The 1,152,145-nt window shown below is 38.7% G+C and overlaps 11 protein-coding genes and 6 long non-coding RNA genes across 32 annotated transcripts in view; 13 read left to right on the top strand and 4 right to left on the bottom strand.

The window, feature by feature from the left end:
- Positions 1–3,531: 3,531 nt before the first annotated feature.
- Positions 3,532–18,271, top strand: morc3b (MORC family CW-type zinc finger 3b). Its single transcript, XM_007251348.4, has 17 exons — positions 3,532–3,681; positions 5,924–5,996; positions 6,217–6,349; positions 8,581–8,805; positions 9,119–9,256; positions 9,389–9,515; positions 10,373–10,501; positions 11,129–11,248; positions 11,354–11,451; positions 11,651–11,758; positions 12,826–12,954; positions 13,797–13,871; positions 13,958–14,000; positions 14,134–14,215; positions 15,899–15,974; positions 16,093–16,570; positions 17,627–18,271. The coding sequence occupies exons 1-17, from the start codon at positions 3,643–3,645 to the stop codon at positions 17,900–17,902; spliced, it is 2,349 nt and encodes a 782-aa protein (XP_007251410.3). The 5' UTR covers positions 3,532–3,642; the 3' UTR covers positions 17,903–18,271.
- Positions 18,272–26,646: 8,375 nt separating this feature from the next.
- bcl9 (BCL9 transcription coactivator) lies at positions 26,647–188,796 on the top strand. Of its 6 annotated transcripts, XM_049470166.1 has the most exons (13): positions 26,647–27,189; positions 69,050–69,156; positions 91,727–91,916; positions 128,630–128,876; positions 149,782–149,854; positions 172,377–172,822; positions 175,967–176,301; positions 181,208–181,318; positions 181,457–181,616; positions 182,284–182,383; positions 182,476–184,765; positions 185,055–185,339; positions 186,010–188,796. In XM_049470166.1, the coding sequence occupies exons 6-13, from the start codon at positions 172,434–172,436 to the stop codon at positions 187,122–187,124; spliced, it is 4,785 nt and encodes a 1,594-aa protein (XP_049326123.1). In that variant the 5' UTR covers positions 26,647–27,189; positions 69,050–69,156; positions 91,727–91,916; positions 128,630–128,876; positions 149,782–149,854; positions 172,377–172,433; the 3' UTR covers positions 187,125–188,796. The 6 variants fall into 6 exon arrangements, with proteins under 6 accessions (XP_049326123.1, XP_049326125.1, XP_007251412.3 ...); XM_049470168.1 differs by lacking the exon at positions 91,727–91,916 and having other exon boundaries at positions 175,970–176,301; XM_007251350.4 differs by lacking the exon at positions 91,727–91,916.
- A 2,644-nt stretch (positions 188,797–191,440) lies between these two features.
- gja5b (gap junction protein, alpha 5b) lies at positions 191,441–208,108 on the bottom strand. Of its 2 annotated transcripts, none has more exons than XM_007251354.4 (2): positions 206,901–208,108; positions 191,441–194,891 (listed from the first exon to the last, which is right to left on the bottom strand). In XM_007251354.4, exon 2 carries the CDS (start codon positions 194,869–194,871, stop codon positions 193,690–193,692), a length of 1,182 nt encoding a protein of 393 aa, XP_007251416.3. In that variant the 5' UTR covers positions 194,872–194,891; positions 206,901–208,108; the 3' UTR covers positions 191,441–193,689. The 2 variants fall into 2 exon arrangements, with proteins under 2 accessions (XP_007251416.3, XP_007251417.3); XM_007251355.4 differs by having other exon boundaries at positions 191,441–194,888.
- A 108-nt stretch (positions 208,109–208,216) lies between these two features.
- On the bottom strand, positions 208,217–213,419 carry LOC111193534 (uncharacterized). The gene is made up of 3 exons (XR_002650584.2): positions 213,363–213,419; positions 212,934–213,048; positions 208,217–210,278 (listed from the first exon to the last, which is right to left on the bottom strand). It is a non-coding gene; the product is annotated as an uncharacterized LOC111193534 (long non-coding RNA).
- On the bottom strand, positions 213,419–229,233 carry LOC125785926 (uncharacterized). The gene is made up of 2 exons (XR_007428210.1): positions 228,916–229,233; positions 213,419–213,539 (listed from the first exon to the last, which is right to left on the bottom strand). It is a non-coding gene; the product is annotated as an uncharacterized LOC125785926 (long non-coding RNA).
- On the top strand, positions 219,097–223,991 carry gja8b (gap junction protein alpha 8 paralog b). Its single transcript, XM_022674728.2, has one exon. It carries the CDS (start codon positions 219,972–219,974, stop codon positions 221,139–221,141), a length of 1,170 nt encoding a protein of 389 aa, XP_022530449.1. The 5' UTR covers positions 219,097–219,971; the 3' UTR covers positions 221,142–223,991.
- Positions 229,234–230,872: 1,639 nt separating the features above from the next.
- fstl1a (follistatin-like 1a) lies at positions 230,873–262,387 on the top strand. The gene is made up of 11 exons (XM_007251357.4): positions 230,873–231,003; positions 231,117–231,173; positions 252,091–252,192; positions 253,268–253,397; positions 255,227–255,259; positions 256,123–256,253; positions 257,786–257,904; positions 259,186–259,298; positions 259,988–260,098; positions 260,242–260,342; positions 261,347–262,387. The coding sequence occupies exons 2-11, from the start codon at positions 231,117–231,119 to the stop codon at positions 261,386–261,388; spliced, it is 939 nt and encodes a 312-aa protein (XP_007251419.1). The 5' UTR covers positions 230,873–231,003; the 3' UTR covers positions 261,389–262,387.
- Positions 262,388–264,705: 2,318 nt separating this feature from the next.
- Positions 264,706–275,634, top strand: lrrc58a (leucine rich repeat containing 58a). Its single transcript, XM_007251358.4, has 4 exons — positions 264,706–265,338; positions 272,814–272,942; positions 273,811–274,088; positions 274,365–275,634. Exons 1-4 carry the CDS (start codon positions 264,884–264,886, stop codon positions 274,556–274,558), a joined length of 1,056 nt encoding a protein of 351 aa, XP_007251420.2. The 5' UTR covers positions 264,706–264,883; the 3' UTR covers positions 274,559–275,634.
- Positions 275,635–279,653: 4,019 nt separating this feature from the next.
- stn1 (STN1 subunit of CST complex) lies at positions 279,654–291,794 on the top strand. The gene is made up of 10 exons (XM_007251363.4): positions 279,654–279,811; positions 281,493–281,693; positions 281,792–281,887; positions 282,237–282,314; positions 282,988–283,146; positions 283,701–283,827; positions 287,415–287,577; positions 288,166–288,291; positions 289,218–289,290; positions 290,991–291,794. The coding sequence occupies exons 2-10, from the start codon at positions 281,561–281,563 to the stop codon at positions 291,146–291,148; spliced, it is 1,113 nt and encodes a 370-aa protein (XP_007251425.3). The 5' UTR covers positions 279,654–279,811; positions 281,493–281,560; the 3' UTR covers positions 291,149–291,794.
- Positions 291,795–297,339: 5,545 nt separating this feature from the next.
- sh3pxd2aa (SH3 and PX domains 2Aa) lies at positions 297,340–501,496 on the top strand. 6 transcript variants are annotated; one of them, XM_022674730.2, is made up of 16 exons: positions 297,340–297,782; positions 330,988–331,068; positions 370,856–370,931; positions 376,911–376,987; positions 380,939–381,030; positions 429,704–429,729; positions 450,735–450,782; positions 455,394–455,522; positions 475,918–476,031; positions 480,537–480,620; positions 489,803–489,920; positions 493,034–493,419; positions 493,693–493,707; positions 494,008–494,057; positions 494,162–494,281; positions 494,561–501,496. In XM_022674730.2, exons 1-16 carry the CDS (start codon positions 297,711–297,713, stop codon positions 496,604–496,606), a joined length of 3,534 nt encoding a protein of 1,177 aa, XP_022530451.2. In that variant the 5' UTR covers positions 297,340–297,710; the 3' UTR covers positions 496,607–501,496. The 6 variants fall into 6 exon arrangements, with proteins under 6 accessions (XP_022530451.2, XP_022530452.2, XP_022530453.2 ...); XM_022674731.2 differs by lacking the exon at positions 450,735–450,782; XM_022674732.2 differs by lacking the exon at positions 480,537–480,620.
- Positions 501,497–505,951: 4,455 nt separating this feature from the next.
- Positions 505,952–608,622, top strand: LOC125785832 (uncharacterized). Its single transcript, XR_007428179.1, has 3 exons — positions 505,952–506,468; positions 506,539–506,609; positions 607,722–608,622. It is a non-coding gene; the product is annotated as an uncharacterized LOC125785832 (long non-coding RNA).
- On the bottom strand, positions 511,692–657,149 carry neurl1aa (neuralized E3 ubiquitin protein ligase 1Aa). Of its 2 annotated transcripts, none has more exons than XM_049470011.1 (6): positions 656,631–657,149; positions 562,878–563,119; positions 558,798–559,119; positions 534,174–534,875; positions 519,191–519,340; positions 511,692–517,561 (listed from the first exon to the last, which is right to left on the bottom strand). In XM_049470011.1, the coding sequence occupies exons 1-6, from the start codon at positions 656,713–656,715 to the stop codon at positions 517,320–517,322; spliced, it is 1,743 nt and encodes a 580-aa protein (XP_049325968.1). In that variant the 5' UTR covers positions 656,716–657,149; the 3' UTR covers positions 511,692–517,319. The 2 variants fall into 2 exon arrangements, with proteins under 2 accessions (XP_049325968.1, XP_049325969.1); XM_049470012.1 differs by lacking the exon at positions 656,631–657,149 and adding an exon at positions 587,455–587,731.
- Positions 624,413–632,996, top strand: LOC125785831 (uncharacterized). 2 transcript variants are annotated; one of them, XR_007428178.1, is made up of 3 exons: positions 624,413–624,514; positions 628,507–628,581; positions 632,579–632,996. It is a non-coding gene; the product is annotated as an uncharacterized LOC125785831 (long non-coding RNA). The 2 variants fall into 2 exon arrangements; XR_007428177.1 differs by having other exon boundaries at positions 624,414–624,514; positions 628,507–628,592; positions 632,568–632,996.
- A 6,480-nt stretch (positions 657,150–663,629) lies between the features above and the next one.
- cfap58 (cilia and flagella associated protein 58) lies at positions 663,630–856,939 on the top strand. Of its 3 annotated transcripts, none has more exons than XM_049469848.1 (18): positions 663,630–663,769; positions 666,918–667,196; positions 668,440–668,588; positions 669,367–669,523; positions 671,167–671,361; positions 672,952–673,089; positions 685,692–685,851; positions 702,926–703,008; positions 705,394–705,585; positions 718,937–719,098; positions 722,305–722,451; positions 743,720–743,860; positions 749,834–750,057; positions 783,082–783,193; positions 785,392–785,496; positions 801,164–801,283; positions 809,739–809,872; positions 856,661–856,939. In XM_049469848.1, the coding sequence occupies exons 1-18, from the start codon at positions 663,764–663,766 to the stop codon at positions 856,779–856,781; spliced, it is 2,625 nt and encodes an 874-aa protein (XP_049325805.1). In that variant the 5' UTR covers positions 663,630–663,763; the 3' UTR covers positions 856,782–856,939. The 3 variants fall into 3 exon arrangements, 2 of the variants coding, with proteins under 2 accessions (XP_049325805.1, XP_049325806.1); XM_049469849.1 differs by lacking the exon at positions 856,661–856,939 and adding an exon at positions 811,244–811,695; XR_007428101.1 differs by lacking the exons at positions 809,739–809,872; positions 856,661–856,939 and adding an exon at positions 759,629–759,702.
- LOC125785755 (uncharacterized) lies at positions 849,525–853,413 on the top strand. Its single transcript, XR_007428102.1, has 2 exons — positions 849,525–851,241; positions 851,494–853,413. It is a non-coding gene; the product is annotated as an uncharacterized LOC125785755 (long non-coding RNA).
- Positions 856,940–962,726: 105,787 nt separating the features above from the next.
- Positions 962,727–1,152,145, top strand: part of sorcs3 (sortilin related VPS10 domain containing receptor 3) — a 469,314-nt gene continuing 279,895 nt past the window's right edge. Inside the window, exon 1 of the mRNA XM_049469785.1 lies at positions 962,727–963,429. Within this exon, the coding sequence (XP_049325742.1) occupies positions 962,833–963,429 (597 nt within the window). The 5' untranslated portion in view covers positions 962,727–962,832. The remainder of the gene's footprint in view (positions 963,430–1,152,145) is intronic.
- On the top strand, positions 1,080,893–1,081,862 carry LOC125785726 (uncharacterized). The gene is made up of 2 exons (XR_007428057.1): positions 1,080,893–1,081,174; positions 1,081,760–1,081,862. It is a non-coding gene; the product is annotated as an uncharacterized LOC125785726 (long non-coding RNA).

Below are 1,152,145 nucleotides of genomic sequence, written 5' to 3'. Positions count from 1 at the left end.
AAAAACATTGAGTATCTTTACCTACAGTGTCATCTGTCAAAGACTGGGATCTACAAATCAGACAGCAAGTAAACGATCAGTTCTTTTGGTTGGCGTGACTTTTGTGACTTTTGTCAAAGAGATATTTTATTGGAGATCAGATTATACGTCCGGGAGCATATCCTTAAGTAGCTCCACGAATGAAGGTAAACTACAGTTTATATAGCCTAAAGACGCAATGCTGACATTGTACAAAGAAGAACAAAGAGTCATTGATTGAGTGGTCTTAGCTCTTAAGGTAGGGTAATACACAGAGGTTTTAGGTCCTGTCAAGAGATAGAGAAGAGCATCCATCATGTAACAATGACCCCTTCATACAGGATTATGCAGTGTTCCTCCATACAAGGTTAGTAGGAGTTTACTTGCTCCATAAAAAGTTATTACAAGGTCACGTGTATGGTCATCTATTATTCAATATAGAGGGGATTCTTTGTTAGAAAGAGGTCCCCTGTGAGACCCACAACACCCAGAGGAGTCATAAGAAGGGCTAATTGTTAATAATAAGGAGGAAAAAGAAGACATATACATATGGATATAACAGTATAGCCGGTATACCATGAGAACAACATATGAATCCATTATAGATGAGAGCACTTCTAGTAGTAGTAATATAAAATGTATGGGTTACATTAGAACTTCTTACAGTTCTTGTACATCTAACAGTCAATCATACTGTGATTACACTGAATAGAGTGTATATTTGTGGACTTCAGCCACCACCACAAATATACTTTTGTGGCCTTTAGCCACCACAATGTGTTTTGAGAAAGGACAACCAGAGAACCTTGAGGGTCATGGGAACCTAAGGCTTCAGTGGTAGGGGTGAGGGTAAGTTGTGACATTGAGTTACTCCAGCAGCCAAACCAGCTAACAAGTTTTGGTTAATAGAAAGTTTTCTGAATGTTACAGTTAACATTTTTAGAATGTTTAGTCTGTCAATTTTTCTGGATGTCCTTAGAACATCTTTATTTAAGGTTTTTGAACTAAATGTTCTGGTAATGTCGCTGCAATATCATTTGAATATTACTTTTAATGTTTCCATAATGTCATTGTTTGTATTCATCTAACTAGGTACTGTGAGGAACATTCTAATAAAGTTGTGCCAGAACTTTCGTGGAACTTTGTTCGCCAATCATCTCTTCTCAAACTGCTGCAAATGCAGCATTATTTGACAGTGCAACACACTTGCAGGAGAACATTAATCTTGGCAATTTTTTTTAGCTTTTTTTGGATGACACACATTCCTGTCCAGCAGTACATGCAGAAATACAGCAGAAGTCTATATGGTACTTTTACAAGTGTTACTCCTAAAGCTGTGGATGCTGTTCTAAATACAATACAGTGATTTATTAGTAACACCTATACTTAACACTTCTTGTTATGCTTCTATAAACATAGCTACAGTGACAGTGTCTCTCTGCCTGTGGATGTCAATGATTCCCGCTTCCAGGCCGGCAGCCTACTGATGTTCTGAAGGTGAAGCAAACCCAGTGGGATATACAATCATCTTCACTTCAGTCACACAGGCTGACTCTATCTAAGTATATCAGAGGCCACAGCTACCCTCGGGATCTTTGGGGATTAGGGTTGACTGAAGGCATCTATTTTCACACTTTGGCAGCTGTATAGTGTGTGTGTGTGTGTGTGTGTTTGCTGGATGTGTGGGCTTTTGTGTCTAATCACAAGAGGAAGAATCTGAGAACGTTTACGCGTGTTGTGTATGTGTTACATCTTTTCACCTCAAATGAACTTGAAGGTTCAGGCACGCTACAATGCCAAATGAGTTTTTCTTGAAGTTACTGTGGCTTATATATTTAAATGAAGACATTATTTTATTTAATGTACTATCTGGTTGTCTTCATTTTGTTTTGTTAATAATAATTTGTTTTGTTAATAATAATAATAATTTTGTTAATATACAACCATTCCTTAATTTTATTGCAATATTTTCCAAAAAAAGTTGGCATGGTAAAGACGGTACAGCATTTTGTCTTTGCTGGTCCTTCTCACAGTACTGAAAATATGTTTTAGCACAGAGAATATCAAGCAATGAAGTGTTTCAGATGTTATGTTGTTCCCTTTCGTCCTGCAAACGTAAGGCATGCAAAAGTTGTTGCACGTTCCACATTCGCCGCTGGGGCTTTAGTCGTCAAGACTCCCCAGGTAGAAAAAGGAACCTTACCTTAAAAAGTCTAATATTTTTAATGAGGATTTTACTGTCCATCCCTAATGAGTTTTTGGCTTGGTTGTTCCGGAAATATGTCAGCTTGTTTAGATAGATTGGTGGGACAGGAGACTCCCTTCCAATAGTATGTTGGCCTACAGCCATTTTCCTAATTGATCTTTTTCTAGTCAGTTAGGGTTGCACCCTGTCTTTTGCATGATTCTTTTCAGGCCCAGCGCCTTTCTCACAGTAACAGGGTTCAGAGAAAGGAGAGGCATGCAGGCTTCTCTATAGAGTAGTGTTGTAATCCCATACATTAATAAGTCTATAAACCAATAATTAAGGCTTTTAATTATAGCCACATTCCCCCCTTTTATGGTCCTATAGACCACAAATCGTAAAGAGGTTAGTTTGATAAATGTTGTAGATCTTTAATAGGAATTTTTAAGGAAGTGTTTCAAGAAAGATCAATACATTTTTATCTATTTTTAATATCGTGCTGATTATATATAAGGTGTTTTATTTCATGCCAAATATATAGAGTTCCAAATCTGCCATACCAGAATTGATTAACATAAGATTAACATATCAAAGCAGATACAAATGATATCAAACCGAGGTGATCATCAAAATATGGGAGAACAATCACTAAGTAACATACATGGTATAAAAAAAATCAAACAGTTTATATTGCACACTGGGGGTTTGGTTGGCACATCGGTATACACATTGGTTAGGCAGCTTTGGTTTATTTATTAAAACTTTTATTTTAACATTTGAAAAACCCACAATTATCTGCTGTGTATGTGTGCATTTATTTGCACATCTGTGTCAGCAACTTAAAGTAGATGAATTAAGCATTATTTAGAAAGCGCTGTCCGCAAACTTTAGGTGTATTTATTGGTGGTTTTAGGGGGGCACAGGGGCATTGGCCCCGGTTGAAATCTGTTTGCCTCCCTAAAGTGCCCCTGTCTAAATTCCACAAAAATACACAGAAAATCCAGAAAAACACAAACTAAAGAAAAGACCTGCAAAATACAAATGCAAATAATTTTCAAATAACTGCAAATAATAGTATATTTAAATTTATTTATATGTTTTCTCTTGTAAAACATTTGGCACAAAATTAACTTCATAGATTTTACAATTTCAGAACAATCTTAGATCCCCACTGCCTGTATTTACATTTCATAGAAGGTAAAGGCGCCCTCAGTATTCTTATTGGCATTTTTTAACTGACCGCCCACAAATGTGTGTGTGTGTGTGTGTGTGTGTGAATCCTCTGTCTACTGTACTGATAACAGCAGCTTTATATGAAGAGAACTCAGTCAGCGAGTGCGCGTGCACGCAGAGGAGCGCGCGCTCTGAGAGTGTTCGGACAGTGACCGTTACAGCAGCTCCGCGAAAATACGCGTTATTTTACACAAAAAAACTAAATAATGGAGACTTATAAACGGAATGGGATACCCCTGAGCACAGTAAGTATCCTGCCATTTTTAAACATAATTTTTAAATCATATTTTCCTCAGTTTTAATCCATTTTATGCATTTTTGTGTACATTTACCTCAGAAATTCAAAAACAAGCGTTAGCGTATTAGTTAGCTAACGTTACTGTAGTTTTACACAGTTTAACGATGGAAAAAAGCTAGTTAGGTTACCTAAAGCTAATTAAAGCTAATTAATCTGATGTAAAGTGGACATTTCTTACTTTGCCATTTCAGTTATTACCAAATATTGGTCAACATTGTTAGGAGCACCTGTATCCCGCACTACAGTAGGTTAGTTAGGTTTATAAATTTTATTAACTTAAAGATACTGCTTTGGAAAAAATGAAGAGACCACTTCAGTTTCTGAATCAGTTTTTTTGGAGTTTGCTATTTATAGGTAACAGTTATATGTTTAAGTAAAATGAACATAGTTGTTTTATTTTTTAAACAACGGACAACATTTTGTAATTTAGAGCATTATTTGCAGAAAATTAGAAATGCCTGAAATAACAAAAAAGATGCAGAGCTTTCAGACCTCAAATAATGCAAAAAAAAAAAAAAAAACAAGTTCCTATTCATAAAGATTTAAAAGTTCATAAATCAATATTTAGTGGAATACCCCTGGTTTTTGGTCACAGTCTTCATGCATCGTGGCATGTTCTCCTCCACCAGTCTTACACACTGCTTTTGGATAAGCCCCTCCTGGTGCAAAAAATCAAGCAGTTCAGCTTGGTTTGATGGCTTGTGATCATCCATCTTCCTCTTGATTATATTCCAGAGGTTTTCAATTTGGTAAAATTAAAGAACCACCTTTTTTATGTGGTCTATTATTTTTTCCCAGAGCTGTATACATTTTTAAGGCATTAAATGGATTGCCACCATTATATACATCACAGATCTCTAGGTTATATGTTTCCAGTCGTTCCTGGGTCTTAAAGTACTGCAGGTCTTAAAGCTAAAGTTAAAAAAAAGAAGTGGGGAAGCAGCATTTTGATTATCAGCCAAGAGTAGACAGGCAGCATCAGTAAACAGTTTCGGAAAACAGCTGAAGAATTATTTAGCTTTTTGTTTTAATAATAATAATAATATGTTTTATTTATTTTATTTTTGCAATCTTACCATATTATTGTTATTTGCACTGCTTGCAGTTTTACACTGCATTTGTATGTGACTTTTTATTTTTTTATTATTTCATGTTATATTATTTTTATGATGTCTTATCTTAATTGTTAATTACTTATTTTTTAAATCAATATTCTTCATTGTTTTTAATTTACTTATATAAAATATTATTATTATTATTATTATTATTAACCACAAAGCCTGTCTATTTATTAAGCTTTATACTTTCTTTGTCAGCTCCATTAAAGCTACATTGAATGCTAAGGAACCCAGAGCTAAAGGAACTAGTTATAATGGTAGAATAGTACACATTTCCTCAGTTTAATAAATTGATCATTGAATTGAATTAACTGTACCTTTAGTTTAAATAAAGCATTCTATGTAGTTAAACTGAGAAAACGATTTAACGAAGCTATTTTTAAATCAAAGGAAAATGTGTTAAACTAAAATAATTAACTGTTAACCCAGAAAGAAAAACTGATGAATTGAAAGAGTGGATGGTTAACCTTGAAAGAAAAATGACTAAATAAAAATAATGAATCCAACTGAAAGAATGGACTATAGAACGGACACTGTAGAAGATTTACAACTTACTAAAGATATATGCATATAGAGGAAATTGCATCCTGAGTTACCATGAAAATTACACAAGTCGAGCCAACCAGTCATTGTAATAAAAAATAAATTTCCATGCTAGAACAATCCATACACGATGTAATCATCTCACTATTTCTGCTTACAAAACGTGACCAAAAGGTTGAAGTAATATTCTACACTTTAGGGTGTTCTATTCTTAGACAAGGGGAAGTGAAACAAACATAAGCAATATGTCAGAGAAGTACATACATTTGGTTTAAGCACGGCTACATATATTAACCTTACAAAACAGTGTTCAATGGAATACATTGTTGTAATAGTTTTAATTTCTCTCACAGTGCACATTTTGTATAATACATTTTTCCAAACCAAAATGATTTTATTTGCACTATATGTTATTGCTGACTACTTGAATTGATTCTTTGTATACAATATAATTCCCTCTGAACATATAAAGCACTGATAACAGGGTTGATAACAGTTGTCATTTGTCTGTAAACTCTCCAATTACAGCTCAATCCTAAATTCCTGCACACTAATTCCACCAGCCATACCTGGCCCTTCAGCGCCATTGCTGAGCTAATAGGTGAGTTGATAATCCCTCTTTCATCAGCTCTTATATATTAGGCTATTATTACTGTCATAGGTATGAAGTGTCGACTAAATAAAGATGCGGAATGAATATTATAAATCTTATTTTGCTTTCATATTAAATAACCTCAGCTGCTCCAGAAGACGCGTTTCCTTTTCCAACATGTGTTTCCTCTAAATTCCTGTGTCTTTGATGATTTACACATCCATTGCAGACAATGCTTACGACCCAGATGTCTGTGCCAAGCAGTTCTGGATAGACTGGACGCGCATCAAAGGGCTGGACTGCCTCTCATTCATGGATAATGGGGCAGGCATGAACAGAGCCAGACTACATAAGATGCTTAGGTAGTGCCAAGTGTGACATGCACTCATTTGTCAATTTATGATCACAATACAGTCATGTCAGCAGTGGTAGACTGCTGGGAATGTGCTGTACAATGCCTACCATACCACTGTTAAAAATAAAGTTGCCCTACAGTACATTTTTACTTTAGTCTAGAATTAACTGAGCAGACAATATATGCAGTGTGAGCAGTCATCTTAAGTTGATTAATTTCTTCCCTTGGTGTTTGAATACATGCTTTATTGCATGTAATGTGCAGCCAATTTGAATAAAAAAGAGATCAGAAATTAGCACATTTATGTTGGAGAGAAGACTTCCAGATCAACATACATAAGTACATAAAATGAAAATGACACACCAATTACAAGTTTTTTGCCCTAAAAAAAACAAGTACCCACGTAACAATGTGTCTTTTTAAGAGTAAACAACAGTGAAAATTGACATCAGAACAGAACACAATACAGTGGTCAAAAAATTATTCAGTGTAAATAGTGATCTAAATAGTGAGAAAAAATGATTAAAATATGATTTGATTTCCAAAATGCCTAAGGATAAAGATAAGGACATGGTGCAAAATAATTGTTGAGTTCAATCTTGTATCATTATAAAATAGGGAAAATGGTTTGAAACGAAAAAAAAAAAAAAATAGATTTTCTACATAAGTAACATCCGCTCAGCAAATTTGTTACACAGCCAGATACGTGGCATTTTAGGATTTACCATTTAACTATTGCTATAAAGTTTTTACTATTTTTTTTTTTTACTTTTGTTTAATAACATACTATGTTTCTAAAATGGGGTAAAATTAATTCAGTCAAACAAAGAATGTTTAAATCGAATCTAATTCAAAGAGGAGTCGCAGGAATCAGATCAGCTTGCCGTTTATTTGAGCGTATATGCATATATGGAGGTTGAGTCACCTATAAGTGGTCGATCTGATTACAGAAATCTTCAGACAGTTCTTTATACGTCAAAAAGGAGAAGTTACAGGTACAAAAAGAAGAAGTTCATTCTGTCCATAGCCTTGCCGGCCCCGCACCGACCTATAGACAGTTCTCTTTCCCAAAAGCTGATTTTGCAATTTAAGCATGGATTTACAGATTTTCATGTCTCAATAGCTAAAGTCTGCTCCTCCGCAGTCAGGTTTTTTTCCTAACTTCCCTTTCGGTAAAAGCCAGTCTTCCTTACATTAGCACAGAGTTCAAGACACAGACCAAAAGTTCAATCACAGTATATGATCATGCATAGAATTCAATCACATATTTAATTATACATAGAGTTCAATCATATATTTAACCTATTAACAATTAGCTAGTTAATTTTTCAAAAAGACATTAAAAATGTCAACCTGTCGGGGGCCTTCATCCTCTCAAATTCTTTGTGCCTCGATTGTGTGTGGCAGCCTGTCAGGACCTAGTTAATGCGTGGTACAACCTTGAAGCACTAGGCTTACATTCCTTTATAGGTTAACAAAAGGGTGACTGAACTCATATGAACTAAAGGCTTTTCCATATAAGTCTAACACAAACCAATGGCACAAACTTCTTTTATAAAATTTCAATTTTATATTTTACTTTTATTCCAATAAAAACATATCTTTCAGTTTTTGTTGGGGTATTTTTCCACATTTTTTAGGTCTGTGAGGTTCTTGGGCCTTTTTCATGCCCTGCTCTGTTGTGGTCTATTCACATATTGTCACTGTCCTGCAATTTATCCACCCTTTGACATACTGAGAAATGTTGCTCTTAATATTGTATCAGGATTTTATGATAAATGAACCAATAAAAATAATTATGTAGTTTTTTAAATCTCACAGCAATGATACATTCACTGATGTTTGGGTCTGGGGACTGTGAGGATCATTGGAAAACCTTAAGCTGGTGTCTCTTGATGTTGTCCTTTGTGGATTTGAATTTGTCTGTAGCATTATTATCGTGCAGTAGGTTCTGAAAGTTTGAAAAGCTTAAAAAAAAATCTCAAAATTTGCCCCAAGTAAACTGAAGACACAAGAATGTGAACTTAAAAATGGGCTGTCCCAATTTTGGTATGTTACATCTTTGACCTTATCCGTTTTGGAGATTAGGTCTTCTACTCACTTCATTATTCTCACTATAATAAGTGGAACTGGGTTGGCAAAATGTTTGCATGTCACTGTATCTGAGAAATATAAAAAATAAACCTATGTTTGAAATGTCTTTGCAAGAATTAAACAATGCTGTTTTTGTTCTTTCAGCTTTGGTTACAGTAACAAGGAAGCTGTGAAAGACCATATTCCAGTGGGCATCTATGGCAATGGCTTTAAATCAGGCTCCATGCGTCTGGGGATGGATGCTATTGTTTTTACGAAGACCAAAAAAAGTATGAGTATAGGTCTGCTGTCTCAGTCTTACCTGCAGGCCATTAAAGCCCAAAAGATCATGATCCCTATTCTCACCTTCAGACGGGATGAGCAAAACTTGTATCCTTTCCGATAACGTAAGCAGAAAATGTATTAATTGGGGAATAAAGTCTTCAGTTACTTTTATTAGAAATTAAGTAGGATTCTCAGTGATGCCATATGTTGACAGGTACCTAAAGCACAATTGGTCCTGTTCTCATTGACTTGTATACATTAATTAGTCCTAAAAATATTTATTTTACAAGCATTAGCCTTGTAACTCCACTAATTTAAGACACCAAAGTTTTGATTGATGGTATTTTTTAAGTATAGTAAATAGCAAATACTTTGTGCATTTTTAATGGACATTGCCCTTGATTTTTGAACTCCCCAGACCAGAAGACGGAGCCAGTTTGGATGCTATCCTTAAGTATTCCCTATTTAACACAGAGAAGGAGCTGTTCTCTGAGTTGCGTGCCATCATTTCTGCCGGACCCACTGGCACACGCATCATTATCTGGAACCTGCGCACGTGAGATGCATTTGACACCTAACGTACATTACAGAAAATTAGTGTCTGAATGAGTTAAGGAACAAATGAATCAATTTGCAGAAAAATATATATTTTGTTAATAAGGCATGTGTTATACTTTCTCTCTCTTAGGACCACAAGCGGCGAGACAGAATTTGACTTTGAAACAGATAAATATGATATTCAGATTCGAGCGAATGCCAGCGAAAACACCAGTGACAGTCTGGCAATGATGCCAGAAAGTAGATATTCTCTAAGAGTAAGTGAATGTGCTGTTAATGGCTCTTGTGCAATATGAAAGAACAACTATGATCATATGATGTCAGGTTTTAAGCTTAGTTCCCATGACCATGTTGAAGAAGCATAAATAAGAAAAGTCTCAGATTTTGTGGCCATTGGGAATTTCGGAATTTCGACAAACAATCCTAGACTCAGGATGCTGAAGACAAGTATATTATTACAGAAAGTAATGTTATCATCTACCCATGTGTGAATTACGTGACCGAAAGACAGGATAATGTAATGCTTTAACCTAAAGTTGATTTGAGTTCATGGACCCTTTTTGGACCCTTGCATGTTCACCTCCTAAGAAAACAGGAATTTAGCCATTCGTCCAAAGAAAGAAAGAAAGAAAGAAAGAGAATTAACGAGACTGCACAGAAAGAGACGAGAGAGATATAACGTGGGACCGGGAAGTGAATCTTATAATGGGGAAAAAGGATGCTGCAGTAGGAGAAAGCACATAAGTGTTTCACCTGTTGTCAGGCAGGCAATACTTTAATTCTTTTCTTGCAGTTAGTGACAGATTTTGTAAGTAATTTTTATTGAAGTATCTTAAATGTGTTCAAATGTCAAAACTGTAATTTTCTATAGTAATATATTATTGATATAAAATTATTGTCCAGTGATTTTAGCTCAAACAAGTAACTGAGGATGAGCTAATTATTTAGCACACCCTAATTTATATGATGCATTTTTTGAAGTTTGCTGTAGAATGTGTAAACCTGGTCTTGTGGTGGAAGCAAAGACTTTTTGCAAAATGCAGCACCTTTTTAAGGAATGCTTATGAATGTAATTGAGTAATTATGGCTGTGATTTTTGTCATTTCCTCTGCAGGCATACTGTAGCATTCTGTACCTGAAACCACGTATGCAGATTAACATTAGAGGACAGAAAGTGAAAACCCAGCTTATCTACAAGAGTCTGGCTCATATCGCCAATGACCACTACAGACCTCCATACCTAGTATCCTTTAGAATATAGAACTTCCTTAATTACTTAAATACTTTTTTTTTTCGAGACTTAAAGCTCCACTAGGTAGGATTGAGATTTTGTGCTTGTGGGCTCCCCCTACAGTTGTAGAGTGTAATAAATGTTTCAGGACAATTAGTTTCTCTTTCTCATGATCTGGCTTTCACAGACATATTCGGTCTCTTTCCAGCTTCTGCCAGAGTGTCTGTCTGTTAGTTTGTAAAGAATGAACCAGTAGTCATTGTAGAACTGTTAGAACTAAAGGTCGGAAAGCAGGTCGCAGTTCTCGTGAGCATTGGTCGCGGCCGCCTCAGAAAACATACAGAGTCTCGTTTGAGCTCAGAGGAGCTCGGCACAGACAAGAGAGCACCACTATTCCTCCTATTACACCTCAATGGAGCGCTGCAGTGAGTTTCAAGCTGTACTTTACTTCTTTAAAAAGATCAAAAATCAAGAAAATCCTACCTAGTGGGGCTTTAAGTAATCACCCTATGATATGCTATTGACAATTTGATAATTTATTCAGCAAAAAATGTATATGGAGATATACACTTCTATAATTTAAATTTGTCTGGATTGCTTTCTCTCTTACGTGGTAGAGATTCTTGACAAGGTTCACAGACCAAGCGCATTCGGATCACGTTTGGGTTCAACACTAAAAGAAGGGAGCATTATGGCATCATGATGTACCATAAAAATAGACTTATCAAAGCTTATGAAAAAGTGAGCTGCCAGCGCAGGGTAAGCAGTTTTCTTATAATATTTTGTTTTATTTTGATCCAACTATTACTTATGTTTACTGATGTTCTATTGCACTGAATTGATTGTATCCTCTTACTGGAACAGGCAGAGAGAAATGGTGTTGGAGTCATTGGTGTGATTGAATGTAATTTTCTCCAACCAACGCACAACAAGCAGGACTTTGATGACACAGATCAATACAGGTTAAACCTTAAGCTATTTAGTGCTGGTTTCCCACTCAAAGATTAAGTCTAGAACTGGGCTGAGTTAAATACACATTCTGTCTGCAGTAAAAATCCTGTTTAGTCTAGAGCTTTGACTCAAACTAGGAAATGAGCTCTCAAATACAGGGCTACAAATGATAATGTCTGATGTTTATTACAAAGGTCTGTTTGTGTGTAGGAAAACCATGCATAACCTAAGCGTGAAACTGGAAGAGTACTGTAATGAGATCCGATACAAACGCAAGAAAGAGGACCCAAAATGCACCATTCCAATAGAAGATACAGTGTAAGTGCTGCATCCCAACTATCTGGCTGTATTTAATTTATGTTTCTTTATTCATGCCTCTTTTGCTGTAATGCAATTTGGGTGGAATCTGCATCCTTCATTAAAACATGCTAAATATAGTAGTAGTAAAAGAAAATGCATTAAATTAATTTATTTTTTTGTAAGACCATTAAGTGCCATTTATATAATGATATTTTTAAAATATTAAAACTACTATTTAAAAACTACGTTTTATCCGATTAAGTAAACTTAATGATTATTATCATAATGAATGATGTAATTTCCATTTATTGTACAGTAAGTAAATAATGTAATCATCAGGGCATGCCTAATTCTTTTTGCATTGCATGTTATGTATATACACAGCCTGGTAAAAAATAAGTTTTCACCTGGATTTAACTAATCAAATGATCTAGGATTGCTGCAGTTGGTCAGGTCTAGATTTATCTGCTGAAAGAATGAGGTCAGCTGAATACCTGAATATACTGAACATAGACCAGGTTATTCCATCAGTAGTTTTTTTCTTCCCTGATGGCACGGCCATATTTCAAGATGACAATGCCAGGATTCATGGGGCTGGAATTGTGAAAGAGTGATTCAGGGAGCATGAGATCATCATTTTCACACATAGACTGATCGCCACAGAGTCCTTAACTCAATTGAGAATCTTTGGGATGTGCTGGAGAAGACTTTGTGCAGTGGTCAGACTCTACCATCATCAATGCTGCAAGATCTTGGTGAAAAATGAATGCAACACTGGATTGAAATAAATCTTGTGACATTGAAGAAGCTTATCGAAACAATGCCACAGTGAATGTGAGCTGCAATCAAAGCTAAAAACGGTCCAATTAAATATTAGCGTGTGTGACCTTTTTTTTGGTGTAACATTCTGCATTAGATAACAGTAACTATACAAAATTACAATAACTAACTGTACAGAATGAAGGTAAGCACTGTTGTTGAGAACCAAGAATTGGTGTTATTAGATCTGTGTCAAGATAACAGTTTTTTTTGTCTGCTGATTGTGTTTTGGCTTATCCTAGTATGTCTCTTTCTCCTGTGTAAAGGAAAGTTCCGGATCAGGTCTGGGTCCAGTGTGACAGCTGCCTGAAGTGGAGACGACTTCCAGATGGCTTTGACTGCAGCCGCCTTCCAGAGAAATGGTTCTGCAACATGAACCATGACACACAATTTAGGTGACACCCGTAAAACACTTTTACTCTTTGGCATCATGTCAGGGAGGGGAGAGGGAGTGCACAGGAGTGTGTTGCTGTCTTTGGTTGAGTAACTGTGTATCAGACCCTTCATCTCTGTGGTTGACCCAATTAAGCACATTGAACCAAATACATTTCACTGTATTTTATTTGTACTAATCTGGGAGCTGAAAAGAGGAAGGCACTTGACTTTTATTGCTGGCTAGTATTGCATTCTTTTGAACTATTGCATCTCTGCCTGGCTGTCATAAAGACTTTGAACTGCTGCTTTAAATGTATGCTCCTGGCTGAAGGAGATCGTAGCCTACACTGGAGATGAAAATGCCTTGGCCATGGTTCAGTTAGATAATTGCAGTACTTGCTCCAGTCCCTGTTGACCTTTAGAAGATACTATCCCAGCTGGTTCCATAAATGCTTGATTGGCGATATATCTGGTTTTATCGGGTCTGTTAGTCCTGTGATATGCCCCCCTCACCGTCTGTTAGCTGGGCAAAAAGACTTTAAGGCATGCACCAAGAGGTACACTACCCAAAAGAAGCCTCTGAGAGCCTTTTTATAGAGAAGAGAGGGGATCAGTTTAAACCCTCTCATGCAAAACTTAGTGTCTAATCAGACCACACATGTAATCATTTGCATAAGAGCCAGAAAAATATTTGCATGCCAAATTTTGCAGGAATCTGGTGTGTGATATTTCAATCCAGTGGACAGGCATGGATTATTACACTACACATGTCCAGTCACACACATTGGTGACATGACTGACTTTTTAATAGCTGTTTTGACTGAGTAAGTACATTGTCTCAGTGGTGTGATCTTTGAACCAGGAGTTGCATGGTGGAAGAGGAGCTCAATGATGAAGAAGAGAAGCTAAAGTCATACCCTAAACCCTTCAAACGCCAGTAAGAGGCTTTTAAACTTGCAGTGATTTTTATTAAAGTGTTCCATTTTTGATTTTTTCTATTTACTATGTTCTGACTCTTCACAGGAAAAGGAATAGCAAAAGTCTACAAGAGGAGAATGTGCCAGAGGTAAGTGATACTAATTTAGACGTCAAAAAAAAAAAAAAAGAATGATCTGAAAATCACTGGACATGAATATATAGTATAGAGACAGTGTTAAATGAAAATAAATACTCATCCTATTTTAACCTGTTTTCCTCAGGGACTAGAGACTTCAAGCCCAGTATCTCCTCTGCCAGCCAGGCAGCCCAAGAACACTGTGTCCGGGGAAATGTATCAGTCTGGTCAGTTAGATAATAGTGCAAACTGCATTTTTTATGTGAGCCTTTTAAGCAATTCTGCATTTGCACTATGATGAGATGTATAGAGTATTAGTTGAAATCTGTTAAACAGAAAACTAACCGAACATTCAGCAAAAATATGTAAATCATCTATGTAAAGCTGGCAGACTGAATGATGGCAACATGTTTATCTATTTTATGTTATGCATTTATATCTAGTGTTTGTATTAGTACTGTTGGTCTCTGTCTGAAGGCCACAAATGAGTCCTGATCTTGTCTCTCAATCTCATTATTTTGGCTTGGGCTCAATATTTACTTGAGACCAGACAAGTGCAAGGCTATTGTAGTTTTCCTTTTTTGATGGAGAGCACAAATGTGTAAATTGAAGCAATAGAAGCAGCTACTGCACCTGAAGTTCTTACGCTTCTAATGTTTTACTCATAAGCTGTTTTAAAGCCATTTAACTTACCACAACTTACCACCATTCACACAGGATTGTAATTTAGCACATATTAAACTTATGTAAATGCTCAAAGTTTGGGCAGTTTACAGGTTGGTGCTGACTCTCCAGGTGAACCCTGGACCAGGCTCAAGTTGAAATCCTGATTCACACTTTGGGTAGGAATTCTGAAGGGGGCTTTAAATGAGAATTCTGAGGCAGACTCTGAATTTGAATTCCACGCAAGTCACCGTGGCAGACACCAAGCCAGAATTCTGAGGTAGACACAGAGTCAGACTCTTTGGTCAGACTCCAAGCCCTAATTCTGAGGAGATGAGACTCGTGGGGAACCCGTATCAAAATTCTGAGGCAGACTCTTAGAGGGACTTCCATAGCAGACTCTGGTGTAGACTCTAGATCTGAATTTTGAGGTGAACTCCAAGTGGGAAATGTGAGATGGTCTTTAGTGCAAAATTCCAAGTTGGACTTTGGGGTGGACTATTAGATTAAATTTTTGTTTTTTTTTCCCCATCAACAGACTATTTTCATGCTGTTTAAATATCGGCAGAGTTTAGGAATAAATCTACACTGATGCAGGTGTGCCACTGACTGAAATAAAATGAACCTATACAGCAGTCAATCATCAGAATCCATTCCTAAAGGTGCACCATGTGCACTGCTCATTAAACACACACATAGCACAAAATAAATTGACTACATAGATCATGAAAGGTCTTGAGTAGGGGTGTACCATATCATATCGTACGTGATAATATCGCCAACATTTTTGAATATCGCGAACGATATTAAACCCTGAAATATCGTACTGTATCACTCATGCCTAATTATCACATCAGGGTGAGACTTTTTTGCTGTTTTTAGCAAAAGAAAAATTCACACTGTTCTCATTTCATATTATATATCTACTAGAAATTATATATCTGTCCAGTATCATTAATTTTACTGCAGCACTGGATATATGGAGATATATGGAGTGCTTTATTAGTATTGTGCAGTAGTGTAATCTTGAAAAAAAAAGAATTAAGTGTTTTCTTATATCGTCAAGAGTATCGTTATCGCAAAAATACCATGAAATATCGGGATATTATTTTAGGGCCATATCGCCCACCCCTAGTCTTGAGTCATCATACTTTTTATACAGCTCAGATTTTTTTTTTACTTTATTAACTTGGATGGAATCAACCATTTTATGAAGCTTACATTATTTTTGCTTTCTTCTTCTTTAGAACACAGTCCATCTCTGGATCACAGACCACAGCTCCCTCTAGTCAATCTCAGTGCCCTCTCTAATCCACGAAAAAGGTTATCTTGTCATAACTAAGATTCATACATATTGCTGAGGTTTTGCACATCATATGTCTTGAGTACTTGTGAACCATCTACTTGAATTATTTTCTTGTTCCTAATTTATGTGTTAAAGGATAAAATGGAAACGCACTTTAACTGAAGAGGAGTCCACAGCAGGAAGCATTGTATCATGGGATCCTTTTTCTCCTGAAGCAGCTGGCACTTCCACTCACCCACATTTCAGTCCTGAGGTGAAGGAAAAGAACAAAAAATCTGAGGTAGTGGGAAATTTGAATTCAGATAAACAGATGAACAATGAAGAAAACCAAATCACAGAAAGGTTTGAGCCGTACCAGGAGCCTGTTGAGGAGGATGAAGAGGGGCAAGAGAGAGAGGAGTTAACCTCCACAGATCTACCACAGTCTGACTCTAAACAAGAGTCAGAAAATGCATGTGACACTGAGGAGGAGCTTTGGAGGCAGGAGAAGGACAGACTGATGGATATGTTGAGGGAGGCTGTGGAGGAGAGGGATATGTGCAAGGAGGAGCTGGAGGTGATTCGTGGGCAATGTGCTGCCCTAGAAGATGGGAGGAGTCAACTTCTGAGCAGGGTATGAATGAAAAGCTCTATATAACTTCCACTAAACCTTAAACAGATTGTTTGTTCATAAAGGTACCAAGTTTACCACAAAGACATTGCACCCAAAGGCTGACAAAGAGGTAAAAAGCCTGTTATCTATATTTGCATTGGCAAAATCTTTCTTTACAGTAAGCCCTGTTAATGATCTGTCTGATAAATCTACTACAGAAATACAAAACACTGGTAAAAAAGTTTACAACATGAAAAATGAATGTATAGATAGATTTTATCAAAATGAACACATTCCATATTTTTCACATTATAAGGGGCGCCGAATTATAAGGCGCACTATCAATAACCGACAATAGTAAGGAACTGGGGGGCTGGGGGGCAAAACCTGAAAAAAGCTAAGCCAAGATAAGTAAACAAAACTGCAATTCTTAAAAAAGTCAAACCAGCACTGGATATTAATCTACACAGATATCTCTCCTGAAAACTGTTCATTTGAGTGAGTAAAGTGTTTCTGTTTATTTACCGTACGCTTAGAGTTCCAGATTTCCACTAAGGCTAGAGCATTAGCATTAGCAGCTAACCGCTTATGACGCCTAACTGCCGCCCAACAGCGGTAGACTGAGGAACCCTGAGTGCTCTGGTAAACCAGGGCGATATTAGCTAGTGGTTCATCCCACAAAGCTTGTTTTAACACAGTAAACACGCAGGCTACAGTCTGATGATACTCACCTTTGAGCAGTACTGACGATTTTGGGAAAAATTTAAGTATTTTAAGTGCGCCCTATAGTGTGAAAAATATGGTATTTAGTTGAATAAACCACCGTGTTGAATGTATGCTGATTAATTAAATATGTTAGGCCGTTCAGCTGCTAATAGTCACACAATTAGTGACGTGGAGTTCACCTGAAAGAGTCAGTGAATGCACCTCAAGTGATTGTTGTATAAAGAAACCTGTCTAAAAGGTCCAGTCACTCATTAATCAGTATTTCTACATACAAATACACCATGAAGACAAAATAAAACCTCATGTTTTTAAAACAATGTCTCATGTTGTAACAATGTGTGCCATCATTAGCTAGACAAGGTTGAAGAAGAGAAAACCAGGCTCTCGACCCTGTGTGATCAGCTTAAGTCCAAACTGAAGATGCTGAAAACAGAGATGGATGATAAAGAAGACAGTGCCCTCAGACAAGAGAGGATGAAGCTGAGGAATTTGCGAGTCAGCCTGGGTCATCTGCTAGTGTCCTTCATGCCTGCTCTCAGCCTGGAGCAGGTGGACTTCAGTAGTGACATCATTGATGAGCTCCTTAAACAGGTCCTACAGGAAGTCACTCAGAGCAGCGTAACGTAAATCTTAATTTTTAACCTTGACACAGCCTGCAACAGTTGTATTTAACAGTCTCATTTAATTGTTTAACTTGTAATTTACATGTTTATTATTTTACTATCCTACATTTATTACTAAAAGCATTTTTGCTTTTCATTTTTGATTATTTGTAATGAGTTTCTTTTGCTTGTATGATTGTTTAATTATTTTATGTACTCTTAATATTTTTTAATATTATTGTGTTCTCTGCTGAACTGTTCTTATTTCAAAGAGCTTGCTATACGTTTGAGTTCTAATTTTATTCTGGTAATTCCTTGTGTGTAATGCTTGGCTACATTATAAATTTACAGTTTAAGTTTATATAAAGGTGGATTGATGTCTTTATACCCGAAATACATTTGACTTGTGTTTTTTACAGCATGTTGTTGGAATGAAATAAAACGTCACATGTGTAAATATAACAATAATATTCATTATAGTTATTACAATATTAGTGTGGAAGGATAAGTAAGTTTATTGTGCAAAACTGTAAAATTTAAATAATGATCTAGAGTCTTGTTGGGACGGCTCTAGTCTGGACACAGGGTGAGATTAATCCAGTATAGCATCCTGCCACACATTTGCCCAAAGATGTTGCAGCACACTCATAGGTTGTCCTAGATGATCCTATAAATGATCAGTTGGTGATAAATCTGGTGGTCAGGTAGAACAAGAAAGTGTGTGTGGGCGAGAATTATCCTGCTGAAAAAAGCCAGTTGGACGTCTTGCAAGGAAAGGCAACACACGCTGCTGGATGTCCTGCACATATTACTTCTCTGCTGCTAGGAAAACAATTAAATCCAATGGGGGTCAGCACACAGCGGCGCGGCTATCACAAACAGTGTGAAAGCATCTTTATAAACAAGTATGCATGCACAACTGTGCTGCAGCAAAAACAGACCTTTATGCATCAAAAATTGCTCTATAAAATATAATTAACTAGAAGGAAATTGCTAAAATGAAAACTACTTAATATATTTACAAATGTGAGGTATAACAAAAGACTTATTCGGACCATACAGACTGGAACTGAACTGTCATTAGTAACAAATTCAGGTTCTGTTTGTGATCTGAAAATTAATATGTTCGATTAAGAGGCCTCTTGCTGTGGAGTGACACACTGCCACAACTTCTGGTGTGATGATCTAAAGAACAATTGCATAATTACAGTTTGTCACCCCTAGTAGTAATACAAGGGACCCTGACACCTCAGTAATATACATGTTGCCTCTCCTGGCAAGACGTCCAATTGGCATTTTTAGCAGGATAATTCTTGCCCACACACACTGTCTTGTTCTGCCTGGCTGCCAGATTTATCACCAGCTGAGCATTTATAGGATCATCTAGGACACCAGCTTTGGCAACCTATGAGTGTTCTGCAACATTTGTGGGCAAATGCTTACCGCTGTCAAAGTTCAACAGTTCACCTCGAGACAAGTGTTACCGAAACAGGACAAATTGTGGCCCAGCAGAGCAGAAAGCATGGCGGCAGCCGCGGTCAAAGTGAAAACGCCTTCACACATGGATCTGTTTGTGCTGCGCACGCCACTACATCTATTTCGCTTGCCAATAAAACAACCAAAACAACCCCCCTCATCTAGGTTTACAACCCGCTAATTAAACCTATGACCTTAATATCTGTTTCCAATTCTGTAAATATGCCATTTCAGTTAAGGATGACTCATAGGCCACAACAACCAGCCTTTCTCAACTGACCTTGGTGAAACTCTAACAGAGATATTAATAGGTGGCAATGAGGAGACTGTGGTGGTGTACGTGACACCCCGCTGACCCTCCCTATAGCAGTGAAGGATGATTGGCAGGGCCAGTACATTACAAAGGTCCAACGTAAGTTCTTGGATAACTGCAGGGATGTCGGTTGTTTAGGTCGACCTGACTGTGTCTTGCAGGTTTGGTAGAAAAGTGATTGCCTGTATGGATTTGGGGACATCTAGCTTTTGAAAAATGTAACTCCAAACACGTTTTTTATTATGACTGACTTGTTTTAAATTGGCATGAAATATTTTAGTTTTTATGTAAAAGTTTGTATTGCTGTCTTGTCATTGGACTTTTGTACTAATATTCAAAATTACAATATTCAAAGAAACAACTGATTTTTTAACAACCCCTTTTTTATACAATATAAAAATGTTTCTTATATGTACTTGGTGATATATAGTGATATAGGAAATGTAACCAATTCACCTATCACCATTATAATCATCAACAGTGTGTACATGCTGACTAGCAGGGAAATGTTTTTTTTCTGATAACACTTTTGTGTAAACAACAGGACATAGATGTGAAGGGAAAGAGGTTATTCTGACATTTGGACTAGAAAGCAACTCTGTCTGGGAGTAGAAGGGAGTTTCAGAAGGACGCAGTTGTATGAGGGAGTCCTATGTCCATGTGTGGTCAATGTTTTTTGATTAAGACTGAGTGAAGGATAAATAACTCTCTGGGAAGCTGTTAGAGTCCCAGAGCACCTTCAGAGCGTGATGACTTCATGAACTGATTGTGCTCTCACTACTTTCTTCAACAAAAACTTGTTACTCATTTGACACCACTCAGAACTTAATATTTGTTTTATTAATTGTCACAGGTATTTCCACCACAATATTCTTATTGCATCTCAGGCCTGCAAAACACCAGCAGATGACATGTCTCTCCAAACCATCACTGATTGTAGAAACTTCACACTAGACATCAAGCAGTTTGGTCTGTGTGTCTCTCCACTCTTCCTCCAGACTCTGGTTCCTTGATTTCCAAATGAAATGCAAAATTTTCCTGATGGTTTGGAGAGACATGTCATCTGCTGGTGTTGATCCACTGTGTTTTATTATCAAGTATAAAGTCAGTGCAGAGTTTTCCTGGAGAATCTTACAGCACTTCATGCTTCCCTCTGCTGACTTTTATAAAGATGCAGATTTCATTTTCCAGCAGGACTTGGCACATTGCCCACCCTGCCATAAGTAACAATTGGTCTTATATAATATTAAAATTTCCTAGGACACTGATTTTTGCGTTTTCATTGGCTGTAAGCAATAATCATCAACAATAAAATAAATAAACAATTAAAAAAGATCACTCTGTGTGTAATACATACATACATCTATACAAGTTTCACGTTTTGAACTGAATTACTGAAATACTGTTTTCATCATTTTCCATTCGGTCTCAACTGTAACATCAGCACTTCATTTACAATGCGAGTGTACAATAAAACAATTTTGTTTATTACTACAGGTGGAGAACCTGTCTTTATTGATAGATTAGAAATTGAATCCCCAATTCCCCATACAGCCCATACATTGTGGGGAGTCCAAAATAGCATAAACTCACACCATTTAGTCTCCCGATTTTAATGAGAGACAGAAGATTAAGGAACATGATAAATTATGCTAAATATGACTTAAGCTTGGCTTAACAATGTTGAAAACTTTTTTTATATATTATACTTTGACTTGAAAGAAACAATACTCTAGCATACACACTAAGAAAAGTAAGTACAGATTTGTACTTAAAAGAGTACAAAGCTTGTCGCTGGGGCTGTATCTTATATTGAGGTACCAAAAAGTACCTTTCAGAGAAAGTCCTTTTTTGTACCCATGGTGTTTGTGCCAGTAAAGATTATAAAGATTAAAAACATTATCATCAACTAAATATGGCTCAAAAACTTGATGATACAAAATTGTCTGGCTTTCAAATAAAAATGTGCAATTAAAATATATATTGTTTATTAGTACAGTGATACAGAATACTGAATATACCTTTTGGCTGGTTAAATGGTACAAATTTGTACTTATTGCTGTTAGAAACTACTTTGTACTTCAGAGGGAACACATTTGTTCCTGTAAAGACCAGTATTGTACCTTTGAGGGTACAATTATGAAGAGTGTACCTTTGAGTACTCATATCGTACCTCTGAGTGTAGAGTCAATCTTTTAGCCTTTTCTGGGTAAAACGTCAAATTCCCATCCACTTCCTATTATGTGTAGTCCAGCTTTATTATTTAGGTCATTATTGTGATTAAAATGGAACCTAGCAGAGAAAGCAACAAAAAAAGAACTGTAAAATAAAAAGTGGCCACATGGTGGCGATCAGGACTCACACTTACTCACAGTGCCTGAACGTGCGTCTGAACCTCCTGTGGAGATGGCGGTGTCTGCACACATTAAATCAAAGCACAGTAGTGAGATATTTTTCCTAGAAGAATTTACAGTTACAGATTTCTTAGAAGTCGCAAAGAGGCAACCGAGCTGTAACCTTGGTGGAGCAGACTGAAAAACGTCATGGTCATGATATTCAACAGTTATACTAATAAAATCTGAAAAAACATTATATTTGATGCATGGAAAAAAGACTCATTAGCTCAGAACTAGGCGATATGACTAAGTCTAACTCTTCTTGATAACTTAACGAACTAAATTAAAGTATCAGCGTTATTTATCGCAGAAAACACAGAGCACGCTGTATACCTAAACGGTCAATATCTGCACAATAGAGACAGTTACTACAGTGTTTTCCCGTGAAATCTTACAGCACTTTATGCTTCCCTCTGTTGCGGATTTCATTTTCCAGCAGGACTTGGCACACTCCCAAAAGTACCAATTGGTCTTATATAATATTCTAATTTTCTGAGATACTGATTTTTGGGGTTTCATTGGCTGAAAGCCATAATTATCAACAGTAAAACAAATAAACGCTTAAAATAGATCACTCTGTGTGTAATATTCACCTTTTCATATTGATTGCTACCTGCTCAGACGGCTGGACTGCAGGCATGTCAGATCGAGCATGGCCTTTTTATGATTGCCATCACCGGAATCACCAGACCCCTCCCCTCGCCCTGCACGCCCCGCCCCTGATAATTCATCACCGTACTAGATTCACTAGACTCCTCCCCTCTCCCAGCGTGCCCCGCCCCAGCCAGTGCGCCAGTTCACTACTGGCCCCGCCCTCACCAATTCATCACCCCGCCGGCGTCCACAGCACCAGCAATGTAAAATACAACCGGCTAATAATGACCTCAGCACGTTCTCCTTAACCACCTCAACACACACACACACACACACTCCCTCACACCACCAGAAAATGCCTCTAAACACCGGGTGAGTTTATTCTGGACGCTGGGGCCAGTGTGAAACTGCGAATCACACACACACACATTTTCTACTCAGACCACTTAAACACACACACACAGCCCCAGTAGTTTAGCTCAATCTCAGGCCTCGCACTGCCACCAATTCTCAATTCTCAGTGTGTGTGTGTTTTCTCCGCCCCCGCCCTCCTCTATCCCTGCACAGATGTTAACTCTTTCCTGTCAGGACATTCCCTCTCTATTCAGCAGCTAAATACTAGCAGGGAAGTGGACCGTACCACATTTTAAAGAAGCATTACAGGCTCAGATTAGCTTGTAAAGCTATTTGTTGTCATGCTGTGTGTTGTAGTATTCTCCACTCAATTCCTCAGCTAAACTTAAATTAATTCAGTTACCAAAGCTAAACTAAATCTTTAAGAAATCTGCGGAAATTCCGGTGCTGCTCAACCAGTTATTACAGCTAGCCTACTACCATAACTATCTACTACCAGTGTCCCAAATCACTTACCAGCGATGTCAGTAACACATTACTTAGCAATCAGATTAAAGTTATTTATTCAAAACACTGTGCATTATGTTTTTGTAATTTTCCCTAGTAAAAAGATATTGAGTGCTGCTCATACACTCACACAGAGAGCCCCCCTCTCTCTCCACCACACACACACACAGACCCTATGCTCTCTTGAGTTACTTTTTAAAAGGGTAATCAGTAATCAGATTACTTTTCAAAGTAACTATGCCATCACTAGCACTAATACTAACTATACTATGTAGTATAGATAACAGTCAACTCAAAAAGGTTGAGTATACACAAATAACCACAAAACATTGTGTATTTAATGTATTTCATTTATGTTTATGCAACAAATGTTTTAGTTCCAGTTAATAAAGCATCTTTAAAATAAGTGTAACTTTTTCAAAAATAAATGTAGCTTTTTTGGTTACTGGTTAAGTGGTTCTAAATGTACTTTAATTTAATAATGCATTAAAACATTTTTAATGTTTTAAAAATAAAAGCATTTTTAAATATATTTGGTTTCCATATATTTAATGCACTTTTTAAAAATGTGCTTGGTGTTAATTTATGTAGCGTTTCAGAACCGACCTCTGTATCTTTTAGTTTTACTGACAGTGTCTCTGTATCTCTCAGCTTGTCCAGAAATGCATGTGAAAAGAATGTCTGCAAGGTGCAGATTACCCACTCTGACTGAAGGGGGAGCCCAGAGGCAAGAAATACCAAATCTGACATATTGGTGCTTCAACACCTTTGTGTGGTTTGCACAAAACAGTTTTTAGTATATTAGTATCCGTTACTTGATAACTACATTAGCCTTCTTATGGTGAATTGTCTGTTTTATTTCTTTATACAACAGGAACCCAAGCCAGAACCCTCCTTTTCTGCTGGTTTATCAATTCAGCTATCATATGTCTATCTGTCTAACTCCCAGCTGTCATCCCTTGTACATCTTCTTTTATCTTTTATCTATCATTTTCCCTTCTTTACTTTTTTGTGACTGCCCCAACTTCATCAGATGCTCCGGACATCCAAAGATAAGAAACATGGTTTATCTTGGATAAACCTCCCCAAGCCTGTGTGTTGGTGAAAAACACACTTCGCAGCCAGACGGGCTTTGAAATGGGTCAGAACTTGAAAAGTTAAGGCCAGACGGTCCACTTTCATCTCCCAGATTGGGGTCTGTGCTCTATTGTTCCTAAACCCACACCTCCCCCTTTTCACTCTCTCTCTCTTTCTGTTTCTCTGTCTCTCTCCCTCTGTTTCTTTCTCTCCTTTTGCGGCCTCCTACCCACCCCCTCTGTTCTCCCTCTTTCTTTCTTTTTCTCCTGGCCTCTCCAGGCCTTAGCTGCAGGACCCAGATGAGGGGACGGATACCAACACCACCGTCTCTCCCAACCCCCAAACCCCTAAACCCCCAACCCCTTTCTCCTCACTTTCCCCTTTTTCCCTGTCTCTCTCTCTCTCTCTCTCTCTCTCTCTCTCTCTCTCTCTCTCTCTCTCACTTTCTTAGTTCATTCTCCAAGAGAGCTGTGGGAAGAGCAGGGAGAAAGAGAAAGCAGTGGTGACCCTCGAGCCTCAGTGGATGTGTGTGTATGTGTGTATATGTGTGTGTGTTAACACATCGGACCTCAAGGAGCTCATAGAAAGAGGGGCCAAAGAGAGAGGGGGGAGCATGAATGGTGCTGGAAGGGTCGAGAGAGCGAGAGAGCGGGTGGCAAATGAGGGCTGGAAGCCCAGTGAGGAGTGTGTGTGTGTTTATACGCCCAATTCTAGTATTCTAGTGTACATTTCAAGTATTGAAGAATTTGACTAATCAGCTAACTCTGTTACTATTAAAACAGGCAGAAATTAAAATAAAATAATTTCCTTCAGAAAGTAGATATTCTATGCTCTTTATAATAGAATAGCTCAAAAACTTTAAAGTGTACATCTGGGTGGAAGGAACAAGGGATAAAAAATACTTATATAATAACAGATGAGTGTTGGCCTCCAAACCATCACTGATTGTAGAAACTTCACACTAGACCTCAAGCAGTTTGGACTGAGTGTCTCTCCACTCTTCCTCCAGACTCTGCTCCCTTGATTTCCAAATAAAATGTCCTGATGGTCAGTGATGGTTTGAAAGAGACATGTCATCTGCTGGTGTTTTACTCGATTATATCAAGTCCAAAGTCATGTCAGTGTTTTCCTAGAAAATCTGAAAGCACTTCATGCTTCTCTCTGCTGTCAACTGTTATGGAGATGCGGATTTCATTTTCCAGCAGGTCTTGGCACACTGCCCACACTGCCAAAAGTATCAATTGGTCTTATATAATATTAAAATTTTCTGAGACAGTGATTTTTGGGTTTTCATTGGCTGTAAGTTATAATTTTCAACAATAAAAGGAATAAACTCTTAACATAGATCACTCTGTGTAATACACATATATGAGTTTCACATTTTCAACTGAATTACTGAAATAAAGTAATTTTTCAATGATATTCTACAGTACCAGTTAAAAGTTTTACCTTTTTTTAAATAAAATTTTATATTGTAAATATAAAATTGAAGATATCAAAGCTATACAAGAACACACTTCAAATCAACCGAATTTTTATATATTATATATATAAATGAGAAATGGCTGAAATAACAAAAAAAGATGCAGAGCTTTAAGAAATCAAATAATGCAAAGAAAACAAGTTCATATTCATATAGTGGAATAACCCTGGTTATAACTGTTTCCATGCATGTTCTCCTTCACCAGTCTTACACACTGCTTTTGGATAACTTTATGCCTGCGCTCCTGGTGCTAAAAATCAAGCAGTTCAGCTTGATTGGTTTGATGGCTTGTGATCATCCATCTTATTCTTAATTATATTCCAGAGGTTTTCAGTTTGGTAAAGGAGAAAGGAAAAGATAAAGAAAGAGAGAAGGGATGGAGAGATGGATGAAGGGAGGAGGGATGGAGAGGGGGGGTGGCCGCCTTGTTTGTAGCTTGTCAGCAATTGCCTGAGACAAGCCTCCCCCTGCATGTGTGAAAGCTACTTGGCGTGAATTGGCCGGAGCGTACCAAGTGCCGGAGAGCGGGAGGGGGGGACGGCCGGTAGAAAAACACACCGCGGCGGAGACAATAGGCCCCTCAAGTGTTCCCCCCGAAGTCGCTTTGATGTTGTCCTAGAGTCTCGAGGCTGAAGGGGACCGAGGATTGCAGGGGAAAGAGAAGCCTTTTGTGTGGATGTGTTGTGTGAGTGTGTGTGTACTCTTTCTCTCCTCCTCCTCTTTCTCCTGCTCCTTCCTCTTCGTCTCCTCCGGGCCGGCGCGCTGGACAAAGGGGAGGGGGACAAAAGCTCGCGGAGGAACGGCCGAGGAAACAAAACGATGAACGGAGCCCGAACCGTGCCGTGCGCGCGCGCGTTGGCTCGGGGGCGCGCGTGAACGAGGGAAGCGTGTGAGATAGAGAAAGAGAAATAGAGTGAGAGTGTAGAGAGCAGAGAAAGAAAGAAAGAAAGGGGCTGAAAGAAGAAGAATAACAGAGAGAGAGAGCGAGAGGAGAAAAGAAGAAAAGGAAGAAAGAGGCAGTATCAACACCAGGAGCAAGAGAAGGGGTGAGAGACATAGACATAAAGCAAGCCAGAGAAGAAGAGAAAGAGAGAGAAAGAGATAGAGAAGGGGTGAGTAGACTGTTTTCTTTTTTTTCTTCGGTTCTTTTTGTCATTCATCTACTCCTCTGTTCAATAGAATAGGTTATGATAAGACAAGACAAGATAGGATGGGATGGTGGGTTAGGGGTGATGATGGGATGGGGAGGTGTGGAGGGGAGGAGATGTGGGGGTCTAGAAAATGGCATTTCTAATATACATCTACAGCTCTAGGGAAAAAAAAGCTGAACTGCTTGAATTTGTGCACCAGGAGTAAAGGCATAAAGTTATCCAAGAGCAGTGTGTAAGACTGGTGGAGGAGAACATGCCAAGATGCATGAAAACTGTGATTAAAAACCAGGGTTATTCCACCAAATATTGATTTCTGAACTGAAAACTTTATGAATATGAACTTGTTTTCTTTGCATTATTTGAGGTCTGAAAGCACTGCATCTTTGTTTGTTATTTCAGCCATTTCTTATTTTCTAAATATTTTTGGAAGAAATGTTGTCTGTAGTTTATAGACAACAAAAACACCAATGTTCATTTTATTCAAACATATACCTATGAACAGCAAAATCCAAGAAACTGATTTAGAAAAAGTCGTATTTTAATTTGTTCCAGAGCTTTATACACACACACACACACACACACACACACACACACACACACACACACATGTATTTATACACATACTCATACATATATGCACACTGTATGTACACACACCAGCACCAGCTATAGGGACGTTATTCTTAGTCTATGAGAATGTGTGTGTGACGGAAAGAGCTCTCTCTCAGGGTGAGAGAGTTTGGAAACTGTCATTGGATAGTCTGAAAATGGGCTGCTGCTCACCATGCCAATACCCCCGCCCCCCCATTCATGGTATATGTGTGTGTGTGTGTGTGTGTGTGTGTGTGTATATGTGTGTGGAGGGGAGGGGGGTGGTCTCAGAGATTTGAGCGTGTGTGTGGCTGTATTGTACCCCCCATGTGTCAGCTTTGTCACTCTAGGCTGCAGCAGGTGAATTGTGCAGTGATTGGAGGTGTGTGTGTGTGTGTGTGTGTGATTTGGGGTGGGGGTGGGTGGGTGGTTCTATTCTGCCTGGGGGGCTCAGTGTCTGTACCCAGCGTGGCGGTTGCAGTCTGCTTTCACTCCACCAGCTGTTCCCCGAGAAGCTGCAGTGGTTCTCTCTCTCTCTCTCTCTTTCTCTCTCTCTCTGTCTATCTCTTTCTCACTATATCTAATACTCTTTCTCTTTTTATCTTTCCCTCCCTTTCTGACTTTCATTTTCTCTCTCTCAATTTTTCTTTCTCCATCTCTGTCATTCTCTTGCCATCTTTTTCTTTTTCTACTTTTCTCCTTAATCTTAAAATCGCTTTCTTTCTGACTCTATAGCTCATTTTTTTCTGACTGTTCTCACCTCTTTCTCTTTTCATAATTTCTTTCCATCTTTACTTCTTTCTCTCTTCACACCTCTTACTCTTCTCTCATTTCTTTTTCTCCACCTTGTTTGGCTCATTTTCTCTCTTTTTATCTTTATTTTCCTTCATGACTTTCCTTTTCTATCAACCTCTGTTTATTGCCCATATCTCCATCCTTCTCTTCTCGCTATTTCGTTTATATATATCCATTCTGTGTCTCAATTGCATTAATTCCTTCTCTCTTTACTTTTCCCAGTCGCCTGTCTCACTGTCTCACATCTTTTTCACATCTTTTTTCTCACTCACCTCTCCATCTTTCTCCCTCTCCATCTCAATGGTCTCCATTACTTCTTTACCTTCACCTTTTCTCTTTTAAAACTTTCATTGTAAAACATGCACAAACACACCTTAATCTAGTTTGTGCTTAAGTGGAAGCTAATGAGGTTCATTTTAAATACAGTGTTCGAATATAGTACTTATTTTTTATCTATAGACTTATGAGAAAGCAGACATAAGAGCCAAACAAGTGTGTCATAAAAGCCTGGACACTTGATACGTCCCCTTAATGTCTGTACTGTACTGTAGTGTACTGTATGGTCTATACTGTACATGTACAGTAACCTGTTATCCACTGACACTGATTTAAAGCTACAGTGAGCCGAATGATTCATTTACAGCTTAATTAAATATTAATGAAGGTTACATAACACGGGTGGTCAGACTGTTGAGCAGTAAAGGTGAAGTTGTGTCTGTTGTAGTACAGCTGTGCTGAAACCTACCTGCTGCAGTGGTTATAGTGTAGTGTGCCATGTGGTGGTCTCCCCCTGTGCAATGTACACAAGAAACTTTCTTTGTCAAAAGTTTGCTTCCTTGTTTTTGCAGTGCAAATAATTGATGCTAATATACCATATACCTTATATAGATTTTGGATGTCATCAAACAGTTACAAGCCTTGCACTGTGTGATATACTGTTATTTATAGAAATGGACAGAAGTGTGTTATTTAGATACAAACAATACAAATTAGGTGTGAATTTTGTTTGCAAATATCTGTTGCAAAGTGTTTTTAGATGTTAGGGGGTATATATATTTTTGTATACTTTACCAGTAACATGATGTACAATATGTTTTAAACAGACATTGCACAGATACTGTAGATCGGAGGCCAAATACATTTAAGTATGTACTATGTTTTTATTGTATTTTATTACTCTTTAGTGATATTCATTGTTCCACTGTTTTTTTTTTCAGTTTTATGTACTTACAAGAGTCTTATTGGCTTTTTAGAATGAGTTTTGTCACTGTCCAGTGAAAAACAAAACAGCAACTTTACAGGAGAGAGATAAAACATTCATTACTTTCAATGGAAGTCAGTGTAAAAAGAGTTGATTTCAGTTTTTTTTTGATAATTTGTATTGGTTCATTTTTCAAAGAGATTTTGGCACAGTTCATTTTGGGACCATTCAAATTTGTGTGTTCAAATTTTGTCAAAAATTAGACATTGTGACATGACACTGATACCGATAATTATAACATTTCCAACTCCGGAATGCTAGTGCTTTCAGTTTAAAAGATAAAATCATAGGGACCGCTGCTTTAAGAAAGCTAGAAACAGGCCCTGTTAAAAGCTGACTAGATGACACAGATCTGAGGTTGTCCTGAGGTGTTAACCTGTTGACCTTTTGTTAAAACCCAGAAATGCTGAACATCAAATGCAGGCACGCTTCTCGCAGCGGCGGTGAACTCGGAAGATCTGCACCCACACAAACCTGAAGCTCAATCAAAGGCTTAAAAAGCCTCAGATATGCTGACGCATTAGCCCCAGCCGTCGCTTCGTAATGGCGGCTTTGATCCCAGCCTGTTTTGTTTATTTCAGCCTGATTTGGTGTTTGTTTATCTGTTAGCCGAGGGGACGGGTTGTGGCCTGCACAGTATTTGTTGGTGAGGAATTTGTTGTGAAAGAGTGTGCAGAGAGACTGAATGGGGAAAAGAGCTTCCAGTCCCAAGTGGCACTTTCCGAAACGTGAGACGAAACGAAGGTGTACTCTATCCGTGTGTGTGTGTGCTTGTGAGAGTGTGTGTGAAGAGTCTTTAAAAGCTATTCAGTTGTGAAATTAATATGCTGAACTTGTAAGTGTGTGTCAGTGTACATATAGCATTATCAAAGAGCGGCTCAGTAAAAAGAGTTGCGGCAAATCAGACACAAAAAACAATAAAATACAAACAAAACATTTGTTTGTATGTAAAGATTCTATTGAATGAGAATTCAGTTACTTTAAGTGATCATATACAGCTTGTCTAGTCCCTGTAAAAAGTATTGGCAATATAAAGAATAGGACTCCTGTTCCTATTAGGAAACCTGGGCCTATTAACACAGGCTTGATGCTAGAAGTGGGCTATACATGGCTATAAAGCCCCCCAGCATTGATGTGTGGAAGCAGTGGTGGAACTCTGTTCTCTAGAATGATGATGCTCCTTCCAGTACATTTGGGATGAGTTGGAAGTTTGGGATGAGGTGAAGTAGAGTGTTGAGCATCCGACATCTTGACCTCACTGATGCTGTTGTCATTGAATGCAATCAAATCCTCACAGCAATGTTCCTACATCTAAAATCTAGGAGAAAGCCTTCACTGGACAGTAGAGACAGTTGCTCCAACAAAAACAGGAAATGTATTTTTAATAACCTTGATTTTAGAATGAAAATAATTAAGCTGGTATCCCAATACTTTTGCTCATTAGGTTTGGATTCTAGATCAACCAGAAATCTGAGTGATTGTAAACATGCAGGTTGATGGCACATCAATCTCAATGATTGATGCATACCAAACAAAATGAACCCTAAATATGAGTGTTTTTTGGGGTATGTGCTGATAAATAAACCATGGTACACTTTTAAATGTAAAAGTGCTACAAATATCGTCTAATTAAGAAGCCCTTTCCAAGCTAGAAGTAATGTGTTGGAGCAGGAACAACCACAACAGTGTTCAATGCAATGGGTTCTGCCAAACCAGGGTTGGGACCCACTGCCACGGAAGACCCATTTTCGTAGAAGAGATGTGTGTGAGTAAGGTTTAAAGAAGTGGATGCAAAGGTTTTCGTACAAATTGGCCCATTTTTGGAACCAAAAGTAGTTGTTCTTTGGTATCACTCAAGGAACCTTGTGTTAAACCTTTATTTTTAGAGGTGAACAGCATGGATTAGATTTATTGGTTTCTCAAAAGCAGGCACCACCTTTGGGATACGTGTGTACATGTCAGGCAGTTTTTTTAATGTATTCAGCTGCCATAAAGTCTCCCTTGAACAAAGTGTTGCTCGTTCGTTTGTTCGTTCATTTGTTTGCCAGTCAAATCTCTGGCTGTGACACAGCTATCTGTGTTGGCGAATGTCAGAGAAAGTTCTGCTGGGCTTGCTTTCTCAGGGTGGGGAGGATGGCCCTCCATCTCCCTTGTCCATTTCTAACATTGTAAGCATCACTGCCCACATACTCTTATGCGTTCTTGATGTTGGCAGGCAGTTTAGAGTCATAACCTTATGACAACAACAAACATGGCAACAGTGGAGGTTGGGATAAAGTACTTACTACAAAAAAGACAAGGTGGCAGCAGTGCAAACGGATATAAACTCATTAAAGTAGTGTAAACTCATTAAAAAGTTCCACCGTAAGTTTATTTTGTCCAGATGTCAGTGGTCATGTTTTGTTTGACCTGTTGCCCACACTGCATCCACTGTTTCCAGTGGCTCTGCTTCGTTCTGTCCATATTCTGTACGGTTTAAAAAGTAGTGGTTTGTTGGCTTTACATCTACAATGGTTGGGAATCCAGCAAGTGGATAGCAATTGGTCATGATTGCATTTTAAGAAATCCACATTTTTACCTCAAACCTCAAAAAATCCCAACATGCACGAACAGTCACAATCTCTTTCTCACTGTGAAGCCATTTAGACTCCATAATTGCTCTGAATTCCAGTGGTGCGACCCAAGACACACTCCTCACGAGGCTTGGAGGAGCGTGCGAGCAGCCCTCAAAACAAGCTCCCTCCTTCTAATCATGGTTTAAGACAAACAGAAGCAAATTAGAGACAGAGGGAGAGATGGAAGTAAATAATGGAGGCAAACGGAACCCCAGAGATGTGCCGTTAAAAGGGGATGAGGAGGAGAGCGAGGGCGCGAGGGATTCCATCATCAGGAAGGAGGAATGTTCCTCCGGAGAGGGCTCGGAAAGGAAATAAATGGGTTTATTCTTCACAGTTGTCAAATATCCAATGCATAAATTATAGCTGTGTTACAGCGACGGTTAATAACCCACAGCAAACATAAAACGCATTTAGTTAGATGACAGTTTAGTTAATGCCAGGATACGCCGACGCGCGGTCATAATTGTTTCATTATCTCGTCGAGGCCTAGGCAAATCTTGGTCGGTTCGCCAGAGAGATATTCAATCCACAAAATAAAGGAGGGGAGAAGAGGAAAGAGAGAGAGAGAGACAAAGTGAGGGAGGGGGAGAAAGAGTGAGAGAGAGAGAGAGAGAGAGAGAACGAAAGAGAGAAACTGAGAGTCTATTTCTCTCCATTCTAAAGCCTCCTCCTGCCTTTGAACGCAGGCTCCTGCATTAATCCGGCATATTCTCCGGACTAATAACTTTTTGAATAGGCGGGAATGTGTGCGCTGGGTTCGGCTGCATGCGCCTCTGAGGCGAGATGATTGTAAATTCATTTAGAGGTGCCTATCACGGCGAGATGGAGGGAGGGAAGGAGGGATGGAGAGGGAGAAGAAGGGAGGAGAGGGGAAGGATGATGTCTTGGGTTTTAAAGCACATTTGTATTCATGGCATGACGAAGAAGGAGGCACGGGTTGAGGGGAGGGAGAGAGACTGCGAAAGAGAGATGGAAGGAGGGAGAGGGAGGGAGTGAGTGAGTGAGAGATAGATAGACAAAAAGAAAAAAGAGAGAAGAGAGAGAGCAGGCTAGGGCAGCTAAGCTTGATGAGGCAAGCTGAATATTTTTTCCTGTGTCTCAAATCGGACACGATCCCTATTATCTCTATTATTATCATCATTATCATTATCATCATCTAGTCATATAATGGAGGGGTTTGAGTATGCGGCTAGATGACTAGCACCATCTTTCATGATGGATTAGAAAATATTAAAATGTACACTATATGTTTGAAAGTATTGGGACACTTGCGCAATCGCTTATTTGTTTCGACTGTCCCTATAGACTAGGCTTTTTACAAGATTTCGGAGAAGCAGTGCTTTGAGAATTTGATAAGATTACGTAACAAGAGTATTAGTAAGGTCAGGTTGTTGAAATATCATCAATCCACCTCATCTCCAACTATACAACTCTTCTCAAAAGTACTGGATGGAATATCAATATTACACAGTGTCAAATGGTTTATGTTTTCTGCTCTAGAGAGTCCTAATCTATTGGCAAACTCCTCTACAAAGAATAGACAAGCTGAGTGAGTGCATTTGCACATATGTGTCAGCAATAGGTGCAACTTAATACAGCTGAATATATTCAGTAGAAAGGTTGTCCATAAACAAACAAACATTTGAACATATAACAGAAATTGGACAATTTAAAACTCCCAAAACTGTTGCATAAAAGTCTAGACTCATTTTATTCACAACCCCCCCAAATTTACATACAATAGAACCACTACAACCCCCTTGAAATCAAAACCCTTAAAAGGGTAATCTTAATTGCTCAGTTGAACAGGGGATGAGATGAAGAAGAAGGCTAAAAGCTAATGCTATCCTGACCAAAAGAAGCCCCACTATTTTTATCAGTGCAGAAGAAGCCAGAAGACCATGTTTTGGGGAACTCTAGACTAAATGCTAATGGTAGCCTGACTAAAGAAGGAAGAAGGGCTGTCTGGAGAAGTCAGGAAACTGCTACAATCTGCAGGGAAGTCAGGGAAGCCTATGAAATAAATGGGTTCTAGACTAAAAGCTACCCCAAACTGCACACCTTACAGAGATGGCATGCTATACTAGGCTATCCTATGCTTTGTAGCTACTGTGTGCTGTCACAGTGATGCAAACCATCTAGTAATAGCAGACCTGATCAGGGTTCCCCTCAAGGACATTTAGCATGTTTCATTCTGAGGCAAAATAACAGGGTTGCAAATAAGCTTGTAAGACCTAGTAAACACATTGCCCTACATTCGTTTAAACAGGACCACTTATGATCTTAGTGGTGGTGCCCTGCTCTCCTGCACCATTTGAGACATGCATGGAAGGGAGGGATGGCCCAGTGTGGGCGTAATGCAAAGGGAATGCCGCCACAAATGCATCACAGTGCAGTAATGTAAATAACTCCAGAACATTTTTAATCCTCCTATATCCCAATGCCGTATTCAACATGAAACATTTTCCTACATTTGCTGAATTATTTCTCACTTGAATTTCATTGAAACAAATGTAGGAATTCAAGGCCAACTGTAGATTGTAAACTACATTTAGGCCTGAGAAGGTGAAGATTTTATGAACAATCTGCTGTTTCTGAATAGAAATGACCCTTCATATTTTTACCATTGTGTCAGTTTTCGACATCAGTAAAAGTACCACCGAGTGATTTGAGGTGGATAATCATAAGAAGGTGGATAAAGTCAGTCTTTGTTAACAACTGTATACAATATTGTTAGTAGAGACTTGCTTATCTGGTGTTACTTCTGAAATTAAGTGTATTCTAAAGAGTTTGTCCCTCTTTTCCCCTCTTAAAGCTTCTACTCTGAGAATGCTTTAAAGTAACTGTTGGAAAATTGCTATGTTGCATTTGATTGCATTCAGCCACAGGAGCATTAAGGACTCAGTGGAACAAAGCTTGAAACCCAAATTTACTTTTGCGAGTGGTTTAGTTTGGATTGTTCTAGATAAGCAAGCTAGTGTTTCAGGTGGTGCCAAAATAATTGTAGACTGTTAAGCATATCACCTCTTTACAACTGACAAATTGCATGCTTTTTTGTGTGATGTGTTCCTGCAAATGAATCTGCAGTTGTTTGGCTGGATGACTAGCCCTGGATTGCAGATGCACACTAGCCCATTCCAGAGATACTGCTCAGAGTTCCATTTCTCCAGATATCACAGTATCGCTGCTCTACAGCTCATGTTTGGTTACGTTGTACACTTCTAGACAACAGGAATTTAACAGTGCATTAAAATCAGGGTAATTAATGCAGAAAGATGACGATGAGTATTGTGTCTCACTGATATTCTATTAATTATCTGATGCAATTGCATTGTTTGTACATGAAAGTCTGGAAACCAACAGCAACAATACACAACCCACTCCAGCATGTTCATTATGTAGCCACATCTTTTAATCCCCCAAATTTAACATTGCTAGCTAATTTTATTTCAAATGTTGCTTAAAATACTGTATCATAAGTATGTTGAATCACAAACTCAGGACCTTGAATCAAATTATAGCACAGGCAGTGTACATTCTTTGTAGTTTTGGCACTGGACACTGGACATGGTGACCTAAAGGCACGGAGAGTGTTTTGCACGAAACCAGAAAATACCTTTGTGAGCTTACAAGGTCATATACTTTTTGTGGTTTCATTTCATTCATTGCAGGTAATGCTGTGACCTTTTATAACGATAACTTCCATGACTACTGAAAAAAGAATATCACTGTTCTGTCTATGGTGACAGTAATTGGAAGCCTTTAAACTCTAGAAGCAGAAGATGGAGAAAAACTTTGTTCATTTTCAAGGCATGCCTTTTTTTTTTACAGATTAATCATAAGCTTGGTCTTCATCCTCAGATTTAGCTGGCCATGTGACTAACACGTTAAGCAAACCTTTTCCAGTACCTCTATGGTTGTTTGTTTACTCCATGATCACACATTTCTCCAAATTCTTGTCTCATTGCTTGCGAAATTCACGCAAACAACGTTTCTAGAAGTCTCTAGAACTATTGCACCTCAAACTATTGTCTGTGCTTTTCTTACAGTGGCAACCGTCAAGAGGCGGGATATACTTGCAAGCCAGTAAGTGAACTGCTTTCAGTTCCTGAAGTTCTTGAATGGGCAAGTGTAAGAGTCTATCCCACTAGTACAAAACTGTGATCTAGTTACTGGCTTAGAACATCTTCAAAACATCAGGCAAGCCTTGTGGATCGTTCCTGTGACACAAAAGTCCATCTTACCAAAGTGCTCCATAGAAGAACCAGTGAACGGGCAACAATGTTCTAGGCATCAAAGGTTTGTTGATGCAAGATGGGGAGCAGAGGATAGCCTGTCTTTACAGGACTTGCTGCTAATGGCTAGCTTTAGATACTACAGAACACCTTCAGAGGACCAATGTTGAACTGGCAACAGGGTCAATGGCACCCATGACTCGTTGGTGCAAGTGGAGATAGAAGGCTAGCCTGCCTGCACAGGAATGGACAGGATTGGCTGCTAAGGTGCCAGATACTACAGGACACCTTCAGAGGTCTTGTGGAGGCCATGGACCATTTTGACAGGGGACCTTTACAATATTTTGTAAGTGCTCTTCCTCTGGTACCAAAGTAGTCCCAATTTTGGAAATACAGTAGAGTGTAGCGGACCATCTTTGCCGATATATCAGTTAGTGTATAGACAGGTTTGTGAATAGACACAAGAAAACCATATATATGTACACTTCCTTTGGTTCCTCAGAGGCCTCTGCCCTTTTGGTGGTGCTGTGAGTTCAGACGATATGTCTGCTGGGATGTTCCTGTGCTGCTGTGCTGCTGCCGCCACTGCTTCAACATCTTGGGCTAACGTTGTGTGTGATCCGAGTGAAAACGGGGGTGTAATTTACTTTGCCTTTGAAGCCTCAACCACAGCGTGTCACTCACACTCCGGCAGTAGGAGATGGAGGAACCGCCGCTCCCTCTCTCTCTTGTCTTCCTCAGCTTACTTCTCTCTTTATCTCCTTTCTTTTCTTCTCCACTCATTCCCTCTATCTCTCTCTATCCACAGCAGATGTTTGCCTGGTCTGGGCGGAATTGTTCTTATCCCAGATGCTTTCCTACTGCTGCCACCACCTTCTCTATCTGTCTCTATGCCTCTTTCTCTGCTTCTCCCTGGTTTAACTCCCTGTCCCCTCGTTGGCTCCTGCAAATCACAGCTTTCCCCACGCTTCACCAGCGATTCAGGACATACCTCACACATCTTTCTAACAAACGATTACACAAGACCCCCCTCACATACAGGTACACACACGTTTGAGTTTCATTCTGGCTCACCACAGCGCCTAACTACAGATCCAGTCAAGAGTAAAAATCAAGCTGCCCCTTATTTGTTTCACCACACCTTCTCTTTCCATCCTTTCTTGCTCTCTCTCTCTCTATCCCTCTTTCATTCCCTCGTTCTGGTCCAGTCCCCTCCTCCCACACTGGGCTGATCATTGATGGGTTTAGCAACGCCGCTGAGCCGGAGACTCAGGGCATCGATTGGCCGCGTAATCGACATGGATTTCTGCCCAAAGTGGTGAAAAATTTGCCACGGCTTATAGCTAAGCAATTTCTAGATGCCTGGCAGAAGGGGAGGAGGGGTAAAAAGGAAAAAAAGATGAGCAGCAGCACAGACCGATAATTGATATCGAGATCGATGTGCGATCCTCAGAACAGCGCAGCTTCGGCCAGACACCAATCAGACATCTGGCCTTGGCCTCTGCTCTCTGCTGTGATGGAGGCTTGAGTGAACAGGGGGAACTGGGAGGAGAGAAAGCAAAAGAGGGATAATGATGGGAGGGAAAAAAACAGGACTGTTGGTGTAAACAAAACAGACATGGCTGTGGAAGACTTAAGACCTTCTCAGCCTCAGTCAATCTCAGCCCTCAGCGCCATACTTGTGTGTTTCTCATGGTTTTAATGCATCAGACTTAGCTCTTGAAGGGTTTGATAATTACCTAGTGAGTTGCATCAGATGTGTTGGAGAAGGGAAAACACACACACGAAAATGTTATGTCTGGGGGAAGCATTGAGGACCATTCCTTTAGGGCTTGTTAGCTTTGGAACAGAAGCTGTCCATGTGTTGCAATTTGTAGAGCAGTTACCATATTATTACTAATCCAGAAGAAGGCTCTCTGGTCCAAACCCAGATTGAAGCCAATTTGCTTTAGCATAGCAAGCTGAAGTCAGTTAGAATTAGGCAAATATCACTTGTTAACTAGTGCACTTACTTGTTTTAATAGCAATTCCAATTCTAACTCTAACACCTGCTAACTAGACCAAATACATTATACAGTTGGATTGCTAATAGCTATTTGGTATCAAATAGTGTTAAGCAAATAACTAACTAACTTTGCTGACTAGTGCCCTACTACTCTTGATAGCATTGCTAATAACCATTTGGTATCTAGTGATGTTAAGCAAATACCACCTGCGAACTAGTGCACACGTAGGTTATTCATTAACTTTGCTAATATATATAATTAGCATTAAGAAAAATAACACCTGTTAGCTAGTGCCCTTTTTTAATAGCATTGCTAATTTATATTTTGGGGTCAGTAAGCATTTAGAAAATAGCCCTGCTAACTTGCTTATGCCAGGATTTCCTAGGATTGCCACAGTTGAACAATTACTAGTACTGTAGCTACAAGCAATGGTGTTACTAACCTGCTAACTTAGTTGCTACTTACCTGCTAAATAGGGCTCCTAGTTGCCATTCGTCATTAGCCGTGTAAGCCTTTTAGGAAAAAAAAAGTGCTATTCAACTAAAAGACCAAACTGGCCTCATCAGGAGTTGAAGACAGCCCCTCAGTCATGTTTTGGTAAACTAATAGAAGGTGTAGCCATGTGATAAGCATTTGCTGCAGTAACTTTAGCTCTGTCCCTGGTTGTAGTTGTTTTTTTCTTCTTTTTTCCACTCTTGTGTTCTCTAATAACTTCTCCATCTGTCCCTGAGACTGTAGTACTTGCTCATGTCCGGTATCATCTCAAACAGGCCTCATCCGGATGTCTGAGGAGTCCTTATTAAGACTAGAGACCCACTGCTACAAGCCAGACATGCTAAGCTTGGTGCCATTTTGGCCCAAGTTCTTGTTACCCCACCTGGAGCCATTTTGGCTCCAGTCGCTGCAGTTAGTGCAACGGAGCCCAGTTCAGACGCTCAGGAGTCCTGCCGGTTTTGGTTTTCACCGCCTACCACATGTCACAGGTTGGCTGCGGAGAGCACACACCTGTTTCCCAGGTAGAAATTGGTTCATTAAGCACCAGCAACAGTGGAGACTTGGAGACCGCATGCATTCTAAGAGACTCTTGCTGCCATCTTGGCATCAGTCTATATGGCTAGTATGACTGCCATCTTGGATCCTGTTTCCGAGCACCTGCGACTGTGTACACACCACTCGATTTGCTAAAGGCCTAATGGTCTCAGCAAGGACTTCTGCACTGATGTTGGCAGTGATTTGTCCGTGGTTCTGTTTGATTCCCTGAATAGGTCGCATTTAGAAGGAAACGCTAGGGCATTCAACTGGTTATAAAGGTCACAGTACCCAAAATCGGGTACTGTGTGTATCATTATCTTGCCGTTGCACTGTTGGCTGTCGCAGATGAAGATTGCGCTAAATCGAGATACTGTGGGTAGGGAAGTCGACAGAAAGACAAACACAGAGAAAAAGAGAGGTAATTTGGAGGTGAAGAAAGTGCCGAGGCAACATAGCAACAGACACGGGGAGAATGCGGATAAGCGATCCAAGGCGCGAGAGTGACAGCAAGCAATAGCACAAGCGAAAGCGAGAGATCACTTATCTTTTAAGTGGATCACCTGCCTGGATTGGAGAGAGAGAAGAGCGTTGTTGCCATGGCATTGCTTGCTGCATGCTTTTGCGCCTGGTGTGTAATCATTGCTGATGTGATGCTCACATTCTCCCCCTCCCCTCCGTTCGCCTGATCTCTCCTCCTCCTCTTCGTCTTCTTCTCCCAGCCTCTTTAGTCACTAAGAGAGACGAGAGAACGAGAGAGAGAGAAACTAGTCTCTTCAGCTGATACTTGATTACAATCAACAGATTCTTCTGCTCAATTCAACATCTTCAGACACTACAATATATAAGATGCGCTCGAGTCGTGAGCGAGAGAATGTCTCATCTCGAAGAGAGCCCGCGTTGACCTTCAAAACCCCCGTATTAGCGTCGCCTAATTAATTTTACTTCACACCAATCCGACCTTGCCACAGCGTTGCCTTTCCGTATTCCGTATATTTTAGTTCACCTTGACCAGCGGCCACCGTTAACTGTCCTTCAGAACAGTGTTTACATAATGAACATTGTTCTCATTTAGTTAGCATTGGCGACGCGTAGCTTTGTTTTTCACCCAACACCTATTGTTGGATAACGTGAAGAGTTGGGAAAAAAAATGACCACGGTAACATTGTGTTTGATTCGTGACCACCATTTCAATATGCAGTACCTTTCATAAATGGTGGGCAATGGCAGGCAAGCTGCATAGGTTAAAACTGAGCGTAGCAGCCATCTTGAATGCTTTTGGAATTTGTCAGTATATGTTAACAGCAGTATGTCGTACAGATTCAAAGATTCAAAGATTCAAAGAGTTTATTGTCATATGTACAGTACAGAAACGGGTTTAAGTGTACAATGAAATTCTTTCTTTGCTCTTCGCCAAGAATGCCAAATAGAAGATAGAAAAAGTGCAAAAAAAATACAATAAGGTTATAAATATTAAACTAATTGTCAAAGACATAAAAAAAATAAAAGTTACTTAAGCAAAGAAATGTATAAAAAAGTGCAAGTGCGAAATAATGCAGTTATGGACATTAACTATATATATTAAAAAAAGATTAACAGTAAAGTGACGGCTGCAATGTAAACATGTTGAAGTAAAGTGCAGGGTTATTCCTGAGTTGTGTTCAAGAGTCTGATCCCAGGGTTATACCTGAGGTGTGTTTAGAGTCTGAAGGCAGGGTCATTCCTTAGGTGTGTTCAAGAGTCTGATGGCCGTGGGGAAGAAAATGTTCTTTAACCTGGTGGTCTTGCATTTTACACTTCTGTACCTCCGGCCTGAGGGCAGAAGTGTGAACAGTCCATGCTGGGGATGGGTGGAGTCTTTGAGGATGGATGCAGCTCTCCTGTGGACTCTGTGGTGGTAGATGCTCTGCAGGGAGGGCAGTGGAGTCCTGATGAACTTCTCGGCAGTCTTCACCACTCTCTGCAGACGTTTGCGCTCTGCCACAGTCGTGCTGCCGTACCACACGGTGATGCAGCTGGTCAGGAGGCTCTCGATCACACAGCTGTAGAAGTTGTTGAGGATCTTGGGAGACATCCCAAACTTCCTCAGTCTCCTCAGAAAGTACAGCCGCTGTTGAGCCATTTTGACCAGCTGCGTTGTGTTTATTGTCCATGTGAGGTCCTGACTGATGTGGACGCCCAGGTATTTGAAGCTGCTCACTCTCTCCACTTCAAGTTCCCGGATGAACAGTGGCTGATGAGGTCTCCTCCCCTTTCTCATGTCCACTATCAGCTCCTTTGTCTTGACCGTGTTGAGAGCGAGATTGTTGTCTTCGCACCATAACACCAGCCTGGTCACCTCACTCCTGTAGGCCGCTTCATCTCCGCCAGTGATGCGTCCTATCACCGCGGTATCATCAGCGAACTTCAGGATGATATTCTCCTTGTGTGAGGCGACACAGTCGTGGGTAAACAGTGTGTAAAGGATGGGGCTGAGGACACATCCCTGTGGGGTGCCGGTGTAGGTGGTGATGCTGGCTGAAGTCCTGTTGCCAATCCTTACAGACTGGGGCCTGCCAGTGAGGAAATCCAGGAGCCAGTTGCAGAGGGAGGGGTGCAAGCTGAGTGTGGACAGCTTGTGGGTGAGTTTGTGGGGGATGACCGTGTTGAAGGCAGAGCTGTAGTCCACAAAGAGCATCCTAATGTAGGAGTCTTTGTTTTCCAGGTGTGAGAGGGAGTAGTGGAGGGCAGCAGAGATGGCGTCTGAGGTGGATCTGTTATGACGGTAGGCATACTGCAGTGAGTCCAGGGTGTCCGGTATGCTGTGCTGGATGTGGGCCAGCACCACTCTCTCGAAGCACTTCATAATGATCGGAGTGAGTTCTACTGGCCTGTAGTCATTCAAGCAGGTGGGGGGGCTCTTCTTGGGGAGGGGGACGATGGTTTTGGTCTTGTAGCAGGTGGGAACAATGCTCTGGCTGAGGGAATGATTGAAAATGGAGGCCAGAACACCAGCCAGTTCGTTCGCACATGCTTTGAGGGCCCGCCCAGGAATGTTGTCTGGTCCTGCTGCCTTGCGGGGGTTGATTTTACTCAAAGCTCTGCAAACTTGGCCTGGTGATATTGAGAGTGTGGAGGAGGGGGGCTGGGAGAGCTGGGTGTGTGTACCCCTCTCAGTGTTGTTGCTGGAGGTCTCGAAGCGGGTGTAGAATGTGTTGAGATCATCCGGTAGGCTGTCTGTGGAGCTGATGGTGCTGGTGGTGCTCCTGTAGTCTGTGATGTGCTGCAGGCCTTGCCACATCCTCCTTGAGTCAGCAGTGGAGTAGAAGCCATCCAGTTTCTCCCTGTACTGCCTCTTGGCCACTGTGATGGTCTTCCTCAGTTTGTACTTTCGCAGCTTTGTACTCAGTCTCATTGCCTGATCTGAATGCAAGAGAATGAGCACGCAGCATGTGTCGTACCTGGTTGTTGACCCAAGGTTTCTGGTTGGGGAACCTCTTCACCTGTACGGTGGGCACGATGTTGTCCACACACGTGCTGATGTAACCGGACACGTGCTCAGCATACTCCTGTATGTTGATTGAAGAGTCCCCCATAGTGGCTGCAGCCTCAAACATATCCCAGTCTGTTGTAGCAAAACAGTCCTGCAGGATGCCCTCAGTCTCCGGAGTCCATATTTTCACTGTTCTGGTTGTGGGGGTTGTCTGTTTCAGTCTCTGCCTGTATGCTGGGTACAGGAATAGGGAGATGTGGTCTGATTGTCCAAAGTGGGGGCGTGGTACAGCACGATAAGCACCACGCAAATTACTGTACACGTGATCCAGCGTGTTTTTATCTCGTGTAGGAATATCCACATGTTGGTAGTAATTGTGGAATACAGTCCGTAGGTTGCACTGATTAAAATCACCAGCTGTGATGATGACGGCATCAGGGTGAGCCGTCTCCAGCGCGCTGATGACATCATGGAGTGCACCGAGCGCTGCTGTGGAGTTCGCTCGTGGATGAATGTAAACAGAGCATAAAAACACAGCTGAAAATTCCCGTGGAAGGTAGTGGGGACGACATTTAAGCAGGAGAAACTCCACGTCTGGTGAACAGTGCTGATGAACTGTCTGAACGTCTCTACACCACGCGTTGTTTACAAACACACACACACCTCCTCCTGTAGCTTTACCAGAGGCAGCCTCCCGGTCTCCCCGGTGTACGGAGTGAGTCTCGAGCTGAATAGCGCTGTCCGGAACTTTATCCGAGAGCCAGGTTTCAGTGAAAATCAGAGCGCAACACTCTCTCATTTCCCGCTGCGATGTAATCCTTGCTCTCAGCTCGTCCAGTTTGTTTTCCAGAGAGCGCACATTAGCTAGCAAGAGGCTAGGCACCGGTGGTCTGCTAGCGCGAGCCTTTAGCCTAGCATGTAGCCCTCCCCTCTTGCCCCGCTTGCATCGCCGCCTCCGAAGCGCTCTTCTGGGGTCAGCACACGCGCTCTCGGTCGGTATGTCTGGGTCTGCCTCGCGGTGGTGGCGGTGGTTTTGGGAGCGAACAATGGGCTGCAGCTCCGGCGGTATAAATCCGTTAAAACGCGGGTTATCTTGCAATCCAATGTCCAGTAACGTTTGTCTGTCATAGGTTAATAGTGCATGGCATTTGTGCACCGCAGAGAGAAAGTAAAAAGTGCAAAAAAGAAGTAAAAACCGGCATTCTAGAGCGAAGCGAGCAAACACGTCTGCCTCGGGGGGCGCCATGTCTCGACACTCGACACAGTGTCAAATGCCAAATATGCAAATCTCAGTATGGTGCTCTCACTATGATCTGGAGATCGCTGGTTCAATTCCTGCATCATGCTGCTTGCCATCAGCAGCCAGAGTCAGAGAGAGCAGAATTGCCCATGCTCTCTTATTGTTTGGTTTGATGGTTGATTTTCTTCCCACATCATTCCTAGTGTAATGTTGGTCAGCACCGGCATCTGTATCAAAGCTTTGTTGGATGCCTAGCGATTCTGTGTATGCTTCTCATGTATCGGAGGAGGCATATGCTGGTCTTCAACTTTTTTTAGTGTTGGAGGATTAGGTAATTGGCCTTCCGATGACAAATTTGTACAAAGTAGGAAGTTAGCATAGATAGTGTATGTGCATTTGTAGGTGCAGAACTAGCCTTGTCGTGTGTCATGTGAAGTTAGTATAGATGCTGGCTTGCTTGGTTTTGTAGATATCAGCATGTCATATGGCGTTGAATACCACATAATCTGTTTAAGATTATCTAACAGCTAAACTCAATTTAAGGCAAGTATGTGATGCTGTGTAAGTGCTGGGGTATAAACGTCCATGACTTGTCAGCTAATAAATGTAATCTGTCATTTTAGGATACAAATGCTTTAAAATCTTGCTATGTTTTGGTCTTTTTCAAAGGTAGAATTCAAGTACAGTCGAGTACAGAGCTAATTTTTGTAAATCTTGTGTACTATTGTTTGAAGTTAGCATAGATGCTAACAGGTTTTGTAGTTCACAGTTTGTTTGATGCCAAATAGAGCAAATTAGATCGTTGAGAACATATTAAACAAAACTTTCTGTAGATTAGACCTGCAAACGTATTCAGTACAGGAATTTTTTCGTGTGGTTTTAAGTTTGCATGTATGCTAATAGATTGTGTAGCTAGCAGGTTGTTATTCAGTGTTGAATATCACACACGAAAGTCTGTTAGTATGTAGTTTGCTTGATGCTAATTGCTAAAATATAAACTTAATAAATTTAAGATTAATTAAATGACTTGAGAAAAAATCTCTAACTTCTGGGGTGAATGTAAAATTGTGCATTTTAGATTCGTTTTATCAATCAACGTTGGTTAGATCAGTGTTCATCAGATAGTTTTCATTTTGTTTGTCTTGTAGTGTTGTGTGAAGTTAGCATAGATGCTAGCAGGTTTTGTAAATAGCAGGATGTTGTAACAGTGTCACATTCTGCATACACGAGTCTGTTTGAAATTTAGTAATTTAACCCAGTTTGAGGCAGTTTTAGATCATTTAGGAATGCAATTAGCCTTTTTTGCTAATTGCTGTGGTATAAACTTCCGTTTGTTGTTATTTGTTGTTGACGTTTGGGCCAAAGTTTCAATTGCACAAATGTGTTTTATATGCATTTATCAATGCACCCAGTTTATTTAGTTTATCCTGAAGTGTTGTGTAAAGTTAGCATAGATGCTAGCAGGTTCTATAGATAGCGACATGTAATTGTGTTAAAAATCACATTTAGCCCAGTTTGTTTAAATTGTGTGATGATTTAGTTACACAGTGGGTTTGATTACAATTGCTGGCGTATAAACGGCAAAAAATAAAATCTAAAGCTTTTTCATTTTGTAAAATTGTACTTGTTGGTCTTGTGTAGTGTTGTGTGACGTTAGCGTAGATGCTAGCAGGTTGAAGAACTTTTAATCCTTCCCCAACCCCCCCCTTGAGCTCGTGCCGTGTGGTCATCACTCTGCTCCTCCATTTTTACTTGCCGCACTTTGCCGCTAGTGCTTCAAGCCCCGGGTGACAGAAATCCAATTTCAGCTCGTCTCCGGGAAAGAATCTCTCCAACTGACGAGAGCGATTGGGTACACGCGAGACGAGGCTGCCATTTCCTCATTCTTCCTTTGCGGCTGCATCCAGAGAGGTACGGCCAGGGGTCTGCGGGGCTGCGTCCAAAATCCACTGTTGTGCACTACACACCTAATAACAGAACTGCACTCGTGTCCTGCCTGATTTAAAAGAAGATCCCTTGTTTGATTTGCCACTTATCACTGTCACTAAATGAAGTGGCTTTAATTCAGAAATAGGGATTTTTTTATTTGATGTAATAAACAAAACTTAAGCCACTTTATCAGATTTTTTTTTTGTTGTTGTTTGTAGCCACCAAAAAAGTGAGCAAGCTTCTGACAGGGTTTCAGTTGCGTATTTGCTGACTCTTCTTGAAACAATGGGTAGTTCAGTTGGGTTTAGGTCCACAATTTAGGACGTCCCTACCGAAAACTCAGTGATGGCCTGCTCTATCCAATCCGCAACCACCTTTGACTTATTTTCAGAGGCATTGTCTTGTTGAAACACCCAAATTGTTGGTGTTTTTTCAACTCTCTAAAGGTCAATTTATACTTCGGGATCAAACCTGTGCAGTAGCCTTTGCACAACCTGCACAAGGCTGTGGACCCCCTCCGCCCTAGCACTGTGCACTTCTCCCAAGAAATGTAACTACTCATCACACAAAGCAGACAACAGAACCTGTGATTGGTCAACTGAGCCTCCCACACATTTCCGCCTTTGTGTTTTAAACTGTAGAGTGGCGCAAAGAAGCAGACACACTAATGCAGAAGTGTAAACCTGGGCAGCTACATAGGGCACTTGCACAGGTTACGCCGTAGACAACATGTTGACTTGACGCAGAAATAAAAGTTGGCCCTAATTCTCAAGCTTGCTTTCCATGCTCAAAGAGACCTGATTTAACTCACCACTAATTCCCAGGTTTAGTAGGTCTGTTGGAGTAAAAGTTCAGTAAACTGTGCAGGATTAAGACCCCTATTGGCAGACCCCTGTTGGTCTTTTTAATGGTTTTGAGGTTATGCAAAAAGATTCTGAGGTAATCCTTCTCAATTATTATGATCAGTGCTTGGAATGCAACATTTCGATTGGCAGCAAAGTGACTACAGATGCTACCACTACCATGCTTCGCAGTTTACTGTTTTGCACCTTATAGCACAATTGAATGAATAATCTATTTTTATATCTCTGTACGTATTAATGACCCTGTGTTGATTTTAGAAAGCCCCCCCAAAAATGAATTTTGATTCACTTGTGTATACCGTGTAAGCATGCTATCATCAGTAGAAGTCCACAGTGACATAACATAAGTAGTCCATGACTCGTAATGTTGGAATATTGGATGTGTGGCGGTCGGTTGGAGGCCGTCGAAGGCGGAGGAGGACGTTGGATGGCTCTGGGCCAACACGGGGCTGTGTCTGCATGGCTTCCTGTCATTGTCTCTTCTCCAGAGAAGGGGATGCTTGTCTGGACATTAAGAGCCGTATCCTCGATGACTCTTCCAGACACAATGCAGAGCGCTTTGATGCAAACGCCTCGTTCTGGAAAACGGCATGATCTCACGTGCGAGTTTAAGGAAACGGGGGCTTAATGTTGTACCGCTGTTACATTACTTGTATAATTGAACTCATTAACATCTGCTGGCGGACTAGTAGAGATTGATGTTTGTACACTTGGGTATAGTAAATAGGTCAGCATGTGGTCTTGGAGTTTTGCGAGTGTTATTGTGCTTTCTATTACTGTATAAAAGAAGAACCATGCTTCCTTCAGTGGTGGATTACACTGTTCTAGGTTGTCCCCATTCATACAGTTTTGGATTATTCTATTTTCGGTTTCACAATGTTTCCCTTCATTTACACTGTTCTAGAATGTTTCTGTTCTGTCACACTGTTCTAGAATGTTTCTCATCATTGTAGAATGTCCTTCTCCATCCCTCTTTTCTAGAAAGTTTCTATTCTATCACACTGTTCTAGAATATATAAACAGCTCTGGAAAAATTAAGAGACCACTTCAGTTTCTGAATCAGTTTTTCTGATTTTGCTATTTATAGGTAAATGTTTAAGTAAAATCAATAATGCGTTTTATTCTACATTTCTCCCAAACTCCAAAGATGCAGAGCTTTCAGACCTTAAATAATGCAAAGAAAACAAGTTCATATTCATAAAGTTTTAAGTTTTAAAGTTTTCAATGACAGTTTTCATGCATCTTGGCATGTTCTTCTCCACCAGTTTTACACACTGCTTTTGGATAACTTTATGCCACTCCTGGTGAAAAACTTCATTCACATTGTTTCAGAATTTCTTTATCCAATCACACTGTTCTGGAATTCTTTTTTACATTCACAAAATTTTATACTGTCTTCTTTGATTCACATTGTACTAGAATACACTCCTTCATTCACACTGTTCTAGAATCTTTCTATTCTGTCACACTCTTCTACAAGGTTTCTGTTGTCTTACACTGTTCCAGAATCTTTCTATTCTGTCTCACTGCTTTAAAAGGTTTCTGTTTTCTCACACTGTTCTAGAAAATGTATATTCTGTTACATTGTTTTAAAAGGTTTCTGTTGTCTCAGGCTGTTCTAGAATGTTTATATTTTGTTACTGTATTCTAAAAGGTTTCTTTTGTCTCATGCTGCTATAGAAGGTCTCTATTCTATCACACTCTGCACAGTGTTTCTATTGTGTCACAGTTCTAGAATGTCCTGCACCATTCACACTGTTCTGGAATATTCCTATTCATTCACATTGTTTCAGAATTTCCTAATTTTTGCTTTTCTTGCATTTATATTGTTCTAAAATACCATCCTGCATTCACCCTGTTCTAGAATTTTTTTATTCTGTAACACTGTCCTATTGTTACACTGTTTTAGAATGTCCTCCTTTATTCATGCTGTTCTAGAATATTCCTATTCATTCACATTTTCTGCATTCACATTGTTCTAGAATGTTCTTTTCTATTCACTGTCTTAAAATGTCTTCTATTCACATTGCACTGGAATGTCTCACGGGATTAGAAAATCTTCCTTCATTCACACTGTCCTAGAAAATCTTCAATCATTCACTCTATTCTGGATTTTCTTACATAGAAATGCATACTAGAATATATTTCTCCATTAGTATTGTTGTAGAATCTTTTCCTCGCTCATATATTCTAGATGTTCTTTCATTCACGTTCTTCTATAATGTCTTTTTCCATTCACACATGTTTGAAGACGTCTCTCTGCACTTACAGTACTCTAGGTTTTCCTACATTCACACTGTTCTAGAATGTCTTCCTTAATTTATACTGCTTTTTCATGTTAGTTGTGGAATGTCCGGTCCGTGTTGCGACCTCGTCGATACGCTGCGTACGGATCTCCGGTGATTTCATTAGGGGTATAATGGAATCTCAGGCTGAAGTGTTTCTTCACCTTCTTTCGGAGACGTTCCAATTTTCATATGAAACAATGTTGCCACTGCAGCATGTGTGCTCCTCCTCACCAGCTCCTGTTACAAGAACCAGCTCAACACACGTACACACACACACACACACACACTGAGACACACACACACACACACTGATTAGTCACAGCAGCATGGAAATGATACCGGCTGCTTTATGATTATTTATTTATCTATTTCCATAATTTAGCCGCTCTGCTGGAGGAGGCTGCTTTCCATTTGGCTGGTATTTTAGACGACTCCACTGCTTCCCTTCCGCTCCTTTATGCACAAAGCAACGCGCCGAATTCGATACGCTCTGGATCTTAGAAATTTGATTCTGAAAGGGCACGAGAGGGAGAGAGAGAGAGAGAGATGGAGAGAGAGAGGGAGCGAGAGAGGAAAAGAGACAGAAGGAGAAAGATGGGAATGGGCAGAGTGGAAAAATGTAAATGCTCATCTATTCTGATGATGTTTTTGTAGTCTGTGTGTGTGTGTTTCAGAGAGAGAGAAAGTGTGAGAGAGAGAAAGCATGAAAGAGAGAGAGAGCGAGAGGGAAAGAGACGCAAAAAGAGAGAAAGAGAGAGAGGGGAAAAGACACAGAAAGAGAGAAAGAGAGAGAGGTTTGTGCGGACACTGTAGAGGTGACAGAGCAAAAGATGCTGTCTATCTTCTCTTTCTTCTTCTCCTTCTCTCTCCCTTTTGCTCTCTTTCTCTCTCTCTCTCTCTCTCTCTCTTTTTCTCTCTCTCTGCAGTGGCCAGTGTTCTGATGACAGAGGGGTAGGTGACTCATCAGGGAGCCGCTCACAACTACAGACAGAGAGAAACGAGGCGTGGGGGAGGGGATGGAGCGAGACAGATAGATAGAGAGAGTCAGAGAGAGAGAGAGAGAGAAAGGGTGATGAATTCAGATCAGTCTTGCTTGACTGCTGGTGTTTATTGGTCCACAGAAGCTTCTGGAAAAAAAGCGCTAATGACTCCACACCGCTGTGACTGAGAGACAGGCGGTGTGTGTGTGTGTGCGCGTGTGTGCAGGTTTGGGGGGTTGTGTGTGTGTGTGTGTGTGTGTGTGTGTTTGTATTGTTGTACTGTCCACAGCACTTCTTGACCTCCCTTTCCTTCCTTTCCATATAATAAAGCTACCAAACATCACCTTGCTTTACTGTCATCTGGAGTTCGCAAGAATGATCTCCTGCAATGCCGCAGCCATCTGTGTCTGGGAGTTCGGGACGGTGTAATTGGTCTCGCTCGCTCTGTGGATGCGCAGGATGAAACTCCCTCTCCTCCCGTCGCTGAGCATTGTGGTGGAGAGTGTTTGTTAGTTGAGGTAACAGAATTAACCAGGCAGTTAACATGTGGTCCCCTATTTTCGTCCGCCCCCTATTTTCGGCCAGTTTCGCCTATTGCGCAGTTTCCTTTCCCTCCCTTTCAATCGCATTAAAGAAATTCAAAACACGTCGAAACAACGTATGCCTTAGACAAACACTTAAACTTTATTCTTACAAAAAATCCCGCCATAAAACTTTTTACATTTTAGTATCGCTAACAGTGTTGTAATTCTGTGCGTAAAAAACAGTGTGGAGCGTGTACCGCATTTCCGTAGCGATACGGTTATTTTTTCTCAATTTTTTATCTTGCACACTACTTAGGGAGCCTAATTCTAAGTGAACAAAGGTGTTGTCAAGTTTTCCTGACATAATCAGAGTTTGGATGCAGAGTAGACACAGTGCAGAATTGCCACGTCTCCAAAAGGTGGCGCAGGCAAAGACGCGATCCACACAAATAAGCCCAGTGCATTATTATACACATTATCAGCCACCAATATCATGTTAAGAGCTGTTATTTTTAAAATGAAAGCTTAGGTATATATATTTTACAGTTAATATAGGGTATTTTAAGCTAATATATGATGGCCGAAAATGGGGGACTCTTGTTATTTCCCTGGTCTTGCCGCTGGGGGGCACTGGATAGACATAACTTCAAAGTCAAACGAGTGCTGGACTTCAATCTACACATATTTCTCTCCTGAAAACTGTTTATTTGGGGGATTAATTTGCTTCCCTTTATTTACAGTAAGCTTAGATTTCCAATATTGTGACCGAAATAAACGAAAATAGAGGCCACCACACTTTTTGCTTTGATTTCTTAAGGAAGTAAATCATGCTTCGCTTCAAAATTTCACAGTACATGTTGGAATTCATGTTTCCCCTAATTCAGCCCCAGACCATGCTACTTACACCAGCATGCTTGACTGTAGGTAAGACACAGTTATCGTAATACTTCTTACCAGGGTGCAGCATCACACCTGAGCCAAACATGTTTATCTGGGTTGTTTCAGACCACAAGACATGGTTCCATTAATCCAGACTCTTGGACTATTGTGTATCAGCTTCAGAAGAGGCTTTCTTCTGGCAAGACAACAATGCAGACTGACCTCCCACTTCTTCAAGCTCTGCAACAATACTAGCAGAACTTATGCACCTGCTTCTGAAGCCAACCTCTGGATATTATGCTAAACACGTGGACTCATCATCTTTGGTTGACCCTGGCGAGGCCTATTCTGAGTTTAATCCTTTCTGGAAAACCAATGTATGACCTTGGCCACTGTGCTGTATATATATTCTAGCTAAAGTGTGTTTCAGTGTGTTAGTAATCTTCTTTTAGCTTAGGACATCTTAGTGGATATCATTCTCTGAGAGTTCTTTGCCATGAGGTGCCATGTTGAGTATCCTGTGGCCGAAAATTAAATAATTCTACCCAAAGCAACACAATTTAACAGCTTCGCTCCCTATTTACACTTGAAAGCTTGCAATTCTTATTGAGTCACATGAAACCAGGGAGGGACGGTGACACAATTGGTCACAATTCAGACATGTTCACAGTAATGTGTACAAATAAAAAATAATAACAATAAAAGCAGTAAAACTGGAGAAAATAACCTAACTGAGGTACTTAGTGTTGCTTATGCATCAGCCATATACTGTATTATGTTTATTCATTAGCTTGATGCGTTCTCAGCTAACCTGTCTTGACGGTGAACGGTGCAGTCTTGCTTTTATTATGTATGTTCCAGCAATGGCAGTGACCCAGGTAAAGTGGGAGGTGCTTCGCTGTTGGGGTTGTCATTCACACTACAATAATAAGGCAGTAATGTGCATCTCTGTCCACCTCCAAATGTGGATTAAGTGAGCAGATGGATAGGATGAACCCTTGATTTGCATTGTATCCCGTTCACATCTGAAATTCTGGTCTAGATTCAGATTCTGGATTCAGTATGTATGGATTTTTTTAACGGACACAACAAAACAAACAGTCAGTTAGATAGACAGACAGTTTTCGCCAGTGAAAAAAGACATACCTTTTTAAGACTAGTCTCCCATAGCAACAGCAGTATTCTCTGGAGTAAGTGAGTGCGTATGTGTGGTGGCTGGGCTATTATACTCAGGCATTTGTGAAGGCCACCCGCTCTTAGAGCTGCCATTCACTCTGGGGTCCTTTCAGTAGACCAGCCGTGATCTACCTGCAAATCCTGTAGCATGTAATGTGAAATAGTGCATGTGTGTGTGTGTGGCAGTGAATGCTGGTTGGAAATAAATCAATCTACTTTGTATGTGTAGACCTGAATAAGGTTTAGCCTACAGTAAAGGCAATGGTTCAGTATTGAACCACGACTATTCAAAAGAACCATTTAGATGCTTAAATGCTTCTTTGCCTGGTTAAAGCGTTCTTTGGGTTGGTGGGAATGCATCATTTTTCTTAGAAAATTTGACCCAGTCTGTTGGTTTCTCTGTGTGGACTAGACTTTTAATTACAGTCCACATATCTGAGGTCAGGACTTTGGGAAGACCACTCGGATTGCTTAATGTTATCCTGCTTTACCTGTTTCACAACCTGTGATTTGTCTTTGTGGGGTCATTGTCTTGTTGGAACACCCAAGTTTGTCCAAGGTTCTGCCCTAAACCATAAAAGCATAGTTGGAGGCTGGAGTTGTTGCCCTTTTAACATTTTTCTTTCCACTTTGTGTAATGTACTAGTTCAACTGGCAGCAAAACAGCCTACTTTGCTACTCCCACCACCATACTTAACAGTTGATACGGTGTTCTTAGGGTTGCATGTACCTCACTTGCACTCCAACAAATTATTGTAGCATTGCACATTATGGCCAAACAACTAGATTTTTGTCTCATCTGATCATTTCTCAAGAAAGCCTTTGCTTGTTTGTGTTTTTCAGCTGCATACTGTAGTTAAGCTTGAAATTATGAAGCAGGTGGCCATATTGTGCCCAAAGTGTCAATATTTTGGGCATTGAGTTCCCAAGAGCTTCACATTTTGCCACTGGAATTCCACTTCTTCAAGACGACATCACTGAGCTGCTGGATGTTAGAGACCTTGAGCTCTTTCACCTTCTGTTTGAGGATGCCCCACAGATGCTCAATAGGGTTTAGGACTGGGAGTCATATTTGGCCAGTCTCTTTAGCAAGTGGTGGTTGGCTTGGAGGTGTGTTTGACGTCGTTATCGTGTTAAAATATTGCCCTGGGGCCCAGTTTTCAAGTTTTCTTTGATGGAAGCTCCAAGGTCCACGGTCATTCTTAGATCTGTACAGAGCTACTTGTACTTTCCCATTGTACATTGTAAGTTAATCCAATAAGTTCTGTCAAACAAACCCTTTTAATGAGGACCCAAAGAAGCTACCATCTGTAGTAAGTCATGATCACAAGCAGAAAGTTCAGAGGCCTCATCAATGACTTAATAATTTTGGAACATTCAGTGTATATATTTTTATATCATAAAATTTGATATTTCCCGGAAAATCTTACAGCACTCCATGCTTCCTTCTGCTGACAACTTTTATGTAGATGCGGATTTCTTTTTCCAGCAGGACTTGGCACACTGCCCACACTGCAAAATGTACCAATTGGTTTTATATAATATTCTAATTATATATATATATATATATATATATATATATATATATATATATATATATATATATATATATAATAATATTTGGGTTTTTACTGGCTGTAAGCCATAATCATCAACACTAAAAGAAACGATCACGTTGTGTGTAATACATCTATATAATTTGAGTTTCACATTTTGAACTGAATTACTGAAATTAAGTAACTTTTTTTTTGTGATATTCTAATTTTTTGAGATGCACTAGTACATAGTCATGGAGTGAAAATCTAGCCAAAAAACATCTCATTTTCACTTTTTCACCGTATACCTTGTGAAGAAAGTTCAAATGAATTTGTTTCCATAGTTTTTAAAAGTGTTCCTACGCTTTTAAATCCTGTGGTGGCTTGAAAAATTAGCTTAGCTTTGTATGTATTACTTTGTCCCCATAGAAGCTCCTGGCCCAGTGATATCTCATGTTGTCATCGCAGACAGACGAGCAAGTAAATCTCTCACTGTTGAGGCTGATTGGCAGGGTGAAGCTCTGAGCCAAGAAACTTTGCTAACTTTATGTCTTGTCTGTCAACACTGTGATTATTGCGGTCTTGATAACTACAATAAAGGCGTTGAAAGAGGCGAATAGTCCTCAACAACTGAGTGCAATTTGGTTCTGGCTCCATGTTTGTTTCCAAATGCCCATGTTTCCTGGGATTGGATAAATTCCAGAACCACAAATTATGCAAAAATAAATTCTTAGTATCTGTTTACACCTGGCCACTTAATATGATTTAGTATATGGATTGTATTTGACTTTATGCATTTACAGTACGTTTGGTAGGCAAATGCATCTCCAGTCAGTCAGACTAAAACCCTATTGCTGTGTTGTGAATAGAATATGCTAATTATCTAAGTACACAGCTATTATTATTGGTGTATTGGAGTAGACAGTGACAATGTTGTTATATGTGACTTAAACATTGTCTCAGACTACCTCCTGAGGTGGTTTGAATAATCAGAATTATATCCCTTTTAAATGTGTCTCAGGTGTGTTCACACTTACGTGTATATATATATATATATATATATATATATATATATATATATATATATATATATATATATATATATATATATAGTTTGGTCTTATCCAGATAATATAAAATCCTGATACCTAAAGGCATCACCAAGTCACCAGGTGTAAACATGGTCTTAGACCATCTCCTGAAATAGTTATAATTATAAGATTTGTTTTTTGTTTTAAATGTGACTTGGGTGTGTTCACACTTGCATTTTATGTGGATTGGCTTTATCCAGATATAATCCTGATACTCAGGATGCAATACCAAGTCACCAGATATAAACATGGTCTTAGACCATCTCTTGAAACTGTTATAATTATAAGATTTATATTTGTTTTAAATGAAACTTTATCGTGTTCACACTTGCATTTTATATGGATTGACTGTATCCAGATAAAATCCTGATACTCAGGATGCATCAAGTCATCAGGTGTAAACATGCTCTTAGACCATCTCTTGAAGTGGTTTGAGCGATCAGATTTGCATCTGTTTTAGGTGCGTGTTTGGTGTGTTTACACTTGCATTTTATGTGGATTGACTGTATATGAAGTGAACAGGTTATCAGGCATTAATGGGGACTTAGTTTCATGTTTGGTGGAAAGGACAGTAAATGAGAGTCCCTGAAATGCTGTGTAAATAACAGGGGCGGGGGTGGGTTCGATACAATATTGAAATCGTTACACCCTGGGGTGTGGGTGTGCTTGTGTGTGTGTGCGTGTGGGTGTGTGTGTGTGTGTGTGTGTTTTCTGATGTGTGACTGATTAGTTTCATACATCTGAGTATGTCCCAGTGGTCATTGGCACGATTCTGTGCGTGTGTGTGTGTGTATTTGTGTGTGTTGTATTTGTGTGTGTTGTATTTGTGTGTGTGTGTATTTGTGTGTGTGTGTGTGTGTGCTCTGCCATGCATGGCAGTAAATGCTTATGCTCAGCCTAGCACATCACACCAGCATCTGCGCAGCTGTGCTGGTGACTGCTCCATTGAGAGGCAACACACATTCTCAAACACACACACACAAACAAACTTAAACACACACACAGAAAATCTATCTATTTGTCTGTCTGTCTGTTTGCCAATCTAAGTACTGTCGAAATGAATGCGAACACTATGTTTGTCCCTTAGTGGCATCCATAGCAGACCCTGCACAGAGTACATTTTAATTAATGTAGTGTGAACACCAAAGTGTCTCGATGTATACTTGACAGCGAACCACTGACCGCATTAACTGCATCATGTCACAGCCCCTGCTGAAACATATGTAATAACTGCAAGACCACACCGTCCACCGTCCGAAGGAGTTAGCTGAGTGGTGGATAGTGCAGATACTTCAAAACTAGCAAAACTAGGTACCTCATTTCGTTTTAGACTGAGGACTAGGGGTGGGCGATATGGCCCTAAAATAATATCACGATAACGATACTCTTTGCGATATGACAAAACACTGAATTAAAATATATATATATTTATTAAATGTTATTTTTGCATACAATATGATATGGCACACCCCTAACCGAGATATTAAAAAAAAATCAAGAATTTGATCAGATTTGTAACAGAAGTCAATGATCCAGAATATCATGATACTAATAATAATGCACTCCAAATATCTCCATATATCCAGGATTAAAGTAAAATAAATGATACTGGACAGATATAATCTGTCTCTAGTAGATATATAATGGAAAATGAGAACAGTATGCATTTTACTTTTGATAAAAACAGCAAAAAGTAGTACCCTGATGTGCTAATTAGGGGTGTGTGAAATGGCACACAATATTTCAGGGTATAATTATATCATTCACGATATTTTAATATTTAAAAATGCTGGTGATATTATCATGTGCGATACGACATGGCACACCTGTACTGAGGACTCTTTTATTCGAGCGGAGATAATGTGAGAAATCTGATCACAAACACAGGCTCACAGGAGATTCATTTTAAATGCATTTTGGGAATCAATTGGTATCAGATCATATAGAATAAACATTAATGCCAGGTATGAACTGTTTACTCAATGGCCATCTTTGCATCTCCACTGGGCAGTTATATCCGAATGTAGAAGGTCAGCCTCCCACCACTTTGAATGAGAAAAGATGAAAGTACTGAAGAAGCTGAATGTCTAGTTAAAAATCTGAAAAGAAATCTGATAAAAACCTTGTTAAACATTTTGTAGCATCTAATTCAATAATGCACAAAAATGTGATTTTCGTTGGCTTGTTTTGGCTGCTGCGCTTGCACAGATCTCCACATCAAGAGGGTGGGGTTCCCCAATCGCACTTTTACACTCGCAAGCTGAGTGGCTGTTTTTGTTAAAGAGCTGGACTTTATCTCTATAGGACTTTATTTAAAAAGTCCTATTTATATTTCAGCCAGTGACTGGTGTCTTTATTAATAATATTATTTCTAAAGATGGGGCCTATAATAGTATCTCATTAAAAAAAAAAAGACACCCCACCCACTCCCAGTTTTCTCCACAATTTAGTCATATAATTGCCAATGCTTATATTATATCAGTGGATAGATGTCCTTTTAATGTAACATCTATTAAGAATTTGAGCTATTTTAGAGATTATGTAGTTTTGTTATGACAACTACGTGTTAATATCTAAGCAATTCCTGCCTTGGTTTATTTGAAATGAGAGTAAGTTCTGAAAGGTCATAAAATGCCACCTCGTTCTTGATCTTAATATGTGGTGTGAGAAAGTGTGTGTGTGTGTGTGTGTGTGTGTGTGTGTTTGGTACAAATCTGTGAGTGGGCTGTGGAGGTGGAGACTGATACATGTAGACTGTTGCATGTATACAGTGCTGAGTTTGACTTTAGTGAGTAGTATATGTACGTGTATGTGTGTTTCTTAGAGACACGGTTGTGTATGTGTGTGTGTGTGTGTGTGTGCGTGTTCTTGTTCTCTGGGTGAGTAGCACAGCAGTGCATTAGTGAAACATCAAAACTTCTCGCACCATGAAGAGAGAGAGCGAGAGAGAGAGAGAGAAACAGAGCAAAGAGCAGCTCTTTTAAGTCTGGACTCTTATTGAATTAGAATTCATTTTTGGGGGAAGTTAAACTTTTGGTTGTTGGATGTGTCTTGGAGAGACTGAGGTGTTTACACTGCTTTAACATGTGTCTCAAAAACATTTAAGACCTTTTCCTGAATTAGTTTCTTTGAATGATTGGATTTGGATCTGTTTTAAATGTGATTTGAGTGTGTTTACACTTAAATTTGTATGTAGTTTGGCCTGATCCAGATAAAATCCTGGTTTGTAGTGAACAGGTGTAAACAGTGTGTTCACACTACAATGTAGGGGTGAGAATCATAGGGCATCTCTACGATACTATGGATTTATTGGTGTCAGTTTCACAGAAGTTGACCACCAATATTCTTCACTGCAGGTTTACCCTATTCATCTGATTAGCGCCACCACGTATGAAGAGTTATGAAGCAATAATTATAACTATAAGGAGCACTGCATTATAAGTAGCACTATCAATAAACATCTATTTTTTAAAAATATTTTCATACATAAGGCGCACCTGATTATAAGACGCATTATTGACACTAGTAAGGAACAGAGGTGTTGCCATGTTTTCCTTCTAATTCAGCAGGTCAGCAAGACCTGCAAAGCTAAGCTAAGTTAAGTATTCAAAAGTCAACTGAGCACTGGATGCACTTAAACGTTTAACTTGGGTGAGCAAAGCACCTCTGTTTATGTAAAATAAGCTTAGATTTACAGATTTCCACTGAGGAACCCTGAGTGTTCTGGTATATCAGGGCAGTGTTAGCTAGCAGTACGCCCCACGTAGCTTGTTTTAACACGGTAAACATGCAGACTACAGTCTGATATACTCCCCTCTGAACAGCCAAAGAGCTAGCACTTAACGCAGTTTGTGGGTAATGCTAATGCTGCTCTAGCAGTGCTAGCCAGGGTTAGCAGCAGGCTACAGGCTGATACTACTCACCTCTGAATGGAGCTAAAGAGCTAGCGGTTAGGGAGGCGAGTATTAAGAGAGTATAGAGCGACTGTGTTTTAATACAAATATTGTTATTTGATGCCACATATCGATATGATATGATGGCAAAGATATGATGTATCACAATATCGATATATGGTTCCACCCCTAGTCCAGACTATCAAAAATCAATCTAAATCTAAAGAATTTAGGCTCTCAGTCTGAACATAACCAAAGTGTGTTTAGATTCCATTCTTGTTTTAACATACAGACTTGGTTGAGAACATTGCAATAGGAATATATTTCACAAATGTAAGCGGAACACTTGTGTATTAGTGAGATTCTCTACGACCGTGTCCTACTAGCCGTTGGTTGGCACAGTTTGCAGCCTGACTGAATTGCGATGAGGGTTTTTCATTACATTTTAATTTGTTTAATTAATTCCAGCATTGAGAATTCCTCAATGTTCTTCATTAATATATATGATATGGGTGATTAAAGTTCATTTTATAATATGATAACGTAATGCCCCAAGACTCCACTTAGTGAAATACCCCTCCCCTTCTCCTTCTCACTTACTCCCACACATACACACAGCTTTCCTTTTGCCCTCGTCTCTCCTGTCTGCTGTTCTCTCTGTATATCCTCCCTTTCTAACAGACACACACACACACACACAGGCCAAGCCACCCACACATAACTCCCTCGCGCCATCTTAAATACACACATTTTCTCCCTTTCTCACTCCCACACACACACACACACTGGCCTGGCTAAATAAAGGAAGACAAAGCGTTTTTTGAGAGCGCCTCAGCACAGGACAGCGCTGCGATCAATAGCGTTTCCACTGTAGCTGAAAAGCTCTCAGCAGCTCGTCCAGTATTGGAGTGTCAGCACCGACCGTCAAGTACAGCTCCCTCCTTTCTTTCTTACTCTCTCTCTCTCTTTCCTCTTTTCTCTTTCTTTCGCTTGTCCCATTTTATCGTACAGCCAAAAATGTCCGTATTGACACTCTGAAGTTGCCTGGGCTTTGACCTTGACCGCTAGGGTGACACTGTTGTCTATAGCTTTCTGGATCCTTTCCTCTTTAAAGTCCAAACTCTTACTGAGGGTGCTTTCACACCTGCACTTTATAATCTGGTTCAATTGGATTTGTTATGGCAGGTGTGAATACAGTAAACGCACTTCGGTGTGGACCAAAACAACCACACGGAGACTCTTGAGAGAAGGTGGTCTCGGCTCGGTCCCAAACTAACCTAAAGTGGTTAATTTGTGGTGAGAACATGATCTGATCTCAATCCAGACCAACTTTGAGGTGTACTTTGCAAGATTGAGCTAATCAACTGTTCTGGTGTCGCTTAACCTGCTATACTGAAAATTAGCTAGATAAGATCTGCTGTTGCTTCACGTTAAATTGCACAGAAATATACTCTAGTCCAGAACATAGGATCTTCTTCCTGTATTTACTTTTTTGACTGACTGGAACCAGTGGCAAAAAAATAAAGGTGTGAAAACCTTAATTCCATTGAGTTAGCATGTTAGCATGATAGCTTGAGAAAAGAAGCATACATAACTCACTAAATGAAAAACTTTTTTAACTTTCAGTGGAAGTCAGTGTAAAAAGATTGTATTCCAGATAAATGAATATTTCTATTGGTCCATTCATAATAATGATAAGAATGACTAGAATATCTCAATGTATACCAAAAAAAAGAAGAACAATGTACATAATTGTCCAAATAGGACAATTTAATTGGAACATTTGTTCTTATCCAAAAATGATCAATAAATAAAAACTAGGAGTGCAGCCTTTCAGAATTGTTTATAAAGCATGATACTATGAAATCAAAAAAACATATCAGTAAAGTTACAGATACGTAATGAAGGCCTCCTTGTTAATAAAAATGGACAACTACAAATCAAGACACATCATGATGCTAGGAATAGTGTCAACCTAAACCTTATCTGAACGTTTGTCCATTTTTATAGATACTAGTACATCATATGTTAGAAACTGAATCTTTGAGGACTCCAAAGATCTCTTTGGCTGAATATTAAACAGCATTTTTTGGTTTTCGATTTGATTTCGACACTCTTTTCACCAGTTCTCATAAATCAGATTCCATAAAACATTTTTTGTCTTGCTTTTTCAAAAAAAGAATATGTTTGGTTGCCAAATATTCAGTGTATCCTTAAAGAATTCGATCAAGTGTAAGCCTATTGTTTAGAAAGCTTTGAAACCCAGACCTCAAAATTTGAAACCCAGACCTCAGCAGCCCATCCCGTTAACAGGCCTCCTCCTCTCCTGGGCTAAGCGGGGCTTTGAGTTTTTCTCTATGTGCAATAATCAGAGCCGTTAGGCTCAGCAGTTCATCATGTTAACACCGAACATCATTAATAGAAAGCGCTCTTATTTGGGATCGATCCGTGCCAGGCGTGTGCTGATCATGCTAATCTGGGCAGGGGCCGCCTCTTACACAGTAATCCCTCTAGATTAAAGGGATGGTGCCGTCAAATCTACTAACATGGCTAGCAGTGGAGAGAAACTAGCCGTTCACAGAGGCCAAATGCTGGTATTAAAAGAAAGCGTTAGTAGTTGTTCACAAAATTAGACGCTATGAAAAATGGTTGTATAGAAGAATAAAAAAAGGGATTATTGGATCATTTTTTGATTGTGCTATAGAAAACCAGTTCTAAACAATTCCAGAAAGGAGGTTCCATTAACAGGAGGTTATTCGTGTATTTGAGGAACATTTTTGGGTCAACCAGGTTTAAATAGTTTTTGAGTTCTACCCTGCCAGACCAAAAAAAAAGTCGCCACCAAAAAAAAAGGTCACACACACTAATATTTCGTTGGACCTCCTTTAGCTTTGATTGCGGTACGCAATCGCTGTAGTATTGTTTCATTGTAGTATAAGCTTCTGCAATGATGAAAAATGTTTATTTGAATCCAGTGTTGTATTAACTTTTCACCAAGATCTTGATGAAGATCATCAGATTGATGATGTTAGAGTCTGACCGCTGCACAAAGTCTTCTCCATCCAGCTCATCCCAAAGATTCTCAATGAGGTTAAGATCCGGACTCTGTGGTGAACTCTCTCTCTCAATCCATGTGTGAAAATGATGATCTCATGCTCCCTGAATCACTCTTTCACAATTTCAGCCCCATGAATCCTGACATTGTCATCTTGGAATATACCCAGGGAAGAACAAATCCATTGCTGGAATAACCTGGTCTATATTCAGTATATTCAGGTAGTCAGCTGACCTCATTCTTTCAGCACATACTGTTGCTGAACCTAAACCTGCAGACCAACTGCAGCATCAACCAAACATCATTTACTTCCAGATGCCTACTTTTTTTTGGCCAGGCAGTGTATATAGAAAACTATTTAATGTACCAGTACTAAAATAATTAGTAAAGAACCCACTATGTTATGCCTTTAATATGATAAACTGTAATGAAAACTAATGAACAAAATAATGTTTTTAACAATTTTAAAAGTTCAACATTGTCTTAGTGGAGACGAACAATGAATCATGGTGTAGAGGCACTGAGATCAGTGGCAAGATAAAAGGTTTGTTTTCACACATCACATGTCCAGAAGTCCATGGACAATGCCAGATCATCTTTGGTCTTCATTACAGGCACTTTGACAGCCTACTGTTTATTCATAAGGTTCAGCAGTGTCATTAACTTTTCTGAACATGCACTCTGGTGTAATATTCCAACATGTATTTGTACACGTACTGTTGCTCTCTCAAGGCCAATTTATACTTCTGCATCAATCTCCCTATCTCCTTATAAGAGCGTTTTTTTCCCAGCCGTGTCCCAATTCACTAGCTGGGGCAGCAGTGGTAGTGTATTGGACCGCAACCCTGATGACATGGGTATGATCCCACATGAGGAGAGGTGTGTTTATTTATTTATATATTTTTTTCTTTCTTCTTGGGCTTACCTACTTTGAGATCAACTGTTCTGCAATTGGGTTGAATAACCCTCTGGGCTGGAGAGCTACTGGTCTGTAACACTTCATACCATTACACTTAATTTTCCAAAACAGATTTTTTTTTGTGGCCCACCACATAATGGCTTGGAAAATATCTGGCCCGCGGCCAAACTTAATTGACGATCCCTGCAATATGCAGGCCAGCCACATCGCCAGACCTATCCTTGACTGCAAATGTGTGGGATGCTATTGGACGTGCCGCTAGCACTCATACACCCCTTCTGCAAAGTCTACAGAAGCTTTGTTAGAATCTACATGGAATGGATTATTGCAGGACACCATAAGGAACCTCTACAACACCACACCAAGACATTACATTGGGTGTGTGTTGTTACACATGCGTTACCCACTACTTATGTATGTATATGTGTATTGCTCAATAGATTTGTTCATACTAGTCTAAACTTTTAATAACATTGTACTAATAGTTGCACTATTTTTGCAACTGTTTTTTTTGATGATGACTTGAGTTTTTAATGATTATCCCTTTTTCTAGTCTGTAGAAAACAAACTGAAAACAAATCCTAAAAACGAAAAAACTTTTGCTTCTACTTAAAGTTTTATCCCACTATTAAAACGGTCTGTAAGCGATTGAGCTGCTTAGCTGTCCTTCTCCAGCTGCCGTTGCTCATTATGAGCCCAGCCACTACGTCAGCCCCCCGCCCCCCCTGAAGAAGCTATGTTTGGTTGGCGTCCGTGGTTCAAAGGTGCCATATTTGCATTGCATGAAGCTCCGGCGCCCCCCTTCTTTTTCTTGTCCCAAAGGACACAAACCGGCCACGTCCGACACCAGACACACACACACACACACACACCGCTCCGTGTCCCCCGGCCAATGGGACGACCCGGTGGGGAGTGTCGCCATGACAACCAAGGCGGCCCATCCCAGATGGGCTCAATGTTGCAGACACAAAAAGAGGGGATGGAGGAAGAAAGGAAAGCCAAAAAAAAAGGGGGAAGAAGAAAGAAAGTAGGCCTCTTACTGGTGCGATTTAGGACAGAATGTGTTTTAGAGGAACTGTGGAGAGAAAAGTGTGCTGGACTAAACTGTATTAGCTACTCCAGCGAGGCCCAGTGGAGTTCAGATGGTTAAAAAAAGAAAGAAAGTAGTTTTGTTTACATTACATGGACAAACGTATTGGGACATCTGCTCATTTAGTTTAGGATATTTACAAAAATAGATTTTTAATGCGTTTGTTGAAGTAACTGTCTCTACTGTCCATGCAAGGCTTTCTACTAGGTTTTTAAAGTATATAGCATTAGTGTGAGGATTTTATTTGTTTGTATTCCATGATAAGAGCTAACCTAAAGGATGATCAGGATGCTGGGTGATTATCACCTCAACTCATCATCATCACCACCACCAACAACTCCCCAACATTCTAGAAAATGCAGTTTTTCCACTGCTCCACAGCTCAATGCTGGTGGGGCTTTCTACTCCTCTATTCCACACCTGGCATTAGACTCCAATGGTGACAGTAGGTTAATGTTTACTTGCTCCAGAGAGTCCTATTCTATTGGCAACACTTCACTACTTTTTTTAATTAGCACATCTTTGCCAGTAATGGCTGCAAACTAAAGTAGCTGAATACATTCATTAGATAGAAGCTCTAATAATCTGTAGAATACTACTGTTTTAACTACAGGGGTTGGACAATGAAACTGAAACACCTGGTTTTAGACCACAATCATTTATTTTCCCGACGGACAGTTCTGGTGGAAACAGGAGAGTTGAGGTGCACATTGAATTCTGCCGTGATTTGAGCAGCCGTGGTTTTATGTTTTTTCGATACAATCCGGGTTAAAACCCGAACATCCCTTTCAGACAGCTTCCTCTTACAGCGTCCACAGTTAATCCTGTTGGATGTGGTTGGTCCTTCTTGGTGGTATGCTGACATTACCCTGGATACCGTGGCTCTTGATTCATTACAAAGACTTGCTCTCTTGGTCACAGATGTGCCAGCAAGACGTGCACCAACAATTTGTCTTCTTTTGAACTCTGGTATGTCACCCATAATGTTGTGTGCATTGCAGTATTTTGAGCAAAACTGTGCTCTTACCCTGCTAATTGAACCTTCACACTCTGCTCTTACTAGTACAATAATGTGCAATTAATGAAGATTGACCACCAGGCTGCTACAATTTAGCCATGAAACCTCCCACACTAAAATGACAGGTGTTTCAGTTTCATTGTCCAACCCCTGTACTGTTCATGTGCAGTGCAGCCATCTTGGATTCAGAATGTTGGGTTGGTAATGCTCTGAATCTAATCTGAATTGTGGTGGTGTTTCAGTTGAAACGTACTCATGAACCATGTCCTGTTTACAGACAGATCACAAGCACTGTGTGTTTTAACAAATACAGTAACGTACAAGTGCACGTTGAGTTTGTAGAGCAGGGCAGTGTGTTGGCAGAGTGTTAGTCATGTGTTGACAAATGTATTTGCATACTTGTGTTGAGTAGTTTCTTTGGCCTAACTGTTCACATACTTGTCACAGCGACAAGGTCTTATTATACTTATTATACATCTGCACTATCTATACCATTAGTTCCTGTATTTTTCACACTATAAAGCGCACTTAAAATCCTTTAATTTTCCTAAAAGTCTACGCCTTGTAATCCAGTGCGCCTTATGTATGAGTTCTACCGGTCAGGTTGTAAGGAGCAGCAAAGCAACTCTGCTGAAGTGCATCTTAACACAGGAGTTTCGGTAAAGTTTCTCCAGCACAGAGGCTGAAGCAGTATTAGCATCAGCTGCTAACCACAGCACTAGATCTTTCGCCATTCAGACGGGAGTATATCAGAGTATCGGAGTATACCAGCTAGCTGATAGCACCCTGGGAACACCTGAACACTTAGGGTTCCTCAGTGTAATGCTTTTGGGCGCCGCTATTGCTTTTCTTACCTAAATAAATGGTTTTAAGCAGAGGAATCTGTGTAGATTAACATCCAGTGCTCGTTTGGCTTTGAATTTTTTTTTTCTTTCAAACCCTTGTTCCTTACTAGTGTCTTTTAAAATGTGCCTTATAATCTGGTGTGCCTTATGTATAAGAATAGACCAGAAGCTGATCAGCTAATAAACAGTCATTTACTGAGTTTACCTGTTAAAATCCTTTAGCCCCCTATGGAGCCTAAATTAAACATGTAACGTTATATCCAGCAGTGTATTAAACACATCATACCACCACTTACTTTATTAAATGCCTTTAAACAGAGGAAGCTGTAGAATATGCAGAACAGTGTTAATATGCAGTAGAATATGTAACACTGCTGTAAAGTGACTTCTGTTCATTTGTAGTTCACAGTAAGACCACATGTCCTGACGTTTATAAAAATCTCTATGAAACGTAAAGTTACATTCTTTTACATAAAAGGACACCATCTTAAGAAGAGCTCTCAGTAGAAAAAAAAATAAAAGCGCAGGAGAAAATGTAAATATACAACAGAATTAACATGCCAATACATAATAGTAATAATAATAATAATAATAACCAAATCTGTTATATTATTTTAAATATTAGGTGATAACTGATCATTTTTGTCATCTGTATATAATTCAGACATTGCATGCATATTTTTTTCTAACAACAGTAGCTGTAATGTGGAGTAACATATTTCGGTTGTAAAATCACCTTATAATAATAGTTTACTTTTAATTAAAAGTAATTTCCACAAATATTGTTTCTTGAAAATATAGAGTGGACTTGGGTTCATATTGGCAAATGTGTCCCCCCAATATCAAGCCCTCTCCTACGCCCTTGACGTTCATTGATAGTGCACCTTATAATGTTGGTGCCAGATAAGTGGGCGCCTTGCTAATGTGAGTGAGTGTTTTATAGGTGTTTTTTAGAAACTGCAGAGTTAAGTGAGTTTGACTTAAATGTACCTGTATTAGACTGTTTTCAGACTTCAGATTTTGGTAAATCTGAATTATCTGTTTTCCAGATTTATTTTTGGTAAACAGCCAAAACAAACATGAAATCGGATTTTTGTAAGTTGGATCTAAATCACATTTGGAGGTGGTTTGAAATACGATTGCAATTGGTAGTTGGACGCTTGGAATCTTTAAATGGGATTTTAATGTGTCTTTTGCATCAATTTCAACACAACAAACAATAACCTCATTAAATCCATGTGATGAATCCAGCTTAAATATACAAGAGGAGTGCCTGGTTAGTTACTGACCATGTTTGTTGTGTTTGCGATGTTCAGACAGGCAAATCCAATCTGATTACATCTGATTGTAAACAGTCGTATCAACAGTCGTATCTGATCTAATCCGGATCCGGAACTGATCCAAATTGCATGCAGTCTAAACACAATCTAAGCTTCTTTAGAGAAACCCGTTTTAAGAGAAAAAACAGCTAGGAAACAGGGTCCAACTTTGTGAACAATGCAAAACAACAGCAAAACAAGTCTATTTTCTGTGCTCTGCGCATGCGTCCCATCTGTACAAACGAGTCTTATACTTATACTTGTGTGTGTGTGTGTGTGTGTGTGTGTGTATATGTGTGTGTGTGTGTGTGTGTATGAGTACTCTCATAGATTGAAAGCACATGAGCTTGTACGGCTCCTTTTTGTGAGCTGGTATGGGTCTACAAAGGTCTACCGTAGACTTTTTCTGTCTTACTGTTCTGTTCTGGTGAGGCAGGCTCTGTGTGGATTAACGTATAGGAACCTGGCTGATGCAATGCACTGACATACACACACGTACACACACACACACACACACACACACACAGACTGTATAATAAAATAAGATCCAAGCCTTCAGCCCCAAAAAACAGCTTTGCTTACTCTGAAATCTCCTCTCTCTTTCTTATTCTGTCTCTCTCTTGCTTTCGTATTCTCTCTCTCTCTCTCTCTCTCTCTCTCTGTCCATCTTAATTTCCGAGCCGGCGATGTGCTGCTTATTGTATGTGCTGAGAGGCTGGTTAGTATTCTGAGTCCGGCATCAACGAGGGAGAGAGAGAAAGAGAGTGAGAGAGAGAGAGAAAGAAAGAGAGAAAGCAATATTATTCACCATATCCATTCTCCTCTTTACATTCAAACGGAGGGAGAAAAAAAATTGAAAAAGAAAGGGGCTAGCGCTCCGTCTCTTCGCCGCTGATTCTTATCCGGCTAAATGAGTTTGAGAAGAAAAAAAATAAACCATTAGCTCTCTCTGTCTCTCGTTCTCTTTTTTCTCTCTGTTTCTTTCTCAGCTTCTAACTTTTCCGTAGCACCTTGATAAAGGTGCATAAATCCACCCGTATGCGAGATAATGCCATCCCTATTGATTTCCTTTAATGAGTCACTGAGACTACAAAGTTTGATGGTTTCATATTAATTATGACAATTATGACAAACATAATTTGACACCGCCTTCGTCATTGCCTTTTCCAGATTTCGCACATTGATGAGAATAATTACACCAGATTATTGGACGATGTTTGGATGATGACCACCAGACCAGACCCAACCAAACCTGCCGAATACGCCAACAATGCAAGGTAACCATCAGTGTATTACAAGAAACAAAAAAAATCAGTGTGATTGAGTGGATATATGTATCTGTCTATATTTTTATGTGTTTTTATTTATGCTAATGAGGCTACATGGTGACATCATTATTGCGGCACAAAACTTAATTTACTTCAATTCCAATTCAGGGAAACGAATTGGAATTAGAATTAGAAAAACTACTGATCACACAACCTGCCGACTACGCCAACGAGGCAAGGTTACAGTTAATGTAATATGAAGCAATTCTGTGTATTTGTGTGGATATATCCATAAGAGAAAACAGAACGAAATACAGTAGATAGCAGCAGATGTAATTTATTGTGTGGCATTGTGATTTCACATCATTTTTGCCAGACAATCCGAATCACAAAAGTTGTTTTACTTTTGACAATTTTTTTGGTGCTTTTTGTAATGCTGACGAGTCTATGTGGTGACGTGACGAGAAAGCTGATTCTTGCTATTGTGGTGCGAAACTTGGGTGCACTTTGTGGAATTTGCAAATATGTCTCAAAGGAGCAAAAGGCTTTATTTTTGACACTTTTGCAGATTTTTTTCCTAGTTTTAGTGTTGCTGTTTTTATGCTTCATATTGGTAATAGATTGGTTGAGTTTATTGGATGGTGATTGAATGATGACCAGAAGACCAGATCAGACCCCCCAACAATGTATGTTGTCAATCAATGTAATACACAACAAAAATCAATGTAATTGTGATGATATATCTATGAGAGAATTCTTATTGATCAGTCTTATGGTGCTATTTTTATGCTTTACATGTATTATTTATTATTGATTTTTTTATGATTATTGGATGATGTCTGGATGATGATCAGACCAAACCAAACCGGCCATGCACACCAACGATGTGAGGAGACCATCCGTGTTATAAAAGAAAATTAAATGTCTTCTATCTGTAAGAGAGAATAGAAATAGATAGATAGCAGCAGCCTAGGATGCAAATACAGCTCTGGAAAAAAGACCACTTCAGTTTCTAAATCCTTTTCTCTGATTTTGCTATTTATAGGTATACGATTGATTAAAATTAACATTTTGTTGTTTTATTCTATAAACTACAGACAAAGTTTCTCCAAAATTCAAAAGAAAAATATAGTCATTTAGAGCATTTATTTGTAGAAAATGAGAAAAGGCTGAAATAACAAAACAAATGCAGAGCTTTCAGACCTCAAATAATGCAAAGAAAACAAGTTCATATTCACATTCAAGTTTCAAAAGTTCAGAAATCAATATTTGGTGGAATAACCCTGTTTTTTAATCACAGTTTTCATGCATCTTGGCATCATGTTCTCCTCCACCAGTCTTACACACTGCTTTTGGATAACATTATGCCTTTACTCCTGGTGCAAAAATTCAAGCAGTTCAGCTTGATTGGTTTGATGGCTTGTGATCATCCATCTTCCTCTTGATTATAATCCAGATGTTTTCAATTTGGTAAAATCAAAGAAACTCATCATTTTTAAGTGGTATCCTATTTTTTTCCAGAGCTATATGTCATGATTGTTATAATGCATATTATTAATATTATGTTATGACTATTGGATGATGTTGATGTTTGGACGATGACAACCAGACTAGAGCAAACCAAGCCAGCTGACTACACCAACGATGCAAAGTGACCATCAAATGTTATACAAATAAATTCATATAGACAATAGAAAGAGAAATATTGCAGCAGTCGGAATGCAAATATGTCATAGAGGGGCATTGTGATGTCACTCCATTGTTGCCAGCAAATCATTATCAAAATAGTCTTTCTGCTATTTGAAGCTTTTTGGCGCTTTTTTTTTTTTTTACACTTTTTTACGCTTGTTCTGCCGACGTGCGACGCTCAGCGAAAATCAATATGTTTATATGTGTGCTTGGCAGTTCTGTGCATGTTTGTGGACACATTTGTGTGTGTGTGTGTGTGTGTGTGTGTGGTTTAGACTGTGCTGGTGTGTGTGTGTGTGTGTGTATGAATATAAATGCTCTACGAGCCAGGAGGAATCTGAAGGAAGGGACGTGAGAACCTGTCTGCTGCTGTTTCCATAGCAACCCAGCCAGAGCAGGGCCAGAAGTGTGTGTGTGTGTGTGTGTTGGTTGGGGGGGTTGCTCACAGCTCCTGGAAAATAGATGACTCCAACAGAGAGAGAAAGACGGAGGGAGAGGCAGTGTGCGAGATTTTTCCTCACCCCCTATAAGTGCTTAACTAAAAGTGTTATAGGATTGTATTAACTGTCAGAAATGTTTCATCTCAATCTGCGCTCCGCAGCGACCGCCTTCACTCAGCTGCTAATGAGATATTGTTACAGTCACACCAGGGCCGTTCCTATGGAGCGGGCTGGTGCTACAGTGAGCTGAAGGCATACATATTGAATGGCTCGGAGAATTACACACTAGAGCTGCTCCTGCATAGCAATGCGTTATTTGAAGAGGAGGAAATAACAGGTTCGAGACAAATATTTATTCTGTACGAATGTGCCAATAATTATCTTATCTTATTTGTGTTTGGGTTGCTTCGTTTGTTGTTGTCATTTCCAAAGCACAGAGTGTACCAGCTTTTACGTGACCCTATAGACTTGGTTTACTACTTGGTAAATCGTATATCGTTTCAATAAACATGTTAGCGTGGTACGTTTAGTCATATTCAAGCTAAATTAATTTTACTCCAGAAGACACTTTAATTTACATGGGGCATTAAGCAACACTAATAAGGATGCCTAAATCGAAGTGAGCAAAGGTGTCGCTATAATCCCTTCTAAATAAGAAGTTAAAGAAACTGTAATTTTGTTAAACGAGCACTGGATGTTAATCTTCACAGGTTTCTCTCCTGAAAACAAAAAAAGGTGAGTAAAGTGCTTCCGTTTAATTACAGTAAACTTAGATTTCCAATATTCTGTCTAAAGGGTGAGTTTTCGGTCAAGTTTCTCCAGCACTAAGGCTGGGTGCAGCAGCATTGGCATTAACCGCTAACCGCAACGCTAGCGGGATGTAAATGCTGCCCGATTGCGTTAGACTGAGTGAACCTGAGTGTTTCAGTAAGCCAGGGTGACATCAACTAGCATTTTTTCCACGTAGCTTGTTTTAACATGGCAAACATGCAGACTACACTTCAATATACTCCCCTCTGAACGGCGAAAGAGCTAGCGCTAAGGTTAGCAGCTAATTCTAATGATGGAGAAACTTCACTGAAAACTCACCTTGCTCTTTCATACCCGACTGGTAAAATACATACAGTACATAAGGCGCACTGGATTATAAGGCGCTCTGCCGATTTTTGGGAAAATTAAAAAAATTTAAGTGCACTTTATAGTGCAAAAAACATGGTGAGTGATTACTGATGAGATCTGTAACTTTTAATCCTGCAAATACTGGGCCACTGGGTTCTATTATAGGGCTTATGATTGAACTGTAAATTTTGACATTGGCACTGTAATTGGGAGGATCTTGCTGGTTCGAATCCCGTTCATGTAGCTTGCCTTCAGCTGTTAGCTGGGTGGATGGAGCTCTTTCCCCTCAGAACTCTTAGGGTGATGCCGATCAGTACAAGGCGTCTGTTAGATGATGTATCGAAACCTCCAAACGCAGTTCGAAAAGATATTCGAAAAGAGGCAGTGGCTGACTTGACATGTATCTGAGGAGGCCGGTCTCCTGGTGTTGGGGCATCACTAGTGATAGAAGGAGTTCTAATGAGTGGGTTGGGTAACTGGCCGTGCAAATTGGGTAGAAAATAGGATAAAAATTAGAAATAAATAAAAAAAAGTACTGTACATTTTAGCATTAATGTGTATTAAGCGTATAAAGTATGTGAAGTGTGGAGCTACATAAGGATTGAAAGGGTTTCAGAGGTGAAATTATAAAGGCTGTAAAACAGGACATACAGAATTTGTGAAGGTGCACTACAGCGAGTCTCAGATGTTGGTGATTGAAGCATGTTGCGGATATGCGGATACGGAGGAGGGAGGTGGCACGGATTATACACAAACACACAAATGCACACCACACACACACACACACACAGTACGCATGGTACAAGAGTGTGGGCGAATCAAGAGCGTGTGTGCGCATGTGTGCTTGGGCATGATCAAGGATTATAGCCTCACACACTGTCCCTCCAGCTGTGAGGCATTTGCCGCGCAGCTGTGAACACACACGCGCACGCACACACATACACACACGTTCTACGAAAGCGCCAAAACAGAGACGTCACGGTGTGTCAAGCTGTCGAGGGGGAAAGCTGCTTATCCTATAAATAGAGGTGGATTTCTCTGGAAAAAAGGGAAAGACCAAGCTTCTACCACTTTGTTGGTGCGCGGTTGCGTGCACGTCACTAATTGGCGTCTCGCTCTTTTTTAGACTGTTACTGGCCTAAAATTATCTGTGGATGTATAGAACGGGGATTTGGAACTTCATGTGAAATGTGATAAAAAAATATATACTGTATATCAAAAATATTAGATTGTTGTTTAGTTTGTAGTCTTGGCTTGAAACCCTGATGTGTTATTAATCAATTTTGAAGTGGCATTACCTCAGTGGATGGCTTGAGAATGCCCAATGTTGTATAAATTGTGAGGTGTTATCTTGTGTGAGTGAAGATCAACACTGGCCAATGTGCTCATGGCAAGGCGAACAGGCCTGAAAGTTGGTGCCAGATCTACAGTAAGTTGTGGGAAGTTGTAAAGACATTTAACATTCCTCGATCAACAGTGTCTCATATGTTCTATTGGATACATCATAGAAGACATTACCACCCACGGTAGACAGTGCAATGGCCATCCATGGTTGCTTAATGATTGTGACCGGCAGCTTCTGGCTAGAATTGTCCGTGCAACCAAACAAGCGAGTCTCGCAGAAATCACAGTTACGGAAGCAGAAGATCCATGCAACGGACATTCAGTAGTGACATATTCTCAGTTGGCCTTATATGGGGTTGCTAACTGGACCCTAGAGAACTGGCAACTGTCAAACTGCATCCCGTTTCTATCGCATTTTCTCCCCAATTTACATGGCTAGTTACCCAACCCACTCATTAGGACTCCCCCTAACACTAGTGATACCCCAACACCAGGAGGGTGAAGACTAGCACATGTCTCCTCCGATACATGTAGCATTGCCGAGTAGCATCACAGTGTGTTCGGAGGAAAGCGCAGCGACTCAGTTCTGATACATCAGCTCACAGACGCCTTGTGCTGATCGACATCACCCTATGGAGTGATAAGGGGAAAGAGAGCGCCATCTACCCTTCCAGAGAGAGAGAACAAGGACAATTGTGCTCTCTTGGGGCTCTGATAGCCGATGGCATCACATCATATAAACTTGAACCAGAATTTCCATGGAACGTGTCCAACCATGTGTTGGGCCCTCCCCGATGAGCTAAGGTGGTTTTAAGAGCAAATGAAGTCTCTACCTAGAATTAATATATCATTCCTGTACAGCCAGTGAGTGCGTTTACAGGCAATTCATAATCCAATCACTGCAGAACCTCAGTAATCCGATTAAAGTGTTTACATGCACTCCACTTAATCTGATTTATGCAGAACATCAGAGTTTGTCAGTAACACAATCAAAGTGTTTACATGAACTTAGTGAATCAGATAATAGGAAAACTCACACATGCATCTAAAAGAGCCAGGATTTGAATTGCATTTTTGATTTGCCATCAGCCAATAAATGTACAGAATAATACGTAATGGTAAACATAACATAAACCCCAAATTTTTCTTATCACATTGAGCTACGAAACACTGCTTGCTATTATTGCTATTACTATTTGCAGTACCAGGGTCTGTTTTTGTGCATGCACATTTTTGTCAAATTCTTAATCTGATTTAAAAAATGTAGTTTGATTTAAGAAACTGGAGTATGCTGTTTACATGTATACCTAAATAACCAGATAACTGCATTAATCTGATATGAATATATATCTATCTGATATAATATGAATGATTAGGATTTTTTGAGTGCATGTAAACATACTCAGTATAAGGCACTGTAAGTCTTATTTCCTTCTTATTTCCTGCTTTTTAACTAAGACCCCAACTAACACACACACACACACACACACACACACACACACTTCTACACTCAAGCGACCAGTCAGGGCATTTCATTGGGAGTGTGTCCAGCACAGTAAAGCTAAATAATTCACCCTCATTCACTGCTGAACTGGCAAGAGCCTGCTTCTGCCTCTCTTCTGCCTTGGGCAATCAGAAACACACACACACACACACACACACACTTACAGACACACACACTCACAGACACCAGCGCATGCACACACGCTTGCACGCACGCACAAAACAAACACCCACACACTGCAAAATGCACACAATTTATCAAACTCCCACATCAACCCTCCTCCAGCTCTCTCCATTCATTCTGCCAACTTGGCCTATCTCTCTCTCTCTCTGTCTCTCTGTCTCTTTCTCTCACTATTGCTTTCAAGTCTATACCATGCCTTGTAGTTCTGGATCTTGTTCCCCAACATGGTCTGGTCTTACTGGTTTCTGGATGAGATACATAAATGTATATGTATGTCCAAATACAGTTGGACATCCTTTAATAAATAAATGAAATCAGCTACTTTTTTTAGTTATGTCTCAAGCGAAGTATTGGCAACAACCAATAGACAAGAAATCTTGTGAGCTGATAAGCATGAGTCTAATGGCACCAAGTATAGACTAAGGGGTAAATAGCCAGCCCCCAGCATTGAGTTGTGGAACAGTGGAAAAATAACAGTGTTCTCTGGAATGATGGTGCTCCATTCATCCAATACTTTTGGTATTATTTGGCTGGGAAGTTGACTTGACTAATGCACTTGTCACTGAGTGCAATCAAATCAAATCCTCACAGCAAAGCTCCTTCAACGTCTTATAGATATCCTTGCCTGGAGCAAGTGTTCCAATACATTTGCCCATAGACAGTAGTGTATGTATGTACTGTATATATACAGCTCTGAAAAAAGAGACCACTTTCACAAGCCATTAAACCAAACTGAACTGCTTGAATTTTTGCACCAGGAGTGGCAAAAAGTTGCCCAAAAGCAGTGTGTAAGACTGGTGGAGGAGAACATGCCATGCATGAAAACTGTGATTAAAAAACAGGGTTATTCCACCAAATATAGATTTCTGAACTCTTAAAACTTTATGAATATGAACTAGTTTTCTTTGCATTATTTGAGGTCGGAAAGCTCTGCATCCTTTTTGTTATTTCAGCGATTTCTAATTTTCTGCAAATAAATGACAATATTTCTATTTAGAATTTGGGAGAAATGTTGTCCGTAGTTTATAGAATAAAACATTCTTAATTTTTTTCCAGAGCTATATATAGAGAGACCCTGCATATGGGTGCCGTCCAGTACCAACTAACTTTTAAACTAAAAGGCAATTTTTTATTTTTCTTTCACTTAGGTCTATTTAACCTTTCTCTTTATCTGTCTTTCTTTTTTATCTTTTTTGCCTCATGCTCCTCCACATCATCCCTTCCTTCTCTCCTCTCTGCTCACTGCTATTAGTAATAGATTGACTGATCAGAAGCATGATATACGTGGTCAGACTCCTCTCTGATTGTCCACATTAACCACTTTTGGCAGAAATCATCCGTCTGTGCTGATTCAGGACCAGCCTCCTCCATCCCGGTGTGCCATTAACCACGCTAACCAAACTGCAAAGCTGGTCTGAGGTCAGGGTGAAAGGCCAGTGTCCGCTAGCACCTCATTAACCTTGAGGCAGACAAGTGAGCCGCCTGATTAGAAACAGCTTCCAGACTCAACGTTCTGAGGTAGTCAAATCAAGAGTTGATGAAAAGTCTTCAGAATTTCAAAGGGATTCCGATTTCTTCACACAGCTCAGGGAACAGTGAACGTGTTCAAGCGTGAGGCAACGTATAAGCAAACACGGCTGGGAGTGGTCGACAAATACTGAAGTGTTTAGGTAGGCTTACATCGCATACAGTAGTCATTCTTACTTACAGTGCTAATATGCTCACAGGGAGGCTATACATTGTGGTTGCTATTGGTTACAGCTAATTTGGTAAACATGCAGGCCTGTGAAACCAGAAACCAGAAAATGAAACCGCTATCAGTTCCTACTGTGCTAATATGATTTAAAACGGTATAAAAACAACATGCTGTTAGCATGGCTAATCTAAAGACTAGCCTATTTGCTTCTACAACAGAAGCTTAGCATTCTAGTGTAGGGGTTGGACAGTAAGTTTTTGTATTTTTCCTATAAATGAATGATTTTACAGTATTTTTCACACTATAATGTGCACCAGATTATAATGCTCATTATGCGACACTAGTAAGGCACAAGGGTGTCGCCGTGTTTTCCTTCAAATTCAGAAGGTCTCACCGCTGGGTGGCGTAACCTTTAAAGCTACGTTAAGTAAACAAAACTGTAATACTTAAAAAAAAAATATATATATATATTTTAAAGTCAATTCCCTCCTGAAAACTGTTTATTTGGGTAAGTAAAGTGATTGTTTACTTACAGTAAGCTAGATTTCCAGATTTTCACTAAGGCTGGGTGCAGCAGCATTAGCAGTTAACTGCTAGTGCTAGCCATGGTTGGCAGCTAATGCCGCCCGACAGCGCTACACTGAGGAACCCAAATGTTCCGGTAAGCCAGTGCCATATTAGCTAGTGGTTCGTCCCACATAGCTTGTTTTAACATAGTAAACGATAATAACTCTGAACAGTGAAAGAACTAGCGCTTACCCCGGTTAGTGGGTAATGCTAATACTGCTCCAGGAGTGCTATCTGGGCTTAATAGAGTCTTTAGGTTGATAATACTCACCTAATACTCAACGGCAAAAGAGCAAGTGCTTGGCGCACTGTTGATTTTTGGGAAAATTAAAGGATTTTAGGTGCACCTTATAGTGCGAACAAATACAGTAATAGAATTTTTTTTGTCTCTACTGTCCAAGGAAGTTTTAACTAGTTTTGGAGCATTGTTGTGAGGATTTGATTGCATTCCAGCAAAATAAATTATGTCTACTACCCCACAGCTCAAAGTTGGAGAGCTTTATACTCATCTAGAACACACCTGGCATAATGCCAATACATCTACCTTTAGATTTATAGCAAAATATTGTGCAAAAGTGCTTAGTCATTCGTTCAGATCATCCAAAGCTCAATTCTTAGAAACCAAACATAGAGACTACTACGCTATACACAGTATTGTGTAGAAGAACAGGTCAGGCTAAGTGCAGAAGAAGCCGTGATAGATGCTATTTATAGTGCTTTAGTACAGAGCGTTTGTAATAGATGCTATAATAGTGCTTTATTAAGTGCTCACGAAGCCAATAGCTTTACATTAGCTCACACAATGTACATCCAGCCCATTAGCAAAGACTCTTTCAAAGAACCTTTCATGGCTAAATGCAATGCCTATTTTAGGGGAACATGGAAGTGAGGCTAGGAAAGACTAAAAGCTAACACTAGACCAACTGGAGAAGCCCAAAGGTCATGGGGAAGTAGGTGCTAGGCTAAAAGCAGCTAACTCTGATAACCAGCTACAGTCTGCAACAAGATTATCTAGTAAGACAAATTATTTTCAATGTACTTGACGCCGTAATGTGTTATATACTTTGCCAAACCAAACAAATTAGCTCCTACCAGCTAATCAGCCAAACAAAACAGTGGTAATATATTTTTTTCTATGGATGCACTTGAAAAAGTACAAATTTTGGTACAGACCCAAACCAAACCATATGAAACGTTTGTCCAAATGCCAAATACTGATTTTTTTTTTGTATATTTGTAATAATTTTGATGCTACTTTTTGCCATTGCATATAATAAATGTTATAACAGCGTTGTTTAGTTAAAAATATTCTCTTTTCATTATTTTTTGAACAAATAATTTTCATTGCCAAATATTCAGTGCATCCCTATTTTTTTGCACTAAAAAGAAAAACAGAGTATTTCATTTTGTGACAAAATAATGGGTTTGTAAACAGGCTTGTAAAGTCACATCTGAGCATTTTTCACATTTTCGGCTTAAATTTGACAAAAGCACTCAATGAATGCATTTTATTGCACATTTAACTGAACAAATATCACTTCAGTTTAGACCAGCTTACTCAGACAACACTTTTTCTCAATAAATACACTATATTGCCAAAAGTATTCGCTCACCCATCTAAATCATTGAGCTCAGGTTTCAATCCCTTCCACAGCCACAGATGTTTAAAACCAAGCAAGGGTCTGCAAATTCTGAGGCATATAGTTTGCAGAGTTCCCCAACTTTCTGCAGATTTAGTCTCTACAGACCTACAGACGCTTCGGGCTAGCTCAAGTTTATTTAAATCTTATTTTTTTAGGAAATATTTACTGTAAACTCAATGTTTAGCTATAAAACCTGAATTGTACGTTATTTTATGTTGTTTTTTTAGATATATCTAAAATAGATTTAAATACTGAGAATTTGAGGGAGAAATATATAGATTGAGCCAACAATCAAAAGTTCGGAAAATGGTGCTTGCTCTTACAGCCTACAACATTGAAGCCAGGCAGCTAATCATAGTATATGATCTTTACAGACCTACAAACTTTGTGTGGCCTTCAGATTAGCTTAAGAACAATAGAGCATAGAGAGCTTCATGGAATGGGTTTCCATGGCTAAGCAGCTTCATCCAAGCCTTAGATCCCTAAACGCTATGCAGGAGAGTGGATACTTTTAAAAATAAAGTGTACTAATAACTTTCCAATCATGCTACATCGCCCCTGGCATTAAAAAAAAAAATCTACTTATAATCTAAACTCCTTATTTAGTTGAATTGATTTTTTTTTTGTTCTGTTAATGACAGCATCTGGACTGCTGTACTGTGTGCTATCCTTTTATTTTAGACTAACATTATGTCAAAAGAAGAGATAAGTAGCACTCTTAGTAGATAACAAGCTGTATTTGCTGCTGATAGTTCCACTGCAGTTTACTCATTTCATTCCCCTAACAACCTTTTAAACCTCACGTTGGTTTTAAGCCACTCTGGCCGGCTCTGCAGAACAGATTGGGCGAGGACTCATTAGAGGAGTGTCTCTAATTTTTGTCGATTTTCTCTGAGAGCCTCTTCATTGACGAGAGCGGAGCTTATGCTGCCGCTGGAACAGAGGCCTCATTGTGGACACAGGCGATTCTTTAAGGGAAAGGGAGAGAAGTGGGATAGAGAGAGAGAGAGAGACACTGAAACACTGTCCTATCTTCCTTTTCCCTTTCTGTGTTTTTTTTCCTCCTCTTAAGCGAGATATACCGTGACCAGACAGACGATATGGAATCCGAGGAATCTAATCTGGTGCCAGAACTACTTAGAGCTACGTTTTAATGTAAAAATGTTCTCCTCCTACCCCGTAGTTTTTCAGGGTTATTTCACCTTCACAAAGTTTCCGACATAAAGGTTTTTTTCCCATTTTACTGGTAGGTGGAAGCTAAAGCATGTACTGAGTTAATGCAGACTTGTGCACAGCTCTAATCTTCTAAAACATCTTGGTAAAAGATGCCCCTTACTTAAGAAAACACTTAAGAAAAAAATAAATAAAGGAACACTTAGACTTGAGTTGAGTTGGACAGAAATAATTTAGGGTTTATATTAATTGTTTTCTTAAATTACTTCCTTAACCCTTTGTTTGGTGTTCATACTCGTTTACTTTGTTACTTGTATTTAATTCAGCAAAATTAAGCAATTTTACATTAAAACGCTTAACATGCTTGCTTCACCTAAATTGCAAGCAATATAAACAGCTTACATGGTTAATATTTGCCCTTTACCTTTCTTATGTTACATTTCTTTTAAAACGTGCTACTCTTTTTTTATTAGTTTTTTTAATAAAATGTAAAAGAAAATGAATTAAACTCAAGGTATGAGTAGAAAATTTGTTTAGTTTCAAATTTACAAATGAAGCAATGTTTATTAGCCCTTGGCCAAACATACTATGTAATGTATGTAATATAAATGGTTGGGGGGGAGGGGGGGGGTGTACAGTGTGTGTTTATCGAAAATTTGTTTTGATATATGTTTTTCACAAAAAATGAGCCAATGCCAATGAGTTTTAGTATCATTTGATGAAAAATGAAAACGGGTCCCACAGACCCGAACACCACACAAGGGTTAAGCTTGTCACATACCTTAAGAGAACACCTAGGCCTCACTAAACCTTTATTAACGTTTAATAACTCAGATTTTCCTATATTCAAGCTCCAACACCCACACTGTTAAATATACTTAAATCATAGTTTTTAAGTCATATTTTACTTAGATTTTAATAGTTAATATGCCTACATTGTAAGTTAATTTATACAGATGTTTTTTGTAGATATATCTAAAAATAGATTTAAATACAGATAATTTAATTGAGATGATGACATGATGTAGATTGAACAGTATAAAACACAGCCAACAGGCAACATACAGCTCTGGAAAAAATTAAGAGACCACTTCAGTTTCTGAATCAGTTTTTCTGATTTTGCTATTTAAAGGTATGTATTTCAGCAAAATGAACATGGTGGTTTTATTCTATAGACTATGGACAACATTTCTCCCAAATTCCAAATAAAAATATTAATTTAGTGCATTTATAAATATGCAGAGCTTTCAGATCTTAAATAATGCAAAGAAAACAAGTTTCTATTCATAAAGTTATAGAGTTCAGAATTTAATGCATCTTGGCATGTTCTCCTCCACCAGTCTTACACACTGCTTTTGGATAACTTTATGCCACTCCTGGTGCAAAAAATCAAGCAGTTCAGCTTAGTTTGATGGCTTGTGTTGATCCATCTTCCTCTTGATTATATTCCAGAGGTTTTCAATTTGGTCAAATCAAAGAAACTCATCGTTTTTTTAAAGTGGTCTCTTATTTTTTTCCAGATCTGTAGAATACAGTTAATCAGAGAATATGATCTACACGTTTACCTAAGGTAGCCTGTGGGAAATCAATTCACACTGATGCTGTGCGTAAAAAAACTGGGGGACACACCCAGTATGCAAATATATTGTGCCAAATCCAATAAAAAGGAATGCCGAACTTTCCAGCCTGGATATAATAAGTAGAAAAGCATCAATATTCAGTAACATGTCCGAACCACGGGAACTGAGGATCTGCAGAAATTGCATCATACCTCATGCAATAAAAATAACTGACTGCACCAAACCTAGAACATCAGAAACACCTGTCAGTTCACTAACACAAACTTTTTCTCCAGCCAAAATTCACCACAAAAGCGACACCATAGCAGCCACCTCTCAAAATCTATGACCGCTTATGAGGATTTTTTTTTTTCTTTTTCTTTCTGCTCTATATTTAAATTAGTCACATCTGTTAATTGTTATATTAATGCCAGGGATCAACCACTTTTCAGCAAGTATGCTGGCTGCTCTTTTTGAACGAGTGACATCTGTTAGATGTTGTGTCTGAGCTGGGGATCCAGCACTTTCCAACAAGAACACTGGTTACCCCTTTCGAATTAGTGACCTCTGTTTGATGTTGTATCAGTTTAATATTTCTTGTAGCGATGACCCTTTTTGAACTTGTAACATCTGATAGACGTTGTATCAGAGCTGGAGATCCTGCAAATTTCACAAAGCACACTGGTATTTCTTAGATATTTTGTTCGAACTGGAGATCCAGTGTGTTCCATAAAGTATGCTAGCTGCTTTTTTCAAACTAGTGACATCTGTTAGATGTTGAATCAGTCTGGGGATCTGGCACTTTCCACCAAGTACGCTGGTTGCTCTTTTTTGAACTAGTGACATTTCGTATATGTTGTATTGGAGTTGGGAATCTGGCATATTTCATCAGGTACTTTCCACCTAGTACATTGACTGCTCTTTTTGAACTAGTAACATATGTTAGATGTTGTATCATACCTTGGGTTCCAGCAAGTATGATGGCTTCTCCTGTCAAACTAGTGACATTTGTTAGATGTTGAATCAGTCTGAGGATCTGGTACTTTCCACCAAGTACGCTGGTTGCTGTTTTCGTACTAGTGACATCTGTTAGATGTTGTTTCAGCCTGGGGATCTGGCACTTTCCACCAAGTACACTGGCTGCTCTTTTTGAACTAGTGACATCAGTTAGATGTTGTTTCAGTCTGGGGATCTGGCACGTTCCACCAAGTACACTGGCTGCTGTTTTTGAACTAGTGACATTTCATAGATGTTGTATTGGAGTTTGAAATCCAGCACTTTCCACCAAGTACACTGGCTGCTATTTCTGTACCATCTGTTAGATGTTGTATTGGAGCTGGGGATCCAGCACTTTACATCAAGTATGTTGGCTGTTCTTTTTGAGTAACATCTGTTAGATGTTGTATTGGAATTGGAGGTCCAGCACTTTCCACCAAGTACACTGGCTGCTGTTTTCATACATAATGACATCTGTTAAATGTTGTATCAGTCTGGGGATCCAGCACTTTCCATCAAGTGCGTTGGCTGCTCTTTTTGAACTAGTGACATTTCGAAGATGTTGTATTGGAATTGGGAATCCCTCACTTTACATTAAGTATGCTGGCTGCTCTTTTTTAGTATCATCTGTTAAATGTTGTATTGGAATTGGGGGTCTGGCACTTTCCACCAAGTACAGTGGCTGCTGTTTTCATACTTGTGACATCTGTTCGATGTTGTTTAGAGCTGGGGATCCCAAAATTTGACCAAGTGCACTGGCTGCTCTCTTTAGTAACATCTTTTTTAGTTAGATGTTGTATTGGAGTTTGAAATCCAGCACTTTCCATTAAGTATGCTGGCTGCTCTTTTTTTAGTATCATCTGTTAGATGTTGTATTGGAATTGGAGGTCCAGCACTTTTCATTAAGTATGCTGGCTGCTTATTTTTAGTAACATCTGTTAGATGTTCTATGAAGTTGGGGATCCCAAAATTTGACCAAATGCACTGGCTGCTCTTTTTTAGTAACTATCTTTTAATATCTTTTTTTCAGTTAGATGTTGTATTGGAGTTTAGGGTCTAGCACTTTTCACCAAGTACACTGGCTGCTCTTTTTGAACTAGTGACATTTCTTGGATGTTGTATTGGAGTTGGTGATCCAACACTTTTTTCACCAAGTATGCTGGCTGTTCATTTCAAACTAGTGACATCTGCTAGATGTTGTTTTGGATCAGGCATGTGCTAGCCTTTTCCCTCTATCATTAGTAATGTAACCCTAACATTAGGAGGGTGTTTATATGAACAAGGATTGGGTAATATCTTAACAAATTGTGTGGAAAATGTGTCAATATTTGAATAATGAATGATGGTTAAGCAAGTTTTTTTTTTCATTCTCTGGAGACTTCACTGCTTCACGGCATAGTTTGAAGCTGCTTTTTTTTTCACCGCTGCTGCGGTGTTACAGTGTTCTATTTGCAGCCGGCCGTTGTTGTTGTTGACAGCGTTGCGTTTGCCGTTTTAACGTGTCTCGTAGCAATGACAGCTAATTGATTCTCTAACTGCAGCATGATGGATTGCAGTTGCGTCGAGGTCAACAGGTTCCCGCGCTGCCGCTTATGAGCTGATGGTGTTGCCATTGACAGTAATTGCAATCACACTTTCTTAGTCAATTGTGATGAATGCGAATTTGACCAGCGACAACAACTTGTCCTTTAGGTTTTGAAAAATGACTATACGGATTTGGTACGGCAGGCTTTTATAAGAGAGAGACGGTCTGCGTGACGGGAGGCATTGTTCTTAAGTTTTCAGCGTCCTCAGGCTTGTGTTTTTCGGGCAGTTCGGCACAATGATACTCAATGTGGATGACAGTTTCTTGATGTTTATTATGTGAGAGCACGTCCGAGACTGGTTAGCAGTGACTCGTTTGCAACTCATTAGATTCCGGAACAGTGAATTCCTGGGAGGTCAAAGGAGGTTGAGGATGGATAAAATGAGTGTAGAAAAAGCTCAGCATTGAAAAGGTGCATTCAGTCCAGCACTTTTTAGAGAAAATGTGTGGTAAAATGTGCATCTATAGCAAATATCAGGGAACATGATGTGAAGAGAGAATATGATGAGTCTGTCAGTGTAAGCTGGTAAAGACTTGTAAAGGCTCTATATTGATTGGAGTCAATTCCAAAACATGCATCAGTTAATATTTTTTATATTTATGGCGTAATGGCGTAAGAGCAAGCTGTTGATTGTTGCACTGTGGTGCTTAGAATATGGAAAATAGATGTGCATAGAAGACGTTCGTTCAGAATCAGGAACCTACAATACTTAAGGGGTCCTGGTACCTGGTTAATTTTCCACTATCACAGCTCCCCCATTTCCCTTAAAATGTAGCCAATGACGTCCCAAAATGCTGTTGGTACCATCTTTAGAGTGATAGCAAAGTAACCATGGAAACTTCTGAAGGAGTCAATGACTTTTTGTGTCCTGTAGAGTGGCTCTGCAAGGATTAAACGTCATGTTTACTTATGTGGTACACTGTGGTGCTAATAAACCTTGAGTGAACTAGGAGATGTAGAAGTCATCAAAGGGTGGTGCACAACAGATTAATATCAGATCTTGAGAATCAGGGTCATGATTGGTTTGGAGCACACTCGAAACCATTGGACACAAGAATATCTTGAAGTGGGCCAGTATTCACCAGTATTCAGTACCAGCATTTCTATTTTCCTGCTGGTATGTAGGGCTGCGAATCTTTGAGAATCCCACAGTTTGATTCAGAATCGATTCTTGGGGTCAGGATTCGATTTTTTTCTGATTCTTTCAAATTGGTTGGATTTATTTTTCTTCATCCTCCATACTTTAGCGGCGCAACAACGAACACCGTAACACGACACTACACACCCCTCTGTAGCCTCATAGGGAGAGGCAGTAAGAGCAAAAATTTTCCCTGTGCTGTTGGTGCTGTCCAGGGACACTCACCTACTGTCCTGTGGAGCTCAGCTACTGTCGTGCAGAGCTTTTTAACTGTACCACGGAGCTTAGCTACTGTCGCACGGAGCTTTTTAACTGTCTCGCGGAGCTCAGCTACTGTCGCGCAGAGCTTTTTAACTGTACCGCGGACTTTAGCTACTGTCGCACTGAGCTTTTTAACTGTCTCGCGGAGCTCAGCTACTGTCGCGCAGAGCTTTTTAACTGTACCGCGGACTTTAGCTACTGTCGCACTGAGCTTTTTAACTGTCTCGCGGAGCTCAGTTACTGTCGCGCAGAGCTTTTTAACTGTACCGCGGAGCTCAGCTACTGTCGCGCGGAGCTTTTTGACTGTCTTACGGAGCTTAGCTACTGTCGCGCAGAGCTTTTTAACTGTACCACGGAGCTTAGCTACTGTCGCACGGAGCTTTTTAACTGTCTCGCGGAGCTCAGCTACTGTCGCGCAGAGCTTTTTAACTGTACCGCGGAGCTTAGCTACTGTCGCGCGGAGCTTTTTGACTGTCTTGCGGAGCTTAGCTACTGTCGCACGGAGCTTTTTAACTGTCTCGCAGAGCTCAGCTACTGTCGCGCAGAGCTTTTTGACTGTCTTGCGGAGTTCATCTACTGTCCTGCGGAGCTCTTTTAACAGCTCTGCGAGACTGTATGAGCTCCGCGCGACATTAGCTGAGCTCCCCAGTACAGTTAAAAAGCTCCGCGAACAGCTAAAAAGCTCTGCGCGACAGTAGCTGCACCCGCAAAATTATTATTATTTTTTTTAAATGAGAATCGATTCTGAATCGTTCAATGTTAGAAACGTGATTCGAGCTGGAATCGATTTTTTCCTGCACCCCTACTGGTATGACATAAAATATGTTAAATATTTGCTAAAGGTATCATATTGTTGAGATGTGTTGCCTAACACATGTATTCTCACAGGCCAACTAGGACTCTACAAGGTTTAGACATTATATTTAGTCCCTACCCGACTCTTTTGTAACCATGAGCGAGCGAGCGAGGGAGAGCCATTAATGCTACCTCTAAGCCATTAATGGTTCTAACAAAGCTTAGAGCTTAGACAGTTGCGCCACTCGGAAACCCAGCATTCTACTTAAAGTTTACAGATGCTAAAAAGTACTTTGTGTATAGTTTGTGTATAGAATGTAGAGTTGAGTTAAATAGTACTTTGTAGCACAAAAGTGCCATTAGTGTAGCCAATTCACCTACTTTGTGTGGTTTCTGGAAGTGAGATTTTTAGGAAACCTATCACAAGCAATATCATATTTGATACAGTTCATTCAACATGCTTGGAGGAGAACACTAACTGACTGAAATTCTATTATATTAGCCACCAGACAGCTCCCACATTGGCTGGCATCATGCTTGAATGATGAGAGGAGTGAAAAAAGGAGAAGAAGGGTCAACTATTTCCTAGCCATTGATGGCTTAGATATGCACTTAGACTGTTGTGCCTCAGCTTTCTACTCAAAGTTAAGGCATGTAATGTTTATTTTCTTACAAATATGATTATTTTTGTTGCGTCAATTTGTTTTACAGGTGAATCGAACTTGAGAGCCGCAAAATTACGCATCGCATCCAATGTTGGAAGTTTGGAAGTGAAGTGAAAGATCAGGATCAGGCTTGTTCCAGTACAAATGAAACCCAGCTGGTTAGCACGGATACTGGTCTCATAAGCCTGGGTATTATCCTCCTCGTATGATAGCAGAAGGGGAGCGTTGGGGAGGGGAGCATTGGGGAGGATAAAGGGGGCGGGGGGGTTCAGTCGGAGTTTCAAAATGGCCGCCCTCAAGGCATTATGGCTCTGAGTGACAGCACTGTGTGGGTGGCTGCAGTTGTCACTCAACCCTGTAGGCCAGAGTGCAACTGCTGGGGTTTGGAGCCATTCAGAAGGGAGCGTATCACGGTTTAGGCCTACCTAAGGCTGCCTTTTAACTGGGGTGATTATGTTAAGTCTGACTGAGTTTATTAAGTGTGAAACAGAGAGAGAGAGAGAGAGAGAGAGAGAGAGAGACATCTTTTTCCTTCGTTATATATATGTGGAACAAGCAACCAGTTAGCCGTCCGCATTAGCCTTCCGTAGCCTCGAGAGCCTCCAGCACCTGCTGCTTTTTGAGAACAGCCTTGTAAGGCTAAGCATGAAATCACGTATTACACAAGAAATCAGGTATTTAAAACCAATTAGAAACAGGCTAGGAACGGAATCTTTGGTGTTTCGCGTCTTTGTGTGTCTGTGTGTGTATGTGTGTGCAAATAGCCATTGTTAGCGAGCGGGAGAACAGCTTGCTCGCAGGTTGGAGTCGCAGCGCATTGCTCGGCTTCCGATTACCGCTGCAGCAGCGGCAGGATGACGACAGGAATAGTGCATGGAGGAGACATTTCAGAAACTCAGAATGGAATCAGCTGCCGTACACACACACCACACACACACACACACTTACTTATACTGAGTGAAACTGAAGAGGGTTAGAAGGGAACGAGGCATGGAGAAGGTGAAACAGGGAATCTGTGTGTGTATGTGTGTGTATCTCCTGGATGTGCAAAAGAGAAATGTAGACATTTAAAAAGGGCTGAAACATTGAAATCTGAACTTTCCTTGCTTTCCTTTTTGGAATTTCTTGGTTCTTGGCAAAGGATTTCATGTAGAATGTTACATACACTGAAGATTTATTTCAATCCAGTGTAGCATTCATTTTCACCAAGATCTTGCAGCAGCATTGATGATAGTAGAGTCTGACCACTGCACAAAGCAGCACTTCTCCATCCAGCACATCCCAAAGATTCTCAATGAGGTTAAGATCTGGACTCTATGGTGAACAATCCATGTGTGAAAATGATGATCTCATGCTCCCCGAATCACTCTTTCACAATTCCAGCCCCATGAATCCTGACATTTTCATTTTGGAATATGGTCGTGCCATCAGGGAAGAAAAAATCCATTGATGGAATAACCTGGTCTATATTCAGTATATTCAGGTAGTCATGGAAAACTGAAACTGAAACTAATATGTATTCCATAGTAACATTTCAAAATGTAACACTTTCTTCCCTCCCCATAATTTTCTCTATGCAGTTCATGCTGTTTATTAATCAGCAAAATTGTATCTTAACAAATTGTATCTTTTTCCTGCTTTTTTTTCATCAGAGAGTTTGATACAGGGTATAGCATTTGTTAACATTTTTTTAACATGCCATGTCTTCTTCATACGGTCCATATGTGGAAATTCAGCTGAAAATCTTGGAAAACTGAACTGTCCTTTTTGATTTTTTGGAATTGTACTTCTTTGAAATAATATGTTACTATGTTAATATTCCAATATTCATTTTAACAGTCAATAATTTGAATCATTGTAGAACAATATGAATGTGGGAGAGCACTTCAGAACAACAGGGATAATAATAGGGATAGGGCTTTTAGAACATTGTGAACTTTGGAGCACATTGAGTAAGATCACATTCCAAAACAGTATAAATGGGGGAGGGGGTGGCGGTATTTGCTTAAGATTTATTGATGGTGCAACAACATATTATATATTAAATGTCCAGTATAGTATATTTTGGTTTATGTCAAGGCCAGGGGCAGTTATTGTCAAGGTGTCCGCCTAAATATAAAGCGATGCGGGAAACCCTTATTAATAATTCTGATGTGTATTCTAAAACACTCTATTAGCATTCCTAATTCTTAATATAAGTAATGGCAGAACATTCTACAAATGTATAAATGGACGTGAAACATGTCCAAACTACTGTGAAAGGTCTAGGTTTATTTCAGTCAGTGGCGCACCTGTGTTTTTTTCACCTCCAAAATAGCAACACTCCAGAAATTTACCTGAACACACCTCACTTCCAGACCCCATGCATATCAGTGTAGATTTTTTTCTATTTCTAAACTCTGATGTTATTTTAACTGTGCAAGCACATGGCGTGAAAATAGACTTTTGATGAGGTATAAGATAGGAATGGGCATCGCAATGCGCCTTGCGCAGGGTGTACGATAAGGCCCTATATATTTAATAATTTATTGTTCCTGGTAACCTTTATCTTTCATACCATTAGCATTGCAATCTCACACTTCCTTCTGGGTGCAGCTATTTTGTTGATGATGAGTGTATGATAAGTGGAGGAATGAATGGAAATGTAGGACGTGGCCCCTTTAAGGCTGTTCGCTACTGTGGCTGAATAACTCTGAGGTGCTCACTGGTAATTAAGAGAGACCTAGAAGGCCGATCCTAGAGAACTGAGCTCAACACAGTTTATTCAAAGCTTTTCTCTCTCTCCCGTGCCCTCTCTCTTTCTTTACTTCTCTCTCTCTCTCTCTTTCTCTACCCCCTCCTATCCTCCACTCCTTTGGTATTCCTGTTACCATACCAACACGCTGCTCTGTTCGTTCCATGGTCAGACTGGGCTGTGTGGCAATAGCCTTAAACCACTGTACGCTACACCAGATAAAGCTGCGCTGAATTGACTGACCTTCACAGACTGCACATTACCTAGTGGCCTTGTAAAAGTGCCCGAAAATACGAAACTGACTCTAAGCACTTCTCACACTCATGGCCGTCCATCAGTTTTGGAATGTTCTGATGGGTTAAGATATTATTCAATAGAGTATTAACTACTTTTTGGTCAAAGAAAGTCCCTCCAAATGACTGCTGCTTTATTCTAATGTGTATATTCCAGTAATTCAATAATTTGAATCATTTTAGGACAGTGTGAATGAGGGAGAACATTCTAGAACAACAATAAAAAGGATGGGGATTCTAGAACAGTGGCTATGGTTACATGCAAAGTTTTCCTCCAATCCAAATGAATTAATTCCGATTCTAGAATGTGACAGAGGTGTTTATATGTACACTTTCCCCAATAGTCTGAGCAAAATCTTCATTTATATGCATGCTACAAGTAATCCGATCAAACATGACGCGCATGTGTTGTATTGCTTAGTGTACCTGTAACCGTGACAACGAGCATCACATGTGAGAGGAGCGACAGCAACTAGCTAACTAGCTATGTTTCTAAAGTTTGCAGTTGGAATGTTTGTTTCTTTAACAGTGTAAAAAAAATGGTGGACTCAGGCAACCTAATTCTCACAAGTGAGCTTGATGCCACTCCCACAGCCCATGACTAGAAACCAGTGAATGAAAGTTAGGCTAATCGGTTTCAGGTGATAACAAGGCTATTAATATTTTATGTAATGGATTATTTAAAAGATCATCTACCTCATTCGAGCGGATAGAAATTGTACTCGGAATGGCCTTAATCGGACTACTCTATTCCAATTGAAGTGTTTACACAGACTTGCTCTATTCCAATTGAGCTATTAATCTGATTATTAATAGATAATAGGATAATTTAGAACATTGATAATTCTAAAACATATAGGATGAAGATAACATTCCACAACACTGAACCATGAAAAGGTAGGAACTCATTCTAGAACAGTGTGAATACAGGAAAACATTTTAAAAACATATTAATAGCATTATTAATTATTAATAGTATTAATGGAAGAAATTTCTACAAATGTATAAATGGAATGAAACACTCATCCAGACCAAAGTAAAGTGCAGTGAAAGTGAAGATGGCACTGACATTGCATCAGTGAAGATGAGGACAGTCTAGAACTGTATTAATCTCCATTTACACAGTTTTACAATGTGCTCCAACTTTTACAATGGTCTACACGTGTTTTACTTTCATTAATACTTTTATTTCAGGGCTGGGGAGAAGAAAGAAGAGAAGAAGAACATTCTAGAACAGTTTGAATGTGTTAGAACATTCTACATCCATTTGAAACGTGAATGTGAACAGTTTTCTCAGCGTCTTGAAGGAGTTCCTGGAGGTGCTTCACGCTGTGAAGCTCCAGTTCATCCCAAATCAACTCAAATCACCATCTCAGTTCATCAGGTTTGGTTCAGGGGATTTTGGACACTTTTTTTGTCCCTTAATATTTTTTATATATTTATTATTAAACTACAATGTAAAAAATTAATGAAAGAAGAAAGTAAATAAAATGAATGAATGAGAAGTGTGAGAAGTGTGTCCAAACTTTTGACTGGTACAGTGTGTATACATGGTGTATCTGCACAAAAATATGTATATGTAACACTGCGAAAAAAGAGAACAGTGTGAATATTCTCATTCTTCATCGTTAGCCCATCTTTGTAGTGCTAGATGGGGGGGGGGGTTTGTGTGTGTGATGAGCCTGATGAGCCGATCAGTGCCACCGGCAGAGACAAAACCCTAACGAGAGACTGATTCATGAGGGCGCGTGCATGCACGCACTCACACACACACAAACACACGCATACACAAACACACACGCGCGTAAACACACACACACACAGGCAAGTGGGAGTAATGGGGAGTGTGTGGAGGATAAAATACAACCCCTTTACAGTCCCTTTAATAAGGACACTTTGGCCAGAAACAGGAAAATCCACACGGATGCCATTAGACAGTGACCTTTTACTGCACACTTTCCTTCCCTTTATTCCAGACTGTGTGTGTGTGTGTGTGTGTGTGTGTGTGTCAGAGGGTTTTGTGTGACGTGTTTTCCTGTTTACTGTTTCACTGGGTGGGTAATTTGTGCAGTCGTCTGGCTTCTCTCTCTCTCTCCCTCCTCATTCTGCAAGAAGGGGAAATCACATTTACACTAAATCAGTCCACTCCAGCAGCTGCCCCAAATAATCCACCAGTTGTGCTTTTTTCATCCCTCTCTCTCTCTCTCTTTCTCTCTCTCTCTCTCTCCCCTACCTTCTCTCGTTCTCTGGTGTTTGTGTTAATTTGGGCCCCTGTGTATTGAACTGAGGAGATATGGCTCTGGCTATATTCATCTCTCTCGCTTTCTACTCTCATTTTCTCTCTCTCAACTCTCTTGCTCTTTTTCTTCTTTATCTCCCACAGTCTCTTCACTTTTTCTCTGTGTCTCTCCCTGTCTGTCTCTATTTCTCTCTCATTTTCTCTCTTTCTGTCTCTCTCTTCTCTCTATATCTCCCCATCATAGTTTTTGTGTCCACTATTTCTCTGTCTCTCCCTGTCTGCCTTTATTTCTTTCTCACTTTTGCTTTTTCCATCTGTCTCTTGCTTTCTCTCCCTCGCTTTCTCTCTCTCTTACTCTCTCTCTATCTATATCTTCCCCTATCTCAGTCTTTGGCGCTCCACTATTTCTCAGTGTCTCTCCCTGTTTTTATTTCTCTTTCATTTTTTTCTCTCTCTTTTTCTCCTCTCTATGGCTCCTGCTGTCTTAGTCTTTGTCTCTTCACTATTTCTGTGTCTCTCTCTGTCAGTCTTTATTTCTCTCTCATTTTTTGTCTCTGTCTATTTCTTCTCTCTATATCTCCCCTGTCTCAGTCTTTGTCTCTTCACTATGGTGTCTCTTTCTGTTTCTATTTCTTTCTCATTTTTTCAGTCTTCATCTTATCACTATTTCTCTGTGTCTCTCCCTGCCTGTCTCTATTTTTCTCTCTTTCTCTTTCTCTTCTCTCTATATGTTCCTCTGTCTCAGTCTTTATCTCTTTACTACTTTTTGCTGTATCTACCGGTCTTGTCTCATTTTTTGCTCTTTCAGTCTCTCTCTCTACTCTCTATATCCCCCACTTCAGTCTTTGTATCTTTACTATTTCTCTCTTTCTCCCTGTCTGTTTCTATTTATCTCTCATTCACTCTCTTACCATCTCTTTCTTCTTTCTATATCTTCTCATGTTTGTCTTCTTTGTTTCTTCTTTTCTCAACCCTTTATTTCTCTCACTGTCCTCTCTAAATACTCCATTTCTCTCTGTACACTATTTCTCATTGTGTCTGTCTATTTCATGTATTTCACTTGTACTCATCTCTATCTCTCTATTTTTCTGTTTTTGTCTCTCTCCCCCTTTCTTTCTCTCCACAGTCTCTTTCTCTTTCACACTTTTTGCTTTCTGTCTTTCTTGCCTCTCTGTATCTTCCCCTGTTTCTTTCTTTGCCTCCCTCTTTATTATATCTCACTGTCTCTCCTCGTTTCTCTTTCTTTCTCACACTCTCCTCTTTCTATCTCTCTTATTCAGTTTAGTTTCTCTCTTTTGCTCTTCTTTCTCTTTTCCACAGTCTCTCTTGCTCTTTGCTTTGTCTCTCTCACTTCTCAGTTATGCTCTTCACAGTCTCTCTATATTATGATGCCAATCTCTCATTTTCTTTTTTCTTTCTGTCTCCCACATTCCCTGTCTCTTTCTGTCTCTCCCTCTCACTTTTTTGTCCCTTGCACTTTTGTCTCATTTTCTTTCTTGTATCTGTCTGTCTGTCTCTTTTTCTCTTAATGTGTTTTCTCTCCTTGCCTCATGCTCCTTTTTTGTCTCTTAATTTCTTTTTCTCTCTTCTGCTCTTTCTTTTTTCTCTTGTTCTCTCTTGTCTCTATATATCTTTGTTTATGTCTCTTCTTTTTGCCCCTTTCCTCTATTTCTTTATATCTTCTGTCTCTCTCTTTCTCTCTCTGTTTCTCTATCTGGAAAAGTAAAATAAGGTAAGAAAAGAGAGAGGGGGTACAGGCAACACAGGACAAAAGCTAAACTGGTCCAAAGGCCATCGAGAGATACAGGATCCCCCCTCCGTTCCCCCTCTGACCCCCCCGTCCCCTCCGCCCCAAAAATTTCTCTCACATTACACCCGTGTTTTGAGAGAGAGAGAGAGAGAGAGAGAGAGAGAGAGAAAGATGGAGACAGAGAGTGGGAGAGAGAGAGAGAAAAAGAGAGAGAGAGATAAGGAGATTGTATTGGGAAAGGAAATAGAGCGGGAGTATAAGGAAGATGAGGGAAGACAGGGAGAGGAGCAGAAAGGGAGAGTGTGTGAGGAGTGTGTGAGAGAGAGAGGAAAAGAAAGAGAGAGAGAGAGAGAGAGAGAGAGAGAGAGAGAGAGAGAGGAAAGTCGGTCAGGCCCCCTCCTCAGCAGGAAAAGAATGCAGGGAGGTGGAGGAATGTGGAATGGGTCTCAGGGGAGGTGGGGTATAGTTGAGATGTAAACAGTGTTTGTGTGTGTGTGTATGTGTGTGTGTGTGTGTATGTGTGTATGTGTGTGTGTGCACGCTTTAGAGTATGTGGCTTTGTGGCTTAGTGGGTTTTCACTGTGTTACTGTAGCTGTATCACTTTGCCACATTGGCTGTGTGTGTGTGTGTGTGTGTGTGTGCGCTCCGTAGGTAGGCCAGTTCTCAGGAACGGCTCCCCTTCTCTGATGACAGCTTTGGGCCTATGAGGTGACATGGAAAAGTACCAGCCTCTTATCTCCACTGATCTCAGACCAGCTTCCCCTAACCCAGTGCCAACCGCCCAGCCATTATAGAGACCCATTACAATACTGGTCTCAGACCAGTAACTCTTCTGATCCACTGCCCAGCCTTCCAAACTGGCAGCTGCTTTAAACCTTCTAGAATAAAAGCCATCAAGCCAAATGTGAAACCGTTTCACATGTGTGGAAAAAATCCAGATATCCCAGAACAGTGTGAATGTGAGAGAGCGTTCTTGATGCTAGAATTGTAATTAAGAGGGAGATTTCAAAACAGTGTAAAAACTCTTTATAACAGTGCAAGTCTATGAGAAGATTCTGGAACAAGACAGGAATGGGAAAACATTTTAGGACAGTCAGAATGTAGAAAACTTTCTAGAACATATTGAATGAGTGAAAACAGTGGAACTGGTGAGAACATTCTAGAGCAGTATGAATAGAGGGGAATATTCCAGAACAACATCAATCGTGAGAACATTCTAGAACATATTAAATGAAGGAAAACATTCCCTGTCAATAAGAATGGTAAGAACATTCTAAAAAAGTTTGAATTGTGACAATATTCTAGAACAGTGTGAACAAAGAAAAAATCTAGATCCGTTTGAAAAGAGAAAACATTCTAGAACAGTATGAATTGAGAAAGACATTCTACAACAGTGTAAATAACAATATGAATCGTGCTAACATTCTAGAACAACATGAATGGAGGAAAATATTCCAAAACAGTATGAATCGTGAGAAAATTCTCGAACAATACGAATGGAGGAAAATAATCCAGAACAATATGAATTGTGAGAACATTCTAGAACAATATACTGTAAATGGAGGACAATATTCAAGAACAGTATCAATAGTGAGAGCATTCTAGAACAATGTGAATGGAGGAAAATATTCCAGAACCATATGAATCATGAGAACATTCCCGAACAATATGAATGGAGGAAAATATTCCAGAACAATATAAATTGTGAGAACATTCTAGAACAATATGAATGGAGGAAAATATTCCACAACAAAATGAATCGAAAGAACATTGTAGAACAATTTGAATGGGAGAAAATATTCCAGAACAATATAAATTGTGAGAACATTCTAGAACAATATGAATAGAGGAAAATATTCCAGAACAATATAAATCATAACAACATTCTAGAACAGTTAGAATGAGGAAACATTCATGAACAATGTGTATCATGAGAATTTTCAAGTGATATTCAAATCACATTTTGAACACAGAAAAAAAACATGTGGAAAGAGGTGTTCTAGAGCTGTATAAATAAAGGAAGTAGGGTTGGGCGGTATTGAAGTTTTTCATACCGTCATACCGTCGTCAGATTATATGGCGGTATACGGTATTACCGGTGGGGGGGGGGGGGGTTATATTATTTTTTTTTTGTACCTGTGTGCTTACATTTTTTCGAATTCCTTAGATTATATTTCCTTTAGCATTTTAAGCTTTAGTTAGTTACCTTCCTATTTCATATCTATTTTTCTGTTTTTATTAAATGCTGCAGAGCTTTAAACGCGCAGATGATTTTTTTTGATGTATATTGTTTTATTTTTGTACCTGTGTGTACACTATTTCTTTTTTGTTATTTTAGAATTCGTTAGATTATATTTCTTTTAGCATTCTGAGCTAAGTTTAGTTAGTTATTTTCCTATTTCATAACTATATTTTTCTGTTTTTATTAAATGCTGCGGAGATTTAAACGTGCGGATGATTTATTTTTTTTATGTATATTTTTTTAGCTTTGTACCTGTGTGTACACTATTTATTTTTCGTTAATTTAGAATTCGTTAGATTATATTTCTTTTACCATTTTGAGCTAGGTTTTGTTAGTTATTTTCCTATTTTATATCTATTAATCTGTTTTTATTAAATGCTGCGGAGCTTTAAACGTGCGGATGAGCTCACGTTCAGTCTCGCCTTCATGCTCGGGTTCAGTCTAGCGTTCACGCTCGCGTTCAGTCTCGCGTTCACGCTCGTGTTCAGTCTCGCCTTCATGCTCGGGTTCAGGCAGACAATCTAAACTCTAGTATGCAGAACTATATTATTATTGTTATTAAATTTTCCATTCTTTTAAATAGCAGGGTACTTAGATTTTTATTTCTCAGCCCGGACGACACCCGGCCCGATGAAAGTAATGTAAAATCTCGGGTCAGTCCAGGCTCCAGGAAATAGTCATCTGTTTGTCATTTTTATTTTATAAAAAGCTACGGCCTGATAATCACCATATAACAACGTATTACTGTTAACGAAAACGAACGAAATAACGAAAACTGAAAGTGAAAGTTCCCCTTAACTGAAACTAATAAAAACGGTAATTAAAAGAAAAAATAAAACGAACTGAAAGTACAGATTGAATACCCTAATTTTTGTGTTTGTTAATTTATTTATAAGCGCTGTATCCACTACAGCAGCTCAACAGCGGGTGGTGTTGTGCCGTTTCTGCTCGCGAAGGGGAGCCGGGGTTCAGATGTCGGCAGCGCAGCGCCTCGCGGTCCGCGGAACTGCTTATATTTACAGCGCTGGAGCTAGCTGCGAAATAATGACAGAAAACTCTGAGGAAACTGCAGAATTCTGTACGGTATTAGAATATGAGCGTGAGTGACATAAAAAACTGTTTTGTAGAGAAATAAGAGATGAGGAATATTTAAGGAAACAGCTGTAACTTTAAATAACTCACACTGAACACCCCATGCTGCAGGATAAACTGATAAATCTGATCATTTCGGTGGTTGGTTGGTTAGTATAGGGATTTATTGTCACTTCAGCACAAATGTGGCTATTTGTGGCGATAATTTTGGTGAAAATTATTGAAACCTGTAGAGTTTATTGAGTTTTTGCTGTATGATCTCCTCACTGAGAATCCCCACCCTATAACCAATCAGGGAGCTCCAACTGCTTACCCCTCCTACTGCTCTTTCATTGTGGATGCGCAGAATGTCTTAAACGTCCGTTTTTCAAAGTTCAGGTTTGGCACGTCACGTGGTTAATATACCGTCACTATTTTACAAAACCGTCGCCATTTTTAAATACCGTGGTATACCGAAATACCGTCATACCGCCCAACCCTAAGAGGAAGCATTCTGGAACAGTATAAATGAAGACAATCTAGAATCTAGTGTAAACTGAGAAAGACATTCTAGAACTTTGTGAAAGGTAGAAACATTATGGAACCATTTAAATGGAGGAAAAACACAAACATTATAAATGGTAAGGACGTTCTAGAACAGTATGAATTTTAAAAAGCATTTTAGAACAGTTTGAGTTGTGAAAACATGCCAGAACTGTTTAAATGGGTAAAAACATTTCTGTAGTGTGAATGTACTGTATGAAAGACTCTGGAATAGTTTGAATAGAGGAAACATTCTAGAACAGTTTAAATGGTGCAAAACATTCTAGAACAGCATAAATAGAGGAAACATTTTGAAATGATAAGAATAAGGAAATATATGCCAGGACAGTGTAAATGCTGAGAGCATTCTTCTTGCATAGGAATCAGAAAAAAAAGAGTTATAGATCTGTGGGAATGTGGAAAATCATGGCAGAACAATGTATGTTCTAAAATCTAGAACCATGTGAATAGAGGGAATATTGTAGAAACTTAACAAAAATCTTTCAGGCACAAAAGCCCATGGTTGGTGTTTGTTGGACAGAGTTTGCTTCTTCAAGTCAAGAAGGCTGATCTAGAGTCAGGTCAGTTCCAGTGTATCCAGTACAGATTCTACTGAATAGTGAAAGCTGGTCCTGTATCCTCTAGTTGCTTCATATGCAGACGGTGGTCGAGGATGGCTGTTGAAGGTGGCATATATAAAGATATATAGGTCTAGGTGTTGGGCCTCAGGCAAGGTTGAGCCAAGGTAGAGTTTTCAGAGGGTGTGTGTGTTGGCGTGTGTGAGTGTGAGAGAGAGTGTGTGTAAGAGAGAGCAGGGTTTGGGGCTTTAAGGGGGGATTGAATGTGTGAGCGCTTGGTGGTGTTTGTGCAGTGGTAAAGTGGTCAATAGATATCAGGCTCGAGTAATAAACAAGGCAATTAATGGAGGAGACTCTGGGAGGTGTGTGTGTGTATGAGAGAGAGAGCATTTGTGTCTGTGAGCATGTGTGTCTGTGTGTGTGCCCTTCCCCCCCCTACTCTAGGTGTTTGTGTGTGTGTGTGTGTATAAGTGTGTATGAGAGGGATATTTTTAGCGTGTGCTCTCAGTGTGAGAGGGTGTGCTGCTGGAACAGTGTGCTGGTGTATTTCGGGAACGAGCGCCACAGCTAACGACTTAACTAACTGGGGTTCTCTCACACATATACACTCAGGACAGAGAGCAGCTCTGAAAACACTTGTAACGTTAACACTATTCTGTCTATTTACATCCGCACATTTAAGCATCTCTGAGGTAGCCATGTTTGTGTGATCAAATCTGTTAGCATTGTTAGCATCTTTGTTATGAAGCTTCACCAACCCAGCTTATTATAAAACATCAGCTATCTCAGTTCTCAGATTTATAAAGGCGCTCATGGTTCAATAAAGAGCTTTAGCTTTTACCTCAGAGCATTACATCTGCGCAGTCTTTCTGTTAGCATAATTAGCATCTTCACTATAAAGCTTCACTTTGTAAACATTAGCTATACTGTAAAACTAATAGCAGCTCCAATGCAAAAACCTCTCAAAAGCTTCAAATCTGCTTTAAAGCTTTAAGTTAAATTAAATTGGGTTTATTATTTACTTGGTGCCTGCCGAGAGCATTAGCTTTGAACACCTGAGGTACATCTGTGCAGTCATTTTGTTAGCATCAATAGAATCTTTGTTATAAAGCTGCACAAATCCAACTCTTTGTAAAGTTAATCATTTTCTTATTTGTATAAACTCTACCTCATGAAGCCACTGAGAAAATATCAAGAGTGTGCAAATCTGCCATCAGTATTTTTTACAGTGTAAGGCACACTTAAAATACTTTAATTTTACCCAAAATCACCGGTGCAGCTTATACTCTGGTGCACCTTACGTGTGAATTTTACCGGTCAGGTTGGAGCAGTATTAGCATTTAGCCACTAACGATGATGAGTGCTAGCTATTTTGCCGTTCAGAGATGAGTATATCGGACTGTAATCTGCGTGTTTACCATGTTAAAACAAGCTACGTGGGGCACCCTGGCTTGTCGGGTGGCATTTATTAGGTTAGCCGCTAATGCTAATGCTGCTGCACCTAGCTGTACAGTAAGCTTAGATGTCCAAATCTAAGCTTACTCTAAATAAATGAAAGTGCTTTTCTGACCCAAATAAACAGTTTTTATTAGTGAAATCTGTGTAGATTAACATCCAGTGCTTGTTTGAAGAAATGTTTTTTTTTTTTGAGAATTACAGTTTTGTTTACTTAGCTCAGCTTTACTTAGCTTAGATACCCCCCCACCCCCACCATAACTAAAGACCAGAGTAATTTACAGAAATTATACACATTTCATAGTAACCAGCAGAACATACTGTATCTAACCACCACAGCAACATCATTCTGATATTTTAATAAATCGGCAATTAATTAATCCTTTGATAGAGTTAGCATCTGGGCTAACATGTTCTAAGTCTTCTGTTGAGTTCGGCCATAAACTAGCATTATGCTGCTAGCTGCATTATGGTGTTCTAATGTCACTTAAGATTGGAGGGAATTAAAGCCACAGAACCAGTGTCTTTGATCTATTATCAAACATCAGTGCTTAATTCCACCTGGAAAAGTGGCTCATCTACCATTTTGGGCTTCATAATAAAAGTCCCCAAGACTGATTGTATTTATTTAATAAAAATGATAAATGGTAAGTGATGAAGATGTGTTTGATGATATGTGATGTTGGGAAGTTCTCAGTATCACTGGTCAGTATCTGAACAGATTCAGTGACCGGTCTTGTTCGTCTAGGTCTAGGATCAGCCACCCCTGTCTATATCCCAACCCTAACAACTGCGGTAGAGTCTGGAAAACTGGACTGAGGTCAGTGTGAAAGGATGAACGCCTTCCAATGACACAGTGTGCACACTCTACCAGCTCAAGGCCACAGGAAGCTTGTAAGCATTAACCTTTGACCTCATTTTCCTGGCTATGCTCAGAATGGTTAATTATGCTGGTCTGGTCAAGCTCTGTTTGTGTGTGTGTGTGTGTGTGTGTGTGTGTGTGTGTGTGTGTGTGTGTTTGAGAGAGAGAGTGAGCGAGGCCACAGACAGACAATCAGGCTTTTTTGCAAGCTCTAAATAAGCAGTAAATCACAATGATGTCAGTGCAGTCCATAAACAGGGTCACTGCAGGTCACTCGCACTCTAATATACATTTACTGAGGTCCTCTGGCCCTTCACCTCCACCCACACCGTCAAGTGGCTCCCCCATTGGCTGTCTTGTTTCTGTGGCGACGCTGGCCCCGCCTTCAACTGCACTGGTGGCTCCCCACCGCTCTGTTTACATCTCATTTGCATATGGAAATGCTGTTGCCTCTTGTCACTGTCACAACAGACGAGTGGAGCTGCGACTGTAGTGCCAGCACTTACTCTCTTTCTCACACACACACACACACACACACATGCGCGCACACAGTCTCTTCTCGTAATATGACATTTGCCATTACTCTTGATAAGGTGTCATTAAATCTCTCTTTGTTATGATCTGATAAAACCGATTTTAGTAAAGATATGGGCATAATTTATAAAGAGTCAACAAATTGAATTAACCCTTAGAGCCGGGAGAGCTGGGTTATTAATATTTTTCCACTTTATTTAAACTTAATTGCATAATTAACTGTATATCATGACACAGTATCAAGACTTCGGTCTACCCTTTTTTTTTATTATTTAATCACAGAAAAAAAATAAGGCTTTAAAAAAGTATCGCTTTTTTTGCCTTTTTTGGAGGCCTTTGACCCAGTGCTACAGTTCTACCAGGAGACTTCAAAGGTGATGATACAAAAGAAGAACTTTTAATGTAAATAAATTATTTACAGTTTATTCGGAAATAATATTTCTAGTAAAAGTCTTTGATTTAAAGCAAACGTCATCGACTCAGGTCTCATCGCAGCTGGACTCTGATATGGCGTTTGAGTTTTACGGCAGAACTTATGCTGAGCTTCTTTTCTGGTAACTGTACATTTTTGGAGGTGAATCAAACAGCATATAAATGAAAACCAGATTAGCATACTAACATTATACACATTTCATAGCAAACACCAAAACTTACTTAGAACTGAATCTAACCAGCACATTAACATTATTCTGACATCAAAAACAGCTCGGCTGTTAGCTAGCATTGAGCTGCTAGCTGCATTCCAGTGTTCTTAGCTCAACATCTAAATATTGAAGTGAATTATAGCCATAATTGACATATCACTGTAATTAATTCCACCTGGAAAACAGTTAGAATCTGCAGTTAGTGCTTACCCATTATGGCTAATCCACCAGTTTGGGCTTCATAATAAAAGTCCAAGACAGATCTTAATCATTAAACATTATTAGGTTAAATCAACCTGGAAGTTCCCTAAAGTTCTGTACTGTTTCACACCATATCATTAGTTAGTTGATTAATTTATAATTTGGTCTTTTAGGGTTTGATTAATATTGGGTGCCAACAATATGTATATTTTTCAATCAGAAATGATATTGTTAAATTCGTATTATTCACTAACTGATAGATATAATTGGTTAAATAATACAAAACTAACATGCAGGCCATGTTGCTATAAGAGTGGGCTGAAGCGTGGCTGCACATACCTAGACTTCCAGTCTAAAGGGCTCATATCCAACATTTTTCTTGCATTTTATTTTCCTCTGAGGTCCTCTTATGACCTTTGTGTGGGTTTTTGTGCCAAAAACAGCCATCAATCATTTTCACACACTCTTAACAATAAAGGTGCTTCCAGCAATTCAGAAAAGGAACCATTTTTGGTTCCATGAATAGCCACGTTTTCAATGAACGTGTGGGTGTAAAAAAAAATAAATACCAATTTAATTTGGTATTAAAAACTGTTGATTAAGTGTTAAAAACACTGTTTTTTTAGAGTGCAAGTTTCAAACCCCTTTTTAAAGCTACAGTAAAAAAGGCCAGTGTTGCCTAATTGTGCCTTTTAAGACTGGATTTCTGTATGTAAAAGATGTATCATACCTCGTTATGAAAGCAACCCAGACTAAAACACTACTTATAACTTCATCATGATTGGGTGGGGCTAAACTGCTGTAGCCTGAATACATAGGCAGTGTTGGTAGGTGGTTTCTATTGTATCACAGGTGGTTACTATAGTATTTTTAATACTTGTTAGATTGGTGCTACATTGTTTAAAGGTGATTGCAACTGTAATTTAGTGGTTGCTAAGGTGTTGCTTGGCCATTGCAAGGCAGTTGCTATGGTATCCTGTGGTTGTAAACCACATGCGGCTGGTGGGGTGTTTTCTTTATTTGTATCATCTTAATACAAGAAGGATGACAAACGTTTTCAACCTATTCATTTATATGAGGAAAAAATCTAAATAGGCAAAAACTGCAGGAAGAGTTAGTTATGCTGTGAAAATCTGGCAGAAATCAAGAATAAAAATAATAATAAAAGCAAGAATAACACTTAAAAAGAATGGTTGTGCAGTTAATGTTTGAGGAATGAGGGATAACAAATATACAGTATTATAACATATAAACATAGTATAGTTTTGGCTTAGTGTTTGAGGACCATTTTTCTGGCTTTAGGGACACAGAAACTGTTGGCCTTGGACATTGCTAAAATTGAATGGAAGTAAATGGTAGGAATAAAGGATGGAAAAAACAATAAAAAGAGACCTGTGGGTCAGTAAAGCTGTGAACTACAGCTCAGTTACCTGCTTTGATGGAGTACAAGAAGTTTAGAGGCTATCGGGATACAGAAACTCTATGGCTTGGGCATGTGTGAAAATAAATGTGAGTAAAGAGAGATGAAAACAAAACTACAAATAAACGAGTGCAGATCGTAATGATGTGCCAATCGACAGTGAATTTGTTATCAGGGGCATGCCCTGAGACAGTATATTTAAATTGGTGTTAATCGGTGAAGCACAATAGGCATGATATACAGAAGATAGGTATGCAATTGAGCTGCTTATTTAGTCTGAATGGAATACAATTATGTTTTTTTTAAAGAATTATCTGCTTTATGCAGCTTAGATTCTGTATGTATGGATTTTGTGGAACTTTACATATTTTAAAACTTGTAACAGTGTTTGCATACTTCCAGGAAATGTTGGTTTTCTAGGATATTTGTTCTTTAAGGGGATAGATAATAAGGAAAAGGTTATGAATTGAAAAGCTATTTTTCTCCCTTCAGTACTTCAGTGAGGATTGTATGTGTTTGGTGTGTGGGAGTGTGCGTAACTGTGTGTCTTTCCCTTTCTCTCTCTCTCCCTCTCTCTCTCTCTCTCTCTCTCTCTCTCGCTTGTCCTCGCTCTTGCATGTGCACACACACACACACACACACACACACACAGCCATCAGTATTCTCTCATTGAGACACTAAAGAGTCAGTTCCACAGTCTGCAACTGAAGCCACTAATGACATTTCAGCCCCTCCGTCACAGTTCCTGCCTAGTGTGTGTGCGTATATATGTGTGTGTATATACTCATAGCCTCCCTGTGTTTGTTTAATCATGTAGGTGTGTGTGTGTGTCTGTGTGCAAGCATGTGTGTGTGTCTGTGTGCGGGTGTATGAGGGGGAGGGAAGACATACACCAAGTCAATACTGGTGTGCATAGCTGAAGAGGGTTTGGAGAAAGGTATTGATTTCCTAATTACACCCCCCCACCACCACCCCACCACCTCTTAAAAGCCAAGCGTGGCAGCCGCTCTATAAAAGCTGCTCGAGAGGAGAGAGAAAATAAACCTCATTGATATTCAAAAGCTTCTTTATCAGGGGGACGGAGCGCTGGCACATAGTCAGAGCATAGAGCGTGTGTATGTGTGTGTGTCCATTTGTGCGGCTGTGCGTATTTGTTTTCGTACATTTTCAGGGTTGAATGTACTTACGCTTTCAAAGAAAAAAACTCATATATAAAGCCAAGACCAAAAACATTCTTATTACATGTATATGTGTGTAGAACAGAAGAGACATACTGTTAGATATTCATAATTCCACATACAGTTTCTTGCCAAAACTCTCTGTAAATAAGCCGTAAAGAATTGTAGTGAAAGTTTAATTAAACTGCAGGATATATGTAAATTTTACTGGTCAAATTTTGCAGGACATGACCATACACCCACTGCACTGTCCACTGTAAGTAGTAATGCCTTCTACAGTACACATGACACTGTGGATTTTGTAATGTTAAATCCCTGCACAGCTTCCCCCCCAAAAAAAAAAAATTAAATCTTGAACCAGTTGCATTGAGGCTTATAAGAACGTTGGTGCTAGCAAATTGGTAGCAAATTAGCACGTTTTTACAATCAGATACGCCCACATGTGTCATCACGGTTCATGCTGAAGAACCCTGTGTTCGCTAAGAATGAACGTTCCAGGTTCCGAAACCTACTTTTGTTGGTGGAAACGTGACGAACCAGTTCAAAATTAGGTGCGCAAACCAAAATGGTGCCGTTTCCACGTCGGTGGAAAAGCTCTAAACTTGGAAAGAAATAGAATGTTCCATTAATCTGGCATGTCTCACTCAGTAGATATCACCTCAAGTCTTATACAGATGTGTTAATTAATCTGAGTTAATTCTATTCCTGTGAGACAACGGCAGACCTGCGCCTGAGGGAACCAACGCTTCTCGTCAAAAAAGAAAAGAATATGTTGCGGTGCATTGAGGCAAGTGCACCATTCCACTGTGCAGCATTGTTTGCACAAACATATGATAAGAAGGAAACCTGTGACTGCATGTCACTCAACATCTACACAAGTCAGATGTGTTTTGAATAAATTGTGTTAAATGACCTGATTAAGTAAAATTAGAACTTTTTGGCCATATTACACTAATACAAAAAGAACACTCTCCTAACTGTGAAGTATGGGGTTGGATGTATCATGCTTTGGGGATGTTCTTTTGCTGCCAGTGGAATTTGCACTATTACACATGAGGAAGGAAGAATGTACTGTATTTTACAAACTACGAATAAACCATAGAAATTAAAGAATGCCTTATTACAACAAGACATTAATGCTTCAAAACATATCTCTAAATCCAACATGTACTACCTGAAAAGACACAGTGAAACTATACAGGAATATGCCCCTCCTCCCTGTGTCTCGCCATTAAAACAAATAAGTGTGCACAAGTTTATAAATGTGCGGTTTTAAGTAGGAGCTTGTGTCGGTGGGGGTGGGGGAATAAGTGTTGGGCCATGTGTCTGTTTGCTGTGTTAGTAGGATCCTGTGTGTGTGTGTGTTAGCAAGTTTCTGACTGTGCTGTGGGTTCTGGCGAGGCTCCAAGCGGGTTGAGGGGCCCAGCAGAGTGCAGACTGGTTCAGAGCAGTTGGGGAGGAGCTCTATAGCCCCCCCCTTTCCCTTCCTTCCTTCTCTCTCTCTCTCTCTCTCTCTCTCCAGCTCTCTCTCTTTCTTTCTGCCTCTTTCTCTCTCTTTCCTACCTGAAAAAAAAGGAAACTCTACAGCCAAGCACTTCCCACACTGACTCTGCACTTACGCTTCCTCCTGCCTTCCTTCACAGTCCGCCTCAATTTGCTTCCCGCTCTCTGATTGGCAGGCGCTGGCTCGGGAATTGCTCATTGTGAGGTAATGGCTTCTAGATTGCCGTGGAAGGGAGCCAATGTTTAAGCTAAATAATCCAGGCTAATGATCACGCTTTCCCCCATTATTTATGACGCTCCAATGTGCTACATTCGGCTCTGGTTGGCTAGGCTGGCCTGATGACCCACTGACTGAGTGGCAGCTCTGCTGACGGGGCGATTCCGCTGGTTCTGCTGAGTCATTCTGCTTGTAGCCCAGTTTAGAAGCGTTCTTTGCTGATTTAAGATTGTTGGTTTTCGATACTGATAGAATTTAGAATTTCAGCTGATGTCAGGAGTGATGGGCAAGGTAGCCAAAAAAAACCTAGAATAGCACATTATGCTTTTCGGTGTTTTGCTGATACCCAGGGTCGTTTTATAGCATAAAATAAATTAATTATAAAAAATGAAACAAGTGAACTGCTTATCTGCACAACATAGTGTTTGATATAGGTTTACAGAGATATGAGTTTTCACGACAAACACATAGAAAGGGCTACTCAAAGTGCATTACCTGCATGCAGCAACAGTGGGAGCTCTACACACTGCAGACTGTGCTCCTATGGCATAATTAGGCTGGAGGCAGAGCGAGGCAGAGTGAGGTAGAGCAAAGTAATGTGTGGTACTGTGAGGTAGAGTCTGAAAAGATGTAGCCTGGGAAGATGAGTGCAGAAAATCTTGGAGGAGCTTAAATAAATGAATGTTAATTTATTGAGTTTCACACCAAGCCCATATACTGACATGCCACAGGGGATACTGACATGCCACAGGCCATGGGATCAACCTAGCATAGCACCCCATGACTTTTGCCATGTCCAATGAAAGATAAAAGAAGAACACTGCACTGACTTGAGGAAATCACCTGTCGGACCAATTGCCAATTGACAATCCTATCAGAGATGCATGTCTATTCGCATGGACAATTCTAGCCAGATGCTGCAGGTCACGATCATTACCACGCACTAAGCTGTCCTTGCTCTGAGCAGGCTATGAGGCCAGAGCTCAACCTCACTTACAAGATAACACCTCATAACTAGCAACTTGTACAGGTGTTGGCCTTCCCAAGCCATCCCATGAGTTTAGATGAATGAGTGCATTCACAAGTTCTAACAAACACAAATCATTTTGGTAAAGTATAATAAAGTATGATGGAGGCCAATCTTTGATGTCAAAATACGGGGACTCTCATAGATAAAGCAAAGTGGATGTCAATGACTACAGAGAAGGCTTGCTTCATTACCACCCTTGTTATCTAATGCCAAAGTGCACCAATAAAGGTCAGCAGAAGAGTTTTGGTGGCACTCAGTGGACCTACAGTTTACTAGGCTGGCAGCCATACTGTTTTAGTTCCTCAGTGCATATGTCCAGCCTGACCTACCAAAGTTCTATCCACTTTATGTTTATTAGTATGTGGAATACTGTAAGTGTATACCTGTGTATGCCTGCTGGCACTCTCGGCATTTGCAATGCAGCAAAGCATCATAGCAGCAACTAGACTGTGGCACACGGAGACAGTGCTGACATTGTGAGTAGTAAATTTGGTCCAGTACCAATTAGGAGTATATTGGAGCCTCAAGGTCTCAGTTGCTGAGCCATATGATCAATTCAGCCAGCCCTTCCCGCCATTACATGCAACGCTTCTAAATGTAATTGAGACTCGTGTGATATCTGCTCGGTTACGAGGCTCCAAATTAGATTCTGCCTCTAAAGTCATCCAGTCTTGTGACGATAAAACAGAAATTCACTCTAGTAGCTTATTGGCTCAAGGCGGGCTGATTTGTTATTTATACACTAATATACCCTACAATGTTCCCTCTCTCTCTGTCTTTTTCTCTCTCTCTCTCTTACTTAACCTATGTCGGTAATAACAGTAGTAAGCTATGCAACACATGTGAATTAGTTATAGAAATAGAATTAGCCCAAGCGCTGTGAGAGAATTTGGTTGTATGTTAAAGTGATACAGGGAGCATGATGAGGAAGCATGAGGACTAGGAAGTCCAGGCACTGCAGCTTTCCAAGTGGAGTTACTTTTAAAAATGCAACTGTGGCTTTTTGGCCACAGTTCCTCACAAACTGCTCTCAGACATTTTGACAAAGATGATGGAATGTCTATTTTTCTTTATTTGCACATTTTGTCTACTGCCGGTTTAATATTTCACAAAATCTAACTACTATAAATGGTTTTGATCACCACAAATTCATAAATAAAGGAACTGTAATCTCCCTCAATACCAAAAAGTCATGGAATTGTAGTACATAACTTAAATCATGAGCTGTAACCTTGAGGGATGGCTTGGGAACGTCCATATCTGTAAATGTTGTGAAGTGTTATCTTGTGAGTGAGGCTAAAAAAATTGCCCAGCATGCTCATGGCAAGCCAATGTGAATTATGGCAGTTTAAGTGAGGCCTGATAGTTGGTACAAAATTAATGGATCAATGAATGGAATGTCCCACAATTTCATGTGTACCTGAAATACACCATAGAAAGCATTACTTTTCACAGTAAACAGCTCAATGCAGTGAGTGGTAATGATTCTGATTGGCATCATCTGGCCAGAATTGTCCATGTACCCACTCATGCAACTTTGCCATCAAGCTGCCGGCGCTCAGAGGGAGCGTAATTGGCCCTGCTCCCTCCGGGTGGGTAGATGGCGCTCTCTCCCCACATCACTCCTAGGGTGATGTCCACAACACAGGGCGTCTGTGAGCTAATGTATCGGCACCGAGTCGCTGTGCTTCTCTCAGAGCGCGCTGGCTGCTCGGCAGTGCTACATCAGCAGCAGCTTGAAAAGAAGCGGTGGCTGACTTCACATGTATCGGAGGAAGCATGTGCTAGTTTTCACCCTCCTGGTGATAGGGGGAGTCCTAATGAGTGGGTTGGGTAATTGGCCAAGTAAATTTGGGAGAAAATGGGAAAAATTATAAATAAAATTATAAAAAAAAGAATTGTCCATGTAAACGAATATGTAATCCTATTAATGTATCTAGATAATGTATCACATCAACATTCAATGCATGCATCTCAAAAGCACAGCAAAAGCAAGTCTTTTTCTCACATTGACAGATAGCTAAGCTAAAGTGTATCCTCCCAACAGCTGGGTTAAAAAATAAAAACTTTTAATTGCATATTTTGAGGCTCTTTAAACTGTAAAAGAGGCTCTTCACACTTACATATTCCATAAAAAAAGCAAAGATTCTTTGAGTAAAACATTCAGAAAAAGATAGTTTAGGGCAGTATTCCTTAGCCCGGGACTGAAGACCCCTCAGATGGTCCATGTTTTTGCTTAGTTCCTATGTGTTCTGCTTGAGGACCATTGGTTTAGCAAACCCAAAAAGTTCTTCTACAACACTGCTTTAAAGAACCCTTTTCACAATCTGTGTTTACACTTAAGCTCACACATGGCAGCGTGCCAGATGAAGTTACAGCTACAGTAGTTAGTGGTTGTTCAGTGTCCTATATTAAGTCAAAGATACAGCAGTCAACCGTCTGCTTGTCAAAATCAGTATAACTTCTGGTTTTGTTAGCATGGTGTCCTCTCTATTTTCTGTTTCGGTTGCCTGAGTGAGATAAATGGTTGGGGAAAAAAAGATGTTTGTGCATACAGAACGTCTCCCCTTCCTCTTTGACTGTTCACCACACACACCACAGTGGCCTCCTTAGCTACTCTATAAACCACAAGAAGCTGGCAACAGACTGTTCAGGTAAAGGGCGAGTAAACTTTAGAAAATGATTCCAAAGAGTGCAGAGTGCTGGGTAAGATTGTGGAATACCTCAGTCTGAAAATGCTAATACAGGCATGCTAACATGAAGATTTGATTGCAACAGTCTGATACTTGTGGTTAGCCTTGTTAGCACTTTGAGGTAAAGTATTGCACCATAAAACCTGCTTTGTTAGCTAAACACATCTTCAGAGCTCTTTGTAGTTTATGGTGTAGAAGCATCAATTCAGTACAGCAGTGATAATCGTGCCAGTATTTTCAAGTCAAGTCAGGTAGTTTTTATTGTCAATACTGCATATGTACAGGACATATTTAAATTACGTTACTCTCCTTCCCAAAAATTACAGTACAGAAAATAAGATTATAAATATAAAAGAATGGGAGACACTATATGTACCATACAACAAGGACACAAATAGATATATGTGAGACAAAAGACAATAGTGCAACGGTGATGGGGGGTGATTAAGATGGAATGACAAACAGAACCCGTATAAACAGTAGTGCAAATATGGTATATAGCTTAAGGCTGGTAAAGTGAATGAGTGCATAACGTTTTAAAGTTCACAGTTTTATTGGTAATTAAAGTGAGTATGACATGAGTATTTTAAAATTAGGATGTGTTATTTAGGCAAAATTAGGATTTGATTTGTCAAATTTCTGTTCTGTGTCTATCAAGTACACAGCCAAAGTAGTTTGCCTATTTATTAAATGTGCACTGTGAGTTAGCAATGCACGAAAATTGAAATAAATGGAAAGCAAGCAAACATGAATGAACTTGTGTGCTCAAAATAGTTGAAAACATTTCTAAGACAATTTATTTCACTTTGTGCTTTCAGATATAAAGCTTTATCTTTTAAACATGAGGGATTTCAGCCTCAGTTAGCTAAAACACAAACTGTGCTTTGGTGTCTAGCCTGCTAGCTAACTTAGCTAATTTATATAAGCTTACTTGGCTGACTTGTGGAGTCCAAACACAACATAAGCTATCACATTTAGCTTTTCTGTCACTTTAACACCAGCTGCTTGAGCTTGCTTCAGTGTCTCAGACAGTTTTTTATCAACAGTACTCATGTATTCGCGTTTGTCAACAGCAGCTGCACTAAGTTGACTTATACTCTGTAAATCTGTACCTGAGCTTGCTAGTCAAAGGTTTGTTTAGCATGTGGGCTCAGAACAATGTTTTTAAAGTGGAATTTTAGTCAGAAATACTTCAAAAACAGTTGTGTTCTGTGTTGAACAGAATGTTCTTAAGCTAACTAAGCTAACACTGACCAGCTTCTCTCTACAGTTTCACAGCAGTTTGTAATTTGTAATGGCCAAACTGACTGTTCAAATGATTCAAAGGTGTGTACATTTTTCACTTAATGAGATCATACGGGAGTTATGTTAGCATAGATTAATTTACGCTACTTGTGCAGCATTTGCCACTCTCTAATATCTAAATATCATTAAAAAGTTACTTTATTTCAGTGTGAAACTCATATATTATACAGTTGTTTTACACACAGAGTGATCTGTTTTAAGCGTTTATTTTTTATTGTTGATTATGATTATGGCTTACAGCCAATGAAAAGTCAAAAATCAGTGTCTCAAAACAATTTTAAATTATATAAGACCAATTGGTACTTTGGCAGTGTGGGCAGTGTGCCAAGTCCTGCTGGAAAATGAAATCCACATTTCCAGAAAAGTTGTCAGCAGAGGGAAGCATGAAGTGCTGTAAGATTTTCCGGGAAAACACTGCACTGACTTTAGACTTGATAATAAAACACAGTGGATCAACACCAGCAGATGACATGTCTCTTCAAACCATCACTGATTGTGGAAACTTCACGCAGTTTGGACTGTGTGTCTCTCCACTCTTCCTCCAGACTCTGGTCCCTTAAATTTTCAATTGAAATGAAAAATTTATTGATGATCAGTGATGGTTTGGAGAGACATGTCATCGGCTGGTGTTGGTAATTTTGAACTAAATTACTGAAATAAAGTAACTTTGAGATGCACTAGTATACCCTAGTCATAATTAAATCATTTCTAAAACTACACTGATGGCTGTGAAGATTTCACAATAACTTAACTGAAGTATTTAGCCCAGTCTTGTTCGCTGCAGCTAACAAGCAATAGAAGGTAATACCTCACCAATTTAGTATTGTGCAAACTGCATGCCTGAATCATCACACAACTTACAGTCTCAAACTGCATTTAATATGAGAAGCCACGAGCTTCCAATAGTCTTGGCCTTCAGCTGTAATTACACTGCTGAGCAAAGCGAGTCCCTCGGTTGTGTTTCTTTGTGGGAGAAAGTAGAACTAGATTCCTTAGTGGTTACTTACAGAACCCCCACAAGAGAGGCCATATTTGACCCCTAAAATGTTTTTAAGCAGGGACACACCTTTTCTATTCAAAAAATCTTGCTTAATCCACTAGTTAATGTGTTGCACCTGAGGTTGCTACAGATCCTGGAACGTTGCCTGGATTGTGCATGTTGTGCATCAGATGAATAGGACCAGTTGGGGATGAGGGTCAAGTTCATATATAGAGTGGATAGATGGCCACACAACCCTAAGTCAACTTCCTAAGAGAGTCAGTATTGGCATGAGCTGTGCTTTTGTCTTGGCTACAGTTCCAAAATTGCTCCAAGGGTACCTTCCTTGAGAATGTAAGTGATAGTTCATGATAGCGAAAATGTTTATTTTACTCCAGCCAAGACATTCTTCATTCTTTTTTTTTCATTTGTAAAAAAGTGACCTGGAGATATTTTAGCTAGCTTATATAGACAAAATTTAGCCCTACTTTTTCGTAACTCTGTCATACCATGCTAAAGACCAAAAAAACATGTCTGTTTGAGATTACTTGAAATCATCATAGTTTGATGGATGTCCCGAACACTCTTGAGGGCAAGGTGTATCATCAAAATCTACAACCAAAAAATGCATTTAATGTCAGTTTACTTTACAGTTGCTGGAATGGTACCCTCATTGGTTGACAGTTAACTATGGAATATTTTTGGACTTAGCATCCTATCCCGGTGCCACACTGGAATTCACTGAGCTCCTGAGAGCGACCCATTCTTTCACTAATGTTTGTAGAAGCAGTCTGGATGCTTACATGCTTGGTTTTAAAAACAAATGTGTACATGCAAATTGTTAGAACCTGAGTTCAATTATTTTGATGGGTGAGCAGATACTTTTGGCAGTATAGTGTATTTGTACTATATTCCCTACGTTATAGGAGGCACAGTTGGGCTACTTCATGTACGTGCCAATGTAAAGGATGCATAGAAGTATGTGGAGTGTGCAGTAATGGTCACTACGTTTGGAACAGACATATTTATTTTCATATTTAAAGTTAGAACAAATGTGCTTGCACAAGTCACGATTTAAAGCATAACACATCGTGTGTCAAACTTGGTCAAGAAAGTGTTATGACATTGGTTTCACTGGTCTTTTCTGGTGAAATAATGAATGAGCAGGTGTCCCAACACTTTTATCTACGTTCTATATATACCCTAAATATATATAAAGATGTTCAGTAGATAATCTTCAGTATTTCAGGTCATTGACTGAGCTTGTGTGTCTGGAAAACTGGCCCTTTTGTGTCATTGTCTGTAAAAGACAGATGACAGAAGGTACACCTGCATCTTTAATGTGGTATAAGGGTAGTATGCAGGTGGACTTTGTGCCAAGGATTCACCAGCATAGCCAGGCAATCCCCCAGCTCAATGCATGACATCTGCAAACCCCCCTATCAACAACATCAGGGTGGTCTGGTCCTAACCCACTGCTGAAGAACTGGGATGTCCATTCCTGCCTCAGAGGGAGGGAGGGTGTTGGTAAGATAACATCTCATGGCGTAGGAACAGGGATCAGTGGTTGGTGAAAGACCGCTGAGGAGGCGTTGGAATGCTACAATATGTCTGGGATATCTGCTGCAAGTCCATTCACACATTGACTATTGAATTACTGCACTAGTGGGAACACAGGCAGCTTTTTCATGGATGTTCCATTTCAATGATGATATATATACTAGAGACAAGAGACACTCTTTGATTGATAGTACTGAGTATGTCTTATGTGTGTAATATATACAATATTATATGGACAAATATTGCATACACTCATTGACAAAGAAATACTTGCAAAATAATTGCATCTAGATGGAAGTGGCTGGTTGCAATGCCAATCAAAAGGAAGATAAAGGTTACCTGGAACAATAGATGAAGTTGTAAAGGTTCCTAATGGTGTCCTGAAATAATCCATCCTATGCAGCGTTAATATTATGAAGCATTTCCTGCAGATTTTGTGGTAGAGGTGGAGAGTTGATAGGGCATCCAGTAGCATCCTACATGTTCTCAATCAGGGATAGGTTTGGAGATGCAGCTGGCCGTGGGATAGTATCTGTGTCTTCAAAGAAAGCTTGTCTTCAAGGAAAAGAACGTTTTTGTTCACAGTTGAATAGAAACCTGACTAATTTACATTTTGCAGATTGTAGTCTGTATTAGATCTGAAACTGTACGACATATTGTTACCTATTAACATAAGAACAGGATGCCACATATATGACCCCAGTGCTTGCAGCCATCTAGAAATTACTTTTGCTTATTTGGCATTGGAAGAAAATTAACTCAACTATTTCGCCAAACGATGACTTCCACTATGCAGCGCCTCGGTAATGTACGATTCCTGCTTTTGCAAAGTTTGCTGAATATTCATTAAACTGGTGTATGTGTGTACTGAAGGACTAGAGAAATGTTTTCTATTACACTGACAGAGTATCCAGCAGAGCGGAGAAGGAGAGCAAGCGAGCGAGAGAGTGGGAGAATCAGAAAGAGACAGTGGGAGAGAATAGACTGAGGGAACAACTGAGCTATGCGTGCTGCCAAAATTGTAGAAAATTAATTAAAAGGAAGCGTGCAGTCCCAGCAGAGGGAGTTTGTTTTGCTGCGACGTTTGTGCCGAGTCCGAAAGATCTCGTGTCCTGTCGAGGCGGATACAACTGCGGCCAAAAAAAACCCGGCCAGTCCCCTCTCTGCCGAAACTTTAGCCAAGAGCCCAAACGCTGTTTAGAAAGCCTTTCCGAACTGGGAGAGTTACTGAAATAAAGCAGTGAGCTAAAAGCTAAAACCCCCCTCAACAGATGCACGCTTCAAATTAATATTTAATATGTTCAATTGCCAGCCAACCGCTATTCACACACTCAGGTTAAGTGAATGTATGATTTAAATTTGTAAACAGCAATTAAACCGTAATTCATATTGATTCCAGTTATTTGTTGTTGCTGTTGTTGTTTTTGTTTTGTTCTTTTATTCATAGCCTCGGTGTGCTGAATAAATAAATGATGGAGGTCTGTTTAAATTGATTGTTATTAGGAGGCTTGCTGATGACAAGCTAATTGATGTCTTTTCAATTCATCAGCGCATTTCATTCAGACGACAAGCTGGTAATTGATATCTGACCCCGGTACGGAGACATGGAGAGCAGCTCAGCACTTAAAAGAGGAGTGGAGAGGGGGAGGTACGAGAAGAGGGAGGTAACACAACATTATTGGGAGTTAAATCAATTGAGGGTGGCTAAACCTTATATACATGATTTATGTTCATACATTTTAATAGATGGATAGAGACAACTAATGCACTGTTATTGTCATAATTCATTCCTGTGCCATCAACACAGAAGGTTTGAGCTACTTTAATAACTATTCTATTACAATCATGATAGTTTCACAGGTAGATTGCACTAAATAATGATTTGACAGCTTTAAACAACAATTTGGACAAGAAAAAACTATTTAAACTGCCTCAGTCAGACTTTGATAATTCACAGCGCCTTGCCATTAACAGGGTTGACCTCACAACTTACACATACATGTACAAACAGCTATCACATGTGGTACCACAAATGTGGTAATGTTTTGCTTAAAAATCTAATTAGCATTGACTGTAAAATGCAAACTGGCTTGTGTATTTAAAAAACATTGTAAAAATAATTATCTCCAAACTTCTATAAGGCAGTATCTATAGCACAGTTTCTACTGGTAATACTCTATGCACTGTCTGTATATTTGCTCCAGATAGGCCCAGAGGTAGTCTGAGATCAGTTCAATAGTTTCTCATATAATGTGTCCAATTATATTACTGTTGGAAGCAGAACCTACAAAATGAGACAAAATTACTTCCTTTAGACATACTTATCCATTATTGCACCTGCAGGCTTCTGACCCCAGGCCTAATGCCTCATTTGCTGCTGCAAGCTTTAGGACCCAAGCGCTGGCCAGCCAGGAGCAGTGAGAATAAAAGCGGTCTCTCTGGTAGTGAATCCAGTCTTGCCTTTTCTCACTTGTGCTTTTGTGTGTCACCACTCACAGTTTTAGGGTTGTGAAACATGGAAAACATGGAATTTAAGAATATTTGTCCTGAAGTGCCCTGATGCCCTGTAGTCCCAGTGATCCCACATTTTCCCTTAGTTAATTTTCATTGACCACTGTTGTTAAGAACAAGAAAAGCCCAAGGCTGTGTCCCAATTGCATACTATACATGAATACTATATAGTACATTCTAAATATGCTAATGTGGCATTCTATTTATCTTTGAAGTCGACAGTGAAGATGATAGTACTGTAGCAGATAAGGTCGAGTGTAAATTTGGTCTTCAGAGCCCAGTAACAGGTCCACTAAGCACAAAGAAAGACCAACCAAGAGGTAAACCCTTGCTTTTTTGTGTGCAAGCATGTCTAATACACAATATCCTGATTTTGTGGATATTGTATATGATATCTGGCACCAGACAAAAGCTACCAATATGCAAGAGAATCCTGCAAGCTGTGGGAGAGGTGGGATGTTTGAAATATGTAGCCAATTGTTTTTGGTTGTACCAGATTATTATTGTGAGCAGTGTCGCAGATTAGCATTGTTAGTGTTCTTAGTTAATAATAAGACATTATGCAGAATTTTGTACATCCAACTTAATAAAAACATGTTTACAGATAGGAGTTGGACAGTACTGTGTGTACAACTGCTTTAATGAAATAAAAGTGCTAGAAAAATGTATAATGCTGCTGCATTTACTGTTGAGGTATTTGGATTCTGAACTTGAAGTTGGTTAAGCTCTAATGACTCTATGTGTAGGAACTCCAACTTGTCTTCCAGTTGAAATTACTCACATCCGATATACAAGCTCCAAAGGAACACAGCATAATCTTAAAATTATGGGTTTGGCGGGTTAGTACAAAAAGTATTAACACACTAACCCGTTCTGCATCATTATCTGAACAAACTTAGCTTCATACTCCAAAATTAGGTAGTATTAGCAACTTATGAAATTTGAACAAAGCCCAACTACAGGGTTAGTTGAAATTGACTCTAAACAGACTTTAAATAAGAGTGAGACCGAGTCAAGATTGAGACCCAGACATGACCTATTCATGACAAACCTTAAGTAGTGCTTAACTGCTTCCATTTCAGACTTGATGGTCCTTTCCAATGTCTTTTGTTAGCTGTATCACTACAGATTCACCAGGCCGAAGACCAGACTATCTGATCATGTGTGGGCCTAAACAACCCATACACTTAGCTATCTTAGATAGATAGTAATTTATTGAGCAAGGGTCAAACAAAAGTGAAGTTCTTTAATATTGAGTATCTGCCAATACTGAGTCCTATGGTCAATTCTGTGTATGAGTTTATGGACTCAGACATGAATGGTACATTTTAAATAAAAGGTAAAATGTTGGTTTTCAAGAAGCAGCATTCTCCAATATTCTCGAATATACACACTTCCATATATGTATTTCGGTCTTCGTGGAAACAATCCCTTTACTGTTCTAGTGTGAAGGATTCTCCTGGACTGGCAACAGCAGACGTTTTCATTCCTGTCGACAGGGGAGCATTGTTTGTGAGTATTAGTCCTGGAGGAAGAAGGGAGGAGGGGGGATAGATGGTCTATTTCCTTTTCCGACGTTTTCTGGGGGACCTGGCGCAAGAACCAGCAAATCGGGTAAAAGTGGCTAGAGCAATTGCTGGGAAACGTCTCTGGGAATAGAGTATACCCTCGGATGGAAGGAGAGAGAGGGAAGCTGAGGTTGTAGTTGTTTTTAGCTCTTTTTCACTGTCGCTCACTCTCTAGGGTGGATGTAGTGGTAGTAAGGGTTCATGTTCTGGATTAGATTGCAAACAAATGCAGTTAATCCCCCGAGTACAACCCCCCCACCACATTCTGCACATTTAATATGCTGCACAACAACACATTTTCACTTCTCTGCACATACACACTCATTTACGATTACACATAATCAGAAACACACACACACACTCAGACCCCTCAGTTCGTCTTGCTGTCAGCAAAATTAAAAGGAATGTATTCCCTTTTCCATCTTTTTTTTGTGTGCGCTATTCCTGGCTTGGAATAAACAGCAATATCTTGTTGTTTAAATAAGTAAACACCTTGCCCCTGTTGTGCATTTCTTTGCTCGCTTGGCTTGTATTTATGAAATCCTATTGCTTTTTTTTAAACAGCCATTTGTTTTGCCTTTTGAAGTGGTTTATTTTTATATATATATAAAATCATCTCTGAGGAGCAGGACGATGTTAGGATTATGTGACTCAAATAGAGGCTCAAACGGAGGGGTGGAAAATGATTTTCTTTACACTTACACTACCACTTGCTGTGGATCCATCCTCTTACTCTCTTTTCTCTCTCTCTCTCTCCTTCTCTTTCTGTGTGTGTGTGTACATGTAGCCCTACTCATTAGATTTGTTTGTGTGCATATTTATTAGATCATTATGGTAAATCAATTACCTAATTACCTGATTACCTACCTAAAGCCTATTTCAGGGTATGAATGAAGGAACGAATGTCACTGTTTGTGTATAACATGACCTAATACAGTATTTCTTAATGCTTACTCTAGTGGAATATTACCAAATGCAGGAATTTCTTCATCTTGCTTGTATTTTAAAGATATTACACAGACAAATAGCTTAACATTGAGTATCATCAAATCCTAATTTGGCCTTTTTTGTACAGACATAGACAGTTTAAATAGGATATGCGGCTAATTGTTACTGAAGTAAATTCGCTCGTTTGGTACACTGTTTAAATAACATGACAATAATAGACTGATTTAGTTTAGTCTTGATCCATAAAATGACTGTTTTTGAAGTGTGTTGTTTGCATGTCACTGCTGCAGGCTGTACAGCAGCAAATACAAAGGATTAGAATTGGCTCAGGTTTAAAATAGCCAATTCCTGATCTATTAAAATAGGCTTACATTGATTTGGAAATTCCTACTGTGTCGGATTGGCTAATGCTTCCATTAGCACTGATAATGGCTTCTGCCAAAACCTGTTAAAAAGTGGAAAAAGCTGCTTTTTGTTATTTTTTACAAAAAAAAGAAAAAGAAAAATCTTTGATCATTTTTTTTGTTATAAAATCTTTGCTATATAGTATATGTGTGTAAAACACTTTAATATATGATAGCTTAGATACTTTATATCCCTAATATGATGTGTTTTCTGAATTTAACAGATGTGGAAAAACATATAAATAACATTTAATGTGCTATTACTTCTCCGCTTTGAAATTCAACAACAGATTTAATTTTACTAGGGGTGCCCAAACTTTTGCAGAAGACTGGGTATATCCACATAACAGCAATTCCAGGTCAATACAGAATATTCTAGCTAGTTAACCTAGCTCGATATCTGTCTAAATCTGTTCAAGAGGTACTATTGGTTTTAACTGTAGGTAAAAATAAATCACTTAAAACATTATAGTGATTTATTCTTATTAACAGTTGATAAAATAATAGTATATAAATTACTTTCATAAATATTAATCATAAATATCAATTACATAATGTATAAAGCAGTAATTTACTAATTTATTATTATGTATAAAGTTAAATAACCAACAGTACAGTAAACCATCTGGAACAGATTTAGCCAGTTAACATATTTTCAGCACTGACCTAGAATCGCCAGCTACTTAGTTACAACTTGGACTAAACCATTAATTTCAGACGATGGGGGGAAAGCATGAACAGTGCTATCACTGTTAATATATAAAAACACTAAGCTTATTCATGTATTATTAGTAATATTATTATTATTATTATGTTCTGTTTGCTTGCGTGAACTGTAAGTGCTCTCTTTATTTGTTTGTTTGTTTGTATGTATTTATTTAACAATTAATTATTTAACTTGGCACGTTTCCATCGGCGTGAATATCATAATCTGTTCTCCTCAGTGTTGTTTTGAGTGTTTAGACGCACTATAGACACACAGGCAGAGAGACGCACACACACACCATTAGCTAAACACTGAGCTTACTGAGCCCACCAGCATGAACACACACACACACACACTCCCCCACACAAAACAAAGCCAGAAACGTGCAGGACGGAGGAAATACTTCAGGGTTTTTTTTTCTTCTTGGACGTTTGCCTTTTTTTCGTTGCAAATTGCGTAAAAATATAATATAGCTATTCTTCTCCTCCTCTTCTCCCAAAAACACAAAGATATGCTGGCTCCTCCTGCGTTCATGTTGACTAACAATGAATGGTACAGCCCACAAGTGTCTCTCTCTCTCTCTTTCTCTCTATCTGCTCTGAAATGAAGCTCTGGCTATCTGTGCCGCTGCTGCTAAATCACGCTTTGTTGGTGCCGAGTTGCTGCAAGCCTGCTGCAATATTACTCGATCTGCTGCTATTTATAACACAACATGATCTTTCCCGGGCTGATATCACCTATCTGTGGCTCTGGAATGCATGGCAGAAGCGAAAATATATAAAATGCTTTAGCCAGCTAGAATTATTTTTGTAGTGTTGTTATTTTTAAGGGACGGATCCCAGCCATTCACAAACAAACAAACCGCCTGTCTGCTTGTCTGCTCTTTCTCTCTGTAAAGAAGAGTGTGTTAGTGTGTGTGTGTCTCTACGATTTTCGTGCGCTCTCTGTCTGTATAGCTGTAAAGCACCCCTCCCCCAACCTTTGGCGAAACAGGAACAACTTCTTTGAGAGAAAGAGAACGAGAGAGAGGAGAGGGGGAGAGAGAAAGAGAAGGGGGGAGGAAAAAAGGGCTGCACAAGTTGGGACGTCTTGGAGCAGCCATGGAGGAGCCCGTTGCTTCGTTTTCGAGCTAGTCAGGAGCTGAGATTGAGCCGCACTGCTTATAAACGGACTTAAACGGTGCCTTTCTTTGTTGGGGAGAAGCTATGAACTGGTCCCGCTTTTGTGTGTGTTTTTCTTCGTCTTTGTTTGGAGGAAATAAATAAGATAAGTTTCTCACCTCGAGGATTATTGTGCGAAATATAATCAAGCTGTGAATCACTTAACCAACTACTTGGACGGGCTTTTTCTTTGGCTGGCTACGGAGAATGGAATTCATGGAGCACTTACTTTAATTAAGTTATCTTGGGCTACCAACTTTTTTTTCGGAATGGGAATACTTTTATATGAAACGTGTTCACTATTTAAACGGTAAGACTCGTTTTGTTTTCATCCTTACGCATTTCCTTCCATTATTTTAACTAGTTCGTTAGCTAGGTAAGCTAGCTAGCTACCTTTCCTCAATGCTCACTCACTCACTCACTCAGTCGTTTGCTCGCCTGCCTGCTTTCTTGCTTGCCTGCCCGGCAGTAGACACGTTTGGCTTTGCTCCAGCCGAACTCTGCTTGTTAACTAACCATTCCTGAAACTTTTAGCTAAGCGAGCTAGCTTTCTATATAGCTAATCATAGTTGGAACTTTTAGCTATCCATTTTAGCTAACGCTAGCTGTATTTACAAGTCTCCAGCACTGAGATTTATTAGCTAACTTAGCTACGTTAGCTAGCTAGCAAGTTAACGCTAACTGCAGTTTTAGCGTCAACTAGCTAGGTTAGCCAAATAGCTAACAAACTAGCTAACTGTACAATGTTAACTAGATGGTTAGCGTTAGCTAGTTAGCCTGGGTTAAGCCACCTTTGTTTTCCTCTTCTAATTTAGAGAGATTTGGCTAACTCCAGAACTTAAACACAGAATATAAATTAAACACAGACAAATCTGTTTAAAGCTTAAGTATAGCTAGCTAGTTAACGTTAACGTTACCTAGCAACGGCGTTTTAGCGTTAACTAGCTAACCTAACTAGCTGTGCAATGTTAACTGTTAGCTAGCTAGTTAGCGTTAGCTGGTTAATCCATGTTAAGCTACCTTTGTTTTCCTCTTCTATTTTACAGATTAAGCTAGCTAGTTAACGCTAACTCCAATGGCTTATAGACAGAAAGTAATGGATAAAACTTACAATTTTAAACTTAAAATATATAGCTAGTTACGCTGGCTAGTTACCTAGCAACAGCGTTTAGCGTTAACTAGCTAGCTAGCTAACTGTTCAGTGTTGTTAACTACCTAACCTATGTTAAGCCACCTTTGTTTTGTTTTCCTCTCTTTTACTTCAGATATATTTAAATACAACAATAGCTAGATATTAAGATTAGTTTATATGTTTTTAGCTATGTTAACTTTTAGTTAAACTATTCTCCACCGTTTCCACCTCGCCATCTTTTTTTCTTTTTCCACGTTTTCCCCTCAGCACCCCTCAGGTCTCCACAGCCACGGTGTGAATAGAAGACCCCCAAGAAAGATGAGCAGCAAGCCCCTAAACGAAACAATACCCAGCTAGCTTAGTAGATAGCCCTGTTAGTTACGTTTTTTTGTTTGTTTTTTTTAAACAGTTTTTCTGTTTAATTAACTTATTATTAAGAATTGCTTCATTATTGTTCCTATAGTTTTTGTTTATTCTACATGAAGCTAGCTAGGGTAGCTTTACATGGAAGTTTGTGTGAGGCCACTCTAGATTTATCTTAATTGTTGTTTTTCAAAGACATTTTTGAATTTTTTTGTGTTTTGAGATAACTAACTTAACTAGCTAACTATGTTAGTTAGCTAACTACAGACCTATTTGTTAATGCTGCTGCAGAACACACTAGCTAGGTAAATTTTGTTACACATGTAGAGGTGGATGCTATGGTACAAATGTTATATCACTGTATTTAAAGACATTTTCAGGATACACATTTATAAAGATCTTGCATTGGTAGCAGCAGATGTAAAAAAAAAAAAAAAGTGTGATAGATACTTTAGATACATCTACCTCATCCAGTTAATCATAAATAATTTTGCTTTTTATAATGAATCTTGCAGTTGGTCAGTTTTCTGTTTCTCTTAAACCTGTCAGCAAGATTTAAAAAGTCCTGTTCCTTACTTTGAGCTTCACTATAAGCACCTGAAAGTAGGTTTTCAGGCTGAAACACTCATACGTAGAATGATTTGTGTGCTATTTAAAGCTAGATTTGTAACAACATTGGGTCAAATTTAAATGTTTTCCTCTCTGTCATTCTGAAATTGGACACATAGGTTAGATAGCTACTGAAACAACTGGTGTAATACTGGTGTATTACTGCACTGATGTTTTTGCTAACTGCTAGTGTAAAATGCTCCTCGGTTTATAATGTCCAATTCATAACAAAAAATACTAGATATGCACCAATATGGAAATTTTAGGCCGATGCCAATACTGATATATACATTTATAACTTACAGAGAGACTAGACATTCCAGCATAACTTTAAAACTAAAGAAACTACATTAAGTTATCTAAAATCTGTTCATATTAAAGTAGTACAGCCAGTGGTGGCCCATTGTAGTAGAGAGGCCAGTGAGGCCTGTGTCCCTTGGTTCTTTTTTGGGCTGAAACTAATATAATTCCAATATTATTGTGTATCTCAAAAAAAAAAATACAGTGCATTATGTGCAGTGCAGGGATCGCCAGTCCAGTTAACTGTGTTGAAACAAGTTAAAATATGCAAAATAACAGGTATGTTTAGTATAAATTGCAGCAATAATTTTATTATATGCGTCAGTAAGCAATATGTAGATACAAAAAATGGTACTGAATACTTTTTTGTAGCCTTTACTTCCAACCAATCTGCTTCTATTTATGTAATCAATCCCTTCTGAAGTGATGGAATGCCCCATCGAGTTGAACTTTCTACTGAGAAATATTTAAATTGTTTTGAGGAGTTCCCAAGTGACCTTTTAACATGTCAAAATCAGTCATGCTGCTGTTAACGATCATTTGTGCGCGATATTTAGCTTGTTTTCCCTTACAACATCACATCCAAGAGGTTTGTAGTCGGAGCATAGTAAAAAAAAAATAAAAAAAATAAATGGAGAAAAGGTTCTGCTTTTTAAAAAAAAAAAAAACAATACTTCCACACCAGCCACTTGAATGTAATATTCTTGTAGTTCTGAGTTCACAAGTAATATTAGTAGTATCTTTCGATCAGCATGTGCAGTATTAGAGAGCTGAACTCTCAGAAGCTATTGGCTGGTACAACTTGATTCCTGGAGATACCACAGCCTTGTGTAGTTGGGGGACTTTTACATCATGACAGTTATCATTCAGTAGTCCAGAGGTGTTGCACGGAAGTTGTGGCAGTAGGCTTCATATGACTTGGGAATGGGAAGGGATCTTCACTCTCCTAGTCTTTTGCTTAGGAGATGCACTTCCTGATGGTTTGGAAAGGTCCTTCTTAGGCTCTAAATTTTGTAGTTGTGAAGGTAGAACTCCTTTAGCAGTGACAGTAGGCCATTTTTTAGGATGTTTTTAGATTATTGGTGTTCCTTTGGTCTTGTATCTTGCACCTGGGGTTGAAGATGTCTTTGAACATGTGTTTGACAGTGCATTTGGGTTGTTTTTTAGCTTCAGACAATAAAATTTATACTAATAGGTGTTTCCCTGTCTTCTCATGTTTTTCACTTCTAGCAGAAGATTGGCACAGCTTTCTCTGTTCTGTGCAGATTACATGCATGTGTACTGCAGCCTTCAGAATTATTTCTGGTTTAATTTCTAAACTTATATCTTAAGGATAATAGTGTCTAAGCTTATAGCACAAAAGGAGACCTAGACATCTGTGCCTTACTGAGCTTGGGCCTCTGCTTTAACGTTTTCTTTGGCCTATCATCACCTATTTAGTAAGATGAACAAAAAGCCTGACCTTTAGTCCTAATTTAGTTATGCCTACCTCAGTTAACCTGAGTAGTGAAGGCATGCATGAAAAGGCTACTTTTGTTCACTATGAATGAAATATTAGTAATTTTATAAGGCGTGAATGGGGAATTCCCCAAAAGCATGATTACTGCCTAGAAGCTTTCTTCATGAAAGTACACACTGTGATGGCACAACAAAGCTTTGTCCTGGTCAGTAAACCTCGGATCATTTTGAACTTCTAGAATGTTTTTTTATGTGTTTACAAAAAAGGCAAAAGGACAAAGCAAATGTTTATTTACTTTTACTCTTTGGAGAGTGTCACAGCTTTTAAATTCTGTTTTTGTATCTAATTTAGGGGAAATTTGGCCATTTCTCTTTGCAAAAGGCTTTTAGTTCTGTGGTATTTTTTGGGTTGTCATACATGCATTGCTCATTTGAGGTCTATCCAGAGAGAGATCCTTGATGATTGTAAGCTTGGTAGACTGTGAAGGCGATGGAAAAAACATGAGGTAGCTACTCCATTTTGGATTGTAAGGTGTGTTTGGGAAAATGATACTGCTAAATCCTTCTTGAAACCTTTTCATCTTTTTTTTTTTTTTATAGATGTGATGTTTGGTTATAGAATTTAATATTTAATTATTTTTTTTTTCCTACTATTGAAATTGTTTCTTTGCCACTGGCTGCAGGCTTGTTTAGATGTTCCTTTTGAGAACTTATGAAACTGGATTTTAGGGTGAGAGTGCAGGAATTTTTTTTTTTCTGATGAGACTTCCATGAAGGTCGTATGTTTGCAGGTGATGCTGCACAGTAGAACAGTTCTCCACCAAGTGTTCTGCAGTCCAACAGTCTTTTTTGATTTGCCTAAGTACCATTCTTACAAGCGGTTCTTATTTTTAAACCAAACCTCACTTACTTATTTACTTAGTTCTAGGCAGCTTAAGACCTAATAAGCCATATATACTGAATACTGTTGTCATGCAAAGACTTTCAAAACAGCCCTCTCTTTCAGTGGAAGATAATAGAAGTCTTTCATTTACAGTCCATAAAATATTTTATGGCAAGATATTTGAAAACATTCTATATTCTGTTTAGTAAATCAAACAACTAAAATTTTAATGCCAAATTCACAAAAGTGTATTTTAGTTACACGATCCTACTGTAAAAATGTAAGAATATTTAATGTTCTTTAAAAGTGTTTAATTTATTAGATCTCTTCACACTTGACATAGACTGTACAGGTTTAGAAGTTCTGCCTTAGAAATAATGAGGTTAAATAGGTGAATAACATAATTAATACCTGATTTAAATAATTGTTGAGACTGGAGATGGCACAGATTGTTTGTGAAGCACTTTTATAGGAAAAGTAAAATGTTTTATATTGCATGTGTCTTAACAAAATCTTAAAAAATATTTAACAGTATATTTAAGAACCACTGTTTTTTTTTGGAGGATTGCATTAGTTCAGCACTTCATAGAGTTTGTTAAAGATCATCTGGAAAGCTTTTGTAAATCTGGCCTCAGGTTGGTATTGGTGATGCATTGGCATGTGTTTTTCCTGTTAGTGCTAACAGATTTACACTAGGAAGTAAGTCGATTTTGCCTCAGGATCTTCCTGCCAGTTGCTCCTTGGTACACAACATAAGATGTTCATGCTCAAAGCCAAAGAAGTGTCTTTTTTTTCTGCTGGGGTGTTTGTGTTACTGCATGGAATACCCACTGCACCTATCCACAAAGTGAGTCATGTAATTGCTACCATAGCTTTTGGTTTTGAAAATTAGCATGCGGTGGAATACATTAACCATGTTCGACAAAGAGAGTTCCCGAGGGTTTTCTCCACTTCATACTGGCATACGTTCTGCCTCGTGGAGCTCGCTTGGCCGCAGCACATAGTACACCAGTCCGGTGGGTCGGTGGGCTGTACATGTTTGGATACAGTGGTCTTTGTGGTGCTTGGTGCCTTTTGATAAGGTTGGATAGACTACTACTCTGTTGACGTCTCATTTGAGTTTGTGTCATGACCCTTTGACATTGATGAGGAATAGAGAATGCCCACACTATTGGGCATAGTGTTTTTACTGTGGCTAAACTTGTAAATTGTTTGTTTGCAGTTTCCATGCTTGCATAAATATATTGCACTAGGATTGCAGTGGATTTTTCTTATGTAGTATTATTATTCAGTAAAAAAAATAGAATCTTGGTAAATTACTGTTGAAACATCAACATTTACAACAAAGTAAAATAATGTAATTCACTTTATCCAAGTATTGTTTAGTATTTTGTTGTATTGCTAAGATTTTAGTTAGTGCAAAAGTACCCTGACATCTTGTGACGTTATTTTACTACCATATTGCCCACCCTTATCAATAGTCTGCATCATCTATTGAAACCTTTAAACAAGTCCTGTAGTGCAGTAGTTCTTGGAGGTTAATTGAAATATTTTGGTTAATCCAGTTTTTTTTACACCCTTACATATAGAACCTGCTAGAGGGAATCTGCAAGAAATCTGCAAGAAACCTGTAAAAAAATGAACAAAAAAAAACGTTTATGTGATGGTGATTTGCATATTTAGAACTTTTCCCCATTAAATATATGGAACTTTTTTCTGTTTTTGCATAAGATTATTTAGTTTTTATTTTTTTCTCTTCAGTCCCTGTTTTTGTCAAAATAAAGGTCGATTGATTTGTTTTGTTTTCTGTTAAAAATAAATGTAAAAGGAACAATAATTTACATATTCTAAAATCTTCTTAGTTCCTGTTTTGGCTTATGTAAGAATAATACTGGTTAGCTATGTAAGAACTAAAAAAAAATAGTATTACACAACCATAATGTATACCACAAAATCTTTTTATTTTTTTGTCATTTATTTTGTTACAGTTGTGCCCACCACCAAATCTGGTGCAAAGATTGACCTTGTGTTGTTATTTCTGTCTCCTCAGGTTTGCGCATGGATTTTCTGATCGTCTCCTGAGAGAAAAACTGTAGTCTCCACTGCTCTGAAACAACCCCAGGACTCTTATTCCACAAAACACACACACTGAACACTGGTATAATCGTCAGGACAAGAAAAGGTGCCCACCTAAACAAGCACACGTGGACACAAACACACACGGACTGGATCTACGGGATCTATCTCTTCAGATGAGGAGGAGCCGGAGATTCTGAGAGACCTCAGGGTCATTCAAGGTAGGGTTACCATGACAACACACATCTTAAATGCAGTCGTCATACCTGGCAAGGGTGTAAATATGATGTATTTACATGAAAGGATGGAGCAGCAGTGGTAGGAGGAAGAAGCATGGTTTTTAACTCTGCGGTATGAGGATGTGGATTTGTGATGGCGCTTTTGTGTCATTTGAGCAAATTGCGTAAACGTTTTTTCAACAATTGAGTTGATATTTTTTCAGAGGGCTTGTTTAAGGGGATTTAATTGGTGCGCAAAATGGACTGTGTTCAGACTCCAGGTAAATTGGATCTGTTTCTCAATCAGACTGTTCACACTTATTTGCAAGTGATCAGATAGGATTTGCATGTCTGGACAGTAAAACTTATCTGCACTGTTATTGGTTACTGTGGTAATGAGGTTTGTGTCAGTAACTAATCTTCAAAGCTCTTCATCGTCTCCTGCACATCAGTCATTTGGATTTGATTAGGTGGTGGTTTGTTGGGTTATGAGTGAAGCAAAAGACACAAAGTCTGATTTGGACATCCAGACTGAGAAGCATCTGTACAAATCTGATTGTAATCACAGTTTGGACCGCCCCAAAATCTTTTGTGAATCTGATTGGCAAAGTTCAGAGGTTTCATGTTGTTTTTGTTCACAAATCAATCTGGATACAATCTAGATATGCCAGAATTTGAGTTTTGGCTGGTTGTGGGTGTTGTTTAATGTTGTGCATATTCTTGTGTACATTTTCAAAAATCTCATGGATATGGATGGAATGAGTTAATGTAACCAATAATTCAAGCAAAACATAGAAGAAGCTTTGCTTAAAAAAGAAAGTATATTGCGTACAACATTTCTTACCCTTTTCAGAGCTGTTTATTAGGGGTGTGACGAGATATCGTGCCACGAGATCTCGCGAGATTAACGATATTTCTCGTCAAGCTTAAACCTGTCTCGCGAGAGAGAAAAAAAAACAGTTTAATGTGGACTTTTTAAGAGGGATCTGGCAACCCAGTAGCAGCGAGTGTGAGAGCAGCTCTCAGCACATGAGGAAAATGGGCGGACCGCGGTCCGGACCTAAACGTTGTCCAATGCGGACCCAAACCGATAAACTACTGAGAAGGATTTAATTGTGCGGCGCAGTAAACTCACAGACCAATCACGTGTGGGGTAAGATCACCAAACGCTCAGTCAATCAGATATGTGCAGATGCAGTAAGGAAAAAAATAAGTGCAAACACACCGCTCCTCACGCGGGATCCAACCTGTGTTGTCAGGGTCGCGGTAATGCGGCCGTGAAAAACCGCCTTTTATAAGGAGAACGGGCGGAAACTAGTCACGCCGAGCGCGACTGAGAGACGGGATAAATGTAAACAAAATCTGTCCAGAGAGGCATTTCTTCTTCTTCTTCTTCTTCTTCTATATTTTTACATCATTCAGTTCAAACAACCTTACAGGATATAGCACTTAATTATTTCATATAATTAAACACCCCTGATATAGAAGATGCTTCTGCTAGTTTTAAGTTGTATGTCTGGCTGCATTTTGGCTCCAGTGGAAACAATAAACGGTAACAGAGTGACCAACAAGACACAAACCATATGTAAATACTGTAAGTAAATCCTACACGTGACTGTTTCATAGGCAACTGTACTAATCCCTTAGCTCTGTACTGTATTTAAAAACATGTTCTGTCTCTGTTTGCACTTCAAGCATAGTCTTAATATGACTGGTTATGGTTATGAATAGTTAAATTACAAGAGATTTAACAGAAAAAACACAAACCATAGTCTTAATATGACTGGTTGTGGATTGCACTTATTGTTTGTTCTATATAAGACCTAGAAAAGTTGTATTTATATTTTTTATTCTTATTTCTATTCCTTATAGAATTAATATATGAGAGAAACCAGTCTGTTAAGTTTGCGGTTTATGATTTTGTAAAAAAAAACAAAAAAAAAAAACAATTCTTTAAAATTTTATTTTTAAATCTCATCTCGTCTCGTCTCGTTATCGTGAACCCAATATCGTGTCTCGTCTCGTCTCGTGGTATTAGTGTCTCGTCACACCCCTACTGTTTATACCACCTTATTCTCTCTGCGTTTTGGTGCACATGCATTTTTGGACAAGCTGAGAGATACAGAACAGTCACTGGGTTGACCAGTTATAGAAATATTACTGTTTTTTTTGTTGTTTTTTTTCACCAGTATGATTGGTTACACAGTGCTAAAAAGTAAACTGTGCCCACCCATTTGTTCAACACATTTAAAGATGAGCTGAGGACATTTCCACTCTGGGGTTTAATTTGCAGTGTGGGCCATTTAAGCTGCGTGACTGATGGCAAGACCGCGCTCAGATTTCCCTGCTTGTGTCCAAAAATGACAAAGTGAAGCTGAGTTTCTAAAGAAGAGACGGAAGAATGTGTATGAAAAACAGGGATTTGCTTGTTTTTCTAAAAGACAATTTCCCTTTTAGCCTCTCTTCCCCTCCCTCTGCCTCTCATATTTGGCTAATGTTGGGAGTATTCAGTATCATTTTGGCTGCAGCTGCTTTTGGCTGGTGTGCTGAGGTGAGCGATGGTAGCTGATTTGTGTCTTTGGGATGCAGATAAATGCACAACACCTAGGAGAGTGTTGGAGCCGATGTATTTGAATTGCTTTTTACTGTACTTGTTTTGTGTAACACTTCTAATGGGCTGTTTGGGTTAATCGGTTGAACTCAGTCTAAATTCTTGGTGATTGTGTTTTTTTTTTGTGTGTGGACAAATGTTATCTTTTGAGAGTTGCATTTATGTGTTTGCCTGCAGTTAAGGGTGTAAGAACATATTGGTATGTAAAAATATTGCAATGCTGCATTGATTCTTCAGAACAGAGTATTTTTATTTTAGCAGTTGGTGGTTCATTTTGTTTTGTGTTTTTATGAAGATTTATATGCATATGGTTTTGGGCGACATGGTAATTGTGAAACTACTGCATTTACCCTAAAATGTCTTATGTTCTCTGTACAACTGCATGCATCAAACGTGGGTGTAACGATACAGCCATACGTGTGTTCAGACCAAACAGCCATATGTACGTATGTCTGTCTGTGTTTGTTTTATTGCCTGTGCATCTTGTCTCTTGACCTGTTCCAAAAATAAGATAGAGAAATCTGTTAAATTGCAAGCTCAGCTCTGCATCATTTTGATGAGGGAAGCCATCTGCTGAGATCTGATCATATATAACTTAAAAGCACATGTTTAAAATATCTTATTCAGTTTAAATTCACTCAATATTTGGTGGCATCAGTTATAGGGGTGTAGCAGTGCAATCTGCTCACAATTCGATTCACGATTCTGGATTTACAACTTTTTTTTTCCTGAAATTTGCGACAAGCTTTTAGGAGGCTGCAACTAAAAATTATGGACAGCTAACTCTGGTTGCTGATGGGCTTAAAAAAAATCTAAAAGCAGTTGTGTGATTGGCTTCAGTCTGAAATAATTGACATTTCCATGTTCCTTTGCTTACGCCCACTGGTTCTCTGGTCTGCACTATTAGAATTCTGTTCTCTGGTGTTCTAACACGGAACTGTATGAGATTTCATAGTAACAGAACATGGAATTGTCTGTTCCTGCGATGCATATTGTAAATTCTTTGTCACTGGTTGTAGATGAAAATGCACATTTCAGTTATAATAATGTGTGTTTCTGGAAGATCGCCACTGTGTCTGATGGTCTGTATTGTGAACATATAAGTGTGTGTGTGGGAATGCTCAGCAATGGGGTTGAGCACCCTGCGGACAGTACAGACGGTCCCTGACTGCAGGTCAGTCCCAAGGCCTCAGCTTCTCCCTTGCCTCCATTCATTACTGTCTCTCTCTCTTATACACACACACACACACACACACGTTCTCGATCTCTTGCACGGCAGAGCTGTAATCACTACTACCCTTCTGCCTGCTCCATCCCCCACTAATAGTTCATTTTATGTGCGTCTGTCTCTCCTGCATGGTGTGATACTCATTGTGTGTGTGTGTGTGTGTGTGTGTGTGTGTGTGTGTGTGCTTGGTGGGAGGTTACGTGGTGTGTGCTAATTGCATGGCGTTTCCGTGTGACGGCTAGCCTCATTTGCCTCCATGCTCTTTGATTAGCTACATCTCTTCCATTAAGGTGTTTGTGTTTAGGTTGTGGTCAGCAGTCGGCTTCGGAGCAGCCGATAATTAAAGGTGATTATAATTAATGTGTGGCAAGGAGAGCTTTATTAACCCACTGGCTAGAGTAGGACTTAAGATCCTGCCCTTTAACAGCTCAAGCCAGTGCTTTAATCATTGGATTTCCTTTGTTTGTACCATTTCTGCCTTGCTGATTTCACCCACCCCTGTCCCCACACACACACACACACATGCACACATGATGATTCCCGCTATTCTCTATTTTTAAAGAAACGACGCAAGAAATGTTTTCTTGGCTTTGGTTATAAGCCAGCATGGCGAAAACTAATTAAAGAAACTTACTTATCAGGCCCTGCTCATAATGTGCAGACTTAAAGGTCGGTGTGTAAGCCTAAATAGCTAGTCACACTAAAATTAACCAGATTCTGCTGGAAGAATGGAAATTCCGCTAATAAAAAGGCTGACTCAGGCTTGAAGCAGCTTTCCTGGCTGCGATAAATTCGGTGCGATAGAGCTACAGGACAGTCTGACAGAACAGCCAGGGAGCTTAGCTCTGTAACCCTGGAGGGAATTTCAGTATCGTTAAAGAAACACATAAAGGTAATCTGAAATTCAGGGTAGGAGATTGTGGGTCTGAAGATGGTTAAGAGGTGGTAGATGAAGGTATAAAAATACTCTTTTGGTCCAAAGCTTAAATAGTACACCTCTGTTGTTTAGTAGTCCAGTAGGAGTGCTGGATGATGTAGACAAGCTGTTTTTTCTTTTTATTTCTGCAATTTTTCACATGTCAGACCTTGAATTCTTCTCTTCACTGCTGAAACTGAGGCTTTGTCCAGTTTCAAGCTGAGCTAAAGGCGCTGTTGCCATGTGGGTCAGCCAGCCATGACTCTTTCTGTACCAGTTTTCTTCATTTTCCAAGAACCATTTAAAGATGTAGAAAACATTACTCGGTGCTCTCTGGCTTGATTTGTAATTTCACTAAAGAAAAAAAAAAGTCTACTTTTAATGGGTATAGAGTTGTGTGTTTGTCTTTTTCTAGTTATCATGAATTGCTGAAGTCTGAAAGTGCTGTGTACATGTGTAAATGCTACAGTAGAGAGTGCAGTAAAAAGATCTGTTTCAATACAGCTTTACTACATCTCAATTTATGTCCATCACCAATGACTTGTTTCTTAGAAAGCCCCCCCACCCCCTTTTTTAACCTGCAAGTTGGAAGCTACAATAACCAGTTACAAGCTACCCATGTTTAATGCTTTATTGATTAAGCCAGTAATGAGGAAGCAATTGTAACTAGAGATAGAAAAGTCATTTGGTTGTGCTGGTATGAGTGGATCTGATACAGCAGTGCTGCTGGAGTTTTTAAACACTGTTCTATCACTATCCACTCTGTTAAACACTCCTGCCTAGCAGGTCTACATTGTAGATGTAAATCCAGAGAAGGAAGCTCTGAACAGATACAGTACTTCAGTCTGTAATTATAGAACTACACATTTCCAATATGCTCAGTGAAGCTGGAAAGATGGATAATGTGTGTGGAAACAATGAGGCAATCATAATGTTTGATCTGTGCATTTCCCCGTACAATACATTCCTAGATGTAAAGGAAAAGGAGTTACAGATACTAAATATTTAACAACAGAATGCCAGCCATGGCTGCTGTTGCTTTTGCCAACATAGTTTGTTCCCCCTGGTCTTTCGCTGGTGACCGACTGACCCTTCACTGACCTACCCTGGCCTAGCCTAGACTGGCATCTCCCCTGGAGCACCATCTGTCCCCAGTACAGTTGCCAGCCAGAAGTACTTTAGAGAAAAGGATGTTTTTTCAGTCTCAATACACTTAATCATACTCTGCTGCTAATCTGTAGTACACTTATCATTCTGTCAAGTGTATTAGAAGTCTGAGTGGCTCCATTTCTTCTCAAAAATAGTTGCATGTTCTAAAGGTAGCTTGCTAGTAGTCATATTATGAATTGTATGAATTTTATGACTGTTATTATGATCAGCTAGCATGTGGGTTTCCAGACATGACTACTTCTGTTGCTGTTAGCTACATAACTTTTTATCCTCTTTTTAAGTCATACCTGCTGTTTGAGTTGAGCTTTCTTCATTAACAGGGTTCCCACGGTTCCTTAAAAAAATCCTTAAAAAGTCCTTAAAAAAATGTCTTAAATTAAAATTTTCAGTTGGTGCAATTAATGCCAGTGGGAAAGCACATGCTAAATTTAGCGGTGAGTCAGCTAGCTACGTTACGGGGGAGAGAACTAAGGTTAGTGGAGAGCTAGCTAACATTAGCGGCGTGCTATCTAAATTTACCGGGGAGAGGTCTAAGGTTAGCGGAGAGCTAGCTAACGTTAGCGAGGAGAGAATTAAGATTACCGGAAAGCTAACTAACTTTGCATCACAATGGAACAAAATTGAAAAAAATGAATGCAAATGGGAAATGTTAAGTTTTGATTTTGAACACAGTAAGTTATTTTCTACCAAAGAAATTATGACTACATTTTTGGGTCTTACATTATATTTAGAGGTCTTAAAAGTATTAAATTTGACTATTGGAGTGGTGCAATAACCCTAATTAAATTGCATTTAAGCTTTTAATTATTTTATTTACCTTTTTTGTTTGGTTTGGACCCAACCTGAAATGTACAAAGGCCTGGACCAAAGTAACAGAGGTTAAAGGCGCCGCAAACCACAGTCCAGCCCAAACAACCAAAGGTTGGTCCAACTACAGAGTTGTTCTTGGTCCAGATCTACTGACCCATGATCGCTTTGTGTGCAGTGTGAAAGCACTTTTCTAGATGATTCAGAATTTCAGACCAATTAGAGGAAGAACCAGAAGAACTGCAAGAAAAAAAGAACCAGTGCCGAAATCCAACTCCCCTTCGTGCAGCAGTACAAATGCTTAGACTGGGAATTAATTTCTTTACAGTAACAGTAGATTAACTCTTATATTTATAAACAAATTAAAGGAATATGAGGATAAACTTTGACACTCATTCTGCTGAAGGGGACTCTTTGATAGATTCTTTGAGAGCTATAATTCATCACAACACCTGGCAAAGCAAGTCGCAAAACTTATTACCTAATAATATGAACTCATTCACTCATTAACTCACTAAATATTAATTAACTCATAATTCTACACAGCCATTAATATGAAGTATAGAGAGACTCCGCCCACATAGCTGATAATGATGATGGGAGGTAATGAAGTTCTTCAGTGGCTCAGTTAATAAACTGCAGTATGAAATAGGGGTGGGCGATATGGCTCTAAAGTAATATCACGACATTTCAGGGTATTTCTGCGATAATGATATACTTGGCGATATAGGAAAACTAAAATAATTCATTCATTTCAGGAATATAGTATAATAGTATAACAGAATAATCATAATGTGGCAAAATAAATAATATAGCATAAAATAATATAACACAGCAAAAAATATTGCAGAATATTTAGTGCATGCATATAAACTGCAAACTAAAACAATTATACAATAAATACACTTAAAACTTCACAGTAAATAATAGACTACTTTTAAGACAGAACAGACATATTATCACATATAGATTTTTAATATCATGATATTTCTGTGTCACGATATATTGTATACGATATAATATTGCCCACCCCTAGTATGAAACTGAAACTAATGGGACCAGTTCTTCAGTATACAGTGTAACAAATGCACAAACCTTTATATACTAAAATAAGTTTTGTGTTCACAGAAAGCTATGATTTTAGACAGTTTAAACTTGTAAAAAAGTAACCTACACAGTTAATTTTCATTACAGTAGCAGGTTGGCCAATAGAAAGATGGCGGGGAACAACACCATGACAACAACCACAACTTTCTTGTAGAAATGACATTGCGAGACTTGGACTGATTTTTGAACTTGTCACTTTTTTCAGTTAAATTCAAATGTATGTATATAGCACTTGTTACAACTACTATTTTCACAAAGCATCTTTACAGAGATATTTGTATCTAGCTCCCAAGCCTCTTATTAGTAAGCACCTCAGTGATGGTGCCAACATTGGCAACATGAAAAAAAATACGAGGAAAAATAAGAGGAAGAAGAAACCTCAGGAGAAACCATGACTCCCCTGGTCGACCCGGACAGTGCAAACAAATAACATCATTACAAAACAACTGTGCAGAGAGATAATGGGGAGCTGTAGCTAATGCAGAAAAATGTTGAGTGTGAGTAGGTGATGGGCAAATGCTCAGTGTTAAAACTATATAATATAGGTCTAGGCAGTTTAAGCATCTGTATGTACAGCTGTGGAGTGTGTAAGGATTGGATCAGTGCAGAGTTCCAGAGCAAGACTGCATCACAGGGCTGCGAAGAGCCAGGGCAGCAGAAAGCCAGGTGGGGAAACATCAGGACATTTGCTTAAAAAACGGGGCTATATGTGAGCGTGAGAGAGAAAGAGAAAATAGAAAGAAAGGGAGGGAAGAGAAGTTTATAGTCACCTTATAGCCCTATCTGGTTGAGATTAGTTTCTCAGGGGGTTCTGGGGTAATTTTTTCTTTTTTATGCAGGGTCCTCTGAGATATATTATTTTCATCCTGAATGACCATGTACGTGTTTTTCTCAGATGTCCTGTAATAAAATTACAGGCTGAATTTATTACTGTTTATCGCTTAACTCTGTGGTCCTCCGGTAATTTTAGTCCCGTCCGGACACACATCTCTGAGTTTCGTCACCTCGTGTTTAATAAAATAGCTATTTGTCCGCTGCCACACACCAGAATTTTACACTTTGGGCGTGTGTTTCCACGGAGGTCCACTTAAACACAACAGCGAGTGTGAAGAGAAATGGAAGTGGTTGTGAATTATACTATACTAAAACAAAATAATAGTCAGTGACTTTTAGATCACTTAGACGCCGCTGTTGTGTTCCGTGTGCAAAACCTGATATCATGTGACAATACATTTTTTTTCAATTATTAATTAATTTATAATTTATTTAATTATAATTTATTTCTTGATAAGTGGGCATTATAGAAATGCTCCACTTAAATGACTTTTAAATGAAACATTTTTGTTTAAATCAAGTTTTTTTTTTACTAACACTTTTTTTAAATCATTCTTTCTATAAGGGAATAATGGCTATTTATCTAACTTCTGATATTCCTTGTTGTAAGCACACTCATCCTTTCTTCCTTTCTCAAATAATCCAATTTGCTAACTAGGCACATTTCTCCCTTTCCTCATTCCTCTTGGCTCCATTAAAAAAAGCCCTGATGTAGGGTTGGCAGGAGTGTGTGTGTGTGAGAGCGAGTGTGTGTGCGTGTGTCGGCCAGCCTCTCTGGGTTGTGGAGAGGTCCAGCTGCGCCAGCGTGTTTCCTCCATGCCAGGAGCAGGTTGTGTCACTTCACCAGTGTGCCAGAAAGATGGTGTGTATGTGTGTGTGGGGCATCTTTGCCAGGTTGCTAAATGGGCCAGAGCTTAACCGATTCTGCTGGACTCGAGTGTGTGTGTGTGTGTGTGTGTGTGTGGGTCTGTGAGTATGTGTGTGTTTAATTGCGAACACTGCTGTCTCTTTATAGAGGCCGTTGCTGGAGTGAGGAGGCCGTTGGCTCGGGGTCTCCTGCTCGCCGTCAGACTGAACTCCTTCTGTCTCCGTGTCGTTGCGCTGGTTCATTCGGTTTATGGTTTCGAGGAAGGATCTGTGGAAAACCTTAACCGGCCTGGCCATGTCTGAACACATCCTCTCTGTTCCCCTGATAACCTTTGCTGATACTGGCCTTGTGAAAGCGCTCATGTCTCTCTCACTTTCAAGGGAAGGTCTATTAAGGGCATCTCATAAAAGAACCGTGTAACTTTGTAGCGTTTTTCAGTCATAAACCTAAGATTTTTATATGTATATATATATATATATATATATATATATATATATATATATATATATATATATATATATATATATATATATATATATATATATATATATATGTGTATCTGCCATGTTGATCTGTAAAAATGCAGTAAAACATAAAACACCAAACTAAATGAGGGTGGGCAATATGTTTAAAAGGAAAAATAAACTTCATGTATACACTGTATGTCTTAATGTTTGTGGGCAGTTCTAATATACTCTCATACACATTGCTTGTCTAGACCTAGCAGAGATGTTTTGCCATTAGAATAGTACTCTCTGGGTCACACACACCCCTGAAACTATTGGAACCATATATAATATAGGGGTTCTGTAATTTTCAGGCTGTTTAGCGCGAAATAATTTATACATACATAAGCCACACCTGACTGTAAATCTGTAAATATTGTCTGTGTTATGTATCATGACATTTATACAACGTTGTTACAGAAACTTTTAATTAAATATAGGATATGGGATCCACTGGCAGATTTGAGCAAACGTTTTTGAATTTTTTTTGGCTGCTTTTCTTTTAAGCCTTAAAGCACCATGTTAAAATGCACGATTTATGCACGAGTGACTGCAAATACTTACTTGTACTTGAATCCTGGATTAATCAACACGCTTTCATTTTTCTATTTCATTGAAAACAGTTTGGGGGAAAAAAGCACTTTTGATTACAGTAAGCTTGGCTATATAGTGTTTAGTGTATAGTGATAAACTTGCTCTTGAAATGCCGTCAAATCCTCCCAGCAGTGTTCCTTCAAAATCTAGTAGAAATCCTTTCGTAGATAGTAGAGACAGTTACTCCAGCAAAAACAATAGAAAGTCTTTATAAAGTATTGATTTTGAAGTTAACGATGATTGAACAGTTGTCACAATACTTTTAATTGTATAGTATATCTTATGTATATACTGTAGTAGCTGTTACTTTTTCAAATGTTTTTCAAAACACCTTTTTTGTCCATCCTGTCTGTCGCAAAACATTTCTATCATAACAAAATTGATCATGATGAATCAAAGTATTGTGATATTGCCCACCTCTTGAAATAACTAGTCCTATATTATTGGTACAGGTAACTGTAATGTATTGGCATTGGTCTGAAGTATGGGTGAAATCTTATCTGAATTGTTTAAAGCTAATATTTGGTCGTTGCCCTCCCCATCCAAAAGAGTGATTCTTATAGTGTAGTCTCGGACCCATAGATGATCTCCACACACACACACACACACACACACACATTAACAAGCAGTCTATAATGTTTAATAGATAAATTATGCACGTGGTATAAGAGGTAGCCCATCAAAGAACCATAACAATGGCTAATAGTGTTTGTCCACTGCATGATACACAAATCTACTTAACCTTAAAGGAGAAATCTGGTGTGAAATGGAATTGGGTTGTAGTGAAACATGATAACGAGTACAAACTTTGGTCGAGTAGCCCACCTCCGTTCTCCCCCAGCATTCTGAAATACATCAATTTTAGCTGATGCTCCCAACAGGCTTACAATGCTGGAGATGGGGGCATAGCATTGCCCACGCAAAGAAATGACTATTTTTACACCATTGACAAAAGGTGCAGGTAGTTTAATAAAAACACTGTTTATACACACAGTACCTTCAGGTAGGAAGTCAAATTGGGGGGCGAGTCTTAGGGGACATTTTACGTGTAAATAATATACAGTCGGAATGATATATCGATTATATTGTCCAACACTTAGTAACCACTCTCTTGGTTTTCTTTAGTATGTTTTATCAATTTTTTTATATTGGGTATCATTATATCATAGGTTTTGGCTTTATTGTAATGTAAAGAATGTTTCTTTGCTTTTGTTCTTCCAATGCAATGTTCACTTGAATTGATCATCTCTAGGCTAATATATGCATTGAAAAGTCAGTTCCTCTTCGGGGGAGGGGAGGTGGGAGACAGAGCACGAGAGAGCTAAGTGTGTGCGTATTCTCGCACGTGTGCACCCTTACGTGCCACTGCACATCACCCCTCTCACCAGCTGGTCGTCTGACATCATGTCCGCACGGCGCCAAGCCTTTGGCAGGCCGTCCCAGGCAGAGCGTCCGTGCCAACTCTGGTAGCAGAGCAAGAGCGAGCGCTACATGAGCCCCACTGACAATCCAGCAAACAAAAGAAAATATCCAGCCAGGAGTATAGCCTTGCGGTCAGAGAGACCGAGAAAGGGAGAGCGAAACAGTGAAAGAAAGAGAGAGAGAGGGGAGAAGGAGCGAACACTCGTCTGCTGTTCGGGTCGCTGGGTTCAGCCCAGGCCTGTGCAGTTTTTGAGCAAATGCATTTGGAAAATCTCTTGGCGCGCAGGCTTTATGAAGCAAGCAGACGCGAGGACGACGGTGTTGGGAATTCTGACATCTTCGGCATGTTGCGTGCTGGAGGAAGTGCAGAGAGGGAGAGAGAAAAAGAACGAGCGAGAGAAAAATGGGGGCAGCTGTGCTGTGCTTAAGCTAGAATTGGCTTTCCTATTACCTAAGAACACATTACCTAATTTACTGAAAAGCCTCAAACTTACGTGTGAAGTTTAGGCTTAAAGGGGAAATCTGGTTTGTAATGGACTTGGGTTGTAGCAAATCATCATAACAAGTACAAACTTTTTGTTAGCATTCCGAAATACTGCACTTTTAAACAGTGCTCCCAACTATCATGTAATTTATCTATAACTACTATCAAACCCCATCCCCTTACACTGAAAATAAAATGCACGTTTCTGTATTCTCAGCCTATACTGTGGGATCTGTATATCAGCGACAGGTTTAATATAAAGGAGTAAACACGAGGTAACTGGTTGGGCAAGTTCTTGTGAACGCACGTGTCGAAAGCTGTGCTCATCAGTCCAACACATTTGTTTTTTTTGTTTTGCGCAGATATTATTTCTATATTATTATTATTATATGTATATATTTGCAGTTACAGTTGAATTCATGCTTTTAATCCCCAAAAAATGCTCCTAATTCTCTTAAAAAAAACATTTAAATGCCTAATTAAAGGGCCGATTACTGTTGTTTTGCTGTTTTCATCAGGTTTTGAGTGGTCATCGCTGACTCAGCTCTTGATTGGCCCGGACGCAAGAGAGCACACGAGTGGGGGTGAGGCTGACGTCATGGGCCCTGCATTGTTTAATAATGCGGTATATATCGTCAAAAAAAAAATAAATAAATAACATTTGCAATTTTTTTCCAATATCGTGCAGCCCCAATGTTTATTATTAAAGTAGTGATGAATAACCTTACATAGCATTAGAGATTGTCTTTTTGCATAGTGTGGCACACTAACTGGACTCAGACCTTTTGTTTATCGACCACATGGGCAAAAAAAAAAAAGTGGCCACCTGGATTTAAGTAAGTAAATAATGTGGGGTTGATGCTGCAGTTGGTCTGCAGGTCTAGGTTCATCAAAAAATGAGGTCAGCTGAATACCTGAATATACTGAATATAGACCAGGTTATTTTATCAATTTTTATTATTTTTTTTCTTCCCTGATGGCACGGGCATATTCCAGGATTCATGGGGCTGGAATTGTGAAGGAGTGGTTCAGGGAGCATGAGATCATCATATTCACACATCAATTGTTCATCACAGAGTCCAGATCTTAACCTCATTGAGAATCTTTGGGATGTGCTGGAGAAGGCTTTGTGCAGTGGTCAGACTCTTCCATTATCAATGCTGCAAGATCTTGGTGAAAAAATAACTAATTAAAATAAATCTATTGACATTGCAGAAGTTTATTGAAACAATGTCACAGTGAATGTGTGCCACAATTAAAGCTAGAGGCCAACCAAATATTAATGTGTAAGCATATTTTTTGAACAGCCCTAACCTTGCTAAGTCTGGCAGCTTTGTATATTAGCAGATTTATTAAAATAGATGTGAACTGATCCTAGTCGACTGTCGAATATCTCTATATTGGAGTCTGTTTCATTTCTCAAAATTTCATTTCTCCCACATTAGATCTTGCTTCATGAATGGATCAATAGAAATGCTCCAACATGAATTGGAATACAATTTCTTGGGGGGAGGTACAAGGTTTTTTGTGTGGCAGGGACAATATCGAGGTTTAAACAGCTGCTGGTACGTTGATTATGGAACAAGTTATGCAAGTGTCTTTCTCCGTGTTTTGTCCGTGCTCTCTAACTGCTTCTCTCGTTGGTTTATCTTGCATGGATAGGTCTTGCTGGACATCAGGCTGTTAGGATGTGTGTGTTGATGTAGAGATGGCTGGTCTGGGAGGAGGAGGAGGAGGTCTAAGATGAAGATGAATGCTGGTTGTCCAGTGGGCTGACAGCGTCCAAAACACGTCTCTAAACTGCTGTCAGGCCACAGCCTGCTCAGTCAGTTTCCCCTTCTTTACTAACGGCACATATAGCCCCTCACCTCCTCTCCTGCCTCCATTCATCTGTCCGGTCTTCGCTCTTCCCTGTGTGGTGATTTGGGCTTGCGATTTTTTTGTAGTGCTACATTTTTGTTTGAAGCATCTATTGCCTTTTAGATGTGATGCACCAAAATTACTATTTCGGAGCAGTTACAAAACAACAATTCCCCAGCAGTGCAAGTTTAGTAATGAATTTACCTCGGCAGTGCTGTCCTAATAATGGATTTACCTTGGCAGTGGAATTTTAGTCATAAACGTGCCTCAGTAGTGCTCCTTGAGTTACATTTTTAGTTCCAGTTTGCACAGAGAAAGACAGCCTGTCCTATGGCAAACAAGCAAATGCTTAGGCTAAATAAGCTCAGCTAATTTTATTATCGTATCCCTCTACAGCACATATGTTTTAGCTCAAAAGCAGTTTATGAAGAAATGTATTATTTATTTTGTTTACGCAAATTTAGTGTAAAAAAATGTTCACCGCATTCCTACTAGGGGATTGTTGTATGAGTTTTATTTTGTCAAACTTGAGACTGGTTTATGCCTGTCCATGTATTGTCTGTCTGTCAGTCAGTCTGTCTCTGTCTAATCATGCTCTTTATCCCTCCATCTGTCCTCCTGTTCCATGTTTGGGAGGGTGGGATGAAGAAGCATGGTCTTCTGTTAAGACAGACAGACAATCGTTCTAATCTTGTGCTGCTTAGCTTTTCTCTAGCTCCTCTTTTCTCTCTCTCTCTCTCTCTCTCTCTCTAGCATGGGTAAACTGGTTTGTTTGAACGTGTGTGGAATGCTGTTGTGAAAGCTCAGCACACCAGGTTCATTTCCAACACGTCTCAAGTCAGCCAGCCGCTCACCAGGCAGTGATCTTTTTCTGCTTCCGTGTTCAGAAGCTTCTGTATGTGCATATATATCAACACATGGGCATGTGCGTTGCATAAATTCCTGGAATTCTTCTTATGGAGCTTCTGACAGACATGCACTGATGCGTCCAGCCATGGGCCAGTCTGTAAGGCTGTCATGTACGTAGCTGTGGTTTGTGTTGTGTATGTGGTTGTGGGTGAGCGTTACGTATAAGCTATTACCTGTCTATTATTCTTTAATGCTTTTAATTGGAGCTGTAAAACATTTCAAAATTGGTTGAGGTAATTTGTAGATCATAGGCAGTTGACAGAAGTGAGGAGACTGCTCGATTGGGATATCCCAATACAGTATAGTATACAGTACAGTTGGCTGATATCTAATCAGCAGATTTTTTCCCTCATTTAGTCAATCCTGAGTGCTGATCAGATCATATTGCCAAGTTAAGAATTATAGAATTGTATTGACACATACAAATGTATAATTTTGAATTAGGCTAAGGCAATTTGTAGATCATAGGACCTGAACAGAAGTGAGAAGAGACTGCTTGTTTGGGATATCCAGAGAATGCGTGCTCGTATGCCAAGTTTCAAGCACCTAATCAAAGTATTTAAACACATTTATCTCTGCAACAAAAACAAATGGTGGTAAATTTAAATACAGTAAAAAGTGGTGCTTTAAAGAAATGTCAATGTCTAATCAGCAGATATTTATCTCACGTAGCCAATCCTGAGACTCAATCAGGTCACATTCACAAGTTACAAATTATAGCAGCTCCTTGCAGGGCTCATTATTGAGGATTTTCTGTCATGGGAAGCTGCAGTTTCTTGTTCATCCTTTTAGATAGAATTCCAAAGCTTGCATTAGTGTTGTACAGGACTGCAGACTTGGCTCGGCTCGCCCCAGCACAGCTATTTTTTTTTCTTCCCTTATTTTCCCATGTGTAGAATGTGTAAAACTTAACATGCTTTGTAGAGTAAGCAAAGTACAGATTGTTTTAAGCATTAATAACTGGAGACCCCTCTTGAGAGTGCATCCTTTAGCCCATACAGTGATTTTAGCACTTGATACGTTCTACATTTCCACATAATTTTAAATATTACTACACCTGTTTAAGTTAAGATGTTGTCGTGAGTGAGGTTGAACAATGGTCAGTTTGCTTATGGCTGTTGGGGGTGTGCCATATTGTATCGTACACAATAATATTGCCAACCCTTTGAATATTATGAACAATATTATACCTTGAAATATAATGCCTCATCACCCACCCCTAATTGTCACATCAGGGTACTTCTTTTTTGTACAGTGTTAGTGTTTGTCTATCTTTCTACAGTGTCTGCCTGTTTGTCTATCTTTACATTGTCCGTTTATCTATCTTTCTACAGTGTTATTCTCTTCTCTTTTTTTTTACAGTCTTTTTGCTTTTAAGCTAAATAAAAATTCACTGTTCTCATTCCCATTTCCCAGAGACAGATTATATATGTCCAGTGTCATTCATTTTACTTTATTCCTGGGTATATGTAGTATATATATTTGCAGTGCATTAACAGTATCATGACATTCTGGATCATTGAATTCTGTTTCAAATCTGATAATGTTTTTTTAATAACAGTTAGGGGTGTAACATATCATACCATATATGCAATGCTAGAATGAAATTTTCATTTTATGCAGTAGTGTATTCTTGAAATATATTTAAATTAATATATAATTCAGTCTTTTGTCATATTGCCAAGAGTATTGCTATTGCAGAAATATCGTGATATAATTTTAGGACCATATCACCCACCCTTAATTGCTGTACCATAAATTTCCTTTCGCTGTAAACAGTGAATTTGGTGGAAATGATCATGACCGGCGATATTTGGCTGGAATTGTCCACGCAAACAAGTGACTATCAGAAATTACATCCACATTTAATACAGGAGGCCTCACACCACACATCCCACAGGTCCGTGCATAGTGCTTTAGATTTAGTGGGATATGGCAAAAATCATGGAACAGTAGTTGCCGTACCAAGACGTTTTGCATGTCTGTGCAGTATTATATTACCAGCTTATTTTTTGTGCTCTGTGTGTAGCCTAGCAACATTCCTGCAGATTTTAGGTAGCAGCTCCACATGGCTTTTCTTTAGAGTTCATCTAGAAACCAATTTATCAGCCAGTGCTGTGGGTTGTGTGTGCTGTTTTTCTACACATTTTATTTTGAACTGTATGCCATTCAGCAGCTCTGGGTTTTATTCCACGCAAACTGACAAATACCACCATGTGAGCCTTGACTTTTGACACTGTGCCAAATGTTAATTCAGATTTACACTGAAAAGCTATTTATTTTCCTCTTTTTGTCTATTAATGAACACTACTGCACACTGCTGTTTGAGTTTCTCTTACTCTGCCTCTCCTGAGACACTTTCTTTCTGGGTTTCTACCTATTTTCTGGTGTGTCTGTGTCTGTGTGTCTGTGTGTGTGTGTGTTTAGCCCTCAGGTGCCGACTGTTGAGTAATCCACATGAGACGTTTAGCTGAAAGTGGGAGAGAGAAAAGCGTATCTGATTTCAGAGTTCTCGTGTGTCTGTGTTGAAACGCGTGTTCCGCTGTAGTTAATGTTTGCCCATAAGTAGTGCCTGTTCCAGGTACTGATGAGAACTTCATGAAATAGCAAGTTTTATAATCGATTGTAAGGAAAAGGAAAAATAAAGTATTTATTACATAAGTTTGGAATGATCCCAGTGGTTACATTTCTCTGGATTTTTTTTTTTTTTTTTTTTTTTTCTTTGCATTACTCCAAACCGAAAGTGTCAAAAGTATTGACATTCATTACTCAGGTAGAGTATAGATACTAGTGATTAAAATACTTCCGTAGAACTTGAAGTATCAACTTAAGCTTTTTACTCAAGTGAAAGTGTAAAAACACATTTTTTCTGAAAGCCATAATGCATTAAGCTCCCTGTTTCAAAAGCATATATATGTCCATTAAAAATCAATGCATTTTCGTACAATGTAAATATATTAAAAAGCTTAGTTTAAGTATAAGTTTGAGCTCGGGTTCTCTTGAGTCTCTGCACAGATCATCTTCATACTAGGATATATGTGTCTGCTGTGTTCTTGCTGGAGTGTGGCGCAATGTGCAGGTGTGACGGATCACGTATAAACGAAGCAGAAATGAAAACAAGCTTGGATGAAATAGGAATATTGAGGCTATTTTTAAAATGTGAGGAGTAGAAAATACAGATAATTGAGGTAAAAAACTAAAAAGGTCTGAAAAATGAGTGCACTAAAGTATAGATAACCTAAATTTCTACTTAGATAAAGAAGTGTTTGTATCTCGTTACTTGACACCTCTTCTCCAAACTAGTGTGGACTGGTTCCATTTGGGTAAATCCCACTGAAGACCCATTACTCTAATATCTATACTTTCACAGTGTCCACTAGCTCATCGTCCTAGTAGCATAGAGACCTCTCCCACCTATCTTAAATTTATGTACTACCCATCATTTTAAAATAGACTAGGAATTTTCCCCGTTTAACATAGTGTTGGTTCAATCAAGTTTTTTATAAGCTGTTACCTTCCTAAGTTCCAGCAGCCAGTCTTGCACTGATGGCCCGACTGCACATTTCCAGACTCTCATTCTAATTTGGATCCAGTGAGAATCTGATCTGCTAAAGGGAGGGAAAGAATCCCACAAAACATAAAAACTCTGGACACAGGTCAAACTGCTCTCCCACTAATTCCAAGATATTATGCGCCCCTTTCTAGAAGAGTTGGACAAGAGCATTAAAGAGCCCTTATCTGTCTTTCTTCGCCAACTTCCTGTAGTATCCTTTAGCTCCATCCTATGCAGCTGACTGGGATTCCAGTAAAATCTGTGTAAAATCTTGAATTGAATGAGATGCTTTTTAATGTATCTAGACATCTGTTGAGAATTGCCAACAATCTTTGCCTGCAAGTCCTCTGCAAATAGGAACCCCAGATCTTTCTTTTACTCTGCCATCAGAGAAGAGAGAGCCTTATCGCCTGACTAGTTTATTAACAGGGAGTAATATATACCCAAAAATATATTTAATGTTGTTTTAAGTGAAAAGCATTTGATTCTTGTTTCTTTGACACATGTCCGGTGTTGGGTTATTTACTCCTACATTTACAGCATTAAACTGAAGCTCTAATCCAGGCCGACGTGTGAAAGTGCTTCACTGCTTAGCCAGAAAATATCCTTAGTTAGTTTGTATAGGCTTCAATCCAAAAGATACCACAGGCTTAGATACTGCCAAAAACAAGTCAGTATAGTTACCTAGATACACAGTGCTCAACACACACTGTGTACTACACTTTGTGTAAAAGCAAGTACCAGCTGTGAGATAAGTACAGATTTAAGTACTTGAAGTGGATAGGTCTTGAGTTGCTGATTTAAGATATCAAACGACTCTGCCGTTCTGACACAAGGGTATGGAGGTGCTTATCCGATTTTGGCTTTGTAGATCATAGTGCACTGTCAGGATTTCGCTACAATTGGCAGAAATTAAACAATTGGGTCTAAAAGTTGAAAAATAGGCAAGCATAAGAATCTGCGTCACTTTAAATTGTGATTAACCTTTAGTATTCTTTATCTCAGAATTTGTGACATGTGCTGGACAAACTGTCCATTCGTCAATGTCAAAAGTCAAAGACCTCACCTTGTAGAGTGAGTTCAGAGATGTATTCTCAATGGCAGAAAGTTTGACATTGTATTGCACCAGTGTATTTAATCCTAAAGCATTATCAGTACAGATTTTGAGATTTAGACAGAAGTTCTGCCATAAAAAAATTCTAGTCATTTTTAACAGGTGGTTACAGAATTATTTATCATGCTATTGTTCGCTTTGTAGCTTGTCTTTGCTGACTGCTTGGCTTTTACTTTTAGTAATCCTGACTCTTTAAGCGGGAAAATTTTGGATAAACTCTGTGAGGGGCAAGCAACAGCAGGTTCATGACTGGTGTGGGCAAGATATACCTCTCTTTCTTTTTCTCAGGGTGTAACAAGAATATAGCAAAGTGGGCTTTGTTTAACAGTCATTCCTATTAAGAAACTTCTTCTTAAAACACACGAAGATTCTTAAAATGTATTTTATTGAATTGATCCATCATTTTAAAAACAGAGCTGTAGAAATGTCAATGAATGAGGCCATTTGTACCGAAATCTGAAACGGACCGCTCACATTTATTTTTGTCTTTTGTTGTATGAACATTCCTACAAACCTACCATAAAATCTGCAGGAGCTGAGAGAATATTCAAGCTACATGTGAATGATTATCATAGGACACCGTTAGGAACCTCTACAACTCTACTATGCTTTTACATGTGTTTCCACTACTTCTGCAGGGGTAGCTTAATAAAAATTACCAAGAATTACCCAATATACCCATCATCGAATTCTGACACTTCTAGGTGCAACTACAGTGTTTTCCAACTATTTCTTTGGCATTTATTGTATGTTTAGTATGACAAGACATCACAAATCCACAACTGCACAAATTGCTGCTGTATTTTTTTAAAACCATTAACATTTTCTTTTCCTTTCTTAGTTACCACATCAGTAAAACACTGAGTTTATTTTCGTATAAATAAACTCTTACTAAAAATTCTCTTCTGCTTTCTCTCTCTTTCAGATCTTAGCGTAGTGTCCCGTTGCAGTGCAGAGACAGCCATGGCCACGGCTATATCGTGACACGCAGGGACATGGTGAGTACTAGCGCCGCCGCCGCTGACAACATGGCCGACATCTCCAGGGCCGTGTCAAACACGGGTCCCTCTGCAGGGGTCTCCAGTCTGAGAAAGTGAGAGCCATGTGTCAGAAAAGAAGGGAGGGGTGAGAAAAGGAAGGCAAAGGGAGGAAGTGAAGACTCTCGGCTATGGAGATTCCATAGGTCTGAGCCTTCTGAGTCAGCATGGAAGCCCTAGTGAATGTGAGCCAGGTGATCAGTGTTGTAGAGCACCAGCATCCTGTCTGGAAGATGCCAGGAGCTGTCATTTATTTACAATACTGACTGAGGGGAGTTACAGTTACAGGTTACAGAAGGATTAGACATTTTACATTTACATTTATGGAGTTGGATGATGCTCTTATATCTAGAGTGACTTGGGTTTGATTTCTGTTGCACAAGTATGTAGTGAATATAGGAGTCTTTCCCAAAGCCTAGTGTGCTTGTAAGGGCTCTAGGTTGGTTGTTATTCACTACACAACCCCATCCCTTACTATACAATGCCTTTAGGCTAGGTTTACATTATCATGCTAAAGTGATTTAAGTCAGATTGGCGTAATGTTCGTAAGTGGTCCTAGATCAGACAATTCTTTTCTTGCTTTTTGCTTGGATGAGTTATTGAGAGCTGTTGGTGATTGAAGTCAAAGTCTCTATAGGAGAATATGTTCACTCCTTGGCGGCCTTTTCAACTAACTGCACTGGATAGTTGTTTCCATTTACTAAAGACCAGGCTCCCATCTCTATGGATGAAGATAAGTTTTTTTATATACAGTTTTCAGCGTTTGCTTTAATAATGCCAAAAAAATCTTTTTAAAATTCCTTTTTTCATTGTTTTCTTGCTTGTTCTGGGGATTTTGTGTCAAGGTAGGGCTATCTATCTATCTGTCTGTCTATCTATCGGCCTTTCTATCGGCCTATCCATCAATCCTTTGGCCTGTCTATCTATTTATCTCTTGGTCTTTCTATCTATTTATCTCTCTGTCTATCTATCTATCTCTCCATTTATCCATTTACCTCTTGGTTTATCCATATTTAAAAATCTAATCAATCTGTCCATCTCCTGTCTGTCTATCCATTTATCTCTCTGGCTATCCAACTGTATCTACCTACCTACCTATGATAAAATTTCTGGGACAATTCACATTTTTTTTGGATATTCTTCTCCTTTGCCTTAAAGCTACAAGGCTAATGTAGATAATGACTGTTTTGAAGCTAGATTCCACTTACTTCTATCCATTTAAAGTTGGTAGACAAGAATAAGGACCAGATCAAGCCTTTCAGTTCAGTGGACTTTGCTAACTTTAACTATGCCTTACTAAACAATTATCTATTATATTAACTTAAAACTAACAAAATAAGTTAATATTTGCGTCTTTGCTGATTGACTACTTCTGTGGTAAAAAGAAAAGGCTGTGATATATATATATATATATTTTCACCAAACTGTTCCATTAAGGGCTGAATTGGAATTCTCTCAGTGGTGGAAATCCCAGCTGTGAAGGGGAGGAAATGAAATGGAATAGAGAAGATGGAGTGACAAAGGCAGTGTGACTAGAATTAGAATAGACCCCCGTTTTAGGCACATACTCAGCAATCCAGCGACTTGTGTGCGCAGGGAAGGGAAAAGTGCTTTGTGGATGACAGAAAATAGATGACTTATGGAAAATCGCTAAACGCTTGGCCGCCATGTCTGCGCTAGGCTACATGCCTCCTCCTCCTCCCTCCTCTGCCGTCGCGAGAATACTTTTCTCCTCTTCCCTGGTTGCACTCGAGGACACGCTTCAGACCAGGCTGGGCCAGAGCAGATCGCTTGTTGTGTGATTGATTTGTCACTCTTAGAGATAGCAACAACTAATAGCTGCTTATTTTAGTTGTTGGATTAATTCTGTTTGTTTTGTCTAATGTTTGTGCTGTTTGCTATTATTCTTTCCTTTAAAACTGTTGTATGTGCTACTATTTAAGTGATGTTTTTTGGTTGCCCTGAAACTGTATATAACACTTTATAGCAAGGGAAATTAAGACATTCCCTAAATTCTTTGTTTTGCAACTTGCCTGCTTTGCATTGAACATGCACCTAGAACTGTTGGTACCCTAGACCTGATGCATAGTTCAGTGTCCTCAAGATATCTCCAACCATAAGCTGCATTTCTAGGCTGTATATGAAGGGTCCTTTATAGTAAGAGACTGTAATGCTAGTCAGTACATTGTAATTTGTATGCATCAGGGTAGGTAAATAGCAACAATATATAGTTCAGGCAAGTGGATCTACAAATGGGTAAGAATAGTTATAAATTTAAAAGCGAGTTTTTAGTACAAAGTTCAGAGTTTAGGGAAAAGCTCATTTTAAGTGTTTGTTCAGCAGGGGTGGGACAAAATATCACTATGTTGCTTTATTTTTGTTTTAAATACTTTTTTTATCGATATGTGGCATCAAATATTGACATTTTTATTGAAACACAGGCACTCTAAAATCCCTAAGACTCACCCCCCAATTTAACTTACAAAGTACCGTATTTCACGGGCTTTAAGGTGCGTGGTATTATAATGCCATGTTGCACTAGATTATAAAACTAATTCTTTAAAAAAAAAAAAATCAAATATTTTTGTAAATCGGATGAGCGTTGGATGTTAATCTACAAATATCTCTCTTTAAATCTGTTTGTTTGTGTGAGTAAAGTGCTTCAGTTTATTAACAGTAAGCTTAGATTTCCAATATTTTAGCGAGGTTAGGAGGAGCAGAATTAGCCACGGTTAACAACTCTTAGCACTACTAAATGCTACCCGACAGCGCTACAGTTTCGAACCCTGAGTGTTCTGGTAACACATGGTGCTATCAGCTAGTGGTTTATACCACGTAGCTTGTTTTAACATGGAAAACACGCAGACTACAGTCCGGCATACTCACCTCTGAAAGGAGAAAGAGCTCACACTGCGGTTAGCGACTAATGCTTATACTGCTTCAGCCTTGGTGCAGGAGAAACTTCACTGAAACTCCTGTATAATGCTGCACTTCAGAGGAGTTGATTTACTGCTTCTTACAACCTGGCTGGTAAAAGTCATACATAAGGCGCACCGGATTATAAGGCACACTGCCGATTTTTGGGAACATTAAAGGATTTTAAGTGTGCTTCATAGTGCCAAAAATATGGTATTAGGCATTACAATTTTTTTGAGAATCTAATAAAATTAAGATCTTTACAGCTGCTTGAGAACAGTTTTGTTCCTTTAGCTGTGCCTTTCTGAGGAGAATATACAATTCCAGGCTGGTCCATACAGAGATTTTTACAGAGGTTAGAGATTGGAACAGTTGTTTACATCCTGGTTCTCATATTGTACAAGCGAAATCTTACATTTGACACTAAACACACAATTTGAACTGCAGTTCAGTCCAGTAGACCACCGTGTTGGTTAATGGTGAGGCCAGCTGGAGCAGTATATGCCGGCTTGTATCGCTTTAGTTGCATTACAGTAGCCAGTGGCCATTTTGTGGATCGCTTTCAAGGAATCTTCCCTCCAGAATTGTCCTCTCTGGTCGACCGGCAAAGCCGAGCTGATCAGAATGCATCATCAGAATCTGAATCCTGCTCTGAGCTCCCTGAAGCCATAATTATAGTCTCGAACGTGAACTCGGGCTTTCAGGCCCGCCAGGACGCTTGAACCTGTGGGAGTCTTCAGCATGGTGGAGCAAGCTTCGCTTTCTTTTGCTCTCACAGCCTCTCGCTCGCTCACTTTCTCTCCTTTAGAAATTGCAGTTGAATCTGCTGTTGAATCTGCTGAAAGCCTAAGTCCTTTCTGTCCGTTAGCAGAGAGGGAGCGAGGTGGAGGCAGAATTAGATTTTGATTTTATTGAAAGTGCCGTTTAGTGTATAGTAAAGCCCTTTATCTATAAGACTGAGACTGCCTGCACACCATTTTCTACAATGTCTACGCTGTAGCCTTCGCCGACCTTCGAAGACATGTAGCTATGCATTGCATGATTTAGACAGCAGCAGCTGTAATTGGTCCGCTAAGCCTTGTGTTCCCGCCTTTGTGGTTTGAACTGTAAAGCGATGCAGTTGCGGACACAAATGCATTAGTGTAAAAGCGCACAACAGCATAGGGCACTCTTGCAGGCTACGCTATAGAGAACGCATTTAATTCTTTTCAGAAGTAAAAACCAACCTTAGAGCTAATACAGATAAGAATAAGAAAGCTTTAAGGCATTCTCAAGCCTCAATATGGTTTCCAGTCCACAGAGGTAAAGATTTTGCTATTTTGTTTGGCAAAAAATGATTAAACTACTAATAATAAAATCTACATTTCTTTTGTTCTAGTACTTATTTATTAGCCCAGTGTTTTATTCAGTTCTCTATGTGAACAGTTTAGTAACCAGGCATTGTTTGACTAAAATCACACTGATGACCAAGGTTTGCAGATTTCACCTATATATTTTAGCTGTTAAAGCTAAACAATCCTTGACCTAATTTACACCATTTGGCCGGTCTCAAAATTGTTGTGGTTCGAGATCTATCGTTTCCCTATAGTTTTAAGGAGTTTAAAGGAACAACAAATATTGCAATAAGGATTCAAAGAAAACATGGTGGTGTGATCTTATCCTCAAGCTTTAATATTTTCCAAGCTATTTTGGTGCGTTAGGATTTTTGAGATTCAGTACTGCACTTTTTAGTCCAGTCAAACAGGATTCTGGTCTGGATTGTTTTCACACTTGATGTGATTTGTTTGGGCACTTCTGCATACAGTAATTGCACAGTGAAGCATTCTAAAACAGCTGCACTAAGACCTGCAATGGAAGATGCTCTCAGTCTGGACCCAAACAAACCCTGGAACAGTTGTGTTTGGTCAGAATGTGATCTGATCCCAATACAACCACAAATTTGAGGTAAATCTTCTGTTGCAGTTTAACCTGGTGGAGTACCTTGATTATTACTACAAATGTAAACAGATGCCATCTTTGCCATTGTTCCATGTTAATCTGCTTAAATATACATTAGCCCAGAACACAGGGGCTTCTTTCTGTATTTACTTTCTTGTTCTGCCTTGAACTGCTCTCACAATAAGCAGAGAGAGCATTCCTTTATAGTTTGTTGTGATGCATTTTGATGCTGTGTGAAAACGTAAAAATTAGTGAAAATGGCAGCAGTGCATCTCAGCTTGGTTGGAGTTGGACTTTACTAAGAAGAATTAAAAGATGGACTTGAGGAGACGGAAAATTAGCAGTTAATGAGGCTTTTCAGTAGTGGAATAGCAAAGTTACCCCTAAAATGTTAAATCACAATATTTGATCATCAGTATCACCCATAATTCTTATAGCTGGTTATTTTGGTTGGATGCTTCACACGCTTTATAAAGTGATGTTTGAAAATCATTATGGACAGAATAAATGAGATTTTAAATTCAGTTCTGTACTGACCATCATCCAAAATGTAACCCTATAGCAGCCAAGTAGAACAGAGATGGTTCAAACTTCAGCGCTGAAGCTCACCACGTAATATTAACTCTATCTCACAGGCCTGGAAGTACGGGCATGAATCCACACTAATTAAACATACATGTTTATATACGCAGATCCACGTATTTGCGTTTGTGAGCACGCCCCTCATGAGTGTTCCATATCCCTGCAGCCAGTCAATAATCCAGGGATTGTGGGTGGGCTTGTGGGCTTGTGTGTGTCCCCTTTTCCCTGCAGGCAGCCAAACACAGCAGACAGAACGAGGGGGGTGGGGGTCTAGGAGAAAGGGGGACAGGAAGGTAGGAGGGGGAGAAATTGAGAGAGAGAGAGAGAGGGAGAGAGTAGGAGTTCTCACTGATCAGTTGTGGCTTAGCTTCAAAGTGGGATTTACATAATATGCCTGGCCTTTTTAAAGCGAGCACAAACAAAGAGGATATGGTGTGTGTGTGTGGGGAGGGCTGGGGGGAGGGGGTTTTCTTATATGTATGCTGGTCTGCTTTGGCTAATACCAATAGTGCCCATCTCATTTCACTTTCTCTCTTTCTTTCTGACCACTTTTTCTAAATCTCACTCTCTCTTAACTTACTTAATTCACTAGGACTATAGTACTTAATATTTCTGACCTCCACTCTGTGCCCACACTTTGACTCTCTTCTGCCTGACTCTAGTACTTGCTCTGACTCATTATCTTATTTCTGCGCTTATTAACACTTGTACTCTCTCTCTCTCACACTTTCTATTTTTCTGACTCTAATGGTCTGTGACTCTTGCTCTGAGTCTTGCACTTACGCTGTACTTTTTCTCACTATTTCCTTCTGACTCTAATGGTACCTGTTCACTGTGCTTTGAGTCTTGCAATAAAACTCTGTACTGTTTTGCACTTTCTTTTTCTGACTTTAATGGTCCCTGTTCACTCTGACTCTGTGACTCTTGCTTTGAGTCTTGCACTTTCACTTTCGTTCTTTTCCCTTCTGGCTCGCATGGTCTTTGTTTGCTCTGACTGTGACTCTTGCTCTGAGTCTTGCACTTGCACAGTACTCTCTCTCTCTCTTGTGCTTTCTCCTTTTGACTCGCATGGTCCCTGCTTGCTCTGACTGTGACTTTTGCTAGGAGTCTTGCACTCGCGCTGTACTCTCTCTTGCACTTTTTCTTTCTGACTCACATGGTCCCTGCTCGCTCTGACTCTAGGACTCTTGCATTGAGTGTTGCACTCGCACAGTACTCTCTCTCTCTCTCTGTCTCGCACTTTATCCTTCTGATTCGCATAGTCCCTGTTTGCTCTGACTCTTGCTCTGAGTCTTGCACTCGTGCTGTACTGTCTCTCGTGCTTTCTCCTTCTGACTCACATGGTCTCTGTTCGCTCTGACTTTTGCTATTGAGTCTTGCACTTGCACAGTACTCTCTCTTGCGCTTTCTCTTTCTGACTCAGATGGTCCCTGCTCGCTCTGCTTACTCTTGTAGTCTGTCCCTTAGTCTAATATTCTCATGTGTGTGACAGTAAGGCCCAGTCCCATTTCTTTTGTATCCCAAACACCTTGTTTTCAAGTGTAACCCATCTCCTTGGAACATATGTAAAAGGGTAAGGGGTGTACTCCTCCCTGTAAGATTTAGGACAACCCTTCAAGACCTTTAGAGCATCTATGTCTTCTTTAGACTTTCATGATCACTTTTTCTTTCTGACTTTAGTTGGTTGTTTTATTTGATGTTCAGTTGAGAAAATAGGTTGACCAGTACGTTTTTTGGCTCTCAGTCACACGACATCGCGTTCATTAGCTCTTCTATTTGTGTTTGCGTTAATCTCTTCAGAAACTATTGCCCGAAGTGTTATTACGGTAAACAAATAGCTATTTTTTAAAAGCATGGAGACTTACCTCAGAGATGTTAGAGAACTCAGAGTCTGGACGGGAATAAAATTATCAGATGAGTTCAGAGAAAAACAGTAGGTAATTCAGCCTGTAATTTTCTCAGAGGACAAACAGAAAAGAGAAAAAACACATACATGGTTGTTCCAGACTGGAATAAAATCACAGAGGACCCCATAACCCTCAGAACCCCCTGAAAAACACATTCTATCCAGGCTATTGGGCTGTTAACGCACTCTTGGAGTCTCTCTCTGCCTCTGAATCTTGTGATCACTTTTTCTGATTCGCTGTCTTATTTCAGGAATCTTTCTGAATTTATCAGTCTTTCTTGCTGACTCACTTTCTTTCTGACTCATTCTCTCTGCCTAATTTTTTCTTTTATTTGTTGTTTAGTTATATTTTGGCTTGCTTTAATGGTTTCAGTTCATGGGTTTCTGTTTACAAAGAGTAGTCGAACATTTCAATTAAGTGTTTTCATTTATTTTGCTTTGCTATTATTGCAGTGCACTGTGAAATCTATCACTAGTGTACGTTTCAATCGTTCAGTCACATGAATGGTTTGACCCATCCGGTAAAACCCTGTGCAGTACACACCTATCAATATAGCCTTTCACTCAAGGCAGCCGTGGACCACTGAAAGCGGTTTGAATGAAAGGCGGCAGGCTTTCAGAAAAGAGTAAGGGATGTATTATTGATGGTTTTAAATTTCTGTTCACTGTTTTGAGCATTCAAATTTTTTTTTTTTTTTCGACAATAATGTATTGAAATTGCTACCCCCTCACAGATCAGTGGTAAATCTCTGGAGAAATTGCGTTCCTCCAACTCCTGGATGATTGTGTTTTTTAAGGTGGAATAAGGAAAACAATTTGAAAAGGCTCAGGCTTAGATAAGTCCCTGAAATAAGAAGCGTATGAATATGAATGTCCCTTTCTTCTCGCTTTGGTTCTGAGGGTGAAAGGCTTTCAAAGTCAAAGCGACTCGGCGTTTTAGGCGGCAAGAAAGATTTCTTTTTAATGTGGATGCGACACTAGCTGGAAGTGTGTGTTTACCCGCACACAGGCGCATGCACACGCTCTTCGGGTGGGGGGTGTGCAGCCCTTGAGCAATGCAAAATGGAAGCGGGAGTCAGTGGTGTGTTTGCTTTGCTTTAACTGAGTCACACAGGCAGGACCTTTCCCTGTAAACAGTCCATTACACAGTTCATATAGCGATATTGGCCCACTGGCCCCGTGGCACCCGGCACGGTGAAAGCTTTGTGTGGATTAAAGCCTGACCGATTTCAGTTCTTAGTCACTGATAGTAGGTTTAAAGAGCTAAATGTTCTGATTACAGATAATGTCTACAGATTTAATGTTTATGGTGTCAAATTAAACAGTAAACTGCTAAAAATTATAGTATTTTTTGTGCATAAGAGTAGCTTTGTTGAACAGTGGATTGTCTAATACAATTTGGTACTAGTAGTGGGCAACATGGCAGAAATATATAACAGAAATATAGGACACAATCAGGCAAACACTTTGATGCAGTCATGGAAACCAGTAATCTGGATATTTTTCACATGCAACATGTAATCACTAAGTTTCAGTAAGGTTTCCTAACCATAGCTAGGTTGTTTGGGCATTTTAAGTCATTTCAACATTCGATTGCAGCATTGTTCATGTACAGCTTGGTTTTTAAGGCAGCTTGTATTTAAGATGGCTATAAAAGAAGTGTCACGCTACAACCTGCTAACGTGAACTAACATCAGTCACAATGGTTGTGTAGACCGGCCACAGCCGTTTTAATACCTCGGCAGCAATGAGCATGATAGAAAAATAAGATAGAAAACAAAAGTGGCACACACTATTGAGAATAACCAAATTATTGATTGCCACTTTGTCTCAATCTGGCAACCTGTGTGAGCTGCAAATCTTGAGAGGGGCAGACAGGGCAGATAGCTCTCTCTTGTCTTTGGAAATTTGACTTCTGTACCCACTTCACACGCTTGTTCTCATTAAGTGCTGATGTTAAGTAAACATACAGTTGACACAATGCAAATTGTGCATTAAACTTAAAAAAAGGCATTTTCCACTTGGTTTGGTTTCTTTACACACAGTAAAAAATTTAACTTTTAAAAAAAACGAGTCACTGCTAAACACATGAAGTTTCTCTGTGCCTATTGATAAGATCTGTCTAAGGGTGGTGCAAGAAATGAAATAAAGGAAGAAGGTCCTGTGTTCTGGACTAGCGCATGTTTCTGTGCTGTTTACATGGAGCAATAGCAGAGATTAATAGTTGGCATTTATTAATAGGTGGAATAATTATCTGGACAAAATGCACCCAGTTATATTACACCTGTTGTTTAGCTCAAAATTGCAGAGTACACATGATACACAAGTCTCTCAAGAATCTCTGTGCAGTTGTTTTGGTTCATGTTTGAGTGCGATTACTGCGTTTACACCTGCCAAAACAAATCGCATCATGTGAAATAATGAACCAGAAAAAAAGTGCATCCGGCGGTAAACTGAAGTAAACTTTAGACATTAAACAGATCTTGACTGATCTAGGTTTGGAGAAAGTGTTGAATTTTATGAGCTGCTTCAGCTCTGAGACAGGGTAAAAAGTAAGTAAGTAAGTAAGTAAAAAGAGGGAGAGAAAAGCAGTAAAACAGACACTGATGAGCACACAAACGGATATAGGTGTTTGCGGATATATCTGCAGGTCTGCTTGATGTAGGAGTGTGTTGCATTCTGCTTGTGGATATGGTAAGCAGGGATTCCCCTCTCATTGATCTAGACTAAAAGCACTTATCTGCAGCTTGCTCCGGCACACCGCACTCATTCTTCAAATTAAACATTACAGAATAGGCAAATGAATCCTGTGGTTTTAGTCTCAGCACATTTTTTGCCTCTAGGGTTTTTCCCTGTTCTGTGCCATCGCTTTTGGCATAACGTTTTGAATGTTGGGCACATATCATTATCCTGTTAATCAATGAATGTTAATTTTTTTTGGCATATGTATATATATTTTTGGACAATAAATCACATTAAATAGAATGTAGAAGTGTTCAGTTTTTGTTTTATCCTGTAAAGCTGCTGATTTGTTTAGTAGACAGTGTTTAGCGTGACTTTGTGTATGACACGACACACTATGTTAACGAAAGTATTGGGACTTCTAATAGATTTGGACAATAAATTTGGAAACTAGAGTAGACTGTATTGTGGGCTGTGGAGGGCTAGCTCTGTTTGCCACCTTCATTTGGGATTCATATTGGAGTGCTGTCGATGCTAATGCCACTGAAGTGATGTTGGATGAGGCTTGTGTGCTGACACTGAGGTAGGGATGTAGGATGAGGCCTGTAGCTTGTGTGCTAACACTGAGGTAGCAATGTAGGATGAGGCCTGTAACTTGTGCGCTAACACTGAGGTAGCGATGTAGGATGAGGCCTGTAACTTGTGCGCTAAAACTGAGGTAGTGATATGGGAAGAGGCCTGTATCTGGCAGGCTAACACTGAGGTGGCGATGTAGAGTGAGGCCTGTAGCTTGTGTGCTAGCACTGAGGTAGGGATGTAGGATGAGGCCTGTAGCTTGTTTGCTAACACTGAGGTAGCGATGTAGGATGAGGCCTGTAGCTTGTTTGCTAACACTGAGGTAGCGATGTAGGATGAGGCCTGTAGCTTGTGTGCTTACACTGAGGTAGTGAATTGGAACGAGGCCTGTAACTGGCACGCTTACACTGAGGTGGCGACGTAGCATGAGGCCTGTAGCTTGTATGCCAACACTGAGTTAGTGATGTAGGATGAGGCCTGTAGCTTGTATGCCAACACTGAGGTAGTGAATTGGAACAAGGCCTGTAGTTTGTGTGCTAACACTGAGGTAGTGATGTAGGATGAGGCCTGTAGAGATTGTGCTAACACCAAGCTAGTGATGTGGACTGAGACCCATAGCCATTGTGCTAGTGCCATGGTATCCTTATGAAATGAGAGGTGTAGCCAGCATGCTAATGCCACTGGAGCGATGTTGGTAGCCAACAGGAAAATGCCAAGTTATTAATGTAGGACGATGTCTGTAGCTAACACTGTGATAGTCATGTTGGTTGAGGCCTGTTGCCACTGTTCTTAAATATGATATGATATATGATGGTGTTGATGGACAAGGAAAGTAGTTGACCATGCTAGCTAGTGGCTAGCGTGCTAATCCAAAGGATTATGCCGGTAGCCCGTGTATTTCTTCATTTTGCAATGGATCATTAGGCCATGCAGTACAAAGCAGGCCTTAATAAAACAGTTCCTTTATTTATTTTTTCTTTATTTATGTATCAGCTCTCTTTAAGTAAATCAGTAGAACACTCAGGCTTGTGCTCTCAGGGCTTCGAGGATCTATTGCCAAATCACAGCACTGATGTTCTTCACAATAACACACTCCCCCTCATGTTCTGCTACTTAAAAATCCCTCCTGAGTGCAGGGATGTCGAAGAATTTGACTCTTTCTTGTTTGTAAAACTGACTAATCGTATGTAGGTGTGGGTTTCTGTCTCTGTGTGTCTCATTGGCTTTGGGATTTTTGTGAGTGTGTTCTTGTGCTTTGTGTTTGTTTCCAGCCCACGCTCTGAAGTATGTGACCCAGCACTTCCCTTTAGCCATGAAACCTTACCTGCTTACCTGTCCTTTTCAGGCCCTCCTACCTTTTAGGCTTTGCATTTGGTTGCCATGTCCAGCTCTTTAACCTCTTTATGCACTATGTGTGTTCATCATGGGCTGGGCAGGAAGTTTTTTGGAAGCATTTTGGAATGAATGTTTGTGTAGTTCAGGCTTCATGCCATGACACACATCGTAAGTCTGTTGAAAGTTTTCCTGAACAAGATTTCTTGTGGAATAAATCAGTGCTGTCTGTGTGAAATTTCTGATAATAAGCTAATAAGCTATATAGTCACTATTCTCTCTGTTCAGTACATTACCCAAAAAATCCAAATGTTGGAACACACTTATTAATATTTAAATTTAAGGGTTTCATTTAGTCCCATTGTCACAAATACATACACTTAAGCACTTAGCCATGCAGTCTGCCCTCACCATTAAGCGTGGGTAATATTTTTAAAAATGAAAGTATTTAGAAACTACACAAACTCTGACCACGTAAAGCTGAGACAGACCATGTTCAGTAACTAACATTTGGTGCTATTGTTGAACCGCCACATCTCTATTAGTCTTCGGATTTGATGAGGTCTTTGTCTCATTGACTGACTCAAATATGTATTCAAACAAGCTAAATGTATTTTGAGTCTTCTATTACCATATTTTTGCACTATAAAGCAGACCTAAAATCCTTTATTTTTTCCCCCCAAAATCGTCAATTCGTCTTATCAGGTGTGCCTTATGTATGAATATTGCCAGTCAGGTTGTAAGAAGCAGTAAAGCAGAGTTTCAGTGAAGTTTCTCCAGCACTGCGGGTGGAGCAGTTTTAGCAATAGCCACTAACTGCAGCGCTAGCTCTTTTGTCGTTCAGAGGTGAGTATATTGGACTGTAGTCTGTGTTTACCATGTTAAAACAAGCTAAGTGGGACAAACCACTAGCTGATAGTGCTCTGGCTTACCGGAACACTCAGGGTTCCTCAGTATAGCACTGTTGGGCAGCATTTACTAGCACTAAGCACTAGTGATGGGACGATACACTTTTTTCAGCTCCGATCCGATACCGATATAAAACTGATATAAGATTGCCGATACCGATACAAATACCGATACTTTTAGTTTATTAATAGTACTATGATTAAGGTTAAATAATGAGGCTGAAACAGACCACACAGCCCTTTTAAGAGTATCCACAGGTGCATTTAATGTAAATGCATTCAAAAGTCATTTATTTGACACACTTCATATGCAATTACACAATAGTTTCCTTTCAAATAAAATGTTTGAATTTTTATTCAATATAAAAAAAAGTAAAATATTAAATACGTTAAACATTAAATTCAGGGCATTTTTTGCAACGGTTGTGCAGGAGACTTTTATTTTGACAGGTAGCATAGAGGATTAGCTGCAATAGCTAACGGCTAACTGGCGATGCTAACTGTATTTCCGAGCTAAATTAATCACTGTTTTTTAATAACAGATTGATTTCTTAGTGCTGGTTAGGGTTGGTAGGATCTGTGGTTTGATATCAGATGTGGATTATGGCTGTAGTTCACTTAAGATAGTTATTTATTACATTCACAATGCTGGAATGATTTTGCTAGCTAGGCTAACAGACTGCAGATCTTAATGGAGATGGCTAACGGCTAACTGGCAATGCTAACTGTATTTCCGAACTAAATTAATGACTGTTTTTTAATAACAGATGGGTGTGTTTGTGCTGGTTAGTGTTTGTAGATGCTGTGGTTTTATAGGATATGTGGATTATGAATATAGTTTACTCCAGTCTGTAGTTATAATACCTTCACAACACCGGAATGCAGCTGCTGTCAGTTCAGTGCTAATGCTAGCTAGGCTAACAGACTGCTGGTGTTAATCTGTTTACCTCTCAGACGCTGACTTTACGTGTACCGTTCTGCTGTACAGCGTTTCCAAAGTGAAAACTCTCCAGATAATGGACTTTTTTTGTAGATAAACAGCTAAAGTTACTCAGTCAGCCGCAGACTGAAGCTGCTGGGGGTTCAGGGTAAACTGTTAAACTGGAATCCTGATCAGGGATGCGTTTTGTGTTAACGTTATGGCGGGTTTATTGTTCAGCTCAAGCTTTGGACTGGAATATGGATCGGTAAGTGGATCGGCAGCGCCTGCCCGATATCCGATTCGTCGGATTACGTCAATATCGGCCCCGATACCGATATTGTATCGGATCGGTCCCATCTCTACTAAGCACTGTTGTTAACTGTTGCTAACACAGTGAAATCTAAGCTTACTGTAAATGAACAAAGTGCTTTGTTCACCCAAATTAACAGTTTTCAGGAAGTCTGTGTAGATTAACATCCAGCACTTGTTTATCTTTAAAAGAAAATGTTTAAGAATTACAGTTTTGTTTACTTAGGTGCCCCTCACCCACTGCAGTGAGACCCGCTGAGTTTGCCAAGGCAAACATGGCTGCACCATTGTTTCTTACTATTGCCAATTAAAATGTGTCTTATTATCCGGTGAGTCTTATGTATGAAAATAGACATTCATTGATGTGCACCTTTTAATCTGGTGTACCTTCTAGTCCATAAAAAATATATATATATATTAAGTTCACCATCTGCTACTACATGTAGGGTTGCCAACTCAGTGATTGTCACTAGGTTTAGACCCCCCTGAGAAGTATTTCCCAAAAAGTGACAAATCTAGTGGCTTTTTGTAGAACTCTACAGCTACTTCCCTAGAGAGAGAATCACCCAAACTGCCATCAGAATCTCTCTTGCGCTCTCTTTCTCTCTCTCAGCCAAGAAAATATTTATACATGAAATACCTATAAACATATGTTATCTGTAGCTAATGTATGCTGTTATGTTTATACATTTTACATTATTATTAATATCTGAATGGAGAAGGATGGAGGTGTAATCTGCAGGACAGTGGCTATCCAGGAACACAGGGTTGGTGACCTTTGGTGTAGGCCATTACTCAGAATGAAGGAGCTCTGATTGCATCTGCAAGCTTAAAAAGCTGGATTGGTACCTCCCTATTCATTATTAAAGTTGGAAAAATGTTTCCACTTGATAATCCATTAAGAACAACATTAATCCTGTATCATCTTCATTAGGAAAAACTAGAGGCGCTTTCTTACGTGCAGGCCTTCCAGCAGTTCTGTCTGGCTCTCTAGTAAAAAAAAAAAAACGGAAAGCTCAAATGTGAAAAACACCTTCTCAGTGTGTGTATTTGAGTGTCTGTGTGTGTGTGTGTTTCCAAGCTAATGTGCATTCTAGGCTGCTTCACCTCAGACAGGCGCGCGTGTGAGCGAGCGAGCGTGAGCGTATCTTGAGGCTGTGCGGCTTCAGGGCCCTGTCCGTACGTGTTGCTGTGGCAACGCTTTTGGTGGGCGTATTTGAGAGCAGAGCGGTGTCTCTGGCTGGGCAGAGGAAGAGCTTTGACGGCCAGCCTGTCTGCTGCTGCTGGAGGAGCTCTTTAAAAAAAAGCCTTTCTGACTGCGTCTCAGTGTGGTCTGTCAGTATCCAAACACTGCTGTTGGTCTATTTGTTTGTGGGGGGGGTGTCTGGTACCTTTGTGAGGACCAAATATTTTCACAAGCATAGTTGTATTAATGGTATTAGATTAGGGTTAGATGTAGTATACATTAGCTACAGTTATGTGAATAGAATGTCCTCGTAAGAATAGCAAAACCAAAGTGTGTGTATGTGTGTGTGTGGGGAGAAGGGGGGTGGTGGCTAGGCAATGAAACCGCTCACTGAATCAGAGCAATGGCTCTCAGCCTCTTCCCTGAGGCCTTTTAGCTGTTGGTCTAATGATGCTGCCAGTATATATATATATGTGTGTGTTTCTGCTTGTGTGTTTGAGTTTTAAACCAGCGGGGGTTTAAGTGGTGGGCTTGCGCTTTTGTGAAATGTCCTAATTTGGTGATGACTACAATTTATTAAAATGCTGTGCTGAATTGATTTTGCACTGAAACAAAACAAAAACAAATACTATACTTACAATCATTATAAGCAGGAGCACTCAAACCTTACTAATTCTAGTAAACACTTAAAGCACAAGTCCAAAGCGCTGCCACTATGATCGGTAGATCACTGGTTCAAATCCCGATCATGCAGCTTGCCATCAGCTGCCAGAGCCCTGAGAGAGCACAATTGGCCTTGCTCTCTCTGGGTGGGTAGATGCTGCTCTTTCCCCTCATCTTGCCTAGGATGATGTCAATTAGCACAAGGCGTCTGTGAGCTGATGTATCAGAACCGAGTCGCTGCGCTTTCCTCCGAGCGCGCTGTGATGCTACTCAGCAATGCTGCATCAGCAGCAGTTCAAAAAGAAGCGGATATACAGCTGAGTAGCAGCTGAATAGTTGGGACAATTGAGAGAAAATGGGGGAAAATAAAAAATTGATTTAAACAAATAAAAGCGGTAGTATTTTTAAATTGAAAGTGGAAAAAATATTCTTAAGTGAATGGTGTAAGTGTTCTGGCATGACCATCCACTTTGTCCTGATATATTAATTGTAGAAACATTGAGAGTGGTCTGGTAGGTTTGTTGGATGTAATTGCTTTCTAAATTTTAATAGTGTATAAATTTATTCACAATAACTTGCATTAAAATACACTAAGACAAGCTTGGTGTAATTACACATTCTCACCAGAGAGGTCTCTGCATTTCCCAGACTGTTGCTTTAACCTCAGACCTCGTTTACACCTGGTGGCTTCATGTGAATAGTACCTGGGTTGTACACTGATTACACTTTATAGTCAAATGCGTCTCCACACTAAAGTCTGATTGGTGTTTGGGACGAGATATTAAAATTTGTTTGTTACACAAGAACAAGTTGTTTCTGTGCAAACCCCCCTGTGCTGTGCTAAAAATGCTTGCTGGTTGTCAAGATTAGTTAGGCCAAAAAATAACAGTTTTGATGAATTATCTCAGCAATAGAGGAGAGTTTTGGTTGTTTGGTTTTGTGTGTTGAATGTGTCCTTGTGATTGAAACATTTACACTGCTGTAAAGTGACGCTAATGTGTCTCAGACCATGTTTTGAAGTGGTTTGTTTGAGTGATCAGTTATATCTGTTTTAAATTATTTTTTGATTGGTGTTTATACTTGCCGTTTTAGCTCGATTTGGTCTTATCCAGATATAGTTCCACAGCAGTGTTTTAAAATTCAGCAGTGTGCCAAAATAATGCATGGTGTTGAGTTTTTTTAAACTGCATCTCTTTATACTTCATATAAATTGATTTGTAGAATGCTAATTATGAGTTTGGCGAGTTGCTTTGTTCAGGTGTTGTGAATAATTCTAGCTCTCTGTTGGAATCTGACTCTCCTTCATGTACATGCTCGACCCAAAGCAAAATGAGTGTAAAAGATTATCCTCAAATTTCTGTTTATAAATAAGAGTTAATCTATTGTTACAGTAAATAAATAAATTCCCAGTCTAAGCAGTTGTCTTCGTACTGCTGGGTGATGTGCCTTCACACCAAGGGGGGTCAGATTTCGGCACAACACTGGTTCTTTTTTTTCCTCTTTGGTTTGTTTATAGACTGTCTCAACTTCTTGTAATTGGTCTGAAAATCTGAATCATCTAGAAAAGTGTTTTCACTCTGCAGGTGAAACCAGTCCATGGTTCAGTAGGTATAGATTGACCAAACTCCAGATCTTTGGTCCAGGCTGGGTTTGTTACTCCTTTTTACCGGACCAAACAAGGCAGGTGTGAAAGTTCCCTTAGATTCTCATGAATTGCTGTTCCATTATTTTAGTGATTATTCTAAAATGGTGAAATTTTATTCAGTTTAACATGTATTTGGTCAGTGTTACTGACATCCACAATTGTAAAATTGTTGACCATCTTTACATTGTTAGGGATTTCTAGGATATTAAAAGTGTGATTAGATTATACCAAACAGATTTCTTAGAGAAAGATACTTGGATTTTGATTGAGATTCTCCTTACAGACATTGATAATAGCTTAGGGGTTGGCTTATCCTTTATGTGAGTATCAGGAGAGAAGAGAGAACATTTTCAAAACCATTCCAGTTTACAGTTTGTGTTTAATCAGATCTTTTAAACAAACATTTCTATCTTCTCAGCTCCCATACTGTGAGATCTTACAGCAGCTGTGAACGTGCGTTCTGTGTGGGCTAATCTATTGTTGTTGTTGTAGGTCTTTCCTCTCTCGCTCAGGCTCTCATGTGATATTTTGGTGGCTAGTCTCGTTCTTTACTTTAACTTGGCCTCTGAAGAATTTCTGCCGGCAGGCTAAAAATACCACACTTGTTCAAGAATGAAAGAGAAAGGAAAAGGAGGAAGCAGAGAGCCTTGCTTATCTAACCAGACGTGCTAGTGACAGGCTTCACTAGTAAGATACGTTTTCAGCCAGCCGGCCTGCTTGGGTAATTGTTCTTATTGTTGGGCCACATCCAGTTTTATTATGTCCATGAAAGGCAGCTGTGCAGAGAGAGCAATTTCCATTCACGTCAGCGGCTATTGAAACTTCTGCACTTCAGAAATGGTGAAGCTCAGGTCAGCAGCTCATCTACTCGACTGCGCTTTAGGTTCAAGTAGAGTTGCAATGGTATGATGACTCTCAGAAAATATGTCTATCACAGTATGACATATAGCACTGTTATCCTAAAGCATTAACAGCATTGGATGGCTGCTATGATCTTTAATTTTTGGAAATGTGTGGATTGTAGCTGTTTTTGAGCTGGATTACTCACCGATAGTTGTTGACTGGCTGGTGGCAGCATGCTGTTTGCTGTGTTTCTAAGCACTTGGGCTTAGCCTGGTTAAGACTGTGATGCACTGGTTAAGTGAAGTGGTTTACCCACAATGCCAACAGCCAGTCTTCGACAGGGCTTGGAGCTGTTGTTCGCAATGCTAACTGTTTTGTTTTTCTGAACTGGATTGCTTGCAGATGGTTGTTTATGGGCCAAGGTCTCTATGCTGAATGGATAGTTAGTTTGTCTGCAATACTAACAGGTAACTTTTGGCAGATTTTGGAGCGTATTAGTCATTCACTGTTGTTCTGAGCTGGATTACTCTCTGATAGTTGTTGACAGGCTATATGCGCCACACAGGTTGGATGTTTATCATTCCTATAGGTTATACTTGACCTGGTTTATGGAGCCTTGGATAGCAGGTTAGCCGTGTTGCTAAAAGCTGGACTTGCTGGTTGCTGGTAATGCTTACAGAGACACAGCAGCTAATATACTCCAAGTTTTGATGTTAAGTGTTTTGTGAACAATCTCAGCAAGGTCGATCCTCCTGTTCTCTACACTGACTGGATTCCAGAGTGGAATCTGATGATGTCGGAGTTGGAGAAAGCAGTTTCTAAAGTTCTAAAGTGTGTTCCGAAAGAGAGTTTCATTCCTGCCCTTTCCCCTGAGGGGAGGCTGGGAGCCGCTTACATCATTTGTGTATCTTGGACGCTGTCCTGAATATTTTTGGGATGACTGTGGAATCTGACGGTGCAGCTTTTGTGAGATGTTTCTCATGTTCTGATCCGAGGGGGTGTATAGAGTTACAGCGTGTACATTACATAGTGTACACTATGTCCAAACCTTTGTGGGCACCCCTTCTAATGAATGGATTCGGATACCTTAAGCACAGCTTAACAGTCATTGTACACAATCTAGTCCCTGTAGAGAAGTACTGCCAATAGAATAGGACTCGCTGGAGTAGGTGAACATAACAATAACAATAAAGTTGTCCAGCATTGACCTGTGGAGCAGTGGAAGACTGCAGTGGTTACCTGGAAAGATATTTTTGGGATGAGGGGAGTTAAGGATAGTGTGGTGGTGATCATCTTACATACTGACCAGTTTTTATTAATGCTCTTGTTGCTAATCTATTGCAATCAACTTCTCAGTAACTCTAACAAACAGGATAAACTCTTATTTAAACTCTGTTTAAATGAGGTATTATTGATTTTTTTAAACTGAATAGAAGTTAAATATAGTGTTTTCCGATATTGGCTTTAGTGTTAGGATAAATAAGAAAACATTAACCATCAATTATTTTCTAAACGTATTTTATGTAATGTAAGTTGCACCGTATTATAAGGCACACTATCAATGAATGTCTGTTTTCTGTGTCATTTTCATACATTTTAAGGTGCATTTTAAGGGATAATAGTAAGGAACAAGGGTGTTGCCATTCTAATTTAGCCCTTGAGCAGGTAAGCAAAAAAAAATATTTTATTTAAACAAGCACTGGATGTTGATCTAGATTTCTCTCCTGGGTGAGAATAGTGCTTCTGCTTATTTACAGTAATTTTAGATATCCAATATTTTCAACAGTGCGGTTAGCAGCAGCGCTAGCTGGTTAGCAGAGCTTTGCGCTAGTAAATGCTGCCCAACAGTGCTATACTGAGGAACCCTTAGTGTTCTGGTCAGCTAGCGGTGCATCCCACGTAGCTTGTTTTAACACAGTAAACAGGCAGGCTACAGTCCGATATACTCTAGCTACAATTAGCGGCTGATGCTAATACTGCTCCAGCCTCAGTTCTGGAGAAACTAAACTGAAACTCTTGTATAACGCTGTGCTTCTGCGGAGTGGCTTTCTGCTTTTTAATACCTGACTGGTAGAATTCATACATAGGGCGTACTGGATTATAAGACACACTGGATTTTTGGGGAAAATTAAAGAATTTTAATTGCGCCTTATAGTGTGGAAAAAAAAGGCTTGTTATTTTACATCATTAGTCATACGTAAATTCGTGTTATACTTACCTGAACAGTCCCATTGGTGGAACTATGCGTTTGCTTTCCAAAGCTAAAATTAGTACACTTAAACCAAGGCCTAACATCATTAATCAAAAGAGATCATATCCTATTTTACCTTTCCTTTTTCCTTACAAAAGCTCTAGTTTATGTGTATTTAAAGGGTTTTTCGTCTAAAGTGGTCAGGAATATATTTCTGCAACATTTTTTACATTTTGTTATCTTTTATAGAGACATACACTCCTTGTATTCAGTACCTGTTGCATGGACTAGTATACAAGCTACTGCTAGTCTGGTATCCTCACCGCCGTGCTGACACATGACTAGCTCCAGGTGTCTGTAAGCAAGAGCAGGGGTCACAGCAGGTTGCGCGAGTGTGGATTTAACGTCTTGCAGTGATCGTTATCTCAAGTTATAGAGATACACTGCCCTAGTAAAAAGATCTGTGTCAGGCAGAAGTGTTCCAGAGAGGAATGGCTAGGCTATAGAGCTGTTAGCTTGGTGTTAATGTGCATTCATTATGTGGATCGATGCAGAATTTAGTACAGGCATCAGCTTGTGTGTCACATATTCTAATATTGTATTGTAGTTGTAGTTTACAAAACTATAGGAACGCCTCATGAACTGATTTTGGCAGTATAGTACACAATGTCATTAGTTTTTTTGTTCATATGTTTGTATTTGTTTCATTTGAATAGTTGGTTTCTCCTGTACACATCTTTGTAGGTTCAGTCCATACTGTTCCCATTTATGTTCTATTGCTAGATGTATTGCTTTGGAGAAGTTGGACAGTTTTCAATATACAAATATCAATCATAACATTATAATCACCTCTTTGTTTCTATGCCTGCTGAGAATGATCCATTGCAGAGTTCTGAGACTATGGATGAAGGACTCTACCAGTACCAACACAAATGTTGAAAGAGCAGCTACATGAGCTCTAAGTCTCTGACTTTACTCCTACATGGTAGACCAGCTAGGTATACGTTTCTTATAAGTGCACAGTGAGTGTTTAAAAACTCCAGCAGCAGTGCTGCATCTGATCTGCTCATACCATACCACGTCAGTCACTGCAGTGCTGAGAATAAATAACCCACCACCCAAATAATACCTGTTCTGTGGTGGTCCTGTGCGGTCCTCACCATTGAAGTCTAGGGTTGCAACAATTAGTCGATATCATCGACAATGTTCATTGTCAACTAATCGTTATTTTGTAGCACTACACAAAATACTAGGGATATAGAGAAACAATTAGAGAAGGGTAATGGTCAACTATGCCTGCATCTCTTAAAGTGCCCAAACAACAAATTACACTTTCTTCACTAAATAGCAGCACTTAAATCCAACATTTAGCTGTTTCTATTGTTTTGAAGCAACAGAGAAAGCTAGAAACAGGAGCAGTGCCTACAGCAAGCAGAAATGAAGAGCATAAGTAATGGCAGAATTAATAGTAGAGTGATAGGCTAATTAGAAAAATAATGGTCAGATTAGTGAACTACCAAAATAATCATTAGCTGTAGCCCTATTGAAGAACAGGGTGAAATGTGGATAATAATAAAGTAGGCGGAGACACAGAGACAGGACAACACTCTGTAATTATATTGGTGTCCTGATTAGTGTTTGTTTAAACAGTGGAGCTGAAATAATGTGCCAAAGTGTGTGTAGAAACAAGCTGGAGATTGGGATAAAGTTATGCTTGTTGTATATCCATTTTATGAAGCATCCGTCTGAAGATATGCTGAGATATTTGAAAATAATTGGCAGTTTAGTTAGGAAATTTCCTGTAATGTTATTTCCTTCCTGGAAACTTGCCCCTTACCTACTCTAAACCTGCCCTCTTCTTCTTCTTCTTCTTTGTGTTTGCAGTGTGGCCAGGGGCTGTGAGGGCTCCGCGGGGAGACTCCAGGCACGCCCGCACGGAGAATGCTGGAGGTGCAGGAGGAGCGACCACCAGCAGCAGGAGCAACTACGGGGACAGGGACAGGGACGGGAACGGGAACAGGAACGGCCAGCGGAACGGCATCCAGTGCCACGGCTAGGAAGGAGCGAGCTAAAGAACGGCAGCAGGAGGAGGGCCAGGACTGCAGCGGCCCTGCAGCAGCCACCACCGCCGGGCCCCGCAGCGCCCGGGCCAAGGCCACGCCCACGGCGGCGCCTCCACCCACACACGCCCACTCGCACTCTCACACACACTCGCACACGCCCAGCCCTCACCAGCACACTACTGCTTCAGCCTCGGTAGCTCTGGGACTGTCGTCAATGCATTCCAGCAACCCCAAAGTGAGAAACTCTCCATCAGCTAACACTCAGAGGTGAGGTTCCTGTGTTAAAAGAAAAAAAAAATCTTATTGGTTGGTGTATACTTTAAAAATATATACTTACAGTGCGCCCTGTGGCTGCATATAAATGTCATGAAATATAGTTATCCTTTAAATTAATAAACAGTTCTTTCTTGTTGACAAAAAAAAAAGTTTATTTGGGAACACTGGTGAGGCTCTGTTACACTTGTGGGCTGTCTCTAGCCTGGATACAAGATGAGATATGGCATCCTGCAGCACATTGGCCAAAGCAAAGATATTGCAGCTGGGCCTGTAGATCCTGTTAATGGCCAAAAATGCTCTATCTGTGATAAAGATAGTGAGCGGTTAGGCCAAGGACGTGTTGCAGTCTGGTGGGGACATTCCTGGACAACCCTTGCTGTGACTAGACAAGCATTGTCCTGCTGAGAAACACCACTTTTTGTCCCTACTAGGGTTTATCAAATGTTGTATGCATTGGTTCTATAGAGACCATAGAAAAGACCACACCTGTAATCATTTATGTATCTGCCTGAGACATAACTGCATGCCAAGTTTTGCAGCAATCCAGGTGCTTTCATATTTTTGGTCACTGAGTATAAATGTATTCAATATGTTGATAGTTTCTAATTTGTAGAAGTGCTAGTGAATCCACCATCGAACGTTCCCAAAAAAGCAAAGGAGAGCTCCTTTCTTACCCACAATTCCCTCTGCTCCTTAAGAAACATCTCAGTGAAAACACCGCCATGTATGCAGGCTCTTGTGGACAGGAAAGCAGGGCAGGCGGAGGTAACAGAGGCCGCAGTGTGTTTAGCTTGGGGGAACAGTACCCCGGAGGATCTTCTGGAGAAGCTCCAAGAGTCTGATTCAACTCCCGTGGAACTGACCCGCTCCAGCCCATCCAGAACCCTGCCTCAAGCCTGCCAGGCTCCTCCAGCGCCAAAATGGCCGCCCCTTACTGACTCATGTTTCTGGATCTGGTTAAGGATCAGGCTAGCGGCTTGCCAGGTTCCTGCTGGGCCTGTCTTGCACCGCTACTTGTGGCCATGCTGGACCAGGTCTTGCTTTTATGGTCGTTTTTGGCTCAGTTTCTTGCACGCCGTCCATTTTGGACCACGTTTTAATGTAGCTGCCAATCGTTCTGCCCAGTACTTCAAGCAACCCATGTCAGTTTGTTGAAGCATGTTGAGGGTCTCCTGCCTTTGCTGGGCGTCACTGATGACTGAAAATCAGAAAGTGTGTGTGTACGAGGGAGAGTGTTTGGTGAGCTGTACTCTATCCGATATGCCATCTGAACTTGCAGTGGTCTATGAAATGGAGTGTCTTCACTTTTAGGCTGCTGTTAGCACTGTCCTCCCACCACCACACTTGGATTTGTACAGTTTTGACTGGTTGCGAGCTACAGGAACGTTCAGGCTGAAAACGTAGGTTTTCCTCACATTACCTCAAATGTAGTCAGGCAGCCAATGTTGATGACATGTTTGGTGTTTTCCAGTACATTTTTAAGGGTGTTGTAGCTCTTTAAGTAATGGAAGCTTATACCTCACAAGTTAGGTGAGCCATCAGCCATTAGAAATGGTGAAGCCCTGGTCCTTTTACCACAGTTAAATTTACTGTATGCATTACTTTATTAGATTGTTGTGCTCAGATAAAAGAAAGACATCCACACCAAGAAAAAAAAACTGAACTTTGGAGCTTTTGAACTTGGTCTGACCCAACTTTCAGGTGAACTCCACTGGTTTGAACGGCTACAACTAAGTCTATAACCAACTTTTGAAACCTGTTAGATTATTTGTACCAAAACAGACAAAATGTAAATTTTGATATGCCCTACATAACTGACTGAAGGGTGAAGCCAGCTTAGTGGTTAAAAATTGCATTTCAGTCTCCCCAGTAACATTTAGAACCTAGTTTTGCAGAATGAGCTGCAGAAACGTATGTTAGCTTATAGCATTTTTATTCTTTACTTCATCACAATCACCATCAACTACATTTGGGCTGAACAGTTCTTGTCCGTCCAAGTCTCAATGTTTTTAGGACATGGAGGGCAATTCCGATTTAGTGGGAGATGTTGGTTGGTGGGTTTGGTTGGTTTGGTCCCTTGAAGCGAGCCAACTGCATATTTTCAAACTATGTTCAGACTGTAGGCAAGGTGAATTTGTTTTCCAAATTAGATACGTTGAGGTGACTGTCCGCACTTTTATTTTTGCGAGTGAACAGATCGGAATTGTTGCTCTTCTTGTTTGGTTTGAGTTTTGAGTGATATGTTGAAATCCAAAGTAAGATTCATGTGGTTTTAAGCTGTTTATACTATGAATAATCAATTTGGATACAATTTTGCTACTCTAAATCTTACCCCAGTTACTGATGGCTGTGGTATGACCAGGGATCAATCAAATGATCTTCCTATGAGGAGACCAATGCTCTGACCCAAAATATTATTTATATATTTGTATGTGAGATATAAGTATCTCTGAAAGCTCATGCACAGCTTTGTTAGATTAAGTCCCTTTCCACAGTTACATACGCCTTTTGACTGTGGTGATTCAGGGCCTAGTCTCCAGGCTAGGCAGTAGTATAGGATATTCAGTTGAATATTAACTTGGCGCTCTGTCAACAGAGAATGAGAGTGTGAGAGAGTAGGTGAGCTGGTGCGTCACCTGAATGCGTCAGGGTTTCCCTGAGATATTTCTGCGGGGTGGGGGAGAATGCCAGTCATGTGCAGGCGATGATAAGCCGCAGTTCAGGTGGAGATGGAATGCTGAGCTGGTATGAATATTCCTCATTCCGTCTTTAAAATAGTACTCGGAGAGGAAGCTGTGGAATTCCTTCGAATAATAAAAATCATTTCTCTTGAAATTTGATCTCTGATTTTCGCTTCCTTGTCTGTTGTAGCATATCTTCTGACACTTTTATAGTATTACTCTGTGACGCTGTCTGGTCCAGCTTTGGTAACAAGAGACAGTAGCACAGTAGACTTACTGTAAGTGTTAGTTTATCAATAGAAAGTAATGTAATAATCGCGTCTAGTGTGTGTCCTGGCTTTAGTCCTGGCTTAAATGTGTGCTTAAGGCTATTCAATTGCGGTGTGTGTTATCGTATATTTTATTGTATTGTATTAGTATCTCTCTCTCACTGTTTTCCTCTCCTCTCTTCCAGCAGTCCAAAATCCAAGCAGGAGGCCATGGTGCGTTCACCACCCGTGATGTCTCCCTCCAGCGCTGCCCAGATGGACTCCAAACTGCCCAATCAGGGAAAACAAGGAGGTGCTGGCAGCCAATCGCAGCCATCTCCATGCGATCCCAAGGCACTGAGTGGAAGCCACACGCCCAAAGGCCCTCAGGGCTCTGTGGGGGGCATGGGACTCAAAAATGGACAGGGCTTGAACTCTGGCAATGGGGCAAAAAGCAAGATTAAAAGAGAGAGAAGCACTTCAGTCGAGTCCTTCGAACAGAGGGATACAGGGACGCCCAATAACGACGGGGACCAGAAAGGTATGAAAGGTTTTTAGTTGTTTAGCTGTTGAACTGTCAATTTTGTCAAATGATCTAATAGATTTGACTGTTCTGCTTTAAATATCACACTGTACTTTGGGGCACATTGTCTCGTTGTTGAAAAGGCCTTTGAGCAGATTAACTAAGAAGGTTGTTAGACTTGTTAAATTTTGCTTTGTTGAATTTGTGACTTAGAATCCAATAGAACATTGACTTGTCCATCTTGTTACCTTGTTAAGTAGTTTGCTTTCTGAGAGTACTTTCTCAACAAGAGTTGTCCAACCCTGTTTCAAGCAATGTGTACCTGAAACAGTGTATTTTTGGGATACTTTTTAGCCTTGTTTGCTTTGTTTCTCTGGTACCAAAGGATCTACTAAATTTGTTTTCACTTTTCTATATGGATCAAACTTTTAGACAGATTACAGAAAGTTGAGGCTAAAATGTTGTGCTAAAATCAGACTCTTCTTGGTGTGCAGGCTTGTCACACAACCGTATAGATACAAACATTTTCACTGGTGATTGCTGTATCTACTGTAGCTGTAAATTATCCAAGGGGAATCAGTTATGCTTATTGTACTGTATGCTGTGAGTGCCTGAGACTGGGAGACCGATTCTTGCTATTAATGGGAAGTATAGAGAGTCACAAGATACTTGGGGCAGAAACATGCCCTGTAAAACTTGCGGATTGCTGATTGGCTAGAGAGAATCAATCAGATAGAATTGAGAGTTGTAGAAAGCTGTGATTTTGAAAAAGTAAACCAGGTACTAGTTTACCAGAAGTTGAGTACAGTTCAGCAGTTTGGGGAACCTTTTAGTGGAAAGACACCTATAGAGAACTGCTGGTTAGACTTTTGAGTTAATTATTCCATAGCTTTCACCAACTATAAAAACTTAAATTAGTTAAATGTTGTAGATGTTGCTTTATGTTTGCATTATGTTCTCAACGGTTGGAAAGGATTTAGGGGTTTTGTATATTGCTTGTCTCAATTTAACTTTACAAGTCAGCTTGCATGCTTTCCCTTTTATGTTGAGTGAGGAATACACAGCTATTTGAATGGAGATTTTCTATTAAAATAAATATTTTTTATAATTCTTGGGTGTAGGAAACTGACTCTATGTCCAAATGTTTGTGGATGCTTCTTTTATGATTTAGACTTTTCTGCCATTTATATGCATTAAATGGGTCCTTCACCAGTATTGATTGAACTTGTTGGTTCGAAAAATAACTGAGTAGAAATAACGAAGTAAAAAAAAACTTTTTACCAGAGTGTAGTTTATGCTGTTTCTGATGTTTCATGTGTTTGTTATACTGGTATTTTGTTTTTGTATTATGTTTTGACCAATTTATTTTTAGTTACATGCTGCACTTTATTGAGCAGACTGAAAAACTTAGCTTTGAGTGGTGCTGAGGATTATGGTGCTGATTCATATCCTGTATGAAATCTAAGAGCAGAATTTGCTGTGCTGTCTCTATGATTGATTGGATATATGATGCTCTCGCTCCCCTGAGCACAGGCATCTGTTAGCTGATGTATCAGAGCTGCGTTGCTGCACTTTCCTCTGAGTGAGCTGGCTTTCCTGTGAGAGTTCAAAAAGAAGCAGTTTCGTGTCTTGGTCTTTGGGGGCATTGCTAGTGATGGATGGAGTTCTAATAAACAGGATAGGGTTATTTGACAATGGGGAAATGGGGTAAATATTAATAAATAATATGTTAACATTTTGTTTAACATATATATGCAAGAATCCTAGAGCATATCTTCATATGTGTAACAAAACAAACAATGTTCATTCTGTCTGACATAAATATATATATTTTTTCTAGAGTCTGTTTTCTCCTTTATCTCATTTTTATTTTAGGATGTGTCCACAGGTGTGTTCTGGCATTCTAAAGCCCCCCATAACATAAATGTCTGGAATGTCATTGGAGTCACATTTTCACCGTAGCTGGTTTTGTAGCGTTCGTACGTGCACATGTGCCTCTCCTGTCCTCAGGCGCTGCACTCAGGGCTGTAGTGCTGCATAAAGACATCCACACCCCCGTATGTCTCCTAGTGGAAACATCACAGTGTAGGTTTTGGGGGTAGGAAGAGCCAAGGAATATACCATCTCTCCTTCTGCGAGAGGGGGAGTCAGCTTTTTTTTTCCCCCCTCTTTCTTTTCCCTCAGTCTCGTGTTTGCCGTCTGAAGGACCCCTGCTGGTGGGTAATGCTTGTGCATAGAGATTATTTGCCATGAGACTGTGGCCATTTTAATTGAATGTGTTGAAAGTCTTTGAGCAAAATCGCTCAGGTATTAAAGACTGGAGACAAATACAGACTGTTTAGAATTTATATGGATTTATATGAAGAGTTAGGATTATGGAGAGTCCTGATTTGGCATGCGAAGCAAGACACAAGGCAACAGGGTCAGTTAGATTTAGATTAAAAAAGGTTTAAATGCAAAAAAATGACATACACAATCAAGCAAAGCATTATGATCTTGTTTCTGCTCTACTGAGAATATAGGAGACTTTGTAGTTATTTAATTATAGACGCTTGTATCTCTGAATACTTTGTATCTTTGTTACTATCCTCCACATGGTGGTCGAGTGTGTTGTGCTGGTATGAGTGGATCAGACACAGCAGTGCTGCTGAAGTTTTTAAACATCTTGTAGATAAAGTAAAGTCAGAGGCAGAATTTCTGAATCTGTTGCTGCACAGTTTGTGTTGGTCATTCTCTAGTTCTTCATCATTGGTCACAACACTGCCCACAGGCTGCTGTCAGTGGACTATTCTCAGTCTACAAAATGCTACTACAACCTAAAAAGTACTAATATATTCTCAGTGGAGATTATGATAAATTGAATAATGGGTGTTGAAACAAAGAGGTGGTCATAATTCCATGTTTGAGTGCTGTATGTGTGTAATACCTCTCCTATATACAGCTCCAGAAAAAAATACGAGACCACTTCAGTTTCTGAATCAGTTTCTCTGATTTTGCTATTTATAGGTATATGTTTGAGTAAAATGAACATTGTTGTTTTATTCTATTTATTACAGACATTTCTGCCAAATTCCAAATAAAAATATTGTCATTTGGAGCATATAATTAGCAGAAAATGAGAAATGGCTCAAATAACAAACAAAGATGCAGAGCTTTCAGACCTCAAATAATGCAAAGAAAACAACTTTATCATCGCTGTCCAATGAAAAACACTCTCCAAAACAGCAACTTTGCAGGAGAGAGAAAAAACCTTGTAAACTTTCAATGGAAGTCAATGTAAAGATTTTTATTTTATTTGGTAATGTGGTCTCTTATTTTTTTTCCAGAGCTGTGTATGTACCCAGTTACATTTCACTAAACATTTAATAACAGAAAAATGACAATTAACTGTAGTGTCAAAATATCAGATGGTGTGACCCATAACGCAAATATTTCATTTATTCATTTTTGATGGGTAAAATGTTAACTGCTGATTAAGTGAGCTTAAACTTTGTAAAGTTTCTGAATAGATCACTTACAAAATTATTTATTAAACCTGTTTACAAACACATATAAACAGAACTGACAATTTTACAGAAATCACATTAAAATAAATAGTGGATGCACCACAAAAAAAGTTGGCACAGCCAATTCATGTGGATGAAAAAATAAGTAAATTAGCAAAATATTTTTTAAAATTGCTCTGTTGAAAATGCTTATGTAATCAGCCTAGCAAAAACCTATATGAAATGATAGAAGGTCTTGCTTGAACGTATATTTATTGATTATATAGCAAATGTAGGCATCCACTTCCAGTTTGCCTTTTTGTGTTTGAGATCATGGTGTACCTGGGATGTCCTCCTTTGATATCTGTATTATCAGAGCCTGTATGATCATAGTCTGCTGTATCCAGGTTACAGTGAAGCTCAGTGTGTGCACAGTTTTTAGACAGATGGTACTGGCGAGGTAGTAGAAGAGCAAGGTCGCGTGCAGAGACAATAGGAGTTAAACTTCCTAGAGGTGGTACAATGCTCAGAAGAGCCACTTCACTGTGCTGCACAGTAAAAGACATCAAGACTGCATTCACACAGAAGGGAAAAGTCCAGTTTACTGGAAACAAGTGCAATTTTTTGGTCGTAGATATGTTAGCATTTGCTGTTCCAGGTTGGGGTGCTTTCATAGGTGGTGTTGATATTCAACTAGGGCTGTTACAGTACTAACAATACTATTGGCATTTTAAGACTTGTCATTTTTCATGAGGCTGTTGGTGGACTGCTCTCAGTCTACAATGTGCTACTACCAGATTGGAATTCATGTGAAGTTTACCTTGACATTTGCTGAGGGAAATGGACCGTGTTATATTAGCGAAAATGAAACTAAAACTTCATATTAAGGATTGCTCTTTTGCATGAATGTCAGTTAAAGACTGTAAACTTTTAAGACAAATGTCGAGTCTTGAAAATAGCATGTTTGGGCCACTTTTCCTGCATTGTGAGCTTAGCACCAGATCTTGACGTTGAGAATTTAAGCAGGGTAGAACTTTAACTTAAGCTTTACTGCAGTGTACAATATATAAACACTAAAGTTTATAAGTTTATAAACCTTTTAACTTAGTTTGCTTGACCCAAATTAATAACAGGCCTAAGCTTAAACCTTTTCATAGGTGTCTCACCATTGTTTCAGTTCCAAGTTCAGCCCAGGACTAGGCTTAATGCATGTCTAGGGAAGTGTCTAGCCAAATGTTTAATTGGTCCCTTAGGAAATACAAATAGTTTGAGTATGCAAGTACATCATTTCAGATAGCTGTCTGAAAAACTGAACGACTGAACCCTTGACCAGGGGTTGTTTATGACCTTTCCATGACCACAACTGCATGTTGTGTATGCTAAGGACAATGCTAATATTTCTCTCTCTCACGGTGTCTGTCTGTCTCTTTGCCCTGCAGAGCTGGGCAGTAGGGCAAAAAGGTTATGTGTTGCTGAACGGCGGCAGCCCTACAGTGGAGCCGATTGGTGTTCAGGGGGAGAGAGTGACGAGGACGACCCAGGATTCTTTAGTAAGTGACTGCCTCAGTATTAGAGCTTTGGAACTGTTTCGATTGTAAATATTTGAGAGGTTTTTCCATTCCACATTGTGCGTAACCTCTTTAGTTGGTTGTGCTTTACTCATTGTCCTCTTTCTTCTTTTCTCTCAGACTGTAACTCCAGTGACATCAAACCAGATCCAAGCTCCCTGGCAGGATCCACACCTACACACAACGCTGTTGGAGGGCAGAACACAGCATCAGAATTAGGCAGCAATCAGAAACCTGGGTCTAAGGTCGTTTACGTCTTCACGACGGAGATGGCAAACAAGTAAGACTTTATCCAGCTTCATCCAGTTGTTAGTGTGCCTATGATAAAACAAAAATGTCCAAAGGAGTCCATTTGTAAAGTACTGCAAGAAATTGTAATTCCTCATCTATTTCCTGCACTTTGCTCAAAATGAGGCTCTTCCCTTCCCCGGGTATAGCACTACTGCCTAGATCTGTGTTGAAAAGGGTGAGAAGTGTGAGCAGTTGACGTGGAAGCTGAGACTAGAGAAACCTTCAGATAACAATCAGCAGGATGCCAAATGTCAGTGACAAGACGTGTCAGTGACTCTGTCACGCATGCTGTGGCCATAAGGAGGGTCTCCCACTGAGCAGTGCGTCATTACGGGCTTGACATTACACAGGAAAGGCGATGAGTCTGGTGTCACAATATTGACTGGCTGTTTTTTTTTCTCCCTCTTCTCCATCTTTTCCTGCATGTTTTCAGTTATGAATAGAGCTGCACATTTAAGCGCACTGATATTTATACAGATTCAAGTGTAGTTTGCCAATTACCTCTGAAAATTGTTGGGTTGGGGAAAAAACGCCAAACCATTTATTAGAAATAGAAATTAAATGTGCTCAGTTTAGTGGAAATTTTGTCCTCAGGCGTTGTTTTAGTGCATCCGCAGCATCTACCAATATTCATGCATTCTCTTCTCTCTTTTCAGGGCAGCAGAAGCGGTGATAACAGGCCATGCAGAGAATATTATATCTTATCACATGAACAATATCTCCAACGGCAAGGGTGGCAAGCCACAACTTCCCCTGGTAAGTTGAAGAAAACTACTTCTAAGCAAAAACTATTAACAATTATTGCACATAAATCAGTCAAACTAATCTTTTCACTACATCTATTTCAGAACAATCAACTTGGACCCCATCAGAATGACCCTAAACAGCAGGGGGCATCATCCCAACAGCAGCCTTCATCTCATCCTTCTGACCAGAACCACCAAGCAGCCTCCAAAGCAACACAACCTGGCCAGCCGCAGCAGCAGCCTCCAGCTCAACCAGTACAACCTCAGCAGCCAGCCCAAGGGTCTAAACCAGCCAGCCTCCCTCAGGATGGCCCTCCATCAGGGGGCATGGACTCAAAGAGCCTCCCCAGTAATAGCCCCCAGGATGGTGCCGGATCACATGATGGTAGTAATCCTGCAGGGACGCCAGGCGGCCAGCTTCCCAACCAGCCTCCAAGTGCTGGCCCTCCGCAGGGCTTCCCTTCCCTTGACCTGCCCAAAGGAGCAGATGTTAAACTGACAGCCCAGCACCAGCAACAGTTAGCTCATGAGATCATGAGCATGGGGGACAACCCAGAGGGTCTTTCACAGGAGCAGTTAGAACACAGAGAGCGCTCTCTACAGACTTTGCGTGATATCCAACGAATGCTGTTCCCAGATGACAAAGAAATGGCAGCAATGGGCCAAGGGAACATGGTTGGACCTCCTCCCAATGCTGCCATGATGGAAGGTGGGCCCAAGAAACCTGAACAAGGGCCACTTCAGGCTATGATGGCTCAGTCCCAAAGTCTGGGAAAAACTGGTGGTCCAGGGGGTCCACGTCCAGATGGCCCTCCCTTTGGGCCACCTGGACCGAGGGACATGCCTTTCTCCCCTGATGACCTTGGGCCCCCTCCTCAAGGTCCAGGACCCATGAATTCGCATCCAGGACCTGGCGGAGAGCATGGTGACCACATGACACCAGAGCAGATCGCTTGGCTAAAGCTACAGCAGGAGTTCTATGAGGAGAAGAAGCGTAAGCAAGAACAAATGCAGCACAGACCAATGGGAGATATGATGATGCACCAGGCTGGCCCAAGGGGCATGATGCGGGGGCCACCACCTCCCTACCAAATGAATCCTGGTGAAATGTGGGGTCCTGGAGGTCCGGAGCCTTTTCCTGAGCAAATAAACATGGGTCCCAGAGGAATGCACCCACACATGCAAAGAATGCCTGGCTTCCCTGGAATGATGAACCCAGAAATGGAGGGAGGACCTAACGCCATGCCCAGGCCTGGCATGAACTGGCCTGATGATATGCCCAAGATGGGGGATGCAAGGGGTTTTCCACCAGGTCAAGGGATGTTTGGAGGGCGAGTGGAGAGGTTTCCCAATCCTCAGTCTGTACAAGAAGCCATGTTCCATCAAGGCATAGGTGATAAGCAAGGTATGGGTCTACCAACCATGATGATGGAAATGAACAGGATGATGGGCAACCAAAGACCAATGGAGCCTGGGAATGGGGGTGGCATGATGTTTCCCAGAATACCAGGTGAAGGTCCCATGAGCCCTTCCTCAAGAATGGAATTTGTAAAAGGGCTAGGGCGTGACATGGGTGAGTTTGGGATGGGACCTGGTAACCTCAATGTCAATATGGGCCCCAGTCCTCAAATGATGCCCTCCAAGATGAGAGAGCCAACAATGAACCTGAGTCCAGAAGAGATGATGAAGATGAGGCAAGGTGGAGGTCCCATGCCTGAGAGCATGGGCCCACAACCCAAGATGATGCAGGGGCCTCCCTTCTCTGACCAGCCCCACCCAGGTGACTTCAATATGGGTCCCAACCGACAGTTTCCAGGCATGGGTCCTCAAGGGCCTGGAAATCAGAGGGTTCCCAGAGGCGAACCACCCTTTCCCCCTGACCAGCGAGGAGGCAACATGGGTGGCAATGGTCGCCTGAGCCACATGCCACCTTTACCTCCCAATCAACCTACGAATAACTCAGGTCCTCCGCCAAACCAGAGGAATATGGGTCGCAAACCTTCAGACCTGAGCGTCCAGTCCGGCCCGGCAAATTCACCCAACGTCAACCCACTCAAGTCTCCCACGCTGCGGCAGGTTCAGTCGCCCATGTTAGGCTCGCCCTCTGGTAACCTCAAGTCTCCACAGACGCCCTCCCAGCTGGCTGGCATGCTCAGTGGGCCCTCAGCAGTGGCAGCAGCTGCAGCGGCCGCAGCTGCATCAATCAAGTCTCCGCCAATGATGGGTTCAGCAGGGGCATCACCCGTCCATATGAAGTCACCCTCACTTCCTGCCCCTTCCCCTAGTTGGACATCATCGCCCAAGCCGCCCATGCAGAGTCCAGGGATTCCTCAAAACAACAAACCTCCACTCAGCATGACCTCGCCAAATATGATGGGCAACGTGGAGCAAGGTACGTCAATCTGCTATACTCAACTTTTATAATTCTATCTTTAGTCTTTATGCGAGTATCTTCAACTACAGTTAGTTTCCCACCTTGGACACATCTGATTGTCTGAACTTCTGTCTTGTTTGTTAGCTTTATTGGATGTGCTTTAACATAAGTAGTAAACTGTGCTATAGTGGCCTTCCAGTATAGAACTGGAACCCCCAATATTTTTCGTTTGTTGCATATATCGATAAACTAACGGTGAAAGCTTTATAATTAACAAAATACTCTCCTCTTCCATTCCCTCCTTCAGGTGGAAATGGTCCTCCTTCCGCACCTCCTTCCAGTAGTTCTACAAACCAGCCCAGCTCCATCAACGTTCCGGGAAGTCTTCCGTCCAGCAGCCCCTACACTATGCCCCCGGAACCAACGCTATCCCAGAACCCTCTCTCTATCATGATGTCACGCATGTCCAAGTTTGCCATGCCTAGCTCCACGCCTCTCTATCATGATGCCATCAAAACCGTGGCCAGCTCAGATGATGATTCGCCACCTGCACGGTCGCCAAACCTGCCATCCATGAACAATAGCATGCCTGGTAAGAACATACAGACTTTTAATAGACTGCTTCAGCAAAGAAAGTCTTGAACGAGGCTCATACAGTTTAGGCAATTTTGCTAAAACTACATTTTCAGTGAATCCTAATAAACCATGCAGCTTTTGGTTTTTTACTTTTAATTCTAGCATCAAGTTTAACTAAGTGTCTCTTTCAGTTAATTTATTCCCTAAACAAAACAGTGACTGGGTACGTTTTATGCATCGCATCAGAGTGCAGATTCCTTGATTCAGCAGTGAGCATTACAAACTAAATAATTTATTTTCATTTGTTCTGCATGTGAAATGCTTCTTTTGTTCCTGCTTCACCCTCTTTAGATGATAAAAAGTAAATAAAATAACTGTTTTGTTAGATGCAAATAGCAGTTAACTATATAGATAACGAACTAAAAAACTGCTAACCTTGGGATATTCCTGCAATATTAAAATATAGCACTTTTACTTCATGATGTCCTTATGAATATGACTGAACAGAGCAGCCCTTCTTGGTTCATGGGTTCTGAAAAAACAGGGACTTGGTCACATTCTATAGATTTGGATTAGTGCCCATACTGCACTGCCCTGTTTAAAAACATCAGAAACCTTGTCATACTCCCACAAACACCTATTGTACAAATCATCCCTTACCTTTGTCTTTACTGTCCCTCTTACAGGAATGGGGGTGAACCATCATCCAGGCCATCCGCGTATGATGACTCCCAACTCTGCAGGCCCCATGCCTTCGCTCAGCCCCATGGGTATGAACGCTATGGGCTCCCAGCCTCTTTCCCATGGCATGCCTAACCAGATGCCCTCACCCAATCCTATGGGCCCTAACATGCCTCCACACTCTGGCCCCATGGGTCCTGGCATGATGTCCCACGGCATGATGATGCCTCCCGTCTCCCAAGACCCAGGCATGGCCGGCAACCAGATGATGCCCCAAGGTCGCATGGGTCTCCCTCATCGAGGACAGGGCTTCCCTCCAGGGCAATCTCCTCCACAGCAGGTGCCCTTTCCGCACAATGGTCCCGGACCCCAAGGTGGCTTCCCACACGGGATGGGCTTCCAAGGAGAGGGTGGTCCGATGGGAAGGATGGGGAACATGCCGCACGGACCCGGCGGTGAGCCAGGAATGTGCAAGCCTAACACACCCGGTGGCCAGGAGTTCAACAACATGCCAGGTGTCTTCAATGACTCGGATCTGCACGAGGTGATGCGGCCGGGCGCCTCGGGTATCCCCGAGTTTGACCTCTCGCGCATCATACCTTCAGAGAAGCCTAGCCAGACTCTGTCGTACTTCCCCCGCGGTGGAGAGGCGCCTGGTGGCAAGCCTCCTCACCCTTCAGGCCCACCCGGATTCCCCCCCATGCAGGGGATGATGGGTGAGGGCAACCCCAGGATGGGTCTCCCCATGCAGGGCATGGGAGGCCCCCCTGGTCCTGGCCACATGGGGCCCCAGGACATGCCCATGGGTAATGCGGGACACAACCCCATGAGGCCCCCAGGCTTCATGGGACAGGGCATGATGGGTCCTCAGCACAGGATGTTGTCACCTGGCCAACAGCCAGGCATGATGGGAGGCCCCGGGATGATGCAGGGCAAAGAGAGGCCCATGTACAACCATCCCGGCCCGGTGGGCTCCCCCAACATGATGTCACTACAAGGGATGGGTGGTCCTCAGCAGACTATGATGATGCCTCCTCAGATGAGGCCTCGGGGCATGTCAGCAGACATGGGGATGGGCTTTAACCCTGGCCCAGGGAATCCTGGGAATATAATGTTCTGAGCTGCTACAAGGAACCGTCGAGCCTCCACCGCAATTTACCGAACAATCCGGATACTGCATAACCTGTGAAAATAAATAAGGACTTTTTTTATAAAAGGAAACAAAACAAAAGAGCTACATGTGGTTGTGTGTTCATGTTTCAAGACAGTGTGTGGGAGAACTGGGGCACTTGTTGCTCGAGCACACCTAGGTAGGACAAGGCTTCAGTGGCCTTGAGTGAGTTCTGGATTTACACAGAGACACAAACAAACAAACCCACACCCAAAAAAACGGACACCTGGATGTATACCGAGGGATTCCTCATCTTTAGAAAAGTCTTTTTGCAGGTGAAGAGCTACAAGGGACGAGGGGATTTACAATAATGTGCCCCCCTCTTCCTCCTCGCCGTTTGGTCCAGTTTCAGCTCCGTTTGGAACATCAGGAATGTATTCGGATTCAGAGAGACAGACTCGGACTCAGAGTAAGGTCTTTTTAGCCTGATCTTGTGTGACCGTAAGTCCATGTGTGGTCACAAAGCCAACAACAGCAAACCAAGCAAATGGACAACTTGACTTTACCTGACCCGACCTTACCTGAAAGTAGCGGTTTATTGTTGTACTTTTATATAAAAACAAACAAAAAAAAAAAAACAGAAAAAATCAAACGGAGGGAGATAACCGAGTAAAAATGGTTGGAGACAAAACACAAACTGAACGACGAAAAAAAGAAAAAGTCAAGAAACATTTTGTCACAAGTTGCACCGTCTTGGCTGTATGTTTACATCTCATCGCATCACTTCCCTCCGAGTCATGAAATGCTCTTTGTATGTGTGTACTGTACTTGTGTTGTTAAAGGGATTTTACCAGTGACTTCTATAGGTTTTTTTTTCCATCTTCATTTGTAAAGGGGGAGGGTTGGGGGTGGCTGTTGGTGGTCGTCGATACGGTGCGACAAAAAAAAACGCCACCACAAAAATACTGTGTACCGCGGGGGCGTACAGAATATTTTAAATTTAATTTCCTTTGCTACTCCCATGTATGATAAAACCAAACTAAGACCTCATACAGATCATAGTATTATTAAAAATCAAGCACAAACAAGAATTAACTGTAAAGAATAAGAAGTGTTGTTTGTTTTTTTTGGTTCTTTCTTTAATCTTTCTTTTTTTTTTAATTGTAGAGAAAAACACTTCGACAACAGTCAGTAGGAGCGGAAATCTGATGCGTGCCGTCGGCTGGTGTTACAGTTTTTATTTTATATTTTTTCGTCCGTAAGCTGGAACACGGGGTACAGGAGTTTGCAGTGGGGGTAACTCCAGATCGCACCATGATGCACCGTGATGATGTACCGTGATGTAAACTGCCAGAGTCGCGGTGCCTCTCAAAGACCGCAAGCATATAACATTCTTGGGGAGGGGAACACAGAGGGGGAATCAAACATTACAATAACTCTAGCCGACGGCTATGCAGAGCAGCGCTGGATTACTGATGGGTGGCAATTTTTTTTTCTTTTCTTTTGTAGAAAACAAATGATGAAAAACGACAGAAAAAGCTAATAGGTTGTCCTCATGTCCCCAGCCCTCCTGTGTTGATGCTTGTCATGTGTAACTCCATTGAATTTGGTACTGAACCACTTCCTAAGGCTGGGCTGTGGTGTTGGAAGACAAATAAAATATATTGTTTGGTATAAAGTGTCAGGCAGCCCTGTGTCTTTCTCTTCAGTGAGTATAAATGGTGGTTGGCTGCCCCCTGGTGGAAATCTAGAGTGTGTGCATCATTCTCAAATTGAGAGCTGTGTTTGAAATACTTGGTCAGATACATCTTGTTCTTTTTACTGACACTTAATTTAAACTCTGAGTGAAGTCTAAACTGACAGCTTGGGCAGTTTAATGAAAGAATTTTAAGACATTAAAGCTCACCTTCCGCGAAAATCCGATTTTTCTTGTTTTTTGTGGAATACAGTAGGTCTCTCCGAGTTGAATGTGTACACCTGCACATTAAACTGTTTTGCAGCCCCCATTGTCTGCAGGAGCTAAGCAAAGAAATCCCCCCTCCCCCCCTCCGAAAAACGGGTGAATTTTGAATTATCTTTCTGCCTACGTAGGCAGAAACTCACAGACCAGCCCACCTTGGCTCGAGAAACTCCCAGAGGCGGAGCTGAAGCGACGCAACATCACCGCTCATCAGTTAGGAGGTGGGAGGCAGTGCTCCTAGCCAATCAGAGGAGAGATATTTGCATGCTGTTTGCATGTATGAATATTCATGAGCAAAGCTGGAATCCGGTCATTTTGGACACACCCCTAAAACAGTCCATTAAAAAAGAGCTATACAGAGACACCTGAGCACTTTTTTTTTTTACAAAAACGGCTCATATGTCATTCATTCATACTAGAGACCACAACTAGACATTTTAAAATGAAAGAAAAAACGACGGAAGGTGAGCTTTAAGTGTCAAGATTGTGTAGGAGAACATTATAGGAACACGGTGATCATCACTTGATTATTAAAATAACACCATAGAGTTCCACTTCATAATGTGTGCAAGACTAATTTAATCAACAACATTTTGCCACCTTAACAATGTAACGAGACATTCGAGCCTCATTTCTCCTAATTCACCACACTAGTAAGTGGCTGCTATCTGAGAACATTCTCTTGCATCATCTCTGAAGAATTGCATGCTTTGCCCAGTCCAATCCCTGTCTGGAATAAGCCTGGGAAGCTGCTTGTACACCTACCCCATCCCACTTCACCCCCACCCCCTCGCCCAAGCTCCTCCAAAACAGCCCAGGCACCATGCTTCTATAATTACCCAGCGTTCCAGAGGGACACATGGTGGAGAGCGGACTCTGCGCTGCAGGCCTAATTTTAGGCTGGGGCAAGATTGTTTAGCAGCTGCAGAAAGACGAGCGCATCCGTTACTATCCGTTCTCTGGCCGAGTGCTCGTGAAACATGAACATGAGAGCTGTGTCGATGCTGAGATGTGTGTGTGTGTGTGTGTGTGTGTGTGTGTGACCTTCAAATGTTAAAAGGAAAGTTAGACAAATAGATAATGATTTTTCAGGGTCCATTTTTTAAAATTTGAACACTGGGGGTCGAGATATGAGTGTATGCATATATTTATGTGTCTATATGTTGAAGTATGTCACCATCTAGTGGTAGACTTAAATGCATGATCCTGGAGTACCCCTTTTTCCTGTTCAAATACTCCTTTTTCAACTAAATATAAAGGCCTCCCTTAATTAGACATTTAAACATAGAGTTCTGATTTGGGATAGAAGACTCTATCCACTCACAAAGATAAAAGCACTTGTTTGAGCTTTTGTGCGAGGCTTCACCTATATGAAAAAGAGGATACAAAGTACCTTAGAAAGTGAGAGTCCTCAAAATGCCATGAAGCAGCATTAAACCACTGAGGTAAAAGAAATAAGATAAATAGAGCATAATTTGCTATATTTGTAATGGAAAACTGTATTTTCATTCTTATCCATGTCAAAATTTTGCATCTAGTGCTGAAAATATGTGTAGTTGATGTAGTTTTACAACTTGCGTTGCTGACTACATAGGGAGCAAAGAGGTATTTGAGATTCAGCCTGAAACATGCATGCACATGTTCAAATACTTTTGCACCCTGTAAATAAATTTAGAATAGTTACATTTTTAGGTTTCTAGATATAGTATGTTTGTCCCAATACACTCCCTACCATAAATAATGAATTCCTTTATTATATGATCATAATGTCGCTCTACAATAAAAAAACAAGTATCTTCATTTTTTTTATTTTTAGTTGATTACATAATTTGAACACACAAATTAGTCCAAAAGAAATTCTTCAAATTTACCTAAAATAAGAAAATTACAGGCTGAATTACCTACTGTTTTTCGCTGAACTCTGTTGTCTTCCGGTAATTTTATTTCCATCCAGACACACATCTAAATAGCTATTTGTCCACTGCCACACACCGCAATTATACTTTGGGCGTTCGTTTCCACGGAGATCCACGTAAACACAACTGCATGTGGAAATGAAGGAGCTACTGAACACGTGTCGTGTGACCGAGAGAACCAAAAAACTGACTGGTCCTCCTGTTCAATTGCAGTCCGGATGCAAGAGTTTTATCACAGAGTAGAAGTGTGAAATATTTTTTACAGACATCCCCCTGAGAAACTAATCCCATCCAGGCATTAGAGATACATATTTGTCATTGAACAGCAATTTGTGTTTTTTGCACTCGCAGCCATAAGATTAATCGCTAAGATTATACCTGCAAAAATCATTCAAATTCATCGTCAAAACTGTGCACTGCGTCTTGCGTTATAATATTATGAAAACAGTCAATTCTTTATTTGGTGGTGGTGGTGTACAGAATGTGGCTCATTTAGCTGATCATAATACAGTATGATGAAGCAGCGATGAGTTACACTAGAATATTAAATGATCACATGAAGCTACATGGTGAACAGTGTTAAACCTGGTTGGACAAGACAAAAAAAAATTGTAAAAAAATAGTGCAAAAAAAAAAATCCACAGTACTGATTACAAAACGAAAGCAAAAATACATGGACTTACATAATGAAAATATTAATTCAGTACAAATAAAAGGCATTAATAGAGAAATTATATGGAAGCCCATAGAACAGTCTGAACAGTCAGCATCAGGATTTAGGCTCAAGTACTGATCGACCAACGAGTGTCCCCCATGCCACTGGGTCAGTAGTGCACTGTCCAATCCCAGTTAAGGTCCATGGTGTCACCACTACCACTCATGGCTTTTGATTGGCTCTCCACATAAGTAGGTATGCCTTGAAGAATTTCAAAAATTATTACAACTGCTTTTAAAATCTCTCAGAAAGTGCACGCATTGTATAAACAGTGATCAGACATCACTTAACAATCTTATTTTGAGTCCTATACTCATACACAGTCACATAATTCTTGATATAATAACAATCTGAACATGAACTGTACAACAAACAAGCATTTTCTTCATACAGCAGACAACTTCACATCTTCACATCTCTTGTGCTTTTCATGACTAATTAACCAGTGTTAGCTAGTTTATAACTCATTAGTCATTTTTACAGTAATTGTCTCATGGCTTCTCATCCTAAAAACATAAACTATTAAAAAAAAAAAACTATTTTATCCTCCCACCAAATGGCATTCAGATTCAAAATATCATTGGTGTCCAATATTTGCTTCTTTATTAAGGCGATTTATCTATATGTCCATAGGCTCTTAAAGTCTGTGTATACTTCTGCGTCGAACCTACGTCACATACTACACTTAACCAGCATGTAGCTGCGAACCCTACAAAATAGCCCAAAATGTAATTATGCAAAACATAAGAGACCACTTAATGAAAAATGACTTGAATTGAAAACCTCTAGAATATAATCAAGAGGAAGATAGATGATCACAATCAATCAAACCAATCTGAACTGCTTGACTTTTGCACCAGGAGTGCCATAAAGTTATCCGAGAGCAGTGTGTAAGACTGGTGGAGGAGAATATGCCAAGATGCATGAAAACTGTGATTAAAAACCAGGGCTATTCCACCAAATATTGATTTCTGAACTTAAAAAACTTCATGAATATGAACTTGTTTTCTTTGCATTATTTGAGGTCTGAAAGCTCTGCATGTTTTTTGTTATTTGTCCATAATAAAACAACAATGTTCAGTTTACTGAAACACCTATAAATAGTAAAATCAGAGAAACTGATTAAAAAAATGTAAGCAGTTTTTTACAGAGTGGTACACTGGCCTTTAGGCTATGTTCACATCACGAGGCTAAAGTGTAAATGTAAGACAAATCTGATTTTTTTCAGTTTCAGTGTGGACATCTTTTTAAATTGGATTTGATTTACCTCCATGTGTGGTCTACGATATGTATTCAATTTGTATGCATGTAGCATGAATCTGAACAGTTGCATTGAATTTCACGCATCCGTTTTGCCTCTATAAGCATTTGCTTAGGACCACATTTGAGAGTGGCTCTACTCTGACTTTAACAGATCTGGTTTGGCATGTCCACACAGTCCTGAAAAAAATTAGATTTGTGTCACATTAATTAAATGTGGGCATGCATGCCATTACAGATACAGAGTTTTTCACATTAAAGACAGATACAGGTCATTTGCTACCAATATTTCCAAATTTAATCTGAGTAGAAAAATCAGAATTTATTAATTAAACTTGTAATGTGAACAGAGCAGAACAGAACATACTTGTGTAGGGTAATGTCCCTGCATGACCAGGTAATCAGACTGTAGTCTGCCACAGGGAAGGTGGTGGTGTTATCCACTATACCAGCCAACTTACGTCATCATGTTTTCTTCAAACTGAGTTCTGTTGTTTGAAATCAAAGTATCAACTAGACTTGCTTTCTGACAGTTTGACGTACTGTTATCTATAAAAATCAGCAAAACAAGGCAAGTTACAGCATAATGCTGGCTCCGGTATGGCTGCATCGTTATGTTACTGTTTATTTTACTTGTTAGCTGTGTTAGCCTTGTTGTAGCTGAAGTGCAAAACTGAAGCAAACTTTGGATGACAACCGTTTCTTGGCAGAATGGCTTCAAGACTAGACTGCCAGGTCATCTGGCCTCACTCTACTGCTTGACCCACTGCTCTTGCTGAAGCGCCTCTTGTCGCTTAAAAATCCGTTGTTCAGCAACGGAGGTGGCGCACATGAATTGGGCACGTCCGTAGGTTCCTGTGAGAAGCTCATCTTGAGGAAGTCCTCCGTCCCCAGGCTGTCATCATGACCACGATGACGCTCTGTCGCAAAGTTGACAGAATTCTGTTGGTGCGCCAAGCGATTGTTGAACGGTGGGCAGCTGGGGTGGTGGGGGTGTGGATGTAATGGATGGCGAGGTGGTGAGGATGTGGCCAGGGACTCGCTGAAGCTGGGAGGTGGAGTACATGCTCGGTCTGGTGTAGACGGTTCTGGACAAGTGGCAGCCACGGTTGAGGGTGTTCCAGATCTTTCCTGCTTAATGGCCTGGTAGTCCTTGACGCACCTCCTGCACTGCTTCCAAGCCAGGTGGTAGAGCTCTAAGACGCTCAAAAGGAGCGACACAGCCGCCACCACCAGCATGAAGACGATGAAGACGTTCTTCTCCGTTGGTCGCGAGATGTAGCAATTGACTGGATGTGGGCATGGAGGACCCTTGCACAGGTAGAGGGCATTGAGGAAGATGCCGTAGATCATGTACTGCACCACAATGAAGGTCACCTCCATCAGGCTTCGGATGATGATGCTCAGGACGTAGGTCTGCAGAAGTGCCCCCCTCAAACGCACCTTCCCTCCTCTGCCCTCATCCTTGTCACAGTCCCTCTCTTCCTCAGGGTACTTCTCCCCAACTCCACCTCTGCCTCCTCCTCCTCCACCACCTCCTCCTCCTTCCCCCCCACCTCCTTGGTCCTCCTGCTCGTTCCGCCTCCTCTTCTCCTCCTCCCTGCGGACGGTGTGCATGGCGTGGCCCATGTAGATGAGTGAAGGCGTGGAGACGAAGACGATCTGCAGCACCCAGTAGCGTATGTGGGCGATGGGGAAGGCGCGGTCGTAGCAAACGTTCTCGCAACCGGGCTGCTCAGTGTCGCAGGTGAAATCTTCCTGCTCGTCACCCCAAGAAGACTCGGCCGCTGTGCCCAGAACCAGGATGCGGAAGATGAAGAGGATGGTGAGCCACACTTTGCCAACTGAAGTGGAATGCTCCTGCACCTCCTCTAGAAAGTTCCCCAGCAAGCTCCAGTCAGCCATACGTCTTCAGGTGGGATCTGCTGGAGTAAGATACAGAAACAAATCAAGAGTATGAAAGCCAGGATCTAAGGCCAGAAATTCATAGACCAAAAAAACTAGGTGACAAAATGTTATTTGGGGCACTGGCATGGAAAATAGTTGCCAAGTTTAGCCATCATGCAGAGTTTACCCTCTCTGCTAATCTCATGCAATTGATCCTTGTGATTAAGGACGACTTAATTTTTTAGACGACTTGCTGGGAAATGAAATCCGTATCTCCATTAAAGTTGTCAGCAGAGGAAAGCATGAAGTGCTGTAGGATTTTGGGGGAAAACAGTGCACTGACTTTACACTTGATAGAACACAGTGTATCAACACCAGCAGATGACCTGCCTCTCCAAACCATCACTGATTGGTGGAAACTTCACACTAGACTCTGCTTGCTTGATTTACTAATGAAGTGCAAAATTTACTGATGATCAGTGATGGTTTGGAGAGACATGTCATCTGCTGGTGTTGATGCACTGTGTTATATCTAGTCTAAAATCAATGCAGTGTTTTCCCAGAAAATCTTACAGCACTTCATGCTTCCATCTGCTAAAAACAAGGATGAAGATGCGGATTTCATTTTCCAGCAGGACTTGGCACACTGCCCACACTGCCAAAAGTACCAAGTGTTCTTATATAATATTCTAATTTTCTGAGACTCTGATTTTTGGGTTTTCAATGGCTGTAAGCCATAATCATCAACAAAAACAAAAATAAACACTTAAAATAGATCACTCTCTGTGTGATACATTATTTTTAAAACACTAGTAGACTGTATCCAGATTGATCTGGCAACTTAAATCAGATTTTAACACATAATTTTCTTCTCTTATATGCGTACAGTAAAATAACTATTAATTTAAGCAAAGTAAACGTTTCTATACCACACTGCTTCATTCATACCCAAGATCAGATTTCCAGCATCTTGTACATGATGCTGTTATGAACTGCTAACAGCTTGCACGTGTGCTTAAATTAAATCTATTCAAATTTAATCGTACAGATAAATATCACTACCATAATGGCAAAGTTGTCGTTGTGGGCTTAATAAAACCCACAAGGGAGGGAAAAAAGAGTTATGGCGAGGTCATAAATGTTAGATCAACATCTAAGAGGCCTACTATCATTAAAGCAGTGGAATACTTTTATCTATGGAATGTCCTTAAACTTCCCATGCCCTTTTTCCTGAATATATAAAAGTGGCTATATTTAGCGTATGTGTACAGTACTTAAACTGTATATTTTTGCTGTCCAGTACTGTGTGTGTGTGTGTGTGTGTGTGTGTGGGAAGAAATGACAAGCATGCAGAAGAGTGTGCATTAATAGCTGGGTGTGTCCTAGTCTGTATGTATGGTATCTTCTCTGCTTTTCGTATAAACTTTTCCCATACTCTCAAGTGTTTGAGACTTTGGGAAATGGACTGACAGTGTCTGAGGAAGTCTTGGTTAAAAATAAACACGGAGGCAAATCCATCTTATTGCTTATCTTTCCCTGACTCTGCTTTAGGGGTAGATGCCTTCACAGCCTTCATGGCAGCACTAGTGGGTAAGCACTAAATTAAGCTTTCAGACTGATGTGGGTTACTGAAGACGTTGCATTGTTTTAGCATTAAACAGCTTGGAAGTCGTGTTGATGTTTCACTGACTAACAACATTACGAAGAGCATCTCTATTTTTGCTACTCTGGGTTTGGTACGTAACTAAGTGCACTTTGTATCTTTAGTGAAGCAGCAAGAACAATGCTCATAAGAACTATATAACGATGCAAATCTGTATCTGTAACTGTAACTAACTATCTCTCAGCTTGTCCAGAAAAGCATGTGTACAGTGTGTTCTTTAGAAAGTCAGTAAAAGCACAATTTACACTTAAGCCATATCCAGACGAGATTGGTTTCTCAGGGGGTCCTTGGGTAATATTTTCTTTTATTGGGAGTCTTCTGTGATTTTATTCTCGTCCAGAACGACCATGTGTGTGTTTTTTTCAGATGTCCTCTAATAAAAATTACAGGCTGAATAATCTACTGTTTTTTCGCTGAACTCCGTGATCCTCCAGTAATTTTAAGTCCCGTCCGGATACACATCTCTGAGTTTCGTCACTTTGCGTTTAATAAAATGCCTATTTGTTTATGGCATGGACCGTAATTACACTTTGGGCGTGCATTTCCATAGAGATCCACGTAAATACAACAGCAAGTGGAAATGGAGGAGCTACTGAACATGTCACATGACTGGTCCTCCTGTTTTTTCAATTACAGTCCAGATGCAAGAGGTTTATCACTGAGTAGAAGTGCGAAATATTTTTGGTACCTACACTACTCTACTAGTTCGCTATTTTTTATGCTTTTCCTTTAGGCAAATTTGTTATCCAGTTCCTGAATCTGGATACGTTTTGGTACCTGCTCACTCATGGTTCCAGGCAAGCAACCTGAGTAGAGATTAATTTGATGCGTAACCTTGCAGAGTGTTGACAGGCTAGACAGAGATTGTCAATTTACGAGACACAAAGTATCAAAAATTGAGAACATGGAACACTATCCCTTCAACAGCATCTGTCGTTATGGTGTCTTCATTTTAAAGAAGATATAGTGATTGTTTTGTGACATCACCAGCTTCTTTTTGGCAGGCTAGATGTGGTACTATATAACTATATGAACCAGATACCACCCAGACAGCAAAAATAATCCATTTTACATGCAGAGTCTGAGTTGTATCAGCCTGATTTCAGACACCCGATTCTGGTTCACATGCTCAGCTAACATCTTGGCTGAGTGCTGTATGTACCAACTCCCTGGTTGCCGAATATAATACGACAATTGACCCAAGCTGCATGAACCAATACCACGGTTGATGAGTACAAAATGAAAATGCCAATACCACGGTTGCCAAGTATAATACAGCAATCGGCCTGTACTTTGGCCTTTCACCAATACCCTGATTGCCCTATACCTGCTTGGGCAGATTTTCATTCTAGCAGGGCAGATATCAAAACATTAAGTAGAGTTGAGTGGTGTAGGTACCAGTGGAGTGGAAAAGCACCATTATACAAGGGTTAAACTATCCTGAAGAACTGAATTTTCTATTTCTGACCCCTGTCCCGTGTGTATCATTCTTCTTTTCTCTCAGGACGTGAATACTTGTGCTCTCTCAGGGCTACAGGCCGCTGCACTGTAGGATGTTTTGGTGTCAGTGCTGAGGGGGGAAGCAGAAGCGGTCTGTTGCCTTTGACCTCCTTCTAACTACGTCCGGCTTCATCTACGTTTGAACACTTCAGAGAGACGAGTGTGTCACCTGTGTGCACAGTAGTACACCAATTACAGACTTTAAAATGATAAAAAAAAAACATATTCTGAAAATAGCAGCATTCTGTATTTGTTTTACTGTGGAGCTTTAATGGTATTTTTTTGTATAACTTTTTGTTCACAGAGCATGCGCTAAATGTACTGCACATTAGTACGGTGGTAGGTTTTTTATAGATTACATTACTTGCTTTGTTACATTATTATTATTATTATTATTATTATTATTATTATTAGTAGTATTATTTTAAATCAAATCAGAGTTAGTAAGTCACTGTTTACAAAAAAGACAAAAATGTACTGATTTACTGAATGGTAAATTTTAATTTACATAGTTAAATATGTTTTAAATTTTCTCACATCATGATTAGCCACTTTTAAAAGTAAATGATTAAATATGATTAATAACATTTTTCCCCTTTTCTTTAGACTGAGCTTTTAACTATAGCTATTTACATGTAAATAAAAGTGATAGAATTCTGTTTATATTAGTGATGCCAATATATATATTTTTTAAATATATCCCATTTTCTCCCCAATTTACACGGCCAATTAACCAACCCACTCATTAGGACTCCCCCTATCACTAGTGATGCCCCAACACACCAGAAGGGTGAAGCACATGCCTCCTCCGATAAATGTGAAGTCAGACACCACCTCTTTTTGAACTGCTGCTGATGTAGCATCACAGCGCACTCGGAGGAAAGCGCAGCGACTTGGTTCTGATACATCAGCTCACAGACGACTTGTGCTGATCGACATCACCCTTTGGAGTGATGAGGGGAAAGAGTGCCATCTACCCACCCAGAGATAGCAAGGCCAATTGTGCTCTCTCAGGGCTCTGGCAGCTGATGGCAAGCTACATGACTGGGATTCAAATCAGATATCTGATAATAGTGGCAGCACCTTAGTTCGCTGGACCCACTTGGCGCCCCAATTAATCCTAATTTAAATACATTAATCAGATTAATCGCAAAAGAATTCACTGGTTAATCATGATTAATCACATTTTTTATTTTTTCCTAAGACTAAGCTTAAAAAAAATGTATTTAAATATTTAATTGTGATTAAAATCGTGATTAAAAATGTAAACACTGGTACGTTCCTGCATTTTGGGAATGAGGCAAAAACAACTGTGTACACTAAAATGTTTTTTCCTTTATTATAATATGTCAGGGTACTGTTGAATAAATTAGAATATTTTAATGTGATAGAGCTTTAGTATCAAACATAAGGAAGCTTTAATAGAGAAAAAGAGCGCAAGTAAAGCCTTTTATTTCACCTTCAACAACGAGAAAAGAGGAAACGTTGATGACACTAACTGTGAAATTATTTTAGGGTCATATGCCCCACCCTTAAAATTTACATAGAATAATCTTATCAGTGGGACTTCTTAGTACTCAGTAATGTCTATAAAGAAAGTCTTAGGCATCTCTCTCTCTCAGTCTCAGTATGAATCTCACGGGAGCCGTCTCAGGGGAGCTGGTGGGAAGAATTTAGATGGAAAGCTCCCAGACTCTTTCTGGCACACCAGTAAGGATGCATACGGTTATGTGTGTCCATTTGAGGGTCTGTCTCTCTGTGGGAGGTAACGAAAGAGATGTAGAAATAATAACGAGCAGGGGACTGTTTACAAATCCCCACTTGATGCTCTTGTAGCAGTGTTTCCGTTTACTTCAGCAGTTAATCCACCAGGAAAGAACGGCACACTTTTCAGCTTAAGAAAGCGTCCATTTCAAAAGACAGAGGCTACTGACTGATCTTCAGCAGATTAAAATGAGGAAAACATTAATGTGTTCGTATTTTACCAATAAAACTGCTAATGATTGGTTTCATCTCTTGGGCACCATAACTAAAAGAAGCTCTGTAAATCTGAGATGAAGTAGTGCAGTCTCAAATCATTCATTGTTAAGCATGTAATTGTTAAACCTCTGTCTACATCGCTTAAAAAATGATTCACCCCTTCGAAGTGCTTGACCTAATTCACAAGAGGTCCAGGAAATTCAGGCTAGTAGTCTCATAATTAGTGAACGCATCTCAAGTGATTGTAGTATAAAGACATCTGTCTGGAGATTCGTGATACTGGTTAATCAAGCTACAAATTTCCAGCTACAAATACACCAGCAAGACAAAAACACTCCACGTGCTCAGAGAAAATGATTTTGAAGAGTATACGTAGAAAGGAGATGGATACAAAAAAAATAACAATACAAGTCATTGAACATCCCCTGTAGAAACAGGTACATGTGAATATGAATGTATAAAAAGAAGACTACTGATAAAGGCTACAAAGAATCCTCTGACTACTCTGAAGGAATTATAGTGATGCCGCCACCACCATGTTTTACAATTTGGATGGTGTGTTTGTGGTAACATGCAATATTTTTTTTTACACAATAGCTTTATTTACACAAGTTTCTCCATCAATAAACTTACAATAAATGTGAAGTTGAGAGTCTGAACGCTTTCATGTTTTGGTGCTGAAGCTCTTTGTTAAAGCTTTATTAATATACTAAAATTTATAATTTAAAATGCATCAAAATGACTCTGAGATTTTTTTTTTTCAATCTAATATACTTTATTTACATTTAAATATCCACTATTAAAGGTAATGTTTTTTTTTTTCTTCTCTTCCCCCCTTTTTCTCCCCAACTGTACTCAACTCACTTATTAGGACTCCCCTTATCACTAGTAATGCCCCAACACACCTGATATATCAGCTCACAGATGCCTTGTGCTGTAGACATCACCCATTGAAGTGATATGGGGAGAGAGCGCCATCTACCCACCCAGAGAGAGCAGGGCCAATTGTGCTCTCTCAGGGCTCCGGCAGCTGATGGCAGAGCTGCATGAGCAGGGTTCGGACCTGCGACCTCCCGCTCATAGTAGGTTAGATTTTAAGAAAAAAAAGTGTGATTAATCACGATTGATCACAGAATATTGTTGTGATTACTCTGATCATTTTTTTTATCGACTGACACCACTACTTATACTCATGCTTTGTAGAAATCTGTATGTACTTTGACATGTACTGTAAAATATTTTGACTCCATTATTCCATTCATAAAAGCAATAAAAGGGAAAAAATCTCCAATTGGCTGGATACTTTTTATAGGCACTGTGTAAAAAGGTACTGATGTAACTTTATTAGGTAAACTAATGAACTACGGCGTTTGGCAACAAATGTGGGAACCGTCCAGCAGACAGGCTGAACCCGGCGGCACGGAAGCCCACTTGGAGACTTTGTCTGTGGGGTAAGAGCCACTGTTCTGCTCCCCTCCCATGGAGGAAGCAATCTCGAACAATATAATTTCCCTCTTACACAGCACTTAAAAGGAAACTGGCAGGGTTTGGGACGCCAAGGCCAAAAAGGGCAAAGCTTAGCACTTACAAACAAGAGCCCACGCAAATGTCAGCCCTCAAAAACAGCTGTTAACAACACAGTGGAGTCATTGAATTTGTGAACAATAGCTTTAGTCTCGAGCTGTACCAGTCAGTTAGCGCTACTTTTCTTACCAACATTATTCTAACTAATGATGGACTTCCTGCTAAACCGCCACCTACTGTATACTAAAGCTGGGAATGGAAAATCCAAGTCTGATTCTCTAAATATATCAGCGTATTTTTATTATTATAATTACTTGCTACTTACTGTATTACGACAGCAGTCCTCAATCAAACTCCTACTCTCTCTCTCAACTTTGGCGGTACAGTAATCTCTCCCTCTACCCAAGTCCGAAATTTGGGCGTTCTTCTAGATTCCACTCTCTCTTTTACAGCTCACATCAACTCTGTGGTGAAAACTGCATTCTTTCATCTGCGCAGAATAGCTAAAATTCGACGATCCCTTACTCAGTCCACTGCTGAAATACTCCTTCATGCTTTCATTTCCAGCAGACTAGATTACTGTAACTCCTTGCTCGCTGGCATTAGTTCTTCCTCTATCCATAAACTCCAGATGGTACAAAACGCAGCTGCCCGTTTACTCACTCACACTCGCACCCATGAACACATTACACCTGTTCTCCAAAATCTTCACTGGCTCCCTGTTAAATACAGGATTCAATTCAAGATTCTCTTACTTACCTATAAGGCATTAAATAATCTTGCACCTCCTTATCTGTCAAACCTCCTTCTTCCTTACAGACCATCTCGATCCCTTAGGTCTGCTACTGCTGGACTTCTTAAAGTCCCAGCCTCTAAACTCCGTGGCTTTGGTGATCGGGCTTTTTCCAGACTTGCTCCTCAACTATGGAATTCTCTCCCATCTGCGGTCAAACAATCCTCCTCTCTTTCCTTGTTCAAATCTACACTCAAGACTCACCTCTTTTCTCTTGCCTACGGCCTTCCCTCTGTTTAATGTACTATACCACTTATCCCTGCTGTCTGTTCTCGTACTATGTTGATTGTCTGTCACCACTTGTTGTGTAATGTTTCTATTTGTTTTCACAAATGATGACTGTAAGCGTCTTTGGGTTTTAGAAAAGCGCTATATAAAAATAAAGTATTATTATTATTATTATTATTTAATACAATCAAAATTTTCCACAGATGCCTCTGCCGTTAAAACACAACATCGAAGACAGTCTTCCCAAATGAACCGGCACCAAAAAGAATGTGCCCTTAGTCAGCTCCCTCTTCATAATGTCTCTGTATCCAGAACAGTTTACCTATGAGATTTATCCTTCTGGGAGGCTTCTGAGGAGGAAAGGAACAAACCTCACGCCCTTCTCCTTCACTTGTTTACCTTTCGGTAAGAGAACAATGCTCTTTTTTGCATTGGGAGAGTCTGGAGATAGAGAGTCTGGGGGGCTGCAAAGCTCTACATTGCAGAAAGCTGAAAAAAGGGGCTCAAAAAACAGCAGTGGAGAACCCAGGCATTTCCGTTCTGTGTTTGCACCGTCTGGGTTTCACTTGCTGCAGTGACAATGGACACAGTAGGGGAACACTTGTAAGGAAAATTACAGTTGAGCAATACTAATACTGGGTAAAACTATGCAAATCTCTGGTTCTACCACATCCCAATAGTGTTTTGGTTTTCTCTGTCACATCACATCGTGTTCAGTAGCTCCTCCATTTCCATTTGCTGTTGTGTTTACATGGATCTCCATGGAAACACGCACTCAAAGTGTTGTTGCGGTGCGTGGCAGTGGACAAATAGCTATTTTATTAAACGCGAGGAGACGAAACTCGGAGATGTGCATCCGAACGGGACTAAAATTAACGGAGGACCACAGAGTTCAGCAAAAAACAGTAATTAATTCAGCCTGTAATTTTCTCAGAGGACGTCTGAAAAAAAAACTCATACATGGTCGTTCCGGACGAGAATAAAATCACAGAGGACCCCACATAAAAGAGAAAATATTAATAATATCATATCAACAATATGCTGTTTAAGCACGTCAAGAACACTGACCCAACTGTACATTTCATTAGAGAGTGTAAAAAAAACATTGTAACTGGATGATTTGCAGCAAACATTGAATAACAATCACTAAACTATGCAAGGGATTTTTTGTACATTTAAAATTTTTGATATTTGAATAGCAATTTGTTTTTTGTATTTTTATAATTTTATTTCTAAATTTTATTTCACGGCCAAATACCCAACCCACTCATTAGGACTCCCCCTATCACTAGTAATGCCCCAACACACCAGGAGGGTGAGGACTAGCACATGCCTCCTCCGATACATGTGAAGCCAGCCACCGCTTCTTTTCGAGCTTCTGCTGATGCAGTATTGCCGAGTAGCATCACAGATTGCTTGGAGGAAAGTGCAGCGGCTCGGTTCAGGTACATCAGCTCAGAGACGCCCTATGCTGTGGACATCACCCTAGGAGTGATGTGGGGAGAGAGCGCCATCTATCCCCCTGGAGGGAGCAAGGCCATTTGTGCTGGCAGCTTGATGGCAAAGCTGCATGAGCAGGGGTTTGAACCTGCGACCTCCCGCTCATAATGGACCACTCGGCGCCCTTGAATAGCAATTTTTAAGAATCTGCTACTGTTTTTTATCATTAAATTTCTTTTAAATATCGTAATGTAATATTTTGACCATATCGTCCATCTTCAGCTGCAGTAATGCAGTAAATGCACTATTACTGATCTCACAACAGCTTCATTTCCTAATGCAGTTATTTAAAGTTAAACTATATGAAACATAGAGAAGAACATGTTGTCCCCAGACTATTGTACGGGGCAAATGTCTGTGTGAAAGGCCCCATCTTTCTGCACACCAACCAACCTCCATGTTCCCTGGATGCTTTTACAGGCTTCACCACCTTCATAAATATTTACATCACCCTGTCCTACTGTCCCAGCCTGGAGCCCCTTTTACAGTAAAATATCTGTACAAGGAGAAGAGCTAGGGCTTGACAAGACTCATCAGAAGAAGCGCATTTGGGTGGGGGGTGGGTGGGGGTGGGCATGCATTTGTTGCTGAGCTGATACCCTGATTGAAATAGCAGGATGGCATATGGTTCCCAATTACAGCCCAAGGTTAAGCTACAGAGCTTTAAAAGTGTTACAGGATATGCTTCTCAAAAGACTACGACAGGCACATATGTGTGTATGTGTCGCTTGTACTGAAACTCTCTCTCGGGAATCATTAGAACATAATGACCCAGCTCCTATTTTCAGACGCTCGCCTGTTCTTACAATGCCGATTCAATACAGGAACAATCCTGACCTCAGGCCAACATCTGAGTAGGTGCTTTACAGAGTGTAGCAAACCCACCTTGACATTCAAGCTCATGATTAGATCCATGATTAGATTCTAATTTAACATTAATAGTCTTGATCTTTGTTCCTTTTTATCTGGTTTACTGCTTAAGTGCTGTATTTAACCTCTTAAAATTCCAATATTTTTTTTACGTAGCCTAAGGATAACTGCTTTACTGCCACTACAAGGGATGCACTAAATGTTTAGGAACAAGAATGGCAAAAGTACAGGTCAATTTAAAGAATTATTAGAAAATTCTGTGTAAAGCAATACATTTAGGCATTTTATTGTATGCGAAACAAAATGGTAAAATTAATGAAAACCTACCAAAAAAAAGGTTTATCATTCAGCCAGTGTTTCATTTTCTTTGGTTTTGGACAAGTTTCTATGCATTAATGGTGATTTTTGCTAATCTTATTTAGGTTTGTCAAACTATTTAATAATAAATTAAAATAAAACACTTTTAGCAGATCTAACTACTTAAAACTAGTAAAATAAACATTATTATTACAATATAAGTATGAGAAATGTCAGATATTTAGATATTTAGATGATTTCAGTGCAGTGCACTGATGTTTTTTTTTTATTATTTTTTAACTTTTTAGAAATTGAAATAGCTTTATTAATCAATGTGTATATTGAACTAAAGGTATTATGCAGGGTTATTTGTTTCAGATGATTTTTTTTACTTAATTTAAAGGTGTTTGTTCATTGCCTCAGGTCAATATTACATAATTAGACTGTCACTTTTTTCGGGCATCATGCTAAAGCAAGGGATTTAATTTCTGCTCCTCGGGACACCCTGCCCTAAACCTGCATGCTTATTCGCTTTTCTAAAACATGCCATAGAGGGTTAAATTAAAGGAGTGAGGAACTGAAGTTCTGAACTGACATCAAATCCTTAGAGTTTAAGAGGTTAAAGTCCTTGTCTGCTGTTTACATTTTCCTCCATATCTGGTTTAATTTATATTCCAGCTTGTTTGCACTTTATCTTAATGCGTTCGCTGCTGTTTATGCTTTTAGCTCTAATGCTGAGCTCATTGTCACCAACACAATAGCAGTAACTAACACAAACTCTGAACTGTGAGTTATAACTGTACCTGCACCTGTTCCACACACAACTCCAGGCTTTATTAGCAGATCTTCTGTGTTTTATATTCTATTATATGATCAGAATAATATAACTGGGTTCATCTGTCTCATCTATATAAACGATAGAAATTATTTTACGACAGTTTATTTAAAAGCAGTACTGTAACATGATGTTTTGGAAAATTTTAAATGCTCATTACTTTTGTAATCAAAAATGTTATCCAAAAAGTTTAAAAATGTACATAGCAGTCAAGCATCTCTTAAAGTGTAAGGGTTAATATTAGGCTGAAACTGAAACATTTGTCCAAAGTGAGCAAACCTGTAAAAAAGTTCATTGAGAAATTTTTTAGGGGTTCTTCAATTTAAAACAATGGAACAACTTAAGGTGCATTCAGGAACCTTTGAAAAAAGATTTTAGAGAAGAAAAAAGTTTGACAAAGCACCACGGAGGGGTTCCTCCGTAGTTTCCAATTGAAGAAACCCTCAAGGAACTTATTATTATGCCGCCTTTTTAATTATTCAACCATTTTTTTGCTTTCAAAATATTTATACATATCTAGTTGATATGGATAAATATGAATATAATTACTGCCCATAAACAGTTTGGGATTGGTGTACTTATTGAGCCCTTCCAACCAAAAAACATATATCTACCATTTCTCACATTGTTTTTTTTGTTTTTTTACTGTTGTAATTTCAAAATACGTACTAGAATACTAAATGTATATATTTTTAAAAGTACATTTTAGTTTTCAATGTAGAAAAATTAAAAAGTAAGAAATACTTGGAAATAAACTGGTCAATATATGGTTATTTGTTAGAAGGTCTCGACCGTGAGGCTGACAAAGAATATCAACCTCCAAGCGATAACCAACGATTAAAATGATTCCACCTTACCTGGGCGAATTGCTTCTCTCCGGATCTTTCTCAGACAGCTGGTCAGATGTCTCTTCTTGCTCTTTCAGGCGACTTCTGTAGCTCTCGTCTGCGCAAAACGTGTAGTTTCTACTATCTGTCTCACTGAAGAAATCGCTCCAGGCTGTCACACACTCACGACTCTACGTCTCTGACAGCAGCCCGGTAATGAACTTCAAAGACCCCCCAGCTTGTGCTGAAACCTCTTAGACGACTCTATTAGCTTTAGTGTAAAGACAGGGAGTCACCTGAGATTAGCACCTGGGGGCTCGATGTTTCTGGAAGCACAAAGCGCCTGACAAAAGGCAGACAGAATAAGGTAGATGGTTGTCTTCTTGTTCCCCTGCTATCGAGTCTGATCTTCAGACGTCTCTCAGTAGTCGGGCCGAGGGAATTAGCGCAACTTTCTCTCAGATTTGAGGGCAGGGAGATTGACACTTTCGCTGGGAGTGGGTGAAGGCAGGATGGTCCCTCTTCACCTGCCGTCTCTGACGATACAAGGTTAGAAGCTGGATGTTGGGCAGCGTTAAACTAATGTAGATGGATAGGCTTTCTTCTCGCTCTCGTCTTTTGGTCTCTTTATGTCAGCGGAAAAAGACAAGACGTCCTTTGATCTTTAGATTGATGGACAAGACAGGTTTTCGGTTCCTCTTTACTAAGGCAGAGGCTAAGGATGGATGGCTCGTGTCAAGATGCCTGAAAGGGATTAAGCTTTTTCTTCCGAAAGTTGGCTTCCTTCCATCTGGAAGGACTAGGAAGTTAAGACAAATGTTCGTGATGTAGTCGATGGCAAGTCTGTCTTATCTAAGCCAGGAAAAAAGTATCTTTTTTCTTATTTTTCTCTGGGGTAGGCTGTCCCCGTCGGATGTCCTGCTCTGGCAGTCCTAACCCTTGTCCTGATGAGTTGAGTCAACGGATGAATCAACTTTCCCTTCACTTTCTCTCGAAGTTTTCCTAGTTCTTGCTCCAAATGACCAAAGAAACGTGTCCTCAGCTGATGACTGGAGACAAAAGCTCATCTGGATGAGGACTCCCCTCAGCACAGCGTGACTCTTGAGTCTTTCTCGGGTCTATCTCCAAACGATGATAAACAGAAACAGCTGCTCGCAGGCCGAAGTCTGGACCACCACACTGGAAAGTGCACCCATAGGCATTAGGGCATTGTAAGAAATACCAGCAGCCTTTTCCTCCTCCTTTGCCCCCCCCTCCCTAACTACTTCCCTCCTCTATCCCTCCTCCTCTCATCCTCCTCCTTCCTCTCCCCAATCCAAGTGCCCCCCTCCTGTCTGCCTGCCTGATGCTCTATTTTAGTTTAGGCGAGTATCTCGGCATCAGGAAAGGAAGCGAGATTTGTATTGGGAAAACAATGGGAATTCTACCTAGGGCTCCTAGCCCCAGGATAATTACTTCTAGCCTGGATTGTTTAGCTTTCTGAAGCGCCGTCCTGAGATGCTTTTCATACATCTGGTCCAGAATGTCTTAAGACTTTATTGCTGTCATTTTATGTTGTATTTTGTCCAGAATACTAATCCAGAAGTGTGGAAGAAAGCCTCCTGTTTTCCCATGAGGGAACAAGTCTCTTGTCCTTCTTTTCTAATGATGATGTTTTTCAGCTTATAAAAGTAACCAACAGAAACAAAAAAAATACAGATAACAAATGTGTCTTTCATAAGCCTCTATGGATTATTTCAGGGTTTGATTTTATTTCAAGCACATGGTGAGTCTACAAACCTGGCCTGGGGTACTGTAGAGAGGACGGACATGCCATGTGATCCAGCTGGCTTGGGGATGACAATCATACACATGAAACACAGTTTTGTCTGGCAATTCTCCGCTTGCCTCAATGTTTCTTGCTTATCAGCAGTTGAAGTGTGAAGTCCCAAAATCTCTATGCATCAATGTGGCCTACTGGCCTTTCTGGGAAATGCATAATATTGGCATTCATGAAAGAAAGATGTTTGTGTGACGTTTCTTTTTTATTCATAACACATATAATTACTCAGTAATCACAGTCGTGATTAGAGACCTCAAGATCGTCTTTGTGTTGCTGCTTGACCAAAAATTGCCCATGTGACAACCATTAGTGAAGATTTTGATCGCTAAATAAAACCAGATATGCATTCGGACATAACTGGAAACACAAGACTAATGGAAGAAGAGGAAAAACTGTAACTGGAGTGGCTCACAGTCATCACAGGCATAGCAGAATGAAAATTGATCATGTTGTCAAGTGTTACCTGAGGGGATGTCTGAGGTGCCACCACACCTGTATAGGTTTGATGTGTCATAGTGTGACTAGTGACTGGGTGGGCCAAGGAAATGGGAAACCCTTGATGTGTGTGAGCGAACATTGTCCTGCTGAAAAATGGCAGTTGAAATCCAGGTAACACATGGCCGCAGGATGTCCTTCACATACGGCTGAGTTGTTAATGTTCCTCATATCACTACTAGGGGTGACTGATTGTTGTATGTGATGGTTCCCCTGAAGCTGAAGCAGTGTGTCACTCCACAGCAAAGGAAGAACTTGAACACAAAAACTGTCAAATCTCAAAGATAACCTTATGGTTTAATTGATAAAGACATTATGGTTCCAGTCTGCAGCAGTCTTATTTGTAGCAGATTCTTATTTGTGACACCACTGCAAAGAAGACAGTGGCTGGTTGACAGATGGCCTGTCATGGCTTCTCTCAGTCTAATGATGTGCATCATCCCAAGGACTGTCAACTTGGCAAAGTGTCTTTGAGTGCATCGTAGAGGTATTTGTAGCAGTCAATGCTCTCTCACCAAGAGGTACAGTTCCCAAAGGTACATTCTTTTAAAGGGGCAGTGGGGACATAACTGCATGCCTAGTTTTGCAGCAGTCCTAGGTATGTTTCCTTTTTATTTGTCAATTAGGGTATGTGACATGTATAAAGACATTATTATCCACAGTAGACAGTGTAGTGGACAGTTATGATTGTGACCAGCAGATTCTAGCTAAAATTGTCCATGCAAACAGAAAAGAGACTCTAGCAGAAATCACACCCACATTCAATGCAGAAGAATCCAGACACACACATTCCACAGGCCAATGCCGTGTTTTTAGCTTCTATGGCACATAAAACTAGAGACATTCTAATACTAGATAACTTTTGGCATTTCAGTGTGGAGGAGCTGATTGGGTACACCAAGGGTTTGGACTGAAGTGTGACCACAGCACTCATACTTGTCATTAGCCCCTCTGATGACTCCCAACACCTTCTTTATCCCACCTCTTCTGTCCTGGTCATACAGATAGCGATAAAATGCCTTCTCCTTCATTTAGTCCCTTCGTCAGTACTGCCGTGAACAATGTTGGGCAGGCCATGTGCCCAAAACAGGCTTGTATGTGTGTGTGAGAGAGAGAGAGAGAGAGAGAGAGAGAGAGAGAGAGAGAGAGAGAGAGAGTTTTGTTTAGCATAATGAATTCATTCAGATTTTTTAAGATGCTGATACATTGCTGATACAAACGTGTACATACACACACACACAGCTTGCCTAGTCCCTTTAGAGAAGTACTGCCAATAGAATAGAACTCTCTGGAGCAGCTAAACATGAACCTATTGACACAATTCCCAATGTTGCATGACCTAGAGAGGTATAAAGCCGTTCAGCATTGAGCTGTGGAGCAGTGGACAAACTGTGTCCACTGAAATGATGGTACTCTGTCCAATACTTTTGGGCTGACTCTATTTATTGAGTTCATTACAAAAAATCCAGGAAAATCTGTACTTGAAATCACTGCATGGGCTCAGGAACTATTCTAAAAAACATTGCCTGAGAATACACCTCACCTTGGAAACTACCAATGCAAGTTAAAGCTGTATCCTTCAAAAAAGAAACCATATTTCAATCCAAAGCTATGGTAAATGGACTGATGCAAAAGGGAAAGTGCCTCTTTTAGGGAAGGTCTTGCATATTTCAGCATAACAGTGCTAAACCACATACTGCATCCACTACAATACAATGACTTCACAAAAAAAGAGTTGAGTTGCCGAACTGGCCTGCCTACAGTCCAAAACTTTCGTCAATAGAACAGATTTCAAAATCATTTAATTATTTTATTAATTTTTTTTACATCAATTTACATGTTTTTGTACTTGGGGTTGTAGTAAAAAGCCATGCATGACAAGTAGAGACAGTTACTCCAACAAAAGCAGGATAAACTCTGTTTAAATACCCTTGACTTAGGAAGAAACAACAACAGAGACAAAATACAAAAACAGAAATAGAGGCTGCCCTTTCCTGAACCCACATGACCTTACCCTCGTCCCGCAGCACAGATGACTCTGCATCTGTTTGTTGTGCTCAAAAAGCAGACTTTTTCTTTTCTTTATTTCCTTATCCCTCTGTTTGCCTTGGAGCTGGACCTCTGTTGTGGTTTTAGCAGGTGAGCGGATTACTCTGCTCAAAAGCTAAACCAAACATCTTTAACTCGTCTGGTGTTTTAACGGAACGGACAAAGAAAAGAGGGCGACCCCTTGGTGTGTTTGCCTGCCTCGCTTAGTGTGTCACTACCACTGTCCACTGTTCTTTTCTTTTCCTTCTGGCACAATGGAGAGAAAGTTGCCTGCCTTTTGTACTCAGCAGAATTCTTTATTCCAATCATCTCCACACTGACAATGATTGTGCTGATCATTCAGATGAACAAACATCTGCCCAAATTGACATCTGAACCCTGTTACAAGACAAGAAAGAAAAAAGAAACCTAGACAAAGACTGGTTTTAGTCAAACATGGACCAATAGAGTGGCTACATATGCCGTATAGCAGTTTAGCTTCAACACATCAATGTATCATTTTCCATAAGCAAATATCTTTAGTTAAAGTGACTTTACACTCCTCAACAGAGCTGGACCACCCTATATGCTCATTTTGCACATTGTGTGGGGCCCCAAAACTTAATCAATCAGAAGATGAGGATGTGAAACTATCCTTCAGGACATGACATGAAAAGTGGAAAAATGAGTCTACAAGAGTGAACTGAAGGAACATCAGTCATGTCATCATTCTTCTCAAGTTTGGATTAGCAATACATTTATATAACAGTCTATACGATCCATAGACATATATTTAGAGGTGCACGGCAATGCCACAGTAAACACATATGAACCATACTTGAACAAAACTTTAGAATTAGTGTTTGCCAGCTGCTTATTTGATTTAGGAGTTAAATTGAAGTGCTTTTTTCAATATATTTAAAAAAATATTTATAAATTGTTTGTCAAATGAATACTGTTTATGTACTCCTCATTTCGTTCTCTAAATAGGTGTAGCAATCAAAATATGGTCACATTTTGGCTAACAGCTCTGCTCCTCTATGGTGTCAATGGGTTCATTTGTCTCTGCTCCAAAGTGTCCTTTTTTATTGGCAATATTTCTCTCCAGGGAATAAAGAAGCTGTGTTCAAACTGTGCCTGTTCACATCTGTATCAGCAATAGGTGCAAGCTAAAGTAGCTGAAGGCATTCATTAGATGGGGTGTCCAAGACCATTGCAAGGACACCCTTGCTAAGCAGGGACATATGGCGGCGAGATATTTTTAATTGTTGGCTTCAGGAGCAGATTTTTGTTGCTGTGTGATAAATGAAGGAGGGTGTGAAGTTAGCTGTGGAGAGCAGATCACCACGCCCTATTTTTGAAGAGAATCCTGGCAATGCTAAATGCTAGCGTGTGATAGCAACACCCAAGAGAGCAGGGTTATCACCAGACAAAGTGTGTCCCAATCACCGGTCTAGTGTCATAGACAACGCTGTATCTCATCCCTGACAGAATCCTGGCCTGGAGAGAGGACAGGAAAGACCAGAACTATGAAGGTGGCTACCATCTAAAACAGCGTAGCTCTCTGATAATACTTCATCCATGACCATGGGGTCTGTCTCACTTGACATACATTAGCTCCATTAATTAACTGCATTGAAGGGCTTGATTGATCTCACCTTATATACCCCGTTCTTGTAAGTTTACTCTGTGTGTGTTGTTGTGGAGGCCTTTTGTACCTTTGTGACTTTTTCCACTCTTTTCCTTTCTTCCATTGTATTGTCATGGGCCTCTCTTCCCTCCTGCTACATACTGACCCCCACAAACACACAGAGGAAGGCCCAGATCCATTTCCTGTGAGATTGGAGGGAACAATTGATTACTGTTACCCCACCCCCTATATCCCAACATCCAATTGGGCTTATAATACACAACAAGCTTAGTCAGCCTGGGTATGCAAGCCAGGGTGTGAACAGGAATGTATTCATGTTACCCAACTCGATCTGTAAATAAGCATTAAACTGCATACAAGTTTCAGAGAATGTAGGCTAATGTAAATAATAGAATTAAATGCATTTAGTACTTATGTGGATATTAAATTGCTGGCCTCTCATTGAGACCTCTTTTCACAGTGGTGATGTAAGTATCATTTACAGAATATACTGTACCTGCAGCAGACATTTTAAACCCCCTTCTGTCCAATAAAATACTTTTTTTTATAGGCGCTTAGTGGTTATAGCACGTTCATCTCCCAGCACTGGGGTCTTGGGTTCAAGTCTCTTTCTGGGTGGAGTTTCCATGTTCTCCCTGTGTCTGCGTAGGTTTCCTCCGGGGGCACTGGTTTGCTACCACAATCCAAAAACATGGAGATCAGGTTAGAGGATCTCTAAATTTCCCAGAAAACTTGAATACTCTAAACTGATCTGGTGTGTATGTATATGTGTATTTGTGTGGTATGTATGTGTGTAAATGTATGTATGACTATGAGCTCAGATATGGATTGGCACTCTGTCCTGGGTAAATGCTGTAGTGCCTGATGCAGTCCTCCTGGTGGACTGTTGTTTCCGGTTGAGAGTATGCTGTGCCCTATTGGCTGCTGCTTCTCACCAGTGTAAATGGTTGTGTGTAAAAAAAACAGGATTTTAAAGTGTCCTTGGGTTTCTAGAAAGGAGCTATATAAATGTAACTTCAATACATTTTATGCATATATAAACTGTAAACAATTAGTGGTTTCTACTGACATTTATCATGATTCCAGCATAAATCTGTGCATGTAACATAAATGTGTAAAACAATAAAAAATTTCAATAATACGTAGTTTAGGGTTGAAATTGTTAAGAGCCTGTAATACCCTACAATCAATACAATCGTGAAGGTAACACTTACAGAGGCTTACATAGAGGCTTCATGATATTTTCATGAGCATTACATAATGTATTTAAAAAGCATTATTTGAATATTTATGAACAACTTTTGAACAAAGGCTTATGTATGAAATAAATGAGATGGTATTGATAAAACATATGTATTATATTTAAAACTCTCATAAATATCCAAAAACTTTTTTTTGTTTTATAAATACAAGATCCAAGGCTTATGAATGTGTTATGAAGCCTCTATGTAGATAGCCTATAAAATAAAAATATAAAATATAACCACATTATAACCAATAATTAAGTCATGAGTGTAACACGACCAACATGGGAGACAGGAAAGGGTTGGAATGGTATAATCCCGTTTGTGGTCACCGGCTTCATGGGCGTAAGGCTACAGAGAGGGAGCGTCCACGCTTCCCTGTCCTCAGTCCGCCACATGGAATGGAAGTGGACTGAATCGGGTAAATCCTCCTTATTGTAGCTGGTATCTCTGGTATGCACAAAGAGACAGACCCACACTGGAGGCATCAAAAGACTAGCACTGGAATAGAGATTAATGGGGTTTACCGCAGGAGAGCGAGATGAGGGAAATTCGGTGTCACATCCTATGTGGAGTTCTGTGTTAGCCTTGAGCAAGACTTAATCAGTTATACTGCTGTTTAAATATAACAGTCAGAGGTGCTGGTAGCACCTAAATGTAGAACCCATGTAGAATTGGTAGTAGTTTTTGTGTTTTTGTGTATTTGGGAAAAAGTGAGTGAAATTAACATACTAAACATGGCTCAATCTCTAAATCACAAACGTTCAAGAAAGAGCCAACTAAAACAGATATATACTATCACAATCTGCCTCTCGAAAGAGCAACAGTACACTCTAGCTCTTGCTAGCCTTCCTAGTCACCAATGCTAACAGTCTGGTGCATCCTAACCCTATGTATTTTTTAGGGTAGTCAGCTAATTTGTCCCTCAAGAGCAGGAAACGTGGCGCGACGGCGTGTAGGCAGATCGCCGTAAGATAACTTTTGTTCGAGGGATGGTCCTCTGCTTAGCCGTGGCCTGGGGCCTGCTTCATTGGCACAATCTGAGATCACGCCTCAGTGCGCCCGCTCAATGGACCCAACGCGTTTCATCATGACATCATGCCTTTGTGCGAAATCCCTGCGCCTATTCATCGCTCTGCTGCTGGCTTAGGCCACTAGCGCCGGCAACATCAACAAGTAGTGCCTTTAAAGAGAGCTTCTAGCATCAGGCTGGCATGAGAACAGATGTGCTAACTGTTAGCAGGCTGGACGAATCAGTAGTAACTGTGGAGTTACCTTATGTTGGAATGTAGTTTAGGCCAAGTTTAGTTGGAAATTCGTGAGCTTATGCTAAACTAGTGTACATTTTAGTGCTTTTCCTGCTTTAACACACCTACTTTAACCCAATAACAGGGTTTTAAGGTGATGATGAGCTGATTAGTTGGATCTGGTGTTTTAGAAGCAGGAAAATCACTAAAATCTCTAACTAAGTGCTTGGCAATGGGCCTCCAGGACCAGTGTTGAGAATTATTGAGCTAAACTTAGAAATTCAGAATTCATAATTAGTCAAAATTAGTAAAATGGAGCTTGAAATGTCTACAGCTTATTATTCTTCTAACTTCACCAAGAGCTTAGTTCCTATTTTTTCTGACTTTCTGTGCTTAGTCATAAAGTCTAAAGTGTCATGATGGAAGTTCCAGATGTTTTGATCACTGTCGCTTTGTTTATTCACTTCATTGGCTTTAAAATAGTATACAGCTGAAGACATTGTTGACTACTTGAGAATCTTCACACTTTGAGATCATGACATGGAACAAAAAAGGAAACAGTTTAGTTGTTAACCACAATAACTCACAGTTTCTGGTCTGTGGGCGCACATGCTATATTCATGCATATAGTATTGTCAACATGCTTTTTTGAGTTAAGTGTGTCTAATCTTGACTTCTGTAAGTGGTTAAATTCATCTTAAATACTAAGCTACATATCTTCTGGTACCCCAGAGTTTTCCAGTTGGTAGAGAGGATGTTCAGTCAAACTGAAGCAATATGGCCGGAGTTGGCTCATATGGAACAAGGGCCACTTGGCAGCTTGTTTTTTGTTGTTCTTCATTTATACCCAAAATATATAAAAGTCAGTAACATATACATACTTTTTTTTCTTTTTTTTTCTTTTTTTACAGCTAATACAGGTTTATAATTTAACAACATTTAAATTTGATTTTTTGTATATATTTTATATTTGTTTACTTTAAATAAAAAATCAGCAACTAAAAAATAGTGATAATCAGCTTGATTACTTGTTTGATTCCCAACCCTGATCCCAAAACTCTGCTTTAAGGGACACTTGATGTACAATTCGGCTGTGTAAACTGTAAATAAATAAGTAATGTAATTATTTCAAAATCTACTAGTCCTATAGTTTATTCACAGTAGGACACAGAATACATATCAGATGTTAAAAATAGACATTTTACTATTTCAATAAAAAAAAACATACACATCTCACGAAAGTTGGTACAGGTGCAACGAAAGGCTAGAAAAATAAGTGTTACTATTAAACTTACATGGCTGAGTAAAAAAAGAGCATTTTAGAGAGGCAGAATCTCTAAGAAACAAAGATGGTCAGAGGGTGAACCACGCTGACAAAAACAATGTCTACAATTGTGGACAGTTTGAAGAAAAATGTTCCTTAATAGACAATTTCATTGTCCTTGGATATACAATACATAATATCATCAATATTTAGAGATTTGGAAGCAATACAATAATGGATGCTGGTGATCTTTGGGCCCTCAAGCTGCTCTGCTTAAAAAACTGGCATGATTTTGTATTGAACTCACTGCATTATATTTTGTTTATTTACATTTTACACAGCTTCACAACTCTTTTTTTATGGAACTGGGAATGTAATTACTCTGCTGATTAACATGCCCACATTAAGATTAATGCTAAACATGCACTAGAAGACTTTGAAAAGACAATTTCTTATATCAAAATACAATTTTCTCACTGCAGATTTTACAATCTTTAAAAAATCTTGGTCACTATTTGCAGGACTGCAACTAGACTGAATTCCTTGTGAGATTATTTGCACAGATTCTTCTGGTGGCAGTTTACAAAAAAGGGAAACTGTTTTAAATTAATGCAGAAACTTTAGCCACAGCTGCCCACGTGTGTACTGCACACCACATGTTGACAAGTCAGGTTAGTTGCTTCCTGTTTGGTGATGGAGAGAGCTCATCTATTATTATGTACAATGTTTACTTTACAATTTGTTAAAAAAAATTGATACTATTAAACAAGTTAAGGTGAGAAAAAGAATTAAGAGAGTTAAGAAAAATATTTTAACCACTTTACACCAAACGATTAAGAGAATGGGAGCCACTAAAAACTATATCAAGACTCGAGCTTTAATTCCAGCACTGCTAATTTGTATGCAACAGTAAAAATCACTTGAAGTCAGTTGGTCTAAGGTTGGGTGTAATGGGAGCAGTCTTTAGACGTGCTTGTTAATCCTAGTCCCGGAGTAGCCCTGCTTTTTTTTTTAGAATGTACCTAAAGAAAAACCTTCATCTAATCTGGTCTAACAGGCTCTTTATCTAGTGAACATTAATAGTCAAAAAGGGCAAGTAAACAGGAAACAGGAAATATAACTAAACTAGATGATCCAGTAATACTCAGTGTGGTACACAGGGATACAAACATCATGTACAAGTACACTGTAAACCCATACATTGTTTGAACTCAAATGATTTCTGAATAAAGTCTGTTTGAAGTCTGTTTTACATAAAATTGGATATTTCTAAACAATATTCAACTATTTTGAGTTGGTTGAACATTTGTGCGCACATATAAACATTAATCTGAGATCTTTGAGTTGAATCAACTTATAATAACTGAGTTTAGTCTGTTATCATTAACAGCTTCTTTTCCATTGGCTTCTGTCACATTCTATTTGCATACTGGGTGTGTCCAACAGTTTCTGACCAACACTCACCATCAGTGTGTAGTGATTCCCCCTCGGCTACCTTAGAAATTAATCAACTTCCCAATTAGTTGTATTGACTCAAGATTTCATTCCCCATTGCTTAAAAAATTAAGTAAACTCAACTTATCCGGTCTTTCAGGATAACAAAAATAAAAAGTTAAATCAACTTCCCCTTTAGTTATAATAATGTGATGTTCTAAGTTATGCTAACTTAAGTTTTTTTAAGGCAACCGGTTTCCTCAAAGAAAAAAGAAAGGTTTCCTTTCTTTTAAGTTAATTCAACTTATTCGGGCTTACAGTGTACAAGAAGAACACTAAGTTCAATCATGGATTTAAACTGTGCCTGAAAGGAAGACATTTTTAGACTTTTAGGCTTCAAATGAAAATGTACCCCTCCTCCAGTTCTGATCCGAGCAGATCATTTACTGTAGACGGGTTGTTTCCTTTAACATCATGGTCCAATGGGTCAAATGAGATATGCCAAATGTAAAAATATTCTTGTTTAGACTGGGAAACATTCTTTGTTGAGATTTTGTCTACCATCTATCAGACAAAAACATAAACCTAACAAGTGCAAAAACAAAGGGAAAAGCATTAAGTCAACAATTTATATCACAGAACTTCCTCAGAGAAAACCTTTTCTGTGCAAAGCAGTCGCAGGTCGGTTTGTTCACTGGATCTGATTTAATTTACTTCAGAGTAACTTATAATAATGGTTAAACCACTGTACAGACTGTAAATAACCATAATACTGTAAAATATACAGGATTTCTTATCTACTGTATATTTCAGATACACTAGTGTGAGACACTAATGTGACAGATCAAAATCAGTGCTTGCCCTGATTATTACTGACTACTGTCGTACTAAGTAAACAGCATTTTTTTTTTAGAATACAGACAATGTTCATCTATGCATCACATGAAACACCTGCTCTGTGATTTCTACAAATTATCTATACATTCTATAATAATTTCAAAATTTTTAGTAGTAAAACGGCTCTCGTTCCTGTCAGTGGTGTCACATACATTCCCATTTGTGTTTGTGGATCCTATTGTCCTATGCGTCACCATTCGTCGCCCTCTGAATAAAGGCTGTCTGGCTCCCAGCTTAAATATTGCAGCAAACTAAAAACCAACCATCAGACCGGATTCATTCACTTCTGCTCAGTGGTGCGACAAGTAGTGGGGGCCTTAGGTGGGAACCAGAGAGCAAAAAAGTTCACTTCATACCGCAGGGTGCCAAGAGAAGGGGGAACACGACTACTCTGGAGCTCTAACTGTGGCAAGTTGCCCATTTGATACCATTAACCTATTGCTGCTTGTTCCAGAAGGATCGTTTTTGACCTGGTGCTGTCAGGTTGTTGCAACTGTGGGGTATTTTTTTTTCTTTTTGCTTTTTATCTTTTTGCAACTTTTTTGAGTTTTAAATTTAGATTTTTTTAGGGTTAAGTGATAAAGTTTGTGACTTTGGACTTGTTGTTTTTGCAAGCGAGCGACTCTACATGCCTCGGCTTGTTCATGATGGCTTTTTTTGCGGCTACATTTAACTATGGAGAACATAAACCCATGTTGCAATTTTAAAATCAATTTTTTTTACGGATTTTGAGATTTTGTAACAGGTTGCTCTGACTTCAATTAAATTGAACATGTTTTAATTTAAATTTAAAAGCTCTTTAGTGTATACAAAGACCAAAGCGGAGTCTGTTACCTGCTTTAAACAAATTCTTGCACGTTTTGGCTGGTGTAGTTAATCGTTTTATGTAGTTTGCGTTTGTCAGTTTGCAGAGTTCCCTTTATTCTTTGTAATTTTGGCATTAAACAGGCCTAATTTTTTACATTCTTCTTTCCATCCTATCCCATCCCACCCCCTATTTACAGTGTTGATCGTCGACCATGGGTGACTGGAGTTTCTTGGGAAACATCCTTGAGGAAGTCAACGAGCACTCGACGGTGATCGGCAGGGTGTGGCTAACTGTCCTCTTCATCTTCCGCATCCTCATCTTGGGCACGGCGGCCGAGTTTGTCTGGGGCGACGAGCAGTCGGACTATGTGTGCAACACGCAGCAGCCGGGTTGCGAGAACGTCTGCTATGACGAGGCCTTCCCCATCTCTCACATTCGCCTTTGGGTTCTCCAGATCATCTTCGTCTCCACACCCTCACTGGTGTACGTGGGTCACGCTGTGCACCATGTGCACATGGAGGAAAAACGCAAAGAGCGCGAGGAGGCCGAGCTGAGCCGGCAGCAAGAGGCCGGAGAGGAGCGCCCGCCGCTCGCCCCCGACCAGGGCAGCGTCCGTACAGCCAAGGAGACCAGCACCAAGGGAAGCAAGAAGTTCCGTCTGGAGGGGACGCTCCTCCGAACCTACATTTGCCACATCATCTTCAAGACACTCTTCGAGGTGGGGTTTGTGGTAGGTCAATACTTCCTCTACGGCTTCCGCATCCTACCGCTCTACAAGTGCAGCCGCTGGCCGTGTCCCAACACAGTCGACTGCTTTGTTTCCAGGCCCACAGAGAAGACAGTCTTTATCATCTTCATGCTCGCTGTGGCCTGCGTCTCGCTCTTCCTCAACTTTGTGGAGATCAGTCACTTGGGCCTCAAAAAGATCCACTTTGTCTTCCGCAAGCCAGCCAGGCCGCAGATCGAGGGGTCCGGGTCGTCTGAAAAGCCTTCCATGGCCGTTTCCTCCATCCAGAAAGCCAAGGGCTACAAGCTACTGGAGGAGGACAAAACCCCCTCGCACTTCTTCCCAATGACAGAGGTGGTGGGCATGGAGGCAGGGCGGCTGCCGGCGCCATACGAGCCATTTGTGGAAAAGACAAATGGGAGGGATTCAAGACCGCAGGAAGACATGTCGAAGGTGTACGACGAGACTTTGCCCTCCTACGTCCAGACGACCATGGTGGGGCCGAGCGGGGCTTGCGGGGTTATCCGGCTAGATGACGACGAGATGCCTGTGGAAGCGGACGTGGACGCCAGCGAGACGATAGAAGACACAAGACCGCTCAGCAGCCTGAGCAAGGCCAGCAGCCGAGCGAGGTCAGACGACTTGACAGTATAAACATATAGAACTGGATTAGAAATGCAGCAATATAAAAGTGTAGTCCTACTGACGAGAAGGTGAGAGAAAAAGAGAGAGAGGGCTTGCTTTAAGGCAACTGTGATGACACTTCTAATACCAGCTTGTTATTTTAAAAGCGTTTAAGAGAAAAAAAGGATAAAAAAAATTCATGCTGTGCAATTTTTTTTGCGAGAAAAACTTGAGTTAAAATCTTTTTTATACAGCAGTATTTTTTTTACTGTTTTTATCAAGCGAATTGAAAAAGTGAACAAACCAAAAGTTAAGAGATGCTCTCATCAGTAGGATCCATATGGTGAGGAGAGAATAAGATCTGTTATATAATATCAAAAGGAGAAATGTGCTGTTTTTTTAAATCACATTTTCTATCCAGAATTTTAACAATCTAAGAAGTCAACTTCAAAATGTTTACATTTTTTGGATTAGCCATTTAGCTAAATGTTGTATGTGTCGTTTTATTACGATTATTATTTTGATAAGCAGATGATTTCTGCAATGCTGTCAGGGTAACATCATTTTCACCTCAATAACTCATCCAAATACAACAATGGATCAGTTAATCTTTTTGGTTTTGTGCGTGTCCTGTGCATTCCTGTTATGTCCAGCTTGGCCTACATGTATGTGAGAGGTGAAACAAATGTTAATTGATTCATTGCACAGTTGCATATGGTATGGTATACTCTACTATATACATATATACATATATATCTATATAAAAGGAATGACCACTGGCTTATTACGTTAAATGTGTAGCATAATTCTGTACTCTCATGAGATGCTCTTCATTTGAACACGCTCTAGATAAGTGTATATTTGGTGGAAACTGCGTTCGCCATGGGAACGAACATGGGCCAGATTCTTTCTAGCCACTCTGTGCATGCAGCCACGATGCTGATAAAGATCACGCCAAATCAGCACAACGTATTGTTGAACTAGAGACAATAAAAAAACAGGCATTACAGACAACTGGGCGTCCTTGACATTGTTCTAAAGAAAACAACTTTTTTTAACCTCGGTTGATCTGTGATTTTTATTTATCCTGCTTTATATCTAAGTTATAACAATTGTACCAAAGTTTGTACACGCTTATGCTGCATAGCATTTACCTCATCAGATGTCAGAGCTGGGAATGATCTCACGCCTGAGTTGACTGTGTTCCATTTTAAACAGTTTTACACTATTTCAAAACTTAAAAAAAAAACTGGTTAGCCAAAGACTTTGGAGTTTACTGAACTACAAAACTAGTTTTCCAATCATTTCCAAGTGTTTTAATGCAAATACAACCAATCTATATTTCAAAATATTGTTAGCATTGTTAGCATTATTAGCATTATTATTATACAAGTTGATAAACTTGATGATACATTATCCAGTTTTGTGCACATCCAAACACAAAGGAAACTTTTACACAGAGACACAAATAAATAGAAGTTCTGTATAAGTTAACTGTATACGACTGCTACTTCTACTACCATTGATGTGCAGAGCCGCCATCTTGAATTTGGAACTCTAACTAGCGTGGCGAGGTTTTCCCAACTCTGAGTGGAAAATCCTACTAATTTTTGGGATGTTACAGCTGAAATTTTCTACTTTAAACTCGGAAATTTTGACATCTGAGTTTGAAATGAAATGCAGCATGTGTGTTTAAACTTGGTGTGTTTTGGATGAAAAATAGGAGGAGGAGTTTATACGTCTTAGTCCACTGACTGGAAAAACTTAATTATGCTTAATTCAAAGTAAGTCTTAATCTCCTTAATTTATCTGGTGGTGTTGTGTTGCTGCTTAACTTTGGCACAGATTGTTCAAAAATGGAAACTTTAAACTTCCTTCTCAAGCTGAAATTTAGCTTAAGATAGAAACCCAAAATGATTTTCTTAGAAAGGGGTTCCTTTCTAAGTTTACAATGTCTCTAAGTCGGAACTGTCTTTCCCAGAAGCTGAATAAACTAAGTAAAGCCTGAAAATACAACTGAATGATTGAGTACATCATTCAAACAAACTCCACTTAAAATGTGAATCCAAGGCCAATCCAAAAGGCTTGACTAGACTTTTTTTTTACGTAGCTGAATCATTTACCACTCTGCTGCCTCTACATGCCCAATTTCAAAGACAGAAGCTAAGATGTATGGTACATATGTTCACACATTTGCAGTTTCAGTTTTACACAGCGTCCCACGCAGTGCCTGTAGATCAGAGTAGAGGTTAACCTGACCACAATGAACACGACTCAAAATAACAGCAGATATCAAACTATTATAATTATAATTGGCGCTGCTAATCGGCAGAGAACTGTACTGAGACGTGGAAGTTTATTTATGTACTGAAATATTCTTCTGTAGATATCATGTTCAGCAGACATCGTCAGAGCCGCATGCGCTCATTACGATGTAATGATTTCTACACTAGCCACCTGAAAATGGGTTTATACAAATGCTCTCGAGTCTTTTCTCGAGGATGGAGGATTGTGGGGTGGTATGTGATGTACTGCTGTCGAGACTATTATTGATAAAGCAAGACTGTAGAAAAAGATCTGTTTGGTGTTTTTGCTTAAAAGAAAGAAAAATAGAACTACTATAGAAACACTACTGAGGCAGTTGAAATTTCTTGTCACAAAATATAATATCCAGAAAGCTCTTTTTGGGGGTTCTGTGTGTTTGTTATTTAGTTCTCCTTTTTTAAAGTGCCAAGCCTTCTTTTATTCCTTTTCTTAACTCAAAAAAGAGACCTTTGACTAACTTGTAATACATTATTGCTCATATAACTGCATGCAAATGTGTCATCATTTGACATCCTGTGGACACAAACAATAAAAAAGTCATGTGTGGTCAGAGAATGTGTCCTGCCTTTTTTTCCCCCACACAGTGCACACACACACACACACACACACACACACACACACACACACACACACACATGCACACACACACACATTCATTAAATTGATAAAATCTGAGTAAAAGATAAGTTTACTTGCTATGCAACCAGAACAGTGGGCGGGGTTTAAACACAACACTATATGAACACCAATCTTTAATCTTTTATAAACTAATTATTAAATATCAATATTGTGTTTTTCAAAATCAATACAGTATTGTAAAAAAAATCATAGCACAATACTGTATGATCTTGATCTTACACTTATAATTAGTTATTTGCACTGCTTGTCGGTCATGTTATACTGATCAACTGATGACACAGCATTCTTAGTTCACAGTTTGATGGTATAAATATATGTCCAACTAATTTGCAGGCCATAAGTTCTGTTCTTAAATTGATGTTTTCCTGTTCACATCTACTATTGCTAAGATGTTCTAGCTGTGAAAATCAGCTGCACCACTTCCTCTGCAGTGCTGCTGAAGTAAAGCCAGACTTCCTACTAAACGCAGTTAAGAATTGGAAAGCTCTTCACACTTTGAGCTGCAGCCGTGAAGTGTTATGATGGCAAATGGTAAGAAAAAAACAAATTCATGCTTAATGGAGCTTTATTTTATGACTTCAAGCAACTTTTAATTTATTTTTGTATTTTCCTACTTAATGTTTTATTGGTTTTTAAAGTAATTGCAGTGTACAGGAAAATAGAACATTAAAATAGCTCAAAACTATGTTAAAAAATGTTGGTAGCAGACCAAACATTTTCCATTATTTCCTATATTCAAATATTTCCAATATTTTTTTCCATACAGTTAAAGAAGGTGAATGTGGCTCTTTCCGTGGAAGTAAATGTATTTTTGGGCTATAAATAACCACTTTTTAATATTTTACAGTTTTTATAATTATGATAACAACCTTAGTTATCGTACTGAAACACACCCAAAAGCTTTGTCTTAAATGCTTGACAATGCTTAAAAAAATACTACTAAACGTCCATTCTTTCTAACTACATCTCTAAATTTATGCATTTTTTAACACCTTTAAAGACAAAAAATGTATGTAATACAACAGTAATTGTCTTGCAACATGGATTTTTTAAAATATATATATAATTGATTGTGATACTATTGTTGCATGTGTTTTTTTTTACCACACACCTGCGGGCCAAGATGCTAATTCAAGCTTTGTATCTTCAACCACGTTTCAAAGTAAGTGTTCAGATCATTTTATTGGATTACGCAGTAAAGTATTCAAGTATAACATGAAGAATTTAAGCCCATAATATTTTAATTTATGCTCTATATCTATTTTATAAGCTCCTGTAAGCAACTCTACAGCTTCCAACCCTGGTCTAACAAGGCTGGCAGTTATTTTAGTATTAATTATTATTATTATTATTATTTTTTTTTTCATACAGTTAAAGAAGGTGAATGTGGCTCTTTCCGTGGAAGTAAATGTATTTTTGGGCTATAAATATCAGAAAATAAAATCAGTTTAGCGACTACTTTGCTAAGTTTACATACAGAGGTGTCACCTAAAATCATTAGTCTTGCAGAAAGTGGTCTATTATCATTTGATTTGACATGATTTGAGATAAATGTTCAGTAACACTTTTCAAAAAAGGTACTACACATTTCTGATAAAACATATGTGTTACAACAACAATTTTATAATCAGTACCTCATCACTTTGCTCTATAAATGGGGTCAGAACTGGTTATATGTAATACACTACATGACATTTAATTTATAGAGTGTCTGAATGGTTACATCGGTTTAAACAGACCTTTAAAAGCAAAAAACACACTTTTAAAATGATCTTGTTTTGTCTGAAGCTCTGAACAAACATACTGTGATTTTGAGATATAATGAGATCAAATGTACAAAAATTCACTATTTATAATAAACTGTCCTGTGATGCATCCAGGACGTTTAGTGTGTTTATAATGTAATTTATAGACGAGTTAAAGGTTTATAAGTTTAAAAGGTTCTGTCACACATATTCCACTGTGTTTGTTTTTAGTTAAAATGTTATTCTTATAATAATCTCAACATATGAACCAATGCTAAGCACACTTAAACAAAAATCTGTTAAAAAAAAAAAAAATAAATAAACATTTTATTGCCAAACAGGTACCAGAAATAAACTGTTAAAAAGCGAAAAAAGGTCCCAAAAATACAAAATGCAAAATTATTGTTTTTTTGTTTTTGTTTTACATTTTTTTCTGCCTGCCCTGCTGCCAGAAAATAACCACTTTTTAATATTTTACAGTTTTTATAATTATGATAACAACAAGTTATCGTTCTGAAACACACCCAAAAGCTTTGTCTTAAATGCTTGACAATGCTTAAAAAAAATACTACTAAACGTCCATTCTTTCTAACTACATCTCTAAATTTATGCATTTTTTAACACCTCTCTAACTTTTTAAAGACAAAAAATGTATGTAATACAACAGTAATTGTCTTGCAACATGGGTTGAATTATTTTTCATTATAAACTGTATTAGGATTTTTTTTAATATATATACAATTGATTGTGATACTATTGTTGCATGTGTTTTTTTTTACCACACACCTGCAGGCCAAGGTGCTAATTCAAGCTTTGTATCTTCAACCACGTTTCTAAGTAAGTGTTCAGATCATTTTATTGGATTACGCAGTAAAGTATTCAAGTATAACATGAAGAATTTAAGCCCATAATATTTTAATTTATGCTCTATATCTATTTTATAAGCTCCTGTAAGCAACTCTACCCTGGCAGCTTCCAACCCTGGTCTAACAAGGCTGGCAGTTATTTTAGAATTAATTATTCTGTTCCTGACCATGTCCTTATTTCTGGTCCTGTTTACGTCTATGGTTCTCCTAATTAAACGGATATATGAGCGGTGAGTTTACGGGTTAATTTAAAACAAAAATCAATAACTGATAGCTTTTGATTTTGCTTCGTTTTTTTATTTCATTGTCTTGATTTTTTTTCTTGCCAGGAAAATGTCACCACTAAGTTGTGAACACCATGATGAAGAGGTAAAATAAGGGATTATGCCAAACAAATAAAAAAAAGTACTGCTTAATTTTAGCTTTAGGAAAAAGATAGAAAAATATTTTGAAAAAACTGAGGGTGGAAGTTTTTTTTTTTCACGAGTGGACTAAAAACCGTGATGTGTGGTGTAGTCATGGAACATCAACTAGTGTTGTGTCACATGAATTTTTCCATGTCCATCTGCATTAAATGTGGACGTAATTTCTGTCAGAGAAACACAGAAACACAGTTCTACCGCTGATCCACAAACTCAATGCTGGAGGCATTAAACTCCTTTAGCCCACACCAGGCATTAGGTGTGTGTGTGTGTGTGTCTATTTGCAAATATGTGCCTGCAATGGCTGCTGCTTAAAATAGCAGAATGCATTGATCAGCTACAAATAGCCAGTATATTGTGTGGAATCATGCATTGTGATTGCTAATCTAATTACTATGAACATTGTTGTTTTATTGTTGTACAGACAAAATATTGTAATTTAGAGCATTTATTTAAGAGAATGAGAAATGGATGAAATAACAAAAAAGATGCAGAGCTATCGGACCTCAAATAAAGCAAAGAAAACAAGCTCATATTTTACAAAGTTTTAGGAGTTCAGAAATTAACATTTGTTGGAATAACCCTGATTTTTAAGCACAGTTTAATGCATTTTGGCATGTTCTCCTCCACCAGTCTTACACACTGCTTTTGGATAACTTTGTCACTCCTGGTGAAACTTTTTTTTAAATATCTTTTCTTATACCTTAGTTGACATACTAACATATTCATGTTAATGTGCTCTCCTCATTAAACAAATTCTAAGGAAAATATATTGAGGTCAGCAAAAATGATTATAAAATAATAAACAAATCTAAAAAATATTTAATGTACTTTAATGTAGTTTAATATCATTATTGTCATTATTGTGACATTTCTACTGTCTATAATTAACTGTGGCCAACAAAAATAACAAAATACTGGTTAATGTATAGGCTGTTCTACCACATTATAACTGTTTTTTTCTATACCTCATTGTTGTTTTCAAGGTCCCTGCAGTGATCACCAGCAGAAGGCGCCGTAACAAAAGTTATAAAGAGAAAATAAATTCAGTCTACTATGCATATGCACAGCACCAGACATCAAACTAACCAACGAGAAATCAGGTTAAGTTCAACAGCTTCAATAAAGTGCAATGACTCAAAAACTGCTCTTCCAAAAAGCTGTACTGGAAGTTAAAGGGTTAAAGCATGGTAAATACATATGCTGTAACTTATCTTTACTGTTAAAATATTTTATGTCTCTCTTTAAGAGATATTTCTGCACTTTGTATTTACATTATACTGTGAACTGTTAATGTTATAACAAAAAATAAACACTTAAACTTTGTTAAACCAATTGTTGTGTCCATTAAGATCTCCTGCAAAATGTGTGTTTGAATATTTACACTTACTTATATTTAAGTTACTATAAGATAATCTTGGAGGTAGGCCTGCCATAATAACTATTTTAGTTTGGATAAACGATAAACAACGTTATTATTATTTATTTATTTTTTAAGACAATTTTATGCCAGTGATAAAAATGATAGAATAATAGGATACTAATGCAATTCCTCCTTTTAAAAAGCAATTTAAAACTTTTTATCTTTTAATTTAAATAATATTCAATATTCTTCTTCTATAATGTTCTTATTATTATTATTATTATGACAGGTCTATTGTAGCCTTTGTACTTTGTAATTTGGTACACACCATACTTATATGGAAATAATCCAGATTTTGTTGATAGATGGTTTTAGACTTAGATTTTTTTGAGTGTCAAGCTGATTGACAAGCTAGGCATCCAGTTGATCTAGACAAATACATACCCAGTCCTGGTCAACAGTCTGGTTAGAGCAGGGCTCATGGTTGCTTCATGGTGGCGAACCAGACTGGTCTTTTTATTAAGAAAGTTTGGTCATGCTGTTTTAGCTAAGTCCTGTAACAAACACAATAGCAATTTATCAGTTAAATATGTCTACAAAATGCAACTGGCAAAGCATATTTTAATAAGGGTCAAATATTTTACCACATTTCCAATAATTTAGTTGCTTAGTCTTGATTATTGTTTTTTAATTCAGCTAATATGCCAGCAGAGGACGCCAATACACCGTCTAGTATAAAAAGGTGTACAAGCTTTAGGATGAGCTGCCTACTGACTCACTGCTTTATCTGGTGCACTATGTGCAATGTAATTTAAAAAGGCTCTGCACAGACATGGCTGAACCCCAAATGGATCATTATCAGTTGTTTGGGAAAATATATAATTATTTCCAGAATTATAATTAAGTGTAGTAAGAACATATTTGATATTTTGATTCTTGCAAACAAGTCTTTTTAGTGTCAATATATTTCTATTTAGACATTTAAGGCTATTTATTGATTACATAAGCAATCTTTTTGGACACACTTGGGCAATAAAACCCTATGCAATTATGCCTTATGCTGTCTTCTGAACTGTGTATCAGATCCATATCTAAATAACTGGAAATAAAAGATGAAATCTTTGTCTAATATTCATCTTTTACTGTCACATCAAACCCAAATGTTTTCAGTCTACAGCAGAAATAAAGATATTACCCTCACTGTTGCAATACTTTTGGAATAATTATACTGTTCATATATATATATCTGAATCGTTTCAGAACAACTAAAATAAAGAAATACAGGTGCATCTCAAAATAATTAAATATCATTGAAAATGGACTTTATTTACCATACTTTATTTTAGTGGATCAACACAAACAGATGACATGTCTCTACAAACCATCACTGATTGTAGAAACTAAACTTCACACTTGACCTCAAGCAGTTTGGACTGTGTGTCTCTCCACTCTTCCTGCAGACTCTGATCCCTTGATTTCCAAATGAAATAAAAATTGTACCAATGGTCAGAGATGGTTTGGAGAGACATTTGCTGGTGTTGGTCCACTAAAATAAAGTATGGTAAATAAAGTACATTCTTTTTAGATGCACCTGTATTTCTTTATTGTAGTTGTTCTGATACAATTCTGATATTTATGTAAACAGTATAATTATTCCAAAAGTACTGGAACAGTGAGGGCCATCTCTTTATTTCTGCTGTAGACTAAAAACATTTGGGTTTGATTTGACAGTAAAAGATGAATATGAGACAAAGATTTTCAGCTTTTATTTCCAGTTATTCAGACAAGGATCTGATACACAGTTCAGAAGGCACTGTTATATCAAGTCCAAAATCAGTGCAGTGTTTTCCCTGAAAAATCTTATATATCTTACAGCACTTGCTCTGCTTACTTACCTCTGCTGACAACTTTTATAAAAATACAGATTTTATTTTCCAGCAGGACTTGGCACACTGCCAATTGATCTTATATAATATTCTAATTTTCTAAGACACTGATTAATACGTTTTCATTGCCTTTAAAGTTTAGAGTTTCATATGTTTAAAATTTGACCATATCGCCCAGCCTTAATTCAAACCCAAAAATTGGGTTAAATGTCAAGAAACAACTAAATCTAGCTACAGCTGCTAAGTTGTACAAATTCCTATTGTTGTTCTTATAGGATTGTAGGCTACGGGTTGTAGCTAGGTTTGAGAGAAAAAAATAGAAAATTATGTTTTATTATTGTTGTATTATTTTCAGAAGTCCAAGAACCTAATTCTCCTCAGTCCTTCAGCCCCACACCCTACCAAAAAAGGGCTCATGAGAAACAGAGAAGTGAACATTTTATAGCCCCCGGTGGGTGGACTGTGTGTGTGTGTGTGTGTTAATCATACCCTCCTTAGGTCCTCACGTCAGCAGGGGGATGGAGGTTGAAAACCGGCTCAAAATCTCCACATACACTCCTTCTCTCACACACACTCTCACATAAAGGCACGCGCATACCTCCACTCTCCCTCAGCGGTGGAAAACCCTTAGTTTAACCGGCTAAAGGTAAGAGTGTATGAGTTTATTTCCACAGACAGGCTGATAATAAGGCTGTTGTTGAGTGTATTAACTAATTCAGAGTATAAAGTAAGAAGGAGGTGTTCTTATTGTTTTGGCAGATGTTGCTGAGCCTCTCTCTGCTCGCCTTGCTCGCTCTCTCCAGCTGTCAGGCGGAGGTAAGTTCAGCTGTAGTTTTTAACTCGTTTTATACCAGATAAAAAACAAATAAACAACAAAGGGAAAGCTGCGGAAACTGCTTACAAGTAAGTTACTTAGTATATGAGAAGTAGTTTTTTTTTTTTTTTTAGCAGCGATGCTAACCGTTCCGCTACGGGTCCCCTGAAGAACCGCTCAGTGGGTGGGAAATAAAAAAAGGACTTTTATTTTTATTTTCCCAGTTTTATCCTTTTTAACACATTTAACACGATGTGAAAAATGTCTAATAAGGACATTTTGCATAGTAGAACATTTTAGTAGCTAGCACTTTTGCTGTTAAAAAACAACTTTTTGCTACTTTTATTCTATTTTTTTCTTAATTCTAATTTTTTGTAGCTTTACGAAAACGTTTCCCAGGTGTATCCTTATAAATACTTTTAATATGATGTACAAAAAAAGGGCTAAGAAAAAAAAAACTACTTTTATTCTCATTTTTTTCTCAATTCCAATTTTTTTAGGGCTTAAGGAGAATGTTTCCCAGTTTATACTGTGGAAAAATTGCATTTTGTACAGCAGAAGATTTAATTTATTGTAAAATAAAAAACTACTTTTATTATAATTTTTATATAAAGTTTATTTTGTAGCTTTATTAATATAAATACTTTGAATACTATGTGGAAAATTGTTTGTAACTTTAAGAGAAAGTTTCTATTTTTTGTATTCTTAGTTTTATGTTAATCTCACTTTCTTTAAATGCTCAATAAGCTTAGTTTTACAAATTGAAGTTTTTTGTTTCTTTCTATCCAAGTCATCCTTACACATTCAATGATGTTGAGATCTGGACTCTGGGGGTTTATTTGGAACTATTGTCTTTGCTAAAAAAAAAAAACTTGAGTGTCCTATTTATCTGATAGGACAGATTTGGTGGTCTGCCAGATTTTACACTATAGGAAACACATTCTCTCTCTATCTTTAAATCTTTTTTAAAAGTCCATGTTTGGAAACTCCTTATTTTTCAATTATTTTCTTTTTTTTCAATGCAAAATTCCATAAAAACTGCACTGAAATATCTTTTTGAGCTGTTTCAGATGTGCAAGAGAGTTCTGAGAAGCAGCTAATGTGTGTTTGGATAGTGAATGTAGAGTGAATAGATGTGAATATCAGTGCCTCTTTGAGGCACACCAATGTCAGTGACACCTTTTGGGACCACCTTTTGTTGGGAGGACAGCTGTAATTTGTTAGTGTTTACATTGGAAGCATGGAGGAAATGGAGTGGATGTAGGGTGCCAAAAGTAAACAAAGATTGGACAAGTTAAAAACTGCAACACTTGGTGTTTAGAGGCTTCTGGTTATTACGCCTCATTCACCAACTGTTCTGAAAGGGTTTAAAAGAAACCCACACACTAAGAAAAGTAAGTACAGATTTGTACTTAAAAGAGTACAAAGCTTGTCGCTGGGGCTGTACCTTACATTGAGGTACAAAAAAGTACCTTTCAGTGAAAGTCCTTTTTTGTACCCATGGTTTTTGTGCCAGTAAAGATTATAAAGATTGTAAACATTATCATCAACTAAATTTGGCTCAAAAACTTGATGATCCAAAATTGTCTGGCTTTCAAATTAAAAAATGTGCAATTTAAATATATATTGTTTATTAGTGCAGTGATGCAGAATACTGAATGTACCCTTTGTTTGGTTAAATGGTACAAATTTGTACTTATTGCTGTTAGAAACTACTTTGTACTTCAGAGGGAACAAATCTGACCCTGTAAAGACCAGTATTGTACCTTTGAAGGTACAATTATAAAGAGTGTACCTTTGAGTACAAAAAAGTACTCATATCGTACCTCTGTTTTTTAGAGTGCACTTACACAAATTTTACAAAGATTCTGATGGTTATTACTGTTAACAAGAACATTGGGATCTACCAATTTAAGAGCAAAGCTTGTGGACCATTCTGCAGAAGGTATTGGTAAATAGGCCCACTGTTTTGTCTGTGAAGTCTGTGCATGACTAGCACCAATGACCAACAACCCAAAACCTCCTAGCTCTAGTCTCTTTAGAAAGTAATTTTTTGAGACTATGAGAGCATAAGATTAGGAACTTTGTACCACAAATTGAACTGAACTGTGGTCTTCAACAATAGTGCAACATTAGTATGAAGGTGTGTAGATCTCATTTGGTTTCCACCAAACTGAGGAACTCCTTGACAAGGCAAAAAACCTAAGACAAATTTAAGCATCTCAACAGTTCTTTTGAGGTGTCATGCTTCTTTTTAGAACCATTGCCATTAGAACTCTTGAAGAAACCACTTCAAGGGTTTTAAAAATCACATTTTAGCAGATATAATTTTAAATAACTTTGTATGCTTCTACAGAAAGACGTCAGACCACACTAATGTATATAAATTGTATGCTTTGCTTTGCTTAGCTTTGGCCTGTTGGTGGTCATTCACCCCCACTGTGACACTGACACTCTGCAGGTTGGTGGTCAAGTTTATGGTGTTTATCTGCTTAATTAACTTGCTGTGTGGCCACAGGCTCGGTCAACTTGATGTCGCTGACCTGAGAGCAAATGAACCCTGTAAACATAGAGCCGCTAAAGCCAACATGAGCGGAAAACTGTAAAAAAAAAAAAAAAGAAACTTGTGTACAGCTGCTGTTTGTGTTAGCAGGCAATAATGGAGTTACTGCTTCATGACGTGATGCTAAAACACACATTTCTCTGTGTAGCTCTCTCTTTGTTCTTTGCCTTTAACTGTCCTCTGTCTTTGACCACTCTCTAATGATAAGTTCCAGGTGTTTTTCTGTGTGTGTGTGTGTGTGTGTGTGTGTGTGTGTGTGTGTGTGTTGAACAGCTGGTGGTGAGTCAGTCAGCTGGTCTTTCACAGAGTTCAGGTGTTGACAAACAGCAGAGTTTGGCAGATGAGCAGGGCTTTTCATGTGGGTGCCGCCAGGTCCTCTAAAACACACATTCCTTACCATCTGAAATGGCCTTCAGCTCGTCACTTCACCAGAGGGCTTCAGCTCATTGCTTTAACACCTCATTAAGTCTAGGGTATGTAGTAACATAGCCTTTTTAGGATTTATCTCACAAAGTTTTAGCATTTCAGTGACTGAAGCATGCTGTTTTCTGAGGAGACCAGGTGAGACAGCTTGGAGCAGATCTTTTGTGTGGTGGATGTTGGGCAGGACTGAATAGTGTTGGACTGAGTAGAGCAGGTATGCATAGACTATACTGAGGAGAAGTTACAAGCATGTCACTCAGATATTTTTAGTTCATACTCTTTCAGTCAAGCTCACTTTTGGGGCTCTGAGTGCTGCCACTATAATCTGAGAATCGATGGTTGAATTCAGGATCATGTTGCTTGCCTCAGCAGCTGGAGTCCGAGTGAGCGCCATTGGTCATACTCTTTCTGGAGTGGGTAGATATTGGTTAGCTGATGTATCGGAGCTTCGGAGTTGCTTTGGCTACCTGGTGATGCTACACCCACAACCTTTGCGTGTTGGAGGAGGCATTTGCCAGCCTTCACCCTCATAGTGTTGGGGGCATTACAAGAAATAGGGGGAGTGCTATTTAGTGGGTGGGGTGGCCCTCCAAACAGGGGAGAAAATGGGAATGAAAATAATTTAAAATACTATAATAATAATAATAATATAATTATATTCAGTGCTGACAAACACAAAAAGAGCCTCTCAGCAATCTCCAAAGCTTGAAACAGTCGTAGACTATGTTCACATTCAAATCAGATTTTGTCACTAATCTGATCAGCACATTTACACCTGGGTGAACAGATAACAGGAAAACTCAGGTTTACAAGAGTCAGGCAATAACCAGATTTCTACATTGCAATTGGCCAAAAATAAGTTCCTGCTGCAGGTTTTTGGAAACCTGGACCCACCTTACCTGAAAATATGGATTTTTGTGCATCTTTGCATCTCTTCATACAGTTTTCTATATATTGTTGCAAAGAGGTTGATAAGCTTTGTTTGAGCGAGCATCGGTCCATTCCAGTTTGTGTTTTTGAGCATACGCAGACTAAGAAAAATGAAAGAAATAACATTAAGTGTATACATGCCATGAGAAATCCATTTACTGAGATAATATCTAGCTCTATTTGTTGCACTTTCTGGACCTTAATCAAGTTGAAGAAACTAAAACTGTTTACATGAACGCTTAATTTTATCTGAAACCTGCAGAAATTAATTTAATATCAGATTATTGAGTGCATTTATACTCACTCATAGTGACATCATGGCTAAAAAAACATATGTCAAGCCAGCAATGACTGGTTCTTACTGGTTTTCCCTCATTATCAGTATTGTAGGTCTTCAAAATCCTTCTTTTCTTTTATTTCTCGTATTCTTCAGCTTCAGCAGGTTGTGAACTAGCTAGTCATTTTCAGTCCTCATGGTGCTCTGCCTTTCGGCACTACAGTGTGACCTCTATCAGATAGACGGCCCGGAGTTATGGGCTGTCAGACGATGGACTGGTGCTGGAATGTCACCCACCTTTTCCTTGACTGACAGCATCTGTCCCACCCCCAGGGCCCATCCGTCTCAGGGGACATCAACAAGTTCCTGAATTATTAAAAGGTGGACACGGGCTAGCTGGCACACTCTTATTAAAAACAAGGGCCGATGTAAAATTCATGAATGAGGAGACGTTGCGCTCGCAGGAGGGATTGACAGCGGGTGGAGATGAGTGATAGAAGGCTGACGGCTGTTTTGCAGCGACGCTGAAGAAAGAGCAGCTATATTCTAGCAGAGTGAGATGGAGATTAGTGTCTGCTCAATGTGAAGGGATGTGGGTGGAAAGAAAGGTACACAAACACACACACACACACACACACTCTTACATGCATACATGTTGAGATGTGACCAGACACCCATTCTAATTAGTGCATCCAGCAATGACTACTGACACTGGTATTCAGCTGCACACAACATGTATAACCTCAGTCACATCAGTGTTGCTTTTACTTATTTACTGTGCAGACTTTACAGAAGAGTTGAGGTCATAACTGCAGTAAAGAGAAACAAAACGTGTCTACTGCACAGATAGTATATATTTTTAAGTATTTTACAGCCATATGTTTCCCCTCTGTAATGATATATACCTTTCCGACAAATAGCTGCCATCCTAATCTTGCATTTAGTCTACTTTTTTTTGTCCATGTTTATAGATAACAGTATGTTATACAGTGTAATAAACAGCATTTATAAGTCCTCTTATTACTTAAAGGGTGAAAAATGCCCAAATGTGGTTTTACAACCCTATTTTTGACCTTATTGTTATTTTACCTCAGATTAAAACATGCAGATTTTACTTTAACAAAGAATTCTTAAGGAAAAGATAGGCTTTACATTTATTGTCTGGTTTACTGCACCGCAACTACTCACAGGGTCTGTGTAGCACATTGTAGCATAGCCCAGCAAAGCATAGACTAACGTGGCTAGTCAACATGGTGTGCTGTAAGCTGGGTTTAGAAAGTTAGTTCAGCTTTTAGTCTAGAACTTGCTTGCCATACCGCCTTCCTATAACACACAGTGCTGCATCTTCTCAGCTTCCTTACATGGATACCCTGAGTGGTGCCATCTTGTTTGCCTTTTTTGTTCAGCCCTTCTCCTTTGAACAACCACCCTATTGTTAGTTTTTAGACTTTTTTTCTTAGAAGTAGCTGTGCTATAATCTCAGAAAAAGCTATGGCCCAACAACGTTGCTTGTTCCTGTGTTATAATCACTTTTTATGTGATATTTGTAACAAAAATCTGCATTTATAGCCTTTCATAGCACTGAGACTGCTCTAGTTAAGATAACAAAGCTTTTAGTAAAGCTTTTACTCTCCTAGAAAGATTAGAGAACATGGTTGAAGTCACAGAACCAGTCCTATCCAGACCTAAATCATACCCAAATGATTATCAGTTCATAAAAGTAACAATGTATCATCCAACTGTACTAAAGTAATGGGTAGATATGGAATGCTGCAGGGCTCTATTTTAGGACCATTATTTACCTTATACATGTTGCCACTGAGCAAAGTCATTAGAAAACATAGCATTGACTTCTATTGCAGGGTTTCCGCCACGTTCATTTCAGTGCGGCGGTCCGCCACGCCTTCGTTCTTCCCCGCCACCCTTCGTGAAAATTCGGAGCCCGGCGTTTTTCCCGCGTTTGATCAGCGTTGCCCCTTCGGGGGTGGAAATCGGTAGTTAGTCATGCAGTGCCAACATAACGCGCGCGCGCGAGAGAGAGTGTGAGTATAGGACACAGCGAGAGAGAGAGACTGAAACATAACGCGAGAGAGAGAGAGAGAGCGAGAGCGCGCCTGTAAATAGCGAGAGAGAGAGACTGAAACATAACGCGAGAGAGAGAGAGAGAGAGCGAGAGCGCGCCTGTAAATAGCGAGAGAGAGAGACTGAAACATAATGCGAGAGAGAGAGAGAGAGAGAGAGAGAGCGAGAGCGCGCCTGTAAATAGCGAGAGAGAGAGACTGAAACATAATGCGAGAGAGAGAGAGAGAGAGAGAGAGAGAGCGACTGAAACATAATGCGCGCGCGCGAGAGAGAGATGAATTAAACAGTGATTAAACAGCTTCAACTTACGCAGGTGTCCACTCAGGCTCACTCACCTGGTGGAGTGAAAATCACGCTATGTTTCTGTTTCTGGAGCTGTCATAAAGCAAGGATGTAGGGCCCTAGAATAGAGGCACCCTAGAACAGCTCTGTGATGCATTTGTTTTCACGGTCCAGTAAACATTTTATTGTAATTAAATTAAAGATTAAAGATATTATTTGTCTGTTTTAATAAGCACAATTTTTAATTAAATTCAATAATATTTTTTATTTTATTTACTCATTCTCACATTTAAAATACCTAATACAGATAAGAGCGAATAAATAATACATATATATTCTGTTGTGCCCTTTCTCCTCGGTTATGTATAATTTAACATTTTGTGTTGCACACTTTTACGTTTACCGTATCTGAAAAAAGAACAATAAGGATTTATTTTAAAGAAACCTACTTTTTGCAACTTTTTGTTTTAAGTGGGCATTTTTCAGTGACAGTTGGAAATAAAGAAAATAACTGGAAACATGTGTAATTGTGTTATATCGTGATATCATTAACGTGATATAAATTATCGGTTCCCAACCGGGGGGTCCTGCCACCGCACCTTCAAGGAAATCCTGGGGGAAACCCTGTATTGTTACGCATTTTTCTTTCAATGGAAAAACTCCATTCAATATGCTATGCAGTTCAAAACTAGGCTTAAGCCCAAAGGCAAACTTGATGCTGCTTGAATATATTTTGAGGCGAATGTCTGAGTTTGACAGAACTTTCCATGTATGATTTGGTGTTTATGAACTGAGAATTGAAGATATAATATATTTGGCCTTCACTGTAGACTAAACTGTGTTTTGGGGTTTGGTGGGGTTTGAGTAAGTGTATATTTGCTTATGTGTAGATGACAGAGGAAAAAAAAGCACTTAACTACAGTATATAAAAACCTGTTTCTCATTTTTAGACCTTCCCGTCAAGTAGATTACATTTGCACACAGATGTTTTGGGTTTCGACCTCTGCCTCAGCCTCATGCTTCTTCTTACTGCTCCATTTCTTTGTCTCAGTTTGTATCTACCTCCCGAGACTGGCATCACTCCCAGACTGTGAATTAAGTGTCCTCCATGCCTCATGCACTTGCGTAGCCAAGATGTGAGGTAAATTATGTGTGTGTGAGCGAGAGAAAGAGAAAGAAAAAGAGAGAGAGAAAGAAAGAGAGAGAGAGAGAGAAAGCAGGAGAGGGAAAGAACTGACTTCCAAAAAACAAAACAGTTTTAGAAAGTGGGTTAATTGCTAGCAGGAGCGAAGGACACAGTGTGATTCAGAGAATACTGGTGTAACTCTGTCACGCCTCACACTTCATTCCATGTAGCACTGTGTAGTGAAGCTTAGCACATATTCATCATCTGCCAGACCTACAGGTTTGTGGTGGATGTATTTAAAGGCAACAGGTTGGTTGTGGATGTCTTTGAAGACATTACACTATGCCATATTAAGTCAACATTTGGATGGTTAAGGCCCAATCTCAATTTTCTAGCGTAACCTTTCCCCTTGTAACAGAAATTCAGTATTATTGTCCATTGCTTAATTCCTCAGTAATGGGGAGCTAAATTTAGCTTTGGTTAGCTTTTATTTAATTTTATTTTTCTGTCTTAAATGCTGCTGCCCCTGGTGTCTGTTGCACCATTTAAGGTGTAACTGGAAAGTTAGCTAGCTAGCTACTGAGACAAACTACTAGCAACCTTTATTATGCTTGTTTTGAAGAATTTGGTTATAAAGCAATGAAACTACACGTTATACTATTGTAATATAGTGTTAATCATCACTTTTAACAAGGAAATTACTTACATTTGTGGGTTACTTTGGTCGCTTGTTCCGCTATCTTACCAGTGATTCTAATACACCTTTATTTGAAGTGTGCCTCTGAAAAATCTCTGTTTGAAGGGCTAACAAGCCCTGTCTCTTCCCCTTATCCCTCCAGTCTAACCAGAAAAAAAGAGGGGTGAAATGGAATTGGGCCTAAGTAGTGGGTATGGATGCAGACTCAAATTTCTGGCCTCCTAATTTCTAATTTCATCCCCATTTTCTCTCCAAATTAAAAGGCCAATTAGCACATGCCTCGTCTGGTACACGTGTAGTCATTTTGAACTGCCACTCATTAGGCATTACTGGGCAGCCAGCTTGCTCAAAGGAAAGTGCGGTGCCCCAGCTCTGATACATCAGCTAACAGTTGCCTGTGCTGACCAGCATCACAATAGGTGAAGAGGGGAGAGATTGCCATATAAAGAGAGCCTGGCCAATTATTCTCTCTCGGACTCTGGGTGCTGATGCATGCTCTGGGATTTGAACTAGCTGTCCTAGATCGTTAGTCTGCTGGACATCTCTGTTCCAAGAAGAACATAGGTTGATTTGTTTCTTAACTTGTTTCTTTTGTTTTTGTCTGTTTTTGACAATAGCAGCGAGCTTTCATGATTCCATGTTCACTCAGCGTCTCTTCGGTAAAGCAAGACACATGTTTTGGGGCCATTATTGATTTGGTTCAGGAGCGGGTTGGAGTCATGTAGTGTATTATTCTTACATGTTTAGAGTTTGATGGACATTTTTTCATTCTTCATAAAAATCTAGAAATCTCAGTAGGTATGTTTATAATAAGCTACGACTTTAAAAGTCGTGTAATGTACCCAAGGATTCTGTGGAATATAACATACCGTATGTTATAATATCTGTGGATGCCGCTAAAAGGGCGAAGTGGTCTTGGTGTGACTGGTGTAGAAAACACTGTCGAGGAAAGCACAGCTAATGGAACTAATGTTGTCTCCATCTCCTAACATCTGTCAGCTATTACTCCTACCACTCCAGCCTCCCCTGAGACTAGAGCAAACATGCAGAGGGAGAGTGAGCGAGAGAGAGAGCACAAAGTGAGAAGGAAAGTAGGCACAAAGAAAGAAAACGGTAAGGCAGAATGTGGGACTGCTGAGGCTATTAAACGAATTGGCTGGGATAAAAGAGAGATATCAGGAGAATTCCTGATAAGAGCTTCACTCACTCCGTTCCCCGTCCTTCTGTCTTTTTTCCCCCCAAAGTGCCGGTTTTACACTTTGAGACAAGACTGGGGTCTTTCACTCTCATATTCTCTCTCGAGATAACACCACTGATTATTTTCCTACTTTCCAAGCCCTTCTATTATTTTGTTTCGAGACACTGGCGTCTTTCGTTCTATTCTTCTTTCACTTCTCCATTGTCTTGTTCTGCTGGAAAGCTCATTGGAGATTCAGTTCAGTGCGACAGGCTTATAGAGCTCCATAGGAAAAGCATTAATAATAATAATAATAATAATAACCATAAAAAGATCTTACTGTAAAGAAATTCCGTTCACACCACAAAAAAACGCTTGGGTAAGGCATAGACTCTTTGTGCTATTGTGTTTCCAACAATGGATGAATATGCATGTTCCTATTGTGGTGGGAACAAGTGTTTCTGTGCTGATTTGAGAGACCAGTTACAGGTTTTGTAAGGTTATTATAGATTAAGCTTTATATTTTATATTTTATATTTATATGAATGAATTGGGGAACTATACACAAATTATTTAAGTTTTAGAACTGTTTAGAATGTTGTTTTTGAATACTGAAAAGCAAATCACTGCTGTCCAAAAGAAAAAGAAAAATGTATCATGTACCATTTTTGTCCCTTTTTAGATTTTTTTCACACTTTGAGCTCTATAACTGCTCTGTGCATTGTGTAAATTATTCTGAACGAATAGAACAATAAAAAGCTCTTACTTACATCGACTTTCAGTCAAAGTTAGGATTTTTTTTTACCTTGTAAGGAAAATTAAAAAAATTTACTGCACATATTTATTGGTATAATCACAGCCTTTCAACAAATCCCTACATCCAGAAGAAGTTACTAAAAAAAATAATAAAAAATAAAGGCAATCAATTAGCCAAGATAAGTTTGGTATCAGTTTTATACCAAAGCATTTACTAGGCTAGCATTGCTAACAAACTGCTAACAGCACTTAATCTGTCACAGTCTCATTTTAGTCAATACATGCTCTAAAACATCCCATAGCTAGTATGTAGGGCAGCCATTTTGAAGTATATTTGAAAAGAATATAAGTATATTTTGTTATGTTACATACTACAAAGAATAGTACATGTCAGAGCCCTTGATAAGTGAATAACTTTAAAAAGAACTTTAAAATGAACTTTTTAGAACCTTTAAAGGATACAGGTAGATAACTATGTGCCTGTCTAAACTAGCTATAGAAATGTGTTGAGCAGGAAGCTAAAATTAGCCTTTCTGGGTAACTTGCTAAGGCAGTGCTAATGGGTTAACGAAAGCCAAAGTTAACAGAGCTAATACAGTGATACATTTAGCCTATAGAGACTAATTACTTTGGATAACAGCCTTACCTCAGGCTAAGACATGCTAACTCTACTGCTAATGTGTGATTTAAGCTAGCCTCAGCTAACAGTTTTATAGTTTTTGTACAGTGTTGCAGTGTATGCATTAACTGCCTGAGGCTACCTAGGAGGGAAATCAGGACAGGAAAGTGAGATTATGCTTCACGCTGAACCACTTTTACCTCAGTTTTACCTCAGATTTACATCAGCATGGTATGTAGTATAATTATGTGTGTTTAGGGACAAAAATTGCCTAAACCTAATCGTGTTTTAACAGTCTGTTCTGTGTGTTTTAGTCCTGACTAAACTTCAAAAGATATATAATACAGAGAGACCACCTAGTCAAAACAGATATTGTTTTTACATGACAGCTGCTTTGGGTACACAAAAAACAATTTACACCAATGTTTTAAATGCACTTCTGAGAAAAATAAGTTACAAATATTCAATATAGAGTCTCTTAAATTCATGTATCGAATGGTGGTTTAATTTTGTAAGGTTTTGGAAGGCTGTAAAAGCTTGTATTGTGTCAGTATGTGTGTGTGTGCTGCAAAATGTGGAGTTCCCACCCTTCTCTGTGTAAGGCTAATTGGAAACACATGTGCTCAGCCAAGCTTATCTCCATGAGCTGGAGCTGCAGACTGCGGACTTTATGACTGAGGCCCTTATAAGCTGATTGGAAACCACTGTCCTGAACCTAAACCTCAACCTTTACTCCAATAAGAAGAACAGCCCAGCTGGAAACACATCTGAAAGAGAAACCAAAAGCAAAGCACTGAAATTTCTGGTAAAATACTGTTTTGGGACATCACTCAGTTGTCTGAGTCACCTAAATTGGGTAATTTAAACCCAAATAGAAGTTCTGGGAAGGCCTGACGTAGTTCTGCTGTATTGGAATGCTGTTTGAGACTCATGAGGCAATCTAAATAATATGGACTTCAGAACTGACACTCAAAACCACCAACTACAAAACAAGTACACAAGTTTATTACATCCTAAATAACTATTTTGGATATATTAATTTAATTTAATCAATTAATTTTACCTGAGGTGGGGTAATTGAAAAATTTCCTATATCAGTATATGTTTACAGACTGTACGGCCTCCTGTCTGTAAATCTTAATCCATACTGAAAAAGTTCTCATATTAATCCACCTACCATGTTTCCAATGCTTGTCTGGCTTTTTATTTAAAAAACAGAATAATAATTTCGGTATGACCACATTTCAATTACATTTACTTGCATTTAAACAGAGTTTCTGTTACTGCAGGATGAAATATTTATACTTTTTTTTTCTTTTTGGCTTTTTTCAGATTGGCTGCACTGTTTATTTGTCTTGTACAAAAAAAGCACTCACTGCTTTAAAACTCATGAAAACTGCAGTATGGGTATAGTCGTGGCATAACTGTAGTATGCTTAGTGGGAGAAGATAAGTGCACTAACATGCCAAAATTTATTAAATAGCAGTATGTAAAATGTATACACTGTGAGGTCTGATAGTTGGGTGCATGATTAACAGGACATTTAATTTAAAAAGTTTGCTGACATTTATCTTAAACGTATCTTGTGCACCAGGAATGCATCATAGAAGCCAATACCACCCACAGTGGACAGCACAGTGAGTAGTAATGACCGTGACTGATGGATTCTGGCTAGAACTGTCCATCCAAACAAACAAGCTACTCTGTTAGAAACACATCCACATTCAATGCACACCCTTATCTCCTGCATGGTAGTGCATAGTTTTGTAGCGTCTATGGGATGTGCCAAAAGTCATGAGACACAATACTACTTTTTATTGTGGTATTTCAGAATTCTTAGTCACAGTTCTAATGAAGTAATGATATGTTCACATTCCTCAGACGTTGCTGGTCTGTGTTCTTCTCTTCTATTGTCCCTCCTCTCCCCATGGACCAGTGACAGCTGTCCTAATACAGACCTCTCACACCCTGGGTCAGTGGGTCTGTGGATATCACACACTGACCCTGTGTGTTGGTGGAGGGGGTGGGTAGCAGTTTGCTCCCTGTTTTACCATCTGCAGCTGCCGATTGCTGAGTCAATCAGACACACACACAGACACACACACACACACAGACGTGGTTAATCAAAAGTCAAACTGTAATCTATGAATGTATTGTGTTCAATGGTGTCCTGTGCATTTTGACTTTTATCTTCTCTCAGTGCTCCCACAGCCCCTGCACTCCACTGACCTGGCTAGGAATGTGAGGAATGTACTGTCTGCTCTCTCATACTGGGACAGGGTCCACTGTGTGTGTGTGTGTGTCAGTGCAGGAGAAAATACAATATTTTAATTCTTTTCTCATACACTATGAATTTATTTGCTAGTAGAATTCTTTTTGCTAGATACACCAGTAAAAATCCATATTTAATCCACAGTGTTTATACCAGGAATGCAATAAAATATTTTTTGTCTGTAACAAAACCAAACAAACAAAATTAAAGATTTGGTAGAATAAAAAATACTGCCTCTCAAACTTTGTTTCATGCAGGTTTAGTCACTATTAGTCACATTAATTTTGTCACTATTGCACATATAAAATAGCCTAGATGTCCTTGTATTGTTCTTTTAAAAGAAATAAAAAAAAATATTGCAAATCTACAATTTCATATTTTTTAACATTTGTAACATCCCAACAGACAAAGCACAACACATATACTTTAACAGTTTAGCATAGAATTTACTTCAGCTTCTGTGTTACTTTATTTACACATTTAGCTACCTCAGCAGTGCTATTTTAGTCATACATATATTTTAGCAGTGCAATTCTAGACATACATGTTCCACAGAAGTGCAGTTGTACTCGTAAATGTACCTCAACACTGCTGATTTAGTCATACATTTACCTCAACAGTGCTATTCTATTTATATATGTATCTTAGCAATGCTACTTAAGTCACATGTGAGTAAAATTTACACAGAGAAAGGAAGCTAGCTGGTCTTTTGGTAAAACAAACAAACTCTAAGGCTAAATCAGCTAGCTACTGGATGTTACTATACTTGTTCTTTACAGCTTGTTTAATTTATCAGCTGGGAAACTGCTAGTTTGTAAAGAGGTGTAAAGAGGCTATTCCATACTATAGTGTGGACAAATAATCTCTGGACAACTGAACGTTATTCATTGCATAATAAATCAACTATAGCAAGATTAATTTTATAAATACAGAGGAACTCTTCCTATTAAACAAATCAGTGACTGAACTTGAAGTCCTTGTCTTACTTTTAAAGCTGCAATTACTACTAATGTCTTCCATTCATCACTAACTACCAGTATTAGCATTACTTTGACCGGTTCGTTTTCGCCCTTCTTTGAAGCCGTACAGCTCTCAGTTACAGCTGACCCTGATGACCTCTGATGGTGTGGTTGAAGTCTAGACTTGCTTTGTGTGGGTCTGCATTCTTTCACCTTCTTTTTTCCTTCTCTTCTCTTCCTCTGATGGGGTCAGCATTTATGGTGCATTTAATGTTTTATGTCAGGACTATAAGAGTAGGAGTGATGGATCTGAGGTCAGTATGCCCCTCGGACATGCTGAGTGTATTTTATTAGCATATAAAAAGTAGTCCTGCATCAGCCCATTTACGCTGAGAAGGTCAGAGTGCTTCACGTCATTCCCAGTGTGGGCAGTGACCCAAGGAACACAACGAAACATAGATTGCTACCGAGCCTCTTTAATAAGAATGAATGAATTAATCAACTGTCATCATATATGATCATTTATGATTACCCAATACTAAAACTACTAACTACTAACATTAGCTAGAGCATCTTTAAGCTTCAAAGGAATAGATATATTTGCTTTTCTGTGAAATTATTGAATTATTGTAATAAAAACAAATCTTGAAAATAAAGCCAACACTGGTCTAGCTCCTCTGCTGACTGGTTGCAGTACTACATGTAGCTCCAACCATTCCCTCGGATGTTTCCATGACCAAATCCACAATTTTCACCTTTTTTTCTTATTCTCTTTTGTCTTTCTATCTACTGCGTCTAATTCAATAGTTAGTCTTTTCCTGGGCTAATATTGACACATTTTTTGGTAACACTTTACATGGATGGTCCATTTGTTGGCCTCGTTGTTGCTCAACTGACATTCAACTAACATTCAACTGAATGTCCATAAACTGCAACTTAACCATATGTTGAATGCAAATTATTCAAAATAAAACATAACCCTACACCTAACCTTAACACCTTTATCAACCCTAAAATCTAACCCTAACCTAAAGTTTAATTCTAACCCTAAACCCAATCCTAAAATGTTAAGATTAGAGTTTGGGTTGAGTTGATGTAGGATGTAGATTTACATTCAATAGAGAATCTTTACTTTCACCTTTCCGTTCAATTGCATTTAATAGACATGCAGTTGAATGTCAGTTGAGCATCATAAAATGGACCATCCAAGTAAAGTGTTACCCATTTTACCAAACTCTCCCCCAGAAATCAAATTTTAAAATGTTATTCTAAGGCTGAGTTACACTTAGGAATAAAGGGATTCACAGACTTGGCTGACAGATACAAGTATTCTGAAGGATCTGTATCTTGGCTTTCTGTTCATTGTAGAGTAAAAACTTACTGGGCAAACTGGGAATCCAGTGGACAAATCTGCTTTGCAACTGCACTGTAAGCTCAATGAAGGCAGTCTGAGACATGCTGGCTTCCACTGTGCTGTGCTTGCAAATTTCACAAAATTACAGACAATTTAATTTCTTTAATCAAACAAAACCACTTTGTCTGTGTTTTCTGCAGTCATTGTGTGAAAATGCAGGTTCTTTTATGAGAAAGTCTGTCTTCAGAATTCTACTTTTTTGTAGCGCTGAGTCACTGAGGTAAGGCAGACAGAATTAAAGAGGACTGACAGCACGTCTGTTTGGAAGGAGCATCAGTGTAATTAGGACAGTTGGTAGAGCCACAAGTACTGGCTTGTTAAAATTGGTGATGTCATCGGCAGTCTGTTTTAGTCTCTTACACACTTGTTTGTTTAACAAGGTTTGTGTTGGTGGCTGAAACACTTGACTAGGGTTAGTTTGCGTAATGAAATCAACACTGCTGTGGTTTACCACATGACCACTCAGGTCAATACAGAGAAACATACACGGACACACATCACAATTACAAGTCTCTGTGTCACCTTTTTGGCCTTTTAGGCACACATTATCTATTACTCTACAAACATAAAGGCAACAGTATATGTAGTATTTTTACACTGCTCCAAAGAACTCCAACACTGCATAACCAGAGTCCTATTAGGGTAAAATCTACCTGCCTCTTTCATTTTCAGTAAAGGTTCTATATCTCTCAGCTTGCCCAGAAATGCATGTGAATATAGTGTCCCACTAGGGTGGCTTAAAGCATGTATTACAGCTAGGGGAAACTGCAATCATGTTCTAACTTATCTGTTCTGCCAGCTTGTCCAAAAATGCATGTGTAAAGTATGTCCTTTATTAGTGTCACAAATTACACTTTTCAACTGTAGGTTAAGCAGAAGAAATGCCAATTCTCTCATAATGCAACTTTAATACAGTTAATAAAAGGTGTTCCTCAGGAGACAGCTTGAGAATAGCCACACTCATAAGTTTTGAGGTGCTTTCTTGTGAGAAAGGTTCAACATTTGCTGTTTGCAAAGTTGTGCAGCTATTTAACTGGTGATACACTCATAGTAGGCATGATTACCACACACTACACTGATCACTATGGGTGGTAATGATCGTGACCGGCTTCATACAACTTGCAAGCCACTCTGGCAGATTTTTCATCCTAATTGAATGCAGGAGACCCTCACATATATTACACACAGCCCTAGTCTTTACCTTCCATTGGACTTGGTTAAAATAAAGGGACACGATACCAATTCCTGTGCCATGGCAAGTTGCATGTCCATGTGTTGTAACTGATTTCAGGTCAGAGATTTCGGTGGACGAGTGTGATAGTCACGAGTTTGGAGCGGCTCCTGCATTCCTCTCTCTTTCTGCTGCGGGAGAAATGTTTGCTCTCTCATTTCCTCTCCTTCATTTCCTTCGCTCTCACACTCATGCCATCAGCCTGCAGGTCCAGAGAAAACGTCTGGCAGGCCTCAATCTGTGTGTGCTTATAATGTCTGAGAGAGAAAAACAGCAAGAGAGTGAGGGAGAGAGAGGGAAATAGAAAAAGAGAGAGAGCACCTGCCAATTCATATCAAGCTGCTACAGCTTTCTTCTAGCATAATCCCTTTTTCCGCAGCGTCTGGAAACTCTGAGTCTTTATTTCCCGTCAGTTGGTTCTTTCTCAGTGCAAAAGGTCAGAGTTGAAAAGTCTCAGGGCACAGACAGATGGTTCTATCGCTTTCTGTTTGTCCTCAGGCTTCAAACCAGATTTCACTTTCACGCTCACCCTCTCCTTTAGGTGAATCGTTTTAATGCTAGTGTGTGTGGTGGAGTCTAGAGGAGTGTAGAGGTCTAAAAATACATTGCAGGGCATCAGTCTGAAGGTAGGAGATTTAACTACAAGTCTGTGCTCGATTCTGAAGAAGTGCTTAAAAACCAGAAAAGGCAAGTGGTTCTCCTGCCAGTAAAACTTTTAACTTTTAAGACTTTTTACTGATATCTGTATCTCTAAAATCTTTGATTTATCTTCTGAGAACTCTCCTCAGTGGTGCCAACTGTGCAGTAATGTCCAACAGTGGTGCCTCAGGAACATCACATGGTTCCTTTAAACAAAGACCTGGAAGAGGATTGAGAATAACATAGCAGATACCCAATGCATTAAAATGCACTTGGATGTGCCCCAATCTCGAGTCACTGGATTGAAACACTGGACATTGCTTGTTACAACAACAAATGTGCACATATATTTAGATTTAACAACATCTTAAGGCTGTTTTTAAGCATACAAATCTCAAAAGCACTGTCAAAAGCACAACTGTCTAAGTGCTGACTCTGTTACCTTTAAGAGAGGAGAGCATACTTTTCTGAGAGGTTTAGGCTAAATTGTGAGATCTGAAATTTAAATTACAGGTACTCTGAAAAATGTACGGTGTTTAGATGGTTTTTGAATCAATGCCATAGAAAAAAAACTTGGTTCCCTTAATAACCATTTTTGTAATATTCCTGTAATATTGAAGACAGCTATACATCAAGGAAAGTTTTTTTAAGCCTTCTAAAAGCATTTAATGGCATTGTGCCTTTTAAACAATCTTTATTTTAACTGTTTAGTTAAAATTTGGAAACTGCCACATCTGTATGTTTTGTGTGTTTAAACTACGTCCACATCTATATCCTGTAAGTGCATGTGAACAAACTTTGGGCAGCAGACAGTTGTTTATGACTGTATGTGTTTGCTCAATTGTCTGGCTGGCTGGTCGTTGTCACAGACGCTCTTTGAACGGGAAGGTCTTTGACTAAGTGTATGTGGTGAGTGTGGCTTCAAAAAGGTGCTTGAGGAACAAACACCTTTTGGTGTTTACAAGGGATTTGTGGGCAACCAAGTGATTTGAGCTTAGAAAGCCAGTTACCAGACCTAGATTAAGCATGATTTTAAATGTAATGGAAGTTTGCACCACTGGTTATTATATATACATACAGTTTCAGTCAAAACAATGCCTAATCATTGAGCATTACATTGCATTGCCTGCCTGTTTTAGTTGTTACATCAGGAAATCACTATTTATATATATATATTTTTGTAATTGTAAGGTCTACGGAACTAGCATTAATACGGAGCTATAACTGTTAAAATGATGTTTTGTCCATATCATAGCCTTATTTTCATTTAATGGTTTGCTATAGTCCAGAGACCAAAAGATCAGTGAGCATGTGATTTATTAAGGTTGGTTCCATATTAAAATCTTACAGCACTAAATTACCATGCAACATTTTTTTTAACCTCTAACATATTCCATTACCAAATAAAAAAATATGTATATTTTGGTTTTGTTATTGAAAAGAAGTTTTAAATATTGCTTTTATTCACCATTTTCAATGTTAAATTACATAGTGACTCGAGCTCATGGCACCATGTATCAAAACTTGAACTTGAACACTCAAGTGAATAATTTTCAGTTGTTCAATAAACAAGTGTGGTATATATTTAAAAAAAAAAAAAAAATATATATATATATATATATATATATATATATATATATATATATATATATATATATATAAAATTTGGGAAAACCACAAATTTTAGATCACAATTTTAATAAATGTGCTATTTATTTTCTTTCTAAATATATAACATAAGCGAATCATTTATGTCTAAATAAATAATGTATTTTTGGTCACGAAAATACATCCTAAATATTGCACATTTTCTATTTTTAAATTAAGCAAATATAGCAGTTTTATTGTCCAAACCTTTGCAAACGGTCACTAGAGATTTGTTGTTTTTCTAATTAAAAATATTTTTTTAAATATTGCACAACTAATTTGCTATTTATTTTATTTTGAATATTAGATTAAAGCAGTCATTGTTTTTTTGCTAGCCGGGGTGTCCAAATGACGTTTGCAAATGACTACATTAATAGCCTATAATAGTCAGATATGTAAATGTAAATGTACATTTATGTTTGTGGGTATGTGTGCTTAAAAATGACACTAATGGGAGACTACAGACACAAAAACAAGTGTATTTTGTGTTTGTGTGTGTGTGTGTGCACATGTGTCTAAGTGCCATCTGCTGTGCAGACATGTGGTCCTCTTTGTGTGTGCGGGTATGTGCTGGGGTATTATTATGGTAAGCTCCAGGCTCCAGACGGACACTCTCTTTTCTTAAAGGTCAGAGGTCAACAGTTTTGGACCCCATCTGGAGCTGAGTTAAAGAGATACTATGCTTGAGCCTGAATGACTCAGAGAGCACTATAATACAGCAGCACGCTTCTCTCTCTCTCCCTCTGTGTGTGTGTGTGTGTGTGTGTGTGTGTGGAAGAAGACAGTCATTGCAAGAGAAGAGGCTAATAATAGCCACACAGAGCAAAGGAAACTTAGAAACCTTGTGTGTGCAGCTCTATTCCATAACACTTAAGAGTAATGTATTGTTTACAAGTAAGTGTTTAGCCCCAATAAATTATATTAACAAGCTAGTAATCAACTAATTGTTTTTATCATTATTTTAAGTTCTTCAAAAAGTCCAAACAATAAAACAATAAAAATGGACTTTAGTGAACAATAACAAACAAATACACAATGCAACCTTTAAAACAGCTCACAGAGAGTAGCGTTTTTGTTGTGCATAATGTACAAATTAGGGGTGTAAGAAAGTATTGATATAACATTGATAAAGAATATTATTCAAATAGGGCTATTCACTGTATACCAACTCTACTTCTTCACAACTTTACGAATGATGCTCTTAAACACATAGAGGACAAAAAATTCAAATAAATTAACTCAGCACGGGTGACTTTACCTCATAAAGCAAACTGAGCAGCAAGAGGTATATAACTAATTCTGTTTTTTTTACTAAATAATTAAATATGTTTTCTTTGTAGTTCAAACAAAAAATTAATCTACAATATTGAACATGTTAAAATAATGAAAAAACACTAAATTTAAGGTGTGTCCAAACTTTTAAAGGATTTAGTTTTTTCAGTAATCCAATAATCCTGTTTAATTGAGCAGTCAGAACTGCCTTAAGCCACTTATTACTTAAGGCCAATAGGTAGTCACTGTGGTAACTAAAGCTTATACTGCCACCCAGAGGCTGGTCCCCAATCTAGAATATAATTACAGAGAAAGAAAGGCTGGATTGGATAAATCCTGGATTGGCCTTTTCTATTCTTAATACTTTCTGAAATGCACTGATTTATCAGATATTGATCAAACGTGCTTGTCTTTAAAAACAAAAAAACACTTAAATGCAGCAGCAGTGTTGTGACTATCCTTGATAATGTGATTTTAAATCACTAGATGGCAGCAAATGCAGGTTTAATGTTTATCTCCTGTGTGAACTGTGCATGCATTTGTTTCCTTGCAGGAGGTGAAGAGTAAGAGTAAGGTCTGTGCAAATGTGTTCTGTGGAGCAGGACGTGAGTGTGCAGTGACAGAGAAAGGAGAACCCACCTGCATGTGTATTGAGGTGAGAATGAATCACATGCACCCACTATATACACAGAAACTACACTAAGCTACAGACCACCTGCGAGCCCAGTCTTCAATGCAGAACTGATTCAAGCCTTAAAGCATGACCTGCCACAACTTTTTAATAACAATTTTAATAAGGCCTAGAAACAAAATCTGACAAGGCTGTTTCAAAAGTTTATATACTGTTAATAAATCTGATTCCCTTTGTCCTGTAATGATAGCAAGGCTTGTCCTGTGGCAGCAAAGCACCATGAAACCATTACACTACCACCACCATGCTTTACATACTACATTGTTCAAGAAGTCATTATGATTGTGGTATGATTGATGGTGTTTTCTTTCTTTTTATTCTTTCTTTTTAACTTAGGACAAGACAGTTTAATTTGTCTTGGTCAGCAATAGTTTCTACCATGGAATTTATGGTGGAGAACATTGTAAGAACGTTTAGCAACGTTTTAAAAAGGTTCCAGGAATGTTCAGAAAATGTGTAACATAGTAAGGGTGTGCATCACAAATTTATTAGACAGACAGCCAGACAAACAAAGCCAGCCAGACAATTATTAACATTGTGGAAACATTAAAAGTAACATTTTTAAAACTAACAGTTAAAATAAGGACACACGTGATGTTGCAGCAAAGTTACGAGAAACATCCACTAGAACATCCAGAAAACTTGATAGATTGAATGTTCTAAGAAACTAACCAAAAATTGTTAGTTGGGAAGTTCTTAGATATCATTCTCGATCCTAATTAACACTTCAGTGTATATGAGTGTATATAAACTGATTTAATTTAGTTGTTGACAGCAGATTTGATCATTTATAAATATAATAATAAATATATATATTAATACATTTCTAATACATATTTAGCTTCTTATGTTCAGTACATGCAATGACATTTACGTGGTAAATTATATTTAAAAGGTTTTAGTTTCTGTGCTTCTTTAGATACAGACTGTGTGTATTTGTGTGTGTGTGTGTGTGTGTGTGTGTGTGTGTGTGTGTGTGTGTGTGTGTGTGTGTGTGTGTGTGTGTGTGTTTGTGCGTGCACGTGTTGATCCTTTGCAGCAATGTAAGCCCCATAAGCGTTCAGTGTGTGGCAGTAATGGGAAGACTTACCGCAACCACTGTGAACTTCACCGAGATGCCTGTCTCACCGGACTCAAAATCCAGGTGGCTCATGATGGGCTCTGTGAAGGTAATACGTGTGTGTAAGGGTTGAACACAAAATCATTGAATATTAAATATTAATAATAATTACAATGTAAATGGCCAATTTACACACAACATACTAATAAAGCTAGCTAAAGCTACTAAGGCTAAAGCTACTAAATCTAAAGCTACTAAATCTAAAGCTACTAAAGCTATAGCTACTAAAGCTATATATACCAAATGTAAAGCTGCTAAAGCTAAAACCACTAATAAATCTAAATCTAGTAAAGCTACTAAAGCTAAAGCTACTAAAGTTAAATTTAATATAGCTAAATCTAATAAAGCTACTAACGGTAAAGCAGCTAAAGCTGCTAAAACTACTAAAGCGAAAACTACTAAAGAAAAATCTATTAAAGCTAAAGTTACTAAAGCCAATTCTAGGAAAGCTAACGTTACTAAACCTAAAGCTACTAACTCTAGTAAATTTAGCTTTAGTAGCTTTAGGTTTAGTAAAGATAAATCTAGTAAAACTACTAAAGCTACATTTAATAGAACTACTAAACCTAAAGCTAAAGCTAATGCTAAGAAAGCTACTAAATTTAAATCTAGTAAAGCTGCTAAAGCTAGGAAAGCTAGTAAAGCTAAAGCTAGTAAAGCTACTAAAGCTAGTAAAGCTACTAAAGCTAGTAAAGCTACTAAAGCTAAAGCTACTAAAGCTAAAGCTAGTAAAGCTACTAAAGCTAAAGCTAGTAAAGCTACTAAAGCTAAAGCTAGTAAAGCTACTAAATCTAAAGCTGCAGCTAGGAAAGCTACTAAAGCTAATGCTAGGAAAGCTACTGATGTTAAATTTAGTAAAGCTACTAAAGCTTAAGCTAGTAAAGCTACTAAATATAAAGCTACTAAAGCTAAAGCTAGTAAAGCTACTAAAGCTAGTAAAGTTACTAAAGCTAGTAAAGCTACTAAAGCTAAAGCTAGGAAAGCGACTAAAGCTAGGAAAGCTACTAAAGCTAAAGCTACTAAAGCTAGGAAGGCTACTAAAGCTAGGAAAGCTACCAAAGCTAAATCTGGTCAAACTAACGTTAGTAAAGCTAAATTTAATAAAGCTACCAAAGCCAAAGCTACTAAAGCTAAAGCTAGGAAAGCTACTAAAGCTAGGAAAGCTACTAAAGCTAAAGCTAGGAAAGCTACTAAAGCTAAAGCTACTAAAGCTAGGAAAGCTACTAAAGCTAGGAAAGCTACTAAAGCTAAAGCTAGGAAAGCTACTAAAGCTAGGAAAGCTACCAAAGCTAAATCTGGTAAAACTAACGTTACTAAAGCTAAATTAAATAAAGCTACCGAAGCTAAGACTACTAAAGCTAAAGCTACTACACCAATTAAAGCTAGAGCTAATGAATGTTCTCCTCTTAGCATTGTGAAAATGTAATGCCTAAATTATCTTAAATCTGACTAAAACATATTTCTAAAATTTCCTTTATAAATGTAACAGTTACTGTTATCTATAAACATGGATTGAAAGTTGACTTAATAATAGCAGCTGCTACAGGTGTGCTTACATGTCTGTTTACATGGTGTATTTTTATCAGTGTTTTAGATTCCAGTACATTACGCACTGCCAGGAACCACATACGCACATCTGTTTGAGTTCAAACATGTTGATGTATTTGGGGTAAAGGGAAATGTTCATGTATTGATAGCTAGCCTGCTATCTGTAATCCCAGTAAACACAGTTAGCTACAGTTTGAGTCACAGATGAAGGGACTAGCAGTTAAATGCTGAAATGCTAAGGATGTTTGTGGACAGGATATTGTTTTTTGTTTACATCAATCTCTGAACCCACTGCCCCCTTTTTGTTTTCTTTCCCTTTTCTCATTTCAGAAAGAAAGACAGACAAGGTCGCCGCCAGCCCAAGTGAGTACACACAGCTGTTTTACTGCACGCTTCTCTTCTCAGTAATGGAAAACCAGAAAGTTAATATCCGCCATGTTTCTCATGCCCCTGACCATGGTTCTGAGTATTAACAGCTTTGAACCACTTTGTGAGGTCTTCATACTTCACATTTTTATAAAAGCACTATTTATTGAAAGTACCTTCTAGTGAGATGAGGTATGTCTATATTAAATGTTTAATAAAGTGCATTAATGAAACTCAGTGGGGAAGGAAAGTTGGCACGTTGCGGACATTTTTGATATTTTTGAGATTTGTGATTGCTGTTTCTGAAGAATGTATCACAGTCATAACCAATGCAAAGCTCACACAGGTTGCCAGGTTAAGGACACTGAACATACACAAACAAAACAATGCAATTACAGCATATATTTACATTTGTTGCTAAACTGAGTTAATACTGGGTTAAAATTTCAGTGTCTGCCGTATATTTCTGTCATGATTCTTAATTCCGAGGTAGTAAACAGCGGCCCGTCTTCTCCTCTGTTTTGATATATATCAGCATGCTGTAACATGATGAAGTTAGCCAGCACTAGTCTGGATCACTTTATCTATCTCAAATGCTCACTTACTATCTAAAGCTTATTGCTACCTGTTCGGGAAAAAAAATAAGGCAGCTAAGTAGCCATCTTGTAGTCCCTCTGGGCTCTAAGCTGTCTCTGGTCATGGCGCTTTTTAGAAGGATGCTGAGGCTGAAGGATGCTGTGTTTGCCTGGTATTTTGCTTCACATTGGAATAGGACTGGGAAATGGGCGGTGGGTGGAATCAGAGGATAAAACAGAAAGATAAGGAGATCAAAATTGTATGTTTTTTGCCTGTTTGTTTAGTTGTGTGTTATCTGGCGGATCGTAATGAGTTGAGGAGTCGTGTGATCGAGTGGCTGCAGACCGAGGTGGTTCCTGATGGCTGGTTCGCCAAAGGCTCCAACTATTCTGACATCCTTCTCAAATACTTCCAGGTGTGTATCTCCTGCTTATGTAGAACTTCTGTTTTATTGACCTTTTAGAAAAACCCAAACATGTTGCTTGCTGTTTAGTTAAACAACTATACACTATAAATGCAACAGTCAAAAATAAGTGATAAAACTGTACTGTTTTATCACTTATTTTAGACTGTTGCATTTATAGTGTATAGTTGTTTAACTAAACAGCAAGCAACATGTTTGGGTTTTTAAAAAGTATATTACTTTTTATTTGGTTGAGTATAATGCTATTTAGTATGTTCTCACTTAGGCAAACTAAAATTCCTCAACATAAGTGTGTGATATTTCAGACTAGATTTCTGTCAGTTTGTGTCAATACCAATATGTCATCTTTATTTGCATCTCTGCATGAGCTAAAATGCTGTTGCGAAATAACCTTTTTTTTTTTTTTTTTTTTTTTTTACCAATTTTTAAAGACATGCAAGTTTGTTTAGGGTTAGGAGCTGGAGCAACAATGCAACAATGGAAAGTCCAAATAATCATAGTAGTAGTACTACTGAGTAATTGTATGTGGATGTCGGGGGGATTTGTGGATGATTAATTGCAGTGGCCTCCAGACTATTTGCTTTGTGTGGAATCTTGCATATTTTTTGGTGCTCAGCAAATATTGCAAAGTCACATTGTGCCACAGACAAGCTTCTGGATAGTTTCATAATTGGGTCAGTGTTCTAGGCCATTCACCTTGTATTTTAATTGCTAACATTAAGTTTTTTTTATTGTGCTTAAAATAAGTAATCAGGAGCCTTCTGATTTCAACTGTTTTCTATCACTTCATTACGTATTGTTGGATGCACTATGTTTTTACGCAAGCATAATAAAGGCAACAAAACTATTCAGAAGTGATTTCATTAAGAAAGAAAAGTAGATAAGGCATAAACAGTTGTTTGTGGCTCATTAGTAAAATATTCATTCAAGATCAGGTAATGCTGAGCTGTAGACAGAAACGTCTACTTCAATTGTCTTTACAAGTGTTTTTTTCACTCTCACTCTGTCTCTTTTTATCTTTCTTCATCTCTTTTTATCGCTCCCTCTCTCTTTAAGGGGGCCTTTCTGTTGCCCTCTTGGATACACAGCACTGCTTATGCAACTGTTTTAAAAGCTGCCCACATATCTGCACACTACAGACACACACACATTTGCAGCGGGTGACATCATTGTGCTTGGTCATTGTAGTCTTTGTAACTTGCCAGTCCATAAAGTCTTCATCTTTGTAATTTGCACTTGACAGTCCATAACAACATGCAATAAAGTTAAAGGCAGTAGCTTTATAGCCTTGGGACCAGGTGTAGCTGTAGCAAAATGCTATATAACAGCCAAGTATTGCTTTAGCTCTTTAGAACGAGACATACATCCATTTTAAGCATTTTTGCACTGATTTGGACCAGTAAAGTGAACTGCATAAGCCCCAACAATCAGGTATATTAAAGTTGGAATTTTGTTTTTACAGGTGTGAACATTGGCCACGTGTTTTTTTGTTTAAAGCAGTTGTTTTTTCCCTCTCCTCACAGAACTATGATAATGGAGATGCAAAGCTCGACTCCACAGAGCTCCTAAAGTTCATCCAGCACAACGAAACAGCCGTCAACATGACCTCATACGTGGACGAGGAGAACAACCGCCTGCTGAGGTAACACACCACATTAAACATGTCCCTCTTTATTAATACAGTACTTACTACAGTTAAGGTTTCTTTCTTATTTTTATTTGTGTTACCATTGTCTGTTGCAAAGTGGTAAATTAGTTAGAGGGGTATGAAGCCTCTCAGCATTATGCTGTTGGGCAGTGGAACTGCATTGTCTGGCGTGATAGAGCTCCATCTGAAGAAGTCAAGCTGAGATAGTATGGATTTTGTGATCTACAACAAATCCAACATCAATGCCAGACTAATACTTTTATGGCTAAATGCAATAAATACATTAAAAGCAGTAAAAGGGGAGCAAACTCCCTTTTGATACACTTAAAATAACAACAGTAACACACTTTTTTATTATTATTATTATTATTATTATTATTATTATTGCTGTTGTTCAGGTCAAAATATCACATTCCTTTTTATCTAAAAACTGTCTCAGTGATGCAAGGTTTTGTTAGCATAGCCGTTCCCAAATAATGATATAACTCACAGCCTTGATACATGAGCTCTGTGACGCAATGACCCAAAGTTTCTGCATAGCCTTGCTCGTCTGTTTGTGTCTGACAGCCTTTCCAGGTTTAAGTGTGTTTAAGTGGTTTTTTTTTTTGTTTTGTTTTTTTTGTTTTTTTATGTACATCCATACTAGTGCGTCTGGTCTGAAAAGCCATGTCCTATTTAAGTAATCAGAAGATATATTTTTTACTCAGGGTGGTGTTCAAAGGCCTTATTCGTAGTTATTAGCAAACATTAGCAACATTATCCTGTTGCTGCTGGCTGTTGTATCTTATCACTGAGTTTATAAACCTCAATGATATGAACTAACTGAACTAACCCACCCTTGACTTTCCTTTCAGAATCCTTTGGATTTTATGCTTTACGCTTTACATAAACAGGGATAAACTACAAAGACATGAAAAAGATAATAAAAACACAGTAAAATAAACAATAGCATTAAAAATAATTTAAACAAGCAACATGTTTAAAAGAATGGTTCAATACTGACAGAATGTGAGACAATACAGACTGATTGACTACCAGAACTGGTAGATTTCCAGGAGTACCTGTTAAAAATTCTAATAAATGAAGAGAATAAATACATATAATTTCCTTTTTGAAATGTTTGAAAACAGGACTATGAGTAACATATTGAACAATATGTAATTTGTTTATTCTAAAATGAGGTCATTGTACCAATGATTCTGAACATTCTCTAAATGTGCACTAGTGTGGAAGCTCTGATTAAGGAAGATGTATTTGCGTGTGTATGTGTTGCAGGAGTCTGTGTGTGGATGCCCTGATCGAGCTCTCAGATGAAAATGCTGATTGGAAACTGAGCTTTGATGAGTTTCTGAACTGCCTCAAGCCTGGCTTCAACCCTCCAGAGAAGAGTAAGATGCCTTCTGTGTTCATCTCTTGCAGATTTATTGTAAATGAAGTTAAGCTCTCAGGATGATTAGATAGTATTAAGTATATCATGCAGGTCAAAATTAGACAGCTCAGGAATACACTGATCATAGATGAGTTCTTCTATACAAATGTGGAGAGACTTTTTCCTATCTGAGTGAGGTCGATAGATATGGTTGCATTACTGATTCAATACAAATTTGTACAAGGTATACCTATCGGCCATAGCATTTAAGGAGGATCTGCTGATAAAATATCACAGAACACCTTCACAGGACTTATGGACAACATGGGCCCTGTTTTAGCAATCTATTGGCGATTCGTCCACCACACAGATTTATTTAGGGCATCATTACATTACATTACACTTCTCTTCATTAATCATTGGTGTGTTTTGGGGGTAATGTGAAATAAACCAATCAGCTTGTTACTTGCCAGGTGCACTTTGACATTGGCGGATTGCTATTTTAATTGCGCAGCAGTTCTGTCCTTCTCAGCAGAGGAAACTGACATTTACGGGAACAGCAATGTTATTTTATTTTGTATTCTGTTTATTGTTGATGTTGGGTGTTCTCGTGTGTGTGTGTGTAACGAGCAGGTAAAGGGTACTCAAAGTTTATAGCCGAGTAAGAACATTGATAATGATTGTCCCTTATAATTTCTCCCCTTTCAGAATGTGCTCTGGAGGACGAGACATACGAGGACGGTGCTGAGACGCAGGTGGAGTGTAACCGCTGTGTCTGTGCCTGTGGGAACTGGGTGTGCACCGCAGTGACCTGTGATGGTTAGTGCAAGCACTGGTCTAACACCAGTTTGTCTTCTGTTTTCTCTTTAACTTTCTGTGTCTGTAAAGCTGGTCCTTAATTATCACTATCATTAATGTTCTGTACTGCGGGATCTTCTCTCAATTTCTTTCTGTCTGTGTAGGTTCAGAGAATTCGCCTGCTGAGGAGGAAACAGAGGGAGTAGATCAGGAGATGACGGAGGAAGAGTGGAGCCGCAGAGTGGCTGAGCTTAACAAACATCAGGTCAGAACTTTAGTAAATTACATTGACCTCTGACATGCAGATATGTATAAAGTACTAGAGTCGGACTTGAGTAAAAGTACAAGTGGTGTTTAAAAAACAATTTATTGTAAGTACTCAACATTTTTGTACTTAAGTATTGCAAGTAGTTTATTCTACTGAAAGTACTACTGAAAGTAAAAGTACAGTATTCTGTTATGTAGTTACTACACAAAGCAGTGGAAAGTTAGCAGAACAAAAGGCAGAATGCGAGCACAAGGCACATAAGGCGCATTTTAAGAGACACTATAAGGTTTTTTTTTAATTAAGCAGGTCTCTAACTAAGTTAAGTAAAGCTAAGCTAAGTAAACAAAACTGTAATAAAAAGGACTTTCTTTTAAAGTCAAACAAGCGCTGGATGTAAATCTAGACAGATTTCTTTATTGAAAACTGTTTATTTGGGTGAGTAAAGCCCATCCGTTTATTTACAGTAAGCTTAGATTCACGAATTTCGTCAGCACTAAGGCTGAAGCATTAGCATTAGCGGCTAACTGCTGGTGGTTAGCCGCTAATGCCGCCCGACAGTGCTGCGCTGAGGAACCTTGAGTGTTCTGGTAAGCCAGGGCAATATTAGTTTCACTTACCTTGTTTTAATACTGTAAATGTGCAGGCTATAGTCCGATATACTTCCCTTTGAATGACAAAAGAGCTAGCATGGTTAGCGGCTAATGCTAATGCTGCTCCAGCCTCAGTGCCTGCCGCTGTTAGCAGCAGGCTACAGTCCAATATACTCTCCTCTGAAGGGCTAAAGAGCTAGCGCTTAGCAGGTTAGGTGGTAAAGCATCTAAATGGGAAAATTGCGGTTAGCGGCTAATGCTACTTCAGCCCCAGTGCTGGAGAACTAAACTAAACCTAAAATTTCTACTTCATAACTATATATCTCTGATACTAATACAAATGATCAAATACTTTTTTTTATATACAGTGCAATTTAACAATTACATTTTTCTTTTCTTTTCTTCCTTTAGGAAACTGTGGAGAAGATGAAAGTGAGCACTAAGGAGGTTTAAGAAGTGAGAGATGATCCAAAACACACAAAAGAGGACAAGATTGAATGTATCTAGTCCTTCAGTTTGTTACAGTCCACTGTAGTGACTGGATTTGTACTGTCCACCAGCAACGGAGTGGTCTTTCTATATATTATTTTCTATCATTGTTTTAATTATTCTGAATTTCAGTTAGAACTGTTTTAATATTTCAGTGTTTTGATATTTGATATTTTTAATGTGGAGACTGTGTGAATGGCCTACTGTCTGTTTACGTTTTGCCTTTTATACTATGTTGGATGTTTTCCTCGTGAGGCTCAACATTAGTGGGATGTTTGGGTGAACTTTTGGTTGTACTTGAACTGATGGCTTTCAGCCAACAATGCACAGTGCTGATGTAGGATCTGTGTAAGCACTGACCGAGCACAGACCAAACTTTAACACCTTATCAGAGGACAGGTAATATTGTGTGTGTTTTTTAAACCCCTGCCATCAATGTAACACTAATAAATCACAGAACAAACATTTAGGCCAGGCTTAACTTCATAGGAAATTTAAATATTTGCCTTAAGACCCCATTATTTAATCTACAAATGAACTAAGCCATATATCTTATCAGAAGATAGTAGACCACATCACATTTGATCTAAAGGATCTGTAGAATATTTTGAAAAAAAATGTAAGGCAGTATTCTTAAATACAAACTTGAAATTTGTTATAATTCATAATTAGTTCATTAATTTTTCCAGAGTTCCAGACTAGCCCTTCAACTACATGCATCAATCTTCAGTTCTGGTTTCTGATCAAGCCTTACCCACATCTTTTACAAACTCTGTTAAGTGCCAGTAATTCTCTAGGTACACATACACTACACTGTTCATATGTACTGTTATTTTACTGCATTTCTCTGATATTTAAGTGAACTGTGTAGTCTGCATTTCGCTAACACCCTACAGTTGTCTTACAGCACATCTGGCATACTCGTGCCAATAAAATGAGTACTGTATTAAAAACACAGAGCGACTTCGTGTACGATTGTCTTTTTTTTCTGTTTCACAAAACATTCTCACAATGCCAAAAAGTAGCAATCGACAGTGTCCAAGCTCAATATGAACACATACATACTGGACATTCTTTTCTTCTCTGTTGCCTCAAGGAATCATGCAATACAGAAAAATATGTTAAGTATGCTATGCCAACTGGTATGCTAAGTCCAACTCATATTGTTGTGTAGTCATTGGTAGTTCTGGCTTGCTTTGTTTTTCAGTAGAGGTGACATTGAGTGCTATTGTGTCTGTTTAACATGACACACATAATACATTTAATTGAATGCAGTGCAGCAGGTTATAAATATAATATAATACTATAGCAAGCATGGGATAGTCTTTGCATAGCATTGTTATAACATTCTGATAGTGATGCATTTTGATAAATATCACAAGAAAAATGTTGGATTGGTGGTGGCCAATCCATGTGTGAAAATGAAGATGCTCATGCTTACTGATCCCTGGACTTGTTTACGATATAAACTTCATTAATCCTGGCAGTGTCATCTTATAATATGCCATGCAGTCAGGGAAGAAAAAATCCATTGATTGAATAACATGGTCTATATTGAGTATATTTTTGTAAAGTGCCTCAATATTTCATATGTAGTAAGGGTAGGTAGGTGGTGAGATTAAAAACAGCAGAAAGCGAGTTGTGAGTACCGGTAAAACCCAACAAGGCTACCTTCAAGTCGCGTGGAAATATGGTATTTACGAGATGAGAGCACATGAACGCCACGACAAACTCGTATTTACCAGTGGGAAACCCTGATTTATTTAGATAAGCCCGGAGTTTCCACAGTTTTGGTGGCGTATCTGTAACAAGAGGTCATGGCGACTGCCAGTATGGATCCTGCTCCTACAGTAAACAGCAGAAACTTTGGGCTTATTAGCAATAGTTTTAAGCTGTACAGGTTGTTCTTAAGTTTAGTTTTAAAGGCCGCTTTCGCTAATGTTATAAATGAATAGGAACAAAGCTAATTTGAAGGACCCAAAAAGAGTTGTCTCGTGCACATATAATGATTTTGTGCACGGATATTTCTAAACAGTTTTTTATTCTCTTGAAGTAGAGCAAAATGTGATTGACAACGAAAGTGTAGTATCTGATTGGCTGCAGTCGAAAATGATTGACACATGCTCCGCCAAACGAACGTGCTTGTCCTGAAGCAGCTGTATCCACGGCTCATTTTTCCTGCTTTTCCGGTTACTTTGAGAGGGTACTGACTGAATCCTGCAGGAGAGCGAAGTTGGACGTCCAGTGCGTCCAGCTCCGCCCACTTTGTTAGCGTCATGCCGTCCAGTCCCGCCCATTTGTCAGCATCATGTCTTAGCTCCGCCTCTGAACGGAAGTAAACAATGTACAGGGCAGTTAGCGGACTTTAAATATAATGTGCCGTGTCGTGTGGCTTAAATACTGTGTTTACAAGCTTGCGAGACTGACAAGGCGTGGCGTGGACAAAGTGGGTGGGACTGGACGCGCTGGACGTCCAACTCCCATTTCCCGCAGGCTGCATTCAGTAGTAGTTGGTTATTTTTCTTCTTCTGCTGCCGTTGCTGAGGGAAGCCTGCAAAGTATGAACCATCCAGAAATACGCTTTCGAACCGGACCATGGTTCAGAAGATCCGGACCGACCTCTCTTGGTCGGACCAAAATCTGGTCCTTTGGCCCCTTTCACACCTGCTACTTTGGTTCGGACCAAACTAAAAAGTCCGAAAGTCCGGACCAAACGAGGCAGGCGTGAAAGCACCCTAGGCGGACCGCGGTCCGGGTCCGGACCCAAACGTTGTCCAATGCGGACCCGAACTGACGCGGTGAGGAAATAAATAAAAACACCGCTTCGAGCGCGTGTTGTCAGGGTCGCGGTCCCGCTGCTCAGGCTATTGAATTGGGACGCGGCCGTGAAAAACTGCCTTTATATGATTATATAATTTATATAATTAAATACCCCTGTACTAGAGAGTTTTTGCTTAATTATGGGTGTATCATCTAAATGTTTAAATGTTTGAGAACCACTAGCCTTAAGAATTAAAAGGGCTTTTATCCAATTTTCCAATAAAAGTTTTTGTTTGTTTATATTATACGTTTCTTAGAGGATCCCTGAATAAAACCTAATAATAACAATACTTGTTAAAAGTCCCACACTGCCAGTATCTCCCTGTTGTTCAGCTCCAGCAGATGGTAGTTGCATAAGGTTCTCATGAGCCTTTGACCCTTGCATTTGCTGTGGCTCCACCCAGATGTGTGCTGGCCTGAGCTCTGGCCCATATAAAAAGCCTGCACTCCTCCTGCGCTCTTTCTTCTTCTCCTTTTTAACTCATAACAAGCACAAACACTGGAGCAGGTGGATCTTGCCAGCTTTAAAATGTGACTACTAAACCTTCCACCTTCCATTCTTGATACTCCACCTTCACTGTACCTACTGTACCTCCATTGCCCTCAAAACCAGCTGTCACCATTCTACATATCTGAAACATGGAGGTTTTCTCCAGAATAAGCGAAGGCAACCCTGTTTTGAACCTCTCACGTCTACAGCTGCACGGCCTGGACCTGGACCACGTTGGAGAGGCCCAGAAGAAGCAAATACAGCAGGTTTACCTCACTTACAACAGCCTGACACTGTTCCCCACCTCTGTCTGCCTCCTCTCCAACCTGGAGCACCTGGATCTGAGCAACAACTCCCTCAAACTTGTGCCCGACGAAATCACAAGGTTAACCAGCCTAAAAACTCTGGTGGCCAAAAACAATCATCTGGATGAAACTTCCTTCCCCAAACACTTTGGGTCAATGCAGATTGAAAGCCTGAACATGGGCGGGAACCGATTCAGGGAGATACCCGTGCAGTTCCTGAAGCTCAGCAAGCTGCAGTCTCTGTCACTTGGTGGGAATAGATTAAAGAGCATCCCTGCGGAGATAGGAAAGCTGAGCAGGTATATTTACCTACCTTTACTATAACACTTTTTCCAAGTTTAATGTACATTATAAGTAAGCAAGACATCTATTAGGTGGAGACCCTGAGTAAATGTGGGAAATGATTTTCAACATAGGAGCTGAAGTGTTTTTCTCTGCTTGATGTAACTTTTGTATATAATAAATGATAAACCTTAAAGCTGAGAGATATATTAAATAACAGTAATAAACAGTACAAATGCTTTAAGCTAGAACATAACTTGAGCAGAAATTGAACAGTAAAAATCTACCAAAAAACTAAAAATGTCAACTACAATGCACTCTTCAATTATATGAACAAGGTATGAAAAAAAAAACAGATTAGTGCAGTTAAATATGTCTGTGGATTGGATCACATTTACCTGCCCTGAAACCCTACATGAAATTTGGTGGTTGTTGGGGCACAAACTCTATGGCTTGGGATTGTGCAATAATGAATGAGTGTTTGGTAGGAATAAACCATTAAAAAACTACAAATCGATTAGTGCAGGTTATCGTGGCTATGGTCAAGAGCTTGTGGATCTGCCCTAAATGAGAATTACATAAAATCAGGTGGTTGTTTGGGCAGAGAAACTATGGATTTTGTGTGAAAAAGACAAATGAAAGAGTGCAGGTCAGTAGGACTGTGGATTTGAGCTCAATTACCTGTGCTGAGACACTACATGAAGCATGGTGGCGGTTAAGGTTGTGCAACAATGAATGGCAGTGTTCGGGAGCAATAAGCATTAGAATTTGTGCCCCTGCCCTGAATGAATACATGCAGCTTGTTGTCTGTAGGACAAGTTTGAGATTGGGTATGGGCGGAAATGAATTGGAGACAAGGGGAATAAGAGTTGATGAAATTAAAGAGACAAATAAACAAGTGTGGGTCAAAAGAGAATGAGAATTTATTCTCAGGGGCCTGTGGTGAAGTAGCGTGAATAGGCGTGCACGTTACTGTATACAGTCTCAAAAACTGCAAACTAATGGTTTTGCAATGTGTAACCATAATTAGTAACCTAATAAAGTTAATATCTAATTTGTTATGCTGTAAAATGGATTACTTCCTTTGCCAATACTCTGGATAAATAAACACTTCTTTGAACAAAAATCCATTTTTAATTCAGCTGCAAGGTCTTCATGGGTTTGGTGGTCCAGGTTGATATGATCTCTTCACACTACTGGTGTTTTTTTAATATATAAATTTGTTTTTTTCAATCATTTTCAAGTCAGATTTAAGATGCTTAAAAAAATATGCAAAAACTGCACTCAATACACTTTGGAAGCCATTTAGCACCACTCAATTTTTAACATCTGAAAACCCCCAAAAACAAACTTGACCCAAAGAGGAACAATACAAAGACTTAAAAGCCTAAATATTTTTAAAGGTTTAAACAATAAATTAAGCACATACCAAAAACAGACAAAAAGACATAAAATCATACATTAAAAGTCAGTTTTTATTTGAGTCTTCAAAAAAATTCTGAACAAACACTTCCAAATTTTTTAATCTTCCTGAAAACTAATTTAAAACACTTTTAAAAGAGATTCGGTGACTGACTAATCATACGTGTGAATCAATGAATCACAGGTATGTTTAATTTAAACTGATTTACATGTAGGATAAGACCAGGACCAGAACACGACAAAGGAGCCAAATGAGCTTTTTGAACCGTAATTCAAAACCATTAAAACAAATTTGAATCTTCAGAAAATTTAGCCAGTGACCTTGCCATCCCTCTAAAAGGCCTGGGTTATTTAAACGGAGTAACAAGTGTAAAAGTTTAACTTAGAGATGATAAGTGTACTGGTGAATGAATAAAGAAGAGAGCAAAAAACAGCAAAATTTATTAAAGATGAAGAAAGAAAGAAAGAAGACACAACAGACATGTATTACAGCTGCTCTTGTCTAGTCTTACCTGAAGGAGAGTGAGGTTTTAAAGACAAAAAACGTATAAAACAAGAAATAAGGCTGTATTTTAGAGTTTGACGCCAGCGAAACTACACGGAGCCGCAGGGATGGTAACTGAACATGTGTTCATACTTAATATCCGTGGTAGAGGAAAAACAGCAAGTAAATCTGAGACAATAATCAATCTGCAAGAATCAGCGCAAAAGAGCCAATCACGTTCAGCGCACCTTTAAACGAGAGACTCCGCCCCTTTTGTCGACGTTCCTGCGCTTGATTGGTGCCCGCCAATGACGTGCTTGATGATTATTGACAAAATTAATGAGTTCATATGGAGCAAATCAGAGTTAATAAAAGTTGAATATTTTCATACTCATAAATGTACTCATGTCCTCAACACAGAACAATAGCAGATGTTTTGGTAACGAAGAAAGATTTTTTTAAGATTTTAAGCTTCATAATTCTTTTAAAATCTTCCCTGGCTATAACTCAATTATCAGCTCACCAACCCGTCAGCTCACAGTAGCAGTAATACTAGCGCCTCTATAGGACTTCACTTTATATAAAAAAAATAATAATAATTGGGTGTTGTACTTTTTTATTTGAAGTGGTGGGAATGGGCTTTCATACTGATAGCACTTTTTTGAGATATTTTTGACAATTACTAACTCTTTTCCTATGGGTGAAGCGACCTGTCAATTGTTGTCAAGCACGTCATTGGCTGGCCAACAATCAAGCGCAGGGATGGAGAGAAAAGGGGCGGAGTGTCTCGTTTAAAGCCGGGTGGAAAGGGTTTGGCTCTTTTGCGCTGATTCGTGCAAATTGATTACGGACTCGGATTTAATAATAATTTGTTTGTTTGGTTGTTGGCTTTCTTTGTTTTCTTCCATTGTGGATCTTAATCTACAGTCTAAATGTAAGTTTAGGTACCAGTCCTGCGTTAAAGTTTAGTTTAGCTGACTGAAGTTAGTTAAAGTCAAATTCTAAAATAAAGCCTTATGTCTTTTATTCGATTTTCTTTGTCGTTCGTACCATCCGTGTTCTCTCTTTTTATCGTTTCTAGCTCCTCTCCTACAGGTGAAACGTGCGGTCTAATCATTAAACACCTAATTTGCGGGCTACTAATCAAGCACAGAGTCGCTTAAAAAAAAAGACTTTTGCGTATTTTCTGTTGCTCTCCTGTCTAAAATGTTTAATTAGACATAATTAGACATCAAGTACCTGGCCTTATGCACTACATAATGGGACACAAACTCAGTGTCTTGGCTTTGTTCAATATTGAATGGGAATGATGACAAACTATAAATTAGTGTGGATTAGAACGGGTGGGCCCTGAATGAGTACATGCAGCTTGGTGGTGGCTGTTGACCACCAAAGGTGAGTTTGGAATTGGGGAGAAATGGTTGTGCAATGTGTAACCTTAACTAGTAAAATGTTCATATTTAATATGTAACTAAAACATTACTTTCCTTTTGGAAATGCTATTTTAAAATGAATGAATTGAGAGCCGGGCTGTGGTCAAAGCAAAGTCCCTATATAATGGGTGTTTTTTGTAAAGTACCAGTATACACTCCACCAGCTTTTCTGAATCGTTTAGACAACGCCACAGAAACTCAGGACCTCGAGCATTATTAAAGTTGCCATTAGACCAGAAACTACAAATTAAAAAATATATAATTTTTCATTAGTCAGTTAATCACTCCAGTTTGTTGGCGCCTATCCCTCTGTTTTGAATAATCCTTAGTTCTTGCCTTGTTTGTCGGTCAACGCTCATTCACCCCAGAAAATAACCATTCAAAGCACAGAAAGCCTAAATGTTTCCATGAAATTCACATTCGCAGATGGGTGCACGTTTGTAATCACAACTGAATGAGTGACGTACATAAAAATAAAACATGTCCATAGTGTCAACGTTAAGATATTTCACATTACCACCTATATTCAGCTGCCAGGAATTCAAATGATTTTTTAAATTACTTTCCATACTTAAATTATTCAACTCCTCTTTAGAACATTCAAGTCACTTGAATCAGGTTTTTAAAAGATTCTAATCTTGGCAAAACCTGATTAAAAAACGACGATATTCAGAGAGCTTTCTTTTTAAAACTGATTTGAACCAACACTTCCGAAGATTTGAATCTTCCTGAAAAACACTCTTCAGCAGTTTCAGTAAAATTCTAATCTTACTTGCAAAAGCCCAGAAAGATCAGAGCCACATACAAAACACGAGTGAACATTTTGAACAGTGATTCAAAAGCATTAACAAATTTGAATCTTTACCAGTGATTTAAGCTTGTGGCGTTGTCACTGCCCCTCTAAAGAACTACGGTCTGTGTAGATTAAGGATTAAAAAGAGTAACAATTGTAACATTTTCATTTAGAGATGAAGTGGGAGAACTGGTGAATGAAGAACAGGACAAGACAGCAGCAAACAGCAAAATCAATTTATTAAAAGATGATCAAAGAAAGAAGACACACAGCAGACATGTCTTACAGCTAATATGTCCTATTATTTCCTTACCTGGTAGAGAGAACACGAGGGGGTCTACTTAACATAAAAAAAAGAAACAAGATGAGTAAGTTTGACTCACGCAACCATAGGAAACATAATTAGCTTATAGTAGGCTAAACAACACAGAATCGCAGGGCTGGTACCTGGGAACTTCAGACAGGAGATTAAGCGCAAAAGCGCTAAACACTTTTCACCTGGCTTTAAACGAGAGACTCCAACCCATTTCTCTACGTCCCTGCGCTTGATTGGTCTTGGCCAATTAGGTGCTTAATAATGATTGACAATTCGTTTCACCTATAGGAACGAAGGAAGAAACTGTCAAACCGGAGCCATATACTGTTCATATGCGCTGGGTACCTGAGAACTTCCGACAGAAGATTAACAGGAGATAAACTACACGAGTCAAACAGCCAAAAACTTTCCACCCGGTTTTAAACAAGAGACTCCGCCCCTTTTCTCTACGCCCCTAGCTTGATTGGTAGCCGCCACTTAGGCGCTTAATGGTGATTGACAGCTCGTTTCACCTGTAGAAAAGAAGATAGGAACGGTCAAACCAGGGACATTTATGGTTCATATGGAGCAATTGAGCAAAATCAGTTTATACTTATAGTTTATGGATAACTTATTCATTTTTTCAACCCAAAGCAATTCCACATGTTTCAGCACCGAACACATGATTTAAAAAGCTTTTAAACTTTTTCTTTAGTAAAACACATACTTTTACTTTCCGAAATTAAAGGAATAGCGTGGCCAAGTAGTTAATTACAATTAAATTAAATTTAATTTGTATTTTAGCCGTTTAAGTCCACCCCCATTTATTTTGAACTTGCTTGCGCCTGCCTCTAAGGGTCTACATTAATTTTCTGATATAACGATGGAGATTGCTAGTGGGTAAGGCTTTCCATAAACCAAGAAGGAAGCAGAGGGAAGTGTTGTAAAGGGTTGGAAAAAAAAACATTATTAAAAATAATGTTTTTTTTTCTTATTTTCTTGTGGATTCTGAGAAGCTTTTCTAGTTCTGTTTCGCCACTTAAAGGAGCTCAAGAACTAATATTATGTTCTCGAAAATATTGAGCAAATATCTCATATTAATGACTTTTTAATCTCAGAATATCTAGAGTGTATCTGAAAATAAAACAGCAAATCAATTAATTATAAAATAAAAATAGGTGCATTTGTTTTTTATTTTACATGGTGGGAATGACTTTTCATACAGATAGCACATTAAGACCTACCAATAAACTTTAAAATTAAGGAAAAACATTAAATTATTAGTGTTGACCTGGCAAGTATTTGATGGCATTTTTATTGTAGTCTGAAAAGGAATAACACTGGTTAACCTGGCCAAAATATGCAAGCAAAAATAAAATAAGAAGAAATACTATTTTTACTGGTTGCACTTGTAAACTTCTTCCAAAGTAGTACAAGTTTTAGAAATGTTCCTCCCAACTTTAAGATATGTCATTAGATGTAAGTTTTCATAATCTTTAAACCTTAAAAGCTCACTCTAGAGCAGTGGTCTTCAAACCTGATGCAACCATGTGGCTTTTTTCTCTTCTCCCAACACACCTGATTCCACTAATCAGCTCATTAACAAGTCCTTTCAGAGCTGCAGTGGTCTGTTAAAGCAACCCATTCTCTAAAATGTGCTGCACAGGGCAAATACCACTCCCTGCAGAATCACTTGGTTTAAAAGTTGGATCAAATCCAGCCCCACCCCCTGGACTTGTGGTTCTGCAGCAACAACCATCTCACACAAGGCGCTTTTCCACCGGAATGGAGCCGGTGCTGGTGCCAGGTTCCTGAACGGTTCTTTGCGTTTCCACCGCAAAATCGCAGGTTCTTGGCCAGCAAAGCCGGTTCCATTCTGGCCCCACAATCTTGCTGGTCTGGAACCAGCGAACCTGTGCAGCTTAATGAATAAAAATGAATCAACAGTGCTCCACCGAGGATAGCAGCACACGTTTCAAGAGTAGCTCGGGTTTAGCCGTGTTGTTTTCAAATTGCCCCCGACTTCTGTTGATGCCCACATTCACATACGTAGTGAGTGACTCCTTAAAGCAGTGGAAACACGGGCCGGTTCTTAAAAGGTTCGCAGGTTCCCAGGAACCGGCTCCGGCACTTTGTTGGTGGAAAAGAGGTAACAGGGGCCACCAGGACCAGGATTGGACAACACTGCACTATACAATTGGTTCTTAACTCAGAACTGGTTTGAACAATTTTGGTTTGACCAATATTCATTCTCTGGCATGTAGGAATGGTTAATTTTTACACTTTTGAACTGAGTGTTCCCTTAAATTCACAAATAAGTGATATTAACAGAATGTAACTGAGGAGCAGAAGTTGAACAGTGACCTTTTCAAGTTCATGGCAAAATAAACAGACACATAGGCATGACAAAGCACATTTATTGCTGCCTTGGTTTATACTGGAGTGCATGGTCATTATGCTGAACATGGGCCAAAGAAAACCTGGGTCAGATCCATGACTGAAGTCCCATTCCTAGAAAAAGGGTTTACCTCTGTACTGATCACCAGTTATCACCATTTTCCTTTAACATTGTCAAGTAAGGGCTTCATTTTGGTTACCAGGCTATATTGTAAATACATGTTTGTGTGTGTATTCACTGTACTTTTGGTTAAGGTTGCTTGATCTGGCATTTGTTAGTCATTACTAAAAAAAATGGATCCTCCCATATGCACCCATGCGTTGGAATGTGTTGCAGGCCTGAAATGCAGGAAGAGATAGATGTTCATTAACAAATAAAGTTGACCAGATTTAACATAAAATATTTTGTGGTTATGCTGACTTCAATGCAATAAAAGTCAAGTTGGGGTTTAAGTTGGGGTTGATGCAGTACATTTGGTGTAAACCCACGTAGTCAAAAAACAACTGTAACTGTGGTGTCATTGAAGGAAAAATCTATATCATTGATGCTTCTGAAGTATCAATTTATTTAGTACACAAGCTACATTTTCTCTTTTGCACGGTGCCAAATGTCTGAGCCCTTTTATTAAATACATCTGTTCATTAAACTGTTACTTAATTGGCTGCAGGTTGGAGATGCTGTATCTGGGTGGGAATATGATCTCTTGTATCCCTCCTGAACTGGCCAATCTGAGCTGCCTCAGATACCTGGTACTGTGTGACAACTGCATCCAGAGCATCCCCCCTCAGCTCAACAGGTGACTATTCAAACCAACAATGTGCACCTCATTGCACTGGTAATATGCAACACGTGATCAAGTGCAGCTTCGTAAATATTGCCATTAAGATACTGTCCAGTTTAGCAGTCACTGGTATTGGGCTCCAAGAAGAAACTAAGGACATTTTTCTATCTACTTTGTTTGGCCCTAACCAAATAGCTGGTGTAAAATGTACCGTTCGAATAAAAAAATGTGGGCATGGTCCAGATCTACTGAATTATGGTTTGGGTTGTCTGCAGTGTGAGGTTGGATTTTCCAACCAATTACAGGAAGTTGAAGCATGTTGTCCTCCTGAAATCCAATCCCCTTTGGAGTGCAGGTGCATCACACAGCCATACAGACCCTTATTTAAAAATAGAAAGAGAGATTGAATTAATCGTTTTAATTATCAACAAACTGACAACATTCAACATCCCAATCAAGGCAAAATAATGTGAGATGCAGCCCATGTAGGTGACAAAAACAGGAAGTAGGAAAGATCTTTTGTCTGCTCAGTAAACTGTACCAAATGTATACAATATAACCAAAAAAACAAACATAGCTACAGACTCTGATTTTCAGATGTGAGAACACAATAAGACACTGATAGGATGGCACAGAAGATTGCGAGATAAAATTCCATGTCATGTTGTATCAGCATCAGCAGCCGGAGCCCCAGAGAGCACAATAGGTGATACAGATGGCGCTCGCTCACTATCACCCCTGGTCGGCACAGGTGTCTGCAGGCTGATGTATCAAAAGTCTTATCTGATGCCTTGTGATGGTAACAAAGTATTCCATCCCAATCATGTGATGAAAACTAATATTTATTTTATTTTTTTTATTTTATTTTCTCCACCTCCACCAGACTCCACGCCTTGCTATCTCTTAGTCTTCATAACAACCTCCTGACATTCCTTCCCCGGGAGATCCTCAGCCTGGTCCACCTGCAGGAGCTCAGTCTTCGAGGCAACCCACTAGTGGTACGTTTTATTAAGGACATGACTTACGACCCTCCGTCTCTGCTGGAACTAGCTGGTCGGACCATCAAATCCCATAACCTCCCGTACCTTCCAAGAGACCTGCCGGCCAACCTGTGCTCCTATCTTGATATGGCCAGCAAGTGCCCCAACCCCAAATGTGCAGGTAAGAGGGTGCAAAACAGGCAAAAAAAGTTACTAGATTCTCCCATGGCAAACAGGCACGTAAAGAAATGCTGCTATGCTAAGACATGTTAGCTGTAGAGATAATACTAGCTGGTCTTCATTAAATTTCATTTACACTCAATGTAAAAAAAAGTCAAACACAACTTTTATGTGACATGGCAAAAGTCATGGCATGTCTTTGCATTATGCAGTAGTTAGTATTAATTAGCTTTAGCCTCAATGTTGATGCGATTTTTCATTTGTCATCCCTCTGCAGGAGTGTATTTCGACTCGTGTGTCCGGCACATCAAGTTTGTGGACTTCTGCGGCAAGTTCCGCCTGCCCCTCATGCACTACCTCTGTTCTCCAGAATGCAGCTCTCCCTGCAGCTCCAACCCACAAAGTGACGCAGAGTCAGAAGACGAGATCAGCGTACCTGTGGACAGACTGCAGAGAGTGCTTCTGGGATAGCAAGATCCTCCAGAGATGGAGGAGAACTGTTTTATACATGTACATTTTATTTGTGTATCAGAAAGATACATACACTGACGATTTTTGGCAAAATTAAAGGATTTTAAGTGCACCTTATAGTGCGAAAAATATCATAAAAGGATCATTTGCATAAGTAATTATGCATTAGGCAGTTAGCTAGCTAACCTAGTTAGTTAACTAAAAGTCAAAAGTTGAACCTATCTAGGAAGTTGGTAAAATGGTTACATTTAAACCTACAACGGAAAAACAAACTTCATTAGCTACAACTACAAAAAAACAGTAGGGTAAATACTGTAAACGCTTCATCAATGCTAACTATAATCACCAACTTAGCTAAATAATAAGCTTTGCCTGCTAAGCACTAAAATAGAACTAAACAGCTATATGATAATTTAGTCCTGTGCAGCTAAGAACTGGACATATGTACAGTATATTCAGACCACATTTTTGGCAACCCGTGAAACTCTGTAAAAGGGTCACAGACGCTGTTGAATCACTATAGAACTGTCTACCAGGGATATAGGAATGTTCATGGGGGAGAAAAAGCACAAACATTGACGCTTCTACTATGAACTGCTGAAACGACAGCACAAACTTCCCAGTACTACCTCTGAGTTACGCACAGTGTGTTTTGGCAGGGGACGTTATTCTTGGAAAGTGCCATGCAGGTTTTGGTTGGTACTTTTGGAGACTCTTCTTTTCTGTATTGAGTCTTTTTATGTTTTAAAGTACAATAGACAGACAAAAGTATTAAGACACCCACACATTATACTGTACCTACAGGACCAATGTGGAATCGGCCCCCCCTTTGCAGCTTTAACAGAAGGTTTGTAACATTTTGAGTTATTGAGTCAGAATAGTGTTGGAGACTTTTATGCACTATGTATTTTAGGACATGCACTGCTATGTAACTTTCATACATGATCTGCATGCTCCATTTCATTATAGTATAACATTCGAATAAAGCTTTTTAGATCCACCCATCCACCCACTGCATAGCTATGTGCAGTTTATACACCTGTGGCCTGTATTAAACACCTGAATTAAATCATTAAGAGGTGTGTTGTAATATTTTTGTCCATCCAGTGTATATATAACAATTGCTTCCAGCATTAAAATCAATCCTATCTCAACCCAAGAAACAACCATTGTGTCTCTGGATCAAAGTGCATTGCCTTTTTAACCATCCGCAAGTAAAACATTTTTCTAACTCAGTTAATATTAACCTAATATACAGCTCTGGAAAAAATTAAGAGGCCACTGCAGTTTCTCTGATTTTGCTATTTATAGGTATATGTTTGAGTAAAACATTATTCTATAAACTACGGACAACAATGATCCCAAATTCTAAATACAAATATTGTCATTTAGAGCATTTATTTGCAGAAATGGCTGAAATAGCAAAAATAATGCAGAACTTTCAGGCCTCAAATAATGCAAAGAAAAAAAGTTCATATTCCTTAAGTTTTAAGAGTTCAGAAATCAATATTTAGTGGAATAAACCTGGTTTTTAATCACAGTTTTCATGCATCTTGGCATATTCTCCTCCACCAGTCTTACACACTGCTTTTTGCACTCCTGGTGCAAAAATTCAAGCAGTTCAGCTTGGTTTGATAGCTTGTAATCATCCATCTTCCTTTTAATTATATTCCGAAGGTTTTCAATTTGGTGAAATCAAGGGAAAAACATTATCATTAAGTTATCCCTTTATTTTTTTCCAGAGCTGTGTAATCAAACATTTACCTCTCTTTAATAATGGTTTACTATTACAATTCACTCTTGGTTAAACTGACATGACCAGTACGTTTATAATTGTCAAAATTATCCATTCAAAACTTTCCAGGAAAAATATAATTTGAATAAGTTCACATGCTTGCATTAATATTAATACAAATACATACAGTAATTTACTTTGAAACAGATCAATTTGACCTGCAATATAACGAGAGGATTAACAGATATCATACCTGTCAGAAGTATAAAGTTATTGCTGTTTTTATTGTACCGTTAATTTATTGTATGTCATTAAATTGCGTAATTGTTTACATACAATTACTTTGCAATTATTTACGATTATTTGCAAAATAAAATATATTTTCTTTCACATTTTAGCACAAATGAGGAATTGATTTTATTGCAATCTTGGATTCCACATTGTCAGCTGAATATTCTCAACAGGATAAAAAATAATTAAACAAAATGTAAAATCTTAACTCTTAAGCTGTCTACCCCATGCTAAACTATGAAGATCGACAATGACACTGTAGATGGCCTGGTCCAGTAACCTCACACTGGTAATAAAGCAGAGATTTAGCACCTGATAGTGTTATCAGTGATTTGTGGTGTGTGTGTGAGTGTGCTCTGTATTCTGTAATATTGAGAGATTGCCAGGTCGCAGTGTGTCTTGCCAGAATCTGAAGGCTAAGAGTTTGTGTTGGGTGTAATATAAACTAGTCACACCACCAGGGCACCTCCTTTGCTGGCAGGCTTTATCACTATGCTTTAAATGTTAATTATCTTTTATGGTTTTAGGGCTAGATATGGCAGTGTTAGTTGTAAAGCTTTGGGTCATTGAGTTTAAGACTAATATATCGCAGCCTACGTGCTCGATGGTGTTATTGTGTGACACAGTATTTCAGCATTACCTAACAAAACCCAGTGAAGATGCGTTAGGCCTACGTTATCTTTCCTAGATAGTGTTTCAAATAGAAATTCTATTATAAAAGTAGCACTCTGGGAAAAGTAGCATTTTGGCGTAAGACAATACCTTGCAAATACATATAATACTCTATATAAACATAAGCATTTGCACACCTGTTTTACCTGCTTTTGTTGGAGTAACTACCTCGACTGTACGGGGAAGACTTTCTTTACTTTCTACTAGATTTTGAAGGAGCATAGCTGTGACGCTACGTTCACATTATAAGCCACATTACCTATCTGATTTTTTGCTCAGATCAGATTTGGCTATCCTGACGGTTCACATTCACAAATGTAAGTGATCTGTATCTGTGTGTAATGTAAACGAATCTGTCTCTGAAACGTCTCACATGCTCACACTGTTACGTGTATAAACATCTCCTTCTTCACCAAGAAATAAAACATTATATTTGAGAGACGACTCGTAGCTTTATAAAGGTGAAATGGATGAGTTTGTTAGCAGCTCATATGTGGAGCATCTTTTGCTGGAGTGGAGAAACAGCAAACAGCTTGTCTGAAGTACATGATCAGGTCGAGGAGGTAAAAAAAAAAGAAAAAGGCCAGGCGGTTTGCTTTTGCTGTTTTTGCAGCTATAGCTGCACAGCTGCACCAAGAGATGTGTGGGTACGAGAGAGAAGCACATAGCGCATGCGTAAAAAAAGCAAAAAGATGCATGAATTCAGACTTTACCGTTCACATTTATATCACACCACCATGGATCGGATACATATCCGATATAGGACTACATATGAAAGTGATTCAAATCTGATTTTGAAATATCTGATTTGGCACTTTCACACAGCCATGAAAAAATCAGGTCTGAGGCACATTGAGCAAAAAATCTGATTTGAGTCACCTTGGCCTGCTAATGTGAATGTACGCTTAGTGTGGTCAGGATGCTGAATTATCACCACCCTACCCCACAGGGTACTCATACCCAGAAGTATTACTGGATGGAGCACCATCATTCCAGAGAGCAAAGTTTCTTCCACTGCTCCACAACTGCAGACCAATTCTATGATTCATAGTCTAATTTAAAGAATTTCACAGAAATGCATTTAACTTTGAGGTCTTAATAAAATATGTATCTAGGTGAATAAAATACATAGTTGGGTTCTTTAGGTATCTGAAAGTGTTATTTAAGAAAGTTATGTAATGCTGCGGTTAACTGAATCAGAATATGACTAGAAAGCTTTGGTACAGATATTGAAGGGTCCGTTTTAAATAATAAAGCCCACACCAACTCAATATAAAGGTCCATCAAGATGAAAAGGCTACTGCTTCAGAACGTCATAGTGTATCGTCCATACCTTTCGTAAATAAAGATTGTACAAGCTATGTGCAAAGTTGTACACATGAGTTAAAAACAGATGTACATTAAAGAAGAGTTAAAGACACGTTATATGGATATTTATCTACTGTTTCCCCTGCTCCACACACACCTGATTCAACTAACAAGCTCATTAACAAGCCCTTCCAGAACTGCAAGGGTGTATTAAATCAGGTAAGCCTCTAAAATAAGGCAAAATAATTGAGAGCAGAAAAATAAAGAGGAATGTTTATCTATTTGGCTGCAGGGTTCTGGTTCATGGTTCAGGCCTTTTCTTGCTGTAATGGTGTACTACCATCTAGTGGTATAAAGCGTTTTCACAATGGGATAATTAAATATGTACTAGCGCATCTTTAAAAAATTAGAATATCATTGAAAAGTTTTTTTTTTCCAGTAATTCAGTTGAAAATGTAAAACTCATATTATATAGCTGTATTACACACAGAGAGATCTATTTTAAGCGTTTATTTATTTTATTGTTCATGGTTATGATGATTATGGTTTACAGCCAATGTAAACCCAAAAATCAGTGTCTCAGAAAATGTTAATATTATATAAGACAATAATAGAAAAATAATGGTTTTGAGGTTCACTAGTTTAAATTGTTTGTATTATATTCTTATAAACCTGTACTCTGTTACTGCAGTGTATAAAGTGTATAATTATTAATATTAATATTATTTGTGGGGAGCACATTACATTTAAATTTCCCCCAAAACATTGTGAGTGTAGATTCAGACCCCCAACCAATCAAAGCCTTTAAATGAACATTGATTCAATGTCAGACTTTCAACATTTACCTATTCCTTTTATGAGGCAATGTTAAATAAAGGTTGTTTTAAAGTTGTTTTTCCATTATCAACCGTAAAAGATAGTAAAATGCAACAAAAATAACATTAATTAGTTAGTTATATAGTTTTTTTTATCTCTATTTGTTTTATCGTATCATTACTTTCTTTATAAAAAAATAAGGAAACTTAATCTATTTTTATTATATTGTGTATTTAAAAACGGGCACATCCATGCCGATAGGTGTCAGTAGTGTTACTCGCAGTGTGAGTGAGCGCTGATGAAGAACAGGCGCGGGGTGTTTGGCTGAAACTCTGCAGGGCTAAAAGCTGTTAGTTTAGTTTATTAAGTAATTCTAAACAGAAGGAGAAAATACTAACTGTATTCACCAGTGTGATTTTTACATAATACAGGTAACTTAATCAGCTCTTACTAACGCAGGTTAACTACGAGCAGCACTCCAGCCTGCTGGCTAAAGCTAACATAGCACAGTTTATAGTTCTCTAATGATAAAGTGTGTGTTTGGTAGTTAGCTCAGCTGGGTTAGATAGATAGCTAGATAGTTGTCTAACTAGTTTAATAAAATTATTATTATTTTATAATGTATGGTTCACACACTACACGACTTTTTGAGTGGTCAGTCTTTTTCAGTGGTTGTGCTGTAACGTTAATCACAACTGTAATGTCCTCAGTTGTCAAGACTTTAACACGACTACTTCTACAATATCGACATTAGATTAACAAACATACACACTATCATTTAACGTTAATTCAACTCCTGTTGTTCAGTTTACTCTGCTAATTACTTGTGTTTAGTACTAGCATTTGGCGTAGAGAAAATAGATATAACATCTAACTTAGCATAAACATATGAACCCAGCAACCAAAATATGACTCATTAGAGAGTTATAGTTACAAAAAAAAACTTACCTGGGTCAAATTGACGCACAGAAACTGAATTTAAGTGCATTTGCTTCCAGCTCTGTTGACTGCACGAGGGAACTACGAGGGACTGTCAGGGACTAAACACTTAACTATGGGGGTTTATCGACATCTAGTGGGTGTTTTACTACACCTTACTGAATGAACTGAAACAGTGCCAAAATAAATACATTTCCTACAGATCTGGTAACGCAGGGGGTGCTTTTTGGACCCGTGTTTCTCTTTCTCCATAATTCTATTGGCTGTAGGTTGCCGCTGCTCCTGACTCCCAGTCAGGGACTGGGTCAGATATTTGGCATGTCAATTTTTTTTGTAGTCAATCAACGAAAATCTGTCTGTGACTAAAAAAATGGGCTAAAATTGTGTAGTGTGAACCTGGCATTAGAGACTGCCTTTTATACTATGGTAAAATAATGGTATATATCTTGAGTATTTGATTAATGTTAGCATTTTTTGAGATGCAGCATTATGGAAATTCTGGATATTACAGTTGTAAACTTTTCCAAAGCCAATATACACATTTATAACTTTCTACAGTGTTGCTTGGTCCTTTTTAGGTGTTACACCGAATTTTGTGATACTTGTACATAAATGTATCATTTCAAATTTTCTACGTATGGAAACAACATGAGGAACGTAATATAGGAAAGCAAAACCCCAGACTGATTCGCAGATGTGTGAAAATGCATAAAGTATGCATAAAAAATGCAGAGCAGTCACATATTTTGACAGCAGCTATCAGAATTGGTGACCCCTATGCCCAGGCCACTTTGTCCAGCAACTGATAAATAGCGCCCTTCGCGGTCACACAACTCACAGAATTCAGGTTCACAGAACTCAGTGTAACATCAGCAAATGTCTAGACATCAGAAATCCCTTTTAATGACTGCATTCAGCTTCTTAAAGTGTAACTAAACTCCCTGATTTTAGCTGACTTCACCCTCAGCTCAAATTTGAAAAATCATTAAAAAGAGAGGGGTAGTTTGGGAGGGGCACTGGGTGATGTATGGGTTTAGGGGTGCAGCAGAAGGAACAGCTGATTGACGGCTGAGTTATAGCAGCAGCATCATGCCTCAGATAGCAGTGAGACAAAGATGTCTGGATGTCACGAGAGGGGCGGTATTATTGATTACTATCTGTTTGTGTTGGTAGATGCAGATCTTTTGCTGCCTCTTGTTTTAGTGAAGGTTACAGGCTTGACCTGTTGGAATGAATGCACCATGGCCAGTGATCAAGGTGGCAGTGAAGATGAACCTCCATCACTGTTATGGGGACAGGACCCTGTGTTTTCAGCCTATGCCAGGCTCTATGTTAAAGACATTCTACAAATGAAAGAGTCTCTACAAGTTCCAGGTACTTTATAATTATAGTTACTATTGATTTATAATTGTTTTGCACAAGTATTACATTTCATGTCTCTCTAATGACACTATGTTTGTCTCTGATCCCAGGAATCTACTTTTATAAAAATCACCCTCTGTTCCAAGTGGAAGTGCTGGGCACTGTGGTATACAGGCGGGAGAGAGAGGACTTTTACTGCTATGGAGGTAAACCTGGATCATGGGTATAAAATATGTCAAGGTCACTTTTCAAAAAAAATATGTTAGTCTACTGTTTACATTACTGTAAAAACAGAAATCAAACACAGTATTTTTGATCAACAGTTTACCATAAATATGATGTGATGTTTTTCTAAAGCATATAGTTTTGCATACAGCATTGCAGCATATTGAATACGGTAATAATTCAATATGGTAATGTGTACCATATCATCAGGTTCTTGCCTATACAATGTCATAATTAGCATAATTTTGAAAAGAATGCAATAACAAAATGATATTAATGAAAAAGTTAAAAATTATGTTAATTATTATGATTTCCTATCTAAATATTTAGTGGATGACAGTACTGGAGTCATCAACTGCCTGTGCTGGAAAGATGAGAAATGGAGGGACGATGGAGACTCGGTAAAGCGTGAGTTTTAAAGCTGATTACAATATTGTTAACACTTAAGAACCTCAGAACAAAAAGTGCTTTGCCACACAAGAGAGCCAAACCGAGGGAAGCAAAGCCAAGTTTAGGGTAGGCTAAAAGCTACCGTATTTTTTCGCACAATAAAGCGCACTTAATTTTTTTTCTCCAAAAATCATCAGTGCCTCTTATAATCCGGTGTGCCTTATGTATGAATTTTACTAGTCAAGTCTTAAGTAGCAGTAAAGCCATACAGGAGTATAAAGGAGTTTCAATAAACAAGCTACGTTGGACGCAATGCTGTCCTGTTAAGACTTAGAAATATATACAGTATATGCTATAAAAGAAGTAGAATCATCCTGTTAAATTGTTAAAACAATGCTAGGCTATGTTGCTTTGTTGAGCTTTGTTTATTGTAAAATTGCTAATACAAGCACACTAAAAGGAAAATTAGCGTTTTTTTCTCGAGCAAAATAAAAGGGTTGTAAATGTCTGTATTATCTCTCTTATTTTATATTATATTAATTTGTTTCTCCTTTGTTTCTGTCAGGAGCTAACTAATGTGTTAGACAGTTGTTAAACACTAATAGCAGATTTACTTGTTTCTATCCTAGACTGTACATAAGTAGTTATACACAGTCTATGGTTTCTATAATTACCACAGTTGTATTTGCAGGAGGAGGCTCTGGTGGAGTGTTTAATGTGGAGGAGCAGTTGAGGAAACTCAGAGAGACTCAGAGGAGCAGCTGTATGCTGGAAATAGGAGACTTGCTCAGAGTGCGTGGCTCCCTCAAAACCTCCCGGGAGCAGAGGGAGATCATGGCCTCCTCCTTTTGTAAGTGGTAAAAAGAAAAATACTGGAGAAATTAAATATAATATCTAATGTGAAATGTAACAGATTGTATGTTATGCCCAATTTAAATGATTGAATATTTACTAGAATGTAGTTTAGGCAACAATAATCACAAAAATAATGTTACCTTTCTGCCATACAATACATAGACACAACCATAATCATTTATATTATCAGTTATGTTTAGGAGGACTCATTAACATAAATGATTGCTCATATGGACCCACTGTACCCACCAATATGGAGCTTTGTTTTAAAGCTTTCTCTATATTGCTGCTAAGTTAAATATGCTTTAGCATTTGTTTCAAAAAAATATTTTTCTGAGAAAACTGAAAGAAATCAGAATAATAGTATACATTAACTGAGATATTCCATTACTAAACAAAAATCTAGCTATATTATCAGATTTTAAGTATTTAATCTGATCTATATGTATTTTACTTACTTTTTCATATGCAATTTATTGGGCTTTAAATCATTTGTAGGAAAGAGGGCTTGTAGTTCAATATAGGTGAGTAGTTTCTCTCTGTGTGCAGATAAAGTGAGTGATCCGGTGATGGATGTGCAGATTGCCCGGATGCTGGAGATACCTCAGCTCTACAGGGACTGCTACGACAAGCCCTTCCAGGCACTGGGCAGTGAGGTTGAAGCAAGCACCACTGAGTGAGTTACAAAGAGAGATTATTTATGCAAATAATAATAATAATAACAATAATAATAATATTAACAATGTCAAGGACACAAATCTATTGTGTCAATTGATGAGATGAGCCTTGATAAACAGAAAACTGCATGATTTGCTAAGACATTAGAATCAAATCAAATCAAATCAAATTTATTTGTATAGCGCTTTTTACAACAGGTGTTGGCACAAAGCAGCTTTACAGAAACATGATTACAGGACAAAGAATCAGGCAAAACATTACACATAGAAAATACAGAATACAGAACCCCCAGTGAGCGCGGAGGCAAGGAAAAACTCCCTCAGAGCTGCAGGAGGAGGAAGAAACCTTGGGAGGACCAAGACTCACATTAAAGGGGGGACCATCCTACCACTGGTCAAACGGCTTTTAAATAGAAATTTAAAAAGTCTTTTATACATCCATATAGGTTTTATGTATTCAGGAGTGTAATAGCGCCACTAATGGCTTGGATGTAATCTGTAGTGGAGAGTAAGATGGTCGATGAGCAGCTGATCTGTGGTGGTGGTGGAGAAGAGCTGACTTCAGAAACTTCCATCAGTCTGGCCGGACAGGAGACGCGAGAGCCTGAGGGTCCAACATCGGTATCGGGTCAGACAGGTGGGCAGTCAGTAACTCGGAGGAAGGCAGAGAGATGGAATTAGTTTTGACTGGATTTATGCAAAACTGAGAATATTAAAACATTATCAGAGTGTGGCAAATGACTCCGGCAGAACTGAATAAAACAGCCTAACTAAAGGCAGAGAGCCAGAAGGTAACATAGACATGGAGGCTCCCTGAAACACCAGCATCCACCCACTCCACCGTCCACAAACCTGAGTGACCGTGTGCAGTGGGAGAACAACAGCACCAGCATCTCAGTTTACCACAATTTCCTCTGTCCATGAACCCCTGAATCTGCAGCCTTATCTAAAGGGAAAAACATTAATTACCAAAAGCTAAACTAAACAAGTAAGTTTTCAGTCTAGACTTAAAGATTGAGACTGTGTCTGAGTCCCGAACATATTCGGGGAGATTATTCCAGAGTTGAGGCGCTTTATAAGAGAAAGCTCTTCCTCCTGCAGAGCTCCTCTGAATTTTAGGCACTACTAATAAACCAGCACCCTGAGATCTGAGTAATCGCGGTGGTTCATAACAGGAGATGAGGTCTTGTAAATACTCAGGAGCGAGTCCGTGTAGGGCTTTATACGTTAACAGGAGAATTTTATAGTCTATGCGGAATTTGACTGGAAGCCAGTGCAGTGCTGATAGTACTGGACTAATATGGTCAAATTTTCTAGTTTTAGTAAGGACCCTGGCTGCAGCATTTTGAACTAGCTGAAGTTTATTTAAGTTACTGCCGGAACATCCAGACAGTAGCGCATTACAATAATCTAGCCTTGAGGTAATAAAGGCATGTACTAATTTTTCTGCGTCATGCAGTGATAGGGCATTTCTTAGCTTGGCAATATTACGGAGGTGTAGAAAAGCTGTTCTAGTAACATTAGATATGTGTTTATCGAATGCTAGATCTGAATCTATGATAACTCCAAGGTTTTTAGCTGCTGAACCAGGGGTGGCTGAGAAGTCAGCCAGATTTAGCAATAAGTCTGATAATTTATTTCTAGCAGCTTTGGGGCCTAATAGGAGAACTTCTGTTTTATCACTATTTAATAGTAGGAAGTTGTGCGACATCCATGATTTTACATCTTCTACACAATCCTCGATTTTCTTTAATCTCACTCTGTCATCAGGTTTGGCTGATATGAAGAGCTGCGTGTCATCCGCATAACAATGAAAATTCACATTGTGTTTTCTAATAACTTTGCCCAGTGGGAGCATATATAATGTAAATAATAACGGTCCTAATATAGAGCCTTGTGGAATTCCATATCTTACCTTGGTATAACTGGAAGACATATCATTTATCCTCACAAACTGATAGCGATCGGTTAAGTACGATTTAAACCATGCTAAAGCGATGAGTTTACTATCATTAACAGAGGTTTAATTATATCTGGCAGTACCTGTTTTAATAATTTTGTGGGAACAGCATCAAGTGTGCAGGTTGTGCTGTTTGAAGAGGAGATAATTTTCTCTAGTTCTAGCTGTGGAAGTGGGTTAAAGACTTCCAACCTAACTTCTGTAACAGAGTTTTGTTCTAGATCAGCCAGACCAGATGACAGAGAGGATGTAATATTTATCTGTTTAATTTTATCCCGAATGTTTTCAATTTTACTATTGAAGAAGTCCATAAAATCGTTGCTGGTGTAAATGGCTGGAATCTGAGGTTCAGTACCTGCCTGGTTTTTAGTTAATTTGGAAATAACACTAAAGAGAACTCTAGGATTATTTTTATTTATCTCGATCTGTGAGGCCAGATATGCTGAGCGGGCTTTATTAAGTTCTTTTCTATATTTAACAAGACTGTCTTTCCACGCAGAGTGAAACACTTCCAGTTTAGTTGATCGATATTTACGCTCTAAATTTCGTACTAACTGCTTTAAGGTACGAGTTTGATCATTGTACCACGGTGCGAGCTTTTTCTGTCTCTCTATTTTGTGTTTAAGGGGAGCTACAACATCTAAGGTAGAGCGAAAGGTATTTTCTAAACCTTCGGTTAGTTTGTCTAGTTCTACTGGGTCTATAGGAGAATATATTAGAGTTGATAAGTCTGGAAGCTTATCTGTAAATTGTTGGGCTGTAAAAGGCGTAATTGAACGTTTTACAGAGTAGCTAGGGGATGTACGTATATTATGACTAAGATGTAATTTAAATGAAATAAGGTAATGAACTGATTCCGATTCCGAACTGATCAGTTGGTTTGACGTCATGAAGAAACATGTTCCTTATAATCTTCTAGCTCTGTTTGTGTTACATTATCAGACATTAATAGTTATAATAGTTATAATAGTTAATAATTATTTGGGCTCTGAGTGGTCCAGCAGACTAAAGTGCAGTCACTATGATTGGGAGATCGCTGGTTTGAATCCTGTTCATGCAGCTTGCCATCAGCTGCCGGAGCACTGAAAGAGCACAATTAGTCTTGCTCTCTCTGGGTGGGTAGATGTGCTCTCTCCCCAAATCACTCCAAAGGGTGATGTCAGTAGCACAAGGTGTCTGTGAGCTGATGTATCGGAACCGAGTCACTGTGCTTTCCTCCGAGCTATTGGCTACTTGGCAATGCTGACATCAAGTGTATCAGAGGAGGCATGTGCTGGTCTTAACCCTCCTGGGGTTGGGACATAAGAGTGATAAGAGGAGTCCTAATGTTGGGTTGGGTAATTAGCCTTGTGATTTGAAGAGAAAATGGGGAAAAAATGGGGAAAACAGAAATGGTTTGTATTTAACTCAATAATGCTCAATACTGGACTTTACAAACACTCCAGTGAACACTTCTCTCATTTATTTAAGGTCTCTGCAGGGGTGATGTGCATAAAAATATCAAAATGCTGTTTCAGGAACAAATCCAATCTGAGGCAAAAATCTGAATTTTTTTAATGATGTATGTAACATGAACATAAGCTTTAGATGCCATTGAGATTAATTATATGTTCTTACTTGTTTCAGTGCTGGTGGGCACCCAAATTTCCAGTCCTTGCTCGGTCAGTCAGTTCGCATCCTGAAGAAATTCCTGAAAGAGAAGGAAGTGGCCAAGTTTCGACCGTACGACGTTGAATATCTCTTACACCCACTGATCCAGTGGCCACCCCGGAACACAGCATCAGGGCAGGTGGAGCACTTTATCTCATAACCTTCAGTACATACAAATTGAGTATCAGAATTATTATTAAAACATGCTGTACCAGAAACTGCTAATCGTTTTTGTTTTTAAATAAAATAATGTACATTGGGTTACAATTAATTTAGATCATGCATCATGATTATTATCTTATTTGTGAAGTTAAGTGACACAGACTTCTCATGTGTCTGTTAAATAGAAGAGATGTGAAATGCTCTAAATTAGGTCATAATAAATTAGAATGAATAAATTGTCATTTATAGTGTTCATTACAGCTCTTATGGGTTTCTTTGTGTCACACCTAATCTGTTTCTCTCAGCTTCTGGTTATACTGAAATAAAATGCAGGTGTGAAAATGCCCTTAGTTTTAAGATTATCTTAAAAGAACCAGTCTGAGACCATTCAGTATGATGAGCAACCATTTAATAATTTTGTTTGTGCTAAGAAGATTTTGGGAAACCCAACCCTGTTTATGATTCATTAAGTCAAACTGTATCATGAATCATCAGGTTGAATTGGGAACTCTGAAAACCCACCCAATGAATCACTTCATTCTACACTTTTTTTTTTTGGTTTTAGGAGGTGACTTCTGCTGGACCATCGTTTTCCACACAGGTCAAGAACCTTCTCAAAGAAACACTGAAGATTCTGCAGAGTGAGGGGGAGATATTTCGCAAAGTCCTCTCCCCAGACGAGCTTTACAATGTAAGCAAAGCAATAACTTTTTTCCCTATTTTGAAGAACATAATCAGTTAAAAAAAAAATAATAATAATAATAATAAAAAGTGATCAGCCACAACATTAAAAACACCGACAGGTGAGTGGAATAGAATTTAATTACTTGTTGCTTAAATGACAGCTGCCACTGTAACAAGATCAACAGTCACGTGGATGTGTTTGAAGCAGGAAATGTAATGTATAGTACATACACCACACAACATAGAGTAGTATATGTAAAGGCTTTGATTACACTTAGTGACAAGAGTGTTAATGAGGTCAGGGATGATCACTTTTTTTTTTTTTCACCTCATCTCCGTCTTTAGATTTTTTTTTATTCACATAATGTCACATGCTTATATCATATAATGTTACATGTCCACTAGCACTAGGATTTCTTGGTTTACTGTGTCGGCGTATCTGTGACGTTTTCAACTTAAAATTAAGCAACAGAAATATGCAATCATAAGTTTAAGATTTAAAATGTTCTCACTGTAATCTACATTTCAATAAATACGTATTCTGTTGGTTTTATGATGAGCGCCAGTTTCATCATAACATTTTTAATGGTCTTTGTGACTGCAATTGAGGAAACTTTTTTAAGTTCTTGATTCAAGTAATTGATTCAAGTAATAAACTCTTGGCAAGTTCAGGATAGCTGTTAACTGAAAGCCATTCTAGGTGACCTCATAAAGCTAACTGAGAAAATCCAGATATGTAAAGCTGTCTCTATCTAAGCATTCAGTGTCTACTGTAAAGAATCTAAAATATAAAACATATTCTGGTTTGTCTTACATTTTTTGGTGTACTAAATAATTAATATAATAACTTTAATAATAACTAAATAATAATGTTTTTCTTCATAGTTTTCACACAAGAATATAATTAATTATTTTTGTGTTTGTCTGATACAGGTGACTGAACAAGACAAAGACCTGTTGGCGGCAATACGAGATATGATAAGAGAAGATTCCAAAAGAGAGAAATGTAAGAACATCATCCCTGCTTTTTATACTGAATAAACTGAAAAGGAAAATATGCTTAATGTTATAACACACATGCAGTGAAGTCACATATTTGGATCTGTAGGCTTTATACAGCCACCCATTAAAATGTCATTTGCTTTGGCAATCACTTTTATTCCAGTCTAGTTCACACCCAGTCCCAGCGCTCTCTGACGCTGCAGAGTTTGATGTTTTCCAAGCCAGCATGATTGATCGATAGTTAATTTGCATTTGCTTCTAGGACTTTAATCAGGTCGTTTATGAGTTGGGTAGTGGGTAGTACTCTATTTTTTCTGCCTATATTCTCTGGAGGATCATAGCACCAGATAGTTTGAATTCCTTGCTGAATAAAGGCTTGACTCATAAAGTAGGTAGTTATAAGATTGTAAAGATATGCAAATTAGCTGTTGATTGGTTTTGCTGGCAGAAAAAAATGTCTAGCTCTGCAGCCTTGAATAGTTCAGGGACAGGGAGTTATGAACCCTGAAATAAAATTGTCGTAAAATTATATTTATGGTTACACAACTATCTATATTAATATTCAATTTATATTCATCTTTTTACTATTTTTCTGCAGGATTTTTTGCCAGGTAGCCCCCAAATTCAGATTGTTCAGTGTGTGCAATGCAGGCTTGTATAACGGCTTCTTGATCAGACGCACATATAAACAATAAAATATTTTTTTTTCCATTAAGAATAAGTGGGGGAAGAAAAGTGTCCACCCATCTGTTATACTTCTGCTCAACTGATAAACATAATTTCGAATATACTATTCAATGGCAGGCCTCTGAGAACAGATTCACTGTAATTTTACCCACACTCATTTACTTGTTTTTATTTTTTTTTACTCCTCTTTATTCCCATTTTCTCCCATTCATTTTCTAGCATGTTCAAGCCATAGAGTTTCTGAGTTTCAGCAAACACCAAACTTTACTTACTTCATCAGAAAAGGTTATTTAACTGTAGACCACAGATATATTGACCAAGACTCTTTTATATGTTGTTGTTTTTAATCCCTCATTCATAACATTTACTTGCAAATATTTGTTTTTATACACAAAGCCTAGAGTTTTAATTAATTTAACCAATAGCTACCAAACGGCTTGTACTTTCTTTTGTCTTTTTTTCAACCCTAGTTTGTTACACTTTAGCTGTTCAAATAATTTCAGTTTCCTTTGGGAAATAGGCTTTTCTAGTTTGATGTGTTTGGTTTATTTTATTTGAAAAGAGCAGTAGAATTAGAGCAGTTGGATGCAAACATAAGGAGGTCTTAGGAACAATGTGAAGCGGACAATAGACTTCATACCAAGAACAGCAGGATGTGTTTACTATTCATCTAATCCTAATCCAATTGATTTAAAAGGGCTTTGAAGTGTTGAAACACTACATTCTTAAGGGTTCTTCAAGGGTTCTTTAGTAATATGTGATATGTAGAACAAAGACAGCTCAAAGACCCATTTGCTGGATGCGTAAATTGATCTTTGTCTTCTTTAATAAGAACCAAAACTAAAAACCAGTGTAACATACACACAAAACGCACAAACAGCAAGCCTAACCCTATCTAATCAGTGCAGTGCAATCAACCTGTCAACAACTTTCATTGAGTAATACAGCTCAGAAAACAGCTCCTAGGCTGTTGTTAGCATAGTGGCTCACTCTGTTTTTTTCCATGTCCATTTTCAGATGCTGAGAAGGGTTGCCATGTCCTGCACATATTGTCCAGCGTCAGGCAGAAATACAGTCGCAATCTCAGCAGAGAAGCCTTGGAGGTCGCCCTCAAGTTTTTAGAATGTAACAGTGATATTATCAGTACCATGGACTCCCATTATACAGTTCTGTAGCGATGGAGCTGGAAACGCATGTGCCTGTGGACACTCAAGACAACTTTTGGCTGCTTTTTGGAGCCAGTTTTCAGGTTTCTCAGAGCAGATGGGTAGAAGTTTAAGCATTTTCATTGTTGACAGACAATGGACAGATTTCTGCTTTGCGGTTTTTACCTAGACACTGACTGTGCTATCTTCTTTCTTTCTGTTTTCAAATGGCATCTGTTGGTTTACTGTGATCTTACTTCCATAGTTGTCCCAAATGGGGCTTGATGAAAATTTTACAGTTACGTCTCATTTGTGCTTTTTAAAAACGTGCCTTCTGTTTTGCCTTTTGTTTATTGATTCAGTCTGTTTTTCTGAAGTTAATCAAGGCCTAGACTATGTTGTACATAGTCATTGCATTGTTTATAATTTTGTAACAAAAAGAGTCGAACATTTTTTCAATGTTGAGAAATTAAGAGACCATTGAATGTAATTTCATTAAGACTTCATTTGTGACCCTACAAACCCCAACACACACTTAACCTCTCTGGCTTTTTTTTTATTTTACATGTTTTCTTAACCCTTATAGACCCTGTCTCCATTACAAAGGACATAATGTACTTCTTTTTTTATGTTTTTCATGAATTATCCAAATAAAAAAGTTTTCAAGCCATTAAAACAGTAGCTTATCCCCACCTACTGCACTGGAAAAAAACAGCAACTCAGACATTAGGGCATGGCAGCACTAAAAGCCAACGCGGCAAAGTAAGGGCTTTATTGTACTAATTTTATGTGATTTAGAACAAAAATTAAATATTTTAGTTAATTGGGTCAATGACCAATAGACTGTGTATAGCTCTGTGGAGGCAGCCCTCAGGGGCGGGGTTATTTAAATGAGTAGGCTGTCTCTCCACAGTCTTTCTCCCTCCTCTGGTCTTTGTAGACTTCAGGATCGCCAACATGGAGGAAGATTTTGGCTTCATTTTCTTTGAATGAATGGGAACGGCAACATGGCGTCCATCTTTTTTACAGTCTCTGGTTGAAACATATACAGCTCTGGAAAAAAATATGTTTTTCCTTGATTTTACCAAATTTAAAAAAACTCAGGAATATAATCAAGAGGAAGCTGGATGATCATAAGCCACCAAACCAAGCTGAACTGCTTGAATGTCTGCACCAGGAGCGGCATAAAGTTATCCAAAAGCAGTGTGTAAGACTGGTGGAGGAGAACATGCCAAGATGCATGAAAACTGTGATTAAAAACCAGGGTGATTCCACCACATTGATTTCTGAACTTTATGAATAGGAACTTGTTTTCCTTGCATTTTTTGAGGTTTGAAAGCTTTGCATCTTTTTTTACTATTTTAGCCATTTCTCATATTCTGTTCAACTACTGTTATGTGCCCAAAGGATTCCTTTTGGGTACTACATAGAACCCTTTTTACTATGTATAGATAAGTGTGAGGTTCCCAAAACTGCAATTAAGATCCCCTTCGTTCACTCAAATGCGTGTTAAAACAAGTGAGAGCAGACTTGAACCACAAGGTGGCAATATAAACAAGCCAAAGCTCTTCCTTCCATGAGCACATCTGTTTCCATGCAGTTTTCCTGTGCTGTCACCCTATTGGCAGCAGATAACCTGTCTAATAAATACTGAGAAATCAATTCCGTGGACAGCTCACAAACTTTGTTTGGCATCAGGGCAAGGATGCAGTTAGAATCGGTAGAATCGTGCCTGTAATGAGAACACTTATCATTTAATACATGATTAGCGCTGCACCACAGTCCAGCTGGCTTATCTTAGAACTGGCTGAAGTCTGTTTTACCTCAAAATCTCTATGATTGTGCTGTGCATTAACTGTAACAGGTATTTACAGGTATTAACTGTACTTGTGAAACAAGATTCAAATGCATGATAATCTGAATAAGAGCTGTAAATTGAAGTTTGTTTGGAAACAAGACACGGAAAAAGCTGTTTGTGGGGTAAAAATGTAGGCTACCTCTATTTTATTTACCTGAATGTATGTGCTGCTTCGTTATCTTTTGCTAGAATATAATAAGTATAGACAACTGGGCAAAAAAAGGTGTCAGAAACGTCCCATCAAGCTGAATATTTTTAGATACTGCCTAAATAAAACTGTAGGTCAGATATTTTGAGTGTTCACTCCACTCATATCTGACCCAGCAGGAGTTTATAGGAAGGATATTTTGATTGCTGAAAATAATGTAATAGCCAAGAAATCTGTATGAATTAGCATGAAAAACACAGTAAATAATTACTGACACTATTTATTATTATGTACAAGCCAGTATTAAATTAATCAGTATTTAAAACAACTGTATCACTAGGTAATACCCAGTATTTCAAATGGATTCTCATATTTTAATATTCATATTTATACATTGATGGCCTAAATCATTAAAAATTAACAGAATTGTGTGTGTGTGTACGAGTTAGCATGAAAAACAGGATAATATAATTTATTACTTGCCTATCACTTAGTATTTACATTTTAATTTTGATGGCCTTAATCACTGTATCAGAGGATAAAGATAAGTTAACTGAGGTAATAAATCGGTTTTCGTACAGTCAGCCACAGAGCTAGCAAGCTAGAGCCAGCAGAGTTATTTTTTTGTAAGAACACAAGATAATATTTCTTATTTCTTATTAACTTAGTACATTGTCAATTATATTTTGATGCCCTAAATCATTTAAATCAACCAGTAAAGTTAAGGTACAGTGGTATGAAAAAGTTTGGGCATCCATGATATTTTTTATGCTTTCCTTTCTAAATCATTGGTTGTGTGGATCAGTGATTTCAGTTAAATATAGTACATAGCTGATGAACACAGTGATATTTGAGAAGTGAAATTAAGTTTACAGGATTTGCAGAAAGTGTTTTATTGATTGAAATACCTTTAGCACTAATTATTGGAACACAACATTTGTTTGGTAACCTCACTGACCCTTGACCTACATAAAGAGTTAAGGTGGCCAATTGCAAGTTTTTCTCCTCCTTGCATCTTCTCTGAAGAATGGCAACAAGAAAAATCTCAGATAAGCAGAGGAGAAAATTGTAAGAATTGTAAATTGTATAGTCAACCCACAGACCAGCTCCAAAGCTCCTACATCATCATCTTGCTGCAGATGTTAACACTGCACAAGGGGAGGCTGTATGGGAGAATAATGCAGAAGAAGCCTTTTCTGAGCACACGCGGCAGAGTTGCTTGAGGTATGCTAAAGCACATTTGGACAAGCCAGCTTCATTTTGGAATAAGGTTCTATGGACTGATGAAACTTATATTGATTTATTTGGAAGGTGGTATGCATGGCAGAAAAAGAACACAGCATTCCAGTACAAACACTACCCACAGTAAAACTTGGTGGTGGTTCCATCATGCTGTGGGGCTGTGTGTTCAGTGCAGGTACTGGGAATCTTGTTAAAGTTCATGTTCGCATGGATTTCAGTCAATATCAGCAGATTCTTGAGGACAATGTTTAAAAATCATTTAAAAAAAGTTATAGTTGCTTTTTTACAGAAGAACAAGTACAACGTTCTGGAATGGCCATCTCAGTCCTCAGACCTAAAAATATAAATCTGTGTTTGTTTAGTTTATTAAAAAATGGTTTGTCCTCTCTCTCTGTGAGTTTTAAATGTGATCTGCATCGGCACATATGCATATGTGCAATATCTGATATTGGCATTGGCCCTGAATTAAAACTATTGCAATACTGCGATATACCGATTTTTTTTCACACCAAACCACCTTATACTGAACGATTGACATGACTCTAGCAAGACTCTCATGATTTAATTCCGACACTGTGCTACAAGCCACATTGCTCGAATCCATTTTTTGCTTAGATCGAAATTTGAATATCTTGACGGTTCACATTCAAAAATGCAAGTGACCTGAATCTGTGTGTAATGTGAATGAATCTGTCTCTGAAACATCTCACATGTGCACATTGATACATGTATAAACGTTGCCTTCTTCACCAACAACAAGAAACGCCATATTTATGCGGTGACTTGTAGCTTTACAAAGTAAAATGGATGCGTTAGCAGCTCATATGTGGAGCATCTTTTGCTGGAGTGGAGAGAAAACAGCTGGTCTGAAGTTCGAGGAGGTGAAAAAAGGCCAGGTGGTTTGCTTTTGCTGTTTTTGCAGCTATAGCTGCACAGCTGCACCAAGAGATGTGTGGGTATGAGAGAGCATGCATAAAAGCAAAAAGACGCATGAATTTCGATTTGACCATTCACATTAATGTCACATGACCATGGATCGGATATGTATCAAATTTTAGGACCACATATGAAAGTGATTCAAATCTAATTTGACAAAAAAGGGATTTGCATGTTCACACATGACGAAATCAGATCCACACAGAGCCACACTGAGAAAAAAAATGGTTCACACTGGCGTAGCCTTTGTTTTCGACAGTGAAATTGCTTGAAAATTGTTTCGGTGTTAGCAAACTGAATTTGTGTAACAGTTAGCTATCTATGTTAGCCAACACTAAAACACGGAAAACAGTATTATATATTAGTTATTTACTTTTCCTTAATTAAAACCATATTTTGGTGGCCAAATTAAATCACTGTATCAGAGATTAAAGGTACGTTAATGGAAACTGAGGTGATAAATCAGTTAAATTAATAGTTAGGAAAATTTTTGTTAGCTAGCTAAAAGAGTTAGCATTAAATACGCCGTTTTTTAATTATATAGGAGTGTGCCTGTGCGCGTGCGCAGCAACCGTCGGTCGTTAGGACGGATCGGAGCCGGTCGGAGGGGGACGATGTTGGTAGAAGCGGTACTGCAGCCAGAATCACCAAAACACCTCCAAACATCTCACTCTCAGGTTCCTCCTCAGCCGGAAAAGCCCGGCCCATTAGCGAGCTGGAGCCGCACAGAAACAGCCTTCTTCTTCAGATAGAGAAAGAGAGGGAGAGGGGGGGAAGAGAGAGAGAGTGAGTGTGTGTTTGTAAGTGAGAGAGAGAGAAAGAGAGAGAGAGAGAGAGTAAGTAAGAGCGTAAGAGCGTGTGTGTTTTCGTTCACTCCAAGCCTGCCTTCTTCTCTCGTCAAGCCCCCCACAACCGACCACCTCCAGGTCCAGCTTTGCCAACTGAGGCTTACCGTGCGTCCACACCGAAAGCGACGCGAGCGACAAAGCAGCCGGAAGTCATTCATTTTCAATGAGAGCGAGCGACACTGGGCGACAGGCAGCGACGCGGCGCGACGCGATGCGAAGCGGGCGGTTTGAGCGACGCGAGAGAGTTGACCAGAACTTAACTTTATGCAAATGAGCAGCGACGCGCGGCGGCGACTACCAATCAGAAACAGATTCTCATATGTCCGGCCTGAAATCGCTGCTCTGATTTTCAGTTCCTACTGAAGATTTATTCCGCCAGCAAAACGGAAAGAACAGAACTGAACTGAGCTGATCTGAGGTAAAATACTCCACTTCACCAGCGGCTACCCCAGTATAGTACTATCCTTACAGAATTACCTTATTTAATAGAAAACTATATATTAAACTGAGGAAATTATTTATAAATTAACAGAACGATTTATGACAACTAAGGGAATATTTTTTAAATTAACAGAACCTTTTATTGAAACAAAGGGAATTATTTATTAAAGTTAACATAATGATTTATTACAACTGAAGAAAGTAATTAATACATTTAACGTAACAATTTGTTCAAACTGAGGTATGGAATTTGAAACGATTTAGGTAAAATTGAGGGAATTATTCATTACATTTTACAGAAAGATTTATTCAAACTGAGGGAATTATTTATTAAATTAAGAGAAAGACTGTTTATTAAATCAAGAGGATGATTTAATATATTTAAGTAAACATATTAATTACAAGAATTTATTTTAGACATTAAGTTAACAATATTTGAAATTATGGACAAATTAAGAGAATGATTTACTACATTAAGGAAAATAATGTATTATATTTAAGTAAACCCATTTATTGTAATATGAAATAATTATGTTAAATAATTGTACTTAAAAATAGTTATAAAAGTTTTTAATGTTTAGGAACTGTGTAGAGAGGCTGAACCCTTGTTTCTGTATGTGCCGTATTTGGAAAACGCCCACCAGCGACAGCTCGTTCTGAGTGAGACACGCCCACAAGCGACTCATCGCCTGTTGGACAGGCGACACAGAGCGATTTTATCGCGTTCGGTGTGAACGTACAGTTAGGAGCTCAACTTGGATCTAACCTATTGTTTTCATCCAGCGGCGGCAGCAGCAGCACGAGCAGCGGCGGCGGCAGTGCTGCGGTTCAGCCCGGAGACAGCTGAGCAGCAGAACCGCGCTTTATCCAACTACATGGATTTCGTTACTACTATTATCCCCCCGTCGTTTTTGGCTTCGTACGAGCAGCGCAGCCGTTAAGCTGCTGGGTATCAGAGCACCCGGGGTGTCTTCATTTAGCTACACGACCTGGAGCGGAGAGACTCGCCCCCTTTCAAACAAACGGAGCGAAAACAAACCTCCAGACCCTTCTTCATTTATCCAGCGCTTACTGCCCCCGTCTCTCCGCTGCCCTGTCTCCGCCGCCTCCGCTTCAGCGATGCAGCTCCGCACCGTTTTGGACGTGAAAGTCGTGGACGTGGAGAAACGGAGGCACCCCTCCAAACACTACGTGAGTGGGCCTGTGATTAGAGCTGGATAGTTCTTAGTTAGCTAGTTAGCTTAGCTAGGTTAGGTAACTATAACGTTAGCTAGGTAACTAGGTAACTAGTTAGCTAACCTACCTGGACCCGTGGTTAAACCCTGCCTCTATCTCCGTTGTTGTTTTTTTTAATCATTATTTTATCTAGCTATAATATTTAATAGCTACAGGACACGGTTTCTGGTCTGAACACACACATACATACACATTGGGTCATACATAATAGTAATATTGGAGACTTTGCTAAGCTAACTAGCTAGTTAGTAGTTAACCTAAGCTAGCAAGCTATGGGTCTTCTGAGGGCTCTTCTGCATGTGACAGAAAAGCTGAGGGAGGGAGAAGAAAAAAAAGGCGATGACGTCATGCACGTTTTTAAAACCGGTTTTAAAACGCAAGTGTGAACGCGACCTAAAAAACACAAAACGTTCATGGCTCAATCTATGCAGCCTAATGAGGTTGAGAGGGGTGGACATTAGAGTAAAAACCACAGTGTTTCTAAACTTGACTTTTAAGATGCAGGATGTTTAGAAACGAATGCAATAAATATCCCTTAATATTCTTAATAAAAAACAAAACAAACAAAAAAAAAAATTATTTATACCAAACAGTGGCTTGACAGAAATATGTTTAAGCTCTTTAGCATATGCAAAGAAAAAAAATGATTTAGAAATGTTTAATTTGGTTTTGGCCAAAAAAATAATTTCATTTCTGTTTCAGTTATTTTTTTGGTGGCTACAGCGTTGTTCCAATGTTCTAAAATGTATAAGTTCTATTGTCTAATAATGAAACATAAACGGAATTTTGGAAAGTCGTCAGAGGTAATGTTATGTTTTTAATATATGGTTGTGAAAGCAACCTTTGGACAATGTTGTAGCAACCTTCTTAGAAAGTAGACAACATTGTGACACAATACTTTAAGACATCATGCAACATAAAGTGTCCAAGTTATGCATTTACTTTTTAATAATTTAGCTCTCATCTTGTAGTAAAACATGTAGGCAATCAATTATTGGAAGGAGGACTGTATTTATATTAACGATATACTCAAAAAACAATGTTGTGATATAATGTCATGCAACATAATTGTAAAATTGCACACAGCTAGGTTAGCCGTACATCTATCTCATCAAACATTCTAGTTGGTTTACTTTTAGTTCAATCCCAGTGTCAGCAAGTGCATATTTGACAGGCAGTTTTGTAGTAAGTGGACATATAGTACCTGGTCAGTAGGCTGTGTAACTGAGTGAAAGACACTGAAAAACACTTGTCTTTTAACAAGGTCTTCCTTGATGCCTGTCCGTCTGGCAGTTAACTGATGAGCTGAATCAGGCAGCGTTGGAGTGAAAGCTAGGAGATGATGTTGTAATAGAACTGTGAGGACCAGAAGTGATGACCCCTGCTGTAGTTGTTGACAACTCTGTCAAAATGTTCATTTCGACCCGTAGTGAGGTGTCCGGACACTTTGATTTTAGCTGATCTGACAAGATCCACGCTGGCTGTTGCCTTACATCCTTTTTTTTAGAATGTGAAACACTAACCTTAAATATTCATTGGTTTACAGCTGAAGTGATGAGACTCCAGTGAGAAGGAATGATCACCACCTGCTATGAAAAGTACGGTTCGGTGAATTTGCTTGAGTTAAATGTTTACACTACATCATTTCCACATATCAGACGAAAACAGAGCTGATGAGTTTGATCTTGCTTTGTTTTAAGTTTGGCAGTAATTGTGTTATCTTATATACACCTCTCCCACATAACATTCATTAAAAAAAAACACCTACCTAAACAAACAGCCCAGACTTTTTAATCATTGACTCCACAAGTCCTTTAAAGTAGATCCTTCGTCAAGTTCTGTAAGCTGAAAGGTGGACATCAATAAACCTTAAGCACCCATGATGACCATGTCATTGGTTTGCTAGTTGTTCTTTGTTTGATTGCTTTAATTAGGTTCAAATCACTGCAACACCTGCCATTTTGGAGATGATATAATCCAGTTGAAAGCTTGTACATTTTTTCAGATTCTTAAGCAGCTTACTGTTCACTTGCTGCCTAATGTTTTATATACTACCCCCTGACAGGTGACACTGTAGCGATAGATTAGTTGTTCACTTTTCCTATCAGTGGCTTTAATGTTATAGTTGAAACTGTATGAAATCTGTTAACTCTAGGAGCACACAAATGCTGGTGTAATTAGGGTTCAAGCACCGAAGGTGCGTAGAACCCTATTGTTTTTGTTAAGATTTTTCTTCTTATTATTATTATTATTCTTTTTCCTCTGAAAAAGCAGTTGTGCAGCCTAAACCGTAAGTCTTAGAGAAATTAAACTTGGTAGGTAGATGTAGGATCAGTGCATCTCAGTGGACAACAAAAATGGCACCAATTGGTCAAGTGGTGGCGCTATAAACAAGGAAATTCATTTTTCACAATTTTCTCAATAACTCAAAAACCATAAGACATACATTTAAAATTCTTTTTTTGCTGGATTCCTTGGGTTAATACCTACAACGTTCCAATTTGGACCATGCACTTCCGTCTATATAGATTTTTTGCTAATTTGCATAATATGCAAAACATACTTTTGCGAACTAGTCCTAGGAATTTTCATAAATCCTGGCATGTTTGGTATCAAAATACTCGTGAGAGCATGGCCTTCAATATTCGTCAAAAAATGTTGAAATTTGTAAACAATATGGCCGCCATATGCAAATTAGTCCTTCCGGATATATGCCCCATTCACTTCAATTGTTAAATTTGGAACACTGTTTCTCAGCAACCGTGCAACCTAGCAAGCTGAAACTTTGCATGCAGAATCATACAGCCTCTAAAGGATGTTCAAAGGGCAACTTAATCAATCAACATGGCTGAACACCATCAGCCTTCAGCAGACATTTTGGAAGGCTGAATGTTGCCCAATCTGGATGACACAGTTATGTTCAGGTGGAGACACTGTAGTGACCTGCAAAGTGCTGAAACATTCCAAAAAATCAAATATATGTCAATCATACTGTACTATTTTGACATCTAAATGTTTGTGCCATATTCAGTACAGTGGCTCTGACAAATTTGTCAATACAACAAAGTGCTTTGTTTATTCATAATTGCTAATTGTTTGAAAATAGCAATATTGATACTAGTCTCTGGATATTTGGCCTATCACCTCCATTTCAGACTTGTTGCACACTGCAGAGTCTCTAGGTTAAGATTCAATAAAAACATTTGTGAAAATTTCACATACAATACTCTCCAGGCATCAAGCAATCTGAGCGTCCTTGAAATTTCCAACCTAAATTGCTGTAACTCTGCAGTATTTGCTGTAATCTCACAATGTTAAAGACCTCTGTACAATATCACTCTGATGAAGCGCCATTTAATACAGAACTAGATTTAGAATAACTTTGTAATTACATGTCATGTCAGAACATGCACTCATTTGTGCCTCTGCTCAACATTAAGAACAGGTGAAAGACTTTTGATAATTTCTAAATGTGACAGAGTGTCTCCAATTTTGTTAGACCTTCTTACACATCACCATCCTATGCTCTAGTAGGCACCATTGTGCCAGTTGGTGCTTGATGAAGCGCCATTTAATTCAGAACTAGATTTAAAATAACTTTGTAATTACATGTCATGTCAGATGATGCACTCCTTCGTGTTAATTTAAACTTGTTTGGTCAAACATTTCAGCTTGTTTTGCAAAGGTTAAAAGGTCAATCTGAACACCACTTTGTGAAAATTCTGGTTGAAGCCACCTCATCAATACCATCAATAGACACCTTTTGACTAGTTCTAACTCACTTGATGAATATCCTACAAACTTTAATAGATGTGTATGTGAATTTAAGCACTGATCACGTTGAAAGGCCTCTGCTCAACATTAATAACAGGTGAAAAACTTGATAATCTCTAAATGTGACAGGGTATCTCCAATCATATTAGCCCTTTTTACACATCACCATTCTATGCTCTAGTAGGCACCATTGTGCCAGTTGGTGCTTGAACCCGATGATTGCCGCTTGCGGCTATATTTTGTTGTTGTATTTGATTGGAACTGGACACCATGTGCACTATTTAAAAAGTTCTTTAAAGGTTCTTCACTAAAGTAGATTTTTTTAAAGTAGGAATTTCTTCCAAATTTGTTTAATTTGAATGGTTTTACCACTGTTCATCTTTTTTCCCCCATTTAGATATTTATGGGCATATTTTTTTTTAGGAAAATTGCAATATCCATTGAAATAAATCTTGATAAAAGAAATATAACCAAAGCTGTTTTGTAGTAATTTTCTAGTAGTGCACCTTCATATTAATGATGTTTTTAGTGATATTGATCACAAATCGTATTTTGACATTTTTTTTTACATTTTGACTGTTTTATTATTTGTATTTGCGACCTTTGTTTTTCCACAGTCATATTGTTCAGTGTGTTGCACTCCGTTCACATGACGCAGATATGTGGGCTTTATGTCTGAAATCTGTTTTTATGCCTTAGTTCTGCAATTATATCAGTGTTTTCTAATTATCGGGCTTCTAAATAGAGCCATGACATCTCACAACTCTAAAACTGCCATTTGGATGCTTAAATAGTTTTCTTTGCTTGGTTAAAGAAGCCTTTGCATCAGTGGACGACATTTTGTAGACATATAGAACATTTTACATGGTTCCACCATATATCAAGTCAAAGAAACCGGCGTCATCACTGTTTTTCCTACATAATTTAGAGAAACTGCAATCAAACTACTCCAGGATCAGTTTAGAAACCAGCAGATTGCACTAGCACTGCTGTTGCTGGGCACTGTTTTTGCTCTATATATTCTCCTTCCTTTCTCTCTCTGGGGAGAGTAAGAGACTGTGAGAAGAATCTAGATGGGCTTATCCCTCAGCCTCACATGGACCTCTGCTGCTATCTGTAGGGAAGAAAGAGAGAGCGAGAGAGTGAGGCAGGCTCAGTCACTGTGATTGCGAAACAGCTGGAGATGCTTAAACTGTGAGAAGAAGAAGAAGAAGAAGAAGTGGAAGAGTAGGGGTTGTGAGAAAAAGAGGAAGGGCCTAGTTCATACTCACATCCTTTGTTTTATTCCCAAAGAAGCAATCTGCCTGGAGGAAAACCTACTTCCTGCCTTCTGCCCTTCCTTTTTTGGTATGTAGAGAAAAAAAATAACACTTTCAATGACTACTAAGAATTATTCAGTACCTTCATAACAAGGTTCAGTTGTTAGTAGAGCACCCGTTTGCTGTTTTGACCTGCTGCCAACGTGATGCATAGCCTGACACCAGCTTCTGGCAGGGTTCCTAAGGAATCTTAGCCAATTCCTCATGAACAGTGTGTTCACATTGACTAATACTCTTTGGTTTGCTTGCTCCAGATTCCTTCTTCAAATCACACAAAAAGAGGGGGGTTCAAATCAGGTAACTGTGATAGCCGCTCATGAATCATCCAGGACTTCTTCTAAAACCAAGTCTTGGAGGACTTTGAGGTATGATTAAAATAACTGTCCTGTCTGACAGTTTACTGATGCTCATCTTACCCTCCACATGATGCTGATCTCTAGTGCCAGAGAAGCAAAATCTAAACAGCAAAATTAAATAAATCTAAATCTTAACAGCAAACTGTCTCGAGGCATAAAAATGAATCATATTCAAAAAGAACACCCTTCCTAAGGTGAAATATGGCAGTGGCCAGCCTGCAACATCTGGGGGGTGAAATGGATTCAACCTAGCATCAGGAAATCTAATCTAATGCCTTCGTTGACCTTCCAACATGGCATTGAACCCAACTATACCTCAGTATGACTCCACCAAAACTTGATTTCTGGAAAAGTTCTATAAGATTCTGGAGTAGCTGTAAGATTCTGGAGTAGCTGTTAGCCACCTGATTTGAACTCCATTAAAAACTTTGGTGGCATTTGAAGAAGAAGGCTGCAGAATATAAACTCAAGAATTTTAGTGACCTGTAATGTTAGTGACTCTAAAAAGAACACCCTGCCTACAGAAGTATGTTGGTTGCTCAGTGATGCTCTGGGGCTGATTTGCTTCCTTTGGCACAGGAAACCTATAGTGGCTGGGGGTCAAGATGGATTCAAATGAACGCCAGGAAATCCTAGGAGGAAATGTCATGCCTTCTGTGAGGAAGCTGAAGCCTTGGCATTATTTGACCTTCCAACAGGACAAATATCCCAACCATGGCTTAGTATGACTCCACCAAGGCTTGATTTCAGAAGAAGTCCTGGAAGATTCTGGAGTAGCTGTTACATTTGTCTCAAACCCCATAGAAAATGTTTGATGGAATTTGAAGAAGGTGGTTGCAGAGCACAAACCCATGAATATTAGTGAATTTGAGGCCAATGTCTATGTGGAATGGCCTTGAATTCCTCAGGAATGTTCCCAGCAGCTGATGCCTGTCTTTTGCTTTTCACATTTGAAAAAGGTCATGACAGCAAAGGGGAGCTTTTTTTCAATAGATTGAGTAATTCAGAAGCTGCAGTAGAAATTAAAGGTGAAGGGTTTTTTTAAGCACTTGAATGAAGATGATAACTAAGGATGTGTTGGGTGGCATAGGATTAAGATATTTTTTCAGGGCAGTTTTATATGCAGTATGACAAAGGACATACTCATTCTGACTACGACTGTGGTCCCTGTTCATCACTGTTAGTAATGCATTCAAACTGTGATAGTTATAAAGAGAGGGAGTAGAGGAACGGAAAGGTTGACTGCGTCAGCTCTGCTGCCAGACAGGAAGCTCGCTCCTGCCGCACAGGATTTGCTTGGGAGTCCCATTAAATCAGTGCATTTTCGGCAGGGTTGCGCCGTGCATTACCAAGCACAAACACATACTCACAACAGGAGCTCTATGAATCAGACATCTAAATGGGTTTTCGCTGCTTATTAAAGCCTCCACTCGCCTCTGGAGGAGCTTTTTGAGGCTGCTCAGAGTCCTCAGCTGGACGTTGTGCGTTCTTGTTAAAAGAGCTCATAAAACGTCAGTCACAATAGCTAACGTCTTGACTTCGCCCTCTCAGGCGGTGCTCTATGTGTGTGGTGGAAAGCAGAGACTTTCCAAGCCTCGAGCTCCAACAGTGAGCAGCACGACTTTTGAGGGGTTTAAGTCACTGACTGTCCATTGTTTGGAAATTTTGCCTGGAGGGACGGGAAGCAAGACCTGTGTGTGTGAGAGAAAGAGAGAGAGAGAGAGAGAGAGAGAGAGAGAGAGAGAAGCTTGGTAATTACTCACCACTCTGACGTGAGTGTGTTACTCAGATCATTGTGCTCTGTTCTCAGAGCTCTCTCATTGTCTCTGCCCAGGCTCATCAGAGACCCTCATGTCTGAGAAGAGACAGAAAAAGAGACAAAGCTTACAGTTCTTTCCAGTTGTTCTGCTCTAGTTCTACACAAAGTCTCTATGGTTGTTTTCTGTTACTTTTCTTCTCTTTTTTATGGCCTATTAAAACTTTAGCACATCAACAACCAGCTTGAGCTCCAACAAACAACTGTGTAAAAAGATTATTAAGGTTGGCATCCATCCAACAGTAGGGCTGTGTATTGGCAAGAACCTATACAGAACCAATAAAGTGGTTACAATTCAATATATGAAGATGATGTGTTGCTAAATTTGAAATGAAATTATTAGGAAAGCTGTCATAGTATAAAACACCACCATCATATGCATAGAATTAGAGTCAAATGAAAGTTTACTTTTAATGCAATCAAAACAGTGAGATTCATCATTTGAAGAAGTACTTTGTGTTGATTAGCATGAGAAGGAAAAGCTACTCAAGTAAATACTTTTATTCTAAAATTTAATCTCTCATATAGTTCAGGAGGGCCAGTTAAATTAACGCTTCAAAATGACAGAAACAGCTAAAAAGGACTGATATTTATTGGGTAGAAGTGTAGTTTGTGGCATCTTTCCAACTTTTTTTTTAAATAAACATGCAGTCTGTGCTCATCTGTGGTTTTGAGCTGTATTACTTGCTGACTTGCTGATTTCTGACAGATTATTGGCAATTTATATAAGTGATCCCCAATCCTGGCCCAGTTTCCTGCACATTTTGGTGTTTTCCCTGGTTCTAGCTCACCTGCCTCAATTTGTTTAATGATTTTAACACATTAACAATCAGTAACTAAGTTAAGATAAACTCAGGCATGTTTCTACAAGTGTCATAGCAAAAGGATGATTCTTATTTAATATATTATTAGTCAAATGCAGTTTACAAATGGCTACACTACTGGAGCATGTGACTCCAGTACGTCCTGTAAGTGACTTGTTTAAGTGATTTGGATTTGTATCTGTTTTAAATGTGTATTGGTTGTGTTTAAACTTGCAGTTTTAATCTGGCTTGTCCTGGTTGAGATAAATGACATTTCTATTAGGTATTTCCACATATACAACAGCTTGACACTCCTCTCAAAGTCACCATTAATCAGAAATCTTAACGTTTCTTCATTTTGTACTGTACCTTGGAATATATTTACTGAAACACTACCAGGCCTGAGTGTTTACTCTTGATGGTAGGCGGAGGTGGTGGGAGGCGTTTCTGTGACATGGTTATTGGTCAATAATGTTTTTCCCCGCTAGCTGAAGCATGATGACATAATCATCAATCAGATGCTTTAAAATCATTACATTTTGATGGAACATTACAGGAAAACATTACTTTCAAGTAGTATAGCCAAATTGGATGATTGGTTTTCTGCGATGATTAAAATATAAATACCACTGCTCAGCAGCCAATACACATTAAAATCACAGAGGAACGTACAATAAAGCTGTTAATGTTGATTTCCTTTGTGGTGTTCGTCACATTAAACAGGAAGAAGGAATAGACACAACACCATACATCAGGCAGACCACAGGGTGGGTTTTCGACTGAGTTTGACATTATGATCATAGTTTCCCCAAAAACCTCTTTATACAATACGTACTGGGACACCCACACATTACACCTACAGGAGCTTTAATGACAACCCATTTTGAACCTATAGGCATTAATGTGGAGTCGGTCCTCCTTTTTGCTGCTTGTCTGGCATTAGTAAGTTTGTATTTTGTTGTTATTTGTTAACAACATTATTTAAATCCTCTGATTAAAACACTGCTACTAAGATTCACAGCAGACCATAAATTAGCCCTCCTGCCATTTGTAGAGGTTTTATGACCTTGTAATTCATGCTCCGACAAGTATTGTTCCTGCTACATGCTTTTCTTCATCGTCTGCTTTTCATTTCCCATCTCTTATGGCTCCTTTTCGTCCTCCCTCCTTCTGGCTCGTTGTCCACAAGACATGTTGTGCTGGTAAATTGCAGTTGCCTGTGGGCTTGAGTTTTTTTTTTGAGCTTGTCGGCTGGCAGTAGGGTGGCGGATGGAATTGCTTTGGGGGCAGGACGATTACATCATGTGGAAGCTATGATGCATGAGAATAGTGACATTTGGGGGGCAACGTGGGAAGTCCGTGCCACACAGCAGATGCCAGAAATATGGGCTTTGTTTGAATTAATCTGTACAGTTTAAAAGGCAGGATCCTATTTCATATTTCTGAATAAAAAAGTTTCAGTTAGTTTCATTTTCAAAACATGGAAATAGCTCACCAAAACCTATTTATATTTGACAATATTTGATTAAATTTTCCTCACTCATCTTATTTTATTTAACTGATTTGAGTTGTATATTATTTGTAGCGTTCTTTGAATTCAGCTTTGCTCTACGAAAGAGAGAGAGAGGGAGAGAGGCAGCACATTTTGTCTGATTTCTCTCTTGGTTAAATGACTGTAAATATGGCTTTATATTGAGTTTTATATCATGGTTTTGCTGTTTAAACTACACTTGATCCGACATTATTTATTACACCGATTTTTCTTTAACAAAACAGAGGCTATTCCGTGCACAATGCCGTGTGCGATGCCAAGCTCCACTATGCGTGCCTGCAGCTTAATAAAGGAATTAATATATTTTATTTTTTAATACATTTGCCCTGGTGATAAGAAATAAATGCTAATATATAGCTTTATATTTCTGTGTGTTTCAAGTTTAAGTTTTATATAATTGATGGGCAGAACCAGGCGCCAGGGTGACAACGTGCTTTTTTTTCCAGATATAAATAAAAATAAATAAAAGTGAATATCAGTTAAACAATAGCGAAGTGAAATAAAATAAATTTAATAAAAATAAATTTCTCTTTTAATTTTTTATTTTAAAAACTCCTGCATTTGAGTGAGAATAAGCATCTGTTAAAATTCTCAAACAGCAGAATGCCTATATCTGCTATATTAAGCTACAGCTATTAAGTCTGTGTACTGAACACAAATTTGAATCCTTATAAATGTCAGAAATAAATATAGTTAATACTGACTTATAGTTACTGTGCACATTTTTAAGTATATTATATTTTATAGTTGATAGTTTTTTATATATTACTTCTCTCGTCGTGTCTCTCCACAACCATGCATCAACCAATCAGACTTTTTTCTGAATTTCCCAGGAGCAAATCAGCTCTCTGAAGGCAGACACTAAAACATTTTAGGGCTAATTTAACAACACTTTCTCAGCTGTGTGATCATGGCGAGTGAACGCGAAACGGAGAAAAGGACATTTGAAGAGCCGCTGTCAGCTTATAAATCCGCTATTTGGGAACATTTTGAGTTTTCTGAACAAGGTAAAAACACAGTTTTTGACTAATGGTAAGAATAAGTGTTCCTTTTTTTTACAATAGATATTGTGATTTTAATTTATCTGTGCTTTTTTTCTATTTAGGGCCCGAGCACCGAAGGCGCAGGCGAAGCCTGCACCGGAGGTGCAAAGCCCTATTGTTTTTGGTCCGTTTATTATTATTATTATTATTATTATTATTCTGCCTCTTTGCGTCCATTTTTGAGGCATTTCCGATACTCGAAAACTCACGCATTTTGGCACAGACCTCAAGCTCGGCGAAAATTTTAAAGTTCCATAGAGGCTGGACTTTGGCGTTGTTCAGGAGCTCTATAGCGCCCCCAAACGTCGGCAGTGGCCGGGATGAAGTTTGTCCAACGTGCACCAACTTTGGTACGCTCATTGACCTCCTCATAAACAACAAGAATCACTAGGTTTTATTTGACTCCGCCCAACAGGAAGTCGGCCATTTTGACAGGAAGTTGCAAAATAAAAAGTTTCCCGCTGGGTTTCGGAGGGGTTAGGATGTTTGAAAACTCCTAAAATTTTACAGAGCTATTTGGCTTAGGCCATACTTTGACCGTAAGTTGGAATTTCGTAAATTCGTCTTTCATCAGCTCTCTAGCGCCACCTATTTTATATCATATTTATGAAAAGCTCTCAGCCTCTTGATAATTGGCAGATTCAATAAGTCTTTGAAATGATTTAGGAATATTTTGTCGTTTTTCTCATGTGTAGCTAGAGGACTCTACAGCGCCACCTATTTTGTTTAGGCCATTAAATTAGCTGTAGCTGTCTCAAAATTTCTCCAATATTCTCGATTTTTGGCAACAACATAGAAACTATCATCCCGCACATATTACCTATTGGCTTGTACTAGCTCTGCCCAACAGGAAGTCGGCCATTTTGAAATTTGTGGAATTTTTACACATTTTTCACAAACTCATTCAAACTCCTCCTAGAGTCTTTGTCATATTACCTCTAAATTTGGTGTGGATAGGCTCCAGACATACATGGTGATAAATTGCGAAGGAATAGTCGATAGCTGAAATGATGACGTAATGGCGGACAATTAATTTAATGGAGACGCAACACTAGACCAAAGTGAAACCATGACACGGTCATAAAACAGATGATTGAAAAATCATGAAACTTGGTAAAAACACAAGAGACATCATAAGACACGTTTTTAGTATTGGAATGATTGACTCCGCCCAACAGGAAGTTGGCCATTTTGAAATATGTGCATTTTACACACATTTTTTGCATACTTTGTCGAACTCCTCCTAGGGAATTTGTTGAATACACTTGATATTTGTCAGCAAAAAACTACTACCATCCGTGATGATAAATTGCGAAGGAATAGTCGATATCTTAAACGAGGACGAAATGGCGGACAGTTGAACTGCTTGAGATGCCCCATTAAAACAGGAAGTGAATACATTCTGGTGTTAGTAGGTGTTTGAGGAGGTTAAAAAGGTTGAAAACTCTCAAAAATTTACAGGTCTGCTTGAATTAAGCAGTACTTTCATCTGAAATTAAAATTTCTTGTATAAGTATTTCATTGGCTCTATAGCGCCACCTAGGTTTCAATGCATATTTGACATTATGGGAATGCTCAAAACCTCTTGAAAATTGACAGATTGCATAAGACCTAAAAACAATTTACAAATATTTTGACAATTTTTTCATGTATACCTAACAGACTCTACAGCGCCCCCTAATTCGTTTGTTTAATAAATTAGCTGTGGATGTGTCAAAATTTGTCTAATCTTCTCAAATTTTGGTAGGATCGTAGATAGTATGACCCCGCACATATTTGCAATTAGCTTGTATTAGCTCCGCCCAACAGGAAGTCGGCCATATTGGAATTTGTAATATTTTTACAAATTTTTCACAAACTAATTTAAACTGCTCCTAAAGTCTTTGTCAGATTACCTCTTATTTCGCTGTAAATGAACAACAGACATATTTGATGATAACTGCCAAAGGATTAGTTGATCGGTAAAACGGTGACCCAATGGCGAGCAATTGAGTCACTAGAGACGCAACACTAAACCAAAGTGAAACCATGACATGGTCAGAAAACAGATTATTGAAAATTCATGAAACTTGGCAAAAACACAAAAGACATCATTACACACATTTTCAGCATTGGTAGGACTGACTCCGCCCAACAGGAAGTCGGCCATTTTGAAATATCTGCATTTTACACACATTTTTTGTGTACATTGTCAAACTACTCCTAGCAAATTTGATGAATTCTCTTGGTATTTGGTAAAAATAAACATTGAACATATCTGATGATAAATTGTGAAGGAATAGTCGATATCTCAAACGAGGACGAAATGGCAGATGGTTGAATTTTTGAGATCCCACATCAAAACAGGAGGTGAAAACCTAGGTAATGCCAGGTGTTTTGAGGAGGTTATAACGGAGAAAAACTCACAAAATTTGACCGGCCTGCTTATCTAAGGCTGTTGTTTGATGTAGAATTAGAATTTCAAATACATGTATTTTAACAGCGCCATAGCGCCACCTGTATTTTAAATGGATATTTCACATGTTTAACAGGATAGAAAACTCTTGAAAATTGGCACACTCAATAAGATCTCAAAATTACTTTCACCGGTTTCTCGGTTTGGCCCGGTACGATTTGCGCTGTTGTGCGAGGGCCCTACGTCCCCCTGTGACAGGGGGACAACTCGTTAATATTGGCTCTGCAAAGAGCACCTTGTTGATATGAAATAGAAAGGTCTAAAAATGTACTGCATGTTGGAGCTAGATAATATTAATATGTCAAAACAAAACGGATACCATGGCCCAAGAACCGCGATACGAACCGAACCATGGCCACACTGTACCGTTGCATCCCTACCCGCCACAGTGTGAATCAGTTTTCCTATGAAGTGAATCTAAGAAATGGCCCTAGTGGTTGTTGCTACCTTGGTAGGTTCTGTATGTAGACCTTTTTATGGCCTCTATCAAATAACCATTTGCAAACTATTATCTTTATTAGTGTAGTGTAAAAGTTTCTGTGTAGGCCCGTGTGTACCTGATGCATAAGGAGTTAAACATATTGGCTGTAGGAAGTTAGAAGTTTTGGAAGGAGGAAGCCTGCGCTGAATCGACACATATTCGCCTCCGCTTCTCCAGGAAATGCTGTTTGCTCTGGCTTCACTTCCTGTGCCAGGAGTGCGTGTGCATGCATTTGTGTCCAGGAGGGAGGTGAAGGGGGCACCCAGAGGTCGTCCGTAAAGTGGAAATGACCACAAGAAAGGGAGGAGAGAGAATGTGTGTGTGTGTGTGTGTGTGTGTATGTGACAGAATTAGTGCAAAGCGTAAGACAAAGGGCCTCTTGGCTGCAGTATTCCCACACAAGTTTAAAGGGCTGTTCCATTTAAAATGACATCATCCTCTGACTTTTTCCCACCGTGTTCTTCACGCAGACTAATGTGATTCCCTTTCATCCTTTTCATCTCCTTCATCTAGATATCGTCAAATTAATGATTAGCAAGATAATGACTTCCTGCAGGAAGTCCCCTTCCCAGGATGCCATTAGCAATAGGCCTGTCTGCCGTAGAGGAGCTGAAAGCTAATACAGAAGATGGAGATTCTGCTACATTCTGCTGCCTCAGCATTGTCAGTTCTAGTACAGGAGAATTCACAGCTGTTTGAAATCTATTTCAGGATTAATCAGGCACTGTGCTGCTGAGGTGGACAATATTCCTTTTTTGAAATTGCAGATTAGGATGCACAATAATATCAGAGTGAGATTATTGTGAAAAAGAATTACAGCAGTTTGAATTCTATATCAGGACAAATAAGGCACAGTGCTGCAGATGTAGACAATTTTCTTTTTTCAAAACTGCGGATTGGTGACACAATATATTCTCTAAGAATAATTGTAGGCAGATAATTGCTTTAAAACTGTGCACACAATGGGCAGATGTTTAGGTTTACTTGATATTTAGAATGATATTCAGTACTGGTTATTTGCATCATTGCAAATTAAATCAGTTGTTCATACAGAGCTTCTGCACATGTGTAATTTACGGCGTTTTCACACCAGCACTGTTTGGTCCGGTTAAAACAAACTCTGGTCCATTTGTAACTTTAGTGTTATTGGCTCTCCAAACCATCACTGATCATCAGTAAATTTTGCATTTCATTCGGAAATCAAAGGACCAGTGTCTGAAGGAAGAGTGGAGAGAAACATAGTTCAAGCTGCTTGAGGTCTAGTGTGAAGTTTCCACAATCAGTGATGGTTTGGAGAAACATGTCATCTGCTGGTGTTGGTCCACTGTGTTATATCAAGTCTAAAGTCAGTGCAGTGTTTTCCTGGAAAATCTTACAACACTTTATGCTTTCCTCTGCTGACAACTTTTATGGAAATGCATATTTCATTTTCCAGCAGGACTTTGGGCACACTGCCCAAACAGTGGGCCAAAAGTTCCAAAATGTGGCACATTGTAGGCAGCTATTCTGCATGTCCAAATAGCTGTCTATATAAAATGTACATTTTAGGACATACTCACACTTCATCCATCAGGTTTCAGACAAACAGCAGTTTCACAGTAGCGTGAAAAAGTATTTGCCCACTTACAGATTTTTTTATTTTGCATTTTTGTCATAATTACATTTTTCAGTTTAATATAGAAAAATATAATTATCACAAAAAAGCAAAAACAAAAGAAATATGTAGGGGGGGCAAATACTTATTCACACCACTGTAGATCCTGGAAGAAAAAAATGAAAGACTAAATAGCCTAAGTCTCAACTCTTGTACATTTTGTACATGTGCCGTTGTGATTGGACACAAAAAAATACTTTAAAGTCAAAGCTAAGCTATGTATGTTCATGTGGTAAAGTTTGTTACGCATACTTTAAAAAATATATGTTTTTGGCCATGTTATAGATCTTTAATAGTGCATGTTTTTTGTGTTATTTGAGCTTCAGCATGCTATTACTGCACTAGTTTCAGTCTGATTCAGGGTCAGGGACCATGTTACAATAAAAAAAGGCAAAACGCAGTGTTATTATATAGTTATAGTGATGCTTATGCTTCTGGACACAACATGAGTGGTGATTCTAGAAGCCCCAGCAGATAATCTTACTATATTTGCAGAAATAATAAACATTTTTTTCCTTATAGTAATATTTAGATGAACTCTATCTCAGATGTGAATTCAAACTCAGTTTATCTGGTCACCACAAAAAGTTTCCACATGGCTATCCAAATAAAAAGATTATCTTACCCTGTAACAATGTGATTACATTATAAAACAAACGAAGAAAGAAAATAAATAAACTGTTTTAACAAAAATATGTGTATTCTTGAATCTGTTTATCTATAATAACTCTTGGAAAAGTCAGCAGTTGATTTTATCCACCCTTGGGGAGGGATCGTCTGCTCTTCACATGGCAGATCTCCACTCATCCTATAATAGTTTGATGGATGAGGTTTTGTGGGCATGGAAACATTATGGTGGAAAGTATAGAAGCAGGGTAGTCTTTTATATAAGAGTCTTTAAATAGACCTCTTTAGGCGGGGTTCAGAGCTTTTAGTGGTAAGGCCTGCTGGTTTCATGCCCCACCAGAATCTGCTAAAGTGCTTCTCAACTCATTTCTTAAGACAAGTCTGAAGGTAGAAGGACTGCTCTCGAGTGTAAGTTTCACTTTGCTCTCCTGTTTTTCAGAACGAGATTTACTTTTTACTTTAGAATCAGAAATGTTGTATGCTAGAGGTTGAGGAAAGGTCAGAAGGTTTCTTTAGTATAGGCAAGTTTTGTATTGAACCATGACAACTTCACAATAGTTATTTGACTGCTTAAATGGTTCATTGGTTGGTTAAATGGTTCTTTTTCTGGTAAAATTGTTCTTTGACTAGTTAATTGATTCCTTGACAGCATTTAACATTTTTTTGGCTGGTAAAATATTATTTTACTGGTTAAGTTGTTATTTGCCTGCTTAAATGATTTTTCGAGACTGGTTTAACCTTTTCTTTGCTTGTAAATGATTCTTTGACTGGTTTGTCATTTTTTGGCTGGTAAAGGATTCTTTGATTGGTTACATGATTCTCTGGCTGGTAAAATTGTTTTTTGACTGGTTAAAAGATTCTTTGACTTGTTTAACATTTATTTGGTTGGTAAATGATTCTTCGACTGGGTAATTTGTTTTTTGGCTAGTTAAATTATTTTTTTACTGGTTTAACATTTTTTTTGGCTGATAAATGATTCTTTGACTGGTTTGACATTTTTTGGCTAGTAAATGATCCTTTGACTGGCTTAATGTTTAGTTAGTTTAACAGTTCTGGCTGGATCAATTGTTCTGTTCCTGGATAAATTATTCTTTGTATGATTAAATTATTCTTTCACTGGTTTTGTGGTTGTATGATTGACTGGTTTAATGGTAATTTGGCTAGTTAAATAGTACTTTAACTTGCCAAAGGTTTCTTTGATTAGGTACATAATTCTTTGACTAATTGTTACAGTTTTTGGCTGGTTAAATAATTATTTGACTGGTGTACAGGTTTTTTGACCAGATAAATGATTATTTTTCCAGTTTAATGTTTCTTGTCTTGTATAACATTTTTTTTTTGCTTGGATAAATTGATTTTTTGTTTGGGTAAATGGTTTGATGGCTGTTTAAATGATGCTTCCATTGGTTAAATGGTTCTTTGGCTGATTTAAATGTTTTTTATATTGGTTAAAGGATTATTTGGTTGGTTAGTTTGTTCTTTGGCTTGATAAATTATTCTTGACTGGTTAAATTGTCTGTTGGCTGATTAAATAATTATTTCACTGGCTTAATAGCCCATTGGCAATTAAGTAGTTCTTTAGCTGCTAAAATGATTCATAGGCTGTTTGAATGATTCTTTGACTGGTTCCATAGCTTTTTGACTGGTTAAATGGTTCTTTGACTGATTTAAGATAGGAGAGAGATTAGGTAATCCTTTATTAGTCCCATAGTGGGGGAAAGTGGTTCTTCAACAGCTTAAATGGTTCTTTGATTAGTTAAAAAGATAAACTCTGATCGATTAATCTTTCAGAAGCGCTTTTGTATAGAACCAAGATGCTGTAAATGAGTTCTTACTTTTTACCACAGTAAGTAAACATGGACAGTTCCTGTGTTCTGGGATCACACAGTAGCCTGGCTTATCAGTGCTTGATCCATTGATTCAAACACCACTAGTAAAATACTCCTTGTGCCCCATATTCCTGGCTTTAGTGTCCCAGAAATGCTTTGCGTGTATAAGACTTGTCTCCTGTGTCTGCTCCTAACTGAAAACAGGACACTTCTCAACAAGGATTTTTTCCTTTGATCCGGGGCTTTGGAGAGATTTGCTCGTGGGAAGCGAATGCGTAAAATGCAGAATATCAGCCGTTCCCAAGTGTTTTGTTGCGTTAAGTATCTTCTCTGATAATCCGAGAAAGCACACACTTGTGCTATTGTTATGCTTTTTTTCAGAAATTGCTTAAACTAGGAAGACTTTTTTTTATTCACACACTTTGTTTCTTTTTATCCTTTGTGGGAAAAAAAAATCACCACCACTTAATTTGATTGTTTCTTTTTCTATTGATGATTGGTAAAAGCAGGTTTGAACTAAATTATAGTTTAGAAACAGATGGTGACTGCATATGGTCTGTCCTCCAGTTGACACTGTTTGTAAGATAATGAAAACTAAAGAAAATTTCTTGTGGTGGGGAAAATTAAGCAGTTTTTGGGGTAAATAATGGAAAATTCTGTAAATGGAAATTATATTGACTTTATAAAACTTCCTAGTCCTAAACTCAAAGGTTAGTGCTTCTTGGGAGTGATGGGAAAGTCCTGGAAAAGTCCCTATTTAAGCTAATCCAATATGGTTTTGGCAGACTTTAATGATAATCTTAGAGTACACACAGTTTATTTTCTATCATACTGTTTATTATGGCAGATTAGGCATTAATTGTGCAATAATTTCATGCCATGTCTAATTTTTTTTGTGAATCAAGAATCCTGTATCATGATACACATCATAAAATATATCATTTGGTAAAAATTTATTCATTACAACAGTGAAATTTTCATCAATTTCTATGTAATTTTCTCTCAGTTTTGTCTGTTCTGTATCAGTAGAATTACAAATAACTTTTTTTTTTTTTTTTAATATTTGGACATGATTTAGACATGAACTATATTGTCAAATCATTGTATTCCGGTTCCAATCACTTCCATGGCCACAGGTGAGAAAACCAAGCACCTAGGCATGCAGACAGCATCTACAAACAAAAGTTGGGTTGCTGTCGGGAGCTCAGTAAACTCCAGCATGGTATCGTGATATCGTGTAAGTCCAGTTGTTAAATTTCCTCACTACTAAATATTCCACAGTCAACTGTCAGTGATATTATAACAAAGTGGATTCGACTTTGTCAACATTAAAAGACTACAGTCACTACAGACCTCCAAACTTAGAGAGCTCCATGGAATGAAACACCATAAAACGCAAGGCAGGAGAGCCGATACGTTTGGCAATATAGTGTATTTTGTGAAAATAATGCGCTCCCATACTAGAAGCGAATCGCTCTGTCCACTTTTATTCAAATTCAGTTGCCTATGGTTCTAGCAGGGGTCTATTACCATGTTCTAGCCAAGTCTCCAGCACTGAGAAAATGAGAACCTTGTTATTTGTTACCCTCCAGAAGTAAGAAGCCAGTTAGTCAGCTGCTCCGGATGCTTCCTTGCTGGAAACTCTTCCTGCTGCGTTGTGTGGCCGCGGGTTGTTTTGCCCAGGATGGTGATGAGGAGGGGAAGATGGCATTTCTGGAGGGAGTGTCATTTCTCATGCAGTCAAAACTCTACAGATTTTTCTTTCGCATGGGGAATAATTCAATATGCTGCCAAACAGATTCAGTGTAGACACTAGAGGGTAGACGCTTACCTGTTTAGGTCAAGTTATTGTCGATTTATTAAATACTTCAATCAAATTGTGTAATTTGAAGCATGATTAAATTGTTAGATATGTTATTAATATTTTCTAACATTGAAAAATGAATATTGAACAGCTTTCTTTGAGATTAACTAATGAACAGATTAAAATGAGAAGGTTGTGTTTTATAGATTACTTCTACCCTGTTTCACATTGGCAGACGACAATTCTCTCACATTGACCCAAGAATGTCTCTTGTGGATGTGTTAAGAGGCTGCTTATATTGACATGGCCAGTTTGCATGCTGACTAATCTAGCTACAGTAGCTACTTATCGAGCACCTAATCTACCACATACATCAACAGCATCCTTTGATTTTATCCATGCTTTGTTTTTTCATTGAATTGTCCCTGTAAATGTGCAGAGATTAATCATATACAACATAAAAAAAGAAACTTTATAAGCCTACCTTCAGTGTTCAGATACAGAAGATTTTTTTTTTGCCCAAATGTTGATCTTTGATGTCTCAGGAGACATTTTAGAGATCTTTATCACTTTGTCACAGATGTTTATACAACAATTGCTTAGGAGAAATAGCATTAGACAAACATAAAACATAAGATACTTCTGAGGTTAAACGGTTAAAAATTGACAATGGGAAGATCTGATGGTGGCATGCCAAACCTGGGTATTAAGCCACAACCTTGTAGTAACTAACCACTGAGCCACCACTAACCCAACTGCTGATCCACCATTGCCATTGAGATCTATACTAAACCTCAAGAGGAGACATGTGGAGTTACTGAGCTCTGTATCTCAGGAGACACATCTCAGGAGAGTTTCCTTTTTTTCTTTCCATCTGATCTTAATGTTGTCTAGGAGTCTAGGACTTGTCTAGTTATTAAGGAGATCTCGTTTTTTTTTTGTTTTTTTTTCTGTGAGGAACCAACACTGTTGAGAAAATAAATTAAATGCTGGTGTCTACCATTGATCAGAAATAGTTCTTGGACTAGTAGACGTAACCCCTGTCCAGACAGAATTAAGACAAGACAAGAAAATAAGCGTTTAAATTTAGAACACTGTTGTGCAGTTTTGTTTACAGGCAGGTCCAGACTCTGCAGTTTGTGTCTCGCAGAGTTAGTCTGTCACATGTTGGAAGTGTTGGGACTAACCACTCCATCTGTGGAGTGTGTGAGTGTTCAAGTCCGTGTGTGATCCGTGACTCTGACCTGGCCTGGGGTTATTTTCGACTGTCCTGTTGGAAGGTTTGACACCCTGCTTACTGTGGCTTTGTGATCATAACGCAGGTTTCCGTAGCCTGTTTCTACTTTTGTTTTGTTGGTAAGGTGCAGCAGATGGTTGTAAGGTTGAGAGCTGTTTATGAAGTGCTTGAAGTCATTAGTTTTAAGAGCTTAAAGCTCAAATATTTAATTGAACTGAAGTGTAGCTAAATGGTCTTGGTAAACTGCAGTAAACCTTACTGAATGTCTCTACTCTTGGAGTAATTTGTTTATTTTCATGTTCCCTCTATAAGTTACACTGCTTTTTTTTTAAAGCTGCTTTTGTCTTGTACAGATTTTTACCTTATTGTCAAGCCTATAAAAAAAAAAAAAAATCAAAATTAATGTACAAACAGTTCAAACACATACCTAGCACCACACCTAAAGAAAGTAATTGGATTAAAATAACTGAATTGAATTCAGTTTAAGGTTCTAAGGTAAAAAAACAAACACAAAAAACAACATTGTCAAGTCTACCATATTTTTTGCACTAAAATCTTTTAATTTTCCCCAAATTCACCAGTGTGCCTTATGTATGAATTCTACCAGTCAGGTTGTAAGGAGCAGTAAAGCCACTTTGCTAAAGTACAGAGTTACTAAGGAGTTTTAATGAGGTTTCTCCAGCTGTGAGGCTGGAGCAGTGTTGAAATTTGCCGCTAACTGCAGTGCTAGCTCTTTCGCCATTCATAGGTGAGTATATCGGACTGTAGCCCGCGTGTTTACCATGTTAAAACAAACTACACAGGACCAAACACTAGCTGATATCGCCCTGGCTTACCAGAACACTCAGAGTTCCTCAGTGTAGCGCTGTTGGTTGGCATTAACTAGTGCTAAGCACTGCTAACCTCAGCTAATTGTGGCTAGCGCTGCTGCTAACCGCACTGCTGCTAATATTGGAAATCTGAGCTTACTGTAAATAAACGGAAGCCCTTTACTCACCTAAACAAACAGTTTTTAGGAGTTTGAAATTTTATTAAGGTTCTGTGGTAAAATATTCAATTTTAATTACATTTGATTAAATGGTTCTATATATTTATTTTAATTTGATACAATTTTACCTCAGTGAGAAATACACAGCAGTCATTTATTTATTTTTATTAGTGTTTTTCTTTCTGAGGTAAAATAACAGCAATTTCTTAACTTAATAAATGCAATTTAAGAGTCAATATTTGAGGTAAATATTTTCTCAGGATCTTAATCTAAAATCAATACAGTTTTATTTAAATCCAATTACAGTGTTTGTGGGGTGCTAAGTATGTGTTGAAGCAGTTCACATTAGACAAGTAGAATAGATTTGCTTTGTTCTTAGCACTGATGTTAGCTAGCTGAAGAGATTATTGTATGGGTCTGCTAGGGTTCGGATTTAACCTAGCATTCTCTTGCTTCGTTAGTTTTCCTGCTACTATTTTTATTTTATTTCTTTTTATTTTTTATTTTTTATTTAACCAGACAAGTCATTAAGAACACTTGGCAGCCTGGCAGACTAGTATACTTCAGTAATTTGTGCTACTTTCAAACATACAGTGCTTATCTCTTTATTTTCCTGTCCTATTCCCCATACAGATAACAATTAAAACCACGCACACACACACCTTTTTTTAGGATGACGGTGGGGGTTGTTCCTTGATTTGCGCTCTGTGCTGAGTTAGTGTGATAAGCAAGTGTCTGTGTAAATAGCCATACACACACACACACACACACACACACACACACACACCTTCGCTGGCTAGTTTACATTGCTGCAACAGTAGACATTAGCCATGTAGCATAGCGTTGCATGTTTTTAACATTGCAAAAATTGTATTATACAACTTTTTAGCTAGTGCTGCGCTTCTCTTGGTTTCTATCTGCCATCTAGGTAAAGAGATTCTTGCATTTTATCACTTGTTTCAAATGATAGAGTTTTCTATGTTTAATTTCATGACATTATATAAAATTCTTTTGCAATATATGTAGCAGAAACACTCCTTGAGTGTGTGTACTTTGTGTGAGATAAAAGGCTAGAAAGAATGGAGGGCTGTGTATTTGAAGTCTGAAGGTAGCACACACTGCTGCACTAAAACAAAACATGATTGCATACTTTATATAAAGCTCCTCCTCAACCTGACTGCCCCCATCCCTACTTCAACACTTAATTTCAGTGTAAAATAAACCTCCTTCTCCCCTCAGTGGCTGACAGGGCCATCCTCATGGAAACCAGAGGGGAAAACAGCATCACTTAAACGCTGAAAATATCCGCTGCAACCCAGCGGCCTCGCCGAGCAGAAATAGAACAGCGAGGCTGGACACTGTTCAGAGAGTGGAGCTAAAATTTGATCCAGGGCGGCTGCCTAAGATATACTGTACAGTGGATTACACCCAGCGCTTGAAGCTGCAGTCTGGAAAACTTCTTAAGAACTTAGCAAAGTCTTTGTAGACAAATTAGTTTGCTGGCGTCTGTGTTCAAAACAAGACTGGGCGCTTATTTCCAGTCATGCAAGAACATTCTTCCATTTGTTTGTATGGGGAGAGACCAAAATACTGGAATTACCATATGAGAAACATATTTTAAATCACTGATAAACCATTATGAGGAGTTTATAGCATTCGACTCAACAATGCATATGCGCACATCCCCACAGTGAGGGTGAACATAACCAGCAAGCTGATTGCTTGTTTTTGCTGAGGCGCAGGACTTTATCTTTAAACGGGTGCCATAAATAGTGTTACAAGGAGTCCCATTCATACAGTTAATGAGATTAATAAGATTTCTTGATTTAAGCTTGGTAGAGGAGAGAAGAGAGAGTGAATTATTAGCTTATGTTAAGTTAGGCTTCGTTCACATTACCAGCCTGAAGTGACTCAAATCAGATTTTTGCTCAATCTGATTCAATCTGGCTCAGATCTGAATTTTTATGGCTGTGTGAACGTGCCAAATCCGATTTTTTTTTTATCAGATTTGAGTCACTTTCATATGTGGTTCTAAATTAGATACGTATATAATCCATGGACATGCTACATAAATGTGAACAGTCAAATCAGAATTGAATGCTACTTTCTGCATTTACGCATGCGCTGCCTGCTTCTCTCTCGTACCCACACATCTCTTGGTGCAGCTGTAACTGCGAAAACAGCAAAAGCAAACCGCCTGACCTTTTTTTACCTCCTCAACCTGAACATGAACTTCGAACCAGCTGTTTGCTGTTTCTTCACTCCAGGAAAAGATGCTCCACATATGAGCTGCTAACAAACGCATCCATTTCACCTTTATAAAGCTACGATTCATCTCTCAAATATGACGTTTTGTGCTGTTGGTGAAGAAGGCGACGTTTATACACGTATCAATGTGAGCATGTGAGGCGTTTCAGGGACAGCTTCGTTCACATTACACAAAGATACAGGTCACTTACATTTGTGAATGTGAACCGTCAAGATAGCCAAATCTGAGCAAAAAATCTGATTTGACAATGTGGCTTTTAATGTTAACAAAACCTTAGATAAGTTTTACAACTCGAAGGGTTATTTTTTTTTCTCGCAGTCACATATTGGTGTAGAACGTTTACAAACCTGCTTGGGTCTGTTTTTTTGGGCTACAGAACTATTCAGTGGGACGAGTCTGGTTGCCAGTGTGCTAATGCTGTAGTAGTGATGATGTTCTCCAGTTTGCATTTCGTTAGTATGTTATTTTGCAAGTTGCGGAAATGAGACTGGAGCTAATGACGAGACACCATGCACTGCTGGGCTAATGCAGGCTAACGCCAAACACAACAGTGCTGCCTTAGTATGCATTTGGCTCTGCAGTGGAAACGCAGCCAGTGACTGTTTTAGTTTGTCGTGGGGGGGTTGTTCCTAGTTTTGCATTCCTGGGCTTGGTGAGTGTGATAAGCTGGTATCTGTTTGAATACCCCCCCTCAGATACACACACACACACAGTGAAGAGGTATGAACAGTATGTGGGATTAACACACTAACACACTGTGAAGGTCTTTCCCCAGTATCAGGTTTACAGAGTGGGGGCACTAACCTTGTGCATACACACTGTAACCCCCCCCCCCAACAAACACACACACACAAATACAACACACACTTTCACATCCACACACACAATCTAAAGCATCTAGCAGCCAGCCCCTTTCACACTGAAGCCCCAGGACATTATCCAGATACTTCTCAGGCGCTTCTCTTCCGGTAATAACACTGCGATTCATGTCAGTTCAAGCTTGCCATGAAAGTCGTGTTAAACAGAACGTGACATCACCTCACAGGCAGTGCCATTACTGTGGGTTGTGGATTGGAGCATGAAATCTTTGTGTCAGCCTGACGGAATATAAATATTCACTGTATGTTTGGTCGGTCCTGATATTTCTCAGGCTTCTTTTCTCATATTTCTCACATTCTGAGTTCATGTCCAGGTTTCTTATAGACCATCTGTCAGCTTGGATTTTGGCCCGGGCTTCTTTTTCTCCCTGCTGTATTGTTTCCTTTCGCTTTTATTACTGCAGACTGATTTGGTGGACTGATGAAGAATGCATTTATACAGTATTTGTATTGATCACGTTGTTTTTTCTTTAGTTAAAAAAATGCTCAGATATGGTTTTATAAATCTTGTTTTATCACCCTGTTATTTGGCTTCAGGATGAAATATGCATGTTTCCATTGTGTTGTGGGCTTGTGGGGAAAATTGCTTTCATTGCTTTCATTGGCTGGTTTTGCACTGTGATAGCTTTTACTGATTTCCTTTAGCATATCCTAGCCTAGCTTTGCGTAGCACTGTAACTAGAACCTTGATTTTCACAGAGTATCTTATTCTCCAGTTTTTAAGATATCTACTTCATTCCAGATCTCCAGATTGTTCAGCCTGATTGTATGCAACAGTTGTGTCGTATAGCAACATTTTTTTTGTGGATTTTTTTCCCATTGTGATTAATGGAGTGCTAAAATTTTGGCACCTTTGCCAAAAATGTACAAAACACTCGTAACATCAAACCAGCTAAAAGAGAATGTTATAAGAACGTTTACCAATGTTTTTAAAAAGTTTTAGGAAAAAAAAAACATCAGAAATAGCAGTAGTTTTCGTCACAATATCATTAGAATGTTTCTGGGATAACCTTCCCATCTAGACGAATACTATCAATATGAAAACATTAAAAAGTAACATTCCCAAAAGTGACGTTGCAACAATGTTATTAGAATGTTTGAAAATCCTAAAAAAAAATCCAGAAAACCTGACAGATTGAACGTTCCAAAGACGTTACCTGTAATTTTCAAAAAACGTTCTACTAATCAAAAATTGTTAGCTGGAAAGCAATCAAACACTTGACATTACCTGAGGAACCACCTTGAATGCCACAGCAACAGCCACATCACAATATGCTCATCAGGTAATCAATAATATCGCCCCCCTGCTGATGCCCAACCATCTGAGTTTTAATGCTGTCAGAGGAACACTGCTGCTGTTGCAGCTCAGCCAATCAGCTCTCCCTCCTGCCCTACCTCCAAACCCATACATCACCCAGTGCCCCTCCCAAACTACCCCTCCCATTTTTTAGCCTTTTTCAAATTTGAGCCAAGGGTGGAGTCAGCTAAAAAAGGAATGCTGTTTACATGTTGACTTGAATTATAAGAAAACTGCAGAAATCTGTTCATAAATGGATTATTAAGGGAGTCTAAAAGGATTGCTGTTGCTGTATAACATATTTATTTAAACCTTGGGCTTAACATTTCAGGCCTACCTAAAGCCATAGAATAGACCTTCCTCTTTAATTGTTATAAAGCAAGCCGAGCACTTTTTGATGTTCATCTGAAGATCAGAGCAGCTTAAATATGTTGCTATTGGTCTCAAGCATGTAGAGCTTTGAAGACAACACAATAGCTGCAGCCTCTTTGTGTGGTAAAGCTATAGAGAATAATAGCTGCTGTGGGGCTCTTAGCAGGCTGCCAATTCTACAGAAAACTGCTGGTGTCCTGCCAGAAGAAACAAGTACACTTACACTTGCACATCATGTCACCATCGCTCTCTCACACTCTCCTCTGTCTTCACACACAAACACATGCACGTACACACTCTCTCACGTACACACACACAAATACACTCTTTTGTCTTTGTACTTGCTCTCTCTCTCTCTTTTGTTTTGCAATGCTTATACGTCATGCTGGCTAATTCACTGGAGACCACCGGTACATGGCCTGACAATCTGTCACAAGGACGCCTACTTTACATGCTGGTGAACATTCAGGACAGCCTTTACCTGCTGATCCAGGGTCAGTCTGGACACGGCTCACTGTATGTCATGTGGTGATGCAACACAATATACAATAGGGGGCTGGAGAATAGCTGGATTTCCATGCTGGACGTTCATGTGTTTATATGAACAGTAAAAGATACAGCATTATAGATAAATGACAAACATGGAGTATACAGACATTTGGTGTATAGCTTTTTTACATTAAGAGACTATATAAAAATAAGATTAATCAACCATGCTGGGCAATTGTCTTTTGTTATGTTATAGGCTTTAGAGGGAGAAATTCACAACCCCCCTTCCAATCATTTATTGTTTTTTGGACCATTGTTTTTAAACCTTTCAATTAGCCTACCGTATTTTTCGCACTGTAAAGCTCACCATATTATATAAGGTGCATTATCAATAAACATTTATTTTCTGGTCTATTTTTATACATAAGGCATATTTAATGCAATGCAGGTAAGGAACAGGGGTGTCTCCATGTTTTCCTTGTAATTCAGCAGGTCTCACTGCTCTTCTGGTCTCACTGGTCTTCATGCATAAGGCGCAATGGATTATAAGGCGCACTGTCAATTTTTGAGAAAATGTAAGGATTTTAAGTGAAAAACAAAACAAAACTGTATTTTCTCATGCATTTGCAAACAAACTGAAGATCCTTTATCTATTTTTTCTCATCATAGGCTACATTTGCCTAGTAGGTAAAGTAGCCCAAATGTGATTTTCTGCAACATTACATACCTGCTGATTTTGGGACAGTGCTGATTTTACAGTATCTGGAAATCCGAATACTTCTGAGAAATCTGATCTAAGGACTGCTATTAAGGTTTTATTACCTTCAGCTAAATAAATCTTGTGTAATGAGTTGTTTGTTTGGCTTGCTTCACTGCTTGGCACAGGCAGTGAATGTATATCAGTCAGTTGCCCCCAGAATGCAGTGAGTTTCATTAGGTTGGTGCCAGTGCGCTGCTCGGCTTATAGTTACAGGCTTTTGAATGTGCCTAATGTTTTGGAGATGTTCTGACCCAGTTGTCCAACCGTTACAATTTGGCCTTTGTCACAATCTTAGTCTCAGATCCTTACTGTTGCCCATTTTTCCTGCTTCCGAAAACATCAACATCAAAGACTGATCTGTGTAGGTGGACATCCTTTAAACATAAAAAAGCTTCTTTAAAAGCAAAAGTACGTCTCATTTTCTAAAGCTGGTTTCATCTGAAGTTTTTTTTATGGATTCAGAAGTAGACCTGGATCCCTATAAATGTAAGAGTAAACACAGCCACAGCACTTTTAAAACTGATAAAGATTTGATTGCTAATTGCTTCCTGAAGTTGTCTAAGGCGATGTTTTTACCTGATCACTTTTTAAGCATTTAAAATATTTAGAAAAGTATCTGGATAAGGCCAAGCCACAAGCAAATAAAAGTGTAAACAACATAAAGATGCATTTAAAATACATAAAAAAAAATCTGATCACTCGGACCACACAACGTAGCCTCAGACCACAGAAGGTGGTCTGAGGCTACGTTTACATCTGGTCACTTTATGGGTTTTAAGTATCAGATTAATCTGTGTAAGCACAGGCCACATAAAAATGTATTTGTAAATCCCAGTTAAAAAAGAAACGAAAAAGATTATTAATTGAAGTGACCATGTGTAAACATGGTCTCAGGCCACCTTCTAAATTTGTCTGAGGTTGTGTTTACACCAGTTCAGTTCATGCAGCTTGAGTATTACTATTATATCTGGATAAGACCAAGTCACATAAAAAATCTAAATGTAAACACATCCAAGACGCATTTAAAACAGATACAAATTTGATCACTAAAACCACTAAGTTGTGGTCTGAGTCCAAGTTTACACACAGTCACTTTATGTGTACTGAGTATCAGGATTATATCTAGAAAAAGGCAAAATGTAAACACATCCAAAACACATTTAAAACAGATTTTAACTCATTTGTTTTAGTGTCTAAGTATAAATGTGGTCTCAGACCACCTTCTGAAGTTGCCATGTTGACTCCTTGTTACTTCATTCATCCCGAGTTTCAGGATAATATCTCGATAAGACCAAGCCACATAAAAATTCTGATTGAAGTGACCAGGTAAAAACGTTGTCTCAGACCACCTTCTGAAGTGGTTTGAAACCACTTTTTGAGAATCAGGACTATATTGGGATAAGGCCAAGCCACAAAACCTGCATATTTGAACACAATCAATATGCATTTAAAACACTACAAATTTGATCACTCCATGAGGTGGTCTGAGACTATGTTTACATTTAGTCACTTCATGCTACTTAAGTATCAGGATTATATCTAGATGAGGCCAAGCCACATAAAAATGCACTTGTAAATGCATTAAATACTAATTTAAAACCGATACAAATCTGATTGCTGATTGAAGTGGCCAGATATAAACGTTGTTTTAGACCACCTTCTGAAGTTGTCTGAGGCCACATTTACTCCTGGTCAGCTCATGCATCTTCAGTTTGAATGAACCCAAGCCACATTAAATGCCCTTGTAAAAACACCCTAAACTGCACATTTAAAACAAGTATGAATTTGATTGCTGTTTAAAGTGTTCATGTATAGATTTTGTCTGAGACCAACTCTTAAAGTGGGTGTTTGCCTTTACAAGTGTGTCACATTCATGATGTTTAAAAAATAATTTAACTGTAATGAATGTCAAAATATGACTCAGCTGCAGCCTTTCCCTCTTGCTTTTCTTAGTTGGAACTAATGCTAATCTATGTTGTTACTACACAGTCTTAAATAAGAGAGAGAGGTGCTGAATTGCCCTGGTAATTATAAGATCAAAAGAAAGCCCCCCTCCCCTCGTCTCAATTACCCAGCGAGTAAAGTGGGGTGAATAGGCAGCACGTAATTAAACCCTCCAGAGAGGAACTTCCAGGAGTTTGAACGCCTCTACTGTTTTCCTCTGCAGCTCCAGGCCTGTTCCACACTCAGCGCTGGATGATGTCATGGCGGTGTTGTTGATTGTACAGTGAGCGCACAGTGGCTTTAAGACTCATTCAGCTCAGCAGAACAATGTGCTGTTGGCGCTGGTCCTTGTAGTTGGAGTGGAGTGTTTGGGGAAAGTCCTGCCCTGAATTGACCACCAGAGAGTTCTTTGCTACAGCATCAAAACAAGCTTGTGTGTGCATGGTGGTTTGTTTTTATTACACTTACTGGACAAATAATTAGTGAGATTTCAGTAGACAGTCACAGTATTGTTCTTCTTAAGTCTTCTTCTATTTTATTATTCTTCATGTTTTTTGTCCTGAAACCTCAGGCTGCAGATATCGACTCTGTTCTAATGTTAAAACATGTGTCCTTATTGGAAATGGTGGGCTTGTATACAACTTTTTTTTTTTTTTTTTACACGGCCAATTACCCAACCCACTCATTAGGACTCCCCCTATCACTAGTAATGCCCCAACACACCACGAGGGTGAAGACTAGCACATGCTTCCTCCGATACATGTGAAGTAAGCCATCGCTTCTTTTCGAGCTGCTGCTGATGTAGCATTGCCGAGCAGCCAGCGTGCTTGAAGAAAAGCGCAGCGGCTCGGTTCCGGTACATCAGCTCACAGACGCCCTGTGCTGTGGACATCACCCTAGGAGTGATGTGGGGAGAGTGCGCCAATTTTGCTCCCTCTGAGCGCCGGCAGCTTTATGGCAAAGCTGCATGAGCAGGGATTCGAACCTGCGACCTCCCGCTCATAGTGGCAGCGCTTTAGCTTTTTAATTGGATGTACGGTTTTCATAAAAACTTGGTTAATAAAGCACAATTGTTTTGTCCATTAAGATTGAATGGGGAAACATTTGAACGTCCTTGTACGTCACAGTTTTTGAGATATGAAGACCAAATTCAGAAGGCCTATAGAACTTATTGTGATTTTTGTTGAAAATATTTACAAAATGCTGTACAAAATGATACGATGCACAGTATTTTACAATTGTCGTACGAATGAATTTGCCCCATAGGAATAGGGCCCAACATTCCATCTCACCCACCAGCTGAGGTGGACACGGAACATCTTGTATGCCCAGCCTTCCCAGTACTGTATGTGCATGGAGGAGCTGCTGGATAAACCAGCTACTGCTCAAAAAGTTTGGACACCCTCCACGTCCAGAGCAACCTAGCATCCATAGCCACGCAATGTATTTGCATGTTGCATGTGAATACGTTACTTAGCTGCCATCTAGCAACACCTTAGTAACCACCAAGCAACCACTTAACACCATAGCAACTACCATGGATACCATAGCATCACCTTAACAACCACTTAGCATCACCTTATCAGACATCTAGCAACAGTTTAGCAACTACATATAAACAATATAGCAAACCCTTAGCAACCGCTTAGCAGCAGCCACAAATCAGCTCTGAAATGTCCTCGCAACTAAATATTCCACAGTCAACTTTCATTGATATTATAACAATACAAGTAAAAGTGACTAGAAACAAAAACAACTCGCTCTGACAGTGTAAAAAAACAGAGCGGATGCTGAAGTGCATAGTGCACTAGGGCTGCAACGATTAGTCGATATAATCGACAATGTCGATTATTTAAAATTGTCGACTACAAATTTTATTGTAACAGTGTTAATTTGTTAATTTGTAACAGTACTGCATTACACGAAGTGCTGGAGACAGAAGCGCAACGGGAGATGGGTAAGTGGCTCACTCACACAGATTACACTCAACTAAGTTTGTCTCCAAAAGTGCACAACTCAACAGATTGCATATTTAATCACTAAATATCAGTACTCTGATAAAACAGTACTCAGTATAACGTTTAAACAACATCCAGACATGCTTTTTAAATCTCATGTTCAGCTGTTTCTGTTGTTTTTAGAGATGGAGGACATGGCAGAAATAATCATTGACTAATCGAAAAAATAATCATCAGATTAGTCGACTACCAAAATAACCGTTGGTTGCAGCCCTGTAGTGCACAAAGGTTTTCAACTTTTTGCAGGGTCAATCACTAGAGACCTCCAAACTTCATGTAACTTCAGATTATGGGTTTCCATGGCCGAGCAGCTCAGTCCAAGTCTTACATCACCAAACACAATGTAGGCAAGCAGATACTTTTGGCGTATACTGTATATTAGTGAGTTATTCTAGTGAGGTCTGTGCTGTGGGAAGGCCTGTCCCCAACGAATGGTTTACCCTCACTTTGTAATGAGTTTGAGTGTATGCTTTGTTTTATGGACGTTTTTTTTGTTGTTACTCCCGCTTAGATTGCAGAAGGCACAGTTCATGGGTTATAGTACAGTCCGAATACCCCATAGAGATAATGTGTGTGTGTGTGAGAATCAGAGTCCTTGGGGAGACAAAAACAGACATGGAGAAGGTTGTAGAACGTTCTTCCTGTTTTCGAAACTCTATGGGAAACGCATGCTGCTGTTTTGCTTCTTGGTTACACTTTGGCAGCCAAACAGTGGGGCTTAATGATTCTGCAGCAGTTATTAATGTGTGGAAGATGATGTGATGTATTTTATATATTTTATATGCAGCTCTGGACAAAAACATTTATTTGCAGAAAATGAGAAATGGCTGAAATAAAAAAAGATGCAGAGTTTCAAAGCTCAAATAATGCAAACAAAACATGTTGATATTCATAAAGTTTTAAGAGTTCAGAAATCAATATTTGGTGGAATAACCCTGTTATTAATCACAGTTTTCATGCATTTTGGCATGTTCTCCTCCACCAGTCTTACACACTGCTTTTGAATTACTTTATGCCTTTACTCCTGGCGCAAAAATTCAAGCAGTTCAGTTTGGTTTGATGGCTTGTAATCATCCATCTTCCTCTTGATTATATTCCAGAGGTTTTCAATTTGGCAAAATCAAAGAAACTTTTTAAGTGGTCTTTAATTTTTTTCCAGAGCTGTATATGACATCATTTAAATATAATAAGAAATTATAGACGTGTGTACATTCTTGTTTACATTTCTTTTTAACATTTTTAAACTTCAAAACAAATGGGATAAAATGCATGACAAGCTTTTTATGCAAAGTGGTAAACAAATACAAATGTAATTTATCATATAATGATGGAATTCATTGCAATGCTGATGATGATAAAGAGTAAACTAACCTGTTGTGTGTCTTCTTTCTGCAGGTGTATCTCATCAATGTTACATACTCTGACTCCACGTCCCACATCATCTACAGGAGATACAGCAAGTTCTTTGATCTTCAGGTAAAATCTCACACACATACTAAACATGGAATCTGTTTTCCTTACTCTCGATCTCATATTCTTTTTCCATCTCTCTCTGTTTTTCTATCTATCTCTCTTTCCTCTTGCATACACTCCTTTTCTCACTGTATTACTCTTTTTCCTCTCAAGTTTGTTTCCTTTTTTTTCTCCTGTGCTTTCTGCCCTGTGTGTTTTACATCGTCTTTCTCTGTCTCTTCTGTTTTATTTTTTTTCATGCCTTTTTGTTTCTCTTTGTTTCTCATGCTCTGTTTGTGACATGTTGTCTCATTATCTCTCTCTCTCTTTATTAGCATGACTAAGTTACAGTGTTGCCAAAGCATATTCTCTGTCTTTCTCTGTCTCTCTCTTCTCTTTTCTCTTCTCTCTCTGTCACTCTCTGTCTCTCTCTCTCTCTCTCTCCGTCTCTCTCTCTCTCTGTATCTGTCTCTCTCTGTCTCTCTCTCTCCGTCTCTCTCTCTCTCTGTCACTTTGTCTCTCTTCTCTTTTCTCTTCTCTCTCTCTCTCTCTCTCTCTCTCTCTCTCTCTGTTGCTTTCTCTCTTCTCTTTTCTCTTCTCTCTCTCTTTCTCTCATTGTCTCTCTCAGTCTCTCTCTCTTCTCTTTTCTCTTCTCTCTCTGTCTCTCTCTCTCTCTCTTCTCTCTCTGTTTCACTCTATATTTTTCTCTCGCATTCTGGTTCGATGTTTTCTTTTTGCATGTCTGTTGCACTTTCTCCCTCATGCTTTATCTTATCTATCCCTCTCACTCAGATTCACTCGCTCTTTTTTTACTCTTTTTTGTGTGTGGTGTGTCACTTTCTCGCTTTTTTGATTTGTTCCTCACACTCTGTCTCTCTCATGCTCTCTATCACACACTTTCATCTCATATTATAATAACTCTCTCTCTCTCTCGCTTTTCTCATTCCTTGTCTTCCTTACGCTCTGTTATTCACTCTTTGTCTCACACTTTCTACTGCTCTCTCTTTCTCTCATGCTGTATTTATCTGCCTGATTCTTTCTCCTTCACACTCTCTACTGCTCTCTCTTTCTCTCATGCTGTATTTATCTCCCTCATGTTTTCTCCTTCACTCTCTCTCCTGCTCTCTTTTTTCCCTTCAGTGTTACTGTCTCACTTTATTCTCTCACTCTCTTTCATGCTATTTTGCTCTGTCTCACGCTCTGTTTCTCTCTCTTACACTTTCTGTCCCTCTCTTTTTCTCTTGTGTTACTGTTTTTTTTTACGGATTATAAGAGACACTATAAGGAACTTCTAATTCAGCAGATCTCGCCGCTGGGTGGGCGGTGTAGCAAGTGGGCGGTGTAGCTAACTAAGTTAAGTAAAGCTGAGCTAAGTAAACAAAACTGTAATAAAAAAAAATTCTTTTAAAGTCAAATGAGCGCTGGATGTAAATCTACAGAGATTTTTCTTCTGAAAACTGTTTATTTGGGTGAGTAAAGAGCTTCTGTTTATGTACAGTAAGCTTAGATTATTGAATTGGAGGCAACAGGCTGATAATACTCACCTAGGTACGGGGAAATAGTGGTTAGCGACTAATGCTAATGCTACTCCAGCCCCTTTGCTGGAGAATTAAACTGAAACTCCTGTATAGTGCTGTACTTCAGCAGAGTGGCTTTACTGCTCCTTACAACCTTACTGATACAATTTATACATAAAGCACACCGGATTATAAGACACACTGTTGGTTTTTGGGAAAACTAAAGGATTTTAGGTGTGCCTTATAGTGCAAAAAAACTGTACTCTGTTTTTCTCACCCTCCCTGTCTCTCTTTGTCTCATTCCCTCAGCACACCTATACTCTCTCTACCTCTCTTTCTCTCTCTCTCTCTTTCTCTCTCACACACACACACACACACACACACACACACACACACACACACACACACACACGCAGTGCTCTACCTTTGCTCTTACCCACACACATTTGTAAAATAGTCTGCGGGGATCAGGCCTTTGCAGAGCCAAGCCAAACATCAGCTAATGCGCGTGTTTATACATTATGCCAGATGTGTATTTATGGTAATTTGGGAAATCTTCTGTGTTCTGTACACACCCACTCAATAACTGCAATTCCTAATGCAAATATTCAGCCCTAATTTACAACAATTATTCTGTCTGTCAGACTCCGCTGTACGACTTGCAAGTTGGAGATGCTGAATCTTGTAATAGTTTGCATTTTTAATATGCAGCATAGCTTTCTCTCTCTCTCTGTCTCTCTCTAGCTTGCCGCCACAATGATTGACAGGTTATTTAATATAACGACTCTAAAAGGATGTGAATTTAATACCATTTAATGTGGCATGTGTTATGGACAGGAGCTGAGGGATTATGCTGGGACTTTTATGAGTGGCTATTACATGCTACACGCTCTCAGACGTTAGCGAAGCAGCCGTCTTATGTTTTAGAAGTTAAGGCACTCCTTGTAGACTCGCGTTTGCTTTGGAAACCATCTGAAAGGGAGTGAACATGTCCGGCCCAGTCCCTGATGTTTAATAACAGTGTGTGGGTTGGGGTGTATACGTCTGGAGACCTTCAAAAAACAGCCCTCAGTCTGTTTGCATTTTTTTTAATGTGTGTTTTCTGCTGTTAGAGATGAAAAAAAAAACGGCATTAACTTCTATTTTTTGCTATATACAAAATTTGAAGCAAACAGTAGCTGCAAACAACACATTTATGTGTAAAGATGTAGAGGAGTAAAGACTATCTGTTCAAATGATGAAGTCATACCCTCCTTTATGTGCTGTTCATGTGTACATCTTGCATGTTAAGTCTACTTTTAACAGTATCCCCTTACATATACTGTGCATTTTGCTTGTGTTTGCTTGTGTTCTGCACTACTAAACCTCCCTGGAGTCTTCCGGTCATTCTGGTCCGTGTTAACCCCGCTCATGGACTCATGGGCCTCTATCAAAAGACTCCACTGTGTTCTAGAGGAAGCCATGGCAGCCATGTTCCAGCCAGGCCAGTGGGGCTAAACTCAAAGCCCCCATTGATAAGCTAAAGAGCTCTGTCTGAGGAAGCCGAGAGCCTTCCCTGCAGCTCCAGCTCTACGCTTCTTGCACCGACTGCAGAAACATTATAGGAAAAGTTACGGAATAATAAACACACCAATGGGGGGCAGCGGACGAAGCTAGTTTAAACTGTTCACAATTGTCAATCAGCGACCTGAAGGACTTCCAGAGTGTTTTCACATGTGGTGCTAAAGACAGTCAATCGGGGTCCTTGTTTAGAAGAAGCATTTAGCTACATTTGTGTTTGGACTACTTTTGCAAAGTAGGCCTTTTAGAAAATGAACCTAGTTCAGTTTACATTGTGGTTTTCAGGTAGAAAAGCTGACTTATAGGAAATAGCCCAAATTGAATTTGAACTAGTACAGTGTTTGAAATGAGAAGTATTTCTATTTTTACTGTAGTCTATTTTAACTAAACTGACTTTTTGATGTTGTGATCTGCCTGTCTGAATAAACAGCAGGTCCTTTTTTTATAGGATTACACGTGAGAAATTTAGTATTTAGGTGGTGACTTGGATGTTGCTTTGTGGTGGATTTGGAATGACGGGTGATTGCTATGGTTTTGTTAGGTAATTTCTTATGGTAGTCCTGGTGATTGGGTATTGGGTGCTGCTTTAAAGGTTGATTTAATATTTAGGGTGGATGATAAGAGTGTTGCTTTGGTGTTGCTTTGTGGTTAGTCTGGTTTCCTAGGGTTTTGTTTGGTGGTTACAGTGGTATCCCATGGTGTTGAGCTGGAACCTCAGTGTTGAATTGGTATCCTGGGGCTTTGTCACGTCAGTGTAGTGTTATTCTGTTATGGTGGCTTAGTTGTTGATTCGATATCCTAGGTGGTTTAATAATGTTTTGTTAGGTGGTTTTAATGTTGGTTTGTGGTTGATTTAGGATCTCAGGTGGTTGAAAGGGTTTTGTTAGGTGGTTTGGATGTTGGTTTGTGGTTGATTTGGGATTTCAGGTGGTTGACAGGGTTTTGTTAGGTGGTTTTAATGTTGATTTGTGGTTGATGTGGGATCTTAGATGGTTGAAAGTGTTTTGTAAGGTAGTTTTAATGTTAATTATGAGTCATAGGTGGTTGATACGGTTTTGTTAGTTGGTTTTGATGTTGATTTGTGGTTGGTTTTGTATCCCAGATGGTTAATAGGGTTTGTTAGGTAGTTTTGATGTTTATTTGGGGTCCTAGGTGGTTGATACGGTTTTGTTAGTTGGTGTTGATGTTTATTTGTGGTTGATTCGGTATCCAAGGTGGTGGCTAGGGTGTTGTTAGATAGCTGTGGTTTTTGCTTTTCTGGTTTATTTGGTATCCTGGGTGATTGCTAGAATGTTAGTAGATGTTTAGGGCCATATTCTTGCTAGTCACATGTGTGTTGATTTGGTAACCCAGTTGGTTGCTAGGGTTTTTTTTAGGTGGCTGCAATGGTATCCCAGGTTTTTTTTTCCAGACTGCAACTTATTGACTATCACTTTCCTAGGTATTGATTATTATCATTGTCATAATGTACAGAATCAACCAGGGATTTGCGTGTATTACTCAAAAAAAATTGTCCTGGACAAATTAAGTTACTTCTCTTAAAATAATTTTCACAGCACTATTCAATGGTTGACATTACAGTAGATGAAAAGTCCTGAAGTCTGTCTTGTTTAAGTCAGACAGATTGCAATCATTTGGCTATGTATTATGTTAGCACTTTATAATACTGTAGTATTGATATTATATTGTAAAGAAAAGCAGATTCCAGTAAGAGAAACAACCCATTTTCCCACTGGGAACCTGTCTGTACATGATTTGTATTTCGTTTTTAAATAACCTCACTGCTCTTTAGCCATACTTTCTAGGCCTCCTGTGCTGAAAGATTTGCCAGACAGCTGCTTCAACACTTTTGGACCACTCCCTATTAGTCTGTGGTCCATTTAAAACAAAAAGCACCCCTGCTGGCCAGGGAATAAAGCCTGGGGTTTTTGATTATATTATCTTTGAATCACAGAGCAGAGGTCTTTGCTCTGTTTACTCGGAACATTGTGCTAGCTCAGATGTACCACGTCCGCTCACATGTTGGCTGCACGTACAGCCAAGCCGAGAACCGTTTAGGGCCCTTTGTTTTTTAAGAGAATGCCTAGATAAAGACCCCTTCATGTCCTGCGTGGTGGTTTGAAAAGATGTCGTCGTTGGAGGCATCTGTGAATTTTCTGGGCGTATATTGTGGAGTGCTTGCCAGGCAACAGTGTTGCTTTTTCCCTTGGAGGGTCTGTTTGATGATTCAGGTTTGTTTGGCCAGCTCATCGCTCAGGCTGGACTGCAGCCTCTTTCTTGTAAAACATTTATGTGTCTGAAGCTGTCTTGTTTTTTTCGCAGCATGTACACAGCTGGAGAAAGCCTAAAGCCAAGGCAGTGGATTTTGGTGTGTTTGGGTGTGGACAACAGGTCCTGACCTGTGAGTTGATCAAATGGCAAGACACTGCAGTCTAGCTTGATTAATCAAGTACTATTTTGATCCAAATTACATGCAGCACGTGTTATTTTTAGTTGGTTGACTTGATATTCCAGGCAGCTGTTAGGGCTGGCTTGGGTGTTGATTTGTGGTTGATATGGTGTATAAGATTACTGCCGTGGGATACCTGGTGATACTTTAGGTGTTGCTTTGTGCTGAAATTGGTATCCCAGACAGTTGGTAGGGGTTCTGTCAGGTGGCTACAGTGGTATTCCTGGTAGTGTCTTGGGTATTGCTTTGTGGTTGATTGGATATTGCAGGTGGTTATTAGGGTTTTGTTTGGTGGCTGTGGTGGTTATCCCTCTGGTGCCATGGTTGTCCATTTGTGGTTGATTCGGGTTTTGTTTGGTGGCTGCAGCGATTATCCTTCTGGTGCCATGGTTGTCCATTTGTGGTTGATTTTGGGTTTTATTTGGTGGCTGTGGTGTTTATCCCTCTGGTGCCATGGTTGTCCATTTGTGGTTGATTTTGGGTTTTATTTGGTGGCTGTGGTGTTTATCCCTCTGGTGCCATGGTTGTCCATTTGTGGTTGATTTGGTGGCTGCAGTGGTATCCATGGCGGTGCCATTGGTGGTGTTTTGTGGTTGACTTGGTATTCTAGAAATTTGGTGCAGTGGTATCCATTTGTGGTTGATCTGGTATGTAAGAAGACTGCAGCGGGATCCCTGGTAAAGCTTTGTTGTTGCTTTGGGTACTCCAGGCAGGTGCTAGGGTTCTGTTTGGTGGCTGCAGTGGTATTCCAGGTACTGTCTTGGGTGTTGCTTTGTGGTTGACTTGATGTTACAGGTGGTTTTTATAGTTTTGTTTGGTGGCTGTGGTGGTTTTCCCTCAGGTGCCATGGTTGCTCATTTGTGGTTGATTTGGGTCGTTTCTAGGGTTTTGTTAAGTGTCTGCAATCGTATTTATAGTTGTTTGGATGGTATTTTGTGGCTGATTTGGTATCTTAGTTGATTGCTTTGGTTTCAGATGTTTGCTATGATGGCGTTTTTGGTGGTGGTGGTTTGGGTGTTCATTTCTGTTTGATTTGGGATCCTAGGTGGTTGCTATGCTGTTGTTTTGCCAGGTGACCATAGATGTTTGAGGATTGCTGTTAGTATACGATTGCATTCAGCTCTGTGTTCCTGTATAGCATTATTGTCTTAGTATATATGGTAAATGTAAACTTCAACTTCAACAAAATCGTAAAAAGACAAAAAATACATTGAATGAGAGGCGGTGTGTCCAAACTTTTGACTAGTATTTCATATATCTAAATATAGGCTAATTATCACCACTGATATAAGGTGTTTGGTGGGAATGCATATACATACTTTTTGCAGGTTCTGACTCTATCTCAGCAGGTGTTGGTGGTGATAATGAAGTTCAGCAAAAAAAAAAAAAGGTGAAAAAAATCTGCTTTTTTTTTGTCATTTTCCCAGGGTCTCGTTTAGAGACCTGTGGAGTGTAAATTAATAGAACTGGGCTTCTTCAGTCTTTAACCTAAATGCGTGCTTTAATGTATGCAATTTGTTTTACCACTGTGGCTCATCATTGTTTATTACAGGCATACTTAAGGTCACCCCCTATAGCTTAACACTACTATGGTGATATCTAGTAGTATAATATTGTTTCTTATTGGAGTTTAGGGAGAAGGAGGTGAAAAAATAAAACCATGTCCCATGCAAGTTACCAAAGGATGCAGTGAGTTGTGGGATATTTCTGTGGGATATTTCTAAGGGATATTTCCCTCAATGCTGGGGACTTTTAACCCCTCCTTAAGCCCCAGCCTTGCATTAGGTAGACATAGTGCCAATAGGTTGATATTTTTCTGCTCAAAAGAAAGAGTCCTAGAGTCCTATTCTAATGACAGAATGTCTCTACTAGGGCTGCATGATATTGGAAAAAATATATATATTTTTTCAACAATACATTTCCTCAAATCCGAAGAAAACAGCAAAACAATAATACTCAAACTTTTAAGTGGCCTTTAAAAGGTAATTAGAATAGTAACAAAGAATAAATGGGTTTTCTGTCAGTTTGAGAATAAATTCAAAACCAGAAAATTCGGTGTAAACCCTGATTATTTATTGTAAAGATGATATTGTAAAGATGAAACAAGGTCCCATCAATTTTTCTAAAAATTCCTTTTCCTAATCTGACTTAGTGGAAAATTTTATCTTTAATTGATTTTCTGTATTATTATTATTATTTTTTTGCATCTTAAAAAAGTAGGTTGGAATAAAGCACCAGGATCTTTGTTCATAGAAGATGCAAAAACAAAAAAATCTCAAAGTTAAAATTTTTGAATGTTTCCTAATATTCAAATTGTGAGGTGCAGAAATGGAAAAAAAATAGAAAATGAAAAAAATGGATAACCTTATTTTCTTTACTATAATTAATGGAAAAACTAAAATTTAGAATTTATCTTCGAACACTCAAATTAAACTTATAAAAAGTTAGACTTGACCATTTTCATAAATTTTTCTTTTTTTTTTTTTTTCTGCCCCTCTGAGACCTGAATTTCAGAAAAATATATATTCTTAACTAAGCTGGACTAAACCATTATATTTTTGTTACACAAGAAGCTACATTTTTTTATTTTTATTGAAATACTGTTTGCCAATTAAAAACAAATAATACAATTGGAAAATGAATGAAAATCAGTTTCTTCTTTATTATACTAAATGAAAAAAATCGATAATTATATTTTACGCCAAATTTTTTCTTTAAATTTTGCCTCAAGAAAAATATATATTGAACTGATAAATGTAACATTGACCATAAAACTTAAAGTAACTGAATGGCTGCATTTATTAAAAGTGGTGTCTACAAACATTTGGACATATTGTGTATGTACATTGCTGTTGTATAAGAAATAGTCATTCTAAATGTAAAACAATCCAGGTTCATTATATAATAATACCTTCAGGCCTTCTGTGAAAAAAAAACAACATCTGGTTGGTTCCGCTTGCTGTGTGTCTGATTGGCTGATTGGGTTCTTGTTTTGTTTGGGTTTTCATATTGCTGATTTGGGAACAGTTGGCCTGGTGTTGATGTGTTCAGACGCTTGGCAGTCCTCCATGAGGTTTTGGGTTCATGTTGAGCGCACGTTTTGCTGATACCAGATCTTTGGTCGCTGGATTTAAGTGCTGAACATTTCTGTGGCTTTCTGACTGACCTCTAGCTTTCTCTCTGTTGTGTTTCAGGTTTTAGTCTTGCTGATATAAGCTCTCTGGTTACTGGGTTTGTATTTGACATTTTTGCGGCCGGCTGAGAAAGCTTCTGGATTTTTAAATCAGTTTTTTCTTTAGAAATCGTCAGTTCAGCGTTATGACATTCACACTGCTGGGTTGACTGCTTGACAAAAGAGAGGTGACAGTGAGTGGGTGTGGATCTTTAGTAGCCTGAGGGCATTCGTGTGTTGATATCTCCACATTATTATTTAATGGCACACAATGTACATGTAGCTTGTAAGCCTGCATGATATGAATGTAGCATATAAATTCTGATGTATGTACTATATATACCATTATCCTTGCTTCTACACCCATTATTCATTTTTTTCAGCTCAACTGATCGCATAGGAGCACTTTAGTTCTATAATTGCAGACTGTAGTCATGTATGTTTTTTCTATGTACACTGGCTGGCCAAAATAAAGGTCTCCACCTAGATTTAACTAAGCAAATGGTCTGGGGATGCTGCAGTTGGTAAGGTCTAGGTTCCTCAAAGAATGAGGTCAGCTGACTACCTGAATATACTGAATATAGACCAGGTTATTCCATCAAAGGATTTTTTCTTCCCTGATGGCATGGGCATATTCCAAGATGACAATTCCAGGATTCTTGGGATTGGAATTGTGAAAGAGTGATTCAGGGAGCATGAGATCATCATTTTTTACACATGGATTGTTCACCACAGAGTCCAGACCTTAACCTCATTGAGAATCTTTAGGATGTGCAGGATGGAAAAGGCTTTGTGCAGTGGTCAGACTCTACCATCATCAATGCTGGAAGATCTTGGTGAAAAATTAACACAACACTGGATTGAAATAAGTCTTTTGACAGTGCAGAAGCTTAACAAAACAATGCATGAATGCATGCCACAATCCAAAAAGATGGAGCAGCTAGAGATAGGAGTGTCTAATAGAGTGGGCAATGAGAAAACAGTGTTTAAAAACTCCAGCAGCACTGCTGCTTTGTCTGGCCCACTTGTACCAGCACAAAACCACCACCATTCTATACTCTTGTCTGTTCACATGGACAATTGTAGCCAGACACCGCCAGTCACAATCGTTTCCACCCACTGCACTGTCCAATGTGGGTGGTAATGCATTCTATAACCTATTCCACTACACATTCCCAGTTCAAGGAATATTAAATGTCCCCACAACTTGAACAGCTGTTTTGGAGCTTGCGGTTTTGTGTGCAGCCTGTGGAATGCCTGATCATGACTGACTGTGAGGTGGCGTGTGGATAAAGTGTGATATTTTTACACACTTGGTCATAAAGTGGTATGTTGTTCAAAGCAAGGGAGGTGACTCACTGTATGACATGGTTTTCATGTCTGTGTCCAGTTGCTTAAAGGGATATTCATTCCACTCTGCCCTGGGTCACTTAGCAAGTTGCCAAGATATATTTGGCAGCCATTCAGCCTCTGGCAGAAATTTGGTTAGATATTTGACCCACTCTTCTTGGCAGAATTGGTGGAGTTCAGTTGAATTTGTTGGTTTACTGGAACTGACCAAACTTCAAGGAGAGTTTGGTCTGGACCTTTGACTTTTCAGGTTTGAGCCAAAATAGCAGATGTGGAAGATGTTACAAACTTCAGTTGGGACCAATGGAACAAACTTTAGTCCAACCAAAAGATTTGGCCTCTGTATGGATCGACAATAAACCATGGTTCGATTCATTTGCAATGTGAAAACACTTTTCTAGGTAGTTTAGATTTTCTGACCAATTACAAGAAGCCAACTATCGCTTACTCTCGAGTCTTAGAGGAAAAAAAAAAAGTACTGGTGTTGTGCCGAAAGCTGACTCCCTTTCATGCGCACAAACATCCTGCAGCAATATGAAGGCAACAGATTATGTGCTTGTGATGACTGCATCTACTGTAATTTTAGATAAACTCTTAGTTTTAAAAAGTAATCAAAGGAATTTTAAGGTAATCAGTAATCAAGTAAATCGTGTAAATCAAGTAAATTTTGCACAAAGCCAAATGCACCTCCCCGATTTAACAAGTCTGCAGCTTTGTTTGCCGGTCACCTACTTTCTCGACCAATCACAGGCATTGTTGTATAGTGTCTTCGGTCGTGGAGTTTGGCCAGCTTCTAGAAGCATGACGCAGCAAACGAAGCACCTGCGCAAGGTCCACGGTTGTTAGTTTTCTCTGCAGTTGCTTCACATTGTTCTCCAAAGCCAAGCAAAATCATCTTCGTAAGAATTACATGGTCTTTGTTCTGCTGTGTGATGCATGTGCACTTGAATTCTGGCAAAAGGTTAGAATTTAGAACACCTGGAAAGACAAATTGACAAATTGACAACATTCATCCAATCAATAGGTGTCAAATAGGTAGTTATGACATGACATATTCAACCCCATAGTTCTATAAAGTTGCCCTTTCTAAGCAACAGGTTTTATTAAAACACTAATTCCACTACAGGAGGTCTTCAAACAAATCTCCCAACAGCAGAGCAGATTTTTCAACCACCTGCTGCCCCTCTAAGACTACTAGAACATTCCTAAATCCTGTAACCAGATAACAGTTGGACGAAGTGCTCTGAGGAACTGGAAGGTCACTCAGTCTCGATTTGGGAATGCGTAGGCTGCTCGGCCCTGCCCGGTTCCATCATGCGCCCAAAATGAGCGTGCTGACCACAAAGCATGGCAGGCATGCCACATCCCCACCGATGGGCACAGAAAGCAGTGTTCTCAGCACTTCTCAAGGGTCAGCAACTTCCCGATTAGCATACTGTTTCCAGTCCAGCAGAAGGAAGAAGGCAGGCCATTGTCCACTGGCTGAGCCTGGAGGATAAAGGCCTGTTTCATGAGCACTCCAGGCTGAGGGGTGTTCTGGAGAACACCTACACTGTGGAGAAAGACTCTGCTGTTTCTCTGGTGAAGACAATGGCGGAATTTAAGCTTTGGGGCATTGGGAGCAGCTGCTTTTTGTGGCTGATCTGAAACTGTGTTGCTTTTTGTGGTAACTGAAAAGTGGAATTTTCTATATATGGAAACTAATATACATAAAAACAACACTTGCAGAATTAATGTGTGTTGTGTTTTGAGTGTTACCTCAGGGGGTGGCTTGGGAATGCCCACACCTTTTTCATTTATGAGGTGTTAACTTTTGAGTGAGGTTGATCGCTGGCCTGTGTGCTCATGGCAAAGTGGCATGAATTATCAAGCAAGTTTGAGCAAGGCCAGATGAATGGTTGCAACAGGTCCACCTTCAATACATCTATCTGCTTGAGAGAGTCTTATTATACTGACAGTACGTTCCTTACAGAAGGAAGGCAAGCTCTATGTTTTTGTGTGTACATTTGCACATCTGTGTCAGCTTTGGGAGCAGGTTAAAGTAGCCGAACGCATTCATTAAAAAGGGTGTCAACAAACAGTGTGTCTATGAGTACACGCAGAGGAAAAGAATCCCAACAACATGATGCTCCCACCCTCATGTTTCACTGTTAGGATTGGGTTTTCTGTTAATTTTAGAGAAAGGCAAACCTTATTTACCTTGGAGCCTGTAGCAGGACTACCATTGTGGCTTTTTTAAGATGGTAATAATTGTAAAATTTATAAAATGTACAAGAAATAGTTGCAAATAGTTGCATGTAGTGAAGCATTGGATTGCAAAGCTATTAGGAAGAAAGATAAGACAAAAGTAATGTGTAACACTTGTGACACAACATGCCAGATGTTTAGACATGGAGGTGTAGAGGTTCCTAATGGTGTTCTGCAATAATCCCAATTATTCGATAAGTCCTTTTGGCATCCCAACTTTAGCTCTTCAGAATTAGCTCTACCTTTAGCTTTAGTTCACTAGGTTTACTTTAGCTCTCCAGGTTTAATGGTACCCATCTTTAGATTTGTAGCTTTAACCTAAGCTCTCTAGGTCTAGCAGTATTCAGACGAGCATTGTCCTGCTGAAAGTTCAGAACAACTGTTTTGGAAAGGTATGACCACTGGTTGCAGGACATTATTAACATAACACTAAGGTGATCTGGCATCGTACAAAACTGCACCCCACACCACCAGGCTGACTCCAGGCTCCACACACGGATTTGTTGATTGTCTCCACCAAAACAAAGGCAGGGCTCCTCACTGAATGGCACCTACTGACTTTCTTAGTCAATCCAAGACAATCTGACACAAATACCCACCATGTTTCATTCCTGTCGGAGGGGAAAGGGGTGAAGCTAGCCTCCCATGGACTTGGCTCAAACTCAGAAAAAGACAAAGAGACTAAATTTAGTGTTTCAGTGTGGGCCGTAGAGTGGCAAGTTTTCCATTCTATTTCTATTTTGTAATTTTTTTTTTTACTCGTCTGCCTCAGAAAATTGGCTTTAGGAAGACATAATTAGTGGAGGTCTGCACAGCCAGAGCACAGCAGCCACGGCTAGGCCGAGTTCAGCGGGTTCACGCAGCGTTCTTTTAACAGGATAAGTGAAATGCAGCGGTAGCCCCCGTGACGCATGCGACTGTGTGGGTGGAGATGGGTTGGTTCCATCTGCAGAAATTTTAGGATAGCAACAAGAGGTCAAGGGAAGTAAAGTAGGGCAATAAGCTTTTGATGTGTGTCTGTGTGTGTGTGTGTGCAGTTGTGACTGTGATCAGGTGTGGGTGTCTGTGTTTGCCAGACTGTTGCCTCTTGACCGCCCCCTCAGTCTGAGCACAAATGCGCTTTGATCCGGTTATATGTTTGCAGACACTGATGTTCCTCAAACAAGCCGCACTTTAGCTACCGCACCACCAGACCAGACCAGCCCATCTGTTTGCTTTGGGAATAGTTTGGTGCTAAACCATTTCCTTTTGACTGAGCTGATCTTTTCTCTGGATGAGCGTCAGCATCTCTTTCTTTCCTGTAGTCTTCCTTTACTCACTGAACTGTGTGTTATTAGTCACACGTTTCCGTTTAATCAAGAGGAACATGTGCATTTTTGTTAGCTTTGCTCACTTTTGGGAATGTGTTTTGACCCTTCATCCTGGCAGATTTGCACTTGGGAACTTGGGTTGGTTGGAAGTCACTTGTGGACCATAATTTTCAAATAGATTTATGACTTGGATTGAAATTGATACTTTTCAATCTTCTTTCTAATAACTTTCTTATTAGGAAAAGTCCACAAAAATGTCTATTGGTTTAAGATACTAGTACATCTCAAACTGTTAGAATAGCATTGAAAAGTTACTTTATTTCAGTAATTCAGTTCAAAATGTGAAACTATATTATATAGATGTATTACACACAGAGTGATTTATTTTAAGTGTTTATTTCTTTTATTGTTGATGATTATGGCTTATAGCCAATGAAAACCCAAAAATCAGTGTCTCAGAAAATTAGAAAACTAAATAAGACCAATTTGTACTTTTGGCAGTGTGGCAGTGTGCCAAGTCCTGCTGGAAAATGAAATCTGCATCTGTTGGTCCACTGTGTTATATCAAAAGTCAGTGCAGTGATTTCCTGGAAAATCTTACAACACTTTATGCTCTGCTGACAACTTTTATGGCGATGCGGATTTCTTTTTCCAGCAGGAGTTTCACATTTTGAACTGAATTACTGAAATAAAGTAACTTTTTAATGATTTAATTTCAATTTGGAGATGCACTAGTATACACTAGTATATACTTTTACTAATCTTAATGTTATATATCTTATATACTTTTACTAATTTTGTTAGTAAACAAAATATTCACATGTTCAGTACACAATGTAACACAGGAACCTTGTTTTGGTCTTTGGTCCGGAATTTTCTCTGTGAACTCCCTGCTGAAGAAAAAGCATCCTCACAACATGACGCTGCCACCCCCTTCACTTTTGGGATGTTGTTTGTTGAGGAATGAGCGGTGTTCTATTTTTTTTGCCAGACATAGTATTTAGAGTTTTGTCCAAAAGCTCCATTTTAGTCTCATCACACCACAAAAAAATCTGGCACTCTAAACATGCTTTATGACTTCTTTTTAGCAAGCACCCAGTACAGGCCAGCTGTGTTTAGAGCTTTTGGATATATAAAAAAATACCTGCTTAAAACAAAAGCATTAAGTTATTGTATTTTAAGTATTTTCACAACTAAATAGGGTGCTACAGTTCTTAAATCAGTAGATTAAATGGAATTGCGAACAAAAGAGTGCATTTTTATGCAGAACCTGGAATTAACATTTACTGATCAATTAATGTTGACGTATTCTTTCTGGATTAAAGTCATCGGTTTTTTTTTTTATCTTCTCTCTCTTCTGTCATCCCTGCTCTTCAGAAGTCACTGAGCAGGGCTGCAGTGCTCTACAGAATGCAGCCTGAAGCAACATTACCCATGTAGAGCTACTGAACCCATTTTTGGAACCCCTACTGTGCCTTATTATCAAGTGGAACTCGTCAAGGTCTTAATTACCAGACTGTGAAGCACTGTGGCGCTGGGGTGAGCATTAGAAACGCCTCAGCCAAGGTGAACCGGCTGAAAGGAAAGACACTTTTCAAAGTGCTGTCGCTCAAGAGCTTTGGATAGCTGTCAGAATGCCAAATACGCTGCAGCCATACCAACGATGGGGAGCAAGACACTAGGCACATTTTGAACAGAGCTTGCTGGGGTGAGGAGGAGGGATTAAAGTGCTCAAAAAGAGGGAGGAAGGGCAACGAGATATTTTCGGGTGATAGCGGTCACAGAGTCTAAAAAGTCTTCCTGCTTTAATGTCAAATGGGGGTTATGATAGAAACCTGTAGCAATCCTAGTAGTAGTTCTCTCTGCAAGGTTTCTGGAAGTTTTATTCTCTCAGAAGTCAATCAGTTAGTCCAGAAACAAATCTGAAAAAAGTTGCGTTATCTGATGTATAAATTCTTTCAATCAGGTTGTAAGGAGCAGTAATCCCACTCTGCTTAAATACAGCATTATACAGAAGCTTCAGTGCAGTATCTCACCTAGGCCTGTCGCAATAATTATTATTGACTTTAATGCCTAACCTTTAACGTTATAGATTTATCGGTTGATAATTTTTTTTGATCGCAATCTTTTTTGTCGACGTCGATAATAATCCGTGTATCATTCGTTCATTTGATATTCAATTGAGAATCAAAATCGGAAAATTAAAAAACCAATTCGTTTTTTCGTTTTTTCGTTTTTGAATATAATACCAAAAAACGAATAACGGCTTGTATTTTGTATTTTTATTTGGTTATCCAAACAAAAATTGGAAATTTAAAAAACGGACCAGGAGCCGAATTTGATTTTGATTTTGAACTTGACCCATTTGTGTGCCCCGGAAGTTACTGATTTGTTTATTCTTGGTGGGTTTCTGTTGCGCGGGAGTTCACTGCAGTGTTATCTACACAGTCTGTATTGCTGTAGGCAGCATGGCCGGACTGGAACCACATTCTGGCCTAATTAAAGATCTTTTTGAAGGTATTAACTAAATATGACATTTAGCTACGGAACGTTAGACAAACACCTGAAAGATCCTGCCGATTTTTTCTGTTGTCATATCGTCTTCTTTGACTGCAACGCGTTTAGTTCCTCTGAACAAGATAAAACTCTCCATCCTCAACTCCATCCAAAGCCTACAGCAATACAGACTGTGTAGATAACACTGCAGTGAACTCCCGCGCAACAGAAACCCACCAAGAATAAACAAATCAGTAACTTCCAGGGCACACAAATGGGTCAAGTTCAAAATCAAAATCAAATTCGGCTCCTGGTCCGTTTTTTAAATTTCCAATTTTTGTTTGGATAACCAAATAAAAATACAAAATACAAGCCGTTATTCGTTTTTTGGTATTATATTCAAAAACGAAAAAACGAAAAAACGAATTGGTTTTTTAATTTTCCGATTTTGATTCTCAATTGAATATCAAATGAACGAATGATACACGGATTGATAATAGCAGGTCTCCGAGCGAGTTTGTTTACATTAGAACGCTAGATTTCTAGTGCTGCTCTCTCGCGGGCTCTCTGTCCGAGGCACAGTCGAATCTGTCTGACAGCGACATCTATCGGACAGTAAGTGTAGTGCACACAGAGCTACATCAGTGACTGGTCTGTTTAAAGTAGACATGAAACATTTCAGTTTGTACAAGTTTTCTAAGGGATTAAAAATGATTGAATTATTTTTTGGGGAGCGATTTTTTTATATAAAATGTTTACACACTAAATTATAATATATTTATGTTTGTTACTACTCTAAACGTGTGCGCTAGTGCGCCGCCATTTTTTTCGAGCAGCATTAGTGACGTCACGAGGTTGGTTGATTGAAGAGCCCAGGTAACTTGCATAGCTAGCGGTCACGGTTAAGGAAGCTTGTTGTTTGTCAAAATTATGGATGAAGACGAAGCTGAAATGGGTTTTGATCTGATTCCTAGAAATCCAATGGCTTATGTGTTCGAGCCGGTGAGGAGACTAGACAGATTAAAGCTACAAACTTCGATTTATACAGAGAAGCAGCAAGCGGTTCCCGTACAGGTGAAAAGGGGCGATAACACTAACTTAACCTGGTGCAGATGCGGTCACTGCCCTGCCGTGCCTGCCGTGCCGACTGCAACCGAGTGGATTAGCTGTCAGGAGGCTAACGTGGACCATTTGCTCAGAGATCTTCCCCGCAGAACCGTGAGCAGAACTTTTCAGATGCTTTTCTGAGAGCGAGACGTTTTGGAGGTCTCTCTGCTCTCTCTACGTGAGGTCCATGCAGAAACCCTGGAGCAGCCCGTCAACAGCAGGTACTGCCATCCAGTGAACTAGCTTGTTTACATACATTTAGCTATTTAGCATGTAAAGTCCAGAGTGCATTAAGACTGAATGAAACGTACATGATTTAAGTAGATATTGAAACACCCAAGCTCTGTTTTGTTGATAAACCGTTCAGTTTGGAAGTTAGAATTATTGTTGGGTAACTAGCTTCATCTAGTTAGCGTTAGCTAGTTAGCTAGCGTTGGCCAGCTATCTTAACATGTCTAGCGTTAGCTATTCAGCCAACTAACTTAGCTAGCTAAGTAGCTAACGCTAGCTATGTTATCTTTTAACTGTCAGCTTATCTAGACTTTCGGTAAGTTACCTCTCGCTGCTCTGCTGGGTGGGCGCGTCGTTTGGCTCGTTCCTTGCCGTTCCTTAAAACGGATGAAAAAAGCCTCGCTTCAGCTTATTTGTCCGGTGAATGACTAATGCTCCTGACTCAAAAACCCTATCCTCCACATAGTCTTTGCCTACAAAGTGCTCGCTACTAACCGGCGGATTTTTGCGCTTCAGCGCCGCTAGCCACCACTTAAGAGGAAAGAAATGAAAGTGAATCTTTTTCGTATTTTTCACCCTATAAAACTTTACTACACCCAGTATTACTACACCCATGGGCAATACAAGTGCCCCCCGTTTGCAACGATTTTTGTTTTGGCTTTTATTATCCATTAAGGAACTACTGTAGGCTCTACTGTTTGTTAGTTAGGCGTTCGAGAACCAACCTCGTGACTTCACTTTCAGCGCTGGGACAAGAAGGCGCTACACTTCACTTACTTAAAGGGATAGTTCGGTATTTTTGACATGAGTCTGTATGGCATCATCATAACCAGTGTCGTGCATCCACACTGACTTACCCCCCACAGCGTCCTGTGAGCCGAGATCTTGTCCAGTTTAGGTCAAAGCGAAAGTAGTCCGGCATGTTTGCTGGGGTCAGGAAAATAACTCCTTTTTCTTCCCAAAGCAGTACGTGTTCAAAAGAGTGATTTATTTACATCACAAAAAACTAACCCTGCAAAAGTCACACCTCGTAACCTCGTAAATCACTTGGGTCCTACTTTCTCTCATTTCGTATCAGTGCGCGTCATTCTGACAGCGAGCTGCGCACGCGTCAACTTGTTCTGTGTTTTGGCCGTGCTTAGCAGCTGTGTTCAGACTAGCAACGCAAACGAGCTAACTTTAGGGAGAAGTCTATTGGCTTTTATAAGCTTTGTAAACACACACATATATATATATATATATATATATATATATATATATATATATATAGCTAGGTGTGTGTGTGTGTGTGTTAAAATGGTGCGGACTTGTGACTATCCAGGCTGTAGCAACAAAGATGTGGCTGATTCTCCGCAGAGTTTTCATCGTTTTCCTGTGACTGATGTTGCTCTGAGGAAACTTTGGGTACTAGCGCTGGGCATCCATGTGGACACAAAAGTGGAAAAAATAAAAAAGCTTCGTGTTTGCAGTGCGCACTTCAGCGATGATGACTTTTTATCCACATGTCCTGGACAACGACAGATGAAGAAACGGATTCTGAAGAAATCTGCTGTCCCTGCACCCCAGGTAAATAAAACTGTAGCCTACCAATGTTCTCTACAGCATTCGCTCATAGCGTAAAAAAAGTTCTCAACACACCAGCATTCAGGAGTGCAGGGAAGTCACTGTTGTTTGTGATGCAAGCAGCTGCCCCGCTGACATCCTCATCAATGGATAGGTCTTGCATCTCGGGCATAACTAAGTCCCACTCGTGGCAACAGTAGCATTCCACCTCGGTCTGCATTATTTCGCACTTGAAACAAGTGCACCAGGATTTGTCGGCCACCCTGGGTATCGCAGCTCCAGCAGTGGCTCCAGTTTCATCCACCACTTCTCTGTCCACCCTCTCTCTTTCTGCCCGATCTAATTCCATTTGGCGAAGTTCAACATCTGTATACTCGGGTTCATAAAGATATCCCCGTGGCTCTGAGCGGTGATCAATGTTTTCCTCGTCACTCTCGTAGTCAGACATGTTCTCGAGGCGAGAAGTAAACAAAGCGACCCAAACACGTAGGCTAGCTGTCAGGTTGCAGCGCTGCGCGCATTGATATGGAACGAGAGAAAGTAGGACCCAAGTGATTTACGAGGCGTGACTTTTGCAGGGTTAGTTTTTTGTGATGTAAATAAATCACTCTTTTGAACACGTAGTGCTTTGGGAAGAAAAAGGAGTTATTTTCCTGACCCCAGCAAACATGCCGGACTACTTTCGCTTTGACCTAAACTGGACAAGAACTCGGCTCACAGGACGCTGTGGGGGGTAAGTCAGTGTGGATGCACGACACTGGTTATGATGATGCCATACAGACTCATGTCAAAAATACCGAACTATCCCTTTAAAAATGAGATTTAGATTATTACTGTGGCACATTGTCTTAAAGTTCCTTTGGGAACCCAGAAGCAGGAACAAAACATTTTCTATAGTGGTGCTTTAAAATGACAATATTGTTTATCGCAATAATTTCTGGGACAATATATGTTCTGAAATTTTTGTAATCGTGACGGGCCTACCAGCACAGAGACTGGAGCAAGATTAGCATTACCGTTAACCGCAGTGCTAGCACTTTTACCAGGTGAGTATATCAGACTGTAGCCTGCCTGTTTACTGTATCAAAACAAGCTACATGGCACAAACCGCTACGTAATTCCGCCCTGACCTACCGGAACACTCAGGGTTCCTCAGGGTAGCACTATCAGGTCCAATTTACTAGCAATAGGGCTGCTGCTAACCGTGGCTAGCCCTGCTGCTAACTGCTTGAAAATATTGAAAATCTAAGCTTACTGTTAATTAACAGAAGTGCTTTATTCACCCAAAGAAACAGTTTTCAGGAGAGAAATCTGTGTAGATTAACACGCAGTGCTCGATAATTTATTAAATTAGAGGAGCCCATGATTTCTGGTTGTTATGACGGTGTTTAAAGGGAGCAAAATCTGACACTCATTTTAAATGATAACGTAGCAGCAAAAATCTAACCTATGTAGGGATTTGGGGGAGTAAATCCTCCTGTTTAGAGAATGAGGTCACACGTCTTCTGTGTGTATTGTTCTTTGCTCTTTATGTTCATATCCTTATACTGTGTAAATGTAGGCCCACAACCTGGATGGCCCATTTCATCTTTGGTTTGGATCATATGGTATCCAATATCCAATAATTTTCCAAAAACAAAAAGAGATTTGGAATAATAGTTTGATTGCAATGTTACACGTTTCCACTGTGTAATGGTTCATGATTACCTAGGTGCCTCCAAGCCCAGAGAAGTCAATGCCACTTCTAGACATCATTAATATGATCTTACACTTTGTTCAGAAAAGTTTTAAGTGGCATGTACTGTAACTCTGTGTTACTGTAGTACTTGACAAGCAAAAGCTTTGCCCATGTGGTTCTATCAACAGTAGCAGAAATTCAGAACTGAGTTCCCTCAAGATTGCATGCCACTGGTTTGTATATATCTCTGTGAAATGAGGGCGAGGGCCTTTGTTGAGAAGTTTGCTTCCGACTGTGGCTGACTGATACGTAATTTCCAGCCACAGAGTGAAGTCACTGCTTACACCAGGAGCTTAAAAGATGACAGTAGTCAAGATTTAGTCATATAAACTATAAACACAAGCTATAACAGGATGGTAGCATAGCTGTAAGTTTGAGCTGGTGGTGGTGGTGGTGGTTGCAATGACTTTCTCACTCTCTCTCTCTCTTAAAATTTCCATTCCAGACCCAGTCTGGCACACTGGGCACAGGGCACAGGGTATCTCTGTGCCTTTATACGGCTGCAGCTGTATCCTTTTGGACTGCAGTTTGCATTTGCTCTAGTTGGCACCTCATACTTGAATCTGCTGTTTCTGTTCGTTACAAGCTTTTCCTTTTTTGTACTTCTATTTTGCAAGGGAAGTGTCTGTGCCAGGATACACACATACTTTAGATAACATTGCAAAGTGTTATCAAAATATTATTGACATTAGTGAAGTTAATTAACCCTAATGTAGTTCTTTTATACATTTATTTCAATTTTATTTCCATTTTCTCCCAATTTAGCTAGGGCAATTGTCCCTTTTAGCTGGTACCCCCATCACAGGTAATGCCTTATGTCACGACTGGCTCTAGGCCGTGACAAATGAATGGAAGACACACAGTGTTTAAATGGCAAAAAATATAAATTTAATGAAGAAATTAGAAAAAGGTTCATGTCCAGACATTTATAAACAAAAAGGCGGCCCAAAGAAAACCTATGTATCAACAAAAAACAACTAAAGCATAATGTCAAACAGAACCAAACCAAGCAGGCCCAGAAAACTGAGCTGCCTGCAGCAAACAGAACAAAAGAAAGGCCTCCCGCAGCACACCTACACAGGTGCATATATTGATTAGGTCTGTAGCCCCACCCCCTAACACCCAATCAGGGGACAGGCACGTCACACACCCCCCCTTAAAAAAAAAAACCCAAAAACAAACAAAAAAACAAAAACAAAAGAAAAACAGAACTCCAACAGCTTTGATCCAGTCCTGCCATCTCCATGTTTCAAGTCCACTCCACACAACCTCCTCATTCACCAGTCTCCACCAGCAACCCTGGCGCCTAGGAAGCAATTTAAGGTAGAGCCAAGAGGGAGAGAAAGCAAAAGAGCAAAATTAAAACACTGGAGAAAAACAAGACAGCAGCCTGAATTTATTTACCCAGTGGACCACGGGACAGGGCATCAGCAATTACATTATCCTGGCCCTTGATATGCCGTATGTCTAGGTGGTACCCCTGTAAAAACAGACACCATCTCATCAATCGCTGGTTCGGATTCTGTAAAGAATGCAAAAAAGTCAAGGGGTTATGATCAGTATACACTACCAGAGAACAAGCCGTACCCACATAGACCTCAAAGTGTTTCAGGGCCCAAATTAGGGCCAAAGCCTCCTTTTCTATTACAGAATAATTCAACTGGTAAGAATTAAATTTTCTTGAGAAAAAACCAACAGGGTGATCAACCCCATACTCAGAAGCCTGCATCAGAACTGCCCCAGCACCAACATTGCTGGCATCAACCTGCAATTTAAAACACTGATCCAAACGAGGTGCGGCTAAAACTGGAGCGACTGTTAGAAGTAGCTTTAATTCCTCAAAAGCTTGCTGACAATTTGGAGTCCAGTCAAACTTAACTTGATTTCGTAGCAAATTAGTAAGGGGTGCTGCCACTACTGAGAAATTTCTGCAGAAGGCACGGTAGTACCCAACCATCCCAAGAAAACGCATCAATTCTTTTTTTGTGACTGGAGGAGGAAACTGGTCAATAGCTTGCACTTTCGACTTCAACGGGCACACTTTTCCCTGCCCCACAACCATTCCCAGATAGTTAACAGTAGCCTTAGCAAACTCACATTTTAACAGGTTGATTGTAAGATTAGCTTCAACAAATCTATCAAACAGCTCCCGCATACGAAGAAGGTGAGTGTCCCAAGTATTACTGGTCACCACAAGATCATCTAGATAAACTGCACACCCTTCTAATCCAGAGACAACACGATTCATTAATCGCTGAAATGTAGCGGGAGCATTTCGAAGTCCAAAACTCATGACTTTGTAAGAGTACAAACCAGATGGTGTAATGAAAGCAGAAATTTCTTGGGCTCTTGGTGTTAACGGAACCTGCCAATAACCTTTCAATAGATCGAATTTGCTTACAAACTGGGCAGCCCCCCCCCCAAAGAAAAATGGTGTGCCCAAACACGGACACCCCACTAAACCTACCAAAAGGGAACTGCAACACAAACCCACCCCACCCTGCAGAGCTGTACTCACCCAGAGAAGACCAAACAAATCCAAAGCAAAGCAGGCCCAGCCAAACAATCCTACATGAACTCAAACCAAATCAAACAAAATCCTATACAACCAAAACAAAGACACTGTATGTCCCCATTTAAGCAAAACAAAAAGAGAAAAAATAGGTAGGACGAGCCCCCACATTTGTCACGACTGGCTCTAGGCCGTGACAAATGAATGGAAGACACACAGTGTTTAAATGGCAAAAAATATAAATTTAATGAAGAAATTAGAAAAAGGTTCATGTCCAGACATTTATAAACAAAAAGGCGGCCCAAAGAAAACCTACGTATCAACAAAAAACAACTAAAGCATAATGTCAAACAGAACCAAACCAAGCAGGCCCAGAAAACTGAGCTGCCTGCAGCAAACAGAACAAAAGAAAGGCCTCCCGCAGCACACCTACACAGGTGCATATATTGATTAGGTCTGTAGCCCCACCCCCTAACACCCAATCAGGGGACAGGCACGTCACACTTAACACAAGGAGGGTAAAGACTAGCACATGCTTCCTCTGACACGTGTGAAGCCAATCACTGCCTCTTTTCGAGCTGCTGCTGATGCAACATTGCCGAGTAGCATCACAGCTCACTCGGAGGAAAGCGCAACGACTCAGTTTTGATACATCAGCTCACAGATGCCTCATGCTGATTGACATCACTCTTTTTGTGGAGTGAATTTGGGAGAGAGCGCCATCTTCCCAGCCATAAAGAGCAAGCCCAATTGTGCCCTTTTTGGGCTCTGGCAGCTGATGGCAAGCTGCATGAATGGGATTCTCCCGATCATAGTGGCAGCTCTTTAGACTGCTGGACCACTCTGCGTTTTTTTTCTAATTTTCTCATTTTAACACATAAGAAAATGCAAATACTTAGAATTTAGATTAAAATTTAGTTATTTTATGCATTAAATGTGTGAAGTTACACAAAATGCTGGTACTTTTATTCAAATAGGAATACTTTTTTTATTTTGCAATTACTTTAGATCTCAATCACTTCTCATTTCAGTAAATTTTGCATTCCTATAATTTGTACAATTTTCCAGAAATACAATTACAGGAAAAAAAATAATGTAAATTTTGCTGGGAAAAGATTCAGTTCTCTTGATTTTACAGTATAATACAAAATATATTTTTTAACTGTATTACTAACAGTGTTCATGACCTAGATTCACTCATAGTGTGTCCTGGCTGAACACACTGCACCTGATTCCAGTAACACCTACTCGCTTACACACACACACACCCACACACACAATCTGGGCAGTGCCACTGTCACTGGGGAAGTCCTGTTGGCACACACACAGGCGTTTTATACACTCTGTCTCTCTGTATCTGTCTTCCTCTCTCCTCTGTTCCTCCCTATTTCTGTTTATCTGTCTAAATAGCAGCTCTATTCTGATATCTGATGATGTGTTTATTAACCCTGTAAAAGTTGTATCTTCATTTCTGAAAATAGGAGAACATTAGGACGATGTTTACTAATCACGCTTTTTGATATAGCCTGCTGGCACATAGACATCAATGTCTGCTCACTAAAACTACAACAAACTGCATTCATACTGACCCTAGAACAGAACTACAACTAAAACTACACATTACTGTACTCCTTCTGAAAGTGTGACTGTCCTGGGGTCAGTAGGAGTGCAGCAGGATGTAGTTTTAGTGTTGAGCGTCTGACTGTTCTGGGGTCAGTAGGAGTGCAGCAGGGTGTAGTTTTAGTTTTAGTGTTGAGCGTCTGACTGTTCTGGGGTCAGTAGGAGTGCAGCAGGATGTAGTTTTAGTGTTGAGCGTCTGACTGTTCTGGGGTCAGTAGAAGTGCAGCAGGATGTAGTTTTAGTGTTGAGCGTCTGACTGTTCTGGGGTCAGTAGGAGTGCAGCAGGGTGTAGTTTTAGTTTTAGTGTTGAGCGTCTGACTGTTCTGGGGTCAGTAGGAGTGCAGCAGGATGTAGTTTTAGTGTTGAGCGTCTGACTGTTCTGGGGTCAGTAGAAGTGCAGCAGGATGTAGTTTTAGTGTTGAGCGTCTGACTGTTCTGGGGTCAGTAGGAGAGCAGCAGGGTGTAGTTTTAATTTTAGTGTTGAGCGTCTGACTGTTCTGGGGTCAGTAGGAGTGCAGCAGGGTGTAGTTTTAGTTTTAGTGTTGAGCGTCTGACTGTTCTGGGGTCAGTAGGAGTGCTGTAAGGTGTAGTTTTAGTTGTAGTGTTTGGTTTGGGACTGTTCTGGGGTCAGTAGGAGTACAGTAACGTGTAGTTTTAGTATTGAGTGTAGGACTGTTCTGTGGTCAGTAGGAGAGCAGCAGTGTGTAGTTTTAGTTTTAGTGTTGAGCGTCTGACTGTTCTGGGGTCAGTAGGAGTGCAGCAGGGTGTAGTTTTAGTATTGAGTGTGGGACTGTTCTGGGGTCAGTAGGAGTACAGTAACGTGTAGTTTTAGTATTGAGTGTGGGACTGTTCTGGGGTTAGTAGGAGTGCAGCAGCGTGTAGTTTTAGTTTTAGTATTGAGATTGGGACTGTTCTGAGGTCAGTAGGAGTGCAGCAGGATGTAGTTTTAGTTTTAGTGTTGAGCGTCTGACTGTTCTGGGGTCAGTAGGAGTGCAGCAGGGTGTAGTTTTAGTATTGAGTGTGTGACTGTTCTGGGGGTCAGTAGGAGTGCAGCGGGTATAGTTTTAGTTTTAGTGTTGAGGGTGGGACTGTGCTGAGGTCAGTAGGAGTGCAGCAAGGTGTAGTTTTAGTTGTAGTATTGAGTGTGGGGCTGTTCTGGGGTCAGTAGGAGTGCAGTAGGGAGTAGTTTTAGTTTTAGTATTGAGTGTGGGGCTGTTCTGGGGTCAGTAGGAGTGCAGCAGGGTGTAGTCAGCAGCTGCAGGGATGTGGTTGGGCTTTAAGGCTTAAGAGTTGGACTCCTCTTATGGAAAGTGGGAGAGAGCTAAATCTAGTATTGGCCTACACACACACACACACACAACTCTTTCTAAGGCAGGGAGTTGGCTGCCCTACATATGCCACACACACACACACACACATACAGGACATAGAAATGTCTCTGTCTGTCGGGACCTCTCTCTCTCTGTACTGCCCTTTCTCTCTTTCTGTGTACTGATCTCTTCCTCTCTGTGTGCTGATAGCATACTCTGTGCTGATCCTTTTCTTTCTGTGTTGATCTCATATTGTCACTTGATGTCTCCCTCTTTTTTGACAATTTTTCTCTCTGTATGCTGATCTCTCTTTCTATGTGTGTGCTGATCTCCCTCATTGTCTCTGTGTTCTTGTGCCGATTCTCTCATTGCTTATCGTTCCTTTTCTGTCTCTGTGCTGATCGCTCACTTTGTGTGCTGGTCTCTCTCTCTCTCTCCCTCTCTCTCTCTCTCTCTCTCTCTCTCTCTTTCTCTCACTCTCGCTCTCTTACCTTCTTTCTGTGTCTCTGTTGATCTTTCTTTCTGTGTCTGTGCTGATCTCTCCCTCTCTCAAAATTTGCCAGCTGATCTGTCTCTGTGCTGATCTTTCTCTGCTCTGATCTCTCGCTCTGCATTTCATTGCTGATCTCTTTCCATCTGTGTGCTGATCTCTCCCTCTTTCTCTGTCTTTGTGCTGATCTTTCTGTCTCTCAGTGCTGATCTCTAGTCTGCACTGATCTTGCTCTCAATCTCTCTCTCTCTCTCTCTGCTGATCTTTTCTTTGTCTCTGTGCTGATCTTTCTCTGCTCTGATCTCTCGCTCTGCATTTCATTGCTGATCTCTTTCCATCTGTGTGCTGATCTCTCCCACTTTCTCTGTCTTTGTGCTGATCTTTCTGTCTCTCAGTGCTGATCTCTAGTCTGCACTGATATTGCTCTCAAACTCTCTCTCTTTCTCTCTCTCTCTCTCTCTTTCTCTCTCTCTGCTGAACTTTTTTTGTCTCTGTGCTGATCTGTCTGTCTGCCTCTTTGTGCTCATCTCTCACTTCCCTGGTGTCTCTATGCAGGTCTTCCTCTCTCTGTGCTGATCTCTCCCTCTACATTTTCCAGCTGATCTTTCCCTGCCATCTCTTTTTTCTGTCTCTGTGCTGATCTTTCTCTGCTCTGATCTCTCGCTCTGCATTTCATTGCTGATCTCTGCCACCTTCTGTCTTTTTTCTGATCTTTCTGTCTCTCAGTGCTGATCTCTCTAGTCTTTACTGATCTCCCTCTCAAATATTCATTGTGTCTCTCTCTGTGCTGATCTTTTCTTTGTCTCTGTGCTGATCTTTGCTCATCTCATATCTCATCTCCCCTGTGTCTCTATGTTGAGATTCCTCTCTGTGCTGATCGTACTACATTGTCCTGCTGATCTCGCTTTCTCTCTGGCATCTTTTTTTTCTTCTTTTCTTATCTTTCACTGCTCTGATCTTTTGCTCTGCATTTCAGTGCTGTTCTATTTCCAACTGTGTGCTGATCTTTCCCACTTCTACTGTCTTTGAGCTGATCTTTCTAGTCTGTACTGATTTTGCTCTCAAATGTTGTGTCTTTCTCTGTGCTGATCTGTACCTGTTTCTCTATGCCAGGGGTCACCAACGTGGTGCCCGTGGGCACCAGGTAGCCCGCAAGGACCTTATGAGTAGCCCGCAGGCCTGTTCTAAACATATAATTAATTATTAATAGTAATAACATTTAATTAAGGGTAAATTAAGCAGTTTTGTGATTTCACAAGTGTGTATCAAACTGGTAGACCTTCGCATTAATTGGTACCCAAGAAGTAGCTCTCAGTTTCAAAAAGGTTGGTTACCCCTGCTCTATGCTGATCTTCCTCTCTGTGCTGATTTTACTCTGTGTTGATCCTCGAATCTCTTTCTGTGTTTTTGTTTTTTAGTGCCTCTGTGCTGAACCCTCTCTTTTTCTGTTCTGATCTCCCTTTCTGTTTGTGTTAATCTTTCTCTTTTTCTGACTCCGTGCTGATCTCTCTTTTTTTCAGAGTGTCTGTGCTCACCTCATCTCCTTCTCTGTGTTCCATAACTTTTTATCTCTGCAAATATCTCTGTGCGGATCTATGTCTGTATCTGTGCTGATCACTCTCTTTCTCCATTCCTTTCAATTTCTTTCCCTTTTCTTTCTTTCTCTCCCCTTTCTTTGGGCCTTCTATTCTCCTCTGTTATTCTGTCTCTCAATTTCAGTTCAATCTCTCTTGTTTTCTCTGTCTGTAGCTCACTCTCTGTGCTAATCTCGCTCTCTCATTGGGGAGTAGAACAGTGTAAGATTACTCTGTAGATACAGTTTCATGTGGAGATGGATGATGGTGGATTCATGTCTTACTTGAGAAGCTTCTCAAAACAGAAGACAGCTGCTCTAGATATGAGTGTGTGTGTCTGTGTGTGTAATTGACCCATTGCTTTTTGGCAGTATTTCTTCTGCAGGCTTGATTGCATTACAGGCCAGATTTTAGAGCCAACTTTTCATTTCTTTCATCAATAAGACATTCTGAAAGCACGCCACTAACTTAATAACGACCATTCACATGCTCACAGTATAAACTTCCCACAATCTCACTTCCTCCTTTTATTGAAATACTTCTAGGCCTAAGTCTGGGCTTCCCCTGTAAAACTCAAAAACTCAGGAAAACAGAGAAACTTGTTTGTTTTCAGACTTTCTTTAGAAGCTGGCAAATTATCTGACAGAATGAATCAACTGACAGGAATAAAACTGAGTGGGTAGCTGCTCAAGGCTGTCATTGAGTCATTTTGTTTGTGGTGAAGTCTACCGATGAATTTAGTAGGTTTGTACATTGCCAGACAACCCATGGTCTTCATTACAACTCTAGGTTATGTTAATAAAGTCCTGCAACCTGTGGTCTTACATTTTTTTTGATTGCACATGTTTTTTGCTCTGTTCCAACAGGACAATGCTCATCCACATGCAGAAGCTTTCTTTAAACTCTACTCTAAACTACTGATTGAAAGTGGTATGCTGTTGGAAGTGCTATCAAAACTATCCTCTAATCTGATGTGAAAATTTGCAGAAACTGTGTGAATATTCAAGCTGCATGGCATGGATTATCGCAGGGCACCACAAGATGTTTGCCATTTTGCATTACACATTTGTTACACATGCTTTACACACTGCTTCTGTATGTGTAGCTCAATAAATCTGACAAAGAGGTGCACGTATCTGTCCAAATTAATTATCATTTGCTATCCTTCAGAATAGCATTGCTATCCAATTGTTGAGTGCAAAGTAAACCAGCATTACAGTTGTCAAGTTATCATTTTCTTGCATGGTCCGAAACAAGTGTAAGTGTAAACACACACTTCACTGGGTATGTTAAATTTGGTATATTGCTGGGTACAGTAGATTGGGTATTTTGCTGGGTACTTTAGATTTGATATATTGCGGTGAACAGTAGATTGGGTATTTTGCTGGGTACTTTAAATTTGGTATGTTGCTGGGTACAGTAGATTGGGTATTTTGCTGGGTACTTTAAATCTGGTATGTTGCTGGGTACAGTAGATTGGGTACATTGCTGGGTACTTTAAATTTGGTATGTTGCTGAGTACAGTAGATTGGGTATTTTTCTGGGTACTTTAAATCTGGTATGTTGCTGGGTACAGTAGATTGGGTACATTGCTGGGTACTTTAAATTTGGTATGTTGCTGAGTACAGTAGATTGGGTATTTTTCTGGGTACTTTAAATTTGGTATGTTGCTGGGTACAGTAGATTGGGTACATTGCTGGGTACTTTAAATTTGGTATATTGCTGTGTACAGTAGATTGGGTACATTGCTGGGTACTTTAAATTTGGTATATTGCTGGGTACAGTAGATTGGGTACATTGCTGGCTCTCTTTACCTACTACATTAGTATCTGCTGGTGTTTTATACTGATGGGACTTCAGCTTGTGCTTCTCAGATGTTTAAGAGAAAGATTTATGAAGTGCTAAGCTGGCCTTTGATCAGCCTAAATGGATAAGCATGGCACGGTGCACACCCTATAAAGCGCATCCGCCACACGGCCCTGTTGGGTGTGAGTGGACAGGATTAAATATATATATATATATATATATATATATATATATATATATATATATATATATATATATATATATATATATATATATATATAGAGAGAGAGAGAGAGAGATGTGAGTGTGTGTGAGTGTAGTTGTGTGTGTGTGTGTGTGTGTGTGTGTGAGAGAGAGAGATAGAGAATAATTGTTTTTGTTAAGGCTCCAAGTGCAGTCATATATCTCCTGGAACTCAATACTACCAGTGCTAATGCATGTGCGGACTGGACTCGCATGCTGCTGACCCATTAGTAACCTGTGTGTATGCAAGTATTTGCAAGACTGAAATTGAGACCTTGGGCCTTCGGGAACAACGTGATTCATGTCCTCCATCGGAGAAGAAGTGTTTGTGTGTGTTTTTATTAAAGTAAACAATTAAGCGAGAATGTATCTGGAGTTTCACTCCTGGCATCTCATCACAAAGGTGTGTTCAGACTGCCAGCCCAAAATTAATTTTTTGGCATATGTAGTTTGTATCCAGATTGATTTCTGATAGCCTGATCAGCTAGAGGCCAGACAAAATCTGATTTTTTTTTGTCATACCTATATTGTATCCAGAATTATTTTCAGTAGTCTGAACAGACAGAAACCACATGAAACCTGATTTTTTGGCATATTTAGTTTGTATCCAGATTGATTTCTGATAGTCTGAACAGACAGAAACCACATGAAATCCTATTTTTTGGCATATCTGGTTTGTATCTAGAATGAATTCTGATAGTCTGAACAGCGATAAACCACATGAAATCAGTTTTTTGGTATGATGCCTTCTGGATAGACCATTAACAGGAATGGTAAAGAAACAATTAAAGTCTAATAGACCAAGAAAATGAGATAACTGTTGATATGATTGGTAGAAAGACCTTCAAGGGGGTTCAGCAGATTCTGAAGTGGAGGTGCACTGTGCATTAGAGTCTTAAGCCTAAGAATCTCTCAGAAATAGAAGCATTTTGCAAGAATAATAAGTTAATCATCAAAGACTCTTAGGTTTATTTTCCGAACTGTAAGAGATGCAAATAGAACTGTGATCTTGCTTAAAATATAAAAGAAGTGTGTCATTTTTAACTTAATGCCTTTCTAAAATCAGTTCACCGTCTACCTACTTAGAGGTTCACAATTAGAATTGACATCTCTCTGCATGTTTTAGGCTGTTTTAAGAGCATTTTACTGTGACTATTCTAAAGCTAAGGGTTTCCAGTCTGGAAAGCCAAACTGAATGGTCAGTGTTTTGAGGACCACGTCCAGCTGTAGTGTCTTAAAATTCTCTGTCCATCTGGCTAGCTCTGTGATGCTAAGTGGCATGCCGCGGGCAGGAGAAGCCTTTGATATTTTTGTGGGGTTTTGTTTTTGGTCATTAAGTTTCCCTCTGATGAAGAGCGGATTAAAGATTTATCCAGCAGACATGTATTCTCTGTGGCTTTAAGTGGCTGCAGCTTCTCTTTGACAACTTAAGAACATTTCCCTCGACTGAGTCCTTCTCCTTTTAGCTGCACTTCAGGAAGACACTTTATAAACAGTTCAAGCTGATACAGGGTCCCTAAAGAAAGACGTTTCGTCTGGCAAAGCCAATTAAACTGCAGGATTTTTCTATCCCCTACAAAAAAAATAAGGTTTCATCTTCTTGGGTGGCTTGTGCAGAAACAGCTGCTGTAATTGGTTGTTTATGACATCATGCAACACAAGACCAATAAGTAAACATTAGCTGGGGTCACATGACTTGCTTTATCCTCTGGGATCATGGGGCAAATACAGATGTGAGGGGAAACACAGTGAATATAAACAGTAGGCCCCCTGAAGGAGCTCTTTGGTAGGACCTTCACTGTCAGTGCTGCACTATTTGCTGCTGTAGTTGGTCATTTATGACATCATGCCCACTGTATTCCTTTAGGATTTAGGCCAGATACACACGGGAAGGAAACAGTAAATATGAATAGTAGGCCCCCTGATGGAGCTCTTTGATAGGAGCAAAGGTGGATGGCCTATGTCACATGATGGTTGCTACAAAATGCTGTAATTGCAACATGTGACCAATCAGTAAACTTTAGCTGGTGTCACATGACTTGCTGTATTCTTTTGGGACACAAGACAAATAAAAATGTGAGAGAAACACTGTATGACCAGTGGGCCTCCTGATGGAGCTCTTTGCAAGGACCCATAGTATCAGTGCTGCACTTTTTTGCAGCATCAACTGGCTTGACAGATTTTTGCTGCAATTCGCTAGTCAGATCATCATGCCCATTCTGTCACCTTGGTATGTGGGACAAATACACATGTGAAAGAAATGCACAGTGAGCCCCCTGACAGAGCTCTTTGGTAGGGCCTTTTGTTCCTAACGCAGTTAGTGCTGCACTGTTTGCAATGTTTCTTTGCAGATCAACAGACTCTGAGTCATCCCTGCTGACTATGAAATCTAGGCCCCCTGGCGCAGCTCTTCCTGCATAAGGCTAAAAATTACTGTCAGTGTTGGACTAGGCCACATGATGGCTGCTGTGCGCAGTTGCTGTAATTGACCATTCATTACATCATGCAACACGACATCAATCAGTAAACATTATCTGGTGTCACATGACCCACTATGTTCCCTTGGGACACAGAACAAATACAGATGTGAAGAAAACACCAACAAACTCAAACAGCCGGGCCCCCTGGTGGAGCTCTTTGATATGGCCCTCTGCGTCAGTGCTTCACTGTTTGCAGTGTTGGCTGGCTGTTCGACAGGCTTTGAGTCACCGCTGCTGATTGTACAGAGTAGGCCCCCTGACGCAGCGCCGCCTGCCATCAAGCTTAAAAAGTTTTAATCACTGTTAGTTATTACACTGTCTGCCTAGCGTTGGCCTAGGCTTCCTGACGGAGCTGCGTCAGAGCAATCAGAGCAAAAAACGGTATTTAGCGCTTACATCTCAATTTGACTCGCCTTATCCGTGTTGACTGCAGAATGAGGCCCCTGAAGGAGCACCGTGGATAAGCTCGCTCAGAGTGCTCACTCACTTGCTACAATATACATTCCGTGTGAGAACCTTCTGGCTTTGTCTTCCCACTTCCCCAAAGGGGGCTTCCTCCTGACACAGCTCCTTGACAGGCTTCATGCGGAGCTTTAAGCCTCTTGCTTGCTTTGAGCCAGGCACCTCACAGCTTGGATAGGCTCCCTCGCGGAGCTGCAGTTTTTGACATATTTCACAGTAGCCTTTTTTTTTCCCCGGGTCTTCCTTTGAGAACTCTGTACTGAAACTCTTCACTGCGTGCAGGTCCAGCAGTGCAGCTCCGCACTGAGACACACTGCTGTCTCCAAAAAAGATCTGCTCTCATTTATTCTCTTTCACTCTTTTCTCCTTCATCCTCCTGGGGTCTTCAGGTTTTGACCGGCCCATCTCATTCACATTGCAGAAGTGAACTATCGGCTCTATTTTTAGACGTGTAAGTGGATGGGCAGGAGACATGGTGTGTGTGTGTGTGTGTGTGTGTGTGTGTGTGTGTGTGTGTGTGTGTGTGTGTGTAAATGCAGTATGAAGGACGAAAATCAAACTCACCTGATCATCTGAAGCGAGTAAGACAGATTAGCGAGTGTGTAGCTGAGACGTTTAGCATTCTGGCCCACACTTCTAGCTTGGCTAGTCATATTGATATTCATGGTGTGTGTGTGTGTGTTTGTGTGTGTGTGTTTATCTGTTTGTGTGTGTGTGTGTTTGTGTGTGTGTGTGTGTGTGTGTGTGTGTGTGTGTGTGTGTGTGTGTGTGAGTGAGAGAGAGAGAGAGAAACGATCAGGAGATGCAGAACCTTTCCATATCCTTCTCAGTCACACTTTTAGCACACGCTCCCTCTCAGCCAATCACTGCACTCCTCTCCTTTCTCTGCCCGCCCCCTGTTGCTATGGAGACTTGGGAAGTCTCTCAGGTAGCTTTACTGCTGCAAAGCGAGTCCCCCCTGTCTTTTTCTCTGTCTTTCTCTTTTATTCTGTTTTTCTACCCATTTTCACTGTCTGTTTCTCTGTCTGTGTATGTCTATCTCTCTGTCCTCTTTCTTACAGTCTCTCTCTTCTTTTATCTATCTTTCTCTCTATATATATGTTTGTTTTTATGTGTCTTTTGCTCTCTCTTACTCTCTCTGTTTTTTCTGTCTTTCTCTGTCTGTCTCTCTGTCTGTGTGTCTCTCTCTTTATCTCTCTCACTTTCTCTCTCTCTCTGTTTAAATATATCTTTGTTTTTCTCTTTGTCTCTCGCTCTCTTTGCTCTGTTTTTTTGTTTGTCTCTCTCTGTCTATGTATATGTCTCACTCTGTCTGTCTTTCCTGCACTCTCTCCCTCTCCCTTTATCTCTCTCACTTTCTCTCTCTCTGTTTATATATATCTGTGTGTTTGTTTTTCTCTCGGTCTGACAGTCTTTCTCTCTGTCAGTCTGTCTCTCTTTGTGTCTTTCTTTCTCTCTCTATCTGTGTTTGTCTCTTTTTGTCTGTTTTTTTCTTTCTTAGTTTCTGTTTTTGTCTCTCATCTCTCTCTGTCTTTGTCTCTGGGTATCTGTGTTTTTTCTCTCTCTCTTTCTGTATGTCTCTTTTCTTTATCTCTGTCTGTCTGTCTCTCTCTCTGTCTTTTTCTGTTTATCTGTGCCTGTTTGGATTCTCTCTGTCTCTCTCTCTCTTTCTGTCTATCCTTCCCTTTCTCTCTGTCTCTCTCTGTCTCTTTCTCTCTCTGTCTGTCTATCTCTCTGTCATTTGGTCTTTTTCTCTTGTCTGTCTCTCGGTCTGTCTGTTTCCTTCTTTTTGTTTTTCTTTCCTTTTTTATTGTCCTTTCTTTCTTTCTTTCTTTCTTTCTTTTTAATTAATTAATTAAACATTCACTTTTTCTTTCATTTTATTTCTTCCTTTTTTTCAGTGTTTTACAGATAAAAAAATAAGTTACTCTTGAGATACATAAACTTTTCATGGCTGTCTTTAACTTATACATAATATATAGGACACATGTATGACCCCATATCCTGACATTTTATAGAAATAAATGTGTGTGTGTGTGTGTGTCTCGGGTCCAGAGTCACTCAGATTTCAATTACTCTACTCTCTCTACGCCAGGAGCGCATACCACCATTTAGTCTGTATTTTATTTATTTTTCTGGAGGGGCAGTTTAGCCAGGCAAGCAGAATGAAAAAAGAGTGCATGTGTGTGTTTGTGTGTGTGAGAACAGACCACACATCTGGCCTCTCTTGTTTGACCCAGTGGAACCAGGTAAACAAACAGTCTGACATGGGAAGCGAGACGAGGAGCTTCATCATTAGTCTGCCTCAGCATTTTCTCCTCTTGTTCTTTTTCTTTTCCTTTATTGAACATTACAGTTATTCAACTTGATAAACAAAAATAATCCCAGAGCCCATGTACTTTGCTCTGAGAATGCACCAGAACGTTAATGTTGAAAGTTATCTGCCAGGCTAGATCTGTCTAATATGAAAATCATCCCTCCAAAGGAATCTTTTCTTTACAGATAACAGAAAAATGCTGTCGTTCAGTTGGCCAGTCAGAGTTAGTTAAGCAGTGTCAAAAAAGCCCCGCCCTTCACTTGACTTCAGAGCTCCTGGTTGCTCTGTAGTTTGTTCTGTTTGCTCTTTTTAGTGTTCAGAGCTTGAGCTGAATCAGCACCTCAAACGCAGAGCACTGCTGTGGAGGCTTGATCAGCTCTGTAGAGCTCCTTTGTGAGTCAGTGTTGAACTATTTTTTGCCAGAACGGATTCAGACCCAGGGGCTGTGTCTTTTTCAGTCACATTGACTAAAAAGTTTGTTGTCCTTATGACTTGGTTGCCCCAGTTCTGTCCTGTACAGAGTGTTTGTTAAGTAACAGAAGTGGTTTTAGTAATAATACGACAAATTAAAATCGAATTTGAGTAGAGATATACTTGCTGTTAGCTATGCATTCAAGTAAGCATAATGTCTGCCTGCGTCTGTTTTGAAATATTGGTTTTGTACGTTCCTCAGAAATGAATGTGATGTTTGTGGGAGGTGCAGTACACACAAAACCGCTAGCTAATGTTCCCGTTCCACCTTAAATGCAGAGGCTGCAGCATTTATGGTAAAACGAAAAAATAAAAGCCAATAAAAGCTAATTTCAGCTCCCCAACACGGAGAAATTAAGGAATAGGCAATAATAAGTTATTGCTCCACCACCAGCCCCCTTTATGAAGACATATGATAAAGCCCTAATGTTCACTAGTTAACCAAGTAAGCTTTAGTGCCCTACTGCTATAACGCTATATCTGTATCTTGTGTTTAAAGAGTTTTCCTAATTCTAAAAGTAAGAATTTCACCCCTTCTCATTGTAACTCTGTTCCAAGTAGAAGGGTTACACTTAAAAACAAGGATTAGGGGTACAAATGAGAAATGGGATTGGGCCTTTATGTCGCCACAGTATTTGTGGCTTTGAGGCCAATAAAGTTTCATTATTAGCCCAAAAAAATTCTAATGCTAGCATACATGTTTTGATACAAGTGTGCAAGACTGGCACAGTTGTCTATTTATTTGACGAGAAGGAAGCCCCCAATCACACCTGGCATTGACATGCATCCTGGTTGGTCCAATCACAAGAGATTGCCAATATGCATAACTGTTTTCTGAGACCTCTTGTAATTGTATTTCTCACATTTATTTATGGTTTTGCACCTAGTTTTGCTTGGGCACTACCTTTTTAAGAGTGTCTTTTATGCACTAGCTTGTTTTTGTAGCATGCTCCTAACTCCCACAGAGTGTTGAATGGTATAGACTTTTGTGGTTATTTTGTCTTACATTACAGGCAGGGGAATTGCTGTAATTTTCATACTATAAGGCTCTTATAATAGAACACACGATCAATGAGCGTCCAGATTATGAGGCACATTATGTGACAATAGTAAGGAACAGGGATGTCGCCTTGTTTTCCTTCTAGTTCAGCAGCATTAGCTTCTAGTAAATGCCACCTGACAGCGCTACACTGAGGAACCCTGAGTGTTCCGGGAAGCCAGGGTGATTTTAGCTAGCGGTTCGACCCACATAGCTTGTTTTAACACTGTGAATGTGCAGGATACAGTCTGATATACTCACCTCTGAACGGCGAAAGAGCTAGCACCTAGCCTAGTTAGTGGCTAATGCTGATCCAGCAGAGGTAGCTGGGGTTAGTAGCAGGCTACAGGCCGATAATACTCACGTTTGAAAGTTGAAAGAGCTAGCGCTTAGCACAGTTAGAGGCTAATGCTCATACTGCTCCAGCATTGGTGCTGGAGAAACTACCCTAAAACTCCTGTATAACTCTGTACTTCAGCAAAGTGGATTTTCTGCTCCTTGCAACCTGACTGGTAAAATTCATACATAAGGCTCCCCGGATTATAAGGCACACAGGCAATTTTTGGGAAATTTAAATGATTTTAGGTGCACCTTATAGTGCAAAAAATACTTTAATTGCTGTGGGCAGTTAGTGTTCTCCTGCAAGTGTGTTGAACTCTCCAGTGCAGTCCACTGACTCAGAGAAAGCATATGCTGGCTTCCACACACACTACTCCCCCTGCCACGCCCACTCTCGGTTTCTCTAACCCAACCTGCGCTGCCGTCTCGTCTGACACTCAACTACAGTGTCTCAAAGCACCAGCGACTCCAGAGCTCGAGAGAACAATAGAGCTAATAGGGCTCAACTGGGACCTTTTGTGTCGGAGGATTTTTGCTCAATAGCACATTATTTCATTAAACAATGATCCCAGATTACTTAACAAAGGAGCTGTACAAACACACTCACACGCTCACATACAGTACACACACTCCCACCCACCACCCCAACTCACACACTCATTAGCACTGGGAATAGGTGGTGTGTTGGGAGGGCTGTGATTAATGGGTTGGCGTCTGGGGGAACCCAAACAAGGACTAATTAGGTGACGCAACAGAGAGGTCATGAACTGCATGTCACTGTTAATTCAACTAGACTGGATTGGATTTAGTCATGTGCGCTGCTTTGAAGGCAAGAGTGGACGAGACTCTTATCTTATTTTTATCTATATATATTTTTTTACTTCATGCCATTCACGACTTGGAGAAATAAAAAAAAGCTATGGAAATAAATGTACTGTCAGTATCTTCAGATTTTAGCACTATTAGATGTAGTTTTGAAGCATGGGCAAATAGTTCAATTTTATTTTTAATTATTCAAATATATTGTTATCTTATATGTAGTAGATTGTAGATATTTTAAAAATAATTGTATTTTTGTTTAAAAATATGTAACTTTGTAATTGAAAATATTTTACACAGAAAAGCAACTCTTTACATTTTTTTTAGGTCTTATAATCAATGAATTGATGAATAATGAATAAATAAAAGTAATCATAAATTCTCTCTCGCTTTGTTTCTCTCTCTCTGTCTCTCTCTTCGTCTCTGTTTGTCTCTCTCTGTCTCTCTCTTCGTCTCTCTCTCTCTTCGTCTCTCTGTTTGTCTGTCTCTGTCTCTCTCTCTGTCTCTCTCTTCATCTCTCTGTTTGTCTCTCTCTGTCTCTCTTTCTCTCTCCGTTTGTCTCTTTCTCTTTCTGTCCTACCTCTCCTTCTCCGTCTCTCTCTGTCCGTCTCACTCTGTCTCTCTGTCTCTCTCTCTCTCTCTCTGTCCATCTCTCTCTGTTTGTTTCTCTGTCTCCATCTCTCTTTTTTCGTCTCTCTCTCTCTCTCTGTCCGTCTCTCTGTTTGTTTCTCTGTCTCATTCTCTCTTTCTCTGTCTCTCTCTCTGTCTCTCTCGCTTTCTCTGTCCGTCTCTTCTCTGTCTCCGTCCCTTTCTCTGTGTCTCTCTCTTTGTTTGTTTATCTCGCTCTGTCTCCGTCTCTCTGTTTTTTTCTCTCTCTGTCTCTCTCTCTCTCTCTTCGTCTTTCTCTGTTTCCATAAATCACTTTTCAAAGTTCAGTTTTATTCCATTGCTACTTACCAGCTGTAGGCTGTTAACCGATGAATGGTTTGCTAAAAATCAGTATTTGAACAATATATGATTTTTAAATATACTTTTACAATATAATTTTTTTTTTACAATACTAAAATATTTTTTTCATTTTTTTAGTTCATTTGTTCTCCTTAAAGGCCCTGGCAGTTACTGCTAAATAGTATACACTCACTGCATTATGTTCCCTTTCTGGTTCTGGTTTCTGGACCTGAAGAGCTTTAATGTAAAAAATAAAGGAATATATATGTTCAGCTCGTATCAGCACATCACACACTAACACACCACCACCATGATAGTGTTACTGTAGTGTTGAGAAACAGTCATCCACCAACCAGAGAGCAGCTGATCTGTTGTGGTCCTGTGGGGTCCTGATCATTGAAGAACAGAAAGGAGAAAGGAGGAAAGAAAAGTTTGCAGAGAAACAGATACTACAGGACTATAGTCTGTAATTATAGATCTACAACGAGGTCTAGTATCTACAAAGTTTGTTGGATAGTGGCTGTAGAAACAGGGAGGTGCTCATAATGTTATGCTTGATCATTTTATATATTGCTTATACACTCTCTGTATATATTGGTCAAAGTTGCAAAGTGTTTAAAAGTCCTTTTCTCTCTTTTCAGATGCAGATTTTGGACAAGTTCCCAATTGAGGGAGGGCAGAAAGACCCCAAAAAGCGCATCATCCCTTTCCTTCCAGGTAAGAATTTGTACATCCCTCGCTTTTATCGCTCTTCTCCACCCGACTCTCCTATACACACACACACACACACACACACACACACGCACACAGACAAATGCATGCTGTCAGCACTACTGTCCACAGTAAGTCATCTGAATTGCTGGCCAAGACCATCCCTTTTCTAATCTGAACGCAAACACACACACACACGCGCATCCATGCTGTCTGCGGGTCGAACAGTCATCGGGAGGAGCGGAGAACAGTGATGAATAATGCAGTAAGGAAGAGAGAAAGAGAGAGAGAGAGAGAGAGAGAGAGAGCCCAAGAGAGAATATGATGCTCATTTTCAAGCCTTGCTGACTCTGCTCCTCTTGCTTCTTCTTGTCTCCAGTCTTTGCTCTGTCTGCTGCTGGTGGTCACTCTATCCCCCTAAACACTATAATCTATACCTCCATCCTCAGGACAGATCCATTTTACATACAGCGCGCCGAACAGTTACTTCTACAGTAGCTTTTTTTTTAATCTCTGTAATAATTCTAGTGTCAGTTTCCAGGCCTGTGAATACTAAGACTGTAAGATAAATAGTGTTTTTTTGTTTTTTTTTATCAGTATCGCGATATTAGATTTTTAAAAGATAAATAAAACAAACAAAGAAACAAAACAAAAATAAATGCATGTAAAAATCATTATGAATCGCATGCAGTAATATTCAATAGTCATCAATCTTCAATCAGCAAAATAGCTTAATCTTCAATTAATATTATGTATTATCAGATATATAGTAGGTGTTTTGTATTTGTTTTTGTTAACTTTTTTTTTATCTTGTTCCATATTAAAAGATTAGATTTATTCACTAATTGTATGGTATTTTAATTCTTAATAAAACTCTAGTTGCAATAGTATATTCTTGAAATTAATTTTAATACATTATTAATGTTTAAATGTTTTGTCATCGTCAAGTATATAGTTATCGCCAAAATAATCCCCTGAAATATTGTGATATTGTTATTGTGCCATGTTGCCTACCACTAGAAAAGAGTTATAAAGACATAGATTATAAATGAATAAAGGAGTAGTAAAAGTAAAAGAGAATACATTTGTGCAATGACAAAAAAATAAAAGTTCAAATAATGAAAAGTGTAGGGAGCTGAGTGGACCAGTGGTCTAAAGTGCTGCCGCTATGATAGGGAGATCGCTGGTTCGAATCCCGGTCATTCAGCTTGGCGTCAGCTGTCGGAGCCCTGAGAGAGCACAATTGGCCTTGCTCTTTCTGGGTGGATAGATGGCGCTCTTTCCCCTCATCACTCCAAAGGGTGATGTCGATCAGCACAAGGTATCTGTGAGCTGATTTATCAGAAATGAGAAGCAATTTGAAAAGAGGCGGAGTCTGACTTAACATGTATCGGAGGAGGCATGTGCTAGTCTTCACCCTCCTTGTGTTGTGGCATCACCACAACAATTGGCCTAGCTAAATTGGGGAGAAAAATGGGAGAAAATTACAAATAAATATTAAAAATAATAATAATAATAATAGTAAAATAGTTAGTAAACAAATTTATAAACATATCAGAGCCTAAGTAGAATTAAATAAAACAACATAAATATGAAATTTCACCTTGTGATTTTAGTGGTATGTGCTATTTTTATTGAACATTGCTGTGATGTACACTTTATTACTGTATACAATAAAAGAAGCCAAGAAATATATTTTAATTTGTTTAATCAGAAAATCTCATAATTCTCATAGTCTCATAGCAACACACAACCAGGTTATATTATGTTTGGGTCTGTAATTGATGTAGAACACATTTATTTTTATTGGACTGTTGTAACTCCTAATAAGCTTGAGCTTCTGCCTTTAGATAACACAAGTGGCAAATAAATGGGCCCAAGCATTAACACCATTAGGGATCAAGTAAAAATGAATCATGGGCAATGTGTTTATCTTGACCTTATTTGTAATAGATGTGGGATCTGGCATAGTTTTGCTACCCAAAATATTCCACTGCAATTAATCATGTATCTCTGACTCAAAATGCACTACAATAGTCATGTTAAATCCTATATGTTTTTTTTTTCCATATGAATATTAATTACAGTGGACAGATACCATATGTTACTGCACTGGTTTCTGAACTAAACACCTGCTTAAGTTAAAGCTAGAGTTTTTCAACCTGGAATTATTTTTATAACAAGGATATTTGAGGTGAAGTAGCAAACTTGAACAGGATAAAGTGAGGCTGTGAAATAATCATTTAAATATTAATTATGGTTGGTTTTGGTCCAAACACAAATGCTGTAAGTTGAGCTCAGAGAACCATTACAGGGAAAAAAAAAGGACATTGCCTGTTTAATTGTGGAGTAATTACATTTCACATCATTAGTGAAATGTGTGCCCTCATTAATGTTAGATAGTTTGATTTTACTGACTCAATTTAAGTACCCTTAAACTCATTCTGAGATGCTTTTGAGATGATTTTAGTGGACTGAATGGGGAAAAACACTAAAGAAGCTATGATATAATGTATGTACTGCATTTTACAGAACATAAGGTGCACTGTTTTATAAGGTGCTATATCAATGAACGCTTAATTTCTGATCTATTTCTATATGTATGGCGCACCGTATGGCGCATTTTATGCGACAATAGTAAGGAACAAGGGTGTCCCCATGTTTCCCCTTCTAATTCTTAAAAAAAAAAAAAATCTTTCAAAGCCAAACAAGTCCTGGATGTTCATCTACACAGATTTTCCTCCTGAAAACTGTTTATTTGAGTGAATAAAGCGCTTCTGTTTATTTACAGTAAGCTAAGATTTCCAATATTATCAACAGCGCGGTTAACAGCAGCGCTAGTCGCACTTAACGCTAGTAAATGCCACCCAACAGCGCCACACTAAGGAACCCTGAGTGTTCCAGTAAGCCAGGGTGCTATCAGCTAGCAGGTCCCATGTAGCTTTGTTTAACACAAACACGCAGACTACAGTCCGATATACTCACTTCTCAACGGAGAAAGAGCTAGCGCTGTGGTTAGCGGCTAATGCTAATACTGCTCCAGCCCGACAAAATACAGCCACTGTAGACACTCCAGCTTCATTAGCACCAGTACAAACTAAAGCAATAGGGTTAATGTAGCTTACAAAGTTGTTAGCAAAAAGCTAATTAGCCTCAAAGCTTCTGTACAAAACTCAACACACTCTAGCTGATGGGCTACATTTGAGGCGAGAAGAAAACTGTGTACATGTTGTTTTTCACAAACATTGCTTTAAAAGCTCCAGCCGGAGAGTTGTTGTAGCAGCCCAGAAAGTGCTGATAGTTGCGACCCAGACGGGAGCCCCAAGCAGGGGGTTGGAAACACTCAGCATGTCCCGTCTCAGTGTGTGTTTCTACGGCGACAGTAACACGACGCCCCCTCTGTGTCTGCTTTCCAGGCGCGGAGCTTAGCCTGGCTCGTCTGTGTCGAGAGTTTCAAGAGTGCTTATTAAGTAAACAGTTTCTACTTCTTATGAAGTGTCTGTGGAACTCTTTTGTTCCTTTGCTTCAGTACAGTTCAGTTCAGCAGGTTTTGCGAGCTTAACTGTGATTCTTTACACTCTTTTTATATCAGTTTCAAACTCTCAGTGTGTGTGTGAGTTACATATTTTACCAGTCTACATCAGTAGATGTATGATGTCATACATCAAACTACAGTTTGTCACAGTAGTTAGGAGGTTTATACACTCCGTTTTTACAGGACAGTGCTCAGAGCTTGCCTTGAAGACGCAAATGCTGTTCAGTGGCCAAATTTGTGAAACCTTCATACTGTGCCTCTTGAAGTTGTCCAGTGTGGATTCTTAAGTATGTTTTTATTTACTTGAAATGGTAAAATGGTCCCTGTTAGGGGTTGGCAATAATGACCCTAAAATAATATCACAATATTTTATGGTATTTTTACGATAACTCTTGGCAATATGACAAAACACTTTTTTCCAACAATACACTACTGCAACAACATGAAAATAAAATTATATTATTGCATACGACATGATATGGCTGTATTTGTTTAGATTTTTAATTCGATTTTTGTATGGGTCATTTGAACATTTTGTGGTGGGTTAAATGTGCTGCAAGTTAAAAAAAGGTTGGGGACCCCTGCTTTATCATTGTAGCAAAGATGTAGAAGATGCAGGAACAGTTTCCTGCTAATATTTGTGTAAGTATGGCTGCACAGTAGAACAGTGCACCACCACTCCAGTCTTCTGAATTCAGAAATAAAGCTTCCGTTATTGGTTTTGGGGCTCCAGTTTCAATTTAAAGAAGCGAACTGTAGACACCAATAATTTGACTGATCGATTACATTTAGGATGAGGGGAAGTAGCTTTGAGTAATCAGATATGTCTTTTGGGAATTGTGTTCGTTCTCTCTATGCATTTGGTTCGTAACCACTGTGCAGTACCTAGAGGGCTGAGGATTTTTGAGGAAGGTAATTCAGGGCAGGAAGGAGATTTGTTTTTGGGCTTGAAAGTTGGGCTTGGATGTTGTGGTGTTGTGAAGTGTTTTCTGTAGCCCTATCCAGACGGGATTAGTTTCTCAGGGGGACGTCTGTGAAAAATATTTCACACATTTCACACGTTCAGTAGCTCCTCCATTTCCACTCGCTCTTGTATTTATGTAGATCTCCATGGAAACGCGTGCCCAAAGTGTAAGTACAGTGCGTGACAGTGGACAAATAGCTATTTAATTAAACGTGAGGTGATGTAACTCAGAGACGTGGATCCGGGCGGGACTAAATTTAACGGACGGCCGAAGAGTTCAATGAAAAACAGAGGACGTCTGAGAAAAACACACACATGGTCGTTCTGGACAGGAATAAAATCACAGAGGACCCCCATAAAAGAGAAAATTACCCTAGGACCCCCTGAGAAACTAATCCCTTCCAGATAGGGCTTATGAAATCACAGGTTGACAAAAAAAATCCTGTTTCGCAGCATTGGAAATGTAAGTGTATAAATATATTTAGCATCGGTTAGTAACTTAAAGTGTCACAACCACCTCTTTCACCCCTCTCTCTCTCTCTCTCTCTCTCTCTCTCTCTCTCTCTCGTGCTTGCTCTCTCGCGCTCTATCTCTCTCTCTTGCACTCGCGCTCTCTCTCTCTCTCTCTCTCTCTCTCTCTCTCTCTCTCCCTCTCTCCCTCCCCTTACTCTGACGGATGAGTAAGACACATGGACCTGTTTAGAGTAATATACGACCTGGAAGGTTTATGGATCCATCAGCGCAGGGGAAACACACATACACTGCACACACACTTACACACTCATTCACTGTCACTGTTGCTCTATCTCTCACTCTCTCTCTCTCTCTCTCTCTCTCTCTCTCTCTCTCTCTTTCTCTCTCTCTCTTTCTATCTTTCTCTCTCATCCCTCTCCCAGTAGTCGAGCCAGTTTAATAAACTGTGACCTCCACATTGATAAACAATATCATAAAACGGCCCATGCTATTTTCTAGCATTAAAATCAATGAGTCATTGGCACAGTAAACCACGTCATATAGCACAACACAATACACTGTGATTGAACTTCAGGCAATACATGCACTGCTGTCGAAGCAAAGCGTGTATTTACTGTGTTATCCTTGTAGATGCTCTGCAAGACAAAGACTGTAGAGCTATATTTTTCATACTCCTGTGATTGTCCTTTTTGTTACTACAGAGCTCTTATGTTGTTTCTCAAATAGTCAACATAAATTAAAGAAGCATCCATAATAATTTTTGTTCAAATTAATGTGATTTTAATACTTACTCTTCTTTCTTATTATGTTGACAAATTTTATTAACATCAGTTATTCACATAGATGAGAAGGGTTTAGATGTATTTATGTGTTTATAGATCAGAGCTCTTTAATTTTTAATACATACTGTATATATTGACTGTATTAGAAGTTGTATTTGATGCATCTTGCCCTGTTTTGCTGCTTAATGTTTTAATGTTTGTTCTGGTTTTTCTTCTCTTTTTTTTTTAAGGTAAAATCCTGTTTCGACGAAGTCATGTACGAGACGTGGCCATGAAGAGACTGAGATTTATAGATGATTATTGCAGGGTGAGCTTTTCCATTCCGTTTTCTCTAAAATATATTTAGTACCGTATGTTTGATCAGCTTGTACATGTAAACACTTTGAGAGAGAGAGAGAGAGAGAGAGAGAAGCTCCTGTATTTGTTGTATTCAGTGTCAAATCGCTCATGGTCATGTGTATGCAGTACTTGCATCTATGGAAATGATGCTTTTCATATGTAAGGTTCCACAAGGTCCAGTAGTAGGGCCTTTAATGTTGTTAGTCTGTGCGTCATTAGTCTTTCTAGTGCTTTAAATTGCATGGCAGGACAAGAGCTATTGTTTACTTTAAACAAAAGTAGCCTAACAAAAATAGTACAGATGAAGCACTAAAAAAATTGTTTTATTTTTTAGGCTTTAAATTTGTTTTTTAAACTACAGTGATCTTTGTAGTTTAAATGTATAGACAATGTTAGTATATAACATCATAGGCATTCTCCACATATTAAATATGAACATAAATAAAGAAAATGTTCATTTCCAGCATTTTTGCTGAATATAAAATATATCCATATTTATATATATTGCACTATAAAGCACACTTAAAATACTAATTTTTCCAAAACTGAACAGTGTGCCTTATCCATTGTGCCTTATGCATGATTTCAACCAGTCAGGTTGTAAGGAGCAGTAAAGCCACTCCGCTGAAGTCCACCCTATAAAGGAGTTTCAGTGAAGTTTCTCCAGCACCGAGTCTGGAGCAGTATTAGCATTAGTCACTAACCTCAGTTCCTCAGTGTAGCGCTGTCTGACAGCATTTTACTAGCACCAAGCGCTGCTAACCGTGGCTAGCTCTGCTGCTAACTGCGCTGTTGAAAATATTAGAAATGTAAGCTCACTGTAAATAAGCGGAAGTGCTTTACTCACCCAAATAAACAGTTTTCAGAAGAGAAGTCTGTGTAGATTAATGTGCGACATCCTTTTTTCTTACATATGAAAATAGACCAGAAAAGAGACATCTGTTGATGGTGCACCTTATAATGCGATGTGCCTTATAGTCTGTAAAAAATGTCAAACTTTTTGTATATGCCACATTTTCTCATTTATTTATAGGCTAAATTCAGCAATTAAAAAGTAATTTTGTTATTTAAAAAAATATATAAAAAGAAATAAATAGAAAACAACTACATAAATATAGCTTTCAATGTAAAAAAAATAACTGCAGAATGTTATGTTTAAATATGTATTATTATTTCATTAGTTCTTTATTGTATGTTTTTATTTTATTTCAATTTATAGAATTTTAACTACTAATTCTGACTATTGAGAATGAGGGGTGCCCAAACTCATGTGATAGAAATGATTAAGTTTATGCTGCGATATTTGCTATTGGTTCCTCCAATGTAGCTTGTTTTAACATGGTAAACGTGCAGAATACGGTCTGATATACTCATCTCTGAATGGTGAAAGAGCTAGTGCTTAGTGTGGTTAGTGACCAATGTTAAACTGCTCCAGTCTCAGTGCTGGAGATCTTCACTGAAACTCCTGTATAACACTGGTAAGTTTGGAGAACACAGTGGAGCAGTGTAAGAGACAGTTTGTGTGTTTTATATTATGTAATAAACGTAAAATTAACAAAAACGGAGCTATTTGTTTTTCACTGGACAGCGATGATATGTCTAATCAGTTCTAATGAATTCTAATAAATGCATTCAGCTACTATAAGTTGCACCCATTTCTGACACAGATGTCCCGCTGATTTTCCTGTATTCACATTATTTTAGCCATTTATCTGCAGCCAGATTACATTTATATTGTTAAAACCTTCCCTGTTCTGTTAATTGAGAACAACTTTGACCACTACTGTCTTATCAGTGTTGTCGTCCCAGCACTCGTGCCAGGCTGTATGAGGAAGCAGCATATTAGTGTCCAGTTGTAGTGAGTAATTTGCTTTGAAGTGGTGGAGAGGGTGATGTTCACCAGCCATTTCCTGTAAGCTTTAATTAGACAAACAGCCTCTGTGTAATTGCTCCACGTTCTCAAAGAATGCTCTTACTCCGGGGAATCTCCTCACTAGTTACTCTCCATGTCTCTCACTCTTTCTCTCTCTCTCTTTCTCTCTCTCTTCCTCCCTTTCTCTTTAGTTGTTGGGCTCAGCTAATGAATTATCAGCTGAAGCAAATCCTACCAGTCCACTGGGTGCGGCGTACAAATGAGATGTTGTGTTTCATACATGCTGCTTTACGAAATTAATGAACACATATAGCTGCGGTTATTAGATGTAGCCTACAAATACAGACAAATGTTTAGCCAATATGTATTTGAATGATTATCACTATAAAATAAGTATTTTATTATATTTTCTTTTTTCTTGAGTGGTTCATACAACTAAAGGCCTACAATCAGGTGCTTTACACACACATCAGCTGAGTTTTACTGCATACCAGTGTTACCCAGATCTAATGCCCTGCAGAGACTTGTATCTTTAAATTCGTCTTTCTCACCTGCCTGAAAATGCAACATCAGTTTAGCTCCACCTGTTGCTGTAATGTGGCACTGCAGTGATGATCAATATTAATGATGGTGGGAGAAATGAGAGATCAGTAGTTGCTGGACATTAGCTGATGGATCTCACTAGCTGAGTAAAGTCTTTAATTTAATATTCTACTATAGAACTGACCAAATAGGACCATACTACTAACTAACTAACTAACTAACTAACTAACTAACTAAATAACTGATGTACTGTCATGCTATTATTAGCTCTTGTGGAATTTTATATATTAATATTCTACAAATCTGAGAATATCTACTAATATACTCGGATAATACTAACCATAAAGGATCATACTACTAATAAGCTACTAATAAGCTTTTATTTATTCTTAAAAAATGTTCTATATTACTACCCATATCACACCATATTGCTGACATACGATCATACTATTATTAATTCCTACTACTACTACTACTACTGCCACAAGTTATATACTACTGCTAATATACTACCATATAGCTAACCAAAGACAGCAGTACTGCTATTATACTACATATAGCTAATCAAAAAGGACAATTCTGCTAATATACTACCATATAGCTAACCAAAACAGTCACTATTGCTAATATACTACCATATTGCTAACAAAAAAGTAAATACTTATTAAATACTACAACATAGCAAACCAAAAAGGGCAATGCTGCTAATATACTACCATATAGCTAACCAAGAATAACAGTACCACTATTATACTGCATAAAGCTAACCAAAAAGGACAATACTGCAAATATGCTACTAAATAGCTAAGAAGGACAATACTGCTAATATGCTACTAAATAGCTTACCAAGAAGGACAATACTACTAATATGCTACTAAATAGCTAAGAAGGACAATACTGCCAATATGCTACTACATAGTTAAATAAGAAGAACAATACTGCTAATATGCTACTTAATAGCTTATCAAGAAAGACAGTACTGCTAAAATGCTTCTAAATAGCTAACCAAGAGTTACAATACTGCTAATATACTTTTATACTGCTAATAAATAAAGGCCAGCACTGCTAATATAACACATTCTTGCTAACCAAAAATGACAATATTACTAATATACTACCATACTGCTAACCCAAAAGGCCAGCACTGCTAATATACTACCATATAGCTAACCAAAAAGAACAATACTGCTAATATACTACTATTTAGCTAACTAAGCTAAACTAAATACAATACAATGACATCTTATTTATTGTTATTTATTGTTAGATATTTGTAGTACTCAAGGTTTCTTTTCTCCATTACCCACTCCTAATGCTGGGTCTAATTTTACTAATAAGCAGCAGGGCTGCAGTCAGCACACAGGACAGTGACATTAGCAGAACTTTGTCACTCAGCAGGATGTGTATGGGAGCATCAGCAGTAAAAGTGTGGGACGGTTTTGTTTGGAATGTCGTGCTGGGCCTCTGCTGATTGTCCCGTGTCATTTCCTTTCTGGCTATCAGGCGCTGGTGCGACTTCCTCCCCAGATCTCCCAGAGCGAGGAGGTCCTGCGCTTCTTCGAGACCAAACCGGACGACATCAACCCTCCAGTGGAGTGAGTGTCACTCAAATACTGTACATACGAATTTACAGTGAGCTGCTGCTGAACCTAAACTCATTTCTTAATGTGATGTTTTCACATATACCTTGTACTACTACTTGTCTGTGTGTGTGTGTGTGTGTGTGTGAGCAGCACATATCCACTCAGGCTCTGCTGTAATTAGCTGTATCTTTGTACCCCCAAAACGTTCAGGCTTCAGTTCATACACTGTACTGAGACAGAGACACAATCCACCTGAGGCAAGCGAAAGAGAGAGGAGAATGAAGGAAGATAAGATACCTCACATTCTCTCTCTCTCTCTCTCTCTCTCTCTCTCTCTCTCTCTCTCTTTCTCATTTCATTTTTAATCTCTCCTGCAGTTCACTTCTCCAGCTCAGAGCCAGCCAGTGTGTCCTGAACTCTGCTGATTGCTTCTCTGTAGAAATGGAAACAGCGAGAGGGTCACGATCCTTCTTTTTGTTCCCGTTTCTCTCTCTCTCTCTCTCCTCTCAGTTCCATATCCCTCCTTTTCCCTCTCTCTCTCTTTTTCTCTCATTGCTCTTGCTCTCTCATGTGGGCTCTCAGTCAGGCTCCGTCTCTTGCTTTCCCTCTCTTGCTCCTTATCTTGTTCTTTTTCTATTATTCAGCAACCGTCCTCCCACTCTGTTCACCTCTCTCGCTCTTTCTCTCTCTCTCTCTCTTTTTCTCTCTCGCTTGCATACTCTCTCTTTCTCTTTCTGTCTGTACATTAAAAACATAATTTATGATGCATTAATAAATGGTAGCAAGGTTACTATACACACACACACGCGCATACACACACATCTATGTTCAATACCACACATGCTTTACATGCATAATATTGTCCTAGCTTATCTCTGTCTCAGACACCGCCTCCTTCCATGTTATATTAGTGTGAGCTTCAACTAATAAGCAGCAGCAAAGTCAATGACAATATTACTATAAAGGAATGTTGACTAAAGCAATAAGCCAGCCAAGGTCTTGAGTTACAGTGATTTGTGATACTGTGATTAAAGGTTATTCTTTACATCACACAAAAGGGTTTTATTAGGAATGTCCCAGTCCAATCCAATGATAAAAGATTTGGACCAATCCAGGATTGGGTATCAGCATTTTTTATCCCAATGAAATCTGATTTGTTGTATTAACCTCAGTGTTCAGAGCGCCATCTAGTGTCCTCAAGGTTCAATTAATGGACATTGTTGCACTGCCAGAAGCACTGAGGAGAGTTCTCAGAAGGTAAATGAAAGTGTTTAGTTAGAGTCTGCAGTGTGGAGCTGTTTTACATAATATTTCTTGGGTCTTCTTTTAGTTTTTAAATCAGCAATGAATAAAGCTCTCAGAACTGGCAAATGCAAGTAAAAATGCATATCCCACAGGCCATTGCAGTATTCTTTAGCCCACAGTTCAGTTATGGTCCTATGATTTTTGACATTTCAGTGTTTTCAATGATGATATGAGGCAGGTAGTCATTCTGATTAGATAGTGATACACATCATAAAGACGTGTGTTGGTTTATAGAATATATATATATGTGTGTGTGTGTGTGTGTGTGTGTATGTGTGTGTGTGTGTGATATATATGATATGGCCATGGTTGATTCCTGCACCTACTAAATCAACACACTCCAGGGACACTGGCTGGACATGTATACACATGAGTGCTCTCTCTCTCTCTCTCTCTCTCTCTCTCTCTCTCTCTCTCTTTCTTTGTGTGTGTGTGTGTGTGTGTGTGTGTGTGTGTATGTGTGTGTGTGTGTGTGTGTGGCTGTGTATGGCCATATCACGCACTGATTCAGTCCAGATGGACAGTATGAGTCTGATTTTATTACCTCCACAGTCCAGGCTTGTGGTGTGGGTGCGTGTGCGTGTGCCAGTTAAGCTTTGTTGAACAGCTGGATAAGACTCAGTGAACTCTATACACATCTAATTGATTTTTCCCACAGTACTCAAAATATATTTTAACCGTTTAGAGCTCAAGTATGGATGTTTTTTCTCCTAATTTATATGATATATAATTACAGAATTAATTATACAGTAAATTATATACTGAATTACAATTGTATTTAACAAACATCCTGTATCACTGGTAAAGCCTTACTAAATTTGCAGGATAATAAGCTAAAATTACTCATAAAACTCATTGTCAACTTTTTTTTTTTTAATACAGATTTTACAACAATCGTTAAATATCTCTCACAGCCTACATTAATGACTGAATAAAAGCCTAGAACTTTATCTAGCTTTGTCTAGACCTCCAAATGACAAACAACTTAATAATATAACTCTCGCAATGTTTTGTCAGTCTCTTGTTTAGCAAGTTTATGGATTGGTCCAGCCTACATTTTTTGTCAAATCCAGGAATGGCATTGCTCAAATGCTGAAATTCATGCTACATGGTTAGTTAAGGCTTATTTCACGGCTTTTTGGCGTGATTTTCACGGCTGTGAATTAGTTGGGACTCTAATCATTGGTATTGATATAGTGTAGTGATGTAGCTTAGACCTCTGACCTGTACATGGCAGCCTGAGGTTTAGTTCGATCCCCTGCCTGGATAAGCTCCAGTTGTAAGATTCCTAATGCTTGTTTTGCTTGTTTTTTCTCCCAGAAGACGGTGTCTACCCTCTCATTTCTGCAAATATTTTATTACATATTTTTTTGGGACAACTCATCATAAAAATTAAACTTGCGTATAGCTTAAACTAGTCTGTGTATAGCTGTGTAGATTTATTTTACTTTCTTTAGAAAATAGCTCAACACACTAGTATTAGCCATTAATGTTTAAATATCTGGCAACACAAGTGAGTACACCTCACAGAGAGCATGCCCAAATGCCTTAACCCTCTTGGGCATGGAATACTCAGAGATTCACAGCTTACTACTGGAATCCTCTTCCACTTATCCATTACATCACAGAGCTGGTGGATGTTGGACACCTTGCACTCTTCTAGCTTCTGCTTGAGGAATTGGTTAAGTTCTGGAGACATACTTGGCCAGTCCATTCATTTTTATCTTTATCTTTCTCAGCAAAGCACCTATCATCTTTGAGATGTGTTTGCCCTCGTTATTATGTAAGAAAACTGCCATATAGCCCAGTTTCCAAAGAATGGGGATAATTTTCTTGACAGTTGTCTGACTTCTCAGTTTCTCCTCACCAGGGTGCCGACACACATGTTGAACACCATCTGAGTCAAACTATTTTTTCTTGATCTTGTGAAACTACAGGCCATGGACTTCTAGTCTTTAGCAAACTATTTGCAGACTTTATTGTGCATCAGCTTCAGAAGAGGCTGTCTTGAACAGTGACTCTATTATAAACAATGGTTTTTAATTTTTGGGTTCAGTTGATGCAGTGTTGTGTGTCCTGCATGCATCAGGCTTATTTAAATATTTTCTCTTCTTTCCTTTTACCGTCTTGTTTATTTCTCCCATCCTCGTCTTTTACTAGCACTAAGCACTGCTAATTGTGGCTAGCACTGCTGCTAATTGCGCTTAAGTATTGGAAATCTACTTACTGTAGACAAACGAAAGCACTTTACTCACCCATATAAACGTTTTAGGAGAGAAAGCTGTGTAGATTAACATCCAACGCTTTTGACCGTGGAACATCAATTACATATGATAGTTCAGTGCTTAAACCACGAGACATAAATCAGTAGCCTCACTGACCTCTCAGTTTGTGTAAGTGTGCGTGTAATTGTACATATTTGCGCATGCTTTTCTTAAGTGTGTGTGTGTGTGTGTGTGTTTGAGCGTACATGTGTTTTATTGATTGTGTTTTTGGTCCAGAATGATTACACACTGAGGTCATATGCCCGTGTGTGTTTGGTGAATCTGTTTCAGTGAAGCGTTTTTGTTTACGGGTCGATGCTCATAGACCTTGAGCAATTTGCCCTTCCACTAAGAGCCAGTCAGGATGGCCCGCTGTGTTATTTTGATGCCGCCTTACACGCCGTGTTATTCCCAAGGTCGGATGTTCCGCATGTCGCTGGTGCGGATAGTGATTACAGTTCAGCGGGGGTACAGTGAGGAGGTAAATCACTGAGACGTGCAGCATAGCATCAGGGACGCTTAGCATCGTCTCGACGACTTAAGGCAAAATTTCCCTAATAAATAAATTATAATTCCCTCTTTAGAAGTGGGCGATACATCGATTCTATCAATTAACTTTAATTTACAGTTAAGGATGATCTTTTTTATGAAAATCAGTTTTCTATCAGTGTCAACTTCTGCTACCTACACTCCCTTTTGAGCTCCCATAGTTCAGAGTGACCCTGCTCCCACACTCTTTCACCACCACCAACAGACAACAACAACACAGCGATTAGGGGAAAGTTGGAGCTTGTTGAATTAGGCCCCTCCCACACAAATCCGGATTAAAAAAAAAAAAAAAAACTGATGTTTTTGTCTCCGTTTTTACAACTAAATTCGTCCACATGAGCAGCATTTTCAAATATCACTCAAAAATGCTAAAATGAACAGGGATCAGTTTCTCTAATTTTGATATTTATAGGTTAATGTTAGAGTAAAATGAACATTCTTGTTTTATTCTATAATCTACGGACAACATTTCTCCCAAATTCCAAATAAAAATATTGTCATTTAGATCATTTGCATAGATCATCTGCAGAAAATGAGAAATGGCTGAAATAACAATACATAAAGTTTTTAAAAGATTTTAGAAATCAATATTTGGTGGAATAACCCTGTTTTTAATCACAGTTTTCAGTCATCTTGACATTTTTCCTCCACCAGTCTTACAAACTGCTTTTGAATAACTTTATATGGATAACTCCTGGTGCAAAAATTCAAGCAGTTCAGCTTAGTTTGATGGTTTTTGGTCCTCCATCTTCCTCTTGATTATATTCCAGAGGTTTTAAATGTGGGAAAATCAAAGAATTTAATAGTTTTTAAGTTGTCTCTTATTTTTTTTCAGAGCTGTATGCTTGTTCATTTCAGCTGTATTTCTCTCAAAACAATTTTGTGGCGTCCACCAGAGATGTGAAGGGTATTTCTGTCGTAATACACTGCAATTTTGCTACTGTTTGAATTATTGTTGTTGTTGAATAACCACTTTAGACAATTTGCATTGTATTTAGGTCTATGTTGGTCATTATACTGCTTCTAGAAGACTTTTGTATAGAGCTGTGTATGTACAGACATGCTCAGACTATTATGTTAGGACTGTTATCTCTGAAAATGTGTGGAGACTGCTGTCTAGGACAAATTCTCCTCAAAGTTCTGAACAAGATCTACAATCAGAATGTCCTCTACTGAACTGTCTGCAGTATTCATGGAATTTTGAGATAGCTGGAAGGGAGTGAGAGTGTGTGTGTGTGTGTGTGTGTGAGTGTGTGTGGACGATATTTTAGACAAATATGGCCTTTGAATACTCAGAATAACCTAAGACTTGTTCATTCCACTCAATACGTCTCTTTCCTTCGAGCATGTTTCAAGTCACAAGATCAAAGGCCTGCAGAACATGGCCTCCGAAATCTAACCACCTAAACCATCATTAACATCAAGCAAGAAAACGAGCTAACAAACAAACAAACAGCTAAGAGCGAGAGAACAGCAAAAACGAGGACATAAGGAGATCCTACAAAGCCTCTGTGTGTAAAATACAGCCATCTGCTGGCTGATTCATGAACTACAACACGAACAAAAGGCTTATTTTCATCCATCTCAGTTTGCTGGTGGATCACATGTTCATGTTCTATCAGCTGAAAATAAACCGTATTCAGTCAGCATGCTTTTAAAACTGACAGCGCTGTGAAGGACACTGCGAGGAAGGTCAGCAGTGTGTCAGTACTGTGTGAAGTCTGTTCAGCTGCATCATTTTTGCATCATTTAGAATAAATAGATATATTTTGAGTTGTCCTAAACACTTGCAGATGACAATTTGATTAACAATGATGTCATTTTTGAGTTATACACAATTTATGACTTGATAAACAATTGCAATCACATCCTGGATATATACCAAACCATTCCTGGAAGAATGCTGAGTAATATCATGTTTATTGAAGAGATCTACAAGAAGCTCCCAGTGATGTAGCTCTTGGCTGGTTTTGCTGTACAAACAGACCACAAGTTCTAATCCTGACAGGCTTAGGACCTTATTGTTGAGTTAAAACCTGACATTTAAGTCAATAATAAACAGAATAAAGAATAAAATAACATTGCTGTTCCCTTGAATGAGCTGCTGGCGTATCTTCACAGTGTGAATGCACAGGTCAATATCCTCTACTGAGACACTTAAAGCGCCGCGCTGTTGAGATACGAACGTGCCAAAGTCAGAGCTCATCTGGCTCTTAAAGGGAATGACAACTGGCACACTGATTGGATTTTTTTTATTTATTTATTTTTTACGGCGCAAGGAGTATTTTTTTTTGCGCCCTCACGATACCAAAGACACACCGACACGCCCTAAATCCAGCTGTACGATACATAATTGACAGGTGGGCTTTTAAGAGAATGAGTTCATGCCTTTTGCGCCTTTCAGACGTATTTTTTGCTCCCCCATATACCAAAGACATGCGATATGCAACTGACAGGTGCGCTATAGATCGCTAAAACAGGGCCTTTATACATATATATATATATATATATATATATACGTATATATATATATATATATATACGTATATATATATATATATATATATACGTATATATATATATATATATATATATATATATATATATATAATATATATATATAATATGCTTTCCTTAAAGTGGACAAATTATGCAAAACTCACTTTTTGTGCATGCTTTTGTATTTCTACTTGAGTCTTGATTGCACCTATAAACACCTATAAGCAGCGTGAAGAAAATCCATCCATTTTTGAATTTGTTTTTGCCCTGTAATGTTTTTTTAACAGTTTAATTTAAGCCACACATATTGATTGTCCTCCTGTGCTGGACTGATTTAAATGCTGATTTAAATCAGGCTAAATGAGAAACATCCTGATTAATCTTTTCTATTCCTGCATCTTGTCTACAGTGCTGAGTTTGACCAGTAGAGGTCAGCTTTAGCTCTTTAAACAGACACAACCCCCAGTGGCAAAAGTCAAGCCTTTTAATGCTTCACATATACATTTTTCCATCGCTTTTGTTTCTTGAATTCATAAAAATACACATTTCTGAGCATCTTTGAAGTGCTTAGAAACAAGCAGCTGATCAGACTACTAATCCTTTATGATGTCAGCCAATATGACCTAATGGTTCATTTATACAGTGTTGGCTTGTAAAACACACACACAATTGGTTTTCATCTAGTTAGAGAAATCTAGATGCTACAATATGTTTTTGAGAAATGTCACAAGATGCATGCTTTTGGCAACAAAAATCATAGCTTTTGGGAGTCTATTATTATGATTTATAATTATAAACGTATCAAAACCTGGTTTGGTAAATCAGTGCATAATGATGTTTAATTATTCCATTAGTTGTAACTGCAAAAATCCACCCTGTTGCAGAATATCCCCAGGAAAACTCTGGAACCAATCTTTGTTCTTCAAACTCAATTTCACAGTATATCAACTAGCTTTTACTTGTATTTTATCTGTACTAATGTAATATAATGGTTTTATAAGCACACACAATTTAATGATCGATTAAAGGCCGAATACTCAATACTTAATACCACTACCAAACATGTTTTTAATCAGGTTTTCATTAAATTTGCCACTTTTCATAATTGAAACATTTTTGTAGGCTAAGTTTTTGGAAACAATTACAAAACTATTATTTAGAAGCATAAATATTACAGTTATTTCAGCTGGTGCAATTCTAGTCACACATAGCTATTTCATCAGTATGAGTTAATCATTAATTTACCACAGAAGTTCTTATTTAATTACGGATTTACCTCAGTAGTGCTATTTTATTCATAATCTTACCTTAGCAATACTTTTGAATCACATTGTGATGAGTGATATTCACACTGAAAAAAATAGAGCCTTTTGTTAAAGAAACAGGTGCTTGAGCTAATTTAGCTCAGTTGGCTATTACTATTACTATTCTTGTCCTGTACAGCTCATATTTTTCAGTGTGAAAACCAGCCAGTGTGTGAACTTTACGTGTATTGAGTAGTGGTAAATACTTTATTTAATTTATTTTATGTAAGTAGAGCACAAAAATGAACTTAAACTTGCCGAGGTGTTTCTTCCAAATATTTCCAGTTACCAGATTATTTGGACACAAAAACAAGACTCTACATTCAACAATAACTTTTAATGAAATATCTTCCTCTACTTCTATCATATTATAACATAATTCTCAGTTACTGAAGTCCAGCTGGACTCAGAAGCAACATTTAAGTCCTGGCCTGGCAGAATTTCATCAGGCTAGCAGAGCGAGCTAGCAGGATGACCTTTCTTTGAGTGCATGATAAAGTGCTGCAGAGTCTGACTCAGGGGAAGATTCCCAAGACTGGGAAACACACTAAGCCTGTCTGTAAATTCTGCATATGTGGAGCACAGCGGAATAGCAAGGCCAGACAGAGTATTTAGAGTAACAAGAGAGTGAGAAAGAGAGAGAGAGACATAGAGACACAACTAAAAAGAGAGAGAGAGAGAGAGAGAGAGATTTGAGATCCAGACAGTAGATACATTAAACTCTGGGAAAAAACCCTCAGGACAGTTAAAGAACTAGACCCCAATACACAGAAGGCTGCTGTCCACTGTAATTCCGGTCAGTCCCAGAAACTGCCAGCTCCTGCTGATTTCAAACAAGCAAATCAGTGTCCTGTGTTAATAGCAAACTTTATTAGATCTTATTTCTGACAGATCCCAGAACAGCTGGTGGGAAAATGGCAACATTACATTCTCAATGAACTTATTAACATTTTTTAAATATTTAAAATATAAAGAAATATATATTTTGCTGAGTAGGAACCTTTAAAATGCACCAATACATGGTTCGTATGGTCATGAAAAACCTGGAAACAAGTCATGGAATTTGAAAATAGTAATTTCAAAGCCTGGATAAGTTTTGGAAAAATAAAAATACCTGAAAAAAAGTTAATTCAGTGATTTAGCCCTTCACGATACAGCTCTCAGGATCTGACAAACATTTTGCTATTAAAAATTGTGTGTCCGATTCATTTTAGGCCTACTTTAATCAATTTTGATTATAGTGCACCGTTTTAAAAATCTTATGGTCATGAAAATGTCCCTTGAAGGCATGGAAAAGTCATGAAAAAATCATGGAAATGAATAGGTTAAAAATTGTATGAACCCTGCCAATATCTCAGTAGTCCTACCTTTAAAAGTCTATCCTCACTTAAGCAATAATACACGAGAGTGCTGTTACACGTTATAGCACGATTTATTATTAATTCTCATGAACAAACTATTGTGATTTGGTTTTGTAACAGTTTGATTTGGCACATTCTGTAGTATCCCACAGGGGTGTATTTTAGGGCCTTTTGATGTTAAATATGACTGTAGTGTAGCTATGAAAATGTGACCTACATGGCCCAAACGGTTAATTGGCAACAATGGTGGCCATTCTTGGGTCTGCATAAAGAAGTTAAAGATTAAACATTTCTACAGTCTTTATACAAAAATGTTAGAGAGATCAGCTGTATACGAAATGAATAGTATAAAAAAATGATAGTAGGTTTTTGGTTTCAGATTCAAGCGCTTCTTTACCCATAACCAATGATTAAGAAGAAATGTCACACAGCTCGTCTGTCTCTCTCTCTCTCTCCATGTCTCTGTCTCTCTTATATATCATCATGGTGAGGATATATCCATGACTCTTCTTCTAACACGGGTGTTAAGGAACCCTGCCGTCCAGCTTCCAGTGATTAATTGGAATTGCAGTGGGGGAATACATTCCCATAAGGAGGTCAATTCAGTTTGACCCTGTTAGCTTAAAAGCTTTTAGCTAATTAAAAAACAGCAAGCAGGGGGTGTTGGGGTTGGGAATTGGAAGTGATCTGCTTTAGCCTGTTAGAGGGGCTTCCTAACTCTTTAATGATGGTTATTTTAATGTTGTTTATTTGATACTTCTTTAATAATGTCTTTATTTATTTATGCAGATTTTACAATTTGACAATGTGTGGAGTGTGTTCTTTTGTTAAAAATAAACATTTATGTTGCATATTACCAAACTACTTTATATATCAAGCAAAACTGAAGCTGCAAAACTTAACTGTTCAGTCTCCTTTAATTGTTATTTAACAAAAGAACTACTGTAAAATGGTTGTGGACGATATGGCCCTAAAATAGCATCACAAAATGTCAGGGTATTTTTGCAATATTCTTGGGGGTATGACAGAACTGTTGAGTTTTAAACAATTTCCTGAGCTTTTAGGAAAACATGGCAACTCCCAAGAAATGGAAAATAGACAGCGAATGCAGAATATTTCAGGCATGTTGAGAAATTTTTTTTTTTAACTGAGTTCAGAGGGAAGTGTACATAATATGTCAGGAATCAGTTGCCGTAATGAAGGAATATAATAATATTAAGAGAAATTATGAAACAAAACATCAATTTGAAAAATCTTAGTTTACACAACACTGTTAAAGATAGATAAAGATAGTAACTCAGGTAAAATGATGTGTAAATGATTGTAATCAAGAAAATGTATTAGAAGTAGTTAATTTCATTATTTGTTTTTACACAGTCTGTGGCCCGTGACTGCAAATATATTTCTCCTTCTGGCCCCCAACAAACAAAGTTTGGACATCCCTGCACTAAACGTTGAGTTTCTGAAAAGATCCCATTTAACTGTTTGCAGAATATTCAACTGATTTTTTTCTGTATATTTTAATTGCCATTTTTTGACAGGACTTATCTTTCATCATTCTCTGTCTGTCGGTCACATTCTCTAAAAAAGTGGTTATACAGTATCTCTATAAAGACTAGATTTAGCATTAGCTTATAGATGATACACACACATGCATTCGTGTATGATTGAGGCAGCACACAGCTCCTGAGTGAGTAATATGGAAAGACAGAGCTTGAGCCATATGGAAGTGATTGTGAATGCACGGCACCATGCTGTGTCAGTGTTTGGGCTGTGCATTAGATGAGTCAAAGGTCTGGAGCAGCCAATGGATTAAAGTAGGCCTCAGTAAGGTGGAGCAGAGCTGTGCTGAATAAAAACCTTACTGTATGTTAGATATAGTCTGTCACACAGGAGTCGTGTGGGTCTTAAATGATCTGTACTTCATCACTGAACACACTCACGCGAAAAAGTCTGGATTTTGTCTGAGAAAACCTGAGAGAGAAAGAGAGAGAGAGAGAGAGAGATAATCAACAGTTTGTTGTCACGCACCACACATCCAGAAGGCCTGCCTGGTGTCATGGTATAAGGGTATGGGGGTGCAATTTTGTACAATGCCAGATCAATTTTAGCTAGACCAATTGTCCCACTCATTCAGCTGCTACTCAGCAGTAAATCCCCAATCACTGGTGATGCCACAACACAAGGAGGGGTAAGAGTAGCACATGCCTTTTCCAACCTATGTGAAGTCAGCCACCAGCTTTTTTCAAAAGGCTACTGATGTAGCATTGCAGAGAAGTTAGCACGTTTGGAGGGAAGCGCAGCGACTCACCTCATAGATGCCTTGTGCTAATCGACATCACCCTAGTAGTGAGGAGGGGAAAAAGCGCCATTTACCCACCCAGAGGAAGCAAGACCAATTTTGCTCTCTCTCTAAAAAAGATGCAGAGCTTTCAGACCTCAAATGATGCAAAGAAAACAAGTTCATATTCATAAAGTCTTAAGAGTTTAAAAATCAGTATTTGGTGGAATAACCAAAATAATTGTTTTTTTAATCACAGTTTTCATGCATCTTGGCATGTTCTCCTCCACCAGTCTTACACACTGCTTTTGGATAACTTTATGCCACTCCTGGTGCAAAAATTCAAGCAGTTCAGCTTGGTTTGATGGCTTGTGATCATCCATCTTCCATCTTTGATTATATTCCAGAGGTTTTCAATTTGGTAAAATCAAAGAAACTTCTCATTTCTAACTGCTTTCTTATGCTTTTCCAGAGCTGTATTTTAGATTCTTTAAAGGAGCACCTCTTGCTTAGATAGGGACAGCTTTGCACATCTTGGCTGGATTTTCTCAGTCAGCTTTATGGGGTGGAGTCACCTGGAATGTTCAGTCTTCACTTAACAGCTGTGAGTTAATTACTTACATTTTTTGCCTCTTAATGTGTTTGAGAGCGTTAGTTGTAAAGTTGTGAAGAGGTAGAGTTGGTAAACAGTGAATAGCCCTATTTGAACAATGTTTGAATCTATTTTATGGCAAGTATTACTCAACCAGGTAAAGTAAATATTTTAAATTAGAAGAAATAAAGGTCAGTCAATCAGAAAAATTTCAAGAAATGTAAAAGTTTTCTCAAGTGCGATTGCAAAGACCATCAAAAATGTTATGATGAAACTGGCACTCATCAGGACCACCTCAGGACTTGAAGACCAAGAGTTCCCTCTGTTGCATAGGATAGGTTTGTTAGAGTTACCAGCCTCAGAAACTGCAAGTTAACAGCACCCCAGATAAGAGAACCTAAATGCTAACTTAACTTTACAGTATTTTGGTTTGTTTAACACTTTTAAGTTACTACATGATTCCTGAACTGGTACTGAATATTAAATAAATAGTAAAAAACACACATTTTATGAGTTGTTTGGCTGTCTGCCCTTTGTTTCTCTGTTATTGTAGTGTGTGTTTCTGGCCCACCTTCTTTACTAATAAGAGACACACACTCCTGCGGTGTTGCGACAGAGCTGTAGCTCCACATCAATAACAGGAAAGCTGTGATCAGAGCCAGGGCTTCGCTGTTTTCCCCCGGTTCTGAAATCTTACGTGGTGATTCTTGGTATCTACGCCATTGTTTTTCCATTTGTGTCCGTGTGTTTACAGGCATGGTCCAGTCGATTCCTCCGAAACACGTCCCCTCAGCTCCGTAACCACATCTGGAGATGACTCTCTCTCTCTCTCTCTCTCTCTCTGTTCAGTGCCATCCTTTTATATCTTCCTCCTCCTCTCTGTCCTCTCTTTATATCTTCCTCTCTACAGCATTTGCCTTTGCCCCCTCACACTTCTTCTGCTTCTGTCATTTTTTACATCTCCACGATTTTGGCCTCAGCGCTCTCCTCTCACCTTTCCCCTCATTCCTTCTTCTGTTCTTTCTTTCGTTCCAGCTGGCTTCCCTCCTGCTTATGCTCTCTCAGTTCCTCTCTCCTCATCTCTTTCTCTCTTTCTCTTTCTTTCTTTATCACACTCTCAATCTCTCCTAATATCTCTTTTTATTTCTCACTTATTATACCCTCTCTGTTTCTCTTTCTCTCTCTCAACTCAGTCTCTCTCTCCCAATGTGTCTCTTTCTATTTCTCACTTATTATATCCTCTCTCTTTCTCTCTCTCTCTCAACGCAGTCTCTCTCCCAATCTGTCTTTTTATTTCTCACGTATTATTCTTTCTCTCTGTCTCTCTTTTAATCTCTTTCTCTCCCAATATATCTCTTTCTATTTCTCACTTATTATATTCTCTTTCTCTCTCTCTCTCTCTCTCCCAATCTCTCTCTCTCCCAATCTCTCTCTCTCCCAATCTCTCTCACTCCCCAATCTCTCTCACTCCCCAATCTCTCTCACTCCCCATCTCTCTCACTCCCCAATCTCGCTCTCTTTCTCTCTCAAAATCTCAATCTCTCTCTCCCAATATATCACTTTTTATTTATGTATTATATCTTTTTTTTCTCTCTCTCCCTTTCTCTATCCCAATAGCTCTCTTTCTGTTCTTTACTCATTATATTTTCTCTCTCTCTTTCTCCCAATTAATTTCTGTTCTCTCTTTCTCTTTCTTCAATATATTTCCCAATGTCTCTTACTATTTCTTACTTTTTATGTTCTCTCTCTTTTTTAATTTAACTCTCTCTTTCTTTCTCTTTCAAATGTTTTCTCCCAATTTGTGTTTTTTCCTATTTTTCACTTGTTATATTCTCTCTCTCTCTCTTTCTCTCTACCAATATATGTCTTTCTGTTCCTCACTTATTACATTCTCTCCCTCTCTTAATCTCTCTCTCCTAATTATGTTCCTCACTCCCTCTCTACTCCCTTTCATTCTCTCTCTCTCTCTTTCTCTCTCTATTTATCTTACCTGTTCCTTTGCTCTATTAATTTCTCTTCCTTCTTCTTTTTTCTTTTACCCCTTTTTAAGGTTTCCTTCTTTTTTTTGTTTCTCCCTCCATCTCCCTTTGTCAGTTGGACTGTCTGTTTCTTTGTTTATATTTGTCCCTTTCTCAGTCTCTGTCTTCTCTGTCATTGATGGAGCTCCATCCAAAACTCCATTTGTTGGGGAGTTGGGATGAAGATCATTTAGCTTCATGACCTCCCTGGCATTCTTGTTGCTGAATGCAATCATCTTACAGATATTCTTCTAGTAGAAGGTAGAAATCTAGTAGAAATGGTTTTGGTATTAGTATTAACAGAAACAATGAAAGTCCTAGTACTTTTGTCAAAAACTCTGTCTGTCTCGCACTCTGTCTCTCTCTCTGCCTCTGCCTCTCATTTTCCATCTCTCCATCCTGCTCCCTCTTTTCCTTTCTGATGTCTTACAGATGCGCCCAGTCCCTCTCTCTGTGGTACCCTTAGTTTTAAAGCGATAGTTTGGTAAAAGCGAAAATGTATAGAACAGGACCTATAAATGTCATGTTAGCTGGTAAGCATAGCTTTGTTACTTGGTTAACATTGGACACCAAACATTGTCTTGATATGTAAACCTCTCAGTGTCTTGAGGGTAAAATTTTTATATTCTGATCCGTTCTTTTGTCCTTCACTGTCTACCAGTCCTGGTTCTCCGCTCCTTCTGGACAGATTCATTCTTCTCAGGGCCACCTTGCTGTGCGCTGTGTTTGTGTTGTTTTGTTTACTCCTTGTTTACCTCTGTGAAGCGGCCTCAGAGCTCTTGTAAACATGCTTTAACGACCGTCGGTGGAGTTGCTTTCCCGGCAACTGCTCCTGAAACCTTCAGCACTTTGTTTTGTGTTACGGAGTTGCTCACACACTGCGATAAAACACTGATGGAAGTAGCATTAGCAGCTCTTTTTTCTTCATTCACTGAAAAGTGTGTGTTCACGGTAATATTTTAAGGCTCTCACGAAAGGGTTCAACCCAGGGGTCTCTGTGATTGTTGTTCTAACTCAATCTAGCAGTGAATTCCCGCCATCGTAAGGCCCTGAGGACGGAGAGCATTGCAAAACATATTGGACAGCGCTTAAGAACCTTAAAGACCTGCTCAGGAAAGTAGTGTTATAGCAACAATAAATGATTCAAATTTACACTGATATGAGTGACTATTGGTCATATTTATTGAGCTACACATGGAGACCTGGTGTGTAATGGAGTTGTAGAGGTTCCTAATGTTGTCTTACAGTAATTCATCCAATGCAGCTTGAGTATCAATACAGTTCCTCCTTTATTTATTTGGATTTCCAGCATTCCTGGATCATTTTTGATGAATGTTTAGGACAGATATGAATAGTCCTGCCATGTGGAAACTTAGGCCCTTCACTCAAGAGACAACACACATTTTTGATCAGGAATACTGTAGGTCTGGTGAGAGGCCTGTCTAAGGGTGTTTTCACACCAGCACTATTTAGTCCAGTTTCTACACTTAATGCAGTTCGATTGAGCAGGTGTGAACATAATAATCGCACTTGAGTGCGGATAAGAACAATCGGACCCTCTGGATCCGACCCAAACATCATATATACTTCTTTTATTTAAGCTAAACTGCTGATAAGGTGCAGTTAGTTTAATCTGATATATTAGCCAGATAACACTAATTACCACAGCTTTGAACATACGCTGTCACTGCTCCATGCTGTTAACATATGCGGTCTGTGCTGCGCTCACTACTCGCAGCCACGCGACTCAGTATACTATGCTTAACAGTTTCAGGGTTTCAGTGCTGGAACACCAAATTTTCTCACTTTCTCACGCACCAGACGGCTCTGACCAATCAGAGGAGACCATGTGCTCATGTGGTTTATTGGTGCACATTTTGGTGTGTTTAGGTTTATTCCTGTGTGAAAATAAACCAATCAGAAGGAGAAAACGCTCCAAGTAAACTGAGTAAACTCATCAACTGATCCAGATCATAGAAACCAACTACCGGTTTGAAATAGCCCTAAGTATCATTGTCTTAAAGCCATTGTCTTTAAACTGGTAGCAGTGTGTGGACAAGCATTGTGGAATGTGCATTCAGAAAAGGTATGGCCAATGGTTGCAAGAACTATTCAATGTAATGTTGGGTTGTCAAAATGCCTGTAATGAGGGCACTGACCATGGTGCCTCCATCCACGGCTTTGTTGGTCGTTTTTTACCAAGACAAAAGCAGGACTCACTGAAGATGATGCTATTCTGAATCAGTCCATGACAGTTTGGTATGATTACCAACCAAGTTTTACTCTTGTCTAGTGGATTCCTTCAGAGTTCTTAATGATAATTGCAATTCCTGTGATAAATAGAATGAGCAGAATATGTATGTGTGTGTGTGTGTGTGTTGGGTCGGGTTCGCGTTTTAACTGCATGCCTGCTTTAGACGTCTCCGGGGGAAATTGCTCCAGTTAAGTACTTTTCATCATGCCTGCCCTCTCTATTATAGGCTCTACAATTCACCATTTATTGAGCTTTTGGATTTCCAGCATGCAAACACTCGTAACTGGCTTGGTTTACGACGCGAGCATGACTTAAATGTTTCATTAACCCTAAGAGCCCCACAAGGTCACCAGTGACCTAGTTATGCAGGTTTAGTCCAAATGATAATCCATCATTTGTCATAGAGAGATTGGGTAAAATGTATTAGACCCCTGAGGCATTACCTTAGAAGACAAGCTCTAAATGATTTATCTAAAGGAACATTTATGCTTAATGTTAAATATGGATATGGATTTAGCCATAGCATTCAACATGCTAGTCCTGCAGTTTTAGTAAAAAAGTAAAAAAGGCCCCCTCCATGAGATAAGACAGTGATCCAAAACACAAAACATGTTCCGATACATCCGCTCACAGATGCAGCCTTGTGCTGAGCGACATCACCCTTTGGAGTGATGAGGTGAAAGAGCGCCATCTACCCAGCCAGAGAGAACAAGGCCAATTGTGCTCTCTCAGGGCTCTGGCAGCTGATGGCAAGCTAAATGACCAGGATTTGAACCAGCAATCTCCCGATTGTAGTGGCCATAGCGCCATTTGTTTTTTTTGCTTTGAACCTATTAGCTAATGAAAGGAACACAGAAGTATTTCCTCGTTTTGAAACTGCCTTATTCTGTCATTTTGGAACTAGTAATTTCCAGCATTTTCTAGTTCCCTTTATTGGTGATTTTATTAATGTGGTCTATGAGGACTATTTTAATACATAAACATAAAAACATGTTGTATTGCTCTGACCGAAATGAACCCCATCTCTCTTGTTTTCTTTTATTGTGCTATTTATTGTGCACTTTCAGTAAAGGTACTTTGTTTCTCAGCTTGTCCAGAAATGTGTTCATTTGCAACTTATGCTTTCTGATTTTATGGGAGCCCTGGAAGCTAGAAATACCAATTCTCACATAACACTGCTCTAAAAAAGAAAGGAACGAATTGAAAATAGAAGCATTAATGCTCTCGGATCATTGGACCCCTTTGTGCAGTAAAGTTAACAGCAAATTTTATTTTTTATTCATAATTTCTGAAAAGGTGGTAAGTCTTCTAATGATGGTGATATGTTGTGAATTGTAGCCACCACTGCCACTGAATGACCGGGACCTGTGAATAAGTAGTAAGATAAACACAGTAAACTACATTCCCCTGCTTACCTCCCCTTAAATTTAAGTTGACTAGGGGAGCCATAACACTGGGAACTGTAGTTCTTTCTTTTCTGTGCTTTAAAGGTTCCCGAGTGTCGCCACTGTGGCTGACGCTCAAAACATGCAGAATGCCTCCAAATAGTCGCAGGCCTTTAACACTTATTTTGTTCAATAGGTCATTAGAGGCTTGAAATAGTCAATAGCAGTTAGCGACTGGGCACAATGGAGTGTATTGACATGCTGTTTATTCTGAAAAAGAGCCTTGAAAACAGGAATGGCGCACTGGGGATTTTCCTGCCAATTTAATATGTACAGGTTTAACTTGTAAATGGTTTAGACTCTGCAGAAATCTTTGGTCAGATTAATTTGATGGAAAATTAAATTTACACTGTTTTACACACTGTTTTGTTTGGATCCCAGTCATTTGAGTGTGCCCATTGTGCCCACAGGTTGCACTCAGATGTGTAGTGTTGATTGATTGTTAGTGATTTCCACAAAGAACTAAAGAATGGAAGTTGTAGACAATCTCAGCATACCCAGGGATGCATTAGAGATGTTACGTTTCTTTCTTTGGTATTTGATGAATGGTTACACTATTTGTTAGGGTTCAAGCACCGAAGGTGCGTAGAACCCTATTGTTTTTGCTAAGATTTTTCTTCTTATTATTATTATTAGGGTTCAAGCACCGAAGGTGCGTAGAACCCTATTGTTTTTGCTAAGATTTTTCTTCTTCTTCTTCTTCTTCTTATTATTATTAGGGGTTCGAGCACGTAGTGCTAGAAACCCTATTGTAATTGTTCTGATTATTATTAGGGGTTCGAGCACGTAGTGCTAGAAACCCTATTGTAATTGTTCTGATTATTAGGGGTTCGAGCACGTAGTGCTAGAAACCCTATTGTAATTGTTCTGATTATTATTATTATTAGGGGTTCGAGCACGTAGTGCTAGAAACCCTATTGTAATTGTTCTGATTATTATTATTATTATTCTTATTCTTTTTCTGCCATAGAAGTGATTGGGCAGAAGAAACCGTAAGGCCTACAGGGCTGAGACTTGGTCATATGGTAGTACTTCTCACCGCTACTCAGATTCAAAAGATGAGCCCGATCGGCCTCAAGGGGGCGCTATGGCGAAGGTCAACGCGTTTGGCCTCGTAACTCCCACGCCCTGATAGCGAAAGCAAAAATTCTTGCATTATATGATTCCTTGGTTAATAGCAAATCAAAAAGGTCAATAGAACCACTAAGCTCCGCCCACTTAGATTTTTTGCTATTTAGCATAATATGCAAAACCTACTTTTGAGAACTTGTCCTAGGGTCATTGACCAATCCTGTCATATTTGGTGTCAAACAACTCAGCAGAGTCCAAACCTCAATAATTATCGAAAAAATTGTGAAATTTGTAAACAATATGGCCACCATATGCAAATTAATCTTACCGTGGCACACCCAAATTTACTTTAACAGCTGTAACTTTTGAATGCTTAAACCGACACTAATGCCACTTTAGACCTATGATGCCAACATGATTCTGAGGTAGTCCGTCAATCTGTGTAGACATACGCCCCCAGGGGGCGGAGCCAAAGCTAAAAATCTGTTTCTCAGGAACCGTACAAGCTATGAAGCTCTCCTTTGGCATGTATCATCTATGGCCTATGTCCTAATGTTTTACAGAAGGAAAATTTGATATGCAAATTTTTGCGATCGTTATTAGCCAATCAGATTCCAGCAAGCTTTTGACAGGCTAAACAATGACCAATCAGGACGATACTTATACCCTACATGTATCTCAGGGCCTTCTATCATCCATTAAAATATGGCGTTGATTGGCCTCAAGGGGGCGCTATAGCAGAAAATCAGTTATATCTAAAGGTACAAGTGGCCTAGGCTTGTTATTCTTTTTTAGTTGTATACTTTGCTGTAGCCTTTACAACTTTGTAATTACATATGTTTACCAAAAATGCAAAGATTTTCATCAGTGGCCAAAAGAGTAAAAATTGCTCTTTTCGAACTTGTCTTTAAGTCCTTAATCAATCAAAACAAATTTGGTCTTGATGCAATCTTGAGACCCTGTAGGTAAATAATTATCAAAAAAATCTTGACATTTTAACTATTTGAGGCCCATAAACCTTGATCAAACATGTACGTGAAAGCCTTTTCAGAGTTATTTGGCCAAAACTCTGTCAAAGTTTAAAACATGCCAAAACTGTTGAAGCTACTAATTAACAATGACATTTGAAGTACATCTGCCAAGTATGAGCCAAATAAGTCTTCAGTAGGCTCTACAGTGAAAAAATAACTATTTTCAATTTATTCTATTTATCGCTATTTTCCAACCTAAATGGACAGAAGACAGGAACCTTTCACCCTATCAACACACAAATTTATACACATATATAGACTGATAATCTGATCTTGATTGCAAATTTTCAGCCAAATCAGACATGTTTTGCCTCTAAAACGGCTGGAAAACTACAGCGATTTTGTAGGCCTCAAGCCTGTATTATCGCTTTTTTCAAATCTAAATGGACAGAAGTCAGGAACCTTTGACCCTATTGACACAGAAATTGACATACATATATAGACTGATATTGTGATCCTGATTGCAAATTTTGAGCCAAATCAGATATTTTTTGCCTCTAATATGGCCAAAGAGCAACAGCCATTTTGTAGGCCTCAAGCCTGTATTATCACTTTTTTCAAACCTAAATGGTCAGAAGTCAGGAACCTTTGACCCTATCAACACACAAATTTACATACATGTATATACAGACCACTTGATCATGAGTACCAATTTGGAGCCCAATCGGACTTTTCTTCTCTTTTTAATAAATAGAAACACACTGATAGGGAATGTTCTGTCTTTCTGATAGAGTGATAGATTTCCAGCAGGTTATATGTGGTCTCTTGCTGCGCTCTGGTGGTCGTTTGGTGAAACAGCTACAGGTGAATTATTCTAAATTAAAGCTCTGCTGAACTTATTCAATCTTGCTTGTCTTGCTTAATTGAACATATTTATCCTTCTTGTTCATGATGGTCAGCCACCTGGGTCATTCTTGTTTATGCTCCACCCACTTAATTTTTTATTATTTGCATAATATGCAAAACCTACTTTTGAGATCTTGTCCTTGGATCCTTGACCAATCATGACATGTTTGGTGTCAAACAGTTCAGCAGAGCTTACTCCTCAATAACTATTAAAAAAATCTTTACATTTATAAACAATATGGCCGCCATATGCAAATGAGTTCTACCATGGTGCAGTAAAATGTCTTTAACACTTATAACTTTTGAATGCTTAACCTGACACTAATACCACTTCAGTCCTTTGATCATTACATGATTCTCAGATACCCTGTCAGTTTAAGTAGACATACACCCCCCCAGGGGGCGGGGCCAATGCTCGATAGCTGTTTCTCTAGAACCATACAAGCTATCAAGGTCATCCTAGCCAATTATCATCTATGGCCCATGCACTAATGGTACACCAAATGAAAATTTGATATGGACACTTTTGTGGTCACTATTAGCCAATCACATTCCAGCAAGCTTTTAACAGGCGGAATGTTAATCAGGTCAAAACTTATATACTATATACGGGTTATTTATATGCCCTTTTTATGCCTTGTGTTTTTTCAATTTAAGAACTGAATTTGTTTCACCAAATGCGCACTAGAGTGCAGTAAGACACCACATAAAACCTGATGAACACTACAGCTCAATTTATCAATGCTTTTCAACTAGTTTACTCACACCACTCATCTAGCATTGCCATTATGGTCTTTATGGTCACGCTGGTCACCCAGCTTGGTTATGCTGGCCATCCAGCTTGGTCATGCTGGCCATTCACATTGGTCATTTTGGTCCTGCTGGTCATTCGGCTTTGTCCTCATAGTAATGGTGGTCTTCCAGCTTGGTCATACTGGCCAACCACCTTTGCCATGCTGGTCATCCAGTTTGGTCATTATGGTCTTCCAGCTTGGTCAATATGGTCAACAAGTTTGTCATCCAGATTAGTCATGCTGGTAATCTAGCTTGGTCTTCACGGTCATGCTGGTCATCCTCATCCAGTTTGGCGATGCCGGTCAACCGGCAACATGTTTTAAGCCTAACTGGCCTCCAGGGGTCTCTTTGCCTGTAACGCTCGAACCCCGTAAATCGCCGCTTGCGGCTATATTTATTATTATTATTAGGGGTTCGAGCACGTAGTGCTAGAAACCCTATTGTAATTGTTCCGATTATTATAGTTCTTATTCTTTTTCTGCCATAGAAGTGATTGGGCAGAAGAAACCGTAAGGCCTACAGGGCTGAGACTTGGTCATATGGTAGTACTTCTCACCGCTACTCAGATTCAAAAGATGAGCCCGATCGGCCTCAAGGGGGCGCTATGGCGAAGGTCAACGCGTTTGGCCTCGTAACTCCTACGCCCTGATAGCTAGAGCAAAAATTCTTGCATTATATGATTCCTTGGTTAATGGCAAATCAAAAAGGTCAATAGAACCACTAAGCTCCGCCCACTTAGATTTTTTGCTATTTAGCATAATATGCAAAACCTACTTTTGAGAACTTGTCCTAGGGTCATTGACCAATCCTGTCATATTTGGTGTCAAACAACTCAGCAGAGTCCCAAGCTCAATAATTATCGAAAAAATTGAGAATTTTTTAAACAATATGGCCGCCATATGCAAATTAATCTTACCGTGGCACACCCAAACTTACTCTAACAGCTGTAACTTTTGAATGCTTAAACCTACACTAATGCCACTTTACAACTTTGATGCCAACATGATTCTGAGGTAGCCCGTCAATCTGTGTAGACATACGCCCCCAGGGGGCGGAGCCAAAGCTAAAAATCTGTTTCTCAGGAACCGTACAAGATATGAAGCTCTCCTTTGGCATGTATCATCTATGGCCTTTGTCCTAATGTTTTACAGAAGGAAAATTTGATATGCAAATTTTTGCAATCGTTATTAGCCAATCAGTTTCCAGCAAGCTTTTGCCAGGCTAAACAAAGACCAATCAGGACGATACTTATACCCTACATGTATCTCAGGGCCTTCTATCAGCCATTAAAATATGGCGTTGATTGGCCTCAAGGGGGCGCTATAGCAGAAAATCAGTTATATCTAAAGGTACAAGTGGCCTAGGCTTGTTATTCTTTTTTAGTTGTATACTTTGCTGTAGCCTTTACAACTTTGTATTTACATATGTTTACCAAAAATGCAAAGATTTTCATCAGTGGCCAAAAGAGTAAAAATTGCTCTTTTCGAACTTGTCTTTAAGTCCTTAATCAATCAAAACAAATTTGGTCTTGATGCAATCTTGAGACCCTGTAGGTAAATAATTATCAAAAAAATCTTGACATTTTAACTATTTGAGGCCCATAAACCTTGATCAAACATGTACGTGAAAGCCTTTTCAGAGTTATTTGGCCAAAACTCTGTCAAAGTTTAAAACATGCCAAAACTGTTGAAGCTACTAATTAACAATGACATTTGAAGTACATGTGCCAAGTATGAGCCAAATAAGTCTTCAGTAGGCTCTACAGTGAAAAAATAACTATTTTCAATTTATTCTATTTATCGCTATTTTCCAACCTAAATGGACAGAAGACAGGAACCTTTCACCCTATCAACACACAAATTTATACACATATATAGACTGATAATATGATCTTGATTGCAAATTTTCAGCCAAATCGGACATGTTTTGCCTCTACAACGGCTGGAAAACTACAGCGATTTTGTAGGCCTCAAGCCTGTATTATCGCTTTTTTCAAACCTAAATGGACAGAAGTCAGGAACCTTTGACCCTATTGACACAGAAATTGACATACATATATAGACTGATATTGTGATCTTGATTGCAAATTTTGAGCCAAATCAGATATTTTTTGCCTCTAATATGGCCAAAGAGCAACAGCCATTTTGTAGGCCATAAGCCTGTATTATCGCTTTTTTCAAGCCTAAATGGACAGAAGTCAGGAACCTTTGACCCTATCAACACACAAATTTACACACATATATATACAGACCACTTGATCATGAGAACCAATTTTGAACCCAATCGGACTTTTCTTCTCTTTTTAATAAATAGAAACACACTGATAGGGAATGTTCTGTCTTACTTATAGAGTGATAGATTTCCAGCAGGTTATATGTGGTCTCTTGCTGCGCTCTGGTGGTCATTTGGTGAAACAGTTACAGTTGAATTATTCTAAATTAAAGCTCTGCTGAACTTATTCAAATCTTGCTTGTCTTGCTTAATTGAACATATTTATCCTTCTTGTTCATGCTGGTCAGCCGCCTGGGTCATTCTTGTTTATGCTCCACACACTTATTTTTTTTTTTTTAATTGCATAATATGCAAAACCTACTTTTGAGATCTTGTCTTTGCCTCCTTGACCAATCATGACATGTTTGGTGTCAAACAGTTCAGCAGAGCTTACTCCTCAATAATTATAAAAAAAAATCTTTACATTTACAAACAATATGGCCGCCATATGCAAATTAGTTTTACCATGGTGCAGTAAAATGTCTTTAACACTTATAACTTTTGAATGCTTAACCTGACACTAATACCACTTCAGACCTTTGATCATTACATGATTCTCAGATACCCTGTGAGTTTAAGTAGACATACAACCCCCCAGGGGGCGGGGCCAATGCTCGATAGCTGTTTCTCTACAACCATACAAGCTATCAAGGTCATCCTTGCCAATTATCATCTATGGCCCATGCACTAATGGTACACCAAATGAAAATTTGATATGGACACTTTTGTGGTCACTATTAGCCAATCACATTCCACCAAGCTTTTGACAGGCAGAATGTTTATCAGGTCAAAACTTATACACTATATATGGGTTATTTATATGCCCTTTTTATGCCTTGTGTTTTTTGAATTTAAGAACTGAAGTTGTTTCACCAAATGCCCACTAGAGTGCAGCAAGACACCACATAAAACCTGATGAACACTACAGCTCAATTTATCAATGCTTTTCAACTAGTTTACTCACACCACTCATCTAGCATTGTCATTTTGGTCTTTATGGTCACGCTGGTTACCCAGCTTGGTTATCCAGTTTGGTGATGACGGTCAACCAGCAACAGGTTTTAAGCCTAACTGGCCTCCAGGGGCCTCTTTGCCTGTGACGCTCGAACCCCGTAAATCGCCGCTTGCGGCTATATTTATTATTATTATTATTATAGTTCTTATTCTTTTTCTGCCATAGAAGTGATTGGGCAGAAGAAACCGTAAGGCCTACAGGGCTGAGACTTGGTCATATGGTAGTACTTCTCACCGCTACTCAGATTCAAAAGATGAGCCCGATCGGCCTCAAGGGGGCGCTATGGCGAAGGTCAACGCGTTTGGCCTCGTAACTCCTACGCCCTGATAGCTAGAGCAAAAATTCTTGCATTATATGATTCCTTGGTTAATGGCAAATCAAAAAGGTCAATAGAACCACTAAGCTCCGCCCACTTAGATTTTTTGCTATTTAGCATAATATGCAAAACCTACTTTTGAGAACTTGTCCTAGGGTCATTGACCAATCCGGTCATATTTGGTGTCAAACAACTCAGCAGAGTCCCATCCTCAATAATTATCGAAAAAATTTAGAAATTTTTAAACAATATGGCCGCCATATGCAAATTAATCTTACCGTGGCACACCCAAATTTACTCTAACAGCTGTAACTTTTGAATGCTTAAACCTACACTAATGCCACTTTACATCTTTGATGCCAACATGATTCTGAGGTAGCCCGTCAATCTGTGTAGACATACGCCCCCAGGGGGCGGAGCCAAAGCTAAAAATCTGTTTCTCAGGAACCGTACAAGCTATGAAGCTCTCCTTTGGCATGTATCATCTATGGCCTATGTCCTAATGTTTTACAGAAGGAAAAGTTGATATGCAAATTTTTGCGATCGTTATTAGCCAATCAGATTCCAGCAAGCTTTTGACAGGCTAAACAATGACCAATCAGGACAATACATATACCCTACATGTATCTCAGGGCCTTCTATCATCCATTAAAATATGGCGTTGATTGGCCTCAAGGGGGCGCTATAGCAGAAAATCAGTTATATCTAAAGGTACAAGTGGCCTAGGCTTGTTATTCTTTTTTAGTTGTATACGTTGCTGTAGCCTTTACAACTTTGTAATTACATATGTTTACCAAAAATGCAAAGATTTTCATCAGTGGCCAAAAGAGTAAAAATTCCTCTTTTCGAACTTGTCTTTAAGTCCTTAATCAATCAAAACAAATTTGGTCTTGATGCAATCTTGAGACAATGTAGGTAAATAATTATCAAAAAAATCTTGACATTTTTACTATTCGAGGCCCATAAACCTTGATCAAACATGTACGTGAAAGCCTTTTCAGAGTTATTTGGCCAAAACTCTGTCAAAGTTTAAAACATGCCAAAACTGTTGAAGCTACTAATTAACCATGACATTTGAAGTACATGTGCCAAGTATGAGCCAAATAAGTCTTCAGTAGGCTCTACAGTGAAAAAATAACTATTTTCAATTTATTCTATTTATCGCTATTTTCCAACCTAAATGGACAGAAGACAGGAACCTTTCACTCTATCAACACACAAATTTATACACATATATAGACTGATAATCTGATCTTGATTGCAAATTTTCAGCCAAATCGGACATGTTTTGCCTCTACAACGGCTGGAAAACTACAGCGATTTTGTAGGCCTCAAGCCTGTATTATCGCTTTTTTCAAATCTAAATGGACAGAAGTCAGGAACCTTTGACCCTATTGACACAAAAATTGACATACATATATAGACTGATATTGTGATCTTGATTGCAAATTTTGAGCCAAATCAGATATTTTTTGCCTCTAATATGGCCAAAGAGCAACAGCCATTTTGTAGGCCATAAGCCTGTATTATCGCTTTTTTCAAGCCTGAATGGACAGAAGTCAGGAACCTTTGACCCTATCAACACACAAATTTACACACATAAATATACAGACCACTTGATCATGAGTACCAATTTGGAGCCCAATCGGACTTTTCTTCTCTTTTTAATAAATAGAAACACACTGATAGGGAATGTTCTGTCTTTCTGATAGAATGATAGATTTCCAGCAGGTTATATGTGGTCTCTTGCTGCGCTCTGGTGGTCATTTGGTGAAACAGCTACAGGTGAATTATTCTAAATTAAAGCTCTGCTGAACTTATTTAATCTTGCTTGTCTGGCTTAATTGAACATCTTTATCCTTCTTGGTCATGCTGCTCAGCCACCTGGGTCATTCTTGTTTATGCTCCACCCAATAATTTTTTTTTTAATTTGCATAATATGCAAAACCTACTTTTGAGATCTTGTCTTTGCCTCCTTGACCAATCATGACATGTTTGGTGTCAAACAGTTCAGCAGAGCTTACTCCTCAACAATTATAAAAAAAATCTTTACATTTATAAACAATATGGCCACCATATGCAAATTAGTTTTACCATGGTGCAGTAAAATGTCTTTAACACTTAGAACTTTTGAATGCTTAACCTGACACTAATACCACTTCAGTCCTTTGATCATTACATGATTCTCAGATACCCTGTCAGTTTAAGTAGACATACACCCCCAGGGGGCGGAGCCAATGCTCGATAGCTGTTTCTCTAGAACCATACAAGCTATCAAGGTCATCCTAGCCAATTATCATCTATGGCCCATGCACTAATGGTACACCAAATGAAAATTTGATATGGACACTTTTGTGGTCACTATTAGCCAATCACATTCCAGCAAGCTTTTAACAGGCGGAATGTTAATCAGGTCAAAACTTATATACTATATACGGGTTATTTATATGCCCTTTTTATGCCTTGTGTTTTTTCAATTTAAGAACTGAATTTGTTTCACCAAATGCGCAATAGAGTGCAGTAAGACACCACATAAAACCTGATGAACACTACAGCTCAATTTATCAATGCTTTTCAACTAGTTTACTCACACCACTCATCTAGCATTGCCATTATGGTCTTTATGGTCACGCTGGTCACCCAGCTTGGTTATGCTGGCCATCCAGCTTGGTCATGCTGGCCATTCACATTGGTCATTATGGTCCTGCTGGTCATTCAGCTTTGTCCTCATAGTAATGGTGGTCTTCCATCTTAGTCATACTGGCCAACCACCTTTGCCATGCTGGTCATCCAGTTTGGTGATGCCGGTCAACCAGCAACATGTTTTAAGCCTAACTGGCCTCCAGGGGCGTCTTTGCCTGTAACGCTCGAACCCCGTAAATCGCCGCTTGCGGCTATATTTAGGGGTTCGAGCACGTAGTGCTAGAAACCCTATTGTAATTGTTCTGATTATTATTATTAGGGGTTCGAGCACGTAGTGCTAGAAACCCTATTGTAATTGTTCCGATTATTATAGTTCTTATTCTTTTTCTGCCATAGAAGTGATCGGGCAGAAGAAACCGTAAGGCCCACAGGGCTGAGACTTTGTCATATGGTAGTACTTCTCACCGCTACTCAGTTTCAAAAGATGGGCCCTATCGGCCTCAAGGGGGCGCTATGGCAAAGCAAAACGCTTTTTGCCCTGTAACTCCCACGCCCTGATAGCTAGAACAAAAATTCTTGCATTATATGATTCCTTATTTAATGGCAAATCAAAAAGGTCAATAGAACCACTAAGCTCCGCCCACTTAGATTTTTTGCTATTTAGCATAATATGCAAAACCTACTTTTGAGAACTTGTCCTAGGGTCATTGACCAATCCTGTCATATTTGGTGTCAAACAACTCAGCAGAGTCCCATCCTCAATAATTATTAAAAAAAAATTGAAATTTGTAAACAATATGGCCGCCATATGCAAATTAATCTTACCGTGGCACACCCAAATTTACTTTAACAGCTGTAACTTTTGAATGCTTAAACCGACACTAATGCCACTTTAGACCTATGATGCCAACATGATTCTGAGGTAGCATGTCAATCTGTGTAGACATACGCCCCCAGGGGGCGGAGCCAAAGCTAAAAATCTGTTTCTCAGGAACTGTACAAGCTATGAAGCTCTCCTTTGGCATGTATCATCTATGGCTTATTTCCTAATGTTTTACAGAAGGAAAATTTGATATGCAAATTTTTGCGATCGTTATTAGCCAATCAGATTCCAGCAAGCTTTTGACAGGCTAAACAATGACCAATCAGGACGATACTTATACCCTACATGTATCTCAGGGCCTTCTATCATCCATTAAAATATGGCGTTGATTGGCCTCAAGGGAGCGCTATAGCAGAAAATCAGTTATATCTAAAGGTACAAGTGGCCTAGGCTTGTTATTCTTTTTGAGTTGTATACTTTGCTGTAGCCTTTACAACTTTGTAATTACATATGTTTACCAAAAATGCAAAGATTTTCATCAGTGGCCAAAAGAGTAAAAATTGCTCTTTTCGAACTTGTCTTTAAGTCCTTAATCAATCAAAACAAATTTGGTCTTGATGCAATCTTGAGACCCTGTAGGTAAATAATTATCAAAAAAATCTTGACATTTTAACTATTTGAGGCCCATAAACCTTGATCAAACATGTACGTGAAAGCCTTTTCAGAGTTATTTGGCCAAAACTCTGTCAAAGTTTAAAACATGCCAAAACTGTTGAAGCTACTAATTAACAATGACATTTGAAGTACATGTGCCAAGTATGAGCCAAATAAGTCTTCAGTAGGCTCTACAGTGAAAAAATAACTATTTTCAATTTATTCTATTTATCGCTATTTTCCAACCTAAATGGACAGAAGACAGGAACCTTTCACCCTATCAACACACAAATTTATACAGATATATAGACTGATAATCTGATCTTGATTGCAAATTTTCAGCCAAATCGGACATGTTTTGCCTCTACAACGGCTGGAAAACTACAGCGATTTTGTAGGCCTCAAGCCTGTATTATCGCTTTTTTCAAATCTAAATGGACAGAAGTCAGGAACCTTTGACCCTATCGACACAGAAATTGACATACATATTTAGACTGATATTGTGATCTTGATTGCAAATTTTGAGCCAAATCAGATATTTTTTGCCTCTAATATGGCCAAAGAGCAACAGCCATTTTGTAGGCCATAAGCCTGTATTATCGCTTTTTTCAAACCTAAATGGACAGAAGTCAGGAACCTTTGACCCTATCACCACACAAATTTACACACATATATATGCAGACCACTTGATCATGAGTACCAATTTGGAGCCCAATCGGACTTTTCTTCTCTTTTTAATAAATAGAAACACACTGATAGGGAATGTTCTGTCTTACTTATAGAGTGATAGATTTCCAGCAGGTTATATGTGGTCTCTTGCTGCGCTCTGGTGGTCATTTGGTGAAACAGCTACAGGTGAATTATTCTAAATTAAAGCTCTGCTGAACTTAGTCAATCTTGCTTGTCTTGCTTAATTGAACATATTTATCCTTCTTGTTCATGTTGGTCAGCCGCCTGGGTCATTCTTGTTTATGCTCCACCCACTTAATTTTTTTTTTAATTTGCATAATATGCAAAACCTACTTTTGAGATCTTGTCCTTGGCTCCTTGACCAATCATGACATGTTTGGTGTCAAACAGTTCAGCAGAGCTTACTCCTCAACAATTATAAAAAAAAATCTTTACATTTATAAACAATATGGCCGCCATATGCAAATGAGTTCTACCATGGTGCAGTAAAATGTCTTTAACACTTATAACTTTTGAATGCTTAACCTGACACTAATACCACTTCAGTCCTTTGATCATTACATGATTCTCAGATACCTTGTCAGTTTAAGTAGACATACACCCTCAGGGGGCGGGGCCAATGCTCGATAGCTGTTTCTCTAGAACCATACAAGCTATCAAGGTCATCCTAGCCAATTATCATCTATGGCCCATGCACTAATGGTACACCAAATGAAAATTTGATATGGACACTTTTGTGGTCACTATTAGCCAATCACATTCCAGGAAGCTTTTAACAGGCGGAATGTTAATCAGGTCAAAACTTATATACTATATACGGGTTATTTATATGCCCTTTTTATGCCTTGTGTTTTTTCAATTTAAGAACTGAATTTGTTTCACCAAATGCCCACTAGAGTGCAGTAAGACACCACATAAAACCTGATGAACACTACAGCTCAATTTATCAATGCTTTTCAACTAGTTTACTCACACCACTCATCTAGCATTGCCATTATGGTCTTTATGGTCATGCTGGTCACCCAGCTTGGTTATGCTGGCCATCCAGCTTGGTCATGCTGGCCATTCACATTGGTCATTATGGTCCTGCTGGTCATTCAGCTTTGTCCTCATAGTAATGGTGGTCTTCCAGCTTGGTCATACTGGCCAACCACCTTTGCCATGCTGGTCATCCAGTTTGGTCAATATGGTCTTCCAGCTTGGTCAATATGGTCAACAAGTTTGTCATCCAGATTAGTCATGCTGGTAATCTAGCTTGGTCTTCACGGTCATGCTGGTCATCCTCATCCAGTTTGGCGATGCCGGTCAACCGGCAACATGTTTTAAGCCTAACTGGCCTCCAGTGGTCTCTTTGCCTGTAACGCTCGAACCCCATAAATCGCCGCTTGCGGCTATATTTATTATTATTATAGTTCTTATTCTTTTTCTGCCATAGAAGTGATTGGGCAGAAGAAACCGTAAGGCCTACAGGGCTGAGACTTGGTCATATGGTAGTACTTCTCACCGCTACTCAGATTCAAAAGATGAGCCCGATCGGCCTCAAGGGGGCGCTATGGCGAAGGTCAACGCGTTTGGCCTTGTAACTCCTACGCCCTGATAGCTAAAGCAAAAATTCTTGCATTATATGATTCCTTGGTTAATGGCAAATCAAAAAGGTCAATAGAACCACTAAGCTCCGCCCACTTAAATTTTTTGCTATTTAGCATAATATGCAAAACCTACTTTTGAGAACTTGTCCTAGGGTCATCGACCAATCCTGTCATATTTGGTGTCAAACAACTCAGCAGAGTCCCAACCTCAATAATTATCGAAAAAAAATTGAAATTTGTAAACAATATGGCCGCCATATGCAAATTAATCTTACCGTGGCACACCCAAATTTACTCTAACAGCTGTAACTTTTGAATGCTTAAACCTACACTAATGCCACTTTAGACCTTTGATGCCAACATGATTCTGAGGTAGCCCGTCAATCTGTGTAGACATACGCCCCCAGGGGGCGGAGCCAAAGCTAAAAATCTGTTTCTCAGGAACCGTACAAGCTATGAAGCTCTCCTTTGGCATGTATCATCTATGGCCTATGTCCTAATGTTTCACAGAAGGAAAATTTGATATGCAAATTTTTGCGATCGCTATTAGCCAATCACCTTCCAGCAAGCTTTTGACATGCTAAACAATGACCAATCAGGACGATACTTATACCCTACATGTATATGAGGGCCTTCTATCATCCATTAAAATATGGCGTTGATTGGCCTCAAGGGGGCGCTATAGCAGAAAATCAGTTATATCTAAAGGTACAAGTGGCCTAGGCTTGTTATTCTTTTTTGTTTTATACTTTGCTGTAGTCTTTACAACTTTGTAATTACATGTGTTTACCAAAAATGCAAAGATTTTCATCAGTGGCCAAAAGAGTGAAAATTGCTCTTTTCGAACTTGTCTTTAAGTCCTTAATCAATCAAAACAAATTTGGTCTTGATGCAATCTTGAGACCCTGTAGGTAAATAATTATCAAAAAAATCTTGACATTTTAACTATTTGAGGCCCATAAACCTTGATCAAACATGTACGTGAAAGCCTTTTCAGAGTTATTTGGCCAAAACTCAGTGAAAGTTTAAAATATGCCAAAACTGTTGAAGCTACTAATTAACAATGACATTTGAAGCACATGTGCCAAGTATGAGCCAAATAAGTCTTCAGTAGGCTCTACAGTGACAAATTAACTATTTTCAATTTATTCTATTTATCGCTATTTTCCAACCTAAATGGACAGAAGACAGGAACCTTTCACCCTATCAACACACAAATTTATACACATATATAGACAGATAATCTGATCTTGATTGCAAATTTTCAGCCAAATCGGACATGTTTTGCCTGTACAACGGCTGGAAAACTACAGCGATTTTGTAGGCCTCAAGCCTGTATTATCGCTTTTTTCAAATCTAAATGGACAGAAGTCAGGAACCTTTGACCCTATTGACACAGAAATTGACATACATATATAGACTGATATTGTGATCTTGATTGCAAATTTGGAGCCAAATCAGATATTTTTTGCCTCTAATATGGCCAAAGAGCAACAGCCATTTTGTAGGCCATAAGCCTGTATTATTACTTTTTTCAAACCTAAATGATCAGAAGTCAGGAACCTTTGACCCTATCAACACACAAATTTACATACATGTATATAAAGACCACTTGATCATGAGTACCAATTTGGAGCTCAATCGGACTTTTCTTCTCTTTTTAATAAATAGAAACACACTGATAGGTAATGTTCTGTCTTTCTGATAGAGTGATAGATTTCCAGCAGGTTATATGTGGTCTCTTGCTGCGCTCTGGTGGTCATTTGGTGAAACAGCTACAGGTGAATTATTCTAAATTAAAGCTCTACTGAACTTATTCAATCTTGCTTGTCTTGCTTAATTGAACATATTTATCCTTCTTGTTCATGCTGGTCAGCCGCCTGGGTCATTCTTGTTTATGCTCCACCCACTTAATTTTTGTTTTTAATTTGCATAATATGCAAAACCTACTTTTGAGATCTTGTCCTTGGATCCTTGACCAATCATGACATGTTTGGTGTCAAACAGTTCAGCAGAGCTTACTACTCAATAATTATTAAAAAAATCTTTACATTTATAAACAATATGGCCGCCATATGCAAATGAGTTCTACCATGGTTCAGTAAAATGTCTTTAACACTTATAACTTTTGAATGCTTAACCTGACACTAATACCACTTCAGTCCTTTGATCATTACATGATTCTCAGATACCCTGTCAGTTTAAGTAGACATACACCCCCAGGGGGCGGGGCCAATGCTCGATAGCTGTTTCTCTAGAACCATACAAGCTATCAAGGTCATCCTAGCCAATTATCATCTATGGCCCATGCACTAATGGTACACCAAATGAAAATTTGATATGGACACTTTTGTGGTCACTATTAGCCAATCACATTCCAGCAAGCTTTTAACAGGCGGAATGTTAATCAGGTCAAAACTTATATACTATATACAGGTTATTTATATGCCCTTTTTATGCCTTGTGTTTTTTCAATTTAAGAACTGAATTTGTTTCACCAAATGCCCACTAGAGTGCAGTAAGACACCACATAAAACCTGATGAACACTACAGCTCAATTTATCAATGCTTTTCAACTAGTTTACTCACACCACTCATCTAGCATTGCCATTATGGTCTTTATGGTCACGCTGGTCACCCAGCTTGGTTATGCTGGCCATCCAGCTTGGTCATGCTGGCCATTCTCATTGGTCATTATGGTCCTCCCGGTCATTCAGCTTTGTCCTCATAGTAATGGTGGTCTTCCAGCTTGGTCATACTGGCCAACCACCTTTGCCATGCTGGTCATCCAGTTTGGTCACTATGGTCTTCCAGCTTGGTCAATATGGTCAACAAGTTTGTCATCCAGATTAGTCATGCTGGTAATCTAGCTTGGTCTTCACGGTCATGCTGGTCATCCTCATCCAGTTTGGCGATGCCGGTCAACCGGCAACATGTTTTCAGCCTAACTGGCCTCCAGGGGTCTCTTTGCCTGTAACGCTCGAACCCCGTAAATCGCCGCTTGCGGCTATATTTAGGGGTTCGAGCACGTAGTGCTAGAAACCCTATTGTAATTGTTCTGATTATTAGGGGTTCGAGCACGTAGTGCTAGAAACCCTATTGTAATTGTTCTGATTATTATTATTATTATTATTATTATTATTATTATTATTATAGTTCTTATTCTTTTTCTGCCATAGAAGTGATTGGGCAGAAGAAACCGTAAGGCCTACAGGGCTGAGACTTGGTCATGTGGTAGTACTTCTCACCGCTACTCAGATTCAAAAGATGAGCCCGATCGGCCTCAAGGGGGCGCTATGACGAAGGTCAACGCGTTTGGCCTCGTAACTCCTACGCCCTGATAGCTAGAGCAAAAATTCTTGCATTATATGATTCCTTGGTTAATGGCAAATCAAAAAGGTCAATAGAACCACTAAGCTCCGCCCACTTAGATTTTTTGCTATTTAGCATAATATGCAAAACCTACTTTTGAGAACTTGTCCTAAACTCATTGACCAATCCTGACATGTTTGGTGTCAAACAACTCAGCAGAGTCCCAACCTCAATAATTATTAAAAAAATCTTGAAATTTGCAAAAAATATGGCCACCATATGCAAATTAATCTTCCCGTGGCACACCCAAATTTACTTTAACAGCTGTAACTTTTGAATGCTTAAACCGACACTAATGCCACTTTAGACCTACGATGCCAACATGATTCTGAGGTAGTATGTCAATCTGTGTAGACATACGCCCCCAGGGGGTGGAGCCAAAGCTAAAAATCTGTTTCTCAGGAACCGTACAAGCTATGAAGCTCTCCTTTGGCAAGTATCATCTATGGCCTATGTCCTAATGTTTTACAGAAGGAAAATTTGATATGCAAATTTTTGCGATCGTTATTAGCCAATCAGATTCCAGCAAGCTTTTGACAGGCTAAACAATGACCAATCAGGACGATACTTATACCCTACATGTATCTCAGGGCCTTCTATCATCCATTAAAATATGGCGTTGATTGGCCTCAAGGGGGCGCTATAGCAGAAAATCAGTTATATCTAAAGGTACAAGTGGCCTAGGCTTGTTATTCTTTTTTATTTGTATACTTTGCTGTAGCCTTTACAACTTTGTAATTACATGTGTTTACCAAAAATGCAAAGATTTTCATCAGTTGGCAAAAGAGTAAAAATTGCTCTTTTCGAACTTGTCTTTAAGTCCTTAATCAATCAAAACAAATTTGATCTTGATGCAATCTTGAGACCCTGTAGGTAAATAATTATCAAAAAAATCTTGACATTTTAACTATTTGAGGCCCATAAACCTTGATCAAACATGTACGTGAAAGCCTTTTCAGAGTTATTTGGCCAAAACTCTGTCAAAGTTTAAAACATGCCAAAACTGTTGAAGCTACTAATTAACAATGACATTTGAAGTACATGTGCCAAGTATGAGCCAAATAAGTCTTCAGTAGGCTCTACAGTGAAAAAATAAATATTTTCAATTTATTCTATTTATCGCTATTTTCCAACCTAAATGGACAGAAGACAGGAACCTTTCACCCTATCAACACACAAATTTATACACATATATAGACTGATAATCTGATCTTGATTGCAAATTTTCAGCCAAATCGGACATGTTTTGCCTCTACAACGGCTGGAAAACTACAGCGATTTTGTAGGCCTCAAGCCTGTATTATCGCTTTTTTCAAATCTAAATGGACAGAAGTCAGGAACCTTTGACCCTATTGACACAGAAATTGACATACATATATAGACTGATATTGTGATCTTGATTGCAAATTTTGAGCCAAATCAGATATTTTTTGCCTCTAATATGGCCAAAGAGCAACAGCCATTTTGTAGGCCATAAGCCTGTATTATCACTTTTTTCAAACCTAAATGGTCAGAAGTCAGGAACCTTTGACCCTATCAACACACAAATTTACATACATGTATATACAGACCACTTGATCATGAATACCAATTTGGAGCCCAATCGGACTTTTCTTCTCTTTTTAATAAATAGAAACACACTGATAGGGAATGTTTTGTCTTTCTGATAGAGTGATAGATTTCCAGCAGGTTATATGTGGTCTCTTGCTGCGCTCTGGTGGTCATTTGGTGAAACAGCTACAGGTGAATTATTCTAAATTAAAGCTCTGCTGAACTTATTCAATCTTGCTTGTCTTGCTTAATTGAACATATTTATCCTTCTTGTTCATGCTGGTCAGCCGCCTGGGTCATTCTTGTTTATGCTCCACCCCCTTATTTTTTTTTTTTTAATTTGCATAATATGCAAAACCTACTTTTGAGATCTTGTCCTTGGATCCTTGACCAATCATGACATGTTTGGTATCAAACAGTTCAGCAGAGCTTACTCCTCAATGATTATTAAAAAAATCTTTACATTTATAAACAATATGGCCGCCATATGCAAATGAGTTCTACCATGGTGCAGTGAAATGTCTTTAACACTTATAACTTTTGAATGCTTAACCTGACACTAATACCACTTCAGTCCTTTGATCATTACATGATTCTCAGATACCCTGTCAGTTTAAGTAGACATACACCCCCAGGGGGCGAGGCCAATGCTCGATAGCCGTTTCTCTAGAACCATACAAGCTATCAAGGTCATCCTAGCCAATTATCATCTATGGCACTAATGCACTAATGGTACACAAAATGAAAATTTGATATGGACACTTTTGTGGTCACTATTAGCCAATCACATTCCAGCAAGCTTTTAACAGGCGGAATGTTAATCAGGTCAAAACTTATATACTATATACGGGTTATTTATTTGCCCTTTTTATGCCTTGTGTTTTTTCAATTTAAGAACTGAATTTGTTTCACCAAATGCGCACTAGAGTGCAGTAAGACACCACATAAAACCTGATGAACACTACAGCTCAATTTATCAATGCTTTTCAACTAGTTTACTCACACCACTCATCTAGCATTGCCATTATGGTCTTTATGGTCACGCTGGTCACCCAGCTTGGTTATGCTGGCCATCCAGCTTGGTCATGCTGGCCATTCACATTGGTCATTATGGTCCTGCTGGTCATTCAGCTTTGTCCTCATAGTAATGGTGGTCTTCCAGCTTGGTCATACTGGCCAACCACCTTTGCCATGCTGGTCATCCAGTTTGGTCATTATGGTCTTCCAGCTTGGTCAATATGGTCAACAAGTTTGTCATCCAGATTAGTCATGCTGGTAATCTAGCTTGGTCTTCACGGTCATGCTGGTCATCCTCATCCAGTTTGGCGATGCCGGTCAACCGGCAACATGTTTTAAGCCTAACTGGCCTCCAGGGGTCTCTTTGCCTGTAACGCTCGAACCCCGTAAATCGCCGCTTGCGGCTATATTTATTATTATTCTTATTCTTTTTCTGCCATAGAAGTGATTGGGCAGAAGAAACCGTAAGGCCTACAGGGCTGAGACTTGGTCATATGGTAGTACTTCTCACCGCTACTCAGATTCAAAAGATGAGCCCGATCGGCCTCAAGGGGGCGCTATGGCGAAGGTCAACGCGTTTGGCCTCGTAACTCCTATGCCCTGATAGCTAGAGCAAAAATTCTTGCATTATATGATTCCTTGGTTAATGGCAAATCAAAAAGGTCAATAGAACCACTAAGCTCCGCCCACTTAGATTTTTTGCTATTTAGCATAATATGCAAAACCTACTTTTGAGAACTTGTCCTAGGGTCATTGACCAATCCTGTCATATTTGGTGTCAAACAACTCAGCAGAGTCCCAACCTCAATAATTATCGAAAAAATTGTGAAATTTGTAAACAATATGGCCGCCATATGCAAATTAATCTTACCGTGGCACACCCAAATTTACTCTAACAGCTGTAACTTTTGAATGCTTAAACCTACACTAATGCCACTTTACAACTTTGATGCCAACATGATTCTGAGGTAGTCCGTCAATCTGTGTAGACATACGCCCCCATGGGGCGGAGCCAAAGCTAAAAATCTGTTTCTCAGGAACCGTACAAGCTATGAAGCTCTCCTTTGGCATGTATCATCTATGGCCTATGTCCTAATGTTTTACAGAAGGAAAATTTGATATGCAAATTTTTGCGATCGTTATTAGCCAATCAGATTCCAGCAAGCTTTTGACAGGCTAAACAATGACCAATCAGGACGATACTTATACTCTACATGTATCTCAGGGCCTTGTATCATCCATTAAAATATGGCGTTGATTGGCCTCAAGGGGGCGCTATAGCAGAAAATCAGTTATATCTAAAGGTACAAGTGGCCTAGGCTTGTTATTCTTTTTTAGTTGTATACATTGCTGTAGCCTTTACAACTTTGTAATTACATATGTTTACCAAAAATGCAAAGATTTTCATCAGTGGCCAAAAGAGTAAAAATTGCTCTTTTCGAACTTGTCTTTAAGTCCTTAATCAATCAAAACAAATTTGGTCTTGATGCAATCTTGAGACCCTGTAGGTAAATAATTATCAAAAAAATCTTGACATTTTAACTATTTGAGGCCCATAAACCTTGATCAAACATGTACGTGAAAGCCTTTTCAGAGTTATTTGGCCAAAACTCTGTCAAAGTTTAAAACATGCCAAAACTGTTGAAGCTACTAATTAACAATGACATTTGAAGTACATGTGCCAAGTATGAGCCAAATAAGTCTTCAGTAGGCTCTACAGTGAAAAAATAACTATTTTCAATTTATTCTATTTATCGCTATTTTCCAACCTAAATGGACAGAAGACTGGAACCTTTCACCCTATCAACACACAAATTTATACACAAATATAGACTGATAATCTGATCTTTATTGCAAATTTTCAGCCAAATCGGACATGTTTTGCCTCTACAACGGCTGGAAAACTACAGCGATTTTGTAGGCCTCAAGCCTCTATTATCGCTTTTTTCAAATCTAAATGGACAGAAGTCAGGAACCTTTGACCCTATTGACACAGAAATTGACATACATATATAGACTGATATTGTGATCCTGATTGCAAATTTTGAGCCAAATCAGATATTTTTTGCCTCTAATATGGCCAAAGAGCAACAGCCATTTTGTAGGCCATAAGCCTGTATTATCACTTTTTTCAAACCTAAATGGTCAGAAGTCAGGAACCTTTGACCCTATCAACACACAAATTTACATACATGTATATACAGACCACTTGATCATGAGTACTAATTTGGAGCCCAATCGGACTTTTCTTCTCTTTTTAATAAATAGAAACACACTGATAGGGAATGTTCTGTCTTTCTGATAGAGTGATAGATTTCCAGCAGGTTATATGTGGTCTCTTGCTGCGCTCTGGTGGTCATTTGGTGAAACAGCTACAGGTGAATTATTCTAAATTAAAGCTCTGCTGAACTTATTTAATCTTGCTTGTCTTGCTTAATTGAACATATTTATCCTTCTTGTTCATGCTGGTCAGCCGCCTGGGTCATTCTTGTTTATGCTCCACCCACTTATTTTTTTTTATAAATTTGCATAATATGCAAAAAATACTTTTGAGATCTTGTCCTTGGATCCTTGACCAATCATGACATGTTTGGTGTCAAACAGTTCAGCAGAGCTTACTCCTCAATAATTATTAAAAAAATCTTTACATTTATAAACAATATGGCCGCCATATGCAAATGAGTTCTACCATGGTGCAGTAAAATGTCTTTAACACTTATAACTTTTGAATGCTTAACCTGACACTAATACCACTTCAGTCCTTTGATCATTACATGATTCTCAGATACCCTGTCAGTATAAGTAGACATACACCCCCCCAGGGGGTGGGGCCAATGCTCGATAGCTGTTTCTCTAGAACCATACAAGCTATCAAGGTCATCCTAGCCAATTATCATCTATGGCCCATGCACTAATGGTACACCAAATGAAAATTTGATATGGACACTTTTGTGGTCACTATTAGCCAATCACATTCCAGCAAGCTTTTAACAGGCGGAATGTTAATCAGGTCAAAACTTATATACTATATACAGGTTATTTATATGCCCTTTTTATGCCTTGTGTTTTTCCAATTTAAGAACTGAATTTGTTTCACCAAATGCGCACTAGAGTGCAGTAAGACACCACATATAACCTGATGAACACTACAGCTCAATTTATCAATGCTTTTCAACTAGTTTACTCACACCACTCATCTAGCATTGTCATTTTGGTCTTTATGGTCACGCTGGTTACCCAGCTTGGTTATCCAGTTTGGTGATGACGGTCAACCAGCAACAGGTTTTAAGCCTAACTGGCCTCCAGGGGCCTCTTTGCCTGTGACGCTCGAACCCCGTAAATCGCCGCTTGCGGCTATATTTATTATTATTCTTATTCTTTTTCTGCCATAGAAGTGATTGGGCAGAAGAAACCGTAAGGCCTACAGGGCTGAGACTTGGTCATATGGTAGTACTTCTCACCGCTACTCAGATTCAAAAGATGAGCCAAATCGGCCTCAAGGGGGCGCTATGGCGAAGGTTAACGCGTTAGGCCTCGTAACTGCCACGCCCTGATAGGTAGAGCAAAAATTCTTGCATTATATGATTCCTTGGTTAATGGCAAATCAAAAAGGTCAATAGAACCACTAAGCTCCGCCCACTTAGATTTTTTGCTATTTAGCATAATATGCAAAACCTACTTTTGAGAACTTGTCCTAGGGTCATTGACCAATCCTGTCATATTTGGTGTCAAACAACTCAACAGAGTCCCAACCTCAATAATTATCGAAAAAATTGAGAAATTTTTAAACAATATGGCCGCCATATGCAAATTAATCTTACCGTGGCACACCCAAATTTACTCTAACAGCTGTAACTTTTGAATGCTTAAACCTACACTAATGCCACTTTAGACCGTTGATGCCAACATGATTCTGAGGTAGCCTGTCAATCTGTGTAGACATACGCCCCCAGGGGGCGGAGCCAAAGCTAAAAATCTGTTTCTCAGGAACCGTACAAGCTATGAAGCTCTCCTTTGGCATGTATCATCTATGGCCTATGTCCTAATGTTTTACAGAAGGAAAATTTGATATGCAAATTTTTGCGATCGTTATTAGCCAATCAGTTTCCAGCAAGCTTTTGACATGCTAAACAATGACCAATCAGGACGATACTTATACCCTACATGTATCTCAGGGCCTTCTATCATCCATTAAAATATGGCGTTGATTGGCCTCAAGGGGGCGCTATAGCAGAAAATCAGTTATATCTAAAGGTACAAGTGGCCTAGGCTTGTTATTCTTTTTTAGTTGTATACTTTGCTGTAGCCTTTACAACTTTGTAATTACATGTATTTACCAAAAATGGAAAGATTTTCATCAGTGGCCAAAAGAGTAAAAATTGCTCTTTTCGAACTTGTCTTTAAGTCCTTAATCAATCAAAATAACTTTGGTCTTGATGCAATCTTGAGACCCTGTAGGTAAATAATTATCAAAAAAATCTTGACATTTTAACTATTTGAGGCCCATAAACCTTGATCAAACATGTACGTGAAAGCCTTTTCAGAGTTATTTGGCCAAAACTCTGTCAAAGTTTAAAACATGCCAAAACTGTTGAAGCTACTAATTAACAATGACATTTGAAGCACATTTGCCAAGTATGAGCCAAATAAGTCTTCAGTAGGCTCTACAGTGAAAAAATAACTATTTTCAATTTATTCTATTTATCGCTATTTTCCAACCTAAATGGACAGAAGACAGGAACCTTTCACCCTATCAACACACAAATTTACACACATATATAGACTGATAATCTGATCTTGATTGCAAATTTTCAGCCAAATCGGACATGTTTTGCCTCTACAACGGCTGGAAAACTACAGCGATTTTGTAGGCCTCAAGCCTGTATTATCGCTTTTGTCAAATCTAAATTGACAGAAGTCAGGAACCTTTGACCCTATTGACACAGAAATTGACATACATATATAGACTGATATTGTGATCTTGATTGCAAATTTTGAGCCAAATCAGATATTTTTTGCCTCTAATATGGCCAAAGAGCAACAGCCATTTTGTAGGCCATAAGCCTGTATTATCACTTTTTTCAAACCTAAATGGTCAGAAGTCAGGAACCTTTGACCCTATCAACACACAAATATACATACATGTATATACAGACCACTTGATCATGAGTACCAATTTGGAGCCCAATCGGACTTTTCTTCTCTTTTTAATAAATAGAAACACACTGATAGGGAATATTCTGTCTTTCTGATAGAGTTATAGATTTCCAGCAGGTTATATGTGGTCTCTTGCTGCGCTCTGGTGGTCATTTGGTGAAACAGTTACAGTTGAATTATTCTAAATTAAAGCTCTGCTGAACTTATTCAATCTTGCTTGTCTTGCTTAATTGAAGATCTTTATCCTTCTTGGTCATGCTAGTCAGCCGCCTGGGTCATTCTTGTTTATGCTCCACACACTTAATTTTTTTTTAAATTTGCATAATATGCAAAACCTACTTTTGAGATCTTGTCCTTGGATCCTTGACCAATCATGACATGTTTGGTGTCAAACAGTTCAGCAGAGCTTACTCCTCAATAATTATTAAAAAAATCTTTACATTTATAAACAATATGGCCGCCATATGCAAATGAGTTCTACCATGGTGCAGTAAAATGTCTTTAACACATAACTTTTGAATGCTTAACCTGACACTAATACCACTTCAGTCCTTTGATCATTACATGATTCTCAGATACCCTGTCAGTTTAAGTAGACATACACCCCCCCCAGGGGGCGGAGCCAATGCTCGATAGCTGTTTCTCTAGAACCATACAAGCTATCAAGGTCGTCCTTGCCAATTATCATCTATGGCCCATGCACTATGGTACACCAAATGAAAATTTGATATGGACACTTTTGTGGTCACTATTAGCCAATCACATTCCAGCAAGCTTTTGACAGGCTGAATGTTAATCAGGTCAAAACTTATGTACTATTATTGATATTATTGGTTATTAATATGTGCCCTTGTCATGCCTCACTGCTAGGCTCTCCGAATGCCCACTAGAGTGCAGCAAGAGACCACATAAAACCTGCTGAACACTACAGCTCAATTTATCAATGCATTTCAACTAGTTTACTCACACCACTCATCTAGCATTGTCATTATGGTCTTTATGGTCACGCTGGTCACCTAGCTTGGTTATGCTGCCCATCCAGCTAGGTCATTGTGGTCATTCACATTGGTCATTATGGTCCTGCTGGTCATTCAGCTTTGTCATCATAGCAATGCTGGTCATCCAGCTTGGTCATACTGGCCAAACACCTTTGCCATGCTGGTCATCCAGTTTGGTGATGCCGGTCAACCGGCAACATGTTTTAAGCCTAACTGGCCTCCAGGGGCCTCTTTGTCTGTAACGCTCGAACCCCGTAAATCGCCGCTTGTTATTATTATTATTATTCTTTTTCTCCTGAAAAAACAGTTGTGCAGCCTAAACCGTAAGTCATAGAGAAATTAAACTTGGTAGGTAGATGTAGGATCAGTGCATCTCGGTGGACAACAAAAATGGCACCGATTGGTCAAGTGGTGGCGCTATAAACAAGGAAATTCATTTTTCACAATTTTCTCAATAACTCAAAAACCATAAGACCTACATTCAAAATTCTTTTTTTGATGGATTCCTTGGGTCAATACCAACAACTTTCCAATTTGGACCATGCACTTCCGTCTATATAGATTTTGTGCTAATTTGCATAATATGCAAAACCTACTTTTGCAAACTAGTCCTAGGAATTTTGACCAATCCTGGCATGTTTGGTATCAAAACACTCGTGAGAGCATGCGCTTCAATATTCATTAAGAAAAAGTTGAAATATGTAAACAATATGGCCGCCATATGCAAATTAGTCCTTCCGGATATATGCCCCATTCACTTCAAGAGGTAAATTTGGAGCACTGTTTCTCAGCAACCGTGCAACCTAGCAAGTTGAAACTTTGCATGCAGAATCTATCATACAGCCTCTAAAGGATGTTCAAAGGGCAACTTAATCAATCAACATGGCTGAACACCATCAGCCAATCAGCATTCAGCAGACATTTTGGCAGGCTGAATGTTGCCCAATCTGGATGATATTTGGCAGTTATGTTCAGGTGGAGACACTGTAGTGACCTGCAAAGTGCTGAAACAATCCGCCCACTGGGGGGGCGCTGTTCCAAAAAAACGATTATATGTCAATCATGCTGTACTATTTTGACATCTAATTGTTTTTGCCATATTCAGTACAGTGGCTCTGACAAATTTCTCAATACAACTATGTTTAAAAAGTGCTTTGTTCATTCATAATTGCTAATTGTTTGAAAATAGCTATATTGAAACTACTCTCTGGATATTTGGCCTATCACCTCCATTTCAGTCTTGCTGCACACTGTAGAGTCTCTAGGTAAATGTTCATTAAAAACATTTGTGAAAATTTCACATACAATACTCTCCAGGCATCAAGCAATCTGTGCGTCCTTGGAATTTCTAACCTAAATTGCTGTAACTCTGCAGTATTTGCTGTAATCTCACAATGTTAAAGACCTCTGTACAATATCACTCTGATGAAGCGCCATTTAATACAGAACTAGATTAAGAATAACTTGACATTACATGTCATATCAGAACATGCACTCATTTGTGCCTCTTCTCAACATTAATAACAGGTGAAAGACTTTTGATCATTTCTAAATGTGACAGAATGTCTCCAATTGTGTTAGACCTTCTTACACATCACCATCCTATGCTCTAGTAGGCACCATTGTGCTAGTTGGTGCTTGATGAAGCGCCATTTAATTCAGAACTAGATTTATAATAACTTCGTAATTACATGTCATATCAGAACATTCACTCCTTTGTGTTAATTTAAACTTGTTTGGTCAAACATTTCAGCTTGTTCTGCAAAGGTTCAAAGGTCAATCTGAATACCACTTTGTGAACATTCTGGTTGAAGCCACCTGATCAATACCAATAACATGTAGACACCTTTTGACTAGTTCTAACTCACTTAATGAATATCCTACAAAGTTCACTAGATTTACATGTGAATTTAAGCACTGATCAGGTTGAAAGGCCTCTGCTCAACATTAATAACAGGTGAAAAACTTGATAATTTCTAAATGTGACAGGGCATCTCCAATCATATTAGACCTTCTTACACATCACCATTCAATGCTCCAGTAGGCACCATTGTGCAAGTTGGTGCTTGAACCCGATGATTGCCGCTTGCGGCTATATATATATATATTTTTTTAATTATTTAAATTTTTAACTTTTCGAAAGCGCAGCGACTCAGCTCTGATACATCAGCTCACAGATGCCTTGTGCTGATTGAAAAAAAGCGCCATCTACCCACCCAGAGAGACCAATTGTGCTCTCTCGGGGCTTCGGTAGCCGAAAGCAAGCTACATGAACAGGATTCGAACTTGCGATCTCCTGATCATAGTGGCAGTGCTTAGCCCACTGGATCATTCGGAGCTCCAAAGAGCATTGTTTTTAAACATATCAATAATTTGCACATGCATTTGTTAACATTTTTGCTCTTTGATGGATCTTTAGAATATTTCGCAGTCCTGAAATGTAAAAATGGATCTATATTAAGAAATTAAATGAAGTTATAAAGACTTTTTTTGAAATATCTTTTTCCAGTTTCTGACCCCAAAAATGTCCTGGCTGAGCAGCTATGTTGTTAACAGGAAAGAATCTGTAAATCTGCTTTTTGGAAGAGTTATTTCTTTAAGCGTCTGAGGCCTGTTTCTGTTACCCCGACAAAGGAGGCCATTCTGGATCACTGTCGTTCCAGGACGTTCTGAGTGACCTCAGGGTTTATGGGTAGAAAGGGTGCTTTCATTTGCCACTGGGAGACACAAAGGGAGAGATTGATAGGGGAATGGATGTAGAGGACAGAGAGATGCTAAGAGATGAGAGGAGAGTGAGAGGGAGAGATGCGAATGGAGGGATGAGTGCAGGTATGAAAAGCTCATCATACTTGTACTTAATTGCATTTGCTAATATATACTGCATGTTTATTCCTGCATTTTATGTCTGCAATTAAAAATATTGGGACAAATTTACTTACCACATTGTGGAGCTCATATGTCTTCTCACAACACTTATTTGGTCTTATTCTTCCTGCAAACATACAGTTGCAAGAAAAAGTATGTGTACCCTTTGGGATTACTTGGATTTCTGCTTAAATTGGTCATTAAATGTGTTCTGATCTTCATCTAAGTCACAGCAATAGACAAACTGAAACTAATACAACACAAAAAGTATATGTTTCAATGTTTTTATTAGTATTAGTTTAAGCAGACTATGTTTGTCTATTGTTGTGACTTAGATGAAGATCAGAAGACATTTAATGACCATTTTTTTCAGAAATCCAAGTAATCCCACCGGGTTTGCATACTTTTCTTGCAACTGTATCAGTGCAGGGTCTTTATTCTTCCATTGGTGGAGTCTTTTGGTCCAGAGAAATCTAGAGAAGTGCCAATGCTTCTGGACATGGTTAACATAGAGCTTCTGGTTTCATACAAATGATCAGATGTGCTTGGTGTCCACTCATCCATGGAATGGTCATACACCTTCCCCCCATCATCACTCAAAATAAGGCTAGTCATCCAGTCCCCATATTGCACTTCTGATAACTGAAGGATTATCAGAAGTGCAGGAGTACCCTAATGCTGCACTAAGCTATTAACACACATATATCCGCTGTAATGTGTCTTAAAGCTCTTTTCTCCACAAGACCGGTGCCATCTGGGACAGTCCCCTCATAATCCAGGGCTTCAATTTGTCAGGGCACCCCGTTTTCAGTCAGGGAATGGATTAGGAGTGTCACGTCCGACATAAGGGAATACTATAGCAAAGTAAAGTGGTCTTCCTCGACATATTTGGATTTTACATGTTGTGAACTTTTACTCAATGTGTGGTAATGCTTAGATGATTTCAGGTGTAGTCTAATTAAACTTTTGGGTAGTGTGCCTTTGGGGAGAGATCGTTAAATGCGGAAACACCTCTTGTTAAATGCTAGGGTTGCTGTTTTGTGAAGATGTAGCTGGTCAACTTTATCTTTTCTGTAGTGTCTTGAATGAGAAACCTTTGCTGTTATAAACTAGAACCGTATCCTCTTGAATGTTTTTTGTGGTATTAGTTTAAGCAGACTGTGTTTGTCTATTGTTGTGACTTAGATGAAGATCAGAACACATTTAATGATCGATTTATGCAGAAATCCAAGTAATCCCAAAGGTTTCACATACTTTTTCTTGCAACTGTATATGTTGTATGACTTGTATTTCTATATTATGTTTAGAAATAAACATAGAGTTTATATTATTATATTACCTCCTGACACTCCTGTAACCTGTGTATGTGTGAAAATCACCCTAGTCCGCATTGGCGTAATTTTCTATAAATAGTTCATCCTCACTTCTCACCTTCCCTCTTTCTCTGTTTCTGTCTCTTCCTCCTTTTCTCTCTCTCTCTCTCTCTCTCTCTCTCTCTCTCTCTCTCTCTCTCTGCACATCTTCCGACCACATGACTCATTCAGACAGATTTGTAGAGACCCCCATCCCAACAGACACACACACACACACACACATAGAGTACATATACTAAACTGCTTATAGCTTAGCTGCTAAATAGCTAATCCAATTATAATCCATTAAGCAGGACTTGAGAGGGTCCTTCCTTCCTGTATTCTCTGGAGTAAAGCACTAAGGGGATTTGATGGGTGGGTGAGGGGGCTGAAGGGGTGGGGTGGGGGTGCTGGGGGAGTGTGGTTGCTGGGATGGACAGACACAGAGACCAGAGAGTGGCTCTGTTTGGGTCACATGATGTGCTCGCTGCCCTTTCTCGGCAGCACAGTCGCACACCCTCGTGCTCATTCACAGAAACACACACACACAGACACTTGCTCTCTACATTGACATACGTTCCGCTGGCGCTGTTGCATGCGCACGTGTGTGTGTGTGTGTGTGTGTGTGAGTGTTTGTGAGAGTGTGTGAGTGCTGGACAGTGCTGGAGCAGGTTGTGCCGGCTGCCTGCAGGACACAGCGATATTCAGACGGGTCTCTAATCATGTCTCTCTGCTGTCTCTCCTGCCTCTTTTTCAGGGACTATGGCTCCAAGCGCAAATCAGGTAAGACTATGTTAATTCATGCATAACATCTTTTCTCTCTCTCCCATCCTCACACACTAACACACTCCATCCTCCCTTCCTTCCTTAACCTGTTGATCTGAACGGGAGCTAACGAGCGTTGTTGTGTGTTGACTGACTGCTAGCATGAGTCTGCAGCCTTACTCAGCATCTCCTGTCTACCTCTGTCTGCTGATGACTTGCAGTTTTTGGGGGATTAAAATGCAGTAAGGATTTTCAGTACGCAGTTTGGAAAAGGTTCAATATTCTGATATTTTCCAAGTAGACCACAGTTTAAAAATTCTGTATTAAGGTTATTGGATCATAATGACATTCAAATGAATAAGATTGCAGTTTTCTTTTATTTTCTTCTTTTAAAAATGAAACAAGGGCATCTCACATCACATACAGCTAACATATACATTGATTAATTATATAAGGCAAATAAGGCATATGATTGCTTGTAAGAACTCCAAAACACATTAAAACAGATGCAGGTAAACATAAATACAGTAACACTAATGTCTTAGTTTGAAGAAAGTACATGACAGCTGTAGGATGAGCTAGAGTTTCAGCCAATGTCTGGATTTGTGTTGATTTGCCAAAGCAGGTGCTGATATGATAATTACTATAAATAACACTGGACTCCAATGAGGAGAGCTTAAAGTATGTAATAAATGCTAGACAGATAGACAGAGAGACAGTCAGATAGATAGATAGAGGGTAGGTAGATATCCCAAAAGACATACAGAAAGATAGATGTAGACAGGCACTTTGATAGATTGATAGGTGAACAGAAGGAAAGACAGAAAGTCAGGTGGGAATACAGACAGACAATGTACATATGTAAATAGAGAGATTGATGCGTGAACAGACAGACAGACAGATAGACAATATACATGTGAATAGACAGATTAATAGGTGAACAAATAGATACATATATAGACAGACAGACAAATGGGTAGACGGGCAGACAGATAGATATACATATTTGAATAGACAGATTGGTAAGTGAACAAATGGATACATAGATAGACAGACAGACAGACAGACAAGTGGGTAGACAGTAGGGGTGTCACGATTTCGATATTTCATCTAAATCGATCGAAATTATGTCATGGTTTCAAGCCTCGAAGTCAACAAGATGATCGACGATCCCTCCCCCTAAGCTACGCTAGCACGTGCACGCTACGCAAATGACGCAGCACACTGTAGCCGACCTTTCTCCAGAGCAGCCCTTTCTCCAGAGAATGTGGACATTCTCATCTTCTTACAGAAAAACTTGAAAATATAAAAATAACAGTTGTTTTGTCTAGCCTCAAATAAGTTAATAGTTTTGGTACCTTAAGGAGCATCTTTCTCTCAGATAAAGTTAATAATATATCTTTGTTAAAGAAAAAAACTTGTCATTCTCAGGGACCGAAAAAGTCTTAGTCTTATTTTTCATGTTTAACTGTTATAGTAGGATAGAGTTCAGTTTGTTAAGGCTCTAATTTGTATATATTTTGTACATGACTGTTCATGTGTTTCTTTATTATTTATTTTATGTTGCACATTGTTTTAATAGTGCACACGGCTGCTACCAAAAAAAGCCACTAGATGGCATTACATATATATCTTAATTCAATTATTGAAATTTGACCATTAGTGCCTGATGTGGTGTATTACAGATCACTTGTATCACTTTGCATCACCTATATCAAGCCCACCTTTTGAAATAAGATATTGTAAATTTGATTAATCAAACCAATGACTGACCATACACTAATCTAAAACTGGCAAAGGCCTCTCTGCTGTAAAAAAAAAAAAAAAAAGAAAGAAAATCGACAATTGAATCAAATCGTGACCCTAAAATCGGAAATAAAATTGAATCGAGGATTTAGAGAATCGTGACACCACTAGAAGACAGACAGACCGACATACAAACTCGATGAATACATGTGTGAATACATGTCTGCCCTGGTCAGATGAAACCAAAATCCAACTTTTTGGCCACAATGCAAATTATGTTTGGCTTAAAAGGAACACAGCTCATCACCCTGAAGACACCATCCCCACTGTCAAACATACTGGTGGCAGCATCATGATTTGGGCCTGCTTTTCTTTAGCAGGGACAGGGAAGATGGTTAAAATTGATGGGAAGATGGATGGAGCCAAATACAGGACCATTCTGGAAGAAAACCTATTGGAGTCTGTAAAAGACCTCTATTTAGATAGGTAGATACAATAAGATAAACAGACAGCTATATAAACATGGAGAGAGAGAGACAGAGAGAGAGAGAGAGAGAGAGAGAGAGAGAGAGATAGAAGTTACTTTTAAGAGCAAAGGAATGATGTGAATTACTCGTCCAGTCTTGTGTCCAGTTGAGTTCAGTTGAGCTGTGCTCTGCAGGGTGGGGTTATAAGTCAGTAAGTCAGTGTGTATCTTGGGGCTGGATGGAGGATGTGAGTCAGTCAGAACTGAGTCCTGCTGATAGTTCTGGACTCGAGCTCAGGACTGTGATAGGATGATGAGACTCGGATGGTGTCGAGAGCTCTGTATCAGGCTTGGGGCTGGTATTCTGGAATTGAGAGAGGAGAAGGGCCGTGTGAAGGTTTGTGTTGTGTTACTTGTTGTTCTTTGTGGTGTTATTTGATTGATGCTGGTGAAGCTATCTGAGATGTGAGGGAGGTCTGGAGAGAAGTCATTCTGACTTATGTTCTGTTCTGACACTAACCAGATGGATGGAGCTTTTGGGGTTTGCTCATTTTTAATTGAAGCGTGTTTGGGTGCGTGTATTTATCATCCAGAGTGTAGACGTGCATGTCTTTGGCAGAGTGCTGAATTTCGAAGCTGACCAGATGCACAGGCGTCTGTGAGGAGAACACGCATCCGCACAGGAAGCAGGGGTTGCCTGTTGTCATTATGGAATACACCAATAAAGACTTTGGGACAGCCATGCCTTTTATAATTTAAGGTTTAGCATTGTCATGTTTTATACATTTTTATTTCAAATTTTCTCCCGTTTTTTACCCCAATTTATCTGGCCAATTGTCCCACCCATTCAGCTGCTAGTGCTGCTTCAACAGAAGGAGGGTAAAGACTAGCACATGCTTCCACCAACACATGTGAAGCCAGTCACCACCTCTTTTCGAACTGCTGCTTATGGAGTATTGCAGAGTAGCATCACAGTGCACTCAGAGAAAAGCGCAGTGACTCAGTTCTGATACATCAGCTCACAGACGCCCTGTGTTGATTGACATCACCCTAGGAGGGATGTGGGAAGGGAGCACCATCTACCCACCCACACCATCTTAGGGCTCTGGCAACAGACGGCAAGCTACATGACCGGGATTCAAACCAGCGATCTCCTAATCATAGAGGCAGCGCTTTAGTCCACTGGACCATTTAAAGCCCCAGTATTGTTATGTTAAAGCTTTTTGAAGTGGACATTCCTGGAAAAGTTGTCTTGAAAGCAGCATATGTAGCTCTAAGATCTCAATGTTTTCATCATAGAAGTATATTGCCACACCCTTTTTGTCCTTAAGTCTGGAGCACGTATCGCTAAGCTCCTTAGCGCTAAACACTTGTGATCCCCACCCTTAGATGACACTGAATCAAGAACAGTCATCAACATATAACAATAGCTGAGAGAACAACTTAAGGAAAGCATTTTTGGGCTAATCTTTTTCAAACACTACAATACAAAGTCACATTCACAAATAGCACTTAAAACGTAAAACTGTGTAAAACAGAAACCTTATGTCAACCATGTCCAGAAGTGTGCATTGACTTTTCTGAGCTTGGAGGCATTTGGGATAGGCAATCACACAGGGGCAACATGTGTGACGAAGAAGATGAAGATGAAAGACTTCAAAGAAGACAAAGAAGAACCAAAGACGAAGAAGAACCATCCAGACTGTTATCAGCAAAAGTCCAGGGGCGTCACAATGCCCATTTTCACACCTTTTTCCTGTGTCATTTAAAAAGCATCGGTGCTTGTGAATACATCTACGCTGATTAAGGGTGTGGTGATCTTGAAATGAGGTGTGTTCAGGTAAATTACTTGCAAATTGATAACTTGGCATTGAAAAACACAGGTATACCCTTGATTAGTTAAGAGAATTTTGCATCCTTTCAAGTTGTTCTAAGAGTACTTTTCCCGCCGTTACGATAGCAAAGACACACTGACATGCCCTAGATTAAGGTGCACAGTGCACAGTTAATGGCTTACTTATAACTTGCTAAAATTGTGCCCTAAAAACATTGTTCTGTCATGGCAAGGAGTTCTGTCAGTACACTTCTGTGTTGATATAATTAGTGAAAAAAAATAAATGGAGATCTTTTTCAAGGACATTCATGATTTTTATTTTTTTTCCAACAAGACAGTGTGAAACCACATGCTGCACATTTTACAAAGGCATTGCTGTCCCAACTTTTTTTCTGCTGTTGTCATAGTTAAAAGAGGTTCTGGTATACACTGTTTGACATTTTATAGAGCAACACTTTAGCTTCTTTCTGTAGGTTTAGCATTAGCATTTAGCACATAATGCACTACTTCACAGTCTTGAGCAATTTGAGATCGTTCTGATTTTTTACGGTGCCAAAAGCCAGGCCGGATCAGTGCTGATATGTTTGTCCCAGGATCTACAGTAACTTGCATAGGATTCCTTTTCGCTTGTTTTCTTGGGCAGTCTGCGAGCATATGGATAAATTAATCAAGCTCTTGTCGTTTCCAGCTCTGGGCTGTTTGCCTTCCATCTTAATTGCCTCTCTCGGCAGGGCTGGCAGGTGGAACTCCAGCGAACAGCTGGAAAGTGTCATTTAGCTCGGGGTGATTTCAAAAACAAACTGGGTTTTAATCGTTAGGCGTGGACAGTTCTGACTCTTACATTTCCACCAGTTTGCCAAAAAGAAGAAAAATACAATTCCTGCTGATGTCACCGAGTATTGGGTTGCGAGGAGCATCGACAGGAAAATATGCCTTTCCTCAAAAGTTAAAGGTGCTGGAATGTGTGGAAGAAATTTGGAAGGCATGATTCGTTACATTGTCTTTGGACTGGAAGGAGGCCTTGCTTAGTAGGAGTGATAAGGGTCAGTTGGGGTTGGCAATATGATATATACCACAAAATAATATTGTGGTAGTTCCCACACATCTCCACCTTCACAGTTTAAAATGCAGAGTGTTGTGCAATCACAGAAGTAACATGTTGAGATTCAGTCATAGGTTGCCAGGCCTGTATAGAACTCTCAAGAGAGATTGCCAGTTAAATTCAGAACCCTCACTGGGGCGATTCTGACAATAGTTGTAAGACCTGAAGGGAGTCATGTGAGATCATACAGGAGAGAAGTTGTTTGGTTTATAGTAAAACCAGCTATAGTACTTACGTATATTCTGTTCTATGCCCAGTTTTCCAAAAGCAACCTTAGCATTAAGAACATCTTAACCTGGAGAGAGAGTGCTCAGTGTGAAGCTTGCTCGACCACCTAAAAATCCACCTAAAAAAGTATTTTACTGCATGTAAAAAAATCATACATAGTTCATAATCGGAGTAAAAGTTCATTGACATCCATTGCAAGATAATTACGTACAGAATTGTAAAACAAATCACCAGCAATTTTGCGTTTTGTGAGTTTCAGTCATATCAAATGTATTATATTTCAACCATTTGTAAAATGTATGTTAAATTTTAGTTTTGTCAACCCAATATTCTGTTGCGTCTCATCCTGTGAAATGAGTGTCTCGTCATACCCCCAAAAAACAAAGAAAAATAACTTTAATTTATTTACTTTTATTAGTACTTTAGTAATAGTAACATTTAGTAACATTTTCATTTTATAATTTTTTCACAATATTTTTTACTTTTTTTTTTCTTTTAATTTTAAGTCTTATTATTCAAATCCTAATTAAAACAATCATCCTTTATTTGATGTAGTTAATTTCAATTCAATATCCTCTCTTTGTGATGATTTAAATATTGCTTTCATTTTTTTCTTTCTCTCCAAGCCAAAATGAAGGTTATTTTAATGACTGATTGCTTAATTCCAAGATTAAAACAATACTCTATGTTTTTCCCCGTTATGTAATTATAAGACTTGGACAGTACAGTTGTACAAATATAACAAACAAAACTTTTGTAAATGTAACAAAATAAATAATGTAACATAAAAATAAAACAAAGCATATACCACAAAAAAAAGCTTCACAGTAAATAGCAAGAATATACAAAAATAAACAGTGAGATGATTGTATCATATGGAGAATTTTCTACTCAGGACTTGATGACCCTACTGTCAAAAAAAATCCCACTGTAAGAAATGTGTGTTTATGTGCCTTCGCCCCATTCCAAACACAAATTATCCAGTTAATCACGCTTTCAGGACCATCTGTCCAGCTAAATCGAGCTCAAAATGGGAAGCACATCTCCAGCTCCAGGACAAAAGCCCTCTGCTTCAAATACCACAGTCTTTCCAAGTCCTTCAAGCTTGAGTCTAATCGCACTTTATGGATTGTCCTCGAGATTCGAGACACTTTGCTTCAGTTTGTCGGGCTGGAGTCCCTCAGCGCTTTGCTTAAGGCCTGTGGAATGACAGTAATGCCGATTTAGGAGGAAGGTGTCCTGGTGGAATCAGACACAGTTGATCCCAGGATGGGACTAACTGGGACTAAGAGGCTCCATCTGGCAAGCAAGATGGCACCTCTCGAGCGGGGGTTCTGGATCAGATCAAATTCCGTTTTGTTTGCCTGGTGCTCTCAGCAATTGACATAATAACCGAGCAGATTTACAGCAATCCAGGTCCAGATTCATGTCCCAGAGTCACGATTCATGTCCCAGAGTCACTATTCATGACTGAGAGGACTCATAAGAGGCAAGAGTATAAAAAAAAGGAAGCTGAATGGAAGCAAGACAAGAAAAGAAGGGTGCCATCTTCTTTTCATCTAAGAAGAACTATATCTATAGACTCAGGTAAATGCATTATTGTAGAATACTTGCTCTCTTTAGGAAATACAAACAGTAATTGTCATCAAATTCAAGTCAGGTCCTAAAATGTCCTCTTCTGTTTATAAATACAAGAGTAAAATGTATAGAAAGTGTAGAATATGCACTTTTGACCCATCCTTTGATTATTCCACCAAGTTATGAATTAAATATAATCAACCAAAACTTAAAAAGACAGATTTTAGGGTGTAACCACTCTATGGAACCTAAAAGGGAGGATAATACAGAAAATATTTTGCAAGATAAGCAGTGACTAATGTTCAGATTTTGATAAAGATCTGGAGATCCTGAGATATACTGGTTGGGCTGGACAGTCTCATCTTTTTCATAGAGATATGAGCACATGGAAGGTTGGGAGCTAATGCATGGATAGGTAATTCATAAAGGCTGATTACGGATCAGGAGACGTAAAGAGGAATGTGATGTTAGACCATTCATTAAAGTCTCTGAAGCATCAAGATGAGGCTGTTCGTCACGGACAGAGGGATGAATGGTACAGGCTTATAACACTGCATAGAAAAACACTGTATAAAGCATCAGCTAGGAATTTGCACTCAGTTGACTTGTCAGTGCACTCAGTGAAGATTAGTATTGCTAAAGAGATTAGTATTGCTAAAGAGATTATTTTTATTTGAATCTGATTAACTCAACAAACAAGCTTTTTTTTTAAATCTGTTTTAAAATCATTCAATCTTTGATTTCCAAAGATCAACACTTAAAATATTTCAATAATATTCTTTTTTTTAGATTAAGCTTTCCTTAAAGAAAATAAATATGTGTGAGATACTATTGGACACACTATCAACTCTTCTACAACTTACTGCAAATTCTTGATCGAAGAATATTCAAACTGTATGGGATGGACACAATTAGGAACAGGACACCATTAGGAACCTCTACAACTCTACAATGTTGAGACATCTGGCATGTTGCAGTGTTACACACGCGTTACACACCATTTCTGTATGTGTAGTTCCATAAATATGACCAAGACTTTCTCATATCAGTCTAAAGTATTAATAATTTATGCATCCTGAAAGCATTAGCAATAGCAAATAGCATTACAATCTGACGCTTTCACCCAATTCTGGGTGCAGTTCTTTCTTTGACATTGAGAATATTTGGTGTATTTGTGCGTTATTAAATCAGTCATACACACTACTATTTGTGGTCTTCATAGCCTCCATAGTGTAAGAATGTGCTAAAAACATATAAGCATATAATGTTAACAATTCTTGACATAAAAAGACTGTCATTTGTAAATGTTGGAATGTTGGAAATTCAGAGAACAATTATCAAAATGTCTAATTATCAGCACCTGTAAAGCTAAGCTATGTTAATTAAACAAAACTGTAATTCTTATTAAATAAAAAATAATAATTTCCGAAAAATCAGTCAAATGAGGGCTAGATGTTAATGATAAATAAATCTGTTTATTTGGATGAATTAAGATTTGTTTATTTACGGTAAGCTTACAGTATAGCGGTAATGCTTATGCTGCTCCAGCAGTGCTAGCTAGAGTTAGCAGCAGGCTACATGCCGATTATACTAACCTCTGGACGGCAAAAGAGCTAGCGCTTAGTGTTGTTAGTCTAAAAATGTGCTAAAAACATACAAACATATAATGCTAACAATTCTTGACATAAAAAGACTGTCATTTGTAAATGTTGAAATGTTGGAAATACAGAGAACAATTATCAAAATGTCTAATTAACTAAGTCAGGTGACATAATTTCCAGTTCCGACATCTGACTTTTGAAGTAGATTGTATGCAGTGTTATCTACAAAAAGCTGGCCATGTTTTTTCACAAAATGTTCGTTATAAAGCACAAAGCCTTGTTACAGTTCTGAAATTTCCAATACACAGTGTTCCCTCTCAGAACAGTCTGAGACATAAGGCAGCCGTATTACAGCCGCTCTATGGGGGTCCTGCTGAGTTTAACTCAGGCTTAGTCTGCTGTCAGCTTGCGGTGGTGTGTTTAGCTCCATAGCTACCAAATAATGCCGTTCAGTGCGTCAGAATAAAGCAATGGCACACAGCTTAATGCCCCCCAGGCCCTCGTAGCCACAAGCTTTTTAGTGTCTGCTTGTGGCCTTATTCTCCAAACTGTTTACCTGCATGCAGAACCAAATCCATCGTTTGTCTATTGTTCACCATAGCAATGTCCTGCTGACTCTGACAGAATGCTATATTTAAGAAGGATGGTGGACATTTGGTATAAATAATGGAAAGTCATAACTCTCTGAGCATTTCAGGAAGATGGAGTGGTTTCAGTTGTCTCTTGTGGTCAGAACGTTCTGAAGTCATTTTCTCATCTGGTCTGGTCATCCCTGCATTGTGTTTTCTGTTGGAAAATCTGGACGTGGCAACTTTTGTTTTGTTGCTTATTTATTTTAACTCTGTTCGAGAATGACGGAAAAAAATTTACATTGTACATTGTGGTAACATGTCATAAGCAGTAAACCGGTAAAACATTGGAAAAGCAAAGCCAAATAATGGAAAAGAGCGAAAAATATATACTTTTACTTTATACTAATTTACTTGACGTAATATTGCATTGTTTCCCCCAACATCAGGACTTTTTCCACCAGCTGTAGCAGGCCCAGATTTCACCTCTTCCTTTTCTGGACCCATTCTGACAAAGCATTTTAAGTAGCTGCTCTATACAGTGCAGAGACGTAGGGAAAGAGCTGGCAGGAAGAGCCATTCTTAAACTCTACTCAAATTAATAAAGGTACAGCATTACTTCGGTTTACTACCTCTTTTACCTAGTCACAAACTGACTGTCCATCTGAAGGATACAGAATGAGCTGTACAGTGCTAGGATAGTAACATGAGTTGAGTTAACTTAGCTGTAGCATGTGAATGTTTAACAAAGACTAACTGCTTTCTCTGTGTCAATTTCACTCACATGTTTCTTGAGAAGCAAAGAAACATGCTAGTAGAGGTAAATCCAAGATTAGAATAGCACTGGTGAGGAACACTTATGACTAAACAGACTAGCACAGCCAAGCTACATTTAAAGTACATGATTGGAAAAGCACTGCTTAAGTAAATGTATTGTATTGTGCATTCTACATTGTAGACAAACAAAGAATGTGTTGCTTACATCTAAAGTGCTATAAAAGGTGATGCTAATGTTATGTCTGAGCAGTGTACGGTTGTATAACTTCCATATGAAGACTCCAGAAGACTATGCACTTGAGTTAATATTTTTCACATTATAAGGCGCACCGGATGTTAAGGCGCACCATCAGTAAACGTCAATTTTTTTGGTCTATGTTTATACATAGGGCACACCAGATTATAAGGCGTCTTTTATGTTTTCCTTCTAATTTAGCACCTGTAAAAATTCGTTAAAAAAATATTTCCAAATATTTGGATATTTCCAAATCAGACAAGTCAAACAAGGGCTAGATGTTAATCCTGTGTGGATAAATCTGTTAATTTCGATTAATTAAGTTCTGTTTATTTACAGTAAACTTACAGTATAGCGGTAATGTTAATGCTGCTCCAGCGGTGCTAGCCAGAGTTAGCAGCAGACTACATGCCGATTATACTCACCTCTGAAAGGCCAAAGAGCTAGCTTTTAGCATGGTCAACGGGTAATGGTAATGCTGCTCCAGCAGTGTTGGCCAGGGTTAGCAGCAGACTACATGCCGATTTTACTCACCTCTAGACGGCCAATGGCTAATGCTAATACTGCTAATACTGGAGAACTAAACTGAAACTGTACTAGCTAAAGCTGCACTTCAGTGAAGAGGCTTTACTGCTCCTTACAACCTGACTGGTAAAATTCAAACATAAGGTCCACCAGAGTATAAGGCACACTGATGATTTTTTGAGAAAATTAAATGATTTTTAGTGCGCCTTATAGTGCGAAAATACATACTACATTTAGGTCTTTGGTACACATCGTATGGTTTCCATTAGATTATGTACAGTTATTTTTATCTATATATGGTTATTGTAATATGAGGACTGTGTTTTAACCACACAAGCCGATTATAACAGTTATATAGTTATCATAACAAGTGGTATATCGTGCAACCTTAGTGGATAACATCATTTCTTGGCAGAAAGTGGTTTGAGTTTGTGTTTTGCTGCACAGGGTTTCCTCCCTTTTGCTGCAACAGTTTTTTTTTTTTTACCCATGTGAGAGCCAGATGTGTGTGTTTGTATGTGTGAAAGAGAGAGCGAGAGATTAAGAAAGAGAGAGAGTGGCTGTAGGGGGAATGGCGGTCGGTCAGACGGACCCCTGCCCGCTTACGTGGCAGTGGGGATAAGGTTTCATTGTGACGTCGGACTGGCTAATACTGTTTACTCTAGAGCAGTGGGTGAACGCTGGGGGGAGAAAAACGAGTGCAAAAGCAGAAACAGAGGAGTACAGGACAGATGGAGGAGCTGGGGAGGGACTACTTTTAGTTGTGGAGGACAGGATGGCAAAAGAGAGTGTGTGTGTGTTTTCATTGAAGAAAAAAAAAACAGTCTTAAATGGGTCAGTGTGGTTTTACTACGAATTTGCTTTTTTAGCTTGGACTGCACTTTTCAAAAAATTCCACTCGCTAGTATGTAGTACTCTGCTCGGCTTAGCTCAGTGGCAAACCAAAAACTCCTGAGTCTGAGAAACAGGGCCTGTTGTTGTTGGGGTCACTATATTAAAACTTTAGTCAGTAGGTCAGTCGATTTGGAGTTAGAGATGCTAATGTTGCTAACGGCTAATTAAAGTAAAATATAGTAGATTTAGTTACTTTCTTAGCATAGTTTTGCTGTACTGTTAAATGAAATTATGAATACAAATGTTTTACTAAACTAATGCTAATGTGCTAATGCTAATATTCAGTATATTTATTCTATGTCTTAAGACATTTTCACACCTGTAGTTCGTTTCTTTGGTCCGGGTCAGTTGATGAGTTTGTATACTTGTATCGTTTCCTCCCTCTGTTTGGTTTGGTGTCAGACAGGCACCAAAATACCTAAATGCACCAAAATGCGCACCAATGAACCAAGCTAGCACACTGCATCCTTTGATTGGTCAGCGATTGGTCAAAGATTCTGTGTTCCAGCAGCAGAGACAGCGTTTGTTCATAGCTGTGGTAATTAGCGTTATCTCGCTAATATATCAGATTAAACTGCGCTTTATCAGCACTTTAGCCTAAATAAAAGGAATATATTTGATATTTTTGGGTTGGATTAAGACAGGATCACGCTTTCACCGCAATCAAACTGCTCTAGGTTTCATTTGGGACCAGACCGAGACCAGCTAGAGGATTAATTTTTTAGTTGAACTTCCATACAACCAAGTTTTAAGATACGATGTGAAATTATGTAAAATTTTATATGAAATTGTAATTATAGGAAACAAAAAACACAATAAAAAAAACTAGAATAAACCCTCGATCAAAATAAAAATTACTATGAACCCTATAAAACAAAATAAACCCTCTAAAAACATCAAAAAACAAAAATACAAACAAAAAATAAAACACAATAAAGCCTCAAACAAAACAAACTCTAATAAATAATCGACCCCTATAAAAATAAGCTCTCAAACTAAATAAAACTTAAAAAAAAATACCACCAAAAATTAAACCCCAAAAAAAACTAACTTCTGTCATTAATTACCATATCAGTAATGTAATGAATTATTTTTTTATATAAAATTTCCATACAAACAAGTTTTGGGATACAGTGTGAAAGTATGTAAAAGTTTACATCAAATTTTAATTACAGAACTACCTCCTATTCTGTTGACTGTTTTCAGTATTGCTAGAATAAAACAATGTTACTTTGTGTCTTTACTCAGCATCAGTGGCTGAGTGTGCAATAAAAAAAAAACATGTAAAAGAAAGGAAAAGGTAAGGCTTCAGTGCTAGTGCTGTAACTGATACTCTATAGTGACAGTAGGTGGTCGTCCACTGCAGAGGAAGTGTATTTATGGTGTTATCCTTTCAGCTTTTTTGGTCTCCCTATGTTTTTGTAGTGTGAACGGGTTGCTTAATTTAAAACACATTGTTAGCATGGCCTGTGCAGCTTGCTTTGCATAGATAATGCAGGCTAATGGTCCGTGTACCAATTTAATAATGCAGAACTCAGTAAACACACTATGAGGTGTTTGTGTGTATTTGTGTGTGTGTGTGTGTGTGTTCCACACCCTCCTCAGGGGGAAATTTTTAGTAGGGAGTAGCAGTCAATGTGTTCATCACGTGACTCACGTTGGAGGGAAAAAAAAAAACATCTTCCTGGACCAGAGAACAGATGTAGAACAGCCGGGTTCATTTACACGCATTCTCATTCCACTGTAACTACAGCATGTTTACACTAAAGACAGTAAAACAATGACCTAGAGGTGTGAGGATGCACACAATTCAGAAAACTAATATGTTCCAGCGGTCTCAATAACGCACAGATTTTGATGCAACTAAAATAGAAAATAGGCTTAATAATAGAGGACAAAAATTTACATACTTATGCAGATTATAATTCTAATTTCACAGCACAAAGCCAGAGGTGTGGACAAACTTTTATGTATGGCTGTATTTTAACATTCACTACATAAAAATACTATTTAGTAACGCAACAAACTTAAACCTTCAAACAAACTACACATTTAAAGTATAAATAAACCACTTCAAAAATAAACCTTAGAATAAATGCTCACACATAACAAAACCTCAAAACAAACTTATATATAAAAATTATATGAAACAAAATAAAGCCTTAAAAACCCAAACAAAATAAAAAACAAATAATCCCAAATTAAAGCCTCAACAAATAAAATAAACCCCCAGAATAAAGCCTTACAAACCCTAAAACAAAATAGCTCTCCAAAAAACTAAAAATAAGATGAAGGAAAATAAAGGCTTAAACTAAATAAACATTACTGTAAACCCAATAAATACAAAACAAACCACAATACAAAAATAACCCCTCCAAATAAACTATCAAACAAACAAAAACACAATAAAAAACTAAAATAAAGCCATAACCAAAATAAGCATTACCATAAAACCTATAAGTACTAAACAAACAAAAACCTTTCAAACAAACAAAAATGCAGGCAAAAAAAATGTCTTAAACAAAACAAACCCTAAAACAAAACTGCCCCCTGTAAAAATAAGCTCTCAAACTAAATAAATACTAAATTGAACCTCAAACTAAATAAACCTTTAAACAAAATAAATAAACAAAACCACCAATATATATTATAAGCCCCCTCAAACCTTAACTTGATTGTCTGCATCCAAACATCTTGTTATTGGTTCTTTTAGCAAAAAAAAAAAAAAAAAAAAAAAGAAGCACTAGATGAGACAGAGGGTTGTGTTGACTGCAGCTAAATTCTAATACACGTACTATTTACTATTTTTATATAAAATGAAATTACCACACCCTCATAATGAAGTGACAGGTTGTACAGGTGGAAACATACAGTTTACAGAGAAAACATATATTTTATTCCTGTTTCTCTTTTTATGCAGCACCACACTTTCCTAAAGCCAAATGTGCTGTTTTTTTCTCTTCCAGAGCTGGTTTGGATTGTCCTCTGGTTGATTTACAGTTGCAATACTAACCTTTTATTAGCAGCAGGGCCTCAGCACCTCTCCCTCTTACGCAGATCAACACCAAATCTCTCACAGGGAGGGGCTGTGATGTTTTGGATAGTTGTGTTGGAATGATGAAATGCTGTGAACACCCATGCCAACAACTGGCTGAAGCCATATGGAGCTTAGTTTTGACCACTCTGCCTCCTTTCTTTTTTTCTATAGACCATAAGGGAATTTTTAACACGTAGAAATAAGTAAGTTATTTTGCTTTGCTACACAGAACAGTTTTCGTACACTATTCGGATATTTGATTAAGTTATTAATAACATGAATTATATTATTACCTGTTACATAGTATGACTTGCACAAAATAATTGAAGTTTGTTAATTTTTTGGCTGATTAGCTGACCCAGATGGTTAAATGTCACCGATTGGGCGTTATTATATACAGCTCTGGACAAAAAAAAAAGAGACAACTCCAGTTTCTGATTCAGTTTCTCTGATTTTGCTATTTATTTATTTGTATGTGTGAGTAAAATGAACATTGTTGTTTATTTTATAAACTACGGACGACATTTCTCCAAAATTCCAAGTAAAAATATTTTTTCATTTAGAGCATTTATTCGCAGAAAATAAGAAATGGCTGAAAAAACAAAAAAGATGCAGAGCTTTCAGACCTCAAATAATGCAAAGAAAACAATTCATTCACATTTATAAAGTTTTTAAGAGTTCAGAAATCAATATTTGGTGGAATAACCCTGGTTTTTAATCACAGTTTTCATTCATCTTGGCATGTTCTCCTCCACCTGTCTTACACACTGCTTTTGGATAACTTTATGCCGTCACTCCAGGTGCAAAAATTCAACCAGTTCAGCTTGGTTTGATGGCTTGTGATCATCCATCTTCCTCTTGATTGTATTCAGGTTTTCAATTTGGTAAAATCAAAGAAACTCAACATTTTTAAATGGTCTCTTATTTTTTCCCCCCAAAGCTGTATATACTATATACTATAGCAGTTGAACCTGTGAGGGCGCTGCAGAGGTGGAAATTACCACAATAAAAGCGTTTTTTTAAGGTTAGGAAATGTTAACAAAAACTTTAGGCAGGGCTGGTATGTTTTATTACTTTAAAGAATCACATTTCAACTATTAATGAAAAAAGTGATTTAGGGTTTAGGGGCTCTTTAAGAAAAATAATATTCTGGAAAAGCTGACCTTTTAAGGGCAGTAGGGAACAACATTTATGTTCTCTTGTTGGAAGACCCAGACATAACTGCCTGGCGAGTTTTGCAGCACTTAATGGTGCACTATTAGTTTTTTGTCAAAAAGTGTATTATCAAAAAACTTTAACAACTATTCCAAACTGTTGAACAGCAGAACATAATCAGACTATCACTTCATTCATATCATGCAGTCTGCTGACTATTTGGCGTAGCATAAAGGACTAGGCAAGATGTGCTCTCTATAAACTGGGTTTGAAGATAAGTGTAACTCTATTAAATGCAGCTGGTCAGAAGGATGAACTTCTTTTAAACTCAGATAAAGACAGAGAGAGAGAGCTGTTACAATGAAGTGGAGTTCATGTGGTCACCGGAGGGGTCAAAGCGAAACAAAAACACCAGCGTTCACTGGCCTCCCTCACCACCTTCCCAAATCTGAAAGAAATTTGCTTGTGCATGTGCTCTTGGAGAGAGGTAATGGGAGGTGGAGAGTTAATATCAGTCAGCTGTTGAGTGCTAAACTGTTGGGACAGGGTGGTGTTCCCATGTTTTGGGCATTTGGTACTTTTTCTTCTCAGAATTCATTCCATTCCTATTCCCTAAAGAGTAAAACCAAGTGTAACCATATGCATCCCTGTGTGTACCCATCCTACAGCAACCTTAACCCTCCTGTTATGTTATGGGTCAATTGGCCTATTTTAAAGTTTGAAGATATAGGAAAAATAGTTAAAAGTAGTTTTTCAGTATGAAACTTTTTCTGCTTGCCTTAATTAGTGTAATCAACATATAATATGAAAATGGTTCGTCTCACATATTTGCAACCACTAACTATTGTTTTATGCGTTGGTCTTTTAAAAGTAATAAAGTAGTGAAACATTAAAGAAGTTTGAACATGTATTTTTTGTGAAAAACGAATGAATTATCCTAATTGAACCATTACCTGTTAGCGGTAAGGAACACCATTGCACTAAATATTGATAGAATAAGTAGTAATGAGGTTATTAATGAAGTATTCACACTGCTTGTGAGGATTTTTTTGGGGTTTCAGACATTTTTTAGATAATTAAACATGCACCGGGTCATACTGACCCTGGAACACCATTGTTGTTCCTGACAAATGAACATAACTGTTTTATTTAAATATAATTGTAGTTCATAGATACACAGGGAATACTGTTTGGTTATTTTTTTTTTGTCAGAGTTTAGATTACAATTGTTCATCTCACAACCAGAGTAGAATTTTCGTCTCAGATAAAATTCTATAGTGTGGGCTGGTCTAAAAGAACTTGCTGAAGCTCATGCCGCACCAAATGTCTTAATGCAAACTATACACTGATATTGGTAAAGTTTTAGTCGTACCTCCAAAACAGCTCTGTTAAGGCCTGTTAAGGCATTGAGTCCTCAAGACCTCTGAAGGTGTCTTGTGGTAGCCAGAGCCAAACCTTTAGTAGCAGATTCTTTTTTTAGGTCCTGTAACCTTGCAAAATGTAGCATGTTAACTATCTGAACTTGATATGGATAACTGTCTTTCACAGCAACTACAGGCCTCATTCAGCATCACTGCTAGCTTCATGCAACATCACTTCTACAGCGCTAGCATGCTGGCTACAGCCAATGTCATTGCAACTGCCAATCAAGTACAATTAGTGAACTGTGTTAAGAAAATCCAGCACCACTGGAAAGGTTGCTCTTCCTTCTAAGAACAGTTCTGCTCTGCAGTGATAAAGAGACCAATGAATCTTGGCCACGCATGACCCCATCGTTGGCTCATGAGTTGTTCTTTCTTGCAGCGTTTTGGTAGATACTGACCACTGCATACTGAAACATAACCCCAAGACCTGCCTGATGTTCTGCTCGATGGAGATGTCAACTCATCACTTTTAAACTTCACGCCAAAGTTATAAGGAGTGTTTCATTCTGGAATGAGTTGTGAATGAGGCGCAGAATCAATTGTTTCATATCAATTTTAGTTGAACCTTTAAGAAAGAAGATGAAGAGTAAAATAAAAGTGCATATTTTGTATAGAGATTCTTGTGTACTTTCTGATAACATCATCTGCAAGAACGACTTGGCTTAGGGCTAAAAAAAAAAAAAAAAACATAGAAAAGCCTAAATGTTGCCCAGCAGAAACTTATAACTAAAAAAAACCTATAACTACTTGTTACTTGTTGTGGCTAGTTTGAATGAAGGTTACAGCAAAAAAAGGAACAAAAGAGGAGTGAAAGGACCAGGCCAAAACAAAAATTTACCAAATGTCATATTTATTAAAGTCTTTTACCAACATCCAAACCTAGCAAAAAACAGGAAGTGCCCATGTGTATGTATGGCCTACAATTAAAAATAAAGAAAGCTATGTGTAATTGCTGGGAACTCAATCCAAAACTTAACATGATTTTCACTTTTCATTGAATCCTTTAACATGTTATCCAAGTAAGTGGTACAGTGTTTGAAACGTTGCTGGTGCATTATTTAGCCCAAAAGGCATGTTGTATCTGTACCTGTGGTAGAAAAATCCGAAATCTCAGATGATGTTGGTAATCTTTTAAAAGTTGGGCTACAATCTAGAATCCAAACAAGTGTTTGGCCTAAATGGCAGTTTTTAGGCAATGTTTGTGTGTTGCTTGATGTTGGAGTATGAGTCAGTTAAAGGTATATGGGTTTGGCAGGGTGTAGTAATGGAGAGAATAGGTAAAAGAAAGAAGAAGAAATGTAGTGGAGAGGTGGAGAGACAGAGGGAGGAGACCCTCTGAGGCACATCGGATGTAAAAAGTTAGCCAATGCTTGGCACTCGTTCAGCTAACGGCTAATGACTTACAGCTTGCCTGTATGGGAACATCATTATTATGTTATTGGTGGTGGTGTTGTCGTCATACACACGAAAGGGATACGTGTGTGTTTTGATGGTCTTTCTGAAGTAATAGAAAGTGGAATGACACACACACACACACACATGCGCACGCACACTCCTCCCCATGTCCTCGTTTGGGTTCCCCCCTAGTGTCTCCTTGTATTCTCTCCACATGACATTTAATTTCCTGACAGAGTTTGATGCGGCCTATGAGTGTGTGTGTTTGGGGTCAAACTGGAGTTCCCCCTCTCCTCAGATCCCCTCCACACACACTGTCATGCTGCTCTTCACGGCCCGAGCAGATGAAATCTTATCAGCACGGCTGCGGCTGGCTATCGTTACCAGATGATGTTTTACGGAGCAGCTGCAGAGGAGTGAGACTTTACTGGGCTATTTGCTAACAGGGCTGCTGAAAGAAGCTTTACCAAGTGCCTAAAGAATGCTGTTTAAAATGTAGCCCAGATCAGTCACATACTCAGTTTTTAGTCCGTGGACCCCCAGCTAATCCCATAGTCCAACACTACATGTCCAAATGTTTGTAGACACCCATTTTAATGAATGCATTTAGCTACTTTAAGTTGCTTTAAGTTATACATCCACCCTGACACAGGTCTCAAGTCTTGCAAATAGTCTAGGACTCTCTGAAGCAGATAAACATGATCATATTGGCTCCATCCATTACTTTTGGAATGAGTCGTGGTGACCTCACTAACCTGACCTCACTAATTGTCTTGTCACTGAATCCAATCAAAACTAGAAGAAGGCTATTCCTGGAAACTAGAGATGGCTACTCCATCAAGATAAAAGCACGATAAACTTTTCTTTTAATACTCTATATTTCTAAAGAATCAATGATCAATCAAATGTGCAAGTACCCCAATACTTTTGTCCATATATTGCTCTTTTCCACCAACGCAGTACAGGTTCGCTTCCTGATTGTGCACCTAATTTTGAACCGTTATGCACATTTCCACCAACAAAGGATTTAGTGCCTGAACAGTTTGTTCCCAGCTGGAACCAAGGAATAGTAGGTTTTTTAGCACGAACTGAGAGCCATAGTTCAACACCCTTTGTTGATGACGTGTTCTGTGATGTATCTTTGGGCTGGTTGGCTGAAAAGCGCCAAGGTTCTTATAAACCTGAATGTAACCGATTCAAGAACCAGTTATTTTCGTCCATTGGGGCGAATTGTGTACATTTTTCAGTTTTAAAATTTTAAAAGCCCTATCTGCCCTCTTTTATAAGCTTTTATAATTTGGACGGGATTAGTTTCTCGGGGGAAGTCTGTGAAAAATATTTCACACTTCTACTTAGGAGGACCAGGACGTCGCGTTCAGTAGCTCCTCCATTTCCACTCGCTGTTGTTTTTTACGTGGATCTCTGTAGGAAAAACCTGCCCAAAGTATAATTACGGTGCGTGGCAGTGGACAAATAGCTATTTTATTAAACACAAGGAGACGAAACTCAGAGATGTGCGTCCGGACGGGACTAAAATGACCGGAGGGCCATGTTCAAGGAGTTAAGCGAAAAATTCAGCCTTTAATTTTTTTCTGAGAAGGTCTGAGAAAAACACAAACATGGTCGTTCTGGACGGAAATAAAATCCCAAAGGACCCCCCATAAAAGAGAAAATTACCCCAAGACACCCTGAGAAACTAATCCCATCCGGATAGGGCAATAGATAAAGAGAAAACCCTACAGAAGTATGTGGATAGGGTTAAAAGTGAGCTAGCTGTGCAGTAAAGTAGAAATCTCTGGAGCAGATAAACATAAACATTTTGGGACCATGTAATTGTTAACTAATTACTTTAGGGTTGACCACAACTGGTTTTCTTTGCCATTTATGTTAAGTGTTGTATGGCAAACAAAACATTTCCCACTTTTATATCCCAGGTTAGCATAGTCATTGATCATTGTTAGCATTGCCCCCGGGTAGCTTTAGCAGTTGATAATGTGATAATTATGTGTAATGTCATGGAGTTTGAAAAGGTGACTAATCATCAGCTCTGGTTCTTGCACTGAGACATTACAGCATAGTTGTGTACAGTTGAATTTCACACTGATATGAGTTAGGATGGTGGTTTTAATTAAAACCAGTAAATCAAAATGCTCTTGATCAGCATATCTAAACCTTTGAAGACTGTGATGAGCTAAATGAACGTGGACAGGGTAGGAATCTGTGTGTGTTAATCTAGAAATTGAATAATTGAGTAATTAGAACACTAACTCGAAGAACAATGACTCAAGCTCTTTCCACCCATTTCCTCCTAAGAACATACTGCTTGCATGCTTTTGGGAACTATGACTAAGTATGTGCTGCCCTGTGCCTTACTCCTTTAAAATGACTGTGATCTCTCTCTTTCTCTCTTCTTTTCTCCTTCTTTCTTTGCTTTCTCTTCTGCTGCACTCTCTGAAGTTTGGATGTATGGCCTACAGGACAGTCCCACCAAGTCTGAGGCCTCAGGTAACTTTTACTGCATGCCTTTCCACTTTTTCTCTGCTCCTTCATCTTTCATTTCCTTTTCCTTTTCCCAGCACCCTTATGACTTGTTAACAGAGTTATGAATGTTGATGTTACTGGGATGCTCCAGTCTGTAGAGCAGTGTTTCCCAGTCCTGGTGTTCTGGGATCCCAACTTGTCACATCAGATACAACTCATCAGCTAATGGAAAAAAATAAATAAAATTGCCTTCAGTTACTTTGCAGCTTTGGTATCATTTCACCACTTCACCACTTTACTGAATTACAGTGTTTATAAGGACACATGACACCTATATAACAGCTGCCATAGACCTACATAAACATTAATAAAGCCTTTTTCCAGCAACAGTTGTTGCCATAAAGAATGCCTTTCTCAATTCCGAGGTCATTCTACCCCAGAAAGTGTTATGACAACTGACGCTTGTTTGAATAGGGAGTTATTAATGTTTATGTAGGTTTATGTCAGTTGTGGTGAAAGGGCTTATGCAGGTGTCATGTCGCATTATGAATATTGTTATACTATATATGTCCAAATGTTTGTGGAGACCTCTGGTATAGAATGTTTTCAGACACTTTAATAAGGTGCTGACCTACTGCTGACACAGATGTGTGCAAATGCATACACTTATCTTGTTTAGTACCTTTAGAGAAGTATTTCTAATAGAAAAGGACAGTGTTGAGGAGATAAAAATGAACCCATTGGAGTTGAGCAGAGTGAGGTAGAGTGGCGATCATCATCATCCTGACCATACTAAAGCTTTTAATGCTGAATGCAATCAAGTCCTCACAGCAATGCTCTAAAAAAGCCTAGTAAAAATCCTTTGTTGCTTAAAAACCTTTTGGGGTGCAGTGATTCAAACTGTGAATAACAATATGGTACCATGTGCCATATTGTCGGATGTTCTGCATCTACATTTGATTTTATTACATTTTTTGACCCGATTTGAATCAGGCAGTTGCGCTGAGTGTCTTTAATGTAATTAAATGTTTTTCAACTGAATTTTATTGAAAGTAAAGAAAGTTTTGTCCTCTACCTGTACAAAGTTTTTACCTTGTTAAATAGATTATCATTAATGGCATTAGCATTGTTGACTTTTATACCTTTTCTGTTTTTTCCTAGATAATAGAGGGTTCTAGAGAGTCCAAAAATAATACGTTGATATGGAGCAACTGAGTAAAAGCAAAGTTTATAAACATTTGATCATTTTATACTGAAAAAATACATATTTTTTCAACACAGAACAATGTCAGGTGTTTCTGTACTGAAGAAAATTTAGACAACATCCAGTCAGACCGCACAATAGCAGTAATGCTAGCATCTCTATTGCCCAAAATCTTTGTTTACTGTAAAAAAAAAAAAAACTTTTTTTGTAGAGAAAAAAAAAACTTTATTTGTACTTTTTATCTAAATATTTTATTATACTTTCCAATATGAATGGAATATCCTGGACAGATAGTTTGATACAGTTTTAAGTTTCTAGCCTTTTAGCTTAGTTCTATTAACCCTAATTCTTTAGGGACTCATTCAAAGGCATCCTCTAGCTCTTAGCAATATTTTTTTTATATAATAAAGGCCTTTTCATAAGCCATTTCTGTTTTTCCCGTTTCTCTACTCTAAAGGAAGGCCAGTTAGTTACCTAGGTGCTTTGTGTAGAATAGCCAATGAAAGTTGAGGAACGGCACAATGTATAAATCTACCAAAAGGCATCAAAACTGTTTAAAATATGCTACTTTATATCTGTTCTAAGATAAGCCTCCAAGGTAAGCCCCAGCCTTCGCATGTCTGACCTCCCTCCCAACGCTTGCTATGTTTGAAGAACGACAGCCTGCAAATAAACAATTCAACGAATAATGCTCTCATCCTTCCGAAATAAACATTGCCTGAGTCCGGCGCCATATGGGGAGCATTCTTCGCCTTATTTCCTCACACAGCAAGTCTAATTGGTCCAACGTTGAGGAAGAAAACACTCCACGTTGAGCTGCATTGTTGTAGCCTGATCTAAGAGCATGTAAATGTGAGGGAGAGGACAAACTGACAGTTAAGAGATAAAGGAAATGGAAATGTTTCTCAAGAAACAATGTATTAGCTCAAGAGGGTCTGTAAGAACAGTAGCGGGGTGGAAGTGGTTAGAAGCTCTTGCCAGGACACACTCATTCTGTGTACATTTCATGCTTTTCCACAGCCTTCTTTGGCTTCTATTTCTCCAAGAAAGGAAGCGAAATGTTTGGACCAAGGGCACAGAATCGTAACGTGCTGTCCAAACACCACAGAAAGTTAGCCTACTTTCTTCCCCTCTCAGATACTCCTCAGACAAATGCAAGTCTTAGAGTCGAGCCTCGTATGTTAAGTTGAGCAACGCTGCGGTTGAATAAATGCAACACTGCTTAGTACGAGGCCTTTCTAATTAGGTCATGCCATTCCTGACATTTGATTAAGACAAGACACACCGAACGTGCTTTCTGTCTCCCCCCTGTGGTGATAAACGTCTTGTGTGGATGGATTTCCTGCTAATCCCTGCTGAAGTGTTTGCAGAGATGGAAGACCACAATGTGCCGGCAGGATAATTTCAAGCTTCTGATGGAAATGTTTTAGAGGCCCATTTAGCAGCTCAAGCAAAGTTCCAACACCTTACCATGGCCCAATCCTAATTCACCACTTGCCCCTACCATTAGACTCTACTCCTCTAGGTTTGGGTTTTCCAATTTTTGGGAGGATCTGGATACCCTAACCTACACCTACATTCCTTTACTTTTATTATAACCTAAGATTTGTTTTGATAGAGGGGTTAGGATGTCCCAATCCTTGTCTGGATAGAGGTGTAGGTTGTTATGATTTTCGTTGGGATAGAGGGGTAGGTTGTTCTGGTTCTTGTTGGGATAGAGGGGTAGATTATCCTGATTGATAAGAAAACAGAGGAATAGGCTGTCCCAATTCTAGGAGCCTGCTAATGAAGCAGTGTCTTTACTTTTGAATTTTCTGATGTTTTGTGCACTTATACCCTCATACCCACCCTGATGAAGTCCTTATGCTGTTTGTTTTGCAGAGAGCTAGCAAGCTAGAGTTGTATTTTTCCTTTCTAGGCCATTGGCATGGTCTTCACCCTATGGGATCCTGGAGTGGTGCCTAACACATGTCCAGCATGCTTTCCATCCAGTCTGTCCTTCTCCTTAGATACTTACTTATTTATGGCTGATCTGAGCTCAGTTTCCATCGGAACGTGCAGAATGCATGTCCAGGTTAGCATTCCATATGCTAACCCCTCGCCTAGATAAACAGAGGGAGTGCAGTACATTAACACATACCTGGAAACAGCCATGAACTGTACAGGGAAGTTGGTTGAAATGGCAAGTCCTCCTTTTAAGCTGTTATTATTGTTGTTTAAACTAGTCGTAGATGTTGGTTTCTTGTTTGCATCTAGATGTGTTTAAACTAGTCATAGATGTTAGTGTTTATTGTAAACTAGGTGTTTGTGTAAACGTAGGTTTTTTGTTTATGTCTCAGTGTGTTTAAACTAGTCGTAACTGTTTATGGTTGACATCTAGATGTGTTGTAGACAAAATTTACTTTGTTTATTTTATGTATGCACTGTTTGTTTAAACTAGGCATAGTTTTTAGTTAATTGTTGTCATCTAGACAATCCTATATTTGCACAGAAAGTCTGATGCCACCATGTTTTACGTCATCTTTTACACTAACGCTCTAATAGTAGCAACAGCAGTGACAAGTTAGGTCAGCGTTTGCAGAGTTAGCAAAAAAAGAAGAAAAGATATGAAAGACAGAAACAAACAAAGAAAGTATAGAATGAGAAGAGGAAAAGAGCAGCCTAGCCCCAGAAGAAATGCTTTCTTCTCGTGTTTCACATAAACAGTCTCTCTCTCTCTCTCTCTCTCTCTCTCTCTCTCTCTCTCTCTGTCTTTCTCTCACTCTCTTCCTCTCTTCCTCTATCTTGCTCTCTCTGAGACTGCTCATATGTTTCTATTTAAGGCCTGGAGAGTCTGATTGGCATTTTTCATGCAACCCCCCCTAACGGCTGCCTAACCCCTTGAATGGGAGGAGGGAGAGCAAGAGAGAGAGAGGCTGGCCTGCTCTGCTCTCTCTCTCTCTCTCTCTCTCTCTCTTTCTTCCTCGCTTGCTCTCCCTCTCTGGTCTGTTTATTTTCCAGCAGAAAAAGTCCTCCAGCCCACCACTCCGGAGTTACATCCCCGACTGCTAGCACCTCTCTCTCCCTCTCTCCCCGTCTCTCTTTTTCTCTCCCCCCTCCCTTTTCATTCCTCCCTCGCTCAATTCCACCATACCATGGAGCTTCAAACCCAATGCAAGCCTCCTCAACAATCTCCTCGTTGAAGGAGCTTTCCCCCCTCCTCAATTTCTCCTATTTTCATCTTTCCACCCCCTTTCCGATGAGCCTCCGGCCAAGGCTCCGGGGGAAGCTGTTGGATCTATATGGCCAGAAGCTGTGGAGCATGCTGGGGCTTCAGTTGTGCTAGGAGTGGATGGCAGCATACCGGGGCTGGAGGGGTAGGGGAGGCGGTGGTAGGGGCAGGGGGACGGCGGGCCGCTGGCTGACCGCATGTTTCTTCCCCTCGCCCGCAGGCCTGGACAGTGGGGAGCCCATGGTGCTGGAGCAGTTTGTGGCCGTGGCCACGTACGAGCGGCAGGAGAACTCCGAGATAAGCCTGAGAGCCGGTGAGACGGTGGACGTGATCGAGAAGAGCGAGAGCGGTGAGTAGAGTCCAGATTTGTATATACATACACTGAGGTCAGCTACACTGAAAGTGATGCCTTGAACTCCATGGACTCGAATGGGTGTCATTTCCTTATTGTCCCTGCAGTTTTTGCCAACAGTTGCATTGTTTATTTCAGTGTAGCTGGAGCATTTTTCATTGGCTTTTGCTTTGCTAAGGTACCTTGTGTGTCTACATGCTTTAGTTCTTTATCCACCACATACTGTCATTTAAGAAGTACAAAAGGGTTCGAGTTTTACAAACGTTGCAATATAAAATCGTTGATATAAAAAACACTTTAGGAATAGTTATGCGAAAGTAGATTATTTGTATACAAAGAAAAGTGCCTGATCTGATGCAAAATCCATTTTCCACACTGATGCAGATTTAAGTCCTTATAAACATAGTACACCAAAAACAGGCAGAAAAAAAGACAGTCTGACAGTTCCTGAATTTGTAGATGCTTGTTCATTTTAGAAAACCACCTTGACATTATTTAAGAATTCCTGGATGTTCCTACAAGGTCTTCTGTCAAAGAGCCATCCTCTGAAAGGACTTAAAAGTTCTTCTTCCATGGTATTGCTTCAAAGAGCATCAAAAAAATCAAAAGCATCTTTGCCTTCAATAGAGGTATTGTATACCATTGAAATCGCTTTTGCAGAATTTGTACCTCAAAGTCAGGCTTCTGGTATCATCTTATATCATAGTATCATCTTACTGTTCTTTTCTTCCCTGACTCTTTGTCCTCAAGAATCCCTCACTCCCACTTTCCTTCTTTCCCTCCTCCCCCGCTCCAGATCCCCCTCTTCCCCCTCAACTTGGGTCTCAAATCTCTCATCTCTCTGCTTCACCAGGAAGTGTAGGTTTAGCCAGTTAATTGGTTTGTAGGTTGGTTGGTCAATTGGACAGTCGGTTGGTAGGTTGGTAGGTCAGTCGGCCTGCCTCCGTGTAATCCACTCAAGAACTCTAGGCAGAAATCCAGAAGTCTTTCCCATTAGGAATGCCTCCCAGACAGACACGATAACAACCAGCCCCACCTCTTTTAGGACCCCAGAGAACCTAGGTTGCACTTCCCCAGCAATGCAAAACTTCAGCCTGACAAGAGGAGAGTAAGAGAATGCGAGTGAGAGAGAAGACAGGACAGGGAAAGATTCTGCCTAATCAGCTTTCCTCAGATATGCTTCAGATGCCAAAGACTCTGAGGCAGCCACTCCTCATCTGTTTTTCCCCTTTTTCATGTGACTATCTTGTTTTTTTTTTGTTGTTTTTTTCTTCTTCAAACTAGCTAATTATACAGGCTGTCGTAGCCTAATAGCCTATGAGATCTAGCCAGTTTTGCTAACTTCAGACATATACAAGCTCTCCAGGCTTGACTCCAGGTTCCAGGCATGTAGAATTGATGCTTGGAACTAGTAAAAACTGGTGTATGCGTGTATTTTCATCCAATGTTCTGAACTTTGCCCCTTTGTCAAGTCTGCCAAACACTTTAGCCAAACACTTTAGCCAGAAACCTTAGCCAAACAACACTGTTTTATCAGTCCTTTGCACAATCTTCCTTAGTTAGCCATGCTACCATTTCCCAAGAGCTAGCCTCTTACTGTAGGACGTGTTTTTACCATCAGACAAGTTTGACCACATTTTTCTGCATTTCTCATTGGGTTTGAATACAGAACTCATATTGTTTTGTGAGGGGAGACAGAGCAATGGGAAAACCTAGCTTCTGGAACCACATATTTTCAACTGTGGTCCATGTTATATAAGTTTGATCCAATCTGAGAATTTCTGTTGGTCTCAATGAAGGTCTTTATTTTCAGGTTTTAAGTTTCACAATGCTTATGTTTGTTAGTTACATTTTGTATAACAAGGTTCTGTTCTGCTGAAGTGCTTTCTAGCCCTTAGTTTCAGTAATCTGAGTTGAATATACTGCTCCAGTGTGTTCCTCTTTGTTTCCACTAAATCACCCACAAACACCATTAACTGCATTAATTGATTGTTGTAAAGAACAGGGGTCTGGACTAACATTTTTTCCAGCAGTCCTTAAAGCTTCTGTCAAAGCTTTTGTCAGCTGTCATAAACTGAAAATTGCTCCACAATTGACTGACCTGACGATCCACCAACCACTATTACTTCCTTTAGTGGGCTTTTCCACAGCTTTTCTCCTCAGCTTGTGTAACTAGCGAACTGAGTGTTACAAGAATGTCCATTCAATTACAAGTGTCTTTAAATTGATCTGTAGCTTCAGGGGACAGCTTAGGAATGCTCACTCCAGTGTTGTGAGGTTTTCTTTTGTGATCCCGGAAGTTGAACACTGGCCAGTGTGCTCATGGCAAGGCGTCATGAATTACTGGAGTTTAAGTGAGGGCTGACAGTGGGTGACGGATGGATAGGGCGTTTTATTTCCAAAGTTGAGTTGGGTAGTAATGATCAGGACTGGCAACATCTGGTTGGAATTGTCCATCAGAACAGACAAGCAACTCAAAGAAATCACATCCATATTCAATTTAGTAGACCACATATGCATATGCGCTCTTTAGCTTCCATGTGACATGGCAAAGTCATGCATAGTATACAAGTTCCTGTGCCATGACATGAGAGTAGAAATATAAAACACCTATTGCCATTCATTTAATGACATCTTTTGACCTTTTGACTTCATTTTGTGCAGAGAAACCATACTGTCCTCTCTCTACTGGATGTGATCTCAAGTCAAAACTGGAGCACTGATGCCAACGCTGCCAAGCCAAACAATTATGTGTGCTTGTATAAAATCTCAGCCATCCAGCTTCTTTATCCTTTTAGTGCCGCCTCTCGACTTTCACTTGGCCATTTCCCTCCGGCACGTTGATCTAGCGAACGTGGTGCTGTAATTGAACTTTTCAATGGCTAATTTACTACCTAACTCCAAATTGTAGTTCTGTACTCCAAGCTGAGATTTCAGTAACGCAGTTGGCATGGTCACAGTTCTGCTAGTTCGTCCACAGTTCATTCTACAGTTTGTCCTGCATGTTACAGCAACAAAAGGGTGATCATGGACAGTCCTCTTATTTGATATACACCGACCCGTAAACCTAAAATGGGGTCAGTGTGGGATAATATGAAGATAAATCTTTAGGAACTTTGGATTCTAAGTGTCCTGGTTTTTGCTTTGCTTCTCAGGATGTTCTTGTCCCTCAGTTGTTGCCCCTTGGCCTCATCGGTTAGAATCCAGCTGTTTTAATGGAAAGCTCATTCTATTCTAACAGAACCAGGCCTCGGCTAACTGTTGACGTGTTGGAGGATGAACGAGCCTGGCGAAGCTTGTGTTTTCCATCTGGAGTTAGAAGCTACAGTATTATCAGCAAACGTTTTTACGGTTCTAGAGATATCTGAGAGAGAGAAATCTACAGTCCAGTGATTGGATGTCCCAGAAGTCCCAGATGTCCCAGAAGCTGCCAGATTACTACTCAGTTCCAGCTCTCTGTTCTATTTCCTGTGACTTTCAAAATTGTTCCTAGAGTCTTTAGCGATTCCTTGAAAGAGAACAACCAGCAAACTTTGGACCATGTTGTTTTTTCACTTTTGCTAAAATTGTCCACCCTGTCATGCATCTTTCCATGGCAGGGTGAATGCATGCATAAAAATTTGTTTTCTTTGAAAAATTATAAATATTTAAAAGATAAAAAATCTTGAATCGTTTTTATGGTAAAAAGGCACAGTATTCTGATAATTACCCTTAGAGTTTTTAATTCACCAATCTGTAGTAGTTTCATGCTGATAGGCATCTGAAATTGCTATATTGCTATTGTAGGAAGTGGTTGGCGGAGGCTAGGCGGTTCTGGCTCTCCTCTTGGTCGTTAAATGGGAAAGGATGGAAAGTCCCCCCCTTCTTGGTTTCATAATACCATCTAATGAGTCCTGCAGCAGCCACAAGGTTACTGTGCCACGCACCCCAAACCAACACCAGGAGAAAGCATGTGACTAAAGCTTTCGCTGAACTGTTCCAGATCTGGGGTTTGGTACAGTACACAAGTAGATAACGTACTGCAACATATTGATGCAAAGCAATAAACAATCAAAACTGACACTAACACTGTGCTATGTTGTGAATTAGTACATTTGCAGAAATTTTATATTACTGCTCTGAAACTTTTGAAGTTTTCTCAGTTGTTTTTGGATCTAACCCAAAAGAAACTCACATTCAAACTCATGTCAGTGTGTGAACCTTGACAGAAGAGAACCAAAAACAGTGGAGGGGTTTATGTAGCTATTATTTTCCAACAGACTCTATAAATATAGCATAAAATAATATACTAAGATTTCTGAGAACAACACTCAGAGCGCAATGAAGGTACCTTCTGTTGGGTTCCCGTGGCGGGAAACTCCACGTTTCAAGTGTTCTATTTTTGGCTATGTACACCATCTTTGAACCAACTGGACCAGAATCTTGTTTGAACAGTATATTACTGTAAATGCAAACCAGCCAAGTGCAACTAATATCCTGAGGCCCACACCCTTCTCTCTCCTGGGCCCATTCATCCCAGACGGGTACCCCAACGAATCCACATGTCCTCCTGAGCTGAGCAAGTGACTCCTAATACTGAATGGTTCTGAATCGTTTGACTTGGTCCTGTTCCCACTGGAGATCTGGTTGACTGCAGACTGAAAGATCCAGTCTAAATTTTGGCCTAAGCTGCCGGAGCCGGGGTTCCCATGCCAAACACTATCTTTCGTTGAGGAAGTGCGGTGAAGAGGAAAGTCACACCTTGGAGCATGGCTGACATTTTGATTGATGGACTTTAGTGGGGAGGTTGAGTGGCGTTCCAGAGTGTCGGAAGTGTAGACTTTTGTGCCAGTGGAAAACTGGAAAGTCCGTTCTCACTAGATGAACCTTGGATTTTCATAACTGGTAATTTAATTGGAGAGACGAGGGTATTATTTAACTTTTTTTTTTTTAATAGACAGATCTCTTTGCATGCACATTTTGAATAGACTTGGGCCCAATCCTATTTCTCATTTGTACCCTTAATTCTTGTATTTCTTGTATTTTTCCCTCTTGGAACCAAGTTACAAAGGGAACTGGTTGAAACCTCTCCCTCTAAGGAATGGGACAAAACTTCAAGAACTTGTTACATCAGCAAGACATCATCAAATGATATTAATACTAGTGATGCTCTTTAGGTGGTGCTCCCAGTCTTTTGTGATGAGCAGCAGAACATTTAGCAGCCATGCTACTGGAAATTCACAAGCGTAGCATGAAACCAAACGCACCTTTGACTTTGTAGGAGCTTGCATAGTTTGTTTAATTTTTTTCTGTTGGCTATGCTCCCAACCAATCAGAGGTGGTGTTATGTAGTGTTCTGTCCATGTACTGTCATGTACATATTTGTATGTGCACGGTAAGGCAAGAGAAGCCTGTGTAAATGATGTCTGCGGCTGTTTGTTTTCTTTGCAATTAAGCCACATTGTTCGCCAAAGCAAAGCAAACCAACGTCATCTTTGCATGCAAAAGTATGAAGAGGCATAAAATGTCACCATACCTCTCTATCTCATTAAGAATCTAGACACCCTACCCCTAAATGTGAATGAACAAAACAAGGGCTAGAGGATAAGTTGTAAGGCCAAAGGTTGTCATGAGATTGGATTACTTTCAGGAAGCACAACATGCTTCAAGTACCTAGATTTAAGCAAAATCAGCTTAGACCTCCAGGTCCTTGGCCTGCTCTGATGTTGGACTACATGAACTACTGGGCTTTGGTTATGGGGAACCCTGTGGTGCATAATGTTTAGTCAACATGGACCCACTTCTTGCCTCTTTCTCTTTGATATCGCTTTACATTTGAAATGCAACTACATCTGTAACTAAATCTCTGTGAATGCTCTGTGAAGAGCTCTGTGAAGCGGTGGCATTTTTTTGGACTGATCTGGAGTCAGCTTTCTCTTTTCCTCTTCCCAACTTTTGAACATAACCAATGTGAGGGAAACCCTGAAACTGGCCTCGCATCAGCGTGAAAGAGTGACTAATACCAACAGCCTTTGAAGCTCTGACCAGAGAGGCCCAGTGTGCCTCCTTTGGTTTCTTCAAATTATACAGACCCCATAAACACTGAAGCTTAGCATAAAATGTGACATTCAGACATTTAAGGGGGGTAAAAAGGTGGACACTGATCAAATAACCCTGAATAAACTCTGCATGCTGCTCTTCTGAATTTATTAAAAGGCTTTGAAGCGTCTTGCCAGAGGCCTAAGCTATGGATGTAGTAGATCTTGAGTTATTTGTAAGATACATGAGATTTTCATGTGTCGAAGATGACAGTTATATGGACTAATCGTTTCGCAGCCCAACAACTCTGCAGTCGACTCCCTTAGGCTGTTGGAAGTGCTGAATCTCTCCAAAGAGCTGTGGACTGTTAAGACATGAATTATCAGGCATACACCGATCTAAGACAAGTTCTGGAAGACATCGGACATTGTGCGTCTTAAAGACTACAGAGTGCGTAACGTCACGAGTCGAGATCTTGGCTTGGCTCTAAGTGAATCCTGACATGAAGAATTTCCCCCGCAATCTGGGTGACAGATCGCCTATTGTATCTGCTCTGCACTGTAGCGTAACCTGCCACAATCAATCAGTCCACCTTGTTGTTAAAGCTTATTTTAGAGCCTGTGTTCACAAAGCATTTCAAGCTAGGAGTTCTGATTCGGGATCAGATAACCACCTGCATCTGGCAGTCATATTCAAAGTGCGATTAAAAAAAAGCCTAAAACAGCACTGTCGATTTATTCTTTTTGAATACCAACCAAATTCTGAATGATGTACAACAGATGTGTGCTGGTGTAGTCCAGTTATTAACGCAAGGTGTAAAAGCATCAAGTGGTTGTAGACATCACATGCTTTGGATTACCTGTGCAAAATATTTGCACTTGTCTGAACTCTGTGAACTTAAATTGCTTATTGCTGGGCTACTTTGCTCAGGGATTAGACCTGGAAATCAGTGCAAAATACATAAAACGTGGATGAGAAGACAGTGTGATGTTTACAATGCAATTCCCTTGCTGTTGTCCACCAAGTCAACATGTTAATTAAAGCAGCATTAAGTGTGAATTGGCTTCTCTTGCTATTGGGTTCCTCATTCATCAGAGATGTTGAATTTAGCTTTGAGCCACCAGTAAAGGACATACTTTTCACAAGCATTTTACTTCACCTTGCTTTAAGGATGCACTTTTGTTCTAAGATTTTGGCCTCATTTTTAGCTTCTCAACACCCAAGCAATTTCAGTCCCATTCAGTGATGTTGAGATCTGTACTCTGGGTTAGTCATTCCATAGCTTTAGCAGTTTGATTTGATCAGATGCTCTCCTGTTTCCTTTTCTTAGTAAGAGCTTCTTGGTCATATCCACATTTATTCAGACCCACAGCAGTGACACCTGTGGATGTTTGCAGATTTGAAACCAAAGTGGACCTTGATTTTTAGCTTTGTGTGTTTATGTGGTGTTCTTCCCTTCCAGGAAAACATATTTATTACTTTTGTTCACATATTGCGTATTTTCCTTCCTTCCTGTTCAGAAATATCTCCTGATATTTTCTATTCAATTTTTTTTAAATTAAGGTCTTAGGCTTTTACACATTGTTTTTTACACTTCCATACCCTTCTAGAACAGGACCAGTTGTGTCCAGCTGTGCTTGAGGCCAGTTGCCCCACTCAGAAACCCATCTGGTCTTATTTTAAGCCTTCCTGCACTATAGTGTTTCAAACTCTGGGTGTTTTTCATCGTTTTTTTTTCTCTCTCCCACATATGCTCTTGCATGGCCCTCCTTCCCACTTGTTTATGCCCTAAACCCTAAGAATGTCTGTTCAGTGTCAGTCAGAAGAGCTAAATTAAGAAAAGGAGGCTCATCCAATGTACTCCACATCATCTCTGTGGATCTGTTACTTTCTTCGCAGCCGGAGAAAACAACTCGGAAGAACCAAACAGATGTTGTGAAAGTAAAATCTGCTGATGAGTGTGCTTGGATGAGTTGTAAACTTTTCTGCAGATCGTTTCGGATATTTATTTGACGGCCGCCTGCATCTCGTGCCCTAAAATAAGAAAGTGAAAGCAAAGTCTTTTTTTAATTAGATTTTTTGTTCGTATCCACTGCCTTCTGGATGGGGGAATGTGTGGAGAAGATTGGCGCTTTGAAGTTCAGGCCAAACATCTGCCTATTCTCTCCACCACATTCGCTTTTTTCTTCTCTCTTTCTTTCTCTCTCTCTCTCTCTCGCCCCCTTGCCTTCTCCCTCTGTACCAGTCTCCTGATGGGCATGGTTGATACAATTAGCATTGTGTTTTTGGCTGGCCTCATTTGCTCTCTTCGAGGGGGTGAAATGTATCCGGCTAGTTCCTTAACCCTGTAGAAGTTATACTTCAGTCCCTAACAAGTAACAAAAGCCTGTTGTATTGTGGGCCGTAACTTTTGCCATGCTGTTTATATCTGTGTTGTGCCTCTACACTGCATGTGGATGTGATTTCTACCAGAGTTGCTTGTTTTTTACGTGGACAGTTCTAGTCAAATGCTGCCACTTATGATCATTACTCATTCACTGCTCTGTTCACTGTGGGTGGTAATGCTTTCTATTAGGTATTCCTGGTACACCTGATAACAATACCTGACAACCTCACTTAAAAGGTAACATATCAGTACATAGTGTATGCAGATTTGGGCATTTCCAAGCCCACAAGAATTTCAGTATGTTACCTATAACTATTGTAACTAGCAAACAGTAATATAACTACCATATTTGCAGCACTTAAAATTCTTTAATTTTCAGAAAAATCTACAGTACTCCTTTTAATCCAGTTCGCCTTATGCATGAATTTTACCAGTCAGGTTGTAATAAGCAGTAAAGCCACTCCGCTAAAGTACAGCATTATAAAGGAGTTCAATTAATTTTCTTTCATATCAAGGCTGAAACAATATTAGCGTTAGCCGCTAACCGCAGCGCTTGCTCTTTCGCCATTCAGAGGTGAGTACATCGGACTGTAGTCTGCGTGTTTTCTAGCTGATAGCAACCCGGGGTACCAGAACACTCAGGGTTCCTCAGTGTAGCACTGTCGGACAGCATTTACTAGCACTAAGTGCTGCTAACCACGGCTAGTGCTAAACGTTGCATAGCGAAATCTGTGTAGATTAACATCCAGCACTTGTTTGACTATGAAAGAAAATGTCTTTTTTTTTTTTTTTTTTTTTTTTTTTAAGATTTACAGGCAAGACCTGTTAAAATTAGAAGGAAAACATGGTGACACTCTTGTTCCTCCTCACTATTGTTGCTTAAAACACGCCTTAAAATGCGCTGCATCTTATATATGAAAATAGACCAGAAAAAATGTGTTCATTAATAGTGTGCCTTATAATACAGTGCGACTTCTAGTTCGTAAAATACGATAACCATAATTACATTTATTACCCCCAAAAAAATCTAAATGTCATTAAAAGTATTCATTGAGCTACACATAGTTCACATTTAAAGTATGTGGAACGCAACATGTCAGCATGGATTTGTAAAGGTTCCTAATGGTGTTGTGCATCAATGTCGTGAAGGCAAACTCATGAGTCCTGTTGGAAATGTTGGAATTCCACATTCAAATTCAAAAACAGATTATTATCAGGTTATCTTTAAAGAAAAGTCCTGGTTTGGTCTAGGTGGCAACAACCAACGATTCTGTCTGTGGAGGCACGGTGGTCAGCGACGATATGAATCGTGTGGCTGACAATTAAAAAAGGCTAGTCTAGACACCAGTTGATGACATCGCATGATGCAATTTCCAACATGGCTATTGGTTGCTAATCACTTTTGTTCATTGTTATTAATGTTTGCATCAAGTTTGACCTGGTAAACTGTGTTTCTTTGACCGTCACAAGAGAAGCCACAAGTCTAGCCTAACATTTCACTCTAGTTTGGCCTCTACAGGTGCTTTTCTTGACCAGCCGCCAGCCTGTCGCTGTTTTTTTTGCTGCAGCTTGAGGAAAGTTCACGCTATTCATGCAAACCTACAGCTGGACAAGAGCTTAAAAAAGTGCTAAAAACTGTAAAACGCAGGCATGTTTGTACAAATATGAAGCAAGTTCTCTGCACCTGTGGAGTATTTAACTTGAACAGGACATGAACAGGAAATGAGCTCTTGTAGGTAAAGGCTTTTAGCTTGGTCTGACTTGGTGAGTGTGTGTATTTTCAGATGGCCTTCAGCGTGCTTCCAATTAGCCAGCCATGATCTTGCAGCGTGCTGACGCAGAGTTTTTGAACAGCTGTCGTCTTGCTCTGCAGCAGTGACAGTGGTTTTCCAATGTTTGTGAAAAAAAATATGAAAGAAAAAGAAAAGTGTTATGTTCTATGTTTACACAGAATATTTGGTCTAAAACCCACCTTACCACCTGCAGAACAAGCTGACAGCATGTCGGCGTAACGGTGTTCCGTTTGCTTTTTTTGAAAGCTTTTTATTTTCGCTCAGATTTCGTGTACACTAGCAGTCACGCCGTTTGACAGAAATTGCACCTGATTGACTCTTGGTGCAGTTTGTAAGTTTATAGAACTTTATGACGTTGCTGTTGATTGCTTTTGAAAAGCAGGTCCCTGTATGCAGACCTTTCAGAGTGTGTATGTCTGTAAAAGCAAAAAGTTTGTTTTTTGTCTGTCTATAGGGTAAACACAGGCTAAGTGGAGGGTTTGTTCAGGCTGGTGTGTTGATGCTAACGTCTAGCAGCTCCCTATGAGTCAATGACAGGCAGAAGGTCGTGCGTCCAGTTGGACCCAGGCTGAGTCTGGACCTCACTTGATTTTCGTCCTAGTGAGGTGCTGTAATGTCGTGTAGTAAATTGATACAAAAAACAACACTGGGAATGCAATACAGCTTAATGATGTTTGAATCACACTACCTAAACTCCAACCTAAATATATAAAAATACCTGGCATGGTGTAGTTGTGGAACACTGTTAGATCTTAGCCTGCCTAGGCCTTATCAGATAGTGCCCACTTTTGTGGTGCATCCCAGTTCTTAGGGTTCTTATCTTGTAAATATCTAGACTAGCTGAATTTCAAATGCAGTGAAAGAACTGCTATAAAATATAAACAGTGTTATCATAAACCCTTAAATCCTACATTTACAGTTTAGTCAATAAGCATTGTGCAAGTTTGTATTAGCTAGCATTGCAAATCACAGCCAAATGGTTGACATGTACTGTAGCTGGCCTCTGAAGCATCTTTCAAAGGTGCACCATCATGCCAGTATTTATTAGCCTGTTTCCACCACAAGTTAAGCTGCATCTTAACAAAGTGGAGTTTAGATCTTTTCAGAATTTCCCAAGAAAAACAGCTTTGACAGCTGAACCTGTCTGTTCTTGACGGCTAGTGATTCCGTTATCTGTTTTTCTGCTTCAAGTGGATCTTGATATCTTCACTCTGACTGACCGTTCATCAAATGCAGCATCAAAGGAGTGCGAGGGGTGCCTTAGCTTTGACAGAAATACATTAAAACGTCTAGACCCACATAACAAGCTTATGGCAAATTGGTTGGTATTACTCCATTCTCACTGACAAGCTTTCAATGGTTTTCTCTAAATGCTAGCTTTGTGGCAACACATGGATTTTAGCTTTAGTGGCAGCAGCCTCCGTATCTGTCAGAAAAAGAGTCTTTTTTTTTCCTCCCCCGTCAGCAGTCAACTCTTTCCCGACATCTCAGGTCAAGCTTAGATCCCTTTGCACGTATCGATTTGGTGCGGCTCTCAAACTGAGCGCCTGGAATTGGTTAGTATAATTCAACACAATGCCTCAGCTGCTAGCGTTAGTTTGAGTTTTTTTTTTTTTTTTTTTTTTGAGAAATTTGTTTCTGCTGAGACAACAGGGAGCTGGAGACACTGTAACTCCAGCCCCTCTGGTCCACTTTAGACTACTGTAAAAGTCTACCCAGTCCCATCCATTGTAAATCCACACTTTGTTTAATCTCAAATAAATGAACAGGGTTCGTACGGTCATTAAAAAACCTGGCAAAGTCATGGAATTTGAAAATAGCAATTTCCAGGCCTGGATAAGTTTTGGAAAAATAAAAATACCCAGAAACTTTTGGAAAAGTCATGGAAATTTGGTCTACAAATCTTTGTGTTTCCATTTATCGAAGGAGAAAATCTATTTTCAGAACAAAATACATCAGCTCAGAGTTAATTCAGTAATTTACCCCTGACTCACATTTTATTATTAAAAATTGTCAGGTTCATTTTAGGCCTACTTTAATCACTTTCGATTATAGTTATAGTTGCTTTTTGTTTTTATTGTCTATGTTTTAAAAATCATATGCTCATTAAAATTTGCCTTGAAGGCATGAAACTGTCAATGAAATGTATTGATCAAAAAGTGTATGAACCCTGAATGAAGTCTGTTTTGTAATAATTTATTTCAGGCTGTTGCCGTCGGCTTAGCTTTTTCCTGTCTTCTGGTACCATGTAACTGGATATGTGGTGTGGCGCTGTGGATAACACCACTACCTTCCAGTGACCCACCACATCATGTGGGCAACTGCGATTCAACTCTCATTCTGGGTGACTATACTGTGCTACACCAATACGAGTCCTTGGGTCACCTCGGTAATAGGACTAACTTCTGGATAAGCGCATTAGCTCATCAATGTGTAGTCATTCCCAGGCTGCATTAGGTAAAATTATATATTATGATTGACTACCTGGCTTTGATTTAGTGATGTGGGGAGAGAGCGCCATCTACTCATCCAGAGAGTGCAAGGCCAATTGTGCTCTCTCAGGGCTCCAATAGCTACATGAACAGGATTCAAACCAGCGATTTCCTGATCATAGTGGTCACATTTTGATCAATTTTTTTAGCTAAGTCTATAATCTATAAGTTAAATAAAATCAAAAAGCAAAAAGAAGACAAATCTATATTTGAGTCACTTGACATTCAAATTCAGAGTAGAATTATTGCGTTATTAAAGCAGTTGATACAAATTAGACATAATAGCAAAGTTTTTAGTTTTCAGACAACCAATTTTCTTAATCTTCTTTCTTAATGCACATCAACTGGCGTTCACTGTCTATTGTGTTCAACTGCACTACCTCCATTCTCCATTACACACGCACACACTAAAGACTGTACTTTTGTACTTCATTTTATTTTTTATTTTATTGTATTTATATGTATCGTTATATTTGATCTTTTTGTAACTATATCTGTCTGTCTGTCTGTCTGTCTGTCTATCTGTCTATCTATCTATCTATCTATCTGTCTATCTATCTATCTATCTATCTATCTATCTGTCTATCTATCTGTCTATCTATCTATCTATCTATCTATCTATCTATCTATCTATCTATCTATCTATCTATCTATCTATCTATCTATCTATCTATCTATCTATCTATCTATCTATCTATCTATCTATCTATCTATCTATCTATCTATCTATCTAAATTCAACTATAAACCCATGCCTGCACTGTATTAAAACCATGGAGATTTGTGAATTCAACTTAGCTTCTGGCTAGGCTAGGTGAACAGTGCCTTTATTATGATAGCAAAAGCGTCTGAATTTCAGCTTCTTTTCATTTGAATTGACCCTCTGTGCTCTCTATAGAGAGTACCAAGTGGGGCCAGACAGGTAGACAGTATCTCATTCAAGCTTTGGCCTCCTCACACACACACTTACACACACTCTGCCCTCCAACAGGGTGGTATAGGCGTCAATTGGGCACTTGTGCTTGGGTTGCGTAGCTGGAATTAAGCGTATTTCTATACTGTACACTGTGGCGGTCTGTTGCTCTATTGGCTGCTCTTTGCCTTGGGGTCCAATTCAGAAGAAATATGGCCCCTTTTTCACTGTAGACCTTAATCGACTGACTTGCAACTTGGTGGTCTCAAAGAGTTTAAGTATAAGACCCTCATTAACACTTTCACAGTAAACACATATTGGGTATTATAGGTCTGCGGTTGGTTAATCTGCAGATGAAGAGATGGATTTACGTCTGCAGATCCGTAGGCAGGCTCCATGCTGGCTTTGCTGTCAACATTCCAGTTGAAGGAGAGGTGCTATATTACTTAAAAGTGCAGTGAACACTACCCAGAACCCCACAGAGATCTGAACGTATTCCATACATCACATCCCACGCCACTGGTCTAGATTGGAGTAGCCTTACTAAAGTAAGGCATAATTACAAACCGAGCTTCGCACAGCTATAAAAAGCAACTGTTTTTCCAATAGTGCTGCTGAATGAAGCCATACTTTCCATGTTACTGGACTTTCCAGTAGATTCCTACTGTCAGCATGCATATGTGGCTGCACTGATCCGGTTTGTTTTAATTCTGCTTCCATGTGTGATTTTAGTTCTTCTGACTGTTAACAGAAATAAAGGCTTCAGGCTGATTTCACTGTTGGAATTCCAACAGCAGTAGTCCCCGTTAATGCACTTAACCACCTGACAAGTGACACAAAGTGCACATAAACCTGTCCTTCAGATCAAACAGCACAAGTTTAGGTACCAGTTGATGACATCAGTTTGCTACAAATGTGTTTAAATAGTCTTAAACTTGCAAGGATGGTTTCTAAATTATACTGTAAAAAGGTTTCTTTAACTCACAACAACCCATAGATCATACAGCTCTGGAAAAAAGAGACCACTTAAAAATTGAGTTTTTTGATTTTACCAAATAAAAAAAACTCTGGAATACAATCAAGAGGAAGATGGATGATCACAAGCCATCAAACCAAGCTGAACTGCTTGAATTTTTGCACCAGGACTGGCGAAAAGTTACCAAAAAGCAGCGTATAAGACTGGTGGAGGACAACATGCCAAGATGCATAAAATTATTAAAATACACTGTGATTAAAAACCAGGGTTATTTCACCAAATATTGATTCCTGAACTCTTAAAACTTTATGAATATAAACTTGTTTTCTTTGCATTATTTGAGGTCTGTTATTTTAGCCATTTCTTATTTTCTCCTCCTATTTTCTTCTCCAACATCAACTTTGGTTGGAAAGACACCAAAATATATAGGGTAGGTCTTCTCCAGGACTAGGCTTGAGAATCACCTTGATTCAAAATTCTGAAGGTTTCTCTCATAGATTGGCAATACTCCAATTATTAATCCAGAAATGGATTAAGAAATGTGCGGATTTGTTTTCCAAACTTTTGGATGCCCTGACCTTCTTTCATAAGACGATGCCATGTCAGCTGTCCACAGACACCCTCCTGACATCGTAATTGAATTTTTATCAACATTGCATTTTATTCGGAGATTAGAGGCACAGCTGCACATCTCATCGAGTTAGCACAGTCTTTGGACTAAACCTCCAGCTTCCTCTTTCTCCTACGTTTCGTATCGTTTTCCATTCGTCTCCCAAGGCTATAATAACTTGTGCGCACAAGCACACACACACACACATACACCTATAGAGTTGGGTATACACTAGGGCTGTGCAGTTAAGTCGGTGCATGCAAGGTAATGGAAGTGCAATATAAGATGCCAAATTCAAATTTAATATATGACATCAGTATCATACATTACATACAGTATAATAATGTATATTACAGCAGTGCCCAGGGACCAGTGTGGGTTAAGGGCCTTGAATGAGGATCCAGCTGTGGTAGCTTGCTAAAGATGGGTATGGAGCCCACAAACCTGTCATCAATAACCTGAGTGCTTTAATTATACATATACTGTATACAGTACACTAAACGTTGAAGAAATAGTTGTACTCAGAAGGAAGTGTTGGATTGCAGTACTCATTGGAAGGAAGATAAAAGTTACCAGGAACAATAAATAATAAAGCATTAGACTAATATGGGCTGTATCATGTATACAGCTCTGAAAAAAAAAAAGAGACCACTTAAAAATGATGAGTTTCTTTGATTTTACCAAATTGAAAACCTCTGGAATATAATCAAGAGGAAGATGGATGATCACAAGTCATCAAATCAAACAGAACTGCTTGAATTTTTGCAGCAGGAGTAAAGGCATAAAGTTATCCAAAAGCAGTGTGTAAGACTGGTGGAGGAGAACATGCCAAGATGCATGAAAACTGTGATTAAAAACCGTGTTATTTCACCAAATATTGATTGATTTCTAAACTTTTAAAACTTTATGAATATGAACTTGTTTTCTATGCATTCTTTGAGGTCTGAAAGCTCTGCATCTTTTTTGTTATTTCAGCCATTTCTCAATTTCTGCTCAAAATGAAATTTTTATTTGAAATTTGGAAGAAGTTTATAGAATTAGTTGTCCATAGTTTATAGAATAATCCAGAGCTGTGTATTGAGCTACACATACAGAAGTAGTAGAGTTGTAGAGGTTCCTAATGTTGTCCATTGATGATCCATTCCATGCAGCTTGTATATTCTCACAGTTTCTTACAGCAGATTTTGCTCTAGTGTCTGGTCATGGCATAGCATTTGTGTCTTTAAGGCAAACTCCTGACATGGGAGCAGTGTATGAGACATGGATGAGCCACCACCACCCAGCGGCGAGACCTGGTGAAATAGAAGGAAAACATGGCGACACCCCTGTTCCTTACTAGTGTCGCATAATCTGGTGTGTCTTATGTATGAAAATAGACCAGAAAAAAGACATTCATTGCTAGCGCGCCTTATAATCCTTATATATTGTACTCAAGTAAGAAGAGAGAATTGTAAATCAAATTCTCCCACACACTGCACAAATGTGGATTCACTGAAGCAAAACACACAAACATAAACTGAACACACAACTGGATATTTATGACAGCGGCAGGCCTCATTGATCCCAAATGTTACACAGGAAATGCCTCAAGTGCCTCCAGTTTATAAACAAAGCTCACAAAACTGGAGTGAACCACCACAGAGAAGAGAGTGAGAATGAGAGTAAGAGTGAATCTGTGTACAACGTCAGTGCGTAGACTCAAGTGTTCCATACAGAGTTTATGTGCTGCTCTGACTTTATTTGTAAACAGCCTCTTGTTGCAAAAGAGCAATGCTTAAATGTGGACGCACAATGTCCAGCTCAAAGCATTTCTCTGTACCACAGGCAGAACACCACCAGAGTGGTACACTTTAACATTATAAACACCCAGAAAGTGCATGCCCTCTGTTTATTTTGCATTGACTTTACATTACATAACATTTACATCACATTTATCCAAAGCGACATATACAAATAATGATGTATGTTTAGCAATACAGAACATAAAAAGAATTCAAGGCAAAAACGTTTTTGACAGGGCATAAAGGTGGCTAGATTATGCAGACAGGATCAAAAATGTACATACACCTACTTGTGTTTTTAATTTAGGGGTGCTGAAAGTTTGAAATTTGTGAAATAAGGGTAAAGAACCGACTTTTCACCAAGGTTTCATGGTCAGAAAAACCTAAATTCATCTACAGTATATGAAAGACTGAATCAGCTGTTAAACATGGTGGTGGAAGCATCATGCTGTAAGATGGGTTGCTGGAAGTGGAATTGCTAATTACACAAAACAAATTCTTTTTGGTCTGTTTTAAATTCTGTACAGAAACAGTATTCCTGTTCTATCCATGTTAAAGATGTATCCCATTGCAGATGTACACTCATGCCCTGTAGATGTGTATGTGTGTGCACACATTGGATACTCAATATATTGTAAATATCAACTGTTTTATGCAAGATATTAAAAATAACAATATCATAATATTTCACCTGCTACACAAGTTACTAATTGTGTGTGATTTAATTCCAAAAAAGTATATACAATACCAAGTAATAAAATGTTGGACACACCTTAAACTCAGTGGTACTTTATTATTTTAGAATATTCTGCATTGTAGATTTATACTATGGATAAAAACATATAGAATTATTTTGTAAACATAAAAGCGTTAAACAACCCAGAATATGTTTTTTATTTTACATTCTTCAAAATAGCACATCTTGCTTAGATGACAACTTTGGCATTTTCTCAGCTTTATGAGGTAGAGTCACCTGAAATGTTCAGCTTTCAGTTAACAGCTGTGCTAAACTTATCAAGAGTTAATTACCTACATTTCTTGCCTCTTAAAGTGTTTGAGAGCATCAGTTGTGTTGTGAAGAGGTAGAGTTGGAATAGCCATCTTAATAAATAGCCTTATTTGAGTAGTGTGGTAAGAACTAATCAAATAAATAAAAAAATCTTTTAAGATGTTAAGAAGTAAAGGTCAGAAAACCTCAATTTTAAAAGCAGTCGCAAAGACCTTTAAACGTTAGGATGAAACTGGCATTCATCAGGACTGCCCCGGAAAGGAAGAACAAGAGTCACCTCTGCCCACCTTTAAGGCTTCACAGAGTATTTTTCGGGTTGTTTATCACTTTTAAGTTACTACATAATTCCTAATGTGTTCCTTCGTAGTTTGAATGAACTTCAATATTAATGTAGGAAATACAATTAAAAATGAAAACATTGTGTATATTACTTGTATACAAAGTTATTCATTAAATATGCAGCATCCTGTGTTTTTGCTGTTACAAACAAATGCTATTTAATATATAAATATATATATAAATACCGTCCAGCTCTAGTGCACGTTTTCTAGAGTACCACTCTAATACAGTTGTGGTCAAAAGTTTACATACACTTGTAAAAAAACATAATGTTATGGCTGTCTTGAGTTTTCAATAAGTTCTACAACTCTTATTTTTCTGTGATAGAGTGATCGGAACACATACATGTTTGTCACAAAAAACAGTCATAAAATTTGGTTCTTTCATAAATTTATTATGGGTCTGCTGAAAATGTCACCAAATCTGCTGGGTCAAAAATATACATACAGCAACAAAATTTGTCAATTTTGGTGATGTAGCGAGTTGTGTCAATCAAATTAGCTTCATGTCATGGCCTCTTCACTTCTTGTAAGTGATTCTGATTGACTACAGCTGTTGACTTCTCATGAGCCCATTTAAATAGGGCTCATTTGACCCAGTGATTAGACTCAGCTACAAAAGCTACAATGGGAAAGTCAAAGGAACTCAGTGTGGATCTGAAAAAGCGAATTATTGACTTGAACAAGTCAGGGAAGTCACTTGGAGCCATTTCAAAGCAGCTACAGGTCCCAAGAGCAACTGTGCAGACAATTATACGCAAGTATAAAGTGCATGGAACAGTTGTGTCACTGCCACGATCAGGAAGAAAACGCAAGCTATCACATGCTGCCGAGAGGAGATTGGTCAGGATGGTCAAGAGTCAACCAAGAATCACCAAGAAGCAGGTCTGCAAGGATTTGGAAGCTGATGGAACACAGGTGTCAGTCTCCACAGTCAAGCGTGTTTTACATCGCCATGGACTGAGAGGCTGCCGTGCAAGAAAGAAGCCCTTGCTCCAGAAAAGGCACCTTAAGACTCGGCTGAAGTTTGCTGCTGATCACATGGACAAAGATAAAACCTTCTGGAGGAAAGTTCTCTGGTCAGACGAAACAAAAATTGAGCTGTTTGGCCACAACACCCAGCAATATGTTTGGAGGAGAAAAGGTGAGGCCTTTAATCCCAGGAACACCATGCCTACTGTCAAGCATGGTGGTGGTAGTATTATGCTCTGGGGATGTTTTGCTGCCAGTGGAACTGGTTCTTTGCAGAAAGTAAATGGGATAATGAAGAAGGAGGATTACCTCCAAATTCTGCAGGAAAACTTAAAACCATCAGCCCGAAGGTTGGGTCTTGGGCGCAGTTGGGTGTTCCAACAAGACAATGACCCAAAACACACATCAAAAGTGGTAAAGGAATGGCTAAACCAGGCTAGAATTAAGGTTTTAGAATGGCCTTCCCAAAGTCCTGACTTAAACCCCATTGAGAACATGTGGACAGTGCTAAAGAAACGGGTTCATGCAAGAAAACCATCACATTTAGCTGAACTGCACCAATTCTGTCAAGAAGAGTGGTCAAACATTCGACCTGAAGCTTGCCAGGAGCTTGTGGATGGCTACCAAAAGCGCCTAGTTGCCGTGAAAATGGCCAAGGGACATGTAACCAAATACTAATGTTGCTGTATGTATATTTTTGACCCAGCAGATTTGGTGACATTTTCAGCAGACCCATAATAAATTTATGAAAGAACCAAATTTTATGACTGTTTTTTGTGACAAACATGTATGTGTTCCGATCACTCTATCACAGAAAAATAAGAGTTGTAGAACTTATTGAAAACTCAAGACAGCCATAACATTATGTTTTTTTACAAGTGTATGTAAACTTTTGACCACAACTGTATATAGCCCTGGATTTCCAGTGCCAGTTTTTATGCCAGTTTATTTGATGCCAGCTTTCCTGTTCCATGCATTAACCATGGAAAATCATAATTCTCTCATGTGAGCGCTCTTTAATTATCATTCACGGCTAGTTCAGTTTTTATGGGCCTTGGCGGTGGGAAAGATGGCTTATGTATATGTTTTCATTCTGTGTGTGCAGGCTGGTGGTTCGTCAGTACTGCAGAAGAACAGGGCTGGGTTCCTGCCACGTATCTGGACGCTCAGACCGGCACAAGAGATGATCTAGATCTGGGCACGTCCAGATCTGGAGAGGGTAAGACCAACACATTCACGAACTCCGAACATACAGATAACATTCTCTCTTTTTTATCATTCACTTAGGTTTCTTTTTCTATTCCATTACTTGCATTAAAGGAACAGTTTGTGAAAATCAGATTTGCACAATTTTACTTTTACTCCTGAATGTGGTCTTGTACACACGTTTGAGGTCAGAGGTTAGCTATGAATAGTGAGTGAGTAAACATCATGCCAAAACCAAAATCCAAAACTTGCCTCAAACCATACTGACTGGTTTGGTTAAGTAATCTCAAATGAACTTGCTTTTGTGGTTGAAATACTGTTACTCCTACTGCTACTGGAATCTGTAAACGTGGACAAAAATCCGAACGGCTTTAGTTTTTAGTAAGCCTTTTAAGTATTAAAAATACATATTTTTAAATATTTTAATGATAAAATACTGCTTGTTTGCCAAAATTTCATTATAAAGAAACATTTTTCAGATTAAAAGAGCAGTATATTGGGGTGACGAGTGGTACAGCGGTCTAAAGCACTATTCCACTATGATCGGGAGATTGCTGGTTCGAATCCCGGTCATGCTGCTTGCCATCAGCAGCCAGAACCTTGTAAGAGCACAACTGGGGGAGAGAGATGTGTGCACACAAAGAAAGATGAAAAAAGAGAGAGGAGGTAGTGTAGAATGTAAAAGCCAGAAAAGTTTGTTTCTAACTTGTTGGATAGTTAATAAAGTTACGCTGCTTTCGAACTCCCGGCAGTGTAAGCTAATGAGTTAATGCTGGGTATCTAGGTTTCAACTATCAGCTCAGTTGTTTATGAGAGCAGATTTTTGATTGTAGGTTATAAAGAGCTTCCAGTAACAGTAAGTGAGGGCTGAAGGGCAGAAAACTCCAGTTACAGTTACAGCTTGTACTACTGTACTTGTGTGTTCACTGATGTCTGTCTGTAATATTGAAAAATGGACGCAGGAGGCGCTCTTACAGACAGAATGACAGAGCTGCTCACAGCATTGCCTCTTGCGCTCATAAATCGGCCAATTCCAATTATCTAAAAAATAAAAAAAATCGGTCCAATGAATTGGGCAGCCCATATATCGGTCGATCACTAGCTACAACATAGGTTTGCCACAGTAGGATAAATTGCCCTTTAGTTTTACAAGTTAAGACTTTATTATATTTTATTAATAAAGCTTAAAATGCTGTAAATCATGTTAATTATTAATGGAAACCGTCTGATATCAAAAATGGCTTGGCTGATCCAGGTACATTTGGGGGTAAAGTAAACATAAATTGTGCTAATACTAACGTTTTTACAAATTGTCATCAAAGGCACGTTTCAATAGTGTTTTTCATATCTACAATGCCATAATAAAAGAGTAGCCTAGCATTTGTACTGTACATATACACACAGCCACACACACATACACACACACACACAGTTGTCAAAGATCACTCGCCACACCAGCATTCACTGCAGAAAGCAATACCCCCCCCCACCCTCCACTCCTCTCCATCTTCGTACTTTTCCCATGTTGCCAAAGTCAGACGAAAAGCAGCCCACTTCACACTCATCAACTCCAACCTTCACACAATGCCAGACACATAACAGAGGCGCTGCGAGACCGCCCTTGGCATTCAGAGGGCCCTGGGGGAGTCTCAGGAACACACACTCTCATCCTTTATCCTCTCGCTCCACGCCAACGACGAGGATCGAAGTGATAGAAGGGAATTCTTGGCCAAGGCAGAAATTCCACCTCTCGAACCGGAGTGGAGAAATTCTTCTCAGTTTGAGTTCCTTCAGCCAAACGTCCAGTCACTCCCTCTCTGGAGGCAGCGTTTCATCACGGCCCCTCCCCCCGTGCCCTGTTTCACTGCATTACAGCTGGTAGGCATGAAGAAAGCGTCTGGCAGTAAGTGAACTTGAAGGCAGTGGAAAAAGAGGCTAATGTGATTTGTGCTGGATGACGGAGGGCCACTAGTTTGCTGGCTAGCAAATGCTAATCTTTATTAGCGACTGGAGGAAGGACGACGGTCACATGCACATATTCGCAATCTTTTTCCTGTAATGGCTTGTGCAGCTGTGCCATGGCATGCACTCATACACACACTCATATAGCACACTCTACAGCTGCCATCCATGACTGCTGTGTCTCTTTCAGCAGCCAGTCATAGGAACGGACAGCCTGAGCTTTACTGCAGCACACAGTGTGTTATCCGGCCCGAAGGAGTCTTTTAACACACCCACACGCACACACACACAGACTCGCCATCACACAGACACACATACAGTATATACACATGCTTGTGCACACACACAGGCTTGTACATGCCATGCACTTTCCATTTTCCACTTTTTTTTTCCACATTTGCACTTACTAAATCTAAACCCTTAAAGATCTCCCGCTTAAATCCAAGTCTTCTTGTTGTTTGTGAAATATAACACAAATAGGTGTATCTGAATTGTATATGCATGCTGCACATGAAACTGTTCTTCAGCCCCCATTGTCTGCTGTAGCTAAGAAAAGAAAATACTCAGAAAAACAAATGGATCAGGAAAAGCACAGTGTCTATGTCAACTCCTCAGTTCATGGCCTCATCCACCTTGGCTCGGGACCGCCCACAGACAAAGCTAAAGCCAGGCTGCAGACACTGTCTCGTCAGCTAAAGAGCTTACAGCTCTGTTTACAGCAGCTAGTTGACGTTAGCTATTTTGTATAAGTAACTGTAGGTTTAAATCAGATCTCCGGTGGATTCTGTGTTTTACCGAGACCTTAAATAAACACTAGGGAAGCACGGTCTGAGAAGGTAGCACAACTTGACGGAACACCGGTCAAAGCAGGCGCCCCACAGCCGAGCAACTCTCAAAAAAAGTGGCATTCATTGATTCATACTAGAGACCACAACTAGACATTTTAAAATGAATGAAAGATCGATGGAACGAGACCTTTAAATCGCAGCTAAATGATGCAAAGGCAGCAAATAGAGCTAAAATAATGTAAGAACAAAGTTTGTTTCCATAAAAAAAACATTAAGAACTATATTACCGAATGTGAAAAACATGGTAAAGATTGGTGAAGAACTTTTTCAGCAAGGAAAAGTAATTTACATTCACATCTCTATTACAAATGCAGTATTTCTCAGGAGAGGAGTGGGGACAGCAAAGAAATTAACTTTCTCCTCCTCCGCCACATCATTACACCTCATTCCTAAAGCTCTTTTTCGCTAATGTTACTTTGTTTCCAATCACAGATCAGAACAAAGTCCGTAAATGAATCGCTCCATCTGTTGCATCAAAACATCTATCTAGAATCTGAATGGAAACTATGAGCCGGCCTCTACGGCGCAGACAGTAAGACAGAAGCACATTTCAATATTGATTCATGTCTACATTCTCAACTCCAGTGTTGCAACAAACTGCTGTATTTGTTGGACGGGGTTTCAATCCCAAACCTCAGCTGACAACCATCAATTGTGGGACAGAGGTTTAGAGCATGAGGTCAGAACTACAATTCCCATTAACCACTGCTGCTCTTTGCACAAGGACTACATTTTGGTGCTTTGTTTACAGATTGAGTTTGTGGTCTGTATTTTAGTGGTTTTGATCTTTGCTGCTGTTTGCGCAAAAAATGGTATCCATCTCCAAAATGGCACTTGAGAAAGACAAATAAAAACTAAATTCCAGATAATGTATGAGCTTTTCTGTTGGTCCATACATCAAGTTTTTTTGAGAGAGTAAGGATCACCTGTTCAAAAGCTTATATTTTACTTCAAAAAGTGAGGAAAATTGAAAAAAATCTGTGGATGAATGACCCTTGCAATTGACACGTTCATGCTCCGCCTACAAATGCATAGCAACTGTTGTAGTAACTACAATGCAATTTTTTGTTAACATACATCAGTATGTTTGTAATCTTTGTAAATCTACGTAAATAATTAATACTAAATAATTTATAAAAATAATTAATAATACGTGTTTTTTAAACTTAGTTCTAGATATTATATTTATTATAGATATATAATTTTTTTTTTATTTGTATTTCAGTGGAACATTTTTCACCACATAAAATGACCATAACTGAGTAAAAAACAAATCTATTCCTGATATAAGTAGCTTTGTATAAAAAGTGCATTTCTGGGTGTCAATTGTCATGGTCCCAGCTGCAAGACTCCAGCTTCAGTGTCAGCTCTTCTAAATTGAACTCTACCTCCTAATAGTAGACGTTCATCACTGTACTGTATCACGTTACAGTGAATTTCTGTAGATGTCATAACACACAACACGTAACACCTTTAACCTTCCATCTCTTCCTCGGCCATGAGAGCTTCAGCCACGAGACGCTAACCAAGCAGAACCCACATCTTTAACACAGCAGCCATTGTTCTTCTTTTCCCTGTGTTCAGTAATGTCGTCATGTTACTAATGCCCGTTTTTCTTCTTCAGTTGTTCATGTTGAGTTTGTCGTTTGTCTTCCTTTTCTGTTCTCTCTCTGCTTCCCTGCCTTTCCCCTTCATTTATCCGTGTCAGTTACTAAGCGGCGCAAGGCCCACCTGAAGAGACTGGACCGGAGGTGGACACTAGGGGGAATAGTCAACCGCCAACAGAGTCGAGGTGAACAAACCCAAACAAACACACACACTCACACATGCATGACTGCATGGGATATGTGTATATATATATATACCAACACGCATATATATATATGCGTGTTGGTATGCTCACGTGTGTGATGAAGCGCTTGCTGTGAGAGTGTGTGTGTGTGTGCGCACCTCTTATACAGACTACAGATTTTAAATAGTACTTTTACGCTCTCTGTAAAATCTTACTGTTCCACCTTAAATGATGCAGACAATGGAACTGCTGCTCTACTTGAAGGGTCACTAAACCCCCTGATTTTTTCTGACTCCAACCTCAGCTCAAACTTGAAAAATGCTGAAAAAAAAGGGAGGGGTAGTTTAAGAGGGGCACTGGATGATGTATGGGTTTAGGGGTGGGGCAGAATGCAGAGCTAATTGGCTGAGCTGCAGCAGCAGCAGTGTTCCTCTGACAGAGGTGAGATCCAGATGGTTAAATATCAACAGGCGCTGCATAGGCAGAAATGACCATAATTAAAGCATTTTTTAAAGCTTAGGAAATGTTCATAAAAAAAAACAGGACTGGTATGTTTCATAACTTTAAAGGAACACATTTCAGATATTAATGAAAAATAGGGTTTAGGGTTTAGTGGCTTTTTAAGGTAGAATGAAGAGTTATACCATTAGAAGCCAACTTCAGCCTTGTTTTAGCTGCTAATTGGAAATGTCAACATACTGTATTTATCAGGTAAAATGTTCTTGCTCTTGTTTTGTTCTTAAAAGAGTGTTAAGGATTAATACTTCATAGTATTGACCCTTGTATTATTTCATAGTATTCATTTTCATAGAATTAAATGGGCACAGGGCACAGTGCTGTCTGTATCTATCTGATATGAACCAACAGTCAAAGTACAAAAAACAACACTTAGTACACTGGGTATGCTTTGTTTAAAAAAGAAAAAAAAAGGTTCAAAACTGCAGATTCTATGTAACCATCTAAGAAAAGATCATTGCTGGAAATAACACCTGGAAGATGCCAGAGGAGGTCTCTGCTACAACAACGATCCACTGGATTGGAACATTGCTGTTATAAACTAATAATGATTCAGCATTGGACAGATGCTAGAGGGCGCTGCTGAGCAAGTCAGACAGTTCAGCATATAAACAGACAGATCAGCATTTTAAAATTGAGATTCAGGTGCAGTTTGATGTTCATCATCTGGGACAAGCCAGTATTTCTGCCTCAATACTTACTTGCTGGTAACTTTTCATTTATTTTTGCAAGTAATATAGTCTTCAACCTCCTATCATGAAATGCAATTTATTTGTGAAAGACTATAAACATGTTTTATTTATGCCTTAATTTAGTAATGACTTGCTGGGAGTGCCTTTTAGTGGGCTTTCCTTGTTTTTTTTTTATATGATCTTGTTGAAAAGCCAGTTTAGGACCCAATAGGACGTTGGACCCATAGGATGTTGTGTACCAAGTGCACAGAAATCTACTAAAAATAGTAATATATTAACTAAATGTCAAAAATTGTATGGAAATTAGTTAAATTAGCCTTAACAGTACTAAACCTTGGAACCCCATTGGGTCCTGGCTAAGGGACTACAGTATATGTGGGGTAAATATTATTTTAATTTTGTTGAATCTGTAGATCCTGTTGGAGCTCCAGGAGATCTTAACCGTTTGTGCAAACATTTTCCACCACCTTTTCATCAAGCTCTCTTCACCCCTCCCCACACACATATACATACAAACACACACACACACACTCCTGGACGTTAAGCACTCTCTAATCTAAACCATCCCTCCCTGGCCAACAGCAACTCTGACCCATACACCCAAAGCATGCTGGGTGGCCAGTTCTCATAGTAAAACCTTTATGAAAGGCTCCACACTTCAATGCGCTCTACAGAACGATTAGCAGTCACAAAAGAGAAGTAGACAAATTGGGCATTTTGTTTCTCAGAATGACAGTGTGAGAAGTATTAGAGGATACATCGTGAAATCATTTAAATGCGTTTTCTGTGGAAGAATGAGTAATGAGACTATTAATATTACATGGTTTGGAGACTAACAGTCTGAGACATAAAGCGTCTGAGGCGTGAAATGAAAGACTAAAAGAGACTTTGTTTGTTTGGAGCCACTTGCAGTGCTTGATATTGAATTAGCTTTGATACGAAAGAAGTTTGATTAAAATGAAAGTTTGATTTGCCTTTGTTTGATGCAGAATACATATTTAGATACTAAAATAGATTTAGAACTAAATAAATTTTATAGCAGAAAGAAAGCTGGAGCTTGATCTTTTCTCATTTGTTTATAAAGGAGATATAAATGGAATTGTATAAAAAGATAAGTTTCTCTTATTAATTTCTTCAGTTTGCAGGTATTTTCTACTTTATGAGTAGCCGGCAGTTTTCTGTAGTTTTTTAAATCAATGATTCAAATCCCAGGACATGCTGTTTCGCCATCAGCAGCCGGAGTCAGAGAGAGCACAATTGGCCATGCTCTCTCTTTTGGTGGGTAGATGGTACTCTGTCCACTCTCCACTCCCATTAAGATGCTGGTAGACACAGCAGTCAGTAGGGTGATGTATCAGAGGTTGGGATCTGGCAGTTTCCTTAAAATGCACTACTGTCTGTTGATGCTGCATTAAAGGCAGTTTGAAAAGAGAAAAGGGATTGCTGACTTCATAAGTATCAAAAGATGGCCTTTCCTTAACATCCATGGATGCTTCCACAGGATCGCTTTGAGATTCCGTTTCATTTACATACTTATGAAACCTGTTCGAGATGACTTTTGCTGTCTGACATGCTTTATTATAATCCTAGAAGAAGCCATTAGGGAATTTGAAAATGGATTGTGCCATGAAGGGTTGCACATGGTCAGCAACAATATTTGAATAGGCTCATAGTGTCCTTTTATCCATGATTAATTGGTATTAACTAACCAGCTACCTCCACCAGCCTAGACTGTTGACACAAGGCACGATTGGTCAATGGATGCAAACTGATGATGTCAAATTCTGACCTTACAATCTATGTTTCTGAGATTTATCAGACCAGGCTACGTTCCTCCAGTCTGTAGTTGTCTAGTGTTGATCAGGCTTTGCCCACGGCAGCCTCAGCTTTCTGTTCTTGGCTGAATTCTGTTGTTGTTTGTGTTTTTACAATAATGCAGAGTGATGATCTGAGTTACTGTATTACAGGGGTTGGATGATGAAACTGAAACACTTGTCATTTTAGTGTGGGAGGTTTTTTATGACTAAATTGGAGCCGCCTGGTGGTCAATCTTCATTAATTGCACATTATTGCACCAGTAAGAGCAGAGAGTGAAGGTTCAATTAGCAGGGTAAGAGCACAGTTTTGCTCAAACTATTGCAATGCACATTATGGGTGAGTTCAAAAGAGGACAAATTGTTGGTGCACGTCTTGCTGGAGTATCTGTGACCAATTTCAGCAAGTCTTTGTGATGTACCAAGAGCCAAGGTATCCAGGGTAATGTCAACATGCCACCAAGAAGGACGAACCACATCCAACAGGATTAACTGTGGATGCAAGAGGAAGATGTCTGAAAGGGATGTTCAGGTTTTAACCCGGATTGTATCGAAAAGACATAAAACTACAGCTGCCCAAATCACGGCAGAATTCAATGTGCACTTCAACTCTACTGTTTCCACCAGCACTGTCTGTTGGGACTAAAAATTATTGTGGTTTAAAACCAGGTGTTTTAGTTACCCTAACCTTTGATCAAGGTGTTTTCTGTGTGCAGTTGAATCAGTGCATGGCTAGCCTATTATGCTAAATCCAGCAGCATTGCATCTCTACAGGTTGCTGCCAGTTTTGCCAGCTACCTTATGTTCAGAGGTGTTATTTCTTTTCCTGGAGACTGTAAATTCAGCTGCCAACTTTGGTATGATGCCACATGGCGATGTCTGGCTCGTAACTAATGCCAGAAACAATGAATCTTCAGAGTATGTATTTTTTTTACTTCTTCAAATGGAAACAGCTTCTGCTTAATATGGGCTCCATCTAACACCATATCCAGATGTGGATGTTGAAGGCGAGCGTTGGGGTGATGTAGGGTGGAGGATGAATTGATTCATAGAGGGGTTTGAACTTTAAGAAGCCTTTGAAGACTGAATAGCCAGACGGCTTCTTGCCACAAGTTCATTTTTTTAGACTATTTTCAGTTAGGACCTACAGGAAGATCTCGTCTGGTTTGGACGTATGCTGGAACGGTTGCCATAGCAAGCTGCTCTCCTGTGCTGAGTCATATGAACTCGGTGTAGATGGTATTAGCAGCTCCAGGAGTGTGTCCTGTTTGTGCAGAGCTACGAAATGGATTTATATTCCCTTAGTGGTAAACTATGTAGTGGAAAAAACATGTGATTTCATTAATAAATGTCGTGATCAACATTTTTTTTTAAACACACCAACATTGCTTGAGTAAGGCATGACAAGTTCATCATACACATACACATATTTTTATATATTTTTGAGACACTGGTTAAAGAATCAAAGCAGCAAAGCTTTAATTAGGGGTGTAACAATGCACTCTGCTCACGATTCGATTCCGGATTCTGCATTCCCGGTTCAGTTTTCTCACAAATTTTGAATATCAAAAAAATAAGGAAACTTTTTCTTCTTTTTTATATTTCTTAATTTTATAAACAATGAAAAATGTTCCCTGTAATGTTCTAAGCCTGAACAAACAATCCTGAACTAACGGTTTTGTTTCTCAATTTATCACTTGTTTATTTAGGGAATCTACCGTGAAAATAGCATTGTCTAAGCAGACAACATAAAACAACAAAATATAATATAATTATAACAAAATATAATTAATTACTCAACTTAAATAGGTTTTTGTGTACCTTTACTAAAGTTTTGCTGTTTTTTGGTCACTTTTACTTTAATTTGGCTGCATTTAAAATTCAAACAAAATCAAACTTTTCACTTCACTACATTATTGGAAACCTGTCGTTCCTTTTGGTTTGTGAGGGCACTGTGGAGGATCTGTCATCCCTCCTGGCCTATGAGATTCAAACCCTTGAGAGCTAAAACTGTACAGTGACCCTGGTGAGCCCCCAACCCTCCACATAGTGGAAAAAACGTTAATTTTCAGTTAAAAATGACAAACATATTCTGTGCCCTTTGCTTACGCCCACTGGCTCTTTGGCCTGCACTAGTGGGATTGCGAACTCTGGTGTTGAAACAATGCAGCTAGGTAACATAACATAACATTTCATAAACAGAACATTGAATTTTATGTTTCTATGATGCACATTGTTAAATTTTTCCATCATGATGCATTGTGCAATGATGCTTTGTTAACACCCCTAATAATAATAAACTTGATTTTCATAAGAAGTGGCTCAGGTAACTGCACATCAAATTTGTAAGAACTCCGAAAAGGCATATATTGTTTTAAAAAGCCTGCATGTTAATGATATTAAACAGTCTATCAGTCTATTGGCTTGCCCACAGCCAGTAAAAAAAACAAATACTGTAGTTTTAAATTAAAGTTCCCTTTCTGCTCTATTTACTTAAATGGGAATGAGCAGAGTTGTGTTTTCCTGTAAATCAGGCTTGGCTTGTCCAGTTCGGCAGGGCATTGGGGTTGTGGCTGTGCCTCCTGAACTCCTTTAGAAGGTTACTGTTGCTTCTGGTGCATTGTTCTGGTGGATTGTGAAGTGCTGCTTGTGTGTGTTTGCTTGTTCTAATATGTGTGGAGTGTTGAGAAAATAATTCTTTGTACAGTATTGAGTGCAAGTTAAAGTTTTATGTCTGTCTGTTTCCCGGTCTCTCTCTCTCTGTCTCTCTCTCTCTCTCTCTCTCTCTCTCTCTCTCTCTCTCTCTCTCTCTCTCTCATTCTCTCTCATTTGCTCTTGCTCTTGGAAAGTCACAGTGGAAAGTGTGAAAGTAGGGCAACAGCCCACTTGGAAGAAGTGTGTGTGTGTGTGTGTACTTGGCCGCTCATGTACATTACTGCCTCAGTGTTCTTAATCATATTCCCTGGAAGTAAGTCTTCAAGCAGTCATATACAAAATCACTGCTGTTACTAATTTTACTGACAGTTTAAGTTTGCATATTTATGCTTTTCATCTATAAAAGTAGGAACAGTATGTAGAATGTAGAACACAGTCTTACATTAATTATGACTTGCATTTTCATGCAGACAGTATATAACCCCAAGATATTTCATGTTTTGTACAGTCAGCTCTGTTTTATTTTTTATTGTACATCCATCACACTGCCATGTAGTTGCCATGAAGTGTACTGACCCTATATCTTGACAGACCCTGTCTTTTGGACAGTAACAGTCTGGATGCTCCAAACCTAAAATACTATATTTTTCACACTATAAGGGACACCTAAAATCCTTTAATTTTCCCAATAATTGTTAGTGTGCCTTTTAATCCAGTGTGTCTTAAGTATAAATTATGTATTTTACCAGTCAGGTTGTAAGGAGCAGTAAAGCCACTACACCAAACTACAGTGTTGTTCAGGAGTTTAAGTTTAGCATTAGCCGCTAACCGCTATTTCCCCATTCAGAGGGGAGTTTTATTGGCCAGTAGCTTGCTCTTATACCCCGGCTAGCACTGCTGGAGTAGCATTAGCATTACCCACTAATCACGCTTGCTATTTACCGGTTCGAAGGGGAGTATTATTGGCCTGTAGCCTGCTTCTAACCCTGGCTAGCACCGCTGGAGAAGCATTAGCATTGCCCACAAATCACGCTGGTTTTTGTTGTTCGTGTGGTTCTAATAGCTATTGTTGAGTGACGGTTATTGATATAGTGCTGTCAGAGGGATCAGAGATCATGGGTGTGTAGCTTAGGTTTTAAGCACTGAAATTCCTCCTAAATCCTTGAATCGTTTAATGATATTATATTCTGTATAGGGATAAATATGTAAGACTTGTTTGGAGTAACAAAGGAATGCATTTGTTGACAAACTGGAGATCCTCTGACCATCTTTGCTCCAAAAAGGCTCAGCTGTACACTGCCTGGCCAAAAAAAAGGGTAACATTGAAATATTTTGTTTGGTTGGACCAGCTTTAGCTTAGATTGCAGCATGCATTCACTGTGGCTGACGGTTGGAAAAATGCGTTTTTGAAGCATTTGCACGCTCACTCATTTTAAAACACTTTTTTGAGCTATGTTGTGGTGAGAAAAAAGGGGGCGGAGCCTGGATTCCAGGTTTGTAGGCTTAAGTAAATTTGTATTTACTGTCAGTACGGTGCACAGAGAGAGCACAAGGACCTCCAAGAATAGGGCAGAAAGCTTTACTGGAAAATAACAAAAAAAACTTCTTAACTTTCAATGGAAGTCAGTGTAAAGTCTCTTTTTCATTGATCCATTCATCATGAAACCAGTTGTGTTATTTTATTAGCTAATCTCAAACAATATGTCTAGAAGTATTGGAACATCTAGTCATCCATTGCTGGAGTAATAACTGTCTCTACCACCCAGGGAAGACTCTAGATTTTGAAACATTGTTAAGAGCATCAAGAAGGTCTGGATGTTGGATGATCACCACATCCCCTAATCCTTAGCTTTAAACCTTTAATGTGATCTAAATATTAATCTAAAGTTCATTCTCATTAAGTTACAGTAACATTATTGTAGCAATATCTAATGCCTTACTCTATTAACGTTAATCTACACAGATTTTGCTCCTGAAAACTGTTTATTTGGGTGAGAAAAGCGCTTCTGTTTATTTACAATAAGCTTAGATTTCCAGTTTTCCATTAAGACTGGCCAGAAAGTGTTATACTGAAGAACCCTGAGTGGTCCGGTAACATAGGGCAATATTAGCTAGCGGTTCGTCCTAGTCGCTTATTTTAACACGGTAAACAGGAAGGCTACAGTCCAATATACTCACCTCTGATCAGCGAAAGAGCTAACTAGTGCTTAGCGCAGTTAGCAGCTAATGCCAATGCTGCTCCAGCAGTGCTAGCCTGGGTTAGAATCAAGCTATAGGCCGACAATACTCACCTCTGAACGGCAAAAGAGCTAGCGCTTAGCCCGGTTAGCAGGTAATGGTAATACTGCTTAAGTCTGTTGAACTAAACTATAATTCTGCACTTTAGTGAAGAGGCTTTACTGCTCCTTACAACCTGTCAGATAAAATTCATACATAAGGTGCAGCGGATTATAAAAAGCACTGACTATCTTTGGGAAAATTAAAAAAAAAAATTAAGTGTGCCTTATAGTGCTTCTTAAATGCAGTATCTTACAAAATCTTAGAAAGTATAAGAAGGCCTTCACTCTGCTTATAAGCTGACTCCAAGTCATTCATAGTTTTTCTTTTTTGTCCAGCGGTTGGATTCACAGCTGTAGTAACAGTAATAGATGCCTTCAAATCAGTCTTGAGCGTCTTCTTGTGGTTAGACTGATCGTGCAGATCCTTCAGAAGGCAAGCCATGTCCTCCCCAGAGTTCATTTTGTCAACTTAATACTGTCTGTTAGAAACAACTGATTGAGGGACAGTGTCTGTTATTGCAACCGTCGGCCGAGGGTTTGCTGCGCGAGGAATTGCATTGTGTGGTTTCTCTTGAGCTCCAAAACTTTGTTGCCATTGCCAAAGATAGTCACTGACAGTTAGCTTACAATTTGGGGCGACATGCTGTCAGAATCCACATAGGCCACATTAGACAGCCTCAATGTTCTGGGTGCCAAGAAAATGAAAATAAGAGCTTAGTTGACTGGCATGTTTAGTCTTCTGATTCAGTTCAGTTCTGTGTAATAGTAGTTGTAGTTTAACAGAGTTGAATGCAGTTCAGTTTTATTAAATTCAGTATAACTGTACAGGATAGGAGCAGTATTGCTAAAGCCTGATAAGTGTCAATAATAGATCATATTAGATATATAGTAGTAACTGTAACATCACTGTGTGTTGTGCTGGCATGAGTGGATTAGGCACAGCAGTGCTGCTGGAGTTCTTAAACACGCCCAAATATTATAGCTGCTGTGTGGTTACCTTATGGGGTCCTGACCACTGAAGAACAGGGTGAGAGAAGGATAATAGTAAAGTATGCAGAGAAACAGATACAGAACTACTGTCTGTAAATATAGGACTACAAAGTGCTCCTATAGGTTTGCCCTTCATCAAAAAGAATAAGCTTCTTTTTTTTTTTTTGTTCTTAGTGAAATGTTCTTACTCTCCATTCTTTTTTCTGTCTCTCTCTTTCATTCTCTCTCACTTTTAGAGGAGAAATATGTCACTGTGCAGCCCTACTCCAGTCAGGGAAAGGACGAGATTGGGTTTGAGAAAGGAGTAACCGTGGAGGTCATTCAAAAGAACCTGGAAGGATGGTGGTATATCAGGTAAAACTGTTAGTTGTTGTTTATTTCCTGACTGATGCTTTACAATCTGTTACCCACAATGAGGGTGGCAACAATCAAATTTCAATTTAACCTGCTGACAGGGCAACAGAAAGTCAAATCTAATAGTAGAATCAATCAGAATTTCAGCTGGGGGCAGGGAAATTGAAAGCCAAATGCTGGACTAGAACCAATAAGAATCTCTATTTTAGCTTGGGCAATCAGAATATCTGATTTAGTTCCTGCAGATTCTGCAGTAGAAGTGGAGTGTTGATAGTGTGTCCAAAATCATCAAACACATTTTGGGACAATTGTGATGTCTTCAAATCAGGCTTTCGAGATGAGCGTGAAAATAGTGTGTGTGTATCTAAAAAGGTAAGGCCAATAGTTGGAGGACCTCATTAACAAATCGTTAGGCTGTGAAACTTTGTACGGAATTACATCTCACACCATGACACCAGGCCTTCTGCATGTGTTGTGTGAAATCACAGAGGATTCATGGGTCACACATAGACCGGTCACGATAGGATCGTTTTGTGTGGGATATATCATTCCAGAAATTATTTGTGATAAACAATATTATTGTCATTTTAAGACCATTAAATGGCTCAAATATAATGATAATAGAATAACAAAGAAATTTACCTTTTTCTATAATTTTATTTCTAATTTTTCCCATTTTTCTCCCCAATTTACACGGCCAATTACCCAACCCACTCATTAGGACTCCCCCTATCACTAGTAATGCCACAACACACCAGGAGGGCGAAGACTAACCCATGCTTCCTCTGATACATGTGAAGCCAGCCACCGCTTCTTTTCGAGCTGCTGCCGATGCAGCATTGCCGAGCAGCCAGCGCGCTTGGAGGAAAGCACAGCTGCTCGGCTCCGGTACATCAGCTCACAGACGCCCTGTGCTGCAGACATTACCCTGGGAGTGATGTGGGGAGAGAGCGCCATCTACCCACCCAGAGGGAGCAGGGCCAATTGTGCTCCCTCTGAGCACCGGCAGCTTGATGGCAAAGCTGCATGAGCTGGGGTTCGAACCTGCGACCTCCTGCTCATAGAAATTTACCTTTTTAAAGATAACACATTTTATTGAATCATAGTTTGGGAAATATATGTTTTTCTCTTTACCTACAGCAGTCACTGCACACTGTGTTTAAGGAGACAGTTATTGGAGCATTGGTCTGGTATTGCATGACCAGCTAAAGTACTGTTCACTATAATAAAAATGTTACAGACAATATCACAATTTTAAAATATTATTGAGGTCATGTCAACTTATTGTACAATAAGTCAATAATGCAATTATAGTGACAGGCCTAGTTACACATGTTTTTTTTTTTGATGATGATGATTAGTGTATTTAAGTGTGTAGAAATGTGAGCACTGTACGCTTATACACTTTAGCCATAATGATTAAATAATATGCTATTTCTCTATTAACCACCTAAGAACATCCTGCCTATTTCCAAAACATGTTAATACTATTTCAAACTAAATAGCAAACAAGTGCACTTGTAGCCTTCTTAAAAAGCTGAGTAATGGGGATATTTTAATAAGATGAGTAATGGGACAAGGTCTTCATCATTGTACAGCTTAGTTGAAGTATATGGAGGTGCCTCATGCTGGCATTTATCAAGTGCTTCCTCATGCTTGAAGCAGCAGCTCTATCGCTCTCTTGTTAAAAGAAGAATTATGTGGTTTATGAGAGAAAAGCCTCCTGACATCATAGTTTTCTGTGCTCACTCTCTCTCTCGCTATATAGTCCCTCTATCCCCTCCCCCTTGTTTATCGTTTTTCTCTCCCCGGAGGGTGTGTTGGTAAACTTGCTCTCTCGGTTGAAAGAGAGAATGAGAATCACATGATGTTCTGCTTTAAGTCCCGCTGACACTCTGTCGTTCCCTTAACAACTGAACTGGGGCGGCTCTTGTTTATACAAACATAATGCCGGAGGGAGGACCTCGCTAAATACAGCAAAACGAAGCTGATTCTTTTCATTCAGAGCGGAAAAAAGCATAAAATCCATTTCTGCTGCTAAGGTGTTGCTGGATGTTGTATTTAGTTGATCTGATCGGCTCAGTTGTTGTTAGTTGTGGTTGATCTGATTGGACAGATGGAAATTATTTTGTTAAAGCTGAGCGTGCTAAAACACAAATTAGTAGAGATCAGGGCTGGATGATATGGTAAAAAAATATTGTATCATGATATTAAACACATTTGAAGATTCCTTAAAAATCCATATAACATTTATCACAATACAATAAAATAATTATTTCTTTGTCTGACATATTTTATTTATAATGCCCAACTTGGCGATCGTGTAAATAATTAAAAAATTCAAGTATTTCAAAAAGTAACGAAGCACAAGAAATTTACCTCAGCTGTTCTATTCTAATCATGAATTTTCTTCAGCAGGGCTACTCTAGTCACACATTTAGCTAAAAAGCCACCCTTTTTGAAATACATTGAATATTTTTTATTTTACTTTTATTATTACTATTTTTTAAACACCCTAAATAGTGCAGCTTGGTCACTGAGGATGTGTCCAAGCTGCAAAAATACCACCAAGGTATTTTTTTTTTAAATCCAATATTTCAAATAGGAGCAAAGCACAATAAATTTACCACAACAGTAGTGCAATTTTAGTCATTCCTTTACCTCAGCAGTGCACTTTTAGTCATGGAATTTACTCACACTGCTGTGTGACTTAAAATAAACATGTCTTGTTTTGTATAAAATATTTTAATTCTAAACTATTTTCACTTATAAATAAGTGGTTGTTTTGCATTTTTGGACAAATATTTTTGTTTGCAAATTTCGGTACATCCTGAGACCTTCTTTGTGTATCTACTTTCTTGCTCCCACCACAAACGGGTCTGAAAAACAACCAGAGAGAACTTTCCCACATGTTTTTTTGTGATACATTTTTGTGCATTGTCCCTGTGTGAAAACAAACCAAACCAAGGGGAAAATACTCATACACAATAAATAGTGTTTTCTCAATATTAAACAAGTGTAATACAATTCCTTCTGATTTAAAAGACAACCACTGATGTAAACTTAAAAAAAAAATTAAAACCACAGGTAACATTTGTCCTCTGTGGTTACAGGTACCTGGGAAAGGAGGGCTGGGCCCCAGCCTCGTACCTGAAGAAGCTAAAAGACGACCTGTCTCCGAGGAAGAAGACCCTGACTGGCCCGGTGGAGATCATTGGCAACATTATGGAGATCAGCAACCTGCTAAACAAGAAAGCCGTGAGCGAAAAGGATGTGCAGACAGATGGAGAGCCCACCACGCCGGAGCGTCACATCTCCAAGAGCGAGATCAGTCTTCCCATTCAATGTTCTGCTGAAGCAGAGCAGTCCATGACGGCCAGCGTTGCTGCAGCTGCAGGCTCAGGATGTGGATCCAGTGCTGCTCTACAGGACAGCAAGCCAAAAGCAGAGCCAGGGTCACCTGCTATAGCAAGAGTGGCTCCACATCGAGTGGAAATCGGTAAGTATTGTTAATAGTTTAAAGCAGCAGTCCATAAGATTTTTTTTTTAGTTATGCATTAAAAGTACTCTTTCACATGCTCTGTGTAATTATACAATTATACATTCTCACCAGAGAAATCACTATACTCCCAAATCTTTTAAGGACTGTCGTTTTAATGCACATGCTTAAAATTTAGGACCTTTTTACAGCCCAGTTTGTTAAAAACATTGTTTCTTTGCTTGTTTTACATTCGTTAAGTGTTAATATATTCTCCCATTATCTTTTAAATAGGCTTTGAGGCCATAGGTAAGCAAGCCTGTGAATGATGGATTGGCAACTAAAACATTTGTTTATAATACAGTGTTTTTAAGACTGTGATTTTCTCACAAAAAGTAATCACTAGGTCTGATCATGAGTGTTGTCGTACCTGTCAGCTGCATCTGCCTTTGTACTGAAAATTTGTTTTGTCTGCTTTCAAACTTCAATCTAAAGTTTGGATTGTGTGTCGATCACAAGAAGCGTGTGCAGTGTTTACTAATTGTGTCCTTGTTATGTCTGCAGCTGTCAGGCATTTGATGGCGTTTTTTTTTCTTTGCAATTTAACAGGGTCTCCAAACCTCAGACAGAAACCTCCCCCTCGAAGAGAGGCAAATCTGGTATGTTATATAAAAAAGGCTTCTACTTTTAGTGCTGTCATTCTTTCATTATTTTCAGATGTACAGCTGTGCATTGGAACTATGATGGTTTTCTGCATCTGCAGGGATTCCAGTTGCCAAAGCCTCCAGAGCCCCCTACTGTGGAAGCTGAGTACTACACCATTGCAGAGTTTCAGTCCTGCATCTCAGATGGCATCAGCTTCCGTGGAGGACAAAAGGCTGATGTAAGTAACCTGTTAGTGTAGAAAATGTTGGATATTAACATAATAGTCCTCTAGTGTGGGACAAAAAGGTGAAGAGGTGGAAAGATGAGCCTTATTAGTAGGACTAGTAGGAATATTTGTCTTATAAATTTACTTGTCTCTCTTGACTCCTCCTGATGTAATACACGGTAAAACTTGAAAAAAGAAGTCACTAAAACATCATGTTCTCAGTAAGTGCGTAGATGACCTCATGTAAAATGATGAAGTTCACCATAAATCATTTGTGATTTGACATTTCAGGTAATAGAGAAGAACTCTGGTGGCTGGTGGTACGTCCAGATCGGGGATATGGAGGGTTGGGCACCTTGTTCCTACATTGACAAGCGCAAGAAGCCCAATCTGAGCAGGAGAACTAGCACCCTCACCCGGCCAAAAATTCCACCCCCAGCACCACCTGTCAAGAAGCAAGACTCTGAGGATTCACCCTCCTCAAGTGGTTGCATCTCCAAAGCTCCAGAATCCCCCAGCAGGCCTGTTTATGAGGAGCCAGAGTATGACATTCCTGCCATTGGTTGTGACTTAGAGTTGGACACAAGTATAAAAAAGGACACAACTTTAAAAAAGGACACCAGTCTGAAAAAGGACACAAGTCTAAAAAAGGATACAAGTTTGAAAAAGGACACAAACATCAAAAAGGATTCGAGTTTGAGAAAGGAACCAAAACCTGTGCAGATCAAAAGCAGTAAAGCTGCTGCTGAGAGGATTGCTCAGGCTACAGGCAAAGCCTCCCCCCTTTTACTTGTGAAGAGCTCCCCTTTTAGGAATGAGGATTCACTCATCAGTGTCACTAAGGAGGAAGCTATTTATGAAAATGACGGATTTAGATTCTCATCCGACGACTTTTCCTCCACTAGAGAATCCACCGTTGGAGACTCAGACTCTCTAAGAAGCCGCACCTTAGGCCGCAAGCCACTAGGCTCCTCCTCGTCTCCCGGAGGAGGAAGGTCTCTCAGGGACATTCCGGATCTGTACAGAAGTCACTCGTTGAACCGTCCTGAGAAGACTAGTCCTTGGTCATCTTCAGATGAATCGAGCCGCAATCCCAAAAGAGAGCCAGTCATGCGCAAGGATGTGGAAATCAGGATTGGCCAGAGTCCTTCAACACGTCCCAAACCAGTGGTCCGACCCAAGCCTCTTCTGAGTAAATCTGAACCACAGAGCCCTGAGAGGATGGACATCAGTAGCTTGCGCCGCCAGTTGCGTCCTACAGGTGCGATTCGGCATGGCGTAGTCCGAGCTGCACGTGGTGGAGAAGACTCAGAGACAGCCTCTGTGGTGTCATCAGAGGATTCTGTCACTTCCAGAAGCAATTCAGACCTTTCTAGCATCTACTCTAAGGGGAGCCGGGGCGACTCTGATTATGAGACTTCTGTCTATCGCACAACAGACGTCTATGAGCGGGCACAAGAGTCTGAGCTCAGTGTTCCAGGTGGTGTGGAGGTGGAGGTACTTGAGAAGCAGGACAGTGGCTGGTGGTATGTCCGCTGGGGTGTAGAAGAAGGCTGGGTCCCTACGTTTTACCTGGAACCTGTGAGACAACCTTCCGACGCGGGTGTCCCTGAGTCCCTTGATGGACCTCTGGCAGAGCTTAACAATACCAGCAAGTCGAACAGCCTGGAGAAGAATGAGCAACGTGTGCAAGCCCTCAACAACCTCAACCAGCAGAATGTCCGAAGGTTAAATAATCCCAGCCCACCTATCCCTTCTAAGCCTCCAGGGGGGTTTAGTAAACTGTCTCCTCAGCTCAACGGTTCAGGCGTACGAATGCGGAACGGCATTCGCCAGGCCGCAGTGCGGCCGCAGTCGGTTTTTGTTTCTGCACCACAACCGGTGAAGGATACTAACATGTATACAGGGTCCTTGAGGCGTAATGAATCGCTAGGTGCTGGCGACCACATGAGGTCTAGTGGTGGTGTCCGCCGAAACTCCTCCTTCACTGCCGTGCGGCCACAGCCGGGAACTGATGTGCGCTATAGGTCTGGAACCACCACAGCTGTACCGGCCGGAAGCTCTAGCCCCTTGATTGCCCAGAGAAACGGAATCCCCGTATCTACAGTAAAGCCCAAACCCATCGAGAAGTCCCATCTCATTCACAACAACCTACGCGAAGTCTACGTGTCAATTGCCGATTATCGAGGAGACGAGGAAACAATGGGCTTCCCTGAAGGCACAAGTCTGGAGGTTCTTGAAAAGAACCCCAATGGATGGTGGTATTGCCAGGTTCTAGATGGCCTGCAAGGACGAAAAGGCTGGGTACCATCCAACTACCTGGAACGGAAGAAATAGCATCATCCCTCACCCCTGCAAAGAATGTCACTTAAATGTTTCCTTATATGTACATTTGATAACAATTTGAACTCTGTGAGGAGGACTGTTTTTGTACCATTATGAAAAAAAAGAGACACTTTAGTGCTGGTTTACTAAAAAGTACACAACAAGACTCTAAAGACGATCAGTGATGCGGGTGTGGAGAACGCTAATAAGAATATGTCTTGTCGGACAAAATCGGGAGGGTCGTCCCTCCCAGTGTCTTAAGTATGATTGGGGGATATCGTCTCGTCTCCAGTTTGAGACAACAAGAAGAACATACTCTACGACTACGCCTTTCAGAAAGGGTTTTACATGAATAACAGAATGATCCGGGCAAGCGTTGAGAGAAATTCCAGCCCGAAATTTTATGCCAAATGGGTGCCTTCGTCCATCGTTGACTGAATGTTAATAGGAATCATTTGAACACCAGTGAATCAGTTTCAGTACCAAAATTCAACTGAGTGCCATAGGCCTACGAACGCAGATATCACCAAAATTATTTTGCTACAGAGTTAAAGAGAGAAAGAGAGCGAGACAAGGAGAGAGAGAGATTCATTCAGCATTGGAGTAGGAGTTTGAGTAACAGAAATTGAATGAAACCTTCCAGCACTCAAAAAACAAGAGAATGTAAGACATCGGATACGCAAATAACAATGTTAACCGTTGAGTGCAGGTAAAGATTCGAAAAATTGATTTTGTATTTTTTACATTTTGTTCTGTTTTTTTTTTTGTTTGGTTTTGTATCTCGTGTTTGTTTTTGTCTTCCTTAGAGATGTATTTCTGCTTTCTTGTGACTCTTATCGGCCTGCAGAAAAAAGAAAGAAAGTCCCTCACTGAGACGCTTCTGTGATGTGAATCGTTTCTTATTGGTTTTGAAATGTCTCTAATGAGGGTCTCATAATTGGCTTTGCTTTAATGCTCTCCACTTTCTTTTGCCCCCATCAAAATCCAAACAACATGAAGAAAGGATTGTTGACTCATTAAAGGATAAGATGTGCGACATTGCCGGAGCATTGGATATTATACTTAGGGCTGGATGGTAATTAAATTCAGTTAACATATATTGTAGTATAAAATGATTCAGTGATTCAATGTAAATTGTTTCAGAAGGAACCGAAATGATATTGTATTGACGGAACATGAGAAATATATTCTGATATAAGTAATAAATATTTGGCCATATCGCCCAGCCCTATTTTTGTTTTCTTTTTTAATGCGGTATCAAGCCTAAGATAGGTTTAGTTTACAAAGTGCAAACTGTCCTGTTGCAGAGAACAGGACTGTGTGTATGCTGCTCTAGATGTGCTATATTTACTGCTCTCAGAGTGGTAAAATATATTTTGGAAATTCAGTACTGGAAAAAATGTGGCAGAATGTTCGCCAAAATCAATCCCAGGGAATTAGTTACATAGAAATGAGCCCAAAATGTGATGAAACCAAAGCAGAATGCCAATACATTTGCTAGTTTGTTGTGTTTTAGTTTAGTATTTATTTTGTGGGTACTAAGAAATACGGTGTATTCAGCAAAACCCAAACGAGGTTTTAGAACTGAACAAAAATAGATATTTAATTACTATATCTGGAAGCACTTGATTGTTTTGTTTTTGTTTCTACCCAAATAAAAGCACATTGACATGTAAGGTTCATTTTGCCTTATTACAATATTGCTGGGCAGTATTGAAATCAGTTGTTCAACTAAGTTTAACAGTAGGCAGTTGAGTTTTCTTAGGTATATTACAATGACAATTGTAGAAGATAGTTTTAAATGAATTATGATTAAATGCAACATACAATTTTAAGTTTAGCCTGTTTTTGTTGCTTTTATTAAGTGGATTATTCAGGATTTTAAAACACATCTCCCTCTTTGATAGTCCCAATTAAGAAAAAATAAATAAATAAAATTAAAGCAAGAACATGCTTTATGATCCATGTCCGAAGGCTGATGTTCAAGACTGCTGAAATATTTTTCTAATGAACGGTGCAGTGTGAACTCTTTGTCGGGTTGAGCACTAACGTGTTGTTAATTTTTGTCTGTTTTTTTTTTTTTTTTCTGCTGGACAGTATTATAGTATTAAACAAATTTAAGTACCTGCTAGATTGCAGTTCTATTCTATAAGCAGTAGTAGATTTTGTTTGTTTGTCTGTTCTTGTTGTTGTGTGATCACACATGGACAATAATGATGAATGGAAAGGTTCATTTGTTGTGAGTTGATGCATTGTCAAAAAAATGCATCGATTTAAAGATGCAGTGTATTTTATCAGCACATTATTTATTGAACAGATTTTTTTTTCTTTCATTTTGTATTTATAATTATTTAATTAAAAAAAACAACATGTTCATTACCTCTGATTTTTTTCTCAGTGCTTTGTCACTGTCAATTCTGCAGTTAGAAAATACAGTATCTGTATTGTTGAAGGCTCTCAGCAAGATGCCTTCTTAGTGGCGCTCTCTAGTGACACAGATTGGCTCTGTTTTTTTTTTGTTTTTATCGCCACTGGTCTGATGCAAAATGACTTTTTCTTACTTGCATTGGAGACTTAGTTTTAAAGAGTTAAAGGCTGTAGAAAGTGAATGTTTTTTTTTCTACAAAAATGCAGCTAAAGGCTAAGTAAAGCCTTATTTAATCCAGTTGATCATATTTTTCCTTTTTTCAAGGCTGATTGCTGCACCTTTAGCAACTATATGGACACTTCCTCTCTCGTTATTGGACATTCTATAATGCCAGATTTTGTTTAATGTTTCATTCATTTCTTGATTTCTTACTTCACCTTGGTTGCAAGACAATCAAAATTTTACAATTTGTGGGGAAAAAAGGGAGATCAGCCTAACCACAAAACCCAAATCAATTTGAAATGACCAGATTTTATCTCATTTGAATCACAATGATGATAATTTTGGCTTCAGCAGCAATAATTCTATATTTTGCACTAAAACGGTCTGTTATTCTCATCAAAAACAAGTAGACTGGAAAGCAAATAAAAAAATCACTTAAAAGAATTTTTAAAGAATTTGAATTCTCCACCTGTTCCCGACCCTTTGACGAAGGCATTATAGAAATGTGTCGACTCACTTCAACATGTTTAATGGATATTGCTTCTGTCAAGTAACTTCCATTTACATTTTAAGCTTGATTTTGTTTGCATCTGCAATTTACAAGGGAATTATTACGTCACGCTAGGCCTTTATTTTCATATTTCATATGTACTTTGTGTATCATCTAGCCTTTGTTTAGTTTTTTTTTTCTTATGTTTTTTCTTGTCTTTTTATGTTTGTTTGTTTTTTCGTCTGCAAAAAAAAAAGTATTAAGATATATTATTTCCTATATTATGTCCTGGCGTATGTTAACGTGACGTTACGAGATGTTACGAGAAAATGTGCAATAGAATAATAATAGGGATCTCACCAAATACAAGGAACTCTCAGAAGGGTTGAGGGTTTGTTGATCCCTCCCCTCCTTTTCAAAGTTGAGTTGTTTTTGTGTTTAATCAAATCAAATTGGAGTTTGGATTTGAAGTTCTTTTGAAAAGATCGTTTGGTTTATGGTTTATTTTCATGTTTCAGAAAGTCATAGTCCTCTTGATTCACGGACATTCCGGCACATGCAGACGTAATCTTCGTCCACAGGTCTGTACTCTCGTCCAGTTTGTCTCCAGGACTCTGTGACCTATATCGATGTGATGCTCCTTCTGTTGTTACGCCAAGTCAACAGTCGACCGTGACCACGTCTAATGCTCAGTGCTCTTTGGCATTCTGTTGTAAGGCCACCTTGATTTTTTTTCTTTTCTTTCTGTGCCAGAGGGGGAAACCAAGTGAAACGTTGCACATGCCCTCCTCTACACTGCCAAAGGTCTGACAGTTCTGTTTCCAGTCTCTTTTAACTGTCTTGCATCCCCTACTTGCATTTACAAAAGCTTCCTTAGCTTCCATAGTCAGCGGAAAATATTTAAAACATCTTTAACCAACCTTGCCAATGGAACATGACCTCAAAATTTCACCAGTATTTTTACCAGATGATCAGCTGTTGTTGTTCATTTCTCTGTCGGATTAGAAAAGCGTTTTGCTGCATACAAACACACAGAACACAGAACTTGCTCTGAGGCTGCATGTTCAGACTGCAGGCAAGTCATATTTGTTTCTCAAATCAGGTGTGTGTACCAAATTAAACAACAAATCCTTAATAGGCCTTTGTTCCATTTAGTTTGAAAAGCTTCATTCAAGCAATGTAGAAATGGAATACCTCATTGTTTCACATTAAGGATGTTTCTCCTTTTTATCATACTTGGTATTAAAGTGAAAATAAAATTAATTTCACACATGCATTTTTAATTCTTCAGATGTTTCCGTTCTTGCCAAGGAAGAAGTCGCTCATGACAAGTATAAGCTTTCCCTGTTAGAAAAGTTGTCCAAAGAAATCGAACTGACGTAACATCGATGCCTGTGGTCACTCACCGTCTCGTAGCTTCATGAGAACCTTCTTTTCCTCTCCTGCTTGTCTTGCTTTGCTACATAAGCTCTTGTTTCGTCTCTCGTTCTTCTTCCTTGGAAGAAATGGACTTCTGGTCTTTTGAGGCATGGCTTAACCATAAGCTTGGTAATCTCATGCGGAACCTCAGAATATTTTCCTACTGCAGGGTATACTTTTCTATTTTTCCCCTCTTCTTCTTCTTACTGCTGACCTTTCTTTCCAACTTTGACTTGGATGGTGGATGGCTTCAGATTCTGGCCTGTTCCAGCTCGCTTGCTGCTGTTCCAAGAAAATGAGTGTTGTTGTCATTTTACTTATATCAACTCTGTGCCTGAGGCAGGAGGGTGTTGAGATCGGAATCTTTGTAGTTGAAGACAGCACTAGTACGTCTGAAGTATGGGAAGATGTTGTGAGGGATAAAAAACGATGCAGGGTTGGTGAGAGTGGGTGAATGTTTGCGTGGCTGTGTGAGTGTGTGTAGAGGTGGTTAGCTTGGTTTTGGTAGGATCAAGATAAGGTGGTCAGAGGAAGTTGATCGATGGGAGTGTTTGGACCATTGGGACTCAGTCGAGTGTCGCTAAAATGGACTTGTTCATATGCAATTGGCCTGAAGCGCAGCCCCAAAGACTTGGGTAGATTGGGGTGATTGGGCAGGTGTCACAGGAACGTTACAGCAGGAAAATGAAAGGCAAGGCCTCTTGATGATTAGCTCTCTCTCAGTTCAGGCTCTCGCAGTGGATCTATTTCAGACGAATGGAACAGCACAAACTTGACAAAAGCTCGTCCGTGCCTTCAGCCCAAGTTCCTCACAAAAGCCTTGCCTCGGGCCAAGCGTTTCTGAAAACAAACCGCTGCTTTGGTAGATCATAATGTCTGCCACTGGGGGACCTTTGATATTCCGCTCCGCTCCCTTCATTAAGACAGAGATGTCTGAAGCACTGCAGGCATGGAGTGCTACTGTGAAATCACTGTAGCAAAACCAGTCAATTAATTACAGCTATTTGGGGGTTTGCATCCTGAATGTCAATGACTGCTAGCTGCAAAATTCAGTCCTTTGGAGGCCTACGGACACAAATTATGAACACAAACTGTTGACAGACTGGTGCCTCATCAGGGCTTGTTTTATAATGAGGGCTAATGTTTTAGTATTAGTTGTCACTGGTAGGATCTTGCATATGACATTTTCCATCTACAAACCAGCAACAGAGAAGTTCTAGACCTGCAGAGTCTTGGGCATGCCATTGTTGTAGGTTTGTGGCCCCAAAAAAAAGCAATTTTAGACCTGTAGAGTCTTAAGGCATGTCATTGTGGTAGGTTTGCGGCCCGAAAGACAGCAATTCGAGACCTGGAGATTCTTGGGGCATGCCATGGTTGTAGGTTTGTGGCTGAAAGCACAGCTGTTTTAGACCTACAGTTTTGAGGCATGCCATTGCTGTAGGTTTGTGACCTGAAAGAGAGCAGTTCTAGACCTGCACAGGTTTGGGGCATGCTAATGTGTTAGTTTGTGGCTCAAAAGAGAGCAATTCTAGACCTGCAGTGTCTTGGGGCATGCCATTGTTCTAGTTTGTGGCCTGAAAGAGAGCAGTTCTAGACCTGAAAAGTCTTGAGCCATGGTTATAGGTTTGTGGTCTAAAGCAGAGCAGTTTTAGACCAACAGTTTTTGGACATACTTTGGTTGTGGGTTTGTGGCCTGAAGCAGAACAGTTTTAGACCTACAGTTTTTGGACATACCTTGGTTGTGGGTTTGTGGCCTGAAGCAGAGCGTTTTTTAAACTGAAGCAGAGTAGTTCTAGACCTGCAGTTTCAAGATAAGCCATCATCGTTGGTTTGTGGCCTCAATTAGAGCAGTTCTGCATCTGCAGTCTTGGGGCATGGCATGGTTGTAGGTTTTCAGCCTAAAACATAACAGATCCATGCCTGCAGATTTGGTAGATGCCATAATTTGGCATTTTTGACCTGAAGTAAAGCAGTTCTAGACCTACAGTCTTGAGCGTGCTGTGGTTGTTGGTTTGTGTCCCAGTCTTCACGTCTAGAATGGCTGCTGGATCTCGGAACATAAACATTTAGTTGACCTGACAAGTCTTTGATGGTGAGGTAAAGTAGAGAAAGCTAGCTGTACGTGTGCTCTGGTGAGACGCATGAAGTGTTTCAGGGGAATTTTAGCAGGTTTTTAGTTCAGTTTTGGGTTTACTTAGTGCGGGGAGGGAAAAGGAAGAGGTGATCAAGCTGGATGTTAAAGCTACAGGGTGCTGGCAGGCTGCTGCTGTGTTTTTTTCTGTTCTCCTTCATGAACATGCTGGGCTTCGCTAATGTCTCGCTGTTTGCAAGCTCTATCGCTGCTTGACTCTCTGCTCTAATTACCGGTTCTCTCATGTTAATTAACAGCCACGGCTGTGTAACTGCTCCCGTAAAAGCCCCCCACCACCGGGTTTTGAACCAAGTGCCACAATGGCGCCTGAAACAAGGGCACTTAAAGTTGCATTTGTTAATCGGCCCAAAGGTCGTCGCCTTCTACACTAGCCTTCATTATTATGCCTTCTAGTTCTACAGACGTCAAAACAAGACTTTTAAACGCGCCTGGCCGAGTCACTGGCTTTCAATTGGAACCTCATTACGTTTTTGTTTTTTTTTTACCAGTCAAGACTTTAGAGAAGTTGTAGGCCTAAAGAAACGTGAGGTAACGTTACCGAAGAAATCCAGATTGTTCGGTAAAATGCAACAGTCGAAATGACAGTGGTGCTAAAGCTCTTTTTACTGTGCTACTCAAATGCAACTCATCTTTTGCTTCCTTACTTATGCGCTCATGAAAGCTGTTTGCCAACTCTTCTTTGTTCTAAAGTTCTGCATAAACAGGGTTTTGGGTTTTTAGTTACGAAATCATTTAAGGATTTAAGGAGGACATTGCTGTTTTCTGTTATGGGAACTTGTACAAATGCTTTGTATTAAAACCATCCTATGCAGAGCCATGGAGCACAAAACAAATTTCAAAACCTTTTTTTTTTTTTTAAATATGTATTTCTTTTGAAACCAGGTGGTCAACAGCTTTAATTTTTTTTCCAGTTTTCTTTTTTTTTTTTGCATTGTTTTGTGTTTTTATCTTTTTTGTATCTCGTACATGTTTACATTGTATCTTGCATTGCCCTAAATGAAAAAAATAAGAAAAAAAAAAACAAAAAACAATAAAATGTATCATTCTTGTTCTTTCATGTCTGTTATGCATTTATCTACATTTCTGGGAGCGCACTTCTACAGGAGTCAGAGCACACCCTGCGTCTTTATTTGTCAGACATGGCAGGGCTGGAATAGAGATGCATGCTTTGGGACAGTAGTGTGGAAATGCAGAGCTGATGGAGATGAATGTGTAGAAGAGGCTCAGTTTGCTGTAGAAGATTTAAAGGAAGAAGAGAAGAAAACTGTGGCATCCAAATGAAAACAAACGTCCTCTGAATGATTTATTAGCTGTGTGTTTTCTTACTGAAAACAGCAGTTTTTTTTAAATGGTAATTTAGAAACTGCTATTGAACAAAAGGCAAATTTTATGTTGTCTTATTTCTTACTATAGCCATGCAATATTTCATTCAATCATTTAAGCAGATTTTGCACAGCACTTTTAATGTAGATCTATATACGGTAGCAGTCCAAAATTTGACATCTTTAAATTCGTTTTTTTTTTTTTATTTAATGTTAAACATTGTAGATTAATAGCTGTCACCTAAAGTATGAAGAAAAACTTTTACTAATTATTAACTAATTTTAAGTGTTAAACCAAAATATTCTGTGAAGGAAGCATCTAGGTGCTCTCATCTGGGATGCTGTTAACTTGCGGTTTCTGAGGCTGGTAACTCTGATGAACTTGTGCAACAGAGGGAAGTTTTACTCTTTATCTTCTGTCCTAATGAGTGCCAGTTTCATTACATTTTTTATTTTTTTTCAAACTTTTTCATAACAGGCCTAAATTCCTTAATGTATTTTTGTTTCTTTACTTAGTTGAGTACAGCTTTTAAAAAAAGAAGAGACCACTTAAAAATTATGAGTTTCTTTGATTTTAGCAAATTGAAAACCTCTGAAGAGGAAGCTGGATGACCATAAGCCATCAAACCAAGCTGAGCTGCTTGATTTTTTTTTGCACCAGGAGCAGCATATAAAGTTATCCAAAAGCAGTGTGTAATGGTGCTTACACGCTGCACGCGGTAGGCTGTAGACGCCGAGAGTCCCCTGCTGATAATAGGTGGGGTTTTCTAACCCCCCTCTGCAACCGGTGTTTTGTAGTTTTGAGTCTCTACAGCTTCTGTAGATCTGTATCTGTTTCTCACTGCCAGAATAAAGCTCTGATTCTGATCTTCCTCCTGTTATCTCTATATAAGTGTAGGGTGGGTAGTGATGTACAGCTGATGTTAACTAATCATTAATATCAGTTTCTTGTCCGTGTTTATAATTGTTTGGACTACAGTTTCTCCCTGGTCGCTTGAGTTCACGTCATGCGTTTTTTGCCGCGGTACCGCTTGCCGCGAGGTCAAAGTTGAACCATGTTGAACTTTGACCGCGGTAGAGGCGTGGTTATGGGCTGGGAAACGCGCTGCGTTCCGCTCTGCCGCTAGAGAAACAATTAAATCCTAAGCATCCTCAAAGTGTAACCCGGCCAAAAATATGTATGTGTGTGTTAGAACGAAGAGAAAAAAAAATAGTTGGTAGGTAATAATAATAAATTATATTAGAGAAAATCTGTAAAATAATAATACAATTATTAATTGGGTTGTAAGAAACACATATCTGTGTAACTAAAATAATTATGTGTAAAATGTAAGAACTATTTTGTGTAATCTAAAATAAAATATTTTCTGTGTGTAAAACAAACCTAGCCAATGAGGATTCAGCAGGTTGTCATAGAGATGGAGAGTAGAAGGAAAAAAAGGGGGAAGGGTGAGCACGAGGCAGCAGGAGGTTGTAAGTTCGCTGCCTAGTCAGCTAAAAGTTTCTCCACAAGAGATATATGTTAGTTTTGAGTTTATTAAGTGGGTAAAAACCTCGGGCAGAATGTTTGTCTATACCTTTTTGGAGTGAGCTGGACTTTATATGCCCCACCCCGGGTCAGTGTTTCTGCTCGAAATCTGGAATTGACGAGTCTGCTAGCTGGCTAAGTTAGCTGCGTGGAGCTAAAGGGTCTGCGTAACTCTGCACAAGAGCAACGTTCCCCTTTGAACTGTAAAGTAAGGTCAGTTATAACTGTGAGATATTGTCAACAGCAAGAGTCGACAGAGTTCATCCCCGGTGGAACTAAGGACAACTCTTTTAACTACATGTATGCTGCTGAACTGAGAGAGAGATGCTGGCTAGTGAGCTGCGGAGCTCTGCTACTGCTGAACCGAGAGAAGGTGCGTGAGCTGCGCTGCTGCTGAACCGAGAGAAGGTGCGTGAGCTGCGCTGCTGCTGAACCGAGAGAAGGTGCGGAGCTGTGCTGCTGCTGGACCGAGAGAAGGTGCGGAGCTGTGCTGCTGCTCCTGAACCGAAAGAAGGTGCGGAGCTGAGGTACTCAGTAAATACACATACACATTTTTGTTTGGCTCCCTGAGGCCAGTTTCAGTTTTCTTGGGCCACTACGAACCCCAGCTATACGTCGAGGCCTGCAACTTTAGTTTTATATTTCATTTAATGCCGGCTTAGACCGTACTATTAAAGGGCCCATAGAGTTTTATTTTGGGGTTTATTTAGAGCTAAAACTGTGATTGCATCTCTGTGCCATTTATTTGTGGTTGAATTCTGAGGTTTAATCTGAAAGCTAAAAGCTCTATTGAATGTTTATTATGCTAGAGAGAACTACTACTATATCCAAACTAGAAGGTTTCTTTATATTGTTATTTGGGTGTTATTATTACAGTACATTGTTCCTAAAGGTTCTTATCATATGACCAGTCAAGAAGGTTATTAGAATTAGCTATCCTTATAGACAGGTTTAAAAGACAGCGAAAGGCTAAGCTAAAGTAATATAAAAAAATAAAAGAAGTTCATTTATTTTACTTGTAACAGATACGAACCCAAAGCCCGCCCATAGTGTATACTATAGGACAGAGAGGGGTGTTACAGAAGTTTAACATGGTTCAACTTTGACCTCGCGGCACGTCGTACCGCGGCAGAAACCGCAAGACAAAAACTGTAGTCCAACCAACAATAAACACGAGCGAGAAACTAATATGAACTATTAATGAACATCTTCAGCTGTACACCTTCACTCGTATAGAGATAACAGTTGGAAGCGCCTCAAGACTTGTGGAGAACATGCCAAGATGCATGAAAACTGTAATAAAAAAACGAGGGGGTAATTTCATCAAATATTGATTTCTAAACTCTTTAAACTTTATGAATATGAACTTGTTTTCTTTGCATTATTAGAGGTCTGAAAGCTCTGCTTCTTTTTTGTAATTTCAGCCATTTCTCATTTTCTTTAAATAAATGCTCTGAATGACAATATTTTTTATTTGGAATTTGGGAGAAATGCTGTCTAGTTTATAGAATAAAACAACAATGTTCATTTTACTCAAACATAAACCTATAAATAGCAAAACAGATTTGGCACGTTCACACAGCCATGAAAATATCAGATCTGAGCCACACTGAGCAAAAAAGATTTGAGTCACTTCATCCTGGTAATGTGAACGCAGACATATTTTTCACAGTCACAGTTTTAGACTCTGTGAGAAGAGACCATTAATATGCATTTATGTTTATTTTCCATACATCCATAATGTGTGAATAAATCTTTGGTTAGTCTTTAATAACGTTTGAAAACCAATCCTAAGAGGCTACAGGTGTAGGTGATGCAAAACCATTTTTTCTGCAGTAAAATAACTTATTTACATCCTTTTTAGGGCTTTGCATCCTTTTTAGCTCCTCCTACAGGATAATTACAGAAGCTGCCAATTCACTCTCTATTCCACTTAATAATTCCAGCTCAATAACAGGAATTAACCCAAATTCTGCATGTTTGGGAACTGAGATAAGAACTAGACAACTGTAATTAAACAAAATGTTTAAAGGACATGTACTGTTTGATTTGTATTCAGGAAAATATAGATTTTAAAATGAAGCTTAGGAAAGAGACAATTTTTTTTTTATTCTTTTAACGTTTTAACGTTTCTTATCAAACATGATACCGTTTTATGAAATACTTGAAATCCCAAAGATTTAGTTGTAAAAAAAAAATCAAGCAGAAAATGAACAGCCATGCTGGCATGTTAAAAGGTTAAACTTTTGCATTGGAATTGTATTTGTAATTGTATTTGTAATTTTTCACTATGCTCTTCTCATCTTTACACTGATTCCCATCTAGGTGCAACTTGTGTAAAAAATGTTCCACATAGAGACGCTATATTTCTGTACACTAGGGGGCAGTGTGACCTTTACAATCAGTCAGTGCAGCATGAAGCGCCTTAATCAGAATGTAACCTGTGTTTAATCCTGCCGGTCAGAGTGCTGACTGGAGACCTGTACCCTCAGACTGGAGCACAGAGACCAGTCCAGCTCTTTCCTAAACCAGAGCACATTTATTAAATCATCACACACACAGATCTGAGGTCAGATTGACAGCTGAGTGCCCTCAGTGTTAATAGGAGGCCGGCCTCTGGTCATAAATCAGTAACTCTCACAGTTACTCTTAGCCGCTAACACGCTCTCGGGTCAGCTCTCACAGGCGGAGGGTGGGTTTAGGGGGCAGAAATGATTCAGGATCAATTCAGAGAGCACTTCAGCAGGACTGTATTAAATCAGGAGGGAATTAAAGTGATCCTGGATTAAATGCCGAAAGATCAAGATAAAAAAAAATCACTGTGAATCACATTGATAATATTAGGGTCATAAGATTTGGGGCAAATCTAAAAAATGAATTGAATAATAAATGCTTTTTAATAAAAGGTGTATTTTAGTCTGTTTTTGACAATTTTTTTTTGTCTCAGTTGGTTTGATTATCCTTACAAAAATATATTTTAGTAAGTAAACTTAAGTAAAGTTGAAGTATATTTCCGAAGTATGCAGAGCTGGGGAAAACAAATGAGACCACTGATTTTGCTATTTATAGGTATGTGTTTGAGTAAAATTAAAATTTTTCTCCCAAATTTCAAATAAAAATATTGTCATTTAGAGCATTTATTTGCAGAAAATGAGAAATGGTTGAAATAAAGAAAAAAGATGCAGAGCTTTCAGACCTTAAATAATGCAAAGAAAACAAGTTCATATTCATAAAGTTTTAAGACTTTAGAAATCAATACTTGGTGAAATAACCCTGGTTTTTAATCACAGTTTTCATTTATCTTGGTATGTTCTCCTCCACCAGTCTTACACACTGCTTTTGGATAACTTTATGCCTTTACTCCTGGTGCAAAAATTCAAGCAGTTCAGCTTGGTTTGATGGCTTGTGATCATCCATCTTCCTCTTGATTATATTCCAGAGGTTTTCAATTTGGTAAAATCAAATAACCATCATTTTTAAGTGGTCTTTTATTTTTTTTTTTTAGAGCTATATATACCATGGCTAACCGCATCACCTGATTAAAATGTGTGGTATGCTATTGGTCAATACTCTACACCTCAACCACACAATCGGCTGAAGTATATTGAAGCTGCCTGGGATGAATTATTCCAGAACTACATTAGGAACCTCTACAACTCCATGCTTCTGAAGGTGCAGCTCAATAAATATGATTATGAATATGAAGAGTGGCCCATATCAGTGAGAAGTTTTGATTAGTTATTGTTTCAGGTAACTTTGATCTTTTTCTTCTTGTGTAAAGCATTGCAGTCTGGCACTTTCTTCTTGTTGCAACCTTTATTGCAACAATCTATTTAACTATGAGTGAACAGAAATGTAAAATATTTGATATAAAACATATCTGTATTCTGTCTTTATAACAGATTATAACTTTCCACACACCATTTTCAGAACAGTTCTAATGAGCAGAAAAGAAAGAGAGAAACACGACATGTCTGAAACACATTTGGAAAGTTTATTGACACAATCATTTTATGACTCACACTAAACAATGCTTACAAACCAGTCACTGACTGCGAAACTAGCTTCAAAATAAACAACACGCTGGACATTTCAACACTGGAAAAAATGCATTTTCACACTGAGCAGAACTGCTCTAATGGGGGAACTGCTGATGGATTGATTGATTGATTGATTGATTGATTGATTGATTGATTGATTGGCTGAGTTGAGTCTCTGCACTTGGTTCAGCAGGGAATCATGTCATAGCCATGTGTTTGGTCCCATTGTTCACCAATGGGCAGATAGTGAACAGAACGCAGTTACATAAACGATAAATGCAAGGACAAAAGCATTTAGTGCTTCAATGATGAACTGATGCAATAGCTCTAATTTATTTTTTTATTATTGGTATTATAATAATAATAATATCTATAGAATAGGCTTCTTTTTTTATAAACCTAGAATAAATAAGCAACTAATGCAGACTCTAAAAATTCACCATATTGCTTTGCACTGGTGAAAAACAGGCTGCTCTCTACAAAAACAGAACTTTACAATCAAAAAGGTCCAATAGAAGGAACGCTAGACGGTGATCTGTACCATATATTCTACCATATAGGTCAACACAGCACACACTACATAAATAAAGTACATTACAGGCTCCACAAAGCCAGCTGTAGTGTGTCGGGACTGCATGCCCTTATGTAGGTCCTCAGTATGACTAAATAAAGCAAACAACTCTTTATTAAACTCTTAATTCACTGTATTTTTACTGCAGTATGAAAAACTAGACTATACAGGAAACTTCTGCTTTGGACGAGTGAAAATTTCATTATTATACAGGGCAAAGGGGACGAGCTCAAACGCAAAATAAATAAATCCTTATTTAATTACATCTATCATAAATTATTCTTTTAAAATTCATTTTATTTTGGGTCAGGATTATCACACTGGATTCGTAGTTTGGTCAGAACATCATAATAAAGATGTCGTATCTCTAACCCTCCCGGATAAAGGGAGTTTAGAAATGTACAATCAAAAACTTTATAAAGTGACTTTAAAACACAATGATGGTAAACAGTGCACACGAGACTGTCTCTCAGACCAGTTTAATAAAAACTGAGCTCCACTAAAAACATCTATAAACACGAGTGATCCGTTTCCAAATCATATCCAAATACCTTCATACAGAAACCAGTTTTAGCGATTCAAACTATAACTCAAACTCAACTTCTCTGAAATGCAATTTTTACAAGTAGAAATGATAAATTCTAACTGATTTCTTTCCTCAAAATGATTACATATAAAAAAAATATTAAAAAAAACAATTATTCTTACTGGTTGAAATACCAAATTTTAAATTCTCAATCAGAAACTAGCAATTAAATATTTTCTAGAAAAAAATTATAATTTCTTAATTTTTATTTAGAAATCAACTATTTTGATTTTAAATTAGATTTAGTAAAAATTCAAATTTCAAAACATTAACATGGTAGTTTTATTAGCAAAAATGCTTATTTCTAACTTAGAAAGTTAAAAATAGTATTTCTACCAGTACTTTTTTTAACTTCTAAATCAGCAATAAAATATTTCAATTCAAAAAATTTCAAAATCTAGACATTCTAGTGTTTTAATGTTTCTATTAAAATTAAAACAATTTAGAAATAGTAGAAAAGTACTAGTAGAAATTATATTTTCTTTATTTCAATGTAGAAATCAACATTAAAATCGTTTCATTATAAGTTCTAATTATAATATTCTGAATTAAAAGTGACATAGAATTTTTACTAGAAATAAAAGTGTGAAAATTTAAAAGTCCAATATTTTTCTCTTGAACAATCGACTTTACTTCAAACCTGAATTTAAAATAGAAAGAAGTAGGCTCTGTAGTTTATTTACAATATTTTTTATGAAAAATATTGACACTGATTTTGATGAGTCAGAACCTTTTAAACTTTTATATATTTTGTAATATATTAGATATATCAGAGATAATTTAGCATCTGCATTAGTGAGAATTCATTTATGGATTTACTTGTAAAAAATGAAATTTATCCTAGTAAAAAAAAAGTATCTTTATTTTAATCTTTAACTTTTTTTATAGATAAGAGAAAATTAGATTAAAAAAAGTTGATTAGATTGTAATCAAAATGAAACTGAAACAAGGGTATGACTAGTCAGAACAGACTATTTATAGTTATATATTTATAGTATAGAATTTTAAAAATAGATTTTATAGAGCTCAGATTCAAATTTCAAAATGACTAGTAAAAGTTTCGCAGTTGATTTCTGAAATTGAAATTTGAGTTATAACTCGTATCGCTAGTTTTATTTTGGGCTAAACCAGTTTATATCTTTACTTCCACACTCTGATTCTGAAATCACATCTATTGCTTGAAGCTTTCTGCTTTTAGAAATGATGGAGCACGCTGATCTGATATCTAAACTAATCAGATTGTTTGAATAAATAAATCACCCACAGGCTCTGGGAGGAGGTATAAAACAGGGCAGGGCAGCAGAGAGGAAATTACAAAAGCAGGCTGAAACTAAAGGGACGGTACGTTAGCGCAGGACTGCGCTTATCTTGTAGCTGGAAGCGACGGGTTTTGTGATGGTTTACTATGGTTTAGATTTACTGCACAGCACAGCCTCGCAGGTACGAGATAGCATCACCCTCTTCTGTTTTCAAGAAATACAGTGCAGTGTAACCCAGAGAGGAGCACGCAACAAACAAATACAATCATCATCATCAATCCAACCGTAGCCAAGCGATTAGAGGAACACCTTGGATACTGCTATTCTAGAAGATCCGGTTATCACCAATTAACATAAATTAACATTCAAGAGTGAATCATCACTTCAAGCGACGGCGGCGCACGGCATAGAAATAGTGTTGTATCTTTATCAGCAGAGGAGAAGAACCACTGATTCCGGCTTTCCAGCGCCTCCACTTAAATCTCACGAGAACCGGAGCTGAATTTTTACTGCCTAGAACAATAAGAAGGACATCCAGCGTTCAAATATATGTACAAAAAAACCTAAACTTCCTAAACTTCCCAAACCGCTGTTTATATTTTATAGTGACCGCAGCGATAAAGTGTATGAGGGTGAGGATGTATAACGCACATGTTTTTTAAGCATTGCCTGAAAAAAAAAAAAAAAAAGAGTTGGCTAATGCTTTAGCAGCATAGATTTGAGCCCCAGTTGTCACAAATGATTCACATTAAGCTAACACGCTAACCACGACAAGCTAATCACTGACACTGTCCATGAAATGTAGCCAAAGTACTGCAGAATCTTCCTTAGTTTAATAGGATGATTTTAAACTAGGACACGCAGTGTCACTGATGCAAAGCACCACGCGAGAGGGAGTGAGTTACACGCCAGGTCCATGAGTATCATCATATCATGCTGTTACAAAGCTAGCCAGAGCTAACCTCAGCTACTTAATGATCACTTGTCCATGAAATGTAGCCAAAGAACAGAACAAAGAGTTCTGCAGAGTCTTTCCCAGTTTAACGTGATAACTAGAGCTGGGATCATGATCCTAAACTAGTGTCACTGATGCGGAGCACCATAAGCCAGGTGCTTGAGGTGCTTTACACCTGAAAAATCATCAGATTTTCCAAATACATTATCATGTCATGATGTCAGTAAGTAAGTAATAAGTATGTTTGTTGTCTTCTACTAAAATCGTAGCAGAGAAAGAACCTACATAATATCTGTGTTCCAAAGCTTAGGCTGCAACCAAGGTGCAGCACATCCGAGCTGCATTTTACGGCCGCTGTGAGTAAAGAATCTTTTGTATGCAGCCTAGAAATGCCGCCTACGTTCCGAGCAATTTTGAGGGCACAGCTGATGTATCCTTTCAGTCACTCAGTTACTAACAGTTCACTGTGCTCAAACAACGCAATGGGAAAGATCAGTAAGGGTGCAGCAAATATTCAACAACAAACTCTTCAGCTGTAAAGGGCAAAATATGATTTTCAAGATTTGGCAGAATAAATTATACTGAACAATGACTCAACTCTTTTGGTTTGTCAGCTCAAATCTTAAAAACAAAAAGCATTTTTAAGCTATAGAATTCATGCAATAGTGAAAAAAATTGCATAATTACTGAAAATGTATGTGTTGAAAATAATGTGTTCAGTATCCAGTATTCAATAATGCTTACCAAGCTAGCATACATTTTAATTGGTGGTAGGTCATTTTTTAATCAAGTTGACCAAATATCTAATGAATAGGAGTTGATTGCCGGAGGACCTGTCCTACCTCAACTGCAGCCTAGGCTTTGGAACATACAAGAATTGATTATAATGCTGGTCACCAACACCATCAAAATTACATTTCTCTCAAAATAGAACCCTGTGGGACTCCACAAAACATACTAAACCAAATGGTTATAGTTTCTGCTTTAGAATTAAAAACTGAAAAGTTTTCCAGGTGTAATAGCATGTCATAGCTAATCCTGCACTTTAACCCTGACTTTCCAAGATGGAATATTCAAGGAGAATTTGGGTGCACTGTAAAATTATATCATTACATTAAAGGTCCTTACTTTATATAAAACTGCCCAAAGCCTATTTCACAGTAGTTGATGTTAATTTTGCAACTAGTGGTGGAAGAATGAGTGTAAATTAGTGTAAATGTGACTGGTTTAATGTTGTAATGGACTTCATACACTCTTTTGACAATTTTGATTTTGACGAATGCTAAACGCACCTTGAAAATAATTGAATATAAAACGTTTTTTTTTTTTTATGTAGAAAGATTGGCGACAGAGGCGGCATTATTATGACATTATCAGTCAGATATCATCTCAGACTGTTCAGTCTATGGCTAAAACCACTCCAATTCTGTCTTAGTGTCTCTGATTTAGTGTTTTTTTTAAGGCAAATGACTTTTCATTGAAAGACAGGATAAAGTGAGTCAGTGTTATAATTCATGTACAGGGTGAGTCAAAAGTCAAAGAACACCCTTTTATTTCAGAAAGGAAATCTGATAGCTTTCGCAATGGTGGCCATGTTTCGGACATAGCCCCCTGATCTGTTATTTGCTGGAGTATTCAGATATGTCGTCTTCACTTTCATTTCTTACTTTCTTAACTAATTCAGTATTTCACTTTTTTGCATTTCTTTCAAGATCAGCAGGAAAATATGAACCAGCATTAAGTCAAACAAATGATTTTTCCCTCCTTCTTCCGATCTCTCACAGCGATCTCTTCTTTCCTCTGCTTTATTTTGTTCCCCAGTGGCCTTGAGTAGCTGTTCTGTAGCGAATAAGGAGGGTACTCAGAGAAATATGGATTAACACGGCAAATCAAATAGCCTCTCTCTCGCCACAAATGATCCTTTCATTGTTTAAGGCCTCAAGGCTATGCTCTTTCGTCTGTGATTTCGGTCGCCATGGCGACTGCATGCGCAGAGCGCTTCAGGAAGCTTGTTTTGAACACTCGGAATGGCGAAACTGACTGAGTTTGTGGTGAATTTTTTTCTTTGATTACGGCTCTGTCTCGACTTGGGCTTAAAATCTGATTACTTTTGAAAGATGTTGTTTTTCCTCTCTGTGGGAACGTGTGTTCCAGTCCCTGTTCCAGTTCATTAAATATGAATCTTCTTAATGAAACCTTTATAGCAAGTTTTAAGAGACAGAAATTAAGCCTAGTCTGAAGCCATATTCAAAAGGTATTGGATTTAAATGAGGAGGTGGACTAAGGAGTATATAAGTGTAAATTTAAGGTGTCATCACACCTACAAGTCTAAAATAAAGGTTAATGTGTTTGTATATTAAACATTGCATTAGTTTATTCTAGGTTAATTTGATTTTACACTGCAATTTGACATACTTTGCTACATCATGTTGCCATCACCTATGTGGGCTGCGTCTATCTCTGTCTACTTTGATGGCATTGGCATCGATTGATTTGTAGAATCTTGTCAGTTCAGCGAGTTGCCCTTTCAGGTGTTGTGCCAAATTCTGTCCCTCTGCAAGAACCACCCTCAGAGGGAGTCCCCCGGATTCCTTCTTATTCTACAGCTACAGAAGATACAGGAATCACCAGCATAGTATAGAGGACTGGATTCTGAAACACCATTCTGAACAGTTTAAAGGTTGATGACGGTCTTATGTACCTTTACTTTCCTGTAATTGGTCCAAATATCTGAACCTTTTAGAAAAGTGCTTTTAAACCTCCCAAAAAACAGTCCATGGTTTAGTTGATTGGTACTCCACCTCCTCAGGTACAGTAAAACTAATCCCATTTGAATAGGGATTTCCTTTTAATGGAAAATCTTCAAGTCCAGACTAGGCTTAATAATCCCTGTCTGGGAGACTGAGCCTTAATGCTTGAATGACAAGCATTAGCATTTATAGCATTACAGCAGCAGCAGCAAAAAGCAGGAGAACAACACTGACTCCACACGGGACAACTGAGAGACCTTTTTAGATTATACATTGCTTCACAGAACATCGCGCTTTAGTCCTTGAAGGTCCTCACACTCATTAAACTCAACTCAACAGGGCAATACTGGCTTTAGAGCATTGAGCAACAGCAAGATTTAGTACTCTTAAGTGTGTGTTTTTTGTTTTATCTCTTCCCCAAGTTTCATCTGTACACAGGCAAAAAATGTGACCCTGAAACCTTTTGAGAGCTTCAAGCCGAAGCTAGAAAAGATAAAATCGACTTCCCCAAACTATGTTAGACGCCTACGTTAAATACAACCCACGTCTTGCTTCCAGCTGGAGAACTCCGCACCTACGAAGTGGACGAGACTCGCAGAGAGAGTTGTCGTATGGCTCATAGAGAGGGGAAACGAAAACGGGAGACGCTGCGAGTGTGACGTCTCCTGAGCATTGTCTGCAGCTTCCTGAATTGTTGGAGGTTATTTACATGATTTTTCTTTCCTTTTCCTTGCGTGTGAGTGTGTATATGTATGTGTGTGTCTATGGAAAGCTTTAGTCAGAATCTCAGCCTCCTGTCCTGAGTTGCGACACGGCCAGTGACCGTCGCAGGCATGGCTCGCACATTAAACACAGCAAAGAACTTTTTGCGGATGGATGCCTGAGCCTTTGATGTCCAAGGTTCAAAAGTCATCAGCATGGGAGCAGAAAAGCCCATGAATGTATCAGAGAGAGAGAGAGGAAGTCCCTGAAGTGTGACGCCTCCTTCCTCAACGTACGAGAGTCTCTTTGTGTCACGGCCTCTGTGGGGCTCCGTATGTGTTAGAAAAGAAGGACACGCCTCCTATGTGCTCCGGTAGGTCTTTATAATGTCTTTAATCGCCCTCCTGCAGATCGGACAGCAGGCGTTGGCCATCTTTTTGAGGCGCAGGCCGCAGGTGTAGCAGAGACACATGTGACCGCAGGCGTAGATGACCGTGTCCACGGCGTTCTCGTAGCAGATGGAGCACTCGTCTGGCCATGAGCTGGAGGATGAGGGGAAGGTGGGGGATTTGGGGAGGTTGATGGGAGAACTCGGGTTTGTTCCTTGGGAAGAAGGAAAGTGATGGGGTAAGAAAGAGAATGAAAGGGAAAAAAAAATGAGAGGAGAGTTTAAGTCAATATAAAAAAAATATAATTCACCATATAATAAACTAACAACTATTTACAGCTCTGGAAAAATAAGAGACCACTTAAAAATGATGATTTTCTTTAATTTTAACAAATTAAAAACCTCTGATGAGCACAAGCCATCAAAGCAAGCTGAACTGCTCAACTCTTGTGCAGCAGCAGTGGCATAAAGTTATCCAAAAGCAGTCTGTAAGACTGGTGGAGGAGAACATGCCAAGATGCATGAAAACTGTGATTAAAAACCAGGGTTATTCCACCAAATACTGATTTCTGAACTCTGCATCTTTTTTGTTATTTTAGCCATTTCTCATTTTCTGCAATTAAAAGCTCTAAATGACAATATATATTTTTGGAATTTGGGAGAAATGCTGTCTGTAGATTATAGAATAAAACAACAATGTTCATTTTACTCAAACAAATACCTATAAATACCAAAATCAGAGAAACTGATTCAGAAACTGAAGTGGTCTCTTAATTTTTTCCAGAGGTGTAAAGTATAACTGTACTGCACTACTGCTAAAGCAAGTCACGATTAGCCTTTAAAAGTATGCTATGCTGTTCATGCTACCTAAATGCTTTTCAACCACACAGGAATAAACACCCAGATAACATCACCTCACATGTGTCTACAGTATTTCAAGGTAGATTTGTCACTCTTAATAATTAGGTCTATTCTGTTAGTAGTTAATAGTTAAACACTGTTCGGATATGTATAGACCTGACCGTGTGTCCAGTAAGTCAAAATTTCAGACACACCTTAAATTAAATTCATTGTTGTAGGTTAATATCAAAGTCCTTCCAACTATATAAAAATGCATATGGAATTATTTGGTAAACAAAAAAGTTGTTAAACAAACCAGAAAGTTTTTTTTTTTAATATGGTATTTTAGATTCTTTGAAGTAGGCACCTCTTGCTTAGATAGAGACAGCTTTGCACATCCTGGCATTTTCTCAGTCAGCTTGAATTTTTTGCTCTCTTAATGTGTTTGAGAGCATCAGTTGTGAAGTTGTGAAGAGGTAGAGTTACAGGTATACAGTGAATAGCTCTATTTGAGTAGGGCTATTCAACAAAGTAAAGAAAAAAACGACTTGAAGAAATGAAGGTCAGTTAATCTGAAACATTTCAAGTATTTTGAATTATCATCAAATGCAAAAATGATAAAACTGGCTCTCGTCAGAACCTCCCCAAAAAGGAAGAGCAACAGTTACCCATGTTAAACAGGACACGTTCATCAATGTTACCAGCCTCTGGAACCTCTGGTTAACAGAACCCCAGATAAGAGCACCTAAATTCTGCCTATTTTGGTTTCTTTTAATTTACTACATGATTCCTTATGTGTTCCTTCACTTCTTGCCAGTATCACACTGAGAGCACAACATCTTTTATTCAATGTTTTGACAGAATTGTCTTGAAGAATATGAAGCTTATCAAGTTTAACATTTAATACTTGGTTAAATAAAGGCCTTAAGCCTTATGTAATGCACCATGCAACATGTTTGGCCATGATTCTGACAGATTCTGATATAAAAATTCCTGATGCTCACCTACGACTGAGCTGCAGAAAGCTCCGGAGCAGCCTCCGTTTAGTGTGGGCTCCGAGCTGCCACTGCAAAGGCCTCCTCCAGGCGAGTGAGGTGAAGACGAGGGTGAGCTGGGGCTCGAGGGGCCACGGGTTTCACCGTGGTGGGTGGAGCCTACAAAACAATGCAGAAAATAATGTCAATGATGGAGATAATGAAGAGGAAAAGTATGAAAAGCGTGGGAAGAGTTTTTCTCCAACAGCCCTGGCATTTCATTGACCTGCCTGCCTGTTCAGATTATAATACTATTATAATACTAAACAGCTTTGGCATACATAACTGTGCATGTCTGAAAGAGGGCTTCAACTAACTGCAATTATATTTAACTATAATTAACTTGCTATGCACCATTTCGCTTTCTTCAGTCCTTAAAGCTCACCTTCCGCGAAAATCCGATTTTTCTTGTTTTTTGTGGAATACAGTAGGTCTCTCCGAGTGTGTACACCTGCACATTAAACAGTTTTGCAGCCCCCATTGTCTGCAGGAGCTAAGCAAAGAAATCCCCCCTCCCCCCCTCCGAAAAACGGGTGAATTTTGAATTATCTTTCTGCCTACGTAGGCAGAAACTCACAGACCAGCCCACCTTGGCTCGAGAAACTCCCAGAGGCGGAGCTGAAGCGACGCAACATCACCGCTCATCAGTTAGGAGGTGGGAGGCAGTGAGCGGCAGAGCGGTGGAGGGGCGTCGCAGTGCTCCTAGCCAATCAGAGGAGAGATATTTGCATGCTGTTTGCATGTATGAATATTCATGAGCAAAGCTGGAATCCGGTCATTTTGGACACACCCCTAAAACAGTCCATTAAAAAAGAGCTATACAGAGACACCTGAGCACTTTTTTTTTACAAAAACGGCTCACATGTCATTCATTCATACTAGAGACCACAACTAGACATTTTAAAATGAAAGAAAAAACGACGGAAGGTGAGCTTTAAACTAGACAGGTTGTGTCTGTGGGAATGATCACATGTATCTCATGAAAGTTATGAAGCATTATAGTAAAGCTTTTAAGTCCTACACAGTAAAACGCTTTTGCTTATTTACAGCAAGCTTAGATTTCCAGATTTCCACTAAGGCTGGAGAATTAGCATTAGCGGCTAACCAAGCACCAAGCATTAGGGAAATAATTTTAATATGTATATATATAAAAAAAGTTTACTTTTTTAATGCACAGTATAATTATGTTCTCAGTACTGCATTCAAATTTCGCATAATTCACGCCAGATATATATATATATATATATATTTACTGGAATCTGCTTTGCCCACACAACTCCAAAGGTAGCGTTGTGCCGCAGGAGGGCCAGCGCAGTTCAAAGTTTTCCTGGCTGTATGAAGTGAGGCTGGAATCTGAAAACGACACCTCTTCAGGGAGGAACAACATCATTAACACTGCAGTCAGATGATTGAACAGGAAGGCCAACACTTTCCGCTGTCGGGCAGCTTTTTAACCAATGAGATAGATCAGCACTTCTGCACTAAAGGACTAAAGACCAGGATAAATCCTCACACACATTACTTCTTCTAAGATTGTTAGTTAATAATTAATGTTCATATTAATACTACTGCTGCTACTCTTACAATAACAACAATGTGATTTACAGTAGCAGCCAGAAGTTTGGGCACATCTGGTCATTTAATGTTTCAATTATTTGTATTTTTTTTCTACATTGTAAATGAATACTAAAGTCATTTAGACTATGAAGGAACACATAAGGAATCATGTAGTAACTTAAAAGTGTTAAACACTAAACCAAAATACTTGAAATTCTTGGAAAATATCGGCTGGACTGACCTTCATTTCTTAAGTAATTTTTTTTCTTTAGTTAGTTGAGTAGTTGTTGCAATAATATGTATTAGAACATTACTCAAATATGGCTATTCACTGCTACTCACCAACTCTACGTCTTTACAAGTTTACAACTGATGCTCTCAAACACATTAAAAGGGCAAGAAAATCAAGTAATTAACTCTTGACAGGTTCAGCACAGCTGTTAACTGAATGCTGAAGATTTCAGGTGATTCTACCTCATAAAGCTGACTAAGAAAATCCAGCCAAGATGTGCAAGGTTGTCTTTACCTAACAAAATATAAAACATATTTGGGTTTATTTAACACTTTTTTGCTTCTTATTAAACCTTCATAAAAAAGCAGGATGATCTTTGCCACTGTACTGCAGCTAAATTTTAGGGTTTTGGCAATATTCTTGCAGCCTTGACCATCTTTATGTAGCGCAACAATTCGTCCTTTAAGATCCTAAGTGAGTTCTTTGCCATGAGGTGCCATGTTGAAACTTTCAGTGTGTGAACTGTGTGAGAACTGTACTACAAAACTGAACACAACAGCTCCCTATGCACACCTGAGATCTAGTAACACTAACGAGGCACATGACATTTTGGGGAAAAAATGACAAGCATTTAGGACATTTAGGGGTGTACTTACTTTTGTTGCCGGTAGTTTAGACATAAATAGCTGTATATTGAGTTATTTGTTAGGGAAGAAATAAAATCTATATTTATTAGTATAAACAATAAATTTACACTGTTATATAAGCTGCACACAGACTACTTTTCATTTTCAAGTGCCATTTTTGTCAGTGTTTTCCCATAAAAAGACATGCTAAAATATCTGCAGAAATGTGAGGGGTGTACTCACTTTTGTGATACACTATACACATTAAGTCAGAAAAAGAGCATTAGCTCTGATCCCTCGAGGTTTGTGCTTATTTCTGTCTCAGCCAGTATCAGATACCCAGCAGCGCGAGGTTCCACAAGGCTCTATATTAGGTCCAATAAAGGTGTGGTCGAAGTATGTGTTCTATATGCGTGTGCTCTGCATGTGGACGGCCAGGCACATGCTTGCATGGACTGCACGTCCGTGCCACGGCCTGAGCCTCTGTTAAGCTGGAGAGCGAGCTGAGGGTTATGTGGCACAGAGAGTGATCCCCTCATGCCATCGCCCCGTTCGATCATTCCACACAGACAGGTTTAAATCCCTCTCTCAGAGTGAGCAGCAGCTGACCCCGGATCACAAGGGCCTGGCCCTATCCACACCTTCTCTACCAGATTAACAACAGAGAGGAGAGCGGGAGAATCCGGAAAAAGAGATACGTGGAGAAAGCCTACCCATTCCATTGATCTTTGTTATAAGTGTATTTAAAATATGTGTCACTGTGACTGCAAGCCTGCCACTAAATAAACATATAGGGCACAATAATATTTCCTGTCCACGTTTCATGTAGCATGTCAGTGTACTTCAAATCTAAAGATATGGCTTTTACTCACAATACAGCTCTGGAAAAAAAAAAGAGATGATGCGTTTCTTTGACTTTACCTAATTGAAAATCTCTGGAATATAATCAAGAGGAAGATGGATGACAAGCCATCAAACCAAGCTAAACTGCTTGAATTTTTGCACCAGGAGTGGCATAATGTTATCCAAAAGCAGTGTGTAAGACTGGTGGAGGAGAACATGCCAAGATGCATGTTTAAAACTGTGATTAAAAACCAGGGTTATTGCACCAAATATTGATTTCTGAACTTTTAAAACTTTATGAATATGAACTTGTTTTCTTTGCATTGTTTAAGGTCTGAAAGCTCTGCATCTTTTTTGTTATTTCAGCCATTTCTCATTTTCTGCAAATCAATGCTCTAAAATGACATTATCTTTATTTGGAATTTGAGAGAAACTATGTCAGTAGTTTACAGAATAAATGAACAATTTTCATGTTACTCAATCATATACCTTCTCAAGAAGGCTTGCAAAAGTATTCATATGCCTTGAACTTTTTTTCATATTTTGTCATCCTACATCCACAAGCTATGGTTGGCAAAAAAGTAAGACTGCTTATCACCCTGAACCCACCATCCCCACTGTGAAACATGGGGGTGGCAGCATCATGCTTTGGGGATCTTTTTTTTATCATTAGGCACAAGGAAACTGGTCGGTATTGATGGGAATATGGATTGGATGGAGCTAAAAAAAATACAGGTCAATCCTGGAAGAAAACCTGTTGGAAACTGCTAAAGACTTGAGACTGTGAAGGAGAAACTAGTCTGAACAAGTTAAAAGACTCTTACCATAACCAGCCCAGGAATTGATGTGAGAAAGTGCATTTAAAATGCCAGGTGTGAACAGCTATCCATTTAACAAACATTTGTAATCGGATCACCCAGAATGCCTGTTAATGCCAGGTTGCTATAAGTTGTCTTATACCATTTCAAAAGTGTGCTTCTCAAGAAAAATACAATATCCTCATTCCTACTTTATCTTGATTACGATGGCTTTGTGGGGCTCTCTCTTGTGTCCCCTAAATGACTTATCCTTTATTGTGAGGCATGGTGCACTGTGTGTAGCCTTGGCTGGCCAGAAGATGTAATCGCTGGGTAAAGAATGTGTGCGGAGGAGGAATTTAATTTAATACCACTCAGACAGAGAGATCTATATTGCTATAGACATGCATTTTCTTCATGTTGGCTCTCGTCCTCTCTCTTCACCTCCCTCCTTCCCCCTCCTCCTTACTGCAGGTGGTGGGAATATCATATTGAGATGCAGAAGGAGGTGGAAACTTGGCCCACAGGCTTGAATAGATGATGTGGTGTTTTGGAGCATTGGTACCCTGTCATGTGCGTCATATTCGTCATATGCTGCTCTTTAGAGGTCAATCACAAAAGCAATATGCTGTCTGATATGTGGGAGTACATGACCACTTATATGTAATGTGCATATTTGTGAGTGTTTTGAACATTTTCTGGACAAAAAAGAGAATCTAGCAAGTAATAGATTTTGGCAACATCTTCAAAAAATGGTTGTAATCAAAAGGAATCACCCGACAGGTATGAAACTTGGTGGGGAGTCGTGAAAGAGGGTCACAGTAGTCAGATCAAAGATTGATCAATCATATGTTGTCATGAGTCACATGTTCAGAAGGCCTGGTGTCATGGTCATCCCTGGTCTTCATTACAGGCACTCTAAAACCCAACTCTGACTACATTAATGAGTTCTAGCAACCAGTGGCCCCAGCATTTCTGAATGCACACAACATTGCACTATTCCAAGACAATGCTCATCCACATACCGCTGCAATTCAAAAAAATCGTGGTCTGATTAGACACTGTGTCTCACTGTGTCACTGTGCCACAAGATGGTGTAAAAGTGGAAAAAAATGCCTCCTGCATTTCCTATTGAAAGGTAATCAGAGCTTATGTCTGGGTAGTGTACCTCCTGGTGACAGACTCGCCTCTACAAAGCACTTAAAAGACATTTTGCCCAGATGATAGACTTAAAAAAGGGCACACCACTGGATTTGGGAAAGCAGGATTTGCCCACAATCTACTATGAGAAAATTCAAGCTACACGGAAAGGAATGTAGCAAAACATCATTAGGAACCTCTACATCTCCATGCCAAAACAACCAGTGGCCCTAGGTTTTCTGAATGCACTCAACAGTGTACTATATCAACAGGGCAATCCACATACCGCTGCAATTCTGAAAAATTGTGGTCTGATTAGACACTGTGTCTTGCCACAAGAGGATGTAAAAGTGGTAAAAATGTTTCCCCCATAGCCCTATTAAAAGGTTATGTCTGGGTAGTGTACCTCCTGGTGAGAGACTTGCCTCTACAAGGCACTTAAAAGACATTTTGCCCAGATGATTTTTGGATTTGGGGAAGCAGGATTTGCCCACAATCTACTGTGAGAAAATTCAAGCTACCGTATTTTTCGGGCTATAAGGCGCACTTAAAATACTTATTTTTTCCCAAAAATCGTCATTGCGCCTTATAATGCAGTGCGCCTTGTGTATGGATTTTGCTTGTGTTTACTGACCTCGATTTTTATGTGGTACGCGGCGCTCTGTTGTGCAGAATTCCTCACCCACGCCAGAAAAAGATCCCCCTCTTGGGCTAGCGCGCGGTTACCTTTGACTGCCGTACTGCCTCTCGGCTGTGGTTCAGGGTAGCTAGTTTCCACTGTAGCTCCGTGGCCAGAACAAGGTGCCGGTAAACTTTCCTTTCCACCCGTTCTGGGGTAATAGCACAAACTGTTTCTTTTTAGCGCCCACTTCTAAGTAAAGTTAACCTCTTAACACGCACTGGCCCACCGGCGGGCCAGAAATATTTTATATTTCATAACTGGCTGTGTTTCTGAATAGTTATGAACAGTTACAGGTTCAATATACTGTGCTTTTACTGTAGGATGTATGTTTCATGAATTAGAGCTGCGTCAGAGCGCATGTTTCCAGTAATAAAAGGCTCTCCTTTTGTCCTGGGGTAACCTCCGGTCACTGCCGCCACCCCCCGAACACACACCCGCGCTCAGCCACAGGTCCTACCTTCAAAACGCGTCCAGACTAAAGAGAATCCATCAATCCAGTCTCCTGTAATCCACAGTTATATCCAAACAGCGCTGGAAATCACTTCATCCAGAAATGAAACTTATCCAATCTTTATCTCTGTTTTAAAACCGTTTTATTCACCGAATTCGGCACAACACGCTATTGTAGTCAGAAGCCTCGCGGAGTAATGCGGTACTTGCTGTGCTTCAACATAATATTATGGTCTGTCGGAGTGTTGCGGCTACCGTTGTCAGGAGCCTCGCGGAGTAATACGTACTTGCTGTGCTTCAACATAATATTATGGTCTGTCGGAGCGTTGCGGCTACCGTTGTCAGGAGCGTCGCGGAGTAATACGTACTTGCTGTGCTTCAACATAATATTATGGTCTGTCGGAGCGTTGCGGCTACCGTTGTCAGGAGCGTCGCGGAGTAATACGTACTTGCTGTGCTTGTTGATTTATTGCTCAGAGATGTTGTTATTTTTCACAGATATTGTGAAGGATTTATTGCTCAGAGTTATTGTTACTGATATAAATAAAGTTTCATTTAGTGCGCCTTATAATCCAGTGCGCCTTGTGTATGGACTAACACTAAAAATAGACCGTTCACTCATCGTGCGCCTTATAATACGGTGCGCCTTATAGTCCGAAAAATACGGTACATGGAAAGGAATGTAGCAGAACCTCTACATCTTCGTGCCAAAACAACCAGTGGCCCTAGGTTTCTTCCCCACAGCCCTATTAAAAGGTTATGAGAGATTATGTCTGGGTAGTGTACCTCCTGGTTAGAGACTTGCCTCTACAGAGCACACCATTGGACAAATTGAAGCAGAATGTTCATTTTAACAAATTGCCTACCATCTACTGTGAGAATATTCAAGCTACATTTGAAGAATTATAGCAGGACATCATTAAGAACCTCTACAGCTCCATGCATAGATGTATGGCAAATTGTGCATTACATAAACATGCAGTACACACTACTTCTCCTTGTGTAGCTCAATAAATATTGCACATCAGTCTAAATATTTAATCATTCACTGTTCCTGTAATCTTTATCTTCCTTCCAAATAGCATTGCAAAAGTTTTTGATATGACAGCTATAAAATACTGTATCTAACACACTATTACAATATGTATCACCTCATATTCTGACAAGGTATAAAAGTAAGCGTGTGTGTGTGTAACTGTGTGTAAGTGTGTGTGTGCATGTGTCAGCACTGTGGGGGATGGAATCAAGTGTCAGAACCCTCATCAGTTGAGAAAGGACAGGCGTGAAGGGACCATAAGAGAGAGAGAGAGCGAGAGAGCGAGAAAGAAGAGCAGACATGTTGAAGTCAGTGTGGGTGGCAGAAGTGTTGATTTGAGTGTGAAAGCTCTGTGACAGGATGCATAATACATCGCCTCTGATTAGCCTGTCCTCTTCACCATCCCCTCGCCATCACTCCTGCTGTCAGCCTATCAGTACACATATCAGCAGCATGGCTTCCCTACAGCCCCTCATTTATAATACAAGCCTGTGTGGAAATTCTGCTCTAAATATTTAACCGCGTTTTGTTGAGATAATGAAAGCCAGGCCACACACACACACACACACATACATTACTGCCTTATAGTGGAGAAACTCCACGTAACAAGTTTTACTCTACATAAGAATTAGCAGTAATATAGAGCACTTGTTCACTAGTATCAATAACAAACTTCCCATTCACAAACAATGCAATGCTCAGACTTTACCATGATACAATATTATCCAAAAATTACTATCCAACTCTACACACCACTAATTTAATAGATGCCATGATAGACTGGGTTGAATGAGCTGAAAAAAAAAATGTTCTTTAAATATCAATAGCAACATACTATGAGAAATGAAATCTATGGAAATGTACAAATGTTGGCAACAGAAATTCCCTTATAAACCAATAGAAATTGAGAGATAGTAGAAAAAAACATACAGGGCCCTATTTTAGTGATCTATACCACACAGGTCAATTGCACATCATGCAGCTGGATTTAATGACCAGTATCAGTGCGTCTTTGGTATCTGGAGTGTGAAGAAAATACACCTTGCTCAGCTCAGGTGTGTTTTGGGTGTAACATGAAATAAACCAAACAGTGTGCCAGTTGTTATTCCCTTTAAGAGCCAGAGCCATATATAAATATATATAAAAAAAAAACAAGGGACCACTTTTAGCACCAGCAGTGGCATAAAGTTATCCAAAAGCAGTGTGTAAGATTGGTGGAGGAGAACATGCCAAGATGCATGAAAACTGTGATTAAAACTGATTAAAAGTGGTCTCTTTTTTTGTACGATTCTGATAAGCAATACATTGTTAGTTTAATATTTTATCCTAATATTGTATTGTATTAGACATCTATGGAAATCATTATGATCATTTAAATCACGAGGATCATTAAACTTTTCATTAGAAATCAATGGAATCTTTGTAGAATTTGTAGATTAATCTGATAGAATTTCAGTTGGAAATCAACTAAAACTGATTGGTTAATATAAAAAAGATCTATCTAAAATAAATTAAAATTTAGCCTCAAATAAAAATATAATTTCTGTATGAAATCAATAAGAATTGTTAGATTATTATACTATTTTTGTTTTTCCCCTTTTTAGCAAAAATCTAAAGGCCAAAACCTGTGACCATCAGCAAACACTTCACACTAGTGGCACCGGCTCGGATGAGGTGCAACACTGACAGTTCCTTCATTAACACGTTAACCTGTGCTTTCACTCTGCAGATCACAGAGTTTTCAGAGGCTCAGGTTCGTGTAATTCAGTACAGCTATGACTAAAAAATCTATAACAGCAGCTTAGAGCTGATCATTCATCCATTCAGACGAGCTGATTAACACTAATGCAAAACCATAACAGCACAGCCTGCAGCAGCTCTTCTTCAGCCTCTTCTCCTGCATCTCCTTCCACTGCGGTTGCTAATATTTTTAGATGCTATTGTCTTGGGCAGGAAAGCAGAGATGACACGTCAGGGCTGGCTGATGTCGCTCCGGAGCCGCTTCCTAATTGCAGGCTGGCATAATAAGACAAGCGAGACCGCCCATGTCTCGGGCTATTACAGCTCTGATAAAGACGCTGGCGTCCCGCTATTCAGCGCCAAGCCTTCACCACTGCTGCTGCCTTCGCTCTGAAGCATTCTGGGTTGGCTGCTGTAATAATGTAATTGAAAAGCATGGGTTAATTGATCAGTTGGGGGCCCTGACGGCAGGGTGATCGCTAGCCTACGCACACCTGTGTGGGGGAGAAAGACGGACAGGGACGGACAGGGAGGTGTGTGAGGAGTGTTTAGTTTATAGAAAAGATGCCTTACAACAGGAAATAATGCAATTCGTAACGGAAAATGATGTTATTTCTTGCTAATAAATGCAAAATACACATTTCCCATTCTTTAGTTATCAACAGAAACTATTAACTTTAATATGTTTGAATGTATAATATCTAATGTCTTGCCAGCAATTCAATAGTTTATAGCTTCTTTCACACACAGTTTTGGCATGTCTTTAAGTTTCAGGCAGATAGTTTGATATGAAATGTAGGGTGAGAGATTGTGGACATTTAGCCCACTTTGTCTGGACAGCCAGGAACCATTTGAAATCTAATTTTTGGCATATCTAGACTATATCCAAATTGATTTCTGGTAGTGGACAGCCAGAAACCATTTGAAATCAGATTTGTGGCATATTTAGACTATATCCAAATAATTTTTTAGTAGTCTAGACAACCAGAAACCAAGTGAAATCTGAATTTTCGCATATCTAGACTATAACCAAATTAATTTCTGGTAGTCTGAACAGCCAGATACCATGTGAAATCTTAATTTTGGCATATGTACAGTTTATTCAAATTAATGTATGGTACTCCGGACAGCCAGAAACCATGTGAAATCTGAATTTTGGCATATCTAGACTATACCCAAATTGATTTCCTGTAGTCTGGACAGCCAGAAACAATGTGAAATCTGATTTCTGGAATCTAATTTTTGAAAATTGGATCCAAACCACATTTGGTGGTGGTCACAGTGTGGACGTCCAAAAATAATGCAAGTTACTAAGGTTAGTTACCAGTGACACTGGCATTGTAATCACAACAACCCATGCAGATAAGTTTGTGATGTCCAGATCTGTTCAAATCTGTACAACAGTGAGGAGAGTTATCTCAACAGATCAGATTTTTGACAAAAAAAAAAAAAATCTGAGCAGTCACACCTACATTTAGGCTGCCAAAAGTAGGGTATGGCAAAAGAAACGGCGCACGCACAAGAAGAAAAAGTATGAGATATTCTCACTACACCATGAACAACACAGGTGGTCACCATCGTCTACCACCCTATTGCCCTCTTTTTAGAACTCTAATGAAGCAATTGGGGTTGGCACACTCATAAATTGGTGGTAGGAGAGAGGAATATGCTCCAAGAAACCAGACTTGTGTTGGAGAGCACTCACAGATCAAACCCTGGTCACATGACACCCACTCACCCCCTGTCACACTTCCCGTTATTAGCCCGGTTCTCTTTCACTCTGCGCTCCTTTCTCTGTTTCTCTGTCTGCAATACCTCGTACCTGCTTCATTTACTTTGACTATAAATAACTCGTTCCTGTGAGTGAAGCAAGGTGTGTGGGTGGCAATCACGATAGCTTCAAGTGCATTCAGGTCCTCAAAAGTGAGTAATGAATACCCAGACTGCAGAACACGGCACTTAGGAATGATTGCAGTGGATGACGACGACTTCATGAACCTGAAGGCAATGCAGGAATATTGACGAGCGTTTTGAGACAAGTCTACCAACAGAAACCATTAACTTAAATAGATTTGAGTGCATTATGTCTCATATCTCTGGCAATTTAGAGGTTTTTAGGCTTCTACATGTGCAGTTTTACCTGGGAGTGTGACACTAATTGCACTGGGTCTTGCCACAGGTGGGTGTACTATTCTTAACCTACTGCACTATATAAAAAGACTGCCGTTTGCTCTCCAAGGCTAATTGTTAGGTAGTGTACCTCTAGGTGAGAGACTGTTGACTGCTAGACATGCCTCTATAATACATTCAAATTTATTTGGGCCATTTGAAAGACTTTGGAGGGGTGCATCATTGGATTAAGAGAAGCAGGATGGTCGATTCAACAAACTGCCCATTATCTACGCCTTTCATCTGTCAACCACCATCATCTTCATTTGCAGTGGTGTCATAATGGAAAAACCTAGACTGCTGAGGACTACTGGAACTGTATCGTTTTTAGAGATGGATCCAGGTTGGGATCCATCATTACAGTTGGGTTTAAAGGAGAACACTAGTATAAAATTGACTTTTGTTGTAGTAAAACATGATAAACTTTTGTTAAATAGCCCACCTCCACTCTTCTGCAGCTTTCTAAGATCCAGCAATTTTGTGCTTTTTGCCAAACAAGCGCTTTGGGGCATTCACTTGCCACCACAGATTAATCGTTTTTTACATCACTGTTTACAACCTGTAGCAAAACCTAATCTTCAGTCGTCGCCATCACTGCACTGATAATGCCCAGAGATTAGGTTACGCTACGGGTTGTAAACAGTGTTTTTTAATAAAAACTTCTTCTGCACTTGTCAAGTTAATAATACCTTGTTTTAAATGTCAGGGCACTCCAGATTTTACCATTGAGGTGTGGGGCTACTTTCAGCCTGGATAACAGTGTAAAAAGCCATTTATCTGCAGGGGCAAAATATGCCCCGAAGTGGCCGTTGTAAAGAATGCTGGGCAAAAAGCAAAAAATTACTGGATCTTGGAAAGCTGTGGGAAAGTGGAGGTTGGCTATTTAACAAAGGTTGGTACTCATTATCATGTTTTACTACAAATAAGTACATTTTACACCAGAGTTCTCCTTTATTGTGGCCTCATTGCTGTATAGCAACACCATGAGCTAACTGCTGGTTTGATTATCTTGGTAACCATCGCATTTAACGGTCAGTTCCCTCCAGTGATGAAATGAGTGACTCTTACAGCTCAGCAACATGTTTTGCCTCTCATGGTAGGGCTTCCAACTGGCATTTTTCAGCAGGATAGTGCTCTCCGACAAACAGCAATGGTGTCCTAGGAATATCTCCACCAGATTGCAACACTTCCTTTGTCTGCCGGTTACCTGTTTTATCACCAATCGAGCATTCAAGTTGTCAGCTTTGGCAACCTATAAGTGAGCAGGATCTACTGGCCCAGCTTCAAATGTGATTGGCTAAGAGGCGTTCGATAAGTGCCGTTATCAGCTGGTAATGCACTGTAACCGAAGCTCTCCATGTATTACTCCACCACATACAGGTAACCTAGCAACGATACAGTGCTTACAAGCCAAACAGTGCAGCTACAAACAGAGCAGCAATGGAACTATTTTAACTCGCAGAGTTTTTATAATTAAACAGATCACATTTTCTCATCCTTTTAACCATAAATCGTTTAGTAAACAGCGATAATGGAACTGTGAATGGAACTCACATTAATAATCTCGACTTAGTCACTCATAATCAAAATGCTGCTATGAAAAGATTAACTTATATCCAAAAGACATAAAATACATTAAATGTTATATATAAAATATATATTTAATTAAATGTTTTAAGCTAAATTACTGTATGATTTTTATTTTAACAAAAGGAAAGGCGCACCTTACAAATTTTATGCACCCTGAGAAATGTAAAAAGTAAGACCTCAGATCTTCTTAGGCCTATGGGTTGTCCATAATCATCATTACAATAATAAAATTATGCACATTTTTCAAAACGTGTCCCATTTATTAGTAGTGCTTCTCTAAGCCATTGCCTAGCACTTTTAAAAATGAAACAGCTACTGCCCACAAATCGGGAGACAGTTGTAAGAGCATGGTCAGTTAACAGAAATTTAGCAGTTTGGTATATCTGAATAATGCTGACAAGACCAAAAGTTGATCAGATCTGTGGTGAAGAGTGTAGAAAGTCCTTGATGCCAATGCGAGTAAGTTGTAATTTCTTGGCAGTGTTGTGTGTTGAGAGCTAATCTGCTTTTGTACAGTGAGCGAGTACACATGCCTGACTGCACATGGGGGAGGAGATTGTATTTGACTAGGCTGAGATAATCTCATAAGAGTTTTAACACAGATACATAACCAACAATAATGCAGACAATAACAGTGTCACCTACATCTTTGTGTTAAACCTGGCTCTAATCATATTCCAGCAGAAATCAGAAATTAGTACTGACCTGGCCAAACCGAAAGTAAATAATACTTAACAGCAAACAACTGAGCTGGCTTGGACATATGAACTACTGTATGTGTGAACTAATAAAAGGTACACTCAAAAGTCTTCAAAGATCCCAAAAAAGTTCACAAATATCTAGCAGGTTTCATATCTAAACCAGCCAATCTGGTAGTATGAAGAGTGACTAGCAACAGCCACAGAGAGTGAAGTTATACAACATAAACAAGCGTGGCCACAAGAAAAGGTCCCCAGCCGGCTCAGACCCCCAAAAAATGAAAGATTCTGCATGTTTTTGAGGAGCAGGCAGAGTCGTCATGTATTCCTCCTGGTGAAAGATCTTTGCAAGCAATTTGCGACCCCATTGTGTAGTGTGAAGAATAAAACAACCAGACCTCTCTAAAACTTGAGTAGTGCATATGTAGCACTAGTAAGGATGCTCTAAGCATAAAAATATTCAATAATAGTAATTAGCACTGTCAACGTTTGTGACTAATCTGGCAATTTTAAACATAGATTAATTACGTCATTCTCTTCCTGTAATTCACTCACTTTACAGAGCCTGTTATTGTATCAATTTTTTGCGTAATTTGGCAAAATGTAAATAACTTACAAATTACTGTACTCTTCAAACTGTAAGGAGCCCTTAAAATCCTTTAATTTTTTCCAAAAATCGTCAGTGCGCCTTTTAATCCAGTGCGCCTTATGCATGAATTCTTATCAGTCATGTTATAAGGAGCAGTTAAGCCACTCCACTGAAGTACAGCATTAATCATACAGGTTTGCCGCTAATGCTAATGCTCTAGCCTTAGTGCTGGAGAAATTTGGGAATCTGAGCTTACTGTAAGTAAAAAGTGCTTTACTCACCCAAATAAACAGTTTTTAAAAATAGAAATCTTAGAAAGAAAGTCTTTTTTTTTTGTTTACAGTTTTGTTTACTTAGCTTATCTTTACTTAACTTACTTAGCTACACCCCCCACCACCATTCAGCTGCGAGACCTGCTGAATAAGAAGTTCCTTATTGTGTCTCTTAAGATGTGCCTTATAAACCAGTGCACATTATGTATGAAAATATACCAGAAAATAGACGTTCATTGACAGTGCGCCTTATAATCCGGTGCGCTTTATAGTCCCAAAAATACGGTAATTTACAAATTAAAGTGTAAACAGTTTCTAGTCTATTAATTATCATTTAAAACTACCTGATATTTCCATAAAATGCAATCTACATTGTGTTCTATATATGACAACACTATGTGTTGCTCTTATTATACATAGTATAATTCTATAGTATATAGAATAATAAAGTGAATTCAAGTGAATTCAAAGCTCTGAACTATAAACACCAGACCTTACCAGTGTTAGGTAACAGCTTAATAATAGCACCTACCCAGAATTCTCAGCTGCGTGACAGCTCCGTGCAGTCCGAAGAACATCCAGAGTGGGCGCGAGTTGTCAACGCACACCTGCATCCCCGCGCTCACTCCATTATGGCTTAAGGTCACCTCTCCCTCCTGTGTGACCAGAAATCCCAGTATATCTCCAGTCTGCAGCACAGCGGGCACTCTGCACACCGCCCAGAACTCTTTACGGTCCACCAGCGCCTCCGGGTTATAGGGTAGGTCACTGGGTCGCAGTGCCGAGGGGTCGCAGGAAGTCACGCCGTAGGAGAGGGAGCCGGAACGGGCGGGGCTGGACTTGGTCACTTTGATGAAGATGGTCTCTCCGGACCGCAGCGGGCGCTCGGTGAACACCAGGGTGCGCTCTTCCCGCTGGCCGGCGTGCTCGGACCGCGCCACCGTCTGCTCGTCCAGCGTCTTGATGTGGGCGCCGCGGAGCTGGTGGAAGCGAAGGTCACTCTCCAGAGTCGGGGGGAGGAAGGAGGACTGCTGCGAGTTGAGGGAATTCTGGGGAATGGGGCAGGCGGCCGGGGCGGGGGGGAGGCGGAGCCTGGCCTCGTCCTGCTGCAGGTTCAGGTCGCACAGGCTGACGGACAGACGGGAAGCGTCTGCCTCGCGCCGCAGAGAGGAGCCTCCTCGAACCGTGGTGAAGGAGCGCGGGCGGAGACAGTCTGGAGGAACGATTTCACTGTCTGAGAAGAGAAACAGAAAAGAAAGGGTTAAAAAGGGAGAGGAAGAATTTGTTTTGATAATACATAATAAAGATGTTATGTGTAGTACAGCTCTGGAAAAAGAAGAAAAAGAATAGACCACTTCAGTTTTCTGATGTTGCTATTTATAGGTACATGTTTGAGTAAAATGAACATTGTTGTTTTATTCTATAAACTACAGATAACATTTCTACCAAATTCCAAAATAAATAGTCATTTAGAGCATTTTTTGCAGAAAATGAGAAATGGCTGAAATAACAAAAAAGATGCAGAGCTTTTAGACCTTAAATAATGCAAAGAACACAAGTTTACATTTATTTTTATAAAGTTCAGAGTTCAGAAATCAGTATTTGGTGGAATAACCCTGTTTTTTAATCACAGTTTTCATGCATTTTGGCATCTTGGTTCTCCTCCACCAGTCTTACACACTGCTTTTGGATAACTTCATGCCACTCCTGGTGCAAAAATTCAAGCAGTTCCGCTTGATTTAATGGCTTATGATCATCCTTCTTCCTTTTGATTATATTCCAGAGGTTTTCAATTTGGAAAATCATTTTTTTTTTAAGTTTTGTAGATAACAGATGCAACAAACAGACTGTAACACAAAAAACTTACAATGTTTTCTTATCTCTTTTAAGAAACTCATAATTTTTCAAATGGTCTCTTATTTTTTTCCCAGAGCTGTATTTAGTGTATCTGATTACTCTTCATCATCATAAATGACGAGCAAAAGATGAGCTACGGCTATAAATACAGAACAGTGACTCACAATATAATGATCTTAACTCATTTGTTACAACCCCTAATGCTTGTTTTTATGACATTTTATGGCAACCTTAATTGGGTTCAAGTGCATAAAACGAGGGTTAGCCGCTGTAGTCCCCAGTCACAAACATCCTGTGTGAACGCGCTAAATGCTGATGCTGTCTGCTGTCCTAAAAATAAAACTCACTTCTATTTTAAAATGGTTGTGTAAGTGATCTAATGAATAGACGTGATGTTTTTTTCCAAAATGTCTGCCAGGGAGTATCGCCTTACATTCTGTTCCTTTTATAACAGCAGCTGCTCAGAATAGTGTACTACTGTATGCTCGTAATGATGGCTAGCGTAGCACTGCACCAAACATAACACTCTTTCCTATGCTCCTGAGGTGCTAGTGTATAATATAGTAGCATAGTTATCCAACATATGCCCTCTCACAGACCTCTGGATGTAGTATATGATAGCCTGGCCTGGGAGAGTGTATTCTGTGTTTAGCCTTCATCTACACATTCAAAGACTTTCAGACACCGTCTGAAAATAAACGTAGTGTGAAATGTAGCGTGCTGCTGCGATTCATAGGGTATCTTCACTATTGTAAGGACATGCTGCTGTCCCTACAGTTCCTCCCCCTGTGCTATGTGTGATTGTTTTGAGTAAAGCAGACCAGCAAACGTAACGGAAAAGAGTTCATGCATTTACCATATTTTTCTCAATATAAGGCGCATTGGATAATAAGGTGCACGATCAATGAATGTCTATTTCGGGTCTTCATTCATACATAAGGCGCACCTGATTATAAGGCACATTTTATGCGACACTAGTAACTAGTAATAGGAAAAGAGGTGGCCATGTTTTCCTTTTAAATTGAGCATTGACGAGACCTGTATAGCTAAGCTAAGTAAACAAAACTGTAATTCTTAAAAAAAAAAAAAAAAAAAAAAAAACATTTCAGACGATTCAGAGAAGTCAAATGCTGTTCATTTGTGTGAGTAAATCACTTCTGTTTATTTAGAGTAAGCTTCGATTTACAGATTTCCACTAAAGCTGGAGCATTAGCGGCTGATCACTAACGGTTAGCAGCTAATGCCACCAGAGTATTCTGGTAAGCCAGGACGATGTTAGCTAGCCGTTCGTCTCACGTAGCTTGCTTTAACATGGTAAATGTGCAGACTACAGTCGGATACACTCACCTCTAAACAGCAAAAGTGCCATTGCTGTGGTTAGTGGCTAATGCTAATTCTGCTCCAGTAGTGCTATTCAGGGTTGGCAGCAGACTACAGGCCGATAATACTCACCTCTGTACGGCCAAAGAGTTGGCACTTAGCATGGTTAGTGGCTAATGCTTATGCTGCTCCAGAAGTGCTATTCGTGGTTAGCAGCAGACTAGAGACCAATACCACTCACCTCTGAACAGCCAAAGAGCAAGCGATTAACGCGGTTAGCAGCTAATGCTAATATACTGCTAGAGAACTAAACTAAAACTCCTGTATAGCGCTGGACTTCAGCGGAGTGGCTTTACTGCTTCTTTACAACCTGACTGGTAAAATTCGTACACAAGTAGCACTGACGATTTTTGGGAAAATGAAAGGATTTTAAGTGCAAAAAATATGATACAAAATAAAAAAAAGAACAAGAAGTAGAAGAACCCTTAGTCAGTTCTACAGGCTAATATTCTCTCAATTTTACAGAGAAAGATAAAGAAACATGTGAATGAGAGAGAACTGGGTTAAAGGAAAGAGTAGGAAAGGGAATAAAATAAAGAAAAATATGACCTAGCAGAAAATGACGTAAAATAAAAAGTCAGTGGTAGGAAAATATACGACGAAGAAGATAAGAGACATGCTTGGGGCCTTGCTGTAAGGACAGTGAATCTGTCTACTACTCACTCTCTCTCTCTCTCTCGCTCTCTCTTTCTCTATCAGCAGTGGCCCAGAAAAGCAATTGGTTTAACTCTGACCACAGATAAACTCTCTTAGCCTCAATTACTCCTTGAGAGACGGAGAGGCAGCGTTTTGGGGAGACAGTGGTGAGGAGAACGAGAGTGAGACCATGCTTCCTATAGGGTTCTATAAGGTATTAGAGATATTACATAGCTTATCACAGTTCGCTGGAGTCGGATGTAGTCCAGTTTATTGTCAAGGGAACAGACGTTTGCAAGAAAGAGCGATGGTATAGCCGGCCGGCTAGGACTAGCCTTTAGCCTCGCGCGTATCCCGGCACTCTTTCCGCGCTTACGCTTGCACCGTTTGCGATGGCACTTCCGCTGGGCTCCGGCGTCAGGAAACGCCGCGGGCTGGCGGCCTGGGTCTCTTAGCAGGCTAAGCTCAAGTAGCGTCTGCAGAACCTCGTCCGGTAGCGTGTTTTCTGGCTGGTTTCTCCGCTGTAGCAGGGTCTGGCGGTGGTAGAACATGTGCACGGGTGTTCCGATGCACATATTTGCAGGAAATAAACGTAAAAAACGACAAATAGTAACACAAAAGCACCATTTAACGGACCCTGAGCGGCCGCTGCGTGTCAACGCGCCGCCATCTTGGGTGGGTACACGGGGAAATTCAGGATGTAAATGTAAGTGTAAACGATGTAAGTGTAAACTGTTTAGTACTGATTTATATTATAGTACAGTAAGTGCTCCTGTTTAATGGTTAAAGATGTAATAAATACAAGCAAATTACGAGTGGTACAAGTGGCTAATGGCTGCCACTATGATCAGGAGATCAGCACAAGGCATCTGTAAGCTGATGTATCGGAACCGAGTCGCTGCGCTTTCCTCCGAGCATGCTGGCAACTGGGCAATGCTGCATCAGCAGCTGCTTAAAAAAAGGTGGTGGCTGATTTCACATGTATCAGAGGAAGCTTGTGCTAGTCTTCACCCGTCTGGTGTTGGGGTATAACTAGTGATAGGGGGAGTCCTAATAAGTGGGTTGGGTAATTGGCTGTGTAAATTAGAGAGAAAATAGGAAAAAAAAAATTAAGTAAATGTTTGGTACTTCAAGTACACTAGTGTACATACAATTAAGTACTCTGTAATTACTTTACAGTAAACCGCAGTAAAATGTAGTGTATATAGAGCATAATCACATGTACATAGTGCTCATGGCAAGGCGAATTATTGCATCAATCATTTGAGCGAGGTCTGATGATGCCATATTTATAGTCTATTTCTTGGTCCACAGTGTTGTGTGTACACTTAGAATACAAGACAAGACAAAACAAGACAAGACACACATTGATTCAATTCCTAATGGTTAAACTTATGATTCTCCTCCAGGAGTGCTGAGCCATTAAAGGAGGTGCTGACTTATTGTGACTTAAATTAAGATGGCGGTGGCCGGAGATTTACCTACATTATGGGTTATAAACAGTGGCTTTTAATAAACTGCTTGTGCAGTTTTAAAGTTCGAAACGCTTCATTTTAAATGTCAGGACTCTTCAGATTCTACCAATGAGGTGTGGAGCTACTCTGAGCATGGACAATAGTGGAAAAAGCGATTTATCTGCAGGCGCAAAGAAGCATGCCCCTTATTCCTTAGTCTAAAAGCATGTTTGGGCAAAGTGCACAAATTAGTGCATCTCAGAAAGCTGTAAGAGAGCAGAGGTGGGCTTTTCAACAAAGGTAAGTACTGTTTTTTTATCATGTTTTAATACACCCAAAGTCCATTTCACACCTGAGTTCTCCTTTAAACTGTGTTTTGGATTAGCTTCATGTTAGTAAGAACATAATAGTATTTACCCTCCCAACAATGATGGCACTATGTTATATGAAGGGTCCTAGGTAGCTAATGGCTAATGGTAGGAAATGCCAATAAAATTGAGGAGAAACCTGGAGAACAATAAATAGGACACGACACCCAGACGATACAATTTTCTTAATTGATTCAAATCTACTTGATTTGGCTGACTTTCAGATCAATTACACACACATAAATATACACACATGCCACTCACACTCTCTGTCTTTCTCTCTGGAAGTTACCCAGCTTGTGCCTGCCAGGATGGACAGTCTGTTTAGATAATCGCAGCATCTCCATGTTGCTTGTTAAGGAGATTATCTGGGCACAGACACAGATGATATGCCCGCTGTGCGCTGTCCTTCCTGTCAGTTAGGGTCACTCTTCTTCTTTAACTCAAACCAATCCATCAAGTTCTCATCCAGAGAAAAGGCTTTATATGCGGCTTTAAAATGCAATACTTTTGAATTTCACTGTCCAGGCAGACGGCCTAGCCGTACTATCTGCTGCCAAATGACTCTCTGCGCACATCTTCACCACACAAGTGGATCCGAGGACATATCACACGCTCGCCCACACACACACACACACACACACACGCACGCACACACACACACACACAAACACACTGATATCCCTCCTATTCCACTCTAATGCAGACGAACCAGCACAAACTCTTCCTACGAGTCAAGTGCTTTTTGGCGCTAGCTGATAGCGCTACAAGCAGAGATCGCTATGCTAACGACTGGCCAGACAGATCAGATCTAATTGCTCTAACTGATTTTTTAAACAAAGAAAAATACAGTATTTTTCACACTATAATGCGCACTTAAAATTCTTTAATTTTCCCAAAAACGTCAGTGTGCCTGAATTGTACCAGTCAGTTTGTAAGGAGCAGTAAAGCGTTACAAAGTACAACATTGTAGAGGAGTTAAGTTTCTCCAGCAGCAAGGCTGGAGCAGTATTAGCATTAGCCACTAACAGCAGCGCTAGCTCTTTTGCCGTTCAGAAGTGAGTATATTGGACTGTAGTCTATGTATTTACTGTGTTAAACAAGCTATGTGGAATGAACCATTTGCTAATAGCGCCCTGGATTAATGGAACACTCAGGGTTCCTCCGTGAAGCACTGGGAGGCATTCACTAGCGCTAAGCGCTGCTGCTAACCACAGATAGCGCTTCTGCTAACCACGCTGCTGAAAATACTGGAAATCTAAGCTTACTGGAAATAAATGGAAGCTCTTAACTCACCCAAAATAAACAAATTTCAGGATAAAAAAAATCTGTGTAGATTAACATTAGAAGGGAAACATGGTGACACCCTTGTTCCTTTACTATTGTCGCATAAAATGCGCCTTATATTCCGGTGTGCCATTTGTATGTAAATAGACCAGAAAATACATGTTTATTGATAGTGCACTTTATAGTCTGTCAAATACTGTATTTGCAAGGTTGTTAGTGTATTGAAAGGGGGCAAAAGCACGGTAGCTTGTGCCAATTAGCCAAGCGCTAAGCACTCCTAAAAAGAGCATGGGGATAGCCCTTGAGCGCAAAGTGCTAGCATGACTAGCACTGCAGCTTATTAAAGCCGAGCCTTTCAGCTTCAAACAGAAATGGGGAGAGAATGAGGCAGATATTCCCCTGATATGTGTGTGTTGCAGTCATTTTCTTGGCGAGAGTGCAGAGGAAGGCTTTTTTAGATTAAAGAAATTAGAAAGAGGCCTTATCAAAAATGAATTTCTCCGAAGACACAGCCCACACACACAGTCCCCTTTCTCAGTACTCTCTCAGGCGTGCAAGTTCCCCACACATGTCTTCACCATACACTTATACACAGTTACAGATTTAAATGCATAAATGAGGACATCTTTTGTTAATTTATTTTATTTTATAGGTATATTTATATGCCTGGTTCCATTTTAAAGCAGCATTGTGATGGTTAGCTTGTTATTTTCAGTTTAACTTTTAACTTTGCACTGTTAAGTCACTGTTGCACTGTAGGTCGAAATGTTAGTGGAACTCTTTTAATGCTTTCAGATTCTTTAAATTACACCCGTATCTGTTGGCACAGAAGTGTCAATCATGGTTCTCATTCCAATACATTTGGGATTAGTGTGTAAAGTGGTGATAATCTAATATCTTAACTTTAATCATGACTATAACTCTATCCGGACGGGATTCGTTTCTCAGGGGGTCCTGGGTTAATTTTCTCTTTTATGGGGGTCCTTTGTGATTTTATACCCATCCGGAACAACCGTGTGTGTGTTTCTCAGACATCCTCTGAGAGAATTACAGGCTGAAATAATTACTGTTTTTTGCTGAACTCTGTGGTCCTCCGGTAATTTTAGTCCCGTCCAGACTCACGTCTAAGTTTAGTCACCTCATGCTAAATAAAATAGCTATTTGTCCACTGCCACGCACCGTAATTACACTTTGGGCGCGCGTTTCCACAGAGATCCACGTAAACACAACAGCGAGTGGAAATGGAGGAGCTACTGAACATGATGTCAAGTGACCGAGAAAGCCAAAAAACTCACTGGTCCTCCTGTTTTTTTTAACTGCCGTCTGGATGGAGGAGTAAAAGTGTGAAATATTTTTCACAGACATCCCCTGAGAAACTAATTCCGTCTAGATAGGGCTTAATCTAACTTAATGACTGACCACCTCATTTTGCACTGAGAAGTATTTCCAAAAGAATAGGACTCTCTGGAGTGAATAAACATGAACTGATACTGGCACCATGCCCAATGCCAGAAGTGGGTTAGACGTAGGTCTGTCACGGTAACAATTTTTTGCAAACAATATGTTGTCCCAGAAATGTTTGCGATAAACGATACTGTTAGCATTTTAAGACCATTAAATGGCACTCATATAATGATAACATAATATCATAACAAATGAATTGCACCCTTTTAAAGACAATAAACTTTCCATTCCTGTTCACAGGCCTAATTTTGGAATCCGAAAAGTTCCCAGCTTGAACCAAAGTAGGTTATAGTCATAAATAATATATAAATACACATTGCTAAGTGCGGAGGCAGGGGTACCGAGGGCCTCCCCACACCATGTCGTGCAGCCCCTGTCTGTCCCAGCTGGCCTGCGTTGGACCTATGTTTCTACGTTGGACCTATGTTTCTACATTTCTTTAAGTCTGTTTTGGGTGTTGAATTTTTCATTTTTCCTAATAAAAGGTACGTTTTGAGTTCATTTACTCCCTGTGTCTGTATCTCTCTGTGCTTCAGCACTACCAGAACATGTCCACGGTCACAATATATGTAAGTGCATTTTGTAAGTGCAAACACAATGGACGATATCATGATTATTAAAATGTTTGAGGTCATGTTCATTTATTGAATGATAAGTCGATAATCTAATTATTGTGACCGGTGTAGTTAGACGTCTGTTATGGGTTAAGGTCAGTGGTGATCAATTAACATCCTGACCTTGCTAATGCTTCAATCACTTAATGCAAATCCTCAATCAAATCCTCACAGCAATGCTTCTCCATCTTTAAAAATCTAGAAGAAAGCTATACCTTGACGTTTTGTAATACCCTTGATTTTGGACAAAATAAGCATGTCTTTCTATATACTTTGTCCATATGCCCTCTCTTTCAACTGGTGCATATTTTTATGTGTTTCTTTTCCCCCTACTATATAGTAGTCATGTACGTAGCTTAGCGGTTCTTCTCTTTGCCATCAGACCATCACTATATAGTACATACCGCTAACTAAGGGCTTTATTTAGTGTCTTCCCACATTCTTTACGGTGAAGGGAACCCAGAGATGACATCAACAGAACAGGACGCTAGCGCGTGCATGCTACGCCAGGGCTATTACAGTAAAGCTGGGCTTTAAATTGGATTAGACCAAGCCTGGAGGCTCCACGCTGCCTTATCCTGCTGTGGACAACCACAGAGAAGGAGAACCCAGTTTGGACAGAAACGACATGTGGAGAGGGGATTCGAAAAGAGAGAGAGAAAAAGAGGGGATGGAGGGATGCATGGTAGGGGAAGAGTGAAAGGGGCTGTGGCTGAGGGATTAGAACGATGGCATGACAGGGCTGTTAAATAAAGATCAGGGGCGCTAAGATCAGGGGTGTTGACCCATTTAATATTAGTGTACACTGGACACACAGTGCAGCGTAATTGAATCAGCTTTATGTGGGTCGAGATGTAAACAACACTGATTTCACTGCCAGTCTTTTCTTTCTTTTTCTCTCTTCCTTGTTCTCTCTCTCCCTCTTTCTTGTCTTGGAGTCAATACTGTTCTGTCTCTTTCTGTTTCTCTCTGATAGAAGCACTGAGCTCGAAGAACACACACACACCCACACACACGTGTGCACATATTTTACAGTCTGTTGCTTAACCATGACCTAAGATCGGTTCCAACCAACACAGGCGCACATAAACACACAGTGATTTAAACAGTTTACAGCTGGAGGCTGCTGGCCATAGGCTACTTATACTGTATCAATCCAGGATGGCCTACAATACGGAACACAAGGTGTGGTTTTACTGCTACTGGGACATTCACAGCCTTGGTTCTAGTATTTTCTAGGCCATGGTTCAGCAGCAGGACAGTGTTTCTCTTCTCGTATATGGTTACACAGCACAACTAGCAAATATGCTCTGTTGTTACCAAATGTTCTGTTGGTCCCACCGTAGACCACCAAAATAGCTTTGAATCATAGGACATTATTCAGTTATGAATCCTAAAGTAGAAACTGTGATTTGCTGGTATATGTTTATCATAGTGGACAGTGGAGAGCACAAAAAGGGGTGCCCGTGTCTATGCTTCCTTCTGGCACCCATGCCCCTGTCGCAAGTACACTAGTTGGCCTACTTTAAACCACTTTTGGTAGGTACCAACCATATATGGCTCTGGAAATAATTAAGAGATCACTTCAGTTTTAAATCAGTTTCTCTGAATTTGCTATTTAAAGGTATATATATGTTAGGTATGAGAAAAATGTATTATTTTTGTTTTATTCTATTAACTACAGACAACATTTCTCCCAAATTCCAAATAAAAATATTGTCATTTAGAGCATTTATTTTCAGAAAATGAGAAATGGCTGAAACAAAAAAAAAAAAAAAGACGAAGAGCTTTCAGACCTCAAATAATGCAAAGAAAACAAGTTCATATTCATAAAGATTTAAGAGTTCAGAAATCAATATTTAGTTGAACAACCCTGGTTTATAATTACAGTTTTCATCCGTCTTAGCATGTTCTCCTCCTCCAGTCTTACACACTGCTTTTGGATAACTTTATGTCACTCCAGGTGCAAAAATTCAAGCAGTTCAGTTTGGTTTGATGGCTTGTGATCATCCGTCTTCCTCTTGATATTATATTCCAGAGGTTTTCAATTTGTTAAAATCAAAGAAACTCATCATTTTTAAGTGGTCTCATTTTTTTTTTACAGAGAATAACTGACTTGTCAAGCTCTAGGAGGTGCACTAAAGAGGTTTGAATCAGTAAACATATCATAAATCAGTACAAAATTGCTTTTTTTTTTTTTGGACAAATTCTGAAACTAAAATGAATCCTATTTAGCTCTGAAAATGGTGAAATTCGTAAAAATAAATCTGCCGCTATCGTAACATACATATATAAAACCAATCACGAGAAAAAGAATCACGTCTTTGTTCTGAGCTGAACTGGCTTTGTGTGATTTAGGAGTGGGAGAGCCAGAAAAAAGGGATGAAGGGAAAGGAGGAGAAGAAAGAGAGAGGGATGAGGGAAGAGGAGGGTGCCTATATCAAGACGAGTGCAACCGACGCCAGCTGCTGCCCCTCTAATTATCCCGCACCTGCTCGCCCGCCAATCACCCCTTCCCTTTGTCCCATTGGCCCCTTTCACGCAAGGCCCGGTGTAGCAGCGATCTGATTGGCCGAGGCTAGATTGTAATCTTCCTGAAAAAAGGGGTGGACTTCAAAAAGCCTGAGTGTTTTTGCTGTTTTCTGAGGCGATATGAATCCAGCCTTGTTGGATTTGTTCAAATGACCGAAACGCTGCAACTGATGGGTAGCAGCTGCGCACACAGAAAGCAGCCACCTATTTTAACGCTTCTTTTTTCTTCTGTTTCTTTCTTATAAAATAAAAAAAAACTAAACACAACAAAAAACCAAACACGTTTCAGGCATTTTTGGAGCACCAGGCCCCAGCACCTGTTGGGCCAAACACAAAAGCAGGCGGAAAATAAGCAGATGTGGGGGTTTGATAAACAAAAGAAGCGCTCGCCTAAATCACACTCAGCTTTGGCTGCCACTGAGAAAAACGGCCAAATATGGCAGTGGCGTGATAGAGTGGCTTCACTTTGCTTGGGTTTTCTGGTTTAAACTAGAAAGGCTGCCCAGTGTTGTGACATTCTCTTTTGTTATTGGCATTCTGCTGTCAAATACGGGGGGGAAAAGTAGTAGTGGCTGATTTCTGGACACACTGTACTAAATTTACTCATACTGCTCAAACATATTGCTCAAAACTGAGGAAATGTATAGTTAACTTATAAATAAAGACATGGAAAAGTATATTTTCACAAGTGGTTTTAGAGGTGCAGGGAAAAAACAGCTAACAATAGATAAATATCTGGAGGAAAAAGCACATCAACACAGTCAAAGCACAAGAACTGTTTTGTTACCTTCTGAGAACTAGAACTGAGAATAGACATACAGCTTTGGACAAAAATAAGAGATCACTTAAAATGATGAGTTTCTTTGATTTTACCAAAATGAAAACCTCTGGAATATAATCAAGAGGAAGATGGATGATCACAAGCCATCAAACCAAGCTGAACTGCTTGAATTTTTGTAATAGGAGTGGCATTAAGTTATCCAAAAGCAGTGTGTAAGACTGGTGGAGGAGAACATGCCAAGATGCATGTTTAAAACTGTGAATAAAAAACAGGGTTATTGCACCAAATATTGCTTTTTCAACTCTTAAAACATGATGAATATGAACTTTGGTAATTGCATTAGGAGATCCTTATGAAATAGAACATAATACGTTTTGTCTGTAGTGAGCAGTCAAAATAATAAAAAATGTCTAGAAAAGTGCGACCAAACAAACAACTCCAGCAGGAATCACATCCACATTCAATGCTGGAGAACCAACATGATGTCACAGGAGTTTTGTTGACATACAAAAAGTCATGGTGCATGATGTGAGGTCTTGACCTGTGACTTTTGGCATATCACTGTTAATGAAAGGGGTTCTCTTCTCTGAGAATGTATGACTTGTGTATGTGTAGAATGAAGCAGCATACAGCCTTGTGCTGAAAAAAAAAACGTTTTGCACTACAAAGCTCTGGAGTCAAAGTATACAGACACCAGGGATAATGGTGCAAGAGGTATGAACATCAATCAGTGTAGATAGTCGTGCACTAACATTAGCTAACATCAGCATTAGCACTAGATACTGTATGAACCCGTTTTAAATGTAGGCGTAACGGCATTCCCCCCAAAAAACATTTTTTCAACATTTTATATTGTCCACTATCAATAATAGATACACCCATACCGTATTTTCCCACAGCCATGCTCTTACATGTGGAGCAGGGTTGCACAATATATCGTTTAAGCATAGTCATCACGATGTGGACATCATGCGCAATTAAAACAATTAAATGTCAAACACGTCATGATGCAATGTTTTGATTCTTGACACAAGAAGTAGATACACAGCGCTGTCTCTGTGTCTGTGTAAGTGACAGGGCTGCTGCTGCCTGAGAAGCACGAGAAGCGTGAGGGGGGTGGGGTTTAGGAGTAAACACAAGGTAACCGTATGGCCTCCATCCACATGGTTGGGCATGTATCGGAAGCTGTGCACCACAGTCCAGCACAGTTTTGCGCAGATATTTTCAGTTGCAGATGAATTCATGCTTTTAATACCAGAAAACACTCTTATATATCTTTTAAAAAGCAATTTAAATGGCTGATTAAAGGGCCGATTACTGTCGGTGTTTTGTTGTTTTCCTTGGGTTTCAAGTGCTCAGCGCCGACTCAGCTCTTGATCGGTCTGGACGCAAGAAAGCGCACGGGTGGGGGACAGGCTGTTAAGATTATGGGCATTGCATTGATTAATATTACAGATTTATATAATCGAAAAAAGATAATTTGCAATGTAAAAATTTTCCAATATCATGCAGCCCTAATGTGTACTGACATAACCTCATATCATTAAACGTGTTTAATTAAACGTGCATTTTTAATATTTTACCTTGCCTACAACAAACTTTTCGAATCTTATCAACTTTTTCATTGGAAATTCGGTTATTGTCTTTGTCCATGTCGTTGCCACTGCTGTTCCAATGTTTTGGCAAAACTGTGCTCAGTACAGTCACGGCAACAAAGCTAGAGTTAAAAGAGTTAAAAGAAAGAGAGCGAGAAAGAAAGACAGCGACAAACAAAGAGAGAGAAGGCAAGCATCTGCTCCCTCTTTCTAAGGCCCTGCCCAGGAGGAAAGGCAAAAAAAAAAAAGAATGGCTCCAATGGCTGCACGATGCATGCATGCACTGGGCGCGCATGGAGAAAAGAGAGCGAGAGAACAGACAAAGGGTTACAGGAGGTTTAATGTGGAGCGCGTTGGCCGCCTGCCACCGCATCGCTTTTGAAATCTCCCTGGAAAGAGCAGCAGCCTCCCAGGCGACACATGGCCACAGCAATAAGACCCCAACAAATACTCGGTAAGGCACAAAAGCCCTCATCCCCTTAGGACATTCTGTTTCTCTCTCTATCTCCCTCTCTCTCTGTCCCTCTCTATCTCACACTCTTTCAACCCCCCTTTCCTTAGGTCATCCCCAAATTCCGGCTCGGACAAAAAAAATAGAGCATGCTGCATGAAGTCGCTAATCATATTTCTGCAGCTTTGGAATAACCATCTAACCATCTAATGATCTAACCATCTAATGCGACCTTCGACTAAGTCTCTGCCTAATACCCAGCTTCATACCCGGTCATACCCAGTCAACACATCCCCATTCCTGACCCGAGCTCAATCACTGCACTAATCATTCATCAGACCGGGGCATGAATTCAATCTTGGCCTAATATTACGTGCAGGACGGAATGTTCAATCACTCCAGGAATCGTAAAGTAAGTCCCGCTAAGCCTTTCATTATTAGACCAGGTCCAAGACGTCTAATTCTTCATTCATGTGTCGAAGCAGAAGCGAAAAAGTCATCCTGCAACATGCCTCAAGCCTCAGCAAGCGGGAAAGACTTTGCATGTCTTTGCCATGCGTCTCTCCACATCCCCAGACATGTGGACGTTTATCTGGAGTTCTATAAACTGCTGTTTGCCTTGGCTGCTCGAAAGAGGCTCTGAAGTGCCTTTGCCTATATATATATGAAATAAGCCACACCTTTCTCTCAGCTGTTTCAGCTGAGTCCATGTTTGGCCATCTCAGAAATCTTGGCATGAGGGAAAAGGGAGGAAAAGGGGAGATCTAAGTTTGGGAGAAAGGACTGGAAGGACACTTAAAGGCAGGAAAAGAACTGCACGCTGTTTTGGAACAGGTCAACGCCGCTTCTTCCCGTCACCTTGAGAGCTCTTCCTTGAACTTCCTGTAAAGAAGAAGCTGTGAAGCTCGAGGAGGGGGAGGGCTAGTGAGAGAAAAACAATCCTGCAGAACTTGCGGACACCTCGTTCCATTCTGTTTTTGCTGAACCGTTCGCTTACTCACCTCAAACAGCACGGAAGGCCCAGTCAAAACATTCAGTTGGGCAGAGTTAGCGAATTGTAGGGCATCTGCTCTTCTAATTTCCTAATTCATTCAGCCCTGGAACAGACGCTCTTCCGAACAAATACAATTAGCGATGTTTATGCTCGTGATGATAGTGCGCAGACAGTTGGGATTCCACGGTTCCTCGCTCTGATGCTAATTCTGTTTGGCCGGCAAGCAAAAGCGCCCCGCGTTTAATGTATTATTTTTGGAGATTTTCGCCTTCCAGTGAGGGACTTCCAATTAAGTTTATTAGGCTGGAATGGGACTCTTCACGCCAAGCCAAACTTCTGCGTTGATCAAATTCTTAAACGAGTCATGAAATCAATCATATTGAGAACTCGCCCGTGCCAGGACAAAGTGTACCATTCCAACGTCAGTCAGTTCTTTTTCTTCGTTCGTTGAAGACAAAAGATAACAAAAAGACTGCTGCATTTAGAAAAAAAATAGTACGGCGACTACGTCTGAATACAAAACACAAACACAAGCACTTATTTTACCTCTTGCCTTGTGTCACGATGCAATTGAGCACCCCATTATAGTGAGCTACTACAAGCTTTTAATAACATTAGCCAGCGTACCCGAAGAGATAACAGCACCCCAAGATAAATTATTAGCCTTCTCGTTTCTTCCCCTCATTTGCCAGCTTTATTTGCTTACCCCTCCATTATCTGTCTACACTGGCACATTAACAACAGCTTTGTTGAATTACTGTAACTTGGAAGGGCCGGCTCATCAGTAAATCTCCACTAGTCGCCATTAGGACCGTAATTTCTCTACTACTATTTACTTAGGCTGTTTTCTCAGGACGATGAACGTGCTGAAAGAGCAGAGGAAAGTCAATATAGGGGAAAAAAATCTGCTTGTTTTCCAAATGGTTGGGCTAATTCATTAGCCATAGTGGAGTGGTAGAGGTGCAGAAATGCAGAATCTCCAGTGTTATCTTTTTTTTTTTATTGCAGATAATACAAACCAAAGATATTTTGTGTTTTGTCTGCTCAACTTTATTTTATTTGTATGATTCATTGGTTGGAATCTGGAAGAATTTTAGAGTGTAAAGGACAAGGGTGAATCAATATACCAGATCTTTTTTTGGAAGAAATGGACACTGTGTGCTGCAGACCAAGCTAAAAAAGGGTCATCCAGACTGTTTGCAACCAAAATCTGCAACCACAATTCAAAAGCCAGCATCTGTCACGGTATAGGGTTGGACCAACCTAATGTTAGGAGTCTTGCCCAAGGACTTATTGGTATAGCCCATCATTGGCACCCAGACCGGCAATTGAACCCCAGACTCCAACATGATGTGGTGGTGTTATCCACTGCGCTCACCAACCATAAAGCCTGTTTCTGCCCAAATTAAAGTCAAAATAAATAAATAATGATGTGTAAAAATGTTCTGATTTGGACTTTCAGACTCATTTTAAACCTCTAAACTTTACACAAATTACAAAATATTAGTCCACTGCCTGTATCCAACACTTTGTAAATAGTTACTCCAGTAAATTTTGTTTAAACTGAACTACCATATAACTGTGAAAAAGTATCTCAATCAAACCCAATTCTTCTTAGACTACAGACTCACCACAGACTACCCCTAAGTGTTACTGTAAACCAAACAAGTGGTCCCTAACGGAAAGTAGTTAAAGCACCACCCAACTACTCTGCATCTTTAACCCACATTGCTTACATCCATACAGTAAAACCCCGACAGCTCTCCCCAAATACGACTCTTACGTCGTAAGTAGGGCGCATAACTCTGAAGGGAGGCTATTTGAAATCCCATATCAGGAACTGCACTTGAAGTGCTTGAAACAAGTATGTGTTTACATTATATAAGGTATTTGAACTCTGGCTTACAGTGAAGGAACTGAAGAATAAGCAGAAAGTACACTAAGAAGTGTGTTCTACAACAACAATGCTGTAAGATCTGAAACCACAGGTGTGAAACATATTTTTTTACAACATACTTTTTAAACAGGCATGTCTGCTGAAGCTCAGGGGGTTTTATCAATTATTTAAACCAGAGCTAATTTTAATTGAAAATTTCTTCACTGCAATCAAGACTATTAAAAAAAGACGTTATCCTGCATTTACTGAAGTAACAGTGTCTAATGTGGAGAAAGGGTTTTCTACTACAGTTTCTACTACAGCATTGCTGTGAGGATCTGATTGCATTTAGTGGAAAGAACATCATTTTACAGCACTGGATGAGCTCCATCATTCCAGAGAACACAGTTCTTCTACAGCCAAACAGCTCAAACAGCTCAATGCTAGTGCCCTTAATACCCTTCTATCCAGGACCTGCCATTAGGCACAGTGCCAATAGTTTTATGTATATCTGCTCCTGGCAGTTCTGTTCTATTTTGCACCTCTGTGTCAGCAATGGGTGCAACCTACAGTAGCTGAATGCATTTCTACATTTAGAAGGGGTGTCTATTTTAGTACTGCAAATTCGCCAAAAACTAAACAAAAAATCACCTGAATTTTATAATAAACATCATGAATAACTAAATTATAAAATAGCCAAGTCAAGCATTTTAATTTTTAAAATATACTAACACAAAATAAGTACTTACTTTTCTGACTATAAGGCGTAATATCAATTAACAGGGTCTTATTTTTATATATGCAACTGTTATAAGGCGCATTAAGCTCAATATCATGTTAAGAGTCATTATTATTAAATAAAAGACTGTGTATATATTTTCCAGTTAATATAAGATATTTTAAGCAGAAAGTAAAAGTTGCCTGTGTAAGGGGACCCTTGTAATTCCGCAGGTCTTGCTGTTGGGGGTGCCTAAGTAATCAAAAATATAACATAAACTTTTTTTTTTTCAAGTGCTGGATGTTAATCCAATAAATTTCAATAAATTATTGAAACCAGGGGAAAAATCTCTGTACTGGCAACACAGTGATCAGCAGTTCTGTTAAACCGCTCAAAAAAATAAAAAAACTCAAAACACTGCTTTATTTTTACCCAAACACACAATTCTGCTTTGCCTGCTCCTGCTGTTGTTTTTTTAAACACATTTCTTGTCATTAGTTAACTAGCTTTCTTGCTAGCTTCGCTAAAGACATAAACAAAGAGCTTAGCACAGGCTTGGCCACATCCATCAAGCTTTCACCATTGGAGCGCTAGCATTAAACCGTCCATTTTCTTTTCCGCTTGTTTCTTACTGTCTCTCACAAGAGTTCTGGAAAGTGAATACAGTGATCACTACTCATTTACTGAGCAAAACAAACAGAACAGTGAGGTAAGACAGAAAGACAGACTCAAATTGAAGCTGAAATTACTATTCGGTCCCTATAAGGACTGTAGAAGATCCAGAAAAACTAAAGTGTCTTCAGAGATGATTATGTTTACTAAAAAGTATTACATCTGTATTCATTACGCACAATTTGGTCTTAATGTTAAGAGGCTAGATTTCATCATTTTGATTGTGCAGAGACAAAAGTACAAAGCTTTTCACATATTTATACACTGGAAAACGCACCAATATGAAAAGTAAGCGTGCAATTGTTCACGTTTTGTCTGGAATTTATTTAAAAAAATATTATTGTCCAGTTTCTGCAATGCATACAGCTTGTTTTAATAAAAAAAAAGATCTGTCAGATCTGTCTAGAAACTTTATCAATCTTGGTGTCTAGACATTCATAAGTAATAATAACAACAACTGGACTTTGCATTGCACTGCAGCATTGCATTACGGTTTTGATTACTTAGCTTAGCTTTACAGGTCTTCAGCATGATAGCTGGGTACTATTGGATTTTTTTTTTTGCAGTTTAACTGCCATGTTTGTGAATGTTTATGATGTACAATTGACACACTGATTTGCTTAGTAGCAGCAATTTTAGCAACAGTTTTTGGTACCACTTTAAAATAGGACTACCTTTATAAAGGTTTTATAAATGGTTTACAATTAGTTTATTTATGGTTATTAATTAGGTTGTAAATGCCATAAAATAATTAATAATCAGTTATAACATACATAGAAAGGGCAACAATGACCTGTTGTTCGCCAAATAGTGAATGTACATGTGTTATAACTGACTATTAATGGCTGATTATTTTTAAGGCATTTACAACATTATTAGTACACAAAAATAAACTAATTGTAAACCATTTATAAACCCTTAGGTAGTCTTATTTTAAAGTGGTACCCAGTTTTCTAACCCACTGCACGAATGAATGACATAGCTTTTAAGGTAGCACTGAGGGATAAAAAGATTGTATAAAAAAAATTATATATAGCACCTTTAACATGTGTATGGCATGTACAGCTAAAAACACAGAACATTTTGTTGCTGCAAAACCTCATGGGAGAAAGAAAAGCACTCTTAATTTTGGTGTGCATTACTAAAGCAAGATGTTATTACAAGTATATCAAGTATTATAAGTAATTCTGGACCACTTCTTGCAATGCAATGTAAACAGCATCTGTTTCTTTCTAATTATCTCAAAAAATCCATATGATTTTTGGCATCTGCTGCTTATTTACGTACCACAGAACCTTAAATCCTTCAGCAGCAGCAGCTACAGTTACAAGCGAAAACATCTTAGTGCGCAATCTTCGCAGAAGTGAAGTCATTATGCAGAAGACATGGCTATTGTACTTCATCCCAAACACTGGGTTCCAACATGGCTCTGTCTCAACACAGAGTTAATCCAGATGCTGTAGGAGTTAATTCAACCCTGCTGATTTCATTGTGTAATACTTATCCTAGCCATGTTTCTAGGCCTGGGTCCAACTTCAATTCTACACTGAAGTTCTCACATCTGAAGCCACTCAGGGCCGCACACATATACATACAGTCCAGCGTATGTGTGTATGGGTGTGTGTGTGTGTGAGTGACAGGGCTGTGGAGTAGCCTCGGCCTCAGGTATTTATTAAACAACATTCCTCATTCTCGGCGTGTCCGTACGCCTTGTGGGACGACTTCATTTCACTCCATTACACTTACGCTCTTGAACCCAGAAGGGGCTATAATATGACAGCGCAGCTTAAGACCCACATATAGCCCAGCGCTAAATCAAACGCTAGCAAAGAACAGCTCCAGGATTGTCACAGTAACACCGCTAAGCTAAAAGGGCTTCAGGAAGCGTCTTTGATTTGTTTATGACTAGCTGATACTGCTATAAAGGGTATAGAGCTAATAAAGTGAGAAGGAGCAGGAGGTGTATATTCATGTTAAACATGTTAGCACTAGCATTGGCAGTTAAGTAGACAAGCAGATTTCAAATTGTGATAAAATCACCCTGGCTCTCCCTCTCGCTAACTTGCTCTGTCTTTTGCTAACTCACCCTGTCTCTCTCTCGATAACTCACTCTGTCTCTCGTTAACTCAATGCTGATATTAAAAAAAAAAAACGAAATGTAAAAATCAATAGGCGTAGGTAAAATATTTGCAGTTTAAGCACAAGCAATGATTTTTGTTCTTTAAAAAAGGGCCACAAACATGCTCACTGTCTGTCATGGTGACGGTATGAGAATAAGATTACCCATGACCATTTACAGCACCGACCTACTAAACTGATTGAAAAAGATTGGCATGCTTTTGGACGTGCTATCAACACTCCACCCCAACCTTCATTTTCCTTCCAAATAGCAGTCCCAACACAAGGGACAGCTTCATTGAGGTTGACTTTGAAGTGCACAGACTTTTATTTTACGCCCAATTTCCTTAATACTGATTTATTACGGTGATAAAACTGAGAAAAAAATGCTTTTCGATGGCAATAATGAAAAATGAACATACAATGATTTATGCTTTATTGAGCCAGACATGCCTTCAATGTCCAAGCAAATTTACAACCCTAGCATTTTCCCAGGATTACTGTACTTCCTTTCTGCACACAAGTCAAGTCAAACCCTGCAATAGATTAATAAAAAGGTGTTGTGACTGCCTTGAGCTACAGGTGCCTCTTAACATGACCCAATTAGCTCTTTCGGCTCTTGGGAAAAATGAAGGACTTATTTAACGTCAATCTGGCACCCGTCATAAGTGTAACCAGCCCAGACTTGCATACATGGCAAATGTGCACACAAATGTGCATGGGAAAAACATGGTGTACACACACACACACTCAGCCAGACAGTGCTACACACTGAAATATGGGTTATTCAGGTGAACAGACAGCTGAGTTAATCTGAAGTGAAGGTTGTTCCAGAGGAGTGCTCGTGTGTTTGTGGGCAGTGGTATATGTTTATACGAGTGTGGCAGTCTCAGACCTAGCCGTGCGTAGGGGAACTCGGCCGTGAGTCTGCCTACAGCATTTAAAAAAAATGTAGATTCTTTGATAAGAGTCCGTGAACCCAAAAGCAATGTGGAAAATTACAAGGAACTGCAGATATACACAACAACATGCAGGTGGAAAGCATTGAGGCTCCAAACCCATAACAAAGATCACACTTAGGGCATTTTTTCCATCACTTAAAAAAGGCTAAATTTAGTTCACATAACATACCTACACGATTCTAAACTGCCATGTTTTAAAGTAACAGGTAACATGGCCTGAATCTGAATTTCTCACAGAATCAGATGTTTTTGACAGGTTTATGTTAAGTCACATTGCAGTGTTTCCTCTAAAATGAGTATTTTTTCAGCAGTGGCATCAAATTCACACATGGCCCCCTCCTTTCTTTCACACCAACAGTCGACAAACGACAGGTTTAAGTTCATTTTCCCAATCATTTACTTGCGTAAATCAAATTTACAACCAAAAATGTGATAGTTGAGGGACAATTATGACTAAAACTGCATTACTGAGGTAAATGTATGACTAGAGAAGCACTTCTGAGGTAAATAAATGCATGACTAGAGAAGCACTTCTGAGGTAAATAAATGTATGACTAGAGTAGCACTGCTGGGGTAAATTTATTGTTGGTATATCTGTTGGGATGTTAAACATGCTCACTGATCAATAAACTTTTTTTTTTTTTTGTAGTTTTGTCATTTGTAAGACAAAAACACATTTAGGCTATTCAATTTAATTCATTGCTGGAAACTGTCAAAATTAATGGAACCAAATTAAAATGTTATGAAAATGTTAGCTGAGGTTTACCAAGAGACTGGCTACCTTTCACTCAGAGGTAAATGTATGACTAGAGTAGCACAGCTAAGGTAAATTTATGACTAGTCATGAATTTACCTCAGCAGTGCAATTTTAGTCATAAATGTACCACAGCACTGCTACTTTAGTCATGCATTTACCTCTGAGTGAAATTTTCAAAGAGAAAGGTAGCCAGTAGCACTGCTGAGGTAAATATATTGTTTGTATGTCTGCAGGGATGTTAAACATGTTCAGTGATCAATAAACATTTTTATATTGACAAAATTAATGAAAATATGTGAACCATGATGTGCAGCCCCGGTCTGTTCCAGCTGGCCTGTGTTGGACCTATGTTTCTATGTTTCTTTATGTTTGTTTTGGGTGCTGATTTTTTCATTTTTCTTAATAAAGGTATGTTTTGAGTTCATTTACTCCCTGTGTCTGTATCTCTCTGTGCTTCAGTGCTACTGGGTCATGCCCACGGTCAAAATATATGTAGTTGCATTTTGTAAGTGCAAACACAACGGACGATGTCACGATTATTAAAATGATTAAGGTCATGTGCATTTACTATACGATAAGTCGATAATGTAATTATTGTGACAGGCCTAACAGTATGCTAAATCGTTTTCAGGCTGGGGTGCTAGCCATGCCTACAGGAGCGAGGTTCTTATTGACTTGAACTGATGAGAACCTTCTTCTACTGGAGCGAGAGCACTTTCCCCGGTCTATTGATAAAACTGTAGGAGCTACTTCCTCTCTGCTCTCCAAGTTCTACAGATGGGGCCACTCAACTTTGATCTTTCCAGCCCGGGCATGGAGGGCTTTGAGGGCCATGTTTGATGGGAGCTGGAGAAGTGCTGTGCTGACCTACAGCCATGGGCCATCTGTCCATTTGCAGATTGTCAAAGAAAGAGGAAGATGCAGCGATGGGCCTGGAGTGATAGTAGTGGTGGTGGTGGGAAGTGAGTAGAGACACACACATACATGCACTACTGCGCTGTCGAGGAATATGGGGTTGGTGATTCGTGTCAGCACCACCCAAACTTCTGGGACAGACTGCTCTTAGATAAAGTCGCACACTTACACACACATACCAAACACCATCCCATACAGTCAGCAGATAGCGGGCAGGGAGGCCGCGCTCAACTGGCACAGTGCACAATTAGGATAGATGGGGCTATCTCTACAGCATGTGACCTGCTTCTATAATTATCCCCGGGGGATGACAGCATTAAGGCAGTATGCGAGTCTGTGTGTATGAGTGTAGAGCTTCACACACGCCGACACATCAAAGCCTAGCCCACGGTATGCCCTGCTAAGTTCTGCTGTGCGTGCCAGGCTGAGTGTGATTATACACCCCGGCTCGCCCGCTGTTAACACAATAACCCAGTCCTCAAGACATGCACTCATTCAGCCCGTCACACACTCCGGATATTCCCAGAACCGCTAAACATTAAGGCTCAATATAGGCCATGCAATATGGCTGCATTCTGAAAACATAATTTTTAAAAAGTACAGTTTAGGCACTAGTTAGTTTTAGCTTAGTGGACACTGGGACATTAGCTTATTATGCTCAGGAAAACCTTCTACACTCCTAAAATAATGTTCTTCAAAATGTAACTTAAGTTGTTTTTGAGGTACAAATAGTACGAATTCAACTTTGCTTAGGACAAAAAAAAATTGTTTAAATGCTGTTTAATAAGTACGGAGCCCCTAAGGTGACATCATATAAAAAAAAATGCATGGCCAGAACGAGATCCTAAGGTGTGGGGGAACAAGATCTTAAGGCATTGGAACGAGATCCTCAGGCTTAGGCATGGGAATGAGATTATTAAGGTGTGGGCACACTTATTAAGGAGTGGGAACGAGTTAACTAAATCTAGCTGGAGAATAACAATGGTTGCTTTTCTGTAACCTTTCTGTTAATGCTCATGAAGAAACTGAATATTACATCAAAGCTCCTTTAATCCCAGAATAATCTTTAGTAAGAAAATGGAGAGTAAATTGGTTTATTTTTTTTATTTTGGAATAAATTATGTCGATATTTTGGAGTGTCTTGCAGTGAGATATGGCATAATTCTAAGTAAAAAAAAAAACACTTAATTCTCATTCTAAAAGCTGACTGGCTCAGATGCAGACAGTATGTAGACCTGTTTACCTTTCTCAAGCATTCATATTCTGCACAACCCCTGAGAGCTGCCTGCTTTATTAGCTGTGACACAAAAGGTCCATTTGGCCACGCCTTAATGGCTATGATTTAAGCAACTTGTTTCCACGTCTTGAGTGGCGACACTTTTTTTTTTTTTTTTTTTTTTTACACATGATGTCACTTTAGGGGCTCCTTTACAACTATGTGTAATTTAACTTTTTTTTAGGGCCAAAAAATGTTCAGATGCTCTTTAGTAAGTCTAATAAGTACTGTTCCTTTTATGTAAAGCTTCATGAAACCAAAAAATTGTAGGCTATAGTTCACAACATTGGCAACAATTCACAGCAAGCTGCACATTATAGCATAGCTTTTAGTGAGGCTCATGGGATTGTTACTGGTAAGCTTTTAGCCTTGCTTCAACTCAATTCCTACAATTTTTCTAGCTATAAAGACGACCTCAATTCTCTAGGGGGCACAATTGTGTCACTCACCCAGTAACTGAACTCCTCGAGTCAGGCCATAGACGTCGATTAGAGCCCACAGAGGCTCGACAGTGCGGACCCCGCTGAAAAACAGCATGGGGCTGGAGTCATTGATGCGGTAGAAGACACGGCCCTTCTTGTCCACCCAGAAGGCCACCAGGTTGCCCTCGTTGGCGAACTCCTCCGGCAGGGCCTTGGCCCAGAAGCCGCTCTGGGAGACCAGGTCTGGGCAGGCGTACTTGGGCAGGCTGTCCGGGTTGATGCGAGACGGGTCTTTGGAGGTGAAGCCCAGACGCAGAGCTCCACTCCAGCAGCACTGCTTCTTGGTGATCTAAGAGGGAAAAGCCAAAGATTTTACTTATACTATTTTACTGTTTACTATATTAACATATTCTGAATTTAAGTGCTTGACAGTGCACACAGTATGAACCCAATATACTTTTTAATTTTCATGTTTATTCTGGTCACATTTCTAACAACGTTGGTGGAAGATCAGGAATACAAGCATTTGAATCCAGTACCCATTACATCATCTTCAGCAGCCATGCCTTTGTAATGTGTGCAGCATGTGGTCTTGTTAAAAAAGGTCCTTAGAAAAAATGACAACTTGAATGACATTTCTTGATACAGTGCCATATAATGGATCTGAAATCATGGGTGTTCATCTTAGGTTTGCACCCTTGGACTCTGGGACCTTTGCACCCTTTACAAACTAAAATTCCTCATGATGCCTTAAATATTAATTGTTTTATGCACTGTAAAATTACAATTATCCAAGCTTTCTTTAAATAACATTGTTTTAAAACATAAACAAAATCTCACAGCCTTTTATGGACACTGTTTTTGATTACCCTATTTTTTACTATCGTCAGAGTATGTATGAATTTAACCAATCAGTTTGTAAGGAGTAGTCAAGTTAGCACCAAGGCTGAAGGAGTATTAGCATTAGTCGCTAACCGTGCTAAGCACAGCGCTTTCGCATTCAGAGGTGAGTATTATCGGCCTGTAGCCTGCTGATAACCCTGGATAACACTGCTGGAGCATTAGCATTAGCCGCTAACCTTCTGTCATCCAGAGGCGAGTATATTGGACTGCAGCCTGTGTGTTTATCATGTTAAAACAAGCTAAGTGGGACGAACCACTAACTAATATCACCCTGGCTTACTAGAACACTCAGGGTTCCTTAGTGTAGTGCTGTCGGCTGTCATTTATGTCCTGCTAGTTAGTAATTAATGCTAATGCTGCTGCACCCAGCTATCTGGAAATCTAAGCTTACTGTAAATTAATGGAGGTGCTTAACTCACCCGAATAAACAGTGTTCAGGAGAGAAATCTGTGTAGATTAGCATCCAGCTCTTGTTTGACTTTAAAAGAAAAATGTTTTTTTTAAGAATTACAGATTTGTTTACTTAGCTTTGCTTAGCTTTACCTGCCGAATTAGAAGAAAAATATGACGACACCCCTGTTCCTTACTAGTGTCTCATAATGCGAAAATAGTATATGAAATATGAAAATAGACGTTTATTTATAGTGCACCATATAATACAGTTAAAAAAATATGGTAAGTTCACTTTTTTTTCAACATCACCTGTTTGAAAATCACATCATTATTGGTTCTAAATTGCTTCTGACCCAAATTTTTTTTGCAATGTGTTGCAGGCCTGAAATGCAGTAACATATATTAGCGAGCTAATCCAGGCTAATATGCATCTCTACATCCCCTCTCATACATCGTCTACACCACTTTCCACCCTGGTTTAAAGGATAGCTGCACCCAGAATGCTAACACTGCTAGCTCTGACTATGTGACTGACAGTACACATCATCATCCCGCTAGCATTATGACTAGAGCTATGCCAGTCCGCTCCACAGCAGTGTTAGCGGTGTGTTTTTGGGTGAAGTATTCCTTTAAAGGGCAGCGTAAGGTGGAGGCCGGGGGCCGTGTGTGAGGGGGAAGTATGCTGTGTTTGGAGTAGAAGGGGTCTGTTTTATTTGACTTACAGTAACCACTGCCCCAGCTGAGGGGATAAATACTACAAACATGTCAAGAACATGGTGACTTACACCACTGCGCCCTGGCCTTTTCTACAGTCTCTGGGTCTCTGGGTTTAAGACTGACACGGTGCAAGTGTGTGTGTGTGTGTGTGTGTGTTTAAAAATGTCTGTATGTCTATAGGCGTGTCAGGAAAATGTGAGAGTGTTTAATTGTGCAGGTGTGTGTGTGTGTGTGTTATGTGTATGCTAAACAGTAACTGGTTAAGCTAGATTTAAAATCTAAATAAAAGTTCAGAACACTAACCTCTTTCACTCACTCAACATCAACCTCACTCTTTCTCTCTAGGCCTTCTTTGTCTCTCTCTCTCTCTCTCTCTCTTTCTTTCTCACTCTCTTTCAACTTTCTTCTCTCTTTTTTATTCCCTCCCCCTCTTGGTTAATGTCTTTCTTTCCTTCTTTCACTGTTTTGTTCTCTTTCTCTTGATCATTGGTTTATTTCTCTCACTCTTTCTCTCTAGGCCTTCTTAGTCTCTCTTTCTCTTTCTCCCTCTCTCTGCTTCCTCTGTCTTCTTCTTGGTATTTCTGTCCCTCTTACCTAATCTGTCTCACTCACTCTCTTCCTATTGGTCCTTTTATCTCTCTTGTAAACTCACTTTGCTTTCTTTGTGTTGTGCACTTTCTCTCCTTTGTCAATCTCTCTCTTTTGTTTTCTCTTTTTTAGTTTACCTCTCACCCGCTCTTCCACTCCTCTTGGTCTCTCTCTTAACATCTCTCACACTCTATTATACTGTCTGTCTGTCTTTCTGTCTCTTTTATTCTTGTTTTCTTTTTTCCTTCTTTTCTCCCTCTGTTTTTTGGTTTCTTTCTGTTGATATTTGGTTTATTTCTCTCATCCCTCACCCTTTCTCTCTAGGTCTTATTGGTCTCTCCTTCCTTCTATCTGTCTTTCTGTCTGTCTCTCTCTCTTTCTCTCAGTCACTCTCACATTCTCACTCTCTTCCTCTTAGTTTAACTTTTTCATGGTTTTCCTCGCTCACTCTCTCTCCCGCTCTCTGATCCTGTCTTTTTCTCTTTTTTCTTGTTTTCTTTCTCCCTCTGTATTTTGGTCTCTTTCAATTGGTCTTTGGTTTATCTCTCACACCCCTCAGGCCTTCTTGGTCTCTCTCTCTTGCTCTTTCTGTATCTGCCTCTGTTTACTTTTCTCTCCTGTGCTCTCTCTCTTTCTTTTTTAGTCTCTCTATCTCTTTCTGTCTGTTTTTGTCTCACTCACTCTCTCATTCTCACTCTCTTACTCTTGGTCTTTTTGTTCTCTCTATCCCTGCCTTTTTCTTCTTCTTGGTATTGGTCTCTTCTTCCCCCTTTTTCTTCTTCTTCTTTGTCTGTCTCCCCCTATTTCTCTCTATCATGCTCATTCTCTTCCTCTTGGTCTATTTGTTATCTACGTCTCTCTTGCAGTCACTCTTTGCTTTCTTTGCATCATGGTCTTTTTTTTCTCTCTCTCTCTCTCTCCTTCTCGGTTTATTTCTCTCTTGTTCTCTCTTCTTCTTGATTGACCTCTCTTTCCTACTCTTCTTGGTCTCTCTCCCAGGTCCCTCTCTCTTTCTCATTCTCTGTGGAACACCAGTTCCTTTAGGAACGATATGGGACTAAAGAAGCACTGTGTGTGTGTATCAGTGTTGTGGCAGGATAAGAGTGTATCTGTGTGGTCCTGCGTGTCTGAGACTGTCAGAAACAGATGCGAGACGGAGATGGTTATTTTTGGACAGCTCAGTGTTTGGTGTGTAGGTGTGCTGCAGCACTGCAGATGAAAGATAAAGGTGCCACCAGGAAGCCTATACAGTCTTTCAGCACACAGCTGCTGCTGCTGGTGTAATTGTATACAGAAGTCACGTCTCTATTTACACTGCAGTCTGGACATTTTTTTGTTCTGTAGTGTGGAAAGAAGCAGCATAAGACTAACCTGGATTTACATTCATATTTTGAATAGACAGTAGTGGAAGTTACAGCTTTTTTTGCATTGTATTATATACAGCACCCCCCTAAGGTAAAATAGGTAGTATAGGTAGTATGGGTAGTAGTGTCTTCCTGCTCTCACCTTTAGGCGGACCTGCTCGTAGAGAGCTATAGGTCTGTTGCTGAAGGTGATGGCGTTGCAGAAGCTGGCCTGCCTCTTGACGGTTCTCTGGGCCAGATCCATGACGATCTGAGAGCCCTTGGCGCTGGGGTGGAAGAGCAGCGGGCTGACGGGGAGGCCCATGCAGGGCTGCAGGGGCAAGCAGCGCTTCGGCTTGTGGTGGCATCGGTGAGTGGAGGAGGGGAAAGGTCCGCCGAGAGAGTCTGAGTAAGAAAAAGAGAGAGATAGACAGAATAAGTTTGTGTGTCTGTATTTTACATAGACGTGTAGAGCTGTGTTAATTGATGGGACAGTGGTTGGATCACAAGGTTGTGGGTTCAGTACCTGACACTATTGCTGACAATTAGCTTTGTGAAGGGCTCTACCCCTCTGACCCCAAATATTCAATTGTGTACAAGTGTAATAACAATAAGAGCCCATTAACTTTTTTTTAAAGATTTATTTCTAATTTTCTCCCATATTTTTCTCCCCAATTTAGCTAAACCAATTGTCCCAACCATTCGGCTATATATCCCCCCTCATTGGTGATGCCACAACACAAGACATATGCCTCCACAGTCTCTTTTTGAAATTTGCAGAGTACCATCACAGCGCACTCGGAGGAAAGCGCAGTGACTCATTTCCGATACATTAGCTCACAGACACCTTGTGCTAATTGACATCACCCTAGGATTGGTGAGGGCAAAGAGCGCAATCTATTCACCCAGAGAGAGCAAGGCCAATTGTGCTCTCTCTGGGTTCTGACAGCTGATGCAAGCTGCATGACTAGGATTAGAACCAGCGTCTCCCAATCATAGTGACAGCGCTTTAGCTGCTAGACCACTCGGTGCCCAAAGAGCCCATTTACACTTGAGCTCACTTCAGGCTGAATTAAGCCACAATTCACATTTAAAACAGATACAGATCTGATCATTTAAACCAATCACCTCAAAAGGTGGCCTGAGACATATAATTATAAAGTTATCTAAATCCCCAAATCATGTTTTTAACTTCCTTTTTATTACACGTACTCACAGAATTTCCATACATAAGACCAGCTGTCATGCCTACTTAAGGGAAGTACTGTAAAACTGTGTATTGCAAACTTCCAACTTCCCTTTGGAAACCCCAGTTATTAATACAGCACACACATGACCCTTAAAACTGGAAAGAGAAAACAGTATGTAAAGTTTGTAACAACCACAGCAAGGTAAAATCTAACTCAAAGAACTAAACATCACTTTTTCTAATCAGTGCATTCAGTTTGACCCATTTTAGCCAAATTAATCGATAATTTCATGCTTATGATGAGAAAAATAATGAACATAATACATGTGCTACACAGCAAAAAGAGAAAATGAAACCAGGTTGATTCTGCAGACAAAACTGGCTTTCATAATGTGCATGCCCTGAGCTACACTGAAAGAAACTCAAGATGTTGTAAAGACACTACATTGGCCAACAATGACACCAGTGACCACACAAACTACTGGGTTTGGAACAAGTTTTTATTATGGTTATGCAAAACAAACTATTTACTGATTTACATTGTTATTTTGCAACCGGATTTTTTTCAGCAGGAAAATGCTCACTCACAAACAGCAAACCAGAACCTATGAACACCTACGAGCATGCAGGATCTACAGTCTGAGCTGCAACATACGTATCCCTCCATGTTTACTTAACCGTATTTCTTGTATCTGGGTTTCAGAATAGAAGTGGCCCAACAGGGGACTAAAGCCTCCATTCATATATACAGTTTTGTCCAATCGCTTCAATATTGTAATCACTTACATATACTATATCGTCATTACATAATATTACATCATCACATATATAAAATAACAACCTGACGTACTAGAAAATATATAAATAAATAATTTTATCCCTACCAGCTCTGGAAACGCCGCTGCTCATGTGAGCCCGAGACACATGATGAAGCCATTTTCATTTCAGCTGTCATGTTTTTTTTTTTTCATGCTATTTGTTTAGACTAATCAGCAATGTTTTGAGGGTTTATGATGGAAGTTTACAGAAGACACAGAGAAATTTCCAGTTTGCCCAACTCTGTGCTTTCAGGGTAAGCAGGGTAACCTGACGCTAATAGTGAACTGGTCCAATTTGACCAGTATTTGGGCAATACACTTCCACTGAAGTGAAATTACAAGACACATGAGTGTCCCGGTGAGCGATCGCTTCCTTTGTGTCCTGTTCCAGCATCAAATAAAAGCCCCATCTTTGTTCTACCCTTTCAATTTATCAAAGCCAGTAAAGCTGTCACACTGACATTATCAGCCTGCTCCACTGGGCTCCAGCAAGCTGCGCTATTCTGTCCTGGGAATCATAAAATGTTGGGTGGCTGTGCTTGTACTTGCCGCTCAGCACTGATAAGGTAACGGGGTGCTTGTAGACGAGGGATTGTTCGGTCAATAGAAATGAACCTTCTTTGTCTCTATCTGGCAACCACAGGCCTAGTTGTTGAGATGAAACAAGGATATTGTTCCCAAAGGATTCTCTTCTAGAAGTGTGTGTGTGTGTGTGTGTGTGCTGCATGTGTATGTACTCACACTTAATGAAAGGAAAATGCCATGTGTGTAATTATAAAATTATATAACTCACTAAAAGGGGCACTTAAAATCCTTTAATTTTCCCAAAAATCGACAGTGTGCCTTATAATCTGGTGCAACTTATGTATGAATTTTACCATTCAGGTAATAAGAAGCAGTAAAGTCACTCCGCTCAAGTGCAGTGTCATACAGGAGTTTCAGTTTATTTCTTCAGAACTGAGGCTGGAGTAGCATTAGCCGCTAACCGCTATTTCCCTGTTCAGAGGTGAGTATTATTGGCCTGTAGCCTGCTGCTTACCCCGGCTAGCACTGCTGAAGCAACATTAGCATTAGCCGCTAACCGCATTAGCTCTTTTGCCGTTCATAGGGGAGTGTTTTGGACTGTAGTCTGAATGTTTACTGTGTTAAAACAAGCTACATGAGACAAACCGCTACCTAATATTGCCCTCGCTGTCGAGCAGCATTAGCCGCTAATGCTAATGCTCCAGTCATAGTGCTGTAGAAATTCGGGAATCTAAGGTTACTGTAAATAAATGGAAGCGCTCGTTTGATCTTAAAAGAAAGTATTTTGTTTACTTAGTTTAGCCTACTTTAGCAACCCCCCCCCCCCATTTTTGTCACATTACTATTTTAAAATAAAAACTGTTATTGTTATTTACAAAATAGATACAAATACAACACTTGAACCTGTTATATTTATACTAGTTAATTCAATATTTATACTAGCTAATTAAATATTTTTCAGTGTTTTTATATATCATCAAAAATATCATTATCACAAAAATACCCTAAAATGTTGTGATAAAAGTGCCATATTGCCAACCTCTAACCTCTAAATGTTTTGATATGTCCATAACTCTAAACCGAACCTACCCAAACCTGTGCACCCAAGCCAAGAACCATTTAAGATCCTTCATTTTATAAAAAAAAACAGTAATTTTTATCATGATCTGTCATTTTTTAGGGTCCTCACATAGTCCTTATCTTTTGTACTGCTGTTAAAATGTATTTGTATATATTGTCTATATGGCGCCTGAAGTGTGTGTACATAAGAGGGCTTGTGTTTGTGAGTGTGTGTGTGTTTGTGAGTGTGTGTGTGCATGCCTTTTGGGAGATGATCATTGTACGTGGCACACATGGTCGGAGCAGGCTGAAATGAATGCATTAGCGAGCACAAGAGGCGCAGCTGTCAGGGAGAAAATGGAGGTTAAGTAGGAGCTCATGTTTCTTAGCAACACTGCAGCAACTCTAACACACCCTCATTCAGCTGATCTGAGACCAGGCACTGTGTATTTCTTACAACCATTAAAGATCAACACTTTTAGGAGAACTAAACAGAGCAGATCCTGGATCAGCAAGGACACACCTACCCGATTTAGGCTTCTAAGTACGGCTGCTTTTTGTCCGTTACGGCGAAACCTCATATCTCCGATATGAGGGGTTCAAGGGTTCTTTAGCAAAAGTAATGACTGTATATAGAAGCATCATGAATGAAAAAGAACTATTTGAATAGAATGCTTATATGATTCTCTGTGTCGCTAAATAAGTCTCTAAATTCAAGAAAAAGACAAGGATGCTCCCCCACAGTTGCACACCTAAAGATGCATTTTTCACATACCGCCATACCACTAGAGGCACTGTGGAGCACCGTATAAAACAGCACCACCACAGAAGCACATACAACTTGATGGTTAACACTAGTATCTTAGCATAACAAGCTAAAACAACGAAGTAATGTGGAGCAAAACGTTCAGTTCTTCTTGGACAGAAATAAAAACAGCACTTTATCTTATCTTAGGTGCTCCTGCTGCTGTTCCTCACTGTATGAATGTTTTTCTATCTGAGTAAAATAGAAAAACAACTGCAAAAAGCAATTACTCACTCAGAAATGAGACAAACGGACTTGCGCAATTGAGAAAAGAGGAGAAAAAGATCCTCTTGTCCCTGAGACGACCCCCAGAATCAGTCCAGGGTACAGAATCATTTATTCAGCACAAGAGAATAAATTCCCTGGATACAAGGTGTTGGCATATTTATTTTTAAAGTCTATTGTTTACATTCTTTTGCAGTTTTTCTGCTAATGAAGTCTGATTTCTTTATATATTGTGTAATTTTGTGGGACAAAGCAAACCCAATACTAATCAAAGCCTTAATTTGAAGTCTTAGTCTTTGATAATATGTGTACTCCTAACAGTAGAGTAAGTCACAAACCTATATATAAAAGAAAAAGAAAAATACTAAATATACCAGGAAACCATCAGAATCTTAAAAAATATCATGATGTACATTTTTGGGTCATACCGCCCAGCACTAGTCCACCCTAGCGTGGTCAACATAAGGCTTCTCTTTTATACAATTCAGTAAAAAGTCACTTAGTCATATAAAAGTCATATAAATAATGAGTTTTTATTTGAATCTTTTAATAGTGTCTCAATGGTTTTCTGATTTGGGTTTGTACAGTCATGGGTCGTTGTTTAGTAGAGTAGTGGGTTATTTATCACAAGACTGGGAGTTTGATACCCCTGGATCTGCAAAGCTCCCACAGTTAACCCTTAAAACAAAGCCCCCAAATCTCACGGCTCTAAGACCATATCTGGAATCAGATATAAATCTCATAGTACTATACATGTAAGTATAGAAGTATAAAGTCAAGTCAATAAAGATGCTTCACTTACAGCACTTTTATAGCACATAAAACCCATGTGGGCCTAAACATGACATTGGCTCGATTCTTACAAAGACTAAATTGGAACATATGGAAGGATAAAGTGTGTACGTGATCGTAACGTAAAGTACACGTGAAGCATTTACGAGGTACATTAAAATGGAGTCTGGAGTAAAATGATACACACTTTCCCAGCAGATTCCCGAGAGTGAAAGGACATTGCGACGCGGAGGGTAAATACTCCACGCTACTTTTATAGAAGGTGTCATATGGCTTATCATAGCTCCAGAGTCATAAAGAGTGCCATTAAGTGCTATTATGAAGTCACTGGATATAGATATACATACACACCCACATGTACAGTTTTATGGCTAGTGTTCTGTTGATTTGTGCTATATTGTCCCTAAATTTGTCCTAATATACAACAATATAAACTCTACTTTACACTACAGGTACACAGATTTTCAAATGGAGATATTGTTCAGATTTTAGGGCTACAATGATTGGTCGATATAATCGGCAATGTCGATTATTTAAATTTGCCGACTACAAATTTAATTGTTGACTAATCGTTAATTTGTAACATTCCTGCATTACACAAAGTGCTGGGGACAGAAGCGCAATGGGTGATGAGTAAATGGCTCGTGTCTCCAAAAGTGCCCAAACACAATATACAGTACATACATTACATACATTACATACAACATCTGGACATTTAAATGCCTTTTAAATCTCATGTTCAGCTGTTTCTATTGGTTTTAATGATGGAGGACATGGTAGAAATAATCGTTGACTAATCGACCAATCGAAAAAATAATCATCAGATTAGTCGACTTCCAAAATAATCATTAGTTGCAGCCCTACCAGATTTCTGGAAGAACACGCCATATAGTAAATTGAAAAAATTATTTATAATTTTACAAGCACTTGAGAACAAGAACTTTGCCAACTGTGAAGCATGGTGGAGGAAGTGTCATAATTCAGGTTAATTTGCAGCAACATTTATTGCTGTGGCAGCAAGCTCTCCATTACAGAATACACTGTACTTCACTATTTATACCTATTTTTACATTATAAGGCGCACTTAAAATCCGTTTATTTTCCCCAAAACAGACAGTGTGCTTTATAATCTGGTGTGCCTTATGTATGAATTCTACCAGTCAGGATGTACAGAGTTATACAGGAGTTTCAGTAAAGTTTCTCCAGCACCAAGGCTGGAGCAGTAATAGCATTAGCTGCAACTGCAGTGCTAGCTCTTTCGCCACTCGGGAGGTGAGCATATTAGACTGCAATCTGCATACATACCATAATAAAACAAGCTATGTGGGAAAAAACGCTAGCTAATAGCACCCTGGTTTACCAAAACAAATAAGGTTCCTCAGTGTAGGCTATCGGGCGGCATTTACTAGCACTAAGCGCTGTTGCTAATTGCGCTGTTGAAAATATTGAAAATCTAAGCTTACTGTAAATAAACAGAAGTGCTTTACTCACCCAAATAAACAGTTTTTAGAAAATAAATCTGTTTAGCTTGCATTTATTTATTTATTTATTTTTTTACAGTTTTTTTTACTTATAATCCGGTGAGCCTTATGTATGAAAATAGACTGGAAAATAGGTATTCATTGATAGTGCGCCTTATAATATGGTGCACCTTATAAGTCCATAAAATGTGGTAATACTTTATTGTAAAAATTGGGCCCAGCAACATGACAATGACCCCAAAAAAAACACCCAACACCAAATGAATGTTACCAAGTTAGCCACTTTTGATACTATACTTCTATAGCTATTTTTCTACACAAAGTGTAGCACCTCTAGTGGTCTGGCGTAGTAATCTGGCAAGCAGTTATCCTGAGCACACCATGTTACTGCCTGTTCCAAGAAAAAACAGTCATACAAGGCTAAGAAAGGTCGTATAGGGATGTTTTCTAGGGTAGAAATTTCACGAACTGACTTGTAGTAGTGCAGTGTTGACGTGTTCCAATACTTTTGTCCGTATAGAGTATAAGCAGGCACTGTAAGCGATGGCCAGACACAGACGAAGAGATGGATCATAATTCTGCCATTACTATGGCAACCCAGCCCCACACTTTCACCAAGTAACTACTGCACAGTAGAACGCACTTACATAAGAGCACATAAAAAAAAAAAAAATCTTCCGGCACATTCTGATCATACGACAAACCACAGCCCCGCCGCCTCAAGCTTCACATCTGTGCTAATAAATGATCTTTATGTGCAATCATCAGTAACAGGCCCTTTCTTTTTCCTTCTCTCTCTCTCTCTCTCTTTCTCTTATTCCTTCCATCTTGAATAACAGACACACTGAGAGAGTCTACTTACCACCTACACAATTCCTGACCCCAGGTCAGAGCATGAATATGCAATCATCTCATTTTCATTCCTTTATAAAGCGTTCAAGAAGTCCAAACAAACTTTGAGATTAGCCATCCAAGACAAATGACGGTTCCTCAGTTGACCTATTCAGGCCCCGCCCACAAACGTGTTCTCTTTTAGCTGAAAATGGTGCGATGTAAGAGATTCTGTAACCTTACAGATCTTTAACCTAATCAAACTCAGTTTTCATCAGAATCCAAACATATTTAAACTGGACTGCCTTAGTATGTATATGTACACAGTTATATCAGGATATTATGACCGCCTCCTTGTTTCTAAAAGGTCATGGTTTCTCAGCTCCACTGAGCATACAGTATAGGACACTTTGTAGTTCTACGATTACAGACTGTAGACTTTCTCCTTGTTCTTTAATGGTCAGTGGAGCATCACAGATCAGGTGATGTCTCAGTACTGTAGTGAAAGAAAGAACTGGCACAAATGTTGCTATAAAAAACATGTATGGACTACGTATGTATGTATGGGCAATGTATAGGCAATGTATGTATGTATGTATGTATGAGCAATGTATGTGCAATGTATGTATAGATGTGCAATGCATGTATGTATGCATGTATGTATGTATGTATGTATGTACGTATGTATGGGTAATTTATGTATGTGTTGGCAATGTATGACCTATGTATGTATGGGCAATGTATGTAAGAATGGGTAATGAATAGGCAATGTATGCATGGATGTGTAGTGTATGTATGAATGGGCAATGTATTTATGAATGGGCAATGTATATATGTATGGACAATGTATGTATGTATGGGCAATGTATGTATTTATGTATGGACAATGTATGTATGGATGTGCAATGTATGTATGTTTGTATGTATGTATGGGCAATACATGTATGTATGGGCAATGTATGTATGAATGGGCAATGTATGTATGTATGGACAATGTATGTTCGTTTGGGCAATGTATGTGCAATGTATGGAAAATATTTGTATTGATGGGCAAAGTATGCATGTATGGGCAATGTATGTATGGGTAATGAATGTATTTATGTATGGACAATGTATGTATGGATGTGCAATGTATGTATGTATGGGCAATGTATGTATATATGGGCGTATGTATGTATGTATGTATGCATGCATGTATGGGCAATGTATGGGCAATATATCTATGCAATCTAAGCTTGGGCAAATTTCCATATGGGCAATGTATGCATGTATGGGAAATGTATGCATGTACGGGCAATGTATTTCTAAAAAGAAAAAGTACCAATTGCTACAAAGACCAATTGTTTAAAAAAAATGAAAAAAGGCACAGTTCACAAATTTCAATATAAAAATGTATATATTTGTCAGTAATTTGTCCTTGTGCAAAGACCTGTGTCCTCCAATCTGCTCTATGCTCTTGAGACTGTGCTGGAAAACACAGCAAATCTTTTAGCAACAGCAAGAATAAATGCACCATCCTTGAGGAGTAGAGTTGGACTACCTGAAGAACCTGAAAGGGCTGTAGGTTCCGCCTTATGCTACCAGTAGTGGGTAAGGGGAGTATATTTGTCTGTGGCCACTACCTGCAATACTCATTTTTGGAAGTATACTGTGATAATTGTTTCTTTTTCCTTTCTTTTTTTAGCAGTCTAAAATGCTTTATTTAAATTTGTAATCCATAATTTTAGGATTGCACAGTAAACCACTCAGGAAATGTGGAGTAATGTACAACTTAATTTGTTTAACTGTGTTGTCTTTTTTTATAGCTAGTGTGACCAAGCAAGAGTTTTGTGGGGTGTCCAAAATTTAGGGAGGGTAATTTCGGTTTAAAAAAAATATCCGGATACATATGGACGGTGCCTAAGGTGTGAAATGAACTCTACAAGTCCATTTAGGACAATCCAGAGATGCCACACTGCAGTTCTACAGAACGTTATTAAACCTCTCAAGGGACGTTAATATCCTTTGGTCAGGGCTAATTCGAAAGCATGGGAAACATGGACTTCAGCTAATCAAATAAACGTGTGCAATTAGTGCGTAATTATTGGGTAACTGCCTTCCTAGCAGCAAGCGCCAACATGCAGGCTACTCATTAACCACAGCTGAGCAGGAACAGAGCTTCAGGTGAAATGGATCTGGACGAGGCCATCACCACGTCTCCAGACTCAAGCATTTGGACTGGTTTCAGCTGTCCCCTGTAGCTGAGGAGGACGGCTTTAAAGGCCAACACAAAGCTAGCAAACATTGCTAGCAATGAACGTAAGTAGCTTACATCACCTGCTAACATGAGATCATCGATGTATAAATCAAATTCATTGTTTTATAGGCTACTACTGAATGATAAACATCACTGATTAGTTTTGAATCATTTTTAAAAGCCTAGTTCCAACCGAAGTCCCGCTGATGAGGCTAAAAATACATGAATACATGAACGCTAGTCATTTCAGCTAGCAGCTGTAGCACAGTGTGCTCTTGCAGGCTAGCTGACATTTCTGGACGCATGAGATGCTCATTAAAACTGAAACGTGATCATTTCCACGTCCTCTTTAAGCACTCCTCTAAAAGTCAGCCATGTCATGTTATGTGCAAACACACCACACACCACACAGACACACACACATTAACCCACATACAGCCCCCTGACATAGGAATAGCTGCAGCCGTCATCGCCGTAAAACTGTTTCCACAACAGAATACGAGCTGGTAGGGGAGGGAAAGTACATACAGAGATTAAAATCTGATGATTATGCGAATAATTTTAGTATTTAGCATTTAGAAGTTAATTGTATGAAACTAAAGAAAGAGAGTTTAGTTCCTGCTTAAACTGCCAAATTGTGCAAAAACATTATTATAGCATTATGGTTTCTATTAAGCTGCTATAATGTATATAGATGGTTGCTCTGGTGTTACTAGGTGGTTTCTTTGGTATTCTATTTAGTTTCTTCGGTGACAAAATCTGTCAGTATCTTATAAATATATGCTAGGGTTACACAATATATAGTTTTACCATTGCCACCATATACTTCTGAGGTGGACTAAGAGTCGGAATTCTGGGGTCGCTTCTGGGACAGATTCCAAGTCAGGGCATGGAGACGCCAAAGTGGACTCCGAGTCTGAATTTTGGGGTGGACACTGAGGCGAAATTCCAAAGTAGCATTTGACTAGCAATTCCAGAGCCCTCTTGAGTTGGAATTCTGGAGCAAACTTCGAGTAGAAATTCCGAGGTGGATCCAGAGTTGGAATTTTGAATACCAAGGCAGACGCAAGGGCAGTCTCTGAGGTGGAATTCCAAGGCAGACTGTGAGATAGAGACTGAGTTGAAATTCGGAGGCAGAATTCGACAAGCAATTCTGAGGTGGACTCCAAGTAGGAATTCCAAGGTTGACTCTGAGTTGGAATTTGGCAGGGATTTCGAGTCAAAATTCAATGTGGACTCCGATTCTGAATTCCATGGCAGACGCAAGGGCAGACCCCAACGTGGAATTCTAAGGCAGACTGCAGGGTAGAGACTTTGAGCTGGCATTCCGAAGCAGAATTTGACAAGCATTTCTGGAATGAAGTCAGAGCCAGTATACAGAGGTGGACTCCGAATTGGAATTCCGAGGTGGACTCTGATTTCTGATTCTGATTTCCAAGGCAGATGCAAGGGCAGACTCTGAGGTGGAATTCCAAGGCAGATTGTAAATTCCGAATCATAATTCAACAAGCAATTGTGGAGTGGACTCCACTCCAGAATTCAGAATGGAGATGGACGAGATGGAATTTGGGGGAACTTTAAGTCTGAAAAACAATTGCAAGGGTAGACTCTGAGGTGGAATTCCAAGCCAGACTGCGGGATAAAGACTGAGTTGAAATTCCGAACCAGACTTTTGAGTTAGAATTGATGTTAACATTTGTTCCAAATTAATTTAAGGAAGCATTCTTTTTTTCAGTGTTAAAAAAGTACAACAGTCAAATAAACCGATATGCAAATAGTCCCACTTGATGTCTGCAGCTGTTCAGTTGAATATGCTAACCATTGTATCGGATATGGCCAACTGACTAACGGGAAACTTTTTTTTTTTCTCAGTCCCTTCCATTACTTTTTACCCTTCCAGACTGCATTCATGACTTTTGGTATCACTCCAAAAACTCTACACTCCAACCCCACAGCCGTTTCAAAATCACATGGATTTTCAGAAGACTTCCTTTTCCAGGAATCGGCTTGTTTCCCTGCTATATTTGGTTAATTGTGTTGGAGGTATCAAAAAAGCCAAAGCTGAAAGAATCTGCATGAACGGCTGCTCACTGAACAATTACTAAATGGGGCATATGGCACTTTCCTGTTAAATCATGTACAAGATAATCCTGTTATGTGACACATGCACATGCTACAAAAGGCAGTCAGTTGTCAAGCAGTGGTTTTGTACTGCAGCTGATCTGGGAACAGCTGCACAAAATAATCTTAGTCAAAACAACAGAAAATGTGCCTTAAATCAGCTAATTTGCACAAATTAGCCATATGAATAAAACTACCTAATAGGAGTAGATCCTCCATGTGCTGCCTTAGTTCACCAGTCCTTTACTGGATTTTGATTACTGACCAAACATCCCACGATACACGTGTAACTAGAACAGCACTGCTGATGTAAATAAATGTTTTGAATATCAATGTTGTGGTAAATTCTTGATTAGAACAGCACTGCTGAGGTAAATTCATTATTAGAAGAGCACTGCTGAGGTAAATTCATTATTAGAAGAGCACTGCTGAGGTAAATCGATGATTAAAATATCAATGCTGAGGTAAATTCATGATTAGATTATCAATACTGAGGTAAATTTATGATTTAAATCTCAATGCTAAGGTATATTAATGACAAGAATAGCACTGCTGAGGTAAATTTCATGAATAGAATAGCACTGCTTAGGTAAATTCTTGATTAGAATAGCACTGCTGAGGTAAATGCATGAGTAGAATAGCCCTGCTGAGGTAAAATCATGATTAGAATAGCACTGCTGAGGTAAATTCAAGATCAGAATAGCACTGTTGAGGTAAATGTGCTTTATTATGTTGGTTTATCTGCGGGATATTAAAATTTTAAGTGTTCCAAAAATATTTTTTATTGCTTTTTTTTTTTTTTTTTTTTTTTTTTTAAGTGAAAATACATTTAGGTTATGTACTTTATTCAATGGTGGAAAAAGGTGGCAAATTCAAAGAACTTGTTTGGTATTTGAGTGTGTAATGTTTCAATTTGTTCAGTTTCTGTTTTGGACAAAAATGTTTATTCTTCATTATTTACAAAGGTTAAATGACAAGGGTTAAATTAAGGTCATAAGCAGCAAATAAAACCAATACATCACAATTATGTCACGTATTTAAAGATACGGTAGACATATTCTTGAGTGCACCTCCCCAGTCTCGTCATTTGTACCCTGAAAGCTGAAGTGTGGTAGTTTTTTATTATTTAGAGAGTGTAGCGAGGTTAATCCAGGAGAGGTAATGAAAGGACAGCACTGTGGTAACGTGATAAACTACGTTCTGAACAGCAGTTGCCAGGGTGAAAGTCATGGCGTCTGTCATTAAGACACACGAAACAGTAGTACAGGCCCCCTACTGAGTGCTTCCCTTGCCCTAGGCCTGATGCTATACAAAGCACTGCATAATGCACACCACTAGTAGAGCACACACATACACACACACACCTAGTGGGGACAGACTTCGCAGAGTGATAGACTCCATGTCGAGTCCAATCACTGTCAGCACTAAGCTAGTGTAGTGACCACGAGAGCCCACCCTGTCTCTTAGTGTTTTTGTCAACATACAAACCTTAAAATGCCACAAAACTAAAAGATTAACCCAAATATGTCTAAAAAATACCAATTAACTGAACTACAGCACTGCATTAGCATTGCGGTGCTATTTACAAGCCACTATACTGCGAGTTAAAGAAACAAAGATGCTAACAATAGGCTAAACATGAATAGAGTAGAAGCTAATTTTAAACATTTTTTAGCATTTGTTGGCTAACCAGTTTTTAGCAACATTAGCATTTCTGACTGAATTTTACAGTAAAAGGGGAAATACACAGTGTTTTAAAGCAGAACTCAGTTGTTACGATGTAGACCTCACAGACTGATAAGACTCCATGTCAAGCTGAATAACTGTCAGCACCAAGCTAGTAGAGAGACCAAGAGAGCCCATCCTGTCTCTTTGTTTCTTTGTCAACTAACACCTCTCAAACCTTAAAATAGCATAAAATAGGAAAATTAACCCAAATACAGCTCTGGAAATAATGAAGAGAACACTTTAATTTCTGAATCAGTTTCTCTTATTTTGCTATTTATCGGTTTATGCTTAAGCAGAATGAACATTGTCAAAAGTCAAAGTGGTTTTTATTGTCATTTCAGCTATATACAGAGTACACAGTGAAACGAAACAACGTTCCTCCAGGGACCATGGTGCACATAAACACAGTGTAGACAGAACAATAGTGCAACAGTACAAAAGTGCAGACAGACAATACAACACAATACAGACAAAGAATAATAAATAGCAAGACAGTGTGCAAATTTTGCAGTGTGCAAAAAAGACCAGGTGAGGTAGTAATTACTCTATTACACAGTGTGCAATAGAGTCCAGTGAGGTAGTAGGGTTTTTAGTGCTTTCCATTTTCTGGGGTAAGTGGGGTAAGAGTGTGTGTGCATGTTGTTTTATTCTATAAACTATTGACAACATTTCTCCCAAATTCCAAATAAAAATATTGTCATTTAGAGCATTTATTTGCAGAAAATGAGAAATGGCTGAAATAACAAAAAAGAGGCAGAGCTTTCAGACCTCAAATAATGCAAAGAAAACAAGTTCATATTCATAAAGTTAGAAAGTAAGAGTTTAGAAATCAATATTTGGTGGAATAACCTTGGTTATTTTAATCACAGTCTTCATGCAGCTTGGCATATTCTCCTCCACCAGTCTTACACACTGCTTTTGGATAACTTTATGCCTCTCCAGTTGCAAAAATGCAAGCAGTTCAGTTTGGTTTCATGCTTTGTGATCATTCATCTTCCTCTTGATTATATTCCAGAGGTTTTCAATTTGGTAAAATCAAAGAAAAACATCATTAAGTGGTCTCTTCTTTTTTTCCGTGTCACATAGTTACATTTCTGGGGAGGTGCATGTGTAAGGCTATGATGTAGGGTTCTTTTAACAAGTACTGTATATGAAAAATTTAAATATTCCGAAAATTTTAATGATAAATCATTGTAATTTTCCTATAAAAAGCTAATGTTTTGAGTATACCAACTCAAACTGTAAAACAAAAAAGGGTTATTTTTTTATATATTCAAAAATGGACACCAAATCAGAAATAAAGTCTGATGTTTATGATTGTAGCACATGCACACACTTCAAAGCTTGTGGCTGTACTGAATCACACGAATGGATTTACAGACTCAACCAAAACAAGTGAACAGTTGTTACCTACATCCAGGCCTAACATATACAGCTAAAATAGACTGAACAGTCATTTTTGCATGCATGCCTCGCATTCCCCATTTGGTCTGACCGTAAACACCAGTGTCAAGGCCATGTCCAGTCTGAAGACATTATCTCATGTAGATATACATTTCAGGCATCCCCAGTACAACTGGAGCTCAACAATAGAAAATAGCCCAGAGGAGCAGGTTTCCCTTAGATTAACTGCATACTGTTTAAAAATAATAGTGCTTAAAAGGGTTTTTGAGCTGTACAGTTATAGAAAAAACACTTTTGGCTCCATGCTTGTTTTAGAAAGTAGCAAAACAAAAAGTGCTATTATTATTATTATTATTATTATATTTTTTATTATTATATATTTTACAATAACAACAATATTCTTGGCAATGAGAAAAAAAAATGTTTTTTAAATTTCTAATTGTAAGTTTTAAAATTAAAATACATATAAATATAAATATTTATATAAAAAAATTAAAAATACATAAATATAATTTGTGGTATAGTTTTTTTTAAACTTGCTAAGACCATTTTTGCATAAAATAATTATGTAAAAATAAAAAATCTCTACAAATATATGAACAATGCCTTTAAAGCTACACGGTAAGTATCAAAACAAATACAAATTAAGTAAAAAATAAATATATTTTAACGTAAAAAAAAAAAAAAAAAAAACATTTTATACTAAAACCAAGTTCATCTCCTAGTCTATTTTTTGTCTTTTTCTGACTGTGAAAAAAAAGTAGAAAAAAGTAATATTTTTTGTTATCAGATACATAAATAAACACAAATATATTTTATTTATATTTAAAATAGATAATTGAATATGCAAAGAACAAATTATTTACTACATTTTTGTAATAAAACAAAAAGTGAGCCTACATTGTAACTTAATTTAACAAACAGTAATAATCTCATAACATTCATACAGTATACCAAAAAAACAGCAATAAGTTTACACTCCTAAGGGTTAACAAACTGTGTCACCCGACTATTCATGCCGACTAAATGCCGAGCAGAAACAGAGGCACATAAATAATTTACACATCCTGGCCGTGTAATAACGTCCACACTATGCAATGTGAGCTGTCAGGGGGCTCAACTGCTTTGTGTCAACCTGGCAACCCAGACCACGTCTGGCAACCAGGGTGAGATGACCTAAGATGACGTTGGTTCACTCGGTCTCTTCGTCTGCATTACACAAGGGAGTTAAGCAGCTATATCTTACTGATTAGTCATTAAAACTGTTTACTATGTTGTGTACAAAGTCTATTTAAATAAAGACACATACTATGTCTAGGATCATATCACAGCTGTGCCATGTGTTAGTCATGGTCAGTATATGAAATAAAACATGGAATTTGTACTACGTTTGGGAATCCAACCAAACTCTTTCTTGAAAAAAGTCCTAATTTGTTCACATAGTCAAATGGTAAAATGGGGTAATTAGTGTTCTCCTTCAAGTGTGTTGAGGCATTTTGCTTATAGTTTGGACAGAGTTTATGGTATATGCAGTATTTACTCGCAAACAGGTTTTATGATCCACAGTGCATTGCTTGTTTACTTGTATCTGCAAAATTTCAACCAAGATAGTGTGCAAAAACTTTTGACATACAGGCTTGCAAAAATTACACTGGACAAAATCTTCTTAAACCTAGTCTAAATGATATTTCTGATATTTCTCTTTTTTGAGCTGCTGATTATAAGATTATGTGTAAATTATATGTTATCTGTATATTTACTGAAATAAGCAAAAAAAACTTTTTTAAGCATTTTTAGCACCTGCTACAGGCTTATCTGGATGAAAATTGGCAGACCTCATGATAGTGGTATCCTATATACCATACTTTTTTTTTTTCGAACTATAAGGTGCATTGTATTATTAGGCACACTATCAATGAATGTCTATTTTCTAGTCTTTTTTCATACATAAGGCACTCCGGATTATAAGCATTTTAAGCGACAAGAGTAAGGAACGACGGTTGCAGCACTAGCCGCAGTTAGCAGCGCTTAGCGCAAGTAAATGCCGCCCAACAGCGCTACACTAAAGAGCCCACATGGCGCTATAAGTAAGCGATTTGTCGCACATAGCTTGTTTTAACACAGTAAATATGCAGAATACAGTCCAATATACTCACCTCTGAACAGCAAAAGAGCTAGCACTTAGCACACTTAGCGGCTAATGCTAATGCTGCTCCAGCCTCTGTGCTGGAGATACTTCACTAAAACTTCTAGATAACACTGCACTTTAGAGGAGAAGCTTTACTGCTCCTTACAACCGGACTGGTAAAATTCGTACATAAGGTGCCACGGATAATAAGGCGAACTGTTAATTTATGGGAAAAATAAAGGATTTTAAGTGCGCCTCACGGTGCGAAAAATACAGTAAGTATTTATTCCAAGGGTGATTTTGGCTTCGATCCAGAAGGACCAATTTGCATATGATAAAAAAATATTGTTTAAAAATGCCACAAATATATATTTTTTTGTATTTTGTTATTCTAAAAAGGCATCTGAGGCCCTGATTTCATTTTCCATGCAAAGGTTTTTTAGCTCACAGTAAGGATGAAAGAATATTACTGGTGGAAAAACCCTTAACACCAGTGCGACAATTAGCATAATATGGTTGCACAAACAGAAGTGCTGTCAAGAACACAGCTCTCGTGATATTCAGACGGCCTGCGAGGTCCCGGGTTAATGATTCGGTCGGCGTCTGCCTTTCGCAGGTAATCTGTTGTGCCTAGAAACGTTGGCGTGTGCTGTCGTCATAAATGCTTTTGTTTTGCTAGACAAAGGCTTCAGTGAGTCATAATGGAGCACTGATGGGAGACAGAAGCTGGGCACGGTTACCAAGCAGCGGTGCCACCTGACCCACACACATACGTTTGTGTCAACCCACGGTAAAGCACTCATGACTTCACAGCGAGGGGGCAAGTTGTGCCCATAGTCCTGATATTTTAAAAAATGACAACACAGAACTGAGAGCATGCTACTGCATTAGCCTGGAAACATCATCCAGTGATGTTAATCTATTGACGATACTTCTCAACAGGGACTAGACAAGAGCTGAATGCATTCATTAGAAGGTGTGTTCATAGATTTTTGGACGTACAATAGCATAGTACAATTAATAAAAAATACTTAAAAAAAAAGGGATATTTTTCTCAGATTTTCCTAAATGGTCAATGCAAATGACAGTCAGTATAATTTCAGTATAAAGTCATGACCTGTTAAGTACGAATCCAATTTTATTGAACAACGCTCCTAATAACATCTAAATGCACTGTTCCACATTATTAAGTAGGCCACAGGTTTCAAGCAATATGGGAAAGAAAAAGGACCTCTCTGCTGCTGAAAAGCATGAAATAGTAATAGTGCAGTCCCATGGACAAGGTAGGAAAACATTAGATATTTGTCATTACAAAGCAGTGAACAGGTATTTGACGCTGCTGGTGCTTTTGGAGTCTTGAGAACCTCAAGGTGTAGAATCCTCCAGAGGCTTGCAGTTCTGCATAAACCTGCTATTCGGACACACCTAACCAGTGCTAACATGCAAAAACGCCACTGTATATAAATGTACATAAAGTGGACCACATAATATGATCATTCAAAAGTCAGGTTGACTCTCCACCAGCCCATGTCCAAAAGCTTTTAAAGGCTAAACTCAATGGCTAATAGTAAGAATATGGAAAATGGGTAAAGAAAAAGGCTAAAAGATAATGCTGGCTAATCAAGCAACTATCTATTAAATCTTGGGAATAATAAAAATAAATACAAATCTTAACTCACACTGTACTTTCAAGGTCCTCTAGGCTATTCTATGCTATGCGGCTCCTGTGAGCAGGAGCAGTGCGGCGAAAACCGGAAGTTCAGGTAGTCTATCGCATTTTAATAAACAATTTCCTAGAAATCGACCCCCCCACAACCTGTAGTCAAGTTTAACAATATAAAAGCACAAAGAGCTAGTGATGTATATTTATTTATTTATTTATTCACCCAACACTTGTTCAACTCTCAGGTGTTCCCATGTGTTTTTGCTGCTTCACAGTTTTATGAAACGTTGTGAAATCGCAATTTCATAACTCTGCAAAGGAATTTCAATTGGAAACTAAAGATACAGGAGAAAGACGAGGAAGATGTGCAGCATTCTCAGCTGTTTTTAAAGAGATTGTAAACTCAGTCAACTGATACCAAGTGTAATAATTGATGCTGAATGCTTTATTTTGTTTAATTAGCACAAATACAATATAAAAAAGAATGTGAACATGATGTTTTTCAGCTTCTTGCCAGCTCTGTACACAGCAGCTCACTGATACCAGGATTACAAGATTGCTAACATCAAACATATGAACCTGCTGCCTTTTCTATATATCACTACTCCCCTCCCCCCAAAAGAAGGCACAAGGTCATCCCGCCATCATCATTAACAGTGCTGGTTTTGGCTTGATGTAGTGCCGTGTCATTAAGACAATCGATATCCCATTAAAACCGCAATCACGGTCACATTCATTCAGCAGTTCATGACAGCAGCACCAATTCAATATCTCAATCTGGAGTGACAGGAGTGACGCAGCATTCGCGCCTTAGCAACCTACCACTCGACAGCATTCTCTTTCAGAGGCTGAAAATGGGGGAAATTGGTTCCTGAAGGAAAAATCACACACACACACACACACACACACACATATAGATGCACATAGGCACTATATACTGTAAACCCTTCAACGTAGCGTTCTGCTGCTTCTGCTCCAGCAGCCTCATCACTCCGTGTAGTAAAACCATATCCGGACCACTGCACCGCCTCTTTGAGCCTGACACATCACAAAAGCTAAAATACTACCTCAATAATGTACACTATCAGGCCGTAAAGCCGCGTATACTGGTGTGTCATCCATTAATCTCCAGCGTCAACCTGCCTTAAAACGAGGCACGCGGCTCCTCGCTGAGAAAGAGGTACCAGGATGTGATTGCGATCGGCCAGCGGGTCATCCTCACGAGCTCCATTGTGTGCTGGATTTTAATGACCTTGGAGTTCAGCCCAGAAGGAAGATACCCGTTTATACTGGACTGGGACCAGACCCTGGGCTCCAAACCATGGAGTGAATCGGTGAATACTAGGTAGAAAAACTGACCTTTTGTCAGAGGGATCGGGAATATTCAACTATATGTCAACAGATATCACTGCCACAAAAAACACAAGTTTCCAAAATGGAAACTTAATAGGAGAAGGAAAAAAAACTTAACTAAAGCAGTCCTAAAGTATTCCAATTTAGGAACATTTCTATTGTGAAATTCATAAATTGTGAAACAATGTTAAGAAAAACTGATAGATTGATGACACCAACAATATATAAAATTATCGCTTTTGGCAAAGAACCTTGTATTTCCCTTTATTATTTATTTATCATTTTTCCCTTTCTGACATAACTTGTATTTGTCCAGAGCACTCTCAGAAAAGCATATTATTACAAAATTTATCACAATAACAAAATAACGCTATTCTAGCTGAAAGTATATGGTTTACTGAACAATTACAAAACATTTCTTCAGGTGAATTCAACATTAAATCTGAATACAAGATAAAGAACAAGTCCCAGATTCAAATTATTTCAAAAAGTGAGAAAAGAAAAACACAAAAATTGAGATAAAAGGTGTTTGCAGATACAATCCAAACAATTTTCGCACCAAATTAGCCATTAACCAGCCACTAGCCATGGGGAGAACATCGAAAAACTCCAACAAGATAGGGACTTAAACCCAGAAAGCTGTGCAATCATCATCTTTGCAAACCAACAAATGACATTTATTCCATCCCTCGTCAAAGCCATTTAGCTGTCCAAATTTTTACTTTTCTAGTTAATATTCTGTTATTAACTAAAACCTGAATTGACCATAGAAAACACAATTAGAGCATCTTTAGGAACATTTACAGAACATTTACAAAGGTTTGTGGGGCATAGTAATATATAGTAAATGAAAGTGTTTTTTTTTTGTGTTTTTACTTTCTTAACAACCTTTTCTTTAATGACCTATAGGGGGCATTGTATTTGCCATTTGTCATTGTATTCATAAAAACTTTTTAATTGTACTGTCCTTGTGGAGTCCCCTCTTAGCAACTGTTGCACCCATGCTTAAAATTGTCTTAAATAAGCAAACACCAGGAATGGATTATGGATTTATTGGTTTCAGTAGGGAGCCATAGGGAGTTAAGAGGGTCCATGTTTCAAAGTAAATCTAAATATTTAACGTGGTGTATCCATAATCTATCGAGACCAAAAACCCTACAATATATCGCAATATCGATAAATTGTCCCACCCCTACTTCTTACAGGGCTATTCTCAGGTCTATAGACTATATTGGGAGTCCAAGAGGCCTGGCTCTTCACAACCACACCAGATTTGCTTAAGTGGATCTAATACAGCGCCTTAATTAGAATTAATGATTGCGTGGCTTTTGTGTACTCCAGTATGGGATTTAACCCAAGGCCAATCAGCTGTAAAACAAGAGAGAGAGAACAAGCGAGAACGAGTGAAAGAGAACGAGAGTCGTCTGAAGCACCACATTGATTGTTCTCTCTAATTACATTCATTCAGCGATTTATAAAAGACAAGCTAATGATTATCTAGAGTTTTATTACAGACCATCTGTAGGCCATCTACCTTACCTTGAGTCTACAGCTGTGTAGACCCAATACACAGCCTTCTGCATCATTCAGTGTTTACTGCTAGAAAACAACCCGTCAGAGGGGACCAGCTTGGGTTTGGATTTGGTCAGTTTTGGCCAGTCTATTTAATTTTCCATGTGTATGGATGCCTGGTTTAAAGGGAAGCCTGGTTAAAAGGGCCGTGGTGGACGACGCGATTGATTTATTGACCCGGTGGGCTCTCATTGGACCCAGCTGCTCTGTTCTGGTACACAGAAAACGGGGTGGAAAAGCAGTGCTATTAAAACTGCCCTGAACCAGAGCTGTGGAGGGAATCCCCAAGAAAAATCCCCCCTTACACTCTCTCGCTTTCTCTCTCTCTCTCTTTCTTTCAACACACACTATATGTAGCTCTCCCCCAGCTTAAGGGGGGTCCATCTTATCTGATGTCACTGGTGGCAGACTGGCTGTGTATTGTACTCTACTACACTAATGGTGTGTATTGGGGGGGGGTGCCTGGGATATACAACACACTCCAGCACACACTGAGTGTGTATATTTAGACCATACACACACACATACTATGTGGAAAAAGTATTGCGACACCTGCTCATACATTATTGTATTTCTAAAATCATAAGATATTACACTGTAACTGTCTCTACTGTCCAGAAAAGGCTTTCCATTAGATTCAGCACAAAAAGAAAATAGTACAAGTAGGGCTGTAGGAGGTAGAAGTGTATGAACCACCATTATTCCAAAGAAAACACTTGGTTTCACAGCTCTATAATGGTAGGGGGCTCTATACCCCTCTAGCCCACAGGGAGGCAGGTTACAGGTTACACGATATATTGCTCCTGAAAGTACCATGATAATCAATATTCTTTTGTCATTTTAAGAAAAATTACTGACACTTATATAAGGATATTATAAGATATTATAAAGCACAAAACAATTAATAGTGAGCTTCTAAGCCTTTCAAAATTTTGCAATCAATCATTTTTTATATGCCTTTGTAAAAAAAACAACCAATATCAAGGTCAGCAAAAATGATGTCATGTTCATATACTGTAGAATAAATCGATAGCATAGCTAATTATCGTGACAGGCCTACTCATACGTAGCAATCTTTATCTTATTTATCTGTTCCAAACAGTCCTACAATATTGACAAGGTTTACTGGATTATTGTTTATTCAATCAGAACACTGGGATCTGACTGGATGAACCCCATACAGTCCATCAGCTAATCTTTGGCTGTAAACCATTTATTAAAGATTGATTTTTTTTTTTCATCGATAGAAGTATTGCAAAACACAATATTGCAATACTTCAATATATCGTCATTTTCTTACATCTCTAATTATTATTTATCTTTTTACTTACTGTTTATTTGTTGTTAACTTATGTAGGGCTGCAACGACTAATTGATTAAATTGATTAAAATCGAAACAAATAACAGATGCTACCCGCTAATGTGAGGCAAGCCAATCAAAGCTGTGCCAGTAAAGCACCATTAAGCTGGATGCATGTTGGAGCCAAGGGTGAAGGAGATTCACAGTAAGGTTGTCGTAAGTTCTTTCTATTTTTTTCTCTCACTTAGTGTTCCTAGAGAGAGCCTGCTAGAGTAGTTAAACAAGACAGTTTACTCTTAGTAAATTTATATCTTACTCGCATTTAGCTAATTTTCCATTCCACCTTAAATCCGGTGGCAGTTTAAAGTACATTCAGAGTAAACAAAACAATGTTAAGCCTTTTTCAAAGTATATATTTAAAACCTTAGTCAAAGTATTTTTCTAAAGTACTCTAATATTGTGTGGAAGTGTTTGAGAACCACAGATAAGTGTATATTTACATTACATACACTGTTGTTGTGTGATAATTATAGAATTTATGTTACTGTCAAATTAATGTTAATTCTTCAGGTGAACACAGTATTAATATTTTTAAAAATGGTATTGTGTGTTACTTATACAATTACAACATTAGTACAAAGACGTTTTGTTTATTAAATTATTATTAAAATGGTGGAAATTAAATGTTGCTTCGCTTTTCTTTTTATCTGATTAATAATTGATTAACTGAAAAACAATAAGACAGATTAATCAATTATCAAAATAATTGTTAGTTGCAGCTCTAAAATCATGTCCAGTATTACTGCTCAGTGATTGATTAAAACACATGAACTGAGAAACACATCTTACAATGATGAGTTTCTTTGATTTTACCAAATTGAAAACCTCTGGAATAACACAAACAATAATCACAAACCATCAAACCAAACTGAACTGCTTGATTTTTTGCACCAGGAGTAAAGGCATAAAGTTATCCAAAAGCAGTGTGTAAAACTGGTGGAGGAGAATGTGCCAAGAAGATGTATGAAAACTGTGATTTAAATACCAGGGTTATTCCTCCAAATGTTGATTTCTGAACTTTTACAACTTTATGACTATAAATTTGTTTTCTTTGCATTATTTGAGGTCTGAAAGCTCTGCATCTTTTTTTGTTGTTGTTATTTCAACCATTTCTCATATTCTGCAAATAAATACTCAATATTTGACAATATTTTCATTTGGAATTGTGTAGAAATGTCCATAGTTTATAGAATAAAACAACATAAATGTTTTATTCTATAAATAGCAAATTCATATAGTGTGTATATATATATATAGGCTACACAGTGGAGGAGCTGCTTCACTAAGCCCTCTATATAGGCAGCTATAGATGGTGTTTCCAATATTGCGCCCCCAAATAACGTAGTACTTACTACTAGTGTTACTGTAACTGTAAAGAAAACACACACACACACACACACACACACACACACAACGTATATAACCGTGCACACGCCGCGGTCCTCCTCACCGTACAAGGCGTTACGGGTGATCTGGCCTCCCATGGCTCCGCAGCAGCAGCGCCGGTCGCTCCTCAGCCTCGTCTCCTCGCCGCTGCTGGAGGTTTAAAGTTTGGCGCTGGAACCGCAGCGCTGCCGTGCCGCCGACATGCCCGCCAGTGTCCGTCCTCATACATCCACTCCCTCCCCTTCTCACTCACTCACACACTCTCACACACACCGCCTCTCCCGCACAGTCCGGCTCCGGCTCCTCCGCTACTGCCGCCACTGCCGCCACTGCCGCTGCTGTAAACACACGGGCCACTCCTGCCTCATTCCGCCTCATTCACACAGGACGCGGCCACGCGCAGGCTCCACACGCTCATCTGCATAAGGGGCGGGGCCAGAACACCGCGCCTCTCTCTCTCAGCGCGCGGACACGCCCCCTTCTTTCTTCTCCTCCGCTCACCGCTAGTGCTCACTAAATACTACCGTATATGAGAGAGAGAGAGAGAGAGAGAGAGAGAGAGAGGGACCTACAGTACTATATAACACACTACAGTATGAGTTTTATTCATTTACTACTATTATTGGCGAAATAACCGCGTATTTATGGTGATAAAGATGATATATAAAAATAATTAAATCCCGGCTCACGTGACCCGCACGCTGTAACCACGGCAACGCTGTAGTCAGCACTGATAGGTCGTTATTATCAATACCTACTTTAGTGGGTAATTATTCTTCAATATTAATTGGCGGTAAAAGTGCCCTTAAACTGTGCCTATTAATAAACGCTGATTAAATATATGTCCCTTGGCTGTCTTTTTTTAATTTATTAATTATTTGTAATATTTTAAGATATTTTAATATTTCAAGAGTCAAGAGGCTTTTATTGTCATTACATCTGAGTACAGGTACACAGTGTGATGAAATTACGTTCCTCCGGAACCATGGTGCAACATAGAACCACAAGCAATAGACAACATAAAGTGCAGGAGTGACGACAGTGCAACATAAAATTATAAAATTATAACAATAAATAACAATAAATACAATAAATACAAAAGACGAGACAATTTAAAGACAGGACAGTGCAGTACCGATACGGTATAATAAAGTGTATAGTGGGGATAAGGTGCAGAGATGTGTGACATACTGTAACATATAGAACATATATAATCACAGCAGTTACTGAGGTAGAGTTTATAGTTTTTAAGAGTGCATCAAATAAAGTCATGTCAGCCTCTGTGTGCTGACTGGGTGTGTGTGTGTGGGTGAAGTTCAGTTCTTTGTGAGTGTAAAGGGGGGGGGGGGGGTGTACAGTTTAGTTTTGTGTAAAGGGGGGGTGTACAGTTTAGTTTTGTGCGAGTGTGTTGGGTGAGTGGTGGGTGGGGTGGGGGTTCAGTTCTGTCTCTGTGCGTTGAGAAGTCTGACTGCCTGGTGGATGAAGCTGTTGCAGAGTCTAGTAGTGGAGGCTCGGATGCTCCTGTATCTTCTGCCGGACGGCATCAGAGCGAAGAGTCCGTGTGAGGGATGGGTGGGGTCGTCCACAATGCTGGTGGCTTTGCGGATGCAGCGTGTGGTGTAGATCTCAGTGATGGAGGGAAGAGAGACTCCGATGATTTTCTCAGCTGTCCGCACTATCCGCTGTAGGGTCTTGCGGTCTGAGGTGTTGCAATTCCCAAACCAGACGGTAATGCAGGTGCTCAGGATGCTTTCTACAGTGCCTCTGTAGAACATGGTGAGGATGGGGGGTGGGAGATGTGCTTTCCTCAGTCTCCGCAGGAAGTAGAGGCGCTGCTGGGCTTTCTTGGTTATGGAGCTGGTGTTGAGGGACCAGGTGAGGTTCTCTGCAATGTGAACACCGAGGAACTTGGTGTTATCCACAATTTCCACAGCAGAGCCGTTGATGTTCAGCGGGTGGTGGACACCTGGAGCTCTCCTGAAGTCAACAACCATCTCCTTGGTTTTATCCACGTTAAGAGATTGTTGGTAAGGTTGTTGGTTCTGCACCAGTCCGTCAGCCACTGCACCTCCTCTCTGTATGCTGACTCGTCGTTCTTGCTGATGAGGCCAACTACAGTTGTGTCATCAGCGAACTTGATGATGTGGTTTGAGCTGTACTTTGCAGTACAGTCATGAGTCAGCAGAGTGAACAGCAGTGGGCTGAGCACACAGCCCTGGGGGGCGCCGGTGCTCAGTATGGTGGTGCTGGAGGTGTTGTTTCCAATCCTGACTGATTGTGGTCTCTCAATCAGGAAGTCTAAAACCCAGTTGCAGAGGGAGGAGTTCAGGCCCAGCAAGCTCAGTTTTCCTATCAGATGCTGAGGGATGATGGTGTTGAATGCTGAACTGAAGTCGATGAACAGCATTCGAACATAGCAGTCTTTGTTGTCCAGGTGGGTGAGAGCCAGGTGGAGCGCAGTAGAGATGGCATCGTCTGTTGATCTGTTTGGACGATACGCAAACTGCAGAGGGTCCAGTGAGGACGGGAGCTGGTTTTTGATGTGCCTCATGACCAGCTTCTCAAAGCACTTCATGATGATGGGAGTAAGTGCAATGGGACGGTAGTCATTAAGGCAGGACACTTGAGACTTCTTCGGCACAGGGACGATGGTGGTCTTGAAGCACGTCGGCACGATTGCAGTACTCAGAGAGATGTTGAAAATGTCCGTGAGAACATCCGTGAGTTGTTCTGCACATCCTCTGAGCACTCTGCCAGGTATGCAGGTGGGCTTTCCGTGGGTTGACTCTGAGTAGAGTTTTCCGCACATCAGCTGAGGACAGGCACAGTACCTGGTCGTTTGGAGGAGGTGTAGTCTTCCTTGCTGTCGTGTAGTTCTGTGCTTCGAACCTTGCGTAGAAGGAGTTCAGTGCATCTGGAAGGGAGAAATCACTGTTACAAGCAGGGGAGGGTGACTTGTAGTTGGTGATGGTCTGGATGCCCTGCCACATGCGCCGAGTGTCAGTAGTGTCCTGGAAGTGGGTGTGGATTTTCTTTGCGTAGGTGCGCTTTGCCTCTCTGATCCCCTGGGAGAGCTTGGCTCTAGCTGTTCGGAGGCCAGCCCTGTCCCCTGACTTAAAGGCCTTGTCTCGGGATCTCAGCAGCGTTTTTTGTTTTAATGATCAACATTATTATTATTATTTTCCGGCTGCATTATTATTATTATTATTATTATTATTATTATTATTATTATTATTATTATTATTATTATTGTTGCTGTATTATTATTATTATTATTTTTTTTTTTACAAACTGAGGGAACAATTCATTACATTTGAAAGAACATATTGCCTAATTGCTAAGAGAACTAAGGACTAAGAGAGAAATAAGAAAATTATTCCTTAAATTTCTTACAAATAATTTCTTAATTTCAGGAAATATTTTGGTTATAGACTATTAAATTTCAGAGAAAAAATTTAATTTTGACAATTATTTATTTGATTGAGAGAAAGGACTTTTAAATTGGGAATATTAATTAAGTATTAATTAAATTGAGGTAATGATTTATTTAATAAAAAAAAAGCAGATTTATAAAATTGAGGGACATTTTTTTATTCAATTAAGGCAATCTTATAAAATATTTAATATATATATATATATATATATATATATATATATATATATATATATATATATATATATATATATATATAATATTTATTAAATTGCCATTCTGTTAATCTTCTAATTGTAGTGATTCATTTAGAAATAGTTCTAAATGTCTACCATAAATTAACTTAATTAAGCCTGGTTGTCTTCAGTATTAAAGTGTGAAACAGCAATTTGACTGAAGATTTCTACCAAAAAGACAAGATATCTCTCTGCTCAAATGCTGTAAAGTATCTACTGCAAAAGAAACTGCATTCTGCTATTCTTCACAAGCTCTCTGTGAAAGAACACAAGGGAACATGATCCCGGGACGAGTTCACCTTTCCTCAAACCTGCAACCTATGCACATCGCTGCAGGAATATCGTACAAAGTGAGCTAAAGGTTGCAGAATTTACCGCACCGTTGTCAGTTTTTTTCTTGGTATTGAGTTGTAGTCGTCTGCCTGCCTCGCTCTGACCTCTCCTTTGTGCTCAGCAATGTTTGAAAGGCCTGAAGTATTGATCTGCATCTTGGCCCGGCCCATATTGATCCACACAGAGAAGCAAACCAAGGTAGGAAGCTATGGGCCTGATATCTACTTCATGATACAGGTGCATCTCAAAAAATTTGAATATCATTGAAAAGTTACTTTATTACAGTAATTCAGTATAAAAAAATGTGAGACTTATATATTATATAGATATATTACAAAGGGAGTGATCTATTTAAGGGTTTATTTCTTTTGTTTATGGCTTACAATAGATGAAAGCCCAAAAATCAGTGTCTCAGACAATTTTAATATATTATATTATAAGACCAATTGGTACTTTTGGCAGTGTGGGCAGTGTGCAAAGTCCTGCTGGAAAATTAAATCCGCATCTCCATAAAAGTTGTCAGCAGAGGGAAGCTTTAAATGCTGTAATGACATGGCTCTCCACAACATCACTGATCATCAGTAATTTCTTTTCATTTCATTTGGAAATCAAGGGAGCAGAGTCTGGAGGAAGAGTGGAGAGACACACAGTCCAAACTGCTTGAGATCTAGTGTGAAGTTTCCACAACCAGTGATGGTTTGGAGAGACATGTCATCTGCTGGTGTTGATCCACTGTGTTTTATCAAGTCTAAAGTCCCGGAAAACCTCTGCTGACAACTTTTATGGAGATGCAGATTTCATTTTCCAGCAGGACTTTCCACACTGCCAAAAGTGCCAATTGGCCTTATATAATATTCTAAATTTTCTGAGGCATTGATTTTTGGGTTTTTATTGGCTGCAAGCCATAATCATCAACAACCAAAGAAATAATGAACTGAATTACTGAAATAAAGTAACTTAGAATATCATTAGGAAGTAATAAACTGAATTAAATCATCAGCCCAGCAGACACTGGCAGGTCTGATAATGAAGCACTTACATTCCTTTCTCTGCGACACTGAGAGACTCAGACTGAGGAGACTGTCTCTCCCATATGCTAGCAGGCCTCTGGCAGACAGAGCAAGTGACCCCGTAGAGTCAGAGTGCTGACCTAACCTGTCATCACTGCTGGGGTAGCCTCTCTTATTGCCGCCCGCTACACTGCTCCGGGGGCTGGCACAAGCTCACTCATGCAGCTCTGACGTCAGCGCTGCTATTTTATTTCAGTGCCGTAATTACTGATACACCACTGAGTAAAACGCAGCAGTACCTTTGTACCTTTTCACATATGAATAATTGCAATTCAGCAAATAGCTTATCTATATTAAATACAAAACAAACAATCAGCAAAGAAATCCCCCTGAAAAGTAGCATTTCTGGTACTTGGATTGGTAAAGCGGTCTAAAGCGCTGCAACTATGATCAGGAGATTGCGCACAATGTTCGAATCCCGATCATGCAGCTTGCCATCAGCTGCCGGAGCCCTGGGAGAGCACAATTGCCCTTTCTCTCTCTGGGTGGGTAGATGGTGCTCTTTCCCTCTCATCACTCCTAGCACAAGGCTTTCCTCTGAGAGTGCTGTGATGCTATTCGGCAATGCTACAGAATGCTACAATCAGCAGAAGTTCGAAAAGAGGCGGTGGCTACTAGTAATTATCAATAGTGATGCCACAACACAAGGAGGTTGAGGTTGAAGACTAGCACATGCCTCCTCCAAAACATGTAATGTCAAACTGCTGCTGATGCAGCATTGCCGAGTAACATCACAGCACACTCGAAAGAAAGCACAGCGACTCAGTTCCGATACGTCAGCTCACAGAGGCCTTGTGCTGATCAACATCACCCTTAGGAGTGATGAGGGAAAAGAGCACCAGTTACCCAGAGAGAGCAAATCCAATTGTGCTCTCTCAGGTCTCCAGCAGCTGATGGCAAGCTGCATGACTGGGATTCGAACCAGCGATCTCCCAATCATGGTGGCAGTGCTCATCCCTCAGTGATGGAGTTTACTTTTAACATTCAAACAGACAAAATGTATGAAATAAGTGGCAGTTTCATGAACCGAAACATTTTATTGATGAGAGATTTCAACAAAGAATGGAATGGTCAGACTGGTTACTGCTAACAGAAAGGCTACAGTAATAATAGATAAAGCATCTCAGCATACATAACATGTCAAAGCTCACCACAGATGAGCTACAATATCAGAAGACAGACAATGTTGGATCTTCTTGGCTATCAGCTAAGAACATAAAGCTGAGGCTGCAGTGGACACAAGCTCACCAGGTGGAAGGTTCTGAATTTGGTACCAACCGTTTGAACCAATGGACCAAACCTGCCTTGTGTTAGCAGGCCAGGCTGGTAAAGGTGGTGGTGTAGTGGAAAATACCAATCAATCATCGTTTAAATGCTACAGCCTTTATTAGTATTACTGCTGACCATGTGTATCCCTTCATAGTCTATAGTCCACCCATGGTGCTACCCCGTGCTAGTGGGGGGACAAATGGACCTGACTACCCAGGGCCCAAGTAGGGAGATGAGCCCATGAAAATTATATATATTTTTTTTCACGTTTCTTGTGTACTGGCATGGATAGGGGCCTACTGACATTGAGAGCGCTGCTACGCCCCTGAGTCCACTGATATTCTACTTCCAGCTGGATTATGCACACTATGTAGTCATCTCCAAATGGTTTCATGAACTTGATAATGAATGTAACTATATGTATTCCAGATGTCTTCATACATACAGCTTTACTACAGCCCTAAATAGTCATCCATAGCCTTGACCTTTCCCCTTCTGTCTCGCAGAAAGTTCCGAATAGATCAGGGCAAATGTCCTCTGGAGGTAATTAACCAAATGAAAGCCTCTCATTCTCCTTTTCTTGACGCTACGGAAAAAATAATGTGCCGAAATCACGTTAGCAATAATATTTACTTCGCTGCCGTCCAGCCCTTTTAACAATTAGAAGCATGGTAGAAGCCATAGCAAACCATAGGGCTACGGGCCAGAGCTCAGCGACTTTGATCAGAATGAAATCACCGCTCGTGCCAGAACCGTGGTGCGGTCGGGGGCAATAGAAAAGGCATTCAACTCCACACATGGCGCGCAGATTTTGCAGCTAGCGTAAGTAAGTTAGCGCATGGAACTTCCATGTCATGAAATAAACTAGGGAGGGGGCACGTGAATGATGCTGGAACAAGATACGGACATAAAGCCATCAGCAGGGCCTTGGAACCACGGGAGCTCCACGCACTTGAGTGTAAGGATTCATGTAGCTGAAAGGACATCATGCATGCATTTATTCAGTGGACCAAGGTTCTTCTGTGGGAAAACTATTGGGAAGACTTCATGGTGTCCTTAGTTTTTGTACATCGTTAAAAAGTCTGGACGGTTTTCAAGGTTTCAAGGTTCCAAAGAATTCGCTGGAAGCTGGAAAACAAAGGAATTTTGTCTAGAATATTGAACAGAGCTGTAGAGAGGGCCGTTTCTGAACACTCTTAAATAAATAATAAATAAAACCAAATAAATAAATGATTCCGCTGTTCACAAGGCCACTTGATAGCAACAGCTTTTACCACTCAGACACGATCATGTATGTGGAGGATAAAACAAAAAATGTAAAGGCTACGGTATTATTATGTTGAAAAACCTAACTAATTATTTTTCATGTTTAATCTTCTTATTTTTTTTATGCTTGATGTTCGATGTGATACTGGGTGTGTCCTCAGGTCATTGGCACTCACTGTCAGTGTGTTGTCAATCCCCCCTGGCTACCTTAACCGTAAGCACAAAGATCAAATTCATCCACACTGGTTAACTAACTACATGTCCTTTATGTTGTAGGCTATAAAATTAAGTTGAATTGCTTTGAATGTTCTAAATAATAAGCTGGAAGCTGGAAAACAAACAAAAAAAGATCTACAAGACTGTAGACCAAGACTGGGCCGTATATAAAGATCATTTACTTAGTTAAATCCAGGTGGTGACTTTTATTTTTGGCCAGGCAGTGTACAAGGGTTGGACAATGAAACTGAAACACCTGTCATTTTAGTGTGGGAGGTTTCATGGCTAAATTGGAGCAGCCTGGTGGTGAATCTTCATTGATTGCACATTGCACCAGTAAGAGCAGATTGTGAAGGTTCAATTAGCAGGGTAAGAGCACAGTTTTGCAATTCATATTGCAATTCACTCAACATTATGGGTGACATACCAGAGTTCAAAAAAGGACAAATTGTTGGTGCACGTCTTGCTGGCGCATCTGTGACCAAGACAGCAAGTCTTTGTGATGTATCAAGAGCCACGGTATCCAGGGTAATGACAGCATACCACCAAGAAGGATGAACCACATCCAACAGGATTAACTGTGGACCCTGTAAGAGGAAGCTGTCTGAAAGGGATGTTTGGGTGCTAACCCGGATTGTATCCAAAAAACATAAAACCACGGCTGCCCAAATCACGGCAGAATTCAATGTGCACCTCAACTCTCCTGTTTCCACCAGAACTGTCCGTCAGGATAATAAATTATTGTGGTCTAAAACCAGGTGTTTCAGTTTCATTGTCCAACCCCTGTATATGGTACATGGTAGAGCATGATGTGCCAGAAAATGCCACAATATCCGCTTATCTTTACCAAGACATAGAGTTAAAATGGTCACAGAACTGATCAAACATACACTGGCACTAACAAAACAAGTGCGATCTCTTTGTTCTCATTTCTCTTCATAGCTTTTCTCTCTTGTTTCTCTCCTTGTGTGCTGACCACCAATTCTACAGGCTCAATCAGTCAAAAACACTGCTGATAAAAACTGACTACAGCCGACGGTACGGGCACATCCCACAGAATGTGGCTGACTGTTGGCCATTAACACTCAGCAACGGCCTGACTGTGTCGGACACCCAACAGACAGTGTGTCAAAGTAGGCAGATCTTTGCCATGATAAGCAACATAGTGCATTATACTCTCTGATGACAGGCAGAAGATTGGATTGTAGACCCTTTTTGGGACAAAATGCAGTGTTTCTTACATTTACGTTGAGTTTTATTTGATTTAAAACAATCAACTCACTATTTACGTGCTTTTTTTATTTCCACTTGCCCCTATAAACACTCAGAGCACAAAAAAAATCAATCCATACATTTTCAGTGAATCAGTTGAAAGAGTTTGGTGTCAGGATACATATGCTTTAAAACGCCATTTCAGGCTGCTGGTTGAGAACTTCAGACAGTACACAACCGGATTATTATTAGACTTCGTCTGAGGGAGGGATCTGTATCTACTGTCTGTGGCAAGTGGCTTGTTCGTGTTTTGCCATTTAACACAAGCTAACAGAAACATGGCCCTATCCTATTTACCCCTTGGCCCTACCACTTAGCCCTACCTCGATTTTTTGCAAGTACCCATCTAGGAGGTAGGGTGTCTCAATTATTGTTAGGCTGGAGAGAAGATTTTCCAGAGGCACACTCCAAACTCCTATGAGAAATCAGCGGCAAGATGGCGGAGAACAAGCAACCACAGAAACCCACAAATGAGTTTTTTTTGTTAAATATTAGAATAGAATTAAATTAATCACCACTATATTATTATTGTTTAATGTGCAGTTTTTCAGTGTTTTTGGCCATTTTCTTCATAACTACATACAAATTGCTAGCAATCTGTCTCAATAGCTAGCTAGCAACGTTCCTGTTCCACCTTAAATAGTTCAACAGACGGCAGATGCTGCAGCATTTAAGATGGAATGAAAAAATTAAATTAAATAAAAAGCTAATAAAAGCTATGTTCAGCTCCCCATCACAGAGGAGTTAAGGAACTGACAATAATAATGAATTGCTGCACTACCTGCTCACTTTTGTTGCCTTAAAGTTAACTAGTTGAACAGCAGCTAGGTTGCTGAACTTTAGCATTCCACTGTTATAGCTACACAAATTAAAAGGCCACTTTAGTTTCTAAATCTGAATCTGAGTTTCTTATATTTTGCTATCCATTAGAGCCTTTATTTTGCAGAAAATTAAAAATGGCTGAAACAACAAGAAAGATTCAGACATCAAATAATGCAAAGAAAACAAGTTCATATTCATAAAGATCAATATTTGGTGGAATATCCTTGGTTTTTAATCAGTTTTCATGCATCTTGGCATGTTCTCCTCCACCAGTCTTACACACTGCTTTTGGATAACTTTATGCCTTAACTCCTGGTGCAAAATTTCAAGCAGTTCAGCTTGGTTTGATGGCTTGTGATCATCCATCTTCCTCTTGATAATATTCCAGAGGTTTTCAATTTGGTAAAATAAAAGAAACTCATAATTTTTAAGTGGTCTTTTATTTTTTCCCAGAGCTGTACATCTTTGTTGAGTGCTTGTCCCAATTCTTAGTGGGAGGATTTTACTTCTTCTGCTTGAAACTCTTGTAACCCTTGTTCCAACAGAAAGGGTTACACTCCAAAACAAGGGCTAAGGTTACAAAAGAGAAATGGGATTGGATCTGTATTTTATTGCTTGATAGAGGTTTGATTCGATCAGCTTTTCTTTTTTTTTTTTTTGCACTTCAAAGCCATTCGTGGATACTGTCCTGGTAATAAATTGTGATTACAATCACTTGTTGACCTGACCTGTTTGAAATCAGGTTTCTTCATCCCTAGCCATAAACATTGCATCAAACAACAAAACTTATTTGTATGAATGTACCTGCTGGTGCATTAGACGTACAGTAGCTGGTGTGTTTGTGCCATGCTATATTTAAATCCGTGCCCTGATGCCAGCCCTTGCTGTTCCATGACTAAGCCAGTGAGGATGTCTCTGTGTGCTCTAAACCCAGACACGTATTACTTTACATAATACACTTCAGTAAATAACACACTGTGGATTGTCTCTGTTAATAGAGCAGCCTGTTACATGCTTCGTTCTGTGCTCAGCTACTTCAATTTACTGTTTATAAATAGAAGTATTAATTACACTAGACCCACTCACTGTCTCTCTGCAGTGCTCTGCATCTCGTCTGGCTGAAATCTCCAACACTAGATAGAACTACTAATAGGATTACAGACTGAATGCAGTGCAGTGTATACGGAAATGCTAAAAAGCAGCTAGAGAGAAGCTGTTTGACGTCTGATACTGCAGACCGGTTCATGCCCTTTAACCCTTCTTCAAAAGGTTAGGACCCGACAAGACCTCCACACAGCAGCTATTATTTAGGAGGTAGGTCCTTCATTCTCAGCACTGCAGTGAAACCTAGTGATGGATCAGACATAGCAGCAGTGCTGCTGGAGTTTTTAAACACTGTGTTCTGTCACCGTCTACTCTATTAGACACTCCTCTATCTAGCTTCTACACCTCGTAGATAAAGTAAAGTCAGAGACTCTGAGAAGCTCTGAATCTGTTGCTGCACAGTTTGCACTGGTCACCATCAGCCCAGCAGTAAAACTGAATGAAGTGTTTAAACACTCCAGCAGCACTTCTGTGTCTAATCAACTTATACCAGAACAACACACACACTAACACTAACTACTGTATTCTTTTCGCACTATAGGGTGCACTTAACCCTCCTACTATCCTCAAATTTAGTAGCACCACTTATTCTTTGGATCAATATGATCCCAGCCATTTAAACCTCCAGAAAATTATTAGAATTACATAAAAAAAAAAAATAAAAAAAAAACGGGTTAGCAATGTTTATTTGCCAGTGACTCTATGTTTATTTAATTAATTATTATGATGTTAACTGAGTATTATATAAGTATTATAAGCATTGTGTTGTTAGGTCAGGGCCTAAAGAGTGAAGTTACATTTAGAGAAAGATTATAAAACTGACTGTCATATTGACCTTAGAATTATTACCACACAAATATGTGTAAAAAATGTATATTTCTCATTTTTTATGCCAATAAAAAAGCCTTACTAAAACAGATATTGAAATTGAAACATTTAAAACATTTAATTTTTTACGTATTGTCTTCATCAAATTAAGAAAAGACAATAAATATGAATCACAAAACTAATGTCATCCAATTTTTTCTGAGATTTTAAACATTAAATGGGGTCAAAATGACCCCCAAAATAATAGGAGGATTAAAATGTTTTAATTCTCCCAAAAATCATCAGTACGCCTTATGATCCAGTGTGTCTTATGTATGAATTTTACCAGTCAGGTTGTAAGGAGCAGTAAAGCCACTCTACTGAAGTACAGAGTTATAAAGGAGTTTCAGTGAAGTTTCTCCAGCACCAAGACTGGAGCACTATTAGCATTAGCCGCTAACCATGCTAAGCGCTAACTCATTCACCATTCAGAGGTAACAATCATCAGCCTGTAGCCTGCTGCTAACCCCGGATAGCACTGCTGGAGCAGCATTAGCTTAATAATAAGTTCAGAAACAAGGAGCTGGTCATAATGTTATACTTAGTTGTTGTATATTCTTTATTTTCTTCTGTCACTGTAAATTCTCACCAAAGTCTCAGACCTTAGACTTCAGTACCCAGCCGATCTGTGTTTGGCTCCATATATTAATTTAACTATGATTAAATAACAATTAAGATACATGTTAAACCCCACTAATTAGTACTGCAGCTGCCTGGAATGATCAGCTTTCAGTTAACAGCTGCGCTGAACTTGCCAAGAGTTTATGACTTGAATTTCTTGCCTCTTAATGTGTTTAAGAGCATCAGTTGTAAAGTTGTAAAGAGGTAGAGTTGGTATACAGTGAATAACCCTATTTGAGTAACGTTCTAATCCATATTATGACAAGAACCACTCAACTAAATAAAGAAAAAAAGTAGTTTAAGAAAAGAAGATCAGTCAATCTGAAAAAAATTGAGAAATTTGAAAGTGCAGTTGCAAAGACAATCAAAAATGTTATGGTCAAACTGGCACTCTTCAGGACCACCCCAGGAAAGAAAGACCAAGAGTTATCAAAGCACCCCAGATAAGAGCCACCTAAATGCTTCACATATAAGAGTATTTGGTTTGTTTAACACTTTTAAGTTACTACATGATGATCCTTATGTGTTTCTTCATAGTCTAAATGACTTCAATATTCATTTACAATGTATACAAACATTGAATGAAAAGGGTGCCCCACACTTTTGACCAAAAGTAATATGCTGCACAGGTTTGTCTATTACTCACAGATCCTGACGCTGAGATACTGATCCTAAACCCAGAGCTGGAGCATATTGCGCTGGAGAGATAAGATAAGCCTATTGCCACGGTATCTGTGTTTAACTTGCGTCGCCATATTTCTCCACTGTTGACTCTGCGTGCGGCCAAGCAGCGTAGAGCATCTGCTGCCAACTATAAAGTGGTCTGGTGTGATTTATAGAGCCTCTTACCCATAAGGCTGTGTCCCAGCTCTGGCTATATAGAAGAATATACAATCAGCCACTGTTTTCTTTGACTCGCTTTTCACTGCGCTGTTTAAAATTTGTACTTTAAGCTTGTAAAGCTGCAGGCAGTGGATTCCAGGGGCCGACTCTGATCAGGTGGATCGGGTCGCTGTCTGTGTGACGTTTTTGTGTCCCGCTGCAGATGTAAGGCCATCTTTTAACTGTTCGGCCTTTTACAGCAGCTGTCACTTTAGGGGCCGGCTCCAATTTGGGAATTTTACATCCTCTCTCATTTTACTTAGGTGCTTCCACATGGGATAATCCTTGCTGGGGGCATACTTAAAAAAAAAAAAAAAAAAAAAAAGATATACCTTCACTATATGAGCATCTACTCTTCATTTTATTTTGAGACTATTTTACAATTAAGAGTTTTTAAATGTTAGTTAAAAATATGTTTATGGGTATGGCTGAGTGCTATACATAACATTTAATACAATTTTATATTCTAAATACATTTTCTAGGGGCCCTATCCTACACCCTGTGCAAGGTGTTTCGTGATGCTCATTGCTATCTTACACCCAACCAACAGTCTATTTTTCTGTGTGTGTTCTTAAGCCCTATCCAGACGAGATTAGTTTCTCAGGGGGACGCCTGTGAAAAATTTTTCACACTTCTACTCAGTGTGAAATAAAACTCCTCCATTTCCACTCGCTGTTATTTTTACGTGGATCTCCGTGGAAAAGTGTAAAATTCTTTTGTGTGGCAGTGGACAAATAGCTATTTTATTAAACACGAGTAGATGAAACTCAGAGATGTTAGTCTGGACAGGGCTAAAATTACCGGAGGACCACGTTCAACGGGTTCAGCGAAAAACAGTAGATAATTCAGCCTGTAATTTTATCAGAGGACGTCTGGGAAAAACAAGTACATGGTTGTTCCGGATGGGAATAAAATCACAGAGGACTCCCCATAAAAAAGAGAACATTACCCCAGACACCATTTAGAAACTAATCCCATCCGGATAAGGCTTTAGACACACGTGAGCCACATCCAAACCTCTCAACAGGCGAATTTGCATATATTATGTTTAACACAGCAATCGGATTTCAGTCTGACTAACCTGAGATTCTATGGTACGTCAGGTGATTGCTAAGGTGTCCGAGGTGGTTGCTTGGGTGATAGCTATGGTGTTTTAAGTGGCTGATGTGGTCTCCCTGATGCTAGGTGTTATGGTATTGCTAAGGTTTGTCTGTGGTTTGTTGGTGGTTGATATAGTGTCCTTGGTCATAGCTAGGGTGTTACTAATTGGGTGCTGTTGTGTTGACATAGAGTTTATTGTTGGATGCTTTGGTACTTCAGGCGATGTGGCTGCCTTGGTGATTGCTACGTTTTTTTTTTTTTTTTTTTTTTCTTTTTCCCATTTTCTCCCCAATTTACACGCCCAATTACCAAACCCACTCATTAGGACTCTCCTTATCACTAGCGATGCCCCAACACCAGGAGGGTGAAGTCTAGCACATGCCTCCTCCGATACATGTGAAGTCAATCACCGCCTCTTTTCTAACTGCTGCTGATGCAGCATTGCCGAGTAGCGTCACAGCGCACTCGGAGGAAAGCGCAGCGACTCGTTCCAATACATCAGCTCACAGACGCTTTGCGCTGATCGACATCACCCTTTGGGGTGATGAGAGGTAAGATCGCCATCTACCCACCCAGAGAGAGCAAGCCCAATTGTGCTCTCTCTCAGGGCTCCGGCAGCTGCATGAACAGGATTGAACCGGAAATGTCCTGATCATAGTGGCAGCGCTCAACCCGCTATGTTTTTTTTAAGCAGTTATTTTATTGTGTCTTTCGTATTTGCTTGGGAGCAGCAATCAGATTTTAGTCTGGAAGATGCAACTTACTATGCAAGTGTAAATGCATGAAAGAACCAAGTAAAAAAAGGACCTTCAGAAAAGTTTAAACACTAGATGGTTAAGACGTCAGTGCACCTGTTTACAGAACACTTGCTTTGGAATTGTTTGGTTGAGTTTGAAAGGCCTAGGTCTTGTTTTTTTGGTAATGAACCACAAGTACAAACTTGCTACACCAACAAAGCAAGATGTCGTAATGCTTGTAAGCATGAAGTGGAGTGGGTTGAGGAGTGAGGAAGTTCAGCTGATGTCATGAACATCTCCAGATCTACTCCAGATTTAAACACCATTGAGACCGTGTGGGACTGTGTATTGGGAAATATAAATGTGGAGAAGAAAAAGCCAGCCACTGTAGGAGGTGTGTGGACAGCAGTGGAGAAGAACGTGTGGGAAGCAGCTATGAAAATAGGACAAAGCGGACTGAAACTGTCTTTAAGATCTGAGTAGGACAAACAAAACTAAAAAACTTTTTAAAATTTTAGATCAGAACATATTTTAAGTATTGGTGAAGCATTTATCACTTTGTAATGTTGCCATTCCTTCACACGGTACTCAAAGTTCTCACAGTACATATCTTCTTCCACAGCAAATCTCTTTGTAAAATGTTTAGCATGTGGTTTTGCATTGTGTTGGTAAAACATGCATGGACGTTCCTGAAAAATTAGTGGAAAAGACGTAATTTTAAAGGCAGTATGTGTTGCTCCAATACTCTAATACTGCTCCATACTATAATGAGCATAAATGACCTGTTTTTAATCAAACTTTGAGTAGGCCGCTTCAAAAAACTTTGTTTTGATTTGTTTGATATGTTTAAGCCATTTAGAGGTGCAATTGTTTGTGTTCTTTGGATCATTGTCCTGTTGCAGAACCCAAGGATGCCTGAGCTTGAGGTCACAAACAGATGACTGGACATTCTCTTTCCTGGCTTTTGAACTTGTTGCTGATAACTGTCTGGATGGTGCATTTCCTTACTGGTTTAGAGCAGTGGTTTTTGGAAGCAGGGGGTCCTGAAATAGTCCCTTTTGGGGTTGGAAGAGTGATGCTTTACTTCAGTTCCTAAAGTTTCAGTCAGTGCTGGAGATGTTGAGAACGTAGAGATGGGGGTGGTGAAATATATTCTGAACTCTAAAAAATAAAAGGGGTTGTATGGTTTAAAAGGAGAAGAACCCCTGGTCTAGAGAACATGGGGTCTCTATTTCTTACAGAAAGGATTTGGAATACAGATTATTCTGTCCACAATACTCGTTTCCACTGTGTGCATGTTTCCATGGTTAATCCCAGATACCTTAAGATGAAGATATCAGCACTGCACTGGCTTCCAGTCAAATTCCGCATAGACTATAAAATTCTCCTGTTAACGTATAAAGCCCTACACGGGCTCGCTCCTGAGTATTTACGAGACCTCATCTCCAGTTATGAACCACCGCGATTACTTAGATCTCAGGGTGCTGGTTTATTAGTAGTTCCTAAAATTCAGAGGAGCTCTGCAGGAGGAAGAGCTTTCTCTTATAAAGCGCCTCGACTCTGGAATAATCTCCCCGAATATGTTCGGGACTCAGACACAGTCTCAATCTTTAAGTCTAGACTGAAAACTTACTTGTTTAGTTTAGCTTTTGGTAATTAATGTTTTTCCCTTTAGATAAGGCTGCAGATTCAGGGGTTCATGGACAGAGGAAATTGTGGTAAACTGAGATGCTGGTGCTGCTGTTCTCCCACTGCACACGGTCACTCAGGTTTGTGGACGGTGTAGTGGGTGGATGCCAGTGTTTCAGGGAGCCTCCATGTCTATGTTACCTTCTGGCTCTCTGCCTTTAGTTAGGCTGTTTTATTTAGATCTGCCGGAGTCATTTGCCACACTCTGATAATGTTTTATATTCTCTGTTTTACATAAATCCAGTCAAAACTAATTCCATCTCTCTGCCTTCCTCCGAGTTACTGACTGCCCACCTGTCTGACCCAATACCGAGGGATGTTGGACCCTCAGGCTCTCATGTCCTCTGTCTGGCCAGACTGGAAGTTTCTGAAGTCAGCTCTTCTCCATCCACCACCACAGATCAGCTGCTCATCATCCATCTTACTCTATAAGCCATTAGTGGAGCTGCTATACACCTGAATATATAAAACCTATGTGGATGTATGAAAGACTTTTTTAAATTAATTTAAAAGCCATTTGACCAGTGGTAGGATGGTCCCCCCTTTAATGTGAGTCTTGGTCCTCCCAAGGTTTCTTCCTCCTCCTGCAGCTCTGAGGGAGTTTTTCCTTGCCTCTGCGCTCACTGGGGGTTCTGTATTATGTATATTCTATGTTTAATGTTTTGCCTGATTCTTTGTCCTGTAATCATGTTTCTGTAAAGCTGCTTTGTGCCAACCCCAGTTGTAAAAAGCGCTATACAAATAAATTTGATTTGATTTGATTTGAAGATGATTTTTTCTTCATAGTTGTCTTGCTTAAATATTCAGCACTGCAGGACAGGTCTAAATTTAACTGTTTTGTTTAACCAATCAAGGACAGACAATGCTGCCAGTGTTTTAATGCAACTTGTATTTGTTAGTAAAGATGAAACAAGCGCTTCCTTGTAGCTAGTGTGTACAAAAGTGTGTGTGTGTGTTTGTATTTGTGTGTGTGCACAAGGTTAGGTTTACTGCCATCATCTGCTGTCGTAATGGCAGCTGCAGAGTGCTGGAGGTTTCCACGACTACCAGCGATCGTGTTTGCCCGGAGATCAGTGCGTGTACACACACACACACACACACACACACACACACTTACTAAAATGAACCAGTGTCTGAAAGGACCAGTTCATGTCCATCGGCATAAACAAAGTCACAGGCTTCTAATAAGAAGTCAGAGAAAATATATTTGCCATATAATATGGAACAAATATTGGGGCAGCATATTTACTGTTATTTTGGTTACTTATTGCTAACGTTTTAGGGGGCTGCTAAGATATACCTGATGGTTGCTAAGATGACACCTGATTACTATGCTATTTTATAAGTATTTGCAAAGGTGTTTCAGGTTGCTGCTCTTGTGGTGGTTGCTATGGTATCCCAGGTAGTTACTAGGGTGTTGCTAGCTGGAACTTATTGTGTTGTTAAAGGTGTTTCATGGTGGTTGCCAAGATATACCTGATGGTTGCTAAGATGATGATACCTGATTACTATGCTATTTTAAGTATTTACAAAGGTGTTTCAGGTGGCTCCTATTGTGGTGGTTGCTATGGTGTTCTAGGTAGTTCCTAGAGTGTTGCTAATTGAATCTTATTGTGTTGCTAAGGTGTTTATTGATGGTTGCTATGATACTCCTGGTGGTGATTTAAGCAGTTTTCCAGCATGAACGTTCTGTTTAGGATCATGTCACAGCAACTCAATCAGAATTTCACTAGGACACTCCATAACCCTTAGTTTTTTTTTTTTTTTTTGAGCCATTCAAAGGTGGATTTGTTTGTGCGCTTTGGGTCATTGTCCTGCTGCAGAACCCAAGTGCGCCTGAGCTTGATGTCACAAACAGAAGGCAAGACCTTCTCTTTCAGGATTGCCTGGTAAACAGCAGAATTCCTGGTTCCACCTATTACAGCAAACGTAATTTTTCTCAAATTATGTGTTAGTTTTACGAAGATGTAACATGACACACACCTTCTTAAAAGTTCCACTTTTGTCACGTCAGTCCAAAGAATAATTACACAAAGTCCTGGGGATCATCAAGATGTTTTAATCAGGTTATATGAATCTGATATTAAAGTCTGATAATCTGAAAAATATCAGTATGACAAAAATGGGGCAAAGAGGGGGCAAATAAGTCCAGCTCCATGCACTGCTTAAGGTATAGGTGAAGGTGTTGTTATCTGTTTTCCTGAGTCACTGCTGTAACAGAATATGGAGGCAGCTACAAGAAGGCTGCTTTGAGGAGGGTCAGCACACACACACACACGCAGCCATGCCCCCTCGGTGCTAAACAAAACCTCTATTGAGAGGTTGTAGTGCTGTGCTTTAACACCACACCATGTGCAATACATTACAAAGAAACTACAGATGATCCAGTTGCTGAAAGCAGTAAGAAAGTAAAAAAGAAAGAAAGCTATGCTGTCGCTATGTGGTCATTAGGGTAAAGCTGCTTTTGTTAAGTGGCAGCTGTGGTATCCCAAATGGTTGCTAGCTGCTCATGCAGTGCTTTGTAGTTTCTATGGCTATGGCGGTTGCTATGGCGAGGTGTTGGTACTTTAAAAGGGTGATGTGGTGTTGCTAAGGTGTTCATGTAGCTTACCATTGGCTGCCGGAGTCCTAAGAGAGCACAACTGAACTTGCTCTCTCTGGGCGGGTACAGTAGATGGTGCTCTTCTACGTTAATCACTTTGAAAGGGTGATGTCGATCATCACAAGGCTGCGTCTGTGAGCTGATGTATTGGAACCGAGTCGCTGCGCTTTCCTCCGAGTGTGCTGTGATGCTACTCGCAAAGCAGTTTGAAAAGAGGCGGTGGCATGTGCTAGTCTTCACCTTCCTGGTGTTGGGGCATCACTGGTGATAGTGGGGGGTCCTAATGAGTGTGTTTGGGTAATCAGCCGTGTAAATTGTGGAGAAAATGGAAACAGAAACAAATAAAATTTATTATAGACATGGAGCAACTACAGCAAAGGCTACAGTATGTTCACATTACCAGGATTAATCGACTCAAATCTGAATTTGTCCTCAAATCTGTTGAATGTATCAAATTTGATCCTTTAAAAAATGTGATTTGATTTGCTCACATAAGTGGTCCTTGACCAAATGTGTTTTCGATTCTTGGTGGCAATTTTTGCTTCAAATTTCAAACACATTTTTTGTAAATCCATGAAAGTTGACAGATTGAACATTCAAAGAATGTTAGCTGTTACATTCAGAAAATGTTCTACTAACAAAATCGTTAGCTGGGCAGGTGAATGCTGTAGTGGTTGCTATAGTGTCTAAAGTAACTGGTAAGAGGGTGCTAAGGGGGTGATATGGTGTTGCTAAGGTGTTTCCAAATGGTTGCAATGGTAATTTATGTACAAAGTGGATGTTATGTATTGTTTTTTTTATGTATTTCAGGTGATTCCTGGGATGTCGTCAAATCAAGTCCCGAACTAAAGGGCTGTGGTCGAGAAGAACATCAAGCCGCAACAAAATACAACAAGGAATCCTATCACATTTAATAAACATACTTCAATCATTCTGTCTGAATACTGTCATATATCTTCCTAGGACATACCGTATCTCCTTACCAATGGATCTACTACCCTGTCACTCGAAGAAGATATAAGAGAAGATGAGCAGCAGTACAACAGATCGATGGAGAGGCCTGAAGGTCGTGAGCCGATTTGGGCCTCCTGTGTTGCAGATTAGCGAATAGCTAAGAGCAGACAGGCAGACAGACAGGCGGGAGGTGATAACAGGACCTGTCATTTAGTGTTAATAACAAACGCAGGCGTAAACACAAAGTCAATCTCTCATTCATTCCCTCTCTCTCTTTCACTATCACTCTCACTCACGATAAACTCATACACAAAGGAACACCCAGATTGAGAAGGATTATCAGTAGAGCAGTGGTGATGGCTTATTGCCCGCTGGCCAGACCGTTGATAGCCATATGCGATTGGACAGAGGAGATTATTCCATGTGCAAATATGACACAGATAGTGTTCATGTCACTTAGTTGGTTTCTATGCTGCTTTAAACAGGTATGGGAATAGACCTGACCCCGTTTCAAAGATTTAGGACCTTTTCACACCTGTAGTTGTTTTTTATGGTCAGAATCAATTGATAAGTTTGTTAACTTTGAGTGTTTCTCCCTCTGTTTGGTTTAGTTTCACACAGGCACAAACCTAAACGCATTAAAATATGCACCAATAAACCACATTAGCATGTTCTGTCCTCTGATTGGTCAGAGCTGTCTGGTGCGGGAGCAAGAAAGTTAATATAACGAGAAGATTCTGTGTTCCAGAACATTCTGTGAACCTTTTTCCTCCAAATCACTAATCAAATTTGGCAATATCATGTATCTGATCAAAAAAGAAAAGAGGCCAGTTATGTTACAAGTTCTCCAGGTAACTTTGCACTTTGAGTCTTCAAATCCAGGTGAGGCACCTACTTGTGCTTGTTATTTCCATTAGCTTGTTATTGTAGTGTGCTTAGCTAACCCCTCAGGACAGTGGATGGTGTGGTCTAGTGTCTGGGGGACCACATATTCATTTCTGACCATCTCCAAATGTGGATAATGTGACCCCACTTATGACACACTGATGGGGTCAGTGTGCACATGGCGTGTCATTTTAGAAACAACAGTCAAGATATTCAAGAGATTTGAACACAGTCTAAATGTTTTTAAGATGCTAAGCATAAATAAATGATGGAAGCTCATCCTGGATCATCACTCTTGATCTGACACTTCGTAGATCTAAGCGTTTATGATTATTATGACTAAAGATCTTGAGCTGTACAGTGGTTGTGTCCAGCGGAGCTGATCTAAACTCTGTGTTCTCTGCTACATGTGGTTGTAGTTTCATCTTCCTCTGTGCTCGAAGCAGCAGGCTTTAAATTGCAGTTCCGATCACAGCGGCATGTTTATTGTTCTGAACGTTAGCGCTAACATGGCCCAGCTGCTCCATATTTTCATACATTTTGTTGAGGCGAATTCGATTTTACATTAATCAGCGCCTGCGTTGATGGGGAGGTTGAGAAATCATCTTTAAATGATTTTGGGGGGGTTGTATCTGACAGCTGTTGTGGTTTGTATCGAGTCGTTGTTGTAGTTGTTGTAGTGTAGTTTTGTATCGAGTTGCTACAGAACAGCGGGTTCTTTCCATTCTGAGAAAGTTCATGCTCCAGGTCAGAGAAGCCTTTGAGCTTGACCTAAAGGCCTGGATTTGCAGAAGAGACTCAACAAGTCAATCTGCTTTTAAGTGTTTTCTGCAACACATTCAACACAGAGTAAAACAATGCGCAACAAACCCATTGTAGTGGTCGATCGTGACATGCCAGAGACGTTAACAGGCAGAATTTACAACATTCCAGTGTCAAAAAGATTCAGCTTCGATTGTTCATCATCTACATAGATGAATCCATGTGTGTCTTTTGTCATAGCAACTGTGGAACAAAGAAACTAAAAGAATATCATGATTAACAGCCAACTCAAACTGCATTACTCATATGCAGCAACAGAGGGAGCTTTTAATGCTGCAAAGTTTGGAACAACGAGGCTGGAGGAAGAGTGAGGCAGAGCGAGGTAGAGGAAGTGAGTTCCCACAAAAAAAAAATACAGATATAGCTGTAGCAGTGGAATGCTAAAAATCAGCAACCTAGCTGCTGGTGTTCAACTAGTCAACTTTAGAGCACCATATGTCTTTAGAAAGGTGCAATTAATTTTTACAATCCTTAATTGCTCTGAGACGGGGATCTGATATCAGCTAGATGTTATGCTGTTATGAAGGTTTATGGCCATAACATGTTAAAACTACATTTTAACTGTGGTAGTATAGTGGTTATCATAATGTTTAACAAGGAAAACACTTGTAACTTGTAACTTGTAAATGGCGTGAGCGTCAATTTGTAGGCTACCACGTAGGTTTAATCCAGTACTATAAAGTCACCTCAAGTGGTAGAGCCAAGGGGTGAGGTGAGATTGGGCCTTAGTGTGAGGTAGGGTGAAGGACAGAGCAAGGTAGACTGTGTTGAGTTTGTGTAAGTTTGAGTGAGGTAGTTTGAGGTTTTCTTTACAAATCTGATGAAACAAATTGAGAACTATCTAGACTAATTTCAAATATAGGTTAGATAGTATGAACAATAGTAAAGAAAGATACAATAAACAGCCTAAAAATTGAAAAGAAGAGCCGTTTCGGTTTTACCTTTGCCAGCATCACAGGCGTTATCAGGGAACTCCAGTTTCTGAAAGTAAAATACCCTATTTTTCGTACTATAAGGCGCACTTAAATTTCTTTAATTTTCCCAAAAATCAACAGTGTGTTTTATCAGTGAAGTTTCTCCAGCACTAAGGATGGGTGAAGCAGCATTAGCATTAGGTGCTAACCACAGCGCTAGCACTTTTGAGAATATTTCAGAAAAACAAAGCCAGGATGCCAAGCCTCTAAACACCAGACTGGACTCAATAGTTTGATTAAAAAAAAACAAAAAACTAATTTTAAAAGATGGCCATATGTTTAAATAGCGCTACACCCACACTACTCATATGCCAACTTTAACTATATAGGTTAATTTCACAATATTTTCTGCTTGTAATAAATTATACTGCAAGAATGTGATTGATGGTGGTTTTGGCTCAGAGTCAAAAGCCCCCCAGATAAAGCAATAGTGGCGGATGTAGTGTAAGAAAGGAGGAAATGGAAGAAAGAAGGTGAGTCTGCCAAAAGCAACAGACACAGATTGTGAGGTAACCAGTTGCGTTAATCATGTTAGTCTGAAAGCTGAGGGAAAACACAGTGAGAATTCAGTAGTCTAAAACCAAAAATATAACCTTTTTCTGTTAAGGATCATTAAGGATTATATTTTCCGTAGTAACTCCAAACATGATCAGGATGTCATCAGATATCACAGAAAGATGTCTTAATTATGTTCAATCACCTGAAGCTTCTGAGAGCAGAGCTAAAGTCAGTTCATATTCATATTTGAACTGTGTGGAAAGTCACAATAATCTGGGTTATGTGGGATTTGGCCTACAGACATGCCTGCCACCATTCCCAAGTCCTATTTCCACACCCTGGTTGTCAGCTATAGAGCATAAAAACAGCAGCCATGGAAACAGGCAAAGTGGCTATTTTTCTCCTGAACAGGTAATCACTGAGCTTCCGAAGGGTTCACTAACCATAGCTAGTTAATTTATCAAAACAGTGCAGTAGGGATGGGCATTTTAAGTCATTCAAGTGGAGCATCGGTCCATGTGCAGCTGGGTTATTAAGTTAGTATTTGAGATTGCTAGCTAAACTTATCTTACTCTCTCTCTCTCGATGTTTAGACTGCTCTAGTCATTTTACTTTATACTCGATCTCCACTGGACTAAGGTGCTGCCACTGTGATCAGGAGATCGCCGGTTCGAATCCTGTTCATGTAGCTTGCCATCAGCTGCTGGAGCCAAGAGAGAGCACAATTGGCCTTGCTCTCTCTGGATGGGTAGATTAAGCTCTCTCCCCTCATCACTCCAAAGGGGGATGTCATTCTGAGCTGATGTATCGAAACAGAGTCGCTGCGCTTTCCTCCAAGTGCACTGTGATGCTACTCGAAAACTCCTACTGAGTGGGTTGTGTAATTGGCCGTGTAAATTGGAAGGAAATGTGATAAAAATTTGAAATTTTATAAAACATTTAATAAAAATAATAGAAAAAAGTAGAAGGATTACTTACTAAAGCTATGTTCACACAGATGTGTTAGTTGTGTGGTAGTTTAAATGGCAAAAAAAAAAAAAAAATCCTACATTAAATCCGGTTTTCACGTTTTCATTTGTGTAATAGCAGATTGGATTGAGGAATGTTTTCAGTGATAGGATAGCAAAATAACAAATATTTTGGGTGATGTCTATCTATTCAAACAGAATTAAAGGCATTGCTGCAGCATCAAATGAAAATAAAACAAAAATGATTTAAGAATTTAGTGTCTCACCTTTGATTTACAGTAAATTCGCATCCAAGAGAATGGACTGTTCTGGGGGGAAACATTAACCGAGCGTGAGCGGTTGGGGCATGTTTTTTCAAGGCCAACAATCTGAGACGCACATCAGTTTCTGTTTGCCCGGGAGTGAAACACACACATTCACATCCTCTCTATTTCACTGCCTAAGGCCTCTGTGTACAGTATATATGTCTGTGTCTTCTTTATCTGTGAATTTGATTAGGATTAATATCTGTTTCTGTCTGTCACAATGCTAGATGTGCTACACAGCTCCACTTAGACCAGTCACATGTCTGATGTGCTGATGTATCTGAAACATGATGGATGATTGGATTACATTGAAGAGAATTTCTTATTTGCAATACAACACGACATAATGAAGCAGATCCATCAAAATCCTAAAATCACTTCATTATGTAACAATGTGTGCTTTAAATAATATAGGAGCGGCAAATTTTAAATACTGCTCAGTTAAAATCCTTTAATTTTCCAAAAAAAAAACATGAGTGGGCCTTATAATCCATAATCCGGCGCACCTTATATATGAATTTTACCAGTAAGGTTGTAAGGAGCAGTAAAGCCACTCCACAGAAGTCTAGCATAATAAAGGAGTTTTCAAAAAGTTTCTCCAGCACCAAGGCTGGAGCAGTATTAGCATTAGCCGCTAACCATGCTAAGCGCTAGCTCTTTTGCCATTCAGAAGTAAGCATATCGGACTATAGTCTGCATGTTTTCTGTGTTAAAACAAGCTATGTGGGATGAACCGCTAGCTGATCGCGTCCTGGTTTGCCAGAACTCTTAGTGTTCCTCTGTGTTGCGCTGTCAAGTGGCATTTACTAGCGCTAAGCGCTGCTAACCAGGGCCAGTGCTGCTGCTAACCGTGCTAAAACATTGAAAATCTAGGCTTACTCTAAATAAACAGAATCGCTTTACTTATTCACTCAAATAAACAGTTTTCAGGAGAGAATCTGTGTAGATAAACATCCAGCACTCATTTAAAAAGTTTTTTTTTAACAATTTTTTAAAGACATTTTGGCGACACCCCTGTTCCTTACTAGTGTCGCTTAAAATGCGCCTTATAATCCGGTGCACCTTATGTACAAAAACAGACCAGAAATTAGACGTTTTTTAATAGTGCGTCTTATTATAATACGGTGCACCTTATTATAGTTCGTAAAATACAGTAATTTACAGGTAAGACAATTTTTTATGAATACACGGACATGCCTAAAGTCATGAGACAGAGGGGTGTCCTGTGGGCATTTTACATTTACATTGTGGGGCAGCTTGGTAGGAGAGTCCAATAGAGAGGACTGCAGTGAGAGGACAGAGTGTTCAAAAACTCCAGCAGCACTGCTGTGTCTGATCCACTACTTATCCCAGCACAACACACTACTAACACCTCATACACCACCACCATCTCAGTGCAGTCACTGCAGTGCAGCTCTTTGGTGCTATGCCTGACTATACTTGACTTGGTGTTTTTATCAGATATATAGACACTATTCCATAAAAGCATAATAAAGCAGGGTCACTCCAGGCTGTTCTAAAGTAATTTTTCATGAGAAGGGAATGCTGTTACAGCATGAAGTGTGTGCCGGAGGGTCTCATGGGTTTTTGCTTTATTGCACATGTATGTGTGTGTATGTCCAGAGGCTATACATCCAATACCTTCCTTGTACCTGCTCTGACAGGACATGTACCCACCGCCTACAGGCCTAAAGGCCAACTCCCATCCTAATCACCTACAGGAACTGACAGGGACACGGATTACAGCAGCCGGACTGGCCTTTGCTAATTACCCTGGGAGAAAGCTCCTGCTCTTTCTTGGGTCTGGGAAACGCTCCGGGAACGCTCTCAGAACATCAGGATGAACAGAAGCAGGAGGCGTAAAAAAAAAAAAAAAAACGGGCCCGAGAGCTAAAGTCGGCTCAGGTTTCGCAGCGGGTTACCTAAGTAGAGGTGCTAAATGCTGAAGGCTATAACTGACCTAGGACTTGTCCCAAGGGCGAATCATTATTCCTCAGAAGCTGCGCTGAACTGAGCTTGGCATGCTATGTTTAATCCATTGAACCCTAGGTTTTTTTTTGTTCTGTTTTAATAAACCTAATTAAGAATTTATGATAGATCATTAGTTAACTGTTTGATTAAGCATTTTCTGTGGAGTCCCACTGGGTTCTATTTTAGGACTAACAGAATTGATGTTACATATTACAATAAATGTAGTTTGTAGGAGTGGGTGAAGTTTCAATCCCAGACAGAAAAATTTACTTAGGCCATTTCAAATCCAAAGAGTTGCATCAGCTTGGTCCAAATATCATGTCGAGTATAATATTGAAATCGCCCAGAAATCGCATGTGCCAACCCCCAGTTGTTGAGTATAATATAGGAATCGACCTTAGTCATCCCAAACCCAGTTTTTAGTGTGGGCGGGCAGTGTTTTTCAGTTCAGTTAGTGAGAGAAAGCAGATTATGGCGAAGGCAATATTAATAATTATTGTAATTTGATATGAAATGTTTTTGATGTTGTGCAATTTTTTGTGATATCGTAACTGTCAATTTAAAGGCTTCCCCCCCCCCCCCCCAAAAAAAAAGAAAAGCAGAGGCAGGGCCTTCCAAAAAGAAAAAAGATTAAACTCATTTCACCTCTTCAAGTTTAATTTTAAAAGAAAGTAAAATTAATTAATATAAAAGTTTCTTTATCCTTTGGTGTGTGTGTAAGGTTTTTTTGTTTTGTTTTTTTTTGGCAGGGGGGAGGGGGGGGGGGTAACCTCCCTAACCTCCCTGAAATCAACTTTTGCAACTTGGGATGTCTGTGAATATAATAGGGGAACTTGCCCAAACCGCATGTTCCAACACCCCGGATGCAGAGTATAATATGGGAATCAGCCTGAAATGCATGTCCAAACACCTTGGGTGCCAGGTATAAAATGGGAATGAGCCCAAGCCACATGTTCCAATACCCCAGTTGCTGAGTATAAGGTGGGTATTTGCCAAAGCCACTTGTAACAACACTCCAGTTGCCAAATATAATGTGGGAGTCAGTGCAAGCCACATGTTGCAACAGTCCGGATGTAGGGTATGATGTGAAAATAAGCCTGAGATGCCTGCTCCAACAACCTGGATACAGAGCATAATATGGGAATCAGCGTGAAACACATTTTCAAACACCTCGGGTGCCAAGTATAAAATGGGAATAAGCCCGAGCCACATGTTCCAATACCCCAGTTGCTGAGTATAAGGTGGGTATTTGCCAATGCCACTTGTAACAACACTCCAGTTGCCGAGTATAATATGGGAATCGGCCCAAGTCACATGTGCCAACTCCCCAGTTGCTTAATATAATATGGAACTGGCCCAAGTCACCTGTGCAAACACCCTGGTTTCATAAGTAAATATGTGAATCAGCCTGAGCCACATGTACCAACACCCAAATTGCTGAATATAATATGGGAATCGGCCCAAACTCTATGTTCCAACATTCCAGACGCAGGGTATAATATGGGAATCGACTCGAGCAGCATGTACACCACGGTTGCTGATTATAATATGAAACTGGCCCAAATCGCCTGTGCCGACACAGATTGCCGAGTATAGGGTGAGGATTGTCCCAAGTCAGATGTGACAAAACTCTAGTTGGGCCTGAGACTTTTGTAACAACACTCCTGTCACAGACTATACTATAGTGATTGGACCGAGCCACTTGCAACAACACCCCTGTTGCCGAGTATAATATGGGAATTGGTCGCATGTGCCAACACCCCGGATGCAGAGTATAAAATCAGAATCAGCCCGAATCACATGTTCCAAACCTCCGGTTGCCGAGTATTAGCAGGGAATCTGCCAAATACAATATAATATAATATATTATATATATTATATAATATGGAAACCAGCTTGAGACGCATGTTCCAATAGTCTGATTAGACTCTGAGGTGAGAATTGGCCCAAGTTATCTGTGCCAACACACCGGTTGTCGAGTTTAATATTGAAATCGACCCGAGCAGCATGTGCAAGCACCCTAGTTGCTAAATAACATGGAGACTGAACTGAAATGAACAGAATTGAAACACTAAATAACACATCTAAAAATATATGGTGGTAGTATTTCAGTCTACACCATATGTTCTCACTGTAAAAAAAATAAGCAGTTATTAAGCATGTGTATTCTGAACTACAACTCGCTTGTAACCAATCAGACGCAGCAAATCTGATTTGTGCATTTTGGTCTGGAGCCAAAGACAGCGCACTAAACTTGTGCTACATCCAGATTGAAGCAACACTTTTCTCCTTTCCTACGTTTGTCTCTCTCTCTTTCTCTCTGTATCTCTTATTCTCTCCCTCTTTCTCTCTGGCTGGTAGGATAATCTGGAGAGAGCAGGCCTGAGCCCATGTGAGGACGAGATTACATCTTTATTCCAGGTTTTCATCCCTCTCGGCCATCTGCCACTGGCTGAGGTGGGGGGAGGGCGGGTGACTGCGGTGGATTATGGGACAGCAGAGTGACTGGGAAGGAATCTATGAGAGATAGAGCGAGACATGGACGGATAAAGAGAGAGAGAGAGAGAGAGAGAGAGAGAGAGAGAGAGAGACTGAGAGAGGGGTGAGCTTATTTTAGAGTGGTTTAGTGCAGCACGAGGACTTGTCCACACACATCCAAAATATCCAGCTATTGTATTTCTACAACCCAAAATCAGAAAAGCATGGAACAGTACAGAAAATGCAAATAAATAAAAAAAAATATGTTTCTAATGTTTACTTTAACTTTTATTTGATTGCAGACAGTTTATATTTTGCCTCCTCAACTTCTTTTTAACTTTTAGACCTGAAACAAATTCCAAAAAAAAGTTGAGGCGGTGCTGGAAAGGTTGTGTCATGAAATTAATTAATATTTAAATGTGCATTTGTGAGGTCAGACACTGATGTAAGATGAGAAGGCCTGGCTCACAGTCTCCACTTTAATTCATCCTAAAGGTATTCTTCCAGGTTGAGGTCAGGACTCTGTGCAGGCTAGTTGAGTTCTTCCGCACCAAACTCACTCCTCCTCTGAAACATGAAGTCAGTCACCGTCTCTTTTTGAACTTCTGCTGATGCAACATTGCAGAGAAGCATCAAAGTGCCCTTGGAGGAAAGCATAGTGACTTGGTTCCGATACATCAGCTCACAGAAGCCTTGTGCTGATGAACATCACCCCTTGGAATAATGTTGGGGATAGAGCGCATCTACCCACCCAGAGAGAGCAAGGCCAATTGTGCTACCTTAGGGCTCCGGTAGCCGATGGCAATCTACATGAACTGGATTCGAACCGGAATTTGAATCTCCTGATCATAGTGGCAGCACTTAGCCAGCAGCTAGACCACTTGGAGTCTAGAGTTTTAAACAGTGAGTCCACTCTATCCTTATAGAGATAAAGCCAGAGACAGTAGCTCTGAATCAGTTACTGCACTGTTTTTGTTGGTCGTTCTAGTCTTCTAATTTTTCACCAACGGACACAGGATGCTACTCCAGGATGCTGGTTGATGGACTACCATAGTCTCAGGTGTTTAAAAACTCAAGCAGCACTGCTGTGTATGATCCACTCGTACCAGCAGCACAACACACACTACTTTCACACACCGCCACCACCATGCCAGTGTCACTGCAGTACTTAGAATGAATGATCTACCACCCAAATAAACTCATTTTATGGAACAGTACTGTATATGTGAACAACACCTCACACGCTCTCAAACCCTTATGTAAAAGTTTGACCGCGGGTAAACTCTGCTTTGCTTGTCTGCTAAAATGCATCAAACAAACGCTGAGCCTCAGGTACAACTCTCCAGATACTGAGATATTTATTATAATGCATATTATCCAGTCCCAATGGGACGGTTGTGTAACATGGACATGCTCGCAGCTGCTTATCCTGGCAAATGCATTGAAAATCTGAAGTGGTATTTTTAGATGTGTGTGCACGGATACACACACACACACACACACACACACATGGATACATACACACACACAGAGGTCTTTTCACCCTTCCCACACAGCCCAGTCTAGGCCTGAGGGCCTGGATGTGGAGGTGGAGTGACTGAGCGAGCGAGAGGAAGAGAGAGAGAGACCGAGAGAAAGAGAGGAAGAGTGATGGTGAGACATTGTGAGATAGCAAGTGAGGCCTAGCTGTAGATGTACGAGAGTATGGACTACAGTTGCAAAATCTTGGAAAAGAAAAAGACAGGGATCGAAAAACAGGGAACAATCAATCCGAGCATCTGTTTCTCCACTGGAGCTGCCCTTCCAGCACCGCAGGAGAAAAGAAACGAGGGAAACCCCACCAAGGGTATTAGCTCCAGGGGGCCAAGCACTCACCCGCTCACCCGCTAGCTCATGCATGAGCTCCCTAGTCCTGAATCGCATTAAGGCGCTGGCAGACTCCCTCCTCTAAGTTGCGAAGGAAAAAAAAATACATATAAAAAAAAAAAACTAAACAAAGAGAATTCCCTTCAAACTCTCGGGGAACCTCCCCGAGCGCCCGAGCGATCCAGGGAGAAAAAAACAAAACAAAACGCAAGCCAGTCCAAGAGTCTGTTTCTGCTTAGTAAGTATTGTAAGACCTACGATATGCCTTGCATTTAATTTGTGGAAAAGTGGTCAATGACCAAAGCGACCAATTACGCAACCAAAAACATGCACTGGCAAAGGTTGATTAAAGCGATAGTTCGGAGAAAAGGCTCGTTTGACCAATTTCCACCTCGGTTTGCAGCAAGTTACACACCAGTACATGATACAGGAGCTAGAATCAGGTACCATGACTTCCCACATGACTTGCCACAACCCATAGAAGTTAAAGAAAGCTGCACTGATCTTTGGGATATGCGTTAGAGGCCTTTTGCTTTGCATATAAGTGTCACTTGTCTGTTTGCATGGTCAATTCTAGCCAGACATTGTCGGTCACGATCATCAGAGTAGCTTCTTACCACCAGGCAAGGGAGGCAACTGTTTCTGAGGGCTGACAAACTTTAAATTGCAGCAGTGTCTGTAGTGAAAATTTGCCATTGAATCTTGTTACTATTATGAGTATCATACACTGAGGCCTTGTATGTACTATAATGTACCATCTCTCCTTAGGATCATCATTTAAATTCCTACACTCTAAAAAACAGAGGTACGTTGAGTACGTTTTTGTACTCAAAGGTACACTCTTCATAATTGTACCCTCGAAAGTACAATATTGGTCATTACAGGGTCAGATTTGTTCCCTCTGAAGTACAAAGTCATTCCTAACAGCAATAAGTACAGATTTGTACCATTTAACCAGACAAAATGTACATTCAGTATTCTGTATCACTGTACTAATAAACAATGTATATTTTAATTGCACATTTTTTATTTGAAAGCCAGACAATTTTGGATCATCAAGTTCTTGACACATATTCAGTTGAAGATGATGTTTATAATTTTTATAATCTTTACTGGCACAAAAAAAAACATAGGTACAAAAAAAGGACTTTCACTAAAAGGTACTTTTTTGTACCTCAGTATAAGGTACAGCCCCAGCGACAAGCTTTGTACTGTTGTAAGTACAAATCTGTACCTATTTTATACCAACTTTATACATACACTGACAGTATACCTGCCAAAAGTATTCATTCACTCTTATAAATGAGTCAGGCTTTGGCAGCTGTCAAGAGAACAGTACTTATCTGACTGTATTCCACCAAATGTAAAGTTGGTTAAGGGGGGATTATGGTATGGGGTTGTCTTTCAGTAAAAGGTGTGCAAGTTTGGTGTGCAAGAACCTGACTGGTCTTTTCCCAATAGAACACCTTTTGGAATGAATTAGAGTGGAGCCAGGCCTTCTCATACAATATCATTGTCTGATCTCACAAGGCGCTTCTAGACGAATGGTCCAAGATTCCCAAAAACACACTCCTAAACCTTGTGGAAAGCCTTCCTAGAAAAGTTGAAGCTGTCGTGGCTGCAAAAGTTGTCCACGATCATATTAAGGAAGTGATGCTGGGTTTTTTAACATTGTGTGTATGTTCAGAGGTGCCAGGTTCGCGATTTTCCCACCAAATTGGGCTTGTTTGAAAATCCAGTTGCGTGTAAAAATGTAGAGATGGCGGGGTGCGTTTCTTTGGGCTACTTTTAAAAATGACTGTGGCGGCCAAAAAACAAAACAAAAGTAAGCCTTGGATGTTACGTTAATATGGAGGGCAGATGTGTGTAAGTTGACACTAAAATCAATCTTCCAAGATTGATTACAACAATATAAACTAGGAGAACATAACTATGGGATGTAACCCATTGCAAGGACTAACAAATACTAATAAAAACATTACCATTGCATTTTGATTTTGTTTTGACGTTTTTTAATGCAGTTCATCACAAAAAGGCAAGGCCAAAGTAAAGATTTTCTTTTTCTTTTCACAATTACCTTTTTCATTTTAGATTTGACTGTGAAATACACGTATGGAAATGAAAATGAAATGGCAAAAAGCCTTTTTAATGTAAATGTTATTTTTGTCACATATGACTTGTGCTCAAGTAAAAAAAAAATTAATTGCAAATGAAAAGAGAGCGAGAGAGAGAGAAAGAGAGAGAGAAATAAAAAGAGAAATCACAATGTAACCATAAATAATGTTAAAGGGGAGAGAAGAATGAAGAGAAATGAGTAAGTAAAAGTCGATTCTTTTTTTTTTTTGCTAATAAAGAGTTACTATCAAACGTTCTTAACTGGGATATAAAACTGTTATAAAAAAAACTAATAAAACAATAATTTAATAATATTATTAATGACTAAGATAAAAAGCAATACTGATAATAAATCCCTTATAAACAAAATACTAAGTCGTTCACTCATAGTTGTTTTGCCATGTGCTTCAAACGTGTGACACATATTTTAGGCTAGTTTAAGCTACTGAAGGCGGGTTTTAGGCTGACTTTGGGCTGGATATTTTTGTTGGACCTGGCAACCCCGCTTATGTTTGACAGCACCTCCATGCCAGTGTCACTGCAATGCTGAAAATCAGTGACCCATCACCCAAATAATACCTGCTGCTCCTGCCAGGTTCTTGCCAAAACACAACCCCATTGTAGATGTATGTTGTAACTCACTGTTCCCCAGAAAAAAAAGAACAATAGATTAAAGAAAATCACTGAAAGCTCAATATTGCCATGACATTCATGACCATGATGAGTGTATGCAAACTTCCAACCGCAAACTGTACATGAAGTCAAACTCTCAAACATTTACGTTAACACTCGACCACAATACACAACTCTCAGTATGCTTCACTGCTACTGAAAAGGCAACAAACTTCCAACCAACCCTGAGCCTGAGGTTCAATTCTCCAGATACTGTGATATTATAAATCATATACGGCACACTGTAAACGCCAGGCATCCAACATGTCTTAGCTGAAGGCTAAAATCAGGCGAAAAAAATATAAATAAAACATAAAAAACTAAAAAAAGCAATAGTGAGCGAAAACTCGGGTATCAGCTTTCCCACACAATGATTGAGATTAGACTATCTGATCTTGGTTGGGGCTGGGGGAGATGAATGTAACTGAAGTCGCCTCTGAGAGTTACAACATGTCAATGAAGCTGCCTGCCTGTCTCAGTTCTGAATCCAGATTTCCTGAGGGAGTTTTGGCACAGGAACCCGTGGTGCTTCTCCGATGTTTATTACCACTTTTCCCACGCTTATTATGGCCTTCACACTATGGTATGGAAGGTGCATTCTGGCACCTTTCATTAGAGAAATTTATAACATATAAGCAACGTTTATGAATCATCTGTCAGTTTTTGCAGGTGGCTGCAAATAAATATAAAAAAATGAATTGACAGGAGGAACCTGAGTCCGGTGCTGTGATATGAGCTTTTATTATTTGATTAGTTTAAAAAAATAAGAGCACCAGAACTCAGTTCACAACCAACATCAACAACAAAAAAAACATTGGGAGCCCTACTGTACATACGCATTGTGATGCTCATTGCTATCTTACACCCTGCCAACAGTCTATTTTCATGCCTTTTGCACGCATCATTAAAGTAGCATTGGATTTCAGGAATATATATATATATATATATATATATATATATATATATATATATATATATATATATACGCTGATGGATGTGATGATCTGGAAAATTTTAAACTTGCTTCTATCTTGGTGGAGGGAAACACAGGCATGCCATTGATCAAGTTAAACCCTGACAAAAGTCAACGGTCAGCTGTGTAAACTTATCTGAATCAAGCACAATAACACATACCATAACTTCTTTACCACAGCAAAAAAACAGAGCCTATATTAACTATAACATAAAATATACTTAATGTACAAAGCAACTATATTATTATTATTATTATTATTATTATTAGTAGTAGTAGTAGTAGTAGTAAAAAAAAGAAAAGCACTGTGACTGAACATAAATTTATTTTATTTCACCTCTCTATTGTTTAACTGAAATTCGCCTGTATATTTTTTTATATTTGGGAAAAAAAAAAAAAAAATCATCAACGCACATTGCCACCGCACTCTCGCACTCTCTCGCACTGCCCGTCAATTATTAAAAACTTTAAAACATGTGAAATACACAGATCTATAAAGCTATATGTTAGCGTTCATTTTTTTAATCACCAGGTCACATTTATTAAAATATAACATATATTAATTAATTAATTAATTAATTAAGGTCTTGTCCAGCGCTCTAAAATGCAGCATGCATGGCATGGTGAAGCGTGGCACATCACTTGGCATTGCCTTAAAAAAATAACAAAAATAAAACTAGAAAAGGAAAGTTCGATAACGAACTTTAAGTTGGCTTGGAAAAGTACGTTAATAACGTTGAAAAAGTTAAAATGGTTGCTAAGATATTTCTGTTTAAAGCGTGTGAAGAGTGGTTGCTTTGCTGTTGACTTTCAGCTAAATGTTAAAGTCCAAAAAGTTTTGGCTAACATGGTGAAAAGCTAATAATTGTCTTATAAAGTAATATAAACACTTTACTTTATATATACCTATATAAAGTAAAGTGTTGCTAAGTGGTTGCTAGGTAGTTACTAGGCAGTTGCTAATGTATTCCACATCGTTGCTCAGTGTTTGCTAATTGGTTGCTAAGCAGATTCTTACATATTCCAGGTGGTTGCTAAGCTGTTGCTAACTGGTTGCTAGGCAATTGCTAATGTATTCCACATGGTTTCCAAGTGGTTGCTAAGGTGTTGATATGGTATCCGGGTTGGTTGCTAAGGTGTTGCTAGGTGGTTGCTAAGGTGTTGCTATGGTATCCAGGGTGGTTGGTAAGGTGTTGCTAGGTGGTTGCTAGGTGGTTGCTAAGGTGTTGCTATGGTATCTGGGGTGTTGCCAAGGTGTTGCTAAGGTGTTACTAGGTGGTTGCTAGGGTGTTGATATGGTATCTGGGGTGGTTGCTAAGGTGTTGCTAGATGGTTGCTAAGGTGTTGCTATGGTATCTGGGGTGGTTGCTAAGGTGTTGCTAGGTGGTTGCTAAGGTGTTGTTATGGTATCCTGGGTGGTTGCTAAGGTGTTGCTAGGTGGTTGCTAGGCGGTTGCTAAGGTGTTGTTATGGTATCCGGGGTGGTTGCTAAGATGTTGCTAGGTGGTTGCTAAGGTGTTGCTATGGTATCCGGGGTGGTTGCTAAGGTGTTGCTAGGTGGTTGCTAAGGTGCTGCTAGGTGGTTGCTAAGGTGTTGCTATGGTATCTGGGGTGGTTGCTAAGGTGTTGCTAGGCGGTTGCTAAGGTGTTGCTAGGTGGTTGCTAAGGTGTTGCTAGGTGGTTGCTAAGGTGTTGCTATGGTATCTGTGGTGGTTGCTAAGGTGTTGCTATGGTATCCGGGTGGTTGCTAGGTGGTTGCTAACGTGTTGCTAGGCGGTTGCTAAGGTGTTGCTATGGTATCCAGGGTGGTTGCTAAGGTGTTGCTAGGCGGTTGCTAAGGTATTGCTATGGTATCCGGGTTGGTTGCTTAGGTGCTGCTAGGTGGTTGCAAGGTGGTTGCTAAGGTGTTGCTAGGCGGTTGCTAAGGTGTTGCTATGGTGTCTGGGGTGGTTCCTAAGGTGTTGCTAGGTGGTTGCTAAGGTGTTGCTATGGTATCTGGGGTGGTTGCTAAGGTGTTGCTAAGTGGTTATCCGGGGTGGTTGCTAAGGTGTTGCTAGGTGGTTGCTAAGGTGTTGCTAGGTGGTTGCTAAAGTGTTGCTATGGTATCCGGGGTGCTTGCTAAGGTGTTGCTAGGCGGTTGTTATGGTATCTGGGTTGGTTGCTAAGGTGTTGCTAGGTGGTTGCTAAGGTGTTGCTAGGTGGTTGCTAGGTGGTTGCTAAGGTGTTGCTAGATGGTTGCTAAGGTGTTGCTATGGTATCCTGGGTGGTTGCTAAGGTGTTGCTAGGTGGTTGCTAGGCGGTTGCTAAGGTGTTGCTATGGTATCCGAGGTGGTTGCTAAATGGTTACTAGGCAGTTGCTAACGTATTCCACATGGTTGCTAAGTGGTTGCTAGGCACTTGCTAATGTTTTCCAGGTGGTTGCTAAGGTGTACCTAACTGGTTGCTAGGCAGTTGCTAATTTTTCTAAAGTGGTTGCTAAGCAGTTGCTAGGCAGTTGCTAACGTTTTCCAGGTGGTTGCTAAGGTGTTGCTAACTGGTTGCTAGGCAGTTGCTAACGTATTCCACATGGTTGCTAAGTGGTTGCTAGGCAGTTGTGATCATTTCTAAAGTGGTTGCTAAGTGGTTTCTAGGCAGTTGCTAACATTTTCCAGGTGGTTGCTAAGGTGTTGCTAACTGGTTGCTAGGCAGTTGCTAACATATTCCAGATGGTTGCTGAGCGGTTGTGATCATTTCTAAAGTGGTTGCTAGGCAGTTGCTAATGTTTACCAGGTGGTTGCTAAGGTGTTGATAACTGGTTGCTAGTTTGTTGCTATCATTTCTAAAATGGTTGAAGTAGAGAAAAAGAGAGAGTGTTAAATGTAGAAGTACAGAAAAAGGGAGAGCAAGAAATAAAGAAGTAGGGAGAAAATTGCGAGAAAAAGAGAAAGAACACGCGAGAATGTGAGAAAAAGAGTGACAAGTTGAGAGAAATATTGAGCGAGAAAAAGAGAATTAGAGAAAAAGGGACATCGAGAAATAAAGAAGTAGAGAAAGAAAGGAAGTAGTAGAGAGATAGATAGAAAGAGAAAGCAAGACAGAAAAGTAGAGTGAAAGAGAAGTAGAGAAGAGCGAGAAATAAAGAAAGAGTAAGAGAGAATAGAGAAATAGAAAAGTAGCGAGAAAGAGAAATTGAGACGTAGAGAGAGAGAGTGAGAAAGAGAGAAAGAAAGAGTGAGAAATAGAGAAGTAGAGAGTAAAAGAGAGAGTGAGAAATAGAGACGTAGAGAGAGAGTGAGAAAGAGAGTGAGAAATTCAGAAGTAGAGTGAGAAAGAGAGTGAGAAATAGAGGAGTAGAGAGCAAAAGAGAGTGAGAAATAGAGAAGTAGAGAGAGAGTGAGAAAGAGAGAAAGAGAGAGTGAGAAATAAAGAAATGTAAAGAGCAAAAGAGAGAGTGAGAAATAGAGAAGTAGAGAGAAAAAGATATAGAGACAGAGCGTGAGAAATAGAAAAGTAGAGAGCAAAAGAGAGAGTGAGAAGTAGAGAGCAAAAGAGAGAGCGAGAAGTAGAGAGCAAAAGAGAGAGCGAGAAGTAGAGAGCAAAAGAGAGAGTGAGAAATAGAGAAGTAGAGAGCAAAAGAGAGTGAGAAATAGAGAAGTAGAGAGCAAAAGAGAGAGTGAGAAATAGAGACGTAGAGAGAGAGTGAGAAATAGAGAAGTAGAGAGCAAAAGAGAGAGTGAGAAATAGAGAAGTAGAGAGAGTGAGAAAGAGAGTGTGAGAAATAGAGACGTAAAGAGAGAGTGAGAAAGAAAGAGTGAGAAATAGAGAAGTAGAGAGCAAAAGAGAGTGAGAAATAGAGAAGTAGAGAGCAAAAGAGAGAGTGAGAAATAGAGACGTAGAGAGAGAGTGAGAAAGAGAGAGTGAGAAATAGAAAAGTAGAGAGCAAAAGAGAGAGTGAGAAGTAGAGAGCAAAAGAGAGAGCGAGAAGTAGAGAGCAAAAGAGAGAGTGAGAAATAGAGAAGTAGAAAGCAAAAGAGAGTGAGAAATAGAGAAGTAGAGAGCAAAAGAGAGTGTGAGAAGTAGAGAGCAAAAGAGAAAGTGAGAAATAGAGAAGCAGAGAGCAAAAGAGAGAGTGAGAAGTAGATAAGTAGAGAGCAAAAGAGAGAGTGAGAAACAGAGAAGTAGAGAGCAAAAGAGAGAGTGAAAAGTAGAGAGAGAGTGAGAGAAGTAGAGAGAGAGTGAGAAAGAGAGAGTGGTTGCTAAACAGGTAATAGGTGGTTGCAAAGCCCTGGCTGGGGTGTCCAAACTTTTGACTGATAGCTGCTCCATACAGCAGCTCCTCCATACACTCACAGTACTGGAGGAGCAGGGGAGAGAAGGGGTTCCGTGCGCAGAGCTGCTCGTGTGTGAGATGGAACTCTGGGCCCCCCATTCATTTCTATGGGAAAACTTCGTACGACAATTGTACGAAAACCGTACGTCGTATCGCTTCGCAACCTCCTATTAATTTAAAGATCTCGATAAGATCTATAAGCTCGCCGAATTTGGTGTTTGTATCTCAAAAATTGTGACCGTCACGGACGTTCAAAATTCTCCCCCATTCATTCCTATGGGGAAAAAATGCGTACGTTTACGAAGTTTTTACGAAAACCGTACGATAAATCGCTCCAAAAAGCACAAGCAACGTAATTCACTATAGGTCCTACGATCCGTGAAAGTTTCGTGATTCTACGATAAAAGCTCTAGGAGGAGTAGCGTACAGAAAAAAAGGCGTAAGAATAACTAGAAAAGGAAAGTTCGATAACGAACTTTAAGTTGGCTTGGAAAAGTACGTTAATAACGTTGAAAAAGTTAAAATGGTTGCTAAGATATTTCTGTCTAAAGCGTGTGAAGAGTGGTTGCTTTGCTGTTGACTTTCAGCTAAATGTTAAAGTCTAAAAAGTTTTGGCTAACATGGTGAAAAGCTAATAATTGTCTTATAAAGTAATATAAACACTTTACTTTATATATACCTATATAAAGTAAAGTGTTGCTAAGTGGTTGCTAGGTAGTTACTAGGCAGTTGCTAATGTATTCCACATCGTTGCTTAGTGTTTGCTAATTGGTTGCTAAGCAGATTCTTACATATTCCAGGTGGTTGCTAAGCTGTTGCTAACTGGTTGCTAGGCAATTGCTAATGTATTCCACATGGTTGTTAAGTGGTTGCTAGGCAGTTTCTAATATTTTCCAGGTGGTTGCTAAGTGGTTGCTAACTGGTTGCTATGCAGTTGCTAACATATTCCACATGGTTTCCAAGTGGTTGCTAAGGTGTTGATACGGTATCCGGGTTGGTTGCTAAGGTGTTGCTAGGTGGTTGCTAAGGTGTTGCTATGGTATCCAGGGTGGTTGGTAAGGTGTTGCTAGGTGGTTGCTAGGTGGTTGCTAAGGTGTTGCTATGGTATCCGGGGTGTTGCCAAGGTGTTGCTAGGTGGTTGCTAGGGTGTTGCTAGGCGGTTGCTAGGCGGTTGCTATGGTATCCGGGGTGGTTGCTAAGGTGTTGCTAGGTGGTTGCTAGGTGGTTGCTAAGGTGTTGCTATGCGGTTGCTAAGGTGTTGCTATGGTATCTGGGGTGGTTGCTAAGGTGTTGCTAGGTGGTTGCTAGGGTGTTGCTATGGTATCTGGGGTGGTTGCTAAGGTGTTGCTAGATGGTTGCTAAGGTGTTGCTATGGTATCCGGGGTGGTTGCTAAGGTGTTGCTAGGTGGTTGCTAAGGTGTTGTTATGGTATCCTGGGTGGTTGCTAAGGTGTTGCTAGGTGGTTGCTAGGCGGTTGCTAAGGTGTTGTTATGGCATCCGGGGTGGTTGCTAAGATGTTGCTAGGTGGTTGCTAAGGTGTTGCTATGGTATCCGGGGTGGTTGCTAAGGTGTTGCTAGGTGGTTGCTAAGGTGTTGCTAGGTGGTTGCTAAGGTGTTGCTATGGTATCTGGGGTGGTTGCTAAGGTGTTGCTAGGCGGTTGCTAAGGTGTTGCTAGGCGGTTGCTAAGGTGTTGCCAGGTGGTTGCTAAGGTGTTGCTATGGTATCCGGGTGGTTGCTAGGTGGTTGCTAACGTGTTGCTAGGCGGTTGCTAAGGTGTTGCTATGGTATCCAGGGTGGTTGCTAAGGTGTTGCTAGGCGGTTGCTATGGTATCTGGGTTGGTTGCTAAGGTGTTGCTAGGTGGTTGCTAAGGTGTTGCTAGGTGGTTGCTAGGTGGTTGCTAAGGTGTTGCTAGATGGTTGCTAAGGTGTTGCTATGGTATCCGGGGTGGTTGCTAAGGTGTTGCTAGGTGGTTGCTAGGTGGTTGCTAAGGTGTTGCTATGTTATCCTGGGTGGTTGCTAAGGTGTTGCTAGGTGGTTGCTAGGCGGTTGCTAAGGTGTTGCTATGGTATCCGAGGTGGTTGCTAAATGGTTACTAGGCAGTTCCTAACGTATTCCACATGGTTGCTAAGTGGTTGCTAGGCACTTGCTAATGTTTTCCAGGTGGTTGCTAAGGTGTATCTAACTGGTTGCTAGGCAGTTGCTAATATTTCTGAAGTGGTTGCTAAGCAGTTGCTAGGCAGTTGTTAACGTTTTCCAGGTGGTTGCTAAGGTGTTGGTAACTGGTTGCTAGGCAGTTGCTAACGTATTCCACATGGTTGCTAAGTGGTTGCTAGGCAGTTGCTAACATTTTCCAGGTGGTTGCTAAGGTGTTGCTAACTGGTTGCTAGGCAGTTGCTAACATATTCCAGACATAAAAAGAAAGAGAAAGCAAGACATAGAAAAGTAGAGTGAAAGAGAAGTAGAGAGAAGAGCGAGAAATAAAGAAAGAGTAAGAGAGAATAGAGAAATAGAAAAGTAGCGAGAAAGAGAAATTGAGACGTAGAGAGAGAGAGTGAGAAAGAGAGAAAGAAAGAGTGAGAAATAGAGAAGTAGAGAGTAAAAGAGAGAGTGAGAAATAGAGACGTAGAGAGAGAGTGAGAAAGAGAGTGAGAAATTCAGAAGTAGAGTGAGAAAGAGAGTGAGAAATAGAGAAGTAGAGAGCAAAAGAGAGTGAGAAATAGAGAAGTAGAGAGAGTGAGAAAGAGAGAGTGAGAAATAAAGAAATGTAAAGAGCAAAAGAGAGAGTGAGAAATAGAGAAGTAGAGAGAAAAAGATATAGAGACATAGAGCGTGAGAAAGAGATAAGTAGAGAGCAAAAGAGAGTGAGAAATAGAGAAGTAGAGAGCAAAAGAGAGAGTGAGAAATAGAGACGTAGAGAGAGTGAGAAATAGAGAAGTAGAGAGCAAAAGAGAGTGAGAAATAGAGAAGTAGAGAGAGTGAGAAAGAGAGTGTGAGAAATAGAGACGTAGAGAGAGAGTGAGAAAGAAAGAGTGAGAAATAGAGAAGTAGAGAGCAAAAGAGAGTGAGAAATAGAGAAGTAGAGAGCAAAAGAGAGTGAGAAATAGAGACATAGAGAGAGAGTGAGAAAGAGAGAGTGAGAAATAGAGAAGTAGAGAGCAAAAGAGAGAGTGAGAAGTAGAGAGCAAAAGAGAGAGCGAGAAGTAGATAAGTAGAGAGCAAAAGAGAGAGTGAGAAACAGAGAAGTAGAGAGCAAAAGATAGAGTGAAAAGTAGAGAGAGAGTGAGAAAGAGAGAGTGAGAGAAGTAGAGAGAGAGTGAGAAAGAGAGAGTGAGAGAAGTAGAGAGAGAGTGAGAAAGAGAGAGTGGTTGCTAAGCAGTTAATAGGTGGTTGCAAAGCGCTGGCTGGGGTGCCCGGGGTGTCCAAACTTTTGACTGATAGCTGCTCCATACAGCAGCTCCTCCATACACTCACAGTACTGGAGGAGCAGGGGAGAGAAGGGGTTCCGTGCGCAGAGCTGCTCGTGTGTGAGATGGAACTCTGGGCCCCCCATTCATTTCTATGGGAAAACTTCGTACGACAATTGTACGAAAACCGTACGTCGTATCGCTTCGCAACCTACTATTAATTTAAAGATCTTGATAAGATCTATTAGCTCGCCGAATTTGGTCTCCGTATCTCAAAAATTGTGACCGTCACGGACGTTCAAAATTCTCCCCCATTCATTCCTATGGGGAAAAAATGCGTACGTTTACGAAGTTTTTACGAAAACCGTACGATAAATCGCTCCAAAAAGCACAAGCAACGTAATTCACTATAGGTCCTACGATCCGTGAAAGTTTCGTGATTCTACGATAAAAGCTCTAGGAGGAGTAGCGTACAGAAAAAAAGGCGTAAGAATAATAATAATAATAATAAGAAGAAAACGAAGAACAATAAGTTGGCTTTTCCAAAGCCAACTTAATAATAACTAGAAAAGGAAAGTTCGATAACGAACTTTAAGTTGGCTTGGAAAAGTACGTTAATAACGTTGAAAAAGTTAAAATGGTTGCTAAGATATTTCTGTCTAAAGCGTGTGAAGAGTGGTTGCTTTGCTGTTGACTTTCAGCTAAATGTTAAAGTCCAAAAAGTTTTGGCTAACATGGTGAAAAGCTAATAATTGTCTTATAAAGTAATATAAACACTTTACTTTATATATACCTATATAAATTAAAGTGTTGCTAAGTGGTTGCTAGGTAGTTACTAGGCAGTTGCTAATGTATTCCACATCGTTGCTTAGTGTTTGCTAATTGATTGCTAAGCAGATTCTTACATATTCCAGGTGGTTGCTAAGCTGTTGCTAACTGGTTGCTAGGCAATTGCTAATGTATTCCACATGGTTGTTAAGTGGTTGCTAGGCAGTTTCTAATATTTTCCAGGTGGTTGCTAAGTGGTTGCTAACTGGTTGCTATGCAGTTGCTAACATATTCCACATGGTTTCCAAGTGTTTGCTAAGGTGTTGATATGGTATCCGGGTTGGTTGCTAAGGTGTTGCTAGGTGGTTGCTAAGGTGTTGCTATGGTATCCAGGGTGGTTGGTAAGGTGTTGCTAGGTGGTTGCTAGGTGGTTGCTAAGGTGTTGCTATGGTATCCGGGGTGTTGCCAAGGTGTTGCTAGGTGGTTGCTAGGGTGTTGCTAGGCGGTTGCTAGGCGGTTGCTATGGTATCCAGGGTGGTTGCTAAGGTGTTGCTAGGTGGTTGCTAGGTGGTTGCTAAGGTGTTGCTATGCGGTTGCTAAGGTGTTGCTATGGTATCTGGGGTGGTTGCTAAGGTGTTGCTAGGTGGTTGCTAGGGTGTTGCTATGGTATCTGGGGTGGTTGCTAAGGTGTTGCTATGGTATCCGGGGTGGTTGCTAAGGTGTTTCTAGGTGGTTGCTAAGGTGTTGTTATGGTATCCTGGGTGGTTGCTAAGGTGTTGTTAGGTGGTTGCTAGGCGGTTGCTAAGGTGTTGTTATGGTATCCGGGGTGGTTGCTAAGATGTTGCTAGGTGGTTGCTAAGGTGTTGCTATGGTATCCGGGGGGGTTGCTAAGGTGTTGGTAGGTGGTTGCTAAGGTGTTGCTAGGTGGTTGCTAAGGTGTTGCTATGGTATCTGGGGTGGTTGCTAAGGTGTTGCTAGGCGGTTGCTAAGGTGTTGCTAGGTGGTTGCTAAGGTGTTGCTAGGTGGTTGCTAAGGTGTTGCTAGGTGGTTGCTAAGGTGTTGCTATGGTATCTGTGGTGGTTGCTAAGGTGTTGCTATGGTATCCGGGTGGTTGCTAGGTGGTTGCTAACGTGTTGCTAGGCGGTTGCTAAGGTGTTGCTATGGTATCCAGGGTGGTTGCTAAGGTGTTGCTAGGCGGTTGCTAAGGTATTGCTATGGTATCCGGGGTGGTTGCTAAGGTGCTGCTAGGTGGTTGCAAGGTGGTTGCTAAGGTGTTGCTAGGCGGTTGCTAAGGTGTTGCTATGGTGTCTGGGGTGGTTCCTAAGGTGTTGCTAGGTGGTTGCTAAGGTGTTGCTATGGTATCTGGGGTGGTTGCTAAGGTGTTGCTAGGTGGTTGCTAAGGTGTTGCTAGATGGTTGCTAAGGTGTTGCTATGGTATCCAGGGTGGTTGCCAAGGTGTTGCTAGGTGGTTGCTAGGGTGTTGCTAGGCGGTTGCTAAGCGGTTGCTATGGTATCCGGGGTGGTTGCTAAGGTGTTGCTAGGTGGTTGCTAGGTGGTTGCTAAGGTGTTGCTAGGTGGTTGCTAAAGTGTTGCTATGGTATCCGGGGTGCTTGCTAAGGTGTTGCTAGGCGGTTGCTATGGTATCTGGGTTGGTTGCTAAGGTGTTGCTAGGTGGTTGCTAAGGTGTTGCTAGGTGGTTGCTAGGTGGTTGCTAAGGTGTTGCTAGATGGTTGCTAAGGTGTTGCTATGGTATCCGGGGTGGTTGCTAAGGTGTTGCTAGGTGGTTGCTAGGCGGTTGCTAAGGTGTTGCTATGGTATCCGAGGTGGTTGCTAAATGGTTACTAGGCAGTTGCTAACGTATTCCACATGGTTGCTAAGTGGTTGCTAGGCACTTGCTAATGTTTTCCAGGTGGTTGCTAAGGTGTACCTAACTGGTTGCTAGGCAGTTGCTAATTTTTCTAAAGTGGTTGCTAAGCAGTTGCTAGGCAGTTGCTAACGTTTTCCAGGTGGTTGCTAAGGTGTTGCTAACTGGTTGCTAGGCAGTTGCTAACGTATTCCACATGGTTGCTAAGTGGTTGCTAGGCAGTTGTGATCATTTCTAAAGTGGTTGCTAAGTGGTTTCTAGGCAGTTGCTAACATTTTCCAGGTGGTTGCTAAGGTGTTGCTAACTGGTTGCTAGGCAGTTGCTAACATATTCCAGATGGTTGCTGAGCGGTTGTGATCATTTCTAAAGTGGTTGCTAGGCAGTTGCTAATGTTTACCAGGTGGTTGCTAAGGTGTTGATAACTGGTTGCTAGTTTGTTGCTATCATTTCTAAAATGGTTGAAGTAGAGAAAAAGAGAGAGTGTTAAATGTAGAAGTACAGAAAAAGGGAGAGCAAGAAATAAAGAAGTAGTGAGAAAATTGCGAGAAAAAGAGAAAGAACACGCGAGAATGTGAGAAAAAGAGTGACAAGTTGAGAGAAATATTGAGCGAGAAAAAGAGAATTAGAGAAAAAGGGACATCGAGAAATAAAGAAGTAGAGAAAGAAAGAGGAAGTAGTAGAGAGATAGATAGAAAGAGAAAGCAAGACATAGAAAAGTAGAGTGAAAGAGAAGTAGAGAAGAGCGAGAAATAAAGAAAGAGTAAGAGAGAATAGAGAAATAGAAAAGTAGCGAGAAAGAGAAATTGAGACGTAGAGAGAGAGAGAGTGAGAAAGAGAGAAAGAAAGAGTGAGAAATAGAGAAGTAGAGAGTAAAAGAGAGAGTGAGAAATAGAGACGTAGAGAGAGAGTGAGAAAGAGAGTGAGAAATTCAGAAGTAGAGTGAGAAAGAGAGTGAGAAATAGAGAAGTAGAGAGCAAAAGAGAGTGAGAAATAGAGAAGTAGAGAGAGAGTGAGAAAGAGAGAAAGAGAGAGAAATAAAGAAATGTAAAGAGCAAAAGAGAGAGTGAGAAATAGAGAAGTAGAGAGAAAAAGATATAGAGACAGAGCGTGAGAAAGAGATAAGTAGAGAGCAAAAGAGAGTGAGAAATAGAGAAGTAGAGAGCAAAAGAGAGAGTGAGAAATAGAGATGTAGAGAGAGTGAGAAATAGAGAAGTAGAGAGCAAAAGAGAGAGTGAGAAATAGAGAAGTAGAGAGAGTGAGAAAGAGAGTGTGAGAAATAGAGACGTAGAGAGAGAGTGAGAAAGAAAGAGTGAGAAATAGAAAAGTAGAGAGCAAAAGAGAGTGAGAAATAGAGAAGTAGAGAGCAAAAGAGAGAGTGAGAAATAGAGACGTAGAGAGAGAGTGAGAAAGAGAGAGTGAGAAATAGAAAAGTAGAGAGCAAAAGAGAGAGTGAGAAGTAGAGAGCAAAAGAGAGAGCGAGAAGTAGAGAGCAAAAGAGAGAGTGAGAAATAGAGAAGTAGAAAGCAAAAGAGAGTGAGAAATAGAGAAGTAGAGAGCAAAAGAGAGTGTGAGAAGTAGAGAGCAAAAGAGAAAGTGAGAAATAGAGAAGCAGAGAGCAAAAGAGAGAGTGAGAAGTAGAGAAGTAGAGAGCAAAAGAGAGAGTGAGAAGTAGATAAGTAGAGAGCAAAAGAGAGAGTGAGAAACAGAGAAGTAGAGAGCAAAAGAGAGAGTGAAAAGTAGAGAGAGAGTGAGAAAGAGAGAGTGAGAGAAGTAGAGAGAGAGTGAGAAAGAGAGAGTGGTTGCTAAACAGGTAATAGGTGGTTGCAAAGCCCTGGCTGGGGTGTCCAAACTTTTGACTGATAGCTGCTCCATACAGCAGCTCCTCCATACACTCACAGTACTGGAGGAGCAGGGGAGAGAAGGGGTTCCGTGCGCAGAGCTGCTCGTGTGTGAGATGGAACTCTGGGCCCCCCATTCATTTCTATGGGAAAACTTCGTACGACAATTGTACGAAAACCGTACGTCGTATCGCTTCGCAACCTCCTATTAATTTAAAGATCTCGATAAGATCTATAAGCTCGCCGAATTTGGTGTTTGTATCTCAAAAATTGTGACCGTCACGGACGTTCAAAATTCTCCCCCATTCATTCCTATGGGGAAAAAATGCGTACGTTTACGAAGTTTTTACGAAAACCGTACGATAAATCGCTCCAAAAAGCACAAGCAACGTAATTCACTATAGGTCCTACGATCCGTGAAAGTTTCGTGATTCTACGATAAAAGCTCTAGGAGGAGTAGCGTACAGAAAAAAAGGCGTAAGAATAATAATAATAAGAAGAAAACGAAGAACAATAAGTTGGCTTTTCCAAAGCCAACTTAATAAGAAGAAAACGAAGAACAATAAGTTGGCTTTTCCAAAGCCAACTTAATAAAAAAAATAGATATAAATATAAAACTCAGTTCAGTTAAATAAACTTAAAGTGAGTAAGGATCTGTAAAGTTAATCAAATATTGTCAGATATAAAGGATAGATTGAGGTTTAGGTGTGCTGTTTCCGTGATTTGAAAGTGAAACTAATGTCAGTCAGTGTTGCAAACCCAGCTTTTACATAAACATTAAGCTTTTTACATAATCAATAAACAAGAGACACACCATACTAAAGACACAGGACACACCCCTAGATCAGTAACCAGTGTGCTATACATCGGTAAAATAGGGTCCTGGTTCTTTTTCCTTCAATTTTCTTTTTTTTTTTATTCCCAATTTATTGCAGCTGAGCCAGTTGGTCCAGCCACTTATCAGGACCCCCTCATTGTTAAAATGAAAAGTTTCTTGAGGAACTTTTAGAGGTTTTTCAATTTGAAACTGTGGAGGAATCCCGTAAGGTGCTTTGAGGAACCTTCAAGAATTTTTTTTTTTTTTTCAAAGAGAAACGTTCCTTTAAAAAGGTTCCTTTAAGCACTTTAAGCATTCTTGAAGGTTTGTTTCTCAAAGCACCTTAAGAGTTTTTTTTCCACAGTTCTTTGAACTAAAGAACTCTACTGACTATAAATTAATTTAAAGTAAGCTGTACACAGGGTCTCTGGGGGGAATTTTGTGAAAGAACTAGTGACCAGAAGTACCAGCGATCCACTGAAAGTTCTTTTGCAAATCTGTGCTCTAACCCAAGCGAAATATAACCTCTCTGTTTTTCGCTAGAACAGGTCTTCACAAGTGTCTCAGATTTGCCTGGTTCCTCTACTGGTATGTGTGGGCTTGCGGGGTGTAGGTGGATTGTGGAAATAGCAGCAGCTGGCCCAGATTTTGAATTGCGTTCAGTTGGAAAGAAAACCATTTATTTTCCTCAAATTAATCACGGTGCTCTTGCACTCCACTCCGAGAACCTTTACACCCACAAAAAAACACCAAGTCCAAGTGGTCATGGCTAAAAGGTTTCATTCCAAAGGGTTCCTGGCCAACATCAGCAGGCACAAACGTCAGCTGTGACTATTGTTATTCTTTGAAGTGCGTCTTATTGTGCTCATTATTGCAATTAATGTTGGGATTTTGCAACATCACTCCAGTCCTCATTTTGCGGTCCAATTACAGAGAAATTGCAGAGTCCTGGCTGAGGTCTGCACTGTTTACTTGTTCAGATTGTTGATGGTGTTCTTTGCGATGCATTTAAGAATTTTTTTTTTTCAGAAAGTTTGAACAGTTTATTGGGGAATATTAATATCTGGGTGACTTCTGGGCCAGCTTATACAGAATATACACTATGGGCCAGTTTGCTAGGCATGGATTAAACCTGGTCCAGAACAAGGCTTAATCCCTATTTGAAAAAACAACCCAAAATGCCCAAGCCTGTAGATATCAAATACCCCAATGTTGCTTTGGAAATGAAGGGTAACAACAGGGATTGTGTTTTTTACTTGCTCTACTCTTTAGAAAAGGCAGTACACTAGATTTCGGAACATTGCCATCATATTTTTATAGCATTTAACCATTTGTAGGGTCAGCTACTGACAAAATGCCTTTTAAACTAACTCTAGAAGAATTAAAATAAAGAGAAATTCAGAGTTCAACACTCCAGAGCTTTATATTCCTCTACCTACTGGATGCCATTGGGCGTAGGGTGACTTTAGACACAAGTATGGCTGCTTTAAACATTACATTTTGGGGACAGTCCAGTACCCAATTCAGAATGTGCGGACCAGCCATGGTTTTGCAATGTATGCAGCATGTGGTTTGGCATTGTCTTGCTAAATAAATATATTGGATGTACCAATATATCTCAGTGCAACATAGAAGTGTATTAAAACACCGAAACACTATGATAGGCCATGGCTTTTGGACTTTTCATTGTCAGTCCAAACAACAATGCACTGTGTTTCCACTGTGTTATTGTCGATTCCAGATGCCTCAGATCCCAACAAAAGTTGATGGCACTTCTGGACTTACTTAATTCTGTACAAGTCTTCTGTTTTGCGAGGTAAAGTTTGTATTTATGGTATTTGTGAATGTTACTTGGTGCTATAGGTCTTGACAAAGGCTTCACAAAGTAATCTCTTGCCCAGGTGCTTCTATCAGCTATTGTTAAATGAAGTTTGTAGATGAAGTGCCATCTAAGGGATGTGAGATTATGGGTGTTCAGCATAGGCTTGTGCCCTTGCACTTTATGCACTGAACTGCATAGACTGTATAGAAACATTCTCAAGCTAGTTCTTTGGTTGAACAGATTGAAAACGATTGTTACAAATCTTCCACCATTTATTTATGTGAACCTGCACTGAACTGTAATGATCTACTGCATGCTTGATGACTGTTGCTTCTTCTTTGCTGCTTTCCTCTAATCTCAACAGGCGACTGTTTTGTTTTTTGAACGTGAGATGGGATTACTACGCCTATGAAGCCAACGTGACTTTGTATGTGTGTGTGTCTCTGTGTGTTTACAAATGTTCAGCTGTTCAGCCATTAGTAATGTAAAAGGCTTCTTGTCATGCTGGGCCACTGTGCAAACTCTGGTGAATAATCCCCTTTTTAAAGAATTGTACACACAAAAGTGGAGCTGTTTATTCATTCTGTTTATTCTATTTGGAAAGCGCTGTAATATTGGTAAGTCAGATGAAAGCTGCATATTGTGTTTTTATTGAGGCAGGCTTTTTAGCAATGAGTCAACGTCTTTCCAGTAGGTCTCCTCCTTTCTGCAACACAATCGCTATTCCTCTACTGTCTGACACTAATTTACTACTGCTTCAGTTTCAGGGTTGATCATAATAGTGCAACTAAACTGGTTATTGTTTAGATTAGTCTCTTAAAGGTACTATATACGACTGTGTCTAAGACTAAACAATGTTCTGTAATCACCTACCCTCAAGCAATGTAATGTATAGGACACTTTAGGCCTCCCAGATATATAAGCATTTTGGATTGGAATGACAAGGGAACCAGTACACCCCAGTGGCCATTTTTAGCCAGTTAAGCACTGCAGCATGCACACGGGCTCAGTCCTAATGCTTGTTGAATTTGCAAAGCTGTAGCACAATTTAAACACAATATAGCAAATATTCCAGCATGTCTATCAATGTCAATTATAAGAAAATATAACAAGTCAGCCATAACTAACATGTAGGGAGAAATACATATTTTATGCAGCAAGTGAACAGTCAGTTCTTAAGGTTGCATAAATGCAAGGTTCTGAAAGACATGGACCAAGAGCCAAACTGTTACATATTGCCAACTGTGTCAGAATGTCTTCAAAAAGGAAAGACTATAAATGAACTAGTTACAGGGTCATGGGTGTGCAAGGTTTGTTGATGGAATCCAATCCAATCTAAGGAGGCTCCACCTCACAATGTACAAGACTAATGGAACCATGGTCTAGTTTATCAGCATGAGTGCAATAAATACAAAGCAATCGGTTTCAATCGGTTTTCGTTCATTTATTTATAGTGCGTCTTATAATACGGTGCGCCTAACAGTCCGTAAAATATGGTAATCATTGATTATTAACCAAACAGAACCTCAAAAAAGCCATCAGGAAGGCTAGGCTAATTTGTTTTCCTATGGCTGTGTAACGACCACTGTTTGGCCAGTAAATGAGTCTCAAACCAGTACTGCTTTCCACTCAGTTTATTCTAAAACAGATGATTGCAATGCACGGCTGCAGGTATAGCACACTGAGGTTGTGAAAAATAAAATAAGAAGAAATTAGCTTAATTCACATTTTACTATTGAAAGCAGGAGTTAAATAACGCGTCTACACTAAAACTCGATAAAGTTAACATTTCTTATTAAAACTATATAATGAATATTGCACTAGATATTTTTATAAAGTTATAGAACAATGTTTTTTTAACTAGATATAGATTAAAAAATAGATATTTTAGAGAGGAACTGCAGCAGCTACACATCACCCATCTCAGAGCTCTCACTCGTCTAATGGAGATATGGCAGCAGCAGAGGGACAAACAGCCTGCAGAAACGTCAAAGCAAGAAATAAAAAGCTCCCAAAAATATTTTGAACCTTTTTACAAAAATTAAAAACTTTTTACACATTTTTAACCCATTTTTATAATAATAGAGTAATTTTGGTGAAACCTATTAATTATATTATCTGTCCATTCAAACTCTGTTAAAGCTGCTAACTAAGCTATGCCCAAAACACACTGTGAAGTAGACAGTACTATTTATAATGTACAGTAAACATCCATAGAGTAAACAGCTAGCGTATTTAGCTAGCGTATTACCCTGACTGCCAAAAAAAGAACAAAAATGCAGTTCTTCCACAGCACATTTGCCTATTTAGCACTCTAGTGTTGCTAACGTTGTAGCTAACAGCTGGCAAAGCCTACAGTAGCCATTAGCCACCTCAGTCAGTTAGTGACAGTTAGCTACTATTTTAAGAGGAAGTCAAATATTAACCCACTTGTGTGTGTCTCATTACAGACATGTGGCCTGAAGTCATAGGGAAATAAAAAGTCATGAGGGAAATGCTAAAGGAGAACTGCTAAACTGAGGTGATTTGGGTGTATTTAAATGACTAGCATTTCACGGCTAGTCCTGTGACTTTTTTTCATCCCATACCCTCAAGTAGTTAAGCCTTCCCCGCAATTTGAACAATAAAAACACTTCCAGACATGCTAAATATAATCTGGTGTCACTGTCATTCCTTCATCTGTCCATTAAAATTGTTTATGTGACCACCCACGTTGTGTTTTGCCTTCAAATCCCAGTAGATAGCGAGAAACCACTAGCATAGCAATTCATACAAATGGAGAGTGTGGAAGGGTTAGCAATGCAAAAGCTATGGGGTGAAGAAAACTTAATTTAATAATAAATAGATACATTTTTACCTCTTCTAAAATTGCATTCAACACTATACTGAATGTTAAACATCCAACCAAAATCATACCTTATAACTGTAACCGTATTTTTCACACTATACTATACTATGCTTACAATACTGACGCTCTGATGCTAGGTACAGCAGATGCTAGCATAGCCATGCTAAATATACATTGGAGACCAATGTATGCACAATTATACATGTTTACATGCCCTGTACATTTAAATCTAACGTTCAGTTAGATTCAGTTTATACATGCACAAAAAAAATATTAGCTAATAAAAATTAGAAATGGGAAGTGCGTGAACTTGGAAAACTGCATGAATAATGCTGCAAAATTTAAACGATTGCAATGGTGCTCCTGTTTAAAGCCAAAAATCATCCACTGTTAAAAACAAACAAACATAACACATACAGATTTATCACTCCAAAAAGCACAAGCTACCAAAATGGGTTCAGTTCTGACGATCTGGCAAAGAAATTGTGGTCTTATCTCAAAAATTGTGGGACACAAAAATTATTAAACTTTTTTTTCTTTATAATAATAATAATAATAATAATAATAATAATAATAATAATAATAATAATAGAGTCGAAAAACACTAGGGTATTTCCATATTCTTCCACAGGTTACTGCAAGCAATAGCTTCCTTATACAGTTTAACAACAGTTGTATGAGGAAGTCATGAGGAATAATCATGTTTATTTGCATCTTTTGGTCATAGGCATGAGGCCAGGCACTATAGGGAAATACCGTTCTGGCAGAAATAAAGGAGAACTGTCAAAATAGAATAATTGGTGTATTCAAATCAGCTTTTAACTGCCATTCTCATGATTATATGTAGGGATGCAGGTTAAACAGATTTACTATCACATTTTGATGCATATTGATGATGACATTTTGACTGGATTCACCATTAAATGCTGACAAATGATTATCAAATCAGTTGTGCCAATCTCCAAAGTCTTTAGCTATCTAGAAAATACGTAAATCTCAAAAATACTCAATTTCTAAATTGATCAATGCATGTGTATCTTTGGGAAAAAAACATACTATACCCAACCAAAGACTGCTGTAGTCCCCATTTAAAAATATAAAAATATACAGAATGATGTGCAGTTTCCCAAGGATTAAGCCAAGTATTGGTCTTCACAGTATTTTGTATGTAGAATTTCCAATGGAGGGAAAATTTAGTCTAGGACTAATTCCTTAAGTTTGTAAATAACCATTTTAAATGAAGACACTATGCTACTTTAAGTTACTGTAAGACATGCAAATGCACATGCACACAGTTTATACAGCCCCTGTAGACATAAAGCTCTGGATAAAAATTATGAGTTTCCGTGATCACCCGCCAAACCAAGCTAAACTGCTTCAATTCTTGCACCAGGAGTGGCATAATGTTATCCAAAAGCAGTGTGCAAGACTGGTGGAGAAGAACATGCCAAGATGCATGAAAACTGTGATTAAAAACCAGGGTTGTTCCACCAAATATTGATTTCTGAACTCCTAAAACTTTATAAATATGAAGTATTCTTTGCATTATTTGAGGTCTGAAAGCTCTGCATCTTTTTTGTTATTTCAGCCATTTCTCATTTTCTGCAAATAAATGGTCTAAATTACATTATTTTTATTTGGAATTTGTGAGAAATGTTGGCTGTAGTTTATAGAATAAAACAACAATGTTCATTTTACTCAAACACATACCTATAAATTCGCAGATACTCTTGATTGGGCTACAGGAGCATAAAGTATCCCAGCATTGATCTGTGATGGGAGCAGTGGAAATGTGTTCTCTGTAATGATGGTCCTCCATTTAATATCTTTGGGATGAGTAGGGGATAATGTTGGGTAGTGATCATACAACATTCTGACCTTATTAACACTTTAATGACCACTGAATACAATCAAATCTTCAGGACAGTGCTCCGAAATCTTTATCTGGACAGGAGAAACAGTAAATCTAACAAAAGCAGGAAAAACAAATTTTTATAAATTTCAGAAGAAACAATGAATGGGTAGATGTCTCAGTACTTTTGAAAATACTATATTAATGCACATTTCTACTTAAGTTTGGCTTTTATTTCCAGCGACTGGGCTTATTTCTTTATGTAATATAAGAAAAAGGGCTCATTCAGGTGAGTGAGTAGACAGGCTTTTTAATAATAAATCTTTCTATGTGCTTTATAGTCCAGCGGGTTTATTCAGCTCACTTGTGAAGGAGAGCAAAACTCATCCTTTTTATTTCTGGATTTGAACTCCAGGCTGGTTGTGAGGTAACAGCATTTACCCACAGCAAGTGGACGGATTGCATCATTGCATAATAGGCAATCAGCGAACCATCTAACAAAAGACTGGAGTTAGACTGTGTGTCTGCAGAGCCCAGCAGACATGATAAAATCTGATTTGAAGTAGCTGGATATTCTTTTATATCTTTCTTTTTCATACTAGTGAACACATACAATCCTTATTATCCAGTGTTATATTTGGTTCTGTGGTTTGGTTAGAGATCTGTGATGTAAAATGATGCTGTATTACACTCACTGACAAAAAAGGGATACACATCCTGGAACTCTGCAAAACTTGGCATGTAGTTACCATGTCTCAGGCAGATATAAAAATGATTACAGGTGTTTTCTGATTAGGTATATTTCTGATATGCACTATAAGGTGCCCTGTACTATATCTGATATGTACTATAAGGCGCACATCATTAACATTTTCTGGTCTATTAACATACACAAGGCCCACCAGGTAATAAGAGGCACTATGGGACACTAGTAAGGAACAGGGGTGTCGCCATGTTTTCTTTCCAATTCAGCAGTTCTTGCTGCTGGGTGGTGAGACCTGTAAAGCTAAGCTAAGTTTAGTAAACAAAACTGTTATTCGTAAAAAAAAAACATTTTCTTTTGAAGTGAAACGAGTGCTGGATATTAATCTACACAGATTTTTCTCCTAAAAACTGTTCATTTGGGTGAGTAAAGTGCTTTCGTTTATTTACAGTAAAATTAGATTTCCAATAAGGCATTAGCATTAGCAGCTATCAATTAGTGTGGTTAGCGGTTAATGATTATATTGCTACAGCAGTAATAGCTGGGGTTAGCAGCAGGCTACAGGCCAATAATACTTACCTCTGAATGGCGAAAGAGCTAGTGCTTAGCGAGGTTAGTGGCTTATGCAAATACTGCTCCTGTCTCGGTGCTGCAAAAAAAAAAAAAACTCCTGTATAACGCTGCATTTCAGCAGAATGGCTTTACTGCTCCTTACAACTTGACTGGTAAAATAAAGTGCACCGGATTATAAGGCGCACTGGCGATTTTTGGGAAAATTAAATTTTAAGTGCGCCTAACTTAGAAAGCTGGCTTTCTACAGTAAATTCTGGAACTGTATGGTCATCTTTAGTGACAAATTCAGGTTCTGTTTAGTTTAGAATGTGACAGTGGTTAGTTTTTTATTTTAATACAACAGCCAGTCACCCCTAGTAGTGATATGAGACACAGATAGTGTTGGCTCTTATGAAAGGAATTCCAACTGGAATTTCCAGCAGAATAATGCTCGCCCACACACAGCAAGGACTGTCTGGCGACATCAATGCTAGATTGTAATACTTTCAATTGACCTTCCAGTTTGGCAAATTTGGTAAATTGTCAATCGAGCGTTTATGGGTTGATCTCGAATACCCCTATTAACTCAGCTTTAATATCGGAGGGTAAATGTGCTGCAAGATGCCATACGAACTAGCATGCCTCTATTCCCAAACATCTCATCTTGTATCCATAAAAGAAGTGGCCCTTTTAATGGAAGTTATTCATTTGGTTTTTAAGGTTTATTAAAAATGATCAGAAATGCAGAAGAAAACCTGGCCTTTTGGAAAGTAACAGCATTTCACCACATAAAAGCATTATACCATATGATCTAAGAATTTAATGTAATGTTTTGTAAAGATGTTTTGTCCTGCTGCTTTGTGTAAAGGCCTTCAAACCTGTAAATTCCTAGACTGGATGTACCGACGTGCGCTAGACTGCGGCGTTTAGCTTCAAATCTTTTACCCTGACATGTCTGTGCTTTTGTGCTTTGGCTGTAATTGCGGCACTTAAGTCATTTAATCACTAAACAAACACTGTATTTCTCTTCACTATAATGAGCGTACTTGAGAGGTTGAGGAGAGGTTATTTATGTGATTGGCTGGAATTTGCCGCTAATTGAGGCGTTCTTTAACGATAGTTGGGTCATTTTTGATTGCAAACATGGGATAAATATATAATGTTTCAATCTCTGTTCAAGTTTCTTCCCCACTGCTGGCTGGATGCCCAATGGTTATTGGAGTTTGTGGACTGGTCTCATACTCAGGGAGAACATAGCATGAAGAAAAAAAAGAGAAAAATGGCCAGCTCTGACCAGTTCAAGGTCAACGATATCCATCTTCATCCAAGAAACTTTAACTGGTGGCTCCAGACTAAGACTCTAGATATAATCAAGTCCGCACACATTGCCTCTGTAATGATGAAGTGATGATGTACAGTGCACTCCTCCACTCAGCCTCCTTCCTCCTCTTATTGCACTCAGGTGAGATATTTGACCTCTACCTTGATCCTGTAGAACATAGTTTTAAAATGAGGGGCTAGACAGGCTAGGCATATGCAGCTTTTCCTCAGCATTTCTCAGTACAAAGAGTGCCTTTAAGAGTATCTAACAGAGAGATACATTCAGAGACCTTGGATTCATCCTCTTTAATGAATTTAAATCTGTCCTGAGAGTACCTATAATTTGATACTATGCTTTATTTAGATTTGTTTGTCCTCTAATAGTTTGTAACCGAACACTGCTAATGAAAATAACTCTTTAAAACTCTATAAACGTTAATTGTGAAAAAAAAAACACTTAAAGGGGAGATATTGTACCTTTTTTTTTACACAAATTAGAATAGGTCTATAGGCTATACAAAACATGTTCATAAAGTTCTTTGCACAGTTTGCCAGTTTAAGTCCATTTCAGAATATATCTTATAAGGGCTTTGTCACTTTTATAGTAATTTTTATAGTTATATAGTATTTTTAGTAAGCTGTTGTTGGCAATGTCATGTACGTTCGGATCTTATCTGCTGACTTGCCATGGACAGTAGGTACAGATTCCACCCTCAGACAAAGTCTGCTGGCAAATCCTGATGTAAACTGTCTGAGGTTCTCAATCAAAATAGTACAACCAAAATTAACCTGACTCACAGAAAACAGATGGGTGGAATTTTTCATGGTCGGAGTGTTTAATATGGGAAGTTGAGACCCAAGTAGAAACACAAAAGCATGCAAAAACGAAGTCATCGGCTGGTAGCCTGCTCCTAACCCCAGCTAGCTCTGCTGGAACAGCATTAGCATTATCTGCTAACCGTGTTAGCTCTTTCCCTGTTCAGAAGTGCGTGTTATCATCCTTTACCCTGTTCCTAACCCCGACTAGCACTGCTGGCGCTAGAGGTTAGCCGCTAATGCTAATGCTACAGCCTTAGTGCTGGTGAAATTCAGAAATCTAAGTTTACTCTAAATAAATAAATGCACTTTACTCAAATAAACAGGTTTCAGGAGAGAATTCTGTGTAGATTAACATCCAGCGTTCTTTTAAATTATTACAGTTTTCTTTAATTAAAAATCTGCCTTATTAAATGAAAATAGATGTTCATTGATAGTGCGCCTTATAGTGTGAAAAATATGCCAACTAATCTACCTCGTAGAGGTCACCTTTTAGTCCTTCATTAGTGGTTACAGGATGCTGCTCACAATTACTCCCAGTTTAGCAGTGACACTGAGGTGTTTAAGAACTCCAGCACCACTGCTGTATCTGATCCACCACCCAAATAATACAATATCTGCTCAGTTGTGGTCTTGTGGTGTCCTAACCATAGGTAAACAGACTGAAAGGAGGAGGATATTAATAAAGTATGTGTAAAAACAGATACAAGACTACAGTCTGTAATTCCACAAAGATCTACAAAGAGTCCCGTATCCTCAGTGCAGATTAAAATGGATTAAGGGGTGTAGAAACAAGGAGGTGATCAAATTTTTATTTTATTGATGGGTGTCCAACTACATTTCCCAACTCAAAGAAAACATCTTAGCTGCCTATAGTAGATCATATTAGGCCGAAGATGAAGAGCTTGCAAGAGCTTTAAAATTCTCCCCCAGTCCAGCTCCTCCCTAATTTAGCCGAGCCTTGTCAGGAGGCTGTCAGAACTGAGCCCTGAGCCATTATTCATTTGCAGCAGATAATTGTGGCTTTTCACGTTTTCCTGCCGTTTCCACAGTACGCTGAAATGGACCAGAACTAAGCTGTTGTCTCCCAGAGGGGATTATCCTACATCTTTGCATTTAACGTCTGAGCGAGTGCGAGTAAGTGTGTGTGTGAGTGTGTGTGAGAGAGCATTTTCCTTTGAGATTTAACTCTGATGTGCACACAGTATGTTCGTATACATGAGGGAACCTGTATGATTTTGTGTGTGTCTGTCTTCCCAATGCACCCAATGTCAAGCACCCTATAAGTGTGTGTGTGTGGAGGGGCATGATCAAAGAGCAATCAGTGGTGTGATCACTCCCCATTTCAGCCTCTTATAGACAAGAGCCAATCAGACAGCCATTACATCAAACGCTCATCTTCTCTCTGTTGTCTGTATTAAGACTATGGGCATCATGCACATCAAACAGGCTAAGGCGCTGCCAATATGATTAGGAGATCGCTGGTTTGAATCCAAGTCATGCAGCTTGACTGGAGCCCAGAGAAAGCACAATTGGCCTTGCTCTCTTTTAGTGGGTAGTGGCACTCTTTTCCCACATCACTCCAAAATGGGTGATGTCGATGAGCACAAGGCGTCTGTGAGCTGTGAGATGTATATGCGCTGTGATGCTACTCGGCAATGCTGCATTAGAAGCAGTTTAAAAAGGGGCGGTGGCTGACTGTCTTCACATGTATCAGATGAGGCATATGCTAATCTTCACCGTCCTGATGTTGGGGTGAAATGTGATTAAAATAAGATATTTTCTATGATTTTGATAAAAATCACTAGTCACTAGTGATTGGGGATATACAGCTGGCTAGCAGCTGAATGGGTGGAACATTTGGCCAGATAAAGGGAAGAAACTGGGAGAAAATTAGAAATAATAATAAAAAATGATAGGAAAAAGTAGCAAAGCCCATAGTTTCATAAGTAACTAGTTTATATTAACTTATTGAAAGGGAGAAAACCAGTCTGAACCTGAAAGCAAAGGGAAAATTCAGGAATTCAGGCCTTTCTCCTAAAGTCTGTTCATGAGCTGAATACTCTTCAGACACTTCAGACATTAACCTTTTAAACGCTAGTTAATTATATCGAGTTAGTTATTCATTCATTATTAATAGTAGTAGTTCTTAGAGTAAAGAGCTAAACTGTGGGTGTACCTACAGTGTTAAGTAGATTAACAGGTCAACAATGTAGACACGTCTGTAACGAAAAAGCCATTTAAAATAACCTAAAAAAACAAACAAAACAAAAGAAAGTATAAGGAGGACACTAATTTGTAGGGCTGTAGATCTGAGCTGCTGTGGTGGTGTGGGTGGTAGCTTTAATAGTGCACCCTCTGTCAGCTATCTGGATCTATAATATGTGTGTGGGACTGAAGCCTGAAGACCTCTCCTTTTTTCCGCTGTGTTTCTCTCTGCCGACAGTGTGTCACTCCTGGAGCGTGTTCATTCACCCAGAAGCACTGCAGTCTGGGTAACGTCCACCCACCTGTGTATGTGTGTGTGTGTGTGTGTGTGTGTGTGTGTGACTCAGCTCATGCACATACTCATCAATGCACACACTCATGCTCACACACATGCAAGTGGACGGTCATGCACACACACACACACACTGCTCTCATCTAATTATTTCTGTACTGGTTGCTGTACACCTCATCCTCGCCCCATATGCACTGTGTAAAATACATGAAAACTGGGTGGTGGTGTGGGGGGGGGGGGGGGGGGGGTGGGGGGAGTACACAAATCTCTAATTCTTAAAAAAAAGTGCTAAATGTTAATCTTCACAGATTTCTCTGCTGAAAACTGTTTATTTATGTGAGTAACACGCTTCTGTTTATTTACAGTAAGCTAAGATTTCCAGATTTACACTTAGGCTGGTTGCAGCAGCATTAGCATTAACAGCGAACGACTAGCACTAGCCGTGCTTAGCAGCACTTAGCGCTAGTAAATGCCGCCCGACAGAGCTACACTGAGGAACCCTGTTAGTGATATTAGCTAGTGGTTCATCCCACGTAGCTTGTTTTAACATGGTAAAGGGGGTAAGTAACAGACTACAGGCTGATAATGCTCATCTCTGAGAGGTAAAATAGCTAGCGCTTAGCGTGGTTAGTGGCTAATGCTAATACTTCTCCAGCCTCGATGCTGGAGAACTAAATCTAAACTCAGCTTTACTGCTCCTTACAACCTAACTGGTAGAATTCATACATAAGGTGCACTGGATTATAAGGTGCACCGACAACTTTTTTGAAAATTACAGGATTTTAGGTGCGCCTTATATTGCAAAAAATACAGTACACGGTTCAATTCCTTTTATAGTATACCATCAATGCATTAGAACTTACTGTCTTTTCAATGATTCAGGTTTTTTTTTTTTTTTTTTTTATGTTAGGTGGTGGAGCTATGCTGTGTCTCTTGTCATTACTAGTATCCAAAACAACCACTTCATACCTTGATTTTATATGAAATTGATATACACTGGCTGGCAAAAAAAAAAAAAAAAAAATCATACAGTCTAATATTTATTTGGAACATGTTTAGCTTTGATTGCATCACGCATTTTCTGTGGCATTGTTTTGTTAAGCTTCTGCAATGTCTCAAGATTTATTTCAATCCAGTGTTGCATTAATTTTTACACCAACATCTTGCAGCAGCATTGATGATGGTAGAGTCTGACCTCTGCACAAAGCAGCACTTCTCCATCCAGCACACACCAAAGATTCTCAATGAGGTTAAGGTCTGGACTCTGTGGTGAACAATCCATGTGTGAAAATGATGATCTCATGCTCCCTAAATCACTCTTTCACAATTCCAATCCCATAAATCCTGACATTGTCATCTTGGAATATGCCTGTGTCATCAGAGAAGGAAAAAATTCATTGATGGAATAACCTGGTCTATATTCAGTATATTCAGGTAGTCAGCTGACATCATTCTTTCAGCACATACTGTTGGTGAACCTAGACCTGCAGACCAACTGCAGCAACCAGGTGGTTACTTAAACATCTGAAACAACCAGCTTATATCAAGTTTTTTTTTTTTGGAATTGATGTAGAACACTTACTTAATTTTGATTATTACAGACCATCATAACTATTGCAAAAGCTAAGTGTACGGTATGTCTTTATGTAACAATAAATAACAGCAAATAGCAGTAATCAGATCCAAGCACGACATGCCATTATGGAGCCAGAGGAGCACAAATGATGGGCAATGAATGTTTTTAGTCAAGCCTCATTTATAATACATGTGAGGCCGGTGCCAAAAGAGACTTTCAGACCTGACCTGAATTTGCATAGATGTTTAAATAATTTCACAGCAATTACCCCTGTATTTTAGTCTCTCAGAGTGCTCCACAACCTTCATGTTAAAAGTTCTCTCAGAAAGGATGCAGGGTTCGGATTTCTGAACTTGTCACCTTTTTACGGCTCACTGAGTTTTAATGTGTGATTTACTCGCATCATGTCATGTCCATAAAAATAATCTCCTTTACAAAAAGAGGCCTAATTATTCTGTCAGAGAATGAAATCTACTTTACCAGTGCAGACCTGATCCTTCTAGTGGAGAATAATACTTACAAGGTATTGATTTACTCTATCAAATACCTTGGGGATGATTTGGAGAGTTGAGGATGAGGTGGATGGTGATCATCCAACATCCTGACATCACTAACAGTAGTGCTGTTCCAAAAATTCCAAATGGTGAGGGATGCAATATTGTACGATACCATATCACCTTGGGGGGGTTCATTACATGCACTTACATACACGTCCAACTTTATTCAAAATAGGGTTGATTTGGTTGAATTATGCTGAAGCACTGTTCAGCCACCTCCCTACTTCCCCGCTTGCCTGCACTCACACTACATTTAAACAATCTGTGCCCGAGCACGCTTACATCATTACTCACTGCTCAGTGGGCTTGACAGAGTTGTGCTTAAGTCAGCAGAAAAGTCGTAAAAAACTGATAATTAATTCAAACATGTTGCTGGTTTCAGTCAAAATTTTTAATCATTTGTTGTTGCAGTAAAATGTTATGTTTCTTCTGAATATCATCCCTTTTGGATGCAACCATTTATTTGCATGAGTGAAAATATGGAACCTATAATTTGAGAAAATACTATTCTAGGGTACCACTTCCCCCCAGATGATACAAAAAGGGCAGATGAGATAAACAGCAGAGCTGGACGATGGAGTCGGACATAATGGAACGAAATTACAGACTATGGTTGATCAGTTAATTTAATGCACGCTGGCGTGAACCATGCAAGCCAGCCTATTCTGAGTGTAAAACTACAGCTCTCCATTCACCTACCCCACCTTGTCCTATTATTACCCCGGCTCCAGTAACACTTAGGACAATCACCATGGGAACGGTTTACATGCTTCGCCGTGTTGTCAAGGAGACCCCGGCTGGGAGGATAATAGACTACCCTGGCCCTGCTGCCTCTCGTCGCTATTCAGCACAGTGCAGTTACTGATGCTGGAACACACGCATACGTACAGTACATTCAGTCTGAATGAGTATCCAAACCTCCACAGATACACATCTACTCATGGCTACAACCCATGTGGACCATCTGGGGGTACACTATCTGTCCAAATGTTTATGGACAACCCATTCAAAAGAATGCATTTAGGTAAAAAGTCTCGCTGACACAAATGTGCAAAACACATACACAGTACATACAGCTTACAGAAAAATACAGAAAAATAGTGCCAAATGAATAGGACTCTCTGGAGCAGACACTGTAAACATGAGGCTGCTGGCACAATCCCTGATGCCAGGTATGGACTAGCGGGGTACATTAAAGGCCACCAACGTTGACCTGTAGAACAGTAGAAGCACTGTGTTATCTGGAATGATGGTGGTGGTGACAGTGCAAATGAATCCTAATAGTAACGATTCTCCAAAATCTAGTAGAAAGCCTTCCTTGGACAGTAGAGATAGTTAGGGATTATATAGGATATTATTAAAGAATGAATGAGAAGGTGTCCCAATACTTTTGTCCATAAAGTGTAATTGATCCTGAACACTGTTTCACTGCACAAATTAACATTTCTAAAAAAAAAAAAAAAAAAAAAAAGAAAAAAAAGAGAGAGAGAGAGAGAGAGAGAGAGAGAGAGAGAGAGAGAGAGAGAGAGAGAGAGAGAGAGAGAGAGAGGGCGAGGAAAGCAGACAGAGATATGTACAGACAGAGAGAAAGGGGGGCAGACAGACCAAGCGAGAGAGTTAGAGAGAGTGAGACAGAGAGACAGACAGACACACAGTGACAAAGAAGGGGGGAAGAGAGAAAGAAGAGAGACACAGATAGAGAGAGACAGCAATAGATAAAGAGACAGACAGAAAGAGACAGAGAGGCAGACAGAAAGCGAGTGAGACACATAGAGACAGACAGATTCTCAGCTAGAAAGAGGGGGGATAAATAGAGAGGAAGAGACAGAGAGACAGAGGAAAACAGAGACAGAAAGAGGGACAGACAGCAAGTAAGACTGAAAGACACAGTGAGGGACAGGCAGGCAGCCAGACACAGTGAGACACAGAGACAGCAGGAGGAAGAGAGAATGAAAGAGGGGGAGGGAAAGATGTAGAAACAAAGAGAGAGAGAGACACAGAGACAGACACACAGAGAGAGACAGAGTTACAGAGAACAGACCGAGAGACAGAAAGACAGACACACAGTGTCAAAGATAGAGGGAGGGAGGGATGGAGGAGGTGAGGGAGAAAAAAGAGAGAGAGACAGACAGAGAGAGGCAGACAGAAAGTGAGTGAGCTACATAGAGATAGAGAGAGCCAGACTTTCAGCAAGAAAAAGGGGGGGAGAGATAGAGAGAAAGACTCAGAGAGAAACAGAGACAGACATACACAGTGAGAGACAGGCAGGCAGAAGGACACAGAGAGACGCAGAGAGTGACAGAAAGAGAGACAGACACTGACAGGGAGAAATAGAAAAAAAAAACAGAAAAAGGGTGAAAGAGCATTAATTACTTATACTAACTAGTTTTTGAATATGAATTATGAAGTATAGATGTGGACACTATTATCCCACAATGCAATGCAAGATGTAAAAAAGGGGCACCTCATGTCTGGAACAATACTATGCAGTAGTACAAAGCAGGTAAGTACATTCATGTTTTGTGTACTAACCTGCCAAAATCACACTAGTAATATTAGTATACAGTTTACATCTTAAAGTATTAATGACAGTACTATGATAATCCTCCTCTCAGGTGCTCTCAGACAGGTTAATTAAATCATCATACATCATGTTAAATAGGACACTACTCTCTACAGTACTGTAATCTATTGATCTTTAATAATAGACGATCAATAAAGCTACAAGCCTTGCCTGAATAGCTGCCTAGTTGCCGTTCTCCCTCTCTATAATAAACACCCAGTGATCTTCCTGTCATCACATTAAGCTCTGAGCCCACACTTTGGCCCCGACTTTCAGCGTTAATTGCATACGAGGGCAGCCGGAGCAGCCAGTGCGCACACTGGAGGGCCTCATTAACAACTCCACCAATCAGACTCCCACCAGCACGCATTCATTTGAATATAATGACTACATGTTAATGAGAGCTGCAATTATTATCATAATGCTGCCGGTGTGACGATACTCAAAATTAGATGCTCGTAGTCATGCATTATTCAACATGCCTGTGGCATCTGGGTTTCTTCAAACACATCACCATTATCACTATTAACCCTGTAAAAGTTTCCTTTTTCTTGAGATGACCTATTCATAAAGCTAAAACACAAGCCAGCCAGCTGGTTGACTTTTACATACAGTAGCACATTTACAGTAGTTCTATACATGAAATATAATAAAACTAAAATGTTTATTTTGCCAAATAAAACATGGACACCTACTGTATGCATGTTCCTTCAATTACAGCCTTTACTAAAACTCATGTTTTAGTAAAAAGTAATGTGTTTATAGCCACTAATCTATAGGGCTGCAACTAATGATTATTTTGGTAGTCGACTAATCTGATGATAATTTTTTTATTTATTTATTTCTGCCATGTCCTCCATCTCTAAAAACAACAGAAAAAACGCTAAACTAAGATTTAAAAGGCATTTAAATGTCCAGGTGTTGTTAAACGTGGAGAGTACTGATATCTAGTGAATAAATATGTAATCTGTTGTGTTTGGGCACTTTTGGAGACACAGACCAAGTTTCTTCTGTCCCCAGCACTTTGTGTAATGCGGGATTAGTCGACGATTATATCGACAAATCGTTGCAGCCCTACTAATCTATACAGAGGGTATCTATGTATCTATGACTATTTAGTGCATAGCATTATTCAATGACTCTCAGTAATACTAGCTCTGACCTTATGTAAATTTTATATTGTTTTTATTATGTTTTATACTTTAGATTCTTCAAAAGTAGGTACCTTTTGCATATATGACAGATTTGCACTTCTTGGCTGGATTTTTTTTTTTAGCTTTTTGATGTAGAGTCATCTGGAATGTTCAGCGTTCAGTTAACAGATGTGCTGAGCTCATCAAGAGTTAATTACTTGAATTTCGTGTTCTCTTAATGTTTGAAAGCATCAGTTGTAAAGTTGTGAAGAGGTAGCGTTGGTGAATAGCAGTGAATAGCTCTATTTGAGTAATATTCTAATCCATATTATGGCAAAAACTAATTTGCTAAGTAACGAAAAAAGTTTAAGAAATGAAAGTCAGTAAATCCGAAACATTTCAAGAACTTTGGAAGTATCCTCAATGCAGTTGCAAAGACTTTTAAAACATTGAATCTGGCACTTATCAGGACCGCTCCAAAAAATGAAAGATCAAGAGTTAGCTCTGTTGCACAAATAAAGGTCTAGCTTTTAGACAATGATATAAGATACAGATCATTGCTATTACCCAAACTCTTTTTTAAGAAGTGAAATAAGGTCAAACTGCTACAAATGGTTTTGGTGAGTTTTTAGTACAACAATTTTATCACAACAATTTATTCATGATAATAAATACTGGATTTAATCATAACAGTCCCTTAAAAACAATGTATCCATTACAACAGACAGAAAATACTTGGATGATCTAGAAAGTCTTTATCTAGTTGGTCATACCTAGCAATTTAAAGTGAAAAGTGACTCAACTGCATAAATCAAATGTCTACAAAAGTATTGGGACATCTGCTTACTGCATATATTTTTAGGTGATAATCAAGGGTATAACAAAAAACAAAAACTAGTTTATCTTGCATTTTACATTAAAGTAACTGTCTCTACTGTCCAGGGAGGTTTTGCTACTAGATTTTGGAGTATTGCAGTGAGAATTCGATTCCCAACTCCCCAACTCATCCCATCACAGTATTTGACAAAGATCATTCCAGAGAACACAGTTCTTCCACTGCTCCACTGTACTGTAATATTTGAAACAATGTAAAGGAAAACTGCCAGATTTAAAGAAAAAGAAAAAAATATTGGTTTGAAGAACAGCTAGCTTTCAGTCAACATTTGTTTCCTGGCCTCTCTGTGCACTCCATTCACTGTAAGAACTAGAAAATAGAACATAGCCATATGCAAAGGTATAGCAAATATACATTCTTTTTTTTTTGCTTCATGAACCAAATCTGCCTCCTGAGTCACAGTGCTAAACAGGACAGATTTCTTCTGCATGATAAGAGCAGGAACTATGGCTTAAACAGAAGGAAAACGGAATATATGAATGTATTATATGGACCAATATGCTGCTGGAACTGGTGCTTTTCTCCTCCTGCATGAGAGCTGTTCTTCAGCACCACCCAGGGGTGGATTTAGTGATTGTGGGGTCCTAGTTAAAAGGCAGGAATGGAGCCCAGTAGATTCACAGTCATTCTTTTTTCAGACCTATTAAAACCTTGTGTGACTAACTGAATTCTTCAACCATAGGTTGCTGGAGTCTGAACCAAGGTTTGTGTTTTACATTAGTCCAGACAGTTTATGTTTTACACAGCAGTTTAGTGAGTAGATTAAAAGCTTTCCCACATCCTGTCATCATCACCTACAGGAGCTGCATCTCCCTATACTTGACACTGATTGGTTTGTAGAATGTTGTCAATTTAGCGAGTTGCCATTCCCGGTTTGGGCTGAAATGTGCATCACTGCTGGAACATAATAGTTCAGGTTATCTAGACCGAGATAACCTCTTTAAGTCAGATCAACCTAGATCATTCACAGAACCTTTCACACATGCTATTTTGGTTTGGACCAAAGTTAGAAAGCCCACACCAAACAAGGTAACCATACAACCATCATTAAAGAATCATTAAAGATACCAATCCTGCTTAAACCATTATAAAAACCATTTCCTAACCTTTAAAAAAAATAAAATGCTAATGCAGATCTGTTAATAAATAAAACTATCCCCCCCCCCGCTAATGTCCAACCATCCATATATCACTGCTATCAGAGGCACACTACTGCTCCTGCAGCTCAGCCAATCAGCTTCCCTCCTGCCCTGCCTCTAAACCCATACATTACCAAGTGCCCCTCCCAAACTACACCTTTTTCAAATTTCAAATTCAAAAATCAGGGGGTTTAGTGCCAACATTCAGTGACAATGATTTCATGCACAATTAAAATAAAAACGATGCCCTTTCCTGCATACTGAGATTTGAGAACCCAACAAGCAATAACACAGAAAACATCCTTTAACCACCCCTGGCACCACCGGATTAGCATTAGCCAGAAAGGTTTTAACAGCTGCTCTTTCAGAAAAATGAAAAAAGAAGCAAAACCCAGCACGTTTTAGACATAATAATAATATAGCCTGAACTGCCTGAACCACAGTTAGATTTGTAAAAAAAAAAAAAACAATTAGATTTTTTTTTTTAAATGGAACTATTTTTAAACAGTGCTTCAAATCTGTTGACATTTTCTAACAGTGACTTTAAATCGAATTTGAAAAAGATTTGATTAACTCCAAGCACTTTTAAACACATTGATTGACATAATATTGTAAAATAATCTTTTAAAAAGTCATTCAAATCTATTGAAACTGATTTGTAACTTTCTTACAGTGACTTGAAAACCAGACTCAAATCACATTAAAAAAAAGTTTTGAATCACTCAAACACCTTTTAAATACACTTATTTGAGTATTTAAGAGGACCAGGGCCTTCTGACTAGGACATACAGTAACAGTGGAAATGAATCCTTTAAAAAGTGATTTAAATCCATTTAAAACTATTTTAAAATAATCTCTGCTAAAAAAAAATATGCACAATTCACTGTTTTGCAACTTTTTTTACTCAAATCACATTTGAAAAAAATCTTTGCTTTAAAAAGCGTGTTAAAGAGGGACTGACCTTTCTGTGAGTTAGGGAGTCTGTGGAATCGGTTCTGCTGAGCTCCTCTCTGTAAGGTGGAGATGCCGGACACATTGTTGCCCATGTCTGTCTGTCTGTCTGTCTGTCTGAGGCTCAGTCTGAGTTACAGATGTTTTCCTCGGGCTGCTCGGGGTAAAGCTGGAGGTGTTTTACGGTGTTTGGGCGACAGAAAGTATGGAGGCGGCCGGGTCTTCATAGATAAACACAGATCACAGAAACACCTTTATCATCCAGAGAGCAGCTGTTTGTCCGTCCGTCCGTCTGTCCGTCCAAAGGCGCTGGAGCAGGTTGGAGGAAGTGAAGAATCAGAATATAAAATAAAAGAACAGAAGCTGCTGCTCCGACTGTTTCCTGTACTTTTCCTTAGTAAAATCCCTGTTTCTGGTGTGTGGTGAGTGTGTGGTGTGGACGATGTCACCCAGCTGTCGTGGCGGACTGCCCGGCCGCGCGCACGTGTGTTACACTAAAATCCCCTCAGGCTTCCAGTAGCTCAGATCTGATAGGCGCATCCTAATGATCTGATAATCCCACTGCAGCCTGCAGCCCAGCTCAACTACAGCTCTGATACACATTCACCCACAAATACAGGCCTAACTGCACTTAAACTACATAAAAAATAATATATTATAAGCAGAATAATTTAACCATGTCAGACTAATATTGCAAAAAATGTAAAAAAGAAAAAAAGCGGCAGCGGCATTATTTACTTTCTAAAATAAGAAGAAGCATTTCTGAGTGGATAAAAGACAAAATATTGTGTTTAACGGTACTAGCTACTGGAACGACCATCCCTGCTAAGCCTTCCGGTAATATATTCATTATAAAAACTGGGGTGTCCAGTCTCTTTTCGCAGGAGTTCTGGCCACGTCATACATACTTATCAGAATGAAGGTGCTTTTATACCTGCCTCGTTTGGTCCGGACTTTCAGACTTTTCAGTTTGGTCCGATCCAAAGTAGCAGGTGTGAAAGGGGCCGAGAACCACGGTCCGGACCAAAGGACCAGAGGGGTGGTCTCGATCCGGATCTTCTGAACCATGGTCCGGTTCGCCTGCAGTGTGAAAGCGCTTTTCTGGATGGTTCGAACTTTCGGACCAATTACAGGAAGCTGAGCAGGCGTTCCTCAGCAACGGCAGCAGAAGAAGAAAAATAACCAGATACTACTGACTGCAGCCTGCGGGAAGGCGGAGTTGGACTTCCAGCTCGTCCAGTCCCACCCACTTTGTCCACGCCGCGACTCGTCAGTCTCGCAAGCTTGTAGTGTATACACAAGATTTAAGCCGGACGACACGGCACATTATATTTAAAGTCCGCTAACTGCCCTGTACATTGTTTACTTCCGTTCAGAGGCGGAGCTAAGACATGATGCTGACAAAGTGGGCGGGACTTGATGACATGACGCTAACAAAGTGGGCGGGGCTGGACGCACTGGACGTCCAAATCCACCTTCCGGCAGGGTGCAGTCAGTACCCTCTCAAAATAACCGGGAAAGCAGGAAAAATGAGTCGTGGATACAGCTGCTTCAGGACAAGCACGTTCGTTTGGCGAATTTGAACTAACCTAGAGTACTGTAGCTGAAGAATATTTTTTTCCCTTATCCTGGAAAGGCTTTCCACTGAATGAACCACCCGCTGAATTGTCAACACGCCAACACCTCTTTCTGGTGTGTGTTTTGGGTGATCCGGTTCAGTCTTACTGACCGCGAGCAGCTGATGCAGCAATAGAGACTTCAGAAAGGGAAACTTACACTTGAGAAGCTCATTCACTCATAGTAAAAAAACCATGAAGTAAAGTTTCTGACTGAGCTATTTTCCTCTCTCTCTGACTGAACATAACCTGAAATCGCATTCATCCGCTCTAAAAGAAAACTGCCTCATTTCTGCCCAGTTTAAAATGATTCTTCTGCAGGCTCTGTGCAATTACCCATTCTCACCAAAAAACCCAAAACTGACAGTCATCAGCTTTTAAAAAAAGAATCTAACAATTTAAACGAATCCTTAAATTATTCAAATCTTTTAAAACCTGATTCGAACTACTTTGTAAAAGGTTCAAATCTTTGTAAAATCAGGTTTAAGCTGATTTGAACAACTCACTAAAAATGATCATTTCTAAAACTGATTAAAATACACTGTCTGACCAAAAAAGTCACCTCATGGATTTAAGTATAAACAATCTGCAGTTAGTCAGGTGGAGGCCCAGTCCACACGAAGCTGGGTATTTTTAAAAAGTTGTTTGTCTCCGTTTTGGCCTTCAGTCCACACGGAAACAGCCTTTTTGGTCACTGAAAACGGAGCTTTTCGAAAAAGCCTTCCAGGTTGGAGATTTTTAAAAACTCCACTCCCAGAGGAGCCGTGTGGAGCTTTCTAAAAACGCTGACGTCACACAGCGAGTCTGCGCATGTTTGCTTTTTGTTTAGCATTAGCTTAGAGATCCGGAAGGGACTTTTTTCGGTGCAACAGCAAACTCTGTCCGTTTACAGCATATAATATACAGCTGATATAATTAATGAACTAACTGCCCTCTCTGACCCAACAGCGCAGAATTACCCAAAACCAGCTTTAAACACGCTGTAACACATTTTACCAGTGTAGCTGAGGCGAGTGATAGTGGGGTGTTCTACACACTATCAGTATGAGCTTTAATTATACTGGTCCAACCCCACCCCGGATATACTGACAGACCAGCAAACTCAAATTACATAATTTACTGTTACTGGAGCTCCTCATCCAGCCTGTTTACTCCACAGCCTCTCTGAATTTTACAGCGGGTCAGTAATGTGGGTTACAGTGATTTCTTTATAGATTCTGATTAAGTTTATTATGCAGTGAAAAAAAGATTAAAAAAAAATAAAATAAATAAAAGCCACTTTAAGATTCGTCCTTATAACAGGTTTCAGTGAAAAGAAAACCCACATGAAGCAACGTTTTACGTTGAGTATTTTAGACTATTCTTCAGTTAGCTGGGTTCGCTCTGTGGTTTTGAACTAAAACTGTAATGCTTGTTTTCCTGCTGTATCACTCAGCTCGCCTCAGCGAGGGCAGATATTTAGTTGATAAGTTAATTGTTATTTGGATCAGGTGTGTTGTAATGCAGTGCGTGCAGGCCACAGTGAATGCTGCAGCAATCAAAGCTAAAGACGTTCCAACCAAATATTTTACTTAAAATATTCAACAAACTGTATGGAATCAAGCAGTGGTGAGTTTCTCGTGCACACTAGGTGGAGCAGTAGAGCTGTATTTTAATTTTTTTTCCCAGTTTAAGTTTCGTTTCTGCACCTCACAATATGAATTTCTCCAAAAAAAAAAAAAAAATCTGGATTTATACTCCAACTATAAATAATTTCTCAATTCAGATTGTTGGGACAAGAAATAAAAAAAGACAAAAAATGGATTAAAGTACATTAAAGATATTATACTGTATTGAAACTTGACCAAGTTATTCATTTTTAAATTTAACTAAAATATTACACATTACCATTTTAAGCCTCACTGTTCAAACCACTTTTCCAAAAAAAAAAAAAGATTTTTTTTTCCTTTTTCTCCAAAGAATCCAAAGAACTCTAATGAGGACATAACAGCAAATAAAAACAAAATCTTTGATTCAGAACTACTGAAAACTTGTTAAAATACTAAATCACTGTTTAATACGGTGGCCGAGAAAGCCCAACGCAGTGCAAATTGAAAAGCGCTGCAAAAGCACAAAACACATCCATCAAAATTACAACACAGGCACAGCAAATAGAAAAACGCGCTGCAAAAAGAAACACGCGCTGCAAATAGAACCACAACACAACGGAAGTGAGTCACAACACAACGGAATTTTCCCGGGGGACCTTAAAAGAGGCTGTACCAGCTCTATACAAAGGACAGTAAGTGGCAAACAAGCTTCTGAAAAGTAAGTTATGTTTATTACCTGTGATTACCACGGTTGTGTGCATATTATTAAAAGTTCTGCTTCACAAAACGCCTTGTTTGCCACTTATTGTCCTTTGTACACATAGTGAAGTCCGAGACGTTACTGAAGACGCAGCTTAGCTGGTACAGTATCTTTTAAGGTCCCCCGGGAAAATTCCGTTGTGTTGTGACTCACTTCCGTTGTGTTGTGGTTCTATTTGCAGCGCGTTTTTCTATTTGCAGCGCGTTTTTCTATTTGCTGCGCCTGTGTTGTAATTTTGATGGATGTGTTTTGTGCTTTTGCAGCGCTTTTCAATTTGCACTGCGTTGGGCTTTCTCGGCCACCGTACTATTCCACTGAATGGGTGCCATTTTCATGTTGTTACTCTTCCAAATTAAACTTATTCTGTATCTTTTTTAAATTCTGAATCTACTAATAAATATATTTAACTATTCAAAACATGTACTGGTCAATCTCAGGCAGCTTTATTCAATTTCTTACAAGATTTCTAATACAAAGCTGGTTATAAAACTCATGTGACATTTAAAAAGCATGTTTGAAAGCAAGTCCTCTAATTCCTTTAATTTTCTTTATTTTTAAATAAATGTTCTATTTAAGAAATAAAAAATGATTGATATTTATTACAAAAAATCCCTCCTGTTACTGGCACTTATTCCTTTTACTTTTTTGTGTTTTGAGTAACAGGAATGAAAGTAACAGGGACAAGTTTTTTGCATAGAATAAGCAAAAAAACATGAAAAATAGCTAAACGGTGGCTATGCTAATAGCACGAGGACACTGAGCTCATTCTATTGATTTTCCCAAAATGTGTATTTTAAAAATAAACAAATAAGATCTAAGAATTAAATTAGGTAACATGAATAAGTGTTGAGATTGACCTCCTCAGTCACAGTTACAATAAAATCAAATGTACAGAAAAACAAATGAGGGAACTTAGACGTAGACAGTGAGTGAACACAGTGTTTAAAAACTCCAGCAGCACTGCTGTGTCTGATCCACTGATACTAGCACAATACACTTTGTTAACACACCACAACCATGTCAGTGCAATTACTGCAGTGCTGAGAATGAATGAACCATTATCCAAATAATACCTGCTTTGTGGGGTCCTGACTCAACAGGGTGAAAAAAAAAAAAAAAAAAAACTACAGGACTACAGTCTGTAATTATAGAACTACAAAGTGCAGTATGTAACTGGCCTTCACATGGCAACTTAAGGTCTGATTGCCCACGATTCCCCTCAAGACGTCTAATACTGTGCTAGCTGTCCTGCGTAATGTGATTAGACTGGAAGTCATTTTGGATTAGAGCGTCTGGCCAAAGTCGTATTTGTAATATGTTCACTGTAAGCAAAAAGATATTCTATGTGGTTCCAGTAAAAAATATTTTTTGAATCATAAAGCAAAGCTAACAAATAACTTTCCAACTAGTTGTTCCATGTTCCCACTCTTACCTATGGTCAGGCATATGGAGGCATATAAGGATGCTCCCTGGTCACATACCATTGGCGGTATACCAGACATGATTAAAAAGAAGGAGAACCAGAAGAAAATGCAGGGCCATCATGAGGAATTATAATCTCCTAGCTGGCCTGGAAGTTTTTGTGGTCCCTCAGAGGAAGCAGGTTGAAGTGGCTTGGGTATCTTTGCTTGTCTTATTACCACTGCAAACCTGAACTGGACTAAGTGGATAGAAAGGTGATGATGGTGATGATTGAACAACCTAAAAGAGTTCCCAACATTTGGCCATCATGGCAAGGTGGTGTGAATTATTTGAAGTAATGGGAGGCCTAATAATGGTTCCCAGATGGACAGAACGTTCAATTTCTGAACTAATTGTGGTACAATGAGCGTGACTTGCGGTGTCTGGCTAGAACTGTCCATACATACAAACAACTCTACATTCATTTTTTTCAACTCTACATTCATTCATTCTCTACATGCATTTCAAGCAGGTCAGTGCCACACTCTTTAATAGAACATATTAGGCATAACTCTTATAACTCTTACATATTAGACTCTGACACTCTTGGAAGCTGTAAATGACTTAACCTTGAGAATACACCTGCTGTATACCTGTATGTTAAACTCGTTAACCTATGGACTACAGACTCTCTACTTCATGAGATTATGTCCTAAGTTGTTCAACAAGAACAAAAACAGAGATTTTTCAGAGGGACACTCAAAACAGAGGAGTCCAGACCTTAACCTCACTGAGAATCTTTGGGATGTGCTGGAGAAGGCTTTGCGGAGTGGTCAGACTCTACCATCATCAATGCAAGATCTTGGTCAAAAAATTATTCAACACTGGATTGAAATAAATCTTGTGACATTGCAGAAGCTTATCGAACAATTCCACAATTCCACATTGAATGTGTACCGCAATTAAAGCTAAAGGTGGTCCAACGACATATTAGTGTGTGACTTTTTTTTGGCCAGGCAGTGTATATTGTTTATGGGCAAATATCAAAACCTTGAAGGATTGTAACTCTGTTCCAAGGGGAAGGGTTACAAGGGTACAAAAGAGAAATGGGATTGGATCTTATCCTGTATCTGTTTCTCTGCATACTTTTTTTTTATTGGCCTCCTTTCACCCTTCACTTCAAAACGGTCAGGACCCCACAGACAGATCACCACAGAGGATTTATTAAATATTATTTGGGAGGCGGGACACAGATTCTCAGCACTGCAGTGAGAATGTACAGTTTGTCAGTGCTGACTGAGAGCTGTGTGGTGTGAGGGGAGTGAATGCTCTGAGGACCCATGATTTGTGTGAAGCTGCCACCTAGTGTAAAGAACAACAACAGCCAGTCTGATAAACAGTCCTCTAATCCTATAAAACACACGAGGGCTGACTCCAGCGGGCTGTACATTCTACAGACAGTGTGTTGTGTGTTGTGTGTGCTAAGAAATGCGATTTAAGCCCACAAATACGGTAAAATTACCTCACAGTCGTTTTTTCAGTTGTTGTTGTTTTTGTCATTGGACCTTTTTGCCTGACTGGTAAAACATGTGTTGGACCGAAGTGCTCTGTGGGAGGCGGGGCTCGCGCGGTTGCCTGGCAACAAAGGACGCGTTTCCTATGAGTTTAACAACAGTGGTAAAGGAGAGGAGCGGAGAGGAGCGTTTAATCCAACCTGTAGCAAATACTGGGGAATATTTTTAATTTATAACTAACTCTGTGGAAGAAACACGACCAAATGGAGGTAGGAGAAACCTCCACGCGCTCAGCTGAGCTCAGGGTAAACTGTGTTAGGGCGAGTTGTGCTATCCATCGATATGTGCTCCTTAACTGCACTGCGCATGCGCTGATTTAACTTACATTTAGCTACAACTTTATTTTTACGTTTTCATATATTTCATGATAATTCTCTTTTCCTCTGCTGCTTTAAACATTTTGAGCGTACGGATAGTATTTACTTTAGTGTTAAAAGCGTGTAAATTGAAAGTTAAGTGACATAAAATACATTAAACGAAAAAAGTAACGTTAAAAATGTTCTTTTTACCCCTATTTCCTTGTGTTTACTATTATAGCTAGCTACAGAGATTTAGACTATTCAAATACCTCCCCATGTTCTAATATGGGCCCTTTTAGCATATTCAAATATATGCTAAAATATATACTAGTGCATCTCACAAATTGTTAAATATCGTTGAAAAGTTACTTTATTTCAGTAATTCAGTTCAAAATGTGAAACTCACATATTATATAGATGTTTTACACACGCGTTACTTTTATTTTTGATGATTATGTCTTACAGCCTATGAAAACCCAAAAATCAGTGTCTCAGAAAATTAGAATATTATGTCACTGCCTTAGATAATAAAACTGTTCATAATACACACAGTTAGCTAACTAGGAGAGCTTAGCACCCTGGTGGTTAATGGGTCATATGAAAGTGGACCCTTTGGTTTTCACTATTTGGTAAATTAAATAACAACTTATTAATAATATATTTTAATAATTTTTCAAAAGAAAATAAAAATCACCTATTGTTTTCCCACACAAATCGTCATATAACTGTATATATATGTTATAGTAGGCTGCTGTACATTTTTTCTACATATGAAACCTGCACGTCCCAGAGGTTCCATATCAGAAGCTAAAAAAAAAGCATTTTTTAAGAATTAGATGGCTTGAAACCCAAGGACATAACATTAAATGACAGATAGGGAACTAAGCTAGCGTTACTGACAGCTACTTTAAGTGAGTGGAATCACTGTGGCTCAATATGCGCTAAGCCACATCTCTGAGAGAAAAGTTTGGAAGGAAGTGGATTTCTGCATGAATTGCTCTGAAATGAGTTGATCTGATCATTTTCATCTAAGTAAAGATAATGAATAGAGACAAACAGCACACAAACAGTTTAAAACCTTATTGGATGAATGCTTCGGGCCGTGCAGGCAGTGTATCTTCTGCAGGCTTTTTGTTCTGTACACACAATATGTTCTTATTAGATATGATGATGAATGTCACAATGTGTTTGGAGCTGGTTCTCCAGCGGCGTTACTTTATTTTGAATCAGTTTTGCCTAATTTAATTGAGTTTGTTTTTGAACTTGAAATGGGTTTCATTTAAGTTGCTTTCTTTGCCTCATTTCCAAATAAGCAAACCAACCAAAGATGACTAATGGTGTCATAAACAGGCCAGCAGCCGGCATGGCTGCGATGCTAAGACTACAGTAGATCTGCTGGGGAAGGCTAATGCGGTTATTCTTATGTTTCTCATGACATCAGGCTATATAGCTATTTTAAGGACCAAATTAGAGACTGTTTATGAAGCTGACTTATCAGTACTAACACAATCTGTGCACTGTTTTGAATATATTTTTCCCACACTTATGTGTTGGTTAATGTAGAAGCATAAATATAGCTGGAGGGTTAAGAGATTTCGTTCCAGTCGTGTTCCAAAATACACCAATTATTCACCAATAATACACTTACCAGAGTTTATACTCATCAGGATTAATGTTGATGTTCAAATCCAGCATGATGTTTAACGAGGAAATCAATTACTTAAGAGTGAAACTAAACCGGAGTGACTCACCAATCAGCCCAGCATTTACTTTGGTTCAGATTAAAAAAAATAAAAATTTAAACAGTAATTTAAAAACGCTAAAATCAACATAAGCTAAGCTAAATTAAGCTAAATTATTATCAATGAGGACTGTCAGCAGCATATGTTGGTGAGAAGTTTAATGTAGAAATACCACAATGGGTGATTGAGTGATTGGGGAACCTTTTGCATTTTTTTCTTCTCAAGAATGAAGCCCAGTAAGCGTCAATATTCAATTCTGTCCATTTAGAGATGTGATGATCTTTACAATGCTTTGCTTTGTAAAAACTCAGCAAAAAAACAGTGCTGTGGGAGGAATGCAGGATCACACGTGGGTCTAAAGTATTAAACTTAAGCAAGACGCAATATTCTCAATACACACTAGCCTTTTGTCCGTGTTGGAAAAATGCTCAAACATGTTAGCTGTGCTCCTGTTAGCTGTACTGAAGCCCAGCTCAGAGCCGGACGTGATGATGCTGTTGTCACTGTAAAGAAGGTCTATTGAAGGCTTAGCTTGGTCGACTAAAATCTCTTCTAAATAATTAGCTTAGTTTAGCAACGTCCATCGTTCGATTGCAGCTTTCAATACATAACAAAAAAAAAAATCATGAGGCTAAAAGCCTAGAATTGTCATGCTTATATCATGGTACCGATGCAAACAGCACTGCTAACAGTCCAGTAGTTTTGCTGGGTGCACTAACAATGCTAGCACACTGCTAATGTTGCTGCTGTTAAAGTTTTAACCCACAGGTAAAGGGTTTGCCGGAGCTGCAAGGCCATTTAAGGTGGAATGGCTAATTCTGTTTCTCTATAAAGACAAGTTAGTTTGCCATACCACTGTAACAGTTCTATTTTCACTCTGCTTGCTTTTGCAGTAATGTTTCAAACAAAGATATGAATAAACACATGAAATAACACAGCTTTAGCCAATTACATTTATGGCATTTAACCTGATGCTCTTAACCAGAGCAACTTACAGAGTTACGAAGTTGTTCCTATTACAGAGGTTGGCCAATGTAGTGTTAGGAGTCTAGCCCAACTACTCTTATTGGTGAAGAGCAGTATAGTCACCCAGCCTGGGAATTGAACCCCAGTCTCACACCGGATGCAGTAGTTCACAAGCAAGCGGTGATGTTATCCACTGCGCCACACCAATCACCAGGCTAATGATAACGTTACCTCATGCCACCTAAAAAAGCCAGTCAGCAAAGTTCATTAAAGTTAGTTTGCGAAATAGACTGTAAAGTTACCATCTTTTAAGATATGTGTAAACCTGTGTCTTGTTTTTGCTGTTGTAGGAGAAGAAGCAGCATTCGGAGGAGGACAGCTCCTTTGAAGCTCTGGAGAAGGAAATTCAGGAGGTGTTGAATGAGCTCTTGGGGGACGGGAGCCAAGAGAAGATCCGCGTGGGGTACGAGAAGCTCACCAAGGTGCTGAAAAAGTCCCTCGAGAATGAGAAGAGGCTGATGGGGAAATGCCGTGAGCTGAAAGCTGAGATCGTGGCCAACTCGGTCAAAGTAGCCACAGCTATGAAGTTGACTCAGGAAGACCAGACGACCATTACCTCGCTAAAGAAGGTGAAGCATGAGCGAGAAAGAATTAGATAGAAATGGGCACACAAAACACTGTCAGCTATCACCAGAAGAAAATGGAAACGGAACATTCTTATATTCTTATATACAGTAATCATAAATTAAAGTAAGTTTATAAGAACAGGCTCCAATACATAGCAACTAAGTGGCATCTTATTAGATATTCATGGCTGTTAACTGTTGTGTCTTTAAGGGCTGCAAAATTACTCTACAAATTACTGAATTCAGTTCTGTGTGAATTTTATTTTTAGGACGCAGGTATTGCACTTGGTTTCATAGATCTAGGGTGGTGCAACAGTCTAACTGCACTGTTAAAAGTATGAGTTCCTTGGGGAACTTTTAGTGGTTCCTCAAATTGAAGCTGCTTTTTTTTTAACTGTATTGCATTTTTATTACAAATATATTCATTAGAAACCAAAGATAATACATTATACAGGTCACAATATTAAGTGTTTTATGGTTGCTTAATGCATACATACCGTTCATTCTTCAATTAGATAATGTTTTAATTGAGTAATAATATTACCTAATAAACATTTATCAAACTCTTTTATAATGCTTAAGTTGCTATTTTGGGGGCACGTCATCATGTCCCACAGTTTTGGAGGTATCACCACTCTTCTAATGCCTGATTGGCCAGCCTGATTTACTGAGTACACTTGTAACACCCTACCATCAATATGGGTTATCACAGCAACTGCATGATAACACCTGACCATCCACCTGAGACACAATAGAAACCACCTCAGATACCATATTTTAGAGGATTTGTCTGTAGGTGGAAGGTTTTTCTGTTAGATGACATCCTTGCTGGACCTTTAAACTTGTGATCTTCTAACAAATAGTAATCAGCAGTTAGATTGTAGGGCCACTCTAGAGCTGTGAAATCACACTATATTAAAATATACACTTTTTTACACAGTTCTGAGTAAATGCACCTTTCTGTTCTTTTTTGGACACCGACATGTACATGGTTTCACAGCATTAGAGTGGCACAACTGTCTAACTTAATTCTTGTCAGGTGAAAGAGGTGAATAGCAACCATCTCAGATACCATAGCAACTGCCTAGCATTACCTTAGCTACCAATAAGTAATATCATGGCATTAACTCAACACAACAGCAATCACCCTGTAACACTGATACCACAGCAACCACCTGGGATAAACTTCTAAAAGTATTGTCACTTTAAGCTGGATTGCACTTTAACAGCTCCCTCTTCTGCTCAGGAAAACGAGAAGGCTTGGAAAATGATTGACGCGGCACACGAGGAGGAGCTTCAAGCCAAACAAACCATTCAGACTCTGAGGCAGGAAATAGCCAACCTCAACAAGCTTGTGGAGCAAGGAGCTGGTTTCAGCACAGGCCAGAAGCACAGGTCAGTGAGGGGTGGTTCAAATGTTCATAGATTTGCCAAAACTTACTCTGACCATCAGAGGTTTTAGAGACTGAATATAACAGTTTGCCTTTACTATAAAAGAAATAAATCAGGTTTACAGAGCTAACTCAATTTTAATTTTTAAAGTTACTCCACTTAAAGTTGAGCTAATTTAAAATTTTAGTAAGATGCTACTGAAATTGCTTTTATAGAATTTTATAGGATCTGTCTGTCAGTGGAAGCGTTTTCTATTACATGACATACTCGCTGGACCTTTTAAATTTCCATCTCACACATGGTAAGCAGCAGTTAGACTGTAGGGCCTTTATCTACCCTCTGCACGTGCCCTTAGTGTATCTCGTGTTTTCGCCCCTGAGTTCTGTGTGCTTACCTGTTCATTTGTGGCTCCGCCCCCTTGTTACCTGTTCGCAGGTGTTTCCCGTTTCCCGTCCTGGTCTGTATGTCCTTGTTTCTGTGTTTCTCATCCGTGGTTGTACGTGTTTATGTTGGTTAAGTTATGTGTTCCTTTGGTTTGTTCTATTCCCATGTTATCTGTTTCTCAGTTTTTGGTCCTTTTGTTTGTTTATTTGTTGTTTAATAAATCACTCGCTCTCCATGTCTCCTTCCTCCTTCCTACCTAAACCAAGTGCTGTTCTTTAAAAACACCTATCATTTTTGTAATCCATAGCATTTAAAAATGTCAAGGCCACACATTTTCAAAATAAAGCTCCTTTCTTTAAATAATTCTCTACTAAAAGGGCTTTTCTGTTTTTTCCAGCATGGGTGATCTTCTGAAAACCAACGAGAAGGTGACTGCAGAGAGGGACAAGCTGCTCTCTGAGGTGGTGAATCTTCGGGAAGACCTAACCAAGGCCATAGCCAGTCAACAGGAGGCGGAGGCAGCCCAGGAGCAGACCCAGCAAACTGTCTTGCAGGTGATACTCGTTTAAAAATGCTCAGCTTTATGCCGAGTGACCTCAGTGACTGGGTTCAGTCGGGGTGAGCTCCGAGCATCTCTTCTTTTGTATGATTCAGTTACAGCTCCAGTCATATTTACTTATTATTTACTTAACTTATGTTTACAATAAGTCTGCCGCTCTGGACTAATGCCAGCGGAAAGCTGCCGTGCGACAAGCTGCGGTTTTGATTTAGCATTTAATTCTGCTGAGATGCCTTGTTGTTGTTGCTGCGCAGTAGTCAAAGTTAGAGCGTAACTTGGTTTGGCCCCCGTAGCTCATTAGATTTAGCGGAATTTTTGTTGTGCTTTATGGCGTTTTATGAAAAAATATTCTGCAGATAAAGCATTTGACAGATTTCATATTTCGTCAGCAGCTTCCACCGCAGTCAGCGAATCGATAGCAGGAATTTGTGAGCCTTCCGGTAATTGTTTAAAGCCGAAACATTAGCTTGAAAGAAAACAGGTTCCATTTGCCACATATCATCTTCCCCGCTCCGACCGAGCCTGTAAAAACTCGCAAATGAAACGCCTGGCCTTGCCTTTATGGATAGATGTGGCTCCCTTGTTGCTACCTCGCCTAGAATAAAAAAGCATCCGTTCCTGTTTTGTTTACCAAGAGGATCACATTGAGAAATTGATGTGATTCTTGGCCTGGCTGTTTATTTAGACCCGGCATTTTGGGAATAGCAGCAAGAAATTTCAGAGATGACAGAGATAGCATGAAGAACTCTACAATCTAACATGAAAAACAAATAGTGTTCAAACTTTAAAAACATGCCAGTAAACCTGGATTTATGCTTTTGTTTTTTTCTTAAATACTTGGAAAAGAGGAGCATCCTTGTGTGATCTGATATTGATGCTATCCTAGCAGCTTAATTGAACACTATATCGAAAACCAGAGAGGTGGCTGTTTAAGACCTTGACCCCAATAAACCCTTTGTTAATTGTTTAGTTTCTGGAAAAAATTAAGAGACCACTTCAGTTTGTGAATCAGTTTCTTTGATTTTGCTATTTTTAGGTGTATGTTTGAGTAAAATGAACATTGTTGTTTTATTCTATAAACTATGAACAACATTTCTCCATAATTCCAAATAAAAATATTATCTTTTAGCGCATTTATTTGCAGAAAATGAGAAATGGCTGAAATAACAAAAAAGATGCAGAGCTTTCAGACCTCAAAGAATGCAAAGAAAACAAGTTAATATTAATATAAGTTAATATAATATAAAGTTTTAAGACTTCAGCAATCAATATTTGATGCAATAACCCTGTTTTTTTATCACAGTTTTCATGCATCTTGGCATGTTCTCCTCCACCAGTCTTACACACTGCTTTTAAATAACTTTATGCCTTTACTCCTGGTTTGATGGCTTGTGATCATCCATCTTCCTCTTAATTATATTCCAGAGGTTTTCAATTTGGTAAAATCTAAAGAAACTCATAATTTCTAAGTGGTCTCTTATTTTGAATTTTAAATTTAAATCTGTTTTAGAGTTTTAGAGTATTAGTTTCATATTAGCTTACACAGCGTATTCCCTAAGGAAGCACTACAAAGCTGGTACATTTAAACGTACCCCACATTCTTCCTCAAAGCTCTCCCCTCTTGTTCTCCACCCTCAGCTGCAGCAGGAGGTGCAGGTGTGTCAGAACGAGTGTTCTCGGGAGATGGAGAGGAAGGAGAAGTCGGAGAAGGAGCTGAAGCAGCTGAGCATTAAACTGGAGGCCCAGCAGACTGAGATCAAAGCGCTGAATAAGCAGAACCAGCGCGCTAAGGACGAGCAGCAGAGGCTGGAGCAGCAGCTCCGGGAGCAGAAGGTGAGACTGAATGACTGGAGGTTAGTGGGTTGGGTGGTGCAGCCAGCTGGAGTATAAGTGGTGCAGTCATCTATGTGTAGGTCCTCTTATCAGGAGATTGTCAGTTTGATCAGTCACAGCCAGACTTGCAATAGCGAGAATGATGTGTCTGCCACTTCAGGCACTGTGTAACTTTGGTGGTGTGTCCACATGGCCTTTTTCTAAGGCTAACATAACTTTTATTAGTTTAAAATCTGGTAAAATTACTCTACAGTCTCACTTAGCTATCATTTAGCTTGTCAACAAATGCATGTTTAGAGCATGTCTATAATATGGAACTTATATGGCATTTATATGGCAGTGGTATAAATGTTAATTACACTCCAAGGGCAACACCCTTGCAAATATGTAGCAACATCACCTGGCCATAGTAAAGCACCCATTTAGCCTCATGTTAGCAACACCAGAGCAACCACCTGAGATACCATTGCAACCAGCAAGCGAAAACTTAGCTACACCATAGGAACCACCTGAGATACCATATTTGCATATCATAGCAACATAGGCACTAGTCATAGCAACAACCTGGGATAGCATTACAACCATTTAGCAACACTACAGCAACCACCTGGGATACTATGGCGACATCTAGCTATCATTTAACAACACCACATCAGCCACTCACCAACACCATAGTGAACACTTGTGGTACCATAGCAACCGTGTATGAACACCATAGCAGTCAATTTGTACACCATATCAACCACTAATCAACACCACAGAACCTATGTGGGGTACCATGTCAAATAATTAGTGACCAACTAGCATACTACCAACTCCATAGCAAGCATATAGCAACACTCCAGCAACCACCTGGGATATCATAGTGCAAACACTCAGTAATCTAGCAATACCATAGCAACCACTTAGCTACACAATACCAATAACCTGGGATTCCATAGTAGTGATCCTCAACAGAGCAACACCATAGCAATCACTTGGAATAGCATAGTAACCACTTAGCAACACCACAGAGACCACCTGGTAACAACATTACATCTGCCTGGAATTGGGAAAACTTCCCAATGCCAATGCGCCTACCTGATTCATGATTAATTTGCAACCACCCCATCAACCAATTTGTGTACCATAGCAACCATGTACTAACCACTTAGCAACTCCATAGCAATCACCTAGGAAATCACAGCAACCACTTACCAACTACTTTCGAACATCAGCGCATCCACTTGAGATGTCATAGCAACCACTAACTCATCAACACCATACTAACTACTTGGTATACCATAGCCACTGTTTAGCAACACCATAGCAACTACTTAGCAACACCATATCAACCAGCAACCAACAGTTTACTGCTGTAGGCTGAATATAAGCAGATATATGTAAGTGTGTTGGTTTTTAATGGCTTTATAGAAACAGTGGATCCAGTAAAACAAATTTTGCAGCTTAGTTTTAATATATGCACTTTGTGGATGGAGGAGCTGAACACACACACACACACACAGCCTGTCAGCCTGTTTCTCTGTTTGTTTAATGACATGTGTATGTGTGTGTGTGTGTGTGTGTGCATGCATGTTTGTGACCTGACAGATCGTAGTAGAGAGGGCCACGAAGGAGCATGAGCAGCTGCAAGCTCACTGTACCAAACTCCAGCAGGACAACGAGCAGAACATTCTCGCCCTGGAGCAGATATCCCTCAGTAATAACCAACGAGCCTCAGACCTGAAGGTACACACACACACATTTCACTCATGCACCTGTACACAGATCTGAGGACTGACATCAGATCAGTGGTAATGATTTAGTTTCACTCTATGTAGTACTGTGTACATGGCTGTTGGAATTTCTTGCCCAGGGGTCTTGTTTGATGTTTCTCCAGCAGAGGGCACAAGCAACCTGATGGCATGTCATTCACTGAGGGGAAAAAAAATTAATATATAGAAGCTGAAGATTCCTCTTTAGTAGGGATGTCCTGATCCGTTTAACTGTCTCGGGATAAGGGCGACTCCAGGCATATTTAGAGTCTTCCCTCCTACTCATCATCATTTTGCTGACCTTTCCTCTAGGCTGGCTAGGGAATCTGCTGTTTTATTCTGAATCCAGCTCTAAGGGTGTAATCACACCAATGTTTGATTGACACAGTTTAATTAAGTCAGTCTGGAGCTCAGTTCTGCCCCCTCCCTACTCCCCTGCTGACCTGCACTCTTACGTCATTACTCACTAGTCAGTGGGCTTGCCGGTGTTGTGCTGAATTCAGCACCCCAGCCATGAAAAGCACCCTCTCTCAACGTTTCCTTGATAAAAGTGGATATACTCCGTTTTAAATTACTCAAAAATATGCTCCACGGTCACGGTTATCTCAGTCATGGTTACATACATAGCGACATAGTGCACGCTCCAAAGAGAGGGTGCTTTTCCTTGCGGGGGTGCTGTATTTAAGCGGGCCACAGCACGATCTGAGCTATCACACTAGTCGAACAAGCTGTGCTTTGGGGGAAACCGTGCCCAGGTCTTTCACACCTATCTTGTTTGGTCTGGACCTTTAGACTTTTCAGTGGCAATTATGAAAGGGCAACATGCGAACCACAGTTTGGACGAAAGGGCCAGAGTTTGGTACGACCAAAGGGTGGTCTCAGTTCGAATCTCCTGAATCATGGTCCAACTTCAGCGGCAGCGTGAAGCACTTTTCTAGATGGTTAAGTCTTTCAAACTATTTACAGGAATGTGGAGTTAGTCTTTAAACAAACCAGAGGAAATAAAGAATAGGTGTTGTGCCAAAATCTGACTCCCCTTGGCGTGCAGGCCCATCTCACAGCAATATGGACATAAATGTTTAGATTGAGAACTCTTTATTTACTGTAACAGTAGATCAACACTTAACAGAAATAACAAGAGATCGCTGGTTCAAGTCCTGTTCTTATAGCTTGCCATCGGCTACCAGAGCCCTAAGAGAGCACAATTAGTCTCTTCAATTAGCACTATTGCTCTGTCTGGGTGGGTAGATGGCGTTCTTTCCCCACATCACTCCAAAGGGTGATGTCGATCAGCACAAGGCATCTGTGAGCTGATGTATCGGAACCGAGTCACTGCGCTTCAAACACACTATGATGCTACTCAGTAATACTTTACCAGCAGCAGTTCAAAAAGAGATGTTGGCAGATTTCACATGTATCGGAGGAGGCATGTGGTAGTCTTCACCCTCCTGGTGTTGGGGCATCGCTAGTGATAGGGGCAGTCTGGTGAGTGAGTTGGGTAATTGGACGTATAAATTAGGGAGAAAATGGGAAAAAAAATAAATACATAAAATAAAAAATTGTTTCTTTATAGGACGAAAGGATGTAGTGAAGTTCTTTCGTGCGCTCAGTTACTAAACTGCAGTGTGAAACCAAAACTAACTGGATGTTAACTAAATGTTCATTATGCAATGTAACAAAGATAAGAACCTTATATGGCGCAGTAACATATGTAACCAACAGATGGCACTATTCAGCCTATGCTTTCGTTTGGGACTTATTCTTGGTGAAGGCACTGTGGGGAAACCATGTTTTAACAACATTTGGGATATCATAGCAACCACCTAGTAACCAGTTAGCGACACTATAGCAAATACATAACAACACCTTTGCAATCACTTGGAGTATCATAACAATCACAAAGAAACAACTTAGCAGCACCTATCAAAATGTTTGCATAGTTAGCATATACAAACCATGACATTTCTTCACTATAAGCATTTATTTATTTTTTATTTTACTTTAATATAGCTCAGCTTTGTCGTTATATTACCTTCATCTCTCAGCATTGTTCTAATAAAGATCAAATGACAATATGCTTAGATATGTTAGAAAGACTAAGGTTTTCATGGGGTGTCCTATTTTTTTCACATGACTGTACAAGTTCTGTAGATGTTCTTGTCAGTAATTTATCCTTGGCAAGCACCAGATTGAACATGATGGCAGAGCCTTACATAAAAAGAGCTGTGGGAAATGAGACTAGCTGTCATCATCCTCCCCTGATAGAGTCTCACGTGGAACCCACACACGCCAGGACTGCTCACTTTTTTTTTTTTACAGTTCGAGACTAGGAAAACATGCATGTGTCAAAAAGATAGATAGATAGATAGATAGATAGATAGATAGATAGATAGATAGATAGATAGATAGATAGATAGATAGATAGATAGATAGATAGATAGATAGATAGATAGATAGATAGATAGATAGATACCAAACTAAATTTCGCAGCCAATAAGAACACAGTAAGAAATATAAAATTCTAGAAGATTCTAACTGAGGCTTGAAAAATTAACAATATCTCATAAGATATAAATACAAATAAAAATGCAGTAGTTGAGACACAACATCTTTTTTTATTTTGAAATATATATAACACAGAAAAAAAAACACTAAATGTTACATGTTTCTTCCTGCTAAAATTGTTGCACAGAATCCTCTTAAGGTTTGCTGTTTATGTTGGGAAATGTGGTCTGTGGTCTTTGTGATTGCTCCCGCCATCAATAACCCGGCTTGGCAAACAAATTAGCAGCACCTTTCTGTCAATACAACTGAAAATCATTCGGGCAACACTGAGAGGAGACTCTTTTCTAGTTCTAGTTTCTGCAAAGAAGTAGAATTAAAGTTGCTATAATTAGGTGTTTTTTTGTATTTTATTGTTTTATTTCCTTTATTTTTTTTGCACTGATACCATTATTGTACGTTTATGTACCAAAATCAATCATAAATACATAAACTACAAAGCCTACTGATGAACAAATAAGGTTAATAAACAATATACTAGGTACATCTAAAAAAAAATAGAATATCATTGAAAAGTTACTTTATTTCAGTGATTTATTTTAGTGATTCAGTTCAAAATGTGAAACTCGTATATTATATAGATGTATTACACACAGAGTAATTATTTGTAAGCGTTTATTTTTTTTTTATTGTTGATGATTATGGCTTACAGCCAATAAAACCCCAAAATTCTGTACCATAGAAAATTTTAATAATGCTGGAATCCGCATCCCCATAAAAGTTATATTTCCATACGAAATGCTAAATGTAAAAGCTCAAATGCTCACTGGTTGCCAGTTTGAGGGCACTGAACCTACATGGTTAAGCAAAAAACATTTTCGAGAACTTTTGCAAAGGCAACATATAATCCCATCGTATCTAAACTGAGTCAATTAGAGTCAACCTTTTGCATTCTGTCCAATATTCTGTCCATTTATTTCATGCTAAACATATGTAGCCTGTCCTCTTTTTCATAATGACTGATAGCAGTTTATGCTAGCATGTTGTAGCATTTCGGCATTAGCCAGTACTAGTCTGGATCACTTTACCTATCTGAAATAGCTTACTGAAGCTTTACCGGTTCAGGAGAAAACAATTCGGCTCTGCCTCTGTCTTGTAGTCCTTCTGGGATCTAAGCTGTCTCTATTCATCAAATGCATTGCGAATATATACTTATGTTTTAATTTGTCTTTTGTCATGGATTTTTTTTTCTTTTTTTTGAAGGATGATGAAGCTGCAGCACGCTGTCTTATTAGCTTACTATATTGTTCTATACCTGGCAATCCAGGGTGTGGAAATGGGATAAAGGAAAGGCAATTGGTCAGGATCAGAGGCTAAAGCACAAACATCCTGTTAATTTTATGAGTTAGCACAGAAAATATAATACACATTGCTCCTTTAATCTTACTTTTTCCAACTTACAAGATGAACGCTAAAGGCCCATAATGGTAAAGCCTCATTAAGCATATATAACTAAACTTACAAATGATACTTTTCAGAGATAACTGTCTGTATCATGCTTAATAATGTAGAAAAGAAGGATGAAATGAAATGTCTGCAGCGATTGGTGCATTGATTCTTCATTAGCTGTAGCTCCTGCAGTTTCTCCTGCAGAGTTCTATTACAGGTCTAATCAGATCCACCTGATTCTCCCATTCAGAAGCTCCTGAAGGGCTGATGAACTGAGTCAGCTGTGTTAAATTAAGACTTTATAAAGGGGCTGTTATTAATGAACACTGTGACGACTTCTTTTCTCCATATAATATAATATAGTGTACAGTTTAGCACTGCTAATGAATGGAATACTTTAGGATATTATGGGTAAATTAGTTGTCAGTAGAGATGAAGCATTAACAGATGTTGGTAATTTGCTTAAAGGAGCATTATCCAGTTTTCTGTATTGTTTCTTATTAATTAAGAACTAAAATATGCCCAATTATTCCGCCCAATCTCCTCAACAATCCATTATTTCACCTCCATCTCCTGAAAACCCCACATCCTTTCCACAGTAGCTGTTTTAGACTTACCAAAGTTACTGCAACTGTTGACCACATGGTGGCGCTAATCAAATGAATAGGGTAAACCTGTGGTGAAAAATATTGGATGTCAAATTCTGTGAAAGTAACACCAAAAAAAATCATATTTTTTTATATTTGTTTATTTAGGACTATTAGTTATTTAGGGTAATTATCGTAGAGAATTGAAATATATTCAATATTGCAGAATCTCAGTAATGTGATATCGTTATCATGGGCAGGATATTGTGATAATATTGTATTGTGAGATGCACTATGATTCCCATCCTCACTCCTTAATGTTCCTTTAATCCAACCCCATCTCTTCAACATCCCATTTTTATACCCCATCTCTATTCTTTTTAAAGGCCACTGACTCCACCCACAGCTCAAATTTACCGCTAATATCGCCCTGGCTTATAAGGACACGCAGAGGTCCTCAGCGTAGTGCTGTCGGGTGGCTTTTACTGTCGTTAACCGTGGCTAGCACTAGCGGGTAGCCGCTAATGCTGCTGCACCCAGCCTTAGTGGAAATCTGGAAATCTAAGCTTACTGTAAATGGAAGCGCTTTACTCACCCGAATAAACAGTTTTCAGGAGAAAAATCTGAGTAGATTAACATCCAGCGCTCATTAAAAAAAATGTTTTAAGAAATACAATTTCTTATACTTAGCTTATCGTTACTTAACTAAGTTACCCTCCCATCACCAGTGTTGGGAGTAACGACGTTGAAATAAACGGCGTTACTATCGCCGTTACTCTTTTCAGTAACGAGTAATCTAACTAATTACTCTGACTGTAACTATAATGCCGTTACCATTTCCGACACCCAGTTACTGCACGTTACTTTAGCCGCTCAATTAACTTTTTTTTAACTTCCGCAGGCTCATCCTCAGAGGGAGACAGTATTCTGTAGTGAGCACTTTAAATCAAGGATCTCGAACTCGCGACCCGCAGAACGACATTTTGTGGCCCGCGACTTGAAATCAACTTTTAGTGTTAGCCCCGCCAACCGGCAAAAAGTTCCTCTGTGTGTGATACGAGCCTCACACACACAAAGCCACGGAGGAGAAGCTGAAAACGGATTTATAGAACTATAGATCACAGTGAAGTTGATAAAAAATCTTAATCTTACGATTGACTACACCTGTTGCTTGATTTGAATAAATAAAAACATCACGGGTGGGGGGGGGGGTGCACTCCTGTTCCTTACTAGTGTCACATAAAGCACATTATAATCTGGTGCGCATTACAAATAAAAATTAACCAGAAAATAAACATTCATTGATAGTGCACCTTATAATTTGGTGTGCCTTGTAGTGCAAATAATACATAAAATACGTAAATAAATTTGATGTGATTTTCCAAAAGGTAAGAATATTCCATATAAAGGTATTGAGGTTGGACAGTAAAGAGTTGGCTGAACCTCCTTCAGAAATTGAATATAATATTGATTTGCTGCAAGTAACTAATAACTAATCTAAACCTCTAACACAGGTGGCGACTAATAAATTCAATTAAGTTTTTCTTCTTTTATTGTAGTATTGCCAAATACAATACAATACATGGGAGTTTTATCTCTACAACACAACTTTAATACCACTTTTTAAAAGAGTTTGTAGAGTTAGAAAAGAAGTCTCTCTACGAAATGTAATTTTGGAGGTATGTTTTGTGTTAATGGTCTGGATTGGAAGGTGTACCTGCCTAACTGCTGGATGTTATGTTTGTAGAATCTTGATTATGCACTTTCACTTGTAAGATACAGTCAGAACAAACTGAAGAATAGCTGCTTGCTCCTGCACTTTTAGTCTCTGTAGTACAATAAAGAATGAGTTGTGTTCCCATCCTCTGCTGCTGCTGCTGCTGCTGCTGGCCGGACTGCAGTGGATTACATCTGTCAGAGGGCCGTTAGCTTTACAGCAAAGCTAAAAAGAGAGAGAGCGCTCAAGCTTACACCTTTATTGTCCGCTGCCGTTGCCCTGGTATTGATGTCCTGGATGCTCTTATGTGTTGTTGCTGAAAGTGACAACAGCCCGCTCAAAGACACTGTGTCCGGGGAGGCTTAACATTTTATGTCTCGTGCTCTGAATTATTCCTGAGAGAGCGAGGAAAAGTGTGTGTGTGAGAGAGAGTGAGAGAGAGAGAGAGAGAGAGATCACAAGAAACAGACACTTTGAGAGAAGATTGTGTTGAACTGCCTCCCACTATAACCTTTGAAATATTTCCCTCAAACACTTTCTCCCAAATAAACATCATTTTGAAAAGATTTGATGTGACCTCCACATCAGAACAAAAAAGATTTAGGGATTTTGGTTATGGAATGATATAAACAGTCATCACCTTCAAAAAAACAAAACAAAAAAAAAAACAACCATAAAGGAAATACTCTTACAGACAATACTGAAAAGTTTATCAGCTGCCAGAGCCCTGAGAGAGCACAGTTTGTCTTGCTGTGTTTTCCACCGAGCGCACTGTGATGCTACACAGCAATTCTACATCAGCAGCAGTTTGAAAAGAAGCAGTGTCTGACTTCACATGTGTCCTTGTGTTGCGACTTCACCAGTGATAGGGGAAATACAGCTGAGTAGCAGATAAATGGGTGGGAAAATTGGCCTAGCTAAATTGCGAGAAAATGGGGAAAAATAAAATAAATATATGTTTATAAAAAAAAAAAAGAAATGTGAAAGTTAGAGCTGTCACAAAATAAAGTGAAGGAGAGCTGGATAATAGGAGGAAGGCCACTACTAGCTAACTGGCTGTTTTTCTGAGCTGGATTACTTGTTGAGTTGATGACAGTCTGAAACCCTTGTGTAAGCTCATTTTTCACACTGCCCTGTGTCTACAGGGGACCATTTTGTCCCTTCTGTGAGTCCTTTTGACTCCATTTTGTGTCCTGGAACCCATTGAAGTGCCACCAAACACTTTTTTATGGTATATAACCGTATTTTAATTTTTATTTATTTATTTATTTTTTTGCGTTACTTGGCTTGTATATAGGTTTGTGACTTACTGTACTGTTAGGAGTACATATAATATAGAACACTAAGGCTTTAAATGTATTACTTTTGGGTTTGTCCCACAAAATTATACAATGTATGAAGGAATCAAACTAAATTTTCTGACCTTAAAGAGAGATACGCCAACAACTTCAACACAGCTTCCTTTACAAAACTAAATATTTTAAATAAATAAACTTAAAATACTAAATGTTTAAGAATTCATAGAGATATTTCTTAAAAGCTCTATTGCACAAGTAAGACACAAGTTTAGTATCAAATTACAAATTGCTATTCCTAAAGCCATAAGAGGCATTACAGTATTAAAATCAGGCGCAATTACTTTCTGTTTTCCAGTTAACAAATACATTCAGTTCAGTGTGCATTGATGAAATGCATCCTTCAAGCTACAGTATTAATATATTTAAAAGGGCTGTAGTTACTGCTCTATAAGCTTTTTTTTGTACCTTGTACCCAGAGTTTTAGGGAGTTTTTATCTCTTGTGCTGAATAAATGATTTCGCACCCAGGACTGATTCTGGGCTTGTCTAGGAGATGAGAGGAACTTTTGTCTGAGCTGTGGATCGATTGCCCAAATCCATTTGTCTCTCTTCTTAATGAATTATTGCTGTTTGCTTTTTTTTCTATTTTACTTGGATAAAAACACTCATATCACAAGGAACAGCAACAGGAGCTCCTCAGATAAACTGCGTCACTTTAGTGTATTAGCTTGTTAGGCTAACTGACTAATGTTAGTTATGTGAGCTATATCTGTTCTATGAAGCTCTGCGCAGAGCCTCCAGCTATATGGCTGTATTTAAAAATGCATAACAGTTTTAATTTCCACTCCATAATGGTTTATATCGGATAAATCAATATACTGCCCAGCATTATTTTCAATAAATGTCAATGTAAACCGGTTTTATCCCAAGTCATTTTAGAGGATTTGCATTGGTCCATTCCTCATGCATTCCTCTTTTGTAAAAAGAGGATCTGTCACTCTTAAATTCAGAGTAACAGGAATAACCTGTATAATCCTGTGTAAAAGCCATAATAATCTGTTATAATGTTTGAAAGACAATACAAATATTTTAAAAGAACAAAATGTAACCAAAAATCCATAATGTGATTAATGGCGTCAGATCTAGAAGGTGCCACAAGGGGGCACTGGACAAACATGTTGGAGAGGGTGGTGGGAGTCTGCATTGAGGGAGGTTTGCAGATAGAGTGGCTTCCTCTGTATGTAAATCTAATGCAATTATGGACTTTTCATATTTAAGCTGTCTTCAGCTCTGACAACTGTGGGGTAATTAGCAGGCATTCTGGGAAAGACCTGTATAGATAGAGCAGTTGGGTGTGTGTGTGTGTGTGTGTGTGTGTGTGTGTGTGAGTGTTTGTCGTCATTCATGGTTTATACACTGATCAAGCATATAATTATGCCTACTATGTCCTTGTTTCAACATCTATTATCCATTTTCACATTTTGTAGTTCTGAAATTACACACTGTAGTTTCTCTGTATAATTTCCCCATTACTATTATTCTCTTTTTACCCTGTTCTTTAATGGTCCGGACCCTCCTGGACACCACACAGCAGGTATTATATTGTTTGGGTGGTTGATTATTCATTCTCAGCAGTGCTGAGTGACTGCACTAACATGGCGGTGGTGGTGGTGTGTTAGTTGTGTGTGTTGTGCTGGTACAATGGAAGCAGTCCCAGCAGTGCTGCTGGAGTTTTTAAACACTCCAGTGTCCACTCACTGGCCACTCTATTATTAGAAACTTCTACTGTATCTATCTGCTTAAGCATATACAGCTCAGGAAATAAATAAGAGACCACTTAAAATGGATGAATTTCTTTGATTTTACCAAATTTAAAACTTCTGGAATATAATCAAGAGGAAGATGGATGATCACAAGCCATCAAACCAAACTGAACTGCTTGAATTATTGCACCAGGAGTAAAGGCATAAAGTTATCCAAAAGCAGTGTGTAAGACTGGTGGAGGAGAACACGTCAAGATGCATGTTTAAAACTGATTAAAAACCAGGGTTATTTTATTTCTGAACTCTTAAAACTTCTTAGCATTATTTGAGGATCTTTTTTGTTATTTCAGCTTTAAATGACATATTTTTATTTGGAATTAGGAAGAATTGATCAGAGTTTATAGAACAAAACAACAATGTTCATTTTACTCAAACATAAACCTATAAATAGTAAAGTCAGAGAAACTCAACTGAAGTGGTCTCATATTTTTTCTTCCAGAGCTGTAGATGTAGAGCACACTGTTGGTGAACTATTCTTAGTCCAGCATTGAAACTGAGGTGTTTACACTGTAAAAAATCCAGCAGTACTCCAGAGCAAAAACCTGGAATCTGGGAATCTCCACTCCATCGGAGTTTGGTTGGAAGTGGGTGAATGTTTGGAGTACCTGTTCAACCTGGGAAAAGTGACACTAGGGAACAGGCAGCAATCGTAGCTTCTTCCAGGCGATGTAAAGCATTTGGCTAAGCCCTCCGGGGGCACCACACACACACACACACACACTCACACACACATGCCCACACGCTCTCAGACTCCTGTGAGAGTCTTTATCAGTGTGATAAGGAAAATTGGAACAGCGGAGCAACAGGGGAGCACTAGACCTTAATGGAGACGCACACTGACATGCGGCCACTCACACACACACACACACACCTCGGTCTAATCCTGCTCTACCACAAACACACACTCACATTCACACACAGACATGTACTCCATGCACATGCACACAAACTGCCACCCCTAAAGCCTAAAGGGCTTTTCACACTGCCAGCGACAAATCACTTCCCGCTCTGCCATCCGTCCGCCTATCTGTCTCTCTCCGTCTCCTGAATAAAAGGTCAGAACTCAGCACTGCCTTTCATTCAGAATGTGAATAATCTCTCTCTTCTTATGCTCGGTAATGATGGTGGCTCTGCAGTGCTAGCTAGCTAACCAGTTCTCACTACAGCGTAGACTTTTTAAATCAACATTGTGGCATTTTTACCTATAATAACAGCAATCCTTGTGATTTTGTTCTAAAAATGTTTAGCAACATTGTAAAAAGGTTCCAGGAAGGTTAGCCTGTAACATTACAGAAAAAAGGGCCGTATCATACACCCTGTTCAAGGCGCATAGTGATTTTCATTGCTATTTTACACCCTGGCACAATTTATTTTCACGTCTTTCGCTTATGTTGTTTAAATAGCAACAGCGCTTGTGAATGTAAAGATAGGTGCCGTGGTCTGTAAGTGAGGTGTGTTCAGATAAATTTCAGGCGTATTGCTATCTTGGCAATGGAAAACACAGGTGCGCCACTGACTGAAAACAACCTAGACAGACATCAACAGTCAACACAACAGAGTTCATTGCTATCTTGGCATTGAAATATTAGAGAATTAGTAAATGCATTTTTGCTTGTTTCAGTTCGACACGGGTGCATGGTTGAGGGCTCAAATAATGAGCAAAAATCTGGCCGATAATATTCCTGGAACACATGTGATATTCCTGAATACATGTGATATAATAATGGTTGCCATCACAATGGTATTAGAACATTTCTCACATAACTTTTCCAGATAGACAAATATCAACAATATGAAAAAAATAATTGAGAATATTTATTGTAATGCTAACCAAACATTTTTAGCTGGGGCACATCCTTTAGTGATATCTGACTTCCTAATTGTAGTGGAAGCTCAGGAACAGAAATACAATTCTCACATAATGCTGCTTTAATTGCAAGAACAGGAATAACAAAAACAGTAAGATAGGGGTTTACAAAGCTAAAATTCATGCTCTGTCAGTAAGTAAATATACAATCTGATCATAAGATACCTATAAGATACCTATAAGTTACCTCAGCGGACAGCTAGGGCCCCTCACGTACGGTATATAAGTTGTGAGTTGTTATCTTGTGGGTGAGGTTGAACATTGGCCCATGCAACTGCAAGGCATCATGAATTATAGTTTGTGCGATGCCTGATACTAGGTGCCAGATAGGTGTAGCTTTACATTTAACATTCCTCATTCCACAGTGTTGTGTGTGTAAATAATACATCATAGAAAGCATTACTACCCACAGTAGACAGCGCAGTGGTTGGAAATGGTTGTGACCTCTGGTGTCCGCCTTGCATTGCAAGTGAATATGCAGAAATCACACCCAAATTCACAGTGCAGTATTCTTTAGCTTCCATGGGTCATTTCAGAAAACATGGGACACAGTATTTAGTTATTGTTTCTCTGGCAATCATTCCTTTAAAAATAACATCTAAGAAAATTTACTTTAAAAGTATTTTTATTTTAAATCTAAATTGTGTTGTGTATTGTGTACTGTTGAAGATGAAACGTAATTTGACTTTTGAACAGTTATGTAAGTATGTGGTACAGAAACTGCTTGTTTCATACCTGGATAAGGTAGTGCTTAAATATCCGAAAACGCTACTAATTTCTGAAGTGTTTATCCATCTTACCTTGGTTACCGGCGCCTCCTACAGACCAACACGTGCATATTTTTATTCCGCTCAGTCCGAGTTCCAGCACTCTTCCAGCACTTTCTACACAAACACTCGGTGGAACTTTAGCAAAAAATAAACAATATCGCTTCTAAAAACTGCAGCGTCATCGCTCTCCGGTGAGGATCCGTGATTAATGGTGGAAAACAATAATAATCTCTCCTTTAAAGTTAAGTGCATTATTTCTCAATTTTCTGTCACAAACCCGCGTTCTGAAGTATAATCCAGTGTCTTTTTACAGGTAAACCTAGTTTTAAACCATTTCTTTGTCATCTGTAGCTTGATTTTTAGTAAGGCCGAAAAAATAGATTATAATCGAAAACGTATTTTTTGTGAAAAAATTAAAAGATTATTTTTTAGGCCATAATCGCCCAGCACTAGGATAAGGTTTAATCTTTTTATCAGAGTGTTTCTTATTTTAAGCTGGATAGCTGGTGAAACAACTCACCCTCACTGCGTGTGTGTGTGTGTGTGTGTGTTCGTGTTCTGCAGATGAAGGAGGAAGAGGTGAAGCAGGTGAAGCAGGAGAACGCTAATCTCAGTAAGATGAGGGAGGCCGCCCAGAGGAAACTGCGTCTGGTGGAAAACGAGAAACTGGAGGTGGAGCAGCAGACTTTCACGCTGAAGAACCAGATCATTGGCCTGGAAAGAGGCAAGAGACACACACACACACACCAAAAATGTCTGGACTTCTAGTTCTCATTTTTCCTCCCTTTTCTTTCAATGACGGTTGGAGCAGTTTAGGTTTAGGTTTACTGTTGCCTCTCTGGTGCACGTTTTGCTTTTTTTATTTGCACCAAAGCAGGTTATCTTGATTCACAATTATGTATGCTTCCTAACTGGGCAGGTTGATTGGTATTTCCCTGAAGATAAACTGATGTTTTTAAGCAGTGTACTTAAAATCCTTTAATTTTTCCAAAAATCGTCGGTGCGCCTTATGTATGAATTTTACCAGTCAGGTATTAAGGAGCAGTAAAACCACAAAACAGGGTTATACAGGCATTTCAGTGAAGTTTCTCCGGCACCAAGTCTGGAGTAGCATTAGCATTAGCTGCCAACCACACTAAGAGCTAGCTCTTTTGTCGTTCAGATGTAAGTATCATAGGCCTTTAGCCTGCTGCTAACCCTGGCTAGCACTGCTGGAGCAGTATAAGCACTACCCGCTAAGCGCTAGCTCTTTAGCCGTTCACAGGTGAGTATTGTTGGCCTGTAGCCTGTGCATTTACTGTGAATAAACGGAAGCTCTTTTTTCACCCAACTACACACTTTTCAGGAGAGAAATCTGTGTAGATTAACACCCAGAGCTTGTTTGACTTTTTCTTTTTTTTTTTAAGAATTACAGTTTTTTTTTTTTAAGAATTACAGTTTTGTTTACTTAAAATAGCATAGCTTTACTGGCTTGTTTTCTTAGCTTTATTTCTTGTCGCTGGATTAGAAGGAAAACATGGCGACACTCCTGTTCCTTACTAGTGTCACATAATGCGCCTTATAATCCGGTGAGTTTTATGGTGCAAAAAATACGGTCTATGAGATGTTAGGCTGTTTAGGTTTTCCCTTTTATTTTTTTCCTCCATTACATCCAGTTGAATGAAGTTATGATAAAATATTATCTCATAATTTGGGATTCAAAAATGTATGAATGTCTCTTTTAGTGCTTTTTTCTTCTTTTTGAAGAAGAAAGCTCACCTGTCTTAACCTCACCTGTCAGATAGCACCCCCACATATGCTTTTATCTTTTGCTAAACAGGACTTTTTATTCTGCCAGTGACTACACTGTGGTCTCCGGGCCTGTATTTGGATCGGATCTGTCACTGCTTAATAAAATCCTGCAGTTCCTTCCAGCACCTTTCTCCTGGGGAGGGTGGAGACCGTTAACATTCATGAATAGTATTAGAGTCTCAGGGTTCGAAATACCTTGTTTAATAAGCTGGTTTGTTTGTTGTTCTGACATTTCTGGTACATGGTTTGTAGGCCTCAGACTCGGATTACTGAGGCATCTCAGATTCAGGTTGTGGTTGTTGGTTCTGCAATATGTCTCAAGAAGGCTATCAGGATCACATCTTGTATGTAAAGTTGCATTTGTACTTTAGCTGGTTGCGATAAACCAACTCAACACAACACAACTAATTTAAAAAGTTGTTTCTCCAAATTTAACATGAAATAACTCCGATTTATTCAGATTCTTTATGACTAGAGTCTGCAGTACTGTATTTTACGGACTATAAGGTGTATTATCTGTAAACCATAATTATAAGGCGCACTATCAATGATCATCTCGTCCCACAAACCACTAGCTACAGTCCGATATACTCACCTTAGTGCTGGTGCTAGTTTTGTTCATTACTCCTGAAAAACAAAATCCCAGAACTTCTGTAGCGTTTTTAAATTCTGGTGCTTTTGGGTCAGCAGAGGTGAATATCTTGGAGTTCAGCCATGCTGACCTTCAGTGTTTAGGATGCACCTTATTGTGCAAACTAAAACTTCAGTGAGTTCTGCTACCAAATTTAGCTTAAGGTCATTTGCAGGCACCTAAAGGTTACTGACCATCTGCTGCAATGCAATTACAAAACTAAAATCCAAAATATTTTATAAAAAAAAAAAAAAAAAAAATCAGCAGAAATACCAACAAAGCATAATATCATTAGAATATGGAACATTTAAACTGTAAAACTGACTCTAAACGACTCCTTGAACTGAGTCTTCAGCTCTGATTTGACTCGCCCCTTCAGCCCCTTTTTGTGAAAACAAAGCACACATCTGCTGGTCTGGTACATACTCACTTGTTGGAAACAAATGGATTTTAGTCTTTCTTTTGAGCTAGATTACTCACTGACACTTGAGGACAGGCCTAAGGCACTGTACTGCTTATATAGGATAGCTAAGTCTTGCTCTTTTTACCTGAGTTAGGAAGTCTAGATTAGGGGTTAACCATATTCTATTTTTTTTTCAAGCTGGATTACTCACAGATAGTTGATGGCAGTGCACTGGTTAGTTAGGCTCTTAGTATTGCTGTTATACATGTGTGTATGATGTTTGTACCTTGTTCTGATTTATGAAGCCCAGAATACTGGCATGCACTATTTGTTGGACCTGTGGGGTCCTGAGCGGTGAAGAACAGTGTAAAACAGCTACAGAACAGCTACAGAACTAAAGTCTTATGGATGTAGAAACAAGGAGGAGGTCATAATGTTATGCTTGATCGGTGTATATAAAAATACATACTGTACTTTTCACATGGGCTGTGCTGTAAGCAAAACACGTAGCTATAATGTGTTCTATAATTTGAGCTACGTTTCTCTTCTGAGTGTGAATATTGATGGGTCATGTTTATTAATCAGCTCAAGCAATTTATACTGGCTTGAGTCGAGAGGACTGAGGTGTATGAAGGTCTAGTCTGAGGGCTTTGCGTGTTCTTGTTTTGTATATTCCTCTATATATTTTTAGACCCATTCTGTGGAGTTTTGCTGGCAGGTTTTCTGTTGGATGCTTGCTTTAAGTGGTGTTTCTATGATCATTAATTGGAGACAATACTACACTTCCATGCAGTGCAATGCAGTGCAAGTATGTTACTTTGGGTATCATGTTGTTCCACCTCTAACCTGGATACAACATGACATAACCTGGATACAGTGGGTCATGGAGGCCTAAAGGTTCCGTATGGCATCCTTCAGCACATTTGCTTACCAATGTTGCAACTTGGCCTATAGGTTATATACACTCATAAGTTGCTGAAGCTGCAATCCCAGCTTGTTCCATGAATGGTTTATTGGAAGTGTTGCAATCTGGTGAAGAAATTCCTGGAAAACTCAATGTTATGTGTGGGTGAGCATTGTCCTACTGAAACATGGGAGTTGGAAGTCCTGCCAGTAGAATCTTGCGCATATTTGCTTCTCAGGTAGGGTAGATCTTCTGTCGAATTATGTGTTAGCTCCCAAACAGAACCTGGATTCATAGTTTCCAGTCTATAGCAGTTCAGGTTTCTTGTTCGTGACTCATGACGAAGGAAATGAAGGCAAAGGTGGCTGGCAAGTGGACAGCCTAGATCAGGGATATGGCAACAGGCAGCCCACGGGCCAGATGGGGCCCCGCAAGCAGGAAACATCTGGCCCGTGGGGTTGTTTTGAACTATAATGAACGATAATGAGAAAAAAAAAGAAAAGGAAAAAGCTTCTCTGGCGAGCTTTTGTTTACATTCCTCCCCTCTCAGTCTCTCTGTCGCGCTTAGTGTGACTTTAGTTTTTGTTTTGTTTTTTCGCCCGTTCTTGAGCTCCCTGTCTCCTTATATGGGCGTTTTTTCCTGGCCGTGTCCTAATTCACTAGCCGGGGCAGCTAAAATGTATGATGGGTGTGGTGGAGGTCTGGAAATGAGATGTGTTCTGGTACATATCTGGCATGCTTCTTTCTTGGTGGTGGTTAATACAGGTGCGCCACTGACCGATTTAAACTCTGACAACAGTCAACAGTAAACTGTCCGGTCCTATTTTAGCCATACAGAAGCACCGTGCAGTGCAAATTCCAGCTTTTACATTAACAATAAACAGAATAAAGAATAAAATATCCTGTACAGCGTGAACACAAAGGTCAGTATCCTCTACTGAGACACATAAAAGCGCTGCGCTGTTAGGAACGAATGTGCCAAAGTCAGAAAACACCTGGGAATGACAACTGGCACACTAATTGGTTTATTTTACGTTAGGCCCAAAACACACCCATTATTTATTAAAAGAATTAGTTCATGTCTTTTTATTGCACCCTCAGTATACCAAAGACACTGAAGCCTAAATCAAACTGTGCAATGCGGAATTGACCGGTGCTCAAATAAATCACTAAAATAGGGCCCTAAGTCTCTCATTAAAGGGTGCACTACCTGAAAGTAACCTCTGAGACTGAAGTAGCCTAGCCTAAATATGTCGTTCTAAAATTGCAGATAATATACACAGTATATTTGGTTTAGGTGAAGACAAGTTTTCAACTTCTCTACATTTTTCGTCCCATTGGCTGCAGTACGCAGCCAATCACAGACAAGGCTCACACACATATATACACAACACAATCTTTCACAAAAAGCACCCAGAGAATGATGATGAACGCCTTTGAAACCTGCCAATCCTTTGCGTCACCGTTTTCAGAGCAGTAGAGTGGATGAGACTCTCTGTGGGGTTTGTTGGCCAGAAGAGCTTTATAGTTTATTAAATATGGATCAGCCTGATTGAATGATTGCCAGTATTGATCTCTCTTGTATGTCTGTGTGCGGTGGGCAAGCTCATGCCCTGCAAGCGCTACTGGAGGCCTTTCAGAGTGCTGCGAGAACGTATTTGCAAAATCCAGCTGGATGTTTTCAACTTTTCATGTTCAGATCTAAATATGGTGCTCGCATTTCACGCGGTCCATATCTTACAATCGATTTCTCCATGCTGTGCCCACAAAAGTACTCTCGCCTAGCAGCTGTTGCAAAGCTGCACCAACCTTATAGTGTGCTGGCACACACTCCCTTTACTGCCTCACATCAGAGAAAAAGTTGGGGTAGTGTAGGAAATGCAAAAAGTTCTATTTCATTACAGGTATTGATATTTCGTATTTTGTCTGGTTACGTTAATTTGATTAATTATTTTTTATATGTACAACTCTAGACAAAAATAAGAGACCCCTGAAATGATGATAAATTTCTTTGATTTTACCAAATTGAAAACCTCTGGAATATAATCAAGAGAAGATTGATGATCACAAGCCATCAAACCAAACTGAACTGGTTTGCCAAAAGCAGTGTGTAAGACTGGTGGAGGAGAACATGCCAAGATGCATGAAAACTGTGATTTTAAACTAGGGTTATTGCAACAAATATTGATTTCTAAACTCTTTGCATTTCTGAACTGTTTGCATTATTTGAGGTCTGAAAGCTCTGCATTTAATTATTTATTTTTTTCAGCCATTTCTCATTTAAATTAGAGCAAATAAATGCTCTAAATGACAATATTTTTATTAGGAATTTGGGAGACATGTTGTCCGTGTTTTATAGAATAAAACAGCAATGTAAATTTTACTCAAACATAAACCTATAAATAGAAAAATTAGAGAAACTGATTCAGAAACTGAAGCGTTCTCTTATTTTTTTTCCAGAGCTTATGTTCCTGCATTCTAGACATGCAGAACATTCCAAAAACATTTAGAACAATAATGCATTTACCATTTTGTAATGTTGCAATTTTTTTCGAAGGCACTTTAAAGATGTTTTGTCATGGAATTAAATATTTCAGGTGTTAATTTATCTTATTTTTTCCTGCAAACATGTCTTAAAGGGGTGCATCAAGGGTCAGCTTTGTCACCTTTTGCGTTTTGAAAGTCTTCACACATTCCCTGAAAACGGTTTTGTCGTTAAAAGCAGCAAATGTTGCTATAAGCTCACTGTGTACTTTTTTTGCATTAATGTTGCCATCACAGAAATGTACCGACACAACCGCATAGCATGACAGACACTGGCTTTTGGATTTGTGTCTGGCAACAACTGGGAAGTCCTTTTCATCTTTGGTCCAGAGCACGTAGCGTCCATTTTTTCTAAAAGAGATCTGAAATATTGATTTGTACCACTGCATGATGGCCCACCCCAAAAGCCCAAAAGTAGATGTATTTTCTGTGCATGGTTAATTTAAGGCTTCTGTTTAGCATGGTGCAGTTTTAAGTGGCATTTGTGAATGTAACTACTAACTGTGTGTAATTATTCGATCATTCTGCTGTTGAGTGATGGTTCTTCATTCAGTGTTGTCTGAGGGATCAGAGATCACGGGTGTTCAGCTTTTGCTCTTCAAGCAGTAAAATATCTCCTCCAAAATCCACGGTTCTCTGAATCGTTAAATTATATTATGCACTGTAGAGAGAGAAACATGGAAATCCTTTTTAAATCTTTCTTTGAGGAACACTGTTTTTAAAACTTAAAAAAAATAAATATTCACATGCATTTGCTGGCGATCTGGATATTTACTGCCTATCTTTGTTCCTCAGCAGTGAAAAAAGTGCTTCTGTGTGTGTGTAACAAGCGGGGGTGTACACGTACTGGACTAAAATAGAATTGGACTGTTGACTGTTGTCAGGGTTTAAATCGGTCTGTGGCGCATGTGTATTTCCTGTCGAAGAAATAGAAACATGCCAGATATTTTCCTAAACCCACGTCCATCAGCATAGATTGCGATGAATTGCCCACCATATAGACTGTTCCTCAGCCAACTTCAGTCACCCTTATTTCTAGTGCTTCTGTGTTTGTAACGAGCAGGGGGGTATGCGTACTGGGCTAAAATAGGATTGGGCTGTTGACTGTTGCGCATCTGCATTTCCTAATAGAAACATGCCAGATATTTTCCTAAACCCACGCCTATCAGCGTAGATTTATTGCTAAACTGGCATGTGCACAAGGTGTGAAAATAGATTGTTGATGGGGTGTAAGATAGCAACGAGCATTGATAGGGCCTTTAGCCATTTGTGTATACTGCTTTTGGTCCAAATTGTGATTGCAATTTTAATTGCCTCGTTTTAACTTTCTTTGGAATGTATTGCAGTTCTGAAATGCAGGAATAAATGTATATGTATTTTTTTTGTCTCGGTCACTTTCTTTTTCTTTCTCTCTTTCTTTCGCTCTCTCTCAGCTCTGACTCATACAGCGTTCATTCAAGTAAATAACATGACTATAGAGAAGCAAGAGGGCATAGAGGCAAGCCAGTGACATTTAGCCTGCACCTTCCTCTACTCTCTCGCTCTCTTTCTCCTGTCTGCTTTCACTCCCCCTCTCTCTTTTCTCATCTTTCTTCCACACATTCTGTCTTTCAATCCTGTCTACTGCCCTTCTTCATACCAATAATGCTGTCACATGATATTACTACAAAAATGACCACCCATTCTCTCTTTCTATCCCTCTTTCTCTCTCTTTCTCTTTTTCTCTCTGGCACACATGCTTTTTTTCACTCCCCTTCGACTCTCTGAGCTGAGGAATTGTACTGGCTGGAGGAAAGGTGATAGCCTCTTGTCCTTCTCTGCACCTTTCACCTCGCACTCATCTGTTTTACTCCACCGCCCATGTTTCTCCTGCCTTGGGCCCTCTCGACTTCCGTTTACACCTCACTTCACTTCAGTCCGGTTCAGTTCAGTTCACGCCGCATTGCTAACCTAACCAACAAGGCTACATTTGCTTACTAAAAGCTTGTCGAAAATATAATAATGCAACTTGAATTGCTGAAAAAACTCATACATACAGTGAGAGATATGTCTCCAGTAGATACGTTGTAAAAGACAACAGCTCTCAGAGACTCCTTTGGGTAGTGTACCTCATGGTGAGAGATCATTGACTGCTAGGCATGCCTCTATAATGAACTCAAACATATTTTGCTCCTGCCTGACAGGGGGCACAATATTGGACTGAGAAAGAAGCAAGCTTTTTTTTTTGATGAATTTTCCACCATATAGACCAGGGGTATTTAATTACAATTCAGCTTGGTCCAGTTAGTGAAAATTTCGCAAGGCCAAGGTCCGGACCGTCGCCATTTTTAACTTGCGTTATGATTCAGTATTATATCCTGTATACTGTATACTGAAAAAGCCTAGTAGTTCTGTCAGTTTTTTATGTCATCAACAACTGAACAAATTACACATACTAGTATATTTCAACAATATTTATTGTTTTAAATAGGCCTGTCACAATAATTACATTATCAACCTATCATAAAATAAATGGAAACACTCTGAACTTATCAAGCCTATTATTGTGAACCTGTATGTTTACTTTGTTTTTTTTATATATTTATTCTATTTAATTTTATTTATATTAAATTTGCGCCTCCATGTCATGATAAAACATGTGAAGTCAGCCACCTTTTCTTTTCAAGCTCAGTTCCGGTACATCAGCTCACAGACGCCCTGTGCTGTGGACATCACCCTAGGAGTGATGTGGGGAGAGAGTGCCATCTACCCACCCGGAGGGAGCAGGGCCAATTTTGCTCTCTCTGAGCGCCGGCAGCTTGATGGGTTTGAACCTGCGACCTCCTACTCATAGTGGCAGCACTTTAGACCGCTGGACCACTCGGCGTCCACCAAATATGCATTCTTACTAGAATCGCTTAATGCGTCTTATAATCCGGTGTGCCTTACGTATAAAAATAGATCAGAAAATAGACGTTTGTTGATAGTGCACCTTATAATAAAAAAATATATAAAAAAATACTCTTTTTGCCTGGTTAAATCATGAAAAATAAAATGTTGCTGTCACTTCTAGCCCTTAGTTATTTACAATCTTACTTAGGAAATCACATCTTAATATACAAAAACTGAACTTCTTGGCTTTAGATCATTTTAGAACCAAATTAGAACCAAATGGCCAATCTCAATAAACTACAATTACACAGTATTCTAAACATAGCTGGTCATCACTGAGTCCACTGTTCACTTGTTGTCTCATCACTTACATGTGTTGCTACTTAATGTTTGTGACAGTTAAGCTAGAAGGCACACTCAGTGTGCTAAGAATTCCCCCTCACGCTTCACCCCAATGCCCTAATCTCCACATTTTCTGCCTCTCTGTCTCAAACGATCATTTCAAATGGCACAAACTTACAAGCTGATTATTGCCTTGCCCTGACTTGTCATTTCAGTCATCACAGACAACAGAATACCGGCTCACAGGCTATAGACTACTGTATTTATACATGTACATGCTCTCACACTGGCCTCCAATACAATACTAGGACACTGAGGTCCCAGGGGTGTTCTTTATGAAGTCCCAGAGGGATTATTTCTGTGTGCTCAACAAATCCATCCAGAGTCCATTGGAGTGCTGTATATTGCACTGGCACCCCAAGCAATTTTGCTCAAACTCAATGGTAAACAACAGCAAACACTACTATATTTTTTATGTTTTTACTCAGATAAAAGTGGTTTGGTTGCAGATACATGCATACAAATACTGATATAGCCCACACTGATCAATCATAACATTAAGACCTACTTCTTGTTTCTCCAATGAGCATTCAGGACACATTGTAGTTCTGTAAATACAGACTGAAGTCCTGTATCTGTTTCTCTGCACTTTTTTTTAACTATCCTCCTTTCACCCTGTTCTTAAGTGGTCAGCAACACCACAGAGCAGCTATTATCTTGGTGGTGGGTCATTCTCAGCACTGCAGTATCACCCTGACACGGTGGTGGTGTGTTAGTAGTGTGTGTTGTGCTGGTATGAGTGGATCAGACACAACAGTGCAGCTTGAGTTTTTAAACATTTCAATCATTTTCTCTTGCGTTTATTGACAAACTGGAGATCCCCTGCTCATCTCTGCCTCTCATTCAATATTTTGACTATTTTCAATATTATGACTACAATTATCTGTTGCTATCACCCATTTGAAATCATATCATTTGTTTTTACTTTTTAACACCTTACTAGCCATAAATTGCCCATGTTCCAACTTTTTTTTTGACTGTTTTTAGTGTTTTAGGACTGAAATGCAGGAATGGATGTACAGTACATATATGAATAGGTCAAATAAAAGTTGACTAGATGAAAAATTAAATGTAAGAAACACTACATTTTGTTCTGAGGCTGTTTTTTCTGTTTTGCAGCTGTTTTTGTCCGTTGTGCAGCTGTTTTATTCTGTTTTTGGGCTGTTGTTTTGGTTTGAGTTTTTTGTGTCAGGGCTGTTATTGTCTGTTTTGAGGCCGTTTTTTCTGTTTTGAGGCTGTTTTTTTCTGTTATGTGGCTGTTTTTTCTGTTTTGAAGCATTTTTTCTCTTTTGAGGCTGTTTTTTCTGTTATGTGGCTGTTTTTTTTCTGTTTCACAGCTGTTTTATTCTGTTTTTCGTCTGTGTTGGCAATTTTTCTTTTTTGATGCAGATTTTTGTTTTGGTTTGAGGCTGTTTTTTGCGTCAGGACTGTTTTTATCTGTGTTGAGGCAGTTTTTTCTGTATTGAGGCTGTTTTTTACTCTGTTTCAAATCCCTTTTTTTCTGTTTTGGACTGTTTTTTTGTATCAGGGCTGTTTTTATCTGTTTTGAGGCTGTTTCTTTCTGTATTGAGGCTGTTTTTTATTCAGTTTCTAAGCCCTTTTTCTGTTTTGGACTGTTTCTTGTTTTGAGGCTGTTTTTTTCTGTATTGAGGCTGTTTTTTATTCTGTTTCTAAGCCCTTTTTCTGTTTTGGACATTTTTTGTTTTGAGGCTGTGTTTTATGTGTTGGGCCGTTTTTCTTTTATTTTTTAAGGCTGTTTATGTTCTGTTTTTGGGCTGTTGTATCTGTTTATCTGTATATCTCTCTTTCTATGCTGTTTTTTTGTTTCAGGGCTGTTTTTGTCTGTTTTGAGGCAGTTTGTTTTTCTGTTTTTGGTCTGTTTGTTCAGATTTCAGGCAGTTTTTTCTGTTTTGAGGCTGTATTTTTGTCATCATGCTGCTTTCTGCCCAAATAACTACTGGTTGTCCTCATAGTCATAGAGCTGTCTGATTAAAGGTGGCAGATGTTTTTAGTACTTCAGCAAATATAGACATAAATGTCTTCACATGGCAAAAAAAGTTCTCTATAACTTTGATGATTGGACCCTTTTCCTTCGCTACTGACTGCACTATAAATCTCAAACTATGCTTCAACTGAGACATAAAAGCTATTGTTTCTGGCTCTCAGTTTGTCTACAAATCTGAACGTCGCATCGCCTGACTAAAGCTGAGCTCCCTGCTTTTCCTGAGCTGTGGAGGACAGTTATGGGTTAGCAGCACTTCAATCGTGCAAGTTGTCACAGCCTTTTATGTGCTGACATTTTGATACAATAAATAAATGATTAAAAATTCATCACACATCGCATAAGCTGCGCTCGAGGCATCGTTTTACTATTACATAAAACACAAAACATGCATAGAGAGGAGGAGGTTTGTGGAGGCTATCCCACAAGGTTTTATTAGTTAAAAGTGTTTATTAATTTGGTGGATTCCTTAAGTTAGTGAGCTGCAAATTCACTGTAAGCTTAATATATACCTAATGAGGTAAATTTAGTGTATAAAATTTAATGCTGTATAGGTTACCTTGGGACTGGGATTGAGAAACAAATGCCTTAAAGCACCATTCCATCATTTTCCATCTGCAGCACCTGTAGCATACTTTTAATTACCCCAGACAGATTTCTTCATGCCTACTAAACAACAGAAAACCAACAAATCAAATAATAGAATTATAATTCCTTATTCCAGTCCAAACCATGGGCAGAAATCAAAATAAAAGTTATGAAATACACAGTATTTAGCCTTTAGTTCCAGCCATACATGCCTAAACCCATAAATAGTCTGGTTAGTTACTATAATTGACATGTCTAGACCTTTTTTAGTAAAATCTTACAGCACTTAATGCTTCCCTCTGCTGACAACATTTGTGGAGATTTCATTTGGATTTCATTTTCCACCAGGACTTGGCACACTACACACACTGCCAGAAATACCAACTGGTCTTGTATAATATTCTAATTTTCTGAGACACTGATTTTTGGGTTTTCATTGGCTGCAAGTAGAAGTGTACCATATCGTATCGTACGTAATAATATCGCCAAAAAATTTGAATATCGTGAACGATATTATACCCTGAAATATTGTGCCATATCACCCACCCCTAATTATCACATTAGGGTACTTCTTTTTTGCCATTTTTAGCAAAGAAAAATTCACACTGTTCTCATTTTCCATTATATATCTACTAGAGACAGATTTTATCTGTCCACTATCACTTATTTTACTTTAATCCTGGATATATGGAGATATTTGGAGTACATTACTACTATCATGACATTCTGAATCACTGATTTCTGTTACAAATCTGATAAAATTCTTTTTTTTTTAAATCTCCATTAGCCATATCATATTGCATGCAATAATAACATTCTAAATAATTTTTCAAATTCAGTGTTTTTTTGTATCGCCAAAAGTATCGTTATCTTGAAAATACCATGAATGATATTATTTTAGAACCATATCGCCAACTCCTAGCTGCAAGTCATATAATCATCAACAATAAAAAAAAAATGAATGATTAAAATAGATCACCCTGTGTGTAATACATCTGTATAATTCGAGTTTCACATTTTGAACTGAATTACTGAAAAAAAGTAAAAAAACTTTTGAACAATATTCTAATTTTTTGAGATGCGCTAATAGATATTTGTCAAATTATTATTATGATTGCCCATGGTAGTTGTAAGTCTTGTCCAGTGCAGGGTTTAAAGCTACACAGCCTTCCTATTGGGTGAACTTGATTTTTAGGTCAGATTTTTCGCCTCAGTTAGCAATCCTGATTTATGAACCAAGCCCCCTCATGCCCCCTCAGCCATGTGAGTCAAAGAGCCTTTGGAGGGTCGCATCTCATCTTTGCTACCAAGATTGGGTAGAAAATCATTTGTAGGCCGATAGTCTCAATTGTTTTCTGAACGACCTCCACGCAATTCATTTACGTATTTTATTCCGTCTTTTTATTCCCGCAGCAGAGCCGATTGGTCCCTGCAGGCTGAGGGTGTTTTTACCGGGTGATGGATGGAGCTTGAGCTTGGTTGTCATCTTAATCAGGATTTCCACGGTGATGGATGTTGTCATCTTAATCAGGGTTGCCACGGTGATTGATGAGATGGGCTGTGACAGGAGGGTCAGTGATCTGACTGGCTAAGGAGAGGTGAAGGGGCGGGGCTGGTTGCGGAAAGAGCACGAAATGAAAGAAACTGCACTGGTGTAACGACTATAAGCCCTCATTGCTTTTATCATCTTTATTCTTACTGTTCTCTTTCCAATGATTTCCTAACGGGGTGGGTTTGACAATGGAGCAAACACTGGGCAATAGAGCGAGAGAGACAATGAGTAAGACAAGGTTAGAGAAAGAATAAGAGTAAGAGTAAATGGTGTGGAGATATTCTTTCTCCTTCACTTCTCAATCCATTGTTTCAGGAGTTTCCTCTCGTTTCTTCATTATTTTGTCTTCTTGTTTGTTTTCCTCAAATTCTGTTATTGTTCTCACTGTCACTCTGTTTCCTGATCATTGTCTCTGTCACTACAGTATATACACCTACTCACTCAAGTGTAGTAGTGTCTTATTTAGTGTTTTAATGATATTATTACTTGTCGCTTATCTCTCAAGCCTTCTGATCTCAAGTCATCTGATGTAGTCCATTAGCTCAAAATAGAGAACCGAGAACCACCTTTTAAGAACCACTTTTCTTTTGTGGTCACTCAATACTTACTAGATATGAGTCTATCATCATATAAAAGTGAATTTGTAAGGAAAAGAAAAGCTGCAGCAACAGAAAATCAGTAGTTGCTTGAGTCACAGCTTTGGAAACCAAAGTCACTAGGCAACAACTCAATTGATGATTTCTTTAGAAAAAGACAGGATCTCGGCTTGAACTTAAGTCCCAACGATATGATATTTGATTGCGACTTGCACTCCTCAGACTCAAGAACTGATTCGCTGCAGAAATCTGAGACTTGAATTGGTCTTAAACCCCTAAAAATGAGAGATGGTTCAAATTAAAGACTTGACTTGCATCTTAAGGGTTGATTTGGACTCGCAAACCAGAGACTTCTCAAGACTTGACTCTTCAGACCGTTTGCACCTCAAAGGCTTCAAAGTCGACCTGGACTTTTTATTAGAGAATTAAGTCTCAACTCAAACACGTCTCAGAAACTTGGGCAAGGCTTGGCTCAGACTTGCACCACACACACGACATCAAGACATTACTTGCAGCTAAATTTCTGAGACTTGAGCATGAACTTGGACTCTACAGTGGCACTACAGAGGCTTGAGACTCTACTCATACTTAAGCTCAAACTATGCAAGACCTGACTTCGACTGGCACTCCAGAGACCTTGATTCAGACAGACACCACAGAGATTTGGACTTGAATCCTAGATTCTAACTTGCGCCTGACAAATGAATTTGGACTGGCACCCCAGAGTTTTAAGAGTCAACTTGGTTTTGCATCTTGGAAACCTAAGACTTGTATTAACCTCTTAAGCTCCAAGCCTATTTTTACCATTTTCCGCCTGGTATGTTGGGGGGGGGTGGGGGGAGTGACTTTAGGTAACTACAGGACCAAACCTGTGCATTTTTCAACTCTGAACACGCGCTGCAACGAGCTCTTTCAGCTCTAATTCAGCGACCGAATCCTAGATTCTAACTTGCGCCTGACAAATGAATTTGGACTGGCACCCCAGAGTTTTAAGAGTCAACTTGGTTTTGCATCTTGGAAACCTAAGACTTGTATTAAACTTGTATCCAACAGACTCAAGACTTGAACATCAAGTCATATACAACAATTGTCTTGAACCGATTGTATTGTACCAGTGCCCTGGTTGCTGAGTATAATATGGCCAGTTGTGCCAACTTCTCTGGTTGCCAAGTATAAACTACATTCATCACAGTTCCGCATGGCTGATGGCGAGTCTCACCCAAAATTGCCAGACATCAGCCGAGCTCGGGCTGTTTCTTCGGCTATCTGGGAAGTTTGTTTCCCTCCAGTGTGAGTATTCCTTCAGTAAACAATTGACAAAGCATTATGGTAGTTGTAGCCAGCTCAGTATAGAGTTAATATCGGACTTTTCGTGTAACCCTGTGGGCGGAGCGTCTGAAGCCAAAGCACACATTCTCTCTTGTTCTCTGTTACACAGTCTCTCATAAAACACTTACGCACTCTCTATCGCTTTTATTCTAGCACTCATACTCACTCACTCCCACACTAATTCACTATGTGTCTCTCTCGCTGTGTCTTGCTCTCTTCCCCCTCTCTCTTCACAGCTTCCTTTATTACCTCCTCCCAAAGAAATCAATAGTAAGATAACAGTAACAATAAAGATAATGAGAGCAATGAAAGCTACAGCAGTCATAATAACGTTGTTTCGTTTATCGTCTCTCGCTATCATCACCATCCCAATCCAATAACCATGGGACGGTGCTGAAAAACACACACACACAGACACACACACACACACACACACATATATGAAAGCATTTAGGATGATGGTTTAAGGGTAGGAGACCAGGTCATGCAGAGCGATTGTGTGGGAGCTTTTTACGGGTTCAGTTTAGGAGCACTGGTGGATTTCTTCATCATCCCTCAGGCTGTGTCAGGCTGAAATGCTTCTGCAGCATGTCCCTTCTCTAAGACGAATTGGACGTGTTCCTTTTCGGATAACTGAGGGGAAAAAAAAAATCACGATTTAAAATGACATTTTGTCCAAGTGGATATCAACAGGGTTTGGAGGTTTTTCGCAGAGAACGAGAAAGTACACCTCAGCCTCAACCTTGCCTCAATATGAGTGCCTGCTTTTCACTTTCCTAACGCTTAAAGCTCATTTAGGTTTTTTTTTATTTATCAGTCCACTCATGCTTTAGTAGGTCTCTTTAACTTTGAGATGAATAACTGTTGGGCAGCACAGTGCTTTATCTGTCTACTCATGCTTTAGTAGAGCTCAGATTCATCAGTCTACTCCTGCTTTAGTAGAGCTCAGATTTATCAGTCTACTCCTGCTTTAGTAGAGCTCAGATTCATCAGTCTACTCCTGCTTTGGTAGAGCTCAGATTCATCAGTCTACTCCTGCTTTGGTAGAGCTCATATTCATCAGTCTAATCATGCTTTAGTAGAGCTCACATTTATCAGTCTACTCATGCTTTAGTAGAGCTCACATTTATCAGTCTAATCAAGCTTTAGTAGAGCTCAGATTTATCAGTCTACTCATGCTTTATTAGTGCTCAGATTTATCAGTCTACTAATGCTTTAGTAGAGCTCAGATTTATCAATCTTCGTATGCTTTAGTAGAGCTCAGATTTATCAGTCTACTCATGCTTCAGTAGAGCTCAGATTTATCAATCTACTCATGCTTTAGTAGAGTTTAGATTTATCAATCTACTCATGCTTTAGTAGAGCTCAGATTTATCAGTCTACACATGCTTTCGTAGCGTTTAGATTTATTAGTCTACTCATGCTTTAGTAGAGCTCAGATTTATTAGTCTACTCATGCTTTAGTAGAGCTCAGATTTATTAGTCTACTCATGCTTTAGTAGAGCTCAGATTTATCAGTCTACTCATGCTTTAGTAGAGCTCAGATTTATCAGTCTACTCATGCTTTAACAGAGCTCAGATTCATCAGTCTACTCATGCTTTAGTGGAGCTTAGTAACTTTAACATAAATGATCAGCACAGTCATTTATCAATCTTCACATGCTTAAGTGGAGATTAGTAACACTAACAAACTCATTCTTAATATTCCAAATAAATTATTTCTTACAGAAATTACAGAAAAGCAACAAACCGTTTACAGCAGGATATAAAGCTTAAAATTCACACAGTTTACAGATTTTTTTTAGTACTTCCATTGAGTTTTGTTAAGTGTGATTTCCAGGGGCTCATGATGAAATGCCTGGATGTCCAAGTGCATAAAGACAATCTGCCGGTCATTTAGTTCATGTTCAGTGATTTTCTCTGCCATTCTCCTTCTCTTTCTCTCCGTGCTCCATGCTTTCTTTCTTTTCCAAGCCTTGGCCTCCAGTCAGGAAAAATAATGGGTTTTTTGAGTTGTGTAATTATTTCATGCTGGCCTCTCATGCGCTTGCATGAAGCACTTCTAAAAACAGTCTTATTAGAGGAAGCTTTTGAAAAGAAATGCAGAGATCAGCACTAGATCCCGCCTCCAGGGGTGGTTGAAGGGGAAGGTATTAAAACATTCATCTTTGTTGTTTTTCCTCAGAAATGGAGATTGCGAAAAAACAGATGGAGAGCTACAAGAAGAAGATGGACGAACTGGTCAGGGAGAAAGACACTCTTCACAAGGTACACGTGGGCCAGTATGATGGTCTTACGTTCATAAATATCATATTTTACATGTTAGATTCACATTAAGCACTTAATTAATTGTAGTGCATTTAAAGTGCTAAAGCTTTTATGTGTAACCTACATTTAATTAGCAGAATAAAAGAATTAATTAGAGAATAAAAGCCTTGACCAACAAGTCAACAATATGAAATAGACAAAAAAAACCTAACACCCAAATAAGAAAAGAGCACATTTAATGCAGGAGGTTCAATGTGTTTACCTCTTGGTGAGAGACAACTGACTAGGGATCCATTTATTATGCATTAAAAGGCATTTTCCCCAGTTATGGGGGCGGGGGGAAATAATCCCTGCAGGCACATAAGAGTATTAGATGTTATCCTGACGTACAATTTCTGTCATATGACGTCATGACCAACATTCAACCTAAAATTAAAGTCTGTTGATGTTAGTGGCCAGCTGGGATAGGATTTTGGCTCTTGCTCATGAATATTCATACATGCAAACATATCGCCTCTGATTGGCTAACAGCATTGCGAGGCAGTGAGACAAAAAAAACATTTTTTAAGCAAATAACAGCAATGTTATATGTTACTTTACAACATGTGTAATGCCCTGCTAAGATCAGTTCAGCCACTGATCTAGTCTTAGAGTCTTTGTAAAACGCGAAATCCACCGGAGATCCTTTGTAAACCTATAATTCAGGTCCAGGTCCAGAAAGTAAAAATCCAGGGCTTTTACTGTTTTAAAAATACACCTACCTATCTAAATTGTGCCTCACTATAGTGATGTTCCATGGTCAAATTCTAACCATTTGTTCTTCAGCTCTGAATTACTGGGTAAATCATAGAACACTGATGTGTTATTTGCACAAATAAAACAGAAACGAACTTATGCCACGTTCTTCCTAGCACTGTTAGCTCCTATATGACGAGACCTGCCTGGCTGTCTGGCTTCAGCTACAGGTCACGATCCAAGTTGGGCGGGGCCATGAATATGAATTCACAGGTTGAAGTAGACACGGGTGCTTTTCCTGATCGACTGAATATTTGAGTATTCTCTTTTACCAGCTACTGCAGACAATGGTGGTTAATAAAGAGTTGTATGTATGTACAACTCAGAGAGACCTACTGTATTTCGCAACCTTTAAAATATTAAACATATTTTTATGTTTACTTTTACAAAGTTTGTGATGCTCCCAAATTTCTGTCCCACAGTTCAGTTTTCAAAATAGCTTGAATCTTTTTTTTTCACTTTTCAATGCTTTCAGTTAATGATGAAGTGCCAACAGGTGAAAAAACAACACTGATTCGAACGGCACAGTCTGCTAACAGCGTCCCGCTGTGAGAAGCATAATGCATACAAGTCCAGAGTTACTGACCCCGGCTGAAATTTCTATCTGAGTGCTCAGACTTAGCTGGAGCCGAGGATGCCCTCACTCTCTTAACGTAGTTATGAAACTGAGGTGAGATTCACAATCAGGCGAAAAGGTAGCTTCATCTACGGCTGAGCTCCTGAATATTTCAGTATTGTTGTGGATATGGAGATGAGTGGCCATTCATATTTAATTGCACTGGGAATATGCTGCCCCCCGCACATACACACCGCGGTGGTTTTTATATCCTTCTCGGCTGTTTCCATTTGCTTCTGAGGGCCTGTGGGTAAATGCTGCTGTATTACACATATTACTGTATTTAGATGGATGGATGGATGGATGCTTTCTTTATTAATCCCAAAGGAAATTTAGGATAAATTTATCATTGTTTAGTTTAGTTGGGGGAACATGACCCCAATCTTGACTTTACGAACCAAAAGCAAACATGTCTGTGCCTCCAATTCACAAATTAAAGCTTTGTTTTTATTACAAAGGTGTTTTACCCACTAGTAACGAGGGTATTTTACCCAAACAGCTCCCACCCAGTCAAAACAAGAACGTTTTCCACAATAGTGAGGACAACAGCTCCCTGCAAAGTGCTAAATACACGGGTACGCTCAACACACAAAGACACTGGCGTGCGTACGTGGCTCCTGAAATTGGCTCTACCCTTGAGAGCGCTTCCTTTGATCTACTTTACACTGATGCATTGCGGATGAAAATAACCCTTTCATTCCACCAAAGTGGCCAATTATGCTTTTTATCTTTTCAAGATTAGACCACTGACAGAATAGACTGGTTTGTACTTGGGCGGCTTTGTTTGTTGTTTACTAGCTTTTGTTTGTTTGCTCTGGCTTTCTTTAATCTGCATCTTTCCAACAAAAAAAGACAAAAAAAGAGAGAAAAAGGCGATGTTTGTTCGAATCGTGCACAATAGATATGTTTACAAGGTAGCGTCTAATCTTTTGTATAAACACGCTGTCTGTGTGTTTGTGCTCGCGTTCATTTAGAACATGATCAAGGCAGCGAACGCCACCGAGAAGCAGCAGGATTTGGTGCGGCTGCAGAAGCAGACGAAGAAGACCCTGGACCAGGAGATTCTGGCCTACAAGGACGAGGCACAGAAGCAGCGCAAAATAATCTTTCAGCTGGAGCAGGAGCGAGACAAACACATCAACGACGCCAGCGACCTCACACAGAAGGTAAATAAATACGCTACACTGTAAAACTAGTTTTTTTTTTTCTGCAGGTTAAAGCCAGGCAGCTGTACTACAATAAAAATAACAAGTGAACACCAGTGATGTCAGTAACGCATTACTTAGTAACGCGTTACTCTAATCTGACCCTTTTTTTCAGTAACGAGTAATCTAACGCGTTACTATTTCCAATCCAGTAATCAGATTAGAGTTACTTATTTAAGTCACTGTGCGTTACTCTCTCTCTCTCTCTCCACCTCACACACACACACCGCTCCCTTACCCATTCCCCCTCCGCTCTTCCCCAATCACACGCGTCTCGCTTTCTCCCCTGTCTCTCTCTCTCGCGCTCGGCGTGTCTTTAGTTTCCGCCCGTTTTCGTTTTTCGCCAGTTCTCGGGCTCCCTATCTCTTTATAAAGGCGTTTTTTTTGGCGGCCGCGTCCCAATTCACTAGCCAGGGCAGCAGTCTGCCACAAATTTGATTGGCAGAGGAGAGCATTTAAAGATTTTACACCACACGTGATTGGAAGTTCACTGTGGCGCAGAGCGCACATACCGTAAAGACAAGAAAAGTTCCGGTGCTTTAAATGAACGCTGTCAGAATTAAATCCTTCTCAGTAGTTGGACCGCAGTCTGCAAATATGTGATCCCTGGTCTAGACCATATACACGGTTCTGTTTTATAAAACCACTCCTTGCTGCCCTGCAGAGAACAACAGGTTCAATGTTCAGTTTTACAGTGTTAAATATGTCAGGTCAAGAAAGAATTTCTTTATTTTATATATTTTTTATAAAAACAAGTATTTATGTTTAGTAAAATCAAGAAAGACCATATTTAATTTTATTTTTTTTTAATATGTTAAGTTATTATTTTTTTTTAATTAAAAATATATATATTTTTAGGAAATAGTTCAACTTAATAGAGATAAATTATTGCTGTTAAAAATGCATTTTCCAATAAAGGGAGTATTGGCAAAACTGGTTATAATGTTTATGTTAAGGCGGCGGGAGGTGGTGTCTGCAGCTGCTTAAAGTAACTAATAAAGTAACTTGTAAAGTAACTTAGTTACTTTTAAAATCAAGTAATCCATAAAGTAACTAAGTTACTTTTTAAAGGAGTAATCAGTAATCGGATTACTTTTTCAAAGTAACTTTACCATCACTGGTGAACACACAGGGGTAGTAGCGAGGGGGAATGACTACATATTGATGGTGAACAAAGTGAAAAAAAAACCTTGTATCCAAACAGATCATCACAGAAGGGAATGGGAAATGTGTTCAACTCCTCAAGGTTGCGCTGCACAAATATAAGGTCACTGTGTTTCAGTGAAGCGACTCAAATCACTGCAGTTTAATATAGTATAATTCAGCTGAATTAATTCAATTTAACTCAAAATATACAAGAAAGTTGATAGTCCATAAATTAACTGAGTGTGTCTCACAACTAATCAGCTGCAATCCAACACATCTGTTGAATTTAAGTTATGTTACCCTACAGTGTACACAACTAAGACAGGACATTTTGCTTTATCAGTCCAATGCCCTCTCTTTACCGCATTTTTCACACTATAAGACGCACAGTATTATAAGGTGCACCATCAATAAGCGTCTATTTTCGAGCCTATTTTCATACATAAAGCGCATCAATTTATAGGGCGCATTATCACCCGCGGGTCCTTAAAAAGTTTCATATATTCAAGGTCCAAAATGTCTTAAAATGTCTGGAATTTTGTCTGGAGGGGAGGCATTAAATTATATCTGAGGAAAAATGAGGAATGTGAAAAATATAAGCAAGGAATTTATTGCATGTTTAAATAACCATGAAAAAAAAAAACACTAAAATATAACACAGGCGTTTTTGTACTTCTTATTCATAACTACTACTTTTTATTAAATTGAAGCTAATTATAGTGTATGTAGGCATGTGAATGGTTTATTAATTGATGTGCCATTCAAGCCAGTTAAAATGTCTAACAATTTTAATCATGTTTTTGTTTGCTTATTATTGTTATATTGCATTAATTACTGACAAATTCAAAAAATGCAAATAGAGATCTAGGGAACATGGCAATTATTCTGCCATTATTAGTGAGTGGGAAAGTAGTGAGTAATTAAAAAAGGCTTTTTAACAGGGCACTTTTATGTTGATTTTATAGTTATTTGAATTATTTTTTTTTTCATTTAAATTCAGTAAAACTTTTTTTGTGTACTATCACCTAGTTTTTCATTTTTTTTCCCCACAGTCACAGTATTATTATTTTTTCTTGTGAGAGGTATAAAAAAAGGTCTTAAAAGTAATTAAAATTGAGCTTTAAAAATGTGCAAATACCCTAATTATAGGACACTAGTAAGTAACAGGGGTGTCTACATGTTTTAACACGGTAAACACGCAGACTACAGTCCGATATACTCACCTCTGAATGGCGAAAGTGCTAGCGCTTAGCACGGCTAGCGGCTAATGCTAATACTGCTTCAGCCTCGGTGGTGGAGAACTCAACTGAAACGCCTGTATAACTCTGTACTTGAGCAGAGTGGCTTTACTATTTCTTACAACCTGACTGGTTCATGCATGCATTCATACATAAGGCGCACCAGATTATAAGACACACTGTTGATTTTTGGGAAAAGTAAAGGTTTTTAAGTGCACCTTATAGTGCGAAAAATACTGTACTCTTTTTACACATGTCCTTAGCAGTAACTGTAATTAATAATTAATTACTAATGACCGAGCAATGGCTTGTTTTTGATGCCAAACTTCACTGAAAATATCAGAAAATCTCAATCATTCATTGTTGTGACATAATACCATGTCAGTTTCTCTTTAAAGTTTTTTAGGTACCACTTTAAAATAAGACTACCTTCATAAAGGGTTTATAAATGGTTTACAATTCGTTTATTAATAGTTACTAATTAGGCTGTAAATGCCTCAAAAATAATTAATAATAAGATATAACACATACTTAGAAATGTACGTAGACCTGTTTTTTGCCAAATAGTGAACCCACAGCCATCTATATTGTTGCTTTTTCTACATATGTGTTATAACTGATTATTAATGTAAACCATTTATAAACCCTTTATAAATGTAATCTTATTTTAAAGTGGTACCGTTTCTTATTTAGACCTGGTCATTTCATGAGTGCCTAGTATCTGGATTGTAGCCTAATAGGATTGCAGATGCATTTATATTCAGCTGAATCCAATTGCTGTGTGAGACGGAATATGCTAAATACAATTTAGTTTCAGTTGTACTGGAAGGAGTTTGGGTTGCCAAATAAATTATTAATCAATTACTGTATATTTGGATCTGTTTTAAACGCATTTTAGTGTGTTTACACTTCTTACACATTCTTAATGTGGTTTGGTCGTATTCCGATCAATCCTGATACTGAAAACTCATGAAGTGACCAAGTATAAATGTAGTCCAGTACTTTTTGGATTTGTGAGGGAGTTGGGGATGAGGGGGGGTTCTTTTAGCTGTGAATGCAATTGAATCCTGTTAGAAAGACTTTCCTGAACAGTAGAGACAGTTGCTCCAACAAAAGCAGGATACACTCTTCATTTAAATTCCCTTTTATTTCACACAAAAAAACTATGAATGAGCAGGTGTCCTTTATTGTGCTTTATTATAGGAAAATGGAAACAGATGCCTACACAGTAGCAAGTAGCCGTACATGTGTCCAGTTGGTGAAGTGGGCTTTAAATGTGGGAGTAATCAGGATGTGGGAGGATTGTGTTTACTCTCTCAGATACTGGGCAAAGCAAAGTCCCACAGGGATCGTAACTGGGTCCAGTAAAAGTGATAAACATACTTTTATAGCCACTTTTATATATACAATGTAGCACAAAGTGGCTTGATTAGAATTAAAAGAACAGCAGCATAGTAAGATGAACCATTGAGCCTTTTTTGTACTTTTTTACTGTGTGAAATCAGTAAAAATACAATTCAAATCAAACGTGCAATTCATGAATAACTAAAGAAAATGTGAGCCGTAAAACAAGAGGGATAAAAATGGTAAAAGAATAAAGCACCCATAAAAATCACAAGATCCCTGCTTTGTGAAATACATCCCTCATGACTTTCCTGTGGGAGGGAGCTGCATAATTGCAGAGCATAAAATCAAAAGGCAGCCTCACCATTTATTTTATGTTTTGCCCATAAATGGTACATTATACACACATTTTGCAAGCAAACCCCTCTCAGCTTTCTTATACGCTCTGGATTGCTGCAAAACTCAAGATGAGGATATGTAAATGATTACGGGTGTGGTCTTGATTTTTATTTATGCCACAAAAAGCTATTTTTGGGTAGTGTACCTCCTGGTGAGAGATTGCTGACTGCTAGACATGACTGTACGACACACTCAAAGCCCTTTTGCTCATTTGACAGACTTTGAGAGGAGGCACATCGCTGAACTAAAAGACGCAGGATGCCAACAGTGCAAGTCAGAGTGCCAGCATTAAATTGGAAATACTAGTGACACCATGGGCCCTATCGTATACCCTGTGCAGGGCGCGTCGCATTGCTCGTTGCTATACACCCTGCCTACAGTCTATTTTCATGCTTTGTGCCCGCACCACTAAAATAGCATCAGAGTTCAGGAATAGATCTACACTGATGGGTGTGGTGGTCTGGAAGTGAGGTGTGTTCAGGTGAATTTCTTGCGTGTTGCCAGAATTGGAATTGCCAATTTGGAATTGACATATGTCGGCAGTAAAACTAGAGGGTCTGCTTTTACATAAAATGGGTGGGGCATTCGGGAAGGGCATGTGCTGCATTCCATGTGAAAGTCAGATGTCACAGATTTGACTCCTGCAGGTTGAATTTCCTACAAAGAAAATTGGGAGAGTCTCACCAACTACGACTTCAGAATCCAAGATGGCTGCGCCACACATTAACACTAGTAAAGGCAGTAGTGTTATACCGTTAATTAGCACTTTTTTATTTAATATTTCTTTTTTCTTCATATTTTCTCCAAATGTAGTTATACCAATTATCCCACCCATTTAGCTGCTACTTATGTAATTCCACAACACAAAGAGGGTGAAGACCAGCCCATGCCTCCTTCAATAAATGTGAATCAGCCACTGCCTCTTTTTCAACTGATGCAGTATTGCCGAGTAGCATCAAAGCACACTCGGAAGAAAAGTGCAGTGACTCGGTTCTGATACATCAGCTCACAGACACCTTGTACTGATCGACATCACTGTACTAGTGATAAGGGGAAAGAGCGCCATCTACCCACCCAGAGAGAGCAAGGCCAATTGTGCTTTCTCATGGCTCCGGTAGCTGATGGCAAGCTGCATGACCGGGATTCAAACCAGCAATCTCCCAGTCATAGTGGCAGCGTTTTAGACCACTGGACCACTTAGGACCATTGTACAACTCACTTGTTGTGTTCAACATTTGTCTGTGTCTGTGTTTACGTGGTATTTTTATACAAAATAATGCATATAGTATCGCTAACAATGCTAACCTTTTACAGTGCTAACGATGATAGCTAATATCTGAATGTTTAGCTTCCCTAGCACGGCAAAGACATTTTAAATGTAGTTTATTATCTGAAATTTCAATGTTTTGCATTTTCTAAACTTATTTGTCTTACTTTTGTCTCATTTAATCTATTAAAAGTATTGTATTCTATTGGCAAATATTTTTGCTTTTATTAAACATTTTTTGATTGTAATTATTCCTTGAAAAATGTTTATATGTTATATGTTTTCTGAATGAAGCAAAAGGATCTCCCAACACAATAAGACATGTATCACAAGTACAAATTAGTTAGGAAATAAGTTATTTCTTGTTGTAAAGTTATTTTACTTTCCAATTTAGAAATATTTAGACCACATTTAAGAGGATTACTCTTGCTAAGATATAATCTTTTTTCAGTGCGAACATCTAGTATTTGTTGTAAACCTCTTCTTCTCTCAGCCTTTAACAAATTTTCAAAAGTGCTGCCATGATCTGGTTAGCCTGCGTTAACTCTGCATTAATTCCCTGCACACAAATTGCTTTTGCTACTAGTTCCAACCTTTCTGCTCTTCATTTTCTCTTTTCTCAGCTCATATTAGTTATTTGCAGGGAGTTCTGTGAGGTGGTGTCTTGCTAATTTGATGTGAAAACACCCAGCAGAGAGCAGAAACGAGCCCAGACTGTTGTAAAATCGTTTCTCTCAGCTAATGATTCTGATGGCCTCCTTAGCTCCAATTTTCCTCTCAGGAGTCGAGCTTTTAAAGACGTGAGGATTTTTTCCCACTGCCCAAAAGAGACTGTAAAAAAAAAAAAATGCCATCACAAGCACAAACGCGGGTCGATAAATCGATAGTCCTCTCTTGTTCATACAAGCAGCATTCTTAAACACTGAGCATCATGCAGAGTTTTTCCACTTAGCCTTTTTTTCAGTCGTCTGGGAAGCTGTGGTGGCTAATGAGGCAGTTGATCAGCAGTTTGTGCCTTTTTTGTAGACGTTTAAGTAAAAAAGAGCTAATTTAGAGTGGGTAGATGCTTCATGAAGATTCGAGATATGCTTCGTCCAGACATGCTAATTTGGCTAATGTATAATCGCTAATAGACCCAAGTTAGCATGGCTTAATTTGCCTACTACTTCTAATTTGTTTTGACCAGCTATTGTTAGAAATGTTAGCAGTGTTGGGTCACATATACCTTTGAATTCTACCGTATTTTTCTCTATAGGACGCACTTAAAATCCTTTCATTTTCCCAAAAATCATCAGTGTGCCTTATAATCTGGTGCACCTTGTTTATGAATTTTACCAGTCAGGTTGTAAGGAGCAGTAAATATGGAGGAGTTATAAAGGAGTTTTAATTTAGTTTTCCAGCACCAAAGCTGTAGCAGTATTAGCATTAGCCGCTAACCGCGCTAAGTGCTCTTTTGTCGTTCAGGGGTGAGTATTATAGGCCTGTAGCCTGCTGCTAACCCCGGCTAGCACTGCTGAAGCAGCATTAGCATGAGCCTCTAACCGAGTTGGACTGTAGCCTGCGCATTTACTGTGTTAAAACACGCTATGTGGGACAAACCCCTAGCTAATATTGCACTCAGATTCTCGGTTCCTCAGTGTAGCACTGTCAGGTGGCATTTACTAGCGGCTAGCTGCTAATGCTAATGCTAATGGTGCTGTAATGCCAGCCTTAGTGGAAGTCTGGAAATCTAAGATTACTGTAAATAGGACAGAAGCACTTTATTCACCCAGTTTTCAGGATAAAAATCTGTGTAGATTAACATCCAGCACTCTTGACTTAAGAATTACAATTTTGTTTACTTAGCTTAGTTTTACCTAACTTAGTTACCCCCCTACCACCAACACCCACCAACAAAACCTGCTGAATTAGAAGGGAAACATGGTGACACCCCTGTTCCTTACTAGTGTCGCATAATACGCCTTACAATCCAGTGCGCCTTGTGTATACGTTTATTGATAGTGCGCCTAATAATCCTCTGCGCCTTACAGTGCAAAAAAATGCTTTTTAAAATGTTCCTTCTGTTTTTTTTCCTGGGATAGTGTCTGAACAACATTTAGAACATTAGAACATTAGAAGTTTTATCCTTTTTGTAGGCCTAGCAGTAAATCTGAAAACTTTAGCACATTATTTTAATGCATATTAATTATGTTACCAGGTTTACAGAGCATGGTGATTATATTTAACAGTTTTATTTAGCAGTGTAAACACGTCATTATTACTGTTGAGTTCAGAAGACAGCTTGATTGCTTTTCTTTTATGTTGACATTTTATTCTTTTTTTTTTCTCGTGATTTTAACTGTTGCATTTATTCTTGTTTTTTACACTCCAACGCTTTTATAACCTATATTAATTTATGTTATTTGTTATATTTCTTTTTCATTTCATTTCATTTCATTTATATACATTTCATTTATATATGTTTCCATATTTATATATGGAAAAGTGGTTGTAAATGGGGAAAAAAGGTCGGGCTGTTTATTAGCAAGAAAATGATGATACGTATCATAATTCAGGGGTTAAAATTCAATATCTTGCAATCCTATAAAGAAAAAGATAAGTTATTATTTTTAACCAACAGAGCACAACATTGCTCTCTAGTGGTCGAGGTTTAAACACAACACTAAATGAACCACTTCTGACACCAATCTTCACATTTTAACTAATGGTTAAAAATGGATACTGTGTTTTTGAAAATGTATGCACTATCGCAAAACAAAGTATTTATATTTTATTACACCCCTAAGATTTAATGGTTAAACATCTGATATATACAGCCTTCAATAAGCACCCGAACGCATCACACACTTCTAGTTCTGATTAGTTTTATTCACTGATAGGAAAGATCCCTGCTGTTTAAAATGTACCGTGTAGGTCAGCTGCTGCTGTGTTAACTGAAACATGTGGAATTGATGCTAAATGGAGATTAGTAGCGTATGTCATCAGTCTGGCAGCTAAATGGTGATAACTCTCTGATGTGGAGGAGATCAATTGCCTTTAAACAGCACAAATATGTAATAATGGCCATTATTCAGTTGGGATACGGACACTTGACTATCTCCTGACATAGTGGGGAAATATTAAACATTGATTTTTCTCATGCTGTCCTCGACCCTACACACACACACACACATACAAGCACAGGCTTACTTGTGTATTCATGTTGGAGACTATTTAAGGGCATCAGCCTTGAGCTGTGTTAGTTGTTAAACAGATTTAAAAGTCTAATATAAAAAATATAAAACTGCTGTACTAGTAGATCTAGAAGTCACATATTTCCTGTTGTTTTTTTCAGTAGAAATATAATATGTAATATCAGTAGAACTTTACACCTAAAGGGCATTTCAACTGTTTCTTGTCATGTATTTTTTTTAGTCGTACAAAATAGTACCGTAGATTGGACATTTATTTTATACTGATCAGCTAGCCATACACAAGATTAGCATGTTTTTTTTTATTTTATAAAGACTTGCTTATAAAGACTTTAGTATGTTTTACTGATGCTAATAAAGACTTTAGCATGTTTTACTGATGCTAATAAAGACTTTAGTATGTTTTACTGATGCTAATAAAGAATATTTTGCATGTTTTACCGTTGAAATGTTTACTTAAATATGTTTGTTGACATCTTTTAGCATGTCTTTCTCACACTAACTCTCTGATTTAAAATGTTTTTCTAGTGGCATCTTTAAGCGGAAATGCTTTGCCACCTTTTAGCATGCTTCACTGATGCTAATAAAGACTTTAGCATGTTTAACTGATGTTAATAAAGACTCTTTAGTGTATTTTACTGATGCTAACAATCACTATAGCATATTTTACTGATGCTAATAAAGACTATTTAGCATGTTTTACTGTTGGAAGATTTACTTAAAATGTTTGTTGACATCTTTTAGCATGTTTTACTGATGCTAATAATTTTTTTTAGCATGTGATACTGATGCTAATAAAGACTTTAGCATGCTTTACTGATGCTAATAAAGACTCTTTAGCATGTTTTACTATTGGTGTCTTTACTTAGAAATGTTTTTTGACATCTTTTAGCATGTTTTTCTTATGCTAACTGTTTGATTAGCATGTTCTTTGTGGCATATAATGAATACTATTAAGCGGAAATACTTTGCCAACTTTTAGCATGATTTACGAATGCTAATAATGTTTTACTGTTGTTTACAATATTTAAACATGTTTGACATTTTTTTCTCTCGCTAACTAATGTTTTAGCATGTTTTTCTTATGGCTTCTTTAAGCAGAAATGCTTTGCCACTTTTTAGCATGTTTTACTGATGCTAATAAATACTATTTGGCATGTTTTACTGATGCTAATATTGTTGTACTGTTAGCATCTTTATTTAGAAATGTTTGACATCTTTCTCTCTCTAACTGTCTTTATAGCATGTTTTTCTTGTGGCATTTTTAAGCGGAATACTTTGCCACTTTTTAGCATGTTGTACTGACACTAATAAAGACTTTAGCATATTTTACTGATACTAATAAAGACTAAAGCATGTTTAACTGATGCTAAAAAGACTATTTAGCATGTTTTACTGTTGGCATCTTTACTTAGAAATGTTTATTGACATATTTAAGCAGGTTTTTCTCGAGTTAACTGTCTGATTAGCTTGTTTTTTTGTTAAATAAAGACTATTAAGTGAAATCTAAGCTATTAAGAAATGCATTGCCACCTTCTAGCATGGTTAACTGATGCTAATAAAGACTTTTTGGCATGTTTTACTGATGCTAATAATGTTATACTGTTGGCATCTTTACTTAGAAATCTTTGACATCTTTTTCTTTCGCTAAGTGTCTATTTAGCATGTTTTTTTTGTTGCATCTTTAGGCGGAATTGCTTTGCCACCTTTTAGCATGTTTTACTGTTGCTAATAAAGACTATTTAGCATGTTTTACTGATGCTAATAAACACTATTTAGCATGTTTTACTTGTGCAATTAGTAAGCAGATATTCTTATTGCCATCTTTTATCAGGTTTAAGCACCAGCATTTGGAGCGTTTGGCCCACAGCTATAGCTATAGAGTCACAGTTCAGATGTAGCGTTCAATAGCATGATTTGTTCAGACATCAGTTACAGCTCTATATATTTCACCTAGCATTGAGCAGACTTGTCTGTGAGCCTCCCGCTGTTTCTGTTTACATTTGAAAGCTTGCTCCTTTGATTTGAAAGCTGTTAAAGAAACAGGCTGAACTTCACCTCTTTCTCTTTATGGATCTGATTCTTTTTGCCCCGACTTTGACATTTGGATTTAACCCGGCTCTCCGTGATTGGATTAGCGTCTGCGCGTTCCGTAGCGGTTTAATACGGCAAATCCATGTAATTCTGTTTCTATTCAGCTTTTAATTTGACGTATAATGTCTCGCATTGACAAAGCCAGTGCTGCGGAGAGAGAGAGAGACAGAGCGTGGGGGGGGAAACACTCGGCTGATGTTTCAATCAGCCTCCATTGAAACAGTGTAGGCCTCTCGCTGTGGAACAAGTGAACAAGTTCTGGCGGATTTGTCGGCCACCCCAGCACAAATCGACTCCATTAGGGTTGTGCGGCTGTCGAGGCAACATGGTGGGCTGTGTATGTGTGTGTGTGTGGTGAGGAAAGAGGAGGAAGAGGAAAAAGAAAAAAAGAGTAGGAATAATGATCGGAAATGATGGATGTCGCTGTCATAGTTGTGACATGAGTCAGATCACAGCCATATCTCTCTCCTGATTTGTCAGCTCAGCTCAGCTTTATTGGAATGACCCTATTACGTTATAGTATCACCAAAACATTTAAATCTATTTATCACACGTCAGACTATTAATCATTCAGCAGCACAAGTATAGAAAACAATAAATAACACAAACATTCAGTCATACTTGGGTCATCATCAAAATACTGTTTGATTTTTGTTCAGAAAAATAATAAAAAAAAAATATTTTGACTATTTATTATTATATGTAGAAGATTTCAGACTGCAGAAAAATAATATTTTCCCAGTTTAATAACTTGCATGCATGCTTTTGACCACCCGACAGGATTTACAATAACAAGAAGGACCATTTTAATTAAAATTGGCATTTAATGAAAACCTGGTTGTTATAGAGTTGCATGTTGAATCGTTTTTCCAAAATTATATGAATTACCTTGATGTTTTACCCAAAACACGGATAGCATAGTATGGAGCAATTCCATAGCAACGCCAACCCGTTACCACAGCAACCAGAGAGTGACACCTTAACAACCAACTCCTTTCCATAGCAACCACTCAGCAACACCATGGCAGCCAACAGCTGTAAGATAGCATCACCTAGCAACAGTTCAGCATCAACCTAGAAACAGCCTAGCAACATTGTAGTAAGAACTTAGCAACACTTTAGCATCCAGCCTATTACCATAACAACCAATTAGCAACCAACAGCTATACCTTAGCAACACCTAGCAACAATTACCATAACAACCATTTAGAAACCAACAGCTATACCTAACCAACACGTAGCATCAATTAATATAATAACCATTTAAAAACCAACAGCTATACCAAAGCAACAGCTAGCAACACCTTACCAAACAACCCTTTACAATTAGTAACCAACATCTATACCATAGCAACACCGAGCAACAATTACCTTAACAACTATTTAGAAACCAACAGCTATACAAAAGCAACACGTAGCATTAATTACCATAACGACCATTTAGAATCCAACAGCTATACCAAAGCAACAGCTAGCAACACCTTAGCAAACAACCCTTTACAATAAGTAACCAACATCTATACCATAGTAACACCTAGCAACAGTAACCATAACATCCATTTAGAAACCGACAGCTATACCATAGGAATGCCCAAGCAAACAACAGCTATATTAAATCTGCACCTAGCAACAATTACCATATCAACCATTTAGAAACCAACACCTTTACCATAGCAAGCCTTAGCAAACAGTTAAATCATAGCAGCACATAGCAACAGTTCAGCATCAACTTGGCAACAGCTTAGCCACACCATTGGAAGAACTTAGCAACACTTAGCAACCAGCCCATTACCATGACAACCAATAAGCAACCAACAGCTATACCAAAGCAACAGCTAGCAACACCTTACCAATCAATCTTTTACAATAACTAACAAATAGTAACCAACAACTATACCATAGCAACACCTAGCAACAATTACCATAACAACCATTTAGAAACCAACAGTTATACCACATCAACGCCCTAGCAAACAACAGCGATATCATAGCAGCACCTAGCAAAAACTCAGCAACAACCTGGCAACAGCCTAGCCACACCATAGGAAGAATTTAGCAACACTTTAGCAACCAGCCATTACCATGACAACCAATTAGTAACCAACAGCTATACCAAAGCAACAGCTAGCTACACCTTACCAATCCACCCTTTACAATAACAAACAATTAGGAACCAACATCTATACCATAGCAACACCTAGCAACAATTACCATAACAACCAACTGCTATATCATAGCAACACCTAGTAACAAGCCAATTAGTACCTCAGAAACTGCTTAACAACACCCTACCAACCAACCCATTACAATTGCAACCAAGTAGCATCCAACAGCTTTACTAAAGCAACCAACACTTATACACAACTTCAATCAATCAATCTTATCAAACCTGTTACCATAGCAGCCACAGAGCAACACCTTAAAAACAGAAACTATAGTATAGCAACTCTTTAGGTACCAGTGAGAATCACTTTAGCACAACCATTCTCTGTTTCCTGCAGCAAATTCACTTTCCTATGTTTTCTAATGGATGCAAATGAATACATTTCTAATGTTAAATCAACTCAATATTCCAGCTTTCTGAAGCTACACCTTTCACAGTGTTGAGTCATGGCCTATCTTCCTCTTCGCAGGTGTTGTTACTCATGGAGGAGATCAAAGCGCAGCAGATGCAGATATTTGAGTACAGGAAGAAGATTGCTGAAGCAGAGACCAAGCTGAACCAGCAGCAGAACCTCTATGAAGCGGTCCGGACCGACCGCAACGTCTACAGCAAGAACCTCATTGCAGCTCAGGTACCCGTTTGTGTTATTGTTGCACACATTGTGGAACATCCACTCTGACACACACACACAAACAAACACTGATCAGCCGTAACATCCACTAGAATTTGCATAGAAGTTGCACAGTTCCATTATCGCTGTTTTAAAAGATTTTAGGTAAAAGAGGATTAGAAAATAAAATCTGTTTGGTTATAAACAGCTGCGATGTTTGGCTTGTAAGCGCTGCATCGGTACTAAGTTACATGTATTTGGTGGTTAGGGCTGCAACTAAGGATTATTTTGGGCGATTATTTTTCAGATTAGTCAATGATTATTTCTCCCATGCCCTCCATCTCTGATTGCTGTGGTTACGCCTTCTGTTTCTTGCTTTTTCTGTCTTCGCTTTAAAGCGATAGAAACAACTGAACAAGGGATTAAGTGCCCTTTAAATGTGGAAAGTAGCGGTATTTAGTGAGAAAATATGTAATATGTTGTGTTTGGGCACTTTTAGAGACTGTAAACTGTTAGAGTGTCCCCAGTGCTTTGTGTAGTTCTGCAAATTAACGATTAGTCGACAATGAACAATATGGAGTCGACACATTTTTATAATCGACATTGTCGATTATATCGACTAATCGGTGCAGCTCTACTGGTGGAGTAATACATGGAGAGCTTCGGTTACAGTGCATTACCAGCTGATAACGGCACTCATAGAATGCCTCTCAGCCAATCACATTTCAGGGTCGGAACTAACTGTGGTGTAATAATAGATAATAAATTATGCAGAGTAACAGATACAGGACTACAATCTGTAATTATAGAACTACAAAGTACAGGATAATCTGGGAAGATCTTTCTTTATAATTGGCCCGATTTATCCTAAAGTGTGGGCCAAGCTTTAAGGATGTACTTTCACTTAATGAGTATCTCTGATGTCCTCTTTTTTCATATAAAAAAAAAAGATAGTGGAAGAAGAATCGGCTGTGGAGCTGTGCCACTTCTTGCCACGAGAAGCGTTAGCCTCAGCTGCATTTTCAAAGGACAATCTCTGCATTCTGTATTCCTTTTCCTCTTCGACTCCCTTATTTCATCATACCTGAATCTGCCAAGTGCAAATGCCACCCCCCCTCTCTCCCTTATACCACCCAACCCAACCCCACCCATACCCCGTCCCGCTCTGGCCCAGCTGCCTTCTGTCTGAAGTCTGACCTTGTAGCTGTTGTGTGATAAGGCTGCATTCGGGAATGGGCTGCTTTTTGAACTAATGCTGGGGCCCCTGCTCACACGTCTGCTCTGTGTGTGTGTGTTTGTGTGTGTGTGTATGAGTGTTTATGTATGTATGTGTGTGTGTTATTTGCACTTGTCTGTTTGGTTTGCCGTAGATGCAGGTGCTAGATGCCGCTCTCTCAGCGCAGGTTTCGGAGTGTGTGAGGAGTGTGTGTTTACACTTAAGATTTATTGCCTAAGTGCTTATCTCTGCCGTTCTTACAGCAATCTGTTAGGAAGAGTGTGTGAGTGTCTTCCTGTATCTGCGCATAAATGCGTTTGTGTGTTTGTGTGTCCTTATCTGAGTGTATGCATCTGTTTGCCTGTGTTTGTGTGTATGTGTGAACATGCATCTGCTCATGTCTGTGCAATACCCACCTTGGCGTATGTGTGTTTTTTATATATATTTTTTATCTCTGATGGAGAAGGTCTTCTTCTGAGTGTCTGTTACAAGAAGTCTTACAATGAAGCTGTTTAAAATGTTGTTGGGGTGAGGTAAGAGGGGGGGTTGTTGTGGAAGCGATGTGTGTTTCAGTGACAATACTAAACCACATGCTGCACACGTTACAAAGGCATCGCTGTGAAAGAATAGGGTATAGGTACTGAATTCATTTGGTATCCTTAGTGCCTAAGCGTCTTTTAAATGTTGCGAGAAAGAATGGCAACAATTACTGCATTTTTCACACTATGAGACACACTTAAAATCATTTAATTTTCCCAAAAATTGTCAGTGCGCCTTATAATCCGGTGCGTCTTGTGTATGAATTTTACCAGTCAGGTTTTAAGGAGCAGTATAGCCCCTCCGCTGAAGTACAGCGTTACACAGGAATTTCAGTTTAGTTCTCCAGCAACCTCTATTTCGCCGTTCAGAGGTGAGCATTAATGGCCTGTAGCCTGCTTCTAACCCTGGCTAGTGTTGCTGGAGCAGCATTAGCATTACCCACTAACAGTTAGCTGCTAATGCTAATGCTCCTGCCTTAGTGCTGGAGAAATTCGAAAATCTAAGCGTACTGTAAATAAACAAAAGCACTTTACTCACCTAAATAAACAGTTTAGAGGAGAGAAATCTGTGTAGATTAACATCCAGCACTCGTTTGACTTTTAAAAGCTTAGCTTAGCTTAGCTTTACTTAACTTAGCTACTCATCCCCCAGACACCCAGCACCAAGACCTGTTACATTAGAAGTTCCTTATAGTGTCTCTTTAAATGTGCCCTATAATCCAGTGTGCCTTACATTTGAAAATAGACCAGACGTTCATTAATAGTGCGCTTTATAATACGGTGCACCTTATAGTGTGAAAAATACAGTAATGCCATTCCCATGTTTCTACTCTTATTTTTTGTCTTTTTTAGCTTTCGTAGTTCTATAATTACAATGTGTAGTCCTGTATCTGTTTCTCTGCATATACTTTTTAAATTATCCTCCTGAAACTCATTTCTCCCAGTTTAGCTAGACCAATTGTCCCACTCATTCAACGGCTACTCAGCTGTATGTCCCTCATCACTAGTGAGCCCAACACAAGGAGGGTGAAGACTAGCGCATGCCTCCTCTGATACATGTGAAGTCAGACACCACCTGTTTTCCAACTGCTGCTGATGCAGAATTGCCAAGAAGCATCACAGCACACTCGGAGGAAAGCGCAGTAACTCGGTTCTGATACATCAGCTCACAGACGCCTTGTGCTGATCAGCATCACCCTAGAAGTGATGTGGGAAAAGAGCGCCATCTACCCACCCAGAGAGAGCAAGGCCAATTGTGCTCTCTCAGAGCTCTGGCAGCTGATGGCAAGCTGCATGACCAGGAATTAAATCAAATCTCCCAATCATAGAAGCAAAATATAGCTTAATATATTTTTAAATTGAAGTACCAGTCTCTCTGTTTCTCTTTTTAATTTTCTCACATCAGTGTCTACGTGTGAATGTGTGTGTGTGTGTGTGTGTTTTTGTGTGTGTGTGTGTGTGTGTATTTGCAGGACGAGATCACAGAGATGAAACGCAAGCTGAAGCTCATGACCCACCAGATTGATCAGCTCAAAGAAGAGATCACTGGCAAAGAGGCCACCCTGGTCAAAGAGCACCTCGAGTTCCAGCGGGTGGAGAAAGAGAAGGAGGCTCTAAAGGTGCGCTGTCACTTCTTCATTCCCTCTGTTTCTTTTTTACACTGACCATCAAAAGGGTTTTGGAGACACCAAGCTGGGATTTGAACTTTCTTTCTGCTACTTTCCAATGAAGTATGAAAAGAAAGTAGGTAGCTTTGGCTCACTTAAAATACCCATTTGCTTATACTTAAAAATGACTGTATTAGCAACCCTCATCAAAAATGTATTTTTTTTGGTTTGAAAAGCTGATTTTGCTCAAATAAACTCATTGTTAGAAAAGTACATTATATTTAATTTGGTGATGAAAGGTATGTATGGAGTTCTCTGTGCTCCACTGTTCTTGAGCTACAGGTGCATCTAAAAAAAAACCCTTAGAATATCATTGAAAAATTACTTTATTTCAGTTTATTTCAGTTCAAAATGTGAAACTCATATTATATTGATGTATTACAAACAGAGTGATCTATTTTAAGCTTTTATATATTTTATTGTTGATGATTGTGGCTTACAGCCAATGAAAATCCAAAAATAAGTGTCTCAGAAAGTTAGAATAATATATAATAAGATCAATTGGTACTTTTGGCAGTGTGGGCAGTGTGCCAAGTCCTGCTGGAAAATGAAATCCACATCTTCATAAAAGTGTTGTTCCAGAAAATCTTACAGATCTTCATGCCTTCCTCTGCTGACAACTTTTATGGAGATATAGATTTCATTTTCCTGCAGGAACAGCAGGATAAAGCTTACCCACACACAGCAAGGGTTGCCCAGAAATATGCCTGCCAGATTGAAGCCTCAGGGTTACCAGATTTATTGTCAATTGAGCATTTATGGGACCAGCTGGGACCCCAGCTTCAGTTACTTATGGGTGTGAAGGATCTAGAGGCCCCACTGAATTTCACTCATCTCCAAGCTAGAGGTGGTCCAGTTGTTCCTAATAAACTCATCTTTATATATACAGCTCTTGAGAAAAATAAGAGACCACTTTTTACCAAATTGAAAACCTCTGGAATATAATCAAGAGGAAGAAAAATGATCACAAGCCACAAACCAAGCTGAACCACTTGAATTTATGCACTAGGAGTGGCATAAAGTGTCCAAAAGAAGTGCGTAAGACTGGTGGAGGGGAACATGATGCCAAGATGCACAAAACTGTGATTAAAAAACAGGGTTATTCCAATAAATATTGATTTCTGAACTCTTAAAACTTGAATGAATATGAACTTGTTTTCTCTGAATCATTTGAGGTCTGACAGCTTTGCATCTTTTTTTTTTGTTATTTCAGCCATTTCTCATTTTCTGCAAATAAATGCTCTAAATGACAATATTGTTATTTGGAATTTGGGAGAAATGTTGTCTGTAGTTTATAGAATAAAACAACAATGTTAATTTTACTCAAACATATACCTATAAATAGCTAAATCAGAGAAACTGATTCAGAAAATGAAGTGGTCTCTTAATTTTTCATTGCATACACATATATAATATAATTAATGTGTTTACATCTCTTTAACCTAGGTTTAATGTTTTACCACACTCCTATATCAATCCCTGATGCCCAGACAGTGGTGTGAAACTTGGGTATAAAGTTACACCCCTACAGTGTACATCTGTCTTTTTCCTCTCAGTTTATTCACCACTATTATGAGTCTTATCGTCACCATAGCCGCCTATATTTCATTCCGTCTCATTCTTTTTTGGAGAAGTCTGTCATTCCTGGCACCCCGTTGACTTGACTTTGTTTCATATTGCAGCTACTGGTGGTACATTTTCTACTTTCCGTTCTGAGAGCTGTTCCATTCTTTCAGAAATGCACTTTAGATGCCATTATATCGGCTCAGAGCCCCATGCAGCATGCTACATCATTTCATTTTGGTCTATTCTTGTGGACACCTCTTTTTCTGGCCTCTTTTTTTCCCCTCCTCATTCTCATAGGAGATGCTTTGTTTTGTGCATTTCTCAGCTTCTACGTTTCCCACGCTTCCACTTAAAGAAATATAGATGAAATATAGATTTGAATCTGTCAAAAGCTGTAAGAAAACCCATCCCCTAATTACGAAACACTTCATGGTAGGAAACCTTGTCTTAGATCAGACATCGTTCTTCGCATATCTTTGGTAGGTTTTCAAAGGCAAAGCAAGCTGACAGTAGATCAGCTTTTAACTCTGGAGAAGCGTGATGGATGTGGGCCTGTTCAGGTACCGTTCAGCTTAGTTCACTTATCTATCGCCTTTAATATCGTAGCTGCTGTTCATCTCCGCAATTGAATCAACAGCAGAGGAGAATCATTTTTATTCATCAGCATTGAATCCAATTTTCATAATCCTTTCGTTATTAGTTTTCATATCTCTGTCTTTATCAAAGAGCGGAGTTGGACTTTTAAAAGCTTGACTAACTTTCAATATCACCTTCACAAGAGAGGAGGGTGATATAGGAATATCAAAATAACAAAGACATTTTTTTTGCTCGGAAATATATACAAAGGAAAGGAAGCTCTCCGCACAAATGTGTATCGGAGCATCACTGCGGCTTTGAGGACCGGCATATTTCAAATTCAGCAGTGCACATGAAAGGCTGAATGAATATGCATGGACCCCTTTTTTCCAATCATTATGAATGGCTTCAATAATGCATGCCCATGTCCGAGGTACTGATGGACTATCGGTGAGGGAAGGTAACAGTGGATGTCAGCCACAGTGAAGGTGACCAGTGCATCAACTTCTGGAGTTCAGGTGAACTCCAGTACTATTAGTTTCTATTATACTGTAGAACTGTAATGTGACACAAACCTATTGTAGTGTATTGTAGTGGCGTTAAGATCAGCTGGCTTATTATTTAGTTATTAAATGAATGAACTTTCACTTACATAGCTTTTTAGCACTTTTTAGAAACCCAATGCTTTACAATGTACACGTTTTACACAAAACCATTGGTTCTTTGCATTCATCCACACACCGGTGAGAAGGGGCAGCCAATAGCGCACAGCGTACTCTCAACTGGAAAAAAACGTCCACCTGGAGGACTGCATCGGGCATTGGGCATCATTTACCCAGGACAGAAACAGAGTGCCAATCCATATCTGGGCACAATCATACATACATTTTAGACACACACAATCCTATAAAACAAACATACCTATACATACATATACAAATTAATTTAGAGTAGTCAATTTTCCAGAGCAGTTTAGAGTATCCAATTTACCTGATCTCCATGTTTTTGGATTGGATCCTCGGAGGAAACCTACGCAGACACAGGGAGAACATGGAAACTCCACCCAGATAGGGACTTGAACCCAAGACCCCAGTGCTGGGAGGCGAACATGCTAAGCACTAAACCACTGTGCAGCCCAAATGCATTCATTATAAGATACAGTACGGTATTATTCAATAACTTACCTCAATTATTTGGTAGCTAAGTTAGGTTGTAACTGTAGCCTGGAACATTCATTACATGGAACACAAGTATTGGCACACCTGGTCCATGTATTATTCTGAAATTAAGGATATTAAAAAAAGAGTATATTCTGTTTTTGTAACTGTTTTAAATGTCCAAATAAGGCTTTCTACTCGATATGGCTAGAGCATTGCTCTGAGGATTTGGCAAGCGCATTAGTGCTGAATGTTCGCCACCTTTCCCCATCCATAACTCTCATTTTAGAATTGCATGCAGCATCATCTTTCCAGAGAACACAGTTCCATTTCTGCAGTTGTAACATTTTTTTTAAATTTTTTCCCCCTACTTATACATTTCTGATCAGTTGTGGTTCTGTTTGTCTTACATCCATTTGTGTTGTAGGTGCACAGGGAATTTTAGGGGACAAATATTGGCTGTATTTATCAGTTGTTTACGAAGGGACATTCAGTTTGAAAACAGCAAATCGTGGCTGCAGCTTTGGCTTTGGAACACAGCTTTTTTTTTTGGAGTTTATAAACTCCAAAGAGCTTATAACACTATTGAAGGGCTATGACTAAGGATTATTTTAGTAGTCGACTAATCTGACAATTATTTATTTGATTAGTCATGACTCATTTTTCTCATGCCCACTTTTTTTTCTTCCTACTGTGAGGCTCCATATCCAATGCATGTTTTACTGCATGCTGACTGTCAAACGTTTAGGGCCCCAGACCAATTGTGCAGTACGTAATTTTAACCACAGGTTATATAGATGCCAGAATTTGAACTGTGCAGCAAGCAGAACTGTTGTTATTTTACCCTATCCAGCAAAGACAGACTAGAGGATTGTGGAGTCAAATATAATGTATGCACATCTTTCTCGACCACTCTTTCTTCCACTCTGAAATCTCACTGGCCAACTAAGCACAAGGGAAGGCCAATCAGACATTCTAATGTATTATTTAGAAGGGATGTCCACAAGCATTTGTACATAAAGTATATTTTACCTTGTCCTATTTCTCAGACAGTGTGTGCTGTAATCTCTCAAAGGTTTCAGCCAAACCACGTTCGTTCGTTTTCTTCTTGTTTCTTCCATGTTCAGCATTTGCTCTTAAATGTTGAGCTGATTCTTAGCATGGTAACCACAAATAGATGGAGAAACTGGAGCAAAACTGCAGCAAATCAACTTGTAAGATCAAGAAATACTCTTCTTAATCTGTTGAACATAGAAACTGATCTTGTTCTTCTTGACCGTTGTGTTGTCAAATCCCATGACCTACCTTATACCTCAAGTGTCTTTCAGAAAGAAAGGGCAGTTCAGTGGAGATGGGTAAAAAATTGGCAGACCTTTTTACTTTAAGGTGTAAAACCTGTTCTGCCACAAGCAATGGCTATGGTCCAGTGTGTGATGGGCCTAACAACCTGACCAGATGGGTGAGGAAAGGTACCGGAAGATCCTTCCACCCAGACACAGGCCTGATGTTCACGGGTAGATGCCTCTACCATCAGGGGGGTGCATGTTCTGGAAGTGGTGGAGGTAGTGGAAAATTGAGACTTGCTGTAGTCACTGAGCATGTCATTGGTTGGTCCTATGCTGGGGCTTAGGTTGGAATCACATTCTGATGATTACATTTGCTTTGTAAACTGAATGACTGCCAACTGGACATATAGCTGTTGCTTTCTGCTTTGTAAAATCTTTGGGGGAGTACTTCTAATATGTTCAGTAGTCCTATTAGTACAGGCCAAAAGCAAGAAATAAAAAATAAACCCTACAGTTACCCTGACTGTGGTTTGTCCATCCATGTACCATTAAGAGAGATTTCGTTAAAATCCTCTGCTTCAATAGACTGATCAACAGGCATCCCTTCGCTTTTTTAAAGAAATCCACATTTCCCCCCAATTAGACCAGCTTTCAGGTCTGTTCCTCTGGTAAGTCTCCACCCTCTAAAATGAGTATCAAGCACTAGTGGGCAGCTGCCCAGTTCTAACAGCATTCCCAGCATGCCTCAGTCTGTTACCCTGCTTTGCTCTCAGGAAGCGTGATGACTGCAGCACTCACCCTTATCACCCTACCTATGAACCATGAGCTGATTAGGAAGGAAACCTGGAGAGAGACAGACATGAATGAATGGACAGAGGGAGGATGGTTTAAAAGAGCGAGTGAGAGGAAAGAAATGAGGAACAGTGTTCTGAGAGAAGGCACACCACACATTCTTCGAACTACAGAATGTCCTTTGGGATGGAAAGCCTGTGCTAATCAAAGCATCCGCTCAGCTACATGTTCGCCTCCATATGATTCCTGCATTAATGAATGACGACCACGGTGAAAGGTAGAGAATGAGTGGTCATCTGAAGCCGAACCTCATGCAGGTACCTGCAATAGATGAGAGGAGGTTTTAAAACATGACATAAAATAAAGGCATGAAGGGACAGCAGTGTAATGGGAGATAAATCCTCTGGATCCTGCAGTGCCGTGTTATGCGTCATAGACCGGTGGGATCTAATAATTTTTCCTCGTTATGTTGTTGGCGCGATTACAGTTAACAGGAAAGTGCTTTATGTTTTGCGGGATCTTGGCAGGGACCATGGAGTTCTCTAGTATGGTCTTAAGACTCTCTGAAGGCACCATTCCAGCGACAGTGTTCTTCTTGGGCTATTGTTCGGCAGCCTCCCTCTTTGCCAAAGGAAGCCAAAGAAAGCTAAAGAAAGCAGTGGGAGTCCTAGGAAAGGTCCACCAACAGGTCAAGACTCCTAAAGTAGGGTTAGCATTTGATGGTGGTGGATCAATTACAACCCATCCTAGATTTAGTAGGCGAACTTGATTTACCACTTCCAGAAGTTTCCTGCTGAGGGCACCAGCAAGCTGGCTGTGAGTTGACAGCGGAAGTTCAGAGTGTGTCAGCATCCACAGCAACAAGTAGTGTCCTTGGAGTTATTTAACCTTGCTGAATAACCTTGTCTAAGGGTGATTTTGCACTTTTTCTGGAGCTGGAAGTTTTTGCTCTGCAACATTTGCACATTTGGTCAAGTGTGAAAGCTGTTTTTGAGCCTGGGCAGGCTCCAGAGTATCAATTTCTGGTGCTCCTGCAATTGGGGGTCTAAGGGTTTGCTTCAAGTAGACTCTGCTGCAGGTGTCGAAGCTGTACACTTTTGGTGTGGTTGAGTGATTGGTTCATTTTGGAATGCAACTGCTTTGACTTGTGATGCATGGAATTGCAAAACTCGGAGGAAATCTGAGGAATTCAGTTCCAATATATCAGCTAACAGACGCCTGTCCTGAATAGCAGCACACTAGAAATGTTAAGGGGAAAGAGAGAGCACCCTCAACCCACCCAGACAGAGCGTGGCCAATGGCCAATGTGCTATCTCGGACTCTGGCTGCTGATGGCAAGCAGCATGACTTGAACTGACCAGGTCAGTGTTTAAGTTCATCTAGCTAATATCTAACTAAACAATGCTCCACTGTTTCTTATTGATTGTTCCTTTCTTTCTTTGCCTTCTTACCACACATTGTCATCCAATTAGGCCTGTGTCTGTTATGGGATATGGCACAGTTCTGATACGCCTTTGATAATTGAATCATAAGTTCCGCCGCAATCAAAAAAGCATTAGCATTGGCGGCTTTGCTGTTTCAGCGGGTGCTGGTGTCATTAGCTCTCTTCCCCCTCCCCCACCCCCAACAAAAGCATCTCCAAAACAGAAAACAAGGCCGCGGCGTCACTGAAGACTTTAAAAAGTTATTAAGTACGGCGTTGATCGCTTGACATGTGGCGCACAGTAAAATAATTACCGCTGCGAATCGTTACGACCGCACACTCAATCACCGCGGGAAGACTCGTTATGCCAATCATGGCAAGCGAATCTGGTGGCTTTTTTAGCTGTATTTTATTTCCGCAGTCTTTAGCTTTAACGACTGTGTGGCGTGTAAGTGCGGAGCGGTGTTTGAGAACAGAGAAGAAAGTGGAAGAGGCAGCTAAGGAAGGAGAGAAAGAGAGGAAAGGAGGGAGGGGGAGGACAGACGAGTGCTTTCATGTTTTCTTCTGTACACAAAACATAAAATTTATAGGAAGTGCTCTACAGGGTTACACTTTCTCTCACTCTCTTTCTTTCTCTCTTGCTTCCTTTTTTACTCTCTTACTTTCTGTACATGTCATTCTCACTCTTTCCTTTCTTCACTCTCTTAAAATTATTTTTTTCATACTCTCTCATTGTTTCTTTTTTTAACCTTTTTACTGTCTCTTATTCTGTATCGCGTACTCTTTTTATCTCTTTCTCGTTCTGTCTCACACACTTTTCATTCCCTCACCATTTTTTTACTCTCCCACTTTCTGTCTGTCAGTCTCACTCTTTCCTTTCTTCACTCACTTAAAATTCTATTTCACATGCTCCCTCATTCACTTTTTTTTCTTTCTAACCTTTTTTACTCTCTCTCACTAAAGGTATCTCATTTTCTGTCTCTTTCATTCTCTATAGTATGATCTCTTTCTCATTCTTTCTCACGCACTCTCACATTCTCACATAATGTCTCTTTTACTCCCTCGCTTTTTTGTCCCTGTCACTCTTTCCTTCTCTTCCTCTAAAACCAAATTTGCACTCATTCTATTTCAGACTCTCTCATTCACTGTTTTTAATCTTTTTAACCTTTTTTTTGTAACTCTCACTATAGGTATCACTCTCATTCTCAGTGCTGTCTCTTGCATTTGTTCTCACACTCATTCTCTCTTCCTTTCTCTTTTATTCTCACTTATATCTGTTATTCTCACTCTTTCCTTTCTTCACTCTCCTTAATTTTTTTTACTCATTTTCTCTCTTGCTCTCTTACATTCTCTTTTCTTTTTTACTTCATGTCTCCTTCATACTCACTCTTTTGTTCTTTGTTCCTTTCATTTTGTTGTTTGTTCCCTGTTTCTTTCTGAATTGTATATCTCTCTCATTTTCTCTTATTCTCTCATTCACTCTCCATTTTCTTATTTTTTCCTGTGATTCTCACTTTTTCCTGCCCTCAATCTCCCTAAATTCTTTGTATTTCTCATTCTTGCTTCTTTTTTACTTTCTCTTGTGCTCTTTTATGATTTCTGTATTTAAATTACAGTCTTATCCTCTTTCTCTTTACTGCCTCTCATCTTAGAGATCTCTCACTTTGTATTTCTCTCATACCCTCTTTCTCTCATTCTCTTTTCTGTTTTCTTTCTCTTGATCGTCTTTTTTCTTTCTCTCACTATCTGACCATTTTATTAGTAATCTGGCTCTCTGCCTCTCTGTCTTTCTCTTTATCTCTCTCTCTCTCTTTATTCCCTTTTCCTATTTTCTTCTTTCTAATACTTTTGTTCCTACCTTTTCTCTACTTCATTGCTTCTATTTCCAGTCTCTGTCTTTTTGTTTTTCTAATTCTTTCTTTTTTTGCTTTCACATGCTTTCTTCCTTTATCCTTTAACTTTTCTTCCTCTTATTCTTTCTTTCTATCTCCATTTTTTTTATTTTCTCGCTCACTTTTATTCATTCTATTGTATCCCACACTTTTTCCTCTTCTTAAATTTTCCCTCTTTATTTCTATTTGTCTTGTTTTTCTTTTTATCGCAGACATTCTCTGTTCTTTATTCTTTGTCCTTTAGCCTCCTTCCCTGCTTTTTCTCATTGTAAAGTTTGTATTCTCCTCACAGTGCTCTTCCTATTTTTCCCCACCTCTTTAAATCCGGTGCTTCTTCTCCGGCTGCCATCATGACAGCATCATTCCGTCTTTGTCTTTGTGAGACGGCAGAGGGAGAGACGCGCTCTGCTTAAATGAAAAACGAGAAAACGCTGGCCTGCATGTTCAACCGACAAGACGAGCGCATATCCAGACTGACTCGTCTGCAGGCCTGAATACTCACGCAGCAGGCAGCCCACAGTGGATGCTAGCAGCCCCTGGCTGTGATGGGATCTCCACCAGCTCTACTGGAAAGTAGAGGGAGGTGATAAAGAACGCAATAAATATGAAAACATTTTTCACATTGTTAGGCAGCATTAGTAGTAGCCTGTGTTTAAACACGCTCAAACTGTCACTTCTGTCAAGCTCTTTAGCCGAGCCGAGCTTTTAGCCGCTGGAAGCCTTTCAGCTCGTCTTAATGCACATCTCCATTTTTACCATATCCGCTGAAAAGAGGCGCCGCCTGCGAGGCCGAGAGGTCGGCAGAGATTCATTATTCAGTACAGACGCTGAGGCCGCCTGAAACTCTCGCTTCTACAGAGCAGGCAGTAAGTGAGGAAGGAGACGCCATTTAGCCATTTACTCATCAAATCATAATTCACCCAGTCCTGCGTTATTAGGGCTTCACACTGCGGTTGGTCTTAAGGGTCTGCTCACGACTGCTGAGTGCTCGAAAGAGAAAGCTCGTCAGTGGGAAATAACCAGTGGACGTACGTCATTAGCAGTGTCTATATTTGTAATTTAAGAGTGGGGCGCTATTACTGTTTCAGTTATTTATTTATTTATTTTTTACAATAAAATGAACTGGTTCAGGGCTGGTCAGCTCCAGTCGTGTTTAAAGACGTATGTGATTCACTGTGACCACTAGATGGACTTCAAGTAGCAACATACATCGAAATAGATAAAGTGACCCCCCCCCCCCCACACACACACACACAAAAAAAAGAATTGTGAACCAATCACTTTTACCTGTTTGTTTTGTTGTACTCTACTTTGCGAAGTATTGCCCATTTTCTATATTCCACCCTAGTCATTGTTCATATAATAGAAAGATAATAATTTAAGCTAAATAGTAGGTAAAAAGGGGGGTGTGGAGAGTAAAAAGAAAAAGAAAGAAAGAAAAAATACAACAAAATTATCAAAGGAAAGCTAAAAAGGGGGAAGGGTAAAAAAAAGACAAAATATAGCAAAAAAAGACCAATAAGTTTTTGTATTATTGTATATGTGAAAATAAATAGAAAGAAAAGAGGTAGAGAAAGAGAGGGAATAAAGAAAGGTATCTGCCCAAACTGTGTGTATATGTGTGTATAGGAACATTCGGGTATAGGATGGTTATTTTTAAAATTATTTTATTTGTTTTATGCTTTTTTAATTCATTATCCGATTGCAATTTTGACATTTTGAACTCTGATTTAACCTTTATACAAGCCACAATGTAATGTGTAAACTGGGAATGCATCATAGAGGGCATAACCACCTATAGTGGACAGTGTTGTGGGTGGTAATGATTGTGACACGCCTCTTTGCTGCACCTCAACAGCTCTAGTTTGGAATCACTTGTAAGTATCATAATATTTATTATTAATAGCTGAAATGGTTTAGACTTTAGAATTAAATCAGATATAAGATCTAGAGTGCTGATTGGCCAGAGAGAATTGCCACTCTATTCAACACAATGCAGAAATCCAGCTCAACTAAGGCAGATTTTACTATGTATAAGTATATGTTACCTTCCCTATAAAGTACATAACCTGTTTTGTTCTCTTACTTTGCGAAGTATTGCCAACTAAATCCAGCAACATTCTGAGTGATCCTACCTCTTTAGTTCTTTCACATATTTTTGCCGCAAAAGTCGACACAATACTGTTCTCATGACGTTTGTGTCTGCAGGGCTTGGGGTCATCACTGTCCATGCCCAAAGTGATGTGTAACATGTTAAAACTACAGTTTTTGAGGATATAGGCCAACAGCACCACATTTCGTATTTCCCTGGTCTGTCAATCAAGTCAAGAGGGTGGTGCACTATTCCACTGTGCGTTGTTTCCCCAGGCCAATCCATTCACGTCATTCCCCCTCCTGCATCTCTCTGCTTCCTTAAATGTTTGTCCTAGTGGCCTAGTTCAGACCCCCCCACATTCATCATTCACCCTTCGTCATACTTGGCTTCACCCGCCTGCCCTGATTTTCTTTTGAAATATTGGAATACAGCTCATTTAAATGTGTAAATGTCTCAACATCAAAAATGGCTAAATTGCCCAAGCCCCTTCAGAAGGTCAGGCTCATGCGGGATCAACATTACAGCAAGGCCATTTGCACCACCACGGCTTCTTATCCCACTCAGGTTTCCACTCCTCTCCCTCAGCCACCCTCCTTGCATTTAGCGACAGTCAGGGTATTACGCCGCTGACGGGAAGTCAATATCAGCCTTCGGTAAACGGTGACAAATCTGGGTTCATTTACGTTAGTGCGGAAGGGCCTGTCATATTCGCCTGTCTTGGGACCCCTTTTTCGGTGTCTAATTTCCCCCTGTCCTGTCAGAATGTGTCATCATCAGAGCTTGACCCCCTTACCACCCCCTCCCATCCGACATTGCTGTACCTCAGCAGCTCAGTCCATTTATGCTCGTTCTGCAAACGTGCTGGGCCAAATAGCTGAAATGGTTCTTTAGTACTTAAGAAGATTTCAGAGGATCTATAACTTGCAGCGTGCTGATTGGCCAGAGAGAATTGTCACTTTACATAACGCAATGCAGGGATCCAGCCAAAATTAGCTTATTTTTGAACCTAGTCTCTTACCTTCCCTTTGCAGTACACAACCTGTTTGTTTTATTCTCTATCTTTGCGAAGTATTGCCAACCTACTTTAGCAACAGGCTGAGTGATCCTACCTTTTTAGTTCTTTCGCATTTTCTTTCACATGGATGTAACTTTCTTCTATGCTTTTCCCTAATTTTCCCTTGTGGCCATTTCCCATATTTCTACTATATTTAAAATATCTGAGCTACAGCAGAGACCACATTTTTGTATTTTTTATCCAACTCACAATAGCAGCTCAAAAAAACAAACAAACATGGCAACGTTACTTCCCCTTTACAGTACACAACCTGTTTAATTCTGTTTTTGCGAAGTATTGCCACTTTGCTTCAGTGGCAAAAGCAGCTTCTGAAATTTTCACTTATTACTACCATTTCCTGTATGACTACAGTGTTTGTGAAATATCTAAGCTACATGAGAAATCACATTTTCTTTGTTTTTTATCCAACCTACAGTTTGTAAAATTTTGGCATGGTCTTTTGATAAGGTAAAATTACAAACATTGTTGTCACAAAATGTTGCTATGATGTCACCAGGTATATTTTTGGGAAGAGAAACTGTAGTAGTTAAAAAAGAACCAGGTACTAGATGAATAGTGTTAAATCTGTGTACTGTAGGGACCAATTTCTTGAAAAAGTGCCAGTTTAGACAGCATCCATGTGGCTAACGCTACCTAATTCATCTTCATCATTACTTGTATAGAATCCACTTATTAACCCAAACTCTAACGCCATTCCACTAACTTGAGAAGACCATCTCAGGCCAGTTTAGAGTACCCTCAAACTCCCCTATGCCCAAAGACCATCCCAGTGTTTGCCGCGCTGTGAAGGGGAGGCTGTTCAGCTACTGTGAATGGATCTTAGTCTTTGCTCATGGATGTGTTAAGCTCACACAGAGCAAGAAAAACAGGGAAACGAAAACAGTAGCACGCCGCCGGCACGGCCGACAGAGTTTTGTTATGCGATAGCGCATGCTGTATCTTGTTCATGTACAGCTTTTATGTGTACAACTGGGGCATGTAGTGCACATATAACTTCAATGCGGCTGTATTCATCATTATTTTTTCCCCTCTATTCCAGTCCATATCTATCTGACTTTGATATCAGTAGGAGAGCATGGTTACGAGAGAAGAAAGAGGCCTCTGCTTTTGAAATGGTTACGCAATCGGAGTACGAGGAGCACACGTGGATGCTCAGAAGAATTAAACGCACCGTTAAAAGTATATTATTAACGACTGCAGTCGTGCAAGACTCGGATGCCGTTTGCGATGAAGCTTCAAGCTTTAAATCTCAGCTTTAATACAATGGCTTGATATATTAAAACCAAGGAAGAAAACCAGACGAAGAAGATACTGTTTTTTTTTTTGCCAAAGTAAAATGCATGGACGTGCAAAAATTTTAGACATAACTGTGCATAGATTGATCCTTTTTCGTCCAAGTGACGGCTTGTGAATGCCTTTTGCCATTTTGGATTTAACGTCCAAGATAGAAATCACATCCACATTCAGTGCAGGAAGCTTTAGCGTCCATGGGACATGCTTTGTGGTCGATAAGCACCCCCTGTCACTACTGCTACAAGTTTAATGGAGGAGATGTAGTTTCAGTTAATTACATGGTCATATATGCGATATGACTACCTCGTGTATCCTTCACCAGTGGTCGCAGAATGCTACCCACAGGATGCTGCCCACAGGACCTTGCCCCAGGAAACTGTTTATGAACTTCATCCAGTCCAGTGGCGACACCGAGGTTCAAAACCTCCAGCAGCACTGCTGTCGTAGTAACTCCTTCCAGCACCTCACACACTGTTAACACCCCTCCACTATATGCTAATATGGTGTCCATGCTGCTGTGGCAAGTGGAGGCCTCTAGTGGAATTCTCCAGTAACACACTTTGTGCACATAGACACTACGTAAAAAAAAACATAGAAAGTTACATTCACAATGCAGCTGATCGTATATCCTTAGGATTTGTTCTACACCCACCTCTCTTGATTCAACTAATACACTACCTAACAAACCCATCCTAAGATAAACTGGCTGTCTTCATGCTGGAAGAACACTAGCACATTCAAGGAACCGCTACTTTGCTTTAGAAGGACCAATTTTAGATTCCTAAAGCAGTATTTCTCAGACTAATCCACACAAACCTACTAGCAGTCCTCTATTTCACTTCATCCACCGCTTGAAGTGTTGACTGCCTAGTGGTCCCCAAGGACTGGTTTGAGGACCACTCCCATAAAGACCCTTTTAGTAGATGGCTTGTTAGAGAATCACTTTTGGAAACGAGACAAGTGTGCCCAATAGAAAGCTTGACTTAAGGATCGGAACTACCATGGTCAAATTACCCTGACATGCCAAAACACAGATTGGACACTAGCACGGCTTATCTGTCTGCATAGCTTAGAAAGGGTGTCCCAATCCCCTTCCCTAATTCACCCCTTGGCCCTACCACTTACCCCTAACCCTTCTTTTCAAGACTAACCCTTCCTCTCTGGAACACAGTTACAAGGGTTAGGGGGCAAATTCTTCCCCTGAGAATTGGGACAACCTTTCATGCACCCAATACATCATCAGGATAGTTAAAGTTCAGTAACTTAGCTGCTGCTGGTTCACTATTTAACTTTAGGGTCTTTAGAATGAGGGCAGGTGGTGCAGAAATGAATTATTATTGTCCATTCTTATTTCCTCTGTGATGGGGAGCTAAAATTAGGTTTGATTAGCTTTTATTTTATATTTTCCTTTCCACCTTAAATGCTGCAGCCCGTTCCGTTTGTTGCACCATATAATGTATAACAGGAAAGTTAGCTAGCTAGCTAGCTATCTACTGAGACAAACTACTAACGATTTTTTTTATGCTTGTTATTAAGAATTTGGCCATAAAGCATTGAAACTACACAATAAACTCTGGTAATATAGTGCTAATCGTCACGTTTAACAAGGAAAATGCCTACATTTTTGGGTTTCTTTGATCGCTTGTGCTGCCATCTTACCAGTGATTATCATACCCCTTTGTTTGAAGTGTGCCTGATGAAAATTCTCTGTATGAAGAACTAACAAGCTCTATCCCTTCCCCTAACCTACCCCTCCAGCCTAATAAGAATCAGGACACCTCTACCCTTTGGCATGCATGCACAAAACAGAGGGGTAGGGGTAAAGGGTAGGGCCAAGGAGTGAAATGGGATTGGGCCTTAGCTTATCTGAAGTACAGTTGGGTTATGCAACAAGACAGTGACCCAGAGCACACAGGCATGTCCACATAACAATGATTAAACATATGATTTTTGAACTTCATGAAAAGCCTACCCAATGTCACATCATAATCTATCCTTGAATGTTGTGACAGGACCTGAATTAGAAACAAACAGTTCTTAAATTTGCATTTAGTTACCTTACATGCTCTATTCCATGCACCTCCTCATCCTGATTAAACAATACCGCAAATGGAAATAGAAACTGTAACCAGGCTTATGGGCCCAGTATGGACGGCACTGAATGGTACTGCATGACATAGACTTAATAGCCATTTAGCCCAGTGGCTTTAGCATACATAAAATACCTGAAAAGACAGTTTAGCAACATTGTATTTGTTTCATTGTATATGTTATGAAGCTCCTACCCACCCCACTCTGTAGATTTTAATGAGCGCTATACCACACTTGTTGGTACATCAGTAGAGCAAGAGCCTCACTGACCTCTTCAAGAAAAAAAAGGGGAAAAAAGGCATGGGCCTGTTGTACAGAAAAGCCTTTGTAGGCACCAATCAGTGTTTACTTGTTCGAAGCCCCCCACGGCGGCGCAGACACTTTGCTGTTGTTCTTTTTCTGCTTTTATTACCTCCAGCCTTGGCAGTGGAAACTCTCCGTGACCACTGAAGGCTTCGCAATCATCAGGCCTGCCCGGGGCGCAACCTCCCCTACCGCGCCTGCTAGTTAGCCTCTGAAACAATTAGGTCACTTCATAAGAATTCATTAGCATTGTAATGAATGAACTACCTATTCCAATCAGCGCAGAACATGAAGATGTATAATAGGAGGAGAGGAGTCGCCCTCAACCTGGGTCAGCTTTCTGCTGATTGCTATGCAAAGTGTGAGGAGAGGCATCGATCCTTCTGAAATCTTATTACATGCTTCAGGCACTGTCGCCGAAAGTTCAGCCTTGGATGAAGGAGAACGGAACCCGAGAAGTCGAGGACGCAACGCAGTATAAAGCCAGTGTGGCGGTGATAGCGTGCGAGTGGCATTTCAGACTTGATTTGGCAGCCAGGAGAACCAGCTCTTCAAGACTGAACGCATCACTATTGACACATTCGCAACACATGCCTTTAGATTCGGTTAGAAAGAACTTAAAGAAGTATTATTGCTGCTAATACGAAATGACATGTTGAAATTAGGGCTGATTAGTTCGGAATCAACTGTTAATTAACATTAATTGTGGTAAATTCTGCCTCTGCAGCGCCCTCACAGGTTCAGCTGTGCTATAGATGAGGATGATGTGTCCGTGTACTTTGGTACGTAGACACGTCACAATATGCAGATCAGTTAATCAATAGTACAACCCCCCCTGCTGACGTCCAACCATCTTCATCTCACTGCTATACTGCTGCTGCTGCAGCTCAGCCAATCAGCTCTCCTCCTGCCCTGCTTCTAAACCCATACATCACCCAGTGCCCCTCCCAAACTACCCCTCCCATTTTTTTTTAGCCTTTTTCAAATTTGAGCTGAAGAGGGTGGAGTCAGCTAAAATCACTGATTGCAGATAGGCTCCAGAGTAGGATGGATGAATGGATGGATGGATGGATGGATGAATGAATTTTATTCTACCCATTGTATCTCAAGTCAGGAGACACCGACACTAAGTCTAATAAGTCGGATGCTGCCACTTGGCTCATTTGCATAAAGGGCAATAAGTGGTTTGAGGTGATAGTTGTTAAACTTTGTTTATTTGCTGTAAATGTAATTTTAATATTTTTTTTAGCTTCATCAGAGTACAGTGGCTTGCAAAAGTATCTATACCCCTTGAATTTTTTTCCCACATTTTAAAACCATAAACTGATATGTACTTTTTTAAAAATTGTTTTTAAACAATTTTTATCCTAATTTTCTCCTCAACTTTCAAGGCCTATACAACCCACTAATTAGGACCCTATCACTAGTCCTCTAATACATGTGAAGTCAGACACTGCCTGAACTGCTACTGATACAGTATTGCAGAGTAGCATCACAGTGTGCTCGGAGGAAAACTCAGTGACTAGGTTTTGACTAGCTCACAGGTGCCTCGTGCTGATCAACATCACCCTTTGGAGTGATGTGGGGAGCGAGAGCGTCATCTACCCACATAATTGTTCTCTTTCAGGGCTCCGTCAGCTGATGGCAAGCTTCTGAACAGCATTCAAACTGTCGGAGCCCCAACTAAAATGTATTTTATGGAGATTTTAAGTGATAGACCAGCACAAAGTTGCTCATAATTGTGAAGAGAAAAAAGATTATACATGGTTCTCAACATTTTAATCAAATAAAATTAAGATTGCAATTCCAGTACTGGAAAAAAAACCTGTTGGAGGTTGCAGAAGACTTGAGACTGGGAGGGAGATTTACCTTCCAGCAAGACAATGACCCTAAACATACAGTACTTTAGAGCTACAGTGGAATGGTTTGGATCAAAGCATATTTACATGTGTTAGAATTTTAAAATCAAAGTCTTCACTGAAATCCTGTTGTCTTGCCATTTGTGGCAAGACATGCAAATTGCTTTTTAGAGATGTCTGCTCTCCATCCAACCTGGCTGAGCTTGAGCTGTTTTGTAAAGAAGAATGGGCAAAAAAATAGATTAAAAAAAAGCTGGTAGAGATGTACCACAAAATACTTGCAGCTGTAACTGCAGGGAATAGTGGATCTAGTAAGTTTTGATGTAGGAGGTCTGAATACAGATTTTTATTTGATAAAATTTTCATTTCTTTCACCTCACCATATTATAATTTCAACACTTAACTTCCACGCTAAACTTATGAACTGTGATTTGGAGAAACCGTTGGGGTAAAAATGGGTGAAGGGGTGTTTAAAAGGTTAAACGCTAGCACACAGTGGAGTTGTGTGAAGGCAATAAAAGCACAGCGCAGGAGGAGTGTGTGTTATGGAAGCAGCTGTGTGAAACGTCTAGCTGAGTGTTTATCAGGGCTCAGTGTGAACACAGCTGGGGTGAAGGTGGTGTGGCGTCTGGTGCGCTGGGATCACGCTGGTTATGTGGCTTTGTCCTTTGCGGAGGCGTGTTTTCGAGAGGTGCTGCTGCAGCGGCGGCGGGGAGACTCTATGGGCGGCGTGTTGCACACGGTGGCATTGTGTTGGCACTCGATTTGGATGAAATGTTAACACGGGTGTGGCGGCGGGGTTGGGTGGGGGGCGGGGGGCCGGAGGGGCTCTCTGGGAGCGAGGCCAGATGGAGTGCACCTGACCAGGCTGCTGATCAGCCCCTTTACCCTTTCAGCTGCTCCACTGCAGCCCTGCAACAATACAGCCCAGATACTTCTACTCACACACACACACACACACACACACTCTCTCTCTCTCTCTTTATCTCTCTCTCTCTTTCTATCACCCATTCTCTCTCTTTCTCTCTTTCTCTCTCTCTTTATCTCTCTTTTTCTATCACCCCTTCTCTCTTCTCTTTCTCTCTTCCCTTTTGCTCTCATGCTCTTTTCTCTTTCCATCACCCTCCCCCCTCTCTCTCTCTCTCTCTTTTTTTTCTCTTTCTATCACCCCTTCTCTCTATTTTTCTCTCTTTTTTGTATCCCCTTTTGCTCTCACATTCTTTTTCTCCTCTTCTCTTTTTCTCTTTCTATAACCCCTCTCTCTTCTCTTTCTCTCTCCCCCTTTTTGCTTTTTCACACTCTTTCTCTCTCCCCTGTTCTCTCTGTCTCTCTCTCCCCTTCTATCTATCTATCTATCTATCTATCTATCTATCTATCTATCTATCTATCTATCTATCTATCCCCCTTTTTGCTCTCACACTCTTTCTTTCTCCCCTTCTCTTTTTCTCTTTCCATCACTCACACTCTCTCTCTCTCTCTCTCTCTCTCTCTCTCTCTCTCTCTCTCTCTCTCTCTCTCTCACTCTCTTTCTTTCTTTCTATCACACCTTCTCTCTTCTCTTTCTCTCTCCCCCTTAGGCTCGCACACTATTTTTTTCTCCCCTTCTCTTTTTCTCTTTCTATCACTCCCTTTCTCTCTCTCTATTTCTCTTCTCTTTTTCTCTCTATCTATCTCCCCCTTTTTGCTCTCACACTCTTTCTCTCTCCCCTTCTCTCTTTCTCTCTCTTTCTCTCCCCTTCTCTCTCTCATTTCCCCCTTTCTATCATCCATTCTCTCTCCCTCTCTCATTTCCCCTTTCTATCACCCCTTCTCTCTCTCTTTTTTCACTCTATCTCTCCTTCTCTCCCTCCTTCCCTCTCCCCCTGTCTGTCTTTTTCTGTTTTTTTCCCCTATTTTTTTCCCTGTCTTACCCTCTCTCTCTCTCTCTCTCTCTCTCTCTCTCTCTATGTGATTCCTTTTCACTCCCTCTTTTTCTTCACTTGCTTATTCATCTCCCCTTCTCTCTCTCTTTCTTTGTCTCTCTAACTCTTTTTCCCTCCCTCATCTCTCACACCCCTCTATTCTTTTTGCCATTCTCTCTTTTCAACTATCCCACATTTTTTTCTGTCTTACCCCATCTTTCTCTTAACCCTTTTTTTCCACTCCCTCTCTTTCCTCTTTCCCTTATTCATCTCTCTCCTTGTCTCCCCATCACTCTCTTTTTGATTCTGTTTTACTCACTCTCTTTTTTCTCTCAACTTTTCTTATTTCTCACTTCTTTTTTCTTACACACTCTCTCTCTCTTAGTCTTTTCTGTGTTTTTATCTCACTTTTTCCCAGATTGTCTTTTCTTAACGTTCCCTTTTCTATCATTCTTCTTTTTTCCCTTTGGCTTATAGCTATGTAACACCCCACCCCCCCCCACCCCATTTACTGTTTGTCTCTTCCATCATTCTCCCCCCAATCCCATTCTGCTCTCTACTCACTCCTCCTATCCACTCTTCCTCCGTTTGCACGTTCATGTGGAGTGTCGGCCGCATTAAGAGCTGTCCCAAAAAATGGAAAGGCAGTCCCTCTATCTGATTTTCTTCTCATGCTTTTTCTTATTTTCTCCTCTCTCTTTCTCTCTCATTACATTTTATTTACACTTTTGATACCTTTATTCTAAACACATTATATCTTTGAGTTAAAAAAATACTATGGCATTTTTCTCGAAATATTTCAACTTTATTTTAAATCATTTTATTGTCACACTACAGTAACACAGGTTTACCGCTGTTACTGGAAAATTTAATAAATAGAAACACAGTGAATATAAACCATATGCACCAATAGGGTGTCAGAATTATGTATTGGGTGTATGTTTATACTTCTTATCCAACCACAATCAGATTCACTCTATCTGGATGGAGAGATTTATCTGGATAAGGGTTTTTTTCTATTGAACAATGAGAAGCCAGAATGAAAACAGGCTCAAATGAAATAGCAGTAACGAGGCTGTTTTTAGAAAGTTTAGAAAACTGAGTGAAAATGTAAGAAAAAAGGAGTAAAAATAATTACTCCAGTAAAGTATAGATATTACCGGATTATAAAGTGCATTAAGCGACACTACAAAGAATGCATACTTGGAGTAAACTAAAATATAATTCTTAAAAAAAAAACTAAATAGTTATTTTAAAGTCAAACAAGCACTGGATATTAATCTACACAGATTTCTGTTTATTTGGCTGACTAAAGTGCTTCCGTTTATTTATAGTAAGCTTAGAATTACAGTATTTTGTCTAAGGGTGAGTGCTAGCCGTGGTTAACAGCGCCAGTAAAATCTATCTGACAAAAATCTATATGACACTGAGGAACCCTGAATATTGATTCTGGTAAGCCAGGGTGCTATCAGCTATCAGTTCATCCCACGTAGCTTGTTTTAACATGGCAAACATGCAGGCTACAGTCCAGTATAGTCACCTTTAAATGGCTAAAGAGCTAGTGCTTAGTGCGGTTAGCGGCTAATGCTAATACTGCTGCACTCATCCTCAGTGCTGGAGAAACTTCACTGAAAACTCATCCTTATTGCTCATTAATTCCTGATTGGTAGAATTCATACATAATGCAGACTGGATTATAAGGTGCACTGTTGATTTTTGGGAAAATTAAAAGAATTTATGTGCGGCTCAAATATGCAAAAAAAAAAAGAAAAACCAAAGTAATAAATAACAATAAATAAAATTTATTCTTAATTGTACTATTTTTATTCATTCTAAATGTGGTTTCTTGTATCCTGTTGTCCTGTACGGCTCTTGTTAAACGCTGGCATCCCTCTCTTCTTTTTGCTGTAGGCCGAGCTTCAGAAGATGAGGCAGCAGGCTGAGGACACCAAGCGCTTCATTGACAATCAGGCGATGGAGGAGCGCAAGCTGCTGAGGAACATAGCGGACGCTGACGCTGAGAGAATGCGGCAGAAGAAAGAATTGGAAAAGGTAAGGCGGAAGAAGGGGTGGTGGGGGTGTTTGTGAGTGTGTGTGTGTGTGTGTGTGTGTGTGTGGTGTTTTTTGCTTCAATAGCCGGCCCCTTTGCCCCACTATAAGGATGAAAGAGACTTGAGCCTGGGTGCATTCCAAACTCATTAGGAGAGGAGTCTATATGAGAGCCACCGGCACAGGCTCTAGTGAGAAAGAGGAGTGCACCAGACCTGGGGTCAAGTTCTCATTAGAGAGAGACAGAGGGAGAGGGAGGGAGGGAGGGAAGGAGATAAAGAGAGAGAAAGCAGGAGAGTGAGAGAGAGTAGGGGAGTCTCTAATGTGTGTGCCGGAAAGATTGGACCTGGCTCTTTTCAGACTGTTTAGAAGTTAACAGTTCTAGGTGTTCTAGTGAACTGCAGTGCAGGCAAATATTGTAACACCAGGTCAAGCCTGACTCAGTTTAATGGACACATTTAGACTGTGTTATAAAAAAAAGAAACAGCAGGGTTAATTTACTTTTCAGCCAGCCTGAGTGATCCCAGTTCACCCCAGTATTCAAAGGCACGGGCAGAAGACTTTTTTTAATGAAAATTGTTAGAAAGCACCACGGGGAAATTAAACAAAGTTTTAAAAAAAGTTTTCGCTATATATTTAAAGGAGAAATTTGGTGTAAAATAGACTTTGTGTGTAGTGAAACATATGAACGAGTACAAACTTTATTAGAATAGCTCACCTTGCGAAATACAGTGCTTTTAGCCAATGCTCCCAACAAACTTACAAATGCTATTGATTGGGTCATAGAGTTGCCTAAGCAAAGAAATCATCAATCAAAAGTTGTTCCACACATAAACAGTGTTTTTTCAATAAACTATTTGAGTTCTCAGTGCCTCGCTTTAATTGCCAGGGCCCTTTGAATTCTAAAAATGAAGTATCTCTTAGTCCTCCTTTTCTAAGGCATTCCTGATGAGAGCCAGTTCCATCATACGGTTTTTGATGGTCTTTTTCAGATTGACTGACGTTCAGATTGACTGACACTGACTTTACTTAGTTGAGTAGTTCTTGCCATAATATGGATTAGAATATTACTCAAATAGAGCTATTCACTGTATTTTTACCAACTTTACCTCTTCACAACTTTACAACTGATGCTCTCAAACACATTAAGAGGATGAGAAATTCAATTAATTAACTTTTGACAGGTTCAGCACAGCTGTTAACTGAAAGCTAATTCCAGGTAATTCTAACTCATAAAACATAACTGAGAAAATCCAGCCAAAATGTGCAAAGCTGTCTGTCTAATTCAGAGGTGCTACTTTGAAGAATCTTAGAAGAAAAATATAAAACATATTCTGGTTGGTTTAACAATTTTTTTTGTTTACTAAATAATTTAATGTTTTTTCTTGTAGTTTGGATGACTTTAGTATGCAGAAAAAAAATTAATATGGAAAAAACCCTGATTTTAAGGTGTGTCCAAACTTTTGACTGGTACAGTATGTACTTTAGATTAAAAGTGTCAAAGTTAGCCACAATGCATATGTTAATAGTTTACATACCGGACCTACCAAACCTGCACTGTTCAGAATCAGAATATAGTATGCACTTCATAATATTAGTGCGTAAACTTTTTTTTTGTGAACAAAATGTTTGTAGTCTCAGGTAAGACCACCTGAGTCACCTGAGACTTTTGCACAGTACTTCTTTTTTTACCCTCTATTTTTCCCCATTTTCCCCTCCATTTTCCCCCAATTTAGCTAGGCCAATTGTTCCACAATTTCAGCTGCTACTTAGCTATATATCCCACCACTTACTAGTGATGCCACAACATCCTCCGACACATTTGAAGTCAGCCACCGCCTCTTTTCGTAGCCAGTGAGCTCGGAGGAAAAAACAAATTGACTCGTTCCGATACATCAGCTCACAGACGACTTGTGCTGATCGACATCACCCTTTGGAGTAATGTGATAAAAGAGCGCCATCTACCCCCCCAAAGAGAGCAAGACCAATTGTGCTCTCTCAGGCCTCCGGCAGCTGATGGCAAGCTGCATGACAGGGATTCTAACAAGCGGGATCAGACCCCTGGAGCACTCGGAGCCCCCGACCTTTGCACAATGCTTGTCTTGTGTTGCTTCTGCTCAGTTTTCCACTAACCTCTGGTGGGCTTATTATATGAGCTGCCTTTTTACATCTTAAGAAGTGGCATGTAATGGCCTGTGCCAAAGTCAAAGTTATCAAAGTGGTGTAATGTGGTGGAGTGCTGATGTAAGCTTTTGATAAGGTCAGCGGTGGGCCATCTGGAGCCCGAGGCTACTTTGCGTAAATGACCCGTGCTGACTGCGGCTCCTTATTCGGCATATCTCTCCCACAGAGTCATCATCGCTTCATCATTTCAAATGTGCTCTCCCAAAAATTTTAATCAGACTGTGGAAACATTCTGCCTTAGTCTTTATATTTTAATATATGTTAAAAGAATTTCACTGGGGTAGAAGGCTTTACACACATACAGTACAATGCTGGACATTTAGGGTAACACTTTATTTTAGGGAACTTATTAATGTCTTATTATTTACTTAATAAAGCCTTAATTAGACATTTGTAAATGATGTATCCACTACTTATTAGGCTTTATTCTGTGCAAGTGTTATTGGTGCTTAATTAGGGGTCTGTTATGTGGAAATGATTAATAATGATAATTATTAATAATTCATAATAATTAATAATAATGTATTAGTTGTTATTGCGCACAATAAACAGTTATGTTAGCACCCTGTTAAGCAGATTATGTTAAGCATTAACTATTAACTAATTCTACATGTTATTAGTGTATAATTGGAAGCAGTTTGATCTATGTATCTTTGGCAGGGTTATGGTTGTGCTGGAGTTTATTGAGTAAATAAGGGGTTAATAAGTCACTAATCGACCCCAATGTGTACCATATTCTAAAGTAAGGTTCTGTTCATCACTAATTAGACACTAAAACGAACTGAATTAATATTTAATCAATAACAGACCCTAATTAAGCACCAATAACACTTATAACATAGAATTAAGCCTAATAAGTATTGAATAAATCAATAATTTACAAATGTCTAATTAAGGCTTTATTAAGCAAATAATAAGACATTTATAAGTGCCTAATTTGTGTTCCTTAAAGTAAAGTGTAAAATAAAGATGGCAGTGGCAAAAACAACCAAAGAAACCCATAAATGAAGGATTTTTGTTGTTAAAATTAAGATAACCACAATATTACCGTAGTTTAATGTGTAGTTTTAATGTTTTAAGGCATTTCTTCTTCATAACATGCATAATAAAATCACTAATACTTTGTCTTAGTAGTCGGCTACCTAACTTTACCGTTCCACCTTAAAGAGCCACTAAACTCTAAAGCATATTTTTTCTTCCATTAATAGCTGAAATGTTTTTTTTGTAAGTAACGAAACATACCAGTCCAGCTTAAAATGTTGAGTAAAAATGCTTTCATTGCAGTCATTTCCGCCTCTGTAGTGCCCTATCCCCAATAAAAAATGTGTGGGATGCTAAATGAATATTCATGCTTCATGAGATAGATCATCAAAGAACACCATTAGGAACCTCTACAATTTTGTGCAGAGATAATAATTGAATTATTATTGCTCCTGGTAACCTTCCTGTGTATATCAACCCTGCCTGTTCAATTATAAAAGATAATGAAAGGTTAAAAATGTTTAAAATGTCTATAATTATATCTGTCATCATTAGTAGCTGGATCTGGATATATAAAACTCGCACAAATGTCATAAAAGAATAAAATACAGTAAAAACACAGACGGTGCGCCCTTTATAGGGACACAGCCTCCATCACTCCTGCATTAAGTTTGTACCGTGTTATATAAAGGGCAAGACGGCGTCAGACGCTTTATCTGTGCAGAATACTGCAGTATTTACTGGCGCTCTTGCTGGAGTTAGGTAAGAGTTTAGCAGGGCTAGAAAGAGACAAAGGTCTCTGACACCAAGAAGAAAAACAGCTTTCTTGCTTTATGGACTGAAGTTCGACCCAGTCCAAAATTAGAGTAGCGTTTGTGTCTCTCAGTAGGTGTGGGTCATACACCTACCCACATAAAAAAAAAAAAAAATCTCTCACTGCCACTGCAGAGAAGTCTGGCACTAAATGAAAGACCGTAAGATGATACAATGTGAGTCATTTTTTTTTCTCTTTTCCTAACATTCAGCTTACACATGGGGAAGCAAGCGAAGCGTTTGCTCCAAAAAATTGTCCGTTTTAGCATCTTACTGAAAAAAATAAAAAAGTTTCAAAAGTTTCCTTTGAAATACTCACCAACATTCGAGGGATGCACCACTATATAAAGAGTGAATTCAACTCGTTGTGTAAATTATTAAAATCTCATTTTTAAATTATGTTCTTGGACTTGGTAATTTTACTCTTTTTCTTTTTAATACTCTTTTTTTTCTTGGTTTAAACACAATGTCGAGAAAAGAACAAAAAAGGGTTAGAAGCAGCAAACTTGGCCACAAGGTGTACAGAAGGTGTGAAATGACTGAACCATTAAAAATAGTAGTTTAAATTAAATTGCATTGGCCTGGTGGTGGCACAATAGCAAAGCATTATATGTATATAAATAAGCCCTAACTTAACATAACTAAACTATTAGGCCTATATATATTTTTTATATACTTTTTCAGGCTTATTCTTACAACTTTGGCCGTTTGGACTATAAAGCTCCGCCCACATAGACTTTTTTCTCATTTGCATAATATGCAAAACCTACTTTTAGGAGACTCGCTAAATCAATGCTTTAGCACTGCTGGAGCAGTATTAGCATTAGCTGCTAACGACGCTAAGCACTAGCTCTTTCGTTGTTCAGAGGCAAGTATATCAGACTGTAGCCTGCCTCTAATCCTGGCTAGCACTGCTAGAGCAGTATTAGCATTAGCTGATAACCACGCTAATCGCTAGCTCTTTCGTTGTTCAGAGGCGAGTATATCGGACTGTAGCCTGCTTCTAATCCCAGCTAGCACTGCTGGAACTGTATTAGCATTAGCTGCTAACCATGCTAATTGCTAGCTCTTTCTTGGTTCAGAGGCGAGTATATCAGACTGTAGCCTGCTTCTAATCCCGGCTAGCACTGCTGGAGCAGTATTAGCTTTAGCTGCTAACCATGCTAAGCGCTAGCTCTTTCGTTGTTCAGAGGGTAGTATATCAGACTGTAGCCTGCTTCTAATCCCGGCTAGCACTGCTGGACCAGTATTAGCATTAGCTGCTAACCACGCTAAGCGCTAGCTCTTTCCCTGTTCAGAGGTGAGTATATCAGACTGTAGCCTGCTTCTAATCCCGGCTACCACTGCTGGAACAGTATTAGCATTAGCTGTTAACCACGCTAATCGCTAGCTCTTTCGTTGTTCAGAGGCGAGTATATCGGACTGTAGCCTCCGCGTTTGCCGTGTTAAAAAAAGCAAGCTATGTGTGATGAACCGCTAGCTAATATCGGCTAATTAGCCGCTAATGCTGCTGCACCCAGCCTTAGTGGAAATCTGGAAATCTATGCTTACTGTATATAAACTAAAGAGCTTTACACACCCACATAAACAGTTTTTAGGAGAGAAACCTGTTTAGATTAACATCCAGCACTCGTTTAAAATTTCCTTTAAATTGAAATGTGATTTTGGGAAAAAAATATTGCCTAAAATATTCACCTAAATGATTTTACCAAAAGTTAAAAGCACGATTTTCAGCCTAAGTGTCCATGTTTGTAAAATATAGGTGTAAAATTGGTGCATTCTAAAAGATTGACCTTTAAAAAGAGTATTTTAGAAATCTTCTGGCTTTTCTTTTCACCTTAGTGGTCCTTCAAAAAGTTAAAGCATACTTTTCAGCCTAAATAAGCTTGTTTGTAAAATATAGGTGTAAAATTGGTGCATTCTAAATGTACTGACATTTAAAAAGAGTATTTTAGAAGTCTTTTGGCTTTTCTTTTCATTTCTTGTGGTCATATTAAGGTGGTCAGCGAGCGGGACATCCTGGGGACGCATCTGGTGCGGCGGAATGACGAGCTGGCGCTGCTCTACGAGAAGATCAAGATTCAGCAGTCCATCCTGAACAAAGGTGAGCTCCAGTACAACCAGAGACTGGAGGACATCCGGCTGCTCAAGATGGAAATCAAGAATCTACAGAGGAAGAAGCGCAACCTGAACAAAAATGTGTCCAACATGGAGGACCTCAGGTAAGCCTGGGATACAACTCTAACTCTTAAGTGCTGCTTTTTAGGGTGGATCTTATTAATAATGTTGATAGTAAATTATTAAACATTAGTTAGCTGCAGTGTTGGATAGTTTAGCACTTTGAGCTATGGGGCTAATTTAGCTAACAGAATAAGGTTCCTATCGTACACACTGTGCAAGGCATGTCGTGATGTTCATTGCTACCTTACACCCCGTTAACAGTCTACTGGAATGCAAGGCCTGCATGTAGACCAGTTCAAGACCAGTTCAGCAGCCCCCAGAATTTTAATCTTCTTCTGCAGAGCCATGCTACTGAGATTTTGCTGAAAGAGATGTTGTTGTGTGGATAGAGACATTGTTACTGTATGTTGTTTTAAAACATCTATCTTTTCCTCACTCTCACTCTACATATACAGCTCTGGAAAAAAAATAAGAGACCACTTAAAAATAATGTTGAGTTTCTTTGATTTTACCAAATTGAAAACCTCTGGAATATAATCAAGAGGAAGATGGATGATTACAAGCCATCAAACCAAGCTGAACTGCTTGAATTTTTGCACCAGGAGTAAAGGCATAAAGTTATCCAAAAGCAGTGTGTAAGACTGGTGGAGGAGAACATTATTCCACCAAATATTGATTTCTGAACTCTTAAAACTTTATAAATGTAAACGTGTTTTCTTTGTATTATTTGAGGTCTGAAAGCTCTGTGTTTTTTTTTTTGCTTTTTTTTTAAGCCCTTTCTCATTTCTTATAAATGACCAGATTTTTATTTGGAATTTATTTGGGAGAAATGTTGTCTGTAGTTTATTGAATAAAACAACAATGTTCCTTTTATTTTTTAAATAGCAAAATCAGAGAAACTGATTCAGAAACTGAAGTGGTCTCTTTATTTTTTCCAGAGCTGTATATACACGCTTCAGCATTGATAGGGCTGTTCCAGATCTGTAAGCTGTTCTTTCTTACCTTTTTTTTTTTTGAGAGGCCTTGTTGCCAAGAAGTGACATGGCGACACAGCTGTACCTTACTAGTGTTGCATAAAATGTGCCTTATAATCTGGTGCGTCTTATAGTGTGAAAAATATAGCATTGAAATGGCTGTTCCAGATGAGTAAGCTGTTCTTTCCCAACTTTTTTTTTTTTGAGATGCCTTGTTGCTAAGAAGTTCTAAATGAGTTAAGTTTTCTTATAAAATTGTAAAATGTCTCACTTTCAACATCTGATAATTATGTGTTCTATGTTCTATTTTGTATTAAATATGGGGTCTGTGGGATTTGCGAATGATTGCATTCTGTTTTATTTTTTATTTACATTTATCTACATTTTTTACACTGCGTCCCAACTGGAACTTTGTGGAAGTTGGCTTGTGTTTGTTTAATGAGGCCCAAATCTACTGTAAAGTTGTCCTCATTGATCATTTAGAACGTTCGGCTCTGTGTTGGTGCACTTTTATCCGTATTAGTCTGCACTTTGGCGCGTTTGTGATGAAAATATCGGCCTCTGTGGACTGGGTTGTGCGCTCGGCTAGACCAGCCGTCATGGAAAATCACTTTCTGGGATTCAGAGGGCTGAAGGCGGCCTTTCATCTGGCCGGCAGAGGAGATTGGCTCTGCACTTGGCTATTTCTGCAGGAGGTATAGGAGGACGGAGTGGAGGGAAGGCATTGGCCCTCTCTAATAATGCCAAACAGTATCCATAATGGATGTGGTGTTGTACTGTGCCTTGCTTATTTTAGTAATATGAGGGCTGGGGTTAACCTTTCTGCCCGTCTCTCTCTCTCTCTCTCTCTCTGTCTCATTCTCTCTTTCTCTTTCACCTTCACTTTCTGTCGAGCTTTTGCTAAATATTCGACGAGTCTGAATTATGCACTGATATTTCCAAAAGAGCCCCACGATTCCATATTATTTCATTAATTCTGATTCAGCTAAAGGTTTTCCTACAGAGAGCTATACATCTGAGAGTGATAGAAAGAGAGAGAGAGAGAGAAAAAGTGAGAATATGAGATAAAGAGAGAAAGAGAGAAAAGAGAGAGAGAGAGAGGGCACATAATTGCAAACTAAATGCTAACGCTCTGTTGCTAATGACAGCGTTGCGTGAACTCTGGGAAATAGTGTTACTTTCGCTGCTACAGAGGTTCAATCAGTGAGTTAGTGTTTCTAGCTCTAATGTGTATAATAATGCAGGTTAAATAATGCAGGTTTACTATGCAATTTATCTAATCAAATCTCACATTAGATCTGAATCAAAAGAAGTAGGATGCTACTGACTATAGAACATATATTTATGTGTAATCTGAGACCAAACCATGTGAAAAGTGGTGGCAAAGGGTAGAAAATTCTGTTTGTGTAGCTAGAATGAGCTAATGTTTTTTTTTTTTTTTTAACCCTGGTCCTGGTCTCATTCTTGTTTTCTGATATTCCATCTTATTCGTTCTTTAATAATATATACATGTTTAATTAAGCAGTTTTTCTACAGCACAGCGGAGGTAGCCCTCATAACTCTGGTGCGCACCACTTAAAAATGAGGGAAATACACCTGCAAACAATAAGTGCATTTCTGCAGCCACTAAACAAATGTACAGAACACACTGATACACAATAATGTACAGTAATATTCTACTAATAATAATATTCTTTAATACTCCACTCAACTGCTTCCAAATTGTGGCCATCCAAAATACGCATAAATTCATTAGCTTTTTGGTATACACAGACTAAAAATCAGACACATCATAAATTCATAAATTGAAATGCCATTCTCAGCACAGTATTACGATTATACTGCTTCAATCCTGTCCAACACATCAGCATCAACATCAACATCAGGAATTGCTTGTTTATTATCTGATTAGCTGGGTCATCTGGTGAATCCAGTCAAAACATGTCCCACTTGTTTAATGTCTCAGTTTAGCCTGGTTTGCATTGTCCCAGATAATCACTGCCAGTGATACATACTTTGGAAATATGTCCATACTGTGCAGAAGATTGATTTATTTTGACTGAAATAGATGTTAATGTAGAGGTATAACACTGCTTTAATCCTGTGGAGGAGTGGGGGTGGGCGATAGGATTTCGTCTCTTGCTCATGAATATTCATACATGCAAATATATCGCCTCTAATTGGCTAACAGCACTGCGAGGCAGTAAAATGAACAGTGGCAATGGCAGTTAGAAATGTTTTTAAAAGAGACATTTTTACACTAATAACAGTCTTCCCAATGGCATATGTTACTTTACAACATGTGTAATGACCTGCTAAGTGCAGTTCAGCCACAGATCTAGTCTTAGAGTCTCTGTAAAATGCCAAATCCACTGGAGATCCTATTTAAACCTATAGTTACTTACACACAGAGGTGGGTAGTCTAGGTCCAGAAAGTAAAAATCCACCCCGGATTTTTACTTTTACTTTTCTTTTCTTTTTTGTTTTTTCTTTTACTAGCCACTGCAGACAATGAAGGATAAGGATGAGCTTCATGTGCAACATCTTATATAACTCAGAGCGACCTATAGTATTTCACAAAGAACAAGAAAACATAGATTTTAGCAGAAGGACAGCATTAAGATCACTATATTTCACACAATGGAAACTTCATAATATTAACAATCTTGGTTGGTGAGACCTTCCTGACTTTCCTGAGTAGGAATTTTAATTTGTAGCGGTGTTCCAGCTGAATTTTCAGCCACTCAAAAAATCCGATATCTAAGTTCAAATATAACACAGCATCAGCGCTCCACCAGGCTTGTGTCTACACTTCTGTATTAGGGTCAGTTTTCCAGCTCTTGTTTTTACTGCCTGTCATGTATATGGATGAGAGGCAGCTGCTCCTAGTTCAGCACTCCTGCTCTTAATGCACAGTGACCCAGGCTTGCGTCCTCTGGGTATAGACTACAAACCTATACCTGCATTCTGCGAAGCTTAATAGAGCTCTGGGGTAGTGCAAGAGTGCTGACACTGGATCACTTTCAGTCTTCCTATCATCACAAACGCCAATGTATGCTTGGTGAGCAGCTGATCTTAGCATTCTCACGCTGAGGGTTCTGATGCAGATTTGCTCCCTCTGGTTTTAGTGCACCATCCGAAAGCAATAGTTCGGCAAAAAAAACGCACATACAATTTTCTCCTTACCCAAATAGAGTCGACCAGCCGTGACGTGTTCGGCGTCTGAAGTCTGCTTGTGTAGTCATGAGGCTCGGGTTGGAAGGAGGCATATTGACGCTGCATGGTGGTCTAACAACATCAACAGAAAACCACAGGCACTGAGGCGAAAATCAAAATTACAACTTTTTCCCCCCTCTCTATGTGTAATCAATCAGCCCAGACATGTTTTGGGGTCTTCTGAGGTTTGTATTTTCCACTGACAATACAAATTTGGTTTTATTAGCGTCAATTAGACAATTTTTTGGTTGATAATTGCAGAAAGTTTTGTATTTTACAAAAAATCATCAGTGTACCTTATTTATAAATTCTACCAGTCAGGTTGAAAGGAGCAGTACAGCCATTCCGCTAAAGTACAGCATTATAAAGGCGTTTAAGTGATCTTTCTCCAGCACCGAGGCTGGAGCAGTATTAGCATTAGCCGCTAACCGTGCTAAGTGCTAGCTCTTTTGCCATTCAGATGAGAGTATATATCGGACTGTAGTCTAAGCATTTACCGTGGGATAGTGGTTAGCCACTGATGCTAATGCTGCTGCACCCAGCCTTAGTGGAAATGTGGACAAAACTAAACCTACTGTAAATAAACTGAAATGCACATCCAAATAAACAGTTTTCAGGTGAGAAATCTGTGTAGATCAATATCCAGTGCTCATTTGACTTTAAAAGCTTCTTTAAAAGCTTCTTACAGTTGTGTTTACTTAGCTTAGCTTTACTTAACTTATTTAAGTACTTACTGCTCTTTTCAGCTACAGTGGCCTTCATAGGATTTGAGACAATTTTTCTACACAGATTGTGTTTCAATGTTTGTGACTTTGCAAGGATAGGTTTTTGCATGTTGCTTAAAATCCTTAATTTGTAGACATCCATCGATGAAATCTCATAAATTTTGTACGTATACTACTAAAAGTGTATCCCAAGAAACTCGTAAAACTTGGCCAATTAAATATCACTCATATTTTACAACTCACAATACAGCTCCTGGTCAGTGACTGCAAAGCTTTGACAAATAGTCACAACCTGTCTGCCATGTACTTGAAGAAACATTGAGAAAACTACTGTTGACTACTGTTACACTGAAAAAAAAGACAATAAATGGAACCTCATGCAGAAACTGTAAATTTATTATATTCTACTATATTTAGAGAAGATGCATTTTTTTTTACGTTTTCTTTGACTTTATTTAATTGCAGACAGTACGAATCTAAGACATTTAATATTTTATCTGATCAAATTCATAGAATTTTTCTGTAAAATATTGTGTACTTGTCAGTTACTACAATTCACCAAAGGACTCATAGAGAGAAAAAAAAGAGACTGTACTAAGCTCTACAGCAAATGAATGATTCTAGACATACTTCCAAGGCAGCACATGTGCTTTTGTCAAAGCGAGAAAAAAAGGGTTGTTATTGGAAGTTATTGAATGGCTAGACCCATTCATTTGATTTAAATCCACTTGAGCATTCATCCCATATGTTGAAAAGAACTTAAGAGCTTAAGAGTGCAAAGCCTGGGAAGAAGCAAAAGCTGAAAATGGCTGCTTCTGGTTTGGCAAAGAATGGAAAAGGAACTAAATCGTAAACTTAATTTACACTCAGCCTCAGCCTAAGCTTAACCTAACTCTTATCCTGACTGTCCATAGGTGAATTGTAAAATTGTGTAGTTTCTGCATCAGTTTCCATCCATTAATTCTTTTAAACAAAAGATAGCATGATTGTAACAGTGGTGACACAGTTTTCTCAATTCTTCTTCAAGTGAAAAGCTGTAATGTAAGTTTTGCGACTAAAAAACTAGTAAAACCTTTGCGAAACTTTTGGTTTATGAGATTTTATTGAGTGAAAATCACAGATTTCAAGCAACAAAGTTCTAAACATTTAATGCACTAATGATTACAATGTCCCAAACATTCTTCTCAAATGAGGGAAACTAAAACAGCAGTAGCAGCATTACAGTTCTTCCTAGATCATCATTGTAGCGCCTGAGAAGCTCCTAAAAAAAGCAACAAAAGGACTCAAATTCCAGACAAGTTCCAGATGATCTGTTTTCTCCTCAAAGGAGCACTGGCCTAGCTTCCATCTGTTCACATACAGCACTAATATCAGCTCATGTAGCTACAGTGTTCTTTACAAACAGCAGCTGAAAGCATGACTCTCGGCCCGTGTTGACCGCTCGCCGTGGTGCATGACAGCAAGGTGTCGTTTTCAATGTAATTCAGAGGAAGAAGGTCAATAAAGGTGTTGCAGATGTTACAGTATAAGGCTGAGACGCAGGCTGCGATCGACAGAAGACCCGCTACATGCGTGCCTGTTCTCTCTGGGATCTCTTAAGCATGACGGGGCTTGATGATGAATTGCTGGAGCGAGCTCTTCCTCCCCTCTGCCCTCGCCTTCCCAACTGCAGCGCAGCTCAGAAAAGAACTGCTGACCGTAAACCAGTTTTTGGGGAGGTATCTTCATTAATTAGGGGGAATCTGGGCCTACAACAGCGGCAGTGCCTAGACTAGTAGAGCAAAGCTGGGGTCATGGGGGGACCAGAGCACCCTGGGGGATAGCAATGGAGTGCTGGGGGCACAGAAAAATGTAAGAGGTTGTATCTTTTTATAAAACAATATAAATATTTCCATTTATCATTATCTAATTCTAACAGAACTTAAAAGTAGTGCCTGATAAAACAAAATATACAGAGAAATGTGGCCAAACCTGCAGTTTTTGGTGTTTATTCCGGGTAGGGTGGGAACTTATGGGGATGCAGTGGCACTTACCATCCTCAAAGGGGGTGTCTTAAAAAAAAAAAGTATGAGAATTGCAGTAGGACAGAGTTTTTTTAAATACATATGCTACACATTCTCTGCATGTTCTAGACTTGCAGTGCTGTTTGTATCAATGCTAAAAGTAGAGTCAGTTGCTCAGTTGCTAATAAATGAGAAACCCTGACTGTTAAAATGTAAGAAAATGGCATCTTCTCTAAGTTTATCAGAACGTGACAATCCATTGTGTCTTTCAGTGTAACAGTAGTCAACAGTAGTTTTCTCAATTTTTCTTTAAGTACATGGCAGACAGGTTGTGACTGTTTGGCAAAGCTTTGCCGCCACTAAACAGGAGCTCTAGTGTGAGTTCTAAAATATGAGTGATATTTTTTGGGCAAGTTTTACAAGTTTCTTGGGACACACCTTTAGTGGTATATGAACAAATTTTAAATAGGCAACAAACGTCTATTTTCGAATTATGAGGCGCATTATGCAACACTAGTAAGGAACAGGGGTGTCGCCATGTTTTCTATTAAATTCATCAGGTCTCGCCGCTGGGTGGTGGTGGTGGGGAGGGGGTAATTAAATTAAGTAAAGCTAAGATAAGTAAACAAAACTGTTGTCAAAACGAGTGCTGGATGTTAATCTACACAGACCTGAAATCGTTTATTTGGGTGAGTAAAGTGCTTCCGTTTATTTACTGTAAGCTTAGATTTCCAGATTTCCACTAAGGCTGGGTGCTGCAGCATTAGCATTAGCATTAGCGGCTAAATGCTAGAAAATGCTACCTGACAGTGCTACACTGAGCCAGGGTGATATATACTTGCGGTTTGTCAAACGTAGCTTGTTTTAACACAGTAAACGCACAGACTACAGGTCGATAATACTCACCCCTGAACGGGTGAAAGAGGTAGCACTTTGCACGGTTAGCAGATATTGCTGATGCTGCTCCAGTTGTTCTAGCCAGAGTTAGCAGCAGGCTACAGGGCAATAATACTCACCACTGAATGGCGAATGAGCTAGCACCTAGTGCAGTTAGCGGCTAATGCTGCTCCAGCCTGGGTGCTGGAGAACAAAACTAAAACTCCTGTAGACTTAATTTACACTCAGCCTCAGCCTAAGCTTAACCTAACTCTTATCCTGACTGTCCATAGGTGAATTGTAAATTTGTGTAGTTTCTGCATCAGTTTCCATCCATTAATTATTTTAAACAAAAGATAGCATGATCGTAACAGTGGTGACACCGTTTTCTCAATTCTTCTTCAAGTGAAAAGCTGTAATGTAAGTTTTGCGACTAAAAAACTAGTAAAACCTTTGCAAAACTTTTGGTTTATGAGATTTTATTGAGTGAAAATCACAGATTTCAAGCAACAAAGTTCTAAACATTTAATGTGTTTGGTCTGGAAGGTTTTCTGAATTTGCTTCTTGACCTTCCCGGCAAAGCCAAACATATTTTAACAACCTTTGTGTCTCAAAAAAATCGAATATTCTTTAAAAGTTACTTTACTTCATTAATTCAGTTGATTATGTTATGTAGCTGTATTACACACAGAGTGATCTATCTATACGTTTATTTCTTTTATTGATTATTATGGCTTATAGCCAATAAAACCCCAAAAATCAGTGTCTCAGAAAAGTTGAATATTATATAAGACCAATTGGTACTTTATGCAGTGTGGGCAGTGTGACAAGTCCTGCTGGAAAATGAAATCTGCATCTCCATAAAAGTTGTCAGCAGAGGGAAGCATGAAGTGCTGTAAGATTGTCCGGGAAAACACTGCACTGACTTTAGACTTGATAATAAAACACAGTGGATCAACACCAGCAGATGACATGTCTCTCCAAACCATCACTGATCATCAGTACATTTTACATTGTATTTGTAAATCAAGGGATCAGAGTCTGGAGGAAGAGTGGAGAGACACACAGTCCAAACTGCTCGAGGTCTAGTGTGAAGTTTAGTTTCTACAATCAGTGATGGTTTGGAGAGACATGTCATCTGCTGGTGTTGATCCACTGTGTTTTATTATCAAGTCTAAAGTCAGTGCAGTTTTGTTTTCCCACAAAATATTGCAGTATTTTCATTTCACTGCTTCCCTCTGCTGAAAACTTTTTTGGAAATGCAGATTTCATTTTCCTGCAGGACTTGGCACACTGCCCACACTGCCAAAAGTATCAATTGCTTTTTTATAATATTCTAATTTTCTGAGAGATTTCAGGGTTTTCATTGTCTGCAAGCCATAATCATCAACGATAAAAGTAATTAACGTTTAAAATAGATCTCTCTGTGTGTAATAGGAGTGTAATCGTTAGGATAGCCTTCGTGAGTCCAAATAAAATATTATCTTGGGATATCTTTGATCCAAGGCCACACTTTGAGTCTTCACCCCTGTAGCACTGGTAGCGTTATGTGATTGGGCGTCCTAAAGAAGTTAATGGATTTGGAACGCAAGTTTTGTTGCTTTATGACACCTAAAAATATTGGCAATATTGACTTTAAAAGTGGCACAATTGTGTCCAGCTATTTGTAATTGTGGCTGCAATTCATATTGCAGTTACCTTAAATGCCAGTGACTGGGGGAAGTACAGGTCACGTTGCATGTGCTTTACATTCTCTGATGACCTTCATTACAGTGGAATATAAAAGCCTGGCTTAACACTTGTTCTTTTATATGGCAGATTCCCCCCTGCACCCACCACCACTGCCTTCATCCTAAAACTGTGTTCAGGGTTGGATACACTCACACACACAGGTATGTGTATGTATGAGTGTGTGATGCATCTTTACAGCAGATTGTCATAGTCCATATTTGTCAGCTTTAATGAGAGGATCTTTTCATATGAAATGATTTGAAAAGGCACGGCAGTGAAAGACGGGAGTGAGCGGCTCTGGATGAGTTTGCGTGCGTTGTCCGTTAATTAATCAGAGCATTTCTGAGTGAGTAACGAGCGTTTCCCTGCTGCCAGTCTTTTCCAGTCATTTCCAGAGCTTGACAGATAGGGCTAAAAGGACACACAAACACTGCTGTCCTCCTTGCCCTACTTCGATTTTTTTTAAAAGCAATTCTTTTATTTTATCACGGAAACTGTATAATTGCAGCTTTGCGAAATGGCAGCAATAATAGAAACCTTCTAGGCCATAATAAAAAAAAAATAACTTGGTAGTCGTGCCAGACTGTCAAGAAGTGACTCAGAAGGGCTGTCACTCTTTTGTCTCGGTGGAGAGGACCTAGGATTGCATGTCAGGAGACACTGTGGTCAAAGAAACATTCGAAAAAAGGCCGTACGTTTTCTGAACACATACTCTGGTGTCTAATTTCAATAAGACAATGCTTATCCACATGTTGCTGCCACATCAAGAGCTTACCTTTAAGACCCAGATACAACGGCAGACCTATCCCTGACAGAAAATGCGTGGGGTGCCATTGGATACGCTATTACCACTAGACCCCTGCTTACTGAAACATCTGCGCTGTCCATTATTATAGCTGGACACCATTAGGAACTTCTACAACTTAAACGTGTTCGGCAGTACTTCTGTATGTGTAGCTCAATATGTATATACAGCTCTGAAAAAATACCACTTAAAAATGTTGAGTTTCTTTCATTTTACCAAATTTAAAAAACCCTGGAATACAATCATGAGGAAGATGGATGATCACAAGCCATCAAACCAAGCTGAACTGCTTGAATCTTTGCACCAGGAGTGCAGGCATAAAGTTATCCAAAAGCAGTGTGTAAGACTGGTGGAGGAGAACATGCCAAGATGCATGTTTAAAACTGTGATAATTCCACTAAATATTGGTTTCTGAACTCTTGAAACTTTATGAATATGAACTTGTTTTCTTTGCATTATTTGAGGTCTAAAAGCCCTGCATCTGGTTTGTTATTTCAGTCATTACTTATTCTTCTGCAAATAAATGCTCTAAATGACTATTTTGTTTGGAATTTGGGAGAAATGTTGTCTGTAGTTTATAGAATAAAACAACAATGTATATTTTACTCAAACATATACCTATAAATAGCAAAATTAGAGAAACTGATTCAGAAACTGAAGTGGTCTTTTAATTTTTTAGGACAATGAAACTGAAACACCTGGTTTTAGACCACAATAATTTATTGTCTTGACGGACAGTTCTGGTGGAAACAGGAGAGTTGAGGTTCACATTGAATTCTGCCGTGATTTGGGCAGCCGTGATTTTATGTTTTTTGGATACAATCCGGGTTAGCACCCGAACATCCCTTTCAGACAGCTTCCTCTTACAGCATCCACAGTTAATCCTGTTGGATGTGGTTGGTCCTTCTTGGTGGTTTTGCTGAAATTACCCTGGATACCGAGGCTCTTGTTTCATCACAAAGACTTGCTGTCTTGGTCACAGATGCGCCAGCAAGACGTGCACCAACAATTTGTCCTCTTTTGAACTCTGAAATGTTACCCATAATGTTGTGTGCATTGCAATATTTTGAGCAAAACTGTGCTCTTACCCTGCTAATTGAACCTTAACCCTGTATATTGATTTTGAAAGCCTTTATTGTTCCTCGTAACCTTTATCTTCCTTCCCAAAAGCATCACAATCTGACACTTCCTTTTGGGTGCCAACCTACAGAATTTCTTTGCCGATGAGTGTATATAATGTTAAATAAACCCAGATAAATATTTTTCTGGTACGGCACAGGGTTTCATGCACCACAGGATGTCTTAAGTGCATTTAATGCTGTAGATGCGTTTATGTAACTCCACTTGCTCGCTCAGTTGCTCGCTCTGTCGCTCGCTCTCTTTCCTGGCCCCCTCCTCCCCTTTCCCTTGATCCCTTCCTCTCCCCTCAGTCCCTCTTCCACCGCTAGTTGGGCTAGGTGAACCATACAAAACACACCATATGTTATTCTCAGTTCCTGGCTCATTAGATGCCAAGCTACTTACTCTGGGGCTGCCTCCGACTCCACAGACAGCCAGATGGAGCCCCATCAACAGCCCACCTTTACTGATATCAGCATTAGCATAACATACACATTAGATCCAGTTTACCTGGATGTTCGCTACGGGGCCAGATAAGGGGTTTCCTTTTTTACTTGTGATCACACTGATGCTTGGGAGTTGCTTTTTTAAGCAACAGATCAACAGAACAATCTGATTTGGCCAACATGTTGCCAGTCAGCCAGAATGTTCTGAAGTTAATCTTGTTTATTTGGGTTCAGGCACTCTACCATATTTTACGTTTTTTGTAAAATATATTCAAAAAAGGGTTACACATCTCTACAAATCAGAGTAACATCCATATTAAAACAGCTTTATGTTGAGTATGTATGAGATTTAGTTGTGTTCTTGCTCTTGGGCTCCCTCTACAGGAGCAAAAATCACTCAAATCACCATAATTAAAAATCATGCTGTACAACACTGTGCTTTTCACATGCATTTATTGACAAGCTGAAGTATTGTTAAATATACAATCAGTGCTAAATAGGGGGAAAAGCATGTGAAACGTCTACAGAACTTTTTTATACAATTTTTAAAAACTCTGGACAGAGTTTTCTGCACTTAAATATTAAGTTCACTTAAAATATCAATTTCTACTACGCTTAAGGTTGGGATAAATTACCCAGGTGTGGTTAGGGAACCCTACTGAAGCTCAGTGATCACCTGTTGCCTTCTGTACCTGGCAACCTAGGGCGTGGAAATAGGACTGGGGAAATATCAGTGGGCAGGTTCGGAGGCTAAGACCCATCTCCTTATTGCAACTCACTGAAGCATTATCATGATTCTGAAGCAATAATTTAAAGCTAGATTTGTTAAATAATGTTGCTTTAATACTTTTTAAAATATTTTTTCTTTTGTATTTGTATAGGTAACAATACATCATAAGGCAGTGATCAGACGAACGGTTATCACAGTTTTAAATACACTGGTATTTAAAACTGTGACAACTCAAACTGCTAGCGGTTAACGGCTAATGCCGCCTGACAGAGCTACACAGAGGAACCCTAAGTATTCCGGTAAGCCAGGGGGATATTACCTAGCGGTTTGTTCCGTGTAGCTTCTTTTAACTCGTTAAAAACTCAGTAAACGCTCAGACTACAGTCTGATATACTCCCCCCCCCAACCGATGAAAGAGTTAGCAATGTTAGTGGCTAATGCTAATGGTGCTCCAGCAAACCTATCCAGGGTTAGCAGCAAGCTACAACCTGACAATACTCACCTCTGGACGGCTAAAGAGCAAGCGCTTAGCACCAAGCAGCCAATGCTAATGCTGCTCCAGCAGTGCAAGCAGGGGATAGCAGCAGGCTACAGGCAGATTATACTCACCTCTGAATGTGGAAATAGCGGTTAGTGGCTAATGCTAATTCTACTGAAGAACTAAACTGAAACTTCTGTATAGCGCTGTACTTAAGCAGAGTGGTTTTACTGCTCCTTACAACCTGACTGTTAAAATTCACACATAAAATGCATGAGATTATAAGGTGCTCTATCGATTTTTAGGAAAATTTAAGGATTTTTAGTGTGCCTTATAGTCCTAAAAATATGTTACACTTCCTGATCCCAGGAGCAATTCTTGCATAATGCTTCTTTAAAGGTCCACCAAAGCATCTACCACTCTGACCTGGTGTCAGCTGTGGCTTTTTTACTTTCCAATTATAGGATGCACTATAATTTGTATCTATAATCATGTTGGTATAATTATTTGGCTAAAGGAAATTCTCTCCAAACTGTGATTTGTAGTACAAGCCCTGAGCTGGTTTCATCTGCGCTCCAGAGGATTTGTGATCACCGCAGCCTCCCACATGTAGCACTGCTGCGCTGTCCTCGTTTAATGAGTGCAGGTCGAACATTAAAGGCTTTGGGTTGAATTAAGTAACCAAGTATTAGTCAGAACAGGAGCTTCCAAATTCCATTCTGCGCATCAAAGCTTTTAATAGCTTAATTATATAAATACATATTTTTGAAACTTGCACTGCCTCCTTTCTCAGTCTTCTTTCCTTCAGAATCGCATCTGAAACAGGAGCCGTGACCGGCGTAATTTGGCTGTCGGCAAGTGCCACCCTCAACGCTTACCTACAGTATTCTTTAAAAAGCGCAACTACGTTCACATTACCAGTGTGCTGAAGTGACTCAAATCTGATTTTTTGCTCAATGTGGCTCAGATCTGATTTTTTCATGGCTGTGAGAATGTGCCAAATCAGTTTTTTTTTTTCTTCAAATCAGATTTGAGTCACTTTCACATGTGGTCCTAAATCAGATACAAATCAGATCCATGGACATGCAACATGAATGTGAACGGTAAAATCAGAATTCATGCATCTTTTTGCTTTTACATGAACTTTAGACGAGCTGTTTACTCTCCGACAGAGTCGGTGGGTGGGTCAGGGGGGCCGGGGCCACACCCCCTAAGGGGCCCCCAAGGGCCACACTACAACTTTGTGCCAAACCACTCGGGATAATGCCCAGAGTAAATCTCGGGCATGCAGGGCCACACCCCCTAATTCAATACAATTCTATGTCAAACCACTTATAAATAAATTATTTCCATTTAATAGACATACAGTTAAATGTATGTTGAATGTTATTTGAGGATCTGTATGGTAACATTAATAGACAATCCAAATAAAGAGTTATATCTGTAAATAGCTTTGATGTCTTTATTATAAATCTACAATGTAGAAAAAAAAAAGAAAAATAAAAGAAAAACATTGAATGAGAAGGTGGTTGCAAACTTTTGAGTGGAGCCTGTATATAATACGGCTCTGTACAGAGTTCATAAAACCCCTTAAAAGTGAAACTTGTGCTTATTGTCTTTGTAAATATAATATCTTCTACTCTCATTTTGCCAAAGAAAAAGAGAAAAAGTTGAAAGAAATCATTGAAAGCCCAATATTGCCATGACATTGAAGTCCTAGATGTCCTAAGAGTGTGTACTTTTACTATTGAGGAGGAATTATGGGACATGAGCATGGTGACAACGCAATAAATAAGAACACATACAAACACTGTGAAGAAGTGGTAGAAATGAGCTTTTGCTGATATGAAAGGAGAGTGGGATTAAAATTGTTTTTCTGAAACTAAAAAGACCATTAGAGTTTCTTTAGAGAAGATAATAATGAGTGTTAGAAAATGCTCGAAGGTCATTAATGGGAAAGTGTCAATTGTCCAGGTAGTGTTCTAAAGAAAGCTTTGTGGGGGTTATTAGAAGATCTTGTAGAGAACTGAACTTGAAAGTGGTATTGAAAACTGTTTTTAAAGCAGTCAGGAAGGCTACGTAATAGAAATAGTAGCAAAATAAAGTGGCAATTTAATAAAGTGGTTAAATCAATACACACTGAGTTTCTGAACCCGTCCATTATCATTGTTGCTCAAAAACCTTGTATCTATATTTTTCAAGCTGTTGTTTGCATTGAGTCAAGCTTTAATGATGATTAAACCAATTGCACTGCTTCAAAATCATGCTTTTGGAAGTATTGAAAATTAAGACAGTTTAAGAAGGTTACCCAAGGATGGATAAATGAGTGTGCATAAAACCCTGATATGTCAGAAGTCATGGGACACAAACTAGTATTTTTTCCATGTCTTGTGGAAGCTGCAGAATGGCGTTGGTCACGAGCATTACCACACATTACGCTGTCCACTGTGGGTGGTAATGCCTTCTATGACATCTATTTTTCTGCTACACACACTGCACTGTGGAATGCTGGCACCCACCCATCTGGCATCCACTATCGGGCCTTGCTCAAACTCTGATGCACTTCTCCAAGTCTGCCAAATCTGACTGTTAGCATAGCGGCTAAACCTCAAGCGAAACACATATACGGAATGTATACATGTATACGGCAATCACTCAATTGTTTCATTTTGTTTTTGTTTTTTTTTGGTTTTGGACTAAAATATTTATTACCGTATTTTTCGCACTATAAGAGTCACCAGATTATAAGGCACATTATGCAAGACTAGTAAGGAACAGGGGTGTCACCATGTTTGTCTTCTAATTCAGCAGGTCTTAGCTTAGCTAAGTAAACAAAACTGTAATTCTAAAGAAATGAATGTGTTTTTCTGAAAACTGTTTATTTGTGTGTATTTACTGTAAGCTTAGATTTACAGATTTCCACTAAGGCTGGGTACAGCAGCATTAGCATTAGTGGCTAACTACTAGCCCTAGCTGCGGTTAGTGCTAGTAAATACTGCCCGACAGCGCTACATTGAGGAACGTTGAGTGTTCCTGTAAGCCAGGGCACTATCAGCTACTGGTTTGTCCCATGTAGCTTGTTTTAACACGTTTAAAACGCACAGCCTGTAGTCTGATATACTCGCCTCTTAATGGCAAAAGAGCCTAGCGCTTAACACAGTTAACGGCTAATGCTAATGCTGCTCCAGCAGTGCTACCTGGGGTTAGCAGCAGGCTACAGGCCAAAAATACTCTCCTCTGAACAGTGAAAGAGCTAGTGCTTACTGCAGTTTGCAGCTAATGCTAATACTGCTCCAGCCTTGGTGATGGAGAAACTTCACTGAAACTAACATATGTGTATAACGCTGCACTTCAGCAGAAAGGTTTTACTGCTCCTTAATACCTGATTGGTAAAATTTATGCATAAGGTCCACCAGATCATAGTGCAAAAAAATTGGTATCATGCATCTCTATTATATGGACAGACAAACAGTAGTCCGAAGATCATTCAATCATTCTAAGTGTCTAATTTCTTCTACTCATCTTCCCCATCACTGTCTCGTCTCCTAAATGCTCAGTGGAATTTCAGAAGTTCAGAGTGCAAATCAGGCATCTGCTGATTACCCTGCTGTCATACTGCCTGAATTCCTCTCTGTAAGGCATGTCATGCTGTCTCATTGGAATTATACAGTCATTTTTTATGTGCACAGTTTGAAAAGATGCCTTTAACACATCAAAAGCAGTTGCTAAGCATTAGTGTATGACATAGAGTATGAGTATGTGTGTGTGAGCAGTTCCTTTTCACTAGCAGTGTTTAATTACTTCTTGTATCAGCCAAAGACTCCCCAAGGCAAGTGTTCATACGGCAGTAGATCTTGTCTTAAATGCCTTATGCAGTATAAACCTGAAGCAGGTACCTACTCTTTTCCATTTCCTTTAGCAAATACATTAAATTTCATGAACTGAATTGCTTTTTAAGCAAACAATATGTATTGAACACCTAACAATTTTAATATTAATACACCGACAAAGCACAGTACATTTACTTTAGCAGTGCTATTGTAATCAGGAATTTACCTCAGCAGTGCTACTACTTAATACTTTACAGTTCTGTCCATAAATATTTAAACAGTCACACAATCTTCATAATCTAGGCTCTGCATTCCACCACTCTGGATTTAAAGATAACAAACAAAAAAACAAATGAGGTGCAGTTATGGCTTCACAGCAACAGCTTCCAAATGCAAATGCCACACCTAAAATCAACTCCAGACCTTTTTACCTGCTTAACTGATGATGGGAATAGCCAACAGTGCCTATCAAATAGCTTTTGAGAAAATTTGTCCAATTACTTTAGCCCTCAGAAATTATAAAGTTTTGTAAATATTAATTGGATGTAATTTCCAAACCCTTCATAGGACATTCTTGTTCAACCATTTGAATTAAATCTAAATGTCTAAACATCAGTTATGTCTCATTTGTTTTATTTCAAATCCAGAAGGTTCCCTAAAGTATTTTCCAAATGAAAATAGTAGAAAGTAAAAATACTAAACCAAAAATGACGTTCAGACATATTTTTGGTTGCAATACATTTTTTGTTGCCAATTTTCTTTTTCTTAGTTGCAAATACTATTGTTTGCCAAATGTTTACATATACAGCTCTAGAAAAAAAAAGAAGAGACCACTTCAGTTTTTGAATCAGTTTCTCTGATGTTTGAATAAAATGAACATTGTTGTTTTATTCTATAAACTACGGACAACACTTACATAACATTTGGAGCATTTATTTGCAGAAAATGAGAAATGGTTGAAATAACTAAAAATATGCAGAGCTTTCAGATCTCAAATAATGCAAGGAACACAAACAAGTTTATATTCATAAAATTTTTAAGAGTTTAGAAATCAGTATCTGGTGGAATAACCCTGTTTTTAATCACAGTTTTAAACATGCATCTTGGTATGTTCTCCTCCACCAGTCTTACACACTGCTTTTGGATAACTTTATGCCTGCACTCCTGGTGCAACAATTCAAGCAGTTCAGCTTGGTTTGATGGCTTGTGATCATCCATCTTACTTTTGGTTATATTCCAGAGATTTCCAATTTGGTAAAATCAAAATCAAAAGGTAAAAACTCATCATTTTTAAGTTGTTTCCGTTCATTTTTACCAGGGCTGCATTTTTGGTTGCCAATTTTCTTCTTTTCAGTTGCCATATATTATTAGTTGCCAAATACTTTTGTTTGCCAAATGTTCACATATATATTATCCTATGCAAGGTGTAAGTTTGCGGAGGATTTCCTTTTGTTATTTGTGCAGCTTTATTAGACAATACCACTTAAACAAATAAAGAAGATGCATCCTTTCGTGCTGAAACGCAGTAAAGATGAGAGCTGTCCTCGCCAGACTCTCTTTTGTCTCTTCTTTGTTTTGGAACACATGAATGCAGTTCTTAGAAATATCTGACATATCTTAACTATAGACTAGTTGTTTGTATTATCATATAGAGTGCATGGAGTGTATGCAAACGTAGGATTGGGATTCAGAATACGGCCTTCAGATGGACACTCAGACAGTAGTTGAGCTTATTGCTTTTATTTGTATTGTTGTTGATGTATATTTTCTTAGGGCTGTCAACGTTAGAAGATTCATTTAGAATCAACTCCTATTGGAATTTGCTCCTATTATTTTTTAATTGTGGGGGGGTTTTGGGGTGTGGTGCAGCGGTCTAAAGCGTTGCCACTATGAGCAGGAGGTTGCAGGTTCGAACCCCCGCTCATGCAGCTTTGCCATCAAGCTGCCGGCGCTCAGAGGAAGCAAAATTGGCCCTGCTCCCTCCGGGTGGGTAGATGGCGCTCTCTCACTACATCACTCCTAGGATGATGTCTGCAGCATAGGGCATCTGTGAGCTGATGTACCGGAACTGAGATGCTGCGCTTTCCTCCGAGTGCGCTGTGATGCTGCTCAGCAATGCTGCATCAGCAGCAGCTCAAAAAGAGGCGGTGGCTGACTTCACATGATTCGGGAGGCATGTGCTAGTCTTCTCCCTCCCGGGGTGTTGGGGCATCGCTAGTGATGGAGGGAGTCCAAATGAGTGGGATGGGTAATTGGCTGTGAAAAATTGGGGAGCAAATGGGAAAAATTAGAAATAAAATGAAAAAAATGAAAAAACTTTTTTTTGGGGACTTTTAATGTGAAAAGCGTTAAATCAATGAGATTTAAATTAATGTATCCTACTAACATAACGACAGCGCTATGCTGACTATTAGGAATACTGTCTAATGTGCGTGGTTAGTTTATTACAATGGAGAAAAGTTCTTGACTTAATACAGGCTTTATGTAATCATTAAACACAGCGCTGTGGAGTTTATAAATAAATACATGTTAAAGTTAGCTGGCCATGAACTTTCTGTATTGTCATTTAGCTAAGATGCACAACATAAAGCCAATGTTTATGTCTTTATTATTGATTAATGGCCTATATTTAATACTTACAAGAAATCCTAAGTTGAAATAACTTAACTTAATTTATTTAATTATTGATTATTAAATTATTACTTGTGGTATTTATGTCTATTTTGTGTTTTATTTATTTCTATTTGTGTTTGCAATTTGGAATGTATGTTGTGAATTTAAAAATTAACCAATTGGTCATTCATTATTAAGTAAAATTTCTTATTTTATGAAATCTCTTTATTTAATCTTTTATTCAACTACTCGATTTATCGAATCGATTTATCAGTAGAGTCCTTGATTACTTAAATAATCGATAGATGCAGCCCTAGTTTGAAAGAATATCCTGAATAATACTAAGGTAGGCCTTCAAAACAACACATACCGATAAGTCAGAACTCTCAGTGTTCTTAGTGATGAACACTAAAGAAAACATCATGCAGCAAATGTTAGTCAACCTTAAAGGTGTTCGAAAGAAATTTGGAGCAGGGATTTCTGTTTTTATTTTTTATTTTTTGGACTGTCATCCAGTGGTAATATAAGTCCAGGCAGTAGCATGCTCAGTGATGCGTGTTTTTTGCACTTGTTCAGCTTCTGCGGGACACTTCTGATCAGCATTCCAGCACGTGGCATCCATCCACTTCAGCTTATTCCAAACACAGCTGTTGTGCAGCTCACCAAAACGCTTTAGAATGCCCAGCTGAAAAAAACAAAGGCTTTTTCCACCAGCAGTTGCCCATAGCAACTCGATGCTGAGTGCCAAAGTCCGCCATTGACATTACATTCTGAAAGTGGACAGTTCCATTTGTAGTTTTCTGAGCTCTATCTTTCTGTCTTTTAGGGCAACAAGCCCCCAGCTGTTTCCCTCAGAAATGGGAAAGTGAAATTGGTAGAAAATAGTTCCCAACTGCATTCTGTAAAAATGTGGACCAATATGGGCTGCAATAAAAAACAATTTAACTTCCATGAATAACCTTTTAATGGTTCAGGGGAGTGCTCTTAAAAGATAAAAAAAAAAAGAAAAATGATATTTCCTTACTTTTTAATATCATTTAAAAGGACTGTGTTGTGTTTATTTTATGTATATATTTTTTTCTTTACAACCAATTAAGAGTTTATTTTAAATTCATTTTGGCAAGCACGTTTGGTTGCCCAGTGTGTTTGATGATATTCTGATGACAATAATCTTTTTTTTTACCTTAATATTTTCGGTTGCCAAATAATTTTGGTTGCCAAATATATTTACTTGCCAAATATTTTTAGTTGCCAAATGTTCTTTGTTTGTAGTCAAATGCAAATGGTAGTGTTTACCCCAACATGTAATAATTTTGGTTGCCAGATGTGCTTTGTTGGTGTTCTGACAAAAATAGTGTTTTTAGGCCAAATAGTTTTAGTGTGCTTTGTTGGTATTCAGTTGGTAATGGTGGTGTTTGGCCAAATATGTTTGGTTTTCAGACAAAACATTTTTGACAAATACTTTTGGTTGCCAAATGTGCTTTGTTTTCTGATAAAAAAAGTGGTTTTAGGCCTAATAAAACTGGTTGCCTAAAATTTTCACTGTGCTTTGTTTGCCCAAATATTTTGGTTGCCAAATATGTTGGTTGACAAATGTGCTTTATTGGTGTTTGGGGGAAAATAGATGGTGTTTGCACAATTATATATGGTATCTAAATTTTTTGTTGCAATTTTTTTTGACAAATACTTTTGGTTGCCAAATGTGCTTTGTGGGTATTCTGATGACAATAGTGATTTTAGGACAGATATTTTCAGTTGCCATATATTTTTAGTTGCCTAATATTTTCAGTGTGTTTTTTCAGTTGGTGTTTGGACGGAAATGGTGGTGTTCGTCCAAATATCTTTAGTTGCAAAATATTTTCGGTTGCCAAATATTTTCAGTTGCCAAATGTGCTTTGTTTGTGTTCAGAAGAAAATAGATGGTGTTCGCCCAAATTTGGTTTGATTGGTTTCCAATTACTTTTAATTGAGAAATGTAGTTTGGTGGCATTCAGGCGAAAATGTGGTGTTTGCCAGAATATTCTTGGTTTCCAAAATTTCTCATTGTAAAATATTTTTGGTTGCCAAATATTCAATGCATCACTACTGCGAGACCAAGTCTATAGTGACCTGCATATGTACAGTATAATGTGTCCTTGTCACTGATGAGAGATCAGTAGTATATTAAAAGTCAGTATTATTGGAATGAAAGTCTTTAGTAACAAATTGAGCACATTAGCAGGTATGTAGCTATAAAGCTATAAAGTGTGAACAGTGGTGATTTTGAGGTATGTTTTGGATCATGATCCTGTTGCCATGTTATTTTTGAAATTTGCATCCAGGGTTTGCTTGTGTTTTTTGTGGAATCCATCCACAGCCCCCCTCACTCTTGCAAAATTCCCAATGCAACTCGCTGCAGAACATCCACAAAACATGATGTATCAACAGTACATTCACCCCCATGCTTTATACGGTTGGTAACGTGTTCTTTTCATGCAGTGCAGCTCTGTATTTAATTGTGGCTGAATGCTTCTGTTTTGGCTGCATCAGCACTTTTAAAAAGTCTTCTGGCTTGCCTGGATTTTCTGTATTATTCAGTGGAACAGGGCATCGCCCTTTTGACTCAGCTAAACCTTCCTGCAGATCAGATTCTTGGCAGTCTTATTGAGTTTGTGATTTGTCTTTCTTGCAGCGTTCTAGCAGTTCTCTCCAAGAGGTTTCTTATATAAATCAGAATTAAAGACACCGTGTAAATAAATGTTTAAATTAATAGTTGCAAATAATTTAATCAGATTAATCATTGGATTATTGCAGAACGCCATTAGGAACCTCATGCAACTTTGTGCCAAGACATTTGCATTACACATACAGTACTACTGCATGTGTTGCTCAGTAAATGTGACCAAATAGTTGCTATCATTTATTGTTTCTGGTAATTTTTATCTTCTGATATTGATAAATATCAGTATTTCATTAAAAAAGCACAGCAAAGGCGATTCCCAAACTGTGATTGGGCTAGTCTTTCATGCTTTGTAATTGAGAGATGAGATAAGATCTTTAGAGAATACATTGTCTAAGTGGTCAAGAGGCACATCTGATTCTCAATTTGGATTATTCTAGATTGCTTTTATGTGCACTTAGTTATGAGTTATTATTGGTATGAGAGTCTGCTAAGTGGCGTAATGCAGTAGTCCAGCTTTCTAGTGGCTTTGTAATGAATGTTTTAGCAAAAATGTGCTGTTTTTGTGAACTTAAATAACACATCATTACAACACTTATTTTATACATGGAAACCAATTTTCTTTGTATTGGTATTGTGTTCCATGACTTTTGCCTTGTCCCATGGAAGCTAAAGATTATTCGCTTACAGAACTTTGGATTGTGTACAGTGGAATGAAAAAGTATTTGCCCCCTACAGATTATTTTTATTTTTGCTTTTTTGTCATACTGACATTTTTCCAAACTTAAATATTAGACAAAGATAACCTGAGCAAATATAAAAAGCACTTTTTAAGCAATAATTTTATTTATGGAAATTAAGGAAAAAATACTATTTACTCCGTTTTATTTGTCTGATATTAAAGTTTGTTTGTTAATCTGAAAAAATGTAAGTATGACAAAAAGCCAAAAACTAAAGAAAACTAGTTTAGGGGCAAATACTTTTTCACGCCACTGTATGTGCACTATTTGATATTTGCACTAGTGATTCTAATGCCTTAAATATATTCTTTTCATTAGTATATTGATTATCCAGTTACTATCCTTTATGAAGTGCAGGCTAGTACAATATAGACTTTTACCAACACATTTTCACATAATGCTAAATTAACCTGTGCTGGGTTGGGGGTTAATGGTGATTTCTGCTCATTTTTAAGAGATTTTCTGGCTAGGAGGGGCTCTCCTCTCAGACAGCTCAAAGACAAAGTTCACGATCAAAAAAATCTATAAACTTATGTATTATTAAGAATAATCTTCATTACATTGTTATTTTTTTCTCTTTTATTATTAATACAATATTTTATATTTTTTATACATTTGTAGTTCCATCTTTGTTCTTCTATTATTCCATTAATTTGTGATGTTTCAGGTGTTATCAAACTGTGCTGTTAATTTTGGTATCAGAATTGAGATATTTAGGCAGGTATTATATTGAATAATAATAATTTTTGGACAAAAATAATTGTAATTGCAAAAATTCCCTGAAAAATATCATGATCTTGTTTTAGGCCCATATTGAGTATATATTTAATTGTTTATAAAAGCCATTTAAAGAGACCACTTAAAAATGATGTTTTTCTTTCATTTTACCAAATGGAAGGCCTCAACCTAAAATATAATCAAGAGTAAGATGAATGATCACAAGCCATAAAACCAAGCTGAACTGCTCGAATTTCTGCACCAGGAGTGCAGGCATAAAGTTATCCAAAAGCAGTGTGTAAGACTGGTGGAGGAGAACATGATGCCAAGATGCATGTTTAAAACTGTGATTAAAACCAGGGTTATTCCACATATTATTCCAAATATTGATTTCTGAAATCTGTTCACTTTGATTTTCATGCTGCTTTATTGATTCTCTGTATATATATCTTCTTTCACAAATATAGTGTGTGTGTGTGTGTGTGTGTGTGTGTGTGTGCACTCTGGGGTGGGCGCCAGCTTGTGTCTTGCACTTTGTAAAGGTGTTTGATTGAAGTTAAAGGCAAAGATATCAACCCTGCCATCTTCAATGAATCAATCCTAGCATGCTTCATTCTCTCTCTCTCCGGAGCTTCCTGCCCGTCTCTCTGCATTTCAAGGCCGATACTTTCCCACAGAAAGAAGGAGGCAGACGGAAAGCGAGAGGAAATCGAAAATGAAAACTGAATTATTCCAAATGTATAAATATGTATTTATATACGCGCGTAAAACACCCCCAGAGCCCCACGAGCCTCTTTCTGACTCCCACCCTACCCTGATTTATTTTTCATAGCCAGAGGAATTAGAATGTTGACACGAAAAGATGGATGGCTTGTTTTCCGTTAGCGGACAGTGATGTATTCGTCTGAATTCGGCTGCGTCGCCGCAACGGTGACAGCTGAAAAATAAGAGCTTTGCCAAAATCACAATTAAAGCGCATAAATTAAACCCACAGCCAACCGAGCGGGAACAAAAGGGAAGGCAGCCCCCTTGTGTGCCCGTCACATATTCACAACCTGTTGAAGAGAAGAGTGGTGGCATGCTGCTATTCAGACCTACACAAGTGGGCTTACTTTCACTTTCAGCTCTTGCATATATAATATAGTATATTTACTGTAAAAAGAAAGTCTCGCAGAATGACCCAAAACTTGCACCACCATGTAAATCACAGCCTCCAGATGACTCTGACTCCATCAGAGTTGAAATAAGAAAAGTCTTCCATGAAGCAAATCCAGAAATAGAAGAAGGAAAAATAATGTTTCCTGTGCTTGAGAAAACCATTAGCCAGTAATTGAAGCAGTGGCTCTTTTAGTGCCACAATCATGTTCTGAATCATGCCACCATAAAAAAAAAAAGAAAAACAGTGGACAAAACTGTTCCAGTAATGTTTTTTTGGTCATGGTCCAGACAATATAATTTACCTTCTTGCTAAAAAATTGCATCAAAACGCAACAGGAACAGTGAAAGATTTCTTCTCTTCTCTTCTACTTATCTTAGCACTGGGGTCTTGGGTTCAAGTCCATATCTGAGTGACGTTTCCATGTCCATGTTCTTCTTTTGTCTGCTTGGGTTTGCTCCAGTTACTCTGATTTTCTCTCCTAATTCAAAAACATGAAAATTAATTTAATTAGATGCTCTAAATTGCCCAGAAATTGGTTAATCTAAATTGCCCTGGACTCTGCAAGAAGGACACGCTTTACACATGCATTTCTGGACAAGCTGAGAGTCATATGGCAGGATTTTACACAAATATTGTTCATTTTTACAGGGTTCGTACGGGTGCTTGAAATCCTGGAAAATGCTTGAATTTTAACGTTTTCCAGGCCTGCTTTGAATTGTGTGAAATTTACACAAATAAGTCCATAATTCCAGCTTTTTACTTACTTAGAAGTTTTTTTTTTCCTCAATAACATAGTTGCTGTGAAGTGTGGAGAATTGCCCTGGACTCTTTAAGAAGGACATGCTTTAGACATGCATTTCTGGACAAGCTGAAAGTCATAGAACAGTTGCTGAGAGTGAAAATTATGCAGTAGAGTCATATGGCAGGATTTTACACAAATATGGGTCATGCTTATCTTATGCTGTTTTCTCCATTGAGGTTTTTACAAGCCAAGATCAGGTGAACATGAAGATCAGGTTAGTTAGATACCAGAAATTGGTTAATCTAAATTGCCATGGACAATTTAGGAAGGATACATAAGAAGAAGTCATAAAGACATAAAGAAGTCATATGACACGTTTTTACACAAATACCAGGTTATACTATTCTTCATTGAGGTTATCCATCGCTATTGTTTTGTCACTTTTGTCACTTTTGAATGATATGCTGTCCATGTTTTGTACAGCTATTGGTTTGAACTCATGAGGACGTTCATTAATACAAATAAAAAATATTAAAAAATTTGGACCTGGTCTTTTTTTTCAGTTTCTTGAGTTTTTGTTCTGCCTTAAAAGATGCAAGAGTTGCATTCTGAAGGCTGAACAGCTGTATCATTTAAGGTGGATTGGGAAGATTTTAATAAGAAAGTAGCAGATAAGAGGCCATCTAAATAAAAAAATAAAAATAAAATCTACCTCTGAGATGTAACACATTTTTTTTAGGTCCAGCTGTGTATGGTTATGGTCCTTAAAGATGTAAATGTGCTAAGGAGGTACCAACCCCTGGATAATTTGGCTAATATTGTGCATCATTTCATCTACATATGTGCAGTCGTGTAGATGCAAATATGTTCACATGCATGGTGTTACGCAACAGCAATCTACAGCCATGTGTCAGATATAAACCAGTGAGATACAGTCTGTCTGCTGTGGAAGGATTTGGTGTGTGTGTGTGTGTGTGTGTTTGGGTGTGAGAGTGAGTGTGTGTAAGTGTGTGTATGATGCAAGAAGAGGAAGGCTGGAAGCCTTGAGTTTTGAGTTGGTTCACCATCAACACGCCTCAGGGTCACTTTAGATTCAGACTGCAGTGGACAGCAGGGTACAACTTTAAAGTACGCTCTTAAACAAATGGGTTCTCTAGTATGTAATACCACAAAACAGTTCTAAAACCCTTTTATGTGCCATTTTAAACAAATGAGCTTTATAAAGATATATATACAGCTCTGGAAAAAATAGAGACGACTTCAGTTTCTGAATCAGTTTCTCTGATTATGCTATTTATAGCTATATGTTTGAGTAAAATGAACATTGTTGTTTTTTCTATAAACTACAGACAACATTTCTCCCAAATTCCAAATAAAAATATTGTCATTTAGAGCATTTACTTACAGAAAATGAGAAATGGCTGAAATAACAAAAAAGATGCAGAGCTTTCAGACCTCAAATAATGCAAAGAAAACAAGTTCATATTCATAAAGTTTTAAGAGTTCAGAAATCAATATTTTGGTGGAATAACCCTGGTTTTTAATCACAGTTTTCATGCATCTTGGCATGTTCTCCTCCACCAGTCTTACACACTGCTTTTGGATAACTTTATGCCTTTACTCCTGGTGCAAAAATTCAAGCAGTTCAGCTTGGTTTGATGGCTTGTCATCCATCTTCCTCTTGATTATATTCCAGAGGTTTTTAATTTGGTAAAGTCAAGGAAAACATCAACATTGAGTGGTCTCTTATTCTCAAAAAGCAACACATTATGCCGCAACCTAAAGAAAATTAAAAACAGATAAGAAAATAAAGTAATTGATAATCTATTAGTTTGGAAAAGATTAAACCGTTTCTTAAGCTTTGAACTTCAGCAAACCACAGTGAGAGCTATTATTCACAAATGGAGAAAACACTTTATTGAACACTGGTGAACCTTCTCAGGAGTGGTCGTCCTGACAAAATTACTCCAAAAGGGCATGGACAACTCATCCAGGAGGTCACAAAAGAACTAAGAACAACATGTAAAGAACTGCAGGTCTCACTTGCCTCAGTTGAGATCAGTGTTAATGATTTAATAATAAGAAAGAGACTGGGTGAAAGTGGTCTCTATGTGAGAGTTCCAAGACAAAAAACACTGCTGACCAAAAAGTATACAAGGCACGCCTTAGAGGGGTATCCAGTTATTGGTTTTAAAAGTCTTCATTCTCTTTCTTCCACAAGACATGTTAGTCTTAATCAGTGTTGGGAAGTAACGGATTACATGTAACGGCGTTACGTAATCAGATTACAAATTATGAGTAACTGTAATCCGTTACAGTTACTGCTTCAGTAAGTGGTAATCAGATTACAGTTACTCTGCTAAAATAAAAGGGTTACATTGCGGTACTTTCCTATTTTTGCTCTTCCAATCCAACACCGACAAAACGCAAATAACATTTTGCGGTGAAATCGCTCTGATATGACAGGGAACTGTCTGCCCCTCCTCCCGTCTCGCTGCACACACACACACACAGAGGAGGGGCAGACAGCGGCTCCGCACACACAACGAGACGAAATTAACTGACATTTTGGTCAACGAATAAAAACGAGACGAAAATGTTTGGCAGGGACGAAATCCAATCAGAACTGATTTAGTTCTGTGAAAGGTAGTGACCAGTTAGGAAGAGATCCAATCACTGCTACTTTAGCGAAGGCGCCGCGCGCTCAGTTACAAACCCGGGAATTAACCTGTCGTTACGGAGCTAGACTGGAAGTTAACTCCACAGTGTTCAGCAGGAAGAGAGAGAGAGAGGCGATATATTTCTCCTTTGACGTCGCGAAAAACAAGATAACGTGTAAACCGCGTGGAGCGACTCCATCTCCGGTAAAAACACCACTAATCTTTCAGCTTCTGCAGACCAGAGTCACACAGATCTCCATGCAGAGATCCGCGTTTTAATACTGATGTTATTTCATGAGCTGATGGGGTGTTTAACTCGGCAGTGCACTAAAACACAGAACTGATACAGAACTCACTCATTAAGATCAGATCATCTGCTTAGTCTCACACTGGGAAAGATATAGCTAGTGTTAAAACAGCAGCAGGTCAGAAAGGAACTCAATAATATATCCAAAATAAAACAATAAAATAAGTCAATCTATGAACTCAAAAGTCTGTGTAAAGTTCCTTACAGCACTTTCTCATAAGTTTCTCACTTTAACTCATGAAGTCTCTCAGTACATCCTGAGAGTATCTCTACAGGACAGTGTGTGAATGTGTGTTTTGATCTCATTTATAGACTGTAGCTCCAGTAGGTGTGCTGGGTTACTGCTGGAGATAAAACTAGATCATTTAAAAGCTGTTTTTGCATCTACAGCTCTGTTTAAACTTTAATTTAACTATTCAGATGTTTTATGACCTGATTTCTAGAGCAAAATTTTGAATGTAACATATGTATAGTCACACACCTACAATAATAATAATAATAATAATAATAATAATAATAATATACATTAAATCATATATAAATATATTTCACTTTCAAACATTAACAATATTACTCAAGTGGTTATTAAACGTTTCATTTCGTATACGTGTAGAGTTAATAATTCAAGGAAACTGATGAAAAAGCATTTACATTTACACCCTTTACAGTTTAGTCGACTAAATTTACTGTAATTTTAGTAGACTTTATTCTTATGACATTAAGTCGACTAAAACTAAAAACATTTCAGATGACTAAATTGTGACTAAAACTAAATACTATTTTCGTCACAAAACTATGACTAAGACTAAATCAAAATTTGTTGTCAAAATTAACACTGGTGGCAAACCTGCAAATGGACAGCTTACAGTTGTTGTTACATTGTTTGGTTTTAAATGGTTTTATCATCAATTTATAGAAGTGTTTCATAAAATTGTTTGATGAAATGGTTTCATAAGTATTTTTATAGAGTGATTGAAAAGGCTGTTTTATTTGTTTATCTATTTGTTAACTGGGAAGAAAAATAAAATAATATGCAATATGTGGTTGCTACATTCATTCAGGCTTTAAAAAATGACAATATTTAAAGTAATCCAAAGTAATCAGATTACGTTACTCACTTGAAGTAATGTAACTGATTACGTTACAAATTACATTTTGAGTGATGTAATCAGTAATCTGTAAGGGATTACATTTTAAAAGTAACCTTCCCAACACTGGTCTTAATCTACAAATATGCAAGTTTGAGTTAAAAAGGCAACAAAAAACTGAGGAACTGCAGCTTCTTGTGTCCCTATAAAGAAGCTAACTAATCCTTAATTCAATCAAATTCAGTCTAATCAGCTCGGATTTAGATATTTACATATAGACAATTTGACCACTGGTGCATAAACTTTAGCTGTTTATGACTCGTGACTCAATTTGTGTGTAAGTTTTAATCAAACATGCCTAGTTTTCTAGTTTTGTGACAGCTAGTCTTTAACAATTAGCATGCTGTCACATGCAACTGATGCTAATTAGCGTCAGCTAGTCTCTGCTTTTATTTGCTTACCTATCGTCTCCAGGCTGGGAGCATTGTGATAAAAAGTGCTAGCGCAACAGTGTTTTGAGGAAAATAGCCCTTCTAGACAAATGACGGCGGTTTAAAGACTCCGCTAATAGCATTTTTTTCCCCCCTGTTGGAAATGACTGCGCTGATCGATTTAGCATGCTAACTGCAAACTCGCCCATAAATTTGAGCTGAGAAGCGCTCAGGTAATGAGCTATGCATTATCATCATCTATCTCCCTCTTGACTCGCGGTGCAAACTCCTGGTGCATACCGCTTAAATGGGGGATAATACGTTTACACTTTGCCACTCAATTGGTTAGCATATGGCTGCCTGACACTCTCTATACGTCTTGGAGGTTGCGGTGGTGGATGGGGTAAACTGGGAGTATTTACATGCGTTGATGGTATCTGTAGGGAGGCGCTGGATGGAGTTGGTTTGATGGAACTGGTGTGGAGGACCCAGACTTTGATCCATTGCCTCGGTTGAGGACTCTAAATGGAGGGCGTGCGAAGGCGATGGGAGCTAGTCGGGAAAAGATGCAGCTGAAGTGCCCGCTTTGCTAGCTAGCTACGTTATAGACGAGCTTATTTAGCCCGCTCGCTCTCCTCCGATTCCCTCGTTTTCCGTCGAACCTCTCCACGCTGCCTTCTCATATCTCTCCTTCAAACTGAATAAACCCCTTTTTTTCACGCCATAGCAAATTTATTTGGGCTTTTGTTTTTCGAGAGGCATTTTCTTCATGTTGAAAAGCGGCTTTATGCTTCTGCAGCCGTCGCCCGAGCCGCCACTGCTAATAAGTTGGCAGATGGAGCTTTCAAGTTGTTTATTTGCACAGTGAATTACCACTGTAGCGGGTCAAAGGCGCCCGCCGACTGCTGGTGCATTTGCATTAACTGGCACAAGTGTCTGTGTGTGTGTGTGTGTGTGTGTGTGTGCATGTGTGTGTGTGTGCGCGAGAGCTGCAGCGAGATGGAAAGGTTAGCTAGTGTGGATGCAGTTGTGAGGGTTGAACTGCTTGAATCAGATTCTCTCTCTCTGTTTCTCTCGTTTAATATCTGTCTCTCTCTCTCTCTCTCTCTCTCTCTCTCTCTCTCTCTCTCTCTCTCTTTCTTTTACAACTTTATGTGATAAACTATAATCACAAATATGCTGGGACACCTGGTCCAGAGGACTAAAGTGCTACCACTATGATTGGGAGATCGCTGGTTCGAGTCCTGATTATGCAGCTTGCCATAAGCTGCCGGAGCCCTGAGGGAGCACAATTGGTCTTGCTCTCTCTGGATGGGTAGATGATGCTCTTTCCCCTCATCACTCTGAGGGTGATGTTCGTCAATATAAGGCATCTGTGAGCTAATGTATCGGAACTGAGTTGCTGCACTTTCCTCCGAGCGCGCTGTGATGCTAATCAGCAATGCTGCATCAGCAGCAGTTCAAAAAGAGCCAGCGTTTGGCTTTATTATTATTATTATTGTTATTATTATTATTATTATTATTTATTTATTATTTTTTTATTTTATTTTTTTAATTTTACATTTTTTTTCCTTTTCAATTTTCCTTTTTATTAGTGTTTTGATTGCCTTTTTCTATGTACAGCACTTTGAGCTGCATTTTAATGTATGAAAGGTGCTATATAAATAAAGATGATTATTATTATTATTATTATTATTATTATTATTATTTATGTGTGTCGAAGGAGGCATGTGCTGGTCTTCACCCTCCTTGTGTTAAAGTATCACTAGTGATGGGGGATATACAACTGAGTAGCAACTAATTGTGTGGGACAACTGGCCTAGCTAAATTAGGGAAAAAAGCTAGCTAATAATATTAATCATCGTGAAGGGCTTTTATCTCTTTTACATGTATGGAGATGCTGTTCCTGATGTTCCCAGCCTGGCTCTCCACTGCCCGCTGTGTTGTTCTCGGGCTCTGCAACCCTGCACTGATTACCATTAACACACTCAGTATCTGTTTCTGTATTAGCCATAGCTCTATAGTTTGTGCCCATCACATTCTTATATTCATAAATGAGTACCTGTTATATTAGCCATAGTTCACATTAATTCTCTGTACTGTTTTGTTCTGTTATTTGTTTGTTGTTTGTTGTTTGTTTGTACTGAGCGGGTCAACCCGAGTAGGATGGGTTCCTCGGACTGAGTCTTGGTTCCTTCCAAGGTTTCTTCCTCTTAAAGGGAGTTTTTCCTTGCCACTGTGTCACCATAAAATTGGCATCTCTGTGGTGCTGCTCATAAGAGGCGTGGACCTGTTTTTCCTGTAAAGCGGCTTTGTGACAACCTTTGTTGTAAAAAGCGCTATATAAATAAAATTGAATTGAATTGAATTGAATTATTATGTACTGCATTTTTATATGGTTGAACTTCTCCTCCAGCCCCAGTTGAGACTACTGTGGTTAAATGTGGTCTGCAGTGTTTGCTCATTTGTGTGGATAGCTATGTTTGTTTGTTAGCAAGCTTAGCTAGCTGTGCTGTGTTGCTGTACTAATAGCTACTCACTGTCTAAGCTGAAAGATGCACTCTTGAGAGGGAAATCCAGTTAGTGGTGTTACTAAAGGTGTTACTTTATTCTATTTATTCCACAAGACATGTTACATTATTGTGAGTTTAAGTAAAAAAAAAATCAGCTTTCTGTGACCAAAACAAGTTCCTACAAAGAAGTTAACTTATCCTTAAGAATAAGATCTGATCAGCTTACATTGTAGTTAGAGAAATATCGGCCAACCGATCTTTCTGTCTATACGATTGCCCTATTCATGCCCCGCCCACAACAATTATTCTTTAATAGCTACGGTTGCTATTAGACATTATAAGATAATTATGGAGGTGTTTTGAATTTCCAGAACCACTAAAAAATAAAACAAAATCTTAGAATCATCAGAGTTTCAATTATGATTTGTTGGATAATTTTGCAGCCTCACGCTTTTTATCCTGTTGAGTTCATGAACCAATCAGCTGTTGTCTTTCCGCTGCAGACGGGAGTTACACCACATTCAGAGGGAGCTGCTCAAAGAGAGAGCGAGATGTGGAGCCATGGAGCAGGAGCTGGAAAATCCAAAGAATGTTCATCGCTGGAGACAGCTTGAGGTGTGTTAATTATAAAAATTAGATAATAATTATAAAACATGTGTCATTTCCATCAAGCAATAAAATAAATGATTAAAATCTACTTTTATACATCCAAAAGAAAAGTCATTTCCCCCTTCAGGCATAAAATCCTTATGAGTATTATCCTCTTTATTCAGACTTGGGAACCATAATTACCATATCTAATATTAAAAAATAGATTACAGGGTGGTATATGACAGGGTGGTAATTTTTATGATCATAATTACATTTCAAAACTCCTGCAAATGTTGTTTGAATCTGTTTAAAAAAAAACTGATTTGAGATTTCAAGTGGTTTCTGGCTGTTTAGATAATCGAAAATCAGTCCGCAAAGAATCTAAATATGACTATATCAAAATTTGGCTTGCAGTCTAAATAATTCAGAGCAATAACATAGTATCGGTGCCCATATCATCACATGACTGGGGAGATTGGTTTAGTAGATAAGCCAAAATCAATTAAATAAAGTCTGTATATATAATATGGAATAATCCCAAACTTTACTCAAGTATTTTTAGTCACTGGCACCTGCCGTCAATGTGTAGTCATTCCCCCAGACTGCACCTTACATGAACTTGTAGTTTAAATAATGGTTAGCTGCCTGGTCTGCATTATGTAAGCTGTCAAAGCAAGTTAATTTTTGGTTGCTTACTTTTTTATTTAGTATCTATTATTTAGAACAAACCAGATTTAAAATGCAGGTTGGTCAACAACATCCCATGTTATCTTAACAGCCATTTTGTGTTTACTTCTGAACAAACAAAACATCCTTTAAAAACATATATACAAATCCAATTTATTTCAAAGTGGAATCATTGTACAAATCAATTGATAATAAAATAATTAGCTCTATCAATGAACGTCTATTTTTGGTCTATTTTTATACATAACACTGGATTATAAGGCACATTGTAAGCGACACTAGTAAGGAACAAGGGTGTCACCATGTTTCCCTTGTAATTCAGCAGGTCTCACCGCTGGGTGGTGGTGGGGAGTTAGTAAAGCTTAAGCTTAACTTAACTGTAATTCTTAAAAAAAGGCTTTCTTTGACTTTCTTTTAAAGTCAAACGAACGCTGGATGTTAATCTACACAGATTTCGCTTCTGAAATGAGTAAAGCGCTTTCAATTATTTACAGTAAGCTTAGATCCGCAAATTTCTCCAGCACTAAGGCTGGAGCATTAGCTTTAGCACTAAGCGCTAATGGATAGCCACTAATGCTAATGCTGCTCCAGTATTGCTAGCCAGAGTTAGCGGCAAAAAAAATAGTGCCTAGCGAGGTTAGCGGCTAATGCTAATACTGCTTCATCCTAGGTGCTGGAGAAACTTCAGTGAAATATAATATATAATGCTGTACTTAAGCTTTACTGCTCCTTACATCCTGGCTGGTAAAATTTATACATAAGACGCACTGGATTAAAAGACGCACTGAAGATTTTTGGGAAAATTAAAGGATCTTTAGTGCATCTTATAGTGTGAAAAATACGGTAAATAAATTTGCTATGTAGGTGTAATAACTTAAAGTTTCATGTTTGTTTAAATTGATTCCTCTAAGTTTGATTGGAATAATTCTATGGGTTATACAAAACATGTTCATGAGTTTCTGTGCACAAAATCAGCCAGTTTCATCCCCTTTCTGAAAGAGCCGTTTAAGGGCTCAGTCACTGTTACGCAAATAAGCTGTTACTGGGCGTTTGTAGTGTTTATAGCAGCAGTAGAGAGCTAAGTGAAGATACAAAAGCACAGAAAAAGTGAGTCTTGCATAAAATCTTCCTTTTAAACAGTCTAAGGCAATCAATTTACTTAGATACTGTATGTAAGCTCAACTCTTCTAGGATTAGAGTATATAAAAAAAAAATAAAAAGAAGAACCTTTTAATGTTAGTGTAAAAGTAGTGTCCTTTTTTTTATATATATGTGACCTGAGCTTTCTCTCCTGATAGTACGACACATCAGACGTGGGTGTCTGAGAAGTTAATTGAGGTTATGGAAAACGCTCTTCAAGTCTGGAGGGTTTGGTTTTGCCGTGTTTTGGTCAATGCCACTCTCCTTTTCATTTATTCTCATTCATTCTCTCTCTCTCTATTGCTTCTCATTTCCTGTAATTCTCTCTCTCTCCTTCTCTTTCTCTCGTTCGTTCGTTCGTTCGTTCACTCCGGCTCTAAATGGTTTTCCTGCAGGCGAGTGACCCCAGCACCTTCGAGTTGATCCAGAAGATTCACTCTCTTCAGCGGAGGTTGATAACCAAAAGCAAGGAGGTGGTGGAGAAGGAGCTTCTGCTGCAGGTAAACACTCTGCTCTCATTTAACGTTCCCCACAATCCGGCACGTCCTATTGGTCGCTGGCGGGCGCTCCGTGTCCCCTGGCGACAGCTCATAAAGCGCCAATGGGGTCAGGTCATGGAGGGGGAGGAGAATCGATCGGAGAAGGCCTTACCAAGTGATTCTCTTCCATATTGCTTTCAAAGGAGGACTGAATACAGCTTTATTTAATGCACTTCCATGTACCGCACTGTTGTTTTTTGTATTTGACATGGTGCCTGGAACATGTAGCCTGAGGATATATATAAATATATGTTGTACACATGTACACCTATATATGAGCTGTATATGTATATACTTGTGTGTGTGCGTGCATAAGAGAGAGAAAGAGTTTCTAGAATGGATTCAATGTTTTCCATTATAGAAAACTAGTTGTCTTGCAGATCAGTGTGTAAAGGAGTACTATGTGACTCGGTTTCCTGTGTGGTGAGTTAGAAATAGATGAAATTGTTATTTCAGGAACAATGTGAAAAACAGAGCTGTAGATGATCTCTGATGAACTTTACTGAATAGAAGAATAGAAAAATGAATAAAGGCCTTCATGATCAAGTAAAGTTGGGTTTATGCTGATCATCTTTTATAAAAGTCAAGTTTTTTTTTTTTTAATCTTTGGAACCCTAGCTTTATTTTTCTCTTGTAAATCGCAATGTAGAAACTACTGGTTTCAATTATTTGTATAGTAATGGTTTAACACATTTTATGGAGTCCCACAGAGCAAGGTTATTATCGTTAACGAAAACGAACGAAATAACGCAAAAACTGAAGTGAAACTGAAACTAATAGAAACGGTAATTAAAAGAAAAAAAAACAGTAACTAACTGGAATTGAGTGTTTATAAAATTAACTAAAACTAATTGAAATTACAGACGCTTCATGTTTGTGTATGTAAATGTAATTTATAAGTGCTGTTTCCACTCCAGCAGTTTTACTGCAGGCGGTGTTGTGCCGAAGTAAAGCTCGCGAAGGGGAGTCGGATTCTGCAGGGAGTTGGATTTTGGCACAACAGCATTTTCTCCACAATTTACACTGCCAATTACCCAACCCACTCATTAGGACTCCCCCTATCACTAGTAACACACCAGGAGGGTGAAGACTAACACATGCCTCCTCCGACACATGTGAAGTCAGCCACCACTTCTTTTCGAGCTGCAGCTGAAGCAACATTGCCGAGCAACATCACAGCGCACTTGGAGGAAAGCGCAGCGACTCAGTTCTGATACATCAGCTCACAGACACCCTGGGCTGCGGACATCACCCTAGGAGTGATGTGGGGAGAGAGCGCCATCTACCCAGGGCCAATTTTGCTCCCTCTAGGGTTTGAACCCGCTCATAGTGGCAGCGCTTTAGACTGCTGGACCACTCGGTGCCCCGTAACGTTACTTCTTGTTAACAGTGCTCGCGCTGGCCGAAGATAATAAAAAAAAAAAACGGATAACAAAATACAAAATAAAACTAATAAAACAAGCAAACCCACTCTAAAAACTGATCAAATTTAACTGAATTGAAGGAAAAAAATGAAGACGAATTTAAATTAAACTATAAAGAAAAAAGAAAACCTTGCCCCAGAGTTCTATTGTACAGTTTATGAAGATACAGTAAAAGGCTACTTAATACAATTTTTGGTATCATATTAGCATATGTTGTGGAAAACATATTGGTACATTTGGCAGTGTGAGCAGTGTTCCCAAAGTCCTGCTGGAAAATGAAATCCGCGTCTTCATAAAAGTTGAATGTGCTGTAAGATTTTGTGGGAAACACTGAACTGACTTTGGACTTGATGTAACACAGTGGATCCACATCAGCAGATGACATGTCTCCCCAAACCATCACTGATTGTAGAAACTAAACTTCACACTAGACCTCAAGCAGTTTGAACTGTATGTCTCTCCACTCTTCCTCCAGACTCTGCTCCCTTGATTTACAAATGAAAGGAAAATTTACTGATGATCAGTGATGGTTTGGAGAGACATATCATCTGCTGGCTTTGGTGTATGCTTTTGATGTATACGTTTTTGGGTGTTTATAAAGCTTTTCAGAAGTAGATTCTTAAGAAATCTTGATATCTTTTTTTTCATTAACTGTATTTCATAGGATGTGATTGAATAAAGAAAGTAAATAAAAAGGTCTTCTTCTCCTTTAGCTCCTAAAAGAACAACCTTGCTGTCTGCCAGATTTGACAGATTTGAGCATTTTGCTTTAGAAGCTGGCAATTCTCGGGCAGATAGAAGCTGAATTCTTTAAGGTCAGTGTGGAAGCAAACGTTTGGCATGATGGAACGAAACAGCAACGCCGCCAGTCACTGCCAATTTACTGTCCAATTCACTGTCCATTCGCATAATGTGACTGATGGGCATGTGGCCTGAGATGGTGGTGGGGTTATGCTTTTAAACAGCTACCACGCCAAGACTATGCTATCACTATCTGCCTGTCATTTATCTACTAATACAAGCTGCTTCATTCTTTATTCTTTGTTTTATGTGATATTTCTACTTTAAACCATGACAAAGAAACATTTAAACAGTTGGAACAGGTCTTTAAGTGCGCAAAAGTATGTAATTGTTGTAGTTGTTACTTTTTTGTTTCAAAAATTTTCATATATTCTATTCTGTGGAGTGGTCAGAACTGCAGGCAGACCTGTTCAATACCTGTACCCATAATATGTGCAGCATATGATTGTGCATTTGCTTGTTAAAAAATGAGTACCCTATTTTTTCCTACTATAAGGGTCACTGGGTCTATTTTCTGGTCTATTTTTATACATAAGGTGCACCAGATTTTATAAAGCATTATGCGATACTAGTAAGGAAGAAGGGTGTTGCCATGTTTTCCTTCTAATTCAGCAGATCTCGCCCCTGGGTGGTGGTGAGAAGGTAACTAAATTAAGTAAAGCTAAGTTTGCTAAGTAAACAAAACTGTAATTCTAAAAAAAAAATATTTTAAAAGTCAAACGAGCACTGGATGTTAATCTCGACAGATTTCTCTCCTGAAAGCTGTTTATTTGGGTGAGGAAAGCTCTTCCGTTTGTTTACAGTAAGCGTACATTTCCAGATTTCTACTAAGGCTAGGTGCAGCAGCATTAGCATTAGCAGCTAAATTAAGACAAAGTTATTAATCCCTGTTTTAACTAACTTTAGACAAGCTGTCAATTGTGCACCATGCAGCTTGATGTAGTGCTTGTCAGTGTGTCTTTGCTATCATAACGACTGGAACAGTATGCCGCACACGGCTTAAAATGCAGAAAAGACGTACTAATTCTGTTACATAATCATTGGTGTGTTTTGGGCACAGTGTGAAATGAACCAATCAGCATGTCACTTTCCTTTCCCTTTAAAAGCCAAGTGCGCTCTGACTTTTGTTGGCGGATTGCTACATTGACGGTGGAGCTACCTGGACTGTTGATGTCTGTCTAGGTTGTATTCAGTCAGCGGCACACCTGTGTTTTACATTGCCGAGATACAGACAGTTTCAGTACACCGGAAGTGTACCTGAACACACCTCACTTCCTGACAACCACACCCATCAGTGTAGATTTATTTAAAATGCTATTTAAACGATGCTGGCGGAAGGTGTGAAATTAGGCTGTTGGTAGGATGTTAGATAGTAATGTACAATGTAACACAATGCAGCCCTTTATCTGATTTGTGGTTGTACTTTCGGTACCTCTTGCACTTAAATCACTGAATCATATTAATAATAGGATGAGTGAAATTTCAGGATCGTGAGGACATCATTTCTCCTCAACCTTTAGAGAGCTATCAGTCAACTGTTTTTATGTAAATTAACAACAGGGAAGCCAGTTTTTGTAGTTTATGTCAAAGGATTAAATTAAACTTGCTGAGAATAATGTAAAATTAAAGACTGAGACTAAGAGAGGGTTTTAATAATAGTGTTGGCTGCTTACCTGAACTCTAGCTGTTGATATAGGCCTCTGCTCGAACAAAGGGAATCATTCTGTGTGAACGAAACTCAGAAGATTCAAAGATAAACTTTGCAAATTCATTGTTACAGTGAAGGCTATCAAGTGCCTGTGTTCTCCAGCCATGTGCAGCCGCAGCAACAAAAAGCCCACCAGCTATAACAGCAGAAAATAAAAGCAGAATCTAAAAAATTGCATGGTTTCTTGTTGGAGCTCAGAGGTTTTTATCAGAGAGCTATCTGTTTCTCGTTTACCCCAGCTGTTACAAAGGGATTCTGATTGTGATTTTCACGCTGCGTGACAGAGCTTACCCCCCTTTGAAGGTTTGAGATTGGTCTTTGTTCGGTTCTGTTTTCGTACGAGAAAGAACGGCATCTTTATTCAGTTCTGAATACCCAGGGATCACCCTAAATCTTAGAAATCGAGAGGCTTTTGTTTTCTGCGCTATTGAAAAGTAATCATTAGTGCTGTTGATGTTAACACATCAATAATGCAATAATATTACTAAAATTCAACATATTTCACTCATCATCAAAAAAATAGGTGCGGAAATTGTTGCATAGAGGATAAAGGAAGTGACTAATTGCAGTACTATCCATCCATCCATCCATCCATCCATCCATCCATCCATCCATCCATCCATCAGTGATTCTTTAGAATAGTGAGGCAAAAAATATGCCTTACTTTGCTCAAAACGTGCAAAAGGCATGTAGGAATTGTCTTAATTAATCATGGGTGATTTGGGCTTAATGCAAACCAGTCAGTGTGTCACTTGCCATTCCCTTTAAGAGGTATACTTTTCCTGTTGTTACAATAGCCAAGACACAGTTACACGCTCTAAATCAAGCTGCATTGTGCACGGTCACCTATAGATCAAAACCAGGACCCAAGGTCTTCTTAATGTGTGATGTATATCATGTAAATTATATAAATTAAAAAAGGACCTAAAAAGGCTAGAAGAGCAAGAGCTGGAACCACTGACTGTAGCAGACGTCAACAGTCAGACAGACATTCATTGCTATCTTGGCAGTGATGTGCAAATTGTCGCTGTCCAATGAAAAGCAAGTCAAATCAGTGTGTCACTTGCCATTCCCTTTAAGAGGCAGTTGCACTTTTGTGTGTTTTGAATTGTGCAAGGGGTATACTTCTCCTGTTGTTACAATAGCAAAGACACAGTGACACAGCTCTAAAACAAGCTGCATTGTGCAATATAAATTTAAAATACGACCTGAGGTCTAAATGTGTGATGTGTATAAAAAAAAAAGGCCAGAAGAACAAGTGATGGCAAAAGACTTGGCAGACATCAACAGTCAGATGTTCATTGCTATCTTGGCAGTGATGTGCAAATCGTCGCTGTCCAATAAAAAAAGCGAGTATCTCCATTTTTGTGGATTTTCAGTTTGCTACATAATTTGAACACACAAACTACCCCTTATACTGTGCCAAAATCTGTTGATGAGCGGACCAATAGAAATACTTTAAAACGACCTGAAATAAACTCGTTTTATATTGACTTCCATTGAAAGTTTAGAATTTTTTTTTTCTCTCCTGCTGTTGCTGTTTTGGAGTTACCTGTTTTTTAATTGGACAGCGACGAAATGTACATTGTAGGATATGTAACATACAGTGTTTGACAACGTACAGCTTGAACATGCACATCCCCTTTGAAAAACTAAACTCACATTAGCCGAGAAAAGATTGATATTGTGCAAAAATGAGATGTGTTTGAGACCAAGTCGTCTAGACCTCACTAAGGGATCTTTAATTGAGGTGTTATTTGCATTAAAGTGGAATGCAGTCAAGTACTATATATCAAAACGTGCAAAAGACATTAATTAATGATAAATAATCATGGGTGTTTTGGGCGTAATGCGAACCAATCATTGTGTCACTTGCCATTACCTTTAGGAGGCAGTTGCACTTTTGTGGGTTTTGAATTGTGCATGGGGTATACTTTTCCTGTTGTATACCTGTTGTTACAATAGCAAAAAACCAGTGACACGCTCTTAATCATGCATCATGCATCGTGCACGGTCACCTATAGATCTAAAATAGGACCCAAGGTCTTCTAAATGTGTGATATGCATCATGTATAAATTAAAAAGACCTAAAAAAAAAAAAAAAGCAAGAGCTGGAACCACTGACTGTAGCAGACGTCAGCAGTCAGACAGACGTTCATTGCTATCTTGGCAGTGATCGTAGCTGTCCAATGAAAAACAAGTATCTCCATTTTTGTTGATTTTTAGTTTACTTCATAATTTGAACAGACAAACTGTCCCTAACACTGTGCCAAAATTTCTTGATGAACGGACCAATAGAAACTCCTAAAAATGACCTGAAATAAATTCTTTTTACCTTGACTTCCATTGAAAGTTTAGAAGTTTTTTTTTCTCTCTCCTGCTGTTGCTGTTTTGGTGTTACTCATTTTTTAATTGGACACCGACGAAATGTACATTTTTGGATATGTAACATACAGTGTTTGACAACGTACAGCTTGAACATGGACAGATACTGTAATAATGAACATGCCTTTCTATTCTGAAAAAAAAAACTTGTTGAAACTTGTTCAAAACTGGATATACTCTCATTGCATTTTTGATCCAATTGATTATTTCCTCTGACTGTGATTTTGTTTCCTCTTTGAAAAACTAAACTCACATTAGCTGAGAAAAGATTAATATTGTGCAAAAACGAGATGCGTTTGAGACCAAGTCATCTAGACCTAACTAAGTGAGCTTTAATTGAGGCATTATTTGCATTGAAGCAGAATGCAGTCAAGTACTATAATGATAGCTCATATACATGTGTGCTGGTGCACATGACTGAGCAATTAGTGTGTCAGTAATTTATTCATATACAAATCCAGCAAGACCCCGAAATCTTAATGTGAGCATGTAATACAGTCATTAACAACAACAATCTTCAAAGATGAGATGAATAAGATTTGGTCTTTATTATTATAACAGCTTCCCTTCTCACACATAATCTGAACAGTGTACATATCTTTACTGTCCAATAAAAAACATGTATCTCTAAAATAGCAACTTTAGTATAGTTTAGTATAGTATAGAGATAAAACAGTAACAATGGAGAATGCTGAAGGGATCATGTTCCAGATTTTCCAGATTCTCGGTTTGTGGCTTTTTTGTGTCGTGTAAAGTGATGAACTTCTCTGGTCAGTCAGCTTTCTGCAAGATTTACACGTCACATTTTGTACCTACTATACTATGCTCACTTGGACCCACAAGTGAGTAGGTAGTAAAAAAAGTATTTGGTTTCAGGTACCAGGTAGTAAAAAGCTTTTTTTCAGTAGCTTCTCCAGTGTGGAAAGTTTTTAACCTTTTGCAGTTTAGGGGAACTGTGGAGGTCAAGTTAAGTTATTTGAGAGAACTGCTTGATTTCTGATGAACCTGCTATAGAAGATTTAACCTGTGACATTGTCACAAAATTCCATTTCTAAATGATGTGACCAAACATCTTGAGAAGCCCACTGAGTTTTGATTCATTCATGTGGACTAATGGAGGTAAAATAGAATGCTTTGGACAGAGTCAGCAAAGATTTGTATTGAGAAACAACTGTGAAGCATGGGGGTGGATGATGATTTACGGTTGCATTGCAGTTGGTGGCACTTTCAATAATGCAATGGCAAAAAAAAAGACCTACAAACCCTTGATAAAAAAAAAAAAATCTGTTACGGGGCGGCATATTTTTGGAACACTGATCTAAAAATTTACCTACATTTGACTACCGGAAAAAACACAAACTGAAGCTTTTGGAATGGCCCTGAAAGTTAATGGCATTGCAGGTTATTAAGCAATAGGCCTATCTCACATTTCCTGCTTCTGGAAATATGATATTGAGCAATGCAGTGGTCTCGCTCTTCCGTTTTTAGATTTGCAGCGGTCGAATCCTCTCATCGTTGTTACTCAAGCATTCCTGCCTGCTCTAACTCTAAACAGAGACACCCCTACCTGAGTTTTCATGATTTTCCGAAAGAAAAATAGGTCTAAAGTCTGCAAATAGGAAGTTTAGCTGGCCTATTATGTACATATCCATTCTGAAGACTGGTAAGCTTTAAGAGAAAACCAGCTTTGTTATAGCTTAGTAAACAGCTAACCTTACTTTAGCATGTCAGTATATTACTAGTTAGCTAGCTTGCTAACTTGCAGCTAACTAGTAAACAATGCTTTCTGCTATTCACTTTGTCCAGCCTTTGTTTAGCTTGGAACCTTTAACCTGCAGCAGCACGTCTGGTCTTCAACAAGCCAAAACAGGCACATGTCACCCCACTGCTCATTGAGCTCCATTGGCTACCAGTTGATGCTCACATCAAATTCAAAACTCTCACAATCGCTTACAAGGTGACAAGGTGACAGAACAGCTCCTTCCTACCTGCACTCGCTCCTGAAAACTTACGCTACCTCCCGGCCGCTGCGCTCCTTCAATGAACGTCGCCTCGCTTTACCAAACAAACATTCACACAAAGCAATCCAGACTGTTCTCATACAGAGTTCCCCAATGGTGGAACAAACTATCTTCCACTACCAGATCAGGAGAATCTCTCACTATCTTTAAGAAACTCCTGAAGACAGAGCTCTTCAAAGAGCACTTACTCTCCTAACACCTCTAACACACTAACTACTTCTAACCTCATTTCCTTCTTCCCCTCCTTCACTCCTCTATCCTATTATATCCATTCGACCTCCTTAAGGCCCTATCTAAAAATGTTTTACCTTTAACTTCTATTACTCTTGTACTTGACAACTGTAAGTCGCTTTGGACAAAAGCATCTGCCAAATGTAATGTAATGTAATGTAACCTGCGAATGTTCTTTCACTAATTGGAACACGTCCCTTTGACCAAACCTCGACAGAGTCAGAAGCAAACTTTTAAAGCGATTTTCCAATGCCATGTTGAATAAGCTGCTGGTGAAAGCCAGAACTCGTCACACCCTGCTTTGAAGAACAGATCTAGTAACCAATTCAGTTGTGATAAAGGCCTATAATGGCCTCATCTGCTTCCATGCTCAATGCAATTACACATTCTCACCAGAGAGGTCTCTAAATCCCCAAAACCTACAGGCCGTCGCTTTAACCTAAACATCATTGACATTTTGTCAACAGACTTTCTGTCCTATTTTAAGCATGCAAACCCCATCATATCTCACAACCTCAGGCCTTCTGCACTGTGGCCATGAGCTGAACTCCAGCAAGTTAGATTTGGAGAGTTGGAGTCGGCTTGCGGTTGCCGAAAGTCTGGCGTTTTAAAAGAAGGGGAAATTGCGGCAGTAGTATTTTTGTATTTCATGAGATGCCGCTCTCTGAGCAGGGTCACGACCCTTCATTTTCCTGTAGCTCGAACTGCAGAGCTTCTGCTTCTCTAAAATGCATAATTTCATCCCGGCCCCTTCCTGCAGCCCCTGTCAGCGTCTGAATGGCCACGTCTCCCCTCTGCAGTCGCAGGGTCTCGGCGTGAGAAACCTGTTTATAAATTCCTCAGGTTAAATTGCTCTCGCGCAGACACAAACACACCTCAGCCATTTTTACCACCGCCACTGTGTATTAACCCTGCACTGTTATTTAGTATAAAGTTGTGTCTGACTCTTTGGTGCTGTTAATCAATGCGATTTATGTTCTATGCGATTTATAACTCGCAATACTTGTGCTGCAGGGCTTTGAAAGCTTGAACTTCAAGGAAACGAGACAAAAAAACTGTATTAGCAATAATGCTTTATTAGACACTTAAAGCCTTAGATATCTAGAGTTATACCTGTGATTCTGCTTGTAATCTATTAATTTCTGTACAGTATATACTGATATGTCAAGCGTCATAGGAGAGCACTATGTAAACTGATCGGTACCACTTAAAAAAAGAGGCTTCTTTATAAAAGGTTTATTAATAGTTTATGAAGAAGTTAATTAATGTGTATAAATTTAGTTGTAAATACTTAAAAAAATGAATAAGCACTCACAACACAAAAATCATAAAAAAAGAAAGAGCAACAGTGACAAATACTTACTTTCAACATATCTAATAAAATAATATAGGAAGTCAGTTTAGTCATTTATTATGTTAATTTAGTTTAATAAATAAAGTTTTTAACAGAAATGTTAATGATGACTAATGGATAAACCCTTTATAAAGGATCCTTATTTTAAAGTGGTACCAACTGATCATTAGGTCTGCAACAATTAGTCGATGTAATCAACAACGCCGACTAAACAACATTTTTGATAGGTTGTGAGGTTGAACACTGGCCAATGTGCTCATGGCAAGGCAGTGTTAAACATCAGTTTAATGTATCACCCACTGTGGAACTCTGCACTGGTTTGAGATCATGATCGTGACCAACTGGTTAGGTTGGAATTGTGCCAGTGACTCTGGCAGAAGTTGCATTAAAATCTCACATTCTATGCAAGGAGCCCCCTTTACACACACACACACATCCCACATTCCACATTCAAGGTCAGTTCAGGGTTCTTTAGCTTCCATCGAACATGGCATGGACTATTTTAGCCAGATTCTGCCGGTCACAATCATTACCACTCATTCCCTGTGGGTGGTACTTTGCCTTCTACAACAAATTGTCCATTGGATCTAAAGTCCAGTGCCTTTACCACTCTCCCGTTCTGTTACCTGATGCCCAGTATTGTTGAGAAAGACTTGAAGACTCTGCAACCATAGAGTAGATTTTTAAGAGCTCCTCACGTTTGGGTCAAATAGCAAACTTCTAATCATGGCAGGTGGATGCATGTCTGTAGCTTCTGAGCTTTCATCAGTGAGTGCAGCACTATTGCCTGGCCACTCTAATTCCAGCCTGAGTGGACTACATTTGCCCCTCCAGCTGTGTTCCCTTCATAGCAACCGTAGATCATGGCATTCTCGGCAGTGCCAGCCTAACTGCCATATCCCCAGATGCCCCTACGATCCTGTGATGGTAATATCGGGGCCTGCCTCTCGATTGTCGAAGCTGATGGCGGAGAAGATTTCGTCGTATTCTGTTTGAAGCCTGTTTTTGTAACTTTGAAGGAGGATTTTAGGAAATTCTGTCTTCAGTCTTATGTAAGGAGGATGTATTTAGGTATGCGGCAGCTGGAATAAAAAGGAGAACAGGGGGATGAACAGTGTGTGCGAGACCCTGTGTGTACGGGAAAAAGAAGAAGCGAGACAAAATGCGAAGGATTTAAAAGAGGCGGACATATAGGATCAAAGCCCGAAAAGCTGCGTCATGACGGATGACTCAAGGATGATGGTGCAATGCGAGTATTTACAAGCTTTCTATCCATAGATGCGGCAGAGGAACGATTTCTAATTGACACAACCAAAAAGCCTGTTGCCAGGTTTTATTATCCACGCAGTCATGCTTAATTTCCCGTAGGCATATGTGTGACACTGATCCATAGCTAGGCGCGAAGGTTGTCTCAGACTGGCGTCTATCTGTAGCTGTTATATATGACAGGCGTGACAAGCACAGCCTTTGATTTGTCACATTAGTAGAATAACTGACAGTAGAGTCTTTGTGAACTGACAAGTTCTGAGCTATTGCCTTGGAATTTGTCTGAATGCCCATAGTTGTCCTGATTGTTGGCCAGTTAGATCACTGCGTTACTTCCTATACAGAGATTATATACATTATATTTTGACAGCTGCAGATTTATTTTATTTTCCAGATTTATTTTTTTCTATTACAATTACATTTATGATTTTCATGTTCCTTATCAAACATGAAACTTTTATATGTAATGCTTGAAAAGAAATCCTTAAGATATAGCTGTGTAATATCAGGCAGAAAATTAACTAAATGCTGGCATGTTAAGGGGTTAAGTGGGGTTAAATGTTGGTTTTGTTTACTTTACTGAAGTCATTATTTTTTAAAATATTTCTTACATTTTCACACAATTATCACACAAATATCTGAATTTCTACTTCTCTTTTCTTGTTTCTTGTTTCTTGTTTCTCCTAAAATTTCAGCTTGTTTTCATTCCAAATTCTAATCGTTAAAAAAAAAACCTATACAGAAAAATCTCTTAATATATATATATTAAGAAGTATAAACATATACCCCTATTCTGACTCCCTATTGGTTTATAAGTGGTTTATCCACCACACCTGCACACGTTGCATTGCAAAGACTCAAGAGAACTCGCATGAACTCCGAATGTCCCAGCTAAGCTTCTTTAATGTATATGCATTAAGTACTAAACTGCATTTGTTTTCAATGGGCACATATGAGCCTGAAACAAGAAACCTACTGCATCCCAAATTTATCAACAGTAATATTTAAATATAACATTATTAGAGTCATTATGGCTTTTAGACAAATTTCTCTTGGGGAGGTGGGGTAGATCACTATAGGAACCTATGATGCGGTCTAAGCTTTTGTCCTCAATGCCATTTTTTCCCCTTCCATTGCTATTATTTTAAATTTTTTAGTAGTTTCACTGCTGTGTATACACAAGGTCAGAGTTTGCTATCAATGCATGGGGTTATAAGCAGTGTTTTGGATCATTCATTTGAATTTGCACTCGTGAATTGATTCATTTAGTTGAGTCGACTCAACACTCACACAACTTTACATCCCGCTAGCACTGCGGTTAGCGGCTAATGCTGCTGCACCCAGCCTTAGTGCTGGAGAAACTTCACTGATGATTCACTGTTGGACAAAATATTGGAAATCTATGCTTACTGTAAATAAACAGAAGAGCTTTACTCACCCAAATAAACAGTTTTCAGGAGAGAAATATGTGTAGATTAACATCCAGCACTCAATTGACTGTTTTTTTTTTCAAGAATTACAGTTTTGTTTACTTAAGCGATTTCCCATTAGTAGTGTTGCTTAATGCACCTTAACATCTGGTGTTCCTTATGTATTAAAATAGACCAGAGAATAGACATATTCATTGATAGTGCGCCTTATAATCCGGTGCACCTTATAGTGCAAAAAATATGATCTATGTAAAGTATATTCATATTTATTTATAGCACTGTTTATTTGAAACCACTTCATTCATCACGTTTTGAAGCATTAGTACTAATTCTTGAGGTGCTAAACCACTCCACAATACAGATGGATTAAATATCTGCAGTAACCCTTCCAGATTTAGCGACGTTGACGTGTGATGAGGGACTGTGTTGGCGCTTTATGAGCTGTGGAAATCAGAAAACGATCCAAAAGTGTTGGAGGGAGCCTGTTTTTTTATAATGTTATTTATTTCTTTTAATCTGATGAGGAGAAGAAATTTGATTTAATTAGCATCCGCAACTCTGCCAACTGGAGTAGCGCATTAAAATATATTTAGGGAAGTGAATGCCATTAACGCTTTGATTAAGATAAAGCGTCCTTAGTGGTTTGAGTGCCAGAGATGGAGGGAAGAGAGAGAGAGAGAGAGAGAGAGAGGGATGTAAACAGTTGGATACTGTGCCTGTACCAGCATATGTCAGTGTGTGTACGTATCTAGGAAGAGAATAATCAAGCATATGCCCTGATCTCTAATGGTCACATGGATTTTCTTATAATCCCTATACTTTTCTTGTAGCTTTGTGGCATTAGTAACCTATTATTATTCATGTCATCACGCCCAGTGAGCGCCTTAGCAGTATGAATCTATTAGGCCTTGATGAGTAGAAGATGGTCAATACACACCGTCCGATTAGCAGCAGCACCAGCATATGGGTGGAATGTGTCTGCTTGAGTATATGTGTGTGTGTGTGTGCATGTGTGTGTGTGTGGGTACTATTAGCCTCTGAACATGTTCAGCATCCAAGACACTCTATTATTTCTTAATATCCTATGCTAGTTTACCGTAATTTCCAGGCTATTGAGTGCACCGGATAGTAAGCCGCAACCACTAATGTTAAAAAAAAATCTGTACATATATCAGTTGCACTTTTATTAAAAGTTTTATTAACAATTAGACCGTTCTTGACGCAACAGGCCACCCAACTCCTGGTGCAAGCGGTCGTCATCTCACCCCTCGACTACTGCAATGCCCTGCTAACTGGCCTCCCGGCCTGTGTAGTAAAACCACTCCAGATGATCCAGAACGCAGCAGCACGTCTGGTCTTCAACCAACCAAAACGGGCACATGTCACCCCGCTGCTCATTGAGCTCCACTGGCTACCGGTTGCTGCTCGCATCAAATTCAAAACTCTTACAATCGCCTACAAGGTGATGACAGAACAGGCTCCTTCCTACCTGCACTCACTCCTGAAGGCTTACGCTACCTCCCGGCCGCTGCGCTCCTCCAATGAACGTCGCCTCGCTTTGCCAAACATTCACACAAAGCAATCCAGACTGTTCTCATACAGAGTTCCCCAATGGTGGAACAAACTACCTTCCACTACCAGATCAGGAGAATCTCTCGCTATCTAGAGCTCTTCAAAGAGCACTTACTCTCCTAACACCTCTAACTAACTACCTTCTACTACCAGATCAGGAGAATCTCTCGCTATCTTTAAGAAACTCCTGAAGACAGAGCTCTTCAAAGAGCACTTACTCTCTTAACACCGCTAACACACTAACTACTTCTAACCCCTCCTTCACTTCGCTATCCCTTTATTTCCCTTCGACCTCCTTTAAGCCCTATCTAAAAATGTTTTACCTTTAAACTTATTTTACATTGTACTTGACTATTGTAAGTCGCTTTGGACATAATCAAGAGGAAGATGGATGATCACAAGCCATCAAACCAAACTGAACTGCTTAATTTTCTGCACCAGGAGTAACGCAGCATAAAGTTATCCAAAAGCAGTGTGTAAGACTGGTGGAGGAGAACATGCCAAAATGCATGAAAACTGTGATTAAAAACCAGGGTTCTTCCACCAAATATTGATTTTTTGAACTCTTAAAACTTAATGAATATGAACTTGTTTTCTTTGCATTATTTGAGGTCTGAAATCTCTGCATCTTTTTTGCCATTTCTCATTTTCTGCAAATAAATGCTCTAAATGACAGTATTTTATTTTGAATTTGGGAGAAATGTTGTCTGTAGCAAAATCAGAGGAACTGATTCAGAAACTGCAGTGGTCCCTTAAAAACATTTCAGAGCTGTAGGTTGTATTTCTGGACTGGAACAATTGTTCTATATGGATGTATACTGTATATGTGAAATCATGATAATATTGTTTCTATCCAATTTGGAGTAGCCGCTGTCTTATTACATAAAGTACGTTTTCATTTCTCTGATAAAGATGGCGTTAATCATAACTGAAAGCCCATTCCCATCACTGTATATCAGTTTAAAAAAAAGAAGAAAGTGATGTTTAATGCATTTTGGAACAAAAAACTCTTCATTTATTCATTAAGCTTCTGTCTGCGGCCGTCTGAGGGAGATGGGCGCAGGAGAAAAAAAATCTTGTTTAACTTGCCGTTAATTTGAACTAAATAACTCACCCGTATTTATGTGTGAATGAGCTGCGTGGAATAAAAGAGTCTGCCTAGAACAAAAGATTTCTTTGCAGCTCCGGCTAAATTGAAAGGCTTTGTATCACTGTCTCCTTCTCCAGTGGTGCTGCTGAAAAAGATGTGTGGTCCCATGTTAATGGAGTGTGTTTGCATAGCCTTAATACATGTAAAAAGAGCAACAATAATAATAGCTAAAATGAGGGTTTAATATCCTCCTAGAGAACTGGGGTGTGTTTAATGTGGAGTATTCATTTGGCAAATGACTTAACCGTGTGTGTGTGTGTGTGTGTTTGTGTGTGTGTGTTTGTAGGAAAAGGAGAAGCTGTACGTGGAGCTCAAGCACATGCTAGCTCGACGGCCTGGTCCAGAAGCAGCAGAACAGCTTAGCATCTACCAGCAGAAACTGAGGGAAAAGACCAAACTACTGAAGGTTTGCTAAATGTCTCTCTTTCTCTCATTCTATCTTTTCTCTCTCTCTTTCTTCCAGTTTAATTTCTTCAGTCCTGTACTGAAAAAAAAAAAAAAACACGGCTGAGTCTGGCCCACTGCAGGTCCAAATCGCTGGATGGTAGAGCTGGGCGATATGACCTGAAAATAAATCTTTGATTTTTTTTTCACTAAAAGTCCAATTGTAGGATGTAGGATGTAGGATGAGACCGGTAACATTGTAGAATAAGGCTGATAGGGATGTAGGATAAGGATGATAGTAGAGAGATGAGGGTGGGATGCAGCTGGAAGCCAATGTGCTAATGCTACGGTGGCAGTGTTGGATCCCGCTGGTAGCCAGCATGCTAACGCTGCATTAGTGATGTGGGATAATATGGAAAGCCCTTTGGGTCCCTACACCTTGACACATTGATGTCTGTGTTAACACGTCAAGTTTGAACATCTTAAGACGGCAAAATGTGCTGTGTTAACTCGCAACTGTTGTACATCTTTGACGTTCGACTGTCTGACGACAGAAAATTCCCTGTTAACACAGCATTTTTGGACGTTTATAATTGGCTGCTACCACTCCATCAGCCTCTGAGGGGGGGAAATCCAAAGCTAAGAATGTCCTCTTCTAGATTCTGGGGTTTTTATTGGCAAACAAACAACAATTTTTCTTGAGTGGCAGTCTTTTGCACCAATGGTGTGAGCGCTGGATTAGTTGGTGTTCAGAGGTGCCCAATCAAATCAGGTCATAGCCTTTCTCCAGTGTCACAAAAGTGATTAACACCTATTTCAACCAATAGTCCACCCTCAGACAAAAACCTTGATACATAATTTGCCCTGATTGGTCTCCTAATGGCTGGGGGTGGGGCATACCAAACCTTCACCATGTGGTCACCAATAAAAAAACCCAAAAAACCTTAACTCCAGGGTGCACACAGCAGTGACTTTATGTCTGCGGTAAAGGGTTAAGATGTTTGAACGTTTCAAGACGTACAAAAGTTACCTGTTAACACAGCACATTTTGTTGTCTTAAGATGTTCAAACTTGGTGTTAACACGGACGTCAATGTAGACGTAAAGACCCAAAGGAAAAAGTGTTCTATAGGTGCAGGCCTGTTGCAATCAGGGCAGAAATTTAAGACTGGACACATCCAGCTAGAGTAACTTTCTCATAATATTACGAGACATCATGATCATGCTGGTCCTCCTGTATCAACACAGCAAATGGAAAAAGAAACTGTATTCAGTCCTTCAAGTCTGCACCTGTAACCAATTGGCCCTGCCATAGTACAGTGGCCCAAGTGTACCAGCACCACTATCACTACCGCCTTCACCACCCGACACTAAGGGCTTTTATCAGACCATAAATCATTTCTCCACTTATCCCTCTCCTCTCTCACCCCCCCCACCCTCCGTTCCCTCCGTTCCCTCCATCGTGTGAATGAATAATTAGTTACCTCTCTGCCTAATTAAGAGCTCTCGGGCCCGGGCCGCAGGCGGCTGGCACTAATGTCGTCGGGGATTTTCGGTCTCGCCTGTCCTCTCGCCCGCAGCTTTTTGTGCGATTTAGGCGGCCTAATTCATTCGCCACTAAAAAAGCACAAGGCCGAAATGAGGGAGGGAGGGGGGATGAAATAGTGATGAGACACCCGTCCACTTGTGTGCCTTCAATGAGCGTGATATAACCAGTAATGTGTTCGTGGATGTTGGCTCTTTAGATTAATCTGTGGGTCATTTACACCAAATCTAGTCCGTAAGCCAAGACTTGTTTGCTGAGGAAGTGTCCTTCCTGAGTTCTTCAAATTTGTATGGAAGTTATGAGGCTTGTGCAGTTTATAAGTAATGGAAGCTTATAGCCACTCTAAGCATTGTTCTAATTGCATGCCTGAATCTTCACAGTAGCGATTTTGTTATTCATGGATGACTGTCGACTCTTTCGTCCACTTTCTTCAAACCATCACTGATAATCAGTAAATTTTGCATTTCGTTTAGAAATCAAGGGAGCAGAGTCTGGAGGAAGAGTGGAGAGACACACAGTCCAAACTGCTTGAGGTCTAGTGTGAAGTTTAGTTTCCACAATCAGTGATGGTTTGGAGAGTCGTGTCATCTGGTGGTGTTGATCCTCTGTGTTTTATTATCAAGTCCAAAGTCAGTGCAGTGTTTTCTCGCAAAATCTTACAGCACTTCATGCTTCCCTCTGCTGAAAACTTTTATAAAGATGCAGATTTCATTTTCTAGCAGTACTTGTCACACTGCCCATACTGCCAAAAGTACCAATTGGTCTAACGTATATAATAATCTAATTTTCAGAGACACTTATTTTTGGGTTTTCATTTGCTGTAAGCCATAATCATCATCAATAAAAGAAAAAAAAAACCTTAAAATAGATCACTCTGTGTGTAATACTTAAATATAATACTGACGTCGTTCAGACTATGAAGGAACACATAAGGAATCATGTAGTAGCTTAAAGGTGTTAAACAAACCAAAATACTGTGTGAAGAATTTAGGTCTTGCTCTTACCTGGGGTGCTCTTAACTTGCAGTTTCTGAGGCTGGTAACTCTGATCAACTCATCCTGTGCAAGAGTAGTAACTTTTGGTCTTCCTTTCCTGGGGCAGTCCTGATGAGGGCCAGTTCCATCATAACATGAGGGTGCTTTCAAAGCTCTTAACATTTTTCTAGATGAGTAGTTCTTGAATTTAAGGTGTGTCCAAACTTTGAACTGGTTCTGTGGTGCTGTATGTCCTCAAGGCAAGCTCTTGTGATGGTAGCAATGTCACAAGTGTGGACAAGCACTGTCCTGTTGAAATAGTTTTGAAAAGATAGGGCCACTGGTTGCAGGATCTCAATAACGTAACTTTGGGTGCTAAAAGTGCCTGAAAAGAAAACCAAAACCCTAAATTGTATCCTCATCACTGAGTTCCACTGCCTTGAGTCATTCCATAACAGCCTGGCTTGACTACCCACCAAGTTTCATTACTGTCGGCTTTAAAATACTAAATGAAATAAAGGAAAAACAGGCTGTAAGCAAGTCTGTGGACTTACAGCACTGTTGGCAGCCATCCGTGCTTCTAAAAGAAATTCTTTATTCTGAGTCTGAAGATCGAGAACACCTTATCTCTGCAGAATCAGGAGACTGTTTTCTTTCTTTCTTTTTTTTTTATAGCCTATGCGCAGTGTGCGGAACTTTGCGGGCCTAGCCGAACACGTCACATAGAGAGTGTTAGCACCCTGAAGGCAATGGTGCTTCAAGTTTAATTTACAGATAATTCATTACCAAGCCTAGGCCTAATGGCTTACACACCGCGGGCCTCAACTGACAGAGCTTTAACTAAACAACCCTCTCACAGGATTGAGCGCTAGTGCTAACATTGGGGGGGAAGAAGCCCCGTTTATACACAAACCTGAAAAATCACCTCCGTTTCTCTTTGTTTTGACTGAAGTATCATTTTTTCCCCACCTGCACACTCGGAAATTAGCATTAATTAACATTGCCTTTGAGTGTTAAAGTAATGAATATTTAATTGTGCTCATTACTGTTGTGAAGGTGTTCTGGTGTATTGTTAGATATCTGATGATAAAAAAATGAATGTGCAGTAATTGCCCTTTTCCAAGTGAACTAACATTGTAATCAGCAATAATGTCTTATAAAAATACTCTTTGTACGAATCTAATTATGTTTATACAGTAGATAAGACCTATTTTGAGTGATAAAATATATTAATTTGTCTGTGTTCCCTCAGTAAGTGAAGCTTATGCCCAGCTTATGTTCCAGTACATGTACATACAGTGCTAGTGCAGCTCTAGCCTGGATAATATAAGATAAGACACGGTTAAGCATGGAGACATACTGGCATCTTAGCTGGTCCCATAAATGTTTGATGTGTGTGGGTGAGCATTATCCTGCTGAAAAATGAAAGGATGAATGAATTAATGAAGTTACACTTATAATAGCGCCTTTCTAGAAACCCAAGGACACTTTAAAATTTACACGTTTTTACACACAACCATTCGTACTCACCACTCATCCACACACCGGTGAGAAATGGCAGCCAATAGCGCACAGCATACTCTCAACCGGAAATGACTGTCCACCTGGAGGACTGCATCAGGCACTACAGCATTTACCCAGGACAGAGCATAAATGCCAATCCATGTCAGGGCACATAATCTGGATAAATTTTCTGGGTAAATTTAGAGTATCTATTTTATCTGATTTCCATGTTTTTGGACTGTTAGAGCTAGCCGTTGTCCCCAAAGGCAACCCATGCCGATACAGGGAGAACATAGAAACTCCACCCAGATAGGGACTTGAACCCAAGACCCCAGTGCTGGGAGGGATGAATGCGCTAACCACTAAGCCACTGTGCTGCCAAAATACGAATATACCGCTTTTCCACCAACATGGAACCAATACTATTCTGGTTCGCAAACCTAATTTTTAACCGGTTTGCCATGTTTCCAACAACCAGGAACCACAAACGTTCTTTCTTTTGTAGCAGGAACCGAAGAATACTAGGTTCTTCAGGACAAATCATGATAACATCTGTGGGCCTCCGCTGTGCAACGTCCTCTGTTGATGACATATAATGTGACGTTTTCACAGTTCCACTAAAACTGGTGGAAATGTTGGCTGTTCACTGGAAAACACTACAGTTCTTATAAGCCTGAACGGAACTAGTTCAAAAAACAGAGTTCTTTTGGTGGAAAAGCGCTTACAGAAAGGCAGGACACGTGGCTCCAGAATGTCCAAGCCTCGTATGACTACTAGGGGTGACTGACTTTTGCACAGGATGGCTCCCCAGATCAACACGCCAGCAGTTGGGGCGGCATGTCGCTACATATCAAAGGCATGAAATTGTCAGGATTGAAGTGCTCAACAAAAGGCCACCATACCGTACAGAAATCTGACACTCATCAGATCCTAAATCAATCTTGGATTTATCACTAAAGTTGAAAAAGTTATAGTCAGAAGCATCAAGGTTTTTTGTTCAAGGCAACATTGTTTGGCTGACATCAATATGTCAACAACCTGCTTCTCTTAATTCAACGATGCGTCTTCTCTTAAAGTCTGTAAACTGGTCGAAATGTCTTTGAATGTGTCTTAAAGGCCTGTTTAGCAGTCAATAATCTCCCACCAAGAGGTGGACTACCTAAATGTAGCTTCTTAACTCGCTTTTCCACCCAAAAAGCTCTGGTTCTTGAACCACTTCCATTTGGGCTTATAAGAACCATGGTACTTTTCAGTGAATCAGGCCGCATTTCCACCAGTTAAAGTGGAACCGTAAAAATGTCACACCACACGCCATCAACAGAGGGTGTGGCGGTAAACAAGGTTTGCACTAAAGAACCTATTATTCTTCGGTGCCCGCTGCGAGTAAACATTTCTGTTTCTAGAACCTACTTTTGTTGGTGGAAATGCAGCCATTAGCTCAAAATGAGGTTCGCCAACCAGAACGATGCTGGTTCCACAAGTCAGTGGAAAAGCGCTCTTAGAGCACTTTTGCGCCCTTTTGTGGCAACTGTGGTTGGAACAGTGATCGTATAGTTGAGCCTATAGCATAATGCATTCAATACACAAAGCATTATTATATATCACATATAATAATTGTCACATAATATTAACGTTACTTGTCATTGTACCTCCAGCAGTTATTACAATTACTACAATTACATTATTCTGTATCTAGAGTGTTCTGTACTTTCTACAGCTCTGTATTGCTAACCCTGCATGCACTCTGGCTGCGAAAAAAACGCTGAGGCAGCCTGAAGTCATTAAATTTCAATGAGATGCAGTGATGCTAATCTGAATGCTTTCTGAGACAGATGTAGGTCAGTCATGATCAAGTATTAACAAAGCGTGTTTAATTGTTTATCCTGCTGAGCTTACTTCTAGTCGACTGGATTATTGAAATTAAAAGCTCATTGAGTGTTTTGATTTCCACATGTTCCATATGTGATTTTGTCTCATGGATGTAAACTTTGGTTAATGATATTGCACAGGTTCATATACTGATTTACCGTATTTTTCTTTTTTTAGCTGGAATTCATGCATTGACCAGTTTCCCTATCTAATCTTTTATTTTTTATAACTATTTGTGCACTTTCAAATTTCTCAGTGCTTTGTTTTAAATGTCAGGGCCCTTAGAATTCTACCAATGAATTGTGTTGCAACTTTGAGCTTGTAAATGATGTAATGATGTGATGTAAGCTCTAACTTGTTGACAATTCACTGCCAAGATAGCGATGAATGTCTGACTGTTGTATTTCTATGTTTTTTTTCAGTCAGTGACACATCTGTGTTTTTCGTTGCAAAGATAGCAATACACCAGAACTAGGGCTGCAACGATTTGTCGATATAATCGACTATGTTTATTATTTTAATCTACAAATTTCATTACTGCATTACAAGTGCTGGTGGCAGAAGTGCAATGGGAGATGGGTAAATTGCTCACTCACACAGATTACCCTCAACTTAGTCTGTGTCTCCAAAAGTGCCCAAACACAATTGATTCCATTTTTACTCTTTAAATATCACTACTATCCACGCTTAAACAACATCTAGACATTTAAATAGCCTTTTACATCTCATGTTGACTTGATGTTCAGCCTTCAGTTTGTATTGTTTTTAGAGATGGAGGACCTGGCATAAATAGTCAATGACTAATCGAAAAAAAAAATTATCATCAGAGTAATCGACTACCAAATAACCATTAGTTGCAGCCCTAGTCAGAACACACACCTCATTTCCAGACCACCACGTCCATCAGCATAGATATATTCACAAGCACTATTGCTATTTAAATGAAAATAGGCTGTAAGGCTGAAAATAGGCTGTAAGATAGCAATGATCATTGTGACGCAACTTGTGCAGGGTGTAATCTTTAAATAAAGCTTAGTGGGCATATTTTATGTAATAATTACACTGATTCCTCACTGATCAGCTGATTTGTACTGCAGATTTTTTATACATAGCAGCCAAGAACTTCCTGTTCAGCTGAAAGAGCTGCAGCAAGATGAGCTCCAAAGTGCTTCAAAGTGAGATTTTTATGATCATGGCGAGATCTGATCTTAGATCAGCAGTCCTGCAAGGAGATTCATTGTGAGTACACGGCCAGGTGCAGCCTGCGGGCTTGACCAGCACCGAGAGCCGTTTATTTACCAGCAGAGAAAGCCGAGAAAGCTCTTAAATAAACCTGTTCAATGGGACTCTTCAAGTTAGTTCAGCTTTTCATTTATTTATTTCTTTTTTCTTTTTTTTCTTCGCTTTATTCGGCAGAAGACTGAGCTTCCCAGAAACCTCTTCAATTCTGCAGCTGCCAGACAGGCCCCTTTGGCAAGACAGCACTTTTGGGGGGCTTCTCCCACTCGCTTTGTCTCAATTTTTAATCATTCTCTTTCTCTCTCTCTCTCTCTTTCTCTTTCGTTCTCTCCTCTGATTTTCCCTTCATTCCTTCATTTCTTTGCCTCCTTGTTTCACTCTCTCCCCTGTACCGTAATCTTCTTTAAAAATCGGGCCAATCACGTAGAGTCTGATAGATAGCCTTAGCCAGGCTTTGATGGCTGGACTCCGCAAATTGGTCACTCACCCAGGGAAGGGTTGTCGAGGGCAGAGACGTCCAGATGATTGACAGTTAAAGCCCGGCCAACGTCTGCTCGAATCAGTGCTGGGAAATCGCCAGGAGATGACCCTGAGAGAATCGCTCTAGTTGTACATGTCAGGCAACAGCCATATCTGTTGCAGCCACTTAGCCTTCACACTGAACTGAGAACTCCCCACGAATTTATGTCCAATCGTTAGAGGTCTAGAAGTGCCTCTGTTTTGATGTACAGTAAATATGTACGGTATATTTACTAAATAAATGATTCCAGGCTTTTTTAAAGTGACAAAATCTGACAAAAAATCAAATGAACATGATTTATTACTTGCAGGACCCCTAAGAAGTAGATACGCCAAGATATCTTCTTGTCTGCCAAAGTATCCGGCATCTGACATTCTTTTTTTAGTTCCCAACTTAAGATGGGATTAGACCATCACCATTAAACCATCACCATCACCTCATAGCTGTTAAAATAAAGTAGTCTTATGCTGCAAAAGATACTCTTTTATTTTATTAATATTATTATAATTATTACGTAGGAAACAGCCAGTCAAGTACCTGTATTCTTTCTTCCACAGCACTGCCTTTTTTTTGTCGTTGATCGGCGCCAAAACCTCAGCTCGGAGGCAAATCAGAGATCTCTCAGTGCTTACAGTTGCGTTTCAGTTGGAAATTGGAGTTTCAGTGCATTTCAGTGTACTTTTAGCTTTTATACATTTTAAAACTAAAACAAAAACACTAAAATATATTTGTGTTGTTTCCCAACACCCTGAATAAAGGCACTGAGAGGACTGTAGAAGTGTTAAAATCTCTTATGTTGTCATTTTTATCTTATTTATGCTTTACAGGCTCTAACAGCTGAGCTGAACATGTACAGATCTCAGGTTCAGGAACACAGGAACGACACCGAGAGGCTGGCCCAGGAGCTGCAGGACACCAAGAAAAAATACCTCTCCCTGAAGAAAAGAGTGCAGCAAAGCAGGTGAGACGTGGAAATTTGTACATACTGTATAATGCTGCAAGATACAAATATAATGAGCACGTTTGCTAAATTTCAATAACATTTAGCAAAAGCATTGTATTGTTATTCGCCGGCTTCTTCTTCTGCTTAAATGTTTTTTTTTCCAGGATCAATAACTCAAAAAGAAAGTGCCTAAGTAAACTAAACTGTAATTCTGAAAAAAATTGTAAAAAAACTAAATCTGATATCTAGTGTTTTCTGTTTTTTAGACTGTCTGTAAACAATTTAAACCCATAGTAGCACTAGCCACGGTTAGCAGCTCTTAAACACACAGACTTTAGTCCAATATACTCACCTCTGAAAGGTGAAAGAGCTAGCGCTTAGTGTGATTAGCGGCTAATGTTAATACTGCTCCAGCCATAGTGCTGGAGAAACTTTACTGAAACTTTGTATAACTGTATAATGCTGCACTTTAGCGGAGTGGCTTTACTGCTCCTTACAACCTGAATTTTACCAGTCATATATAAGGCACATTAGATTATAAGGCACACTGAAGATTTAAAAAAAAAATCCAGTGTAAAATGGACTTTAAGTCTATTAAGTAAGTGACTTTAAGTCTATTAAACACCTTCCTCAGTGTAAATAAATGCACTGGGCGCTGGATGCTACAGCAGGAGGCAAGCTATGCAGCGTCTATGTATATATGTCTATGACATTATCAGTACAGTGATGGTGGCGCCCGGAGCTAAAAGCTAGCATTATGGGATGTAAACAAAGGTTTTTAATAAGCTTCTTGTGCACTTTTAAAATTATTAATGCCTTGTTTTAAATGTCAGAGCTCTCCTGATTCTAGCAATGAGGTGTGGAGCTACTTTGAGCCTGGATAACGGTGTAAAAAGCGATTTATAAGGGGCAAAATATGCCCCAAAGAGAGAGTGAAGTGCAAAGAGCACCAAATACTGTACCTCAGAAAGCTGCAGGAGTGGGGGTGGGCTATTCAACAAAGTACTGTTTATCATGTTTCGCTACACTCAAAGTCAATTTTACACCAGAGTTCTCCTTTAAGTGCGCCATATAGTGTGAAAAAAACAGTTATATATTTGAATATTTGCTAAAAAGTGAGGAGTGTACTCAAGTTTTTGAGATTTATAAGACTTGTCAATGGCACAGGGGCTACATATATTGTTCAGACTTGACTACATGAAGTCTTGATCTTGACTCGGACATGATTTAGAGTGATAATGTTTAGTGTATTTAATCATTTAGTAGTAAATCATAACCTGCGAAAAAAGATGTTTCGTTTCGGCCATAAAATAAGATTCCCGTGCACTTCTATCTTAAATAAGACAAGTGAGTCTACATGAAAAAAATCTAATAAAAAATTAAATATAGCCTGCAGGACGAGGAAAGGACTCAATGGGCCGGAGTAATGAAGAGCAGTTGTTGGTCATCACTTTGTTCGCTGTTGTTTGACTATTATTTAATATAAAAAGTGCCATGCAAGATTAACCAGTAGTGCACAGCCAGCTGATCTCCCTGAGAAGGGAAAAATGACTGACGGGACGGCCATACGTTCACGTATTCCATACGACGGCTGCTGCAGACCTTCGACCTGATTCAGTCATAACTGATGAAGATGCTTTTGCGTGCAGGAGAGCAGCAGTTAACCTGCGGGACTTCATTTTCCACTGCTGTACAGTACGTATGCTTCCAATCAAAAGTTTGGAGTGACTGTTGTCAATAATATATTTTGGCATCTGCAAAAATCTGGATTTTCTTTTCATAAAGAAATAAACAACAGAAACCTTATAGAACAAAAAATAAATATGTAGATTTATGCAAAAGGCCTTTTTATATATTCATAGACAAATCTATTGCTCCCTAAGTAGTGTACTATGCATACTACCTCCACCATGTTTTACAGATAAGATAAAGTAACAATAGTAAGGGTGCCTACATCGATGTGAGCAAGGGTGTCACCATGTTTCCCTTCTAATGGGGATGCGCCTAAGTAAACAAAACTGTAAAGAAAAACAAAAGACATTTGCTTTTAAAGTCAAATTAGCGCTGGATGTTAATCTACACAGATTTCTCTCCTGAAAACTGTTTATTTGGGTAATAAAAGCTCTTCTGTTCATTTACAGTATGCTTAGATTTCCAATATTTTGTCTAAGGGTGAGTTTTCAGTGAACTTTCTCCAGCACTAAGGCTGAGAGCAGCAGCATTAGCATTAGCTGCTAACTGCTAGTGGGATTTAAATGCCGCATAACAGCGATAGTCTGAGGAACCCTGAGTGTTCCAGTAAGCCAGGGCGCTATCAGCTAGCGTTTTTTTTCTTGTAGCTTGTTTTAACACAGCAAACACGCAAACTACAGTCCGATATACTCGCCTTTGAATGGCAAAAGAAGGTTAGTGGCTAATGCTGCTGCACCCAGCCTTAGTGCTGGAAAAACTTCACTGAAAACTCACCTGATAGAATTCTTACATAAGGCGCACTGGATTATAAGGTCGATTTTTGGGAAAATTAAAGGATTTTAAGTGTGCCCTATAGTGCGAAAAATACGGTACCTTGTAACTATGGTAGAATTGCCAAAACCATGCTGTATTTTATCCTCTACTGTTGATTAAAATACAGTTATTTAAAGGACAAATGCTTCCTATCCATTTTAAGTAGTAGTACACACACACACACACAACTCGCCCACACAAATGCAGTTAACCCTCTCTCTCTGTACTTATGGCTGTCTGATTACTACAAACTGTTCTCGAATGGGCAGTTGGCACTCCGCTGCTATCGGGCGCAGATTGCTTGGCTCTGATTGGCTAGTCCTTGCCATCTGCTGCAGTAGTGTGACTGTGCAGCTTCCTGTATCTCAGCTGGATGTCCCCCTGTCATCCCACTGGACGGATTTCAGACAGGGAGACCAACCGGTGTGGCCCCTGAGAGGATGCCATGCACCAACTGGCCCTCTGTTTTGTATGGAAATGAGCTGGGTCGATAGACTCTATTCTGCTGTAGGGTGTTTTTGACTTCGATCTAGATTAACCATTGCTTTATTTAACCTTTTAAACCCTTTAAACTCTTAGTTTTTGTAAGGGCTCACCCAGAAAGGGAATCAAACTTAGGTTATTAGATCAAAACCACCTTACTGGGTGAGCTACCTAGTAAAGGCAGTTAATAGGACCCAAGGGCAGTGTAGACAAGACTGAGAGCAGATTAAGTTGGAAATAAAATATAAACCAAAGTTTAATTGGTAGAGGAGTGCTCTACCACTCTTTTAGCCAAAACAGCTGCACCCAATGTGGGGGTTTTGGCGGGAAAAAGAGAACAAAGGATGCCAGGAGGAGGCTGGCTTTCCCAGGGGCAGGGAAAAATAGTTAAACAAAACAAAATGGCTCCTCCAACAAAAGGTAAACTCAAAAACTGAGATAGGGGAAAATAAAGGAGAAAAGGAAGGCACAGCCTTCCTTTTACAGATAAGTTATTTATTTATTTATTTATTTAATTATTTATTTATTTGTTACTTTTTCTTTTACTCTCTCTTTGTTGAGAGGAAGGGAAAAGGAGGGAAAGAAAGAAATTATGTCTCAGGGACTCGAGAGCTCGAAAGTATAAGGGAATAGTAGCCACTTGGCCACTCACACACACTCTCACACACACAAAGACACAGCAACTGCTGGTCTGTGTTCCTCACTCTTTTAAAACCAACCCACAGGTGTTCCTGATTAGGCCTGATTGCTACCTGAGGCTGCCCGTTGCCCCCCTCTGGTGGTCGGAGGGCGCCTAGCCCTGGAGCCAGCCCTTACAGTTTTACTGTTACGATATACCTCAATTTGATAGGCCCTAAAATGAAACCCTGTGGGATGCCACAAAATGTTGTAAGCTAAATTAGTTTACAGTCGCCGTTTTGCCTTAGCATTTGACATACCTTTCATGCTTATATCTCCACATGTTTGAACATTATAAACTTCTGTCGAATAATTTCAGATAGGTTTAGATTTTCAATAGATGCACCACCTTGGATTTAGATTGGTGGAAGACTTGGAAGAGGTTTGTTTATAGCACTAAAATGTGCTCTAATATTGCTAGAATAGAACATAGAATATTTTTTTCCTGTAGTGTGGGCAGTTACTCTTTATTAAACAGTATACAATATAGCCTTAAAATGGTTATTTTAGGGTAATTTAGTAAAGGCAATGGCATCAATATTCTTTACACGCTCACAACTAAAAAACAAACAAACAAATGCATAAACCAATGTTCTTTGACTGGTTTATCACATAAAAAACTTTTCCCCCCTTTTTAGTTGGCTTGGTTTCATAGTGGCCTGAAACTATATTTGCCCCTAAGAGATTTCTTTGTTTTTTTGTGTATTTTTCTGATAATGATATTTTTCAGATTATCAAACTTTAATATCAGACAATTATAACTTGAGCAAATACAAAAAGCACTTTTTAATTTTTATTTTTATTTTTATTTATTAAAGAAAAAAACTATCAAATCTAATCTAGCCCTATACATTAGCTGTGATTAATCACACTTTTTGGAAAGCTGAGTTCAATTTCACTACCAACCACAATCAGGCGTGATTACTACCAGACCTGTAGAATCAAGAAATCACTTAAACAAACCTGTCTGACAACAAGAAGCAGCTAAAAGATCACAAAAAGCAAAACAGTATGCCCCAAACTAAAGAAATACAAAAAAATCTATCAGTCTGGAAAAGGTTACAAAAAAGTATGTGATCCACCGAACCACAGCCAGAGCTCTTATTCACAAATAGAGAAAATATGGAACACTGGTGAAACTTCCCATGAGTGACTCCCAAAGGGCATGGAGAACTCATCTAGGAGGTCGCAAAAGAACCAAGAACAACATTTAAAGAACTTCAGGCCTCACCTTGCAGCTCTTGTGTTAATGAATCAGTAATAAGAATAAGTTCATATAGTTTTTTTTATTTTTATTATTTAATCTTAAAAAATGAAATCTTAAAAAGTGATTTTGATATTTACTCAGGTTTTGTTTGTCTGATATTTATTTTGTTTGATAGAAAAAAATATCAGCATGAATTATTTTTTAGAATCAGTTTCATAGGCCCTAAAATATAGCTTGGGAATCCACAAAATGTGGTAACCTAAACAGCTTTAGTTATTTAGGCTTTGTCTGTATGTAGGATCTTTATTCAAGGGATCTCCTCTGATTTTCATTATGAGATCTGATTTTCATTTTGAGCCAGTTTGTGGACACAGTTCTTTTGTTTCTGTTGTCTTAGATATAAATGTATTGCTTTTTATTATCAGTTTTAGAGTCCTTACAATAGAACCCTGTGGAACTCCACAATATGTGGTAAGCTTTTTTTCCCCACTTTGTCTGTATATAGATTTTGTACACAAGGGGATCCCCTAGGATTTTGATTTCGAGACATTCAGGGGATCCAGGTAGTTTACTTAGTCATTTTGGACCCCCGGGATCCTCTCTTTTTCACACCTTGTATCTCTTCATGCTGGCATTTTGAAAAAATTGAGCTTCTGTTGGGCTGATCCAACCCTTTTACTCCTTAGAGCCTGAAAACGTATTATTTTCCATTTAATGAGCATCAGGTAACTTGAAGGGTGTATATAAGTCTTGTTTTTCCCCCCACGTCACAGTATCTGTGCAAACAGTCTTTCTTCTGCTTAATAGTCTCCCAGCAGAAGCTGTGTGTGATGAAAAAAGAGAAAAGGGGGAGGAAAGGAGGGGGTACTACAATTCCCAGTGTATCAACAGTCATTATATCAGTGGAGACCATTATTTATCCTCACTTGTTGACAGTAAACAGTGTGTGTGTGTTTGCGTGTGTGTGTGTGTGTGTGCGCCTGTGGCAAGAAGAACCAAGTCAGTGTGTGTTTACCATTTACTTATACTTATCAAGCGTGACCTACTGATTAGTGTTTAATGACGCTCTAATTAGTTGTTTACTCAAAGGAATCCAGTATTTTTTGGTGCAAGTTTTTTTTTTTTTTTTTGTAAATTCAATTATCAAAATACATAAGAAGTCTTACACTTGAGTAATCTCTGTCTGCCCTGATGCTTCTTCTTCTCTTCCGCCGGCAGCTTCACAGAAGGATTGTGGGTAATGACCAATAATTACGTAACTTTACTAAATGTATTATTATTATTAAATTAAATACTATGATGCGCATCAGATTTATATAATTTTCTCACTGCAGCAAATGTGGTTTATGCACTGAATCAACACAAAAAAAATGAGTACTGGAAGCTCTGGAACAATTGTGGCATGTCTTGGGAACACCCACACCTGTATAAGTTATGAGTGGCTATCTTGTGAGTGATGCTGAACACTGGCCAGTGTGCTCATAGCAAGGCAACGGTCATTATTACGGAGTTCAAGTGAGGCCTGATAGTGGATGATTACTTTCACAATTTTATAGGCCTTAAAAAAGAACCCTAAAATAGACATTAGCTAGCTGAGAGCTAGCTAATATCACCGGGGAGAGAACTAAATTTAGCAGAGAGGTAGCTAACATTAGCAGCAAGCTAGCTAACATACTGACGTTGGTGGCGAGTTAGCTTTGTTACTGAGGAGAGAACTAAGGTCAGCAGAAAGCTAGCTAACATTAGTAAGGTAGCTAACATACTGACGTTAGCAGCAAGCTAGCTACCATAATAATGTTAAGGGCGAGTTAGCTAACTATATTACCGGAGAGAGAACTAAGTTTAGCGGAGAGCTAGCTAACATTAGCAGTGAGTTAGCTAACATACTAATGTTAGGGGCGAGTTAGCCATCCCTATTACCGGAGAGAGAACTAAGTTTAGCGTAGAGCTAGCTAACATTATCAATGAGTTAACTAACATACTAATGTTAGGGGCGAGTTAGCCATCTCTATTACCGGAGAGAGAACTAAGTTTAGTGTAGAGCTAGCTAACATTATCAATGAGTTAGCTAACATACTAATGTTAGGGGCGCGTTAGCCATCTCTATTACTGGAGAGAGAACTAAGTTTAGCGTAGAGCTAGCTAACATTATCAGTGAGTTAGCTAACATACTAATGTTAGGGGCGAGTTAGCCATCTCTATTACCGGAGAGAGAACTAAGTTTAGCGGAAAGCTAGCTAACATTATCAGTGAGTTAGCTAACATACTAATGTTAGGGGCGAGTTAGCCATCTCTATTACCGGAGAGAGAACTAAGTTTAGCGTAGAGCTAGCTAACATTATCAATGAGTTAGCTAACATACTAATGTTAGGGGCGCGTTAGCCATCTCTATTACCGGAGAGAGAACTAAGTTTAGCGGAAAGCTAGCTAACATTATCAGTGAGTTAGCTAACATACTAATGTTAGGGGCGAGTTAGCCATCTCTATTACCGGAGAGAGAACTAAGTTTAGCGTAGAGCTAGCTAACATTATCAATGAGTTAGCTAACATACTAATGTTAGGGGCGCGTTAGCCATCTCTATTACCGGAGAGAGAACTAAGTTTAGCGGAGAGCTAGCTAACATTAGCAGTGAGTTAGCTAACATACTAATGTTAGGGGCGAGTTAGCCATCTCTATTACCGGAGAGAGAACTAAGTTTAGCGGAGAGTTAACTAACATTAGCAGTGAGTTAGCTAACATACTAATGTTAGGGGCGAGTTAGCCATCTCTAGAGGAGAGTTAACATTAGTAGCGAGCTAGCTAACATACTAACATTAGCAGCAAGCTAGCTAACATGCTAATATAATAACAGCAAGTTAGCAAGTTAGCTATGTTACCTGGGAGAGAACTAAGGTTAGTAGATTTTTTTGAAAAAAAAAAAAAATATATATATGTATATATATATATGTATATATAGTGTGCCTGATAGTGGATACCAGATGGATGGAACATTCCATTTCTGAAGCTATACAGTTATTTAAATCGCAGCAGTCAACCCATCAATGTTACAGGTATAAGTCACAGAAGGCATTGTCACCCACAGTGGACAGCGCAGTCAGTGTGCAATAATAATTGTGACTATAAGTTGTGAGAGGCTTTCTTGTGAGGGATGCTGAACACTGGTCAGTGTGCTCATGGCAAGGCAACATGCATTATTATTACGGAGTTCGAGTAAGGCCTCATAGTGGATGGTTACTTTCACAATATAATAGGCATTAAAAAAGAATACTGTGGGACTCTCCAATAGTGGCTCAGCTAAACAGCTTTATCATTGTTTTCTTTCTATCTGTATATAGCATTTATACACAAGGGATCCACTAGGAGTTTAATTTTGAGACATTTTAGAAAGGGGTTCAGGTAGAGAGAGGCCTGATAGTGGATACCAGATGGATAGAATGAAACACTTAGGAAATGGAATGATTTTAATTTTTTTTCTAAAGGAAATGCACTTCATTGTCATTATAAGCTAGAAACTAGAAAAGCTAAATTAGTCCTATATCGAACATGTCGCGGCTGATCGACTGTGTCTGTGGCTGCCGCTGTGTCTGTCCAGACCGAGGTCTGTACGGGTCTTGCATCGCTATGATCTGGGTTGTTGGAAATCTCCTGGGTATGTGTTTAAATACAGCATCTAAGCCCTGGCTGACGAGCAGCTCATTGATCGGCGCTTCGCTCTCACACACAGCGAGAGAAGGCTTGAGTAATAGCTCTGTGTTACACAAATCCCCTGCAGTGGCTTCTAAACGCACGGCCTGATTGTAAAGAGAGTGAAATGCAGGAGGATGGTCCGAATGGGCAATAAAGACATTTAATGGATTAAGATGTGAAAGGAAGGGCCGCTCTAAATCAGGTGATGTCTGTGTGTGTGTGTGTGTGTGTGTGTGTCTGTGTGTGTGGTCTAGAAGAACAGCTACAGATCAGTTAGCAGATTGTGCTAGTGGATCCTGAGCTATTTTTTATTTTTGTTCCCTCATTCAGATTTAAATCAGCATTAAACGCATGTGATTAATGATTAATTTGGAATATAGCTTACATTGGGTGAGTGAGTGAAATCTATTCAGAATGATGTTAATTAACATTGCAACACTGAAGAAGCATAGACCTGTTATTTAAGAACAATGTTTATTAAGAACCGATCTCACCGTCAACTCTACTATAATTAACAATGTCTAAGAAAATAAAACACCTTCTGAGCAAGTGCATAAATCATACAAGTGGAGAAGCTCACGTGTGCACAATGCTCACTGTGCAGTTCCAGAGCTGCGTGATTATAGCATTCTAACTTGTGCAACTTTTTTTTTAACACACAGTTCGATTTGTTACTTTACTATATTGTGATTATCACGCCATAGATAAAATAAAATAAAAATAGCATTAAAAAACAGATGCCTATGTCACAGACACAGACACTTTTTCTTGAGGAATATGGTGGAAAATCTCGGCCCGACCCAACTCATAACTTTGTAACACAGCAAATGGTTAGCAACACCCAAGCAACCACCAGGGATACCATATGAACTACGTAGTGAAACTTTTGCTTAGCAATCTCTTGGAACACCGTTGCAAAGAGCAATTAAGCAGCCAAGCATGGCAACTGCCTAGCAACACCCTAACAACCACCACAGCGACCACTTACCAACACAAAGGCAAGCACTTAGAACTTAATGTCATCCACATATAATGTACCAGTGCTATAGCTGCCACCAGAGATTCTATAGCAACCACTTAGCAATACCCCAGCAACCACCAGGGATGCCATAGGAACTACTTAATGGAATCACTTGGAATATCTTAGCAAAGAGAAGCTTAGCAACTGCATAGCAACACCCAAGCATACACCAGGCATACTATAAGAACAACTTAGTGAAATGTTTACATAACAATCAACCGATAGCACCCTTGCAGCCAGGCATAGCTACCGCCTACCACCACCCTCAAGCAACCACCTCGGATACCAGGGCAACCACTTTCCAACACAAAGACAAGGACTTAGAACAGCATAGCATCTACTAATATTTCACCAGTGCCATAGCTACCACCAGAGAGGCTATAGCAACCTTGTAGCAACACCACAGCAGCCACTAGTGATGCCATAGAACCTACTTAATGTAATCACTTGGAATATCTTAGCAAAGAGAAGCTTAGCAACTGCCTGGCAACACCCAAGCATCCACCAGGCATACTATAGGAACAACTTAGTGAAACGTTCACATAACAACCTTTTGAACAACTTAAGAAGAGGCAACCCATAGCACCCTTTCAGCAAGGCATAGCTACCGCCTAGCAACACCCTCAAGCAACCACCTTGGATACCAGGGCAACCACTTTTCAACACAAAGAAAAGGACTTAGAACAGCATAACATCTACATATAATCCACCAGTGCCATTGCTACCACCAGAAGGCTATAGCAACAACTTAGCAACACCTCAGCAGCCACAAGTGATGACATAGAAACTACTTAATGTAATCACTTGGACTATCTTAGCAAAGAGAAGCTTAGCAACTGCCTAGCAACACCCTAAGAACCACCACAGCAAGTGGTTAGCAACACCCAAGCGTCCACCAAGCATACCATAGGAACAAATAAGTGAAAGATTTACTTAACAATCTCTTGAAACAACTTAGGAAGTGGCAACCTATTAGCATCCTTGCAGCAAGGCATAGCTACTGCCTAGCAACACCCTCAAGCAACCACCTTGGATACCAGGACAACCACTTTCCAACACAAAGACAGGGACTTACAACAGCATAGCATCTACTAATAATTCACCAGTGCCATAGCTACCACCACAGAGGTTATAGCAACCACTTAGCAACACCCTAGCAGCCACCAGGGATGCCATATGAACCACTCAGTACAACAAGCACCTAGCAATCTCTTGGTTTAGCAGATGCTTAGCAGATACTCTGCGGTTTTTGTCCTCATATCGAATTAAATACCGTGTGACCGCTCCAGTTATTAAATGATTTTTTTCTTCCCTCTTGTTGCTTTTGTTATTGTTGTTTACATTGTTATTCTTACTTGTTTACGTTCCATTTCTCCTCCAGGGATATCAACTCATTCAGAAGTAGCATGCGCTCGCCTGCTGCACGTCCTGATTAGGCTAGATTAAAAAAATAGAATTAGCAGCTGTAATTTAAAATCTTCCTCTCTTCAGTGGGCCACGTCCAATCCAAATTAAGACACATTACAGGGTGATTTTCCGCTTTCTCTCAGACTATTGGCGGAGGACATTTCCTTTTCGGAGGAGATGGAGCATTAACATCTCATCAGGGCTGGAAAGAAAGAAAGAAGGGATGCCTTGTAGGCTATTATTGTGTCCCATGACTTTTGCCATATCCCAATGAAGCTAAGTAATGCTTCACTCACCTGTGAGATGCACATGTGGGGTCTCCTGCATTCAATTTGGATGTGGTACATACAGTAGATTTCTGCCAGAATCACTGGTCTGATTGCATGGACAATTAAAGCCAGATGCCACTGATCACGAACATTTCCACCCACTGCACTGCCTACTGTGGGCGGTAATGATCGCACCTTACTGTCTTGCTAATATTCCACATGTGACACTGTGGCTTAAGGAATGTTAAATGCCATTAAAACTTCATAAATGGAACGTCCCACCATCTGCCACCCACTTCCTGCCCTCAGAACCTCAGACAGTACGCAACAGGATTAAACAGCAGACTTTGTTTGAAGGAGGGATCTGTACCTACTGTTGGTGGCAAGGCAAGTAAGCAGATGACAATATTCCACATGAGACACTGTGGATTGAGAAATGTTAAATCTCTCAAAACTTCAGAGATGGAACCTTTCACCCATCTGCCGCCGTATTTTACCACATTTTTCAGATTTTAAGGTGCACTATCAATAACGTCTATTTTCTGGTCTATTTTATACATAAAGTTCACCAGATTATAAGGCACATTAAGTGACACTAGTAAGGCTACATTGAAAGTAAGCAAGGGTGTCGCCATTTTTCCCTTCTAATGGGGAAACTGGGGGAAGTGCCTAAGTGAACAGAACTGTAAGTCAAACAAGTGTTGGATGTTAATCTACACAGATTTCTCTCTTGAAAACTGTTTATTTGTTTGAGTAGAGCACTTACATCTGTTTACAGTAAGCGTAGATGTCCTATATTTTGCTGAGAGTGAGTAAGTTTTCAGTGAATTTCTCCAGCACTGAGGCTGGGTGCAGCAGAATTAGCATTAGCCGCTAACCGCAGCAGCTAGCGGGACTTAAATGCTGCCTGATAGCACTAAACTAAGGAGCCCTGAGTGTTTCGGTAACCCAGGGTACTATTAACTAGCGGTTCTTCCCACGTAGCTTGTTTTAACACAGCAGACATGCAAACTACAGTCCGATATACTCGCCTCTGAACTGCAAAAGAGCTAGCGCTGAGCTTAGCGGCTAATGCTAATGCTGCTGCACCCAGCCTTAGTGCTGGAGAAACTTCACTGAAAACTCACCCTTATAACGCTGCACTTCAGCGGCGTGGCTTTGCTGCTCCTTAATACCTGACTGGTAGAATTCATACATAAAAAACTGAAAATGTGGCTTATTAATAACTATAGTTGCCAACATTAAAATATAAGCCTGTTGTGTTGTTTTAGTGATATGATAAATCTTTTTTTTTTTTTTTTTTTTTTTTTTTTTGTGTTATACTGTTTGTCTTTTTCTTCTTACTCTCTTTTTCTTAAATTGTAATTCTATCTTGTGTCTTTTCTCTTTTAAACTTCTTCTTGCCTTTTTACATCGTGGCCTGGGGACTACAGATGAAAACTAGCCTTCTGGCTAATTCTGGCTTTTTTAACTATGTATAATCATGTGTTTTATGAAAATGCACTGTCCCCTTCTAAATAAATAAATACAAATACAAATAAGGTGCACCGGATTATAAGGCACACTGTTGATTTTTGGGAAAATTTAAGGATGTATTTTAAGTGCGCCTTTATACTTAAACTTATTTCTGTCAAATTGTAGAAACCTACCAGACCACTCTCAATACTCTCTGATACCACACTTTTGAATATTTTAACCCCTCCCAACTCAGGAATATTACTATTTTCAGTTTAAAAGAAAAAAAACTTAAGGACTGCTGCTTTAAGATACAATAAAAAAGAGGATATTCCACTTTCTCTTCAGATAAATGACTGAGGAAATTGAGCATCAGTGTCTTATCAGGATCAGGAAAAACGAAGGAAAGGGACGGCCTGTGGAAGCCAGGAGGCGAGGGATGGTGGGGGGAGGGAGGGCCTTGCTTGCTTGCGTGGCCAGTTTCATGCATCTGATTAGCATGTGTTAGCTAGGCGGGCTACATCCGTAATTGCGGGGCAGAAAATCTTTGCGAACTTGAAGCGGCAATTACGGAAAAGTCAATCGATAAGGCAGGTTTCAGACGGGGGGCCTGAACCACTTTTAATGAATTTTAAAAGCTGGCATAAATAATGCAGGGCCTCCGTGTGTAATTATCACTGGCCACCGGCTCACGCTTTAAAAGAGTCAAGTGCGTGCTGAGGTGCACACGTGTGCTCGTGTGTGTGTGTGTGTGTATGTGTGAGAAAGATGTGCAGTGGGCCTTTACAGAATGGCATGAGAGGGGAGCAGCTGCCAAAGTGCATTAATCTGCTAAACAGAAGCTTTGTTACACACAATGCAGTGTGTATGCAAACATATATTCACACACATGTTCACGCATGAAGGTATGCAACAACAAAGGGAACACCTGCATAAACAAACACAGCTCTGGAAAAAAAAAATATGAACACTTCAGTTTCTGAATCAGTTTCTCTGATTTTGCTATTTATAGGTTTATGTTTGAGTAAAATGAACATTGTTGTTTTATTCTATAAACTACAGACAACATTTCTTCTAAATTCCAAATACAAATATTGTCATTTAGAGCATTTGTTTCCACAAATTGAGAAATGGCTGAAATAACAAGAAAGATGCAGAGCTTTCAGACCTCAAATAATGCAAAGAAAACAAGTTCATATTCATAAAGTTTTAAGAGTTCAGAAATCAATATTTGGTGGAATAACCCTGTTTTTTTATCACAGTTATCCACCAGTCTTACACACTGATTTTGGATAACTTTAAGCCACTCCTGGTGCAACAATTCAAGCAGTTTAGCTTGGTATGGTGGCTTGTGATCATCCATCTTCCTCTTGATTATATTCCAGAGGTTTTCCAGTGTGTGTTCACTTAAGCTCCTTTGATAGCTCAGTTGGTAGAGCAGAGGACTGTAGGTGTTAAAATTGACATCTTTCCAAAGCCAGACCTTTAAGATATGTGCATTAGCATTTTATGCAGAACTCACTTTTTACATGCTTTTATATTTCCATGTTGGTTTCAACTGTCAACTATATAAACACTCCAAGCAGGAAAAAAATCCATTTATCTGTTTTCTCTGAATCAGTTGAAAGAGTTTGGGGTCAGGAATTATATGCTTCTGCGTTTGGACATGCATAGAACCATCCTGGCACCACCACTCACCTGTCAACCCCCACCAGAGCCCCACTCACTAGATCAGTTAAAGAAACGCAGCAGGATTGAACAGCGGACTTCTTCTGAGGGAGGGATCTATACCTACTGTATAAATGAGGGAGATGTAAGTACTTTCAAATAGTGAGTTTTATCGCAGTTAAAGATGAACTCGCTTGTTTGTGTTTGTGGCATTTAGAACCTGCTTGGACCTGCTAGTATTCTGAAATCTCTTTGTCTGAGAGTGATTTTGTGCAAAGAACTTTATGAACATGTTTTGTACAGATCATAGAACTATTCTATTCTATATTCAACAAAACTGGTGTTTGGACCTTTGCTGATAACAGTCTGGATGGTCTTTTTTTAATGTTTTGTCAAAGCTCTTGCAGTCTGTTTCTTTGTAAATACTTTCTGGAATTCTGATTTAATATAATTTAACTGCAAGATTTAACAGTAAAATGCAATACCAATATTTAGCCCATATTGTTGTAATGGCTAGTTTTTCCTCCATTCTCTTTTCCTTCTTTTCTTTCACTTATATACACACACACACACACACTGTGCAATAGCCTCTCATTGCCTCACTGCTCTGCCTCTTTAATTAGCCATTTTATGGGAGTTTCTCTGATATTTCCCCCTAGAATATAGTGTTGAAACAGTGCTCAATACTTAAACAGGTGAGTGGCATTTAGCGGCGCGAGAGGGATGGAATTAAAAGTAAATGAATTGCATGTTCTTTGTTCTGCTAATGGCGGTCTCTGGTGATCAAAACGCCGGGCGCAACATAATTTCCCCACAAAGTTAATGACCGCATGGTTGCCTCTGCTGCCAAATGAAATGCCGCTAATTAATTTTAGATTAAAAATAGTAGCCCCAATTTATTCCACTAGCCAATAACCTGACAGCGGGGGAAAAAGTAGAAGCAACCTTGGGAATGTGCCTGTGTGTGTGTGTGTTTGCATGTGTTTGTTTTGTTTTCTTACCCTCCTTCTATGTTATATTCAGTTTCTGTTTTTATTTCTGGAGTTATTCATGTTATTCATGCTCCATGCTGCAGCTTCCCTATTGTCTCTCTCTCTCTCTTTCTCTCTCTCTCTCTTTCCCCCTAGCTCTTCTTTCTTTCATTTTCTCCTTCCCTGGCTTTCTGTGGAAGGAAGGAAGAGCTGTGTGCACACAGCGTAAAGGGCTTCGTCTCGTCAAGCAAAAACATTTGCGCCCTGCTCTTTCTGCCCAGTTCACCTCCACTGCTTTTCCTCTAGAGCTAACTCAGCCGGGCCCAGGGCCTTTTAGTGGGATCCGCAATGTTTTAAAATGTTTCTGTTTCTGTACACAAGCAAGTGTTACATCAAAACTAAACATAAGATATAACTGTAATACCTGTAACAACAGCAATATTGTGTAATAGTAAAAACAAAAGCAAAATAATAGCATTGATAATAGTTATAGTACAAATAATAATAATAGTAGTAGTAGTAGTAGTAGTAAAATAGCAATAGGACTGATGACATTAATGGTAATTATATAAAAGTAATAATCCTAACAACATAATAATATTGCAATATATACTTACATAATGTTGTCGTCACTGTTATGTAATATACATAATCTTCGATCAATTTATTTAGTCTCTCATTAATAATACAGGCATTTTTTAACATTGGTGTTATTACAAGTTATGAAACTTAAAAATGAGCTTTTTTGTCATACTGAGATTTTTCTGATTATCAAACAAACTTTACGAGCAGACAAAGAAAACTTGCATAAACATAAAAAGCACTTTTTTAACTGCAGATTTTATTTATTGAAGGAAAAAAACTATCCAAATCTAAACTAACTAATCTAGCCCTGTGTCGATAAATGGCAATGAGTTGTTTTAATTCAGACACTTTTGAGGGTTTTCCAGGATAAACATCCTGTTTAAGATCATGCCACAGCATCTCAATCAGACTTTGACGTTTTTTTAAGTCATTCAGGGGTGGACTTGTTTGTGTGCTTTGGGTCATTGTCCTGATGCAGAACCCAAGTACGCCTGAGCTTGAGGTCACAAACAGATGGCCAGATATATTCCTAAAGGATTGTCTGATAGACAGCTGAATACGTGGGTTCATCAATTACAGCAAGTTGTCCAGATCCTGAAGCAGCAAAGCAGCTCCAGACTATTACAATACTACCAACACCATGTTTTACATTCAGTATAATGTTCCTGAAATTATTTATTAGTTTTATGCCAAATGTAATGAGACACACACCTTCCAAAAAGTTCCACTTTTGTCTCGTCAGTCCAAAGAATATTTACTAAACTGTACAAAAATCATTAAGATGTTTTCTTTTTTTGGCAAATGTGAGACGGGCTGTTGTGTTCAGCAAATGTTTTAGCTTCAGTAAAAAAATGTTTTTGCTTTGGAACTCTCCCATGGACAAAATTTCGACCAGTCTTTTTCTTATTATTGACTCATTAACTGAGGCAAGTGAGACCTGCAGTTCTTTAAAGGTTGTTTTTCATTCTTTTTGACCTCCTGGATGAGTTGTACATGCTCTTTTGGAGTAATTTCGGTCGGCTGGTCACTTCTGGGAAGGTTCACCAGTATTCCATGTTTTCTCCATTTGTGAATAATAGCTCTTACTGTGGTCCACTGGAGTCTCAAAGCTTTAGAAATAACTTTTTCAGACTGATAGATGATTAATGACTTTGTTTTCTTATCTGTTTTTGAATTAACCACTGATGGTCAGTGATGATTTGGAGAGACATGTCATCTGCTGGTGTTGAACCAATGTGTTTTATTATCAAGTCTAAAGTCAGTTCAGTGTTTTCCTGCATGCTTCCCTCTGCTGACAACTTTTATGGAGATGCGGATTTCATTTTCCAGCAGGACTTGGCACACTGCCCACACTGACAAAAGTACCATAATCATCAACAATAAAAGAAATAAATGCTTAAAATAGATCACTCTGTGTGTAATACATCTATACAATATATGAGTTTCACGGTTTGAACTAAATTACTGAAATAAAGTAACTTTTTTAACGATTTTTTTTTTCCTATTTCCAGAGATGCACTGATATGTTTGGATTTTCTACAAGTGTAGCTACAATATTTAAGTAATCAATACAGACACAATTTAATAAATACAAATAAATAGAACAAAACATAGAAAATCATAGAAAAGATTTCTGTAAAGTACTGTATTTAAAGTAGACTTCCACTGTGCTGCAACATACCTAGGAATGAGGATGTCTTAGAATTAAATCAGTACTAAGTAGCTCTTACCTCCAGACAGCTCTAATAACACCGGGATCAAAAATCACTCTCTCCAGCATTCAGACGGTCACCTTTTTGACTCCTGAAGGAGGCTAAAATGTAAATCTTCAGGTCCCCACTAGACCTTCTTTGACCTCTGCTGCTTATTTCCGAAGAGATGAGCAACTTAAAGGGGTAGTTTGTCATAAAAATCTAATTAACAAGTTTTTTCCCTTTACTCCAGATGCTGTCAAGCAGTCAACCATGCTGGTGTGTGAAGTTTGCCTCTGTAGTTTTGAACTGGAGCTACAAAGCTAATATCAAGTGATGCAAGCTAATACACCAGGTTGCAGTGAGAAAATTAGGAAACGCTTGCAGCAAACGCAATGCAGCTTCATCTGCACATTCTGACAGCAGTTAGACAGGTTTTTCCTTAAGATTCACCCCAAAGACCTTTTTAATTTATTGTAAAAGTAGCTCATTATGCATGCATTCATCCAAGAAATAGTTGCTTAAATATTTGCACCCAGAAGGTAGTGCAAAGTGTAAGATTACAACGCTATGTATTATTTGGAAGGCGGATAAAAGTTACCAGGAACAATAAATGATTATTTAATACATTATCATTACATGTAAAATAATATTCTTGGTCGTAAACTATATTGCCAAAAGTATTCATTTGCCTGCATTGTGTTTGGTGATGTAAGGTTTGGATTGAGCTGCTTAGCCATGGAAACCCATTGGATTAAGCTCTTCAGATTCTACTATTCTTGAGCTAATCTGAAAGCCCAGTGAAATTTGGAGGTTGCTTTCATTTCCAATCGCCTACATTTTGTTATATCACTGACGGATGACTGTGGAATATTTGGTAGTGAGGAAACTTGTGCACATACTTGTGGATTGGAACCAAAATGATACATGGCCTGTTACATACAAAATTTTTATCAAATAAAAATCGGAAAAGTGTGATGTGCAAATGATTTTATGCCCCCCATATCAATACTAAGTAGAGCCATCTTTCTCTGCGATTAAAGCCGCAAGTCTTTTGGGATTTGTCGCTTCCAGCTTTGCACATTTAGAGAGAGGCAGGTTGGATGGAAACAGCAATTTAATTCCATGCCTTTTCACAGATACCCAATGGGATTCATCCTAACACATGAGCATGACTTTGATCAAACCATTCCACTGCAGCTCTGGCTGTATGTTTAGGGTCATTGTCTTGCTGGAAGGTTAATCTTCTTCCCAGTCTCAATCTTCCCATCAATTCTAGCCAGCTTCCTTATCCCTGCTGAAGAAAAGCAATTAAAAATTAAAAAATTAAAAATATTTTGAATAGTTCCAAAAACACTATAAATGAACGTAAAATACTCAATGTTTAATTATTCAAAGATATTTCGCCCTATTGCACAAGGTACAGTTCAAGGTACCCCACAGCATGATGCTGCTGCCACCACCATGTTTCCCAGTTTAGGGCAGTGTTCCATTTCCCCCGTTGTTATTTTTCCGCAAAGTGCAAATGGCACTTCCTATGTCTCACTCGCAAGATAACCCATCAACACAACACAGGAAGTATGGGTATTCCCAAGCTGCCCACTGAGGTAAGAACACTACATTATCAGTTTACATACTGGTGTGCCATGACTATATTTGCTGTATCAACCATATCTAATCTAATTTACCTCATCTAGCGTAACATAAGGGGAAACATGAAAAAAATACTCCTACTTTTTTGCGGTTTTGCATTGCATTCCTGTTGAAATTCCACCATAAAATGGAATTTTTATTAGACCGCTGTGAATCCTCTCCAAGAACCTCCGGAACCCCCCAGCCAAGTCCCACTTATCCACCACCAGCCTATTAGTCTGAAGTACAGCGCAGTTAACAAACCCTGATTTGTCCCATTACTTCGCTGATGTGGACCATAATTGAGGGCTTGCCTGTTAAAATGTTTCCCATTCGCATCGGGAACGAAACCCCGAGAGGGACGCTATCTATTTTTTTATTTTTTATTTATTTATATATTTTTATATATATGTGTGTGTGTGTGTGTGGACTAGATGATGATTCATGTCTGGCAGAAAGAAAATGGTTTTGGAAATGAAACGGTACAACACGGAGAAGCACTGTTTTTGTAGAGAGTTCTCCAGTGAGCAAATTATTTGTGCTTTTCCTCAAAACACGTCCGGCGAAATCTGCCAATATCCTGAGGGTCCGAGGCCAGAGAATAAACATGACTTATTTCTTTCCCATCTTTCAACTCCAGAAATAGAGTCTAATAAGCTCTAAGCACTTTCTCAATCTATCGACTAAAAGAGGTAGAGCGGGTAGCCTGTGGCTAACCACACATCTCAATAGACTTTGCTTTTCTTTTTTTTTTTTTTTCTTTTCCTCCCCCCCCTGTCTCTCTCCCTCTCTCCCTCTCTCTCTTCCATCATTCTCTCTACCTTTCCAAGAAGCGAAGGTCATTCATTTAAAGCGAGTCAGACCCTGCCAATCGATGACAATTAAGAATATTTAAACGGCTCTCTTCACCGTCCGAACAGGTTGTTGTGAATTCCGATCCTCCCGGAGCAGCATTGCCCTTACGAACAGGACCCTCGTAAAGCAGAGGGATGAAATAAAATATGTGTATGATATCACGAAGCAAGCAGATGTACAGTACGGTAAACAGATGGATTTAATTTATCGCAGTTACTAGCGTTATAAGTTCCCTAGACAACAGTTGTCTTTTTTAAATACGATATATATATATATATATATATATATATATATATATATATACATATAAACAAACAATTACACCTGTTATATATTTTTTTCAGCTACACTGAGCTTATAGGAGAAGTTTGTAGTAAACAAACAATTACAGAGTGTAGTCCTGTAGTTTCTGTATCTCTACATACTACTTATTATTCTCATTTCAGCCGTTGAAAAAAGAAGGATAATAAAGGATAGAGATAATCTGAATGACTACAGTCTATAAATATAGAAGCTTCAGCTTCGGCTCCCCCGCCACGAGACGCCTCCGCGTCTGTTCTATGCTAAATTATCGTATTTTTCGCACTATAAGACGCACTGTATTATAAGGGGCACTATTAATAAACGTCTGTTTTCAATTTTAGGTGCACTGGATTATAAGGCGCATTTTAAGAGGCACTATAAGGAACTTCTAATTCAGCATGTCTTGCCGCTGGGTGGTGGTTGGTGGGGTAACAAACTAAGTTAAATAAAGCTAAGCTAAGTAAACAAAACTGTAACAAAAAGGTATGACTTTCTTTTAAAGTCAAACAAGCGCTGAATGTTAATCTCACCTGAAAATTATATATGTGGGTGAGTAAAGCATTTCCATTTATTAACAGTAAGCTTAGATTCCCAAATTTCTCCAGCACTAAGGCTGGAGCATTAGCATTAGCATTGGTGGCTAACCGCTAGCGGGGAACCCTGAGGAAACCTGAGGAACCCTAAGTGCTCCAGTAAGCCAGGGCGATATTAGCTAGAGGTTCGTCCCATGTAGCTTGTTTTAACATGGTGAACATGCAGGCTACAGTCCGGTATACTCACCTCTGAATGGCAAAAAAGCTAACACCTAGCGCGGTTAGCGGGTAATGTTAATGCTGCTGCAGCAGTGCTAGCTGGGGTTAGCAGCAGGCTACAGGCTGATAATATTCACCTCTGAACAGAAAAATAGCAGTTAGTGGCTAATGCTAATGCTACTCCAGCCCCGGTGCTTCAACTTAGCTTGGAGCGCCACTTTAAATGCATGATCCCTGGATTAATCTACACGCTTGTTTCACTGAAAAAAGTTTGGGTGTGTAAAGGACTTTGTTTATTTACAGTAAGCTTAGATTATCATTATTTTGATTGAACTGGCGTGTTTTAGAGGTAGAAAGCTTGTTAGCCCCGTAAACAACAACAAAAAAAACACACATATATTAGCTGCACCATTAAATAAGCCACAGTGACTAGCGGCTTTTAGCCCGTAAATTACAGTACTCTAAAAAGTTGAAGTAACTGATTATAAAAGGACATTAAACCCACTGATTTTTGCTGACTCCACCCTCAGCTCAAATAAAAGAAGGCATTTTGGGAGGGGCACTGAGTGATGTATGGGTTTAGAGACGGGGCAGGAGGGAAAGCTGATTGGCTGGTCCGCGGCAGCAGCAGTGTTTCTCTGATAGTGGTGAGACGCAAATGGTTGGACATCAGCTGCGGGCGGTTCTATTGATTGTCTGATTGGCATATTGTGATGGGTCTGCGTACCAAAGTACACAAACACATCATTCATGCCTATAGCAGAGTTCAACCTGAGAGGGCGCTCTGAAAATTACGAAAATAAAAGCGTTCTTTTAAAGATTAGGAAATTAACTGGTATGTTTCATTCCATTAAAGGAACACATTTCTGGTGCTTAATGGTAAAAAATATAGTTAAGGCTTTAGTGTTTTTTTTATAAATTTAATAAATTGTTTTGATAAATCTGTAAATGTTTAGAAAGGTAGGAAGCATGATGAGGCATGTTTTTACTCATCTGTTTGTTTTAATCAGGTACTCGTGACAGCTCTAAACTCCTTATCCAACCGTTCCATGAATGGCGTGGCATTTACAGATCTGTGAATGGTCCGGGAAGTTCTTTTACTACCGTCGTCTTCCTGAGACTTTAAGCACTTTGTCATTAAATCATTCATGAGGAGTAGCTTTTCTGCGGTTGTGTTTTCTCGCCGGTGGTGTGGGAGCGTATTTACGGCCTCCTCGTGCTTGTAAACTGCTCCACTTGTACAGAGCGAGATGAGCGGTGCCATCTTGATTCCTTCATAGGCGGAGAGAGATGAAGAGACAGAGGTGCGGGCGAGGCTGACAAGTTCACATTAAACTGTATGCAAATGAGGCCGGGGATTATTGCAGATGAGGGAGAGGGAGGCGAGGTGGCCATGTTTATGAGTTCAGATTCAAAACTTGGGATGTAATGTGAGGTGATGAAGAGTGCTGTATTGTAGAGTGTAGGTTTGGGCGCGCACACACACACACACACACACACACACGCACACACACACACACACACACAGCTTGAGGAATGACTGCTTGGCTGAGTGCTCAGACGGAGCTGTCAGGTGGCTGATGTTTAAGAAAGTTTGTGTCAGAACCAGGTCAGAGTTTGACAATGACACTGAATGTCAGCATTAGGGCAAGTCTGCTGTTGGGCCTCAGACACGTTATGTCATAATGCATTTACACAAACAAACAAAACAATAACAAGCAAACTAAAACCTTAATCACACAAATAATCAAACTAAAACCTTAATCACACATATTTACACAAACGAAACAATAACAAGCAAACTAAAACCTTAATCACACGTATTTACACAAGCAAAACAATAACAAGCAAACTACAACCTTAATCACACATATAATCAAACTACAACCTTAATCACACGTTTTTACACAAACGAAACAATAGCAAGCAAACTAAAACCTTAATCACACAAATAATCAAACTAAAACTTTAATCACACATATTTACACAAACAAACAAAACAATAACAACCAAACTAAAACCTTAATCACACAAATAATCAAACTAAAACCTTAATCACACATATTTACACAAACAAAACAATAACAAGCAAACTAAAACCTTAATCACACATATAATCAAACTACAACCTTAATCACACGTATTTACACAAACGAAACAATAGCAAGCAAACTAAAACCTTAATCACACATATTTACACAAATGAAACAATAGCAAGCAAACTAAAACCTTAATCACACATATTTACACAAATGAAACAATAGCAAGCAAACTAAAACCTTAATCACACGTATTTACACAAACGAAACAATAGCAAGCAAACTAAAACCTTAATCACACAAATAATCAAACTCAAACCTTAATCACACATATTTACACAAATGAAACAATAGCAAGCAAACTAAAACCTTAATCACACAAATAATCAAACTCAAACCTTAATCACACATATTTACACAAATGAAACAATAACAAGCAAACTAAAACCTTAATCACACATATAATCAAACTCAAACCTTAATCACACGTATTTACACAAGCAAAACAATAACAAGCAAACTAAAACCTTAATCATACAAATAATCAAACTACAACCTTAATCACATGTATTTACACAAGCAAAACAATAACAATCAAACTAAAATCTTAATCACACATCATTTAATCACAGTGCACTTTTTTTCTACACTTATCAAGCATAACAATATAAGGGCTGCCTTGTTTCTACACTCATTTTTATGAGTGGGTCAGACACAGCAGTGCTGCTGGAGTTTTTTAACACTTCACTGCTGCACTGAGAAGAGTCCACTAACTGCAGCCTAGTGAGCACTGATGAACAGAATTAGAGCTTCTGCTTCTGTCTTTACGTCTACAAGGTGAAGCAGCTACTGTAGGAAGGAGTGTCTAATGGAGAGTGGAGTGTGGGTGTTTAAATACTCCCGCAGCTCTGCTATGTTTAATCTCACTTATTTACAATTATAATTATATAGAGCCGTTTTGACACATTGTACAACATTGTATACTATTAATCTGTCAAATACACTTTAACCCATTTATTGGTCAGTTTATGACGACAAGTGGACCATATTGATTATTGGCTGTTGACCTTTAATTAGAGTGTCATTGATTTTCTATCTAAATTACAACCAACAAAGTCAACCCCCCCAAGAATTCATGCAAATTTAGCCAGTCCTCGCAGTTTTCTTAAATCCTCCACATTCTTTCCATATTAAATATACATTTTTGTAGTGGAAGCCAAAGGATGCACCCAAAATCACATATTATTTGCAGATTAATCAAGAGAACTAATGATCGGTTGGGACAATTGCTGATCGGGTTTGCCAATTTATCAGAAGAACTGACAAATAATCAGAAAAACGACCAATTAATCAAAAGACGTTACAGTTGTTGGTGGAAAACTAGTCAGGAAAACTGCCAAAGAATCAGTAAAACTTCCAAATAGCCAGAATGCTTTGCCGTTATTGACAAGAGGACTTGCGATTAACCGCAGGAACTGTTAAATAATTAGGAGAACTAGTCTTTAATCAAGAGATTACAGAGTTACAGTTTTTAGGTTGGTAAAATAAAGTGTAATGGGATGGAGGGCTACAGACTATTAGCTCTTCAGCCCAGAGGGTTGTTGAACCCAATTGCAGAACAGTTCATCCCAAAGCAGGTAAACCCAAGAAGAAGCGAGACGGAGAGGGCAGGATGTAAACAAAAGCTCACCAGAGAAGCATTTTCTTTCTTTTATTTATTTATTTATTTCATTATCGTTCATTATAGTTCAAACAACCTCACGGGCTAGATTTTTCATGCTTGTGGGCCACATCTAGCCTATTGCCGACCCCTGCTTTACAGTTATTCAGAAGAAAACTTGTAATTAATTGTGAGAACTGTCAGATAATCAGGAGAAATACCAATTAATCAAGGGATGTTACTGTTGTTGGTGGAAAACTAGCGATTAGTCAGTTAAACTGACAAATAATCAGTGAAACTTCCAAGTAGTAAGAATGCTTTGCCATTATCTTGGATAAAACAGGCGATTAATTGGGAAAACTGTCAAATAATCATGAATTGATGGTTAATCAGAAGAACTGCCGATTAATCAGGAGAATCTACAGTTTACCGTGGTGGTGTGTAATTGAGAGGGGCTGCCGATTGATCAGGAAAGCTTCCATATTATCAGGACAATCGGCAATTGATCCAATGTTGCAACTAATTGGGGGAACTGTTAATAAATAATTTGAATTGGCAATTAAACAGAAGAACTGCTGATTATTAAACATGAATAAAAATGTGTCGAACAGTCCAAGAGCTTGTTTACATCAGTCTTATTTTTTTGCACTGAATTGCTTTAGTTACATATTAATTGCTTGTGGTCCTTGTTGGAATAAACGTTTATAATTTTGTCTGTTTATAGATTCGTGTCAAGCTATTTTTCTCTTAACCTTCTTCCTTTGCTTTTAGAGATCCACTTTATCTTTCCCAAGGCCTGTTTTACTTAACTATAGATCCTCATTTCCCCATCTCCTCTAGCCATCTAGGGCCATCACTTGCTCCCTTTCTGTTCCTGTCTCTCTTTCTTTCTTTCTCTCTCTCTCTTTTTTTTCCCTCCTCTACCCCTCGCTCTCTTTCTCCTCTCCTACTGACTGATAATGTAATTAGGAGCTTAAAAGACTTAGCAGGCCCTTCCACGGCGTCCAGCCTTCAGATGAGCAGTGAAGAGAGCGCGGGGTCTGGCCGGCCTGTCTGCGGATCTGTCTGGACTAAAGCCCTGGACTTTTCACACAGCAGGAGATGACATGTAGCCGAGCCTCTGTCTACACTGCCAATTAAAAACTCACAGGAGATAGACAGGCCTAAAGATGAAGAAGAGGAAGCAGAGGAGGAGGAAGTGAGAGAGGGAGATAAATAGAGAGGAAGAGAGAGAGAGCGAGAGAGAGTTGTGGCTCTACCACTGCCCTGTTCGGATTGGACGCGCTGCTGGTCACTGCTCATTGGAGCGTCGTTAACCTCCTCCACGCCATGGAGGAAGCGTGTTCACGCATGGCAGCATTCAGCCCGGCCTGCGCTTGCAGAAATGCTTTGGCAAAGTATCAAATTTACACATTTTTTCCCTCCTACCCCAAATGCAGTCAGTTCAAGTCTATTTTTAGTGAAGCTAATGTTGTAAACATGTTTAAACCCGTCGGTATTGTAAAAATCTGATGCAAAATTAAGATGTGTCAGATTGCGATGCAATTCAAAAGTATTGCAAAGAAATATTAAAATAAAATGTTGCAGGAACAAGGGCTCCAAGTAGTCCAAGCTGCCACTATAATCAGGGGATCGCTGGTTCAAATCCCGGTCATGCAGCTTGCCATCATCTGCCTGAGCCCTGAGAGTGCACAATTGGGCTTGCTCTCTCTCTAGGTGGGTAGATTATCCCATTATCATTCCCAGAGTGACGTCTTGTGAGCTGATGTATTGGAACCAAGACACTGCACTTTGCTTCGGGTGTGCTATGATGCTACTCAGAAAAGTTCAAAAAGAGGCGGTGGCTGACTTCGCGTGTTTTGGAAAAGGCATGTGCTGGTCTTTACCCTCCTTGTGTTAACGTATCACTTGTAATGGGGGATATACAGCTAAATAGCAGCTGAATGGGTGGGACAATTGGCCTAGCTAAATTTATACCAGATGTTTTGGCATTGAGTTGTAGAGGTTCCTAATGGTGTCCTGCGATAGTCCATTCCGTGCAGCTAATATATATTCTTTCGTATTAATTAGTTGAGTAGTTCTTGCTATAATTTGGATTAAAACATTATTCAAACAGAGCTATTCACTTAGGGCTGAGCGATATAGAAAAAAATCTAAACAAATACATGAGGTCTATGCATGTTTCCTTAATTAATCTAATAAATAATACAGACCATTTTATATTATTTTCTGTTTAAATTAAATTGCAGTGTTACTAGGATGATTTTTAATACAATTATATTTAATGCAGGCTACTAAATAAAGCAAACTACAACAGTGTATCACAGTGTTAATTTTGAGGGGTGATTTTAAATGAGTTTTAGTCTTAGTCTTTTGAGTAAAATGTATAATAGTTTTAGTCACATTTTAGTCTTTTGGTTATTATTAGTTTTATCGTATGAATGATGTTAATTTACTAATCGGGAGAGGAGGAGCTGCTGTGTGAATCAGAGTGAGGGGTGCAGGGGGAAAAGGTGTTGTGCCGAATTCAGCACCCCCGCCAGGAAAAGCACCGCACACACTGCCTTTTTGGCTTTAACTTTACTTAGAAAAGGAAAATACCCAATATAGTGTTTTACGCTACGCTGACTCAGAAAAAAAGGGAAATGGAAAATAATGTTTATCGAATCCTACCGCCCAGGTTTATAATTGTCATTGAGGGAAAATGTATCGCAATAAAAATGTATCGAGATGGTTTTATCTCCCAGCACTATAATCACTGTATCTTTATCAACTCCTCCTCTTTACAATTTTACAACTGATGCTCTCAAACACATTAAGAGGGAACAAAACTGCTGGAAATTAAATAATAATTAATAAACACAAAATTTAATATGTGTCCAAACTTTTTATCTGGTACTATAGTCTGTTTTCTAAAATATTAAGTGTGATTAAACAAGAGGAAATATAATTAAAACACAGGATTTTTTTTTTCAACCAGTGAAAGTTGCCCTACCCTCGCAGACCACCTGCTGGTGGTATATATTTTTTCTTCAGGTTGAAGGCGATGCTTGTAACATGTGGTCTGGTTTGATTGATCGGCAGTAGGTAGGTTCTTGATTATGGCAGGACATACTGAACAAGCAGCTCTACCACATAGAAGCTTGTCTCATTGAGGGCAATCAGACCTGGATGATGCAAGAAGAGCTTCACCATTTGCTCATAGAGACAGAACTGAAGGGGCTCTCAGCCATGTCTGGAGACAGGATTCACTCTGCAGGGAAAGGGAATTGGAATTCTCCTCGGGGAGACATGGGCACCCGGATCATCTCTAGTGCTTATATACTGTATATGTGTGTGTCTCACTGTCTTTCTGTATGTCAGTCTATGTGTCCATTCAGTTTTAATTGACATAAGAAGAACTACAAGGGTTTCAAGCACGAGGACCTTGTGCTCTTTCTTTAAAATGAATCGGCAGAGCAAACTTTATGGGCTCTATTGGTTTTTGGAAGTGTTGCTGAGCCCATGCTGTGATTTCCACTACAGAATCAGTACAAACCAATTTTAATGCAGTGCCACCTGAGGCCCTGAAGATCACCAGCATCCTCTATTAATTGTCGGATTTGTTCTTTGCACACAGGTATTGTTCCATATTCTGTGAATCTCATGATCTGGTGCGCCTTATAGTCTGAAAAATATGCTAGATAGAACAGCTTTAGTCAGAGTGCCATTACTGAGCAATACTGGCCCTCATAGAACATCTCTCAGCTATTCACATTGTAGGATTGGAGCTAACTGTGTTACAGCACACAGTATTAGTTGATATGTTATGTATAGTATACATACTATTTACACATAAAGGGAACACTCAAATAACACATCCTAGATCTGAATGAATGAAATATTCTCATTGAATACTTTGTTCTGTACAAAGTTCAATGTGCTGACAACAAAATCACACAAAAATCATCAATGGAAATAAAATTTATTAACCAATGGAGGCCTGGATTTGGAGCCACACACAAAATTAAAGTGAAAAAACACACTACAGGCTGATCCAACTTTAATGTAATGTCCTTAAAACAAGTCAAAATGAGGCTCAGTATTGTGTGTGGCCTCCACGTGCCTGTATGACCTCCCTACAACGCCTGGGCATGCTCCTGATGAGGTGGCGGATGGTCTCCTGAGGGATCTCCTCCCAGACCTGGACTAAAGCATCCGCCAACTTCTGGACAGTCTGTGGTGCAACGTGACGTTGGTGGATGGAGCGAGACATGATGTCCCTGATGTGCTCAATCGGATTCAGGTCTGGGGAACGGGCGGGCCAGTCCATAGCGTCAATGCCTTCATCTTGCAGGAACTGCTGACACACTCCAGCCACATGAGGTCTAGCATTGTCCTGCATTAGGAGGAACCCAGGGCCAACTGCACCAGCATATGGTCTCACAAGGGGTCTGAGGATCTCATCTCGGTACCTAATGGCAGTCAGGCTACCTCTGGTGAGCACATGGAGGGCTGTGCGCCCCTCCAAAGAAATGCCACCCCACACCATTACTGACCCACTGCCAAACCGGTCATGCTGAAGGATGTTGCAGGCAGCAGACCGCTCTCCACGGCATCTCCAGACTCTGTCACGTCTGTCATGTGCTCAGTATGAACCTGCTTTCATCTGTGAGGAGCACAAGGCGCCAGTGGTGAATTTGCCAATCCTGGTGTTCTCTGGCAAATGCCAAGCGTCCTGCACGGTGTTGGGCTGTGAGCACAACCCCCATCTGTGGACGTCGGGCCCTCATACCATCCTCATGGAGTCGGTTTCTAACCGTTTGTGCAGACACATGCAAATTTGTGGCCTGCTGGAGGTCATTTTGCAGGGCTCTGGCAGTGCTCCTCCTGTTCCTTCTTGCACAAAGGCGGAGGTAGCGGTCCTGCTGCTCGGTTGTTGCCCTCCTACGGCCTCCTCCACGTCTCCTGGTGTACTGGCCTGTCTCCTGGTAGCGCCTCCAGCCTCTAGACACTACGCTGACAGACACAGCAAACCTTCTTGCCACAGCTCGCATTGATGTGCCATCCTGGATGAGCTGCACTACCTGAGCCACTTGTGTGGGTTGTAGAGTCCGTCTCATGCTACCACGAGTGTGAAAGAACCACCAACATTCAAAACTGACCAAAACATCAGCCAGACAGCATAGGTTCTGAGACGTGGTCTGTGGTCCCCACCTGCAGAACCACTCCTTTATTGAGTGTGTCTTGCTAATTGCCAATAATTTCCACCTGTTGTCTATTCCATTTGCACAACAGCAGGTGAAATTGATTGTCAATCAGTGTTGCTTCCTAAGTGGACAGTTTAATTTCACAGAAGTTTGATTTACTTGGAGTTATATTGTGTTATTTGAGTGTTCCCTTTATTTTTTTGAGCAGTGTATATATATATGACCAAATATCTTAATAACTACCCTGCATGTAAAATGTTGCTCTATTTTTTGACATACAGCTCTGGGAAAATTAAGAGACCAATTCAGTTTCTGAATCAGAGTTTCCCTGATTTTGCTATTTATAGGTATATGTTTGAATAAAATGAACGTTGTTATTTTATTCTATAAACTAAAGACATTGCTCCCAAATTCCAAATAAAAATATTGTCATTTAGAGCATTTATTTGCAGGAAATAAGAAATGGCTGAAATAACAAAAAGTTGCAGAGCTTTCAGACCTTAAATAATGCAAAATTCATATTCATAAAGAAATCAGAAATCAGTATTTGGTGGAATAACCCTGTTTTTTAATCACAGTTTTCATGCATCATGGCATGTTCTCCTCCACCAGTCTTACCCACTGCTTTTGAATAATTTTATGCCACTCCTGGTGCATTTGGTAAAATCAAAGACACCCATCTTATTTGCACTTAGTTGTATATGATATTGTGCACTGTAGATGGTATAGATGTTTCGTTGAGGAACATTCCTAAAAAGTCCTTGAAATGGCTCTGGAAGTTGGCTGCATTTCCTGGCTGTATCAAAAGGGTCCTTCACTTTGAAAAAGTCTTCTATGATGTAGTGGCCAAGAAATACAGCCCAGGATTTGGACTACTGAGATGAGAACTGTTTTACTGTGAGGAATGACTTTTTATATTTGTAGGAATGACTTCCACATTTTAAAATGTTTCGTTTTGTTTTTTACACATTTGCCATATAGTGTAGTCTCATATATGTAAAAAAAATAGAGCATGCAGGGTAGTTTTTATGTAATATATACAACTAAGTGCAAATAAGATGAGTTTCTTTGATTTTACCAAATTGAAAACATCTGGAATATAATCAAGAGGAAGATGGACCAGGAGTGGCATAAAGTTGTCCAAAAGCAGTGTGTAAGACTTTTTTTTTTTTATTAAAGGAGTTTAAGTTAAGCTTCTATTCCGAAAAAATACAGTAGTATTAACACTTTTTTAAAGGAGGAGTAGGAAGAGGAGTGAGAAACGAGAAAGGAGGCAGAGACAGAGACCCGACAGCACCGGCGCATTGACATAATTGTAAAAATGACTTCAGTAGAGTAAAAAAAACCTCCTAACTTTCAAACCTTGCATTTAGTTTCCACAATGTTTATGATTTTCTATAGTTCCACAGTTTCTTTCACAATAGCACACATATATATTCGTAAATACAACCTCCAAAATATATGCATGCCTCGAAAAGTGAAGTGAGAGGAATGTGCATATAGCCAAGGCCACCCAAACCATCGTTACTGCCATCCTATGCATTGAGAATTGCTCCTGACACTACATGCCATGCAGTGCTTATTGGAGTGGGCACCTGTAGTGGTAGCAGTCAGCCTTCTGACAGCCGGCATCTCCGTCAGACGTGCCGTACAGCCGCCGCAGTGCTGCCGAGAGAGGGGGTGATCTGGAGTGGACTCTAGCTTGGCCAGAAGAGGCTGTTTATCTGAGTAAATAGGCTTCGGCTTAGAGAGGTCACTCAGCCGTGCGGATGAGAGTTCATAAGAGGGTCAGCTTGAGTGGCCAGAGAGAGTTGGTGGGCTTTAGGGATCTTTTGCATGCAGGTTTTACACACATACACACATATCCTCATACACAGTATTTGCCCCCTTAAAGATTTCTTTTGTTCTTTGCTTTTTTGTCATCCTGATATTTTTACGACTATCAAACAAACTTTAATATCAGACAATAATAACCTGACTAAATATAAAAAACTAGGGCTGTCAATGTTAAAGCGTTATCGCACCCTGTTCATTTGGAATCAGTAACGCGTTACTATTTTTTTAATGCAAGTTAAATAAGGCGTCAATTTGACTCCTACTTCCGCACACACACGCGCACACACTCTTTCCTGCCCATCATCTCTGAAATTTTTATTCTCATCAAATTAAGTTTGAATTCAGAAATCCTCACAACCACATTTACAATCCAACATATCATGCATTCTTTATTACCACTTATATATATATATATATATATATATATATATAATTGTATTTTTCATTTTTTACATTCATTCTTTTATTTACATTTAAATATCCACTATAATAATTTACTTCTGAAGAAAATCACATGCGAATAATCGCAGTTAATCACAGAGTTTTGTTGTGATTAATCAGATTAAATTTTTTAATCGATTGACACCACTAAAAAAAAAAACACTTTTTAAATGATGATTTCATTCTGACAACATGAAACAGCTAAAAGATCTCAAAAAGCAACACACTATGCTGCAATATGAAGACATTTCAAAACAGATTAGAAAACATCTATCAGTCATTGAAGATCTGTCAGTCTAGAAAAGGTTACAAAGTCATTTCTAAGGCATTGGGACTCCAGCAGACCACAGTGAGAGCTGTTTTTTACAACAAAAAAAACAAAACATGGAACACTAGTGACATGTCTCCATAGGAAAATTCCAAGGCCAAAAATGCTGCCAAGAAACATCTTGATGATCCCCAGGACTTTGGGTAAATATTCTTTTGACTGACGTGACAAAAGTGGAACTTTTTGGAAGGTGTATAACCCGTTACATCTGGCGTAAAATTAACACATGATTTCAGAAAAAGATCCTTATACTTAGTGTAAAACATGGTGGTGGTAGTGTGATGGTCTGGTACTGCTTTGCTGCTTCAGGACATGAACAACTTACTGTAATTGATGGAACCAGGAATTCGGCTATTTACCAAACAATCCTGAAGGAGAATTTCCGACCATCTGTTTGTGACTTCAAGCTTAGGTGTACTTGGGTTCTGCAGCAAAACTAAACTAAATGAAGGTTTTGGAGTGGCCAATCAAAGTCTGTTTAAGATACTGTGGCATAATCTTAAACAGGACGTTTATAAAAAAATATGTCTGAATTAAAACAATTCTGAAAAGAAGGGTGGGCCAACATTCCTCCACAGAGATGTTGCCAGTTATCAGTAAAGCTTGATTGCAGCTGTTGCTGCCAAGGGTGACTCAACCAAGTTATTACAGGGCAAACACTTTTCACACAGGGCTAGATTGGTTTAGGTCGTTTTTTTCCCTTAATAAATAAAATTATCCTTTGAAAAGTACTTTTTATATTTACTCAGGTTATATTTGTCTGATATTAAAGTTTTTTTGGATAACTAGTAACATAAATGACAGCAAATACTTTACTGTACAATATGTATATGTATTATGATATACAGTGGCTTGCAAAACTATTCACACCCCTTGAACTTCACAATTTCACAGTTTGTCATCTTACAACCACAAACTGTTTACTACGCCACTCCATAGGTGTCCCTTAATTGTTTTCAGGTCTTTAATATTCATCTACAATGGAGAAAATACATAATTATATAAAGAAATAAGCTAAAACATTAAATGACAAGATGTGTCCAAACTTTTGACTGGTACTACATGTAACCTTGCAATGATGCCAGCCCTTACAAGTCACAAACACCAGTTATTTGAAAGCAGCAACAATCTGATGAAATGGTTATCATACATCATTTTTGGACATAATTCACAATTGACAAATGCATGGACTAATAAAAATGCTCCAAATGGGGGCACCAAATGGTCCAGCTGGCTATGCACGGCCACTATGACAGGAGGTTTGAATCCCCATCATGCAGCTTGCCATCAGCTGCTGGAGCCCTGAGAGAGCACAATTGAACTTGTTCTCTCTGGCTGGGTAGATGGTGCTCAAGGCTGCATCTGTGAGCTGATGTATCAGAACCGAGTCGCTGCGCTTTCCTCCGAGCGCTGTGTGATGCTACTCGGCAATGCTGCATCAGCAACAGTATCAGAGGAGGTGTGTGCTAGTCTTCACCCTCCTGGTGTTGGAGCATCACTAGTGATAGGGGATATACAGCTCACTACCATCTGATTGGGTGAGACAGTCGGCCTAGTTAAATTAGGGAGAAAAATTGAAATAAATCCTTAGAAAACAGTGACAATATGTAAGAATCTGTTATATAAACTATGATTGCAAGGTTTGTCACAGCCCACGAAACCAAATCAACAATGCTGATGTTACAGGTTACTCTTGTGCAAGTTTTGTCCTAAAAATGTAATGCAGCGTATATATTTGTATAATAAAACAATGCACATACAAACATGCATCCACACTGAAGAGAACTAAACACACAGAGAATCGACACTATCAACTATAACAATATATAAACAACAATAAAACACAAACATTCTTCCCAGCCTTTCTCCTCACATATCAAAAGCGGTTTTATCTCACTTTGTTTATTTCCATTTAATTTCATTTCAACACAAACACCACATTATCTGCGCTGAATGAGAGCGTGATGCAACGCCTGATAACGAGGGCTCATACGGTGCTGTTACTGTACACAGTTGCATCATCACATTCCTCCACTGTATGAAGCCGTCACAAAGAATCTCCTCGACATTTCGTGACTCTCAGTCTCTCTCAAGTGCTCTGAATCTGCCAAGTCCTGCCCTAAACTCTAAACTCCAGTCTGCTCTGCTGCTACAGCGCAGTCCAGCTCCAGTCTTGAGGGGGCCGGGTGGTGGGAGGAGGGGGTGGAGGGGGGTTGGAGTGTTTGATGGTGTTTTTCAGAGTAGCAGCAGGAGCACTTGGTGCTACTGAACAGATGTTGTGTGGAAAACAGTAGTTGGTGATGTTCTCTTCACAGATCATTTTTCCAAATAGAAAAATACAACTGTAGCAAGCTCTTAAAACCAGCACGAGCCTCCTCCTTAAGGCAAGATGAATATTTAATCATAAAAACGTCAAAACTCTCAACAGAAATATGTTTAATTCAGATTGTTTGGCTAATATGACTCACTGCTAAGTGCATTTTCCAGAGGGAGGTGCCATAAAATGCATTTATTGAGTGTTTTAATTGGTCTTTAATATATTAAATATTAAGTTTTAGTGTTTGGTTGGAGTGAAAAATGCTCAGATGCTGTATAAGCTTATTTACAACTCTGATGAGAATGAAACAGAATGAAAGACAAAGATGTTTTAACTCTATTGACTGTGGTACTTCATAAAAGATGCACAGCGCAGCTTAGCTTTGTTTTTTTTTATCACTTTTACAAGAATAATTATATATATATATATATATATATATATATATATATATATATATATATATATATAAATAACAAAAAAAATTTGACCCCAAATAATGCAAAGAAAACAAGTTCATATTCTTAAAGTTTTAAGAGTTCAGAAATCAATATTTGGTGGAATAACTCTGGTTTTTAATCACAGTTTTCATGCATCTTGGCATGTTCTCCTCCTCCAGTCCTACACACTGCTTTTGGATAACTTTATGCCACTCTTTGTTCTCTGTTTGGTTTGGTTTCACACAGGCATAAACCTAAACACACCAAAATGCTCACCAATAAACCACGCAAGCAAACTGTGTCCTTTAATTCACGATTCAAAGAGTTTATTGTCATGTGCACAGTAGGAAACAAGTTTCCTCGTACAATGAAATTCTTTCTTTGCTCCTCGCCAAGGATGCCACATAAAGATAAAAAAGTAGAAAATATACAATAAAGAAAGAAATAAACTAAAATCTAACTTAGATTGTTAACTTAGATAGTTAGATTGTAAATGCCTTATAAATCATTAATAATCAGTTATAACACATACGTAGAAAGGGAAACAATGACCTGTTGTTTGCCAAATAGTGAACTCACAGCAGTCTATATTGTAGTCCTTTCTATGTATGTGTTATAACTGATTATTAATGATTTTAAGGCATTTACAACCTAATTACTAACCATTAATAAACTAATTGTAAACCATTTATAAACCCTTTATAAAGGTAGTCTTATTTTAAATTGGTACCTGATTATCTTATCTTATCTTATCTTAACCATCATGACGCACCTTGTGGAGGGTTTTAACATTACAGTTGAACATCTTGTGTTCATACAGTTCGGGATTTGAACACTAAACACTTTTTGTGCTTCTTGATGGATGAACTATGTTTTAGGTCATTGTAAAATAGTGTAATGTAGTTAAAAGTTTTCATGCTTCTCTTTGTTTTAAATGATTTAGTCAGACATGCTTAATAAAAGTGTTTACACAGTGGTGATCAACACTCATAAATGTCATTGGAGCTGCTTGGATCCTGCATGATGTAAGACACACTATGACTCTTTCATGTTGTTATAGTGCTATTACAGGACATGATATGGATTTGATTACAACATGCATCAGCCAGGCTTCATACTGTTCCAGATAAAGCATGTTCTCTGCTGCTTATTCACAGCCTGTCTCTCAGCTTGAAGCCATCAGCCTGACTCAATACTAAATCCGTCTCTCAGGGTAATTCAGACTATTATTTTGTATGAATAGACAATATTATTATTTGGGGGGGGGGGGGGGGTGCGGCGTGGGATACAGTTTTATATTTTAGCTCCTCGTCCGCAGTGCTATCAGGGACTCTGTAGGAGATTCCATCTTCTGTATTTTCTGTACACTTGTTGACTGTGTGTGATTGCAGGAGGCAGGCTGTTCAAATAGACTTTCTTGCTGTAAATGGACACCCCTCAGACCAAATTAAGGGGCGAGAATGTGAGTAATAGCACTTGCTGAAAAGAAACGCTTCATTCACTGAGAGCAGGAACAGAAAACAAGTTTTAAAAAGAACAAAAAAAGTGAATAAAAGCAGGATAAAGAAAAATGAGAAAAGGGTAGAACAGTAAAATAGGGTTATGTGTCAGACTTGGCAATGCTTGTCCAGTCCTCACACAGTCGTACAGTCCAATCTTCTGCAAGACTATTACTTATGTCACTGTAAAACTCAGTAACATAAGCAATTGTGCCTTCACATGTCATGCAGTTGCCAGAGAATTTTAGGAAAAAACATCATCGTTTTTTTTTTTTTTTTTGGAGGGGGGGGAGTGTGAAAAATGGCTGAAGAATGAGAGAATCCATTAATAATGGAGTATAACAACTGCCTATCCTTGCTCCGCCCACTTTCAGAGCAACTATAGCTTATATAAGATTAGACAAGGTTTATACAGCGTTGACAAAAATAGCTTTAACACCTACATTATAATAAAGTGTTAAAAAGAGCAAAAAGGTAATATAATAATCAATGGCATTTGAACAGTAGAGCTGCTCTTATTTTGAAATGCAAAGTTTGTGACATCTATAAATTCTTTCAGCTGAAGCAACTCATTTTTAATTGAGAATAAGAATTTTGACTTAAAGAGGCACTAAAACCCAAAAACATATTTTTTTAATGAATTAAAATTTTCTTACCTTTAAAAAATGCTTTTATTGCGCTCATTTCTGCCTCTGTAGCGCCCTTTCAGATTCATCTGGGCTATAGGTGTGGATGATGTATATTTACAATATTCAAATCAGTCAATCAATAATACCGCCCCCTGCTGACGTCCAACCATCTGCCATCAAACCAGTGTTTTACCGAGAGTTTACCTCAAGTTACCCAGTGTTTTACCAGTTTTAAACCCAGAGATTAACTCAAGTTACCCAGTGTTTTACCAGTTTTAAACCCAGAGATTAACTCAAGTTACCCAGTGTTTTACCAGTTTAAAACCCAGAGTTTACCTCAAGTTACCCAGTGTTTTACCAGTTTTAAACCCAGAGATTAACTCAAGTTACCCAGTGTTTTACCAGTGTTAAACCCAGAGATTAACTCAAGTTACCCAGTGTTTTACCAGTTTTAAACCCAGAGATTAACTCAAGTTACCCAGTGTTTTACCAGTGTTAAACCCAGAGATTAACTCAAGTTACCCAGTGTTTTACCAGTGTTAAACCCAGAGATTAACTCAAGTTGACCAGTGTTTTTTTCCAGTGATTTACCGAGAGATTAACTCAAGTTACCCAGTGTTTTACCAGTGTTAAACCCAGAGATTAACTCAAGTTGACCAGTGTTTTTTTCCAGTGATTTACCGAGAGTTTAACTCAAGTTACACAGTGTTTTTTTGCAGTGATTTACAAAGAGTGTAAGTCAAATTACCCAGTGTTTTTTTTCCCAATGTTTTACCCAGTTTAACAAGTTGACCAGTAATTTTTTCAAGTATATTACCCAGAGTTTAACTCAAGTTACCCAGTGTTTTACCCAGTTTAATGTAAGTTGACCAGTGTTTTTTACAGTTTCTTTCCCCAGAGTAACTAAAATTACCCAGTGTTCTTCTAGTGTTTTAGCCAGAGATGACCTCAAGTTACCCAGTCTTTTTTTTTTGTTTTAGCCAGAGTTTAACTCAAGTTGACTCTTTACCATTTTTCCCCGGAGTTTACCTCAAGTTACCCAGTGTTTTACCAGTGTTAAACCCAGAGTTTAACTCAAGTTGACCAGTGTTTTTTTTTCCAGTGATTTGCCGAGAGTTTAACTCAAGTTACCCAGTGTTTTTTCCAGTGATTTACAGAGAGTTTAAGTCAAGTTTCCCAGGTTTTTCCAGTGATTTACAGAGAGTTTAAGTCAAGTTTCCCAGGTTTTTCCAGTGATTTACAGAGAGTTTAAGTCAAGTTACGCAGTGTTTTTTAAAGTGATTTACCGAGAGTTTAAGTCAAGTTACCCAGTGTTTTTCCAGTGTTTTACCCAGTTTAACTCAAGTTGACCAGTAATTTTTTCAAGTATATTACCCAGAGTTTAACTTAAGTTACCCAGTGTTTTTCCCAGTGCTCTACCCAATTTAACTTAAGTTCACGTGTGTGTTTTCCAGTAATTTACCCAAAGTATAACTCAAGTTGACCAGTGTTTTTTTTTTACAGTTTTTTTCCCCCAGAGTTTTTACCCAGTGTTTTTCTAGCATTTTAGCCAGAGATGACCTCAAGTTAACCAGTCTTTTTTTTGTTTGTTTTAGCCAGAGTTTACCTCAAGTTACCCAGTGTTTTACCAGTGTTTAACCCAGAGATTAACTCAAGTTGACCAGTGTTTTTTTCCAGTGATTTACCGAGAGTTTAACTCAAGTTACCCAGTGTTTTTTTCACAGTGTTTTACCCAGTTTAACTCAAGTTGACCAGTGTTTTTTTCCAGTGATTTACCGAGAGTTTAACTCAAGTTACCCAGTGTTTTTTTCCCAGTGTTTTACCCAGTTTAACTTAAGTTGACCAGTGTTTTTTACAGTTTTTTCCCAGAGTTTACCTAAAATTAGCCAGTGTTTTTCTAGTGTTTTAGCCAGAGATGACCTTAGCCAGAGTTTAACTCAAGTTTTTTTCCCCCAGAGTTTAACTAAAGTTACCCAGTGTTTTTTTTAGTGTTTTGTCAGAGTTCTGAGTTGTTCAGTCCAAGTTTCTTAGTGTTTTGCCTTATGTTTTGTTAAACTGTTAAAGTGTTTTTCAAGTGTTTAACCCAAGTGGCCCCTGTTTGGTATTTTGGTATTTTCATTAGGATATTTTGAGTCCGATCACTGGTGATGCTGGTGGTCCAAAAGAGTATAAATGACCTCATTCTCTAAAGAAGGTAGAATGACCCTCCCTCTAGCCCATCAGTCAAGGTGATGCTAAGGTGATGTCTGAGCGGGCAGTTGTTAGCAGTTAGCAATCTCCTTTAAGCACATTCAGCTGTCCAATAATGCTGTGTTAGCGGGAGTTTAAAAAGATGTGTTTGTGTATATTTGAGGAAGCTCCACCTTCCTAGAACTAGTGGCATCATTCGATTGGGGGACCTAGTTAGTAAATTACAGTTGTCTCCCAAAATGGTGGGGGTTAAAAATCGATACAGTATTGATGTATGTGTGTTTAGTCTCAGTATCATAATGAATTGTGGGAAGTAGAACTGGTATCACTGCCTCACTGACCATCATATCTAAGGAATATTTCAGACTGTGTTGCCATGGTATAGAAATGCCCTATATAGAAGTCTTCAAACTGTATATAAATCATTACAATTGATTGAGCTGTTGCTTAGGAACCACAAAACTGACCTCAGATCAGCAGAAAGATGCAAATGTAATCAACACAGCTTTTCCCCACACTTACTTATTTCCTGCATAAAGACAGCAGGGGGTGTGCTGGTTGGGTGGGGGGTGGATGTTGATGCGTTTTTAATGGACGGACGTTTCTCTTTGTTCCATTAATGAAACGAGTCGAAGTTGAGAAATGTTCACACTTTCGCCTGTTGGGAGAAAAAGCTTTGGTTTCCAGCCAGGCACAAATCAATCTATGCTATTGACTTACAATCTCTCTCTCTCTCTCTCTCTCTCTCTCTCTGTCTCTCTCTCTCTGTCTCTCTCTCTATTACTTTATCGCTCTCCCTTTCTCCGAGCATAAAGTAGAAAGAGCTTATTCATAGCACCAAACCTACAGTTATAAATGATAACTGGCCACCCAGTGTCAAAAATAAAGAGCAAAGAGGATGCTTTAATAATCCTTAAACTAGTGATGCACTGATTTTTTTGGTAACCAAAAATATATATCAGAGAATATGTGAAGACAGAACAATACATACTGAAAAATTATTAATTTATTGCAACTTACCTCTACTCTTTATTCACAAGCTGTACTAAGATTATTACTTGACATTAGTTGAGGAAACTAGCTAGCTAACTTAGCCTTAGCCTTTGTTCATTTACCAAAATATTGGCTGACTTTCTCTGTGTGATTGTCACTCACATGTGATTGGAGAAGCCCTGCTAAGGTAAATGTATGACCAAAATATCATTAAGCTGCATGAGGTAAATTTATGATAAGGGTACTTTTGCTAAGGTAAAATCATGATTAGAGTTGCCCTGTTGAGGTAAATGAGAAACTAGAGTAGCACCTCTGAAGTAAATTCATGATTAGAATAGCACGGCTCAGGTAACTGTGAGGCTAAAAGAGCACTGCTGAGGTAAATTCATGATTAGAATAGCACTGTTGAGGTAAATTTATGATTAGAATAGCATCGCTAGAGTAAATTTATGATTAGAATTGCACCACTGAGGTAAATTCATGAGTAGAATAGCACTGCTAATGTAAATTAATTATTACAATAGCGCTGTTGAGGTAAATGTTATGATCAAAATAGCACTGCTGAGGTAAATGGATGAGTAGAATTCCACCGCTGAGGTAAATTTATGAGTAGAATAGCACTGCTAAGGTAAATTGATTATTAGATTAGCGCTGTTGAGGTAAATTCGTGTTTAGAATAGCTCTGCAGAGCTAAATAAAGTCATGTTTAGAATATCAATGCTGAGGTAAATAAATTATTAGAATAGCACTGCTAAGTTAAATTGTTGATCAGAATAGCACAGCTGAGGTAAATTCATGATTAGAATCGCACTGCTGAGGTAAATTGTTGATTAGAATTCCACTGCTGAGGTAAATTTATGAGTAGAATAGCACTGCTAAGGTAAATTGATTATTAGATTAGCGCTGCAGAGGTAAATTCGTGTTTAGAATAGCACTGCAGAGCTAAATAAAGTCATGATTAGAATATCAATGCTGAGGTAAATTAATGATTAGAATAGCACTGCTAAGTTAAATTGTTGATCAGAATAGCACTGCTGAGGTAAATGCATGATTAGAATAGCACTGCTAAGATAACTGTGTTGTGCTCTTTTGGTTTGTATGCTGGAATATAAAACATGTGTTAAAAAAAATATAATTTCTTTCTTAAGGAAGACAAAAACCTATTTTTTTCATACCTTTTGTTCTTTCTTAGAAAGAATATTCATATATGTGCATTTCTACTTATGTAAAGAGTATGCGTAGCCTTACGAAGTAATCCCAGCCTGCCTGAAGCATATACACTCTATGCACACACTGTATCCCCTCTGAGGCCTGCGCTGAGATCCAGTGAAGTGTGCAGGCCTGTATCCTGGCCTTTATTACATTCACAGCCTTATGGACGTGTTAAATAAACAACTTAACACATAACTTCATTACTCTCCCCCTAATGGTGTCCGCTACGGCAGTGTTCTGCCTGTTAATGTAGAGCTGTTGCCTCTCTGGTTATTATCAAACCCCCATCAATGTGCAGATTAGTTTTGCCCTATGAATTAGCTGAGTAATTAATGAATGAAGACTAACCGAATGAAATTTGACTAAGATTAATCTGAGCTGAAACGCAGGTCGAGTCACAGAGACGATAAAGGACTGAATTATGAAAAGCTGTCATCTAGCCTGGCCGTGAAGTTGGCCCTTTCAGGGATCTAAAGATCTGCTCTGAACTTGGAAACCAACCTTATTAAGTGTAAAGTCCTTGTTGGACGAGATTTGTTTTACCTGGGAAAGTGGGGTAATGTAATTTAACTTTATAAAGTCTATAAAATGTAGGACCGATTCCCATGGGATAAGACATTTTGGAGAAAAAGACTGATATGAAAGTGACTTCTCAATTTACTCACTGGCTTTACCTCCAGAAAAGTGATGATAGTCTAATAACCCTCTTATAATAATAATTAAATTGCGTTTTGTTGCACAGGCGTGTCCTGTTACATTGATTATTCAAACAACAAATAGCTATGAATGTCTGCACTCAGATATGCAAACTGTACATTTATAGTGAAAGGAGTAACCCAACATGAAAACCAGGGTGAAAAACAACTAATAGTAAAGCTAAGAAAAGGACAGAATATCAGAAAATAGAAAGTCGTCACTGGTGTACTAAGTAACAGATGTCGCACATGTAGAAAAAAGTAAAAGAGCAGTTGATAAAACCCCAAAACAGTGGCTTGTGATTGCATGGCTTTTTTTGTGGGATTATCTTATTAATATTCATTGATGATGTCATGTATAATGGCAGCAGTACAGTAGACTCTACAGAAACATCTACATAAATATTTTGTCTGACAGTTTAGAAAAAAGATGTAACCAAACTGATTGGAAGGTCCCAATCATCATGCTGCAATATAATGACCCACAACCCACTGCCTAAACTACACAGGAGTTTATCAGGGATAACAAAAAAAGTGTTAAAAAGGTTTTTGATTGGCCTAGTCAGTCTCCAAATTTAAAACCTGTGGATTGTGCATTTTACCTGCCAAAAATGCAGTTATTGTGAGGCAGGAATTTGCAAGTAAATATTCCTAAGTCTTAATTAAAACTATTTTAAATTTATCTGTTAAATACTTTTGTTTACAAAATAATGGGTGGCTTCAGAACAAAAAGATGATTAGATTTTCTGAACTGTGTATCAGATCTAGATGTAAATACCTGGAAATCAGAACTAAAATGTTGAACTTTTGTCTCATATATTTATCTTTTAATGTCAAAACCAAATGTATTCAGTCTAAGCTACTGTAGACCAGGGGTCGGCAATTAAGTTTGGCCGTGGGCCAAATATTTTTTAAGCCATTACGCCCATATAAGGAGCAGTGTTGGGCACGTTACTTTGAAAAAGTATTTAGTTATAGTTACTAGTTCCTTCTCTAAAAAAGTAAGAGTTAGTAACTAAGTTACTCCACTATAAAAGTAACTAGTTACCAGTAAAAGTAACTATTGTGTTACGTTTGTGTTACTCGCCTTTTATGCATTTATTTATTTTTTTCATTATCGATTATCATAGTTTAAACAACCTCACGGAACAGATGTTTCATTCTTGCCGACCACTGCTGTAGACTGTAGCTGTGGTTGTTGCTGCTGGTTGTGGTATCAGTGTTAAAGTTGGTACTACTCTTGGTTCTTTAGTTTGACTTTGATTATTTTACTCCACTGGTGGTATTTGACTCTTTTGTTGTAGTTATAATTGGTAATAGTATTATTTCACCAACTACAGCAGGTGGTGGTATTCATGTTTGTGATAATTGGTGATTACTGGAATTAATGCTTCTTTTCATGTTCTTGTCACACCACTTTTTGGAGTTGGAGTCGCTGACTAGGCTCTTAAACTGTCAGATGCTGCCACTGTTGGCACTTTTAAGATACTTTTAGATGCTTTTATTTTGTTTTTTGTTTTTTTTCCATGTTCTTGCTGTCACTGTTACTCCAGACCTCTCTGCGGACAACCACTCTCTAAACCACCAAAAAAAAAAACTGGCAAAAGTGCCTTTTCAAATGGCGCCATTCCAACCATTTCTTCTTCTGTCCAGCTTATCGTACATCTGGTTGCGGAAAAAACAAAAAAACAACCGACCAACCAACCAAGTAACCAAGCAACCAGCCACCGTCATCCAAAAGTGTCTCGCCACATTATTTTCTAAATATCCCATCATGCTGAAGAACACCGCAAATGTAATTATAAGCCTTGATTCCGCCATTGTCTGAAATCATTAGCTGCAGATGATGCTGATCCTACAAGTCAAGCGAACGGCCTTTTTTTGATCAAAGCACGCGTTCTGCAGATGTCTGCGCTTCCGTCCAAAAAAGTATTTGAAGCCTTTTCTGAATCATATTAATCTAGCTACTTTTTTTCTTTCTTTATTCATTCGTTCGTTTGTTTATTTGTTTGTTTTCTTTTCTTTTTTTTCCGGATTTGGGCACAGAGAAGAACAAAAGGTGGAGGAAGGATGTGTGCACACGCTTCAAGCTTGTTGCCAAGCGTCTTCGGCGTTCCCCGTGTGAAATCGCATTACACAGCCAGTGAATTTTAATTGACGGCGTTTGATATTGGACAAACATGGCAGGCGAAAGGGAGAGAAATTAAGATGGAGAAGTTTGCAGCTCTGGGGAGGGAGGGAGGGAGAGAGGGAGGGAGGGAGGGAGGGAAGGTGTTAGGTGTGCGCTGTGCTGAGCATGTGGTGGAGATGTCCTGCGCTAGCGTTAGCGGTGTGCTGAATGAAAGATGAGGGCTTTGCGATCGCTAGAGAACAGTTGAAAGAGATGAGGGTGGCAACAGATGTTCTCTGCAGGGAGAGCCGGGTGTGTTTGTGTGTCTGACAGAGAGAGAGAGAGAGAAAGAGCGAGCAAGTGAGCGAGTGAGTGAAGGACTGAGGCAGAAGGAGAGAGAGAGAAAGTGTACACACACACATGCAAAAGTGTGTGTCAGTCTTAGCGATGGTGTTTACCGATATTTGTTTGGATCATGGCCGCATTAACTCGCGGCCGACTCCGATAGACTCTAAACCAACGATAAATCCACAAACAAACAAGCAGACAAAACAAACACCAGGCCGATGTGAGAGTGAGACAGCCAAGCCTTCACGATTCGATCGATATCATTATACGCCCCTATAGTCCCTAAGCAGAGAGATCACTGACAAAACCATCTGATTATGTATCTAATGTCTGCATGCTGTCAGTTTTAACACAGTTCGAACACATGCTTACAAACATAAGCGTATAATGAATCGAAGTTTCTCTGATTTTGCTATTTATAGGTATACATTTGAGTAAAATTAACATTTTTGTTTTATTCTATAAACTACGAACAACATTTCTCCCAAATTTCAAATCATAATATTGCAATTTAGAGCATTTATTTGCAGAAAATGAGAAATCACTGAAATAATAATAAGAAGAAAAAGATTTTTTAAGATCTTTAAGGTTTTTAAGAGTTCAAAAATCAATATTTGGTAGAGTAACCCTGTTTTTTAATTACAGTTTTCATGTATCTTGGCATCATGTTCTCCTCCACCAGTCTTACACACTGCTTTTGGATAACGTTATGCCTGCACTCCTGGTGCAAAAAAATCAAGCAGTTCAGTTTGGTTTGATGGCTTCTGATCATCAATCCATCTTCCTCTTGATTATCAGAGGTTTTCAATTTGGTAAAATCAAAGAAACTCATCATTTTTAAGTGCTCTCTTATTTTCTTTTCCAGAGCTGTAGTTCCTTTCATCATCAATATACCAAAACTAATAGTGTGAAGTGATGTTTCTCACACTAATGTCCTTTTAGTCCCTTTTAAAAAAGTGTGACATACACCAATAACGCATAACGTTATGACCACCTGCTGCTTTCTACATGTATTGTCCATTTTCAGCTCCATAAGCATACACTATATAGTTATTATTATTAGTCATAGTGTAAAATCAGTAATATTTAGTCAACAGGCTTATCAGCTTGTCTAGAGAAATGTGTTCTTAAGCGGTGGGTCAAAGCTCAGATACACTTCCTGTACTGTAGTGGTTAGATATTTTTAGATAATACAATATAATCTGAATGTAGTTGAAAAACACTGAAAATCATTTTGTTTTGCAGTTATACACTATATTTGGTAGTGATATTGTCAGGGTCATGCAGAGATGAGACGAAAGGGCTTTATTAACTTTATTAAAAAGGTGTAATCTAAAATTGTGGACAGGCAAACAGGCAAAATCAATAACAAAAGGCCAATACAAAGATGAAGATGAAGAATAGTGAGACAGTGCAGGTCAAAAAATATGGCAGTCATATGCAAAGAAAAAAAAAGACAAGAGAAAGATTTATAAGGTATATGTACAGTGAGGTGAACAGGTGAAATCAATACTCAGGTGATTGTGATCTGGTAGGTGTCATGTAATCAGTAATGTGTTTTTATGTGATTTTCCTGAGATTTTTCTTTTTACAGGGGACATGCAGTAAAATATTTTGAAAACCCTGTGAATATAAAATGTAAACTGTGTCGATATTTCACTGCCCTGCACCTTCTAACCTCTTTCCTGGTCTCTTCATTCTTATTTTTCTCAGTGAGAAGGAGAGGAGTCTGGCCCAGGCAGGACAGCCCATCATCCAGCCTCAGCTTACTGACGGACCCCGCTTCACTGGAGGAGGCTTCAGCTTAAAACATCCCACCAGGATCACCGCCTAGAACACCACCCCCATCTCTCCATCTCTATTTCTCTTTCTCTCCCCTCTTTTTTAAAATTTTGATCTGCTCATTCAACCTGCACAAATAAAGCCATCTCTAAGCACCCTGTCATAAGAAAACTGTGTTTCTGTGAAATGAAGTCAATAAATTCATTTTTTTGTTCATAAGTAATGTATTAATGGTGCAGGTTTGTTTCTTGTTTTAGGTTTCATGCACTGATTTAGTCTAATCAATCTCGCTCTTGCTTTCTGTTTTAAAATATACTTAAATATTAATTGTATTTATCATATTAATTGAGCTACATATACAGAAGTACTATGCATGTGTAACACTAAAACATGCCAGACGTTTCAGCATGGAGTTGTAGAGGTTCCTAATGGTGTTCAGCAATAATAATATATAATAATAATGTCATTGGTCATCTCCAATAAGACAAAAAGTCCAAAAGTCAAGGGACAAACGCTAATGGCATGTTTCATGACTTGTGTCATGATAGTTATATCATGATATATATATAACTATATGTTTTTTAAATGTTTGGGGTTGTTGTTGCATGCTAGTGAATAATAAACAAAAAAAAAAAAAAGAAAATGCATGATTTCCGTTGTAATGGACGTAGGATCTGAAAGGGTTAAATACTTGCATACCTTTGGAAATGAAATTAATTGTAATTGTAATTTTAAAAACATCCCTCTGACCTGCACTATAATGCCTCACTCAAACTAACAACTGCTTCAACCTCACTCACAAGATAACACCTCACAACTTACAGTACAGCCCTGGGTGGTTTCAAAGCCATTCAGTGAGGAAACACATCATTATCAATTCACATGTTTCTACAGCAACAACAACTATTAATATAATATTGATGTTTGTCTATTTACAGTATCTCTCTTTCTTTTCTCCCTCTCTATCTCTTTCTCTTTTCTTTCTCTCTCTTTCACTTTCTCTCTATTACTCTCTTTTTATCCCTCTCTATCTCTCTCTTTATCTCTTTCTCTTTTTATCACTCTCTATCTCTCTCTATCTTGCTCTTTCTTTCGTCACTCTCTCTTTACCTCTCCCTTTACTTCTTTCTGTCTTTCTTTCTTTCTCTTTCTTTCTTTCTTTCTCTCTATCACTCGCTATCCTTCTTTCTCTTTATCTTTCTTTCTTTCTATATCATGCTCTTTATCGCTCTCATTCCGTCCTGCTCTCTCTCTTTCTCTCTATCACTCTCTCTCTTTATTTCTCTTTTTCTCTCTCATCTCTCACTCTCTCTTTTTCTTTTCTCATCTCTTTTTATCTCTGTCTCTTTCTCTCTTTATTACTCTCTATCACTTTCTCAATCTCTTTCTATCACACTTATTCTCTCTATCACTCTTTATCTCTACCTCTCTTTTTCTCTTTCTTTCTTTCTCTATCTTTCTTTCTCTCTATATCATGCTCTTTATCTCTCATTCTATCATGCTCTCTCTCTCTCTTTCTCTCCATCACTTTCTCTATCACTCTCTCTTTATCTCTCTTTTTGTCTCTCATCTCTCGCTCTCTTTTATTTTATTTTATTTTTATCTCTGTCTCTTTCTCTATCATGCTCTATCTTTATGTCACTCTCTCTCTTTATTACTCTCTCTCTCTTTCTCAATCTTTTTCTATCACACTCTTTCTCTCAATCACTCTTTTTATCTCTTTAACTCTCTTTCTCTTTCTTTGTCTCTATTTCTCTTTCTTTCTCTATCTTTCTCTCTTTATCTTTCTTTATCGCTCTTTATCTCTCTCATTCTGTCATGCTCTTTCTCTCTTTCTCTCTGTCACCTTCTCTCTCTATCACTCTCTTTATCTCTCTTTTTTCTCTTTCTATCTATCATGCTCTTTCTCACTCTCTTTCTCTCTATCACTCTCTCTTTATCTCTCTTTCTCTCTCATCTCTCGCTCTCTCTTTCTCTTTTCCCACCTCTTTTTATCTGTCTCTTTCTCTATCATGCTCTATCTCTCTCTTTATTACTCTCTCTCTCTTTCTTGATCTCTTTCCATCACTCTGTCTCTCTATCACTCTTTTTATCTCTTTACCTCACTTTTTCTCTTTATTTCTTTATCTTTCTTTCTCTCTATATCATGCTCTTTATCTCTCATTTTGTCATGCTCTCTCTCTCTATCACTTTCTCTCTCTATAACTCTCTTTATCTCTCTTTTTTCCATATTTATCATGCTCTTTCTCTTTTTCCCTGTATCACTCTCTTTCTATCACTCTCTTTCTCTCTATCACTCTTTTTCTCATCTCTTTTGTGCCTGTTCTATTCAGTGAGGTGAGTGGGTCTAATAGCAGAATGAGTGAGTTTAGCTGAGTGTGCTGATTGTGGGAGTTCAATGTGCATGAACCTCTCTCTCTCTCTCTCTCTCTCTCTCTCTCCCTCTCCCTCTCTTTCTTTCTCTCAGTTCTCAAACCACTCTCCCATCCTAAGGAATAAATTGCATTTCGTCAAATTTCCTCCCATCATGATAAATGTTGCTCCTTCCCCCTAAGGCATACTGTACATATCGGCTGTGTGTGTGTGTCTCCATATATCATCTGATGATAAGATAGGGAAATGAATCACCCTTCGTAAGAGCCCCCGCACCTTTCCTTCCCTTCCCTTTTTTCACTCGTTTTTTTCGGAGGAAGCGAGGGATCTCTGTTTGCTGCTTATGAAGAACATGTTTATTCTTCTTCATTTGTTCCATATGTTCCTCATCCTTAATAAGCACTAGATAAGGGTCATTATGTGGAGATTTTAGGAGATTTCAAAATCTGCATGCTTTACAGTACGGTGTCAATGTGAACCAGTGTAAATCAATACTCCGGGGATCAGCCCCTCATTCTACAATCAAGCCTGAATATTTCAGTAGGCTTTTATATACAGGACACAAATAAAAAGCTTCTACAGGACATTGTAGCGTGATTTAGCCTAACGTCAGACATTTGTAGCATTAGGGGTGTTACCTGTTTTAAGATTGCTCCGCCCCATTCCACCCCATAGTCGTAGCTAGCCCATTTTTAGGGGTAATTAAAATGGAAAACATTAACAGGCCACTTTAAAATAATTTGTTTATCTGATTTTACTATTTATAGGTACATGTTTAAGTAAAATGAACATTTTTGTTTTATTCTATAAAATACAGACAACATTTCTCCCGAATTCCAAATTAAAATATTGTCATTTAGAGGATTTATTTGCAAAAAATGAGAAATGTTCAAAATAAAGAAAAAGATGCAGTGCTATCATACATCAAATAATGTAAAGAAAACAAGTTTATATTCATTTAGAAACAACAATACTAATGTTCTAAGATTTCAGAAATGAATATTTGGTGAAATAACTCTGGCGTCTTGGCATGCTCTCCATCAGTCTTGCACACTGCTTTTGTTTGGTGACCTTATACCACTCCTGGTGCAAAACAATCAAGCTAAATGAATATGAACTACAAGCATTATTTCATTGGTTTGATCATTTCTCATTTTCTGTAAATAAATGCTCTAAATGACAATATTTTTATTTGGAATTTAGAAGAAATGTTGTCTGTATAATATAGAATAAAACAACAACGTTCATTTTACTGAAACATATACCTGTGAATAGTAAAACATTTGAAGTGGTCTCCTGGCTGCCTGTACATCAATAAACATTATTTTAACAACAAAAATACATCAATCCCTAATCTGGCAAATTGCATTCTTTATTTAAAAATAATGATAAAAATGTTTTTTGTGCACCCAAACTATTATTACCATCTTATCTGCTCTAAAAAGATGTTGAAATAAAATGAAAGCATAATAGTTTATGTCTGATTTGAATCTAACCTGTTGTTTTGTCTTGTTGTGTCTTGTCTTGTCATGTATTTACTTGTGTTGTTTTCCCCTATCTTGTCTTGTCTTTTCTTGTCTTGTGTTCTTCTTTCTCGTCTTGTCGTGTCTTGTCTTGTGTACATCTTTCTTGTCTTGTCGTGTCTTTACTTGTCTTGTGTTTTCCTTTCTTGTTTTGTCATGTCTTGTTGTGTCTTTACTTGTCTTGTGTTCTCCCTTCTTGTCTTGTTTTGTCTTTACTTGTCCTGTTTTCTCCTTTCTTGTTTTGTCTTGTCTTTACTTGTCTTGTGTTCTCCTTTCTTGTTTTGTCTTTACTTGTCCTGTTTTCTCCTTTCTTGTTTTGTCTTGTCTTTACTTGTCTTGTGTTCTCCTTTCTTGTTTTGTCTTGTCTTGTTGTGTATTAACTTGTCTTGTGTTCCCCTTTCTTGTCTTGTCTTGTTTTGTCTTTACTTTTATTGTGTTCTCCTTTCTTGTTTTGTCTTGTCTCGTTGTGTCTTTACTTGTCTTGTGTTCTCCTTTCTTGTCTTGTTGTGTCTTTTCTTCTTCTGTCCTGTCTTCTCTTGTCTTGTCCTCTTTTGTTGTGTCCTGTCCCATCCCCATGTAAGAACTGCAGTTATACCAGAAGGAATCCAGAGACAAGACAGCAACAGAGACTTTTTATAAAAAAAAATATTATTATTATATAATTCTAACAATACAGGACCATCCTGGAGGCAGTGGGAAGGAAGGAGGGGAAACACAACATCACATCTGGAAGTGCCAAAAGAGAGCATCAGAGTCATTGCTTTTAAAACAAATTGAAGCTGGTGATTGGCTGAGCGATGCCAGCTTTTTTTTTTTTTTTTTTTTTTTTTTTTTACAAAGCTGGGTCTGGCTCTGTATCAGTGATAATTTGAGCAGCCCATGGGGCATTTTATGTGCTTATTTGACAATATCACCATAACAGAGATTATACAAAATAATTTCTGGATCAACCTCCTTTTGTGTGCTTTTGGATGATTTTTATATTGGTCATTTGCTGAATCATTTAATATTTCTCCAAACGACAGGATATTTGCTTTCGTTTTGGATGAATTTCAGCTATAGATATTACTTATGCGTGGCCTGATATTTTTCCCACAGTAATTTGTCTAAATGATATATAGCTTCAGCAGGATGACCAGGATTAATTTCCCTGTAATTTAGCTTTTACTGTGTGCTGATAAGAGTTTAAATACCCACAGCACAGCTGAGCCTCTAACACCGTTGCCCTCTGTCTCTCTTATTCCTGTTACTGTCTTAATGTTTTAGCACCATTTACAGTCCGGACACGGCCCTGCCGTAAATCAGCTAGATTGAGGCCTGGTCTCTGTATTAAAGCAGCTACCAGCACTCCTAAATCAAGCCCTGTTTTTGTTCCAGAGCAGCCTGAGCTCTGAACTTCCACAGCAGAGCAGTGAGGGACTGGGAGACCACTTTATCACCAGCTCCCATCACCCACAGCGGCTGCAGAACTGCTGCAGAAAGACGACCATGCCAGCTTTTTATAGAGGCTTCTACTGGTACTGCCCTCAGACCTCAACTATTGCTCTACAATGGATGGATGGATGGATGGATGGATGGATTAAAGGAAGGATGGATAGATAACCAGGCATCACTAGATTTTAGTCAAGACCAAATTGTGGACACCTTGTGTGTTGGATGGATGGATGGATGGATGGATGGATGGATGGATGGATAGATGCATGGTCGAAAGGATCTATAGATATTTAGATGAATGATTGGATGAAAAACTTGGCAACAATCGATGAATTGATGAATGGATAGTTAATAGATAGCTGGATTGATTGTTGGATCAATGGATAGATTGATGGATAACTTGCCAACATTAATTGTCCTTTAGTAAATATCAAATAGTGAGCAGCTTGTGCAGGATGAATGGAAGATTGTATGGATAGTTAGATTAATGTTTGAATAGATGGATGGTTAGATTGGTGGACAATTTATTGGATAGATGAATAGCTAGACAATATTACTTGGTTTTAGTTAAGATCAAATAGTGAACATGTAATGTGAATGGATTAAAGGATAATTGGTCAACATTGTTTATATCAACATTGTTGATATTGTTTAATTAATACCAAATAATGGACACCTCATTTTGGCTGGATAGATAGAATAATGTTTGGATGGACATACAGATGGGTGGATTGATGGGTGGATGGATAAATGGATCTATGGATGGATCTATGGATGGATAGCAAAGCAAAATTAATAAGTCAAGATAAAGATATAGGCCTCTTGTTCTTTGGATAGCTGAATGGAGGGTTGAAAACATGGATTGATAAACAGGCTGGGTGATTGGATAAGTAGTTGGATGAATGGATGGATAGTTGGATGGTTAGCTTAATGATTTGATGGGTAAATGGTTGAATTGCTGGGTGTATGATTGGAGAGATAGATACATGAATGAATCCAAACATCACTGTTTTTGTCAAGATCAAACAATGGACACCTTGTGTTTGATGAATGGATGGAAAGATTAATGGTTAAATGGACACACAGATGGTTGGACAGTTGGAAGGATGTATAATTGGTTAATATCAGTAGGTTTTAGTAAAGATGGGCATCTTGTGTGTTGGATGAATAGTTGGATGGATGGATGAATATTTGAATACATGGTTGGATGGACAGTTGGAGGAATAGCTGGATGGATAATTAGATGGATAGATGGCTGGTAATTAGATAGATAAATGGAAGGTTGGATTTAGATTTTAGTTTTTAGTCAAAAAATGGACAGATTATGTGTTGGATGAAGGACTGGATGGTTGGATGGATTATAACCAGGCAATTGCTAGGGTTTAAACCGATCAAATAGGGGACACCTCATTTGTTGGACAAATGGATGGACAGTTAGATTGAATTGAATGGATGGATAGTTAGGTAACATCGCTTTTAGTCTTAGTCAGGGTTAAATAGTGGACAGCTTGATTGGTTGATGTCCTGGACAGATATTAAACCTAGTCCTAGACTACATCCTGCATTCCTCTGCTCTAAAGTCCAGGACTAGGCCTAATCCCTGTCCAAGAAAGCAACCTCCTGTGTGTTGCGTTACCTCAGTGTACAGTATCTGTACATACGAGGTCCTGCTGAGTTTAAATAAGTAAATACTTCATATTATCCCTTCACCCTTTGCCTTGTTATATCCTGAAACCTGCCTGGCCCAGGTTCATTGTTGTGCGGCGTGTTGCCGTGGGCATTGTGCACTCTGTAAACCAAGGCCTTACGGCTTATCTTATTACACCCCCCTGCCTTTAGCTTGTAAGTAGCATTTCATGAAGGATTGCTCCTGTAACCTTGTTGAGAATCGCTGCGGAACCGAGGCCAAGTGCCGCCGCCGCTCTCCTTCTCCCACAAAACTCTCGCTGCATTTCCTCAATGCCGTTTTTAGTTTGCTTGCATGCTCGGCAAATAATGATCCTATTCCTCCCCTGAGAGTTGCTCTATATTTTCACTTTCTATTTCCCTGCACCTTTTTTATTCTCGCTGTTTTTTCTCGAGTTTTCTGAACAGCTCTCCGAGGCACAAGGCGGAAAGCGTCCGTGTCGGAATATAAGGCATATATATATATATTTTTAAATAAAACATCTCCCCTCTTATTACTCTATCAATTCAGGGGTGCTTATTACTTACAGAACAAGCCACATTGCCTCCGAGCCTAGTTTCCATTGTGTAATTGCTTCGACTGCTGTTTCGTAGTGAGCCAGATTCAGTGCAATTAGTTGCTGACTCCGAGCTTTTTTCGGTGGCCTGCCTTGTTTACTTTGCTCAACTTCAAGCCAGTTCTGTTCGCAGCTGGTTGTCAGTGCGGCTGGTCTCGTTGGGCTAAGTTTAGCCTCTGTTTTAGAGGCGCAGGGAGGCGTACAGCAGTTAAATTGGGCGTCGGGATTGTTCTTGCATCGGGGTTGCGGTGATGCGGCCGTCTCTCAGCTGAAGGATTCAGAGAACTCAGGTTCCTTGGCGGGGAGAGCGAGGAGAGGGGAGCGATGAGAGTGCATCTTTGATGTACGGAGACAGGCAGAGGATACTGCATTTTGAATGGAGGGGGAAGTGGGTCATAGAGGAGGAAGTCTTTGTTAACAGATGGTGTGCCTTCTTTTTTTTGTCTGGTTTTTGTCTGTGGTGGTGTTTGCTGTAAGCAAATGAAGTCAGCTTCTCGTGTCACCTGGCTACGTTACTTTAGGTGAAGGTTTTAAGAAAGAGAAGTGTGTGAGAATTGGATTTTTCCATATTGTCACATTAAGGCAGGGGTCGGCAATAGGCGATAGGCAACCAGAGGCGACCAGCAAGCATAAAACATGTGGCCCATGAGGTTTTTTGAACTATAATGAACTATAATAAAAAAAATAAAGAAAATGCTTATCTGGAGAGCTTTTGATTACATACCTCCCCTCTCCATCTCTCTGGCGTGCTTGGTGTGACTTTAGTTGTTACCTGTTCTCGCTTTTCTCGCCCGTTCTTGGGCACCCTATCTCCTTATAAGGGCGTTCTTTTCTTGCCTGTATCCCAATTTACTAGCCAGGGCAGTGGTAGTGTTTTGAACTGTGACCCTAAAGAGGCGTGTCTTTATTTATTTAATTTTTTTCCTTTTTTCTTGCGTTTACCTGCTTTGAGATCAACTGTTCTGCAATTGGGTTCAACAACCCTCTGGGCTGGAGAGCTACTAGTCTGTAAGCACTCCATCCCATTATACTTCATTTTCCAAAACAGAATTTTTTTGTGCTTAATTGCTGACCCCTGCTATAAGTGTTCAATCAAGTAAAGTAAGGGTATTTTTTTCAGTCAGATATATTGCACCTAAGAAGGCATTACCCCCCCAACAGTCTACAGTGTAGTGAGTTGTAATGACTGTGACCGGTGGTGTCTGGCTAGAGTTGTCCATAGGAAAAAAAATACATCCAGTTTCAGGACCTGATACCCCATATGTACATCCTGCAGGTCAGGCATGGATACATGGCAAAAATGATGGGAAATCATACTAAGTAATTGTACAGTATTCATGGTCATGGTTCATGGTTGTTACCCAAGTTTACTCATTGGAATCATGATGGATAAAGAATTTACTAGTTCTAGGCTTTTTAATGTCATAGTATTAGCTGAGCGTTCTACTCATTCTCAGGAGTCGCAGTGTATTCAGTTCATTTCTCCATTTTATGTGGCACTGTGCATAAAACAAGTCACTCTTCCCTCCCTGGATGAATGCCGCTTTAACACACGTTTGTCAGGAAAGCTCGGTCTTGATCTTCTGCTGTTATGACAGATGTGCTTTGATGTACAGTGCAGATCACGTTCTTCCTGTACTCTACGTTTACGCACTTTTATATCCCTGGCACGTCCATCACATCAGGTTAGCTCTAATGTTTCAGCGTGATAGAGAAATAAAATAAAATGAAATGAACCTCTGTGGGCTTTTAAAGTCAGCATGGAACACAGGAATCATGTTTACCAGTCAGGAAGTTTAGATACACCTTCTCACTCACTCTTTTCTTTTTTATTTACTGTATTTATCAAATTTATTTTATGTACCCTTTGGGATTACTTGAATTTCTGCATAAATTGGTCATTAAATGTGTTCTGATCTCCATCTAAGACACAACAATAGACAAACACAGTAGGGGTGGGCGATATGGCCCTAAATTAATATCACGATATTTCATGGTATTTTCACGATAACGATACTCTTGGCGATATGAGGAAATACTGAATTTAAAAAATGTTTTAAGAATACGCTACTGCACCAAAATGAATATAAAATTTTCTTATTGCATATGATATGATATGGCACACCATTAACTGAGATTTAAAAAAAATACAAGAAATTAATCAGATTTGTGACAGAAGTCAATGATCCAGAATGTCATGGTACTAATAATGTGCTCTACATATCTTCATATATTCAGGATTAAAGTACAATAAATGATAATGGACAGATATAATCTTTCTCTAGTAGATATATAATAGGAAATAAGAACAGTGTGAATTTTGTTTTGTTGCTAAAAACAGCAAAAAAAGTAGTACCCTGATGTGATAATTAGAGGTGGGTGATATGGCACGATATTTCAGGGTATAATATTGTACACGGTATTGAAAAATGTTGGCGGTATTATAGCGTACGATATGATATGGCACACCCCAAAAACACAGTCTGCTTTAACTAATAAAAAAATGATATACTTGCATGGTTTTATTGATCACAACATGTTAACATGTTAACACGTGTAGAAAGCTGTGCATCTCAGTCCAGCACAGTTTTGCAGTGTAGGTATTTCCAGATACAGCCGAATTCATGCTTTAAATCCCAGAAAAATGCTCTTATTAATCTTTTAAAAAGCCATTTAAATAGCTGATTAAAGGGTTGATTACTGTTGTTGTTTAGCTGTTTTCCTCGGGTTTTGAGTTGAGCTCGGCGCTGACTCAGCTCTTGATCGCTCTGGACATGAGACAGCGCATGTGTGGGGGGGCGTGGCCGGTGACGTAATTGGCCCTGCGTTGTTTAATATCACGATATTTATTGTAAAAAAAAATGACAATTTTTCACAATATCGTGCCAATATGGTACCTGATGCATTCCTCCAAGTATGCTGTGCAAGGCGCCCTACTCTGTAAGTGTAACTTTCTTAATTAATTTATTAATTTGTGTTTGATCATATCTAGCTTATTTATGTAGGGCTGCAACGATTGGCCGGTGTAATCGACAACATTGACATAAAAAAATAGTCGACGCAGAATTTCATTGTCGATGCGTCGTTAAAGTGTGATGGAGCGAGAGCGTGCAGGCGAGATAAAAAAAGGGACGAGAGAGGAAGACACACACCTAGTGAGAGAGTGAGCATCCTGATTGGCCTCTCCTCATGCTAGGTTGGCCAATAAGGTTTCAGTGTGGTGAGTTAGCTGGATAAGTGTTGGGGAGATACTGTACTCTGTCCAATCCGTTAAAATGAAGTTCTATTTAATAGTAACTACATACTTATATATATATATACTATACTTACTACTTATACTATATATATATATTTTCTTAAAGACAAACAACAAACATTTTTAATGTTTAGTTTAATATAGGTATGTCAAAATATCAAAATATACTGCAAAACTGTCCTAACCAGTAGGGAATACAAATGGGAGCATGAAAAAATAAATAAATAAATAATCGTGACTAATTGGCTAATCGAACAAATAATCTGCAGATTAGTCGACTACAAAAATAGTCATTAGTTGCAGCCCTATATTTATAAGCGCACTGCTCTGTGGTAAAGCAGGAGGTAGGAAGTAAGAAATGTTTAAGGTAGTTTCCAGTTTAACCGTCATTCTCTTCCTTTCCACTGAGTCCTGCGAGTCCAGGTCAGCCCTGTGAAGCTAGCCTTCCTGATCAGCTTGTTCCGGCACTGGACATCCTTTGTAGTGGCATTGATTCCCAGCAGGCCACAGGATAAAAGAGAACACTAGCCACAGTGGACTCGAGCAGACAGGGAGCATCTCTCATCTCTCCTCCTCTCTCTCTCTCTCTCTTTCCCCTGGCTTCGATTAGCTTCAGTTAGATTGCAGCAGGAAGAGCCAGATCTTCGCCTTTTTTATGCCTCTTGGGCACAAATGACCTTTCTTGTACAGATCCAGGTCCAGCTTCACTCAGTGGAAAAGATCAGGAGACAACGTCCTGAGGCCGCATTTACCAGAGTGCTTCTTTAGACTTCAACAAAAGACACAGATCGTGCTATTGATCGTGCTTATGTTAACCATGAACAGAAGAGGCGTCAACTTCTCTGTCAACTTCTCACGTGTACTGTGGTCGGACGAATCAGTATCCCTGATATATTTAGGGAAGAAGTGGATGCCATTGAAAAAAAAGGACCATCCAGATTGCTATCAGCAACATGGAATGAGGTTGGATGGTTCCACTTCTGTAGTCCAGCATCAATGCTCAAAACAATAATTTGAGATACTGTATTTTAGATCGACATGCAGTATGCTGCCTTTAGGACCACCAAGATCTTTTTTTCAGGGACATCCATCTAGTTTTGTACAAGACAATGCAAAACCACATGCTGCACACATTACAGAGAGGCATGGCTGTTTAAGAAGAGGGTACAGATACAGGTACTTGACTGCCTACATTCTTTGCTATACACTGTATATATTGCACAGTACCAGTCAAAAGTTTGGACGCACCATCTCATACATTGTCATGTTTTATTGTCTACATTTTTTTCTTACATTGTAAATAAATATTCTAAAGTCATGCAGACTATGAAAGAACACATAAGGAATCATGTAGTAACTTAAAAAAAAGTTTACACAGTTTCTAAGGCTGGTAACTTGAGGTGCAACAAAGGTAACCCTTGGTCTTCCTTTCCTGACGCATTCTTGATGAGTGCCAGTTCCATCATAGTTTTTGATAGTCTTTGTCGACTGCTCTTGAGGATACGTTCAAAGAAGTTCTTGAGCTTTTTCAGATTGAATGACCTTCATTTCTTGAAGCATTTTTTTCTTTACTTTTTTAGTTGAGTAGTTCTTGCCATAATATGGATTAAAACTCAAACTCAAATATTCACTATTCACTGTATACCAACTCTACCGCTTCACAACTTTACAACTGATGCTTTCAAACACATTAAGAGGCAAGAAATTCAAGTAATTAACTCTTAACAAGTTCAGCACAGCTGTTAACTGAGAGAGCCTTTTACTAAATAAGTCCATGTTTTCCCCCTAGTGAATAAAAGTAGATTAAAGTATTTTAAGCATTATTATGCTATAGAGCACTAAAGTGTTCTTGTAGCCACATTATTAATCAGTGTATTTAAAGAGAGCTAAAATGGAACAACCTTTTTGTATATATTATACTTTAATTGTACAAACGTCTTACTTATATTGTGCTTAAAATGTACTTAACTATACTAAAATGGAACTATTTTAAATATACTTAAGTAATATTTAAACATACTACTTCATGTATGTAACCCCCTATTTTAAATATGCTTACAGTAAAATTATAGTACCTTTAATGAGCATTACAACTGTATCACTATTATACACCAGGTATATTAGAAATGTACTAGGAATTGATGTTAAATATATGTGATCTATTTACATTAGAGTACAAAAATTTGCTTTTTGTTCCTGTATTTTGTAAGTAGCACACTTCTATTGTACTTCATTGAGTATAAAAATATATTTTGATATATTGTACTACAAGTTTTAGGGTGTTTAATAAAACATTGTAGTTTAATGGAACTACTGTAACAGTTGTTTTTAACACACTGCTAAAAATGTGCAAAATTATATTTGAAAATTAGTATTTTAGAAGTATATTGAATTACATTAAACTAAAAGTGTATTTCATAGTAGTTTAAAAAATACACTTTATTGTACTTTTTAAAAAGTATGATCAAAATAAAAGAAATACTTTCAAACATTTGATGAAAGCATGATATTAATGTACTTTTAATATATTTTAAGTAAGTACATAAATCTGCATACCTAGACATTTCTCAATATGTTTTAAGTACAATTAATATATACATTTTTCACCAGGGTCTTCAAAGATTTCATATAGTTTTCATACAGTTTTTATATAGTCTTCATAGTAGAATTTATTGTTAATCTATAATGCAGATCATTGTAAAATTATGAGAAAAAAACAACAACTTGAATTAGGTGTCAAACTTTTGACTGGTCTAAAAAAAAAAAAAAAAAAGAAATTCTGATATGAAATTCTGATCGTGAGAAAATTCATCTACCAGGCTGGGGTTGGCTGGTCCATAATATCCACTTTATTAATGGTGATAATCGTGGCCATCTGATTGGATCAATCTGATAAGTCCAATTACGCTGGCTTTTGGAAATATTACTAGAATGTAGAGATGGTGAAAAAGAAGGATGTGCTCTTGGACAGAGATCAAGAGGAAAAGCTGTGTGAGTTTGTGTGTGAGTTTGTGTGGTGGAGGCAACATCAGTGATGGCACCTGCTACTGGCTTCTCACACACACACACAGACACACACACACAAGCTTCCTCGCTAACAAGCGAGCCAACAGCAGGCGGGCCTGTAAAACTAGCTCCCGAAAGGCCTAATCTTATGAAGAAACACAATCAATGAATAGATTTAGCGCTGAAATCCCCGCTCTACTGGGAGAATTAGCACATTAGCACCCTAGCATTACTAGTCATAAAGACCTCACATACGTCCTGCTGTCCTACTGTGAAGCCTCCAAATAGCTCATAGCTCATTCGTTAAGCTTTTATATAAAGTAACTCTTTCTAATCACCAACTACCAAACAACTTACCTTGCAGTATGATAATAGAGTGAGCCACGATTTACCCCTCAGTTCTCCCAAGGTGTGTTTATGATTCCTCAGCCAGGCAATTCTCCAACACACTTCCTGGCTTTCTGTTGAGCTAGCATGTCTCCAACTGCGGCAGCTGATGCTGCTGCTGCTGCCTGCTAACTGCTAACTTTTACCTCAGAAACAAGGCTAGGGCTGCGTCCAGAAACTTTTGCTACTCCTCTTCTCCTACTCCTTCTCTCCTACTCCTCCTCTCCTACCCCTCCTTTCCTACTGCTCCTCTCCTACCCCGGAAAAAGGTGGAGGAAGGAGGAGGAGGAATGGAGGGAAGGAGCTGTAATTGGGGAAATGGGACAGCTGATCCCTTTTAGATAGGATGTTGACTACCGATGAACTGAGCCAATCACAACGCTCACTTTCAGCACATGTTTCAGAACATTACTATCACACACAGCTAAATATTTAGATATCCAATTAAATCATGTTTACTCCCAGCCGCATTTTTGGCCGCATCTCTGGCCAGTGACACTGGCAGCCCTGTCTGACCTCAGCCTCATGAGGGTTTTAGTTTCCTCATCAGTCCCTAAGTTAAAATAAATAAGTAAATAAATGAATTAATTAAAATTATATATATATATATAAATATGTTTTTATATGTATAACATGATACACATAGGGTCATAAATATAGTTTTACTGAGCATACAGTTTATCTAAACTATAAATTATATGACCGCTTTACTGGCTGTTTAATTAGATAAGGAACCTAGTTAATTAATATGTTTATGACGTATATTTGGGCGTTGCCTTCCCCATTTTCGCGTGCTCTGTGGGCGTGGATGCAGTGATGTCATTCGAAAATCCTTAAAAGTCTTCCGGAGTAGGATACACTGATGTAACCTCCGTTGGAAACCTCTTCAGGGAGGATTTTAAGCGTCTTCTTTCGTCTCCTACGGTATTCGGACAGGCGGAAAGATGGCGTCACGAAATCAGTTTCCGGGTCACGGAGGAGAGGAGGAGGATTGGTAGGAAAAAGGAGACACTTTTGGGGTTTCTGGACGCAGCCTAGAAGTTGCTGCTGTTGAGGAAGGAACTTCCATTTCTGCAGCAGTGGCTTCCCTGCCCGCTGAAAAAGGAAACAGCTGGCAACCAAAAAGCTGTTAAAGCTGGTAGACCAGCCTAGATTTTGACCAGCATAGGGTATTAAAGTGTCAGTGTGGGATTGAGTTACGAGACCTGGCCGCAGTCTCAATGAACAGACCCTGCTTTTAGCACAGGATTTAGGGCTGATATGCCCTAATGTCTGAGTTGCTGTTTTTTTCCCAGAGCAGTAAGTGGGGCCAAGCTACTGTTTTAATGGCTTGAAAACTTTTTTTTATTGGTTTGTTCATGAAAAAAAAACATTAAAAATGAATTAAAAAACATGATGTCCATTGTAATGAACTTTTATCTTCCATAAAAAAAATAAAAAAAAAAACAGAGAGCATGGTTTTGTGGTAATGCAGGAGTGACCAATTATACCCAGCCAGCACATATAGTCAAGGCAGGGCAAGTTTATTAATATAGCACCTTTCATACACAACGGTCATTCAAAGAGCTTTACAAATTAGAAAATTCAAAGGGAAGTCAAATAAAAAAAATAATTAAAACAATAAAAATGGAAATAAAAAATAAAATAAGAATAAAGCATGAATAAAAGATGATTTAAACATGATTAAACCAAAGAGAAGTCAAATAAAAATGTAACATGTAACATGTAAAATAATAATATTAAGAACAATGCTAAAAGAAAATACAAGACCTTATAATTAGAAGAATATTCAAGTAATGAAAGCAGAACATCTCACAGCCTCTGGAAGTTTTTTTTTTTCTCCATAATTTACATGGCCAGTTACACAACCCACTCATTAGGACTCCTCCCCCTATCACTAGTGATGCCCCAACACACCAGGAGAGTGAAGACTAACACATGCTTGCTCTGATACATGTGAAGCCAGCCACCGCTTCTTTTCGAGCTGCTGCTGATGCAGCATTGCCGAGTAGCATCACAGAGCGCTCGGAGGAAAGAGCAGGGGCTCGGTTCCGATACATCAGCTCACAGACGCCCTGTGCTGCGGACATCCCCCTTTAGTGATGTGGGGAAAGAGCGCCATCTACCCAACCGGAGGGAGCAGGGGCAATTGTGCTTCCTCTGAGCGCCGGCAGCTTGATGGCAAAGCTGCCTGAGCTGGGGTTCAAACTGCTTCTGGAAGTTTGTTCCAACTAACTGCAGCAAAATGTCTGAATGCTACCTCAACGTATTTATTTCTGCCTCTAATGATCTGAGGAGTCTAACAGGCCAGTACTTCTCCAGCATATCAGAGATGTACGCTGGTCTGAATCTGTTTTGTGCTTTATAAATGAGGAGCAGTATTTTAAACTCTATTTTAAACACATAGTCACATTCAGCAACACAAGACAATGGTGACTTGCTCTTACAGCCTACGACACAAAGTTAACCACTATATACTGTTAGAAGGACTTATAGAGAAATGTATATCTACATAAAGAAAGCCTGGGGGAAATGACTACATACTGAGGGTGGCTACATAATGAGAAGTGGGGAGAAACATTCAACATGCAAAAAAAAAAACTTTTTTTTTTTTTTTTGCACCAAGCTGAATGACAACCCCAGGGAACCCCCAGCTCTTTAGACTCAGGAGTCGAGGCCTGCCCTTAAGTATTTGGATTTAAACAACAGTTCATTTTGTACATTTTGCCAAAACATATTCACGCCTTTTATCAACAAATCTAATGAAGTTAGTTGAGGCAGTTACTTCGATTTAATTTTTGATGCAATCAGCAGCAATTCACTGCTTCTAAACACTGAACATTTTGGCGAAGTTTAAACGAGGTTGGGTGTTAAAAGCAAGGCATTCACAGTTTATGTACAGTATGTAAATGAAGTACTGGAACATTGCGCCTCTCAGATTTATGTTGCCGTTTTTATTGCAAGGTATCCCACCCTTCAAACTGCCCTCACAGGAATTATGGGAGTTCGTAGCCGAGCCATTTCTATAGAGAGCTATAACATTTCACTCAGTGTCGCCTGATATGAGTCCATCAGAAACAGCTGCATGCCACTTTTCCAGCACAGGTCCTTTTCTGTGATGCATGAGAAGCTTTTTATAGAGTTGTATCGATTTTTTACATCTACAATCACAAATTTTGTCCAGAAAAGTTTGGACAGTGTAAAAAAATGCATCTAAATGCCTTTTACTTAGACTTTTATTTCATTACAGACAGTATAAACTCAATATATTTCATATTTTGCCAGGTCAGCTCATTTAAGTTCTCAATAAGTCTAATTTCAGACCTGCAACACATTTCAAAAAGTTGGGGGAGTAAAGCACTTTTTCATTTGTAATGTTATCATTCCCTATTCAACATTAAAAAAAATGTTTCTGAAAATAAAGTGTAATGGGATGGAGTGCTACAGACTAGTAGCTCTCCAGCCCAGAGGGTTGTTAAACCCAATTGCAGAACAGTTGATCTCAAAGCACATAAAACCAAGAAGAAAGGAAAAAAAATAAATAAACACACCGCTGCTCATGCCGGACCGACCCTGTATCGTCAGGGTCGCTGTCCAATACACTATCTCTGCTCTGGCTAGTGATTTGGAACATGCCTGGGAAAAAGGAGATAGGGGGGCTCAAGAATGGTTGGAAAAACGAGAACAGGCAGAAATTAAAGTCACGCCGAGCGCGACAGAGAAACAAGGGAGGAATGTAAACAAAAGCTCACCAGAGAAACATATTATTAATATGTTTTCATTATTGTTCATTATAGTTTAAACAACCTCACTTGCTTAGATGACTTTCCGCATCTTGGCTGGATTTTCTCAGTCAGCTTTTTTGAGGTAGAGTCACCTGGAATGTTCAGCTTTCAGATAACAGCTGTGCTGAACATGTCAAGAGTTAATAACTTGAATGTCTTGTCTCTTAATGTGATTGAGAGCATCAGTTGTGAAGAGGTAGAGTTGGTATACAGTGAATAGCTCTATTTCAAGAATGTTTCAATCCATATTATGGCAACAACTACTTAACTAAGTAAAAAAAATACTTTAGGAAATGAAGGTCAGTCAATCCGATACATTTCAAGAACTTTGAAAGTATCCTCAAGTCCGGTCGCAGGGACCATCGAAAAAGCTATGATGATACTGAGACTCATCAGGACCACCCAAGGAAAGGAAGAGCAAAAGCCTCAGAAACAGCAAGTTAACAGCACCCCAGATAAGAGCACCTAAATTCTTCACAGAGTATTTTTTGGTTTGTTTAACACTTTATCGTTACTTCATGGTTCCTTATGTGTCCCTTCAACATTGGTTGAATGATAAGGTGTGCTCCATTTTTTACTTCTACACAAGTGTAACAAGACAAAGCTCTTGAGATGAGTGCAGTACATGAGCATTGTCCTGATGAAAGAGTGCATTTAGAAAAGGAAGAGCCACTGGTTGCAGGACCTCAGTAATGGAATGTTGGGCTGTCAGAGTGACACCACCAAGACCACAGCGAGACTCATCACTGAAGATGACCCAGTGACAGTCTGTCATGGCTACCCACTCAGTTCTGGCAGTGGATTCATTTTGGGTGCATCCATTTTTTTCTATCTTTTGCAAGACCGTTACATGCATTCTGTTCGAACCCACCTCTGGTTGCAGTGGTGTCAACCAGTTGGAGAAGTCTTACCGTTTCTACTACTTTCTTCTGTTCTCTAGCTTCTGTTAGCTTGTGGTTAGAGTTTGGGTTGACTGAATCCTGGAATACAAGTTTTTTGTTTCCCTTTTATGAATCTGAACTGGAACAGACCATATTTGACCTGATGTCTGGTCTTGAATCTGACTGTTGTCTGAGAGAGAATGTAGCAGAGGTCCTGATCATTGTGACGTGAAGTCATTTTAATGACCATAAACCAGCAGGACTGCTCCAGTCCACTATGTCTGCAGTGATGGCCATTAAAGTAGGTGTCTATAGGGTCTCTCTCTCTTTCTCTCTCTCTTTCTCCATTTCTCCAGAGTATTCACTGGTGTGCGGACATTAACAAGCTACAGTATGTTCAGTCTGCTGTATAAATGAATGTTTCTTGGTTGTGTCTGTGTGTCAGGATATCGTACAGGACTCAGAATGCAACAACCTGGATGTTCAAACTTTTGCATATTCATGCTTCCATATACAAAACACTGAATGTCAAAAACTACTAGACTACAAGGTTTAAAAAGAAAAGGTTGACCTGTATCTTGGTTGCGATTTTTGTGAATGGGATCATAAATTGTATCATAACATTACTTCAGAATGCTGGTTAACATCAGTGAAAAGCATTCTCAAATATGTTTTACCAGAAATGTATTTCACCAAAAAGCAGAAATTCAGTGGATCATCTTCACTGACAGGTATTTGGTTGAGAGTAACACACTTCACATATCCAGAAGGCTTGGTTTCATGGTATGAGGTGCTTTGTATTTTGTAGGATGCCAAATCGTTTGGCATCTTTGGACTTTATTTCATGCACTTTCATAACCCAATGTTACATTAATAAGCTCCTGCATTCGCTGTTCCAATGGGACAATGCTCGTACATATACTGCTGCTATCTCATACATATTAATAATCTCACCAGACTAAAGGTTTGAGTATTCCAGTCAGGTGTTAAGTGCAGCGTTATAAGGGTGAGTTTTCAGTAAAGTTTCTCCAGCACTAAGGCTGGGTGCAGCAGCATTAGCATTAGCGCTAGCTCTAGGCAAGTATATTGGACTGTAGCCTGTGTGTTTGCGAACAAACCGCTAGCTTATAGCACCCTGGATTACCTGAACACTCTAATGATGCTGCTGCACCCAGCCTTAGTGCTGGAGAAACTTCACTGGAAACTTACTCTTTAGATAAAATATTGGAAATCTTAGCTTACTGTAAATAAAGGGAAGTGCTATACTCAAACAAATAAACAGTTTACAGGAGAGAAATCTGTGTAGATTAACATCCAGTGCTCGTTTAACTTTGAAATATATATTTTTTTAGGAATTACAGTTTTGTTTTCTTATGTGCTTCCCCCAAACTTCCCAATTAGAAAGGAAACATGGCGACACCCTTGCTCACTTCGATGTATGCATTCTTACCTGTGTCTCTTAATGCGCCTTCTAATTTGGTGCGCCTTACGTGAAGAAAATGGACGTTCCTTGATAGTGCGCCTTATAGTCTGAAAAATATGTTGAGCAACAGTGAGTTCCAGTCTAAAAAAAATAGCTTTGCCAGGTTTTGAAATGAAAATTAATCAAAGTTAAAGATGTGAAACATCAAAGCTATGTGGCTTTAGAGTTTCTGACTATGCATAATTACCTAAATGGACGTTCTGCCATATGGGTTGCTAAGAAAGCCATCAGTTTTCCCTCAAAGCATGTACTGAAAGCTCTCAGCTAGCATCTCCCAGCTTCCCTACTTCTGCTCAGCTGTTGCGGGTCTCAAACTTGTTTGATTATCCTAGTCTAGTCTTAAACGAGCGCCATAAAAAAATTTTTTTCTATCAGTTGTTAAATTGCATAGTAAGTCCTTGTAAAGCACATACATATAGTACTGTGTGTAATTTAGTCTTAGTATAAATACAGCAGTTCTGTATCAACCACCGTGTTTTGTTAGAAGAGAACACTAGTGAACAAACAGCATCAGGAAGACCAAGGAACTCACCAGACAGGTCAGAGATAAAGTTGTGGAGAAGACGTTTAAAGCAGTTTAAAGGTTATAGAACATAAGTCTAAGCTCAAGCTTTGAGCATCCCATGGAGTTGTGTTCAATACATCATCCAGATAAAAATGGCAAACGTTTTTTACAACTGCAAAATTACAAAGACATGGCCATGGTCCACCCAAACTGACAGATCGGGCAAGAAATAAGAGCACTGGTCTGAGAAGCAGCCAAGAGGCCCATGGTCACTCTGGAGGAGCTGCAGAAATCTACAGCTCAGGTGGGAGAATCTAAATCTGTCCACAGGTTAACAATAAGTCGAACGCTTCAAAAATGTATGTATATAGCATCTGTAAACTTATGGCCCATTCTATATACAGTATACAGTATATATAAAATGTGTTTCTTTATTTGAATTCTAATTCTATTTGAAGGTTTAGTAAGTATCTATTATCTAACTGACACCAGACTAACCCCTGCGCTGCTGTATTAGTATTAAAGACTCTATTCTTCATTGTTCTTTTCCTTTTGTCGTGGGAGTTGCAAAGGGATGACAAGGTCATGTTAAGAATAGAGTAAAAAATAGAGAATAAGTGAACTCCGACAGATATAGAATTACTGTATTACTTTTTTTTTTTTCAGCAGCCGCCTGAGAGACGTGTTCCGTTTCCTACGTTTAGTTCTTTGAGATCTCCGAGCTATTCCGCACACACTGTTCTTTTCAGGTGTTCCCTGAGAGTTAAATTCCACTTTTTACCTCATTTACTGGAACGTAAGACTATCTTGCTCTTCAGCTGTCCCCCTCAGATGGATCCCGGCCGGGATTTGAAGCTAATGAAAGGGTCTGCATCTCGTTCTCGTCGCGAGGCGTGATGAAAAGCAGCAATAGCAGTTTTCTTCTTTATAATGAAAGTGTCACTCGGGGAGAATGTTGTGTTGTCATTCTCCCGTTATCAGAAGAGTTCTGCATCAGTATCTACAGGTTTTTTCCTCCTCAGCACAGCTCATCATACTTCTGCTGGCATATCATTAATCTGACAAAACTTTTCCCTACTGTTCACACTTTTCCTCCCTTCACCCTCTGTTTCTCTCTTTCTCCATCTCATTCTGACTCTCTGGCCTTTCTCATTATGCTACTTCCTCTCATTCTTATCTCTCATTATGTCTCTGCCATGTTTCTCTCTCTCATTATGTGTCTCCTTCATTGTGTTTCTCATTATGTGTCTCTTATTATGAGTCTCCCATGTATCTTTCATTGTTTCTCTCTCATTGTCTCTCTCATTATGTTTTGCTCATTATGACTCTCTTACATTTCAATCTCATTTCGATCTAATGTCTCTCTCTTGTGTCTCTCTCATTATGTCTCTCATGTCTCTCTCATATGTCTCACAAATTATTTCTCTCATTGCATCTCTCTCATTGTGTCTCTTATGTCTCTCTCTTATGGCTCTCTAATTATATCTCATTGCATCTCTCTAATTATATCGCTCTAATAATGTTTCTCTTAATATTTCTCTCTCAGTTTTTTCTCATGATGTCATCATGATGTCATATCATTGTATCTCTCTCATTAAGTCTCTCTCATTATGTCTCTCTCTTTAGTCACTCTTATGTCTCTGTAGTTATTTCTTTCTATTTATTTCTCTCTGTTTTCTCTCATTATCTTTATCATGCCCGTCATGTTTCTCTAATTATTTCTCTCTAAGTTTTCTCTCTCATTATGTCTCTCTCTTATTATGTCTCTCAAGATGCTCTCTTATGTCTCTCTTATTGTTTCTCTCAGTTTTCACTCTCATTATGTCTCTCATGTCTCTCTAATAATGTCTCTCTCAGTTTTCTCTCCCATTGTGTCTCATTTTTTCTCTTATGGCTCTCTAGTTATGTCTGTCTCATCGCATCTCTCTCATTGTGTCTCATGTCTCTCTTTTGTGTCTCTAATTATGTCTCTCTTATTGTGTCCCTCATGTATCTCTCTATGCCTCTAGTTATATTTCTCTCATTGCATCTCTCATGTCTCTCTTACGTCTCTCTAATTATATCTCTCACTACATCTTTCTCATTATATCTCTCTTATGGCTCTCTAATTTTGTCTCTCTTAACATTTCTCTCATTTATTTCTGATTATGTCTCTTGTGTTGTTTTCTAATGTCTAGTTATTTATCTCAGTTTTCTCTCTTATTATTTCTCTCTATTTATGTCTTTCTTAGTTCTCTTATTATATATCATTCTCATTGCATCTCTTACATTGTCTCTATTTTGTCTGTAATTATTTCTCTTATTTTCTCTCTCTCTCTTTCTCTCTCATTGCATCACTCTCACATTTTTCTCTAATTGCGTCTCTCATGTCTTTCTCTTATGTCTCTCTAATTATGTATCTCATATCTCATTTCTCTCTTAAATATTGCTTTACTCCCATGTAGTCTCTTATTTGGTCACTCATTTTGTTTCTTTCATCTCTCTTTCTTCCTCTCTCTCACTTAGTCTCTTTTATTAGGTGTCTTTTATGTCTGTGTTTTTCATTCTTTTCTGTCTTATCTTTATCTCCCTCTCCTGCATAATGTCTCTTTCTCATTGTGTCTCTCAGTCTCTTTCAGTTCTGTCTGTCTATTTTGTGTTTGGTAAGCCCTGATATGTAAGAGTGAAAGTGTATTTATTCACTATTGGGTGTGTGTTTATGTGTAAGTGTGTGTGTGTGTGTGTGTCATTCAGCTATCCTGATAGAAATATGAGGAATATGAGAGATATGAGGATTCTTTTCTTCAAATGTTTGTTTATTGATTTTTTTTTTCACATATCAAAATGCATCATTCAGACATTGACAGGATCAGCAAATTGTTTCCATCAGAGAGAAACAAAACAAAGAGAAACAAGCCGTGACTTGATTTGGAAAAAAACAAATCATGAAAAGTGACAAAATAATGTTGAACAGAAATGCAAAGTAAAGGAATTCACAGCATAACTGATTACTGATTTACATGGCCAATTACCCAACTCACTCATTAGGGCTCCCCCTATCACTAGTAATGCCCCAACACACCAGGAGGGTGAAGACTAACACATGCTTCCTCCGATACATGTGAAGTCAGCCACCGCTTCTTTTCAAGCTGCTGCTAATGCAGCATTTCCGAGCAGCCAGCGCGCCTGGAGGAAAGCGCAGTGGCTTGGTTCCGATACATCAGCTCACAGACGCCCTGTACTGTGGACATCACCCTAGGAGTGATGTGGGGAGAGAGCGCCATCTACCCACCCGGAGGGAGCAGGCAGCTCCCTCTAACGCCGGCAGCTTGATGGCAAAGCTGCATGAGCAGGGGTTCGAACCTGCGACCTCCCGCTCATAGTGGCAGCGCTTTAGACCGCCGGACCACTCGGCGCCCAGGACAACAGGTTTCTTAGCTGATTCTTTTTTTTTGTTATTTTTAGCTCTAAAGGGCTTTAACTAGTGGGCTGGGTGTATTTTGGGTGCTAATTTACGTTGTGTTGTGAATATGATGAGTCAAGACAGTTATGTTAGAGTTGTGGGGTTTTGGAATTACCTGTTTTTATAGCTAAGCTACGTTTACATTTAAAGGACAAGAGACTCTCCTAATTCAGTTATACCACAGTAAATTGTCGCTGTCCAATGAAAAAAAAACGCTTATCTCCAAAACAGCAACTTTACAGAAGAGAGAAAAAACCTTGTAAACTTTCAATGGAATGTCTGTTCAAATTATGTAGCAAACTAAAAACCGACAAAATTAGAGATAATGTGTTTTTTTTATAGGAAAGCAATTAAATACAGTTTGAAATTCTAGGGCACATTTATTACAGCATTTTCTTTATTCCACCAACTGACTTCTACAACTGAAAGTAGCTCCAGTCAGTTTGCAGAGAAGTGGTCCATGTAGTTACTGAATAATACATATTAATAAGCAGTAAGCCTTGTAGTGTTAAGGGGTTAATTGTAATGATGGTTTTCTCTTTCCAAATAAAGCCTGGAATGAAGGAATCCATCTAATTAAAAATAAGTGGGAAGGTAAAATTGGTAAACACTGAAAAAGATGAAGGTGAATTTGGGGAGAGTGTTCGTTTTAATTGCATTGATCTGTGCAACCAATGATAGTGGTAAAGGTTTCCAATTCTCAAGGTCCTTTTGTATCTGAATCAATAAAGGGGAGTAGTTTAAATTAAATAAATCATTGAATTGAACGGCTACAACTATCCCAAGATAAGCTACACGCTGTCGTAACTACACACAGTTATTTTAAAGGAAAATCCTGTAATGAATAATAATAAGCTGCTGCGTTTAAAGGAACTACTTTATCCGATATCAGATTTACTCAGTAGCCTGAATGATGACCAAATGAATAAAATAGAGAAAGAGAGCCACAGGAACAGAATCTTAAAGCTTGTAAATGTGTAGTAGCAGATCATCTACATAAAATAACACTAGTGGCTCTATCTTAAAGCCTGTGAAAGTTGCGTCATGATGCTCATTGCTATCTTACACCCCACCAACAGTCTATTTTCACTTCTTGTGCCTGCATCGTTTAAATAGCAATATGGTTGGGTTGGTTGGTTAAATAGCAACATGGATGTGGTTGGTCCTTCTTGTTGGTTTGCTGACATTACCCTGGATACCGTGGCTCTTGATACATCACAAAGACTTGCTGTCTTGGTCACAGATGCTCCAGCAAGACGTGCACCAACAATTTGTCCTCTTTTAAACTCTGGTATGTCACCCATGATGTTGTGTGCATTGCAATATTTTCAGCAAAACTGTGCTCTTACCCTGCTAATTGAACCTTCACACTCTGCTCTTACTGGTGCAATGTGCAATTAATGAAGATCGGCTACCAGGCTGCTCCAATTTAGCCATGAAACCTCCCACACTAAAATGACAGGTGTTTCAGTTTCATTGTCCAACCCCTGTAGCTGCACCCTTTAAATAACAATATGCCAAAGTCAGAGTATACTTGGCTCTTAATGGAAAGGTGAGGCAAGTGACTCACTGATTGGTTTATTGCACATTACAACCAAAACAAACACATGATTAATTAAGAGTTAAGAATTCGAACATACTATAGGAGCCAAAAAAAAGGATTGCCTTTAATGTATATATTGTTTTGTATCATGTTTATTGATTTCTTTGCCTATTGTAAAAGCAATTGTATCCTGTCTCTTTAAGAAAGGCAGCAGGAATGTTCTAGAATATGTTTTTTTGCTTAAGGGGTCAAAACAGAGCAGCAGTAAAAGCATGGGTGAAAAATAGAGCGCACAGTTTTTAGACCATAGCATAGTTATCTCTTAAGTGAATATAGTGTAGACATTTTTAGAATTTTTGCTTGTAAGGAATTTTTTTCTTTAGAAAACATTTTTTAAACAACCAGTGGACTCTGTGGCTACTGCTGCACATCAAACTTGCTCAACCAGCTAGGACCAACTGCCCACACATACCTTTTATGCATTTTGAGCATTTTGTCCTAAAGTAACCTGCTCGGTGCACAGATCTGTGGCTCGCCTATAGATTGCTTAAATAGAGTCCTTCATGTTTAATGCCATGTATACTTTTCTAGTAATTCTGGTCTATGTTCAGTTAAGTTCAGTTAGAGTAAAGTAGTTGAGGTTTCAAGGGCTTAAAGGGCAACCCTAATGGATGGGATGGTGGAAGTTCTTAGTAAGGCTACAGAACAGACATAGAGGTAGTAATTTCCCATAGCTGGTCCCATAAATACTCAATATTATGGAATCTGGCAACCAAGTAAGCCAATGAAGTGTTGTTATCTGGTTAAGACAAAACGCCAGTTGGAAGCCCTCCCATTAGATGTGAAACATATAGCCGCAGAATGTTGTGCACATTTTGCTGTGCTGTTGTTTTACTACTGGGGCTGACTGACTATCAATGGGCAACTTCACAGCAAATACAGGAATGAAGGGCTCACCACAAAGTCTCCATAATTTAACCCAACTGTTGTAAAATCCCAAATACAACATGGATTCATCACTGAAAAATTGTACAGTTCCAGTCCAGGTTTCTCGTTCAGAACACCACCGCAAATGAGGGCAACAGTTGCTGGAAGATGGAGAGCTTAGATGGTGGGCAATTTGGCAAAATTGTCATATTCATGTTGCTTCTCTCAATCCAGTGATATACTTTGATACACATCTCAAAGTCTCTAAACTGGGCAAAAAACGTGTGGAGTGTGTTGTAGATGCATGTCTAGCAGTCACCAATCTCTCACCAGGAGGTACACTACCCATACAGAGCCTCTAAAGCCCTATCTGGGCAGGATTTGCTTTTCCTCAGAGGGACGTCTGTGAAATATTTTTCACACTTCTACTCAGTGATAAAACTCTTGTATTCGGATTGCAATTGAAAAAAACAGGAGGACTAGTGAGGACCATCGCGTTCAGTAGCTCCTCCATTTCCACTCGCTGTTGTGTTTACATGGATCTCCGTGGAAATGTGTGCCCAAAGTGTAAGTACAGTGTGTAGCAGTGGACAAATAGCTATTTTATTAAACGTGAGTGGATGAAACTCAGAGATGTGGATCCGGTTGGGACTAAAATTACCGGACGACCACAGAGTTCAGCGAAAAACAATAGAAAATTCAGCCTGTAATTTTCTCAGAGGATGTCTGAGAAAAACAAATACATGGTCGTTCTGGACGGGAATAAAATCACAGACGACCCACACGAAAGAGAAAATTACCCCCAGGACCCCCTGAGACACTAAAGTCTCTCAAATGGGCAAAAAAAGTTTTGGAGTGCGTTGTAGATGCATGTCTACCAGTCAACGACCTCTCACCAGGAGGTACACTACCTATAAAGAGCCTCTTTTATGCCCTCTTGTGGCAAATAAAAGACCACACGTGTAATCATTCACCTGTAATATCGTGCTGAGATGGAACTGCATGTTATGTTTGCAGCAGTCTGGGTGCGTTATTGTGTTGTTTTGTCAATAAATCAGTATAAATATTTATAGAGGAAGAAAAAAACACTGATTTTGGCTCTATTCTCTTCTATTGGTCCAGTTATCATGAACTGTTCACACAATATAAACAGCAGGTGGTGTTTTAAAATGGTGATAAAATGGAGAAAAAAGATGATGCCTAATTAGTGTCTTCAGCTGTGGGAAGGTGCAATCATTGCTGACACAGGTGCTCATTTGCACAAACACAGCTTGTGTAACCTCCATTAAAAAAAACAAAAAAAAAAAAACACTGCCAGTAGAACGGCATGCTCTCTCTCTCTCTGAGCTAGTCTAAAGTCACAGTAGTAAATACTGGCTTAGGGATATAAAACATCACAGCACTGTACTGTGCAGCTATGATCTATCAAATTCTCACAACAATGTTCCAAACATCTAGTGTCAATCTTTGTAAAATAGTTCTGAAATGGTGTTGGCCTATTTTTTTAAACTGTAGGTCTTTTTTTCAAATATGGAAAAATGTACTTTCAGTTATTACCTCTTTTGTTTATTGCTAAACAGTTTAAGCCATTTAAATCATTAACAGTTGATGGTAAATAAAAAGCTGACATTTTATACCATTTTCTGCGTTAATTATACTGTATGTTCTACATTATCAGGGTTTGAGCAAGGTCTGGATGGGCCATTCCAACATTTTGTTTCAAAAATGTCCTGAAAACGTGTGACATAATAATGGTTTGCATCATTACGATATTACAATGTTTTTTTTTTCTTAACAGCCCCATCTAGATGTATACTAACATCATGGAAATCAATGGAACATTTCCAAAACGTGACGTTAAAGTGACGATACCAAGACTTTAAAAAAAGTGACCTAAAAAGAAGTGACAGATAGAACATTCTAAGAATGTTAACTGTAATGTTCAAAAACTGTTCTACTGACCAAAAAATGTTAGAACTGTCCGTGCAAAGAGATAAGCGCCTCTAACAGAAACCACATTCATATTTTTGGCAATCCTGCTGAGTGCCAGTTTCATCATGACAATGCAACCCAACATTTGAAAATAAAGAAAAAACACTAAATTTAATGTCTGTCCAAACTTTGTACTGGTACTGTATAGAAAATACAGCTCTGGAAAAAAAGAGACCACCTAAAAATGATGAGTTTCTTTGACTTTACCAAATTGAAAACCTCTGTAATATAATCACGAGGAAGATGGATGATCACAAGCCATCAAACCAAACCAAGCTGAACTTCTTGAATTTTTGCACCAGGAGTGACATAAAGTTATCCAAAAGCAGTGTGTAAGACTGGTGGAGGAGAACATGCCAAGATGCATGTTTAAAACTGTGATTAAAAACCAGGGTTATTCCACCAAATATTGATTTCTGAACTCTTTAAACTTTATAAATATGCAGTATTTGAGGTCTGAAAGCTTTGTGTAAATAACAGTAAATGCTTTAAATTACAATTTTTGTATTTGGAATTTGGGAGAAATGTTGTCTGTAGTTTGTAGAATAAAACAACAATGTTCATTTTGCTCAAACATATAGCTATAAATAGCAAAATCTGAGAAACTGATTCAGAAACTTATTTTTTTCCAGAGCTGTTTGTATGATTTCTCATCTTGACAATCTGAAAGGAAAAAAGACAGACTGAAAAATAAGAGATAAGTGAGACACAATGTATTAGATTAATAGAGTTATAGCAGCATGTCATCCATGGCGGCTGGATTCAGGAATCGCTGGAAAAATAATTGCAACACTGGAGAAATCTTGGACTCATGAAAGGTTCTCATCTTGGGTTGTGTGGAGTTCAACATTTCACTTTGAATTCTCTTTATTACGGCAAACGTAAAAAAATCGAGAGCACTGACTGTTGGAAAAAAAAAAAAGCCCACCTCGCCGAATTTGCAAGTACCTTGAAAGACCTCGGCTGTATATTACCTTAGCTGCGTTAGCATACGTTTGCATGTATTTGAAGCGCTGCAATGCATGGAAATGGACACTTCGGCGGCGCATATATTTGGCTCACATACGCGTATCACTCATCCTTCACAGTTTGCCCTTTAATGCTGACAGACTCTTGAGGGCCTTTTTTATGTCAGAAATCGCTATTGGACTCAAAGAAGGGCGGCAGATAGCCGGTGCTCGGCGAGAAGGGCCAGTGGGAACGTGATAAAGTTGGGTCAAAGCGTCTCTCTCGCTTTCTGTTCCTCTCTTTCGTTCTGTCTCTCTCTCTTTCTCTCTCTCTCTCTCTCTCTCTGGAAGTTTCTGAAGGAGCCGCAGAGATAAGCAGCGGTGCCGTCTGAGGCTCCGATATGACTGTGGCTCACGAGCGGCGGATCTGAATGATTGTAGCCGCGAGTGAATTAGATAGAGCCGCAACTGGAGGGGAGCAGGCGAGGCGCCAACATCGCCTTTTGAATGCTCTATTTTGGACTTTAGAAAAAAAAAGCATGTGGGAGAGAGAGAGAGAGAGAGAGAGAGTTTGGTGAGGGAAGAAGAAGAAGAAGAAGAAAAGAAAAAGGGAAAGGAAGGCACACTGTGTGTATAGATATGACAGTATGTGTGTGTGTGTGTGTGTTTCTATGTTTGTGTGTGTGCATTGTGAGGACAGTTTATTCCAGTAATAGTAGTATGGGGACGCTTGGAGAGTCCCCAAAAAGTAATATGTTTTTTTTTTTCTGGAAAAAATATTATTTTTTCAAGAAGTAAAACCTTTAAAAGATTTATTTCCTAAATTGTGCATTTCTAAGGCTAGAATTAGCATGTTTAGCCATTTTTTCTTTCTAAACAAAAATCTGTGGACGTAAATATGTAAAGTTCAGCCTTGAGACTACTGCTTTTTGTCTGAGAAATGTTTGCTCTTTTATTTCTTGGTCCTTGGTCCATGTTACCTTTTTTTTCAATTTATTTTCCCATTTTCTTCCAATTTAGCTAGGCCAACAGTCCCACCTATTCATCTGCTAATCAGCCGTATGTCCCCCCCCCCATCACTAGTGATGCTACAACACAAGGTGGGGTAAAGACTAGCACATGCCTCCTCTGATACATGAGAATTCAGCCACCGATTCTTTTCAAACTTCTGCTGGTGCAGCATTGCGACTCGGTTCTGATACATCAGCCCACGGATGCCTTGTGCTGAACGACATCACCCTTTGGAGTGAAGTGGTGAGAGAGCGCCACCCAGTTCTACCCATCCAGAGAGAACATAGCCAGTTCTCTGTGCTCTCTCAGGGCTTTGGCAGTTGATGGCTGATGGAAGCTGCATGACTGGGATTCAAACCAGCAATCTCCCGATCATAGTTCAATCATAGATCATAGATCATAGACCACTAGGCACCCCATGGTTTAACTTCTTAATTTATTTGGTTAGAACCAAACTGTCTGTAAAAATATATATATTTAGATATTTCATTCAGTAACAACATATGCTTGTTCTAGGAAAGGCTTTATACAGTATATTTCAGCAAGAAAATACTAAACCACATACTGCATTCACCCCAAAAGCTTGGTGTTACTGTGAGAAACCTATTAAATCTTCTATACATAGATGCTGTTTCAGGAGTGAACCTAATGTCTGCTGATAAAACACGACTGGAAGTCTTTCAGTTCTCTCTTTTTAAAATGCACCTCCTCCTCCTCATCCTCCTCCTCCGTCTCCGGCTGTCCTCCAAGGACTTCATCCCTCCCTCCACTCCGAGTCCTCGGTTCGATAGGATTTTTAGGACTTGCTCTAATTTAAATGCAAATGTCCCGTTGTCTGCCCATTAACTTCAGAGTGGTCTTCAATACTGTTAATAAAACTCTTAGCTCGGTCGCGTGAGGCCGGACCGGGGCTTCTTTCCGTCCGTCTCCAGCCGCACTCCAAATGAACTCTAATTTGCTCTTTCGCCGCTGTGTGATTTGATACGGCTCCATAATTCAATATGTGTAATTTCGGTTGTTTTTTTTGGCGGGAGATCGTGGACTGGTTTGCCCTCAGGGCTGCTGTAATAAGCTGGATTGTGTGGGGATGTGTAGATTATGAAAAAAAAAAACAGAAGAAAAGAAAACAGCAAGGAGTGTAAAAAAAAAAATTACAATGGAGCAAAAGGCTTTTCTGATTCTGCTCTTCCTCCATAAAACTCTGATTGGCTTTTTCTTTCTCTCATTTCTTCTTGGACAACAGAAAAATGTCTAGTTAATTTTTTGTGTGTTTTAGTTTTTAGGTATTGCCTTATTTTGTCCATTTACTTGCAGAAAACCAAGAAAATCCAAACTGAACATTTTTAAAAAGAGTTTATTTTGCTTTAATTTACTTGTAACTTCCACTACTGTCCAGAGAAGACTTTCCATTAGATTGTAGAACAGTAGGGTAAGGATTTGATTGCATTTAGTAACAAAAATAAAAGTGTTAGAGTGAATATCATGATCAATGTTCAATGATCACCACACAACCATGGATCATGCCAACAACTCCCCAACCAATTAATTCCAAAAGAATTGAATGGAGCACAGCCATTCCAGAGATCACAGTTCTTCCACTGCTGCACAGGTCAATGCTGGGGGTCCTTTTATCCGCCCAACCTATATCTTCATTAGGCAAAGTGCCAATGGGGTCTCCACTAATGCCAGTGTGACTTCAGGTTTCAATTAATACAGTGGTTTTATAAAAGACAATTGAACACTTAAAAAATTGCTACTGGTAACTTATGATTACTGGTTATTAATACTGGTATTACTTATGAACGACAATAAAGCCAGTTTTTTTTGCTTTCTTATGTAGTTATCAAATCTTGTTTCTTTAGGGTGCACTAAAATCAGGGAGAAAAAGGGGTTAAAATTATATTATCTATAGTTTTTTTTAAGTATTTTTACATTTTTCTTTTTTATTTAATAGTATTTTTTGTACCTTTTTTCATTAATGTTTTAAAAGTATTTTAAGAAATCATATATCTTTTAGTACAGTTTTTGACATAAGACATATCATTAGATATACACAGCTCTGGAAAAAAATAAGAGACCACTTCAATTTCTGAATCAGTTTCTCTGATTTTGCTTTTTATAGATAAATGTTTGAGTAAAATGTTTTGAGTAAAATTGAGGTTTTATTCTATAAACTATAGACAACATTTCTCCCAAATTCCAAATAAATATATTGTCATTTAGAGCATTTACTCTAACGGCTGAAATTACAAAAAAAGATGCAGAGCTTTCAGACGTCAAAGAATAGAAAGAAAACAAGTTCATACTCAAAGTTTTAGGAGTTCATCAATATTTGGTTGAATAACCCTGTTTTTTAATCACAGTTTTCATGCATCTTGGCATGTTCTCCTCCACTAGTCTTACACACTGCTTTTGGATAACTTTATGCCTGCACTCCTGGTGTAAAATTGAAGCAGTTCAGCTTGGTTTGATGGCTTGTGATCGTCCATCTTCCTCTTGATTATATTCCAGAGGTTTTCAATTTGGTAAAATCAAAGAAACTCATAATTTTTAAGTGCTCTATATTTTTGCACTTCTTTTATAAAGTAATTGTTTTTTAATTTTGTTATGTTTATTAATGTTTTATTAAACTCTTGGAAGATACAGTTAAACATGAGTGAGCACAAGTTAAGTTTTGGAGGTAAATGCTGGAAGACAGTAGATCATTTGGACTAAGATTTAGGCACAGTTTTAATTAGGATATAACTGTGCATCCAAACGAAAAAAAAAAAAACGTTTAGGTGCCGTATTAGCTGCTATCTTAGATCACTGTGTTAATACTGGTACAGGGTGAATTTACTGCAGTGCAGAAACATATTCTTGGTCTATGGACACTATCAGAGATTGTTTTTCTCACAGTGTTTTTAGTGAACTAGTTTCTTTGTTGGCCATTTTTCTCCAGAGATTTTCTTTTTAGTTCTTTTTTCTCACACTTTTGTCCCAAGATGTAATACTGTACATTTTTGCCCATCTGTACCGTGTTCTAAAACCATTCAATGATTAGGTAGAAGACATCATTTTAAATGGCTGGCGGTTTTGTTTTACTATGGAAACAAATGTTAAAACAAAGAAGACTTTAGTGCAGAGTTAATACAGTTTATTCCACTTGGGGAAAATATATACTTTTTGCTTGTTGTTACCACATTTTATTTGTTTTAACTTATTCTGCATTTCAGCTGGATTCAGACTTTTTTGAAACATTTCAAACCCTGGATATTTAAATTTTACTTTAGTGTTAAAAGTCACTATTTTAAAACCAAACATTCCTAAATCCTAGGTATTAACAAATGTTGTAGAAAAATTCAGCAGTTTTTAAATCGTAGAATACAATATATTGTACCACAGTTAGTGTTCCAACCCTGCAATGTGATTGGCTGAGAGGCGTTTTATGAGTGGTGTATCAGCCGGTAATGCACTGTAAGCGAAGCTCTCCATGTATTACTCCACCACATGCAGGTAACCTAGCAACGATGCAGCGCTTACAAACCAAACAGCGCAGATACAAATAGAACAGCAGTGGAACTATTTTAACTCACGGAGTGTTTATAACCAAACAGATTGGATTTTCTCTTCCTCTTTAACTCAAAACCTTTCAATAAACAGCGATAATGGAACTGTGGTATAATCGCAATACTAGTATTATTATTATTATATATTTTTTTATTATTATTATTATTGCTTAAATATGAGCGTATATATATTATATATCACTCATGAACAGAGAATAACATGTCTTTTCTGTATTTATACTGGTAGGGGATTCATGGTAGAAGAAAATAAAAATCTTGTTTTAGTATTCAAAACTGTGAAAAACAAGAAGTAAAAAACAAGTAAAATTTGGTAAAATTACAAAAGCTGACAGGATTGCAGAATTACTGAAAATGTGGATACTCTATTAAAAGTAATTTTTTTTAAATATTTTTTACAGTGTACCAAATGTGAGAGATTGATTTAAATAAATTAAAGTAGTAAAAAAGGGAATTAAAATTTTTAAATTTAAAAATAAAAATCTAGAAATTATCTAGGAATTTTGACAGATTATATGTTCTAAGAAAAAAAGTTTTTAATGTAAAAAAAAAAAAAAAATCACATAATATTCTTATAACCAAACTTGCCTAATAATTTGCTACTAATTTGTAGACTTGATTTAAATGGTTGAGAAAAATTAGAAATAATATATGAGTAATAAAAAATGAGTAATATATTTTCTTTACAACTTAAAAATGTTATTTTAAACATTATTCTAATGTCCACATTTATTTTTTTTATAAAAACAGTTCATTAAAGAATCATCTACTGAAATTGGTTCTTCTTTATCATTCCTCCAAAGAACCAGTTTTGCCACATTTCTTTTGAAGTGCATTATAAACATGTAAATATGACTATAATAATGCGATGGTGTAACTTTTTTCACCGTGTCTCTGTGCTCTGTATGTCTGGGCTAGCGTCTGGCCTGCTAGCTGCTAGCGACGGGCAGAACGCTACGTTTCAGGCCTTGATGGACGATGAAAGTGGCGTGTTTGGAGACGTCTCACAGAACATTTATTGAAGCTGATCTCTCCTCATTTCCATATAGATAAGGGATTTTATTTTAACGCATTTAAATGTTGGCGCATGCAAAGTGGATCTGTAAAGTAGCTGCAGATCTGGGGCGGAATCTCAGGAGCATGCCACGGACCCACCTTTAGAATTATTGCTGTGGAGAACGTTGGAGACGGCATGATATGAAAGCTGAGAGTTACATACTGATTATTTTTATATTGTTGTTGGAAGTTCATTGAAAAGTTTTTTGAAGCAAGTGAAAACACATTTCATTGAAACATGAAATGCTGAAATTAGCAATGCAGCATAAAAAAACTAAGATTACTCTTTACTAATTACTAATTTAAACATTATAAATGTAAATATTGGCTGATACTGCACACATACCTTTCCTTGAAAATAAAAAATAAACAAATAAGCTTTACAATAAAATTGCTTTTTTATTTTAAAGGGAACATATTATGTGTCTTTTTTTTACAGTTCTTAAGTTAAAACATAAGCTATAAGTCTGTGGACTATACAAAAAGAAAAAAAAACAGGTTCATTAAGTTTTTTTTACACAAAATCACATACCTCACGTAAAGATATATCATCTGCACTACTATTGCTAGTTTCACTATATTTCAGAATGTTACTTTTATGCATGTTAGCTTTTGTTTATGCTGAGGATTTACCACACCTTAGTGTTAGGTTAGCTTGTGCTAAATGGCAAAAAAAAAAAAAAAAAAAGAAAAAAAAAAAAGCTAGTTTATGCTTAACTGCAATAGAAAGACCAAACTCATTAAATATTATTGGAAGGTATGTACTGTACATCTCCCTCATCTGCTGACTTGCCACGAACAGTAGGTAGAGATCCCTCCTTCAGAAGAAGTCTGCTGGCTCATTCTGCTGTGTACTGTGTGTGGATTTTCAACTGATATAGAGGGTGGGGCTACTGAATAAGGATCGATGAATATTTTTTTATCACTTGGAGTATTTATAAGGCCAGAAAACAATGTTTTAGTTTTATTTAACACTTTTTTTACAACAAGTTTACTTAAGTTCATGATCCCTTTTGTGTTCCGTCACAGTCTGGATGATATCAGTATTCATTTAAATCTCATTTTAAATCTAAATTTACAGTGTAAAAAAATAAATAAAATAAAAACATTCCCTACACAAATTATATTTGATTATTTTTTTTGCCAGTTTAAGGGATGATTTACTGGCCAATGTTTAAAAATAAAGGAGAATCTTCTTTTACAGAAAGTATATTGCAGTTCAGAAGAATGGAGCATTAATTCCTGAAGAGCAAATTGATCTTTTTTCACTACTTTCCTTGATACAACATTCACTGTCTGTATTTAACTTGTTATTTGCAGGCTAAACTCATTTGATAGCTTGTAGCATCTTCTCATCAAAGCTTATTACACATGGCTTTTGTTCATTAACCAACAAGCAACAATTCAGCAAAGCCCGCTCCGATGACATCTGAATCGCTAATAAAAGATGAATGGGGGTTAATTGACCCCCTCATTAGCATTTTCATCGCTAATTGCCGGCTCATTAGAATTTTCATCAGTGCTTTTGAAAGAGGGTATCGAGAAGCGCAACCAATCTTTCTGGTCCGTGTCACAGTCCAGGGCTTTGAGGATGAGCACTTACCCTCCGAAAAAGTGATGGATTCATTTTCAAAGCCAGACAGTGGATTGGGGTGCAATTATCCAAGGTGCTGGCCTTTGATCTGTGCTTCTCACCCTGTCTGTCTCAAGGTGCCCAATTTAAAGAGCATAATTTAGGAGGGGGGAGGGAAACAGATTGACAGACTACCTTTGTTAAGGTAAGGGTCTCATTAGAAAGAGTATTCTATGGATACATTCAAAGGAGAGACAGGAACGGCATTTAGCATCAATATTCCGCTTGTAATACGAAACAAATGGGGTCAGAGCAAAACAAATAAATAATAAAAAAAGAACATGTGCAATGATGATGCTCTTAAGATTGCAGCTGGTTTGTTTTTGTGTAGAACAACCCAAAGAAAGATTCAGATTCAGGCAGAGGTTCATCTGCGCAAAAACAAACAAACAAACAAAAAAAAAACCAACAAACAAACAAACAAACAAAAAAACTGTAACAATTTCAGAGAAAAGTTCTTAAACATACAATTTAAAGAAAAGATGCAAAGATTCTCTCTTAACTACTGTATAGTGCACAATATCATCTGGAGAAATCTCTGTGTGCAAGGCTCTAATATGAGATTTTTTTTAAGTAATAAAATGCGTTACTATATTCAGTCCTGTAATCAGATTAACTTGACGCTGGTTGGTTTTAGAAGGACATGCGTCTGACGTTGGCGTGTTGATAATTCAGCGGGAAGGTGGTTCATTAGGTGGAAAGCCTTTCCAGGATAAGGATAAAATAAATGAACAGATTCATTTCGTCTCCATAGTAGTGCTGCTAATTTTGTTTTAATACCAGCAGCAGCAGCAACTTCAGCTACAGTACTCTAGGTTAGTTCAAATTCGCCAAACGAACGTGCTTGTCCTGAAGCAGCTGTATCCACGGCTCATTTTTCCTGCTTTTCCGGTTATTTTGAGAGGGTACTGACTGCAGCCTGCAGGAAGGCGGAGTCGGATGTCCAGTGCTTCCAGCTCCGCCCACTTTGTTAGCGTCATGCCGTCCAGTCCTGCCCACTTTGTCAGCATCATGTCTTAGCTCCGCCTCTGAACGGAAGTAAACAATGTACAGGGCAGTTAGCGGACTTTAAATATGATGTGCCGTGTCGTCCGGCTTAAATACTGTGTATACACTACAATCTTGCGAGACTGACGAGGCGTGGCGTGGACAAAGTGGGTGGGACTGGACGCGCTGGACGTCCAACTGCTGCAGGAGTTCGGGGCAATTTCGCTGGAAAGCGTAAAGCTGAAGCTCCCCCACGAGTGGAGATACAGGACGAGAAGAAAAGATGAAGAAAAATGGTTGATGGTATAACGCAATCCAGCTAACTGTTGGCCATGTCCCTTGCACACAGTGATTTCTCCAGATTCTATCTTTCTTTTAATCTTTTGATGAAATTATTTAGGTGTAAGTGGTGGGATATTCAAGTTCAAGAAATTGTGCATTTTTTGCAAATTTACATTTCTTTGCAGATTGGTGAACCTTTGTGTATCTTTGCGTCTGAGAGACTTTTCAGAAAGCTCTGTTTATTTAAACTTAGCAGCCTTTTGTTTCTTCTGTTCCAACTTTTTTGAGATATGTTTCTGCCATGTTTCAAATGAGATAATGTTATTTTGAGTGAATGAATTAGTAAAAATGTCAAATTGTCAGAATTCGATATGTTGAGTGTTCTATTATGAATAAAATGTGGGTCTATGAGATTTGTAAATCATTGCTTTCTGCTTTTTCTGCTTTTTTTTATTTTACACAGTGTCTCAATTGTCTTGGAACTGTGGTTATAAAACTCAACTCAACTCAACTTTATTTATAGAGCACTTTAAAAACAACAACAGCTGCAACAAAGTGCTGTTCATAGCAAATTATAGGATAAAAACAAAACACTAGAACCAATAAGACAAATTAAAACATAGGAGTCAATAAAAAATAGTTTAAGATAAATCTATGAACTAAGCAAAATAAAAATAAAAAAATAATAAAATAATAAGAACAGAAATAAAATAAATAAAAAATAAAAAAATAAAACAAGAACAAAGTCTTAAATTGGGTTAAAAGCCAAGGAATAAAAATGGGTCTTTAGCCTGGTGTTAATGGTACCGCTTGATGTATATATATATATATATATATATATATATATATATATAGTATCACAGCTGTGTTTGCATTTAATCAATCTAAATTTAAGGCGGATCCATTAATCAATATTGCTTCCACGTTTTGATTTCAGAGGGCTCTGCAGAAAGCAATTCCCTCACAGATCTTCTCGCGTATATAGATGTCTTTCTTTTTCACCTGCTGGCCTGAAGATAGAGCAGGGTTTCAGCCTCATCTAGAGAATAGAAATTCCGCCTGGGCTATTCTGTTTGAACAAGAGAACCGGTGGCAGTGTCACTTCTACAAACGAGACCCTGACTGCTGATCTGCTGACCCCCATAGCCCAAGGCTCTTGAATCCTGACAACCGCCCATAGTCGTCGGCTGTTTGTACATTTTTTGGCCTTGTGCTCCCTGATTTCCCAGGCGCCATTGAGAGCGATGTCCAGTGTTGAAACAAAGCCTGAGCCTTCATAATGAGGCCTGATGATGCTTAAGAAATGAGCTGGCTGGGTCTATACGTGCCTGGTGGATTTCCCTAGCCTTTCGCGCAGCGCTGTGACCTTTTTAACTAGCGAAATTAATTGGTGCGAGCTAACCTTTCGGAGCCTAGCGTCGAGCCCTGTGGTACCCCGATAGACTCATTAACACTACAGCCTTTGGATTGAGACTCCCACTCGCCGTTTTATTTCTTTTTTTTTTTTCGGGCAGTGGCCGATGGCCCTCCAAGAAAGGGAATACATTACCAGTTTGAACTATCGACTGCAGTTTGAACCAGTGCCCGAAGCTCTTTGCTGGTCATTTTAAGAGATGCCGATGTGCAGAAGTGGGTAAGGGAGGTCTGGGGAATTAATAGCAAAGCTTTGTCCAGTTGCCTCCAGGTATAAATTTGTACTTTTATGTTCAACTTGTTTTTCTTTTACCTAATTTCTCAATACTTTTTTAAAAGTCCTTACAGATTAGGGCAGTGTAGATGGTGGTAGTTCTAAGCGACACAATCTACTGCGCTATTATTTTATATTTTAAATTAAATATATAACTTCCTAAATCAGTGGTTCTTCAACATTTTAGACCACCACAATCAAAAAGTTAAAAAGTCAAAGTACCACCTAAAAAAGTCACCCACAGGAACTTTGAAAGCAAACTAGGGCACATAGACAAAAAATAAAATTGGTAACTAAGGCCATTGGATATCTAATGTAAATATCTAAAATAAAGGTAATAAAACTACCTTTATTTTGAAGTTTATGACATTTGGAAAAGAAAATATTAAAAAAATGTTTTTATCTGACAGCAGCAAAATGCCATTGCTTCTCCTGGCCCTAAACCCATACATCATCCAATGGCCGTCCCAAACTACTCAACTAATGTTTTTAAATAATTTTTTTAAATGAGATTTTTCAAAAGGGTGGAGTCTTAGGTTTAGTTACCCTTTAAGGAAGGTGTTTTGTGGGATTATAATGCTTGCGGCTTACATTTGTTTTCAGTGCTTTTTAATTACTGTATTAAATTAAATAACAACACAATAAATTAATGCTATTGAAATGTATGCTCCAAATTCCAACAAAAATGCTGAAAAATGACCTTTATTTTGAAGTTCATGACATTTGGAAAAAAAAAAAAAAAAGAAAAATGTTTTTATCTGACAGCGACAAAATGCCATTGCTTCCCCTGGCTCTAAACCCATACATCATTCAGTGCTTCTCCCAAACTACTCCGCCTATTTTCTTTCAGAATTTTTCACATTTGAACTAAGGCTAAATTCATGTGGTTTAGTTACCCTTTAGGGAAGGTGTTTTGTGGGCTTATAATGCTTGGGGCCTACATTTGTTTTAGTGTCTTTTAATAATAATGTATGAAATTAAATGACAACAATAATTTGATGCTACTGAAATTTATATTCCAAATTCCAAAAGAAATTATGCAAAATAACTATATATTTATACGTTCATGACATGTTTTTATCCTAAACCCATACATCGCCCAGTATCCCTCTTAAACTACACCTCCCTTATTTAATTTAATATTTAGCATTTATCAAATTTGATCTGAGTCATTTAAAATCAGGGGGTTTAGTTACCCTTTAAGGACTGTGTTTTGGGGGATTATAATGCTTGCAGCCTACATTTGTTTTTAGTGCTTTTTAATTACTGTATGAAATTAAACAACATCGCAAAATAAATTAATGCTTTTAAAATGTATGCTCCAAATTCTAACAGAAATGCTGCAAAATTACCTTTATTTTGAAGTTCATGACATTTGGAAAAAAATATGAAAAATGCAACAAAATGTCATTGTCTCTCTACCTCTAAACCCATACATCACCCAGTGCCCCTCCCTATCCACTCTTCCCATTTTGATCTGACTCAAAATCAGGGGGTTAAGTTACCATTTAAGGAAGGTGTTTTCATGACATTTGGCAAAAAATGATGAAAAATGCAACAAAATGTCATTGTCTCTCTCCCTCTAAACCCATACATCACCCAGTGCCCCTCCCTATCCACTCCTCCCATTTTCTTTTTAGCATTTTTCAAATTTGATCTGAGTCAGATAAAATCAAGGGGTTTAGTTACCATTTAAGGACTGTGTTTTGGGGGATTATAATGCTTGGGGCTTACATTTGTTTTTAGTGCTTTTTAATTACTGTATGAAATTAAACAACAACACAATAAATTAATGCTTTTGAAATGTATGCTCCAAATTCCAACAGAAATGCTGCAAAATTACCTTTCATTTAGAATTTCATGACATTTGGGAAAAAAAAATCATTGTCTCTCCACCCCTAAACCCATACATCACCCAGTGCCCCTCCCAAACTACTCCTTCCATTTTATTATTATTATTTTTTAAGCATTTTTCAAATTTGATCTGTGTCAGCCTCCTTTAGGGAAGGGGTTTTGTGGGGTTATAGTGCATGGGGCCTACATTTGTTTTTAGTGCTTTTTAATAATGCTGTATGATATGAAATAATAATTAAATAAACTCTGACTTCACTCCGACAGTTACACTCTCTCTCTAATACTACTAATGAAACCTGTCTAGATAAACAAGACAAAAGACAAAAGCAAACCCAGACTCTAATATGTCCCATTTAATAACACGGAACAAAACGCAGCTAAAGCTACATCAGATAGAGAAAATTATATTTATGATGGTTTGAGACTATTAGGCCAGTCTGGCCAGAGATATATAGAAAGCTAAGGTCTCTGGCCCTCCATCCATCAATCCATTACCTCTTCCAGTGAGTCATAGGTGCTCAACCTCACACTGCAGACCAAAACACTAGCCTCGTGTAGTGGTCAGTCGGCTAGCCGGCCGGCCTTGTTTTGTAGTCTGATAACCCTTTCAAATGGACAGGGCTGCTTTAATAGGCGCCCAGCCACCAATGTTTTATTTATTTCTTTACTTCTGCTCTGAACCCTGGTCATCGTCTGTCCTTATTGATTTATGGCGTCACGGGTGAAAATTGCTCGGCGAAGGCCTCGCCTGCCCTTGTGCTTGCTCCATGAGGTGTGTTTATGTGTGAGCTTCCTCTGTTCCTGCCCTGCCAGCAGTAAGTTCAACTGTCAGAGCAGAGACGGCTTGCTTATCTCCCGTCCCCCTGCTCAGAATGCTGGATGGAAAGTGGATGGAGGAGGCTGCTGTCTGCTAAGCCACCCAGATTACAAGCATTAAACGTTAATATACTGATATGAAGGTGCGCTGGAATTCAAGGAGAAACAGAGAAGAAGGTTTCTTAAAGGGGAAGTGCGCACGCTAAAGAACATGAACACGACTAACCCTGTAGAGCATGCCCTTCGTTCTTGCTAAATCCAGAAATGTCATGACACTGACCTTCAAAGCCAATCATGGATTCAATCATCTGTACCAAGAACCCTTTGAGTGTCAAGTAGGTACGGTGCGGCTTGTCCCACCACACTGCAAAAAAAATGATCTTATTTTGTATTTTGTATTATCTTTTCTTACTAAGCATTGTGAAAGTGTATGACTATTTTGCTTATTTTAGGAAAAAACGATCTTAATCAATCTTACTTAGAATTTCCATGTTTAATTAAGTCATTTGAACTCAGAATAAGCACAAAAAGTCATAATTTTTTCCAAATAGGGGAAATGTAAAATCTCGGCAGGTAATATCCACTATTTCCAATATTAAAAGCTAATTCTTGAAGAGCCACTGAACCCCAAACCATATTTTTTCATTAGTATCTAAAATGTAAAAAAAAAAAAAAACATACCATTCCTGCTTAAACATTTTATAAGCATTTCCTAACTTAAACTTTATTGCAGTAATTTCCATCTTTGCGCCCACAACTGTGCTATAGGTGTAGATGCTCTCCCTCATGCCCCACCTTTAAACCCATACATCACCCAATGCCCCTCCCAAACTATCTCTCCCGTTTTTTTTTTTTGTTTTTTTTTTTTTAGCCTTTTTCAAATTTGAGCTGAGGGTGGAGTCAGCCCCTTTAAGAAAAGTAACTGTGTGATTAATTGTGATCATTCACATCCACAATATTGTGGTGGTTACTGTAATTAATCTGATTTTTTTTTTTTTTTTTTATTAACACCACTAGTTTTGAGTCAGATGTTTGGTCAATTCACCAATTTGCATCCAGGACAGATAAAAGTCTAGTTCGCTAGTTTTCCCTGGTAGCTTTTGAGTATCACACTGGGAAAATCCATTTGCAGAAAACAGTCAAAATATATGAAATTTGATGATGTTTATTCTTATATTAGGCAAAAAAATTGCCAATTGGGTAAGAAAATTTTTCTTAGCGAGATTATTATTTTTTTTAAATAAGCAATCTCAAAGTCTCAAAATGAGTTAAGAAAGACTCAAATCAAGCAAATAGCTTTGATGTATTGGCTTTAACTTGGACACAAGTTCTTAATATAAGTATGTTGGTCTTAAATTTCTTATACCTTGTCTGCTGTTTGCCAATAGATTTTTGCTGTGCAGTGCATAATGTGCAGGGAAAAAAATTGAAAAACTAGACTTTTCTCTGACCTGGTAGCAAATTGGGAAACTGACTCAAAAGTAGTGATATTAATTGATGAAAAGAATTTGGATTAATCATAACCACATTTTATGTGGTAAATAATCGTTTTAGTAGTGGAAAATTAACCCCCTGATATTTTTTTATTCGTCCTAGCAATTTGGGATTAGTTGAAGTTATCTTAAACTGAACTAGTATAAAAACTAAATTTAAAGTTGTTTTTACAAAAAAAAAAAAAAAAAAACTTCTATTATATCTCAGGGAAGTTTTGATGCTGCTTATATTAGAATAATTTGAGGTGCTGAGTAGAAGAGAAACAGAGGGGGAAAAGGGGAGGGGGGTTAATGAGTTAGTTATGAGATTTAATCCATATTTTAGCATAAATAAAAAGTAATTCTCAAGTAATTAACATTGACAAATCCTTGCAGGATGTCCTGACCTTCAAAAGCAGACTGTGGATACTCTCCACTGCGCGTAACGTTAAGCAAAAGACAAAAATAGAAAATATTAAGGGAGGTATCACGTGCTAGCTGCACAGTAACAGCAACTTCTTAGGATTCACCATTCACTTCAGATTTTTCACTTTAAGAATGAAAGAGCTCACGTGACACCGAGCAGCATCCTGCAAGGCTGAGTGTGTTACTTCAAAGAGTGCAGGGAAAGGGCATCCCACCAATTAGATATCAAGCTAAATCAAGCCCTGAATCAATGCCAGTGGATTTGAGTAATTACGCAGGGTTTGCATGTGAACTGAACTCGAGCTTGAAGTAAGTAGGTTGATTAATGTCCACAGGACACACACTCTTTCCCTGGATGAAGGAAGGACACTGGTTTCATTATGGCCTGTTTTTTTTTTTTTTTGCTTGACCGTTTCCTGAAGATGAGGAGAGTGTTTATTACAACATAACTCCATCACTAATGTAGAGAAAAAGCCACAGACATCACAGAAGACAATAGAGGGAGACATAAAGGACTAGATTAATGAATTTAATCTCTAACTTCTACATTAATACCTATTTTTTTATAAAGGAAAGAATTATTGGTGTGGACAGCTTTAGATCAATTAACAAAATGCAAAAATAAGAGTGCTATCCATTAAATCAAACTGTGAACGAATCCATATTATAATCTTATGTTTTTATACTATTAAAGAGCATTTTAAAAATTAATGAATTAATCAATTTAGTCATACATTATCCTAACTCATATTTCTTCATTTTATTTTTGTATATTTGTATTGTACAGTGGCTTTCTTTCAATAAAAGACAGATTTGTGGAGTACACGACTCCTTGTTGTCCTCTATACAGATTTTCCCACTTAAGCTGTGGATTTCTGCAGCTTCTCCAGAGTGACCATGGGCCTTTTTGGCTGCTTCTCTGATCAATGCTCTCTTTGCTTGCTCGATCTGTCAGTTTGGGTGGACCATGGCCACGTCTTGATAGGTTTGCAGTTGTAGAATACTTTTCCATTTTGGAATAAAGGATTAAACAGTGCTCCTTGGGATGATCAAAGCTTGGGTGATGTTTTTATAACCTAACCCTGCTTTAAAAAGTCTCCACAACTTCATTTCTGACCTGTCTGGTGAGTTGCTCGGTGCTCATATGCTTATAAATCACTAACAAAGTGTTTTAAGATTTGATTCGAGCATCCAGAGTGTCCAGAACATCCAGATTGAGACGCACCTGTACAAATCCAATAGTAATAACATTTCAAACTACCTCCAAATAATATGGTTTGGATCAGATTAATAATAATTAGAATAATTGGATTTTATATGTTTGCATTTTTTTTTTTGCTGTCCGGACAATCAAAAATCAATCTGGATACAATCTTGATGTGCAAAAATTGGACTAGGCATCATATTAAATATTTGTTTAGCATTTTTAGCTGCATCAGATTTACTACTGTTTCCTAGTTGGCTAAATTCAAAGTGTTGTTGACTAAACTAAGATGCAGACATACTCAAAATGTGAGTTTTTATTAATCGACCTAACTCAAAACAGGGTGGGTAGACGGCGCGCTCTCCCCACATCACTCCTAGGGTGATGTCCGCAGCACAGGGCGTCTGTGAGCTGATGTATCGGAACCGAGTCGCTGCACTTTCCTCCGAGCGCGCTGTGATGCTGCTCGGCAATAATGCATCAGCAGCAGCTCGAAAGAAGCGGTGGCTGGCCTCACATGTATCGGAGGAAGCATGTGTTAGTCTTCACCCTCCTGGTGTGTTGGGGCATCACTAGTGATAGGGGGAGTCCTAATGAGTGGGATGGGTAATTGGCTGTGTAAATTGGGGAGAAAATGGGGAAAAAAAAAAAGATTTAACTCTATCATCAGTCCAGCTCTGTAGCTCTGGAGTAAGCTAAACTCAATATGTATTGTTAATCAAAGGATGCAGAAGAAATAAAAATGCAAGGTATGATAACTTTTGAATAAACTAAGGCTACTTTCACATTACCAGGCTGAAGTGACTCAAATCTGATTTTTGGCTCGGTGTGGGTCAGATCTGATTTTTTTCATGGCTGTGTGAACTGTCAAGATAGCCAAATCTGATCTTAGCAAAGATTTAATCGGATTTAATTGGCTTGTAATGTGAGTTGACTCAAAAAAAACTCTTCAGGTGGATATTTCATATATTTAAGTTGGTCTGTCTTTACATTTTTTCTAGCAGTGTAGACAATACAGGGTTTAAGAATTAATCATTCTTTTTTACGTTAAAATGAATTAATGGCATTTGTGTCACGAGTTTCTTTTTATATTCAATTTCCATCTATATATTTTTTTATATCTATCAACAAAACAAAACATCCTGTGACTAGTACACACATACGAGTTCGCACTCATCGAGTTGTGAAAATGTGAAATTGAGATGTGGGCTCTCCCTCATCTAAAATTTAAATAATTTACCACTGATTCAATGTATGCATAATAGATGAAAACACCATGAATGTAACTCCATTACTGAACGCAAAAGGAAAGAGAGAAAAGCATAAATAATGCATTTCAACGCATCATCATTTTATATTCTTTTTTTTTCTTGTTGGACATAATTCGGGTCATATTACAACATATTGTTGTTTCACGACAGACAAAAGATGCTTCGCAGATTTTCTTTTGCTCCAACACGAGATAAACAGCAACCCACACACCTTCACGCACTGACAAAAGAGGACGGTGGCTATTTGACAACCTGCTTTTAAATTCTTGGGATATAAATGCACTGAATTATAGGTTTGTTCTCGCCTGATGAGACATGAGCCCGAACATAAATATCACCAGAGGAGTCTGAAACGTTCAGTACCATTTGCTATTCATAATCCACTGCTGTGCCATTTTGATGTATTACATGTGTAGTGCTTTACACTCGGTTGGATGGCATTTAAAAGGGCACAGTGCTCAGTTTAGCTCTATCACTTATAATAATGCTCTTTTCTAAGCAGATCATATTTCCAGAAAAAAAAAAAAAAAGTTTTTAAAGGGAAAGTTCCCTTAAAGCGCCAAAGCATTTTTAATAATGAATGTCAATGTTAATTTCTATGAGATTAGAGGAAAATTAGATTTTTTTTTTTTTAATCTTCAGGTTGCGGAACCGTTCTGGAGGAAAAACTGTAGTTTAGCTGATGTTATCAGTAACTTATGAAAGGCAGAGTACTGTATTCTGATAATGGCACAATATATAGTTTGAGTTTTTTTTCATAACTAAGAAAATGACATTATTTTGACTATTCATAATATTTATTATAAAAGTTTACACATCATATTTTCATCATATTTTCCCAGCTTTTAATTTTTTACTTTCATCTGGCATGGCAACCTGTGAAAGAGCCAATTTAAAGATTTTATTCCTTATATTTTGAACAAAATATTTACTTAAATATTTTATATATATTATGTTCCTTATCAAACATGAAAGCTTTTTTATGTAATGCTTAAATAAAAATCTTTAAGATTTAGTGGTGTAATGTCAGGCAGACTATTGACAAAAATGGCTTATTAAGTGGTTAAAGATAGATTTTTACCTTGCTAAACTTATTATATTTAATTACTGTGATATTTCACTGCAATGTTAAGCTTTGCCTCAGTTAAATATGGAGACAATATAATAAATATTATAAGAAATTAATGGTATTATTAAGAGCCTAACATAATGACCAAAATAATGATGTCAAAAAATGACACAACTACAACACAGGTGTGATAAGTAAAAGTTAGATCTTAACCCTTTTAAACCTAAATTATTTTATAAGTGATGGTAAGAATGTTGCTTTCTTTAATCCACACAACTACAAGAATCAGTAAAGTATTCTAATATAAAATCTAATACAGTACAATATTGTCACTTGTATAACTGATATTGACCTTTTTACTTCAGAAACCATGATTAAATCATTAAATTAACTTAATTGAGATTAAATAAATAAAAATAAACCCTTACATTTCCTTTTATTTTTGGCTAGATTGGTGTCATGCTGTACTACAGCTGTTTTTATTCAGTGCAGTTGGTCAAGCTACTGTTTTATTGGCTGGTAAACTTTTTTCATGTTATGGGCAAAAACACAACAACAAAGAAGAAACAACGTGATGTCCATGGTAAGGGACTGAAAGGGTTAAATTGCAATTTGAAAAATTGACTCGATTAAGTAATTGCTTATTTCTTTGCTTTCCATTCCAGTTAAATCAGATGAATAATTAAATAATTATTTTTATCCACCAAAACACCAAAAAAAAAAAAAAAAAACATTTAGCCTTATTTTAATTGCTAAATTTGTGGCTAAATATGTTTTTTTTTTGGTGTTATATCAGTGAAGTATTCTAACATAAAATGTAATACAGTACAATATTGCTACTTTTATAACTGATATTGACCATTTTACTTAACAAACCATGATCAAACCTTTATATTAACGTAAATTAGATTAAATAAATAAAAATAAACCCTTACATTTCCTTTAATTTTTGGCTAGATTGCTGCCATGCTGCACTACAGCTGTTTTATTGTTTTATTATTACTGTTTTATTCAGATTAGAACCAGATTAGATTATATTTGAATACTTTACTGATATAACACCAAAATATATATATATATATATATATTTAACCACAAATTTAGCAATCAAAAAATTTTTTTTTTTTGGTGTTATACATGGATAAAAATATATATATATTTTTCTGTACTGTTGAGGTGCATCAGAATGGAAATATATATATATATATATATATATATATATATATATATATATATATATATATATATTTTTTTTTTTTTTTTTTTTTTTTAATTGGCTAACACTTGCTAACAGCATGGTGCACCAGTGTTGACCAGCATGGGGTGGCAGATTCCATGGACGCGGTGCTAAATCTCCTTTTGTTGCCATGCAATAAAATTACATGTTAATAATCTTCCCACATAAAAAACTGATTAGATAAATGAGTGAAAACATTAATCACACAATCAAATCGAGCTATTTTTATTTCTGTTCCAGGTAGTGATTATTCCTATTATGTTGTGGACACTGTTGCAAAACAGCCAAGAAATCACCACATCAACAGCTGAAAAACAAAGCTTTTGACTAGCGGAGTTTTTTTTTTTTTTTTTTAAATATAAAGCTTTAAGAAACAAACCTTTTTTTTAACCACTTGGGTGGAGAGCATAGCGCTTCATAGCTTCATAGCTTCATAGCTTCATAGCTTCATAGCTTCATAGCTTCATAGCTTCATAGCTTCATAGCTTCATAGCTTCATAGCTTCATAGCTTCATAGCTTCATAGCTTCATAGCTTCATAGCTTCATAGCTTCATAGCTTCATAGCTTCATAGCTTCATAGCTTCATAGCTCTTTCTCCACACCCTGCATTGCTGTGGCTCCTCTTTATAAACCCTAAGCCCCTCCCTCCAGGCCAATCCAACTAAAGAAGCTTTAATTAACTAATTTTTTAAACATATAATAATGAATTTGAAGACTATAAACCCATATAGTATAAACACTGAAGCACAGGATAAATTCTAACTGAGGAATTAACAAATAAATGTTCCAGTCAAACATATAGAAGAAATTTAAGGCTATATAATAATATAACCCCCTGCCCCATGTTCAGGAATGGTATGTCCCCCTCCTAAAGGCGGGAAACTCCCCTATAACTGGGCTGTTTGGTACAGTTTTCTCTGTTTGTGAGAAAGTGCTAAGGTTGCTGTAGGTAAGTGTTTCAATGCGCAACTTCCCAATTAAAACTGAGTAAAAGTTAAACAGAGTAACTTCTGATAGTAGTATGTTCATTTTTAATTTGTTAAAATGGTTCTAAGTCTTATCTAATCTTGGCAAGTGAACTGATTAAACTCCAAGTCAGTAAATTATTTTTTTTTTCTGCTAAGAATCGTATCTCTAGTTTGATTAAGCATTGTGTATATGTAGGATTATTTTCCTTAATTAATCTCAGCTAGTCTTCAACTTATTTTAATTATTTGAGTTTAAAATTAGCATAAAAAGTCCACAATCAAGATTTAAGTCTTGTGTCCAAAGTTTAAACCAAATAATCAGTTGTTTCTGCTTTAATCTAAGCCTTCCTTTACTCACTGAGACTTCACAATTGTTGACTGGAAGAAATGTCCAAAAATAAATTGTTTACAAATGTGTTGCCTTATATACAGTAAGTTTTAGAACACCCCCTATTTTTAAATGTCCAGTTGTACTGTTTAGCCCATACAAGTTGCCTTTTTTCTAAGACCAGTTTCCATGTGGGTCAGCCAGAAGTGACTTCCTGTTTCAGTTTTCTCTAATTTTCAAGCCTTTTTATTATTATTATTATTATTTTTTTGGAAGAAGAAGAACCAGAACTCACTGCTGTCTGGCTTAATCAGTAATTTCTGTAAAGAATATACCTACTTTTAATAGTTTCTTTTTCTAGTTATGAAAGTCTGATTTTGCTGTGTGTAAGTGAATAAATGAGAATCTGCAGTAGAGTGTGATAACACAATCTGTTTCACCACTGCTTTACTACAAAGGCTTTATAAATGTATTATGTTTAATCTATTTTAATTGCTATATACCAGATGTGTGCTGTTAAACCAATGAACTGTAAGGAGTGTTTCACAGCAAAGTATTTCGTAAACTATACTATTAGGTCTTTTGTCATGTTGGGTTCAGTTTGCAACATTTGTTTAGTAGATTTCCATCTCTCCATTCAATGTAGCACATCTTTTTTTAACGTTTTGTAGATACAGCCTATAACCCCCTCAACACTAAAGACAATGGTAGCCATGACACTGTTCACCCATTTCTTTTTTTTTTGTCTTTTTATTTCTCGTAGATTGGCAGTTCCTTCACTGGTGTCGCTGGGTGATGGAAGACCAGTATAATGTTCATCTGGAGATCACGCCAGTACATCTTCAATGCTGCCACAAACTGTAGGCTCCTCAAATGTCCAAGATTATTGTTGCTACAGTGGATGAACAGGATATAAGATTAGTGAAGGCTTGATGCCAGTGGTCTGACCTGCCATCTCTTCACCACAGCAGTTGTAGCTTCATTCAATTTTTCAAGCCTGTTAAATGTTGCATTAGTTCAGTGTTTCTGAAGAATGTGAATAGATTATTTTTGTGCAAAGTAAACATGTCTGGAAGAAGTATTTATTTGAAATAAAATGAAATGATTAAAAATGTTTGCCGTTTGACTGATTTTCTGTTTAAAATGTATTAATGTTAAAATGTATCCATTAAAGGACCATATAATAATAAATGCAAGTGACTTTGTAAAATGGGTGCAGGAGTTCAATTTCCAAACACTGGTTTAGTTTTCTGCTCTTACCCACTCAACTCTGCTCCCTTTAATTTTCAAATGAAATGCTAAATTAACTGATTGTTTGGAGAGCCATGTGATATATGGTGAACAGCACTATTTGAGTAATGTTTTAATATTATGGCAAGAACTACTTAAGTTACTTAAGTGGTCCAGTGGTCTGAAGCGCTGCCACTATGAGCAGGAGGTCGCCGGTTCGAACCCCCGCTCATGCAGCTTTGCCATTCTGACGCTCCGATAAAATAATTCGTGTTTAATACTATCACAAGTCTTGGAGACTTGCTCGCGCAAACTGATGTGAACAATGTCAACAACCAATAGGAGAGCTACAGGAAGCCACAAAGGAAGAATATTTGACATGACTGTTCACAAAAGATTGGAAAAAGAACACATTTTGCAGTTAATAGGTCTTATATGCTTCTTTCTTTAATATGTAGAGTATTTTAAACACAGGTAGCACTTTAAAGTCATTATATTTAAAATGATTTTATTTTGCAGTGTTGTGCAGTGTTATTTTTGATACAAACAAGATTAATAAATACACATTTTGCAAGAATGATGTTCATTGTATTAATTTTATCTGAAACGAAGGTAAATGTATAACAGTGAAACTGTGATTCTTTGCTATACAAGGATGTAGTAAAAAAAAAAGGGAAAAATAAGCTGATAGGCAGTAAAACACAAAACGTATTCTATAAAAAAAAAATATCAAGAACTAACAGTGTGGCATAAAAATAAACTGTTGATGGGGACAAAGTCACAGTATTAATAACATTGTTTTTTTGTAACTTAATATGAAATATGTATTTTATGTAAACTCCACCAGAAGCATGATGGGAAATCATTTGGAAAGGATCTGGTTGCAGTCCTGCAGTCAGTGGTCCCCAGTTTGACCAAAAAGTCGGTAACTAGTCTTTAGATGTGAGAGGGAGCATGTGGCTTGTGAAATATAAAGGTCAATATCTAACATAAAACAAAATGTCAAACAGAGAATTCCAGTGCAATGGACATTAAAAAAGCAATAAGATATTTTAATTAATTGAATTAAATTTTTTATATAGATTTTATATTCAAATATATGAATCTTCTGTTGAGTGTATTACACACAGAATTTTTTTTTAAGCATATCTCAGAAAATTATATATTATAAACAACCAACTGTTATTTTTGGCAGTGTGGGTAGTGTGCCATGTCCTGCTCGAAGTTGCAATTAGCAGAGGGAAGGAAACATGAAGCGCTGTAAGATTTTCTGGGAAAACACAGTTGCGCCACCTAGACATTTCCATTGTTAAACTCCAACAACTGAAGTGTGTTTAAATGTAGAAACTTTCAGACTTCTTTTTTCACTATTACTATAGTAATGTTTTTACTTTCTCGTACTTGCACTTTTAATTTGAGCAAGATTTGTACACAGCGCACGTAATTTTCACTCACGTACAGTTTCTCTGTACTTTTTTTTTTTCCACAGCTCTGGTAAATTCTAGCAGAGCAGACTGTCTGATAAACAGTGCAACATATGGAAGATTCTACACTATTATCTTCTCCCGTTTCCAGACTAGCCTGAAAGTTTGGAGAGAACACAAAGAGCAGCCATGCTGCTAAAAACCTGTTTCGGGAACATGCATTGTCGAGACTCCCATCAAAGGCTGGTTCAGCGCACCTTATGTTACCTTTTTTTGGGTCCCAAATAAGCTTCGGCAGAGCGGGAGCGAATTCAAGAGACTGGGTTTTGATCGCTGTTCTCAGGCAGGATCAAAATGGCGATGCGCTAAAAAAAAAAAAAAACGGGCCAAATGTTCAGCGGTTTGCATGAATAGCTCTATATTAACCAGCGGTTCGTTTTTTTTTTTGTGCGCAGCGACTCTTTGAACCTCCGCTGTCGGCGTACCTCTCCTCGCTCCCGGAGCTACATGTTCTCAATCGCGGAGGAAGATAATGAAGCGGTCAAGTTCCAGCCAGCGTCTGCTTTTATAAGGCCACTGCAGCGGTTGCTCAGGTAAATTACTTTTATCAAAGGTGCTGATGGGAAGAACGGAAGAGGAGGGGAGGAGGGGAAAGGGGGGGGGGGGGAGGACAGGGAAACAAATAAAGGAAATACAATCATGGTGGTGAGGGGAGGCCGATAATTACATCTGTCCGTGTGTGTGTGTGTGTGTGTGTGTGCGAGGTGAGACGAGGCGGTGTGAGGGACACTTGACAGGAAACTAACAAACCAAGCACAGTGCTAATGAAGATAGCCTTTTTACATTCAATAGGGAATCAAAGGACAGACACAGAGAGAAAGAGAGAGAGAGAGAGACAAAGAGAGAGACAGACAGAAAGGTCACAAAGGCAAGTCTTGTGTGCACGAACGCACTCAGCTCATTAACCAACATATTTACAGTACAAGCACATTCTGATCTGTTTGTTTTAAGGAACAATTACGATAGAAAGCAGCATTGGACAACGCAGGGTCTCACAAAAGAAGCCACAAGTGAAGTGGCTCTACCTCTAGTAGCTAGTAGCTGGGTGCCATTCTTTTTACACTAGATGAGCAGCAGTTATACAGTGGTGCCACTCCATTCCATAAGTATTAATTATTTTTTTTATTTTTTATTTTTTTAATGTTTTTGGCAAAGGTGTCAAAAGAAATGAAGAAATTCGTAGGGTTCCCAGTGGTCCAGCAGGCTAAGCGCTGCCACTATGATCAGTAGATCATTAGTTCGAATCCTGTTCATGTACTGTAGTTTGCCATCGGCTACCGGAGCCCTGAGAGAGTACAATTGGCTTTGCTCTCTCTCTTGTCTGGGTGGGTAGATGGCACTGTCTTCCCTCATCACTCCTCTCAAAGGGTGATGTCGTTCAGCACAATGCGTCTGTGAGCTGATGTATCAGAATCGAGTCGCTGCGCTTTCCTCCGAATGCACTGTGATGCTACTCGGCAATGATCACAAGTGATAGGGGGAGTCCTAATGAGTGGATTGGGTAATTGGCTGTGTAAATTGGGGAGAAAATGAAAAAAAAAAAAATAATAATAATAACATTTGTTACTCAGGTAGAAGTATACTTTAGATACTATTGTAAAAAAAAATGTAAAGCTTTTTACCTAAATAAAAGTACTGTAATGTAATGCCAGCTTCATACTACATGATTTTAGCCCAGTTTTTCAGTCACTGACAGTTCTCACTCTCACTTTAAGTGCGTATTCTCCTCTCTAGAGATTCGCTGGCATGGCATTGCTAGTTCTTGTGTGTTTAGTTCTGGTGTGTTCTTGTGACAAAACATTTTTCCCATGGTGTAAAATCATGAAATTTGTGACCCCGTGACGCTGATAAGTCAACAACACAAGTTTGTGATACACTAGGCTACTATCTGTTTCAGCTGCATATATACCCATTGAAAGTGAAAGTATTTTAGTACTTAATGCAAGATATATTTAATAAAAAATCAATTAAGTTTAATTTCAAGTTACCTCAAGTTCTTGAGTCTTTGCCATGGATCATCTTCATAGTAGGCTTCATACGTCTGCTATGTTGCTGAAATGTGACTTGACATATGTGGATGCAATGGATAAACGACACATAAACCAATAGGGCATCAGAATAAGGGTATACAGCTCTGGGAAAAACTAAGAGACGACTTCTGTTTCTGAATCAGTTTCTCTGATTTTGCTATTTATAGATTTATGTTTGAGTAAAATTAACATTGTTGTTTTATTCTATAAACTACAGACAACATTTCGACCTAATTTCAAATACAAATATTGTCATTTAGAGCATTTATTTGCAGAAATTGAGAAATGGCAGAAATAACAAAAAAGCTGCAGAGCTTTCAGACCTCAAATAATGCAAAGAAAACAAGTTTTATATTCATAAAGTTTTAAGAGTTCAGAAATCTATATTTGGTAAATAATCCCTGGTTTTTAATCACAGTTTTAAACATGCATCTTGGCATGTTCTCCTCCACCAGTCTTACACACTGCTTTTAGATCCTGGTGCAAAAAATCAAGCAGTTCAGTTTGGTTTGATGGCTTGTGATCATCCATTTTCCTTTTGATTATATTCCAGAGGTTTTTAATTTGGTAAAATCAAAGAAACTGGTCTCTTTTTTCTAGAGCTGTATGTTTATAGTTCTCATCCAATGTTGGACCAAGTTGAAATGTAGTAGGAGTAACGAGGCTACTTTTAAAATGTGTAGGAAATGAGCAAAAAGTTCAGATAGTAATGTACAAATGTGAGTAGAAGTAAAAAATCTAAAAAAAAAAAAAAAATGTATCCAGGAAGTACAGATAATCAACATTTCCATTTAGTCTGATAACAAAGTCTTTGTACTTTGTCACTTGATACCTCTGTTTTTTGGACACAGAAAGTTATGATGGTTCTGCAGCTCTCAGGGTGGCATAACTGTCTAACTGCCTGCTTTTAAAAAATCCTGACAAAATTTTGAGCTTAATAGTCTGAAGAGAGAGAATAGATAGGCCTAACCCAATGTGATTGATAAGATCAATATAGATCATCTATAGATAATCATAGATATGTTTTTCCTTTTAAAAGACTTTGCGGGATGTGGGGATCTAATTAGTTGAATTTACTGCACTATATTTGACTCTAGTTGCTTATTTGACAACATGGTGGACAATTTTGGCCTCAAACTTGACTTTCTTTAGAAAATTTCATTTGTCATGCTCGAAAACTTTATCAATAGATTGGCTAAAATGTATGGTTACAATTCATAATGTATTAATATTGCATGTGCACTATATATATATATATATATATATATATATATATATATATATATATATATATATATATATTGCTTACTAAATTATTTATGTGTTGCTGTTTTGTTATTATTTACACCAAATAGTACTTACGCTTCTTTCCTTTAAATATGTGCTTCTGATTCGTAGCTATTTGATCCATATTGGCAGCCAGACAGGAGCTTAGTGCTGGTCATACATGAGTTCACGCTGATATTGATTGACTGAGGTCATGTGTAAAATTCATTCTGTTGGCACCAAATTCTGACCCATACCATCTGTGTGCTTCAGCAGACATTGAGATTCATCAGAACACGCGCTCCAGTTCTGATGAGCCTGTGCTCAGCTTCTGTTCCTGGTGAAAAGAAATGAAATCTGTCATATAAAGTCTTCTGTCATAAAAAATTAGGAGTGCAGACAGTCCCGTTCAGTACTTCTACCCTCTTATTCCACAGCTGTGCTTTTCTAACATGTGCAGCATGTGGTTTTGCATTGTCTTATTGCATGGATATTAATTGAAAATAATGTTATCTTATAGGCAGAACAGCAAAACTATACATTTTTTGGCATCCCTGCTGCCAACAAAACAACAGAATTTATTTTTTTTTTTTTCTGGATCCTCTGTTGTAAAAAAAAAACAGTATTTTTTTTTTTTACAGTTTTTTTTTTCTGGAACCCCTCCTGTCAAAAATTAACAGTGTTTGTTTTTACATATTTTTTTCTACTGTCTCTACTGTCCAAAAATAAAATATTTTCTTTTTTAACAGCTTTTTTGGTACCACTATAATAAGGCTACCTTTATAAAGGGTTTGTAAATGGTTTACAATTAGATTAATAACGGTTACTAATTAATTATCATTAATGATCACATACGTAGAAAGTAGAAAGGGCAACAATTAATAAATATTAATAAACTAATTGTAAACCATTTATAAACCCTTTATAAAGGCATTCTTATTTTAAAGTGGTACCGATTTGTCTTTTAACTTTTTTTTTTCTAGTATCCCTGCTGTCAAAACCTAAAAGATTTTGTTTTTACGTTTTTCTGGCACCCCAGTTATTAAAAAAATAACAGTTTTTTCTTTTTTTACAGTTCTTTTTCTGGAACCCCTGTTATCAAAAATGATCACTTTTTTGTTTTATTTTTTATTTTTTTTCTGACACGACAGCTGCTAAAAAATGACTGTCTTTTTACAGAGACACTGCTATAAAAAATAATAAATAAAAAAAATCAAACAAAAATATAAATAAAAAAGAAATCCGAAACATTTCAAGAACTTTGAAATTATTTTTAAGTGCAGTCTTCGCAAAGACCATTAAAAGGGTAAGATGAAACTGGCTCTCATCAGTACCAACCCGGAAAAGGCAGACCAAGAGTTTCCTCTTTTGCACAGGATAAGTTCATCAAAGTTACTAGCCTCAAAAAGCTTAAGTTAACAGCACATCACATTGTGTGTAGATTGTATTGTCGATGCCTCACTTTGAGAACACTCAGAATCTCAGACTCTGCCTCAGCGCTGATTATACACATCGGATCCAGTAGCTTTCTCACATTTATATATATATATACAGCTGGGCTCGGAAGCGAGCTATTTTGGCATGATTCATGAACATGTACGGCAAACGACTTGCTATGTAAATGAAGAACCGCCCATTAATCCGAAGCGCTGCCTCTGACATACTCTATTCTAAACATGTTCAACCTGTTCACATTGATTTAGCACCGTAATGAAGCCCAGCAAGCGCACAGTAAACAAAAGTGTCATTTACAGCGAGCGGCTGCAGAACTGGAGCTCAATAATAACACTGCGAGTTTAAAGAGCGCTGTGCTTTACTGTGTCATTAATATTTATAACTCAATATGAATATCAACACACTTCATAGATGCACTCCTCTCGTCTCCCACTCCTGTGTTCTCCGTTCCAGCCATATTTTACCGGGAAGGGCTGGCTGATCAATTCTGCACACACACACAGACACTCACGCACACACACTCAGCCTCAAAGCCTTTTGCCAGGTCTCTCTTTTTTTTATCCAGAACTTTTAAATATGCTCCACCTCTGAACAGAACATTCTGGATGCAGATGGAAATGAGGGATGATCAGGTCGCTCCTCTTTTCACTACATTCCTAAACTTCCCTCTGAAGTTTCAGCTCTCAAACTACTTCAGAATTATTAACAATTCCTTTTCTTCGCAGGTCTACGCAGGTCTGGCTGCTGCTTGAAGCTCCCTTTCTCTACAAGTGTGCAGAACTCTGTCAAAATGCTCCACACGCTGAGAGAAATGCGGAAAAAGTTTGGGCACCCTTGATTTTAATGTCTGTTACTGTGAATAGATAAGTAAGGAGAAGATGATCTCCAAAAAAAATGATCTCTAAAAAGCATTAGGATCAATACAGTATATATATATATTATGTTTGTGTAATAAAATGATCAGGATGCTACACAGAGTGCCAAAAATAATTAAAATTATTTCTATAGCATACAGTGGTAAGTGGTACATTACCATTTTAAATGATGTCAGAAAATAACTTTTTGGTACCACTGCTGTCTGGAAAATATATGTTGTTTTTTTTCAGTTTTGAATCTATCAACTGTTAGATTAAAGGACTTTATTATATTATACAGTACAATATATTATACTAAAGAGTAATATGTTATTTTGAGAAGAAAATAATAAAAAGATTCAGGATGTGTCATCAAATATAAAGAAAACATGCTGCAATGTAAAACTAATTAGTTAAAAACTAATGTATGTACCCCCCAAAAAAGAAAAAAATGTGTATATATATATATATATATATATATATATAGGAATAGTTTGGCACTATTCCTGTCCGAAAAAAAAACAATTTCCTTTTTTATATATTCTATATATATATATATTATACATTTTTCTGGTACCCTTGCATTTTTACAAGATTTTTCTGGCACCACTGCTGTCAGAAAATAACTCAAATTTGGGAAAGGTTAAAAAAAGGGAGGATTAGTTTGGGAGGGGAACTGGGTGATGTATGGGTTTAGAGGTGGGGCAGAAAAGAAAGCTGATTGGCTGAGCTGCAGCAGCAGCAGTGTTCCTCTGATATAAGTAGTTTAGTGTTTAGTGCCTCTTTAAGATTAGAGCTGTCTAATAGAACAAGTTAAGACCAGTCATCATCTTAGGTCAGGTTGACCCAAAGTTCCACTCACTCGTGATTGGTTGATATACAGGAGTTTCAGTTTAGTTCTCCAGCAGTATTAACATTAGCCGCTAACCTTGCTAAGCACTAACTTTTTTTGGTGTTCAGAAGTGAGTATATTGGACTGTATCCTGCGTGTTTTACATGTTAGCTGGACGAACTGCTAGCTAATATCGCCCTGGCATAGAGAAACACTCGGGGTTACTCAGTGTAGCGCTGTTGCGTGGCATTAGCAAGTCTAAGCTTACTGTAAATAAACGGAAGTGCTTTGCTCACCTAAATAAACAGTTTTTAGAAGAGAACTATGTGTAGATTGACATCCAGCGCTTGTTTAAAGAAAATCTTTAATTTTTTAAGAATTACAGTTTGTTTACTTAACAAGACCTGGTGATAGCCCTGGTACTTACTAGTGTCGCATAAGTAATCCGGTGCACCTTATTGTGCAAAAGATAAGACCATGGAATTTCAGTCTGGTTATCTTGCATAGTCAGAACTCTGAAGCATGAAGCAGAGTGACGTCTGAATTTTATTGATACTTTAGTCCAGTTTTGCAAATAACAAAATGTCCTACACTGTCAGAAATGCATCTACACTTTTCATAAGGCTAATTAACAAAGTGGTTTGCAGCAAATAAATAAGAGCTCTCGCTAGCCTACCCTTTATTCAATAAATATTTATTTATTTATAAAGTATTAAGTTATAGTGACTTTGGTAATATAATTTGAAAACACTTAGAAATTACAAGTTCGGGTTATTTAAAGTCAGCGCAACTCAAACCGCGTCTACAGTTTTCATAAGGCTAATTAACAACGTGATTTGCAGCAAGTAACACACAGAAGCTCACTCTAGGCTACCGGTTATTTTAGTCCTGCTCCCGCTGGTTTTTGTAATATTTTATCCTTTTTTCAGCAGATATCATTTGTCCCACAACTGCGACCGTAAACGCTTAGCCCGTTCCCACCCGTGCAGTCCAGCTCAGGCTAATTGCCCTGCAGTATTGACTGCTTTTCACAAATAAATCATTTTCTGATGAAATAATATAGCAATGACGCTCGTCTGGTCTACTTCCTTTAACTTTGATGTAACTTCAATTCATTCACAGCAAACACAAAGCAAAGATGAAACGACGGGGTGCGTGTTTGTGGTCAGCTTAGCGCAGCTTTGGCCTTTCCATTGTCTGAAAGCTTTACTGACTATGTAGCCTACAAGACAATTGCAATTTCAATGATTTAGAAATAGATTATGATCTTTATTATGTTGTTGTGTCCTTGTTTATTATTATATGCAGTATAACTAAATAAATACAGCCTATACAGGAATCGTACGGTCATGAAAAACCTGACAAAGTTAAGGAATTTAAAAAAAGCAGCAATTTCAAGGCCTGGATAAGTTTTGGAAAAGTCATGGAATTTTAGTCTATACCTCTTTGTGTTTCTGTTTATCGATGGAGAAAATCTGTTTTTTTTTTTGTCAGTTCAGAGTTAATTCATTAATTGATCCCTAAACAATGGAGCTCTCAGGATCTGTCAACATTTTATCTGATTTATTTCAGACCTACTATAATAAATTATGATTATAGTTTTAGTTGATTTTTGGTTTTATTGTCCATATCTTCGCTAATGTTTTAAAAATCGTATGGTTATGAAATTTAGGAAAAATCATGGACATTTATTGGTTAAAACGTGTATGCTATATGGACAAACGTATTGTGTCAACTACACTGTAAAGGGTAACATCGTTATTTTCTCAAATAACATAAGTGAACTCTACTGATTTCATAATAACATCCTACTTTAATTTGTTTATTTTATTTATTTAATCTATAAATCTCTTTAAAATTCTAATAAAGTTTTTCAGTGAGCATTTATACATAAGAGAACTGTGGGAGAACCTCACAGAGAAATCAGGACTTTCACATTTGCTCACAATGCTGTATTTTTCAGAAGTTATATTAAAGGTAAAATCTGGTGTGAAATGGACTTGGATTGTAGTGAAACATGAGAACAATTAATTTTTTTTGTTGAATAGCCCAGAACCTCTGTTCACCCCAGAATTCCCAAATACAGTTTTTAGCTGATGCTCACCACAGGCGTACAATGCTAGTGATAGGGGCATAAAGTTGCCTGCACAAAAAAAAAAAAAATCACTATTTTTACAACTATTTTAACAAACTTAAAGTAGCTCCACACTTAATTGGTAGAATTCTGAGGGCCCTGACATTTAAAACAAGGCACTGAAAAAGTTTTTTTTATTATTATCAAAGTGCACAGATAGTTTATTAAAAAAGGCTGTTTATCAGTGGCGTCCAGTGAATATAGTGGGTACCCCTTCTGCAACCCCCCCCCCCCCCAACCCCAAGCAAAACATACATAAAAATTACAATAACTACATATTCTCTGTCTTGACTAAATTATATGAACTTAACAGCCCACAAATACAGCTATAAACTACAAAAATACACAATAGACCCAACAATCAATGCTTAATTTCCCTACAAGTACAGCCATTCAACTAAGATTACTCATTTGTATGACGACAGTCCACCAGGGCAGCCAAAACATTAAGCACACACAAAAACTCATCAGTGAGTTAGAGATCATTGTGAATTAGTTTCACATTGAAGGACAGCCTTTAAAAGGCCTTTTAATATAATATGACACAATATCTGTCTAATTTTCAGCCGCAATTCTGTGATAGTTAGCTAACTACTGAATTAATCCAGCATGAGCTCCTTTTTATGACTAATCTACGCGTAACACCTTCACCACAGCGCTGAGAAGGGGTTAGGCAGCCATGGCCCCGCCCCCATAGTGAAAATCATGCATGGGATTGGTTAGATTGTCCTACGACTTTGCTAATATACTCATTACTACACCCTTCTCAAAATCAGGAGAAGGGTCCCCGAGCAGACACAAGGGGGCAGAAGCCATTTGAAAAAGCTTTAATTGGTTAAAAATCGGTCAGTCAGATAAGAGTCCTGTAGCAACTGAAAAACACAGACTAATGCTTTGAATTAGTTGCTGTTTTTATTTTATTTTAGTTAATTTATAAAATAAATTCTTACACTTACAATAGCTATGATATATATTTCCTGATTAAAAATGATGTAATTATTTACATGCACTTATTGTCACTGCACACCACTGCTGTTTATGCACACAGTAGGTTCAGGTAGTTCTCCGGGTGCCGCCATCTTGAAATAAAGTTACAATAAGTAAACTGATGAGTCCCTGAGTGGTAAAATCTTTTGAGCTACACCTCAAGTCCATTTTACACCGGCTTTCTCCTTTAACCAAAAATGACAACTTACAGTTACAATATTAGAGTTACTATGCTATCTAAAGTCATTACATAAAATTGTAGATTTACTATAGTAGACACTTATTTTGCTGGTAAAACCAGTACTTTCCAGTAAGTACAATTGAACAACTTTAACAAATTTTACAGTGCACCCATGTATTGTTTTTTTCCAAAATCAATTAAAATCAGAGAGTTTATTCTGATTTTGTTGTTAACTGGTGGTAGGGGAGTGTGATATGGCCCTAAAATATTATTCCAATGTTTTGTGATGATGATAATTTCAATAAAAATGCAATAAAAAAACCCTGAATAATATTTTCAAAAATATACCACAACAAAATAAGTGTTTCATATAGTGTATAGTATAAATGTAACAGTAACTTTCCAAGGATGTGATTTTGTATAAATAATTGAAAAATAGTAGCAAATAAAAAAATATAACGTAAAAAATAATGTAGCAAAAAAAAACAACAACAACAATAATAAAGGGCTAACAACATAGCATACGCCATATAATTTAAATGTACAACGATTGTTCAATAATTAATCTATCACATGGTTAAAACCAAGTGTTATTATTGCACCTTTGACTCTTCCGTATACAAACTGACACACAGTCAAAAGTTTGGACATACTATGTTTTCTTTATTCTCTTTATTCAATTTCCTACATTGTAGATGAATACTGAAGTCATTCAGACTATGAAGGAACACATAAGGAATCATGTAGTAACTTAAAAGTGTTACACAAACCAAAAAATACTCTGAAGATTTTAAAGTGGCTCTTATGTGGGTTTAAGCTGTTAATTTGCAATTTCTTTTCTGGGGCGCTCCTGATGAGTGCCAGTTTCATCATAACCTTTTTAATGGTCTTTGTGACTGCACTTGAGATTTTTTTAAATTCCTTAAATAGTTTTGGATTGACTGACCTTCATTTCTTAAAGTCACATTTCTTTATTTAGTAGAGTTTTTGATATAATATTGATTAGAACTTTACTCAAATAGAGCTCTTCACTGTATTATACCAACTCCTCTACCTCTTCACAACTTTACAACTGATGAACACTCGAAGTTAACTGAAAGCTGAACATTCCAGGAGACTCTACCTCATAAATCTAACTGAGAACATTCAGCCAAGCATATTCTGGTTTAACATTTTTTTGTGTTGTTTTTCTTCATAGTTTGGATGACTTTAGAATTAATCTACAATGCAGAACATTTTAAAATAATGAAAAAAAAAAAACACTCGCTGGGATCACTGAATCATTTTAAACTTTTTGTTTCTAATCACCATCAGAAAGCCTGTGATTGATGTAAATTATGTTTTTTTTTTCTTTTTCTTATTTTAATTTATTTTAATTTATTTATTCTTGCTTTTTATTATTCTAATGTTTTATATTTTCATTCTTGTTCTTAGTTCTATTATTCATTTAATCATTTCTTATCATTCTTAACAGTTTACTTTGCTTTCACTATTATCTTTTTACCTATTTTTGTGTGTCAGATTAGTTTTTTATGGTATTTAAGAATTTTCTGTTTTAAATATACGTTTTAATTATATATATTAAATGTGGATTTTAAATTAGTAGTTTTTATTTTTATTTACTATTTTATTTCTTATTATTTCTAATTTATCATTAAATGTTTTCAATCCCTTTGATGTTGTAAATGCTTGGCAACTTTGTAAATGTTTTTCCAGAGAAAATAAAAGGTTGATTGATTAAATTTAAGGCATTTGCAAACGTTTGACTGGTCTGGTACTGTCTGTGTTGTCACTGGGCTGGTTAACCGCCTACTCTCACGCACAACACTGAAAATTGCTCCAGTGCAAAACCAAAGATTCAAACTTCACACATGAAGCGAGTCTTGGCTGAGTGATTGCATGTGAGGTGGGAGGAGAAAAAGTGCAAATTGGCCTTTTTTTATCCAATCTGTTTTCTTTTTTTTTTTTGGACTGTTCCATCTTTCTTCATCATGTTAGTTTTCGAAAAAAAAAAAAAAAAAAACTAAATATGAGCATGAAGTTCAGCTGTATCTGTATTTTACGAGTTTTAGTGAGGAGAGTCTGGAAGCTTTTAGGCTGAGCTACACTTGAGAATGTATTTCTTCCCCCAGAGCATTCAACTGGGACCTTGTAGAAATGGCTGGAGAAAAAAGGGACAGCGAGAGAAAGAAAAAGCAAGAGAAAGGGCAGAGGAGTAGAGTCCGTGAGAAGAAACGCAGTGGGTGATCTGCAGAGTTTACTGTTAGGGTCACTTTTGTTTTTGTTATCCTGGCCTGTCCCTTCTCTCTTTCGTTCTCTCTCTTTCTGTCTCGTCGTGTTACGGGAGCGAGAAAGAGCATCATGTCCTCCTCACAGAGGCAGGCGCCGTGAACGGGTGCCGAAAAAACGAGCGATAAATAATTCAACGGCTTGAAATAACACCCTTCCACTCCCGCCTTCTATCCGTAACTAAAGGGGGCGAGCGAAGACAAATGAACGTTGAAAGGCCGGGATGATGAATATTTCCCTCTATACACAATAAAGAAATTACTTCTAAATGTTGCTGAGTGGGGAGCTCTTTTGGCATTTTTGAAAAAGCAGAAAAAGAAATAAATAAAATGCGTCGCTTTGTTATAAAATGGTAAAAACAGTTTTTAGTCTATATCTCTCTCTCTCTGTCTCTCTCTCTCCATCTCCGTCTTTCAGGCTCTCTCTATGCATCGCGGTCATGACAGATACAGAATGACAACAAGCTGTTTTCTTCTTTTTTGTGTTTTTTTTTTTTTTTCCCTCAAACTGAGCAAAACTTTTCATGGGTTTTGAAAGAGATGTCTGCAGCGAGGAGGCAGAGCACCAACGTGTGATGGTCCCTGACAGCTCACTCGGTTTAAAGAGCTGGAAATCATGTTCCTTACAGGTCTGCACAAAATGTAACGATGGGTAGAATGGATGCACGAAAAAAAAAAAAAAAAAACTATGCAGATTTGTAGCCAAAAACAGCAAACTTGAATCTGGTAGGAAGCCAGAGACTTGCAAGACTTTAATGTTGGCCAGACATGCTCATGTAGGGCTCAAAAAGGTGGAACGTAGGTTCAAGGGTTCCAGGTGGGCATGGGTTCTAAGTTTCTTTGTAAATACTGTAAATATACAGGGGTTGGACAATGAAATTGGAACACCTGGTTTAAGACCACAATAATTTATTGTCCAGACGGACAGTTCTGGTGGAAACAGGAGAGTTGTTTTTTGGATACAATCCGGGTTAGCACCCGAACATCCCTTTCAGACAGCTTCCTCTTACATCCACAGTTAATCCTGTTGGATGTGGTTGGTCCTTCTTGGTGGTATGCTGACATTACCCTGGATACCGTGGCTGATGATACATCACAAAGACTTGCTGTCTTGGTCACAGATGCGCCAGCAAGACGTGCTCCAACAATTTGTCCTCTTTTGAACTCTGGTATGTCACCCATAATGTTGTGTGCATTGCAATATTTGAGCAAAACTGTGCTCTTACCCTGCTAATTGATCCCTCTTCACACTCTGCTCTTACTGGTGCAATGTGCAATTAATGAAGATTGGCCACCAGCCTGCTCCAATTTAGCCATGAATCCTCCCACACTAAAATGACAGGTGTTTCAGTTTCATTGTCCAACCCCTGTACAGTCCCCTCCAAAAGTATTGGAACAGTGAGGCTGATCTCTTTATTTTTCTGTAGACTGAAAACAGTTGTGTGTGTCATTAAAAGATGAATACAAAAGGTCAACATTTCAGTTTTTATTTGCTAGTTTTATTTGGATCTGATACACAGTTCAGAAGATCCTCATATTTGTGATCCACTGACATCACTATCCTTCTGTTTTCTTCTTCTGTGATGCTCTTCCAGACTGCAGTGCATTTTGGGTCATCATCCTGCTGAATGATGAAGGATCTCCCAATCAGGTTGGATTAATATTTCATTAAATTTACAGACCAAATGTTTCTGTGATTCTACATGAATGAAGACCATCAATGAGACTGAAGAAGCCATGCAAGCTTAAGCCATGACACTACCTCCACTGTGTTTCACAGATGAGCTGGTATGTTTGGAGTCATGAGCAGATCCTTCTTCATATTTTTGTCTCATCAGTCCATAATCAGCTGCGCATATCATTTGAGGTTTTCAGCCATCTTCTTGAAAAAAATTCTCTATATATATCAAGAAGGAAGATGCCCATATGAGAAAGGCCACCACGCCAAAAGAAAGGCTTTTTATGGGTATATTTGCAATGAATTTTGGGAAATCATGTTGTGATGTTAAGCTCACACTGTGAGACAAGCGACCAAAATGTCTGGCATGTCAGAAATCCCCCCCTCGCATCCAACCGCTCATTCGCAGCTCGTTTGGGCAGTAATTCGGATGTCACTTCCCCTCACACACTACTACCTTTCACACTATCCGCTACTGTTACACCAATAAACAGCTTCCTTTATTGTTTTTTTTTTTAACTTACGAATAGACTGGACAATACTGTACCTTTTGAGAAGAAAATACCCTTTTCTGATGATTAAACTGGGAATGAATTGGGATTTTCTGGTAATATTTCTGTGAGACTGGATTAAGAGAAGATTGAGATTTTCTGGAAGCTGGATTGAGACTAGAAAATGAGTTTTTGGTGACTTTTTAAGTGAAAAGTGACATTTTTTGGCTGAAGTAGGACTAACGCCAACCTTACACCAAATTACTTTTCAAGCAATTTTACCATCGCAAATTCTTCTCAGTCTTTTTAATGGAAAGATGTCAGGATGAATATAATCAATCGTGTTCGTCACTTTAACCACAAACCTATAAGTATTTTATTGAGATTTTAAATGGCCAACGCAAGGTAGCACATAGTTGTGAAATGGAAAAAAATCTGAGAAGCCTAAAGCCCCCTTTACTCTGAAACCCCTTACATAAAAGTGTCCAGCTGTGTCTGATTTTTCTTCAGTATAAATACACCTGTTCTGTGAAGGCATCAGTGGTTTATTAGAAAATAACTTTTCTGAACAAACAGCATCATTACGAGACCAAGGAACTCACCAGACAGGTCAGAGACAAAGTTGTAGAGAAGTTTAAAAGGAGGGTTAGGTTATAAAAACACATCCCAAGCTTTGAGCATGTCAGAAAAAAACACCCCTCGCATCTGACTGCTCATTCGCATCTCATTTGGGCAATAAATCGGACATCGCTTCCCCTCTTGCACTGCAGGAAAGCAATGCACGATTCAGCTACAAGCTACAATTCAGCCTGATTATGAAATTCACTTGCATCCGACTTAAAATCAGGCTAAAATCGCACAGTTTGCTCCTGGCTTAAGTTGTTGTTTGCAGAATTGAGCAACTAATCAGCAACATGGCGTCACAAATGGCAAGATCTCTTACCTGATGAATGTATCCCAAACCTATACCAAACCTATCTTGGAAAAATGCATGGAAAAATATACTAAACATACTGTACATTTAGCCATGTTTTTGTTGATTATGTGCATTCATGTCCTTTTTCTGTCAACCCAATCAGAGCGTCTAAAGCTGAGACTACAGTCTTAAATATGTCTCTCTTGTGTCAAGCTAAAGACTCTCAAAAATGTCCTCTTGGAGCTTTTTAAACACACTGCTTCTCCAGCATCTTCATCGATCCTCCTTTACTAACAAAGGCCTCCGCATGAAGATGGTAGGTACATAAGCAGCGCTCCTCTCTCTGTAACTGCAGTTAGCCATTATCTACGGGGTATAAAGTCCACTTGCCTGGGACACACTTCACCCTTCATCAGTTTAGCGAGTGTGTATCCTATTAGGTCTGCATAGCTTACAGTAGAACAGACCCGCGGGGCAGTGGATGGATGTCCTTTTCTGAATTCGCCGTCTCCGGGCTGCCACTAGCCGCTAAGCCTGTTAGCGAGACGAGTTTCCTCTGAGTCAGCTAACAGGGGATCCAGCCAGGCCTTTGAGCCACGGCCTGCTGTCTGCACCAGGAATTAATGCTACAATCAATAGAGCAGATCCTGGCTTTATCTTGTCCCACTGTGCCCATGTAAAACACCTGTGCAATCCAACACAGCTTCAGTTACGTGAGCTCGTAATTGATGAGCATTGCATTGGGTTTTTGCTTAAGACCTGGCTAAGCATGGTGTGGTGTTGCAGAGGTGTGGACTGCTGCTGTGTTCAAACTGTGACTCATACTGTGTGAATGCAGTTGTGACAAAAAAAAAACATATTGTTTTATTTGCTACTGTTAAGCCAATAAACAATAAGCTTCTATTATTCGTTTTTGTAACTTATGAATAGACTAGACAGTAGCTGCGGTCCAATCTGAAGGGAGCTGCCCAACTAGGCAGCATTTGCAGGCAGCATAGGCGCGCTCCCGAGAAAAGGACTGTCCCATTCGGAAGGTAGCATGTGCTGCCTACCTGGGCAGCTGCCTTATTTTACCCCAATTCTGAAGGCAGCGTGAGATGTATCCTTCACGGCGAAGGCAGTCCCATGATGCATTTCACCAGCTCAGAGTTCCAGCGCTCAGATTTAAAAACATGGCGGACGGAGCCGGCCTGCCACGGAGTTTCTGTACGAATGTGAGTAATTCCCTCCTGTATTTCCACTCACCGCTGCGTGGGTTTATCAAACTAGCGTATTTTAGACTGTTTTAAGTTGTTTTCCATCGTTGTTTTCGCCTGTACTTCATTTAATGTAAGACCTGACCGGCGGAAGCTACCGTTATCTTATCGCGCTAATTTACCGGGTAAGCTAACACGCATCTAGCCGACTTACAGAGTACCAAACGCGGCTGCAGCGCTGAGGAAACCCCCGCTAGGAAACAAAGATACCCTGGCCGTCCAGTATAAAAAGTTTTAACTGTTTTAAGTCACTGTTACGTATAACTAAGTGATTTACTGTGTAAATAGTGTAAACGTGTAGAATAACCTGTAATTTAGTGATTTAATGCGTAAACAGTTTAATTGTTAGAGGGAATAACTAGATTTACCTGTAACTGGGTGATTAATTGTGTAAATAGTGGAATTATGAGCGTGTTCTCCATAAACCACTGTTACTAATTCAGATTTATTTTTTCCACAGGGATGAACGTGGGCCGGGGAAGGTGAACGCTGGTCAGACCGACTGGAGGCAGCGTTAGCTCCCTTTATGAATATATATTTTTTTCTTTGAATGTAATAAAGTTTTCTCTCTTAACATTATTATTTTTGCTTGCTGTGTTTTATAGTCACTATGCTTATTGTAGTATCACATCTCAACTAGTGGGTATGGGTAAATAAATAAATAAAAAGTTTATGAATGTGTTTTATGCAACTAAAAGGTAAAGATAAATTAGCTGACTGTGTATGAATGTACTATTGTGTGAAACGTAGCTTAGTTTGATAATTTAGCTCTGATGGCTCATACAAAATATTTATTATATTATGGTTTCATTACTCATGCATTTCTATGAAGCATCTAATCAAAAATAAATTAAATACATAAATAAAACTGACCATACTCTGAGAATTAAGTGAGGAAAAGTGTAGAATTAAAGTAAATCATGAATATTTAAATATATGTAATATTTGGATGAGTAAAAGAGAAATAGCTGCCGCTGCATTTTGCCACTGATTTATCCCGAGGTAAGTGATCATTAACTTTAGTTATTTATAAACAGCTCACGGGCACAGCGCGCTAGACGTGATGACGTATGCTGACTCCAGAGCGTGTCCCGAACGCGCTGCCTTATAAGATCCCTTATGGGTGAAAATGCTGCCGAACGAGGGAGCTGCCTTTGAAGGCAATGACTACCTAGGCAGCTCCCTTCAGATTGGACCGCAGCTAATACTGTACCTTTTGATTAAAAAATACTCTTTTTCTGATCATTGAAATGGGAATGAATTGTGAATTTCTGGTAAGATTTCTGTAAGAATAGAGTAAAAGAAGACTGGGATTTTCTGGCAGCTGGATTGATACTAGAAAATGAGTTTCTGGTGACTGAAGTGAGTGAAAAGTGATATTTTTTGGCTGAAGTAAGACTAATACTAACCTTACGTCAAATGACTTTTCAAGCAATTTTACCATCGCAAATGAATTTCTAATCTAGCTAGATTCTCCTATCTTCTCAGTCATTTTAATGGAAAGACGTCAATATGAATAAAATAAACTGTTTAAAATAGTGACTGGCAAAAGTATTCATACATGTAGGCCTACCTCTTGAATTTGTTCACATTTTGTCACCTTATCCACAAACATAAATGTATTTTTTTGAGATTTTAAATGGCCAACCTGAAGAAACATAATTGTAAAATGGAAGAAAGAAGATTGTAATCAAATAAAAATCTTAAACCCTCTGTGTCCAGCTGTGTGTAATTTAGTGTTAGTATAAATATACCTGTTCTGTGATGGCATCAATGGTTTGTTGGAAGAGAACACTAGTAAACAAACAGCATCATTAAGAGACCAAGAAAGTTGTGGAGAAGTTTAATGTAGGATTAGGTTACAAAAACATATCCCAAGCTTCGAGCATCCCAAGAAGTACTGTTTAATCTATCATCCAAAAAAAAAAATAAAAGTGTTCTACAACTGAAAACTTAACAAGACATGGCCATGGTCCACCCAAATTGACAGATTGAGCAAGCAAAGAGAATACTGGTCAGAGAAGCAGTCAAGAGGCCCATGGTCACTCTGGAGGAGCTGCAGAAATCCACAACTCAGGTGGGAGAATCTCTCCACAGGACAACTATGTTGTGGCCTTTACAGAAGTGTGTGAAGATGAAAATCATTGTTCAAAGAAAGACAAAAGAAAAGCCGTTTTAGGGGATGCAGCAAACACGTGGAAGAAGGTTCTGTTATCAGATGATCTGTTGGCCTTACCAAGTTTGTGGTTTTAAGAAAAGAAATTAAAGGGTTTTAAAACCATAATATCTGACCCTCTTACTTGGTCTTGATGCCATTGTTTGTTAATCAGCCCCTTGACTGAGTGGCACAGACTCTGTTCAAGCATAAAAACATTATGTGTCAATCATTTTAGGCATCAGCCAATCATACAACAGAGATCAGCCCTCAATCATTTCGGGCATCAGCCAATTATACAACATTTGAGGCACTTGAAAAATATGTAACACCTTTTTCAAACTCCTTCAAAACAATTTTGATTGATTGCTAATGCACTAAATGGTTGGAGGTTGATCTCTGTTGTATGATTGGCTGATGCAAGAAATGATTAACAGTATCCACGCCTATTTGCCACGCCCATTGTTTCTCCAGGCTACACATACTTGGAACCAGGAGCATATTGTCCCTGTCCAATGAAAAACACTTAGCTCCAAAACAGCAAATTTACAGGAGAGAGAAAAAACCTTGTAAACTTTCAATGGAAGTCAATGTAAAAAGAGTTTATTTTAAGGTCATTTTGGAATGATTCTATTGGCCCGTTCATCAAGAAATTTTGGCACAGTGTGAGGGACAGTTTGTCTGTTCAAATTATGTAGTAAACTCAAAATCGACAAAAATGAAGATGTGTTTTTCATTGGACAGTGGCGATATTTGGGCATTAGACCAACCTAACAACATCTAGATTGGCAGATGCAAAAAAATGATGGATAGGTTGTTCTACTCTGCAATGGTCAACGCAATGCAAGAGCAAGGATTTAATTGGTTGATGAGAAACATAACTGACAGGCTTATGTCCCGAGGCCCCACCCATTTACGTCTCTGGTCTGCAGCATTTCCCGGTTTTCACGGTTTGCATGCTCATGCAAGTGTTCTTGTATCTGTTGAGATATTTTTTGAAAACCTCCATTTTTTCCACAAAGCTTCGGTACTTTGCCCTGTAGAAGCTTCTCGGAATTGGAGAACTTTCCGAGCTGACAATTTATTAGCTTTCCTCAGCATCAGATCCATGCTTTGGAAGCTAGATCACATGGAGCTCTGTGCTGAAAACGAAGCTCCTCTGGGTTGCCGAACTTTTCCTACTGACAGTTTCCTTTTTTAAACACTAAAAGGGTATTTTGGAAGCAAACTAAACTAAACTTAGAGAAAAAGATACGAACCCACTGCTATTGCTGGAGCTCTGCATACTAAAAGCCCCTTGCCGACTGTCTTTTACACTTGTATTCCCGCATATTAAAGTCACACGGCCCAAATAGAAATGTCTTGAGCTAATAAAAGAGGCTAAAAGGGGTAATGAGGTGATAGGGAGTTTTTTGACTCGGTTTCAGCTCCGCTAACTCAAGGCTTTACAGAGGCGTCTGGCGAAGTACAGTCAAACGGCAGAAGCTCCTTTGTGACATTGAAGAGAGAAAATGAATAAAACAAGTCACAGGTCTTGAAGCAGAGCAAAATATTGGAAGATAACAATGCAAAACACTGCCTGGCTTGTTGGAGTGAGACTGCTTTGTAGTTATTTTATTCATGAGCTTGTGAATCGCAATGCTTAGAAAATCATTGCCTGTCTGTCACTTAGAAGGAGACAGTGGTGGGTTTCGCTTTTAGTGGTGCACTCTGCCTGTACATGAAATTCGGAGGGGGGTATTGGGAAGCCTGCATGTTATCCAGTTGATAAAGACTGTTTTCACCTTGAAAACTGAAGTGCGCTTCGCTTTACGCTACCACTTTACACTGTCCCTCAAAAACCAGAAAAAAGGATGTAGAAACGATTTTTTGCACATCAGATATAAAAAAAAGAGAAAACCTTTAACATCCTACTCAACTCAACTTTTTGGCAGAGCAGTTTGAGTCAGTATCTCGTATTAAAGAAGGTGCTGAAATTAACGCGACCCGCAGCCTGATTATGCCATCTCTACCATTTAAAAAATAAACTACATGTAAGGCTAAAAACAATGATGTAGAAACGATTTTTCAGTTATGAAAAAAACAAAAACATAAAAATTCTACTCAACTCAACTTATTAAGTTTAGCAGAGCAGGGTGAGTCACTATCTTCTATTGAAGAAGGTGCTGAACTAGACGCAACCGGCAGCCTGATTATGCCATCTCTACCAATCAGAAAATATAAAAGGCAAAAAAAAAAAATATGTAGAAACAATTTTTCTTAGCTCAGATATGAAAAAAAAAACTAATACTTTTTGAAAAAGAAAACTTTTAAAATTCTACTCTACAGAACTGTTTTGGAGTTACTATATTGTACCTCCAAAACAGGTATATTATTTTTGTTAATTTCAGAAAGATCTGAATTTAACACAAACTGCAACCTGATTATGGCATATCTACCAGTCAGAAAATATACTGTATGAAAGGCCTAAAAAAATTGCATAGAAATACATTTTCCCAGACTTGGCTCAAATTATTATTATATTTTTTTTAAAGAAAACCTTCTATTCTAACTCTTTGGCAGAGCAGTTGTATTGAAGAAGGTGCTGAACTTTATACCTTTATACCTGCAACCTGATTATGCAATCTCAACCAATCAGAAAATATACTGTATTTAAATTTCATTTAATTTCATTAGTTTCAAAATGACTTTATAGTTTTAAGATAGCAAACCAGAAACACGGCAGGACTGTGGATCAAACAAACAAGCGTCAAACGTCAAAATGTTGGTCAAACACAAAGACTGTGGTTAAAACAAGCAAGACAAAGGAACAATAGAGGAGGTGCCGAATGGTCCAGAGGGCTAAATGCTGCCGTTATGATCGGGAGATCGGTGGTTCGAATCCCGGTCATACAGCTTGCCATCAACTGCCGGAGCCCCCTCTCTGGATGTGTATATGGTGCTTTTTCCCCTCATCACACCTAGGATGATGTCAATCAGCACAAGGCGTCTTGAGCTGTCTGTGAGCTGATGTATCGGAATAGAGTCGCTGCTCTTTCCTCCGAGCGCGCTGTGATGTTACTCGGCACTGTTACATCAGCAGCAGTTTAAAAAAAAAGAGGAGGAGTCTGACTTTAAATGTGTTGGAGGAGGCATGTGCTCGTCTTCACCCCATAGGTGATGTTGTGGCATCACCTATGATGGGGGATATACAGTTGGGACAATTGGGAGAAAATGGGGAATTTTTTTAATTAATTTATATAAAAAAAAGCACAACAGAGAACAAAGGAAAGCATGGGGTATATATATATATAGACAAGGACCACCTGGGGAAGATAATGAGGGGGCTGGGTTACAAATGAGACACAGGTGAGAACACTGATGACAGGGCGGAGCTAGGGCGGAGACAAGAGAGAAACAAAACAGGACCATGTGCGTTAGGATAACAGTGGATAGGAACACATAACAGGCTGGGAGAAAGGTAGAAGAGCAGGAAAAGAACAGGAAGGACAAAAAGAGGAAGAAAACAAACAGACAAGTGCTAAGGTTTAACAGGGTCTGCTTACTATTCATAAAAATAATATAAGTAATTAAATGTAAAGGAAACAATATCTTGGGAATGACTTTAAATGGTGCTTTCTGGTTGCAAATGAAAAACTGAAGCTGTTATATAAGAAATAAAAACTGCAATAGAGATTCACTCATGTATTTGAAGAATATTTCAATTATTTATTTAATTATTTATTTTTACAATATCACCCAGCCCTACTGTCATGGCAAGTTGAACGAAAATTAGCATTTAATAAAAAACATATTTGACCTAAAGTTGCAAATCTTCTGAACTGTTCATGATTTTATTTTATCTGTGTTTTAATTCTTTAATTTACTCTCTATTGTTTGGTCCTTTTATATTTGATCATTCTTTTTTTTTTTTCATTCATAAAATAATAACTCATTTCAAATGTTTTCCTTTTTTTCTTTCTTTCTTTCTTTTCTTTGCCCATCTCTCCCGTTTGTGTTGGGTTATAATGTGGGTTTAAAACACACATTTTGAAGGGTCTGGTAGTTTTAGGACATTTTAGTACTTTTAGCTGTTTGTTTTTTTGTATTATTCAATTGCTGTATTTGTCAAATCCTCAATAAAACAAATATATTTAAAATTATGTTTTTCTATGGCCGGGTGGACAGCTTATGCTTTGCCTCAACTAAATCCGAAGACAATATGAGAAACGAACATGCATCAAGTGTCATCAGTCCCTTGTAAATAAAACTGTAATGTCAATGCCACAGGTTAATTTCTTAAAGGAGTTTAAAGGCGGAGTTATCGTAAGATGAATGGGTGGACAGGGATTTCCTTGACACATTTAAAGAGCTTGATAATGTTATGAAAATGGCTAAATACGCTACATAATTCAAATGATTAAATCACAAATAACAAGCATCCACAAAATGTAAGAAAAAGACTTAACCAGGCAACCCTGTGCACTTGGCAATAATAAAACACCCTGCATCAAAGAAAACTGTAGAAAATCTACAAAATTGAAGGTAAACATTCCTCTATATATGTAATAATGTGTTCATTCAGAGTAAATCTTAAAGATTTTTTTTTTGTTAAACCGTGTTTGTGAGGAATTTAAACATGCTGTGAACACTAAAGGCATGTTATAAAAAGATGAAAAGAAAATTGCACATTCTGTCAATTCAAAAAAATCCTTCAACTTTTATGTATTACTTTATTTCCCGTTCTCTTTTATTACATGAGCTATAGGATAGACAGAATCTTCAAAGCAGTGGAATGAATGAGTTTCGGATTAGCACAATAGAGTGACTAATATCAAGAGAACTCCATTTGCTTTCAGGTGTACGGTGGAAATTGCGAGTGGGACTCCACACAGCCTACACAACCTCGCTAGAGGCAGATTGGAGAGAAAAATCTCCTGTAAGTCCACAAAGCAGAGAAATAACTTGCTAAAGAGAGGGAAAGCAGATTGGAAAGAAAGCTCAGAGACAGAAACAGGCATTCTTTGCATTAATCTGAGATAAGCGCTGTGTTTTTTTGCACAATCCATTCTCTGCTCACAAATGTGTTCTTTCATAGCTACAGTTATGCTACAGTAATGTAATAAAAATAAACAGTAAAGCACAAATATATATTTTTTATTTATTTTAAATGTTTCCAATTATCCCCTAATTTATCTAGGCCAATTGTCTTACCTATTCGGCTGCTACTCTGCTGCTGTATATCCCCCCCCATCGCTAGTGATGCCCCAACACAAGGAGGGAGAAGACTAGCACATGCCTCCTCCGATACATGTGAAGTCAGACTCCGCCTCTTTTCGAACTTTTCGATTGCTGAGAAGCATCACAGCGCACTCGGAGAAAAGCACAGCAGCAACTCGGTTCCGATACATCAGCTCACAGACGCCTTGTGCTGATCGACATCACCCTTTGAGTGATGTGGGGAGAAAACGCCATCTACCCAGCCAGAGAGAGCAAAGCCAATTGTGCTCTCTCAGGGCTCCGGCAGCTGATGGCCAGTTACATGACCGGGATTCTAACAAAATATACATAAATAAAAAATATATATTTATATAAATAATTTTGCATTTGAAACAAATATTTTTTATAAAGTCATTCAAAGTATGAAGAATTATTTAGTAAATAATAAAAAAAGTGTTAAACAAACTAGAATATGTTTTATATTTAAGATTCTTCAAAGTAGCACCTTTTTTCAGATAGAGACAGCTTTGCACATCTTGTCTGGATTTTCTCAGTCAGCTTTATGAAGTACAATCACGTGGGATGTTTAGCTTTCAGTTAACAGTTCACTTACTCGAACTTCTTGTCCTCTTAATGTATTTAAGAGTATCAGTTGTGAAGTTGTAGAGGCAGAGTTGGTAAATATATATATATATATTTACCAACTCTGCCTCTATCTACAACTTCACAACTGATACTCTTAAATACATTAAGAGGACAAGAAGTTCGAGTAAGTGAACTGTTAACTGTTAAACTGTATATATATATACAGTTTAAAGCACTACTGTATTTGAGTAATGTTCTAATCCATATTATTTGCAGGAGTTTAATTCAACTAAGTAAAGAAAAAAAAAACTGTTTAAGAAATGAAAGTCAGTCAATCTGAAACATTTCAAGAAGTTCAAGAACTTGGATGCATCTTTAAGTGCAGTCGCAAAGACCAGCATAAATGTAATGATTAAACTGGCTCTCATCAGGACTGCCCCAGGAAAGTAAGGCCAATAGTTACAGGCAGGCTTAAGTGTCTTTAAAATGTCTTGTTTTTGACATGGAGCTGCAGAACTAAACTGAACTGATTTCTGGAATATTGTGTACTGTATGATTTGTGGACAGGGAGCTGCTATCAATACATGGAAGTGGTTGGTGTGGCGTTGTTTGGTGGTCCATATGATGTTGCTAAATGCTTGATAGATGAGTGCTACAGTGTACAGTGTGTTGCAAGGTGGCTGTTATGGTATTTTAGGCTATTGCTGTGGTGTTTTAGTGGTTGTTAGGATGTTTTTTGGGTGGTTGCTTGACAGTTGCTGTGAAATCCAAGATGACTTGTTGGGAATTACTAATATATTTGCATCATTGTGACCCAAGAAATTTGACAATTGACTCTTTTGCTTCAACCTTTGCACCCTTTTACCTTTCATTTCTATGGGAAGCTACATTGCTAAGTTTTACATATAAATACATATAAACAAGCCTCAATATACAGATATAGATATAACCCAACTTTTACTGGATGAGATGGGGTGGTATTAAGCTTATTCTCTGGTGTGTAACATCAATAACACCCTAATGGGTCAAATCTGGCCCTCAGGCCACAGTTACTGTAGGGAAGCCCTGTTCTAGATGTTGATATGGTCCAAGATCATGATTAGATTTAACTTTCCCAACCAAAATCTAGGACAAAACTGACCTTAAAACCTGTGTGAAACGGTAGAGGCTGTGGATTTAAATGACAAAAAAAAAAAAAAAGCCAAACAGTAGTCAATTACTGTGCATAATACATCGCTCTTTACGATGCTGCAGTTACCATCCTGCTAATTTGGATGACATTCTCATTAGACATTACTTACTCGGTAGCTTTGTATAATTACTGGATCATTATGTCTGCCTGCAACAGAGGTGAAGGAAGGAGTATATAAAGCACAGGAATGGATACTAAGATTAGCTTGGTTGCTAATGGGCTTTAAACTCTCAAGTAAATAAATGCCAGGTTCATGTTGGATTGCAAAGCTATTAAGATAGAAGACACAGGTTAAGTGGAAAAAATAGATACTAAAATTACTACTAATTTAAACTGATGTGGACTAAATGTATAGGTTTATTATAGGTAAATACACGTGTGGATGCACTTTGTTTAGTGCCAAGATAAATGGCTTATTAGATAGATTACTTTTACTCCTCATCGTAGGCAGTTCGAAAGCCCAGTGTTGTTATAATAATAAGGTCCTGCAACCTCAGGAGCTTGCATTGAAGACAAAGAAGCAATGGCATGGCCAATCACATTACAAGACCTATCGCTGATTGAAAGGAAAGAAGCGCCAGGTTCATGTTAAATTGGTTTATTGGTTTATCATTTCTAAATCTACATGTGGAAGTACTGTGTTCAGTGCCAAGATAAATGGTTTGTTGTTGAGACTAGAAGACCTCGTGCTTGGTATCAGATTACCTTGCAACCTCAGGAGCTTGCATTGAAGACACAGATGCAATGGCATGGCCAGCCATATTGCAATATATATCCCTGATTGAAAGGCATGAAGTGACAGGTTCATGTTAAATTGGTTTATCATTTCTAAATCTACATGTGGAGGCACTGTGTTCAGTGCCAAGATAAATGGTTTGTTGTTGAGATGACTAGAAGACCTCGTGCTTGGTATCAGATTACCTTTGGTAATCATCATTGGCACTTTAAAAGCCCAAAATTACATTAATAAGGTCCTGCAACCAGTGGTCCTATCTTTTCTGAACGTACACTATAGTGCACTATTCCAATAGGACAATGCTTGTTCACATACTGCTGCTGTCTCCAGAGCTTTCATTGAATAAACAGATGCAATGGCATGGCCTGCCACATTGCAAGACCTGTTCCTGATTAAAAATGTGATAGTTGACTTATCCATTAGACATTACTTGCTTGGTAGCTTTGTATAGTTACTGGATCATTGTGTCTATCTGCAAAAGGGATTGAAGAAGAAGCATAAAGCACTGAAAATGGATACTATTTTTGAGTCTCTTATTCAGATTCAAAGGTCAATCGTGGCAAGTAGAGTTTACTCAAGGTTAACCCAGAGACATGAAGTGTTTTAAAGGTTTAAAGGTTTAAAGCAAGGTTAGATTCTGAAAACATATTCCAAGCTTTAAGCATCCCAAGGAGAACTGTTCAATTCATCATTCAAAAATGGAAAAAAAAGTATTCTATAACTTTAAACCCACCAAGACATGGCCGTCCACCCAAACTGACAGATCAAGCAAAGAGAGCACTGGACAGAGAAGCAGCCAAGAGGTCCATGATCACTCTGGAGGAGCTGCAAAAATCCACAGCTCAGGTTGGAGAAGAATAAACTGTCCGCTCCACAAATCTGGCCATTTTGAAGAAAACCACTGTTGAAAGAAAGACATAAGAGAAAGAAAGTGCTGTCTGCAGTTTACCACAAGCCATGTAAGGGAGCAGAGTAAATATGTGGAAGAAAGTGCTGTGGTCAGTACATGTAACTTTTTCGGCTTAAATGAACCGCGCTGTGTGTGGCAAAAAAGTAACACTGCTCATCACCCTGAACCTGTTTTTCTTTCAACAATGGTTTTCTTTGAAAAAGCAAGATTTGGGTATGCAGAAGAGACCACTTCAGATTCTGAATCAGTTTCTCTGATTTAGATTTTATAGGTTTATGTTGGAGTAAAATGAACATTGTTGTTTTATTCTATTTATAAAACAAAAGCATTTTTGCATTGAAGATTTAGCCAGCCATATTGCAAGACCTCTCTCTGATTGAAAGGCTGATTGAGGTGCCAGGTTCATGTTTGATTGCTTGGTAACTTTATTTAATTACTGGATTGTAATTTCTGTCTACAACAGTGATAGGAAAAGGAGCATATAAAAGCATGAGGGTGGAAACTAGCTTAGTTGCTAATTTGCTTAAACACTCCAGTAAATGTGAATTTGTGAGTCTCTTACTCAGACTCAAAGGTCAATCATGGCTGTCGCCAGGTGCAGTTTACTCGACTTTAACCTTTAGAGACATGAAGTGCCAGGTTTACCCATATGAGCTGCCTCAAAATGTCAACATTTATATTGGTCTCTCTTGCTCTCTCTCTCTCTATACCTCCCTCTCTCTTAGCAGGCATTTAGCCTGTCCCCTGGTTCCTCACAGTCCTTGTTTTGACACGTGCCTTTGATGAACTTTGCATTATTTCTTGCGCGAGTGAGTTTATTATTACCCTTCTGTTATGTGCAGATGTGCTCTGGTCTCTTTGTGTTTTAGCTGGGCTTCGATCAGAACCGAGGATCAAACGGAGTAGCTTCAGGCAGCCTTCACTAGATGGAGGAGCAGTCTGACTAAAACTAAAAAAGCAGTCTGGCTAAAACTCTTAAAATCATTTTGATTTAGTGCAGCGCTGGTAAGAAACTTGGGCTCTGCAGCTCAGCACTGATGTAAGACCAGCTTATCTCACTCAGCTTGTAACTTTAACTGCCGGGGGAAAAGCAATCCAGATTCTTCCCATATAAAAACTAGTAAGGGTTCAGGCGTCTAAACAGTAACTGTTTCTGGTGACCAGAATCTGAATAATGGGCTTTGCCAAGTTTGCTAAAAACAGATCGACTAGAAAATGTTGTGTTGGTGTGGGTGTCAACAAAATTACAATACAAGACAGATACACCCAAAATAGACATCTCCCATTGTCCTATGCTGTCAGAGTTTACTTTTGGGTGGTGTGCCTCCTGGTGAGAGACTCTGACAGACTCTGATTGGGGTGTATCATTGGACTGAGAGAAGAAGGACCGTCATTTCAAATTTTGCAGTCCAGGGGCCTCAATTAAAAAACTCTGCATAGCTTCTGGAGTGAAAGTGTTTGCGCACACAAAAAACAGGAAATGGTGTACACCCCAAAACTATCAAAATTTAAAAAGTATGTGTACGCACACGTAAATACAGTTTCCTCTTTATAAATCACAACCTGCTTAAAAATGTTGAGCAGGTGACCCAGCCACGTGGTCCGCGTCGGTACCACCCACATTTACCCATAAATGGTCCATGCAATTCACTAAATGAATATTCAAATTTGGGATTCCCCATTCATCCTGGGCGGGATAACAGGGAAATGCAACGTAAAGAAGTGAAATTTTGGAGACTGCGAATAGAAGTCCTTGTTTCGGAGGTTGGTGAGGAAGAATGTGTTGTTTAGTGATTTTAGCCAATTTTGGGGAAAACCGCACTCCCCCCTACTGCGCTGTTTCCAGTGCGTTCCCTCTGGATTCCTTTAATGAAAGCCTGGAGTAAAGATAAAATATAGAGAGACAGGATACTTGATCTTTATTAAAGCAGGGACCCCTGGAAACACCTTCAAATAATAAAAAAAAAAACGTTCAAAGAATATTTCACAGACACAAGCATTTAAATCTTCTCTTAAAAGTGCAAAGACTGATTTGTTACCAAACTGATTTGTTACCAATACTTGTTTTTGTAAAACATACCAAGCAGATGTTCAATTGCTAGTGCCCACCCACAAAAAACAGGAAATGGCGTACACCCCAAAACTATCAGAATTAAAAAATATGCGTATGCACACTTGAACACAGTTTCCTCTTTATAAATCCCAACCTGCTTAAAATGTTGAGCAGGTGACCCAGCCACGTGGTCCACGTCCATACCCGTACCGCCCACATTTACCCATAAAAGGTCCATGCAAAGCACTAAATGAGTATTCAAATATGGGATTCCCCATTTATCCTGAGCGGGATTACAGGGAAACACAAGGCAAAGAAGTGAAAGTTTCTGAGGTTGGTGAGGAAGAATGTGTTGTTTGGTGGTTTTAGCCAATTTTGGGAAAACCGCACTACACCCTACTGTGCTGTTTCCAGTGCATTCCCTCTGGATTCCTTTGATGGAAGCCTGGAGCAGAGATAAAATATAGAAAGACAGGATACTTGATCTTCAGCAAAATAACAATTTATTGAAGCAGGGATCCCTGGGAACATCTTCCAATTTTAAGAAAACAGTTCAAAGAATGTTTCACAGACACAAGCATTTTAAAGACAAGAAAACCCCTTCCATCAAAAGTGCGAAGGCATCTAGCCTATAACTGATTCGTTACCAATACTTGTTAATGTAAAACTGTATCAAGCATATGTTAAATTGCTAGTATTGCTTAACCCAAATTCGTGCTGTTGCCATGACAATATGGTTATCTACTCGCCCAGCTGCGCAATAAAAGTTACTTTGACAATTGATTTAGTGTATTTATCAGCTTAGTGTCTCTGGCCAGTGTCACCTGGTACATTTGTAGAATACTCAGTACACAAACACAAAGACGTTTATTACCCGAGTCAGTATCTATAGTCTCTGTAAATCTGCCCCTGATCTAAATTGCTTTATTAACCAGTCAGCATCATTTGCAAAAAAATCTATAATAATAATCTTGATTTATGCAGTATAAATATGCATGAGGAGGGTTTGCGCGTTTACTTTTTTTGCCCAATTCCATGCTTTACCACATGATGTCACTAATTCCTGCTTTTCTCTGCAATCTTTTGAAGGGATACGGACACATCAAAGATCTAGCTGGCCTAAATGACAGAAGCAATCCATAGAAACGTTCGCCTCCCAGCTCTGGGTCTTGGGTTCAAGTCCCTATCTGGGTGGAACTTTCATGTTCTCCATGTTTCATGTGTTGGTGTGGGTTTCCTTCACAGACTCTGGTATCTTCCCATAGTCCAGGACCATGGAAATCAGGTAAATTGGGTTCTCTAAATTATATAGGATGTGCACGAAATGAGATGTTTTTAAATTGCACTGAAAACAGTCTGACTTGACCCTTTTTTAAGCCTTTCATTTTTCATTTAGAATTAAATAGGCTGTTTTTGTAACTGTGTGATTAAAGTCCAATATGTGAGCACCCTCCATCCCGATTAGCTTGCCTGTGCCCTGACTTATTCAAAACAGAGTCCAGGCTAAAGCACTCCTTGTGTTTTTGACCTGAATAAGTTTAGCTGATCTGCTGCAGGCTGAGTAGATGAACATGTTCAAAAACATATTTTTTTGTGATATTATAAAAGTGGTTATTTAAAGAAAACAGCTTTTACAACTTTTTTAAAAATATATTTAATGAGTACGGACAAAACAGTGAGTGTAAATGGTAGGTTTTGGAAGTCATGGGATAGAAAAGTAACACTTGTATAAGTTCTGAGGTAATATCTTGTCAGAAAGGCTGAACACTGGCCAGCTTGCTCATGGCAAGACAACGTCAATTATTGGAGTTTGAGCGAACAGTGAACAGTGCAGTGGGTGGTAATAATTGTGACCAGCGGCTTCTGGTTTGAATTGTCCATGCGTACAGAGTAGCAACTTACATTGGCACTCAATACAGTTTTCTTTAGCTTCTACAGGACATGACAAATGTTGTGACACACAACAATAAATACACCATGTTACCAAAAGAATTCGCTGTAAGCTTCTGCACTAGTTCTAGCAGGAAACTCAAATGCTTCTCACTCATATCTCAACCAATCACCAGCTGCCACCTGTTTTTTTTTATAAGACCTCACCTTACATGACCTTCTCTGTCTTGCAGATGCTGTTTCGTTTCCCCTCCAATCTCCCCACCTCCTCCAGTTTGGTCTACATATGGCAGGATCTGCAAGGGTCCAAATATTGCAGACCTGGGTTGACAATGGTGCCAATACTATCGAAATTAAAATGTTTTTATTATTGCATGCTTGCCTCTGGAGTTTTTCTGGTAGAACTCAGTTTCCAATCACTTCCATGGCCACAGCTAAATAAAAGACATTAGTGAAGAAATAGGTCAGTCTCAAGAGCTCAATGAACTCCAGCAGGGGGCCCGTATATAATGCAGCAGCTGTGCAAACTTCCTCCTCACTAATAAATATTCCACAGCCAACTGTCAGTGATTTTATAGCAATACAAGTGGAAGCGACTGGGAATTAAATCAACTCACTCAATGTAAAATGACAGAGTGGGGTCATGGGATCTTCAAACTTAATGTAGCTTTAAATTAGCACAAGAACAGTAGAGCATATCATCGCTGTCCTTTAAAAAACACTTATCTCCATTTTTGTCGATTACTACATAATTTGAACAGACAAACTGTCCCTTACACTGTGCCAAAATGTCTTGATGATCGGACCAATAAAAACTCCCAAAGATTACATAAAAAACTCTTTTTACATTGACTTCCATTGAAAGTGTATAAGGTTTTTTCTCTCTCCTGTAAAGTTGCTGTTTTGGAGATAAGTGTTTTTCATTGAACAGCGACGATATAGAACTTTATGGAATGGGTTTCCATGGCTGAGCAGCTCCAATCCTCAAGCCTCACTAAACACAAGGCAAGCTCTGATATGGAACTCAGTTTGACAGTTTGTCTCATTTGTCACTAGTATATGACAAATATATTCTTACTATACGAGTAAAAGTATTGGGACACACGCTCATTCACTTAAAAAAGAGCAAATTTTTCAGTTTGTGGTGAATCAGCTTTCCAGGTTTTGGAGCACAGCTATGAGGATTTGATTGCATTCAGTCACAAGGGTGATTACAATCATGTCACAACCTTGTCTCCAACTCCAACTTAACTCATCTCAAAAGTACTGGATGGAGCACCCTCATTTTAGAGAACACTTCTCCAACTGTGAGTGCACCATGCCAATAAGTTAATGTTTATCTGTTCCAGAAAGACCTATGTATTCTATTGGCTATATTTATGATGGAACTGGCACCAGGACCATCCCAGGAAAGAAAGACAATGAGTTACCTCATAAGTCAATAAGATAAGAGCCAGCTAAATGCTTCACAGATCATTTTGGTTTAGTGTTTAAATCTTTTAAATTACTACATGATTCCTTATGTGTTCCTTTATAGTCTGAATTACTTCAGTATTCATTTACAGGAATGTAGGAAAACAAATATATAAAAACTGTGTCCAACTTTTGACTGGTACAGTATATGCCCAAACCTTGATATAGATGATATATGCACACAAATGGCCATATATCAGAATTCAATATAGGCATACATTACTATTAAAAGCACTGGTGCTACCTGCTTTCGAAGAGTGAGTGATGTGCATTCAATTCTCCATATTTTTCCAGCCTGTGCCTAATGTTAAGATTACTTTCAGAATGGTGGTAATTAACAGGTGGCGAGGTGATATCCATGTTCGTGACTGAGTATAATGAAACTTTGCCTTTTGACAGTTCTGCCAGTTCCACGGGGAGGCTGTCAGCTATTAAGATAAGGTCATCTTTTGCAGAGACAAAGAAAGGCAAACGTTTGCTTCACTCCTAACCAGTGGTCATCTTTCAGCTTTTCCGAACAAATATTCCCCTTTTACCTGACTTATTTGCCAGGTATGATCCCCCTGAACAGGCAAAATCATTATTTTAACACATTTCTCACCTGCTTAAAAGTATTGCAGTGTTCACCTGCTGTATTAAGAGCATATATCACAAATTTGGACCAAATCACAGCAGTGCTGCTTGAGTTTTTAAACACCTCTATGCAACTGTTGGACTGAGAATAGTCTACATTCTGCCACAGGGTTGTGGTTATTAAAAAAGGTGATTTACGGATTAGTTACTTTGTAGAAATACTAAATAAAGAGTTATTTGACTGATTCCACTCTGACGATGTGTCTAGAACATCTGCACAGTACTAAGGGGTTCGTGAACCCCTTTGAATTTTCAATATTTCTGCATAAATATGACCCAAAACATCATCAAATCTCCTAAAAGTAGATAAAAAAAACCCAGTTAAACAAATTTCAGCTTGTCCGAACAAATATTCCCCATTACCTGACTTATTTGCCTGGTACGATCCCCTCTGAACAGCCAAAATTATTATTTTAACAGAATTATTTCTCATCTGCTTAAAAGTATTGCAGTGTTCACCAGCTTTATTCAAAGAATGTTTTTTATTCAATTCTATATTCCAAATATTATGACCACCTCACAGCAGTGCTGCTGGAGTTTTTAAACGCCTCTATGCAACTGCTGGACTGAGAATAGTCTACCTTCCACTTCCACAGGCTTGTGATTATTAAGGAATGGATTAGTTACTTTGTAGAAATACTTGCTACAAAGGTTTATTCGACTGATGCCATTTTGAATGATGTGTCTAGAACATCTGCACAGTACTAAGGGGTTTGTGAAGCCCTTTGATAAATGCATAAATATGACCTAAAACATCATCAAATCTCCTAAAAGTAGATAAAAAGAACCCAGTTAAACAAACTTCAGTTTGTCCGAACAAATATTTTCCTTTTATCTGACTTATCTGCCTGGTATGATCCCCTCTGAACAGCTAAAATCATTATTTTAACACATTTCTCACCTGCTTAAAAGTATTGCAGTATTCACCTGCTGTATTCAAAGAATGTTTTTTATTCAATACAATATACCGAAACAATATGACCACCTCACAGCAGTGCTGCTGGAGTTTTTAAACACCTCTATGCAACTGCTGGACTGAGAATAGTCTACCTTCTTCCACAGGGTTGTGATTATTAAGGAATGGATTAGTTACTTTGTAGAAATACTTGCTAAAAAGGGGTTATTTCACGGATGCAATTTTAAATGATGTGTCTAGAACATCTGCACAGTACTAAGGGGTTTGTGAACCCCTTCAAATTTTCAATATTTCTGCATAAATATGACCAGAAACATCATCAAATGTCCTAAAAGTAGATAAAAAAAAAGCACCCAGGTAAACAATTTATTGTGGCAAAAATATGAAAACCTCTTGCTCCTGCTTTCGGTATCTGGTTTGACCCCGCTTTATTAAAGCAATAACTTAAACTAAACATTGAAAACAAAACTGTTGATCAGTCCTGGACACTGGTTTTGAGGAGTTTTAGCCCTTCAACTCTTGGATGTTTGTGGGTTTCCTCACTTTAACTTCTCGCTTCAGGTCCTTCCACAACATTTCCATTGGATTAAGGTCAGGACTATGACTTGGCCATTTCAAACAACAACTGTACTCTTCTTCAACCATTCTTTGGTAGAACAACTTGTGTGCATAGGGTCGTTGTCTTGCTGCATGACCCAGCTCCAGTTCATGGACAGATGTCCTGACATTTTCCTTTAGAATTCACTGATATAATTCGGAACTAATGGTTCCATCGATGAAGGCCCAGATGCAGCAAAACAGGCCCAAACCGTGATACTACCACCACCATGTTTCACAGAGGGGATAAGGTCCTTAAGCTGCAATGCAGAAAAAAGTTTCACTATTACTTTTGTACTTGTGTGCTTAGTCATCTACATCCTCCAGTGCCTCTCAAGTGTTTTTTTTTTCACATTTGCTGTAAGTTGGACCTAATCCTTGGGTTAAGTGCTGCAGAAAATAAAACACACTCTAACTGTTGTTCAGAGTGTTCAGTTTATATCGTCCGCACCCTACAACGCACAGAGGCCTAATCATTGAGGCGGAAAGAGGCATTTGTCACCGGAATTCAACCTTGATAGGAATCAATGGCGAGCGAAGGGGCAGCCATTAAAAAGTTAGAAGAGCCTTTTATAGACTGCAGGTTTTGTTCCATCATAGGAAGCTTTCAGCAGCCTTGCAGATGCAACCAGTTCCTAGTTTGACCATTAGCAATGTGCATGTACTGGTATACACAGGTTTTTAGTGCTGTACTGTGGATGAATCATTGATTAGCATTGATATACAGTGGTGTGAAAAAGTGTTTGCCACCTTTATGATTTCTTTTTTTTTTTTTTTTTCCAAGTTTGATCATTGTCCTGGTGTTGAACCCAAGTTTTACGAACAGATGGCCAGATATTCTCCTACAGGATATTTTGGAAGCAGAATTCATGGTTCCATTAATCACAGCAAGTCTTCCAGGACCAAATGCAATAGGACACACACCTTTCAACTTTTGTCTCGTCAGCCCACAGTGTCTGGGATCATCAAGATGTTTTCTGGCATTGTTGAGACAAGCCTTAATGTTTCATCTTGGCACTTTGCCATGCAGGCCATTTTTCCCCCAGTCTCTTTCTTATAGTTTAGTCATGAAGGCTGACCTTTAGGCCTGCAGCTCTTTGGATGTTGTTGTGGGGTCTTTTGTGACCTCTTGGATGAGTCGTCACTGCACTCCTGGGGTAATTTCGGTCGGCCAGCCACTCATGGGAAGGTTTGCCACTGTTCCAAATTTTCATTGTTTGTGGATAAAGGCTCTCTCTGTGCTTTGCTTTAGTCCCAAAACTGTAGAAATGACTTTATAACCTTTTCTAGGCTGACAGACCTCAATTACTTTCTTTCTCATTTGTTCCTGAAATTCGGACTCGGAATTTGGATGTTGGCATGATGTTGAGCTTTTGAGTATCTTTTGGTCTACTTTGCTTTTGTCAGACAGGTCTTATTTAAGTGATTTCTTGATTGAGAACAGGTGTGGCAATAATATAACCTGGGTGTGGTCAAAAAGGGCAATGTAGGTTTGTTTTTTATTCCCCTTACTAATAATAACCTTAATTTAAAGCTTGCATTCTGTGTTTCCTTTAGTTGCTTTATTTGCAAAAAAAAAAAAAAACACTTCTTACACACTTCTTAAAAGGGTCCATTTCTTGTAAAAAATAAAATAATATAAATGGTTTCTATTTGTCATTTAGCTGAGAGTCTTATTCAGGATGACTCACTCTACATTTGAATCATGTTACAAAAGGTAGGTGAATTTGAAGGTAAGCATTTGAGCTAATCATACTTTCTGCTAAATAGATTTTGAGAGCATTGCATGAAATCAAAAGCACCTTTGTGAGCTTGCATACTTTCTGAGGTTTCATACTTTCAACATCAAATGTTTCAGCACAGCAGGTATCATTTTTAAAGCTGTTAAAATCCAGCTGTAAGCCTTTTACTCTTATACTCTGGTGGTAATTATTAATGAGGAGACCAACTAGGCTAAGCCACAGATCTTTACATAACAGGCAACTCATCTGTTGCAGGGTGTAGGGAGTGATTTGGGAAGGGTCTGTAACCGCTAATATATTAAGTGCACGGAGTCAGAAGCGAATGAACCATATGTAACAGAAAATGTACAGATTTGCTATTAAAATTATGTTCAGGGCTTGATAAAAGTATTAAAGGCTCTCCGGAAGCCTAGGCCAGGAGACATCTCGGATTATGATTACTATTATTATGATGATTTATGATTTTTCACATGGCTGATGTTTTGGTGCCCCAGGCACTGACGCATTATACATCCTTCTAGTTTCTAAAATTAAGAGAATATCCTGGTCAAGTACTTAATTACTATTTTTTGTTTGAGTATTTAGTGATTTAGCTCAATTCACGCCCATTCATTTTTTTGACTCTCCCTTTAGTTTGCATTGATTTCTGATAAAACAGGTAGAATAGGAAGTGATCAGGCTCGCTTTAAACCAGCTCTGGCAATTAAACAAACGCTAGAAGTAGAAGAACAAGAATAGGCGAAATAACTGTTTTTGTTGATTTGACTTTTAATTTTTTGATGTCGTCTCTTTTGGTTTTATGGCACATACAGTACCAGTCAAACTTTGTACACACTTTCTCATTTAATATTATTATTAGTATTTGTTTTTTCCTACTTTGTAAATGAATACTGAAGTCATCCAGACTGTAAAGGAACACACAAGATATCATGTAAAAAACTTAAAATGGTTAAATAAATCAAAATACTCTCTGGCTCTTATCTGAGGTTCTGTTAACTTGCGGTTTCTGAGGCTGAACTTATCCTGTGCAACAGAGGTAACTCTTCCTTTCCTGTGGCATTTCTGATGAGTGCCAGTTTCATCACAATGTTTTTTTTTTGGTCTTTGGGACTGCACTTGAGAATACGTTCAAAGTTCTTGAAATGTTTCAGATTGACTGAGCTTTACTTCTTCAAGAAATTTAAAGCAGCACTAGGTAGGATTTCCTTGATTTTTTATCTTTTTAAAGAAGTAAAAATTACAGCTTGAATCTCACTGCAGCGCTCCATTGTAATAGGAGGAATAGCGGTGCTCTCGTGTCTGTGCCGGAGCTCCTCTGAGCTCAAACCAAACTCTGTAAGTTTTCTGAGGCGGCCGCGACCAACGCTCGCGAGAACTGCGACCTGCTTTCCAACCTTTAGTTCTAACAGTTCTACAAGGACTACTGGTTCATTCTTTACAAACTAACATACAGACACTCTGGCAGAAGCTGGAAAGAGACTGAATATGTCTGTGAAAGCCAGAAAACGAGAAAGAGAAACTAATCCGCCTGAAACATTTATTACACTCTACAACTGTAGGGGGAGCCCACGAGCACAAAATCTCAATCCTACCTAGTGGAGCTTTAAGTAATTAACTCTTAACATGTTCAGCACAGCTGTTAACTGAAAGCTGAAGATACCAGGTGACTCTACCTCATAAAGCTGACTGAGAAAATCCAGCCAAGAAGTGCAAAGCTGTCTTCCAAGCAAGAGTTGCTACTTTGAAGAATGTAAAATTTTCTTCACAGTTTGATCATCTTTTTTAAAATAATGAGAAAACACTGTTTTCAAGGTGTGTTCAAACTGTAAACTGGTACTATACTGTCTTCATCCATTGAGTCCACTATTTAGGGTGGAATGGAATCTAAATAAGCCAACATTAGCCTGGTATGGTAACATGAAGTATATTCCCTTTGGTTCAGCAATAGTTTGGAGTATGATCTCTAGTAATTAAGTGTGTGAAAAAAAACAGGAAAACTCGGTGGGGAAGTAAGAGCTACCCTGTCATATGATGTACCCAGGACTTACACTTATTCACTGGAATTCATTATATTAGGCATGTCCAATAACTTTTGGACATGTAGAGAGTACAGTTTATGATATAAGTCTACAGCCTCAGCATATAGAGCTTAGTGAATCACGGCTGCCCTTTTCAAATTATCCCCAGGTTGTCTTGCTGTCTCAAGATAAACATGGCCGTGTGAAAATTAGTCAAAGTAATGAACAGCACGTCGTGACTTTGTCTAAGCTGTGGAATATAATACATTTCTCCGAGCTGCACAGACAGCTGACTGGGGTCAAAAGGAGTTTCTGATAAGGGTGTCTAGGGATTGCTTTGTGTTTGTCCAAGGTCCATTAACAAGGCGAAAGAAATTAACTGTCAAGTCATTTTAGAATCATGAAATGACACTGATTTATCCCTGTTCCGGTACAGACTTAATCAACCTGAGAATAAATAACACGTAAAAAATGACATCCTTCATTGGCGGCCCTCTATTTTGTGCGGTAAGGAATAGATTTAGGGTTACGTTTAGGCTTTGAGTTCAAAGGACAGTGTTAGGGTATTTAGCTGAATGAAAGTAAGGTAAGTTAGGTACAGAAGGTACAGTACTAGATTAGATATTTTAGATTCTTCAAAGTAGCACCTCTTGCTTAGATAGAGACAGCTTTGCACGTCTTGGTTATATTTTCTCAGTCTTAGATTTATGAGGTAGCGTCACCTAGAATGTTCAGATTTCAGTTAACAGCTGTGCTGAACATGTCAAGAGTTAATTTTCTTGAATTTCTTCTCCTCTTAATGTGTTTGAGAGCATCAGTTGTGAAGACGTGAAGAGGTAGAGTTGGTATACAATGAATAGTCCTATTTGACAAATGTTATAATTCATATTATGGCAAGAACTACTCAACTAAGTAAAGACAAAATGTCTAAAAAAAAAAGAAAAGAAATGAAGGACAGTCAATCTGAAGAATGTCAAGACCACATGTAATGCAGGACTTCCAACTTCCAGCATTTGTCAGCAGGATAATGCTCACCCACACAAAGAAAGACTTAACTAAATGGTGTCTTCACCATATTGCAATTTTCCCTTGGCCTACCTGAACACCAGCTTTGTCACCAATTGAACATTTATGCTAACAGCTTGGGGAACTCATGGGAACAGTATCTATGAGGGTCTGAAGGCCTAGCTGCAAGATATATGGGTAAATGTACAGAAGGTACCATATGGAACCTATAGAGTTTTCTCCAATATACTGTACTTATCCTTTTGCTGTAATATTGTGATCACTCACAAGCTTCATTATTGCATACATTTACACATATCCAGTTAAATTCAACATGAACTAAACTTGAACAACTACCTTCTCCAATAAGAATACAAATGTGATTTCCTTTAGTTTATTCAGATAGTAGTTTAAAATACTATTCAATTATATTGAAAGAAAGAGCCTGAAAATTACAATAAAAAACAACTCCCTAAGACATCAGTAAACCTTTGGGCCAAAGTACAAGACAAATGTAGGATGCTGTCCTTTAAATATAACTCATAATAACTCACCATCAGTTCCTCCATCCAAACATTTCTATTCATAAGGAGGAAAACAGGCCACCTGGCTGCTAGCCAGCGTAGAGGGATGATCTCTGCTGTAGCTAGTGGGGTGGCTAGGAGTGTCTCTGACAGTGTGAGATGAAAAATCTATCACTCCATTGATTTGAATGAGGTATAAATCATATGCTAAGCCTACTGGTGTAATCAATATGTCTCCTCCTTTTCCCCTGGGTGTGCGAGTGAGCTGAAATAAGTGAGGATAAGCTTCTGCATAGATTTCATTCAGGAAGGGTTTTGTGGATTTTTAGATTTCGACTCAGAGACCACCCTTTGTTTGTAGAATTTAATTTGGGGCTTCATTTTTTAGGAACATTTTCTGAGGAGATTTGATATAGGTAAAATAAGGTAATCCAGTTTTATGAGAAAAGTAAGTAAAATAATAGAAGTTTCAAAACTGGAGTTAAGATTAAAAAAAAAGTTTAAAGTTTCGGAAATACATCGATGTGGTAGACCCCCAAAACAGTAGCTGTAACAATAGCACAACAAATCATACACTGTGTGAGGTTTATTAACAAAAAAAGCCTGTCAGTAATAGCTTTACTGGATGCAACAAAACAAAAAACATGAGCGCAATCAATCAATGCCAAAACCAAAATCAATCCAGAGTCAAAACCAGAAACCAAACAACAACAACCAAACCAACAAAAAATGATCCCCTGGTTGTGTTTATTACTAATGTGCTGGCCTGTGCTCTTGTGCTTCTTGCTTCATTGTTTCCTTGTTTGCCGCCAGAGCACCGGGGGGGTTCTAGAGGAGGGGCCCCGGGGCATTGGCCCCAGCTGAAACCTGATTGACCCCCTAAAGTGCCCCTGTCCTGTCACTCATCTGTCTTTTGCCCTAGAGCAGTGATCAATTTATAGCTGGATGCAATTCCATAACCAACCACTAGTGCCGCTAATGAGCCCAATATCTAGTGTGATTAAAGCTCAAGCAGGAGAGATGTGTTAATATGTTAAACTGACAGTGTAAAAAAAATTAATAAATAATAATAATAATAATAATAATAATAATAATAATAATAATAATAATAATAATTAAAAAAAAGGTTTTATAAAATGACAAAAATGCATTTATTTCTATATACATTAAAAATACATATACAAAAATTAGCAAGGGTATTTTTATGTTGAGTTAATATAATAACTCAACATACAAAATAATACTCATATAGTTTTATGAGTTAATATAATAAAAATATAACATCTGCAATAAAAACATATTAGCACAATCCATAAAAATCCAACGAAAAAGAAAAACTAAAGCAAACACTGGTAAAATACAAATGCAAATAATTTTGCAAATAATTGCCATGAATAATAAAGTAAACAAATATATAAATATATTAAAAGTGAGCAAGAGATGCAAGTATAGCCTACCGCATTTTGAAGTGAATTGGCTCAGTATCTGTGTGAATGAATCCTGGAATGCACGCAGAAAGGGTTCCTGGTTCAAATGGCCTGGCTTGGCTTTACAGGAATAAAATGTTCAAATAACATTGCTCTCTCTCAAAAAAAAAAAAAAAAAAAAAAAAACTAACCTATAGTACACAGTATCAGAGTATCAGATCGAACAATTAAACCCGTGACCTGGTTTAACATATTATTCGCTTAACCAGTTTACTCAATTTCTTAGCATCTTAATTCTCCATTAAAGAATATGTCATTTACACGAAACAAGTCAAATAAACACTGTAGCACTGTAGCTAGGTATTAACCAACACAAGGCTGCAGCTAGTGGCTACACTGGCTATGCTGCACCTACAATTTCCACATTTAGTGATGAAAATATTCGACAAAACCTTCATAATACGACATAAACACGAACAAAACGTAAATGTGTTTATTTTATTTGCTTCATTCTCTTGGAGTAGGGCAAAATAAACCTCCTGATTTTTATAATAATAGACCAGAAGTATAAACGAAAAGATTTTCCTAATAGCGTCCATTTCCACCCGACCAAAAAACACTGGAACACGTCAAGTCGTAATTATGACCTCCAACCTTGTAAGAAGGAATTTCCGAGGAGGACTTGAAGGCAGCATAACATCTAATGACTTATTTATTAGTCCGGGTTACAGCTACATTTAGCAGTGTTAAGGCTGTTGGCTTTTGTCTTTATTTCTGCCCATATTTTACCTCCTTTCAGTCGTCTCTTTTGTTTTCCTGATTTTTTCTCGTCCCCTTACCTAATTACTTACAGGTATTTGGAGTGATTAGTGCTTTTCGGAGGATCAGGTGTGGCTTCCTGAATAAAAGACCTTTGCTGGGACATAAGTTGAGTTTTAAAGTAGATTCTGTAGTTGAGGTAGGGTTGGGCTTTGGTAGGACTTTCTAGAGAAGATGTTTTTCTATGAAGGACTGTTGTAATACATATGAAACAGTCTGAAAAACAAAACAAAGAAATTGTCAAAAAAAATCTGCATTTTGAATGTATTTCCTGTCATTTTTGACAATGTTTTGTAGTGCTGTTTTCTTTTTTCTACCTGCAGAAAAAATAAATCTGATTCAGTGTTGTGCTGTGTGAAGGAAAGAGCTAATTTGAAGCGTCCAGACAAATCTTGGCTGTATTAGTAGTTTTATTTACGCATTCCTTATTTTATGCAGTATTTCATTGTTTTTAAATAAGCAGAGTTCTGGGTGAAGTCTGTCATAAGTGTTGTGTTGCTGTTACAGTGCTTGATGACTAGTAGAACTGAGTTCTGCTGTGTAAAGTTGGTTGAGAGTTGTGCTATGTTGCGTGAGTGGGGGAACTACGTGTTTGCTGAGAGGAAAAACTCTAAAAAACGAAATAAAATGCTGCAATCAAACACTGCTGGTGTCCAATCTCTCTCTTTCTCTTAAACAAAACAAAAAAAGAAAATAACCCAATGCAGAGGAAAAGGTACATTTAGGCTTACACTTTTTTGGGAGCTGATGTCTATCTTGGAGGTTGACCGGTGTGAGCAATGCTTCTTAAATTGGGGGTCCACAATGCTTTACAAGTTGCATCCCTTCTGTGTAAAATTTAGTTATTCCCACTTTTAATCATTATCCAGTTTAGCAATATCTTAACCTAAAAAAAAAGTTAGGGCTGCTTTTTTTTTGCCTTAGAAAAGGTGTGGCACTTGCTTGAAGCAGAAACAACTCTGTTGTTGATCTGAAAGAATGTAGAGCTGAGCAAGAAGTTCTTGCAGAAAATAAAACTCAAACAGATAAAAATGGGAACGTCTAATTGATCAGACTGCTGAAGCTGCTGGTTTTCTCAGAACAATGGACTGACCACCCTAGAGTCCAAAATGCATGGTTGAAGGTGTTTGGGTTGACTTTAATGGTGAAAAGCAGATAATGCTCCAACCTCTTACAGTGAACTTTTAAAAAAGAATCTGCTGATTTCTGCAGAAAAAGTAAAAAGAACAAGCACAGCGCAGAGAAGAAATAATAAAATGTTATACTTATTTGATTGAGATTTTAAGTTTAAAACATTAACTTGTACTTCTTTTTGACTAAATAAATTGTAATGTATAGTAAAGACATTTGTTAGAGGTAAAAAATACAGGAAAGGGTATTTTTATGTAGAACACTGCTATGCAAAATTAACATTTAATTTGTGTAAACTTGACAGATTATTATTGTAATTTAGCAGTGATTTCAATCACTGTAAATTAATTTACATTTTTTTTCAGTAGAGTTATTTACTTATCGTCTGTAATTTTAACAGGAAAACTCTGGTAACCACAGCTGCCAGCGTTTTCCTGTAAAAACTACAGTTTTTTTTTACAGTGTAGTTATTTTACTGTTGCGCTTACTTTATGATTAAAAGTACACGTTCATCGACATTATTTTCCCATAGAAAAATACTATTTGGGGGACTTTTTTGGCATGGCTATTCATTGACTTCTTACCTGACTATTGTGAGCATATATTGGTCCACTGGCTTGATAAGTATGTGGCACTACACTGGCTGATTATTACTGATGGACCACACTGATGATTGTCATGAGTACAAGGTCTATAAATTTAAATATTTTAAATGCACAGAAAACATTTTACAAAATAAATCAAGACAAATATTACAACCATTTAAGAGAAATATATTCTGACTAGGGATTAATATTTAAGTATTTACTTAGCTAATTTATAAAGGATAAAAGTAAGAAATACACTGTAAAAAAAGTTTCTTGAGCCCAGTAACCTTGCTCATTTAAATACGATTTTACATAAAATGATCATTTCTGGACTTTGCTTAACTAAAACAAGTACAGCCCAATGTTTTGTGTATGTATTTAGTTTAGAATTTTGCTGAAACATTGCATATAAAGTTAAGTCACAAGAAAATCAAAAATTACATGGTTGGAGTTTGTAGTTTAAGTTGGTTTTATAGACATATGGCTGCAGTAAATTCTGTTTAATAAAAACAGTTTAGAGTCATTTATTGAAATTAGGCTAGTAGGAAACCGCCAATATATTAGCTCCTTAAATTGTTGGCTAGCTAGCTATGGTGTAGGTACGAAAATATGTTACAATAAATGTTGCTGAATTTATCAGGCAACTACCTATCTAAGTAGCTAGCTGAAACTGTAGTTTATTTTTTTAAATGAAAAAATTGGCTAATTTGTGAAGCTAGCTCCATGGGGCTAGTTGAGTGAGAAAATCAGCAGGTGGCCATTAATTAGCTGGAGTATCGAGGATAATTGTTCCAGCTATTGGGTAGCCTGGCCCGACGCCACAAGCTCCAAGCCCAGTCAGCTGTGGCGCTAATGCCGCTAGCCCGAAGCTCCAAGACCGGTTGAGCCGCGGTAAAAAGAATTGGTATAACAGTGGGTAAATTAGCTTATAAATGGATATTAAAAACTTCACATTATCGCAGTTGTATTATTTACTCACGGTTATTATCTAGTACCTTATCTAGTTAGCTATCTTGTGCATAAATTATAAAGATTGGTAGACACTGCTAATGCTGGATTCCAGTGTTCCTTTGCCGGTAGCCCTACGTTCCAAGCCCGGTTGCCGGGGACCCGTGCTACTTTAAGCCATAGAATCATGACCAAAAAAAAAACTGTTTAAAAATATAGTGCAATATTTTTCAACCTTATTATTTGGTCATATCAGTTTTTTTTTTTGTACAAATGACCCAAAATATTTAGGGGGTTGTAATTAAAACAGTATTATTAAGTAAAGTAATTTTTTGTTGTAAAAATTACCAAAAAATAAAGCACTAGAAAAACTGTTTAAAAATATAGTGCAACATTTTTCCAACCTTATTAGGTAAAATATTTTTTGTAGCAATTACCAAAAATGATGTACAAGTTTTACTTAAAATATAGTGCAACATTTTTCCAACCTTATTGTTAAGTAAAGTATTTTTTAATTGCCAAAATGTGTTATTTTACTTAAAAATATAGTGCAACATTTTTGCAACCTTAAGTAATGTCAGTTTTTATTACTAAATAAAAGGTAGTCAGTATTTTTTGCAAAAATTACCAAGAATGATGTGCTAATTTTACTTAAAATATACTGCATTTTGGAACCTTAAGTAATGTCAGTTTAAATGTAAATGTTCCTTAAAAATATAATGCAACATCTTATTAGTGTCATTTTTTTAATAAAGATATTTAGTGTAAAAATGATCTGCTTGCTTTACTTTAAAAAATAATGCAACATTTTGTTTTTAGTAAATGACCAAAAGGTTTTGTGGGTTTTATTTAAAAATAGGATTGCAAATTTTGCCATACATTTTTAAAGTAAAATTAGTACATAGTTTTTAGTTTTTTTATAGGCTAGTGGAGAACAATGAAAATTTTCATTTTGTCAAATACTCTGTTTAGCCGTTGGCAGGCCGCCCAGAAAACGCTTAACAAAACCCTGTGGACCACCAGCTTTGCCATTCATAGAAATATGGGACCACTATCCTCTTGCTGTCAGGGGTATTAATATAAAATTAAATACATTCATATAAAAAAATCTTAACCATAATCTTTATTCATCCCCCTATTTATATTTTTTTCTTGAGGACGCTTGGTTCCTTTCAAACAGAGTAACATGGCCACGCGCGCAACCTTTTTCTCTGCCCTGTAGCCCACCACAGTGACCCTCCTGCCCACACAGCGCGCCTTGTCTGCCCACCGCATCTGTGTGCGCGCCTGACAGAAGGATAAATGTCACGGGAGCGCGCACACGTGAGAAAACTCCGCGATGGTCGTGCGCTTCGGCTCGAGGGAAGAGCGCGCGCACACAGTTCAGCTCTCTGCTGAGGAGGGCAGAGAAGAGCAGGGCACAACCTGATGTGTTTATGTTTTTGATTGATGTTTTAATTATTTGAGCATTCGTAATTTCTCAAGCAACCACGATTGTTACAAATAACCTGAAGTGCAGCACCCTTCATTAAATATATATAAAATAAAATTTTCCCTATATTTAGCAAAAAAAAAAAAAAAAAAAAAAAAACTACATTGTTACATTGCCTGTACCCCTTTTTTTAATGTTCAGAAGGGCCTAAATATGGCTTAGTCAGGTCAATTTAGTTTCTTGAGTTAGAACATGCAAGTTTGCAGGAATGAAAGCAAAACAGCTGAAAAAAAATCAACAAAATCAAACTCAAGACTTTGTTACTCGCGAACCGACTCGCGAATCGACTCGCGCGTTGAACAGTTATTTAAAACAAAAAGGGTGGAAAAACAGTCGAGAAAAAAAATCTAGTCTAAATTCTTAGCTGTAAATGTATAAGAAGTAAGTATCAAGTTACATTTACCAAAACAATTTTCAATGAACACACTCATGCAAAATATTTTCCATGTTTTTAGTATTTTAAAATTGTTAAATTAAATGAAAAATAGCCTTTGCAGATTTTTTCTAAACTCACTTAAGCTTATTTTAAATATGGCATTTGTGTGTTCTTGGCCTAGGCTAAAACCAGGTACTAATCTGCTTTTATCCCAGTCACATTCTAACCTGTTCCATTTTCCTTTCAAAGTTTTACTGAGCCAAAAACAAATGTTTTCTGAACATTTACACACTTGATCATCCATACTTGCTCAGGTTCCAACAAGTCAGCCTCAAGACAAGCAAAGACGCTTAAACGGTTTTCAGATGGCTTTTATAGTCCCAGGATAAGTTGGAGCATGCTCAGTGCAGACCATATGGTTTGGTCCAGGTAAGAGGGGACCACAAAGTCATTTAACATTGAAATTTCCATAATTTTTTTTGAGGTTTCAGTGTTTTCTACTTTAATTATGTGTGTAAATGTACTAATGTCTTGCAGTTAATGACTATATGTATATATTAAAGTTGTATGTTTGTATGTAATGATGTTACAAATGATTTAGGTTTTTTCAATGGGAAGCATTTTAGGTGAAAACATGTTTGAAAAAAGTAATTGGTTGTGGTTGAGGGAAGAGCTTACATTAGAAATGTGTAGAATTTCTAAATATTTCTTTTTTAAGTGGTCTTTTTTTTCCAGAGCCTTCCTGTATTACCTTTCTGATATTTAAATACTTGTAAATTCAAATTTGCAATACTACTACTACTACTACTACTACAAGTACTGCCACTACTAATAATAGAAAGTAACATTTTTAGTTTAGTTTGTCATTTCTAAGACAATTGTGATAATTTCTCCCTTTATCTGGTGACCACCAATCACAGCATTGATTTGACATCTTGTCTTTAAACCTATGACAACATTGATTTATAGGTTATCAATCAAAACTATCCAAAAACCCTTAAATCAATGCTGATTTAACATTGAACCAACCATATTTTGGGCTAAGGTTTGTGGACACAGCTCTATTATCCAACAATATTCAAATTCCTTCATTAGTAATAGCTTATATACCAACACTGAAACCATAGCACCACTGCTGAACTACAATCACACTCACAGTTTCTAGAAGAACAGCATTCTCTAGTTTAATCATATATTCCTTTTCATCATGGAGTGGGAGTATCCAGCATCATTACCATTTATATCATTACATACATTTTTTATTGCAAAAAAAATAAATTACTTATATGTATTGGACATATGCTGTATACTATAGCTCTTAAATAATTTTGAATATTCATTTATGATCTAGGGTCCCTGGAGACGAAAATGGTGAAAATGGTCTTCGCCACAACACATCCTTACACACATAAAGAAGGCGGGGTTACTTAAAAAAAAAAGTGATTGTTAGTCCTGGCTGGCAATACACAGCTGATTTAGAGTTGTAGTTGATTATACTAAAGAATTGTCTCATTTTATCTCAGTATTATTGATCATGTGATGTTGGTTGCATTACAGACACTCTGTACTCTGTTTCTCAACCTATTCTTTTCTCATTGTTTCTTTCTGTTTCTCATTTTGATATTTCTCTCATTCCCTCTATCTTTTACTGTTTTTCTCTCTGTCTTACTTTTTTTTTACTTTCTCTTTCACTGTTTATCAGTCTCTCTCTCTCTCTTATACTGTTTCTATTTTTGTTTCTCTCTCTTTCTCCTTCTCTGTTTCTCTTCCTCTCCATCCGGGTTGCTGTTTCTTTTTCATTTTTGTTTTCTCGCTTTTTCACTGTTTCTCACTCTATTCTCCTCTCCTAATTTCTTTCTGTTTCTCATTCTCCTCCGTTACTCTTTTACTGTTTATTAACAGACTTTACGGATCACCTACCTGCCTTACATGGATTAGCTTAGTTAGAGTTGTAGTCGATTAACTACTAAAAGATTGTCTTATCTCATCTCTTCTGTTATTGATCATGTGATTATATTGTGCTGTTGCTTGCAGTACAGACACTGTACAAAGTTCTTTAGCCGTTTTTTTGGTAAGTAGTTGTTAGTCAGTTAGCTAACATTAGTGTAGTTAGACATGCTATGCATTTATTTTCTGCTTTGGATCGAATTCAAATAATGTTTAAAGTATTTTTTTCGCTTTTAATTTGCACTTTTACTGTTGCAACATTATACTTACTGGACAACTGCGGAAATAAATCTGAAATTAAAAAATCTACTTAAAAATCTACTAAACCTTGGCTATTGAAAAGCAAAAAAAGCAAAAGCTGCATATGCTCAGAAAATCCAGGGACACTTTTCCTCCCAGGATCCACAGAGCATGTGGAGGGGCATCAAGTGCATCACGGACTACAAATCTAACGTTGCACAAAGCTCCAAAGACCCATCCCTGCCTGAGGCTCTCAACACGTTCTACGCCCGCTTTGAGAACCCTGACACACCCCCCAGCACCAGACTCCCACACTCACCAGGAGAGGAGCCCCTCAGCGTGACACCAGCAAAAGTAAGGAGGACACTGAGGAGGATTAACCCCCGGAAAGCTGCCGGCCCGGACAACATCCCCGGACAGGTGCTAAAAGACTGCGCAGACCAGCTCTCGGACGTCCTGGCCGACATTTTCAACGCGTCCCTCATCCAGGCAGTTGTCCCCACTTGCCTGAAGACCGCCACCATCATCCCGGTCCCCAAGAGCTCCACAGTGACAGGTCTGAATGACTACCGGCCAGTAGCCCTCACTCCGATAGTCACAAAGTGCTTTGAAAGACTGGTTCAGACCCACATCAAAGCCACCATCAACATCACTGTGGATCCACACCAGTACGCATACAGGAAGAACCGATCCACAGAGGATGCCATTTCCTCCGTGGTCCACACTGCCCTCACCCACCTGGAGCAGAAGGATTCCTACGTTCGGATGCTCTTTGTGGACTTCACATCTGCTTTCAACACCATGATTCCTCAGACACTGATAACCAAACTCTCCTCACTTGGACTGAGCTCTTCCCTGTGCAACTGGGTCCTAGACTTCCTGACCAACAGGCCGCAGTCTGTGAGGATTCACAACATCTCCTCCCCCTCCATAATCCTCAGCACTGGCTCCCCTCAGGGCTGTGTGCTGAGCCCCCTCCTGTTCACACTGCTCACATATGACTGCTCACCTCTCCATCCAGGCTGTCATATTGTGAAGTTTGCGGACGACACGGCAGTGGTTGGATGCATCACGAACAGAGATGAGTCCAGCTACAGGCAGGAGGTGGAACACCTGGAGGATTGGTGCAGAGAAAACAACCTCTGCATCAATGTAAAAAAGACAAAGGAGATGATTGTGGACTTCAGAAGGGGCAAGCATGCCCACCTCCCCCGCACATTGGAGGATCTGCGGTGGAAGTGGTTGACAGCTACAGGTACTTGGGTGTGCACCTGACCAGCAACCTCACCTGGAGCAACAACACTTCCACTCTGGTCAGGAAGGCACATCAGCGGCTCTACTTCCTCAGGAGGCTGAGACGAGCTGGACTCGGGAGCGTAGTCCTCACCTCCTTCTACAGATGTGTGGTGGAGAGCGTCGTGTGCTCCAGCATCAATGTGTGGCATGGAAGCTGCTCTGCTGCAGACAGGAAAGCTCTGCAGAGGGTGGTGAAGGCTGCACAGAGGATTGTTGGAGTTAGCTTCCCCAGCACCACAGACATTTACACCTCCAGGTGCAGGAAAAGGGCCACCTGCATCAGGAAGGATCCCACCCACCCAGCACACGCACTTTTTGTCCCACTCCCCTCAGGCCGGAGGCTGCGGAGCATTAAGTGCAAAACAACAAGACTCAGAAACAGCTTCATTCCGGAAGCTGTAAGACTCTTAAACTCCACTTAACAACACACTGCACTGACACCAAGGACAAATTACTGTTTACTGTTTACCAACATGGTCACTTTACTTGCACTGAGACACTTTATCTCCACTGCTCTAATTCACATTATCATGCTGCTATAGCACACTTGCACTCCGGAATTCATGTTGCTGAACTTTTCCACTCTCTATTTATTTATTTTTTTTATTCTTGGGATATTTATCTATCTATTTTGTATATTCTATTTCTTTTATTGTATTCTTTTTTTATCTATATATCTATTAATAACAGCTCTTTGGGTGTAAAACTGGATCGTGAGATCACAATTTCGTTCCACCTCATGTACCACATGTGATGCGAATGACAATAAAAATCTCCTTGAATCCTTGAAACTCTACGCAGTAGAGTTTCAATAGCCAAGGTTTTGTAGATTTCTAAGTAGATTTTTTTCATTTCAGATTTATTTCCGCAGTTGTCCAGTAAGTATAATGTTTCATCCTATCTCCCGATTTCCCTCTCTTTTTATCCTTTTGTCATCTCTCTCTGTTTCTCATTTTTTCTCTCTCTCTCCCTCTGTTTCACTGTATCACTGTTTTTCTCTAACTCTCCCCCTCTTTTCCTGTTTTTTTGTTTCTCTTTTTGTTTCTCTTTCCGTCTGTTTTTACTGTTTCCAACTCCTTTCCTTATGTTTATCTCTCTCTCTTTCACTGTTTGTTTTTCTCCATCTCTGTCGCTGTTTCCTTCTCTATCTCTCTTTTTTGTTTTCTTACTTTTACTGCCTCTTTCTGTTCTTGCTGTTTCTTTCTCTTTCTTTCCTTTTCTTACACTCTCTTCCTCTCCCTTTTTTCTGTTTCTTGTTCTGCAATTTCTCTTTCTCTCTCTCTCTCTCTCTCTCTTTCTGTCTCTGTCTTTTACTATTTCTCTTTCTCACTTTCTATTTTAATACATGTCCCTACCTTTCTCACTTTCTCTCTCCACTGTCTCTCTCTTTTTCTTTGCTTCTCTTTTTTTCTTTCTCTTTCACTCTTTCTCTCTTTCAGTTTTTACACTTTCTTCCTCTCCCTTTATTCTGTTTCTCATTCTGCAATTTCTCTTAAACTCTTTCTTTCACTGTTTCTTTCACTCCAACTCACTCTTTCTTTTTCTCTCATGTCTTCTCTTCTCTCTCTCACTACTCACTATCTCTATTTTACTGTTTATCGTTCTCTCTCTGTCTTTTTCTCCATTTCACTTCTCTCTCCATTTTTGCTTTTTTCTGTTCCTCTTCCCCTCTCTCTGTTGCTGTTATTTTCTCTTTTGCTGTTTCTCCAACTAACTCTCTCTCTTTTTCACTCATAACTCCACTTCACTCCCCATTTTCTTTCTCTCTCTCTCTCTCTCTCTCTCTCTCTCTCTCTCACACACACACACACACACACTAATCACTATCTCTCTTGCATTGTTTATTATTCTCTCTCTCTGTGTCTTTTTCTCCCTTTCTATTTTAGGCCTTCACTTTTCTCCCCATTTTTGCTCTCTCTTTCTCTCTCTCTCTCTTGCTCGCTCTTTTTTCTGTTTCTGTTTTTCTCTGTCTCTGTTGCTGTTTCTCTCTCTTTCACTAGTTATCGCTGTCACTTTTCTAAACTCTCTTCCCCTCCATATTTGTTTCTGTTTCTCGTTCTGCAATTTCTCATTGTCTCTCTTTCACTCATGTCCCCACTTCTCTCCCCATTTTTGCTGTCTCACTTTCTCTCTCTCTCTCTCTCTCTCTCTCTCTCGCTCTCTCACACACACACAGCTCCGCCCCCCCTCCCCCCTCTCTCCTCCTCCGCTGCTGTATCTGATGCCCCCCCTGATGGAGGAGAGCAGTTTAGCTGAGGAGCGCTGCGCTCTGCTCTCTCACCAAACCGGAGCTCGAGCTCCTCCGTAAAACTGCTTCTCCGCTTCACGAGGAGGAGGAGGAGGGGGGGTTCCTAACACACACACATTTACACACACACACATTCACACCACACATCACACACACTCAGAGAAACACACACACACACGCGCGCGCACACAGTGCTTTCCCACCGCTGTGGAGATATATAGATACAGGGAAGGAGTATAGAGCTAGCGCGCGGACCCCCTGACTTTACGGCTCCCACTTTCAGCACCATGGAGAGCGCGCGGGCTGCCCTGGCTCTGTGCGCGTGGCTCGGCTGGTCTGCGCTGCTCGTGGCTCCCGGTGGAGCCGAAGTGACCTGCGGCTCGTGCCCGCGGCCAGCCCGGATTGGGAGCGCGACCGGAGCCCTGCAAATGGACCAGGGTTTTGGACCCATTGCGACGTTGGATAAGTCGCTGGACAGCGCTCGCGCCGACTTTCGCCCGACCGCGCTTGTTTTGGAAAGTGCGGGAGCGCGCGGGCGGAGCCCGAAAGTGGCCGCGAGTACGGAGGAGGGCGCGGAACGCTGGACACCGCCGACATCCAGGCGCAAAAGAAGCGCGCCGGGTCCGGACCCTTCTGCCCAACTGACCGGGCGCAGGGACCCCAACCTGGGCGACTCAGAGACCCCTTCGGATGAGCGCACGAGGAGTCACGGGCTGCTGTTGGATGGCCGTAGGGACGGATCGGACGGTCGCTGGAGCCGCGACGACGGTCGGGTGTCCGGTTCAAAGCTGGACGAAGCCAAACTGACCAGCAGTACTTTCGCCCTGGCCGGAGACTCGGCGCATAACCACGCTGTGGTCTACTGGACCGGACAGAACAGCAGCGTGAGTAGTCCTCTCTAGCTCTGTTTTTCTCTCTCTTTTATCTTTTCACCTGCCTCCCTACCTCTTACCTTACCTCTCTACATCCTCTTGTTCACGATCATCCACAGCTGGTTTATCACCTCCAGGCTTTTATTTATTTATTTATTTATTTTAAATACTTCAACTGTAGCCATATAGATCTTTTTTTTCCCATTGATCTTCCAAAGGTATATAGGCTCAATCTGATTGTGCGATTTTTACTGTACGTCTTGAGAAGGTTGAAAAAGTCGCAAAGTAGCAGAACTTACTCGACTGTTTCGCTTGTTGTTGTGTGTTGACTGCAAGGTTGGTGCAATCAAGATGAATATGTGTTCAGCACACCCTCCTGAAAGTCCCTGTTGCACTCCCTTCCCTTTATTTTCTGCTCTTATTCTGAGATTCTTCTATGCTGCTGTTCTGAAGAAAAAAGGCTTTCATTAAAAAAGCCCATTTGGAGCCTTAAATGTAAGGCTTAGTATTGGCATCTGATCTTTTGATCTTGGGGTTGTGCGATTTTACTGTATGTTTTAAGGGATTCAAAAGTCGCAAAGTAGCTTATTTTTCTGTGTTGACTGCATGTTTGGTGTAATTAAGAATATGAATATGTGTTCAAGAAACCGTCCTCATTTGTTCTCTTTTTTCTAAAACCCTGTTGCACTCCTTTCCCTCCATTATTTGCTCCAATTCTGCTATTCTCATGTTCTGCCGTTCTGAAAATGAAAGGAAATTGACCACATTAGTCAGTTGCTGGGCTTATTCGCGGATGTGTCTGTTTGATTGCTTGTGTTGCTGTGTTGTGGAACTCTGGGGTCTCTGGGAAGTCGTCTTGGAACAGTTAAGCGAGACCACCCAATTGCCACACTCTTGATTTTATTGTTTACAAAACTGTCGCTTAAGTGGTATCCTCAAGAGTATGTCTTTGATACCTTTAGTTTAATGACAATTTGTGTTCTATATATTCTATATATTCCTCTATAAACATTTAACGGACTAAATTAAATCTAAAGGATCATGCTGTACCTTTGAGGGTTTTTGTTGTACTGTTTGTACTTTGCTGAACAAAATGTACCTGTACTTTTTATTTTTTCTGACAGTGCCGTGTGCGATCTAAATTATAAATGCCGACTTGTACTGGTTTGTTTTGGCTGAGGAACCTTTGAAATAATCATGAAGGAAAGTGCTAGAGTTGGGATATGGGCATAACGTGGTTGCAACTGGTGCAGCGTTTGGATTTAAACATGGTAGAAAAACACGGGGCCAGGCCTACACTCTTATAATAATATTTAACAACAAAAAGATACAAAACTGCCACTAGGGTGGTAAAGGTTGTGCTACTGAGGTGCTATTAATAAATCACTTCAGGACATTTAGTTAATGGACGTATTTGTGCTATTTACACACACAGCTCTGGAAAAAGAGAGACCACTTAAAAAGGATGAGTTTCTTTGATTTTACCAAATTAAAAACCTCTGGAATATACTTAAGAGGAAGATGGATTATCACAAGCCATCAAATCAAGCTGAACTGCTTGATGTTTTTGCACCAATGGCATAAAGTTATCCAAAAGCAGTGTGTAAAACCGGTGGAGAAGAACATGCCAAAATGCATGAAAACTGTGATTAAACCAAATATTGATTTCTGAACTCTTAAAACTTTCTTAATATTAACTTTTTTTTCAATGTTTCTGCAAATAAATGCTCTAATTGACAATATTTTTATTTGAAATTTGGGAGAAAGGTTGCCTATAGTTTATAAAATAAAACAATAATGTTAATTTTACTTAAACATATACATAGAAATAGCAAAATGAGAGAAACTGATTCAGAAACTGAAGGGGTCTCTTGTTTCTTTCCAGAGCTGTATTTCTTGCAGTTGGTTCTCTGTACTTTTAAGGTTGGTAATAGTTGGACCTGAGGGGTCACGTTGTACATTTGAGGGGTTTCCATTTGAACTGTTTGTCCTATGGTATAAAAATATACTGTTACTTTATGTATCTGACTTAATTCTATAGAATGCTGATGTTCTGTTATGTTGTTTTGCATCTCTTCTCTGCATACATGTACATTTTAGACTCAGTTTTACCTGCTGTGTTTGCACTTTAGGCATTTCCCGCCATTTTTTTGTTTTCTACACACACTTTCGGACTAGTTTTACTTCAGTTTTTTTAAATCACGTTTACTAACGCAATAATAAACTTTTTTTTGTAAAGGGCACAATCTGAGAGGGCAGCAGTTGCACCGGCTCTCCAAAAGGGGGCGTCCAGAGCTGGAGAGAGCGGAGCGGCCCGCCGATGGGTTTACCCCAAGGGCTTTTTAAAAGATGCTCCCAGACAGCTGCTAAGAGGGCCCTGAGGATGAGGTAATGCAGCCTGGTCCAGGGAAAAGACCTTATATTAAACTCCTGTCATGTCTAGACTAATAGAACATAGTGTATGATTGTACAGATTTGGGAAATGTCTTTTTTTTAAGATCATTTAAAAAAAAAAGTGTAAGTAGTCTACATGAATTATGGATTAATGCTCCTAGAAGCAGAATAAACCCATTTAATGGCTTTTATGGCTTATATTTTCTTACTCTCCTGAGAGAAAAAGGTACCAAAGGTGCCACTAGCTGTACCAGGTACTGCTTGACACAGGAGGGGGGGTCATTTCATAAGCAACATAATATAACATAACAATACAGGGAAATGATAAATCCTACAGTACTATTAATCTTCAGTATTGTTAGTTAAAGAATAAAAGGTGTAATACATTGATATATGATCAATACAACTGCATTTTGCATAAGACATTCTCATAATGTTTTGAGTCAGTCCACAATATATATATATATATATATATATATATATATATATATATATATATATATATATATATATATATATATATATAATACACAGCGGTTCACAATGGTACCTTCACATTGTCTGTACCTGTGCACTACCTTATTATGTATGCATTATGACATTATGATGAGATGTTTTCTGACTGTTTAAGGACTGCAGTATATGGACTAAAGAAGTAGGGGATCAGGGGGTCGGCTCCTACTCAATATTCAATTAGGCCACCTGCGTATCTGCCCCATCAATACATTATGTAATAAATTATACAGTGAAATAGGCCCACATTATTCCTGATGCCATGTTGCAAAAGCATTTGGCAGTGATTAATATAATCATTAATATGACCACGGGATGTGGAGTTCCCTGTCGTTATTTGAAACAGCTCTGTGCAAGTCGCTTGTGAAAAATGAGAAAAAGTGAGGAATTGCTGTAAAAAAAATAAACTGTGCTCATTTCTGTTTTTAGTAAATTGACATTTTTAGATGTTTTATATACTTTATCTATCTATCTACCCTTCAAAAAACACTTAAAAATAACATTAAAACCATCTCCTTCTACACTTTCTACACACAAGGTCCATTTTTCAGCTCCAATTAACTTATCATATACTAGTTTATAATAATGTAGTTTATAATTAAAGATCTGTAATTCTTCTAGTTCTGTTCAAGCTTCATTAGCTTTTACAATTTCACTTGTTCTCCAATGGTTAGTTGTGTTGGTGTGTTAGTGAGCTGTTCTTAGTCTATCAGTGACACTGAGGTGTTTAAAAACTCCAGCAGCACTGCTGTTTCTGATCCACATTTGCCAGTGTGTGAAAAAGCCTTATGCCCTATCTAGACGGGATTCGTTTCCCAGGGTGACATCTGTAAAAAATATTTCACACTTCACTCAGTGATAAAACTCTTGCATCCAGACTGCAAATAAAAAAAAAGAAGGTCCAGTGATTTGTTTGGCTTTCTCGGTCACATGACATCGCGCTCAGTAGCTCCTCCATTTCCACTAGCTGTTGTGTTTACGTGGATCTCCGTGGGGTGACAAAACTCAGAGATGTGGATCCGGACGGGACTAAAATTACCGGCGGACCCCCCATAAAAGAGACCTTGCATTCTTATTTGGGACATTATATTTCTGCTTCTCTTCAGCATGATACTTAATTGTTTAAAATGCTGACCCTTTGGCCTCATATGGAGACACTGCCCATACCAACCAGTGGTCACATGACAACATTGACACTCAGATGTTTGTAACAAAGGTGGCAGGAATCCCAGTCAAATTTTTTTACAGCCAGTCCAGACAGAAACATGGGTCAGGAAAAAAAAATTCATACAATTAAATGTTTGCAACTACTTCATTTACGTACTGCAGAAAGACTAAGTTTAGTTTTATACATAATAGTTGCCACTAATCCCAAACTAAAATTGCAAGGAAGGGACTTATTTTTGAACACCTCTTTTCTTAGTTAAGGCTGCATAATTTTTATCCAACTCTTTTCTATGCAGTTGGTTGCTGTCAATACAAAGCCCTTTATCTCTGTTTTCGTTGTTTGTTTAATTATTGATCTGCATTATTTGTAAACACCAGCTGCTTTTTTGCATTGTGAAGATTTGTCATAACAAATAGACCAATAGAAAAAGCTTAGAATTACTTAGAATACAATTAATTCTTGTTATTTTAACATAATCTACATTAAACGTTTCTGATACTGTTTAAGGAGTTAATTTTGCTGTTTTTTTTGGAATTTGGTAATGACAGTGCCCTCGTACATGTTTGATGATGAATTTGCACACGGGTGACGCACAGATGTTCCCAACTGTAGGACACCGCTGCCTTCACATCATTAAGCTCTGAATTTCGAATGAACCGCTCTTGCGTCAAGCTTATTTCAGCTAAATCATTTCACAGCATGCATTTAAGTGAGGTTGCAGCTTCTCTCTAGGATGCTTGGGTTCATGTTTTGCACTCTAGAAAGGAAATGCCTTCTTGATACAGACAGTAGAATAACTACCAGAGAATGCTGCAGTTCATTTTTTATATATATATATTTTCACTATTATGTCTCTGAAAAGGCAATTTTGGGGTAAAAGGACACCACTTTGAATGAAAATCAGTGGAAATAAATTTTATTTCAAGTAATGTGGATGCATTTCTTTTGGATAAACAAAAAACAGAAATAACTGAGATTAATATAATATAATATAATAGTTATAAAGTTTTTTGCTCTTTGCCACATCTCGTTGCTGTAGATACCTCATGATCTTAGATGCAAATAATATCCCTAATTATATTCATATCATATAATCTTGTGCATACTGCTGTAATTCTGCTGTAAATGTAACACCATTTAACTTTATTTTTATATATTTTTGGTTTATTATTTCTTGCTTTGTTGTTTTTTTTTCTTAATCTTTATTTGGCATCCTTCTTCCAATCTACCAATTTTTTCTGTAAACATTCTGTAAAAATTGTCCAACCTATTTTTGGTCGGTTGGTCACTCCTGGGAAGGTTCACCAGTGTTCCATGTTTTCTCCATTTGTAAATAATGATCCGTTGGAGTCCCAAAGCCTTAGAAATGACTTTTTGACCTTTTCCAGACTGATAGATGATCAGTGACTTTGTTTTCTCATCTGGTTTCGAATTTCGTCACATTGAGGCATAATGTGTTGTTTTTTTTAGATCTTTTTGCTGCTTCTTGTTGTCAGACAGGTTGTATTTAAGTGATTTTTTTTATTTTACAGGTCTGTCAGTAATCAGGCCTGGTTGTGGTTGGTAGCGAAAGTGAACTCAGCTTTTCAAAAAGTGCAAAGACTTTTTTACACAGGTCTAGATTGGTTTGGATATTTTTTCCCCCTTAAAAAAATGAAATCATCGTTTTACTCAGGTTGTATTTTGTAATATTAAACTTTGTTTGAAAATCTAAAAAAATTAATTTGACAAAAATGCTAAATAAATGTTTTTTTTTTCAATGTATTGCACTATATTTGCGATATATTGTATCGTAACCAATGTATCGTCAAGTTCTTGCCAGTGCACAGCCCCTACATACTGTACAGCACATTTCTATTATGAGACTACATCTGTATTGTTTATATGTAGTTCTTGTCATTCAACTATTCTCTAGGCCAAAAAAAAGCTTTTTGGGCACTTTATTGATGCAAAATGGATAGAAACCCATTTAGCTTCTCTCCTATGAATACTCCAGACTCATACTCACAGAGACTCAGCTTTATCATTTAAGCCAGTGCTTTTCAAACTGTGGTACATATACCATTGGTAAAAAAAAAATATGTTTTCAATGTTTTTTTTTTATGTAGTAAATGCATGTGCGTACCAGGAGATGTCCAAATCCTTGGGTCTTAAGAATTTGCCTGATTTGATTGGAGACGATAACATGTTGTTGGTGTTGGAGAAAAATAGAATTTTCTCCAAGTGTAATGATCTTTATAATAAAAGTCATTTTGAAGCATTTCTATCGGAATTTGGAGTATATCTTTCAGTAGTATTAATGTCTTGTATTTCACCTTGACCTCATGATATCCAACCAGCGCTATTACACATTGCATTTTTGTCCATATTATTCACTAGTTTGCTTTTATATGATGTTTCTGTGGATGACTTTTAGGTGGTATTTTGACTTTTTAGTTTGATGGTAATTGGTACCTGGTCTATAATGTTTAAGAACCACTGATCTAAGCTACTGTGTCTTCATGAATGTTGACTGTAGCACTTTAGCCTCTTGCTCAAAAAACACACCCCAAAAGAACACACACATAAAAAACCCAACGACTCCCAGCCGGAGATGTAAATTGCTACCCCAGTGCGTGGAGGCCCTGTCTGAAGACATTAAGTTTGGCTTTAGGAAGTGGTTTTGTAAGCATCAGTGATAGCAGGAGCGGCACTTTTGGGGAAGGGTTATTGCCTGACTGTTCTCTTTCTCCATCCCCTCAGCTGTACATCTTCTATAATTACCTTGAAGACTGAAGCATCCATTTTGAAAGAATTTGCCCCGGCCCGCAGAATGCCTACTCAAGCATGTTTCTCGCTGTCTGCTGTCCAGCAGTAGTGCTTTGTCTCCATTGGAGGCTGTTGCTGCCTTGTTTTATGGGCAAAGAGAGAAGCGTGCCAGGCTTGAGTGAGAAAATGGCTATTTTTATCATTATTAACATTTTTATTTTGGCTGGTCTGAGGAGGTTAAGTCTGAGAAGTTAACCCCTAAGATACACTGAAGACCTTACAGATTAAAAGAGGGGTTAAGTTTTAAACAATATATAGGCTGTAAACTGTTAGTACAGAAATGAAATGGAAACGAAATGGAAATGAAAACGAGTCATGAGAGTTTACAAAAAAATATCTCTAAATGTAATACTTGCTTTTGACAATGTAACTGACAATGTAAACTTAAAAATGAGCTCTAAAATAAAATTGAAACTTTTAATTTAGCAACATTTTTTAAACCTACAGGTAACAATAGCTTGTAACAATGGTGAATAGCAATTGTTATTGCTATTAACAATTGGTAGTTTTAAAATCCATAAACAAGAGCAAATAAACACACTATATTTCATCTATGGCATTACTCCAAAGAACTGTTTTTCTGCACCTTGGTTTTTAACCCTTAAATGCTTAACCCTTTGATCTACACAGTTGTGAACATTTTTACTGGTGCATTAAGAGTATCTGCATTGCTCTGCACACTAGTGCAAAGGTATGGTGTAGCATAGGGTATGTTATAGGGTATGGTATAGGATACAGAGTAGGCTATGGTGTAGGATACATTGTAGGTGCAGTGTAGGGTGTGGCATTGGGTACTGTATAGGGTAAAGTGTAGGGTATGGTGTAGGATACATTGTAGGGTGCGGTGTAAGGTATGGCATAGGGTACAGTATAGGGTATAGTGTAGGGTATGGTGTAGGATACACAGTAGGGTGCAGTGTAGGGTGCGGTGTAAGGTATGGCATAGGGTACAGTATAGGGTATAGTGTAAGGTATGGTGTAGGATACACAGTAGGGTGCAGTGTAGGGTGCGGTGTAAGGTATGGCATAGGGTACAGTATAGGGTATTGTTTAGGGTATGGTGTTGAATAAGTTGTAGGCTACAGAGCAGGCTATGGTGTAGGATACGTAGTATGTTAAATGTAGTATAGTATGGCATGCAGAGTACAGAGTAGGGTATGATCTAGGATACGTAATACGGTGCGGTTTAAAATACATAGTAGGGTACAGAGTAGGGTACGATCTTGGATAGGTAGTAGGGTGCGGTTTGAAATACATAGTAGGGTACGGTCTAGAATAGGTAGTAGGATTCAGTGTAGGATACATAGTAGGGTATGGTGTAAGCTACAGATTAGGGTACGATCTAGGATAAGAAGTTGGGTGCAGTGTAGAGTATGTAGTTGGGTGTGGTTTTAGGGAATGGCGTAGGGTACAGAGTAGGGTATGGTCTAGGATACATAGTTGAGTGCTGTGTAGGATACATAGTAGGATATGGTGTAGGGTACAGAGTAGGGTACGGTCTAGGATGCATTGTTGGGTGCTGTGTAGGAAATGTAGTAGGGTGTGGTGTGGGGTATAATGTAGGTTACAAAGTAGGGTATGGTCTAGGATATGTAGTAGGGTGTAGTATAGGATAGGGTGCGGTGTAGGGTATGACGTAGGGTATAGTGTAGAGTACGGTATAGAATACTTAGTAGGGTGCAGGGTAGCCTATGTAGTAGGATACAGAGTAGGGTGCAGTGTAGGATATGTAGTAGGGTGCGTTTTAGGTCATGGCGTAGGGTGTATGGTTAAATATAGGATATGCGTCAGCTATGAGGTAGATTCGACACAAAAGCATGCACTAAATTGGCCTTTAAAGCTTTGTAGGGATGGTTATGGTTTTGGTTTTCACTGTTTTTGCTTTTCTTTTCAGAGCAGTTTGGCAAATCATGTCCACAAAGGAGCTCACTGTGTTCTATTCCAATTTGTCCTCATGTCAACACGGCTCTATTTTGGTCTCCTTTTGCCTTCCATCATTTGCGCTGTCTGCGTTGCGACTAAATTATTCTTTTTTTTGCAGTTTCACGCTCTCGTCTCATTTTTGTCTCCTTTGGTTTCCCTCCTCTACCTTGTCTGTTGCTCTTTGTGTGGGCTATTACTTACTAAGGCCCTCTGGTATTTCGTGATCTTGGCAGTTTATGAGCAATATTTCAGCCTCAGTCATTCTGACAGACGTGAAGTGACAGCTATTACCTCGCTGCTGTTCTCTGTTATTATCGCCGACTCTCTGGGCTCAACTTAGTTCGTAACTCACTGGAGCACGAGCCAAGGGTCTTTGGAAGCTCAACTTTGGATTTTTTTGTATCAGAGACGGGAGAGAAAATGACGGGAACAGCGAGAAAGAACTTGATCAATAGTATGTTAATATTCTGACAGTTTTGCCTTTTTTTTCCCCCCACATGGCACATACCCCCGCCGCGGTTTGATGTCGTACATTCAATGAGAAAATCAAAACTACTTATTAGCATAAGATGCAAGGTGGTGCACCGGCACACTTGAATGGAGTCTAATGCAGACTCGCTTCACAGAGATGGAGGTCATTCTCATACATTCCACCATCACGCGCTTCAGGGCTTTCTTTGAAGCGCAGACGTCTCGGTGGAAATCTACGGCCTCGGTAGAAAATGTGGACATTTCTCACTTATCAATAGATTTTTTTTTTATCACCGCAAGCGATTGAGGGAAGTTTCTTTTTACCTTCCTTTAAACTCTCGTGACATTCTTGTGAGTGAGCACAACCATTACGTGAAACCAAGCCACGTGACCCACTTGAGGCCTGGGTCATCTTCATTACTTCGACTCGAGGGTTTCTGGATCGGCAGGAGGCACACATTAGTCTAAGCATGTTGAAAGTGTACCGCCATTAGTCAGTAAAGTAATTAGCCTCAGGTTTAGCTCATTATGCATTTCTCTTTCTGAACGTTTCTCAAGTGCAAATCTTGGTTCTTTCAGGCGCTTAAAAAAAAGAGAAGCCTCACGGATTTCTCACGAACGGTAACTGAACTGGAACGAAATTGGTCCTCATGTTGACCCTTTGATGACTATAGACGATAGCTCCCTTTTTTAATGATATATTGTCCCAGACATAATTGGTATCAACTATACTATTATTAGTCATTTTAAGACTATTTTATACCATGAAAATAATAATAACATAATACACGGCTACAGTAATAATAACAATAGTAAAATAAAAAAAACTAATAATACAATAATACAAGCAGAATAATATAACTTACTTCCTTTTTGAAGAAATGTTTAAATATCCTAAATTGTCAGGGCCAGGCAGAGATGAGACAAGTGCAGATACAATAAAGGATTTTATTAAAAAGGGTTAATCCAAACTCATTGTCAACAACAGGCAAGATCAGTAACAAAAAGCTAAAAAGAAGGTAAACATACCTAGAATCTTGAGACAGTGCAGGTCAAAAACATGGCAGGGAGGTATAGGAGGTCAAGGCAAAATCGTGGTCAAAAATACAAAAAGAATGTCACATGCAGATAAATCAGTAGGCATGAGAAACATTTTGTAAAGACAGACAGAACCAATCTAATACTTGGCTGTGAGTGAAGTGCAGAAGTGTATCTATAGTGATGTGAACAGGTGAAATGAATACTCAGGTGATTTGTGGTCTGGAGGGTGTCATGTAAGGGAGTAAATGAGTAATGTCAGTGTGTGGTGCATTCTGGGCAATGGAGTCCATAGCCAGGATATCACTGGTAGACACAGGTGCAGGAGTAATAAAAGTGCCCAGAGAAAAGACCATTTTAACACAAAATTAGATTTTTGTGTAATCACAGTTTCATGGTAAGGCTGGATTAGGGTTGCTTAATAGTAGCAGGATATGACCTCTATTTCACGTAACATATAAAGAGTAAACAGTACATCTAATAAATATAAGTAATGCATCATCAATATATATTTAAGATACTTACCTCAATGTATTCAGATGATATAATAATGCTACTACACTGAAATGTTGTTAATGTGTTGATACTGATGCTTTATTCAGTCAACCACTCAGAAAAAAAAGGTCTTACCTTTAATAGTTTAAGGTTTGAACTGCTCAGGGACCTTTAAAATTCTTTTGAAAGATGTATGAAGAAAATACTGAAAATAAAATAATACATATTTCTATTAAATAAACCTTCACATTTGCTTTAAAAGACACTGTAATGATTCCATTTGTGTTTTTTAGTCAAGATGTATTAAGAAAAACAAATTTCAGTACTTACTGACTTCACACCTAAAAATAAAATAAAGTAAGCGCTAATTAACAGTAGCTGACAAAATTGCTGGGAAGTGCCAAAACATACCAGTTATTATTACCAATTAAATGAATTTTGAAAGGAAAACCTTGCAGAACTGTGTTACTTTTGTATGAACAGTTGGCTATACAACCTTCAAACTTCAGATGCCAAACACGTCTTGGCTGATTGGCTACGCTCAGGGTAAGGCAAACATTTTGAACATTCTGCCCAATGTTCTGCCCAGCTACCACTTGTAGCTCTACCAATCAATTCTTTTCAAAGATACACACAGATGGTCACATAAGACTCTTAAAAGCAGGACATGTTGGTGCGTTTGTGTTACTATACTTGTGGTGGTGTGTTCCGCTAATGGATTGTGAAGAACAGTATTTGTTTAACACTGGCATTTGCCCGGTTGGAGAAGGCGGCGATGGGACGCCATAAATAATGTACTCGTCCAAAAAAAATCTTGCTCTACCCCCTCCCTCTCCTCTAATTAGTGTTTACAAATTCACTTCCCGGCCCCCTTTCTCTTGCTAGCTGTAGTACATGGCCCGGCGCCACGCTCAAAGTCGGAGGATTTATCTCAGGGTCGCCCTGGGAGCCTGAATCTTGGCTGACATTCGTTCCAAGATGGCGATGGGGCTTGCCAAGGCGAGGTTGGTGGGTAGATATCGCTTGCAACGTGCCATGCTACTGCTGAGCGCCTCACGAGCCATCATTTATTCATTCGCGTGCAAGACAATGCGAACATAATTGGGGAGGGAGGGGGTGAGTAGATTCTTAGATTCTTCTTCTTTAGTCTTTTGCGAGAATGACAGATACTGATACAAAAAAAAAAAAGAAATGCTTTGTAACTGCCAGAACACATTTCTTCATTGCCTGCTCAGATTCCGAGAAAGACCCATTTTCTAGCCACGTACAGCATCTCTACATGTAACGCACTTGCTTTCGCCCCAAGATCGCTACTTCACAGCAGGCAACATCATGTATTACTTATGTGCTTTGCAGAAAGAACGGCAACATGCTTGGCTGAGGGATCCGGAGAATCAATATTCAACGTTCTAACCGCCCTCATTATCTCTATTGTTGGGAGTTCTGCCGTGGCAAAAGTTGTGAGGGGTGTAATCACACGCTTGGCCACTGATCCTAAACCTGCCGCCAGGATGGCGCCAAAAAACGCAGTCCCCTCGTGCTAATTACATTGATATGACAGAGTGTCAAATCTGATTTGCTTTCATTTCCATTGTGTTAAATACCTGCCACCACCCACCAAGCCTGCAATCATAGGGCCCTCGTTATTTCCCTCTTTTTCCTTTTTCTCTCTCTCTGCTGCACTGTCATACTGAGCCTCTGAATTCAGAAAGGGTTTTCTCCTCTGTGTTGGGACTATCAACTACCTGACAAAAACACAGAATGATGAGTAATTCCAGACCGGAGGGAAGGAGGGAAAAAGAGTAAAAGCAAATCTAAAATCCTAAAGGTTTTGCCTCAAAAGCTGTTATTGTTACATAAGGTATAAAACATATATATTTTATCATGTTTTTTACAGTATTTGAGTTATTTGAGTATTTCTTACAGTAAGGCTGTCTCTGGTCAGACTCTGGTCAGTTCGCTTTGCAGTTGAATATCATAAGCCAAGGTCTCACCATACGATTTAAATCTCAAGATTTGATCTGATTCTCTGCTGGGTATTTTAGGGCACTCAGAATTGATCAAGAATGTATCACTTTTCAACCCAACCCTGAACGTAGTCTGGTAGTGCATTATGGACAACAATTTTTAATCTGAACAGATTGATCCACTGACAACCAGGGAATAAAACCAAACAAATTAAGCAAAAAGAAACGAAGGCAAATGAGTTGTGGTGGATTTTTTGGGGGGAAAATTCAGAAGAAGCATTCATACACTCAAATCTGTAAATTTGTAACTTTATAGCAAAAAAAGGTCTTAAATTTGAATGTATGGTCATGAAATATAAGGGACATCTGCTTCATTCAAATTAGGGGTGTGCCAATCTGTCTTTTAGTATCAGTATTGATGCAAGCCCTTTACAGTTCATGGACTATCACTTTCAAGTTCAGGGATTATCCATTCAAAGTTCAGGGACCATCTCTTTCAAGTTTGGGGACTATCCCTTCCAAGTTCATAGACAATCCCTTCCAAGTTCATAGACAATCCCTTCCAAGTTCAGGGACAATCACTTCCCAGTTCAAAAACTATCCCTTTAAAGTTCAGGGACTATTCCTTTCAAAGTTCAGGGGGGACTATCCTTTCCAAGTTCCGGGACTATTCCTTCAAAGTTCATAGAGTATGTCTTTCAAGAACAGGGACTCTCCCTTCAAAGTTCAGGGACTATCCCTATCAAGTTCAGGACTGTGCCTTTCAAGTTCAGGAACTGTCCCTTTAAAGTTCAGGGACTATTCCTTTCAAAGTTCAGGGGGGACTATCCTTTTCAAGTTCTGGGACTATTCCTTCAAAGTTCATAGACTATCCCTTTCAAGTACAGGGACTCTCCCTTCAAAGTACAGGGACTCTCCCTTCAAAGTACAGGGACTCTCCCTTCAAAGTTCAGGGACTATCCCTTCCAAATTAAGAAACAATGCCTTTAAAGTTCAGGAACTGTCCCTTTCAAGTTTAGAGACTATCCATTCAAAGTTCATAGACTATCCCTTCAAAGTTCAGGGACTATCCATTCAAAGTTCAGGTACTATCCCTTCCAAGTTCAGGGACTATCTCTTAAACATTCAGGGAATATTTCTTCAAAGTTCAGGGACTATCTCTTAAACATTTAGGGAATATTTCTTCAAAGTTCAGGGACTATGCCATCCAAGTTTAGGGACTATCCCTTCAAAGATCAGGGACTATCTCTTCAAAATTCAGGGACTATCCCTTCCAAGTTCAGGGACTATCTCTTTCAAGTATAGGTACTATATCTTTCAAGTACATGGAACTATCTCTTTCAAGTATAGGTACTATATCTTTCAAGTACATGGAACTATCTCTTCCAAGTATAGGGACTATCCCTTCAAAGTTCAGGGACTATCTCTTAAACATTTAGGGACTATCCCTTCAAAATTCAGGGACTATACCTTCCAAGTTCAGGGACTATCCCTTCAAAGATCAGGGATTATCTCTTCAAAATTCAGGGACTATCCCTTCCAAGTTCAGGGACTATCCCTTCCAAGTTCTGGGACTATCCCTTCCAAGTTCAGGGACTATTACTTCCAAGTACAGGGACTATGTGCATATAACAGTCCTCTTGCTTGAGTGAATGAAGCACTGTAGTTTTTCCGTTGTAAATGGGGTAGATCATGCAGTATATTCTTTGGATGTCTTCAGTGCGGTAGCTAGTTTCAGTACCTCAGAGATTTAGCATGACCTGACTGCTGCTCTCTCTGGAACTGAAGCCCACCTTTGGTTTCCCTCCTGGGGCTCTGGCACATTTTAGCCAGAGAACTGGCTCAGTAAATAGGAGCTGATGGAAGACAGGGTTCACTGACTCAAGTAAAGTGAGTATGTGTGTGTGTAAATGTGTAAATGTAGATTTATGTTAACAAATACCTCCCTAGAACCAGTTGCAAGTTAACACACTGTCTAATTAAATTTATATGATGGAATATCCACAGAAAAACAATCTGCACCAAAAAAAGAGACATTCTGTCTTGCTGCTTCTCATTTATAAACTGTTCAAAACAAGGCCTCTAAAAGATAACTCAAAGTTATACAAACTAAAAACTGTACAAAACCAGAGAATGTGAAAATTAAAAATGCGAAAGTGACCTGACAATGTGAACTGTTGGTAATGTGCTTAATTTAATTAAAAAAGCAGGGCAGTAGCACAGTCTCAGAGTGGAGATTATTATTATTTTTTTTTTTTTATAATGAAGATCACAGACCAGTGAACACTGACTGAATGCACTTTTAATGAAGAAGAATAATTTGGCCAAAAACATCTAATTTTCAGATTTGTTCTGTTGCATCGCACATGCATTGAGTAATTAAAGGTGTTTTTGATACTAAATATGATATACTGTACTGAAGAGTCAACTCAAGAGCCAGCTTTTGAGAATGTCCACACCTGAATAAGTTGTGAGGTGCTATCTTGTTAAGGCGTGAGGTTGAACACTGGCCAGCATGCTCATGAAAATGCCATTAACCATTCTTTGATCCACAGTTTACGCTTATACATAGAATATGTCATAGAAGGCATTATTACCATAGTGGAGAGTGTAGTGGGTGGTAATGATTGTGACTGGTGACTTCTGGCTAGAACTGTCCATGTGTATAGAGTCTGGCAGAAATCACGTTTTCTTTCACAAGAGGTGTAAAATAATCTCAAAAAAGACTTTATGTAGTTTATAATTATGTAGATTTCAGGGTATCTGAAAGATATGTGACTATACTGCATGATCAGAACTCCCCCCAAACAGCAGGTAGGACTTTTTTTCTTGCATTCTTTGTATTTCCTCTTGAGTATTAAAATTCTCCATTAAACACTCCAAATGCGAAAATAATCCATCCATCCATTTTCTGTGAATCAGTTGAAATGGTTTGGTTTCAGGAATCTATGGCTTCTACGAGCGGTTTGGATGTACATGTGAACTAGATCAGTTGAAGAAATGCAATTTTGGTCAATTTGGGTTGAGGGCCCCAGACAGTACACAGCAGGATTAGCCAGCAGACCTTGTCTGAGGGAGGGATCTGTACCTAGTGTCTTTGGCAAGCCAGTAAATTAGGGAGTTTTATGCTTTTTTAATCGCAGTTCAGCAAGAACTAGCTTGTTTGGTGTTTAGTAGAAGCTAACAATAACATGTGGTAATTGCTAATGATAACATGGGGCGTGGCCAGCAACAGCTTATTTGCATAAAAGTGAAAGAGCCCTAAATTGGCTCATTCTAAAAGGGACTTAAACTGTCAAGAATTGATAGAGCTGGTGAGATCTCTTTATGTGACCGTGATTTTGTGCAAAGACCTATACTATATATTCTAACTTGTGTAAAAAGAGATCTAATAGTAATATGCCCCCTTTATCTAGAATGTATCTACAGGACACGTTCTAAGGTCTTGTAGAGTCCATGTCTTGAATGCCATGGATCAGTTTTAGTGGCACAAGCAGACCCTACTCAATACTAAGTGGGTGGAGGTGGTGTTTTAATGATGTCCCTACTTGTTTAGCCTACACTTCAATACTTTTAGCTGCAGCGAAAAACTAAAAAAGTAAACTTTAGACCCCAAATATGTCTTATCTGATCAAACTGAGTAAGAGGAAAATATGCCAGAAGCCCAAACTTGCCTAAACACCATCATTTGCATCATCTTGCGAAATGTGTGCTGTCACTGTTTTCCACTTGGTTTCCATTCACTGCATTAGATGAAGATTTGGGTTTGTTACAGTGTAGGAACCTGATTTCGAGCACAGGGTGTCTTCAAGGGAGTCTCTTCATGTAGGGTGCTGTTAAATAAGTCATACGCAAAGCGAGCTGCTTGTGTATGGCTGATGTTTACTACTGCTAAATGGAGAAAAAGAACGCCGGAGAAGAAGCAGGAGGCGCAGATAAAAGTATTTATTTTTGAGGTTTATTTATTTCTTTATTTCTTTGTGTTGAGATGCATGTTAATATTTAATGCTTTTATAAGGGATTTGGGTGAGGATTTGTGGAAACGCAGAAGAGATTTTGCGGGGATATTGAGGAAATATAGTGGCTGTTGTTGAATTTTTTAAAGGCCTTTGTCTTTTAGTTAAAGCTGTAGTGTGTGTGTGTGTGTGTGTGTGTGTGTGTGTGTGTGTATGTGTGTCAGTGTGAAATGCCTGAAGTTCAGGCTGGTGGCATAATAATGTGCTAATGGTAGGCATTAGAGAAGCCTGTGTGAGTAAGTGTGTGCGGGCGCTTGGACCCAGGAATTGCCGTTAGCAGAATTATGATTCTTGCTTGACTCTTCGCCGCTCCACCTTTTGACCCCCCCAATCAATGATTCCTATTTTTATTCAATTCTTGACCCATGCTAATGGCTAATTGACTTATCTCTGAGCTTCCTTTCATTATTCTGCCCATACTAATTACCTCCTGTTCTCTGATTTTATTTACTGAGCACTGATTCTCTACCAGTCGAGTAGCAAAGTCAATAGCTGTTGCCTGGAATTAGTCATTGGTCATTCAAGTGAGCCTACATTCAAGGGTTCTACCCACGAAACACTGGATTGATTGGCCTGATTTAAATATGCATAATCTTTTTTATACACACTTACTTACATATATATATATATATATATATATAGATAGATATACAGCTCTGGAAAACATTAAGAGACCACTTCAGTTTCTGAAATAGTTTCTCTGATTTTGCTATTTATAGGTATATGTTTGAGTAAAATTAATATTCTTGTTTTATTTCAGACAAGTTCAAAACAAGTTCATATTCATAAAATTTTACGAGTGCAGAAATCAATATTTGGAGGAATAACCCTGTTTTTTTAATCATAGTTTTCATGCATCTTGGCATGTTCTCCTCCTCCACCAGTCTTACACACTGCTTTTGAATACACACATGCTAGGTAAATGTGCCATGCTAAATTGCTAAATGCTAAAATGTGTGTGTGTTTTTGTGAATGTATGTATTTGTTACCCTGCGATAGACTGGTGCCTTGTCCAGGTGCTATTCTTGCTTTGGGCCCAGCAATTCCAGGTAGACTTCAGACCCACCGTGACATTGTCACACACAGAGAAGAAAAAAGACAAATGATTGAATGAATATAAACACTCTAACCATCATTATTTAAGCCCTGTTTAGCTGCAGGACACTTTTCTGGCATTGCCGTGACTGTTCTGTACCCCTGTAAGGGTCTGGGCCGGTTACTAATGCGAAAGGTAGGGGTATGAAGAATGATAATGAGCTGGATAGAAGACACAATGGGAGCAGAAAACAGCCTTGATCCAGAAAAGGCTTTACTCTGAGATCAACAGGGATAATAGAAGACTATCAGACAAACACAGTAATGTGCAGCAGTCTTACGACAGCCTTGGAAATGGTTTAGAACTATTTGTCACTGGGGGGCTACGAGTAGTTTAGCAAACAAAGAGGCTAACACTATGACCAGAGGAGCGGTCAATGAGTTCAAATTCCGGGTCATGCTGCTTTGCTATCAGTGGCCGGAGTCTGAGAGAGCAGAATTGGCAATGCTATTTCTTATTCTGGGAGGGTAGATGGTGCTCTTTCCCCTCAGCAGTCCAATTGTGATGCTGGTTGTCTGTTGGCTGATGTATCAGAGGTGGGGATCTGGCGCTTTCCTCTGATTGCTTGGTGACGCTTCACTGGCGCCAGTTAAAAAAAAAGGCAGTAGCTGACATCACATGCCATCAATTACCAGAAGATAACCAGAAGGTCAACAAACAAACCAGGGTAGATAACCCTGGATAACAGACAGAAAAAAAACAAAGACAAAGTATACTTAGTATGCAAGAAATGAGTTGGCAATACTTCACAAAGTAAGTGAGAAACAAACAGTCCTTAATATATAAGTTATATATGAGGCATAGTTGAGACCGATTAGTACTCAGAAGACTAAGAGCAAGTGAAAGTCTCTTTATTCGAAGATTGGGGACATGTGGCAAGGATATCCACCTTAGGGGGGAATTGTGGGAAATGCAGTACAGAGAGTCAGTAGAGAGTCAGCAGCAGTGGAGAGCAAAGGCCAATCTCCAATATGGCAACTTTAGTTGAGATACAACACACATCGTAAAATGATATACACTGTATGTCCAAATGTTTGTAGACACCCGTTCTAATAAAGGCATTCAGTTACTTTTAGTTAAGTTGCATCCATTGCTGACAGAGATGTGCAAATGCACATACACAGCTTATCTCATTCCTGTAGAGAAATATTGCCAATGGAATAGGGCTCTCTGGAGCAGATATACATGAATTTATTGGATAAGTATTTAGAATTTATGATAAGAGTAGCACTGCTGACATTAATTCATGATTAGAATAGCACTGCTTAAGTAAATTCATAATTACAACAGCACTGCTTAGGTAAATTCATGATAAGAACAGCACTACTGAGTTAATCTATGGTTGTCGTAGCACTGCTGCGATAAATGTATTTTGTTTTTTTTGCTTTTGGTTTGTTTCAGTTTTCGATATAAAAAATACAGGTAGACATAAGAGGCATTTGAAAAAAAGATAATGAAAAATGATGAATAACTAGAGGAGAGAAGAGAAACTGTTACCTCTTTATTTCAATTCATGATTAGAATAGCAGTACTAAGGTAAATTCATGATTACAATAGCACCGCTGAGGTAAATTCATGATTAGAATAGCACTGCTTAAGTAAATTCACTATTAGAACGGCACTACTGAGGTAAACGTATTATGTTTTTTGTTTCGGTTTGTTTCAGTTTTCAATATAAAAAAACAGGTAGACATAAGAGGCATTTGAAAAAAACGATTAAAGATACAGAACAAGAGGAGAAAAGAGATAAAATAAGACCATTGAAACGTGCCCTTGCTGTAAAAAACAGCACATACAGCCTCTATTCACCTCTCTATGCTATTTAAATGTCTAGGCCGCTCTGGGAATTGCTCTGAATTACTGCTTATAACTCTTTTCAAAGACTTTCATTCTGTCAGTCTTTCTTTTTATAGACCTAAGAAAAGGTATATAATAAAATGTACAATAAAAAAGATTGCAGATATAACACTGAAACACAGAATATATATCTAACACAAACATAACTACTGAAAACAGCACTACTGAGGTGAATTCATGATTATAATAACACTGCTGAGGTAAATTCATGATAAATTAGCACAATTAAGGCAAACTCATGATTAGAATAACAGTGTGTAGGTAAATCTATGATTATAAGAGCGCTACTGAAGTAATCCATGATTAAAATAGCACCACTGAGGTAAATAACGTATATGAACAGCACTGATGAGGTAAATCTATGATTATAATAGCACTACTGAAGTAATCCATGATTAAAATAGCACCACTGAGGTAAATAACGTATACGAATAGCACTGATGAGGTAAATCTATGATTATAACAGCACTACTGAAGTAATCCATGATTATAATAGCACCACTGAGGTAAATAACATATATGATTAGCACTGCTAAGGTAAATCTATGATTATAACAGCACTACTGAAGTAATCCATGATTATAATAGCACCACTGAGTTAAATAACGTATATGAATAGCACCGATGAGGTAAATCTATGATTATGACAGCACTACTGAAGTAATCCATGATTATAATAGCACCACTGAGGTAAATAACCTATACGAATAGCACTGATGAGGTAAATCTATGATTATAACAGCACTACTGAAGTAATCCATGATTATAATAGCACCACTGAGGTCAATAACGTATACGAATATCACTGATGAGGTAAATCTATGATTATAACAGCATTACTGAAGTAATCTATGATTATAATAGCACCACTGAGGTAAATAACATATATGATTAGCACTGCTAAGGTAAATCTATGATTATAACAGCACTACTGAAGTAATCCATGATTATAATAGCACCACTGAGGTCAATAATGTATACAAATAGCAATGATGAGGTAAATCTTTGATTATGACAGCACTACTGAAGTAATCCATGATTATTATAGCACCACTGAGGTCAATAACCTATACGAATAGCACTGATGAGGTAAATCTATGATTATAACAGCACTACTGAAGTAATCCATGATTATAATAGCACCACTGAGGTAAATAACCTATACGAATAGCACTGATGAGGTAAATCTATGATTATAACAGCACTACTGAAGTAATCCATGATTATAATAGCACCACTGAGTTAAATAACGTATATGAATAGCACCGATGAGGTAAATCTATGATTATGACAGCACTACTGAAGTAATCCATGATTATTATAGCACCACTGAGGTCAATAACCTATACGAATAGCACTGATGAGGTAAATCTATGATTATAACAGCACTACTGAAGTAATCCATGATTATAATAGCACCACTGAGGTAAATAACCTATACGAATAGCACTGATGAGGTAAATCTATGATTATAACAGCACTACTGAAGTAATCCATGATTATAATAGCACCACTGAGGTCAATAACGTATACGAATATCACTGATGAGGTAAATCTATGATTATAACAGCACTACTGAAGTAATCCATGATTATAATAGCACCACTGAGGTAAATAACCTATACGAATAGCACTGATGAGGTAAATCTATGATTATAACAGCACTACTGAAGTAATCCATGATTATAATAGCACCACTGAGGTAAATAACCTATACGAATAGCACTGATGAGGTAAATCTATGATTATAACAGCACTACTGAAGTAATCCATGATTATAATAGCACCACTGAGGTCAATAACGTATACGAATATCACTGATGAGGTAAACCTATGATTATAAAAGCATTACTGAAGTAATCTATGATTATAATAGCACCACTGAGGTAAATAACATATACGAATAGCACTGATGAGGTAAATCACTGAAGTAATCCATGATTATAATAGCACCACTGGGGTAAATAACGTATACGAATAGCACTGATGAGGTAAATCTATGATTATAACAGCACTACTGAAGTAATCCATGATTATAATAGCACCACTGAGGTAAATAACGTATATGAATAGCATTGCTGAGGTAAGTCTATGATTATAACAGCACTACTGAAGTAATCCATGATTATAGTAGCACCACTGAGGTAAATAACGTATATATGAATAGCACTGATGAGGTAAATCTATGATTATAACAGCACTACTGAAGTAATCCATGATTATAATAGCACCACTGAGGTAAATAACGTATATGAATAGCACTGCTGAGGTAAATGTATTGTGTTTTTGGCCTTGGTCTGTCTGCTGGGAAATAAAAAAATATTAAGTGTTTAATAAATGTTTTTAAATTGTAGTTTTGTAGCTGTAGTTGTAATTTGTTCGTGGCAAATGTAGGTGAAAAAAATCTTCTGGTTTTGGTTTTGACCAACTCTTTTTTATTTTGATCCACCACTTTAGCAGGTGATCTCTCAGGATCTTTTGACCGTTTAAAATAGGGTCATAAAAAGGGTCATAATATCATCATTATTTTCAGATATCCTAGATTACTGTTACTGAGGGCTGTCAGGAGCTCTTCACCGGCCTTTATCTCCCATAAAGCCTGAAGGATCTGCAGCGCAGAATTCCCACACTGTGGTAATCCACACCGGGGCCTGACACGGCTCTGGAAACCCTGCTCCCAGAGTTTACTTGTTTATGTGTTCTTGGAGAGACTGTAGCCGTCTCCCCCGCTGATGCAACTTCTGCTGGCTGCTGGAGTTTCATCTCCTAATCGAGTGGGTATAAATAATAAAAGAGGGGGCCACAGCTTTGCCTGCGTGGTTATTGCCTGTCTGCCTGAGCTCAATAAAAGCAGGAGGAAATTACACTCAATCCTATTACCTGACTGTCTCTCTGCACAAGCTGCAAAGTTCCAGACTCAACTCAGAGTCGAGATTATATGAGAGAGAGAAAGAGAGAGAGAGAGAGAGAGAGAGAGAGAGAGCTTACACCAGCATTCAAATCTGTGGAGTCTCTGCACTCTGTTTTTAATAAAAACAATATTATTGCAGATACAAGCATAAAGGTGCTGAAAATGTTTTTTTCTTTTTTTGGAGACCCACATTTCCTTTCCCAGAAAAAAAAAATGTAGGTAACAACAGCCAAAGAATATTTTTTGCATAGATGATTCATGATTAGAATAGCAGTACTGAGGTAAATTCTTTGATAGAATAGCACTGCTGAGGAAATCCTTGATTAGAATAACACTCCTTAAGTGAATACATGATTAGAATAGCAGTACTGAGGTAAATTCTTGAATACAATAGCACTGCTGAGGAAATCCATGATTAGAGTAGCACTGCTGGGGTAAATTCATGATTAATACAGCAGATTAGAATAAGAATAGCACTGTTAAGGTAAATACATGAATCTGATCTCTGTTTTTAATAAAAAAAAACATATTATTGCAGATACAAACATAAAGGTGCTGAAAATGTTTTTTTCATTTTTTTTTTTTTGGAGAACCACATTTCCTTTCCCAGATAAAAATGAAAAATGTAGGTAACAAAAGCCAAAGAATAATTTTTGCATAAATCATTCATGATTAGAATAGCAGTACTGAGGTAAATTCTTTAGTAGAATAGCACTGCTGAGGAATTCCATGATTAGAATAGCGCTGCTGAGGTAAATACATGATTAGAATAGCAGTACTTAGGTAAACTCTTGAATAGAATAGCACTACTGAGGAAATCCATGATTAGAGTAGCACTGCTGAGGTAAATTCATGATTAATATAGCAGGTTAGAATAAGAATAACACAGTTAAGGTAAATGCATGTATCTGCTCTCTGTTTTTAATGAAAAACAATATCATTGCAGATACAAACATAAAGGTGCGAAAAAATATATATTTTTCTTTTTCTTTTGGAGAACCACATTTCCTTTCCCAGATAAAAAAAAATATTATTTAAAAAAAAAATGTAGGTAACAAAAGCCAAAGAATATTTTTTGCATAAATGATTCATGATTAGAATAGCAGTACTGAGGTAAATTCTTGAATACAATAGCACTGCTGAGGTAAATCCATGATTAGAATAGCACTGCTGAGGTAAATCAATGATTAGAATAGCAGAATAGAATTAGAATAGCACTGCTTAGGAAATCCATGATTAGAATAGCACTGCTAAGGTAAATCCATGATTAGAATAACATTGCTGAGGTAAGTTCATGATTGGAATAGCACTGCTGAGGTAAATCTATGATTAGAATAGCAGATTAGAATTAGAATAGCACTGGTAAGGTACATACATGATTAGAATAGCAGTACTGAGGTAAAATCTTGAATAGAATAACACCTCTGAGAAAATCCATAATTAGAATAGCACTGCTGAGGAAATCCATGATTATATTAGCACTGCTGTCGTAAATTTATAACTTTAATAACATTAATGAGGTACATTCTTGATTTTACTAGGATTGTTTCTGGTTGGTTTCGCTGCTTGACTGTATGATATGATGTATGATCCTCTTATATTGGATATTGCTACATTTTAAAAAGCCACAACAACTGTCATATGTTTTTGTGTTTCCTGAAGGTGTTGATGTTTTGCCATGGTGGGGTGTAAGATAGTAACGAGCATCACAACGTGCCTTTGCAGAGTGTAATATATGGACCAATATTACTCAATATTTTTAGAGTGACACCACAATCTGCCATCAACCAAGCTAAACTTCTCTAATTTTTGCACCAGGAGGGGCTCAAAGTTATCCAAAAGCAGTGTGTAAGACTGGTGGAGGAGAACATGCCAAGATGCATGAAAACTGTGATTAAAATCCAGGGTTATTCCACCAAATACTGATTTCTGAACTCTTAAAACTTTATGAATACGAACTTGTTTTCTTTGCATTATTTGAGGTCTGAAAGCTCTGCATCTTTTTTGTTATTTCAGTTATTTCTCATTTTCTGCAAATAAATGCTCTAAATGACAATATTTTTATTTGGAATTTGGGAGAAATGTTGTCTGTAGAGTATAGAATAAAACAACAATGTTCAATTTATTCAAACATAAACCTATAAATAGCAACTAATTACTACTGAACTAGTCATTTTTTCTAGAGCTGTATTTAGCTGAGGTAAAGCTAATGTCTCTTGTCTTTTGCAATTGCAATTACAAGAAAAATGAAAGAGTATCTTTAAAAGGGAACAAAAAAAACAGTGAAAAATCTCTTTAGTCATGTTTTTTTGGAGGTTTTGAGGGCGAGAAGGAATCGTGTTCTGATAACGACCCGTTCCACACGGCAAGGCCACCTGTGAATGTGTGCATGTGCGTGAGTGTGTGTGTGTGTGTGTGTGTTGTATCGTGAGCGCTGGATTAGGGCACACAATTAAGAGAGCTGCTGAAGAGTGGCACTATGCTGACTCTGCCCTCTATAGTTGCCATGGCGATGCCGATGCCGTTAGCCAAAGGGTATCAGCTAGGCATTAGAAGTGAAGAGAGAGAGAATTAGAGAGGGGTAAGAGGACACACTCCTCCTACAGCAAGAAAGCCGAGTGTGTACTTTCACAACACAATGGATGTTAACACTTTGGAGATTTACTCGAGAGCCACAGCCGAGACGAATACAAGAAGGAATTCAACTTTTGATAAAAAAAAGATGGGAAAAAAAAACATTCTTAACTTTCAATGGAAGTCAATTTATTTTGTCATTTTGAAGCATTTCTATTGTACTATTCATGGTGAAGTTTGGGTGCAGTGTAATGGACAACTGGCAGATTTAAATGGTGCCAAAATGTAAAAAAAAAACAAAAAGGTCAAAAATAAATACGATGCAAAACCCAAAAATCTATAGACTGATGTTGTCTGAATTATACAAATATTTTGGTAGCACTTTATAATAATTGGAAAAATTGAACATTCTTAACCATTAGAAACAAAAAACTAATGTCTAAATTATTTACTATTTAATACATTCATAAGCAATAAAACTTAGTAATGTTTAATAATGTCTTGACTACTAATATAAATTATTAATTAGTTGGGACATTACTTATTGTTATTTAACAATGTGTATTAGTGGCATTATTGATGACCTTTATTGTAAAAAAAATTGCAAATATTTTAAAGCAAAACCAAAATTATTGCAGTTAAATATGTTTTCTTATACATTTTTTGTTTACATTCTTTGTGTGCATGTGAGCAACACACACACACACACACACACACACACACAAAATAATAATAAAAAATATATATATATATATACCTTTTCAAAATAGTTGGTAAATCACCAAAAACCATGGGGAAAATTAAGAGACCACTTCAGTTTCTGAATCAGTTTCTCTGATTTTGCTATTTATAGCTATAGGTTTCAGTAAAACTCCAAACAAAAATATTATCATGTAGAGCATTTATTTGCAGAAAATGAGAAATGGCTGAAATAAAGATGCAGAGCTCAAATAATGCAAAAAAAAAAAAAGAAAAGAAGTTCATATTTATAAAGTTTTAAGAATTCAGAAATCAATATTTGGTGGAATAACCCTGTTTTTTAACCACAGTTTTAATGCATCTTGGCATGTTCTCCTCCACCAGTCTTACACACTGCTTTTGGATAACTTTATGCCTGCACTCCTGGTGCAAAAATTTAAGCAGTTCAGTTTGGTTTGATTGGTTTGAATTGTGATCATCCATCTTCCTCTTGATTATATTCCAGAGGTTTTCAATTTGGTAAAATCAAAGAAACTCATCATTTTTAAGTGGTCTCTTATTTTTTTCCAGAGCTGTATATGATAAAAGGAACTGTTTACGATAGATAATAGAGAAGACAATGTTAGTTCACAAGATAAATTAACTATCTAGTCTGTTTTTTAAGGTTTTATTGTGTTTGTTACCCTTAAAAACATTGCCAATACTCTGTTGGCATGCTCTCTGTCTTTCTTGGTGTCTTTTTTTTTTTTTTTGGTGATGCTTATATATGTGATGCGTGCAGACTCCCGCCCACACACACTTTCGCCAGTGTCTGCGACAGCACTTTTGAAGTCCAGCCTTGCAGCTGAACACAGCATGTAGCATAAGCGCTGTAGCATTCCCAAGACGTCTAGCACAGTTTTTGGGCAGACTTGTGCATTCTGGAAAAAAAGAGAAAAAGAATGCAGAACGTTCCCCTGCTCTCGCTCTGTCTAATCCTGAAGTTGGTTTCAAGTCACGAAATGTTGTCTAAAACAGTTAGTGTGGAGCTGTGGGCTTTCTTTGGCTCGATGAGGAAGCGAGGGCAGTTTCTGACAATCCTTTTTTAGTCCACTTAGCCTCGGATAACAAAAGGAAAGACTAATGCATCAGATTCCTTTTAAAAATAAATAGCTGAAATAGTTACAGCCGAACTTGAAAGCAGAGTAGAAATCAGTGCTTTGAAAAAGCATATGAACAAAAAAAAGCTTGGCTGGCTCTGAGATTCTAAAAGCGTGTGAGATTTTAAAAGGCGAGTTTGCTTTTACAGCCTTGTTTGATCCATTTCCCAGAGCATTCGAGGAATGGCTCAAACTCCTACTCAAACAAACCCAGTGTCAAACTCAGTGTCACTATAAAATGACATCACTTTTAATGATTATACAGTGCTGTGAAAAAGTGTTTATCCCTCAAATGGGATATCTATAAATCTATAGGATATACAGGGGTTGGACAATGAAACTGAAACACCTGTCATTTTAGTGTGGGATGTTTCATGGCTAAATTGGATCCGCCTGGTGGCCAATCTTCATTAGTTGCACATTGCACCAGTAAGAGCAGAGTGTAAAGGTTCAATTAGCAGGGTAAGAGCACAAATTTGCTCAAAATATTGCAATGCACACAACATTATGCGTGACATACCAGAGTTCAAAAGAGGACAAATTGTTGATGCACGTCTTGCTGGTGCATTTGTGACCAAGACAGCAAGTCTTTGTGATGTATCAAGAGCCACGGAATCCAGGGTAATGTCAGCATACCACCAAGAAGGACCAACCACATCCAACAGGATTAACTGTGGACACAAGAGGAAGCTGTCTAAAAGGGATGTTCGGGTGCTAACCTGGATTGTATCCAATCCACGGCAGAATTCAATGTGCCCCTCAACTCTCCTGTTTCCACCAGAATTGAGACAATAAATTATTGTGGTCTAAAACCAGGTGTTTCAGTTTCATTGTCCAACCCCTGTATGTGTCACTATATCCAAAAGTTCCACTTTTGTCTCATTAGCCAACAAAAATTTTTGAATCATTAACACTGGCCTTAACTGAGGCAGTTCTTTAGATGTTGTTGTAGGTTCTTTTGGGACCTCCTGGATGAGTTGTCCATGCTCTTTTGGAGTAATTTCAGTAGGCAGGTCACTCCTGGTAAAGTTCACCAGTGGTCCATGTCCCATGTCGTCTCCATTTGTGAATAATAGCTCTGATTTCTTGATTCTACAGGTTAGGCAGTAATCAGGCTTGGTTGTGGTTAGTAGTGAAACTAAAATCAGCTTTCAAAAAATGTTGCTAATCACACAGTTTACATGCATTTATATTTACTTAGGTTATATCTGTCTGATATTAAAGTTTCTTTGATAATCTGAAAAATGGAAGTATGAAAAAAAGGAAAACAAAAAGAAATCTGCAAGGGGCAAATACTTTCCTGGCATTGTAAATAGATCCATTAGAACAGGGGTTGGCAATTAAGTTAAAGATATTTTCCAAGCCAGACAAAAAAATAAAAAATCTGTTTTGGAAAATGAAGTGTAAAGGGGATGGCTTGCTACAAACTAGTAGCTCTCCAGCCCAGAGGGTTGTTGAACCCAATTGCAGAACAGTTGATGTCAAATGAGGTGAACCCACGGGATCAAACTCGTGTCGTTAGGGTCACGGTCCAATACACTATAGCTGCCCCGGCTAGTGAATTAGGACACGACCCGAAAAAAAACGATAGGAAGCCAAAGATCGTAGTAAAACCGTGAACAGGCCGAAACTAAAGTCAGGCTGAACGCGACAGAGAGACGGAGAGGGGAGGAATATAAACAAAAGCTCTCCAGAGAAGCATTTTTTAAATGCTTTAAATTTTTTTTCATTATAGTTCATTACAGTTCAAACAACCTCACGGGTCAGATGTTTCATGCCTGCATTAGACCTTCACGTCTGCTTGTGAAGTCCTAACCGCTGACAGAACCACTTACTGCCAGGTAAATGCTTCAACTTCTAAGAAGTTAACCTGTTGGTTATATCCAGCATGTAATCTGCTTTTTCCTGTTCGGGGTTATGTTGGGTTCAGAGCCAGAGAAAAAAGTGATGAAAGCAAAAAGCAGAGCAACAAAAAAGCTTGGACTGTTCTGATATTCGTGGATTGACAAAAGTGCTCTGACTGAAGGTGCTTTTACAACCTTGTTTGATCTGTTTCCTAGAGCACCTGGAGTCCTTGCACTTAAAAAAACGTACTTAAATGAACCCAGGTCTGTTCGCAATCTGTAAAAGTGTGAATAAAAAGCCACTAAGGATTGACAGTGTCTTTCATCAGGTCTCTTTCATAAACAACGGCGCTTAGAGCTGCACATATAACCTTAAAAGACATGATTACATTTTCAATAACCTCCTTCACTTCAAATAAATATATAAATGATGCACATCATTTTTTTTTCTTTTGTTGTTTTCTGTTTTGTTGCTCTTTTTTTTGTTTTTGGGGGTAGACAAATCTTTCGCCCACAGAACGCTTGAAGAGTTGTTTCTCCAGCAGCGTCCCTTAACGGATCATTTAATATATTGCGAGACACAAACACTGTGCAGGATCTTCAACAAAGCCTCCAGGGTGTTACACCATGAAAACAGAATTTATATGTGAAAAGGTTGCGAATATTCATTGAGGTGTATACAACCAACCATACTCTAGCCTCTGGCCTGCTTATTAATATAGCTAATATAGTCTAAAATACAAATATACTGTATATAATAGAAGTCAAAGGTTAAGGGTTTCCTTTCCTGATTAAAGACTTTAGAACTGTAAAGAAATCTTAAGAGGTGCAGAAAAACTTCAGAAAGACTTCAGAAAAAAACTCAATAACTTAGTAATTAATTAGATAGATAGATAGATAGATAGATAGATAGATAGATAGATAGATAGATACTTTATTTATCCCAAAGGAAATGTAGGCATCCAGCAGTTCAATCCTTGAACATTGTTCTCAAGAATCTGCTGATATTGACTGGAATTCATGAGATCTTCAGCTTTAATAAGATTCCCGGTACCTGCACTGGTCACACAGCCCCACAGCATGATACTGTGGGGCTAATGTTACTGTGGGGAGCTTTAAGTGTTTGTCTTGGAATGCTGTGTTCTTTTTCTGCCATGCATACCTTCCTCCAGATTCTCAATTTTACTTAATTTTAGTTTCATCAGTCCACAGCAGCTTATTCCTGGAATTGGAATTTGAAACTGGCTTGTCTAAATGTGCTTTAGCATACCTGAAGTGACTCTGTTTGTGGCGTGTGTGCGGAAAAGGCTTATTCTGCATTACTCTCCCATACAACATAAATATGTTACAGTGTAGATCTTTTTAAGCAAGCTCTGTGATTGGAGAGGACTTCACAAGCAGCCCTGAAGTTCTAATCCATTAAATTACCCAGTAATTAAATAATATGGAGAAGTTTTGTCCAGTTTAGCGGTTTTAGATGTATACATTCCTAAATACATTTGGTAGACTAAGCAGGATACAACTGTTGGTAGCACAGTGGATTTGGATGGTAATGATTGTGACCAGTAGTATCTGGCTAGAATTGTCCATGCACACAAGCAAGCAACTCTGCTCAATAGTCACGAGTCATGGTTTGCTGCTGCTAAAGAATAAAGGAGAGGACATCATAAGTTGCCGTTTATAGTAGTTAATTTTCCATTGAAGAGTGACTAACATGTTAAGGTTTAAATGGTAATAAAAAGGCATTCAATGCACAAAGCCTACATTCTTTATACAATATGTAATTTCCTCCCTATATAAACATAAAACATTTTAAACGAGATGACTCACATCTGCTTAAGACATCTGAACTTCCCTTTTTTTCCCCTTTCTGTAAAATTTAATACTTTTGCAGCTCAGGAGTATTATCAAGATCCGAGCTCCAGCAGACCCTGAGTGCACTATTTGACCTTTTTATGTGGGTAATTATTTAATATCCGTCAATGAAAATATCCGAGCTACCCATTTATTTGCATAATGCGCTTGGTGAATTTCTGCGATTGTGCCATAATCAGACAGCATAAAAGGTTCTTTAGAGTTCTGAGGGATATTTAACTCACTCCATTCTTCCACTGGGCTTTTTTTTTTGCACTTAATGCTTCTTCGGTAAAATGACGGCGCTCTATTTTAACGGCTAGACGTCTCTTCCCTTTTCTGTTGCAAATAATCTCTTTCTGTCTCATTCTCTTAATACTTGCTAAGTGACATAAAATTTTATTGAATCCAATTGATTTATTGAGCTCTTGTTTTTGCAATGTTGTCGCATAATAGTCTTTAGTGCAGTTGGTAGTGGAGGGTGTGCAACTGATTCAGGGCAGGTAGCAGAAGCTATAAAGTGGGCACCTGAAAATGTGTGTGGCAGGTGGCAGAAAAGCCTAATGGTTGAACTTCCATCAGTGTCTTCTGTTTCCCCCCAAAACTTGCCTGCCTGTTTAGTCATAAACTGATGGAAGTTCAACCATCAGGCTCTCCTGGCACCTGCCACACACCTGCTCACCTCTATGGCCGGTTTAACCATCAGTCTCTCCTGCCACCTGCCACAGACCTGCTCACCTCTATGGCCTGTTTAAACATTGTGCTCTCCTGCCACTTGTAACAGACCTTCCCACCTGTAGTACCAGAACCTGATGGAAGTTTACCCATCGGGTTTTCCTGCCACCCACCATAGATCTTCTGAGACCTTTGGTCTGAAACTGATGGATGTTCATTCTTCAGGGTCACAGGTACCTGCCACAGATCTCACCTGTTCAGCAAGACACTTATGGTGGTCTAACCATCAGGCTCTACTGCCACCCACCACACACCTTCTTGCCTGTATGGTCAGACACTGATAGACGTTTAACCATCAGGCTCTCCTGCCACCTGCCACAGATCTGCTCACATGTAGGGCTAGACATTGATAGAAGTATAACCTTCAGGCTCTCCTGCCACCTGCCACAGATCTGCTCACCTGTAGGGCTAGACATTGATAGAAGTATAACCTTCAGGCTCACCTGTAGGGCCAGAACCTGATGGAAGTTTAACCGTCGGGCTTTCCTGCCACCCACCATAGGTCTTCTGAGACGTTTGGTCTGAAACTGATGGATGTTCATTCCTCAGGGTATTCTGTTACCTGCCACAGACCTGCTCACCTCTATGGCCAAACATTGATGGAAGTTAAACCATCGGGCTCTCCTGCCACGTACCACAAACCTGCTCACCTGTTCAACCAGACACTGATGAAGGTTTAACCATCAGGCTCTTATAACACCCACCACAATTCTGCTCACCTGTACGGCCAAAAACTCATAGAAGTTACCATTTAGGTAAACTCTAGGATGGTGGGCATCTGGTCTGTGGCAGGTGGCAGAGGGCCCTGACAGTCAAAGATCAATCATTGTCTACCTGGACATGTGGGAAGGTCTGTTGCAGGTGGCAAAAGACCCTGACGGTTGAATATATATCAGTCTCAGGCCGAAGAGAAGAGCAGGTCTGTGGCGGGTGGCAGGAGACACTGACAGTCGTAAATCCCTCAGAGTCAGAGAAGTGGGCAGGTCTGTGGTTGGTAACAGAAGATCCTGGCGGCCGGACATCCGTCAGTGTCACGGCAGACAAGGGGGCAGGTCTGTGGTTCGGTGACAGAAGATCCTGGCGTCCGGACATCCGTCAGTGTCAGGCCGGACAGAAGGGCAGGTCTGTGGCGGTCAAGCATCCATCAGTGTTATGCCATAAAGATGGGCAGGGCTGTGGTGGGTAACCAAAGACCCTGATGGTCAAGCTTCCATCAGGGTTTGTTCAGGCAATTGATCAGGTTTATGGCAGGTGGCAGAAAAGCCTGATGGTCAAACTTTCATCAGCGTCTGTCCAGACATTTGAAAGAAGACCCTGACCATCATACATCCATCAGTGTCACACCAGACGAGTAGAAAGTCATTAACCTGGAGAAGAGGTGTAAAAAGATTGGATTAGTTTTGATTGGATTTGATTGGAAATGCATTCGGAAGCCCAGGTTCATGATCCACTCCCACAGTCCCTCATCCATCCAAGTCACTATATCTTTCCAACCAGTAACGTCACAGTTTTTTTTTTTTGCTTTCAAAAAGCACAAAGTTAGTGGACAAGTTGGTTAGAGGCGTTACATGAGTCATCGATGTCACTGCAGTTGTTGTTTTCCAGGCAGCCTTTCTCCAAAGACCCTTTCACAGTCTGTCTCTTGTCAGGGTCTTGTCAAAATGCTACGAGCCCAGCATAAACAAGCTGATGCGATTGGAATGGTGCAGACATCTGTGCAGCATTTTGGGGAGATTTTCTTTACTTTCTATACTAAATCTATGCCATCAAGAAGAAACATTGTTGGATATAGTTACACTCTAATGCTGATCTGAGGCCAGTGCATGCTGTTTTTTTTGTATCATAGCCAGGAGTCGTGGAAGGGAAGACACTTCTACACTCCCAGTGGAGAGGGACAGTTTGTGTCAGCACTTAAAAGCTGATCCAGCAGCAGTGTGTCGTCAGTGTATGTGCTATTTTATTTATTACCAGGATGACTGTACCCCTGTGTGACGAAAGCCAGTTGAACTGCTGGGTGAAAAGTAATGTTATGTGTGCAGGACTTCTAAAATACTGCTAAGATAAAACATCTATAGATTTACAGATGCCTCTTAAATGATGTACTAATCATCTATTAAAAACCTCTTAAGATCCTGCACATCATTTCTCACTGTCAATTAATTTTTAAAAATGTTGACCCCGCTTATATATGGCCTCATATGGAAACACTGTCCGTACCATCTAGTGGTGACATGACATCATTACACTCAGTTGATTGAAAACAAGATATCTTGAATCCCAGTCAAAAGTTTCTACAGCCAGTCCAGACAGAAACTTGAGTCAGGTAAAAATTCTCATCCAATTTTATGTTTGAAACTAGTTTATTGACTTACTGTAGAAAGTTAAACTTGTTTTTTTTTTACTAAAATTGGGTCATTCTGATCAATTTTACATTTTAAAACATAATAAATTACTGTCCCAATATGAGGACATTCCTGTACAAACGCAGAGTTTAGTTTTTATATTTTAGGTCCTACTAATCCCAAATATGTAGGATAAATTAAAAATGCATCACAAGCAAAAGTCCAAGTCTCAAGAAGTTAAGATATATTCTTCATTATTTAATACATTAACAGTAATTGTAGCATTTGACCAATATCAATTTTAAGAAATGGAAAATTTCCTCTGATATTTCTGACCACAATACACTTATACACTCATTTCTGTGTGTTAGCACAGGCTTCTGGAGGTGGTTAAGATAAGGCTTATCATACTGCAATGCTTAATTAAAGTTTGCAAAAGTAATCAGCTTCTTGTCAGGTTATCGATTTAGTGTTCATCTACCACCAAATTCCAGATTTTCAAAAACATTGTTTAAAAAAATAAAAATAGAAAATCTGAAAAGCGCCTATATTTTTTTCTTGTTTTTTTTTTTTTTTTTTTTTTACCTTATTTACGTGTTCAATAAATAATTGTAAGTATTTTGAATTAATTTTGTGAAGGCTTCTTAGTAATATTAATTCACAAAATTACCTCTGAATTATTTCATATTAGAGTGAAAAGTCTTAAAATTTGTGTATGTAATTTCAGGGGGAAATTGGTAAAATTAGGCTTGGAGCTTTGAGTTTAAACCATTTTAATAATTGCCTCACATCTTCTTGAGATCCTTTGCCAAACGTCATCTAAATTAATATTTCGATTTTCTTTACCTAATTACTAGCCCTAGCTTTCTCCAAATTCCCCAAAAATATGTTGCAGGTCTAAAATGCAGGAATGGATGTACAGTATATTAACAAAAAGAAACTAAAATAGAACTAGTAGTGTAAAACATGTGTAACACATGCGTTGCAATGCAAAAATGCAAAAGATGTGTGTAATGCACTGAATGTTGATAGTGCATCCAATAGCATCCAACGCATTTTCAATCAGGGATAGGTCTGGCAATGCAGCTGGCCATGGTATAGTATCTGTGTTTCTTAAAGGTAAACTTTTGAGATTGCAGCAGTTTGTGGACAAGCATCATCCTTTTGGAATAGTGCACTGGACTGTACAAATGTAGGGCCACTATTTGCAGGACATTGGACTCTCAATGTTCTTGTAAAAAAGAACATATAGATGGCTGCCATCGTATGAAATTGCTCCTGACCATATGACTCCAAACGTGCTTCTTCTGAAAGTGTGATATGTAACAACAAACCATAGATCTTGGTGCTGACCACAGTGCTGATTCACTCCATGACAGTCTGGCATGACTACCCACCAAGCTTCATTCCTGTTGGTTGCTTCCTTGGGTCTTTACATGACTTTGCATGAAATCTTCTTCGTGTGACCAGTGAGAGGTCAGGGGGTAACTTTTGCTTAACAACAGCACACACCTCGAATGACGTTCACACTAATACACACACACACACACACACATGCATGTACATATCCACACACTCCAGTGACACACTCAGTGACTCACACACTCTTTTCTAGCGCTACACACACACACACACACACACACACACATACACATACACACCTTATGGGCTTTCTCCGGCTGTAAATCACGTCTCATTAGGCTGCCCCGAGGCAGTGCCATCCGTGCTCAGCAGAGGGAGTGTTTAGCCCCGGGAACGCCAGCCAGGCTGGATTAACGCGTAATTAGGTGTCGCGCTGATTACTTTGCGCATATGGAAAATAAAGCATCCTTATTGCTTCAGTTGCGTCAGATTAAAACACAGCTCCTCGTTTGCACTGCGGCGTGGTAACTACCGTGAGCGCCGTGTTGTTTGTGCAGCCCGGCCACAGCATTTCACAGCATTGTTTTGAGCAAAAATGACATTTGTGGGCGTGGGGGCGTGCCACAATCGGCGGACGGAGAGCTTTGGGCGAAAGCATGTTATTTAGCTAAACTCGGTTGCGGTTTATAGTAAATAGAAGGTGACAGCTGGGTCAGCGAAGGTGTCTGAGGAAGCAGCGTACAGGTAAATGCCACAGCTTTAACAGCACTTTGCTCTCCCGCCACACTGTCTATGCCCTCAGCTGAGGAAAATCAAGCTGAACAATTGGCTGACATTTTACACCGCTTGTTGTTGGCTGCCCTTTTTCTAAACCTCAAAGTAAGTAATTCTGAGGTAATTAGAAAGGGCTAACTGTGCCGTTACTCGTTACGATTGTAAGAGGTTCTGTTTTCTGCAACAGGAAAATATAATTATTTTTAGCTTTTGGCTAAATTGCTAAAATGATTATTGTTAATATTTGTACTATACTGTAATGTACTATAATGTAATGTACTATAATGTACTATAATGTACTATAATGTACTATAATATACAATTTACATTAGTGCATTCACATACAGAAATGTATTGGTAACATATTTCATATGGTTCTACACTTTATCAAGAGTGTACCTTTCAATTAAATACATAGTACTAGTGTTTTTCTTTATTTCTTTATTTTACGTAAAAGGCATTAAAACGATTAAGAGACACATATGAAATTACGTAGTGAACAAAAAAAAGTTTTTGGTTCTTTAAAATATTATTTTACAATAATTTAGACAATTTTAAGTATTTATTTAGCTGATTTTGTATTTTCATAAAAATATCAAGCTATATAAACGTGTAAAATAATTCCTTGTCCACCCTGTCATCACGAGATAACCACCGCTTTAAGAAATTTAACTTTAATATCAGACATCGCTACCTTCATACTTTTCATTTTTTTAATTTCAAGGGACTAAACATAATACATTTTTTAATTAAGTAAATAATAATAGTCTAATAAGTTGTTTAATATTACCATAACCTACAGAGTATAAGGCGTACCGTATTATAAGGCGCATTTAAAGTGACAATAGTAAGGAACAAAGGTGTCGCCATTTAAATAATTCTTTAAAAAAAACATTTTCTTTCAAAGTCAAACAAGTGCTGGCTGATAATCTACACAGATTTTTCTATTTAAAACTTTTTTTGGGTAAGTACTGTAAAGTGCTTTAATAGCAGCAGCGCTAGCTGCGATTAGCAGCAGCACTAGCCGTGGTTAGCAGCAACTCTAGCCACGGCTAGCAGCGCTAGTTAATGCCACCCGATAGCGCACTAGCTACACTAGTAGCTACACTGAGGAACCCTCAGGGTTCTGGTTAATTTAGCTAGCAGTTCGTCCCATGTAGCTTGTTTTAACACACTAAACATGCAGACTTCAGTACGATATAGTCACTTCTGAATGGCCAAAGAGCTTACATTGCAGTTAGCGGCTAATGCTAATACTTCTCCAGCCTCTGTGCTGGAGAATCTTCACCAAAACTCCTTTATAACGCTGTTTTTCAGCAGAGTGGCTTTACTGCTCCTTAATACCTGACTGGTAGAATTCGTACATAAGGCACACCGGATTATAAGGCGCACTGACGAATTGGGAAACAATTAAAGGATTGTAAGTGCATGGCACATTTAATAATTCTCATATTGTCTCCATACTTAGCTGAGGTAAAGCTTAAGCTGTCAACCTTGCTGTGATAAAATATCACAGCTGTTAAAAATAAATATAGAAAAATTTTGAAACAACATGAAAAAGATGTTTACATTGTCCACCCTCTTGTAGGACTTGTTATGACAGGGTGGATAAATGCATAAATGCAGTCAAGTGCAAATAGAAAGTGATTAAGCTGGAAAATATGATGTTTTATTTTAATTTTGAGGACCAAAAGGCACAGTATTTCTTTTTATTTTAATAGACCTGTTATTAAATGCAAATGAAACTGAGCTTGAACTAAACTCAATCAGACGAGGTTGCCAAGGCTTTAAGAAACCCCTGCAGATGCTCACCCACCCCTGTACGAACTGATCGTAACTGTACAGAACAGTAACGAGTGATTCAAAGGTGAAGAGTTCAGCTTATATAAGGACAATGGTTGAGCGCTGATTCAGAAGGTTCTTCCGTAGGTATAATTAGCGCAGTTCAGAACGCTTCCAGCCTGGAAGATTACCATCCTCTCGGCTCGCGTCAGGCGCGGAACGCCGGAGTCGAAAAATAACTCTCTACAGCCGAGTCCGCCCTGCGGAACCTCCCCCCCTCTGAGTGTCAGTGATTGGCTGAAGACGCCACACTTTGCCCTTTGAGCCTGTCAAATTCACTCACTCGGGAGGGGGGGGGGACCACACCGCTCAGCCTCCTTTGGACCTCTGTTGACAACTCCAGGCTTTTCAAGTGCTGAGAAAAACTCATACATATTGCATCACGAGGCCACGGTGACAAGTTAAGAATGACATCTCAGAAACAATCGTCTCGTGGTGACTTGTTGTGGTCGGGTTTGTTAGAAATAAAAAAATTAAATAAAAAAATCGCTCCACCGCTGACAAGATCTGGGACTGTCGGCGGTGACATGACAGCGTGCATTGCAATTGCTTTTTGCTTAAAAATGAACTGAGAAAATGTACCACTTATGCTTTGCATTTAACCCCACAAGTGTTCATACTTTTTCCCTGCAATAATATCTCTGTTTGGCTTATTGTACAATCTGTGCAAGGCTCATTGCGATGCTTGTTGCTATCTTACTCCCCGTCAACAGTTTGTTTTCACGCCTTGCCCCCCTCTTTTAAAATGGCGTGGGCGTGGTGGTCTGGAAGTGAGGTGTGTTCAAGTAAATTTCTGCCATGTTTCTATCTTTGGCGTCAGGAAATACAGGTGCGCCACTGTCTGATTAAAACCCTGACAACAGTCAACAGGCAGCCCACAAATAAGCACGCAAACCTGACTTTTACCTCAACAATAAACAGAATAAAGAATAAAATACCATTGCTGTTCCCCTTAAATGAGCTGCCGTACTTTCACAGAGTAAACATGCAGGTCAGTATCTTCTGCCGAGACACACAAAAGCGCTGCACTGTTAAGATACGAACACGCCAAAGTCAGAGCTCATCTGGTTTTTAAAGGTAATGGCTATTGGCACACTAATTGGTTTATTTTATTTTACGCCCCAAAACACACCGATGATTCATTAAGAGAATTAATTCATGCCCGTTTCGAGATGCATAAGGCGTATTTTTTTTTTTCATCTCAATTTACTCAAAATCAATTTCCAAAGCTCTTTTTTTTTTTTTCATATTTACCAGCTGTAAGCTTTTAACCAATAATCTCTAAAAAAAATTTCAAACAATATGTGATGATTTTTTTTTTTTTTTTACTTTTTTAAAATTTTAGTTAATGTGTTTTCCTTCAAGGCTCTGGTAGTTTACAGCAAAATTGTGTACTCTGGATTTTCTACCATTTCCAGACCTAAAGGTCTAAAACTGTTGATAGTAAAACGGTCATGTAGCTGCATAATTTAAAAATAAAAGACACACATAAAATAAATATCCTTATATAAATAAATATAAAAACTGAATTCATCAAATGTTTTAGTGTTCACTGACTAAAACTATATTAAAAATAATTATAACTAACTTTCTAAAATGTGTCTAAAACTAATATACATTTTAATCAGAAAACCAAGACGAAAAAAATTCCAAATCAATACTGTACTAAGTAAACCTTTAATTTCAGGACAGTCCAGTTTTCCATAATAAGAGCCCTTTAAACCTTAGCATACCCTGTGAATTATTGCACCTTTTGATGACCAAGGTCGGAAGAAATCAATTGCATTATTTAATAAATCGTATTTATTAAATTCCTATTTTGTATGTATTACTTGCTAAAAGTAAGTTTATTAAATTACTGAAGCACTGTAAAAAAAATAGGTTAATAAAAATGGTTATAATAAAAGTAATCATAATAACAACATATTTAAAATGAAAAACAGGTAAAGCATGTTAATAGATGTAAGCAGTCCAGTTTTCCATAATAAGAGTCCTTTAAACCTTAGGATACCCTGTGAATTATTGCACCTTTTGATGACCGAGGACGGAAGTCATTATTAACGAGACACGTTGCAAAACCGGTATAGTGGCAATCACGCAGAATATGTTCCTAATAACCGTATAATAAATGACTTGGGTTATTCTGCGGTTTCATTGTCTTATAAGCCCGAGTCAGATTGCTGATTTATCGGCCGCTGTTAATGTAGGTTAAATTACAGTGGAGGTTAATGATGTGGTTCATGTCGCTGTGTAATGACGTGCCCTTCATCGTGGGCAGAGTTCCGAAGCCCCCCGAAAATAGGTTACATTTCTCCAAAGTCACCCTCGGAAATAGCGCTTGTAGTGTCTCTGTGGTGATAATGAAATGCTTATTGGAGAGGCAGTCTGTTAGGGAGAGCTGAGCTTCCAGTGCAGCAGGCAGGGAGGCGAGCACACACACACACACACACACACACACACAACACACACACACACACAGATGCACCAACACACACAGGTGGGATTTGATGAGTGCATGGGAAATATCTGCGTACACTGAAGCTATGGAACTATCATTTCTTGCTTCATTGCCTGAGAGCAGCTAGGGAGTGCTAGCGCAGCGGCCTGGAAAGTGTTCTAGGAGTGCGCAGACATAGTTTGTATGTGTGTGTGTGTGACATTTACTGGATACTTAAAATATATATCTAAATATAAATATATATATATATATAAAGTTTTCTATTTTTTTTAAATAAATAGACAAGCATCTTCATCAATTGCAATATTTGATAAATAGTAATAATGAAATCCCTATTTTGTGTTTATTACTCTAAAAGTAAGTTTATTAATGTACTGAAGCATGGAAAAAAATGGGGCTACAAAAATGATCATAATAAAAGTTATCCTAATAATGACATATTTAAAATGAAAAAAATATATATGTAAAGCACGTTAATAGATGTGAGCAATACAAACATTTACTTATTTGCTTGTGTGAAAGTTTTAATGCACGCCTAAACCATGTATTACGGTAGCCGCTTGCACAGCAGAGCTGGGGGGGAAGCTGCTATTACTTCTTGTGCCAAATTATGCTTCTGCATTAAACTTGCGCCATAGCCTGAATTTGCTTATTTTACCTTCTTTCTATTGTATAAATTTAGTGTACATATTAATCATAATACACATATCATTTTAGAAACTGTATATATCCAATTTTTTTTTCTTGTGTTATTTAAAGGCCACCTCTGGTGAGAATGGGTAATTGCACCGAGCATGCGGAAGAATCATTTTAAACTGGGCGGGTGTGACGCGGTCTCTCTCTCCTCCTCTCAGTCAGAGAGAGAGAAAGAGAGAAAGCACGCTCAGTCAGAAACTTCACTTGAGCTACACACTTTGTTTTTACTATGAGTGAATGAGCTACTGAGCTCTGAGTTTCCTCTTCTGAAGTCTCCGTTGCTCCACCAGCCCATCGCGTTCAGTAAATCTGAGACGGATCCTCTTTTAGAGGCTGTACATGTGAACGTAAGTACGTAAAGACGTAAATATGTGACGTGGCCAGAACTCCCGCAAAAAGCGACCCGACACCCCACTTTTTAGAATGAATATATTATAATATATTAGGCTTAGCAGGGATGGTCGTTTCAGCACACTGGTACCATTAAACACAATATTTTATCCCATCTCCACTCAGAAATGCTTCTTCTTTCAGCTTAGAAACAAAATAATATGGACACCCACTATATTTTTGTTTGGCTTTCGCTTATATTTGGTCAATTCTATTGTAAATCTTAGGTTTCATGTGATTTTAGTCATTAAAGAATTTTACTACTAGTTGTCACATGTAACTTTTTTGAACATGTAACTTTTTTGAACTTGATAAAATCTTAACCAAATGAAACCATACTGATGCTTTATTGTAAGTAGAAAGTCATTTACTCTACTACTACTACTACTAGTGCTACTGCACTGAGTAACTGTGTAGCACTGGTGAATCTGTACCACAAAAAACATTATGTGACAACTGTGTAACACAGCCAAAGTGAAGTCATAAAAAGATGCAGAGCTTTCAGACCTTAAATAATGCAAAGAAAACAATGCACAGTTCATATTTATACAGTTTTTATGTATCTTGGCATGTTCTCCTCCACCAGTCTTATTCACTGCTTTTGGATAACTTTACACCACTCCTGGTGCAAAAATACAAGCAGTTCAGTTTGGTTTGATGGCTTGTTATCATCCATCTTCCTCTTGATTATATTCCAGAGCTTTTCAATTTGGTAAAATCAAAGAAACTCATCCTTTTTAAGTGGTGTCTTGTTTTTTTCACCAAAGCTACTGTACTTACACTGCATTCTGCAAAGGTATCAGTGCATCAAGCTTATAGTGTAGCATTAATAGCTATGCTATTATTCTTCCTGCTACAGCTCAGTGGAGCATCAACGTGTTTTGTACAGATATTGTTTAAAGGGAAATTGCTACACAAAGCTCCTAAGGAAGCTTGTTTTTTATGATAAGAGTCCTTTTGGATGACCAGTGTTTGTACATAAGCCCACACACCAACACACATTTACGAGATAAGGACTGGTGTGTGGTATCTGCCCTGTCCTTCTTGTCTGCGGTTGGTATCTGCACGTCCACTCTGTCTGCAATTACATGGAGATGGTGGAGATGATTTTAGCTTTTATTTTCCATTTTTACCCCCTCCGGAATATGACAGGGCAGACCTGGGCATTTTGCCCAAGGAGATAGGCCTAACCCCTGTGTGTGCTGTAGTGTGTCTCTTTGAGATTCCAGTGGAATATAAGAGATGAAGAATATACATATATCCTTATTTTACAGACACAGTTTCAGTCGCAGGTACAGATCCCTCCTTCAGACAAAGTCTGCCGGCTAATCCTGCTTTGCATTGTCTGAGGATTTGAACCATCATACCAAAATTGTGTTTCTTCAACTGATTAAATGGGTGGGGCTCTGTTGTGGGATGATTGGTTGATAGGTGAGAGGTGGTGCCATGGTGGTTCTATGCAAATATTTCCTTATTTACTTCTGACACAAAACTCTTTCAACTGATTTACAAAAAATAGATGGATGGATTTTTTTTTTTTTTGCGCTTGGAGTTTGGAGTTTTATAGGGGCGGTCAAGACCCAAATAGAAATAAAAAAAATTGCATCATATGTTATTTTTTAACCCAAATGTGAAGCATGAACATGTTATAAACAGCTGTAACCAACCATGTTAGCATGTTATACCATGATAGCTTTTGCAAGCAATAGTCTGGATCACTCTACCTATCTTAAGTACTTGATAACCCAACTAGCAAGACCTATCAGGCTGAGTATGAATGCAAGCACTCAAATGTTGAAATTAATTAAAATACCCATTCCTACAACAGGTTGTGATAAAACCAAGGTTAGCTGAAACTCAGTGTGGCTTTTTTTTCTGGAGAAAATGAGCCATATCTGCATCTGTCTTGTAGTCCTTCTGGGTTCTAAGCTGTGTCAATCTATCAAACACATTGCTAATATTTATTTACTAGTGTTTTACTCTGCTGCAGCACACTTTGTTTTCCTTCTTGGAAAGCCAGGGATGAGGAAATAGGACTGAAACAAAGAAAATCTGCTTCATTATTATACTGTTCAAAATTGGAAATCTAGTCGTTGCTGTTTTATGAAGCATGTAGTTTTTTTTTTTTTTTTTAAATTTGTGATCCAACCAGAATCATGCACATATTGAAGCTATGGTTTCATGATATTGGGAATCTGTGAGACTCAATCAGAGACTATGAGCAATCAAAGACAACAGCTGTAACCGAATTAAACTAATTAAATTAACTAGTATAGCGTATGTCACTGATTTTGTGATTTTAAAAAAACTGTAAACATGTTTTTTGGAAGCAAAATATTTGAGATAAATGACCAAATGTTGCCAGACATTGCTTTAAATATGCTGTTAAAGTTATCATTTTACAATTTAAACATTTTTACAAATAAATAGTAAGGCTGTGACCTTGACTGAAGTGAAACGTGCCCAGTTTTAGTTTTAAAAGCCTTTTTTTACAACCATATTATGTTGCCTCAGAATGAAACATGCTGTTTTTTTCTTCTGGCTAGTTTACAGCACAATGACGGCCTTACAGCACACTGTGTTTGCCTACTATTGTGTTGCATACCTGGCAAACCGGGGAGTGGAAATAGGACTGAAACAAAGAAATTCTAAATTGAAAATCTAGTCATTGCAGTTTTCTGACTTTTGTAGTACACTATATAGGGAGTAAGGATGTATTTGAAATCCAGACAGAAACATGCACATATAGTTATGTTAGCATTTTCTTAACCCTTGTGTGGTGTTCGGGTCTGTGGGACCCGTTTTCATTTTTCATCAAATGATACAAAAAATATATTTTTTCTAACTCAAACTCATTGGCATTGGCTCATTTTTTTGTGAAAAACATATATCAAAACACACACATATATATTACATTTGGCCAAGGGCTAATAAACATTGCTTCATTTGTAAATTTGAAACTAAACAAATTTTCTACTCATATCTGAAGTTTAATTCATTTTCTTTTACATTTTATTAAAAAGCTACTAAAAAAAAGAGTAGCACTTTTTGAAAGAAATGTAACATAAGAAAGGTAAAGGGCAAATATTAACCATGTAAGCTGTTTATATTGCTTGCAATTTAGGTGAAGCAAGCATGTGTAAAGCATTTTAATGTAAAATTGCTTAATTTTGCTGAATTAAATACAAGTAACAAAGTAAACGAGTAACAAAAATATGAACACCACACAAGGGTTAAAGAGTTTCGCTTTCACAATCCACTCAAAAATACTGACAACAGAGTCTTCAAAAACCCCCAAAGAGTTAGATTTGAATAGATGAGAATTGGAGGCTAAAACTCGTTTTTTAAAACATCTAGTGACACCTGGACTAAATAGTCTTTCAGTCTAAATATTCTCAAGCCTAAGTTTACTGTACTGGACCAAGTATAAGATCAGAGATGGAAAAAAAGAGAGAGAAAGATAGAGAGAGGGAGGGAGAGAGAGAGAGGGTGAGAGAGAGAGAGAGAGAGAGAGGGAGAGAGAGAGAGACATCAGAATGACAGCTCACTCCAGTGTATTGCCAGTGTACTCCGCTGCACTTCCCCAATCTCGGCAGTGTCGTTCCTTCTTTCTGCACTGATCTGGGAACAGCTTCCCTCTGGCTTTTCTTACCCTTGACCCTTTCCATCCGAGACCACGGTGCTGATTTCAGATCGGCTCAGAAGAACAGCTAATTAAAACGCCGCTATGGGGCATGCTGGGTTACGCCACGTCTGTCTCGGCTTCTGGATGACCCGGGAGCACACATCTATCTCTTTGAGTGGTCATGCCGATTGGACAACCGCTAGCCTGGGGCCAGTGCTCATTTGTTTTCCTGAGACCTCTCGTTCCTCTTCTCATTTTCCCCTCCGTTTTTTGATCTGTCCCTTTTTTCAGTGCATTGTCTAATGCTGAAATGTATGAGCAATCAGAGACAACAGCTGTAACCTAATTAAAATAGCTAGTATGGCGTATGTCACGCTGATATTGTGATAATAATAATAAAAAAACTGTAAACAAGTCAAGAGCTATAAGACAAATGGTCAGATGTTGCCAGATACTGCTTTAAATATGCTGTAAAAAAGGTTTAAATTCAGAATTTGATTATTTTCATGTATATCAAAAAAGAAAGTGACCTTGGCTGAAGTAAAACGTGCCCAGATTCAGTTTTACAAGCCTTTTTACAACCCTGTTATTTTGCCTCAGAATGAAACATGCTGTTTTTTTTTTCAACCCTTGTAAAAGAAAAGTGTATTAAGTATATTTTTTAAAAGTATACTTAACATGGAACAGTACAAACTTTTAAAAAATTTATATATATATATATATATATATATATAATACATACTAAATGTACTATTTTAGAACAACTTATGGCAACTTAAGTATATTTTAGTTGTAATTAAGCTATTTTTAAAAGTATTAAATTGTGCTTTTTAGTGCTTTTTTCGTACAACTTCTGCAAACGTATGTAGATTTAAGTCTGTGTTTTTTTAAACACCATTTTTAATACACTTTAAATTTTAAATGTACTACTTTGCATATTGATGCACATATTGTGTACACCTTAATGCTACTGGAAAAAAAACGACACTAAAGTTCACTTTAAGCAGTGGAACTGCTACAGCTTGCACACGTTAACCCTTCCCAGGTGCTCTACATCAAGGATGTCTAAACTTTGTTTGTTGGGGGCCAGAAGGAGAAATATATGTGCAGTCACGGGCCACAGGTTCTGTAATAAAATTTAAATGTACTACTTATAATAATACATTTACTTGATTGCTATAATTTACACACCATTTTCCACACTCTTGCCGTTTTTAGACTCTTTGACCCGTTTTCTGCACAACAACTGCACACTCTCGCCTCTTTTAGACTCTTTGGCCCGTTTTCCTCGCTACAACTGCACACTCTCGCCTCTTTTAGACTCTTTGGCCCGTTTTCCTCGCTACAACTGCACACTCTCGCCTCTTTTAGACTCTTTGGCCCGTTTTCCTCGCTACAACTGCACACTCTCGCCTCTTTTAGACTCTTTGGCCCGTTTTCCTCGCTACAACTGCACACTCTCGCCTCTTTTAGACTCTTTGGCCCGTTTTCCTCGCTACAACTGCACACTCTCGCCTCTTTTAGAGAAAGTATGTTTAATGTGTATTTTTATAAAGTATATTAAATTGAAAATGCACTTTTATGGCATTCTTTACCTATTTTTAACTTTTTATGACTTTTAATGATCTTAAGTATACTTCCTTTTCACAAAGGAAAGCATAGCCTTGCCTAGTCTAACAAAAATAAAAAAAAAACAATATGTATAAATGTAATAAAAAGTGTCTTACCAAATAGTGTTGATGTTCTTTTGGTGTTGTGTCAGTCGGATCACCATGTTTTTTGGACTGTGGAAGAAAACTGGGGATTCAGGTAAAACATGGACATTTTACCCAGACAGGGACTTGAACCCAAGACTCAAGAGTGCTAATAGGCAAATGTAATAACAACCAAACCACTGTGCAGAGAGAGAGAGAGAGAGAGAGAGAGAGAGAGAGAGAGAGAAAACCCAACAGTGTTTGAATCTGAATTTTTAAGAGAACTTTCCAAAGCCTCCTTCTCCCTAGCTGACTAACCTTGGATAAGAAGTGCAGAAGTGCCGAAAATAAGGATACCTCCACTATTTTCCTATTCCCAATTTGTACTTTTCTCTCATTTACCGAGCATTGCATACTGACCTTGAGAAATAACAACTTCTCTATCTTTCTTTCTTTCTATCTTTCTCTCTCTCTCTCTCTCTCTCTCTCTCGTTTTCTCTCCTTGGCAGAAAAACTAAAAAATAAAAGAAAAAAATGCACATGCAATGCACACAAGCTCCCCAAAAGCGATTGGTTACAGTTGAGAGATTTCGACTTGTTAGCAGATGGAGATACAGCTTTACCAAGGGACTGTGGTAAAAAAAACACACCCCCCCACACACTTCTGAAAAAAAAAAACATTAGCATACACACTACCATGTTCTGTAGTCCTCCCATGAGCAGATGCCTTCCCTAATCCTTTTTTCATTCTGAGAAATTGCTTCATATTGTGGATTTGACCATGTGGAAACATACATATCCTTGTGTCTTGGACATATTTATTTAACGCAAAGTATGCCGTGATAAAATGAGCTGAAATCAGGCACGCTCCATCTGTGTGGTATAAAGGATGGAGCAGTGGGACTGCTACAGATTGCATGCATTGACCCTTCCCAGATGCACTACATCAGGGGTGTCCAAACTTTTTTTGTTGTTGGGGGACAGAAGGAGAAATATATGTGCAGTCACGAGCCACAGATTCTGTAATAAAACCAAAAATTAAAATGTACTACTTATAATAATACATTTACTTGATTACTTACTATTATTTCCAGCACATTCAACCAGTGTTAAACTTGCTGTGACTGTTCTGGACAGTGAGTCCTGCCTCTAAATATAGTAGACCAATCAGCATCGAGTTGCGTTCCTCACAGTGCCGGCTTATTTGGGGCGATACTCTAAAGTCTGGAAATGGACCACATCACTCTCATTGACTCTCATGTTAATTGTCCTTTTTTGTCAGATTTTCAGTCCTCGCAGTGCAATCTCATTGGGTTCCAGGAAGGTTTGCATTTGCATACTTGTGGCACACATAATCTAGGCGGGGTGGGTCTTCCACTGCCAAAAGGGTTTGGTTGCTATGTTTAATAGTTAACACATTGCACTTTTTTAAATCGTTTTTTCCACTTAAATCAGAACCAGAGATAGGTGTTAGGTGTTGCTGCTGTTAGATGTGTCCTGATTCCACAGTTAGCCAGTTAGCATTGCATGGCTAATCTGGCTACTGGCCTGACTTGCTTAGTACAGTTTAAGAAATTTTAAGCCAAGATAGCTGTTACTTTATCTATTGAAGACTTATCGTAACACCATATCATCCATACCATCATAACAATTGCCCTGGCCTGAGAGATTTACAAGGAGCCACCACTGGTGGGTATGTATTTGTGTATTCACTTCCACTTATAGATAAAATGCAAATGTCGAAGTCTGTTTCATCCTAGAAAAAATGCCTAATAAACTCATCATTGTTTTTTTAATGCTTGAAATTCATTATGGCTTTGCTCAGTGAGCCAAAAAATATGTACATTGACGTTATTTTGGTTGTCGCACTCTTGGGTATGCTAAAAAAAAAAAAGTTTCAAACTCTAATAAGTACAGGGGTTGGACAATGAAACTGAGCAGCCTGGTGGCCAATCTTCATTAATTGCACATTGCACCAGTAAGAGCAGAGTGTGAAGATTCAATTAGCAGGGTAAGAGCACAGTTTTGCTCTAAATATTGCAATGCACACAACATTATAAGTAACATACCAGAGTTCAAAAGAGGACAAATTGTTGGTGCACGTCTTGCTGGCGCATCTGTGACCAAGACAACAAGTCTTTGTGATGTATCCACGGTATCCAGGGTAATGTCAGCTTACCAAGAAGGATGAACCACATCCAACAGGATTAACTGTGGACGCTGTAAGAGGACGCTGTCTGAAAGGGATGTTCGGGTGCTAACCCGGATTGTATCCAAAAAATATAAAACCACGGCTGCCCAAATCACGGCAGAATTCAATGTGCACCTCAACTCTCCTGTTTCCACCAGAACTGTCTTACTAAAACCAGTTGTTTCAGTTACATTGTCCAACCCCTGCATATTTGCAATGTTATTTTGGCTAGTAATTATATGAAGTAAACCTGCATAGTTCATCGTATCGATTTACGTCAATCGCTGTGTACTTGTTGTCCACCGCAGCTCTATATACAGAATTGAAGGCATACATTGATTGCATGCGAGTCTAAATAGATCAGCCTATGCGGCCTACAGATGACTGACGGATGGCCAGATCGATAGTTAGATAGGAGTTGTTGGAATGCCATGCTCTTGTCAGATTAGATCCGGTCCCTCTGCGGAACAGGCCGGGATCAATTATAATACTGCATTAAAAGAAGGCCAGGTATGCAGCCTTGCAGCCAATTGGGCCAATCTGGACCCAAATCCTCCGCTAGGAAGCTGGAGAACGAGCCAAGGGCACGGGGGCTCGGAGACACGGTTCATCAGGAGAAAGAGGAGGAAGAGGAGGAGGAGGAGGGGAAGACTGTGCAGCAAGGGTAGAAGGGACAGGGAGGGATATTGATGGAGCGATGGCGACGGTGGAGGGAGCTGGGGAGGAGAAGATTAAAAGAAGGCGAAGTTGTGTAAGAATTGAGAAAGAGGAGAGAGGGGAGGCTAAAGCTGTATAATAAGGTGGGACGAGAGACACTAAGAGAAAGAGAGATAGAGAGAGAGAAATAGAGAGAAAGAGAGAGAGAAAAGTTTATGGCGATGGAGGGAAGAACTCGGCGGGCGGTGGGAGATTGTTCGGTGTGTAATTAATCGACACTGTGCTCAGTGAATTCCCCTTCTGGGCACCTCCTGATCATTTTCCCCTCGCTCGCTCTCTTTTTTTCTCTCTCTTCATCCCACTTTCTCATTCTCTCCAAGATTGTACCACCCATTTTTCTCTTTCTGTCACTCTCTCTCTCTCTTTTCTGTAGCCGCAAGTCACTCTCTTCAGGGAAAGAAGCCAAACGAAGTAGTGGAATCCACCCGCTAATTAAGAACATCGGCAGAATTTTCTCACCGTATTTGACGTGGCTTCAAATTCAATTATGCCGTACCCCCCTTCTCCCAAACCCCCCTCAACTACACTCATTGTGGGGCCAGCGGTATTAATTACACAAGGCTAATTATCTCACAGGCAGACTTTGAAACGTTCACAGGGCATAACTTCATTACCACGTAACGCACCAACACTATTGACCAACATGAATTCTCCTCAGTCATAATCCCTCCAGAAGCTGCCCGGCTCGCGCAGCGTCGGAGTAAAACACATTTGAATCGGATTTCAAGGGCCTCTGCCAACTGAAGCCGAGCATTTGAAGTCTGCAGCTCTTGAAAGAAAGCGAGCTTTCCAAACAGCTAGTGCTAATAGGCTAATGTCAGCTCGCTAAACATGATCAAGGAGATTGCCGTGCCTGGATCCCCTCCACCAGGCTGGCCCCGTCTTGCTTTGATGCTGCTGGCCCCTCGGAGCCTGCCCGCGCCGGGTGTTGGAGATGTGTGTAGACCGCGGTCCTGAGGGAAACCTGAGGGACAAAGATGCTAATGCTAATGATCCTGTGGTAGTCAAACGTACCCAGCTACCACCCGCACGGTTACAGGAGAATGAAAGTAGTGCAGTACCTCACAATAACATTTAGAATTGCTGGTTTTCATTTATTTTGTCACTTTATTCAATATTGCACAAATTAATTTGACCTCATTTTTTTAAAGAAAAGGTGGAAGCAATTTCTATGAATGTCATCTTTCACAAACCGACCGAGCACAATACACAGCAGTGTATTTATTACATACACTGTAGTTTAGCCACAGTTCTAACTAGTTTTCATGTTTTAACTTTTGGAACATATTCCATGTACAGTCACAAAGCCACACTTAAAAAACAGAGGTTTTTGTTCTGTATTTGAATAAAAAGATAATTTGGAAAAAAAAAGCCTTTTTTGGAAGACGGAGGGAGCTCACACATGGACTGGGGGGGATTCTCTATTGAAAATTCTTTCTAGTTTTGTACAAAGGTTTACCTGTTCATGGAAAACTAATGAGTAATGTTCTGATTTTAGTCAGTTATCTTGATTTGTCTGTTTTTTCACACATTGTTGTGAGATTTTCTAAGTTAAGTCAATTTAAGCAAAGTAAAAAAAAACTGTAATTCTGAGTAATGAGTGCTGGATGTTAATCTACACAGATTTCTCTCCTGAAAACTGTTTATTTGGGTGAGTAAAGCACTTTTTAGGGTTTTTACAGTAAGCTTAGATTTCCAGATTTCCACTAAGGCTGAGTGCAGCACCATTAGCATTAGAGGCTAACTTCTAGAGCTAGCAGGATGTGGTTAGCGGCTAACGCTTAGTGTGGACTGGCACTGCTCCAGCAGTGCTGGTCAGGGTTAGCAGCAGGCTACAGGCTGATAATACTCACCTCTGAATGTCGAAAGAGCTAGTGCTTAGCATGGTTAGGGGCTAATCTCCTGTATAACTCTGTACTTCAGCAGAGTGGCTTTACTGCTCCTTAAAACCTGACTGGTAGAATTCGTACATAAGGCACACCGGTTTAAAAGGTTTTTGGGACAATTAAAGGATTTTAAGTGGAACTTTAAGTGCGAAAATACAGTACTGTATATAGTGGGGTATCCAAAGTCTTCCCAATTTAATGTGAAGGAACATTGTTAAAATTGTTCCACAATGGGGTTCCATAAGATGGATTTTAACCTCAAGAAACCGCTGGTCTGAGCTGACCAGCAGAAGATATCAGCTAGTATCCAGTATGGTATTCCTGTGTGGCCTGCTTAGAGCTGTTGATTGTAGATGAGGAGGAGGTCTTGGCCTGAAGCCAGCAGCCAGACTTAGGGCCAGTGCATCCATGCCAGAGTGAGTTAGACCCAGGCATCTTCTTGGCAGCTGAGTGGAATATTCTAAATGGACACATAGGAGCAATAATATGCATTGACTATTTATTGTTTGGTTTCTGAGCAACAGCGACTGATTATTGTGCTTTTTGCACCCTGTGGAATGTTCTTGGTGTTCTTACAAAATCCATAAAGTTGTATTAAAGCAGGACAGGCCACAGGAGGATATTTTATAGTATGATTAGGGGTGATTTGGCTTTTAAACACTTTTAAAGATTAGAGATTTAATGTACTTGCTGGTAAATCTTTGGAACCTTTATTTAAAGGAGAAATCTGGTATGAAATAGACTTGGGGTGGAGTGAAACATGAGAACGAGTACAAACTTTTGTTAAATATTCCACCTCTTTTTGCCCCCAGATTTCCAAAATACAGAGGTTTTAACTGATGCTCCCAACATGATTATAATCCTAGTGATAGGGGCATAAAATAGCCCATGTAAAAAAATGCTATTTTTACACCATTAATAAGCTCAAAATAGCTCCACACTTAATTGGTAAAATTCTGCGGGCCCTAAGAGTTCAAAAAGAGGCACTGAGGACTTTGTAAAAAGTGTACAGATAGTACTGAAAAAAAAAAAAATACTGTTTATAAACACAGTAGTTTAGTTTACAGTAGTTCTCCGGGTGCCACCATCTTGAAATTAAATTAAAAAAAAAAGTTGATTTATGAGCAGGGACACACAGGTAGGATAGGGAAAAAGATTGCAAAAATGCATATAATATTACTAATTTTACATAGATGTTTTTAGCAACAGCTGGAATTCATGCATTTCCATGGAAATCATTTTGCAAGCTGTTACCACTAGATTTATAAGCATTTTGGGGCATCAGTTAAAAGTGCTATATTTCGGAATGCTGGTGGAAAAAGGAAGAAAAAAGTTTGATAAAAACATGACAAACGTCTATGTCACACCAGATTTCTCCCTTAAGTTCATGCTTTGTCACTTTCATAATATATATAATATAATATATTATAATTATATCACTGTTTTCACAGCTGGCACCAGTATCACTTCTATCTACCAGCTCTGGACTCCTTTGCCCAGAATGCACCACACCCTGACATCCCTCATTCACTCCCTCACATGAATGATTACATAACATCTCCCAAGCTACAATCACCTAAGTATTGATTTCACCTGTTCATGTCACTGCATATATACCCCAGCACTTCACTCACTTAGTCACTGCCGAGTAATAGATTGGTTCAGTCCGTCTTTTAAAAATCTTTAATCTTGCCTATTGTTTTCTCAGTGTATGACTTTTTAAATATTTGTGTCCACAATTTTGCCTTGTCCTCCTGTACCATTCTTGAATGCTTACTGCATTTCGTATTGTCTGTTTTTGATTTTTAATGATCTTGCCTTTTATTGTATCTATGCGTTTGTTTCTTTTCTCATCTCTGTCTGGTCATGACGACTATCATGTTTGACATCTGTTTCATAGACCCTAAAATACAACCCTGAGGGACACCACAATATATGCTGAACCAAATGGTAACCAAATACATTCATTTACTATAATTTATGCTTTAGGATTGAAAACAGAATAATGATTCTATATTATTAATTAATTCGGTTTGCCTTATGTGTGTTCTTCGGAGAAAAAATATTTTATAATAGTTTTGTTCTCTATGTTTTTCCCCGTAAACCATACATACTGTAAGGGCTGGTGCCCGATCGAGGCATCCTCCGGGGCATCGGAGGGCGCGTCAGGCCAGCGCCGAGGGTTGATTTGGCTAATTACCAACAGCTGCTTTGAACACCTCTTAAGCAGCGCCAAACAGCCACTCGGCGCTGGATCTTTGAAGCTCGTGAGAGCGAATCTATGCCGGTTTTCCGAGCGAGCCCCGGCTCTTTATCTCTTCCCTTCGTTGTTTCCCTTCTAGTTTGGTGGAGCTGTGTAGAGCAGTGAGCTTCACAGCCGCCATCTATCTGTCTCTAGTCTGGTGGAGCAGAGCAGTGTGCTCTCCTCCGCCGTTCCTCTCTCTCGAGTCTTTGTGTGTGTCTGTGTGTGTGTGTGGGTGTAGCAGAGGCGAGGCACGCGGTATGCTCACCTTCTCTCTTTCCCTCGCTGTTTCTCCCCTCTCTGGTGAAACAGCATTTAATCCACAATCACCTTAGTTCAGTTTTGTTTTCTTTGGAAGCCCCTTTTGTTTAGTTAATCCTTCACCTCGCGCCATAAGAGGTAGCCCCCTCTCTTTCACTCACGCTAAGCGTGACTTTTGTTTTCCACCCGTTTTCCTCCTCCGCCCCTTTCGGCGGAGGTCCTTAAGAGTGATTAAAGCGGCCATGTCTCAATCTGCTCGCTGGTTCAGCGGTTAGAGCATTGGGCCGCGACCGCGACAGCCTGAGTTCGATCCCTGCGTGGAGTGGCGTTTAATAATAATAATAATTATATATATATATAATATTATTATATAATATATATATATATATATTTATTTCTCTCTTTAAGTGACTAACACTATCAGCATGACTGTTATTTTTCTTTTTTTTTCCACACGGTCATACAGTTCAGATGTTTTAGCATACAGTGTGCTGGCGTGATTTAAAGGTCACGGAAACAGAGTGTCCAAACCCTGTATTTTCACTTCCCCTGAAATCAGCCAATCTGAACGGAGAAAATAAAACAGATGAGCCAGACCACTGACTCAGAAAAGGTGAGACTCCCTCCATGCTCAGGAATAAATCACTTCTCTTCTGCAATATGGATTTTCTCAGACCTCAGACAAGGTGGAAAAAAAGCCACAGACTTGAACAATCATTAATGGAGGAAATTTAAAAGGGTCGCCATGTCAAATAACCTCTAGAACAGTAATTGAGAAGAGGTCTGTAACAATTGCAAGACCGATTCCTTTTTAGCAGTAAAGATGTGAAAAAAAAGACCAGAAGTGGCTCTACTTCCTGTAGAGACTCCAATCCTCGCAAACAGCTCTGTAAAAAACACCTAAAAATTATGAGTTTCTTTTATTTCACCCAATAAAAAAACTGCTTTAATTTTTGCACCAGGAGTAAAGGCATAATGTTATCAAAAAGCAGTGTGTAAGACTGGTGGAGGAGAACATGCCAAGATGCATGAAAGCTGTGATACAAACCAGGGTTATTCCACCAAATATTGATTTCTGAACTCTTAAAACTTTATGAAAATGAACTTGTTGTTTTCTTTGCATTATTTAAGGTCTGAAAGCTCTGCATCTTTTTTGTTATTTCAGCCATTTCTTATTTTCCGTAAATAAATGACTAAATGGCTAAATGACAATATTTTTATTCGGAATTTGGGAGAAATGCTGCTCGTAGTTTATAGAATAAGACAACAATGATGATTTTACTCAAATATTCAGAAACTGATTCAGAAACGGTCTCAGAAGTGGTCTCTTAATTCTTTTTCCTGAGCTGTATATACAGTATATAATCCAAATAATTGCATAGATACATCACAGTAGTTAATAGCACTTAGTTAATAACACTTTTTCACAGTAGAAAAGACAAATACATTCAAAGCATTTACAGTATTCACTTTAAAAGCCTCTAATCCCCATGTTAGTATAGAGCTAGCATTTGTTAAAAGTATATTACTCTTGGCAGTTAATATCCAATTATCTGGCAACTGGACAGTTAGCATTTAGCATTTACGCAGCACTTGTTAAAAGTATAATTTTAACACCACCCAGAAAATGGCCGGAAGATTTTACAGCCTGTCCCTAAAACCAAACCACTCAGCACAACTTGAATTAGATCTGAGTGAATAGAAAAAAAAAAGCTCAAGTATTCTGAGTATAATTGTATAATAAGTATTTTTTGGCAACAGATCTATGATGCAAGAAAAATATATTCAGCTTGGATGATTCATCTGTGCTTTTCTTGTTTTGTGTTTTGCCCAAAATAGGTTTGCACAACCACAAACATAAAAAAAGAATTAAAAACATTTGGAGCTCTTTACGGTCGGGAAACAGAGGGAGACAAGCGATGCTTATCATCCAGTATGAGCCTAAGTTCTCTGTCTATTTTTTTGAAGCTCACTACGTAGGACTATATACTCACTATATACTCCATATATTAATTAAATACAAGGATAGACTGGTGTACATACGTGCCACATTACCTGTTTATTGAGTTCCTGAGTTAATTTTGTTTCACTATTCCACAAAACAAGTTATTTTATAGGTCCAAAAATAGAACCCTGTGGGTCTCCACAGGATACACTAAATCTCAGGGTTAAGACAAGTGCAGATATAATAAAAGAAGCTTTATTGGCAACAGGCAGGGTCAAAACTAAACGACTAATACAAAGGGCAGTTTGTTCTGTTATAAACAGAATAAACAATAACACAAGCAGCCGAAACTCTTTGTAAAGATGGACGGAACCAATCTAATACTCGGCAGTGAGTGAGTGAAGTGCAGGGGTATATATAGTATGGTGAACAGGTGAAATCAATATTCAGGTAATGTGAGGACCGGAGTTGGAAGATCACCAGTCACCACGGTAAAAAGACATTTTGAAAGATATTACAATTAAAACATGATCAAACCAAAAAAGTGTGTAATTTCATAGACAAATGGTTTGATCAGGATAGTATAGGCTGTATTTGATATAAAGGCAGTGGTGGATTCAGATATGAGGGACATGGGCAGGGGGGCAGGAAGGTGGGTGTCCTCATCATCACCTGCATCACACTGCCCCATTATCTTCACACTTTGTGGCATCAAACAGCTAAACCATTTATTTCCTGTTTTTTTTTTTTTTGCCACACCATATATTTTTTTTTATATATTCATCGTCAAAGACATAGTTACAAAAAAAATAATAAAAATTGGACCCAGAGGAAAGTGTCGGGTTCTGATGCTAATCAGAAAGAAGATAAAGCCAATTCTGGAACAATAAATAGTTCTTTATTTGTATTATATGAGACACTCTTGGGTTGTAGAGGTTCCTAGTGGTGTCCTTCAATAATCAATCCCATGCAGTTTAAATACAGTATTAATGCAGTTCCTGCTGATTTTGCAGTACTAGTACTAGTACAGGAATGGTGTTCTGAAGTATGCAATCAAAAATGTATGGCCACTAATTGCAGGATCTTTATAATGCAATGTTGGGTTGTTAAAGTGCTTTTTTATGAAGACCAAAAGTGATCTACAGGTAGCATCCTATACTTCAGGACTTGGGGCGAATATAGAGGTAAATATATAACTAAAGAGCCACCAAGTCAAAAGCAGAACTTATAATACTGAAGATGATTCACTTCCTTACCATTCTGAGCCAATCTATGACTGTCTGGCAAAACAAACCACCGTGTTTCCCCATGTTTCATCTTCATCTGTTGGTTGATTCCTACTGTTTACAGCTATTTTTGATGATGAGTGTATAATATACAGTATATCGGGTAAAGACCAACCTAATCCTGAGACACTCATGTTTAAAAGTAGGAATTAACCCTGAGTGCAATACAACCTAGAACCACTACATGTAAGTTCATACCACTAACTTTAAAGACATTTTTTAGCAATGTATAGGCAAGCCATCAACCGCTCACTGTGAAGCTTGATAAAAAGCATTTTACTGTGTCTTTGCTATCATAATGACAGGAAAAGTACCCTTTGTGCATGTTAATATCTGTTTAGGTTGATTTCAGTCAGAAATTTACCTGAACACACCTAATTTGAAACCACGCTACCCATTGGTGTAGATGTATTCACAAGCACAGTTGCTATTTAAGAAATGCAGATGCACCAAGTACTTCATAACCTTGTACTTAAGAACATTCTTAACCAAATGACTAAATTTAAAACATCCTTATGTTAACCTCCTTAAAAGACACATAGTGCCAATTCTCATTCATTCTGTTTATTGTTCATGCAAAAGTTTGCATAGCTGCCAATAGGCACATGCTATGGGTTTGTGCACTACTGTGTGTTCATGTGTGTAGGCTTAAGAATCAGGGGGGGTGTACATGTGTTGGGGGTGCGCCTGTGCTGACAATTCACTGCCAAGATAGCAATAAACGTCTGTCGGTTGATGTCTGTTTAGGTTAATTTACCTGAACACATCTCGTTCCCATCGGCACAGATGTATTCACAAGTGCAGTTGCGATTTAAGCAACGCAGACGCAAGGCATGAACATAGACTGTTGGCAGGGTGTAAGATAGCAATGATCAGTTGATTTCAGTCAGAAATTTACCGGAACACACCTCATTTTGAGACCACCACACCCATCGGCGTAGATGTATTCACAAGCGCAGTTGCTATTTAAGCAAAGCAGACCAAAGGCATGAAAATGGACTGTTGGCAGGGTGTAAGATAGCAATGATCAGTTGATTTCAGTCAGAAATGTACCGGAACACACCTCATTTCGAGACCACTACACCAATTGGCGTAGATGTATTCAAAAGCACAGTTGCTATTTAAGCAAAGCAGACGCAAGGCATGAAAATAGACTGTTGGCAGGGTGTAAGATAGCAATGAACATCACGCACGGTGAACACACGGTACGCAGGGTGGGATGTAAAATAGGGCCCTAAGTATCATTTCGCTTAACTCTATGAACTCTATGAAATCCTCCTTCTCCCAATCAAATATTTACAGTTCACCCTCAGCAACGACCAACTCGGGGACTCGGGGAGGGCGTCGGCAGCATTTAATTCCAGGTTAGTTATGCAGCCCAAACAAAACGAGCGCTCCCGTGGGAGACCTTTTGGAAAGCAGAATGTGCCTCCTCAGGGGGTTTGCATCTAATGAGCTCTGAATAAATGTATAATTTCCCCCCGCCCGTCATTAATTTTAGCCGAGACCCCATCGAGATGGATCTGCTCCCCACCGAGGTGATGCTCTCTCCCCGCGTAGTGCTGAGCTTTGGCTAGTATTCGCTGCGGGGTTTTGGAAAGGGGTGGAAGCAATTGTGGAGAGGTGAAGGGGGGGACGAGTAATAAAGATAGCAATCAAACTGTAATTTACTTCCACGTGTGAAAGGAGTGCGAGACAGGAACATATCCCATAGGGGGGAGGAGGCAACCAGATGTTTCTTGAAGTATGCGTTACCGAGGGAATGCACTTTTTGATGGTATAGTTACTGTATACTGTATGCATCTCAAAAAAAATTGAATATCATTAAAAAGAATTACTTTATTTCAGCAATTCCGTTCAAAATGTGAAACTTATATATTATATAGATGTATTACAAACAGAGTGATCTATTTATTTTCTTTTATTGTTGATGATTATGGCTTACAGTCAATGAAAACCCAAACATCAGTGTATCAGAAAATTAGAATATTATATAAAAAGAACAATTGATGCAGTTCAACTTATAAAACATCCTTCTAGAAACCCTAGGACGCTTTACAATTTACACATTTTCACGCACAACCATTCATTCATACATCGGTGAGAAGCAGCAGCCAATAGTGTACAGCATACTCTCAACCGGAAACAACTGTCCACCTGGAGGACTGCATCGGGCACTACAAATTAGTACTTTTGGCAGTAATGTGGGCAGTGTGCCAAGTCCTCCTGGAAAATGAAATCCACATCTTCATAAAAGTTGTCAGCAGAGAGAAGCAGCATGAAGTGCTGTAAGATTTTCTAGGAAAACACTGCACTGACTTTAGACTTGATAATAAAACACAGTGGATCAACACCAGCAGATGCCCGACATGTCTCTCCAAACCATCACTGATTGTGAAAATTTAAACTAGACACTCAAGCAGCTTGAACTGTGTTTCTCTCCACTCTTCCTCCAGACTCTGCTCCCTTGATTTACAAATAAAATGTCAAATTTACTGATGATCAGTGATGGTTTGGAGAGACATGTCATCTGCTGGTGTTGATCCACTGTGTTCTATTGTATCAAGTCTAAAGTCAGTCTTACAGCATGCTTCCCTCTGCTGACAACTTTTATAGAGATGCAGATTTCATTTTCCAGCAGGACTGCCAAAAATACCAATTGGTCTTATATACTATTCAAATTTTCTGATTTTTGGGGTTTCATTGGCTGTAAGCCATAATCATCATAATCATTAACAATAAAATAAAAAAAAAAAACGCTTAAAATAGTTCTGTCTGTGTGTAATACATCTATATAATATATGTATTTCACATTTTGAACTGAATTACTGTAAAAAAGTAACTTCATAATTTCGTACTTAAGAACATTCTTACTATTACAAGCATCATACCTGTCAAGTTTTGGACTTAAAAATAAGGGATTTTTTCCGCCGCCCCAACAGCCCAAACGAGGAAAAAAAAATTATATATATATATATATATAAATATAATTTTTTTTTTCCTCGTTTGGGCTGTTGGGGCGGCGGAAAAAATCCCTTATTTTTAAGTCCAAAACTTAGATAGATTTGAAATTGAAGGGTGCACAAATTTACAAAAAGGACATGGATCAGATATATTCCATAAGTAAATAATAGTCCTAAGGGGCCTACACAATTAATAATCTTTCATTAATACTTCTTTCTATCGTTCAGTCCACTCCTGATCAGTTCAGTTAATTTCAGCCCTCTCCACATTTTCTCTCTCTCTCCAGCTCAACCATCTCTTCTACCCCTTCTAAATAATACATTACACCACAATACTTTAGATTTAAACAAAATCTAACAAACCCTAAAACTAGCCCTGAACTAATAGAGTTTGGAAATTATAGGTTTTGGCTGATCAGGCACATCAGGGCAGGGCATTATATATATATATATATGTAGATTTTTCTCAAACCCTGAATATCTATCTAGCTAATTCTAAAGTTAAGCTAACTGAGTCACAAGCTGTATTTTATTAAACACACAATGGGTTTAATTTATGTTTTGATTCAGAGAAGAGTCTTTTTAACCAGCTATCAGAAACAATCTCATCACAGTTTACATAGTTAATTACCTTTCTTTTAGAAAAATCTCCGTATATCCAGATTAGTTTTAACGACAGCTGCTCCGACTAGCTGCCTGAACTCACAGCGAGGGGAGGGGCGGGGCTTCCCGCACACGAAAACTGCGCTCCGCAAAACCAGTTAGCTGATTGGCTGTTTCTCCTGAAAGGCGGGACTTTCTCCTTGAACCGGCTCCACGATTGGTTAAGAGACACACAGCGGTCAGTGCATTGTCGCCTGTGGCCTATATATTTTTTTATTTAGTATAATACGGGAAATTTACGGGAAAATACTAATACGGGAGGACGGCGGGAAAGAGGAGTCAAATACGGTAGTTTCCCGGCCAAAACGGGAGACTTGACAGGTATGACAAGCATTTCTGCAAAAATCTTTGTAACCTTTGTTTAAAACAGTTAAACATTTATTTTGTTGTGTATTTTTCTTATGATTTGACAAATCTGAATCTAGCAGAATTGCACAATAAATGGACAAATAGAGATGTTTTATATTGATTTGGAATATATATATATATATATATATATATATATTTTTTTTTTTTTTAATATATTATATATTTATATACATTAAAGTTAATTAAAGTTCCTTCTTCCTCCTCCCTGTAAAGAAACATTTTTTTTATTGCAGAAAATATTCTTATAGCATAAAAAATATATATATATATATATAATAAACTTTATTTATATAGCTCCTCTTTTTGAAGTATGTAATACAGACAGAATGCATTTCTAAGGTACAGTTTCTTTACAAGATGGAAATACTGGAAATATATATGAAGACAAGAACAGGAAACAGAAAGGATGCATCTAAAAATCACCATTACTAATTTTCTAAAAATGTTTGTAGCACAAAGTACCTCATAACTTTCTTAAAATTACAAGTGTTTCCCTAATAACCTTTGTAACCTTTGTTTTACACAGTAAAACGTGTATTTTGTTGTGCATTTTTCTTATGATTTGACAAAATGTGAATCTGGCAGAATTTCACAATTAATGAACCAATAGAGATGTTCTATAATGACTTAGAAGACATTTTTTATTTTATTTAAACTTCTATTGCAAGTTTATTAAAGCTGAAAATGTAAAGTTCTTCCTTCTTCCTGTAAAGATCCATTTTTTTTCCATCACAGAAAATATGAAAAAATATAATCTAAAAAATTACAATAATAAACGTTATTTATATAGCGCCTCTTTTTGAAGTGTGTAATACAGAGAGAATGCTTTTCTAAGGTATAGTTTCTTCACAGGATAAAAAATACTGTATATATGGAGACAAGAACAGGAAATGGAAAGAAAGCATCTAAAGATCATCATTAGGCTTAATGGCTGAGTCTGCCTCTGAAAGGAGGGGAAAATAAGATGTCACATTCCATAAGATGACACTCAGCCAACTGCCGGTGAGAATGGATTATGAGGTATTTAATATGTCTTTGTGTCGCTAGCTTATCTTCTTCCTGCACTGAGAAACGCACTGGGATGGAACACCATCTGTCACTGTGAGGCTCTTAAATCAAAAGATGATTTAAGTTCCCAAAAAAATGCACTTCTTTTGTTGCCACCTGTGCCAACTGTTGCCACCAGTGTTGCCAGGTCTCAGTCGTGGTGAGATGGTGGTTAATAAGCATCCAGGAGATCTGGGGTGTATTTCCTAAAATATTTGTGGGACTAAGTACTTTGTTAACTTGTACTTAAGACAATTCATGGGACAAATACAAGCATTTCCTCCAAAAAACCTTTATAACTTTAGTTTTAAACAGTAAACTTTATTTTTGTTTTGCATTTTGTTTTCTGTTTTGAACAAGATGTGAATCTGGCTGAATTTTACGATGAACAGACCAATAGAAACGTTCTTTCTTCTCCCTGTAAAGATAATTGTTTTGATCAAGATACAATATTCTTGTAACATAAATATAATTTTAATAAACTTTATTTATATAGCATCTTTTATACATTAGGGTTGCCAGATCTCAGTTGTGGTAATGATGTTAATGAAGATGGCGGTTAATAAGCATCCAGGAGATGCTTATGGTGCATTTCCAAGTACTTCATAATCACGTACTAAAGAACATTTTTTAAGTGACAAAAAAAACTTCAAAACCATAGTTTTAAACAGTAAACATTTATTTTGTTGTGGATTTTTCTTTTATTATAATAAAATGTGAATCTGTCAGAATTTTATGATGAATGGACCAATAGAAATGTTCTTTAACGAATAAATGTTTTTTTTTTTTCTGGAATATTTTCTATTGAAAGTTAATTGAAGCTTCTCCCTGCAAAAAATACATTTAACACATATAAAACAATGAGAATAACATTAAGGAAATATGCACATATGAAGAACAGATTTGTAAAACTGAGGAATTAAAATGAATTAACTATACAAATAAAAAAACACACAAAATTGTAACTGTAGTTGATGATGCATACATGATAATGGTACAAAAAAACCCCTAAAAATTTAAACATTAGACAAAATTCAACAAAACCTAGATTCTTAAGGCATCCTAATACTCAAACTCCCAGACAATCTTCTTAAATGTTAGAGAAAGTGTTTTTAGTTCAACCCGAACACTTTCAGAACATATTTCTGAATCGAAACTGCAAAAAAAAAAAAACTGTGCATTCACTCGGGATACACTAAAAACATAGTGTATCCAACAAGAATGAAAATATACGTCTTTTATGCAACATTTAAAAGATAGTACCACTTATTCTGCACACTACTCTAGAGTACTTCTAGAGTAGAGTCTAGAATAAACCTTTAACACCCCCCCCAAATCTTCTTAAATGTTAGAGAAAGTGTTTTTAGATCCACCCACGCACATTCAGAACATACTTCTGAATCGAAACTGCATTTGAATTGGCTTGTGTTCACTCGGGATACACTAAACACATAGTGTATCCAACAAGAATAAAAGCGTACATATTTTATGCAGAATTTAAAAGATGGTAGCACATATTCTGCATACTAATCTAGGTTACTTATCAAGAATAAATCTTAAACTTTTCCCCAAATCTTCTTAAACTTTAGAGAAAGTGTTTTTAGATCCTCCCACACACTTTCAGAACATACTTTTAAATTGAAACTGCATTTGAATGAGCTTGTGAATTCACTCGTGATACATTTAAAACATAGTGTATCCAACAAGAATGAATATATACGTCTTTAAGGCAGAATAAAAAAAATGTGGTAGCACTAATTTTGCATACTAATCTACAGTACTTATCTAGAATGAAGTAGTTGATGATGCATACATGACACATACATGGTACAAAATCCCCCTAAAAATCTAAAAATTAGACAAAATTCAACAAAACCTAGATTCTTAAGGCATCCTAATACTCAAACTCCCAGAAAATCTTCTTAAACTTTAGAGAAAGTGTTTTTAGATCCACCCACACACTTTTAGAACATACTTCTGAATTTAAACTGCATCTGAATGAGCTTGTGTATTCACTCGGGATACAGTAAATACATAGTGTATCCAACAAGAATGAAAACATATATTTTTTATGCAGAATTTAAAGGATGGTAGCACTAATTTTGCATCCTTATCTAGAATAAACCTTTAACTTGCACAAAATCTTAAAATTTAGAGAAACTGTTTTTAGATCCACCCACACACTTTCAGAACATACTTCTGAATCTGAACTGCATCTGAAATAGCTTGTGCATTCCCTTCAGAATACAGTAAAAAAACATAGTGCATCCAACAAGAATGAAAATTTGTAGAATAAAAAAAGAAAAACGTGGTTCTGCATATTGATTCTGCATACTAATCTAGAGACCTTATCTAGAATAAACCTTAAAATCCCCCCCCCCAAATCTTCTTAAACTTTAGAGAAAGTGTTTTTAGATCCTCCCACACACTTTCAGAACATACTTCTGAATCGAAACTGCATTTAAATGAGCTTGTGCATTCACCCGGGATACAGTAAATACATAGTGTATCCAACAAGAATGAAAGCGTACATCTACAGTACTTATATACTATATATAGAGTATACATTCACATGCCCTGCCATATTGGTTCCGATGTCAGATTAAAACGTAATTAAAGTAAATAAAAGTCTCATATTAATAGTTATTAAAAAAAATCTGAAGAGATTTTTTATAGCATACTGAAATAAATGAGTCGACTGCAAACAGAAGGTCAAATTAAAAAGCAAAAATAGCTGCTTTTTTCCACAGCTTTGCGAGGTAGAGCAAATATCGCTATTTGGGTAAAGCTAAAACGACTTGCCCGGGCTCCTGACATGTTTCTACAGTGGTGACAGACTGTTAATGAAAAGGCTCGAGTCTTTGACAGGCCGTGTCCAATACCAGTACCTAGACTCGGATTCTCCTTTTCACTGTTCAGCGTGAAATGGGCTAATTAGTATTCTCTGTGGATGTGGACGGCGACACTTGGCATGGGATCTGACCAGTGGGCCTCAATGTCTTTGGTTTTGGGCTCGTTTCCAGAGGCTCTGCTTCAGTAAGATGCTGTGGGCGGGATCAGTATGCAAGGGATGCTGCATTAGAGCTTTTTCTGCTCAAGTTTACCAACACAGTGTGTGTATATATAAGCTATTGAATTTATTGTTTCAATCATTCATATTGAAATACTACAACAAGTACAGGAGTTGGATAATGAAACTGAAACACCTGGTTTTAGACCACAATAATTTATTGTCTCAACGGACAGTTCTGGTGGAAACAGGAGAGTTGAGGTGCACCACATTGAATTCTGCTGTGATTTGAGAAGCCGTGGTTTTATGTTTTTAAGGTTTTTTTTTATCCCTTTCAGACAGCTTCCTCTTGCGTCCACAGTTAATCCTGTTGGATGTGATCCATCCTTCTTGGTGTAATGCTGACATTACCCTGGATAATGTGGCTCTTGATGCATCACAAAGACTTGCTGTCTTGGTCACAGGTCAAAGTATCTCTAAAAGCCTTGATGTTCATGTGTCCACGGTAAGACAGACAGTCTACAAATGGAGAAAGTTCAGAACTGTTACTGCTACTCTCTCTTGGTGTGGTCGTCCTGTAAAGATGACTGCAAGGGCACAGCACAAAATGATCAATAAGGTGAGGACAAATCCTTTGCAAAGAGGAAGTGCAAACAGTGGTACAGTATATACAGTATATGAGACCCAACAGAATCTAAAAGTGAAACAGAATCTAAGGGCGTTTTTACACCAGAACTATTTGGTCCGGTTAAAACAGACTCGTTTGTTCGTTTGCACCCTTAGTGTGGTTCGATTGAACAGGTATCAAACATACTCTTTTTATTTAAGCTAAACTGCTGTTCAGATGCAGTTTAATCTGAAATACTAGCCAAATAACGCTATAATTACCACAGCTATGAACAAACACTGTATCTGCTGCTCCATGCTGTTTACAGGCATTGTGTATGCTGCGTTCACTGCTCGCAGCCGTGACACTCTGCTTACTACATGTACATCTATGTTGAAAACACTGTGTTTGAAAGCACAGCAGCAAAATTTCAGTGTTCAGTGTTAAAGCAGCCTTAACACTGCACATATTTACGCAATGAAACCCAGAATCTTCTCGCTATGTTTCATTTCTTGGTCCTGCGCCAGACAGCTCTGACCAATCAGAGGAGACGATGAGCTCACGTGGTTTATTGGTGCGCAGTTTGGTGCGTTTAGGTTTATGCCTGTGTGAAACCAAACCAAACAGAGGGAGTAACGCTCCAAGTAAACAAATTCATCAACTGATCCAGACCATAGAAACGAACTAAAGGTATAAAAGCACTAGTACTCAGGTGATTGTGAATGTGGAAGATATGCATATGGCAGAGGGAGGTGCACTATGGGAAACTGAGTCTAACATTTGAGTATTTTTCAGTATTTTACAACCTATCAGCCGGTCAGCTGTTATTATTCCGCTGCCCACAAAATGCCATCAAACAGCATCAGAAAAAACGAATGTAAATGTCGGCTAATGTAAAATTAATGGTCCCGGGTCAGGTTTGGACCGCGCTCATGTTTATAATGGCCGCATGTCATTATTGAGAGAAAGGACAACATCTGCATACGCCCACGCGGCAACACTGGACGTTTCTCATTGTTTATTGTTTGCTCTCTGTTGCGTGTGGCATCTAAACGGCGCTGGCCCAGTAATGGCTGCATTAGCCTTTGTAATGGCCAGTGTCGTGGCTACCTGCTCCCTGAAGGAAATGCATTATTGAAACCGGCCGGAGCAGCATGCGGGCTAATGCGGTCTCAGACGCAACTGAAATGTTCAAAAAGTCATGAGATTATAGCTTCATTAATATTTAGACTGTCACTTAAATTAGTAAAGCGAGGGAACATGCTTAACTGACGTAATGTACAGTGGCATGCCTAAAGTAGGAGGCTAGCAGTATGTAAATACGTACATCATGTGTGATCAAGTGTTACCTCAGTGAAGCTTTAGCTTTGGAATTCCCTCACATGTATATGCCGTGAGGTGTTATCTTGTGAGTGAGTTTATTTATTAACAAATGGCCAACGTGCCCATGGCAAGGCAAACATGTGATCGTGGACACCAGCTAACAACAATTAAAAAAGATGCATCAGGACTCAAAACAACTCAATCTGTCAAAACCACAAGAAATCCAATTCTCCAGCACTGTGCATTGGCTCACTTCTCCTTATCGAGTAGATTGGCTCTGGTTCTTGAGAACACTGGATCTCCTCTCATACTGCTCTTAATTATGGCAGTCCAGAGGGTGTGTTACAGAGTGTTACATAAAAGGCAGTGGAACGGGTTCACATACCCCCGCCTAAAAGTTCCTCGTCTCATTCGATTTGTGTACAAGTTTGGCGACCGATTGCTGAGGGCGTGCTGCACTCGGTTCATCTCAGCCTGGGTGTTTATCGCTTTCATTTTTCTGCTTTTTTTTCTCAGCACTGTATTTCAGAAGGCCAGATTTTTTATTCATTTTTTTTTTTTTTTTTTGCACTAACCCGTTGTTTCGATTGCTTTTTATTTTGAGGGAGGAGACGGCATGTCTGTGATTGGCTAATGGTCATACCCTGTCTCAGCCAGTTATTGCTGATAATAAAAACAGAATTGTGTATTTTTCTTTTGTAAATTTGCAAAAATTACTTTTGCTGTTCTTCACTTTTTTGAAATAAAGTACATTTAGCAATTGTTCCAATACAAATATTCTAAATTGAATCAGAATCTGACCAATAGAAATTTTCCAAATGAATATAAATAGAACCTTTTACTGAAAAACAGCAAAACAGCAACAATTTTTTTCTCTGCACCATCCTTTATATTTCTGATATTATATTATATTTATTATATTTCTGATAATTTTCCTAGATTATTACAGCAGTTGGGGCATAGTGTGTTGCTCCAGAGACAAGTTTGAGTGGTGTAGTGGATAACACCCCTACCTGAGCTACCACATCATGTGGGAGACTGGGGTTCAATTCCCGGTCTGGGTAATTATACCGTCTTAAACTAATTAGAGTCCTTGGGCAAGATTCCTAACACTACATTGGCCTATTTCTGTATTAGAAATAATCTTGTAAATAAAGTCACCCTGGATAAGAGCAGTGATGATGCCTGGGTGTGCGCCCTATTAGCCCACAGCGCGCCGCAAAACCGGCAAGCTGATTGACTGCTTCTCTTGAAAAGCAGAACTTTATCCTTGATTTGGCACCATTAAAAGCGTTAATAGATTTTCCATTCACACAGTGGTCTCCTCATTAATAATACAGCTGAGCCGAGCGGAACGATTCGGGACTACTGGAAAATACTACTGGAAGCCCAGGCCAGGTGACGCCCCTGGATAAGAGCATCATCTAAATGCCATACATGTAAATTTAAAAATGATCTAAAAATGCAGGATTGAAACATTTACAACAAAGCCACAAAGCCATAGTCAAACTGCAGATCCTAATTGGATCCCAAACTGGATTAACTGGATTAGTTTCTAAAGATAATATGGTTCTAGTCTGTAGCAATCCAAGATTCTTGCTCACAAAAAAAATCTATGCAAACTACGGTGACAGTGGCTGACTGATGGTGGGCAATTTTTTTAAATGACCGTCAAGTTCATCCTCTTAAAGTCTGTCAACAAGACAAAATGTCTTTGAGTATTTGTCATAGAGGCATGTCTGGCATTTAGTGATCTCTCACCAAGAGGTGCACTACCCAAATGTACAGTATACCCTCTTAGAGCCTTTTTATTATGTAGTGGAGGAAGCAAGACCTATTATCTAATGTAATACTGTAACTGCAACCCTTTTTTGGGGGGGATTCTTGAGCAATTCTGAGCAATTCATGGTGTTTTATTTTTTTCTAAATGTATTGCAGCACATTTCAGATTCAAGCCATGTGTTCATGAGCTCATGAACATCCTCCAAGCAATCAAACTCAGCTACATGTTTTTCCCACTACACGTCCGTGCCATAGCATCACAGACCTTTCCCCCCTTCCTCTCTCTAGAGCCAGACTTTGCGAGGGTGATGGCAGATCCATTTCGCCAGAGGTTGAGCGGTAAATCTAAATATTTAACAGGACAGGCGTTTCATTACATTGCCTTTGACAAGGCTCCCTCATTAAGCCACACCAGTCGCAATCTGACTGCTCCAGAAATAGGCCCTGCAGAAAGTCGAAAGTCAGGCCTATGGTTTTGTTTCCAAGCTATGACTGCTATTCTTCATGAGAAACAAAGCATATTTACAGCTCTGTTAAAAATAAGAAACCACTTAAAAATGATGAGTTTCTTTGATTTTACCGAATTGAATATAATAAAAAGGAGGATGGATGACCACAAGCCATCAAACCAAACTGAACTGCACCAGGAGTGCAGGCATAAAGTTATCCAAAAGCATTGTGTAAGACTGGTGGAGGAGAACATGCCAAGATGCATGAAAAAAACTGTGATTAAAAACCAGGGTTATTCCACCAAATATTGGTTTCTGAACTCTTAAAACTTTATGAATATGAACTTGTTTTCTTTGCATTATTTGAGTTCTGAAAGCTCTGCATCTTTTTTTTTGTTTGTTATTTCAGCCATTTCTCATTTTCTGCAAATAAACGCTCTAAATGACAATATTTTTATTTGGAATTTGGGAGAAATGTCGTCCGTAGTTTATAGAATAAAACAACAACTTTGGAGTTCTATGTCATACATCAGCATGGGTTTGTTTCTTTAAAGCATATCAGGATATGAGATTTTAGTCGCTAATTTTACACCAATGTCCTCATTGAAGTGTAGTATTACTTACAGTTGTCATCATATCCACAGTATGTTTGGTAAATCTTTACACCAAAAAAAACTTGCAGTCAGGATTAATGATTTTAACAAATATATTTAATGGTGTTTAAATCCTTTTAATTATTTCAGTATAGATTAGTATGCATTGGTTGCATATGGTAATTAGCGATAGTAGTCATACAGTGTGTTCATCAGTTTATGTAATGTATATATATATATTTTAATTTAAGTATATAGTATGTATACATAGCAGTATAATGGAGTGTAGTTATGAGGCCAGGCCATTGTCCTGTTGAACAATACTATTTAAAACAGACCTACCTACCTACCTACCTACCTACCTACCTACCTACCTACCTACCTACCTACCTACCTACCTACCTACCTACCTACCTACCTACCTACCTACCTACCTACCTACCTACCTACCTACCTACCTACCTACCTACCTACCTACCTACCTACCTACCTACCTACCTACCTACCTACCTACCTACCTACCTACCTACCTACCTACCTACCTACCTACCTACCTACCTACCTACCTACCTACCTACCTACCTACCTACCTACCTACCTACCTACCTACCTACCTACCTACCTACCTACCTACCTACCTACCTACCTACCTACCTACCTACCTACCTACCTACCTACCTACCTACCTACCTACCTACCTACCTACCTACCTACCTACCTACCTACCTACCTACCTACCTACCTACCTACCTACCTACCTACCTACCTACCTACCTACCTACCTACCTACCTACCTACCTACCTACCTACCTACCTACCTACCTACCTACCTACCTACCTACCTACCTACCTACCTACCTACCTACCTACCTACCTACCTACCTACCTACCTACCTACCTACCTACCTACCTACCTACCTACCTACCTACCTACCTACCTACCTACCTACCTACCTACCTACCTACCTACCTACCTACCTACCTACCTACAAGTAGGTGGAGACTCTTATCCACCCTCCAACCCAACACCAAGTGGGTGAATAAAACTCCACCCGTATATTTCCAATCCCCCCCCCCCCCAACCAAAACACAAGTGCGACCCCAGAGCATGCTGGGAACTTTTAATTGAATGCACTGCACTGAATATATGGTTTATTATTTCCTCCTACTTTTTTTCCCTGAGGTGTTTGTCAGAGTGGCACTTACAGCTTTAGCGCAGAGATGCCTTTGTAACACTGTCACAGTAATCTTTAGAAAACAATGCATCTACAATAGAGCGAGAGAAAGAGAGAGAGAGAGAGAGAAAGAGAGAGAAACAGAGAGCTGAAAAGCTTAAGGTAAAGTCTTGTTCGAACAAACCCTATCAAACCAAACCTGTGAGCAAGACAAGTGAATCAGTCCCTCCACACACACACACACACACACACACACACACACACACACACACACAAATGCATGAAAGCCATGAGAAAAGGCTGTCATGCCACTGCTGACAGGATCCATCAGAAGTGATGTAGGTCTGTGGGCACTGCAACCAAACACTGCAGCCTATCCTCCCTAATTGGCCGTTCAACTCGAGGTCACAATGGGATTGACTCACTTTGTCGTTTTACGGTCTAGAATACAGGCTACGCACTGCTCTACATAAGCTAGAGGCTGCAAGACTGAGAAACAAATCTTCAGTCTACTGTTTCTATATATACAGCTCTGGAAAAAATACAAGAGCACTTAAAAATGATGAGTTTCTTTGATTTTACCAAATTGAAAACCTCTGGAATATAATCAGGAGGAAGATGGATGATCACAAGCCATCACACCAAGCTGAACTGCTTGAATTTTTGCACCAGGAGTGCAGGCATAAAGTTATCCAAAAGCAGTGTGTAAGCCTGGTGGAGGAGAACATACCAAGATGCATGTTTACAACTGTGATTAAAAACTAGGGTTATTCCATCAAATATTGATTTCTGAACTCTTAAAAAATGTTATGAATATGAACTTGTTTTCTTTGCATTATTTGGGGTTATCTGAAAGCTCTGCGTCTCAATATTTGTATTTGAAATTTGGGAGAAATGTTGTCCGTAGTTTATCGAATAAAACAACAATGTTACTCAATTTTACTCAAACATAAACCTATGAAAAGCAAAATCAGAGAAACTGATTCAGAGACTGAAGTGGTCTCCACATTTTTTCTCTTCCAGAGCTGTGTGCTGTATAGTAATGGACGTATACTTCCAACTGGCATTTTTCAGCAGGATAATGCTTGCTCACACACTGCTCTACAGAAGCTAGAGCTGTAGAACTGAGAATGATGTCTTCAGTCTTCTCTTTTCATTTGGATTATTTAGTTTCTGCATTTTTCATTTACATTTATTGAGTATTTTAAGTTGTTTCCCATTAAAAGAACATGGATTACACTTACTGACAAACAATTTCCAACTGCCATATTTCAGCAGGACGATGCTAGACCACACACTGCAAGTATTTTTCATTTAGTTTCCCTTTTATTTCTGAATTAAAAGCGTTCCTGACAGGCCAGTTCAGCACCTGGATTGTGCTGTTGTGGATGGATACCATGCTGTTGTTGTAGAAGCAGTATGTGGTTTAGCAATGTCTTGCTGAAAGATATAAGATGTGAGATTGTGGGAGCATGTGTTCTTCTGCATCCTGTACAGCTATGAAAAAAATAAAGAGACCACTTCAATTTCTGAATCAATTTCTCTGATTTTGCTAAATATAGGTATATATTTGCGTAAAATGAACATTGTTATTTTATTCTATAAACTACAGACGACATTTCTCCCAAATTCACCCAAAAATATTGTCATTAAGAGCATTCTTTGCAGAAATAACAAAAAATAAAAGTTCCTATTTTTTTGTTGTTGATGTTTTAAGAGTTCAGAAATCAATATTTGGTTGAATAAACCTGGTTTTTAATCACAGTTTTAAACATGCATATTGGCATGTTCTCCTCCACCAGTCTTACACACTGCTTTTGGATAACTTTATTGGTTTGATGGCTTGTGATCATTCATCTAAGGCTCTTGATTATATTCTAGAGTTGTTCATGTTGTAAGTGGTCTCTTATTTTCTTCAGTAATCCTTATTAATCTATAATGATAGTCCCAACTTTTTTGGAATTGTAGCTATGCTGTCCTTGCATTGTGTTCTTATGAATTAGCATGACTAGAGAGCTAACTAACCCTTTGGTCTTCCTTGCTCATATTTAATTGAACAATCAGCAAGCACTCATACAGTATTGGTTGGTAATGATAGGGTAAAAAGACAAATTATTTCCAAATCTCAAGTGATAAAGATGGATTCCCAGATCGGAACACTGCAGCCTGAGGAAAAAAAAAAAAAAGACCAACACAGGAAGTAGGCTGGGCTTAAATCTGTGCAGTTCCTGTTAACAAAACGGCCACTAGGTAAAGGCAACTTACTCTAGAAAAGTATTTAAATAAAGCATTCTTTAGAGGAAGAAGTCAGAACAGTAGCAGTAGAAGAACATCTGTGAATTTTGAAAAAATATATATCTATTGGAAGTGCTATTATGCAAACAGGTCCCCACTGTGTTGGGTGTGTAGTGGATAACACCACCACCCTTCCTGTGTGCAGACAGGGCTTCAATTCCCCAGCAATGAAATCTCACCGTGTTACTCTGTTAATGTCTTTTTGCTACATTCGCCTATGTCTCTTCAATTATTCAAATGGAAGTGGCTCTGGATAAGAGCATCAGGCAAATGGCATTAATGTAAATGTCTTATGAAGTTCATGCCTCAACGATTCAGAGCTGTTTTAGCGGGACGAGGCAGACCTACGCAATATTGAAAGGGTGGTTTTAATATTAGGGTTGATTGGTATATTTTATTTATAAGAAATGTGTGACATAAGAAAATTAAGTCTGTACACACTGGAAAAAATGATGAGTAAAATGTACTTAAAAAAAGTTTCGCAAATTTTTGCATTTAGTTTTTTAAAGTACATTTCATTTCAGATAAGTTTAAGTAACTTCAACTCGGTTTCAAGACTTAAATGTTACATAGAGTAAATAAGTAAACTGAACTTGTCATGTAGGGTGCGGGAAGGACGAGGAGGCGGATGCAAATGCAAGCAACACAAACATTTATTAACAAAAATAAACACAAAATAAACATAAAGACTTACAAAAGAAACAGGACTGAAAAACCCAAGGAACACTGACAGACGTAGAACAGACAAGGATCGACACACGAGAAAGGAAACACGGACTATAAATAGTGGTGGACACAAACGGGAAACAGGAAACACCTGGGACTAAGGGGCGGAGTTACAAATGAACACAGGTAAGTGGAAAATTACTGGGGAAGAAACACAAAGGAGCGTGTGTTTCAACTAAAAATATTTACATTTTGGGAATTATAATATAGTATGTATAATAAATTATTTCAGTAATACTGTATAAATGAAGTTATTTTAATTAGGTAATATTGTATGCAGAAATTACCTAAAAAAAAAAAACAGGTAAAAAAAATATTAACCAGCGTGTTTTATTTTCATTTTGCGCGTGTAAATTAACTTCTCGTGAGCACAAATGTGAAACTCACGAGCAAAAAAAAAAAAGGGAATCGTGTGCATGCTGAAAAGAAATCTGCTCTCGAGCTTCATTTTTCTCCTCCTGGGTGTTTTTTTTTCCTCTTAAATTCACAGTTCTCCTCACGCGCTGTGCAAAGTACCTGTGGCAGCAGTTTGTGCTCGAGTAAATTTTTTGCGCTTGAGTTTTGAAAGAGGGGTGGTTTTGACAGGTTGGGGGCGGGGTCAGGGTCGCCTCCCTCAGCGAAAGCTATTGGTCGCCTACCTCCAAGAGTCGGAAGAGGGCGAGGAGACTTAGCTAGCTGACTGTGCTAACATCCAAACAACCCGCTCTCTGCAACTTTTGACACTGAAATTTGAAAATGTAGTTCTAGTCATAGAAGTGAGATGGGAGAGCAGGCCTGATAGAGAGAGATAGATAGATAGATAGATAGATAGATAGATAGATAGATAGATAGATAGATAGATAGATAGATAGATAGATAGATAGATAGATAGAGATTGAGTTAAGTAAGACGAATTGAGTTAACCAGAATTGACTAGAAGCCTTTAAAATATAAAAAAATATTGAACAATTTCAGTTTTTTTTTTTTTTTCAAATATTTTTTGAAACTGGCTCTGCTCAGTATGTGTTGTTGATAAAAAAAATGTTGTCAGTTGGGACAACGTTGAACTGAGTTCAACTCAAAAAATGCTTGGTAATCAGTTACTTTATCATTTGAAGCTGGTTTAACTTTAAATTTGTCACAGCGCAGCTTCTGGAGGCCGTGGCGCTTGGTCTTGCGGGGGCTGACTCTGTAGTTTTAGCTTTACTGCGAGACTTTTATTTATTTATTTATTTATTTTTTTGTATTCCGCTCGATGCGCCCTGCCCCCAGGGTCTCCGGCGGGAGTTATTAAGGATATTGAAATCATTATTTCATCAAGCAGATGAAATGTTTTCCAGGTGAGGTGAGCGCGCTGAAATAAAAATCAATACGGTACATCGACTCCGGGCTCCCCCCTAGAGAAAAGAGAGCGGCGGATGAGTTAAATAACTCACTCTTATTGGTAAATGGCGGTTGTGAGGCTCTTTGCGGAGTGTGTGTGTGTGCGAGCATTAATCTACGGAATTTCGAAGCGGTATGAGCTGTCAAATAAAACGCTCCTGTTGGGGTTTCTTCTGTGAGCAGTGGGCACTGCAGAGGGAGCGGGGGACGAGTCGTTTGGAGACTAATGGCGATGGAGGTTTTCACTTCGGTTCAGGCCCTGGGCAGTCACTGGTGCACATGGGGGAGGGGGGGGGGGTTGAAGTCAAAAGGCTATTTTTTTGTTTCATTACATGTGAGTACAAGTACACGGTGCAACAAAATTCAAAGCACATTAGCTTCACACAGGGAAAAGTTTACACACTGGTGACAATTGGGCAGTAGAGCCATTAGGTTAGCCATAAGATGAACTGTCCGTCAGGGTGTGTTCTGAAGTTTGATGGCTGATGGCACTGTACAGCTTGTTTAGCATTAGCATTAGCATTAGCACTACACTGAAAAAAAATAAATCTGAGCCTTAGTAAATGTAACATAATTAAATCTGTGATATTAACAAAAAAAAAACATGCTTCTACCTTTACATGAATATATCTAGTTTTTAATTACTCCACATTTGTTCAAAACACAAGACATTGTGTATTTTTTCCCTAATATAATTTATTTATGTAATCCCAACAAATCTTTTTAGGTGCACCTGCACAACAAACAAAAGTCTTGCTATATTTACTAGGGTTTTAGTCACTACCTGTGTCAATGCTCTTTCTACAGTGTTGCTTCATATAGCTTTCCTATAGGCTCCTGGTACCATATATTTGCATATTGGGTGTGGCCTCTCCCTTACTTACCATATTTCTATTATTCTACTTTCTTCAAAATAGCCACCCTTTGCTCTGATTACTGCTTTGCACACTCTCTCTTGGCATCATTCTCTCAATGAGCTTCAAGAGGTGGCACCTGAAATGAAAAGTTTTCCAACAGTCTTGAAGGAAGGAGTTCCCAGAGGTGTTTATTAGCACTTGTTGGCTTCCTTTTTCCTTTGCCTTCTTCACTCTGTGGTCCAGCTCACCCCAAACCATCTGGATTGGGTTCAGGTCAGGTGACTGTGGAGACCAGGTCATTTTTTGTTAAGTACATAAAACTCCACATGTGTTCATTCATAGTTTTGATGCCTTCAGTGAGAATCTACAATGTAAATAGTCATGAAAATAAAGAAAACGCATTAAATAAGAGAAGGTGTGTCCAAACTTTTTGCCTGTACTGAAGTCTTCAAGATGGCTAAGCCACTCAAAGCCTCCTTCCACTGCTCTTGGTTTGTAGGCCTCCCAGCTATTACATGGGTCATTTATCCTCAGGCACGGTTACTGTTTGCTATACCTCACGCACCTGACGGCTGCCCTCAGAATGAACTGCCGCCCGCAATGGTTAGACAGGTCGGTACGTCTAAAACCTTTTTTTTTTTTCTTGGTGGGTAACCTGCACGGTAGGGCGGTTATCAACAATCCAGCCCAGTTCTGTCACTCGTCCAGTTCTAATGCACCAACCAAATGTGATAAAACAGGAACGTTGCCCAGATATACTGGACACCAGCCCTTCAGGACAGAACTCTGCCCACACATTCATCATTTACAGGCCACCGTTGCCAGATTGGACAGGCTTCATAGAACATTGACACCAACTCTTTTTTTTTAAGCTGAGAAAGTGTAGCAATTTTGTCAGTTTGTCAGAAATACCCTATATTTAGAATCAGAACCGGTCCTGACTTCCCTGAGGTTCCTGAGGTCCTGAGCAAAATTCAACCCCACTTTATGTCTCTAATACAAATGTAGCTACTGGTGTAGTACAAACTGTCACAGAATACAGGGGTTGGACAATGAAACTGAAATACCTGTTATTTTAGTGTGGGAGGTTTCATGGCTAAATTGGAGCAGCCTGGTTGCCAATCTTCATTAATTGCACATTGCACCAGTAAGAGCAGAGTGTGAAGGTTCAATTAGCAGGGTAAGAGCACAGTTTTGCTCAAAATATTGCAATGCACACAACATTATGGGTGACATACCAGAGTTCAAAAGAGGACAAATTGTTGGTGCATGTCTTGCTGGAGCATCTGTGACCAAGACAGCAAGTCTTTGTGATGTATCAAGCGCCACGGTATCCAGGGTCAAAAAAAGGGATAAAAAGGTTTGTCTCAAAAAATTTTGGAACCCAAAAATTTTAATCTCAAAGAAATTTGAGAACTGAAAAAAGTTTGTCACCAAAAAATATTTTGTGAACCGAAAACCTTTTGTGAACCATAAAAACTTTGTCACCAAAATATTTTGTGAACCGAAAAAAGTTAGTCTCAAAAAAATTTTGCGAACCAAAAAAATGTTGTGAACCGAAAAAAGTTTGTCACCAAAAAATTTTGTGAACCAAAAAAATGTTGTGAACTGAAAAAATTTTGTGAACCAAAACATATTTGTGAACCGAAAAAAGTTTGTCACCAAAAGAATTTGTGAACCCAAAAAATTTTGCAAACCCAAAAAATTTTGTGAACCGAAAAAAGTTCGTCACCAAAAAATTTTGTGAACCAAAAAATTTTGTGAACCAAAAAATTTTGTGAACCGAAAAAATTTTGCGAACCGAAAAAGTTTGTTTAAAATTTTTTTGTGAATCGAAAAAGTTCGCCTGAAAGAATTTGGAACCTGAAAAAATTCATCTAAAAAAAATTGTGAACCGAAAAAACTTTGTCTCAAAACATTTTGGAAAATGTTGTCTGAATTTTGTCTTGCAAGGTGACAAAGTGTAAAAAGGTTTAATAGGTATGAATACTTTCGCAAGCCACTGTATACTAGGGCTGGAGGTGGAATGCACAAAAGATCACACCTCAATTTTACTGATTTCTTAATGAAAATGATTGATTTTAACTAGAAACATGCTCAATAAAATAAAGGTATACACATTTTATACTGTGTAATATGAAAGATGACACTATTAAAGATGAACTGGGAGCTTCCTTTACTTCCTCACTGTTACCCAGCCTAGAAAAACACACAAAAGACCCAAAAAATCAGAGCAAAAGAATATAGCAATCAACACACGGCAGCTGTAATTTTCACAATAATGATAAAAAGGATACTTTTTGTAGTCCTGTTCTTTTTTTTTTTTTTTTTGTTAATCTGAGAGTACATGTTTTTTTGAATGATTTTTAAAGGACTAGGTTAAATGTGGCCTCCAGTAAGCATGGCTTCAAGGACAGAGGGAGGATGGAGATAGATAGATAGAAAGAGAGAGAGAAAGAGAGAGAGAGAGGCAGATCGCCAGTGTAGATTGGTGTGTTATCCTGAATACACCCCTCTGACTCCTAATTGCCAAGTAGGGTAGAAACGGCATGGCGGGATGAGCAGTGAACTGGCACCATCTGAACACAAGAGACACACAAACTCACCAACTCTCGCGCACAGAGACAGATGTACTGTGTGTCCTTTTGCACGAGGTTTTAGGCGTAAACTGGTTGTATTTTAGGTGTAATGAGAAATTATTAAAGGTTTAAAAGAGACTGTGATTATGAAAAAGTAGGGTTAGATGATGGGACCAAAATATATTTCACAATATATTTCTTTATTTTAAGTTATAAGATATACTTATGTATGCCAGCACTGCATAGAATAAGCTTCTGCACCTACAGAACTTCAGTAAAATAGATTTATGTTTTTAAGCTCTTGATTTTAGTTTAGGAGTGGTAATTTAAAAGAGGCATTGGGTGATGTATGGGTTTAGAGGCAGGGCAGGAGAGAGAGCTGATTGGGCTAAACAGTGTGCCTCTGATAGCAGTGAGACCCAGATTGTTGAATGTCAACAGGGGGGCGGTATTATTTGATTGACTGATTTGCATATTGCGTTGTGTCTGCGTACCAAAGTGCACAGACGCATATAGCACAATTGACCCTGAGAGGGCGCTGCAGAGATGAAAATGACTGCAACAAAAGGGTTTTTTGTTAAGGTTAGAAACGGTTTATGACATTTTTACGCATTTTTACGACTGATATGTTTTATTACTTCATACAGGAACATATTTTTAGCTATTAATGAAAAAAAGGGTTTAGGGTTTAGTTCCTCTTTAATGAACATCGGTCATTGATATATACTGTACCTAATGTATTTAAAAAAAAATAAATACATACTCTTAGTTCTGTATGTACAACATTTTTAGAGATTTATTATAGTTTTTAAGCAGTTTAGGAGTTTGTATGGGAATAATAACAAACTGTTTTTGGCTCTATTTTTTTTTTAAACTGCTAATAAAAAAATGGGCATTTTCCCCATCTTATTAGTTAATTAACCTTTATTTACATTTGAAAATACATTGAGAATGATGTTCATTTTTAGTGTCGCCAAACATAAACACCAAATCGAAATTTAGTGTGTGTGGGGGGGGGGGGGGGGGGGGACTAACAAATTCAAAATATATATATTAATAAAGAGAAAAATGACCAAATTGAAGACCATCAAGATAATAAAAAAAAAAATTCTGAAATATAATAAAAAAAACTAATAATAAACCAATTTTATTACAATTTTAACAAAAACAATCTGAAATATAAATTAAAGCACTAAAATGACAAATAGAACCAGAGTTAGGAAATGAAAAAGGTAAAAATAATAATAATAATAATAATAATAATAATAATAATAATAATAATAATAATAAATATAGCCGCAAGCGGCGATTTACGGGGTTCGAGCGTTACAGACAAAGAGGCCCCTGGAGGCCAGTTAGGCTTAAAACATGTTGCTGGTTGACTGGCATCACCAAACTGGATGACCAGCATGGCAAAGGTGTTTGGCCAGTATGACCAAGCTGGATGACCAGCATTGCTATGATGACAAAGCTGAATGACCAGCAGGACCATAATGACCAATGTGAATGACCAGAATGACCTAGCTGGATGGGCAGCATAACCAAGCTAGGTGACCAGCGTGACCATAAAGACCATAATGACAATGCTAGATGAGTGGTGTGAGTAAACTAGTTGAAATGCATTGATAAATTGAGCTGTAGTGTTCAGCAGGTTTCATGTGGTCTCTTGCTGCACTCTAGTGGGCATTCGGAGAGCCTAGCAGTGAGGCATGACAAGGGCACATATTAATAACCAATAATATCAATAATAGTACATAAGTTTTGACCTGATTGACATTCAGCCTGTCAAAAGCTTGCTGGAATGTGATTGGCTAATAGTGACCACAAAAGTGTCCATATCAAATTTTCATTTGGTGTACCATTAGTGCATGGGCCATAGATGATAATTGGCAAGGACGACCTTGATAGCTTGTATGGTTCTAGAGAAACAGCTATCGAGCATTGGCTCCGCCCCCTGGGGGGGTGTATGTCTACTTAAACTGACAGGGTATCTGAGAATCATGTAATGATCAAAGGACTGAAGTGTTATTAGTGTCAGGTTAAGCATTCAAAAGTTATAAGTGTTAAAGAGATTTTACTGCACCATGGTAGAACTCATTTGCATATGGTGGCCATATTGTTTATAAATGTAAAGATTTTTTAAATAATTATTGAGGAGTAAGCTCTGCTGAACTGTTTGATACCAAATATGTCATGATTGGTCAAGGAGCCAAGGACAAGATCTCAAAAGTAAGTTTTGCATATTATGCAAATAAAAAAAAATTAAGTGGGTGGAACATAAACAAGAATGACCCAGGTGGCTGACTAGCATGACTAAGAAGGATAAAGATCTTCAATTAAGCAAGACAAGCAAGATTAAATAAGTTCAGCAGAGCTTTAATTTAGAATAATTCACCTGTAGCTGTTTCACCAAATGACCACCAGAGCGCAGCAAGAGACCACATATAACCTGCTGGAAATCTATCACTCTATAAGTAAGACAGAACATTCCCTATCAGTGTGTTTCTATTTATTACAAAGAGAGGAAAAGTCCGATTGGGCTCAAAATTGGTACTCATGTTCAAGTGGTCTGTATATATATGTGTGTAAATTTGTGTGTTGATAGGGTCAAAGGTTCAAAGGCTGACTTCTGTCCATTTAGGCTTGAAAAAAGCGATAATACAGGCTTATGGCCTACAAAATGGCTGTTGCTCTTTGGCCATATTAGAGGCAAAAAATATCTGATTTGGCTCAAAATTTGCAATCAAGATCACAATATCAGTCTATATATGTATGTCAATTTCTGTGTCAATAGGGTCAAAGGTTCCTGACTTCTGTCAATTTAGATTTGAAAAAAGCGATAATACAGGCTTGAGGCCTACAAAATCGCTGTAGTTTTCCAGCCGTTGTAGAGGCAAAACATGTCCGATTTGGCTGAAAATTTGGAATCAAGATCACAATATCAGTTTATATATGTGTATAAATTTGTGTGTTGATAGGGTGAAAGGTTCCTGTCTTCTGTCCATTTAGGTTGGAAAATAGCGATAAATAGAATAAATTGAAAATAGTTATTTTTTCACTGTAGAGCCTACTGAAGACTTATTTGGCTCATACTTGGCACATTTACTTCAAATTTCATTGTTATTTAGTAGCTTCAACAGTTTTGGCATGTTTTAAACTTTGACAGAGTTTTGGCCAAATAACTCTGAAAAGGCTTTCACGTACATGTTTGTTCAAGGTTTATGGGCCTCAAATAGTTAAAATGTCAAGATTTTTTTCATAATTATTTACCTACAGGGTCTCAAGATTGCATCAAGACCAAACTTGTTTTGATTGATTGAGGACTTAAAGACAAGTTCGAAAAGAGCAATTTTTACTCTTTTGGCCACTGATGAAAATCTTTGCATTTTTGGTAAACACATGTAATTACAAAGTTGTAAAGGATACAGCAAAGTATACAATTAAAAAAGAATAACAAGCCTAGGCCACTTGTACCTTTAGATTTAACTGATTTTCTGCTATAGCGCCCCCTTGAGGCCAATCAACGCAATATTTTAATGGATGATAGAAGGCCCTGAGATACATGTAGGGTATAAGTATCGTCCTGATTGGTCATTGTTTAGCATGTCAAAAGCTTGCTGGAATCTGATTGGCTAATAACGATCACAAAAATTTGCATATCAAATTTTCCTTCTGATAAACATTAGTACATAGGCCATAGATGATACATGTCAAAGGAGAGCTTCATAGCTTGTACGGTTCCTGAGAAACAGATTTTTAGCTTTGGCTCCGCCCCCTGGAGGCGTATGTCTACACAGATTGACGGGCTACCTCAGAATCATGTTGGCATCAAAGTTGTAAAGTGGCATTAGTGTAGGTTTAAGCATTCAAAAGTTACAGCTGTTAGAGTAAATTTGGGTGTGCCACGGTAAGATTAATTTGCATATGGCGGCCATATTGTTTACAAATTTCACAATTTTTTCGATAATTATTGAGGTTGGGACTCTGCTGAGTTGTTTGACACCAAATATGACAGGATTGGTCAATGACCCTAGGACAAGTTCTCAAAAGTAGGTTTTGCATATTATGCTAAATAGCAAAAAATCTAAGTGGGCGGAGCTTAGTGGTTCTATTGACCTTTTTGATTTGCCATTAACCAAGGAATCATATAATGCAAGAATTTTTGCTCTAGCTATCAGGGCATAGGAGTTACGAGGCCAAACGCGTTGACCTTCGCCATAGCGCCCCCTTGAGGCCGATCGGGCTCATGTTTTGAATCTGAGTAGCGGTGAGAAGTACTACCATATGACCAAGTCTCAGCCCTGTAGGCCTTACGGTTTCTTCTGCCCAATCACTTCTATGGCAGAAAAAGAATAAGAATAATAATAAATATAGCCGCAAGCGGCGATTTACGGGGTTCGAGCGTTACAGGCAAAGAGACCCCTGGAGGCCAGTTAGGCTTAAAACATGTTGCCGGTTGACCGGCATCGCCAAACTGGATGAGGATGACCAGCATGACCGTGAAGACCAAGCTAGATTACCAGCATGACTAATCTGGATGACAAACTTGTTGACCATATTGACCAAGCTGGAAGACCATAATGACCAAACTGGATGACCAGCATGGCAAAGGTGGTTGGCCAGTATGACCAAGCTGGAAGACCACCATTACTATGAGGACAAAGCTGAATGACCAGCAGGACCATAATGACCAATGTGAATGGCCAGCATGACCAAGCTGGATGGCCAGCATAACCAAGCTGGGTGACCAGCGTGACCATAAAGACCATAATGGCAATGCTAGATGAGTGGTGTGAGTAAACTAGTTGAAAAGCATTGATAAATTGAGCTGTAGTGTTCATCAGGTTTTATGTGGTGTCTTACTGCACTCTAGTGCGCATTTGGTGAAACAAATTCAGTTCTTAAATTGAAAAAACACAAGGCATAAAAAGGGCATATAAATAACCCGTATATAGTATATAAGTTTTGACCTGATTAACATTCCGCCTGTTAAAAGCTTGCTGGAATGTGATTGGCTAATAGTGACCACAAAAGTGTCCATATCAAATTTTCATTTGGTGTACCATTAGTGCATGGGCCATAGATGATAATTGGCAAGGACGACCTTGATAGCTTGTATGGTTCTAGAGAAACAGCTATCGAGCATTGGCTCCGCCCCCTGGGGGGGTGTATGTCTACTTAAACTGACAGGGTATCTGAGAATCATGTAATGATCAAAGGACTGAAGTGGTATTAGTGTTAAGTTAAGCATTCAAAAGTTATAAGTGTTAAAGACATTTTACTGCACCATGGTAGAACTCATTTACATATGGCGGCCATATTGTTTATAAATGTAAAGATTTTTTTAATGATTATTGAGGAGTAAGCTCTGCTGAACTGTTTGACACCAAACATGTCATGATTGGTCAAGGATCCAAGGACAAGATCTCAAAAGTAAGTTTTGCATATTATGCAAATAAATAAAAAAAATTAAGTGGGTGGAACATAAACAAGAATGACCCAGGTGGCTGAGTAGCATGACCAAGAATGATAAATATGTTCAATTAAGCAAGACAAGCAAGATTGAATAAGTTCAGCAGAGCTTTAATTTAGAATAATTCACCTGTAGCTATTTCACCAAATGACCACCAGAGCGCAGCAAGAGACCACATATAACCTGCTGGAAATCTATCACTCTATAAGTAAGACAGAACATTCCCTATCAGTGTGTTTCTATTTATTAAAAAGAGAAGAAAAGTCCGATTGGGCTCCAAATTGGTATTCATGATCAAGTGGTCTGTATATACATGTATGTACATTTGTGTGTTGATAGGGTCAAAGGTTCCTGACTTCTGACCATTTAGGTTTGAAAAAAGCGATAATACAGGCTTATGGCCTACAAAATGGCTGTTGCTCTTTGGCCATATTAGAGGCAAAAAATATCTGATTTGGCTCAAAATTTGCAATCAGGATCACAATATCAGTCTATATATGTATGTCAATTTCTGTGTCGATAGGGTCAAAGGTTCCTGACTTCTGTCCATTTAGGTTTGAAAAAAGCGATAATACAGGCTTGAGGCCTACAAAATCGCTGTAGTTTTCCAGCCGTTGTAGAGGCAAAACATGTCCGATTTGGCTGAAAATTTGCAATCAAGATCAGATTATCAGTCTATATATGTGTATAAATTTGTGTGTTGATAGGGTGAAAGGTTCCTGTCTTCTGTCCATTTAGGTTGGAAAATAGCGATAAATAGAATAAATTGAAAATAGTTATTTTTTCACTGTAGAGCCTACTGAAGACTTATTTGGCTCATACTTGGCAAATGTGCTTGAAATGTCATTGTTAATTAGTAGCTTCAACAGTTTTGGCATGTTTTAAACTTTGACAGAGTTTTGGCCAAATAACTCTAAAAAGGCTTTCACGTACATGTTTGATCAAGGTTTATGGGCCTCAAGTAGTTAAATTGTCAAGATTTTTTTGATAATTATTTACCTACAGGGTCTCAAGATTGCATCAAGACCAAAGTTATTTTGATTGATTAAGGACTTAAAGACAAGTTCGAAAAGAGCAATTTTTACTCTTTTGGCCACTGATGAAAATGTTTGCATTTTTGGTAAATACATGTAATTACAAAGTTGTAAAGGCTACAGCAAAGTATACAACTAAAAAAGAATAACAAGCCTAGGCCACTTGTACCTTTAGATATAACTGATTTTCTGCTATAGCGCCCCCTTGAGGCCAATCAACGCCATATTTTAATGGATGATAGAAGGCCCTGAGATACATGTAGGGTATAAGTATCGTCCTGATTGGTCATTGTTTAGCATGTCAAAAGCTTGCTGGAAACTGATTGGCTAATAACGATCGCAAAAATTTGCATATCAAATTTTCCTTCTGTAAAACATTAGGACATAGGCCATAGATGTTACATGCCAAAGGAGAGCTTCATAGCTTGTACGGTTCCTGAGAAACAGATTTTTAGCTTTGGCTCCGCCCCCTGGGGGCGTATGTCTACACAGATTGACGGGCTACCTCAGAATCATGTTGGCATCAACGGTCTAAAGTGGCATTAGTGTAGGTTTAAGCATTCAAAAGTTACAGCTGTCAGAGTAAATTTGGGTGTGCCACGGTAAGATTAATTTGCATATGGCGGCCATATTGTTTACAAATTTCACAATTTTTTTGATAATTATTGAGGTTGGGACTCTGCTGAGTTGTTTGACACCAAATATGACAGGATTGGTCAATGACCCTAGGACAAGTTCTCAAAAGTAGGTTTTGCATATTATGCTAAATAGCAAAAAATCTAAGTGGGCGGAGCTTAGTGGTTCTATTGACCTTTTTGATTTGCCATTAACCAAGGAATCATATAATGCAAGAATTTTTGCTCTAGCTATCAGGGCGTAGGAGTTACGGGGCCAAACGCGTTGACCTTCGCCATAGCGCCCCCTTGAGGCCGATCGGGCTCATCTTTTGAATCTGAGTAGCGGTGAGAAGTACTACCATATGACCAAGTCTCAGCCCTGTAGGCCTTACGGTTTCTTCTGCCCAATCACTTCTATGGCAGAAAAAGAATAAGAACTATAATAATAATAATAAATATAGCCGCAAGCGGCGATTTACGGGGTTCGAGCGTTACAGGCAAAGAGACCCCTGGAGGCCAGTTAGGCTTAAAACATGTTGCCGGTTGACCGGCATCGCCAAACTGGATGAGGATGACCAGCATGACCGTGAAGACCAAGCTAGATTACCAGCATGACTAATCTGGATGACAAACTTGTTGACCATATTGACCAAGCTGGAAGACCATAATGACCAAACTGGATGACCAGCATGGCAAAGGTGGTTGGCCAGTATGACCAAGCTGGAAGACCACCATTACTATGAGGACAAAGCTGAATGACCAGCAGGACCATAATGACCAATGTGAATGGCCAGCATGACCAAGCTGGATGGCCAGCATAACCAAGCTGGGTGACCAGATTGACCATAAAGACCATAATGGCAATGCTAGATGAGTGGTGTGAGTAAACTAGTTGAAAAGCATTGATAAATTGAGCTGTAGTGTTCATCAGGTTATATGTGGTGTCTTGCTGCACTCTAGTGGGCATTTGGTGAAACAAATTCAGTTCTTAAATTGAAAAAACACAAAGCATAAAAAGGGCATATAAATAACCCGTATATAGTATATAAGTTTTGACCTGATTAACATTCCGCCTGTTAAAAGCTTGCTGGAATGTGATTGGCTAATAGTGACCACAAAAGTGTCCATATCAAATTTTCATTTGGTGTACCATTAGTGCATGGGCCATAGATGATAATTGGTTAGGATGACCTTGATAGCTTGTATGGTTCTAGAGAAACAGCTATCGAGCATTGGCCCCGCCCCCTGGGGGTGTATGTCTACTTAAACTGACAGGGTATCTGAGAATCATGTAATGATCAAAGGACTGAAGTGGTATTAGTGTCAGGTTAAGCATTCAAAAGTTATAAGTGTTAAAGACATTTTACTGCACCATGGTAGAACTCATTTGCATATGGCGGCCATATTGTTTATAAATGTAAATATTTTTTTAATAATTATTGAGGAGTAAGCTCTGCTGAACTGTTTGATACCAAACATGTCATGATTGGTCAAGGAGCCAAGGACAAGATCTCAAAAGTAAGTTTTGCATATTATGCAAATAAAAAAAAACAATAAGTGGGTGGAACATAAACAAGAATGACCCAGGTGGCTGACCAGCATGAACAAGAAGGATAAATATGTTCAATTAAGCAAGACAAGCAAGATTGAATAAGTTCAGCAGAGCTTTAATATAGAATAATTCACCTGTAGCTGTTTCACCAAATGACCACCAGAGCGCAGCAAGAGACCACATATAACCTGCTGGAAATCTATCACTCTATAAGTAAGACAGAACATTCCCTATCAGTGTGTTTCTATTTATTAAAAAGAGAAGAAAAGTCAGATTGGGCTCCAAATTAGTACTCATGATCAAGTGGTCTGTATATATATGTGTGTAAATTTGTGTGTTGATAGGGTCAAAGGTTCCTGACTTCTGTCCATTTAGGCTTGAAAAAAGCGATAATACAGGCTTTTGGCCTACAAAACGGCTGTTGCTCTTTGGCCATATTAGAGGCAAAAAATATCTGATTTGGCTCAAAATTTGCAATCAAGATCACAATACCAGTCTATATATGTATGTCAATTTCTGTGTTGATAGGATCAAAGATTCCTGACTTCTGTCCATTTAGATTTGAAAAAAGCGATAATACAGGCTTGAGGCCTACAAAATCGCTGTAGTTTTCCAGCCGTTGTAGAGGCAAAACATGTCCGATTTGGCTGACAATTTGCAATCAAGATCAGATTATCAGTCTATATATGTGTGTAAATTTGTGTGTTGATACGGTGAAAGGTTCCTGTCTTCTGTCCATTTAGGTTGGAAAATAGCGATAAATAGAATAAATTGAAAATAGTTATTTTTTCACTGTAGAGCCTACTGAAGACTTATTTGGCTCATACTTGGCACATGTGCTTGAAATGTCATTGTTAATTAGTAGCTTCAACAGTTTTGGCCTGTTTAAAACTTTGACAGAGTTTTGGCCAAATAACTCTGAAAAGGCTTTCACGTACATGTTTGATCAAGGTTTATGGGCCTCAAATAGTTAAAATGTCGAGATTTTTTTGATAATTATTTACCTACAGGGTCTCAAGATTGCATCAAGACCAAATTTGTTTTGATTGATTAAGGACTTAAAGACAAGTTCGAAAAGTGCAATTTTTACTCTTTTGGCCACTGATGAAAATCTTTGCATTTTTGGTAAACACATGTAATTACAAAGTTGTAAAGGCTACAGCAAAGTATACAACTCAAAAAGAATAACAAGCCTAGGCCACTTGTACCTTTAGATATAACTGATTTTCTGCTATAGCGCCCCCTTGAGGCCAATCAACGCCATATTTTAAAGGATGATAGAAGGCCCTGAGATACATGTAGGGTATAAGTATCGTCCTGATTGGTCATTGTTTAGCATGTCAAAAGCTTGCTGGAATCTGATTGGCTAATAACGATCGCAAAAATTTGCATATCAAATTTTCCTTCTGTAAAACATTAGGACATAGGCCATAGATGATACATGCCAAAGGAGAGCTACAAAGCTTGTATGGTTCCTGAGAAACAGATTTTTAGCTTTGGCTCCGCCCCCTGGGGGCGTATGTCTACACAGATTGACAGGCTACCTCAGAATCATGTTGGCATCAAAGTTCTAAAGTGGCATTAGTGTAGGTTTAAGCATTCAAAAGTTACAGCTGTTAGAGTAAATTTGGGTGTGCCACGGTAAGATTAATTTGCATATGGCGGCCATATTGTTTACAAATTTCACAATTTTTTCGATAATTATTGAGCTTGGGACTCTGCTGAGTTGTTTAACACCAAATATGACAAGATTGGTCAATGACCCTAGGACAAGTTCTCAAAAGTAGGTTTTGCATATTATGCTAAATAGCAAAAAATCTAAGTGGGCGGAGCTTAGTGGTTCTATTGACCTTTTTGATTTGCCATTAACCAAGGAATCATATAATGCAAGAATTTTTGCTCTAGCTATCAGGGCGTGGCAGTTACGAGGCCAAACGCGTCGACCTTCGCCATAGCGCCCCCTTGAGGCCGATCGGGCTCATCTTTTGAATCTGAGTAGCGGTGAGAAGTACTACCATATGACCAAGTCTCAGCCCTGTAGGCCTTACGGTTTCTTCTGCCCAATCACTTCTATGGCAGAAAAAGAATAAGAACTATAATAATAATAATAATCAGAACAATTACAATAGGGTTTCTAGCACTACGTGCTCGAACCCCTAATAATAATAATCAGAACAATTACAATAGGGTTTCTAGCACTACGTGCTCGAACCCCTAATAATCAGAACAATTACAATAGGGTTTCTAGCACTACGTGCTCGAACCCCTAATAATCAGAACAATTACAATAGGGTTTCTAGCACTACGTGCTCGAACCCCTAACAATTACAATAGGGTTTCTAGCACTACGTGCTCGAACCCCTAATAATAAATATAGCCGCAAGCGGCGATTTACGGGGTTCGAGCGTTACAGGCAAAGAGGCCCCTGGAGGCCAGTTAGGCTTAAAACATGTTGCTTATTGACCGGCATCACCAAAGTGGATGAGGATGACCAGCATGACCATAAAGACCAAGCTAGATTACCAGCATGACTAATCTGGATGACAAATTTGTTGACCATATTGACCAAGCTGGAAGACCATAATGACCAAACTGGATGACCAGCATGGCAAAGGTGGTTGGCCAGTATGACCAAGCTGGATGACCAACATTGCTATGAATACAAAGCTGAATGACCAGCAGGACCATAATGACCAATGTGAATGAACAGAATGACCTAGCTGGATGAGCAGCATAACCAAGCTAGGTGACCAGCCTGACCACAAAGACAGTAATGACAATGCCAGATGAGTGGTGTGAGTAAACTAGTTGAAAAGCATTGATAAATTGAGCTGTAGTGTTCATCAGGTTTAATGTGGTCTCTTGCTGCACTCTAGTGGACATTTGGTGAAACAACTTCAGTTCTTATATTGAAAAACACTAACCACATTGATCCTGCTGAGAGCCAAGCAGTGAGGCATAAAAGGGCACATATCAATAACCAATCATATCAATAATATTGTATAAGTTTTGACCTGATTAACATTCATCCTGTCAAAAGCTTACTGGAATGTGATTGGCTTATAGTGACCACAAAAGTGTCCATATCAAATTTTCATTTGGTGTACCATTAGTGCATGGGCCGTAGATGATAATTGCCAAGGATGACCTTGATAGCTTGTATGGTTCTAGAGAAACAGCTATCGAGCATAGGCTCCGCCCCCTGGGGGTGTATGTCTACTTAAACTGACAGGGTATCTGAGAGTCATGTAATGATCAAAGGACTGAAGTGGTATTAGTGTCAGGTTAAGAATTCAAAAGTTATAAGTGTTAAAGACATTTAACTGCACCATGGTAAAACTAATTTGCATATGGTGGCCATATTGTTTACAAATGTAAAGATTTTTAAAATAATTATTGAGGAGTAAGCTCCGCTGAACTGTTTGACACCAAACATGTCATGATTGGTCAAGGAGGCAAAGACAAGATCTCAAAAGTAGATTTAGCATATTATGCAAATTAAAAATAAAATAATTGGGTGGAGCATAAACAAGAATGACCCAGGTGGCTGAGCAGCATGACCAAGAAGGATAAAGATGTTCAATTAAACAAGACAAGCAAGATTAAATAAGTTCAGCAGAGCTTTATTTAGAATAATTCACTTGTAGTTGTTGGAATGCTGGAAGACCATAGTGACCAAACTGGATGACCAGCATGGCAAAGGTGGTTGGCCAGTATGACCAAGCTGGAAGACCACCATTACTATGAGGACAAAGCTGAATGACCGGGAGGACCATAATGACCAATGAGAATGGCCAGCATGACCAAGCTGGATGGCCAGCATAACCAAGCTGGGTGACCAGCGTGACCATAAAGACCATAATGGCAATGCTAGATGAGTGGTGTGAGTAAACTAGTTGAAAAGCATTGATAAATTGAGCTGTAGTGTTCATCAGGTTTTATGTGGTGTCTTACTGCACTCTAGTGGGCATTTGGTGAAACAAATTCAGTTCTTAAATTGAAAAAACACAAGGCATAAAAAGGGCATATAAATAACCCGTATATAGTATATAAGTTTTGACCTGATTAACATTCCGCCTGTTAAAAGCTTGCTGGAATGTGATTGGCTAATAGTGACCACAAAAGTGTCCATATCAAATTTTCATTTGGTGTACCATTAGTGCATGGGCAATAGATGATAATTGGCTAGGATGACCTTGATAGCTTGTATGGTTCTAGAGAAACAGCTATCGAGCATTGGCCCCGCCCCCTGGGGGTGTATGTCTACTTAAACTGACAGGGTATCTGAGAATCATGTAATGATCAAAGGACTGAAGTGGTATTAGTGTCAGGTTAAGCATTCAAAAGTTAAAGAAAAGTGTTAAAGACATTTTACTGCACCATGGTAGAACTCATTTGCATATGGCGGCCATATTGTTTATAAATGTAAAGATTTTTTTTAATAATTATTGAGGAGTAAGCTCTGCTGAACTGTTTGACACCAAACATGTCATGATTGGTCAAGGATCCAAGGACAAGATCTCAAAAGTAGGTTTTGCATATTATGCAAATTTAAAAAAAAATTAAGTGGGTGGAGCATAAACAAGAATGACCCAGGCGGCTGACCATCATGAACAAGAAGGATAAATATGTTCAATTAAGCAAGACAAGCAAGATTGAATAAGTTCAGCAGAGCTTTAATTTAGAATAATTCACCTGTAGCTGTTTCACCAAATGACCACCAGAGCGCAGCAAGAGACCACATATAACCTGCTGGAAATCTATCACTCTATCAGAAAGACAGAACATTCCCTATCAGTGTGTTTCTATTTATTAAAAAGAGAAGAAAAGTCCGATTGGGCTCCAAATTGGTACTCATGATCAAGTGGTCTGTATATATATGTGTGTAAATTTGTGTGTTGATAGGGTCAAAGGTTCCTGACTTCTGTCCATTTAGGCTTGAAAAAAGCGATAATACAGGCTTATGGCCTACAAAATGGCTGTTGCTCTTTGGCCATATTAGAGGCAAAAAATATCTGATTTGGCTCAAAATTTGCAATCAGAATCACAATATCAGTCTATATATGTATGTCAATTTCTGTGTCAATAGGGTCAAAGGTTCCTGACTTCTGTCCATTTAGATTTGAAAAAAGCGATAATACAGGCTTGAGGCCTACAAAATCGCTGTAGTTTTCCAGCCGTTGTAGAGGCAAAACATGTCCGATTTGGCTGAAAATTTGCAATCAAGATCAGATTATCAGTCTATATATGTGTATAAATTTGTGTGTTGATAGGGTGAAAGGTTCCTGTCTTCTGTCCATTTAGGTTGGAAAATAGCGATAAATCGAATAAATTGAAAATAGTTTTTTTTTCACTGTAGAGCCTACTGAAGACTTATTTGGCTCATACTTGGCACATGTGCTTGAAATGTCATTGATAATTAGTAGCTTCAACAGTTTTGGCATGTTTTAAACTTTGACAGAGTTTTGGCCAAATAACTCTGAAAAGGCTTTCACGTACATGTTTGATCAAGGTTTATGGGCCTCAAATAGTTAAAATGTCAAGATTTTTTCGATAATTATTTACCTACCGTGTCTCAAGATTGCATCAAGACCAAATTTGTTTTGATTGATTAAGGACTTAAAGACAAGTTCGAAAAGAGCAATTTTTACTCTTTTGGCCACTGATGAAAATCTTTGCATTTTTGGTAAACACATGTAATTACAAAGTTGTAAAGGCTACAGCAAAGTATACAACTAAAAAAGAATAACAAGCCTAGGCCACTTGTACCTTTAGATATAACTGATTTTCTGCTATTGCGCCCCCTTGAGGCCAATCAATGCCATATTTTAATGGATGATAGAAGGCCCTGAGATACATGTAGTGTATAAGTAACATCCTGATTGGTCATTGTTTAGCATGTCAAAAGCTTGCTGGAATCTGATTGGCTAATAACGATCGCAAAAATTTGCATATCAAATTTTCCTTCTGAAAAACATTAGGACATAGGCCATAGATGATACATGCCAAAGGAGAGCTTCATAGCTTGTACGGTTCCTGAGAAACAGATTTTTAGCTTTGGCTCCGCCCCCTGGGGGCGTATGTCTACACAGATTGACGGTCTACCTCAGAATCATGTTGGCATCAAAGTTGTAAAGTGGCATTAGTGTCGGTTTAAGCATTCAAAAGTTACAGCTGTAAGAGTAAATTTGGGTGTGCCACGGTAAGATTAATTTGCATATGGCGGCCATATTTTTTGCAAATTTCACAATTTTTTCGATAATTATTGAGGTTGGGACTCTGCTGAGTTGTTTGACACCAAATATGACAGGATTAGTGAATGACCCTAGGACAAGTTCTCAAAAGTAGGTTTTGCATATTATGCTAAATAGCAAAAAATCTAAGTGGGCGGAGCTTAGTGGTTCTATTGACCTTTTTGATTTGCCATTAACCAAGGAATCATATAATGCAAGAATTTTTGCTCTACCTATCAGGGCGTATGAGTTACGAGGCCAAACGCGTTGACCTACGCCATAGCGCCCCCTTGAGCCCGATCGGGCTCATCTTTTCAATCTGAGTAGCGGTGAGAAGTACTACCATATGACCAAGTCTCAGCCCTGTAGGCCTTACGGTTTCTTCTGCCCAATCACTTCTATGGCAGAAAAAGAATAAGAACTATAATAATAATAATAATAATAATAATAATCAGAACAATTACAATAGGGTTTCTAGCACTACGTGCTCGAACCCCTAATAATAATAATAATAATAATCAGAACAATTACAATAGGGTTTCTAGCACTACGTGCTCGAACCCCTAATAATAAGCAAATATAGTGGTAAATGTTAAGATATCCAGTTAGTTTTTAATTTTAATTTTAAACACACAAAAATGAACTAATCAGGATTTTGTTCGCGAGAGTAAGAGAACTGAAACAGATCAAAAATACAAATTATTTCCACAAATATAGAGCAGTGCATAGAACAATCTGTAAGTCAGAATACTCCCCTCTTATTTTAGCACAATTATCATTAAACATTGTTATAAACATTCTATACATTATTATTATTAGTAGTAAAGTTCAGACCGCCTGCAGGTTTGCAGGTAATTTTGTAATATAAAAATGAAATAAAAAACTAGGAAAAAGTAAATGAAATTGATAGTAGTTTTACATTGTTTTACATTTCTCATCCCCTCAGAGAGAGTTCAGTGAGTGAAATCCTCTCTTATCTACATCTAAACCTGCGATCTAACTCTTACTTTCTTTTCTTCTCTTTCTCTGTCCTTACTTTGCCCCTCTCTTTCTCTCTTCACTCTTTTGTTCAGCTAGAAAGAAATCTGTGATCCAGAAAGCTGTGATGAGCCCAACTTTAAAACCCTTCCTTTGCTCAGCTTAGTGTCAACCTTAAAAATGGTCTTGTGAATACATATAGATACATTAAAATGGTACCTTCAGGATTTTTATTAGTGCTGGATTAGATCACTGTCACCTAACCTGACCATCTGTGAAAAACAATCTATTGCAGTAATGTACTGCCTGCTCCCTAAAGGTGACTGAGCACAAAACAGAGTGAGGGGGAAGAAGGAGAAGAAGAAAAAGAAGAAGAAGAAGAAGAAGAAGAAGAAGGAGAAGATGAAGAAGAAGAAAAAGAAGAAGAATCTGTGCTCTGGTTAGAAAACCACACTTTCCATTTTGTTATTTGACTACCAACAAATCCGTGGCCTCTACTTTTGCAGTCTTTAGGCCAGCATGTCAGTGTGTCTTTGCTATCGTAACGACAGGAAAAGTATTCCTTGCGAGGCTGGAAATGTACTGCCTGCTCCCTAAAGGTGACTCAGCACAAAACAGAGTGGAGGTAGAAGAAGAAGAAGAAAAAGAAGAAGAAGAAGAAGGAGGAGGAGGATATGTGCTCTGGTTACAAAACCACACTTTGCATTTTGTTAGATTCTTAGACAGATTGCATTGCTTTTCAACTAAATGCTTTTTATTCAACATACCAGACATCCTGTATTGAGTGGAGACCACAAACAAATCCGTGGGCTCTACTTTCGCAATTTTTAGGCCAGCATGTGAGTGTGTCTTTGCTATCATAATGACAGGAAAAGTACTCCTTGCGAGGCTGGTAATGTACTGCCTGCTCCCTAAAGGTGACTCAGCACAAAACAGAGTGGAGGTAGAAGAAGAAGTAGAAGTAGAAGAAGAAGAAGAAGAAGAAGGAGGAGGAGGATATGTGCTCTGATTACAAAACCACACTTTCCGTTTTGTTAGATTCTTAGACAGATTGCATTGCTTTCCAACTAAATGCTTGAAAAAACAAAATACCATCATTTCAACTAACTGCAGTTGGAAAGATACCTTTACCAGGCCTTTATTCCTTTATTTTTTTTACTCAACATACCAGACATCCTGTATTGAGTGGAGACTACCAACAAATCCGCATGCTCTACTTTCGCAATCTTTAGGTCAGCATGTCAGTGTGTCTTTGCTATCATAATGACAGGAAAAGTACTCCTTGCAAGGCTGAAATGCGGGACGAAAACATGCTAATTATCTTAATTAATCATGGCTGTGGAAATGTCTTCACGTTGCAGAGCAAAATGCGTTTTCGTGATTGGTTCAGAGATATATTTTCAGAGATAATAAAAAAAAAAATAGTCATTGCTCGCATTGCGTTTGGGGGCAAAAACTAAATTTAACTCGTAAATCAACCCCCACCCAGAACTGACCCTGAGAGCCAGGTGCACTCTGACTTTGGTGGATTGCTATTTCAGGGGTGCAGCTACCTGAACATCTCTAATTCTTCTCAGCAGAGTAAACTGACCTGATCACACTCGTTCTTTTAGTTTATTGTTGATCTAAAAGTTTGCATAGCTGCCAACAGGCAGGCACTATGGGTTTGTGCACTGCTGTGTGCCCATGTGTGTAGGCGTAACAAGTGGGGGCGTGTATGCGTGTTGGGTATGCGCCTGTTTTGACAATTCACTGCCAAGATAGTAATGAACGTCTGATGGTTGACTTCTGTCTAATCTGTCTAGAGTGTTTTCAGTCATGTAATGCAACTGTGTTTTCCATTTCCAAGGTAGCAAAATGCCAGAAATGAGATATATGCAAAAGCACTATAGCTATTGCCAGTGTTTGGAGCTACTATGGTCATCCCGTTTTTTGTCACATCTAAAAGGCTTTTTGTCATGATGTTGGGTACAATTTTGCATGATGCCAGATCACCTTTGGTTACCTTTTATTACAAGCACTTTTACAGCTTAATGTTATATTAGCAGGGTTCTTACACTCATGAAAAACCTGAAAAAAAAAATCATGGAATCTAAAAATAGCAATTTGCAGGCCTGGATAAGTTTTGGAAAAATAAAAATACCCAGAAAGTTTTAGAAAGGTCATGGGCATTTGGGCTACAAATCTTTGTATTTCTGTTCATAGATGTAGAAAATCTATATGAGTTAATTCAGTTATTTAGCCCTACACAATGGAGCTTTATTATTATAGTTTTAGTTGATTTTTGGTTTTATTGCCAATGTCTGCACTGATGTTTTAAAAATCGTTTATGGTATGAAAATGTGCCTTCAAGGCATGGAAAAGTCATGAAAAAAATCATGGAAATCTATTGGTTAAAAAGTGTATGAACCTTGTTTTGGTAAGGTCTTGCAACCAGTGGACTTACCTTTGTTACACTTAGCTAAATTCAGCAGGACAATGCTCATCCACAGATACTATAGATACGCCATGGCAACCTCATCTTCAGACCTATCCCTGAATGTTTGGGATGCTTATGGGCAAACTATAATTTTTACACCCAAATCTTCAGGAACTGGATGAGAATATTCAAGTTGTATGGAATGGATTACCAGAGGACACCATTATGAACCTCTAAAAGTTAGTTCCAGATGTCTGATGTACAGTGCTTTGCAAAATTATTTGAACTTTTTAACCTTTTGCCACATTTCAGGCTTTAAACATAAAGATATGAAATTGTAATATTTTTGTGAAGAATCAACAACAAGTGGGACACGATCGTGAAGTGGAACTAAACTTTTTTTAGAAATAAAAACTTAAGTATTGACGCAAGGGGGACGAATACTATTGCACGACCCGCTTTTCAGTTTCTTATTTCTAAAAAAAAGTTTAAAATATCCAATACATTGCTGTTGATTCTTCACAAAAAATTACAATTTCATATCTTTATGTTTGAAGCCTGAAATGTGGCAAAAGGTTGAAAAGTTCAAGGGGGCCGAATACTTTTTCAAAGCACTGTATGTGTAGCTCAGAAACATTGCCCACATTGTCCAAAAGACTTTTAATCAAATGTATTGTTCCTGGAAACCTGTATCTTCTTCTAAAGAGCATTGCAACCTGACACTTCCCTCTGGATGCATCTTCTCTTTTTGATGACTGAAGAGTCTATTTGACTCATCAGTGCAAAACAAGATAAAGAAGAAACATGATGGAGAATCAGAACTGAGAGCTACGCAGTGCTAATGCTAATTGCTAAATGGCGGTGATTTGGGCCACGTGCACCTGATTGTTGATTAGGCGGCGCAGTAACTTTTCCTTTCACTTTTTTTCCTTCATACTTCACGAGTGTACACGTCTTGGAGCATCCGTGTCAAAAGAAAAGCCATCCCCGCGTTCCTCTTGCTAATTAGCGCTGAGCATGCTACGCTGATTTGTCCTGTTGAAGCCTTGTAGATAATCAAATATGGATATATATATATATATATATATATATATATATATAAATATATTCACCCATAACGTAGTGGTGCGCAGTGGTGGCACAAGTATAGTACATGCAGTGCCATGGCACAAGCAAAGCTATCATTAGCCGTGGCTCATGCATGCATGAATATTTTCTATTAACGCGATATTAAAGGATAACGAAGCTGCTATTTTAAACCGCGCTCTGCCTCTCGCCAGGCCCTCGCCCGTCTGATTTTTTTTTTTAAGCAAGCGTATTAAATAACAATGTGCCGCCGCATTCCGCCGTACAGTTTGCTCCTCAACGTCGCACTTTTAATTACGGATCCCCATGCAAATGACGAGTTGTCATTGTTAGCTGGGGGGCAGGGGGGGAAGCTGTGCATCTGATTATTGGATGAAGGCTCCTCCATTTCTGATACCATCTCACTGTCACCTACCCAACGACACCCCGCTTTCAGAAGCCTAATAAACCCCTCATTATGTTTGACACGGGTTTGAGAAAAGGTAATTAAAAAAGTGAGATTCACAGCGCCGAAAAAAAAGATAGTAGTTTTAATATATTCATAGATACAGGGGTTGGACAATGAAACTAAAACACCTGGTTTTAGACCACAATAATTTATTGTCCCAACAGACAGTTCTGGTGGAAACAGGAGCATTGAGGCCAACCACATTGAATTCTGCTGTGATTTGATCAGCCATGGTTTTATGTTTTTTGGATACAATCCGGGTAAGCACCCGAACATCCCTTTCAGACAGCTTCCTCTTACAGCATCCACAGTTAATCCTGTTGGATGTGATTGGTCCTTCTTGGTGGTATGCTGACATTACCCTGGATACCGTGGCTCTTGATACATCACAAAGACTTGCTGCCTTGGTCACAGATGCTCCAGCAAGACGTGCACCAACAATTTTTCCTCTTTTGAACTCTGGTGTGTCACCCATAATGTTGTGTGCATTGCAATATTTTGAGCAAAACTGTGCTCTTACCCTGCTAATTGAACCTTCACACTCTGCTCTTACTGGTGCAATGTGCAATTAATGAAGATTGGCCACCAGGCTGCTCCAATTTAGCCATGAAACCTCCCACGCTAAAATGACAGGTGTTTGATGATATTGATGATGTTGAGGTTAGTTACACTCTATGGACAAAAGCAATTGAAGACCTGATCATTTAGTGCTTCTTTTAAACCCAAGGCTACTAAAAAAAAGAATATGTCTTGCTTTTGTTGGAGTTTCTGCAACAAGAGCATTTATTAGTGACGTCAGGATGTTGGATGATCACTACCTTACCCCACCTCATCTTCCTTCCAGAGAACACAGTTGGTTCCATCACTTTTTAACTGTCTAGCTATTTTTGCAATCTTCAGGCAAGCATGTCAGTGTGTCTTTGCTATCATAACGACAGAAAAAGTACACCTTTGCGAGGCTGAAATCACCCCAGGAGTGATGAGGAGCGCCATCTACCCACCCTACCCAAGCCAACTGTGCTCTCTCATGGCTCCGGCAGCTGATGGCAAGCTGCATGCTGCCAGTTACATTTTAGTTTTTTTTTTTATTTGTGGTAAAAAGGAATGGCAACTTTAAAAAAAGTGGTAAAAGCGCTAGTGTTCCAACTTTTTTTAATGAGCTGCAGGCCCAAAAATACAACTTTAACCGGCATCTTGTGCGAGACACATAAAGAAAGAGAATGTAGCCTACATTGGAGATGGAGAGGAAAAGTTTTTTTTGTTTGAATGAGAAAGAGAGAGTTTAAAGAAGAAGAGACTCAGAGCAGAAGAGATGTGGGGGGTGGACAAGACAAACCTACCACCTGAAATAACACACTTGTTTGAAAATCAATCTGAATCCAACCTGTAAAAAGTCCATGTAAAAAAAAAAAAAACCTGTCCAGCGCACAAGCCGATATTTTATCGTTTTCCCCATTGGGCTCAGGTCAGTTGGGAGACCTGTAGCCAGAACACAGCCCATTAGTGATTTATTAGCGCTAGTACTAGCTAGCTTATTATGCCTAGAGAGCAGTAGAATCATTGTTGTGATTAAAGACAATGCTTAAGGGCTATTCGCTCACTAATTATACAAATTGCTCTGTTGGCACATCTATCTTCTTACTTAAGTTATTTTACGTTATTTAACTTTTGGTCCTCCTTTTCTGGAACAGTTCTGATGAGTGCCAGTTCAATCATAACATTTTTTAAGGTCGTTTGATGGACTATACTTTCAAAGTTCTTACAATTTTACAGATTGACTAACCTTCATTTCTTAAAGTTATTCTTTGTTTAACTCTTCACAACACAACTGATGCTCTCAAACACATTAAGAGGGTAAGACATACAGTTAAAGCAGCACTAGGTATGATTTCCTTAATTTTTAATCTTTTTAAAGAAGTAAAATTACAGCTTGAAACTCACTGCAGCGCTGCATTGAGGTGTAATAGGAGGAATAGTGGTGCTCGTGTGTCTGTGCCGGAGCTCCTCTGAGCTCAAACCAGACTCTGTAAGTTTTCCGAGGCGACCGCGAGCAACGCTCGCGAGAACTGCAACCTGCTTTCCGACCTTTAGTTCCAATAGTTCTACAAGGACTACTGGTTCATTCTTTACAAACTAACATACAGACACTCTGGCAGAAGCTGGAAGGAGACCGAATATGTCTGTGAAAGCCAGAAAACCAGAAAGAGAAACTAATCCGCCTGAAACATTTATTACACTCTACAACTGTAGGGGGAGCCCACGAGCACAAAATCTCAATCCTACCTAGTCGAGCTTTAAATAAACTCTTGATAAAAAGTAATTAACTCTTGACCTGGCACAGCTGTTAACTGAAAAAAAGTAAAAGTTAACTAAAAGAAAACTGTCATACTGTAGGTTTTTCTTCATAGTTTGGATGACTTTAGTATGAATCTACAATGCAGAACCTTTTTAAATAATGGAAAACACTTGAATTAAGATATTTCCAAAACTTTGATTGGTACTGTATTTTGTATTTTGTTGAACTGCTTTTTTTTTATACCGAACATGAGCACATCCAGTCTGAGCACAGCTTAACCACAATTTCGAAATCTGTTCGTGATGAGATTTACTGGACAGCTTGCTATTCATGCATGTGTGTGTTTGTGTGTTTATGCCAATTTGGGAAATGCATACTTGTAAGTGGTCAGACCACAATGTTCATGGCCCATTTGGTGGTGAACACGCCAGTTTCAGAAGCCATCTGTGTTCCGTGCCTCAACTCCCTCGGTACGCGGCAACAAGACAGCAGGAAAATGTCGGTTTTTTTTACTCTTTTCTCCCCAAAAAGCGTCAATAATCATCCGAGGTTTCGAGGATCCATAATCACACCTCGCCATTTTTTTAGCAAGTCAGAGAGAGTACACCAAACACTTCCTCACACTTACCTTCATTTCCCCTTGTGCCATTTAGCTTTTCATTACCGTGGTTGACAAAATTGCTTTACTGGAACTGCCGAGTGAAATTGAGGCTTGGGGTGGGTTGAGTAGGTGGGGTGAGAACAAGTGCTCACTATTAACATTCCACTGACATTTCGGTATTAATTTGCGAATCCCTGCCTTGCATTTTATAGGAGGACTATATTATTTGCTCCAGTAGATTCTGTATTGAATAGTCTTGTGTTACGTGTTAGCCTGTGGATAATCTACTGTGAATGTACTGTATTGTACAATGTATTGTACATTATTTAATTTACAGCTCTGGAAAAAATGAAGAGATAACTTCAGTTTCTAAATCAGTTTCTCTGATTTTGCTATTTATAGGTCCATGTTTGAGTGTAATAAAAATTGTTGTTTTATTCTACAAACTACAGACAACATTTCTCTCAAGTTCCAATGTTGTTTTTTAGAGCATTTATTTGTGGAAAATGAGAAATGGCTAAAATATTTCAGACCTCAAATAATGCAAAGAAAACAAGTTCATATTGATTTATTCAAGTTTTAAGAGTCCAGAAATCAATATTTGTTGGAATAACCCTGTTTTTTAGTCTCAGTGTTCATGCATCTTGGCATGTTCTCCTCCACCAGTCTTACACACTGCTTTTGGATAACTTCATGCCTTTACTCCTGGTAAAAAGATTCAAGCAGTTCAGCTTAGTTTGATGGCTTGTGATCATCCATCTTCCTCTTGATTATTATATTCCAGATGTTTATAATTTGGTAAAATCAAAGAAACATATTATTTGTTGTATAACAGTGTTTGATACAGTAATGCACTACAGTAGTGCACTATACTGTATGTTATAAATGGAATTTTGTCACGTTTCTCAAGATTATTAAGAACATATTCACAACAACGGCCTGGATCTACTCACTCTAATGAACTCTTGAGAGGGGGATCCAGTTAGTGGTCTCTTTGACACTTTCTACAAACAGTTTGAATCAAGTGTTGAAACAAGTTTGAATCAAATACTGATGACCTGTGCACAGAATTGATTTCTACACTGAATTTATTTAAGTTTAGCAGCTGTGAGTGAGGTCAATATTGCCATCTAACAGTTGAATAAGGAAATCTGTGCTATGATCGGATGATTTCCCAGGGAAGCATGTTATCAAAGAGGGTTATAAAGCAGGGTAATCAAACTCATTGGTGCTGAAATATAATAATATAATATAATATAATATAATATAATATAACATAATATATTTACAATATTTCACTCCAAACACTGATTGTGAGCTGCTGTGTCTGGCTAGAATTGTCCGTACAGAATACAGACTTGAAACTTTGGCAGAAATCACATCCACATGTGTAAAATCCTGCATATCCAGGTCAGTGCAGCCTTTTTTTATCTTAAATGGGACATGACAAAAGTCATGGCACACAGTACGTAAGTTCATGTCCAGTGAATGTTGGCATGTCATGTGTAAATAAATTGAACTCCTTGTTCATTTCCAACATACTGTATCCTCTACTCTACTATATTGCTGATTAAATCTCAACTATTTTAATAAAGAAAAATACATATAAAATAAAAACAATAGACGTAGGTACTCTCCCATGTGGCCTCTTGTGGCTTATTGTTTTATTTTGTACTGCACTGCGCTCCACTCTCCTGAGCTATGTGTTAAATTTGTACATCTTTATTCAGTTGTCTGTGCGTTTTTCCCCCTCCCTGGAGAAAGAGAAAAGTGCGATACTTCATGTGTTCCTGTTTATATTTGATTATGGAAATGAGGCCCCTACCTGAGAGCCCACAGTGGAGTGTGTGTGTGTGTTGTGTGTGTGTGCTTGGAAGGAACAGAACGCCGGAACGAATTCTATATACACGCGTGTTATACTCTACAAATCACATCAGGCCCGTGTTTGGAACAGTGCGGAGTAATTTAGCACTCAGCACTATGACAAATCAGGGCAAATGTGCTCGACAGACGTCCCTGACCGAGTGAGAATGATCACCTGCGAGAGGAGATTTGTGGGAAGGAGCGATGCGGAAGGTGAGAAACGACTGATTTGGGAGCGTGAAAAAGTTTGTGTATCGCTGCTCTGTGTCGAGACGGGGAGAAGAAAGACAACGCTGCCAATCGAATCCCATCCTGAGATGGGCTTTTTGACGCCCGCTGGACATGATAATGGTCACAGGACAGGAACGATTTTTGGAGTGATGAAGAGGATGATGAAGATAATGGTGACGAATGGACCAATAAAACGTATGGCCTCAAACAAAAAGAAAAAAAAGTTGGGCAATTTAACCTCCCATCTGAACCTTATACACTGTAGATTAGTAGATTAATTCTAAACTCATCTAAACCAGAATATGTTTTGGATTTTAGATTCTAGATTCAGTTAACAGCTGTGCTGAACTTCTCAAGAGTTTATTACTTGAATTTCTTGCCCTCTTAATGTGTTTAAGACCATCAATTGTGAAGTTGTGAAGAGGTAGAGTTGGTATACTACAGTGAATTGCCCTATGAGTAACACCTACAAGCATATTATGACCAAAGACCATCAAAATCATTATGATGAAACTGGCACTCATCAGGACCACCCCAGTAAATAAAGTAAATAAAGAGTTACTACTGTTGCACAGGATATGTTCTGCAGAGTTACCTTCCTCAAAAAGTTAACAGAACCTGGGAAAGTCTAAACAACATTCTGGTGTTTATATGGTATTTGGTATCCTATGATATCCCGATTTGTGGTGTATTGTGTTGCTAGGTGGTTGCTGTGGTATGGCGTTACTAAGTGGGTGCTCAAGGTTAATGTCTCAAAACAGTATTAAAAAGAATTGTGTTCTGATTCTATAGAAAATTTAAATATGTTAGTCTAGCACATTGTTCATGCTGTTCAAATTCATGTTATACATTATAAATAAAGCTCTGGAAAAAATTAAGGGACCACTTAAAAATAATGGGTTTCTTTGATTTTACTAAATTGAAAACCTCTGGAATAAAATAATCAAGAGGAAGTTGGATGAACACAAGCCATCAAACCAAGTTGAACTGCTTGAATTTTTGCAGCAGGACTGACATAAAGTTATCCAAATGCAGTGTGTAAGACTGGTGGAGGAGGATATGCCAAGATGCTCGAAAACTGTGATTGAAAACCAGGGTTATTCCACCAAATATTAATTTCTGAACTCTTAAAACTTTATAATGTGTTATAAATTGTTTTCTTTGCATTATTTAATGTCTGAAAGCTCTGCATCGTTTTTTGTTATTTCAGCCATTTCTCATTTTCTACAAATAAATGCTCTAAATGACAATATTTTTATTTGGAACTTACTCAAACATATACCTATAAATAGCAAAATCAGAGAAATTGATTCAGAAACTGAAGTGGTCTCTTCATTTTTTCCACAGCTGTATATATAATAGCCAGCTGTAGCAGAACGTTGGTATTTGCAGTTGATATTAAGGCTTCAGTTGCACACCTCACTCTATCTACAGAGATTTCCTCTTGTACGTCTTCCATCCAGTCCTTTAACTGGCCTGTAGAGGATTCAGTGGAGCCAGCAAGCAACAAATCACATAATACAGAAATTCTCACTTTACCATGACAGTCACCAGTAACTGTTCATTTTAAATTGGACTGGAGGGGCTCTACATACTGAAGGGTTGTGAGATGATGCAATATTGCCTCCGACTGCTAAACCATTTGAGATCCCATGTTCAGTTCAAAACTTCTCCTTGTACTGCTTAAACTTTAGGCTTTTTTAGTCTATTAATGCCATAAGGTGAAATCTTTCTTGCATGGAAAAATAACATAAAGGTTACGAGAAACAGTCAATGATTATTGACAAACTTAATTGGTCGATATTTATGAAGCTAGACATACAAAAGTAGTATTTAATGCATGTATAATGCAACATGCAGGAGTTGTAGAGGTTCCTAATGGTGTTCAGCGACAATCCATCCCATGCAGCTTGAACAGGCAAGTTCAATTATCATGTTGGAATAGTGCACCTGAGTTCTGAGATAACTAACATGACATGGGAAAATAACAACAATAACAAACTCGTCATCAAAGAAATAGTTGCAAAAATGCTGTAGTTGCATCTAGAGATAGAAGTGTCAGATCGCAATGCTATTAGAAAGGAAGACAAAGGTTATGAGGAACAATAAATGACTGATTTGGGCAATATTAATAAGCGTAGACATGTAAAAGTAGTATGTAATGCATACACAATGCAACATGCAAGACTTGTAGAGGTTCCTAATGGTGTCCTGCGATTGTCCATCAATCCATGAAGATTTTGCGCTATAGAGTGGTAGAGCGTCTACACAGTACATTCCTTTGATTCCTTTTGGGTGCAACTATTGCAGCTACTTGTATAATGCAACATGCAGGAGTTGTAGAGGTTCCTAATGGTGTCCTGCAATAATCCAACTATACATGCAGTTTATATATTCTTACTCAGATCCTGAGTATTTTGCACTATAGAGAGTAGCACATCCAAAAGCATCGCACACGTTTTCTATCAGAGATACAGCACTGTAGGCGTGGCATGGAAGCTGGCCATGGTATTGTATCTGCACTATGGGTTTGTGCACTGATGAGTGTCCATGTGTGTGTATATAACAAACGGGATTGTACTCGTGTTTGCCACATGCCAGTGTTGTCAGTTCACTGCCAAGATAGCAATGAACGTGTGATGGTTGACTGTTGTCTGTGTAGGTTATGTAGGCTTTCAATCAGTGGCGCAACTGTGTATTTTTTTTTTTTACAAAGATAGCAATATGTCAATAATGTACCTGAACACACCTCATTTCGAGACCATCACGTCTATCGACATAGATGTATTAAATATGCTATTTAATCGAATCAGATGCAAGGCATTTAAAATAGACAGTATTGAATGACTACCCATATTGTACATTCTTTCGATTCCTTTTGGATGCAACTTCAACAATTTGGGTGGAGTTGTAGAGGTTCCTAATAGTGTTCTGTGAGATTCTATCCCATGCAGCTTGAATAGGCAAGTAAGGATCTCTTGTTGCAGGACCTCATTATATGGGAAAGTAACATTACAAAAAAAATAACAACATTTACAAGCACATCATCAAATAAATAGTTACTAAAAATACCTTAGTTAGAATATTAGAATGATTTCAAGTGTAGACTGATTTGGGCTATATTTATTTGAGCAACACATGCATACTTTGTATGTAATGCATATACAATGCAACATGAGTTGTAGAGGTTCCTAATGGTGTTCTGCGATCATTTATCCCATGCAGCTTGAAAAGGCAAGCTCTTGACATGACAACAGTGTGTGGACGAGCAATGCTTGGCTGAAATTCAAGTGATCGCTCCAGAACATTGGAATTATCTTCCAATTTTTATGAAGGAATCAGCCACAGTGGATATTTTATTAAATCTTATTAAATTTAAAAACCTATCTGCTCTCTCAGGCATTTGAATCCCGAGTGGAGTATGCTGTTAGTAGTCTGTTTTTATCTTTGTCTACTCTGTCTTGACATCAGGTTCTTATATGATTGTTGCTATTTAAAAACGCGCCATTGCTATTTAAACAATGCAGGCGAACGGCGTGAATATAGACAGTATTGAAAGGCTACCCATATTGTTACATTAAATTACATTACATTTGGCAGACGCTTTTGTCCAAAGCGACTTACAATAGTGAAGTACAAAAGTAATAGACGTTAAAGGTAAAAACATCTTTAGATAGGGCTTAAAGGAGGTCAAAGGCAAGTAATGGAATAGAGGAGGAAAGGAGGGGAAGAAGGAAATGAGGTTAGAAGTAGTTAGTGTGTTAGAGGTGTTAGGAGAGTAAGTGCTCTTTGAAGAGCTCTGTCTTCAGGAGTTTATTAAAGATAGCGAGAGATTCTCCTGATCTGGTAGTAGAAGGTAGTTAGTTAGAGGTGTTAGGAGAGTAAGTGCTCTTTGAAGAGCTCTGTCTTCAGGAGTTTCTTAAAGATAGTGAGAGATTCTCCTGATCTGGTAGGAGAAAGTAGTTTGTTAGAGGTGTTAGGAGAGTAAGTGCTCTTTGAAGAGCTCTGTCTTCAGGAGTTTATTAAAGATAGCGAGAGATTCTCCTGATCTGGTAGTAGAAGGTAGTTTGTTCCACCATTGGGGAACTCTGTATGAGAACAGTCTGGATTGCTTTGTGTGAATGTTTGTTTGGTAAAGCGAGGCGATGTTCATTGGAGGAGCGCAGCGGCCGGGAGGTAGCGTAAGCCTTCAGGAGTGATGAGTGCAGGTAGGAAGGAGCTGTTCTGTCATCACCTTGTAGGCGATTGTGAGAGTTTTGAATTTGATACGAGCATCAACTGGTAGCCAATGGAGCTCAATGAGCAGTGGGGTGACATGTGCCCGTTTTGGCTGGTTAAAGACCAGACGTGCTGCTGTGTTCTGGATCATTTGGAGTGATATTGTATATTCCATTTGGATGCAACTGATTGGGTTTTGGCTGCCACTACTTTAGGTTTTGATGTTTTGATGATATTTTGTGTTTTATAGACGCTCTGCAGTAAAAATACATTACTCTACTTCCCCATATAAAACTAATCCAATCTGAAAAGAGCTCATCTACGTCTATCTTTTCTTTGTCTTCAATTAGTTCAGTAATTTGTGAATTCCCTCGCGTGTATTAGTTTGAATTACAAGAGTGTTGTGTGTACTACCTTGAGTCAGACAATGGAGCTACACATTACTGGGAGATTCATTTGAAAACACAGAGTGTTGAAGGCCTTATCTTCTTTGTGCAAGCGGCAACTTTAGGGCAATTCTGCTTAAAAGAAAAAGGCTCTGGGACTTTTCAGGCAAACATAAAACATTTTGTGCAGCATGTGTGTGTGTGTGTGTGTGTGTGTGAGAGAGAAAAAGAGAAAGAAAGAGAGAGAGCGAGTGAGTGAAGGTAATGGGGTCATTACCATGCTGCTCAGAAGCAAGCCCTAGGCCATGTTTAGTCACTTCATTAAAACCGGATACAAATGGACGCTACTGTAATTTCTGCTCGGTTTGAGAGAGGAATTCGGTGAGAAAGTGCAGCAGCTACTCGGGGACTGGAGCTGGCAGACAGTGCCTTGGATAGATGGCGGCGCATTCAATAAAAAATGCCACACTTTTAGGCAGATGAAGAGTTCCGCACGCAAATCCTTACTTTTACTCTTCCTGACGAGAGAAACGGTGAGGTGAGGAAACAATTGGATGGCATCAATCAAAGACACAACAGTACAAGAAGTAAAAACGAATGTAAAAGTACAGAAAAAAAAGAAGATGATGCAAAACAAAGAGGAAATGATCAATCTGGCTATAACTGTATAATAAATAATAGTATAATAAATAACACTGAAATTATCTCATTTCTAGGCAATAAATCATATTTGTTTCTTTGATAAGTTTTAAAAGTTTTAAAAATAAGCATCAAGTCTCACCAATCAAGTTATTCTGATTCTTATGTCCAAATTAAAGCCAAATAATCTGTGTTTTTTGCTTGATTTAGGTAATTTTGAGCTTGCTTAGTTAGTCCTCGTTGGGGCACTAAAAATAGTTTATTACTCATTTCTTTACAACAATTGTTGTATTTCAGCTACAAACCAGAAATCATACTAAGAAAAATTAGCTTACCCCATTGGCCAACTTTTTTTTTGCCTGATATAAACACATACATCTCCATGTACATCTATTTTGTCTAGTCTTTTTAGTTTTTTGCCAGTTTTACAGTGTTTGTTATGTGTCCCTTATAACTGTGTAATTACACATGATCTTAATCAGACTTAGAATTAGAATTTTCACCTTATTTTAAGCAATTTGTATCAATAATACCATCAAATGTCACCACTCATGTTATTCTGATTTTCATGTCAAAATTTAAGCCAAACAATAAGTGATTTTTTACTTGATTTAAGTCTTATTTACTCATTTGGAGACTTTTATTTTTTTTTTAAGAGGACTTTTTACAGAGGACTAATATTACTTTATTACTTAATTTCTTCACAGCAATCATTGTAGTTCAGCTTCAAACCAGAAATCCTTACCAAAAAATAAAAACAGGTTACACTATTGGAAGACTTTTTTGCTTAATATAAACATATCAATCTAACACTTAGAACTTTCACCTTATTTTAAGTAATTTGAACTAAAAATAAGCATCAAATCTCACCAGACAAGTTATTATCTTTCTTTGGTCTAAATTGAAGGCAAATAATCTGTGGTTTTTGCTTGATTTAAGTCTTACTTTACTGATTTTGAGAGTCTGAAATTACTTCTTTTTTTTTTTTTTAAAGAAATCATACTTTTTTGGGCCCACCGCTATCCCCCCTTTTTATATATTTATTTACAACAATCATTGTAATTTAGCTACAAACCAGATATCTTCTTAAGAGAACTTAGCTTACCCCATTGCCAGCCTTTTTTTTGCTTAAAATAAACACATATGTTTTTATTTACATCTATTTTGTATCGTTTTTTTTTTTCGTTTATTAGCTTTTTTCAGTGTTTATGTGTCTCTTATAACAATCTTGATAATGATCTTAATCAGTCTTAGAATAATTTTTTTTAACCTTATTTTAAGTGTCTTAAACTAAAAATAAGCATCAAATCTCACCAGTCAAGTTAGTCTGTTTCTTGGGTCCGAATTGAAACCAAATAATATGTGTTTTTTGCTTGATTTAAGTCTTTTTGGCCTGCCACTCTTCCCCTCTTCGGGAGACTAATAATATGTTTTTTATATATTTCTTTACAACAATCATTGTAGTTCAGCTACAAATTAATAATCTTACTTATCTTACCCCATAGGCAGACTCTTTTTTTTGGCTCCATAAAAACATATACATCTCCATTTACATCTTTTTTGTCTAGTTCTTTTTAGTTTATTGGCTTTTTTTGCAGTATTTGTTTTGTGTCTCTTATAACTGCGTAATTAATTATTAGATCTTAAACATTCTTACTTAGAATTTTCACCTTATTTTAAGTCATTTGAACTAAAAATAAGCATAAATCTCACCAGTCAAGTTATCCTGATTCTTATGTCAAAATGTAAGCTAAATATCAGTGATTTTTACTTGATTTGAGTCTTATTTAAATAATCGTAACTATTCGTTTTTTTGCGACACAAAGCAAAGTGTCTCTAAAACAGCTTTAATTCTATAATACCGGACATTTTACTGGCCAAACATTTATAGACTATGGCTTTGTCCTCTTTATCCTCGTGAAACCTCCTGCCAGATTAGTTGGACAGTGTGCATGTGCGCATCAGGCATAGTTAAATTCATCAGTCCATCCATGCTCTACTTACAGATGCATTCGTTCAGCTGTCGCTAGCTCGTGTTTTCTGCGGTATGGTCTCCTGTCCTCAGAAAGGTCAGTGAAAGGGGAGATTTTGGTATCCAGGGAGCTGCAGGGTTTAGATTTGTAAGTGTGTTCTTTAAATATATGAATAAAACAATGTTTTTTTTTAGTATGTTCGTGTTGTTTTAAGGTTTAAAATGGCCCATCACCATATTTAACAGCAGATAAATTTCCTTAAATGATCTGTTTTATATTTGATAAGCTTTCTGATGCCAGCATTGAGAAGGTGGAGCATTGCCTTTCTTCAAAGATAGATTATCTTCAGGTCAAAAACAACCTCCACCATGTTTAACAGATTTTCTCTAAGATTTTTTTTTTACAATTGTAATTGTAAGACTGTTTTGCCTGTTTTATGAATAATGATTTTAAACAGTCTTACTTAGAATTGACACCTTATTTTAAGTGATTTGAACTAAAAAACACCAGCCAAGTTATTCTAATTCTTGTGTCCAAATTTAAACAAACAAATCAGTGATTTTTACTTGATTTAAGTCCTACTTCATTTATCTTAAGACTTTAAGATTGCTTATTTTAAGATTTTTTTTGGCCCGCAACTATCCCCCTCTTTGGAAAACTAACAATACTATCAATATTATTTAGTTCTTTACAACAATCACTGTAGATTAGCTACAAACCAAAAATCTTACTATTAAAAAAAGAGCTTACCCCATTGGCAGATTTTTTGCTCACTATAATCATATACATCTTTATTTAAATATATGTTGTCTAGTTTTTGCCAATGGAAATCTTGCAGTGTTAATGGTATGTCGCTTATAACTGTGTAATCTATGTAATAACAATATAACTACTGTTGATGTATAAACTCTATCATGTTTTACCTTTAAATGCTTTTCTTTTTTAGTAAGAATTGATCTTACTAAGCATTGTAATTGTAAGACTATTTTGCCTATTTGAACATTTTAGCATTGTATCTCTTTCAACATTGACTGTCTTTGGGTCAAAAATGACCTCCACCATGTTTAACAGCAGGGAAAAACATCCCCTTTCTACAACTACTGAACTTTTTAACGTCCAAAGCGCAGAAACCCACAAAAAACACACTCCTTAGAGGCAGTGCCCAGAGCAGGAATTAAACCCACAACTCTAGGATGTTAGAGGTTTGCAACACAAGCTCAATTTGTGGTGTCACTGTGCCACCCCATAATTATTACCATTGGAAACAAACTTTTCTAAAAATAAATAAATAAAACAAAATTCAGGGAACATTTAATTAACTGGTTAATTATTCATTTGGCTGCAGGACAAATGGACACTAACACAATGATAAGCTTCAATTCTTATTTAGATTTTGGCTGAAAAACCACAGTTACAGTTTTGCAAGACTCCCAATTAAAATATATTGATATATTTAGTCTAGAATAGTTGTGATGTGTTTACACTGCTATAACACAAATGTGGCACAAAACACCTTTGGGTGATCAGATTTTTTAAATGGAACATGCCCAATTAAATACATCTAATTAGCAAAATGTCCAATTATATATCTTATTTATAATAACTATTGAAAACTCCCTCAGTATTATTTTTTTTTTCATTTATAATATGGTCCTTGCCATTTGGGATCAGAAGAACCCAATTAGTCCAAAAACAAAATTTCTCAAGTTCAACTAGTTTTAAAATATGTCTGGACTGGCTGTAGAAACATTTGACTGGGATTCCCATCACCTTATTTTTGCTCAATTAAATGCATTGTTGTCATGTGACCTCTAGATTATATGGTATGGGCAGTGTCTCCATATGAGGCCAAAGGGTTTAAATACTGTATGTTGAAATATTGAAAGTACCTTTAAGGCCTAATCCCATTTCTGTTTTGTACCCCTGGTTGTTTGAGTGTAACCCTTTCCCTTAGAACAGAGTTGGGGAAAGGGTTAAATCCTCTAATCTCTAAGAATTGGGAATTGGGAAAGTTATATAGCCAGCTTGTTACCTACTGAGACAAACAACTAGCAATTTTTAATGCATGTTATGAAGAACATGGCCATAAGCATTGAACCTACATATTAAACAATGTTCATATAGTGGATATCATATTTTTAAACAAGGAAAATACATTATATATGGGTTTATATTTGATTCTTTTAGCTCTCTGTTTGAAATGTACTTCTGAAAAATGAAAAATCTTATTTAGAAGGGTCATATAGCCCCTAACACTTGCCCTAACCTAGCCCTCCAGCCTAAATCAGCTCACCCCACCTCTAGGCATATACGGTACTATATGCTCAAAACAAAGTGGTAGGGCCAAGGAGTGAAATGGGATTGGGCCTTAGTCTAGGACCAGGGTTAATCCCTGTTTATACAACAGTTAGTTCTGACCTCAAAATCTGATTGGTTGAGAAGTGTTCTAATCATGCTGATATTTGTAATAACAGCACAGCCTCCTTACACTAAATCTGTATCACTCCACGAACGTGTTAGCTTAGCACAGGCTAGCGCCCAGCCACTTAGCGCCCAGCCACTCAGTCACCTCGGCCGCTGTCTGACACCCAGACCGGTAAACCAGCCAGGCTAGGCTAAGCTAAAGCAAGTTTAAGTTAATGCTAAGCTTAAGCAAGCTACGCTAATCTAACCACAGTCCAGCCGGCTAGCTAACCAACACCACCCAGCAAAAACAAGCAGAAATGCTCACAAGCATGCACCGGGAGAAGGAGAGGAGGATTTTAGCGTTATTTTCAGGGTCCTAACGGTTACTAATCCCCTTAATCCCCAATTTCGATTTCAAGCTAACGTATGAACCATACGCCGTTTTGTAGTTACAGTTCTGTTACAGTTCACTTCTTATGGAACTACTTTTTGGCGGAAGGCACAGTCCTTATTAAAGCATATTCATTACTCTTTTTACCAAGAGTTTTTTCTTAATTCGTTTTGTAAAAACAAACTGTTGTATAAAAGCAATAGAACACTCTTAGTTCTATTGCTTAATTAGGACACTGCGCCACTAACTACAACAGTATTGACAGTTGTCCATACTGCCATGTGCTTCACAGTACTGAGCGAGATCTGACTATCTTGTCTGAAAATTAAAGAGTTAATTCTTGAATGATTTTAATCCACATTCACAAGACACAGACTGCCACTCTCAAAACCTCCATAAAACCCTCCCACCATCTGTTTTCCCAAATCCAATGGATTTACCTTTCTGGGGGATGTGTGCAGAAATGCCGTTGCTGCCGTTTTGCCAGTGGCACAGTTTCCAGAGCTTTTCCCTCCCCATGTTTCTGGCAGGAGCCTCGAGAAACTGGCTCCCACCCGCCCGTTTTCTGCAGTGCATCCAAAAGCGCCCAAGTTCCGCAGCCATACATTTTTACACTTTCTCTGACAGGGGGAGGAAAGGGGGGGGGGGGGGGGGGGGGCTAGAGATTGATTGAAGGACTATCGTATAGCCGCTCTGCATTCAGCCGGAGAGCGTGACTAAACAGGCCAGAGCCTTTAATTCCTCTGGAGCTGTTAACTTTTGCAAAAGGCTTGCGCGTAGCTCAAGTTTTAATTCGACTGAAGCTTGTTAGGCTGCTGTGCGCTTGTTGAACACATGCACTTCATGTCGAGATGTATTATGCGTGCTGCTAAGTAGCTCTTTGGGCTTTTGTGGAATTTAAAAAAAAGATCACTTTGAAGAACACCCGAGACCTCATTGTGTCATTTCAAAAGTGCCTGAGGTGTTTTTTTTTTTTTTTCAAACCCATTCAATTTACAGTTTTCTCAAGTAACTCAGACATCACTGAGCAAATGTCTGCTTTCATACTTCATATTTCATCAGAAAAAAAACAAAACAAAAATCAAGTATCACTATTTTTGTATTTTGTATCATACATATTTTTTTTTCCTTTTTTGGAACTAAAAAAAAAACAAACAAAAAAAACAGTGACATCATAAATTTGCATCAGTAACATACATTAAAAAAAATCAACAATAAATAATGGATTTGCAACAGGCCAAATCTTGTTAAATTATAAAAATATAAAAAATAAAAGTATATTTTGCAACTGTTCACACAGTAAGAATGTGTGCACACATTCATTTATATTAAAATTTTAGGACTTACAATACTACATCATGTGGTGTGACCATGATTTATCATGATTTTATCTATTTAATGAATTTTCTACTTACTTAACTTAAAAAAAAGGCATGTATGTTTAAAATCTCAAATTGTATTGACCGAAAATGAAGTCAAAACACAAAAACCTATTTATGCCATGTCTTATATATATATTATCATGGTATTATATTATCATAATATTTTATGGTATTATGAGCAGAAAAGTACTTCTGTAAGTTACTCTGGATAAGTGTGTCTTCTGAGTGTTTTCTTTTCCTACTTTGTAAATTAATATTAAAGTCATGCAGACTATGGAGGAACACATAAGGAATCATGTAGTAACTTACAAGTGTTAAACACTAAACCAAAACCTTTTAGTTAAATTTAGTATTTAGAGGCTGTAAACTTGTGGTTTCTGAGGCTAGTAATGATTAAGAACTTATCTTGCACTCTTCCTTTCCTTGGGCAGGCCTGATGAGTGCCAGTTTAATCCAGACTTTGAACTTGTACTGTATATGTATTTTTGTTTTGGAATGCACAGCCTTTTCATGGAGACTATCCAATGAATTCACAAGAAACAGACCATGACTAGGCTTAATCCATTTCTGGGAAACGTGCCTAGAAGATTCTGTTCCAGTGATATATTTGACATTTTCTTCACAGAAAGGTTATTGTGGCAAATATATCATCATCATTTACAGCGTTCATCAAATGAATATCATATTTCACTCAAACTAGTAAGCCATCATATCTCTACTGAGCATCACGGTCAAATCAAGCTTATCGTATATATAGTTTTGGACATGGACACAGTCAGGTAAAGGAACAATACTGTAGGAGATGAAATGCTGATTAAAATGTTGCTGAAATGAAAAGAATAGCTGTTTCATTTTCTTAAGGGTAGGGAACGAAAGAAGGGGAGGAGTAAATGAGTGTCTCTAATAGGTACCATCTTCTTTCTGGAGACGGTAGCAAGAGAAAAAAAAAAAAGGAAGGAGAAGTCATGGAGATGTCCCCGTGAGTAGGCGTAGTGAGAAAAAGATAGAGAGCCTAGAATATAGCCCTGGGGTACGCCGGTGCTGAGAGGTTAATGAGGATGGAGAACCCTCTCCATGAGATGAGATGAAATTCATCAGCTGAGCGAGAGATAGAGAGAGGGTTAAGGGGGTAAGAGAGAGAAAGTGAGAGAGAGAGAGCGAGAGAGCGTGAGAGAGACAGAGAGAGAAAGATGGAGGTAGAGTTGATGAGAGAGAGAGATAGAGAATACTTGTGTGGCAGGCTAAATGACTGGCTGGAACAACATTGTAATTCAAAGTGCTTTTGTGGAAATGTGTTGTTTTTTATATTCGTCTCACATAAATGATCAATACATTATGTATGAAAAGCCATTACGACATTATAATAGCACGGTCGCACCAGTGGAACCTGCAGCAGATCAATACGAAACATAATTACAAATCAGATATGGTGGATACGGCTTGTGCATACTTATCAAGATGATGTAGTTGTTAATAGAAACAGCAGGAATTTCATCAATCACATGTTAGTTAGTGCTTTAAAATCACTGTCGCAGTTCACTTACAGTGTAAATTGAGTCATCCTCGTCGCTTTCACTATCTATTGGCTTTCTATTACATTCTATTCTCCTCAGACACAAGAAAAATCAAGAACTTTGCAAAGGTAGCATACCGTACAACAGGGGTTGCCAATTAAGTTTGAGGTGTAATAGGATGGAGTGCTACAGACTAGTAGCTCTCCAGCCCAGATGTTTGTTGAACCTAATTGTAGAAAAGTTGATCTCAAAGCAGGTAAACCCACGAAGAAAGGGAAAAAAAATAAACACACTCACATGGGATCGAACCTGTGTCGTCAGGGTCGCGGTCCAATACACTACCGCTGCCCTGGCTAATGAATTGGAACATGGCCGGGAAAAAACTTATACCCTTATAGGGAGAAATAGGAACGCACGGAAACTAAAGTCACGTTGAACGCAACAGAGAGACAGGAGAGGGGAGGAGTGTAAACAAAAGCTCACCAGAGAAGCATTTACTTTATTTATTTTTTTTACTTTTGTTCATTATAGTTCAAACCTACGATAACAAGCACAAGAAAAACAAGAGCTTTGCAATGGCAACATGCTGTAAAATCTCATTTATAGCTAAGGTACATCATTATAGAGTCCAAATTCAATACACTGGAGAGACTGGAGTCTGTCCAGCTCACTTGGGTTGCCAGGGTAAGGACACTGAACCTACACGAATGAGTGCAAGACCAAGGCTGCGTCCGAAATCGCGTACTTCCATACTAAACAGTATGCAAAAGCAGTATGCGAGATGGGGTAGTGTGTCCGAATGCGCAGTAGGCCAGTTTGAGGACGCGAAAAGTTCCCGGATGACGTACCGCACCAGGAGAGATCTTTAAGTATACAAGCCCAGCACACTCCACCCGCTAATATTTCCCACAATCCACCGGGAGCCGCGCTGAGCTGAGAGACCCGGCAGTGAGCGGCGGAGCGGCAGAGGGGAGGAGAGAGGCACAGAGAGAGAAGTTTATAAGGTGAGGATAGTCAGATATCCAAACTATTTTGGTTGTTTGTGATATCAGGCTGTAAATGAGAGATTTATGAGGGTTAGTTTGAGTTAAAGTAGCGAGTTATAGGTGTGAGCGTTTATTATTAATGCTGTTGCAGACAGAATAACTTTAATTTCGTATCTGAACTGCTTTACTGAGCAGCGTTAGCCCTGTGCTACTGAGATCAGTTAGCTTAGATAAGAGTTATCAAACTTATCACAACTCTTTATTAATCTTCTGTTCTACAACACCAGCGTTTACTGACGCACTACAGCCCTGTATGCTGCTGCAGTGCTGAGGAGCTGGGGCAGGTTTAATTTAATACCGATCAGTCTGTATAAACTCATCTGAGGAAAAAGGCTGCTGATATCAGAGAGGCTTTTCAACAGACAGACAGACTGTCTGCCAAAAATCACATTAATAAATTATGACCAAAGTCTGACCATTTCATTTAGTTTTATTACATAGCTAGCTAACCAGTCAGGATGGTTAGACTTTTATGTTGTTCAGAATTTATATTATATTTGTTTAATGCCCAAGCTAAACTGATTTAATCTGTGTGTTTTTCAGATTCAACTATCCTTCCTACTCGAGAGGATGAAGATGAAGAGAGGGAGAAAAATGAACAATAACGAATTAAAAAAATAAATAAAATCACTTAAAAGACTTGTCATTCTTGTATTTTGTGGGAAATGTATTTGTGTAAATATGCACGTGAGGGAAAAAATATTAAATAAAATTACTAAAATATTTTTTTAATTTACATTTTATTGCCAAATCTGACTGCTTCTAGCATATTTTATTTAAATCAGTAATGCATATATGTTGGCCTTTATGTTTAATGCAGTCAGTAAAAGATAATGTATAACAATAAGGATCATATGTTTAAATATTTATGCTAGAAAAGGGAATTCTGAGGTGAAATGGAAAAGCAGGAATTAATTAACATTTTGGTATTTATCTTTGAAACTTTTTGATACTTGTTTTGTTGCATAAGCAAGTATTATTAATATACTTCATGAATGTTAAACAATCTGTTCATATTTATTATTAAATATTTCACATTTGAGGAAATATTAAGTTTTATTTACAATCAGTGTTTATTAGATAGAACTGGTTGGGGGTTTATTTATTAATAAGAGCTGATTAATTAGGTGATTTTAATGAAATTAATTTGAGTAAAGCTCTGTAAAGTGTGCCGCTGGTAGAGAGGGGTGAGAGGTGAAAGGGCGTCTAAGGTAAGATTGTGGATGTAGTGCGTCCGAGGCTGCGTGTGTACTGCGGTCTGGCGTACTGAAAAAGCGTACTGCTTTGCCCGGCGAGCAGTGCGTACTCACCCCAATCCAGTACGTACTGCTTAAGTACGCGATTTCGGACGCAGCCCAAGTTCAACCAACGTCTACCAACTGGCATCTAGTCTTATGTTGACTTTATTTTACATAATATATAGAAAAATAAATCACTAAATAGCTAGTTAGTTTGCTAGAAAATGCCATGTGTAACATTTACCATTGCTTATTTTGGACGTAAAAAAATTGCTTAACATATAGCTAATCATATTAGTAGCTAAATTGAGTCAATATAGAGCAATATAGAGTCTATCTTTCGGTTTCTGACGTATATGTTCAGTATACTCCTCCTTCAGTATACTCAAATGTTGAAGTGACTTAAAATTCCTATCCTTAATAGTAGTTGTGAAAGATAAATTACCTAGCTATTTTTTGCTAAGCTTATGTAAGGCAGAAGAAAGTTAGTCAGCTTGGCATTTGTCTTGTAGTCCTTCTGGACTCTGTAACTTTCTGTTTCTATCTTTTAAACACATTGCCAAAATGAACTAGGTCACTTTTTACTACGTCTCTGGTCACAGAGCATTTCAGAAGGTTATCAAGGCTTTTATACACTGTGTTTGCCTTCACTTGTGTTCTATACTTGGCAACCTGGCAACCCGGGTGTGGAAATAGGACTGGGGAATGGGCTGTGGGCAAGATTAAAGGTTTAAACATCAGAAAAAATATTGAATTATTAAATGAAGCACTGCTGTCAAGACAAACCCTGATCATTTTAATGAACCGATACAGAAAATATATTACATATCAGTCCTTTAAGTAAAACCAACATCAGAAAAGAAATGTCAAGAGTCAGAACTTTTTACAGAAGAGGATTTACGATGTGAAACCCACTGACAAACAAGGCTCAGAGCTCCCAGATGAAGATGTCTGACATTAAAGTGAAATTCGATTTTGTGGTGGTTCAATGCTGCATCAGACCAGCAGGCCAAACCGCAGAAAGCCAGTGTTGTTCCCGAAAGAGCAAGATCTTTGCTTTCATTTTGACTTTCTTGTTTTGAACAACAGAATTCCCAACCATACATAAAGTAAAAACACCTTTTTTTTTTAAGATTTAGCGACCAGTGTCATCCCAGTTCTTTCCTCCCTAGGGTTGCAAAACACTTGGCTAAAAGATTGTTAGAGCAGAAAGAAGAGAACTGCTAGCTTAGCCACCAGCCAGGTTCAACCTTTCCGTATGAAATGGGAAATATCTTCTGTGAGTTCATGCTGAACTGTTTTGGGATGAAACAGAAGAGCTTAAACAGTTGTCGGCATTTGGCAGAAATGAGTCAAAGGACCCTGTTTTAGCATCTATAGCGCACCAGTCAATTGCGCATTTCACGACTAGATTTAAGGCGTGTCTTTAAGTCTTTGATCTCGTAAGGATGAAAAAAATATGCCTTGTGTGGCTTGAAATGAGCAAAAGCCATGTACTTATTCTCTTAATTAATCATGGCTATGTTTTGGAACATTGAAATAAACATGAAATAAACCAATCATTGGGCCAGTTGTCATTCTCTTTTTTTAAGAGCCAGGTGAGCTCTGACTTTGGCACGTTCGTATCTTAACAGCGTGTCGCTTTTAAGCTTTTTTTCTCAGCAGAGGAACGTGACCTGTATTTTTACGCTGTGAAAGTACACCAACAGCTCATTTAAGGGAAGAGCAATGTTATTTTATTCTTTATTCTGTTTATTGTTAGGGTAAAAGTCGGGTGTGCATGTTGCAGCACTTTTCTTGTATGAAATTTTTTGAATTGGTTAAGAGAGTGTGGTTTTTGGAATGTTCTCCCATTGCATTACTTCACGCAATCTTTTTTGTAGCACCTTTATTTGTACGACTTTTTACTTTTAAATGGAAAATAGTCCTTATTAGTGTTCCTTAGTGGGTAGGCCACAACATATTCAACAAATGGCATCTTTGTGCTTCTGTAATCATCTCTGCAAAACCACATATTACCTACATTTTAAAAGCAGAGGTTGTTTTTTTGACAGCAACAGAATTTGCTAGTTACCTAAGCAACCTTGTCACATTGTCGCATACAGTGCTGAAACAAGGGATACTGGGAACATGGGGAGAAATTAGCACTATTAAACTAAAGGAACACAGAATTAGAACTTGTTAAAATCACCAGTAAAGGAGCTCAACTGTTCATGTAGCTTGTTATCAGCTACCGGAGCCCTGAGAGAGCACAATTGGCCTTGCTCTCTCTGGGTGGGTAGATGGCACTTGTTTTCCTCATCACTTCAAAGGGTGGTGTTGATCAGCACAAGGCATCTGTGAGCTGATGTATAAAAACATCAGTCGCTGCGCTTTCCTCCGAGTGTGCTGTGATGCTGCTCGGCAATGCTGCATCAGCAGGAGATTGAAAAGAGGCGGAGTCTGACTTCACATGTATCGGAAGAGGCGTGACTAGTCTTCACCCTCCTGGTGTGTTGGGGCATCACTTGTGATAGGGGGAGTCCTAATGAGTGGATTGGGTAGTTGGCCATGTAAATTTAGAAGGATAAAATGGGGTAACACCTTAAAATAAAATAAAATAATAATATACCTTTATAAAGTTTTTCAAATGATTTATAAAGGAGTTTATTAATGGTTATTGACTAGAATGCAAATACTTTAAAACCCATTAATAAGCAGTTAATATACAGTATAACATAAATGAAAATGGCAACGGAGAGCTGAAAAAAATGAGCAAAGTAGTGACTCCACACTCGTCTATACTGTTAAAGCTCAGATCGTTCTTGATGCTGATTTTACTTTGTGTTTTCCATCAATAAACATTAAACCTGTTTAACATATTAATGTATTTATATGTATGTTTAACTATTTATCAAAAATTAAATGACTAAATTAGCACTGTTGCTTTTTTTTTAATTAACGTGTTAAATTTAACTGCTTGTCAATGTTTTTTTAAAGGCATTTACAGCCTAATCAATGATAAGTAATAATCTAATTTACAAACCATTTATAAACCCTTTATAAAGGTAGTCTTATTTTAACTGGTTTTCATTTTTCATCAAATTATACTAAAAAATGATTTTTTTCTAACTCAAACTCATTGGCATTGACTCATTTTTTGTGAAAAACATATATCAAAACACATTTTCGATAAACACACACTGTACACCCGACCCCCCCCCCCCCCCCCCCCCCCCACACACACACACATTTATATTACATACAGAATGTTTGGCCAAGGGCTAATAAACATTGCTTCATTTGTAAATTTGAAACTAAACCAATTTTCTACTCATATTTTGAGTTTAATTCATTTTCTTTTACATTTTATTAAAAAGCTACTAAAAAAAAGAGTAGCACTTTTTGAAAGAAATGTAACATAAGAAAGGTAAAGGGCAAATATTAACCATGTAAGCTGTTTATATTGCTTGCAATTTAGGTGAAGCAAGCATGTGTAAAGCGTTTTAATGTAGAATTGCTTAATTTTGCTGAATTAAATACAAGTAACAAAGTAAACAAGTAACAAAAATATGAACACCACACAAGGGTTAAAGTGGTACCGAAAATGGGATAAAAAAATCTTAAGACCAGAGAGAGATCTCTAAATCCAAAACCCAAAACCTACAGACTGCTGCTTTTAAGAGTTTGAGGTTATGATGTTTTAATAGGACAGTGATGACTTCGCATTCACATATTCATAGCAAGTCTATTTTTTTTAACCTTCTCTGATTGTCTGAGCTTGTATACTGTATACGTTGTATATGGATTAAAATACACCACTCACTCAGTATGATTTATTTCATGTTTAATTCCAGCATATCAACATTGCCTGTCCTCAGATTCAACCTTAGTGAGGATAATGAGTGTCCACAGTTTGAGGGAGGAAAGAAAAGAACGGAAACTCAAGTTATTTTCAACGAGAAGACGAACGAATGTGTCTTTTTTTTGTGTGTGTGTGTGTGTGTGTACGCTTAAAAGTCTGGAAGCAGCTTTGACAGCTCGGTATCCCTGTGAACCCTTCAGTCTCACACTTTGCACGCTGCTATATTGTTTCGGAAATGAGATGAAGCAGTGGGCCCTGAGAAAAAAAAAGGAAAAGAAAAAGGAATAATCCTGGTTTGTTGTATAGCACATTAAGTTGCTCTTCCGATTGCATCCATTACGCTGAAGGCATTTTCTTTCTTGATATGGGTGCTGTTTTCTCTTTCCTCCAGTTTCTCGGGGGGCTCGGTTGCCCTCAGAAGGTTTCTCAGTCTTCAGAGAGGTAAAATGTGACTACTTGATGTTTCTCTGGAAGTCGGTGAAAGCGAGAGGCACATCATTGTTCCTAATGAGCTACGCGAGAGAAGCGGCTTCGCCCTTTTGTCCTTCATTTGACTTTTTTATCACAAAGTGGAAGAAGCATCCGTCTCTACGAGAAAAGTCTCGGTCTATTTTTGTGTCTGGTTTGAAGCGAAAGAGAAAAATAGCTGGAAAGGAAGCAAAGAAGGGAAAAAAAAACACCCTTTATAATCTGTCTGGTACTTAATTTACTAAGACATTTCAGTCATTAAGGTTTAATATCTCATTTCTAATAGCTTTTTTGTTATGGTTTTAACGATGTTGCCTTGCTTTGTGTCTGGTAGCATCTCTTAATTTAGAAGTTTAGACATTTATTTTAGACCAGGGTGCATCACAAAGGAAAAAAAAAAACAGTGCATACAATGACTAACAAACGACTTTGAGAATGACGTAACGAAAAAAGGGGGCCAAAAATAGTTACTCGAATTGCAATGCCGAATGATATTCAGACAGATTTGCACTGATATGGGCAATATTTATAGAGCTACAAATGCAGAAGTACTGTAGTGTGTAAAACATGTAATGCAGCATATAATGCCAGACATCTGAGGGCATACGAAGTTGTAGAGGTTCCTAATGGTGATGCATTGTGATAGTCTATCCCTTGCAGATGGATGCATATTCTCACACTCTTCTTGCAGATTTTGTAGTAAGGATGTAGGAGTGTTGATAGTAGAGCTGCACGATATTGTAACAATATATCGCGGTATTAAAGAATGCAGGGCCCATGACCGTCACAAGCCCCGCCCCCACCCGCACGCCCAGACCAATCAAGAGCCAAGAGTCTCAGCTGAGCACTCGAAACCCGAGGAAAACAGCAAAACAACAGGAATCGCCCCTTTAATCAGGCATTTAAATGGCTTTTTAAAAGGTAGAGAATATAAGAGCGTTTTTCTGGGATTAAAAGCATGAATTCAGCTGTAACTGGAAATATTTGCATCGTACAAAATTGCCTATTTCAAATTTCATACCCTCAGCACTCTTTTTTGTGGTTCTTACCACAAAATCTGCAGGATCCATTACAGGACACCATTATGAACCTCTACAACTCCACATTTTAAATAATATTAATTTATTGTTGCTGGTAACCTTTACATTCCACCAGAATAGCATTGCAACCTGCCACTTCCTTTAGGGTTAAACAGTTTTTTGACGATGAGGGTATTTCCATTTTGAACATACAGGGCTCTATTTAAGTGATTTTAAGGTCGTCTTGATTTGAGGTGTGTCTGCGTGTCTTTGCTATCGTAACGACGGGAAAAGTATGCCTTGGGCATGTACTAATCATTTTAGTAAATCGTGGCTGTGTTTCGGGCGCAACGTGAAATAATCCAATCAGCATGTCACTTGCCTCACATTCCTTTTAAGAGCCAGGCACACTCTGACTTTGGCGGATTGCTATTTCAGGGGCGCAGCTGATCTCTGCCATCGGCGTAGATGTATTCACAAGCAGCGTTGCTATTTAAACGATGCACATGGAAGGCGTTTAATAATAAATATGAAAATGTTGGCGGGGTGTATATATATATAAATAAGACCACAAGGATTTTTTTATTTTAAAGTCAGCTATAATATGCATTAGCTTATTGGCAAATATATGCAGTATATATTGTTTCACCTACATATAACCATTGTGATGTTTGTTGTAAATGTAGTGATGTGTTCTCTGTGTGTTCTGTGCTGAGTAAAATGCTAGAATTAGCCACACTTAGCGACAGCTAATCCTTAAATATTCTACTGTACTAACCCACTTTAAAGCGAGATCTTTTATGCATATAAATATGCTTTTGTTTCACCCTCAAAATGTCATTTCACACGGCTGATAACACGCTAAATGGTCTTGCCTTGGTAGATCTAAGCACTGACTGTGGCCTTATTAGCTAACAGCTTTGTAATATTGGCCGTATGTCCTAGCTTCTTAGAGAAAAAAAAAAAAAAAAAAAAACAGAACACTTGTCACAAAGGCAGTATCCTCTAAGGCTGCGACGATTGTACCACCAAAGACGGTTATAGAAGCTATTTAGCGTCAAAGGAACTGAATAGGAAAGCTTTGGAGTCAGACAAAGTGGCCTTGGAGGCATTCTTATTCCAGCTGTATCATATATAAGCCTCTTACTGCTTGTGAATCATGCAGATACTGATCTGTGGTTGACTATATGCTATAAGCTATAATACTTTAATATCCCGATAATGCCGTCATTAGTAATGAATAAATCCAAAATAATTATGTTATGCTTCTTGCTATAGTTAAAGAGTTAATTGTATTTAATAAGTGAATTCCAGGAAATTTAATTATGTAGTTAATATGTTCCAGAATATATCCTAGAATTATGCAGACTTTAGATGTGTGTATCATGGTAAAGTGAGAAGGTCCTCAGTTAAATTAATGGTTAATGTAATTAAAAGTGAGTGTGGTTGATACATAATGTGGTTAAGCCATTCAATAGTTAGAAGAGCGTTAAGGAAACACAATCATGCATAGTATCGGTTTACCACCTTTTCACAAATTAGTAATTATCCTTAGCGTTAGTTTGTTTACCAGAAGTCTAGCTGCATTCCTCTGCGTATATCTTATTCGTATGTGACTTGTGTGGCACTACTGAGGTACATTTCTGATTGAAATAGCACCTTGGAGGTAAATCTGTAGTTAGAATAGCAGTGTTGAGGTAGATTTAGTATTAGAATAGTAATGCTAAGGTAAATCCTTGATTAGAATTGCACAGCTGAGGAAAATTCATGATTAAAATAGCAGTGTTGAGATGAATTTAGTATTAGAATGAAAGTTGTAAGGTTAATTCATGTGTAAAATAGCAGTGTTGAGGTACATTTAGCATTAGCATAGCACTACTGAGGTAAATCCATGATAAGAATAGTGTTGTTAAGATAAATGTAGTGTTGGAATAAAAGTTCTAAGGTAAATTCATCTGTAAAATACCACTGTTTAGGTACATTTAGCATTAGAATAGCACCATTTGGGATAAAACTATGAATAGAAGTGCTCAGGTAAATTTCGTATTAGAAAACCACTGTTGAGGTAGATTCAGGATTAGAACAGCAGTGCTGAAGTGGAATCCATGCTTATAATAGTACTGCTGAAGTAAATTCACAAGTAGGATCGCAGTATTGAAGTAAATTTACTACAAGAATAGCACTGTGGAGGTACAGTAAATTCAGGATTAGGATAGCTGTATTAAAGTAAATTTAGTCCAAGAATTGCAGTATAGAGGTAAATTTAGGATTAGAATAGCAATGCTGAGATTAATCCATGATTACAATAGCACTGCTGTGGTTAAGGTATGATAAGAATAGAAGTGTTGAGGAAAATCTACAATTAAAATAGCAATGCTGAGGTATGTCCATCATCAAAATAGCAATGCTGAGGTAAATCCTTAGTTAGAATAGAAGTGTTGAGGTAAATTCAGAGTTAGAATAGCACTATTAAGGTATATTTTCAATTAGGATTGCAATGTTGAAAGAAATTTGGGATTAAAATGGCAGTTATAAGATACATTCATGAAAAATACATTTGAAAGCACTACTGAGGTAAATGTGTTATTGTTCAATAAATGTTATTTATAAATTGCAATTATGCAGTTGACAACAAAGAATATTTATTCTGTGTATTTGATGAATGAATGAATAAATTAAATTGTTTAACATTGTTTTTGTTTAAGTTTTAGCACAACTATTTCATTAAATTGCATCTCTATTTCTATCAATTCAACTGGTGCTCTCCAATCACACATGAACTCTCATCTGACCAGCACATGGTCATGTTCCAATACATATAAAGGGGAACAGAGGGGGCGAGCTGACATTCGACCCAGCACTTTCTGACTGAGCTCAGACCTCTAATTTAAAGAGAGAAAAAAACACCTCCCACTCCGACCTACAGACCTGAAAAGACGTGCTGCCTTACAGTTTCAGGAAGCTTAGGAGATGGATCAATTATTTTGGAGCATTTCTTTTGGTCCATTCGTTGTAAAAATGTTCAGACAACAAGAACAACTAAGTGATGTCAACTAATTATGTCAAAAAGTGAAAAATAACAAAAATAGAGAAAAAGAGTTTAAAATACATTACTTATATATTTAATCTGTATTTAACTGGACTGTCAGCAAGTCAGCCCTACCACAGATGAGCTATCCACCACCCAGTTCTTGGTACCTGCCTTGGAGCAGTTATTCATTCTCTAAAACCGATTACATTAAAGTTTATATAAAATCTAACTGGTGTGACTATTCACCTGAATATATATGACCTATATGGATGTATAATGATTTTTTAACATTTATTTATAAGCTATCTGACCAGAGGAGAATGGGTCCTGCTTACATATTAGCCTTGATAGTAAGAGTGATGTTCACTGGGGGTTCTGTGTTGTTTGTTCAATGTTTTGTCTGATTTTCTGTCCCATTTCTGTAAAGCTGCTTTGTGAAAACATCAGTTGTAAAACAGCGCTATACAAATAAGCTTTGATTTAATATAATCAAAGAAAGCTAATGGATAAAAAAAAGCTTTCAGTAAAATAAAAAAATTCACAATTATAATAGGAGTGATGAGGTATATTAATGATTACAGTAATGTAATATAATACAGGAAATTGACAAATCCTGCACCTAACAGCTGGGGTTATGCATAGGGCTCAGCCAGGATCTACTACTCACTCAACTAACAACAATAGCAAAACCACCACTTGATACTGGCTCGACAAGAATCCAGAAGCACAGCCTAACACTATGTTCATGGTCCATTGCCTCAACTGCCAAGTAACAGACCTACCAAAAAATAACCTATGAACAAACAGAATCCCTCCTTAATCTAAGCTCACTTCCTTTAACTATGGCAACAACACACTTACCTAAGCACAATCACACACAATAAATCACATTATAAGTTGCGTGAGCAGAACACAGCAACCACTACCATCCGATACTGGCTCGACAAGAATCCAGAAGCATAGCGAACTATGTTCATGGTCCGTGCCTCAACTGCCAAGTACTCAGACGTCTACAAAAACTCATGAGACAAATTATTACAAGAGCAGGACCACACCAATCCCCTTCATCCAAACTCTAACACAAACTTCAGTGCAAGCTCTTCTCAGGGGTCATCAGGCAGGCACCTTCCTTCGTCAGTGTTTCGCTGAATTAGTAGCACTACTGAGGTAAATCTATTGTTAGAAAAGCACTGCTGAGATGAATTCATGATAATTATAGCACTGCCGAGGTAAGTTCGTGATTAGAATAGCACTGCTGAGGTAAATTTGTGATTGGAATAACACTGCTGAGGTAAATTTGTGATTAGAAGAGCACTGCAAAGGTAAGTTTGTGATTAGAATAGCACTTCTGAGGTAAATCCATGATTAGAATAACACTACTCAGGTAAATTCGTGATTAGAATAGCACTGCTCAGGTAAATGCATGATTAACATAGCACTGCTCAGGTAAATTCATGATTAAAATAGCACTACTCAGGTAAATTCGTGATTAGAATAGCACTGCTAAGGTAAGTTTGTGATTAGGATAGCACTGCTAAGGTAAGTTTGTGATTAGGATAGCACTGCTAAGGTAAGTTTGTGATTAGGATAGCACTGCTGAGGTAAATCTATTATTAGAATAACACTGTTGAGGTAAATTCATGATTAGAATAGCACTGCTCAGGTAAATTCATGATTAACATAGCACTTCTGAGGTAAATTCGTGATTAGAATAGCACTTCTGAGGTAAATTCATGATTAACATAGCACTTCTGAGGTAAATTCGTGATTAGAATAGCACTTCTGAGGTAAATTCATAATTAGAATAGCACTACTCAGGTAAATTCGTGATTAGAATAGAACTGCTGAGGTAAATTCATGATTAGAATAGCACTGCTAAGGTAAATTCATGATTAGAATAGCACTGCTCAGGTAAATTCATCACTAGATTAGACTGCTGAGGTAAATTCATGATTGGAATAGCACTGCTGAGGTAAATCTATTATTAGAATAGCACTCCTATGATTATAATAGCACCGCTGAGGTATATTCATGATTAGAACAGCAGTGCTGAGGTAAATTCTTGATTAGATTAGCACTGCTGAGGTAAATTTATGATTATAATAGCACCGCTGAGGTATATGCATGATTAGAACAGCAGTGCTGAGGTAAATTCTTGATTAGATTAGCACTGCTGAGGTAAATTCATGCTTAGAATTGCACAGATCAGGTTATTGGGATGCAACAGAAGCACTATTTCTGGGTTGTTTAAGAACCTTACAATAAGTAATAGTTAATAGTATGTTTCATGCAACACTTATAAATATAGAGCGCTGAGCAAAAATAAAAGCAGAATTCAGTCCTGTAATGTAAACTGAACCTAAACCCACTGTAAGCATGTTAACATAAATCTCTTCAGCCGGTTGGTGCAGGAGGTGGGTGGTCCGTCAGTGCTGTCAGTCTGCTCGGTGTGTATGGTCCGAATCTGCCTCGGTGGAGTATCTTAACTCTGAAGCTGCGTACTTGTGTTGACCCGGGTTGTTGCAACGTCATAAACAACTGTTTTCAGTTTATTATTTAGAGGCTGGAAGGAACACAGGCAGGCAGAGCAACATTGCAAGGGCTGAATTTTTTATGTGTCGTGTCCTTGTGCTACCCTTCTCTGATGCACCTGTCTTTTACTTTAGAGAACAAGTTTATTTTTTCAGCTTTTTTTTTGATGCTGGACCTTTTTATTTGTCTGGTCGTCCTGATGTAACACTGTACTCATTGTTTTTTTGCATAAAACGTCTATCATGATAACTATGTCATCAACATATTGTACAAAAATAGGGATAACCTGAATAAGTTTAGTGTTCAGCATTTTAGTTTTATTTTTTTTTATTGTATTTATTTATGATATGTGTACATTTTATATTTAAGAAGAACTTAGAAAGAATCTGAAAGAATCAACTGACTGGAATGAAACTTGATGGGTGGTCCTGCCAGACTGTCAAGGAGTGACTAAGGGCCTTACTGTACACCATGCACAAGGTTTGTCGCAATGCTCGTTACTATCTTACACCCCTTCAACAGACTATTTTCACGCTTTGTGCTTGCGCTGTTAAAATAGCATCAGAGTTTAGGAATAAATCTACACTGATGGGCGTGGTGGTCTGCAAGTGAGGTTTGTTCAGGTAAATTTGTGGGTTGTTGCTATTTTGGCAGTGGAAAACACAGGTGCGCCACTGACTGAAATAAACCTAGACAACAGTCGATCGTCAGAGTCCATTCCTATCTTTTAACTCAACAATAAAAAGAATAAAGAATACAATAACATTGATGTTCCCTTTTTAAATTAATTGATAAATTGCTGGGGTATCTTCATTTTGCTGTTAAGATACGAACGCACCAAAGTCACAGCTCGTCTGGCTCTTAAAGAGAATGATAACTGGCACATTGATTGGTTTATTTCACGTTACGCCTAAAACACACCCATAATTAATTAAGAGAATTAGTTCATGCCTTTTGCGCATTTTAAACTACGCAATCTTACGATACCTAAGACACACCCTAAATCAAGCTGCACGATGCGCAAAGGAGTCCCATCTTTGTCTTGGTGGAGACGACCAACAAATCTGTATGTGGAAAAACTTTGGTCAGCACCAGTATCAACAGTTTGTTGTGACTAGGAGTGGGCGATATGGACCTAAATTAATATCACATTATTTCAGTATATTTTTGCAATAATTATATTCTTGACGATATGCCAAAACCCTCAATAAAAAAAAAAAACAAGAAAACACTACTGCAACATTTTTTTTTTAACAGATTGCAACAGATCCAACATGGTACGATACTATAATAATATACTCCATATATGCAAGATTTAAGTAAAATTAATAAAAGTGGACAGATATAATCAGACATAATTTGTCTTTAGTAGATATTTAATGGAAAAATGAGAACAGTGCATTTTTTTATGATAACTATATAAAAAAATATGGCACACCCCTAGTTGTCACATGTCTAAAAGGCTTGATCACCTTTGGTTTTCATTACAGCCAGTTCTACAGGACAATGATCAGCCACATTGCTGGCCATGCCTATGGTGGGATTAATAATCAGAGGACACCATTAGGAACCTCTACAACTAGTTACAGGTTGTGTTGCATGCTGCTTCTGTACACTCTAAGAAATATAAGTACAGATTTGTACTTAAAAGAGTACAAAGTTTGTCGCTGGGGCTGTACCTTATACTGAGGTACAAAAACGTACCTTTCAGTGAAAGTCCTTTTTTGTACCCATGGTTTTTGTGCCAATAAAGATTATAAAAATTATAAACATTATCATCAACTAAATATGTGTCGAGAACTTGATGATCCAAAATTGTCTGGTTTTTAAATAAAAAATGTGCAATTAAAATATATATTGTGTATTAGTGCAGTGATGCAGAATACTGAATGTACCTTTTGGCCGAATAAATGGTACAATTTTGTACTTATTGCTGTTCGGAATGACTTTGTACTTCAGAGGGAACAAATCTGACCCTGTAAAGACCAATATTGTACCTTTGAGGGTACAATTATGAAGAATGTACCCTTCAGTACAAAAAAGTACTCATATCGTACCTCTGTTTTTTAGAGTGTATGTGTAGCTCAATAAACTTTACCAAGAGTTGAGAGATTATCATATCAGTCTAAATATTTAATCATTTATGGTCCTTGTAACAGTTATCCGTCTTCAGAATAGCATTGAAATCCGAGACTTTCGTCTGGCGTAAAATTGTTTCTAAATTTCCAAAAAACATCTAATTTACCACAATAATATATCTATTAAACAACAATAATTGTGACAGGCCTATAAGTCAATGTCTGGTTTCAACTTATTAGGGTTATTTAATGTAGGTACATTTTTCCAATCCTTAAAAGTCAAGTTATTTCATGTGCAGTTTATGCCATTACATGTTTTTGCCACCATTCTAACAGAATAATGAAATTATTATAGAATTACGTAATCAATTCCCAAAAGCCTGGATTCATCTCTTTCTCCCAGCCCCTCAACCTTGGCTCTAGTCAAACACAGCTCTTCTCTGTAGTCATTTAACAGCTTTACTCTGCGAACCATGATTTAATAAACAAAATCGTTGGCCAGAGAGAACCTTTATTAATAATCCACACACTCGTTCCATCTTCTCTAACATGCTGCTAAGGCTGGCTGGAGAGGCTGCCTCGTTTTCCCGCTCTCCTCAGATTCATCTTCATAATGAACATTCCGCTGAATCCTTCGTTAGTTTCTGGGTTTGCACGAGAGGGCAAAAGAGAGAGAGAGAGAAAAAGAGAGAGAGAGAGAGAGAGAGAGAGAAAGAGAGAGAGAGAGAATCACTAGTCCCAACCCAATTCTCTCCAGCTGGTTACACACAGTCTACCCTCCATTAAGTTTCCCCCCGTTAGGAACTTTCTGCAGCTGAATGCAGGTTCTCCGCCGCTTTTGTTGCCGCTGCCATATGGCACTTCATGCCCAGGTCATCACAAATTAAATTGTCCGAGCTATGGCCGATTGAACGGTCAGCACTTGCTGGAACTGAAAGGATTAAAAAAAAAAAAACAACACAAAAAACACAGAAGCTATACTTAAGAACTGAAGCATGGTTTGCTTAAAAAAGAGAGAACTAATTAGTATTACAACATAATAAAAATGAACATTACACAGCAAAAAGCAAGTGTTAAATTAACTCCCAATGAGTTCATTTAGGGGGGTTATATAGGTCCACACTCTTTGGGTTTGAGTTAAATCAACACTTTCAAAATAGTTAAACATTGAACACCTTACCAGAGTTCCTTTTTAACTCACATTTGTATTCATTTAACTTCTTAAATTGTTGCACTAACACTGAAAAGAGTTAAAATATATATATATAAATATAAACGAGAAGAAGATTAGTCAATTGATATGACTTTTTATTATTTAATTATTATTCAGGACAGGTTAGCGTGTAATTTTGCATTGTATTTCTTAGTGCATTACCAACACTTTATCACAATTTACTGTACAGAGGATGGTAACTTGCTCGTACAGCCTACAATATATTGGCTAGATTAACAACCGTTAAACAAAATATAACACAATACCCAATGGAAGGTAGCCCTGGTGGGCAAGATTTCACACTGATGGTAAGTTAGGATCTGGGGGACACACCCATTATGCAAATAATGTGTTTAACTGGGCGGAGTTTAATAAATATCTGTGCAGTTGGGCAGTATTTATTGGGTTTGGTGGGATTAACACTGAAATATTCAACTCTGTCAAATAACTCCATCACTGAACACCATTTAACTCTGAAAGAGTTAAAATTACACTTTGCTGTTTAACTCTGAAATTTCAACTCTCCTGTTTTTCTGTGTATAAACATAATTGGGGCCCTATTTTAGCATTCTATAGGCGAGACGTCTACGTTTGGTTTCGTGAGGACGCAAAAAACACACCTTGTGCAGCTCGAAACACTTTAAAAAAGCATGAACTAATTCTCTTTATTAATCCTGGGTGTGTTTTAAAGCGTAATGAGAAAATGGGAAATAAGTGGCGCACCTGTGTTTTCCGCTGACAAGATAGTAATACAGCAACAGATATTTACTTAAATTTTACCTAATTTCCAGACCACCGCGCCCATCAGTGTAGATTTATTCTTAAACTGCGACACTATTTAACAGCGTGGGCCCCAGGCATTAAAATAGGCTGTTGACGGGGTGTAAGATAGCAAAGAGCATTACTTCAGTTTAGTCTAGAAAAATGGATCATAAAGTCTTAAAAGCTAATTCTCACAATTAGAGAAAATGATTTAAATGACATACAGTAGTTCTCCCTCATTTAGATCTTAGACTGAAATTGTAACTATCCATTTTATAACTAAATAATTACTCGCAACATCTCAATCCTCGTCCCAATGCTTCCCTTACCCTCGCATTTTCCTGCCCCCAATGCACCTGACTCAACTATTCATCTCATTAACAAGCCCTTCCAGACTTCCAGACTACCAGACAGTGGGTTTGTTCAATCTGTAAAACCTTTAAAATGTACAGAAAGCAGAGGGCGCCACACCAGGATTAAGAAACACTATCTTAGAGAAACTGACCAGATGTTTCCATGTTTTAAAGGCAAAGAGAGGTTAATGAGTAATGGCTTATAGTTGGTAAATGTGTGAAGTGTTACAAAAGCACCATAGCTAAAGCAAACAGAGCATTCATAGTCCAAAATAAAACGAACAACCAAGCATTAAGGGAGAGAGAACAAAACAAAAAAATAGCGAGAGAGTCAGGTTTGGCCATACTTTGCAAAGTTAAGTGTAGCATACAAGGTTTAAATTTACAAAAGAGTAATAATCAGTCACAGGTGAGGTGAATCAGTACTCAGGAGAAGATGATCAGGAACATTTTTTATGATGCTTGGCGTGGGGCATGTGAGAAGCAAGAGAAAAGGATCATGGGAATCGTAGTTTGAAGGCAAGAGGGAGACCAAGAAGCGTGATACTACTGTGGTAATGATGATGGCAAAGAGCTTAACAGTGCGGTAGGCATCATATTTCATATATATCATATATGCAGTATTTTTAGTCACAATTTTATATATTTCTCTAAATTACTCTTTTTTTAATCTAACAAAATACATAAAATGAAATATGTCTACAACCTTAATTAAGGTTACACCCTTAGAGATGTATCGCAAACAGTGTTGTCGCAAACTTGATTATAAGTGCTGTTATGTTGCTGATATCTGTCTGCTTGTGCATTCATGTGTGTGTGTGTGTTTAATAGTGTTTGTATGTGTGTGGCATAGCAATAAAACATTTAGAGAGAAGCATTAATAACCTGAGAGTCAGATTTGGCAATACTTTGCAAAGCTACAGCATAACAGACAAGGTTTAAATATACAACAAGGTAATAATCAGTCACAGGTGAGCTGAATTAGTACTCAGGTGAGAATGATCAGGAAAACTGTTTATGATGGTTGGTGTGGGGCATGTGAATGTAAGTCTTCAGGGAGAAGGGGATCATGGGAATCGTAGTTTAAAGGCAAGAGGGAGACCAAGAAGTGTGATATTACAATTACCCTTTTTTTAGTCTCTGGTCACTGAGATCAGACCTAAGATATCAACGAAACTAAGTAAATACAACGATAACGACAAGATTATTTATTTATTCAGTCTCTAAATCATTGGTTATGTTTAAAAAAATTAATTTTAGCGGAAACTAAAACTCAGAAAATGAAATACGTCTTCAACCTTAATTAAGGTTACACCCTTAGAGATGTATCTCAAACAGTGTTGTCACAAACTTGATTACAAGTGCAGTAATGTTACTGATGTCTGTCTGCTTGTGCATTCATGTGTGTGTGTGAGTGTTTGTGTGTGTGTGTGTGGCATAGCAATATTTTATTTTTTTTTTGTCGTCTGGAAAAGACCAGCACTAATAACCTGAGAGTTTGGTTTAGCAATACTTTGCAAAGCTACAGCGTAACAGACAAGGTTTGAATGTACAACAAGGTAATAATCAGTCACGGGTGAGCTGAATTAGTACTCAGGTGAGAATGATTAGGAAAATTGTTTGTGATGGTTGGTGTTCGGCATGTGAATGTAAGTCCTCAGGGAGAAGGGGATCGTGGGAATCGTAGTTTGGAGGCAAGAGGGAGACCAAGTGTGATATTACTGTGGTAACAATGATGGCAAAGAGCTTAACAGTGTGGTAGGCATCATATTTTTGCAGTGTTTTTTTTTTTTTTTTTTGCAATTACTCTTTTTTAAATCTCTGGTCATTGAGATCAGACCCAAGATATCAACGAAATAAAGTTCATACACGGATAACGACAAGATTATTTATTTATTCAGTCTCTAAATCATTTGGGATGCTTAAAAAATTAATTTCTGCGGAAACGAAAACTCAAAAAACGAAATACGTCTACAACCTTGATTAAGATGTATTAAGACCCTTAGAGATGTATCTCAAACAGTGTTGTCCCAAACTTGATTACAAGTGCTGTTATGTTACTGATGTCTGTCTGCTTGTGCATTCATGTGTGTGTGTGTGAGTGTGTGTGTGTGTGTGTGTTTGTGGCATAGCAATAAAACATTTTTTTTTGTTGTCTGGAAAAGACCAGCTCTAATAACCTGAGAGTTGGGTTTGGCAATACTTTGCAAAGCTACAGCGTAACAGACAATGTTAAAATGTACAACAAGGTAATAATCAGTCACGGGCGAGTTGAATCAGTACTCAGGTGAGAATGATCAGGATAACTGTTTATGATGATTGGTGTTGGGCATGTGAATTTAAGTCCTCAGAGAGAAGGGGATCGTGGGAAACGTAGTTTAGAGGCAAGAGGGAGACCAAGAAGCGTGATATTACTGAGGTAATAATGATGGCAAAGAGCTTAAAAATTTGGTAGGCATCATATTTTTTTTTGCAATTACTCTTTTTTAAATCTCTGGTCATTGAGATCAAACCCAAGATAACAAAGTTATTTATTTATTCAGTCTCTGAATCATTGGTTATGCTTAAAAAATGAATTTCTGCGGAAACATAAACTCAAAAAATGAAATATTTCTACAACCTTAATTAAGGTTACACCCTTAGAGATGTATCTCAAACAGTGTTGTCCCAAACTTGATTACAAGTGCTGTTATGTTACTGATGTCTGTCTGCTTGTGCATTCATGTGTGTGTGTGTGTGTGTTTGTGTGTGTGTGTTTGTGTGTTTGTGTGTGTGTGTGGCATAGCAATAAAACATTTTTTTTTGTCTCCTGGCAGAGACCAGCATTAATAAAACATTAGCGAGAATGAGTAGTGGACTTGCAGGGCTGTGTTCTTAATGAACATCATTTTGTACGAGTCTGGAAGCTAAACATTCAAATTAGTTTTGCATTTCAAAATGATTCAAAATAACTTCATTTGCAGTTTTGCGTTCGTTTGGAATTGATAGTATTATTAAACACCCCGTGATTTGACACTTACCGCCAAATGTCTGAGGCCCTGTCAGATTTGTAACAGTTAGCACTGCGAAAAAAAAAAAAAACAAATACTAGCGATGAAGCTAATGATGCCTCCTCACACTTCCCGGGCCTCAGATCCTTCACTGGAAGTCTTAAAGGGATCATACTTCATCCGAAAATGCTCTAATGTGCACAGAAGCTAGTTGAGAACAATTAGCATTATGCAAATGATGCTAACTGTGTCCCAAAAGCTTTCATTCATAGTTATGCACATTAGCAATTTTGCTTTTTTGTAATATTTAGTGCTCATATCTGCATAAACTATGGATGTTAAGCGATGCCGCATGTAGCTTTTATATACTGTACCGGTTTTAGAACACCCCCATTTTTTTATTCTTTATTTTTGCCATTTAAGCTCTTCAGATCCAGTCAATAACTGAAATTGCTTCACAATTCAGTGTACAAAATTTTGCAGAAAACTTCCAGGCTGTATTGTAAAAACAAATTAATAAAATCGTATAAATAAAATCGTATTCTCTGATCTGAATCAGTTAATTTGCAGCAAGGGAGACAAGGAGGCAGATGCAATAGATGCAACAAAGAACAAAGAAAAAAAAACAATAAACCAACAACTTTAACAACAAAGAAAAACTGAGTACTTTTGGACTTTTGGACCCACAAGAACCGACAAGAGAACACTAAAACAAAGAGGCTAAATATATACAGAAGTAACAGAAAACACCTAGGGACAGGTAACAATGGGGTGGAGCTACAAATGACACACACAGCAGTATTGAAGACAGAGGCGTAGACAAGGAGAACACAGAGCCATGTGCAATAAAGCACATGGCTAGAAAAACATGAGGAAATGGAAATATCATGAACAGAGACAAGGGACACAACGAGAACGTGACACTGTAAAACTTGAGTTTCTAAACTTGAGCATTTCCACTTTGGTTTGTTTTCACACCAAAAATGCATCACATCATACAACATGTGACAAATATTCTCTCTGCTTATTGGTCAGACCTGTCTGGAGCATACAATATACAAACAAATAATAAATACAATAAAAAGGTCCTGTGTTCCGTTCTTGCACAGATTTTTGTAGAATTAAACATAGAGAAAGAGTAAAAAAAAAAAAATTCTTAGCTATAGAATTTTTTTGGGCAGGATATCAGGTTAAACTACACCTGCACAGCCGCTTATAGCTAAAACTTGAAGTGTGACCCATGAAGTGCATCTGATAGTTGAGTTGGATTGAGGTCAGATTAAGGTTGAATCATCAGAAACGTGCTAAAAGTGGATGGATCTGGCACAATTTCACTGAACAACAAGGTGCCTGGCAACAAATTCAGTGATCAAAAATAGAAGAAAAAAAAAAACGGCAGCACTTGTTGACTGGAGAATGTCCAATTTATTGGAGATGCAAAAAATTACTAATGAGTTTCAGCACTCAGGCCTTCATCAGGGTTAAAAGACAAGAGACAAGGGCTAGGAACATTTCAGTTTTTAAAGCATACTTGATTACAAAACAACAATGAGAACACTCAAAGTACTAAAGGTCACACAATTAGCCAATAAGAAGCGGACAGCTCAATTCCACCGAAGAAACCCCTTAAAAAACTCAGAAAACTTCTTGAAGAAAAGTCCTCCTGAAATTCTAAAACTCAGTCAATCATCAATTTTATACAGCTCTGAAAAAAAACACTTAAAAATTATGAATTTCTTTGATTTTACCAAATTGAAAACCTCTGGAATATAATCAAGAGGAATAGCCTTCCACAAGAAATGGCATAAAGTTATCCAAGAGCAGTGTGTAAGACTGGTGGAGGAGAACATGCCAAGATGCATGAAAACTGTGATTAAAAACAGGTTTATTCCACCAAATTTTGAGTTGATTTTGATTGATTTGAGGTCTGAAAACTTCCATTTCTCATTTTCTGGAAATGAATGCTCTAATTGACAATATTTTATTTTGGAATTTGGGAGAAATGTTGTCTGTAGTTTATAGAAAAAACAACAATGTTGATTTTACTCAAATATTTACCTATAAATAGCAAAATCAGAGAAACTGATTCAGAAACTGAAGTTGTCTCTTATTTTTTTTCCAGAGCTGTATATTTAAAAAAGACATTTCAGAGAAAAAACACAGCCGAACTGACAATCCATCCACTGAAAACCAATTTTCCCAGACCAGTCCGAGACTTCCTCCTTTTTTAGGTCCAAATGAACTGAATTAAGGCTGAAAACGAACCAGAATCCGCTTTAACCAGATTAAGCAGTGCAGGTGTGAAAACATTCAAAATCAAAACAGCATTTTTTTTTTACATTTTAACAGAATTGAGATTTAAAACAAAAGCAGCAACTGAAACAGCTAAACAGCCTTGAGCTTCACACTGTACCAAACTGTAACGAGTCATTACACCACAACCCCTGCAAACTTCATACATAGAAGCAAGAAAAGAGATAAAACATGCCCTGAAAGAACTATCTGCACAACAAAACTTTACTCCCCAAATCTCAGAGACAATCTGAAAGAACATTTCTCACAAGCTCTAGAGCGAGTAAAGACATAGCCAGAACCAACAGAACTACACAACACAGATCACACTGTCTGTCCGGTAGAGTCTTCCTGATGCTCTTTGTTATTAACGTCAATTTGTTTGCCAGAGCTCTAAATGGATCACAGGCTTTGAAATGACTTGAAACAGTAATTGGCCCCCAGGCAATTTGAGTCAGCGGCCCCTGAAGAATAGTAATGCAGGAAATCAAATTGGAGCCCTTTTTTTAAATGACATTGCCTTTGGTTTTTAATTACAGCAATGTGAACTGATTAGAGCTCGGAGAGAATGCTAAAAAATCTTTAGTAAAGTTGAACTAAATAGAACTGCTTCCTTCAGATGCCTTTTTTCTACACACTCAAAGAAAAAGAATAGAATTGATGCTTTGTATAGTAGTTTCCTGGAACAGGATGAAAAAAAAATATTGATGCCTTTGAACCTCACCTCACGCCCAAAGCCCAGAAAACCAAACAGAATCTTTTATTGAACTTCTTATGAGAATAATAATAAAAAAAAAATTCAGTTCACTAAAAAAAAATACTATCAGGCTTGGGAAACAAACCAAACAACGAAAAGGAACAAATAAATAAAAAATAAGACAAAGACAAAAAAAAAAAAGAAGTTATTGGGTTGGTTGGCGAGGTAGAAGGTATCTGTGTCTTCAAGGAAAGCTCTTGAGATGTAGTTGGCAGCAGCATGTGGACAAGCATTGTCCTGTTGAAATAGTAAACCAGAGTGTGCATTCAGAACAGTTAGGGACTGAAGGATGACGGTTGAAGGGCGTCATCAACGTAAAAATGGGTAGTCAAAGTGCCTGTGGCGTTGTAAAATAAAAGGGACACAAAAATCAAACCCTCATTAAAAGAAAACAGGTCTGGACAGCTAAATCGGGTTAAACCAGTTAATTCTGCATCTTTTTATTTGAGTTTAGTTTTTTTGGTTTAGCATGATCTAATTAACAAGTCTAAACAGCTAGTATAACCAAGCTTGACCACATTTTTACCAGTAAAGGATATGTTTTTGCCAGTATAACAATGTAGTTACTACTAATGTAACTACTAATGTTACTACTAATGTTACTACTAATGTAGTAAGCAATGTGCTTGTGCAATAGTTTCTCCACCAAGGAGACTAGAGAATAGGTGGAAAAAATCAAAAGAGGTGTGGAAAAAGGCAGGAAACAGAAGAAAGCAAATGCCAAAAAAAATGGCATGTACCAACAAAAGACAGCTTTTAGCTTCAAATAAACCAAATTACAATGCAACCATCTCCGTCCTCTCTTTTTTGCTTTCTTTTTTAGATCTCTTTGTTTATTTTGTGAGTCTTTTGCCTTCTTTTGAGACCTCCTTTTCTTTCCTTTTTCTTTTCTTTTCTTATGCCCTCTGTTACTATTCGCCACGCTACAAAGGTGCGACAGAGAAGTGTGGTTTGACTGGGGTTTATATAGGGTAATCATCGTTGGGGATTCTGGGAGTTGGAGTTTTGAGATCCAACTCTATTATTTCTTCTCCTGTGTCTAACAGCCCTTTAGATGATCATTTTTAACCACCATGAACATCAAGGATTAGCATACAGTGTCAGATGGTTATTACTGTTTGGAACTATTAGTATCGTAACATGTTGTATCTTTGACTTCTAATCATGAATTTAGCTCAACAGTGCTATTTTAATAATAGATTTACCTCACCACCTTATTGGTTGGTCTAGTTTTTTCCATGTTGGTTGAAGGCTAGATATGTGTGTTGATATCTAGGCAGTTGCTGTGGTATCCCTGATAGTTGCTGTGGTGTTACCAATGAGTCTCTTTTGAGTCTGATGCTGATAGTTAGGTGCTACAAGTGCATTTCTTTCATTGTTACCTTTGAATGATGCCAACTTTTATTCCTATGGAAGAAAAATTACTAAATATATGTTGCCATGCAGAAAATGCTTGGAACAGTGTTGATATTTCAAAAACTAAGAAATAAGATATGCTGTATGAATGCTTTGTGGAGTTTTTGAGGTTCCTAACAGTCTTCTATGTTCAGAAAAGGTAGTGACACTTATTGCAGACCTCTTTAATGGATTGTTGGGCTGCCAAAGATCATGTACTGGAAACCAAAGGTGATACAACATTGGCATTAAACAAAATTGCACCACAAATCAGGCATACCCTAGGTTTTCTGGACATTTGACACATAACAAAAAAACATTGAACTTCGCACACAAATTGGTTGATTCCATTGTGGATCATCATTTCTTTGACGATAAGTCTACATACAGTAGTACAATTACAAAGTCAGTTATACTTTAGAAGCAGTGTTGCTTTAAACAACCACCGCTACATCAAACCGAACCTTTCCGAAACAGCCAAAGTCTGTGTAAATTGCTTTTTCCCAGCCTCCAACAATCTCCCGCTCAGAGCCACAAACAAGCACACCCAAGCTCACGCTCATGCTATTATCTACTGTTACAGGATATGAAGCTCATTACTGAGGTCTGTTTGCCACTGACCTATCGCCCTGCTAATCTGTTACAGCAGCTTAGGCGTGAGAGCTGGGGTTAAAGGTGGAGGTATTAAGAAGCAAATAAGCTCCATCCCAGTTGTCAGCAAACATCATTAGACTGGAAAGGCACGGCAGAGCTAAACCAGATGACATTTGGATCTAAAGGCTAGCCCAGAAAAGGTTTAAATTCGATTCCAAGTTCAGTAAAACTAGTATATTTACAAAATGATTGTGTAGGGTATTTTACCACAGCCTGACATGTGAGAACTTCCAGTCCCACTGAACAACTGTTACAATCTTACAATCACAGAACATGAAAAGACGACCATTGAGATTAATTCTAGATCTTAAAATAACAACATAATAACAGTTTAGAGAGACCAAAAGCAAGGCAAGGGTTTGTGGATCCTTGGGCGTCTCCTTCCCTAAATAAGCTAAATCTTAAATATAACCCTAAACCCAACAATAAAATTTTAAGATTAGAGTTCAGGTTAGAGTTTAGAGTGGGTTTAGAGTTACATTCAATAGAGAATCATTTACTTTGGTTGCATTTAAAAGACATGCAGTTTATTGAGCATTTATAAGGCATCTATGATGGACCATCCATCATAATAAAGTGATAACGCATACTTTCTTGTAGGAAGATCAACAATTTATATAGACGTAACTACCCTCAATCCTACACTCGAGATTGTGCTTCCACTGCTGCCCAGTATAAAGGATTTTTCAGATTGGACATTTGGAAAGGATTGGAGGCCTTGAGATGTTTTTTGTCAATCCTTGTCGGTGTAGGTCTCATAATCTGGGGAGCCATCACCTCTCATGGCAGGGCTTCCCATCAGCATTTTTCAGCAGGATAATGCTCCTAGGAAGTTTCCTAGGAACGTGTTTGCAAGTTGTTTCAAAGTTTTTGGATAACAGGCGGTTGTAGGCATTTTGATACAACGTGTAACTACCCAGTTATTGCAGATACTTAAGGCTCACATGAGGCTCCCTCAGAACTCTGTACTCTGTACGCTAAGTAGACGTGACCAAGAACGTGCACTCAATAAAAAAAAGATGGATGTAGCGTTAATGCAAGGCTCTGATTCATCTTCTCCATTCATCAATGATACTTGTTTCAAAGTGAGATAACCATGTTCCATGAACGTTCTGCAACCTTGTTACGAGTGGATGATATAACGGCAAAGAGTAGATGTGGAAAATGTCATCTTTCTTTCTCCTACAGACAAATCCCATCAAATTGAGGACACGTCATCTCGGCGTTGCTTAACTGCGATGACAGCTAGGATTTATTAGCACCGTGCCTTTTTCATTCATTTTTAAATACAGGAGCAGGAGCTCACGCTCTTTGTGCTGTTAGGGTTCCTCGCGTGTGCTTGTTAGGACTTGGGCGCAGTATGGTAATGACAGAAAGTGAGAGAGAGAGAGAGAGAATGAGAGAGCGAAAGAGAGAGAGAGAGAGAGAGAAAGAGAGAGATGGAAATTGTAATAAGAGATTTCAGAGGAGAGTGGCGGAGGCACAAAAGCGTCTGGCGAGGTGCCACGCTACATTAAAGAAAGTGCACTCAAGTGTTTTTTGAAGTGGACTAACAAGACACGGGAGGCAGTGCTGAGCTGACGCTGGCCCAGTGCCGCCCCGACCAAACGCTGTCTATTTAAACCTAACCCTACTTGGAGGAGTGAAGAAAGCAATCACTGGAAGCAGTACAGGCGTTATTATACATCAATTCATCAATTCATCAGTAAGAAAACCAAGGTATTGTTACTGAATACTGAATACCTGTTACTGAATACTTTCACTCTTACTTTGCTCGACAAAGGTTGCTAGAAACCTAGCCATTATGGTTGATGACCAACTCTCCTTTACACCCCATGTTGCCTTAGTTGCTAGGTCTTGGCGCAAATTCGACTTAAAGCTCTAATAATTGCCTACAAGGTGATGACAGAGCAGGCTACCTCTTACTTGCACTCACTTCTAAAGGTCCTTCTAAAGGTCTATGTTACCTTCTGGCCTGCAGTGATTGTCGCCTAGCTTTACCAAACATTCACACAAAGCAATCCAGACTGTTCTTGTACCTGTTCCCCAATGGTGGAACAAACTACCCAACGCTACCAGTGCAGGAGCGCCCCTCGCTACCTTCAATGACCTCCTAATGACTGATCTCTTCAAAGAGCACTTACTCTCCTAACACCCCTAACAAACCAACTACTTTTAACCTCATTTCCTTCTTCCCCTCCTTTACATCTCTATCCTCCTCTATTTCCCTTTAGCCTCCTTAAGGCTGTGTCTTAAATGTTTTTTTTTTATCTTTTACCTTGAACTTCTATTACTGAATGTACATCATTATTGTAAGTCGCTTTGGGCAAAAGTGTCTGTCAAATGTAACGTAACGTAATGTAATGTAACTACCTCAAGGTCTTTTGTTAATTTTAAACAGTGTTTTTATTCAAATTCTTAGCCTAGTTTTAAAATCAGGGCCCTCAGAGTTCTACCATCGAAATGTGGAGCTACTTTGAGCTTGCTAATGGTGTAAAAATAGTGATTTCCTTGCATCGACAACAAAATGCCCCAATCACTAGCATTGTAAGCCTATTGGGAGCATCCGTTAAAAGCACTATATTTCAGAATGCTGGGCGACAATGGAGGTTCCAGGGTATTCTACACTACACCCCGAGTCAATTTCACATCACGTTCGTTGTCAATTTCTTGGAACGTTAAATATTTAGCACATTAATGAAGGACAATTCTGATGATTGCAATCAACAGACCAATCTCTAACCAAGAGGTACACTATACCCAAAATTAGCCTCTTAAAGTTTTTCTATAGGGAAGAAGGGGAAGCAATTCTGTTGTGGCCTCTGTCTTATATGCTGTGTCTTGAAATATAACTATTTTAATGTATAACCGAGCACAAGTATTTCCAAAAACTTACAGTAAACAGAGAGTATTTTCCTCAAAAAAAGAAAAACACAGCATATGAAACTTAATAAGCTCTTTACCAGATTGGCAAAAAAAACTAAAATAATTTTTGTATAGACTTCCTTCATCTTTCAGTTAGAGCAGCTGGCACATCGACTCATTTTTGAACACTGACACTTTTTTATCTTTTCCTGAAGGGGAAAATAGATGTTGGTGTCTGGTGCCTCATGCTGTCTTTCAGAGTTCATGATGATGTTGCCACTTCAAGCAGGGTTCATGATTACCTGTTAGCAGAGGTGCTGTTAGCAGCCTGTTACAGCCTTGTTAGGAATGCATGTTCTGGCCAAGGTTCAGCCTGCAGGCTAGCCCTTATCAACACTGAGCACCACTGCGCGAATGCACCCCATCAACAGTTACCCCTGCTCTACCTGCCATGCCTGAAGCTCCCCTGCAGACTGCCTGCAGACTAACCCTTATCAGACTGCAGGAAATCGCCTGCTTCACGACCACAACCTTTCCTGGATATTTTGCTAGTCATTTTTTAAATGAGAGACTTTTAAGATCTTTGGATGGAGTTTATGAATTGCAATAAAAGAAACTTTTAGTTATTTGCTTTTCAAGCTTAGGTGGGTCCAATATTGATGTGGTTTCTTTTATAATATTTGGAAATTGAATGCCTTGAATGCAATAAGAATTAATTTGGACAAATATTTAATTTTAGTTCCAATTAACAATCGAATTGATGCTACAACCCAGATGCTGTACAGATGTTGATTTTTATTGCAAACACACAGATTGCAAGTCACATATTTTTTGAAAAACAACATTAGGTTGGCATCAATCTCCAGTTTTAGACAGATAATGAATTTTGGTTGAAAATTAAATATCCCATATTGGTTTAAAGTGAACATTAGGTAAACATCAAGCTCAAATGTTAGACAGGTGTTGATTTTTGGTTGGAAATCAGTCACAAAACCAACATCGAGTGGTCATTAAAAGTTTGAATGTTAGACGACTGTTAAATTTTGATTGGAAGTCAAAGTCATGTAACCAACATTGAGTGGTCATTAAAAGTTTTAATTTTAGACGAACGTTGAGGTTTGGTTAAAAACCAAACATCCCATATTGGTTGAAAGTGAATATTAGGTGGACATCAAGCTCAAATGTTAGACAGATGCTGAATTTTTGTTAAAAAAATGGTCCCACATTTGTTGAAAACCAACATTGTATGGACATCAAGCTCAAATATTAGACAGACACTGTTTTTTTGTTGTTACAATTGTCACACATTCGTTTGAATGTCAAACTTTTTTTTTGAATGTTAGACAGATGCTGAATATTTGTTGGAAAATAAGTCACTTATTTGTTAAAAATCAATAATTGTTGGACAGCATGCTTGAATGACAGACAGGTGTGGATTTTTGGTTGGAAATCTGTCACTAAACCAACATTGAGTGGTCATTAATTGTGATTATAAGAAGAACATTGACTTTTGGTAGGAAGTCAAAGTCATGCAACCAACATTGGGTGGTCATTAAGCTCAAATATTAGACGCATGTTGGATGTTGACTGGAAATCAAAGACACATTGTTTTCTGAAAACAACATGGAATTTTAGATGGAAATCAATTTCATATGTCTGGTAAGGAAATCAGTCACATAGTCACACACTGAAAAAAGAGAATTGTTGGACCAACTTAAAAAAATTACTTCAATTGGTAACACATAAATAAATTAAGTTTTTACAAATTAAGTAAACAAGTTAGCTCAACGTAATTATTTGATTACTTTCAAGTTGACAGTTTTCATTATCTCAACTTAAATTTAAGGCAAATCAACTTAAATTATCCAGTTTATCCAACTTAATTACGTGCTTCATAATTTTAAAGTACAATGTAAAACATTTCAAGTTGTTTAAACTCAGCAATATAAGTTATCCTGCTGCCTTAAAAGGCTGAGTTAACTCAATGTGGTATTCTCAACATATTTGGTATATTATTATTTAACTGCAAATACTGACAGTATAATACTGGAGTAAACTTAGCAAAGAGTGAACTCTGTAGCTCAAAGCCAGCATACTGTGATCACCAGAAACACAGAATAAAGTTAATGTGCTCTTACAGCCCACAAACACTGAGGCCTGGCAATCAAATTATATTATAATATTGCACGCCTAGGATAAGGTAGCTTTGGGCAACAGACAACACAAAGATGGTAAGTAAGGAAGAGGCCACACCCAATATGCAGATATATGGTGCCAGGAGCCTATAGGAAAGCTGCATGAACCAACACTCTAGAAAGAGCATTGACACAGGTAGTGACTAAAAGTTGGTTCAAATCACATTTTTTTCATTGGTTCAACCAACATTTTTAAGTTTTCAGGTTGAAGTTCTCTGAACTCATTTTATTGAGTTATACTGGCCGATAAGTTCACTCCACTTAATAATATTAGTTTCCACTGACTAAAACACAGAATCACTTTTTAGAGTGGCATAACCAACAATGAGCGGTCATTAAATTTTAATATTAGACAAACGTTGAGTTTTGGTTGGAAATCAGTCATGTAACTAGCATTGAGTGGTCCTCAAGATCAGAGGTTGGACACATGTTGATTGGAATTTTGATTGGAAATCCACTTTGGGTTAATATTACGCTCTGATGGCAGACAGACATTGAATTTTAGATGAAAATCTATGTCAAATGTCTGGTAGGAAAAAAACATATTGGCTGCACATCAGGCTTGCATGTTAGATGTTGAATTTTAATTAGAAATAAAGCTCGGATATTGGTTGAAAACCAACTTGGGGTGGACATCAAGACAGAATATTAAATGTTACATTTTAAATTCAGAATTCAAAGTCACATAGCCAACATTGGGTGGTCATCAAGCTTAAATTTTAGACACAGATTGGATTTTGATTGGAAATCAAAGTCACATTTTTGTCTAAAAACTTACTTGGGTTAATATTTTGCTCTGATGTCAGACAGACATTGGATTTTAGATTGAAACCGTATGTCTGGTGGGAAAAACATAAATCTTAGATGCTGAACTTCTGAAAAAACAAGCCAGAATGTTAATCTGATGTTGGAATTTGGTTGGATGTCAAAGTCACAAATCCATCAAAAACCAGTATTGCGTTGACATAGAGCTCAAACATTTTTTTTTTTTTTATGTATTATGTTACTATGTTAAATCAGACACAGCAGTGCTGCTGGAGTTTTTAAACACCTCAGTATCACTGCTGGATTCAAAATAACCCACCAACCAAAAGATGAACCAGAAGATGAAAAACAGATACTTTAAGAACCTTCTCTGACGTTAGTTTGTGGAATCTACTTGATGAAGCACCTAGCTAGGTAGGTGTTAGTGTCTAATAGTGTGGACAGTGAGTGCACAAAGTGTTTAGGAACTCCAGCAGCACTGCTGTGTCTGATCCACTGCACTCGCTGCATTGCTAAGAATGAACGACACAAAACCCAAATAATAGAGTAGCTGATCTGTGGTGGTCTTGTGGGGTCTTGACGATTGAAGAACAGGTTGAAAGAAGGATAATAATGTACTGTATGAAGAGAAACAGAGGGACCACAGTCAGATAATACACATTATTATATTATTTAGTTGAGTAAAGAGGTTTAAACAAGCTAGATGCCCCTAAACCCAGCAGCACCTCGACCCAGACAGTAAATGCTGGGTTTGGTGAGTAAAGGGTCTTGAGCCTAAGGCTGTGTTCAACATCCAGCTTAGCCCTTATCAACAGAGCGCGTGCTATTCTCATTTCAGCAGCGTTCCTGTGACCGGGCGGCTCCTCCAGTATCTCCAGTATCTCCAGTCTATTGTCTCTGGGGGTGAATTTGCTGCAGCTCGTGCGTTCATGCAATAAAGCATGTTTCACTCCCAGAAACGGGAGGGATTTTTATGAGGGGCTATCAGGGGATGCGAGGGGGGATCGTTGGGGGGAAAAGTGGAAGAGCCAGTTCTTGAATCAGCTCTACAGTGAAATAGCTGATCGCACATACACACACACACTCACACACACACACACACACACACACACACACACACAAAAGCGCAATCCCAAAGGAATGCCTGTGTTCAATTATGCAGCAGCCAGGGAGTTCTGTACTGTAAATATAAAGAGGTGGCGTTCACTGCAAAGAGAGAGAGAGAGAGAGAGAGAGAGAGAGAGAGAGAGAGAGAGAGAGAGAGAGAGAGAGAGAGAGAGAGAGAGAGAGAGAGAGCTAAAATAGAAAGATAGATATAGATAGAGAGAAAGCTACAATATAGAGATAGATAACAGATAGATAAATAGATATAGAGACAGAAAGACAGATAGGTAGATACATAGAAAGAGAGAAACAAAGAAAAAGAGAGAGAGAAGGAGAGACAGAGAGAGAGAAAGAAAGTGATAGAGAGAAAGAGAGCAATAGACGGAAAAAGAAAAAGAAAAAGTGAGAAAAAGAGAAAGAAAGAGAGCAATTTATAGAAAGAGAAACATAGAGAGAGAGAAATAGCAATAGATAGAAAGAGAAAGAAAGAGAGAAGAAGAAAGAAAAAGAGCAATACACAGACAGACAGAAACAAAGAAAGAGAGAAAGAGAGCGATAGATAGAAAGAGAAAGAAAGAAAAAGAGAGAGAGAGAGAGAGAGAGAGAGAGAGAGAGGGAGAAATAGATAGAGATGGATAGAAAGAGAGAAACAGGGATAGATAGATAGATAGATAGATAGATAGATAGATAGATAGATAGATAGATAGATAGATAGAGAAAGAGAGAAAGAAAAATGAGAAAAAGAAAGAGAGAAACAATGAGAGAGAGAGAGAAGGAGAGACAGAGAGAGAGAGAAAGAAAGCAATACATAAAAAGAGAAAGAAAGAGAAAGAGTAAACAAGAGAGACAGAGAGATAAAGAAAGAAAGCAATACATAAAAAGAGAAAGAAAGAGAAAGAGAATACGGGAGAGACAGAGGGATAGAGAAAGAGAGCGATAGATAGAAAGAGAGAAACCAAAAGAAAGAGGGAGCGATACAAAGAGAGCAATAGATACAAATAAAGAAAAAGAAAAATAGGGAGCGATACATAGAAAGAGAAAGAAAAGAAAGATAGATAGATAGATAGATAGATAGATAGATAGATAGATAGATAGATAGAGAAAGAGAGAAAGAAAAAGTGAGAAAAAGAAAGAGAGAAACAAAGAGAGAGAGAGAAGGAGAGACAGAGAGAGAGATAGAGAAAGAAAGCAATACATAAAAAGAGAAAGAAAGAGAAAGAGAAAACGGGAGAGACAGAGGGATAGAGAAAGAGAGCGATAGATAGAAAGAGAGAAACCAAAAGAAAGAGGGAGCGATACAAAGAGAGCAATAGATACAAATAAAGAAAAAGAGGGAGCGATACATAGAAAGAGAAAGGAAAGAAAGATAGATAGATAGATAGACACAAAAGGGAGAAAGAAAGAGAAAGAAAGAGAGAGAGCACAGCATGATGTTTTTCCAGCTCTCATGAAACACTCCCTCTCTCTCTCTCTCTCTCTCTCTCTCTATCTCTCTCTCCAGTTCTTATGTCTCTTATTCTATCTTTTTCTCTCTCTCTCTCTCTCTCTCTCTCTCTCTCTCTCTCTCTCTCTCTCTCTCTCTCTTTTTCTCTGCACTACATGCTGGTTCTCACCCGGGCGTCGCCCTCTTTTATTCACTCTTTCATGCTCTGACATCTGTACTCTCGCACTTTCTCGTTCCCCTGTCTCCCTGTGCATCTCGCTCGCTCACCCGCACTCTCGCTTCTCTCTCTGAACCCTCAAAGGATCACGAGACAGAACGTCTCTCTCTCTCTCTCTCTCTCTTTCTCACGCGTCTCTCTCTCTCTCGCGTGTCTCTTCTATATGGTAAACTTCAGTGTCAGTGGAGGCTCGGCGGCCGGCTCACTGCTGTATGATTTAGACACACTGTGTGGATTGATGCTGTTTTGTGTGGAAAAGTAAAGCGGTATAAAGAAAAAAATAACTACTGTGCATTTTATGAATGGAAAACAGGATATTTTAAAAACATCCAAATATTGCAACAGGGTTTTATAGTAGGAGGAGTTGGAAAAGTTGGAATAGAGCTAAAGGGTTTTTCTAATTAAAAATTATGCATCAAATGAAAAGCCCTTACAGTTTAATTAGGTTCTAGTCTTCTTGACTTCATTTTATACTTCTTGATGTAAAGTGTACAATATATAGGGCTTAAAAAGTGCTTCCCCTGCTCCCTTGTAAAACTGCGCTTTCAGAGGCATTTGATTCTTTTCATGCTGGTCAACCAGCGTGGGTAGGTACCATGGACAGCACCAAGGCCAGTATCATGGTTTAGCTCCTCAGGTAAAACCAATCCTTCATAAATGGGGCTTTTGCTAGTTTTAGTAAGATAAAAAACAAATGACTGCACTATTTATTGGGTGGGCTCCATATTGAGCTTTGGAGCAGTGGAAGAACTGCGTCCAATACTTTTGGAATGAGTTGAGAAGCTTGGGGAATAGACGGGTGGTGATTATCCAACATCCTGACTTCTACAGACCTTTTTTCACTGAATACAATCAGGTCCTCACAGCAATGCTTCTTAAAGATCTAGAGGAAAGCCTTTCCTAAAGACTGGAGACAGTTGTTTAAACCAAAACTTTTTTGCAATTGTTTCTACTTCATGGAAAAAAAAAAGGAAAAAAATGCGTTTGTAATGCATTTCTTTGTCACATTTTGATTTGAGCGTTCCCAAACAAAAAATTGCATTACGGTACCAAAAAATCTTGTGTTACATCACAAAAAATTATTTTTTCCTCTCAAAGACTGCATGTTAGTGCAGTTTTTTTTGCATTATTTTTATCCCACTTTCCTCCCAAATTTTGCTATAATGAAAATTCCACCCATTCTTTTTAGCTGTACTCCCCTATCACTAGCTATGCCGCAATTCCAGAAGAGTGAGGACTAGCACATGCCTCCTCCGATACATGTGAAGTCAGCCACCGCCTCTTTTCCAACTGCTGCTGATGCATCATTGCCGAGTAGCATTGCAGCACGCTCAGAGGAAAGCATGGAGACTCGGTTCTGATACATCAGCTCACAGATGCAGCCTTGTGCTGATCGACATCACCCTTTAGAGTGATGAGGGGAGAGAGCGCCATCTACCCACCCAGAGAGAGCAAGGCCAATTGTGCTCTCTCAGGCCTCCGGCAGCATGATGGCAAGCTACATGACCGGGATTCGAACCAGCGTTCTCTTGATCATAGTGGCCGCGCCTCACCCGGAGCCCTCACCTTTTTGTAAATAGATTCATATATATAGGAAGAAACCATACTTTATAGAAAGTGTTACAAATTGATAAGTCTAAGAATTTGGTTCACAATATGGTTAAACTATAAAATACCCGTACGTAAATTAATAAAGCTATGGTATGTTTAGACACTGGATCTTGCCACAAGAGGAAATAAAAGTGTTTCCTTTATAAAATCTGTCTTTAAATAGTGTAGTGTACCTCGTTGTAAGTGACAACTTCATGCTAGACATATATTGTACCTCTACAATGCATTTAAATACATTTTGCACACGTAACAGTATATTATTCCTTGCGAAACATTGTGCTTCCAATCAAAAAATTGCAAAATTGGTGCACTTTGTCACCAACAAAAATGTCATATTTCCTCACGAAAATTTTCCTAACCACAGCATCTAATACAGTAGTAAACGCAACTGATACAAATCACCAAAACCAGACAATACTCTGACAATAGATCTTTAAAATGTACTGTACTGTTTGCTTCTTTTATTCAGCTCTGCAACCTACTTCTGTCCGTTTCCGTTTATATAGATAGCAGCCTGTCGCGCAGTGTCAGAACCTACATCGGCGAGTCTGTTTGAGACTGCTTAATGACCCGGCATGGTCTGAGGCGAGCGTGCGATGATTTAGACACGCAATTAGTGCCACGCTAATCTTGTTGCTACGAGCTTGATTGCGCAAATTTGGGGGGAAAATTGGGGAAAATCGCGCAAAAGTTGGCTTTTTGGCTGGGAGTCAGGCTGTCGGTCGGGCACTGCGGACGCCATGCGCTCTCCGGTCGGGGGCTCTGCTTTCAGTCCGGCCCTTGACTGAAGGAGAATTAGATGTAATTTGATGGCCTGGTGGGCTGTGAATATTCCCCGGGCCCGGGACAGCTGTCTCGCCCGCAGTGCAATTGTGATGGATGGGGAGGGGGAGATGCGGAGACATATGGTAATGCAGGAGGGTGGAAAACCCGTAGCGTTTCAGTGCGGAGACTCCGCGGGACTCTCAGCGGACCACACGCACGCGCTCACACACACACACACTCATATCTATAATACCTAGCTCCGGGTCCCATTGGGTTTTCACTCAACCTACAACATTAGGGCGAGACAGAAGGTGAAGACTCATTCTGCGCTATTATGCTGACTGATTTATATCAAATTGAGCCGACCAGCCACCCGGCAGACCTGGCGCAGTCGAAGCTCGCTGCCTGAACCCCGCGTTATAGCTCAGGAGCTACGATCGACAAAGATGGCGGAACAGTGATCCAAACGCGTTTGGACACTTGTCCCGGCTTGCATTCATAAACAATGCGGCTGGGGAGCAAGCGAGGCTGGGAGGTGCTCAGACAATCGCTAAAGAAACAGATTGACAAAGAGGATGATTGTTTGTGATCGTGTGAGAGAGCGAGAGGGCGAGCGAGAGACAGGGAGAGAAAGAGAGAGAGAGAGAGAGTGTGTTTTTTTTTTTTTTAGCCCATAGCTCACTGCCTACTGCCTCGAGCTGAGTCAGCGAAACCGCTGGAGGCGAGTCATCGGGAGGCATTGATCTGGGAGCGCCCGAGGAGACGGAGGGAGAGAGACAGGATATGAAGGATGAGTGTAGAGTAACCCAGGGAGAGAAAGAGAAAGAGAGAGAGAGAGAGAGAGAGAGAGTGACAGAGAGAGGTGGCACCTGCCACACGAAGAAGTGACAGGGAGTGTGAATATGTGCATTATAAGCCATTGGACTATTTTAACAGTCCCTTAGAATAAAATGTACCCTTACAATACCTTTACACAGCAAAGCAAAAGCAGCATCCACACTTACATATACAAAAGAAAAGAAAAAAAAAAAAAAAAATATATATATATATATATATATATATGTATGGAATAGTGCAGTGACCATAAAAAATATGCCAGACAAAATAATAAACAAATAGAATAGATGCAATATCTCCTTTTGGGATTCTCTCAGGCAGATGAAATGAATTCTTGAAGTGCCATCTGGGATGTTTTTTTTTTTTGTTTTTTTTAACAGGCTTGAAGAATGAAAACAACCGATCCAGGAACTATTTTAGAATTTTTTTGTTTTTTTATTATTGCTTTTACTTTGGAAATAATTCATATCTAAGAAAAAACCTTTTAGTATAGAAACTGTAGAAATTAGTTAAAGTAACAATTAGTGGATTTCGAATTCCCAAACTATGAAGAGTTTTAATCAATAATCACTAATGAGTAGTTTTCTGAACCTTCCACAGATGCAAAGCTTGAAAAATTCCTATCTCTACTATGCTGGTGGTGTGCATTTTTAGCCGCCACACAAGGTGTACTTTTCCTGTTGTTACGATAGCAAAGACACACTGACACACCTTACATCGAGTTGCTCACTGCAAAGTTGACAGCTCGCTACAATAGTTCTTTATAGACAACATCTTTATAGACATATCCAATCTATTGGGACACATAATGCCCCAACTTCTGTTGTAATGAACTAGGGAGACCCCAAACATGATGAAAAGCCTGTTTCCTAGTTCCTAGTAGTGATAATAGCGACACTAACAGCTTAGCGATATGTGCAGATCATCCTATGTCCATATATCATGGCTATCAAGAGTTCCAAAAGGTAAACCTTTTTCTGCAGCCATGCAGATTACCCCCCCTGAGGTAACGCTACTAAACTCTTACCTCAGACTTGGTGGTTCGGTGCTTCACCATGTTTCTCCATGTCGAAGCCACAGAGTCCGCTCTATATCATAAAATCCAATGCGAATTGCACCCGCTTTGACCGGTGTTTTGTCGAGTTGTGCTGCCTTGTCAAACCGTGCTTCCAGAGTGTATATTGAAGGTCTCTGTAAAACGCGAAATCAACCGGAGATCCAATTTAAACCAATAGATACTGTGGTAGGCCCTGGGGTTAGGGGCGTGACCACTGTGACCCGGAAGGAGGAAGCGCACAGATAACACAGACACGGGGAGTAAATGAACTCAAAAAGTACCTTTATTCGGCTTTTAAACGCACTCCACCACACCCAAAATAACTTAAACAAACATACTCAGCCCAAAGGGGCACTAGAGTTCAGTAGTCTCTTTTTGTAGTCGTTTTTAGAGTCTGTGCAGCCTCAGCCCTCAGCTCCCCATTCAAGAGACCTCCCCCCAGTGAGCTGAGGCTGAGTTTTATACCTGTCCCAGCCGGCTGCTTAATCAGTCCTGAATGCACACCGGCTGGGACAGACATGGCTGTGAGTTCCGGCGTGGGGCGGACCCACGGTTCCCCCGCCTCCTCACGCCACAATACTTATAAAAGATAGCTAACGCTAACTAGCTGTTGTAAACAGAGCTGTAAGCTCTTTAGCTGACAGTGTCTGCTCTGCTGGAGACAATGGAGGTTGAGGAACAGTTTTGTACGCAGCATGCATATACAAACTCAAACAGACCTACTGTATTTCACAAAGAACAAGAATTTTAGGATTTGGATTTTAGCAGAATGAGACCTTTAATATCTTCGTTCACAGCTTTATCATCCTGCTTGACTGATGTTGCAATGTTTACAATCATAAGAATCTATATAAAACAGCTAACTGAACTCATATAGTTGCGTACAAAGCGAACATATTGCGGGTATTAACAGCATACCAGTGTAACAAAGTAACTGGACTGCAATATTGCTGCCATTGGCAGTATATTATTCCGAAGATGTTGGCACTGCCCAAGCGTTTTTTCTTTCCTTTTTCTTTTTTTTGAAAAGCAGCAGCATTGCGGTGTTACACCATATTTTAAAACTTCCATTCCCACACTGTGGGCATGCTGCCATTTTAATTATTCTAATTTCAAATGGATTTTGGGCAGGGTGCCCAGCTTGGGCTATGAACCAAAATTATATTCTTTAATTGTTTTCTCTTTTTTTCCCTTTTCTATTTTCTTTTCATTTCTGCTTCAGTGTAAATGTATGTATAAAGCTATATTTAAATTTAAAATTTTACAAAAGAATCCATATAGTTAATAATGCCTATAAAATACTAAATAGAAGGTTCTAGGATTTAGATGCCTCAACAAAACTGAATATTTGAGGACCATGGACTCCACAAGACACCAAGATGTTAATCCTATATGTTTTGAAGTAGGACCTCTATGAATCACATGATCACAGATGGCCTTAGGTTTTGCTCATGACCCTCTTGCCAGTTCCCTGCTTCATCTTTCTTGGACCACTTTTGGTAGGAACTAATTACTGCATACTATCTGCAAGTCTAATAAAGTGCCAGTGTAATAAATGAGTCTTAAAATGACAATATCATAATCAATATGATTTTATCATATTATCAACATAAAAAATATGTGCCTTTTTACCACCTTGTAATTAGTGATAGAGCTGAAGGGAATAATCTACAACTCTAAAAGCCTCACATAATTTTCTCAGATATTGAAAATTTGTCTGCGACAATAGAATTGTTTGGATAGTCGCCAGTTATTATAAGTGTTATAAATTAATCTTAAAATGACTGATATCAATACTCAAAATTATTTCCATGTCCATGTCTGAGCTGCATGAGCCAAACTATTTTTTGTTTTGTTTTCGTTTTATCGATTTTATCAGAACGTCAAGACAAGAAATACGCATCTTCTGACCACTTTACACAAAGTAATCGAAGTGATGGGAAAACGTTGCAACTTTAGAAGCCTCCCACGATTTGTCTGCGACAGTAGAATTGCTTGGATAGTTGCAGGTTATTATAATGGTTAGAAATTGGTCTTAAAATGACAATAATATCGATACTCAAAATAATTTTTGATTATCAACAGTGTCCATGTCCGAACTGCATGAGCTAAAACCAAAAAGTCTATTATTTTATTGTTTTTATCATAACGTCAAAATAAGAAATTGTCTTCGGACCATTTTACATCAAAAGATCGTGATGACGGGAAGAAATTGCAACTTTAGAAGACTCACATGATTTTCTCAGACATTGTAAATTATTCTGCAAGACTGCAACAGTAGAATTGCCTGATTATCCATGTCTGAACTGATGAGGCAAAAAAAAAAAAAAACCAAAATTTGTCAACAGGCTTATGTGAAGCCTCACATGATTTTTTTTTTCATATTTTGAAAATTATTCTGCAACAGTACAATAGCTTAAAAAGTTGTCAGTGTAATATCAATGTAATTAATTATTCTTAAAATGATAATAATAACAATACTCAAAATCATTTTTGATTATTAACAGTGTCCACAACAAAAAAACTCAACAAGCTCAACTTAACTCAAAAAAGACGCGTCTTCTGACCCTCTTACACCAAGTGATCAAGACAACGGGAACATGTTGCAACTTATGAAGCCTCACATGATCTTTTTCAGACATTTGAAAATTTGTCTGCAACAGTAGAATTCCTTGGAAAGTTGTTTGGAGTAAAGCTGTTTGTAAATATGCTGTGTATTCTATGACTGTTCATGTCTTTTAAGTTACGTTTTGTGTAAAATATTTTAGACTAAATTCCCTAGAAGTTTTTAAATGAACATGCACCAGCCCTAGAGTCAGGACTAACCTTAAACCACCAGAGTGAATAAAAAAAAAAACACAATTAGCCTCTAGCGTTTGGAAACGGGGTGAGGGAACGAGGGAGATAGAAAGAGAAAGAGAAACAGAGTGGAGATTTAACTGAATTAAGGGACCAAAAAAAAACATCCAACCACCATCCATTCAGAGCACAGCCAAGTGCCAAGACAACGGGTCACCTTTTAAATGTTAATGAGGATGACCAGTGCATAATTAGCAGGAGGTGAGGATGCCAAAGTGTGGACGTGCCGCTACAGCTTGAGAAATCCATGAAACAGCAAATAATACATGACCACAATAAAAAGTCACTTTACTCTGGGCGTTAGTCGATAATTAGTGATTTTATAATGCTAACTAATATTGCCAAAGAGCCGTCAAGACATTGGTGATTTTGATTTTGATACATAAATACAGGAAGGTTCAATCATTTTTGATTATAACCACATTTTTTATCCTTATTGTGGAATTATAGTATCTGAAGAGCTAATATTGACATTGGATGAAAGCTAACTTTTTTAGGGGTAACGTTTAGTGGTAACGTCAGCATACCACCAAGAAGGACGAACCACATCCAACAGGATTAACTGTGGACCCTGTAAGAGGAAGCTGTCTGAAAGGGATGTTCGCGTGCTAACCCGGATTGTATCTAACAAAACATAAAACCACGGCTGCCCAAATCACGGCAGAATTCAATGTGCACCTCAACTCTCCTGTTTCCATTAGCCTGTCTTCTCAGGTTTCATGGTGAAATTTTAGAGTTAGCATTTAGCTGACAAAGTTTGTTGTTTTGTTTTTCTTTTTCATTTTATATACTTTTTAAGTCTGGTAGGCTAGGTTACAAAATAGCACATATTACACAGACACAATGAAAAGCCACTTTACTCTGGGCGTTAGCAGATAATTAGCATTTCAGTGTGCATTAAAAGTGGATTCAGGTTTTATTTATTTAATTTTATTTATTATTTTTAAATTTTATTTATTTAACTAATGTGTAAATGTGGTCAAGTCACTGCCACTTTGCTCTTATAAATACATGAAGGTTCATTAGTATCTAATTATAGGCACATTTTATCCTGTCTGACTTGTTGTAGCATAGTATCCGAAGAGCTAATATTGACCTGGGAGAAAAGCTAATATTAGCCTCTCAAACAGTTAGCTTTACTGCTTCATTTCTCCTCACTGAATCTACTCCTGTTTGAGAAGCTCTTTCCAGGGTCCTTGGTGGGATTTTAAAGTTGAGTTGAGTAAAGTTCAGCTAATGAAGAATCTGCCATTTTAATATTTTTCATTTTATATATGTTTATTCTGGTTGGCTAGGCTACAACATGGCAAATAATACACAGACACAATGAGAAGACACTTAACTCTGGGCGATAGCAGATCATTTGCATCTCGTTGTGCATTAAATGGGGATTCTGGTTTTGTTTGGCTAACTAATATAGCCAAAAAGTGTGGTCAAGACACTGCTGATTGTGGTTTGTTCTATATGTGAATACATAAATAGTTATTAGTAGGAGTGTGACGAGACACTAACATCACGAGACGAGACGAGACACGATACTGGGTCCACGAGAACGAGACGAGACGAGATTTAAAAAAAATTTTTTAAAGAAAACGTCAAACATGAAAAATGGTTTGAAAACCAGAGTTTTATTTGACAAAATCATATAACGCAAACTTAACAGACGGGTTTCTCTCACACATTGATTCTATAAGAAATAGAAATAATATATATATATATATATATATATATATATATATATATATATATATATATACCATATATATATACATATTAAGACTATGGTTTGTGTTTTTGTCTTCTAGATCTCTTGTAATTTAACTATGCAGAACCACAACCATATTAAGACTATGCTTGAAGTGCAAACAGAGACAGAACATGTTTTTAAATACAGTACAGAGTTAAGGGATTAGTACAGCTGCCTATGAAACAGTCACGTGTAGGATTTACTTACAGTATTTACATATGGTTTGTGTCTTGCTGGTCACTCTGTTACCGTTTATTGTTTCCACTGGAGCCAAAATGCAGCCAGACATACAACTTAAAAGTAGCAGAAGCATCTTCTATGCAAACGTCCGAATTTTCCTCTTATGCTGAGAGCTGCTCTCACTGCTCAGCCACCACACTCGCTGCTATAGCTACTGTGTTGCCAGATCCCTCTTAAAAAGTCCACGCTAAACTGTTTTTTCCCTGCGAGACAGGTTTAAGCTTGACGAGAAATATCGTCACGTTAATCTCGCGAGATCTTGTGCCACGAGATCTCGTCACACCCCTAGTTATTAGCATTTAATCTGAGCCACATTTAATCATTATTGTGGTGTTTTACTGTAGTATCTGTAGAGCTAATACTGACATGGGAGAAAATCTAACATTAGCCTGTCAAACAGTTAGCTTCACTGCTTCATTTCTCCTCATTGAATCATCTCATGGTTAAGAAGCTTTTTTATGGTCCTTGCTTGGATTTTAAAGTTGAGTTGAGTAGCATTTATTTATTATTATTATTTTTTTTTATCACTGTTATTTGTTTTTTTATTTTTGGTATTTTGTAGTCTGGTTAGCTACAATGTGGCTAATAATTACTCTACTCTGTATTAGAACCTTGGCGTGCATTACATTTGAATTGTAATTGTTTTGCTTACTAATATTATGTAAATGTGGTTAAGTCACTGCCTCTTTGCTCCTATAAATACAGGAAGGTTCATTAGTTTTTGATTATGGCCATATTTTATCCTTTTTAACCTGTTGTAGCATTGTATCTGCAGAGCTAATATTGACATGAGAGAAAAGCTAACGTTAGCCTCTCAAACAGCAGCTTCACTGCTTCATTCATTCTTCTCACTGAATCTACTCTTGTTTGAAAAGCTCTTTCCAGGGTCCTTGGTGGGATTTTAAAGTTGAACTCACCATTATTTTTTTGTATTTTGTAGTTTGGGTAGACTAAGCTACGATGTGGCAAAAAGTTACTCTGCACATTAGTTGATTGTTAGCATCTTGGAGTGTATTACATTTGGAATATAATTGTTTTACTAACTAATATAGTGTAAATGTGGTTTAGTCACTGCCACTTCACTCCTATAAATACAGGAAGCTTCAGTAGAATTTGATTAGAACCACATTTTATCCTTATTGTGGCTGTTATACTATTTCCAGTGCTCATATTGACATGGGAGAAAAGCTAACATTAGCCTGTCAAACAGTTAGCAGCACTGCTTCATTTCTCCTCACTGAATCTACTCCTGTTTGAAGAGCTCTTTCCAGGGTCCTTGGTGGGATTTTAAAGTTGAGTTGAGTAAAATTCAGCTGACGTTTTGTTATTTTTCATTTTCCACTCTTTTTAGCCTGGGTAGGCTAGGCTATTGTCGTCTGACAGAGCTAGTGATCTTGTAACTGAACAAGTAGTTGAATCCCAACATGGGAGCTTTACAGTACATCTCAACCTGAACATGTACACCTCCACCGAGAGCACAGGAACGAAAGACAGGAGGAACGGGAGATAGCAAAGAGCTAAGCTAGCAATGTACAAGCTTATGAATTCCATTCAGGCATGAAACATGAAGCAGCTTTATGACAGAAAGAGACCAGGGAGAAAAAAAGGTGGAACAAGAGAGAGAGAGAGAGAGAGAGAGAGAGAGAGAGAGCATGTTATCCTATCCTTTCGAGATAATGACTGGCAGGTCACGATGCATTATAGTCATAACACAGTCATAACTGTCATTTTTGATTGCCAGCTTTGACAGCTTTATTAACCCTTCTACACTGAGGACCATAAACATTGCAGTGGTTTGTCAGTGTGCTCTCATGAAAGTCTAAATACTTTTGTGGCTAACATGCCGCTTTAATGCCTTAAGTGTTTGAATAATAGTGTTTAGACTTGTCAGCTGCCTTTGCTATCATAACGATGGGAAAAGTATGCTTTGTGCTGCACCCCTGACAATGGGAGAGAATAAATGAGAGACTCAATAGTAATGTTTTCCCTTGTGCTGTATTGCAGAGAATATTGTCCATATACACAGGGGTTAGACTATGAAACTGAAACACCTGTCATTTTAGTGTGGCCAATCTTCATTAATTGCACATTGCACCAGTATGAGCAGCATGTGAAGGTTCAATTAGCAGGGTAAGAGCACAGTTTTCAAACTGTTGGTGCACGTCTTGCTGGCGCATCTGTGACCAAGACAGCAAGTCTTTGTGATGTATCAAGTGCCACGGTATCCAGGGTAATGTCAGCATACCACCAAGAAGGACCAACCACATCCAACAGGATTAACTGTGGATGCTGTAAGAGGAAGCTGTCTGAAAGGGATGTTCGGTTGCTAACCCAGATTGTATCCAAAAAACATAAAACCAAAGACAATAAGCTAGGGCCAGCTACATGCTCTCTCTGCTAAACACAGTAGTGTTTTAGTATGTTTATCTTGCTCAAAACTTCCATAGCAAACGATCAACCTTTTTCTAACCATTGCATTTATATGTTCATGGCTGAATCTGTTTTTTTTTATATACAGTATTTACCTGACAATTGGAGAGAATAAATGAGAGACTCCATTGCAATGTTTTCTCTTGTGCTGTATTGAATAGAATGAGAAAACACGTGAGAGCTCCCCCTTAATGTCCCCCTAAGAAATAACCTCCCCACTGAAAGGACTGACGAGGGCTCCCCCTGCTGACAACTTATGCACAAACCATGCTTTCTACAGTAGCTAAATCCCTTTAGGACTCTCAAAGCAATAAAACCATAATTTCTCACTCAAATAACTTTTATATAAATTAATCGCTGTTGTGTAAACTAACTAAATTGAGTTCTCTATTCTTCCTGTGCAATGCGTGGCTTTTTAGCCTTTTTGATTTATTTAACATGAATGAACTAAACAAAATAAACAGGATAACTCATTTTTTTTTACTCTTTGTATGTTATTATACATATCACATTTGCATGATTTGAAACACAGAAAAGACAAATGTACAAATTCTCTTAATTAATTATGGGTATGTTTTAGGCTTAACGTGCAATAAACAAATCATTGTGTCACTTGCCTCACATTCCCTTTAAGAGCCAGGTGCAGGTGCTCTGACTTTGGCGGATTGCTATTTCAGGGGCGCAGCTACCTGGAGACATCCAATGCTTGTCAGTAGAGAAAACTGACCTGCTCGTTTATGCTCTTTCTTTCTGTTTATTGTTGATGCAAACGTTTATACAGCTGCCAAGAGGCACGTGCTATGGGTTTGTGCACTGTTTTGTATCCATGTGTGTTTAACATGCACAGTTGTACAAGCATTGGGGTTACGCCTGTGTTGACAATTCACTGCCAAGATAGCAATGAACGTCTGACTGTTTACTGTTGTCTGTATAGGTTGTATTCCGTCAGTGGCGCACCTGTGTTTTCTGTTGTCAGGAAACAGTGTCAATATGCCGGAAATGTACCTGAACTCATTTCAAGACCACACCCACCAGCGTAGATATATTCACAAGCACTGTTGCTGCTATTCAAGTGACAAAGGGGAAAGGTGTAAAAATAGATTCTTTGCAGGGTGTAAGATAGCAATGAGCAGCACAGTCAGGGTGAATAGAGGATCATAAATACACTATCTATGCAGATAAACAGAAGGACTGCAAGCTTTACTTATATTTATAACTACAAAGTGCTCAAAGAAGCTAAAAAATGTAATAAAACTGCTTTATTTTTGTACATAAACCCATATTTTAGACTACAGAAGCTTATATAGAGGGGTGACAGCTATAAATGTTACTATATAAAATTACTGCTTCTCCAATAAAAAGGCTTCTGTGAGTTTTTGGAACTCAGTTAGCATGACAGCATGTACACAATACATCATTAGCACTAGTAGCACACTGTCAGGCCTTTCTTAACACAAAAAAACAAACAGAAAACTCCAGTCAAAAACAGACAACAAAATTAAATCAACTGTAAAATGAAGTGACAGCGATAACTGTCATAGATTGCATAGAGTGAAACTCATTACCTCCAATAAAAAAAATGAACAAAACAAAACACATGAAGATGAAGGTAATTAGCATCTTTGCATGCATCATGCATTCAGTTTGGAGTGCGACTGTTTTTCTAACTAATGCCTAACTAAAGGTTGGGCGATAAAACACAGGGTTGCTCTTAAAAAACAGGATCTTCTGCATTTTATCACAGGCTAATTTTAGCCCATCAGATTTAATGTGTCATTGTGTCTGCAGTGCTAATATTGACATGGAAGGAAAGCTAACATTTGGTTTGGTTTGGTTTAATTTCGAACGAGTGCTGGATGTTAATCTACACAGATTTCTCTGCTGAAAACGGTTTATTTGGATTTTATTTGGGTGAGTAAAGAGCTTCTGTTTATTTACAGTTAGCTTAGGTTTCCAGTCATTTCAACAGCACTGTTAGCAGCAGCGCTACTAGCCATGGTTAGCAGCAGTAGCAGCGCTTAGCGCTAGTAAACGTCACCCAACAGCACTACACTGGGAACCCTGAGTGTTTTGGTAAGCCAGGGCGCTATCAGCCTCACAGCAAGCCGGCCTGGGTTCGATTCCCGGCTGGGGCGACACGGGTCTTTCTGTGCGGAGTTTGCACGTTCTCCCCTGCGTGGGTTTCCTCTGGGTTCTCCAGTTTCCCCCCACAGTCCAAAGACGGCACGTTCAGGCTAATTGGAACTTGGTTGAAATTGCCCCTTAGGTGTGAGTGTGTGAGTGAATGTGTCTGTACTGTTACCGACCTACGAGATCATAGAACCTTGTGAATAAACGTTACCTGTCCTGCCACGAAATAGCTGACGAGCTGATGTGGCGTTAAAATCGACTAACCTGACCTGACCTAAAGCTGTCCTTGAGTCCATAGAGCGATTTCCAGTACAACATCCTTAATGCATTTTAATGCTGAAATTATGGGCTGTAGACAGTGGCATATCTAAAGTCCTTGCAATTTTATGCTGACCAACATTTTTTGAAATTGTTTAAGAATTTTTGGTACGATTTGGTGAACTTCTGCTTGTCTTTGCTTCTTTTTAATACATGAAATAAAGTTGAACTGACAAAACATGAAATATATCAGGATCATGCTGTCTGAAATCAAAGTCAAACTAAATAAAATACAATTTGCTGATTATTATATGTATATATATTTTTTTGCATTTTCCATATCGAGCCAACTTTTTCTGATTTGGTATTGAACATTCCAACACTACTGGTGGACAGCTTATTATGTGGATCGTTCTTCTCCTATAAAACCAGGCATAAATGAATAATGACAGCAGAGAAAGTGGCACAGCAGAAGGATGGCTGGGGTGGCACTGGCTACACCTGAAATCTGGATAACCTGCCTAAATGCCACCCCAGACGGGCTGTTTGGAAAGCTTCCATCCACTCCTCGGGGAGAAAGTATTTTAGTGCATGATGCTACACACAATTTGGCAGCAGAAGTGTGAAGCAAAAATAAGCAACTTGGTTGTAATGTTTTTCCATAGGACTCTCTCATTTATTTATTTAGAATATGATATTAATATAGCTGTTGTTGTACTTTTCCAATAATCCTATTTGGATTTGACTCACAAATATCAGAAAAAAAGTGTTCATTTTTTAAAAATATATTTACAGTTGTTCCCACACGCTTTGAACTGATTTTTGAACTGTTCTTTTTTAATGCAGAATGAGTGTACAACACAACAAATTTAACTTTACATTCTACACTTAACTAGAACTCTAACCTAAACTTAATCTAAGCATCTAAACCTACACTAGCCTTCGCCAAAGCTTTTTTTAAAGCTACATAACAACAACAACAAATAAAAACAGCTTGAATATAGCTGTAGCTGCACTGTTTTCTCAATTCTTCTTCAAGTACATGGCAGACAGTTTATGTGTAATATTAAGTGTGGAATATGTACAAATATTTGCAGAACAGTTAAATTAGTGTTTTTTTGTGGATCTGTAGCTGTAAAAGGTGTATGGAATATCTTGATTCCCATTTATTTGTGGTTTTATAAGCTCTTTATAAGCTCTTTTTGCTTCTAGTCAGCTCCACTTGAGCCTTACAGGCCTAATGCAGCTGTAGTAGCTGGTCATTTTTTTTTTGAGATTAAGTAATGAGCTACATCCTTAATAATAATCAAATTTGACTTTTTAGGAACACCATAAAACATACTGTGACCACATAATTTTTTTTTTTTTTGCATTGAGTCTGTGGTCCTGAGAACATCTGCCGATTCTAGAGGATGTTCAAGAAGAAGCTCTTGTAGTATCTCTTGCCAGTATTTTTTTTTTTTTTTTAGGACAAACATAGAGACATGGGACAATGTCGCATGCGGAAAAGTCAAATGAAGTGCCTCGACTTTCTTGGAGGCCCAGGCACGCATTTGTTTCCGTGCCTTGATTTGAAGCTGGAATTATTCATGTCCTCCATGACATTCGTGGGATCTCTGACATGCAAAACTAAGTAAAAAAAAAGGGAGGATGGAAGAAAAGCATGAATAAAATGCTACACAACAGAGATAGAGTGAGAGAGAGAGAGAGAGAGAGAGAGAGAGTGAGAGAGAGGAAACGAGGGCCTCTACATAGCTTTGTGTTGTGGCTTCGTTCGAGTTTCCTCAGTTCCCCCGCCTTAAAGGAATTAGAAATTCATGGGATGCATTGACTGTGTCTCGGATACTGACAGATGAAATAAATGTGCGGCACATTGTAACGATCAGGATGTCTTTGTGTGTGTTTGTGTGTGTGTGTGTGTGTGTGAGTGTTCTGCCTGCAGAATATCAAAAAGAAGTCAGCCTTAATACTGTGCTAATAACCTTTAATAGTCTTAATAGACTGTCTCAGAAAGTGAAATCCATTGCACTTGATGCCCTTACAAAACCACAATTTTTTTATTTTTTATTTCTGCTCTGAATGAAGACATGTTGCTAAAGTCAGTGTGGATATTAATGTTAAAATAGTAATATTTTATCTTTTTTGAGTGCTAAATAAAAGTAGAAGTGCTAATATGCTAACAATGCTAACAATATAGCACAATGTAAAATTTATACTGTTTCTGCATGAGTTTCCATATTTTTGTATTAAAGTAACATGTTTAGTTGTACCGACACCATTTTCTCAGTTCTTCTTCAAGTGCTGAACTTATATTGATATTATATTTCAAAAGTGGCAATCATTAACCTATACCTGCATCATTAATAGCTCTTATTATCTCTGTCCTGAACAAATCTTGTAATTCCAATTTTCAGTTTACCTGTATATGGCGTTTAGCTGACACTCCGACCCAGCTATCAAATATACTCATTTTATTGGAGCTATAAACTGCTGTTTAGGTGCAGTTTAATCTGATATATTAGACAGATAAGGCTAATTACTGTCGCTTCTCCATGCTGTTTACACACACGGTATGTGCAGCGTTCACTGCTCGCATCCACGCAACTCCGTTTACTACATGCACTTCTGCACTGCATGCCCTAGAAAAAAACACTGGGAAATGCAGCGTTTCAGCGTTAAAATGCACAGATATATGCGCTGGAACACAGAATCTTCTCACTGAATTTACTTTAATGCGCCACACAGGTCTGACCAATCAGAGGAGACAATGTACGTCCATGGTTTATCGGTGCGTTTAGGTGTGTGCCTGTGTAAAACCAAACCAATCAGTGGGAGAAAATGCTCCAAGCAAATGAACTCATCAACTGGTCATCTATCTATCTATCTATCTATCTATCTATCTATCTATCTATCTATCTATCTATCTATCTATCTATCTATCTATCTATCTATCTATCTATCTGTCAGTGAAGGATGTAGTAGCTCACAAGCAGGTGGTGTTGTTATCCACTGCGCCACACAAACCAATCAGCCATTTTGAAGCATTTCTATTAGTACATTAGTGCCAAGCCATATACATAAAATAACTAAAATGACAGTGTCCATAAAACAAGCGATTTCAAAGTTTTGAACACAGTCTTGTACTATCCTTGATGCATCGCCGGCCAAAATAATATTGTACTTTAACTCCATGTGAAAAGCAGTGTTCTCTCTCTCTCTCTCTCTCTCTCTCTCTCTCTCTCTCTTTGTTTCTGTCTCTTCCTGACCTTTCTTCTCTTAAATTCAAATGTTCTCATTAACATGTTCAATTGAATTCGAGAACGTTAGCCCTTGGAGTCAAATTTAGATCATGGACCATGGATCTCCTTTGATCTCTTCTTCACAAGCCTGAGACCTTTTCTTAGTGTTAATTGGTACAGAAGATACACTTCTATCACGCCGAGGGAGTTTGCGTTTCCAGTTGATAAAGAGGTTACAGTGATGGCTTCTGCTTCTTATTCTTTTTAGGGGCTACATTTGGCACTTTCACATGTTTTTTAAGTTAATAACCTGCTAAAAACCCTGTAAAATCTCTAGAAAGTCCATAAACATCACTCATCAAAAAAGATTTCAGAAGGAATGGAACTTGGATACTCGTCTCATGCCAGACTGTCATGAAGTGACTCAGATTGGCAGTGGGTCGTCTTCAATGATGGGTCCTACTTTTGTCTTGTTGAAGATGACTAACAAATCCAACAAAACTGTGCCAAGATCAACATGGTGTGAGGTGCCAAACCACTTTTGGACTGCATTACAGGCACTTGGACAGCTCAACGTTACGTTAACGAGGTCCTACAATGGGTGGCTCCAACTTTTCTAAAGGCACATTCTGGTGTGCTGTTCCAGTAGGACAATGCTTGTCCATATACTGCTGTTGTCTTTAAAACCTTGCATTTCCAGACCTATGACTGATTGAATAGGTAGAACCTCTATTGGAACCTTTAGGAACCTCTACAACTCTGTATTGAGATGTCTGGGGTGTTGCATTACATGTGCATTATACATGCATTACACCCTAATTTTGAACTTATGTGTAGATCAATAAATATGACCAAGAATCGACCATTTTAGTCTAAACAATTTTTTTGATCTTTGTTAACACTTTACACTCTACTTGGATGGTCTATTTTCTGGCATCATTGGTGCTCAACTGACATTTAACTAAGGTTAAGCTCAATTTCTAATAAATGCAACTTAACCCTATGTTGAATGTATATGATTTAAAATAGAACCTAACTCTACACCAAGCTCTAACATTAACCATTAATCAACCTTAAAATCTAACCCTATACCTAACCCAATCTTAACCATAAATCATCCCTAAAATCAAATCCTACACCTAATCCTAAACTTAACCATTAATTAACCTTAACATATAACCCTACACTTAACCCTAACCCTAACCTTAACCATTAATCAATCTTAAAATCAAACTCTACACACAACGCACATCCACCCTAAAATCTAACCCTTACCTTAACCATTAATCAACCCTAAATGCTAACTCTACACCTAACCCTTAACCAACTTTAAAATCTAACCCTACACTTAACCCTAACCTTAACCCTTCATCAACCCTAAAATCTAACTCAACACTTAACCTTAACCATTAATCAACCTTAAAATCAAACCCTACACATAACCCTAACTATTCATCAACCCTAAAATCTAACCCTACACTTAAACATTTATCCATCATAAAATCTAACCCTAACCTTAACCATTAATAAATCTTAGAATCTAACCCTACACATAAGCCTAACTATTAATCAACCTTAAAATCTAACCATAACCATAACCATTAATCAACCCTAAAATCTAACCCTACACTTAATCCTAAACATTAATCAATCCTAAAATCCAACCCTACCCTTAACCATAATCAACCCTAAAATCTAACCATAAACATAACCATAAACGTTAATCAACCCTAAAATCTAACCCTACACATAATCCTAACCATTAATCAACCTTAAAATCTAACCCTAGCCATTAACTAACCCTACAATCTAACCCTAACCATTAATCGACCCTAAAATCTAACCCTGACCATTAATCGACCCTAAAATCTAAACCTACCCTTAACCATTAATCAACCCTAAAATCTAACCCTACACCTAACCCTAACCTAAACTTTAAATCTAACCCTGACCATTAATCGACCCTAAAATCTACCCCCTCCTAACCCTGACCATTAATCAACCCTAGAATCTAAACCTACCCTTAACCATTAATCAACCCTAAAATCTAACCCTACACCTAACCCTAACCTAAACTTTAAATCTAACCCTGACCATTAATCAACCCTAAAATCTAACCCTACACCTAACCCTAACCTAAACCTAAATTTAACTGTAAACTCAACCCTAAAATGTTAAGATGAGTTGATGTATGATGTTGGGTAACATTCAATAGAGGATCATTTGCTTTATCCTTTCAGTTCAATTGCATTTAACAGAAATGCTGTTGAATGTTATTTGAATGTCAGTTGAGCATCAATGAGGCCATGAAATGGCCCATCCAAGTAAAGTGTTACCTTATCTTTTAACCCGCAACTATTTTTTGCAACAATTTCTTTGCCCATTACTGTATAAACTTGCTGTATTCAAACACTGCATGTCTTTAGCTTTATATTTAAAGAGAATAAGCCTGGGAAAAGACTGGATTCAGTAATAAAAATACGCTGTTCGGTTTTACCCAAGGCAGTATTTAACTTAATGCTGTAGAGGTTGTATAACCTAATGCCAGAGGCTTTCCTATTTAGGGTATTGCCAGAAATAAGTGATATGCCTACTTCAGGAGATTAAGACAAGGCTGGCAACTGTCCATTGTGTTATTACGGAAATGGCATTTTAGAGAGGGAGTCGATACAAAGCCTTCTATTTTCAGCCAGGGTTCTGAAAGTCTGTGGCTGCTTTAAACAGCATGCGAGGTAGGTAAGTAGTCATATATTAAAAGATCAGCTTTCAAAATGATACATTTTTGCGCGGATAAATTGCATACCTCTTACTATATACATCTTGGTTACAGAGAATTAAGCAATTAAATGTGGCTGAAGTGTAGACATTCCTCTTTAATTCAAGGGATTTAATGGTTCAGGGATGACTTAATGGTTGAGAGATGACTTACATACTTACATAATACACCTGAACTCGTCTTCCTTCTCCATATTCCTGTTTTGAGTGTTAGCCGTGCTTTCCATCTTGAGATAAACCCTCTGTAGGCTACTTATGCATTTGATCTACATTGCTAATCATACATTCCATCTCAAAAGGCATTGATTGTAGATGCTGGCAATGATACAATTACCTCTTCAAGAGCGTTCTTGACTCAAATCAATGTTGTGAGGGGTCTTTTTTTTTTCTTCGCCAAAGATTAGGGAAATAATTACGCAGTCATTCATTATCTTTTTCAGAATGAACCAGACCATCAAAATCCAAAAATCCAGCTCAGGAGAAACATTTGCTGATAGCTGTTTGTTCAAATGGTCTAACCTTGTCTTTGGAATTGGAACAAGGTGGGCGATAAGCAGGTCGTCCACGTATAACAATACAATACACTGATAAACTAGCTGGTTTAACCAGTTCTTGTCCAGAAATAGTGTATGTTGCATTTGATTATGGCCAGGTTTTGTCAAGCAAATGAATCAGCGTTGTATTTCTGGTCATGGTGGCCATGCTGGACAACAAGATTGGTTTGCTGGTCAACCATTTCGGTCATGATGGTCATGTTGGTCATTTTGGTAGACCAGCTTGGTCTTACTAGTCATTCCAGTTGACCAGCATGGTCAAGTTTGGACATACTGCTTGACTCGCATGGACCAGGTTTGTATTGGCCAACAAAATGTTTATCACTATGTTAAAAAAAAAAATCTTCTGGCTGGTAGCTGTTTTTGGATGGTCTAAGCTGGTCTGTAATAATCAAGATGGTTGATTTTAGGTCTGCTTGGTCGGACAGCTTGGCCATGTTGGCCATGACCAGCTTGGTCATGATGGTCATGGTGGTCTTTCTGGTAGCTCCACTTGCTATTGCTAGTGATGTTGGTCGACCAGTATGGTCAAGTTTGGTCATACTGGTTGACTCCCATGGACCAGGTTTATACTGGCCATCAAACTGTTTATCATTCTGCTGTAGAATCCAGCTCAAGCCCAACTTCTTGGTTGTAGCTGGTTTTAGATGGTCTAAGCTGGTCTTTAACAGTTACGATGATTGATTTTAGATATGCTTGGTCAGACAGCTTGGTCATGTTGCTCACCAACATGGTCATGATTGTCAAACTCAAACAAAAATTACCCAATGCTGGTCAAGAGTTATGTTTTTTATATTCCTTTTCTATTGTCCAATTTCTGTTGAGCTTTTATATATGGATAATATAATAGTTGTGATAAATCCCTTGAATTAAATATAAACTTCATGTTCTACACAAAATATCTGCTCCAGTAAAGGACACATAATATGCAAAACCCACTTTTTGCTTTTGTATTTCCACTTGAGTCTCAACTGCCTCTATAAAATCCATCCATCTGTTTTCCGTAAGATTTGGTTGAGACGTTATTGTGACTTCACAATACGGAAACCGACATAGAATCAACCTGGCCGCACCCCACACCAATCAAGCCCCAACAGAGCCCCACCCGGTTAAGAACCTCAGTGTACAGTACACAGTAGGATTATCCAGCAGACTTTGTCTGATGGAGGGATCTGTATCTACTGTCTGTGGCAGGTCAGCAGATAAGGGAGATGTACTGTAAGTACTTTCATGTAATGAGTTTAGCACAAGATAACACTTGCGTGGTAAACGCTCAGCATATACCTGGCATGGCCAGCAACAGTTTATTTGCATAAAAGTGACAGAGCCCTTAAACGGCTCATTCTGAAAGGGACTAAAACTAGCAAAAATATCGCCGGTGAGATCTCTTAATCTGAGAGTAATTTTGTGCAAAGAACTTCATGAACATGTTCTGTATAGCCCATAGACATATTCTATTCTAACTTGTGTAAAAAGAGGTATGGTATCTCCCCTCTAAAGTCTTCAATTTTAAAATTTTATGACCAACATTTTGTTAAATCATCACAGATCTGATTGGCTGTTACTGACTGCCCTGTATTAAGCAATTTCAGCTGAAAAACTCCTTATAACATGGATTTGTGTGATATCACTAAAATATCACTAAAAGTAATATGATTGTCAGTCAGTTCTCTTTTAACTTAAGTTAAAGTCATTTTACAATCTTTCACCGGAGTGTGTGTTTTCCGTAAAGTCACCGCCTGCATTCTGCTTGCCTGGTTAATCTGAGGGATTATTCTGCCTTCCGCGGCTGCAGCGGTGACTCATGGGAAGGCCGCAAGAAACCTCCGTGCTCACGTCAGGCTTAATCACGCCACACAAAGTGTGGTTAAAAAAAAGAACTGCTCATAGGGGATGCTGACTTTTTGGGACCTCTTGACAATTTCATGCCCAAATTTACGACTTTTATCCCAACCTTTTTTTTTTCGCTACAAATGATGTCGCAACAATAAAACTGGTCTGAAAACAATTCAACATGTTTTTCTTCATAGTTTGGATGATTTTAGTATTAATCTACAATTCAGAAAGAAGTACAATTGTAAAAAACACTGAATTTAAGGTGTTTCCAAACTTTTAACTAATACTGTATATGTATAGGACTTCTGTTGTCTGATATAACTGTCTGATGTTGGGCTTTTCTCACTTTACAGGTACCTATTTAATCATAACAACCAGCTAATAATCCTAGTGGTCAATTAGCAATTTTTTTCTTAATCCTCATAAATCCATAGAACCTCAGAATTGTCTGATATTATAGGTCATCCTATAGGCCAGACTGATCTATAGCTCATGTTTTTTTGTTTGACAGATGACTATTGATGCACACATATGGAATTTTGTGAGCCACCTTGCTGTGGTTGATGCCAATACAAAATACTTTATTCTTCAGAAGAAGACTATGACTGCTATTGGTGTAACATGGCACAGATGATTTGTGACCCATACAAATTGCCCCCCACGGTTTGGGCCACATGTGAACTGTGAGTTAATTGGCCAGGTTTAACCATTACGGTGTAAATGCTGGACTCTTAACGTGGCCAGGACTATATTACCAACAGACTGTATCAAGATAAAAGTAATTCATACAAATGTACAAACTGTGTGAAAAAAAATTGCAAAGAAGGGGTAACAAAAATTCTTCCAGAAATACTTCTCAAGTTAATTACGCCTCAAGTTTGACCCCAAATTTGACCCCGCAATCTGCCCGGCTCCCACCCAATGCATGGATTTCTTTTTTTTTTTTTTCGTGGCTGAAAGACTGTAAAGCTCTAACACGGACAACACAATGACAGAGAACATTACTGAACATGTGATGCCTCAAAATCCGGCCACCGAATGGCATTCAAGATTTAATAAACCTAGATAATGAAACACTAGACTGGCTTGCAGCAACAGAACTGAGAGTCTTAAGACATACACCAGAGAAAGAGAGCATAAACTCTATTTTTTTGTTTAATATAATGCAGTTTTTTTCCTTCGGTTGGCTTAAATTTGGTTTTTAAATCTTTAAATAATTTCCGCTTGCTCTAAGCATCAAAGCATAGGTAGATGTTTCTTTTGCTTTTGCTTTCTTTTGGTTTCAAATTCAAAAAGACACACGCTGTAATAAAGCAGATCGAATAACTCGACATAACAATGTCTCAAGCTGACGAGACCGAACAGTGTTTTCCTCTGCCATCCATTGTTTATCTCCTAACCTGCAATCTGCACCAAACCACACCTTGTTAATCTAGAAGCTCAAGGACAAACTGACTGTCACTCGCCTTGCGGCCGGTGTGACAAGCACAGTTGTCATTTAGCCTCCCTCACGCGGTAATGCAAGTGAACCCTGTGTCTACTGGCAGGGGACACACACATACACACACTGCACACACACACCCCTGTAATATTAGCAGCGTTGCTCCAGTAAACAGTACTCACACTGGCAGCTACAGGCCAGAAATCACTTCTCAAAGAATAGACACCAGTGTCTGGTTCTGTATCTGTATGGATTTCAACTGCATAGCATCTGAAATGCTCTGAAATGGTGCTGTACCTTTAATATATGGCAATATTCACTACAAGAGCAATTTAATAGGGCCACTTATATTTATATACTTATATTTACGTATTCACACTATTCCAATGTAAAGAGCCAAAAACTTAGACACATATGGACCAACAGCTTCCATTTATCTTCAGAGTGGGTAAGGATTATTGGTGTCAGAAGGGCTGACTCTAGTATTTCAATTACTGTTGATCTTCCACAAGTCAATATGGTCTATATATGTGTGGCCTCTCCTTTACTTACCATCTTGTGTTGTCTGTTCCCATAAGGCATGGTTTAGTTTTATATATGTGTTGATGTCAGTATTGGCAGTTCTATAAATATATGCTAAATGTGTTGAGAATCTAAAAAGTGATTTTGTGTTTTAGTCAGGAGAACTAACTTATAAAATAAATTCCGAAAACTTCAACCTACATTTACAAACAACTTTTAGTTATATTACATGTGTCAATGCTCTTTCTATAGTGTTGGTTCAAACACATTTCCCATAAGGCTCCTGGCACCATATATTTGCATAAAGGTTGTGGCCTCTTCCGTTACTTACCATCTTTGCGTTGTCTGTTGCCCACAGCTACCTTAGCCTTGGCATGGTGAAGAGAAAGGTATGTGTTGATTGGCAGGTCTTAGTGTTGTAGGCTGTAAGAGTAAGTTACCTTTGTTCTGTTTTCCTAGTGATAAAAGAAGGTTGGTTTGGAGTTATAGAGTTCACTGTTATGCTGCCCCCAATGTATTGGCAGCTCTTTAACAGTATGTGAAATATGTTGAGAATATCTATATACAAATGTTTAATTGACTAATTATTTAAGCTCTCAGAATACTTGAAAAGAAAAACAGTTGAGTTGATTCAAATGTTGTTGTTTGAACAAAACTCAGTTAAGTTGTATATATTTACAACTTAACTGAGTCAGGGCAAAATGATGACTTAACAGTTGAGTTATATATATATATATATATATATATATATATATATATATATATATATATATATACTAAAACTAAATTCTATAACTAAATTCTAAATTCTTGAAAACAGCTTTTTAGTTAATTTAACTATTGTTGTGGAAATAAAACTCAGTTAAGTTATGTCATGTAAGTTAAGTTACTGATTCATGTGCTGTGTGTAAGTGTGTAAATGCTAATGCTATGTGTAAATGAATTTCTGGTTTTAGTTCATTTGTTGTCCCTAAAGGCCCTTTAAATTATGTACACTGAATTTTGTAAAAAAAAAAAAAAAAATATATATATATATATATATATATATATATATATATATATATATATATATATATATATATATATATATATATATATATATTCATTGGCTTAACTTAACTCAGCAAGGTTGTAAATGTATAAATTTTTTAGTTAATTCAACTCAACTCAGTTAAGTCATCATTTGGCTTCAACTCAGTTAGGTTTTTTTATTTATTTTAATTGAACTGCCAACACTGAGAGTTTAATATCGGGACAACATTACAGAGAACTGTGCAGTCCCAAGCTAACATATTGTGATCACTACACACACAAAATAAAAGTAATTTGCTCATGCTATCTATAACACTGAGACTTGTCAATCCACCAATACTTTCCTAGTGCATGTCTACGATAAGGTAGCTTTCGGCAACAGACAACACAAAGATGGTAAGTAAGGTAGAGGCCACACCCAATATGCAAATATATGGTGCCAGGAGCCTTATGGGAAAGCTGTATGAACCAACACTGATGAAAGAGCATCAAAGTTGGTTGAAATCACATTTTTTCATTGGCTCAACAAGCATTTTTAAGTTTAAGAACTTAACTTGATAATATTAGTTTATCTGACTAAAACACAAAATCAGTTTTTAGAGTGAACCATTTCCGGTTATTGACTGGACCTAAAAAATGCTTAAATGGAAAAAAATCTGCCTGGCTGCAGGCATTCCCAAGCTATTTCCTATATGGTAACACTTTATAATTAGTTTACATACTGCTACTCTATGACTTTTAGCATGTGTGTTGTGTATTTTAGAGATTAAATAAGCTATGATGAGGTCTGGTTAGCAGGCCTGAGTTCAGCTTAGCGTGAACTAAGCCTTGTGACTAACGGTTATATTAAATAGTGAGCTGCTCAGTTGTCAGTTGCACCTGCTTCAGTTTCAGAAGCAATTTCTTTCACACGCTTTTTTTTAATATTCTTTTTTTTTTCTTTCTTGGTCATTTCAGGCATGCCACGCATGTCAGTGTGACGGGTGAGAATAAGAGGAACGTAATTAAGAGAGAGGGAGGTGACTAGGTGTTAATCAGTGATCTCTGCTGAGCGAGTGTGTGTGTGTATGTGTGTGTGTGTGTGTGTGTGTGTCAGTGCAGAAATGCGAGGATACAGAAGCTCCTGTAGTGAGGACTCCCTCCTTAGAGAAAAAGGGAGAAAATTGCCAGACTCTGCGAAGAGGGAAAAACAGGCTGGAAGGAAAATCTCAAGCTAACTCCTGTCTTTTGGCTCCAAGCTGGCACTTTTTGAGTAATGGCACTCCACGTTTCATTGGGTTCTTGAAGGGGCTGAATCATCAGCGCTTTGTGCTTGGACTGTTAAACTGTGACTATTTCTGGGGGTGCCTTTAGCTTGTTTTAGCGCTAATAATGTGATTAGAAGAAGCTATGAGAAATAGCTTCATTATGCTACATGTTACATGCACAGTAGTATGTTTGTAACCATCAGGGTCCAACATACTACAAAATTTTGCAGCTTTTTAAGGTAGAGTCACCTGGAATGTTTATCCTTCAGTTAACAGCTGTGCTCAACTTTTCAAGAGTTAATTGCTTGAATTTACAACATGTAATGTAGATAAGATTTTTTTTTTGCTAAGAATCCACCAACACATTTGGATGTCAACAGACTGTAAACAGAGAAAATAAAATGCTACATATTATACAACATCCAACACTTCAGAGAAGGATTACACCCTGATGGTAAATGAGAGAGGTGGGAGGACACGCCCAATATCCAAGTATAGCATGACCAACATCAACCGAAGACCCCTGCAGCATTACTCAGTAGGCTCTGTTCAACTGAAGAGTCAAAATTAGCACGTGCAATAGTGCAAAGTGATTGAATTGGTCTCAACTAGGATTCAGCTGCAGTTTGAATCCTGTTCATGTAGCTTACCATCAGCTACCGGAGCCCTGAGAAAGCACAATTGGTCTTGTTCTCTCTAGGTGAGTAGATGGTGCTCTTTTCCTTATCATTTGCAAGTTGGCTGAGGTATCAGAGGAGGCATGTGCTAGTCTTCACCCTCCTGGTGTTAGGGCATCACTAGTGATGGGGGGAGTCCTAATGATTGGTTTGGGTGATTGGTTTTGTAAATTGAGGAGAAAATGGGATACAATTTTTGGGATACTGTGTTATTTTAAGTGGAGAAAAATGACATCAGACCTGGGGATGTTTTTTCCTTTTATATGCTGAACTTGTCTTTTGAAAAAGAAAAAAAAATATATATTTTTTTACAATTTAACACACTTTAAAATCGATTTTCACATATATCAATACATTAATTCACACATTTATTCACATGATTTCTCTTTTTTCCACATATTTTGCCTTTAAAAGCCATTTCGTACGTTTAAAAAAGTTCCATTTGATAAAAACACATTTTTCATAAGTAAAACTTTTATATCTGTAAACGGATAAAAGAGTCCACATTGTTTTTATTAGATTCATTTGTGTGTAAAAATCCACATAAAAGGGACAGTAAAAAAGTTGTTAATAAAACCCAGATTTGAAAAGTCCAGTGTTAATAATCCACCAACAAATCTGGACTTTAAAAAAAATAATAAAATAATGCAACATATTACACCATTCAATTTTGGAAAACCATTACACCCTAATGGTAAGTGAGAGGTAGGAGGACACACCCAATATGCAAATAGAGCATGACCAACATTGAGCAAAGACCTTTGTTCATTATGTAAAGACCAACTAAAGGACAACTAAAAATATAGACATGCTTTTGAGAATAAGCTTAATAAAGTTAGTTGAGGTGATTAGTTTGCTGTAGTTTGTGGTGCAATTAAATATTGCAATATTGCAACGTCACAAACTAAATTAAGGAAAACCTTTTTTTTTAATGTACTTATTTTGAAATACTTTCCCGATATTTTGATAAGCCTTTGAATTATTTTAGGATGCTTAGTTTGTTTTTCTTTGTTTTATCTTATTTTAAGTGGTGGAAATTGGCTTTTCATACTTGTCTGACTGGGGAACCGTTAAATTGGGAACTGTACTGTAGATTTGATTTTTTATGCTGATAATCCACCAACAAAATTTGGAATTTCACAGACTGTGAACAGAGGAAATAAAATGCCAGATATTACAGCATCCAATTTAGCATGTGCCCGGCTCTGTATTGCTAAGATTTTCAGTGTCTTCTGCCGCATGGCTCCATAGAGTGCACTTTGTGTCACTGTGTGTAATGAATAGAAGGGAGAGAGAGATAGATAAAGAGAGAGAGAGAGAGAGAGATAGTGGGAGAGAAAGAAGAGATAGCAGAGGGCTTTAACTTTTATCTCCCACTCCGGCCCTGTTGCCTCCACAGCACGCAGTCAGATAGCGTTTGATTCGCTTGACTTGCTGGAGAGGAGGCCGGGGAGGGCCTGCATCGCATCCTTGGGAAAAATAAAGTGGGCAGAAGATGCCATTCTTTTTTTTTTTGTTTGTTTTTTTTTTTGTTTCTTTTTTTCTCTCGGCTCATGGCGCTCTGTTATCTTTTTAAGCGTGCGTCAATGAGGCTACAACTAAATGGGCATAAAACATGCACTCAGACAAAATGGCCGTGTAAAACAACTCGTCCAATGTTCTTCTGCTTCAGAATGGGATTCGCTTGTTCCCATTTCTACGACTTCCTTTACACGCGAGCCCTGCATGTCCTCTGTTAGCAGGATGGTGGATTTAATGAGGTGCCAGCTAGGCTAAGCTTCAGGCTTAGCGACATTTTGCCAAAGAGACCACGCTGCGATTCGGATGCTGAGGGTCAGCGAATGCCTACTCCACCGATTTTTGCCAATTAATTATCAATGGAAGCGAATCCTGCCAAAAAAGAAGTTGTGGATAATGTGTTAAGAGAAAAAAATAGAGAGGGAGAGAGAGAGAGAGCTGAGTGGAATTGGCTTGCAGTTGTCAACATGCAGTCTCTAAAAAATGTAGCAACATGTCGTCTTGGGCTCTTCAGTTTCCATAGTAACATTATCCTCAAGAAGTAGGGAATTCAACAACTTGTGCGAAAGAAAAAAAAAAAAAAAAAAAAAGAAAAGTCTCCGATGACATTCTGGGAAAGGGGAGATTGATGTGTGTGAGGAAAGGTGCTGCCCATGTTTAATTAGCTAAGCAATTTAGCGGTAGCCTAGCATGCCCCTAACTGAGAGGAGTGCAGATTGAGAGGTTTTGAAGTAGAAGTAGAAGAAGAAGAAAAAATAATTTACTGCAGTCACGAAAAGTGAGTTATTGTAAAAAATGCTAGACCCTGAAAAAAAAAAAAAAAAAATATATATATATATATATATATATATATATATATATATATATTGGCTCAACTTAACTCAACTTAAGTCAAGTCATCATTTTGCTTTGACTCAGTTAAGTTATAAATATATACAATTTTAAGTAACTCAAAGCTAGACAGTGACTTGAATCAGTCAAGTTTATTCAGCTTAACAGAGTTTTATTTAAATAACTCAACTGTTTTTTTTAAGCACTGTGGCATATAAGCAATTTTTAAGTGTATAGACATTCTCAATATACTTAAAACACTTTTAAACAACTGCATTATACAACTAAAAACACAGAATTAAGGTTAAATGCTCTTAAAGCCTACAACACTAAGGCCTGGCAATCAACCCATTCATTATATTACTGCATACCAAGGCTAAGGTAGCTTTGGGCAACAGACAACACAAAGATGCTAAGTAAGGGAGAGGCCACATCCAATATGCAAATTTATGGTGCCAGGGGCCTATAAGAAAGCTGTATATACCAACACTGTAGAAAGAGCATTGACACGTGTAGTACAGCTAATAGTCGGTTCAAATCACATTTTTTTATTGGCACAACAAGCTTTTTTAAAGTTTTCAGGTTAAAGTTCTCTGAACTCATGTTTTTTTTTATTGAGTTGCACTGGCTGATAATTTCACTCAACTCAATAATATCAGTTCTTCTGACTAAAACACAAAAAGACTGTACTTTGATTATAAATTGGAATTACGAGCAGATCATGTTTAAGCGCTTTGCGACTCTGTTAGCAGTTCAGTTGTAACAGTTGGCATTCTGCGTACCACTTTAAAATAAGACTACCTTTATAAAGGGTTTATACATGGTTTACAATTAGTTTAATAATGGTTACTAATCAGGTTGTAGATCCCTTAAAAAAGGATTAATAATCAGTTATAACACATACGTAGAGAGGGCAACAATGACCTGTTGTTTGCCAAATAGTGAACCCACAGCAGTCTATATTGTAGCCTTTTCTACGTCTGTGTTATAACTGATTATTAATGATTTTTAAGGCATTTACAACCTAATTAGTAACCATTAATAAACTATATGTAAACCATTTATAAACCCTTTATAAAGGTAGTCTTATTTTAAAGTGGTACCGCATTCTGTAGCATGAGTCTGTCAGCATTAGTCTGGGAGTTTGAGCAATAAATAAATAAATATGATAAGATTAGCAACCTTAACTGAAGCCTAGTGCTTACCTGCTCAAGAGAAGAGAAAATCAGCCAGCTCTGCATCTGCCTTGTAGTTCTTCTTTAATTAAACTAAAATGTACTGAAGTTGCAGCATGCCATGTGCGTCTGCTACTGTGTTACATACCTGGCAGCCCAGTGTATGGAAATAGGACTGGACTAGGTCTCTGTTGTGACTCTTATCAGTTGTTTTAAAGCGGGAGCTTGATCTTCTATTACTCCATTAATTTTAGATATTTAGGGTTTTTGCCATGGTTTTGCCATTTTTATAATTTCAGTTTCGATATTGAGATATTTAGGCAGGTATCGTATCGAAAGTCATGTGTTTGTTATCATAACAACCCCCCTATGCTCCGACACCCCTCACCAACATCACCCCCCCTGCCCTTCCCGACAAAATCTCCCTCTGAACTGACTTCAAAACTTTCACAGCGCAGGTTAATTACCCCTCTCGCTCCAGCTAATTAACTTTACATCATGTCAATTTTCTATTAATCCTCAGGAAACCGTGGTGGAAAGCATTGCCTGTTATTGCAATATTAAAGGAAACTAATCAATCACAACAAGGTCTAGTGGCTAGTGCTTTTTTTTATTTATTTATTTTTTTGTGGACGTAGCTCCAGGTCTGCGTCCGTTTAATTATAATTCAAGCAGATAAGTGTTCGCGTTTCACCGTAATGAGCGTTCGAACTTACATTGATTTTAATTAGGAGCACTTCAGGCAGTGTTTAACTCTTATCTCTGTGCTGCAAAGTAGAAAGTGAAGACTGATCAGTTTTGCAGCTGATATTCCAACGGGTTATAGTAAGACTCGTTTTACTAGATGTGTGCTAAATTAAAACTTTCTGGACAGAATAATTCACTGTAAAATGATGGAAAAATACTGTATGCTGTAATTTTAACACTTTTTTAAAACTGATGTTGCACAACAGCTACACTGAAAAAAATAGTGTGCTTGATCTACTTAAAAAAATCATGTCAACTTTTTGCATCAGATAATTAGGTAGATCAAGCAAGAGTAGTCATTGTATTTACTACTTAATTTACTCCAGTAGTGCTAACATACTTTTTCAGGTAGTGTCAACTTAAAAGAGTCCATTGACACTACATGGGAAATTTAAGTATTTAACTTAATGTTCTCTTGTACACTGCTGACTTAAAAAGCTGAGTTAACTCAACTTAAGTGTTTCATTTGTCCTTTTTAAAAAAATGATCTGTTTAGTCAAATAAACTAACAATTCATCTTTATTTTAACACACACTTTCAAGTTAATAAATCTTTAGTAATATTCACATAACTTATCATTTTAAGTTAACTATGGGTATTCTCAACATATTTAGTATATTATTATTTAACTGCCAACACTGACAGTATAATAATGGATTAATACAGGAGTAAACTCAGTAAAGAGTGAACTCTGTAGCTTAAAGCCAGCATACTGTGATCACTAGAAACACAGAATAAAGTTAATCTGCTCTTACAGCTCTACAACACTGAGACCTGCCAATCAACATGTATATTATAATTACTGCACAGCCAGGATAAGGTAGTTTTGGGCAACAGACAACACAAAGATGGTAAGTAAGGGAGAGGCCACACCCAATATGCAAATATATGGTACCAGGAGCCTATAGGAAAGCTGCATGAAGCAACACTGTAGAAAGAGCATTGACACAGGTAGTGAATAAAACCCTAGTAAATATAACAGGACTTTTGTTTGTTGTGCAGGTGCACCTAAAAAGATTTGTTGGGATTACATAAATAAATTATATTGAGGAAAAAAATACACAATGTCTTGTATTTTGAACAAATGTGGAGTAATTAAAAACTAGAGATATTCATGTAAAGGTAGAAACATAATTTTTTATTGTTAATATCACAGATTTAATTATGTGACATTTACTAATGCTCAGATTTTTTTTTTCAGTGTACAAAACTGAGAAACCTTTGGAGGAACCAAGGCTCATATGTATACTGTAAAAAAAAAAAGAAAAAAAAAGAAAACTCAAAATTTCAAGGCAACTTAGTGCACAAGATTTTTCGAGTTTTGAGGCCAACTCAAACTTTTTAAGTGTTGAAAAAAAAAAACACATGCGGTTTGCCAACTAGAAATCTGTAGCCCAGATAATTATTTTTTATATGTATTGAAACTTCAAATATTAACTCTCACCAAATTAAACATTTAATTAGTGTTTTTATTTAGCCTGATTTAAGTTTTAAGAAATGTGCATTGTAAACGTTTTGCTGACTATCCTTTAGGATCAACTAACAAAAAAAATGAGTTGAGCCAATGAAAAGGTGTACATTAATCGAATCATCTAGTGGGCGCAACACTATATTTTAGTTAATTGAACAAAGCAACTGGGGACTGTGGAATATACTTACTCTATTTCATATCTGCCCTATAATCAATCATATAAGATTGCAAATAATATCAGCTGGTCTCAGTCAGCCTTCAACACTGAGGCCAGGCTGTTAATAGTATATAACAGACACACAAATTCCATCAGAAGGCAGTCTGTGAGGAATTTCTACACACTGATGGTGAGTGAGAGGTGGGAGGACACGCCCAATATGCAAATAGCATGACCAACCTCAGGTAAAAACAAAAACAAAAAAAACCTGCAGAATTACTCCATAGACCCTGTCCAACTAAAAGTTCAAACTGAGCATGTGCAGTAGTGCAGAGTAGTTGGTTTGGCCTCAACTAGTGTTCAACTGCAGTTTATAAATTTTGCAACACAAATGATGTAATTACACCAACTTTTAACAAGGAACTTAATATTGTTAGTTGAGGCAATTAGTTTGCTACAGTTTATGGTGCAATTCAATATTTTTTGTTCAGCTGAACAGCTGAAAAATCACATTAAGGAGAATTTTAAGCTTTTTTATTTTTATTTTATTTTTTTACAGTATATATAAACTTTGGGAAGATTGACTTCCAGAGACTTCCATCAGTCTTGCCAGTTAAGTGATAGAAGAACATCCAATACACTGTAAGTCCAGATAAGTCGAATTTACTTAAAAACATCAAGTTATTACAACTAAAGGAGAAGTTGATTTAAATTTTTAAATTTTTGTTACATTGTAAGACCGAATAAACTGAATTTGCTTAAAAAATTGTGGAAACCAGTTCCCATAAAAAAATGAAGTAATGGGTAACGAAAAACTTGAGTTAACATAAATTAAAACATTGAGTTATTATAACTAAAATGGAAGTTGATTTATTTCTAAGGTAGCCCAGGAGGAATCACTACACACTGATGGTGAGTGTCAGAAACTGTTGGAAACATCCAATATGCAAATAGATTGTGACAGGAGCCAATGAAAAAGAAGCTGCCAATGGCAACAGACTAAACTGAGTTATTTTAAGTAGTTTTAACTCAAAGATCTCAGTTTGAATGTATTTATGCCCACAAATGTTAAACTATCTTAAAAGAGTTGAGTAATGTTTAGTAATATCCAATTTTATGTAAAATCCACCCACTTCATTGGCTCAGCTTAACTCAGTCAAGTCATCATTTAGATTTGACTCAGTTATTGTGCAAATATACATCATTTTAAGTTTATTCAACTAAACTGAGTTATGTGTTTACACAACAGTTTAATCAGCTCAACAGTTTTTTTTTTATATTATTGGCTTAAAAAAAGTAGATTATTTAATATTTACAGGTATTCTCTGCATATTAAGCATATTTTTATAGAACTGCCAACACTGACAGTATAATACTGGGGCAGCAAAAGAGTTAAATATGTAAAAATAAGAATCTGTAGCTTCAAGCCAACATACTGTGATCACTTTAAAAAAAACAGAACGAAGGTAACTTGCTCTTACAGCCTACAAACATCAAGGCCTGCCAATCAACACACATATATTACACTAAACCACGACTAGAATAAGGTAGCTTTTGGCAACAGACAACACAAAGATGGTAAGTAATGGAGAGGCCACACCCAATATGCAAATATATGGTGCCAGGAGCCTTATGGGAAAGCTGTATGAACCAACAATGGAGAAAGAGCCTTGACACGTGTAGTTTAACTAAAAGTTGGTTAAAAATCTCTTTTTTCATTTGCTCAAAAAACATTTTTAAGTTTTCAGGTTGAAGTTCTCTGAACTCTGACAAAAAAAAAAAAAAACACAAAATCACGTTTTGTAGTGTACAGTTAGTACAGTTGCTTCCAATTAAATGGCAGTTTCATATTGATACAAAGAACGTGATACAAAGAACTGGTCTAAAGCTGTAGGAACGAGCTTCAGCACGAGCCCATTGGATTCTATTAAGGGTTTATATGTGATATTAAGTGTTTTCATGTCAGCAGGTCTTCTGCAGAGTGCTGGAAATGTATTGATATTTTACTGTGCTAATCACACCTAAGTCGATTAGGTTAGCTGGAAAAGTGCTGAGTGCTCTGCTTTTTAAAGGGTTATATTATAGATTTTGGTAATGGTGCTTGTGGTCCGCCCCCTCAGTTTGTCAGAATTCATCTGGCTCACTGTGGAAGTGGGCGACACTGAAACACCAGCAGACTGGAGGGAAATTCTCCATTAGAATTTCATTTAGATTGAAACTTTTCAAGTGCTTTTAATATCAAATAAAGAACACGGCTTAGATTATACAAAGACTGGATTTAAAATATATAGAAAACATCTGTACACTCAATCTGTATCCATGCAAAAACCTACACTGAAAAAAAAAGATACTTTGGCCCAACCTAAAAAAAAATTGGTCTAATTTGTTACACCTAAATATATTCGTTTTTTTTTGTTCCAACTTCCATTTATGATTTTGTTAGAATCTTGCATTTTGATTCAGAATCAATCAATATATTATTTAACCCAAATACAGAAAAGTTCTTTAAAACAAAGATAAAAGATGATTTATAGTAAATATCCTTTTTCATATATATATATATATTTTTATCTGGAATAACGGATTATTTTCTGTTACAGCAATGTATAATTTTACCTTTGAATAAACTAATTAAATAATGTGAATCATGTTAGGTAATTTAATAAACTTTCCATAATTTAATTTTCAGCCAAAATGCATTATTTATTTATATATTTACTACAGTCACAAGTATGAAACCTACTATAAAATGTAAGTACAACTCAAAACAACAACAAATTCTAATATTAAGTAAGAATCGAAGCTAAATAAACATTCAAAATCTCTAATCATGTTTTTATTTCTAAACCAAAAAGTAATATAAGTGTGCAGCTAAACAAGACCACACAAAAGCATTTAACCACCATATAAAACTCCTCTCCGTGGCTAAGATAAGAAACCCTGAGGAGAACAAATTCACAAAGATGGTGAGAGGGGCCACGCCCTTAATGTGTAATAGTGGTGATGGGAACCAATGGGAAAAGTGTGAGATTGAATGATAGAAAACAATCCAGGAGGAGTGATCTGATGAGATGTCATAACCTCTGAAATGAAGTAAAAATATTATTTGAGTTCATTTTTTTTATTTTAAGTCATTTTAATAGGGAATGGATTTGCTTTTAGGCAAACTGAGAAAAACAGGTTTAAACCAGAAATCATACTTTTTCATTAGACCAACATAAAAGTGCACTTTAAATAAATGACATGTTTGTTACACTTTTTTTTTTTTTTGTGTACACTCAATCTGTATCCATGCAAAACCCTAAGAGACCTTCTTAGGTAATTTAAACAACATGTTTACATGGGTGTTGATAATGTAATAATAAGGAAACTCCATGTTAGCATTACACTCTAAAAGTGATTTTGCGTTTTAGTCAGGATAACTAATACTATCAAGTTGAGTGAACTTACCGCTCAGTACAACTCAATAAAATGAATTCAGAGAACTTCAACCTGAAAACTTAAAAATATTGTTGAGCCAATGGGAAAAAAATGGTTTTAATCCACTTTTAGTTATACTACACATGTCAATGCTCTTTCTACATTGACACAGTGTTGGTTCCTATAGCTTTCTCATAGGCTCCTGGCATCAAATATTTGCATATTGGGTGTGGTCTCTCCATTTCTTACCATCTTTGTGTTGTCTTTTGCCCCGAAGTACCTGATTCTAGGCCTCTGTTAATGAAGTATATGGGATGATTTCCAGGCCTATGTGCTGTAGGCTGTAAGAACAAGTTACTTTTGTGTTTTAGGGCTTGTGGTTTCAACATAATGCTGTCAGTTTTGGTGATTATTTAAAAATATGCTGAATATCTTGAGAACTCTAATATATATAGTTTCTTTAAGCCTGCAGTATTAGCCCACATATAAATAATCTTGAGTGATTCAAGGTTTCGTGTAGCTTTGACTCAGTTAAGTTGAAGAAACTTAACTGAGTCAAAGCAAAATAATAACTTGACTTAGTTAAGTTGAGCCAACACAGTTTTCTACGTCGCAACCACCCAGTAATCTCTAAACTTAAAAAATAAATACATACATATATATTATCAGGTGAAAATTTCAGATTTCAAGACAACAAGTCTTACTTTGCTCTGATAAGACTTTTTGTCTTACTAAGCACTGTAAGTATATTTCTTGCTAAGAAAAAAAATGCTGTGGACTTGATGTAACACAGTGGATCAACACCAGCAGATGACATGCCTCTCCAAACCATCACTGATTGTAGAAACTAAACTTCACACTAGACCTCAAACAGTTTGGACTGTGTGTCTCTCCACTCTTCCTCCAGACTCTGCTCCCTTGATTTCCAAATTAAATGCAAAATTTACTGATGATCACTGATGGTTTGGAGAGACATGTCATCTGCTGGTGTTGATCCACTGTGTTTTATTATCAAGTCTAAAGTCAGTGCAGTGTTTTCCTGGAAAAAAAAATCTAACAGCACTTCATGCTGCTTCCCTCTGCTGACAACTTTTATGGAGATGTGTGAGTATTTCATTTTCCAGCAGTGTTTGGCTC

This window comes from Astyanax mexicanus, chromosome 21 (genome assembly GCF_023375975.1).
Source record: "Astyanax mexicanus isolate ESR-SI-001 chromosome 21, AstMex3_surface, whole genome shotgun sequence".
In the NCBI taxonomy this organism is placed as follows: Eukaryota; Metazoa; Chordata; class Actinopteri; order Characiformes; family Acestrorhamphidae; genus Astyanax; species Astyanax mexicanus.
Note: the sequence above shows the minus strand (reverse complement) of the source record. Positions and strands in the feature narration are given on the sequence as shown.

What these genes read in the sequence shown, in the direction of transcription:
- cfap58 (XM_049469848.1), top strand. An exon ending in AGCACAGGCCAGAAGCACAG is followed by an intron (nt 668,589 to 669,366) that starts GTCAGTGAGGGG and finishes TGTTTTTTCCAG; the next exon opens with CATGGGTGATCTTCTGAAAA. An exon ending in AAAAGACCAAACTACTGAAG is followed by an intron (nt 801,284 to 809,738) that starts GTTTGCTAAATG and finishes TATGCTTTACAG; the next exon opens with GCTCTAACAGCTGAGCTGAA.
- lrrc58a (XM_007251358.4), top strand. Translation starts at nt 264,884, where the DNA reads ATGGAGGTTTTCTCCAGAATAAGCGAAGGCAACCCTGTTTTGAACCTC. An exon ending in GAGATAGGAAAGCTGAGCAG is followed by an intron (nt 265,339 to 272,813) that starts GTATATTTACCT and finishes AATTGGCTGCAG; the next exon opens with GTTGGAGATGCTGTATCTGG. An exon ending in ATCCCCCCTCAGCTCAACAG is followed by an intron (nt 272,943 to 273,810) that starts GTGACTATTCAA and finishes CACCTCCACCAG; the next exon opens with ACTCCACGCCTTGCTATCTC.
- sh3pxd2aa (XM_022674730.2), top strand. Translation starts at nt 297,711, where the DNA reads ATGCAGCTCCGCACCGTTTTGGACGTGAAAGTCGTGGACGTGGAGAAA. An exon ending in CACCAAGTCTGAGGCCTCAG is followed by an intron (nt 450,783 to 455,393) that starts GTAACTTTTACT and finishes CCTCGCCCGCAG; the next exon opens with GCCTGGACAGTGGGGAGCCC. An exon ending in CAACCGCCAACAGAGTCGAG is followed by an intron (nt 480,621 to 489,802) that starts GTGAACAAACCC and finishes TCTCACTTTTAG; the next exon opens with AGGAGAAATATGTCACTGTG.
- gja8b (XM_022674728.2), top strand. Translation starts at nt 219,972, where the DNA reads ATGGGTGACTGGAGTTTCTTGGGAAACATCCTTGAGGAAGTCAACGAG.
- morc3b (XM_007251348.4), top strand. Translation starts at nt 3,643, where the DNA reads ATGGAGACTTATAAACGGAATGGGATACCCCTGAGCACA. An exon ending in ATTATCTGGAACCTGCGCAC is followed by an intron (nt 9,257 to 9,388) that starts GTGAGATGCATT and finishes TCTCTCTCTTAG; the next exon opens with GACCACAAGCGGCGAGACAG. An exon ending in AACCATGACACACAATTTAG is followed by an intron (nt 12,955 to 13,796) that starts GTGACACCCGTA and finishes TCTTTGAACCAG; the next exon opens with GAGTTGCATGGTGGAAGAGG.
- fstl1a (XM_007251357.4), top strand. Translation starts at nt 231,117, where the DNA reads ATGTTGCTGAGCCTCTCTCTGCTCGCCTTGCTCGCTCTCTCCAGCTGT. An exon ending in GAGAACAACCGCCTGCTGAG is followed by an intron (nt 257,905 to 259,185) that starts GTAACACACCAC and finishes TATGTGTTGCAG; the next exon opens with GAGTCTGTGTGTGGATGCCC. An exon ending in CTGAGCTTAACAAACATCAG is followed by an intron (nt 260,343 to 261,346) that starts GTCAGAACTTTA and finishes TTCTTCCTTTAG; the next exon opens with GAAACTGTGGAGAAGATGAA.
- stn1 (XM_007251363.4), top strand. Translation starts at nt 281,561, where the DNA reads ATGGCCAGTGATCAAGGTGGCAGTGAAGATGAACCTCCATCACTGTTA. An exon ending in GATCATGGCCTCCTCCTTTT is followed by an intron (nt 283,147 to 283,700) that starts GTAAGTGGTAAA and finishes CTCTGTGTGCAG; the next exon opens with ATAAAGTGAGTGATCCGGTG. An exon ending in GTTGAAGCAAGCACCACTGA is followed by an intron (nt 283,828 to 287,414) that starts GTGAGTTACAAA and finishes TACTTGTTTCAG; the next exon opens with TGCTGGTGGGCACCCAAATT.
- gja5b (XM_007251354.4), bottom strand. Translation starts at nt 194,871, where the DNA reads ATGGCTGACTGGAGCTTGCTGGGGAACTTTCTAGAGGAGGTGCAGGAG.
- bcl9 (XM_007251350.4), top strand. Translation starts at nt 172,434, where the DNA reads ATGCTGGAGGTGCAGGAGGAGCGACCACCAGCAGCAGGAGCAACTACG. An exon ending in CCATCAGCTAACACTCAGAG is followed by an intron (nt 172,823 to 175,966) that starts GTGAGGTTCCTG and finishes CCTCTCTTCCAG; the next exon opens with CAGTCCAAAATCCAAGCAGG. An exon ending in TAACGACGGGGACCAGAAAG is followed by an intron (nt 176,302 to 181,207) that starts GTATGAAAGGTT and finishes TTTGCCCTGCAG; the next exon opens with AGCTGGGCAGTAGGGCAAAA.
- neurl1aa (XM_049470011.1), bottom strand. Translation starts at nt 656,715, where the DNA reads ATGGGCAACAATGTGTCCGGCATCTCCACCTTACAGAGAGGAGCTCAG. An exon ending in ACTCCCTAACTCACAGAAAG is followed by an intron (nt 563,120 to 656,630) that starts GTCAGTCCCTCT and finishes TTTCTTACTCAG; the next exon opens with ACTCTCTCGGCGGACCTTTC. An exon ending in CACGCAGCTGAGAATTCTGG is followed by an intron (nt 519,341 to 534,173) that starts GTAGGTGCTATT and finishes ATTGTTTTGTAG; the next exon opens with GCTCCACCCACCACGGTGAA.